Genomic DNA, 1,133,088 nt, shown 5'->3' with positions numbered 1-1,133,088 from the left:
GAACAGTGTAACAGCAGGAGAGGGTACTGGCCCTAAAGGCAGCTGGTGTGCACGTGTGTGTATGTGTGTGACCTACAGATTTTAAGCGGAACACTGAAAGGTGAAAATCTGATTTAAATAGAGCCTGGCTATTGCATTCGTCATTGGCAGGATCATGAAATGGAAAGTGCAAGCCATAGGTTCAAGACACAAGCTGTAGGGAACCCCAATAAGGACACCCCTTACCCAGGCAGGAGGAATTCCCACATACATTTAGAGCTCATGGACAGCCGAGACGTCTGTGAACTCTCAGAGGGCTCACAGGTGAAGCACATTCAGTGCAGACGACAGCCCAGCAAACCGTAATTTTTGCTCAAGATGATGACAACCAGCACACTCAGATCCCACCCGTAAATGTCCCTCTTTAACAGTGCAATTTCCCCTTTTGCTTTGGCCAACTGCAGTTTCTGTATTCAATCAGCTGCCGTCCGTGCCAGGGGGCATGAGGACCACTAATCACGAAGATGGATTTGTCAAGTCTGTGGTATTTTGCCCTGTGTTTTGTAGGAAGACTGTGGGCTCTGACATTGTTCCAGGTAAAACCTGTCTGATTTCCTCACAGCACCAGGGCTTAAGGGGCTTGAAGGTAGACATGGAAGCCCTCCAGCCATGGACAGCATCAACCAAGGGCCTGTAGCAATCCCAAAGGAGAAGGAATGTTTAATTTTCTGGTGTTGCCTGCTTCATTTTGGGAAGCACGTCCTCGCTACCCTGCTGTCGCTGCCCCCAGTTCCTAGGACGGCTGCAAGATCCCTTGGCTCCTTCTGTATTTTTGGATGGTCACCCATCCTCAGAGCGGTGGGGGTGGGCAGCAGGCGAGAACCTGCTGGTGGATGATGTCGGTCACCCTCGCTCCTAAATGCCCTAGGTGCAGCACTGTCTTGTTAACCCCAAGGTGACGTGGGCTCCCTCGGTGCCCAGGCTACCTGCTCCGGTGGCTGGGGCCAATGAGGCTGGGTGCCTTGTGCACCCGCAGGTGCTGCCTTCACCATGCTCCTGCCCGAAGAGCCACTCTGTGGGACTCCTCTCACCATCCCGTCGTCTCCCCATGTCCCTGCTGATGCCACCTCCATCCCTGCTCCTGTCACCTGTCCTGTCACCCATCGTGCCACCTCCCTGTCACTGTGCCTGCCGTTCTGCCTATCACCTCCCATCACTGCTCCTGCCAGTCCTCCTGTCATCTCCTTGTCACTGTCCTGTCACCTGTCCTGTCACCACTTCTGTCACCTACCCATTACTGCTCCTTTCCCCTGTCACCTACCTCTCACTTCCTGCTACCTCCTGTCACCAATTCTGCCACCTGTCCTGTCACCTCTCCTGCCAGCACTCCGGCCATCTCCCCGCCACCAGTCCTACACCTGTGGCCTCCACATCACCTCCCTGTCACCACTGCTGTCACCCCATGCCACCTCCCCTGTCACTGCTCCTGCCACTCCCCTGTTACCTGTCCTATCACCTCCCGTGACACCTTCGTGTCACCTCTCCTGTCATCTCCCCGGCACCTCTTCCGTTCCCGTTCCTGTCACCTCCATGTCCTCTCCCGCGCACCACGTCACCGCTCCTGTCCCCGGTCACCCCGCCGCGTCACCGCCCCGCCCCGCGGAGATCGCCCCGCCCCCACGGAGGCCGCCCCGCCCTCTGCCCCGCCCCCGCGGCCGGGCGGGACCGGAAGCGGCGGGCGCGCGGGCGGAAGCGGAAGTGGAAGTGGCGGTCCCGGGCCGCCCGCCGGCGCCGCCGCCGCCGCCGCGATGCTCTCGCTGGACTTCCTGGACGATGTGCGGCGCATGAACAAGCGGCAGGTGCGGCCGGCGGCGGCGGGCGCGGGGCTGGGGCTGGGGCTGGGGCTGGGGCTGGGGCTGGGGCTGGGGCTGCAGGCGGCCCGGCGAGGCCGTGAGGACTGCGAGGCGGCGGGGCACGGGGAGGCACCTCCCGCGGCGCCCCTCACACGGCGCCTCCCTTCTTGCAGCTCTACTACCAGGTGCTGAACTTCGGCATGATCGTCTCGTCCGCCCTCATGATCTGGAAGGGGCTCATGGTAGTGACGGGCAGCGAGAGCCCCATCGTGGTGGTGCTGAGGTAAAAGCCCTGCTGAGCGCCAGCGCGCCGGGCCGGGGCCTCCCTGAGCATGCAAACCTCTGCTGAGGCGGGTCAGAAAAATAACCTAGAAGAGTTTAAAAAGGGTCCCGAGGGTGCATTGAGCGATACCATACCAAGGTAAGGGGGTCTGACCTCCTGGGCCACATGAATCAGAGAATGCTGAGGTAACCCAACTCTCAAAAATACACCGTGTGCCAAAACACTGAATAAGGGCCATGAAACGCTAACCCGGAGGTGATAGCGTTCAAGGCTGTTCAGTCCCAGCGGAAAGTGGTTTCTAGAGAGATTGGGCAGCAAGGGATTACTGACGCTGGTTCTTATTTCTGTCTTGTGCTTTACATCCACAGCTGACAGGTCCTGACAGGCAAGAGCCTCTCTTTGTGAGCTAGTATAACACAGAAAAAAAAGTGGAGGAGGAGAAAGTAGGTAGGAAAAACATGTAGCCTTACCTAAAAGTTGCATTGTGCTCAACTGCTTTTAGTTGGCTAACTCACATGTGATAGAAGGGGAAAGAGAAGAATGGGAAAGACTTGAAAGAAATATGGCTCAGCCCAGACACCTCTGATTTTTAACAAGTGTCAGAGAAGAATGTGTGACAGCATGGGCAAAAGCAGTCGTAAAAAAAGAAGGCCTTAAAATGGAGGGCCTGGCACAAGGGATTAATCCATTGCTCGGGGGCGATCATCACTGTATGAAAGCAAAGTTTGTGGTAAAACTGGTCTTCCCAAAATGGTGAATAGCTCTTCACCGTAATAGAACTTTGAGTAGCAGACCATTGAGATGCACCAGTATCTCCTGTCATGATTATTTGCCTGTCTTGCTGCTGAATAGTTGGAGTATGTGTTGAGTCTTGATTAATGAAACAAGATTGATTTTGCAATTGAGATTGCAGGAAGTAAACTCTTAGTTGAGAGGAGATTTTTGTAAATGGGAATGGGCTCGCTGAAAGCTCTGCTGAGCATTAGTATATGTGATACTGCATCTTTAAAATGTGTTACTTGCATCTAAGTGTTCTTTCATAATTTCTTGGGTTTTTCCCTGGCCTTCTAGTGAGGTGTAGGAATGCACCTATGAATGATGGCTTTGTGTTCCCATAGCTCTCCCCTTCTACACACATGACTGAAAATATAGGATATCACTTCACACTAGAACATGATTTCAGATGTTGTATGTTGCTTTCCCGTTAATAGAATGCAGGAGGCACCAGAATTGTTGCTCACATCTTCCTATTTATTACAACAAATTTCTATTATTGAAGTTCTTGAGCAGCCATGAGATGCTGGCTCTATCTGACTATGTGGATGTTTCACAGATCCTGTTCTATAGATGCATTATCCTTTAGTGTGTTTGCATAGCAGTGTTAGTTACTGCATGCCATTAAAAAAAACACACACGGAAAACAAAAACAAGTGGTATCCTCTTCCCTCCTGATGGATCTGTGAAGCACAGGTGAGAAATGTTTCATGCAGCTTTTTCCAACAAGTAAGACAGAGGCGGTTAGGTCACATCCCTTCTTTGGTGATGTGATCTTGTACTCTGAATAGCAGCTTCTGCACAGTCTTTAAGATAAAGCAGGAATATATGCAGTACTTAAAGGTCATTATTTCCTTTTGTACTGTATAATTTGTTTGAAATTAAGAAGGTTAAGTGTTCTGTAACAATTGCCATTTACAAGACAATAAAAAAATAATTTGAATAGCAGTGCCTGGAATGAGATAGTTAAGCAAAGCAATGAATCATGATAACAAATTTTTAGCACACCCGTCTGTCTGTTCCAGATGGGAATGTGAGAGTCATATGCTTTGAGTGCTTTGTTCCCAAAGATCATCTATCTACCTGTAACAAAGCTTTCAAACACTTTGAAGAAAGAGGACTGCAGTATTACCAGTGTAACACTATCAATCAAGAGCTCAGGAGTAGAGAAGATATCACTTATCATCTGCCCTTTCATTATTAAGAGCAGCAGAAGCTTTTCCCTATTTGGTAAACTGTAAATGCATTTCTCTTTTACCAGCAAACCTGAACTTGTGCTAGCATAGTGGATGAAAATCTGAGTGTAATAGAGGTGAGATATGGGCCCAATCTCCAAATCCATCTAGTTGTCTTAGGACCTCTGTATTACAGTTATTTTGAGATTTTTCTCCAAAGACTGTCAACTTTAAAACCTGATTCTAAGTGTTTAAATATTGTTCAATTGCTGCTCTTTTTTTTTCAGTGGCAGCATGGAGCCTGCATTTCACAGAGGAGATCTCCTGTTTTTAACCAACCGAATTGAAGATCCAATCAGAGTGGGAGAAATCGTGGTCTTTAGGATAGAAGGAAGGGAAATTCCTATAGTTCATCGGGTCCTGAAAATCCATGAGAAGTATGTCTAGAAAATGGGGGCTGTATTGCGTATGTTAAATTGTGGCTTTGCTCATCTTGGTGTGAATGAGTAAGTGGAGCTTCAGTAACAAATACCCAGCTGCTGTAGGAAGCAATTTAGAATTTCAGCCCAATGAAATCTTTCTCTTTTGCTTTGCTCTAAAGACTGTCTAGCAAGATTAAGAAGCTGGGGAATCAGTCCCAGTTTCCTGATCTCCCCGTATAACTTAACGTTGTCTGTGCCCTCATTTCCATCCCAAACTGCTAAGTAATGTTGCTGCGATGTCTCCCCTAGATGAGGCTACATTTGGGTGTGTGAAGTGACTCTTGTCTGTAGCGCTAGAACCTTACAGGAAGAAAGATATTTTGTATACAGCATGCATTATTTTAAAGCTGCTTTGTCATGGTTCTGGTTCCCATTGTCATACATAGGCAGGGTGTTCCTGTGTGAAGTTTCCTTCTCTGTAGGAAGATTTGTGTTACTCTATTCAGAGTCCGTAGACATGCTGCACTGTATGTGTACTGTTCATTCTCAAAATGTTTCCCGGGTATGTTTCTGAAACTTGGTCTGCAGGAATGAAATGTGATTATTCTGGGATGATTGCTGCACAGGGTTTACTTTTCCAGATGAGGCTTTCTCTGCGAGCCTTTCTATTTTGCTGGTCCAGGAAGATGCAACAGTGACCGCACAGGGACAGTTTGTGTGGGTATAGGCCAACCCTGTGAGGAATTTGAGTGAAAAGTAAATCTTGAACTGAATCCCTATTTCCTGAAGTCACCTCTGAGGACAACAGTTGGATGAGGTCTCAGCATCTGTTCCTGCTGAGTGCTGCCTTATGAATGAACTGGAGCTATACCAGAACTGAGAGATCAGTTCCTACATTCAGTGAATCACTTGAGTCACATGTAAAGGTGGCATTTGAGGATTGCTGTAGCCAAATTGGGTTGGTAGGATAGAGAGGATCCCTTCCCCAAGCGTTGATAGCAGCCACAGCTTTTGGGACATCTAGACCATTTGCCTGGCCCAACTTCAAGGTCAGCCAGCTTCAGGCAGCTTAAATCCTGGATGCGAGCAAGCTGCCTTGCGTTAGACAACCAGATTCTTTGCTGTTCAGATTATTCTGTACTAAATTTTTAACAACCACTTAGTTTGCAAAGTGAAGATATTTCTGTCTGATACTTAATTTAAAAATAAGGTCAGCATATGTGGTGACTGATATCAGATGGTGCATGTGCATTTCTTGAGATATCTTGGGAGCTCATTAGGTAAAATACTACTTTCTCCCTTATTACGTGCTGATGGCTCAGGTGGGCCCCTGTTCTGCTGCTTGGAGCGATTACTGAAGTGGGAAGAAAAGTCAAGGTCTTTCCCTTTGCCCTCAGCCCGTGCAGGGGAAGGAGAGAAACAGAAATGTGTGCTCTATGCTACAGTTCATTTCCAGATAGTCCTCACCCTTCTTCTTCTTTCTTTTTTTTTTCTTTTTTTTTTTTTCTGGCTCTACCTCAACACTAGCTCTTAAGAAAAATTAGGTCCTTTCTGCAAAGCATAGCAGGAAAATAGTATCAGTCCTAGATTCTGTGAAGTTGATCCACTCCCCAGTATTTCGGATTTCATTACAAAAAAAATCTTTCTGTTAGTAAAGATACAACTGAAAAATGAGTACTGTGAACTAAAGTTGAGTGCTGAAGGCAGGATTGTGAGTTATCAGTCACTCCTTTCACTAGGTAAGGAATATTTATCTGATGACAATTTGGAATTGGAGAGTATTCTCTGAATGGCTAGTTGTGCTTTGCAATTTCTTTCTGTATTTGTGGACTGAAATGAAAACTAACTGTGAAAAGTCTCTGTGAAAGCTGATGGGAGTGTCAAAATGAAGGAAAGCTGAGTACTCTGTTCTACTTGATTATATGGTAACTGACTCCAATTTGCATTCAGCTCTGTTTCACAGAGAAAATGTTTTCTACCTACTGGCCTTTTCTTATTTGTTCAGAGCCAAATTAGGTTCATTTTTTGTCACTAAACATGGAGTCTGCAGTCAAAATGTAGTTAGTGGTTTTAATGCAGGAAAGCCAGACTAGATTTCATTTGCTTTTCAGACGGCAGAGCTACTTGGCTGTGGGCTGATATGCAATAGAGCACTGAAATCGGCTCAATAAGATTTCACACATCAGTCTTCAGAGTTGAAACTACATTATCTGCACTTTTGGGTGTCTCCATCTTTTTCCAAACTGTATCTCTAAGCTCCTAGAGCATTTGCTGTTCCAAAACTGTGAGCCAAAGGTGCTTTGAAGAGATGTGTGTTTGTTTGTTTGTTTGTTTTCAAGCTTCTCATGTCAAGGAGCACACACTGGTATTCAGGCATGATGAAAATAGCACAAGCTCTGAAGATCTTTTGCATGTCTTCCTGTGTTGTACTTGATCTGTCATTTCTGTGAGTAAGCCAACAAAACCAAGCAGCAAGAACACTCCTGCTCAGCATGTGCCTTCAGATGCCATGGGGAGATGACAGTCGCCAGCTGATCCCCAAGTAGTTATGCAAACTGCAGCTTAGAAACAAGCATTGCTGGGAGTCCAGCAAGCTGAATAGAAATGTCTGGGGAAGGCTAAATAACATGATGTATAAAGCTAAGAGCGTAACAGCAATTGTGCCCAGATCAAAGCAAAGGTCTATCTGCTCCAGGATCCTATTTCTGAGTAGCTAACAGCCATCTAAGAACAAATTAAATACTAGAGAGAATGTGCAGTGATAATTTCCTCATCTCCTGCAAATTACAATTTTGAGCAAGAAGTGGTAGTTCCATATAGCCCCTACCCAAAAGCTGTGGGTATTTCCCATCAATATCCTCAAATAACCCTCAAAGATTTTTTTTTTTTTTAACACAGGATACATGGTCACTTTTTGAACTGGTGGCATTTTTTTTGCATCCAAAAGATCCCCCTGCAGAAAGGCATGGCTACGGTATGCACCATGTTAGTTGTGCACAGCACCTTCTCTTGCTTGTTTTAACCTGTTACCCCTTAGCTTTGTTTGATGCTCCCTAGATCTTGTATCAGAAGAGGCAGTGAAAAACTCTTGTTGCTGTCTGTATTATTTATGATTTTATAGGCTACTGTCTTATCTCCCATCAATTCTGTCTTTTCCAGGCTGAAGCATCCAAAGTCTTTTTTTATGGAAGTGGTTCCAGGCTTTTGAATGCCCTTGCTCTCTGTTTTAAACCTTTTCCAGTTCTTTTCTCCATTTCAAAAAAGGATGTGGGGAGTGCACAAAGTTTTCAAGATGTAGGCACGTCATGAGTTCATACACTATTGTAATGGGATCCTCTGTTTAGTTCTGTTCCCCTTTTCTAATTATTTCTAAGATTCAGGCCACTGCTGAATAGAACTGTCTGTTTTAACCCAGGAATCTCATGGCAGCGTAGAGCACAGCCCAACATTTGTATATAAAGCAAAAGAAGCATCAACAGAAGAGAAATCAAATGCAAAGAGACATGATAGCTGCACCTTTACTAGATACGTTTTATCATGTTGCAGGAACATGCAACGTGTTCCGGCTCTGCAGGAAAGCTGCTCTGTGTTGAGCTTGGCTGGGGCCAGAATTCATTCTTTTGTTTGTGTTTTTTTTTTTTCCAAACAGTTGGCTTTCTGCTGTATTTAACAGAGTGAGTTTCCCTATTTCATTCTCCTTGAACATCTAGGACATGATCGCTTCTGGTATCTTTGTGTTAGTTTCTATGTGCTTGTTCTAGAACAACTGTTAAGTCTTTTTTCCTCCCCTAACTGGCTTTCGTATCTTTGCTAGGCAAAATGGTGACATCAAATTTTTGACAAAGGGAGACAATAATGCTGTTGATGACAGAGGGCTGTACAAACAAGGGCAGCACTGGCTGGAGAAAAAGGATGTAGTAGGAAGAGCAAGAGGGTAAGTGAAGTTGAGAATGATGCAGCTCATTACAGTGCCTTCCCCCAATGCCTTCTGTTAATGCCTCTCTTCTGTTGAGCTCTCCCTGCTGGGTTTTATGTGAGCTGGGCAAAAGCATTTCAAAAGGTAATGTGGAGAGTCGAAAGTAATTCAGTTCTGAGCTTGGCTTAAGTCCTTACTTATCAAGCTGTGAGCTGCATTCTGAGATTTTGATGCTGAATGGACACCAATGCAAAGGCAGTGCACACTCAGGCATTAAGGTGTGATCAGAATTTTCATCAAAACTCTTCTGCAAATCACAGTCTTTCCAGGCAAGCGAGATCTGAATTTCTAATGTCGAATCCCTTGTGTGCACAATCAGGTGCTGAAATGCTATATGTTCTCATCAGAAGTAACAGAGAACTTAAGAGCCTGCTTACTAAATAATTCTTTCCTCCCCCTCACAGGAGGAAACTACCGCTCATTTTTAATCTCCACAGCTTGCTTTTTTCTTTTCTTTTTTTCTTTTTTTTGAGTTGTCCTTTCTCCTGAGGACTTTCTTCAATTAGATGAAAGAGCTACACTATCTGCAATGCTGACAAAACCCGTTCTTCCTGATAATTGCACTAAAAAGCTATAAAAAGTTCACCCTTAAGTTTTTTCAATAACCCAAATCGTGGATAGGCACATCACTTTAAACATCAAGAGCATATGGATTAAAATAATTGAAAGTAGATGGTCTGACTCTGTTGTGGGGCTGTTTATATTTTGATCTTAACTAGAGTGGTTGCTGGGAACCCTACAAACTAAAACTGTTTCTGTGCAGAATTCCTCTATCCCAAGGCAGCTCCACTGTGGTTCTTTTATCTTGAATCAATTTTTTTTGCGAACCTGACACTGATTACCCCTTTCCTCCTGCTCGTGCCACACCAATGTTTTATTTTCAATGTTTGCTCCTAGAAACTTGCTGGCACCTGGATGTGGGTTTACCGTGCTAAAAGGAACTGGGGAAAGTAGGATGAGCAGTCAGTGACAAGCTGCAGGTGGTGACTCTCTAAGCTGACTGAATTCCTTTGCAGCGCACCATATGTAACAAGGAATAATTTGAATGACTGTACCTTGTTTGATCCAAAAGAACAGCTTAGGAGAAAGTCCCTTCTCGCCTTTCAGATCTCTGCTCCATTTACAGTGGCCTTAAAGAAAAGCCAGCCTGTTTGAAGATACAAGCAAGGGAGCATTGGGTGAAACGGGTAATGTTTTTCTAGCACTACCTAATTAGGTCTGATTACTTCAAGATGCCATTGAGCCCTTGAGTGCCAAGAATCTTAAAAAAGATTGATGCTGACATAGGAAAGAATAGCTAGTTATACCAGCAGAGAGATAAAGGACTCAAAACTAGGCAGGGAGGAAAGCAGCCTGCTTCAGAGCCCCTGCCAAGAAAGGCATAGGTCAAAACATGCCCTGGGGATAGGATATTCACTCAGTGCCACCCCCCCACGCCCCCCTCCAGCTCACATGTCTTCCCTGCTTGGTGCTTGGGAGGGAGAAGTCCTAACCCTGTTGACCGGAGTGCTTGACTTAGACAAAGCACACTTAAATGGCACTTCCTTTGTGCAGTGTCAGGACATTGCTTGTCCATATTCACCCTTGAATAGTTTATTTTAATAAAACTTTTTTCCTTATAGATTTGTCCCCTATATTGGAATAGTGACTATCTTAATGAATGACTATCCAAAATTTAAGGTAAGAGCTGGTTCATTCCCCTCTTCCTTCTCCCTCCTCAGCTGAAATTACTTTGTGAGAACTTCCCATACATACAGCCAGAACTGTTTGCTCTGTACATTTGCTGCTGTTACTGCATCTTTAGATGTGAATGCACGCTCTTGACTCTCCTACTTTCTCTTACAGTATGCAGTCCTCTTTTTACTGGGTTTATTTGTGCTGGTCCATCGAGAGTAGCCCGTTGCACTGAAGTTCATAGTGAAGATGCCATGTTTTTGTAGATGAACCTTTTAAGTAGATGACGGTCTGATGTGTGGGGAGGAAGAAGAAAACATACATTTCAAAGCTTCTTTCCAGTTTGGGTTTGTTTTGTTTTGGGTTTTTTTTACTGCGTAAGGACGAATGTTATCACAGTATTTCCAATGGTTTGTCACATTTTAGCATTTTTGTACATCAGTGAGTTTTTATATTAAAAGTTTAAGCCAAATTGTTCAGTGTTTGTACTTTGAAGCTGAGCTTCCTCTCAGTGCCTACAGGACTCTGTCCTCCAAGTCCTGCCTCCACTGGGCAAGCATGACCTCTCCCTGTGCTGTCTGAACTGTCAAAAGATTATCTAAGCAGGTGGTACTTTTTCCAATTCAGAACTGGAATAAAGATTTTTGCATCTGGCCAAGTGTGAGCCCTGCCACATTCTTCCTTATTCCCCTGCTGAATGCAGCTTCTTAATGCCCAGCTTCCCTGGGGCGTACATGGACTTTGCCTTGCAGACTGATTTTTCAGAGCCTAATGAATTAACTTGTCTCCTCTTTACTGAACAATAGTAGCTGCTGCTTTTGCTGCTTTTGGGACAATAAGCAGTCCTTAGCTGTAGATCAGTTCAATATCTGTGTTTCTGTAAATCACGTTAAATTAATGTGCTTAAGGACCCCAAGGTGTTTTGGGAAGAAGATGGAAAGAGATTACCTCTTGCATTGCTGAAAGAAACGATGTCGAGAAATGCAGTGACTACCGTAAGCATTCAGTGTGGCACAAGGTAACAGAATAATTGGGATGGGAAATACCCACAGCTCTGGGGCAGGGGCTATTAGAGAAGTAGGATGCAAAAGACAAATTTTCTTTGTTTTGGAAATGGGGGTTTGTGTTCCTGATGATCTCCACAGCTGGCCACGTCTTACACCTCACTAGAAAGCTGCACTGCCCCAAGATTTGAAAGGAGAAACCTCTTCCCACCAGCTGCAACAGTGTTTTTTGTTTGTTTGTTTGTTTTGTTTGTTTTTTCCTGGGGTTCTTAGTCTGGAAAGAGATCTGCTTGTGTAGATGTGGTGTCAGAGGAGAGCCTGAGGTAGAGGTACAGGGCAGAGGCTCTGAAGTTAACTGCTTTTCTATTAATTTGTGCTACTTGCGTTGAGTGAGTCACCTTTATAGCTTACCTCTATGGTGTCTGTACTGACTTACGACATTTTGCTTCCCATTCGCAAGGGCATATCTTCACAGGAGAAGTCCCTGGGGCCTTAGTGCCATTGCTGCTTCCTGCTAAGACTGCCTGACTCTCTTGTGCAGCTTGCTTACCGTTGTCTTGCTAGGAAGGCTTGCTCCTGGCAGCAGGAGCCCATCTCCTCCACATCTGTCTTTTCTTTCCCTGGATTAACAATCAAGTCCTCTTGATCTTGCAGTACTACAGACAGTGCAACACTGCCAATAGTTACTTTAGGTGCGTTTCACTGCATCTTTGTTCGTTCTTTGTGATTTTTCCAAGACTGCACATCAAAAAGGACCATTAAAATGGTCTAAAATGGACTTCTGCCATACACTCAGGCAGTGTAAAAGCAGTCGGGAATGGCAAGGACAAAGCCCAGTGGGGTGTTAATGGTGTATTTACATAGTTTCTTCTGTATGCATATTGTGTTTTGCTTTGGGCTCACCCTGTGCTGTTAGTTGTGTCCACAGGGACCACTGCTTGCTCAGCTGACAGCTCTGCTATTTTATTTAATGCTCAATAGCTGTGTTGACCCGTGGCATCCCAACATGGATACGGCAAGGTTGTGCAAACCATATGGTTTGTTCCCTAGGTAGGGTGAAGCAAAATTTTATCTTATGTTTAGGAAGCTGCAAAGAGCCTGCACACCAGTCCTGCCTCTAGCATTGAGCCTCATGCTTTTCTCTCTTTGAGTAATAATAAATTAGTATTAAAAAACTAATAGAAATCCCTATCTGCTGCTCCCAGTGCTGAAGCCCTTGAGAACAGAATTGGGAGACAAAGTTTCTCTAGAATGCTCAAGTGATCGATGGGATGTATTGTCAAAAGCTAAACCCAGACAGCAGTAAGGGAACACAAAATACCTTTTCATGGGCTGCTGTCACCGTGAAACTCTTCCTGAGGACTTTGAGCAACATTTCTGCACTTACAGATAGTCTCTGTTCCTCAAGTTTGCACCACATCTACTTTGTCTTTAGGTTGAACTGTTTTTGTGCATAAGCAATTTTATTAACTTGGAAACATATAAAAGACTGCACTTCTGAAACCTGCTAATCAACACCTCTCAATGAAAAGTTGCTGAAAGTGCTGCTGTAGCTGTTCTCTGAGTCCTCTCACTTTCACACGTTTTGCAAAAATCTAAGCACAGAAAAGCAGTTGTTAAATTAACTCAGTGACAGTAACACAAAAGGTAAAAATACAAAGAATTTATGATTGCTGAGGATGCAAGGATTAGCTCTTTAAAGTGCATCTTCTGAACATCGGCTCTAAGAGAAAAGAAATGGTCATTTTACATGTTTGGAAATAATCATATGTCCGTCTTGCCTTTGGCAAGATCACCCTGCTGGGTGTTGCTGGTTACTGGCAGCAGGTGTCAGCAGTCGAAGTAGCTGAGCATATGCACTCAGTGCAACCGTGGGATGAGCCTGTCCCACAGTCGCAGAGCCCAGCGTTGCCAGAGAAAGTGTTCAGGCCAAGTCTTAATCTTTGCTTTCACTACAGCGTGAGCGCATGCTGGAATGGGACTACGAACCAGAAGGGTCCAAGCAAAACAGAATAACCAATTAAAGTTGGAAACCTATAAGCCTCATCTTCCCAGGAGATCAATGCTGTTTGGCAGGTGGGCAGGGGCACTTGCAGGCAAGTGCAACTTTCTCAGCCTTGCTCTTCCAGGACTGTGCGTGAAGTAGCTGAGCTCTGCATTTGGCAGGAAGAGTTTAAAAAATGCAGAGGGATTGGGGTAAAGGATGAGATAAAGGCTGCTACAGTCCAGCCTCGATGTGATTTGGTTTTGTTCTTTTGATTTGCAGACACTTTAAGAACAGAACTGATTGCTCTAAATCAGAGACTCTCAGGGGCCGGGGCTGGTGTGAAATCTGAGAAGCTGTCTCTATGGCCTGTGTCCTGTCTATTTTCATCTCAGAGTAGTTGAGAACATGGCTCTGTATGTTATCTGCAGTCGTGAAATGAAATGTTGGCTCTAATTAGAGTGAGGATAAATAACCAGTTAATCCGTTCACAGTTCGGACGCCCACTGACTCCTGCGCTGCTTCCTACCTCACCTCCTGCATCAATGTAACACCTTTCTTGCCACAGTGAGAAGGGAGGGTGCAGGGGAAGAGCCTGCACAAACTGAAAACTGAGAACGTGGGGGCAGGATGACAAAGAGGAGCTCCTGGCTCCATCCGTGTCTCTATATTCTGCTTTGCTGAGCAGAAAAGCTATAGAGCACACAGGATCTCTGGTTCAGCTGGGTGCTAATGCTGAAATGTTTGGCAAGTGCTGGTGTGCTCCCAGGGAGCCAGAGGTTTTGCTGTTAGAACAAGCTGTGGTCTTTGGTTTTATTTTTGTGTGTTTGTGTCTTTTGTTTTGGTGAAGACACTCTTTCTGTAAGCTGTCTGGCCAGCTCCGACAACTTTGAGACTTAAGATTCTTAGGATGGCTTAGGAAAGATGGAGACCTTTGTGTCATAACAGGAATGGGATTTGTTTGCGAAGTATGTGGGTGTTGAAAGGTCTGTTTTATAAAGGCACAGAAAGAAAAAAATCTGTCAGAACTAAGATTGTCTCTGGCTCTGTTGTGGTTACAGCCAAACAGAGCAGGTTTTCTGGTAGGCAATTTCATTGCCTAATTACAGTTCAATCACATCCGCAGTTCAAGACACAGTTCTGCTATGCACAGATTCCTTCGTGGGAAGGAACAGTTTCGAAAAGCAAAGTAATGTTAGGATATTACTAATTGTTGCTAGACTTTTTTTGCTCTTTTTCACATCAGAGATAAATGCATAAGCAAAAACATGATGGATGGGAGGTCAGCTGTGAGGCGTAATGAATAAGCTGTGCTGAAAATTGAAACTCCTTGAGACAAAGGCTGTCTTCGTTTGTGTGTGAATGATGCTTGAATGCACAGTCATCGGTTAAACAGCAATAAGCATTACACTGTTTCATTCAGATCTGCTAATGCATATCGCTTAGCAGGGGTGTCTAGGGGTGGAAGGTATAAGATGATCGGTTGCATGCTTTCTTTAATAAGACAGGGTAATTCTCACTCTGCACTTCCATCATTTGAATTTCTGAGACCGTAAACTTTATGATGGTTTTCCTGCTGCTGAAGTCCAAGCACGCCAGCTGTATTTTCTCAAAAGATAGTTTGTAAGGCAATATCTTATCCATAGGTGGTTTAAACAAAAGTTTGGAAGACCACTTCGTGCTGGAGAAGTTCAGGAATGCAAGTCCCTGACTGTATAGAAGTGGCTGAGCTGAGATGCCAGGAGAGGGAAAGGCAGAGCCTGTCACTTGGAGGTGGCTTCTGTGTGGTAGCAAGGGAAATACAAACCAGATCCCTCATGTTTATGGATCACAGGCTGAAGACCCACACAGTGTCTGTGACTCAGAGACTGAATAAGATAAGGAGTGTCCTGGTTCCAGTCCTCAAACTGCCAGGTATGCTTGGGTGATACCGGAAATGCAAAGCATTCACAGTTCTCATTGATGTCAGCAACTCCTGGTAATGACACATTGTAGATGATGGGTCAGGCAGAATTAGTTCTGACAGCTGAGAAAAGAGAAATAGGTGATTTTCAGTCCCTACAGTGAGTTACAGTTTGAGTCAATTTAATACTTTCTGCCTCTTCTACCTTTTCACAGAATGATAAAATCACAGAATAATGGAAGGGACATCCGGAGATCATCTAGTCCTACCCTCCTGCTCAAAGCACTGTCAGGGGTTACTCAGAGCAGGTTGCTCAGGGTATTATCCAGTCAGGTTGTGAATATCTTCAAAGATGAAGACTCCACAACTTCTCTGGGCAACCTGTTCCAGTGTTTAACCATCCTCATTGTAATAAGTTTTTCTTACATTTAAATGGGATTTCTTTTATTTCAGTCTGTGCCTGTTGCCTCTTGTCCTTTCAATAGACAAGAAGATGGAAGAGTCTAGCTCCATTTTTCCTTCCCTTGCAATATTTCCATCCTGTACCAGTCTGTACCCAGCCAGCTCAACCTGCTTACACCTCCAAAAGCAGCAGGTCCCTGCAGAAATAGCTCACCAAGCAGTCTGATGAGTACTGTAGTTAGTACATGGGAAGGGGCAAGGTGGCTCTCCTGGTAGATGTACCTTGTTGAATCTACGTAGCCATAGTCATGTACTTTCACCACCAGTTGGTGGTCTGCCCATCCATTGACGAGGAGCTGCTCTTCATAGTAGCATCATTTTTCCTGCTGTAGGCTTGTCCGTGCTCACCTATCAATTTCTGTAACAGACACCAGCCTCCTTCATGCATAGCTCTGCTTCCCTGCACTGCAGGTCCTGGCTGCATGCTGGGTCATGCTGGCTGAGCACATCATGAATGAAATCATGTGTTAAAGGTGGCACCCATTCCTGCTCATGAGCCAGTTCATACACACTTTCAGTTCTGGTAGGTCCTGTCCTCTGACTGTTTGATTTAGCAACCTCAACTATGTTCTCTGCACATCGGAGAAAATCAAATATCTCCACGGATAAGAACAGTCTAATTAAGGACAGACTAGAAATGCACTCTCTGCAATGTAGGATGGAGCTGACATGTTCTCTAGCTTTTGCTCTCTTTCCCCAGTTCCTCATCTCTTGACTTTTCTGCTCATTCTGTTTAATAATTTAAAATACACTTCTGGAGCTTTCTCTGCCAAGCTGTTGCCTTTCCTTTCCAATCCTTCTCTCTCCTATAGAAACTAGCCTTAGAGGGTTTCAGGTTTCAGAGAGCTAAAAGTAAAAAATAATGTGGAGAAAACAAACTTCAATTTAATCTCTCTAAACCTCAATTCAATCAAACTGGAATGTCAGATTTCTGCCCCATAATTCTAGTTGGGACATTTCTGAGTTAGGTTTGGATTTGCCTGCAAGAAAACAAGATTTTTTTTCCTTCTAAATCTTCTTGCAAAGGAGTTATTTGTACTATGTCCAGCACGTATGGAGTAAGTGGGAAACCTCAGGGGAAAACACTACTCATTTACTTTTACTTAAAGGAAAATTGAAAAAGAGTTGAAAATTTGATGTGCAAGATTTCAAAATTTTTTTTTATAAACAACAGTTGTTGTCTGTGGAAGAGTGAATGTAACAGAGGGATTTAATCTTTATAAGCAAGAGACAAATGCATCAAAAGAGACCCTCGGGCATTTAACAAGACTTTAAATTTGACCTGGCTTTGCAGAAGCAGCGAAGACGAAGCTGAAGCAACTTAACTGCTACTAACAGTTTTATCTGTGAAGGAGACAAATAAGAGGATCAGAGCTTCACTCTTTGCATCTGTGTTTTATTAGAGCCATAGGTTTTGAACATGTATTTGCCTGCCCAGGTGGATATTTGCAGGGTTTGTGAGCATCTGCACTGTGTTTCTGGAGTTCTCCAGCTCTGTGTGCCTCCCAGGCTAGAATGGCTGCTGCTCTGGAAGATGCATTAGTCAATGCCAGGGTATTAAAGCATAATTCAATGGTGAAGAAACAAAATGGACCTTGCTTTAAACCCTGTGAACCCTGGTATTTCCAGAGTGGTTTGTTAATTTGTTTATTCTTAGCTCAGTGTTAGCAAGGCTTTCTTAGCTGTGCAGTTTCTAGTTATATTTATTGTGCATTATTATGGGAGGATCTTCTTGTATTCCTTGAAATAATGCTTGACCTTAAGGTACATTTGGAGAATTTGTAATAGGGACTATTTCACGGTTTTGTTCCTCCTCATCTTTCATTAGTCCTGTGCAGACCACAGTTGCTCTTTGATAAGGAATGGGAGTCCCAGATGTCCTGTGCTGCCATCAGCTCCTGAAAACCATTGGCGGAAGATGCTGCAGAACAAACTGATGATGGAGAGAATAGTAACAGACCCCCAGGTTCAGATGGAGCTTCCCCTAGGCTGTGAAGGGACTCAAACTTGAAACCACTGACTATATGGCATGGTGAGCAACTATTCTGTTAAAACCACTATGGCATGAGAAGACAGGAAGGTGGCTAACATGGAGGTGCAGGAATCTGTAGGATCTGCAGGATCTATAGGCTGTAAACCTGATTTCTGGACTGGAAAGGATGAGGACTTCCTCTAAAGAATAGACTTGGAGCTCTGTGAAGGAGTTAGGAAGTGTGTAGGTAAGGTGAGCCTACCAGAATCTTCCACCTGGATTTCCCAAAGTTATTTGGCAAGATCTCTCAGCAAAGGCTCCTAAAGAAATGAAGCAGCCTTGGAATAGGAGGGAGATGCTTACAGGGAGAAGGATCCTTATTGCTAAACAATAAGGAACAAAAGGTAGGAGGAAACAATTTGTTTCTGTAGTGGAAAATGCCAAGGATCTGTACAAGGACTGTGTTCACCATGTTCAAAATGATCTTGAAAAATGGGCAAATACTGAAGTTTGCTGCGGATACAAAGTTACTCAGGGTTGTTCAGATGAAGGCCAACTGTGGAAGGAGATGGGGCAATAAAAAAGAAATTCAAATGTACATAAATATAAAATGGTGCACATGGGGAAAAAACAATTTTAACTCTGCTTATAAAACAACAGGTTCTGAGTTAAGTGTTATCATCTGGAACGCTGGGGTTATAACAGCCCATGCTATGAAAATGCCAGTTCAGTGGTCAGTAGCCATCAAGAAAATAGATTGCATGCTAGAATTATTAGGGAAAAAACAGATAGCAAAACAGAGAACATTGCTTCAAGAGAGGAAATGAGAGTACCAAGGGAAACTGGTGCAAGCTAGGGATCTCTGGATCTTTGAGGGTGCTTTGGGGGAGAAGGGACCATTCCCAGAGGGCCTGGATCTGTGCAGGGAGTCAGGAAAGGTGCCTGCAGGCTGTTCCAGCCCAGCCCTAGAGGGTTAATGCCACTAGGAGAGGGGATGCTGACTTCTGTGCAGATGCACGCTCTGCCTCACAGACATAACATCTGTCACAAGTCTGGTGCTTGCTGAGTCACCTTTGTCCTTCCCTGGCTCCATTGTGATGGGTCTGCGGGAAGCTGGTGGCTGACGAGCCACTGGCCTCCACCACCTGCGGAAGCCACTGTGGTGACCCTTGCATGCCAAATCCATTTCTAAAATAGAATTTGTAATGCCTTTTTTAATATATAAGCTGGGAAAATTCTTTGGCCTCTGGTAACACTTGGGAAAGCAAAACTATGCTGGGCTGGAGAGAGAGAAAGCCCCAGAGGAGCTCTGTAGTGACTATTCCCGCTGTGAATGCTGGAGGTTTGAGCAGGCCCAGGCCAAACGTGTCACACCAGCAGACTTCAACCGCTACTGTAATTCAGTGCTGACTCCCCAGCTAAGTGGCAGATGGCGTGCTGATGGGGGCAGCTCTGCAGACCAAAGCTTAAGAAAGGCAGAGGCAAAAAACGTACCACACACCCTGCCAGGCTGGTGGCCTGGGGCTGAGGTTTGTGTCATTGGCACTGTAGGGGAGGAGTGTCCCTGCACCTCTCTGAGGCAGGTTCCTTCACATGTGGATGACAGTTATTTTTCCCAAGTTAGAAACATCACCTCTTTGCAAAGAACATATGGATTAAAAAATCCAGAGTAAACTTGGTCTCCATTTGCAAACACAGTCAGTGTTGCTGCAGCTGTGTCTCAAGCTGGATTTGTTCAGTCCTAGGGTGACAGGATAGGGGGAAAGCCTCCTGCCTTCACAGGAATGGACCAAATCGGCCACAGCATGATCAGCCTGCTCTGGTCTGTACAGCCAAGCTGCAGCTGCCCGCTGTGCAAACTGCAATCCTTATTCCCAGGTGCAGTAAAACATCCTCTGGATGGACCCAGCTTGTCAAGCATCTGTACTTCCCCAGGGACAATTTAATACATACACAATATTCATCAGAAAACATGGCTGTATTTACACTACTGAAAAGGGTAAGCTGTGCTGAACCTCCCATTCAGGATCTCTGCTGGACACCTTTGTGCTGTTGAGGCTAGTTTTTAACAAGACTACTGTGCAGGATGAAATCAGTGCTTAAAGGCCTGAGCAGAGTATAGCTGCATAGTTACTTCTAGCAACAACCCTGTTGCTCAGCAAGTAGTGAACTCCCACATCCATCCTCCACTAAGACCCTGAGCAGCCTTTCCACTGCCTTTCCCAGGACTGAAATCAGCATTATAGGCCCATCTTACTCAACTCTCCCCACATGCCGCATCAGGCCAAATCTTAGTACTCAGTGTTCCCTCCATGTCTGAGTATTTGTTACAATGCTGGGACAAGGCAAGACTGACTCCCATCCAGGAACTCCATGCTCTCCTTGCCCCAGAGAAGGACCAGCCATTCCCATGTCTGGCTTGAAATGTTGTGCCTTGCAGTCCCTCATCAGTAGCACCAGGAGAGAAATATTTGCCCTTCCTCTCACACCCAGACCTAAATAACAGTTGCAGCTGCCAGCTGAAAAAGAGGAAGGATCTCTGTTAGCTTGGTCATGTACCCAGTTAAAATCAGGTCAGAATAAAAGCCTTTATCCATCTGAAATCTTGTGTTGGTTTCTGCTGCTTGGAACATGACAGTCCCTGTTCATCCTCTTTCAGCTAATCTCTCAGGAGCATCCTGCTGCATGGAAGGAGAAGGACCCTGTCATGCTTCAGTAGGCACAATAATTGTTCAGGACTCCTTTCTCTGGACTCCCTGTAACTGGTATCACTTCATCCCTGGCTTCATCCTCTGTAATCCTACATGTTACCCCTTGTCTTGCTCTTCCCCACCTTTGGCAGCCCAAACAAACTCTAGTGAAACCTTCCAGCAGGGCTTTTGAGGGACTGCCAGGTGACATCTGAGCCAAAGCCACAGCCATAGCTTCTTAGCACCACCAGGACAGCAGGCTGAAGGCCTCAGGGCCTCCTCTCAGCTGACATGATGGAGGAGATGAAGTTGTCATGGTGTGAGCAAGAGTCACGGCCACAGTACTGTAAATGCCACATCCACAGTGTGCATTGTATTTACGTATCTCAAACAGTGCACAGGGAGCGCGCAAAAGGGCCGTCCCCTTGAAAGGTGAGTGGAGAAGTGGTCACAATGCTACCTCACTTGGCATTACTTCAGCTGACAGGAATTGCCAGGAAAGTGAGAAAGGGAGAGTGAGATTCCTCCAAGAGCACAGCTGGCACAGCCCAGGGCCCTGAGCACACATAGACATGAGGCTAGTGGAGACCTCCCTGGTGGGTGGTAGACTGGCTAGGAGGGCGTGTCTCCTAGTTGGCCTGCTGGCCCATCAGCATGTCATGCCTACTGGCTAGACAGAATACATATGCTGACCAGCTAGCTGCCTTCAGGGAAGTCTGCACCTTCTGAGTGGCCATCTGGCTGCCTTCAGGGAAGCCTGTGCCTTCTGACTGGCCAGCTGGCTGCCCGGGGGGAGTGTGTATAGTGTGGAAGTATGCACTTGCAAGTGACAGCAGGAAAAGGGGAATGGCGGCAGGAGTACTTTAGTTTGCTTTAATTTTTTTTTCCTCTTTGTAACGTTAAGGCTGCCTTTGCAACTAGGAGTCTAACCCCCTGCTGTTAAGAGGCATGAATCGTACCTAGCCCCTTTCTCTTCATAAGCAGTAAATGCTGAGAATGTTGCTGACAAATCTTACTTACTAATTCCCAGGAGAACTGGATCCTTGCAGGCATTTCCATGCCCTCCCCAACCTCAGCCAGCACCCCCTTGCAAAGTCACAGACCTGTAAGTTTGGCAGAAGTTGTCAAGGCCCTGAGTGCACTAATAGGCCTTAATGACCTGATTAGCCTCACCTGGGGCTCCCACCCATGCATCATCTGCTCATGGGCCTGGGAGCTCCATTTAAACCCAGTCCAGAGTCTTTAGTCTCTGCTTGAGCTATGATGTAGGATTATTGGTCTCCAGTTCAGCCATAGCCTTCTCTGGCTAAAGACCCTAACCTGCAGATTGACTTCCTGGCTTGACCTCAAAGCTGCCTCTTTACTACAGCCTGATCAGCTGGACTCTTAGCTGAACCTGGCTACCATCTCTGGGATTGCCCTGCTTGCTTCACCCAGGTACTGTGGGACCAGGCTCTGGCTGGTGTAGGCCTGTGCCCTGCTGGCTATGTTAATATGCTTGTCTCTGGGCTCCCTCTCCCATGGGGAGCAAGTTGATCTTTGCTGCTCCTTGATAGTAGTCCTGTATATGCAGCACAATGAAGAGCAGCACAAAACAGATAACTTGAAACTCAGCACATGAGAACTCTGGACACTAGAGACTTGTCTAGTCTTTACCATTTCACATGTGTTTTCTTTCCTGCACCTTGCCAACCCCTGAGAATACCCCTGTAAAAACCTGGGGAACTGGAGGAGCCTGGAAACCCCTGTGGGCAACAGGCAAGGTGACAAGAAGAAACAGCACAGTTTGTGTGTCAGAGTCCTCTAACAAATGCCTCTGGTTCTTCATGGACTTCAGCTTGCTTGAGCCGTAGACATCGCTGGATGTGCATAATCTCTGTCTGTGCCTCCCGCTATTCCTGGCTGACATTGCTCTATTGCTGGCCCTGATATCCCTGGGCATGCACAGCTCCCATCCCTGGGGGTGTGTGTAGATAGCTCTGTCCCTGTTTTCACTGGGTGCACACAGCTCCATCCATGCTGTTGCTGGGCATACATGACTTCATCCTATTAACAGAAAAGGAAGAGCTGTTTAAGTATGTGATAATCAATGGCAGGTTTGGCTGTAGGGGCCATGAAACCTTAGGGGGTGTGGAAAAAAGCAAGTAGTGGTATATAGACCCTGGACCTCAGAAGAGCAGACAAACTTATTCAGGGAACTGCTAAGTAGAGCCCCATGGCAGGCAGCTATGAAGGGCAAAGGATCTCAGGGGAGCTAGCGGGTGTTTTAGGACCGCATCCTTCAAGCACAAGAACAATCCATCCGTTAGTCAAGTAAATGAGAAGAGGTATCAGGAGGTGAGCTTAGCTAAACAAGAAACTTGGAGCTGAGCACCAGTGTAGAAAGGCAGCATGCAGGTGGTGGAAGCAGAAACAGGCTACAAAGAAGAAATTTAGAAACATTACCCAGGCACACAGGAGTGATGTTAGGAAAGACAAAGCTCAGCTTGTTGAAATTTGCATGGGATGTCATGGCTTCTGCTGCTACACTAGTTGAAAAAGACTGAGCAAGAAGGAATGTAGGACCACTGCTGAATGGGGTAAATGATTTATCGAAAGAGGACACTGATAAAACTGCAGTACTCCATTGCCTCAATCTCCACTAACAAGGTCTTCCAGATCCTGTACTTAGAGGTAGAACTCAAAGAAAAGAATAACCAGCAGTGGGTGTGGGTCGAGACAGGTATTAGTTGAGAGAACATGACCCATAAAGATCCCTAAGACCAGAGATGCTGAGACAGCTGGCCATCTGTGTTAGTGGATGTCCTGCAAAGCTGCCTTCGCTTTGGGAAATCCCTGTCATTGCGTAGATCGGGGAAGGACCCTGAAAGATAAATGTCACATCCATCTTCAAAAAAGGCCAGAAGAACAACCTGAGAGCTACAGGCCAGTTTGCCTTGCTTCAATCACAGGGAAAATCATGGAGCAAGTCTTGTTGGAGCATATTTCTGGGTAAGTGGATGAGCCGAAGGTGATGGGGAACAGTCAGTAAGGACTGAGCACTGGTAAATCCTGCCTGGCCAACCTGATTGCCTTCGATGATAAATTATCGGAGTTGCGGGTGAGGAGAGAGCAGTGGTGCCATTGACTTGGACAGCAGTAAGGCTTTTGTCACCATCTTCTGCAATATTCTTGCATTCACGCTGGGGTAATGTGGTTCTGCGTGGGTGGACAACCAGACAGACAAAAATGGGTTGGATGGTGGGGCTCAAGACTATGGTTAAGACGCTGTGTTCTCCCTGGACGCAGGTCGCACCTGGGGCACCGCAGGGGTCTCCTCTTTGCCCAGCCCCGGAGGAGGCGAGGGGCGCGCTGTGGTCAGAGACGCAGGTGCAGAGCGGCAGGAGCACTGAGGAGACCCGAGGAGGCAGAGGCCCGGGGGGGTTGTGTCGGGGGACGGGCGGTTGGGGGGGGGGGGGAGCGCGCGCCCGGAGTCAAGGGCGGGAAGCCTAACGGCTCCGCTAGGCGGGGGGGCAGGGGAGGGAGTGCAGGCGCCGCGCGCGCCGCAGCTCCGCTGCGCCGGCGGGAGCGCCGCGTGCCGAGGCCCCGCCCCCAGCCCCGCCCCCCCGCCCCCTCAGACCTTTAAGTAGGGGCGGCGGCAGGCGGGAGGGGGGTCCTGCTGAGGCCGGCCATGGCGGTGCTGCCCTGCCTCCTGCTGCTGCTGTGTGGCGCCGCGCTCGGACCCGCTGTGCACCTCGACTTCGCCGAGCACCGCAGCCAGGCGGCCAAGATCAAAGTCAACCCCCGCGGCAACCTCTGGGCCACAGGTAGCGGCGGGAGCCGGGGGGGGGGGGAGGGTGGCTGATCCCCGGGACCCCGTGGGGGTTCCCTCAGCTTCGGGTGGGCGAGGCTGGCTGCGAGTGAGAGACCGGTGCCGCTCGCTCTGGGAGCCTCGAGGGCTGGCTGAGCACTGCCAAACTTGCCTCAGAAGTGGGGTGATGGAGCAGGCTGTGCTGGGTCACCTCAGTTGGTGGCTGGCCCTCCAGGGGGCTCTTGTTGTGGCTCTGGATGATCCCTCTTCTGGGAGAGGGTTGGGATCACCTTCATTCTCACAGTGATCTGAAATGGGTACCAGGGACTCTGGTCTGGAGGGGTTTCTGGCAGCTTGGGGATGTGACAGGCTACGGCCAGCCCCCTGCGCCTCATCCCCACAAAGCAGAGAACAGATGCTGGAGGGCTTGCTGAGCTCTGCCCCAGCAGGCTGGTGCTGTAGCTGGCAAGGGAAGGCACCACACCTCATCGGGGCAGTGATGAGGCTGCCTCAGCTTTATGGAGGAATTCACATTTCAAGGTGATGAGTGCAATATTTCTTTAACCCTAGAGATCTAAACAGCAGAAGCAAAGTTCCCTGAAGTCTAATGTGAAACAAGGACCTGGGACTGCTGAATTATTCTTTGCTAGCTGCTGACTGTATTTATTTGGCTCTTTTAGGCAGGTGTAAACTTGCTTGGTGCTTCTCATGGAATTGTGTTGCTACGAGGTAGCAGATGATAGCTTAATGTCCTTCTGTTGGAACGCCTGCCTCCCTCTCCAGGCTCTTTTGTGGGTACACAAGTGTGTGGTGTTGCAGGTCACTTCATGGGAAAGAAGAGTGTCTCGGGTTCTCCACACCTGGAGTCACCAGAAGATTCTGCTGCACCGACAGTGTTTGGTCCCTCTTTTAGAGCCTTGCTGGAGAATATGATGGAACTGCTTACCCGTGAGCTCCTGAAAATCCTCTTGCAAGAAAGACTTTTGGATGAGAACCAAGGGAAATATGACCTCACTGACCAGGTGAATATTGATTAATAGGAAGGGAGATGCCCTGAACAGGGAGGTAGTGGAGATGTTAGGTGCTTGGCTGGAGATGTGAGTATCTGCCCAGCTGTTAGGATGTTTCTACCCTACCTACCCCTTCTGCTCCTGTTAATGCTCCTTAAACCACCTCTTAAGAGCAGCCACAAAGAGGGCTAAGAGCAAATACTAGCAAAGAGCAGTATCTCTAGGCTTGTGTCCAGTTGGATAGTTGCTAGTTGTCATAAGTGCTTGGGAAGGGCATGAAGATGAGCAGGGGATGTTACAGTGGAGCTGTGGGAGCGGTGATCTTCAGCCCAGGGATTGTTAATGGGCATCTGGATGCAGAAGAGAATGGCTGCTGAGGCTGCCGTAGAAAAATATGTCCCCTCACCTTGCCTTACCCAGCCACAACAGGAACTGGGAAATCCTACCTCCCCTCTCTCTAAAGAGAGGAAAGTAAAGAGGCATGTGGCTTCCTACATACAAGGGAAGGAGCTTGTCCTGCAAAGAGGTCTTGGGCTTCTGATGACCCTTCCTGTGTTGTATTGCCTTGTCAGATCCCTTGTTACTGGGACACTTTGCAAGCTAAGCTAGCAGTGCTAAGGGGAAGTATACATTGCTCATACTGCCATGCAGAACAGGTCTCAGGGAGCAAGTGGGCATCCTCTGCAGCAGGAGCTCTGCTGTGCATCAGCAAATCCTCAGATGCCTCTCCTTGGTGTATCTCTTGCCTTGGTGCTCACCAAAATTCTGGTGTAAAATCCCCCACTGGGGACAATGTGCACACACAGATCCTCACAGGGACATGGAGATAGAGTTGCTTGGTCTGTCTGGCTCAGCCTGGCTGCTGCCTTGTGTGTACTCCCCTTGCATCTCGCCCTTTCTAGTCACTGCAGGAAATAATTAATAGCCTAAAAGCGATGAAATCTGCTTAGACGGGATCTACATATACCATCCTCTGAGTTGCTGTGCTTGAGGAGCTATCTAGTAACACCGCACACAGGTAAAACTGCTTCTGTCATCTGAGTCAAGGCAGCACTTGCTCTTCTTTCTCCTTTTTGGAAGGTGTGAGTGGAACAGAGCTGCAGGGATGTGAGCCTGAGTGGCACTGACTACTCATGCATCTTCCTGATTTGGTTTCAGCAGATTGAGATAAATTGAGGCTCTCCCAGAGAACTGATCCCATCAGAATGGGAGCTGTGTAGTGAAGAGAGAGCTGGGCATTGCTGAAGAAACCAGCCTCTCTGCTCCCATTGAGGTGCTGTGTGCTAATGACAACTGCACTGCTGAAGCTTGTGCTTCTCAGACATAACTGAAGGGGAGGAAAGGGCTCTGAAGGTCCTAGACCTTCCTCCAACCTTCTCTGAGGAGCCTTTGAGGAGGGTATTTTGCTGCCACATGAGCTGTCTGAGATGGTGGGAGGGCTGGTTGATGTGCTCTCCTGCCCCATACACTAGGATGGCAGCAAGTGTGCAGGGCAAGTCCAACTGAAGTGATCCTGTGGCTCCCTTCCATGTAGATAAGTCACACAGTCACTGCTCTCGTTGCAGATATGCTGGGGTGGAGGCTGTCCTAGGCACTGGCACTGTGTTTCAGGCAGCTACCTGGATGTCTGTGCCCTGCTGGCCCTATCAGTGCTCATAGACAGTGCTTGAAGGCAGGCTCTGGGCAGTGTTGAACACCAGCCTTTGGTACATGTCTGTGCTGACTGTTGAAGCTCCATGACTGGAGAGTGCTTTGGCTCCAGCTGGCTGGTTACCTTGTTGTCCTCGTGCCCCCCTGGTGGCTCTACTGGAGGTGGGATGCCCTGCACCCAAGTGGCATCTAAATTAGGTGCCTGATGTGCAGCTGGCTCCTGTCTCTTGCCCCTCACCTCTTCTGACTCTGGGGTACCCAGTTGGTGCCCCAGAGTGCTAGATATCCTTTTCTTGCCTGTGTGGCAGTGGAGACTGCTCTGTGCAGGGTATTACATCCAGTTTTGGCCTTTCAGCATCTACATTTTATCTGACTCAATTCCTACCTACCTGCTCCTTTCTTTACCTCCTCCTTCTTTTCTCTGAGACATTCTTGACTTCAAGTTGCAGATTGATAATACAAATTGTTTCTCCTCAGTGTCTTTGAGCACTATTTGTGTTATACTTTCTACTGGGTCCTTGGTATTTTTTGTTCTCATGTGGATGACGTGCTGTTGCCAGTTCCTGCTGCCTTTTCTTCTTTCTCCATCAGTATGGCTGTTGTTGCTGACCCCAGGTGTCCAACAAGCTTGTGCTTAAATCGATTTGCTTGCCATGTTCACTGGTTGTCTATTGAGCTGTTTGACGTGAGTGAAATTCTCCATCCACCTCTGCTCAGGAGCTATCATTTTCATCTTGATTCAGATTAGAAAAGCACTTTCTTTGGGACCTGTCAGTCAGCAAGGCAGGAATTTTCATGCTCTCCAGATGTTACTCCATTGCACTGATGCACTTGCTGTGCTGTGCAGCAGGGTAAGCATCATGGCAGGGGGGACAGGCTTTTTATTTATGTGTGTATGTATGTATGTGTGTGTGTGTGTATATATATATATATATATATATATATGTATATATATAAATCAAGCTTTTTCCTTTCTGGAGTTGTCACTGGTGATTGACAGACTGGTTCTTCCTTTCTATGGGGCCCCTCTAAAGTACCCCAAGACTTAATCTTTTTGTTTGCTCTCCTTTTGTGTGAGTTAGTCCAGCCTGCTGCTCTTAGGATTTAGTCTTCCCAAGATGACATCCATCCCTTTGCAGAGCAGGAGTCCATGGGCTGCTTCACGCTGTGGGCAGCAGAAGTCACACAGAGCAAAAGGGCTTTGCGGAATTTCTTTAACTACATGCAGCAGGAAGTCTTGACTCTCAAGGTGTTGGGAGGGAATGTCACGGTGCCTCCCTGTTCCTATACATGACAAAGATTTCACTGACAGGGGAGGATCATCTCAGTGCTGGGGGTGGGTGGGAAGGACTGTCATCTCATTGCATAAGTGTCAGCATTTCTGCAGAAGGTAAACAGCCCATGTGAATGAACTGAGATGACTTTAGAGTTGTGGGGAGAGCCCTTCTGCATGAACACAAATCCTGTCCCACACAGCCCTTGGATTTCTGAGCAACAAGCAATTCCACAAAATCCCTCTGTGTCTTGCTTTTTGCTTTCTTGCTTTTGATTCCTGCTGAATCAATCCCTAAGGCTGCCCTTTACCTGTAATATGACCTGGAGGCTGCTGTCTCATTGCAGCAGAGCTGTATTGCAGTGAAGTTCACCTCTGACATTGTCCAGCTGTTGGAGTGAGAGTGTGGGAGGGGGAATCTGGGCCTCTGGCTCCTTTTGTTGTATGCTGTCCCTCTAGTCCCTGCTATCCTGAGCCACCTGCAAAAGCACTTTCTTAGTCCAGCCTGGAGCATCAGTCTGGTCTTCTGACTCTGTGCTGCCTAGGCAGGCAGATAACGTAGTCAGCAGCCGCATATGAGACAAGCGGCTCACTGTTGTGCTCTTCCTTGTAGGAGACAGGGCTTTTAACAAAGGTGCTGGAGAAGTATTTTTCAAACTGAAGAAGCACAGCCGCAGAGGATGGGGTCTGCAGGCTCATCTATGTACAGCGAATGAAGGAGAGCAACTTCCTTGTGGGTTACTGTAGCAACATCACATTTATTTTTTTTCTGTAATACTGTTAATAGTGATTGCCTGTATGAAAGCAGAGCCTCCCTGTACATTTCCTGTATGTTTTCTGCTTTCTTAATGTCTAATGTGCACCTGTGAATAAAACCAGCTCTTTGCACAGACCAGCTCAGCCTTTCCTTTGGGGACAGAAATGGGAGAAAGCTGTGGATTGTGCTGGGGGATGGAGGGAAGTGCTGGGATCACTCTCAACACTGATGGAGTTGGGTTGTGATTTTTCTCTTTATTGTGAGTGTTTCTCCTTCCTGGGGGCATGTGGTGCCAGATAGTGTAGAGCACATCCTGCTCTGTGCATTATTGCCACTTGCCATCTAGTGATGCAGCCCTAGGGCTTGAGCAAGGCTTTCAGTGCAAGCGTGCTGAGCTCCAAACATTTCCTCTTAGCAGTCAGGAGAGGATAGGATTCACTCCCTGTAGCCTCTACTCACTAAGGGTGACATGAACTGCTGTATAATAAAATTGCAAGCTTGCAGCGCTTGCTGCTGGAGCAAACCCCTGTGGCATCAGTGTGACCTCCTAGCTGGAGAGATTAGCAGTGGTTTAATGGCAAACTGTCATGAAAACAAAAGGCATCTTGCTCAGGTTCTGGATATGGTTTCTGGTCTGAGCATGGTCATATGGTCCTATATTGGCAGGAATCCAGGGTTTCACATGTACATGTGACCCAGAGGTGGACCTTGTTTTGCAGTCCTTCCTGTGCTGGCTGTGATGACTAGGCACTCAGCCTGGTTTTGGTCCCCTCTGGGATTGTCACCTGGTGCAACTTCAGCTCATGCACACAGTTAAAAACATTCATGCAAACAGAGGTACAGCTCCTGGATCCTCCATTGTGCAGGACAGCTGAAAAAGGCAGATGTTATTTTAGATCTGACTGAAAAAGCCTCTCTGAAAGAGACAGTACAACCCACAGAAGTGCTGAAAGATGGGAAACAAGCTTTGCAAAGAGAAATAGATCCAGGTGCTGAACCTGCTCTCCTATGTCCCAGGTAAGTATCCACAGCTTGAGCTAGTTCCTGGAGAGCTTTTCAGTAGCCAGGCTCTGACCTAATTTAAAAGAGTTGAAAGATTTAAAAGATGTTGAAGCTTTTTGCAGCTAAGTAAACCCAGTCCCAAGCAGAGATCGCAGAATCACGGAATGGTTGAGGTTGGAAGGGACATCTGGAGACCATCTAGTCCAACCCCCTGTTCAGGCAGGGTCACCTAGAGCATATTAGACAGGACTGCGTCCAGTCAGGTTTTGAATTTCTCCAGACAAGGAGACTCCATAACCTCTCTGGGCAACCTGTTCCAGTGCTCTGTCATTCTCACAGTAACAAGTTCTTCCTTATATTCAGGCAGAACTTCCTGAGTTTCAGTTTGCACCCACTGCCTCTTGTCCTGTGGCTTGGCACTACTGAAAAGAGTTTGGCCCCATCTGCTTGACACACCCCCTTAAGGTATCTGTATACATTGATAAGATCCCCTCTCAGTCTTCGCTTCTCCAGACTAAACAGGCCCACTTCTCGCAGCCGTTCCTCATAGGGCAAATCCCCCAGTCCTCTGATCATCTTTGTAGATCCACGCTGGACTCTCTCCAGTCGCTCCGTGTCCCTCTTGTCCTGGGCACACCAGAACTGGATGCAGTACTCCAGGTGAGGCCTCCCCAGGGCTGAGTAGAGAGGGAGGATCATCTCCCTTGACCTGCTGGCAACACTCTTCCTAATGCACCCCAGGACACCATTGGCCTTCGTGGCCACAAGGGCACATTGCTGCCTCATAGTCAACTTGTCATCCACCAGCACTCACGGGTCCTTCTCTGCAGAGCTGCTTTCCAGCAGGTCAGCCCCCGGTCTGTCCTGGTGCCTAAGGTTATTTTTCCCTAGGTGCAGGACCCTGCACTTGCCCTTGTTGAACCTCATGAGGTTCTTCCCCACCCAACTCTCCAGCCTGTCTGGATTTCTCTGAAGGGCAGCACAGCCTTCAGGCGTATCAGCCACTCTTCCCAGTTTAGTATCATCAGCAAACTTGCTGAGGAGGTCCAGGTCACTGATGAATAAATTGAACAAGACTGAATCCTGTACCGGCTCCTTGGGGACACCACTAGCCACAGGCCTCCAACTAGACTCTGCACTGCTGACAACAAACCTCTGAGCTCTGTCAGTTCTCAATCCACCTCACTGTCCACTCATCTAACCCACACTTCCTGAGCTTGCCTAGGAGAATGTTACGGGAGGCAGTATCAAAAGCTTTGCTGAAATCAAGGGAGACAACATCCACTGCTCTCCCCTTGTCTACCCAGCCAGTCATGCCATCATAGAAGGCTATCAGATTGGTTAAGCAGGATTTCCTCTTGGTGAATCCAGGCTGGCTACTCCTGATCACCTTCTTTTCTTTCATATGCTTGGAGATGATGTCCAGAATGAGCTGCTCCATCACCTTTCCAGGGATGGAGCTGAGGCTGACTGGCTTGTAGTTTCCTTGGTCCTCCTGCTTGCCCTTTTTGAAGACTGGAGTAACATTGGCTTTCTTCCAGTCCTCAGGCACCTCTCCCCTTCTCCACGAATAGGAAAGCAGGAATCTAGAAATTTTCACCATGTGAAAGAAATGAGTCTGATCCTGCTTATTGACCTGCTAAAAGGCCTTCTCATTGTTCTTAGTCATGCAAGTGAGGTTGCAGCTGAAGAGCCCAGTCTTCTGGACCCAGAGAGGAGGAACAGGACTTCTGAGAAGTTCCTTGTTGCTAGTTATGGGGAGGCAGCAGGAGTGGGGTCACACCATCCTAGAGACTTGTGTGAGTGGCAGATGGGATTGTGACAGATCTGGCCTTTTGCCAGGAAACTAATTTAGGAGAGAGTTATGTAGGTCACTTGTCTGTGTGCCTCCCGCCAAGGGCAGATGCCCTTCTAGGGGCTCCACAGAGCTTGCATGGACTGTAGAGTGCACCTCCTGCAGCAAGGTAAAGAAGGGCATGAAGGGGAACCACCTGAAATGGGTGACTGAACACAACCCTGTGAACAGGATCTGATTCTGGAGTGCCTCTTACAGGTGTGCTGAAAGAGATCATTGCCCATCAGACTGCCCTGCATGGCGCTGGCATCAGCCCGGCTGCCTATCCAGCAGACAGCCCTGATGCAGGGCTCACCAGCATGGTGGTGCACCTCTGGAGCCCCATATAGTGTGTTCACCCCCATGGCAGTCACATTGCCCAAAACCAGGGGTTTTGCTCCTCTGCCATGTCAGGGCAGGGTCAATTCTGCTTTTTAAGATTAGATGGGCACTGCTGCACTCTTAGAGCATCCTCCAGGCTGGCCATATCCCTGCTGGTCTCTACTTATGGTACATCACAAGGATGGCTTGTGGTCCTTTATCCTTGATGCCAAGAAAGTATTTTTGTGTGCTGTGACTGATCTGGGATGATGGTAGGACTGCCCACACTGATAATCAAGGAAGCCTGCTGTCTGTGCCTGTGGCTCACCTTGGCCCTGCAGCTTGCTTCTCTGACATATGGAAAAGCCAAGTGATTCTGTTGGTCAGGGGCTGGGAACCACCAAACCATTCTGCAAACTCTTTTTCCTAAGGGGGAGTTCCCCATAAAACCCCTCTGTGAACAACTGACAGTGACTCACCTTTCTTAGCTGCCCCCCCCCCCCACACACACATCATTGCAGCAGATTCTTAAGGGAACAACCGTGCCTGGTTAGATAAACAAGACAATTTAGCTAGTGATTAGTTTAAACTGCTGCTTTGGGGGGGGGGGACAACGGGGAGCTATAAAAAATTAACACTGTCTTGCACAGTGTGGATCCTGCTCCGGATAGCTGGACTGACCTCAGGACCCCCCCCACCAGGTGAGAAGATGACAGCTGCAAGGTGATTCCTTAGTGGCTGACTGGACATCGAGGGACTGAATTTCAGAAGAGGGCAATTTAGTTGAGAACTTGAAATGTATGTAGAATAATATTTAGTGCCCAGCTATAGCAAATTAGACAGAGATTAATCTAAGAGTGAGTAATAAATGCTTATTTACTTGTGGCCATGCTACACCTTGGAGTCCTTGCTCTTTTACAGTCCTCCTTAAGATAGTGAACATTCAACAGACTCCTTGGCACAGCACCACCTCGGCGCAATGCCACACAATGCTTTTCAGATTTAAACTCAAGTTCTTTCCTATCAGTTATTTTCTGTCTTGCTCCACCATCTCTCTTCAACATTTATGCCTCTATAGCCTTCCTGGGATGGAACAGACTGCCCAATGTTCAAAGCCCAATCTGGACCTCCAGCTCCAGGTACCTGTTTGGGCCCAAATCCCGCAAAAGAATTGCCTGACAATTTCCTATGCTCCTAGATATGTTCTGCACAGGACTTCCTGGAGTCATCTAGATATCCAGGTTTGGTTTTGCCCACTTTGAAGGAGAGGTTGGAATGAAAATAAATCTCCCTTTGCTAGCCTCATGTTTCAGTGCATGCACCACATCTCTCTTAAGAGCCACTGCTGCTTAGAAGAGGGTCTGCTCCTCTTTTGGATGTCAGTTGCAGTCCTAGACACAGCTCTGCCTGGCACTAACTGTATATGTTGGGGCTTCTCACTTAGAGATGTTTGTCGCACATCACAACCCTGTTCCTAGTGACACCTTCTGGCTGTCTCTGGTCTGCAGCAAATTCAGTGCAATGTCCCCTACCTTTCCCCTAAAAGCTGTGCCAGTTTGCAGCAATGTTGAATTCCCCTGCAGAGGAGGCTGAGTTCCCAGCACCATCGATGGAGAGGACGTGGACAGCAAAGCTCTCACTTGTTATTAGGCTTCTAATGACATATTTGTAAAAATAGGTGCATAAGAAGAGTTATGAGCCCAAATGCCTTTGGGGATTTTACCTGAAAGCGTCAAGTTCTAACTTTGGAAATTTCTTCCAGAGACTTCCAGAAGGGACAACTTCTCTCAACTGACTTTACATGGAACTCTGGTCCTAATTCAGGTGGGCTGGCTAGCTTAGATACCTCATGGTAAGTTTTGTACTACTTGAGCTCAAGTAGGCAGTCCAGATTTTGACTGGTGTCATTAGCACAGGAAAAAATGACAGTAAGTTTGATGTCTATTGTTGCCCTTATGCTCAAACTAGGTGTTTGCATCATTAACAGGGAGCTAACGACATGTGGAGCAGAGACGCAACCTGCAGTGCTCCCTCCTCGCCCCCCCCCCCCCCCCCCAAAAAAAAGTGTGCAAGTTACCTGAGTATTCGGAAAAACTCCTCCTTTGAAATTAGCCCATTGCTGTCAAGGTCATACATCATGAACATAAGCCCTGACATCTCCTCTGGGGAGCCTAGTAGAGCAAAGCACAACACAAGCAGACCTCAGGGGATTAGCACAGACCTTGCAGAGGGACCTTCTAAGGTCCTGGTGAGACTTTCTGGGCAAATTACTGACATCACTGCAGAATGTACAGTGAAACACACATCCTTAAGGCTACAAGGTACTGAGACAGGTGGCCAGATTCTGCACTCTTCTACCAGAACAGACTCGTTGACATAGCTGGGGACAGCACTGCTCTGTGATCTACAGACTAGCAGCTCATCAAAACATATGTGCATATTGTCAGTCAACTCAGACTCACAACCTTCCCTTCTGTTCACATCGAGATAGCAGGGTAACATCCAATGAAGAGAGCCTGGAGATCTCTTCTTTTAGTGATTGGCATCCCATGCGGCAACCTATTTTGAAACAGTCAGTCACTACCCTATGCCTCTATTTAACTAGTAGCCAGGAGTTTATCCTGAAGTTGGATGTGCCCTGTCTTTTAGATTCTCTAGCAGGAGAAATAAAAAGACAGGGTGCCAAGTCAATAACGTTCTCCTATCCCCCAGACCAGCACTTGGTCCTACCTTTCATGAAGATCACCAAGACCTCCAGGAAATCACAGAAGGAGATGTACCCATTGCCATCTTTCTTGGCTGAGGAGACCATGGACTTCCCAACATGTCCTAGGGCTTGAGTCCCAAGCACCAGTCAGCTCAGCTCACACATCAGAAACTCTTTGCCTTTCTGTGAAGAGTCAACATTGAGGTCACTAGCCTCTGACTTGTCAATATCCCACACCTGTGGGATGAGAACTGATCAGATTCACAATACAACTGTCTGGGATCACTTTGGGACACTTCTTCAAAAACCTATTTGCAGTAAGGCCCTGAGCATTTTCCCCCATGAGAATGATGCCATAGGTGGAGCGGAATTCCCCACCCTTGGGGATGCTCATCACTGATCTGGACCAGGCCCTGAGCGCACTGATGTGTCTTTACTATTAGCTCTGCTCCAAGCAGGCAACTGGAATGGCAATCTCTAAGGTCCCTTCCAGCCTTGAGTGCCACTCTGCTCCATGATTAGTGCTGAAGACTCAGGCCAATACTGCTGCATCTGAGGGATCCATCATGTACCTAACTCAGTGTTGTCTACACCCATGTACAAATCTGAGCAATTAAATGTCTGATAAATATTTCCAAAGTTCCAAGATTTGACTTCTCTGCTTCTTTGTCACAACCTCCTTCAGCAGGTCCTTCTCCCTCATTTCTGATGTTCTGAGTACCAGCACACTCCTTTCCAAGTAGATGTTCAGATCTTCAGTAAACACCTTCTGCTTTTCCCCGCTATTAAAAAACAGTATTTGTGGTAGATAGGAATTCCATGGTCATCCAGGGAGCCTCAGCTGTCCATCCCTACCAACTTCTGGTATCTTCTGAGAAACCAGTTGCTTTTGAGTTCTCTCTTTTGCCTGATATCTGATTACATGGAAGCCTAACCCCCAGCGAGCAGGTGCACCCCATGAACAAAGCCACCATGTCTCCTTGTCCAGTCCTGGACCAGGAACTACAGATCCTGCCATAAATCTACCTTGCTGTGTTTTCTAAATGGATTTCCTTCCTGAGCTTCCAATCCTTATACTGCTCCACAAAATGGCTATGAATATGAAATATTGAGTATGAAAGATGTGAAAGATAAAGCATCCCTGTAACTACCAAAGACTTAAGGAAACTTAAGGTTTAGGGTGCTAACCTCAGATGTGCTACTTGATACTCATGCTGAAGAATGCTGCTGAGGTCCACTCCACAGTCCTGAGGGACTATGGATAATATTCATGTTGAGGTAACTTACCACACCTACAGCTTGATCTTCTCAAAGCACCTGAGTGACTTCTGATAGTCACCCATGGCTGTTATATTTCTTGGGTGTTTTGAGACCATTACCCTAGAAACCTTTGCATTTGTTCTCCTTGCTGCTCTAGACCAAGGCCATCCCTCTATGTCTCTGCTTGGACTCCTCCTACTCATAAAGCTCAAATGCCTCAATGTTCTCGAGAACCTACTCACAGCAGAGCTGGTTGCTTCTGCACAATGTAAGCAGAGGTGCACTGAGGTGAATGATTCAAATGAGGATCACTTGGATCTGTGTACTTGGAGTGCACAGACTGTCACAGGGCAGAACTGCAGCAAAAATGCCCAGCAGTTCAGAGCATGATTGTCTATGGGGCGACCACAGCATATCTTCTGGACTTCTCCCACAGCTGTGGCTATGACATGACTGCAGAAGTAGGAGAAAGAAGTGAAGCAAGGTAAGAGAAATGACCTGTACCACTGACATTTGCTCGTATTTAGTTCTGGGACTGTCCCATGAGGAGGAACTGACTCAGAGTGACATGGGTGAAGGGCCACTGCCACCACTTGGTGTCATTGGCATCCTAGGGTTAGCAAAGTGCTTTATGTCATGCTCAGTCATGCAGGACTGGCTCACCTTCTATACCCTCAGCAAAAATCTCTGGCCTCATGATGGCACGCTTCCTCCTCCAGAGCCTCTTGAGATTTCTCTTCCGTAGGAAAGCAGTAAACTAGGCAATGAAAAAGCTTGTTATGCCAGGATAGAAAGGAGCAGAAAGGAAAGCAGGTTGCCATCAGGAAACAGAACAGGATCTTAATCTTGTATACATATTTGCCATCCCCCGTGCTCTTCCAGGGGGAGCTTTTCTCATCCCAATATGACCACCAAACGTTAACCTGACCAAGGTAAACACAACTGGTTCTAAGGCAAGAGAGATGGACCATTCCAGCTAGACATCCACAAAGCTTTTTGTATAGGCTTTCTTTGCAGCATCTGCTGCTGGTGAACATGAGATGCCATTCTTTAATGGATGGAAATGGTTCTAGAACAGCAGGGACAAAAATAGCCAGGTTTAGTTATTCTCTTGAGATTTGAAGGTGTGTGCTGAGGTATATGCGTTAGCAGCTGTGGAGCAAGGAGGAGATCTAGGCTTCTTGCACAATCCCTACAAAATCTGTGTTAATTACAGCTGGATCAAATGGCTTGCTATGCATAATCTAAGACAACCTCATTCCTGCTTACAGACTGTCACAATTCTTCGTATTTTTAAAAATTATTGAACAAGTAATTGTTGGTAACTTATCTAACAATATTTCTGACCCCGCCCTGCAGATCAGCCCTGAGGTCTTTCAACTGCTTTTGAGGTAGAAGTATGCTTTCTGTCTGGATGGAAGAAACAGATATTCAGAGGACCCTCTACCCATAGCCACAACATTAGGTGTGTACCACTTATGTATGTTCAGACACAGGCTTGCATTGCAGTCCACAGTGGGGTAGCACTGCTCTATTCATTAATTTCAAAGTTAGCATGGAGATACCAGATATGGGAGTATTGGTATCGCTTTCTTTAGGCCTCTAACAACAGGGATTGTGAGAGAAAGTTTGTTCTGTAAATTACAAGCTAGGCTGAAAGTGCTAATTACAGGCCTGTAGATTAACAAGCAAAGCATGGAAAGGATCAACTTGTTTTTTAGTTACAGCAGACTCTCAGAAGAATGGCTGTAAACTGTAATTTTCAAGGACTGGGTTTCCTGAAGCTAACATGGTAAAATTCCCAACAAGTCATGTTCCAAAGGCTAATGCACAGGGGCACTGATTTACCGAGTCCCTCTCTAGGTTAAGGCTGCCTTTGACCTCAGGTGTCCTGCATATTGTGGACTCAGAGCAAGTCCTATGGGGCAAATTGCAATTGTTGTAGTTGCTGTAAGGCGGGAGAGAGATGGCGGACCAACTCCTGGGCTTTTTCTGTACAGCATTCACTATGGAAGGCATTTGGGGCATTCAGTACTTCTGCAGTGCTCTCATCCTGTTGCAGTAGAGCTCTGCCAGGGATGAGGCTGGACAGATGCTCTGGGAACTGACGCTCACACTTTTTTAGTGGAGAAAGCAACATCCATGAAGTATTGCCTGGCTTTATCTAAACATTCAGCTCTGTCAGGAACAATACCATGAAATACATCATTTGAGGGAGGATTTTCCAAAATCACCATGAAATTCCTTTTTTTTTTTTTCCAACCAGTCTGATGTTTTCATCAGCACTGGTCAGAGGTGAGGCCATGGCTAGTGGGAACTAGGAATCCATATGGCCCATTCCCTTTCCTTCCCCATCGTGTCTTCCCCGGGGAAAGCGGGCAGGCAGTGAGCTGTTGCACGGGCCATGACTGCCCTCAGACCCACTGATCCCTCCTGTTGCCAACCTGATGCTTGGCTCAAAAGTGGTCTTCCGACATGCTTTTAAAGCACCAGGTGTGTTTCACCCTGGCAGTTTCCAGAAATGGTACCCTCTTGAATTGCCAATATATATTCTACTCAGGAAAAACAAAAGCTTAGATTCTTGGGACCCCAGGAGGCCACCCAGCTGCTCATGTCCTGTGGTACCCCAGAAGATACCGTGGACACCCAGGTGGATGTAGGGCCCTGTCTTGGCTCTAAAGAGCTCTAGTGAAGCGCCGAGGCCCAACGTGGGAAAGGGGATGCCCATGCTGACGGGCGGAGGGTAAAGCCTAAGGAGAGTGCTGTGCCCAGAAGGATAGGAAGCAATGGTTGCAGTGGGTCAACAGGCCTCCAGCTGATGGAAGAGACCCTGGGAAGCAGAGAGTGAAGGCTCTGCTCTCTACTTGCTGAGCTCTGTGAGTGCATTTACACCAGAGCACCTCATTCCCTGTTCAAACAAGTGGAGGATGCTCCCTGCCTCTGCACACATCAAAGGGGCTGAGAACAAGCCTCCTGTTCTGCTCTGTTCTCTCCGAGCTGTGCAGGCTCTGGGGCTCCTTAGTTACTACTCAGACCCCTCCCACGCTCCCTACCCATACCTCTCTGCTTCAGTGGCTGTTGCAGAGCCACAATGCTGCATACAGTCTAGCCTGGAACCAGAACATGAGGTCCCTGAAACAAGTGAGAAGGGCTGGACCCACAGCCCTGCAGCTGACCAGCTCTGAGGGCTGCCCGTGAACTGGGACCTGTCAGGTGCCACGCTGCCCGGGCAAGTGCTGAGTAAATCCAGTGAAGGGCAGGACACTGGGGAAGAAACAGGTACAGAGGGCCTTGGGTATCCCCTTTGCTGACATAGGCAGAGTTCTTCCACAGCCCAGCCTGGTAGCTCCATGCTTTTCTCAAGAACTTTTGCACTCTGCTAGCTGGAAACAGCGCAGTGGGGAGCCTCTCTGTCCTTCCCTTCAAGTTTCTCCATTCAGCTGTTTCAAAGGGTCCAAGGCAAGTAGCTGCATCCCAGCACCTAGTGATGCAGTGGGTGATCTTACCCACCAGCACCAGCAGCCTCCTCCTATGTCATCTTCATGGTCCCATTTGGACCATGTCCTTCTGGCTCCCTATGGTCTCCAGAAAAGTCATGAGCAAGGGTTGGACAGCCTGATTCCACCAACTTCATGAAGCTCCTATTTACCCTCACTGCTTTTTCTCTAACGAATCTTGCTTGGAGTAGGACTAGCCATGCCCTTCCTCCAGCTATGGGAAGAGGTTGCTGCCATTCACTGCCTTCTGAAGTTTGCTAAAAGCTCTTTAACACTGTGAATGTTTTAATGCAGTTTGCTTAGATGTTGACTCCAGGACAGGGAAACCTCAGCTAGATTTCCAATCACATGACAAATAGGGCATGGCAGCTTCCAGCTCCTACTGAACAAGACATCCAGGACAGCTGTGTTCCTGTGAAAGGGCAATCCAGAGGGCCACCAAGTACTGGGCATGAAGGGCTCCTATAGTGCCAGCTACATGCCATCAACGTAGTTTGCTGTCAGGAAATGAGCAGCCTGGCACCTGGGGCACCAAAGCAACACATCACAGACCAAACACATCGAATCCTGCAAGGTCTGTAGAACTGCTTCCAGTATCCCTGGGGCCAATCTGCTCCAATCCCATCCATTACCATTGCCTCCCAGTGCAACCTGTCCCAGCCCACTTCCCACTGCTTGTGCTTGGTGCTCTTTGGTGGGAAGCAGTCACACAGGAAGATCTTGGCACAATGACTGACTTTTGGCAGTGTGAGATCAAGCAAGTAATTTGGCAGCCTGAGAAGCAAAGGTCATCGTAGTTCTTACCTCTTTCATGTTGGCAATATGTGTGCAAGGACATATCTCTGAGTTTTTGAACCTGTTCCAGAGTGTAGCCATGCACAGGGATGAATTCATGTTCCCATTCCCAGGATTTTGTAGTAGAATGAAGCCTAAAATAGTCCAAATATTTTGCTTTTGCCATGCTGGGCAGCCCTGGCTCATGGGTCTGTCTTTGCCAGTAGGGAATGATCCAAGTTCATCATGTTCTAAATGTCCATTGAAATATATTAGTTTAACCACAGAGAGGGAGAAACTACAGACCAGGGAGCTGTGAGGCAGCCTAGAGCATTTCTCCATTTCTTATGAATGAAGCTACTCAAGCCAATAGGGCCAGCCTGTAGGTGGACCTGCCAGGTGCGGTTAGGAAACAGCATGGTCTTTGTCCAGCACGTGGGACAAAAACCTAGGTGGTTCTCATGGCAGCAACTGGGTGTGCTGACTCCTAAACCATAGGCTTCAGGTCCATTGGCAACATGCACAGAGCCATCTGCAATCAGATCCTGGGGCTCTGGATTCTACTTACCCCGTGTTCACCAACATGCAACACAAAGATCCCTGTCTCTTTGATCAATATTTCTTCACAGACAGGCAGCAATTCCCCACCTACCTGCCAATGTCCAGCTATGATGTGCCAAGTTAACGTACCAGCCATAAAAGCTAGATGTTGCTCTGAGCACCTGCAATGAGATGACAGATTGCCAACTACATTGGAGACAAGATAGAGGAAGAGATGGATGTTTGGTCAGACCTGCATATGCCTTTCCATGGCCACAAGACTGATCCCCAGAGAGCACTGAACAGATGGGCAGCTACCTGCAACATGGGTCTCTGAATACAACAGGCAGCTTGAGGCTGTGTGGAAGGACACGCATTTGAGGTATGTAGCAGCAGTGTTCCGAGTCCCAAGATAGGCTTGGAGATCTCTGCTGAGATGAAGATGATGCAGACAGAGGCCATGAGTCAAGAGCTGAGACATGCAGCAATTACAGGTATGAGAGAGGACTAAGCCAGCGTGCACTAGGCTGTTCCCCAGCCTCTTGGACAGTTTTGTTTTACAGGTCTCACATGCTCAAGCTTCTGGCCCTTTTCTCCCAAGGCCAACTCCTGGAGGATGTCTGTCACACTCATCTCTTTCTGACCATACACAGCCTGCTCTGATGCTGTGCGTGTGGCTGGGTGCACCTGTGGGGCCATCCAACACGTGCTAAACCTGCTAGGGTCCCAAACCTCCTTGGACTCTGCCAGTCCCACTAGCCCCATACGGCAGAGCAAGGACAGTGGGGCCAATTGTCAATACTGTGCACCCTCCTGCCCTCCTCTGCCACCTCACACACTCCACAGCAGGCATGTTACAGCCTGCCTGGTGAGTTGCTCCGCAGTGGGAAGCAGTGATCAGCAGGGACATCTCCACAGGCCTCCCCACTGGCTAGATAAGATGAAGCTTTTCCCCCCATGACTGCACGATACCATCCAGACCACTGCTCTGGCAGTGATGGGACACTGAATGGGGCAGGACCTTGGCCAGCCTTCATGGAGCCCCAGCCTGACTCTAGCTGCTGTCTGAGTTGAGGCACCTTCTGCACAGGAGACAGGGAGGGCTGAGGGTGGCCATGAGAAGATTCCTGTCATCTACCAGCAGGGCAGGATGAACACTACCCATACCTGGAGCAAAGAGTGGCCTCTCAGGACTCCCACTGAGGCCCTGTTTGTCTGAAAGCTGTCCTGCTTGCCTAGGCATGTCCCTCTGCCTTCCCCACCTTGGCTGCTGGCTTTTTCATACATGGTGACTGATCTGACTTTGCAACGCAGTTGATGCAGAAGATGTTTTGTGCTGCTTCACTCATCCCTCTCCTGCTTCTTCAGGTGATCTGTATCAAGTGACTCATCTGTAATTGTCCTGTTCATCACTGGCAACCAAGCAAAGCAGAAGCTATTGAATAAAGATGGCTATCAAAACTGAACACAGAGTGATTATGGCAGGGAGCAGTGCCCTGAACTTGTGGCTGTGAGCTCCTTGTGTCCTCAGTGTATGACAGCCAAAACCAGTCCTAAGACCTGTTCCCTGGAAGTTGTCCAGTGAGCTAAAATCCTTTAATGTCTCTAGTCCTACTGTCTCCAGAAAATAACAGAAACATCTGGAAAATGACAAGGAGAGAAATATATTTAAAAAAAAAAACAGACACACACACACACACAAAGAACATTTACTAACATAGCTTCAGGCTTCCTGTAGGACCTTTTAATGGATGCAGAGTGCTGGATAAGGTGTAAATCCAGTAGTTTTTCCACATTTGCCGACCCATGAGCACATCAGCTTGCACATCTGCACCTGATGGAAGTTCATGTTCTCACTACCACCACTGCATTTCTGTCAGCGCGTAGGACTGCAGCAGTACATAGGAGTGGGAAGGTTTGTGTGCAAAGTGGCGATTCAAGGAAAACCCTTTTCCAGCCAGCGGTGATTTAAGCACCTAATTCCTCTCAGGAGCCTTTCTAAATTTCAGGCTCATTCACCCTGTAGGACCCAATCCCATAACCCTCAGTGCCTTCTGGGCACAGCTAGTGTGGGGAGTGCTGCTATTTCTGGTTTACAGGCAGAGGAGCAAGAAATCCTACAGAATACCCTTGTGTGTTGGTGCCCTTCCACCCAAATACACTTGCTGTGTTGCTGAGCACTTCATCAGCTCCCTTAGAGGTGAGGGAAAGTGGGGTTCCCCTGAGTTTTGTGACAGTAGGGCATTTCTCCAAAAAACAGGCTTGTGGCATTGCATAATTCTGTTCCTCTGAATAGCATGAAAACAGCAGTGTTCCAATCTCTTTCTGAGGCATTCCCACCACTTCCCAGGAACCTGTGCTGAGGCAGCCCAGACAGTTCCTGACTTAGCCCAGCTGGTTTCTGGAGCAGCCTGCTAAAACCTGGAGCAGCAACAGTGCTGAAGGAAGGTCTGTGAATGATACCCACCTCCTGAGCTCCAGCATCCTGCCATGGAGAGGCACAGCACCACCAGGTGCCAGGCCTACATGGTGAGAACTGCAGCCTTTGCAGAGAAGTGGTGGATGGTACAAAGGAGGAGAAAGAAGGGAATGTATCTGATGCCCATCCAGCTCCCTGGCCCTGTCAAATCTATCAGCCCAAAGCAGCCATGTGGGTTTGGCTAAGCTATTGCAGAGTTTCTCCCCTTACTGCTTCTCCTAGTTTCAGAGAACGTTATGAGTGACGATCTAATTCCTAGTGAGACCACTTCTCACCCCAGACAGAGCACCTCAGATGGTTGTATTTTCCCCATCTTAATTAATCTTATCCTGCTAATTACCAGGCATCTCTTCAGTTTTCCCTTTTCCACACTGGGGAGAGAGGTGTTTCCACCACTCCAAGAGATCAAAACCCCACAGGCATCCAGCAATCAACCCCCAGAATCTCTGCCATTTGCTGTGAACCCCACGGCTCCCTCCACTTTGTCGATGCAGCTGTAAATGGAGCTGACGCTACGTCCCTGGCATTGCCTGCACTGGCACACACATCTGCAGCACAGATTTGCATAGAGGTGTCCCAGCTATGTTGCTTTTTGTTTGTTTGTGTTTCAATAACCTCCATGGAGGGAGTCAGTGTTCAGACTGGGGAGCATGAATTCAGCACTTAAGGTGAAATGGCAAAGTCTCTGCCCGGAAATGGTTCATTTCCTGCTGGGCATGAACATCAGACATGGGTTTTACCTTCCTGTATTATCTCCTATTCTGAGGCAGTGGAAAGCACAGCTTTCCAGGATGTCCGGACAGCCTATCCACTGCCATAAAGCATTGCTTCTGAGCAAGAAATGCCCATGAGCATGCTACAATAACCCATCTCAAAGCTCTGGCTATTAAGAATACTCCTGCCCTGGGGAGGCAGGGAGCTCCCCCTCAGAGATGCTCTGGAAGGAGAGAGCAGTGTCCGTGTTTGCTCTTGAGGGGAACCCCCACATGCAGATCAGGAAAGCAGATGTTTCTGCCATGCTAGGGCCTCTCTACATCAATGCAACTTGTCTCAGATAACCAAATTGTCAAAAAATAAGTGCAAACCCTCAAAGCTTGAATTTTTATGGTCTCCACACTCTGGACAGACTAGGGATCTGAGCTTCTACTGCATAATATGGCTGGGAGCCTCTCTACGGCTGTGTCTAGGGCACCTCTCTGCTAGTTCTATCACCAGTGTCTTGCCTAGTGACTAACCAGTGACCCCCAGTCACTTCCTGGGGAACCTTCTCTTGGGGATGGAGTTTGGAGCAGAGTCAACACTGCCAAACCCCAAAAGTTCAAAAATTGTCAGTCAGGTATGTGAGGATCAGGAGACTGAGCCAAATGTCCTGGGAGGTCATATGCTTCACTGGACTATGCAGATGGAAGATTTTACTCCTTTGACACCTTCCCCAGCAACCTCTCAAGTGCCCCTAGCAGGCTCCCAAAGACCTTGGGAGCCCCAGTACCTTCATTCCGTTAAAAAAAAAAAAAAAAAGAAAAGAAAAGAAAGAAAAGAAAAGAAAAATAAAAAGAAAAAAAGAAAGCTGTATTTTTTTCTGATCCACAAAAAAAGGTAAGGAAAGGGAAAAGCCCCCCACATTCCCCAGGCTCATTGATCTCTGCAACACTTCCAGGGCGCAGTGCCAGCCTGTAGCTTTCTTGCCTCATACCCATCCTGGGGCTCCGCAGGAGTGCCAGAGGAGGCAGGTCAGGTGTGGGTATGGCTGCATGATCCAGCCATTTAGGGAGGTGGATACTGTAAAAGAGACTGGGAGAAACACAACCTTGGCATGCCGAGTTGGCTTCTCTCCCCTGCCCTGGGGAGGTAGCACAGAGAGGAAGGCAGTACTCCTTCCCACGTCTCAGAGCACATTGCAGCTCTACAGCAACCATCCCTCGGGTTCGGCAGGAGCAGCTGGCAGGGCACCGCTCATCCAGGCAGCCGTGGTGCTCTAAGACATAGCTGCAGGCAGAGGTAAGCCTGCTGTGGGGAGGAGGGCATGGGTGTTTCTGTAGTTATAGCCCTGCTGCTACGATGCTCCTCATGCCTGGGGGTGCTGAGCAGCTTCTCCTAGCAGAGCAATGGATTGGCCAATTGCTATACCAAAGACATGACTGCACGCTTACCCTCCAAGAAACAGCTGACCGCCTGCCATAGGAAAATGTTACCTGCAGCCAGCTCCAAGGAATGAGGGTTGGCAGATAATGACTGGCATCTTTTTGTCTGAGACAGGGCAGTTTTTCTGTTCCCTCTAGATTATTCCCATTTCCTTGGATGGAGAGGAGTTACTTCTGTCTGAGGTTTAGAGAGGAACAGCCCAATGGGCATGGCCCTGGTTTGTCTGCGCAGTGATTCACTAAGTGCCCTGAGCACATTCTGGTGCTCAACACCCACAACAGGAGCCAGGCTTTTTAAACAAAATTCTGGTTCAGAAAAGGGGAAAAGCTTAGGCAGAAGAGCAGGGGCCAAGAAAAGGCATGAAAGGCCCAGCAATTTGTACACATCTTGCTGTCCCATTTGGGGACACACCTGACAATTGCAGGCAGAGGCCCAGTAACTCCAAAACTTCTTTGTTCTGGGATGTCCCTCAGGCAGATGAATGGCTTGCTGGTGAGATACTTGACCACGTGCAAACATACGAGATGTAACACTTACAGAGGAGAGCAGGGTGCTCTTCTGGCTCCTGGGAAGCCAGCTGGTAGGTGAAGCTCACCCCATGCAACCAAATAGGATACCTGCAGTGCAGAGTGCCCAACTCTACCCTCAGACTGATGTATGTTCTTCACCAACGCAGCTTGATGGGTCCCGCTCTGGGATCTACCACAGAGCCTGGCAGCTGTGATGCGCACACAGCCCTGTCTCCGGGCTTGTCTGGGACAGGCAATCCTTTGAAGACAGTTTGTGGGGAAGGCTGTGTTGGGTGGAAGTGTGGTATAGGAGGGAGCAGATGCAGTGAATGCCACCAGCTGTCAGAGAAGTGATTTGCTCTTCTCTTGGCTCTTTCAGTGCTGATTTCCTCCTCTCCTGGCACCAGGATGACTCTATGGGATGGCTCCTTCCCCTTCTACCCCAACATGAATGCGTGCTTCCCCTTCGACACTACCCAAGCTGTCATCATCTCTGTCTTCCTCTCCGTGCTGGCCACTTTCATCATCATCCTGCCAGGGATCCGGGGCAGAGGGGTAAGTGGAGGGGCTGGAGGAGCTACGCCTTGTTATCCATGTCAGCTGCAGCATATGTACTTCCTCCTTCCCTGCCTGTATACCTGGTTTGGGCAGCAAATGTTACCATGGGCCTGGGCTCTGGGATTTTTAACAACCCCAGAGGTGAGCTCAAGCCCAACCCAATACCTACTCCATTCTGGGGAGGTCAAACACCGCAATCACAAATATGTAAGGAGCAGTAAGCCCAGCTCTGAGCTTGGCAAGCTCTTGGTGAGATCGAGCTATGAGCAAGCCGAAGTGATTTCACAGGAGTAGAAAAACTAGGTGAGGCGCAGTGGTCTTGCTCCGCCTTTCTGAATCTCTGAAAAACAAAGGTGTGTGCTGTACATGTCACGGCACCGTCTGCAAGCTCACAAGGCTCTGGGCCTTCACAGATACCTCCAGCGCAGTGGCAGGCCAAAAGGGAATGTCTCTCGCTGTCTTGTGACAAACTGATCTGCCCAGCTGTGAGCACGCAGAGCTCGCCACTCATGCACAATAAGCCAGCCAGATGCCTGGGTTTACAATGGAGCTGGCAGAGAAACAGCTCCCACCTTAGGGGGCATTACAAACCCTCACAGCTGTTTTTGTCTCCAGTTGTGACCAGCTGTCAACACATCTAAATATATAAAGCTTGGAAAACTGCAGAAACCTGAGTTCAGGAATATCGAAAGGGAGTGTTTCTATCCCTCCAATAGAGGGAACAGTACAGCTTTTCCGTATCAGCGTTTTTGACACTTGCTCTGCCTGGATCCCCCTGTTGCCTCCTGGCGGGTGTAGCTGTGCCTCCCTCCTGCACCCAGGCACCCCATAACAGCAGGTCCTGCTCCCTACAGTGCTGTGTAGGGACTCCTGAGCCATGGGGACTCACCTCTTGCTTGCTTCCAGAGCCTTTGGGATGACTCAGGGAAGGGGCAGGTCAATTTTCTTATTAGCTGACATTTCTAAATGCTGTGCTTTAGGTTGAGCTCTGCATTGGAAAATCTGACTGAGATCCATCCTCCCTCTGAAAGGCTTTGCCTGAGATGCAACTCACTTTTTTTGAAGAGTAGATGATATGTTAACTTAGCAGCACTGGGCTGCAGGACACCCACTGAGCCTGATCTGAACTTCCTTGCTCCTCCAGTTATGTACCATGTACCTCACTGTGTGAGCAGGTGTCAAGGAGAGAGAATGGCTGGTCCTAAGCACTAACTCCCTGATCTTTGCTGACTCCTTGCAGCGATTCTTCTGGTTCCTGCGTGGGATAATGGGCCTCTTCATTGGAGCAGTGATCCTCAGTGAGTACTGGGTGCCAAGCATGAGCTGCTGTGAGCCAAGTGGGGCAGCACCAAGACAACATGACATGGAAGACAGGGGAGAGAGGTGGAGGAGGAACAGTAGCTGAGAGCTTAGTCCAGCAGTCAGGACTAGGTCACAGAGAAGACTAGTCCTTTTCTTTGCCCAGAACCTGGCCCAGTAGGGTAATCAGCAAGCAGGGAGAAGTGTAGGCATGTGGTAGTGATGTATTTGCAACAGACCAGTCGACCATCTCTTTTACAAAGATTGGTCAGATGCAAAGATCACCTCCAGAGCACTCACTGAAAGCCCACTGCTGTATGCGAGGTGATCCAAAGCTGGAGTTTGGAGTAGGACTAGTGCCTGTGAGGCACCTGCAGGCCAGCCTCACCACCTCTAGGCTGAGCTGGGCCTGGGGAGGAAGTGTCCCAACCACTCTACCGGATAGATCTCCAGGGCTCACAACCCAGACCTAGCCTTTGGGATGAGGTGATTCAAGCCATGGTGACAGTCACAGCAGATGCTTCCAGTGTATGTTCTCACTAGATGTCTTGCCACTACACCATAACTAATCCTTGTCATCTTCACAGTGACACAGTTCACCAGGGACTGGGAGAATGGCTGGGTGACAGCAAACACCTCCTATAAGTCCTTCAGCCGTGCCATAGTGAATGCAGACGTTGGGCTGCACATCGGTCTGGCAGGGGTGAACATCACACTCGTAGGTAAGTGCATGTTGCAACAGAAGGTGATAGGGGACAAGCTTGGCAGCAGTGTCCCCCCAAGTCTCCACACCAGGGGATTTCAGAGTTATCTCCAAGGATGATGGTGGACATTTGTCCTCCTTCTCTGGCAGGAAACCCAGTGAATCAGGTCAACGAGACCATCAACTACAATGAGCACTTTGCCTGGAGCTTCGATGCAGATTATGACCACAGTTACAGTGAAGGCCTGGAGAAGGGGCTGCCCAGCCCCATCCTCTATGTGGCAGAGAAATTCACCACCCAAAGTCCCTGTGGTGTGCACAACCAGTATCGTATCTCTGGCCACTATGCATCCCTCACACTGTGGTAAGGCAGAACAAGAGGTCTCTGGTTACTAAGGGGACTAAGGTAAAAAGGGTGGAGTAGATCAGAGAGTGGATGGGGGAGTCACTGTCTTCCTGGTAAGAAAATGCCTAAGTGTTGGCCAATGTTGAGGACCAACCATTTCACAGAACTAGGGTTGCTTGGTCTGACCTTGTCATCTGCCCTGCAGTCATTATCTACATTCTCCACCCTGATGGACAAAATTACAGTTAAATAGAAGACTATTTTTTCATTTAAAGGAAAATAGATGCATTTGGGGGTTTTATGATTCAAGGTCCTCTCCCAAGCCATCTTACTGAAGATGCAGAGCCCTGCTAAGAGTGCCATGGGGGCTTCCTCTGGCATGTATGAGATGTAGTATTGGAGAGCAGGATGGACCATTAAGAGGATACTCAGAGGCTGCCTTGTGGTATAAAGCAGAGAGTCTCACAGCACCCCCGCATGTCTGAGAGTTCATGGGAAAGGCATTGCCTGGAAGCATCAGTCTTGTGATTGATTCTTCCTATGAGCGCAAACTCCAGTTTCCTGCTAGAATCTCTTCAGCCATTCTCAGGGAAAACTGGCCACGTGCAACTCTTCCTGCTATGGAGATAGGGAGTTTTTCGGGAGTACTCAGCAGAGTTACTATAAAATTCATGTAATCATTCTTAGAAATCAGAACCTTTTGTTAGACTCACCTCCACAATGACCTAAGCCCAAATTCTACATATAGGGCAGGGCTGGCATCCGAGTTCACTCCAGATGCTGAATCAGATGAGAGAAAGGCTAACTAGGAGGGGCTTCATGCAAAGATCTTCATTTTTACTGTTCTCCCTTTAAATGAGTGGAACTATGGCCCAGGTGGCAGATTGTGGAGTGTCATAGAATAAGAGAAAGATTTAACTTGGAAGAGACTTCTGGAGGTCTGTAGTCCAGTCCCTTGCTGGAGTAGGGTTGACATCAAAGCCAGATCAGGGTGCTCGGAGCCTTGTGCAGTTCAGTATTGAATGTCTCCAAAGGTAGACCTCTGCAGGCCTGGTCCCTGCCAGTGGGCTCATGGGGAAGAAATTTTTTTTCTAAAGCCCAGCTGGAATTTCCCTATTGCAGCTTGCACAACATGTTATCTCTTGCCCTTTCACTGTTTGTCTCTACGAAGAGTCTGACTCCATCCTCTCTACAATGCCCCTTCAGGTTTGGGGAGGCTGGATGGGATATACCTGTCTCCATGAGGATTTGGAGAGGAGATCTGAGAACAGACTCTAAGCATGACACTTTCTGGTCAGTGTTGTGGAGTTTTTGTTTGTTTGTTTTTCAGGATGGCCTTTTGTGTGTGGCTCCTTTCCATTTTGCTCTTCTCCATGCCCATCCTGCTCTACGGTGGCTACATGCTCCTGCTCACCGCAGCACTGATGCTCTTCTCATTGCTCTTCCTTTTCACTGCAAGGAACACTCCAAAATGTCCCATCCAGTTTGGCCCAGCTTCCCTGAAAACAGTCTATGGCAGATCCTTTTGGCTGACTTTAGCAACAGGTTAGTGTTCAGCTTGCTCATGGAGCTTTTCTTCTCCTTCCCTACAGCAATGCTGCACAATCAAGATGGGGAACTCCAATAGCCCCTCTTCCCTCCTCCACAAGTGGTCACAGAAACTGACTGTGTTCAAGGCTTCTCCATATTCCTCATGAGGAAAGCCACTCAGTTCACCTGGGAGAATGGCCAAATAGCTTAGAAAAAGTCCTTTTCTGGCCCCAGGGTCAGCATGTTTCCTTAAGGTCCAGGGGGTCCCAGAGCTGGAAAAGGGAGAAGTGCCACAAAAGCCAGTGACTGACAGTAATTAAAACCAGGTTGGGCAAATAGGGTTTTCTGATCAAACAGAAGATACAGAGCTGTTCAGAAGCAAATAATCCTGCATGCTATTCACAAGTAACCAGAAGAGGAAAAGTGGTGGAAATTCAGACCCATGAGTAATGGTGTACTACCCCCATAGTTGAGAGATTACAAAGCTGAGCATGTTCAGAGGTGGCCAGCTGGGCCCAGTTCATCTGGGACTGACACTGAGCTGGAAGACAAGTGAGCACTCAGATGGTTATGCTTTGAAATAGCATAAAATACTTTAGGATAGCATTTTCCAGATGGGAGAAAAGAGCTGATCAGCCAGGAGACTTGAATCACCAAAATTATGTGTGTGGAAGCATGCCAAAAGGAAGGACCTGCAGGGGTCTCTCATCTAGCCCTTGTCCACAGCAAGGTAAACTTCAAAGCCACATCAGGCTTGTCCTGCTGAGTGCTAAACATTCTCACCGGCTGGAGATCTCCTCTATTTTGCAGGATCTGTCTCATGGCTGATCTGCTCTTGGGGAACATTTTTTTTTCTTAAATCAAACTGGAATTTCCTGTGTTACAACTTGCCTTGCTGCCTCTCATCTTTTCATTGCACTTCTGAGAAGAGACTGGCTCTTTTCTAATAGCAGAAGATGGCAATTAGGTCCCCCTGAGGCCTCCTCTTTTCTAGACTGAACAAGCCTGGCTCCTCTCCACACACAACTTGCTCCAGCTTGGCCCTCTGTCCCAGTTTATTGACTTCTCTCTCAGACTGCAGAGCCCAAAACAGCCATAGTGTGCAGATGTGGCCTCACAAGCATCAAATGGAGGGAACTAATCCCTTCCTTTGACTTCTGCTCTGATGCCACATACCCACTGGCCTCCAAGCCCCAGATTCTGATCTGGCTGATGCTGGGGCACCAGGGGAAGAATGTGCAGAGAGTTAGGAGCACTCAGTAATGAGCATCTCCATGTTGTGTTGCAGGGCTGCTGTGCCTCCTGCTGGGGCTGGGTGTCATTGTCCTGAATTCTGTGCAGCCGGAGAAGCTGAAACTTGTCTTTAACCTGGATGACAGGGAGGGAAAGGAAGGAGTAGAAGACTGGGAAGAGTCCTTCCTGCCAGCCAGTGCCAGCACCTCTGAGCAAGATAAGCTGATGGTCCCTTTGAGAGAACTTTGTGAGGTGATAACCACCAAACTGTAAGGCCTTCGGGTGGGAGAGCACTGAAGGGAAACTGAAGCCCAAGAAAACCTCATTTTTCTTCTGCACAGTTGGTCACAGCACAGGGACAGGGCAGGGTCCCTGCCCTGCCTTGCCCCTGTCACAGTTTGATGCCAAGTGCCTCCACCACAGAAGGTCCTGTTGTACTGCCCAGACTAGCAGCAGTTTCTCTTCCTTCTTGCTTGTGCTTTGTAAGGCATGTGGGTGCATCTGCACAGCTCTGCAGGAGCAGTCCAGAGACTGGGTTTAAAACCAGATGCTCTGCCTGCCTGTGTGGCTTGCTGCTTTCAGGGCTGTCTCAAGCAGCTTGTGAGCTCACTGAGGCAGGAGAGTACCCTGAGCAGCACCCACATGAACTGTACTGGCACTCTGAGGGCAACCATCTCCACCACCCCTCTGCCCATGGACATGGCCTATCCTGAGTGGACAAGGTGAGCTGACATTTTTCCTCTGCCATGGCCTGACACAAAATGAATGACAGATGGGACTGGCAGGAGATTGAATTCGAGCACCAGCCCCAAACCCCTGAAGAGTTCAAATGGGAAGAGACACATGAAGGACTGGGTGATGAGAATATCAAAGCCTGGAAAGGCCTCAAAAATAAGAATTTGCCCCAATTTTGTTATTACTATTCATTTCACCATCAGGAAGAGCTTCTGGGGTGCGGAATCCTTGCCCTGCCCTGCCCTGTCCAGCTACAGCCACTAAGCTACTGCTTTTCCACTTACTCCATCTCCAACAAATACTGAGAGTCCTCCCTAAGATGCAGAGGCTAAAACAAAAGAAACTAGAGAAAAGCATAAAAATGAACCAAACACCCCCCCCCCGACAGCACCCCAAACCCAGAGGCCTCTGAGTAGCCAGGGGACTCTGCCCAGGGATCTCTTTCCATCAGTAGGCAGGACGAATGGGCAGAGCTGGGCCCTGTGGCCACCAGGATGCCCCATGTGCAGTGTTTCCTCTTGATGTGTCATGAAGGACAGGTTGGCAAGGAGGGCCATGACTTAGTGGGGGTGTTGACGATACCAAATCTTGAAGGCATCCTGGATTTCAGACCATCCTGGAATCCCACAGCTCAGGTTCAATGTGGGCAACAGGTCTGAGGTGCATTTGGCTGTATACGGGGCTGGAAAAAAAACACAGTCAGAGAGTTTGATTTTGGTCCCTGCTTCTTACAATGCTTAAAAGCACCCAGAGACCACAGGGGCAACCTAGGAGCAGCCTAAGAATGTGCATGGCCAGACCTCAGAGGAGTACTGAGTAGTCCACTCACCCTGAAAAGGACCAGGAGCGGGGGAAACAGCCACCTTCCACCCTACTCCCTTCTCTGGGCTCTGTGCAAGGCTCTGGATGGAGTTTCACATATCACGTATCAAAGATCATCAGAACGGATGGTCACAAACCATCAGTCACCAGTGTTCTTGCAGCCCTCTGAAAGGAAGACAGAATGGATGTAACAAGGAACAAGAGCAGGACAAGGGAACAGAGGTGCTATGGTGCCTCAGAGAGTGCCTGAAATTACTTAGTAAGAGGTGGGTATGGACCCACCCACTCCGTACCATGTCTGAAAGGCTTGATTTCATCCTGCTTAACTGTGAAAATGTGTGTGTTGTGGGGCATGCAGTGCTGAAATACTGCACAGGCAGGTTGGATGTAGCCACCTACTCCAGGCTGCCATTGCATCCTGGCCATTTATGTGGAGGAAAGGAGGCAACTGAGAATGATTTAGGTTTGCACCCCTTTAACTCTGTGCAGATCCTGCAAAATTGTTTTTCTGTATTGTACTTACATATTTTCCCCTCTATATCAGTGAAATAAACTGGACCTGATCTTTCTCTTGTCTAACAAAGAAGATGGACTTCTGAGACCTGGCGGGTCTGAGACACTCCCTTCCTTTGACCTGGCAACAATAGGATAGGGAAAAACTCACTGACAGCCCTTTTGTGCCCAGGCATGGTGCATCTGACTAAAGCAGGGCAGTAGGGACAACGCGACACATGGTAAATGGGGTATTGAAGCATTTCCAGGTGAGCAAGTAGGCTGAGAATAAGGAATTAGCTCTTTGGGTGACCCTGGGCATGAAGACACTTTGGTGGGAGCAATCCTCAGCTCAGCAGGGAGATTTGCAGACGGATCATGACATGGCAGGTCTTCTATGGAGGAGTGCTTGGGCACAGCAGCCTACCTCATCCCACTCCGTATGGGAGAGTCTTCAAAGAGGACCTCACTCTCACTGACAGTCAATTAAAAATAGATCTGAAAAGTGGGCTTGAGAGATCTCAGTCACAATATTCTCAACAGCATGTACCAAAGGAGGTTTCAGCCACAGCCTGCAGATAAATCAGACCCCAGGCACTAACAAAACCTTTTTATTTCTTCACTTCTTTTATTTTCGATGAGAAAAATTCAAATTCTGCCAATCTAAACCTCTCCTTTTCCCTTGCATGTTCTTCCTTGCAGCCCAGCTTGGGGGCAGGAGAGAGGGCAGCTCTGGCGCTCGCTAAATGGCACAGTGGCCACTTGCCCCTGGGTGCCAAGTGCCTCCAGGCATAGGACCATGACCCTCGCCGAGCCCCAGTCTGAGACACATATAGCGCTTCTCCATTTCCTGGCACATGGACTCTGGTTAGATGCCAGATTCCCTCCAGCAAACAGGTCTGACCCGGGCAGCAAAGCGCCAGAAGCAGCCTTGGCTGTGAGCCAGGGATTTATCGCCAATTATTTTACGTCTTGTTGTCTGAAACAGTTCAGTCCAGCTAAGAAACTGATCTGGGACCTGTGATGGTGGAGGTAGGTCCTACAGCAGCACTGCTCAGGGTTCATATAAGCAAAACTGTTACAGTGCATGTCAATAAGCTGCTATAGTAAGATGCAGTGAGGCAAAATAATCATTCCTGAGCAAATAAGAAAGTTGCTCAACTATGTATCTCCCAGAAAAAGTCTCTGAAGCACCAAGCCTCTGTCCCTGCAGTGCCAAATCACCTGCACATCAGATCCATAAGCACTGTAGGATAAATAGAGCCAGACAGAAGGGCACTGCGCTCCTTGGAGAGGTTGCCAAACCTTGTCCCCACAATGCTGGGAGAAAAGCTGGCAAGTAGCCACCATCATTTGCCAGCTTCCCTCCCCCACAGTGGCCCTCCCTAGCAGCTGTCCTCAAGCAGAGAGGCACACTCCTGCCAGGCCTCTGATCTCCCTGCACATTCATGAAGTGAATTGAGCAGGTCCTCAGCCTCATGGATTTGATGTTTGCTGCTGCAGATGGGGTGCTGGGTGCTTCTTAGCAGTCTTAGCAATCATCTCTTTCTTCTCTGCCAGTGCTTCCTCCAGTTTCAGGCTGAGAATGGCCACATGCAATGGACCTCATGCATGTACATCCCTCAGACACATACAGCCACCTCCACTTCAAAATGAATCCTTGAGATATCTTGGGGTGGTGGTACTGGACAGTACAGAGGGAGCACAAGAGCAGGACAGGGAAAGTCTTGGCCTGGCAAAGGGGGTGGCACTGCTCTGGTTGGCACCTCAGCTGGTTAAACTTTCCCAGTGTAGCTGGAGGCCTCCTGCTGCTATGCTCCAGTTGATTTTTAGTGCTTTCTCAGAGAAGTAAATAAAAACACACAGAGGGATGCAGGTATGTCCCAAATCACACACTCTGAGATGAGCTCAAGGGTGTGGAGAAAGTTACGCACAGGTGTTACTGGGAAATGAGGTCGAACAACTGCCACAGTGAAGCTGGGAGCCCAGTGCTAAGATCCCTGAGAGTGCTGCAGGAGCTGGCAGCGCAGCCTGGCATCTCAGAAACACGCTGTGGTTGCCTGCCTGACCCAGGAGCAAGCCTATAGTGGGACAGACAGAAACCCACCAGCCAGCAAGGGTGTTAGGAGGCTGTAGGTGGCAAGCGAAGAAGTCCTCTGTCCAGACATGCTGCAAATCTTGTCTCTGGGGGCCAGAGAGACTCACAACATTTCCGCACCCAGGACAGCCAGCCCTCATTATTCTGACCTTGCTGGGCTGTTGCTGAAAAATACATTATCTCCATGAGAGACACTATGAATGAAGGGATCTCTGCATTTCCCCATGGTTTTCTTGCAGCTGCTCACCCAGCCCCATGCACATCCAGCTGCAGAAATCCCATCACATGTTTCTTGGCAAACCAGCCGGCCACACAGAGAGCTGGCCTGGTAATCGTGGCTCAATGCTTTAGATGAATCCAGTTCTATGTATTTTTTGTTTATTTGGGTTCATGCATTTGTGTGTCGGATTTATTAGGCCACAGCTTTTTTTCCAGTAAGGACCTTACCAGCTTCTGGGGGAAAATCATTCTTAAGGCAAGAGATGAGGCTGGAGAGGGCTGGACTGCCAGGTGTGGAGGCAGAAAGAATAGGAAATACTCCAACTTCCTGTAATTTCAGGGCATCGGATCTGTCCCATACCAGATCTAATAGCTTGTGTTTGCTGTAGCACCTTCAGGCAAGTCCACCACCCCCCACCCCACCCCCGGCCTCACCTGCAAAGGCTCAAGAAAGACTCTTCCCTTTCCTAAGGGAATCAACCCACTGCAAGTTCTGTTGCTTTAACCTTACAGCTTTTGTCCTGCTCCTCAGACAAGTTAAAGTGCACTTTGACACTTCCTTTTCAGGATCTCCCACATCACTGTGGTATGCTGCTTCTAATGGCAAACGTTGTTCAAGGGCCTACTTGGTAAGCGCCAATAAATCTAGTCCCTTTTTGGGGAACCTCTGCCAAGGCAGCATCACCCAAGGGAAAGATGCTCCTCCTTCGAGATCATAAGTGGCCACCTGCAGAGACGCTTCTGAACCTCTATCTGAGAAACTATTCCAGAAAAGCCCCAAAATATTTCAGAGATGTGGTTTTGAAAAAATGATATTAAAAATAATAATTCTTGACTATAACAAATCAAACTAATTCAATAAAAATATTGTGTGAAAGAAATAAGTAGTCCAGTTTAACAAGAGTTTTTTTCTCAGAAGGAAAAGAAAAAAACACAGAAATAATCTCTCTTACAATTAACTACACTAAAGCTGCTCAGGCATCGAACATTCAGCTATGGCAATCTCCTCATACCTGCTGGAAACATCATACTGTCAATGAGTTTGATTCCAGAGCCCATCTTTTATTTGTAATAACGTGACTGGATGCACATCATTTCTCACCTCAGCTATAAGCAGGCTGGATCTGACTTTTGGCCTCAGGCTTGCATTTTGAGGTAAGCCCAGGCAGCATAGCTTTGTTTCAGCTATGCAGGTGTAAGCTCATTCTTCCTTTTTCTGCCTTTCCCGTGACATCTTTTAGGTCTACGTTAGCCTACTATTCTTGTGTTATTACACAAGCTTAAGCTTGGAAAACATTTTATGAAAGTCACCGCATCTCTGCATTCCCCATGAAAACCTCCATGGTACTTTACTCAGTCCTTATTTTGGAGCAGATTTTTTACTCTAGCTCACACAGCATCCAGTTTAACGGTTTGGGTCTGTGCCTGGCTTTTCTAGGTACACCTAAAGGTTTACACTAAACATCAGTGCATGGGAAAATAAAGCTTGGGCAGATTAAATCCCTGGCTTTTGGAGTCTCCTGGGTACTCCCCAGAAGAAGTCACACCAGTGAGCTTGATTTTTAGTACGGGAACCTGCCACTGAAGACTCATTGCACCACATTATGGCATGGTGTCCCACTTCTTGGGACAGAGATCCCCAGGTGAATGCTCGGCTTAGAAAGCTGCAGAGCCATGAGGTGCTCCAATTACAGACTGCTGACTCTCTTCAAAGTCTGTCCCTTCACAGAGAACACGAGCAGGGAGGTGCAGCTTTCAAAGATACTTCTCAGCAAGTCCCCATCCCAACACAATCTATGTGCACACCTTGGTGGCAGCTGGCTCGGGAGACAGGTCTCTGTGGGGATACCAAGAGGGGTTTGTGCTCTGCCCTCTTTGGACCACTCTCAGTGAAGAAGTGGGAAAAAAAACTTCTTCTAGATACTCTTAGGGCTGAGTGTGGAGGGCTGAGGGGGAGACAGAGCATTGTGCATGAAATGAGGGTTGATGTACACTTCGGCCATCTCTTGGCACTCTTCTGCTTCATCCACATGGAGATCAAAGAAGGTTTTCAGCAGGTCCAAGTTGAAGAAGTGCAGTGCAACAGCCGTGACCCCAATCACTAAACAGAGCAAGCCTGGAAAACAACGTGCTCTCAGAGAGCATGCCTGTGAGCACCAGCATGTTCCCCATCCCACATCCCTCCTCCAATGGGCCCCCATCAAGGAACAATACCTTCCCTTATAGAAGATGGCCTTCCTCCGTATGAGGTGGGTTCAGCTGCTGTGCTGAGCATCTTAAAACCCACAGGCATGTGTTCCCCACTTCTTTGCATTATTACACCTTAGGAATACCGGGACTAAAAATCCCTCCACCACCCTTTAGATGGGGAAGGTGCTCCAAGTTCTGCTAGCCCTCCCCACAACTCCATCAGCATTTGCTTTGCAAAGGCATTTGCTGGGACTCTGATTCCTGCAGAGCACAAGGGGCTCCATGCCCTGAGCTATGCCACCTCTATTTCTGGGGGAGAAAATGCTGACACTCTTATGCATTCAGAGAGACATAGTGGCATACCCTGATGTAGCTTGCTGTGCTTACCAACCGCTAGCGTGAGCCAGAAAGATCCCCCATAGCCTATGTGAAGGGATGCAGGCCCAAACTGGATCGCACACATTGGTGAGTTCCTCACGGTGGAAAAGGAGAGCAATGAAAAAATCATGAAGGCCCCTGTGACCAGGACCATGCATCCTCCATAGACTAGGGCAGGCATGGAGAAGAGAATGTTGGAGATGAGCCAAGTGCAAAAGGCCACCCTAGAGACAAGAGAAGACCAAGTGATGAAGCGCACAACTTCCATGGTCTAGGATGCTCCAGGTAAGGTTTCCTATGTGGAAGGAGGAATCTGGGGTCCCGGTTGCGCTATGTGATGTCTCCCAAGCCCCCAGGGACAGCAACTCCAACTCTCTTTCATGGAGACAGGTCCCTGCCTCCATCACTACATCATGGCAGGGATCTACACCATGTTCTGCCCAAACATGTGGGCTTCATGTGTTCTGCCCAACCCCTTTGGGCTTCATCTGCAGAGAGGACCAAGAAGGTTTCTTTCTACTCATCCCAAGAAGGTTTGACAGCAGACCTCGCAGATGCTCCTCCACTCCTATGACTTTCCTCCTTGCAGTGTGCAACTACTACCCATTGCACACCAGTTCTGGAGGTTTAGAGACAAGGTAGCAGAGCCCTTCCCATATCCTCGTGTCTCCCCTGCCCACACCAGAAGAGTGAGGCTCACCAGAGAGTGGCTGACGCGTAGTGGCCAGAGATACGATACTGGTTGTGCACACCACAGGGGCTTTGGGTGGTGAATTTCTCTGCCACATAGAGGATGGGGCTGGGCAGCCCCTTCTTCAGGCCTACACTGTAGCTGTGGTCATAATCTGCATCGAAGCTCCAGGCAAAGTGCTCATTGTAGTTGATGGTCTCGTTGACCTGATTCATTGGGTTTCCTGATGGAGGAGGAAAACTAAGGTCCTGCCGTGACCCTCTAGTCTAAGTGTTGCCACTTGGGAGCACAAGCAACTCTATGACAACAGAGGGTCAGGAGCAAGGCCAGTAAGACCAAGGCAGCCCACAAAATCCTTGGAGACCTCCCAAGGCTATGGCCACCTCACAGCCCCAGACAGGGACATCAGACTCACCCACGAGTGTGACATTCACCCCTGCTAGGCCAATGTGCAGCCCGATGTCCGCGTTCACCAAGGCATGGCTGAAGGACTTGTAGGAGGTGTTTGCTTTCACCCAGCCATTCTCCCAGTCCCCTGTGTACTGGACAGCTGCCAGGAAAAGTAAGTTGAGGCTAAAGAGGGGCTGGTCTGAGGTCTTGCTCTGCTCATGAGGGATTTGGGGCAAGTACAAGCTGCAGTTTTCCTGCTGTGCGACTGCAACTGAGTGAAAGGAGGGCAGGAGAGCTGACTAAGCCACAAGAACATGCCTGAGCTAGTTCCCCAAGCTCTGGTAGAGCTCATATCCTCCTTTCACAGGGCATCCACTCCCATGATCCCAGAGAAAGCTCAAATCCCCAGGGACGAACTTCACAACCAGATTGCTCATTGGGAATCCTCTTCAGTACTTCCTTGCAGCCTCCACACCCCAGCACACACCATGCCCTGAAGGACAGGGCTTCAAAATGAGCCGATTCCTCACACTTGGGACAAGGGATGAGTTTTGTTGCTGAATATTAAGCTCATTAATGAGTAACAGATCTCTCTATTAGTGAATAGTGAGGACCAGTGGAGAAGGGTGGCAAGTGCTGTCACAGTTCTGCTGGTCATTTCAGTTAGGAAAAAAAGAAAAATGTGAAACATTCCTAGTTTATATTTTCAGAGCAAAAGTGTCCTTTTCTGAAACACATTCACTTAGCAGTGGACTTAATTTTCCAGCACTGAAATGAGCTGAAAATAAAGGTATACTCAGGTTGATCTCAAGTTGAAAGAGACCTTTTAGGTCTTCCTAAAAATGAATTCAGCTGTGGAATCAGCTTCTCCCATGCTTGTGAGAGCACTGATCCAGCAGCAGTCCTGGAGGAACATTTTTCTAGCTACAGAGTCAGGTGGGCACTGCCGCTGCCAGACAAAAATCCTGACATTGCCTTTACAACAGTTAATTCCTCTGTGTGCCCAGGCAGCACTTAACTGCTTCCTTGTAATGAAGGAGGCACTGGATGGCTCTCCAGGGCTGAGCAAGGGCTGAACGGGTTGAGGCTGTGGAGCATAGCTGTACCTTTACCCCTTCTTTGGCTGGAGCCTGGCACCATGTTCCCCAGCAGATCTGGTGGCACCCTGCAGCACCTGGACACCACTACATGTCAGACTGTGTCCTGTGACCCACACGTCAGTCAGTAGTGTCACATATTTGGTTACACCTGGCTGCCTACTGTTATTGTCCTGTCAGACTAGGATCTGAGTCATTTAAGCTGTGCTTTGTAATTCCTCTCTAAATGGTCTTGTCATCTGCCATATCTTTTCTTTAAAGCTGTAGAGTTTTTATCGCATTGGGATAGGGCTGATTGCTGTCCTCACTCGCCGTCTTCCCTCCCCTTGCTCCATCTTTCACTTTCCCTGCAGCCCTGTGTGCCTTTGAAATACCCAGTCTGGTCCTTGCTGGTTTCCTCATCAGTACCATTTACTCCAAAACATTTCCTGATTTCTAGTAAATCAAATCCTCTCCCTCCTGTCTCATTCCCTGGAAAATCTTTTCCCTCCCTCCAACCTGCCTGTATTTTGTTTTGACCTGCTCTCCTTACGTCACTGCAAGGCTCCTTTCAACCTACAAACTCCTTTGGCAACAATCCAAGCTGTTCAGCCATGCTCCCTCAGCCTCAGGTAGCTCAGGAGGGGTTGCACAGCTGGAAGAATACAGGGCTGTGCAGCACACCTAAGCAGGGCAGTCTGGCCTCCTTGGAGCAGCTGGAGTGAGCAAAGTGCCCTCTTGATTCAGTTGTGGGTATAAGCACCTCCAAGTGCTCTTAAGCCCCTGCTTTTTTGTTGCAGGGGTAGGGCAGACCTTGCAATCAGCCTCTGCCAGGCCATGGCTGTGATCACCAGCTGATGTTTCCCAGGCACAAACCCTGTCCCAGAGTTTAATCCTTTGCATGGGCCAACCCTCAGAGTGTTTTGTAACACTTACCAACGATCACCACCCCAACAACAAGGCTGAGGAGAACACGGATTAGCCAGTACAGCCTCTGTGGGGAGAGAGACGGGACATCAGGCATGGGGGAACAGCTGCAGCTGTCCTCCCACCTTACCCCCAGCCAGCGAAAAGCCAGCTGGGAGCACTCTGGTGTGTGGAGAACCTGCAGCTCTTTCTCATCTCCCCAGAATATGAGGACTGGACATTTTTTCACCAGGAAGAGGGGTCACGCACCACTCGTCCACGGATGCCTGGGACGATGATGAAGAAACTGCAAGCAAGTGTTAGGAAGACGATGATCACTATGATGGTACTGACATCGAAAACAAAGCTCTTTCTCTGCTGAGGGTAGAAGGGGTAAACGCCATCAAAGAGAGTCATCCTACACCTCCAGGAGCCTGTGAGAGAGAGATTATCGCAGGAGAGGCCCAGCTTGCTTCATCCACTACGCTGCCAGGTTGCCTTGAGCCTCAGGGGTCTCCAGCCCCAAAGGGGCTCAACCTCAACCCCATCCCAGCTCCAGAACAATCACCCGCGGGAAGTTCATCACAAAGTTTCCCAGAGGGACAAGGAAATGCAACTCTTCAAAGAAACCAGCATGACGAAATACTGCACAGCAGGGACACACACCACTCAAAGCCCTTAGCAGGGGAAAGGATGTGCCTGGGGCAGGGCTCGAATGACCTGAAGGGCTTGTGACAACATGGGGGAACCACACATTGCTCTTCTGCTATGGTTTGAGAAGCTGCCCAGACCCAGAAACCTGTTGAGCAGCTCCTCCCTGGACAGAGCTGGGCCTTTCCCTCTACTGTTTTGTGGTGTACCCTTAGAGGAAGCCTCAAGCCAGCAACCACTACTCCTCCAAGCTGGCACATGCAGACTTCTTCCAGAACAGCAATGAGCCACTGAGAACATCAGCCTCAGGGTAGCAAAATTATCCCAGCTTCGGGCCATGCTCACAAAGAACAAAGCCTATCAGCTCCACTCTACCCCCTTTCTTGAAGGAGGCTTCTCCCCCAACACTGCAGAGCATGATTTGGGGAGGAAGGAGTGGATTTTTTCTGAGCTTGGCCCAGAGGAGACAGAAGTAACCCACCAGAGCTGAGACATGGGCCCAAGAATGCAAGACTCCTCAGTAGCACATGAGCATCAGGACCAAATCTCAAAGCCATCAGAGACATCAGAGTTACATAAAATCAGATGGCAGACTCCATGTGTAATTCCCTGATTGCTTTCAACTCCCACCAGCACTTAAGTTATAGCAATTACAAAACTGCCCCCATTTTTGGGTTAGATCTTTTCTGCCAGAACTGATTACATGTTAAATCCTTTTGTTTTGCTTATTTAATAGCATCTTTGCATGAGACTGCCCTGAGAAGTCTTCAAAAGTCAGAGGATGCCAGAGCTAATATGACTCATGACCAAATATAATTTCATGATTTCCTGACATGGAGGAATTGGTTTTCTTCTCATTTTCTGCAAACAATAATAATTGTATTTTTAGGTAAGCTCCAACTCAAAACAATTCAGGCACAAAAGAGAAAGTCCAAAATGCTTACAAGTGGGTGGAGATTATAATAAGCATCACAAAATAATTGGCCCTGTACAGCTGAACTCACTCTCGAAACCATAAAGCAGTATTTGGTTTCAGAAGAGTTCCACTGAGAGCTCAGATCATTACAGCAAACAGTTTAACAGAAGACTAGACTTTAGGAGGGGAAAGGTCTAATGTACTGAACTCACTGATCTAGAGCTTATCTAGATCTTTTGCTCAAGTAGCAGAGCTATTATGTACTTAAAAAATCTTGTTTCGGGTTATTTTGCTATAGCTGTGCTGGGCTATTCTACAGGATAATCAAGCTCAAAGAAAGACAGCCTTCAAGTACCATTTTTTCTAGGATTACCTGAAAAGTAGGAGCCGTAACTGAATCCCAATAAAAAAGTATCAGACAGAAGTCCAGCTGCAGGTCCCCAGCCCAGCAAACGTGCTCACGAACAATCAGTCCTGCTAAAAGAGAAGGGATAAACAAACATTTCTGCCTGGGAAAAGTTAAGTTTTGATTACTTGAATTCCACTGGTTTCATTATTTCTTTCCTCAAATTGCATACAAGATATAGCGAGGGAAGAGGGATTACCAAGTTGGTGTTCACCCAGATATAGCTCTCTGTAAGTTAAAGCAGATAACAGCACACAGGAATTGAAAAATCTGAACATAACATAGAAAACGCTTCTTTTGTTCTTCCAAGTTGAAGTTTCAAACAGTATCAAGGGGAGGCGGCATTTCTTCCACTCGGGGCAGTTTCTGCGAACCGCTGTTCAGGGTATACTCGAGGAAACAGTCCAGCCCCAACCTTCGCGGCTGTCCACCCACCAGCTAGCGGCAGGCGCAACCGGAGTTGGCGCACCTTGCAAAGCATCCTCTGGTGCTCAGCTCGGGCCAAGGAGAAGCGCCGGGCTCGTCCCTGCCTGCCTCCCTGCCCGCGCCGCGGAGCCGGGACCCGCGGAGCCGGGACCCGCGGAGCGCCTGCGGGCGGCGGCGGCGGCGGCGGCGGAGGCAGCGGCGGCGGCGGCGGCGGCGGCGGCGGCGGCGGCGGCGGCGGCGGCGGCGGCGGCGGCGGCGGCGAGGCTCGGGCGGCCCCGGCCGCGCCGCGCTCTTATAGGCGGCGGCGGGTGCGGAGCCCTATGTAAATGCCGGCGCGGCCCGCCCGCCCCGTCGCACTGCGCTCGCCGCGCCGGTGAGTGCCCGTCGCGCCGCGGTCGCCGCCGGGGTCGCGGCCCCGCCGCCGCCGCCGCCAGGGGGGACTCCACGCGTGCCTGCGTGAGACTCGGGTTGGGGGGGCGCTAGGGCCAGGCTTGGGCCCGCCTGCTGGGGGGGGGGGGAGGCGGCGAAGGGGCTGGGGACACGCCTGTTCCTTGACTGCGTGGAGGCGGGGGGGGGGGGGGGGGGGAGGGGGTCCGGGGCCACGTGGATCCCCGCACGCTTGTAGGGTGAGGGTATGGGACAGGCGTGTCGATGTCTACTTGGGGGGAGGCTGCGTGGGGGACAGGGGCCGTGCGTGTCCCTGCCTGTTTAGGGGGAGAGGAGCAGCGGGGCCCACCGTCTGCATGGAGGGCCAGGAGGCTTCATTCACACGTGTCCCCACCTGCAGGGGAGACAAGGGATAAGGTGGGCTGGGGCCACACATGTGGACAAGGGACAGGGTGAGATGGGGCTATGCGTTTCCCTGCCTGCGTGAGGAACCATGGAGTAGTTTGGGGATAGTGTCTCCCTCCTTGCCATGGGCACAGGGGCTGTGGAGTTGGCGCTCTGCAGGTTTGTGTCCTGCATGGGGATGGGGATGAGGTGGGGGGGACAGAATGTCAAGACAGGCATGTTCCCGTCTGTGTGGGCTCAGGGATGTGGGCATACGGGCGTAGGACAGGGCCAAATGTTCCTGTCTCGTATGGGCACAGGATCCTGGTGTCCCTACCTGTGTGGGCACAGGGTACCATGGGGACCTGTCAGGGGCACTTGTTTCCCATGGGAGATGGAGCCCCTTCTGGGCACTGTGGTAGCCCTTCTGCACAGTCTGTTCCCAAGTCCTAGGGCTGGTGAGGACAGGTGACAGTTCCCCAGTCTGTCCCACCAGCAGTGGGGTGAGCTAGAAATAAATAATAAATAACATAAATAATAATAAAGATGTGACCAAGAGGGACTATAGGGATCAAGCTCAAGGGCTGTCAGAAGCCTCGAGACTGCTCTCCATCTGCAAGGTCACACTCAGCTCTACCACAGGGCTGCTGCTCTCCCAGGATATATTACTGTGAAATGGGGAGCTGTTTTGTACCTGATGGACCCCACAGTCCTGGCTGATGCATGGTTCTGTAAAAAGCTCCAGAGATGCCTGGATAATGAAGCCCTAGCTCTAGGAGGAGCCAAACCTGCTGAGATCAGGTGGAGCTGGAGGTCCTGGTTCCGGGGTAGGCCCTGTATTCATGTTCTCTGCAGCAGAGCTTCAGCATATGCCAAGAGATGGAAACTTCAGGCTTAAGATAGGACACAGGAATCCTCTCTGGCCAAAGAGAGGACTGGAGATGCTGAGGCTTTGATTTCACTGAGCACAAAGGGAGAGAGTGACTTTTCCAAGATGGCACAGGGAACCTGATGAACAGCAGAACCTGAAAGGCTCACAGAATCATAGAATCAGTAAGGTTGGAAGGGACCTCTGGAGATCATCTAGTCCAACCTCCCAGCTCAGCAGGGTCACTTAGAGCAAGGTGGGCCTTGATTATCTCCAGAGAAGGAGACTCCACAACCTCTCTGGGCAATGTGCTCCAGTGCTCCGTCACTCTCACAGCGAAGAAATTCCCTCTCATGTTCAGGCGGAACTTCCTGTGCTTCAATTTCTGCCCATTGCCTCTTGTCCTGTCACACGGGACAAAATTTCCCAGGCAACTTGACAAATCTGTGGAACTAATCCAAGCTTGCAAATCTTTTCCTTGGCAAGCTGTATTGTGAGCTTCTGGGGCTGATTCTGTTTCATTATGTCAAGGAGCCTCTTGGTTTGGGAGGTGGCTGGGAGAGCAGGAGGCTTCTTCTGGAGAAGCCCAGCAACCAAGTCCTCAACAGTGGGAGAACAAAGTTGGAGCTCTTAGCTATGGCATGGGAAAGGAGCTCACGAGATGCCCATTTTCCTTGGGCATGGGATCCCTAGCCTAGATCTGCACCTACCCTTTCCTGAGGGTATCATATAAGGACTCTTATTCTTCAGCTGTGACTGGATAAGGTCTGAGACAGAGGAGACATGGTGCCAGTGCCTCCTCAGGCCTGCAAAGACTGAGCTCTACCTTGGAGAAATGCTCCAGGGAAGAGAAATGGCTTGTGAGTTTTGGTTGGGAGACATAATGCTGACATACCAAATAACTCATGGGAGGACATAGAGCTGTGAAGGCAAGTGGAGCAGGTGGAAAAAAAGTTTCTGTGTCAGATCTCAGAAGTCTTGGTGGGAAAGGACCTCAGGAATCTCTAGTGCAACGTACTAACTGGAACAGCACTACCACAAAAGCCTGCAAGGGTTCCCTAGAGCCTGGGACTGACCAGGCAATAAATGGGTTTTTGGTGCCAGGAGAGATGAGCACAAAAGAACTTGCATGTAATTTCATGATGTCTTGATTTGAGAGTAATTCCTCTATCTGATGAAATGGGAAATTTGGTCAGTAACAGAGAATTTTAAAACCCTTTTTCTGATGGAGCTCTGCAAGAAGAATCAAGGGAAAGGGGGTCAGGTGCAATGCTGTGACTATGGTTACGTGCTTTGAGCTTAGCAACATGTTTCCTGACTGACTTCGGTTAATCTTCTGTGGTACCTTCTGGCCCCAGCTCTAGATGGTGTTGTAACACCATACATCCTGTGGGAGCAGGAGATAAATCCAGCTGTGTCTATGGAGATTGCCTTCCTATGGCATGGGAGGTTGCACAGACCCCTGTGTGGAAGGAAACCACAACTGCTACAGTTTGCTCTTATAGTTCCCTTGTTTGAGAAGGGAGCAGGCTGTTTGAGTGGAGAGAACTTTCTGGTAGGAGAGTCTCATATGGTGATGGTGACTGGGTTCTGCCACTCCTAGCAGAGGTCTCAAGCACCTTCACACTTCACCTATTGGCTAAAAGTTCATGTTCCTCCTATGGGATGGGATTTACCAAGCCTCCAAGTGCCACCAACTGCACAACCCAAATTTTGTGGCCATGCTCAAGACCATGCTCAGCAGAGAGCTGAGGGATGGGAGATCTCCAGGGCCCCTTGCAGAGGAAGGTGCTCCAGGAGGATAGGAATGGCACTGGGGGTCCAGGACCTCCGCCTGATGTTGCCCCCAGCAGCTCTGAGGTTTCCAGCAGCCCCCAGTGTGGCACACACCCTGTGACAGGGTCAAGGATGGGGACTGTGCCCAAACCATTTGCGAGGCCAATGCTGCTGAGGGGCTGCAGGACAGCCCCAGGACTGTACAGCTCTCCACCAGCTCTTCTGGCACACTGTACTGCTTTGAGACTGCAGATTTTGCTAGTGAGAAAGAGCTCCCTTGGGGCAGGCAGCTTTTAGCAGAGGTCCGGTGCCCCTGCAGAGCCAGCTGTGGGCTGAGTGTTGCTTAGGCAGGTGCATGGAGGGGACACTAGATCTGAAAATCCAGTTGGTATGGCCCTATTCAGAAACGCCACTGCCAGCTGATGGGAATGTATATTTGTAGCTTTGCGCCTGCAATGAAGCCTCTGTCCTGATTGTTACGTACTGGCCCTTCAAACAGGTATTTCAGTACTGATTTAGTTTTAAATTGGGTTACAAAAAGCTAATAAAACAGTTTGCCTGTGACCTGTTGAGTGCAGATGAGCTGTTGTGAAGTAGGAAATGTTACTTCTCGAGAAACAGCTTGTTTTCTAATACAAAAGAACAAACTTAGAGAAATCTTTGACCAAAGTGGGTTTTGCTGATTATATGCTATGCTCACAACCTGACAGTGAGTGTCTTATTTTTACAAGCGCAGTTAACTATGAGTACACATAATGACATTTAAATTTCAAACCACTTCATTTGGTAAGTGGACAGTGTATTTAGTGACTTGTGTGTTATAATATGTGCCACTGTTAATTATAACTGAAAAATCCCTGTTGTGATTCCTAGTAAATCTGAAATGAAACCTACTGAACTGATGGCAAAGTGTAAGCTTTCTGAAACCATCATTGGGTTAAAGTTTGGTTTAAACAAGGAAAAAAACTGAAAGGATCACTTCAGCTTGCAACAGTGCAATGTAGGAAAAGCTAAGATGTTTGACACACAGAACAGAAACCCGTACATACATCTCTGCCCTCTGGGAAAGGCAGCTCACAAGAAACGGCAATAATCTGTGGATACACATTCACAGTGCTGTTACATACCCATAGTGTTGGGATGAGGGAAATTTAGTAGAAAACCCTATTCTGGAGTTAAATTCAAGTTTCATGTTCCTTTACCAAACTGCATGGAAAACCAGCGGCATCATTATTAGCATCTTCTCTGTCTTTAAGACCAAGAAAAGCACTGCCTTTGCTGCACAAGTCTGGGAATCCCTCTGTTCAATCAGGAGTTGGCTGAGGATTTACAGGCTCAAGTCCCTCTGATATTTGTTCTTGATCAAGGATTTTGTGGAAAATAAGATGGAAAAGCATCATGAGACAGGCTAGTCTTGAGAGCATTTTGTTGGGCATTTGCTAGGAGTTAGTTTAGAGCAGATGTAAAGATCTTTAACTGTGGTGTTAACGTGCTTTTGGATGCTTGATTGCATGCTAAGGACATTCCAGTCATGTTGCCAGCTGGATATTTGAATGGGACAATGCACATTAAATGTGCCTGTTCCTGTAACGAAAAACGAATTTCCATAACTGAGCCCAGCTTAGTGAGTCCCTCTGTGAATGATGAACATGAGCCTAGAGCAGGTGGTACTGGCCCTGCTCCAGCAGAAGGATTCCAATCTCAGGCCCGTTGTTACCTATTGAGAGACCTTTCCCAGGATGATGGGGTCTCTGCTGCCTTCTCACAGCCAGAATGGAGCCATATTGCCAACAGATGATAGCAAAGGGTTTTATTAGCCTATAGAGACCACAAGAGGGAGCTGAGAATACGATCTGCAGGTGTTCCCAGCGTCCTGTAGCAACTTGGCTTCAGCTCCCTCCTTCTCTCTATTTACAGCTCTCTCCTTTGTGGCTGCTGCATCCCACAGAGAAGATGTTGAGTTTGTCCCTGGTTCTGCTGGTGATGTGGACCTTAGGGGGTAAGTAGTTTCTGAGAAGGGCATCCAAAACAGGCGATCCTGGATAGTTTCTGCCCTCAGAGGAACTTCCTCTAACTTATGGGGCATTGCATCAAATTGGGGCATAATTCACTTTGTGAGGAGATAAGAAAGAAATGAAGCAAAATGCTGAGCTTGTGGGCCCTGCAGTTTGGGAGTCTTTACTACTGCTATGTATGTGTGCACACAGCTTGCAACTACGAACTAGAGTTTCTTGCTGTTATTATAATAAAAGCAATAAAAACTAACAGGCAGGAAATAGGGCATATACTTATTGGTAAGGAAACAGAGCACATACTTATTGGCAAAAGCTCTTTTCTGCTGATGCATAGCAGAACAGAGGAGAGCACTACCCCTGTGCCAAGGTTTTTGTTTGACTCATGTGGATAATGTGGGGGTCAGAAGTAAGGGGAAAATCTGCTCTGACAGAGTGAGAGAACAGGGGAAAATTAAAATTCTTTGGGAGCAGACTGATGGTAGCCAGATATCAGATATCATACTGATTTGGGGATTTCAGGAACCCAGGCCTGAATTTGTTATCTTGTACATTGCTTTTCCTTCAGAAAGAGGATAGAAATTCTCAAAACATCTATTTATAAGGAAGGATTCAGAAAAAAATAGGGGAAAATGCAACACTATAATGTAATTCTGTAATTCTGTAAGCTGAGATGCTTTGTGCTTTTTTTTTTTTTTTTTTTTTTTTTTTCCCCTACTTGACAAGTGATCCTGGGTGAGCCATATGGCCATCGCTGCTCCCAGCTCATCACTTGTAGCAAATATGACAGGATCACTGCAGCACTGGTTGGTAGAGACCCCAGGGAGCTCTAGTCCAAGCTCATGCTTGGAGTGTGAATGCCACCAGCACTGCATCAAGATACCTCTACGCCAGTACCAATCTCACTCTGATTGTCTCAACTGAGTTAGGGTCTGGTCTCTTCCAGGGACCCAGGAGAACATCTTCTGGGAGGTCCAGCGCTATGACGGCTGGTACAACAACTTGCTGCACCACAGCCGTGGTTCAGTGGGTAAGTGCCACCAGGCCTGGAGGTGGTGGGCTAGGGGCAAGCTGGCACTTTCTTTGGCATCTGATCTTCCTCAGGGCAGAAGGAGAAACTCTTTCTGATTTGAGTCTGAACTGAGAAGGTGGCCAGGCAATGTCAGCTCCCATAGAGGAGGCTGCTTTTGGCTCTTACATTGTCACTCAGGGTACGTCCACAGATGCACCTGAACAGCCCCATTGGAGCAGTCTGGAAGGCACCAGCAGTTCAGCTTTCTCCCTCATGTACCAGCACCATTTTTACCATGCCTGATGCTCAAGCAACATCCATAAGCCTCCTGTAGAGAGGTTTGCTGCCTGCTGGGGGCAAGGGTACGAGATTTGTCTGAAAGGCTACCAAGGCTTGTCCGCTCATCAGACTACTACCCTCTGCTGCTCTTTCACATGGGTGCTAACGATACAGAGAACAAACTAGAAACAGTCAAAGAAGACTTCAAGGCCTTGGGCACAGTGGTCAAGGGTCTGGGAGCCCAGGTGGTCTTCTCATCAGTCCTGCCGATTAGGGGAAGGCATGGGAGGAGGAATAGGAAGATTTTCCAAATCAACAACTGACTAAGCCGCTGGTGTTGGCAACAGGGTTTTGGATTCTATGACCATGGAACATGGTTTGAAGACCAACAACTGGTGGGGAGAGATGGGATTCACCTCACCAAGCGGGGCACATTTGCCTTTGCAAACAGGTTAGCCAGACTAGTAAAGAGGGCTTTAAACTAGGTAGGAGGGGAGAAGGGGGGTGTCATACAGACAGCGTAGAAAACAAAACACAAGTTGGGTTAGGGGGCCTCCAACAGGTGCATGCAGCTGGGGATGTGCGTTTGGGACATGGCTATGGGCGACCCCCATACACCCTTCCTGGGAAACCTGCAGGCATGACTACCTCTCTGAAATGCCTGTACACGCATGCACACAGCATTGGGAACATACAGGAGGAGCTGGAGATCTGTGTGCAGTCACAGGGCCGTGATCTCATTGCAATCACGGAGACATGGTAGGATAGCTCACATGACTGGAATGCTGTCATGGATGGCTATGTGCTTTTTAGGAGAGACCAGCCAGGAAAGCGAGATGGTGGAGTTGCTCTTTACGTGAGAGAGCAACTGGGATGCATCGAGCTCTGCCTAGGGGTGGAGGAGGAGGAGGCGGTTGAGAGCTTATGGGTAAAGATCAAAGGGCAGGCTAGCATGGGGGACACTGTTGTGGGTATCTACTACAGGCCACCTGACCAGGAAGAGAAAGTTGATGAGGCCTTCTGTAGACAGCTGGAAGTAGCCTCATGATCACAGGCCCTGGTTCTCATGGGAGACCTCAACCCCCTGACATCTGCTGGAAGGACTACACAGCAAGGCACAAACAGTCCAGGAGGCTCCTGCAATGCATTGATGATAACTTCTTGTCACAGATGGTGGAGGAGCCTACGAGGAAGGGTGTCCTGCTGGCCCTTGTCCTTACCAACAGAGAGGGACTGGTTAGTGATGTGAAGGTTAGGGGCAGCCTTGGCTGCAGTGACCACCGGATGGTGGAGTTCAGGATCCTGCAGGAAAGAAGTAAGGCAACAAGCAGGATTGCAACCCTGGACTTCAGGAGAGCAGACTTCGGGCTCTTCAGAGATCTAATTGGTGGAATGTCATGGGTTGAGGCCCTAGAAGGAAGGGGAGTCCAGGAGAGCTGGCTAGTATTCAAACATCACTTCCTCCAAGCTCAGGAGCGGTGCATCCCTATGAGAAAGAAGTGCAGCAAAGGGGGCAGGAGACCTGCCTGGGTGAGCAAGGAGCTGTTGGCCAAATTCAGACAGAAGACGAAAGTACACAGAGTGTGGAAGAGGGGCCAGGCTGCTTGGGAGGATTATAGGAATGCAGTCAGAGTATGTAGAGGAAGGCTAAGGCCCAGCTGGAACTGGGTCTGGCAAGGGATGTCAAGGACAACAGGAAGGGCTTCTTCAAATACATCAGGAGCAAGAGGAGGACTAGGGAAAATGTGGGCCTACTACTGAATGGGGCAGGGGCCCTGGTGACAAGGGATACAGAGAAGGCAGAATTACTGAATGTCTTCTTTGCTTCAGCCTTCACCGCTAAGGGCAGCCCTCAGGAATACTGCAGCCTGGATGTGAGGGAGAAAGTCCAGAAAAGGGAAGACTTTCCTTTGGTTGAGGAGGATAGGATTAGAGACCTTCTGGGCAGGCTAGACATCCACAAATCCATGGGCCCTGATAGGATGCACCCACAGGTACTGAGGGAGCTGGCAGATGTTGTTGCCAGGCTGCTCTCCATCATCTTTGAAAGGTCCTGGAGAACTGGAGAGGTGCCTGAGGACTGGAAGAAAGCCAGTGTCACTCCAGTCTTCACAAAGGGCAAGAAGGAGGACCCACACAACTATAGGCCGGTCAGCCTCACCTCCATCCCTGGAAAGGTGATGCAACAGCTCATTCTGGATGTCATCTCCAGACATATGGAGGAAAAAAAGGTGATCAGGAGTAGCCAGCATGGATTCACCAAGGGGAAATCCTGCTTAACCAATCTAATAGCCTTCTCTGATGGAATGACTGGCTGGGTAGATGAGGGGAGAGCAGTGGACGTTGTGCACCTTGACTTCAGCAAGGCTTTTGACACTGTCTCCCATAACATCCTCCTAGATAAGCTCAGGAAGTGTGGGTTAGAGGAGTGGACAGTGAGGTGGATTGAGAACTGGCTGAAAGGCAGAGCTCAGAGGATCGTCATCAGTGGCATGAAGTCTACTTGGAGGCCTGTGGCTAGTGGTGCCCCCAGGACTCAGTACTGGGTCCCATCCTGTTCAACTTATTCATCAATGACCTGGATGAGGGGACAGAATGCCTCCTCAGAAAGTTTGCTGATGATACCAAGCTGGGAGGAGTGGCTGATACACCTGAGGGCTGTGCTGCCATTCAGAGAGACCTGGACAGGCTGGAGAGTTGGGCAGAGAGGAACCTCATGAGATTCAACAAGGGCAAGTGCAGGGTCCTGTATCTAGGGAAAAATAACCCTAGGCACCAGTACAAGGTGGGGGCTGACCTTCTGGAGAGCAATTCTGCAGAGAAGGACCTGTGAGTGCTGGTGGATGACAAATTGACCATGAGCCAATAGTGTGCCCTTGTGGCCAAGAAATCCAGTGGTGTCCTGGGGTGCATTAGGAAGAGTGTTGCCAGCAGGTTGAGGGAGGTGATCCTCCCTCTCTACTCAGCCCTGGTGAGGCCTCACCTGGAGTACTGCATCCAGTTCTGGGGTGCCCAGGACAAGAGAGACACGGAGTGACTGGAGAGAGTCCAGCGTGGGGCTACAAAGATGATCAGAGGACTGGAGCATCTGCCCCATGAGGAATGGCTGCGAGAGCTGGACTTGCTTAGGCTGGAGAAAAGACTGAGGGGGGATCTTATCAATGTGTACAAGTACCTGAAGGGAGGATGTCAAGGGGATGGGGACAAATTCTTTTCAGGCGTCCCATGTGACAGGACAAGAGGCAATGGGCAGAAATTGAAGCACAGAAAGTTCCACCTGAACACGAGGGGGAATTTCTTTGCTGGGAGAGTGTCAGAGCACTGGAAAAGGTTGCCCAGAGAGGTTGTGGAGTCTCCTTCTCTGCAGATCTTCAAGGCCCACCTGGATGCAACCCTGTCTAAGATGCTCTAGGTGACCCTGCTGAGCGGGGAGGTTGGACTAGATGATCTCCAGAGGTCCCTTCCAACCTTACTTATTCTATGATTCTATACTGTGCACGTGTCAGAGGCTGAGGGCCTGTCATGCAATATGTGCTGGCCTGTGCTGGGATAAGTGTGCAGGATTTCTGTGTGCCAGATAAGGGAATGGAGCTACTCATATCCTACAATCAGCCCATGGAGCCCACCTCCAGGGACAACACTGAGCTGGGCAGGTCAGGCAGGATCCTATCTGAAATATTAAAGATTATGAATGCTTCTATATCCTGCAGCCTAGATCTGTCACCTACATGACGCCACAAGTTACAGTGGCAATTGTACAGCTTCCTTTGAGTCTGATTAGCTCTCCAACATGACGTGTCTGTCACCAGCCCGTCACATCAAAGCTTGTCAGAGATGCTAGCGGGCCCATGGTAGACAAGATCTCTCTCTATCCAAGCAAAACCACAAGCCCTTAACATATGGAAATAAACCTATAGAAATTAACCCCACTACCCCTCTGTGGTCAGCCAGTATTTCAGGATTTCCCCCATCTCTAGGAAATTCTGGCAAGCGAAGCCCACCATTCACTGATGAACAGCCTTTCAAAATGCGTTTGCTCGTCAGTAAGAAATGACCTCCTGCCTCCCAGCTTTTCAGCTATGGGGTAGGCAGTGGATATGAAGTCTGGGGTGTTTCATGTTTTACTTTGTCTCTCCTGCTGTTCCTTCTCCTGTTTCCTATGATGATGGCAAAAGACTGATCCCCATATTTGTGCAAAATCGCACAGTCTACACAGGCAGCTCAATATCACCCCAGTTACCAAGTGAGCTCCCCAGACCCTCCCAGAGGCAAAGGGGATGCACAGGCAAAAAGGAGGACAGCTGGAAGGGAATGTGCCCTTACATTATCCTTCATAATTTTAAGGGGACTCATCCCAGTGTGATAGGAGTTGCTATCAGTGCCAAAACCAGTATATTCTCAGTCCCTATAAATATCTACATCATTCTACCGCTCTCTTCTGGGACCCTCCCACATGCCATTGTACCTTGCTATTACCCCACTTGTCATTTGTCCGGTGCTGCTGGACCCACACCCTGTTGCTCTCGTGTCCCAGGTGCCAGCCTGCTGCGTCTCCTGCCAGCAAACTATGCTGATGGTGTGTACCAGGCACTGCAGGAGCCCCATGTGCCCAACGCTCGCCAGCTCAGCATCACAGTGGCCCAGGGGCCCTCTGGGCTGCCCTCCCGCAGGAACACAACTGTTCTTGGCGTTTTCTTCGGTAAGAGTGGGGGTTTGGTATGCACCAGGCACAGACTGGGAACTGCTTTTCATATCTGGAATGACTCCTCTCACTCCTAGTCCATTAATTTAAGAGCAGATCCTGAAAGATAAAGCCTCAACTGTTGCCATAAGCAAGGGAAATTGCAAGAATTTTCAGTGACCTTTGCTTCCCCAAATGCGGATATTGATTATTTGGAAACTTCCTCATTTGTTTTAACAGTAAAGTTACCTTCTTGCAAAACATTTAACAGATCTGATAACAACTGTATAGTGAGTGATTTCTGGGCATCATTGCTACAAGTCAGAGCAGTTTGTTCTCTCTCAGGAGCTCAGTCGGTCCTTGGGTCTCTGAGCCTCGGGATCTCATGTCTCATCTCGCTGGGGAAACAGGCTGAACTTGTCAAAGAAGTGAAGATGAATTAGCTCAAATATAGCCCAAAGTTCACAGACAGCTCCCAACACCTAGCTCCAGGCACTTGGCTCCAAGTGAGGTGAGCCACTGGACTCTTCAAGCCCACAGCTGCTGGAGGAACAGACATTAGTGTGGTACCACCCAGCTTCTGCCTAGAAGCAGTTTTTCCCATCACACCAGAGCTCTGATGGGCCAACAGCTGTGCCTTCCACAGGGCTCAGCACCAGCAGCAGCCCACGGGCTTGAAGGCCACCAGCAAGCAGGAGCTCAGGAAAATGATGGCTGCACTTGTTTCCAGTGAAGCAGTGTGCAGCAGATGTGAGGGGTCTCTCAACTGGCTGAGTCTGTTTTCCACCCTAACATTTCAATGACCCTCAATGACCCTGCCCTACTCATGAGCTCTGGCCAGTGGCACATGGAGCCCCGGCTCAGATGGGGTGGAGTCAGGCACACTGATCCCTCTAGCCCTCGTTTTCTTTGAGGGCCTCAAGGCTCCACAGTGGGGGCTGACAGCCTGCTTTGCAGATAGGAAAGGCCTGGAGTGAATTATTCAAGGTCATGGAGCAAACCAGCAGTGAAAGCAGGAAGGAAACCGTCTTGGCTGCCCACCAGCATGTCCCACTCTACATGGTGGTGACAGCCCCTCCAGCTACTGTCTCTGCTCGGCTCTCTGGCAGGTTTCCATGTGCTCTCTGAGATCCTGGAAGCAGAGAAACCTGGCTGCCCCGCTGAATTCCTGAATATCCGCATCCCCACCGGAGACCCTGTGTTTGACCCTGCAAGCACTGGAGATGTGATCCTGCCCTTCCAGCGCATCCAGTGGGCACTGGAGACAGGGCAGAGCCCCAACAACCCCCGGGAGCAGGTAAGGACATTGTGCTTCCTTTGCTCTTCCCCTTCTGGCTAACTTCCTCCATGCTTGACAGTTGGGTCTGTAGGAGCATTTTTTGGCTTTTGTAAAAATTGGAAAGGGCTGCTGTCATCTTAAAAATATACCGCTCTCGAGAGTACAAACCCAGGGCAAATAACTCAAAGCACACATCCAAGATACTAATTTACGTAGAGAAACATTTGTGGTTGCTGAAGATCAGTGTTTTTCTTTTTTTTTCTTTTTTTTTTCTCTCTCTCTCCAAAAGAAAACCTGATAGTTACTCCAGACCTGCCTGTGCCACCTATTTTAATGCAAATCTGAGTGTCTTGCAAGGTTTAGGGAGAAATGTGTAAAGTAGGAACCATTCACAATCTTCCTTGGCTGCCAAACTTTTTATGATGTCAATCAAAATCAGAAAGACAGAGCTGTTAGCACCAGAGGAGAACAGCCTCTGGCTGTTAAAACAAGCGATAACCAGGGCCATTTTAGGATAAATGTGAAGAACTTAAATAAGAAATCTTTTTATACTTGTGCTTCTCTAGAATATGAGCAATTAAGACAGATATTTTAGGTAATAATTCGTCTTTCAAAATGTTTCATGAAACTGAGCTGGTACTGTCACCCTGTCTGAAGTGCTCCTATAGGGTCGAGGTGACATCATGTCACGGAGTGCATATGGAATCAGCTCATAGGGCTTGCTATCCAGCTTCTAGCAATGCAACTGTCACTAAAAACACCAGGCAAAAAAATCCATATGGATTTCACACTTTTTTTTCCCCTCCCTCTAACAATTTTCAAAGTGGTATTTGTTGTAAAACTTCTCTGGATTTCAAGCATTCTTGAAAATCCAGATTTCCCCCTCTCTATATATATTTTGCTATGTTGAGGCTGGGTGAGTTCCAAAACTGATGTGGGTTTTTTTTTTTTGCCTTTAGTGCTGGAAAACTTCCCATTCAAAATAGCCAAAGCAATAAACCTTAACACTGTTCATGTGACAAAACCTCAATGAGACCAGATTAGCAGATTATCTTTTTAGCAGTATTTCAAACCTTCAAAAAACAAGCTCCAGCACATTGTCAAATGAAAAAGGATGATTTCCTGAAAATATTGGCAGAGGAGATGTTTCAACACGTTGTTAGGGCAGCAGGACACCTGCTGCAAGGAGAAGGCTCTCCAGGGAGGATCTTGTGGTGGGACAGCCCCCAGGAAAAGAAAGCTCCAGTGTTTCCTACACTCACTCCCACATACGGTTTCCCTAGGCATGGGGTTTGCCTCCTTTCAGTGCAGCCTGAGGATTCAGGGCTGTCTGCTTGTGGGCACAGCTGAAAATGATAATTAAAAAAAGAAAAAAACACCATACTTTTTTGAAAAATCTGCACATGTTTTTTGCCAAGCCAGACAAGGAGCCTGTGGGAATTAGTCCAGTAGCTTGCACAGTGACAGGCCATGGTAAGATGTGCATCTTGGTAGTTCTCATTAAAATAAGGGCTGGAGTGGCTTCCTTATGATGAGAGACTAAATGGACTGGCTTGGGACTCTTCTGCTGAGCCCTCAGAGGCCACCACCTGTTAACACCCGTTCTCCACGTCTCTCCTCAGACCAACAAAGTGACAAGCTGGCTCGACGGGAGCTCCATCTATGGCCCATCGCACTCCTGGAGCGATGCCCTGAGGAGCTTCTCAGGAGGGAAGCTGGCTTCTGGGCCTGACAAGCGCTTCCCAAGAGAGACAGATGGGAGGGTCCCCATGTGGAAGGCTCTGGATCCATCCACAGGGACGGGTGGTTCCCAAGGGATCTATGGTAAGGAAGAACCTGGGATTTCCTTTCCCTGTGGGCCAGTTTTCCTTGGCAAATTTCCTTGCTCTGCTCCGTCTCTGACCTAGCGAGGCTCCAAGCCAAGCTCAGAGCTCCCCAGTGATTACCCGGTGTGCCTTCCTGCATAGGGCAATTGCAGGAGGTTTTGCTCACCCATCCCCAGGAGGAGAAAAAGTGGATGACAAACGGTGGTCCTGGCTTACATCCTCCCTTTCGCTCCCTGAGACAGTTACTTCTGAGTGGAGTGTGGCCAGGATGAGGGATGCTGTGCAGCACCCTAGGCTCAGGCAGCTGGTGTGCTAAGCCTAAAGGGCAGAGAGGGATCCCAGGATAGGGCAGGGGGATCATGGAGGGGCTCAGGGCAGCTAAGCACTTTCCTGAGTGGCTGTGGAAGTGCAGTGAGCAGGACCACGTGGCGTAGAATTGACAGACGCCTTGCAGGAGAGAAGGCATTTTCCTAGAATGAGGAGGAGGAAGATGCATGTCCTGGAGGAGGCAGGACCGCATAGCAAAGATGCACCATGAACTTAAGTCACCAGGCCCCTGGGAGGCAGTGGGTCAGCTCCCAGCCAATGCATAGATACCGACAGGCACTCGACCATCTAATCTGAGGAGATCTGTGCATGGGAAAGGGGCTGCTGATAAAACCTGCTCATCTTGCTTTGAATTCCTTACTTGCCCGACCTTTGGTCTGTGCTCAAGGCCTGGAGCTGCTCCCCCTCCACATGCTTCTGCCCTGTGCTGCCTCTTGCTCAGGCTGCTCCTCTCCCCGAGAGGAGGTGGGAAAGGAGGGACGAGGAGGGCAGGGAACAAGGGGAGATCATGTGCTGCCTGAACCATCAAGGCCAGAGGCACCATCCCCTTAGCCACAGTGCTGGGGACGCTTCTCCATCTGTAGCCCCAGCTAACCCCGTGCCCTGGACAGGGAGCCAGGGGGCACAGGTGGGGCACCCCAGCCTTCCTGCCCACACCATGGCAGGATCCACCTCTCACAGCCCCGGCGGCTCTTGCAGACCTGGGGAGCGCCTGGGGGAACGAGAACCCTTTCCTGCAGGCTGAGAACATCGTTTGGTTTCGCTACCACAACCACTGGGCTGAGACGCTGGCCAAGAAGCACCCCACCTGGCCTGACGAGGACCTCTTCCAACATGCTCGCAAGCGGGTCATTGCCACCTTCCAGGTGAGGTCAGGCTCCCCAGCCAGAGCAGCCTGGCTCTACTGGGGTCCCAACTTCCTCCCCATTGCTGGCCCTGACCAGCTCCTCTGTGCTCTAGAGCATCGTGCTGTATGAATGGCTGCCGGCCCTGCTGGAGAAAGCTGTCCCGGCATACACAGGTGAGGGACAACACAGTAGAGGGCTGCCTGTGGGCAAAGGGGTGACAAGGTGTGCAGGGGCTCTGAGTCAGGGAGAAGGGATGTGTTGGGCAGGTCAAGGGAGCTGAAGTGGCAGAAGGGGCCTGGTGCCTCCATACCTCCACTCCCCAGTGCTGTATATAGCCATGGCTGTTGCCCCTGCAGGTTACCAGCAGCACATGGACCCCAGCCTCTCACCAGAGTTTGTGGCGGCCTCATCGCTTTTCCTTGCCACGATGGTGCCACCAGGCATCTACAGGAGGTAGGAGCAACCAGGCTGGGTTGCAGGAGAGCTGTGCCTGTGCTGGAAAAGGTGGAGCTGGTCCCTGTCCCTTCCCTGTCATCCTGCCTGTCACCCGGGGAGTGTAGGGCTTGCTGGACTCTGTCTCAGGGGCAGCCAGCCTTTGGGTTGTGGGTCCAGCCCTTCTCTCCTGTTTCAGAGATCCCATGTGCCAATTCCGGGCTGGCCCATACCCAGCGCTGCGGCTCTGCAACAGCTTCTGGAGCAGAGAGGTATGGCGAGGGAGCTTGGTGGAGTCTGGAGGATGTGGTTAAAGCTCCATTTCTTCCCAAATTGCTTCTCCCTTTAGAGGATCCCTCCGAGGAATGAGATGCTTCCCTCAGAGCTGCCTGTCATGCCCTGAACTACCATGGCTGGGGAGGTGGGAATGAAATCTCTCTGCTGGATGCAGAAACGGGCACTCCACAAAGTAGTTAGTGCTGCTGGGAAGAGCTAGACTGGGGAACAGCTCTTCCTCCTATTCTCCTTACGGTTATTTTCCAGCTTGATCCAAGTCAAACCCGTCTTGGCTCCTTTGCCAGCTATGGTAGCAGCACAGCTCTTTTGTGCTGTCAGGCTTGCAAAGAATGACTCATGCTTGCTGCCAGTGGACCCAGTCCAGTCATGTCCCCAGGCTCTGTGGTGTGTACCATGGCCAGGAGAATCCAATGGTCACTGCAGACTGGCTTTGGGTACCAGTTTGGGGTGGGGGGTCTTCCCCATGTCTTCAGTCCTGTGAAGATTCACCTGCCCTCTCCATCTCCCTTCAGGGCACCAGGCTGCAGCGTGCAGAAGACATGGATGACCTGCTGTTGGGGATGAGCTCACAGATTGCAGAGCAGGAAGACAACATTGTGGTGGAAGATCTCCAAGGTTTGCACTACCCCACAGTGCAGCTGGTGTGTTGTTGGGGGGGCCTCTCTCCCAGGACTCTGTACGGGCTGAGGTGGGGAGGCGGGTCCCGTTGCCATCACTATCAGCACCTGAGCGCGTGCTTTGACCAGCTTCAACCTAGTTAATGGAGGTGCAGAGAAGCTGCAGGACATGTTAGCATGTCGAACTTTGTCAGTGAGAGCATAGAGGTGATCTACATGTTCAGCATAGCCTATTGGGGACATAGCTGACAGAGGGGCAAGGCAGCCCTGCATCCAGGGCAAGTGCAGTTGCTCCTCGGGGTCTGCTTTATTATTACCATGACTTTGATTCCACCTACAGATTTCTGGTATGGGCCTCTGAAGTACACCCGCACCGACTATGTGGCCAGCTGGCTCCAGCGTGGACGAGACCTTGGCCTGCCCACCTATAACCAGGCACGGGAGCAATTTGGTTTGAAGCCTCTCCAGTCTTGGACAAACCTTGCCCCACACCTGGGACAACAGGTAACGGGGAATTAGTCTGGGCTGAGAAAGTGTACGGAGTAACTGCGTAATTACATGATGTGAATAAGTGTATCCTGCCCCCACGCAGCATTCCCATGCCACTGGAGCTCTACTCCTCTGGAGCAGAGTTGCTCTGGAAGCAATGTTTGGTTGCTCAAGCACAAGCTAAAGGCTGTGTTGGTCATCTGCACAGCCAATGGGCATGAGATGCCTGGGAAATGAATGTTCCCTGCTTCTCTTGAGGCTTCCCTAAACTTTCCGACACCCTGGCAAAATTCTCTCTGCTCATGCTGTGTTTGTATGTGTGGTGGGATTTCTGTCCAGGTGCTGCAGCGGGTTGCTGCCCTGTACACCAATGACACTGCCAGGCTGGAGCTGCTCCCTGGTGGCATGCTGGAGGCTGACAACTCCCTCTTCAGTGCCATCATCCTGGACCAATTTGTGCGCCTGCGTGATGGTGACAGGTTTTGGTTTGAAAACACCAAGAATGGGTAAATACCTCTCTCCATCTGGCATGCACAGAAGACTGCCCATTGCTCTATCAGCCATGCCTAGAGAGCCTTGGACCCCTCATCCCTATAGCCCAGGAAGCCACAGCAACTGAGGCTGGAGGAAAAAGCCATCCTTCAGCTTCCTCAGTTCTTAAAACAGTGCAGGGAGTGAATCCCTCCTGCCACCATCTGGCTTTCTGGGCCAAGTTGTGTCATCCTGGCCACCACTTGGCTCCATGTGTTTTTTCTCAGTTTATTCACCGGGAGAGAAACCAGTGAGATTCGCAACACCACGTTCCACGACGTCCTTGTTGCAGTCACCTATGCAAATTCAACAGAAATCCAGCGCAAGGTGTTTGTCTGGCATAAAGGTGAGAGCTCTGTGCAGTGCCAGGACATAGGGAGCAAACAGCACAAGTGAGTTAAGGAGGAAACTGTTCCTCTGGGTTCAGACACAGGCCAACCTTGGTGAACAGCCAGTGACTCAGCGAAAGCAAACCAGCTGGCAAACTGGCAAACCTGATGCTTGCTGTGCCCGTAAGGAAGCAAAACGTACACGAAAATCCAGGATCAAATATAAGCAAAGCAGAGAGAGCTGATGTTGAAAGTGAGCTAAAGTCCAGGCATGTGCATTGCAACATGGTTGCAAAAGTGCCACTGGCAAATGATGCCCTGGAAGGTCCTGCAGGGGCTAAGACTTGGCCTCTGCCTGCCCCAAGCTATGTCATACTCATCACTAATATGTTCTATAGCTGCTTTTATATATGCATACACTCAGGTCTGCAGGTTCAACCGGTGAGTGACCTGAAACTCTGTGAAGTTTGCAGATGAATTAAGCTTCGTGTACCATACTTGTGCTTAACTGCATCAGTCTCTGAATATATGCCCTGGGTACTGCTCTGTAATGCCTGCTCCTGCCCAGCTGCTATGCTAGTGAGGCTGTTGGTTAACCAGGGCTGCTCAGAAAGCTGGCTGGGCTTTCCTGAGGTTGTGGTGCAACCACCGTGGAAAACAGGCGAGGAGCTGTGTATAAAGAACAGTGCCAGCTAGATCTGAACGCAGGGAGCGCTTAGGGCTTGTGTCCCAGAACATTTTTGGTTCCCCGCAGGCTAGAAGCAGCATTAAAGGTCCAAGTCCCACACTGAAGGCTCACGGTGCCCCAGTACTCTCCTGTGCCATCTTTGAAATGAGTTTTCCTGTCCCAACTGTTGGGATCCAAAATGCCTTTTCCACTTCTGATTTTGCCACATCCTTCCTGTTCAACAAAAGTGGAGGGTTTTTTGGTACATGTTCCAGCCCTTGCAATGTATTTTGATTCCCTAGATGTACACAGCAATCAATTGTACCCGGAGGGCTGTCTTGATTTACAGCACCCAAGTGACAAGCAGAGGTACTGAGCCCTGATTTGGCACAGCCCAGGGTACCTCTCACTCTGCCCATCCTAGTGGGAGAGGTAATGGTGCTCAGCACCTCTCAGCAGAGAATCCCCTGAGCACTTGGGCTCAATTCTTTGCTTGGTTTGGTGTGGCAGGCAGAAGTTCAGCCTGGAAACAAAGGCTGTCCCCTAAAATCTGGAGTTTAATGTGAACATCATGTCAGTGATGGGCATGAGACAGTTTTTCCGTTCTCCTTTGGTCACCGAGCAGTGAACCCCACCAGCATCTTAATTGTAGAGATTCCCAAGAATGAAGGCAGAGAGGGATAAAAGGCTCATGACACTCACAGCCTTTCTCCCCCCATGCAGGGGACCCGTGCCCTCAGCCACAGCAGCTGACAACTCAGCACCTGGCCAACTGCACACCCATGACTGTACTGGACTACTTTGAAGGCAGCGGTGCAGGCTTTGGGATCATCATTGTTGTCCTCTGCTGTCTACCTTTAGGTTTGCTATTCCTTTTTTCCTTTTCTCCTCCTTTACTGGAAGGTGGAGATCAGTGCCCAGGGGCCAAACATCTCCCAGCAGGAGCTGCTGAGTCTTGGCCATTCTCGAGAGCCTTGTGGTGGCAGGTCCTTGAGTGCTTGGGATGGAGTAGGGCTTTCATGGACTGGTGCTGGTGCAGCCCTGGGTTAAATAAAACTGTGTAAGGTTAAACAAGGGTGATGGGGTCATACAGGAGACACTGCCAAAACAGGAAGGAACTTTGTGATGTCCGATGCCTCCTTCTCCAATGTGTCCCCAGTGAGTCTGTTTGTTGCCTGGATTGTCGCTGTTCTCCGCAAGAGAGACTTCAAGAAGCTGCAGAAGAAGCAGGACCCTAGCGTGCGGAGAGAGGTGACCAATGAGGCAGCACATGGTGAGGTGGCACTATTAATCTTGTGATGGTAGTGTGATGATGCTGCTAAAGTCAGGGCACATACCCAAGCAAGGCTGGAAAACAGAGCTTGGAGAGCTCCCAAAGAGGTTATGCAATCTCCATTAAGACCCAGCAGGATAAAGCCTTGAGCAACTGGATCTGACCTTACAGCTGGGCATGCTTTGGGCAGGAAGTTGGACTAGAGACTGCCAGAGGTCCTTTCCAGCCTGAGTTATCCTATGGCCCTATAATCCTAATCCTCTCCAGATGACAGTTTACCTGAGGAAAATGGATGCAGAGCAGTTGCGCCAGTGGCTCCAGGATAGGGATGGTGTCTCCTTGCTGTGAAGGCTGGGAAAACCTTTGTATCCTGCTCCATGGCCTGCATTCCTCCCATGACTGTACACTTGAGCTCTGTTCTGTTACAAGCAGTCAGGAGAATATCATTTTTTCCCTTAACATGTATTTGGTCTCCTGGCAGACATGTGGCCAGTAACCAGTGAATAACATTGAGCCCACGTAAAACTGCAAGTCTAAAAATTTTAGAAATGGGATGTGAAGGTTTAACAACTGAGACTCGAGCACAACTGTAGGGTTGTGCCAAAGATGACAGTCATTGCAGCAAGGTCAGACTATGAGATAGCAAAGTCTAGCTCCCCCTTCCCAGCAACCCATGTGACCTGTCAGGCATTTGATGTACCATCTCTGTGCTATGCAACTTTAGCAGGGAAGAAACAATGGATTAGCATCCATTAGCACAAGCCCCATGCCATTACTCAAGCTACATTTCAGTGAAGGAAGGTGTTGGAATGAATGGGAGCTGAAGCGTGCCTTTCCGGCTGAGTATCATTCTCTCTCCCATCAGCCATGGAGTGGCATGGTCCCAAGATAGACAGTTCTTCTGTCTTCATTCAGCTCCAACCTGACAAAGTGCTCAAAGTGATGGATAGTAGGTGGTCTGTGCTCCGGAGCATTAGTCTGAAAACCCAACAAAGGGTGGAGGTGATTCTCTCCAACAACAAAGGCAACAGAGCTCTGCTTCTGAAGAGCCCCAAGGAGTACGACCTGGTGAGTGCCATGATGCCCAAGGACTGTCCCCTGAGCCCTCCAGCATCCTCTGCCACTGATCACGTATATGCTGCCTCACTCAGTCCTGGACTCAGAGCTCTTGAGGAAGCTGTGAACAGCAGCAGTGCTTTGTACTGAGCTGCAGCCCTCCAGACCAGTGGGCTTTAGCAAATCAGGTCTCAGTTGCTACCCATGGACACAGAAATGGCATGTGTGGGGTGAATCTAATGGGGGAGATCAGGCCAACTTGAAAAGAACAGCAAATAACTGCTGAGGAAAGCTTGGACTTTTAGTATGTTGGGTGTGATGGCCAGCCTCAGTGAGCGCCTCTGCCACTGACAGCCATCTGGTGCTTTTCGCAGGTGCTGCTTTTCAGCGAAGAGGCAGAGAGGAGCAACTTCATTGGGAAGCTAGGAGACTACTTGAAAAAGAGCAGCCTTGATCTGCATGTGTCTGAGATGAAGGAACAGAGTCTGCTGAAACAGGCAGTCACCCAGGAGCAGAGGAAAAAGATTCTGGAGACTTTCTTCAGGCACCTATTTGCTCAGGTATGTACAGGTGTGGCAGGCTCTGATGAATGGAGGAAGATATTTCTGTATTGACTAAACAAAGAATATTGCTGCTGTTGCTCTCCCTAGGAGTTGGTTAGCCACACACAAGGAAGAAGTTGCTGATACTTCTAGAGTTACAGAAAATTTTCCATTGCAGAAGACACAGGCAGTTCTGCTGTTGTGATACACATACTTAATGGTAGAAAGAGACTTTGGCATGAGATGACAGATATCTGTAATGGTCAGTGCTGTTTACCGTAAAAGGTGCATAGTGTAGGAGAAATAAAGGTTGTTCCTATGGTATCTGTCATGAACTCTCTCCTGGGAAAGCTACTAGTCTTTGTGCAATAGGCTGGACAGGCAAGCAATAGCCTTCTGCTCTGCCAGCATTCAGAGTATTTCTTTTGTGGGACACAACCTACAGGTGCTGGATATTGACCGGTCTGATGCTGGAGAGCTCAGCTTTGAATCTTCACAGAAGGCAAAGGAGTCTCTGACATGTGAGCTGAGCAGGGCTGAGTTTGCCGAGTCCTTAGGGCTCAAAGCCCACTCTATGTTTGTGGAGTCCATGTTCTCGCTGGCAGACAAAGATGGCAACGGGTACATCTCCTTCCGGGAGTTCCTGGACATCTTGGTGATCTTCATGAAAGGTAGGACTTGCTGCTGGTTAGAGTCTTCATCTGTTGCTTTAAGTCCTGTTTCTAGGCTCTGTCAATGATGTCACCAGCAGAGTGAAGGACAAGATCCATCCAGCAGGTCAATCTGCAGACAGTTCTACAGATTAAAGTTCACTTCACATCGGACAGCTTGGATTTGAGTTACAAGGCAGTAATAATATAATTATGCTGACTGTACTTGAGGACAACTATCTCAGAACAGCAACATTTTGGTCTGTCTCCTCCCTCACCCAAGTCCACTATCTGTCTCCCAAATAGACCATACATCTTGCCCTTGATAGATATCAACCATATCTGACAGTATGCCCAATCCTTCCTAACTGACCACTGGAAAGGAAAATTAGTAGGTGGAGCTGATGAATGACAGATTTAATCAAACTAGCTCCCAGAAAATGATTGCTATGAAAAAGCTTTCACATATTGAACTTGTAAAGTAATGCACAACGTCTTTACCTATTTTTTCACCTTTCACTTGAGAAAGTCAAGCAGAAGTGAGCCATGAGAGTGAAGGAAAACTCTGTTGCTATTCAAACTGCCATCAGTAATTTGTCTGTGAAAGCCTGGACCTGTGGCAACAGTTCACTCTGAAAAGATTGTGAGGGCAAAGTTTGAAAGCATCTTTGCTGGTGCAGATAAGATCTGGTTCTTATTCCATCTCTCTCCCTTCCCACCAGGGTCCCCAGAAGAGAAGTCCAAGGTGATGTTCAGGATGTATGACATTGATGAGAATGGGTTCCTCTCCAAGGAGGAGTTTCTGAGGATGCTCAGGTACTTCTTTTCATCCCTCTAGACAGAACAAGGAATCTTTGTAGATATCTTGACGATGTCTACAAATGTAGATGTCTTCACGAGCAGTTCCCAGTCTCTGTGCTTCAGTTCCCAAGAGGACTACATGAAACCAAATGAAACTGGTCTGGGGCTCTGCCCTGTGTTATTTCAAGGACTCAAGCTGTAGTACTCTAGTATTCCCATCTCCCCTTCTTGCTGCAGGTCCTTCATTGAAATCTCCAACAACTGCCTGTCGAGAGATCAGGCGGAGCAGGTGACTGAGTCCATGTTTCAGGCCTCAGGGTTTCAGGACAGGAATGAACTGACATGGGAGGATTTCCATTACATGCTGCGGGACCATGACAGTGAGCTCCGTCTCACCCAGCTCTGCATCAAAGGTCAGCGGGAGCATGTGCAGGAGTGCTGGGTCACACCTGGGCCCATAGGTCTGGATGAGTTGGACAGCACCTAATATGTGGCTTCCAAATCATGTCCCATCTGTTTCTCCAATCCCTAGTTGCCCCGTTCTCCACGGGCAGTAATCTTGCATTGGTTCTTGCTCCATGTACAATACATGGAAGCAATTTTGTTCAGCACAAAGACTCTCCTTACTGCACCCCTGCCCAGCAAAGATGTCTAAACCTTGTCCATCAAATCTTACACAATGTAAATGGCTGTCTGTCCTTTTGGATCCTGAAAGGTGTCCCCGATGTATTCAAGAAAAACATACAGAACCGTGTCTCGTTCATAAAAAGGAATGAGCCCAAAGGGTAAGCTCTCTTCTCAGTCCTATTGCTACTGTTTCTTTCTCTCTTTTTGCCCTCATGCATGTCTATCCTTCACCTCTACCTCTCCAACAAATTCTTCTACTGGGTCTTCTCACTCCCTATACTGGCGAAGGGTCATGACCAAACTGGGACAGGCAGCATGAGCAGGCAGCACACTGTGAGGGATGTTGCCCTCTCCCTTCCCCTCCCCTCATGTTCCAGACAGGCACATGGAGGAACTGCCTCCTGGAGAGGCTACACTGCACTTGTTACATTCCTGAGGTGCCTCACCACAGGGAGGGGAGCCCACATTGCTTTTCAGGGCAATGGGCTATTTTGGAGTGAATTTGATCCAGTTAAAGAATACAGCAGGCTTGCAGGAAAAATCAAGGCCCCTTCTAGGCCGAGCCTGAGATGGAAAGCATCTGTGAAGCAGCAATGGAGAAGACCCATTTCTGACTGACCCACAGACCTTCTTACAAATACAGTTTTCCTCTAGAAAAACTCTCTTTTTGGCAGAACCATCTTGGACAGGGAGAAAGGCCCAAATCAGGAAACTGTGACCCAGTATATGGAGCAAGAAGGGCAAGAACTGAGGAAGAGACTGGGCAGAAAGTGAGTATTCCCCCTCTTTGCCTTCTGCACTTGGGATCTTGTTCAGCCAGGCTGCTATTTTCAATTTCTGATGTCTCTGTGTTCCAGTAGGACTTAAGTCAAATAATTACTGTGAAGAACCCAGCAATGAAGGTGGCAGGATGGAGGGAAGGAATGCAACACCATCAGTGCCTGGGCAGACACATCACCCTTTCTTAGGCTGGCACACGGTGATTGCCCTGGGAATAAGCCTATTTCAGTGGGACAGTGCAGGATCTGCTGCTCACCACTGTAGCTGGTTCTGATTGAAATGTGTCTTTGAAAAAAAACATGTAGTGGCCAACTTCAGAGCCAAGGATAGTGGGTTGCAGAGTGTATGCTCTGTTTGCAGAGAGGGGCACTATATGGCAAGTCCTGTCTGCACTGCCAGCCCTCCTCTGTCCTCTGAGGCTCTACTGCTTCAGTTCTGCAATGCCTGCAACATCAGCAGAAGAGACTCAAGTCCTCATTGCTGTGGCAATGGCAAATATTCCTCCCATGAAGCAGTTAAATTGCCATTATTCCTAACCAGGAATAATATATCCTTCATAATTTATCCAACCCTGGGATTTTTCATCCCTCTGGAGGTTTTTTTATGGTTTTGCTTTATGGTTTGCCTATTTCATCAGGCATTATGTGCATATTTGTTATCAGCTTTCATAATTGTGTGAAGTGGATCGTATCCTAAGAATAAGCTCTGATATCGTCTTGTTTAGGTCACTGCACTTGTTTGCAGAGGGTTGTTCCAGTGTGCTAGGTGCTATACAATCCCTGAGCCATATTCAACATCAGATGACTCTTGAATTGATACCAGTTCTCCGATTTTTCCCAGAGTGAATCAGTACCAGCAACATGTATACACTGAAGCAAAACGGAAAAAATACCAACGGAACAAAGTTCAACAGAAGATCCAGGAGTTCAAACGTTTCATTGAGAATTACCGGCGCCACATTGTCTGTGTGGTCCTATTCTCTGCCATCACTGCTGGCCTGTTTGTGGAGAGAGCATATTGTGAGTGTCCTTTTGTTGCCCAGAGAGGTTGTGGAGTCTCCTTCTCTGCAGATATTCAAGGCCCGCCTGGATGCAACCCTGTCTAACATGCTCTAGGTGACCCTGCTGAGCGGGGAGGTTGGACTAGATAATCTCCAGAGGTCCCTTCCAACCTTACTGATTCTATGATTCTACGATTCCAGCCCTGCCTCCATAGATGCTAGGAGGCGCATAAAGTTGGATACTGAAAACTACACACTGCATGGGACACACTGGGATGAGGAAGGTCCTGGCACAACTTTGTCAAACGGTGTTGGTCCTCCCTTGAAATAATCAAAGAATTATTGAGGTCAGAAGGGACCTGCAGAGGTCCCCGTTCCAACTCCCTGCTCAAAGAAAGGGCAATTTCAGAACTGAATCAAGTGGCTGAAGGCCTTGTCTAGAGAAGGTTTGAATAGCTCCAAGGATGGAGATCCAGTCTCATTATGGTGCCCATTCCAGTGTTTGTCTGTCCTCCCTGTGATGAGTTGTTATGTGATATCTAATTCTAATTTCCCTTAGTGAAGTTTTTCCCATTGCCTCTCATCTTTGTCACTGTGCCACACTGGAAAGAGTTTGGCCCCACCCTTTCTGCAACATCCATTACGTGGTTGTAGACAGCAGTAAGGTCTCTCTCTCTTGAGCCTTGTCTCCTCCATGCTGAGCAAGCCCATTTCCATTGACCTTCTCATACACAATGTGCTCCAGCTCCCACAAATCCTGATGGCCTCCACTGGACTCATTTGTTTGCTGATTTGTCTCTTGTACTGGGGAGCCCAACTCTGGACATAGAGTATAGTACTGAGATGCAGTTTCACAGTGCCATAAAGAGGAGACTAATCCCCTCCCCCAACCTCCAAGGAGATTCTATCTCCCAGCAGCAGATACCAGTGCAGATCTTGGGTCCAACATAGCATAATATGTCCCTGTCCTCTCACAGCCCTGTCTCAGGTGGCTGCTTCTCGGCAGAGTCACTCTGGTTGCAGGAAGGATTAGTGTGCTTGGTGTGTGATGCCCTACTCTGCTTTCTTCCCCCAGACTACGCTTTTGCATCCCCCCTCACTGGAATTGCACAGACCACTTTTGTTGGGATCATCATCTCTCGGGGGTCAGCTGCTTGCATCTCCTTCATGTACTCTTATATCCTGCTCACCATGTGCCGGAACCTCATCACCATCCTACGGGAAACTTTCCTCAATCGTTACATCCCCTTTGATGCTGCCGTGGACTTCCACCGCTGGATTGCCATGGCAGCCCTGATTTTCTCAGGTACGGGGTCTGCTGGGGAGGCCCAGGGAAGATGTCACCCAGGAATCACTGTTAAACCAGGAGATCGGCTCTTCAGGAGAGATCAGCCCATCGTGACACAGCTGGACCTGGCAGAAGCAGGCCACTGTGTATGGAGCCTGGCAAGACTAGACGCTTTGTACCACAGAACAGGAGTAATTGCTGGGCTGCTGGGCATGTCAGCAGGGTCTGCCACATGTCCATCTACTGCAGCGATGATGATTTTCTCTCCTGGTTTCTGTCTTCTACAGTGCTCCACACTGCAGGCCATGTAGTGAACGTCTACATCTTCTCAGTCATCCCTCTCAGTGTGTTGTCCTGCCTCTTCTCCAGTGTTTTTATGGATGATGGGTAGGTGCAGTTTGAAGGACAGTCCAGGCAGAACATCCTGAACGTAGATGAGAAAGAAAGTGAAATTTTTTTTAGATAAATGTTAGGCTTATCCCTGCTCTGGCCAGTCCATGATCCATGGTGCATTTTTTTGTCCCTTTCTAGGTCACAGCTCCCTCAAAAGTATTACTGGTGGTTCTTTCAAACTATTCCAGGTAAGACTGCCTAGCAGTCAGTAGGCTGTATACCCTGTGCTTACTCATGTGCCAGAGACAGGCAGCCTCTGTGCAGCCCAGGTGGAGCCCCGTGGGGCAGGCCTGATCCATCCTGGATCTCTCAGTCCCTTCTCTTGCAGGCATGACAGGAGTGCTGCTGCTCGTGATTCTTGCTGTGATGTATGTGTTTGCCACCCACCACTTCCGGCGCGTCAGCTTTCAGGGCTTTTGGATCTCTCACCATCTCTACGTGCTGCTATATGTCCTGGTAATGCAAGGCTTTTCCTGGCCCAGCTGGCAGGCAGGGAGGGAGGAGGTGGTGCTGATGCACTGCAAGCCCAAGGCAGCACAGCCAGCAAGGAGCAGCAGGGGGTATAACCAGGCAGGTCCCACAGGTCCCAGTACTGAAAAGGACCTAGTGGCCTGGATCCTTGTTCCTCCTACCATCCTCAGACCTTCCCATCTCCCTGATACCAACAAACTGTTGGTGATGGTTCACTGGGCTGAGTGCCACACTGATGGGGACTGTTTCCTGTTCTTCTCCAGATCATCATCCATGGCAGCTATGCTCTGATCCAGCAGCCCCGCTTCCACATCTATTTCATTATCCCAGCTCTCATCTATGGCGCAGACAAGCTGCTCAGCCTGAGCAGGAAAAAGGTGGAGATTGGTGTGGTGAAAGCTGAGCTCCTACCCTCAGGTACTAAATCCACACAGCCCCCATGGTGCCAGGTCAGGCCCTTCACAAGAGCGACAGGGCGCTGCAGAGGAAGAAGAAACCCAGCTACTTGGGGCTGAGTTTTCCAGTCCTGCTGCTGTGGAGGTGCGGGTGCCCCATGGCAGCAATCTCTGGCCCAGGTGGCATGCAGGTCATTCTGGCCCTGGAAAATGTCCTGCTGGCTGTCACATGAATTGGTGGCTCAGACTAATGCCACTTATGGGGGCAGCACCTTCACAGTACTCATGCATGGCAAGGGTCTCCTGGTTGTCCTCCACAGAGGAGGAAACTGAGGCACTTAGCTCAGCCAACACACTGGCTTTACCTCCCTGAGAAGGGATCAGTTATTTACCTAACAAGAACCACCTGGTCTCTTTGTCATGCCCTGGCACAGCCTCCCTGGGTGTTCTGTGCCCAGGCCTGGCTCCATGGTTTGTCCCTCAGCCCTGTCCCCCCACCACTAGCACAGGTCAAATGCGCCATCTTTCCTTGAGGCCTGTGATCTCTCCTAGCCTTTTCCCTCCACTGCTTAATGTCTCAAGCAACCACCTTAATGAGGGAGCTAGCAAAGTCCTCTGTCACTACCCCTCCCCCCCCCCCAGGTGTTACCCATCTCCAGTTCCAGCGGCCACAGGACTTTGACTACAAGTCAGGGCAGTGGGTGCGCATTGCCTGCGTGTCCCTGGGCACCAACGAGTACCACCCATTCACTCTGACCTCGGCACCGCATGAGGACACGCTGAGCCTGCATATCCGGGCTGTGGGACCCTGGACTACACGCCTGCGGGAACTCTACTCACCAGAGAGCCTGGCTGTCATTGGCAAGCTGCCCAAGGTGAGGCCAGCACTGAGCACCAGGGGCTACTGCTCCAGAGATGGGGACCTTCTGAAGGCAGGCAGCTCTCAGGTCCAAAGCGACTTGGTGCTGAATTGTGTCCAAGCCCAAGACACTTGTCCAGCCTTGAAGGTGGCCAAGCCCTGGGTGAGTGGAGGAGAGAGATGCTTTGCTAAGAGCCAGCTCCTTTCCAGCTCTACCTGGACGGACCTTTTGGGGAGGGCCACCAGGAGTGGAACAAGTTTGAGGTATCAGTGTTAGTGGGAGGAGGCATCGGGGTGACGCCCTTCGCATCCATCCTTAAGGACCTGGTCTTCAAGTCATCCTTCAGCTCCAAGCTGCTGTGTAAAAAGGTAAGAAGAAGGAGCCAAAGGGTAAGAGCCCTCCCAAAACACCTTGTGCTGCTTCTGGTCTCTTTAGGGATGAAATTCCCCAAGATCTGGCCAAGAAAGGCCCCCTTGGACATGAACTGGGGGTGCTGGCCACATATTGAGCCTCATCCCTTCATGGCACAGATTTATTTCATCTGGGTGACACGCACGCAGCGGCAGTTCGAGTGGCTGGCTGACATCATCCGCGAGGTGGAAGAGGCCGACCAGAATGAGCTTGTCTCTGTGCACATCTATATCACACAGCTGGCTGAGAAGTTCGACCTGCGTACCACCATGCTGGTGAGCCCCGTGCCAGGACTGTCCACCAGGGAGGCTGCCAGCCTGATGCCTGGGCCATGCTGATCTAATGTGTCCTGATCTCTCTTTCAGTACATCTGTGAGCGGCACTTCCAGAAGGTGCTGAACCAGAGCCTGTTCACGGGACTGCGCTCCATCACCCATTTTGGGCGGCCCCCCTTTGTGCCCTTCTTCAACTCACTGCAGGAGGTGCACCCTGAGGTTTGTGCTACTTCGTCTGGACCTTGGGGACCTGCATGGGGGCAGGAGGAAGGCACCCACTGGCCAGTGCAGGAAACAGTGATGTCCCTGGTCCCAGCCCATCCCTGAGGCCCTGCAGTGCTTGGTGGTGCTTGCACAAAGGGGAAGGCAGAAGGGGCATAAACCTCCCCCTACTCTCTGGAGACTGGAAGAGCCACGGTGATCACATTTGCCCTATGCCAGACAAATACCCCCTAACCTCACCCTATGATGAGACCTTGGCTGCAGCCAGTGCTTGGAGCTGGCAGAAGCCAAGTGGATGCTTCTGAAAACCCCCATTCCTCCTCCATGGTCCCAGTGACTCCATGGGAACTCCCTGGAAGCTTCCTCAGGCAGGGACAGCCTGCAGCCATGCCTAATACTGCCAGAGGACAAGACGCCCAAGGGTTGGCATGAGCAAGCTAGCAGTGGCAGGGCTGGAGGGAGAGCTAATGCCATCAGATTCAACATCCCTTTGGCCTCCTTCTTTCTGCAGGTGCAGAAGATTGGGGTATTCAGCTGTGGCCCACCTGGAATGACGAAGAGTGTAGAAAAGGCCTGTCAGCAAGTTAACAAGAAGGACCAGGCTTACTTTGTGCATCACTATGAGAATTTCTGAACCTATCCCTTGCTGTCCCCCCCCTCCTCCCCCCCCCCCCCGGCTGCTTGCAGTGGTGAGCTGGGTTTGGCCAAGAGCCATGTGCCAGGACCCTTTAGCAGACATGGTTCGGTCTGCAGATCATCTCCACATCAGAGCCAGGTATCACAGTGGGCACATCCTCTCAGGCCATCTCCCGGCATGCATCTGCTCCGGCCTCTCAAAGCAGTACCAAGGCATCTTGATTGGAAATGCATGTGTTCAACCCCAGCACCCACATTGCTTCAATTTGGATGGCTCCCCCAGCCACTGTCCTCAGGAGAAACTCCTGTCCACAGCTATGTGCAGCCTGGCCCATGGGAGCCGGGGAAGGGGCAGAACTGACAACAGGCACTCAGTGCACTAGTCCAGCATTGCCTGCACAGCTCGCATGTTCCCCTGGGCTGGGGCACCCTGCTACCATCGCACTGAGTTTTGCACACTCCTGCATCCTGCATCCCAGGGTTGGGCTGGCAGCTTGTATGTCCCAATCCAGAAAACCCATCATTCAACTCAAGTGAGGCTCTACCGCCTTAATCCCACAAGACAGTAAAGCACATGCTCTACAGGTCACTCAGGGAACAGCGCTGAACAGCTTTTGGAAGCAGCTTAGCTCCTGTGCAACCTGAATTCCGGGCACTTTGCCCTGAGATGTCCGCACGGCGTGTGAAGCCAGTGAACTCCCCACCATCCCTCCCTGGGAAATGGGCTCAGCTTCCCTGTTGTACTCATGTGCTCTATTCATTAGCTCTCTGAGCTTTCTCTCTGTTTGCTCAGGGCTTTAGTTGTGTTTGCATTGGCCTCTTTCAGCAGTGCCACCATCCTTTGATCAGGGATCATTAATACTTGTTTAATTAATGCCTGGCTATGCATCACTGGGCTGCCAATCTCATGGGCTATGATTGAGCAATATCATTTCTCTTTGCTTAAATAAAGCTGACTGAAGTTTTAAATTGTTTTCTTGTCTCTTGTAGCTGCACTTCTGTTGCCTGGCAAGTTGCAATCCTTGTGGCATAGTGCTTGGCTTGCTACTATTACAGAACATTTGTCCCATCCTGCTTGGAAACATTTAGATTAAATAAAAAGAGTGAGTTTCCCCTGCATTGGTTGCATGGGGAGAAAAAGGTGGTGGTGGGGGGGGATGTTGTTCAGACCTAAAACAACCTTGATTTTAGTTTGTTGCTAAATTTTGCTAGAGGGTTATGATATGGCTGGAGGCTTGGGTTGGGGGTATGGGAAAATGCAGACTTGAGCCCAGGCACAGCTTCTGCAGCAATTATTGCTACAGCAACAGTTATTGCTGTAGCAATAGTAGCAATATACCTACAGCAATGTTCCTGCAGGGGCAATGTCTCCCAGTAAGCCCTAGCGTGAGGCAATTTTTAGCCAAGGGACCCAAGGAGAAATGCCAGGTGCCACCACGGAAATCACTCCAACTTGCAGTCAGCACCTGGGGCATTAGTAAGCCCCCTGAGACACCACGGAGCAGCTCTGCAGTTCCCACTGAAAACGGGGCCTGCAATTCCCAACAGTCCCCAGTCACGTCATCGGGGCTGGATAGCCCGCAGCTCAGCAGGAAGCCCCAACTCCCACTCCCCCTGTGGCACAGGCTCATGCTAGCAGCCTTCCCCTCCCTGCCCTTCACACACTCATTTACAAGGTGCCTTTTTAGAAATTCTTGCATAAGTTCTGCTAACACCACTACGCAGGACTAAGGACACAGGCTATCAGTAGGTTTTACCTGCTTACAGTGACTGAGTCAGCCTGAAACATTACTGTTCAGAGTAAAATGAGTAGTTACTTTTTGATCATTTTTTCCTGCTAAGGGAAGCCCAACTAGGTTGTCTTAGCCCTGTAACAGTGTGGCCTTGAAGGCATCTACCCATGCCAAAATTAACTTTGCTACCTCTGCAATAATATATATATATATATATATATATATATATAATATATATATAAAATATATAAATACATACACACACACCTCTGCATAAATCATAGCCTAACAGCTAACAGGCTGGCCTAAATCATCTTAGAGGCTGTTCAACATCTTTCAGAGGTTAATTCAAAAGGGCCAGCCTCTCCAAGCCACCAGTGAGATCCCCTGAGCCCCTCTGAATGAATCAAGGTGTAGAAGTCCATGCTGAAAGCTGTATTGCAGGCAGCTGCCTGGCAAGAGAATCAATGCCAAAAGTGGTTGGGTCATCACTTAAGGTCGCATGGCCCTGCCAGTTGTGAGCTCTCCCACCACTTGCTGCGGCTGGGCAGAGCACCAGCCAGGCGATCTGCAGGAGACAGGTGCCCCCACTGAGCTGCACCCTGGGAATGTGGCAATCTCCTTGTTCCACAGCCCAGAAGTTTTCCCTGCAAACCAGTTTTTCCAAGCAGCTAGGAGCAACTCAGCTTGACTGCAGGGCTGCCAACCCTTTCCTCTGTGGCTGATGGTTGACCAGTAGACCTCATTTCTCCAGGCTGCTTTTGCATTAGGAGACCCAGCCAAAGGGGGAGGGGTGAACTTGGGCCTTGTTGAATTTCCGCTAGACACCCAGCACAGCCCTGTCACCTCCAAGTCCTTCTCAGTCATTTCTCAGCTTCTGGGTGTAACTGGAAGTGGTGAGCATGTTGGCAGTTTAACCTCTCAACAGCTGAGCTGAGTATAGCACAGGACATGCAGAGGGTTTTCTGAAGGACCAGCCTCCCCAGCTCTCCCCGCTGAACCACACAAGACCAGATGCTGTAATGAAAGCAAGGTCCCCAAGCTGCAAAGCCACAGATCCCTCCAAACCAATCACCCAAAGCTCCAAGGGACATACATTCATCAGGTAGGAAGCATTTATTGGGTAAAGTTCAGTACCGGCCCAAGAGAGGATTCTTGGATTGATCTCCTAGTATTAGAATTAAGACAACTGTAATTTACAATTAGATTTTGTTATCTGCAACTTGCTGACACATTAGTACCTCAGTCATAGCTCACAAACTCAGCAGGAAGCTCTGATATCAAGCTGTGATTCCTTTGCAGTGGGAAAACATCTGAGTGATGCTGTCCTCTCACCTCTTTCCTGTACATCCCTCCATGCTAAAAGAAACCTGTGCCCTCGACAGCAGCCCCTTCTCACGGGCCACGGTGATCTGCATCTGTGGGTTACTCAGGTTAGGACTGGGCTCTCTACACTCCTCGCTGGAGACAGGGCAGTTCTGCTGCAAACACACTACACCCTGCTCTGCAGCAGTTCATTTTGCCCCATTGGGAGCTGCTGGGGGAGGGGGAGGATTACATGGCAGATACGTAGCCCTAGCCAGCTTCCAGACTAGCTTCTCCAAAAAAGCCCTGGCATCTAGGCTTTGGGCCTACAGTTTGTTCCAGAGCTACTTGCAAAGAGCATGGAGGGAATTACTTGAATGTAAGGCTGGAAATGGGCTGGCCAGACTTTGTCCTACAGGCTATTCAAACCCCTGAGCATCCTCAAGGGAACACATAACTGGAAGGCAGAATATTCAAGTACAGCTATCCTATGCCCAGGGATTTGTATGCAGGAAGAGCTGTGGCAAGCACTCTTAGGGTAGTGCTGGGGCAGGAAGGCATAGCACCAGCATTTCAGTCTTCTCATCCATTTTTGCCATAGGTGATGTCCTCCCACCATCTGTCCACAGACAAACCCCCAGGGCCACATGGGCACCTCTTGGAACATGCACAAGGGAAGCACTCTGCTCAACACATGCAGAGAAACCCAGATTCTTCAGAGCATGTGGTCTGCTGGAGAAGAGCCAACTGTGCAAATCAAGGTCTCTAATCAAAGAGCAGCATTTTGCCTCAAACTATTTCCTATAGGTTCTTCATTTGTAGCTAGCTGTAAATACCCCTCAGTGTTCTTCACTCTCATTGCAGTCTGATTTTATAGCTCTGATACAAAGGAGTGCCTGCATAAGGTGACTGAGAACATGCAATAGCCATACATCAGCCTCCCATGGCCTCATCCGTCAAGTCACATACAGGCAGCGTAACAGGGGAAAGGGCCGGGCACCACTACATCTCAGGGGTTGTGGTCAGTGGGGTCGCACTTCAGCATAACTTTTATTCCCTCACCCCTCTTAGTGGTCTCGAATGCTTCCAGAGCCTTTTCCAAGGGGAAGCGATGTGTAACCAAGGGCTTGACGTTGATGCGCTTGGATGCAAGAAGAGCAATTGCCATGGGCCACCTGGAAGGGAAATGTAGAACAGGACATGAGAGCAGGTTTGGGTCCAGGAGGTCTCTGTGAAGGCCTTTGCTCTCCAAGAGCCCCAGCAAAGGAGAAAGGAAGAGCCAGAGTTTGCTATAATAATTGTCACAGTCCAGGGAAGCAAGAGGAATTTTGCCCACTATGGCTTTCACAATGAGACAGTCCACTTGCAGACAAGCCAGACTCCTCCAAAATGCCAGCACCTGGCCTTCCCTTGCTACAGAGCACAGGAGTTGAAGGCACAAATGTTAATTACATACTTTTTTTTCATTTTGGCTTGTTTGCAACAGCGAAAGGGTTTGAAGGGTCTCTACATTTCTTGGCACCATCTGCTGTTTGAAATGGGGCATTGGGTTGGAGGTCCCATCAACTGATCAACTCGCCTGCTTTACTGTGATTGGGTTTGTAGTGCAGGATTGTTCCAGTAATCGAGGCATAAAGTGCAAGATAAACCAGCCAAGCTGTCTGCCCTGCAGTGTGCATATTTGAGAGTGACATGAGGTTTAACCAACTGTAAGGAAAAACAAGCTTTTTCACTTTCTCCCTCCTTGCAGAAAACAAGAATTTCTTAAGGACACTGAGGATGAGACACACTGAGACACTTCAGCCCACCCAGCCCTGCACAAGACTCACGTGTTGCAGTAGCGGAATATCCCCTTGATATCCACCTCCCGCACGGCAGCATTAACGATGGGTACAGTGACCATTTCAGGCCCTAGTCCCACCAGCACCAAGGTCCCGCCAGAGCGAGTGGCCTGAAGAACACATACACAAATACATTTTATTTTGCTAAAGAAAGTTAGTCACTACAGCCAGAGCCTTCACAGCAGACTGTAAAAAATAAAATCATTCTTTGTGGCTGTAACACACTGCCTGGACAACAACACAGAAGCCAGGGGAGAGGCAGGATGCTGTCAGGAGTCCATGAGTGTGAAATGTGATAAATACCACTCAGGAAATATTTTTCTGAAAATTCCTGAAGGATTTTGGTATCTAAATTCCATTCTGAAAAATGACTGGCATTTAAGAGTAGAAAAAGCTTTTTGGATTTTAATTGGAGAGATTTAAAATGTCTAAGAGCCTGATATTCCAAGTTTTTATGTGCCTGAAATGTAGCTGAGCCACAAAGAAGCATTAAAAAGCACATAACCATCTAGCTATGGTGAAAGTTAGAGATGATGTTGCTGATTTACAGGTAACCACATCACCATGGGGCTTTAGAAAGGTTTTGAGACTACTAAGCCCCTCTCCTCAACCATCATTCATATGCAGAAGCATCCTACTCTTCTACATTTCTAACCCTGAAGTCCAAGCTAAGGCCACAAGCAGCAGGAAAATTCTCATCAGAAGCAGCCCACAGCACATGTATGGCCAGAATAAGAGCAGAGCAAATCCACCTGCACCCCACTGGCAGAAACCACCATGTGCTGGGTGTACATGTATACTGTCATTTTAATGCCACATAGCCAAGGCACAAGAGACAAGCCGGGGAAATCAGTATTCGCATTACAGTAACACCCAAAAGCTTTTGCTGCAATTAAGTCCTCATAAAGTCCATGCTCCGAGGGAAGGCAGCTGAGGAATTGGATCAGATTTTTCTGGCCCAAAGCCAGCCAGCAAACCAGTATCAAAATCAGGAGCACAGTCCAGGTCTCCTGAGCCTCCCCAAGGGGATGCTCATCATTCAAAACACAAGTCACTCCAAACAATATATCCTAGGTTCTCTTATGAGAAATACTACACTAAGGTCTACTACAGACTTAAAATTAAATGACAGGCTTGCAGAATCTCCTTTGTGTTTCCAGAACTCTCTTTAAAATAACATTAACTTCTGAATATATAAAAAACTATTTTCTTCTTATTTCTATTTTCATCCTGAATGAAGGTAATTACTAACAGCAAATACTTCGTATCACTGTATCACCTGAATTTTCCATGTTGTATCTATAACATGTTATTAAAATTTACAACTACAATTAAATCATTCTTTTGGGATGGTTTCTTGAACTCTCTTGGAGGTCAGCTTATGTCTGGGGAATTGCTACCACTGCCATGCTGTCAAAGAGTCTGAAGATTTAAGAGGGCAGGTAAAAGTTGTGAGGTGGTTTTCAGGAGAGACAAGACCAGACCAGCATGATCCCACTTCAAAGGGGATTTGGGCAATTCACCTTGCAGGGGTTGCCAGGAGTCAGCTGAGCCCAGAACAGGAACAATGTTTGAGCTGCCACTGGCACATTGATCCTCTACGCTACCCTACCCTACCCTACTCTCTTTTTCTGTAAATGGTTTCATACAGATTTGCTAAAACTAATCCTCTCTGCCACAGCAGTATCAACAGAGGCCAAAGGCCTTTCAGACCCTGTAGGTCACATGACTGATAGGGGTTTTTTTATTTGCTTTGTCAATGTATTCTGCCTTCTCTTCTGCTGATGTTTCACAGTGGAAAAGATTCTGAAGTTCACTTTCTGAGGAAGGATTCCAGTGTGGGAGCCTCACTAATGATGAACACAGAGTCCTACAGTAGATGTATATAACAAATATTCTCCTGTGACTCTGGTCCTGATGCTTTTACCCCTAGGTTGTTTACTAGTTTTATGGACTGCCTTAGAGGCCTCCTATTCCCAATGTGCTTGGCAAAAGGCAAATTTTTTCATAGCTTTTATGCTTTTTACGAGTTGTTCTTGAAACTCTCTTTTCAACTGCCTTCTTTTGATTTTGCAATATATTGAGTCCAAGAAAAGATTTGGGCCAAGAGGGACCTCTGGAGTTGTTTGGTCCAACCTCTTACTGAAAACAGGGCCAATTTCAAAGTCAGATCTACCTTCAAACTGATCTGACATCAGTCTGCTCAGAGTCGCATCCATCCAGGTATTGAACATCTCCAAGGATGGAGATTTCCACCACCTCTCTCATGCTTGTCTCAATGCTACACTCACCCCATAGGAAATTCTGGGGGGGGGCTTGCACACAACTGGAATTACTCTTCTTGTAACTTGTCCCTTTTGTATTTTGTCCTTTGAATCCTTGAGAAGAGTCTGCACTATCTTCTCCACAAATTCTCATCAGGCAGTTGAGGACAACAAAAAAATCCCTTCTTTAACTGCCTTCTTCACCTGCCAGAACTTACACACTTTATTATTCTCTCCACTTGAACACAGCTTCTGCTTTATGATCTTACTTTTACCAGCTCCCTGACACTGCTGTTTAGTCATGCTCAGGTTTCAGAGTTTTACTGTAATCTCTTTAGTAAGTGGTAATGTATCTGAGCATCAAATCAGATTGTCCCCATGATGTCTGCAAAGACATAAATCTGCTTAGTTGTCTCTCTTAGTTTGGTCTCTAACAAGCATCTCCACCAAGGCCCCTGAGACTAAGCACTGTAAGAGCAGAATAATGTCATTTGCTGCTGTGTCCCAGAAAAAGGAAAGCAAATGCCAGTACTATACCCCAGGAACAAGTGATACTTACATAAATGCCAGCCTGGACGCAGGCTTGCACTCCTGTACACTCCACAGTTATATCGGGCATGCAGCCAAGCAGACTTTCTACTTTGGAGGCTACCTCCTGCGGGGTCTCATTCTTTACCTGAATGGTGAAATCTGCCCCTATCTCCTTGGCTTTCTGCAGACGAGAGGCAGATAAATCTGGGAAAAGATGACACAAGTCAACAACTAGAGCACTATACGAAGCAGAGCCAGAGGTAAAATCTGAGCTTGAAATTCACTTCTCATGTGATGTCTCGACAGTGGTGACACAGCTACCTTGTTAGGTGATCAGCTGTCATCTATCTCAGGAAAGAAATTAGCATTTGTTACATGGTAGGACAAGATGGGAAACTACCATCCTCTAGTACTTTCTCAAAATTTATGCAGCCCGTCAAACCAAAGGGCTTCCCATCCTTAAAGTATGCAGGATGTCACCCTAAAGAAGCCCTGATGCAGGCACTTTTGTCTAGAGTCTCAACATGTGCTTGTAGAGCAGCACAAACCAGGCAAGGAAAGTGTCTAAGTTCCCTCCCTCAAATTCACACAACTGTCAGGGAGGAGGTGTGGAGGAGATCTGATGATTTTTCTAGGCAGGCAGAGAAGAATAAGCAATGGGGACAACTTAAGACCCAGGAGATGCCACAGATTTTCTGGCTGCAGGGATAGGTATGCTTCAAAGAGGCAAAGCGCAAATTCTCCAAACTCCAAACAAGAGCACACCATCTGAAGCAATGTGCAAGTGAAGGAACAGCTGCAACTGCCAGACTCCAGAGCAGTTTTCTAAGAACGTCATTTCATAGGTCTCCAAATTTTTCTTCAGTACTGCAGGAGCACCAAGAGGCTACAGTGCCAAGACAGATCAGAAGGTCATGCTTAAGTCCAAAGAGCATGCACATCGAAATTACAAGCACGGATGTGACTGCAACATGAACAGCCGTGGCCAAGCTCTGGTGCACTTACACTAACCATGTTGGTGTGGCAGTGCTGCTACCATGCCTGCCTTGGGCTAATGCATGTTGCAGTCTCAACACTCACTGCAGAGCAGAGGAACCTTAGCGCAGGAAAAGGCAAAAGGTAGTAGAAGAACAGGACAGATGGGGGAGTGCTAAGCTATTCTTGACCTGCCTTGAAAAGTGCAGTTATGTCTTACCAAAGCTGCCAGCTGCCACTGTCTAATCCTGCATTGCTCAGTGCCTCTCTGGCAATGACTCTCATGAAGCAGTTTCACTAATTCAGTGGGAACCTTAATCCACTAGTGGAACAGGACTGTAAGAAAAACACAATATACACAAGCTCAGCAAGTTATTCTAGGCAAGAGCCTACAACTAGGCAAGTCTCACCTCTCATTTCTTACATTTTCCTTCTCTGGCTCTTAAGATAAGGTACTTTGCTATAGCTCACATTGTCTCCTCAAGAACGTCCTGGGCACTGCAGGCAGAGGCAAGGTCACTCTGACCTTGCTCCGTTGTGGCTGGAAATTCCACAGCTATGGACAACACAGCACCAAGAAGCCTTCCTGACGGGAGATACCACCCTGTGCTCAGAGGACCTTTAGTTTGGCTGTTCCACTTCTAATAATACCAAATGAGAGGAGATCAAGTGTTCTCTGAGGGCTTCCTCAATGAACTATCGGCAGATGCTTTCAGCTGAGTGAAATGCAGAATGCATTAGCTGGCAATACTAAGTGAGTCCCTGCTGTTACAGATTATCTCCTGTCCTTTTACCCTTCTTACAACAGGGCCAGAGGCTGCTGAGAGCTTCTCAAGGCAGTTTCTGCCACAGATGAATTATAAGGCAAGCATGTAAGAGAAAGGGAGCGCAATATAACAATAGATGTTAATCTAGGATGTCTCATTAACCCAGAGAAACAAGGCAGGTGAAGATAAACGTCTGTGAGGATATGGCTGTACTATGGTACTCTGTCCAGAGGAATCTTTACAATTCCTTAAATATGTGTTTTAAAGACCTAAAAATCTAAAATAGCCCATAACTAATGGCCTCAAGGAGTTATCCTTCCTTGCCCATCTCTGGGCACAGAGTAGTTGCCATCACAATACAGCTGGTCTTCCAGAGGAAATAAAGGCAAGGAAACAATTTGCTCCAGAACACAGCCAGCACCAGCAAGGTTTGGCCTTAGTCAAGGGGTCCTGATATTGGCCGTATGTAAAGAAGCACACTGTGACTGGTCAGTCTGGACAGGAGCACACCAGGAGACCAGGACCATCATGGGCATAGTAATGGTTCACACAAGAACAGGCATCCCTTTGACTTGGAGCTTGGCAAAAGAGTTGTTGATTCAAGAAAAGTGAACTGTATTCAAGGAGAACTCACCCTGAGAGCCCTAAGAAAGAACTCATCTCAGTAAAGCTAAGAACATTCACGCAACCTGTCCTGACATGCCTATGGAAGACAAATTCTTGGTTGAAGATGAAGCCCTGGCCAGTACCATGGAGCAAGTTGCCCTGAGTAGCCACGTTGTTCATCTCATCTCTTTCATGTTCCCTGGAAGGAACCTATCCATCTCTCTCCAGAACCCACTAGGGCCAGAACATCTCTAGACATGTGGAGGTAGACAATGGAAAAGAATAGTGGCACCTCCAAGACAGAAACTACCTCTTTGTTGTGCACTGAAGCAGTGGTCCAAAGAGGCCTGTGTCTTTGGATTAGAAGAGAAACCTGGATCAAAGGTGGAAAATTAGCTGTAATAGCCAGGACTTCTCAAAGTCAGAGCCGGTGGAGTGGGCAAGTCTCTCCAGCCAGTGGTCCTAGGCTTGAAACTCAGAAAACCATAGCATTCACAAGTCTTCTCTCCAAGACACACAATGAGTCCACCACAAAGAACATACCCCTCCTATGACGGCATAGCTTCTTTCCTGGCTTCAAAGAAATCAGAGATGAGGGCAAGGTGAAAACAATGAGGGAAAAGGAGATTGGAAGACAGAGAGACCTGTCTTCCTGTCAAGGCCACTGCCCTAACATGAGCCACTCTGACTCAGCTCCCATGCTGGAAGGAAGCAGGGCATCTGCCCTGCCCCTTATGCAGTGAATGTGATGTTACTGAAAGGGCAGGCCATAGACATGCCCCTGCCAGCAGCAAAAAGGCTCAGGATACCAGGTGCAGGCACACCCACCAAGATAAGTACCCAGGAGACCTGTGGAGGGTGTTTCAAGAAGGGAGAACAAAGGGTAATAAAATGTAAATGAAGTAGGAAAACTCAAGGCTAAAAAATAAGAGTAACATCACCTTGGAAACCCTGGCTTGAGCTCTTTCCTGTGGCTGAAGAAGGTGTTAGTCATTTCTGTCCTTCCCAGGCCCTGAGCATTGGGCCTCAGGTAACGTGTACAGTCATGCTCGATGCTCTGCTAGTTCAGCTGCACTCTGAGGCCTACCAAGGAGCAAGAGTTGCTCTTTTAAAGGCACTTGAAGAGTCAAGAAGCACTTCTGCCTGGCACAGCTGGTGTCTCCCACATGCTGGTGCACAGGAAGGAGGCCACAGGGGCTCAACTGTACTCCCGGCAATGGGTCGAACTCCCCACAAAGTGTCCTATTCGGAACACCAACATGCAGCAGACAAAGCTGGATTCAGCCGTTTATCATATCTGGCCATTTGCTAATATATTTTATACTGTCCCTTTGACAGAAACACATCCAGAGGCAGCGCCCCTGCGGGCAGCCTGCCATAGGAGGAACAGATATACTTCTGGAGAGAAAGCCCACTCTGTCAGCCAATGCACCTCAAAGTGGCCACAGAAGTAGCTGACGGGCAGCAAAAATCACAGAGCATACTCCACACTTCTCCTATAGTTGCCCTCTAGTTTGCTGATCCACTCAGGAAGGAAGTCATCATGTAGGATAGATATATGGATCACACCAGCAGTACTATCAGACTCAGTCAGGACTGTAATAACACCTTTGTATAGCTGGCATAAGTGAATCATTGTTAAGCATTTACTTAGGCTGATAGATCTGCAAGTTATATAAAATGAGAAGGTTACTGTATTATCTAGAGCTCAGACATTTTGAGTTTGTTATTCGGATTTTAAACTTAGCTGAACCCAACTCAATGCTTGGGAAACTGATCAGTTATACAGTTACAGAGCCGCATACTGGTTCTAGTTAGAATTTCATTTTCACTTCTGGCCACTGGAGCTAATTAAGTTTTTGTCTGTAGTCCACTCTTGTAACTTTGCTCCCACAGAAGTGATCAAATTGCACTTAAGCTTCTTGTGATGGTTAACCAATGGATGCAATTGAATGGGCGAAAATCTTTGAAGCTCTCACACTTTCTATGTTGGGCTAATATCCTTGAAGCTCTCATACTTTCTACATTGATGATCCTTCAGACAGAACTTGAATTCTTTTCCATTATTCATCTTCCCCAAACAGACTTCCAGGATTTCTGGAGCACAAGGCAGCAGCACCAGGGATTTCAGACTTAGACAGCACAAGTGGAATAATTTCTCTTACATAGGAATTACTAAGAGTCCCTTTAATGACAGGCCAAGCAAGGCCTAACACTGTCAGTGGAATAACCAGACTGTCACTGCACTTGCTGGGGAATAAGGCTGCTCCTTTAGATCCCTTTAAGAAGAAAAACAGCTTCTCAGGGCAACAGCAACATCTGCAGCAAAGATAGACAGAAGGTTTCCCATAAATATCAATCACATCCCTTCAGTAGCAGAGTGCAGAAAGCTTTAGACCATAGAGAAGATGAAGAGTCAGGAAACAAATCAACCAACCTCTTCTGCACCCAACTGCATGCAATCCCCTAAATGGGAGAACAGCAGTCTTGCCAGGATGAAATCACTTCTGGGAAAGAAGCAAAGGTTATCAGAAGAGCCTTTTATAAGATCTTTTATCAGGCAAGCTGCCATAACTGGGAAGAAAGCCAAAGTCTGGTGCACGCAAGCTTTTGGGAAGGGTAGCGCTGAATGTTAGCCTCCAGCTACAGTGCCAGCATCTCTCCAGGAATGATAGGAAAGGGACCCAACTCCTTGGCAGAAATGTAATTTTCCAAAATTTGCTGACTCCAGCTATGCCACAGAAAAACATTGCTGAAGCCATACAAGGTGAGCTCTCCCCAGGTCAGGAAAAAGACTCTTCTAGATTTCTAGATTTGCATGCAGCTTCTCCAGACAAACACAGATACTTGAAGTAATCAGTTTTAAATGTGTTGTGCAGACAAAGCTTTTCACAGATAAAAACATCCTAACAACTCCAGGCAATGAATTCAAAGAATCTGGTAGCAAAGTATAAGAGAGCCTTTGTGGGCAGACAATCAGCTCACAGGTATTGGCTCCTAATGCCACCAGAAAAAAACAGTTCCTTGAGAAGGATGTCAAAATCCCCTGGGGCAAAGAGCCAAAGAAAACCCATTCCCCTGTCCACATCATGCACAAAATATCTGACAAGGGACAGCACCTGCATGGGCACCTCTGAACCTCTCACACAAACACCTGTCATGCAGGAAGATGTGTACAAGTCAGGATGACTACTTACGTCAAGGCTTAAAGATATGAAGGGGTTAATTCTATGTAGCCAAACTTCCTGACTTGACAAATCAGGCACCAAGAACTTCCTATGGCCACGTGGAGCCATTCAGTGTATGCCATATGGTGAACTGCTGACCCAGGAGCACTTCACAGACAGAAGAAACAGCAGTTTCCTGGGCTACAGGGAAGAACATGCCCAGGCAGGACAGGGCTCAAGGCAGCATGACAGGGGTTGGGGTAGTAAAGTGATGCAGCAACATCAGCCCCACCAACTCCTGCTGGCTTATCAACCCCTTCCACGCCCAAAGACTGGGTGACCAATGGGCCCTGCACCAGCTCAGCTCTGCATCAAGGTTTCTCATACATGATTCAAGAGACAGAGTGGTTCTTCCTGCTATTGCAGCTATCATCCTCAAAACACAACACTTTTAGCAAAATATATGGCCAAGACTGATTACATCCACCAAGTATACCCTTGCAGGGTGGTGCAACAGGGCAAGAAATGTCCCAGACTAGGCAGTTAGAGGACTTAGCAGGGAAAAGGCAATGATCTGCCTTGGATTTTCACACAAGCTACTATTAAAATATGTTCCTGCAAAGACAAGTATCTGAAGCCTTAATTTTATCTCTCAATCTGAAGACTGAAACACAGTAACTGAGAGGCCAAGAATACTCCTGGTCCTAAGTGGGGAGGAGGAATAATAGCCTTTTAAAAGCTCCAGATTGGGGGCTGGCCAAGGAATGCTGCAGAAGTTTGTGCTCATTGTCCAGCTGTATCTGTAACTCTCCCTCCTGGTCACCAGCACTCAGAAAGATCAAGAGAGTAGGGGTGGCAGTTAGAAACAACACTTCCAGGCCCTGTTCAAATACTAGGTGGAAATTTCAACCAGGGAACCTCAAGAGATTGCTTCAGCCAGTACTGCTGTGTCAATTCCTCTGGACAAATTGTGTGGAGAAGAGCCTGATCTTTGAAGAGAGGCGGTGGGTGCTGGGCTGGGTTAGTCTGGCAAAGAGGAGGAGGTGTCCAACTGCAGGCTACAACAACCAGAAGGACAGTTACAAAAAAGGATGGAGAAACTAATTTCAGTAGCCGCAGACAATACAAGGGGAAACAGACAAAAATTGCAGTTTGGGAAGTTCAGATTGGACCCCAGGAAAAACTTCTTCATTAGGAGGCCATGCAGTTCTGGACTAGGTTCCCAGAGAGGTGTGAATCTCCATTCTCAGAGGTTTTCTACACTCAGCTGGACAAAACCATGCTTGATGTGATCCACTGCAGGTGACAGTCCTGCTGCAAGCAGCAGTTGGACTAAAAATGTCCAGGAAAACATTCACACCAACATTTCTCACAGAAATAGCTAGAGGGCTGGACTAGAAGATCTCGAGAGGTCTCTTCCAATCTCAGCTCTCCTGTAGTCCTGTGTATATCAAACAGGAGCACCCATCTGATGTCCCAGTGCCAGTTATAGCTGGCCAAAAGACTGTGAGTCAACACACTGCACTGCGAGCATGATATGAGCAATGACTGAACCTATACATTCAGCAGAAGAACAGTCTAATCAAATACAAGAGCATACAGAAGTCCCAGAACACAGTTATATAAGCAAGGTCCATTTATGAGAGGCCCTCTAGGTCACTATGGATAACCAGCTGGAAATGAGAAGAGCAGTAAGAAGGACATCAAATAAGCACAACGTGGCTGAACACCGAAAGGACTGAGGAAACACTGTGTCCAGGCTATCACCTACTACTACAAGAGGAATAAATAAAAACTGTTCAGTGTGAAGCTCCAAGAATAGCTCAAAAAAAGGTATAAAATACACTGTGGTACTTAACTACTTGACTTATCAGTGGAAAAACTGAGGAGGAAATATAATCAAATTCTAAGCCCTACAGGGAAGAGGAAGTTTGATACTCAGGGCACCATGATCTAGGAGCCAAATGTGCAGCAATAACTGACAGCTGAAAGTTGAGGTCAGAACAGCTCAAAATGGAAATAAAAGGAAAAGTTAGTGATCAGAGGCACTAGGAGCAAATAGAGCTTTTATAATTCAGCACTTTGACATAAAGATGCAATTTCTCTTCCCAAAGACCTGCTTAAAGTCTACCAGAAGTCTCTGGGCTTGATCCAAGGACTGCTCATTAGCTTGTCATTTATGCACCTACATAACATGTCTTTGCTAGGAAGCAGAGGTAATTATCTTGGGCTGCTAATCTAGTAGAGAAGCAGCAGTTGTAACCTGCATCTTCTTACAGATGCCAATTAGTGGGAAGATCAAGGTCTCCAGGGAAATGAGTTGTTTATTAGGATTCCCATCAGACAAGAACACTACTATTGCATTCATGAATAGATCTTCCATTGTGCTTGGACTACCTTCCCCAGCAGTTGCCTTCAAGGAATTATTAGGAACCAGTCAAAGTGTTAAACCATGGGAAACAGGCACTCCTATGGGTTAAAAGGACTTACCTGTAACTACCACAGCTGCTGCGCCCATCACCTTAGCAACAAGCACGTTAACAAGGCCAATTGGTCCTGGGTACAAAGGGGAGAGAGAGAAAATACACAACTGCCAGACAGCATCATCCATAAGCACAGAAGATGCCAGGAGTTTAGTTCCTGTGCTAAAGGAGGCTCCAATGGTGTTTCCAGGGGGGAGTAGTTCTGGGATCACAGTATCACCATGTACCCAGGGCAGGGAGTCTGAATGCTGACAGGGCAGATGTTGATATCTGAAGGATCAAGGAAAGCACTGCTTGCTCCTGCGCTCCCTCAAGCTGGTAAGCTCAACACACCCAGACACTGCACTTTGGAGTAGGACTGCTCAAAATGTGGTGCTATAGTGCAGTACAGGCAAGGAGAGCCTCAAGATACCCCTCAGTATCCATGCAGCTCTGCCATGACCCATGCTTACAGCTGAGCCTAGAAGCACAGCTTGCACATCGTCCTCTACCCTCCATTCCACAGAGCTGCAGCAGGAAGGGAACCCAAGGTCTGAACATATTCTACCATACCAGAGCCAGACACGAAGACTTTGCTTCCCAGAGTGACTCCAGCTCTTCGGCAGGCATGAATTCCCACAGAAAGGGGCTCAATAAGGGCCCCTTCTTCAAAGGTGACATTATCTGGAAGCCTGCAGGAACCAGAGAGAAGCAATATTCACCAAAGATGTTTATCAGGGTGATGGAAGAAAAACGTGATATTCAAACACCAAACATAGGTCTAAATCAAAGTGGCAAAATATGATCTCATCCTTCAACAGAGAAATGCAGGGCTGGAAGGGATTTCAAGAGCTTGAACTGCCTCTTCCCCTGCTCTGAAGCAGCACTCAGCAAGTCAGACCTAACGCCCATCCTCAGTTTTCCTTGCTGCTCACTCCCTTCGGAATAAAACCCACAGCTCCATACACATCACCCCAAAGGCTGCCTTGTGGCTAGGACCCATCAGTGAACTCCCAGACCCCTCATCTGGCAGGAGTTATTTAGATCCAGGCTTTCGAAAACACCTTCCTGCCTAACACAAGCCAATGATGATGCCACATAAAGCAAAGGTAGCCAGAACCAGGCATCTCTGTCACCCTCTGGATATCCTCATGGAAACATAGTGTTTCAAACAGTAGACAGGCCCCAGTGTGCACCTTCCCAGCAGTCCGGAAAAATGTGGCATCTGGTATAAAGTGGGTATCAAAAGCCTTTTAGGCAGAAATGACAGTGTAATGCAGCTGGCACAGATGACAGCAAAAAGTAGAGCAGGGAGAGACCCTTCTCTACTCCTGTAAGAAACAAATCTCAGCCCCATAATGCTCAGTGTAGCCTTTCAGAAAGTCACCATCATGACCTCTCCCACAGCAGGTGCCGAGAGCTGTGTCTGGGAGGAAGGTTAGTACTAGCAGAGCTGAAACACCTCTTCTTTTTGACAGCCCTGGGAAGCTTGAGGTCACATCTCAGCCAGGCCAACACAAAGCCAAAGTAACCAAAATGATAGTTGTCTAATGGCAGTTGCAAGACATCAACATATCCCATATCTCTAGGAGGCATTAAAGGGCTGACTCCAAGAGTCCGAGTGCCTGAGAGTCTGGCATCACATTTGCTCCTCCTGAGTCTGTGCACTGCCCTGCTAGCAGGGAGGGCAGCCTTGTGGCATAATCCCATTTCTGCCAAATTAGTCGGACCGCACAACACAGAGCCTCTCCTGGGTCTCTGTGGCAGCTGCAGAAGGACAAATAATACCTGTACAAACATCTGACAGCCCACCAAGTTCAGCTGTCAATGTTTTTTATCAAATCTGTGCTGACAGAGTGACTCCATGCCAGGGAATCTGCTCTGCATCAGGTGGCCACGGCATTTCCTACCTGAACACGGGAGCACCAGATCCCAGGTTTGTGTTTCGCAGCTTAAGCTTGAAAATTTTAGCCAAAGTCATTTGTATCCAAATTGAAAAAAAAAACAAAAAAAAAAAAAAGGAAGAAAAAAGCCCCTGCAAGAGGATAGGTACAAACCAGCTGTAAGCTGCTTCCACCTAAGCAAAAGCTTGGGAAATATCAGAAAATTTTGTTTTAATAAAACAGAGAAAATCAGCAACAGCAGGTCTGGACAGTGAGAAGTTGGGCCCATGAGGAGAGCATCTCAGTCTTCCAGCAGCTGTTTGGGATCTGCTTTGGAAGGAACTTTCTGCCTGAGACTCTCATGATAACTAAAAGCATCCTCGTACCTCTTTCAGATTCATTCGATCCTGAATGCTAACTCTACAGGTACCAAAGATCAATTCCAGCCACATTTGGCTGCTCTTCTCTGCCCGTTCATAGAAGTACTTGCTCCACAAAGACTGAGTGGGGAATTAAGCTCCAGAGATAGAGCAGTCTCATAGGGCCACTACCTTAGAATATGTTTAACTCCTTGTGTAACTGCGCTTACATGGGTATTACGTTGCAGAGGTTTGTGTGTCCTAATTTCCACTGTCCTAATTTGCGAGAGTACTGAAGTACATGCTTCCTGCTAAGCACATGTGTAAGTCCTGCTACAGTTAAGAACGTATTCAAGTTCACTGAACTGGATATGAAAGAGATCTGTACTGCTGGTGGTTTAGTGGGGTTGCTCAGTACCATGCAAAAGGTAGCTTGGCAAGGGTGGTGATTTCTGCTCCGTTTCTGCTTTAACTAGGAAGACTTTGTTTCAGTTGATAAAGTGAGGTGTTTGCAGTCAATGTGATGCTTTCTAAAAAGGAGCAATAAAGCTGGCTCAGCTCAAAGAATTAGGCAAAGACCTCCAGGTACAGTCATAAGAAGGCAAGGACATAACAAGGCAACAGAAAAGAAACCAAAAGCAGGGACCAAGTAGGAAAAGGAAAAAAATTAAAGGTTAAAACAATGGTGATATCCTAGGAAATATGCAAGAACTATTTGTTTATGGCTAGTACCAGTGAGAATAACTACATCTGGCTGACAAACACTTTGCAATGTGGCTTCCATCCAAGTCTCATATACATTATTCACAGATCAGAAAGCAATAGAACCTTTCGTATTCTAGTAAAGAGCTCTCACTGTGACACTCAAAAGGGCCAAGAGGTGATTGCTTCAGATAATTTCCCCCCCAAGGAACACATATTTCTCTGCAAAAAGAACAATGACTGACTTGTAGCAGAAGCTGGCACTGTGTTTGTAGTAGCGGCACAAGTTCCCATCATCAGGAGGTGTTGCACAGAAGAAGATGGTTGGAGAGAGGTTGTAGCGTCCAAGTTTGCAGAACTCATCTATTTCTCTTGGGACACCCGGCTCAATGGCCACTCGATCACCTGCCAGGGTGAAAGTAGACTGTGTTACCTGGGGAAAAGGTAGGCATGTAGATAGGGGTACTTCAGAATGGTCAAGGAAGAGAGCATGAAAACCCAGCACAAGAGAAGCATAAGGGCACTTACTAACTGAGAAAGATCACATTACACACAGTCAGAAAGTTCCTAACACTTCCTTTGCAGCAGCCTCATCACCAAGATCTCCACAGTTACATGAAAAGAGACGGTGTTTCAGAGACATGGATACAGATCAGATGGAGGCATAGCCACACAAAAACCTCTCTCTAGCTGCCTTGCAGTGAACGTTAGGAGATCTTCCCTTTCCACTGAAGAGGTAGCCCACCCTCACTCCTGGAAATCCCATAGTCACACACGATCAATTTTTTTTTTCAGAAACTCTAGTAACTGGAGTAGCACATAGTCTGGACTCTGTGAGCTCTGTGAGCTCTGCTGGCCACCAAGTTGCCAGCTCTAAAGAGCTGTTCCTCAGGAAGAAAGCTAAAGTAAGGTACAGAAGCATGCCCAAGAGTCAGGCAGGATTTGTCAGGGAACAGAAATTCCTTGATGCTACGATGCAGTAATACAGGCTGCTGAAAGGGCCCATGCTGCAGTACAAGGAGTAACTGTTTACCCAAAATTATGACACAGGATGGACTAAAGAAAACAACTGTGTATCAAAGTACAATTGCAAGTACAAAAAGTACACAGAAGAACTCTTTTTATTTGGCATAGGAAATCAATCAACGACAAATCTCATGATGAAACTCCAACAAAAGGCCTTCACTGGACACAATATAGGCAATATAGCAAAGGGAGGATGGATCAAAGTAAAGATCTCTCTAACCCAGCACACCCTTAGCTCTGATTTGGCCACCGGGAGATGTCTGGGGGAGAGAGGAGCAGGACAAGCACATACAATTATTTCATTTAGTGTTCTCCAAGCCTTCAATTATATTCAGCTCAAGGACCTCCCAAGCTAGATGTGATTTCTCTGTATTTAGTAACCCACAACAGATTTCTCTTCTACTACATAAACTTTTAGCATTCTTTGCCAAAGAGGCCAGCAGGTCTGCTTTATCTAATGTGAATGCTGCACATAGTTCTCATAGCCCCTTTCTCTTGTTCTGGAGGAGACAGAGAACAGGTGATCTTTATGTGCCCTCTCCCTACCCTCCATGAGTCTTCAGATGTCTGTCACATGTCCTTGAGTTGCCTCTTTAGGGCTTGAGTTCCTAGCTTACTCACTCATCACACAGAAGCTGTTCCACATCTTCAGTCATCTTGTTGTCCTCGTCTGACCCTTTTTCACTCCTCTTATATCCTTTTGGAAATGAAGAAACCTGAACTGCATGCAGAGCTCCAGAAGTGCCTCAGTAGGGATGCACACAGAGATGTAAGAATGTTCTCTGATTTAGTCTCCCTCCCTTTCCTGACACTGATTTGCATTTTTCATAATTAGTAAGCACTGAGCCAATGTTTTCATGCACTGTCAGAGCCCATGGTCTCACTTTCAGCAGTGATGGTCAGCACATGGTTTTATATGTGAAGATGGTCTTGCTTATTCTGCCATGGACACCACTTCACACCCACCTGCACTGAAATTCATCTGCATCTTATTGCTCAAGCACCTATAAGGTGTCTCTGCAACTCCTGCTAGCTCTCCCTTGTCCTCTTCACCCTACGTAACTTGCTATTTTCAGCAAACTTTGCAAACTTCGCTGCTCAGCCCATTTTCTAGGACATTCATGAGCATAGTGAATAGCCGAGGTCACAGCACAGGGTCTGGTGGAGCTTCATCTGCGACCTCTCTCCACTGCAGGAGGCCTTTTGGTCCTTCAGGAACGCAGCAAAGAAACATTAACAGCAGGTTACTGGCAAGAACAACGTACACGGTTCCTGAAGCTTTTTCTAACTTCTTCAGAAAGCACCTTGTACTGCCATACATTTGGTTCTGCCTTAAAGTAAACTCAGACAGCTCAAGATATCACAGGACAAAGCACTCCTAAAAAATACCATAAACTACAGTGGCCAAGTTGGGTGCTGAATAGTGCAGTGACATTCTTTGAAGGAGGCGGTCATGGTCACGCTGTGCTACTCACAGCTCAGAACATCAGATAAACATAACACAAAAGCACTGCCTGCTGGCAATTCCTTCTCAAGAACTGATTAACAGGAAAACAAACAAACAAACAAAGACAGATTTGATTCCAATCACCTGGCTGCAAATGAGTTACTCCTGATCCCACTTTGATGACAGTCCCAGAAGCCTCATGCCCCAGTATCATGGGATCCTTTACAACAAAATCCCCAATCCGACCGTGCTGCCAGTAGTGAACGTCAGATCCACAGATCCCAACAGAATGCATCCGCAGGAGGACTTCTGCCAGAAAGAGAAGGTTTCTTTGTAGAAAAATCTTACCTGTTGGATACTGAGACAACTACCAGCTTGCTGTCCCAGTGCCCCACAACCAGGCCAGAAACATCCAAATTTACTAGGATTAAATAAATGCACTGCATATATACTTTTAGACAGATGGCATATTCATGACATGCCTATTGAAATACAAAACTATATAAGGATTTACAACTGAGGAAAGCTTAAAATGTAGTAAGAACCCTGTCAATAAAAACTAGTGAAATCTAAGAAGGATGTGGCTACTATCTTATTTAAGCAAGAACAGAAGCGCAATCACACTTAATTCCTCCTTCTCCCTAAGCTAGGACTTCAGTCCTGGAGAGAATTAGTGGATTCAACTGCTATTGGCCAAAACTCCTTTCCTATTTAGTCCTCAGATAAGATCATCTGACCTGTCCCAAGAGCTGTGTAATGTGCAATATATAACTGATGAAACAGGAAGCAAAAAACTCCAGAAAATAGCATATATCTTTGATTGCTCTAGATCTTCTTTTCAAGGGGACACACTGTGTGACCTGTTTCAGCTGTGTGATCTTTTCCGGATTATTTTATATTTCCTCAAAAATATTTCATCTGCTTTTATAGCATTACAGAGTGGCAGAAGAGAACAGGAAAAGATAACAGATTAGTAAACAACAATGCAATCTAGAAGCAGTCTGTAGGCTTACCATTGGGACCTGGTTCAGGGATTGGCCGGTTTTCCTGGGAGGAAAAAAAACAAAAATACAGGTTCAGTTTGTACAAAGGCACAAGCCTGGGAGGTCAGTCTAGATTACTCCAGGTAAATCTGTAAGCAGAAAAAATTTTCAGTTCTGTCTGCTCATAGAAGTTGCTGGACAATAAGGCAGGATATAAATGTGCATCATCTCATTTTGCTTACCCAGTGGAGTAACGTGAGCATCCGTTAGGAGTGACCCCACAGACAGCTTGTAAATTCACGCACTAACTTACTGCACAGTAACTTCTCCATGTAGACAGAATCCATGAACCGAACTTCCCTGCCCTGGAACAGCCTCAAGTTTCAGCTGAATCCCTCATACGGAGAACAAATTCATTTTCTGCAACCAGGGAAGATTTTGAACTAAATATTTATATGAAGCTTTAAAATTTCCCTGTTTATCATAATAGCATAAATAACATAAATGATTGTTACTATATATTAAATATATAAATAAATTATAAATAATACTATAAACAACATTTAAAGTCACACCCTCTGCTTGTAATTGGCACAACACCTGCTCATGACATGAACAATAAGGAAAGGAAAGGAAGGAAACTGTGAACAGAGGCCAGCTCAGGCTAACCATACACACCCAATAGTTATAGAGGGTTGGTTAAAGCCCCAAGTCACCCATCCACCTAAAAGGTCCCCACAGAACTTCTTCGGCTACTTCAAAGGACAAAGGAATAATATTATTGGGTTTTACAAAGACAGTGCACTGTCATGTTGGTCTGCAACCTCTAAAATTTGGAGTTTAGCAGCATATGAATTTCCAAGCCTTAAACAGGCTCAGCCATACATATCTCCCTAATTTTAAGAAAGAAAATGGTGAAAAATTTAATTTTTTCAAATCAATAAGAAACTCATCTCTAAGATCATGTCTTTAAGAAAGTCTCTGCAAACCAACAAAGTGGTTAGTGCTAACAATGAACTCTTCATAATCCATTTGCTGCTCAAATTTAAATGCATCTTGGACCCCTTCACCCACAGGCCAAAACTGGGCAGAAGACCTTTGGGCAGCCCTCCTCTACACAGAGTCTCTGTTTAAAAATTACAGCTACAATTTGGCGCACGTTGCAGAAATGAGCCTAATGTTGGTTACCTCATCTTGCATTGTCTATCTCTGACTGTATCTTTTTGCAAGAGCATCTTCAATTTCTACTTATCAAGAAAAAAATATCTTTGAATTTGAGATGAAAGATCACTTTTGAATAGTCCTCCATTTACGAGCTGCACAAATTAGAAGTTGCTATGCAGCAATAAACATGAGATTTTCTCTTCCCTCCTCTGGAGACAGAGCAGGGTATCCCGCTCTGTTTTTGTGGAAAGCTGTGCTGTATTTTAACTAATTAAATACATGCTCAATCCCAGTAGTACTCCTCAAATTGTACTTTGTACTTTTAAACATCACAAAAAGTAAAATTCTGGTAACAACATGAGATTCAATGAGTGTAGGAATACATACAACTCATCTGTAACCTCAACCCTGCAGGCTGATTGTGCTTGGGACTGCAGTGTAACCAAGAACTGGGGGAAGAGAGTGATGAGCAAGGTGAGGGGAAGCTGGGCAAATACTGACTCATGCATGTATCTCTCTGAAACATCACTCTTCCACTATGGTTAAAATATCTGCTGAACCATCAGTGCCATCTGTGCGCAGGATGCACCAAATTCTGTCAATTAGTGTCAATCAGAGTACAACTGAATCTACATAAATTTTCAGTTCGGAACTGTACCTACATCTTTTCTATGTGGGTTGTTTTGTCCCACCAAAGACACAGCTCAGAGCAAGAGTTTTTAAAAGCTGTTGATCTAGGTGTATTTCATTCTGTAGAAAATACCTAAGAGTGACACCTGGTGAAACATCAGGTGCAGGTACAGACAGTCTCAGCTGTTTCAAAGGGACTGAACAGACGAGTTCACAACTAGAGATAAAAGCCAACTTTTAGCTGAAGATGTTGTGCATAAGACATTCCTCAGCCCGCAAAACACTTTTTTTCCAATAAAAGCTGTGCCTCGAAGAAAGTGAATCCTCCAGTCTGATTTACAGAAAACACAGAGCAATTGATTTGGAAGACCCCAAAGCATTTTAGGATATACGTTCTGTTCATTGGTCATCTGTTCACCGGACAGAGAAGCAACAGGTGTAACTGGGGATGTGAAATAGATGCAGCAATGTTTTCTATGACTGGAGACATATAAAAGAGAAGATATGAAAAATGCATATAAAACAATAAATGCTCAAGTGGCATCAAATGGCAGTTTGTGCTAACCTTGGAGACAACAAAAATGAAGCCAATACCATTTTACAGAGTGCAGATCAACTACTGAATTCACCACGAGCTCACTATGAATTTGCTCCATGGCAAATAGGTCCATAAGACTGCAGAAGGGCATGCATATTAAGGGGAAGATGATCTTACCTAACTTTAGACACCAATAATGCAGATAATGAGCTCAGATTTTACTGTCTGGTTATTGCTCAGTGGGGCAATTCAATGACTGCCATTCAAATCATGCCAAGGAAATCTTAAGGGGAAGCCTAGGAGGATCGTATCCCTGGGGTCCTGCCAACTGGCATGGGAGCACACGACCACCTTTGACATCTCTGGAGAGGAGACTGTCCCAAGGAAATCTCAGAGATCTAGGTGGAAGCCAGGTTAAAGGCCGGCAACACAGACCAGATGAGATAGCATCCACAGTCACTGGGTGTTTAAGCCTGTTCAAATCTCAGCATATTAGAAATGGATTCTTGAACTCTCTACAGCAATTCCTTACACGTCTAGTAGAAGTCAGGCTATTACTGCATGTACGTCTCTGTGAAAACTACACTTACGTCACAGTTGGCTTGGAGCCAGACAGGAACAGAGGACACGAATGCTGCTTAGCCTTGGCACGTGTCGCTTGAATGATACAAATGCACTGCTTCCAGAACAATCACCTCGCAAGCGAGCTGCTCCAGGTGTCCAGAGTCCGTGTATTCCCTACGGGCCATCCTACCACAACTGATAGTACAGAAAACTGTCTGACAGTGTTCACCCACAGAAATCTTTCTTCTCTGATTCAGCACCTACCCAACTGGCAAATATAAATCTTTAGCAGCACAACAAATGTCTCATCACCCAAGTACGTCCGAGCATTTGCAGCCAGAAAAACAAAATCGCTTTGAAGCAGTGATTTTAAAATGAATAAATAAATAAATGCCCTGCTCTCTGCAAGGTGTTCTGACATCAATGCATTTGGCTGCACATCATTTTTCTTTTTTATATTTTGGGAACGCCTTTTCCTGGGAATATCCACCGAATGCATATTCGGGGAACGCCTTTTCCTGGGAATATCCACCAAACGATGGGGGCTCTTGACGCTATCTTTCCACCGGGGGCACGGCAGCAGGGCGGCCTGGCGGGCAGCCCCGCTCACCGACGGCCCGCGTGCCGGGCAGCCGAGGCCTTCGCAGGGGCCGTGCGGAGGCAGTGAGGCCGCAGGGCGCCGCAGGCCGCAACCGCTGCCGCAGGGCAGCCTCCCCCCTTCTCGGCTCCCACCCGCCAGGCCGGTTCAGCTCGCTGACTCGGCACAAGGGACCCCCCCGGGTCGCGGCGGACGAGGCCCCTCGGCCAGCGGCGCTCGGCCCCCGCCCCCGCCGCCTCCCTGGCGCATGCGCCGCAGCTCCGGGCGGCGCTGAGGGCCGCGGCCTCGCGGGAGGCCCGACCGGGGCTAGCGCAAGTCCGGCTTCCCCCGGCCTCCAGGGCCAGGCCGAGCCGAGCCGCGGCAGCACCCGGAGCCGCCCCGCTCCCCGCGGCACGGCCCCGTACCAGGCGCAGGTCCCCGGCTCGGTGCACCACCACGGCCAGGTTCTGCCCGAGTCCTGCCATGCTCGGCTCGGCTCGGCTCAGCTCTGCTCGGCGCAGCGGCGGCAGCGGCAGCACCTGGGTCCAAGGGCCGCCAGCAGGGCCGCCCTCTGCCCCGGCGCCGCCCCGCGACACGGAGCCTGCAGGCCCGGCCCTGGGCCCCTCACTCGGCCTCCCCCAGCGGGGAAGGGCTCAGACCGGGGCGGTGGGGGCATCCGGGCGGGCCTCCCCCGCACCCCCCCCCCAGCCACCCCCCACTGCTGCCGGGAAAAGCCTCTTCCAGGCAGTCCTGCTGGAGGGGCCAGAGCCCCCCCCCCGACACCCCCGCCTGCCGCGTCTCTCTCCATGTCTTTATATCGCCTTTCCGCAAGCAATGTGGAGGAAATTACACTCGTGAATTAACACACGCAAGCCAGCGCCTGCCCGCACGGCAGCTGCCCAGGCAGCAGGTTCAGCTCCGCCGCGCACACACCTCGGTGCAGCCCCGATTACCCAGCCACAGGCATGGGACCCCCCCCTCCGGCACGGCACACGGCACAGGTGTCCCTGGCCTCGGCCGCGGCCAGGGCACTGCACCCGGCTCAAGGTGACGCAGGGGCAGATCTGCTTTAACGGTGCTTTATAAAACGCTGTGATGCAGCACCGACCCACCGACCCTGTTTTTCTGGACCTTAATGCTGTACAGCTAGATCCTGTCATGCTTCAAGTATTACTTACCCATACATCTGTTACTTTTATGCTGCATCCAGTAGTCTGGTTTGTTCTGCTGCCAGCGTAAAGCTTGTATAAACATGGTAACACGTACTTTGGCTAAAATTCAACAAAACGCAGGCTTGCAGCCTTGCCGAAACCAAATCAAACACATGAAGCTGGTTCATCTGGAACTGCATATAGTTTTAAGGATTGTGGAAGCAGTTTTATTGACCGGGAACATGCCAGGGGCACAGCAGCATCGCCTGAACATGGCCATCTCAATTGTGAGAGCTGCTTGTTTGCAAAAAGCTGGAGATTTCAGTGATGCTGTGGTTTAGGAGTAAGAAGGTATTTTCAGTTCAAGACCCTCGAGAAACAGAGTTGGCAAAGATCTCAAGAGGTTATCCGCTCCCGTTTCCCCTGAACGGTTTGAAACTTAAAGATTTTTAAAATTAAGTTTCTGGGAAAAATAAGAAATCTACAGGATATGTCATGCAAAGTCACCAGAACCAGCTAAAAGTGTTATTATCTCCACCTAGTGTATTTTCTTGCTTGCATGAATGGGATATCTGTGTGTTTCTGTTCCTTCTTGCGATCATATTTTAGACTACCTTGCAGGCTAACAAGGATTGAGACATTTCTTTCCTCTACATCAGGGTCAGCCGTATCTGTCACGTCTCATAATGTTTATCTGAGCAGAAGTCAACATCAAATTAGTGGCTATGTGCTGTCTCTGTGGTTGCTCTGAGGATAGGGGAAAGAGTCTATGTACACAAGGGAAGCTATGATGAAACACATTGCTCAGTATTTACACAGCAATACAATTCCTGCTGTACACACTACTTAAACAGACGAAGCAGGAATATTTAAATTTCCACAAATTACAGAAAGACAGGAAACAGCCATCTCCTCCTGAATGCCCTCATTTTCTTGAGACACCAGTTCATGTTTCTCCTTGTGACATATTTGCAATTAGCCTCCAAACTAGACTTGCTGGGCAGGTTACTTGCCTTGTTCTGCCTGATGCTCAGCTTGTAAGTCGCTGTGAAATCTCAACAGCCCTACCAGTGACATGCAGTCCGGCCCTGCAGATCCTTGAAACTGCGGATCCTGGAGGAATAAGCTGCTGAGGCCTGCAAGCTTCCTTCCAAACCCCTTGAGGTGCCCACAGCTTCTAGATTTAACCCCTTTCATGATTTCTTTGCAGAAGCTCAATCTGTTTCTCTGTCAAGAACTTGGGGAGTTTGATATAATAAAAGTCCTTCATGTTCTTACACCAGTTTTGCTCCCAGTGCATTGCATGCATGTGAGGGCTCAGCTGGCAGCAGTCACAAGTCATCTTCAGCTCCTGCAGCATTAAACCTCATCCTCCTGACTCACTCTGTTCCCCAGTCTATACAGCAAGATTGCCAGTTTTCAGATAAAACCCTGAAGAAGAGGAGTATAACTGCCCAGAAGTAATCATGTCTGGGAATGCCTGGGAAGCTGGCAATTCGTATGCTGTCTAATCCCTCCCGTTGTTGAGGGAAATTTCTTTTAGGCTTAATGTATGCCCCCAACAATTTCTCTCCATTTGAAACTGCCTCTGTCTCTTGCGGACAAGACACAGACTGCCACTGGGAAGCTCAGCTGCAAAAGCGGCGCTTGCTCTTTACATGCTGTGGCACACACTGAGGTTTCCTCTGTGTGGACCGAGCAGGCCATGAGCTACAGGCCAGTCCAGCAGCAGGTGTGTTGTGCAAGCTAAAAAGTGTGTATTTAAATCACCAGGGGTCTTATCCTGTGGTGAAAGTGGCTTTTCTGCTGCTTTTGAAATGCTTTTGCACACCCGGGGTGCTTTGAATAACGCAGGCTCAGTCTGCTCCTGGGTCAGGGAGAAATCAGTGTTGTTGTCTTTTCTTCTTAGGACGTGGTGATGCTCTTGGCTAACATGTCCCCCAGACCAGGTGGCCTCTGCTTTGTGCCCTGCTGCAAGATGGGAAGGCAGCTCCTTGGTGGTGGTTGTGGCAGACAAGTGGCTTTTTTGTTGGAGTGGGAGAACTGGTTTCTTCAGCTGTTCTCCTCCCTGTCATGACTGTCAGCACTGGGGCTTCAGTTGACTCCCCTTCTCCTTACTGCTTTCCTTCTGGATCAGATCCACTTCACATTTTCCATCTGTATTTTCGTCACCAGTATTTGCTGCCTGGCAGCTAGCTGCAGCAAGCCAAGTGGGCCTGCTCTTGCTTCAAGATCACAAGGACTTTGCCAGCTTCTACAAGTCCTCTGAGATCCTAGTTTCAATGCACTTTCGAAGCTCTCGCCCTGATCTAGTTCTCTTTGCTTGCCTTTAACACTGCCTGGCAAGTTCTTCTGACCATCACCCAAAGACAACTCTAAACAAAACATACTTAGTTCTTAGCTGCCTACTCATTTCTTTCTCACTTTGGTCAATGCTTATGTGCAGCTTCTGCTGATCGCACAAGTCATTCACATTTCCCTCAAGTATGCATTAACAGTACTGTAGAGATTGTCTGATAATCATAGTTTGACCTTGTAAAACAATTCTAGTTACCAATAGTTTCACATTGCATTAATTCAACAAAAAAAATCCCTGTTGCCTCTCTAGGTAAGAATGTAGGTTCATTGTTGACATGTCCTGAAGTCAGTTCACTTGTATCTGTCAAATTTTGCATATATTTTCCTGGTGTGTAGCATGTAAGACACACCACTGCTGAGTTCTAGATGTTTGCTGTGCTTTTGTCAGCTCTGACATGCCTAATTTCAGCTCTGCAGTGTGAGCTTGGCTTGTGTCTGACTGGCAGAGTGGTCTCTAGCATCATGTTGATGTGCCCTGCGTTATCACAGAATCAGGATTCTAAGCATGAGTGTTAGTTCAGGCCTGCGCCAAATGCTTCCCAGTCAGCATGAGGGCTCACGAGGATGCTTTTGGACATAGAAGGAATTGGAGGTGATGTCTTGATCATCCCGCAACAAGGCCTTTGGACTGTCTCAGGTGTGGAGAGCAGTAGCAGTCCCTGAGCAGGAGCTCCCCTTATGTCTATGATGGAGTAAGGATAAGCAAAGGACAGCGTATCGGGTCACAGACCTGCCAGTTATCTATACTGGGGGTGAGGATGTTGCCTCTGACCCCAGACTCTCTGCGGTGATCCTTCAGCGGAGTCCCAGGTGGCAGGACAGCCTTGGGGACAGCGCTGGCTGCCAGACCCTGAGTGGAGCAGGCCAAATATCTGCTGTAAAGTTTGGATTTTACCACGAGCCACTGCCTGCTCCTAAACATAGCCAAGGGACTGGATTCCCTGTAGTCTGAACCCGATCTCTCCATCTTCATAAGTCCTCCAGCACAGCTGTCTTTAGTAGGACTCACACTGGAGGTAACTATTTCTATTTCCTCCACTATTTTACCCCAGAAGGGAGTTCAATGTTTGCCTGGGAGGCATTGTCATACTCAACAGGTTCCCTGACATTTCTCACCCATTTCCCAGCATAATAGTACTATTTCTGACAAACAGGAGCAAGAGTTCTCTTCCAAATTTATTCAAAAATGCTAGGACACCTGTCCAGATCTGCCAGCACCTTTGACAACAATTAGAAAAAAAAATCACTTAAAAATACAGCAGCAACTCCTGTCTTCCACATGCTACACTCAGCACCTTAACATAAAGCTATTGTCCTGTGACTCCCTTCTATCACCTCTGAATCAAAGCAAATATGAGTGATAGGGCTATGTGTTGAAGTCATGGGCCTAGATTCAGATTAAGGTCTGCCTAGAAAGTTCGGTAACACTCTCTGAATAAATCCAAGTATGGACAATTGTTTTCTGAAATAATACCACTGGGCTCTAATTTCAGATGTTAACTCCCTGCCTAGCCAGATCCTCGGATGATTTTATCTCAAGAGGATTTGTTCCAAAAATAAGAATCACTCACTGAATGTACCAACAGGGCCACAGCTTAAAATATGTATCAATCGTTATTTTTAACCAATCTGCACCCTCTCAAAAGCAGTTTCTTTACTGTGTTTGGATTTCTGGTGTTCCATCACATGGTTTGTCCCTGAGCAGTTCACAAAATGCTCCGCTGGGGAGATATATGGAAAATCATAGAATCATAGAATCAGTAAGGTTGGAAGGGACCTCTGGAGATCATCTAGTCCAACCTCCCTGCTCAGCAGGGTCACCTAGAGCATCTTAGACAGGGTTGCATCCAGGTGGGCCTTGAATATCTCCAGAGAAGGAGACTCCACAACCCCTCTGGGCAACCTCTTCCAGTGCTCTGTCACTCTCACAGTGAAGAAATTCCCCCTCATGTTCAGGTGGAACTTCCTGTGCTTCAATTTCTGCCTATTGCCTCTTGTCCTATCACACGGGGCAACTGAAAAGAATTTGTCCCCATCCCCTTGACACCCTCCCTTCAGGTACTTGTAGACATTGATAAGATCTCCCCTCAGTCTTCTCTTCTCCAGCCTAAGCAAGCCCAGCTCTCGCAGCCGGTCCTCAGAGGGCAGATGATCCAGCCCCCTGATCATCTTTGTAGCCCCACACTGGACTCTCTCCAGCTGCTCCATGTCTCTCTTGTCCTGGGGAGCCCAGAACTGGACACAGTACTCGAGATGAGGCCTCACCAGGGCTGAGTAGAGAGGGAGGATCACCTCCCTCAACCTGCTGGCAACACTCTTCCTAATGCACCCCAAGACACCATTGGATTTCTTGGCCACAAGGGCACACTATTGGCTCATGGTCAATTTGTCATCCACCAGCACTCACAGGTCCTTCTCTGCAGAATTGCTCTCCAGAAGGTCAGCCCCCAGCTTGTACTGGTGCCTAGGGTTATTTTTCCCTAGATACAGGACCCTGCACTTGCCCTTGTTGAACCTCATGAGGTTCCTCTCCACCCAACTCTTCAGCCTGTCCAGGTCTCTCTGGATGGCAGCACAATCCTCTGGTGTAAATATAGAGGGATTTAACAAATCCAGTTTCCCAATCAGACAAGAACAAGGGAAGATCCTGAGAGTCTTTCTGGCTGCCAGTTTATAAACCTTACAGCACCTTTCTGTTTCAGGTCAAGACCTTTAACCAGCCCCGCACGTATGTATCAGTCGTGCCACCACTCCCTCTGCGTTTTCCATGGATGCTGTAATTGGTAAGTCAGAAGTCTGCTGAACACACACTGATTTGCATAGTTCTGGTTTATGATTTCCTCAGAACCCATGATCAGTCGCCCACTTCCTTGTTCACATGGTTACGTGCTGACAAGCCATCACACTTCCAGTATCCTATCAAACAATATTTAACATCATTTTACCCAGAATAGTAATGCGCAGGAAATGATTTTTTCAAATACCCTTTGTGAGATAATGCCTTAGTAATCTTGTGTCAACTTTAAAAAGTGTGAAGACGTGATTTTCCTCCTTCCAGGAAAGTTCTACCCTTTGCATCACCTATCTAGGGCCATCCCACCCCACAACCTGAGGCAGGGCCACAAGTCCAGCAGCAGAACAGCCCATATGCACAGCAAGCTTTATTCTCACAAATACAGATCTTAGAAACAACCTCTGTTGCAAATGACTTTTGACCAATGGCAGTAGCCAGTCTGGGACATGGGCTGTGTGACTGGTGCAAGGCATCTGTCCACCTCACGTTTTTGTGTTCTTCAGTGAACTATCCTGAGCCCACATACATTGGCAGTATCAATCACCAAAGAGGCTTGCGCTGTGCACTGAGGACAGGGTGCAAACAGTCATGTAGTCACCCAAGACGATTTGCTGGAGTTTAGGGATCCCAAGGCCAGAGCAGCAAGCCAAAGAAGCTCTGCTTTACTCCTTTGGGTACCTCCCATTTCATATGCCCAGAAAAAAAACCCCTTCAGCTAAATTTCCTAAGCCAGCAGATGGTGGCAAAACTCTCTACTTTCATGTAAGTGTCTAGTGGCCATAGTACTGGCTCAAGCACAAGGTACCATGTAACCAGAAGGGTTTGAACCTATGGCGCATGGGAGCAGAGGGCCCCAAGCTCTGATGCTGCTCCCAAAAGTTTAGAAGGGCAAACTGCTTTCCTAGGCACTTGCAGTTATAAAACAGCTTTATGAGCAGCAAGAGCTGCTTGCTAATGTATGTAGAAGAGTCATACTGCTTCCTTCCTTGCTTTGCCATTGTCACCCCAAAAGCAGATAAATCCCATGCTAACGTGCCCATGCAACAGCATCACTCTGTTTAAATGTTGTTATCTACTTGTCCCAATTCCCTTCTGACTGAAGTACAATATTATTGTCTTGAGGGCCACTTCTCACTCAAGAGACTTCCAAATGTCCTCTAGCAACTGCCTTCCCAACTTTACTATTGTATATGGGAGCAAAACACATCTCTTCCCCTAGGCTAGTAGTTGCCATGTGTGTGCTCCTGTTGCACACTGATGGACTACAGTCAGAACTACTTCTTGGTTAAAACCAGTAGAATATGATATTTGAACAGCAAGTGTTTAGTCCAGGAAAGTAGCCCATAGTCAGTGATCCCCCACATGCCACAGCTGTGCAATATGAAATTCCTTTCTGACTTCAAATCTGATATTAAGCTTGCACGGGTGAGGAAGAGACACCAGTGGTAAGGTTTTCAATGCCCCTAGGAGCCTGGTGTCCTTTGCTCATGTCCTCTCTCAAGCTGTGACTAATCTACAAGGCATCAAAGCAACAAAATAAAATCCAGCTATCCAGTCCTTTCAAGCCCCACTGGAGCTTGGAATTAACATAAGAGGAGCGAAGAAACACAACTATCAAATCCTAGCATCATGCAATCAGGAAACGTTTAGCCTTGGAGGATCCTCTGGGCGGGGGTCTCTCTTGCATCTCCTGGCCAGAGCAGTGTTAACTTCAAAGCCACGTCAGATTGCACTGTGCCATTTCCAGTCTGGTGGTGATACACTCATGGGTAGCAATTACTTTCTAACTCTTTGGACCTGTCCCACCACTACACCATGCTAACAGGGAATAATTTTTTTCATTATGTCCAACTGGAATATCACTACTGCAGCTTGTGCTGTTGCCTGTTGTCCTTTCACTGGGCACCTCTGAGAAAAGCCTGATTTCATATTGTCTATATCCTCCCTCTAGTAAGGAAGGTAGTAATTATGCCCCCAGAAGCCTTCTCTTCTCCAGGTGAAACAAGCTCAGCTTCTTCAACATCTCCTTATACACTATGTGCTCCAGCCCCAACCATCTTAGTGACTCTCTGCTGGATTCAGCAATCAATCAACTGTGATTCCCTTCCAATCCTCCTCTGGAAAGATATGCTTAAAGTCCTTCTTCCATGAACAGAGGGGAAATAAAGCAGTCAGTTATGTTGCTTCCCCTCCATTGCTGCATCCCTTTCTTTCTTCAGGTACCACCCTGAAATTATCTGCCCACATGAGCCTGATTATTTTGCACATCTCTTTTGCTGTCTTTGGGTTCTTCAGATTCTTTTCACATACCATCAACTCCAGAATGGATTAGGCCACAGCTACATGGTACTTGCATTTGCTCCCAGAGAAACACCTTGGTCCACATTCTTCATCAGTGTAATCAGTATTATGTGCTTTGGGCTCCTTGTATTTCCATCTCTTTCCATAAGAAAGGGCCATTACTCTTTACACTTATGTTGAAGGAAGGACAGAGAAAATATCTAGATATCTTTCAGAGCTTTTTCCAGGCTCATGGCATAGCGCTCTCTGAAATCACCATTAAGTGATTGTGCCATCTGGGTTCTGGTAGACAGGTCTGTATAGAATGGATGGTGAGCTATAGACCAGTTTAGAAGAGATGTTTCATATTTGTGGGGCAAGCTGAAAGAGCAGAAACCTCCATGTGAGTGGAGCAAAAAAAATGAGACAACGGAGCACAAAACAAATGGGAGTTGCTGAAAGACACAGGTCGGTAACTAGAGAAGGAATAGCTGCAAGGAGGCTTGAAGGCAAAGAAAAGACACTGGACCATGCTGTGCTGGAATCAGAAGGTGTGAGGAGCAGCAGTGAAACTTGGATACTGCATAAGGAAGCTGCTACGGTCTCTGTACAGGAATTAGGCTATACAGAAAGTCCAGCTACTTCTTGGCAGGAATCAATGCCCCAGACAGGTACTGGGTAGGATGAGACTTTGTTCTTTGTCTTTGTGCTGGGCCAATTCATAGGGTGTATTTCCTGGAAAACCCTGATATGTTGAGCATTAGCAGCACCCAGCTGGAGGCAGTTGTTTACTTTCGTCTGTAGTCATGTCTTATCCATGCCTATGCCATTCACCAGTAACTTCTACATCAGCAGTACAAAGGAATCCTATAAAAAAAAAGTCTTTAAACACATCTCAAATAACTAAGTGTTATGGAATGTGTTACAAGCCACACTCCCTAAGTGGATGAGGAAACACAGGGAAACAAAAACATCAAGCGTAGCAATGAAGCTAGGTACCATTTTTTTGCCCTGCCCCTCACAGTTTATTTGGAAGTTAAAAAAAAAAAAAAAAAAAAGTGTTGACATTCTTTCTTGTTAAACAAGGTGACTTATTTACTGTAAAACCAGCCACCCAGGGCTAGAAACAAATGCTGGATCTCACTGGGAACTGAGAAGTTTCTTTTTCCCAAGAGGTGAAGCTCTCATTTCTAATCTGATGTGAACTCTGTGAAACTGATATGTGAAGGAGGGTGGGCATTGAATTTAATAGAATTTCCCCATATTAGTGCTTAAATAGCATTATCAGCCCATATGGGTGAAAAAGGAACTCTAGAGGTTAAGACTTTAAAGTCTTAACAAAAGCATGTTAGATTATCTGGGCAAATCTCCGGGGGGAAGCTGCTCAGAAAGGAAACAAGTTCTGCACAATGAGCAGATGAGCTTAATGTAAGCGGTCCATGCTCTGAACCACTCTCCCCAATCCCAGTCCCAGTCCCCAGGAGCAGGGAATTGGACACCGCTCAGCACTGGAACCTGAAGGATTCCTGACTGCCTGTGGAGTCCAGGGGAGACTGGACTTCAGTGGCGGTAGGATGCCACTGGCAGAAAATTCTATCCAGAGAGCAGCAGTCCTGCTTGGAAAGTAATTCCAAAGACAGAGAAACATCAGTCTACAAGTCCAGTGATAACCTGGGGAGCTTCAGCCTTCCAGATTTCTCCTATCTCCTATAGCATAGGTGCCTGGAGGGCTTGCTCAGTGTCACTAAAGAGGGTTTTAGGTAGCGCACCAGCTCCCCGTTCACTGGTCTTTCAGGAAATATGGAGAACCTGGCAGTGAGGGAAACGTCTGCCAGAGGAGTTTCCTCCTTGTTTATTCTGATCCTGAGTACATACAGGTGTAGCATTCTTGTCCTTCTCCATTCTCCTCCCAGGGAGGGGGAAAAAAAGCAAACAAATGTCACACACCATAACTGTCTGGGTGGACCATGATAGTGATAGTCTGCTCCAAGCCAGACTGATGGTAGGAGCAAAGTGCACTTCATGACGCACGTTTCTCCAGAAAACAACTGGAGATTACTCCAAAACCAAACAAACATGGACAAATCCTGGTGCCACCTTATATCTGCATAAATTTTTGATTCCCAAAGCATCAGAAGAACTTTGAGGAAGTTCTCTTACTGATGAGAACAGCGGAATTTGGAGACAAATAAACTCCTTTCCAAAGGCTGTATTTCTGCTAACAACAGATAGTTCCTTGGTTCTTGCATAAGTCGCAGAACTTCCAAGGGCTTGAGGAGTACTCCTGCCAAGGGGAAGGAGCAGCCTGAGGAGATAACAGAAACACTGTCTGCCTTGAAATCTTCAGCCACAGAGGGAACACTGTTCCAGTCTGGTCCCTCTTCAGCCTACTGCTAAATGGCTATTCCCATTTATTCCCTGGGATATCATCCCACCCTTACAGATACTACCCTTTGAGAAATTCTTCCCCTTTTCAGTTAACCCCAAATGTCCTTTATTGCCTCCTCTTCCTGTCCCACAAACCCTTCTCCTCTTCCTTCTCTCAACTGTCTTGTCCCTTTGGGGTCTTGTACAGCATCAGGAGGCAGCCCTATGTCCTTGCCCTGATACATTAACACACCTCGCTCAAGCTATAAAGGTGTCTGTTTGCAATCATCTGCCTCCTCTCAGGCCCGGCCACTGCCAGACTGCTCCTCTGGCTTCCCCTTTTGATTCCTCCTTGTCTTGTGACCCATAAGCATGGGATAGGTCTGTCTCGCTACAAGAGGGGAGACCCCAGACCTCTGTTGTTCAATAGTGTGATTTCAGACAGCCTGGGAGTATCTCTGTCTTCTGGAAGCCACCATGACCACAACCCTAACTCTAACACTAACCCTAAACGTGGTTTCCTCATGTTCCCATATTCTTCTGGATGCCTCTGGAGGTGAGAAGCTGGCAAACTCTCACACATTGGCTTCATTATGCATTTGTTCCACCTAATGCCTACTATTTTTCTAAGGTATTTGCATTAGGAGGCAGCAGAGATTATACATTACTTTTATGAAAGATATGGAGGACTTTTTACATACTCACCTTCATGCTGTGAGCAGCAGGAATGATCTGGAGTATCCTTTCTGGGCCAAATGACTAAGAGCCAGGTGTGGCTGGAAGGGCATGCTGGGCATGGTGTGGCTGACCTACTGTCTGTATACAAATGGCATTCTTTCAGATGCAATAGAAGAGCAACAGCTGAAGGAGGAGGCTGACTGTGGAAAACTGGCATGAGTCAAACTGGGGAGGAAAGCCTATCACACCAGGACATGAGAGTGGGAGCTCTCCCAAGGCAGGGATTGGGTTGGAGCCTGATGAGTTACAAGCCATAGAAGTTATTGGGCTGCTAGCTGGAATACAGTTATATTACGGTGTAGTGGTAATATGGTGTTACTCTTCTGCACCTGCCTGAAGGCCAGCAGCCACAAACTTTCCTGTAGTGACAGAAGATTACTCATGGGCTGTGAGTCCTCTGCTGCTGCATGAACTGACCTTCAGATGCATGGAAATACATCCTAATCTAAAGCTTGCTCTGAGGGATCGTTTAACAGCACAAGCGAGACTATACCCTGACAGCTCTCAGCACTGATGCTGTCTGCTTGTTCTAATTTTTCCCATTATATTCCTTTTGGAAGGCAGTGACGGGTTGGCTCCTTCCCCAGGGAGCAGCTGAGCCTGTTCCAGGAGAAAGACTCCGGGGGCAGCACAGTAGAGCAGGTAGAAAAGGCAGAAGTAGTATCTACAACAAGGAGACAGGAAGCTGTAGCTCCAAAAAGGCTGCAAGGACCAGAGAGTGAGCAATAGGGTGGTGGGAATGGACTGACGGCCCTGCTCAGGGTTGAACTCAATGCCATGGAACTGACTAAAACCAAGCTTAGAAGCAAGGATACTTGCAAGGACAGAGTGGTGGAGAAAAAAATTTATAGACCTCTTATTTCTATTCCAACACTGCCACTTTGAGTTCCCTTTAGCTGAAGAGTGAGCTATTCTAGTTTATTCCAGGCTTTGCTATGCCAGAAGTCTTTGTGGAGTGTTGGAAAAAGTCTGAGATCCATCTCAGTGATTTGGCTGTCTTGTGGTCACATCACACACTGGCAAAAAGTAGAAGCCCAGGGCCTAAAAAGAGATGGGACGATGCTTTGAGAAACTGTATAGAGGCTACATCAGACTTGTTTGGTGGATTGGTGACACAAGATGGAGACTGCTCTTTTAACCCATGGCAGATCGCCATCTTTCACACCCTGAGCTAGAATGGAAGGAGACCAGGAAGATGGGCTCTGATATGCAAATTGTTGAAAACTAATCGGTACGTAAGTTGCTGAGTACAGCCAGTTCATGCCCTTCTTCTTTCCAGCATACCAGTTGGCTTACACATTATGAGATTTGAGAGCTGACTCACTCCTGTATTTTTTTGTCTTTTAAAGCAATGATTGAGCTGGAAGTTGCTGGACTTATTAATGAAGCTGTTTCGTAATTGATTACTAAGCCCATCTTCTTGCAAGGCTGTTCACTACCGCTGCTGAGTCCATCTCTTCTGCTTATCTCCATCACATCTGCATGCTCCAGCAAAATAACTAGCAACCATTACGTATTTCTGACATACGTATTGGTGAACTCAGCTCTTAAAAAGCTAATCATCACTTGCAATTGGAAGCCTCCCATAGAGGGCTGCTGAGCCGCTGAGTGTCTGTGTTTAGCTGCTCACCACTTACTTCACAGAACAAATTCAACAGGCATGTCTGGCCTACATTTTGATTTGCCAACCCCTTTTTGGCAGAACCAACAACTTTTTCCCAAGATCTACTCATTTCTGCACACAAGTATTCTTGCAACATTGGCCATTTAGGGAAAAAATATCTCTGTAAACAATTCAGGAGGACAGGATTTATTTTTCTGACATTCTGACATTATGGTTATCACGGTTTTTGAAAGATTGGTTAAAAGTGCACTTTCAGCTTCTTTGAAATGAATATTTACAAGTGGCTTTTCTCATTTCCTGGGGGCTTTGTGCAACTAGTGCAATGCCAAGTAGCCTCAGAGGCAGAGGAACAAAAGGGATAGCGTTACATTAAAAACTTTTTTATGCAGTTAACTCCATACAGAAATGGAATAGCAAGTATTGCATCACTGATTTCCTTATTTTCAGGTGCGAATGTGTTTCTTTCAATTATGCATTTCTCTGTGAGATGTTTTAGAACTGCACAAATGCCATAATGTATTGGTCATAGAGAAAATGTAGCTTTAGACTTGAGTACAGTAGGATTAAAATCTCAGTCAAAATGAACACATGCCTAGATTTCAGCTATTCTCCAAAGCCTTCATGATCTTGGCAATGCCTCCTTCCATGCAGTGCTTTTGGCCATTAGCATTAAAAATCTGCAGTGAGTCTCTGAAGGTGTAGTTTGAGAGTTTTCCTGTTATTCCCTCAGCCTTGCCAGAAGCCCATTTGGTAAGGATCTCTGAATACACATTACCAGCCAAGGGATGGCAGAAGACTTCAACAGGATGATAAAGAACATTTCAGAGGCATTGGTGACACAGGACCTGTCATTCAATTGGACAATCCCTTGTTTTCTGTGCAGGACTTTAGCAGAGCTTTTTATAGACAGATGCCTCTTGCCTGAGCATTGGGGCAATTCTCTGCCTTAGTAAACTGAGTTTGCTATAGCAAATTTCTCCCACAAAAAAGCTTGTAGGACTAGTGTGCCTAGCACATGTGGAGACCCCATGTCCCATGTGCATTCTGGATCTTTGCTGACAGCCATGATAGATCATATCCCATCAATATGGCTGCAGCTTTGCAAGAGGCAAAGTTCACATTCACGTGGACACGTCCACAACTATGTTTCTTGGCTGGGAAACATCTGATGAGACAAGGGAACCCTGTGTGGTTTTGGGGGAGCAAGGCCAGAGGCAATGTCACATTTAAGGATATGAAAGAATTGCTGGGCTTGAAGAAAATGAGGTCTAGGAGCTGTGAATCAGCCCAGGGGCCTCCCCCCACTGCTGGAATAGTCCAAAAGGCTTCAGCCAAGGAAGATGAGAGGATCCCAGTCTTGCTTCAGGCAAGGATGACTCAAAGGGAAAGGCATGGTGTGGCTGCATGGGTGGAGGAGGGTACTCCCCTCCAAAAAAGCGATAGGAATTTTTTTGTTGTTATTACTGTGAGTTGGGCCAAATTACCCATTGTTTTCTTTGGACTAAAACTGAACGTTTGATTTAGGACACCTAATAAGCAAGCTGGGAGGCCACATCAACCTGAAAGAGATCTGCCATTCCCCATGACCATCCAAGCACTTGGCTTCTGTTGGTTCCCACCTCTATCAGTCCCTACAGCTCCTTTCAAGCCTTCTGCTCTGGCTGGTCATCACCATGGGCCTGGGATGAGCACTCCTGGGGCAGAGCTTTTACGCTGGAGCTTGAGTATCACCCAGGAAGTTCAGCTCTGGTCTGCCAGGACAAGCAAGGAGCAAAGAGAGCAAGACCTGGGTACCTGCGAAGCAGGAGCTACACTGCAGTGGGGTAGGAGTGTGAGGGATGGGAGATGCCAGCAAAAGGGACCATTTTATGTCCAAGCATGGTCTGCATGTAGAAGTCTATAGGAGAGACAACATGAGTAGCAGAGAAATGCTGAACTGCCTATAGCAATCTGAGAGTGCTCGTTTGAAACAAAACCCACTCCTACAGCCTTGTATTTTTTCACATTGGAAAATATCTAGACCTGCCACTTCTATGTAAGTCAAACATGACCTAGGTCCTGCATAATGTGCCTGACTCAACAGTTTGGCTTTTCCTCTCTGCTGGAGATCTTTTTGCAATTATTAAGGCAAACTTCATTTAAACCTATAAAGGCACAGAGAGGTTACTTTGTCCTAAAAGTGAGGAAAATGAACTCTGTGCATTTACTCTTACTTTTCTACATTCATCTTCTTCCTTAGAACTGAACTATGTATGTAGCATTTATCTATGAAAATGCGTATTTTCCTACACAATGTTTACTCATTCTTCACCCTAAGCGTTGATCCTAATGGCATCAATGGTGGCATAGTGTCTATATTTACTGTTTCCTAAAGGAACATTTCCAAAATGATTTAAAATGACTGACATAATTTTTCCCCACAAAGATTTTTAAAAATTCATGTTTTAATAGTGCCCAGAAATACCCATGGTAGCAAAGATCCTGGGAAAAGAATAAAAGGGTGGGATACAAGTGAATGGAGAGAAAGGGTAGGAAATCTTTCCAAAATCTGTGGGAAGGAGAGGTACATAGTAAGAAGTACTCTTTCACATGCTGAAGATGTGCATGCACATTTCTCTGGCCCTATTTTCTGCCCAAAGAAGGGATTTTTTTTTGCCCATGTTTACTCTAAGGCAGAAATAGGATTACTGTGGGCAAGTCGAGACACCTCAAGGCACATCTCAGTAAACAACCACAAAGACTGTCAAATGTTTTCTTGACGCCCATCCCACTTCTGAGGAATATCTGCCACGGAGATCAGTTACAAGAGTAAAAACTGGGCCGTGCCCCCTTGTTGGGTTGGTGTGGAATGGACTTCCCCCAATCAGTTCCTCTGTTCTGCTTGGGATCGTGTTGCAGGAGGCTTCCTCTCTCATCCAAAGAATGGTATGTGTCCCTGCTCTGTAAGCTCAGGACGGTGGATGTTTTTCACTGCAGTATCTGTCCCTCATCACAACCGCTGGAAAGTGTATCCTCACTCGTTTTTGGTAGCCCTCTATTGCTTGGCTTTCTCTTGCTACTGCCCTGAAATGCCATCTCACATCCTGCCTTGTCCATGCCGGAAGATTGTACTGGGAGGAGCTAAGGTGCATTTAAATGGAAGTAATCAAAACAATGTAATTTTCCACAGTCTGCTACAAAGAGCATTAGTTGTGGTGGCTTGGCGATGGTTTGACCCTGAACGTCTCAGCCCAACTCACCCCCTTTTCATCTTGATTGACTGGCTATTTCCTTGCTATCTTTGGAGCTACTCCTTGCAAATGCTTCAAATCTTATGTTCAAATACAAAAGGCCTGTAGTTTTGACTATATCTCCGCTCAGAGAATGTGAGAAAACCCGTCTCGCGAAACACCACACAGCTCTCAATCTGTCATGAAGCCAGTTTGTACTTGCCTGGGTCAAACTTCCTGTGTTTCTCAACCAGCGCCTAACATTTCTGTCCACCCGCTGTTTTTCCCAAGGCTCATCCTCTGCAAGTATCACTGCTTTTTCTGTCTGCTTTCTGGTTCGGGATTGTGCATCTCAGCTTTGCCCTGATCAGATGAGCAAACACACACCTCTGGGAAATCGCTTTTCTCTTAACCACAAAATATTGTCCTTAGACACCCAAGGCTTTTACTGGTTTGAGGTTTTTTTGGTGTGTTTTTTTTTTTCTTTTAGGAATCGAAACCATTCAAAAAGCTGTTAACTTCTAGTTGTCCTTTATATAGTGCCCTTTTAAGGGCATGTACAATGAGAAGCAAATACTAAGAAGTGCTTAAACACTAAACTGCTTAAACCCGCTGCAAAATGTAGGCTGCAATTTAATCCCTGAAATAACAGATATTTGTTGTTCTGAGTTAGAATTTTTTTAAGCAAATATCTGTTAAAAAGAATTTCAGCCATATGTATTATGTGATGAATGACTTCCTACTGAATGTGGTCAGGAAAGGCTGCTTAGCTAGGATTATCTTTTCTCCCATGCAGCATCATCATAAATTGCAAGAATTAAAGAAAGTTTCAGGGTTGAAAGGAGCATTGGAGGTCTTGGTCCACCCTCCTGCTCCAACCCAGGGCAGGGGGCCCATGATCTTGTCCAGGCATGTTTTGAAGGTCTCCAACAATGGAGATCCCCCTCCACCTCCCTGGCCCCTGTCCTGCAGCTGCACTACTCTCAGATGGATTTTTTTTCCCCTATATCCGCCTGGAAATCCCCCTCCTCCCCATTCTCAAGGATGCATAGCCAAGCTGCTGCCCACTCAGATGTCCAGGTCCTTTCGTGAAGAGCTGTTGCCCATTATTCCCCAGCTGCAGAACATCTCCATGGTCAGTAAAAAATAATCATTTTGAATTACAGGACATTTAAGTTAAACGTTAAAAAAGGCTTTTAGCTATAAAAATGTTAAATATTAAAATAGCTTTTAAAGTTCCACCATCAAAGTTTTTTATGTTTATTGGATATGAGAATTCCTGTGTCTAACTAAGCAAAGTCCATTGTGTGAACTTAACGCCTCTTCCCAAGTTGCCAGTTTCTATCTCTAAGGAATGACAATTTTTTCAGAACTAGTGGGTTTTTTAAAGAAAAGAAATGAAGACAATGAAAACAACAGCCCAGTGATCACAGGAATTTCCAGATAAGCCTTTTTTTTGTAGACATTAAGGAAAGAGGTCCATGTAAATGTGAGAAAAATGTGCTCAGTTCAAGCCAATGAAGCCTAGGTCATTTAAAGATGCATTTGAGGAAAACCTAGTAAATGCAGTTCAGAAGGATGCTGGCATCACCAGAGTGATCTGCAAGAGAGAACTATTTCCCTCCAATGCCCACTGGACTGCCCTGACACCTCTATCACCACCAAAAGGCAGGATGTACTTACAAGTGGCAATTTACCTGGAAAAACAGTATTTTCTTACTGAGTCCCAGTCCATATCTAAGAGCCCAAACCAGATGGGTAACTCAAAGATGTGGATATTTCATCAAAATTTGTTCAAATGTTGCCTCATTCAGTTCTCATCAGCATTTTGATGTGCTTGGGACGCAGACAGAAGGACTGATTGAGGAACAGGGTAATCATGAATCATGGCCAGCCTTTTGTTTGGGACTGGGTTTTTGCAGAAACAAACCCTGGGTTAGGAGATGCTTTCATTAATTAAGTTTTCCCTAAAGCATCATTTATGAGGCATATCACAAGAGCTGGGTGATGGTAGAGAGGCAGGTAAATGTGTTCCTTTGTAGGGGAATTTATTGCACCTCAGCCCGCTGCTCTCTCTACCAATGAAGAGGAGTGACTTATGCCAGACTGAGCTGCCTAAGCATCCCTCTCCACATCTCTAGACCCTGCAGCATTGGTAAATACGGTTACTCGTGCTCCCTATTTGTCAAATACAAGTCAGTTGTTAGGTAAAGGCATATGGTTCAGTTAGCATAACTGAAAAAATAAATCATTACAGTTACAACAGCACAGCCATGTATTATGAGTCACAGCCAGACCCCGTTCTGAGCCAGGCGTGCATTCCTGAAAGCACCGCAGCTAGCAATTTGACAGGGCAGCAAGTTTTCACGTAAGAATTAATATAATGGGGGGGGGGTATGTATATGGATTTAAATACACAGGGAAAGCATAGTTAGTATAGAGGATGAAGAAGCAGGAACAGGATTAGCAGGATCATCAGCTGGAGGAGATACTGGCTTGTCAGGGCACATCACTGTTCCTGAAGATCTCAGCTGCTTCATCTATGAGACCTTCACCCCTGACTCTCTTGCTTCATCCACAGGTAAGAATGAAAAAGTAACTCTCACACCCAATGGCTTTTTGCTGAGCCAGCTGGTCTCACAGGCAAAGCAGTGGTCAGTTCAAGAAGGCTAGTTGGTTCCCTTCAGGAAGTGTGGTCAGTTCCCAAAGGCCAGTCTAGGGGCCAGAGCACCTTTTTTCTGGGTGGGCATCCATGCAGCAGAAGAGTGGCAGAGCCAGTGGTGCTGAATGGTGGCATAGCCCAGCTCAGCTGCTGTTGGCCAAGCCCCCTCTGATCCATTAAGGAAAGGATGACATCTGTTTCCCAAACCCGTAAGCATCTCTTGAGCAGCACAAGGGCTAGGTGTTCATACCTCCATGCTTCAACATCTCAGATACCGTTTCCAGCTGCTGGCCATTTCTCAGGAAGCATTCCTCTGGCGCAGAAGCTATGGCAGTCAGTCTTGTGTTTGCAAGTGAAAACCCTCACTGTATGTGCCTGGCAGGAGGATAGGTGAAGCCATAAATCTTCCTGCAATGTAGGAGTGTGCTTATCAGGCTATCAACACATTAGGCATCCTATCAAGCCAAGCATGAGGAAGCAAAGCAGATTGCTGTTGATTTTGGCCTGTGATGGTACCTATGCCTCAGACTGCATTAGCAGGTGAACTTGCTCCCAAGGCAAGATGCTGGGATGAATTGCTCAGCATCTGCCTATGCCAGCAGGCACCTTGAAAGATGGGACCCATGGCTGCCCTCCAGTGCAGGGAGCATTGGCCCTCAAGGGAGCATTGGCAGAGCTGTACCAGCCCCAGGCCCCTAGCAGGTAGAAGGCTGCAGCCTCTTGGTCTCCCTGTAGCTGTGCAGTAATCGTGCTTCTTGCTGAGGGAAGCATGGCATGGTCCAGCTAAAATTGAAGCCAGGGATGCTGTGGACAGAGCAGAGCCGAATGGCCTCTCCTGGCCATTTGCATGGCTTCAGGTTCTTTAGCCAAAAAGCCTCTAAGCTCACTTGCTCCTAGCAACCCTCTTCTCCCACAAGGCCATGTACAACCCTCAGCAACTGCTGCTGATGCAGAGAATGCACGTTAACCTGAAAGTCTATAAAGACCCTCACAGCTAACGCCTTTCTCAAAGGAGAGCAACTCTGCCACTTCAGGAGAGGCAGCACTACATACCATGGTCCAGATCTGTGTCCCCAGCCATTTCCCCTCCTGCCTTGTGGAAACAGCCATAAAAGCCAGTTGCTGGAAGACTTCCAGCAGGCCCTTTCCCATCTATATATATGATTTCCAAAATGGAAATACACAACAGGCAGTTCCATGGAGCAACTGGACAATGACTGGACAACACATCAAGGTTGATCACTGCTGGAGGCTGCATAAGTAAGGCCAGCACATACAGACCACCAGGCACCTCCAGGGGCTCAACAGTGCCCACCATGCATCCTGCTTGTAAAGAGGATGGACACATGACACAGGACACAAACCTTTTAGCATTGTTGCAGAGGAAATACATTGGTATCTGCATGCTAACAAAAACCCTGCAGTACTACCCTGAAAGCCATTCACCTCCGTACCCATAGTTTAGCTCTTCTTGATATGCCGAGCTGAGCGAATACCTCACTTTTCTCGGTGAAATCCCTATCCAAGATAAGCAATGTGGAGATTTGGTCCCTGGTGGGGAGGGTTCAGGTTTTCTCCCTCACTCTCATGACACAGAGGCAGATGAAAGGAGTGTGACAATCACAGTGAAGTCCAGCAGATGAAGTTCAGTCGATGAAACTCAGCAGATAAAACCTGCTTGGACTGACACGCCTAGAGAGTGCAGGAAATGAAGAGGGATTTCCATAGCAAGACAAATAGTCAGGAGACCTCAAGCTGTCCACTTCTTAGAGGGAAAGCTGGGATTTCTCCCATATTATGGGTCCCAGACCAAGGGAGCAGGGCATTTTGGAGGTGTTTGGAGACACTTCTAGGCTTGTGCAAGAGACCAGTGCCCCTGTGCGCTGTTTCTGGCCCAGAGGCCTGGGTTTCTGCAGCAGTTTCTTGCCTCTTAGTCTTCTATCCAGTAGCTCTGTTTGGAGCTCTGTTGTGTGATCTGCAAGCTCAGAGGTAGTCTCTGCTGTTTCCAGGCATCTTCTACTTGCTCAAAGACCTTCCTGAGCTAATCTTCTAGTGCCATCTGCTGTCTTAGCCCAACATCATAGTAGGATGGTGGTGACTCACCCGACCCTCATCATCTTAGTCCTCTGCCTCACTTGCAGAAAGACTCTGAGCAGGGACCCCACTGCCAAGCCCACACTGGCCTTCTCTGTCCCATGCATTTCTCCCTCCTGTTCTTTGGGGAAAAGGACTTTGATGTGATTCATGGGATAAGAGGACTGTGTGGCTTCTACTCCACAGTTTCTAATGAAGACCTGAAGGTGTGATTGCTGGATTTCTCTAAAGCTGCTGTATTTTTCTTTCTTCTTGATTTGAATGAGGAATATCTGAAGCCACACACACTGACAGGCACCCAGAAAGTAGGGGGATCTCCATCCTCAGGGCGTTCCCAGGCTCAGCTAGATGACCTGAGCTGATGGTAGTTCTGCTGCCAGTTGAACTAGGGATCCCTGCAGTCTCTTTTGCGAACACTGCTGTGATTTGGTATTTCTCAGTAAAGATGCTGTGGCTGACCAAAGAAGTAGCAAGAGTTTCCTCTATTAACTTAATATAGATTTTCTTTGTCTAAAATAGCTACAGTTCCCTCATCCCAAGGGGGAGAGGAAGGTGCAGGACAAAAACCAAGAGCCCTTTCTCTGCCTTTCCAAGCTGCCATCTCCTGTCTTGTTACACTCCTGCTTGGTGAAGTGTCATGGTTTCATATGCACAGGTCTTGGATGCCACCTCCTGGCTTTTCCACTGTACTGTGTATCTCCGTTAACACTGTGACTCCAGGCTGCTTCTCAGATGCACACTGCAAGGACTTTTCCTGCTACATTGTCAGAAATAACAAATTCAGAATCTTCTTACTGATCCAGAGCAGCTTTTATTTTTGAGCATCATATAAAGACCTGACATGATCACATGTATTGTGGTTACCAAGTTCACCCATCATCAAGCAGCTTAGGCATTTGTTTTATGTGTCCACATGTGCAGCAGCTGGGCTGGGGCTCTTCAGAGCTGGTGCATGCCTGACTCACCCTGCTGCTCCCCAGACATGGCGACCTGCTCCATATCCCCAGAGCTGCCCAGCAACGTTATGTGGGCTGCAACTTCTCGGAGATCAGCTGGGAGCTGGAACTGCTAAAGCCAGAAATTTCAGCAATGTCTGATGGAGCATGAATCTGGGACCATCTGAGAGATCTCCTTGTGGCTGTGGTGTTTGATGTCTGCCCAGTGTATGAATAACCGGAAAGCTATCATTGGTCCTAGCAAGTTTGGCTTTCCAACCAGCTGAGCCACCCAAGTAGTTTTCCTGCTGGAAAGAAGTTGCCAGCAGACCTGGAAATAATGATGGAGATAGAGCAACGAAGGCAGGGCACAGGTTTATAGATACCTCTGCCTCTCTTGTTGGAAGCCCTCGAGGGTTATCCTCTGGCCTGAAGTCAAAAAGGTCTTCAGCCATGAAGGGATACAGCCCGAGTGAAAAGGGATACCTCCAGGAAAGCAGACTGGGATGCTGTGCTGCCAGTGCAGACCATTCAGATGGAAGTTACTGGGGTTTGCCAAAGCCATTTTAATCATTTGCAGAAACTGTTTTTAATTGCTCTAATCAGTAGCTGCCACAGAAGTGGGTTGAAGGCAGCATATCATGCAATCTGCATGAGTGAGTGGCTTTTGAGCACCCAAAGGTCAGCAAAGGTGTGCAGGACCAAGATCATCGGACCTGCAAGACACTCCCGACACTGAACCAGGCCACAGCCAGCTTATGCTTTGCAAACACCCGCCCAAACAGGAGAGCTCTGCAATCCCTTGCAACCAGCAAGTCTCAATGGATGCAGGTACTAAATGACCTGTCTCCTTCCCTAGCTCTCCAGTAGCAAGCAGAGGTGTGATTTTGTGTCTGGGCTTCCTGCTGTCTTTCATGAAGATGGCACATCTGATCTGCTCAGATGGGGACCTGGGTCCGTTCAAGGCAGGTTGTTCCAAAGCAGCTGCGCTGAGAGGCATTTTGTGTATGAGCAGGTAGATTTTCTAAGTGCTCCTCGCTATGGTATCTGGGCCATGCACTGTGGTGGAGTGTAGAGCTTTTGAATGAAAACAGTTTGAAAGCTCTCAAACAGATAGGTTTTTTCTGCCTTCAAAATTAAGAAAAGAGGGGAGTGAGTTCCCAGGGAGCAGCATCCCCTGTGAAATGAAACCAAGCTGAAACCAGCCTCCTTCCTTGCCTAGCACACCCACTCCTTTACCTTCCGGCACTTTCTCCTACGGCCACTGTCTGACAGGTCCAGGCAGCACCAGAGAGCAAAGCACCTGGGTGACAGCCACCTACACCCATTCCTCTGAGATGCCAGCAGGCAGAGATATGGCTGTGGTCCACCTGTGCCCAATCCAGTGCCTGGTCTCCAGTGGTACCATCTCGGGGCTTCATCTCATCCATTGACATTCCCTGTCACCGCATCACTGTCCAAAATGTCCCCTTTTGTAGAACACTGGTTGGGGAGAGGAGATCATCAGCCCAGCTTCTGGCTGTACAGCAAACACAAGCCTGAGGACAGTGCTGGGGACAAGCACTGGGTTGAGGGACTCCACAGACCTGGTCTCTCCTCCCTGCTCTGCTCCCAGCCTGCTGCAGGACTTTAAGCAGTCACTACATCTCTCTGTGCCTGGTTCATGGGCTCCAGTCTCCGGCAGACCTCAGGCATCCCCTTTTCCACCAAAAAGTGAGATGACCCTACACACAATCCTTTGGGGGAATGATAAAATGGCTTTTTGAGGGGGAAATTATTTGAGTAATCTGTTTTCAACCAGCTCCACTCCTCCTCATTTTGACAGGCCAAACCCAACATGGCAAGGAAGGAGTCAAACCTATGCATCGATTTGCCACTGTGAGGACTAGCCAGGGCAGACATGGAAGGACAGGCATGCCAAGTGCCCTTCACCTTAGGGAACACAGCAGACTGGCCTCTGCAGAGCACTTCCACCAAGGATGGCTTTCCATGGTTGCTTTGGGCAAGGACATTGCACACACATGTACACACACAGAGACCTCTCAGGCTGGGACATGCTCCACAGCTAGCTCCACAGCCTGGGGTGCTTATGTGCCCATGTGGTCCCAGACACAGAGGGACAGAAGCAGCAAACATGCACACATGGGCACACACACGTGCATCATGCTTGCGCTGCCTTGCTTACACACGGTTACACCAGGCAGAGAGAGGGACGCCCAGGGACCCTTGGAGCAGACGTGACCTACTTTAGCTCCAAGGCGAGTAGTGCTGTGCGGGTCCCAGTGTAAAAGCTTAATAGAGACAAGCATAAATTATTCATTGCCGGGCCATGTTAATGCATGTGCTAAAGTTTTTTTTTTTTTAATCTCCTCTATAATTTAAAGTCCTGCACGCTCCCATCGCCGGGCCCCGGCTGCTCTCCAGGGGCATTTCCGCTTAGGTGAGCAAAGCTGTGAGACATGGCTGGAGCTGGCAGGCAGCACGCGGGAGACTTATGTGACGGTCAAGCCGCCCCAACAGGAGCCCGGGTTTGGGCAGGGGTGAGAAGAGGGCCTGGTGCAGGAGCCGGGCAATGGGGAGCATTGTGGCAAGTGAACTCCAGCCTCTGCCAGCTCCCCTTTCCCAGCACGCAGCTCTGCTGCAGATCTCAGCCAGAGCCCGTTCCCAGGCATGGTGGCCAGCAGGGCTATTTTTAGAACTCCTTTTTTTTTTTTCTTTTTGCTCCTAGCCTCTGCTAAGTGGCCCTGCACTGCCCTCGAAGTGCCAGGGAGAAAGGAAAACACCAAGCCCTGGAGTGGGAAGTCACGCCAGAGGGCCGGGGACGTCAGCAGGCACAGCAAACACTGCAGTGAGGAGCTCAGCCGTGCTCACAGCTGCCACTGGTGCCCACCAAAGTCACAAGTTTTCCAGGTCTTAGCCGAGAGCTGCATCAGGCGACAGCGTGAGGCCCCCGTGAGCAGTATACCGCCTTCCCCAAGAGCAAGCAGCAGAGGGGCCCAAAGGTGAGCTGCAGGCCAGCCACAGTGGAACCACCATCACACACCTGTCTACAAAGGGACGGGCTGCACCCAAGGAGGGCGCCTCCTCTTACCTCAAGACAAGAAGTATTTTGGCAGGGTCAGAGGGAAAGAGCTGCCCTGACCACGACCTGGTTGACACAGGGAGAGCCATGGGCCACCCCCAAGCAATTTTAACAAGCTGCCAATAGCACAGCAGTAGACAACTCTGAGCTGGGAGCTCCCACCACAACATGCAGCCCTGGTTTCATCCCAGCTGATTTCAGGACCAGTAATAGGATCGTCTCCTGGTTCCCACGGCTGTTTTAAGCAGGTAGAGATAAGGCCAGAAAACAAGGCAGGAGCCAGGGAGGCCCCTGGAGCCCAGCGGGAACTGCGGCTGCTTCCTTTTCTCACCTCGGGGCGCTCGGCCGGAGCCGGAGGAGGAGCTCAGCAGCGAGGCGCAATGCTGGGGGCTGCGAAGGACGTTTCCCTTCTATGGGCATCTCCTCGCTCTGCTGCGTGCAGGGAGGAACAGTCCTGGCACAGAGAAGAGGCCTGCTGCAGCCACCCAAGGAAAATGAAAGACAAGCAAAAAAAGGAAAATAAAATAAAATAAAAAAAAAAAACACGCACACAAGAACCCCGCACACAACTCTCCCACTCCGCTTGCCATCTCAGAGGCTTCCAGAGAAGTTCAGCATCAGGACCCTACCATCCCCTCATCCCACTGCCTCTTGCTCAGCAGCAATCCAGCGGCACCGTCTGCAGAAAAGGATTTCCTGCACCTCCTGCAGTGGGGGAGGAAAAGATGCCCCAGTGCTGCATCCTGGCCCAGGCTCAAGGGCTGCAGCATCCCCAACCCCAGCCCTAGAAGAAAAGACAAGACTACAGAAGAGAGTCACAGCAGCCTCTGGGTATATATATATATTTTTTTTTTTTTTTGCATTTCATATATTATCCAGTTTCACATTCTCATAGGATCAGCAATTATAGCAACTTATTCTCAAATCTTTTAATACAAGCGAGACAGCCATGGTCGTATAATACTTAAAGCACTTCAATACCAAGCAATAAGATGCAAAAACAAAAATTGCACAATTTCTTGTTTACTATGCCTGACTGAATCATTGTTACAGAAGACAACCCTTCTCTTTCAAGCTTTAACTAAACATTAACTTATCTTACAGGATTACAATTTCTCTTTAATAATAATAATTAATTGCACACAAACACACAAGAAATTCTTTATGATGCATAAATATTTCCTTATTACACATGGTACAAAAATACTCGTACTTTTTTTGTTCGGTATTCCCATAAGGATGGCTGATTATTTGGCAGGACTGGATTCTCTCCAATCAGAAGGACGTGAAAAAAAAAAAAAAAAAGGCAAAAGAAAGTTAGATATCTTACAGCCGTTCTATATATAGAAGTCTGAGGAAAAAAATATAATAACCCTGACTTTAAAACTGGAGAATGGATGAGAACAGAAACCCAGTGCATCGTACTTGAAGGAAAAAAAAAAAAGGAAAAAAAAAACATTTTTCAAATTCTTCTGGTCATACTGGGAAGGGGGAGGGCAGCGGAGGTGGAAGAAGGGGTGAGACAAGGACAGTTAGTATTTCTCAAAAGCCAAGTCTTCACCGAAGCAAGACGAAAACCTTGCTGGATCAATCGTTGGGCCAAGACCTGTTGCTACAGTTACACAAACGCTAGAACAAACAAACTTACACTCACACATACACAAGTTAAGTGTTTTAATTCATGCCAGAAAAACATGCAAAACCGATGGCCTTTCATTTCCTTCAGCCGAGCCGCCCGGGGTTGGGATGGGGTGGGGGGGAGGAAGCCGGGGAGGGAGGCTGCGGGGGCCGCGGCGCTCGGCACCCCCTTCTCTCCCTCCCTCCCTCCCCTCCGCCCAGGGTTTCGGCACGGCCAGGCGGCGAAGCTCGGTCGGGGGGAGCCGTCGGGGGGCACGGGGCGAGGGCGGCCCGGAGGCCGCGAACCGAACCAAAAGGAGCCTGAGCGATCGTCCCTGGCACATCCCTCCGCCGGGAAGGAGGAGCACAAGCCTAGGAGAGACTCTGCGGGAGAGGAGCAGCAGTGAGCAGCGGCCGCCACCGAGCTCCCCTCCTTCCTCCCCACCACCAAGGGTAATTAATTACTTACTAGCGAGCTAACAGAACTGACGAGACTTCCATCCTTGCTGGGTAGCTTCAGAGGGAGGATACCAGCGCATCTGGAAGAGAAAGCCACAGCAGAGAGCTGTCAACGGGGATCGCTCCGGCCCGAGCCCAGCCCTTTGGCTCCCTCACCTACGAGGTACGTGGAGCCGAGATCTCTTGGACGCTGGGGTTTTCTAGGGCAGCGTCCGACCGCTCTGGCACTGCTCGGCACGCCAGCCTCGAGCCCCAGCTATTCAGGCTCCCCATGCACCAGGATCTAAGCCAGCTCCTGCCTTAAGGAGCACTATGGGATCACACACATCTAAGAAAGGGCCAGCACCCCACCTTAGGGCTTGCTTCAGCATCTCTGGTCCTTTCTGCCTGTTAGCATAACCAGAATAACCACCTGGCTGCCACTGATGCTACATGTGACAGCACTGAGCTACCTCTAAGAATTTGGTAGGGTGAAAGGGTCTGTCACAGCACCACTGGCTGCAGTGGATAGGGGAGAAGATCCTCCATTCTCAAGATTGATGCTAGAGCACCTGCACAGAAGGCACACATGACTGGCCACAGCCTCGCTACAAATGTAGAGTGACAACATTCAAGCTAGAAGAGCTCCTCACCACCGAACCATATGTGAAGTTTATCACTTCAAAGATGAGCGCTGTTGCCCAGCACCATCCCTATCCCCCACACATCCCAATTTCACAGCTTTCCCCCGTTCAGGTCAGAAGACTCTTACAGTCAGCATGCATCACCCTGACCAAGGTGGTGACTAATCTGCCCTTGGCCAAAAAGGGAAATACCAAGACATTGCAGTTGAGCCAGATAGCTTCCCTGTGACATGCAGAAGGTAAAAACTGGCTAATCTACCACTAGAGGCCCATGAAGTATTTGAAGCCACAATCCAGGCATCAGAGGTGGAGCCAAGCAAACCACTGCTCTGTTACATGATGGAGACAGTTGGTAGAGCTGCAAGACTCAGAGGCTTCCCTAGCAGGTCTTTGCTGCAGCATCTACTGCTCAGGCCTGCTCCTTGCTGAGGAAGGACTGCTGGATGGGGACCTGAAGAGCAGACACAGGAACAATAAATGAAATGACACTCTCCAGCCTGTCAGTAGATTCAGCAAGTTAGCAACGTCCAGTTGAATAGCATCAGACATCCAGATGCTCCTGTTCAGTCCACAGGACTGGTATGTCAGCCTGGGCTGAGTTCGCAGCTTCATATCTCAGAGTAGCGGGAGATGAATTTGTGCCACTTGACTGAGCACACATCCAACAGCAGAAGCAGATAGTGGAGCTCAGTCCTGCTGCTGTTTGCACAGAGAGCACAGCTGCCATCCCCCTCTCCTCCCACCCCAGCTGGTGGGAGGAGAGCACAGCCTCAGCACAGACAGACATCAAGAACAGCAGGTACATTCAGGAGTACCAGCAGAAGGGAGGAGTTTGTCCCAAGACAGGTAGGGAAGAGGCAGAAAAACCTCAAGAACTCAGTATGAACTCTTACCCTTAACAGATCATCCTGAACAATCATGGCTAGATAGTCCCTTTCTGAGCATACGCACCACTCCAGGGCCATAGAAGAAGGGGTTAAAAACAAAAAAAAAAAAAAAAAAAAAAAACCTTCAGTCTTTCCAGACCAACCAAACAACTGTTCTCTTCTATCCCCAGCATATGGTTTTCTCCCATTGAGAAAGGACACCCAGCTGGGGACAGGCAGACTTTCTCGAGGCAAGATTCCAAGTTAGTTTGGGGAATGGGAGAGTTACAATCACAGCCCAGGCATCTGATCTGGCACTGACTTCAGAGTTTGTCTAACCCCTATTTGGCTGTGCAGTACTGCAACTCAGCAAGGTGATCCCACCAGCCTCCTCCTTGCCAGTCAGGTCTCTCATGCAAACTCTAAGCAAGAGACATCAAGAAAGCCACTGCAGGGTGAGAAACAGGAACATAATTGACTGTCCAACTACCTAGCAGCCAGCAAGCTGCCTGACAGGTACACTGGATATTACGCACAAGATGAGTCTTGATGCGTAACAACACAGGACATTGGCAGGGGAGCTGAGGAGTGGAGATGCAGACCATGTGTCAGGCCACAGAGACTCAATCTGCACAGGACCTTCCAAAGTTGTGGCACAGGTCTTGAGGGGAGACGGAACTGAACACTAGGATACCTCAAGGCTCCACATCAGCCCTTGAGTTACTCTCTGGGCCGAACGTATCCTCAGTGGTCCCTTCAAACCCTGTTCCCCTTACGCCTTGAAGAAAGGAAGGGCGATCTATCACCTGACAGAACAGCTAGAGGCTTTGCACTCACTCCTGCAACAGAGGTGCGGCAAATGCCAAGATCTTGATACCACAGCCTCCTTACAGAAGGTGCTGGGGGGGATGCAGGGGTGGAGAGCAACAAGCATGCACCTCCCAGAAAACACAGATGCTTGCAACAGCCAAGTCCTCCATCCCCTGGCCGTGCCAGCACAAGTGCTGTAATGCCCACAGCTGGTGACATTTTCTACAGAAAGAGAGCCTGAACGACCCCAGAAAGGAGCCCTGCAAGCTTCCAGAGGCTCAGCCCTCACAGAAGTCTCTCATCAGCTAAATGAAATCCACTAGAACCCAAGCTCCAGGCTGTTGTAGAGGTACCAGCTCCATGCTTGAGGCAGCTGTTTATCCAAGCACACTGGACTCCCTGTCTGATGCCTTCACAAGGCAAATGCACGCCACCAAGTCATCTCCCAGCTGGGCCTACTCCCCAGTCAGCCCCACGAACAAGAGCTGTTCCATAACATGGCAGCTAGGTGGATCCTAGGCAGTTCAAATTTGGGTTGAGGGAAGCTGAGGCATGGACATTAAGTCCCTCTTCCCCAGTGAGGGGTGCAGATCCCACCTAGTGGCATGAACACAAAGGGCTATCTTGGTGCCATGTATGCCATCCTTTCACTTCTCCATTAGCTACTGCCTACCTGGAAGAGAGACCCAGCTCAACTGCAGCCTTGCTCCCCTGCCTGGGAACACCATGCTGCAAGGTATCTTCTTACAGCGATACAGGCCAGAAAGACTCACAGCCCTTTCCAGGCAGTAGTATCACTGATGCACCTCGGGGTGCCACCAGAGCATCAGCAAGCACCAGGACAGGGGTCACTTTTCCCCCGACCCTTTCACCGGGGAGGGTGCTTGCTCAGCCAAGCCTCATATCCTCAGCAGCCTGTGGGCTGCAGCTCTCCCCCCTGGCCAACATCTCCCACTCTTAACACCCCTCCTCTTGACAGCTGGAATTAGTTTCCTCCTGCCCAGCAGCAACAGGAAACTCCTCATTCATTCACTGGGTTGCGAGTGCTTAACCTCGAGAGCAGTCTCCATCCCACGCCTCCCGCCCTGAGCTCAGTGCGAGCAGCATAGCTTATATAAGCAGGCACAGCAGCTGTGCACAGCACACGTGCAAGACTGCCATTCCCCATCCTGCTCTTCCAAGCCTAGTGGCCCCAACTGGCCTGCTGAGAAGGTCTAAGCTGGGTGAACCAGCTCCTGCCCCACATCCACACCTTACCCTAAGCCTGGCCAGAGCATCCAGCACCTCCAGTTTCAACTATTCTTGCTTTTCTCCTAAGCCACGTCATTTATTAGTGCCAGAGTTGAAAACCTCCACTGCCGTTGGACCACTTCTCACCTTCCTCCCGTAGGTCTCTGATACTTGTGTACACAATCCCACCAGCCTGACTTGTGATAACCCAACCTGCCATACACCCTGATTCTCCTACACTGCTGCTCAAAGGCAACAACAGCCACACATTCCTCCCAGCACACACTCAGCAGCCAGAGGAGTTCAGTGTAAAGGCTGTCAGGAACACGCACAGATGCGGTGATCCTGGGTACAGGCCAAATCTTTGAGAGACTTGCAGAGTGAAATCTGCCAGGTCTTTCAGCCTACAGAAAGAATGCAGGTTTGATGGAATAAGGCAGGAACATCCCCTCACTAGGGGAGGATGCTTGAGAAGCCAGCATAAAGCACTGGAGGAACCAAATTAGAGACAACACCTGGTCAAGAGGAACCTAGAGGACATGTTTCAGACAGTGGGGTCTGCCAAGACAGGATTCTCTTCATGTCCCTTGAAGTGTCTTAAGCACCTTACTTTTGCCAGGGAGCAGAGAGGCACCTCAATGAGTGCTCCTGGTGCAATTTGGAAGAGGACACCAGATGCACAAGAGACCACTCAGGGTTGTCTCAGACATCTGTAACCCAACATATCAAGTCAGAACGCTTTCCCAGAGGAAGGCACTTGTTCCTGGAGATCTGTTACCTCTCAGAACTAGCACAATGTCTGTCAAGGAGGATGAGTGAATGAAGACAGATATCCAACACTGGGCTAGAAAAGCAGAGCAAGGGAGGCTTTTACTGGAAGATATGCAGTTGTTTCTAGAGTCAGGTTAGCTCAAAGTCAGAAAGGAGTCCAGCCACACCACTACAAACATCTCCTGCCCATAGGGAGAAGATAGACACCACCAGCTGACTTCAGCTAGCCTCACACTGCAAGATTCATTATCTGTCCCAGAAAATAACTGGAGAAGAGTTATTTGTGCCTCCACCAGCCACATTCAAGCCACAAACAAGAGGTCAAGTGAAACACCCAGAAACTGGAGCCTGTCCCTTGCTACAGCATGGGATCAGAACTACCTAAACCATAAAGTAGTGATAAACAGGTCAGAAAAGTGCCCCATGAAGGCTTCACTCTCCTTGTGAAGTCCTTCAACACCTCTCCCAATTACACTTAGAGTTCAGGCCTCTGCTCATCTTACCACTACACGTACGGAAAGCAGTTCTTTCTGCAGAAAAGTCTGAGGGGAGAGAGGAGTGACAGAGGGACACACACCGAGAACCCACATCCATACTCAAGCCATACATACTCTATGTCTTTCCTCCTTGGTCACTTCTAAGTCTGGTAGTCTTTGCTCTGCAGTCAACCCCTGCGTCCTGGGGATATTTTTTGGAGCTACGCCTAGCACTAGAACAGACCCAGCCACAGCCAGGCTGATATCTCCAATACCAGAAAGGCCTCCTTGTGCAGGTAGGGACAAATCAGTGACCTTCTTGTACCCCTGGGAGCTGGTAGGACCCCAACCAGCATGTTCAAGAGCTGCATCTAGTCACTATCTGCTGACCTGCAGGGAAGCATCTTTAAATTGCCCTAATGAGATAGCCTCACCCTGGCAAGCACTTCACAGCACGTACAGGAATGAGCTGTTCACCCACTAAGCAAAGGAAGTCATATGCCACCAGTGATCCCTTCCCTCAGGCTACAGGTTACAGGTACAGGTCTTGAGCAGATTACAGAGGTGGCTGGCAAGAGCTGCTCTGCTCCAGCTAGTAATGCAGCCAATGGGAGCACACAACCTGCCATCTGACCCGCAGCAAGCAAGGACAGCCTGCAAAGATGTCTCCACAAGAAACCAATATTATCCATTAGGGCTCTCTAGCCAGGTCCTTCTAGCCTCAGCAGCATATGCTTCACTCAAGACGTCTGCCTCCAGGGTCCTTGAGAGGGCTAGGATTTTAGGGGAATGAGGAGACAAGCATCCAGATGCTTGCACACTGTGCAAGACCCAAGGAGCTCAAGCTACATCAGGAAAAGCTTGCTGCAATCAAAGCAAGCACACACTGCATGTACATCTCTAGGCAGTTATGGTCAGGGAGAGCTGGAGGATCAGCATACCTTGCACCATGTTGAGGAGCATGCAGGAAAGCAGAGGCATTGACCCTCCCTGTTGCTTAGGAGGGGCATTTCAACAGACATGTCATTTCAACAGGTAGTACGCTGTACTCCCCAGAGCCTCAAGGCAGGCTATGCTACAGCTCATGATGACATACCCAGCTAGCAGACCTCAGCAAACAAGCATTTCTCTTTTTCCCAAAATGGCAGTGGGTTGCGCTTTTTTGCTGGTTGGGTTTGAGCTAGCCAGGGTGAGTTAGTGCTGACCATAGTCCACAAGGTCACTTCTGACAGCACCTTGGTATAGGCGTGTTTTTAGAGCTAACAGCTACATCAGGTGTTTTAGAGATAATGGCTACTAAGCAGGTACCTGGAGGAGCCAAGAACAGCTCCCATCTGGATTTTTCTGGGTAGGAGGACATACTGGCTTGGAGAGTCTGCTCAGTCCTGCCTGCATAGCCAATACCACCACAATCACTGTAGTTTAGGAGAACACCACAGCCACGAAGGCCTTGCAGAGTGCTTTACACCTCTATGAGGTGTGGAGATTGCCTGAACAGTTATCCTGGTGAATCCTACATGACAGCCCCTATAAACAGGCAACAAGTTAACAGGCACAGAAAATCTGTCATCCTTTCCAGCCTCCCATCCCAAGAAGGGTCTAACAGATCTTGCCTGCCACAACATGAAGTCCAGGAGACTTCACAGAGGGGACCCCTAAACAGCAGGCCAGAGTTCAGCAGCACGCAAAGGCATGATCTCTGCACTCCAGCAGGTCACATTGCTGCCCACTGCTCAGTGCTCCTGGGCTCAGCTGGGCTGGTGGCACCCACACACTCACACAGCCCAAACAGCAGCATCCTGACAGGAGCCAGATACTCAGGTGTACAGGTTGGGCGGTGTGTTCCTCCTCAGGAAATACTCCACATTTTCTGCTCTCTAGGGCCAGCACCAGATCATAGATGCTGGGACCAGTCACACATCCATCCACAACAGCAGCCACTGCTCAGGAGAAGCAGTTTCCCCCAAGCTAGCCAGGGCAGCAGTCAGGAGGAAGAGGTTGGAGAACACCTCAGAGCACTGACCTCCCCTTCCATCGATGGGCTGCACCTCTGTTCAGTGCCGGGATGCCTCAGGGTCCTGCTGGACTTGCCACCACCACATAAACAGAGTTGAACTGGGACTGTACCTTCCTTTCACTGCTCATTTGGCCCTCTGATGCTGGGACCTGCCCACCACCACAGTCTGCTCACAGCCTCCAGACAAGGTCACTGCCATGGGTGGTGATGCAGAGGCTGAGGGAACCTTGGCAGCCCATCTCCAATGGCATAGGCAGCTCTGAACTTTCACTCCATGATCTGCTCTCTGCCTTGGAAACATCTACCACAGGCAGGCTCTGGCTACCCAACAGGTTAACCTGATCTCCTACAAGCACCCAACGGTAGCCACCACCAGCTTCACCCATGTACCTGTGGATCAGGCACTCCCACGTTCATGTCTTGCTCTCCAGGGCAAGTCCCGCCCATAGCAGAGTCCTGCCTTCAGAAGTGCCACCACAGCTGAAACATCACTTTGCTCAGAAAAGCTCCAAGAGTTCTGAGGGCCCCTGATATCTCCTACTGCCTGCTCAGAGCTTAGGTTAGAGGCACTCCAAAACAAGCAGTTTTACATCAGAGACAACACAACTTGACTCCATCATGTAAGCACTAACTGAAGCCCTTTGCCAGGTCTATGGAAAACAAGACAAGCTGCAGCCTTGCTTCTATTCATGTGTCAAGCCCACCCCTCTTCCCAAGTGATCAGCTCAGCATGTGCACATCCCACAGTCCTGCACATCTTCCAAGGGCAAAGGTAGCCCTAAGCCCCATCTTTGAAGACTGCCCTTGCCCCATCATCACTACCATGCAGCAAAAAGCCTATCTAGGACCACTGCAGGAAAAATATGAGTCAGAGACCAGAAGCATAAAGCCACACTAACCAAGACTTCAGCTAGAGTTGGCCACAGCAGTCATCCTCCCCATCAGCTATTCCTTGGCAAGGCCAGTTCCACCCCTCCCCAAGATCCCAAGTTCCTATGCAACTCCCAGTCCTCCCAGGCTGCAGATTCCCTTCATCATGGCTCACAAGAGCTGCATCCTGTCTGTGATTTCAGGCTGCAAAGAGAAGCCAAGCTCAAGGTAGAAACTGGCTTCATTTCCAATAACTGGAGAGGAAAGAGGTGAGATTAGACCCATCATTAAGGTCAGGTCTGTCCCGGTATGCAATCCTGGAATAAAGTGACTGGCAAGTGCTGTTGTCTAACGTGCCCCGTAGAATTTAGTTGTGTGCTTCAGCTATCACGTCACTCACCTCCCCCACCGTGTGCCAGGAGTGAGGTCAGGGTGTATTTCTGGTTGCCCTTGAAGGGTTGTGGTTGGGGAGAGACAAGGTTTCTTTTGCACCGAGCGGCAGGGTTGTCTCTGCCCCGGCTCGACCAGGCTACTCCCCCACCACAGGTGGGACCTGGCCGAGCCTGGCTCAGCTGGAAGGAGCTGATGTAAGATGGTGCCATGCTGTGTGCGCCATGTCATGTGCTGCCAAGTCGGAGATGTGGGTTAGAAAGAACGCCTGGCATCTCATTCCCCAGGCTCTGGTGGGTGGGTAGCGTGAGGCCCATGCACTGGGTTGCCGAGGAGATATGGGCTACAGAGATGGGCAGAAGCTTGCAAGTCCCATGGTGCACCTTGGAGGAGAGATGGTTACCTTACCAGTCTTTCCAGACGTGGCTGCCATCATGCTTAACACTTCTAGGAATGGAGCTGTAGTACAGCCACTCCACTAGCTGCAATAAGGCATCACTAGGGTGTCCCATCTCCAGGGACAGCTCTGAGCTTCAGGGCTAGCCTGCGCTGGCATCATGGCTGGAGTTCACTAGGGACATCAAAGGAGGGATTTGAGAGAGGGTGGGAGGAAGGGAAGGCAAACGGGACAATCTTAAAAGTCAAAGGAGTTCCCATGGGCAGAGGCTTTTAGCAGGCAGGCTCAGGTCATAATCACAGCTACATCAGCCTGCTGCCTGGAGGAAGCACTGCCATGACACAACAGCACAGGAGTAGCAGTCAGTCTAGTCTGCAAGCAGCTTACCAAGGACTCCTAGCATACAAACTGAGACCAGACAAGCCCTGTGTCATCTCCTGCCCCTTGTCACTCATGCCAGCCCTCTGAGCAGCTCTTCAAGAGGCTGCACAAGTAGATGACAGAGGGAAGCCATCTCCTCTCCTGCTCGCTATCAGACTCCAGCATGGAGCAGCTAGAGGATGAGCAACCAGGCACCTGAAACTTAAATCCAATGCCAAGCTAAGAGCTTGTAGCAAAAGCCTCTTACTCTGTGCTCTCTCTAGGACTGATGGCTACAGAGCTGCTACAACTCCAGCCATCCCTATGAACTTCCTCCAGTTAACATTGATCCCAGGAGGACTGCTGTCCCAGAGAACAGTACACATCACCCATTCCACTGTAGCAAGGTGAGCAGGCCCCCCACCAGCAGAAGCAGAGGGCTCAGCACACCAAGACCAAGGTTAAATCTTTTAGCCTAGTTCATGAGCAAAAGTCAGCTCACTGACTCACTCCACCCTGCCTCAGCTCCACAAGGGAAAGGACTCCAGCCTACAGATCAGGCAGCTCAGGACTGCCAGCCTGAGTAATGTTTAACTCCATAAAACTTTATTGGTAACATATACTGCGCCAGAATGTCTCCCTGTGAGGTCACCGTCAGCTCAAGCACAGTGCTGTGAGGAGCAGCTGTAACTGCTTGGTCAGTCTGGCTACTCTTCTTCAGCAGAGCGTTGGGTCCAGCCATGGCTACAACCTGGAGGGGCTACATCAGCTCCACAGGGCTTATGGGCGCATCATCCTTCACTCTTCAGGCCAGAAAAACCTAGATAGCAAAGCTGTCTGTCCTGCATGAGTAACCTGCCAGCTGGATGGCAGGAACTAAAACTCAGACCCCAAATGGGAAAGATCTGGCTGAAGGTCTCCTTGACACCTCACTGTTTCAGCTGAGCAGGACTGTTCCTCCCCCACTATACTTCATGAAGTCTTGGGTAAGACTCTAACCCTTGCACTCAGGGTCTCTGCACACAGATGATCATCCTTGAAGGATCCACAGTAATGGCATCACCTCCCTCAGCCATCTCAGGCAGTCCAGAGAGGGCTTTCCAGCCCTTCCTGACTGAGGCTATTCAGCCACCAACAGCTCCCTTAGCTCTTCTGCCCCACACAAGGGGTAGAGAAAGGAAGAAATAATTCTGTTCTATTGGACTGCCCAGGAGCAGAGCACAGAGATGCACCAGCAGCAATGGGCACCATTAATAACTGTTGGACAAGGCCAGCAAGTACAACTCTTCATCTGGGGGTGGCCAATATCCAGTAAAGAATCAGCCTACCTGGAAGAGCAATCTGGCTCTGGAGGCCCTTGGAACAGCAGGCCAGTGCCTGGTCCTGCACTGGGCCCCACATACTTCCCACCTATCCTGCGGGAGCTTCTGCCCAATGCAGGCTCACTGACAGAAGGATAAAAGCAGAGACCTGCAAGCGGATCAGAGGCAGGACAGACGTGCCTAGCCTGGCCAACAGCTTGCATCCCCTCTAGTTCCTCCATATTGCACTGAGGAAACATACTTGGGTTGAAGCCAGACAGTTACACAGTCAAGATTTTTGCACGAGCAGGAGGATGCTGAAAAGCTGACTGAACCATCAGCCAGGTGGACAAGGTGAGAGGACACAGCTTCTCTTCCTTTCAAGCTAAGCAGGGAAGAGTCAAGCTAAACACACACCCTGCTTGGCAAGCTGGACAGAGCAGGGGTTAAACCCTGATGCTCTGTGAACTAAGCTCAGAGTCACCACTGCCCTGGCTCCCATGACTCTACTACAGGAGCAGAGACCAAATCAGACAGAGTGCAGCCAGCAGATAACACCAAGCAGATTAGAAACAAGGTTGATATTCTCCTATTCCCAGTGCCCCAAATCAAGCATTCTAATCTGGAATTGAGAGAAATTCTCAGTTTGGCCAGTTTTGACTTTCCCCTTGTGCTTCCAGTTTCAGGGTCATTTATGTTCAGCAGGGGTGTTGGTCTCAGCACATTAAAGCACAGGCATCCCTACACCTCAGCTGTCAGCAAGCAGATCCTCTGGGATACCAGGCAGCTGGATGCACCACCGCCAGCATCTCCATAGGCCCATACACAACTCACTCCTTAGCCTGCATCCAGAGCAGCTAACACCACTCTTTGAGCAAACCTCAGTTCTTTGCTGTGGCAGGACTCCGATAACTCACATCCTGTAGGATATCCACTTCAGCTTTAAAAGCATGTCCAAATCATTTAGCCCAAGTGGGTTCCAGGTAAGCCCTGGCTTCAGCACCGAGCCAAGCCACTGCCTTCGCTGTGACTTCCAATTTCAAGGAGGACATTTCGTAGCTGTTTTATTCACCAGTATGTAGCATTTCCTCACAGCAGTCCCACAACACAGTTCTTTGGCCACAGAGACCAGCAGAGCTGGCCAAAATTGAGCATTGACTTTCCCCAGCTGCCTGCCTCCACCAGGGAAGCAGGCTGGACCTGCAGGGCCACAAACCAGAGCCGAGCTCAAATTGCACACAGGCTGCTGTTTACTTGGTAGCCAGTGCTTTAATACTTCCCCTGCGGTTTGTTCAGGGCTGCAGGCCTCATGTACTTCAGCCAGGAAGAGGCTTGGCCCAAGAGTCAAGGTGCAGAGGCCAGGGTCAAACCAACCAAGCAGAGACCTAAGGGGGCAAGTACCAGGGGATGGGGAGAGAGGAGAGCACAGTTCTCAACAAGGGAGGCCAGGAGTGACTCACCTGAGCGTGAAGAGCAGCAGCTGCAGCAGCAGCCGCTGGGTATGTGAACGCGGCATGGGGGATGGCAGGGGTTAGCTCTGTGGTGTACAGTGGGTAGGGAGCCCATGCTTCTGGGGATGCTGGAATGAGAGCTGCTCCAGTCAGGTCATCTAGACAGGAGGACACAAGGTGATAGCATTTTAGTAGCTGGCCCCAACAGCCTACATGAAAGGCTCTGGATTTTCAACTCAAAGCCAAGATTCTGCACTGCTGTCCCAGTGAGGTTTAAAATATAGCACTGAGATATCCTCCTGCAGTGTCACTGTGGCTAACTGCTCCTCCAGCCTCCCAGCCTTGCCAGGAAAGCCCAGGAAGACAGCTCCATCCCTGTTGAGGGCCCCACAGCACGTGACAGTCTTAGGCAGTCTGGTACACACACACAGCACTGGGCTGGTGCTGCAGGATAACAGAGAAGGTGAGGCGCTCAGCACCATTCTGCGGGCTGCCTGACAAGCTGCAGCAGCAAGCAGGGCTGCTTGCTCCATGGTGCTATGTTGAGGGTGCACAGCACAGGACTGGCCCTTGCTGCTTTGCACCTAGGGATGGTTTAAGCACTTGAGAGGCATCACTTCATCTACAAGAAACATTTGTTGCTCTCCCAGTGATTGCAGCACTGGCTAGAAGCTTTACGGGCTGCCCATTTTTCTCCAGCAACCAGTGTGCTGGCCTTACTGCACTGGGCAGGCTTCAGCCAGATTGTATGTGGATAAGAAGGGTCCTTTCCATCCTGGCTGTGTCCAGTCTCAACACCAGCACTCCTGGTGCCAGGCATCTCCCAGGTTGGACCAGGCACTACCTCAAGCTGCCTCCCAGTATACTCACAGGGGTCTCGTGCAATGAAGTGTGCGCCCAGGGCAGGGTGGATATTGGTGGGGTTTGGTGTGGCCATCAGCTTGCTCTTGGCCATCTTTGTGTTGGCTTTAGCAAACTCTAACCGCAAGGTCTGGGGGTTCTCTGGGTCGAAGCGGATGCCCTGCGGCAGGAGAAAGCATAGGAGTCTCTCAGCAGGGAGGTTTCCAGTGCAAGAAAAGGCTGTATTTATTCAGGGAGCAAAGCCTAACTGGGGAATGGCGGTCATCACGCTGCAGTTGCATGCCCACTGTAACACTCAAGCTCCCACAGGCTTATGTTTCCACATTCAACTGGCCTATGACCACATAACCAGAAAATGGCTACCACGAGGATGTGGCACACAGCTTTGCTGTCTGTGCACAGTTCACCAGCCAGCATAGCAGTGACTACTACTAATGGTTGTCAGAGAAGACCTGACTTTGCTGGAGCTGGGATAAGAAGCTCCAATAAAGACTGGGCTATCTGTGGTACTGCTATATCTACTGCCAGGCTGGGCAGAGACAGTCACACGCCCTGCTGCCTGAGGCAGGGTCTGCAGCAGGGCAGAACCATCTCAGCAGATTTTGCTGCCTAGATCCCACTAAACTCTGCAGGGTCATATAGGATGCAGACAGCTTGGGCTGTACCTGCCGCATTCCTAATGTCCCTCTTTGAGCTGCAGCAGTTTGAGAATGTGGTGAACAGGCTAAGGAGCCCTATACTAGCCAGTTTAGGCCCTGCCTCATGTCCTGCCATGGAAACAGGAACATGGGATAGTATGTTTCTAGCTGCAGAGGTCCTGGCAGGCCAAAGTCCAGGGCAATGCCCTGCTCTGCTGACCTGCCACACACTTTTCATCAGGGCATTTGGTAAGCAAAGCTTTAACAAGGCTGCCAGCACCAGTCTTACAGCCATATGACAGATAAGCTTTGCCACAAGGCTTTTCACTACCAGGCTAGTCTGCTGAGCTCAACCTAGAGCCTCAAAAGCTGGTGCTAAATACAAGTTGGGCTCTACGTGTCTTAGTATAGCATTACAGGATTTCAGATGTATATTGCCCTACAGCTACCTAGGAACCAGCCTGGCCTTTCCTATATTACAGACAAGGCTAGTGCCAGTCTAGCCCACAGCTGGGTTAGAAGAAGCTCTAGGTCCAGCTACAGCAGGGCATACAGTAGCCTCAGCCCTTCCTGGCGCCTCCTAGCCCATCAGATACTCACATTTAAGGCATTCTTTGCTGCTTCCGCACCAGCCCGGCTGTCAAAGGTCACAAAACCAACTGGCTAGAAGAAATAATGATAAAATTATTTCAGGAGTCTCCTCCAACTCTTTGGATTACCCTGCCAACCTCCCTGCCCCAGACAGCTTACAGCAGTCAGAAAAGACCATCTGAGTTTACAGAGGGCTCTTGCACAGAGCTAGAGCTCCAAGACTCCTGCTCTCCACCTGTTCCCACTACACCAAATGCTTCAGTGTTCCTACACGTGGGGGCCCTTCACACCCCAGCAGCCCCCAGCAAATTCCCCTTGCCCACACAAGTGCTTCAGTTTTGACCATGCTGGTCTTGCCAGATTCACAGCCTTAGTTAGGATGAGATAGGGGAAAGTTTCTGCCAGCACAGGGTTGAGGCTGAAGCATCAGGTCTCACCCAGCTGAGGACCGAGTACAGGCAACAGCTCACACAGCTCAGAGCAGTTACAGAGGATACGGACACATTCGGCACATGCCATTTGCTTGGGGCCACCAGGGCAGGGTGTGAACTGAGTCCAGCTGTGTACACTGAGCATAGATAATGCTCCACACAGTGAAACGGCATCCATTCCACCGCCCCTCTCGGCAAGTTTAATTTTCTTCTAGTAGAAGCCAAAAATACCCAGGCAGGAGGAAAAAGGTACCTGCTTTGAAGTCAGCTTGATCAGTGACCCCTCATAACCCTGGAGAAGGGAAGAAAACAAGTCAGTGTCAGGTTCCTGAAGGAGCAGAGCTACAAGCAAGGCATTATATGGTAGCTTTGGAGTTCCTGCAGCACCAAGCCCTTCAGAAAGCAAGGTTTGTAGCAGGGGGGAGGTACATACACGAACCCTTTTCTAAAGCAGCTGGCCTCTTCTTCCCCATCAAAAGACGGCATTGAGATTAATCTAGGAGCAGAGCAGATACCTCAGCTAGTCCATTCTGCCCCTTTGGGAAGGAATCTGTTTTCCAGCTCTTCATGAAGAGATGTGTCCTACCTGGCTACTGCCTAGGGAGCACAGAGCACCCTATGCTAGAGGGATGTGAACAACAAGGATTCCTCAGGAAGAGGCTCATTTTCATGCAAGTCTTCACTGGCCATGCATTTAGCTTCCCAGGTCTTGCGTAGGAACAAGCTGGAGGCAGTAACAGGTCAGTTTATACCTAAAGAGCACATTACTTAATTGACACAACATGGGTCCTTGCCCAGGTACAGCCAGATCACCTGCACGAGCTACTCAAAACCAAATGCTGAGACATGCTGCTGCCTTGACTGGGCAGGCTGCAAGAATGGTGCCAGGACATTACCATAGCTCTGGGCACAGACTGGCTTATGGGTCCCAGTGCTTGTTCAGCAATGAGACACCCACTTTAACCAAGGAGAGCCCACCCACTGTAATGCCATGGTTTGTGTCCCAGATCAGATGAGACTGAGTTGAAACATCCCAAAGCAGCACCCTGAGCAAATCACACTGTCTGCACAACCCTAGTCCACAGTTGCAGGACAGCTTGCAGAGCAAGCTTGCAAGGGACAGCTTGCAGAGCAATTGGTGTTCACATTTCCTTTCCCAAAAGGGACAGGTATCCTCCAACTAGTATCCTTCAATTAGTACAGCCCAGCTGAAGATAGCTGGTGCAGGGCAAAGGACCATCAGCACGGGCCTTGTTCCTCAAATAACCTTTCTGTAGTTTGTCCTATCATATGGATTAAGTCCATGTATTCCAAAAAGTTTCTCCATTCAGCCCTCAGCAGCCTCCATGCTCCTGCACAGGCTGCTTTCAGCAGCTGTGTGGAACCACAACTCCTCTCTACAACTGAAAGCACCAGCACATGGAAAGAGGAATCCCATCCCAGTCCTTGGTAGGGCCAGAGGGAAAGATCCAGTAAAGGATGGACAGTTATGCAACCACAGCCTGATGCAGCAGGATACATCCTAAAGCCAAGGAAGTACCCAGGGCTGGTCCAGTTGGGCAGCAGGGCTACACAAGCATCCTTCATTGGAGTTGGGGTAATTTCACCAACAGGCTCCAGGGGAGGTTACCTAGCTGAATGCAACCTGTGGGATACCATTCTGCCCTCCTATCAGGTTTCCAGAGCTTTCATAAAAGGTCCAGTTTCCCATTTCATCCTTGCTGCCCTCTGACAGACTTTTTTGTCTGCAAGGTTGGTCACAAGACAGCATCTTTCCCACCAAAGGCCAGATTTGAAGGCACCTAAGCAGAGCCAAGTCACAGATCTTATTTTCTTTCTCTCTTGCTCCTTCCCACTCTGCTCTTCTCCCACCAGAAAGGGCAGGGCAGTCCACTTCTCCCAGAGCTACAAGCCTCCAGTTCACAGCAGCCACACCAAGAATGTAGCCCCACAGAGGCTGCTCATCTGACACCCCAGACAATGCTCAGAGCTGCATGTTCCTCAGAACAGCATAAGCAAGATAAACCTTCTTACCTTGAATGGTCGGAAGAGCAGGTAAAGCTCTCTGGGTTTGATGTCCACAGGAAGGCCACTGACAAACAGCGTCCGTACCTAGGGGAGAGGCCAATGAGGTCTAGTGAAAGGAGCTGTTAGTACCAAAGCACAAGAATAGACTGCAGAGCATGCTTCAGAAGCTAGGCGCAATGGAGGTAGGTCACCTGACACCAAAGGCAGCCTTGCATACACTAACACTCCCCTACATTACAGGAGTGTTTTCCTCTGTTAGATACACCAAGTCCTCTCCTTAATTCCAGGGAAAGATTTAGACCTTTAGAAGCTAGATTTAGGACTACAAGGACAGCAAATCTGGGTTGAACAGGGTATGGACAGCAGCCTACAGCCCTTGACTGGACCTTGATGAATGCTAAGATTTGAAGAGATTACTAGAAGATCATACATTGCCAAATGCATGAAAGCAGAGATTGACACACATCAGAAAGAAGAGATAGATAAAAGCCCCAGTTCTCTCTCACCCCTGTCTACAGGGATGAAACACTCACATGCTAGACCTTCCCTTAGCCCATCCTAGAATCTCATTTCAGCTATTGATTGAAAGTCACCTCATCACCATATATGCACCTTGGACTTCTGCAAGAGCCCCAGTACATTGGTGTGAGGATTTGGTGGTCCATTCCTGCTCCTTCCCCATTTGAAACAGACCCTCTAGATGTCACTCCCATGCCAGCTCTTATGCTGTCTTGCTGTGCCCAACCAGAAACCAGCTGTAGTACAGCAAGTCCAAGGAGACCACTCCTCTTTCCAAGCTATAGAAGTCACATGTCACCCCCAAATGTGCTTGGCATGCAAAAGCCAAAATATAATACCAGAGGAAGATTTCAATAGATAGTTTTATAGCTCATATGAATAGCCAGGAAGAAGGAGCAATATTAAAGGCACATGGCCTAGCAGTATTGCTTGACAGTTAGACCATCACAACCACCATCTCCCTGCACTGGGAGCTGTTGGCTGTCAGCCTATTTCTATAGGAAGCAGCATGATGCATCTGCCAAGACTTCTTGTGAATCAGCACAGAGGTGGACAGTGAAGCTACGCACTATAGAGATCACCAAGACGCAAGTATAGTCATTATTAAGGACCAGGAGACTGCATCATAGCTTGGCCAGCACTGACAGAAGAGAGAAGAGACAGAAAACCATGGGAAGATGGAGCTCTATGTTCCTTGCTTTCCATTAAATGGGAATGATACCCACTCTGCCAGTCCCAAACAAGCCACTGGAAGGTCGTGGGACAATGTTTACGCCTGAACGCTCAAAATGGCATCAAACAGTACCAGACACTTCCAGGCTGTAGAACTTCCAGCCATCAGCTGGAAATGTAGCAGGACCAGGAGTACAGTGCCAAAGCTCATCTCCTGGCTTGCTTCTAATCTGAAGTGACTCCGTCACATTTCCAAGACAGAAGCATTCTGACCCCACATTTTAGTTTTTGCTCAGCCATTTCCCTTCCCTAGAGGGACTTGGTTGTATTTAACACCTCATTAAACCTCTTTTCCCACAAAACCAAGCAGCACACACTTACCCTGCTCCTGCACTGCAGCCTGAGAACACAGGAACATGCATCAGAGCCTCTGCACCCTATAACTCTTTGGAGGCAAACTTACACAACTACAGGATGCTTCAAGCAGTCAGGCTCCCCAAAGCAGGGAAGTTTCATCTGCTTCCAGGAGAAAGCAAAGCAAAGTGCCTCCCCTGAGTTCCTGTACCCAGGACAGTCCTGCAAGGGCAGTTACACCCTTCACATGAGCTCAGAGAGCAAGTTAAGCCTCCAGGACAAAAATGATCGTGAAAGCCTTTGCACCCATTGTCCCTCTTTCTCCCCATGTCTGCCAGGACTAAGGGCTGCAAGCCCCCAGCTAATGCCCCATTGGGCTCCTGCCACCCCCGCCTCCCTATCTCCATTAGGGTGCAGACCCCTTCTTTAATCCAGTATCTCAAGACTAATGGAAGGATGCAGCCAGGATGAGCATCCCTCCTTCCAACACCAGCAACTTCTTCCCCAGACTCTGCACATCCTGATCCCTTCACCTTTACTCTCCAGGTTTTTTTTTTTTTTTTTTTTTTTTTTTTGCGCCCTGTTTAGGGAAGCAGGATGCTATCTGAAGCACTCCAGAAATGCTTTGCATGCTCAGATTCAGTCCCACAGCCTCCCTACCCAGTCCAGCACCGCTCAGGTAAAGTGGAAAACAGCAGCAGGCAACCCAAGAGAAAGCGCCTCAAAGATTTTGACGCTTGCAGCTTGGCAATGCAGAGTGCCTTCCGTACATTCCCAAAAGACACAGGGCCATCTCTTGCAGGGGAAGAGTGTGCCACCACACTCTGCACACATGTGCCTCAGCCATGTGAAAGCACCGTTCCTTTTCAATATTTCAGGATTTGAGTGTGCTTAGACCCCAGAATGGATGTTTCTTCCAAGCAGATAGAAATCTACATCCCTGTTGGGTCTCTAAATGGTCCCGTGATGTGTCACTCAGTAAGTCTTTGCGACAGGCGTGACAGAATGGAAGATGTGCAGTTGCTTGGGGAAGGAGAAAGTCAGTTACTCAGATCCCTTACAAGAGCTTCAACAGAGCAATGCAGGTGCCTAGGAAAGCTCTCTGTCAGAGGTAACAGGCTCCTAAAGCTGTCCCTGTAAGTCACTGCCAAGGACAGAAGCAGGATACCTTCTCTTGCAGATAGAGAACATCCCTCAGCCTTCAAGCCTGATCTCTAACTATCCACAACTTTGGAGAAGGCATGCCAGGCAGCACACAGCACCCACCAAGGACTGATACTTTTCCCTGAAGAAAGTCTGAGGAATCCCAGGACAGACATTCCCCAAACATTATCAGCTAAGATCTTCAAACAACTCTTCAAGGGTACCAGGACAGATTAAGGAAGGTCCCTGCACAGAAGAGCTTGTTAAGAGATGAGAGCATATAGTTGGTTTCCAGAGACCTCTGCAATTCAGCACATCCACAACTGATCTGGAAAAAGGTAAGCGACAACCAAAGTTGTTCAAGAAGGTAAGGCTGAGAGACCTGGGTTATATGTTCAAGGGACATGAACAGAGCAAGGTAAGTCAGAGGGAGGAGATCGCCACACAGACCGGGACCAGGTGTAGACATGTGACCAGCAGCAGCCCAAAAGGGAGGCATCTTGGCAGTCTAAGCACATGGTGTGCCCTCATCTTGCACACTGTGGATAGTCCTAGTTCCTGGCCCCCTCCAAAATAAATTTTAAAAAGCACAACAATCAGGGGTTGGGACCAAAATCTTCCAGAGGATGAACTGAACTGGGACTCTCCAGCCACCCATTAGCAGCCCACAGCCTGCAGGCTTTGAGGTCACTAGGATCACACAGGGCAGAGGGAGATGAATCTGAATCCATGGTCCAAATCCTTGCACACATGCCAAGACAGATGTGGTTTCCGCTTAAATACACCTGTCCTGCTTCAGCTCCCTGCCACCAAACACAGCTACCCACTTGCCTCACAGAGCAAATTTCAGGACAAATAAACAAACAAAAACCCATCCAGACCTAGAGTAGGAATTGCCCAGGCCAAAGCTCGTGTTCAGTAGGAGCTTGGCGATGCTGCAGAAATAGCTTTCCAGGAATGCCTTTTTCATAGGCTCTTCCTTAGACTTTGCTCCTAGCCACTTGAGATGCGATACCAGGTCAGAAAACCACCATCTCACCCAGAACTACTGCTCTTAGCTACCCTCCCCCCAACTCCAAGGAGGAGGAGGGCAGTGAAGCAGGGAGTAGCTCTCCCGGAGGACAGCTCAGCAGGGTCACATTGTCAGAGGCCCTGCGGAGAACACTTTCTTTCCCCATCCCTGCCCCCTCAGGGATGTCCCCAATCCAAACACTCAGAGATGGAGCAGAGCCATGGAAAACAGGATCTGCGCCAAAAAGGACAAGACCAGCTAGGCCATTTCTTAAAGAGGGAGGATCCTAGCATAGCTCCCACACAGGAGCAGGGAAGGACAAGGACAACGCCATTTATCACTCAAATCAATGGCTCTAAGGCAGTCCTTACACAACCATACCTACATGTATCCCATGACAGACATGGGAGATATCTAGTGCAAGCGCAGCCTGGTACTAAGCACCAAGGCTTCAAGAAGTTAAGCAGCTGTGCCTGCCTCTTCCTACTGCAGCTCCATCTCAGCCAGTCAGTCCTCTTCTCCCAGAAAGGCCAGATGCTCTCCTTTAAATAAAAGCTCTCAACACAGAGTCCCAAGGAGTGCCAGACACTGCCCTGCAGCCCAGCAAGGGTCAAGGTATGCCAAAAATGTTAGATGCAAAGGCACAAGCACCTATCTCCTGTAAGGCTGCTCTAGTAGTTTTCTAGCACTGGGATTTAGTTAAGAGACTGCTCTAAATCCTCTCAGAAGGAAGTGAGGCAGGATCTTCTCTTCTGGAAGATTAATCTGTTATCTGCATTACCTCCAGCCATGCTTTTGCACAGCTGTGGCCACTCTGCCCCCTCCCCAGCTAGCCAGCTCCTGGAGCCACTCTCCCAGCACCTGGAGCCCACAAACCTTTACAGCCAGAGATTAGCAGATGTTTGAAGGCAGCTCATCAGGATTTCAGAAGCAGGGCTGTGCTAAAGCACCTCATCTATTCCTGGGCCACCAGACAGTCACCCTCTCCAAGGAAAGTACTCCCAGCTGCAAACAGGTACACACTGGTTTGTCCAGAGCCACCCCATTCAGGCACACCAGCATTTCCACAGGAACAGCACCAAGCTCTGCACCGAGCCTTTTGCCTATACACTACCAGAGCTCAGCACCATCCTGCAGATAACAAGCTCCCACACAACCTCCCCAAGGCTGTTCCTCCCTGCAGGCAATCCCCTGACCCATGCTGACCTACATGCTAGGTTCCTGAGGGCTCAGCCCCTGACTCAGGCTGTCCCATAGCCACAGACACCACAGCTATTCCCATGGGAGGACCTGCTTTGGTAGAAGTTGCTCTATGCACCAATACTCCTACACTAGCAACAGAGAGACACTTTTTGGAATGGCTGCTCTACTGATCAAGACCTATTAAGCTACAAACACAGCCACACCGTCTCAGGCACCACTTGCAGCACAGAGCATCCTGCTCCACCGAACATCCTGGGAGGGATGGGGGACTTCATTCTGGCACGCAGCTCCCCAGGAGCAGGACAGCAGCCCCAGGGTTGCTTGCAGAGCTACAGCAGCACTGCCAGCCCCCAGTCCTGGATGCAATGCAGCTGGGGCCACTTGACGCGAGGCTGCTGGAATGCAGCAAGCCTGCAGGCTGCTCTAGGAGCCGGGACTTATAAGGCACGGCTGCAAAACACAGGGAATTGAGCTTGCAAAACAAGGCTGCAGAGAGGGAAATGTTTGGGAACCCAACCACAGAGATTAAGGACTTCAGTGGCTGGCGCCCTAATCTCACTGCTCCAGATCAGCCCAGGGCACGAAGAGTTCCTGCCACTGCCTTATGAAGGCCTAGTGCTGGGCAGTTTTGTTCTTCAGCAGGTAAACCCCCAGAAGGGGCAGCTGGTGCAGAGATACTGATGAGGCTGATCTACTTCCACCTACTGCTTGGCAGGAAGGCAGAGTAGTCCCAATGCTATGGAATATGCTTCTCAAGAGGAACAGTCTCATTAGCAGGTTCCTCTGCCACCTCATGCCTCAGTTTCCCCACCACCAGCACTTGACAGTAGAGTGGCTGCACAAGCTGGCTGCCTGCTTGCAGTTCCATTGCTGGCAGAGTTGTAACATCCTTGGACAGCTTGCAGGACCAGCAGGCAGGCTACTGCTGAGCCCAGGTGCAGGATCAGTCCAGGAGCTGCTCTAGCCAGGAAGCACAGAACAGCAAAGGCCACAGCAGCTGTGGCAGTGGGAAGATGTTCACCCAGGCCATATCCCTGGAGAGGAAAGCAGCCTTGAACCACAGTCCTCCTCCAGCACTCAGAGCAAGGGGGGCTTCAAGCATGTTCCTCTCAAATTAGCTTTTCACATGAGACACATTCAAGGGACAACATCCTATTAACCCAGGAATGGGGGAGAGGGACATAAGGAGCAGAACACAAGAAAGCCCAGCCGAGCACTGATACTGGACCCCCAGGCTGGGGTGTTTTACACAACTCTGCTTATAGCTTGATCAGGGCCTCCCTCCCCCCAAAGAACATTTGCTCTTCCCCCACACTGAGCAGGGGAGTCTCAATGGGGCTCAGCCCAGCCACTGTGGTCAGGGCAGGAAGGTGTTTGAGCGAGGAGGGAAGCAGGGACAGGCGCTGGTTTCTGCTCAACTGAGCAGGAAGCACATGAGCGAAGATAAGTCCAGACATAACGGGACAGCATGCAAGATTAGGCCATGGCCCAAGCAGAGGAAGCACCACTGGTCTGGCTCTGTGCTGGAGACTTCCTCCTGCTCCCCACAATTGAGTCCTGTCCCCTGTCTTCACAGCACCCCACATGGAGTACATCACCCATGGGCACTAGGGCCACAGCAGCAGGTTCAAAGCTGTTGAAGCATTTGGAGGAGGCCAGAGAGGGTTTCCCCTGCTCCCAGGAGATTACTCTCCCAACTAGGCACACCAAGCAGAGCTTCCCCAGCTCAGGAAAAGGTTAGCACAGCATCCTTCCCAGTCTGCCATCACAGCCCCCAGCTTTCCACTTTGCTGAGAGATTTGCCGAGGTAGAATCTCACAGCCAACACACTAGAAGATGCTCACAATCATGCTTGCACTACACAGCCCATCACACTGAACTCCTGGCTCCAGTGACATAGCAAGGACAGGAGGATCCCTGCAGGAGCAAAGGGCCTACAGACACCTTTCACCATCAGCTGGAGCTGCCAGACCTTACACAAGCAGAAAGCTCATGACAGCACACCACAGAAATCTGCCACAGACCACCTCCTCCAGCCTGCACCTACTAATTCATTCTCCTGGCAGCAGGTGCAGAGACCCTCTGCTACCCTCTGCCCTCAGCATGAGGCATCAGCCTGAATGCAGGACCCTCACAAGGTATGTTCTTTACTTGGGTCCTCACACTAGACATCTGTGTTCAAGCAACTGGTCTCTGCTTCACCCAGCTAAAAGCTAAATTCCCAGTCACCTTTTGGTCCTACACCTGCCTCCTCCGCTCATGTAGCCACAGAGGCAGGATATGACAGAGAGGTACATGAACCTCTTGAATCTGTCCAATCTGAAATGGCACATTGCTGGCCAAATCATGGCCCCACGGAGCATGCCTGACAGCTCCCAATACCAGAAGAGTCTTCACAAAACCAGAGCAGTGGGGAGCTGAAAGATTGTGGCAGCTCTCAGGGGTTAACAGTGGCTATGGCAGTGTCACCCTAATTGCAAGGAGCTTTTTTGGGGACATCAGTAGGCAGCCAAGAACCCCAAGGACTAGGCACTACTGAGCTAGCCCAGCTCTGGGCAAGACATGGCTACTCCTCAGTGGGGAGCAGCTATGCCACCCAAAATGGACCAGGGCTGCCAACCCTGACTAGCAACATGCCCTGACCTCCCTCCACACCACAGGGCATTCTTCCCCCCAAGACCTCAAGTGGGCACCCCGAGCATCCAATGTAGCAGATAGAGCAGATGAGACACACGGCCCAGAAAGACAGCCTAGGCAGCAGCACAGAGTGTGTAGTAAGAATGGATACAGCACATAGTACAAGCTATAAGGTCCAAGCTAGAAAGAGAACATACCCCAGCCAGCCCCCCTGATTCACATCCCTCTGCAAAAGACCAGGGGGTAAAGCTTTCTCCTCTCTTCTTACAACTCCCAGAAGTGGGTGCTTGCTCATTGTCCATGCTTGCTCTGCACTTCAAGCCACTGCTGTAAGAACTAGCCCACAGGAACCACAGCTCAGCTCACTTTCGGACAGACTCTGGCCCGATGCCCTTCAAAGCAGACGATTTTTGTCCCCAGGCCGACAGCTTCTGACATAGAGCTGAGAACCAGAACCTGAGCTAACATTAATGCAAGAACCCATCACCACATCCTCAGGTACATAAGACATCTCAACTGGGAGGTACAGCACTTCCAGAACTACTTCTGGGCTATGCAGCAGGGCTGCAGATCCTCCACATAGATAGACTGCCCCACTGGTTCCTGCATTTTCACCAACAACAGCCCATGCCTGGGTAAGCTGCGGAAGAGCGGATCAAGGAGAGCATTGTACTATGTCAGTACGTGCTGTTCCATGTGACTCATCTAGAGAAACTCACCCCAACAGCCCCTGGGGCACATCAAGGCAAGGCAGGATCTCATACCTATGTTCTGCCTCCCTGCCCTGCTACATTTGGCCAGTTGGGCTCCAGACTGTTCCTTCCCATAGGATGCAAAGGTCAATGTCTTGTCCCTGTCCACTGGGCTGGGTGCAGGAGATGATCTTCACTAGACAGAGCAAGCCTCGGCAACACCCCGGCTCCTGCCTCCTAGCAGCAAAGCCAGTGGATGAGCCCTGGGAACAAAGAAATCCTCACCACCCTAAAGCTCTATCTGGCACATGCCAAGCAGAGCCCAGAGCTTGTGCAAGTGCTCTGCCTCCACATTCACCTACCATCTGGCCAGGTACCCCTCTCTGCTAGGGTTGACCCAAGGGAGACAGCAGGCTCAAGGACAAGCAATTTTCAGGCCTCCCCACTAGCCATGACCTCATGCAGCAGGCAAAATGCCCTTGCTAAGCACATGGCATTCACTCTTGCCATATCAAGGCAAGAGTCACCTGGCACACAACCACTTATGGCACCACCACCACTGCCTGCAGCACCCCAGGGTCCCTCCTCCCCAGAAACACTGCATTGGCTCAGGATTAGATTCAGCATGTCCAGCACCGAGGCTGCATTCCCATTGCCCTGCTCCCTCACCAGGTCCAACCACATAGCATCCAGCACACAGGGGGAATTCAGTATCAGACATTCCATGTGGCATGCAGGTGTTTTACAGCACACCTGAATTCTTCATGCTTGTGCCTCTACCACACAAAGCATCCTCACATAGTGATAGTGTTGCAAGAGGAGGTACTTTCCTATTATGGGGATGGCCTCTGATGTACACATACCCCAGGGCTTCCTCAGGGAACAAGCTTTTGAGATGACTTGCTTCCAGATCTGATAAGGCTACCAGGTCTCAGCTAATGTATTATACTCCTAGAGAGAAGATGCAGCCTGACTTCCCTCAGAAGAACAAAATGGATCAAGTCACCAAGGAAATGACCTGCTGCCATTCAATTCACCACATTTACTGCTGCTCCAAGAAATTCAGACAGTCTCAAACCAGAAAACACCATCACAGGTCTAGCCAGAGTTCCCTGGGACTGAGGGCTACTTAGCTACATGACAGGTAGCCCAAGGTCTGCCTCACAACAGATGCCTCAGGTGGGTTAGCAAGAGGATAGAGATTTTCCTAAGGAGCTAGAGCTCCTGCAAACTGAAACATCCAGTCCTCAGCAGTGCTGGTGGGAAGAGTTAGCCAGATCTGGCACAGCCAACACTTCACTGCCTCACTTGCTTTGGGCAACAGTGCTACACTATCCCACACACCATTCTACAGAGCAGGGCATTGTGATCAAGCGAAGATGCTTAGCACCACAAGTGAGGTGTTGACCATCTCACTTCCACACTCATCTCCTGGTGAGTCTTCAAAGTTTTCACTTCAGGCACTCAGGAAGCCTGGACAGGCACATGCTGCACTCCATGATCCAAGTAGCTCAACCTCCACAACTTGACAGATCTTAACACTGCCAAGACTAGCAAGTCAAGAAGAGCTTATAGCTCCTTCAGGAGCTTCCTGCACCAGTTCTGACAAGTCATAGCTGACTTCACACAGTGCTGATTCCTCTAGCAGAGCCATGATGGAGGACATCAAAGCCTGAACCACTCTCAGCTACCCTCCAAACATCTCCTGAGGCATCCTTCCCACTTTGCCCATATCCATGAGGGGAAAAGCACAGCCCTTTGCTAGTTTCTGACTGATAATAGCACAGCCTTCACAACTTCTGCAGGCTACTGCAACACCAGAAACTACTTATGAGACCACACAGGGAAAGCTCTACTCAGCACCTCCTCAGACTAGCCAAGGAGAAAGACTCATTTCTGAAACAAGATCTCATTCACCAGACTAGCTACACAGCCAAGTAGCTGGAAGAAGAACAGTTACTCTGTCACAGAGACTATTTGGGATATTGATGTTCAACGCAACTTAGACAAGTCAACCTTACATCTGAAATGGCGAGAAAGGAAAAGGAAGCTATCCTGCAAGAATTTAGAGGCACCAAGACAGGGAGATTCCCACATCCCTCCCCCAGTAAGAATGGCTCATTGATAGACTAAGAGGAGGTCTGGGAACACACTAGTTCCCAGAACCTCTGCCTGCATGGTGACTTCAGGGTATTGCTCAGCCAACAATCTGTCACTAACATAAAGCCACATTTAACATGGAAGATACTTTTATGATGCATGAAAACAGTTCTGAAACACCATTCTGGTTCAAGCAGATTGAATACAAGAAGATTAGCAAGTGGGAGATAGTAACTACTACACCCTCAAGCTCTGTGTAGCAGAGAGCAGCATCAGAGTCATTTGACTCAGAAATTATGTTAACCTTATTTGTTTCAAGTCAGAGAATTACAATCCATGCATGCAAGAGGTATCTAGGTCCACTCAAGCAGAGATTACAGAAATCAAAAGATGTCTGGCACCAGTTCATGAAGAGCTACAGAGACCCAGCATCTAACACATGCCGGCTTACCCGTGGCATTTCTGGACGGTTCTGGCAGCTCCAGCATGCAACAACTAAGAAAGGCCAGGAATGAAGTACTTGCTACTCTAGCCCATCCTCCCAGTGGAAGCAGTCTGGGAGCAAAGCTTTCTGCCTCCTGCAACAGGGCATTCGCTAACTCCAAACGATGTCTTCTACAGCCCTTGCTGTGCACCAACAGGGAACAAGTTCCTTTCCCAGCAGAGCATGACCATATAACTTTTCCTGGTCCTTGCCTGTGCTCAGCCCAACTTTCTCTCTCAGATCTCCACCACAGATTCAAGTTTTTGTCCACATTCAGCAACCCTCAACCTCCAAGCTCTACTGTGACAGCAGCCCCCATCACTCTGCTGCAAGAGAGGCCCTTGAGACTCGGCCCCTTCCCTCAAAGGGACAAAGCAGCAAGAGGACACATGGGATAACAGTGCACTCCAGCCACCTGCATTAGGACCCTAAACAAAAGGCTCAAAATTTCCCCCACTCCTCAGTGACCTCCTGAGGAGCAACAATTAACTTGAGGCTTCCAAATCAGTTATGAGCCATAGGACCAGAGCAGAGGTGACACACCTGCATTGAACATCCAAGACTACAGTGGTGACAGGGGTAAACACAAGAGGTCCTTACTGCAATACAACCATACAAACACGACACACAGTGTCCATAGCAGGCAAGCAAGCTCCTCCGGCTGCCGGAGGAAGCACTGCACGCAACGAGTGCGGGGCACCTAGGCAGCTGACAGTCTCACACCGCCCCTCAGGAGGGCAGGGATGTATGCTGTCACACAGATTGGCAGCTGCCTGGAAAACTAAACAAAAGATAGCAGTAAGTGGCGACGTATCAAATTTGGGAGGTGTCTGGTGAGGAACAGCAGGGACTGACATTAGGCCCTGTTTGTTTAACATTCCCATTAACGACCTAGAGAGGAGCAAGAGACATTCCTGTCTTCCCCATGTCACTGGGCAGGAAGGGGCTGCAAGATCCAGGGACTCACAGATTAGATAAATTGGGCTGAATTTGGGAGCTTCACCCTGCTGTATCTGGGCCGCACGTCTCCCTTCTGCAACTGCTCTGGAAAGCAGCAAAGGAGACTCACAGGGAGATCGAGTCGTGTCCGCCACGCCAGGATCCAGCGGCATCATCCACACAGCTCAGAAAGATATTCCAGCACACCCTCTGCTTATGTTGGCCTGCAAGGATTCAACTTGGCATTAAATGTAAACATTGCTACAAAAACTGTTTGCTCCCCTGTATCAGGGATGTGGCCAAGAGCTCTCCCCAATCTAACCCAAATTCTGGCCAAGCCAAGACCCCAAAACACAAGATCATTCCTAATACCGCATTAGCTTCTTCTGCCGTGAGAAAAAGCCCCTGGTCAGCCGGAAAGGAAAAACAAGCATTCAGAGGGCTCCCACAGGCTCAGAGCAACCACCACAGAGCCCAACCCACAGCAAGTCACCCACAACATTATTTGTTGCGACAGCAGGATCCTGGAGGAGATAGGGCTTTCCAATAGCAACCTCACCAGACATGGGGTCTAGTGTCCCAGCCGGGCCAACAGAGCACCGCACCAAAGAAACACAGGAATGAGGTGCAAGGTGCTCTTTGGATGACACCCTGCATGAGTCCCAGCTTAGCATCACTGCCTCCCAAGCACTCCGCTCTCTCCAAGGCGGTTGATCTTCTGCTACACCCCTGCCTCCCTGGCATGCAGGATGGCAGAGGTGCCCAGCAAGGTTGCAGACCATCTAGCAGGGTGGGCTGGACCATCCACCTCCCTGCAAACTGCCAGAGGTGGAACAATGGAGAGCGCAAGGGACACTTCTGTTCAACCGCCATTACAGTACCAGCCCCATTCCCCAGGGTGCTTTTTGGCTTTTTTCCTTCCCCTAAACTAGGCTTTCCAGTCACCAAGTATCAGTCTGGTGAGGACCAGGTTCCCTTCCTCCTCCCAAAGGGATTTTCATGCTCACGGGTGCAATAAGGACACATCAGTTTCTAGCACCTGCTTTGCTGAACCATAACCCAGGCAGCCCTTGGCAGTGGGGAGAACAAGCAAACTCTCCCCCAGCACACCCAGCCACCACCTGTGAGGTCCCAAAGCAGAGCAACATTGGCTAGGACACACCAAGCAGCATCGATCTCAGGGAGTTTTGCAGGCCAGTGAATAATTGGATCAAGAATCTGCATTGAGTCTCCTGCGCATGTGCGTGCAGTGCATGAAACGCCTGGTACAGAGCCTTCCCACACTACAAAAGCCTCACAGGGCCCCAAACAACCCAAAAAAACTCTTTACCCACCCATGCCAGTGTCACCTAGTGAGGCCAGGATGTGCCACCAGCTGTACTGCAGCCATGTCCTACCGCATTGCCTAAGCCCTGCTCCATGCAGGGAAGGGAAAAAAAGCTACAGCCACCACACCACTACCACCCACCAATCCATCCCACCCTGTTCCCCTCACACGAGGGGGCATGACAGCCCCTAAGCAGGCGGCACACGGGGCCGTGCAGCCCTCCCGGCAGGCAGCAGAGCAACCCAGGCGCCATGTTGCGGAGGCAAGAGCGCACGGCGCGCTCGAGGAGGGCTGGGGGAGGGGGCAGAGCACCTCCCCGGTCCCAAGGGCCAGGCGCATAGGACTGCAGCAAAACGCTACCATGCCCGAGTTTTTTCCAGAGCCATCTAAGATGGAGGGCAGCATGCGACCTGCTGCACCATGCCTCCCTGAGGAGTGGGACGAGCAAGATGCTGCAGTCCCAGCCACACCAGCGCCTAGCCAGCAGCTCCGGCAGCCATAGGGCAAGTGCCTGGCGCTGCAGGCTCAGCTCCGGATGCTTTGGTGTGTGGATGGAGAACAACAACCCCCACAAATCCTCCCAGGATGGAGTCCAGGACTATCCAGGTTCCTGCTTGCAACAGCTGTCCAGGGAACGAGGACTGCCAGCAAGGTGCTTCTCAGCCCTCTATCCCCACCAGGCTGCTGGAACATGGGGAGTGGAACAAGGGCTCCACCATGGTGGCTCAAATTCATCCCTAGCAGCTCACATGGGCAGGGCAGCCTCCAGTTGCAGAAACCTAGTCTCTCCATCCACAGGGGCAACCTGCACCCAGGGCACCCTCCATCTGGGGACCAGCCATCATACCAAGCTAGATAGAGCAGGGACCTACTGGTCCCCTGCCTCAGGGGGGACCACAAGGCCACCAGGCAGGTGAGGGTGCTCTCAGCTAGGACTTGCCCTGCCTAGGCTGCCAGTGGTCCAGCCCCCATCCCCAGTCCAACCCCCACCACCAGGTCCCACTTCCTGGGCAGTCCCAGCACCCACAGTGCTCCAGCCCCAACACCCCTCTCCCTGGGTCACTGCCCAGGGATGCTCCAAAAGCACCATGCCACCCCACTCCCCCAGGGCAGCCCCAGCACCCCATCCTGGTTCCCCAGCCTCGGGAGCATCTCCTGTGCGTCGACACCTGGGTCCTCCAACCCCGATATCCCATCCTCAGTTCCCCAGCCCCGACACCACTTCTCCAGCCCCAGTCCAGCCCCTCTCCTCCAGCCCCGACGCCACATTTATAGTTCCCCAGCTCTAGTCCTCCAGCCCCGACGCCACTTTCCCAGCCCCGCTCTTCTAGTCCCGACACCCCGTCTTCAATTCCCTAGCCCCGGTCTGGCCCCACTTCTCCAGCCCCAGTCCGACCCCGTTCCTCCAGCCCCGACGCCCTGCTCTCGGGTCCCCCGGAGCTGCCGTCGTCGCCGCACCGTTCCCGGCGCCGTGCGCGCCGTCCTACCTCCTCCTCGACGTTGCCGCTGCCGTTGGTGTGCTCGGTGTCCTTGTTGAGGTTGCTCATGGTGGGGTGCCGGGGGCAGAAGGGGGTGGGTGCCGGCTGCTCCGGAGCTCTGCGGGGCCGGTGCGCGGGGGCAGTGTGCAGGGGAGGGAAAGGGAAGGGGGGCGGTGCGCAGGGGCGGTCGCGGTGCCCTCCCGGTTCACATGCGGCGCGCCGGGGCCGCGGCGCTGTTAAGGGCCGGGGCCGAACGGGGCCGAGCGGAGCGTAACGAGCCGCAGCTGCGGGGCCGACGCGCCCCAGCCCCCGCCGCTCCCGGTACCGCCGCCGCCGCGCACCGAGCCGCGGGGCCGGGAGCCGCCCGCCGCCGCCCCGCCCGCCCGGGGCCGCCCCCGGGCCGCCCGCCGCCAATCCCGGGCCGGCCCGCCCCCGGCAGGGGGGTGCCGGAGGTGGGGGGGAGGTTGGGGGTTGTTTTTTTTTTTCGGTCGTTGTTGTGGTGGTGGTGGTTAGTTTTTTGGGTTTGTTGTTTTTTTTTTCCCCTCCCCCTTTCCACGAAAAACTTTCTCAACTTTGATGAACTTTCGGGTTTCAACTTTCTTAAAGGCGCCGGCGGCCGCCGTCGCGCCCCCGGCGGCTCGTGCCGGCCGCCACCGGGCTGCTCCTTTCCCCGGCGCTGCCAGGGAAGCGGCTGAAGGCCGTGGGGGTCCGAGCGCCCCCAGACAGCGGCCCTGGGCTCTGCGGATGGCGGCACATGGGCTCAGGAGAGCAGCCCCAAGCGACCCCCCTCCTCCCCCAGCACAGCGGCCACATAGCCCCGGGGGGAGCAGCCCCCTTAGCCTGGCACAGCAGGCTTGTAACCCCTCGACAGCAGCCCCAAGTCCTGGGGGCTGCAACCCAACAGCCCAGGATGTGGAACCCATAAGCTCTGGACAGCGGGTCCCATATCCCCTAGGACAGTGGCCCTATGGGCCCAAGACCCGGATGGTGGCCCCAGGTCCCTTGGGACAGCAGCCAGTCCATGCCGGAAGCACAGGCTCTCCAGGCTGCTACTAGGAGCATGCATAAGGCACATCCATCCTTCACTCTTCTCCTGCCTAATGGCCTCATCCTAACAAAGTGGGCAGGGAGGCCAGCATGTGTTGGGGCCAAGCTCTGGGAGGGTCATCAGCTCCCTTGTGCAGCGGTGGCAGTGCTGTGCCAGAACCCCACTGTGCCAACGGAGCAGCCGGACCCATTCCCCGCTCTGCTATTGGAGTCAGAGAGGATGAAGAGGGTCCTGCCTTCCCCTAGGCTTTCATGCAAGAAGGCAGCCCCTGCCTGGAGGGCAGGGAAGGGTAGCAGGGGGTCCCCATGGGCAGACAACGGTGTAGGTGGCTCATCCCCACCACCTGGTCCCCATGCAAGGTGAACGTGTAACGCAAACATCAGGACCTTGCTCCGTACGCAGGTTGACCACAACGGGAGGATGGGAAGCCCTTCTCAAGATGATTTTGTGCCTCAGACTTGCCCATGGGTGGTGTTTGGAGTCAGCCTGCCAAGTGGGAGATGTTTAGGGGGGTCTGAGCCATGTTAGCCTAACCAGTGCTGCTTGCTGCAGATATGCCTAGTCCTCACCACTTCCTCGCCCCTAATGTTGGGTGAAAGAGAGAAGCAAACATCAGCCCTGCTCTCCCCTAGTGCTCCTTCACCCACCAAGCTGCAAAAGGAGTGTGTGATCCCAACTTGCTGGGGCATTTAGCCCTCCTTTCCTCCTGCTCTGAAGCAGACCTTTCTTGGGAGACCCACCTTCGAGCCCTGACTGGCATCTCCTCCTTCATCCAGCAGCAGCACGTGTGGCCCCAGCACCACCTCCCCCCGCACACGCACACACACACACACACTGCCTCACCGTGCTCCCTTTCCAGCCAGGCAGAGACGGCCATGGCCACCGCAGAGCAGAAGGGGAGTGAGGCTGTCGGCCCGCGGTGGCCCCGGCGGGGGGAGACGCACGCTGTGACAGTGACAGCAGCAGCACCAGCCTGCGTCATTGCAAATGGGAAAGCGTGAGGAGCTTGGTAGAAGAGCACTCAAAAATCAGAAAGCCCCCGGCTAACTCCCAAGCATTCATCTCCCCTCCGCGAGTGCGTGACCACATCTTTATCACCATCTCAATTCAAAATTAAACTTATTCCACGATTAAGTGACTCCAGCAGACATATCTAACATTTGCTGACAGCAATAGCTCCAGGATGAAGTTTTGCTCATGTGGATGTTGTGGAGAGGTGTGAATGTGGCTGGGTAAAATCACAACCGATTTCCCTGCGGACACCTGGGTTTGCTGCTGCATTAAAGCCCCAGCCCTGCCTGCAACTTGCTTTTCCACCTGGTTGTGCAGTGGCTTGTTATCAGAGGCTCTCCAGGAAAATTTCACCCTCAGTTCAGCCTTCTCCAGACCCCTCTGTACACGCATGTCCTTCAGCACCGTCCAAGGAGCTCTGGTTCCCTGCATCGCAAAGGAGATGCTGAAGAGGCAGCACCATTGCCAAGGCAGTTCCTGCCGTCAAGCGAGCGCTCGCTGGGCTGGGGCGGGGGGTTTCATCGCAGGAGGTGCATCTAGAGGAGAAAATGTGTACGTCCTCCTGGGAGCATTGGCTTTGTATTTCCTTGCTTTCTAGGTTAGGGCTTTTAACAGCAGCAGCTGCTTGTATGCAGCACAGTGTATCTGTATATTAAGTTCTCAGTTACTTTTTATAGACAGTGGCAAGACGACCATTTCTTTTTGTAAGGCTCTCTACATGGTGGGCTGCTAAGTCAGAGAGCCCAGTTCCCGTCGGGCTGCTCAGCTGCTCCCCAGTCAACCCCCTGCAAAATACTTTTTGCAGAAGGTAATTTCCAGCAAAAAAATATAAATAAATAACCCCTACACACACACACACACTTTTTAATTTTTTAAAAAAACAATTTGCCCATTTAGAATACCATTTTGACAGGTTTTGTTTGGAAACACTTTGTACTAAATACACCTGGCACTGCCGAACCAAGAGCAGAGCCGCCAATTCACCCACGACACTTAGCACGGCTGGGGCAGAGCAAGGTCTTCGGCAATGCAGCCTCCACCCGCAGCGTAAGGTGGTGCAGAAGCACTGTGCTCCCACATATACATCCTCTGTCGTGTCAAAAAAAGACTCGGAGCAAGTCCGCTCTGATGGAGACCAGGAATATTTGCCCCCAGTGCTAATGAAGCTGAAAACAGCCTAACCTCACCAAGCCCGCTGAGCTTTCTCCATGTTCTTCACAGTTTTTACTTTCTACAGACGCTGGGTTTGAAGTCGGAAGGGCTGAAAACCGCGGCAGATGCCGAACCTGCAGCAAGAGGAGGGAGATATTAATGGCTGGAACTCAAAAAAAAAAAAAAAAAAAAAAGAAAAGAAAAGAAAAGAAACAGAGGCTTTTCATCGGACCCCGAAGGAAACGGTGCTGAGAGCGTATGCTAACGTTTGGAGGAAACACGCCGTCTCTTCCACAGCAGGAAAAACACCCGCCGCAAGCGGAAGCGCTGCTGTAGCTGTGACACTGGAGCAACGAGAGCAGATCCAGCGCGCCACTATGAGACTTGCTCCCTCCCTGCGCTAAAATGAGATTTACTGATGGTTTCTCTGCCTGGTTCCTGCAGTGCCCGTGTGTCTCTTGTCTTTTCAACACCCATCTCTTCTCGGTACCAGCCTACCACAACACGATGCATCCAGACTTGAGCTACTCAGCAATGGCCCTCCTTCAAGCAGACCTCTCAGGTCCTTCCAACCAACACTCCTGCGTGGGCAGGAACGGAAACCTGAACTTGAATTTCCAAAGAGCCTCTGGTTCATTTTGCAGCAAAGTTTGCCGTGTCGCTGTTGGGCATGAGAGAAGCGTCCTGCTTGTACAGGCTGTGCACGGGCTGTATTCGGTGGCAGCAGACAGCACTGGTGGGAGACAAATTGATGTTCCTTGCTGCAGCAAGCTTACGAGGGTGGGCAAAAGGCAGGACAAGTGAAGCAGTCGCTATTACCAGTCCTCACAGGTGAGCTAGTCCACCAAAAAGTATAATGGCTCCACTGATTTTTGCCTGACAAGTTTTCCTTTGGGTCATTTGCTACATGGAGTTGCCCAGCTTTAACAGGGAGGGGGACAATCCAAGTCCCCCTCCCAACTGGATCAGCTGAACCAGCATGGAACTGGGGCAATGTTCTGGTTTGTTCAGACAAAGCTCATCCAAGTTTTACAGCAATGCGCTTTCACACCAGTGCTTTTCACTTCAAGGCAGTGAATGCCAAGCGTAATGCCACGTAGTATTTGCCTCTGGGATCTAGCCAAGGTCTATACTGGAGGCCCCGTACTTGCCACGCTATGTCCACCGAGATGCAGTGGTTAGGAGAGCAGAGGTGATGCTATGCATACCCAGTCTGCCAACCTCTCCCAAAACCCTTCCTGTTTGGAGTGGATCAGCTGGGAGAAAAGCCAAATCCACACTGATTAGAAACCTGTGAGTGAAACCAAAAAGTTGCTCTTAGGCCCAAGACCACATGGTCTTCTGCAGTCATTTGGAAACGCACCTTTAGGTGCAACACGGTGACCTTCTTAGTTGATGGGTGCCCAAGTGGCTGTGCAGCTTAACAGTTAGCACAGAGGGCTGGCTCTTGGCTCTTCCTCGAAGTCCTTGACTGGAGTTGTCTGTAGGCCAAGTCTCTCTGCTCTCATGTTTTATTAGCAAATGCATCCGGGGAGCACAGGACTAATTCACAGTGATGTCCTTCTAAAACCACACCAGGCTGCCACAAGCACAGAACAGGGCTAGGAGCAGGGAAGTGACAAAGAAACCAGCTTGCTGGGGAGGCCTCGCCACTACAAGCCCCAGGCACTCGCTGTTGGCTGGAAAAATCACATCTTCACCTCCAGAACAGCTTGTGGGTCTCCTCCCACTGCACACATAAGGATGAGCAGCACGTGTAGTGCTATATCTGGCCCTTAGAGTCTGGCATCAACCAGTCTGGTATGTGTCACCGTCACCTTCTCAGGCTGCTGTCCTGTCACAGAGTCCCACAGGAGCATGTCCACCCCATGCTGTCCCATCTGTAAATGGGGAAGAGAATTCCCCCAGGGAAAGGGAGTAAAAGCTACCAGGTGTTTACAACCATTAAGCAGGTCATGGGGAAGGTCCATTTAAGTGATTTATAGAAAAACAGGTTGTAATCAGCTGAGAAATCAGGGTGGGACTTGAAACTGCAGCCACCTGTAGACAATCTGCTGCTTTACACTGTCCCAGCTTACATAAAGTAGCATTTTCCAAGGGTGCTCTATCTCTCTCTTCCCCCCCCCCCTTCTCCTTCCTTTCTCCATCTCTGTCCTGTGGGTTTGCTGAGGCTATTGGGAGAGCAAGGAGGTCCCCAGTATGGAGACAGGCTGGATGGGAGCAGGGTCCAGTCCACCCAGATGCTGGTTATAGGCAATAGCAGAGACAGGTCCCTCTGCAGCTGGGCTCCTGCTCCCCACCCATTTTGTTTGTGATCCTGAGTATGTGACTTAGTTGGGACTTGTCCACCCACCTGAAGAGGGAGCAGGAATTTCATTTTGAGGATCACAGGGGTTGTCTTAGCACATGGCTCAGGTCCCCGCTGTGCCGTGGGGCTCGCTAACACTGCTGCAGTGAGTGATGGGCACGTGCAAACTGGGTGTTGAAAATCACCAAAAACTATTTACACAATCTTAAATTAGTTTTCACAGATTTCTCTGGCCACAGGTAGGAGGAGGCTTTAGGGCTGAAATATTGCTTTGGGGACAGATTGACATCCAAATATTTGGAGATTTTTCTTTCATCATCCTCCATGTTGGTGGGAAGGGATCTCCAGAGTCTCACAGCCCACTCATGGCAGGATGGTCACGAGTACTGGATCAGGTTGGTCCTGGCTTGAAGACCGCAAGGATGGAGCTCTCCACCTCTCTGGATGCCCATCCCAGGGCTGTACCATTCTCTGGGCATGAAGTCTTCTCTAACATCCCACCTGACCCTTGCAATTTGTGGCTGTTGCCCCATGTTATAACACCTGCCACTACTAAGGAAAAGTATAGCTCCATCACATTTGTAACTACCCCTCCAGGAGCTGTAGGCTGTAGTAAGACATCTTTTGATCTCCTTTTGGCCAGACAGACCCAGCCCAGCTCCTTGGTGATGCTCCACTGGTGCCTCTCCAGATCTTCCATCTCCCAATCCCCATCTCTACCTCACACAGAGCACAGCTGTTCCTCTTGGCTCTGTTGACCCATTTGGCCCATCTGGCCCCAAACTAGCCTGAGATGGCAACAGGGATGGCAATCAGCTGAAGGGCAGCTCCCAACCCCTTGCACATAGGAGACTAATCATCGCATGGCTGCACCATCCTGAAATCTCATGGAAGGTCTGATTGCAGAGGGCTGCCCTACAAAACTATTTGGGCTCCTGCTGGTCCTAGTCCTTTTGCTGCTATTCAGTTGTGATAGCTGCAAGACATGTCACTCCTCCCAGGAGAGGGGATGGGCAATCCTGGCGCATGGGTACGGTACGGCGGTGCTGCAGCCTGCTCGCTGCAAGGCCTGTGTGGGACATTTATTGGCCTTGCCCGTCCACACCTATGTGTAAATCTCAGACAGACACTTTGCACCTTGGGCTGAGTCTGTGGGAACACCATGACTTTCATTTCTGAGAGCGTTCTACGTTTGTTAATAATAACCCTGTGTTCCTGGCTTGCAGTTTTGGGGGTTTTTATCAATGTAGCATCGTGATCCCCATTTTACAGATGGATAAACTGAGGCCCAGAGCGTCCAGCATCACCAAGCAGGTAAGTGGAACTGCCAGGAGCATAACGAGGGCTCTGCACTTAATCTCATTAAGTATGTACAATACCGCAGGAAGTGCAAAATGCCTCCTTTCTCATTGCAAAATCTTTTGCTTGAGTGGTTTCGGGACCAGTAGAGAAAAACAGGCACGTAGCTAAAATGCAGAAGGTTTCTTCTCTGGATCCGTACCAGGAGAGAGTGAAATCGCCTTCTCCACCCCTGCTCTCACCCTCGGCTCCCCCAAACTCTCTGGAAGTCGCACGCAAGAAGTTTCTCTTCCCAACCCTCTGCTCCCATCCTGCCGTGAGCCTGGGTGCTGGGCTGCGCTCGCCGATCCTGGAAAGCAAGCAGGAACCAGCTCCAGCAGGACGCCTGCAAGTGGCACGTTGCCAGGCCCCCTCCAGAGACCCAAACGTCACTTCTCAGCTTCCCTTTAACACCACGGCGAGGGTTAAAACAGGGACGAAAGTAGCGGCAGGGAAAGGGGCACCCGGGGAGGGCTGGAAGGTTACCGAACTGCTGCGATGCTGGGAGCAAACAGCAGCCGCGCGGCCCCGTGGGATTTCTAAGGGGGCCCGTAAAGTCACATGGGCTCCGGGCAGAGACAGCGGGGCTCATGTGCCGTAGCATGCCCGGAGTAGCTACTCCGAGGACAGCGGGCGAGCACTTCCAAAGCCCCGTTGCTTTCAGTACGTCATAGCCAGTTTGCTCCATCCGGCTCTGCCTTCCCCCCGGGGAGGACGAGCTAAAGCTAACAGAGAAAGACAAGAGCTCGGAGGCGCGCGCAAATGTTTGCTCAGACGCATCGGATCGCTGCAAAGCTGCTTTTATGGGCATTTCAGAGCCGCTCCTGGCAGCGCCGCCGGAGCTGAGGTCTGAGGATGTTCTCCGCTCGCCGTGCCCCCAGCGGGTCAAATGCACAGCTTGAAAGGGCTTGAAACCAAAAAGGGGTGCGAAGCACTCGTGTTGACGGAATTCAAATTAAAAAAAAAATATGTGCCCGACAGAAATGCCTGCTTTGAGCCAGGAGCACGAACAATAAGCCCAAATGTTTTCCCCTGATGGGTTGCAGATGCAGCATGCCTGCAATCCCCCAGTAGAAGCAGTGCTGCTGCAAGGAGGTTTTTTGCAGTTTATTCACCTATGAAATGAAGACAGTGCTTTAGTCTCCCCTGAAATGCTTCATTTTTTTTGGGGGGGGGGGGGGGTGTGCCTTGAAGATAAACTGCCTCCTTCTGCAGGAAAAATATGGCAGTGCTCCTAGCTCTAGCATGCCTCTCTCCCCATCCGGGCCGTGGCAGGAGCTGCCCTGCTTGCAGAGGGACGCGCTCACAGCTCCAGGAGGGGAAAGCAGAGACCATCCTGGGCTGCCACCCACTCCCCGTCGCCGGCCCCGCTGTCGGCACCTCCGTCAAGGAGCACGGGCTCTGCTTCAGCCTCTAGTGCGCAGCGCCAACCAAGTGGCTCTGACAGTCTCCAGATCCTCCCTGCCGGGCTGCTGGCTGTAGGAGAAAGGCAAGTCGCCCAGTGGCAAGCCCTGGTGGGACCAGATCCCACTCCTCTGCGGTGCTTTGGCTGTGATTTTGACAGGGGTGCTCAGCAGGAAGATCTGCTTTGCCCTCCAACCTCCAGCCCATGCTGCTGGTGTCCCAAGCCTCCATGCACTATCTCAGGCGCTTCCAGGTGTAGGGACAGCAGGGCTGGACAAGGGACTTGCCTTTCCTTCCCACAGCACGTTCCACTGGTGGGAGAGCACCCGGACAGCGGATGGTCCATGTCCGATCCTGCCCAGCAGGTCCACCTTTCAGGCACATCCTCCTCCGACCATCAACATGGCCTCTCCAGAGCAGGTTCTCTTCATTCACTGCTAAATCATTTTAATACCTAATTAACAGATATTATGGAACTTATGGAAGGCACCAACCCTCCCAAACTTTGCCATTAAGGTCCCTTGCATGAGTAAGCATTAGAAGTCAAGCTAGGCCACCTTCACAAAGAAGGTGATCAGTACTTATCCCTGCTGTGCAGTATGTTCCCTGGTCATCATAGAAAATGTGATTAAAAGTCTTCCAAGATAAGAGGGCCATTTTCATGAAAATTATTTATGTCCAGCTCTTCTCTGCACTGGAGACCTTGTGAAATAAAACAAAAGGACTTGCAGATAAATCCTTGGCAGCACGGCCAACACACACATGACCTTCCGACTCACAAAACAGATGGCCAAATACCCGAGTGCGCAATCCTGCCACACTCGGCGTCGCTCGGTTCCCCCGGCAGGAGAGGCCGAGAGCTAAACGAAGCATCATCTTGCAAGAGGCTGTTCCATTCATCCTGCATTTGCCTTGGGACGGAGACGGGAGAGGGCAAAAGCAGTGAGTTTGCACAGCCCGTGGGATTTTCGAGGGCTCCCGAAGCTCCTATGGGCCCTCTAGCCTCACCTCGTTGCTCTTCGAGCCTTGGCACCAAACCAGAGCCATGCGTCTTTGCAATTCGTAGCCTCAGAAATGCCAGAATTGTTTCAACTGGCCTGTTTGGAAGAATTTGCTTAGGTTGGACACCCCAGCCTGAAAGACCGCAGCTCATGGTTAATGTTTGGCAATGCTATAAAACGGCAGAAAACGAAGCATTTCAGCAGGGGAAGCAGTGGTCCTTGAGAGGAGCTCTAATTAATTCTGCTCTGCTTTGACCACAGTGTGTAAATGCCAGCGCCGATAGCGCTAAGCACTGGTTTTTCCAGAGATGGCCACTACCGATGGTTTCGGCAGATGTGACGGAAGCGAAGGCTCCTGTGTCACCACAAGCCCTGGGCTGTGATGGGCCTGACACAGTCGGGTCACGTCTCCAATGCAGGCATTCCCCCCTCCCCAAAAAAAATCCCGAATTCCTGCAAAAACATTCATTGCATCACTGACCATCAACGCTCTGAATATCGCCAGGACTTCTGGGACTGAGCTTTATTTTTAACTGGTTTCCCGCAAACTGGTTTCCAAGAAAACCTAGGCTGAGGAAAGAAGAGCCAGCCAAATGGGGAGATTTAACTCCATCAGCGCCCCAATTTTTTCAGGAGGGGAATCCGACTTGGTGCCGGAGCCATTTGGGACACTTCGTTTCCCACCGCCGTTCTTGGCCGAGGCGAGGAAACGCGAGCCCTTCCCGTTTGCAGGCTGCGGCCGCACGAGTTTCCACGGGCCCTTGCTGCAGGCTCCCCCGGCTTCTTTGACGTTTCCCCTCTCTCCTGCCCTGAGCGAACTTCCCAGGAATAATTCATTTGCAGGAAGGGAATTACGGCCTGGAAAATTCCAGCCTCAGCAGGGAGCAACAAGCAAAAGCAGGGGGCTGTAATGGAAACTGTTTTGCAACCTTAATTATTTTACCCCAACGCTGGCAGCCCGGGCAGTGCCTCTAGCCCTGTCATCTCATTAAACATTAAGCTGCTTCGGGAACACCTGGGCCCCCACCGTGAGCCCACCGCTTGCCCCGGTCTCCCTTCTCATACGCCCGCTCCCAAAGCCACCCGAAAGAGCTGCTGGTTTGGGGAAGCCCGGGGTGGGGAGGGGGGGGTCTGGCGAGCCCCTCGCTCGCGCGCCCTGCCAGGCAGGTCCCGGGAACGCCTGATTTATAGGCTTCTGCCTCGTTATGTTTACGCCAGGCAAGTTATTTAAAACGAGGAGAGCCAGAGGAGCTGGGTTTTGTTTAAAGTCCGGCGACGAGATTTGCCTTAAATAGTCAAGAGCAGAGATTGGAGGGGAGGCCGCGCAACAGCCCAGACCTCCAGGGTGGGAGCCGGAGTCGGGCACCCGCGGGGGGGAGCCGGTTCGCTGGAGGCGAGGTGGCAGGAGGCCTCCCGCTTAACCCTTGGGAGCTGCCTGCGCTGCGCGTGGGGCCGCCGCTGCCCCCCTCCCCGCGCCTCCTGCTGCGCCACAGCCCCTTTCCCTGCTCCGCACCCCAGACCGCAGAGCTTGGCGCGGGACTCCTTACAGCCCTGGCTTCGTGTTGGCCCTTGGCACCAGAGACACGTTTGACCTCCGTGATTTAAAAGGAGGGAACGGCCGATAGATCTGAAACTCGTGAGAAATGTCAGGCAGCCGGGCCATGCAAGCAGCTGTTCACTCTGAACCCTAATGGTGGCAATTCCAAAAGCTGCTGTATGGGCAGACTCGGAGCCATCCACTCCACGCCAACACATCTCTGCCCCAGAAAAAGCTATCTGCAACCCAGTATAGCCCCAACTATAAAACCCTCCAGAAGTGAACAGCTGCCCTTTCTTTAGCCCTCAAACGCAGGCCTTCTTGTTAGGGACATGGCTAAATGTGGAGCAGCGCTGCCATGCAGGGGCAGCGCACAAGTTTGGGGGCCCCGGCACTCTCTATAAATACATCTGGGGTCAATGGCAGAGATGGGGAAAAGCTATTTAAACTGAAGGGTGATGCTGGTGAAAACAAAAGGCTATTTTTAAACTTTCCATGAGCAACGCCAGGCTGCGAGGAACGTTTTAACTCCTGGAGCAGGGAGGTCAGGGAAGAGTCCCTGAAGGAGTGGGGCAAGACCCCGGGATGGGGCTGGACACGTTTCTCTTTGCCACCTCTATCTCATGTCCTCGAGCCCAGCAAAACCCCTTGAGGCTGAGCAGGGGGGCTGGCAACCAGCCTGGGCACTTGCTGCGACGAACTCCAACCTCTGTCCTGGCAGGACAGAGAGGGGCAAGGAGCTGTTCAGCTCCTTTTCCGCTTTTTTGACTTATTTGGTCAAAACTGCTGATGAATTCATCGGAATAATGAGAAGTGCGGGTGCCTCGAAGTGCTCCGCAGCGACAGCCAGGCGGCTGAAGGCAAAGCCGGCGTGTGAAAGCCTCGCGCCCTTGGCTAACGCCCGCGTCCCTGCTAACGCCTGCGCCAACGATCTCGGCTCCTCCCGCTAATCCCTGCCCCCTGCTAAATCCCGTACCCACTGGCAATGCACACATTCCCCCTGGGAATCCCCGTGCCATCCCTAATCCCCACACCATCTTCTAAACCTCGCTGCTTGGCTAAACCCTGCAAACCTTTGATCCCTGCAGCGCCTGCTGCTGAACACACGTCCCGCTAAGTGCTGCGTCCTGCCTCTCCGCTAATCGTGGCACCCCGGCTGCCCAGCTGCAAGACATCTTTTTCAGGAGGCATTTTGGGCGCAGGAGCTGGGGAGGGGGCAGCTCACAGAGCCCAGGATGAAATATTCAGAGCCGTTTAGAGCAATTCCATGTCTCCCACGGAGCTCGCTGATGAATATTTCAGGGGAACAGGCACCCAAAGGAGGTCGGGAGCCGGCCGAGCGCTTTGCCGAACAGCCCCAGCAGCCGTGGGGTACCCTGGACAGGGATGCAGCTGGGGGACAACGAGGAACGTCAGGCCAAGCCACCGGAGGTGCCCGATGCAGCAGAGCTCCAGCTCATCCCAGCTGCGGTCCCAGGGCGGATCCTGCACTGCCTGATCCTCCCGGACTGTGCCGTGGTGGTTGGAGCCTCCAGGGCCATGGGGACAGACAGAGTGGTGGTGGGTCCTGATGCTACCAAAGCCACTAACGCCTCCTGAAGCTGCTCCTGGGCCTGGGGCTGGTGAGAGGCTGCTGGCAAACACAGGGAAGAGAGAAGTCATGAGTGCCAGGCAGCCACCGGCCAACTAAATGCAATCAGGTGTCTGGATGCTGAAGGAGGGATTTCTCCTGGGGGCTTTTCCGCATTTTGTTCCCCATGAGGTGGCAGCAGCCACAGCTTGTCCCCATACATGTGCGCTCATGTATCCGTTAGCTGTCCTACACTGCTTGGAAGTGAGGTGCTGGAGAAGACCAGGCCTGCTGTGTGTGGCCCTCCAGACTCCATGACTACGTTCATGGTTTGATTCGAATGCACAACAATTAATTTTGCATGGGAAGATTTTAATTCCCCCCGGCTCAGGGCACGCTCCAGCCAGGGTCTGTGGGCATCCCACCCATCAGCAAGCATTTCCTCCTGGACCTCATCCTGGCCATGCATGTGGTGACTTTTCTCCTGTCAAAGGGCTTGTTTGCTCTCCGAGGGCCACTAGCATTAGTACCTGCAGAGCAGGGACTCTTGGGCTCAAGCCCAGAGGTTGGTCCAAGGCTGGATTTGGTGAACGGAGATGTTTTCCACCAGCTCCATGGCTTGGTCCCTCCAGGTTGCTCAGTCCGTCTGCTCTTATGGTATCACGTCACGTTTTAGGGAGGCTGGGAATAAATGGGATCACTGGTCTGGCCTAGGGGAGAAGATGGTGGCAGCGGGTACAGAGGACATGCACAAGCGACAGCAAAGCTGGCTGCAAGTGCCAGTCCCCAGGGGCTTGGGAGCTGAGGAGCAGGGCAATTTGGCCGCTGGGGCCGTGCCCAACCCCAGGAAGGGCTAAAATGCCAGCTGGGCTGCCAGCTACCTAGAGCTGCCGGGGCGCCTTGGCAGGCATGTGGCGACTGCTGGCCAAGTGGCTTTTTGCTGACGGTCAAAATGCTCCGGATGCACGAGCAGGAGCCTGCGCATCCGGCCCAGCACTCGCCCCCAAGGCCGCCCCCCCCCTTCCTTCGCTGTGGCGGGCCGTCGGCCGCTATCAAATATTCATGGCCCTACGTGGTAAATAAGCATTACGAATTCATGATTTGCTGAATTAAACAGGCTGTGTCTGGGGCTGGCCTCACCATGCCCAGGCTGCCTCCCAGGCGCTGGGCACAGCTTCCGAGGAGCAGCACCAGCAGGCCCTGGCCCAACCCCACGAAACTGTCGGCCTGCTTGCAAGAGATGGGCCCGAACCGCTGCAGCGTAGAGCAGCAGTTTGCATTGCAGGCCGCACGTCTGCACCACGGCCTTCTGCAGATTTATTTCCCAGATCCTCCCCAGCACGCTTTCCCTGAGCTCCTCTCGCTCGAGCAGCGACAAATCACAGGATCATGGAATGGGTAAGGTTGGAAGGGACCTCTGGAGATCTAGTCCAACCCTCCTGCTCAAGCAAGGTCACCTAGAGCATGTTAGACAGGGTTGCATCCAGGTGGGCCTTGAATATCTCCAGAGAAGGAGACTCCACAACGTCTCTGGGTGATCTGTTCCAGTGCTCTGTCACTCTCACAGGGAAGACTTTCCTCCTCATGCTCAGACAGACCCCCCCTGTGGTTCAGTCTGTGGCTGTTGCCTCTTGTCCTGTCTCTGGGCATCACTGAAAAGAGTCAGGCCCCATTCTCTTGACACACCCCCTTAAGGTACTGATATGATCTCCTCCCAGTCTTCTCTTCCCCAGGCTAAACAGGCCCAGCTCTTGCAGCCGTTCCTCAGAGGGCAGATGCTCCAGTCCTCTAATCATCTTTGTAGCCCCACGCTGGACTTTTTCCAGTAGCTCCATGTCTCTTGTACTGAGGAGCCCAAAACTGTACACAGTACTCGAGATGAGGCCTCACCAGGGCTGAGTAGAGGGGCAGGATCACCTCCCTCGACCTGCTGGCAACACTCTTCCTAATGCACCCCAGGAGACCATTGGCCTTTTTGGCTTCAAGGGCACATTGCTGGCTTGTGGTTAACTTGTCATCCACCAGCACTCCCAGGTCCTTCTCTGCAGAGCTGCTCTCCAGCAGGTCAGCCCTGAGCCTGTCCTGGTGCCTAGGGTTATTCCTCACTAGGTGCAGAACCCTGCACTTGCCCTTGTTGGACTTCATGAGGTTCCTCTCCACTCAAAGAAGCTTGGAAGGAGATGGACCAGAGACAGGGCCCAGCTGGATGGGGTCGTGTGGGCTTGTGCTAACTCCTTCCCATTCCATCTTGCAGGCATCCCTGCCTAGACAGGGGTGCAGGGCTTTCCAGCAGAGATGCTGCAGACAGCTTTGCTCCCCCAGCCGTGGCAGGAGCTGTGCACACTCCCGGCATACTCAGCTCATCGAGAGCCAGTCGGAGCCAGCTGGGCTCTCTCGGCATCACTAAATTTAGACTCACAGGCCCCCTTCTCAGTGTTATCAGTTCCCAGTGCCGGGCGATCCCCTCGCTCCCACCCCCTCGTTTCTCTCCCTCCGCCTCCTCCAAGGGGACAGGAAGTTCCCATAGGGACTCGTGTGCCCTGGAGGTAGGCTGGGAGCGGATGCTTTCACACGGGACAGGACGGCAGCATGGCCAGACCCCCACCCACTCGAGGACATCAAGGCCCTCCCGGCGACTGGCTGGCCCTGCCTTGCTGCCCCCATCCCCTCACTGCCAGGCAAGAGGTTGCTGTGCCGGGCTTGCCTTGTGCTGCCGTCCGCAAGCCGGACCCCAATTCCGCGGCGGCGCCGGTTCCTCTCATCAGCCGGCCTGCGACGCCGTGGGGTGCTATCCTCCACGTCACTCACTACATCCAGACCGAGAGAGCTTGCCCTTTATTTTAGCAGCCTTCTGAAGCCATATCAAAGGTTTCCTCCTGCTCAGTTGCGCTATTTAAAATACAAGATATTGCTGACCCTGCCTTTGCCCAGAGAAGGTCATTCCCAAGAGCTTGAAATCCTGGCCGGTGAGACGTTGAAGGGATGGGATGCCGAGTGCGATCATTCACCGCACTGCAAAGCCTAATCCGCTCGCGGGAGAAACGCTCCTTGTGAAAGAGTGACCCCAACCGTCTCGCTGGAAGGAAACCTCTCCCTCCGCGTCTCAGCCTGGCCAACACGGAACGGCCCAAGCCCATATCCCCAGAGTGAAGCGAGGCATCCCAAAACCGCTGCGGGGAGATGTGAGCCAGGAACAAAAGTTAACAGGTCGTAAAGCAGCAGCCGTCCTCCTTCCCACGGGTCGGGCAACACAGCGCCGCGTGCTGCTGCAGCAGGAGCTTGGCGGCACAGGAAAAGCTGCAGGGCTTCACTGAGCAAAATCTCTTTTTGCATTAAAATATTTCCCACCCCACCTCCCAAATTTCAGGTGTTAGCAGTTGGGGATTTATATTTATATGTGATCGTGTTGTTCTCTCTCTCCATTTCTGCCAACAGTAGTGGTGAGACACAGAGCCTGGGACTTGCTGGCTCCCAGCCAAAGCGGAGAGGGGGCTGCGGGAGGCAAGACTGGAGCAGTCTTGCCCCCCCCTTCCCCTCAAATTTTGGAGTCTTCAGGGCAATGAGAAAATCACTAAAAATGCAAAAATGCAAACTTTTCCTTCCTGGAAAGCTACCCCATACATGTGTGGCCCAGGGCCACTGCCCACGGCAGCCCTGCGGCCTGGCACCCCACAAGAAGCACCCACCGCCCTGCAGCGAGGTTGGCCGGATGCCGCGGAGCCGGACGGTGCCGGACGTGTGAGAGCACACCGCCATCCCGTGGCTGTGCCTGCCCCGCACAGGGTCTCACAGCTCCCCAGCCGGGGCGCCTACCACCCTAGCACCCCTATGGCCCCGGCATGCCAGGACCCCAGCACCCCAGGGCCCACTGCCCGCAGAGAAGGGGGTGAACCCAGGCTGGAAAGCCCCCATTTTCACCCTGTCTCCAATAGCAATTTCTACTTAAAAATTCTCTCTGTGCATTTTGCCTTCACTTCACGACTGTTACTCTTTCATTTCCTCTTCCCCACGAGACCTTTGCCAAGCAAACTGCTCCCCTTTCCCTAATTACCCCTAATTACCCCCCCCCCCCCATGCACAAATCAAGCCCCAGTATCCAGACTGGTGTTTAAAAAAAAAAGAGAGAGAGAGAAAGAGAGAAATGCACAAAATAGGTCAGAGGGTGTTGAGCTGAATATACCCTAAAAAACACAGGGATGCCGGGCAAAGCGTGCCCAACAGAGCTGTGCACGGTGGCACACCTGGGCACCACTGTGCCCACATTCCCGGGGGTCTTATGGCTGAGCAACTGCCACAGGAATTCCTGGGAGAGATCTGGGGGATAAGTGACTCCAAAACATAGAATTTTAGATCAACTGGAAATGGAATCTGGCAAATAGTTTTCCTTAAGAAAGAAAAAAACGTTGGAACAGTCAAAAGCTGCACTTTGACATTTCCCGAGCACTCGGAGGTTTTAGTGTTCAGAAGAGGCTCTTCACTTACTAAAAATGAGGGAGATATTGAAAGCCACAGGAGATATTTCAGCAGGTCCATAACAACCTGCAGCTTCACCTGGCTTCATGCACTAACCAACACCAGCTCGCATGGGGGGAGTGGCTGGTGTGAGCACTGGCAGAGCAGGGAATGGTGCAAAGCGGGTGCTGAGCACCCAGCTGGAGCGAGGCGTGGGGAGTGAGCGTGGGTCTGTCCCCGCACAGTGCCAGCCCGCGCCAGGCTGAGCACCCGAGGTGGCAGCGTGCGCACCGGGCGCGTTGCAGAGCGCCCGCAGCTCCTCGCGTTGTTTCGCGCTCCCTCGCCTGGCAGAGCAGCGGAGCGGGCCACGGAGCTGCTTTTGGCTCCCGCCGCCGCTCAGCGCTCCTGTCCTCGGGCCGGTTCCCACGACCTGCTGCACTTCCTGCAACTCACGGCCAGCGGACACAACGGCGGAAGTGCTGCAATCCATGAGGAACAAGCGCCAAGAGCGGCCAAGAGCCGGCCCTGGCCTGGGAACAGCCTCTGTGCGGAGTTCCCCCCAGGGCCGCCACCATCGGCCGGGACACCTGGGGCAGGATCCGCTCATGACTCTGAACTGATCCCTCGCCTACCCGGCTTGTCTGTGGATGCTGTGGGAGAGCAGGGACACTGGACTGCACCCGCCGGGAACACGGATTAGGACAGAGAAGACTCAAGGCCACTCTGCCTCAGGTAATTTTTACTGGACATCAAGAGCAGGGCTGATCTCCGAGCAGAGCTGCTACACAACATTTTGCAAAATGGGTTTGCTGCATTTTGCAAGCGCTAACACAGCCCCCGCACGGCCTGCGATGGAGCAAGGCCGCCGAGCAGGCGCCCTGCGTGGTGTGTGTGCCAGGCACAAGGTTTCCAGTGTTGGCTCTAACCCAAGCCCACTTCTGCCTGCTCCTGAAGCACAAGCTGAAGGGGGCACTCCAGGAGGCAGATGCTGGTGCTGCTGGCCTTGCACAAACACACCAGCCGTTCCCATCTTTGCTTCCAAGGATGTGCAGGAGGAGGCTGGGAGCAGGGATGCTTTCTCAGGTCAAGCTCAGACCCTGAAGCAGACACCTATTTGCACGCTGCGGATCAGAGCTGCTGTTGCCTACTGTCTTAGAAATGTTGCATGCTGCTGATAAAGCAACATATGGCAATGTATAGCCATTAGAAGTGCAAATCCAAAGGATCCAAGCCACAGCTTCCCCTTGGACAGACCTCATCAGTCCTTTCCATAGTATGGCATGCTTCTCTACCAGCTAATACTGTCTCTTCTTAGTCCATTATATGATTTCCAGTGGGTGTAATTCCTTTATCCATACAATAAGCACATATGCGAGCTCCAGCCAGCAGTACTGACATGAGTACATGTTAGCAAGTAGCTTTTGGTGCAATATTTGGGAATGTCCCCCTCAACACATCCTCCATGCAGGCATCTTGTGCAGCTCTTCATCAGCGTTTTCAGGGACTGCAGATGACCAGGTCACAAATTCATTACTTAGCTGTTTAATGAATGTATTCTCAAGCTCCTTCTTGCTTCTATCACACAACATTTAGACTCCATCTTCCCCAAGCTCAGGTTTTCTTGGCTTCTGGAGTCGGAGCCCCAAGGAATGCATATTGCTCCTACAAAAGAAGATCAGCCCTGTGTCTGATTCGGGTCACCCCTCTGAAGGGAAAAGGTCTTTGGAAATATTTTCCAGCTTGAAGAAAAGGCATTTTGTTTCTCAGGATCTCCTCTTTGTGGCTGAGGCTCTAGGATGAATCTAGCCAGAATCACCTGCAAAACAAAGGTGTTTCTGCCCTAAATCCTGAGCAAAGCTGTTCAGAGCCCGGAGAGGCCCTTTTCCTGTTTCCTCCTCACTTCTTTCCCCTCTCCATTCTTTGTGCAAAGCTTTGTTCAAATAACATTTCCCTGGAACAAGGAGAACTGCAAGGTAATCACTATGAAAAAGGTTTTGGCATCTGAATATGTTCTGGGCTGCAAAATCCTCACCAGTTTTCCATTCCCATTATAACAACGCTAGAAAACAATATGCAGCACACACCCCCGCGGAGAACCCGTGAGCGAGAGCGCTCACACGAGACAGGGCCGGCGCCGCACGTTGGACGCAGGCAGGCAGAGGCACACACCAACGTCACTTCAAATGCCTGCGAATGTTCGTGGGTGCTTTCCAAACAAAGACAACGCGCTGGAGATCAGCCTCCCCCTCCTTCCCGGGCATGCAAAGCCTTTCCATCTTTCCTATCTCCCACATGCGCATCCCACCCTGCTTGCTAATGTCCATGCCGTGACAAGCCCCAGAAGGGACTGCAGTCATATTTGCAAGGAAAACAACAGAGCCATGCGTCTATTATAAAAGGAAACTACATGAGAACCACAGGTTTTACTTCCTTCCTATCATCTACAGGTGATCTAGCTTTTCAGTAAAGCTAGGATATCTGAGTCTTTTGAAGATAGTGCAGGTCTTGGTTGTAAAAGAGTTCATGGCATTTTTCTCATTCTTATCACATACTGCTAAGTCAAACTTTCAGATCATCCAGTTGAAGATGTATCTCCCTCTCTACATGCTTAAGCAGCAATTTCTGGAGTTGTTTCAAACAAAGAATGTAATTTTATAAAAGCAACTTAAATCGCAGCTAACATAAAATACAACTTTGAAACACTAGGGAAAAGCATATTTTGGTGGCTTTGAAACAGCCAATAAAAAGAAGAGATTCCTAAGTTTGTATCACATGAAGCAATTTAGTTATCCATACTTTGAATAAAAAATTTACTTGGAACACTTGGAAAAATATCCATGAAAACATAAAGAAGCATAAACTAGGAGACAAGCACCTATGCTCAGTCAAACTAAAAATATCCAGGCAAGGTATGGTTTTAGCAGTAACTGGAAAATATTAGAGAGCTCATCTCCAGAAAACCAGCAACTTTAGGGTTATCAGAGCCCTGGCTTGAGGTTAGCGTATTGTGGTTGCAGACAGGGAGTCAGAAGTCATGTTTTGACACCCAGACCATGAGCAAAGCATGCAAATTCGTGGAAGAATTTTCTCCCACCAGCCCTTTGCCTCCTCTCACAAATGATCTGGAGGGATAACACTCAGGCAGCTTCAGCAGGGAGCCCCAAGCAATTTCACTGAGCCTGCGAATTCCTGCAGGGCCACAAAAACATGAGCTTTGTGAGTATAAGCACACAGAAACGGAAGCACACAAAACAGAAGCCTTGCACACACAGAGCCGCAGAAGAGCCACTTCCAAGCAGGAAGGGTTGGGGTTTTGCAGAGATTGCTTCTCCAAGTCCACACGGCAAAGTCGGTGTTTGCATGCACAGCACGGAAAGGGAGGAACAGTGTTACCTTTTCCAGAGCACTCCACAGGATGGGACAGAGGCAGGACGAGATTTTAGAATTACCTGGATACCAGACCTCAACCGAGGCCTCTGAACAATCCTGTTCACTACAACAGGCCCAGGCACATTGTTATGGGGGTGTAGAATTGAGAAAAACAAAATTATTAGAGCGAATAGGGTGGGTGTTTTGCCTAGACAGGTCCTTTAGCTCTTTGGCTTTTTATTTCCAACAGCTTCACCTCCAGCTCAAGAGGTGTCAGCAAACAAGGCACTTGGCAGCCATGAGTAGCCTAAATCTGCTTATACCTATATAAGTGATAGGCCTATTATATTGCAAATGCTTCTGCTTTGCTGCATGCACCCCACTGTAGGCCTGAAGAAGACAGCCACTGTGCAGCTACCTGTGTTAATCTAGTAGTCTGGCATTCTGGATAATCGGCATTTTGAGTCCCAAATTACATTCCTAGGGTTGAGCCCGGGTGCTGTGCTGCTAACCCAACAGGACAGCAAGATTTTCCACGCTGACAACACTCTGCCAGTGTCACATAACCACTGTACACCCTCTGCTTAGAGAGTTTTGAGGTAACTTGTGTTACATATAAAGATTATAGATTTGCAGGGACTCCTCATGTCCCTTTCTGTCTGAGATTTCTTACTTTATGGCAAAATCACAGGTTAATACAAACAAAGTTCTAAATTCTCATCCTCTGGGATTTTTAAGACCCCTAGAGAAGCACCACTTGAATACTGAGAAATTCTACGTGCAGATGCAAGGCTGTGTTTTAATATTTAAATTGTGCTTGTAATATTCAGTCAACTTGTGGCCTTAAAAAAAAAAAAACACCTCCGAGATGGCTTTTGGCTGACCAGCAGTGGCTCCCATCAGCACTGTGCCCTTTTGCCCCAACACACAGCTCGGACATCCTTTCACACAAACCCATTTTCATGTACTGGAACATGTCCTGAACCCCAAAATACACACACTATAGTAAAATCAGCTTCAGCTGATGCACAGCAAGAGCATGCAGCAGATGTGCCTGATCGCATCTAAGTTTTGACAGCCCTGTTAGAAACACCTGTAGCTCTGTTCATCCCATTTTTACACAGCATCTAAACGGGGCCTGGGCAACAACACCCTGCAGGTACCTCTTCTTCTCCAGGGACAAGAAGGGGAGCAGTTTGTTACCCACTCACAGGCAGAAAACCAAAGTGAAGTGAAATGAAGCCAGAGTTAAATGAACGAGGAAGCAGAGATATGCCAGAAAGGATGAGCTAATTTTAAAAATAATTGAAAGAGCTTTTACAAAAATCAATATGAAGACCTAGCTGGACTCAGATGGGCAATGTGTCAGCAGCAAGACACCTCCTTACATCTCTGTATGCTGTTATTGCCCATGTTGTGTCCATCAGCCTTTTTGCCTTCTAATAAAACCAATATTTGCTTCATGCCGATAAGCATGAAATAAAAATAGGCAACTTGCATGATGTTAGAAGGCACATGCACAGTTCTGTATGTGGAGGGACATGTTCCTGGGTTTACAGTTTAAACACAATATTTACCTCTTCATATGCCCCATTTTCCCAAGCGGGTCTCTGCTAATTCTTCTAAGCACCCCTCCCTCCTCATAATCAGTTTTTCTTCAGACTTTTCCCTGAGGTTCCTTTCGATTTCTCGGTGCCACCAACTAGACTCTACATCAGGAGGCTCTGACCATATCCTGGAGCATGACTGTCTTCAAAAGCAGTCAAGGAACAGAGGCTCCAGGCTCACAGGAGTGCAGGTGCAGATACCACTGAGCAGAAGCTACAGGCAGGCTGGGCCTCCTTGTGCCTCAGAGGAAAGGGAGACAGAGAAATACATAGAAGTATTTATTTTGATGAACAGAAAAATGATCTCCTGAGCTAATTCCCATTCAAAGAAGTGCTGCTCCCCAGTTAGGCTGCAGGTACACTTTCTTGCCAGCTGACAGCTCTCGGCTGACGCAGTCTCAAGCTGGGAGCCGCATTCCTGAACTTCGCACCTACTTGTTCTTGTCTTTGCTGTAGGGTTTGTATTTCATGGCTTACTTTTTCCATTACACCCCATTCCCGGGTTTTGTTATGCCAGGAGATCATGGGCGGAGAGACCATCTTTTTCCAGTATTTGCAGCTAAAACCCTGCCTGCCTTTCCAGGGCAACCCACCCCGACACTCTGTGCCTGGAGGGATATTAAGGACTCAGTCTGGCATGTCTTTTTCATCTTACCCCAGGACCATTCTATCAATTCAAGTGGAGCTCTCGCTAGGGTCCACAAAGCTCTTGGAGCTAGCCTAGGGATCTTCCTGGAGTGTGGGGTACTCAGTGACACATGAGACCATGACACAAAGCACATGGACCCATCTCATGGTGGGCCACCATGTCACATCGCTATCTCTCATCCCCCTGACACCATTCAGCTCATTCCATGCCCACCAACCCAAAATTTATGCCACCTTCATTTGGTACTGATGCGCAGTCCCAACAGCATGAAAAGGGCAATGCCTCTCCACTACATGCCTCTCCAGCATGAAAAGGGCAGTAGTCATCCCTTACCATGATTTCTATGTTCTTTTTTCTATCTGCACCCTAGTTCAAGGCCTCAGATGCACTAGTATCGCCTCTGCTAAGCTTATAGCTCAGCAAACTCTGAAACAATATGTTCCTTGACCTGCTTTTCTCTCATCACTAATTCACTGCTAGCAGATTTTCAACTTAGCTCATGCATGAGCTCTGCAGTGGCAGCACTTAATGGCTAAATAAGAAATTCTGACAAAGCTCATTAAAAAAAAAAAAAAAAAAAGATGTGGATGTCAGTAGTGTGCCTTAAATCTGACCCCCAACATCAGGCATGTCTGCCAGAGAATCGCTTTGTCTTGGAAATACAGAGGCCAGCAGAAAACTGCATCAGCATGGCTTGGGAGGAACGCATTCTTTTCGCTATGGACATGAAGCAGATAGGAGACACAGGTCAGTGTAGCTAAATTCAACAAATTAAACAATAAAAAATCCACCTCTCAGATGGACACCCACATGAAAACTTTGAGGCATGATTCCAGCCTCACAGCCACATAAATCAACTGGCTTTAGTGAAGTTATCCATGGCTCTTTCAGAAACACAGGAAGCCAAAATCAGGTGTCAGGAACACTCATGGTGCTGCTACAGTTGTAACATGATACAGACATGTCGGCACAGGAAGACCAACCCAGCAGCTTTGCTGAGAAGACTGAGGTATGAAAACAAAATTCCCTGGCAGTGGGTTTTTTATTTGTGCTGTTTGGTTTTTTGTAGCAAAATTAGTTTTCCTAACTTAGAAAAAGAGCAATCACGGAATCAGGGATGAAAAGGCTGCTGTTGAAAGCATCATGATACGTATACGTGTTCTACCCTTAAAAGCTTTGACTGACACATTTCTAAAGAGGTTTTTAAACAACTACAGGGTATTAATTACTTGTAAAGTTACCAACCTTTTTCTCTCTTTATTTTGAAACTTCTGTTTGGAAGTATTTTCCTTTAGCAAGACCTTTACAATGCTGTTATAGGTACTGAGTCCACCGGCTCCAACACCGGAACCTGTCACACATCCTCGAGCTGACTGCAGCCCTGTGAGGAGGAAGATGCAGCTGATAGAAGGGTAAACCATACTAGATGGGAAGGGAAAGGCTGTAGCTCCCCACTTCTATGGTCCATCCGCCTCTGCATTAGAGATGTTTTTCTTATTTGAGCCACTGCATCTCTGCAAGGTCAGCAAGAGATCCTGTGACTGCATTGCCATGGAGTCGGTCAGAGAGGGTGAATGCGCTTCTGGCAGTTTCTCACACAAATGCAAAGACAGCATGGCCAGGACTGCAGCCAAGGAAGAGCACAGAGCAAATGCTGGCCCATCCCACAGGGATCTCACTTTCCTCCTCCGCTCCGAACATCTGGACAGCATTTCTGCCGTCAGTCCCATGTGCAAGATGGTTTTGACCAAGGGGTTGCCTTCCTGTCATCTTATCCTCTCCTGTCTCCATGTAGTGTCTTTTGTCTCACAGTCAGGCAGGTCCTTGAGGCTGAGACTACCTTTGAATTTGTGTCTGCCCAGCCCCTGCACAGCGGGAACTCAGTCCCATGGGTAGACACCAGCACCACGTGAGACAAACTCTACTTCTGTTTTTCTCTGTAGGGTCTACTGTTGGAAAGTATTGTTTAAGAGCTACATAGTCTGTTATTGATCATACTAATTAATGAGAGTAATTTAGGAGATGCACAGCTACTGCTTGCAAGCCTCTAAAATATAAAGGTTGTAGATATCATCTGTTCCATGTCTGTAATTTAGAATAACTCATCTGACATCTATAATGGCAAACAGCAAAGTTATTCAGAGAAGCTAATGCTACCTCAGACTGGTTGTAGCATAAATAGCATTTCCAGGCCAGGAGTGGACATGGCAGAATTGCTAGAGTTTTGCTGGATCGCTGCACAGGGTCCCACAGCTGAAATAATGCATATAGCTCTCAGAACTCAGAAACTGCCTGCAAAGTGCTTTTATTTGTGGTGAAACAAGGCACAGCCTGATTTTGAACTAAAGCCCATTTTTAGGCATCTCTCTGGACAGACTGCAATCGCTAACAGCAGGCCTGCCCTGTGCACTCTCCCTCAGAGACAGGAACCAAGTAGAAGTGCAATTTCTTGGCTTTTCAAAGCGGGGTGAGGGGGGACGGGGGGGTGGAACTGTGATGATGCCTGGCAGAGCGTCACTGCTGTTGCAGTACTGGCAGCAGATACACAGCAGGCAACAACGGATGGCAGAAATTCACGCCTGTGAATGGGAGAACTAAATCAGCACATGGCCTTAGAGAAAAGGTAAAAGGAAAGCCTTCAATGCTACAAGTGCTACAAATACTGTTGCCGGGTTACAAGCACCTAAGAAGTGAACAGGCATGGCTTTCTCTCTGCTATAATAAGGAGTCCAAGCAGCAAAATTCATTGCTGTGCAAAATACCTGGCTGTCCTAGAGATGCTGGGGGATTATAGTCTTGTGGGTACTTGCCAGGATCTCGAGGACAGCAGGAGTTAAGAGCAAGAGCAGCAGCAAAGAGTAGAGCTGCTCTACTCGTTCAGCTTCTGCATCTTCTTTTCTGGGTTCCTCATCTGTCAGTCAGGAGATAGGTGTCCTCTTCAAAGCTGTCACCCCTGCCTGTCCTGATTGAGTCTGCGGAAGAAAGGGAAAAACTGCTAGCTGAACTCCACTAGCAGCAATACAGAGCTCTATCTAACACTGACCCTAAAAGACTCAGTTGCCATTCCCAGCCTCACGTGGCATCTCTGTACCCGCCAAAAATTTGTAATGCAATAACACTTTTCATCTGCAAAATGAGGAAGAAAATAAGTAACAGCCCATTTCTCTAGCAGGGTAATTGCCTTCCCTCTTCTAAGTGTGACAACACTGAGGTGCAGAGCAATTAAGTAACATGACGCCTTCTCTCAGAGTTCAGTAATGAGACAAGGGATATCAGCAATATTTCACTCCTTGTTTCAAGCCTCAGACAAGACCAAGCTTAGGAGCCTTTTCACTATTAGGTCTTCCTACCACACAGCCACACTGCTGCTCCTTCAGAGTGCCCACCACCCCCACTAACACTCCTTCCCAACAGGCATGCACGGGCAGAGCCACGCAAACCAGAGCCACCTTAGCAAAGCATTTGAAAGCAGCAAGCAGCAGCGAGAGAACTCGTGCTTAGCAAACTTTCTTTAGCATAGATGGGGACATGGAGTGACGCGCAATAAAACGCTTCCCAGGAGGATACAAAAATAATATCGCGTACATTCCAGCTTCCCGAACAACAATCGCCTGAGAAGCAGGCACTGTGGGAAAGTCTCAGCTCGCTTTTCCTGAGTAATATAAATAGAATTACGGCTGTAAGCAGGACTTTAAACACGGAGGAAGGGGGAAAGGCCATTTAATGGGCTCTGTTTGAACTTGGACTTTGGCAGGAGTCCAGCTTTCTACAGAGCAGCTGGTCACTTCCTGCCAAATGAACGTGAGCGTTGCTACGCTGGGAACAAGGAGGCCAAACCAAGCACGGCCTGTCAGACCCTGGAGTCCACGAGCCCGCCAGCTGTTGTGTGCCTTGGTCTGCCATGCTCATTGGAGCACTCACACCACGTCAAACCAGGCCCATAAATCCTACAAACACCAGCAGATGCACGCGGACAGTATGAAACTAGCCGAGCAGGTATGAGACTTTGCCAGTACTCCCAACTTGCAGAGCCACCTGTAGAGTCTTTGTATGCCCTCAGGGATTTTTCTTCTAGCAAGTCTTTTGGTTTTTGCACCCACATAAATACGCAGCACCCACTACACTCTGCAAAACAGAGCCCCACAACTTAATCAGGCCGCCTCATCTCTACAATCCCAAATGCCTCTGTCATTGCCTTTCCCTTATGAACATGCTGCTCATAAGACCCCGCAACTTTGCTGTTATCCATACGTTCACTAAGTCTCTTCCTTAGAGGCAACAGGCACAAACTGAAACTCAGGAAGTTCCACCTAAGGAACAACTTCTTTACTGTGAGAGTGAAAGAGCACTGGAACAGAGTGCCCAGAGAGGCTGTGGAGTCTCCTTCTCCGGAGATATTCAAGGCCCACCTGGATGCAACCCTAACATGCTGTAGGTGACTCTGCTTGAGCAGGGAGGGTGGTCTAGACGATCTCCAGAGGTCCCTTCGAACCTCAACAATTCTGTGATGCTGTGATTTGAGCTCCTATTCATTTGCTTGTACATCTGGGTTATTAGCCTGCAGTTCCTCAGAGCAGCTCTTAAAACATCAGCATCACATTCTAAGCAGGACATTTCGCACCACAGCCAGTGGTTTGCTGATGTTGCCTGTAGTGATACCACCTGTGTCCAGCTTCATCACCATCCACTTAGTTACTTTAGTCCCTAAAATCTTCGCTCATCACTTCAACAGGAGACAAATCCTCCAAAAACTCCCCCTCTAAAGCCTTCCCAGCAAGAACCCCTCGCAGGCTCTTCCACAGTGAAGATGGATTTAGACACACTTCATTTCCTGTGACAGCGCCACAATTTCTTATAATTTCTTGCATCTTCTGTCTGCTCATTAGCTGTACAAACCCTGTGGCAGACTCTGCACTCACAACATGCTCACAAAAAGCTTTATTTTCAGCTTTCGGGCCTGCTGCCCAGTGCTTCTGGAGCCTGCCTCGCCGGCTCTGCACATCACTGTGAGGATCAGCAGGCATTGAGGCCCGCCACACCTACACACCAGGGTGGCTCAGGCAGTGCCGGCAGCCCTGCAGGAGGACAGTGAAGCAGCCCTGCGGGGCGGCCCAAACGGGCGACTGCCTGGGGCGCAGAGCGGTTCCAGCCCCCTCGGCGGGGCCGCCTGGGCCCAACTGCCGTCAACGGTCGGCGCCGAGGCGTCAACGGTCGGCTCCGAGGCGCCAGCGGCGGGCAGCGCGCGCCCGTCCCGCGCATGCGCACTCGCCCCCTTCCCCCTCCCACCCGGAGCCGTGGCGTCACTAAGGGGGGAAGGGGAAGGGGGGAGGAAGGGGAAGGGGGGAGGGGGAGGGGAGGGGAGGGCGGCGCGCCTGCGCGGCGGGTGGGCGTGGCGCGGCGCGCGCCTTTGTTTGGGGCGGCGGTTTCCCAGGCTGCCCGGCGCGCGGGCGCGCGGGGGCGGGGCCAGGCTGGGCCAGGCCCGGCGGTACGGTGCGGTGCGCGCGCGCGGGGGCGGGGCCGGGGCCGGGCGGCGCGGGCCCGTGGGGGGGGGGGGGGGTCAGTCGGAGCGCGGCGCCGAGCGAGGGAGGAGGTGTCGAGGGGCCTGAGCGGGCGGACCGAGCCGAGCCGAGCCGAGGATGATAAACACCCAGGACAGGTGCGGCGCGGCCAGGCCGGCTCCCCCGCCCCCCCCCCCCCCAGCTCCCCCACGCAGAGCCCCGGCCGGCCGTGCGGCGGGGCCGCCCCCGCTTCCCGCTGGGGCCCTCCTCGGCGCGGCGGCGCGCGGGCGGCCGTTGGGCCCGGGCAGGCGTCTGGGGGGGGGGGGGGCAGAAGGGTGGCTCCCCTCTCCCCCCAGGGGTCGCTTCGCTGCCCGCTACCTCAGACCTCCCCCCCCACACCAGCCCCGGATTTGGGGCGTCTCAGGGCGGCTCCCTTCTACGAGCCTGTTGTCGTACCTGAATTAGGACGGAGACGGGGTGGGGGGAAGCGGCTGGGAGCAGCTCTGTCACTGGTAGACCCGGGCAGGGGGGTGTCATCCCCTCGGGGGAGGGGGGGGAGTGCACCTCGCGAGTGTCTGAGCACCTTTTGCTAGTAAGTGCTTAACCCCGTGAAGGCTTTCCGTCCTCCGAAGGAAAGCAATTTCCGAGCATCCGTAACGAAAAGATCCAGTAATTTTCCCGGCAGGTTGGTTTTCAACAGTCCTGAACTTGCTCACTGGGATTCTCAATAAATGTTTTTGTTTTGTTCTCCTTCCTCCCCCCCCCCCCCTCCACTGACCAAGTTATCTTATATCTGTCCCTAGATGTCTGTCCCTAGTTTACAGTCCAAAAAGTGTCATTTCCTGAGTCTCTATCAAACGGTGTAGATAAGAGCCTGGTGAATGTGTGTAAGACGGCCTTGTTTCTTGGCTGTTGTGTGTAGAGCAGAGACTTGAACTCTGCTGTATTCTTGAGATTATTACATACTAGTTACTCCTCAAAGAAGCTTCCTTACTATATGTCTTGCAGTGGCAGACTGCATAGTAACTTTTTAATTTGGGCTATGTTCAGCTGCTTTTTCAGAGCCTGGTTTAAAAAAAAAAAGAAAAGTTTATTTCCATAGTGTCATGGGAGCTTGCAGATCTCTCCATCTGGCACAAGCATTCAGAGAAAAGGAAGGAGAGAGGAAAAGAAAAAAAAAACCCAAAACTATAGTTTTCCGGACCCAAAGTTACTGATAGTTGTCGTGGATTAAAAGCAGCCCTGGCTTGGAGCTTTGAGTGTGAAGGATTTGTAGGCATACTGAAGAGCAGTTGTGATTAGGCTCAAAACAATTAACTTTGCACTTCCTAGGGGTAGGGGACAGAGCTGAAATGACCAAGAGCTTACAGGTTGAAATTATGCCAACCGGCTAAAAATGTCTACTTGGTAACAGCACTCGCTTAGATGGGAGTTAGTCAAGAAGTTTTTGCTTGGGAAATCCTTTAATGAAAGGACCTTGGTGATCTAAAATCATTTTATTTTAAACTAAGCTGCTTGGCTGAAGGAAAGCAGCTCCTCCAAAGAGGGCAGAGGCCGGAGCAGATTGGAGGATAATCCTAATTTTAAACTATAGATGGATCTTGCAGATCAGAATTGTGATGGACTGCTTGCGTATGTGTAGGAGACACAGCAAGGGATAAGACCTCTTCAGATGGTTGGAGCTTGACACTTGTGTGAAGTTCTTTCCAGTGCTGCTAATGTGCATCTGGAAGAAGCAAATGCTTTTCTAATTTGCCTACTTTGTGTTGCCTTATGGTACTGCCCCTACATAAGCCCAGCGTGCTGGTTTTAGGCCCCTGGCTGGCAGTAGCTGTGCAGTTTTGTGGGAGGATAGAAGTAATGTGCAGCTCTGGGCCAGGCTTTGGAGACTAGCAAAGCCCCAGTGTTGCAAGAAGGGTTGAGCTTGCGGTTGAAGGGGTCTTCTGTTTTGACTTCTGCATGTGCCAGAGGAAGGAAAACTGGGAAGTGTCTTGAACTGCTTTGCATGAAAACTACTGCTTTTTTTTTTCCCCACACACAACTACACTTCATTATCCAGCGTCTTGATGCATTGGCCACAAGTTAGAGAGAGCTATCAATAGTACATTGTTGACTGTGGGGTGAGGGAAGAGGGAAAGGAATAACAAAGCTGCCAACAGCTTTCTGGGGGTGGGGAACTGCACAGCAAAGTGCTTTGTCATGCCTCTCCACATCCACTACTACTGAATGCACACTAGTCCATTGATAGCCCCAGTGATGTCGTGAGGAAGGACTGTATTAATACAAAACACAACTGAACGTGTGTATAAAGGATTTTGCCCTGAGACATCTTCATACAACTGCTTAATATCTTTTCCTAACGTGTTTAAAGCAGTCCTTTCTACAAGCAGAGTCCGCTGTAGGCCATGGCCACATGGGAACACCACCGAAGAACTCTGTCTAGCAAACCTGGAGGAGGAGGAAATATGTGGAGGAAGATATATTTGTGCTTCCTGTAGAAAGATTATTTCAGTATGAGATGGGTAGCCAAGATCTTAGCATTTAAGTATTCTGTCTGGGTTTTAATTGCATTTTGAAGTTATTCTTTGGCATTTGTAAATGTTTCAGTAGTTCGTTTGCAGACTATTGGTTTATGTTCCAGCATACTGTAGAGGAGGTTCAAGAGATTTTGATTGTGGCTCAGTACTTAATCTTTTGATACTTAAGGCTGTCTTGCTCATGGAGGGGGCAGAACAAAAGGAGGATTGGAGTGAAAAACATTATCTTGGAAACAGCTCTCATGAAAAGTTTTAGGACGGGCAGACAGTAAGTTGTAGATACTTAGGCTTGTTCCTCACTGACTCTGCTTGCTGAAAACCCTCGCAGTCCCCTTGATTTTCAGGGAAGTTATGGAAAAGGTGGTGTTTACCTAGCTTTGTGCTGATGTGTTCTGTAATAGGAATAGTGTTTTCTTTGCCTTGCTTTTGCAGGCTTTGTTAGAGGACTACTGCTGCTATGCTGTGCCTCAGCAAAAAGTTTTTTGTGGTACTAATAAAGGAAGCAATGCTCCGGAAGTAAAATAATTTGCTTTCATGGACTTCCTAAAAGCTGGAGTATGTACTGAAGCCTTCATTCAAAGCAATCCTGATCAGCTTTGTGTAGGAGATCCAAGCAAATGTACAAACTATAAGGAAAACTTTTTTCTTGTGTCAAGTTCTTAACAGTAGATCTTGGGGCAAAGTCTATGGGGTGAACTTGTAAGATGCAGGGTTGGGCTGAAGGACTCTTGAATGACACTTCATTTGCATGTGAAAATGTCAATTCAGATGTTATGTAGTATGTTCAAGATATCTGAAGAACCAGCCCTTTCACTCCTCATTCTGAAAATGTGAAATTTAAACCTCCTCCTTCTGGATCCTGTTGATCTATTTGTAGATATTTGTCTATAGAAAATGTGTGCTCATCTGGTCATGCGTTTCCAGCCATCTGCTGCTGGCAGTCTTCCAGGTGTCCCTTATTAGCATGAGGTTGCTCAGCACTCTCTCAGATCTTCACTACAAAGCCCCTCCTCTGTTTCAAACAAAACACTACCGTTTTCTGATACAACAAAGCTTGGGCTGTAAGTGTTTTTAATATAGATGTCCAGACACTAAAAGGCTTGATAGCTTCCTCTGATGTGCAGTGGAGGAGCAGGAATACAAATGTTTTTGAGTTGTAATGAGGAGTTGTAGCATCTGAAACTTGATCCTGCTAATGTAACCTTGTGCTTTCTCTTTTTCTTGCAGTAGTATTTTACCTTTGAGTAACTGTCCCCAGCTGCAGTGCTGCAGGCACATTGTTCCAGGGCCTCTGTGGTGCTCCTGATGCCCCTCACCCACTGTCGAAGATCCCCGGTGGGCGAGGGGGTAGCAGGGATCCTTCTCTTTCAGCTCTGATATATAAGGTGAGAATGATCTAATACTCAGCATAATGAACTGCCATGTTTGCTTCCTTTTGTGGTCTGTTGGGGATAAATATAAACTATTCTAAAGTAATAAATAGGGAAATTTCAGCGATCTTGTTGGCATATCACTGAACTGCACACAGGTCTTTGTCTAAAGATCACCTGCTTATTGAGAAACGAGAGACCTTTTCTCAAAGGTCCGCAACAAATAATTGACTCGGCCCATTCCCAGAGGTCTGCTTCTGCTGTTGTGTGCAGAGCCAACATTATCAACACATGAAGCAACGTAAGGGTCCTGCAAAAAGAGGAAGTGGGAAGCAGAAAGGTGAAATGCTGAGGAGTAAATGGTTGATAAGCTGCTTCCTGTGGCCTGGTCCGGAAGACAAAGCTGTCAGGACCTAGGAACTGCCTGATATACAGAATAGCTCTCCTGACTTCAGAAAAGGGGAGAGGCTACCATCCATCTCTAATTGGAATATTTTTTAGAATGTGTGCTTAGGATGAGAGAAGCTAATAAAACATTTGTCTCTGCAGATTTCTTTAGGGATAAATATATCTGTACCTCTCATTTTATGGCCTTCTGTATTTTAGGGGTCTTTCCTTTTAGCTTTCGGATCAGGAGAATTGGCTATTCCTTTTGCTAGAGCAATTGGCACTTCCACAACTTTTCTGTGTTATATTGTAGCAGCACACATCTGGCTGCCTTCTGGGATAGGGGCTGCTTTCCACAAGCCAGGGAATAAAGACCTATCAGAGGAGGTAGTCTGCATTTATTGCTAAGCTTGCAAATTTGACTGTTCTGACAAGTGTTGTCATAGGTGTTTGACTTGATTTTAATTATACTGTGGGAGGCATCCAGACTTTATATGTTAAAAAGATACAGGCCTTTTCAGGTCACAGTTACGAAAGACTCCTCCTGAAATGCTTGAGAGAATCAGAGACCAATGTTGCTTTTGTCTGTTGTCAGAGAAGTTTTCTTTAGTGCCAGCTTAGTGAGTTTTTAGCATGTGCCCCACCTGCTTACCTTGTGACTACAATAAGTAGTTATATAAATGTCAGTCTCTCTGCACTGTGTAGCCTCTTAACACTTTTGGAATAACGTAACATCATCTTAATGCTGCTGAGCTGAATTTTCAGAGAGGTTGAAGGGGTATGAAATGCTTAGAAACAGCTGTCTTCTGAGATGCAGCACACAGTATAGCTGACTTCCTTTCACACAAAGGAGAGATGGAAGTAGCTTCATGAAAGGGCTCAGGACTTATTCTTTCTCACCCCAAAGGGATACAGCAACGAGAAATGGAGGAACCTCCAACTTTAACTCTTGCAGACTTGTCTTTATCAAGCATTGTGCACACAGTGGACAAGATCAAGAGCAGAAGACAGGCTCAATGCAGAGGAGATGCTGTTGGAAAGAATCGCAGTTTGGAAGCTTTGAAACATTTGACTTCAGTATGGCCTTCCATTAGCACAGAAGCTCTTGGCGCTGGTGTACAGGCAGGGGTTGCTGCTTGTGGAGGAGATGTCTAGATAGATGCATCCCAGAAGTCAGAATGTAATTCTTTGCAGAGTTTATTGCTGGTGGGACCTAGTTTGCTGCAAGAACCTGTCAGAGAATCAGCCTCTTCCCAAACATAGTTCATTTAATTATGGAATTTGTGATGCGAGTAGTTAAAACTATAACCTTGGGCGTATGTTACTGGGACTTTCTCTGAGAATCTGAGACTCCCTTTGAGGCTCACCCCACCCCACCGCCAGCAGCCTGCTTATGCTAGTGGTGCTAGGGCAGGCTGGGCTTTTCAACCAGCATGCTTCAGTATGACCTGCAAAAACATCTGGATCCAAAAGCTTAAGTACTTTTTTCAGCTCTGTGAGCTGTTCTAGTTCGCAAGATGACCTTTCTGTACGAGCCTGCCTCCTTCAGAGTATGCAGCACAGTACTTGTATACTACAGCGTTATAAATTAAGCATTTGAGGCTCCCTGTAGTTTTTGTTATGTTGTGTGTTACGAGACTTAATGTGCAGCCCTTTATCAAGGGGGCTTCACTGTAGAGCTGGGAATGAAATAGTGGTCAGAGTTGGTGCTGTGCAGCCAGCATGGGCTTTGAACTGAAGTACGTGCTCTGGCTAGCAAACTTGGCAGGAGTCTGCAGGTGTAGCGCACGCCAACACTAGGCTGCATACATGAGTTTCTAGAGTCGCTTGGCTATAGTAGATCATAACATCCTTTCTACTTCTGCTGCCAACATGTAGGGGTGTCCCTCCTGTCCTCCTCAGGACATCTGAGGAATATAACTGAATTGGAAAATCTTGTGCGCAATGAATTGTTACTGAGTGGAAGCTGGTCCTTGAGGCTAAGATTGACTGAAATGGAGCCCAAGGCTGAGAGCTGATGATTTAGGCAGTTATGTATAAAAGACAGCTTGGTGAGTTTTTTTGGCTCTGATAGTGTGGCAGGGGGATTGTGCAGGGGTGAACTAAAACTGAACATTTGTTGCATAAATAGGATTTTGCTTTGAGCACATTCCAAAGAATTCTGGGCTGCTGATTCACAGGAACAGCTTCTCTTCTCAGGATCTTGCTAACTCTATTTTAATGCACAGAAATAAAAAAAAAAATAAAATCAGCTTCCCAAGATAGGCTGTGTAAACTTAACTCCCAAAGAACCGGGAGAACTGGTTCTGTTAATCCATGCAGTTATGCTCCCTTTGGAACAGTAGGCTGTTGCATTAGGGGTTTTTTAAGTGAAAAACCTTGCTAGCTTTGGGTGCATGGGAAAGTCCTTGAAAGTATATAACTGCTGCTGACAGAAGGGCTAAGCTGGAAGACACTGAAAGCTTTTCCCCTCCTAATTCAGGCTTCTGCCAGTCTTTCTACACAAATGCATGTGTGCCTCCCCCTCCAATGTGTCAATCCCTGCCTGCTCTTCTCAGCTTCCTAGCCCTGTTTTTGTGAAGTATAAGAAAAGAAACATCTGTGAGCTTTTCTTGCTTGAGAGCAAGATCTCTTTGGAAATGGAGGCACTCTCTGCACAGTAAAAACAAATGTAAAAGGGTCCTATAAAGTCACCAGTAAGAGATCTGCATAGCCCTCTTCTGTGTGTGCATTTTTTTTAATACACTCCTGTGGCGCAGAGCATTCCTTGTGCTCAGATACATCTTTTGCCACTGCCTCAGTTCTGGCCTTATTGGCCACAGTGTGATTTAACCTCTTCTTGAGCAGCAGTTACAGTTTTTAATCACGAAGAAATTTAATAAGTAAATTTTAATATAAATTATTTAATAAATAGGCTTAAGACTATAATAAATCCAGACAGCGGGCACAGCTATGAAGACTTTTTTCAGCAAGACTATGCTAAGCTTGGTGTGCTTTAAGCACAAGTTGCCAAAGCCAGGCGGTTCCTGATTTACATGAAAAGTAACTTTTTCTCCAACATTAAGGTATTTAATGGCTTCTTTCTTGTCACAATTGTCAAGCCAAAAGGGACCTGTTTTAATACACATGATCATAGGAATTAAAATGCAGGGACCGCAGACTTGAGAGCCTGGAAATGTTCAGAAATATGTTTTGACTGAATCACTGGTCTTTCAGTGATGCTTATGCCTTAGTAGTTTAAAACACCTAAAAGGAAATGTGTGCTTCAAAGAGTGACAGTGCATTGGCTGCTAATGTATTTGTACCCCACATCTTGTGCTCATGAGGAGAAATATTACTTCATGACAGGTCCAAACTGGACTAAGCTTTCGTGCTGTACTTTTTGCCTGTAGGCTTTATGTCTGAAGACGTGTTTATATCTAATTGCAATGCATTTAAAGCTGTTCTGGTGTGATGGTATTGTTTTGCAGCAGTGTCACTGCTGCTTGTGTTGTCAGTCCAGCGATAGATGGTGATCATCAGCAGATCAAAGTTCATAATGAGTTGTTGAATTAACCACCATGATAAAACAGATTCTTACTTGAGAGGAAGATCTTTCCTGAAATGGAGGTACTTCCTGCACAGTAAAAACAAATGCCCATTAGATGCCACTCGTCTAATGACCGATGTGGAGTATAGCAGTTCCCATCTCACCTGTTGAAACTGTTAAGGAGAGAGGAGCATGGAGTTTGTCCAGGCTGTCCTTTCGTACGATACGGGAACAAAGCTGGCTTTTGTCAGTAACTAAGTAGAGGAGGAACGACTTAGTGTCCACTACAGTTAATATTTTACCTCGAGAACCTAAGGAATTTCTTTATTTCATTGGTGTTTTTTTGCAGTGAGGTATGGAAATCATTATTGGGGAAGCCAACTGTCTACAAAAATTGCCAGGAGAAGGAATAGAGTTTAACCATTTTCTAGGAACTGCTAGGCAGAATTCAGAGCAGAATGGCATGCTTGCCATTCTAGTTAGAGCACTATTAAGAGAAGGATGTTTATGCTTGTGGTCTCTGGAAAACACCTAGTCAGTCTTCAAATCTGTATAACTTCTGTCTACTTTGGAATTCTCTGTGCTATGTATTTTTTGTCCCTTACATCAGGAGACAAAACATTTGCCATACCATTTGGTTGTAAAATCTAGGAAAGCAATTTGTGGTCATCTCTTAAAGAATGTGGGGAGAGGGAGGGGCAGTGCAGCCAAACTGGTCAGACTACAGCAGCAGATACTATTCCAGCTTGTTGGTTGGAGTTGTATTCTTTGAAGGGTAGTTCATGAACTGTTCTTCAAAGATATGGCTGGGACTTGTGGTGAATGAGTGGACTTCCACTACCCAGAAATTTAATATAATGTAAATATGTAAGACTGTTTTCACTTGAACTGGAAAACATGGCTAAAAATTGCTCTGAGGTCTGAGTACTCACTGTGCTGTGTGTAGTGTGTTCCTGAGCCAGAGAAGGGGGAAGGGAAAAGTATAATACTCTTCTCAATAAGGTTATAATACCATTTTAGTTTGCATTTGGATCTCTTTAGTTACATTCCCCTAACTGTTAGAATTTTACTTTTTCACTCTTCTTTGAATGTGTTAGACCAGGATAAAAGCAAGGTATTCTGGAAAATGCATATAGTTTAGAAAAATGGCTCTTAACCCCTTAAAAGTGTTCAGAGTGCAGCTCTTGCATCTGATTGTGCATACCTTCTTGAGCTATGGCAGGTCCCCTGCTGATGATTTTAGTGACAGACTGAAATTCTGGATACAGTTCAGGCTGTAAGGCTTACCTCAGCTTTTCAGCAGGGGATTTCCATTGAAAATGCCTTTGAAAATCTCTTTGCTCGCTTAAGCACAGTCTCTTAACTTTTGGTGTATAATTTTGTGGGATCGTTCTTTTGAGTCCTCCCAGCTTCTGGCACTTAACCCAACAAACCTTAATAAGGAACAGTTTTTAGAATTGTCTGGCTAGTGTTTTAGGACACTTGCTTCTAAATCAAAGTGTGAGTAGTGGGGTTAAAAGCCTGTCTGGGAATCCTAAATCTGTTCTTTGATTATATTTAAAAAAACGAACAACAAAAGCCCTTATAATACCCAGTAATAGCACAGTGGGAAGACTCCTGTTCAACATGTGTTTTGCACCTAGTGCATTTAAGGTTCAATTTGAAGTTCACCTCTATTAGCATACTGCTGTAAAACTTTTCTTTTTTTTTTTCTTTGTACCAGGCTCGCACTCATAGGGCTTGTTACCTGGCATTAAGGGCACTAAAATGCTATAGCACGTTTTATGAGCTTTTTCTCTTCCCTCTGCTCTTCTGCAATGTGCAGGACGAGAAGATCACTGTTAACCAAGATGTCCCAGTGCACGAAGGGAAGCCTCATATTGTCCACTTCCAGTACAAGGTTACAGAGGTGAAGACCTCCTCCTGGGATGCAGTGCTATCTAATCAGAGCCTCTTTGTGGAAATCCCTGATGGATTATTAGCTGATGGAAGCAAAGAAGGGTAAGTCCAGGATCTCAGAGCTGTGTCTGCAGCTCCTCAGGGAGCAATGTTTTGCTTGCACATAGCATTGCTAGCATATGATGGTCGGGGGAACAGGCAGGCTGTATGTATGGCACCTCTGTTCTTGGCCTGTATATCTAAAGTACTTCATTACTCTGTCCTTTTCAAAGAAGTGTCCTCCTCCTTTTGGTTCTCCATATATTTTTTTTTTCCTCTAGATGATCATTTAAGACAGACTACTGTTTTCAGACTGTTTTCTTATGCTAATGAGAAATAAGTGATGAATGAGTGGAATGGATTCTTTGCATGCTTGGATGTGCAAAATCTACAAGCCTTTCTCCAATTTCGTTCTATTGGCCACTTGGCAAAGTTATTTTGGCAAGTATTTTTTCCCCTCTTTCAGGGAAAGACTCCATTATGTTGATGTGCTACTTCTCATCAGTAGGTGGATCTGCTCCTGAACCACTGCCACGCGGGCTTTTGGCTGTGCCAGAGCCTGATTTTTCTCTGTTGGCAGAAGACGGTAGTGTTTTGTCCAGACAGCTCAGCTCTGAGAAGTTAGTGTAAATGCAGCTTCCAGAGCAGCTACTTCCTACTTTGCCAGAGATCCCTGCTGGCAGGGAACACTGTAGTATAGATGTGGCATTAGTGGAGTCCTGTGCAGGACTTTCTGAAGTCCTCTTAAATGTTGAAATAAACATCATATTACATGACACAAGCTTGTTAGGAAAAAAATCTCATTGGATACCTTCAGGGAGTGCCAGTATTCCTGCTGTCTCACCCTTGTCTTATTTGAATCTGAATCCATAAATGTTTTGTGTGCTTTCTGCAGTCAGCCCACAAATCCTCTAGCTTTCCAAGTGCCTGCTCTCATAGGAGCAGATTCTCCTATGAGGGTATTTACACACCCATGTCATCGTGACTTAAAGCATAATTTTGTAAGACTATTTTTAGCTAGGTAAAACAGCCTAGTAGAGGCTATAATTAAAATAGTTCATTATCATATTAACAAAATCCTTGTAAATTTAATCTCCCTTGGTGTGCTCCAGTCTCGCTGACTGCTGTTTAATTAGATCTCGATTGAAGTCCTGTTCGTCACTGCTGTAGCAGTGTGCATCCTAAATGCTTGTAAGGTCAGCAGTGACAGAGACAACTATACCTCGCTGATCCTGGGGGCTCAGATAGGGGCTAATGCAGCTCTGCTTCTGTGAAGAGGTGGCAGAAACACTTTTGCTGGAAAGGAAGCTTGGATTCATGGTGTGCTTTTTAGCTGTGCCGTGCAGATGGTATGTCCCCAGACAGCTCTGCCTGTGCACATGCTTCTTCGGTGATGTTTTCCTTTTCTCTTCTGCCTGGCACTAGCCCTCTTTTTCATGGAATACCAAGTACAAAGCTTGCAGATCCTTTAGTGTGTGTTACCAGTGGAGGGAATGTGGTCTGGCCACCGAAGAGCTGCAATCTTTAGCTTTGCCCATATGAAGACTTCTGCATGAAATCACTGTCTCATAGGGATGGGTGTTTGTGCGTGCTGGCGTGCAGACAACCGAGGACATGGACTTGCTCCGTGATTTTGTGTGAGGATGGCTTAGTTTTGCAGGGCTGGATAACAAAGCAGGAAGTCCATTGTTTCAGCATCCATTGTTTCTGTAAGATGGGATTTGGGTCTGTAAACAAGTAATCTTTCTGCCTTAAAACATCCAAACAGTTGATAGTGCCCAGTGGCTTCCTCAGGACAGGACTTCCTATAGCTGATGTTCTTTTGTCTTCCTCCTCCTTGGCAGGTTATCAGCACTGCTGGAATTTGCTGAAGAAAAAATGAAAGTAAACTACGTCTTTATTTGCTTCAGAAAAAGCAGAGAAGATAGAGGTGAGCACTCCCACTGTGAGGTTTTCTCCCTAGAACTAAAATGACACTACTAAATCTGTGCAAAAATCTTGATGATCCCAAGGTAAGGCTTCACAGTAAGATTCCTACCGAAGCAATCGTGACATGCATTATTATTGTTTTTTTTTTAACATGTTAGAAAATGTTTCCCACAGAGGAAATAATTTATCCAGAGAAGTCCTTTCTTGGGATTAAAGGAAAGGAAATACTTAGATTCTCTAGCTGGGCTTGCTTTGCTGTCCTGCAGTTAAATTGTTACTAGAACTCTTGTGAGGAAAACTGTTCTTGAGTAATTTGGGATATTTTCTTGGCCAGAAATCAGTTAATATTCCTTCTTGGGTATTGAGTGGAGGTATCCTTTTGGCATCAGGCTCATGTGATTTGGAAGGAGAGACTGGGGAGAGGTTATGAGCTGAGAACTAAACACTTCCAGCTCATCTGCTTTCTTTTTTTTTTTTTTTTTTTTTTTTTTTAAAAAAAAAAAAAAAAAAAGATCCTCCAGCACTTTTGCCCTTCCTAGACTTACAGGTAATCCTGACCCTGACTACATGCTTACGGCTTAAGGGGGCTGCATTAGTATCTAAAGATAGATGTAATGGGTAAGCGATTAGAGCACGGAAGTTTGAAGAGATTTGTGGCAAGGTACCAAGCTATGGAGGCGTCATTTTTAAATTTTACTAGATGCATGCTAGTAACCAAGCAATTGCTATGGTTGGAGTAATTCAAACCTTTTCTTAATTCTAATTTTACTCTGCTACTTCACGAACTGCACTGTCTTTTCTCAAGAGTGGTGCTGTTAGAGCTGAATTGCACTGAACCCGGGAAAATAACATTCCATGTTACAGTATCAAGAATTACCTTCAAATGGAGGAAAAATATTAGTATATAGGAGCTCCTCTGTGTGACAGTTCATTGGCTTGAAGTTAATCAGCAGTGGGTGCTGTAGAGATTAGATACTGTACCAGAGTAACTTACATAGGTCACAGGGGAGTGAGCACTTAATAACAAGGGGCTGTGCATCCAGTTAATCTATAATGCATCTTGACTCAGTCAGATGAGGTGGAGCTTCTGGATGTACCCCACTGTGAATTTGTTCTGTGCATGACCCAGAGTCTGTGGATGGTTTTCCTGGGACGATGCACCAAGCTGTGTTGAACTGTCTGAGGTTTCCAGTCTGAGCTCCAGGTTCTTCTTACAGAGACAGGAAATCTCTGTTGAGTCCCTGAATAAGTAGATTCCTTGTTTGCTGCCTCTGGGGGCAGCCCATTGAGTATGAAATGAAAGCTTCAGTATGCTGTGAGGTAGCTACAGGCATCCTGACCAAGTGCAGCTGGGCAGCTGGTGCAAGTAGATGACAAGTGTGGCTGTTACTTAGAAGGGATGGAACAGATGTCACAAAATAAACACAGAGCAACCTCATCTTCTATAGAGGTTCAAATCCCCTTTACACCTAGGAGCAACTGCAATGAATGCAGGAAGAGACAAGATGTCTTGTTGAAGACGACTGTGTTAAGTGGTTTCTTCTTGTGCAGGAAGTTCTGGATGTGCTGCTAGCTCACAGGCATGTTTAGTGCCCTTGTACTTTGAGGCTAACGACTTTCAGGGTAAAGAGCAACATTCCTCACGGTGTAACAATTTCCTTCTCTTTGGTAGCTCCGCTCCTGAAGACATTCAGCTTCTTGGGCTTTGAAATCGTGAGGCCTGGTCACCCCTCTGTCCCGTCACGACCGGACGTGATGTTCATGGTGTACCCCTTGGATCAGAACTCTTCCTCTGATGAAGAATAGCTGCAGCAGGGGACTTCAGTTCAATCTGAAAATGCTTTTGAGGGGAGAGAGGGTTAAATCTCCTTTCTTGAGGAAAGGGAAAAACAAGCTTCTGTTGGACTGAAACTGCATTTCTCATTGTTAGATTGGCCTGTGTATCTTCAGAGTTGACTATCTCATTGAAATGTGTTGCCTAGAGAACTATATATACACACATGTAATCACCAAATAGTAAATGGAAGATGTTTATGAACTGGCATAGGAGCTCTTTACATGCAACTGTGTGGTGTGTTAGCCTAGGGGTGCCTCGTGCCCAGGCCATGCGTGGGAGCCTGGCAGTTTAGGGAAGCACAGCAGTAGATGCAGTATCAACTCCTTGACTTTTCTAAATCAGTGTTGGTTCTTTCCTGATCACCTGATGTGTGATGTGTGCTCATCTGACCGACTACCTTTTTATTTTCACTCAGACTCTTAAGTATAAGGCAAGTTTTGGGTGTTAGGCACATGGAAGAGATGTGCTTGAATTAACTTTTAACACTACATTAAAACCCCTGTGCGTCTCTGCTCTGGGGTAACTGATGCTGTTTAACTGGTTTAACATTTTTTTTTTAAAAAAAAAAAAAAAAAAACTTCTTGCTCTTCCAGCTTTTGTTTAAGCAGTCTTACTCTGTTCAATGTTACCACTGCACTATCACAGCATTCAATAAAAGGGGCATTCAGATTAACTTCACACAGCTGGGGCTGCTTATTTAAAAGGAAAAGAGCCTTTTTGTAGGCCTCCCTTAATGCTGCAATGGTACTCTGCTTATATAGGGTCAAGTGAGTGTTTGGAGCAATACCTCTAGTCTGGGGGAACATTTCCTTACCTACCTGTGGTGTGATGGCTTTGATGGTCCAAAGAGCCTAAAAAGCTCACACAGTCAGTCCCTTCCCGAGGACTGGTAGGGAGCAGGCCCTTGCCTGTTGTCACACCTCTTTTCTTCTTCCTGACCTTTCCAAAGAGATCTCTGGACACTGAGATAACGGCTGTATCCAAAGGGAATCGTGTGTGGGGACAGGTGTGGAAGGCAGCTCTGCTAGTAACATGCACTTGTGCGGATTGTGGGACAGTTCTGCCATCCTGGGGATCTCCCGGAGGAGGCTGGAGGGATGGATGGGATGGAGGCGTTGCTGTCTGTAGCTTGCGTTTCAATCCTGCCACTTCTAATGCTGGAGAATGAGGTTGTGCTCTTGTTTTCATGCCATTTGGATGTAACCTGGCTGGCTTTCTTTGAATGCCACATGAGAAGGGTGTATTTATAAACTGTGCCCTGGAGACATGTTGTGAGCTCTCTTCCTGGCCTGGCTGCTTGCGTGTGGAATTGTCCTTGTGTGCTTTGTTATGCTCTCACTTTTCTGTGGAGGATTTTGTTAAAAGCTGAAGCCAAGCCATTCCATAAACGTCATGGTCGGTGTGTTTTGTTTGGGGGAGAGAGGTGGGGCCGGGATATAAGTTTGTGTGAATAAATCATCTTAAAGTTTGTGTCTCTCTTCCCTCCTTCCCCTCCAACAGAATGAAAGTAGGGCAAACACGGATGCGGCAAGGAAGTGCATGGCTGGCCCATTTGGACAGGGGTAGGGCTGTTCTTCCAGGTTGAGCTGAATGGCCAATGGTTCTAATCCAAGCCAATGGCCAAATTTCATCAAAGGGGGCATTAAATTCTGATTCTCTGCTCCTGCCTCCTGTGTGCCTTTCAGGCCTGAAACTGCGAACAAGGTTAACGGAAGACTGAGCTGTACTGATGGGAATAGCTCTGCCGTAGCTCCGTGTGGCTCCGTGCTCTATGCTAGTGCCGGTCCTGCCTCGGCGGCGATGCCTTTTACTTCCTATCCTTGCTCTAAGACCGTTGAAAGCAGCGGAGATCCTGAACGTATTCCCTTGTTAAAGAAAACATATTTCTCATTCTAGGATTCATACTATCAATGAAGAGAAAGGCAGAAGCTTTATGCCTGTTCCTGGTGACTCAGGCTGGGAAGGGGACAGGACTCCCGGTGCAGGCTTGCTGGTGACTCCCAAGGCACCATTTCTGCATGCTCTGGGCCCTGATCCTGCCCCAGAGCTCTCCTTCCCTGCCTCCAGTTCTTCCCCCTCTTTAACCTGCCAGAGGTGGGAATAACTTTGCTCCTTTCTTCCAGTTAAGTTAGCAGTTATGTTAATCAACCTGCAAGGTCCTGCCCATGGGAACTTGGGAGCACTGAGCTGGGCCAGTCCCAAGTGATGATTAATAAACTGCAGTTTGGGCCAGCATGTGATCCTCTGCTAGCAACCAAATACTGTTAATTCCATAGCAGCGGGCACTGTCTAGGCTCCTGCCCGCAGCTGAACAATTGCAGCTCAATGCGAAGGTCTTGGAGTCCCTTAATTTCTTTAGAAACAGCTTCCTGAAAATCAAAAATGTTTATTTCTGATCTGTGGGTGGTATCTGCTGCATGTAGCCCCCTCTCCCCATCCCGCCTCATGGCAGAGCCTGCAAGCAGGATCCCAGCTGGAACTACCACCGAGACTGCACCAGCCTCTAGCTGGTGGTTTGGCTCCTGTGTGCAGCTCTGGTGACCTTGTGAAAGGGAGGTTTGGCAAGGAAAAGCACATTTCTATGGCCTCCCTGGCTCTGCATCCCCTGAGGCAGGACCCTTGTAGGCTGGGGGATAGGTGCTCCCTTGGCTCGAGCTCCCTGCACATGCTGGTAGCAGACTGGTCTGGCCCAGGCCTGCTGCTGGGGCTGGAGCTGGGCAACGTGTGTGAGCAAGCAGAAGGGAGTGAGGAGTGGAGGTGGCATGAATGATGCTGCAGCTCCAGCTCTTGCCATCAGCAAGCTCCCAGGGAAAGGTGCGCTGGGAGCAGGAACCTGCCTACTCCAAGGTCTGACACCCCGCCTCCCCTCCCCCCCCAAAAAAATCAGGTGCCAAAACGGGGTGTGAGCAACGGGTGTCAGTAGGATTCAGGACGCTTGGTGTGCAGCTTCAGCGCAGCCAGTGAACCTGTACGCTTTGCAAAGGGGCTGAGGTTGCACCAGCCCAGCGGGTGCTAGTGATGCCAGCACAGCAGCCAGCTCCTTCGGGGGGGGGGGGGGGGGGAGAAAAAACAAAAAAAAAACAGGTGGACGCGCATGGCAGCTACCAGCATGCCGTGGCGAGGATGCCGAAGCTGGCTTCACAGGCTACTAAAAGGACGGAGGCGGAGGAACGCCCAACTGGCGAAAGCCTGGCTGCCCTGCTGAAGGGCTCGGTTCAAAGAGTAACCAGGCTGCAGGGGTATTTAAGGCCCCTCGGCTGCCCTGTCCAAGCTCTCTGGGATGGGCGGCTCTATCTTTTTTTTTTTTTTTTTTGGGGGGGGGGGGCGCAGAGGAGCGGTGTTCAGGGAGAGCAGCGACAGGAAGAAAACGCCACCCTCGCAGGTTTGTGATTGTCTCTTAAAAAGATTTATTCTCTCGCCTTGCCCAAATGTACAAAGGCAAGAAGAGTACAGTTTGTATATATATATATTTATATATATATATATATATATAAAAAACAAGGAACTTGGTAATAATGTACACTTTACAGAAGGGCAGAATCAGGAAGACTGAAATGAAACCCAACACAGCAACTCCAATGGAAACAAGAGCTATAAACATCAACGCTTCAACACCCTGGCAGGCCTCCCGCTCGCGGGGCCAGGTAGGCAGGGGCTCGGGGATGGCGAGGCCTGGCATTTTGGGGGTGGGGGCGAGGCCCCCCGCGGGCAGAGGAGCTGGGGGAGCCAGCGGGTAGTGGGGTTGAGCCCGCTGGGCAGCCGAGCCAGGGCTGGAGCAGAGGGGGACCTGGCTCAGCACGAGGCCTCTGAGGCGGCTCCCGCGCGCAGGCGCTGAATGGGGGAACGTGCAAAATTGGTCCGACTTCAAAGCCCTTTTTTGGCTTAACCTGTTGGTTCATTTCGCACCTACAGGGAGACTTGAGTGGGACCCTGCTGAGCCTGTGCTGAGCAGATGCCCCTCTTCGCCTGCCAGCAAAGCCCCAGTCGTGCCCCCCCCCCCCCCCCCCAAATCCCACCCACCTCAGCTCCCTTCAGTTGTCCTGGCCCTGGGAGGGGGCAGAAATCCTGCACCAAGCTGCTCCTGCCCTAGCCGAGATGCTGTCCTCCGTGCCCGCTGCACTCATGCAGGAGCAGGGCCGGGACCTGCAGGACCAGCCGAGGATGGCGATGGGAGCAGCCTCGGAGCACCCCCCCCCCCCCGGCATCTCCGAGCGGCTGCACGTCCTGCATGTGCCGGTCCTGGCCGGGCAGCCCGGCGGCTGCAGGTGGCATCTGGCCGTGCAGAGGGTAAAGCTGCTGCTCAGCATCTCCTACCCCTTCCTGGTGGCGCGAAGGGAGCCGAGAGCCAGCCGGTTCCCCAGGCAGCACGTGGAGCAGCTGGGCCCTCGCAGCGCCCCCATCTCCTTGCAAAGACGGAACGAGGAGCGCAAGAAAGAGGAGGCAACCTAAGAGGCACGGAGGAGAGCAGGCCGGGACCGACACGCTACCTGAAGCAGAAACAGCCTGAGCCTGGCCAAGCTGTCTCCTTTTGAACTGGCTAAAGCGGGGCGGGAACAGGGGAAAGAAAACAAAACCCAAAACAACAGCTTTCAAACAATTGCTTTTTACAGTATGTACAGAGCCCAGCGGGCAGAGCATCCCGGTACAGCGGCTCCTCGGGGCCGGGTGCGACACGCACGCACGCACGCACACACACACACACGCACGCATGCACACGCAACAGAGACCGCTGCGGCCCGCCGGCAACGCCACGCTCCCCCAGCCCCGGCAGGACGGCGCCACTCACCCACGCTGGGGACCAGCAGCGAGAGCCGGCGCTGGCCGGCTGCTCCAGGCCGAGGTAGAGAGCCGGCCCGGGAAAAGCCACTCCACAGCTGGGGCAGATTGGGTTGGGGGGGGGGCAGAGGACCAGAAAGCCCCTGTCCTCCAGGACCGGGGACACGGGGAGCAGCCAGGAGCAGGGTGCGCGCTGCCCACAGGCCCGGCACGGGGGCCGGGGAGGAGGCTGCCCACGTGGCTCGCAGATGCGCCTCCGGCAGAGCCTAAGCGTGTTGGTTTCTTGCCAAGCTCTGCCCACGGCCCCGGGGAAGGCGACTTCGAAGGGGCCAAGCCTCCAAGCAGGATTACACTACCCTGGTTGGGGGCGGGGGGGGGGGGGGGGTGGTGGTGGTGGTGGTGGTGAGGGCAGGTTTGCAGCGCCACAGCTCAGAAACCAACTCAAAAGCTTTGGCAAAACCAAGCTGCAGGCAGGTCTGGCCAGTACAAGGCACTGGGGAGAAATCCCAGCAGCGGGCTGGGCGATGGGGACGGCCCGCAGCTCGACCGCACGGCTGCCCCCAGCTCCGCAGCACCTTCCCCCCCCCCCCCCCCCCCCCCGCCCGGCCTTGCACTGAGATGCCCATCACATCCAAAGAGCTTCCCGAAGCCATCCGGGAGGATAAGCTGCTTCCCCCAGGCCAAGAGCAGCCCCCCCCCCCCCCCCTCCAACCCACTGCCCAGCACAGTATGGGACGCTCCCGGCCAAAAACGAGGCCAGTATCGCCCGCTCCGTGCGGGACAGCGGGAGCGGAGCCAGCCAGCCCAGCAGCTCCTTCCCACGCAGGCACAGAGCGGAGCCCAGGGCGCAGGTGCAGCGAGGGGAGCGGTGGAGCCCAGCGCAGGAGTCAGAGGAGAGCAGCAGGGCACAGAGGCATGTAACGCCGCGATGCCCAGCTGCCCGTTTGCAGCAGAGCTGCGGAACTGAACTGCCCCCCCCCCCCAAAGAAAACCTGGTGCAGGGGGGCTGACTGAGGCTTTTGGATGGCTATGAGCTTACTCAAACTTCCGGACACTGCTTGACCTGCTGACTTATCTGCGCCCCATGAGCACAGCCATTTAGGCCCATCGACGCATCTCACGGGGCTGGCAATCCCCAGCCGCACAGGCATCTCCAGCACCCACCTTGACTCTGCGTGGTGGCCTATGCAGCACTACTAAGACTAGCCAGAACACTCCTCTTTCCTGAGACTGCGCCTCCACCTGCGGCTCTGACTTGCAGATCAATCCTAGTGAGGAGCGCACGGCGCCAGGGATGCGGGAGGCAGCGCCCCAGCACACGCCACCTGCCCGCCCCAAGTCCCGTGATGCTCAGACCCGTTGCAAAGCGGTGACTCGCAGAGACATGGCCGGGGGGGGGGGGGGGGCCTCAAATCCATCGAGAAACCTCAGTGCTTCCGTTTCCTCTTCATATGCACCAAGCAGGCGATTCACTTCCAACCCGAGCGCTGGTGCCCAGTAGAATAAATATTTCCATAGGTACCAGCTTGCCCACTCACCAAAGGGAAGGGTGCAGAGGGGGGGATTCAGTGTGTGTCCGACGGGGGGAAGAAGAGAGTCTGCCTCAGATTACGGCAGGAACGTCAAGCAGAACAATTAACACCATTCAACTGATGTCTAAAGGAGTCTCCAGCGTGTCCTCATGTGAGCCAGTCACATGTCTCGTACAGCCCAGGCATCCCAGCGCATCACGTCCTGCGGAGAACCAAAGGCAAAGTCAGCTCTGACATGCAGCAGCCCCCACGAGCCCCAGGGCTGCAACTGGGGGCAGTCAACAAACCCCAGGCACGAGGCCGGAGAGGAAAGGCAGTGCCGTCTCTTGGGGAACGCGCTCACTGGGGGCTCCAGAGGTGACCTGGGGACATGGCGGGCCAAGTCAGGGAGGGCGAGCGCAGCCTCTGCTCTCAGGGCTCCTCTTCTGCCTCAAGACAGCCCCACGTTGGGCCACGTGCGCCCGCCCCAACCACTTCGGCTCGACAAGAGCCCGTGCCCTGGCCATGGGGAGTAGAAACGGGCGGTTGCCCACAGGCTAAGCAGGGTGGAGGCGCACCCATGCCGGTACCACGGGAGAGCCTTACCGTTCTCACCTCCTGGGAGGTGGGTATAGGGAAGGAGCGGAGCCCTGCTGGCTGGCAACGATGGCTGTGGAGGAGAGACCTGCGGGAGAGAAGCAGCGTCAGGAGCCGGCAGCATGAGACGGGCACTGAGCTGAGCCTGGCTGCTGTCCTCGCTGGGCCGGCAGCACCTGCATGTGTGATCAACTCTGTCCTGAGCTCCGAGGGGAGCTGAAAGGTGCCGGTTATGGCCAAAGTAGTGCTTAGCGGAGGAGCTCACGCTGCCCAAACAGGGCTACAAAACCCTGCATGCACCCTCGCGACTCTTGGCAGTCCAGCCTGGCCCCTCTCGGGGTCCTTTCAGAAGCCCCAGGAGCCCCTCTGGCTGTGCACTCTGTCCCCAGCAGCCAGGGCAGGATTTGGCCCCTACCTGTTGCATAGGGCAGGTTGTACTGTGCTGGCAGCAGCGAGTACCCGAGGTGGTGGTGGTGGTGATGCGTCGAGAGCAGGCGTTGAGATGGTGAGGTCCGGGGCCGGTCTGTGCTCCTTTCTCCTCCTCCTGCTCCGCCAACGCTGCTACAGCTCCCACCGCCCCCCACCACTCCGCAGCCGCTGCGGTCCCTCTCCTGAGACGTCTTCTCACTTATCTGGAGAGGAGAAAACAGGCGCACGCTGAGCAAAGCTGGTGGCCTCAAAGCACCTCACAGGGACAGGGCCTGGCTCTGTCCCAGCTACGCTGTGGCGTGGTTTGGCATGAGCATCCTGGGGCACAGGGCCCTCAGAGCAGCCACCCCAGTGAGCAGAACCCACCAGCTGGCTGCCCCATGCAGGCCCTTGAGGCTGCCCCACAGGACCATTCTCCAAAGGCTCCCCATGATGCTGCTGGCATGGCACAGAGACGACGGGATAGCTGGTGACCAGCCCAAAAGCGGACGGAAGGATGTAAACCCGTTTAGAAGGTCCCATTCAAGGCAGTTCCTTCTTGTCCAAAAGCAGGAGCTGCTGCTGCTGTGTCAGAGCTCCTTCTCTCAGCACAGTCGAAAAGGAGCCTGCAACCCTATGTTGCCCTGGGATGGAGCCAGCCCCTATGTCTTTGCCTCGCATCCACCAGCAGACAAGCTCCAGGGAGGAGGACAAGCGTTGCCTAGTCACTGCAGGGCCTAGAGGAGTCTCAGGGCTTCTCTGGGCCGATCTGACCCATAGGCTCGTCACCCCAAAAGGGGTTGTGCTGTGGGATTTCTTTAGGGCCCCAGGACTCCCATAGCAGGCATGGCCAAGTTAGGCAGAGTTGCTCTGGGCTAGTCATAGGACCCAGGGACCTTCCTGAAGCCAGTGCATGGAGCTGGCCTGACGCTCACCGTGGGTGATTTGCTCTTGTAGTGGCTGGCGTGCTGCTGCAGGATGTCCAGGGCCTTGGACTCCGAACTGGATTTACAGCTCACACTGGGACTGGCTCGGGACTTGTCGCTGTCATCGCTCCCAGACGCCTTGCTCCCATATGGGGAGAAGGAGTAGCTGGAAGGTAGGTATGATCCTGCAAGGGGGAAAGATGGCAGTCAGAGCACGAGGTTTGTCACCTGCTGCTCCTTCGGGCTGCACAGCAGGAGCATGTAGCTCTGCCACCCCGTGCAGAGGTGGTAGAGACATGTGCCGCCGGGCATATGAGCCAGCAGGCAACCAGTCACAGCCACAACCCAGTAACTAAAGTCCCTCTGCCTCTGGGACCCTCCGGAAGCAACGGCACAAAGTTCGTGGCAGCAACTCCCCTGCCCAGCCCGGCGCCACGAAGATGATGGCCGCTCTGGCCGACAGCCATTCCCCGCTCCAGGATGGGCAGGGCACAGGCACAGCCTAAGAAGGGACATTCCCGGATCGGATAGCAGTCCCTGCGAAGGCCATGGCTCTCCTACCTGGATAATTCTGCATCATGACCGTGGGCATGGCCCGGTAGCTGGGGTGGTTGGGATCGTATGACTGGCTGTAGGAGTAGCCGTGCATGTAGGGGATGTAGGACTGATGCTGCGTGAGGGGTGAAGACACGGGGACATGGACAGTGGGCCTGGGGTCCTTCCCCACCATGCGAGCCTCTTCGGTGGGGGTCAGTTTGCACTCAGAGCTGGAGCTCTCCTTCCCGTCCTCCTTTGACACAGCTTCTTTGCTTCGACTTCTTTCTTCCTTCAACTTCCGATCCCTCTCCTCTTTCCACCGCTCATCCTCTGTCTTGATGTCCGAGTACTTTGCAGGGTAAACATAGGTCCACATCCGGGGCTCTGCTTCCTGCAAGAACCAGTGACTTGTCAGAGCAGCTGCCTCCCCCAACCTCGCATGCGCTAAAAACTTTTGGAAGAAACCAGTGCAGCCCTCTCCCCTTCCCCAGGACATGAGGCTTTCCTTGATCTCCAGGGACAGCCCACCATCTCCACTGCATCCCAGCACAATACCTCCCAGCCCAACCGGCACCCTCATGGGGTTATCATATGCTGGCAGGAATGAGCCCTACAGCAAGGGACTTCCTACAAGATGCAACAAGAGAGGGCCCAGAACCCAAGCTGGTGGGCAGCGCACGGGCATTACCTGTCTGTACCAGAGGACAGGGTCCACCTCTGCTTGCCGTCCACACTCAGAGCCAGCCTTCGTCTCAGTGCTCTCTTTCCCGAGGTGACTGGCCTCGCTCAGCTTCACCTTGAGTCCCTCGGCTACCTGGCTGCCAGACAGCTTCGACGAGTCCTCCAGCTTGGGGATGATCACAGATTTAGCCATGTCCGCACCTCCTTGCTCCTTGCCCTTGCTCAGCCCTGACTTGACAAGGTCCGTGAGGCTCGGGGCCTTGGTAAGCGTCGGGGGCATGGGTGGCTTTTGCTTCCACTCCTCTTTGAGAACTGCCTCCCTCTCCTTCAGGCCCAGCTCTGCTTTCTTTTCCAACCCTCGCTGCTGCTGCTGCTCCAGGCTCTGTCGCTGCTTCTGTTGCTCCTCGTACTGCTGGCGATAGGCAGGGTTGGTGCTCAGCAGGTGAGCGTGGTAGCCCTGCTCGTTGTAGCCATAGGGGGGCACGTAGGCGTATTGGTTGTAGTAGAGGGACTGCATGTACATGTTGGGACGCTGCTGGATGACTGAGGGCTGCTGGCTGGAGCTGCTGAGCTCTGCCTTCTTCTCTTCGCAGCCCTCGCTCTTCACCTTCACCTCTGGGCTCTCCTGCTCCTCATCCTTCTTCAGCTTCAAGGCCTGTGTCTCAGCTGCAGCCTGGCTGCTGGGGTTCAAGGGCCCTGGGCTTGCCTGTGGGTAGCCAGGGGAATAGTAGGTTTCAAAGCCTTGGTAGTAAGGGGACTCTTTGCTCTGGGGCTGTGGGGGGAAGAGAGCTTTCTTTGCGCCTTCCTTGACCAGCTGCTCAGGATCTTTTGCCTTCATGCTTTCCAGCTTGCCCTCCCCGTCCTCACCTGCGTCGGAGATGTCCGAGTAGGCCGGGCTGTTGGTTTTCACCGAGCTCGCTTCTGCTCCGTTCTGGGTCACGACGTGCAGCGGGGTCATGGGCTGGGCTGGGTTGGCATTTTCCAGCCTGCTGGCACCACCAATGGAGGGGCTCGGAGCATTGTCTGTGAAGCTGTAGATTTTATCTGCCTCAGCCTTAATGCTGGCAAGCCGGCTCTGGTGCGGGTCAGATGAGCCATTCAACAGCCCCTCGCCTTTTGCTCCGAGATCGCTGGATTCCCCCCGGAAAGGGCTCTTGCCTTCTTCCACTCTGCAGACTTTCCCAGGAGTCAGAGGGTTTTCTGCTTCCTTGGGCTCCTTCTTCTTCTTGTCCTTTTTCTTCTTCTCCTTCGAAGGGGTCAAGGCAGGATTGACTGTGAAGGGTTCTCCCATCACTGTAGGTTTTGGCTGGATAGGCTTGAGCTGAGGGCTGTTGGGCATGGTCTGGACCACAGTGGTAGTGAGGCCTGTGGAGGAACCAGGGCTGGCTGCAGTGAAGGTAGCTGTCTGGAAGGTGTAAATCGGCTGTGGGGGGATGGCTGGGGCAATGGGTCTGGCAGACTTCAAGCTTTTAGAAGGGATCTTCTCTGGCTTAGCAGCAGACGCCTTCTTGGATTTGTCCTTCTCAAGGCACCTCTTCTCCAGTGAGTCAAAGCCATCATTACTCGTCTCGTCAGCAACTGAGGGACCATCCTCAGAGCCATCATTGGACAGGGCACCAGGGTCGGTGTCTCCTTCCCCACCCAGCTTCTTCTTACAGGAAACCTTGGTGCTGAACTTACTAGATGGGGAGGGACTGTGGGGCTCCATCAAGCGGACCTTTGGGGTGGCTGAGCGAGCTGGCGAGAGTGAGCCCTTCTGAGAGACAGCAGCACCATTGCAGCTCCCAATGTCTGAGTGCAGGGAGGGCTCCTCGCCGTACTCACTGTCCACATCCGCCTCCAGCTTGCTGTCGTCATCCGTGTGTGCGTGGGCCTGGTGGTACTTGAGTCCGTTGATGTGCTTGTACTTCTTGTTACAGTTTGGGTGGGGACAGTCAATGAGGATGGGAGAGGGGCAATTTCGATCCAGGACAGGCGGCTCCACCTTGACCGTAGCTGGGGGCACCGCTGCCGAGCCCATCGAATTAGTACGGATGCGTTTGCTGCCCTTCGAGTCCTCCGAGCTGGAGTTCAGCTCCATGTCCGAGAGGGGCTTGCTTTTCCGCTTGGTCACGGAGGAGGGGCTGGCCTTTACGTCCTCGGTAGTGCCGCTGGGGGGCGTGCGGTGGTCCGAGGAGTTCTGGCTTCCCCGGCGCCCTTTGCTGTTGGCTCCCGCCCGGGTCTTGCTGCTGTTGCTGGTCCCTTTGCTGTCCGAAGCCGTGGCGGTCTCGTTCACAGGCGTGTTGCTGTTAGGGCGCATGCGCTTGCCCCTTCCCCGGCCATTGCGCATCTCGAGGTCGCTGGTGGGAGAGTCACAGAACCTGCGAAGAATGAGAAGCTTTTATTGAGCGATGACCACACCAGGCTACATTGTGTCTGCTGCGCGGAGGGGGCCCCTTCCACCCCCGGATGATCTGCGTTCTGCAGAGAGCTGGAAGCGGGACTAAGCACTGCCAATCCTGCCTGCTGGCCCCCATCATCAACCCCAGCACTGTCACAGAAGGTGTTAGGAGGAATCAGAGATCTCAGAAAGCAAATACCCAGCTGGCTTCCATCTCCAGGGAGGCAAAAAGCCATGGGTGCAGCCAGGATGGGCGGCAAGATGTTGGGTTCGCAGCAGATGCATGGCAGCAGCCCCAGGCCAGGAACATGGCAACGGCGCAGCTCAAGCTCCACTGTAGCACCTTGGCAGGGTGCTGCAGACAAGCAAGAGCCGGCCAGAGGAGACGCTGCCTGCCACAGCATCTCCAAGGGCAACGGATAGAGCGTGCTGGGCAACAGGAGGCCCGAACGCAGCTGGGTTTCCCCTCTACACCTAGGCAAAAAGTGGAGAATGATGCAGGCACAACCAGCCTGAGTAGGGTGCTCAAGGCTGAGGGAGCACGAAGTCCTGCCAGGCCCCTCCACAGGCTTACCGGGGAGGTGCCCAGTCATGCTGCGTACAGTCGAGCAGCGTCCCCACGTATGTCTTGTTTCTCCAGGTCACGTTGACTACCAGCATACCTGCAAGACAAGGAGACAAGGTCACACGTGGCCAGGTAGGCCTCCTCACAACTCCACGGGTGTCTTGCCCTTCCCCGAGTGTCGGGCTATAGGGAAAGGGGCTCTCTCTCCCTTTGAGACGGACAGGAGGAACAACAGAGATGAGCACAGAGATGGGCTCAGCTCTAGGGCTAGAGAGAAGACAGCAAGGGAGATGGGTCTCGGGCAAGCCGCTCCACAACACGGGGAGTAAACGTGGAGATAACAAATACCAACCGCTGCCTTAAACAATTCCTCCCCTGCAACTGAGGACGACACAGTTCAGGCATCCTCACGCCTGATGGAGGACCCTGACCTAGGTCTCCGGTAGCCCTGGGGGGACACATGGCATTGCTACCTCTCACCAGATCTCAGTAGATATGTAAGAGATCAAGGTCCAGGCTGGAGCAGCACTAAGAACGGGCAACCACCCAGCTCATCGCCTCTCTCATCAGGGCTCTGCTCAGTGCCTGCTTAGCTTCTGCTCCTTGAGCCGCTCGCTACTTTATTTTTCCACCGTTTCACAGAGCTGCTAAAACCCACGAGCTGTGTAATTTGGGGTGCCTGAAAATCCACGCTCATTGTACGTGCAAGGCAAGGGCTGCAAACGCCACAGCAAGGCTGTGAGATCCCTGGGAGAGCTGCAAGCACCACGGCAGGCCTGTGAACCCCGCAGCCCTCTTGGAAGTGGGTGGAGGAGATGTTTTTGCCCACTAGATGGCAAGCTCTGCCCAGCATCCCCGCACAGCCCGACTGCCGCTTGCCTCCACGGACCACCTCAAGCCCAGCACAGGGGGCCAGAGCATCCTCGCAGGAGAGCCCAACCTTTGGGAGAACCTTTGCTGCCCGTTTTGGTCCCGCGTTTGCAGGACACCCACCGAGACCCATCACGAGGCACCGTCCCCGTGTTGCCACCTCGCTCTGCCTGGAGAAAACAGTAGCAGGGGACGCATCTCCTCCTCGTCCTGCACAAGGCCAGGCTCCAGCACGGCGCAAGCCCCGGGCAATGCCCACCTCAGCAAGCTACCAGTGGACCAGCAACATCAGCTTCTGCAAACAACTTTACAAAGCAAAGTGGGAGCAGAAAGCCGAAGGGCAGCCATGCCAAGGACGCAAACCTGGGTGATATTTCTCCAGGGCCAGCCGACTCTTGCACAACATGTCTCCTCCGGGCCGCACGTGAGGGCAGGGGAAGACCCGGCCTGCTCCCGCTTGGCGAGCCCACCCAGCGCTAGCACCTTCCCAGGTCTCTCGTGGCCAGCAGGCTGCAAGTGCTTCCATAAGAAAGCAATTACACTAAATAATCTCAGGCCATTAGCCGAGTGAACTCAAGTGGATATTTCCTCCCAGCGATGGACTGCTCTGATTACTGCATAACTAATTCGACCAGGAGCAGAGTCCGTTGCACTGAGTGCATTTATCTGAACAAGGTAAAACTTGGGAGATAGAAATCTCATTTACAAGGGCAGATGAGTGCAGCTAGATATACAGCCGCGCAGCCCCAGAAGATGGATGGAGCCGAGGGAGCCCAGAACAGCTGTGCCTGAAGCACATTTGTAAATCTTGGTCTGTGTCCCCGGTTGTAACATGCCAGCAGCCAGCTGCAGGCTTCGCAGAGATAATATATGAAAGCAAGAGACGCTCACGGAGCTGAGGCCCAAAAAGCAGGTTTCATCTTAAAAGGGGAACAGAACAGAAAAGGCTCTGCCAAGAAAGCGCAACAGGGAAAATTGTTTCTGCTTCAAAGCCTTTCTCTCCTTCCCCTCTTGTAAAACGCTGGCTGCTCCAACAGGAGCAGATCCTAGGAATACGCGAGGGTACGAGTAAGCGTACACCTGCAAGCGGTGCTTTGGGTTTGCTGCTCCATCCCCAGCCACGTCACAAGCAGCAGGGAGATGGTGCTGCCGTCGGAGGAGAGCTCCCCGAAGCCCCGCGCGGCCAGCGGACACGCTCGCAACGGGGCGGCCACCCTCTCTCCCTTGCCGTGGGGCTGAGCGTAAACCCTGCAGCTCGCACCAGCCTCTATTTAACCCGCTGCAAGCAATCGGGCAAAATCCCCTCCTAATCCTCCAGCAAAAACCCGGGACAACTTAAAGCCCGGGGACAGAGCCTAAGCCGCTTGCAAACTCGCCGTCCTCTGCAGTGGGAGAGGTGAGCTGGTGGAGGAGCCGGCAGCAAGCAGGCAGCTCCCGCTGCTCGCCGGGCAGAGAAGGGGCTTGAGACACTCCCAAGCCTGGAGGAAACAGGCTCTGGCTCGCTCCAGGGCTCAAAATTTGGGCTTGGTGTATGGAAAAGTCAGAGCTGAAGGCGCCCGAGGAGGCCGAGGGAGCACGGAGCTGCTGCAAGCGTGGAAGACGATGCCGACTGTGGAGCACCATGAGACACCCATGCGTGGCCTTCGGAGGTTGGAGCCGCCCAGTGAATCCCGCGCGTCCCCAGGAAGGACACGAGCCGCTCGAATAACTCCAGACGCACCTGGTTTCACGGGAATCCGACACCTCGGAAGCTCTCGAGCAATCGATACCATCCAAGCTGGGCTGAAAACCACTCAGCAACTTGCACGGGCAGAGGTGCTGGCTGCTAAGTGCTAATGTCGCTGCAGCGGGGGCCGCGTGACGCCCGGCAGGAAAATTAAATGCCGCACCGAAGGCGGACTGACACAGCCGGGTCGCTGTCTAGGAACGCGGCATCGATTTGGGAGCGAGCCGCTGCCTGCCTCTGGGGAGACGCAGGCAGCAGCATGAGATAGGTCGGTGAAAGTGCAAACGGAGAGAGAAGAGAGAGCCAAAAAGGGGCACGGGAGAGGAAGGCAGCAAAGGGCTAGCAGGGGTGGGGGGCGTAGCGGAGGACAAGCAGCGATCCAGAGCTTCCCCTCGCAGCAGCGAGCGTGGTGCCCACGTCCTCCTTTTTGTAACCCCCTTCTCTGTAGGGATCGAGAAGAGGCGAGGGAAGGGCGCATCTGGATTTGCAGACCCGAGGCGTTCGGGTGACGAGCCAGCAGGAAAGGCAGGATTGCTCATCCTCAGTGCCGGCTGGGGGCAACCCCTCTTGGTTGAAGACCCCAGGAAGAAGGTGTAGGATGGAGGAAGGTGAGCGCTCAGCGAGGAGGCAAAGGATTCCCAGTACCAGCTCGTCCCATCGTCATTCCCGCTGCAAAACAGCCTGGCCGGCGAAGCCAAGCTCAAGCACACCACGTGCCCTGCTCCAAAGCAGGTTGTTCTCTCCCCGGGCGGCGAGGCTGCCTAAATTCAGCTACTGTCTCTGGAGCATCAAACAAGTTAGCTGGGAAACACTGACCTCTTCTGCCTCTACAGGACTGGGAAACAGGCCGCTTTAGCCTCTCCCACCCTAAATGTGGAGAGCCAGAGCACTCAGGGCCTCTCGCAGGAGGGGCTGAAGAGGCAAGTCCTGCTCCACGCAGCACCTGGGCACCCATCCACCACAGCTAGTGGACTGGGATGCACCAGAGCCCAGCCCACGCTCAGTCCCCACATTGGTGCTCTTTAGCAGTAGATCTGGGACTTGCTGAGTGCAGTTGTAGGACACCCAGGAAAGGCAACTGTCCTGGGTTAGGGCCTGAGGGGACACGGACCTTGCAGGGGATAAGTTGGTGGGTCAAAGAAAGAGGCAAAGCCTGAGGAGATGTGGGACTATCAAGGACAGCACTGTATTAAATCCTCCTTCCAAAGCCCTGGGAGAAGGTAATGCCCAGCGCTGGATGAGATGAGACTACACGTTTCCAGCAGACAGACCTTACTTCCAGCATCTCTGCAGCTTCCCCAGGCAGGGAAGAGCCAGAGCTCAAAGCCAGGGGCCAGCAGTACCCTTGCAATGTGGTGGAGCTGGGCACCACAACAGCAGGACCAGCTCCCGGGACGCAGCCAAGCCAAGGCCGTGCTCTGGGACACGCGGGAGCGGCGAATGGCCCGTAGCCATGCCATCGCTTCGGGCCGATCGCAGGCGCAGCTGGAGACCCACGGCACAGCCGGAGTGAGGGACTCAGCCACGGCTGCTCAAGCTACTGCTTTATCCCTTACTTTGCGCGAGCTAAAGCGGAGCGGGGAGATGGAGCCGAGAACAAAGGGCGAGACGGGGCAGGAGCCAGGGAGAAACGCAGATGGAGAGGGGGACGGCAAGGCAAACACGGCGCAGAAAAAAAGAGGCGACAGCTCACGGCTGCTGCCAGACTGGCCAGGTGGAAGCTGTACGCAGGGACCCATATTCGTGTCCTGTATTTGCCTACGCAGCTGCAAACCCTCCTCCCAGCCTGGCTGGCAGCAGAGGAGGGAGGTTTTATTTACATGCCTGGAGGACACACGGCAGGAGGAGGTCATCACAGCCAGCCGAGCACCTTCATCCCAGCCTTTAGTTCACTAATTAGAGCCGTGCTCAGGCACTGAGCCCTGCTGGCTCTCGAGATACGAGTGCTGACAGCTTAAGCAACCTCAACGCCTGCCTGGAGAATTGCTCCATTTGCCTCCAATGATCTTTGGAGAGCTGCATCGATCTCCTGGTCGTCCGAGTCCCTTGCGCTGGCTGTCCCCTTTGCCTGGGGTTGCAGCTTTCCAAGAGCGAGGTGACATTGATGGATCAGCCCCGAGGGGCCGATTCTCGCTTAGCGCAGACCTCATTTCGCAGCTCGGAAGAGCAAGTCCTTGTCGGGAGGCTCGCCAGGGCGGCTGGCTAAACCCAGGCTGAGACAGAGGAGGCTAAGGCTCAGCAGAGGGGCCGCAGGCAGTGCAACATCTGCCTTTGCATTGCTCAGGGACAAGAGCGCTCAAGACCAGAGAGAGAAAAAGAGAGCCAAGGAGCCACGAACCACGCTGTGCTGCAGGGGACAACTCGCCTAGCAAGTGCCCCTCCAAGCCAAGCGCCACGCTGGAGGTGGAGGCCTCGCTCCCAAACCACATGTGATCTGTGATCAGCCCTCCTGATAGTCCAGGGCTTTGCAAAGATGAGCCACTTGTACTTCAGCCCCACAACCAAACCAAGAGCAGCTCCAAACCCTGCTGAGAAAGGGAGCACGGGTGCTCTAAGCACTGTGCACGAGCACAGTGGTACGTTGTGTGGCTCTGTCACCCAGCCCCGACCTTACTGAGGTTCCTTGAGGAGAGGAAAAGGGGAAGGTGGTGACCCATGTGCAACAGGACACTCACTGGGCACGATGAAAAGTCTAGGCTCAACACCCAAGCACTATGGCCAGGACAGCAGCCTGCTGGTGCGAGCAGAGAGGGACAAGCCCCCGTGCAAAGGCTCCAGCACACACAGCACCCCCAGCCCAGCAAGGCTAAAGGGAGAGGTGAGGACAGGGACAGCCATTTCTCCTTTCCTCTGAGAACTGAGACAATCCTGAACTCCTTTTAATCATCAAAATACAAGGACTGCACTAGGATCTCCTCTCTTTGAGATGCCACTGCCATATGGGCACTATCATCCTACCGCCTGCACAGCTTATTCCACCCCAGCTGTCTGCCCAGGGAAGGCTTGCCAGCATGGGTCCTTCAAAACCAAGGAGAAATCATCATGTAGGAGCTTGTCAATGCTGTAGCAACTCCAGATGAAGCTTCTCTTTCTTGCTTTAGGCTCACAAGCCCACCACCAAAATCAGGATGGTACAGAAGAAAAGGTGTGAGCAGGCGGAGCCCCAGCAGCCTGCAGCACAGCATGGTGGTCTGAGCTCAGCACCCAGGTGGAGAGACAAGTTTGCTCCCTATGAGGGAAGGCCACCAAGCGGAGCCAGCTCTGCCTCCTCCTCCTCCTCCTCCTCCTCTGCAGGTTGCCATGCCCCAGCAGGCTGGCAGCTGCCCAAGCCATCTCCACCACCACCACCAACGCTGTCTAACAGAAGTGGAGCTGGTGGCAAGGAGAGTTCTGCTAGCTTTCTGCCGATTTTTGGGTGCAGGGAGCCTCTAAAAGGTGACGGGACAACAGCTAGGGGCTTTTCCTATCACGAGGAGCTGTGATTTGTCCACAGGTCCATGAACTAGCTCAGATCCAAGGCCCATCTAGCCCAGTATCCCATCTGCAACAGCAGCAAGGAGCAGGGATTGAACATGTAACAATCCTGCTCCAGGGCCCTTCCAAGCCTCCAGCACTGGGGTGAGTCTAGTGCATTTAATATCCTTCCTCCATGAATTTCTCCAGCTGCTAGTCCTTCTCTCAGCCTAACTGCATCCCAAGGAGAGGCCCTCACTTTCAGTGCTGCCTCTTGCATTAACCCCTACCCAGCAGGGGCCCAACCTATGGCCTCTCAGCTCCTCCTCCCTTGTTTAAAGATGTTCTAGCCTCAGCCAGGAGGAGGGGAAAAGGGGTACTTGTGTCAAGAGACAGCTCATGGACACAGTGATTCAGGGGGAATCCTCGTTCTGGCATGACCCTTGGCTGGTGCCAACCTCCTTGAGCTGGAGTCCCATGCTATAGAGTGGACTGAGCACTCCTGATGTCCACTTGATGCGTGCAGCAAGGCAAGGCAGCACCGAGGATGTGGGCAATGCCCAGGCACAGCTAGCACATCCAGGCAGCATCAGAAGGTAAAGAGAAACTAGCCTTGATGCTATTTCTTCCAACCCACCAGGATGGCGACACTTCTGCCTCGGATTTCACAGGGAAAGCTCTGTGCTTGATGATGCACAAAGCCCAAGAGGTATAGCACACACCTCTGGGATGCCCCAGCTGGCACAACCTGCAGCATCCAGACTTTGGAGTGCAGCCCCCATGGTCATCATACAACAGCTCCACTGCTACTGCCAAGAAAGCAGAAGACTCCTCTGGGCAGGGAGACAGCCAGCCCCAGGACCATCTCAGCTATATCCCATCTCCAGCTGCACAGAAGCGTGCAAGAAGAGGGCGGTTCATGGTGGTACTTCACAGAACACTCTCCGGCCTCCTAGAGGGTCTCCCAGACAGGGCCAGACAAAGATATGATCTTCCCACTAAATGCACGCAAAGATCAACACAGATCTCAGAGGCGTTCAGGCAAGAGCAAAGGGGGGTTACTGGAGCTAGATCATTGTCACCAGCCACCTAAGGGACAGCTTTTGACGGGACAGGAAGGCGATGTGGAGAAAGGGGCCTCATGCCGACACAGGGAAAACAGCAGAAAGATCTTGGACTGGAGCCATACCAGCTCTTGCCCAAGGGAAAAGAGCCAGCAAGGGTGTCTTGTGGGTGACTAAAGTGACTGCAGGACATGCTGTTGTAAGTACACCAGTCACTTGTCACCAATGCCATGTGATGGACAGTCAGTTCCTAAGAACCCGCTGAACATGCGCAGCTCCTGCTGTCACACTCCTACCCAAAGCCCATAACAAGCATCAACCTTCAGCAACAAACCATGAATGACAGCCATGACATGACAGCAGAAGAGCAGAGAGATCACAGGCCCTGCCAGCACCTTGCATCACCACCCCAGCAAGGACGGGAACTGTGCAAAATTGCCGAAGGATCTATGCTGCAGAAGACGATAGGGAAAAAAAAATCCACGCAGAACCTCCCCAGTGAGAGCTGCTGGAGGGGATTTCCCAATTGCAAGCCTGATGAAGAGTTTAACCCAGAGCACGTGAACAAGCCAGCCCCAGACCCAAAAGACAGACATCATCATGGGTGCCAGTCAACTCACTTGCCTCCTTTCTACCTGCCATCATGTCTTTCACGACATGCAGAGAGCTCAGCGTCTGAGAAAAAAGGACTGGTGGGCCACAGCAGGGAGGTCCTGACGCTTTCCTGGAGGAGGACCAATCTGCAATGGTCCAATAAATAACAAGGAACACGGCTTTTCCATCTGCAGCAAAACCACTGCCCCGTCCCTCGTCCAGCAGCCCGAGCGTTTGGGTGCTAGCTTGTGCTGGGTGGTAACGGCACTCTGTTCTCCCATCCGCTGCCCCGATCCTTGGGGAAATGTGCCCAGATGACTCCAAGGGTGACTCCTGGTAGACTCCGTGTCAAGGAGGGAGGTTTATCACGTCAGGGGGTGGGGGACACGACGTGCCCTGGCACTGCAGACCCAGCCGGCTGACGCATGACGGCGCTCCTCCGAGCTTGGCAAGCCGGCAGAGCGCGGCCGCGGCGCCAAGGTCCGGTGGCCTCCCAACAGCTGCATCAAGGCCACAGGGCCATTTGTGAGCAGCCTGGACGTCCACCCTCGCTCTCCCGGAGGAGGGAGATAGAGGCATTGAAACCAATTTGAGTGCAGCAGATTGGAGCTCGAGAGGCCTCCTTGTAAACAAGTCCTTTAATCCAGTGCTTGGCGGTTAAAACAGGAGCCCCAGCTGGTATTACCCAGGGCAGCTACACACGTGCCTCGGGGAGTTCAACACGACAAATAGTCCTGTCTGGAGCAGAATATTGCTCACCTGTTGATAAAACAGCCTTCATACAAAGCTGACAGATGCTGAAATAAACAGTGCTTTGAGAGTGATAAGCAGTGCATTAGCTCTACTCGAGTTCCCTGCCTCCCAGTACTGTCAAGCATTCTGCCAGCAAATATTAGATATGAAGCGGTCGCACTGTGGGAGTACCGGGAAATTATGCGTAATAAAGCTCTGCTTCTCTAAGACGACACGCAAGCAGCCACCTCGCTTTGAGGGCTGATGCCTCCCCATCCGGCGGGGAGTTTGCAACTCAACGGCGCGCAATGCCGGCGGCCCTCGCCGCCCCGGGGAAGAGGCACCCGACAGCACCGGACAGTGCTGCAGCCCCGAGCAAGCGGCCGCGTTGCTAATCTGAAGATCCCAGCAGCCACAGCCCTTTTGGCAAGGGCTGCAGGAGGGTTCAAAGGACCGCGGCGAGCCCTTTCAGGCTCTGCTGAACGGCTCAGCAATCTCGGAAGGGATTTACAATCGCTCGTTATTTTTTGAAGTGCTATCAAAGCAAGAGAGAGAGATACCCCTGCTCCAGCGCTCCTCTGCATTGCCATAAAAGCCTCGAGAATTCACCTCCCGTTTCTGGCTTTGAGTCTACAGGGCTCCGAATGCTGGATTTTCTTTAGAGGGGACCGTGTATCCCCCTTTGAAGCCCCAAGAACTGGATATCAGCAGGATTGTATCTCACCTCTGGGTGATGCAACCTTGGCCCATCACCACCATTAAAGCATCCTCAGAGATAGAGATAATCCTAGCAACAACAGTCACCATTTAAGGGGACAGGTGACAGCGAGGCAGCACATTAAGAGTGCAAAGCCACCTGTTTGGCACACGGCTTCCTTCTGGCTAAGGCAAGATCTGCCCTCATACGCCAGCCCAGCCCTTTCCTATCATCTTCCAAGCCAATGTGCACCTCCTGCCCTTCCTTCAGTTCAAACAACGTATCTCCCAGACCTCTAGGATTTTGTAGGTTCTGCAAAAACAGGAAGGCTCAGAGGGCAATGGCAATGCCACAGGCTTCGAAAGGCTTAGCACAACACGCACAAGAGCAAGGCAGAAACACACATAGGGAAAAGGTAAGTTGAGCCTGGTCTTGCTGGTCGGGTGGGTAGATGGGTGGAAGGCAGCGCCACGAGCTGGCGGCAGCCATAGGCACACCCAGAGTGGCAGCACGAGAGATGCCCAATGCAGCTTGGAAGGGGAAGATGGTGGTGGACATAGGGAGGAGAGCTGCACGACCTGCTCAGACTGTAGAGCTGCGACAGACAATCTGGCAGATAGTTGTCACAGTGAAGACCGCCCTACAGTTCCTTCCCACTCACTCCAGACCATGCCGTCCAGCCTAACACCACTCCAGGCGAGCACGTGCATCGACGTTGGCATAAGCAGTGCCCAAAGCCCGAAAGGTGGCCACTGAGCCCCCAAAGACCGCTAGGAGTTGCCTGCAGAAGAGCAGTCCAAACACCCAGAGAGCGCAAAGCTGGTTCAAGTTGACTGCAGGCAACCTGCCTCAGCCTTCCACTCCAACAGAGACATCAAGAAAGGGATTTGGAAGGCTACATTTTCTCCTATTTCCTTTGTGCAGCTGCTGTTGCCATGCTGTGATCCTTGTTGCTATGAAGGTTTGTATGTCGGGCAACGGCTTGTTTTGGCTGCAAACACCACTGCTGTGGTCCGCGATGGCTTCACGGCCCAGGTGGTGTCAGGACCCAGTCCAGCCGCTGTTCTGACATCCAAGCGAGTGGAGGTGAGGAGGTGCCATCATGCTTGGCCATGCACTTCATGCCAGGTGACATCAATTCCAGTGAGGCAGAAGACGACGACCCAGGAGCTAACGAGGCAGCAAGCGGAGTGATGCTTTCTGGTATAATTAGATCAGTTAATAGTTCCTGCAGATCGGAATCACACCTAACAGAATTAGGGAAACTGCCAAGACAGCTGCTCCCGTGAAAGGCATTTAACAAAACACATTTCCTGCACAAGACGGGCATGGAGAAGGTGCAGCCGCGCACAGAGGCGTTACTGTCACGGCGGTGCGAGAGCTGATACAACAGGCCATTCGCTACGGCCAAGCTTCCTGCACAGCCCCACCGCCGACATCCAGCAGGTAAGAAAAACACACCTCAGACCCTATCCTGACCCAAGCCTAAAGCGACAGCAACGCAGATGAACTGCAAGTCCACAGCAGACGCTCTGGGCAGCAAGTAGTAGGTGTTTGAGGGCTGGATCTTTACTGGAGATCATACCCTCATAGCTTTTACGTAACTGTCAGCAGCAACTCATCTAGACAGGGGCAGAGGAAGAAGCTAGCCACGGCAGCAAGGCAGACTGGACATCCGGCCTGGAGATCGTAGATCCTTGGAGCTTCAGTCCACCATATCACATTGGTTGATCCTGGCCTGTCTTTCTAAAGCCACAGCAGCGCTGCCAGGCTTTAGGGGGCCTTCCTGCCCAACTTCGCAGCCACAAGGACAATCCAAAAGCCATCTTCTACAAAAAGGGAGCTCTGGTCAGCCATCCATGTTGCCTTCTGCTGTACAACTCCCTTCCCAGAGCTGTTTGAAGTAGGCAGACCTCCTCCCCTACAAGCCATGGGATCCTTCAGGGTGAGTGCGCCTATTAAAAACCCACACCCCCAAAAAAACAAAATAAACACCCTTCCAATCAAGAGTTCACATCTTCAGCAAACAAAGATAGCTCAGTGGGTCAGCTGCGAGACAAACCCACATGAAAGGAAGGAGGAAGTTATGCAACTGGACGAGCCCAAATACACTTTTGCTGCTGTGCACGGAGCAATGCTTACTGTTTCAGCTTGCAAAAGCAGCATGTGCCATGAGCACACGGTCAGGAGCTACAGGAGAAGAGTAGTTTGCAAAAAAAGGGTCCACATCAGAGCAATTACCATGGGAGTCTAGGGGGCACATCCTACATAAATCCAATTTTCAAGGACACATCACACACCAAAGAGGAGCTACACCTCTCCTCACAGAGCCAGTAGGAACTGTTTGCAACACTGCCCAGTGTCAGTGGTCTCTCCTTGCTATGCTGTTACATTACAGACCCAGTGGGGGACGTGTGCGAAGACCTAGAAGCGCCAAATGAGAAGTGCTCACAGCAGCACGTTCAGGAAGTTGGGAATGACTGGAAGCAAACACAATTCTGCACCTCCACACGCTAACTGCTCCGGCGGGGGAGGGATGGGGCTGTCAGCCCTGGGGAGAAAGTGGCTGCTGCGGGCTAGCAACCTCCTCTCCATCTCTGAGGTTGAAGTGCCTGACGCGAGCCAAGCACTGCTCACAGCCAGTAAGAGGGGGGGGAAAAAAAGCTTTCTGAACTGCTTAACAGCAGAAAAAAAAAAAAGGTTGCAATTAAGCCCTTCCATTCCCTGCACTTGCTATTATTAATCCAGTTGGAGGAGGCTGGACCTGCGCACAAGGGATACACAAACACTCAGACCCATGATCCCTGCTCAGGTTAACGGTGCAGTGAAGCTTAAACACCAATTCACACGTTGCGACATTGCTCTGTCAGAGCCACCCAGCAGACACCACGTGCTTCCTGCACTCACCCGAGCGGCTGGTATTTTAAGAAATGAACTTTAGCTTCAGACAGTTCGGCACGCGGAAAACACCATCCCTCAGCTCCCGGGAGGTATGGATCGATACTGGCAGCGCTGCTCCTGCAGCCCAGGGTCTTTCCAAGAGATCCGGCGAGGCCGAAGCTCACGGCAGCTCTGCTGAGGCCGTCCTGGGGCAGCAGCAGCACCGTGAGGACCTGGGGGAGATGCTGAGTGCGGTGGGGTGGAAAGGATGGGAGGTGCTGCTCAAACCACCAGAAAAGAGGATGTCAAGCCAGGAGAAACACAGACCGGCCTAATCATGGAGAAACGGAGACTAGCCCAGGTAGTAATGGCATTTTAGCACACACCCCCTCCTTTGGGGATCTCAGGACTGGACTCAGGTCGCACAGGCATGCTCACCCATGCTGAAAGACCCTTGGTTTGCTTTACAGACATAGCCTACATGCAGACCCACAGTTCTCCTCCCTCGCATCCTTCCCGGATCTCCTGGGCAAGGAGAGATGCTTGTTGCACCCTATACATTTCACAAGCTCTAGCTCTGGACATCACCCAGCCAGGTCTGGGACACTCCTCTAGCAAATTCAAGCCTTGCTCCATCAGCAAGGACAGGAAGGCAGAAGCAATGTCAGGGGATCAGGGAAGAGGAACGGTTTCACCCCAAGTTTTTAGTCTTACACAACTGAGTACTAGAGATGCTTCTACTCTGGGAGCTGACATAATGCAGCAGACTGGAAACGACCAAAGGAAACAGCAGGATTTGTATTCTGCATGACAGGAGTGCAGGGCTCGCTGTAAAAGCCATCGTTCCTGACAGCAGGAACCAAGCAGCAGCCAGCAGAGCCAGGCAGAGAAGGATCTTTGCACAAGTTCATTGAATTACTGCAGACTAAAAATAGCCAAGCTGCAGGAATCACAGAATGCCTCCGAGGCACGGTCTGAAACGATAGCTGCAAAAGAAAGGGATAATGCAGAAGGACAGGCAGACAGGCTGCAGAGCTTCACAGATTGGCGAGGCCTGGAGCGGGGGGAGAAAAAAAAAAGGTAAGAAGAAACACCAAGTGCTGACGTTACAGGAGAAACCGAAGCCGGTGAGAAATGGGGCTTAGAAATCGGCAGCGCAGTCAAAGCAGCGGCTTCCTTGCTAATTCCGGCGAGAAGCAGGCGGCCTGCCGCAGCCGCCTCCTTTGAAGGATCAGAGAGCATCGTGCAGCAATCAGGACTTGAAAATTTTACAAGCGATCCGGAGCTCCTAGGAAAGCACAGCTCAGCTCGGCTCAGCACTGAGCAGCATTGGCACAGGGAGGCATTTAGCACTTCCACACAACTCCCAGCTGCTGCCCGAGGCCTCCATCTAGCCGACGCGCATCTCATAAAACCCAAAGCCCTGCAAGTCTGGATGAGTTCTGCTCCGTCTCGTTCTCGCTTCAATGCCTTTCAAGCAGTCGAGGGATTTGGTGGGGGAAGAGGCGAAGGACGGTTGTGTGCAGTCTCCTGCGCGATCGGGGATCCCCTGCTCGTTCCTCCTTGCTGTGCCATCTCCTCTGCCCACTGCGCACCTCTTCTCGTGACTTCCCCCAAAGAGACCAAGAGGTCCAAGCTCCCACCAGCTTCACTGCTGCCCATGGAGGTCTCCAGCAGCAGCATTGAAATCAGCCTCCTGGGAGTTTCACGCCACGGCAGCTTTCGGAAAGCTTTACGGAGCCACAGCCGCATCTTCAGGAGCAGGAGAGCTGGCGATTGCTCTTGAATCCGAGCACGCGTCATGCAGAGAGGCTGGGCCCTGCTTTCACCTCTCCGCCCTTCTTGTAAGAGGTTTAATCCTTGCCCTTTCGTACCCCAAATTTCTCACATCCTGCTTGATGCTGATCTAAAATAGAAACAGTGACACACCAGCTCCGGAGGCACAAATACTCACCCATCTCAAAGTCCACAGCCCCAGGCTTTTCTGGGCAGCAGGCTGAAGAAAAGCGTGCTCAGTGGAAGAGAGAGATGGTTTGGTGCTTCGGGCACAGTCCTAAAACCTAGAAGGGGCTGGCACTACTAGCTACTCCAGGTGCCACTCCAGCTAGGTTGCTCTGCTTGCCTGTGCCTCAGTTTCCCTGGCTCAGGGCAAGCCCTTCACAATTTTTAAGGTGATCAGGCCCTTTGCAGACACCAAAAAACACTAGAGATAGGCTGATAGCTAGAGCGAATGGGTCTTACACAGTGTTTCTCCTTGGGGCACGGTGCAGATGAGGTAGGATCATTGCACAAACCATTCCCTTCTCCCTGCCACCCGCATCCTTGGCAGTAAGCAGCCCCTGGTACAAAGCGAAGGGCAGCAGCTGGAAGCAGGAGCCATTCACTAACTCCACTTCACGCAGGTGGACACAAGATGCAACCACCTGCAGGCTTCAAGCAATCTCCAAAACAGCTGGCAGCTCTGCCGTCCGATATCCCCAAGAAGATCCCAAAGGCCCGGAACGAGAAGGGCAGCTCGGAGCACAGCCAAGGTCCCCACGCTGCCAGTCACAAGCGGGGACAACCAGCAGCACACACCAGCTTCCATGTTCAAGGCTCCTGTATGCTGCAGTGCATTTTTTTGTCCCTATCAGCAAGCCTAGCTCAGAAAAGAATCATCCCTTGGGTACAATTTTCCAGCATTGCGGCTTCCTCCTGCCTCAGGAGCAGCAGAAAAAAAAGCACTTACAGTTCCCTACTATCTTGATTCCTTCCATATATGCAACCGAGCAAAAGGTGAAACAGAGAAAGCAGAGGTGTATGAGGAAGCTGGAGGTGTCCACCTCAAGTTAGCAAGGACCAGCTGCTCAAGGTAGTCTGCCCCAGTGCAGTCTGTGCACTCCTCCCTTCCCAAATACCTCAGGTCATGATGCTTTTCCAAGTGGGAACAACTTCAGTGCTGATCTCCACACCCGGGGCCATCGCACCACTCAGTCCAGCACCAGCTGCACTTTCAAAACCAGTTTTCAAGAGGGGAGAGGAAAGAGGAATTGGGTCCCTTCCTGATCTTCCCACAGCACTCGGGGCTAGCAAGAAGGGAGTTTTCCACATCTACGGACAACTCTGTCTATTTGAAGTAGACACACAGCAAGAACTTCAGCCAGGAGGCCACAAAACAGACATGCAGCTTCAGCATAATCTATGCTGGCAACGCTGCAAGTTTTACACCATCAACTTGTGGCTAAATGGTAGCAGCACTGGCCTGTTTATGGAAAAGCAGGTTTAAGTTCAGCTTCAATTATCATCAAAGATAACGAAGACAGTCACAGTGAAGTGCTGCCAGAGGAACACTGCCAGAGAGAGCAGGGATTAAGGCCAGTACCTTCATTCCCTGCACATAATAGCAAAGCAAGAGCAGAAGCAGACATCCAAGACAAGCTCCAACCTGGCCCATCTGAGGTATCCCATCAGCTGGCCTCTACCACCTCTGCTCTTTCTCACATTGGTGCTGCTGGTCTCTATTTCTGCTTCCAGACTCCAGCTGGAACCAGACACAGATACAAGGAGTTCACCTCAGGCCTCTGGCCTGAGTTTCCAACCTCCTGAAGAGGCTGGAGGGACGACCGGGTTCCTGTGCTAAGCATGGTATACTGAACCACCTATTCATCCCAGCATTACTTGGCAGAGCCCCAGTGGCAACTAAAACCCATCAAAGCAAGGGACTTGGGAAAGCAAACCAAACTCTGTGCAGATGAGACAAGTTCCACTGGAAAAAGGTTCAACTGGCTTGGCAAGAGAGACAAGAGCCCTGATCTCCTGTCAAGCCTATTTTGAAAGCTCTGCTGGGGTTATTTATCCAGCAGGAGATTTCTGCTGCCTCCCAGGGCTTGTGTGCTTTTGTGACAGACTTGCAGGTTGCCAACTAGAAACGAAGTCAACTCCATCAAGCTCCCATTCAGGTTGGCACAGTCTTTTCTCTGGCACCTCCAGAACCAAGTTAGCTCTCAAATAAAGGCAGAGAAATGGCAGTTTAGATTTTCACCCACTGTCTGGGCAACAGGATAACACAACGAACTGGGCTGATGCAGGTTTTGGCTGGTTACTTCATTTGCTGTACAAATTAAAAACCCAATTTTAAGAGCTGCATCCTACACAGCTACTCTGTCCTGACCACCCAGACTGTGGTGGAGAGGAACCCTGAGATATGCCAGCAAGCAACACAGCAGGACAAGAGGAAGAAGGGGATTACTGTAACTCAAAAATATAATTGCTAGAGAGCAAAGGAGCTCTCCGACGACACTTACCATCCTCCGTCTCTTGCCAGACAATGCCTTCCAGGTTCACGCTGGTCCCAGGTTCACAAGGGCCCAGACACTCCGGCTCGGTGGCCAGTGCCACATCACAGGTATTCACTCCCACAGAACGGGTGCGTACCATGATCTGCTCACAAGGCGACGAGATGTCGTTGTTGACAACAGGGACGAGGAGGTGCAAGGGCAACACTGCCGGCGTCGAGACCGGAGACTCCATCTGTGGGAAAGGAGAAACATGCCAGTCACTGTCAGGACTACACAGAGGAGAGCAAGTATCAACAGGCATCTACATTTCCAGAGAACCCCAAGGCTACCACCTTCTTAATTCCTATGCCAGAATTGCCTTGAATCACCTCTCAGCAAGCAGGTCAAAGTCCCATGCATTATCAGAGCACAAGGATCTAGTAGGCCTTTTCCACCCTGGCGTGCCCATAACTACAAAGTGCTGGCTTTTCAGCGGGTATGTAGATCACACACCCAACGTCCTTCCACGGGAGGTTTCTGCTCTGCTGTTGAAGGTGCTTATGCCAACTTCCTTCACAGACTACTTTTGCTGGTGTAATCATCCGTGGTCAGGATGCCTTTTGGCTATTGCTCAGATGTTAATGTAGTCAATGACTTTGGACCTGATGGCTCATTAGAAAAAAAATTACAGACTTCTACTCAACCGGCAGGACAGGACAAACAAGCAGCGGTCTCCCTTTGGTGCCAATGAAAACCAAGATCCTCCTCCCAGATCTACCCCGTGACCATCCGAAGACACACACACACGCAGGTTACAACCCTCTTTTCTATGCAAGCGAGGGCAAAGTATCAGCTTCAGAGAGCAATCCAGCAGATGCCTCATGCTGGGGGAGAAGAGTCGCAGGCCAAATGAGTGCCAGCCATCTTGCTCTCTTTGCACATGGAAACCACATCGCACTGCCAGAGCTGGGCTTAGAAAGCCAACAATCCGACATGCCAAGCACAACCACAACCCAAGGCTGAGCCACTCTACCGCTGACAAGCCGGGTCCTCAGCTGCTCTGCCACACCAGCAGAATACAATGCTGTATGGAGAAGATGGCTGATAGGCTGATTTTGCTGCTGGTCAAGCAAAGGTGTAGGTTGGAAACCTTCCTATCCTTCAGGGTTCATCAGCCAACCCATCCGTAGTAAATCAGTTCCCTTGCCTTGGCTTGCCAAAGGGGATTTGCAGCTGTTTTCAGGCTAGCTGCTCATCCTCTGCTCAGATCTCCTCTCTCACAGGAAGGTTTATGATCTTGATAAGACGCCGAGCAACCTCTAAACAGAAGCAGACTGAGGAAACTCATCAAGTCATCAGCAAGCCCTGACCTGTGTTTCAGTTTCAGTCAGGGGAAGACCCTTCCACAGCATCCAGTACTATACTGAGAGATATCTTTGTAAGCCTCTACACAAAGCTGACTGATGATAACCCCAGAGAGGCCAAGCCTGCTATAGCCAGTGCCAAGAGGCAGGAAGCAGAAGCCTCCAAGATGGTCTCCGAGCAGGGACACTGACACCCGCCATGACCACTTCTAACCTCATCGCCGGCTCGTCTGGGTCGACACTGCTGACACCCACAAAACAGTCAACTTCCCACCCCGAGGTGGCATCCTGGTCCTGAACGGCTGCCAAAATTATCTGCTTGTTTTCTCGCTCACATATGTACATCTTTTAAGCCTGCCCTTTACGAGAACAATTTCCTGGAGCAGAAGCTCACGTGCTAATCCTTGCCCGCCCCATGCAACCAGGCACACACGAACTCCCACGCACGACCGCGCTGCGGGACTGGAGCATCCCATCTGCCTCAGTGAGGACACTCGCAATTCCCTGAGCAATTAGCGCCTGCAAAGCCTCTCTGAATCTTCAGTGACAGGAGTCATCCGCAAGCCAAGATGGTACAAGAGAGGCAAAACCCCCATGATGCAGTAACCGTGTGGAGGGGCAGGAGATGGCAATCGCACAGTGGACACTACCTACTCCCCCAGGCGAAGCTCCGTATGAAACACGAGTTCATCTGCTGGCAGGGGAAACACACACAAACCCCCTTGGAGAGCCCGGAGGTCTTCTGGCTTGGCCAGGGCAGGTGGATTTGCTGTCGCAGTTGTGTTAACGCAGGAGAATACAAAGCACCTTCTGCCAACGTGCCTGCAAGCCGGCTCCTTGTCCTCCTGCGTATGTCCTCCGTCTGGACAGCTCATCAGAGCGCATCCAGTCCAATAAGCATTAAAGATAGCCTAGAGGTTTCAAGCGGCAGTGGCTGGACTGCAAGCTTCCCTCCATCAGCAGCACAGCTCGTGCTTTTGCCTGCCGTCTTGTTCTGCAGCTCTTTTTCCCCCACGCGCCAGGCCCGACTTCTCACCGGCAAGATCGGCTCGCTCAGGAGCCTGTCCTTGGCTCTCATCCTCAAGAAAGAGCTGGGATTCAGAGACCGCCCCATGCCTGGCACCCCAAACCCAGCAGCCAGGCAGCCCCGTGGTATTTGCAAAGGTTTCTGGTGTGACGATGGGGACAGAGTGCCCCAAGCAGAGCAGCCCCATCCCATACGTCCCAGGAAATCCAAGGAAAAAAAGACGCCCTAAGGAAGCACCAGGCTCCTTTGGGGAAGCTCAGGAAAGCACACTGCTCCTGAAGACCATGCTTTCCCATCCAGCCCTAACCAAAGAGGCTGCCCACCATGACAACCCGGTTACAGCGCAAGTCCCCACCCTGATGAAACATCTGGAGAGGAACCAGGCACAGCTGGCTGCCTTTGGTCCCCAGCAGCAAGCCCAGGAGCGGGGAGCACTCGTCCCCTGAGCAGCCGGGAAACGGCGGCTGGCTGCTTGCTTGCGCGTGCAGAGGAAAGGAAGGGCACCTGCGGGGTTTGGAAACCGTTCGGCTTCCTTCCACACTGCAACAAAAACCACAGCGCAGCACAGGAGCGTTTAATTACAGTTCCAGCTCTGCTAATTATCGCTCGGTCACATTTGTAATCTGCATTACGCCACAGCGCATAATAAGCAGCTCGCTGAGCTCTCTCTAATAAGCGAGGAGGCTTTATGGGATTTCATATTTCACTCCGCGCTGGAGCAAACAGAGTCTCATTTATCAACCATCAGTGCAAGAGGCGGCTCTCTCGCCCGGAGCTTGCGAGCATAAAAAAGACCTGGAGAGACTCTCCGGAGGCTGGGACAAGGACAAAGCCTCCAGTTCCCGTAGCCGGGCCGCCGGCCGCTCTCACCTTCGGCAGGCGCTGAGCCGCTCCGCGGGGCCATTCCCGGCGGAGATGCTGGCGGTAGAGAAGCAGGGCCGTTAGGGATGGCTCATAGCCCTAAGCAGTGGCTTTCAAACCTCCTCCGGCTCCGCAGCAGGCTGAAGAAAGGGTGCAGCCAATGGAGATTTTGGGCTCTGCTGCACGGCGCTGGCTTCCGACTCTGACACAAACTCCCTCAGGCAAATCACTTAGGGTCTCAGATTCTTAAATCCCCTTCATGGAAGACAATTTATTTCCCTTCCTTTCCCGGAGTAGGTTTTAAGATTAAACAGCAGCAAGTGCAAACGCAGCAGCTGTGCGTTCGGTGCTGGGAGCGCGGTGTCGGGCGCGAGCCGCGCACGAAGCGGCTCTGCTGTCCTGGAGCCGCACGGGGCTGGGCGATCGCCCAGCGAGCCTCCCGCGGCCAGGCCAGCACACCTTCAAAAGGCGACGCAAAGCTAAGGGAGATCCTAATTACTGGCCATAACCACTTAGTTACCATATGCCAGTTGGCTGATGGAGACAAAACGCGCATCAAAACCTCTCCACGTTGCACCTCGGCAGCAGTGCTCAAGGTTGCAGGCAACGTTTGCCAGGCCATTGCACGGCTCAGCCCAGCGTTTGAGGATGGTCCGACGTTGGCACCCACGTCCCGCTCAGTCACCAGATCCCATGATCTGGGAACAAGAGGCCGCTGGTGTCCGCCACGCTCACATGACTGAACACTGAGCCCCATCCTGCCACAAGGGTTGCTGAAAACACTCCAAGAGATTTGCCCAGTTTTTCTTTTCCGGAGATGGCTCTGGAAAACATGCACCCTAGATAGCACAACAAGCAATAAACCCTTAGGATTCGCTGGGTGCGTTTTTCCACACTGCACCCTGACGTGGCAGTAGCTAACCAAAGCTTTTAAGATGCTAGCGAAGTGGCCTCTTCCAGCACGCACACGTCCTTTCTCACGGCGTCACCCTGCCTGGCCCAGGGAAGCGGAGTCTGCAAGGTCGCTAAACAGCTCTCTCGCTGAATGGTCTGACTGCTCGGCACCTGCACAAGCTCCACCAGCGTCACCTTTGCGGAGGGGGACATAGCGTCCCGTGTCACTTGCTGATATATTCAGGTTCCATCTGAACGTAAGGAAGAACTCCTTTACTGTGAGAGTGACAGAGCATCGGAACAGGTTGCCCAGAGAGGTTGTGGAGTCTCTTTCTCCAGAGATGAATTCAAGACTCACCTGGACATTATCTGGTCTAACATGCTCTAGGTGTCCCTGCTTGAGCATGAGGGTTGGACTACACGATCTCCAGAGGTTCCTTTCAACCTCAACCACTCTGTGACTCCCAGCAGGTCCCCCACTTCCACCAGTCCTGGGAGGCTTCCAGTGGCACAGGCTTCGCGAAGCGGCACATCCCAGGCGGGAGGGCTCCAATATCCAGCTCCCGCTGCTGTGTGTCGCACTGCCCTTGCAGCTTTTTTCCCAAGAAAAGCTGCTGGTTTTCCAGCCCCCGGCATGCAGGTAGAGCCAGGAAAATTGCTCCCTTGGGAAAACGTTCTCCGATCCCTAGCCAAACTGCTTCAATTGCCCCATTGCAAACACACAGCTCCTCTGGCAAGGTGTCCCACCAAATAAAGCAAGGCATCACCCAGCAGCCAAGATCCCCAGCTCCACACCAGCTGTGGTCAACAGGTGCATCTTAAGTTTAAGAGTCATCTTCAGCAAGGCATCTCAGGGCAGAGGTATCTGGCGATAGCTTCCTCAGCAGCACAGCAGCACACCACAGGAGCCAAAGTCCAGACTGGTGCTTCTGCCTTCAGATAAGTGCGAGCTCTAGAGCAGGCTACTGGCCCTGCAGGACAGCTTCTCTGGTACCACCGTTGAAAATGGAGCCCCAGTCGCTGTGAAACACAAACAGGGGTGCAACAGCCCACGAGATCACACTGGCGGTGCAGCCTCCCACTGCACCAGTGATGGGTGAGAGAGACTAAGCAACCCCAAATCCACTGGAATTGGTGAAAAAGAGTGAACTTTGATGCTTGTTAGACCCAGCTTCTTCATTAGCACCTGATACATCCTCATCAGACTGAGCCAGCGCTCCACTGCCAGCACTACAACCTGGCCTTTCTCATCCAAGAATTGATCTCTAGGAAGAGGAGCTGAATCACCAGGGACCACTGTTTGCTCCCACTTCCTGGTTTCAATTCCCTAGATCCTGACTTGAAGACACATTCCAACAAGGATGAGCCTCAGCCCCCTGCTTGCACTGTTACAAGATCTCTGGAGAAGGAGCTCCACGTTAGAAAAGCTGGACAGACTTGTGGTTAGCACCTAAAGCTCACGTGCTATTTGCAGGCTCTCTGCTCATTCACTGGCCTTCCTTGGACTACTAAGCCGGCTAAGCTGTTTTAACGTGACCTGATACTCAAAAAGCCAGTTCTAACCACTTGTCTACACAGGTCTTCCATCAGAGAGCTGCGTAAAAAAATCCCTGCTTGAATGCAACTAGTCTTATCTTGCTGCTTCCAGCACTTTGAGATCAAGAGGAAGCAGACGCTGCTGAGGCATGGCCTTGCATATCACCACGTCTTCAATAAAGCCAGGGAAAGCATCCAAGACAGACGTGCTGGCACCAAGTCACCTGCTCCAACCATTTACACGACTATCAGATCTGCTCTACAAAAGGAAGGTGTCTCCTGTAGGTGAGAGGCAGTGAGCAGCAGTGACAGGAGGGGACTGTTAATACGAGCGAGCAAAACAGGAAGGGAAAAACACCAAGGTTAGGCTCTCCGTGAAGCCAGAATCAGTCCAACAAGCTGACTGAGGATGTGTTATTTCGGTCTCGGGTCACCTATGCTACCTCCCAACGTTCCTCTGTGCTCCAAGGAGATGCTGCAACAGCCTCCCCTCGTTTCTCAGATTGAAATGCAAAACAGCATGCTCTAACACAGCTAGGTCAGCGGTGAAAAGGCGACAAGAGCCCACGCCGCAAAGGGACTCGCCAAACGGGGATGCATCCGGGTCAAGAGAGGATAGAGTTGCCTGAGAACGCAGAGCCTGATGGCAGGCAGATGGCTGCAAATGTCCTTCACATCTGATGACTCGGCCTTCAGCCCTTGCTGCATGCTGCTACCAAACAGAAGCTGTTTGATAGCAGCAAGTGGTACTTGAACCCTCAATAAAGCTACAAGGCTTGTGGCCGGCTCCGCCTGACCACCCAGCTGTCCACGGCACAGCTGAGCTCACCTTTTCTTAGGTCCTCAGCACCGTCCTGAGGGTTTTCATGCAGCTTCCCACCAGAAACCCAGTTCTCACACCCCACACCCCATAACCTGCACTTAACTTCCCACCAGCACTGTCAACATTGCCCATTCGTGTTTGGTTTCTCACGCCGCTGCTTGCTCTGCCCCCCTGACCTCCACCACACAGCAGAGGCCAGCCATGCATCCTTCAAACTAGGATGCTAAAAGAGAGAACCCACCACAGTGTGAAATCTTTCTTTATCTTTTATTTCCAAATCAACAAAACAAGCAGGCAACTCTACCCAAGCTAAAAAAGGACCGTTCCCACCATGAGACAGAGGACTTCTTTTTCAGGGACCTTCTCAACCACCAGTGTAGCCCAGCTCTCCAGTGTCCCCCATTCAGACACTGGCATATTGCCTTCTCTTTCCTTTCTGGGCTGGAAACCAATATCTGCTCCTCAGAAAGCAGGTCCTCAAACAAAGTCCCACCTCTGCGCCCAGTCTTTTTGCACAGAAGAGATCTTCTAGCCCCTGAAAACCTCCACATCTCGTTACGTGCATCCACACCAAACTCCAACAGATTGCTGTTCCCGGCCGCTCTCCACTAACCACTCCCACACGCATTCTTTGTTCTTCTCCCATTCCGATCCAATCATGTCGGAAAAACAGTAGCGATAGGGCCAAAGCCAGGATGACAGCGAGGCAGACACATTTCTACCCTTGACCACATGAAACTCGTGCAGAAATCCAAGCAGTGCCCAAATGGCTGGTGTTAACACCAGCACTCTTTGACCAGTACATTAGAGCAGGCAAAGGAGGAGCATAAACGCTTTTGCAAGCACCCTAGTGCATCAATCTCCCGGAAAGAGGATATAAATCCAGCAAGCCTTTCACGAACCGCTTGCCACGTTGGGATGCAGCTACAGCAGCCTTTAAAAGCACGATGCTAACCACCAGCTATATAAAACCTGAGCTAAGGGTTCAGAGGCTGCGAACAACCAAGCCAGAGACAACCCTGAAATCCAAATCCTCACGTCCACAAAGCAGGCAGAGGCAATCAGGTGAAAAAAAGAAAAAAACCCAGCATCTGCATGGTTGAAACCGTGCACATTCCCTCGAGGTCAGTAAGACTGAGATCTGACGGGCTCTGCCTCCACGCTGTAGGAGCAGAGCACCCACAACAGCAGCTCTCGCTCCAGCTAGGATCCCAAGAGCACCGTGCTGATCCCAGTCCCCCCACACTGAAGCCACAGGCAGTCACACAGTCATCCTGGAACAACCCACCACCCAGGAGCTCCTGGAACGTTATCATTTGTAGGGGCAAAGTACATATTACAGAGTTCAGTATCTCCCTTTAGGCAGATCAACCGGTCAGACAGTAAACGTGGGTAATCCTGTAACTCCCAGTGCTTCCCATAAAGGAAGCAGTTAATCTCTGTTTTTAAGGAGGGGGCTATTATGCTCGAACTGAAAGTTAAGGCTGTATTTCTTCGTATGTCCACATCAGGTAAACACCAGCACAGGCCTGTTCAGCCTTAGATGCCAGGTTTCCGTCCTGTTTAGTGGTCCCTATGCAAATACCTGGTGCCCTGTCCTTCTCTGGAGATACCCTACTAATCTCTCACCTTCAAACAGATCAGAAAATATTGGTAATCAAAATCTACAGCAAATTATAAGAGATTGAAAACAAGCTTTTTAGAGATGAAGAAAGACCACGTTTTAAATGGTAAATCTTTAGAAGGATTAGCAACTAAGGACAACAGTCCAAGGCAGACACATACTAGGTCAAGGGCTGAGCTGGGGCACATGTGAGAAGCTGGCACAGCAGCTCAGGTTCCTGACGGATAGGAAACGGCACAGCTCCAACTTTCCCTGTTCATCTTTTTTCTTCCTTTCCCCCCTCCCTCCTTTTCCTGCCTCAGTCTCGCAAAAACAGGCGCACGCCCGGGCTCTCGGGCACACAGACCCCCCAGCCGTTCGGCCCCAAGCGACTCGCGCCAGGGCGGACCAGAGACACTCCACACGGAAGGGGACAGCTCCCTTGGTTTGTGCTCCAGGGAAGAAGACATGGGCAATCCCCCATGCCCATCCAGATGCAAAGCTCTGCGTATTCAAAGTCCTTACCCTTGGAAAGCTGCAGTACATACAGGTCAACCTGAAGACACACATCTCCCAGGGCTTGCTAACAAATTGAGTTTGCCTGCGTGCTTGCTGGGCACACAGTCCAAGGGACCACCTTTCTCGCCATCGGGCCGAGTATCCAGAGCAACTGCGTTTCTAATGCCTCTCCCTAGAAAAGAAGGGACAGAGCCTAGCCTGCAAGCCAGCGGTCATTCTGTAATTGCTGCCGGAGCCAAAGGAAAACTGATGGGGCATGACGCAACCACGTGCACGAAAGCGTTTCTCTCACATTGCTAAGGAGCTAACTTGTGCATATAGTAAAGCACACTAGATACCAAGAGGAAAAGGCTCCCCTGTTTTAAGTGAAGGGCCCCAGAAGAACATACAGGGTGGGGGAGGTGAAAAAAAAGATACGCTTTACTCGTGGATGTTTTCCTCCATCAAGCTGTAAAGCATCCACCGGCACATTAATATCTGTACTTTCCACAGCAGCCAGAAATACAACACTCACTTGGGCATCCCAATGTCTAGGGGCTGCAAATGGGTCCAAAAGTGACAGTCACTCTTGGACTTACCACGCAAGAGAAAAGGTAGATACAGAGTTATATACATACACAGATAAATCAAGCATTACCCCAAAGTGTTCCATCTAGTGATCTTGAAGGAGATCCCCTCCAAGATGCTCTCTTGGTCACATCTGGAGCTCCAGGCAACACGGCCTAGAGGTTCCTCTAAGTAAAGAGACCCTCGGACAGCACAGAGCCACAAAGCAATGTCAGAAAGCTGGCCAAGCTGAGCCTGTCTTATCTTCTGTAGCCTGCAGGCAGCGGGCTACTGATGTAGCAGGAGCAGCTTGCAGAAGACACCCAGATTCACAGTCAGGAGCAGCAAATAGTTCTTCTGTTCCCTGCGCCTACACTGACTCTCACTTCTCTCAACCCCGATTGGCCTTGGACAGGAAAGAAACAAGATTCTCTATCTGCAAAATACAAACTGGTCTAGGGGAAAATTAGGGTGGTAAAAGGGATGGAGAAAACCAACAGAGCAATAGCACAGAGAGAAACTGGGAGCAACAGGGGGAAGAAAAGCAGGGGGACGTGAGCTGGCATGGAAAGTCTAGAGCAGTTTGAGCACACTGTTGGCAAAGGAGGCATTTAATAGTTTTGCTCTGATGGCTCTCAGGAGGGTGGAGATTGCTTGTGGCCCTACACACCTCATAAACATGTTGGGGAAAGTTCAGAGAAGAGGAACAAAAATAACGAGGAGGCTAAAGAGACTGATTTGGAAGAGCAAATTAAAAGAGCTAAATATGGATAACTTGGTTCAGCAACAGCTACATGGGGACATGATCATAATCTACAAATGCATGAAGGATGAAAACACCAATAGAGGAGAGGGGAAATACACAGCGCGATGCAAAGAGTGACAGCAAGGAGGAATGGGATGAATTGGGAACATTTAAGAAAGAAGTTGGCCACAACTTTCTGGCAATGAAACTGTTCCTAAGCACAAGTATTTTCCAAGTGGGAACCTCAGAAATACCTGTGGTAACAGTTCAGCTTGTCACTAAGGAAGGAATCCCTCATCCTTTCCTTGCACTCCTCCTTCCCCACATCCCTCCATCGCTACCACAGCACACCCACATCCCTGATTACTCAGACCCCCACAGCACCCAGATTCTCCCAACACCTCAGATCCCCACTGTGCCAGGTACTGAAATGCCAACCACCGCATTCACAGTGCTCCCAAGACATGGGAAAATCTTCTCCTCCTTTCACCAACATGGAATCAACATCCAACAGACATAGGACTTGCCCCAGCTCAGGCAAGGAAACACCACCAGGATATCTCAGGCTGCCTTATTTTTTTGCAGGGTTATTTTCTCCCATGATTCTTTCATGTTTTAACCACAGTACGCAACTTCAGTGTGATAAGAGAGCAGTTTCAATACAGAAATACACTTCTCTGGATCCGGAGACTACAGACCAAGGACACAAAGGTAAGGAAAAAATCCTTCATCCAGCACATCAGTCTACCTAGAAGCAGAAAATACTCCAGCTAGCCAGCTACTAAGTAGCTCTCCCGTAAAACAAACCTGATGGCTTGTGGCTACGAACAACACTTGGTATTTAAGGTCTCTAGGACTTTTGGCTTGGAGGCATGAGAAGCCAAGCTGTGTGCTAAACTCTTGTAGCTGGAAAAATTGTTTGGGACAGGGGTGGGAGGGAAGGACATAAAATGAGGTGTTTGTGAAGGAGAACATACCTCCTCCCCAAGATCCTGGACTCTCTACTGCTACAGGAGCTTGTGGGGCCCTGGGAGACCCCAACTGGTTTTGACACGTCTGGAGCACGCTAAAGAGCATCATTTCTCACCGCCCCATACAGCTACAGATCTATAGGGCAGGAAAACATAGTTGCAAGGTACTGTATACAAAGACTTCCCAGCACACTTGACATATGCTCCACAAAGTCAGGAGCGTTTTACACACGTGTCATAGCTGCGTATTCGAGACGCTTGGAAAGGCTCAGTTTCAGGGTGAGAGAGATGCATTGCAGATGCGATAAGTGGCAAAGTGTAGAAGGAGTTTCAGATCTATTTATCCCTCAGGCAAGAGGAGACATCTTCCTTCCATCTATTTAATATTAAAGAGCTATTTTGGTATGATTTTCACGTCCCAGTCCTTGCAGGCTGCATGTTTAGGAAGCTGCCCGCTTGGCTCTTATCTGCTCTTCTTTGGAGGTTTTGCTCAAGTTGCCAGGAGAGATTCTCTTCGTTTCTAGTCAAAGCCAGCTCTGTCTGATGGACTGATGAGCAGATTACAGGAGGAGAGAGAACAAGAAATAAGCCAAAGCACATGATATCCAAGGATGGGGGCAGGCAAGAGGACCGACGCTGCACACACCACCTACGAGCGTGGCTTACGTGCATAACTAGAAGGTGCCTGTGGTTTGGGGACAAGCACAGTGCTGCAATTTGGGGACTTGTAGCCAGAGGAACAGACTGCCAGTGTAGCTTGTTGAATAAGAGCCTGTGTCTCTCGCACGCAAGATGGAAATCTCACATTAGGGAGGTGACAAATATCTTCTTTGCTGGGTTTTTGTACCCTCTTTCTCGCCCCAATCCTCAAATCCCAGCTTTCAGTAACTTTAAAAAAAAAGTGTGTTTGAAAAAAGTAGCACAAAAAAAATAATCGTACTCCAGTTGGTACATGCTGTGCTCTCCTCAAGCCACTTTCCACTCGGCAATGGCTTTCAGGCAGGGCCACTGTCACACAGCTAGCCCTCAGCTCCTGATGGCATCATGCAGGGTTCGCTGCCTGTGAGATACAGCAACGTACACAAAGCTTTTCAGAGCGATTCCCCCAGTTTTATTTATTTAAGCCAAGCTGCTGTCTCTCTACCCACCCCCAGCCCAAACAGGGCAGTTCACAGGCCCACCTTCTGATCCTACAACAGCACCTCCTACTACGTGGCCTGTGCTTGCAAGCCACGCGCCCTCCTCGCACACAAACCACAAGTTTACTGTTGGTAACTGAGGATTTCAGCTCTTTGGCATACTTGAACCAGGGTTCCAACCACCTCTCGGCTTCTCCTTTGCCTCCAGCACTGTGGTCCTGGCATGAAGATCCTCAGTCCGAGTCCCTCACTAGCTGCCACAGCTCTGCTGCACAGCTGGAGGGGAAGGACAGTCCTGCATCACCGGGAAATTGGTACTGCCAAGTTGCAAGCGGCTGGAGCTGTGAAGAACGAGCTCAACAAGTGAACCGACACTCATATCGCCTTGGATTTTAATTCTAGCTTTAGAGATGAAAGGTAATTCTCCTTTCTTCCCCGTTCAGCTCAAATTCCCCTCGGGGCCTCTGGTCCTGACTTCCTGGGCAGATAAGTCAGGCCCTGGGCACTCATCCTAGGTGGGGTTTCTCTTTCACATCCCTCACCAAAAACACCCTTGCATCAAACACACGGGGCTTAAAAACCCCATGGTTGCGGTCTCGTCGCGAGCCAGCATCCCAGATGCTGCATATAGTGCCTAAAAGAGCAGACAGGCACTGAAGTACAGTATGAAGGTCTCACCCAGCGGGTTTTCTGCTGACAACTGACAGCCGCCAGCGATCGAGCTACACAACTGCAGAGGATCGATCACTCTCAGGCAAGCTGAGCAGCTGGGGAGAAACAGGAATTAGCTAGAGCAAAGCTAGACCATAACTCATGCTATCCAAGGCCTCACCTGCAGGCTACCATCCCAGCCGGCCAAAGGAGAGCAAGGGAGACAGGCTGCATGTCTCGAACAAATCTATGAGAGAAGAGCAGCTTTATGGTTCAAATCACAGGAGTATTAAGCATGCAACCATGCTTCTCCTTAAGAGCACTGGATGCAAGAATAGAAAAATACCTTCAAGTGGCTGCTTCATCAACTTCCCGGGGGCTAGAAGGAAACAGTTTACATCTGAAATCCAGTAACAAGCATCCACCAGGAATGGAGGATGCCGAAGCAAAGCTACCTGGGTACTGGAACAAGGGGACACCAACACCAACCATCAGAGCTGAAGCTTCCTTCCAGCCCAGTTTAGTATCAGGAAGGTTTTTAGACTCCAACCTCGCGGTTCTCAGTCTGCACACAGGGATACCCACAGGGTCACAGAACTTAAGCTTAAGAGAATTTGTTCACCTTCGCCGTGAAACAGAGCCTGATGCTCATTTTTAACACGACAGAAGACAGTTGCCACCAAAAAAACATCAGATGCCAGCCGTCCCTGGAGAGAGGGGTCTGACAGGCAGTATTTCTCTTCACACCCAGACAGCGGTACCTGCAACAGCCTAACTATTCTGTTACAAGCAGAAACAGAGTATCGGATACCGCCAAGCAATAAGGAAGGCCAGGGTGAGCTCTCCTGCTGAAGAACCTTCGTATCTTGTTATTTGAAAGTGCACAGGCTACCTACAGGCAAACACGCAAAACCAGCCCATGCAAGCTGGTGGACATGCAAGCTGGAGCACCATCAGAGCTGAATGCCACCCAGAAGGGGAACACGCTACAGCTACACTCAAGTAATCTCCTGGATTTTTAACCATCACTGCTAAAATAAAGCAGAGATGCTAGTAGAGATTTTCCGAGTGAAAAGCTTTGTCCTGTCTGGAAAGTCACAACGCAGTAATAAGCCAAAGCCGGGAGTTTCTCAATGAAACCCTTGCTTACCAACTGAAAAATCACGTTAGTGCTGCTCTCATTTTTCTGCCAAGCACTGCTTACCAGAGACCTGCTGCATTCAGCTCACATTGCTTTGTTCAGGTTGAATCCAAGGGCACACGCAGATGCCAGGACAAGCTGGAGAATATGTCCATGCAGCATGCCAACTGAGGCACGGCACCAAACCAGGAGCATCTGCTTTGGACCACTCCAGTCCCGGCACTGAGGGCGTAAACGGAAGGAGCCCTCGGCACCAACGGGGAGGGTCAGCACTGCATTCCGGCTACCCCATGCCATCTGGGAAAGCGGCTCAGGGCTCAGCAAGGGAAGCCCGATCTGCTGAAGCACCCCACCACTGTGTTGCAAGCGGCCCCTGCAGAGGCTCTCAGTTCTGCTCACAGCTGCCCAGAGCTTTTCAGAGGCAAAAAGTCAACAAGGAGCTAATGCTGGGTTTAATTACCTGCTGCCTGTGTGTCTTCCCCTCTATCCTTCCCTCCTGCGCATGCACAGTCACCTTGCTGCCTTAATGAGAGGTGTGGAAGGAGGAATCAGAGAGGCCTTACCTGCTCCCCCAGGGCTCTCCACACTTGCATCCACTTTGAGGGACAATTAACTAATTCTTGCCCAAGAAACACCAAGTGTTCAGAGCTGGCCTCCCCCCAAGGGTTCACATCTCAACTGGAGACCACAGTCAGGCACCCCATGCTGTTTAAGCAGTCCTTCTGGCCACTTCTGTAAAAGGGACACCCCTATAAAGAGACCCTACTACTCTACACCGAGATGTTCCCAAACTCCTTGGGAATCCAGTCCCAAGTAGCTCTATACTACAGCGCTTATGAGTCTTTGATTCCTGACTAGGGATTTGGCTAGAACTGCTCTGGCTTCCTCTGTACCATGGTCTTTGTGGTTGTATTCAGACATGCAACAGGATAATTACAGAATTGACTACTTGTCTCTCTAAACTTGAGAGGACAGACATTCATCAAAGTCCCTCAAGCCCGGGTTCTTGGGGGGGGGGGAAGTTGGGGGGGGGGGGGGAGAAGGCAACTGGGACAAGGCAGGATACCTTAATATCCCTGAAGAATGCCACTATCGTGTGCCTGCTGTCCTGGACTGGTGTCATGACCTATTACAAAAGGGGATAGTCATCTCCTTTAGGCACAAGAGACATTTTGGGCAAAAATGAGCTGCTTCTGCCTCAGGCAAGATACTGTCAGCAGCTCATTTCCAGGCTAGACACAAGCACCAAGTCTCTGATTTGGCAGAGGGAAGAACCAACCACTGAGCCAGCCAAGTGGCTCCAACATTTCACCTGGGTTATGCTACCCAGCAGTCACAGTAGAGTATCTTGTGCACGGTTTTTGCTATGATGCTCCTAGATGTGCTTGAAACTGCAGGAGAGGGGAACTCATATAGCTACCGCTCAGTAAAATGCTGCAGCAAAGTCTCTACTGGAAGTTACAAAACTATTTCAATGGTTGGTCAACAGCTTTAGATACCTCTACTTCAGTCCAAAGATGCAGAAATGCGATTCTGCCTCCAAATCCCTAGAGTAAACCAACCTGACCTTCAACCATACCATGTCTCTTGGAAGCATGGAGGTGGTGCGTCTGTACGTACTCATCTGCTCTTGCCTTGTACTTCATGGAAAGGAGCACTTTTTTTTTTTTTTTTTTTTTTTAATCGAGAAAAGTCAAAGGAAGTATGGTCTGGAATGAAAGAAGAGGCTCCCCAAAGCACTGACTAGCAGCTCTGGGATGCCAGGACACTCGCTGCGGTTAGGGTGAGCTGCTCCAGACATTGCCATCCACTCTGGGGTCTTTGCTCCCACATAGATTATCATCATGAGCAACAAATCCCCTGTTCCCCAGCCCACACCAAGTTACTGCTTCAGCAGACCCCATGCCATCACCACAGGCAGAAATGTAACGCTGGCAGCACGTGGACCCGATGCCCCGGGGCTGGAGTCCCACTGCACACACGACCAGTAAGGACACAAGGCCACTTCGCCTACAAGGACAACGCTGCTAGCCAAGGCGTTCCTTGCTGAATCTTACCAGTTCCCACACGCTGCAGCTCCATAAGTACGCAGAGCTGCTGGAAGTACAGCTCTGCTGATCAAAACGAAGCCAGGAACAGCTCCAGACACCGACAGCAGGCAGTTATAAATGCAGGGAGAGATTTGCTAATAGGCTGCCTTGTCTGCAGAGGGCAGGGCCGTTACAGATTTGGGACTAGGAAGCAGAGCACTGGCACAAGGGCAGCAAGACTTCGTGTGCAACGCTGCTCTGTAGGTCACACTGGGAATGGACATGACGGTGTGCACCCCTAAGCAAGAGGCTGATGGACTGCCAGGTGTTTGTGGCAATTCCCATGCACAGAGGTATGGATCCATGACTGCTGCAGGAATCAGGCAGCCAAAGTCCTCCTTGCCTTTGCCACTCATCGCTTCATCTCTCTGTCAATATCTGTGCCCGATCGTAATGTCCATCAAGCAGATGCAGAACCTGAAGCCTCGCCACCTCTTTGAACATCACAAAGTTTCTCTCCACAGCAGAAGTTGTGGCCACAACTCAACCAACAGCCTAAAGCAAACACGATGTAGCTTGTGCAGGAGAATCTACCCTAGGGAGCTTGCAGAGGTCATTGAATGCATCCCAGCCCAGGGACACAGCTCAAAGACATGGTCCTCAGGCCACACTACCCCACTCCCACCAATAAAGCAGAGGTACAGAGGCAAAAGAGTTATGCAGCAAAACACAGTGATTTGGAAAGGCCATGCTGGCCCAGACCTGGAAGTGGGGAGGTACCTGCACGAGAAATCAAATATGCACTTGGCTGCCAAGAAAAGAAAGGGACATGGTAGATGTGTCAGATCCAAGACTTGTTTCTCAGCTGTGGAGACAAAAGACAGAACACCTGCATTTGAAGGGCACTGTTTCAGAGAAAAAGTTGACGGCTGACAGATAAGAAGAGGGATCCTGGACGGGGAGAACAGGGAATTGAGGCGTAAAGAAATAAAACAGTCCCAGCAGAGCTGCCTGGGCACCAGGAGAGGAACAGGGGCTGGGAGGGATTCAAAGGGATTAAAGAGCGAAAAAAAAAATGGTGAAAAGCAGCGAGGCCAGGTGAAGGCAAAAGTGAACAAATGACTCGCTTCACATGGAGCAACACTGTGACCAAGATGGACACGATGGAGAAGGGGACGTGAGAAACATCCGTGAGGCTGATCATAGCAACAGAGGAACGTACAAAAGAGAAGATGCAAAAAGCAAAGTGTCGCACCAAAGTGACACACCAAAGCCAACTGACAGTGCTGCAGAAGCAATGCCAATTTCCAGAAGAGGCAAATGAAGAGATCAGAAGACAGAGAAGGTTTGGGAGAGAAAGTAGACCTCCCAGATGGAGTCAGGCAGGGGGATGCAGCATCATGCAGCAGTACGCAAAGCAGGAGGGACGTGGGATGCAGGCTAGCAAAGGAGAAAAGACTTCCTCTAAGATACTAGCAACCTCCCTTCCCACGCAGAGGAGCAAATGTCATCTGTACTACCACCATCCTTGCTTGCCTCAGCGGCTTCTGCAGCTGCCTTCCTCGGAGATGACTGAGCCAGGGTCCTGTTTTTTCAGACAAGCATCTCCCATGCTACATGGCTGTCACTCTTCTTCCTTTGGAAGTCAGGAGACCGTGACTCATCAGGTGTCTAGCTTTAGCTGCTGCACAAGTGATCCCAAGCCCCACAAGATGTCCTGTCTATCAGCCATCACAACCTCAGTCTCAGCAGCTGTAAAACACATAGGAGGAGAGGCACAAGGAAAAGAGCTGCCAGCCCCAGCTCTGCTAGCAAGGCTCTGACTCGCACAAATCCCTGGCACTGTAAACAAGAAGGTTACAGAAAGCTACTTAGGACCTTTAAAACAAAACACAGAGGGCCGATGGTGGAGTCAGGAGTATTTCTGCCCTACCAGTGCTCAGGGTGAGCTTAGCGCTCAGCAAAAGCAGAAGCATCTTACCCTTCCTGCATCCATCCCGCCCAGTCTCTTGCCAACCATCCTCCAAAACACAAGGGCAGCAGGCTCAGCTTACTCAGAGAATGAATGGTGCCTTGGCCCGTCCAACATCATGTGTTTTCTAGCCCAGATACAGCTGCAGAGGGACAAACTGCCATTAGCCTTCACTGGGGCCAGGTCTAGCCCAGGTGCTTCAGGCATCATCTGAGGAGGATGTGAGCCATGGCTAGAGAGCAGGAGGAGGTCTGGGAACAGAGAGGACCTCCCAGAAGAACAGGATGGGCTCTGGGCTTCCCACCTCCTGCTTCCCCTTGTGTAGCCCCCGCATAGGCCTTCTCCAAGCTGGGAGCCTTTGACCAGCAATTCAAACCTATATGCACAGAATTGCACTTGGAAACTTAGCCCCAGTCCCCAAGCAAGGGAATTTAAGCCTTGCCTGCTATTAAACATCAGCTGCAATCAGCTAGCCAGCCTCTCCTCTAGCATTCCCAAGCATGTAAGCAGTCTTGGGAGTCAAAAGGCCACCTTCTCAGGCTGGGAGAAATGTCCCTGCGTGAGCTCCAGCTCAGCCATTCGCCCTGGTCACCCACCCTCCCCATTCCAAAGCATTGCTACCTCTTGCTGCAGATGGCCACCATGCCCAACGCCGCAGGGATCAGGGCAGCACAAGCGAATCCAGGGACCTGAGCTGCTCTCCTAAAACAGCGTTAGGCAGCAGCTCCTCACCTCCTCTGAACATGCTCAGCCATCCCTAGCAGGCAGGAGAAGGCCCTAGAGGAGGGACGTGAGCACAGAGGCTGCAGACACATCTTGTTTTAATTGCATCAGCAATCTCTAAGCAATTAATGGCAGAGAGAAGGAGGAGGAAGAGGGCACCGGGAGAGAGAAAGGGACGCAGCAAGTGAGGGGAAACAATTTACTCTTTCCCTAAGGAGTGTGGCACTATTTACAGCCACAGCTGCTGCTGCAGTAGCCTCACCCACTGCGCCTGACTCCCAGAGCATCTCTAGTGACATATCAGGATAGCTAAAACATCTTGCTTGCTTTGTGTCCTAAGCTCCAAAGTCCAATTCCCAGAAGCACGAGCCATCGCAAAAACACCCTAGTTGGGCAAGCCCCATCGCCAGCGATGAGGGGAGACCAAACTCCAAGCCTCTCACCGCTGGGATACTCAGAGGGGGGAAAAAGCAGAGCCAGTGACAAGCCAAAGCCAGCAACAACATCTAGCACCTGGAGCTGGGAAGGTCTTTGGCTCCGCAGCTCCCACCTGGAGCGCTGCCCCGGCGCCAAGGCACACGGAGAGCAGGCAGCTCACTCCAGCCTTCGCTTACTTCAGGCGGATGCACCCACGTCCAAGATGATGCAGGAACCAGTCCAAAACCTCCCCCGGGGCTGGGGGTCAGGGAGAGGAGTAATTAATTGCTCTGAAACCCGGGATCCTGGATTCAGTTGTCCCCTCCTGCCCCTTGTTGCCAGCTCACACGTAGCGCAGGAGAGCTGTAGATTTTCAAGAAAAAAAAAAAACAAAACCAAAAGCAGGTCAGTAGCTTTGGGCAACCCAGCTCAAGAACACCGATTTCTGCAAACCGACAGCACTCGCAGGAAAGGTGCTGCAAACCTCGTCGCTACCCGTTGCCTTTCACACCGACTGCAGTCACCGAGAGGCCCCAAAGCAGGGGAGAAAAGCCAGTCCCTGGGAGATCCTGCTCTTCAAAGCCTCAGTGGCTCGATTCCAGAGATAGCAGCTCCCCGAACAGAGCCTGGAAACCAGAGGAGCCGGGTTGCCAGAACTCGCTCCAGACGGTGCCAAAGAGGAGCCGGCCGGTGCGGTGCCAGCATCCGTAATGGAGACGGGCTCGCTGCGTAGCCACGAGGAGCAGATACTTACGGAAAAGCCTTAAAACAGCAGCACCGACAGCTGGAGCAAAAGCCTTCACAGAAAGGGAAATCAAACAGCAGCTGCACGGCAGATTCCCAGCAGGAAAAGCCAGCCTCGGAAGGAAGTCAGACAGGGATGAGGAGAGCGTCCGTGAGAATCGCCCACGAGCTGGTTTGCAGCGTTCTCGCCGGAGCCCCCTCTTCATCAGAGCTGGTTCCCGAGCCTGGCTCGCTGCCGCTTCCCTCTCCAGGACGGCCAAGGCTCTCGGCTGCTGTCTCCTCGAGCGCAGCCGAGCACGGCCAGGCTGGCAGCTCTGTTTGCCTGTGACCTGCTGCCGGCATAAAGCGATACGACCATTTTTGCTCTGTTCGGCAAGGGCCAGCGACTGCCAGCACTTGCAAAGCTCAGGGCCTGACTGTGCCCCACCGAGTAAATCCTGCCGCGGCTCATCCAGCGACATAAAATGGCTTTCAACTCACTGACAAGCCTGTCAGGATCAAGGGAAGTCAAAGCTGCGCCATGCCCGCTAGATGGAAAGCGCTGCGAGCGTGTCTGCTCCCGCAGCAGCACCAGGAGACGGGATGCGACGTTTCTAACGCTCCCCCTGCTCCGCCCAAGCGAGTCCCTCTCCTGCTCTCTGCAACTTGCATGAAAGCCCAAGTTCCCCCCAAAATTCAGCTCCTGTAATCCATCAAGGCAAGTAGAGTCCTTCCCGCGCGCTGGGCCAGACCGGACCCCAAGCCCTCCTGTGCTCATCAGCAAACCTTTTGTTGGGTTTAAAATTCCCCGCAACAATCTGCGTTTCAAATTCAGGTACACAGGAGGGGAAAGGAATGACTCACTCCATATGGGAAAGCATCCAGTTAGGGTTTGGCCTAAACATCCAGCTGGCCAGTGATGTTCACCTGGGAGCAGAAGCATCTCTCCGTGGAAGCCTGCGGGAAGAGCCCCTAAAGGAGATGCCAGAACGTTTCACTTCATCGATTTCAGTATTTCTAATGAAAAAGGATCAGCCTTTAGCATTCGCAAACCCTGCTTCCAGTACTAGGTTGCTCCCAAAACAGTTAGTTACCCATCATGGCAGACCTATTGGGAGCTTGAGTAGCCTAACTTCTACGGGTTGGGCTCCTGGTGCACCCCAAGGCTGAGCACAAGGCATCAGCCAGGAATAAAAGGTGTAAAATCATCCTTCATCCGCCCCCGTAATGGGCCGCAATCCTTGACTTCAAAGATTTAAGCCACTTGTTGAGGTTGGGCCACAGGCCCCTTGTTCATAAGAGGCAGCCTCCACGTGGCAAGGGTGCTCAGGCAGAAGGGTGAAGCACATCACAGGTCCACAGCACTTTCCCTGCATTTCCCCTCTGTAACAGTGTAAAACCAGAGGAGGGGAGCGCAAGGGAAACCTGCCCAGCCTCCTCGCCCCAGGCCTCCGTACGCTCACCCAGCGAACAGGAGCAACGGCGCTTGGCTAACTCCACCACCAAGATCCCTCCGAAGCCGGAGAAGTACGGCAGTAGCAGGCAGTGATTTATAAAGATCCATGCCGTTCCAGGTCGCGTATCGATAGGAGCCTCGCCTCCTCTGCGGGCCGCGAGCCAGGCCGATTATCCGTCATATGCTGTAAGACCCGGTGCCAACAGCCAAGCCAAGATCACCCGGCTTGTTTACAAAAAAGAAAGAAAATATATATACATATATATATGCCCTTACTTGCCTGTGGTAGGTGAGTGAGCACATCAGCCTGCATCGAAACATGTAATGCCTGCAGGCTGATCCACCCCGGAGCTCCTGGAAAGACGGGTGGCAACCAGCAGGCAAGAACGTCCCTGATGGGAGCCACCTCGCAGCTGGCCATCACCTGCTCCACTCTGCAGCGAGCTGGCAGCTCCCACCTCCACTGACCCCACATTCAGCCCTGGGGGCCTTCACTGCGTTACGGGGCTTCGTAGGTGAAGCTGGCTGCTCCGTGTCGGCACGGGGGACTCCTCGGCACTGAGCTAGACGGCCAGCGCCCATGTTCCTCTCCCGCGCTGCCAGGCGAGACGCGAGCAGTGCCGTAGCCCGCCCATGCATGGAGAGGAGGGTGTTTGCGGTTGAGCTCTCACAAGCCCCATGTCTTGCACTACTGGCCTGTGCTGACAAGCACGCTTTTTTTTTTTTGTTTTTTTTGGGGGGGGGGGGGAGTTGTTTAAGTCTCTACTCCCGGAAGCATCGGCCAACGCTGCTTTAAGAGCCTTTGAACGTTCCCCCAGCTTAGTTTGCCATGGCCGTACTGGGCAAAGGCTGAGCGGCCAGGTGGACTCGCAGCCCTCTGCCTAACTTGGACTTGGCCCGCTCTGTGCTCTCTCTGCCTCTCCCACACCCAGCACGTATGGCAACCTCACAATTTTAATGCGGTATCTCCCTTCAAATCCAATCTGCTCTGCCAAAACAGCTCGGTAAGCAGAGAGCCGGGAGGCTGCCTGCACCCAATCAGGACCAAGAGCGGCATCTCGACTTGAAGGACGCAAAGTTGCCAGGTGCCAACATTACATTAACCTTTTTAACTTCCTTCTATTTTACTAAGTAATCCCCAGACACCGATGCTCCACACAAGATGCCACTTTATACTCCTTAAGAAGTACCAGGGCCGTTCCTCCCCTTGGGAGCCAGGGTGGAAAAAGGTTTATGGTGCTTGTTCGACAGCCCTGGAGAGCAAGTACAATGCAAATCTTAACACTTCTAAAGCTTATTTCATCCAGAGTTTTCATAGAGAACCTAGATTACATGGAAGAGAAATTCCAGATACAAAGGCTGGGAATTTCAGAAGCAGACACTGATTTTCACTCCCCTGGGTTCTGCAGAATGCCTTAGAGGATGCTCATCTTCAGAGGGTGGATACTCCGAGATCCTCAAAAGACATGCAGTAACTGAAAGCCCCTAATCACCGATGAAAATATAGAGCAAAACAATATGAACTTATGTCTGGAAGGAATAAATAAGCCCAGAAGATCCAAACTGTTAATGCAACATCATCATTGCACATCATCAAGCAAGATTTGGGATTTCAGTACGGAGACCGGAGTGTGCCCACTCCCATGGCAAACGCTTTCTTTTAAGTTTCCAGCTCGCCTTTTACTCCCACCAGTTAAATAGCTCTGTGTCAGCCCTCATTGCTCCCCAGAGCCACAGTGTCTAGCCCACACGAACCAAAAGCAAAGCTAACACACACTACCCCATGCTGTGTGGGACACAAGACTCCTCAAAGGGGTGAGGCCTCAGCCACATTAAAGCTGAATAATGAATCCTAATCTCCTTCACCTGCTACTTCAAACAACGTGGCACCCAGGGAACCTGTCATTAGATAATTAGGAACCTGAATTTTTACACCCAGGATATATCACTGCAGGTCACACCGCAACCGAGCCACCCACTGCACCAGATTCTGCAGCGACGGCATGGAGAGCCTCCAGTGTTGGCAGAAGATGGGGCTGGAAGCTGAAGATCCAAGAACAAAAATAAAACCTTGGGTTTGTGAGCCAAGCTCGGTCCCAGCAGAGCTTGCGTGCTAGAAGTTTTAAAAGGGGGTTGTTTGCTCACAGCTTAAAGGATTTAAGGGAAGGATTAACCGTGGCTTTGCTGATGAGAGAACCAGTGGCAAACTCAGAACAATCCCATGCACATGGGGCAAAACCAGAACAGGATAGGGAAAGGGGGAGGAATTTAAGACAGCAAAAACAGAGGGACAGCCTGCTTCAGACACTAAACTCAACCAGGAGCTGCTCTTCCACCGGCATTAGCAGCCTTCATTTCTCAGCCTAAATACAGTCTAAAAATACAGAGGCAGCCTAGGGACAGCCAGCTCTAGAGTCTCACCTTCAAAGAGGGACACAGTTTGCATTGCTTGGGAAACGGAAGGTGCCCATGTACCGCATGAGCAAGAATATCGCGGCACTTGGTCACAAGTCCCCCAAAGCAGTGGGAGAAGAGAGTGCTGAAGGCCTGGAGGAGGAGAACACAGTGGTGGGAGTCCTAGTCCGGAGGAGCTGTATGGGGTAAGAGGGAAATCCTGCTACAGAGGAGCAGGCTGCAAGTAATTGCAGATCAGCAGCACTGCCTCATCCAGGAAGCTCCATGTGGATTCTCTACTAAAAGCTCAGCTGCACCAAGCATTTACAACCAAATTAGACTAATATCCAGGAAAACTTAACAGAGAAGACACAGTAGGAGGCAGATCTCTTGCTCCAGACCAGTCACCCACCAATGAACGTGCAACTGGACAGGTTCGTTCTAGTAAGCTTAAGACACTGGTCACCAGCTAGCACAACGGGCTCAGGCACATATGCAGATGGATCGATGGCCTTGTCTGGGAAGCTGGAGTGCAGTGACAAGGGCATGCTCCAGCTGGGAGAGACTAATCCTCCCACTCAACCCATTTCAACTGCTCAGCAAAAGAGCACTGTCCCCTTAAGAGAAAGCACAATCAGCACAGATTTAGCTGGAGAGGGTGGGGATATTGCTGAGCTTGAAGCCATGGTCTGAATCTTATCTGCTGCTTTAATACCTATCAGTGTTGATACAGATTAAAGGATTACTCAGGATTACTGAAGGCAACCCCCCTTGCCCCAGGCAGCAAGGATGGGCATGGGTGCGGTGCAGCACTCGGCATTCCCCTCCTGCACCCACAGCCCTTTGCACTGCACCCTTGAGAGGGACGGGCCTACAGAAAGCGCGCAAAGGAGGCTTTCCGCCTGTGGTGGCAGCACTGAAATCCCAAACCATCCTTAGAGGAGGAAGTCTAGGCTTCCCAGGAAGAAAACAGGAAGCCTCACCAGTCAGAATCCCCAGCAGGAGTCTCGGGTTTGTTCTCCAAGGCTGGCTACCAACAAAAGGCACACTTGGCAAGTCTTCATGGACCAGCACCACCACTAGAAGAAATCCCCCCACCATCGTTCATCCACAGCAGCTCATTCCTACCCAGGCCCCCCAAATCTCTCTTTAGTCAGGACATGCATTTGTGCAGCCCTGGGATCCTGCCTGGGTTAAGACCTGCTTGTTTTGCTTTGCTAGATGTAGCTTTTAACTGCATCATTTCCTTGACCCAGCTCCCCACGTGGCTGCACAAACCCTTGAACATCAGCATGGGAAGAAGCAGCCAGGAGTGGGCAGGCCAGCTCCTCATATAGCAGCAAAGCTCTGACAGCCACATTAGTACATAAACAAGTTCACATGCCCAAGATCGGGCTCAGCATGTGCTCTGCACTTTTTGCTGGGGAAAAGCTTTATCTAAGTTCTGCTGCAAGACTGTCCATCTTCCAAGAGACCATAATCAAATACCTGCTATGTCCAGAGAGCTGTTTCCTGAAATTCGGCTATAGAGCTCTTAGGTGAACAGGACAACGGGCAAGACTACAGCTGTCAAAACGGAGCAAGTATCTCGGACTGCCTCCCCTCCTCAAGTACCCTGCTCCCTTCTCAACTCAGTGGCCATCAAGTAGGAAAGAAACTGTGGCTTTGGCTTTCTCCTGGGCAGCAGGGAGGAAGTCAAAACCACACAATCCCAGTGTCTCATCCAGGTCAGGTAACCTGACTCTTCAGGTTAAGGATGCAAAAAGTAGTCACCAGCTGCCCAGAAGCTGTGCAGAGCAAACAGTCCCCTTCATCTGGTATCAGGTCAGATTCACGTAGGAGCTAAGAAAATGCCACCATTCATTTTAGGATGACCTAGCTGGTCAGCACAGCCTGGATTTAACAAATGCCACAAAATGAAGCTTTGCTTGTTCAGAGCATTGGTCACTATTCTTCACATCTGGCTTAAGAAGAAGCTTCTGAGATGCTAGCACGCTTCCGCACGCACGTGCCTCCTGACACCCCCATTCTGATGCACAAGTCGGTTTTGGTGAAAGCCAGAAAGGAACCACTGAGGCATTTGAAGACAGAGCGTTCTACTTAGCTGATCTGCCTGCTTTACAAATGAATCCCAATCCAACTCCTCCCCACTTCAAGCACCCTGCTAAATCGTGGCATTGCACATCAACCCAAGCACCAGAAGCTCTGCTAGATCATCAGCCTTTCTGATGAGCTTTGCCAGTAAGGTACTGCAGAGACAGAATCAAATTTAGCTCCTCCAGAGCTCATTTCTTCTGCAGGGTTAATAAGAGGAAAGAGCAGCAGGCTTTGAAGCAGTCAGACAACAGAAGAAGAGCAGAAGAAGAGACAACATGGGGAGAAGACCTGCAAAATAAGACAGCACCTTCCAGGCGAAGCCCAATTTCCAGGGTATCGCGTGCAGACAGCCAAGCTCCAGCATCCTGCATCCCACTGCGATCCAAACAGCTCGCCTCTCAGATCCAGCTGCGAGCCAAAGGCAGCTCCCCTGTCCGCAAGAGAAAAGCGGCGGCTCCTCTGCAAGGCGAAGGCTGAGCCGTTCTGCTCCAGCAGCCATCATCTTCACAGCAAAACCCTGCCGGGCTGCGTGTCGCCCCGGTGGCTATGAAACGGCACATGGGAAACACAGGCCACATACTGTTAATGCATTAATGCAAAGTACGTGAAGATAAAAGCACACATGCGGAGGGGTCTGAACACGAGAGAGAAAGTCTTACCAAACCAATCATGCTTTGCTCAAAAACACACCCAGTATGATCCTCCCTGCGCAAGAAACAAGAGGAAGCATCAAGACCTGCTATATTTTATTTTTAAAACTTAAAAAAAAAGGGGGGGGGAACCCTAATGAGTAACACTACACTGAGATTTGAATTTCACTCCAGAAAAAACAAACAGCCCTTGCCCCACCAGGAACGCACAGACAACAGAAGCTCCACCGTGCACTCCAGCAAACGCTTGCCAACAGCAATAAATCTAACACTAGAACAGCGTTACAGTCCAACTCCAGGATGGATCAATTAGCTCCTACAAATTCTTGGCCCGGCTCAAGCAGCGGCTCCCTGTAACCCCACCATGTTACAAGCCAGCTAGAGGTCCCCGAGCGCCTCCATGGGGATCCGGCCCTGAATTTCCTCTGCCCTCCCCGGCAGCCTCGCAGGAGCCGCAGGCCCCCACGCAGCAGCTCCCGGCCATCGTACAAGGGAACATACAAGCTCCTCTAGCGAGCGCTGGCTCGGGTGCATTCAGCTGCCCAGACACACACCAGGGCTTTGGAAGATCCCAGGAGCAAGCACATGGTCCCACAAATTCTCCTCAGGATATGACTTTTTCTGAGTTAGCATCAAACAGTGCATGGAGTCCAGGCTAGGAGGCACGTTCTTAAATCCTTGCAGTTGTAAAGAAACGATGCTAAAGATGAACCCAGATAAGTGTCCCTCCCAACCCCCAGGCCTCCATCCGGGATGATAAGGGTGAGGTACGGCGTGCCACAAGCGCTTGCGTGCTGCTGCACCCTTTGCTCACAACACAGCCTCGCAGCACCCAAAACCCACGGTGCTGCGTGACCCACAGCCTCTCGCCAAGGTGGTACAGCTTGCAAGGGCTCCCGAGCCCGAGTCCCGCGGCTGCATCGCTCAGCGGACAGCACTCGCCCACACAAGACGTCCGGGCGATGCTCGGCGAGGTGAGCCGGAGCTTCCCGCAGCCCTGCATGGGCTCAGCCATTGCTTACCAGCTCGTGAGCTGCAGCGTCATCAGCAGGCTCTGACGTCCTCTGCTTACACTGCCGTTTTGCTCCTGATCCCTAAAAAGTTGCCGGTTTACTTTTTAAACGAACCTCAGCGGCAGCACGTCCACGGCCTGGGTTTGCATACTACTCAACAGGACTTAACAGGCACCGATGCTGTTAACAGGGAAGTCCCGTTCGGCAAGACACCAGGCGCGAACCCTAAGGCTTAACGGTATGTGCAAGTCACCAACCAAGAGGTTCAGAAGAAAGTCCTCCTAAGAGCATGCTTGTCTTTAACAGTACCTCAATAGCAACTTTCTCTGAAAGCATCCCTGTTCAGGAGGAAACCATCAATAAAAAAAAAAAAAGCACAAAAAGCACTCGGCTGACCCGATAGGACAAATCCAGCTTCCTCCGGGTAAGGAACCGCATAGAGCAAAGCCAGAACTGAATCCCACTCGAGTCGGAAGAGCAAGCGTTAAGCTTTGTTCAGCAACTCTAACTCTGCCCCCTACAAAGCATATGGCATTAAAAACATATTTTGCTTCATGGCCACACAACTTCTGAGGAGAACACATGCCACGTATACCTACATGTCTCATCAAGGAAGAAGAGCAGCTCCTTTTCAGCGCGCTGTAGTTGTCAAACAAAGTCGCAGCATACGGACGTGTGATTTTTTTAGTGAAAATACTGCCATAAGGAATACGACTAAGGGGGCAGAGTTAAGGCTGCTGGATTCAGCTTAACTCTGCCCTTCCCAGGTACCGAGGACCAGATGCAACTCTGAGGCTGCATCAGGCTACTTCTCCAACAGCTTTTCATACAACACCTTAAAAGATCATCTGCATCATGCTGTCGCTATCGCCTGCTTGACACCTGAAGCTGTGCCAGCTATTGGACTCAGTAGGTTGGCTGGTCACAGGATCAGATGTTATCTTCAAGCAACAAAAGCAATCCATCGTGCAGATGGAGCAAGATGGATGCACCTGGTAGTGGGTTCCAGACCGTTCCTATCAATTCGCCCGTGGACACTCAGACGCCTCCTTTCAGGGATTCAGTCTCTTCCACTACAATCTCCCGAAGCTTTCCTGACCGCCGTTAGATCACGGCGCCAAGCACACGACAGTCGCACACGTTTGCAGAGAATTTAAGTCTTATAACCTCCAGCAGGAACGACTGGTTACAACATTTGGGAGCTTCGTGCCGCTTCTCACCGTGCTGACATACAAACCGTTTTCCAAGAGAAAGTACCGAGAGCGGTACTTAGTCTCAAGCAAAGATTATTTTTGGCAGGTTTATCAGAACGGTTCTCACTCCCTTAACCTTTGCCTGGATGAAAGAGCATTTAGAAAAACGGTCCAGCTGTTGGAATATCAATAAAAGAAAAAGCAACAGCACAACACAGCCTTGGAAAGCCATCTACAAATGCACACAACTTCTGCAAACGCACAAACGGGCGCTTCTGGCTCAGTAGCGCAAAGCTTGCGCTCATATCGAAACTACGGGCTTACCTCGCCTGGAATCAAAAAATAAAGGCTGGTTTGGGTTACCCATCTGCAGGACACTCACCCAAAACAAAAACAAAGCAAAACAAAACAAAAAGCTTCCACGGCTCTTCTTCCCCCAAATGGTCAAGCAAGTCATGCTGGCTCAATGAATTTTTAATCAAACTTTCCAAAATATAACTTTAAAAAGGGAGTTGCAACTGAGCCAAAGCCAGAAAAGAGATGCTTCAGCTGAAAAGATGTCCTGGGAAACCTGCAAACAGCTCTAAATAAGGGTTTGGGAGAGCAGCACCACATCGCAACAACACGAGCCGGGGTCCTCTGACCAAGGGACATCCTTTCTGCCGATCTCCTGGCCACCAGCTCTGCAATCCCACTTAAACACGCTCCTCGTTCTGAGCCTATCTGCTGTTCAGGAACACTTGGAACCTCACACCGGCATTTGCCATTCCCTAAAAACATTTAACATCGCTATCAACAACCTTGTGAGGAAATCCAACCACATCGCACAGTTTCCCCAGCTTGCAAGGCCACCAAAAGCATCAGTGTAAATTAAGCGATACTCCCCTCCCAAGCCTGTGCTGGCCATCTCTTGTGGCTAGAAGATGACTTTGAGCAACAGCTCCTCGCGGGCTCTGCCTCATTCCTAGCTGACAGCAAGTCTCCAGCGCTCGGAGGAAGATTTCTTTGCTTGCTTCACACACACAGAGCACAAGGGCAGGAAGATGCAATCAGGTTAAACAGGCCAGAAGCCAAAACCCTCCCCACACAGACAGTCGGAGCCCTGACTCCGCCATTGGGTTTGACCTTCTGCTCATCGGCGGTATCGAGGTGAAGTGCAGCTGTCAGTAGATTCCTCGGATTTCCTTAAATTCTTCTGCCAAGTTCTGATTAAAAACCCTCCTAAGTGGTTCTCCCTTTATTCGATTTCCCAGAGCCGAGAAGGAAAGCAGAGCCGATACCAGCGCTGCATGGCAGAGTTAATAGCCACCAACACAGTCAGCCTACGTGACTCTCCCGCACGCAGGCTCGTTAGGATCAATGGGAAATTGGAAAAGATTTTCTCCCTGTCTCCTGTATGAGGCCATCAATTCCCCCAGGAGACCGGCTTCTTAACGGCACTGCTCGTACGATCCTCCAGTCACTCTGCTAGTGCAGCTGACCAAGGTGCACGGAGCAGGCCCCCCAGCCTGACTTCACATGCTCCGTTTTGCGATTGCGCCTTCAAAAACCCAAGATGTCTCTCCTGGCCCAGAGCCCTGCTGGGCCGCACTCTCGTTACCAGCACTTCTCACTACTGATACAGAATCCACGCCAAATTGGACCTCCTCCCTCGCCCAGAAAGCCCGGCCACCTCGATGGCCTGAAGGATGAAGCAGTTGGTCTCTCGCCCAGAAGAAAGAGGCTCCTGCAGGTCTGGCCGCTCTCTTTCCTGTGGCCAAAGACTGGAGACTGTAAGGCGGCTGCAAAGACATGTAACTCATCTTACCCATTTTCTTCTCCCACCTGCAAAAGGCAGAAGTACTCAAGCCGAGAGCTCAAGTATGCTGTCAAGGTCAGGTACGGATGGGAGCGGTGCAACAGAAACCCTGAAACTGCCTTCGTTCCAACAGCAGGAGAAGCCAGCCGTGGATCTGCCACTGCCCTTTCCACCTCCCAACTTTGAAGGTCCCTTCAGAGGGAGACGTTCCTGCCAGGAGCCACAGCAACACTGAGCACCAAGCCTGAAAACACCGAAAACGAGAGCAAGCTGTACGCCTCCTCCTGCCAGACTTCCCTCCGGAGAGGCACGGCCCCCTCTGTGAACACAGCAACGGGGCACACTCTGCTCTTGAGCTCCGACTAGCAGCTCCTCAGGTTATCCATCCCAGTCAAACCAATGACCCCAGTCCTCCTCAATCAGATGACGGAGTAGAGAGAGAAGCCAAGGTTGAGCCCAACAGCAGAACCTGCCTGCACTGCAGAGGCATCAGCTCCAACGGCTCCTCCACAAACCGTCCAGGCAGTGATCAGAGTTCATCAGCTCTAGGCCAGGGCAGCTCTCGCCACCTCTTATATTTGAGGGTGATTTCACCTGCAACCCAGGCTTTTTTAAAGTAAGATCCAGTCCTGGAAGCTCTTAACATGTAGCTGTAGACCACAGCCCAAGAGCTGAATCATCCCATCTCCCTGCTAGCAAAGGGCTTTAACTCTCCCCACCAAGCCATGGCCGCTAAGCGATGCTCTGCTCTTCACTGTAGCGCTTGTGAGAGAAGGTTGGTTTCCTTCAAAAGGACATTCAAAGCCCTCCTCTGCAAAGGCTCAGCCCCTCCAGCTCCCTTCACCCTGTACACAAAGTGGAGTATTAATAGCCAGCCTGGAAGACCATAAAACACTAAATACCTAAAGAGTTCCTGTACCTTGAAATGTTAATGCGAAGCAAGAAAAAACAAACAAAAAAAAAAAGGCAGCCTTCCTGCTAGCAAACCGCTCAGGTCTGTGATGTATACAATGTTGCCTTCCTCCCCTCCAAGCCACAGAACAGCAAACAGCACTTTAGACGCTAAATTACTGTTCTACTTACAAGGCATCCCATAGATAGGCTCATCTCCCCAAAGGCAGGCCAGGAGAGACTTCGTCAGCACGCGCCAGCTCTTGTTGACGACTTCGTTACCACCTCAACGAGCTTCCTGGCACTCAGCCCACCCTTCCCTCATTGGATCCTTTTCAGGCTTCAAATGAGATCTTCTCTGGCCTCCAAAAATCTCCAGCCTGGCCCTGACCTTCTCCCTTCCCAAGCCTACCTCCCAGTCTGACTGCTGTGTCTCAGCCTTCCTGCCGATCCTCTTTCCCACCATTTTGCTCCCTTTTCGTTGGAGGGGACCTGTCTCAGCTATGTAGCAGCAGGTCTGCCAGGTCAAGGAGACCCAGCCGTGACACTGCTAGGCACGTCGGACTGGAGACTCAAGTTGCATCATGCAGGGGAGGGTTGGTAGAGATCCCGAGCTAGATCCAAACAAGCTAGCAGGGCAGTGGCAGCCAGCTAGAAATACTAGTTTGGATCTGGTACAGTCACGTTACAGCATCTCCTGGCACAAACAGCTGCGCTGTGCCCAGCATAGGACAGCAAGAGCCTCACATCCACATGGTGGCCCTTTCATCCACACCATGCAGACCTATCCTAAGATGAGCCTTGTAACATCTACATACCTACAATGGCTTTGGCAGTACCAGCGTTTTGAGGGCCTCATGCACATGGAACAAGCCCTTTTTCCCAACGCTTCTAACAACACATCGAAAACCTCCGCTCGCTGCCCTCCACGGATGAGCCACTCAACCGGGGAAGCTGTTCGCCCCGGGGACTCTCCTGGGGCCAGTGTCCAGCAGTGCAGCTCTCCCTTGTCCGGCCCAGCGGGGGCCGGGTTTGACCCCGGGACCGAGCTGTGCCTTCCCAGCTGCCGAGGCTGCCTTCTGAGGACTTTGCCCGAGGAAGTCAGCCAGCCAGCCAGCAGGCAGGCGGCTCATTCCAGAACAAGCAACATCCATCTGTTAAACAGCTGAGCGAGGCTGTTCCCAGCGCAGAAGGCAGCGTACCTGCATCTCAATGACGGGAAAGGGGTGGAGGGCGAGAGTCTGGGAACAGCTCTCATTTGCATAGCACCTGGGAAAAAAAAAAATCACAACATTGCATTTACATAGCTAACTGGGGGAGCAAGCTTCCTGGAATGAAATTACTCCATGGCTTGGGAAAAAAATAAAAATAAAAAAAGAAACACCACCCCCACCATGGCATTTGTAGTTATAATTGCGCCTTCTCCACCTGGAACACCTGCCAGCCCACGAGCTCATGGGCCAGACTGTATTTTAAGATGAATCTAGCCACTTCCAGTTTAAAACCAATCTCACTGTCAAGCACAGCATCGGCAGAGAGGAGCGCACAGCAGTACTACGCCATAAAGAGAGCTCTGCGCTTAGCTTCTCCCTGCAGAACGACCCATCCAGGCCACAGGTTGCTGGGAAGGACCCGTGAACCACGTAGTCAGGTCCGGCCCTCGGAGGACTGAAGCATTTCTGAGCGGGGGAGCACAGCAGCCGGGGTGCTCCCTTTAGTGCAGAGGATGGGGAAGCAAAATTCAGGCTAAAATTGAAAATAAATAAATAAATAGATAGATAAAAGAGAGAGTGACAGAACGGGAGCAAAGCGGATTGCAGGGTGCTGGGAGCATGCCCTGGGCTGCGCGTGGTCAGCTCGGAGGACGAGGAACCAGTAACTAAGAGCTTACAACGACAGAGGCTCCTGCGGACATGAGGAGGAATCGCACGTAACCCTGCGAGCGGGGGAGACGGTTTCTGGCCCCACGCCACCCCATCGCTCTTCTTGGGTTACGCTCACCTGCGGCGTGATCCCGCGAAGCCGGACACAGTACCCGGGGCCGGCAGGGTAGAGCTGCCCGACCGGTCACAGCACCACCGCCGTGCCAGCCCTTGGCGAGCCCCGTCATCGTCTTCAGCTGAAACGGTGTCTGGCACTGCCTCCAACATCTCAGTGCCACTCCAACGGGCCTGCGCGCCTGCTCGCGGGGCCAGCGCGTAACCCGAGCTAACCCTAGAAAATCCTCGACGCGTTTATTTACATCAGATCGGTTCCCTGATCTGGTTTGTAGGCAGGAATGAGTAACAGCAACAGGAATATCTTGAGCAGATGTTGTCACCAAATACAACGTATCATCAGACTACTGATATCTTTAAATCATGTCAGAGCCCAGCGAGCTCTTCCCAGCCCTGCCCTGTTTCAGGCCGAGTGCCTCCAACCCTCTGACTTCAGCTGCTGGCTCAACAACTAGAAGACCTGGCCGGGCTTTCCCTCGAAACCAGCCAAGGAAGCACTCAGAGGACTCCGCGTCCCAAAGAGCGAGGATCCTCCGAGTAGGCGAGCACCGAGGAGACGCTCAACTGGGGCTCCCACTGGCCTCCAAAGCGAAGCATCTGCTGGCATCTCCGCAGCCAAGGGCAGGCGGAAGGAGGCCGAGCGCCTTTTGTGCTCTGCTCAGCGGTGGCTGGGAACATCTTTAGAAGGGGCTTTGAGGAACCTGGGAATACAGAGCCAGCCAAGAGACAAAACTCACACGCAGGGACAAGCGCACAAAGCAAATTCATTCGCAAAGAGATGCTCTGTGTCTCTCCCAGCCAGAAAAGAAAAACAAACCCAAACAAAAAACCCACCAAGATAAAGACAAGCTGGCTGAGGACTGGTAATTGTGCCGCCCGTGCTGCCAACGCTGGGTTTAGAGGCTTCTCTCTCGCCGGGGGACTTCGCGTACAACGGTGATCAAAGTCGGGCCGACTGATGGCCCTTCTTCAGGCCAGCCGCCTTTCTCCCTGCAGCAGGGTCGCTCCCAGGCTTTGCCCACTGCAAAGGGCGAATGCCACCTTAGGTCTCCCATTCTGCAAGGAACCCAGCACCAGCACCCCAGAGAGTCTGCTGCAACCCCTCCATTTCCCACATGCGATGTATGCTCCCTCCCATCATCTCATCCAACCATCCCACCGGATGTCCATGTTCGGGCAGTTCCTGCCCTCACGGGCTGCCCTGGCCTTTCTGGCCACTTCTTGCCAAACCCATCTCCAAGGCTGTCTGTGCTTGGTCTACATACACGCTTACAGGTAAGACAGATTTCACAGCTTCATCACAAAGACTGAAGCAGCCTAAGAGAGAGAAGCCACAGAGCCACGTTTGCACGGCAAATATTTGGAAGCTAGTGGCACAGCTCGCCATGCTCGCGGGAAAGCCAGAAAATGTGGAAAGCCTTCAAAAGCAAGCCAGCTTTAAAAAGCAAAAGGAGGGAAAAAAAGAAAAAAAAAGAAAAAAAAAAAGCAGGCATCGCTTTGCTCCACAGCCCTTTTCAGTATCCTCCACGGTTGCCAGGTGGAGGAGCAGATTTGCTCATTAGTGGCTTATTCCTGGCACACTCCCCTTGCATCAGCTCCCCGGAAGGGCTGCGAGAGCAGCTCGCCAGTTTTGAAGCCTTCAGGGTTGCACAGTGCTAGAGATGCAAGAATCTCGCTTTAAAGAAATCTCACTCAGCCAGATAAATGGTCCTGTGTAACAGGGGTCATTAGGCTAATAAGCAGCCACCACCAGCCTGGAAGCAAAGCAACAAACACAAGAGAATCTACCAAAGCCAGTTAGCCTCAAAATCTGACCCATCTCAAGCAGTTACCATCTGCTAAGAAAGTCTCCTTTGGAGGAGAAATTGGGCACATGAGTCAGCAGGATAGGTCACACGCTGGCCTTTTCATCAAAATCTCTAATCACAAAGTGTCTGGGGAGCCGCAAAGCGCACAATGGAGCGGATTTATAGCTTTTCCGAGCCAAGGAAGCAGCGCGCGAGCAGTGTAAACCCAGTCAACACGGAGCTGTTACACCTCTTTCCTCCTCCTCCTCTTCCCCGCATTGTCATTCCGCTCTCGTGCTTCGCAAACGCAAACTCTTTTCTCCGCTCTTCCAGGCCTCCGTTTTGCACCGCCGTGCCCTTGACGGGGAGCCGCAGCTCCTTGTTCCCTGGGTGCCAGCGACTTCCATCCCAGCAGAGCCGGGGCCGCGTTTCCGACGCCAAGCCCCGACCGGCTACGAAAGCGGATCCAGCGACGCGAACGAGCGATACAGCAAAGCTAACCTGCCCCTTCGCTAGTCCTTCCCAACGTTCCCGCACCCCATCGCCCAACTGGGAAACGCAACAGGAGCCGATGCCGTTTTCCCTTGCCTGGGTTATAACGTCTTCAGAGGTGGGATCAGCTGAAACTTGCAGCCTGCTACATCTAGCAGTTAAAAAAAAGAGAGAGAGAGACATATAAATAACCTCCCAGTAGGAGCCAAAACTCAAAGACTAACCCCACGGTTTTAAGTGAACAAGTCCAATTTCCTCCTTTGTAGCTCTTGACACATGTTGGCTGCGTGCCCCCTCCTTGCCTCGTTCCTGCACCAGAAGGCTCCGCGCCGCGGGTCAGGGGGCGATAAGGAAACGAACAGCGTAATTTCCAAGGCCTCCGAACATAGCCCTGTCAGCAGCTCCGGAGGCGGCTTACTCAAGCACGGCCAGAGAAAGGAAACCACAGCGAGAGGAGCTGGGAAGAGCCAGCAGCTCTGCTGCTGCGTGCTTCCCCCACCACCGCCGCCGCCGCCTCCAGGAAAGCCTTTGGCCCTGCCTGCTCGGCTCGGCTCGCCTCGGGAAAGCTGCTCCAGCTGCCATTCCCCAGAAAGGGCCGTGGCGTCCGGAGCAAGGAGCGGCAAGCCTTGGCCCCTGCCCACCGGGAAACAGATCTTGGACAGCTGTCGCAAGCCTGAGTTCAGCGGGAACCGGCTTCGGGGAGTTTTCTCTGCTCCCATTTACTAAAGTTTTCCAGCGAAGCTCCATCCTAAGCCGCTCGCCCTGTATGGCATGTTAGCAAGTGGAGGGAAACTTCTGAGATTTGGGATGGGAAGGTCATTTGGTTTTTTTTTTTTTTTTTTTTTTTTTTTTTTTTTTTTTTTTTGCTCCAGACAGTAACAAGCACAGAAGGCGCTCTGGAAAACGCTGCTCTGCCGCAGCTGAGCAACATTGGAGTGACACAGATGCTAAGAGACCAAATCTCCGCTGGCAGCCCTCCGAAACACGCTCTGAACATCAACATCTCCCACGAGCAAGGCAGCAGGACAGCAGCTCCCATACCCACCAGGACGCATGCTTATCGCAGCCGTTGAAATGGGCCCTCCCTTTGGCACCCAGGGCGCTCCGCAACCGGCACAGGCTCTCGCCAACCCAGCAGGGAGCTGCGCACCTCCACCTGCCTCGAGCCCAGCAGGCTACAGATGGGCACGCAGGCTCAGCGCTTCTGCTGCCGATCGCTCTGGTCCTTGGGGAGCTCTGCAGATTAGAGCAGAGAAGCCATTTTAACCGTTCCATAGCAAAGGAAGACGTAAACAGTTGCTGTAGATGGTGAAAGAAAGCCCTAAGAGTGACACATGGACAACTGAGTAAGCTAGAAGAGGGCCAGGAGCAGTATCAATCTGCTATGCTGCTTTTTAACATCATCAGCTAGTGAAGGAGAAGAGGACAAGCACTAAGGGACAGCAAGCAGTTGATCACAGCTAGGATACCAGGATAGAAGAGACCATGGCAGAGATGGAGCTGCTCACATCTGCCAGTGGGATGAAGCACGCCAATGTCCTAGGATTATTGGTGGCACCTCCAGAGCCGCATGAAACACGCTGCTTCCTACGGTCACTGCCCGCAGGTCAGGCACCTAGCCCGTGGTGCTGTGCAGGCTCTACGCTGACCGTGAATCTCTCCTTGAGGTGTAAAGCTAGGAGGACACGCAAGATCCTGAGCAACTGTGCAGAAATAGAGCGAGTGCCCAAAAGGGGCCTACAGCCATCTCCTGTTGTGCTGGGATCTCAATAGACCTACTAAGTTCTGGGCAGGTCTTCCATCTCTCCAAGGAAAGAAGTCATACAAGGGTCCCTTTATCCCTACCCCCATCCTCAACTCCTTCCTCATCACCTAACCTAACTACCTCCAAAAATGGCCAGATTCTGATTCCCACTAAGACATTCAGTGGGTTTGGGACATGGCATGCAGGGTCACTCAGCTTTAGGGAGCTACCCTGGGCCCTGTCCAGATGGCAACTCTCCAGATTGTGGCAAAAACGCTAGAGATACTATACAGGTCTGCCCTTAAAGGTTTCGAGGAGGAAGAAAAAGGTGAGACCAAAGTTGCACTGGAAACTTTGCCATACAAGACAGCGGCACGCAGGGAGAGTGCAAGGAAACATTTTCAGGAATACTTGTGTTGGAGGCTCAGCTACTGTCATCTCTTAAAATGAATATCCTTCCAGATGAATGGAGTAAAGCATTGCAGTCATGTCAAGAAGCCAGCCCTACTGTTGCAACAGCACAAGAGCACCCGCCGCTTGGAAAGCCGCTCCAAAACGTATCCTTAGCAGAAGCCACTGTGGGAGTACCATCAGGAGAGGCAGAGGAGGGCTCTGGAGGCTGAAAGTGCCAGCAGCACAGTGTAGCTTGCCACACCACTTCCTCCACTAACATCTCTCCTCCGTCACCTCCCAGCCACAACTCGAATACCGCCTTCAAACACCAACGTAGCATGCTGTCTTCCCACATGCGCCAAGGAGCCACAACTGCGCTTTCACATCAGCTTTTTGGCCTATCTGCTGCAGCATTTCCCCACCTTACAACGTCCCTTGCCACTGGCTAAGCAACCACAAGGGATCTTCACAAAGGACCTGCCGTGGTGCACGCAGACTGCAGAATTACTGTCTTTGGGAGGGGAAAACGCAGGGCAAACACGTGTTGGAGGCTTCTGCCCCAGCTCCTGAAGGGGACATGACCAAATCCACCCTCCTCGTTGCCTAAAACCGCAGCATACGTGACACAAAACGGGTTTTCCAAAGAGCTGACTCTCCAGCGGCTTCTGTTTGCCTTTTCCTTGTTTGCAGCAGTGTCACATCTGGATGCCCGTTGGGGGAAAAAAAAAAAAAAAACACCCTCCTCCTGCTGAACAAGCTCTCAATCAAAACAAAGCCGGAGCAGCAGCCAAGAGCTGGGAGGCTCTTTTGTTTAATGCTTAATATCCCCTGGCCGGGGTCCGGCCCGTCCCAGCGCGCTGCTGGAGGGGACGGGCTGCGCTGCCAGCAGTGGGGGCCCTCCCCACGCAGGGATGTGCCTCCCACTTGGGTTAGAGCCGCTCCGCTGGGGCCAGCGCCAGCGTTTGCAGTCGCAAAAGGATGCTGAAAACCTGAAGAAAGGCTCTCTTGTAGACCCGAGAAGGCCTCAAGGGCTGCAAAAACCCTACAGCGAGCTATGTAAAGAGCACAAAAGAGGGAGGAGGAGCAAAAGGCGATGCGACTACAGCACAGAAGTACCTTGTCAAGAAAAAATCCTAGATACTAAAGGGCTCTTTAATCCAGCCAAGAAGGTGTAACAAAAACTCCTGGCTGGAAGCTGCCTGCTCAGCATGCAAGCATGGCACAGGCATGTTCTTCAGCACTGAAACAGGTTGCCCAGAGAGGTTGTGGAGTCTCCTTCTCTGCAGATATTCAAAACCCACCTGGATGCAATCCTGTAACATGCTCTAGGTGATCCGGCTTGAGCAGGGGGGTTGGACTACATGATCTCCAGAGGTCCCTTCCAACCTCAACCATTCTGTGATTTTTTACCATGGGGCTGGAAGAGGCAGAGGAAGAGCAGGTCTTTCCCTCTCCATCAGCAGACAAACTAGCTTCACTGCCCACAGTCAGCCCGTAGCTCCCCTCCACTCTCTGCTTTTTTCTCCAGGTTGTGTGTGCCAGGAGCTGGCTCCTCCAGCCTCCTCACTGCAGCTCTTCATTCCTCTTAGGTTCATCCGGCTGCTCTCGTCAGAGGGTCACGTCTTGTGGGGCAAAGGAGGCAGCTCGGCACCTCGTGTCAACTGCCAGGTACCCAGGCAAGCGGCTCGTAGCCTCGCTCCATGCACGCATCACCCAGCCACCTGCCCATGCTTGGGCTGTTCCTTGAGAAATAGAAGTGGTTTCCCCTCAGCTTCACCAGGCAGACGCCAGGCTCACAACAGCCTGCTGCTAGGAGCGCCTTTCTTCTCATTTTCCCCAGCTTTGCCAGCTTGAACCAAGCTATCTGATGCTTCACAGAGTGATCAACCATCCAGGAGGCCAAGGAAACACAATCAACATTTCCTACTGGGCCCAAACCCTACACACGTTCCTTTAGACTCAAACACTTAAGTTACTTTTGAAAGCAGGGCTCAGACCCCTCAGGTTGTGCCCTTCATCTGTGTGGTCTTACCAGAAGAAGTTTAAATGAAATGGCAGAACTGACCTCAGCATTTAACTGTACAGAAATGTTTACTCCTTTTCCCATCATAATTCATACCTTATTTCGACATTTTTTTACCTCAATAAACCAGCAGATGCCATAGAGGGTTTCAGTAGCTCAATCAGTGAAAGAAATAAATCTTTAACATTAAAATATAGGAAAGGCTACACTGGATAAGCCAGAGGTCCAGCCTGCTCATGTGCAGGCTTGGACAGTGGTCAGCATCTCATGGTGGTGAAGGAGTACAATACAGATACGCATGTTGCGATATTTCCTCCAACTTCTCCCCAGGCTCCACCCCCATTCAGGGATTTTCCAGGTCGCAGATGGTGCCCTGCATGAGCCCTCAATGGGTTCCTCCTCCACGAACCCATCCAGGTGACCTCGGAGCATCCGGAGGCTTTTAGTATCCACACCTCTTTGTGGCAGGGAAATTCACAAATTCATCATGCAAAAAGCATCTGCTCCTCTTCCTGCTTTCACTCAACTCACCTTTGTTCTCCTGCTAGAAAGGACAATGAAACAACACATCTTCTCCATGCCACTCCTTGATTTTACAGGCTTCAACCAACTGCCCCAGGCAGCCCAAGCTGAAGAGCACTGACCTACTTAGTAGCCTCTTTTACAGAGCCATCCCATAAGTGATCATCCTCACCAACCTTCTCTCTATATTTTCATGTTCTATACTATCTTTCTGGAGATAAAAACATCATTATACCAGTTTGGAAAGGCATATAGCTGCTAGAAGGGACAAGCTTTTATGGCTGTCCATCAGGATAACTCTCTAGAAGTGAACACCGCTATGAAAGCTTGTTGAGGAAAAAAAGCTTTAGATCCTCATCAAAACAGAGGGCTTTTCTCCCTGTGTTTTTATTTACTTGTCTCTCCTCTCCCATGACCAAAATGCTGACAAACTTAGTTCTAGCTTCATGGACTGTTGCAAAGTTATTTTTCCCCTAAGCAGCCTGCTCCCCAACATCTCACTGGATTCTGAGCAGCTCCCAAATTTGCTGAGTGCTGTCCATCCTCACTCCACACCAATCCCTTCCTGGCTCCCAATAGCCAAGACCTCAGTGCCAAAACTGAAGATGGGGCACATACCAGAACTCCTTTGGGGGTGCCACTGGCTGCAGCTAGGCAAACACCGCAGCATACATCTGGTACGCTGCAATTCCCACGGCCCTTCCTCCAAACACTGCAGTATTTGTTCACAGCAACAGAGCGAAGCTACTACCGATGCATGTGTGGTGAACACTGAGCATCGACTTCCACGTACCAAGACAGACAGACAGGCCTGCTCTGTGCACCCTGCCCCCAAACCCACGTGAACAGTTAACACTCGGATACTTCAGATTCATGGGTCACTTCGGCACCACCGCACATGCGCACCAAGGCCTGCCGCAGACACAGCGCAGCAAGGAGAACATGGGCATTGCAGGAGCTTCTCTAGTCAAGTCTGAACAGATTCAGGCACACCGTGGGTTCCATCCACGCTTGCTAGCAGAAATCACGTCAGCCACTGCAATTACTAGAGACAACCAACCTGCCGCTCCAGCGGCCACAGAAAGAAATCGCTCCACCGCTCTGCTCCACAGTCACTCAACACAGGAACACTCAAACTGCTCCCGAGAAAGGACAGTGCTGCGTGGCGACGGGCGTAAGTGGCTAAGACAAGTGGCTGCAGGACCAGTCACGCTGCACTGGCAGAAGCAGCCAGACTTTTCACACCCCCAGGAACCTGGAAGAGAGGAAGACTTTTGTAGGCTGCTCCTATCTGACTGTGGCACGTCCTTGCCATGAACCATCAGCAGTTTCGCGTTGCTGCTCCATGAACTTGCAGCAACACAAAAAACACCCACAGCAGCCCCACGGCCCGAGGCTGATTGTCACTATAAGTGGGACAAAGCCCACGTACCAACAGCAGACCAAGCAGCAAGGCAGTACCTCCTGTCATCCCTGCACCTCGTACTTGCTTATACACCCACACAAATCCCACATTTACTAACTCATTAAGGTCTCTTTCTCTGCGAATGATGCAACCACAGAGAAATAAATTCCTCTAGGAGCTACAGGAATCATTTTGATACACAAGGCCAATGTGAAAGAGAGTGTGGTAGCCAATGGATCGAAGACCTGCTTTGCCCTGTTCTGCCAGGAGCTGGAAATGGCACAGAAACAGGACAGGACCCTGTCTACCTGCAGCCAGCACCTTGTCTTCATTGCTAGCTTGGACTCCTCCTGTACAGCAGCAGAAATCAGAGAGGCACAGATTCTGCACAGCTGCAGCAGAGCTCAGGCCACCAGCCCGGGCTGCAACCCTCTGCTCAGAGGTCTTCAGCATCTCAACGTACAAGCCCCCTTCCTCCACTGCCTCTCCAGAGAGCCCTCAGCGCTACTTGGCTTCCTCCAAAGGGTGCCACGCAAAACCATTCTGTATCGTGGCCCTCAACGAGCTGGGGTTTTGCTTCAGGTGCTCTGCAGATTTGCTGCATTCCCACCAGAGGTTCCCAACACTTGAACCCCCATGACTCAACAGCCACAGGGTGAGGGACTGAAGAAATTATATCCCCTAGGTTATGATAAGATTGTACTCAGATGAACAAGGACACAGTGGAACTGGCTGACACAGGTTTCCCAAAAAGCCACACTCTGCTTACACAATGCCTTCCCACCACTGCTTCCAGACCCCAGCATGTTGCACTACCAAGTCATCCTTAGAAGAGACCCAGAAAGAACCTGCCACATAAATTACTGTTAGCACCCAAGGGTGCTGCAAACTGCCTCCCGCTTCCAAAGACACACCGTCCCAGCATAACTTCCCGTTCCCTCGCCATGCACAGCAGCACAGCCCAAAGTAGGCAACTGGAGCAGCTGCCAGAGCCAAGTGGCAACGCTCTGCCTCCACCAGCCCGCAAATAAGCCATCTCTCTTACCTTCTCCGATTTGACCTTTTTCAGTTGCCGGCACTCACTTTCCCCATCCTCCAGTTCCGACTTAACTCCCAAGGGATTGAGTGCAGCTCCTGTGTCAATAGCTATACTCCCAAGCTGCTCGGCAGCAGCAGGCTCTGTCCCCTGGCCCCCATCATACTGTCCCACCCTCACAGCCAGGGCAAGGGGCTGCAGTACGTTGGGCTCCTTCTCCGATGGAGCCCCCGCACCCTCACTCCTCTCCTTCTTGTTTTTGGATGAACCGCCTTCCTTCTCCTTCTTGGAGCCGGCCACGCTGCGAGATGCCTTGGCCGATTTCTCCGAGCCCTTCGGGGTGATGGCAGGCACCAAGCCACCAGAGTTCGCGCTGTCCCCAGAGCGTCCTTGAGCCTCCTTCTTGCCACCAGCTCCCTCACTGGGAGTAAACAAGGAGGTCCCTGGGGTTGGCTTGCCACTGTCTTTGCTACTCTTGCTCCTTTTCGATTTGGACTTGCCCTCTTTGCCCTGTGGGCCTGGCACTGGGCTCACAAATTTGATGTTATCAGGCAGGGTAGCTACCGCATTGGGTGCTGGGAGCCCCACCTCTTTGGAGCCCGACATTTCCAATTTCTGCTGATCCTTCTCCAAATCAGCGTCCAGGTCAATGATGAGATTCCCTACTCCAATGTCCCATTCATCCCCACTGTCGTACGTCTCAACTGGGTTCGCATCAATTCCTTTCCCTCCGGAAGCTCCGCTGCTCAAGGACATCTTAGAGTTAACGGCCCCCTCACAGTTCAAGGCTCTTCCTTGCCTCCACACCCTTCGGGTCCACAGCAGCAGCTGCACCTATGTCCTCAGGCTTCCAGCAGTCGGAATCTGCCCAGGTGACGGCATCGCTGCTGCAAGGCAGAACAGAGAGATGTTACACGTGAATCATTCCAGACACATCTGAAAACTTTTCTAGATAGGCAAACATGCTTCAATCCTTGCTGTGGATCTGCCCTTGCTAGTACACACACGTGCAAGCAGAAGCGGTCCACATTCATGTACCATCAATGGACCTGGGTTCAGTTGTCCCTGCCTGGCAGATATGTGCCAAATCCCTCCTCAAACAAAACTTCCACTTTTCCCTTGTTCCACAGAGAGATCAATCACATTAACTTTTAAGTTTTTCAAGATTTCCAAGACTTGAGTCAATTTGTTCACATCAAGACCTGCCGCTCTCAGTGAAGCGCAGTTTCCCGCTGCCCTGGCTGGATGAAACCCCCACGTTTTCCCAAACCTGCATCAGACTCCAGCCTGACCTCAATAGGTCTAATGCAACGCAGCTGCCTCCACTCAGCCTGCTGCCTCCGCAGCCCCAGCAACCGTGTCCTCGCAGCGTCCCAGCTCGGGGCTCTTCAGCAACCTCCTTGGCTGTCCCCGTAGCAGAAGCCATCTGGCATCGGTCCCTCAATCAATACAGGCCCTGGCAGGTCACAGCTCTCAGCTCCAACAAGACATTACTCACACATTCCCTGCTCGCCATTTCCCTCTGAATTATTGAGCGCTCCCCACGCACTGCCCCTGGGATGGAGGATTGATTCCTCTCCTGTTTATGCCACCCACAGCCAGGGGCTGCTTAGGGGGGCTCCTCTCCAAGCAAGCCTCGCCGGAAGGGACCAGAGCCACTTGCCAGAGAAGTTTAGTGCCTTGGTGGGCAATAAATCCCAGTTTCAGAGTGCCTGCATCATGACCAGCACTTGGAAGCATCCGAGCAGTCACTGAAGGCCAATTCATAGAGGAAAGCACCAACTTTCCACCTTGCAAGTCTAGCACTCATCTCGGGCTTGCGCCGAAAGAGCAAAACACGGCACCTCGCGTTAGGACGATTAGGCCACAGCATTACACCACCGCAGCATCCAGTGAGATTAAATGAACAGCAGGCTAAAACGATAGGGGGACAAAATAGATATCTATCAAGGTTGGGATGAGGGACAGTGGCAAAATTGCAGAGGTACTCGATGTCAAGACAGCGGGCAGAACCGCAGGTACGAGGGGGGACCACGGTAGATCCCAATTAGCCCAGAAATTCTTCTCTTAGCTTCCCGGTCGCTCACCCTCACTACAATGCAGGGCAGGCTCTTAGATGTATTGCACACTGCTTTTTTGCCCTGGAGCCAGCAACAGGGTAAAGAGAAGGAAAAAAAAAAAGAAAAAAGGAGCAAGCCCCATGCAAACCAAAAAAGCGCCCAAGTCACTCACTGAAATTAGCTAGCGGCAATTACATTTACGAGACATAATTAACACACGAAACGGCTTCATTCCCGGCAGCCGCTCGGCCCCAGTCACACAGCCAGCCGCTTCCCAGCTCCCTTAAGAAATCCTTGACCACCCATCCGGATGAAGCTCCTCTCAAGCACCGCTGTTCTCCTCTACCCTGCCGAGCTCAAGGCCTGATGATTCCTGTTACTATTTACAAGGAACGCTTCAAAACCAGGTGACTTAAGAGGGAGAGGGGAGGAAAAGAAGAAAAAAGCAAAAACACACACGCACAAATTTCTTCAAACCCCAGCAGGCAGGAGCCTGGAAAGCAGCTTCGTGGTGCGTTTCCAGAGATGCAAACACTGTAAAAATGCCAAGGATTCTTTCATCAGACAGGCTGCAGCAGCCAGACCATTTTCCATCTGCTCCCCACAGCATCCCCGGCTCTGTACAGCTAATAATCCACTCTCTGACAGGTCATTACAGAGATTTTTAACCCCAGGAGCCAGGGGCTAGCACACAGGCTGGAAATGAAAAGCACTGACCTCTCTTTTCAGCGAGGGAGAGAAGTGCAGAATCAGGAGATCGCGTCGCGCGCTGGAGTCACTTCCCAGCCTGGGGCGGGCAACGCTTCCCGCCCTTCCCCACCGGGCTGCTCCCGTCTACCTGCCTCTCCGGAGCCCCCTTTGCTCGGCCGGCCTTGCCGAAGAGCTAAAGGGACGCGGGCGGCGAGCCCGAGGTGGGCCGCGCGGAGCGCATCCCGCGCGGCCAGGCCGCCTTCGGGCCCGCTCACCCCGGCGCTCCCTGGGCGGGAGGAGGGCGGCGCGCCGCGAAGCATCCCAGCAGCCGCGCGGCCCCGCGGCGAGCTTCTGGCCAGGAGCGCCGGAGCGCTCAGGGCTTCCTTTGCGCCACGGAGCTTCGGCGGTTTGTCCAGATGGGCAAAGCTGATAACGAGCCGGATGGCCCAGATTTTTAGCCTGTAACAGCCCAAAGACGGAGGCATGGTGTCCAGCTGCAGCCCGTTAAAAAAACAGACCCAGCCAGACGCTGCCTTCCACATGCAAACAGGATTCGGTAACGTGGGTTTTTGCTGAGTAGGATCAACACGGAGGAACTACTGGAAGATAGATGATGAGGCCCAACCTCAGCTCGGCAGGGGAGCTGCCCGCGACTACTCGCCTTGCCAAGGCCGGAGCGCGCGAAGGGCCGCATCCAGTTCAAATCGCAGGGATGAAAAGGCAAAGGTACGGCCTAGTAGCCTCAAGAATGTCATATAAATCTGCATAGCTATATCGCAACGGGAACGGCATCAGTCACACCGTGCAACTCCGCTGCCTGCACTGCAGCTGCCCACAACGTGGCGTTGGGCAGCTCTCAGCTCACACCAGGTTGCTTGTCTTTTTAAGTGTACCTATGCACATAAATATATGATACACACACTTGTGTGTACATGCACATAGATTTATCTATATAAACAAATAAGGGGAGCAGATGAGCAGGACTTTGGTCCGAAGCTATACCAACAGCTCAGCAGCCATCAACATTTGCTAATTCTTCCTACAACAGGAGGAAGAAAGGAGCCCAGAAGTCCACTGGGTCCCCGGGGATGACAGAGACAGGAGCAATCAAAGATTTAGAAAACAACAGGAAATTACATTCACCCTACGGAGGAGGCGTCAAGGGAGACTGAGGTCTGCTAATGCAAGGAGGCAGTAAGAGAACCGCAAACAGGACAAGCAAGAACAGGCTGAATTTGCAAGAGGGGAGGAAAGGCAGAGCCGTGCTAAGAGCAACGCAGGAGGCAAGCCACAGGGAAGCTTGGGACACGCTGCCTGCCGCTGCTGCGGGAAGAGGGAGCAGGCTCAGCCCTTTCCAGGCTGGGGTAGATGGCTGCGACCCCCCCCATAAGTGATTCTCTGGGTCGTTCCCCCGCAAGCCAACCTGTGCGCGTCAGTCTGAAGCATTCCCCACAGCCCAAACGCTTCCCCTCTCCCTAAATCCCTGTCCTACTTCCCACCTTCTGCTCTGCCAAGGCCTCCCCTTTGCACGCTCGACCTCTGCCGCTGGATGAGGGCCCTCTGCAGAGGGCAACGCTCTTGCAAGCGAGACCCCCCCCTTACCTCCTGCCAGTGCAGGATTGATCCCTGCACAACATGAAAAGCATGTGCTCACTTGTTGGCCTGGAGACCTGCCAACAAAGCATTTTAAGAGCAGTCCTGGAGCACAGATCCTACAAGGAGACAGCTTTCTGCTTGGGAATGCTGCACACACACAGCACCAGACATGAATAATTCAGCTCCATTAGGTGCCGAGACCTCTACAATCCACATCTACGGGCGCTGGGAAGAAGCCAAGGTATTAAGAGACAAACCTGAAAGTTCACTTTGGGAGCTTGCAGCCAACTGCAAACACACCTAGAGAAAGCTATTCAAACAGAGCCGGGGAGCACTCGAAAAAGCACCAAGCTGAGAGCTAGGAAACAGCACGAGCCCTGGCTCTTTGTGCTAAAACACATGCAGGATGCTCCTCAGCAAACCCAAGCTCCGACTTTTTGTGGTGGAATCGGAGGCCGGCAAGCCGAATTGGGCAATGATTTAACGCCCAAGGGCGGCGAGAGGCGGGAGAAAGCTTTCCTCCTGGCAGCGATGCAACCAGCCCACGCGGAGAAAGGCTCTCTCCTAGCCATGCGTTCAAGTCTGCGGCGCTCTAGGATCGGCCTCCGGTGGCTTCCAGACATGACTGGCTGCAATTTTCACCCTGATTAACTTTCAGGAATGTTCTGCAATAAAGAATGGCCAAGACGACAGAGATAAAATATATATATATATATATAATCTCCTGTATGAGGTGGGTCCTCCAGGAGGGCAAAGGCAGGCAGCAGGGTATTTCAGCTGTTTGCCCCCACCGGGCCCAAGCCACGACTGCAACCGCAGCCTCGGCTTCCAGACAACGCGTGCAGGAGGCCAACGCGCTATCTGCAGCTGGGGGGAAAGCCCAGTGGGAAAAAAAAAAAACACAAGCTTGCTCCCCACCGCGGCCCCCGATGTCTCCCTGCAGCCCACCGCCGCTACCCCAGCGAGCCGCCCGCCTCCCCCCTCGCGGCCGCGAGGCCCTTCCTCCCGCTGTCCGTCGCTGGCGGCCGGCCCACAGCTTTCCGCGTGCGCTGCCTCCGCTCAGGATCCCTTTTTAATTTTTTTTTTTTTCGGTTTCCTTTTACGACTAAAGAAACTCGGAGGGGACGCGCGCCTTCTTCCCCTCCCGAGCTGCAGCGCTCGCTCGCTGGCTGCTCGGCTCCTACCACCACGTTTGTAATCTCCTCCAGCTGGGCTTGTTTGGGTTGGATTTTTGTTAAGCTACTCCCGTGTCTTTTCTGCAGCTCTCTTTTTTTTAAGATGTTCCCTTTCTCTCCACCCCCTCTCTCTAGAGATGGGGGGGGGGAAGAAAAGGAAAAAAGAAAAAAAAGAGAGAGAAAAAAAAATGTTGAATGAGAGCCAGCTGGCACGCACAAGAGGAGACGGAGAAATCTGCACAAAGGAGCTTCCTCACTCACTTGCCGCTTTCAGCTCAAGAAATCACGCAGGGGAGGAGGGTTCGCTCTCCCCCGTGCATCAGTCAAGCCGTAGCAGACAAAGGAGATTTGCCACAACACCCTCCAGAACTGCCACCCGACAGGGGCCGGCTTCCTCCGCGGCGCTCGCGCGGCGGGAGGCCGAGATGTTGCAAAACAAGCTCAAGTGCAGGGCTTCAAAACAAGCTGCTCAACCGGGAATTAACCAAAGATGGGAACGGAGGAGCGAGCTGCAGCCGTCGCCGCCTCCTCGCTCGCCGAAGGCGCTGGGGAAAAACTTCGGGGGCTCCTGGGCTAATCAGCTTCACGCTGGCACCCTGCCGGAGGCCGCAGGCTGAACCCAATTTGAATAAAATGGAGCCAACCTTCTTCTTTCTTTTTTCTTCCTCCAATATGGAGGTGCACCCCACAAAGACTACATCTTCCAGCATGCAATGCACTCGGACTGTTTGGCAACGGGTAGAGAAACTCAAAGTTTCCAGAGGTCGGGCCTCTACGCTCAGCGATGAACCTGATGCAGGGCAACGTGCAAGTCATGACTCATTTGCTGGCATTCCTTAGAAAAGCCTGAAATTTTGGAATACGGACATTACGGAAGCAGGATGGACGAGGTCACTGGAAGAGGCTGGAGGTGAAGATGAGAGAGAGCTTTTTAGCGTACGGATGCCCGGGCAATTTTGCCAGGGCGCCCACAGCCCTGCCCGGAGCAAAGTTTCAGAGAGCTATCAAGTCGCAACACCCATCCAGTATCAACTAGCAGTTGTCAACACAACATTCATCATCAGTCAAAAAAAACGCAGTTAGGCTCAGAAGTCACCCTCACGTCCACCTCCATCTGCTCATAACCTTAAAACATGACCTTTACAGCAACATTCAATTAGACTGCTACAAAGATGTCCAGCAAAATAATAAATACAAGATAAGGGCACAGAGCCTTAGATCTGAACCAGAGCGTGTTTGAAGAAAAAGCTTCACCAGATGAACTGAAACTCAGCATTCGTTTCCGTTAATGCTTGTTTAACTCCGATGACAAACAGATATTTTGGAGAAATTTGGTCAAAAGCTGAAAAACCCAGTGCTTTTGCATGAGGTTCAAGAGAGTAAACCCAGGCCCTCCGCAGACCCCCCTATACTTGCAGATGCTTCCCTGAACACCAAACGAGCCAAACACAACCAGCAGTGATGTCACCGATATATGAGGCACACAAAAAGGGGGAAACAAAAAGGAGGAAAAAAATGCAGGCCTTCCCTTTTATTATGGCATAGCAAAAACTGGAACAAGTTTTTCTTTAATCCTCCCTTCACTCTTTGAAGCATCAGCAGCAGAGCCACAATGTTTGTGTACCTGGAGAGCTTATAATTCTTCAGATTTAGTTATTTGATTTTGATGTCTCAACTCTTGCATTTTTTACGCTACCTTCCTATGTACCGAATAAAATGCAACTCTGATTTCCTCTGCCAATACACAGACAAGACCAGAGCTTCATATTTCATGAAAACTAATAGCAAGTGGAACTTCACTCCGGTGCACGGTACCAACGCAGAAGGCACACCAATACCTACAGACTCGCACAAAGTCTCCATCCTTTAGGCACCGAGCGCCATTTCATTTCGTTCCTCAGAAAGACAGCAGCCAAACCTCAGCTTCTCCGTACTCCCAGAGAGCGCTGAAGGACCTCCAGGCTGGCAGGAGCTACAACTGCAGGAAGGTCACAGTGGTGGGATGAAGCAGCAGCATGGACTAGAGGTAAACTGGGCTCAAACAGTGCACGTGAAAGCAGGGCCAGCACGTCTTATGACTCTCACGGCACCACGGTGTGCAAGGCACTTCCCTTTCCCAGGCATCTGCCATCCGGTGCGGAGGAAACAAGCCATCGCTCCTCTTCCTGAGGAGGCTTAGGAGTCCCCCCAGCAATACCACCGTGAGTCTCAAGCAGATGGCAGCAAGGCTCAGACGACAGATCCTGCAGACAGCGGCTGGCCGTAGGCTGTCTGTCCGGAAGCAACGGGCTAGACTTCCTCCCGCAGGTGCGACTGTGGCTTCAAAATCTCTGACAGCTGAAAACAGCCAAGAGCTTTACCAGCAAAGCCAGCACTCGGATCCACTTCCATAAACATCAGCTGGTGCCCAGCGCTCTTAACATTTGGCTTTACTGGGAAAGAGGAATAGAAAAACCCATATGCTGTGGGAGAAAAAGCGTTCAGTATGTAAAATGACTAAGCCAACTTCCTTCCTCCAGTCTCAGTTTTTAGATCTAACCTAAATTGGGAACTCTTGAGCAGGATTTTACCCCTTGCCATTGCACACTGGAAGACAACACTGCGCAACTGCAGCGCCTACACTCGCACACGATGGTTTAACAACAGCTAGAGTTACAGCACCATCTGCACCCAAGACCTGTATCCTCTTGCTCGTCCTGCGATCCTCATGCGCTGCTGCACACACCGGCACCGCCGCAGGCATCGCAGCATTACCGACACGCCGCGCCGAGCGGGATCGCCCCGAAGGCTTGGCTGGAGAACGCTGACACGCGGACCACTGGCAGGCACGCGCGAGCGCGAAGACGCAACCCTGTGCGCGATAACTGGCCAGAATTAACTCGGAAATGCTTCAACTGAGTCTAGACAAGCCAGAGCACTATTGCTCATCAGAGCGACCACCAGCAGGACAGACAGACACCCGCATGTCCCCATACAGCCCGTTCTTGGTGAGCCCAGCCAGCCGTACCGCGGCTGGCTGCTGCCAAAATAACCCAAAACAGGGCATTTGAGCAAATTCATTTAAATGGTGCCGTGCTGTGCGTTGTGACACTTCCTACAGGGACACGTGGGACAAATCTGGGGTTTGACTCTCCTTTGTACCAAGGGCTGGACTCCATTAGCAAACTGGAACTAATGCAGCTATGCAGATTTAAAAAACAGTCTAGTTACATCCTTGCCAACGCCAGCGCAGAGACAAACTGATTTATTAGAGGCTTAAACCGGCTTAACACTATCCGAATCAGCGGCCTGTCCCAATGCACAGCCTATAAGAAGGACCAGGCCAGCGAACATTTAAAAATAATCCAAAAGGCTTACAAGTTTCAGATAAAGCTCCATGTGGGATGGAAGAACGCCAGCAACCTGAGAAAGTCAGGAACAAACAAAAGGAAGCAGGGAGATAACCGTAATCAGCAGGGATCCTCAAAACATCAGTCGGAAGCGCTGGCAAAGACTGAAGACACAGAACGGGCACATGCAACTGCTGGAGACCTGCAGGGTTGCAAAACCACACCTGCAGTTTCGGCAGCAGCCCTGAGCTGCTGGACGTCGGCGGGAGCAGACGCGGCACGTCCGAACGCTCTCAGAACGACGGACGCAGGCGGCCGCTCCAGCGGCCCAAGGCGATCGGACCCTCCCGCAACCCCGCCGTGTGCCCAGAAGAGCCAGGGAAGAGGATTTTGAGCTGGGGGTTGTAACAGCAAGAGGCATAAGCGCTTTTCCAAGCGGGATCCTCCAACGCTGCCCCGGCAGGGACCCATTCGGACAGGACAAACTGCTGTACGCTCACTCCCAGGCTGCTCCTAGAAACTGCAGGAAACAGGCCAGTTTCTAAGGGGTTCTTTTTTTCTCCTCTTCCCCCCCCCCCCATCCTTCTTCAACAGGAGGAGAGCAAACAAGCAGCCTTGGCTGTTTCCCAGGCTTTAGAAGAGGAAGAACATCACTGCTCCAAAAATGAAGGACCTGCCACTTCACCTACTAATGCCTTTAATTCCCCTTCATTCAATAACCAATTAGGGCACCTTGGCTAGCGCTAGCTGCGCCTTCATTTGCAGCAGAAGAATATAGACTACCTACAGCTGTAATCTCTCTTGCTGTCAAGCCATCAGCCTGGAAACGCTTTGGGAGAAACCAGACAGACTGCAAAGCGGAGGAGAAGGGAAGGCATATGCACAGCCAGGGACAAATCCAAGCACAGGGAATACCAGGCCAAGAAATTCCTTCAGCGTTATTTTATTTTTTAAGGGAGGGAAAATAAATATATGTGTTTCATAGCTTAATAAAGCACGTTTGCAAAGCTATGATATACATCAGAAACTTGCTAATTTACACTAATGACCCACCGCAAATTACAGAATTCTGTGAATTAGCAAGCACATAAAGGAATACAATAAAAAAGCAAGAATAATGCATCAGAGTACATCTGGCTTATTTTGTTAGTTGAAGTTCAGTTTTCATTACTTGTGGCAGTACATCAAAACTACAAAAGGTACCTATTAGAAGCCAGAAAAGTAAATAAATGAATAAATAAATAAAAATTTTTAAAAAGAAAGAAAAAAAAAACAGTCTCCAGGACAAGAAACTTCACCATAGCATCTGCTAATAAATCTTCAAGGAAGGACTACTAATTCTCTTGGAGATTAGCACGGGCAGCTCTACCTCTTCAATTGAATTTGCAGTGGTTAACATTAGTTAAGTGATTAAATACCTCATTTAAAAGATGCAAAACAGACTTATGCTGAACTGCCCCTTCTCCTGTAAGAAAAAGGGCTAAGAACTCAGCCCTAACTAGGGACCAAACCTTTGGACTCCTCCAAGCCAGAAAAGATCTGTTTGATCGAAAATGAAGATGGGGCTAATCACACCTATCAAAATCGTTCCACGACGGCCTTCTTTCGTTATCAATACTCCGCCAGATCTGGGCAAAGGGACGAGAGGACGCACAATGTGACACTAAAAGACACCATCCTTTCAGCTGTCAGGACAGAGAGGCCAAGAAGGCCCAGAAACAGCTCGAAGGGAAAAACCTGTGATGCTGCAAGACCTTTTTGTGTCCACAACGTGCTCAGGGAAGGAGCAGCACAAGAGGACAATGTTATTTTTCTTGTCCTTTTTGCTTCTTTTCTTGTTCCAGAAACAAGGAAATGAAATGCAAAATGGAGCATTTAATGTTTAAATACAAAACATCAAGACTCTCCTTAAAGAACCCTTATTCATCCACAGACATATACTCCCACCCTTGTATATACTTACACACACATACACATGTAACATATACGCCCACAATATATGAGTGTGGATGTCTATAGATAGAGAGAGAGGTATCTCACACCAGGTATCTGAGTTAACATTTTAGCAGATAAGTCAGTAATGTCTTTTGCGTGCAGAAGATTCAACTGAGCTTGAGCACCAGCATCTTGGTTTCATCTAGAAAAGAGATTTTTCACCAAAATCCAGAAGTGAAATAGGCATTTCCTTTGAAGAAATCTACATCTTTAAAAAGATAAATGAAACAAGCAACTAAAGTCACAGAGCAGGTTTCAACACAGGCAGGCAACCAGCCCCTATTTTCCTTACTGTACGTCTTGTCCAAGCAAAAACTTATCCTTTTATCTGAAACCACTTTACACTGCAGGGCACGGAGCCCATTTAGCAGGAAAGAGCATTTTTGATGCCATTGCCAGCTGCCACTAGAGAAAAAAAAAAAAATATCACGTCCCCGTCACATCTTTCTCCTTTCCTTGTGGCAGGGCTACAGCCGCAGGTTGATCCAGCTGAACATCACCCCACAAAAGAAAACAAATGGCTCCCCACTGGATCAGCTCCTGAACTAGCTCACCCTGCCAAATATAAATCAAAGAGTAAGGCAACCAGGCACCCTGGTAGCATATCAGCAATAAAAGCAAGAGCTGGGAAGAACCGGGGACGTTCCTGTGCTTTGCTGAGGAGGAAAGGCAAAAGAAGAGTTGTGAATTGCTCCAGAAGAGTCTTGATTCTTTCCATTCGGGTCTCCTGGCTCCTCAAGTCCTGAAGCCACATCAGCACGCTCAGAGTATCAGAAAAGCCTCCCTGGGTCAGAAAAGGACTATCCAGCCTAGGACTGGCCTCAACTTTCAGCAACAACAGCTGCTTCAACATGAGAAATTGAGCCCATACAGAGGGACCTTTTGCCGAACGGTTCCTCCTGCCACCCGCTGATCAGCAGTTCAGGACTTGGCCCTCAGCACATTTTCACACAAAGCTGTTTGCTGCCCCAAGCAAACAGTACCCTGACACCAAGCTTCCTCATCCCTACAAACCTGGCTCAGGGACGTGGAAGGCCTGTTTCCCCAGACCAGCACGCTGGCTGCCAGCGGAAAAGCCTGGGGTGCTTCAGTGGTGGCGAAAGCACCAGTCCAGCAGGCTACGCACGGCCAGAAATGAGCTCCCATGGCACCTTCATCCTCAGAGCTGTCTCACCTACCTACCTCTTTCCATTACACATGCAAAACATCTCACAAATTGCCTTTTACACCAGCTCAGGCTCCTTGACATAGCTCTCCCATATCCCCAAAACCCTGTGAGAGTTACGTATTCCCACGCAACGGCATCATCCCCATCTCTGGCCAGCATCACCACAGAAGAGCCCAAACCACACGACTTTCCTAGATTTGCGTCAAGCTCCACTGAGAAGAGACCAGATCTCCTCGCACCTGTAGAGCCCGCAATATGTCCATGCGGCGTCAGAAGAAGCGAAGCATCGCTGGAGAATTCCAGACGAGCACAGCCCGTGCCACCTCCGAGTGCTTTTAAGAGGTCGCTGCCTGCACCCTTACCAGAAAAATCTTTCTGCAAACAGCCATCAGCTTTATTCCCTCCACAGTCATCACCCTGGAGAACAACATTTGAGGAAAGCAGCAGGTTGGGACACAAGGCAACTTGGGGAACAGACTCGTGTGACTCTAGCAACCCAAAGGTTAGGGAAACATTTCTCCGTATACTGCAAGAAACCTGCAAAAATAGCGGAAAGCTCACCTTGAACCCTCTGTGGGAAACTGCCCCATCACCTGCACTCTATCCAAAGCTTGTGCTCTCCTATCAATTCACTGTGTACAAGCTACCGAGTACGGTTAAACTGTCACCAGCCTCTGGCAAGGTCACCTGCGGCCTCACCTCCTTTTGTTACGGAGGAGCAGGCACGTGATCCGCCCCGTGCAAACGTCTGCCCGTGACCTCCCCGAAGCAGGTCCCTGCTGACAGCCAGGTAACCGAGTCAGAAGGAGCAGTGTCAACACTCAAAGGGCATGGCCACGCACACAGGGTGTCACCCATCCCCGAAACAGCATACCTGGAACCATAAATACCATCTTATTTACATAATACTCGGGATAAAAGGGACTAAGAGGCTTACTGCATTACATCCGTGACTGCTCTTGCATCAGTGCCCAGAGGCCCTAATCTGAATCCAGGGACCTGTCCTGCTGGGTGCAGTGTGAACACAACGAGCCACTTCCTTGCCCCGAACACTTCACGCAAGTCCTGGTTCAAGCCCATCCAAGCCCGAGGTCAAGAGCAACATGATACAGCCCAGCTCTTCCTGTTTCCTTGATGAGCAAGCAAAGAAAGATCCCTTTTCAAGCAGCGTACACCCAGGAAATGCCAGATAAATCACAGCGTCAGACAGGACACACAACTCCGATCTTCAACTGCCTTTATTACATGGCTGAGCTCTGGGAACACAATCCCAATCTCAGCTCTCCAACCTTTGTCACAGTCCACGATTACACAGATACAACTCATCGACATCGATTTGTTTTTGTAGGGATGTCCACATGGAAGTGCTAGAAAGAGAAAAACAAAAGCTGCCTCCTAAAACAACTATAATCTGTGCAAAATGCAAAGAGTTTTTTTTTTTTTAAAAAAAAAAAAAAGGTAAATATAATCTAGGGGCAAATTTAAATTCAATTTGGCCCAGTTCTCAAAAAGAATAAACAAGACGGACTGAACTCCGGCCCTTCCTTCTTATTCATACACAGTAAAGATACACAAGCTGTTAGGTAGCTCCAACACAGCAGGAGAATCCCTCGGCTGCCTTTATACTTCATGTGACATTTCTTCATGAAAAGATGCATTTTTAGATAGACTAATGATTTAAAAGAAGGAGCTTTAGAGACAGCAGAGTTCTGACCCAGAAGCATATGCTGTGCAAATGGGCATCCTACAAGTCAGCCTGCAGTTAGGATGCAGAGAGGGAGAAATTATTTGCAGTTACCACCCAGACCAAGGCACGGGGCTACATATGGATGAATACTCCTTACTCACGACAGCGTCTCCCTCTAAAATGCACTCTGCAAAAGAGAATATTCACTGTGTTCAATATGCACAAAGGTCACAGCAATAGGGTAACGCTCGTGTTACAAGGGACACCTCTGAGTATATGTACACACACCTCCTCTAAGTAACACGCAGCCTAACGGCGACTCATACAACACACAAACCCTGCAGCGGAAACAAAGTCCGAGAGCTTGAAAAAAAATCTCAGCGTCCCGGCCATACTCAATTACAGATCATTACAACTTGCTTGATAATTAATTTCGTCTGGTGGCTCTAACTGGCTCAGAGCCCTTGTCCTGAACAGCGAGGCCAGTTTAGATAAAACATTACATACTTGTCCTTTTGCACCACAGAGATGGGCAAACTCCCAGTTTTGTGCAAGTCTCTCTTCTTCAGCAAGCTCTACCCCACAGATAGGTAGGGAGCTGAGAGACTGTTGGTGGATTAAAGAGGTTATAAAAGGATAAGGATTTTTTTTTTTTTTTTGTTTCAAGACCAAAATGGCTCCAAAATAATAAATTATAAATTATCCTGTTCAAAAAGCTAATCAATAAAATAAGCTGACTGGATTCTTTGAGTGCTGCGTGTGGCTACATACTGCCAACAAAGAGCTAGAAATGTGCAGCATAATCCTATGCCAGAGTCATCACACAAAGCAGGGAAATAGGTTTTCCTGAGGATGTCCAGACAAGGGAGGCCGTGAGCACAAGCGTTGCTTCTACCCACGTCGCCAGGCCCGATGAACGAAGACAGGCTGGTGCTGGAGTCTGAAAGTCAACCCCGGCGCTGGCATCCTTATTCTTCTGGAGGAGAAAAAAGGGCCCGCGAGCTCTTCCGCGTGCGTCACAAAAAATAAATAAAGAAATAATTAAAAGAAAGAAAATCTGTCTGTGTAACACCTCACCCAATGGAAAGGGCCTACCCAGAACAGGGTTTACAAAAAAAAAAAAAAAAGGAAAAAAAAGAGGGGGGGGGGGGAACAGGCCTGCTGGGAGATGGAAGAGAGCCAAGTCTCACAGACAAGACTTGAACCTGTGACCTTCCCTGTGTACACAATGGGCGGGAGAGAGAACCGCTTTATCTCCGGAGCAGCCGTTCTCACCCCTCCGTTTCACTCGGGTAAAACCAGAGCGTTTATTGGACGCGTTACCAGTATACCCACTTTGTGGCTTATTTCAGCCCAAGCCAGCCTTGTCCCGAGAAGCTTGCCTTTCCTGTTGCATCCGAGGAGTGAGAAAGAAGCTCCGCTTCGGAGCGCGGAGCTGCCAAGATAAGCCCCGCACGAGTTATAGTCCAATCTCAACACTTCCACTGGCCGGGGGCCCAAACCCGGGGCCCCTGCCCCGCTCCTGCGCGCAACGGGGACGCGAGCGAAGCCGAACGCACCTTCCGCCAGGCCCGCGGCGCTCCGGCGCCGTCAGCCCGCCCCTATCGCGCGGACGGCTCGGCCCGGCAGCCCAGCTCGCCCTCAAAAGCGGGCTGGCAGCGTCAAGGCTCGAAGGACAAGTTGTTTGTGCTTCGACAAGCTCGCCGTCGCAACGGAGGCCCAACAGGCCCGCTCCAAGCTGCCCTTAGTTAAGGGCACTTACGGAGAGCTCAAGTGCTTTCCTAGGACTCTGATCTCCGCACACCAGTGCCTCCAGCATCCACAAGAAGCTGCACTCACAGACAAGGCTTGAACCCCAGAGACAACTTGTGTTTGGATAGATGCTCTTAGGAGAGCTTAATCCTCTGTGATTTGTGCCGAGAAAAATCCCCCAAAGGGGCCGTGTCCTCCCACCACGACTACCACCTCCCTGCACACCCGGCGCCGGGAACCCGAAACTGCTCTGAGCTGTCGCCTGTGTCACATGTACACACAGGTCAGATGTTCCTCCTCCTCGGCAGGCCCAAGGGGGGAGAAGGAAATCAGTCTCTTCAGAAAGCTCTGATCAAACCTGCACTGCAAACAGAGGAAAAAGCGCGGAGCGGGAGCACTGCCACCCACCAGGCACTTCTCCAGCTCCTCAAGTCCTTTACAGCACAAGGCAAACAGACACGGGGTCAAGAGAGGGAGAAAGGCACCCGCGAGAATTCGAGTGCCGCAGCTGGAGATCAAGGACTCGCTCGCCAGGTGCGGGGGCTCCTGACCAAGCGACACCCTCCCAGGCTCGGGTAACCGCATCCCCACGGCACAGCACCGTGCCACCTCCCCAGGACAGGACACGAGGACGCTAGCTCGGGCGGCGGGCCCTATACCTCCTCCCCCACGAGCGCGGCTCAGCTCCGGGGTTGCCACGGCTGGGCACCCTCAGCACCTTCTTCCCCAAGTCCTACGTGGCCACCAGGCAGCCCCACGGTGTGCTCACACCGTTGGGAGGGGGTGCGGGCAGGCTCCGAGCCCCCGAGCACAGGGGGATCCCTTCGGGCCGCACCAGGAGGGCCACAACACCCCACACGCGCCCGCAAGGAGGGGACGGCGACCGCCCGGGCGCCAGGCGATGACCTCCATCCCTCGTGGAGACGCGGCACACGCTCCCGCCACGCCGCGTCCCCCTTCTGCGCAGCCCCCGGGGAGAACACGGGGGATCCCCCCCCCCCCCCCCGGCTCAACCGCCACAGAGGGTCCCCAGGTTCCACAGCCCTGGAGGACGCGAGAGGACCTCTCCTGACCCCCAGCAGCCACGGGGGGGGTCCCTAAACCCCCGGGGGTGTCCCCTGGGGGGACCACAACTCCCAACAGTCACACAGCAGGTGATGCCGGGAGGACCCCAACTCCCAACAGTCACCCTGGAGGTGTCCCCAAACCCCAGGGGTGTACCCGGGAGACCCCAACTCCCAACAGTCGCACAGCAGGTGACACCACGGGGACCCCAACTCCCAACAGTCACCCTGGGGGTGTCCCCAAACCCCAAAGGTGTCCCCGGGAGACCCCAACTCCCAACAGTCACACAGTGGGTGACCCCTGGAGGACCCCAACTCCCAACAGTCACCCTCGGGATGACCCCAAACCCCAGGCGTGTCCCCTGGGAGACCCCAACTCTCAACAGTCACCCTGGGGGTGTCCTTAAACCCCAGGGGTATCCTCGAGGAACCCCCAACTCCCAACAGTCACACAGCAGGTGACCCCACGGGGACCCCAACTCCCAACAGTCACCTCAGAAGCGTCCCCAAACCCCAGGGCTGTCCCCGGGGGGGGAACCGAGCTCCCAACAGCCACACCGGGGGTGCCCCCAAGCCCAAGGGGGGCCCTGGGGGCTCCCCGACACCCCAGGGCTGCCTCGCAGGGGCCCTCCGACGCCTGCAGTCACGCGGGGGAAGTGGGGGGGCGTGAGGGAGCCCCACGCCGCGGGGCGGGGGGGGACACCCTCCACCCGCCCCGCAGTGGTGTCCGCCGGCGACCGAGCGGCGTCCTGGCCGCAGCAGGCCGGGCGCGGCGGCGGCAGCCCGCGGGGGGCGGCGGGGTCACACTCACCCGGCTCCGCTCCCGTCCCGGGCTGCCCTAAGTCTCCTCCATGGAGCCGCGCGGCTCGCAGCGCCGCCGCCGCCTCCGCCGCCAGCTAGGGGCCGGGCGCCGGGGCCGCCATGCCGCCGCCGCCGCCGGGCCGCGCCGCTGGGCCGCGCTCCGCGCAGGCCGCGCCGGGGTCCGCGGCCGCCGCGCTCCGGGCTCCGCTCGCCTCCGCGGGGACGCGGCGCACCCGGAGCGCGGAACCGGAGCGGGAGCCGCCGCTGGGCGCGCCGCAAAACGCGGAGCGCGGAGCGCAACCCGGAGCGCGCCGCCCTCCGCCAGCAGGGAGGAAAACCCGGCGCGGCGCGCGGCGGCGGCCCGGGAGCCGGAGCCGGCGCGGCGCGCATGGCGGGGGCTACTGGGCGCCGGCGCTGCGCGGGGGCTACCGAGCGGCGGTCGGGGCGCGGCGCCGGGCCGGGGGCAGCGGGCGCCAACGCCACGTGCTGCCCGGGGGGGCCCCGCCCCGCCATGAATATGCACGTGGAGGGGTCCCCGCCGGGGAGGAAACGACCTGCGGGGCGGGCAGGGGCGGGGAGGGGCCGGCAGACAAAGGCGCGGCGCGGCGCGACGGGGCGGGCTGGGCCGGGCCGGGCCCGGCGGCGGCGGCAGCGGCGGCCCCGGGGCCGCACAAAGCGGGCGCGCGCCAAAGCCCCGGGGTGCGGCGGCGGCAAAGCGCGGAGAGCGGAGCCGGAGTCGGGGCCGGGGGACCGCAACGGCGCCGCGCCGCCAGGACCTGCCGGGAGCGGGGTGAAGGGCAAAGCCCGGAAAGCGGATCGCGTTCCGCTGGGGAGCCGGCGCCACCGCGGCCTGCTGCGGCCGGCCGGCGCGGGAGAGGCGCCGCACCAGGGCCTTGGACGCGGCGGCGCCTCGTCCCCCGCCCCGCAGCCGCCAGCAGGCCCGGAGCTCCTCGCCGGCCTCCTCCAGTCTCCAGCCGCTCCGCCGTCCCCTCTTCCTCCTCGTCCCCGCCGGCACTGGTGACCGCAGAGAGCACGAACGAGCCGCCGCCGCCTCCACCGAACCTGCGGGCGGCCGGCCCACCCGAAGCTCCGCGGGAGAGCCGGGGGGTCCCAGCCCGGAGGGGTGCTGGTCGCCCTCGCGCTCGTCCCGTGCCACCGTCAGCCCCGGTAGCGTCTGCGCCGCAAGGCTCGGCTGCCCCCTTGGACGCGCGTTCGAGTGTTTTGGCCGGAGAGGGTCTCGGGGGCGGGGGGAAAGCGCAGCCCGAAGTGCTGCGGTGCTTGCCCAAAGGGATACGATAGAGTTGTCCGGCCATAAATAGAGTCGGCTGCACTCGTGCAGCCGCGTTTCCCCGCCGTGAGTCATTGCAGAAATCGCCCAAGCAGCGGGGCAGGAGGCGCAGAAACCTTCAGACAGGGCAAGCCGCACGGCGCCTAATTTATGCAAGTCCAACGTTCTCGAAACGCAATAAATCTCGCCGGGATATTAAGTTGCTCTAAAGATAACGCGCTGCCGTGGGTTAGCTCTGCTGTCGGGATTAAGAAGTTTTATTTATTGTATAATCGGGCAGAACGATCTCATCGGAGATCAGCCCTGTAAATCCTCACCCCGGAGCACGGTTGGGGCTCCGCGTTCGGAAAGCGTCACCCAAACCCGCAAGGAGCTGGAAGTCGGGGCTTGGGAAGCCTCTGCATCCGCAGAGGGACTGGCTCGCGCCACGGTGCCCCATGCGCGTTCACGGCTGGTTTCGGAAAGAGCAGAGCTCTGATTTTTTTTGAGAAGCTTTTTGGCAACCGAGCAAGGAAGGCGTAAGACCCAGCTCCCTGGGTTGCGGTAAAAAGGTGCGGTTTGGGGGGCCGTGGCTTCGTTTCTCTGACTTGTGGGGCAGATGCAGGTGAGATTTTAAAGCATAGGAAAGGGGGATAAGAAGAACGAATATATAAACCTTCATTTAGCACGTAGCCAAGATGTCAGCGCTAAAGTTAATCGCGACACCGAAGGAGATGAAGGAATTTGTTAACGGCTCGTGCACCCGTAACGCGACGGACGTGAGGAACCGCTCCTGCGCCAGCATAAACTCAGTGTTGATGTAGCACAGAAACCTGGCAGAGAGCGAGACCGCGGGACCGGCTGTCCTTGGGCAGGGTGGACAGCCCGGCGAGCGACGCCGGCCCCCGAGGCCCCACGGCCCGTGCTGGAGCAGGGCGTCCCGCCGGCTGCCAACGTTACAGATGGCAACCCCGAACTTGGAAAGCACCAGAGCGGCGGCAGGGAGTTTTATGCGCCGGGAGGACGGCTTAAAGCGAGGATGGCCGAGCGGTCACGGCTCAGCTACATTCGTTACGTGCCAGCGGGGTGAGGCACGGCTGCAGTATATCTCCTGCCGGCGGTCCAGCTCCCGCGGCAGGGCCGGTTTCACCAAGCTAGAAGCGAATTATGTGCAAAATCTCTTGGGAGAAAGATTTCAATCAGGAGGACAGGAACAGTCAGGAGGAGCAGGCAAGGACATCTCGACAGAGACCCGCGGGCCTCCATCCCACGTGGCCGGCCTGCCTCGGAGGGACCAGACGGGTAATTACCTCCCGCGGCCTCGCAACGAATGCGAGAGGATGGAGCCACGGAGAGCCGGAGGGATCTCCCCTGCCCCGCGGAGCTGCAGAAGGGCAGTGAACGGGCGATGTAAAAGCGAGGAGGACCACGACGCTGAGGGAGGGATGGGCAGCCGGCTGGCGGGTCCCCAAGCCGTGGGCCAGCTCCTCGCTCGGCGGCGCGGAGAGCCACTTCGCCGCCCCGTTGAAACGGCACGTGTTGCGATAACAGACGAGACAGCCCGGCCTCCCCTTTGCCAGCACGTACCGCCGATCTGGGGGAAGAAACAATCCCGTGCACAGCGCGACAGGGAAACGATGAGAGGGAACCGCAGGTACTTGAGTTTGACGACCTACAATGAACAAATTAGGTCATTTCTTTGCCAAAAAATTTAAAAGTCTGGCTAAAAGGCTTCCTGAGCATTTGATGATGATTTTCAATATGCCCTGGACCAGTAATGATGTTCTCGATGGTGGGAAAACCAGCTTTACTGTGGCTGCCAGGACTCAGGAGGAAGCAGAACAAACCAGGGAAGTGTAGGTGTGTCAGTCTGTTCATTCTTGGGCAAAACCGTAAACGACGTCACTAACGCAGAATTAAAGGCAAAACCCCACAAACTCTGCCGGGCAATCCAGCTCTTTTGGAAGCGATTTTAACAAATCCCTCCGACGGCGTATTTTGACAAGGCAGCAAGTTCAGATGACAAACCGCCGATTCCACCCGCACCGATCTCTGCAGGCTTTTGACCGGGTACAACGTAACATTCTGATTAAGGAACTGGAATACATCAAAGCAACGCGTTAAATGGATTAAAACTGGTTGACCAACGCGCCTTCAGAAGCACCCGCGAGCCGCGCTCGTGATCGAGCGCGGCCGCGGCTGCTGGAGCGCTGGAGCTCCCAGCCCTGCGCGACTTGACGTTTTTTACCAATGACTAGCGGAGAACATAAAATCATTGCGGATAAAACCCACGGATGACATATGGGCACGAGCTGTAAGTAATATAAAGGACAGAGAGCTGACAAAGAGCAGGCTGGCTCTCTCAGGGGGGTGGAAGCAAGCAAACTAGTGATGGGTCTGTTTTAATGCAAAACCAAAGCCGTACAGGCAGAGCTGGTGGGGTGGCTGTGGCACCGGGTCCTGCCCCGACTTGGTCCATTTGCAGCCTCCCAGCTCCCGGCAGGGGACAATTTCTCACTGCCGCTGCTCACGCGGGAAAGCCCCAAGGGCGGACGCTCCGCTGGTGGGCCCCGAGCCCCCTCCCGGCGGCAGCGGCACCACGGCGGCTGCGAGGGGATGTTGCAGCAGCTGCTCCGGTGGCCAGGATACCTCCAGTATACCCCCGGTTGCAATAGCGAGTTGAAGCAGCAGCTCAGCCCCACGGAGGATCCAGATTCTGCTCCAGCTTCCAAACTCCTGCTGATGTGGCGTGAGAGGCTTCCCAGCTCCACACAGTTTTCCCATTCCACCAAGAGCTGGAAGCTATGGGAGGGGAGATCCCAGGACAGCACTCAAACCGCAGCTCAAACAGCCCCAGAGGAAGCCAACACTAGTCCACATGGATTTTGGTACAAAACGGCAAGCTGTGAACGCACCAGCGCCTCTGCCCAGCAGCAGGGAGACACTGAGACAAGGACAGCCACATCTACAGCCAGGACAGACCTTAAGGAAGGGTGTGTGGCACCTCCAGGAGAGGGCAGAGGGACAGGGAAAATGAGATCATGTCCCTCCAGGAAGGTTGCTCTCTGCTACTGGTTTCTTCTGCAACAGTGGCTCGTGTGTCTGGGTGAATCAGGAGTTCAGCTTGAGGGGCAGGTGACAGCGTGCCCTGGAGTCCTGATCTTCCAGTCCTGGATTTTCAGCATCCAGGACAATGGAGGAGTCTCGGTCCTCCCTCCTAGGCTCTCAGGACTCCTAGCACTCTTGGGACAGAGACTGAGAGGTCAGCACTGAAGCAGCTGTTTTGCGTTGTTTGCTGCTAACTGGATGCTTCAGTCTTCCTCACACAGGCGTTCTGCTCAGAAGAGCCACCTGGAGCCTCTCCTCCACCTTGGTCCCGCACACTCTGCCTTTGGGGAAAACCATGGCAGGCTCCTTGGTGGTCAATCTCTTCCCCCAACCCCCAGGGCTCTCTCACACCACGGAGCAGAGAGGGAGCTGTAGGCATCCTAGACAAAGAAAGCTTGACATCCTGCCTCTCCCACCCAGCCACCAAGTCCTTCCATTTCCCAGCCACCGAGGCCAAGTCCTCTTCTGCCTTTTTAGCTACTGCTCAGCAGTTCTCCCAGGTTCCCAGGCCCCTGCATTCATAGAATCATCACAGAATCGGTAAGGTTGGACCTCTGGAGATCAACTAGTCCAACCCCCCTGGTCAAACAGGGTCACCTAGAGCATCTTAGACAGGGTTGCGTCCAGGCGGGCCTTGAAGATCTCCAGAGAAGGAGACTCCACAACCTCTCTGGGCAACCTCTTCCAGTGCTCTGTCACTCTCCCAGTGAAGAAATTCCCCCTCACATTCAGGCGGAACTTCCTGTGCTTCAATTTCTGCCCATTGCCTCTTGTCCTGTCACATGGGACAACTGGAAAGAGTTTGGCCCCATCCCCTTGACACCCTCCCTTCAGGTACTTGTACACATTGATCAGATCCCCCCTCAGCCTTCTCTTCCCCAGGCTGAAGAGGCCCAGCTCTCGCAGACGTTCCTTACAGGGCGGATGCTCCAGCCCTCTGATCATCTTCGTAGCCCCACGCTGGACTCTCTCCAGTAGCTCCATGTCTCTCTTGTACTGGGGAGCCCAGCACTGGACACAGTACTTGAGATGAAGCCTCCCCAGGGCTGAGTAGAGGGGCAGGATCACCTCCCCCAACCCACTGGCAACACTCTTCCTAATGCACCCCAGGATACCATTGGCCTTCCTGGCCACAAGGGCACATCGCTGGCTCATAGTCAACTTGTCATCCACCAGCACTCCCAGGTCCTTCTCTGCAGAGCTGCTCTCCAGAAGGTCAGCCCCCAGCTTGTACTGGTGCCTAAGGTTATCTTTCCCTAGGTGCAGGACTCTGCACTTGCCCTTGTTGAACCTCATGAGGTTCCTCTCTGCCCAGCTCTCCAGCCTGTCCAGGTCTCTCTGAAAGGCAGCACAGCCCTCAGATGTATCAGCCACTCCTCCCAGCTTGGTATCATCAGCAAGCTTGCTGAGGAGGCACTTCATCCCTTCGTCCAGGTCATTGATGAAGAAGTTGAACAGGATGGGACCCAGTACTGAGCCCTGGGGGACTCCACTAGTCCCAGGCCTCCAACTGGACTCCACGCCACTGATGAAGATCCTCTGAGCTCTACCATTCAGCCAGTTCTCAATCCACCTCACTGTCCACTTGTCTAACCCACACTTCCTGAGCTTATGTAGGAGGATGTTATGGAATGCACTCCTCCATAGCTCCACTTCTACAGGCACTGCAGACATCTCCCTGTGTCCTAGAGACCCAATGCCCCAGTGCAGAAAGAACAGAGCATCCCGCATCCACCTGAGAGAGGAGGGCCTTGACAGCAGAAATACAGAAACACTGAAAAGAAGCAGAGCAGCTGGTACCAGCATGCTGGGAAGTTAGTCCCCAGAGTCTCAGCACAGCTGAATGAGGTCTTACGCATGGGCAAGGGAGATTCAAGGGACAGGCTGGTGGGCAGGCAGGTACAGCCAGCAGAAGCAGCAAGCAGGAGAACACCTCTCCTGTCACATCAAATAGCAATTCCCGTACAATAACCTCAGCACCAAGCCTGGGTAAATCGCAGCTGAAACACCCACAAGGGCTTTCCAGATGAAGAGTTAACGTGGGTGTGTATTTAATCCAGATTCACCATCTCCAGAACCCCAGAGAAAGAATCCCAGACGCAGCAAGAGAGGAGCCAGAAGACAACTCCCAGGGCAAAAGGCAGCATCAGTCGCCTCCCTGGGATGATTTACATCACCGCTGCATCCGGCTGCTGAGTTTCAGGGCGTGCAGACAGCTGGTGAGAAAGCTTCAGACCCTCCTCCTCCTCCTCTCTGATGTGGTAGCAACAGGAACCAAGGTCAGATAGTTGGGGCACCCGAGTGCCTGTAACCAACAACCACACCAAGCAGCTGAGCCAGCAGCCCTGCTGCTTCCTGCCATGGGAGGCGGCTCGGGAGTGGATGGGCCAGCTTACCGCGTCCTGGGGGAAAAGGAGGGATGCCGAGAGCACTCCACCATTGCTCTCCGAGCAGGGTGGGCTCCGGGGAGTTTAGGAACACTTAGGCCATGTCGAACCAGAGCCTAGAGCAATGTGGCATGAAAGGCTCACAGCCCAGTGAGCATCAATGCATAATGAGCACAGACATGTCAATGCAGATAGATGCTGAATATGAAGGATTAAAGAAAAGGGAAATTAATCTTATTCATAAGGCAGAGTGGGTTTTTAACTCATGCAAGCAGCTGCTGGGGAGGTGGGGGGACAGCTCTTGGCTGCTGTTTTGATACAAATCAGAGGAGAGAGATGTAAGGCTGGGCACTTCCCAAAGATGCCAAGAGCTGTAAGAGCGAGCTCCTGTGAGCAGCCTCATGCCCAAAGCCTCTGAGCAGGCATGGACGAGGAACAGAGCTCACCTCTCACCCCAAATCCTCTGCTTCCCCAAGCATGTGCTGAAGGAGGCAGGGCCAGGGCTCAGGCTTTACAGATGTCCAGAGCCATCACACTCGGCCCCTTTGAGCCCTGCGCAGCCTCTCATTAGAGGAGAGGCCATCACATATCGAGGTGGCACAGGGCAGCTTCAGCTGCAGACGCTGCCAAGCATCTCGGAGCAGCTGCAGCGATCTCTCCTCCAAGGCCAACACTGTAATGTGTCTGACCCGATCCGGCCAAAAGACCACGAGTCACAAGCTGTCTCTTCACCGAGCTGCCCGGGGAGGGAGACACTGCCAAAGCCAGGACGGGGCCAGCTTGGACCTGCTGAGACGGATGAAGCCTCTGGCTGGAGCTTGTGCTGGCTGCTGCTAGTGAGCTCTCTGGATCCATCCTGGGACTACTCGGAGGGCCAGCGCTCATCAGAGATGTGCAGATGCCAGCACTGGAGCGAATTTGTCAGCATATCAGCTTTGTCTCCCACCCACCCCTCTTTGTGGTGCTAGACTCTCCTGGAAGCACTGGGCTGGAAAGCTTCTGGGCAAGGAAAGAGCTTGGTGAAAACATTTTTCCTTTTAATGACTTCTGAATACAATGCACAGAACAGTATCAGCTTTTCTAACAGCACTTTTGGATCGCTCTTCCCACGAGCACCTGCTTTCCAGAGAGCTGTGCACCATCCTGGCACCTCCAGGCATCCCAGCGAGTACAGTGGTGGCGAGATCCAGGGCTGCGTGGGAATGTCTCGCTGCTCCCCCACAGCTCACACCATCGCTTTCTGCTTCATTAACCCCTTCTTTGCTCCTTGATGGATCTTTGAATCCAGTTTCCCTGTAAAGCGGGGGGAGAAAGGGGAAAGGAAAGGGGGAGAAAAAAAAAAAGCCCTCATCACTCTTTATTTTTAAATGCTATTTGCAATGCAAATCAGCTGGAGGCAGTGAGGTCTCCTAGTTAGTGTGTTCCTGTCACATTCAATTATCGTGCTTGAGGAGCCAGGCGTTTCCAGCCGCCACAGCTCCCCTCCGCAGGCGCGACACGGGGAGCTGGGGGCAGCGCGTACCGTACAGCAAAGAGACGCTGGGGGGGGGGGAGGCTTCGGCAAGGAGGAGAGCAAATTAACATCCATCGCTCCTGCTGCTGCCGGGAGGAAAGCGATCTCTTTGCTCACCCGCGGGATCTGCGTCGACACGTTCGAAGAAAGCCCGCGGAGAAGCAAGGTTGGGAGGGGACCGTCAAACGCGGCGACGGAGACGCACTTCTCCAACGCGTTTGCTCGCTGCAGGACTTGCTGTGCCACCGGCGCAGGCCCCCAGCTTGGGGGCAATAAGGTGACAGGCCCTGGCAGCGCGGGATGGGGACCCGAGTGCTCACCTGGCCAACACGGCATTTGCACGGTGCTGACAAGCTCGAGGCTGGCAGCCTCCAGGGCCGCAGGCTGAGAGGCACCCACCAGCACGCCGGGCAGCCCGGATGCTTCTCGTGCCCACAGCTGGCTGCTCCAGGGGAGCCCACAGCGAATGCTGCCTCCCCTTGGCCCACCGAGCTCCGTGGCCCTCAGCCAATTTGCTTCCAGCAACACAGTCGTCTTTTTTTCTTTTTTTTTTTCTTTTTTTTTTAAAGCCTGTTTTAGGCAACTTCTTCAGAGGAGGCCAAAAGTCAGGTATCATGAACAAGGCAGCAGGGCAATACTCAGAGGAGCAGCCCCATTCCCCTCTCTCTTCCCTTACCCAAACTCTCCAAAATAAGGATGCTCCCACTTTCCCAGCCAGAACGCCCCGCTCAAAGCTCCCTCCTTCCAGGAGGTGAGGAAGAAAGGTAAGACGACCTTGCGCAAGGCAGCAGGGCGAAGAGCCAGCCTCCCTGAGAGGGTTTTGCCGTCGGCAGGCAGTGCCGCTCGCCTCCTCTAAGGCCACGTCTCCCCAGGAGCCCGCCTGCCTGCTCAGCCTGCGCTGCTCTGCGCCTTGCCCTCCTCCGAGGGCCAGCCTCAGCTTGTCCGTCTGTCTGCAACCCGGGAGCATTGCAGGGGCAGGGACCGGGTGCCACTGAGCTGCAGAAATGAGCTGGAAAAGTTGCAAACCCTGCGTGGGCAGCTCAAAGCAGAGCCTCGTGCTGAGCAAGGGAACCTAGGTCCAGGCTCTAAGGAGGCCCCCCACGGCCTTGCCTGCCCTCCAGGAGGGACGCAGGGAGCCCTCCATGGTCATGCCTGGGTCAACCTCTTCCCACAGGCCACCAACACACTGCCTTGGACTGCAAGAAGGAAAGGCAGCAGCTGTGCTTAGAGACAGCTCAGGAGTGGCAAGGCCCTGGCTGCTGGAGAAGAGCAACCCAGCCAGGGAGCCGGAGCTGGCAAGTCCCTCAGTGTCATTCCTCTAAGGAATCAAGCCCAGTGTGACCTCCTGGATGAAGCACATCCCTTGGAGAAGCCTGTACAGGCAGCGGCAAGGTCCCTGGGAGAGCTGTGTCACTCCAGTCCAGCCGCAGCACACAGAGGGATCTCTTGGGGCAGAGCAGCACTCACTCACTACGCTCCAAACCGGTGCCACGTCAGAAACTGCTCCAAAGACTGCCAGTAAATGCCAGTGTGCCACAAGAAGCAGACACCTGCCTAGAGAAAATGGCTCTAACCAGTCAATCATCTACTGTGCTTGAGGAACGAGAGTATCTTCAAACTGAGAAAACTTCCCATTTCAGCTCCAAGAAGAGTCTAACATTGCTCTTCCCGAAAAAGGCAGATTACAAGACTGCTTTGCCTGAAATGTCCCATCAGGACAACTACCTCAGTCTCCTTGAAACTGCCCTCCCCTCCTTCAGCCTGAGTTTCAGGTCAACCAGGCTCCTGTCTGTGCTCCAGAAGGAAGCTGAGTGCAGAGAAACCATAAGATATGCAAAAAAGATGTGAGCAAGCATTTGCAAGTCACTTCACTGTAGCTCTGCAAACTCTGAACTGAGAAGGTATGGTTGGGTTGAAACTGGGAGCAGGGACCAGACGCTGCCAAGGCTTTGGCACAGCAGTTCCCAGTCTGCAGCTCACAGGACACACCAGGGTGTCTGCGATCCTCTCCAACATTGCATTGCGACCACCATAAATTAAAAAAAATAAAACTCAGGCCAACAGGAAGGGCAAAGCAGGACATTACTTGAAGCGTGTTTCTTAGCCAGTGTTTTTGCCCCGGGCTGCAGAGTTCAGAAGATGCTGTCCTAGAAGGTCTGGGAAACCCACCACGCCTCTACCCTCTCTGGTACATTATATAAAAGAAATTTTCCACATCTGCATGAGCGTATGGAATAAGGCCCTCCTGCAATAGATGGAAACAGCAAGAGATTGGGTACCCAGCAAGTGTGACCCTGCGTGGCCAGTCTGTCCAGGAGCAGTGTGTCACACCACGGAGTCACCAGAGGGGTTTGGGGCAGGAGAAAAGCAGTGAGTTCACACTCACTCCACCCTCTGGTCTGCCACTGCCAAAGCTCTGTCACATTCAGAGCTGTTAGCTTCATGCTTAACACTGCCTGCTGGCTTCTCCCAGTCCTCCAACCCGATCAAGAGGCTCCTCTGCTCTGTCAGCTGGCAAACGTAACACTTCCCAGATGTAGCCTTTAGGAAAAGAATAAAAATAAGGTGACAGCTCCAGAGGTCACCTTCCCTTTACACTGGATGATTTAAGGACTCTCATCTCACAGTCACTACTATGGCATGCCCCATCTCCCACCTCCGTGTCCCCCTCCACGCTCTTCCAGGCAAACGGTGCCATCGGGTGTTCTGGGCGGAGGGAGGATCTGAGTGTTGTTCCAGGGGGCTTCAGGGAAGCTTTGCCTAGATATAAGGAGATGAGAGCCATGGATGGGCTTTGTCCTCACACAACAAAACCAAGCAGGAACACGCTTGGGGAAAGCCGTGGCAGAAAGGCGCCACAGACAGTGCCCGGCTCTTCCACACAAACAATAACCCTGGCAGTGAATTAAGCTGTGTTACTTTTCTCCTTCCCCAGGCTGCTAGAAACAACTAATTTGCAGCAGAGAGGCATTCAGATGTCATTGCGGTGAGGTCCATGCTGTTATCTGGCAACGAAAGCTGCTCCGTCTTGGCTTCCCAACAAGACAAACTGGCATTTTGTCAGGGATTGAGCCAGGATTCAAGGAGAAGACTGGGGCAGGCCAGCGAGCTCAGGTGGAGCCAGGAGCCGGTGCCTCCCTCCCCGCTCTACTTCCAGCACGGAGAGTTATGCTTTTGACTGTTTCGGATCTGAAGCCAGCTCCGATTAAAACAGCGTGTTACCACAAGGAAAGGTCAAAGGCTTCCCTGCTCCTTCCCCCATCTGTCACAAATATTGTCTGAGCGACCTGGAACGACTACATCTCCCCCGGAGGGGAACATGCAACTCCACAATCTCCCCGCTGCTGCTCCTGCGCTCTCCTGACAGATCCTGTCAAGAGGAGGCCAGGAAAGGCAAGGCCAGCAGTGGGAGCGGGACATGCAGGCAGCCGCCAGCACAGCCGGCTTCCTTCCAGGCTGTTAGACTGATCCTTCTCCAAGCAGGAAACTGTCACAACACAAAGGACACGATGTGACAGATTGGGGGGGGGGGAGCACTCGCACCCGGAGAAGCGGACGCACAGAAGCCAGCCGCTCGGCGCTCACGCGGCGCGTATCAGCTTTCCCCGCAGCCAGCAGGCAGAGGCAGATGTGACGGGGAAGCGGCACGGTGGCGGGCAACAACCTGAAGCAGAGCAGGGAGCGGCTGGAAAAAAAAAAGGGGGGAAGGACGCAGCGGCTGTCCCAGCTCACAACAGCTCTGAGGCTGTTCTAGCACAGCAAAGACATTTCCATCCTAAATAACTCAGCATAGTCTCACCTGCTCACCAGCACGCTGGAAGAGACCTGTCCCTAGGGTCCTTGGTGCCGCTAGCAAGGCCTGAACCCTCACATGAGCTCTGCAGCTGCAGGTCACCAAGCATTATTCGTTGCCATCAGCCAAACACACCTCCCAGATCTCGCTACAAAAGCCAGGGAATAAAGCAAATTGGTTTGCCCTTCTACCTGCTCACTGCCACTGCAGGGGAGGCATATCCTGAACGCCCGAGGAGAGATCGAAGCCATGGGAGGGCACCACTCCTCTGCCTGAGTGGAGAGAGAAAAGACCCCACTGTGCTTCAAAAGGCCTTATTAACCGATCCTGAGAAATCCTGCCGCTGCCGCGCCGCTAGGTAACTACTCCCAGAGAACTAGGCTGCAAATGAGAAAGAAAACCCAGTCGTCAGCTCTGCTAAACAAACAGCCAAGACTATTTCTGCTTATGCTGCTTTTAGCCTGTCAAATTAATTTTTCACATCCCCTGAAAGCATGTACAGTGCCTTCCCCAGGCTGTGTGGTGGGGAAGCTGCTAATAAGGATGGAGCTGACTACAGACTCCTCAGCTGCTGCATCCATCTTCCCTTCTTTTTACAGCAACGGGCAGGAATAACTGGCAGCCTGCGGAGGGCTGGTGGCTCATAAAAAGGACTAACAACACTGGCAAGCACAGCGCGGACAGATGCTGTAGCGCTTCCCTGCAAGCTCTGCCAGGACATCCCATCCTCCCAGCCCGCGGCTTGGATGTGGTGGTACCTCCATCTGGACCCACAGCCCTCGCTGCTTCAGCCCAGCCCTCACCTCCCGACGGGCGAGCGCATGATTTTGAAACAACAGCAAGTATCTAGCATGGATCAGCCTGAGGATCGCCACATTCCTCTCCTCTTGCGAGGGCCAAGCAAGATTTGCACCTTGTGTCCTGACCCAGGCTCCAAATGCTCATGCCAGGAGCAGATCAGCTGCAGACATGTGTTTCCTCATAGCATGTGAGCACTCCGACTCCCAAGCATTTGTAGAGGCAGGAAGAGACATGTATTTGGAAGGAAGCAACATCTGGGGAACGGGGAACTGAAGACAAAAATATTACAGATGTATTTGAATCATTAAACAAACACCTACAGATCAAAGAGCACAGGGCAAAGGTTTCAAACTCATATGGCAAAGGCAAGCAGAGGTGGTGATTAGAGCAGGCAAGAAAGGCCAAGGGGGGCATCTGTGGAACTTTACTACTTACAGATTTTGTGTTTGCCTTTGATGGGAAACTTCACAATCATCTCCTGGGGATTAGTGCAGATAAAGACAAATGGAGACCCAGACTCCTGGCTCAAATCCGGATACTGCGAAACACACACAAAACAAAGTCAGAGAAGCTGCAGCGGGCACAAAAAGAACTCCAAGCACAAAAGGAAGGGCTTCCAGACAAAACATCAGTTAAGGGGTCAGTAATACACACTGGTTGTACCAGTTCAGACTAAGCCTTTTCAGGAGCTTTTAATGGAAGCAGTACAACTGCAGTTTTGGGCCCTAACCAGACCTCCTCAGCAGATCCAGCTGCCAGAGGGACACAGAGAGCCCCTCACCGAGCCTCTTCTCAACACGCCTCTGGCAGAGCTTGCTGCCTTTTCCGATCTGCCCACAGAGCCGCATCCCTGAGCGCTCCCTAACCCTTTCCAGCTCACTGATCTTAGCACAGATCTGTGTTTAGCTGCCTAAAGGTGTGGTTTCACAGCTGGCTTAAGCTGATCTAAAGTGCAGGCTGTTGCTAAAAAGGCAGTCTGGGACCCTGCCCTCCCCAGCTTGCCTTCTCACTGCCTATTTCATGCTGGTACTAACAAGCATGAGGCTGATTTTCAGCCCGATGTGTTCCCAGGCTCAGCAGAGCAGGGATGTGGGTTGCCCCTCTGGATGGTAGCCCCGCTAAACCCCAGCCAGCTGTGAGTGGCACACCAGGACCTCAACTGGAAAAGCTCAGCCGACAGCCCCAGCTCGACGATGACCATCAGAAGGGCAGCAACCTCTTCCACTGAAGCAGCTGCCCGTCACATATATAAACACATCTATTCCCGACAGAGCAGATACAAGCTCAGACCAAACAGTTGTGCTTAATCACTTTGAGATTTCCCTGTAGCTGCACAGAGCACACGCCGTCCTGCTGCGAAATGCACAGACCCCGAGAATCGTCTGCATCTACAGGGTGAACGGCCAAACGCAACCAACAGAAAGCAGGGCTTTACTGGATGTATCAGTGAGAACTCTGCCCTGGCAGAGCAAAGTCTACAGGGAGATTTCACTGTGATGAAAACATTGGGGAATTTATACAGGAAGAGCGTAAACAGAGCTCTTCTCTCATGAACCATGGGGAAAAAAAAAAACACTGAGCAAGGGAAGTGCACAAAAGTCCTGTCTGGATGCAGCTCAGTCTCATCGATGTTCAGAAGTGAAATGCAGAACTATCATAAAAAATATATATACACTATCCATCACTTCAGATTCTCCATTAGTTGCAGATCTTGTGCTGACAGAAACACACAGAGACCGCTATCTGCCCTTCCAGGCACAGAAGCTAGAGCATACCACAAAGGTGCTTCAGCCCAGGAAACCCTGTTCAGGCACACAGAGGAAGCTGCTTCCCTTCCATAGGGAAAAAAAAAAGACTTTTTTTCCCCTGCCTTCCTCAAGCAGATCCATAAAGGCTGCCATTTGGGACAGGATGCCAGACCAGATGGAGGAGTGTGTCCTGGCAAATCCCCCATTTGTTACTAACAAATGACTTCTAGGCTGAGTGTTTGAAAAAGCTCTCCCTCTTTCACTCATCTGCCAAGATGAGTTTGGATTTGCCCTGAAACAGCTGGGCACGGAGAGCAGAGCTGGGAGCAACCTGCTTTTCCTGTGCTGTAGTGGCGTTTGGCAGCACTGCCAGCAGTTAGTTAGCAGGGGAGATTTATAGAAGCCTGACACTAGGATTAGATCCACTGGGAAAGCGTTTCCAGCCCCCTCATTTTACAACAGTGTGGGGAACATTCACCTAGCAAGAGATGTAACATGCACTTAACTGTTCTGCCTAACACCCGCAGCAGGGGAAAGCTCGCTGTGCAGCACACAGACACCCTGCTGTACTGATCTGGGGTCGGATTGGTTTCTTTTTGCTAAGCCACATTACTCAGCTTCTTTCCACTGCTCCGTGCTGATGCCAAGTGTTTTCACTTCCTCTCTGCAGGGAGGGAGGATCTGGGAAGCCTGGAAAGAGCCAATATGAAGACCCCAGGCATGGTGTCACCAGAACGCTTGGTGACCGCAAAATCCTGGCTCTGCTTCATTGCTCTCAGTATTACACGGGTGGCTGGTCTCCCTTCCGTAGTCAGGGATCTGACTTAGCCAGTAGCTTCTGCCCGAGCACAGCCGCTGAAGGTCACGCAATACAGTGGTGGTGCCTAAGCCACAGTCCAAACCTTCTGGTCACAGAGGCTGTTCATCCCCACACCACTATCCATGGTTCAGCCAGTGACTTCTTCGAAGTCGTGTGTCAGGAACCAATGTGCCACAGAGGTCTTGCTGCCTGAAGTACAGCTGCTTCCCAAATCTCTCCTCCTCAACCAGTCAGGCACCATTGCACAGACTGGATCTGGACATCACAGTACCGCCGCCACATCCTCTAAGCCTCCACGTCAGGAATTTCCCCGTAACAGGTATCCAGAAATTGGCAGTGAAAGTAACAGGTTGGTACCTCCACTGACAGTCAGATTTCATCTGGGACCACAATCAAACCTTCAGCTCCAAAGGCTCAATCGAATCTTGAGGCTGAGATGGATGCCGCAGCTGTGACTTGGGTTTATGCTGCTCTTTTGACCCTGCTTTTAGAGGCTTCCTCTATGTTACAGCCTTTCATCTCCTCTCCCAGGGTACAGTTCTGTACGCATGCCAAATCTGTTCAACCTCTGTGTCCTACACAGAGGCTTTTAAAAGCCTCAGTCCTTCCTCTGGCATCTCGCTCCCAGGAGGCAGGGAAGGAGTCCCTTGTCGAGTCACTGTGCTTAAGGCTTTCCATTGTCCTTACCCAGGAAATCTCTTATCCAGGTCTGGTGAACAACAAAGGCAAAATACTTCCGTCTGCTGGAGTTGAGCAAAAGCCATATCCCCCTCCTCTGCCTAGAGACAAGAAAATGCACCAGGGTGGGGAAACTGGAGCTGCATTTTCACAAGCAGTCAAGCCAATCTAATGGTCAGGCTCCGCTCGTCCCCTGTTCCCAGTTGCATAGCCGCATCCTTCCAGTTCCTTCCACAAGGCAATTCAACTTGTTCTTCCAACAGAAAATTAGGGAGGTTTTTGCTAAAGTCTGTGTTTTGCCAGATTAATAGGCTAAAATGGCTCCAAGAAGGGTCCAATGAGCATCACCGCAAGCGACAGCTGTAGGAAATCAGTATTCAGAGGGTGGGAAGCGGTTAGATATGCCCACTGCATCTCTTGAAACCACCGCCTGCAAACTGAACAGAGAAAGGGCCAAATATTCTTTGGCCATAAAATGCATCACTAGGACCGAGAGCACAGCCTCTGCCCTGGTACACCTCAAACTAGCTTCATTGCTTAACACGTCTAGAAACTGCCACTGTAGACCTCGTTCTTAGACATCACTAGAGGTGCCAATATTTCCCAGCTGAAATCTCTCAATTGTTATTATTTAGTCCCCTAAACAGCACCCTCTTTCAACATCACACATGTTCACCTTCCTGGGGATGAGCAATATAATGAAGCCACCTGTAGATACCTACCAGTTGTATCTATAGAGGCAATGCCGCACAGTCTGTCTAGTCACCAACAGGATCACAGCAAGTATCGTGGCAGAACAGCTCTCCTGCACCACTACCAACTGCTCTTTCTCCAAAGATGTCTCTGCTACATACAACTATTTGGTTGACTTCTCCTCTCATCAGAGACATTGGCACCAAGACATGAAATGCACTCACTTCCATTAAATTTTTCAAAGCTGCCTAAGTGCCTAATGAGTAAAAAGACCTATTCCTCAAAGTGCCTTTGACACTTAAGAAATAAAATGTGGATGGCCTTTAGTGACATTTACACTTATTGGTCATGCAGAGAAAGTTATCGTTCTGTTCAGTTATATGCAATTCTTCCTATCCAGCTTCTTCCTCAAACAATATCCCAACCATTCTCTTTCTCCCAGAAACACTTCTCCAAGGCGATTAGATTTCCCTCCTATTGCTTCTATCAACTGTCTGCAACTTTTCTGCATCAACAGATCACCAAACCCTCACTATTCCTGCCAAGACACTCTACAATCAAGTACTACCATACAGTAAGTTTAGGAAGCCCAGAAAACATTTACGCATGATCACTGCACTCCACAGACAAGCGCCATTGCTCATCAGTGCTTCCACAAACCTAAGTCTTGTAGGACAGGCCAAAAGCCACATCTAACATGCCAGAGAGAGGAGAGAGAGGATATGACCAGTACAGAGGGCCTACAACAGCAGTTTCCTTTAGTAAAACTCCAAATAAAACAAAGACCAGGGCCTCAAAATCCACCCTCCCAATCCTGCAGATGAGCAAGAAAGCTCTTCAGAAATGGGTTATACAATATAACTACAGTGCAAAAAAAAATGATTCATTTTCCTTTCAGACCTCCTGCCATCGCATAGAGGGCTTAGAGGTGAGGTGGCTGTTTATGCACGCCAGTCGAAAACACCACGCACGCTCGCCGTAGGACTGTCAGCACAGCCACAGCCCTCCTTGCTCACACCAGCCACGCGCAGATGCAACCGCCAAGCTCCGTAAGCATGCTACTGGGACTTCAATTTGCTTCTAAGAGGTTTGCAAGATCTGAGCCGTGAAGAGATTAGCAGGAAAAGAAAAAAGGATCTCCAGGCAGCTTACCGCACAGAAAGAGCTCGAGGTTAAATGGAGCATCTGAGTACAAGCTGGAAAAGTAAGCTGTGCGCTGGGCTCTGCGGCAAGCCAGCCACCGGCTTCGCCAGCGCCCGCCCTCTCTCTGGAGCCAGAGCTTTGAACATACATTAAGTGGCTATCAGATGTCCCCAGCAGCCACCCCAATCAGGCTGCAGGCAGGGATAATTGCTAATGAATGTTCCCTACACTTTGTTTGCGCCGTCCCTCATCTCCCATCACTAGCTTGTCAAGACCAGGGCTAGAAACAGGCTTGCCTATCCTCCCTGCTTGGCAGCCCAGCAAAGGAGAGGAGAAACCAGCTCAGGGTCAGCAGAGAAACAAATTCATCTCTGACATCCGAAGCCTGGCTTACAGAGGCTATGTTTTCTGCCCAGCTGATCAGTTAAGGTAACTATTTTTTTTCCCCTAAGTTCACATAAAACTTGCAGCCAAGTGTTGCCGGGGGCCATGCCGGCTGCCCCAGACATTGCTGGTAACACCACTGGGTTATGCACCTTTAGCCGGTACCGATCTCCTATCTCAGCAGTGGAAAAGACATGGAGATTGGCTTTCTTGGGTCCAAAGCCCTCAGGGTGGCCCGTGCACCACGCTCCCCAAGGCCATGTCCCCTGGGGAGGGCCTGGGTCCCCTGCACCCACCATCAGGGCACAAAGCCCATTTGGACTTCTGCCCTGTCCTTCCTCTGTGGGAGGCCCTAGGATCATTTTTTCCTTGCAGATGACATTCCCTCTTTCTTCTCGTTGCCAGTCCCTCACAAAGATCCCACGTTGAGCTGATTACCTTTCAGGCAAAGCAGTCCTGACGCCGTTTCCTTGGGAACCTGCAAACACTGCCCTTGGGCCAGCCTGCTTGGCACTCTCCTACCCTCCATTTCTTCCTCCCTCTCCGATAAGCTGCATCCGCTTGAGCCCAAACGCCTTGAACCAAAGGCGGAGGATTGAAACGACCAAAGGCAAACGTGCCAGGGGAGCAAAGCCATCGTTAACTAGATGAGCTCTGCTCCGGTGAACCCAACGAAGGAACAAAAGCATCGCCTGTGACGGAGCAGCACAAAGCGCTAAGCACAAACATTCCCCGGCAGCTCCACTAAGTGACCTTTCAAGCTACTCTCTTAGTCTTATTAAGGCCTCCAGACACGAAAGGCGAAGGAAACAAGCAAATGCTGCAGGAGAGACTGAGGTCTAAAAATACCAGGGAGAAAAAACCCCAGCGTTTTCCCTCTCCCTGCCTCCAACACAGACTGGCCTAGAGAGCTCTGCAATGCAGCCGGCTCTCCTCCACTCATCTCGAACACGGAGCCGCTGCCCACGGAGCGTGCAGGCCCCGGCACGCAAGCCGATGGAGCCGGAGCACCGCGGAGAATTGCACGCCGGAACCTGTAGTCCCCGGGGAGGGGGTGGCTGCCATCTGCTCCATTTTACGGCCCGTCAGGGGTGGCCCTCGGGCGAATTCGGATGCCCCGCCGAACCGCAGAAGGGAGGTTGTGCTGAGAGGATAGAGACGTTCTGTAAGGTTAATAATGGAAACGCTTGAATCATTTTCCTGGCATGCCTGTCTGGAGTCCGACACGGGAAACAGAGCTAACTCTGCCAGGCAGAGCTGGTCCAGGACACCAGCTCGAGCCCTGGCCTTCATTTCCCTGCTGCTCTCTAAGAGCTTCAAAATAAAAGAGGCAGCGCTGGAAAGTAAAACTGTCTGGAAAGAATAAAAGCAAGCAGAGCCCATGTGTTGGCAAGAGAGCTAGATTATTCCTCACCGTAAAACGCATTCAGGAAAAAAAAAAAAAAATCTTGGCAGAGACGGCATCCCTCTGAAAGAGCAGGGCTGCCGTAACCAGGCCTGCGCGCAGCAGTAAATCAGCCATCCCCAGCAGGCAGGAACGCGCACCGGGCTCTGCCACGACTGCTCCAAGAGTTACGAGCAGCCGCTTGGCCGTGCGCGAGTCGGGGAGCAGGAAGCGAAGCGCTCCCCGGGAGACGAAGGCGAGCGCTGAATGGTGCCCTTGTGAGAGGGGAAAGGCTGGGGAGGTTTTGCGAGCGTGTTTGGCCTCCGTGCGGCTTCCTTCACCCAGTTTTCTTCGTGATTTGTGGCAAAGGCGGATCCACTCTTCTTTCATGCCTCATAAGCTTCATAGCTGTCAGACTAACATAACAGGTAATTAACTACTAAACAGCCATTTTCTCCTCCTCTCCTGAGGGAAATTGCTCACCATCCAGCTAGAAAATGTTTCTTTAGTGGTTTGAAAAAGTGAAAAGAAAGTCGGTAGTTTTTGGCAAGCAATGGGGGTGCTGCAGCCAAACAGGGGCATTTATGGTAACACTTGCAGCCTGGACACCAGCGCCTGGGCAACGAAGGTTCAGGAGAACCGGAGCTCCAAAAAAATTACATGGACGATGCTTATCCAGATCCCTGGCTTTTTCACCACTGCTGTGGCAAAAACAGCAACAGCGGAGGAGTGAGCAACAAGATAAGGGAGCCAGAAGCAGGCCTGCCAATGGCTTGCTACATGGTTTGGAGGAAGACATCAACATTTCGCTCTCCTTGCTCTCAAGATTGCCCTCCTTGTGTGAGCTGCACGTGCCTGAATCTGCTCACCACTTTGAAGGCTGTGGCAAGCGAGGAGCTTCTCTTGATAATGTGGGGAGAACCTATGCTGGAACATGAGCTCGAGGATGCTGCCCTTGGGCGGAGGGGGTCTCTCCCGGCTTCATGGAGACTGAGCCTCAAACACAGCACTCCTCAGCAGAGATACGTCTCCTTAGCTGTCAATTCTGCATACTCCCCAATTCCAGTTCACCCGTTGCCAGCAGTAATCCAGCTTCTGCAGGTTCAATCCTGCTTGCCGCTCCCCCAAGGGCTGCCAAAAAACTGCTCAAGTATCACTGCAGACAAAACTGATCCAATGTTTGAAGCTCAGTTAATGGTATGTGCTCAGGCCTGGGCCAATACTGGTCTACCACTAGGTAGGAGTTATTTAGTATGAAGGAAAAAAGAAAACAACTCCTCACAGTGTGCAGAACCAGCCTTCAATAACAGAAAAACTCTGCGCCCAAGTGTCATCCTTCCTACTCACTTTTCCAAGGACAGTCATACTGAAGCATATTTTCCCCATCTGTTGTTCTATCAGCAGTAGTCTCTACCATCTCTTTACATGGAGCTTACTTTGGGGGATTATCTAGCCAGTCTTCCCAATCCAGCCTTCTTGTGAAGTGCTTTAGGGCACATTTGCAATAACTGTGCAGCAAAGATGACACCCAGCTGGCAAAAAGAGGCATCAACCTGAGCCAGGACATCCAGGTTCTGCCACTGATGTATGTAACCGTGACCTGACTCAGGCTCCCAATTATGTGAAGTTCTTGCAGAGCACCGAGTGATCTACTTTGACTTTTGATTTCCCTCACAACATGATTTTGCATCACACTTTCAACTCTGAGCAAATTTTCAGCCCTCATCTTTTAAGGACCCGTTCCCTCTGTCCTTGCACAGGCCAAACTGGCTTTTGGGTATAAACAGAACATTTTCCTACATAGAAGTCTCTAAGTAGATCCAAATTTCTAGAAATGCCAACTTTTCTAGCCTGAGGCAGAGACATCCATTACTGTAGCTTTGTGAACGGGCACCCAAGGAACTCTACATGGTACTGGCCACAGCCTTCAGTCACAGAAGACTGCTTTGATAGCGTTGGAGCCATTCTGGGAAGGCTGGGCTGGAGAATGGACGTTCAATCCAAACTGACGGAAGAGGCAAAAGGAAAGGAAAAAAAAAAGAGCAGATTCACCAAAAAAACAAAAACAAAAGCCAGCAGCCAAACTTTTGTTTGAAAGCCTGTCAGGTCTAGACTGCAACGTGTGAGGAAGGAACAGCTCAAAACCACAGCTGCTAATGGTTATGGATTTGGCAATCAAAATGTCTTTGTTAAAAAAAAAGTTAACTGCCTTACTATTGAGGTTACAAACCGCAGCCTTGATGCATTGTTGCAGTCAACATCCTCCCTGCTGTTTTTGAGAGCTTACATCTGCTGCTGGCAGATAATGTGCTGGCATAGGCTCTCTTCATGAGGATGCACAAGGAATTTTGCTAGCCTGCCTTCCTTTCCCCTTCTTCCCACCGCGATGCCTGTCAGTTGCTGTCTGTTCTGCCCCTCGCATGCTTAGTTAGTACGGAGCCAGATCCAGACGCAGCAGGGGAGGCAGGCTGGGATCACTGCAGGATCCTTCCCCCGGACAGCCTAATGCATCCAGCGGGTGTTCTTTGCCTCCCAGCTCCAAGCAGATCAAGTTGTGTTTCTACACCACAAGCTGTACTTTGATTCAAAGGGCAGGGGAAGCAATTAAAACATAATAAGTAATAACAGGATTTTGAAATGTAGATTTGCTATTTAAACTCATTCTGGTGCACTTGATTTTAAAACACTGAACAATCTGCCAGGGCTCTGGTCCTTACAGAGACCTGGAAGGCTCAGTGGTGCCAGCAAACACACAGCGTGTTGCATCTTCCTCCGCTCTTTCAGAACCCAGCTTGCCTGCGTCACAGGACCTACTGCCACCACCACCCTCCTGCGGCTCAAATCCCAGCCTGAGAAAGCACCCGCCCTTGGTAAACCTCCAAACAGCACAAGAAGGGCCCGAGACGTTTACAGAGTGACTGACGACTGCCAGGGGAAACTGGGTGGACGTGGAAAAATATTCAGCAGTGTAATAGGCTCAGCTCAAAGAACCATGTTCATGCTCCTGCGCCAGGGGACCGTGGAGGCAGGGCTAGCCTCAGCTGCAATGCAGCCCCATTGCTCACACTGCCAGAAGAAACATGGCAACAGGGAGGAAAGAGGCAACCAGGAGGAGGGGAAACCCAGGCACCTGCTTCTGCTCCGGCAACTCAGAGTGCCTGCACCCTGCTAGAAACGGTCAGAGATTTTCAATCAGCTTCATAAAGTCCTTTCATAAATCAGAGTTTCAAAGCAAGGAGTATAGAAGAACTCAGCAAGTAGCCAAGATCATTCAAACTTTGAAAAATCTAACGTTGGTGAATAAAGCTCTGTACAGATAAGAGCATCCACATCCCCGCTCTGCTTTCTTCTGGCAATCGCTACTCCCCACGATGATCCTTGCTGCTGTTCCCCAAGGATGAGTGACACCAGAGGCAGGCTGCTGGTTCCAGCTATTGATTCAATCACACAAGCTCTGTGCTATTTCTCGCAGTCAAACGTGTGACAGAACCTGGATAGTCATCGAAACAACCGGTCTGTTTGGGGTTATGAAATCAATGACATGCTGATGAAAGCTTAAGCAAGTATAGTCCTTGGGCACTAGTACTTCTACTGTAGCAGTTGCCTTTCAGACCTGCTATCTACCTCGCCATTTAGGGTCACCACCTAAAGTTTGATCGCTGCTCAACCTGGCCGAGCTAGAATTGGAAACTCAGGATGTGAGGCACCTGAGCAGCAGCCAGACTTGAGGTCAGTTAATCCTGAAACCAAGGATTTGATAAAGTAAAAAAACAGACACCAAAAAGAAGGCAAGTCCCAGTGACCACATCTGAAAGAAAAAAAATCCCATATCACTGACTAGTTTGCTAAAATGGTAGCAGAGGCTAAGTCCACAGTCATCATTAATTAAGTCATATGCTTCAGCCTTGGCTTCATTTTTTCCCTAGGGTCTATGAAACCAGAGGAGAGGGCAAGCTAGCCTCTATCATTCGATTTCTTTGGCATGTTAATGCATTCCTAAATTAATCATCATCAAGTGACAATCTCTCCTTCATCTTAACAGACTGAGCAGTGGCCTCAGTAAACCTGCTGGCTTATGCACAGCAGCTGGAGTATTAGAACAGTCTCTGTTGAAAACCAAAGCGCTCCACGTAAGGAAAAACTCTCCCATTTCTTACCGTCTATAATCCAAACCAGCTGCACACCTACTTTGCTTTACTTCTGTAACCAAGAACCGGAGGTACTTTATGCCTTAAGGAAGAAGTACAGTGAGAAGCTGAATACAGATATGCATCACCTGTAGGTCCCTGCAAGCCAGACTAATGCTAATACCACTCAATTTTGTTTCAGGCTACACAGGAAACACAAATTCAGCTTAGGACAATTCGGGGACCCATAAAGTTCAAAGGCCTTTCTATTGGTTGCAATCATTAACAGGCACCTAGATAAACTTCCTCCAGCAAATCTGATCTGGTCTCCAAAACCATAAAAGCTCGCTAAAACATCATTCATTTGTAGAGGTGCAATAACTAAGACTCTGGAATTGGAAGGCAATCGTCCTTTGGGTGGTGGGGGCGGGGGGTGAACAAAGACGTGGCCTGCCAACATGTGCAGAATGGCACATCATTACACAAGGGGCATTTGTCTCACTTGCTCTCTGTGCTAGGAAACCCTTACTTTGGGGAGAAGGTATGCATAAAAACTAATACTTAAATCTCTGTTTGTCGAAGTACACTTCAGTATATATGTTCCTGTTCCTTTCTCTCTCTCGTTAGCATCTTACCTAGGTAAAGATTACTAGTGTGCTATTGTTCCTTTATTTGTAGATAATCTGAAAAGGCATTTTCTGGATTCTGGATATATGATATTACTACCTCGTTCCTTCCTTCCAATTGGAGAAGTTAAATCAATTCCTGTATGCTTGGCACCCAAGTCTCATTTTTTGGATTGTTATTTCCATTGAGGAGGGAAGAGGAGGACAAGAGATTAAACCTAAATTTCCATGAGAGGGAAAGATAGAGCCAATTTAAAGGATAGCTGCAATTTTGTTGCACAAAAATAACTTAGACATGCTCCCTTGTACACATTTAGGACACTAAGTGATCACCTAGATGTGAAAAATAAACATTTCACTCTCAACAAACACAATTACCTGATATTTCAATCCAAGATTATAGCTACATCCAGGCACCAGTGTGTGTTTGCATTCAAAATAGATCCAAACACACCTACCAACTACTAAAATAGCTGCAGCAGAAATACTCTTTCCAGTTAAAATAATAGTCTTTCGGATCAAAATCATCAGCAAAATGAACACGGACCTCAGAGCACATTAAAACAGCGTAAATGTAAATAGCTCTGTGCTTGCTTTAGACTCTTGCCAAGCCCTGCCTGCACCATCCCATGTTTCCCCAGTTACCACTGATGAAGTCACTGACACCTAATGCAGGAAAAGAAAGGCAGCTCCTTGCTCCGCTCGAGGTGTCAGTGACATCAGCCCGGAGCAAGGAAAAGCAGTCATCAACGCTCAGATCTTGACAGGGAAAAGTTTCCAGGTCACCTTTAGCGCAGAAAAGCATAACAAAGGGATCATTCTGACCTGAACCGGCGCTTTTGGGCGGCTGCCACTAACAGAAGGAAATGAGCCCAGAACGCACTCCAAGGAGGTGCAGGATGTCTTAAACTTAACTGGAAATACAGAGATTTAAAAGCCACACAGAGGGATTGCCTGGCAGCAGCTAACCACCCGCTGTCATCAGCAGGCTGAATTCAGAAAGCGGCTTTGGCTGCGTTCCCTTGTGAACGACGCAAGCTACGCTCGGCATCTTGGTGGGACCTTCCTACCAGGTAATAACTTGTCCTCTGAAAGCACCTTCTATCATAGCACAGCTTTTAGCAATAAAATGAGATGTATGTCAGGGGTGACAGGGAAGCACGTCTTTATTTTACATGTGGAAAAGAGACCCGGAGGAACTGATTTACCTAGTCCATACAGTAAGTAGCGCAATCCAGAATAGGGCAATGCCAGCTGATGTGATGCTGATTTTAGTCACAAGAACACCTGTTCTCAGACAAAATCTTCCTCTGCCCCATGCCAGCTACTGCATATAAGACCCTCTTCTGTCATCACTCTTTCACAGTCCTGAAAATCACCTCAACACAGTCAGTAAGTCTTCAGATACTGTGAAAATGGGAGAGCTGCAAGTCTGACCCTACCGAAGAGGTTACACAAGGTCAGAGGGATAACATCCAGTAATAACACAAAAAACCTAGTCCCCAGTAATACTGCACACTCTCAGGCCACTGAGTTGGTTCTACTGTTTGTGCAACATTCAGCAAAACAGGGTATCATTGCTTGATTTTACTTTTTGAGTCCAACTGTAAAAAATATTAAACAATGACAATGATAAAAAACACCAGCAGGGCACCACTAATATCTTCATTAACAATCTGACAGAAGATGCAATCAGCAAGGAAACAAAATCTGCCGACAGTACTAAATAGGGAGTGGATGTCAGCATGAAAAGGACAGAGAAATAAAAGAGAAGTCATGGGAGACAGAACAGGAAAAGTCCTTTGCCTATGGGTAAAATGGTCACAAGAATCAAACTTTTGTGGCTGCTGAAAAATGCAGGGCCACCATCAAAAGACATGGAGCAAGAGAGGCAACCATTTCATTTCAGACTGTTGGTATCGCCTATCATCTACTTGCTTACCTAGCACTTGTGAAATGACTTCTTCCTGAAACGTAGAAGCTTCAGATAAGAATTGGTGAGGAAGAAAGGGATGAGTCAAAGCACAGCACTTGAGAAGAGCTCTGTGGTGGCTTAACCTCCAAGAGGTCTCTGTTGCTGCAAGCCATTACCTTATTTTGCTATATAATGCAAGTCTTCAGAAGATTGTCAATGTTTTTTGTATGCCATAAACAGGTAGAAAACTCCATCTTCCTCTCCTCCTCCCCCTGAAGCTAAGAGGACTCTTTGTACACAAAAACATTGCTGGATTACACTGCTAGCAATCAGCTTTGGTGTTAGCTGCTGATGAACCTGCGCTAAATTGTAAGCATAAGCAAAAGGGATTTCCTACTCCCAGTGAGACCTATTTCAGATTTCGGAGCTGGCACTGCACATATTTTGCAACATAAGGGCAGCAAAAAGCCAATGGGATTTAAATCTGCATGTGCCATGGCATTGTGGCATTGAGAGAAGGAAATTTCTTGCCTATTGGTCTGATAAAAGTGCTCCTGGAATACTCTACTCTTTTCCAAGTGCCACTGCAGGCAAATGGTGTCAGCAAAGTCGAAAGAATTTACAGAGAACAGTGAGCTGTGAGGTTTCTCTATGGGAAGATTAAAAGGTAGTTATCTACAGCTCACATTCGAGACTGTAAGAAGCTGTCACAGCCATTTTACCAACATCTAAAGAACATATCCACAAAGGAAGAGGAGAAATTGTCAGAAGGAGAAAAGTACTTGTTAGCAATCAGGACATATTTTCCACCAGTGCCAATACAGACAGTGGAAGAAGGAAGAGAATCTTCATTTCAAATCAAACTGGAAATCAATGGATGGTACAGAAAAAAAAAATGCACTGGCCCCAGCGTCCTTTCCTCTTTCCCTAAGCCTTCTCCCATACAAAGGCTAAATACTCTGGCAGATTTTGCTGTATTCCAGTCCCAAAGCTCCCTCTGCTGCTCATATTCTACCCTCTTGCTGCAAGAAATTCACTGTTCTAACCTTTTCATCACAGAAGCTAATCAGGTTAGTCAGGCATGACTAACCCTACGTAAACCCACCCTGGCTGTTCCCAATCTCCTCTTCCATATGCCCAAAAATGGCTTCCAAAAGGAACTGCTCTATATATTTCTCAAGGACCAAACTGAAGCTGATTGGCTTAAGTACCCTGGGCCATCCTTCTTGCCCTTCTGAAAGATGGATGTAATAGTTGCCTTTCTCCAGTCATTGGGGATCTCCTCCGACCTCCACAGCCTTTTTAAAAAACAGGTGGTCTTACAAAGACATCTGCCAACTCTCTCAGCACTTTTGGATGCATCCCATCAGCTCCCATGCACTTGTATAGGTTAAGTTTTCTCAAAAGATTCCTGGCTCAATCCTCCTCCACTACTAGTAGTTCTTCTCCTCCTTGAACCCTGCCTTTAAGTGCAAGATCTCCGGGAGATCTTGTTGGTGACGCCTGACACAAAGAAGGCATGGAGTACCTCAGCCTTATCTGTGTCCCTTCTCACCAAATTACCTGCCTCATTCAGCAAGGAGCCCACTTAAGCCTCCCTTAACTCCCTTGGAAGTCTTGATCCACTGCTTGTTCAAGCGCACCGCAACGTCTCTGCAAACACCGTCTCACTTCTCTTCATCCTTTCTGATGGGAGGGTGCTCACCTTTTCCCATAGTTCCTCTTCTGGGTGTGCTTAAGGAGTTGTTCACTACTCTCCAACAGCAACTAAATACACGTTTGACACTTCCTAATCCAGAGAATTCTGAGATAGGAATCTCACCTCCTGAGACAGGAAGGTTGGCTTGATTATAGCTAGCGATAGCAAAACTTGCTGCGTGGCTGAGCAAAAATTTGCAGAAATTCTTTCTCTCTGGACCCCATGAAGTTTCTATGGGAGAAACAATCACTGCTCTCAAAGTTACATCCAGATGAGATGTAAGCTCCCAGGTTTGCAAAAGGAAGATGCAAACCAGGAATACAACATTAATGTGCTGTAGTTTCCTGTCTTCCACAGTCCAGCACAACCAGCGCGTTCCAGTGCTACATGCGCCAAGGAAGCAATGGCTGTCAAGAGTCCTTACAGCATAGTCTCCCAAGCCAGAGTTAACTTAGTTAAACAGATACAAGTCCTAAACATCAATTTTACCAAGCTTATTGAAAAAAGTTTGACACTATGTGAGAAACTAGTTTCAACCAGACTATCTTACTCTGCAAAAGGCTGACTGTGGATTAGGTCCACCATCCATGGAAAAGAAGGGACCATGAATACTGGTCCACAGCTCCTTTCCACCGTTATTGGAATGCATTCTCCTGGCACATTCTTTTGCTAGTCACACAGCACTATATGGTATCAGTGTCTTTCCTCTTTGCCTTTTAAAATCTTTATTCAATGTCTTCTCCAGAGCACCACATGAAGTGAGAAATGCTACTTTAAAAAGTTTGTGGGCTAATACCAACTTCTAAAGGTTTATTTGCTGTACTCACCTGCTCATTAAATTGCTCTTGTGATAAACAATCGATCATGTCCACACAGCCTAGGAGGCACCCTGAGGGATAATCACTTGGAAACTCCACATCTGCATCAAAAGAAAAATATCTTAAAAGTGTGCCTACGTACATAGTTGGGGGCCTACACAATTTGGGTGCCATTGGTTAGGGATATAAGCTTCCCTCCCTTAGCGCTCTCCCAGTTTTTGGGGCACAAGAAAACATGAAACGATTTTAACATCGTGCAGTTCTGTTCCTACGTTTGAAGACAGAACACACTGCCAGGCGACACTGGCACTAGGGATCTGACTTAAGCCAGCCACGTGCATGACGATAAAGGCAAAGGGTGTACACAGCCCTGTTCACACAATCTCGAGCTTCGTCTGTGCAAGGCTGGTGTTTTTGATCAGTGTGCCCTGCTCCCAAACTGTTATGGTCCATTTTACTAATGTCAGCTTGACTACTCAGCAGGGATCTGCAGTGACCAATCTGCCCTGTTAACCAACAGGCAGCAACAGCCAACTGTCCATGAAGACCAGAAGAGACCAGAAGGTTTTCACAAACTAAACTTGCACATTAAAGCAAATGGAAAAAGTAGGGTCAAGAACAGTATGAGGCTTAGGATCTTCACCATGACAGGATGAAAGCTGATGAATAATTCTATATACCTTCCTCTGCTCAGCTTCCGAGAGAAGAATATATAGCACAGGAAGAGCTCCTTGTTCTGATCAGGGAGCAGACAATTCTGCTGTTTGGCATTTAAGTTGGGTGATATGCAGAAATACAGTACTAACAGGTGTGCAGTGTGGCAGCAGCCAGTATTCACCAACTCTCACGAGAGAGAATAACATCTTCATGGGAACCTGCAGCTTTTCATTCCAGATTTGCACAAGGTCAGAATATACAAAAAGCATTTAACATCACTGTAAAACTGAAACCCAAGCCACTTCACATGCACACACACACAGAAGCACACATTCAGTATCTTGCTGCTTAAGCCCAGTTACCACTGGGCTGACAAAAGTTACCACTGAAGCCACGTGCAATTTGCCAGTGTTTTGTGCTTGGACTATCTGACCAGCAAAAGGATGGAGTTAAAATCTGCCACCGTGCCCATACAGCTGATGAAATGTAGACAGGAAGAAGAGAATTTCAAGAACAGACAGAAGGTTAAAAAGAGAAGCAGTAATAACTGCTCAGCAGAGCTGGCTTTCTGACACTGCTCATTACGTGGCTCAGTGTACCAAATAATACAAAGGCCCAAGGAGAGAAGTTCACCTTTTCGGAGCAGCATTCTGTAGGTGGCCTCCAGTTCAGAGATTTCCTGAGGGGAAGGTCGTTTAGCAGTAGCTGCTATCCATAATCTCCCTCTATGAGATGTGTACCAGGTCCTGCCCTCCACCCTAGAGAGAACAAAGGAGAATTTAGAACTTAAATCTCCTCAGAAACCCTGCATGGACACATTTCCAGTTTATAGATTTTCCAATATACTACATAATTTCTGTTACTAAGCTTTGCCTTAAGAAAGAATACAGTATATAAACTCAGGCAGCATGTCAGCACTACAGAGAGAAGCTGAGATGGGCAAGAAATAATGCCACAAGCAAAGCACGTTCTCACTGCTTTAATGCAACAGCAAAATGGGACACAGATCCTCTGCAAATAAAACATTATTTTGGACATACGTGTAGGACAATCTGATCATACAATTCACTTACAAGCTCAAAAAGCTATGCACAGTAAGCATGCAATCGAGGGAGTAATAAAGGGCCACAAATCCTTATGAAGCCATCATTAGCTGCAGTTCTCAGAGATGCACCAGGCATCCAACGACAGCCTCCTCAGACCACCTGGATGCAAAAGCACTGCAGATTAAGATTTACAGCATCTTTAGCCTGAGACATAACAAAAAAAATCCAAAACCAAAAAAAAATCCAACCACCTTGCTCTCTAAAAAGAAGAATCCTTTGAAGGAAAGCAAAATAAAGGCTAAAGAAGAGAAGATGCTTTGTTCTTTATTAACAGTAAAAAGGAGAACTGATATGCCAGGGATGCTGGCCTGAAGGACTTTCTCTTCAGAACTCGATCCTCCCCTAGAGGGGGCAGGTGGTAGAACAGAATTTTTTTAATAGCTTGGTGCCATTGTTGGCTCTTTTACGATGGACAAAGAGACATTTTTAGCTTATTTACCTTCGAAATTCCAAGAAGAGTATGCCCTGACTTTTTTGCAGAAGTCTCAGACTCTCTCTAAATCTACCCACCATGCAGAAGCTTGCACCTTCCAGGTTAGCTACTTCCATGAAATAAACAGGCTTCTCAAATGATCAGTACGCTGGATGAGGATAAGTAGTTTCTTGTTTTCTCACATCCTTCACAGCTTTCCCCTCTCAAGGAAAGGAACGTTTTTAATTAGAATGATAGATAAGCCCACGAAACAACAGATAGCAAAAACTTGGAGCTATCAGTAGGTATCAGTCACTGTACAATGTCATCGAGTCCACAGAGGTCCTCTGAGGAACACAGCTTCCCATCTCACCTCTGAAACAAGAGCTGGTCAGGGTAAACCACAGTTCAAGTCACTCCTTTACCTTTTGATTCCTCTTACAAGCAAGGAAGCCCAAGGCTGGTGCATGCTGAGGCACCAACCATCATCCGAGATTTCCTGCAACTCTCGATCCTGAATACGCAACCTGCTCCTCTCTGAGCCAGACTCATTTCCAATGTCCGTAGAATGGATGGCTTTCCTGTGTGGGAACGAACCAGTTTGGTCCACCCACTGTAGTGCATTCAAAACAAAGAAGAAAACAGTTAGCCTTTCTCTCTAGTAACAATGTTTATCAAGTGCAAATCTTATTTGAAGCTTTCCTTAAGGACATAGGCACAACTCTTATTGAGATCACTCTACTCTTTCTTCCTTGCAAGCAGAATGCTGTGCTTACAGCCCATACTTTCACAGGAATAAAAGCAAGGCAGTGAATCCACTCTGCAGCTCTCCCTTTAAATCAGTAGCTGAGCTTTGGCGCGTTCAAAAAATAAAACTATATACTGGTCTCCCAAAGCATTCACAGGCAGATACAATGTTCAAAGCATATTCACAGCTGTCGACATCCAAAACACAGCAATTGCACTTGTGCAATTCCATTTTAACCACAGTGTGCTTGGTGCATGCTAAGCATTTCAGAGGTTTCTGAAAAGGAGGCAGGAAACCAAAACCCAAATAGGCTAAACCTCCAAAGAGTAAGGAACAGAGGCAAGGCATTGACAAACTTCCTCTGTCTCCAGCTCAGACAGCTAATGAAGATCTCCATGACACAGGGGAGGACAGGGGTACTACAGACATGCTAAAACTCACAGTTCTTAAGCCCAGCTCTTCCCAAGTTAGTCATTATTCTGGGATAAATCACTCAAGCTGTACTGACCAAAGGCGCAGGCTGAAGAAGATGAGGGTTCACTAAAACGCTAGAACTCATAGTCGTCATGGCTTCTGCGCTCCCAACTGGCTTGCCCAGTGTGCCACAATTAATGGCTTCAATGGTTTCATCCAGTCTGCAAGCATAAACGAGACTCATGAAAATACCCTGTTCCCCTCTGGCAATGTCTACCTCCTCCATTCTCAAACACTTCCAACCCACAGCATTTTCTTTTTTTACCATCTTCCCTAACTAGATGATTTCTTTGCTCAGTCCAATTTCCAGTTTGAACAGTTGCTCTTATCTACTACAGAAACTCAGCTTGGTTTGAATTTGATATGAATTGGTTCTGTTGATACAGCCGTTCTGCAATATCTCATTCCAGCGCAGCTTTATGTTTAACAGACGTGCCAGCTAATGCAACTCCATACCAGTCTCACATAGGTGGGCGTAGGAGGGATCTCAGCAGAGTTGTGCTGGAAGAGATATGTTGCAACCCACAAAGACCCTTAAGGAAGAAAAGCTTGCTCAGCCTTACATTTGCTGTCCCAAATGCAGACAGGCCACCATCAGCAATCATTTTCGTCTCCCTGCTCTTGGGCATGGCTCTGCACTGCCAGTACTCACTTGCTGTGGTATTCAGCCATGCTGTTATCCTCCTCCAGGATCTGCCTGCCAGCAAAGTCTATGGTGATCTTTTTGGCAAGCCGAGAAGCATGGCGCAGTTCCCGCAGTTCCTGCTCTCTCTTCTGGAGGGCCTCCCTTTCTTGCTTGGAAAGCCACTGGTTCGAGTCTGTAGCGAAGTAATCTGATTCATCGTCGATGACCTGGGTTCGACGCACACTGGCCAGAAACAACCGCAATGGTAGGAGACCAGCATAGAGGGACAGTCACACAGCACTGCCTGGCCCAGCCCTGCCTCCTTCCCATTCTCTCCAGAGAGCTAGGTTGTCAGGGACACAAAGCAAGGACATCCAAATGGGACCCATTTGAGAGCCATGCAGCAGCCTGACACAGATCCCATCTGCTCCCATCTTCAATGTGGAGCGCATCCTATGCAGCCCACAGGTCCCAGCTTGGCATAGGGACAGCTTCAGGGATTCTGCTCCCCTTCCACCACGAAAGGGCCCTTCCCTAATTTAGGATTGGAAAACACAACTACAGGCTGCAGGAACCATGGTCCACATACCTCCCTCTCACCACCACATCTTGGCTCTTGTTCTAGTAAATGTAAAAGCCAAACTCCAATGGGAATGTGTCTGTAGCTACAGCCCAGGTTTCACAAGGAACTCTGTAACACTTCAGTTTAAGGCAGCTTTGCCTCTCAGGTAATTTATTTAATTTCATGATAGTCTCAGCTAGTACCTTACCTTGTCCTGTCAAATTCTAACAACTTGTCTTTGTGTTTCACAGCCATCTCTAGGCCTGCTTTGAGTCTAGCTTCTTGTCGAGGCAATAAGTCCTTGCTTATAGCTTCCAAATTCCCTGAACTTTCAGCACCTGAAATATAAAACAAATCACAGCTCAATCTTATGAGACAGGCCAGCTGTTTAAATCCCAATTTGATGGGCCTGGCTGTAGAAATATCCCCTGAAACAAATATAATTGAAGGACCTAAAAGAGGTATCTTGCACCAAGATTAGTATCCCTTTTAAACCAGTCCAAGTCTTAATTTCTCCTCTAACCCCTTTTACAGATTCCTTCCCTCAAAAATGAACAGGCGATCACAGTGGCCATGACTAGGAAGTGTTTAGAGAGAAAGCCTTGCTCTTTGATTCTCCTTTGCCTTTCCCTAACAATTTGGTCAATCCAGTCTGCCCATCATCAACCACAGGCTTTAAGCCTTCTCCTACAAGCCTAACCATTATCTCCTAACCATTGTTACCACCAGAAACAGACACTGAAGATGTCAAGGAGGGCACTAGAGATCACTGACAACTGCCACTGGTGCACAAAGCAAGTCCCATATCTGCTGCTGTATGAGCTTCTCACAAATGAAATCCTTCCCCAACATATCTCAGCAGGTTCTTGAGACTATCCATAGGGAGAGACAGAGAAATCTATTCCCAGCAATCTCTGTTTTTTTATCATGAGAGCAAGAAGCAGGAAAAACGCAACAAAAAACAAAAAACAAAAGATCAACCAAACAAACATGGAAAAAAAGGAAAAAGTTGTTTGCATCACAGCCCACAGTGGAACAAATCAATGTATTTCATAGAAGACATCACACAGCCTAATGCCTCGGATTAAATTGAGAGAAGGAAAAAAGCCTGTACTCCTCTATTATTACTGATCCAGTTTTCCATTCCGTAGACAAGGAGCCAGCCATATTTCAGCTTTCACTTAAACAGATAATGCAGAGAGCAAGACACTGCAGAAACGAAGACCAATAAATGGCCAAGAAGACGGGATCCTGAAGTACATCAGGATCTCTGCAGAGAGAGCATACACAGATTGACTCTGTGATCAGCTATTATGCTCAAGGACCTACAAGACTCCCTGCACCTCAGCAGCTCTACAGAAGTTGACGTCAAGACCCAGAGTAAATACTCCCCTGGTTCTTCAGCAAAGTTTACTTTTCAATCAAGAACACTGTGACCTTGGATATAATTCAACTCAACTTAGACAAACATCCCCATAATGCACAGGTCTTCACTAAGAGACTGGGTATTATTTCCTTTTGCTTTCTTTGGCTCTGTTCCTATTTTTAGCTCCAAACATAAATGTTAGACAAGAAGAATCATTAGAAAAATTAACCAACACCCCCATAGACCCAGCAAATCAGATAGCAGCACTTCATCTTCCACTGCATATATTCCACATCGGACTTACCCTAATTTTCAAGGACTGCTAGAGTGGTCCAATTCATATGATTGATTCAGGAAAGCCTAACGAGCAGCCTTGGGGTTTCTGAGTACACAAATTATATGCTGCCATTTGACACTTGCAGTTATCACCTCCACTGAATTCCAGAAATGCTGTCAAGTGCTTACTGAGAGGATACAATGAGACAGCTTCCTAGCTATCCTTTTAATACCCGTCACAGACACCATGAAGGAACAGGAACAAGTGGGTCAGTAAGGTCTGAAGAAAAGAGAGTTCACAGACTGTCTTGGGAATTTACATTTCAGAGAAATGTTGAGGTGTCAGCTTCTCAGAAGGAGCTTCCTTTCGACTTTGCCAACAATTCTTTATAATTCAGATGAACACATCTAAACAACTTACAGGCAAGAACACATAGAGTCTCAATCTTACACAACATCAGGGCAAGTCCAAAGTGTAGCACAGTGGGGTAAAATAGGGCTCCTGCTGCTGCATAACCAATTGGATTCATTATATTAATGGAATACAATTGCTACTAACCTGCCATGAGCTTCTTCAGCAACTTCTGGCTCTTGTTTGAGTCCCGCTGAAGAATGTCCTGCTCTTCTTTAGTGCATACCTAAGGAAATAAAATGAAGATTAGGAAGGACATCACGTGGTTGGCCAGCTTTGGAGCCTCAGACAACAGCTCAAGGCAAGCTGTTAAAGATGGCCAAGATAGTCCACACCTTGTTTCTTTCTGTGTTATTTACACAGAGTGAATCCTGAAAGCTTGTTCTTTACTTACATTTCTAAAAACAATCCATGAGCCATGTACAGCTTGGTCTTTCTTGGTTCTGTTGGTGAGCACACTGCTAGGTGATCTCAAACAATGAGGAATGCACTCAGAATTCCTCTGAGTGGATAAGTAATGTTTAACAGAAAGGTCCTTCCTCTTGGTCAGTCACTTGTAGTTAAATAGGTCTTTAAAAATAGTTATCAGTCTGATTTAAAATATTTTCTCCATCCAACTGCTTGATTTTTGATCTCCTGAAGATAACTTTACTGAACCTATAATCACCATCTTGTCCAGAGCACAAATACCACTTGAATGTTTAATTTAAAAAAATCAATTTAGAGTGAAAAACTATAATAACAAAAGCAACCAAATTCAGCGTCCTTCATTTTGAACATGATTTTTGAAAGGTGTATTAACAGCTAATGACCATATGGAAAAAGGAAATCTTTGTTGAAGGTTTCAAAGCCAAAGACTCTACGACTGTGCATGCATGCTGAGAGTACCTGTAATACATCGCGTGATACCTCTCCTTGCCTTCTTCCTCCAAAAAGTGCCCTTTCAAACAAATGAGGGACGTACTAGATATTCCAAACGCACATAGCACAAGCGCTTCAGGAAATAGTCAGCCAATTGGCCCTGGCAGAGTTGCCTCCCCTGTTCAAGCCCCACACAGACTTTGGGCACCAGTGCAGTACACAGGACAGCCACAGGACAGTGCCATGTATCAGATAAGCTCCAAAGTGATGCAAATTATGCAGGAAAACTCTCCTCTCTCTGATGCAGTCCATCGCAAGAGAAGCAGAAAGTTAACTCAAAGCCGCATCATCTCTCCTTCCCTCAGAAAGAGGTGGTACAGGCTCCTTCCTGCACAGCTGTAGAGCTTGGAGAAGTTCACCACAGAAGCTTCGATACAAGAGAAGCAAAGAGGCTACTTCAGCCCCAGGCCATTTCAAACCACTCAGCACAATATGCTGCATTTAAACACGGCAAAACAAAAACCATCTTATTACTAACCAGTGCACCACAGAATAAGCAGGGTCCAGAGCCCTCCTGCTCGCAGACAATGCGTCCACAAACCAAGCAGTTGTTGATGAGCTTGTGCTTCTGGCCCAGGCACTCGCAGGTGTGACGCCCAGGGATCAGGACGGCCAGTTTGTCTTGTCCTTCCTTGGTATACAGGTTGACATACTTGGTCTTCTTCTTAGAGGAATTATTGCTGCTGTTGACTCCACTGCCGGTCTCCTGTGCCTGAGAAGCAAAGGAAACAAACTGCATTCACACTGCTGCCCAGCAGCAGCCAGGGGAGAATAGAGAAAGCATCGACCCTTGAACAGGCTGGAGAGACTCTAACATTCATCCTTCCGCCCGACTGGAATGAAACTTGGACCAGACCCCAGATTCAAATCAAGACAACTGAAAGACAAGCTTAGGACTGCCAGGAAAGATCTAAGCAATCTAAACAAAACAAGGACAAAAGGATGTTGCAGATCCATTCGATATGCTTGCTGCCTCTGTAAGCTGAAATTGCTTGGGTCCAGGTAGTAGCAGTGCTGTCAGTCTCCAGGACAAGTATTATCGACTGATATTTAACAGCTTCAAACAGCAGCCCAGCGACTCCCAGACTTACTCTCAAAGGCTCCTCTCTAGCTTCAATCGAGCGTTGCATATCTAAGGTTTGGACTAAGCTGAGGCAGAGAAACCCTCATCAGGAATGAGCAAGGTATTTTGGATGATGGTTGTATTAACCATCTAACAGCAGAATTGTCCGTTTTCTCCCCAAGGGAGGGACTTTGAATCCTGATCAAAGAAACAAAGGGTTCCCTCTCACCCCGATATCTCCAGTAGGTATCAGTTGAGATGTGAATCACATAGAGAAATTAATTACAAATAGAACACAATTAATTGCAAAAAGAAAACAAACATAGAACACAGAAATCGCTCCAGAGGGACAGACCAAAGCCATCTTGAGCCTGACACTATTTCTCTGGCAATGCTCAAAAACTGGTGCTTTGAAAGTAAGCACAACACACTCCAGGCACAAACCCATCTCATAACACTAGATGAGACTGCTTTCAACCGTGAACTGCACACCAGCCATGACCAAGAAAAGCTAAGACTTATTACCCTTAGCTGTTTCAGCAAGCATCACTCCAATACAAACGTACTCTCCACCTTTTACTTGTCCTATCCGTGACACACCTGAAAACCCTCTTGCAGCGCAAGGACAGCTTTTTTTTGCCTCTCCTCTGCAGAGACTCTCTCTCATATAGAACAGAAGAGGATTTCTAAGAATCTCTTTCCCAGAAAACCTATCTTGATTCACTACAGAAAAACAACTCGTTTTCTCTGGTTGCTGTATGCTAAAAGATTGCTTCAGCTCCCTGACTCTCAGCCCAGTTAGCACCGCTTCTAGCTCCCAGTGTCCTCCCACATTCCTTTTCTCAGTGATGGTGCTATATAGTGGCAGTTGTTTTCACCAGCTTGGCTCATGCTCTCTTCTCAATAGCATCAGGCTACTGGTTTAGCAACAAGCAGGCACAGCCTTTCCAGTTCCCCTAGCTGTGCCCAGCTGGCTTTATTACCACAACAAAATCCAAACGCTATGGTCAGGAAAGAACAAAAATGGATCAAGTGACCTTGATTAGCAAATCTTGGCAAAGGTTTTTCAGTGGTTTTATTAGGTTAAAAGACAACTCCAATGAAACAGCACGTAACTGTTCATTTTGACCCTTTAGTTTCAAGAATGCGTTCTTTTACCTTTCAGACAATTGCCTTTAAAAACACTTGAAGCATTTGCAGCTTCTCTAGTACAAAATCCTCAATTTAAAACCGTAACTCTAATTTCCACAATTTATCCAGGTGCAAACCTGACTTTTAGAATTTAGATGTTATGCAGTGACTCCACGTCAGAGATGCACCTGGATAAATGGTGGAACTTAATTTCCGGATGTGCAGTACAGTTGATGTTTACAGCATGAAGGAATCCACTGCAAGTCTAACGTAAATCAGGCACACTGCACATTCACACACCTGTTTTTGCAGAGCACGCTCCTACACTTCAGATAGCAATTATCTGCTATACTTGATACAAACTGGAGCCACCGTTCTGCAGCTGGATCAGTATGTAAGCAAGGAGCTTGGGTTCTCAGCAAGTAAGCTGTAAAGCTCAGGGTCAAAACCCAACATACAAAAAACAAAATCCAGAAATTCAGTCCAGGGAATTACAACAATGTTTAACAGCAAATATCCTCATACCTGATGTGCTTACTGACGCGCTCAGTTCTGCTGAATTGAAAGCAGGACTGCTAAAGAAAAGGCATTAGTCAACTATAAAAGAAAAGCATAAAGAAAGCAACTAATGTTTGCTGCGTGGCACTGTGCTGCTTGGAAACAGCTGGATTTCCTGTTTTTTAGTGTTTCTGTTCTCTTTCATTGGAGTTCAAATTATTTGTGTGTACTTCAAGAAATTTTGTTTACAGGATTCAACAACATCTAAATCTCAAAACTAAGGATTCAGAAGTGGAGCTGAGCAGGGGAGAGAAATAGCCAAATCAGAGCACCAAACCAAATCTGAAGCCCAGTGAAAATGCACTAGCTGCAGCTCTTCAGAGTCCTCTATCTAGCGTTCAAGGCCTTTTCTCTGAAGCAGCAGAAGCCTGGCAGCCTGCAATATTTCAATTGCCAATTAAAGCTTTATTCAGCATGACCGAAAGGTTTTGAATAGAGCACATAGGAACATTTCACCCACATGCTGGCTTTATTAATTCCACAACCTTCTCAACTCTGATTTAAAGAAATACCTGCTATTACTAATTGTAACATCTATTTTCACTGTGCACTCTCTCATTCAAGCTTTTTTAGAGGGAGTAAAATCTGCTTTGACATATTCACTACTTGATGATTGATATTCTACTCTCCATTACAGATACAAACATACACAACTTTTCTCCCCATTCCTAGGTTTGTCATTTACCCCACAGTAGTGAAGACTCCTGCACACACACAACATGAGCACTGTCTGCCCAAATCTCCTGTCAGCTTTGAACAGCACCGGTGTATGGAAACAGCTGCCCCTGTCATTGCAACTGGGCTACTGTACCACTTGCTGGCGATGCTCTTACATCATACAACTCTCATCCATCCCAACAGCTGCCAAAGCACTTGCTCAGGTTATAGCTCACGGCTGCCAGGTTAAATGCTGTTTATTAGTGAAGAAAGGTCTCTTGCTAGCAAGCCACATGTATCTTACAGAAGCACTGCTATAGGTAAGATGCTAAAGAATGTAAGTAGGACAAGGTTTGACTGGAAAGGTAAGTATTTCTTAGACACAATGATGTAGCCAGAAAACACAATGTGCTTTCAAGTACCTAATTGCTTTCATCAGGATTCCAATAACAAAGGATTCATATCTCTGAAAGCTTATCTCCATTTTCAATCACTTATTTTGTTAGAGTACTTGATATTAGCTCTTGCTCCAAGCTAAGTTCATAATCTGTCCTGAAGATTCACTGACCCACAAAGTCACTCAACACTCCAGCGGTTTCTCTGCTTTCAAGTGCCAAATACACTCACCTTGGCCAGGTCAAGGGGGGTTTTTACTTCCTCTGCGTGAACACTTGGCTCAGCATATGCAGGTGTTTCCTGTTTGTTCCTTCCTTTGCGTTTACCCTTTTTTGCCTGGTCTCCAGCCCGAGGCGCTTCCAAAGTCTCTAGAAGAGTGCGTAACCACAAAGAAAGCCTTGGTAACTACCAGCAAGAGAAAGATGTCCCTGAACTCTTGCATCCAGCTGGCAAATGAAAACTGGCTTTAAACTCTCATGACCTACACATCTCATGACATACAGAAACAGGACTATCCCCAGGTTCTTCAGAGCCCTATAACTGTCTACAAACAGAACAACTGAGATGAGCTTATCTGATACTTTAATTCCTTCCTCTCAGGACCACTCACCATCCTTTTTCCGATACACTGGTAAAGGCTCAGAAGGCAGCTGAAAGGATTTCCGCCACCTGGCCAGCAGTTCTTCTACAAACCGGCTCTTCTTCCCGTCAGTCCCCTGAATGAGGTCAATGATGTACTCCCGGATCTCATCCTCGTTTGTTATTGACAAGATGTACCTGCAGGAAGACAGCATGGGGGAGAGGGAATGGGTAACAGGGCTTTTGCTCTCAGGAAACCAACAGTCTAATTGCAAACACACGCGACTAGTGCAACTAATCTCCTGCACCTTCCCCTTCAGGCTGCTGAAGAGACCACGGGAAGGAAGGAATTTTCTAAGAGAAATTCAGAGACAGGCACGCTTTGAGAAATCTCTTGTTGCTCTTTCACTGGGAAAAAAAAAAAAAAAAAAAAAAAAAGGTAAACCATCTTTCTTACCCTGTTCCTAGGCACAGTGACGTTCCTGCTGTCAATTCTGCCACATGCTAAAAACCCCACACTGAGCTCCATGCTTCCCTCACATAATTTAAAAATCTAACAATAAACCTAAGCCCATGAGGGGTTTCTGCTTTAAATACACAGAAATAGCTGTGTGCCTTTCTTCACCTATCTATAGCCACGTAACACCCCTCCCGGCCGTCTCCTACCCTGCACAGTCCAAGTGCTTCACATAGGCCCCTCTTGTGGTCCCCTCACAGGGAGCCAGCAGGAGGGACCGGGCAAGGCGCGGAGATGCCAGGGGCTGTCCCCAGGGTCCCCGATGCGTGGAGGAAGAAGGAGCCCTCGTCTTGCGAGCGGCACCCCCGACGACAGTCCAAAATGCACTCCAAATCCAGCGTTTCCAGTTTAGGTTACCCAGGGCACCCTGAGCGAAGGTGATGCAGGGAGAAAGAGAAGCCCCAAGGGGCGGCCCGAAGGCACCCGAGCTGCGCCTGAAGGAGCCCGAGTGCCCCCCGCATCATGGCAGGGGACGGAGGGACCCGCTGGGGCGCGGGCGGCGCGTCCCGGCGCTCAGTGAGGCCTTCCATGGCTCCCGCAGGGCCCCGCCAGGGCGGGCCAGAGCAGCCCCGTGCCGCCCGGGCCAGGCAGGGGGAGCCTCCCCGCGCCCCTCCGGCCCCGCTCACCGCACGACCTCCTCGCCCACGTCCAGCCCGAAGTCGCCGCGGAGGTGCTGGACGCACCAGTCCAGGAGCGGGCTGGGAGCCGCCATGTTGCGCGCGGGGGAAGGCAAAGGGCGGCGCACCGCGGCGGCCCGCTCCCCTCGGAAACGCGGCCGCGGCGCGCCCGTTCCGGCGGGGCGCAGAGCGCAGCCGGTTAGTTTTTCTTTTCTTCTTCTTTTTTTTTTTTTTTTTTTTTTGGGGGGGGGAGATTGATTGACTGAACAGACAGACCCGATTCCCCCAAAGTTAATCCTCCTGTAGTTTTGGCCCTCGAGCCAGACTGCTCCCAGGACCGAATCAAGGTCCCCTCTGCCTACAACGGGGTGCTGTGCTGCAGGCGAGGCCATTGCGCCTCAGTGCACCCTGCCTCCGAAGCGGGAAGGCATCAGCCAGCAATCTGTCATCGCCGACGCTGCTGCCTTACCAGGGCACAGCTCTGCTCTGAAGGTGAGCTTTCAGGCACACCAGCTCCGCCCAGGGAAACCCTCACTGCCAAGGCCTACAGGGAAACCAAAGAAATGCAGATAACCTGGCCTCAAATGCTGACAAAACAGGAAAGGAAAGAGAAGAGTCGAGTTGGAGGCTTGGAGGCCTTCAGCTTGCCTTGCTCACACACAAAGGCTCCCAGCAGCTGGCACGGACTCCACAGGAAAGTGGCTGGGGAGGCAGCCACAGCATAGGCACCTGCTGGATGGCAGCTTCCAGCTCTGGCTCCTGGATAAGGAGCAGAAAAGGTCAGTTTTAGTTTTTTTTGTTCCTTCCTCAGCAATTTCTCTGGCTCTGCCGTGAAAGTGGGGTCTGGCCAGCAGCTCCTGCCGCCGCTGATCATCTTCCCCAGGCCTGGATGGGAGGGACAAGGCTGTGCTGGGCAGGGAGGAGGGGGGCTGGATACAGGGTGGGCACCCTGAGTTGCCTTCTGCCCCCATCAACACAGCGCTGACCCTTCAATTTGTCCTTCATCATCAGAAAGCTGTGGATCTAGATCTTGTTCAAAAGGAGCCTAAGACTTCTCTGAACTCAGGGGGCAGAAATGGTGCAAGCTTGTGTGAAAGAAAACCCACAGCTCCCCGGTCTGCATAGGCTGCAGGGAAGAGAGAATATTTCCCTCGGCAGCAATTCTGGTGCCTCGGAGGAATCTGTCTGGGCCACCTCCGCCGACGTGGGCGTGCTCATGTTGGGCCATAAAGGCCCGACCTGGCGGGGTTGTGCAGAGGAAGGAAGCAAGGCCAAAGATGGGCCCGTGCCCGCCTAGGGACAGGGCCTGTGACACAGGCAGCGCCCGTTAATGTATTTATCAGATATATATGTTGCTATTGACACCTTTCAAATCGCTCGGTGCTTTTGGCAACATAATGAAGAGCAGGTGGATAAACATGAAAGAAAGATGCACATGAAAATAAACATTAAAAGGAATTTTAAGATAAAGAGAGCAATAACTGTTGGAAAAGGACGGAATGCGCGGACCGGGCCGAGCCGAGCCGGGCCGAGCCGGGCGCGACGCCGCGGCCCTTCCACGGCGGGCGGGCGCGCGCGCGGCGCCCTGCGCGCTCCCATTGGCGGGATCGGGCGCGCGGCCGGCCAATAGGGGCGGCCCGCGCGCGGCGGCCGTTTCCCGCCGCGGCCGCTCCGCTCCGCTCCGCTCCTGTCAGCATGGTGCGCACCAAGGCGGACTGCGGCGGGACCTACCGGAAAGGTGCGGCGGGGGCGAGGCTGCCGGGGTCCCGCCGCCGCCACCTCCGCCGCTCGTTAACCGCTCCGTTGTGCTTGCAGTGGTGGCCGCCCGGGCTCCCCGGAAGGTGCTGGGCTCCAGCAGCGTCAACGCGCGGCCGCTGCCGCCCGCCAAGAGAGGTGAGGCGGGGGGGGGGAGCGGTGAGGTGAGGTGAGGTGAGGGGGGAGGGGCGGCGGCGGCGCTAACGGCCACTGTCCCCGCAGCCGAGAGCCGCTACGCGGGGGGCAACCCGGTGTGCGTGAGGCCGACGCCCGCCTGGCAGAGGGGCATCGGGGAGTTCCTGCGGCGGCCGCAGAAGGAGAACCAGGCACCGGGCGGTGAGGCGGCGGGGAGCAGCGGGACGGGGCGGTGAGTGCCGGGGCCGGGGGGAGCCCGGGGGGTGGGGGGGGCAGCGCAGCCCTGCACCACAGCCCGCCGCGGCTGGCTCTCAGCTGCCCTGACAGCCACCGAAGGAGCACGGGAGCCCTGGAAAAATTGAGGGCATGTCTGTGATAACCTCCCAGTCCTCGCAGAGGCGGTGCTTCCCCCCTAGCAGCCTCTCCTGGCAGGTCCAGCTTCTACTGACCTCGCAGGCTGCAGTAAAACAAACAAACAAACAAAAAAAAAAAAAAAAGGAGGGAGGGGGGAAGGGGTGCAGTAGCTGGGAGGTTAGGCAAATTCTCCGTGGGAGGTTAGGCAAATTGTCTGGGCTCGGACATGCTTCACTTGCGTAGAAGAAAACAGCAACATAACTCTGTGTAGCTGTCGTCTCTGTTTCAGGAAAGCTTTGAGGACTGCTAGCAAGTTCGGTATTTTACAAACTGAATTGCTCTACCTAGCTGATACTTCAAAGATAAACCCGTAGTCAGTACTATTGGCTAAAAACATAGCAGTGTGAAACATTGTCTTACAGAGACTCTATTATTTTCTTAAAGAATTGCTTTTTTCTTTTTTTTTTTAACACCAAATATGGATAACTCTAAATTGTTGTGGAGACCCCGTTAAGAAGTAGTCCTGAATTGTCTTGAAGGCCCTGCAAAGCAACCAAACAAAAAGACTTCCATCCTGCCTCTTGGAGAAATGAAAGATGTGTACTGTAATGCTGCTAAACATTCATCTCTTCCATTTAAGATTGTTTGGCTGAATAAGGACAAGGGAGTGATAATACTAAAGAGCTGTCTCCATCTAAACCAATTTGCATCTTTCCCGGATGTTCTGAAAGAAGCAACAGCTCTACTTACTTAACTGTACAACTTATTTTTTTTTGTTATTCTTTTCCCCCTGTCATACAGGTAAGTTAGTTAGTCAGGTTGAAGCTCGGGCCTGAAATCAGAGTTACATTTTCAGCTTCCTGGAAACGATGTGGAACCTGCATGTCGCCCTCTGGTTAGAGAAGGAAATACAGCTTAACAGAGAATGACCGAGGATTGTATCAGTGTAAAATTCCTTCCACACTGAAGTAGTCTTTACTATTTGAGAGGTAGGCATGTCCTGTGTAATCTGGGTTTCTAATGCCTACGATAAAATAGCTTTTATATCAGTTCAAAGGATCCTGTTGTCTCAAGTCAGAGTGCAAGAATGAGTCTGGGGCTAATTGAAGTTGTTTAGGTCACTTAACCCCTAGTAAAAGGCCTCTGTTTACTGGATCCTTTCAAACAACAGTTGAGTTCTGCTAACTCTTTTGAATTGAAATCACTTTTCACAGAGCTCGGCCCCTGCCACCAGATCCTACGGAAGATGGCACATCCTCTGAAGAAGAGTAGTTATGGTCCTAGCCTGGCTTTAATAATTAACTGCACATCTCCTATACTTGAGTTGGTCTTGATACAGTCGTATATTTTTTTACGCTTATGTTCAGCTATTGCATAGAACTAAAAGCTTTTTATTAAGTAATATTCAAATCTAAATTTGAGAGGCTGCAAGAAAATTATGATAGAGTTAATATATACTTTCTGAAGCTTAGCATTCAGTATAAAGCACTTTTTATTTTGGTTTCCTTGACTCCTTCCATGACTCCTGCATATTATGCTGTTTTCATCTTTTGTTTGGTTTTTTTTGTTTGTTTTTTGTTTTTTGGCTTGTCCAAGACTTGCCCCATGTTTGTGCTCTGCTTTATAAAGCAAATTGTCATTTTTCTATTACACAAGCATCCGGAAAATACATCTGTATTGAGTCTTTATTGAACTAAAAACTCGTCTCCTTTTCCCAAAGATGGGAAAGCTGGATTTGCAAAAGTAATGGTGAGGTGGGATGGGACTTGTCACTTGTTAACATCTGGTGTATAAACATTGTACGTGCCTGGCATTGGAAAGCAGCAGGGAGAAGGCTTGCGGTTGGGGCCAGAGCCTCAAAATACTGAAGGGAAATGCTAAAACAGTCATGCTAAAAAAAGAGTATCTAATGAAGGAGAACAAGGTACTGAGCTTAAGAGGAGCTGACTCTTAACTAGAGCAGGATGCTGCAAGGTGTTGGTGTGAAGAGGCCCATTCTCGGGTCGTTGAGGGAAAATGAGTTCCTTTTAACCTTTTACACAAAGTTGTCTTAAGTCCATGAAAGTTCGAGGTGAAGCTTAATTAAAACAAATCAGATTATTTCAATGAATCAACAACCTGAAAGCCGGGGGAGGAAGCTAAAAATAAATAAAACTTGTTACCCTGAATGTGTTGAGGCTGCCACACAGCTTCTTGGGTATTTTATGGGACAGTGAGTGAGGTCTTGTGGGCAAGAAACAGTAAGTTTTGCTCTCTTGAATTCTGCTTCTGTTGTTCCTTAGAAGCACGAGGAATCATCATAGCATCACTGAGCTTGTGCTTGCTGGTGGAAAGGTGAGTGTATGCGCATGAGCATAATTTAATGGTGGCTTTAATAGATCAGTTTGTTGCATTTGCCATGGTGAAAGGGGTTAGCGTAAGCACTATCTAAAAGCTGACAAGCCTGCTTCTTCCTAAATGCCTGCAAATAAAGAAAAGGAGGAATGTTGCAGACAATGCAAATAGTCTGAATGATAAGTAGCAAGTAAAAAAATTCCTTTATCTGTAGTGGAAATTTAAAGAAAATAGTGATGTAAATTAAAGGGTTGCTGTAAATTAAGCTTGTGATAATGTCTTGTAAAAACCTCGGGCTACTTCAGCTTGATTATCATGCAAAATAACAAAACTTTTGTTTTATAATGGGCTTTTCTAGGGAACTGAGGCAAAGTGCTAGTAAAATAAAACCACTGAACAGACAGTGTTCAGTAGCTAGATGATTGTCTGCATCTACTGTAGCAAATCATTTGGTCTGTGTTTGATAGAGGAAGTGGATGAGCTTGCACTTTGAATTGAAAAGCATGTATTTTGTCCCTTAGTGCAAGGAGGCTGGGAAGATCTTAGTTATTTCTGCATGTACCATTTGTAAATGTGGAGTGACTTTTTTTTTTGGGGGGGGATCAATTTTATTCAGGCAGACTTGTAACTGGAGCACTAAGACAAAGACACAGGCTTGAGAGCTGAGGGGCAGGGGCTTCTTGACACTTTCTGGCAAAGGAAGAATTCCCACTGTGTCGAAAATACTTGCCTGCAATTTAGTAATATTCCTGCTTATTTATGTGGGGAAATTGCATGACAGAGTTCACATACCCTCCGTGAGACCAGGCACGGGCGTTCCTCAACGGTTCTGTATATCCAAGCTACTGCTGAGCTGCGCATGCGCTAGTTTAGATGCCAAGCCAGAGGTACCGTGGGTGGTTTCTTCTGCTGCCTTTTCCCTCTGCAGCTCTTGTATTCTATCTTGGCCTTTCTTTTGCCACTTTAACCTGCCAAACTAGATGTGTTCTTCAATCACATATTAGGCCCTGTTTCTCTAAAACTGCCTGGGAGCAGCAAAAAACCCTCCCCAAGGCCACGATCAATACCCAGACACGTTACCGTTCCTGCCATTGTGCCACTGCACGTCTGCTGTTATGCCTGTGCCAATACATGCTCGGCTTCTTGGGGTGTTTCCACCAAACACTTTTCCTCCTGTGTGGAGGCTGGGCTGTTGAACACGCGGTCTGGTCAGTTTGATCGTTCCAAGATCAAACTGTACTTTTCCTTATCAGAGCTGCACATCAGCTTCAGGCTCCATTAACTCTTGTGTTAATCATGTTTAGTATTAGCACGAGGCCTGTGAAACTAAGCAGGGGAAGGGAGGAAGAATAAGAGTTATTCTTGACAAAATTCAAAGAGCAGCGTGAATCTCATAGGGTTTCTCAGGCTGGTGATCAAGCAGTGATGCTTTGGTCTCTGCTGAAGGCCTTAATAAACAGTTTCTGGATTGTTCTGACATGCCAGTCCTTAAATAGTTAAAAAAAAAAAAAAAAAAAAAAAAGTGTTGCAAAACAGGAATATAAGATGCTTTGCTTTTGAAGGCAAGCTGTGATGTGAACAGCATTCATAAAAAGAGTTTGATTATGAAATAATTGTGTGGTATATGTCTACCCTGCTGGAAAAAAATGATAAAATAGCAAAACTCTATCAAAAAAGCTTTTGCTCCTAATAAAGAGATATCCTTAGTAGGAATATTTCAAATAAAATCCTAATGTTTGTATAAGGAACTGCAGTGTTGGAAGACCCAAAGTCACTGTGTTTGCTGTAGAACAGGAACTCTTGCACCAAATGCACGGCATATAAAAGGATATTTATTAAACTTTCCATTTATAAGTTTTTCCACTTTAATTTTATAGAAATTAAAAAGTGGATGCCACAAGTTTCCTCTAAGCAGTATGCAGAAATTGGACCGATTTAGTGATGCTGGTGCAAAGTACAGTGTAGGTGTGTCTAGGGACAGACCACTGAACATCCCAGTGGGGAGCAGCAGATATCAGCACTGAAGAAAACTGCTAGAGGAGAAACTCTGTGGAGGAGTAGTATGCAGATTAAAGTATCCGTGACCTCTTCCTATCCCACTGCTTCTCCCACAGGGATTGTAAGGACTCTAACGTTTTTTGGAGACGTGTTCATACACCAGCTGGTTTTCACTGAGAAGGTGTGCAGGGCTCAGCTGGGACTGCATGCTGCCTGAAGCCCTCTCGCCTCCGGGCAGCTGGGCACGCTTTCCGGACAAGGCACGTCTCCAGACCTCGATAAAGGCATTCACTTGTGTACGTTCACTTCCCGGTGGGAATACGGAACCGTAACCTCAGCATATGGGGGAGAAGCGGTGAGCTGACCTTTTCTCAAGTTGAGAGGGAGCCGGCGAGAGCAACCATCCCTCTCTGTGCCCAAGCTGTGCCACCCCCAAACACGTCAGTGTGTTGGGTGCACAGTTTCTCTCTGCAGCTGCAAACGCCTTCATCCAGAACTTTCAAAGTTTAATGTGGTAAGGAAGGGCAGCATACAATGCTGAAAATGAATTTAAGACAAGGATTTATTGGCTATATTACAATATTCAGTGTGATATTACACAATGTAACGTAAGTTTTCTCCAGGCAACAGGATTTCTAGAGACTCAGGGAAAAAGGGACTTTCTAAGAATTTAGGGGAACAATCAACTGAAAATTTAGTCTTTTATTATTATTATTGTTACAAAGTAGTTCTCTATTTTTACATTCTAGTTCCTTAGTTCATTGGCCATTCCTATTAAGTTAAAAATTCTTTTTTGATAATGATGCTCTTCTGTTTAAATCCATACAAATCCCGCAACTCACTGATTTTTTGATTGGGGGGGGAATACAAAAACGGCTTAAACCTATCTCTCATGAATGCTCTCTATGATTTTAAGATTATTTTCTAAAATACAGAAACAAGCTGACAATTGGTACCAACAGCAAGACCCACTCACTGTAACTCAGCATTGGCCAATTTGTTATCCTCAACGTTTACATTCCTTTTACAAACATGCACCGAAAGAAAAAAAAATACCCGGTGCTGACAATAGATGTCAGCAAACTCTCCAGATTGCAAACACTTGATTGTGCCAGTGACCAGGGCGACACACACTTAGCCTTTTTCCAGTAACAAGAGCTACAGTCCTGGAGTGCATTTGCCTTTCTGCAGGATAAACAACACAACTTTTTTAGCAACAAGTACCTGCAGTAACATAGCGTGCCTACCCAAAACTCTTCCTCAAAAATGAATTCTAGCTGCTGCTTCCAACTGCAGGAAGATATTTCTGCCTTTTACGTTCGTCAGAGCCAGCAACGTCCCCTAGCTAATGTGATTCAGTGGATGCTGTCATGCCTCCGACTGCAGGTCAAGTTACCAGCACTATCTGGTGGGGTTCAGCAGAAGATCCCAGAATTTTTCCCAGCTCCTGAGGAAAAAAAAAATCTTTCTTTTTTATGACTCTCAGACCTCCAATATCTAGAATTTTCTGCTTACACTCTGAATTATTTTTATGACCCTTGATCTTGGGAATGTCACAGCCCTGAGGACCCCCACCCATGCCCCAGAGCATAGAAGGTCCTGGAGCTCCTTTTCAGCTCAGGTTGGGGCTACTTAGACCTTTCCTGTGCTATTTTCTCCTGTCTTGTCTTCTGGATGGCTATACGCTGTAAGCAGCCAACTGCTTGTCCTGTTTCCTGGATGAATTTTGGACCATAAAGCCAATGTGCATACTGCTGGGTGTTCGAGGAAGGCAGAGAAAGAAGGAAAACAGGGGGAGTAGGACATGGGAATGGGTAGAAAGTTGCACAGAGTTCATTGCTTTTTCCCTTTTCAAGTAACGTGGGATGATCACAGAACGCTGCAGCTTCAGAGCATTTGCAAGCTTTTCCTGGCAGATTTATCCTGCCACTGCATCAGAAAAATAATAGACTGGGTTTTTTTTTTTTTTTTTTTTTTTTTTCCTCTACGTAGGATGACCCTTCTGCTCCCAATGGGACAGATCCGATCGGAAGGAGACTGGCCCTCCTGTTACTCCAGACGAGGCCATGCAGAGGAGGCAGCTGTTCAGCGGGGAGAGCAGATGTCCCTGCCGTACGGACGCGGATGGAGAGGAGGCATTAGCGCATCGAGGAGAGCAGGCCATCAGCTGTCGGGCTGCCAGGGTCCCACCCTGCCGTGGGAAATCCAACTGCCCCAGCACTTGTGCCGAAACCCCTGAGCTCACAGCATCCCCCGGACGAAGATTTTCTCTGTCCAGCGTGCCGCTATTTCTGTCTTCAGACTTCCCTTTTTTGGGAAAAGTCTTTCTCACGCTTCTCTCAGGAGACTCGGTCACTGGCTCTGCCTCTCTGCACACGAGTGTCCAGCAGCCCTCCAAATGATCCAAGATGATTTTACGTTTGCTTTTGGCCTGCAGGGCAACCTCGCTGCCCACAAGGCTCAGACACTCACTGTGCTTGTGTTTGGCTAGAGCCTCCCATCGATAGAATAATTAAACAGGCGCTTCGATAGAATAATTAAACAGGCGCTTCGTTGTCTCTTCTCTTTCCCCTGAACAAAGGGTTATTGTTCTGCCCACCAGCTTCAACCCATCACCCCACAGCAATAAAACGGTCGGGTCTCAACTGGAGACGCTTCCTTTACTGTATTCAGCAATTTCAAAAAAAAAAAAAAAAGAAAAAAAAGAAAAAAGAAAAGAAAAAAAGAAGAGAAAGAAAAAAGAAGCAGCAGCAGCAAGACGTTTTCTTTCTCTAGAAATAATGTGCTCATGAGCCCATGAATCGGTTCTAATTTTCACCCGCCTCAGCTGGAGAAGCTAAAGCTGGTGTCTGCTGCTATTCCAGTCGGATGGTCCTAACCAGCCTAACACGCTCCTCTGTCGGCTGCAAGCTCTCTTCTCTCCATATGTCTTTAAACACATGTGCCATTCTTCTGATAAACTCTCATGGGATTATTACAGGGCTAACCAGAAACCATACATTTATTACAATTTATCAAAAGGATTACTCAGCCAAAAATTATTTGACGATAAAGAGCAGGCTTGGGAATTAAGATAATTAAGAACTGAGATTAAGACCCTTGGGAGCTTCTGGCTGGCTCAGAGCAGAAGCCGGAAAATTCAGAGAAGTGGAATTGCTATCCACGATAAACCACCAAGTGGATTTCAAAATGCAAAATCTTACGCGGCTGCCCTCCAAGCCTTCTGCTGAGGTGCACTCCTCTTTCAAAATCGCATAGGCTGCTTTGGTGAATTAGCACCATATTGTCTTTCTGGCACTCAAAAAACACGAACACTAGGTCCTAACATTCTCAAAGCGCTCAGATGCCGGTGGCGCTTCCTTTTATTGAAGATTCAATGGCACTGATATTATTTTTCACACCTAACTTTACAGCGTGACTCGGTAACAACCTTGTAACAGAGCAGTCCCAGGAAACGAGCCAATATATAACAAAAGAGAAAAAGCAAACAAAAAAGAATAGTAAAATATTAGTCTTTAATCGAACTGTGCTTCGTTTTCTCCTGAATTACGCTCCGGACGCGGCGCCGGCGGGCGACAGGGAGGCCCGGGCGGCGCTTCCGCGTAGCAACGGAACGCGGTTGCTACGGCGGCGGCGGCGCCCCGGAAGCGATTGCGGGCGGCGCGGCGCGGGCGCTGCCATAGGGCGGTGCGCGCGGCGGGGGGGCGTGGCGGCGGCGAGCACTTCCGGGTCGGCGGCGGCGGCGGAGGAGGGCGGCGGCGGCGGCGGCGCGGAGAGCAGCGGCGGGGCTCGGCGCGGCCCAGCCGCCCGCCGGGGAGCCCAGCGCCCGCCGGAGCCAGGTACGGCCGCGGCCCTGGTTGGGGGCGAGCCGCGCTTCGGCCGCGGGGGGCCGGTGCGAGCGGGGGCAGCGGCGCCGGAGCGTATCGCGGCGGGGACCCCGCCGCTGCCCCCTTATCCGCGAAGCCGGCGGCCTGCGGAGCCGGGCTGGGGGCTGCGGGGGCCGCGGCGCCGCCGCCGCCGGGGGGACTAGCCGCTTTATCCGAAACGCGGCTGCCATGATGGGATTCAGAGGGGTGGATTTAAAAACGTTGCTCTTAACTCTGGGCAGACCCGCAATCTGTGAGCGTGGAGCAGGTAACCAGCACACCTCCCCCCCCCCCCCCGCCCCGTCGGGTTAGCACTGATATCTTAGCAAGAACTTTTAAATCTAATCCTGTTCCCGTGTCTAAGGGAAACGAGCTGTACGTAATGCCCAGCGCTTCCAGCCCCATCCGTCTAGGAGCTGAGGTGTTTATCACGGTATCAAACTTTAAGGGTCAGGGATAGTTCGACTCCAGAGCACTCGCAGCGTGTTTGTCTTCTGCTCGGGCTCCGTTTCACTGCCTGGAACAAAAGCAGGTAACTGTTCTCTTCAGCCTCGCTCAGAGGTGACTTTTTTTTTTTTTCCCCAGTCTGTATGAGTTCATATATATGGATTTCAAGCTCATATTGGGTTTTCTAATATTTGCTGCCTCCTGTGCGCTAACTTTGTATGATGTTTTCCACCTTCCCCATTTCTCATATTGGTTTCAGAGTGGCCTAGTTGGAGTCGCACTGTTGTGGGTGGGATCTTGGGCTTGATTTTTTTTTTTTTAATCAGTGACCTAATGCATATGTGTAACCAGCTTATGCTGCCACTCCCCGAGCTCCTCAGTTCTTGCCTTTTTCTTTTCTCAGTTCCTCAGCTACTGACTTTCATTTACATGCAAAATGAACTATGTTTTCTAAGTCTCTGTTTTGATGTGTTAGATTTTTTTTTGTTTGTTTGTTTTAATACTATCTTTGTAACTTGGTCTCTGTCAACCTTCAGGGAAGAGGATGATGGAGGGACTGAAAAGAATAAGCCTTGTTCCCGTTTCAAAGCTCTTACCAAACATTAGCAGTGCTTTCCCACAGACACGTTTCAAAGTGCAAAGAGTGTCTTTAAGGTACAAATTTAGAGCGATTATTTTCTTAAGGTTGTAAAAGCTGTGGAGGATACCTTGCTGTATGGCAGTTGAAGTTTTGGAAGCGTAGCCTATGCAGTGAAATACTACTAATGCTAGAATTTAGTTTTTGTATTTAAGCTGTTCTTTTTGTAAAGAGATCTACAGAATGTTCACTCTCTGAAGCCTTGCTGGTTATTAGAACTTTTCCAGTTAGGTATGGACTGGAGATCATAGAATTAGTAAGGTTGGAAGAGACCTCTGGAGATCATCTAGTCCAACCTCCCAAAACTAGATAATTCCTCTGACAAATAATAGCTAGAGTCCTTGTGCGGGGAAGGTGACCACTGGCAAGGTGCAGTTAGGTGAGGAAGGATCTTGATTTTAAATATCGTGGTATTTAGAAACAGATAACTGTCTTAGTGATTTTTTTTTTTTTTTAAAAAAAAGTCTACTTAGAGAGCTTGGAAGGTAATGGTGAGGCTGAGCTAAACCGTAACTGAAATTTCAAAGTAGCCTGAATGTATGTTTCCATTGCAGGTTTACAGGATGTCTTGTACTGGCGTCCCGCGCTATATCATTGCTCCACGGATTTTTGTATAGAGAGGGAAGCTAGACATAATCCTGTCAAGGAATATAGGTCAGAGGCTACGTGCAGTGTCCAGCTCTAAAGTACAATTAGACTCTTAACAGTGTTTTTTTGCAAGTAAGGCCTGCACGTTCTCTGTTCTTGCCTTGAAGTTTCTGCTCCTAGTGTAGTGGTACCCCAATACAGGTGACATTGAAAAACCCTTTGGCAAAAGTACTGCTGCCTATTGAAATATCAGCTTGATAGAGTTAGTGCTCTGCAATTAAGTCTTGCATAAATACCTAAACTTTGCAACTATGCAACTGTTTTTTCACACACTGCCTGCCTCAAAATTGCTTTTTCTGAACTCAGCAAAGAGTCCAGCTGGTGATTTTTTTTTTTTTTTTTTTTTTTTTTTTTTTTGAAGAGCAGTTAGGTTGCAAAAACAGGGCACAGTTCTTTATACTGGAAAGCTATAGCTATATAGCACACTTTTGCTTGCTTGCCTAAAGTCCATGCTGGTTTAGGAGAGTCTGGGTTTCTTGCTGTGTTGATCTGTTATCCTCTAGCTGTAGTGATTGGAAACTTGCTTCCAATTCTCCTGACAGTGTGGCCAGTACCTATCTATTTGTTCATGTGCCAGTGTTGTCCTTCATAAAAATAGCTCTTCCATGCTTTCAGCAAGCACTCCATTTCCCCTTCTTGGCTCCCTATTCTCCAGCTATGCAGGTCAGCCTTGTGGTTTCTCTTTTCCCAATTCTCTCATGCTGTTCTGTGCCTGCGTTTTTATAAGGTAATCCCTGAACATGACCGACCAGGCAGGACACAGAATGCCAACGAAGCTCTCGCTAGGATGTTGTACGATAGATAGGGATGGATAACTTCGTGTCAGTGTCTTTCACTACTGGATCAAATTGGTGGCTCACAGGTGGTGGCGATAGGCTAATATTCTATGTTTCTTTCTTTCCCTGTGCTATTAATTGAAAGCTCATAAATCAAATTTTTTTGCAATTTCCAAAGGATATGTCCTTGTCTTGTTCCATTCCATCTGTATTTTTCTTATTCGGGAGTTTTAACGCTGTTCCAGTTGTCTGTATCGACAACACTTCAACTTCTTGTGCCAAAGTCACTGATGGAAAATATTCTGGCAAGATTGATCCAGCAGACAGGTTCACCCAACTCCATTGCAAGGGGAATTATTAGCTGGATGAGACTGTAAGTACAACCTAGTCCACAGGCCACTGCTAGCTTAGTGGCCTTAAATTTCTGAGATCACCCTTTTTGTATGTGCTTTTTAAACTCACTTCCAACTCTTAAGTAGTAATCAGATGCTGCACGCTTTAAGGCTCACAGATGAAATCCTGTGTAATGCCATAAAAAGTCATACTAGATCAGACCAGAAATCCATCTGGCCCAGTATCCTGTTTACTAGTAACCAGTAGCAGATGCACTGAGAGAGGAGTGCACTAACACAGCAAAGCCATTCTAGGGAAATACTGCTCTGTTTTTCTCATGCCAGCAGCTCATGAACTTCCTGAGCCAGGTGTAGCAATCCTTGAATTTAATAACCTTCATATTTGTGCTCCGTGAGCTTGTCCACTTGTTTTGAATCATCCCAACGTTCCATACCTTGTGCATGGAGTCACAAAACTGAACACTATACCTGCTTGTGTTGAAAGAGACAGCAAATGAACTGGGAGGGTGTCATAAAATTAGCAAAAATTAAATTTGTAATGTATTTCTTCACTTTCTCCCTGATTTTAGGAAGGTGTAGTTTCCTATCCTAGCAGTTTCCTCTCCTAGCTAGGCTGAATTGTCCCGATCTTCTTAGCCTTTCCTTTCTGTCTCTTCTTGCTTGTCGTGTCATTCCAGTTATAGTCCAGGCTCCTTGGGATAGGGATGGCAGGAGGGGCAGCGTAGGCAAGTGAAGGGAGATTAGCAAAAGCAGTGATCAGATCGGCACATGATGTTTATGGTGCAGGTGCCTCTTTAGAGAACATGATATACTATAGATTTGTATTTTGTTCTATTTTCTTCATAATTACAGGCATTGCACTTGCTCCATAATGATTAAAAAACCCACAGAGCTACTGTTTGCATGGAATACTCTGCTGGAGCCCTGGTATCTCATTCCTGGGGTTAGCTTGTTCTGTCTGTCTTTTTTTTTTGTTTGTTTTGTTTTGTTTTGTTTTGTTTTTTTTAACTTAAGATTGTTGTTCCTGATTGCTTTGCTGAATTTGATCATCCACTCATATCACAAGATTTTGCTGCAATTCCTAATTATTTACTGATAAAGTTAAATTATTCAGAGTAGCAAATGTTGTCATCTTAGTATTATCTTCTCTTACATAGTTTGATGTAGTTAAACCGACAGAAGCTGTGTTGACTTCTCTCCACTACATAACAGACCAGTGATGCCTGTCTTCTCTCCGCCCTTATCTCTTTTAGCCAGTTATTTATGTATGTGAAGGATCTTTCCTTTTATCTTATGGCGGTTCAGTTCCCTGAAGAGCTTTGGTGAAGGATCTTGTCACTCTGTGTGTGTGTGTGTGTGTGTGTGTGTGTATACTTCTTAATGCAATGTATTAGCTGCCTTTTTCTTGTGGATGTGCTCTGACTCCTTCAGAAAGAAAAAACCCAACAACCTCTGACTCTTGAGACGTGACTTCATTTTATAAAATATAATTATCCCTGTGTCCACTTAGTTTGTTCATTAGGACAGCTTCGTCGATTTGCCCAGTTTGCCTGCCTAGTTTGTGGTTGCACGGATGCCTCTGAATCTGTCTTTTTGAACTGATGTAAGTGTTTTTCAGGTATCCCAGGACAGCTTTAAGCTACCCGTGGCATTTGTCAGGTATCCCAGGACAGCTTTAAGCGGGAAGCTACACGTGGCATTTGTCACGTTGCTGTTTTATGCTCGAGTTCCCTCAGTGTTTGAGCAAATGCAATCGGGCTCTGGCCATTTGGTCAGGAACCTCCTACAGACTCTCCATTTGGAGATGGGTCCTCTTGTGGTCCCTCCACACAGAAGAACCCCGAAGTGAGGAAGTTCTCTATCCTCCTCCATGGTGAGCGTGGATGTAAAGAGAGGTGGTTATCTGGGCTTGACTTTTGAGTGGTCCTCTTGTCCCCCTGGCACTTTATCTGCTCGACTGGCTCTCTGGCAGTTTTCCTTTTCCAGATACATGCTGAAAAGATCTTAGTTCTTACGATTTTAGTAAGCTGCTCCTCAAATTTTATTTGACTTGCCTTACCATGGCTGAAAGAGGAGAGCAGAAGTGAACAGGGCTTAGTCAGTGAATTAAGTGTGAAGTACAGTTTAACTTTTGGGAGGCATCATCTTATAATTATTTATCCTAGCGCTTAATCACGTGACTTTTTTGGTCAGTCTCTTTTGAAGTGCACTTGCTTTGAGCTTTTGAATAGCGTCTTCAGATATTTTTCATGCCATCTGTGAAGACTTTACTTGTGGTTGCAAAGTATAATTCATTTTAAGAAAAAAAAGCTTTTTTTTCTCAGTAGTTTAGCGTTGCTGTACTGAATAGGTTGGCTTCTGTTACTTCTGTCATATGGTCAGATTGGACGATAGCGGCTCTTACTAATGCTCTACTCACTGTTCAAGATGAAGTCAGGAATTGCTGCATCTCGTGTGCTGTCAGGGAGGAGTTGCTTTATGCTGTTTAAGAACTTAGTCTTGGCCTTACGTATTGACACAACGCTTGCTCAGTTTACGTGGAGGCATTCTAGATCTCCGTTTAATACCGTGTTTCCAGCTTGTACAGCCCTCTGGTGATACTGTGTCCATTGCTATTGCTGTTTGGGTGGCTAATACTGTATTTTTCTTACTTAAGCCCAGAATTCTCATCTATATGGCGTTTCTTGCTGACGCAGCAAACTTATGTGACTTGAATGGTTCCGTGCGCTAAAGAAAGTTTAGATCCTCCAAAGGCTTCCTTAATCCTTAATAATGTGGTATTAGTGTCCTATCGATTTGTCTGCCCTCCACTGTATTTTCAGCATACCTGCTGCATCCGTATTACCGCATTAAAAATGGGTATCTGAGTTTCTCCATCCTTCTTCTAGACTTCCAGACTACAATTTCTGTGCAGAAACACATTTATGTTTCGGTTTTGTCTTTCCATTTATTTCACTTGTATTGATCGTCTAGCTTCTGATTTTATATATTTTTTATATTGTTATTTATATTTATTGCCAACTCTTGTCTTACCTCTAGGGTTTTCCTTGTTTGGTGGTTTTTTGAGTAGATAGTTCTTATCTGTTTCTTTTCCCCAAACACTTCATTGTCCTCAAATATATGCTCTTCTGTGCCTGCTGGCTTTCTCTACTCTTGTTTTGAAGTATCAGAGGGGTCTTTAATCCTGATTTCAAGTGCTGGTATCCTGATGCTATTTTGATTGATTTGGTGTGGTAGCAATTCTTTGAAATGCTAGCACAGAAAGAATTCGTGGTCTTCAACCTCTTCTCAGCCTGAATTTTGCTTACAGAAACTTCTCTCTCACCTGTGTTGGTGGTACCCGTGTGGACCACAGCCAACAACTTCTTCCCGGTGTTATTTAGGAGCCTGGTCTCACCCAAATGGGTGATCACAGAGTGGTCCTGTGTGAAGTTTATCTGAAATTTATAACCAAATCGCCCAAATCAAATTGGGTTCCTGTATAGGTTTTAGTTCCCCCGAAGCATGCATCTGACAAATCAAAGTGCCAGTGTGAAGGACAGGCCCGTGATGCTTACTGTCGGACATTATCCGTGCATGTATATGCCCTTTTGAGCTGTACAGAGCTTTTGGTTTTGGTGAAATTGTGGCAGCATTAATCTGGGTCTACGGAGAGCTGTAAGGATTGAAGGTTTCAAAGTATAGCAGCGAAGATGCCAGTATGGAAGCTGTAATCTACAGGTTATGTTACTGAGGGGTAAATGCTTAGTCTTGTGCCTAGGTCACAGCTATATTCCATGTTAAGTCCATCTAGAGTTTTTTTTTTTGTTGTTGTTGTTTTTGGTTTTGGTTTTTTTTTTCAACAGAGGGAGAAGATACCTTAACTCCTTGTTAAAAATGTTTTGTTTATATGGGAACAGATAACTTATGTGTGGTTCAGCAAACCCTACCGTGTGGAAGACTGCTTATTTCTAGAAACTGGCAAAAACAGCGCAGTGCTAATTAGTGCGAGACTTGTAACCATTTTCTTTTGGCTTTTCATACCATATTTCTTCCTGCAGGATGTGTTCAGAGCAGCTCATTTTCGAAAATGAACAGGTATCACTTACCTGTCTGAACCTTGTGTTTTAGTTTGCTCTCCTGTGAGTAGATCTCCTCTGGGTAATAACTTAATAGTCTCAGGAGCTGACAGCAGTTCTACCTTGAAGATTAGTCTGACAGTTCCTGCTTTGCGGAAGGTAATTGAATGGCTTGGATTTGATAGCCTTACCATCTAATGCAGGACTTGGATATTCAGTTGTGACACTGGGAAAGCTGTTCTGTTGTCTTCCTCTCTTATACTACTTTTTAAAAAATTATTCCTTAATGATTAAATCAGGCTAGGAAAACTGCAGGTGTTTACAAAGACGTGAAGTTTTCTTTCCAGTCCTGAATTTGCTGGCCTGCTCTGAAGCTGCCATGTTTCTGTAATCTTCTAAGATGAGCTGGCCGAATTGCACGTGGTTCTTTAGAGGAGGCCACATAATTTATTAAGTACTTTGAGTAGTCAACTGTCCCATATACATGTTTTAATGTATTGTTTCTATCGACAGAGCTTGATGATGAGTTTGTGCAGCTCCTAACGGTGCTAAGAAAACTCTGGAACACCAGCTTTTCATCGAGCTACTCTTTTCTTTCTTTCTTTTTTTTTTTTCCTGGTCCACAAGGAATCACCGTACTCTAGTGACAAAACTAGGTTAATCAAGTTGTAGGAGAAGCATACTTAAACTCTGTTATAGCCAGTCTGAAGTACTTGTTTCTTAGTTTTGTTTTACGTTGTAAAATATGGAAACTTTGATCTTAACAATTTGTTATGAAGCTGGCAAATTCATAACTTGTTTTATGTAGCAGAAGATTATGGGGTTTAAAGCTGCATGTTTTTTCTCAAATACTTGTTATGGGTAACATCTGGCTTGCAGAAATAAAGCAAATTAAATGATACAGTCTTTTTCAAGCTCTCATGTTAACAGAGGGCATTTTACAGAAAAAATAAATTGAATTATTACTGCTTATTTGACAAAATTCGGTAGGTAAGTTTCTGCAGTGTAGTGATTCCAGTGTCTCAGAAGACTTACTGGTCTTGAAGCCTTCATGCCTTGGGAATCTCAGAATTCCTTATTGATTTGACTTCTATTTAGGCATATTAAACGAGAGGAAGTCCTCTAAATACAGCTTACAAAATTGTTCCTCTAACAGGGAAAACTCTGGCAATTGTAACACCTGAAACAGTTGAACTTTTTTGAAGTCTACTGATTGGATTTTTTTTTTTTTTTAATCCTGCAGCAATGCTACTTTGCCTAGTTGGACTGTCCTTAGGTACCTCATAACTGCCTTAGCTGTTTGCAGTGTGCCAGGCTAGTTTCTGCAGCTTGGTTTTTATTTCCTAGAACTTAAAAGAACAAGCTTCAATGAACAAATTAAACTTATTAACCAGTAGCTCCTAATTTTAATGAGATGGAGACCACATACTTTGCAAGTCCATACTTCAAGTGCAAGTTAGACTTCAAAAGTCTTGCCTTTTAGGAGGCACCTGAACATATTCTCTTGCTGTTACTTTATGGCAACATGCTTTTGGCATGGTTGGAGTTGCAGATAACAGCCTACTGTTAGTAGGAAGGGAGATGTTGTAGCAGCACATGCATTAAGTAACTTTTTAGGTGGAAATAAACACTTCCAAAATGCATTCTCTGCATGCTTCCACCAGGCAGCGTGGTGGTTTTACTTGCCCCAGAGAAATGCTTGCTCTGTGTTTTTAGCCAGTCGCAGACTGTTTTAGCTGGCTTAACCTAGTGCCAAAGCATCAGGGCTAGATTAGATGGTTTGGAGGCCCTCAGGTTCTCTGGATGATCCTCTTGCAACTAAGATCAGGACTGCAGCTGCTTAAGGCATCTGATATTGTTTCCCAGCTGTCCTCTGTTTGGAAAGGGTTTTTACTTCTGAAACAACTTTGTATAGTACTGGCAGCACTAAGGCTTCAGTTTTATTGGTGACAGATGCAACAGTAGTGATGGTAAACTACTAGTTAGTCTGTGTTCTACTGTGGAAAGAATATCTGTGCTGAAATTGATACTCAGTGGTTAAGATCCAAGACTGATATTAGCCTTCAAACCAATAGGCAGTCCTTTGTTTTTGTCTAGATTTACTGGATACAGCACTGGCACTTAGCGTCTTTTAGCATTTCTAAATGTTAGCTGTTATTGTGCGTGCCAGAGTTCCTTCACTTGTCAAGATCTATGATTTGGAGCGTGGTGTTTGGAACCGTTTGTTCTGTTCTCTCTGGTCTCTACAGAAAACAAAGTGCTTCAACTTAAGGGAGACAACGTGCTCTTAGGCAGGTTTTTTTTTTGGGGGGGGGAACTTTGTGGCTCAGGGTTTTGGCATGCAGCGTATGGGCTGGGGGATTTGAGGGTGTCTGCATCTCCCTGGCAAAAAGCAGTTTGGATCCAAAACTGCCCGTGTGTGGGATGAAGGTTGGGCGGTCAGGCAGCCCTCTTCGCTACCACCTATTTTTAAAGACTCTAAGTTTTGGGCCGTGACTTTTGGGCATCTAGTTGGCCAACAAATACTAAGCACTTACTGCAAGAAACCTTGGGCTCATTTTTGTTATTTTTGTGATATCAGTAATCCACCCCCCTTTCAATTGGCACTCATATTTGGGTTTCTTGTATCAGAAGAGATTCCTCAGGGTTTGTGAAGGCCTGCAGGGCCAAAGCTTTCTAGGTATTCCACTGTAATGTCTTGGAATCAAATTCTATAACTTTTCTTGTGTAGGTCCTGTGGAAAGCTTGCAGTGATTCTGGACACTGAAACTCAGTTTCAAAGTGCTATACTCAGTGCTCTACTACTCCTGTGGGTTTCTGCTGATACAAATCTTCAGATTCACTGCGCTAAATGCTGATTGTAGAGAATCTGAGTCATTGCCATCGTTTTGGCTTTGGAAATTATTAAAATGTTTTGTAAAGCTGTTCCCTGTGACACCTTTTGGTAAACTGGAGCTTGTCTTCACAAACTGTTCAATCAGTCTCTGGTAACATTTACAAAAGCTTGGAATAGTCTCTGTGTTCTGGTTGATCAGCTTTTCTATAGCATGCTGTAATTGTAGCACAAGGCATGTTAGAGTAGGAAATATGCTTGCTAAGGAGGTGTTCTAAAATGCATTTGTGTTGAAACTCCATCTGTTAAGTCATCTTGAACGGCTCTCTTACCAACTCTAAAACTGAATGTAGCAATAGCTTATACCACTTGAGCAAACCTATCTTCAAACAGCATCACTGTGTCCTGGTGCTAGTTTTGTATAGTACTTAAATCTGTCCCCTCTTTAAATCAAGATAGGGCTCCCTGCTAATAGTTTTGAGATCATTTGCGATTAAACGGGGTTATAAGGAACCTGCCCTTGTACCAGTGCTCAACACCAGTAGCCTTTCTTCAAGTAACTAATAGAATTGCCTGAGGCACAGATGGCTAAAATTAGTGTTCTAGGAAACTAGGTATGACCTTGTGTTACAAGGACTTTTGCTGCTTATCTGTAGATATCTGTATCAAAATGTAGAGGCTGCATTTCTGTGGTGGACAGAGCTTTGAGCATCTATAACTATGAAAAGCTTTTTATGTTGGATAATTGCTGACACTTCTGATGCTGCTGTTGGCAGTGATTAACTTGGCATCTGGATGCAGCTCAAAAGAGTAATCTCCTGGTACAATGTGATCAGTAGTAGCAGGTATTAGGGCTTCAAAGAAGATGGAGATATAACTTGACATGGTATGGATTACTTCTTAATGATCACTTCTAATTGTCAACTACATGAAGATTAACGATTGAAAGCGGAAGTCTACTCTGAGTGGCTTCATACAGAAGCAACCTCCTAACTTTGTGATTGGTAATATTTGCCTTCAAGGTAAAGTTAATTTATCTGTACAAAATAGTGCTTTATTCTAGCTTCTGGGAGAAGTTTTTAGTGTGTGAGGGACACTGTACAGAGCTGGACAGTTCTGGCATCTGTTTCGTTGTGTGAATTTGCCTCCTTGCATGAAATAAGACTGTTTGCCTTACCCTGATGTTCAACTTCAGCAGCTTCTCCTTAAGACTGATTCTAATTAAATACATAATTAATCATGTGAGAGTAAGGAAGAAGTTCCTTTCCATGTATAATCAGGCTTCTTGAGCTTTGCTGCCATCCTCTCAAATGCCAGACTCTTCTGAGGTTGGTAGTAGACTGCCAGCTGAATGTGAATGGCTGTTGCTGGGAAGTAGAACAGGATTTTCAAGTGTCTGCTATGCTTGCTTATGTTTAGGAGCGCAGTGAGTGGTGTGGGGTTTTTTTTGGCTTGTGAAAGAAACTTCTTTGCAGATGAGTGGGCAAGAAACGTATTATTTGGCATGGGCATTGCTTGCCAGTTGGAACTGTCAGGACTTATCTAGTCTCCCTACCATTGAGTTAGTTGTTATTGGCACACTGGTCTCTCCTCCTTGCTACGGTTAGTACATGTTATTGCTTTATTTTTTAGGAGGGCTGAAATATTAATCTGATTTAAAGACTAGGATTGTTGGGTAATAAGTTGAGTGAATTTCAATACATGAATGTCTGACAGAGCTAACTGCATTGTGTGTTTCTGGTCACTGCATCTCCAGTGGAGTTGGAGAACATGCAAAGAAGGGGCGTTAAATTGAAGGCAATGGAGCAGCTGCCTATCCAGGAGGAACTAAAAAGTCTGTGACTGCTTAGTTTGAAAACATTTCTTTAAAATGCAGGCAACAAACTTTTGGGTCTTGCTGTCCCAGGAGTTTGTGGAAACTGAGTTTAGATGCATTCAAAAAGGGATCAGATAAATCCGTGGACAGCAGGTCCATAAAAGCAGATGCTGATGGGACTGGACAGGGGTACCCATACTAATATCTCTAACACAACAGTTGCAGATGCTGGTCGGGTTGCAAAAACTGGCCAGGCTCCTGCTCCCTCTAGCATCTCTCTATGATCATCATGGTTGGAGAGAGAATATCGGGCTAGGAAGACCACCAGTAGGACTTTTCTTATTTCAAGTGCTTGGTTATCCCAGCTTCATGAACCCTCTTTCTTTTTGGAATTTGAAAGGCTGGAGGAGGCAGCAGAGGCTTGCTGAGTTTCTCAGCTTCCTGATCCATCCCTGAGAAAAACGTAGTCTTATCAGAAATTGGACTATTAAACCTCACTTTTAGCATGAGAAATACATACTCAGTCTTATTTTTTTTTTAAACATGTTTGGGGAGCTTTTGGTGTAGTTTTGTACTTAAACATTGAGCCTGTGAGTTTACTCTTTGCTTGGTATTGAAATACCCTGTTGTGGAGTGTTAAAAGCTTTAAGTTGTAGCTGCTGTGCCCAAAAGGGGAGGTTTTGATCATGCCTTTCCCATGTACTGCTTCTGGTGCTTGTCAAACCTGTTTCTGAGCTGCTTTAACTCTCTAACCTGGCACAAAATTATCCAGTTATTGCAGTTATTGTTGAGTTTGTTTTTTTTTTCCTGTTGTTACAATGAATTAGACTTGTTCACAAGTAGGTCTGATAAGGACAGGCAGGGGAGAAAACAGCAGGAATTCCCACTCTCGGTTGCGGCAGCTGTTTGGCTTGCTCCATTTTATGGAGAATACGCTTTTTCTTTCTTTCTTTCTTTTTCTTTTTCTTTTTTTTTTTTTTCATGAAAGCTCTCATTTGGTCCTTGTGCAAGTTCCCAACTGCAAACATCTTGACTTAAGAACTTTTGAGGGAGCGTATGGGTTTATTTTCTTAGTCTTAGTGTTCTTATGTGATTTTTTTTTTTTTTTTGACTACCACTAGCTAAAACTGTATAATAACATCCAGTAGCCACTTAATAAACTGCCTCGCTAGCTGGTAAGTATTGTCAGCTGGATTGTTGGCCCATTTTGAAAGGGGATGATATATGGAGGAAGAGAACCAGGATTAGAAGCTGCAAAGAACTTAAACTCTACCTGAACAGAGCTCTTGAGGAACAGCAGTGGTCTTGATGAACAGAGTCTAGTGGGCTTCTTCTGGAAAGGCTCACTTGCCTTTAAAGAGCCAGCTGTGTCATCTGAGTATGTGGCAGGCTTCCTGCTGGGCAGCTCTCAAGGCCTGAATCTGTCAAGTGGGTGAAAATTGATCCCAAATGGCAGCATTTGGCTCTTAGTTTGTGCTAGGTCTGGGGAGGAGGAGTATGAGCTTAGCAAGCAGCCCTTCTAAGGGACATTGAATTAAGAGTCTGTTAATGATCTAGTAAGCCAATGTATTAAACAAGGGAATGTTGAACAAATCATTTTTGCTTTGAGGGCTGAGAGGTCAATGTGTTCTAACAATGATTGATTAAATTTTTCTTCAAAATAAATATAGAACTGAAGAAATTAATCTTGGGATGTGAATCAGTGGAATCTTGCAAGAAAAATCCTTTGCTGATAGGAGATTTTTTTGGAACATGCTTGCACTATCCAAGCCAGGACCACAACTGGGGAGTTGACCTGACCATGTCTAGTAAGACAAATCCTGTTTGATAAGATTTTGAACCTTCACTCTGTCTTGTTTTAAATGTTCTTCCATCTTAACTCAATGTTTATTAAAGGCGTATGTTCCTTTTCAGTCCTTCTCTCCAAACTCACAGCATACCCAGACTGTTAATCAGCACTGTTTCACTCTTATTTCAGGAGAAGCCCAACAAGAAGCTCTGGTTCTTTGCTCTGCTGTTAGTTTGATGGGCCCGTATGTGTGAAGTGGGGTAGCCTTATTCTAATTGCTCATTTATATAGAACATTTTCTATACTTTGACCATTCTTGGTGAATTAACCATTTTTCTCTATCTTCACTGGGCTGTGTTTTCTGAAATGAAACCTCTAGGAGTGAAGGGATGATGCAAGGACAGAACAGTTTCAGATGCAACCTGAGCATAACATCAGAACTCCAGTTTAGCTTATTACTTCTATGCACAAGTAAGCAAAGAGAAGAATTTCAAACCTGCCCAGTTATCTTGAAACTTTCTTGTCCTTTCATGGAAGAGAGCTCAGCTTTGAGAACGAACACTTATTTGTGTAACAAATGTAACGGGACAGAATTGTTGATTTGTCGCTGTAGTGTTTGAATGAGACTTTGGTCATCAGAGTAGAACTCGGCTAGCTGTTGCTTTGGTAGCTCTTATATGAGAAAAAAAAGCAGATGGTTTGTTTCAGGATGTGTACTTGGTTTTTCCTAGGGTCCAACAATAGCTTTCTTTCAAGCTACAGTTTCTCACGTATCTGTTCTGCAAAAGCTTTGGTCATCTGGAAATGAAAAGTAAACTTCTCTTAAGTAGGCTTTTCCAGTTTGTTTTTTCTTCGAAATTTGTAGACTGAATCAAACAGATCAAAGTTTCAGGAGTGGAGGCTAGTAACAGAAGTGTAGAACATAACTGTCTTAGTGAGCATCCTCAGCCCCAGAGGACAGGGGAGGAGTAGCCTTGCTGAGATGTCACTGAGCCGTGTAGTATCAGATGATCCTTACTACTGGAAGCAGGTAGTCTTGCTCCCACCTGAGAATACCTCCAGGAAGTATAGGCAGTGAAAACTTCGTGTAATGAAACATAATTTGGAGAAGGCAAGAGTCTGTTCTGAATGATTCAAAAGACTTAAAGAATTTCTTTTTAAGGTATTCGTGTGTTATAAATGGGACTCTATCTGAACTTGTCTACCTGTTATCTTTAAATTTAATAATATCCTAGTCTTATTTAAAGCACCGTTCGTCTGAGTATGCCCTTTCATCAGAAAGACTATTGGCATCAGTTCTGAAGTCTTCAGCATCTCTCTACTAACAAAAACCACCTCCTTGTTATGCAAGCTGTAGAAATATGTGCAGGTTTCAGTGGCTTATGAGGAATGTCAAACCTTTACATGCACAGAGATTGCACTCGGGTGTGCCAGTATATAACTCAAAAGTTTCCTTTGTAAGGGCAAAATTAAGATCTAGATGTTCTTGTGGTGCTGTGTTTGAAACGTGGGCTACCCATGAATTAGGGGAACGGAGAGTGATACTTCGAGTGGTATTTGCAAGGCTTTTGCAAGCAGCAGTGTTTTTCTTTTTTACTTAAGTGTCAGATAAATATTGTTCTGAGTACTGCCCAAGTACAGTGCCAGAATAACTTCTACTGGCTTTGACCTTTCTTTTTCATTTGAGCAGAACAAATGTAGATATCAGTTTTAGGGTGTATTCAGAGAGGAATTTGTAAATTATTGCATCTGCACAGGAGCTTTACTTCTAAAGTGCAGTTAAGGCCATCAGCTTTGCACTCTGTTCTCCTCCAGGTCTTGAATGTAACTATCTTTCTGGTGAAAAAACAGGAAAATTTACCCAACAAGATATGACTCGTTCCCCTCCTCGTGCTGCTGCTTTCCTGTCTTTTGAGGGCAAACCTAGTCTGCAAACAACCTTAACGTGATCGTTTGGGTCCTCTGTGGCACACTGCTGCTTACCTGCGCACCAGGCATAGTTTTAATATCTACTGCTAGTTGGCAGAAAATGCTGCTTGCTGATTCTGTACGGTCAAAGCTGATCTCTTTCTTCATGTCCCTTCTGACAAGAAGTGCTCGTTTTCATCCGTTGCTAATCCTTTAATGTTAGCTAGGTTAGGTCAAATCAATACAGTCAAGAGCGGCCTTGTGGGAGGATGATCCGCTCTTTCCCGTTACGAGATTTGGGGGCAAAAACTGGAGGTAGGTTCAGAACAAACAGAAGAAGGTTGGTTTTCAGGCAATGAATAACACTCATAGAACCAGCCAAAGGATGTTGGGGCTGCAGAAAGGTCGTGCGGGTTCAGAGGGAGACTGGGCAAGCTCATGATGAAATTCCATTAAGCATTACTGAATATGCAGAAACATAACTGACTTGGGAAGGGCCAGAATTAAAAATAATTTTGGAGGTTGGAAAAGTTGCACAGAGAAGTTGTGTACACTTGCCCTCTTCTTTCTGTATACCAGGCATGTACTTACAGTTTCAGACTCAAAACTAAGCTAAATGGGCCTCATTCTTAGGTTCAGCTCTGTTGGCATTCGGAGGCTTTAGTTGTTTTAATGCTCTCCTCAGAGCTGTATCCATTCGTGATCTTTAATGGGTTAGCAACCAGAGCAGTATGTAGATGGAGGTACAGGTGGCATCTTTGAGCTACTCTCGTCTGATTGAAGTTTAAAAATGTGGGCTAAGGCTAAGCACAGAGTTCTCTGTTGCACCTAACAGTGGAGCTCTGATGTGGGTAAGACTGGAGGAGAAGTTTTGCCACATGGTTGAAGCTGTGATGGAAGAAAGAGTGAAGGAGTTTTGCCATGTGGTTGGAAATCCTAAGGAAAACCTATCGGCTTCAGAATGACTTCAGGTTGTGTAAAGGAGGGAAATAAGGCAAGAAAAAGGAACAATGTGAGGGTAATCATAGAATTATAAGGTTGGAAGGGACCTCTGGAGATCATCTGGTCAAACCCTCAGCATAGCCCTGTGTGGGGGTTGAACCCACGACCTTAGCATTAGCAGCACCATGCCCTAACCACCTGAGCTAAACCTGAATAGTCACATATCTAGCAGTTTCCTTGCTAAAATGAGTTCTCAGCCTTCAGTAGTCCTTGGTTGTGTTGATCCTACCTTCTTGTAAGGTGGCTGGATGAACCAGATTAGGGAACCAACCTCAGAGAAGATAGAATGAATATTTAAAGCATGTCTGTAGCGTGATCCCCTCATTAGCAAAGAGGGTACTAATGTGATAGGAACAAGGCGGAGTGGTATGTTGGGAGCTGCCTTAACTTGGCAATGTTTTTGAGGGGAAACGCTCACGTAACTGCGCAGCTTAAGTGATCCTTCCTTGCTCCTTCCTCACTCTTTTGCTCTTGCACATAACATGCAGCTTAAGTTTGCTGAACTCTGATTGTCGTGCCAACTTTCCCCTGCCAAAGAGGCATTCCTTGTGTGTTGGCAGAATAGGAGAGGAATGTTTCATTTTACAAACTCATCTGTTTATTGCTTTTAGCCGTTAGGCAGACTCTGCCTTGAAGTTGCCTATTGAGGGTGAGGCTTTAGTATATACAGATGCTCCTACTAGTTTCCTCGCTGCCACTGAAGGTGCTTTAGATCTCTGGAGTGTTTAAAAATGTTAGTACCTTTGAAGTTTTGAAATTGGATTAATATTTTGGAGGTTTGTCTCTGTATATTTGACTTGGAACAGTAATATGTTCCAGGTGTTATGCCAAAGCTGTTTGACAGTGAGTTCTTCTGAAAAGACTTTCTTGTGCACCAGCAATGGTCTACAAAGACCTTATTTCTTCATACGGCCGTAGAACTCTTTGGTTTAAAATTTGCTGACTTGCACATGTCTTGAGCCAAGCCTGATAGTGGCTCATTTGAAGACTGACTGCGTTGGTTTCTGGAGCGCCGATTCAAATTCTGTGTGCGGCTGAACAAGCTTCTCGTTGTTCAAACTCAAGATGAGTGCTGGAGCGTCACGTTGGCTACTAAAGTTTTGTTCCAGCATCTAATACTATTTGGAGATTTCTTACCTTTGTGTGAAGACTTTGCAGTGCAGAAGTGTCCATTAGGTTAGATTTTTTTTTTTATCATGTTGCCATGCTTTCATTTGGTAATCCATTTTAAAGATGGATTTCTTAAGTATTATGCAGAGTTTTGTGCTGCTAACTAGTAATCAAATAATAACAAGACTAAATACAAAAGACTTCAAAACTGTCTGTAGACCAGCTTCCCGAGAGAACGAATAAAAAATGATTTTGTAGAGTTGTCTTCCCTGCTATGACAGAAGCTGTGTCTTCCTCTGGGAGCCAAAAAGTATGTGCAGTATAGCCCAAACTAGAAAGTACTCTGTCTCTGGGAATCACTTCTGTTCTGACTGGCACAGATCCCCCCCCCAGCTCCTGGAGGAGATGAAAGATCTGGTTGTGTACTCAAAGGTAGCAAATATTATTTATTCATGAGCTGCCTTCAGGGACATTAGTTTTTACTCTGTTGCGACTAAAGCAAGCTCAGAAGCTGACTTCTCATCTAGCTTTGAAAAATAATGGAGAAAAACATGTAGTGAAGCTTAAAGCTTCTGGTGTGGCCTTTTTCTCTCACTGACAACTGGAAAAGGATTTTGGTGCCTGCGGAGCTTCCCCAGTTGATTTGATAGTGTTTGTCTGAATGCTGTGGCCTTTGAGGTCTGAACAGAAATGCTGCTTGTTGGCACTGTGCTGAGAACAGGCAGGTGCCTTCGCCTTGCTTATGTCAAGTGATGCAGAGGAGTATGTCCTGAGTACAGCTGCTTGGGTCTCATGCCTAGCTCCCCAAATGTTTCACGTACGTTTTTGGCATTCTGTAAAATCCTTGTTCTGTAAAATAAATTTTTCCCGAAGAGTTTTTTTTTTGGGGGGAAACCAAAGCAACCTTATTGAAAGCAGATTCTGCGTTACTTCCGTATCATTGTGCAAAGCCAAGGTCCGGGCAGTTCAGCCTGGCATCTGTGCCAGGGCATGTGTAACCCTAAAGCCTAGCTAGTGCTCTCAAGGAGATGCCAAAGGAAATGGGCAAAGTGGCTGGCGGTACTAATGAACATGCAAAAGTTTAATTGTCTGTCAAAAGCTGGAAAATGTCTATCTTGCTGTTGGTTTCAGACTGCCTCCTTCATTCTCCTTCCCTCTTCTCAGCCTTCATCTTCCCTTTCAGAAGAGGCACAAGCCCCTCTTACTCTGCGTAAGCTGTACAGCTTGCTGAAAGTGTTAAGACAAAATGGAACTCGTTACCATGATAAACCTGCGCACCAACCGAGTTGTCCATATGTATTCAAGCTTGTTCACCATTGCTGCTGCTTTGCTACGAGTGTTGGCTTTCTGTTTTGTGCCATACTGGCAGCTGAACAAGGTTTTCAGCCTCTCATGCAGGTTGCTGCTCTGACGTGTGCTGCAATCATAAGCCAAGTCCTTCTCATTACCCTAGGGTCCCTCACGCTTTGCTTGAGAGGCCTTGGTACTGGACAGGGCTTCTGGACAAGCCCAGCAATGTTGATGCAGGGGTGAGTCAGAAAATGAGCTCAATCCAGCTTTCAAGTCTCCAATGCTCTCGTGAGCCTGGGAGTCCTGTATGAGAACGTGCTGTTATGGGAATGTGGGAGAGCCAGGGAGGAGTCCTGTTTGCTGTGCTGCGGGTTGAAAGGTCTCTTAATAAATTGGTTTTCTGAAGCACGGACGGAGTTTTGTAACTTGGCCTTACTAGCAGGAAGTCGTAGGGACTGACCAATGTTGGGAATTTAAGTTACACTTTGGTTCTTCCATAATGCGCTTGTGTTCTTGTCGTCAAGCAGGACGTGAATAATATGTAATTCCTGGCTTCAGGCCTTAACCCTAGCAGAGCTTGAGATGATTTATTTGCTTTTATTTCTTAAGTAAATAAATGTAACTTAGAGCGCGTTATAAATAGGTTTTTCTGCTTAGCTGCTGTGTTTGCAGATGCCAGTACTTCTTGGAGGTTATTTATATCAACAAACTGAGGTAGTTTTTGACCAAATATCTCAATATGGCGTTTCTGTGCAGTACTTCTTCCCCCCACTCTCCCAAGCTGCAGTGTTGGGATGTGTTGAAGGTGGAAAATGAGCAAGCTTCCCTAGGTCAAAAAGCATTTAAATGGATGTGTCAGGTTCATGGGATAGTCCATCTGGTCTGTGCTCAAGAGTGCTGTACAGATTGGGTTGTCAAGTCAATAAAAAGCACTGCGATCCCACTTTGACTCTGTGTATAGGTGCTTGCATGTCCTCTGCAATTTAGCCGAGTTCGAGTTTGGCTGGTTCTTCCTTTGGCCTTTGATTGGGTCAAATAATCTAATTTTACTTGGTGCTAGGCTGTAAAGTTTTCCTTAATGCTTTAAAAGAAGCCTGATACAGGGAGATCATATTCAGCTGCCTGATGTCTTTCTGTTTTGGATGGATGAGTGTTGCTTAGACCTTCTAAGCTGAAGCCGTAAGTGGTGCGTTTTCCTCATCCCAGCGGCTGGCTTCGCTCACAATTTGGTGCTGGGTAGTTGAAGTCAAGGATTAATAATGATAGCTGCTGTGAGCTCTTTAAGACTTTTTGAAGTCTCTTAAAATGCAACTGAGCAAACCTCCTAGCTTTTTGAGGGAAGAAATAATGAGCGATATGGAGAGAACATAGGCTAGCAAGAAGCTTATAAAAGTACAGGACAGAGGTAGACCCAAATTCCTGCGTGCTTCGGTCCAAGTGGTGACTCTTGAGTAATCGTGACTTTGACACATCTTGTGCTTGCTGTTGGAGAAAAGCCAAAAAATACTCTTCTTGCTAATGTAGAGCACAGGGCTTTCTCAAAGACAAAAGCTTACTTCTGCCAGTCAGAGTAGAGAGTAGACCACACTTCTTTTCCCTGACATGTATTTATGGAAGCAGTAGTATCAAAGGGTGGTATGAACTCTTAAATTTCTACCTCTGCGATAATAATTTGGAAAATAAGAAAAGTTCTAGCTTAGGGATAGACTTTGAATGCACTTAGATATTTGGGAGCCAGGGGCTCCTTATAGCATGTTACAGAGCGCGTTGTGTGTAGGGGAAGTCTGCCTTGTAGTTCAGTGTGTCAGATGAGCCTATGTTCTAGATGGCTGTTAAAGCTCTTCACAACTTGAACTTGCTCATTTCAATTTATTTGTGTTTGAACAGTGCACACTTCTCAAACGGAAGCCAAATGCCTAAGTTTTGAAAGAAAAATGAAGCAACCTGTATCTGGTCATCCAGGGTAGAGTTATTTTCCAGAAACACTTTGAAACCATTCAGTTTTGGTTCAGCCTTGGTATCACCCCTTATGAAGCACTCATCCTTACAAACTGGTGTTTGAGCCCTGCTCTGCCGTATGAGCTATGCACTTTTGGAGGGTGTTATTTGAGGGGAGGGAAAAACGAGAAACAAAGACAAAACCCCCTTACGCTTCCTTCTGACCAAAGAGCCTGGAGCATCTCGGGAGATGTAGTCAACCCAAGGATGCTGCCTCCTGGGAGTTCACATTTGGGATCCTGTTTGCCAGGGTGGGAAAGCAGCTTACTGAAAACACAAACCATAATCACTGAGCAGTCAAACATCTGTATTTTAAGAAAAACACTGTCCTCTTCTGAATGAAAACTCATGCCCTGATTTGTTGTAAGGAGAAATACTAGATTTTTCTATAGGAAAAGGTGTTTGGCTCTGTAAAGTGCAAAGCAAGATTGGAAGCTGTTGCATTTAGACTTTCTAAAGTGTTTACTCTTTTTCCTTCTTTTTAAAATCTCTACAGGTATGACTGGCTAGCTGCTGTGCTGCTCTGATGCCCCAGTATTTGCTTACGCTGTGATTTTGGATAATAAAGACAAGTGAATTACGAAACATATGGTGAGTGTCATTTGACTTGATATTCTGGAAGGTCTTAGCACGCAACTCCCATCCTTATTCTTAAAAAAAAAAAAAAAAAAAATCTGTAAGGGGAGATGGTATAAAATTCAGTAACATCTAGCCAAAGTACATGAAGTGTCCATCAAACCTGCAGGAGGACGCTTAGAGATCTGAATTAAAGCTCCTCAATTTCTATTCCATGTTTCCATTTCAGTATTTTTCATTCTGTCAGTGCTGTGTTTTGGGTTTTTGTTTTGTTTTTTACCAAAAATAATTTGTCTGAAAACTTAATGCAAATTGCATCCCTGATTGAATTTCCTTAGCTTTAGTTCTAGAAACGTGTGTTGCGAACTGGAAACCAGGTAACTGTAAGGATGTTGTCTGTGATGAATACCTTTTATAGGGAAGTTGTTCAAGCTGGGTAGGTTATAAAGTAGGGGAGAGTCCAAAGTCTTTCATGAGTAACTGGAAGCTTCTCTAAAAGCACTTTAACTTTGTTATGAAATAAGCAGAAAACTAAAAATTGTAGATGTTGAGAACTTTTTTTCCAGAACTGAGAGCAAAGCAAGTAATGCTCCTTGGTGAGAGTGTTTGACTTCAGCATATGTAGGACACTTACTGCCTGTTTCATGAAATCAGTGATGAAAAAAAATCTTTTTGGAAATGCTGTTTCTACGTTTGGATAAAGTGACTTCACAGAACAAATTCTTTCTAAATTGTAATTTCTGTTTTATATTTCTCATACAGAAAGCCTAATGAGCTTTTTGAGTTTTGGTAGTCTCAACTAAATAGGAGGTGGGGGGTTGGGGAGGGAAGGGATGAGGGGAGCATGGCAGGAACAGTTTCATGCTTCCAGCCCGAAGGAGAAATGTCTTGTCAATTTTGCTTCATACTGTATGTCATTATTTTGCCATTTTAGCCCTTAAAAGCAATTTCCCTCTTGATGCCAGTAGTATGCGTGTCATTAATTCCTTGAAACTTCTTAGTTTGAGCAGTTCAGACTGGTGCAGTATGGTGCTTTTAATATCCTTCTGTGGATCCAGTAGGGACTGCAGTTATCCAACTGTGCTATATTTCATATTCTTTTGTCTTAAAGATAAGCTGCTGGAGTCTAAAGAAGCATGCCGTTGACATGATGTTGTGGATGGTTTCTTGTGTGGCTTGAAGTCATTGGCTTGTTTTTTTTTCTTCATCCCTGCCTGAAGCATGTTTGGGGTCTTGGGAACCTTTTTATCAGATGAAGTGGTTTCTATGGAGTTTGGAATCAGCATGCTTTTTTCACCTGAGAGAAGCTTCTGCCCAATTCAAGATGTCCAATTTCCCCCACACACACACACCACCACCACTTGCTTTCTGGTCAGTCACTTGCACACAGATGTGGATTTTAAGCAGAGACTGTTGGACAATATGAATACCAAATCATATAATGAGTAAAGCCAAGTGTACTTTTCCCTTGCTTTTAATATATAGTAGAAGTTGACAATGTATTACGGAAATTCTTTATCAGTTTCAAGACTGAAAAAGTGGTGCTGTCTCAGCCACTGATCTTGCTCCTGACCTGCCTGCACCTGTATCCCATTCCTGCCTCCTGCCTCTTATTTTGCTGTGTGTTTTAACTTCTTCGTATTTAAACATGCCCCATGTCATGCTTTCGTTAGCCCATAATTCTCTGTAGGCTAGCACACCGGCTCAAGTCATTGCTCTTCAAGGACCGTTTGTATCCTCACCTGAACGTTCCCTGCCTCAGGCCCCTCCAGCAGAGATGCGCTGGCCTGGCTTATTCTCAGCATTGATGCGGCCTCAGCTCCTGCGCTGGTGATAGGGAAACGCTTTGTCCGTAAGAGTGAAGAGTCAGCTCCTGACTCTGTTCTCCTTCAATGTGCTTGGTGAGCCTGCAGCACCATATCCACAGCATTTGGAGGAACCTGGTGTTAGGAGCAATTTTGGGGGGATAGCATAAACAAACAAGCACAACAGTGAAACTCCCAGCTTAAACAGTTGCACATGGGGTGTGTGTCTGCTGGCTCAGTGAGTGGTGCTTTGCAGGGGCTTTCTACAAAAGAGAGAGAGATTCACTACATACTAATATGAGATATTCCTCGACCAGTGGTAACACGTACAAGATAACGTCTAAGCAGCTGAGGCTGATTGCAGAGTGGACTTCTCTGTGGAGTGCTGGAGGAAGCTAGTTGCAACCAAAGGCTTTGTGTGTGGTTTGGAGAGAGAAAAAAAAAAAAAAGAAAAAGAGAGAGAGAGAGAGAGAGATGGTAGCGAAAGCCTTAGGTGCCTCTGCTGTTCAGCAGCTGCGTATTGTGTGGTTCTGATGAGTGAGTGGTACTGAAAATACTCTTCTGTGCTCGAAGCTTTCTAGTTGTATTAGTCATCCATCAGACTTCTGGATTATTTAAGTGCTAAAGCTCTCCTCAAAGAACAGTGATATCTATTTGTAGAAGAGTACATAATGTGAAGTGCAATTCCAGTATATTAGTGTTACTCTGCTTAAGATGTTCTCAGGAATGCTTTGTCCCCTGATGCGGGACTTCATGATCTATAAAGCCCGTTTGTGATCTTGTAAGGCTTCTGGTTTGGTCCTAGGGCTTCGAATGATAATGTCATTAGAGCTTCTTCTCAGCTTTCAGCTTTTTCTCACAAAATCAAGCTTCTAGTTTAGTGTCATGTAGCTTTACCTTTTGGGCATTGAACTCGAACTGATAAATCCCAAGTAAAAAGGACAGCGACTGAAAAGATGCTTTGTAGTGTTAAACAGAAATACTTGTTTTGTTAAGCATGGTGGCCCTAAATCAAACAGTTAATGACCAAAACCATCTTGCATAGCTTCTCAACTTATACTTGGTATAAATCTGAAAATGCCTGGAGCTGAACTGATCCCCTTTTAACCTGTAATTCCTCTTTCTCCAGCAGAACTGCTTCTGAAAAATCCTTAGGGCTGCTGCTAGCTAGAATATTGATTATAATACAACATGATTATATTTTTATGAACTTAGAGAATTTGAATCTCTGAAGTTAACCTGTGTGCAATACCTAAGTAACACTATGTTCTAACCTCAAAATCAAGCATAGTATTTCATGTAACATTTGAGATTGGTATGCTGGGAAAACGTTTGTTCTTGCTTATGCAGTCTGCTTTTTTGTGACTTGTTATTTTTTGCTCAAATGTTGCAGATAGTCTGTTTCCTCTAGCAACAGCCACCAGATGTTTAGCTGAACAAGGCTTAATTCTTTAAAAATGACCTCTAAGAAATGTGTGAAGGCGAACCCGGGGGTGGAACAATTGTATGTCAGCATGATTTCCATTTACTTGCTTAAAAACCCAGTGCACATTTGCAGTTTGATTAGAACAACGATAGATTTTTTTTTTATTGTACAGCATGAAGCCTTCTCTGTAGTTTTTAGTGTTTCCATAAATGTACTGTTCTGAGGAAAAATCCAACTGTCTCAGGGAAATTGGCATTATTTGGGCAATTAGTGCTATATGTGCCTAATCTCTCTGGTGGATATGCTGCCATGCTGATGCTGCTGTGAATTCTTGTCATCTAGGCTTCTTATCTAGCCACGGGTCTTCCATGGTCTTGTTTTTTGCTAGGCTCATTCTGGTTATTTAACATCTCTATGGGAGGTCAACTGCTGTCTCAGTTTCGCAGGTGGGTAAAAGAGGGGAGAGTGCCCTGCTGCATGTGTATTGGGTCTTCTGAGTTCTGCTAATGGTTTGCGGGCCATGATCCAGTCACCGGTTTTGTTGGTAAGTCGCTCATCTAATCTGCCAGTGCCTCCTGGGAGCAGAGCTGATGGCCTAATGTTTTATAGAGGGTATGGGGTGAGTAGAGTCCTGACAGTGACTCCTGAGAGGTTCAAGCAGCCTCTCTCTGAAACATGCTCTTTCTAGGCCTTTGAGGAGCGCTGAGCTCAGTGCTGGAGACTACACAGGGACACCACGCTGGGGGTGAATGATCTGGTACACAGATTCTTGGGTCTGTTTTGCTCTTTTGTTCTCTTCGGAGAGTATGTGGCCTTTTTCTGGGCATGCAGAGTCCAGACAAATCAGAGTTAAGCTGTGCTGTGTTAACACACACTCCTGTCCAACATGCTTTAGGTGACCCTGCTTGAGCAAGGGGTTGGACTAGATGATCTCCAGAGGTCTCTTCCAACCTCAACCATTCTGTGATTCTGTGAGGGTTTCCCTTCCCCCCCCCCCCCCAAGAATATTTTCTTCCAGATCCAGTTATGCTTCCCTTGTTGTGCAATTCTGACATGAAGGGGAGTGTGTGTGTGTGTGTGTGTGTGTGTGTGTGTGTGTGTGTGTATTGGAGGGAGGACCAAGTCGGCTGTAATAGTCTCCTCTTGCCTTGAGGCATGGTCTGACCTTAAGCTTAAAGTACAGAACAAGCAGTAGCTACTGTAGCGTCTCCAAAAGCACATCTGTGAACAGCATGATCAGTACAGGTAGGACGCAGCCGTTCTTGAGGAATCTAAACACATGAAAAGTGACATAGATGATCTTCAAGAACAAGTTTTAGTGGCCTCTGTCCAGGGGCGTTAGTGACAGGTCCATACTCAAAGTATACATTGAGGAAAGTAGTACAGCTTTGCAAAGGGTTGCAAGGTGTCAGAGTTCAGAGCATCTGCTTGTTTAGGTGAGAGGTGTTTCTGGAGATAAAACTGACCTTCTACAGGAAGCACTTCAGGCTTCAGTACAAAGGCTCCAGTTGTTTCAGTTAGATATCTCAGTGCATACTAGCCCATTTTCGGATGCCTTTCTGGAAGTTCTTGATGCCTCCCACGAAATTGTGACATAACTTGGGAGGGAGGTAACTTCACTATCGTGTTCTCCCAGGAAGATGTGCGACTGGTATTTGAAGAAATACCTCCAGCTCCTCTCTCTTGTGTTGCTTGTGTTAGGTTCATGTTTTAAGTAACTTTCAAAAACAGGTGTGTGGTGATACTTGTGGTGATAGTAAGGAAGGCTTTACTAAAATGTGCTCGTGATTCATGTACTCGCTGGCTACTCACTGGGTCTTACTGCTGTCATCTATTGTTGTCTTCCTTGCGCAGGAATTTGCATTTGTTTCTTCTTCAAGTCTAATCTAGATAGCTCCTTTTTTTTTTTTAATACTACCAAAATATTTTACTTAGTAAATATCTACCAGTTTTGAAATCTAGCATTTCCTATCCTCTTTTCTCCTGATGGGATGGGGGAGGGAGGTCATGCTATATTCTAGTGCTTGAAAAACATGTGAGGGTGGAAGACGTGGCTGCAGTTTTAGTTAAAGCTTTTTCTGCTGCGGTTAACGCAAATGAAAGCCCTTGTGTTCTTGGCGTCCTGCTATTAGACAGGATACAAAAAGAGCTACTGGAAACTATCAGACAACGGCTGATATTTAGGAAGCAAAACTCTTCAACTATGTGCGTTTATCTTGAGTTCTTGGAAGAATCATAAACGTCCAATTGTCTGCAACGTTCTTAGCTGTTAATCTCATGGAGCTACAGTATGTAACAACTTGCTGCTGCTGCTAAGGGTCATACCATCTACCTGTAACTTTCCTTCTACTGGCTCCAAGACTCTCTTTTTTTTTTAACCTCTCGGTAAGGATTCAGCCCAGGAACCTGACAGAAAGCTGCTCACTTACTGCTAGGTGAGTGAGGTGAGTTGGCTTGCATGGACTTTGTTGGAGTGCCAGAGCCAGTGAAATGGAGAGTCTGGGAGCATCTGATGGATGGAGGAGTAGGGGCATGCCTTTTAAGCTAGTTAAATGTTAAATTTGCTAAGCCATCTTTAAAACTTCTCAGATATGTACCAGGCATGGATGTGACTTGCTTTTTCTGGTAACCTAAAGGCTACTCAGTTTTTCTTACAAACTCATCTCGGTCATTTTCAGCCAGCAGGAGACAGCTAAAGCTTGCCTCAGACATCCAGTCTGTCTTTCCTTGTACCCAGGACGGCGGCAGAGGAGAAAGCTAGGACTAGGCAAGGTCAGGAGGAGATGCGTGGGAACAGGGAGTGGTGCAGCCAGGCTCTGCTCTGATTTACCTGGCCTGTTTTGGGGATGCTGGATACCAAAGCTCTCCCTCTAACCCCAGCAACAGGCTCATGAGTGCTGGAACATGCTGCTCCTCGGCGCTCAAGAAATAATAGGTCTGTCTTGCTCCCCTGAGGGTGTAGCGTGCCAGTGGGAGAACTGCTAGTGTGAAGCTGTTTTGTACCTCCTGGGCAGGGTGTTGTCTGTCTGCTTCTATGACAAGCCGTGACCGTGACTTATAGCTGATGGCTTTGGGGAGGCAACTTTGGGTTGGAGTTGCTCTGTCTTTGCTTAGCTTCAGGTTTTTAGCCTCAGTCTGGTGGCTAAGGCAGCTGTAGTCTAGGCTAATGATGGTCTGTTAACTTCCCTGGAGAGGGAGTGGAAGAGCCTGAACCATTCTGTGATGTGGAAGCAGCTTTTCAGACTTCTAGGGTGCTTTAGAGGATTTGTGGAGCCACTTGAGGATTCACTTGAAATTAGCTAGTCAGGCCAACATGAAAAGTGTTACTGAAAATGTTACTGGGATAAACTGATGGCTGACTGAGAAAGGTTTGCGTACTTTTTATGTACCTCAGGTCATGAGAAACCTGGAGGTAAATGCTTAACTGCTTCACTTCTCAGTTTTTGGAATTTTTTTTTAACTTGAACCTTCTTACAGTGCTTCAGCACTTGCAGTTCACTGAATATTAAACATGTCATCATGTATCTGAGCTACAATAAGATCCAAACTAGAAACAGAGCACAAATGAAGCTTTGACTTGCACCCAAACTCCGTGTGTAGTTATGCTGTCATAAATAGATCTACGAAAGCTTTTCTGCAGCGGTGCATGGATGCCTAGTCTTACTGGTTGCTTTTCCATGGAAAACCAGAAAAGCATGTTAATTGACATGTCCTGTAACTGGTCGCCACATGGATCAGGCCTAAGCTGCTTGCTTATACTGACACGTGAGTTGGGAAGGTTGTTTTACAGAAAAACTGACCTCTTAAAAAATAAATAAAAAACGCTAAATTGTACCTTCCACAGTAGTCCAAGGAATGTTTCTTTTCAGTGCCTGTACCTTCTTAATTCTTTTATTTTCTCAACATGCAAGTGTGCAGGGGAGGCTGGAAGAGATGCCTGTATTCAGGGCCCTTCCAAGGGAGACCAAAAGAGTCCTAGCAGTAACCAAACCCACTGCTGCACAGCTGAACCAGTATGGACAGCCACGCTAACAAGCACTGATTTGCTAGGTGCTGGATCTTGGCTGGCTGCTTGTGCGTTTGTAACGGAGCACTCCATTCAGTGGCGCATCTGGTTCCTGGGCATCTGGCATCTTTTATATCCTTTTTGGGAATGCTTTGGTGTGAGAGATCCCAGGTTGTGCTTTTGCATGTGCCCCATGGAAGCAAAAGGATAAGCTTCAGATAGGCACTGTCCTGCTTACTTCCTAGCCAGCTGACAGATAATGATAAGCAATTGCTGCTGGTAAATACATAGTTATTGTCCGTTCTTCTCTGCCTCGAGCAGCAGTGGGGATTTGCAATGTTGTGATAAGTCATTCTGATCAAGAGTGCAGCTAATGAACCCCCCTCTCAGCAGAACCTAGCTTATGCCAACTGTTTGACATCTAACTGGTACTTTGTAGACATGTCCAGGCAATGATCAACCCTACACAAAGATGTCTGAATATGTTTAAATAGCTTCCCCCTTCTCTCCATTTTATTGCCTTGTTTTATCTCCGTGTGCAGTTTCATCTGATTGTGCTGAAACAGTTCGTGCGGAAGGATGGTTGTCAGACCAAGAGAATTTAGTTCCTATGTTAAGGTTGAGGTTTTTATGTGCTGGAAAGTCCAGCTTTTAGCATTTCCTCTAAAAGGCAGCAGATGTCAGATTGTCCTCAGTGTCCCTTTCTCCTAAACTACTTCAGTTGAATTAGAATCAAATCTGTACAATTTCTGTGATGAAACAGTTTTCTATCATCACTTCGTTCTCATTTATGAACGAAGAAAAAGAAAAGGCTTTGTCTGATGTCAATGTCCAAGTTGGCATCTTTGAAAGCTGCATCACGTTTTGTTTTGTGAGATGCTGTCTTCAGGGGACATAGTGCTAATCCTTTGAGCAAGAACCCCAACTTGTCTCATATTAGCCCCAGAAACTAGGGGTTCAAAATGAACAGGAGCTATCTCACTGAGACAAGCTGAAGGGTACTGTTCTGCAAGCCATGGACACCAAAAGTTTACGTAGGTTCAGAAAGAAATGGGACAAGTTCATACAATGGCGGCGGGGGGGGGGGGGTTGGAAACGGGGCAGATTTTTGCATATTAGAATACCACCTTGGGTCATTAAATAAAGTGTGTGTGTGTGTGTCCCTGACTCCCAACACTATGCATTTCCTGTGCTCCATGGTCTTAGAGATCTCCTGCTGGCCACTTAAGGTGGGAGTTTGTCCATGTGGATCTTCTGTCTCCCTTACTGCAGTTTTTATGTTCTGATTGCACCTGTGCTTTCACTGCATGAGTTTCTTAAAATCCCAAATGCCTCATACCTTGTGCCACCTGCAGTTTCTCGTGATTTGACTGAGAAAGCTAAGCTGTAAGTGGCTTGCGTTTTCATTTACATGTGGTGATTCAAAGTGATATTTTGTAGCTGAGAATGGAACAAAGAGTGAAACAGTGTATTTTGATAGTGTTAAAACATAATGCCCAGTAAGTGCTTGTATATCACACACTTTTTAAAATAAAAGTCATCCTTTGTGCTTTGAAACCTAGAAATGATTCCAATGTGGCAGAACTGCATTGTAGGCTGAAGAACTGGGCTTATTTTATCAGCTTTCTCAAGGTTGTGCTAATTGGATAGATGGGAATAGATACTGTAAAGAAGTCATTCATTTTGAAAATGTACTTTAAAGGGGGTACTTGACCATAATCCGGCTTCTATGGCATATTTTAGGCAGCTCAGCTGTCTCTTTAACTGATTTAGAGGTGGGAGAGGACATAGAATGGGAGGTTGGTGCCTTTTGGAGGTCAGAGAGACCCTTAGTAGTGGAAGCACTTGGACTTCTCCCATGGTAAGGAGATGAGTTTCTTAATGGGCCAAAAAAACCCATTGTTGAAGCCTTATGTATTTTTGTTGTTCACAGATCTGTCCCAGTTTGTCCATGGTAATATGTGAAAGCATTTATCCTCCAGGCAGAAGAAAGAAGAAAATGGATGGCCGTAGGAGTCACTCTGCTGCGTTGGACTACTTAATATTCCTACTTTTTTTCTTTTTGTGGGAGGACTCAAAGCTCCTGTTGTGTCACCAGCCCAGAATAGTGCAGTAGATCCATGGCAATCTGAAGGGTCATTTCACTACCGCTCCTTCTCAGCGAGAGAAGGGAGGGGAGAAAATTAGTATGTTTTAATGTTTTAGATCATGATCTTATAACTAGTAGGCTGGAATAAGGTGTTGTCTGTGGTATTCAACAAAATTGTTGCTCTATGTGAAGAAATCTGCCAGTTGTAACTAGCCAAGGCCATGTGTTGCAGGGCAAAGTAATATTGTTATCTGCATGTGCTTTCCTTGTGCTTTTCCTATAAAAATCTGCATATTTTCTTAATGTTAAAAGATAAACTACACATTGATTTTAGACTTGGTGAGAATTAAAGATTGGAATGAGTAGTTCCCTGAAGCCCTTAGAGCTTCTCATTCATTGCAGCATGGGCAGCTGGAATGATTGCAAGTTGTTACGAGGCTGATATTCATGACCTGGCGAGGTGAAGCTTTGAGCAGCAAAATATCAAACTGGCAGGAAAATCCTGGAGACTGATACTGCTGCCATGTAAAACTGGAAGTAACCTGGGATCATCCAGTCTAATTTCCAGCTTAGAAGTCAACCTTATGTTCAATGGCAGATATGCTTTATAGTCAAAGTATTTTCCCAAAATATATCCACTTTCTTCTCCAGCTCCAAGGGAACTAGTAGCTGCTTCTAATAGCTGCACCTTCCTTATTTTTTTCTTTGCTGGCTATGTTGGCTTCAGTTTCTCCCCATCACTAATCCGGGGGGAGCCAAAAAGCATCTTCTCAACTCTATATACCAAACTCACTTGAGCTGCCTTAGTCTTATCATAGGGCTTTGCTCCGATTCTTGAGTGACGTTTATGCTTCTCCCTGCAGTGTTGCTGTTTTGAAGCCGTTAGAGAAAGGGAAATGCAGCAGCACTGAGCTCTTCCTACATCTTCCTACCCGCGCTTAGAATTTCCTCAGTTTATGTGGTTACTCCTGTTTGGACATCAAACAGGACCTTTCATCACGTGATCTTTCTTAGCACAACCTTGCGTGGGGTAGTTGTTCTGCTTTGACCATTAAAACACTCCTCAGATTTCCCTGAGGATATAATCCTGCTCACTCTGTTAGGAACAGAATTACTGGTCATAAGGAATGGCTCTGAATTTGACTGTTTGAAAATACCCTGTTCAAGCCGTCCCCTTTTAAGTGGGTTTTGTTTGTTTTGTTCTTTAGTCTTGTATCCTAAAATTTGTGGAGTATTTCCTCCAACTTTTTGCCTTGAAGTTTCCCAAACAGAACAGGACAGACTGGGGATCCAGGCTAGGAATAACCATCTGAGGTTTCTCTGGGAACAGACTATCTTTCCCCCCCCCCCCATCTCCTCCAGTCACTTTATCTATTTCCCTACTGTATTAAACTTTCTTTTATACATTTAATAGCCAGCTCCAACTTAAAATACCTACCTAATGCTCACTCTCATTTGTTAACAAGTAACCTTATGTGGTTACTGATATGTTTATTTTTGTATTTGCAAACCAACAGCAAAGCTAACTTATACCATATGCTTTTGGAGGAAAGTTGCACCCGTATGGACGTCATGGGGGGGGGGGAGGGGGGAAAGGTGCCTAGCTGAGATGCGCATGCTTTGCCTCAGTCTTTTGAATGTTGGTAGTATTGCAGGACTAAATCACTTTGAGAATGGAAGCTGTAAAACATGGTTTTGATGACTGTATAATCCAGTACTTATTCAGACAGAAGTGCTGAAGCTTTTCTTGTGGTTAGAGATGAGTGTTGCTCCTCTCCTGTATGGTGCATTTGTGTTTCACAGCATAGTTGAGCTTGTGCTTCATTATTTTCTTCAATGAAGGTGTGAGGGTATCTTTCTTCTGGCTTTAGCATGAAGTCTATAGAAATTTAAGCATTGAAGCCTTTGTTAAATGGGATTGAACTACGTTAATGGGTTCAGAAGCTTGCAAAACAGGGACTCTGATGCGTAAGGCCAACATGGAAGCAAATTCCTTTAGGAAATGGAGCAAAATGTTAGTCTTTTTGCTAACTGTGTAGGACTTAACTATACCCTCATTCATACCTGTTGGTATTTATAGTTTTAATGCTATGTGCCTTGCCTTTCCTTCCTAATAGATTGCAGGACCATGAGCGGGTGGAAGATTTGTTTGTTTTGGCATAATATCCACTTTACGTAGGCATGTCTCAAGTTTACAGCAAACAAGAGCCAGGCTATGAACTGTGCAAAGTCCCAAACAGTAGGGTAGGAAGAGGACTAGGATGAGTTGACTTGTAAAATTCTCTCTCTCTGAAACTAAAATCTTTTCAGCTGATTTCCCATACTAACATACTGAACCTTGGGTTTCTTTGGCTTTATTTCTTAGGGAGTTATCTCACCCATTTTTCTATTCAGATATAAATTAATCATTGACAACCAAACGAGCAAACATAATTAGCACTTTTCACAAAAAAGAACTGTACTTTGTACATAATTGCAGGAACATGAATTCTAAATGAAAGGCATCAAGCCACATAAGTTGGGAGTGATGTGAGAAAAGCTGGAGGAGATGCTGTGCTTTGAGCTAGCTGAGAACTAATGATAGGTTTTTGCAAGAAACAGAAGGACTTGGTTGTCTCTCTTCATATATTGTCCTTTTAGTAAAACCATACACAATGTTTGCACCGGGTCCTTAAGTCTATATGGGAAGATGTTCACTTTTCTAATAGTACTTCCAGAAGCAACCTGTCTTCCCTCTCTTAAATTCTCTTTATATTAAGAGCTGCTTCTGAGACATGTAACACAAGTGTTTTTGCCTTAAGCTGATGTTGCTATATCAAATTCATGCAAGCTTGAATGCTTATGTCAGTGCTGTTTGCTTTTGCTGCTTGCAGTCATTGCTCGAAACCAAATGTACTATGGGTGGGTATCCAGTATTGTCAGTTCTGATGCAATGTAATGCTTGTTCACATCAAGTACCCAGTAGTAACCTGACGTGGTGGTTTTCACTGTTCACAAACTTCAGTGGTGATTCTCTTCTGCAGTTGAAGAACTTCAATTTGAGTAGATGTAGTCAAAATGACAAGATGCCTTGGCAAATGGAAGCATCCACTGAAGGTAGCTGAGGAATTTGATTGCTGCCTGACTGCTGTTTTTTAATCTGGGAAATAAGTGTCAGGTGGTGGGATGGAGCTGTGATGCAGACCGAGGATTATCAGTAGTTGTTCTGGAGACTGGCAGACACTGGAACTTTGTATGCTTGGAGCTGGGCATTGCAGCCACCTGAGCAGAAGAGTGTCACTAAATACATCTGGCTGTGATGATGGAGAAAAAAATGCGCTGCAGCAGCTTGATATCTCTTTCTAGCTATTGATATTACTAGCTGATCTCTTTGTGGAGACGGAGGGTTATCTGCATAGTCCATCTCTCGTCTCGCACTATGAATGTGCAGATGGAAATGGTTGCCTTCCATCACTATGCAGGGATTGCATGGACTGCTGACATTAACAACGTCTCACTGCATCTCTTGAAAATACAACTTTTTCTCAGTGGATGTTCCCCTTTGGTGAAAGGGCAGCATGATGTCTAGGAGTGCAGCCTGGTCTCTGCCACCTTGATTTGTGAACTTACCTTCAGGATAACAAAGTGGACTAAAAAAGGATGGTGCTGTCTCCTAAGTGGGCTGAACTCTGCAGGTTCAAAGTTGTACAGTTGTGATATACTTAAGAAAAGGAGGGAAACTTCACAAACTTGGTGTGTGAAAGCAAACACTATCAACTGGATGGGTACAGCCAAAGGAGATTGCGAGAGCTTGTCAAGACTGTCTTTATGAGAAACCTGAGAATATTTGTTGCTATCTCTTAAACTGTTCATGCCACACAGGTCTGCAGTAGTATGTTGAGCTGTTTTATGTCAGGTATCACAGAATTGTTGAAGTTGGAAGGGACCTCTGGAGATCATCTAGTCCAAACCCCCTGCTCAAGCAGGGTCACCTAGAGCATGTTAGACAGGGTTGCGTCCAGGCGGGCCTTGCATATCTCCAGAGAAGGAGACTCCACAGCCTCTCTAGGCAACCTGGTCCAGTGCTCACCCTCACAATAGAGAAGTTCTTCCTTATATTCAAGTGGAACTACCTGTGTATCAGTTTTTGCCCATTGCATCTTGTCCTACGCTGGACTCCCTCTGGTAGTTCCAGGTGTCTCTTGTACTGGAGAGCCCAAAACTGGATGCGGTACTCCAGATGTGGCCTCACCAGGACTGAGTAGAGGGGCAGGATCACCTCCCTCAACCTGCTGGCAACTCTCTTCCTAATGCACCCCAGGATACCACTGGCCTTCTCGGCTACAAGGGCATATTGCTGGCTCACGGTCAATTTGTCCACCAGCACTCCCAGGTCCTTCTCTGCAGAGCTGCTTTCCAGCAGGTCAGCTCCCAGCCCTCCAGCAGGTGCATGGGGCTATTCTCCCTAGGTGCAGGACCCTGCACTCGCCTTTGTTGGACTTCATGAGGTTCCTCTCCACCCAATTCTCCAACCTGTCCAGGTATCTCTGAAATAAGAGTGTGTAAGTCTGGAGACGCTCTCTCTCCTGATGCCATGCTCACTACTTACTGTAGCATGCAAACCTTGTCTTGATGGGTAGTGTAAGTGGTTTTATAAAAAGATAAGCCATATGAAGCACAGGTACAGAAATGACAATCATGGGATGGTGCTTGCTAATAAGTGTGGAAAAAGCTGAAATATCCTTCCAACACATTAGTATTTTTAAACCATTACCAACTTGCATACCTCAGGTTTTAAAAAAAAATCAAAACAAAAAAAAGCAGCAAGGTAACCTTCAAGCTAACATTTTTTTAAAAAAAACTGTGCGACCTGCTCTCTGGACTGTGTATGACGTCTGCTTGGTATTCCATTGCAGGTTGTTGATTGGGCTACTTTCTTGCCATATTGAGGAAGTAACTAGGTGCAAATATTTACTTTCTGTGAACATATGCAACTGCCTAACTATGTATCTTGGGATTATTATGTTATAATTACCCCACTGAGGAAGTGCAAGGTTTTATGGAGCTTATAATATTTGTGTAGGTGTATCCTATCTTGCTGCTTGTGGGCATGGAATGGAACCAGTAACCAAGCCTGTACCTTGCACTGGGAAGGAGGCAACATCAAAACTACTAGCAAAACTGCAGTAGTGACCTTTGCTTTTTTTTTTTTTTTTTTTTTAAAGGCAAGAGACTGAACTATTCTACAAAACTGTCACAGAGCTCCAAAGCGTCTTCTGGCCCTCCTGCAAGGGGGCCTGTTACTTTTCCAGCAGCTATCTTGCTTTGTCTGCGCATCATTCTTGGCTTCTTTCAATTGCTTAGACTACCTGGGTCAGTCTTTTTGGACAGCTAAATTGTTTCAGAAGGATATTCTGTTGGGAGCTCTGAAAAAGGAAGCCTTGAATTTTAGGGGCAGCAGAAAGGAAAAAGTCATTTGTCATAGGTGGTAAGGATACTGACCTATAGGATAGTACTTTGGGGAGGCTTGGGGTGTTTTTCTTCTTTTCTTTTTCTTTTTTTTCCCTCCTTGAAGAGCTCATTTGGGGACTGTAGCACAGCTGCAGAGATGACTTTGTGGAATGCTTATCCTATAACTCCATAATTTGCTGCCCCTAAGGAGGGGGAGGAGACAAAAAATAAACAAATAAAAAATAGGGAGATGTTTGTGGATCAGGTGCTAGTGGGCAAGGAGTATGCTGAGCTGCTGCCCCCCTTCGGTAGCAGCTTTTGGATTTGTTTGCCCATGCCTTAGCAGCACGTTTCTAGGCTCGAACAAGGAATATTGGCTGTTTCCTCTTCCCCCACCTTATGCTCTTGAACATGCTTACATAGCTGCAAGGCTCCTCACCCATTTAAAGTCTGTTTGACAGCAATGTGACTCCAATAAACAGCACGTTAAAAGTTTGGGAAGATTGTCTTATATAGACAGTCTGCTCTTAGCATCGGCACTACTGAATTTGGGAGATGCTGGTCTTCTAGCTAAACATCCTTTCCTTCACTGTATTTCCATTTGATCAAGCAGCTCCTTTTGAGGAGTTTCCAGTGAGGAGCAACTGGGAAACGGGGATCGAACAAAGCCTATTGGGCACCCCTGAGTCTGAGGGATGGAGTCGCCTGGGTGCGGCAGGGTTGTCTACCCTGCCATGATCTGTGGGCTCTGCCTGTTGGATTTTTGAAGCTTAGCTTCACACGCTGCAATGCATTTTAACTTTTCCATACTGACCTTTCTTTCCATCTTCTAGCTTTGTTGTTTCAAATCATGCCCCTTCTTGCAACTTTTTCTTTGAGTCCTCCTCTCATATGAGGTGGTACAGTGGTGAAACAGCTGCTGCAGTTTCTGTGACACTGGATATTGCCGTACCGTAGGACACTACTGCATGAAGTCTTTCTTACAGCCAGATTTGCTTTAACTGATGTTGGATAGTCTTCCCTGCATGGTACAGCTAGATTGGGATTAATCTTTGCTGATTTGAGGTGTGTATGTGTCTGGGCTTGCTGTCTAAATCTTTGCATTGAATTAGATATTTGCATAAAGTTTCCTTTTGGTATCCTTAGGAGATGCACCTGTGTTTGATGCACCTTCATAACTGATCTTTTAGTGGAGGAGTGGCGTTCCTCTAGGGATTTGTTGCTTTGTGTAGTGGTGGAAAGAACCTTATCCAGATTGCTGGTGGTGAACATACTGCTCTTGAGTTGCTATGCCCTCTTGAACACCATGAGAGCCTGTATGCTGTGTTTAGGGCTCTGCTGTGAGACCTGCCTACCTTTAACATTGTCTCTGATGGCTCAAGGCAAAGAGGAATCTGCATCACCATGACATTTTACGCTGACAAGACGTACTGTGTGACTTTTTGTCCTACACCTTTTCACCTTTTGAGGCCCCTTTGGGTATTGGTGGAGTCAGAGGAAAGAGATTTCCATCAGGCAGTCACAAGCCCAGCTTAGGACCTCTTGAGTCTGGGGATCTGGAGCCCTTCTCTTTCAAGGTAGGGTGCAGAGAACCTACAGCTAAAACCCATTTCATTATTCTTCATACGCTTCACTGATTCTGGATGGCACTTGACATGAATTTGTTCTTACACAGAGGAAACACCTGGTGAGTGCTTGTGTTTGTTTTGGTGCGTGGCCAAGTTAGAGTAGTGTTCTCAGTACTCCTTTGAGTTGGTCAGGGCTACCTTTCAGCTCAAGCTGAGCTTAAATCTTCTTACCCCTTGCTAGTTAAGGGGTCTACAGTTTTCTTCGGCCCTGTCTGTTCACGTTCATGTCCTGTTGAGGACTGACCTTCTAGTAAGAAGCATCCCTCGCCACCTTGAAAGCATTTGTGGGCTCTGAACTTGATACTTGTGTTCTTTTCTGAAAGCAGAAAAAAGCACTTTGTGATTTGGATAATGCAGAGGGTGTGTGTGTGTGTGTGTGTGTGTGTGTGTGTGTGTATACCAACCAAAACACCAGTCTCTTCAAGCTATCTGAACCTGTCTGCAACTCATCCTCCAGGCTTCTTTTCCTTGCCAGGCAGTCCACAGATAAAAACAGTCGGACTATTGAGGTTAAGCTTTTCACCTACAAAAGTGGCGTTGCTTCCTGTGATCCAAGCACACTCCTGCGGAGCCCAAGCTGTGCTAGTGGTCTTGACAAGGAATTGTCACATCTGTGACACCAGATGATGCAAGCTGCATCCATTAAGCACTACATGCCATCCAAGCACGAGAGTTTACCTAATGTGAATTATAACTTGAAGATGCACTTGGTTGCCTAGAAGTAACCTCTTCTTTAGTAGATTTTTTTCCCCCTTTCTTCTTCAAATATGTTGCTTGAGAGGAAGGAGATAGAGTAGGTATACCTGAGGCTCTGTTTTTGCTGTTAAGTAAGCTGATACTTCTGGGATGGGAAAAAAGAGTAGCTGTGGTACCTGGATGTTAGAGAAGAGAACGTCTGCAGGATTCTTAGTCTATACCAGGTCTGCTGTCAGGCTTTTTCCCCTTTATTTCCTCTGCAGCATCCTCGTAAGCATCTATTTCTGCTGGTACCTGATCTTGCATGGTCTTACTTAGCCTCTTTTTGCAAACAGACAGTATCCTAAACTTCACGCGTTCACCAATCTTCAAGCAGCCTTTCATACACTGGATTTTAAAGCCAGCAATGGTGTAGTGTGAAGTCGTAGCTCTCAAATTTTGGTATGTAGCAGTTGCCTCTTAGGACTGCAGGACTCCTGGGGTTGCACAGACAGTTGCATGTGGGCTGAACACCTGTGTTTTTCAGGGGTGCTACTGCCAATGAGGGGGGATTTGTAAGCCTCTTTTTTGCAGAGGGATGTTTGTCTGACTTCCCCAACAAGCCACAACATAGACTAGAACAGAGCTGGCAGTTGCCTTTTAGTCTTTCTTTCCTCCTCTCAGCCTAAAAATAGTGCATATTACTGTGATATCACTGTGAATGTCTCATTGGGTTATATATTTTTTTAAGATGTCCAACCATTCGTTTAGCTGTTCCAGCATAATACAACTGTTCATAAAGTGCAGTAATCCTCTGGTTTTCTGACAGATTGTGGTGCATATATAATGCATAATAATATGCATACATGGCTGCTTTAGAACTTCATGGCCTTTTGTTTTGCTTAAAATTGAGTGAGAAAGAAGTGTCAGTGAATCCAGCTTGCATCACACAAACCACTTCCCTGAGATAACCTTTCTTTTTTTTTTTTTTTTTTTTTTTTAACTCATTTCATTTGGAAGAGCTAACTTTTTCCTTCATAACATTCTTGGCTTAAACATCAAGCTTGGGGTTTTGAGAACAAAGTCCAAGGGTGAACTTGCACGGCGGGCACTTGGACCCTTCTTAGTGACAACAATCAACATCCAAACAGATTCATTTAAACATAACTCGCCAGCACGTTTATTTGAGGGTTGTACAAATAGTGCTTGTTAGCAAGTCCACAGAATCTTCAAGGAAAAGGCTTCATGCAAGTTCACTTCTCTCATATGGCAAATGATGTGAGTGGGAGATGAAGTAACGTGTGTTTTGAGTGCCTCCCTTTGTGCCAAAACTATGTAACTGTAGTGCGTAAACTTGATAGTTGTGTGTGTTCGTGAATAACAAAGATGAGTGTAGAGGTCCACAGTTGTCTGTCCCTCACCCTTCCCAACAACTGAGACAAAAAATACCATTTGTATATCTCACTTTAAGATACTTGTCTGTCTATAAAGTGCTGTACAAAACCAACTCCGTAAGTTGTTGAGCCAAACAATTAAATGGAAGCAATTCTTAATTTTTAAAATGTACCTGTAACCTTTAAGATTATAAAGAATTTTCCAAATGTGGGACGTCTGACATGATGTAGTCCCACCTGCCTTAGTCTGCCAACAACTTTTTTGATGCTGCTACTAGCTTTAAACTGCAACAGAGAAAATTGACCTACTTTTTTCAGTTTTTCTGCTGTTTTTTGCAATAGAGAGGACATTTAAAACCAGGTCAGTCTAGTGCTGTTTGGGAAAGTGCAGGTGAATGCTCATCTCTTTTGCAATGGTTTGCAGAGGTACTACTGGTGTATGATCAAATAGCAGAAATACACTCCTCTAACAAGAAACTCACTGGGGGAATATCTTGGGTGGCTGGGGGAGCGGGAGACCCTCCAGGTAAGCAGAAGGCTCTGGAGTGGGAGAGGAAAAGGCAAAAACATACACTTCTAATGGCTACAGAGAGCATGGACAGATTAGCATGACTTTGCAGTCATACTGCTAGCCTATGTGAACAGCCAAGATCATCTTCCAGGTCAGGCCAAGATGGGGTACTAGGTTATCTGTAAATTTTCTGCTTGGTAGCAGGACAGATCTCAAAGAATGTTTTCACTTTCCAGTTGGTGGACACAAACTTTACCAGAAGTGTGTGACTGGGTGGCTTTGGAAGAAGCTTTTTGGAAAGTAGCATGGGCAGAAGCAGGGTAAGAAGTGGAACGTCATGGAAGGAAAGAGATGAGGTGGTGGGAAGAGAAGATGCTAAGGGCACTGAAGATGATGACAGCGTGTATCAGTATGGAAGAGAACGAAGCCGTGAGTGAAAGGTTTTTCTTATCTCAGTTTAATATAGGAAGAGCATTGACATCTAGGGAGCTGTTAATGTTGCAGTGAAGTGTAGGACACGTGAAGCCAACTTACCTAAGGGTGTAAGATGATAAAAGGAATTAGGAGATACTGAGAACTTGAGGAAACACCTCATGCATCTTGGTTTTAAAATAATCATTGTAACCTGCATACTGGTTATCTCTTTTCTAAAGAGTGAACTGGTTGTCTTGATCTGTGCAAAGTGAGCATCTGATGCTGTCATCATGCTGCCATCTCCTCTTTACATGGAGTGAGCATGGAAGCTAGTGATCTCATATCCTTATGCTTAGAACGTGTCAGCTGAGAGCCTTGGAGAATGTTAAGTCTTTGAAGTCACATGTGAAGCAGTAGACCTTGCCTGGAAAACACTCCTAGGATCAAGAGACTTACCAAAAGCATTACGTGTGTACATGGGGGAATGTTGGAAAATATTATGAGGAGTCATGTGCCTGTCCTGTTCTAAAGCAACAATCTTAAAGTTGCTTTGAGAAATGGAGTTGTGGGTTTGGTACAGGGTAGGATGAGGTCATCCATCCCTACAGAATTCCTTGAAGTTCTCGGGTTAAGAGCAGGTAAACTTTATGGCCAAACTACTCCCATTTGTTAGGGTGGTGATCCATTTGCCGAGCATTTGCAGTTTGATTGCTAGCATGTGTGCTCACTCCCAGACAAATCAAGAATACACGCAGACCTGGATCAGGTCTGCTTGATTTGATTTGAGGAAAGGGATGTTCACTTGCAATATCTGTCTCAATTATCTGAAATTGCGTTACAAAACGGCACTCTGACAGCTCCGGATCTTATTTCGGTAAGGTCTCCAGAGTGTCTCAAGTAGGTCAAAGAAATTCTTAGTGCAAGGGAAGCAAGCCTTTCCTTCTGAAGGGCAGGAGTACATATTGCTCGACTGACTCACACTAGTCCCTTGTTTACATTGTCCTTTACTACTACTACTACTACTACTATCAGACTTAAGACTTAATTGAGAAAACAGGTTGGTTATGAGCTCTGTTGCTGTGCCAGAACAGAGTTGTGCTGTGCTTATGTTGTCACGATGAGTGCTCAGGAATCAATACATCTTCCAGCTAGACTATATTCCTTTGCCGTTACTGATGACAACCTGACTGTGGCAGGTGTCTTCAGTGCTGGCTAGAAGCTGGTTTGTAACCCTCACACTTCAGTTTTGTTGATAGAGGTGAGGTGGTAATTGAAATTTTTGAGTCCTAAGTGTTTGGGTGTGTAGGATAGCATGGCTGAGCTAGCTTCTTCATTGAACTAGCTGTGCTTTAAGTAACTCCATTTCAACCCTGTATCTCTTTTATTAAATAACTGTTCCTTGGTCTTGAAGTATATTTTAGTGAAATGAATACTGGAATTGAACTGAGTCACCATTAGGCAAATATCTTCCTGCAGCTTTGTTTAAATGCAAGTAACTTTCGGCAGCAATCTTGCTGAGTGGGTGGAAAGGTAGGAAGGAAAATCGTTATGAAAAAGTTCGTATTGTGGCAGGAAATAGTTCTAGTGTTCTGAGTAGTCTTTAAATATTAATGTGACAGACTTCAAATTACAGTCTAGTCTTGGTGGTTCTCCTGCTTCTCTTCGAGAACAAGTGCTTTTTCTTTGTTAGTCCTTAAAAGCCATATTTGATGCCATATTTACTACAGTCATATTTTTATATAATAGCAATAATAAAAGATATGGAAGAAAACTTTGTCCAATTTGGTGTCCTGACAACTGGGATCTGCTAATAGTGTCTGCCATAATAAGAAGGTTATCAAACAGGCGATTCACTCTTTCATTGCTGATCTGAATTCCTGTTTGCTGCAAGAGGCTTTCAACTAAAAAAGAGGATGTTTAGCGTTCTCAAACTGTCAGGTGTGACCTTTCCATCCTTCCTCTGGAGGAAGTCTTACACAAATTAGAAGAACAGTGGGGAACAGGGAAGAATGGGGGCGTTGTGACTTATAACTGTTAAAAAGCTGTTGCACGAGCTAGAAAATGTGTGGTGGAGCTCAGCCTGCTTACTCTCCCTGAGAAGAACAGAGTTGCTTGTCCTGTCCAAGAAGCAGTGAGCAGGATGCTTTAAGAGTCAGACAGCGGTTCATCTCTGCCCTCAAATCTGAAATTTGGTGCGCTTGCCTTGAGCAGAGTTTAGACTTAAATCCGATCGGAGAAGAAGAGAGCAACTTGTATCAAGGCTCAGAAGGAATTCCTTGAAGGAATAACGTAGTTGTGTAATGGATCACTACTTCAGAGTGGCCTGCCCTGCAACCGCCAGCTGAAAATTGAGGTCAACTCCAATATTATGAACTGTTTGAACCGTGTTGAATTGTGCGTGTGAGCCTCTTGGCGGCTTTCAGCTCTATTGTGTTATCATAGCGGGTAAAATTCTCATGTTCTGTAATGATGCTATCTCTTGGCAGCAGCTACCTAAACGCTTGGAGAAGATCTACACCTAGGCATTAGGTTCTGCTGCAAAACACTCTTGTTTTCTGGATAGATCAGCTCTGCAGGTAGTAGGCTGGTGGTAAATCAGTACGGCAGGATGGGCAGGTGGAAGGTTAAATGGATTTTGGTACCGTACGGCAGATGCTGTAAATTGTAGCGCGTTCTTAAACAGCCTCTCTGTTTTTCCGTTCCACCTCCAGTTAATTGAGCTGTTTTGAAATCCTTTCCTATGGTTTTATTCTGTATAGACTTTTTTTTTTCTTTCTGGTTAACATGCAACTGTTAGCTGAATTTCAAGATGAGCAAGAAAGTTTTAAAGATCTCTCTGCAACTTTTCCAAAACATTATCATTCCTCTTGACTTCACTGTTATGCAGTCTTCTGCCAAAAACCCTGAAAGGAAGAGAATCACTGAGTTCTGTTATTCTCTTCCTTTCGGGTTTTCAACCTACTTTCCATGAAGTGTGTCATATTGGTATCTTCTTGGCCCACAGAACTGTGCTGTCCTTGTTGTCTCTCAAAATGCTATGTGCTATTTTCCAGCAGTAAACTGGCTAGGGGTGAGAAGGAGCATAGCAGAAGTTGCTGTTCTGTTTTTGAAATGGCAGCCTCCCAGGGCTTGTCGTTCATTTGATGTGACCATAGTTTTGCTTTTGATTTTCAGCGGTAGTTTCATAGGTGTTGGATAGGAATTCTTCTGGGGAGGGAAGCAATGGAATAGAATTGCATCTACAGTCTATTTGTTCCATCTAGCTAGTCTTACTTGCTCTTGGTAGAGACTTTTTGTTACCCTTTTTGTAAGGTCTGTAGTTCTTGCACATGGATTGCCCCCTCAATGAAAATGACTTTGATATCCAGGAAAAAAAAAAAAAAAAACAGAACAAAAAAAAACTCCTTTCTGGCTTTGATAGGATCTGGTGTATTTTCCAAGGTGTTACTTTTTCATTCATATAATTCCTCTGTTCTACTCATCTTTTCCTAGTCATCTAGCTCAGCAGCTCAGCCCTAGAAGTACACCATCATCCATGCACATATGGCTTCTGTTCAGAAATAAAAAGATTCAATGACTTAGCTATTTTTTTCTCTCTTCCTTTCAAGTCTTCTCCCCGAACAGATGGGGGGTTGGGTCCAACCAAAGTGGTTTTGGATATCTGGCAGGACATCCATCATTGCTTTTGTGAGCTGTACCAGCATATCACTTGGGGGAAGTTGTTCCTGTTTAGTGTCACACTAAAAGCAATGTACACGCAAAGCAAATATAACTACCTGCTTGCTAGTATCCACGCAGCCAACTTTAAGTGGCACTAACTCATCCTATCAAAATGAATGCCGCTACTGAAAGTGTGTTGGGAGTCTCTATGATGAAGAACCAGTTTGTCCTGTTTACCTGTAATGGATACATCCTGATAATCCGTATTCAGCTTTAACTATTAAAGCTTGAGCTCCTTGTATTGGAGGTACAAGGAAGGCTTGGTAATACTGAAGACTGGACATGAGCATCTTCAGTTCTTCTGAACTTAGGCCAGCGGTGTCTAATCGTGAATGGCAGTTCAGAGTTGTCTACCACGCGAGAGCTCTATGCCGCAGCTTCTGCGCTTGCAGAGCCAGACTGTAGTATGCCCGCAGTACAGATCTCTGACCTCGCGGTTCTCGACCTGTTGGGTTTGCTGCAAATGTGCTGTGTGGCATTTTCTACAGGGCTCCATCTCCATGAAAAGAGGCTACAAAGGATCGTCTGCTTTTTCCCCTGTGGAAAAGAGCTGCTGAGTTGTGCACTAGATAAAATATCCTGTGGATTGTAAGCTGTGCAACCTGAACTAGACTATTAACATCAGTACATACTTAAAGATGGGATGTTCTTGTGGAGTTGTCACATCACATGAAGCTGGTCCATGTATGTGGATTGCTGATTTAGCTCCTCTTTAGTGTGTTGACTGTTTTTCTAACATCCTGCTGAGAGACGGATATCCTTCCGCTGAAGGAGGAGTCTGTTCAGACTCCGTTTGATGTAGATGCTCCAATGATCTATATACCCAAGCACTAGAAAGTAATTCCCAAATACTATTGTTCAAGTTGTATATCTCTTTATTTAATCTTTGCTCTTTTTGCTAAGGGATTTCTTAAAAAACAAAAACAAAACTTGAAGATGCTCAAGCAGAGGAAAACTGTGCCCTCTTTTGTGCATACTTCTAGAGCTGCAAATGGAAATGGATAGAAAAAATCAGATTTGTGCTAAAGCCTTGTTCACATTGAGAAGCTGGATTTTTGTGCTGGCAGCAACCGGCGTGTTCTGGATCTGTTGTGAATGATTTCTGCCTTGTGTGCAGATGACTCAGATCAAAACAAATTTCTAGAAATAAGTGTACCACAACTGGAAGATCAGGGAAAGTATACTTGTATTTCAAGAGTTAACACTTGTTCCATGCCACCGGTTTGTGGATGCATAGTAATTGTTTTATTTTTGGACTTTGGAGGACTGGAAATAGGCAGGTTAGCTTCAGCATGTTGTGAAACAACCAAAACCCTTTCCAAATCCCTTTGAAAAATAAGCTATGAAAGTATTGCAGGATCATTGAGCCAATTTCCTTAATAGTTCTGAAATCCCGCAAATACAATTGTATTTCTGGGTGTGCCTGACGGCATTCAGTTGACTATATCCTTCCACAGTGAATCTGGTTTAGGTGATTTCAGCTAGCACTTTTCTGCTGACTTTGGAGGTATTTGCTAACTTCCATGCAAACATTGATGCTGTTAGCTGTAGATATCCACATGGAAGTATGGCACAAACTGTTTCCAGCACCATCCAGGAACTCTTCTATTTGCATCTGGAAAACTCGGAATGCAACAGTGAGCCCTAAAGAAATATAACCCAGTATGTATAATTCCTGGGATATGGGGGATGCTTCTAGGTAAGTGTATTCTAGTTGTAGATTCTTGCTCAAGAACTGTGTCATGGTCACTAGTGCATCCACATCTACTGTCTAACACCAGGTGTGCTCGTTCTGTGTGCAGCATCTGTACAAGCAAAGCGTAGTGCACCATTTCCCTCCTCCTGCCCATTGCTTTGGGTGTGAGGAGAAGCTCACCTACTCCTACTTCAGGACCTCCAGACCATCCCATCAGACTGAACTGGGCTATTGCTACAGAGGCTTCGGGCTTTCACTGCTGAATGATGGAAGTTGCCTCTGACTACAGAGGGGCCCCAGTTGGATCACTTGACTACTCTAAAGATCCAGAGCGAGTGTATGTTCCAGGATAGATCTCCCGGTGAGATGTCCATCTTGAGTTTCCTTCACTGCACTTGTAAAGCCGGGGCCTGTGGGATCCATACAGCATCAGCCTGTCTCTTCAGGTTGGCCTGCAGGCACAGAGAAACTCTTTCCCTTGCTGTGCTGTTGGTGACAAGCATCTGTTTCTTGTAATCTTTTGACAAAATGAAGGGACTGGTGCTTATTAGATGCACCAGTGTGTTCTCTGGTGTAGTCCAGAGTTGCCTGCCAGGCCTGCCCGGGGATATAATGGAGACAAATTTGGGCATACAGGGCAGGAGGTATACTTGAGTTTCTCCTGGGGAACTGTCAGGTTTTGTTTGCCAGTTATGTTTGGGCTGCTGGAGAAGATTTTGGCCTCTGACTTTCTTGCCTGATTGCATTAAAATGTATTTTGTAAAAGTTCACTTATTTGGAAACTAAATCATTAAAGATGGACATGTCAATATGAACTGTATGTTGACACAGCTTTCAGGAAATTCCATAAGCTTTTAAAAATAGTAAGTCTTGATTTGGTCAAGCCTCTCTGAGGCACCAGTTTCAATTAGCAAACATTTGAGGTTAACTTTTGAAGATGCAAACCTAGGTAGGATATGACTTTTGGTATACTAGATGCATGTAATTTCTTAAGTGTTTCAGTATTTTCTTCTAGCATCTTTCACTTGCCGCTTTTTGTCTGGCTTTTTTGCATAACACTTAGACTTACCTCTTCATGCATTCACAAACTTGAGCCTTCACAGTTGCTTTAAAGATGGAACTTGTTCTCCGTATCTTCTTTCCACCTGACATTCTGGTGTAATTGAAATTATTTTTATTAGGACTAATACTATACATACTAACTTGAGTAGGGAGCAGTGGATGGGCCATTATTTATCTTCATGATGTTGAGACTTTTTTTATCAGAAAACTGTTAGGAAAACAGTAAAGTTAATACATAGCTGTTAACTTCTTTGAGGCCTAAATAGCTTTGGAAAAATACTGGAAGTTTGCCATGTTGTACATTTCTCTCTTGGTATTTTAAAATAATGATTTTCATTTCGTTTATCTCTTTTTTTTTTTTTTCTTTTCCCCAGGTAAGAAACCAAAAGCCGCTTGCCTTTATTAAGTTCTCAAGAACATAATTGACCACTTGGTACATTATAAAGATGCATTAGGAAACTGGATATGGTGCCAAAAGAACTACATGCGTTTCCATGACACTCTTGAACCCTGACTGAGATACTTTTGGATATATATTTATCTTCTTAGAAGAGGAGTGCATACTCCAATTCCTCTCTGCCAGCTCGCTGGCAGAGATCTTTCACTAAGATCATGGACCATTCTAATAGGGAAAAGGATGAAAGGCAGCGCACGACGAAAGGAATGCCGGGAAGGAGCGGGCACGGTTCTCGACCATCGAGTTCATCTGCCTCTTCCGGTGTTCTTATGGTGGGACCTAACTTCAGAGTGGGCAAGAAGATTGGGTGTGGGAACTTTGGAGAACTCAGACTAGGTAAGAAGCAACTGTTTTAATGGCCTGTTATCCAGGTTAGCATTTCACTGCTGGAATATAAGTTCATAAAACTTACTCTGGTTTAAGAAATTGGTGTGTTTGTCTTGTTTCCCAAGTGTTGAGCCACCTTACCTGCAGCTTCTGACTCAGAAAATGTAACTGTTAACACTGTTCTTATTTGCATAAAGCCAAAGTGAGTGCACTGGAGAGGTCGAAGATGCAAAATCTGAACAGTCCCAACAATGAAGACTGTTCTCTTCAACGCGGAATGTCTTGCCTAAAGTGAAAAAAAGTCTTCTCAACTGTCTGGATTGCTAAATCCTGCTCTCAATCTCTTGTTCATAAGTCAGAACATCTCCTTAAAAGAATGGGTTAGACTGTTCCCCAGTGCTCAGCTGCATCTTCTCTATGCCACGTCCTTCACTGACCTCGGTGCCCTAATTTCTGCCCCATCACCCACTCCCTGATCTGTCCCATGCGTTTGACTCGCACCCTGCTCTTAGCCAGCTGGGGCTTCCGAGCCATCTGGCTGCTTTAGCCCTCTTAGCCCTTGCTTTTTCTTGGTCCGTTGGTCTTCTAACAGCATGTCTTGCAGCTGGTTGCCCAAACAGATGGCTTTGCGGACTGTGTTGTGTTGGGCTCTTAAGTCATCCTAAACAAAGGATGTGTTAATGGTGTTTGAGTTTGTTTTTTAAATGAGAAGAAGGGAAGCAGCCGGTGTTTTTGATTATGTGCTTCTGAGCTCTCAAACTTTGGGATAAATACATTTATTTTTTTTTCAATTAGAAGAAACAGCTTGTGATAGTCTCACATGGACCTGTTTAAAAACGCTTGCATTTCTGGGTTTTCTGCTGAATGAAGTGGATTGCTGTGCTGATGAATTTGAAAGTGCTGAAGGCAGGTGGACTGATGTAAATACCTTCTGCCTGAAACTTGGTGACTACTTAGAGGTGAAATTAAAGAGAAGAGCTCATAGATAAATTGATCAGGAAATTGCTTCAGGTAACCTACCATCAAGGAATTATAACTACCAGCAGAGGCTTTGTAGAGTCTTGCTTAGGATCTATGTATGACCACATTTCTTTCTAAGGCTTGGCTACTGTATCTACAGGACAGGACACCTCTCCATAATATAAAGAGTAACTAGGTTGCTATTATTTTCTTCGTAAATTGATTATTTTGATTTCAACTTTGTGTTAGAGAAGTTGTACTGACTTACAGGAGTACAGCTAATGCTGCAAAGGTGGAGAAAGTGAGATGAGGGACAAAAATTCCCAATTCCCGAAGAGTGAACATACAGCACGTGGGCATTATTGATGCCTGAGGATAATACAGTTTGGATCCTCATGATAACATAACATGCATAGCTGTGTTGCATTATTTTGATGTATTGCATTGGAGAATTATACTTTAAAGGGAAAGGACCCCCAAATGCAAATGTCCATAGCTGCGACTCCATGTCTGCTTCAAACGTTCAGCAAGTGTATTGGATCCCTCCAGGTAAATGGCTCTTGCTTTTATGCAGCTGGTGTCCAACTTCAAATCTTGTTTCCAGGGTTGTTGGGTTTTTTTCCACGTTTCTCAAAGTTTTAGCAGCTTGAAGGCTTGGCTCTCAGGTTTCTAACTAAGGTATTGTTTCAAAGCATGGATGTTAAACAAGGGGTTTTGCTTTGGAGAAGATTGCTTTACAGAGAAATTCAATTTTAGCTATGGAAAAAGAATTACTTGTTAACAGAATGGCTTGTAATTTTGGTACAGTGATAAATTACCATGGTAAATGTTTTGCTAATAGTGGTTAACAAAGTATGTTGTAACTCGCTGTACTTCGGCAAAGGGCCAGGCACACTGATAATGGGAATTATGTGTAAGGTCCTTAAGCTGTATTATTACTTGAAACTCATATGCTTTTTGCCAGTCGTTATGGCTTGAAGAACTTCTGTTGGCTTGCACAGATGCAATGCTAATTATTGCTGAATTGTGCTGTGGGGAAGGAGAAGCAGCACGTCTGAAATACGAGCAAACAAGTCTAACAATTCCGTCCTGCAAAGATGCATGGCAAGCCACCTCTGCTTTTTTTTTTTTTTTTTTTTTTTTTTTTTTTTAAATGTGGTTTCAGCGAAGTAAGGCATCAGTGAGTGCTTTCAGTAAACACAGGAAGCACAAAGTCACGCACTGTCTGTAGACTGGTAAACAAGGGCAAAATGTATTTTCCAATTCTCCAAAGAATTGCTCTTTTCAGGTGTTGTATTTTCACTCTAAGCTCTTTTTATATCAGCACACACCAGCTCACTAGGGGACTGATCGCTCGGTGGGGAGGAAAAGCAGTGTCACGGAGTGAAGCCGTTTTCTGTAAATATCGAGTTAGCTGCTTAGGGTCGGTCTTCCTTGTTGTAAATAAAGAGCTCCAGGGAGATTATTTTTGAAGCTTTTGGAGTCATGCTGGAGCAGTACAGTAGGATTTCAGCTGGAAAGAGCTGCTGAAATGGGAAAGGAATGAAAACAAAAATCAGTGTCTGGCCTGGAGTAATAAGGTGAAAGTGCGTTAACTGGCTTTTCCCTTGGGAAGACTGCAGGGTAGGTGGCTTGTAAAAGCTTAGAGACTTTCTTTTTTTTTTTTTTTTCCCCCCCCCAGTGTAGCTGAACCTACCTAGGGTCTTGATGCCATCAAAAAGCAGGAAGTCTGGTTTGCTGTTTCTAGGTGAGACTTGCTCTGGCACTTACCTATCTTCTTATGAGATGCCTAGTTCTTCAAGATGATGGAAAACTGGCCACTTCTCAAAAAAAAAAAATCTGTGCTGCTTAAGCAAATTGCATCCCAAAGTGGTCTGAAAAGTGCCGGAGACAATGTTGGATGAAGATGGAGCAACTTAACTGAGCAGTTGCATTGGTTGGCCACCTTGTATGAAACTGTACTTTAAGGAGGCATCAAGATTGTGGTGCAGTTTCCCAGAGAACTTCCAAATTAATTCTCATGCACAGTGGAGAATGCCTGTAATTTTAATAGCGTGACTTCTTCCTTGGTGGTGTCCTGGGTCTCCACCCCAAGTTAGTTTGAAAGTAGACATTAATGTTTTTTTTGTTGTTGTTAAGTAGGGCTAGAGTAGCTTGGAGCAGAGGCTCGTGGTGTGCTTATTGCTGTAAAAGCAATTACTGTAAGATTTCTGTGATGTCAGTAGGTGCTCCCAGGTCAGGAATAATGGGATTTATGCTTTTAAAATCCAGCATCATAAGCCGTGCCCGTAAGCTTCACTGTACGTTGGCCATTGCCAATTGAGCCTATCAACCACCTCTTCATATTGACTCAGGGACTTGCAAAATGGATTCTTCTTGCGTGCCTACTGGAAAACCTCTGAAATCATAAGAACCTTGGACAAGTTTAATGCGTACTGCTACAGCTGTATTCATCTGAAATCCTGAACCATGAGAAAAGTCACGGATAAGCAAGCCTCTTCAAATGGCATTTTCCCAACTTATAGCATTCTTATTTAATAAAGCATAAAATAAATACTTACTAATGTAAAATGATTACAGCTTCCACTAGATTGGAGGAAGACTCACTTTTTATTTTTTGAGACATTAATTTCTGGCTTACCTTAATGTAGAGCTGTAGACTGAAGCCCAAATCTTTTTTTGCATCAGATGGCACTTTCAAAATTTTACGGTTCAATTGTCATTTTAAAATGACAGCTAATGCGGTCTAGCCCTGTTTGAAAGACAGCGTTAGGAGAGCTCAATCCTCTCTGTTGCTTGTGTCCTCTCTTGACAGGCCAGTGAACCAAGGGGTTTTTTTAAGAGAAGTGTCAGTTTTCATGTGTCACCCAGAGAAACTGTGTTTTCAATTCAAATGATGGCATGAGTCATACAGAGGTCTCATGAAGGTTCAGTGCATCCCAGCAGTGAGCTCATGGTAAGCAAACCCCAAAGTGTACAAAAACTCAAAGAAGAAAAAAAAAAGTGGAAAAGGCATATGTAGGATTCACCCTAAATGTTACTTGGAGAGATGGATGCTCTAGAGAGGAAGGCAACATACTACAAAATTCATGGGAACTCTTGTTTAGGCTGATGCCTCCAGGACGTGGTCTCTCTAGATGCAGTGCTATCTGGAGTAAGATCTACTTGATCTGTAGGACAACTAGTTGGATATTTTATAATTAAAAATAAGCTTCTGCCTTTATAATATCCTGGATCTCCATCCCTAAGTTTATCTAAAAATAGACATGGTTTCCTGCAAACTAGGGCTGGAACAGCTCTGCTTGGCAGCCTCAGTCCACCATCAAAACATACTGTCCTTATGATGCCAAGCTAGACAGGTCTAAGAAGGAATATTTAATTTCTGTTAGTCGCAAGAGAAGGTTTGCGCTCATAGCTCTTAATTTAAGACTGCGGAAGTGCAGCGCTCGAGAGGTCAATGCTCTACCTGTCTGCAGCTCAGCTGGGCAGCCAGTGCATCGTACATCATGCTGCCGGGGCTTGAGAAATCCGCTTGGTTAGATTTCCCACGTTGAATGCTAGTGACTTAATGCATCATTTCTCCTTTACAATGTGTTGTTCGTAATTGTCAGTGGAACTACCCAAAACCGAGGCATAAGCTTAATCACTTCTCCATCTAAAGCTTTGCCTGAACTTGAAAGACTTTTGTTAGCACACCTAAATGCTCCAAGTTGTGTCTCAAAGCTTTTGTCTTCCTCAGATAAGGTGCAGCTTCTATTCACAGCTTATTTTTACCGTGCGGTTTAACGTTGTCCTGCGAGCAGTGCTGCCTTTACGCTTGCCTTCTAATATCTGTGCTGGCTTGTGTAAGGAGAAGGGATGAATTGTTACACCTTGGGCAACAGCGCAACAGCAAACTGAAGGGTCGATCACGATCTCAGTCTGGAGCGAGCCAGTAGCAAGGTTTTGCCTTCTGTTTTGCTCTATTCAGCCGCAAAACGTAGTGGGCAAAGCGAGCGTCTTCCCTTGTAGCTGTAGGAAGAGTTTGGAGTTCAAAAATTGGACCCATCTGGGTCCAGTGGATGTTCAGACTCTTTCCCATGTTTGCTTGCTTGGAAGGAGCAGGATTGGAGGGAGAGTTAGTGAGTTTGTTTTCTTTTCTGCTGGACTTATATCTGGGGCTAGCTTATCAGTGTGTTACTAATGCCTTTTTTTAATTGAGGAATTTCATTATCAAAACTGGCTTCTCCTTATTCTTGGCCTTCCTAACTGGACTATAATAGGGTGAGTAATGGCTGGACATGCATGGAGAGCACTAACAATATACAGTTATTTTCCCGGTATATTTATCCCATTTAGGTGGGAGAGCGTGAGTGGTAATATAAGGTCTGTGGATCATCGCTCCTTGAATGTCGTTATACCACTTCACATCAAGTGCTAAAACCACCTTGAAGTGGTGCGGCTCCAAGGTTGTGATGCCAGGCATGACGTGCAGGTGCATGAGATCCGTAGGGGATCAACATTCCCATGTTGTCTCAGGTCTTTTGCTGCTTAGAACCTAAACTTTCTCATATCTCTCCCCAAATGGGGAGGCAGTTTACCTTCGACGCCTGCCTTTCTGCTGAATTTAGCTTTCACGCTCTTCCAGTCTGTTTTGAAGCCACCTTCCAATGCCTGGGTGTTCCTGATGTGACTTCAAAACCTAGTTCCTATGCTTCGTTTCCAGACTGCATGTATTAGTTTTTAGTGAAAGAGCTAAAACAGTAGGAACCCTTTGAAGAAAAACTATGTTACAAGGATTAACATTGTGAAACTCAGCTTGCATGTCTGATTGGATAAAACATTTCTTTTTAGGCTATTTAATCTTACCATCCATTGCCTGTGCTGTGCATTGCCAGTTACTGTAACAGGTTGAGGCATCCATCTTCCAGTAAAATTTTTGACCTCATGATGAATGTTAAAGCCATCTGCTCAGTGTGGGACCTGTACCAGGAATGTCCTATGTGAAATGTGGAGGCCAGAACTAAACTGAGTGATGCAGCAGAGAAGATAGAAGAAGTTAGTGGAAGAAAATACTAAGCTGTTTTAAAGTAAAATAATTACATTTTAAAAGAGAGAGAATAAGTAATTCCCCCGGGAAGCATTTTGGATTTTAAGAGCATGAGAGAACACAGTCATCTTTACATCTTTGATTTTTATTGAGTCTTCAGTGCTGTTGCTACATGTGTAGAATACGTGTACGCGAGGGAGGACCAGACGTTTTTTTTCATGGTGCCTACATAGATAGGCTGTGTTTCCCAAACTTCTAGCTGACTTGAAGTATGCCATTCCTTGTGAGGAGTAGCTAGTCTAGTCTTCTGAGCCTCTGTGCTTATTGCAGGAACTGGAGAACAAATGCTTAACAGACTCGGGCAAAACGGACGCTACAAACCAGCACTGTTTAACTTCCTGCATAGGCTACTAATGAATTTTGGAGCTCTACTAAGTTGTTCCATGAAAGCACAGCTTCATTGCGCCATAACAGTAAAGCGAGCAAGCAGTACTGGGAATGGTAGGCACATGTATAAATGCACAGGGAGGTTTGTGCAGTGACGACCGCACTCTTCTGGATGCAGTGGATCTCAAGGAGGTCAGCAGAGATGTCAGAGGCAAGGGACAGATGTGGAATGAGGACTGCTTAAGCATTCTTCTTCAGGGATCTTCCTTCTGGGCGCATTTGTCAATCTCAAGCAGCATGAGCAGCATGGAGAGGGTGAACAGAGAGCAATTGCTCGAATTTCCTAGTAGAAGAAGAGGACATTGAACTATGCAGTAATTGACAGTTTCGGAATGTGCAAAGAGATGCTTCTTGATACGTGTAGCTGTGGGTCTCTGCCACAGATCACTAAGATTGCCAGAGGCTTGGCGCAAACACCAGGCAAAGTCACGGAGTAAAAATTCACTTACAGCTATTGAGCACAAGCATATTAGCTCTGGCTTAACGTTCCTCAGCCACAGTTTACTGGTAAGTGAATGTGTAGATGGTGTGAAGGTACAGCTCTGTGCTTGCATGTTTATGCTCGTCCTAGGGGCTGCCAGAGCTGGTACTAGACTAACAAGCCTATAGCCTGTAATAGCAGGGATACTCTTGTAAGCTACAAGCCACGGTGCTTACTGGGAGAAGAGGGAGGGGAATACTGCTGCTGTGCTCTGTGTTTTGGGGTCTGAAGAACGGATTTTGTTCTTCTCTTTATACAGTGTGTTTGTTAACATCCTGGGAATGGTTGTGAAGTTTATTGGTGCTGTATTGCAGCTGGCACTTGTTGGTTGTATTAGATTGAGGACTGATTGATCAGCTGAGAAGGCCTTTCTTGTCCACTCTTCATAGAAGAAGAAATGAAGCTCTGTGTTCATGCAAAGGTTATTTTCCTATGCCTACCTGCAATACTCCCTTTGCTATATTACATAGTTAACCTAGCAAAACTCTCTACAGATCATTGGATAAAACTATCCTGTGTCCAGCAGAATCGAGACATTTCAAAATTTCAAAGCAGAACTAGTCTGGTTCTTCATTTTTTGTTCCCCGAATTTTTCTGGCATGTCACAGGTGATAAAACGTTATGCGTCTGGGAAACCTTCTCAAATACTTGTATTGAGCATAAGTGCTGCGTGAGGTATCCTTGGGTTCCTTATGCTGAATGGAAGATAGTGTTTGCCTAGCCTGGTGAACTGCTACAGCCTATTATTTTGAGACTTGCACTTTGTTAGAGGCACAAACTTCAGTGTCTAATTCAGAGAAGACAGACAGCTCGTTGCCTTCAGTGGTGACCAGTGAAACTCTTCTGTGTTTCCTCTCAAACTAGGAAGTGCTGAATGCAGAACTAAAAGATTTTTCTCTTTCCTTCACAGGCAAAAATCTCTACACCAATGAATATGTAGCGATCAAACTGGTAAGTAGAAGCCTCATGTGCTCTTAAATGATTTGGCAGAGTTTCTAGTGTTAAGTACAAAAATCATTTTTCTCTCACTTTGTGCTTAAGGCTGCTCTCACCTCAGCTGGAATAACTTACTGAAACTCAGATAAATTGTTGAGTACTCTATAAACAAAACACCCACCATTCTTGGTGCATAAATGGTCCTTAGCTGTCTTATGCCCATGTGCCTTGTCTGTTTTTCCAAGCCGGTATGTTAGGTCCCAGTGAATAGCACTGATGGCAGGTTTGCCACAGCTTCCAAGCCCCTGGGGTCGAGTTTTTGTTTGTTTGTTTGGGACTCCATTCGTTCTCCAGGCTCTTAACTATTCTCTAGGTGGACTGTTGGCAAAGTGCTTGGTTAGGAGCGTGGCACAGTGCAGCTTGCTGCTCCGCGTTTTCTGAGTTGAGAGGCAGGAAACGGGTGTTTCGGCATTTAGTTGCTTTGGGGGAATAGCATGACTTAGTCTTGTATAACACTGAGAAGCTGCAGATGCAACAGCCAAAACAAGGTGCAATCCAGCAAAGGACAATCTTTATCTAGCTGATTTGTAAACCTATATCTTTAGATACCAACATCTTCAGAATGATTTTCTCCTTTTATCCTGAGTTATGAGATGGTGAAAATGAATCAAACTGGCTAAACAGAGTTACAGGAGTGGCATAAAAACCTGACCTTTCAGTAGCAGACACCAGAACTCGTGCAAACGGTTGAATTCACAACTGTCTCTTCCCATCCCATCGTACAAGCTTCCAGTACCCAATTATCAGTTTACTTTCTACTCTGCAGATGATGTAGCCCTCCCCAAGCACATGCGATGGCTACTTTCATATTTCTGCAGTGCAGCAAATGGATCTGATGAAGCTATTTTTTTTGATGGCTGCTTCTGAGTATGAAGGCATGGTGGTCAACAGTGATGTCTGAAGCTTGAGCTGAAGGGATAGGAAAACTGTCTAATCCTTAGCTCTACCAGACTTTAAAACAAAACAAAACAAAAATATAGCCCAGTAGTTTGTTTTTATGCCTTAACTTTTCTATCCACTAAGACTTTCATTACTCTGTTGAGGATTTGAAATTTGAAGTGTTTGACTGAAAATACCCAATGCTCTTTACTCGTCAGTATGCTCTTTAATCACAGGTCCAAAAGCTAGAATTTTAAATAAAAATTGTTGCGTCAGTTGGGTACTAGCTGCAAACATGCCTGTTTTCCCATCTAATGCTTTCTGGCAATATGACAGGAATCGTTCAGATTAGAGAAGATCAAGATGGACTTGGCGTATTTAATTCTGATTCACGTTGAAGTACCACAGATCTTCCATCTTTAACGTTCTCCTTATACGATGCATAGTAGATGAAAAATAATTAGTACTTTGCAGGAGGGATTTATTTTGAAGCCTCCTGCTGACAAATGTCAGATCTTCCCCAAAAAATTGAATGCCTGCAGTCCTTGTTGGACGTGGATCTACACTGGGAAGGAGGAGCGAGGCTTGTCCAGTGGCTTGCTCATGAGGCAGATTTGGCAACAAAGTGCTGAGTGCGTAGTACTAGGTACTAGTACTATGGAGCCTGTAACGCTCCTAATTTGCTTTGGCTTTCAAAGATAATCCCACAAAATTGTAGCATTGGAAGGAGTAAGGAAGTGATAGCGCACCAAGAAGGCAGCTCTATTTGGTCAGAGGGCTTGTCCCAGTAACCTGAACCCTTCCGATAGGTACATGGCTCGAGCTGAATGGCATTAGCTTTGTCACCTTAATCTGACCTGTTTTTTTTTTTTTTCTTATCATTCTTTGGTTTTTCAAAATACTGTATGCTAAAGCAGTTACGCTTCAACGCAGTCCAATTTTATTTGCACTATTACGATTCATACTTTAAAATCTCTAATCCTTTGGATGCAAAGAACCAGAGTTGCCGCTCCGGAGCCATCCGTGTAGCTTGTCTGTTTGCACACCCGCTCCATTGTGGTTGCTGTAGCGCTGGATTATCAAGAAGGTTAACGAGGGTGTACTAGCGAAAATTGTTTTCTTCTAATCTAAGACCATATTCTGCCTTCTCAGCTGCATACACTTATTTCTTTCATGTGCGTACTTAGCTGCAATCGTGAGGGAGGCAAACACTTAGGCAGGAGCGTAAGCTCCACTGTGTTTTCCTCTGGGTTAAGGAATGACACACCACCAAATGCCAAGGATTCCCCTCTTCTCTGCATAGAAATATTGTACAGGAAACTATTCCTCATCAAAACCTTGCAGTAAGCTTGAGAAGAGGACGTGTTTCCCTCGAGAGCTAAAGCTTCAGTTCTTTGAGGCAGTCCTTCAGCTCCGGATAGAAGGAGAATGCAATTAATGAACTAGTTCACTGCGTGCTTATTTGCTATGTACCGTTCTGAGGCTTGAGCAAAAAAGTTGCGATCCAGCTTCTCAAATGTTGCTGTTAAATTAGTGTTTACAAAGGGCTGGTTAAATCATACAATTTGGGCTCTCTGGGAAAAAAAAGCCAGGAAAACTTGAGACCAAGAATAGTTGTGAATGGTCTTGCCTTTCTCCCTGGGGGAGACCTACATTAAATCTTGTTTTTTTAGCTTTCGTTTAAAAAAGACTTGCTTAGCTCTTCAAGTAATCTACAGGTTAGCAGTAAAGTTGCTGCATTCAATATACTTCAAGGCAACGATTTCTATTTTATCTGCATCACTAGATCAGGTCAAAACTCTACACCAAATCCTTTGAACTGTTTGAGATCATCTTCTGCAACTGCAACCCTGCCGTCTCGGCTATTTGTGCCTCTTGTCCTTACGTTAAAGCTGAATGTAGGAAAAATGAGAGAATTATGACTTCTGCGAGAATTATGAGTTGCTCAGGAAAGGCTGTAAAATTCATTGCTAATCTCCCTTGCTTCGTCTTTGGGGACGAGGGATTTCTGCGGTTGTGTTGCATCTTGCTCTGGCAGTGCAAAATCCCAGGTGGCCTCTGTCTTATGTAGCTTGTAGCTCCTTTCTTTCAGCTGAAGATTATTTGGTTAAGGAGATCTGCTTCATGGAGGAATTTGCCTTCTGAAACACAGTGGCCGTATTTACTAGCTTAATCTTCTGAAGGTTTTTAATGATGCATTGCATGTAGTAAGGATTTTTTTTTTCCCTGTATGAAATCGAGCTGTAATCTGAGCACAGGAGCTGAGCCACCAAGCTGTACCACGCGCCTCCTGCATGCCCTTTCAGAAGAGTGGTCGTCACAGTGCCTGTTGGTTTGAGCTGTAGTTTTTGTCCATGAGGCAGTAGTAATTCAGTTGTTTTTGATACAAAGGCAACATCAGCCAGCATTGGTAAGCCCCTTTGCTTATAGGACGGCCATCTGTTCCGGTGTCATTTTCCCGGACACTGCCACAACTCTGACATGCACGCAGAGCTCAAGCTCACTTCTCCAGCACTTCCTGGTGCAGGAGACCAGCTTGGACATGGCTTACTGTCCCCTACTTTCTCACAAGCAACTTCATGTCCTGGTACAGTAGTCCTCCTACCATCTTGAAGTCACTGGATAGACCGAGTTTCTGTTGCTCTAAGTCCCTTTACTGTGGAGGTTTCTGAAGACTCTCCCTGAAGCCAGCACTGACATCTGTATTAATTCAAATGTGTGACTTGGATAGCAAACTGGATATTGCATTGCTTTCTATTTGCCTTCAATACAGTTGGAGTGCTTTTTGCCACTTGTTTTTAAAGGATTAGCCTCATAGAATCATAGAATCGGTAAGGTTGGAAGGGACCCCTGGAGGTCATCTAGTCCAGCCTCCCTGCTCAAGCAGGATCACCTAGAGCATGTTAGACAGGATTGCATCCAGGCAGGCTTTGAATAGCTCCAGAGAGGGAGACTCCACAACCTCTGTGGGCAACCTGTTCCAGTGCTCTGTCATTCTCCCAGTGAAGAAATTCCCTCACGTTCAGGTGGAACTTCCTGTGGTTCAGTTTTTGCCCATTGCCTCTTGTCCTGTCGCATGGGACACCTGAAAAGAGTTTGTCCGCGTCAGCTTGACACCCTCCCTTCAGATACTTACACACATTGATAAGATCCCCCCTCAGGCTTCTCTTCCCCAGGCTACAAAGGCCCAGCTCTCGCAGCTGGTCCTCAGAGGACAGATGCTCCAGATCCCTGACCATCTTCCTGGACTCTTTCCAGTAGCTCCATGTCTCTCCTGTACTGAGGAGCCCAGAACTGGACACAGTACTCGAGATGAAGCCTCCCCAGGGCTGAGTAGAGGGGCAGGATCATGCCCCCTGACCTGCTGGCAACACTCTTCCTAATGCCCCCTAGGACACCATTGGCCTTCCTGGCCACAAGGGCACATTGCTGGCTCATGGCCAGCTTGTTATCCACCAGCACTCCCAGGTCCTTCTCTCCAGAGCTGCTCTCCAGCAGGTCAGCCCCCAGCTTGTACTGCTGCCTAGGGTTATTCCTCCCTAGGTGCAAGACTCTGCACTTGCCCTTGTTGAACCTCATGAGGTTCCTCTCTGCCCAACTCTCCAGCCTGTCCAGGTCTCTCTGAAGGGCAGCACAGCCCTCAGGTGTGTCAGCCACTCCTCCCAGCTTGGTATCATCAGCAAACTTGCTGAGGAGGCACTTCATCCCTTAGTCCAGGTCATGGATGAAGTAGTTGAACAGGATGGCACCCACTACTGATCCCTGAGGGTCTCCACTAGCCCCAGGCCTCCAACTGGACTCCGCACCACTGATGACGACCCTCTGAGCTCTGCCTTTCAGCCAGTTCTCAATCCACCTCACTGTCCACTTGTCTAACCCACACTTCCTGAGCTTCTCTAGGAGGATGTTACGGGAGACAGTGTCAGAAGCCTTGCTGAAGTCAAGGTACACAACGTCCACTGCTCTCCCCTCATCTACCCAGGCAGTCATGCCATCACAGAAGCTATCAGATTGGTTAAGCATGCTTTGCCCTTGGTGAATCCATGCTGAACACTCCTGATCACCTCCTTTTCCTCCAGATGTTTAGAGATGACATACAAGACTAGCTGTTGCATCACCTTTCCAGGGATGGAGGTGAGGCTGACTGGCCTGTAATTTCCTGTGTCGTCCTCCGTGCCCTTTTTGAAGACTGGAGTGACATTGGCTTTCTTCCAGTGCTCAGGCACCTCTCCAGTTCTCCAGGACCTTTCAAAGGTGATGGAGAGCAGCCTGGCAACAACATCTGCCAGCTCCCTCAGTACCTGTGGATGCATCCCATCCGGGCCCATGGATTTGTGGATGTCAGGCTTGCCCAGATGATCTCCAATCCTATCCTCCTCAATGAAAGGAAAGTCAGACTTTCTCCCTTGCCTCTGGGCTCTGGGATTCTTGAGGGCTGTCCCTTAGCAGTGACAACAAGCAAAGAAGACATTCAGTAATTCTACCTTCTCTGTATCCCTTGTCACCAGGGCCCCCACCCTATTCAGTAACGGACCTATTCAGTAATTCTGCCTTCTCTGCATCCTTCATCACCCACCCCATTCAGTAGTGGGCCCACACTTTCCCCAGTCTTCCTCTTGCTCCTGATGTATTTGAAGGAGCCCTTCTTGTTGTCCCTAACACCCCTGACTTTCGAACCTTTTAAGTATTCAGAAACTCAGAAGCAACTTGAGTGGTGTGGTGGGTTTTTGTTTTGTTTTTATTTTGTTTTTCCCCTTGCTGGAAAGCGGAGGAAATGACTTGAGCTGATGATTAACAACTTGACTGGAAGTTGAATGGTCTGAATCTCTGTACATTATCTTTCTTCTGACTTACGAGGAAGTCTTTTATGAGGATTTTTTGCCAACTGGAAACACTAATCTTCAGTGTGGACCATGGGTGCCACAGGACAGTTGAATCAGCAACAGCCTTGTTGTGGACAGAATTGCTGTTCCAGCATGTTGGGGATGACAGCTCAAGCTGCTGTCTATGTTGCATGTCCTTTGGATGCCCCTGCTGTCACTTTTTGGCGTGGATGTGGAACACCAAGTGATTTTTGCTAATCTTAGGTGGCTGCTTTAGAGGCAAACTTCTAGGTGGTGGATTAGTTTCCAAATAGAAAGCTATTTAGCATGTTTTTGAAATTCAGGGTTAATTTTGTTGCCATAATATGACACTTTTAATGAAGTTTTGAGCATGCAGCATTTCTTTTCTGAAATAGCAGAAAAATGGGCAATATCCAGGGACAAAAATTGGTGCCCGTATTAACTTCCTTTTAAAGATGTGTGAGCAATAGCTGAATCAGCATTACTGTCTTACCAAGTGCACAGCGTTATTGAAAACATAATTACTCGAGTCTCTTAATCCTCTCCGTGTTAACTATGTACTTCCAGGAGCTTTGTAATCCTGTGTGTTAATACCTTCATAGACTGCAGGCATTAAGTTTTGCGCATAAAGTGCGGATGAGTGACAATCGAGAAATGTTGTGGGTGCACGATAGACGTACCCATTTTTATTCTGTCTATAAAAATAGTCTTATGTGCTTTGAAATGTTTGACTGACACCTGTTACTGAGAGGGAGGCCCTACCAGCTATCGAGCTGCTTTGTAGTGCTTGCTGCAAACAAAACTATACGTTTTTGCAACCGTGGCCTGACTTAAAACAAGAATGATTGACTCAGCATCTTTCAGAAATACAGGCTAGTGACCACCAAAAATACTTGGGGCAACAACAAGCCACAAACTGTGAACATTTAACTTGGTCTTATGCGATCTTGGCTTTCCTCCTACAAATGTACCACGTGTTCAGGGCTGTTCTCCAAGGATCAGGAGCTTTGCTGAACAATACTTGAATTTCCCTTCCAAGAGCAAGTGTTGTTTTTTGAATGAAGAAGTTATTTCTCCTCTGGCAAATGCTAAATAAGCTCATCCAGAATATACAGAGCAAATCTTTCTGCTTTTTGTCCTACTTATTCATATATTGTCTAATGGTGGGTTCTGTTGCCTGACTCTTCATCTAGACTGGTTCATCTTGAAACTTTGAACATAGTGTGGTCATAAAACTTCAAGTACTATATATGATTTTTTTTTTTTAGTCAAACTGATTTTAACCAGCTTTTTTTCCCCTGCTTTAGGAACCAATAAAATCACGTGCACCACAGCTCCATTTAGAGTACAGATTTTATAAACAACTTGGAAGTGCAGGTATGTAAGCCTACCTTAAGTTTATGTGACTTTATTAAAGTGAATGATGCTGTCGTGTTTGTTATGTAATTCTGACTTAAATTTACTAATTTGGACAAATTCTTGTAGTCCCATACAGGCTTTTGGAAGAGATTTGGTTGGAGTAACATCTTAATGTTAAATTATGTGGACCTGGGAAATCTCTTTAGTAAATTGATTATTGTGTTGGTGAGGATTGAATGACGTGTGAAATACCTACAGAAATGTGCTCTTAAAACATGGGAACTTTTAATGGACTGAAAGCTGTTTGGGTATTGCATGACAGACTTTAGAAAGGTGATTCGAAGCCTTAAAATACAGGAAATTCTATAAGAAGCATAGGACCTGTGTAATGAAATACTGAAATGCTGTGTTTTCTTAGCTATTTGCTAAGTCATAAGCATGTCCAAAAGCCAATCTATGTGGTGTGACAGTAATCTATGGCAAATGTGAGGGAAGAATATAGCAGGATAAGCCTATGGTGATTATTACTCTATTTTTTTTTTCCCCCGGGTGAGTTCTCTGATTTCTCTAATGTAGGGCTTGAGCTTGCATCTCTGTCTGGAAGTGTCTTCCATGATATTAAAAAAAAAAAAAAAAAACTATATAGACTGTGAGCATGTGCCCTGTGACAAGGACTTCCACAGCCTTGACTAGACACTGCATGAAGCAGCATCTCGGAAGTGAAGATCTTTCTTTTGCTCCTTCTATGCCTTGACGATATATTGACCTTGTTTTTTGGCAAGTTTCTTATTTTTTCTTTCCTCTTTTTTCTTTTTTTTCTTTTTTATATTTTTTTCCTGATTTGCTTGCTTGCTTTTTTTTTCTTTTCTTTTTTTTTCTTTCCTTGGGTGGATTCAGCTTCCACTTGCAGAGGATGTTCTCTAGTCTCTCATTCTGCTCAAATTAGTATTTTGGCAATATTTGGTGGTACATCTGCTTTCAGCTCATAATGTATGCTACTTGTACAGTCACCCTGCCCCCCCCCTTTTTTTTTTCAGCTTTTCACTCATTCCCATCAGTTTCTCTAGACATTTGCCTTCATTTCATGCAGCATATCCTCAGAGATGCTATTGCACTCTGGTTTGGGCTTTTTTTGCTCCTTACAGAATGCAAAATATGGGATGTGGGATCTACAAGTAAGCTGTCACAATCATAAACAAGGGCCATTTTTTGTTTTGGGGGATCTTTTTGTGAAGCAGGGCTTTAGGTATATCAGAAGTCAGTCAAGAGTTCTTGTCTGTAAGAGTGCCTCAGCTGCTCCAAGGAGCAGTTGCTTACAGAGCTTAAAGTATGAAGCATGTGCATTAACCTGTAGCATGATACTTGTCCAGTTGTGGGGTAACTGATGTTTTTCATTATTTTATTTGCTGTCCTTGCTGCCTTTTTGATTGCCTTAAGCATGTAAATCTTGCCGTTCTTGTTGGGTGGCTGCTGGTCAGCCCTAATGTGATGTTCTTCCCATTTAGCTTTGATGCTTAAGACCTGTGCTGTGCTGGCACAAGTCACATGCATATGTGACCTGATCCTAAGCTTTCTCTAACACATGGCGACATTTTTTGCACTAAAATAAGGTGTTCATTTCTATGGGCTTTCTATTCTGGGGTTAGCATCCTGCTGATTATCCACTGCCCACAAAATTTCTGATAGGTTAATATCTTCATTTAATTCCAGGTCGCTGTGTTTTTGAGACTTAGCATTTCTATTAAAACCTTTATAATAAATAAAAGGGATGTAGGTTCACAGAGTAAATGAGACACTTGAATTCTGTTCTTCATTCTCTATTTGAGTTTTGCTGATACCTGCTGTCTCTGGGATATCCTAGAGAATGTCATCCCAGTCAGCTTTTTCTGCAGCTGTCAGCGCTCTACCACTCTCTAAAGGTGTTACTGAGGAATTTTTAAACTAATGGAGCACTAGAAGCTTGGCTTTATCTTGGTTTAGGTTAAATATTTTCTTGTGTGGTTCTTCTGCCTAATAAATCTGAATTCCTCGTCCTACAACACTATTCACACACATGTCGCGTTTCTGCCTTGTTAGATCTTGTGCATGGCAACGGGAATATTTTTGAATATGCTGCCGTCAGAAATAGAGATCCTTGTCTTCAACATCTCTCCCCTCCTCATTCTGTGCGGGGCTGATAGTCATCTGTAGCTCTTTGCCGGTATTTGTAAAGAGGCTGCTTGGAGACCTTATGAAGGACGTGACTTTCATCTCTAAATCTACATGGTCCCACTGGCATCACAAACGCAACTCTGAAAATCTCTTTGTTTCCATTAGAAGCTCTCGAGCTACAGTTTGGCTAAGAAGCCTGGAAAGAGGCCAGAAGCTAGGCTGGAGAATGGGAGCCATATCTCTAGTCTCTCCACAAAACTTGGAAGCATAACAAAATAAGTTTTGGTGGAGTCAGACTGCCAGGGCCAGGAAGTCTGTGTGCTCTGCAGACATCAAGTTGAGAGTTGAGGAAAGGCTGTCTGCAAGAACAGATCGGGGTTCAATATGCTCCAGCTTTGGAGAAATAGTTGGGTTCATTCTCTGCAGTGTGGTTAATGTCAGGCTCCCCTTTCATTTTAATGAAACAGACTGCCTTTAATTTCCCATAAGCAGGTCTGGTTACTTTAAATTATTGTAGAGTCACCAAGCTAGGAGTGAATGTGTCCAGACCCATGGTGTGCATGACTCAGTTACAAACAGCAGTAGTGTTGCATGTCACATACTGTTCAATAAATCAGCCAATTAATCTTGCCAGCTAACGTGGCTGACTGTGAATCTCCCACTGCTAACCAAAAAAAAAAAAAAAAAAAAAAAAAAAAAAAAAAAAAAAAAAAAAAAAAGTAGTTCTCTAGTTAGTGAGTTAGTGGAACTGTTTTGTTCAGCTGACTGTATAACCAGATGGTCTCTGTGAGCTGTATCTCTCTGAAGTCAAAGTTGTCATGAGCTGCTTTTATGTGCAGCTTTTGTAAATATATGTATATATATTTTAATGAGAAAAATCATAGAATGGTTGAGGTTGGAAGGGGTCTATGGAGATCAGCTAGTCCAACCGACCTGCTCAAGCAAGGTCACCTAGAGCATGTTAGACAGGATTGCATCCAGGTGGGTTTTGAGAATCTCCAGAGAAGGAGACTCCGCAACCTCTCTGGGCAACCTGGTCCAGTGCTCTGTCACCCTCACAGTGAAGAAGTTCTTCCTCATGCTCAGACAGACCCACTGTGGTTCAGTTTGTGCCTGTTGCTCCTTCTTCTGTTGCATGGGACAAATGAAAAGAGTTCAGCTCCATCCTCTTGACACCCTCCCTTAAGGTTTTTATAGACATTGATATGATCCGCTCCCAGCCTTCTCCAGGCTAAACAGGCCCAGCTCAGCTCTTGCAGTCCTTCCTTGTAAGAGAGATGTTCCAGCCCTCTAATGGTCTTTGTAGCCCTACACTGGACTCTCTCCAATAGTTCCACGTCTCTCTTGTACTGGGGACGCAGTACTCCTGATGAAGCCTCCCCAGGGCTGAATAGAGGGGCAGGATCACCTCCCTCAACTTGCTGGCAACACTCTTCCTAATGCAGCCCAGGATGCCGTTGGCCGCCTTGGCTACGGGGGCACATTGCTGGCTCATAGTCACCTTGTTGTCTACCAGGACTCCCAGGTCCTTCTCTGCAGTGCTGCTTTCCAGCAGGTCAGCTCCCAGCCTGTCCAGGTGCATAGGGTTATTCCTCCCTAGGTGCAAGACCCTGCACTTGCCTTTGAACCTCATGAGGTTCCTTTCTGCCCAACTCTCCAGCCTGTCCAGGTCTCTCTGAAGGGCAGCACAGCCCTCAGGTGTGTCAGCCACTCCTCCCAGCTTGGTATCATCAGCAAACTTGCTGAGGAGGCACTCTGTCCCTTCTTCCAGGTCATGGATGAAGTAGTTGAACAGGACTGGACCCAGTCCTGACCCGTGGGGGAGACTGCTAGCTACAGGCTTCCAACTGGATTCTGCATTGCTGATGATGACCCTTGAAGCTGTACCTTTCAGCCAGTTCTCAATCCACCTCACTGTCCACTTGTCTAACCCACACTTCCTGAGCTTCTCTAGGAGGATGTTACAGGAGACAGTGTCAGAAGCCTTGCTGAAGTCAAGGTACACAACGTCCACTGCTCTCCCCTCATCTACCCAGGCAGTCATGCCATCACAGAAGCTATCAGATTGGTTAAGCATGCTTTGCCCTTGGTGAATCCATGCTGAACACTCCTGATCACCTCCTTTTCCTCCAGATATTTAGAGATGACATGCAAGACTAGCTGTTGCATCACCTTTCCAGGGATGGAGGTGAGGCTGACTGGCCTGTAATTTCCTGTGTCATCCTCCTTGCCCTTTTTGAAGACTGGAGTGACATTGACTTTCTTCCAGTGCTCAGGCACCTCTCCAGTTCTCCAGGACCTTCCAAAGATGATGGAGAGTGGCCTAGCAGTAACATCTGCCAATTCCCTCAGCACTTGTGGTGTCAGGGCCCGTGGATTTGTGGATATCAGATTTGCCTTAATGATCTCTAACCTGATCCTCCTCAGCTAAGGGAAAGTCTTCCTTTCTCCAGACATTCTCCTTTGTCTCCGGGATTCCTGAAGCCTGGCTTTAGCAGTGAAGACTGAAGCAAAGGAGGCATTCAGTAATTCTGCCTTCTCTGCATCCTTCATCACCCACCCCATTCAGTAGTGGGCCCACATTTTCCCCAGTCTTCCTTTTGCTACTGATGTATATGAAGACGTCCTCCTTGTTGTCCTTGATATCCCTTGCCACATTTAATCACAAATGGGCCTTAGCCTTCATTGTCACATCCCTGCATACTTGGCCTGTCCCTTTTTCTGTAGTCTGTGTACTTTTTCCTGTTCGAGTTTTGCCAGGAACTGTTCATCCATGCAGGTCTCTTGCCTCCTTTGCTGGACTTCTTTCTCCTTGGGATGCACTGCTCTTGAGCTTGGAGGAAGTGATGCTTGAATGCCAGCTCTCCTGGACTCCCCTTCCTTCTAGGACCCTAACCCATGGGATTCTTCCAAGTAGGTCACTGAAGAGGCCATAGTTTGCTCTCCTGAAGTCCAGGGTTGTGATCCTGCTTATTGTCCTGCTTCCTCCTTCCAGGATCCTGAACTCCACCATCTCATGGTCACTGCAACCAAGGCTGCCCCCAGTCTTCACATCTCTAACCAGTTCTTCTTTGTTTGTTAGTACAAGGTCCAGCAGGACATCTCTCCTTGTTGGCTCCTCCACCACCTGTGTCAAAAAGTTATCATCAGTGATGTGCAGGAGCCTCCTGGACTGTTTGTGCCTAGCTGTGTTATCTTTCCAGCAGATAAGAGGATGATTGAAGTCCCCCATGAGAACCAGAGTCTGTGATCATGAGGTTACTTCCAGCTGTCTGTAGAAAGCCTCACTGACTTCCTCTTCCTGTTAGCCTGCCCTTTAATCCCTGCCTGTAAGCTCTTGACTGCCTAGGGGTGGAGGAAGAGCCAGAACTTAATACATTCCAGCTGCTCTCTCATGTGAAGAGCAACTTCACCACCTCGCCTTCCTGGCCTGTCTTTCCTAAAAAGCATGTAGCCATTCATGACAACATTCCAGTAATGTGAGCTGTCCCACCATGTCTCTAATTGCAATGAGGTCATGGCCTTTCAACCACATACAGATCTCCAGTTTCTCCTGTTTATTTCCCATGCTGCATGCATTGGTGTACAAACATTTCAGAGAGGTAGAATGTTGATAGCAATTTCCTTTTCCCTGGACGTTCAGAGTAAACATTTTAAAAGTATATTAATCTTATGTAGTAATCAGAGGAACACGCTCTGTTTGGAAGGGACCAGCTTACTGTGAATCAAAAGGGAACCTTCTTGTAGGATGTCTTTGTTAGTGTGTGAAGTTGGGGCTTATGTTGAGAAGCCTGAAAGTTTTGTGACTGTTTTGTGACAGTTGGCCTTTCCAAGCAGCAGTCAAATGTTAAGACTACTGAAAAGCTGGATCGTGATTTGTTAGATATGGACAAAACAGAGAAGCACAACCTCAATGTACTGCCAAATTGTGGATCCTTACTAAAACCAATTTGTGTTTATTGCTTATTGCGGAAGTCCATCTAGTCTTGTTAAGGCGACATGGAGTCCTTGACTACACTGGTATCAGATACGATATTTTGGGGGAGAGCTTTACAACTAGCTTTGTAATGCTGACTTTGCAGTCTGTTACTGCTGCATCTCTTTCATTATACTGTGTGTAAAACCTGGGGTGTCTGCCTACATGTTAGAATAATTCCAGTGTTAAATATCTGAAGGAGGTGTATTGGCTGCCCGCTTCACTTATTACTGTAGTCAAAAAATATTGGAATTAGTCTTTTTTCAAGCTACTTGGTCTAGTTTTGCCTTTTCCATGATGTAGTTGAGTAGCATTGCTCTGTCAACAGTTAATTCCTGAGATGAACTTCCATTTTAGATGTTTCCATGTGAATGGAATAGGCAGTGATCACACAACTGTGCTGTTTTTTTTCCCTTTGCAGCTACACTAGCTTCTAGTGCCAGATGCTCTGTCGGCACTTGTGTCTAAAGATTTTTCTGACAAGGCCCTGAATTTGCATCTGTTATCTCCCATCAGCACCAGCTTCTTTATCTGCCGTGGGACTCAACTGAAGATCACTGGTCAGCTTGGATTAGCTTAGTAGAAGGTTGGATTTGTCTTTCTCATGGATCTTACAACACACTTCATGCTAGATTAATATACACTGGAGGAATGAAAAGCTTGATAAAGGGAACTGAGCTGTATGAATGTAATTCTTACTAAAACAATTCAATAGCTCTTTAATTAGCAAACCAAGATAGTTGTGGTTAAGGAGCAACCAGCTGATGGACACTTCTGATGCAGTTTTGCAGGAATAGGTGCTAGCTCTGATATTTTGATGCTTCCTATAGTGGGAGAAAGTAACAGTTCTCCAAAAATTTTATGCTTTGCCCTTCCAAGTGGAGGGATGGGTTTTTTTTTTTTTTTTTTTTTTTATCATCTGCCATGATGGAAATTAAGCTTTTAAAAGCAAAACCAAAAAACTCCTTGCTTGTTTTGCCAGTTCACATGTTCCACCCTACCTCTAGATTTTCTTTCCTGCATTGGGAGAGAAGACGCAGAGGGAAAGCGGGGAGTGCTCAGGCACGTAGGTGAGACGCAGTGACGCCAGCTTGCAGGCACATCTGTGGACCATCCAACAGATTGCTTGGCAAGGCAGTTTCACGGCATGGTTCACTCAAGGGGATGCAAAGGTAGCTGCTGCTTAGGAATTGCTCCTAAGGAGCATCTTTTTCTCTTCTCAGCCCTGTCCTCTGGCATGGTGTGTTCATTCTGTGGTTCCTATTAGAAATAAAGGTGTTGTGATTATTCCTTTAACTTTTTTTACACATACCCCCCCCTCCAAAAAAAGAGGCAGAGGCTTGCTGCGCAGTGACCATCTGTCAGTTTCTTCTCTCTCACTGTGGAATTAAATATTTAATAGCCTAAAATAGTGTATGACTGTTTTACCTTAATGTAGGCAATGAAACAAAAAACAAACCATAGGCATGGAGTCAAAGTCCTGATGGCAGATCCATATGGTCTCTTAGGAAAGGACTAGAACTCCTTTAAGTAGTCTGGAATATGATCTGTTTGTCAACCATAATAGTTGGACTGGTTTCAACAACCTGTGTCAACTAGTTGTGTTTCCTTGTCATCAATCCTGTGAGAACTTGGTGTCATATATTAAAGTGCTTCATGAATGCCCTTTGCTGTAAAGCCCATATGAACACGCACAAGTGTGCCTGACGCCCAGGATTCAGTCTAGGCCATTTGTTGGATCTAGTTTTATTGGTGGGGGCAAGATCTACATATGCCCGTCTTGAATTTTTTCTTGCCAAACGGCAGTTGCCTGAGGGTGAATGTGCAGTAGCACGCCTATGCCCAAGTGTGATGGATATTCCCACAAATTAGGTTCTGCTCTATAAACAGTTCTTTCCAAGGCTATTCCAGATGTTCCTTTCCTCTCCCAGGCTGGTTTCTCAGCTGCTGGGCTTCACTTTGCTCTGAGGCTTTGCACATCTAGTTAAATCTGCTGCTTCCATACTCGGAGGATGAAATAAGCTCTGCTGCTGGCTCAACAGGATCCTGTTGTATCTCCTGTGGCTGCCAGAAGCAATTCAAGTCTCCAGCATGTTTGCAGTGTTGGACCAGGCACTTGAGCATGCAACTCATGTACTCCGTGAAGTTAGCGGAGCAAAGGCCTGCTTTTTCAGCGTTCACAAAGGTTTTTAAATACTCACGCCACATGGCCCACAGGAGGACAAGTGGAGGAGCGCTGTCTCCACCACAGCTGACGGAGTGTCTGCCTGTGAGCATCAAGAGTGGGGAGGCTGATTTTGGCGGGGTAGAACTGAGTTGCTTGGCCATGGTTAGAGAAACAGATACAGGTTCTAGCTCCTGAGATGGTTGTGTGGCTTGGGCAGCATAGTGAAGGACAAAGCTTTTGCTTTGCGCAGGCTGTCCCCAGCTCACCCAACAACGTCCCAGGCTTCCCCTACTTGGTTTGGAGGGACTCAAGTAATTTAGCTTCTGGGATCACTCTGGAAGCTTGCTAGGCTAGTTGGGTCACATTCAACAACCGGGATTGTGCAGGTGGCATGCTGTGGTCACAGCAGTTACACTGGCAGTTTCTTGTGGACCTTTTTTGCTTATTGTCTCTAATCCTAGGGACTTTAGCAGGAATGATTTTCTTTTTTTCTTTTCTTTCTTTTTTTTCAGGCTGATTCCACATTCTCTCCTTCAGGTTATACTCTCCTACAGCTTTGACACAGAACATCTTTTCCAGAGCCTCCTTATTGGAGGCTCATCTTGGATCAGGAAATAGTGCCCATATTCCCCAGTCTCTGCTTTTCACTCTTCAGCAGCTGCCTTTGGCTCAAGCTGCTCTTTCCTGTCTGTAACACAGGCATATAGGAGTGCGTGGCCAAGCTTTTATCTGTGCCTGTCCCATCGTTTGGCTTTTGGCTGCAGTCTGCTAATGTACCGCAGCAGCAGCTGCATTCATCTCCTGCAGCTCCTACAAGTCCTTTGCATACGATGGTGTTTCCAAGCAGACAGATCGAGGTGCATGTGGAGATACTGGACTCTCCTGTTTATTAACTGTCGTGATTTGGTGATGAGCACGCGAGCTGTGCTGCTCAAACCTGTTGTGAGACAGGTGGATCAAACTGCCCTGAGCTCTAGGGGAAAACCAGTGTGTTACAATTTGTGATGCCTCTTAAGCTTTAAGAGACTGTTTGCTTAATCTCCTGCTGTAGCTAGGTTACTGGAGCTAATGAGCCAATATGGTGAATATGGAGAATTCATAGGACACCTTTTGAACACCAGCCATTACTTTAGGTGGAATTGAAGATCAAATGGAGGTGGGAACTGCTGTAGTCTTACTCAGTGCCATAAAAATGTATTAAATCCATTAAGTGTTTGACATAATTTTGCCGAAGGGAACTTGAAGGCACTGTTTGGAAACGCTTCTAGAAAGCTACTGCACTGCTTGGAGAGGACACATGCCGAAGCTGTTGGGGCCAGGGAGCTGGTCCCTTTCTCCTGGACCTGCAGCAGGACTCGCAAGGCTGGGGCTGATTGCATGGAAAAAATATGTTGCAGAAGGATTGCTGCATGCTGCAGTTGCATGATGTTTCTCCCAGTCCTACTGCTGTCAGATCCAACAGATTTTGCCCATCTGCCTCTGCAGCATCCCCCAACTGAAATGGAGACCAAATGTTGAGACCTGAAGACAACTGTTGTTTTTTAAAAGCTTTTTTTTCCCTGTCTTAGTGCTGGCTGGAAAAATAAATAGTGGTTCTTACTATAAGCATTGCTTTGCTGAGGAGTTGAAGCAAACATGTGGTTTGCTGTGGGGATGTATATTTACAATGCTTTAACTATTTTGCTCCCCAAACTGATGTATGTTTGTCTCCCAAAGCCTTTTCTTGAGAACAGGGAGGATGGTTATAGTCTGTAGTATATAGATTCTTGGTCTAGATCCTCTCCCGAAGGAGGTGGTCTTGGTTGAAAAACACTTCCATGCAGCCAAGAAACTGCTTTTTATGTTGTGCTTCCGTGCAAATAAATAATTCACTGTGGTCTGAGGAAGTATTGCCTTTCCAGTAGCAACCAGTAGCTATATAGGAATGAAATTTTTGTTCCTGTATTTCAAAGCATCTGTCATCTCTGCTTTGTAATTGCTCATGTCGTGCATCATGCCGTCACTGTGTGCTCTGTGTTTTGAAGGTAAAATGGAGCACTGCTTGTTTTCAGGTTTCTTTTGGCTGCGCTGACGTGATGATCAAGTTCCTGCATAGTGACAGCTTCTGCCTAGGCACATATTGTGGAAAAAATGGTGCAAAAAATATCCAACAGAAATATTGTTGGAAAAAAATTTTTTTTTGGTTCAGTAGTAGCTTATTTTTAAAATCAGCTGGCAGATGAGTCACACCTTCCCCCTGCCACCGCTCCCTCGCAATCCCACCTTGGCTCATGTGATTCATAGCAGCCCAGTGTCATCGTAGCTTTAGGCGACAGCTCAGCTGAAGCCCGTAGCCTCTCTGCGCTGTCATTGATGCTCATGCTGGTGCTCTTCCCTGCCATGGGTAGATAATATTGGGGCCATCGGACGTCAGCTGTGATTAGCCTCCATGGTGCCATGTTGGAAACCGCAGCCTTAATAACTAGGAGAGGAGCCTGATGTGCTGAAGAAGCCCAGGAGAGCAAGAACATCTCCAGCCCACGCAGTACGTTAGTCATAGCACACAAGCCAAGCAGCGTATACTGAGTCAGGGAGGGATATGTCGTTACATATATGATATCGAAGGGTTCTGTAGTTCTGTTTTAATTTTTGCTGTGTAAACAAGTTCACCTCTAATGAAGCATCAAGTCTGTGTGTTTACTTTTGGACCTTTTTCTGTTGCACAACTCGCAGGAGTGAAGCAGTCTGTTTACTTGTGAGGGAGTAGGACCAAGAAAAACGAAGGTGGTATAAATAACAGCCTTTTCCATAGTCTAGTCAATATTTGCATGTATATTTTTCAGTGTAGCTGTCTGCATTCCATACTATGTATTAAGTTAGCTCTTCAGGATTGCCTATGTTTAGCGCACTTCTCGTTCTGTGTTCAGATCTTCCTTTCATCCGTGACCTCCTGCACGCTGTGTATGTGCCAGTATCCCTTATGGAAGAATTCCTTCCGTGCAGGTTGCACAACACTGTCACTTAGTAGCAATTAGGTTGGGATCATTTTAATAAGACTTGTTATATGTGGATGTAAACAAGTTACATGGAGCGTGCTGTCAAATAGCAGCTATTTCATGGGGAGCTCCCTTTGTGCAGCGCTTTTCCCCAAGGGAGTTAGAGTAACTTGAGGGTTAATGCAAGAGGTCTACAGCCCTATTTAATTAAGCACCACAAACGTATATGTTAGCCATTGCTGTGGCTGCTTTAATCTTCAGAAATCCCATTCGTCTTTGCCACCTTCTTTGAACGGACGGAAGCTGAGCATTCTTAATGCTGGGTGACGATCAGGGAACTGAGACAAGGAAAGATCGTCCCAGCAGAAAGGTGCCGGTCTGGGGCCCGAGGGAGGTGCTGGGGCTTGCCTCTCCACGCAATAAAGTAGGTTTATGCTGGCTAAGTTGCGTCCTGCTTCACTGTATGGAAGAGTTTGTTCATATCTGTTACGGTTCAGAACTCCAGATGGGTGCTACAGCCTCTTCCTTTAAGAATTTGGAATTATTGAAGAATATCAGCATCCACTTGCTGTAAGAGCTTAATCAATAACTTGTTCCTGAGCACAGTAGTAACACACAACTGACTTCCGTTTGTACCAGAAGCAAGTTGCCTCTTTTGGGTCACAGCTGTGTGTTTAAGGGTTCCCTACTTCAAATACCTGGGACAGACCCCTAGCACTTCTGTTAAGCTATTGGGTTAGTTTTATAATGGCAAGGGAAAAACTCTTCTACAATCATTCTCAAATCTTGCAAGCGGTTGCCAAGAAACTTACCATTGGAGATAGGTTTGAGAAATCTCCTCAAGAAATAAGTAAGGTGTAGTCAGCTGAAAATTGCTTGGTGGTTTGTTTGTTTTTCTTTTTTTAATCAGCTTCAAGTGCAACATGCACAGAGATCCCCAGCAGAGTTAGCTGCATCCTGGAAGGGTGGGTGGTGATTCAACAGCTCCAAGCTTTTGTATTTGTCCTTTATAAAGTTAAGGTAGTGCAAGGAAATTTGAACTTGCGGGAACTTTGACTTCAGAGCATTTGAATTGCAAAATAAAATATAGTGGAGTACTGTAGCATGCCGGCTAAAAGCCTGCCTGCTTTCAAAGTTGGCTTGCTGTTGATCCCGGAGGAATGATATTTTGCTATCTAAAAATATTTGGTTTCCAGTGTGGCGGTTCCCTTGTTAAGAAGGGCTTGCCGAACATGCACAGTTCAGCATCTCTTAACATCAGGAGTTTTGACTTCCTTTGGCTAAATTTAAGCTTTGTCAATTGGAAGCCATCTCAGATGCTTTTAAAGCAAGGCCATTAATATTTGAATATGAGATTAGGGCAGTTTCCTTTTTATATTTTGAAAAGTCCTCATGCATAACTTACTCTTCCGGCATTCATTGCAGTAGCTGCAAATCAAAAGCCAGCTGCCCTGTGCAGCTCGTGGAGGGCAAAGGCAGCATGCTGGGAAGCTGAAAAATCCCGTTCCTGCAGACAGTTTCCTTGGTGTGTGACATGCCCCATGATGGCAGTCATAAATCAGTAGTCGTCGGACTCATCCACAGTGTCCGGTAGACTTCCGTGCGTTGCCCTGGTAGATGGCAACATCTGATAAGAGCAGGTAGCGAGACGCACCACTTGCCCAACTGCTGTAATGATTCGGCTGAACGTGGACGGGGGGACAGGATGTTTCTTTCTGGGCTGCTTTTGGTGCTTGCTAAAAAACTCCAAGCTGAAATTCCTCGTGCTTGTTAGCAGCCCACGTTTTGTGGACTTCGTACGACTGAGCCGTTTGAGCGAAGGAATGAAAATACCAAATGGTTTATGTATAGGTAACCTTCAGAATTGGTACGTCTATGTCAAGTAGATGTAGACAATTAAGGTGAGGGTAATTAAAACTGCAGTGAGGATGCAATAACCAGTTTGTGCTGCTGTTCTTTACCCCTTTCCTCGCCTTTCTACAAAACAATTTTTCCAGCTGTTGAGATTTTGTGGCATAGTCTTTCCCTCAAAACTCTGTTCTTAACCTGCTCGTGCTCAGCTGTCTTACTGCGGTAAACCAAAAAAGATGAAATCTGAAGTTAGTGTATCATTTTGTGCGGTGACACGGGTTGGGACTGAGCTGTAAACTTAAGCTGTCGAATTCCTTCCGCGTTAGCGTCGCAAGAGGCAGCGGCGGCTTCACCCTGTTTCGCAGTTGGCCGGCGTGCTGCAAGCTTAAAGCGTCGCTTAACTCGCGCTGTAGACTTGGCGCGTGGCTGGGAAGGAAGCAGGGAGTCGGTAAGAGCTTGGCATCCAGCAGAGGAGGAGACGGGGATGAGCCAGTTAAGAGCGGTGGCCACCTGGGGTTTGGTGTGATCAAGTCAAAGCGTTCCTCTGGACAGCGGAGGAGCGATTCAGCAGAAGTCTCTTGTTACTGCTGCTTTCTTAGCATCTCTCATCCTTCCTGGACTGAGGGTGTTTAAGCCGCTGGCTTGTTCGATGGGCTCGGGCTTGCAACGACAGCGGGTCGGTCACGTCCGAGAGGCGATGGAAAGGCTGCGTTGGTTTTAAGCGCCGTTGTGCAGCCGCCCGGCGTTGGTGCTTCGTATCTCCTTCGTGAGGCTTTGGAGGTGACTCTGAGCGTTGAACGCTCGTGCTCCGTAAAGCAAACTAGCCCCGCTGCGTGGGAGCCGGCCCGGAAAGACGACTCCTTGGCTGTATTTTAATTGCGTAAGAGCTTTTATGCAAAGTCCGTCACCTTCCGTAGGTTACCGTAACCCTTGACTTTAACCTGCAAATAGTTCAAAACCTGCAGCACCTCCCTTGTTGCTGCCTTCCAGCAAAGACGCCGTCTCCATTGCGTGCACAGAGAAACCTTAAAAGCAAAGCAGACTGGAGCTGGAGGGCAGAGGAATAATTACGCAAAGTTAGGCCTTTTGGTATTTTCTTCCACTCTCATCCCTGTTTCCCAAGCGCGTGGGAAAAGGTAGATAATTAAAGCTTTTTTTTGGAATAGTTTAAAATATCTATTCTAAAATTATATAATGTTTTGATCTTCCTGCTAAGCTGTTGTCTGATATGCCAGCTGCCACCATCGCTGGAACAGGCAAAAAAAATACCTAAAATCCAATAGTCCTTTGGAGCCTTTCAGGGAAATTTTCTCTTGACATTACAGGGAAAATACGGATTTCAGCCTCCAGCTCCCTCCTCTACCTGGCCAAAAAGGCAGATGACTGTTTTGCGTTTCTGTTTTTTTTATTATTATTATTATTCTCTCTTAGAAAATGTAATAAAATTTTCACTTGACTGCAGTTTACCTGCCACATTTTTTTTTTTTTTTAAAAAAGTGCTTCTGGGTAAATTTTCCTGCAGCTCGGCTTTCTAACTAGCGCTAGTTCTTCCCCCTATCTTTTGGCCAGATAAAGTGCTGGTGTGCTTTAGTCATCTAACACCGTGCTGATAGCGTTGGTCTGAGCAGAGCTAATGCTTGCTGTAAATTGTATCTGTTGGAAGCAATCGCGTGGTTTGTTTAGCCGGGTCGTCAACGCGACTGGCTTTGGATTGCTGGGATACTTGGAAAGGTGAGCGCTTGCGGCTCTGTGCAGTAGCCAGAGATGGAGCAAAAAGCTTTCTTTTTATGTTTTTTTTTTATTTTTTTAACCGTTCAGCTGAATTTAATTTTTATTTTATCAATAAAAACGTGAACGTCCTCTTGGTACCCTCTCTAAAACCACTTCTTTCTTCGTGTGCATGGAGTTGTTTATTGGAGTCTAATTGTGGTATCAGGAAACCAGCTTGTACAACTCAAGGAAAATGAAATGCCACCTCATTTGAATAACACAATACTTGGGAAAATTGTTTTTCTGTAGCTGAAGTCAAATCAAATTGTTTGGCTCTTTACCAGCAGCGAGAACAAATATGTTCTTCCTTCTGTCCTTCCCCTGTCTGTTTTTTTTCTGTTCCTTTTCCCACACCTTTTTGGTAGATTCAGATACTAACAAGCTACTTGAAACGCGGCAGGCTTTCAGTGTAGCCTGTGCTTCCCGAGAAGATGCACAAAATACGCCGGTTTTCTGAAGCGCAGCTGGAGTCCTTGGAAAGCCTTCGTGCAAGCCACTTTTTTCTCGCGAGAGTCTAGGAGGTGAGAGCGGTGCTGTCCGCTGGGGGCACCCGGCTCGCGTGCAACTGCCGCACCGCTGGGTGCCGCGTGCCGTCCCTTCCCTTCGCAGCCCCGCAGCGAGGGTCTTCTGCGATCAGTGGGTGACAGAGGACGGGGCAAGCGGTGCTCCGCCGAGTGCCCTTTTTCCCCGAGGAACCAAAGGCAGAGGGCGGTGGGGGAAGCCAGCTGCTTCCCAGGCACCGTCGCTGGCTGCAGGAGGAGAAGGTTTTCGGACAGGCCTGTTGTTCTTCACCCCATCCAGAGGATATTTTCTTGAGTGGGAAAGATCTAAGGGTAAATCAGGAGCTGTCGAACCAGGGTACTGAAGTGCAGGAGAGCAAGGAAAGTATCTGGGAGCTTTAGGGTAATGAGGCAGGCTGCGGACGCTCGTGATCGCTGAGCAGGTTGGTCACCTCCGAGATGTCCCTCAAAGCAGCAGGAGAGGAGCTGCGGCAGAACCGGTCACCCTCGGATTGCATTTGCCGCTGAGCCGCAGCTGTGCTCTGCCCTGTGCTCAGCCCCGCTTCTGCACGGTGGCTTTTTGTGGCGCACTGGTTTTCTATTTCAGGGGTGTTTTGTCAATCTGATGCCAGTTCAAATTTTGCCAAACCTTACGGTGGTTAATGAGATTGCGACAGGCCCTCTGCCCTCATCTCTTCGTGCTGCCTGCAGCATAGCTGCACCTGAGTCGGTGCCAGAGTCACAAATGGCATTTTTATGGTGGTTTTACTTTGCACCTCAGCTGCTACGTGTTTTCCTAGAGCAAACAAGATGAGACTTTTGCAAAAGTACTCTAGGTCATCCAGAATCTCTGTCCTGCCCCAGACTCCTCTGGTTAATGTTGTAGCTAAAGAGAGTGAAGGATCTTGTTAAAGTGAGAATTGTAATTAAAACACTTACGTTTGCAGGTGTTAACTTTCCTGAACAGATTAAGAGCTCTTGATTGGGCTTGCAGTAAGTGCCCGGGGGCAACTGGCATGCCAAGCACTGTTCCAAAGAGTAACACCAGCCTCCTCATTGAGCTGAAGATGCTCCTCATGATCCCACTGGCGGTGGCTTTACAGGTGACAGGGTCATCCTGGTCCCTGGACTTTTTGTCTAAGTTCTTTTGCATCCCTGTCACCTGTTAATGAAAGGTTTTACTAGCAAACCATCCTACTCCTCCAGCCTGGCTCTTGAAGGAGCACCGAGTGGTGACGTGTGCCGACGGTGCTGCGGGAGTGGCAGCACTAATAACCTGTTAAAACTTGGTGACCTTCCTGCAAAGAAACCATGTTAAGCAACCAACGGCACGACAGGCCAGCAGCTTTAGGACATGTATTAAAATCTGTCTGTAAGAGAAGTCGTCGGGCTACATCCTGTATTCTGGGAGACTCTTGCCGCACTTGCTCATCTTAGGCTAAATCTAGGCTACCCCAGCCTTCCGTCTGGTGAGCAGCACAACCAAAACCTTCATACACTGCAACCCCTTAAGCTGAAACTAAATACAATAGTGCTCAATGCAAAATACCCTATTTTTGGAACAATATGTTGATTTTCTTTTCCTGGACTCCCAGGACTTGAGTCCCTTTCCATCCTTACTGTTAAGTATTCTCCGCTGCAATGGGTCAAGTTAAAAGGGTGCCTGCTCTTGGTTTGGTTACGATTTAATTATTTGAACTTGAAGAGCGAGCTATGAAGAACATGCGGCCCATTTTACTGAGAAACCGTAATGGGAGAAGGTGAAGAACTAGAAGGGAATTACAGTTTGTGAGGAGCCTTTGATGTCTCTTGCTCGTTATTTAAATCAAGGAAGATTAAATATTGCTTTTACTTGATAACCATGTCTTTGTGTGGCTGGCTGATTGATTTGAGGCTTATAGTCTTATTCTCAGGCCTTGAAAATTGTACGGGGAAGGGAGGGTGGTTTTCACCTCCATCCCCAAGTTCACGGATCACAGAAGAGGAAGGGACTTTTGGAGATCATCTAGTCCAACGCCCATGCTCAAGCAGGGTCACCTAGAGCATGTTGCACAGGATTGCATCCAGGTGGATTTTGAATATCTCTGGAGAAGGAGATCCATCTCCTGCAATCGTGAGAGTCCTGAAGGCCGTGCCAAGGGATTGCAAGGAGTGTAGAGCTGCAGCAAGGAGCCCTTTTCACCTATGGTAGGCATTAAATCAGTGCAACGTCACCAAGTATTCTGCTGCAAGTTTTTAGTGGTTTCCAAAATTTTTATCAAAATGTCGTGGCCATGGCAAACTACCTGCTACTGTCTTGGGGGAATGATTTTTTTTTTATTCATTATTATTCCCTCTCCCCACAAAGCTTTGTGTTGGTCCTGAAACCAGAGCAGTCCTACTGAAGGGCTATAATAAAAAGCTTTTGCAGTCTTATTTCAAAATAAACCATCTCAGAAACCTGTTAGTCAAATATTGAAATGACCTTCAGGAAGACTTTATTCCAAGTATTAAAGCTATCTTAATTTTTCTCCCATCATGCTGTTTTTATGGTAGACGCATTCATAGTCAGAATGAGCCTTTCGCCTGCGGAACATGGCTCTTAAATGTAAGCTGTTAGCTAGTATATTGGTATAGGTTTAAACCTGGTATCTCAAGGCAGGTTTTAAGAGGTTAAAAGATGAAGTCTCGGCCCAGTTGATGTCAATAGCAAAGCTTCTGTTTCAGCTAGGATTTTGTTCTGATTTGAAAATTAAGAGAAGGGTATATCCTCATTAGTGTAATCAGCTTAAATGGTTTGACTACTCTAAAGCAATTTGTTTAATTTGTTTGAAACATGTTTAATTTTAGCTATAAATATTCAGCACTTATTCAGTTGCTATTTATGCTATTTATCATGTAATTTTGTGGTTCTGTGACTTGTAAAAATAAACCTTTCCGCTCTAAATGAGGATTTTGTGACAATCTGCATGCTATTCATCAGTGTTGCTTTAAAATCTCGGAGAATGTTTTTGGCGCACTAATGCTGCGAGGGGGCTGTGGTGTCTTCTTGCGATGCATTTTTATGAAGAGTACTTCTTGCCACTCTTGGAGAGCATGTTCCTGCATCAAGCATCAAGCATTTATTTGATGTTGGATTGCTTTCCCCTCCCTCCATCTTCGGGTATCTAATTTGGGATTTCTTAAAAGTGTCTCCCCCTGCAATAGCTGCGTTCTCAGCTTTGAAGCCTGCATCAAGAGACATTATGAAATCTGAGTAAGACAAACTACATTTTTTGTTCTTGAACACATTGAAGACATCAGCTCCTCTTTATTTGGAAATGCCACATCTAAGGGCGGTGTAGACCGGTGTCCTATAGGAGCAAAAACTGGTGATGAAGAAGCTAATAGTGTTGTTTGGTTTCTTACAAAACGTGACAGTCTCCTGTAGATTTGATGTATGAAGATTCAGCGTTTGTGCCTCCACTGCTGTAGGTGTCACGTATAGCTTCCTGTCCTTGCCACCTCATCTCTTCTTGGGTGTATTTTGGGCTGCTCACTATTGCACCAGGTTTATTCATAGTCTCTGACAGCATCGGCGTATATTCTCTGCCAAAGCAGATGGTTTCCGCTTTCAGCGCCTTCCATTATGGAGCGGATGCCACAAAATCGAAGATTTCCCTTCAGCATAGCCTCTGATTGGCATCTCTCTCTGCCATTCGCCTTTTCACGACTGGTCCTGGAAATGGTTCTGCACTGCCCGTATGACCTGTACATCTGATGCCTGGGCTAACGTGGCTTGTTGGAATATGCTGATGTCTGACAAGGTATTAAAGCTGTTACTCATGCCGCAAAAATAAACGTAGTAGCAAGACAGCACATCTTGAATCAGCCAGGACACTTCCTCTTGGGATGGAAATTTGCTGAAAGGTGTAGTTTCCTGGTGTTAATCCAGTTCAAATGAAGGGCTCTCCAAGAGGGGTGGGCTTGTTCTTAGTTATTCTTCCCTTGCTTGTATTGGGTCTGGCTCTCGCTTTTCTGGATTAGTCACCTGATCCAACTTGCTGCTTGACCATGAGAGCGTGGAGCAGCAGTGGGATGGGTGAGGGTGGGGTGAGGATGAGATGGACCCTTTTGATGGCAGTCTGCAGGAGCACTGGATTTTTAGCATCTTGGCAGGCCCAAGTCGCTTGGCTGTATGGGAACGTGGTGGTAGCGAAGTCTGAGTTCTGGGCTTTGATATCTGATGCTGCGCTCGTTCCAGCTACAGCGCTTTCATCTCTGAAATGCTATGCTGGGTTTTCACTAAGCTCAGCTTGATTTTTTCCAGCGCATTGCACTGCTGAAATAGCAGAATTTGCCTGTAGATTCCAGTTCAGTGATCACTGTGCATTTGTTGGATTGACAAACTTTTCACCAGAGCAGGTAGAGCAGGGCTTTTCATATATGGTTGAGCCAAACTGCTCAACAGCATGACTGAAGCAGTTAGGCAAGTGCAGGTGATTTCTACTTGCAGTAACTCCAGCTGTAATAGGCTACTTCTTCTCCAAAGGAGAATCTGCACGTGTCACACGTTGCCTTTCTTGCCTTAATGTTTTGATTTTGTGTTTAAAGCTGCAGAGGGATTCCTCGTTTAGATGTTATTCCACCCATTGCTCATGCTGAACTGCTCATGGTTTGTGTTTAAAGCATCGAGTTGTACCTTTACATCCTCAATATGAGACTTGGTTCTGCCCATGGCTTTTCATCCTATGCACTTTGAATCCAGAACTGCTCATCTAAAAAAAAATGCCTTCACAGGACAGTGGCTTCATTTAACCGTATCAATATCTGCCAACAAACCTGCTTTGCATTAAAACCCTCAAATTTGACTACTCGGACAGAGGATACCTTTTCCTCAAACAACTTACTTGGTTGGAAGCGTTCCTCTAAGGGTTTACAAATCTACTCGTGACATTTGTGAAGTTTGGGTCGTTCACCATGGAGGTGGACTCAGTGGGACCAGCACACATTGCTTGCTGCTGAAATGGAGCCAAGCTACATCTTGAATTATGCAGCTGAGCATAAATGAAATTTTCTGTAAAATCCCCTAAGCTGTCTCTTCTTACTTTACGCACGGTTCATAAAAAGAATTGGTTCTGAAATGCCTGTATCTTAAGTTCCCAGAGGACCACCCAGATCATCTAGCCTGATCTGCCTGCTTGCACCCTGCTGGCAGCAGGCACCCTTAATATCTGCATCAAGCTTCAGTTTCGAGCTGCGCCACTTCCTAAAAAGGTACCCAACGTTGACTTGTGTTTGAGCAAGCGAGGATGTGTTTACCTTGTGTCCCTTCTAACTTTCTGTGGTCTGCCGGTCGGGAGCTGGTGGGGGGCTCTGTAATGCTGCCGGAGGTACCTTGCTTGATGTTTTCACCGGTGAGGAGGCATCTCCGCTGACCACAGCACCTTGCTGACTCTCCTCCCTCTCCCTGGCAGACCGAGGTGCCCTTGCCGCGCTGTTGCTCAGCTCCCCCGAAGGCGACGGTAAGGTTTTGCCTGGAGTTGGGGAGGAGCTGGGATGCGTTGAGACAAATCCCGCGTTAGCGGCGACTGCAGGGGTCGGCTGCCGAGCTGACTCAATGCAGCTTTGCGGGAAACGCGATGCCCATTTGGGTTCCTACAGCGCAAGGTTCACAGAATTACAGAATGGTTGAGGTTGGAAGGGACCTCTGGAGATCATTCAAGGGTGTCTGTTGGTTTGAGAGAGAATCTCCTTCCATCAGATTTGAGGGGAAATTCTTTCTTAGGAAGGGAAGGTCGAATTATGCTCGAAGTGAACTTGCTCCTTGAGTAGCGAATTCAGCAAAGTCTAGATTTTTCAGAGATTTGTATTCTTACTGCTTCTTGCCCTGATTCCTACCCCAACTCCCTCCCTCTGCTCAGACACCCATTTGAGTTTTTTTTTTTTTTTTTTAACCTTCTTAGCTACAGCTTTACCTTGCAGTGGCTCCCGTCTAGAGCGGAGCCTTTCTGAGGTTTCATCCTGCCGTGAGAGCTGAGAAGAGTACTCCAAGCTCTTGCCTGAAATGCTCTGAGCTGATGCTAAAGCAAACTCAAGGGGTTAGCAACCTTAGAGAGCGCTAAATAGCTGTGTTGCTCCCTTTCCAATATGAAATCCCAGTCTTTTCCATCTTGCTGTAGTTTATCTTCCTGGTCCTTATGTCCAATAGGAATATAATTATAATTGCAAGGATCTCTCTTTACCGAGGAAGGTTATAACTTCACCCCTTTTCCCTCTCTCTGGTATTCTTCGCCTTCCATAAGAGCCTGTCTGAAGTTTTATTCTCCAGCAACCATTAATTGGCACACTCCTACCTTGAGTGATTTCCTTCCTGATTTGCACTTTTCAAGTAGAAATCACGATACAAGTAGTCACTGCGTCTATATCTTGAATTTATAACGATCTCATTTTTAAACTTTTCATAGAATATTCCATTAGTCTCTGTTCAATACAGGTGATGAGCTGGGTATTAGGAAAAATCTTTAAAATCTCTCTGTTTTGGGGCTCTGCCCTTGTGGCTGCCTTTTTTTTTTTTTTTTGGTTAAGCTGGGAATTCCCATGGTACTCCGTAATACCTCATTAAGGCATCCTGCCCGCTGATGCTTACTATGATTCCCCAAGCACGTGACTTAACAAGATTAAACCCATCCTAGGATAATCTTTGTCAAGCTGTAGTTTGGCCTTTTGGAGTAATTTATACGACTATACCTTCCGTAACGTTTAAGCGTTGGTAATCTCCGTGCAGCATTTATTGCATCGTTGGCAAGTTGCTGAGTGCCGGCAGGCGGAATAACACGGCTTCCCCGAAGCTAAAGCAGGGCTTAAAGCTGTGACGTTTCCGACCCGCTCTAGGCACTAGCGTTTCTGGTTTCGCTACCTTTGCCCACGTTGGGCCGGGCTGCACGAGCACGTCACGACACCGGTATGAAAAAGTACAGTGACGCAAAGAATTTAATTCTGGTGTTTGAGAGCTTGGAACGTTTTTGCTACCTTTAGCATTGCTCCCTTATTTAAATAAGTGTTTGCATGCGTTTACTTAGAATGTACCATAATGTTTATAATCACTCGCCTTTCAGGCCCCACACTACATAATTTATGGACCTCTACGTGACTTGCTTGTGTGCAAACAGGCTTTGCACGAGGTAGAGCACCCCATAGCTAGTTATTACATTGAGGAGCGGGACATTGTACCTTCGTGTAGTCAAAGCGAAGGCGTCTCTCTGACGCAACATAAAACCCTGTGTTTCAAAATGAAAATCCTTCCGTTGAGTTTTGCTTATGAGACGTAGACTGAAAGTACATTGCAATGCAGATAAAGTCTTTCCCACAGCTTGCTAGCACTAGCAGGATGCTGAGTGCCTCTACTAGGTGCTGGTTAGAAATATTTGCCGTCAGCCTTGCGCTGAATTCTCCCTTGTAGTGACTGAGCCGCTTTTCCTTTTTAACTACCAAGAACTAGTCCAAGCAGTGCTGGGCAGCACTGATAAATCCAGTAGGTGGTCAGACTCGGAGGCTGGTTTTTCCCCCCTTTTTGGCGTCTCTCAGAAGTTAATAGACACCAAAAGACGCTGTCAGCTGAGTTTAAATATTGCATGCTCTTGCTGAGAATATATTCCTAAGCTGTTGGGTGAGGGAGGGGGGGCTCTGACTTGTCCCTGTTGTGTGTCAAGAGTCTTATATGTGATTTAGCAGTGTTTTACAGATACGCGTAACACTTGTGATTGCTTATTTTTGCTTGGTGATGGATCACAGTGTAAATCTTTGCTCTCTTTTGAAGGAGAACTTCCTCTCTTGCGATGATTTACGCATAAACTTTGTGTAAGGTTGTGCTTAATAACGAGTTGTTGGCCGTGCAAGATCGAACAGAAAGGACACTTGAGAGGTGAAAATTAAGGTGCTGCACAGGATCTGCACCCAGGAGGAAAAGTATTAATGTTGTTCTGCTGACTGATTTCAATTTTTTTCGTGTTCTTCCAGCTGAAGGCCTTCCCCAGGTGTATTACTTTGGACCGTGTGGAAAGTACAATGCCATGGTACTAGAACTGCTTGGTCCGAGCTTGGAAGATTTATTTGACCTCTGCGATAGGACGTTCACTTTGAAGACGGTATTAATGATAGCCATCCAGCTGGTGAGTATCAGAGCTGGCAAGGCTCTGCCAGGCAGCTCCACGGTGACGACTTGTGTTTATGTCAGTCCTGGTTTAGCTGCGCAGTTGGGTTCCTACAGCGCAAGGTTCACAGAATCACAGAATGGTTGAGGTTGGAAGGGACCTCTGGAGATCATTCAAGGGCGTCTGTTGGTTTGAGAGAGAATCTTCTTCCATCGGATTTGAGGGGAAATTCTTTCTTAGGAAGGAAAGGTCGAATTATGCTCGAAGCGAACTTGCTCCTTGAGTAGCGAATTCAGCAAAGTCTAGATTTTTCAGAGATTTGTATCCTTACTGCTTCTTGCCCTGATTCCTACCCAACTCCCTCCCTCTGCTCAGACACCCCTCAAAACATCTCTCTCCTTCCCTGGTCCCCAGGACATGCAAGCATAATGCCCTCCCGCAGTCCTCCTGGTTGTGCTGCTTCGGTGCTACCAGGGTGCTCATAGACTGAAACCTCTCAAGGTGGTGGGAGCTGAGCTTGCTTCAGCCACAATACTAGCATGGGAGTCTTCTGGGCCAACTGACCTTCACAGGACTTGTGTGAATTTGAAGTCTGTACCTTGGTCAAATTTGGTTGAAATTAGTTGAGAAAACTAACAGTTCTGTGGGCAGCATTACAGAAGTCTCTTTTTGCCTAAGGAAAGCAAGCTGAAAGTGATAGCTTTGATTTGTGTTTGTGTTCAAAGTGAACTACATGAAAACAGGAAATATTAAATATGGTGAGTGAATGCCTGCGGTTGAGTAGTGCCAGTCAACTATTATTTCAGTTTGGCTCACTGGTTTTCAACCTGTGGTCTGCTATAGCACAGTCTCCAAGGGAAAACCGAGGCCACAAATGCAGAAGTTTGAACGACGCTGGCCTGGCATTAGACTCCTGACGCTGTGGCTCCTGCAGCTGAGCAGCCCGCTTTTCTGTGGCTTTGAGTGTTCCTTGTTCAGTGGAAAACCAATTTATAGTCCCGTGTTTGAGTAAACCAAGTGGCATGAGACTGCAAAGCTTAGTTGTACTTTGTATTTCCTTTTGGTTGTAAAGATGCACACCAGAAATAGTCTTACCATGGAGCAGCTTTTCAGTAAGTACTTAAATAGCTCATAGTCTCTCCTAAAGAGTGGGAACAGAAAACGTATGCAGATACACATTTAGGTGCATATGTGTAATATAGGGCAAAACTGGGTTGTAAAAACTCCAGTCAGTGAATTTGACAGACTTGTATCTCCTACTGCTGTATTAACTAAATTTCCTAATACTTGTGGGTATAATTTTATTCCAGCAAGACTGCTGGGGAAATCAAGACTGATATAGCCACCTAGGGTAGCAGTTGGGCTCTAGTTGGAGGGTCTTCACCAGCATCATCTGCTGGTGAGTTGGCAGGCCAGTCAAAGTCACAAGATCCAGGCAGTGATACCTATTTGGAAAACAGATGCTTAGCTATTCCCGGCTTGCCAGATAGTGGGTGGTGTATGGAGACAGCAAAGGCAATTGCAATAGAGTTGATATTCTCTAGAGGCAGTGCTTCTTCACATGAGATGTTTTAGGACCTTGCCAATCTTTTTGTGAAGAATAAATGAGATACCAACGTGGAGCATATGCATTTAAAGAGACAGATTTAGCATCCTTAGCTATGCCCCATCTCCACCCTGGGAAGTTTCCCAGGAAAAAGGCTCAGCTGGCCCTCTGCAGCCTGTTTTCCAAAGGGATTGGCTCTTCTTGCACAGCTGGAATGAGAACCCTTTGCTAAATCCACAAGGCTTTGAGGGAAGCTGTCTTGGATTTATCTTATTTCCTGCACTGCATCATTAGTTACTGTGCCACGCTCTGGTATACGAGACACGTAAAAGAAGAAAAGTTGAACTGTCAGATTCAATGCTATTACCTCCATAAAGTGTGTTTTGCTGTCGTTTTTGACCAGCCAAGCCTGCTTAAGCTGCTGTAATTCTCATCTCAGACGCGAGGAGACATAAAACTTTGCTGCCAGGCTTCAGCGCACTGCACGAGCAGTGATGTTCTCCTCTGATGCTTGAGATGCCTGTTAACAAAGTTAATATCCAAGGGGACTCCTAAAAATGTGAGGGCCCTGCCCTGCAGTAGGAAGTGAGGGGCAATATAGCACTTCACAGAGCAGAGCTGCTCTGGTTCTGTTCTTGCCAAGAAGGGCACAGATCTATTTTTTAGCCCTGGAAGACCACCCAAAGGTTAAGCAGTGCTATTTGCCTAGGAGGCCATCTAGAGAAGCAATGCAGCACGTGGCGCTGGCGGTTCCCAGGTGACCCCAATGCTGAGAGTTGCCTTTGCGCTGCCTCCCCCGCCACAGGCTCAATCTCCTCTCCGGAGGGGGAGGACGGTGAGATCTGCTGCAGATGTTTCGGTGCACGTGGAGCGGCAATGCCGGCAGCAGGAGGAAGTGAGTGGGCCGTTCTTCCCTGGTTTTCAGCAATAAAGGCGTACTGCTCCTTTGCTAGTGAGATGCAATCAGTGTGTGCTCCTTGCGGTGGTGCGTGATTTACTTTTGTTGTGTACCAGGTGGTCAGTTTTTACCCAGACATCCCCAAAAGATGGCTTTTTTAACAAGTGTATATGCTCAGCTGTTTTTATTTAGCCTGATAGGTAGCAGCCCCTCAAGGCTGAGGTGGACCCTTAAGCTTCTTAGATGTTAGAATAGAGAAAATCCATCTAAGAGAAAACTTAAAAAAAAAAAAAAAAAAAAAAAAAGCAGTGTAGCTTGTGTTTAGCTACATGGGAGAATTTAAACATGCAGTTTTCCTTCCCTGGCTGAGAGAGATGGAGCTTTGATGATGATGGGTCTTCAAGGAAGAGAGAGAACCCGTTTCGGAGTATCCTCAAATTAGATGACACAGTAAGAAAGTCCGTCTCAATAGGAAGATGAGACATGCAGGCTTTGGGGTTTGTCACTAGACTTGCATGTTTTTCTGGTAAGCATGTTGTATTAAGAGCTGTGGCACTCGATTATCAAATAGAGCCTAGTAGAATCAGACGTGCTCTTTTTCTTAGTCTAATGCGGTGTTTTGCACTTCTCGTATACCTCTGGGCAAAAACCTATGCAGAAGCAGTCTTCCGCTTTTTTCTTCGCCAGTAGAAAATTTTCAGCTCTGTTGCTCCTGCAACTTGTGCATCTCTGATGCTTTATATTGCTCTGTTAAGAGCATCAGCTTGGAATTGCTGCCTTCATCCTCTGTGTGCAGCTGGAACAGATCAAGTGTCTAACGTTCCTGAACTAAGAAAAAGCTTTGAAATCAAAAATGTGTTCACTAATGCCAGTCCTCAAAGCCAATAAATCACTGTGAATGTTACAGCTTTGCGGAGCTGGCTCAGTGGTTGGGTTGGGGAAAATGCTTTTTGTTCCATCTTCCCATTTTTCACTCTGGGCCAGGTCCAGCATGTGTGATGGTGTGCTGACAGCTCAAGTTTATCATGTGCACTGTCATTTCCACCCTTGCTGCCAGTGCTTGCAGTTGAAGCCAGTTGAGTTCAAGGCCTGTTGTGTCAGGCACTGTGCAAATACCTGGCCTCTGGCTGCAAATCTAGACCAAGTCACTCTGAAGAGTTTGACTTGGGAGTCAGACCTGTGACCATCTTCTGTAAGAGCCACCAAAACAGCCTTTAAAGTGGAAGAATTTTTAATCCTTTCTCATCTGATCTCCATTCAGATGGGTGACTTGGGGCAGAAGGGTTCAGATTTATCAGAGGTGCCTAGAGATAGGATTGCCAACAAGATCAGATCCTTAGCAATTACCTTTTTGGAGACTTCTCCTCCTTCAGCTGAGTGATGGGTACAAGCCAGGCTGAAGGTCGCGCCACACTGCTTTCCTGGAGCTGGCTATTTCTTTTCATGCAGCAAGGCTGGAAGGGAGATGGAGCACCCTTAGCCACCAGATCCCCTTCACTGGCAGAGCTAGGAGCCATAAGCAGGGCAAGCGTCCTGTCAGGCTCAGTAAAGCAAGGAGGCTACTTCAAGGAAACATCTCGCTGACATGGAGAGCCAGTGTCAGCCGCTGCACGCAGTGTTCAGGCAGCAGATCGGGTAGAATCCAGCCACATGGAAGTAGAGAAAAAGCAGTATGAAAGAACCGGCAGCTATGTGCAATGGGAGCAAACAAGGCACGTAAATATCTCCAAACACTGCTGGAGCGTGATGCTTCATCTGACATCTTAGCTGTCCAGACTCTGCGTTGTCTTGGCCAATGAGACTTGCCATGAGTTTGTAAAAAAAAAAAAAAAATGCTTTTTTCACAGCTGTGTAATTGCTGTTGGCAATTACATATCTGTGTAATTGTCAAATAAGCCAGTCAGGCTTTGTTTGAAAGCTTGTTATGTATGGAGAGGCTAGGAAATCCTTTGTTCGAATTTTAAGGGTTGCATCTTCACTTGAATTGCCTCCTGACATACCTTTTTGTCTTCCAATCTGCTGATGTGTCATGTAGGTGATTCAACGCATGACAAACGGCCAAAGTGCATAGCATCTGTTCTGTTCTGCTTCATCCTATAATTGATTCGAAATAATGGCTCTTAGCTGTGAAACCCATTTTCTCAATGTGTTGAAATAAATCACTACTTAAAATGAGAGGGGAGGGGAACTGCAACGTGTGCTGTTAGCCTTTTTGAAGAGCCTTTGAACAGTCTTACTTGCCAGCCCTGAGGCAGCTGCAGTCCATTTTTTCCTATCTCCTGCCCTCCCTGCTTAGCACGTCTTGTTTTTAAGGACAGCTGTCCCCTCCTGCCCTTTAGTTCTTTCCAAGTGGGGGTCATGCAGCAGGGATGAAGAGTATATAGAAGCCTGATCACCAGCCTTATTTTTCCCTCTTGATGTTTGTCTAGGGCAAATCTGAGGTTTTTCTTAAAACTAAGATGTCTACTAAACCTCTGGGAGTAGGATGGAGTATTCCTAAGTACCGTTGCAGGGATGAGGCTCTGATTTCGCTGTCTCCAGAGTTAAAGAGCCTCGTTTGTTTTGTCTGGGCAAACATACTTAGGTATCCGAAATGGCACTCTGGCTGTTAGACCTAGGCACGCAGAGCTTTTAACCAGGCATAGCTACAAGAGCTGTAAAGAAGGAGAGACCTGGGTTTGACAGCTGAGTATGTATCTGGATGGAGAGCAAGAAACTAAACAGCCGTTGGGGCCTCTCAGCTGAACAAAGCTCACGTTCGAAGTAAGCTTTCCAGGTTGAAGGACTGATGCTGGATTAATGTTGTCTCGGCAGCTGCTCCCCTTGGGGATCGGCTAGCTTAATATGGTCTCATCTGCTAGTGGTCCAGAAGCCCGTGTGCTTCCCCCTACCCAGCTCCAGGAGGTGCGGAGCCGTACAGCCAATACTGACTGCGCAGAACTGCTCGGGAACAAATGATGCCCCCACGAGGAGCTCCCTGGGGAGACGACACCAGCCTGTGGCCGATAACGTGAGACCTTGAGGTCCATTTTGTAGGAGGGAACTTGACGTTTCAGATGGTTCAGAGCACCCGTGTTTGGAGTAGAGACACCACGTACAAAATACCGGAGACTGGAGTTAGGTTCATGCCGCTGCAGGAAGCAGTGCAGAGCTGCAAGAGCGTGAAATCCTCATTTGTGTGGAGGGCAACTTGCTGACTTGCTGTTTTTCTGGTCAGTAGAAGGTTTTTGGTCTCTATGTATTATCTGCTAGGATAAACAGTGTATTGTTAGATAGTGTCTTTCCTTCCAACATGCTCTTCATCAGAAAATCTCTGCTCCATCGTTTTCTACAATGGTGCAGCAGTAACCTATGTGGATAAAAACTCATCAACATAAAACCTGCAGTCTGTGAGGGCTTTACTATAGCTTTTATATTATTTAAAGCCTGAATGCAGATGGGTAGATTTAATAGCCTTTCTAAGAAAGCTTCTTGCCCAAAAAAGAGGTCCTACAACGTGCAGGGCAGCCACGGACCTAGACAGCCATAAATGGGAATGGACACATTTTAAATTAAAACATAAAAAGGAAATAAAAAGGTAATAAAGTAAATGAAATTGTTAATTACTTTCAGTTGGAATGGTCTCATAAGGAAATAAAACAACTGAGAACTTTTTGCAGACTTCCTCTAACTTCACTGGCAGCATGTTTGTTTTCAAAAATAATATAAATATTGAGCATCTGAGTAAGGTGCGTTGTTCGAGGGGACATGGCCATTCATCAGCTCAGAGGTGAGGTTCCTGTCCTTTTACTTTCCTTTTCAGTTGTAGCTTCAGAATAAAGTTGATCAAAGTCTGAAAAATATTCCTATTATTTCTAATTGACAACTGATGATCTTTATTATTATTTTTCATCGGTATTGAGGACTGTAAGGCCTCTGCCTGCCCAAAATCCCCCTCCATGAAGAATCTGGCATGTCTAAGACGACATATGGGTTGAGGGAGGAAGGTGGTAAGACACAGAGCAACAAGGGAAGGCTGTGGGCAAGGCAAGAGCTCTTGGTAACCGGTTTAGTATGTTTAAAATCAATACAAAAAGGCTGCAGCAATTCTCCGTGGAATCCTTCCAAGAACTGTGTTCTGTTGGTAACATTTCAAAAACAGTCTTTCCCTATTTCTTTCAGATAAAGTAAAGGAGCCCAGTGTGGTAGCTGGAGAAAGCGGGGATGACAAATTCCTCTTCCAACTCTGTATCGGGGCGTGTGAGCCGGCTCAGATTGCAACTTCTGCCTCGGTTTGCTCCTCTGTTATTGCATTTCTCGTAGAATATCTTAAGCCAGCACTGAGCGGTTTCAGGAGACTTTGTTATGGACTAGCAAGACTTTGCTGCATCGTTAGCCAAGGGCAAGCAATAGGCGGGTCTGTTTGTGAGTGAGTAACTTTTCCCTCGTAATTTTGCAGATATCTCGAATGGAATATGTGCATTCAAAGAACCTCATCTACCGAGATGTCAAGCCAGAGAACTTCCTTATTGGCCGGCAAGGCAATAAAAAAGAGCACGTCATTCACATCATAGACTTTGGATTGGCGAAGGAGTACATTGATCCTGAAACCAAAAAACACATACCTTACAGGGAACACAAGAGCTTAACTGGAACAGCAAGATACATGTCCATCAACACTCATCTCGGCAAAGGTCTGTTCGGTTGATGCAAGCTTGCTGTGCTCTGTACTGCAGAGCTCTGGCTGTAGCTCGGCTTATAGCTGTCTGGTGCTCTTCAAGCTACTTGTAAAGTGTTCAGTGTGGTGGTGGCCATCCACAGTTGTGAGGCTTTTTCTTTTCTTTCGTTTTGGAGGAGTGGTTGAGACAGCGGAACTGTTGGAAGTAGAAGCCTCATAACTGTAGTTTTCGTTAGGAACTAAACAACTACTGGCAACCCTGTATTGATAAAAGGGCAAGTAGGTGAGCAGTAATTGCTATACTAAATGGTAACCAAGCAGATTTTTATAGCACAGCTCTGTGCACCGGTACCTTCCAGTTTCGAGTGTTACAGCTGAATGTTCCCTGACCTGCTAATTGGTAGGAGAAAGTGATGAATGATTTTCTTTAATGATTTAACTAATTTAAAACCCCTGTCCTCCATCTTCTCCCCTCATTCTTTCATGCTAGAAAATTACATTTCTGTGGCTAAAAGACAAAAAAACTTATTGAACGTCTATATTCACTTAAAGTCAGATCAGTAGTAACATAAGGCATATTCTTTGTGTGGCCTCCCCAAATGTAAGACCAAGGGTGCTGCTGGCTTTCACGTCTCTTAGAAGGCTCTCTCTTTGGGGAGTAAGAAGGGATGGACCCAAGGTATATTTTTGGAAAACCTTATGAAGAGTCAGGAGGGAGTGAAGGAAAGGAAAAGCTGCAGTGGGAACAGGTCTTTAAAAAAGCTTGGAAAGTGCTGGTGACGTGCAAGGTGGGAATATCCAACAGGCACTGCACTGCCACCACCTACTGGTGAGTAACCTTTACATTCCCCACTGAAGAGCCACAGACATGACTATGTTGGCATGTTTCCTTCACCTGGGATGTCAATCCTTATTTCAGCAGGTGGGAAGATGAAGATTATCCCCTTCTTCAAACTACACTGTGGGCATTCTTTAGAGCCCTTTTCCCGGCAGGCTTTGTAGCTCTTGGGACTTGCTTAGGAGAAGAGCTTGTTTTGGGTGAGCGCTGTGTCCGGTATGGAGAACTGTGGTCCCTGGTGTAGTGAGGATATGGGAACAAGGTGCATTTGAGAAGGGAAGGTTGGATCCTGCCCTGAGGTCTTTCATGGTGCTGGTGCTTTGCTGATGGGACCAGTCCAGGTGTAGTAGACCCCTTGGCTATAGAAAGGCAGGTGTCTGGCAAAGACTGTTCTTCCTGTATCTCTGTCACTGGCTTTCTGCTAGCGGACTAATCCGCCCTCCTCACTTCAGGACTGAAAAAGATAAAGGAGTTTGATGATAATTTTTCTGAAGGACAAGTGCTCTCAACTCTCTTCCTGCGAAGTTTATCTACATCATTGCACTGAATTACCAAGTTCGTCCTCTTTTTTACAGCTGTATCACTGCAACATGCAGGAGCTGTCATCTTAATTCCCTTCTGTTGAGTGTTCCCTACCTCCAGACTGTTTTGAGAGTTACATTTGTTGCTAATTTTGAAGGAGAGTCATGCTGTGCAGAAACACTGCCTTTTTCTCCTCTTGCAAATTACGCAGCATCAGGGACAGCTCTCGCCCAGTTTGTTTTGGCATGTGGGCTGCGCGACTAGATTTGCTCCGTACTGCGGGTTCTGAACACGTTATCTGCCTGCAGGTGGAGATTTGGACGAGAGAAATAGTGCCAAATCGGTCTCCAAGCTCTTTTAACCCAAGTCTGTTCCTTCCTGGGAAAAGGGTTCTCTGTAAACGTTTTTCTGAAATGTGAGAGGAAGCTAGAGATAGTAAAATACTGCTTCTGGGGACCCTGTGCTGTTAAGGAACTGTTAAGACTGCTCATGCAGTGGTCATTCAGCAAGCAGTGGTTTCACCTTACTGCCAGGGCAGTCTGCTTTGAGTACGAATGGAAATGCATGATGCACCCTGGCACAGCAGCAAATCCGTGTTGTGCCCCAGATTCATTGTCCCCTCTTGCATGGTCCCTCAGGTTTTTTGATAGTGTGGACTACATTTTGGTAGATTATTTTAAGGATACTTTTCTGTTGGCTTGAGACTAGGCCCCTTTTTATTTTCCTCATTTATAATCATAACATCTGCCTGGCAACAGCAGCAAGTGTTTTACAAGGAAAAGCAGTGCTAAAAGGATCTATTTTTAATCTGTTCCGCTGTGATGAGCTACAGAAGCAACTGGAAAAGGGTTGGCATGACGCAACATGGTAGTTCCCAGCAGCTGGCTGCAAGTGTGGCTCCTGCCCGTCCGTATGTATTTCAGAGGAAATAACATAATCCAGCCCAACATCACCATTGCACCGTTGGTACTGGCAGTCCTGAGAACAACTGGGGAACTACTCCATTCCTGTGCTATTAGTTCTTCCATTTCTTATAATGTCTACCTAATGCTGGGCAGTACCTCCTGAGTCTGCTTATAGTTCCTGTATTGCCACATGTCTTCTAGCTGATCTTTTATTTATGCATTTTATGTTTGTAGTAGCCAGTTTTAGGTATTTTTGCACAAGGTCTGAGCTACAGCCAGCAAAAGAACTTTCCTGTAATAATGACAGAATCACAGAGTGGTTGAGGTTGGAAGGGACCTCTGGAAATCATCTAGTCCAATCCCTCTGCTCAAGCAGGATCACCTAGAGCATGTTAGACAGGATCACATCCAGACAGGTTTTGAGTATCTCCAGAGGAGGAGACTCCACAACCTCTCTGGGCAATAATTTTATCTTGGAAATAAGTCTGGCTACTGCTCAGATCTATTTCTGCTACAGCAGCAATAATTTGTGACCTCTTATGTTTTAGAGCAAAGTCGTCGAGACGATTTGGAGGCCCTTGGCCATATGTTTATGTATTTCCTCCGAGGAAGCCTGCCCTGGCAAGGATTGAAGGTAGGTATGAGTTTTAGATTTTGCCCTCTGAAACTTTTCATTGTTAGTCTCTGTCCAAGTATGAATCTGGTGAGGGAAAGTTTACACTATCCAAACAGAAGGTGTTCTCTCCTTTGTTTCCTTAAGCCTAACAACAAGAGTTAGCTTTGCCTACAGAAAGATTTTAGGTAGAAGTATGTTACCTGTCACTTCAAGTTACTGTTGGCTTAGCTAAATCGATATAGCTGGAAAGAGGACCCAGTTCCAGGATACTGCAGAGCCAGATGGACGACTGGGGCAACTAGGATAGCAACGTGAGCACCATTGAGCTGTCAGAGCAGTTTATCTGCGATGTGAACCTGCCCTGAGCCGGAGCGTGACTGGAACGCAATGGTTGCATATGAAAGTCCAGTTACAGCACACAATTCCCCAGCTGCATCTGTGAGCGTGTTTATAATGGGAGCAGTTTGATGTTTTAGATGTGCAGATGGACTTTAGCTTGCAAAAATGTTTTGCTGGCGGAAGTATTAAGCTTGGCTTCCCTCCAGACACCCTGGACACTCAGTGCTTAATTCTGGGTTATGAGTTTATGAAATGTCACACACAATGGGGAGGACTGTGAGCAATTGAGTTCCAGCAAGTGAAGCTAACAACCATCAGCTGAATTAACTAGTAGTGAGTTGTGTGCTGCCTCTGAGCCTGCTGGAAATTGCATCTACGCTTCTCCTTCAGTTTCCTGATGGTTAAGCTACTGTGTTCACCTTTGGAATTGCGGTGAGCAAAGAGACTGAATATGATCAGGTTGAGAGGAGGTTTCCAGTGAAGACAATAACTCTTGTTAGACCTGTTGGGACTCTTGGAAAAAGCAGACTAGGTTTGGGACAGGCAGGCTCTTCAGCAGAGTACTGCTATGGTCAGTAACAGCGGTTTACATGATGTAACTTGTTAATCTGCTTTGTCACAGCTATCCAGAGTTAGCCTCCCCCTTAAATATGCCAGAAATGCTGGTGACAATTCATAAAAGTATAGAACGGCTGTTTTCAAGCATGAAAATAATTCTGAAAGAAATTAGAATCTCTCCTGCTTTAAGTTTACATCCTACAGTAATGGCTTGAGTGAGTGTGTTATTCTGTTATGTATTCTCATTCTGCTTTAGCTGAATTCTTCTGTTTTAAATTAATGCTGTAAAATATTCTTTAAAAAATTCCAGGTTTCAGCGAACCTCTACAAAATTTCCTCAAACCAGTGGTAAACTTAGTAAGAATTAGTTGGCTGCCCCTTGAAGACCTGCATTTCTTTACCTCCAGAACAAACACGATCTCTTCAGCTTGATCTAGAGTGTGGTATCTTCACTCTTCCAGGCTTCTTCTGCTTCCACTCTTGGTCTATACTATCAGTGCTAAAGTCTTGAGAAAACATAATACCTATGCTGCTTGCAGGTCTAACTGGAATAATCTGAAACAGAGGCAATAAAATCCTGTTCTTGGGGTACTGATTGGAGAGGAGGGGTTTCAGGAGGGATTTAAGTTGGAAATCTGTAACTGAAAATTATAGATATTTCTCAATGGCCAACTGTTTAATCAGTGTTGTCTAGGTGGTAGACACTTTGGGAGTGAAAGGAGAGGTTCATTTTGCAGTAGCATAGGATTCAGGAGAAGCATGACTCTGATGTAGACTGGTTGCTCGACTATGTGGGGGGTGTTCTATTACATGCAGTAGAGCAAAAACTCCAAATGCCCAAACTGGAGTCACAGTTTATCTAACTTTTACAGTTGCTTACAAAAGTGCAGTGGTTGGCCAATGACTCTAATCTTAGGACTGTTCTGTTCTGGTGTCAGAATACTGATGTGCAGTCATAATAAATGCAGCTTCATTTTCTTGCCCCATGAAAGCTTCCTGTACACTCTTCATGACTGTAGTGGTAAGATAGCCATGTAAAACACTAACATTTATACTTCCTTTCAAATATTAAAGATGTTTTGATTGCATTGCTGGATATTCTTTGCATAGCATGTAAAATATGTAGTGAGAATTCCAACAGACTAATGCAGTATTCCTAGTAATATAGTCTAGGATGCAGTATAGTTACAAATAACATCATTTGATACCACCCAAAATCAGTATTTAATACCTTTTTTTTCCTTCTCACACAGCATGCCATTTATCTCATGGTTGAACTTTTTCTCCACAGTTGTGTTTTGTCTTTGTTCCCTACAGGCTGACACCTTAAAAGAGAGGTATCAGAAGATCGGGGACACAAAGAGAAACACTCCGGTTGAAGTTCTCTGTGAGAACTTTCCAGGTAAGTCCTGATGGGATCATTGCAGTCCAGTGTAACTGTTGGAGACTAAATATATGCTGTTAAGTATGATTGTTCTGAGCTCATCTGGCAGAACATATTTGGATGATATATATCTGTTACGTTGTTCCTGTAGCTGGCAAACATCTGGAGCTGCCACTATGTATTAGCGGGACCCGAGAGCCTGTGACCGTAGCTTAGGATAAACATAACTCTTCACATTGAGGAGGATGAATATTGCTCAAGTGCCTCATGCTCCCACTTTTCTTCTTGACTTCCTTCCAAAAGACTGCCTCGTTGTTTTTTCACCTCTCAAGTGACTGTACTAGATCTACTGAGTTCATTCTTTTCCAACTGGAATGTTTCACAGATGTTAAAATTTTAGGTGGCCAGCTTATAAGATGTGATGATGTGTCTGTCACTGAATGCTGCCTTCTGAGAACAATTTTAAGGAGTGCGTTATTAAAGATGGGCTTATAGCTGAACCTGACACCTTTTCTGCAGTTAAACGAAAGTCTACCTAGGACTAGGAGAGCAGAGCACAAAGTTAATGCCCTCCCCAGGTACTGTGTGACCTTCATGGAGAGGATCTTAGTGTTCTGTCTAGAAAGTGGGCATCCTTACATCAGGTAGAGCGTCCAGGTTCCTGTGATCACAGAATAAAGTCAACACAAGTAAGGTTGGAGCAACAACAGGTCTATTGTCTCATAACAGCCCTGCTCTTCTAGGAACTGTTCTGTCTGTTGGCTCATTCCCAGCTTGAGGAGCAGCCGGCCTGAAAGTGGATGTTATTCACTCAAGGCACACTAATTCCCCAAAAGTATTCGCATCCAAAATCCACTTAGTTTGAAGCAGAATAGGACAGCTGTCCTGTCGTTGAATGGCTCTTCTCATCCTTTGCTCTCTTTCGCATTTCTTCCTTTCCCTGCTGCTCCTTCCTCAGAGCTCTGTCACCTGTGCAGGCCTGGGCTAGAGGGAAATGGAGAAGTTGTTTCTGTTCCTTGCTGACCTGAAACCCATTGGTCCTCTACCTTTCGGAGATAAGAGCAGGAAAGGGGTATTACTTTTCCTCTTTTCCCTTTTTCTTTTTCTCTTTTTTTTTCCTTCCTCAGTGCAACATGCAAACTATGAGCCATTGGAAAGGTCCAGTATCACTAAGCAGTGTTGTCCTTACTTTTGTCAGTTAAAGGCAAAAATTACACTGATGTATTATTATTACTGCTGTATACAGACTCGCACCTCCTACTGAGCTCAAATATAACATAAGTCCTGCCTTGGAGTAGATACGAGCCAAGGGAGAGCTGGAAAGGGGCAGGACATGAGCTTGTTCTCAGTTCATTAGCTTAACAGTGAACACTGTTAGGTGTGCAGGAGGCACATTCATGTCTGAGCTTCATCTTCAAAGCCTTGCTTTGAGCAAACAGCTGAAGTAGTGACACTGGGCAGGCTCAGAGATTATTCTGAATTTGGATTTTGTTGCGTTGCTTTAGTTCAACTTTCAGGCAGAGCTTATGTTATGTTATGTTTGCATAACATAAGCGAACATGTTTGCTTCCTGGCAGGAGGTGTTCTCATGCAGTGCTGTGTGCAGCCAGACCCTAGCTGCCACAGGAGTTCTGGGGTGTCATGGCCATGCACACCAAGAACCTCTCCTGCTTTCCTTCTCCGCCTGGCTATAGAGCTGTAGGGTTATGTTTGTCCACAAAATTCAGATGAAATCACTGTGGCTCTTGGAAGTATCTGTGAGAGCAGACACATGCTTCAGCATCCTGCTGGCAGGTTCTGTTGGCATTTATTATACAATGTATTTCAGTGTTTGTGTTTATGCAAGTGTGTATAATACAACTGGCCTTCAAATTCAGGTTCGAGGTGGAGCAGCAGCTCTCTGGAGCAGACATGAAACTTCCCGCTTTGTTTGAGAAGTGTTTGAGTTGATCAGTGTTGTGTGCCATTATTAAAACCAGTGCATTTTAAAGAAAAGCCATAGGCAGCACTGGCAGCCCAGACAGTTCTCTGTGTGATGCTCAATGATACAGCGCAGGCCTTGTTTTATAGCAGCTTAGAAAATTCAGAGTAAAAGCACACTATTCTTAGATTTTGAGCAGGTCAGAAGGGCTCTAGAGAGCTCAGTGAGATTCATGTAGCAATAAAGGACTGTCAGGTAGGTCGCTTAGAAGGGTAGAGACTTGTTGGACATTCTCAGCTTGCATAAATCTGCATGGCTCAGCAGAAGCTAGTGGAGCCTGGACAATTCACATCACTGGGGGACCTGGCCCCCAGTCCAACTCCAGGTGCTAGAGAGCGAGTCTTGCCTGTTGATGTGGGGAGGCCTATTTGGAGTTGTTTGAAAAGCTAAATGTTTCCAATGTGAAGCTAAATTTTTCCAGTGTGTCACTTGTGCCTTACACTGAACTGATGCTGCCTCTTTTTTCCCTTTTTTCCGGCAGAGGAGATGGCCACGTACCTCCGTTATGTTCGGCGATTAGACTTCTTTGAGAGACCAGACTACGATTACTTGCGAACCATCTTCACAGAGCTGTTTGAGAAGAAAGGCTACACTTTTGACTATGCCTATGACTGGGTTGGCAGGCCAATTGTAAGTTGGTCTTGCGAAAACGCAGTGCCTTGCCTTCCACGTCCTGCTTCCCAGCCATCTGGCTTTTTGTTTGCTCCTAACAGTGCCAAGAAGCTCAGGGTCCGATCGTGTTATCTAGCTAACGTGAACTCTTCATTAGCGAGATGTCCTGGTGTTGTGTTCAAGGGGTTCTCATGGTGCCTTGATGTTTCCCTAAGTGGCAGAAGGCCCTTCCCCCCTTTTTGAGCTTGCTCTGGTGGGCCACTCAGACCTTATTTTACCACCTGTGACAGTGAACATGATGAGATTTAACTTTCTCTCATCTAGCATAGGATTTGAGACTTTCATAATCAATATCTAAAGACATCATTTTGCAACAGGGGAGTGTACTTGCTACCTCCATACTGAATGGCAGAGGATCCTACAATGGTCAAGTTCTCATACAGGAGTACAGAAGATCTTAACAAGGCTCTGAAGGGTGCTCAGCAAACAGTAACAGCAAACTCGTTCTGAGCTCTAATGATCCTGGTGTTTACCCTACTCCAGAGGCCCTGCCAGCTATAAATAAAGTGTGTGGCAAGGAAATCTGGGAGTATCCAAGCTCCATTTACCAGTTCCTTGAGACCAGATGAAACATGCGATCTTGATGCGTTGTTTCTGTTGTCAAAAGCCGTTTATATTCAAGAAGACCTTGGCCAAGAGAGCTGTCATGGGGAAATCTGACAGAAATGTCTAAAGCTCTTCTGCTAGCTGCCTGTGTGATTTGTGTCCGTGGTGCCCAGCATGTCACTTGTGTTTTTTGTCATTCTGATGATAGCCTTCATGCTAGTAGCCCATCACTACACACCAGCAATGGCAAAGGAATCTGTAAATAATTGTCACTGGTGCCAGACCAAATGTCTTCAACACTAAACTTGGTACAGTTACCGGTGATTTAGTATTCAAGCTATATATAGCATTACCAATGTTTACTTTGCCCAATTTGCAAATCATGTTTTTTCTCCTCATTCTTGTTTAATTACAAAGGCAATTGATAAAAAGCCTGTTGTAAGACAAGCTTGTGATTGCTGACAGCTGCTGTGGTTGCTATGGAGATTTTGATGTTGTGAGCAGAGATTATGACTTAGGTGAGAATATAGCAGATGAAGCTTCAATTTTAGCACATCCTGTTTCTATGCAAGTGTAGTTTTTAAAAGTAGGAAGACAATGAGAGGAGGAAAAGAGATCTGTGTATTTGCAGTTGTACTCATCTTATTTGAGACACACTAAAGTGTGATCTGTCAACAATACCGAATACTTAACTATATTCTTTTAAATTCAGCTTTCTACAAGATGTTAGGTGCTGGTGTCTGGCAACCCATCAGATCACGAGGCTTTTATAGCACTTGCTCTAATTATCCTAGGTTGTTCTCAGTACCTTTGAGCAGTGTTTTGGTTGTGTTCCTGTATTTTTTTTGCACAGTGTGAACTAACCTGGCAAGTTATGCTTACACATGCATGTGTTGAGAGAGTGGCGTCTCAGACACTGGCTTCAATGTAACAAACACCTTGTTTTCCAGCCTACTCCAGTGGGATCTGTTCACATAGACTCTGGGACATCTGCAGTAACAAGAGACAGCCACATACATAGGGATCGGCCATCGCAGCAGGCCCACCGCAATCAGGTGTGTTGCTCCCCATTGCTTTGGCACTATTGCATCGTTCAGTGCTTCTCTCAATTCCTCTCTGTCTGGAGAACTAGAAATCCTGTGCTGAAGGCCATGCCGTAGAGACAGCCGGGGCTGATTCTTGCCTTGTTCGTGGCAAGCATGTTCCCTGTTTAGTTTAGGAAGGTTATGACTTGAGGGGAATTTTGTTGAAACAACGAGTTGCTGAAATACTGTATCTGCCAGTGGAATTCCTCAGGGTCATGAACCAAACGGAGCAGGTCATACTTTTGTAGTTGGTAGGTGAACTATTTAACTTAACTATCCAGCCTAGCCACACTATATAACCTACCTGGCCAACAACCTTTCTGGCTGCTTTTACTCCTAGCACAGGGGCTGTGGAGTAGACCAACAGTTCTGACGGTGGCAGCCTGCTCTCGGCTGCCACCTTCCATGGACCACACAGCTATAATAAGGAGGTGCCTGTCCTTTGTACTCAGTGTATCCAGCACAGGGTGTCAGGTTCACTTTGCAAGTGTCTGCTGTGAGCAAATCGCGCAGCATAAAACTTTGCTAGTGTAAGGTCCTTTGGGGAGGCTGGGCATCATGGTCTGGACGAACTGCCAGTTTCTGAATTTCCCCGTTTTTTCCTGTCTAGTTGTAATATTTTGCTGGTGTTGAGAGTTTGGATTTTCTATATTAACAGAACTGATCAGAAGTTCAGTAGATCTCCAACTGCTGGCTCCTAGTTAGAGCTGTTGGTGCTCTTACTTCTCAGTGAGTGGTTCTGGGCTCGCTCTGCTCCTCTAACTGCTGTGTGCCATTTTAGTGCCTTGTCTGCTGTCTCTGTTCTCACGCGAGCTTGGTTTTGTGGTTGCAGAATCAAGTGTGAGATGTAATAACCTGTCTGGGCTCAGCTTTGCTTGTTCCATGCAGCTGGGCTCGGAGTGGTAGAGCAGCTAATATAGACTAGGATACATGTAAAGCCATCAGCTACAATCAGAGTGAATATCCCTCACTAGATGTGTTGCTTGTAGGAAGCTGGATTGTTTGAAGCTTGTGTGCAGTACTGTATTTATGCATGCTTATTAGTGTGGACTGGTATGTGAGCACTATTAAAATAATCTGCTTTAATATATTGCCTGATTAATTCATTAACCCCCTTTTTGGGTAGCAGTTTCTGGTTGTCTGCTCCTGACAACAGACCTTAATGCTATGTACATACGAGGCATCTTGTTTCCTTTAACTGACAGTGATGCCTGGCTTCATTTTCAAGCATGTTAGTACCCAAGTTACAGTACATAGCAGAAAAAAATGTTATCCAGCCAGCTTCAGTCCTTGTTCTTCTGAGCCGCTCAGATAATCTTGATGTTGTTATTGCATGGCAGCTTTTGTAATTTTTTTCACCTAAACATTGTTTAGGATGCTGAATTGTTTAGTATTCCCAATATGCACTGAAAATCAGTTTCTTCTTGCAAAAGCATAAATAATTCTCTTCCAAGGATTGTTCCTTTTAAATGTTGTGCAAACCATTTCTATGCAGAAAAATATTTTGAAAATTTGAAAAAATAAACTTCTAGGGCAGTGGATGGAGATACGGGTTTGGGTCAAGTGACCACCTTGATCTCCAAAGTTAATTGTTTTATTTCTGTTCCTTAGTATAATAATTGCACACTCTCTTTTATAATATTTGGCTTCCCAGTAAAGACACTGACACAAGAGTGATCTACTTTTTGTAGCCTTTTCCTCTAGTAAATGAAGATACTTACTACCTAGCAAAGATCGGTGAGCCTGACCCTCTCTCTCTTTAGATGCTAGTCTTGGCCTGTCATGTGGTACCTAGTAGGAAGGTGATGAGAGTTAACAGGAACTCGATGTTCTCAAATTCACAGGCATCACTCGCTCACTGTCGTTGTTTGGGTTGCTCTTCAAGCTGCTCAGCTCAAACGTGCTTCTAAAAGTTTGTCGTGTACTTGGGCGTAGAGCCGAAAGACAAAGATCTGATTCTTGTGGCTTCTAAAGCCTTTCCCAGAAACAGCTTCGAGGCTCCTAGGCTGAAGCATGCTTCTCCTAATGTTGGTGCAGCATGGTACTACTTCATCACCTGGGGTGGCCGAGCACCCGATGGACAGTGTACGGAACAGCATTCAAGATCTGTCTTCTACTAGCTTTTATAATCTGCATGTAAATTCTCCAGCTGTTCATAATTTTGTGACTTGAAGCAATTTAAATGTTATCTAGGGGAAATTATTCTCCAGGAATTCCCCTGAATGTTATGAAGTAGAAAAAATACAAGCAGGCTGACAGGAAGAACATGAGGAAGTTTAAATAGGACGAAGCCTGGACAAGACCACCTCTAGGAAGGTATTACCCATGTATTGCATTTGTTGATTGCTTGGAAGGGAGGACTTCACCATGGATCACTCCGGGAGGGAGTCAAGGGTCACTTACAGAAGGAATGCTATTGAATGCTTTATAAATGTGAGCAGACTTCTTTTTTATTCTGCTTCCTTTTGCAAATGCTCCTATTCCAGTTCTGTGACAATTTACTAGTTAGACAACTTTATCCAAAGATTTCCAGAGTCTTCTCTCATGTATAGCCACTCTCTGTCTTTGACGTGCAGTTTGGGCTGTGACACTGAGCACAGGAGCTTCTCTCTTGGCCTGGCCCAGGCTTGGGCTCATCCTCCATGACTGCAGGGAGTAACACAGAGCAGTGCAGTGGAAAGGCAGGACCTGGGCTCCTCTCTTTGATTAGCTAATTCCACCTTACTGCTGATAACTTGATGTTTACTTGCTCGAGCCTTTTGTTTCCTGCTGTCTGGCAGGATTAAAGCTTGTTTTGTGCTGGCCAGTTCCATGATTGGTGTCTCTGTTCAGCATCCCTCCTGCCAGGTGTGTGCGCTATGGCAATTCTGCTTCCCTGCCCTCTCTTCTTTCAAATTTGTGCTTCAGCTTTGAAACATTTGCTTAAATTCTTTTACACGGTGCCATATAGCACATTTATATGTGGGAGACAGCTTTTGTACGCTGACATGTCACAAATGAGCGTGTCCCACCAGTTGCTTTAGGCTTTGCTACATCCTCTCCTGTTAGCCTAACACAGACCTACCTGTTTGTCCCATGCTTCCCGTTCTTAGGAAGCAGGTGTGTTCCTTCAACTTACCAGTTATGTTTAGCTGCACCGAGATACTTATTGGTCTTAGGAAGGTGAATGCTGCTTGGGTTATCTCCTTGATGCTGGGTGACCTACAAGAAGCTTAACAAGTGCAAGGTGAAGTTTCTGGTAAAACGGATCAAGTGTGCGTAATTCTTCCCATGGAGAGAGGATGCAGGAGAATGAATGAGTAGGGATGTACAGATGAATGTCAGGGACGACCTGCATGGTGATATGAGGCATAGCGGAATCTCTACAGCCAGCCAACAGGCCAGGGAGCAGCATCCCTGCTGGGACTGATCGGGACCTTCTGTATGGCTCACTGTGACTAGTAACTCCAAACCTGAAATCAGTTCAAAGGAAAGATAAATCTCTTAGTCTTAAAACATCAGAGAGTTCAGTCTCTTGGGTTTAGACCTACCAATACATATTCCAGGTGAGTTCTGCCAGCTATTTGTTGAATTAAGAATTGCTGGTTTTATGCAGTGAAAGAGGCATTGAGGTGTAACGTGACTCTGTGATCTATAAAAAGCTCCATCTTGGTCCTCCATGAAGCAGGAAGCATTGCATGTGAAAAACCTACTCTTTATTGTGGGGATTGACATATCTGAGACCACAAGAGAAGGTTTCTCAGACTGTCCAAGATTCAAAAGTCAGGTCAACAGCCTCCTGGCTTCAGATACATACTTGGATGGGTACCTTCTGTTCCAGCAGAGACTGTGCAAGCTCAAAAGGTTAACCTGGGTCACATCCTCCTCCCACTGAAAAAAATGTGAGTGGAAACCATGCGATTTGGTTGAGTGAGCTGAGATGCATAGATCTCATGGTCAAATGGCCAAAAGTAAATGCAGTTCTTTGTCAAGGGCAAGAGCTGATGACTGCTCAGTGGCTGCTTTTGGTGGTCATGCTCCCGTGCTTCTTTACTTGGGTATCCTTCAATGTATTGCAAAACCTTTGAGGCATTTTGATTACTGGGGGCTCAAATACCAGAGTATTCTCTCCGCTATTCGGTTCTTAAAGACGCTTTGCTGAGAAGCAAAATTCATTTCTAAAAGAGAGTTCAGCAGAAGTGTGTTTCCTTGTATTTTATAGCTAGTTCGTATCTCAGAAAAAAGTACATTAGCTTTGGGCAGAAAGAACATAAATTTTGTCAAAAAGCTGGGAAGTGTGACAAGTTGTTAGATGTAGTTTGTATCTGCTTTCCTAAAATCTGTTTCAGGGTCTTTGCTTCCTAGCTGAATGAATTACTCCATGAAAAGCGCAAAAGGAACATTTTGTACAGATAAATTCAGGGTTTTTTTCCCCATGTGTAGCGTACTTGTTTTGCATTCAATGTATTGTTCTAATAATTGCATTGCATAAATTTTGCATCTATTTTGGATGAAGAAGAAACTATTACAGCAAGTTCATCTACTGTGTTTTTTTGCAGCAAAACAAAACCAGGGGAAAAAAAAACAAAACAACCCTCACTTCAGTCAAGTAGGTGTGGTAGAGGTTTCCTTCTGCACTGTACAGATGAATGTAGGTTTTGGTGAAATAAAACGTGGCTTTGTTTTATGTTGCAAATTTAAGCTGAAAATGCCTATCTTGGGGAAGTCAAATTGTGTATCCAGTCCTGCTGCCGTGTCAAGAGCTCTGATTTGTGACCTGACAGATCTGGTTAAACATGTTAGTATGTTTGTTTCTCTGCTCAAAAATGTGGAAATGAAGCCATGTAGTGAAATAACTTCTTGAATAGATGAGTTTTCTCTCCATTTGTCAGATAGAGGAGAAGAAATCTACTCCTGCAGCGATTGCTGCAGACCCACTAAAGTGAAGTACGAGGTGCACTTGGTAAAGCAAAATTTTACCCTAGCTAAATGTTTAAATGCCTTGCTTTTTGCAAAAAAACTAACTCACTAACAAACATGCTTTGCTTTCTTTACCTGACTCACCTTGTGTCCTCTTTTCTCTTTTTCCCATACTTCTGAATTTGTGAGCAGGCACCATCAGATCGCAGAGGAGAGTGGGAGATCCAGCCAAACCGGCAGACGAATACCTCGTACTTGACATCTCACTTGGCTGCAGATCGGCATGGAGGATCAGTACAGGTAACTTTTGCCTCTGACTTGTACAGCTTTCATGTAAGAATCTGTTTAAAATCCCCAGAGGTCTCCTTGAATTGTAGTTGCAACGTTAGTGATTGGAAAGGCAGTTTCACGGGCTAGTTTGGCCCTATCCTGTAGCTAATGCTCAAACCACAGTTTTGTGGAACCCAAACTGTGACTGGTAACGTAGTTGCTGTTACCTCTTCAGCAAAGTTTTTCCTATGAGAGCTATTTTGATCTCAGATTTGTTTGGCTGTCAAATCGAACAAGGAAAGTAGTGTGTATCGGCCCATCTGCTCTATAAAGCACCCCACCCCACCCCCAGGGATGCTCTTGAGTAGTAAGAGGCAACTGAGATGGGGCCTGTTGCATGCAAGACCCAGAAAGATTAGAGAAATAGTTCGGCTGTTCCAGTTCAGGCTTGACAGGTGAGTTGCTGGTTGAGTGCCTCCTGCCTAATGGAAATGTAGGGGTGTCAAACTGGAGAAGGACACAGTGCATGGCTGGTGCAAATAGGCTATACAGCAGCTCCCCTCTCAGGATGGAGGGGAGAGGTGCTGAAGCATTGCTGCAGCACAGTGTCACAGCACATTCTCTTGCACCCTAGCGCATTTGTATTTCAGTTTTGCATCTAGTGGCAGTGTGAACCACACCAGCACAAGTGTAGGGGCATGGTAGTTTGCAAGCTAGGTATCACCAGTGAGCGCTAGATGATTGCATCTAGAAGGTGAAGCAGAGGATGAGCAACAGTGACAGCATTAAAGGTGCCAGTACAAATAAGTTCTGAAATTCCTGAAGAGACTGCTTTTATTTATGAAAACATACCTGTCTCTGGCTGTCATTCAGCCTCGCTAAAGGAGTTTCTTGCACTACTGCCAGAGTAAGATGGCTTGAAATACCAGAGGGAAGGTGCAAGAGTTATTCAAGCACATGAGAGCTGCCTAACATTGCTGGCAAGGTGAGCTTTTTGGTCTGCCAAAGAGTTTGCCTGTGAGAGCTGGCTCTAGAGTCAGACACAATCCTAGCATGACTTTGAAAACTGGCTCCAATGAAATGGGAACTAATACCTGGAGTGGGACAAAGCTGAACAGAGAAGACAGGCAGTCTTGTTTTGTGGAGCTCTCCGGAGCAGTATATGCACCTTTTGCTGTAGTCTAGTTTATTGTGCATTCATTGTAAGTGGCAACAGCTTGAGCAAAAAGTGCTACCTGAATATGTCTTAAGAGACTACAACACTAGCATGAAACCAAATGCTTGGAAAAAGCTGAATACTGTCTTGTATATACGTCCTCGTTTGAAGCCTTTTCTGCAGGAGTCTAATTCCAAGCAGGATGTGACAGAGGAGAGGTATTTTGAGTAAGAGCCATGCTGCTAAAGGTTCCCTTTCCTGGCTGGAAACACTCTGCTCTGTTGTGTTGTTTACCCTGGAAGTGCCCCTCTTGCCAGCAGGCTGTATGTGTGCACGTGTAGAGGAGCTGCCCCAAGAGCTGAACCTTTCCAACATTGAAGATTTGGGGTGAAATGCATAGGTGAAATGCAGCTTAGTTTGAAGGTTTGCATTATTCTTCATAATGGGTTGGCTTTAATGATTTTTTTGGTTTCATTAGCCAGGTTACTTTTTTTTCATTTAAAAATATTTTTCTAACTGGCTGAGAAATTGAAAGATAAGGAAGAACTGATGTATATATAGTTCTGATCTCAGACAAGAGCAGACAGTGAAGTAGAGAATTCAGTTTTCAGTAGCTTCAGAATGAGTGGTTTCGCTGGTGGTGTTTTACGGAAGGGGAATAGTTTAATCAGGCAAAGTGAGCACGGGCCATGTCTGTGCACGAACAGCGCTGTGCCAGAATAGCTACAGCAATAAGGCAATCCTAGTCTGAATTTGATTGTGAGGGTTGCCTTTCTGAGCAGTTTCTAAGCAGGTATATGCTACTATAAGCATTAAAATTCTGCTTATCTGCAGCCAGGAACAGCAGATATTCTGCTGTGCGTGGCTTCTCTGACTGCAGCATGAGGGACGCTTAAACGGTTTCTCAGCAGATGTCCCACCTTTGGGAAGTCAGTAGTTCTACGTGGCTGTTTCCTTTAAGGCGACTGTTGAATTGTCATATCAGAATAAAGTAGCAGAATGAAAGAGAAGAGAGAAGAGAAGAGAAGAGAAGAGAAGAGAAGAGAAGAGAAGAGAAGAGAAGAGAAGAGAAGAGAAGAGAAGAGAAGAGAAGAGAAGAGAAGAGAGAAAGGAAAGGAAAGGAAAGGAAAGGAAAGGAAAGGAAAGGAAAGGAAAGGAAAGGAAAGGAAAGGAAAGGAAAGGAAAGGAAAGGAATCTTCAGTTGTTTCTTATTAAATTTCATTTTACAAAAGGCTTTGAAAGTGTGGGAAGATCACAGGGAATAGCACAATTAACTGCTAGTGTTTAGCAAAGCTGTGTGGGAAGTGTGGGAGTCCTGAGAGCCTGCGTAGACCTACAGTGCAATGAGTTTGGCGGGGTGGGGGGGGTCAAGAGGACCCAAGGGGTAATCACTAGAGAGGAAAGCTCCGAAGAACGTCTGAGTTTATTTCTGACCTATCTTGGCAGAAACTGGGCATGGGACATGTTCTGGCTTCATTTCCGCAGAAACAGCAATTGTTGGTAGAACTTAAAATTTCAAAGCAGACATGTATAGAGGCACTTAATAGTGAGGAGAATTCTTATAGGTCTGCTGCTTCTCTGGCTTCCTTCCCTTCATCTCTGGTGGTTAGGTCGTGCTGAGCCACCAGGAAATACCTAGTAGCACCTCGACTCCTGAAATGTGCACGGACCATAGGGCTTCCCAGACTCAGTTGTCAAAGTTACAACCTCAGCTGCTAACTCTCCTGAAGACTGGAACTCCAGGATGTGAGGTACCTCCTTTTACCTTGTAGAAAGGCAAAGAGGTGGAATGTGAGTGGAACCACACATCATTACAGCTCCGGATTCAGGAGCAACGGCAGGTGTTTACAGCAATATGCAGAAGCCTGTCCTACCTTCCAGATGGAGTGTGGAAGGTCTGGCTGAACTTTGGTCTGATACTGGCTGGATGTTGGTCACTGTTGCAGTCCCACTTGCAGCAGAGTGATTGTGAATTACCTAGAACATTACGTGCTCTCCAGGCTAATGTATCCCTGGCTCCTGGCAGCTGAGGGTAACTATATGAAAACATTCAAGTAAGCCACATTATAAACTGTGAGGCAAAAGGAGATTAGAGACCATATAAATACCTTCAAGCAAAGAAGTAATTCCAGGAACTGGCTGAGTAAGGAACAAGGTGTTGAGGCTTCTGGAATGAGTTCTTCCCCCACTAGTGGCAGCAACAGGGCCAAGTCCCTCACAGGCTATGGCCCATGTCCTAGAGATTTCTTGGTGCCTCTATAAGTAGGTGTTCACTTGACCTTCCCAAGAAGTGTTCCTGCTCTCTACAGCCAGTGCTTTGCTAGATGCTTCAGCTGTTAAAATGTGGGTCCTAGAAGCTAGTATCTGTAGAAGGACTGCTCTAAAGGTGTCAGGAGAAAACAGTGTAATACAGTTTGTGTATATATAAGGCTGTCGATTAGTCTTCACACTAATTTTTCCTCTTAAGATCGCACCGAAAGAAAAGCACACTGTGGGGTAGTCTCCTAAACACATTGTGAAGACCTGTGTTGGGTACAGCACCAGAGTAAAATAGGGAGCACAAAGTCCCTCACCTGCTGTTCTGCTTAGGGCAAAGCAGACTAGTCTATTCAACTGACTGCTGGAAACAAGCTTAGGGTTTAAACGCATCCAAGGAATCCCACAGCTTGCTAAGAAGGAGTAGAGAGATGGGAGCAGACAGAAGTTGTTCCACAGACTTCCCATGGCTACAATATCCCTCATCCAGACAGCTGGAGACGTATCACATGCAACTGTGCTCTGGTGGCGGCTTCGTTAACAGGGCATTCATTTGTGTTTCAGGTGGTCAGCTCGACCAACGGAGAGCTGAATGTTGATGACCCAACGGGGGCGCACTCCAACGCACCAATAACAGCGCAGGCAGAAGTGGAAGTGGTGGAGGAAGCTAAGTACGTTTGCTTTACACATAGGCTTTCCACTGGTGTGGTGATTAATCCTCCTCCTTTAAAATGAGTGGGGATATTTACCCATGGTGAAGTACTTGATGCTTGTATCCCATGACCTTTTCCTGCATATTGCTGCTTTTGTGCATGGTGCCTTCAGCGCTGCTGCTGCTTTTTACACTTGTCATGGCCAAAGAACGTAACTCTTAATCAGAGCATGTATTGCAAAATAGGTGGTAGCACAAATACCAAAATAATGTGGACTGATTTCAGGAATCCCGGTGAGCATCCCCTGTTCCAAAAGGAGAATGCACTGTACTCTCATGCTGAGAGTGTAGGAGTAGCTTGAGCACAGCTCAGTGAAGGAATTGTTGGTCTGAAAGTTAACGCTTTATTTCTGATTGCGAGAAGTGGAAACTTGATATCCAGAATGGACCTAAAGTAATTTGTGCAGGAACATACAGTTTTCTGTGTGAATTCTCTTGGTCCAGCTCAAGGAAGCTGAATGAGGGAGAAACCAGAAATAACCTTCCTGCTTGTGGTGAACACTATGCTCACTTTGGGCTGACCTCAGTGTAGCAGTACCTATCCTCTGTAGCTTGTAGTGAAGAGGGAGAACTGATGTACAAAATTGCTACCTTGACCATTTCGACCTTCTTTGCACAAGCACTGCATCTGGCACCATCATGTCACCTTTCGCATGATCCTCAAAATGGGACCTTCTTGCTGCCTCTGAACTATACTTGGACCCTAACAGGGCACAGTGTTAATACTGACTTTCCCATATGAGGGGAAAATAGGCCCCAGGGCTGCCTTTAGACTGGATGGTGCCAGGACATTGTCCCACTGTCTGGCTATAATTTGACTTGATGGCATTGGGGTTGCTTGTTCCACATGGCTTGTCCTTAGCCTTTATGGGCACTTGTGTTAGGAATGACTTGTGGGAGCGTAAAAAGGAAAAACGGCAGGCGTGTTAAAGTGTGTGTTGATGGAAACAGTCCCTAGCTGTGTATCAGGCTGGAGCCAGTGATGGTCTCCCATCTTATTACTGCAGTCCTGAAGGTACATGTCTTTCACCGTCTATTCCTCTGTCCCTTGGGAAGCACTTCTGCTTGATCTCGTTTGCTGGTAGCTGGCCAGGGTTTGATCCTTGCAGTGACTTCTCGCAGCAATAAATATGTGTTCTCCTTCCAGCCAGAAGAGTGAGCTTTGGTTTTGCTACAGGCTTCTCCTAAAGTACAGGAGAGATGAGGAGGTCTTGAAGTGCAGGTTGCAGAGTGGGCAATATTCCTTTTAAATATGGGTAGTGTGGCTTGCAGAGGCCACAGGTTTGGTGTTGCAGGCACTGTTGTGGTCTGAATGACTGAAGCGGGGCTTACTGGGTGAGTGGCTTGGAGTTGCTCCTGGAACGGTTGGGGCAAATCACCATCCTTAACAGTTCTTGATATGGCAACCGCATGCAAGGAAGAGTCCGCTTTTAAGATGGGATCACCTTTGTTCTGTTTCTGTAGCGCCTAGTTCAGTGAGGCCTGGGTCCAGACCCCAGGCACGTGCACAGGAAAATGTCAAGACAGATGAAAAGGAGCATGGGTTGTGCTGCCCAAGCCATGTCCAGGGATATGTGGAATTGTTCCGTCCCTTTCCTGACCCTGTTTGGGTGGTTCAGATTTGGTTTTGAAGGATAAAACAGTTTATTATGAAGTTAAGCACAGGCTGCTTTGCACTGGCAGGGGCTGTTGTCATTCCCGAGTGTAGTCCGCTTCGTTCCTCTTGCCACATGGGGGACTGCCTTCACCTTTCTTTGCATCTGGGATTATAAAACCCCTCAGTTAGGTGAGGAGGGCAAAGAATATCTGGACATGAGTAACTGCTCTGCAGTAAGATGGGCCAGAAAGAGCTCGAACTAGCTGGAGTTCATGGCTCATGGTTTGAGACGAGATGCAATACTGAAGAGGTCTTGCCCTGGCACTCCTGGCAGGCAGAGATGTGCAAATGCTTCCGCTTTGGTGTGTGCTGGAGATGATCCCAGCAGCCGGGGGGATACGTAGATCTGTAATCTGACCCTTTTGCCTCTGGAGCTGCAGGAGATAGAGCAATATCCTCTTCTGATGGCCTGGAGCCCCTTTCTCTTCCCAGCCCTAGAAAAGTACCTCATGGGGCCTGTGCCCTTGTGGAGATTGTGGGACATTTGTCTGAGGCCTGAAGCCCCTGGAAAACATGGCAATTCTCAGCAGCAACGTAGCAAGGGCAGAGGTGGTGTGAGTGCTGGAGGTGGGTGGGTGGCCAGGCATGGTGTGTGTCTGCCAGTCTGCACTGCATGTTTGCATGGCTGCAGTGACATGCTTTCATCCCACCTCTGTGAACTAATTGCTCTTTCTTCCTTTCTGTGTTTTTTCTCTACACTCTCTGTAGCTGCCTGAAAATGCTCAACTTGTGGTGAGTCCCTCTCTCCAGTCCACATGCAAGGGGGAGCGGACCAGACTAGACTGGGGTTGGCAAAATCAAACCAACCAAACCATAAAAAGGCACAAACGCAAAAAGCCAACCCAGGGCTGTTCTGATTTTTGACCAGGCTGAGATCCACACACAATATTGGGGAGGGTGTGGGCTATGTCTGAGAGGCCACATTAGGCCAAGTAATTAGGCTGATCTTTGAGCTGATCTATGCAAAAGACGGATTTTCTATTTGACTTGCAATCTCCCCCAAACTGTTACGTCTGTGAGCAGATGATGTCTAATGGAGTTGGGCAGAGTCGGGACCAGGCTTGCCGAGCATCTTGCAGGAATTCCTCACACAGATGTTTATGAAGGGAAGAGCCTGCACTCCAACGTGGCTATTGAGAGGAGGAGGGCAATCACTTCCTAGAAGACTTTCCAACGAAGAGGCACAGGCCAGGCCTTATGTGATTAGAGAGTACAAGGAAGTGGTTGTAGACCTTGTTAGTGATAGATCCCCAGCCAAAGCCACTGCTTGGAGTGAGCGTAGTGGGAGACGGCCACTTTCCAGATGATAGATTGAAGAACCTGCAGCTGCCAGCTGAGAGTACAGGTGAACTGGCTTCACTCTAAGAGCCTGTCCAGCCCTGTTGGTTGCAGAAGGGCAGGGAGATTGGGATTAGCATTATTCCAAGTCCAGCTCAGGTATATGTAGAATTTACCATGCTTTCTAAGTCACAGCTGTACTCCCAGGCTCGAGGAGCCCTGTTCAGGCATTCTCTCCCTGCCTTTCCCCTTCTGCAGCTGGAGAAGCAACTTGCCCAACGCTGCAGAGTAGACTGAGGGCCAAGATGAGACTTAAGTGAGGAGTCTGTAGGTCCAGGTGGCATTCTGGGGTGCTGATGAGTAGGAATTGCTGCAGAGTGAGCTGAAACATAGGCAGCTTGGATTTGCTCAAAAGCCCCATGTGTGCTGAGGAATGTCTTTGTTCGATGACAGACTGAGCCTTCTCTGCCCCTCTCTCCGTAGGCATTGCCTCCTCCTCTGGCATCTCTGGCTTCTCTGTATGTCGTAGTCTGGAGCTGTTCTCTTGGGCATTGTCTGCATGCACAGAGATCATGTTCTGTAATTGTCAGCCTGCCTTATTCTTTTATTTTGGTGTTCTGCCTCTGCCTGTCTGAACTGCCAGGACTTCCTTTCCTGAACCCTTCCCTGGACCTCTGAGTAACAGTGTAAATAGATAGATAGTCACAAGGAAGACCAGCCAAAAGTCAGTCAGTTCCCTCCTTAGAGTGCCCAGGAAAAGGGGTGCTGCTCAGCCCTGTTCTTTCCTTATCAGATGCATGTAAGATCATAACTCATGCACTTTCTGTCATCAATCCCCATAATTATTGCCTCCTATTTGTTAGTACCGAAGTCATGAAGGCAGGTGGCTGCTGTGGGAAAGGAATTCTGTGATAGGTTAAAACCAGAGAGGGTGGCAGATGGCCTGAAGTGCGAGACTAGTCCTGGAGCCGGGGGATGAGACAGGGCCTGTAGTCGCTGGCCTGTAATGCACAGAAACCTGTGTTGCGTGACAGTAAAGCTTCTAGACTGTGTGCTGCGAATGTCAAACTAGGTAGCAATGATGGAGTCATCACAGCTGACAGGTTGCCCTAGGCCCATGCTCCTGTTAGGGCAAGCGGTTTTGTATTTTTCTTAGCTTGTCTCCAAACTGGGCCTCTTAGGAGTGCCTAGAAGGAACCTAAAGGCAAATCACGGACATTAAACTTCCCCTGGGTTTTAGTCCTTGCAGGACAGAGGAACATGTGATGGGAGGTCACCTTCCTGTTGCCTTGGCTCTTTCTCTGTGTGTTCTAGGGCATTTCAGTCTCCCCAGCAAATGATTTGTGCTGACATGCTTTGTTCCTATGGTGTTGTTGATCACCCATCACTTTTACACCCCATAGTCAGGCTTGGGCTTTGGGAACAAGCACCTTCCGGGATGCAAGTGAGAATGAGAACTCTGTTCCTCTAGCTCTGAGGACAGGAGTTTTGTGCCAATGTTTCAGAGTGTATCCAGCTGAAAAAATAACTTGGAGATGTTGTTACAGTAGTTTTTGAACACTTTTGGTCTGGCTATTGGTAAAAGATGCGTGTTGGAAAAAAAAAAAAAAAAAAAAAAAAGAAGGACTTTGGATAGTCACATCTGCTCTTGTGACTTAGCTACTCGTCCCTTCCACCAGCCTGAAAAAAATGCTCTTTCAGCATCACCCAGGCTTCTTTGGAGACAGCTCTAATGTCTAATGGCAGAATGAGAAAGACATGTAGCTCAGGAGCAGAATTTGCAAAGAACAAAGATATTTCCTCTATGCAGAGGATTCCTGACTGTAGGAGACTGAGGATAGAAATATAGATATGCCCTAAAGGCCAAATAATTTTGTAGGAAGCCAACAGGAATAGAAAGCTTGGACAGTTGCTTTCAGTATAAACCACAAGTGAAGCCACCACTGTTGAAGGTTCAGCTGTGATGTTTTTCTCACCACCTCAATCTCCACTATCCATCCTTTTGCGTCCCTAATTCCTGAATTATGCGCATCTTCCCTGATGGGAAGAAGCAGGAGTTACGCCTGCCTGCACTGAATGATTTATCAAAGGTTATTGTGAAAGGTTCAGTAAAGAAACCTGGTCCCTGATCCAAGAACTCTTCAAAATATGCCTGACTGACTCTTAAGTGAACAGTGTTCACTTAAGTATGTGCCTCATAGCTGGGAAGGGTAGGCAAGGCTTGCTGTCCTAATGCTCCTCAGGGCTTGCTCCGGGTCTTTGGACAGAGGGAGCGAAGTATCTGGATCGCTGTTTTACTGCTTTCCCAGGCAGCTCCTGGTGTTCCTGTTCCAGTTCAGCATCTAGAGGAAGAAAGCCTGGCTCCTGGCGCTCAGGGGCTCCCACGGGGCTGTGCCCTGCTGCTGCTGCGGCCTTTGGGCAGCAGGAACCATCAGGATTCAGCTACTTGCCTTCTCTGATCTGTCAGGCCAGGCGAGTGCCAGCTAGCCACAAGCAGCTGCCAACCTTGTAGACCTCCCTGTGGGGTGGCAGGTCTATTTAGGCCTTAGTGCCAGGCATGCGGAGATGCTGTTGCATGTTACTCTGAGTGGAGGGAAGCCCACTGTGGACGCTGGGTCAGCAGGGGCCTGCTTGGGGTGCATCGCGGGGCTGACTTGCCTTGTTCTTTGTGCTCCAGGTGCTGCTGCTTCTTTAAGAGGAAAAGGAAGAAGACGGCTCAGCGTCACAAGTGACCAGTGCCTCCTGGGGCCTTGCAGGAACACCACCTGCACCTGCAGCTCCTGCCATGTCTTACTGGAAGGGGCTTCTCTTTAGGGGGGAGGAGGAGGCGTAGGAGGAAGAGAAAAAAAGTGACATTTTAAACCAAAAAGAGAAGAAAAAGTTCCAAAACAAACCACTCTGGGGTGGATCTGCTGAATGGTCTCCCTCGTTCACTCCAAGCCTGAAGCTCTTTTTGGGACCAGGACTGTGGCTGGCTCAGGTCTTGGTCGCCCTGGGAGGGGGGCTGGCTGGCTGACCCTCCTTCCCGTTGTTTACGGCGAAGGCATCGTTCATGCAAACCTGAGGACTGTGCTTAGTTCCTGCTCACTTTACTCCCCTCCCTCCCCTGTGCTCTCTGCTCCTCTGTCCTCCTCCCTCCTTAATTAAAAAAAGAAAAAAAAAGAAAGAAAAAGATACAATAGGTTTGATTGGCTCTCCAGAGGGCAGGAGGATGCAGTCTGGGCGAGAGAGTTATGTGGGAGAAAGGCCTTGCTGCTGCAGCAGTTAAGACACAGGTTCCTTTTTTAGGCTCCTTGGGAACAGTTACACTGTAACGTGCAAGCTGTGAGAAATTTGCAATCTACTGTTCCAGTTAGGTTTTCTGGCTTCCTTGACACCTCCCTCCTCTGATGGTAACAGAGCAATGTGGATTGTTTTAAAGAAACTGACGTCGTTGCACTTTTTATTATTTTTAGCATTACAGATGCACATTGTATCTGTGGATTTCTGCGTGGACAAGTGATGCCAGCGCAGACAGACATTCAGCTGGGAATACGGAGAGGTGCAAAGAACGCCCTCAAGTGGGGATGTTGGCAACATCCACACAACCCTCATGCCAGTCTGGGGTTCCCAACGCCTGTTTTGGGTCATGCGCTGGGGAAAGCATACTTGAATTTTCAATCACCCTTTCTAGCTGCCAGTGAATGTCCCTACCATGGTTTCCTACACCGTGCCTGGCCCAGCCAGCCTGGAGGCTAGCCTAGTGTTGGCAGGAGGGAGCGGCATCAGCTTTGCTGAGCTGGAGGAGTTTGCACTGGCTAAAGATGTAGATCTGGATTAAAGTAACTGGAAACCAGATGTTTCCCAAATCATAGGCATTTCTTGGTGTGTGGCTAGGCAACTGGGCAGCCTTCTCAAATCCCTCTGGTAGGGTGGTTAGGAATACGCACCTTCTGCAAGAAAATGTTAGCAGGAGCAAAGCTTCCCCAGCAGGGGAGAGGATAATTCACTGCCTTAATACTGATTTAATCTCCAGATGGTCAGACAGGTTTGACTGGAATAGCCTTCACATCCTCTCCGTGAGCACAGGCCTGGAGCTCTGCTGGCCTGGGGCACATGGGACGCTTAGCCTGGGGCACACGCTTAGCCTGGAGGGGAAGCCACAGTTCTTGTGCACCACTTCTGAGCCAAACCCATAGCTAGCAAAGGGCTTGGAGCACTTTGTGCAAGTGTAAAATCTGGCATCCTACTGCAGCATTTCCAAACTCTGAGGAGGCTAAGGCTGCTCTGGGGTTATCATGGATCTGGCAGGGCTCCAGGCGAATTCAAGCAGCTTCCTTTTTGCGGAGGGAGGGGGAGGGGTGTCACTGTAAATAGGTTCCTTATGCGTTGTCTTTCTACATGTGACATCTGACTAGGCTGGGACTGTTCACTTGAGTGAGGGACTTCATTTGTCAGAAGCTTGGGGCTTGCTCACTCCAGTCCGTGAATTCCCTAGAAAGTAGGAAGGGAGGAAAGGCAGAGACTAGATCACATCGTTATCTGTTTTAGAAATGATGATCTCGGTGTAGCTTGGAGTTCATTTAGTGGCACTTAATGAAGGTTTGGTTCCCCTTGCTGGGAAGAACAGGCTTGGGGGGGGGGGGGGCAAGAGATCGTCATGAGCAGGGACCTCTTCTGCCTGCTCTTTGTGCTTCGTCAAAGCAAGCAAACACTGGCGTGGTGGCAGTGTGGAGGAGCCTCACTTCTATACCAGGATCCCTCTCGGGTGTCCCTTAGCCATTCTCTTCTGAATTATCTCAATGCCTTATTCTGACAGAGCACAGCTCTGAGGCTTGGCTGTACCTTCCTCTTCTCCCCAGCAGAAAATTAAGCTGCAGGCTGGCTTGCTCTTCACTTGCTCACCCACCAGAAGATTTGTACCCCCACTGTTCTCATCCTGCAAAATGCTTTCTTGTAGGTGTATCATAGGCAAGGGCAGGAAGGGACTGTTCATCCCCTGCATGTGAATGCTGGGGCTTTTTATCCTCTCTTGCTCTCCCACCAAAGGGAGGACAGGGACCATAGCTGTGTTCCACCAGTCTCTTCTTGAACTCCTCCGCTGCTGGTGACTCCCAGGATGTCCAGGATCTCTGGCACGGATGTTCCCCTCTCTGCTGTAGGAAACCATGGTTTGGCGTCTTGCAGGGGGGAAGGGGGCACAGGCGCTCCCCAGGGAGAGCAGTCATGTTCTGCAGATTGAGCTGGGCCCAGACACACACTTCTGTTGCTGCCCTCCCAAGCCCCACTAAGTGCCTGTCACCAGAACTCGATTCCTTCTGCATCTCCTGCCGTGTTTGGTCATTCCTCGCTGCTTCCCGTCAAGAGGCAGCTTGTAGTTGCAGCGTATGTAAGTGTTTGCAGGGTGAGGGAGGGCGGGAAGAAAAGGGGCCATCTCAACAGTTTTTGTTCTTAAATGTTTTTTTAAAGTGAATGTATTTGATTGTTTAGAAACTTTCCTGACCTTGTTTTTAAGTGGGTTGATTTGAAAGCTATTTCACAATGACCCACTACTGCTTATCTCTGGAGAAACAATGTTCTTTTAATCCTATGATGATGTGTTTGTAGGGGAGGACTGTTCCCCCACGGCATGCTGGTAATGCTCACTTGTACCAAGCCCTCTTGCACTATAATCGTACGTTGGACTCTTTAAAAGGGCAAAAATATTTTGTTGTTTTTTGTTGTTGCTTTCTTTTTTTTCCTAAGGCAGGTAAACAGTAAGGCCTGTGCTTGAGGAAGCTAACCCCAGGGAAGTTGGAGGTGGCTAGGAGATACAAGCCAGACTGAGCCAACCGTTCTGTGGCAGGAAGTAGGGCATTAAACCTACCTGGGCAAGCTCTCCTGTTCTTATTGGAAGTTAACTTAGTACCTGGGATATGCCTGTGCCCCTTGCACACAGGAGTGAGGGAGGGGCTTTCAGATCAGCTGTCTACCACGGATGTCAGGGAGCATTCAGCATTATGCTGAGGTCCCAGATACAGTTCTCCCATGGTGTCAGCCACCAACGTTGCGATGCAGTCTTCTGAGGTATCAAGTGAGAATTTTTTTTTCAATAAAACATTGCACTGCTGCATTGTTCTCCATGAATAGATGTATTTATTACCCTTTCCTGAAAATACTTACTATAGAATATTTTCTTTTCCTTTGCTTCTCTTGGTAACTCCTCCCCTCCACCCCCCCCCCCCCAGTAAGCTCTGAACCCTCCTTTGAGGGGATGGCGCATGGTATGGGAGCTTTTGAACACTTTGTGCTTTAAAGCCGTGAACAGTTCAGCCCCCCAGAGCTTTACTAAGGAATGATGACCCCAAACACTTCTCCCTGTGTCTGCCCAGCCCCACTTCAAGCATCCTGGGTAACAGAGAATGGCTAAGCCATTTTTTTTGCTTTGAACACGAGGAAGTGAACCAACCAAAAATGTGCTGGCCACATGTCGAGTGGTCCCCGTGTCTCTGGAATAGCATCTACAGCTGCCACTTCAGTGGCAAGGCATCAAGTGTGTCTTCCCCCAAATGGAAAGGCACTATATGTGCCCATCTCCTCGCCAGGGCACGACACAAGGGCTTAAACAGCTGAGAATCCAGCACCATTTCCAGCTGACCTTAGTCCACAGCAGAGTCCCGGGGCAGTATCAGCAGATGCAATGCTGATAGCCATGCCTGTGGAGGAGGGTGGCAATGATGACCTGTACCAGACCGTTGTTGCTTTGAGTGCCTTCTTCCTCTAGGAATCTGTCCAGTTATCAGGCTATTGTGGAGAAGGGAAAAGCCCTGTGTCACCTATGTGAATAGCTGGAAGGAAGTGAATCCCAGGATCATGAGGTTTTCCAGTGTGCAAATAGATGCTGCTTATTTATTCTCAATGCAGTCAAAGAAAAGCATGAAAGGAGATGCTAGCTATTAGCCAAACTGAGCATCTTTGAAAAGCAGCTTTCACTATAGCTAGACTGGGAGAGCACCTGTAGTATGCTGTCAGTGATGATTCTCACTCTTTAGAAAACTGTTTTGTGCCAGGGTCCACTTTGTTGGGACACTTTCCTCTCTTCTGTTTTACAGCCTTAAATGTAATGTTTTTAGCATGAGCTTTAATGTCTTGTTCCCAAAAAGCACACTCTTGGGACAGTTGTGCTCTGAGAAGGAAGAGAGATCTCAACATTTCTTTCCCTGGCCCTTGGAAACATTCATCTCTACCAGGCAATTCATCTGGTAACATTAACAAACAGGTAATGTACTAGTATGCCACTGAGTTAGGGCATGCTTAAGCCTGCAGGGATGGTACTTGGCTACAGAGAATATGCTAGGAAGCATAAGCTAAGCATGCCCTTGATTACTTTTGGAGGAAGAGGTGTTCAAACCCCAGCAGGAACGAACGTGCGAGGACACTATCGAGCCACAGCAGCCATCGTGTGCTTCATGAGGCCTGCTGACATGAGCAAGAAATAATGAAAAAAAAAAAGATGCATTTGTGAAGGGCTCTGTGTTTTCACAGCCCACTTGGGTCTTGAATTCCAACAAGAGTACTACCTTCCTCTCTTTGGGAGGAGGACAGCAGGCATCTAATATAGGGTTAGAATAAGTGACTTAGAAGCAAGTGTCCTCCTGTGCAGGACTTACACTTTTCAGGTGTCCAGCTGTGCCATACCCTAGGAGTTTTGCTTGGACACTTTGAGTGACTGTAGATTTCTAGTGTGATGTGAGGAACCAGCTGAACATACTTGCTTTCTCAAGCTTTGTTGAATTGTATGGTAGGTGATTAACACTGACCCAGGTCTATTTGAGTAAACATTAAAAAAATGTACTTCCCACGTATTCAACTAAATCCAGTATTTGCAAACAATTGTGCTAAGCTGGACACCAGCACCTGAAATAAACTGCAAACACTTCTGTGTACGAAATCTGTTTTTTAGAGCAACTTCAGCCTCTCTGATGAAGATCTTTCTCCTTTCCACACACCTTTCTTTAGCTTTATCATACAGTCTCACCTGCTCTTCATCATGCCCTAAATCCTTCCTGGGCAAGAACTGAGGGGCTTTAGCATCTTCACTGAGTATTGAAGTGTTAGGAGGGGGAGATAGGGCAAGTCCAAACAACTCACCTCTCTGTCCCCCAGCACTGGGGCACCCACCTACCTTTCACTGCTTTAGGGGGTTGTTTGCAGCATTTCTTTCCCCTAGACAAATGACAGGTGAAACCAGTAGCCATAGAGAGGCAGGGCAAAGCTTTAAAAGGTAATTTGTTTTATCCTTTTGGGGAGCGTCTCAGGAAAACAGTTGATCTTTGCAGCAGGGGGTTGCTTCCCTGTCCGTGCCAGGGCAGGAGGACCCTGCCCTCCTCAGTGCTGGGCCTCGAGCAGCCCCACAGCTGTGCAGAGAACGGCCTCGGACACCGGGGGACTGTACCCAACAGCCCTGCACCCCTATCCGCTAGGGGTACTGCCAAGGGCCGAATGCCGGTGGAAACGGTGACGAGCTGTAATTTATTTTGTCTATTTAATTCTTCCCTTTGTACGTGCAGGAGGGGATGTTTATTGCCATTTTTTTTAACTGTAAAAAACATAAACCTCAACTGTGGACTCCTTTCTACCCCGTGTGGCTGTGTGTTTCTTGCGGGCGGGGCGATCGCTGCACAGGTAGGCGGCTGCGCCTTGCCGGCACCGGGACAGGACTTGCGGACCCCGCTGCTCGCCGCCGTTTCCTCTGCGATCCCGCCCGGCGAGGCGGGTCCGTCCCACACCCCTTGCCTGGCTCACCTGGGCGGGCTCCTCCGGCTTCACGGCTACGGGGCTCAAGTGGACGGGGCGGCGGCGCCAACGGCTCCGCGGCGGCGCGAGCTTCCTCAGCGGCCCCGCGGCGGCACGAACCGTCCCAACGGCCCCGCGGCGGCGCGAGCCCTGTCCCCCGCCGATTGGTCCGTGCGAGCCCTACGACTCCGCCCCCCACCCTCGTGCCGGCTTCGGTCCCTCAGCGCCCCGCCAGCGGCGCACGCGCGGGGCACCACGAGAATTTGTCCCCGCCCCTCCTCCGCGGGGGCCCAATGGGCGGCGCCGCCCGGGCCACCGCGCCCCGTGCCCGCTCCTAATTGGCTGCGCCCGGAGTCGCGGAGTGAGGGGCAACGTGGCAGCCGCACCGCGGCTTACGCTAGCGCCGCCCCTCGGCGGATCGCAGCACCCCGGCCGGCCGGAAGGCACCGCCCGCTCCCTCTCCCCTCGGCGCGCTCGTTGGTTTTGCCCGGGCGGCCGGAGCGGGCGGCGAGCGGAGCGCGTCCCGGAGTGTACCACTGCGCGGCAGGGGAGGGGCGCGGGGCCGGCCCGGGGGGCGGGCGGGCGGGGCCGGATGCAGGCAGCGCGGCGGGCGCTGTGGCCGGGCTGCGAGCGGCGGAGGATGAAGGTGCTGGTGGCGGCGGCGGTGCTGGGCGCGGCGCTCCTGCTGCTGCTGCCCGCCGCCTCGCGGGCCGACGAGCGGAAGAAGGGCCCCAAGGTCACGGCCAAGGTCGGCTGCGGGACCCCGGGGCCGCGGTGGCCCGAGCCGGGCGGGCCAGGGGCAGCGGGGCCAGGCCCGGGTAGGCCAGGCCGCGGCAGGGTGGCCTAGGATGGGGCTGGCTGGGCTGGGCCTGGCTGGATGGGCTGAGCCTGCCCAAGGTAGGCCAGGCTGGGCCGGACCAAGATGACCTGGTTGGGCTGGCTGGAGTAGGCCTGACTGGATAGTCTGGAGCGAGATCATCCAGGCCGAGTCAGGATGTGCCCAGGTGCGCCTGTGGGAGTAGGCCTGGTTGGGCCAGGGCCTGATTTGGTAGGCTCAGGTCAGTGTAGTCGGGATGGATGAGGTTGAGTAGACTGTATCAGGCCTGGTTAGCCCACGTTGGGTCAGGATGGGCCCAGTTGGGTAGGCTGGGCTGAACCGGGGTAGGCCGGATTGGGGTTGATGTGACCGGTGGACTTCATGGGTTAGACCGGGTCCAGACCAGACTGGCTGGGATGGGTGGGTGGGTAGATGAGGTGCAGCTAGGCCAGGCCAGGGTGGGTTTGGTTGGCCCAGGGGACGTCCAGTGGGGGGGGGGCAAGGCAGCTTTGTTGACACCCTTTCAACCCCTCCAAGGTGTTCTTCAGTCTGCGCATCGGTGAAGAAGATGTAGGCCGTGTGGTCATTGGGCTCTTTGGCAAGACTGTGCCCAAGACAGTGGACAACTTTATCGCACTGGCCACTGGAGAGGTGAGGTGCCACCAAATGGCTGGCCTTGCCTCAGCCCCTCCCCCGAGGGGCTCTTCCCCAGTGTCCTGTGGCAGAGCAGACTGGACTCCAGCCTGACTCCTTGTCTCACTCATTTCTCTCCCCTCCTCTGACCTCCAGAAAGGGTTTGGGTTTAAGGGCAGCAAGTTCCACCGTGTGATCAAGGACTTCATGATTCAGGGAGGAGACTTCACCCGTGGAGACGGCACTGGAGGTAATTTGGCCTGCACCAGCCTGGGGGTTGTCCGGCTGCTCCCTTGAGATGGGCCACATTCCTAAGCTGCTGTCCAGGCTCCGCTATGAGGCCAGTGTGGAGTTAGAGCATGATGCCACAGTGGCTTGTAGAGACCTCCGTGTTGGCGAGGGATGGACAGAGCAAGGCTCAGCTGCTGTTGAGTGTGCTGTAGCTTGGGCCTAAGTAGCCATGCCCCTGCCGCAGGAGGAGTGGAAGCTGGAGCGCTGTACTCCTTGCCTCCCACTGGGAAAGCTCTGCTTCGCAGCAGCTCCTCTGCTGGGTATCCTGGCTGCCAGGAACACAAGCCTTCTACCAGAGCTTAGCAAACATTAGCAAAGGGGCAAATCTGCCCCTAGATACACCAACGCACCCCACTTGGCCTGTGAACAGAGCTGCCTGCCCTGCTGCTGCCAACCATTGCTCTCCTCTCTTATCCCGACTTCCATCAGTGCAGCACAACCTTTCCCCCCCACCTTAGGTAAGAGTATCTACGGGGACCGCTTCCCTGATGAGAACTTCAAGCTGAAACACTACGGCCCTGGCTGGGTGAGCATGGCCAATGCTGGCAAGGACACCAACGGTTCCCAGTTCTTCATCACCACAGTGAAGACGCCATGGCTGGACGGCAAGCACGTGGTGTTTGGCAAAGTGCTGGAAGGCATGGTAAGGGGGGGGTTAATCATTTGTCAGGGTGGCACAGCACCAAATCAGATGTTGCATGAGCAGGTTAGCTGGGAACAAAGCGCTTTGGAGGATGGGACCCTGCTCTGAGCTGGCTCTACCTAGATGGCCAGCGCAACACCCAGCACTGCCCTAGTCTCATATGTGTGCTTTCCACAGGATGTCGTGAGGAAGGTGGAGAACACTAAGACAGACAGCCGAGACAAGCCCCTGAAGGATGTCACCATCGCTGACTGTGGCACCATAGAGGTGGAGAAGCCATTTGCCATCGCCAAAGAATAAACCATCTCCCTGGCTCAGCGAAACGGCAGGGCCCTGCGCTGTGGGGGCCCAGCTGCAAAGGGCTGCGGGCCTGGGGCTGCCCCACTCTCCTCCTCCCGTGCATTTCCCTGCCTTCCTGGTGTCAGCCCTGGGCAGGTGAGCAGCAGCTGAGTCGCTGTGCCCCACGTGCCCGCCTCTACTGCCCAGGCCTCCTCCTTCACCCTTACCACATTCCAGCTGGCCAGCGGGCAGGACAGGGTGCTGGCTCCTCTTCCCATCACTTTTGTAAGAAGCACATGCACCAATAAATGTGACCAATGTGTTTTTTAGAGAGTTGTCTCTATCCTGCTTTCTGGGGACTGGGGCTTGCCTGAGCCTAGCGTCCATCCAGCAGCAACCCTGCTTGTGGATCCCTCAGTTGAGCTGCTCAAGGCCTGGCAGGGCACCTGTGGGAGCTCTTTGGAGACCCTGGTCATGCTAATTCCCCCAAGCACCCCTGGGGCAGGGGACCTTTGGAGACCAGGAGGAGAGGGGCACATGGGAGGTGGAGGGGAGACTGCTACATGCTCCTAGCTGTGTTTGAGACATGAAGTAACTTCCCCATGAGATCACCTTGCTGCAGCCAGCCCTCTTCCCCCTTCTTTCATGTTCCATTAAATTGAGAGCAGAGCTGCAGCCGACCTCAAATTTGCTTTTGTAGCACTAGAGCACAGCAATCAGCTGCCAATCAAGCCTGAGTGATTTATTGCACAGTCTCCCAAATGCCAGAAACCCAGACACTGAGGGGTTTTCCCAGTACAGTTCAGAGTCCAAAGGCTCCTCCCGCAAACCCAAAACAAGAGTGCAGAAGGCAGAACTCCTGCGCTTAAAACTAAGGCACTCGAGGGCTTGAATTGCCATGGTTAGAGCAGGTACAAGCCAGCTCTAGTCTGGCGAGCAGCTGTGGCTCCTGCTGTACCATTTGGCTTCTTCCATCCTCAATTTTCCTGTCTGAGAGCAGCCCCTCTTGCTTTCTAGCTCCCTGTCCTAGAGAATGTCACTGCTGTGGGCCTTCCTAGCAGGCCTGGCCGGCCACTGCGGCTGCATCACACACGTGCTTTACATGAACAGTGTTTCTAGTGCGAGATGTGGAGCCAGGCCCCACCACTACATCCCTCCCCTGAGGTCCAGGACACCCAGCCGGTGAGCGGGGAGGGCCCCTCGCGGAGCCAGCCTACCCTTAGCGGCGGCGGGGAGGCGGCGGGTGCTGCGTGCGTGCGCTCAGGAGCCTGGCTGGCCGAGGCCCCGCGGCGCTGCCTTGCGAGAGGAGCAGCTCTCCGGGACGTAGAGACCCTGCAGCACGCCGCTCAGGACTGTATCAGGAAGCAGATCTGCAAAGCAAAAGGAAAGGGGTGAGTGCAAGCAGAACAAGTTGAAGTGAGAGCAGAATTCTTGCGGCAACACTGCTTGGCTTGGGGCTTTGGCTAGACAAAACCTCTGTGGGGAACAGAGAACTGTCCCCAGAGCACTGGACCCCGCAGCGCTCTGGCTCCTGGGAACATGCAGAAAGCGAAGCTGGAGCAAGACTCGGGCAGCAAACTCACCATGCCCGTGCTGCCCAGCTACATGGGACCATGTTGCTGCAGGTCACGGGCCACCGCTCCTTACCTGTGGATGGTGGCCGTACATAGGGGTCTCGGCAGAAACTCATCACAGGCCGCTGGGAAGGCAGGCAGCCAGGCCTGCAGCAGTAAGAGAGAGGTGAGCAGCGGGGAAGGTCCCCTCGTCCCACGAAACCCCTCCACTTCCTCACAGCAGGGCTCCTGGCCATCCCAGCCGAGGGCACGCTCAGCCATGGGTCCCCAGCCCCACCGCTGCACGGCAGCCCCTCGACCCGGCCCCCAGCGGCAACCTACCTGCTCGCCTCCGCGGCAAAGCGGCTGGAGGAGCTGCAGGGAAGCAGAGCAGGTCAGCAGGTTGGCATTAGAAGAGCTGCTGCCCTCAGCCTGGGCACCACCACCACCACGAGCAACGGCAGACATCCTCGCTTCGCCGTGTGCCCGTGGCACGGCACGCAGAGGCCGCCGGAAGAGGTCGGCCGGAGCAGGCACGTTGCCCGCGCCCCAGCTGAGAGCTGAGCTCCGGGTAACATTCCCCGTCATCCCCTCCCGTGCCTTGGCCAGGCTCGAGGCACTTCTTTACACCGTGCCGGGAGAGGGAGCAGGGCGCTCGCGGCCATGCGGCCTCCCCCGCGCACCGCGTGGCGGGAGTGGGGGGGGGGGGAACAGGTGCTGTGGGAGCTGCCAGGGCTGCAGCTCCTGCGTACTCACGGCAGGCTGCCGGCCCTGGGGTCCGGCTGGAAATGCCGCACCTTCAGGAAGTCCAGCACCTCCGGGGGGAGCTCCGCGTTGTGGTACAGGACACCCTGAAGGAAGCACACAGCATGGGGAAGGAGTTTTTTTTTTTTTTTTTTGGGGGGGGGGTCAGCACCCCACAGTGCCCCACTGTGTCATGAGTGACCCCCCCTCCCCCCAAACACCCCTCGAAACCCTGGGAAGGCGCCTTACCTGGATGTAAAGCTCCAGGCCCTGCCGGCGCTGCTCCAGCACTTTGGGCATCCAGTTGGGGACCCGGCGGGGAGGGAAGTCCGGGACCTTGCAGGTTTTCTTGATCTAGGGCCGAGCACAGCATGGGGCCCAGCGATAAGGGGACGGTTTGGGGCGAGGCTGGGCGCTGTGCCGCCCCAGCGCCCGTCACCCTGCCGGGGGGGGGGGGGGGGGGAGGGCTCCACCTCTGCCCCTGCACCCCAGCACCCTCCCAGCTCAGCGAGACACCGCCATGGGGGGCCGCACGCCCCCCCCCCCCCCCCCGGCTGGTCCCCCCCCGACGCCGCACGAGCCCGCGGCCTCACCCGCTTGTGCAGCGCCTGGAACTCGCTGTAGCGCTTGGCCACCGTGTGCCGCCGGCCATTGCACAGCACCTCCACCCTGAACACCTGCGAGCGAGGGGGGGGCACGGCCTCAGCCGCCCGCCGGGACCCCCCGCCTTGGGGGGGGGGGGGAAGACGGCACCCCCCCCCCCCCCCGAACACACACACACCTGTGGGGGGGGCAGGCGGGACCCACACACACACCTTGGGGAGGCAGACGGGACACCCCCCCCCCACACACACACACACACCTTGCGGGGGGGGGGGGGCAGCCGGGGACCCTCTACCTTGGGGGGGGGGCAGACGGGGAGGAGCTGAGGGGAGCATGGGCCCTCCTAGGACAGACGGGGACCCCCTCTCCGGGGCAGAGGGGGACATTCCCCCACACCCCGGGGCAGACGGGACCCCCCCCCCACTCCCCACGGGGGCAGACAGGGATCCCCCCCCCCCGCGCCGGGATAGACGGGACCCCCCTCCCCCGGGAGGACGGGGCTCCCCTCCCTCCCCCGCAGCCCCCGGGGCCGGCAGGACCCCCCCCCCCGGCCACCGCGGCAGGTGCCCGCCCGCCGCCGCTCACCGTGTGCGGCTTCTCGGGGCCGCGCGCCGCCGCCTCGGGCTCCGCGGCCGGGATGGACACGGCGATCATGGCCCCCCCCCCCCCCGCGCCCCCGGCTGCTGCTGCTGCCGCCGCCGCCGCCGCCGCCGCCGGCAGGGCCGCCCCGGCCCGGCACGTGCTCCCGGGGCTCCGCGCCGCCCCGGCACCGCGGCGGGCGGGCGGGGAGGGCGGCGGCCGGCGGCGAACCGCCCCCGGCCCTGGGGGGGGGGAGGGAACCTCGGCCCCCCCCGGCCTGAAGGGAGACCTCGCCTACCCCCCCCACCCCCCCGCCCTGGGGGGACCCGGGCAGCGATGAGGGGAGCGGCTGTGGCCCTGTGGGGCAGAGGGGCCCCCACAGTGCTGCCCCCCCACCATCGCACCCTGAGGGGGGCTGCAGGGTGCCGCAAGGCCCCGGGGAGGGGGCCCACATGGCCCGGCCACGCTCCCCGCTCCATCTGCGCCCGGGCCAGAGGTGCCCCCCCACCCCACCCCCCGAGAGCTGGGGCCCACTGCAGCCGCAGGTTCCGGCACTGGGGCAGCCCTCGGGGCTGGGAGCTACCCTGGGCCTGGTTTGGGGTGAGGGGGCCGGGGGGGGGGGGCTGCCCGTGCTGCAGCTTATCGGTGCAGAGGGAAACCCCACCAGGCACCCGCAGGCTGCCGCCCCGGGCTACCAGGCCCGCCGGGGCGCACGGGGCCGCGGGGCGCACGGGGCCGCCGCACCGGCTCCCTCGTGGATGTCTCGGCCAATTCCAGCGCAGCAGAGGAAGCGATACAGGCTGGGACAGAAGACACAGGAGAGTTTTCACTTCCCCAGTGACAGGCCCTGGCTATGTCCCTCGGCTGCAAGCGCAGCAACGCTGCACCACCATCATCATCATCCTCAGGGTCATCTTCACAGCACAAGCAAGAAGGCGCCTTCGGGCCCAGCAGCGCGCTCTCCTCCCCGAGAGCGCTGAGCGAGCAGCACGGCGGGAGGACGGCCCGGGGCCAGCCCCAGCTCCCGCACCCGCCGCCTGCGGCCTCCTCGCTCCGCTGCGGAGCGTTCGAGAGCTCTTTGCCTGCTCGCCTGGTGGTCCCATGTCCGGGAGGCAGCGCAGCCTGCACCCCCGATGCCGGGTTAAGCTTGGAGCCGCTGCGCAGCGTCCCAGAGGCGGCTTTGCAGGCAAGTCACCGACAGTAGCCTGTGGCATGGGGGAGAAATGATACCAGCGAGGGCAGCCACGGCCGCGTGACGCTGCTGAAAGCGCCTGGCGCAAGGTTCGGGGCAGGGGGGGGAGCCGAGACAGCCCAGCCTCAGCCAACAGTTTTCGTTGCAGGAGCCGGTGTTTGGCTTTACCTCCCACACAAGGGTCACCGCCGGGAGCACCTGCATCTCGCAGCTCCCTCCGGGCTTCCCCGACCCCAGAGCTGCTGCAGAACCCGCAAAGCCCATCAGATGCTGTATTGGCACCCTGCCCGCCCCGCCAGCCCCTCTTCCCCTGGGGCAGGCAGGCAGGCAGGCAGGCAAGCCAGACAGCCCGGAGGAGCTGTAGTGCCCTGGCTCCTTCGGCTGGTGAATGCAGTTTTCGAGGGCTGGCCAGTCCCTGAAGTGTCACCCGAAGTCCCCCCAGACACTTGCACCCAGGGCGCATACCTGCTGTAAGCACCCTTAAGGACAGCACCGGGGAGCTCACGCAAGCTGCTTTGTACAGATTTAACCTCCCTTGGTTTTATGGGAAGTTCTCTACTGCAAGGCAAAGCCCGGTCAGCCCGGCTCCTGCGGAGAGAGGCAGTCGGCAAGCGACGCGTGCTATCTTTGTGCACTTCAGCCTGGCACAGACAGGAGCCCATGCTGGGCTGCTCAGGGGAGGGGTGACGCAGGAGACAGGACCCTGCCATGTAGGGTGCTAGCTGTGACACCGGAGCAGCGCAGCTCTTGGCTGCACTTGGGACAGCAGCGCCAGCAGCCCACAGCAGTAGTGCAGCACAGGGAAGGCACGTGAAAGGGAAGGGGGAAGTTGATAATAAGGTAACTTTTTTATTATATATATATACACACACACACACACACATTAAAAAACCACAAAGAACCAGTATCAGTTTTGATTAAAATCTGCTAAGCCCACTACCAAGCCAGCTTTTCCAGTAAGAGGAGCTTCAAGCCCAAGTGCCAGCTGAGCACCTTGCATTTTCCTTGCTCTCCCAAAGCCAGCAACTTGCAGCAGCATCCTGAGGCTGCCACTAGCTGTTGGCAGTTTTTGAAGGAGCAAGAGCTGCTCACCTACAGCAGCACTGCAACCTTAGAGAGGTCTGTGCTACTTCGGGCACTGCCTCCTTCCCCCATAGCTGACAGAGGGGATGACAGAGGTCATAGCGTGTGAAGTTGGGCCACCTAGGAGCCCGGCTGAGCTCGAGAACAACACAGAAGGCTAAAGTTTAATCAAAAGCCAAAACAGATGGCTCAAGCAGCCTCCAAGGTCATAGGTTTCCTCAAAGCCCCAGGCACCATCGCCTCCTTCTGTCCTGCCCAAGGGTTCCACATGTGCAGGCACAGCTAAGCAGAGCCTGGTGCATGCTGAACACCGCAGCATTGCCTTTAAAGAGGGCCTAGCCACCCTGTAACACAGCCCCTTCCCTTCAGCCGTTATGCCTCCCTGCCCCATCCCAAGTAGCTCGCATGAACAACACAACAAGCTTGTTTGCCCTGATATAAGTTTTATTACATAACCTTAATGGCACTGCAGGAGTAAGATAGTCATTAGAGCCCTAAAACACAGGCTGAAAAATATACATTTACATAGATCATTAAACCCCCCCCTCACTCTTCATCTACTGCAGGTCTGGTCTTAAAGCAGGAAACTAGTTTCTCTTCAGTAAGAAAATATATGTAGCTAAATGAAAAATATATAGTTAGAAGAGTTACTGGCTTAAGCTGCTTGTTTGGGGGTTAAACCTCTACCAGCTCCAGAGTGTTTAACTAGGGTTCATTCATGTGTAAAAGACAGAGGTATAGTGTATAAAAAGGCAAAGTTCAGGTACACTCATTTGCTTGGTCCAATTAAGAAATTGCCTTTGCTTCAGGTAAGAATGCTTCCCAGTACTTCACCAGCTGTAGAGAGAGGAGAGAGTCAGGTGCCAGCAGTCACTCTGCCAACTCAGTTCAAGCTCATAACAAGCAAGCTTTCTACAGGCTGAGTTGAGAAGTGTTCAGTGGAGGCAGAAGCCCATGCCCAGTGCACACCAGGAGCTTGGCTCAGCTCTGCCAGGATCACGTACACAGCCCAGAAGTCAGGCCTGAAGCAGGGTGTGACACAACAGCTTGTATTTTGTACCAAGTAGCTTTCCTACTAGGCACTGTGATCAGTCAGAACCGCAGGGCAGAGGCTCCATCCTATAGGGGTTAATCCCTCCCTACCCTGTGGTGCTCAGGGGGAGCAGGATACATCTACCACAGCAGCTCATGCAGGGTGCAACCTCACGCTGCTTAGATCTGACAGCAGAAGTCGGACTGCCAACACTGCTCAGACAACGGGAGTTTGACTGCAAGCAGTCTAAGGATACTGACCTGTTGCTGAGAGTTTAATAATGTCTCAAGGTATTTAGTCACGTGGTTTCTGAAGTCCTTTGATTTCTCTTTCTGCAAGAGACAGTTGCGTAAGTAAGTACAAATCTGAACTAACCACTGAAGCACACCAGGCTGCTGTGCATGTGTGGCATGGGACAGGATTTTCTTGCTCTTCCTGAGACCAAGTGGGACAATCTCAACTGCCCACACACTAAGTGACCAGCAGTAGTATGGGAACATGAAATGGAGGATGAAGTTCACCTGCCAGCTGTGAACATGACAGATCAGCAGGCTCTGAGGATCTTTGCAGATCTGCCTTCTCTTTAATGGATATGCTTATTTGCATACTTGGAGCAGGAGAAAGACTCCTTTATCCAAAGAGGGCAGTTGTCTGCAGTATCACATGCCCCACTCCAACCTGTCTGGATCTGACAATGTTGCCAGCTGCTCCTGCTCTGTAGGGAGGGGGCTTAAGAACCAAGGTGACACCTTGGCTAGGCCAGGCTGGTGTTGCCAGTTAAGAGACACCAAAGCCAACTAGGCCAGCTCAGCCCTCTCACACAGTCCCCTCTTAGGCCTGAGAATTGCTTAAGAGCTGAGACTAACCTACCTCAAACCGTATCACTTCCTTGCGGATCACAGCAGAAATCCGTTCAAAGTCTCTTTCGTATTGTGTCACACGAGACTCCCACTGTAGAGAGAGAGAGAGAGAGAGGGGGAGGAAGTGTGCTGTTTCAGGGAAGGGGAGATGAAGCTTTCACTCCCTCGGAGTGTGTGACCACTCACAGCCGAGAGGCACCTCTGGAGCACAGCCCCCCTAGAGGCCAGCACTTCTGCTCCTCACGTCAGCTCACTGCCACAGCAAGCGGCACTTGCAGCACCCCTCGCACTCAGTGCTCAAACATGCTGCAAGTCCAGGGTCTATTAAGAAAGCCATGTACTGCCACACATGAAGTGAGATGGTGAGCAGCCCCTCCTGCAGCATCTGTGGATTCCTGCAGGGCTTGCTAGAAGCTTGCATTTCCTTTGTTACAAGCCTGGCAATTGCCACGTGGCCCTTCAACTCAAAATGCCCTCTTCTAAAGAGAAGGGGGTCAATTCCGGTACTGCTTGACCTAGAGCAGTGCTGCCACAAGCTATGACTGAGCAGTACTGCATGGAGCAGAAGGAGCCAGGTAGAGACCACAGTGCTCCTCACCCCCTACCTCTGAGATCTCTTCTTTGGCCTGCTGTAGCTTGTCAGGTTTGTTGGCCCAGAGCAGCCTGGCCTCCATCTCCCTCTTCTTCTGCAGCATGGTCTGGGCATCCTGCCATCTCTGCCAGGTCTTCATGCGCTGGTCAAAGGCTCCCTGAAAGGAAGGAGCGGAGAATGAGTTGGCGTGCCCCCAAACAGGCTGTGAGCAGAACACAGGAGTCTTGAGCATGTGCAGGGCTGTACACCAAGCTAGACCACAAGCAGCACAGCCAGGCCCTCTGCTGCTGCTCACTCCTGCCTCCACCACCTCATAAGGCTCAGCAGTAGCAGCAGGCAGCTACAGGCAGCACTGCTGACAGCGACACTCCTGCCTTTGGCAAGGGGCAAGAAGCTGCTTCACCAGTCAGGTCCTGGATCAGTATGAGTCAGAGACTTAATGTGTAACCAAGGCTGCAGCACAGACCAGATCATGGAGGACTTGCCACCTCACTAGTGAGGAAACCGAGGAGTTACATCAAGCAATTAGTGCTTGAAGAGAAGCTTTGGAGACCTCTCCCTGAATGGGGGTGGCAGTAGAGGTTCTGCCTAGCTACTCCAGGGCTTGGCAGGAGACAGTATCAGGGAAGCCCCCAGCTAAGCATGCAGTTCAGCACAGGCCTGGATAGGTCTGAGGCACCTACTGTTTGGCTGTATCCCAAACACTAAGCCTACTCCAAGCTCTGCTGCATGCCCATTTCAGCTCATGGGGGTTCTCTTGATGGAAGCATCAAGAGCTGCCAGCACAAGGAAATGCCTTTGCCAGTCCTGCACTGGATCTCCAGCATTAGCTCCTGCTGTCCTGGAGCAAGGCTGCCTTTAGGCACACAGACCTAAGTGCCTGCAACACCTGCTGACTGCGAGTTACTGCAGAGTACTCAGGCACCAAATTTCAGGCATTTGGCAGGAGACCAATGATTGTTAGCAGACCTGCAAATCACTATCCCAAGCAAGAAAGATCCATCAGACTTTTCAATGTATCCAGCTAGACTGTGGGGAAGAGCTAGAAAAGGCAGAAAGCAGTGTCTGATAGCATGGTCAGGACAGAGCAGCCAAGAAACAGGTCAAGTCCTAGATAACACTATAGTTTCTTACTGGAATGTCCAAGGTATGCCTTATTACCTTCAGCCCTAGAGATCTGTCCTGCTCTGCAGCGTGCGTACCTCCCAGTACAGAGGAGGCTAACAGACCAAGGCGCTCAGCCCAGCCTCAGGCTTGTCCCTACTTAATAAGCTTTCTTCTGATTTCTGCAGCCTCGAGAACTAACCGCTTGGAGACAGGACAAGTTTTGGGCAGAAGCAGTTAATAGCCTTTCAGGCTCACAGCTCACTTGGGACTTTTTTCTGCCAGTCTCCAGCAATCAGCAGCGCATGCCAGGTAGGCTGCACACACTTCAAAGCTCTGGCTACTCCCCAGTAAAGCTTGTCAGATCTATTTGTAACTTGGGTCATGGGTTACCAATTCAGAGCCTCTGCTGTAGCTGTGGCCTCTACCTCTGAATGGCTAAAGACCAGCTAAGAGCTACAAACTTGCTCCATGTTCCTCCTGGAGAACAGCACAGAAAGGCCTCGTCTACCTTACTTTTCTGCTCTGAACAGAGTCCAAGACATGCACAACTCAACAAGCAGCAAGTCTTCCCTCTGCCTGAAGAGATCAGAGATATACAGTGCCCTGCACTTGTATTTAGGAAACCAGCCGCCTCCTGGCATACTTAAGCTTAAGAACTGTGCTAAGAGCAGCAGTTTACCTCAGAGCTTGGCTCTGAGGATTGCTCCCAAGGAGTGCTTACCCTTACAACTGAGAGAAGGCGGATGTAGTCTCCCAGGAGCTCAGCCAGGAGGAAGAAGTCGTTGTTAGCCTGTTCCTGGTGCAGCTGTTCAATCTTCTCTTCCACCTCAGCCAGCTGGGACAGTGCCCGGGACAGGGCTGTGTTGTCCTCTGAGCTCCCCAGCATGGCCAGACTCTTTGCAAATTGTGCTGTATTCAATGCTAGCTCTAGTGAATGGAATAAGACAGTCAACCGATTGGCCTTGCTCTGCTGGGTGCCCTGCAAGTAAAACCCCCATCCTACAGAATCCAGCCTGGAGGCTACTATGGAAACTGCTTTCCTGTAGCCCCAATAGATGCCAGCCAGCCCTGCTGCTGAAGAGCCAGCACTGCCTCACAGTCAGAGCTGGCAGCTTCTGCAGCATGGTGGGAGGGCTAAGCAACTCCAGCCAGGAAGAAGGGAAGTGGCAGAGTGGGAGGACAGGCACAGATTCACAGAAGTCAGCCAAAACATGCAGAGGAAGAAAAACATCCCTGCTCCCTGCCAGAGGATAGCTGGGAATTAACAATAAAATCAGCTCTACTCAGGTTTGCTACAGCAACAGGCTTCACCCAGCAGGACACTGGTTCACTTTAACATTGTGATCCTATCCAGTCCTGCAAGCTTAGATGTGGGGTCATCATTTTACCTCCATCACCCCCAATTAAGAGGCCAAGAGTAATTTACAGCAAGGGAGCAACATTACATCTGCTCAGGAGTGCCTCATAGGACACCTACTCACTGGCAACCTGCAGTCAGGCATTGCCAAGGCTTAACTGTTACAGCTCAAGCTACAGCGCAAGCTGTACCAAGCTCATTACCCTTCCGGTGGTTCACCAGCGTTTCCACAACAGCATGTAACTTCCGTAGCCGCTGCTCCTCACATTCCACCTCCTGCAGCTTCTCCTCGAACCACTGGAATGGATGAGCCAAGAGTTGATTCTCACAGATGGCACCACTGCTTAGCTATGAGATTTACTTGTATTTCACAGCCAAAGCTTGAGCTGGTGGGCAAACACAACTCAAAAGCAAGGAAAAAAGACAGCCTGCAGGTCTCCACATACTTACTATGTCCGATTCATTCATCTTGATGGTCATTTTACTGACAGCATCAGTAGCTTTATTGAACATCTTCAGTATTCCTGCTCCACTCAGGGCCTGGGTGCCTACTGCTCTCGGCAACTACAAAGTAGTAAAATAAACAAATAAATAAATAAATAAATGTTTGTTTTGTCAGAAGATGAAAGTAGCTTTGAGAACAACCCTCACAGTGGCATCACTCTCCCTGTGGTATTCACGTGGATCCCTTGACGGCAGGGTTTCTGCATGCAGCAGTATACACACCACAACTACTGTAAAGCGTTAACAGATGCTCAGAGCACACCTGGCACAACCTGCATGACACTTCAAAACACGGGACTAGGGCTGTTTTCAGACAGATAAGGAGTTCCTGAACCTTCCATGGTATCTGGGGCCAGTCTGTTCTGCTTAGCCAAGGTAATACAGATCTTTAAGAACCATCCCTGCTACTTGAATCCGTGCAGCTGGAACAGAGAGCTGATCAAGCTGCCACAGGTCATGCAAGCACAACAGCAAAGTGCTCTGGAGCATCTCTCCAAGAGCCAGCAGCACCGTGTGTTCCTGGGGACATTACAGCAGAGCAGTGCCTTTGAGGCCAGGTTATACTCCATGCCAGCCCCGCCTATTTCTCAGACTGCTGGTTACAGCAGATGCAGCTAAGTGAGGCTTCTCTATGCCACATGCTCTTATGAAAGTCCTTCAGCACAACAACTGGTCAGAATTGCACAGACTGGGCTCAGCCTCAAAGAGCCTCTAATTTCTCCACATCAGGTGCTCCGCTTTGGTCCAGTTGTACTCAGTGGAACAGCAGGGACCACATCAGATACACAGTTCCGTAAGGAGCCAGTTCTTCCCAGGAATGTCCATTCTAGCTGCAATCCAAGTAACTCATTTAGTTCCTACAATTCCAGCCTGAGGTAGAAGTTTAGCACAAGCAGACAGCAAACAGGACAACTGTCAAGTGAAGCAACTAACATCTGAGCACCAGGCCAAGCCAGCACCAGTTCTCCCTCACTTCTGAGCAGCAGACTAGACTCCTGTCATGAATTTCAGAGGACAAAGACTACTCAAGCTCTTGAAGTATCCCCTCTCCTGCTGTGACTTAAGCAGGCCAGGCCATAGCTCATTATCAGTGTTCGGTGCTTAGGTAAGCACTGACACAAAAGAGTCCTATTCTTGTTACTGGTGGTTAGAGCTCTTACAGGATTCTGCTGCTTCTTGCTGAGAAGAGCCGTGAAGTGCCATGTCTTGCTACCTTCTTGGTTACTGTTTCCTTCTCTATTTCCAAGGTATTTGTAGCTAGCATTGCTCCACAGTACTGACCTCCTCTTTTTCCAAGAACTCCCTGACATCTGGGTCCTGCAGCATTGTTGGATGGCTGACAACTCTCCGGAGGTACCTGCAGAGCAGAACATATCAAGAGTTACTTCTGTTGTAGCAAACCTGGCTCTGAACAACCCCACTGAGGTGTAGTGTGTGCAAGTCATCCACAACACGCTTGTCATTTACTCCAAAATGGCTGAAAGTCAGGCTCAACAAGCTGTTCTCACCCACCCACCATGCAAGAGTCTTGCTTCTCTGTGGACACTAGTGAGACTAGACTTCAAGACCAGACCTGCCAGACATTTGATTAGTACTTGGGACAATCAACAGCAAGTTACTTAAGATGCAGGACTGGACCTTGATCAGTTGGCATCTGTAACAATGACATTTTACCAGTCCTTCAAAGGGCAAACTGGAGGGGAAGAGTATCCTTGTGCCAACTACAGCAGCCAGCACAGGTGGCAGAGCAGAGGCCACTAGTGGACTGTGTAGTCAGGGTGCCAAGTTTAGGAAAGCCTGAGTTGTTCTTCACCTGATCTGCACTGTTTACACCACATGTGAGCTGATGCAAGAGCTCCATTTTACAACCTACATTGTCAGTGGAGTTTGGTCAGCCTCTGACCAAATCCCAGCAAGGTCTTTTGAAGCAGGAGTTAGTTTTAGAGTGAAAGTAATTCTCTGCAGTTGTAACTCTCCAGTGCCCTTCAGCTTCACTGTAAACCTAGAAGCAGACTGCTTCTCATGTAGGGAGGAGAGTGCAGCCAGTCTGACCTTTCAGAGGTCCCTTGCTTGGCTCAGGCACGAGGGGATAGTTGTTTGGATCTGTACCTCTCTAGAGCAGCCCGTCTTTTTTCTAGGAACTCTGCAGAGGAGGAGTCTTCTTTCCCAACTTTCACTTTGGTCATTCCTAGCACAGGAAGAAGATGCAATTGATGAGCAGCTTCAGCTGAACACACAAGGCAGTGAGGTCTGTTACAGAGTACAGACTATCAGCATGACGGCAAAGCTGGGCTTTTTACAATAGAAATTAGATCTTACATCAGCAAGAACTAGGTATAAGCAAATCTTAATTATCTAACTATGTCTAGCAAAAGTCTACATCCAGAGAAGAGGCAGAGCAAGGCCAGGCAAGACCAGAAGGGTTACGAGTCTGGACTCAAGTGAACAGCAATTCAATTACAGTGCTGAGCATGTTTCACTCTATATCAAGTAGATGCAGAGCCATCTGAACTCAAAGCTTTAAGCCCAGAGCCCTGCTGATTCCATACTTACAGCTCTGTCTGCATCATAAAATTCAGATTATTATTTTTATTTCATAGAATCAGTAAGATCAGAAGGAACCTCTGGAGATCATCTAGTCCAACCCGCCTGCTCAAGCAGGGACACCTAGAGCATGTTAGACAGGGTTGCATCCAGGCAGGCTTTGAAGATCTCCAGAGAAGGAGACTCCACAGCCTCTCTGGGCAACCTGTTCAAGTGCTCCGTCACTCTCACAGTGAAGAAATTCCCCCTCGTGTTCAGCTGGAACTTCCTGTGGTTCAGTTTTTGCCCATTGCCTCTTGTCCTGTCATACGGGACAAATGAAAAGAGTTTGCCCCCATCCCCTTGACACACCCCCCTTAAGGTATCTGTATACATTGATAAAATTGAGGGGGGATCTTCTCTTCCCCAGGCTAAACAGGCCCAGCTCTCGCAGCCGTTCCTCAGAGGGCAGATGCTCCAGCTCTGACTATCCTCATATCCCTACACTGGGCTCTCTCCAGTAGCTCCATGTTTCTCTTGAACTGGGCACCCCAGAACTGGACGCAGTACTCAAGATGAGGCCTCCCCAGGGCTGAGTAGAGAGGCAGGATCACCTCCCCCAACCCACTGGCAACACTCTTCCTTATGCCCCCTAGGACACCATTGGCCTTCCTGGCCACAAGGGCACATTGCTGGCTCATAGTCAACTTGTCATCCACCAGCACTCCCAGGTCCTTCTCTGCAGTGCTGCTCTCCAGCAGGTCAGCCCCCAGCTTGTACTGGTGCCTAGGGTTACTTCTCCCTAGTTGCAGGACCCTGCACTCGCCCTTGTTGAACCTCATGAGGTTCCTCTCTGCCCAACTCTCCAGCCTGTCCAGGTCTCTCTGAAGGGCAGCACAGCCCTCAGGTGTGTCAGCCACTCCTCCTAGCTTGGTATCATCAGCAGACTTGCTGAGGAGACACTGTCCCTTCTTCCAGGTCATGGATGAAGTAGTTGATGGAAGCCAGTCCTGAGCCCTGGGGGACGCCACAGGCCTCCAACTAGACTCCACACCACTGATGACAGCCCTCTGAGCTCTGCCTTTCAGCCAGTTCTCAATCCACCTCACTGTCCACTCATCTAACCCACACTTCCCGAGCTTGCCTAGAAGGATGTCACAGGAGACAGTGTCAAAAGCCTTGCTGAAGTCAAGGTACACAACATCCACTGCTCTCCCCTCATCTACCCAGCCAGTTATTCCATCATAGAAGGCTATCAGAATGGTTAAGCAGCATTTCCCCTTGGTGAATCCATGCTGAACACTCCTGATCACCTTCTCCTCCGTATGCTTGGAGATGACATCTAGAATGAGCTGTTCCATTACCTTTCCAGGGATGGAGGTGAGGCTGACCCACCTATAGTTTCCTGGGTCCTCCTTCTTGCCCTTTTTGAAGGCTGGAGTGACATGGGCTTTCATTTATTTATTTCTTATTTTTTAAACTGCCCTCCTTCTGTCCACTGCTCTGCAGCTATCCTCTTTGGGTCTGGGACTGCAGGCAGGAGTACAAGTTCTAGAGCAGCATTCAGCACCTCTACTGCTCACCTATGAGACTCTTCTCAGGTGGTGGAGGAACGATGAACCCGTTCTGGGCATGCTTCTCCGACAGCTTCTCATACAGACCCAGAAAATCACTGAATCTCCTTTTTACTGAGAAGTGCTTGCTCCTGAACATTGGTAGGCTTGTCTGGGGGGAAGAGAGAGGAAAGTCAGGTCAGGCTTGCCTAGGAAAACTGTCTCTACACAAACAGCCTCTAAAGCATTGTTTGTGCTGTCAGTTTTGAGGGTGGTAATAGGACAGCTTGAGCTCTGTGGATGAGGAACAGCTAAAGCTAAACTGTGCAAGCTTTGGCCTAGGCTTTCAGGAACTCACCTTCTAAGAGTTCTCCTCAGATCAAGCAGCAATATTAACATTATTTAATAACAGCGTAGCTGTTACTGTGGCCACAGACTGCTTAGTAATGGCCTAATCCCACCATCCCCGCTTTCCACAAAAAAAGGGGCCACTATCAGGTTACAGCTTGTCTTCAAGGCTACGACTACATGGGCTACCAGTGGCTTTTGACAGTGCTACCAATGCAGGACTGAAGATTAAAAAAAAAGATCTGCTAGTTCCCTTTGCATGCCAGCCATTTCAGGCTGCAGGAGGTAGTGCCTTCCATGAAGGACAGGAATGGGCTGTAACACAGGCCTTCAGGCCTCTTTCATGCTCCAGCAGAGAAGGAAGTGTCATTTGCATTCCTGCACTTACCTCTGGCAAACTAGCTCAGTCTCTTGCAAGCCCTCTCTCCAGATAACCCAAGAGCTGTATGATAAAGGCACCTTCCTACCTAAACCATCCTGTGAGCAGTGCCACAGCTACACACACTCCATGTGCCTTCACCATGGCAGAGCTGGGCACAAAGTGGGAAAGTCACGCTACTGTAGATGCAAAAGGTTGAGACCTGTACATGGTAGCAGTCTCAGTAACATGATGAAGCTGGCCTAGAGTGCTGTTGGACCTGTCATTCAGCAGGGTGATCGACCTGCTGAATTCCAGGCGAGTCAATGGGTCAGTGTTTTTTCAGCTCCAGTTAGATAGAAGTTGTAGACCTACAGTGTAACGTGGCAGCTGCTGGCTTCCTGCACTAGGCGTGCACCCGTACTCCAGGCTCTGGATGCCTTGCTCTACCAATTGCCATTTCTCTAGGAGATCAGCTTCACTTGATCTCTTCAGTTCACTTTGCTCACAGTGAGGGAGCCATCCCAGAAAATATGGGCTCTCGCTACACCACATCAGTTTACATGATTATCACCAGTATAGCCCATCATCTCAATGTCACTTTATAACCATCAAGTACAAGTGAAAGGATCTCAGAAAAAAAATGTGCCATAAGAAGTCTAAAGACAATCCTTCTTGCCTTGGCTCTTAAGACTGGAGTATTAGTGTCTGACAGACCAGAACACTCAACATTGTCAGAGACCCAAAAGGGTTGGCAGCCACTGTAGTAACTCAAGTCAGTTCCTTTCAATGGCATTGCCTACGCCATGCCTAAGCTAAGAGCCAATCAGCTGTACAGGGGTAGCATTGCTGAATGTCTCCTCCAGCTCTATAGCAAGTGGTAGAATTTGTTCAAATTCAAGGCAATACAATGTCCTTCTACTCCTATAATCCTTTATTTTTTCATATATATATATATATATATATATATATATATATATGTGTGTGTGTGTGTGTGTGTATGTGTATATTTATATATAATGTGTGTATATATTTATATATATATACACACATATAAATATGTAAGATATTTATAAGGCTGATGGATAGATACCTACGAACAATTTTTCTGCACAGCTCAGAACAGCATCCCACAGCTGCAAGCACTGTAGCTGCTCCTAAAAGTCAAATTTTTGTTACCAGCCTAGGAGCGCAGGTCCTGACAGCAAACTAGTTACAGCAATAACTTCAGCAAGAGCCAAGCCTAATACAGATCAGCTTAATCTGATGTGACCATCAACACACAATCACTAGCAACAGAGCTGGTGCCCAAGGCTCTCCCTGATGGTTGTCATTCCTGATGCTCACTCCAGTGTCGAGCTGGGAGATCAGCCAGGGCTGCACTGATGCAACTGGCTGAAGTCAAAAATGTTTCTTCAAATAGGTTCAAAACTACTTCTCAGCTAGACTCATCCCTTGGTCTGTAGGAGTGCATTATCATTCACGAATCCCTTGTTACAAGGTATTCAAGCCTCCTGTACTTTTAACATCACCATTGGCATGACTAGGGAAGAGACACACTCCAGCTGCTTTAAAGCAGGAAAGAATAATGGCACCCTGTCACAGGGGCGCAGAGTTAGACATACCTGTGTTGACACTTTGTAGGCTACATACGCGTTCATGCCATCACCTATGGAAAATAAACAAGGCATTAGTATCCCAAGCCTGGCCCTTTCCATTATCACCTAGACATTTTGAAAACTCCAAAGCACAAGGCTCTAGAGATCTCCTGGCATTTGCCTACTTTACTGGTTCCAGTATTAGTCCTGATGAAGTGACAGAGCCCTGCATTCTCACACAGAACTTGAGGCAGCATCTCTTTACAGGACCCTGGACACCTGCCCGTTAGGCATTTACTCAACCTGGCTGCTTGGGACTGCTGAGCCCTCCTTTTACTTCCTAAGGCAGCAAACACTGACAATTAGTCACTTGTTACACGGACAGCATTTGGGCTAACTCCACACATCTGCTCAGAACACAACAATTCAGTGGCTGTACAGCACATGAAGCAGTCTATTCAGAGGATGCAAGTCAGACGGCTCCTGACTACATGTGGTTTGATTCTGAGACATCACAGGCAGCTTCCTCCAGCTAATACAGAAATCCCTTTGTTTGGGAGAGGGAGGGTTTACCTGGTAGTTCAACTGAAGGGCATCCTCAGAAGTCTGATGCTACCCCTAAAATACCTCCAATTTACAAGTCAGTGCCTCTTCCAACTCCAGAACTTGTAAGCCAAGAGCTGGAACAAGCTGCCACAAGTGAGGCTGCTTTGCTGGCTCAGACCAGATGCTACCTAAAAACTCTTCACACCCCAGGGAGAGCCACATAACTGTCAAATTACTCTGATCCCCCATTGCCAACACAGAAAAGACCTCCTGCTTCAGTGCTCCACAGCTGCTCGGCAAGGTGGCAAAGCATGGAGCAAGATGCTTAGTTTGAGGTCAAGGCAACTCTTCCTCTCCCCTGCCAGCCACACAAAGGACAGTGCTTCTTGGAGACCAAGTAAAGTTGTACACCACAGCCATAGGCACTGAGCTCTGCTGGTACAAGCACCATATCACCTCCCTCCCAAAATGTCCTCATGGCTTGCTGCTTTTGAGGTGCTTAGCTTTACAGAGCCTGCTCCTGCCTTGCTTCATTTGGAATGCAGGTTTTTTGCTTTGTTTAGCTTCACTTCCTCTAGATCTTGGAAGAAGCTTTGGGGAAGTGAGTGATCAAGTTTGTGCCTGCAGAGGCAGCTCAAAAGCTGGAACTGTGGCACACAGAGTGCCACATCTGCATTTAGTCATACTGCCAAGCCTGGCCTAACTCAGCTTCATCATTCCACAGGACAGGATGTTAACTCACCAACTTTCTCTGGGTCACTCACTCCTATTGTCAGCTCAAATTTGTCCTCCTGTTCCTCTTCTTCCAGCTGTTTGGAGTAAAGACATAAGGAAAGTCAATTAAATCCAGAAATCCAGGCTCCAGCCTGCTCTAAGTTATAAAATTCCACAGTTCAAAATGAGCTTGTCATAGTGCAAAGGCATTTTTAGTGCTAAAAGTCTGACCAAGGCCATTTGTAAAGTCCTTAGGCTTCTTGCTTGCATTGAAGCTACCTGTTCCAAGAATCCCAAATTGGATTTGATCTTACAGCAATGCTATTTGCACAGAGAGATGTGCAAACTGTTACGGTGCTAATCTGAGAATCTGCAGTCCACTCTCACTCAGCTCCATACAAAATCAGTTCCTTTTAGCTCTTTTACATCACAATTTCAGTTCTCATTTGAAACCACCTAAGAAACTGAGCCTATGTAGAAGGCAAGAAAACAAGGTGTGTAGGCCCAAGGGGACAAGCGCCACAATAGCAACCAGCAGATCCAGCCTGAACAGGTCTTACAATTATACCTTGACAGACTAAAGGCTAGTGGGTGACTACGCCAGCAATGCCCGCTTGCTTAGAGCACCCTGCAGTCCTGCATTAGTGGAACGGTGTTAAAGAACTGGATGAAGCCAAGCTAGAACCGACCCCCTTGCAGCCTTCGGCCTAAAAACTTAAAGGTCACAGCTTACTAGTTCACCAATGAGTTCAGCACCTTGTCCTAGCTCTGCATTGCTTCCTTAGCTAAGCCAGGCCAAAGCTAACTTGAGATGCTACTCTTGACAACACTGCAGTAAGCCAGTCCTCATAAGCTCAGTGGTGCTCAGGGCAGAAAAGGAGCACTTGTTTCAGGGACAAGTTTATGCTCTCTACAGGAGAGGGTCTAGACTCCAACCAGATCTCACCCAAGTAACTAGACTTGGCAACCAGACTACAAGTTCCACTTACGGACCCTGCACTCCAGATAATTTGTACAAGAGAATTTGCACCACTTGCCCCATCTGCAGCAATACAGGGTGCTAGCACTCCAAGTCAGAGTTCAGAACCAGACCAGCAGCTTGCTATTTCAGGCTTGGAAACAGCAGTCTGCTCTACCATGTTTTCACATGAGCAGAGATCCTGTCAGGTTGACCTCAACCCCATTTCAGTGGTATCAGTCTCAGACTGATGGCCTGAGATAAGAGGCAGGACATCCAACATGCCAATTAAATGATGCAATTAACGTAAGATGTATGCTTACATCTGAGTAAACATACAGGTTTCTGCCAATTACAGTCCCAAAACAGTAGGGCAAGTTAGAAAGCTCAGAGCAATTCTCACCTCCTCATAGCTCTTTGGAGGGTTTCTAGAAGAGGAGCTTGCAGCTACGTCTAATGGGGGGGCAGGATTGGATGCTTTGGCCAGTTCCTTCTTCTGGTTGTTTTGCGTGCTGTCTAGAGACAACTCTACAGTGGCATCTGTCAAGAGAAGTTTGCAAGGATCAGCCCCTCTACTTCGCATTACTGAAAAGGTAATTTCTATGTTCTGGGAGAGGTTCATGAGATCTAGGGAGTAACAATAAACAATCAATTTTTATATTCATGGGAGGGCATCCTTAAGCATTGATAAGAGCATGACTTGACATATCTTTCACTGCAGGGGAGATCCTGAGATCAACCCCACTGGAGAGTATCAAGTTAATCCAGAACGCTGCTAGCGGCAGCAGCAACTACACACTAGAACAGCTAGAACCAAGTCTGATTTTACACGGCATATAGACCAGCCTGGCAGGTGGGCTCCTTCCCAGTACACTTCTCCACCGAGAGAAAGTCAAAGTTCTCCAAGAGCTGACTCTTCTTTGGATGGCTCTGCCAGAGGGTTCCCACCTAGCCAAGAAACAGGAGAGCTGTGCAGGGACTGGCCCTTTTTGCTTCCCCTTGGTGAGGAATATTCATGCTTTCTGTTGCTTGAGAACAGCCATATCCCAACTAGAGATACTTTTCCCCACCTTCATGCAGGTGGGAATAACACAAGCCTTTTAACTCTGGAAGGGCACTCACTGCTTTAACAGCTTAAGATGACAAAACTAAAGCAAACCGAGTTTTTAGGCCTCTCCAGCTCCGAAGCAGTTAATCCTGCTGCACGATTATGCTAGAGACCTGGAGGAGGCTACTCTGACCTTCCCAGAAACATCACTAGAGCTCTGCGCTTCCAGAGCAGACTGGAACATAAATTAGAGAGATAAGAACTTGGGATAAACATGAATAAGTATGGTCTAGCTATAAGCAGGTCATGGCTAGAAAGGAGATTACTCCAGGCTTAGATTTCAGAAAGCTCCAGGAAGCGCTCAGTAGACAGAGACTTACCTGCAAATAAGTCCTGATCATCTTGCTCTACAGGAACCCCATTCTCCTTGGAGCTGCTGCTCACAGGGAGCAGGGATTCTCTTTTTGGTGCTGTGGGCTTGCTCTGTAAAAGAATTAAAAGCACATAAACAAAAGTCATTCACACTGAGGAGTAGAGGATGGAGGACCAAACAGCCCACCTTCAGTTTTCAGCAGAACAGGGGCACCTAACAGATCACTAGCATGTGCCAGTCCACAGGCCAAGTGTCACAGATGCAGTCCTTCAGCTACAGGCTTTGGGAGCAGCAGGTAGTAAAATGCACATAAATACTCCTGTTCATGACACCCATAATAGACCTGGCCATGCTGTTTCCAGGTAGTGACCCTGCATATCAGCTTTAAAGCTGCATCAAGCCAGATGGGCAATGCTAGGGATCCTCATGCACTTAGCAGTACCAGGCTGAGCGTGCTAACAAAAGATCCCTTGAGAAGTCTAAGCTATTGTCACTGGTGGCAGAGGCCTGCAGCAATTTACTTGCCAATCGGTACCTACTGGCAATTTGCCATGGACCACAAGAACCTTGTTAGCAGCTCAGCTTGGGTTAGCAGTTCAATCACTACCACAGGCTGAGCTGCCCTTCCCTGGAAGGCCTGTTAAAGCATAACCCAGCTTCCTTCACACAGGGCTTAACACAGCAGTTTGCTTCCACTTCAAAAGTAGCGCCAGAGCAGCTTCTGAACTCTGCTCCCCCAACACTGCTGGTAGCCAACAGTGCTGGTAGTCTCCATTGCAGGAGGCGACAGTGCTGCCACCTGCAACACTTCTCTTCCTCCCCACCAAGCAAAGACAAGGCTCCCATGGCTGGATTAAAGCAGGGGCACAGCTCATCATGCTTGACAAATCCCAGGGTTTACAAAGTCTTGCACACTGCACTTCGATTCAAAGCTTGTGTCCTTAGCATGCCACCACACTATGGCTCAGCTGGGACAAGCCAGCCTCAAAACCTTGGGGCACAGACTTAAGGAGCTGAACCTGCAGAATGCCACAGCAAACAGCCTCCAAGGCTTGCAGGGTTTGCCAAAAGTGTCCTGGCTACTGGGAACAGGTTCTAGGACAAAATGAAACCTGCCCCAGAGCTTGTATGTCTACTGGTCTGCTACATTAGAAAACAATTTGTGTACTCCTGCTACTTAGTTTGAATGATAGCTACAGGCAAGAGCTATGGACAGTGGTGCCATGAATCACCCTTCACTTTGAACCAAGACAAGCAAGTACAAGTTATTCTAAACCAGAGTAAGAGTGCAAGTGCTATTCTTTAATGTCTTAATGCTGCCAGGCAGAGCACAAAACATTTCTTTGATGGACAGTAAATGAAGTACTATTAGCAGCAACTCCAAACTGACAGGCTATGGAGAGCATCACTGGTTTCCATTACTTCTTCAGGAGCAAAGCAGTGCTAATGCAGCTCCTGTGTAAGGTAGGGCCAAGTCTTTGGTTATATAAAACTCCAGAGCCATTTGATGAAAGGTCCTCTCCTATTTTAAGAAGCTTTTTTCTGGAAGAGAAAGCAGAGACTCATTCCCAGCTTAGATCAGAACAGTTACAGGCAGGATGTACCAGAGGTACATTTTCTAGTGGTGGAAAATTGAAAGCAAACACACCAAACGGACCCATGGCAAACACCATGCATAGATCCACAAGTGATTAAGCGAGCCAGTCAGCAGACATGAGCAAGACTGCTTCCCAGTCCCCACAGAGCCCATCAGTTGAAACACCAAACCTATTTCTCACCAGGCACATAAGGACCTTACATACTTCCAGCACTGCTCTCTAGGCCAGGAGCAGGGACAGTTCAGTATATCTGAGGAATATCAGCCACCAACAGGAATGTTTCAGCACTGGTGATGGGCAGAGTAAGGCTCACATGTGGGACCACACTACCTCTAACACAGGATCCTCACCCCTACCTGTTTTGGCCCTGCTCAGACAGCTTGTTTTGGTGCAGGACCTTCCACACAGCCAAGGATCATTCTCTTCTTAGCATAAGTTGCTGGTGTACTTCAGCAATGCTAAAACAAGTGTTCACAGGGATCTTGCAGCAACCTCTGAACACTGTTCCAGTAGCTACTTTCTCCCCCAGCCTTGCACATAAACAAACAAGAGTGCTATCACCACGGTGATACTATGTTAGGTACATGTCTGGCAGGGGTCATTCCAATCCTCCGCTCCTGCAGTAGTTCTTTAAGTTGTTAAGAAACTCCTATATGGATATACCAAGGGAGGCACTGAAGTTTCTCTTGTTAGCCTTTCAGCTCCCAGTCCTCTTTGAGGCACAGGAAGAGTCATCTACTTTTCTAGAGTGACCAAGTTCACTTGCTTTAGAGTTAGTTTCTAAGAACATGAAATTACTATGCCTTGTTCCTTCTTTTCCATCTGTTACTACAGAAGATGACAACTGTAGCCTCTTTTGGATCAGCGCATGACACCACACCCACGATCTCAGAGGCCTGATTTAGTACACAGCACAACCACGATGAGACAAGGCAAATTAAGTTCCCCAAGTCCCCCCAGTACAAGTCTGGTTTGTTTTCTGCTTGTCACAGGGAAGCAGATACTGTTTCAGAAAAGCTGACACTTGAACACACCCCAGGAGAGGATCACGGCCATGCAGTTGTCCAGCTTCCATAAACAGAGAGATGAGTTCCAGCTCTCGTTATACTTATGCCTCACCCACTCTTGCTGCCTCCTATTTTACGGCTAAACACCTTCAAGCTGCCTGACCACTGGCTGTCATACAGATCTGCCTCACCAGCCCAATTCCCTTGTCTCACAAAGTGTTTTGCTAATACTCAAGGGCAGACAGACAAGCAAAGCCAAAAGGTCACAACAGGAAACTGAAGTATTAATTACGACAGTCAACCCGACAACAACACTAAGCACCTGATAAGCTGCTTTAGCTCAAACTTCAGTTTCTGTGAAGAGCCACTTTATTTGCATGAAAGTGCAAGGCAGTCGACCCTTGCCTGTTTTGGTAGGCTCCCTCTACCATAAAGCTCTCAGAGCAAGCCACATTGCATCTTCTAGTTCTTAAATAAAGGTCGTGAACTTCTCAGGACAAGCACCACCTTCAACTGCCAGCCAAAGGTACCAGCATAAATTGTTTTCCCTAACATTGGATGACTAAGGTCCTGTCCAGCCAGCACTGCATTTTCCCATGTTATTGTCAGCACAAGACTCCACTGCTCTGCTACGCCCAGACCAATACAAATGTTTCATCCTCAGAAGCACATATGCAGGGCAGAATCTAGCCATAAGCAACATCATCCCAGAACTGTCTATTCCTCTACTGCTAAGCCAGCTCCAGACTCCTGGCAAGATAACTATTTGCTGCTAAGAGAGCACAGTTCAAGGACATCAGAGCAGCATCAGGTCAGAAGCTTCATCAGGAATGGTACAGAAACAGCTACAGCTTAACTGCAGCTTTCTGCCAGTCAGCAGGATGGGGCTTTGCTGGGCCAGCTCCATGCCCTGTGATGGGCAGGTTTGCATGCTTGCTGCACTACCCTAGACAGTCAAGTCTGTGGTTTCCTATTGGAGGAAAGGTAAAAGCTGGGCACAGTCCAGCCAGAAGGGAAAGCATCGGGGCTGGGGAACTACAGACAGATGAAGAAAGCTTCTGGAGAGATTCTGGCCAGACACCCCAGCTCCTCCTGTCCTGCCTGCAGGAACAGGGCAAAAAAAGCCTAGGTGAAGCAGCCAGGGAAAAGCCATAGTGTCATAGCTACTCCTTGCAGGAGGCAAGGCAAGAAGCTGCAGCTTGTGGAGCTTAGGAAAGCAATCCTAGTCCCTGCAGCATCCACATGAAGGGCCTCCTCTAGGAGACTGGTTTAGTAGGCAAATCCTCACTCAGTACAAACTCTGAAACCAAGAACCCAAGGCCAGACTCTGGCTGGGGAGTAGATTCAGATTAATAAAGCACCAAACAGGCATCAAGGCCTCAGCACGCACTCTTGCGATGCATGACCCTGCTTCAGCTTCTGACCCGATGCTTTCTGGTCCTTGAACTTTGCTCTCTTCAGAGCCCCCACAATGCTGTTTTTGTGCCAAGAACCTACTTCAGCAGCAGCTTAGTCTCATCCTGCACAAACTGCCACACATCTAAACTGCTGCTGTTCAGACACCTCTGGAAGCGTGCACAACTGCATCCGTACCTGCTGCTCTTCAGTCTGGCTGTCCCTGTGCACGCCAGCCCAAAGCTACATTTTCACTGCTAAGTTCACAGAGACCTGGCATCAGCTATTGTCAGAGTTACTGTGACCTTACTGCAGTCACTGAGATAACCAACTTATTGAACTGTCCCCTCACATCAACTCTGTTCAAAGCTGCATCAGTCACTGCTTTAACTTTCTTGCTTATTCCTGTTCAACGCCTGGAACAAATGCAGGCCCAATCAGCTGAAGCCGGCATGAGTTAATGCCAACAGCTTTCAACAGCCAGAGATTCACAGACCCACAAAACTACTAGGAACAAAAAAGAGGTGCTATAAACCCCCAGCCATTTCCTCCACTGCACTCACATTCACCAGGTTATTTGTGCAGCAATGCAGTGACCCAGTTTGCTGAATTGATCCAGATGAAAAAGTATCAACTAAACCTTCCCGATATCTTTTGCTCCATGGCTGCACAGTTGCTTGTTTCAGCACAAGGTAAGGGCAGTCACTGAAATACACCTGAGCTGCCCCACTACGAGGATTGGAGTTACCTCTTCCACACCTCACAGAGAAAGTCTCACCTTCCATTCCAGCTCCAAGTCCATAAGCACCAAACTGGTCATATCATCACGCTCCTAGCTATCGAGGGGACAACAGCTACCCCCTGGGTTGGAATCCTGTACATTTCCATGTGAAGTCACATAGCAAACTGAGACACAACAGGAACATTGGACAGCAGCTGCTAGGTTTCAGCCTGGCAAGACAGTCACTTACTAGTTAGTTTTAACCTGAAGCTAGGCTGGAGCAAGCAGCCAGCTTTGGATGCCATACCCAAGCCCCACCAGGGCATCTTTGCAGCTCTTTCAGGACTCTCAGATTCTGCAAGAACTGACAAGTTAACTGCACTGGAAGAGCAGCAAAGCAGATGCTTTACTTGAGCAACACCTCCCGGTCACACTTCAGCTATCCACTCTCCCCAAACCCTGTGCATTGCTGGGGGGCATTTAACTCACCCATGCAGCACCGGCCTCACCATAACGAACCTCAGACACTTTCAGAAGGAGCAGGACAGCTGTGACTGCTACGTGGCGAGCAGAGGTGCCCACGGCCAGCCCAGAGATAAGCACACAGCCCGAATTTCCTCCCAAAAAGGGGACTCTGCCCTCTCACCCTTCTTTTTGGCACCTTCTTCAACCAAACCCAGAGGATGTTGCAGCCACCGGGCAGCTCCATCCCGGCTCCCCAGCAGGGAGCGGCGGCGGCGGCTCTCGCCGACGGAGAAGGGGCCCCCGGGGACCGCCCCGGCCTGCTCGCTGCCCGGCACGAGCCGCGGGGAAGCGCCCAAGGCCGCCCCCGCCCGCCCGCCCGCCTCCCTCAGCACCGGCCGCCCGCGCCCCGCACTCACGGGGCCGGTGAAGATGTCCTCGCCCTCCGTGTCGCTGTCGGCCGCCCCCAGCGCGTCGCCGTCGCCGCGGGGCTCGGGAAAGGGCGGGGGGAGGCGCTCGACGGGGGAGGGGGAGCCCGAGCTGCAGGCGCCGCCCGACGCCATGTCCACGCGCGCCGCCGCCGCTTCCGCCTGCGACACCCGCGGCGGAAACCGCCGCCGCCGCCTTAAGGCCCGCGGGGGGGCGGGGCTTCGGGGGCGGGGCCGGCGGGGCCCAAAGCCTCACGGTTGGCTGGTGACCCCGCTCTCTCCGCCCTCCCCCGCCAACGAGAGCCAACGAGCACCGCCTCTTCCTTCCTCTGGCGGGCGTCGCTCCCTCCCCATAGAAACAGCAGCGAGCTCGGCGGGGAGAGACGGCGGGGAGAGGGATGCCCTCTGGGCCGTACCATTGCACCAGAGGAGGGGGGAGCGCGCCCCCTCTCGAGGCAGTGGGCGAGCCCAGGGCCGGCCCCGCGCTGAGGGGCCCGTGGGGGCGCGGCGGCCGCGGAGCTCCCAGCGGGGCCGGGCAGGGGCGACGGGCCGGGGCTCCCCGAGCGGGGACGGGACGGAACGGGGCCGGACCTGACCCAGAGCCCTCCGAGTAGGCGCAGGGGCTCCGTGTGGGGAGGGCGGCAAGCGCCGCTGAGCAAAGCCCTGCAGCCCCCTCGACGCCCCGAGTGAAGCGGCCAAGGGCCGTCACCCGGCCGCGTCCCTCCTTGCGCAGAAGCCCCTCGTCCCTCACCATCGCTCCCAAACAGCCTCTGGCAGGGAGGGGTGTTGGGGTCCATCTCCTGCCCCAGTGGAGGGCACCCAGCCCCGGGCCATTTCCCACATCAGGGGCTTGTGGCGCTCCACCACACCGGCAGGCCTGTGCCCTCCTCAGCAGAGGTTTTGCTAACGAACTCGATGACGAGTGCTCAGCGTTTGAGCATCCTGGGCTCCCGAGGTGGTGTTAGTCTGACCAGGCATTGGCCACCTCAGCAGGCTGTGAACCCCGTCGCCACATGTTTTCAGGCACCTCCTGCCTGCTGGGTTTGAGGATTCCCTGTCAGGGAGTTGCCAAATGGGGTAGCCCAACAGAGGAGAAGGAGCAGGTCATAGTGAGGAAGGACAAGGAAACCCCTGCAAAACCCTCTGAGCTTCACCAAACCAGTGGCTCAAGGGCAGAGGAGCTGGGCTGCTTGATCTGTGTCTTGCTTTGATAGAAGGGACCCTTGAGAACTCGCACCAGCACAGGACCGTGCTCTCCTCCAAAGGAGCAGGAGTAGAGTAGAGCTGAGAAAACCTTGACTCTCCCAAGGCTTTTAAGGAGCTCTGGCATAAGGGAGAAGGGCCTGATGCAGATAACTAGTTAAAATGGGAGAAAGCAGGGAGCTCTTGCGGCAGAGAGATGTCACCAGAGTCCTGTGAGCTCTACACTGCTCGGTGGGGCCATAACAAGGCTCTGAGCAGGGAGGGGACAGGACTTGCTCGCCCAGAGTAGTGGGCAGCTACACTGGGAAGCAAGATACCATCTGGCCATCAAGAACCATGCGCAAGCCCTTGGGATTCCAGGCTGTGCAATAAAATGGTGGGTCAAATCCAAAGCAGATGAACGTTCACAGGAAACACAATTATGTCACACATCAAACTGTGGCTCTGAGCTGTCATGAATGGCAGCTGGGAGAGAGGAGATGTCTTCATGAAAAAGTCAGCTCAGCAGGGGTGGAAAACAGGGATGAGATGGTAGGAGAGGAAAGCTGAGGTCACTGTGTAAGCCAGCGGGCTATTTGCATCTCAAATATTGCCTGAGCTCTGGAGCCAAAGTCAGCATGAGAGGACGTGTTGATCAGTGAAGCTCTTTTCCCAGTTCAAGGACCAGGGAAACTGAAGGAAGTTGGCAAGAACCAGGTTTGAAATTAAGGAAATGTTTCTTTGTGCAGCTCGGAGCAAAGCTGGGGAACTCAGCCTGGGAACCTTCCCCCAAGGAGGGGGTAGCTGTTACAGGTGCATGTGGGGAAAGGGAACAGGAGAAACCCCTTGGTAGCACATACAAACCGTTCTGCCATGGGTGCCGTGGTGGTAAGCAGCAGTGTCATTCGTGCGCGTCCTCTGGATCTTCCACCCAGTGCACCTCCTTTGGGTCCAGGAATCATTGTCTCCCTTCTCTACCACTGTCTGGGGCTGCCTGCTACCCCACCTCAGGGACTCCCCACTCTATAGCCATGATGGTCCCCCTCAGGGCTAGTCAGCCCCCAGCCTGCACCAATGCAGGTGTTAATCCCTCAGTGCATGGTCAGGGTTTGGTTTCTGCCCTGGTTGAGGTTCAGGAGGTTCCTGCTTTGGTCCGTTCCTCTGAACTCGCAGGACAGCTAGCAGAGGCACTGCAGAGGGAAGGGCTGGGGGACCACGAATCAGGAGGCTGGAAGCAGTAGACGCTTAATCTGTATGTACAGCAGCTGAATTCGTTGACCTGGTTGTTCCCTGTGTTGCCTTCAGAGAGGTTAACTTCTACTGAACAGCAGTGCCTAGGAAGACGAGTTGCTTAACTAAGGTGCTTAAAACTGAGCGGTGCAGGTATCTCCTCGGAGAATAAGCAGAGAGGCAAGGATTTTCCTTCATGTTTAAGAACAATTTCCTGAAAGGAAAGAACAAAGTCTAGTAGATGTCAGGAATGTGCTTGGGTCTGGTCTGCACCCTTCTAAGTTTGAGCATTTGTTTTTATATGTGACTGCAAGCGTGTCACATGCCCCTTTTCTCCTTCGTTTTTCCTGCCCATCTGGAGAGGAGTGTTTGTGCTAGATCTGTGCTCAGCTCCTTTTCAAACTGAAAACATAACATTGTATATCCTTATCTCAAAGGCCTCAGTGGCATCCTCCTTTCTATAAATCAGTGAGCTACTGCTAGTTCCTGTTTCATCTCAGGACTGTTTATGATATCAGGCCCTTTCTTTCTGCCTGTGGAAACTGTGGAAAAAGTCTGTCTTCTGTACAAGCCTGGTAGTGATGAAGTTCTTTTGCTTAAGGTAGATCACCATGCAGGCATCATCCCAGATGGTCTCAGTTGATTGAAACTATTGGTTTCACCTTGTGAGTTCTGCTTCTGCCCCAACACACTACAAGTAGAGAGGTATTACTTATTTTTGAAATAAACAAGGTGTAGAAAACTTACTCTAAACTGGTTCACCTTATTAGTTTTATTTTCTGAGAACCACATTTCTAATGCATAGACTATACTGCTGTCCTCTCTGGTTTCTTCTTTTAGGGAAAGACCAGCAGAAGGATATCCTGCAATGTGTTCCAGCTGCCAGACTCCCCTCGGCTTTTAAGCTGCCAAGAAACTGTGTTCGTTATAATACAGTATTGCCCCTTCAGGGAAAGTACACAAGAGTTGATACAGCTCCATCAGGGTTTTTAAAAGTGGCTAGCAGCTAAGACTTCAGGCCAGAGGAGACGTGCATGTTCTGAATGGGAGGCTGGTGAGAGGTATGTCTACACCACCACTGGACACCTGTGTTTAGGTAGCCGAGTTGCTTTCCTGATGTCAGATGAGATGAATCCTCTTGCTGTTCTTTCCTGTACACTGCTGACAATGTGCTAGTGCCACTTTTCAAGTGACATATTGGTAGATGGTTGTTCAGCTAACAGGAATTGGGGTGAAATAGCTTTATTCCCTTTTGATGGGAAGTGCCTTTCACCTCCTTGTTCCTGAGCTTGCAGATGATGGGGTTCGGGACGGGGTCATGGAGTCACAGAGAGAGAACCTTGTTCACATCCAGGAAAAAGCTGAACTTAAGGCATACACAGAGGAATATTGCTGTTCCACAGAATAAGGTCGCTATGGGAAGGTGTGAGGAACAAATAGAGAATGCTTTGTATCTTCTGTTGGCAGACAGTTTTGAGGACAGAGGAAAGAATGAGGCAGTAGGACACTGAGATTAGTAAGAAAGGCATCAGGATGGTAACAACAGCAGCCAGACTGATCTGAAGTTCATTCCAGTAAGTGTCCCCACACCCCATCACAGGCTGGATCTCACAGAAGAAATGATTGAGCACCTCTGAAAGGTACTAAGAAGAGATACAGCATGCCCAATACCACAAGGTCGCCACGCATCCATGTTGTGCTCATGTATCATATCAGCCAAGAGGCAGCCCTCAGTTGCTCCAAATAATGAAGAAATACATCAGTGCAGTATAACCTGCAAGAGATGGAGATGTCCCCCTACAGAAGGGTGACCGGCTCCTTGGGCAGTGTGACAGAGACATACTAGATCTCCAGAAACAAGCTGGCGTGTAGAGGGCAAAGTCCATGTTAATGGCCAAGAGAACCATTTTTACGTTAACTGTATCAGCAACAAAGCAGTATGATACGTTAAGCCAAATAGTTATCTGCGAGTAGTAGTCATCTGCACAAACTTCAGAGCACCAATTCCAGTGCCTAGAGCTAATCACATACAGCTCTTCTGGATGACTGACAGTGTGTACCCTGACCTCTAGCTGCCTTTTGTGGAAAAGCAAGAGTCTTCTTTTGGTCCCAGCACTTCAGATGAATAGTTTAATTTACACCTGTTTGGAGCTTAGACATATACATAGCTACCAATCTGAGGATAAAACAACCGTTTCTGGTACAAACATCCCCTCAGGCTATAGAGCAAGCTTTGAGTAGCAAGTTCAGGCCTCTGTGTGTGCCATAGATTTTCAGGTGCTTAAACATAGGTGTTTAAGCCATTTCAGGTGTCCCAGTTATCCAAGACATTGACATGAGACCAGGAGATCTGCTGTGGGGTTGGGGGAAATCTTACCCTGTTCACCTGGAAGCCAGGCAGGAATCTCAAGAATTTCTACAGTGGCAGTGCACACCTACATTTAAGGCACCCCCTAAACACAAGCTGCAGAACTGAGTCTAACTGGGTCAAGAAAGACACCATGACTTTGCAAGGTGTTTCATAACAACCATCTCTGCAAGCCTTTAGACTAGGTCAGCCTTCACAGCCTTAGCAGAGAGAAGTGCTTTATACCCATCCATGTGCATTCAATCTCCCTCTTCCCTTTTCGTGCACACTCAAATCCCTTATATATGCCCTCCTGTGTACTCAATCTTTTCTTTCCCTTTTGCCCTCATCTTGCTGCCCTTCCCCTCCACACAAGCTCTGACCCCCTCCTTGCTCCTGTTCGTCCCTTCCATACCTATTTTCTTCCTGCCTGTTCCCCTCCATTCCCAACCCTGTGTGGCCCCAGAGCCCCTCCACTCCCTTCCCATCGGTCTTTCCCCCTTTATTCCCTTCATCATCCTTCTGGGTCCCCTCTTCCTCTTTATTGCCTTTCCCCACGCACTCAGATCCCTTCCAGGCTGATGACAATGAGCTCCCCACTGGCCTGGGCTGAGGATCTCCGTTCAGGGTGTTGCTCTGTACCCAGGCTCCAAGCTTTGGCTCCCGGAGCCCCATGCTTACAGCAGAGCCAGGGGACTTATGCACAGGCTTCACACAGGAGCCAGAAGGGCTCATTAATCACCATTTTATTTTATTTCAAGTGCTGTACACAAACTCACTCACCCCCAGGTGCTCCCAGCGCCCCTGTGCAGACCTACCTCACACCCAGCACTCATTGTTGTGGGGTGTGAGGCCCAAATAAGTTACCCATGTCCCCATGCTGTGTTCCCAGGCACTAGGGCAGGCTATGATCAGCCCTCAAGCACCGGCCCCGCCAGTGCCCAGTATAACCCAAAGTGCCCTGCACCAGGGTAGTGTTCGCTTCGTAGCTCAAAGTCATTGTATCAGGCCTCTGCCCGTTCCTGGCACTGCTGGCCTCTGCTCTCATCCCGCTCCTGGGGCTTCAGCATGGCATGGCAGCTTCCGAAGGCAGTGGAGAGCACCTGTGGAGAAAGGCCAGGGTAAAAGCATCAGCTTGTCATACCCACCAGCAGCAGCCATCCAGAGCCTGCCTGCCAAACCACCCCATGGTACAAGGCCCCACTTAGATTCATCCCACAGGGACACAGCCAGACCAACCACCTCAGGCCCACCCAAGCCTGAGTGAGCATTACAGAAAGCTACAGACTTTACAGGCTGCCATTGGCCTCCAGTGATCATCTCAGGCTGACTGAGCTACACGAACCTTCGGTCTGATCCATACAGCATTGCAGAGCCCTGGCTCAGGAGGCAGCCCACAACCTGCTTGTGCCAGCAGCAAAACCCTGGCACCAACCTGCAAGCTCTCAGGATCACCAAATCCAAGCAGGGGCAAGCAGAGCTTGTTTCATAGGGTTCCTGAGGGACGAGCAAGTCCCCAGCATCTACTGCACACAGCCGCCTTCAGGTGAGAAACCTGGGTGGACACGATATACTGCTCCCCTCCCAGGGCACAGTCCCCATCAGATCCCCTTGCAACTTCCCTCTACCCTCAGCCTGTTCAGCAGAGGAAAAAAAAGTGAACAGAGGGGCACCATTTCTAAGCACACTTGGCAGGGGCCAGGCAATACTCACTCCATCTTGGCCTCCAGGTGGTGGATGGTCTGCTTGTCCAGGTAGCGGCAAAAGAGTGAGAGAAGGTTGCTGGGCAAGAAGAGAGGCTCCACTAGTGAGGTTTTGGGTACTTGAGACAGCTCCCGAGCAACCAGAAACACCGTGTCAGTCCTGGGGACACAAATGTGGTAGTGAGCACCCACGCTGGGCAGAAAGCCCTTGTCCTGCCATGACAGGTCCTCACCACTTCTCAAAGTCCCTGCTGTGCGGCTCCAGTGGCATGTCGGAGGACAGCAGCTTCTCGCCATGACTCAACAAGGAGTAGAGCAGAGAGATCCCAAACTGTGGAGAAGTACAACGAGGAGTGTCACAGCCATTCCCCACCACTGTGCCATCCCCCCATAGGCCACAGGATGCTAAGTGGCTCTCCTCTTCTCAGGACTGCATACCTGGTTCTTCAAGGCCATGGTGAGTGGGAGCTCGGTGGACTCTGGCAGAGGCCTGGTCATCTCCTGCAGGACCTCGATGAGCTTGCTAAAGGTCGTTCTGCCCACAATCTCATTCAAAGGGCCATAGAGCAGGGGGAGAGACTGGGCAGGGCAGAGGGGAGAACAGGGATCTGAGACCATTTCACCCATCACAGCTGCAGCCTCAGTCTCAAGCCCCATCCCAACACCTGCACAGGGATGCAAGGGCCAAAAGTGCTCTCCCTTGAAGGGCAATCAGGGCTGCTTCATCTATGCCTTCCTGAAGGCCTTTCTCCTCCTCCACAGGGAAGAAGTGAGGCCAAGAGCCTGCCCTTCACAGCCAGGATTGTCCCAGCAGCCTCTTCTCCCCTGCCTCATGCCAACCCCACCAGCTGCCTGGTCTTACTAGGACTTAGCAAGATGGGACCCATTCCCTAGGGTGCCCCAAGGAAGAGCAACAGAAGGAGGCAGCAGCCCTGGATCCCCCCTGACCTGACTCAAGATGCTCACCTCATCCAGCATGTCCTTCTTCATGAGGAAGGGCAGGTGGTGGGTGATGGTCAACAGGATCTTCTCTGCCTGCTCCTCAGCCAGGTGGGGTAACAGCCGGGCCGTCAGCTTCTTGCCCTTCCGCACACAAAGGACTTGCAAGAACTCATCCTCTGCCTCCCTAGGAATGAAGGCTCTGTTGACGAGCATGCCCTGAGGACCTGGAGCCCCACTGCCTGCCCGGGAAAGGAACCAGTACCAAGGAAGAAATCCAGCCCCCTCAGTCCCCAGGACTTCCCATCACCCCAGAATTGCTCACCCAGTCAAAGCCCAGCCTGGGGAAGGATGTGCTGCCCACTTTCCCCACAGCAACACGACTCACTCTTCACTGCTACAGGCCCTGATTTTCAGGGCCTGATAGATGCGTCCCACTTCCTGGCTCTTCTGCTCCTGAAAGCAGGGCTGCTGCTCCTCTGCGGCCAGAGACATCTTCCGCTGTGTCTCCTCTACTTCCAGCAGCTGCAGAAACAGCTGGAGAAACAGCACAGGGTAAGGGGGTAGCTTGAAGCATCCTCCTGCCCCCAGATAACCCAGGACCCCTACCCAGCCAGACATTGCCATGGCAGAGCTCCCCAGACAAGCAAGTATATGCTTCATCCTGCCCTGGACCCGCTGTTCCCCAGCCCTAAATCAGGATCACTGCCCACTCACCCTCTCAATCCTGTGCAGCGCTCGAAGCCGGTGGCTCCCCGAAGCCTTCAGGAGGGGAGAAAGGAAGGCACAGTTACAGCCAGCACCAGACACCGCCGTCGGCAGAGCGCTGGGCCAGCTGCTCCCTGGGGATCAGATGTGGCTTCAGGATACAGAGCAACCCCACGGGGGAGGCCATGGCCAGGTCAGACTGCTCAGAACCCCATCCCACTTCTCAGCATGGGACACACTAGGGGCCTGCCACCAACTAGGTGCTACCCAGTCTACCTACATGCCCCATCCCATGCTAAGGGCAGCATTGAGAGCCAGGGCAGCATCCAGACTCGGTGCTGCAGCCATTCCCAAAGCTCCAGCTAAACTGCTCCAAGGTCTAGGGAAAGCTTGGAGCTGTGTCCCCAGGCATCTGGGCACCCGCAGCCCTGCATCCCCCCCACATACCTCCTCCACAAGGGCATGGTGCACAGCATCGATGGCGCGGCGAGGGCTATAGCAGGTGGACACAGCAACCTGGCCCAACGAACCTGCAATGCGCACCACTGGAAGAGAGGGAGACATGCTGAGAGCTCATCCTGTGCCGCAGGCCACCCACACGCTTCTGCCCCAACCCCTCACCTGAGTCATAAGTCTCCACTTTCTGGATAAACGGTGTGACCAGCTTGGGGGGCTCCTGCTTGTTGCGCCCACCAAGCAGCTCCTCCTCTGCCTGCTTGCGCTCCAGCCGGTGGTAATAAGTCTGCAAAGACAGGCATAACGAAGCCAGGAGGAGAGGGCAGAGTGGGCTGGCAAGGGGACCCTGCTGTGCCCCTGCAGATAGCCATCTCTAGCTGCACCACTATGGATGGTCCAAGCCCCTTGCTGGAGGGGCCTCAGCACCAAGGGCCTGGACCCTCTGGACGCCAGAGCTGGGAAGCCCCAGCTATGAAGATCCAGTACAGCACTACATCCTGGTAAGCTGCCAGACCTGCCCAGCAGGAGCTCTCAGCTAAGGCCAGGTGGTTTCACATCCACTCACCTGGTAGTAGTAATCATCATCCATGTTCTCACTCTGTAGCTGAATCATCTGCACTTTGATGACCCAGTCCTTTTCCTTGCTGGTCATGAGCCCGGCATAAGGATCCCCTTTAGGGGACCACAGCTTCCTGGGGGAGATGCTGTCACACAAGAGATCATACCCTGTCATTACTGCCCAGAGCCCTCAGCAGCACCCACCCTGCTCCTGGGGTGCCAGGACCCACTTACCTCTGCGCCTGCCCGCCTTGCTGCTGGCGCTGCGTCAGGATCCGCTGGTGCTGGGGGTGCAGCTGGGTCATGTGGCTGGGCACGCTGCAAAGGAGGCCAGACGAGGGCTGAGGACAGGGCAAACACAGCGCTGGCTCCAGTGCCTCTCTGCAGGCCCCGCGGCGCACCCAGCACCCCCCAGGGCTGCGCCTGCTCAGGTCTGAGCTTGGTGCCAGTGCTCAGCACTGCCCCGTGAAGATCTGGGCACAGGACCAGACTGCTGGTGGTCAGTGCTCAGCGCTACGGAGGGGCACCGGCCTCCCCCAGATGCCACAGAAGCTTTCAGCAGAGAATCCCAGTATACTCATAGCTAATCCAAACACCACTGTCCATTCTGATCTCACCCAAATCAAATAAGCAGTGGTCTCCAAACCCCGCTATTATCACAACCAGGGGCTCAGCACCCATGCTAGAGCCATCCCCAGGGAACTCCTAGCCACTTTGTCAGGCTAAAGCAACCCTCCTCCAGTCCTAACCAGCCCCCCCACCCCCACTCGCCTTCCTGCTACCTGAGGTTCAGCTGGCCACTGGTCGACGGACTGAAGAACAGAGAGGGGTCCAAAGATGGAGACATGGGGCCAAAGTGCATGGTGAGAGGCCGTGGCGGGGTGCTGATGCTGGGTGACATAGGCCTGAAAGGGGCTGGAGATGCAAACCCTGCAGCCTGGAAAAGAGAAGCATCCAGGTGTGAGCAGGAGCTTTCTCCTCCAAGAGATCCAGAAGGGATTTCTGGAGTCTGCAAACTTCAGACAGGCTTCTTGCTCATGTCCTTTCAAGAAGGGGACACACAGGGCACTGCTGCAGAGAGCACACAGCAGGGTAGCACTGCTGGAGGAGGCAATACCAGTGCTGGGAAGTTCCTGCCACTGCAGCTGGGCAAGGCTGCGTTCCTTGCCAGCATTCCCCAGCCACTGTACTAGGGTCCTGCTGCTGCCTGATGCACTGGGTAGGGACCCCCCTGCCCACCCCACCCATAAGGTCAAGGGATTGGGCTGCCCTGGGTCCATTGCTAGAGCTCACACCATGGCACCAAGCACAACACCGTGCCCAACACACACAGGTCAGCACAAACAGGGAAGAGATCTGCAAAACAACAGCTACACAGGTGACTCCGCTTTCTCCATCAACCAGAGAAGGGCATTCAGGGTTAGATGACTCACTGATGAGCACGGGTAAAACTCCCTGCTGCAGGGGAAACAATTCCACTATTTGCACTCTGAGCTCCAAAGACCACACAACAGAGCTCTGGAGAGGCACCTGCGTGGCACAGAGCTGTGCCAGGAGGTGGCTCTTTCAGGGCACAGCACTGTCTCCATCACCTGCTGTCTCTATAGGGATGGCAGTTGCATACAGCCCGGTGCTTTACCTGGTTGGAAGCAAAGAGAGGAGAGGCACGACGAGCTGGCGTAAAGGGCCGAGGGGGGCACGTGGAACGAGCCATCAGAGGAGATTGCTGCGGGGCAGGAGACAGGAGGCATTAGTGGAACAGGCTGTACATACTGCCTTTAGGGCTGCACCAGCAACATGGGCCGCAGCCCAGCTCAACAGTTTCTCTTAGAGCGGACAGTCATCTCTGAGCAGAGGCAGCCAGAGCAGAGGAAAGAGGAAGCAAGAGCCCAAAGGGAGTAAAGAGCCCTTCCCTGCATGAGAGAGGCAGAGACTCATTACCTGCCGGAGAAAGCGCTGGGGGAAGGACTTGGGGGACATCATTCTGAAGTCAGGGCGCTTGAGCCTAGGAGAGCCCGCATATCCCCTCTGCACAGGGGAGCCAAGGAAGTCGAGGGCCACGTTGGCAGAGGGAGGGGGCCTCTCCAGAACATGCAGGATGGCTTTATCCTGTGGGAGGAGGCAACAGGAGATGGGAATAGGACCTGAGGGAGCACAGCAGACCTTTCCCAAAGCCCAGAGAGGACCCTGCTCCCCAAAGCTCTCAACAGCTCTGCTTTCGGGCTTAGAATCTGCTTAGGGCAGGCATCTCCTTCCACAGCCTTTATGCCAAAGACAGGCACATCCTTGCCACATGTGTCCCCTCAGCCCGTTCAACTTCTTTGCGTCTCTGGATTTGCACCAAATCTTTGGATGGTCCTGGCAAATCCCCCTGTCCATGATACTTCCACCACTGGGAGGCCTGTGCCCAAGCCTCAGCTGTGATCTCAGGCAGGCCCACGGGCAACCCAGGGTGCTGAGGAGCCCTACGTTTGGGTGCTGCCCCTCTCTCCCAGGCCCTGAAAGAGGGTACCCACCTCCAGCACATGGTGGGGTGAGATGCTGCCAGGGCAGGAGCTCCACACAGCAGGATCCATGGCCAGCTGAAAGACACGAGGACGTCAGTAAGGGAAGGAGCACCGACAGGAGAGTTGCAGAGGATGCTGCCTGAAGTGGGGCCTGGGCTACTCAGCCCTTCTCTCCTGTCTGCATAGGGCCCCATCACGGGAAGGGGAGCACTTTTACCATGTCCTCTTTGCCAAACTCTGCCCAGGCAGAGCCAATCCTGCTGTCCAGCACTGCCGAGTCCTGGCTCTAGGAGCAAAGACAACATTACAGATGTGTACTAAGCCCTGGCACCAAGTGTCTCCCTCCCCTAGTGCAGGGAAGGTGGCCAAAACCACCTCCTTCCCTGCACGGGACATGACCTGCGGCTACAAGGGAGGGAGCGAGGCAACTGCCTGGGGAAGGAGGAGCGAGTGGCAGGTTCCCGGGCAGCGCCTTTCCCTGCGAGCCAAGTGCAAGGAGCTGCCACACACTGGGGAGAAGGCTGGGCAGGGACAGAAAGTCACCCTCCCTCCCCACTCAGGTGTCACCTCCAGCGTGGGCTTGCTCTGCACAGCTCTCATCACTGCTGGGTCTCCCAGGTCATTGGGCTCCTCGTAGGGCTCCTCCTCAGCTTCCTGTTCTTCCTCCTGTTCCTCAGCCCCTAGTTCCTCCTCTTCCTCCACATAGTCGACCTGCTCAGCCTCCAGCTCCATCCCTTCTTCCCTCTGGGGCTCTCCTAGGTCCTCCTCCAGCAGCAGCTGCCCCTCATCTGCTTCAGGCCTCAGCTCCTTCACAGCCTTGGCCTCCTCCTCCACCACCACTGCAGCCAGCTCGGGGCTCTTCTCTGGAAGCACTAGGGTTTTTGCAGCATCCTCTTCTGTGGAGTCTCGATCTTCAGGGAAGAAGCAGAGCACTCACAAGGGGGCAGAGAGCCCAGGCAGCACCCAGGGGCTCTGCTCCTTGCCCAGCTCCTCATCAGGCACAATAGCACTGTCCCAGCAAGACAGCTGCTTCCTCACCTGTGTCCTCCTCACTACCCACCTCATCCTCTGCCTCACCAGGTGCTAAGATCTGGCCCAAACCCCAGGTCCTACTCCCTGGAGCACAGCCTAATCACCCCAGCCTCGGGGCTCCCTTCAACCTTACCTAACCCAAAAGTCATCTCGTTGTACAGGTCAAGCTCTTCATCCTCCTCAGCCATTTCCTCCAGCAGAGGTGCATCTTCCACCAGCAGGTAATCCTCTAAGATCTGGGGGAACGAGAAGTCAAAAGCAACAGGGCCCCCATTAACAGAGGCAGGTAGGGAAGATGCAACCCTAGCCTGCCCCTGGAGCACCCTGGCTGGAAGTGGAAGGGAGGGGGTGAGGGGAAGAGAGCCACCCAATCCTAACCCCTCCCTCTTCCCCCCCCACTGGTGGTGCCTATGGAAGGTGCTGCCTTGGAGTGACCTGACAGCCCCAGGGCTTGCTCCCTAGGTGGAAAGGCAAGGGCAGTCAGTGGGCTCCAGTGCCAGCACCACCAGCGAGAGATCAGCCATTTGCTCCAGCAAGGCCCAGAGCGTGGGACCTGCTTGCTCAGCACAAGCAGGCAGCTGGGCAGTGAAGCATGCTAGGAGCATGGCTGTGGCCCCCCGGCCGCGCAGTGGCAGCCCCATCGGCACCAAAGGCACAGGCTGGCGTGCACCATTAGGCTTCAGAGTGAACACCCTGCCGCCAGGGTACGAACGGCATCCAAGCACAAAGCAGAGCAGGGCAGCCGGCCCGCTACCGGAGCGGGCACCGAGTGGCAGACGGCCCCGGGGCAGCAGAAAGGACGCGACCGCGGCACCGGCAGGGGAGGCGGTGCCGGGCAGGGGGCGGCGCGGCGCGGCGGGGCGGGCACTCACAACCGGCTCGCCGCCCTCCGCCATGCCGCGGCACCGCCCGCCCGCCCGCGTCCCTCTACAGGGCCGGGCTGCGCCCGCCCGCCGCCTTTTACGGCGCCGCGGCGGCGGCGACCGCCGCGCATGCGCCCGCGCCGCCCGCCGTACAACATGGCGGCCTCCAGCGCCGCGGCGCGGCTGCGCAATCGCCTCGCTCCGCCCCCCGCTAGGCCCTACCCCTTCTGGGAGGCCGCTGCGGCGGGGCTGCGTCCTCGGGGGTGGGTCGGTGGGTCCGGGGCCGGTTAGCACCGCTCCGCTGAGAGCACTGAAACCCTGCTCCGATACGCGTCACGTACGTGACGGCGTGAACGTTATTTAAAACTTACGTGATACTACATATGATTTTTGCTGTAACGCAGAAGGGCTGCAGGTGGCCAGAAAGGGACACAGGCACACCCCGGCCTTGCCGTCGGGGGAGGCAGGGCCTCGGCAGAGGCTCGGGGCCCTCTGGAGAACCGGCTCTGAAGGGCCACGCACCACTCCAATGCAGCCGGCACGCGGGACCTGCCTGCCTGGCCGCCTGGAAGCAAGCGGACGAGGCCCGAATAACGCTGGTCTCAGAGCACATGGGCGTCCGCCCTTCCCCAACTAAGGGAGCCTCATGCTTCTTGAGGCCTTTTCTCCGTCGCTAATCAAGGCAAAGGAGCTGTATCTCCCTTGGGCATACTGCCAGCACTCCCGGCTCTAGCGCTAACATGGCAAGAGGGTATTAGGCTGCTAAGCCACAGCGGGCTGTGCTGGTCCAGCACCTTGCTGGGAGATAACGTTTGTTGCTTCTCCTCGGCCAGCTGCTCTGGTTGCATCTGCTCCGAGTTGTTTTGCTGAGCACCAAGGCCTCCATCCTGTCAGCAGAGCAGGAGGTACGGTCATATCTTAGAGCTTCTTCTCCCCACTCCGGTGAGGGTGGGAGAGAAGAGACGTTTGCTGCCCTGCTCCCTGAATTGTCACAGCTTCTGGTGCTATTAGCCTTCGTACTTCTTCAGCCCTCTTGTCCCTACAGCGTTTCTCTGTGACAAAGCAACCGTGGTTCGGGTGCTCTCCTAGCTGCTACCTTTGAGGCTGGGAGCAGCACAAGGCTGCATGTGGGGCAGGGACGGCAATCAAGCTACTTTGGGACAGACGGGGAAGCTAAGGGTGTCAGCTTGATGGTCCCACCTGTGAAAGGGGGTGTAAGGCTGTAGCACTGGTGCTGCTAGGCAAACACCTGCATCTGGGGTGGATCTAGGGCACGGAAGAGTCCTAGCCTGGCTCCTCTGGTTGCTCCCAGTGTGTTTCCAAATTCATGCACAGGCATATCTTGGCACAGCTTTGTGCCAAGAACCCGCTGCACATGCCCCAGTGGCTGTGTTTGCATCACATCTCATCCGCTCTTGTATTTCTCTGCAGTTAAGAACGGAAACGCTCTAAAAAAGGAAGTGTTTGGCTGTACTAGCCGAATTGGTGTGGCCTTTTAGAAACATCATGTGGAAGAAATTCATGGTTTAGCTTCTCTTCACAGGGAAAGTCCACCAGGCATTGTTGTGAAGTCATCTCCAGGAATTCCTGTTGCAACACGCCACACTTTGCTTTCGTACAGGGAAAGGATCTGGGTGCTGTGATTAATGATACATAGAATTAACGTTAAGTCAAGCGGCTCCTCACTTGGGTTGAACTAGACAGGCTGCTAGATGCTGACCCCAGACACAGCCTCAACCACCGGCACGGGGGTCGGTGCGCAGGTTGGCGAGGGCCTGTTGTCCCCGCGATGCCATCTCCGACGAGGCTCCGACGGCTGCAGCGCGACGGCAGCCGCGGCCTCGCCGCCCGGGCCTGGCTCGGAGCCAAGCGAAAGCGAAAGCCGCCGCGCTCGGCTCGGCTAACCTCTCCGCGCCGTTTCTGCCCGGAGACCGATGACGCGCAGGGAGGGCTCGCGCGGCGATTGGCCGCCCGCGGCCGCGGCTATAAATAGGGCGGCCTGGGGGCGGGCTCGCTCGTTCGGAGCGAGCGGCGGGGAGCGCGGGTGGACGCGGGTCGGCACCATGGAGCGGGCGCTGAAGGGGCTGGGGCTGGTGCTGGTGCTCGTGGCGCTGGTCGGCTCGCAGGAGACCAAACGTGAGCCCGCGCGGCGGGGGCGCCGGGAGGGGCCCTGCGCGGGGCGGGGCGGGGCGGGGGGTCCGGGTTACCGGCAGGGGGGTCGGCGCGTAGCGGTTACCTGACCAGGGAGGGGCTCGGTCCCGGTTAGCGGCCGCCGGCCGGGCACGAAGCACCGGCTGCCGCTTCGCTGCGGCCTGCCGGTGGGGTCTGGGCCCCGGTGGCGCCTCGCGGGCGGTGCCCGCTGCTTACCTGCCGCCCTGTCCCTCCAGAGGCGCCCACGGTGCAGGTGTACTCCCGCTACCCCGTCAAGCTGGGCACCGAGAACGTCCTCAACTGCTACGTGGAGGGCTTTCACCCTCCCAAGATCGACATCACCCTCCTCAAAAATGGCGAGCCCATGCCGGGCGTGAAATACTCCGACATGTCCTTCAGCGACAACTGGACTTTCCAGCGCCTCGTGTACGCGCCCTTCACGCCCACCAAATACGACGATTACACTTGCAGGGTGAATCACGTCGCCCTCCCGGAGCCGCAGACTTTCAAATGGGGTATTGTGGACTTTCTTCTTGCCTTGTGAAAGAATTAGTAATGGACAGAAAAGACTTACTTCAGGTATTATTGAAAGTTCTGTAGGTAGCTGGTTCCCTGACCTCCTGGGTGAAGTAACCTAACAAAAAAATGTACTGGGTAATGCAGTGATTTTTGGCTTTGAAGGGGGTAGGCAGGGGTAAGCAGACTAGCACTTAATGTTTAGATTCACGCTTAATGAAATCATTTTTATCAATACATGCCTTGATTTATGAGCCCTAAGATGGCTGGTGTTCCTTTTACTGATGGCAGTTGCATGTAAATGTGAAGTTCTGGCAGGAGGACTTCTGTTGGTGCTACTCCTGAGACAAAACGCAGTCTTGTCGGATGAGGCCTGCCTCAAGGAGTAAAGCAAAAGGCTTGAGGCAGACTTAAAGGAGGGTTGTGGAGTGGGGACTGGTTTGGGGGGCCCAGTCTGCAGTCTGTTACCACAAGCATGCAGCCTCCTAAGGGCATCTCTCTACTTATTACACTGTGGCTGTTTCCCAGAACTGTGGGGTGTGGTGACTGGTAACAGAGAGGGGTTGTGTGTGCTGCGAATGAGACCTAAGGCTCTGCCCTTCTTTCTTGTAGATCCAGAGTACTAAGCTGTACGTAGGACAACTGTGGTAAGTTACACTGAGCCCTGCTGTGAAGGGGAGCATGGACTGCTGTCTGAAGGGGGAAGTCCAGAGCTTGCAGAGTTAAAGGACAAAAACAATCAAAAAAACCCACCCTCTGGTTGTTCTGAAACTGTTCTACTGACTATTTTAGCCACATTTGGTAACACCTAGCCTACCAAGAGTCTCCTTGGTTCAAAAGAAAGCAGCTCTGTGGGGCAAAACTTCCTTCTGTCTCTTTGGCATGTCTGTCAGATACCGTTCAGAGTTGTCACAGGTTCTGTGGTGCTTTTCTGGATCCCCTGATGCTGTCTTTGGCCTGGTGGAGAGGCAGTTGTAATACCTAGGAATTCCCCTGGAGGCTTTGCTGTGTCTTGGGGGAAGGAAGGCATTGGTTAACCCTGCACTAGGCATGAGGAAGAGGGAAGAGCGAAGTGTCAACTCAATAATGTGGGATTTGCGAGACACGAGCCAGTGCCTTGCCTGTCAAACTAGAAGCAGCTTGTCTTCATTCACCAACATCTCACAGTCTCTGAACACTCAGGTTCTTCAAACTATCTAGGCACTTCTAAGCATAACTGATCTAGATTTCGCAATAAAGTAGATATCTAGCCTAACTGTTACTAGTGAAAACTAAAGAAACAGCCTAGCTGAAACAGTAGCAATGCTGGTTGAAACCCTTCAGTTCAGATTACTCCTATAGAGGCTGGATAACTGTTGACCGCATCAAGCATAAGCCTCTGCAAGATCTCAATACCCTTTAAGGTGGATGAGAAAATACTGACAACAGCTTTTAGACTGAGACAGAATCATGACTCAAATGGACTTTGTAAATCAGAAGAATACTCTTGAGCACCCCTCCTAAGAAGGATGTAGCCAGATTAGAGTCCTTTACTGGCCATTGCCTACTGTTGCTCTTTCTCTAGTGCTCCTTCAGCCCCTCCTTGCTGTAGAACAACAAAGGAGAGTGTTAGTCTTCGAGGGATAGGAGAGGGATTAGCTGACCGGCTTTTGTGAGGGCAGGTAAAGGGCTCAAGAAACCCACCAGAGCCCAAAGTAGTTGGATTAGAAGAGTATTTAGGAGAAATACCACGTGTGCTTATGCGTCTGCTTATAAGTGTTGCTGGAGACAGTATACTGAGCTAAACGGACCCTTGGTCTGATATGCCACAGGTGTTTCTTTGTGCCAGAGCCCTAGAAAAATCACATATGGCTTCCCTCTACCAGTCTTCTGATTTGCCACTTACTTCTGGGCAGTAGGGATGGAAACCTGACCCTAGGATTGAGTCTGGGTTGTATTGTGTCCATGGAGCATCTGCCTAGTGTATTGCCTTGTCATCTTGCCTGGGCTCGAGGGGAGGAGGGCAGTCTTTCCTGAGGAATGTGTCAGTACCAGTTGCCTGGGGAAGGTGCTGGAAATAACTGGGGTGCAGTGGCTTTGGTGGGGTGCCTGCAAGAAGATCCTTGATGACAAGGGACAGCAGACTGTTCAGGGCGAGATTGTTGGCCAGGGACAGCACTGACTGCTAGAGTTTGAGAGCAAGGAGCTAGAAGCTAGGGCAGTCTAGTTAAGAGCATGCTAGAGAGAATTATCATCATACATGGTATTTGGGGTGGAAAACACTGGTCATTGTAATAGAGGACTATTTGTTGAAGAATGAGGCCCTCACAGAGTAGGGTGTAGAAAAGCAGATTTCTACCGGGTGGGAAGATGGATCTTGCAGCTGGAGTTCTGGAGTCTGAGTTCACATGTGGAAAACACTGTAGTGTTTGAAGTTTGAAATAGTTAAAACAAGATATGAACAGAGTGACTAACATCAATAATCTCTACTTTCTGATGCAGGTTCTTGAAGATTGAAATGAGCTTAAGCTTCTGTCCTTTCTGTGTGTCCTGCTTGCAGTTGTAACAGAGAAGAGGAATCATCTTGATCGCTTATCAGATTGCTTCTCCATAGACTGCTGTCTGCAATGGTTAATTCTTAGCATGAACTCATTGGATGATATTCCATAGTAAAGACAAGGAATTAAAATGCTGAGGAATTAAGAGGAGAGGAAAGGCAGGCAGCGGACTCTGTGCCCTTGAGGCATATGGCAGATGATCTGCAGGCATAGTAATGCTATGGAATCTGCTCAGAATTGGCACTTCAAAATGAATTGATTGGTGAGGAAATTCAATTTTGTAAATAATTTGATTGTTCTAAGATATGTGATTTCATATTGTTCATACATTTAAAAGCTCTGCTCAGTTGTAACATCTGCTTGCCCTGATAGTTCTGGCTGCAGCCACAGCTCTCTGGATTGGTAAGAGCACTTGCAAGAACAACTTCAAAGCTTTTCATTAAAGCATTACCCTTTATTGCTGGCAGTGTACTAGCTAGGCATTCTTTGGGCATATAACTGTATCTACATTACGGATTAAAAGATTGAGTAACTTTTTTTTTTAATAGTCTGAACTGTACTGAATATTTTATCCAAATATAATTGGAAAATTTAAGTGAATTTTGTCTTCCTGAGTAGGAGGCAGATATTTTACTCAGGCCTTTCCTGATGAGCTTCCGGAGTGCTGCACGCCTGCTTCTGCCTCTGCTGGTGTCAAATAAAGGAATTCTAATACCCCGTTGTTTTATACCAGATCTGTTTTTCTTTTCATGTGGAGCAGAGTGTACTCCCATCTGATTTCCCTTTCCTCTAAGGAGCTCACTGACTTGAGACTTGCCCTTAATATACTTGTGTCATACAGTAGCTAGACCCAAATGAGTTACCTGATTTCACAGGCTTTGATGGCCACTAGCCTGTGGGTAAATGGTGTGGGAGGCGGTGGCACTGCATTGAGTTGCACTTTTTCCACGGAGAAGATGCAGGAGTGTTCTCCTTTTTGAGAACAGCCACTTAGGTAGGCTTGAAGTAGACACCCTAGTTGAGAGTGAATGTGTGGAGTAAAGCTGTACTGAAGGGAGGCAGGTGTGAGTCAGCTGCTTTCACTTTCCAATGTTTTTTTTCTTCTGGAAAGTGGCTTGACTCAATGAAGAAATCTAGTTTAGAGTCTGGTCTTGTGTCACACCTCAGGTTGAATGAGATTTTGATGGAAGTACCCCAAAATGGTGGAACTACAGAAGCTACTTAGCAGAGCTGTTCAGCCTGTGTAGCTATGATCAGTCTACTTTTATTTTACGGAAAAGTCAGTATAATTACTTTGTTACTGTACCATTCAATCAGGGAGGATTGAATTTCGGCAGATTCTGTGTGTATGATAAAAGGATTCCTGGCATGTGTGTTCAATGTGGAGGACATAATCTATTGTACTTATTTTTGGGGGGGCGTATTACAAATAATGGTGACTTGGAGCTGCCAAGACAGAGCATTCGCTCGTGAATGATGTGATCTTGGCTTGCTATCACAGCCTCTTCCATTATAATTGCTTCCTGTGCAAGACAAGGAGAAAAAGTCTCCTACACTCTTGGCATCTGTGCACTCTGCTTGAAAATACATTGTGGGCAAAACCAAGTTATTTACTGCAAGTAACAGCCTCTCTCAGCCTCATCTGAAAATGCAAGGGTAAACGTGTTGTTTATATCCTAGTTGCCCATGGTTTGAGAGAGGAACCTGTCTCCAGAAATGCAAAATGAAATTTAATCCTACTTTTTGTTTTCAGACTGCTTGGCAGGCATTGAGCACAGTGATATATGTTACTGGGTTCCTATTGGTTTCCTTGATTCTCTGGCGTTAACCTCAAGGGTGGTGGGTGGGATGCAGGCACCGTGGAAGATGACTGTGTCCCCACGCCAGGTTTTCTGCTGGACGTCAAAGCAAACAAGCCTGTGATGCTTCTCCTGGGGTGAGGGATAGAAAATGAGCTGGTTGCTCTGCAGAGTCTTGCAAGGGTCAACAGAGTGACGTTCCTCAACCACCTCTGGGGCTCCCACCCGGGGCTGGCTCCCTCTGGACACCACCCCCTTCCAGAACCTTCCTCCAGCCCAACGGCCGCCCAGGCAGACATACGGACAGACAGCCAAGGTCAGCCCTGGGTGGCTGGGCGGGGTGTCATGAGCCTGCTTCGGCCATGGGATAGGGGGGTTTCTGGAGGTCCTAAGGCTGCCCTGGGCGGGGGGCTGGGAGCTGCTTCTCCTCAGGGGCCTGAATCTGAAGCCCTTGTTTCACCTGGTTTCACCAGCCCCGCGCCAGGATCTCACTCCTGTCACCTTTTTCCGGCAGGACATGTTTTTTGGTTCGATCTAAGCTGGTTTCTCCCAACACGATGTCACTCAGCACAGCTGTCGACTTTCATTTGCCAGTGTCCGTATGTGAGACTGAAAGCTTGTCTGACCTAACTCCAGAGTTACCGGGTGACCTTTTCGGCAAGGACTTGTCCTGTACCATCTGCCTGAAGTGGTTTAAAGAGCCAGTGATTTTGCCCTGCGGCCACAACTTCTGCAAACCGTGTATTCAAAATATCTGGGTGAAGACAGCAGTTTGTGCTTGCCCAGAGTGCCGGGCTGAGGCCCCAGGCGGCCAATACATAGAAAACACAGTCCTAGGAAAGGTGCTGGAGAGCCTGAAGGGCTTCCAGGTGGAGCAGTGCGAGCGGACGTGCAGCGAACACGGCAAACCCCTCGTGTTCTTCAGGAAACCAGACGGGAAACTGGCCTGCTTCCTCTGCCGAGAGTCACACGTGTCCGAGGACCAAATTGGCCAGTTCCTGCTCGTACCTGATGCTGTGCGGCACTACGTGGTAGGTATCAAACGAATGCAATAAGATGTTGTCAGCTATTTCATCATGTGTTGGAGACCTTGCTGCTAAGGAGACCAACAAGGAACCGCGGTTTTGCTGACAAATGAATTTAGCTGCAGTCGATCCTCCGTGCTGGAGAAGCCGATGGCTCCTCGAATTTATCCTACCAACGCACGGCAAAGCTTGGCCTGCAACAGCACCCATGCTTCAGAGCCCAGCCTGGGCCTGCCCCAGCCCTGAGCAATGGTCCTGCAGGATTTCTGTGGGAGAAGATGGTCTGGGAGGGAAGAAAAATCTCTTTTCTAAGAGATCTCAAGTAAAAGCAGTAGGTCTGTGGCTGGGCAGATGGGTCTGTTTGCTTATTGGGGTTTGCCCAAGCTTTTGATGAAGTACTACTTTATGCTGAAAGTATAAACTACTGTGAAGGCTGATGCTGAAGGAATACCCTTGGGCTCCCTTGCGTGCCCTGGCGTGTACCTAACTGCTCCTACCAGGCAAATCGCTTGTAACCTTCTCCCAGATGTTGGTGACAGCAGGGCTATTGAAGGGGTGAGAAAAGTGAAAGCATGCACATCCATCATGTAAGCTCATCCTCCTCCAGTTATTTCTTACATATTTTAAGTCAAGAGAAAGGATTTGTCCTGAATTCTCTGGCGGACTGTAGAGGATCACAGGGTAACGGCCGTGTGTATTGCACCAACAGGAAAACCTCATCCTAATTAGGACCCGAGTGGAGTCCACCCTGCAGAAGCTGAAGATCCTGTGGCACAGGCAAAAAGAGCAGATTGCGTCCCACCAGGTGAGTAGCATTCATTCAGCAGACAGCCACGCTCCGACAGAAACTGCTGGCTCTCCTCCAGAGCAATGTGCCTACTCTACGGAGGAGACCCTACAGACATCCAACCACAGCTGTGGCATAGATCAGCCATCGTAACATCGTAACGTACATCACCATCTTCCCGCACGAGGGAAAGCTTTGTGCTTGTTGTACTCATTGTGGCATTGCTTAGGAAGTATTTCGATGACTTGCTCAAGAAGCCCTTACTGGGGGAGGGTAGTGTCATGCATGTAAATCCTGGAGGGCTGGCCAGTTCTGATTCACATCACAATTTCAGGACCACATCTAGCACAACTTTCTCCGTTTTATCAGACATCAGTCATATTTGTTTTATGCATGGCACCCAGTGCATCCCTACCCAAGTGGTCCTCTCAAAGGACAGAATTTGGAGCACTGCATCAGCCTGAGGTGATTTTCCTCCTTCTTCAGAAATACCAGGCATTGGCCAAGGCTGGAGATGAATATCTGGCTGACTGGACTAGTGCTCCATTTTTGTAAAAAGGTTCTCCAGTCTCTTCAGGGGATAGAGTTGTTGTAGGATATCTGGATAAGTAGGAAGCATGAAACAAATCTTATTTATGGTTTATGAACTACAAGCAATTTTGTTGAAAGCAAAATATTTCCCAGGTTAACAAAGAATCTGTGTTTTTAGGAGAACAGGTTACTACTTCAACATCACATCTCTTTGGAGTTTTTAAAGCTTCACCAGTTCCTTCATGGCAGAGAGAAAAAACTAATGAATGAGCTGCAAGAGGAGGGGAAAACCTTTCTTCAAGACATGCAGCTGAATATGGATGTCCTCCAAGAAAAGTGTAACCAAGCAAAAGAGATACTGACAGACATTCAGTCCCGGCTCTACCACCACAACTCCATCAGCTTCCTAACAGTGAGAAATTGAGGTTTAGATAAAAAGCTAAAAGAGAGGGTGGGTTAGCAAAGCGATAACCTGGGGAACGTGAGACCTGCTTGGAAAGGAAGGGAACCAAGAACGGAGAATCCATGGCATGTTTGGTAATTATTTGTAACTTTACTTTTCTGTACGGATGAACTCTAAACAGCAAGCTTTGAAATATAAACCAGCTTCAGATGGATTTTGTGGGTTATGACCAAGGACATCTGTATGGAAATAAACTCCTAACTGCACTGCTTGTGCCTGCTCCTGCTGTAGCTCGAGATTTTTCTTTTTTTTTTCCACAGCAAAAAAATGCACAGCAAGAAGAAATGCATGTGGTCTGGCTAGGAAATAAGGAGGGGGAAGAAAGGATTCGGGATTCACCCAGATCTCCTTAGCTAAAGCCTGGGTGCCCAATTCCATGCCAAGCATGTTATGTAGCTCCTTGCATTCCCCCGGGAAGGAGAAAGGGAAATGCTGCAGGCCAGCACAGCTTCCAACTCAGACGTTTCTGGTACTTTGGTGGGAAAGAATTTGGGATCTGCTCCCTTTCCAGTTTGCAAAACCCATGGAGCTGGGTACAGGCAAATAGCGGCAAAGAGTTTGCCAAAGCACTCACGCTATGCTTGCAAGGGGAAGGGTGCACAGTTCCCAAAGCAGCACCAGCTCCTATTTTAGCTCAGCTAACCAAGGCTTACCTGCATGGCAATTACACATTGCTCAACGCCTCTTCTTGTCTTTTGTTTAACAGGGTATCAAGTCCTTCATGAACAGGTAAGTGCAAGCAGGAAAAATTCTTTGAGTTATTTAAAAACTTGCTGAACAACGAGTAAGAATCAAAGAGATTCTGGCTTTCCACATCACACTGCAAAGTGGCTGAAAAATCATGCAGCTTGAAAATTACTGTTTTGGGGCATATTCAGCTTTGCTTAAGTAGTAAAATCCACTAGCAAAAATTTTCTGGAATGTGCATAAAATATGAGCATAGAGGAGAGTTGGCCAAGCGTCGTTAACATGGCTGTGTCTCAGCCACGTGCAGTCCAGCTGAATCCAGCTGCTGTGCTGGATTTACCCCATGTTTACTGAGCTCTGTGATCACAAACTACCTGACAAGACAATTTGCTGTCTGCACAGCTTGCAGGAAAAAGCACACACCCTGTCTGAAGGTCAGCTAGTCTGCCGTGAACTCAGCCCAGGACAATTCAGGGGTCCGATCCAGTACACTGCATGGAAGGAAATGAAATCCATACTTAGTCCAGGTAAGGAGACACTGCTTTCTCAGCACCACCGTGTGTTGTGCCACCACCCATAAAGGAAATGCGTAAAGAGCATCTCAACAGCAGCTTGTTCAGAGCTGCTCTGGGAATGAATCAGGACTAGACTGTGACGGAGGCCATAGCCTTGGCCTCATTTTTCTGCAGAAGTTGGAGAGATTCAGAAAGTGGGATAGGGTGACGGCAAGGAATGGAAAGGCTGATCTTATGACCGCTGCAGCTGGATGCTGCTCTGGGGAACTGGGTTGTAGCTATGTTTTCTGGCCACTGCCTTCCTCTGCACTGCTGAGCAAGTCAGCCGCCACCCCCACCAAAAAAAAAAAAAAAAGAAAAAAAAGAAAAAAAAGTCCAGCCTTTCTCATTTTCAGAGATAAACTGCAGATAAACTCTGAGAAGTCGTAGTGGGAGTTGGGAACCCTCACTGGGTGTGATCTGAGAAATGCATGGCTTTAGTGCTAGTTGTTGGTGGTGGTGCCTTCCTACCTCCTGACTAGGCTGGGCCAACTTTAGCATTGGCTTTTTTTTTTTAACAGCAGTTCTGGACAGGACCTCTGCTTGCTTTGGCCAGCTTGAAGAGTCTCATTAGTCTCGTTATTATGGCATCTAGTCTTTCACACAAAGAAACGTGTTAAACATTTCCTTTGCTAAGTTATCCCCCCCCTCCCCCATTTTCTACCTAGGTCTATCCTTGATAACGCTAGACCCCAAAACAGCGCATCCAAACCTTGTGCTGTCTGCGGATCTAACCAGCGTGAGACACGACGATGTAAAACAGATGCTCCCCAACACCCCAGAGAGGTTTGACTCCAGCATCGCTGTGCTGGGAGCTGAAGGCTTCACCTCAGGGAAACACTACTGGGAAGTAGAGGTTGAGAAGAAGACCAAATGGACTTTGGGAGTGGTGAAAGGGTCCATCAGCCGCAAAAAGAAGCACCCGCTCTCGCCCAGAGAGGGCTACTGGCTCATAATGTTGAGGAACAGGAATGAACTTAAAGCTCTGGATGTGCCCACTAAAGGTCTGATCTTGGGGACGGGCATCTCCAAGATCGGGGTGTATCTGGACTACGAGGGGGGGCAAGTGTCCTTTTACGAGGCGAACGAGATGTCCCACATCTATACATTCAGGGACACGTTTACGGAAAAACTTTACCCATATTTCTGCCCGTGCTTGAACGAGGCAGGGACGAACAGCGACCCACTGAAGGTGGTTTCCTCCAAAATATAGGCTCAGCTCTACCGGCATTTCACCTCCAGAGCGTGTTCCTTGGGGGCGGCGATGCCCAGGCTCTAGTGACACACGGTGGCCCACGCTCGCACGCCAGTGCAAGCGGCTCCCAAGGCGCCCCAGGAACCCGGGGCAGCAGGGAGAGGGGACGCAAGGCATCGCGGGGCGGCCGGGGGGACGAAGCGGCGCCGCCAGGCCAGGCCGACCGCCCCTGCCAAGGAGCTGCTGCCGGGCCCCACAGCTGGAGGCAAGGCGCAGGGTGGGGAGGGGGCCCAGGGAGCCCCACGGAGGGGGGGGGGGGCCAGCCGCCTCGCAGCGCCCGCCGCCATCCGTCACCGCCGCCATCCGTCACCGCCTCGCAGCACCGCCGCCATGTTCCGGGGCCGCCGGGCCTGGTTCTCCCAGAGCGTCAGCCCAGGCCTGCAGGAGCTGTGGGGTGAGGAGCACCCCAGCCCCCCCCCCTCCCACCTGCCCCCCCAGTCCTGGCATGGTGGAGATGGGTCAATTTGGGGGGGGAGGAGGAGGAAACCCTGTCACCCCTTAGAGGGGCAGAGCGTGTGGGGCTCGGCCCTGTCCCCTTGTGTGTGTGGGGGGGAGCCCAATCACCCCCCAGAGGGGCAGAGCGTGTGGGGCTCAGCCCTGTCCCCTTGTGTGTGGGGAGGAAGCCCCATCACCCCCCTCAGAGGGGCAGAGCGTGTGGGGCTCAGCCCTGTCCCCTGGCCGGGGCGGGGGGGAAGCCCCATCACCCCTCAGAGGGGCAGAGCGTGTGGGGCTCAGCTCTGTCCCCTGGCCGGGGGGGGGGGGGAAGCCCCATCACCCCTCAGAGGGGCAGAGCGTGTGGGGCTCAGCCCTGTCCCCTGGCCGGGGGGGGGGGATCTCCCACACCCACCTTCAGCCTCACCCTCCTCTTCGCCGCAGAGGCCGAGGGGGGGGCACTGGCCCGGCGCCGGGATGCCGATTTCCTCTTCAGCAGCGACGCGGCCCACGCGGACACGCGGAGGTAGGCTGCCGCGGCCCTGCGGCGCCCTCGAGCCGCGAGTCGCCCCCGTCCCCTTCCCCTGCCGCTGTGGGACAGGGCTGCAGCCAGACATCGTCCTTCCCCCCCTTTAAGGACCTTAAAATATATATATATATATATATATATATAATGGAAGATAACAAAAGAATAATGAAAGCATAGACAACGGTAAGGGTTGCATTAAGCCCGTATTTAATGGCGGCAAATGGCTGTTAAAAATCAGGGTGGCATTTTTAAAGTCCCTGGACTGGAGGCCGCCGAGTTTCATGGCTTATTTCGGAATAAGCCGAACCAGAGCTAATACTGACCGCCGGTGAGAGCTCGCCCCGCCATAAGCTATACTTAGACCCAGCCAAAACATGAAATGGCTGTAAAAATACTGTAGCTTGCGTGCGCCTGAGGCTGATTTAACTCCAGTGGAGGGGGTTAAAAGGAAGGTGCTGATACGGGCGCAGCTTTTTGTGGGGGAAGCCGAGCGACACAGGCTGATAAAGCAGCAGGAATAGCAGCGCCGCCGCCGCGCTGCCTGCCCTTAGCCTTGGTGCCCAGCCTCTGCACTTAAACCCACCTGGACTCTCCAACTTACTGAATTAAAATTGTTAAGCTACATTAAATTACATGAATTGCACCGCTTTCTGCTTCTTGTTAATGTTGAATCAACCTGCTTAAAAAAAAAAAAAAAATGATGGGGGAGAGGTGTCTAAAAGCTGCGCTGAAGTCACCCCTCCAAGGCAGGGGGTGTCAATAAATAAGGGAGTGACCACACATAATAAAAAAAAAAAACCCACATATATTAACTCTTTAAAGGGCAGATCAGAGGTGATAAAAACTATGCAGCAACTGTAGAAGGGCTAAATTGCTGTTTTCATTCTGTTGGTTTGATAAAAAAAAATAAGAGCGCACAACAATGTTTTTGCATGAGAAGGACAACTATAGGAAAAGATGATACGAGCTCTTCCCCCACTCAGTGAGGATTTGTGTATATTGAATTATCATGTAAGTACGTTTATGTGAGCAGGAATGAGAGTTTTCTAGTTCCTCCTGCAACCCTGCACCAGGTCTCCTAATGGCTAGAAAATAAGCAGGTTGCTTAATATGTTATTGCTTAAAATTGGCTTAGATTTTATAAAGCCTTCAGGTGCTGAAACCAGCCTTTTTAGGAGAATAATAACTTCCCTTCAGCCACAAAAATCCCTTGTGCAGCCTGCTAGACTGTAGGTCATACTCTGCTACTTGAGGGGTAGAAGACTTTTCCATGGCTATGCAAAATTTTAAATATTAAATATTTAAATAACCCCTCTCCCCCAAGAACTGATCTAATCTTGATAGCGGATTGCAGAACAGTGCTGTTTAGTCCCTAAAAAATACACATTTGCTTATTCCCCTGGGTTCTTCCTCCAGGCAGTTCTAAGAAAGCATCAGGCAGCTGGGACTGAACCTGGTATTTGTGACGAGTCTCATAGCTAGAAAATAACAGTATTTCTTTAGGTGCTAACTGCCAGACATCATGCTTTTTTTTCACCCTGCATTGAGGCAGTAATATTAGAGCAGGTCAGTTTTAACAATAATATCCCTTTAGCTGAAGCTGCCAGCTAGCCTTGGACTTCCAGCTTAATCTCTGCCAAAGATAATTATGTTTGGGTTTTTTTTTCAGGCTTACCTTTAGAAACCAGATAGCTCTCTCTTTTTTTTTTTTTTTTTCTTTTTTCTTCTCTTCCAGAATACATGAGAGCCTAGATTACTTACACGGTAGAGCTACAGTTTTTCATTCTTGTTATCTCTCCGCATGGGCAAGTACCAGCTCAGAAATGAAACAGTCAGTAGTTCTGGGTCACTTCATTCTGCCTCCTGCCTGCTTGCAAGAAGGTTAGGGAAAATCGACGGCTTTTACTCCATGCTGTGTTCCCCATAAGCATAGACATTTTTGGGAATGCCAAACCAGCATCAGACTCCAGTTATCTCTGCTCTGGGGGTGGGGAATTTCCCTCTGCTGGGTGTGATTCTTCCTCCCTGGGGGCAGATGGAAAGGCAGAGTGAATGAGGTTTTGCCTTTGAAGGAATTAATGCCCAATCTATTACATTGCATTAGTTAGCAATGCCGTTCAGTGAGCTTCTGCCAATGGTCTGAGTGCGTTAGTGATTACCTGTGCAGGTAGGGGCTTGCTTAGACAGAGACTGCTAGGCGGTGTCATTACTTAATGCTTTTATACTCATTTATTTTTGTTCATGGCAGAAATCAGAAGAAAAATTGGTAATTTTATTTGGGAGCAGATGGATGATTTCCTTGCGAAACAGGTAAGATGAGATGTATGAGGTGGTGTTGACCTGTCCTATAAAAAAAAGTCAGTTGCATCAACTTCCGGGACCCTTGGTTTTCATCTCTCAAACCAAATATGGGATCAAACGGTCCTGTGCTCACTCTGCTGCGTGTGACCTTTCCTAGCACAACATCCCAGGGACACAACACTGATTAAGTACGGGACATGCAGAAGGGATTTTTCTAACTCATAGACATCCTGTCTTCCCCGTACATCCTTCTGGGGGCTCCAATAACCCATGGAGTTGCTGAGATCCAAGTTCAGCCATTCTGTGGAGCATTTTCTTTCTGCACGACCCTGTATAGCTCTGAGACACTGCACACTGCCTTCTTGAAGTAATTTCTAAGTCCTTTTGAAGCAAAAATGTTTGGATTTCCAGCTTTATTGTAAATTGTGCTTGAAAACAGAAGCCCTGAAAAAAAACCACTCTTCTGGATCAAGTTTCTAGTGTGTTTTTTTTTCAAATTCAGAAATAGCAAATTTGTACTGCTGACAAGCTATACACAGAGCTAGCAGCAATGGTAAGAAAGCACTCAAAAGAGAGATGCATGCTCCAAAGCTTTATGCCTTTTCTCCCATTGCGGATGAGTAGGCTAGGTGACTTAAAGGCAATATCCCTGTTGTGCCACAGAAGGACTCAGTCTTGGCAAACTGCATTAAGTTGAAGGGATCAGGCTCACAACTTTAACTGTGTGTTGACAGCCACAGTACAGTGAAAGTCTACTTCAGGAACCAGAGACTGGGAGTGAGCAGCAAGCAGAAGATGCGCTAGAGCCATCTGAAAGGTATTTTCCTTATCCTTGGTGGTAGGATTTGGACACGCAAGATGCATGTCCTGGGTCCTCCACTCCCCCACCCTTCGCTACCTGCAAAAATAGAAGCTGCGGCAGTACTCCTGGTTTGACATGTGTTGGGTGCCACTGAAGGCACGGCCTCGGAATGATCCTACTGTGACACTGAGGGCCACAGCCTGGATTTTGGCATGGCTGCACACGGAAAGGAAAGTTGAACCACCCTGAAGCACCCAAGCCTGCTGACTCAGCCCAAACCATCAGCTTGCAGAAAATACACAGAACAGGAAATAACACACCCACTTTTCTCCCCAATGTAGCAGTGAAGAAAAAACAGATTCAACAACCCAAGGGGAATTTTCATACCATGCACTTCAGGAATATCCAGTGAATAACATGGTGACAGGTAAAGCTTAGCACAGGTAGACATTTAAGAAGTGGAAAATATACCTAAAAATGATGGGGGATGCTGACAAAGCAGGGCCCATATTGTGTCCGGGGCATTCCTTAGTTCTTTCTATTACTTACATGTGCAGACTTGTTTCCAGTCCTGACTGTGAACAGTTAATGTTCATACAATTTGTTTGGAGTTGCTCTTTACCAATTGCCAGACTCCAAAACAGCCATAGGTTGCATTTAATTGTAACCATCTTTTTATTGACACTGCTTGGTTTTGATACATCTGTATTGCTCATTACTTGTCAGTCGTAAATATAAAAAGTGGTGCTGTAGTTATTGCTCTAGGTATAAGAGGTTGCTGTAGTTAAACTGCCTGGGTAGTAAATCTTAGAATCTTATTTTCCCCAGACATTACCTGAAATCTATTCTTTCCAACCCTTAAAAACTTCCAAGAGGAAAAAAAAAAAAAAAAAACAGCCTTGGCTATCAATTCTGATGGTGCGACTGCAATTGCTCCCTTCTCCACAGCCCTTTTTTCCTGTAGTTCTTGTTTTGTCTAATAACAGTAGCCCAGACTTCCTATGATGAGACTTGATCTTTCTGTTTGCAGGCTACGCCTCTGCTCGTGACATGAAGAAATATGTTGGAGAGCTACGTGATTTCATTCCTGGCACCTCAGGTTACACAGCGTATTGGATTCAAAGCGAAATTAACCTTTATTCTGATGTGAAAAATAAGTTGAAAAGAAAATGATAAGTAACAGGTGGCTGGTTCCCAACAAAAGCTTGCATTAAGCTCTGCCAGAATGCTACCAGACATGCATAGATCCATTCTGTTTAATAATATCCCAGTTAGACTTTTAGATGCCTAGTTGTTCTTTTTTTTTTTTGCAGACTGATGGTTGTTTTAACTGTCAGTCTGTGTACTTGCTGTGTTTTGATTAGATAGCGAAGAGATTGGTGGTATTGAACTGGAAATTCCAAGTTAAACTTCTGCAGTACTTGGGGATTTATAAATTGTCCCTGCTTGGCTTATCCTGACTACAGCTCAGCATGTTCAAAGTATATTTAAGTATCTGGCTCTGTCTGCTGTACACATTCTTTTCTTTAGTAAGAATTTGAAACAAGTTCCACAGTGAACTTAAATATAGACCGATATCCCCCAAAAGAGCAAATCCTTTGCCTTTTCATTTGTATCAGATGGTCATCTTGTGGTTGTGAACAGCAGTTTTTAGGACACTTAGGCCTCCTGATACAGCATATGGAAGCATCACTGACTCACTGCAAGCAGGCAGTGCCTGTGTAGTGGCCAACCCTGATTAAAAAAGGAAGCGGAGGAGGGAGAAATTGCCCCACAGCACAGTCTGCTATACACGCACATCTACAAGACCCAGCACCCCCTCTTGCAGCATGGGTGGCACCACCACAGGGCTGGGAGAGCAGGAAGAGGCTGGCCCAGAGGCTGGCCCAGGCTCTCCCAGGGCAAACACGAGGAGCTCCACCAGGCCCCACCAAGACATCACACTTGCCCTCTTGTGGCTGCACACCACCACCACGAGGGCAGCACAGGTGCCTGCAGGAAAGCCTGTAAAAACTTTGCACCTCACTTTCAAATAGCCAGGAAAGACCCCCAAAATCTGTCCACAAATTTGGAGGTATTAATTTTCCCTCATATCTCCAAGCCTTGGAGAACCATCCTCGGGACACAGCACCCCAGAAGAATCAGCTCACCCCTATTCATCCATGTGGAAACAGGCTTTGAAAGAGTAAGTAGGCCAAATTGGTTTCCCGCATTTATTGGAAAAGCGACATACAGCGACAGACTCAGAGAGCTCCTCGGGGTGTTTTGAAGTTCATCCCCACCGTGGGCTGTGTGACCTGCAGGTTGGAGAGGCTGCCGAAGTCCTGGAAGACAGCACAGGAAGAGTCACTCAGCGCTGCATGCTGCCAGCCCTGCTCCTGCCCTGGCTGCCCATCTGTGCCCAACCCCGCTGAGGGGGAAGGCAGATTCCCCCCAGCCCCTCCCAAGAGGAGCAGAAATGGAAGCAGTGAAAATGCTGTGTAGGACGAAAGGTGGTTACACACCTTGGGGACCCTGGGACCAGCTTATGTCAGTGTCAATAAGAAGGTAAGAAGGCCACCCTATTCTGGAGATCACTTTTGCAGGCAGCTGGAGAAACTCATCTTTTATGGCTGAATAGTCTCAGTTTGGGATAAAGATGGTTCCTGCTGCTATTTCACAGGAAGGAGAGCTGCACACCAAGCTCCAGCTAGCAAGAGGTGATGGGGTTGGAAGCCAGCGTGGTGCGGGAAGTGGGGAAGGCAGGAAGCACATATCCACCCTGCTAGTGTGGTCCAGGGCGAAACACTTCTGCCTTTCCCCTTCCGCTCCACAGGTGCCAGGACTCATAGAAGAGGGAAGGCGTGACAGACAGACCTCTTACATGAGACCATGTCAAAAACCCCTCGAGTTTCTGAGGAAAGGTGACACAAGCACTCCACTTTCCAGTTAGGGTCCCATTTGAGGAAGAACAGCTTACGTGGTGGTTAACCGACCTGCAAGTCCCAGAGCAAAGGTCCACCGGTCCCCTGAAGCCAACAGAGCTTGGCCTCCTTCTTGCCTTTGAGCACAGGGTTCCAACTAACCCCCAGTCACTTGCGCAGAACATTCACACCTTCAGCCAACACTATCAAGCCCTCCATTGCACCCACAGCACTGCTGGGGACACCACCGGCAGTCTCAGCACAGCTACAAAAGGCAAAAGCCTTCCTTGCTAGCAGGAAGATGACTCTGACTACTCACCAGAAGCTTCAGCATTTCCTTCGTGTCAGGATCCACTTCAATGATCTCTTGGTCAAGAGCAGAGACCTGGGGACAGAAGAGAGATGTGCACAGTTTGGAAGTGCTGCACAGACCAGAACCAGGCCCCAGAGCCACATCTGTCCTACCACTGAGATGCTAAGCAGGTTAGCTCTGGCTGGGAGCCTCCTACCCACGGCAAGCTCTTATCCCATCCCACCAAAAGGGAGCTGCTTGTAAGGGATCGCAGCTGCTTCCCCACGTTCAGAACTGCCTAGCAATTTTTTCCACGTGAACGAGATGGCCACCATGGGGAAGACCTCCAGTGCCAGCAACCATATGAGCCTGGAAGACATTTGCAAACGTAGCTCAGGCCACAGGAACATCAGATGAAATGCTTCTTCCTCAGGCGTTTGGGCGCTGACCACTACCTGTGAAGGGCTGAGCGTGCCACCAAGGTTTTTACTGTTCCTTGCATAGCCAGCTTCATCTGCCAGCAAATACTGTGGACGCCTACACCCTCCAGCTGTCCTACTGGAACACAGCAAGAGACTACCCCCCCAGCACAGGGGCACTACATGCGGAGGGGTGTCTGTTTTAAGGCAACTCTCCATCCACTGCACAGTCACAGGAAAGCAACAACCAACAGTCCCAAGAGGAGCTGCGGCCAGGTTCCCCGCACTGGCTTAGGCAGGCTGTGACGGCAGCGCGCTCCTTGGCTTTAGCTCAGCTCAGCAGACAACCCTGGCCGTCTCGTTTCTGTTGCCATGTCTTGCTGGCTAGCAGAACCACAGCCGCACCAAATCTCTGTGACTGGGTCCTAAAGCAAGGATACGTTAGTAGTAGCCTGACCGTCACCGGGCCACAAACAGTAATGCTCGGCAATTGCCTGGCCTGCACCTCTCGGCAGTCCTGCACCCTTCGACTCCTCAGGGCTAGCAACCACAGTCTCTGCTCTGTAATTTCAGTGCAGTCTCCCCTTCCTCTCCCAAGACCTCAGAGCTTGATCTCTGTGCACTTCTTCCCCAACAGGCCATGTTACAACAAGTATTTTACAAGAAACAGTGAATTACTGAGGTTCAACTAATATTGCACTGACAGCTACAACATAGACATTCCTTCCCTGCTCAGGGGGGAACTGAAAGAACCTCAAGCATCAGGAATAACTTCTTCCACCAGCACCACCTTGTCCTGCCTTTGAAACGCAGCTAGAAAGCCATTACGTGAAATACTGGGAGAGCTGCCTCCGTGGTTTCCTCTAGGCCTCTTACACCTGCTTAGGAAACATGTGCAGCTCACTCCGAGACAGCCTCACAGGTCACTGAAACTTTTCTTACGCCTTAACACCTCAAGTTTTTGGGATACACAGAAGAGCATCTGCGCAGAGCTGCCAATATTTCACAAATCATTTCTAGATGTGGGAGGAGCCAGGAAGTCAAACCAAGCCCCGGCTTTAGCCTAGAGCAAAGCCTAGTCTCTGTGGAGGGCAGTGCTACCCCACCTTGGGTTAGCACAACCAAGTTGATAAAGTAGTAAGGTTCTCCCTGAGGGAGATCTCAAAGAGGGGAGGACAGCACCAGCCTGCCTTACTGCACTGGCAAGGCTCCTGTGACAGTCCTGGTATCATACTTATTCCTCCCAGATCCAGGATTTGATCATCGTTAAAATGATCTGCCATATAACCAAACCCTATGCCAAACCCTAGCACCAATGAGTTACAAGAGCTGAAGAACAGAGGTAATGCTTGGAACCGATCATTTCTTTTTGTGCTGCACAGAAAATAACAGTTTTATCAGAAGCTGACTAAGGAGATCCGGAAGACAGACAAGCAGCAGCGTGTCTGAAAGCTACAGGGTTTGGGAGGGATGGTACTGAACCCCACCAAACACGGGAAATGCTTTCAAAATTCCTCTTCCTGCACTATCAATGATCAGGCCACACACCAGACCTAAATCACTTTCGAATGCAGGTTCAAAATGAAAGGCTTAAGTGGCCATTTCTGCCCAACAACAAACACAACACTCAAGTGGGCAATGCTCTGCTCTCCTGGCATCCTTTTACGAGAGATTGGCATTCTGGTGCCGTTTCACAAACCTGGAGCAGCTCACAGATTTTGAACCATCACCTCTCTTTAGTGACATCTACTGTATGCTAGTTTTTAAGTCACTCTGAAATATTATTCTGCATAACATGAAGTTATTTTCCCCCCATTTTAAATTAGAAAAATTGAGGACAGGTTATCTTCACCCCCCTGCAAACCAGCGGCAGAGTCAACATGCAAGAAGTCAGCTGCTCTTGTCAAGCCATGCAGCAAAATTTTTGAGGAAAAGCCAGGACTGCCTCAGATACAAGGCCAAAACCCATCTCCATCCTCCCCTTTTTGACCTAAATCCTACCAGTTACAGCTGAGGATTTGTTTTAAAGGAGTTAAGAGGCCGCTAGCAAAAAAAAAAAAAAAAAAAAAACATTATATCTGGATGTTCTTTACAAATGCCTTTCCCTTTAGAGTGGTAAGGGGAAAAGATGTCTCAGGACAAGCAGAATGGACAGACCTTACAGTCTCTCTGTGTGGAGACAGACACCTCAGTGAGCTCTCAAGCGTAGCCAGAAACTTACCTCTGGGACGTAGTTATCCCTCCTCTCTCTTTCCTCTTCCTGCAGTTTGATGGAGATGCCTCTGACAGGCCCCCTCTGAATACGCTTCATCAGATGGGTGACATACCTGCAGGAAATGAGCAGAAGACCATCCATCCAGGGTCTGCTTTTCTGACATACCAGCTTCAACCCATGGAGGCAAAACCTCGGTTTTCTACCCCTGCTTTCTCAGAATTTGCGTCAGACTTTGTACTGGATTCAGACAGTCAGAACAGCTCACCTCACCCGCCCTGTGGCATGCCAGGGAGATCAGTTCTGCTATCAGAATCCTGCTGACAACCTTGGTGTTATTTCATGGCCTCGGAGCAAGGTTAGTGCCAGAGAAGTGTACGAAAGTAACAGGGTTTGGGAGGGATGGGAATGACCCCACCAAACACGGGAAAAGCTTTCGAAATTCTTCTCCCTGCACTATCAATGACCAGGTCACAGACAAGACCAGAATCACTTTCGTATGCAGGTTCTAGCACGAAACTTTTAAGCGCTGCTCATAGTCCTGTGAAAAAAACGGACATAAAAACCCTCTGCGCCGTGATGGCCAACAGGACACTGCCCTGCTTTCTCCCAGGCTCTCCTATGAGAGATTCCTTTCCAAATCCTCTGCGTGGATCTTGATCTTAAGAAAACCCTCACAGCTTTCTCAGCAAAAAGCCCACTAACCTAGGCGCTGTTGCCCTTGGAGGGGGGAAGGGGAAAAAAAAATCACAGTTTCCACATAAGTTCCAGAATGACAAGGAAGATGTTGTCGCTGTCCTTACATAAGGGAGAATATAACAAGTCAAGAGTCCTGCTATTAAGCACAACTAAGTATCAGCTGACATCCTGCAGCTAACAGACATTTGAGAAATGGTGGTAACACCCCATAAACCCATCTCAATCTAGCAAGAAAGGCCTGAAAGCCAACAGGAAGACGTTTCCACTGTTCAAGCGGCACAACAGCACAGGGAGAGGACAGTTAAAAACTGAAGCTGAAGCATCTTCTCCAAGGCCACCCTCAATACAGCAGCGCCCCAGAGAGCCTAACGTAGCTCCAGCGGGGCAGGAGGCAGCGACCCGTACCACACACGCGTGTCCACACCGCAGTAACGTGCAAGAGCGGATTTCCTGCGCCCGCCGCCCCGGGCCTGAGCCGGTCTCGCCCTCCTCGGCGACGTCCCGGGTAACCCTGGGGCCGGCCTTACCCCGCAATCTTGTTGCGCAGCTTCTTGCTGGGGATGATGGCGATTTCCTCGCACACCCGCTTGTTGGTGTGGAAGTCGTTCCCCAGGCGGGTGTAGTACTTCTCGATGATGACACGGGCGGCCTTTTTCACCGTCTTCGTTCGCACGCGTCCCTGGGCGGCCAAAATCGAGTCACGCCACAGCGAAACGAAGCGCGGCGCTGCCGCGGGGCAGCCGCCGCGGGGCTCACACCGGCCTGCCCCCGCGCCTGCCCCCGGCCCGCGGGCCCGCGCTCCGCGCCCCGTCCCAGGCCGGCAGGCCCGGCCCGGTTCCCGCAGGCCCGGCCCGGTTCCCTTCCCTCTCTCCCTCCCCAGGCCCAGCCCGGTTGCTCCCCCCCCCCCCCCCCGCCTTCCCGGCCCGGTTCCCCCCCTTCCCGGCCCGCAGGCCCCTCAACTCCACGCCCAGCCGCAGCTCATGGTCCCCCCCGGGCGGAACGGCGGCGGATGGCGGCGGATGGCGGCGGCGCCGCTCGGGACCCACCATGTTGGCGGCGGCTGCGGCAAGAGAGAGCGGAGGAGGCGGGCGGGCGGGCGGGGCCGAGAGCGGCGCCACGCCGCCACAGCGCCGCCCCGCGGCCCGGAGGGCGCCTGCAGTGGGGCTGCGGGGGCGGGGCTGCGGGGGCGGGGCGGGGCGGGGCTCCAGGGGGCGGGGCTGCGAGGGCGGAGCGGTGCTCCAGGGGCGGGGATTCGGGGGGCGGGGCTGCAAGGGCGGGGCGGGGCTTCGGGAGGGCCCGTGGGCAAGTGCGCGCGGCGGCGGCGGCGGCGGCGGCGCCGGGTCCCCAGCGCCACGCGCGGCTTTCGCCGGGCAGCAGCCGCGGCCGCCCCCTACCAGCCCGCGGAGCCCGGGCTCCGTCAGCCGCACGGACGTTTCCTCTGCATCCCCCCAACCCCATCTGCGGCTGTGCCCCTACCCCCCCCCCACCCCGCTTCCAGAGGCATGGGGCACTCAGGCCCCCCCCACTTTGCATCCCTGTGCCCCACATCACCTCCAGCCCCCACTCTGCCCGCCTGGGGGGGGGGGGGGAAATAAACCCGTGCTGAAGGGAGACCAGAGCCGGGGGGGGAGGGGCTCCCTGTCCCACACCAGCCAGTCTCCAGTGCCACATGCACCAGGAGGATGCACACAGGCAGCCCCCCACCCTGCCACCCCACTCCCATGCATGAGTGGGCATATGTGTGTGTGGGGGGGGGCAGAGGCACTGGGCCATTCCCTCCCTGCCCATTAGCCTCTTGCCTGCCATCAGCTTGCTGCTGTAAATAGCAGAGCTCCACCTGGAGCCCACCAGCTTCTGCTGGGTGTGTGTGTGTGGGGGGGGGGCCCTGAGGGCCATGAGCTGAAGGAGCCTTTGGTAACAGGTAGCTAAAAATGCATTTCCCAGGGCAGAGGCTGCCTGCAGTCAGACCCCACCCCCCCACCCCAGTCGCCTACACCAGCCAGGGAGAGGCACAAGCCCGGGGGCAGAGCGCTATCACCTCCCTGCAGCATCCACGCTCGGGCACCTCTGCCTGCTTTTGAACAGCGGTGGAAGCTGAGAGAGCTGGGAGGGCAAGAGACAGCTTCCCCTGCCCTCCCCCCGAGCTAGGATGCAGCCCCTGCGCCAGCCAGCCACCCCTCGCGGGAAAGGAGCACAAAAGCAGGTTTGCTGCAACGTGTTTATTATGTGCCAAAAACTACACCACAGCTTACTCCACGCGTCTGTAGGAGAGTGCAGTCTTGCCTGCATATACTACAATGAGGTAGAGACTTCACACACAGCTTCACGAAAACCCACAAAGAGCAGCTGGGATATGCAACAATGCAACATCAGCTCAGCAGGAAAGAAGGAGAGATTATGACACTGGTTCTTTGGCACACAGCTTCCGCTAGAGGGGAAAGTAAAAAAAAAGATATAATAATAATAATAATAATAATAATAATTGTAAAGTCCTCAAATCCCAGCAGCATTTCAGTCGACTGCACTGTTACTTCATACGTTTCTTAAACAAAAGGAAAAAGTACTTGTCCCCTCTAAGAGAAAGGGCTCCTATGAACCTTCATCTGTCCACCGAAACGCAGCCCTTTTTTAGCTAGTTACAAAAGAAAAGGTTAAGTCCTGTGACTTTGTGATTAAAAACCTCTATCAACCCCCCTTAAGTGCAACTTAAAAAAGTGCAACAAACTATTTAAAACTATATACAGCAGCTCAGATCGTTTATCCGGTCCAGTTTCAAATCCAAAAAATCCTGTCCTCTTCCGTTGCAAACCCCCTCGATTTACAACTTCCCACCAGCAGCCCCCAGACACAAATTGCAATAATGTTAAAAGCTGCCAGGAAAGAAAAATCTCTCGTTTCAAACGACTTAAAAACTGTTTAAGAGTGTAAAAAGGAACTGGTAAAAACCCTCGAGCGTAAAATATGAAATATGATTTGGTTTAAATGAAGAGCAAAGTCTCCTTGTTGTTACAGTAAAAAACGCCAGCTGAACATTCAGTTTATGCCGTTCAGATGGGGGTTAAATGAATGGAAAGGCACTGTATGGCAACTGCAAAAAAATGGAGCCAATGAGACCTGCATTATTACCATCAGTATTGCAAGGAATGTAAAAAAGCGCCTTTAATAAATAAAAAACCTAGGTGAAGGCATCTGCATAAACACCTTCTCAACACGCGGCCCTTTTTGCTTCTCGTCAGCAAACTAGGAACCAAAGTCTGGGAACTGCAGAATCGCTTGAGGGGCGCTCCCCCCCCTCAAAAACCCCCAAACAAAACCCGACAAAATTCACTGTGCATTAGTGCAGAAACAAAAAGACCAGCAAGTGCAAACGTGAATGTAAGATTTCCCCATTAGTCCTCAGGAAGCGCGTTCCCAGCCTGGGTCTGGCACCAGCAGGCACGCTCGTGCGCTCTCCACTTGGCAGGTTAACAAAAGGACTTTCTCCTGCGCCTGCGGCGGCCCCCGAGCCTCGGCGGCCTCTTTAGCTGGAGTCTCTGTTCTTCTGGTTGCGCATCAGCGGGCGGTGGTGACGCAGGACCTCCATGGAGTGCTGCCAGTGCCAGCAGGAGCGACAGAAGTACTTGAAGCAGATCTGCGGGGAGAGCACAGCGGCACGTTGCCGGTCAGGCTGGACGGCTACTGACCCATCTGAAGGTGGGAGGAAAATGCCAGCTGCTTTCCTAGCTCAGCTATCTCGTGCCGGAAAGCTCCCGGCACCAGCGCGACAGGGAAGCGGCATCGCTCTCCCCCAGTTCCACAGCCTGTGAAAAACCATTGCCAGCAAGGCAGGTCTTTGAATGCTGCTGAAATCCCCCCTCCACTGCTCAAGCAGGAGGAAACATTGCAGGGGGGTGTCGGTGATTTTGCAGCCGTGGCCCCTTCTAGATTTCAAATCCCCTTTTAGAAGCTCAGCATTGGCCAGAAGCCTCCCAAGGCCACATCTAGCTAGGGTCTGGAGCCACCACATACCAAACCCAACGCCTGCGCAGGGGCGCACAGGCCACGGAAGCCACGGCACAGCTCCGAGGCTCACCGTACTCCCGTTTCTGCCTTCCAGCGAGAGCGAGTGGAACGTGCTGCAGCTCAGTGATCTTCTCTCTGCGGGAAGCCGCTGGACTCTGGCCAAGCTCCTTTGCCCGCAGCGAGCGGAGGTCAGCCAGAGTCCCCTACATTGCAGGCAGCCCCAGGACCAAGCGCAGAGCAGCAGCTCTCCGATTTCCAGCATCAGTGCCGCCACTCTGCTTCAGTGCCGCCGCTCTCATAGCGGCAACATCCCCTCCGGGTCAGCCTGCTGCTGCCCGTTGCCCAAGGCAGGCCCCCGTGCCCTGGCACGGCCAATACCGCAGCACGCCCCTGCTCGAGGCAGGGTGGAAAGCTGCCTCCTCCGGCCCTGCAGAGGTGCTTCCCAGGAAGGCACGGTGGAGAACACGGGCACACCTGGGGCTACCACTTCAGCAACCTGCTGGCACGTCACCTTCCCCAGGGATGGCTCAGCAAGGACAAACAGGCACCCCCAAACACTACAGCAAGAGCCACCGAGAACAGCAGCGCCTGCTCTTCCTTGAGCAAACCAAGGCCCCCACCCCCAACCAAGCAGGGTGAGAAGCTGAGCTCATCTGGGAGGGGAAAGCATTACCTGGTCTCTGCAGAAGAAAGGGCCTGGCTGAGCACTGCAGACTTGACACATGGAGTCTTCTAGATATGGATCTATCTGAACCTGCGCAAGAATCAGAGTCAGAGACCTGTGCTGGGGGCAACTCCCAGCTGCTCTGAGCAGCCCCAGCAGTACCAACCCACTGCCCCCACAGCACAGGGGTGCCTTGGCAGTCACCAGCACCCATCACAGCCAGCAGAGCAGCAGCTCATCATCCCCCTCCGCTTTCAGAGGGGACATCAGGCCAGACTACACCGGCACCCACAGCAGTAGCACCCATCCGTACGTGCTGCTTCAACTCCCCGGGCTGCCCTTGCAAAGCTTCTCCCATCAGCTCCACTCACCTTTTTAGTAAACTTGGTCGTTTTGATTTCCACAAACGCAGCTGTCACCGCCTTCAGGTAACTGCGCTGGTTGTTAAAGGTAACGCGGCCAGACCCTGGAACAAGCCAGACAAGATCACTTAACACTGACAGCCAGCGAGCATTTGCTGGGAGAACATATCCAAGATCTTGCGGCTTTGCCTGTTTCTTCCTTACAGAGAAAGGAAAGTGCAGAGAACAGATCAGCTTTTCTACTGTTTGCACCGGCTCTGGGGCCAGGACAGGCCCAAGGCACTGCCGGACAGCCAGGATCCCTCTGTCAGGCTGGTTAGAGTGGGCACTTATGGGAGGCAGTGCTTCCAGGCATGCCAGCTGTGGCCAGGCAGAGGGGCAGAGCGCCTGCTGAGGAGCGGCACAGCCGCGAGCGCTACGTCCACACCAAGCTGGTGCGGAGACAGCTCAGCGGCTTTCATTTTAAGCCTCCCACTCATCCTCAGTTCCTGCATTTTTACATCCTCCTTGCCAGTCAGCAGTGCTCCTGCACCACTCATTTCCTGCCAAACCTTGTCCAGTGACAGGAAAAAAGCACCTCTGCTTGCCTACCAGTTTCCTTTTAGCGTGGTAAGAGCTTTGGCTGCTGCACGAGTCTTGCGTGCTGGCAGACAAGGCTACAGCCAAACCCATCACTGATAGCCATAGCGCAAGGCATAAACCTAGAACCTATCTTACACCTTTCCCTTGGCGTCTGCCCCTGCTCAGTCATACAGGACAAGGGGCTGGGGGCCCCGGGTCAGATCTGGTTCAGCTGTTACACAGACTGCAACTGTGCTTGGGGAGGTCCTTCCTCTTCCAGAAGGGTCAACTCTACCTCCTAGCCCGATCCTCCAAAAGAAGCCTGGGCAATGGTTTTTCTCTGATGAGCTGGGTCTGCCAGTCTCCAGGGCAGTTCTGATGGCCTCCTGCACCTCTGGGCTACTGGTCAGACCTGCAATTAGTCATACAACATGCCTCCAGCAGGAGTGTCCTCTACATGGAGAGCCAGAATGAACAGCAGCTGTTCACAGCCAGCGCTCTCTCCCTCTGCGGGGAGCAATCTGGGCAGTGCAGGAAGCCAGCAGAGGTTTCAAGGTCATGCTCTCAGACCTTAGAGTCAACATGGAACAGCTTCCTCACGGAGTAGCTTGGTATGCTTCGTCTGGGGTCACACAGGAGCTAGGAGTGCGCCTGTCTGCTGAAAGTCCCATACCTCCATTTCCTACCTCTTGAGACTGTCACCCAGAAGCTACTTCGCAGGTTAAGTGCAGCACATCCTGAACCCAGGCCACCTGCATGCTGCTTTGGACACCAAACCTGGACCAGAAAAGCCCAAGAGCAACAGATAGCTCTGCACTAGGAAATGCTGACATTTTCCCCACCTGGCAACACACAGGAGACTCATGGTCTCTTCTGAAGCAAAGAACTTGCTGCAGCCTTCCCACAGTCCAAGCCTGTATAGCTTGTCTCAGCTCTGTGGGGTTTCTCTGTACAGTCCCAGTGACCTCAGTGGCACCCCTCAGCCACCAGGGAGGCACAGGAATCAAGCTCCTGTGACACAAACCACGATGCACTGCCCAATACCCCTTCAGAAGCCTGTCTCAGCAGAGGACAGGAGGGGCAGGGCTGCTGTCCTGGTTATTACAGGAGGCCGTGCAATACTCCTCAGGAGCAGAGGAAGCAGCTGAGCAGCAGACTCGCTGCCTGCAGCAGTTTGTGGTTTTCAGTCCCATCAGAAAGGGGGAGGAAGTGTTTTTGAGAGTCACAATCTTTCCCAGGCCCTCTTCTGCCCCCAGGAAGACTCGCACCCTGAGCTGAGGGGGAAGTGGCACCCTCCCAGCAGACCCAGTCAGGAGACTCGAGAAAGCCTTGCTGCTTTTGCCTCCAGCCACCTTAGAGGCCCAAAGCAACAACACCCTGAAGGGAACCAAAGGAAACAGTGGGGACAGGACACTGCCCCCAGCGCTGGTTCAAACAAGCTGTTCACAGCCTTGCCCTGTGGTTCCTGCCACCCTGTCCCTGCTGCCCAATAATTAGCACCTTCCCAGCAAGAAGGGCCAGCAGCCAGTGGGTCTGAGATGACCTCAACAGGCAGCAGAAGTCGGTGCAACAGCTCCACAGCTCTGTCTCTGCTCTGGGGATGAAGAGCAGCCAAAGCTGCATGTCAAGACCATTAACAGCTGGCTCTGTGCACAGCCCTAAACAACAGCAGAAGACCCTCCAGCAATGCTTAGAGACATTAAAAGCTTGAGCTGCTGTTAAATGCTCCAGGACCTTCCAGTGCCTAAGCACATCAGCTCCACTAGCCCTCCCAAAGGCTGTTTTTCTCTCTTCACAGCCAGGAGGAGAGGAGCACTGCCTGTGGCTGGACATCTGCTCCCAGAGCAGGCAGAGGTAAGCTGTTACATTCTGTGGGCCACTTGTCCAGAGGAGCTTCAGGGCACTAGAAAGTCTCGTCCATTGACAAGGATCAAGCAAAGAGCACTGCTGCAGCCTGCTCATCTCCCCAGAGCACCCTCAGGGCAGCTCCTGCGCTTGGCAGGATCAGCACTTACCAATTGGATACTTGTGCTTGTCCGTGTCAATGCCAGCGTAGACCACCCCTCCAAACAGGTCAAACATGACGGCTGCCAGGGCCTCTGCATTCAGCATCCCATGCAGAGCCCCCACGAAGACAGTCTTGCTGGGATCAAGCCGCTGCGACGGACTGCGTACAAAGTTGCTGTCTGCTAGTACCCATGGGATCACCTGTACCTGGAACCACACACGCAGCTAGGTCAGCCAGCCTGCAAAGGCTCACACCATGCTGCTCCACCTCAGCAAGGGGCATGCTGCCCCAGACCCATAGGGTTCTCCACAAGGCCTGCTGAGCCTTCATATATGGATAGAGTTAAGGAGACCCAGGCTGCACTGCTCCTGCTCTGAAGCAGGCAGATACTGTAGCACCCTTGACTGACAGCAGAAATCCTTCCAAGCCCTCAAGACTTGATCCCTGTCTTGCAAATACTCCTCAGTTCTCGCCGGTTGAGGTCCATGTCCAGGGCAATAGAGCTCTGGGGTCCAGCCTTGTCCCCAGCTCCTCAGGGGAGTCAGCGCCTGCTCAAGGGAGTATTAGTGCCACACTGCTCTGCTCTCAGCCAAACTGGAATCCAAAACACTGAGCCCTCGAGGCTGGCAGCCAGGAAGCAATCCATGCAAGACTGGATTTTACCTACAGTCTGCACCTATGTTCACTGCCCAGAAGCCTGTTGTTGGAAGAGGTCAATGAAGCAACCCACCCACTGCCAATTTCAACAGGAGCTTCCATCTGTTAGGCAACCAATACAGGGCCCTGAAGAGGAGAAGCTTCTGCCAGAGCTAAATCACCAGGCATGAAAGTGCTGCCAACAGCCAGACACCAAGAGAGCTGTCTGGAGCGCAACTAGTTTGTGCCTGTCTAGATAAGAGCTGAATCTCAGTTCAACTCTACAAACCTGCACAGCTGTACCTGATCTATAGCTACAGCCCCTGTTCACTGGAATGCCAGTTTGATCCTTTGGCAGCCTCAGCACCTCCGCCTCCGGAGCACAGTTCAGCCAGCCAAGGTTGTCCTGGGGAGCAGCTGCAGTTACAGCTGAGGATCCAAAATATCTGCCTGCAGTAAGCACGAAAGCCATTTATTCTGCAAGCAGACAAGGTCTAATACAGACCCAAACAGGCTCCAAATCTTCCCCTACTAGCAAAGGTACACAAAACAAAGCAGGAAGTAGTAAAATCTCTATTCCTGTGCTCACTTTCAAGTAAGTGAAGCAGCTCAGGCGCACAGAGCACTGAAAGGGCAGCGCCTATCACAAGTCCAGGAGCTCCCAAGCCAGGGGTCACAATCCCTCCTACAAAGTCTTGTCAAGTGCAAAACAGCAAGTTACAGCAAGGAAAAAAACCCCACAGATCTGCTGCCTCCCTTCTTGCCTGCATCAGGCCCTGCTGTAGGAGCCTATCAATTAAAAGATGGCCAAGAGCCAGTTTTGACTTCTGCTGCTCTGCTTTCCTGGAGCAGAGTAACACCATGCACCCCCTCACCTCCAAGGGTCTCACCAGGACCCTTTGCTGTCACCTACGGAACACAGCACTCTCCACCGAGCACCAAAGGATCCCTGCTGCAGAGCCTTGCCTGCACACATCAGTGGCAGCAATGGAGCAGCCATACCAGCTATCACATAAGCACTGCTGCAGGAAGGAGCCGCATTCCCGGCACGGCTTCTCCAGATGACAATTTTATTGACTGCAGACTGTCCCAGGGCCCGGCTCCAGGGGTGTCAAAAGCACATTTGACATCAGTCTGCTCTGAGCCAGGAGGGCAGAGGGGACACGATGGGTCTTGCTCACCTCTTTGCAGCGCATCCTGCGGCTGGACATCTTGAAGTAGTATTCACTGAGGCCATCAGGACTCAGGAGGTCCTGGGAGCATGCCTGGAGCAGAGCACGCACAGACTTCTCCGACTCAAACACCAGGTAAACATACCCTTTGCAGGGGAAGGGAAAGCAAGTCATTAGAACAGCAGTGGAGGAGAAAGACCACCCCAGTTCGTAAACACCCTCAAAAAAAACCCACTCTCGAATACCAAAGTATCTGCTCTGCATCTCCCTTGCTCTCTCCAGCCTCTTCCAGGGGAAGGCTGGATTTTTTTTCTTTTTAATGCAATACTGCCCCTGCCCAGGGCAGACTGCATAAGGTATCTGCCTATGATGCACCAAATCTGGCCAGACTTGCAAAAGAGCCCAGGTTTACCGCAACACAAGACTGCCCCTCTGCCCACCCAGCCACCAGAGGCAAGTTACCCACGTTCAATGCCATTTGGGCCACCGCCTCCCCTACGCGGGGAGATGGGGATACGCAGAATACAGCCACATCTGGATGAGAAAAGCATACACAACCAGCCTGGCCACAGCATGGTCTGCAGAACAGACCTTGCATCATAAGTAGGATCTCTCAGCCCGGAACTATGAACTCCGGGCCCCAAACCACCTCTGTCAGTGCCAGCACGCTGTACCTGACATCACTTTGGTGACTGAACTAGGCTATTAGGCACCCACCAAGCCTACAAACTAGTTACTAAGTTCATTATGCCAGACCTCATTACTGCTTATACAACACATCACCCAGCTGTTTCAGACACAGTTATGCCACAGGGGCTGTTCAACTCACCAGTGCTCAGAGCCTGCCAGCTTGCTGTGAACACACATTTATAATCACTGCTCGTGCTTTACGCCAAGGGTGCACGTGCCCCGGGTGCTTGCACTGGCAGTGGCGGCTAGCAGCTATCACCCAGAACAAGCCAGCCCTGCGACGGGCTTCAGAAGCCACCAGGGTTTTCTCTCCTGTGCTTCTGCCAGCACCACGCTAGGCAGGTAGGGATGCCAGGCTAGAGGTGACAGTGCGGTGCAACCCTGGTGCTGACCCAAGTGCAAGTTGGACATTTACCCTAGAGTGCTCTGTACCATCCAGTCACCAGCATGCAGCCGTACCATCCCAGCATCCGTGCTGTAACATAGCATGGGAAAAAAGTAACCCTACCGTGTCGCTATTACCTTTAGGCATATTACCTTTGGGAGGGCAGCGTGGGTGTTTGCCATCCTTACCAGGCCACTCCACACTCAGTGAGCCAAACACACGGAAGGTGTTGATCAGTCCAGCTATACGCAGAAGGAAAGCGGTCAGTGATCCACAAAACACTTCATCTTAAAGTCCCTGCAGCCCCCTCCGCACAGGGGTCTGTAGAAGGCCCAAGCTGAAAGCAAGTTGGACACCATGGCAGGGCCCAGCAGTTCACTGTCAAAACAGGCAACTCCACCTGTCGGCAACTCCAGTGGGGCGAACAGACAGCTCTTTGCAGAGCCTTTCATCCCCTGCCTACCTCCCACACCGCTGTTGAGTCGGCAGCGACGCTTCAGGAGGCTGCAAGCCCTTCTGGCATCAAAACCCAAAGCCCACACTCAGCGCAGGCCGCAAGGCCAGGGATGCTCACCTTCCGTAATGTCCCAGGGGACACCTCCTAGGAACACTTTGCAGGAGTAGACGGGGTTCTTGTAGTTCCGGGGAGGCAGCTGCCCGCTCCAGGTGCAGGTTGCTTCATTCACAGCTTGGACAGATGCAAGCAACACTTTATACAAGACCACTGACAACTTCCCCACGCTCCCAGTACGTTCTCCAAACAAATCCCCATATTGCACGACTACAGGTCCAGCAGTAACAGGCACCTTCCCTGACAACCCTTTCTTCTGCCAGCAGGTAGACCAGGCTTGCCAGGGGAGAACTGCTGCAAATTCAGGTCCAGCCACATCTGCAGAGGCCACCTGCCTCCCCTCCTGCAAGTAGAGGGCAGCTATCACCACACACTGCAGTCTGCCAAGGTCCACCATCCAACTTACCTGCTGCTTGCCTATGAAGCCTGGCTTCTCTTTCGATACTGAAGGGGTCCTCTGGAGAGTCCAGGAGATCCCAGGAAGGCCACACAGATGCTCCAGGCCATCTTTTAGATGTACTGGCTGGCGAGGAAGTTACTGCAGCCAGAGCAGTTTGATCTTGATCCAGCCGTGACCCCACTCCCATCTTTAGGGGGTCCCTTGACACCCCACTGAGGGGCAGGAAGGGCAGAGGTGGGGAGATGCGAAGGCTTGACTGAAAGAGAAAGCGCACAGTAAGATCTGGTCTCTAGATGGCAGGATGCAACATTGGCACTCACATACCATTCCCAGGCCCTACCCACAACCAGGCCAGGAGAAGAGGCTCTACAGGGAGGTCCTGTTCTGCTGGGACCAGGCACAGGCAGAAAAGCAGCTGCTTCAACTGCCCCACACAGCTCCCTGGGAAAGGGCCTGCCCTGCAGCCATTCCCACTGAACCTCTGCTGAGCAGCCAGCAGTGGAAAACGAAGGCACCCCACACAGCAGGGCTGTCTCAACAGCTGCCCCATACCTGCACAGCTTCAAGGACAGTTTCCACCCCAAAGGAGCACCAACCTCACCCCTAGGAGCCCCACATTTTGCTTCGGGCCACACTCCGAAGCGGCCTGGGCTTCCCCAGCAGCACCCAGAGCTCTGCAGCAGCCAGCCAGTTCTCACCACTCTGCATGCCAGCTCCACAGCACCCGCCTGACCAGGGTGCGAGCTCAGCTGGCTGCACTAACCTGAGTGCTCCCAGGTTTAACACTGTTCTCCTTGGGCAGAAGGATTCAAAACATGAATTAATAGAACAGCAGGGATGCAAGAGACTTTGCACAGCTTTAAGTGCTAATCACCCTGCAGATCTAGCTGGATGCTGCTGCAGCACAGCCACCCACACTGAGGCCACACTGGGAAAGACCTGATCTTCACCAAGCAAGACCAGCACAAAGCACTGCTGCCCTGTACCACCTGCCACAGAGCCCTGGATACTGCACAGCTGCAACCTCAGATCTCCAGGACAGATCTTACAAGCAAGAATCAAGCTGGCTGCGTCCTTCACGCCCATCCCAAAGAACAGGATAAGGCTGCAATCCCACCACAGCAGAGCGAGGTGTGGCACAAGAGGCAGCAGAGCCTGGTTTTAACCTCGGGTCCTGAGGATCTGAGCACTGAAGCCTGTGCTGCTGCATGGCTGGCAGCAATACTGGCCAGAGCCAGCCTGCCCTGCTGGCATACCCAGAGCTGCAGCTCACGCTGCAGCACAGACCCAGCTGCATAGACCAGGTCAGCAAGGCAGACACTCTCCCCACGTGCTTGCTTCCAAATTTAGCTATGCTTTAGGGAACGCAAGCAGGCTAGACCCAGTTTGCTCCAGAAGAAACAGCCTTGAGATGGAGAAGTGCAGTCAGCAAGTGGGAAGGGCAATCAAAGGCAAAGACTGGAGCTCTGGAGAAGCCCACGCTGCAGGCTGGAGGCAGCTGCGCTGATCGGCCACCTCGCTGTTGGAAGCGGGACCCCAATCACTCCACTATATACCAGCTCAAGCACTCAAACCCTACCTTAACCCTCTAGGGCTGCAAGCACAAAACCAAAAGGCTGAAAATTTGCTTAGAGGTAATAAGTGTTGCTCGTCGGTGCTGAAGGGCTGCATAAGTAGCCCTTTCTTCCAAACCCTGGGCTCCAGGAGAGCATCTCACTGTGTCAGTCTAGGCACAACAGCTCCTTCACATCAGCCCTCCCTTCCTGAGCCAGCAGGGTTGCGGCTTGCAGCTCAGCACAACTATCCTGCACTCTCCAGAAACACAAGGTGCCAGGAGTCGCACATTCCCGGGCTCAGGGAGCAGATACAAGACCCAAACTTACAATCAAGTCTGAGAGGTGGTCAGAGCCCGAGCTGAACCCACTGGTGTCCGAGTCGGAGGGGCTGCTGGAGCGCGAGTCCAGGAGGGAGCGGGAATCCAGGCGCGAGTTCCTCAGCGTCGGCGTGGAAAACTTTTCTGACAGGTCTGAACCAATGGGGTCTAGAGGCAGGAAACCCAGAGGGGGCTTCCCCAGGACATTCCCGAGAGGGTTATTCAACATGCTGAGAACTGCAACACAGAAACAGCCCATCAGTGCTACAGCATGCCACATCTCCTTCCATCCCTCCCATCTTACAAGAGGCCACATACAGCCAGGCCAGGAGATGGCACATCTGGCAGGTACCAACACCCCAGCCTGCTCTAGAAAGGCTGCGGGTTCTTGCCATCACTTGCAGCATTGCACCACGCAGCCAGCCTCCTCTCAGCCAACAGCAGCAGCCTGGTGTGGCATACAAACACTAGGGCTGGTTCTTTTCCCGAGGCAGTAATCAAACAGGGGAGCTCACTTGATGTGGGAGCAGAACCAGGGACCCCCATGGCCTGGATGCAGACCTCAGGTCGCCCATACAGCAGCCTCGGAGCAGGCCCCTCTGCCTGCTCCACGCGTTTGCACTTGCGTTTCTTGCTGCCGGCACCAGAGCAAGCTGGGACCCGTGGGGCAACCAGCCACGCAGCCGCAGCAAGGGTGGCACACGCCAACCACACCCACGCTCAGCGCCAGCACCACGCGCCTGCGGCCAGGCTGAGAAGAGCAAAGCCTGACCTGAAACAGGCACGCGCAGAGCCGGAGGTGGGATGGCACACATGCCAACCTTGACATGAGCTGGCTACAGGCGGGCAGCTATGTGCCAGTCTAGCCTGCTGACAGAGGAGACGCTTCACAGTCGGCGCGCGCTGTCCCCGATACACGTTCGCAAGCCTGTCTGGTCAGGCCTTCGCCCAAGAGCTGACAGACACGTACGCGCCAGACTGCTGCTCTCACATAGCAGCAGGTTTTCCTCCCACTGAAGGATATCAAGGCACGCAACTTCCTCTCTACCCACAGCACCCCCAGCACAGCACCAGACATCCAGGGGCTGGGAAGCACCCGTCCCACCACGTGGGTCAGCGGTCTCAAGCCAGCTACCCACCTGGAAGAGCAGACACCAGGCACGCTCAGCCACACAGGATCCCACAGGGGCACAACACCAGGCTTGCAAGAGGAGCAAGTCTCAGCAAGCCAAATGCGTCCCCAAACCAACTGAAAAGAGCAGAGCATTCAGAAATGGTTTCAGTCAGTCAGAAGCTGCAAAACAGAGCAGCTTGCCCTGGAGCTTTCACTTCTCAAAGCAGCTTGGGATCCACTTGATACCCTCAGGCACACCTGGTCCTGATCAGCCAGGCCCAAAAGGTTTTAAGCTCAGGCTTTCAATAGCTCTTACACAAAATAGGCCACGACAGTTCAAAACACTGCCCAGAATAGATGTGTAACAAATGCTGAAGTGTACCATGTGCAAAACACTGACGTGCACTATGATCGATACACACCAGCACCAACTCAGTGCCAACTCCAGAGAGAGCTGTAGAGCACGTCTGAAATAAGATTGCTAGGATATGTCTCCCAAGGCAGGGTTACCCAGCAGCACACTCTCTGGGGAGCTGGCATCTTCAGCTTCACGCTAGAGTAAGCAACCCCAAGCCACCATCAAGAACCCCCACACAGGGCAGGTAGGGTCCTTTATCAGGAACATCCACCGCTGAACCTGAGGTAGAGCTCGTCTGCTGAGCACCGTTAGCTGTATTCACAGCATCGCCCTGGAGCGCTGCTTTTTCCATCTGTAGACCCTCAAGCCTGAACATTTCCCCAGCAGAGCTGCAGACTCCTTGATCTCCACATCTCAGCCGTGGCACAGCACAAGGAACTCGCCTTACCCGACTTCTCTAAAGGGTCACTTGTAAAGGGACCATCCGCATGTAAGGTCATGGGGGATCACTCCAGCCTTCCAAACATCAGTTCGGCTCCCCCAGCAGCAGTACTTGTGCTCACACCCAAAGCAGTCAGAGCAGACAAACCCCGCAGCCGCGGGAAGCCTCGCCGGCCCAGCGGTACTTACTGTCAGCAGAGCTCGACCACCAGCAGCTTCGTCGGCAGCGGCAGGGGACCGAGGGAAAGCTGCCGCCGACGGCTCGAGGTAGGGAGGAGACTGTTCCCTCTAGTCACAGCACAGAGCAGGACAGATCGTCTCCCAGCCTCTGCAAGCTGCGCTACGCTGCTTTGCCGACTTCGCTGAAGCCACGTGGTATGTTTAAAAATACAGCCAGTGTATTGTTCAAGGGAGACAGCTGAATTTGTTAAACAGCCTCAAAAATCTGATTAGTCACTAAACAGCACAAGAGTCAAAGCAAAGCAGCTGATCCACGGCCCAAGCCTCGCTGCTGAGGAATGCTCCAGTGCTGGCCCCCATCTTTCTACCATGGGGCACAGCAGGTTTGTAACACTGGCCAGCAAGGAGCACAGCACCAAACCTGTGCACAGTGGCACTCCTGGAGACCAAGAGCAGCACATATGACACCAATTGCTACTGGCAGTGCTGTCTCAAACCTCATCTCCTGGTTAACAGGCTATCTTTGGAGGTGCAAAACCAGAATCTGTTTTATGTTGTATTAGCAGGGGTTCAGGGGCTTAACAGGAGCCCCTCCAGGATCGCAGAGGTACCCTACCGCTCTGCCCCCGTTTGTTTTATCTGCATCTCTGCCACCACTGACTTGCTACTGCCCTCCACTTAGTTACCCCCAGGACTGCTTAGCTGCCCCTGCAGCTAGAAGATCGACTGGGCAGTACGAGCTCATTCAAGCAGCAGGATTGCTGTCCTTTTGGAGGATCCACTGGTAGGGGATCTAAAAGCCTGGGGCATCAAGTTCCAGCACCTACCATCAAGCATAGCCCTTGTGGCTACAACTGACCCACTCTTAACTTCTCGTCTTGGACCCAGTCCTAGAAGTGTTGACATCCTGCTGTTAACGCAGATGGATTTTATCCCTTCAAGACCTATTTAACAGGTCTGCCCAGACAGTGCTCACGTACTGACTCTGCAGGCTACGCTAAGCTTGTGATCACCCCAGCAGGTCCTAGAGGTGGACTCAACCTAGCCTGGTACCTAGACCCACTCACAGGGGCAGCAGCAGGAGAAGCTGCAGGCCATTCTCAGCATTTCCTTCATGCTCGCTTAGTGATGGGTTGCATCCCTTAAAGCCAGCCTTTGCAGGTAGCCTAGGAAACACTCAGCACTGATGAGACCAGAGCTCGTTTCTCAACCCCCTCCCACCGCCCTGGCAGCAGAGCGCCCAAATGCCGTCTGCTCTAGCTCTCTGCCTGCCAACTTGCCCACTGAACCCCTCGGGGCACAACCTTGGCACACAAAATCCCTTCCAAAAGGGCTGCCCACTGAAAACACCTCCTTCACTTGGGCTACCCAGTATAAACAGGGTTATTACAGGGAAGTTCATCTCCCCCTCTAAATAGACTGTCTGCAGAAGAGAGTTTCAGCCTGCAGTGTATATGCAAGATGCATCAGCAATTTGCAGTATCAAGAGCATCCCTGAAGATGCAGAAGTTGAGCCAGAACAGCAGGTATCAAGTAACTAACCAGATTAAAAAGCTAAGTGCAAGCATCTAAATGTTTTCCACATCTAAGGGAGCAGTTTTAACCTAAGGGTCAAACATGACACCCACTCAGTAGTACCCTGGCAGCCTGGTGTCCAGAGCATGGTAGCCTGCAGAAAGCTTCTGGAACTTTTCAAGCCTCCGCTCGGAGCCGCAAGAAAGGCACACGCCAACTCTCCTTTGCAGGGGACAGCAAAAGAAGGCAGCTTTTAATAGAAACGCAGCTTTGACTTTTGACTCATTGCTGCAACTTTAATGACTGAATTTGGAGCCAGCGTGCTCCATCTTCAAGCACGTCAGCCAAACGCTGACAGATTTAAGAGGTCTGTGGAGCAGTCTTGCTATCGGTGTGGCACTCCTCCAGAGCGCGGGTGCTCAGGTCACTCTGGAGTGAATGAGCATCTTAAGAACCAGTCCTGCTCCTTATTTGAGCCTGTCCTAGTAAAGGCTATCAGGACAATACTGCTCAAATACGCTCTCAATTCCTGCACCATTCTGGGGCCACCAGAGATACCGAGAACACACGCAAGCACTGGGATCCATCACATCCAGGCCACACTTCACAGCAGAAGCTCACAAGGACGCATGGGGAGCGCCCAGAACTGCAGCTTGACAGAGTGGCTAGTTTCTACGCTGTTCTGCAGACTCAAACTCATCCTTTAACACTGGTTATCAGCCACTGCAAGCTCTTATGCTTAATATGTACATATCCAGTCTCAAACAGGCCCACTCCACCCAGGCAAACTGCTCACAGTGTGCACCCTGGGAAAGGGACACCGACAGCCAGCCACTCAACTCCCAGCACAGCCAGCCTTAAAAGAGCTTCCCCTCCACACATCATTCAGGCTTGCAACTTAAGATTTTCAGCACCTGCCTGACACTTTGAAGAGCGAAGGTTTCTTCCTTGCTCAAGTACTAGAATTCACAAGCACTCATTTTAGCTTCTCCATCTGCAAGAGACCATCCAGCAAGACAGGCCAACAGCACGTTCACTGCAGCTCCTAACTGAGCTCCGTTCCTATGCTCTTTGCTCCTTCACACACCTCTAGTCAAGCTATCCAGAAACTGGGTCTGCTGTGAGCTACGACTCGTTACAGCTGCCTAAATCCTCGTGCTCAAGGCTTTTCCCCCACACTGCAAGAACATTAGTGAAATCATCCCCATAGCAGGAAAAAAAAAAAGTAGTATTTGCCATGGGGTGGCGCACTCTGCTCTCAGCCTCTACCCAAGCCAAGAGGCACAGGTAGCCATGCATGCACACAGCAAACTCCCATGGAGCTAAGTCGAGTGCCAGGCCCCAGATTTTTTACATTGCAAGCAGTGTCTGGCACCTGCATGCTTAACATGCATGCAGTTAAGACATTGCATCTGGCAGCAGTACCAAGTGCTAGATGAGCACATGCTTTTTAAAGTCATGCTCTGAATATGTATTTGAGCCTCTGAAAACTTGCTGCAGGGCTGAAGCAACCCTTTTTAAGGGAGCCTGGAGCTTGTATAAGCAGGTCAGCAATGCCGAGCCGTTCAGATAGTCACTATTTGCAGGCTGACACCAGCAGCAAGGTTAAACACAGGGACATTTCAGTCTCCGGAGAAGAGACACCAGAAGTTTGTCCGCTGGGAGACTACTCCGCGCAGGAGGGACGGCAGGCTCTCAAGATCTCCCCTTCAAAGTCTACTGTTCCACCCCAATCTCTTCCCCCATGCCTGCACGGGGAGATCAGCGGGGAAACGGCTGCCGGGACAAGCGGGGCACTAAAGACTGCTTCTGGAGAGTCGCAGCACTTCTGCTGCGCCCAAAGGCTGCAGAGCCGCATGCACGTTTGGGTCTGGCAGCAGCCAACAGCGTGACCGAGGCCCTGGAGACTGAACCCAGCACAGTTTCCTTTGTCATTTGTCAAATAAGCTTGTAAAGAAAAAAAAAAAAAAGCTGATGTCCCAAACAATAGCCTGCTGCAGTTCCAGAAAAACAGCTCGTCTGCAATTTTCACCATCCGGCCAGACTCTGCACTGGTGGGGTGGGAGCAGGCGGAACACTTTAGTCAGCCAAAAAAGCGGCACCTCCTACAGGCGCTAAGCAACTTTGTGGCGAAAGGAATATTTGCATGTCTGAAAGGCAAATAGGCACCTTAACCACCTCCTACAGCTACAGTTAACATCTCTGTGGTCAAGGAGATGCTGCCAGACCCGCTGCCAAAGCAGCTTCCCCCCACTCCATCACCCAAGCGGGCGTAAAAACAACCTGCTCACCATATGGGAAGGGGCGACCAGTACTCCAGGCTCATCTTAAGTTTTAGCGCTTCATCTCTACAGTCGCCGGATCCTGCGCTGGAGCCCAAAAGCCTGCGGCCAGCAAAAGTGACACCAGCCAGAACAAGCCCAGCAGAGAGCTGCTACGACAGTCACGGCATGGAGCGCGAGGTACAGCGAGGGACCGGGAGCTGGCTTTGCTCAGCATGGGGAAGGCAGGCAGGTTCCCCCTCCTCTGCTTCCTAACAGAGGGGATGCAGAAAAGAGCCAGACTCTCAGACGTGCACAAAGAGCAAACGGGCCCAAGCCACAGCGAGAGAAGTGACAATTGGAAGAAAAAAGAAAAAGAAACACATGGAAACCCCATAGGACTCCTTCTCTTGAGGAGACCAGCCATGGGACAGGGTCCAGGGAGGTGGATCTCCATCCTTAGAGGCTTCCAAAGCTCATCTGAGCAAGGGCCTGAGCCAACTGATCTGCTTTGTTGTTAGCCCTGCTCTGAGCAGGAGGCTGGGGGTCTCTAGAAGTCTCTTCTTGCCCAAATCTTCCTGATCTGATGCTTACACACCCATTACTCCAACTGGAGAACAAAAGCCCCATCTCCGCTGCTATCAAGAAAAGCCACCTGAAGTCAGAGATACACACCCTCTCCCGAGCTGCACATTGGAACAGAAGTCCTGCTACCTTGACCAGACTGCCAGTAATTCACAAAGAAGTGCCCCAAAACAGCCGATGCAATCAAGCACCTGCTCTGCCAGGAGTAACCATCACCTAAACAGGAACAAATCCCAGATCAGCAGCTTAGTTTCTGAACTACAAAAGAGGAACCTCTGCCCTGATGGATTTTTCATTTGGGACAATGAAGAACTGAGGATGTTCAGGCAGCTATTTCTGGTTTGCTAAGAAGGGGGCAGGAGAATAAAAAAGGAAGCATGATCCCACAGCTGAGCAACAGAATTAGACTCAGGACACCTGAGGGCTATTCTTGGTTCTGCCACCAACATGGCAAGTCACTTCCTCAGTGCGCCCTGAAAAAACAGACAGCATCAGAACCAGCACCAGAGCTTTGTTTCATTAATGCTCAAGAGCACAGGTCCTCCTGCTGCAAGGGAGTGGGAATTTGGAGGCAGGGAATTTACTACTGTGTTTCTGGGAGGGGAAAAGGATGCCTAAGGTAAACAAATTAAAAAAAAAAAGTCAGAAGACAGCTGAAAATGCAATTCAGAATTTTACAAGTGCACAAGCATTTGCACTTGAGCAGGCTGCCACAACAGCATGTGCCTTTAAAACATCAGACCATAGAAATACAGCAAGGTTTAACTTGTATAAATCCTAGAGGGATTTAAAAGCCAACATATTCAGGTCAAACTGAGCACAACAGCTTCAGTTTTGCAAGCCTCAAGAACAAACATTTCTATATTTAAGTGCCAAACTCCTCTCAATTATCTGCTGCAACATCCAGGGTGCAAACTCTGCAGCATGTGTTAGTTTGTGTGATAACAAGGCAGAACCCGACTCACTTCCACAGCTCAGCTGCATCAGGTTTTTAATTTTGGGGAGGATGCTAACCCAACTGGGATAGCATTTTAAGAAAAAAGGGAAATTCTTTACAGAGGGTGACCTGGGGGAGCAGTCTGCTAGGCCATACCCCTTCAGGCAAGCCAGTAGTCTGCGGTAAAGGCCGAACAATTAAAAGCCAGGCTTTAATCCCAAATGCAATCTTATTTGCAAAACGGCGCACGGGCCTCAGCGAGGCATTCAGCTGGCGTAAAGCCACAAGCTTCGCTGCTAGATGAGCATGCCCAGCACCAGCAGCGATGCCCGCAGGTTCCCAGTTACCTCGCCTCTGATCTCTCAGAGGCCTGCATGCCTCAGAACCGCAGATTCAGGGGGTTGGCTTGCTTCGCCCTTCCTTCTCCCTGATACTCTTGGGCTAAAAATAGGCCAGAAGGGCGAACAGGGAAGCCGGGCATTCCTCCGTGGTTGTCTCAAACGGATGGCTGCTGCCGTGTCTGAGAGCAGCCTCTGAGCTGGCAGTAATACAGACATCACCTGTGATTCAGCTGTTTCGCCAGCGCCTAAGGGACCGCGCGCAACGGCGGCGCGACTGAGCCGGCCGACGGGCATAGGTACAGGGTGCCGAGATGCGAGACGTGGCGTTGGCTGGAGCTCCACCCAGGCGGCAGCACAGCGCCCGGGCGTGGGTCCCTGCCTCCTAGGCAGCATCCTCCGCAAGGCCATTTATTCAGCCGCGCGGCGGCACTGAGCAAAGTCTGTGCAGTGACAGTTCAAGGACCAGGGTACCTTTTGGGACAGGATCACTGCACAGAGCCAGCTCAGCAGAGATGCGAGTAAGTAGAGCTGTGAGAGGTAGGAACTGCATACAAGTTCAGAAGCACAACTAGTTTTTTTTTTTTTTTTTTTTTTTTTTACACATGCTAGCTAACTAGCTACCTTTGTCCAGGCCAGGATGCACTTCTGGGCTCCAGCCACCAGCGATCGCAGCAGGCACTGCTAAATTAATACAAGAGAGACAGCAAGCAGAGCCCCAAGGGCACCCCTGGCTGGCCCATTTAAGAGCACCTTGTCCCAGGAACACTAATGCAGCCCATGAATTATGGCTTATACAGGCTCCTCAGGCCACATCCTTTCCCTACTCTGTCCCTTGTTCCATGCAGGGTCTTAAAGAAAACCTCTCTCAATCCTATGGTCAGCTTCACATAAACCATCTTCTAGCAGCTTTGCTCTCCTGCTTTGAGTAGGAGCTTGGACTAGATGGCCTCTAGGTCTCTTCCAGCTCGAGCTCTCTTCCAACCCGAAGGGCAGCACTGCAGGGGGGGCGGTTATGCACTTAGAGGCCCTCTTGCTCATAGCAGTCCCACATACAGACAGCAAGGGAAGCCAGCTAGAGGGATTTCAGCTGTGTGGCAGACCAAGGACTACCCTGCTGGCTCCCAGGCCTCAACTCTAGTGTCACAACAGTGACAGGTTATCCTGCAGCACTGTGCTACACAACCTGGTTGTCAGAGCAGCAGCCTGTGCCCAGGCACAATGGAGCACCAGTGACAAACTCAGCTCTAAGGTGGCAGCAGGCACTGAACTCGGGACCTGTCCCACTGAAGCAGGGGAGGAAAGAAACAGGCACCACTCCTACTTTCTGCTGCAGCCCCAGTCCACTGGCAGACCAAGTCTGAAAGCTATGTGGAAGTCCAGACAAGCTCCAAATGGAAGCACTCGGACCTGCACACGCTGTGGAGTTCATAATGAAGGCATCACGCCAAAGTGCATTCAGGGCCTCTTCTAGAAAGCTACTATATTACAACAGATCAAGCTGCAGGAGATGAAGGTTTCCACATCTGCTCTGCTCAGCTACATCCTATTCCCTCTTGGATATCTAGCAGTGCAAGAGTTGGAAAGCCTGCCCTCCTCCCACCTCTCATTCAATCAACACCTTTTTTTAATATATATATAATGGATAAATCTAAAAGCCCAAGCCAGCGCTTGTATGCATCTAAAACACCCTGCCACTACACCTCCAATATCAGTCACAACAGAAAAAAACTGAGCTACTAGTTGCCTGGGGCTGTTCAGAGCCACTAAACAGCAGCTCTGATGCTCTCCTCTAAAGGTAACATGCTTGTTAAGGCTCATTTCAGGAGGTAGCTGAGAGGCACACACACTCTCCAGACTACAGCTCGTGTCAAAAACCTACAGCAAGATCCACAAGCTCGCTGCATGCATACACACTGGTCTCACGGGCGGCAAAGGAGCAGTCAGTATGGCTGCAAAGAGTGGAAATCTGCCAACGCTGGAGCATTTTTTTTCCCCGTGGTGCTTCCACCAGCTGCTCTGTGCAAGGTCAGATGCTCGAGAAGCCTGTGCCTTCTCTGCACCCACACGCATCAGCGGTCGCCTCCATGGAGCATACGGGCTACCGCTGGCCAAGCGGCAACAACATCCTCAGGGCTGGAGACCGCAGTGCAACACCCTTCAGAGGAAGTCAAGGGAAAGGGTTCTCAGCAGGGTGCGTGTGAGCTCCTTCAAGCCGTCCCCAGCACAAGACCAGAGGCTGCCCTGGCCCAGTGCAGTTCTAGCACAGACTGCTGGTTGGGTTCTTGTTTAAGTTACTCATCTATTTGCATCTTATACTTTACATCTGCGCAAATCAAAGTAAATCTGTTTGTCTAAGGGAAGCTGCTCCAACTGAAGCTTTTAGAGCAGGATTAAGAGCAACTTCCATTAGAAGCCAACTGCAAGCCCAGAGTTTGGATGCTTATTTACATTTGATATATGTTTTATTCTGTTCAGGATCAAACAGTGCTGCCACATGAGCAGTCTGCAGCTACTAAGTGCTCTGTGCTTTCTGCTCCACAGTACAGCTAGTTCTGGTCAGCAGTTGAGAAATCAGCCTGCGACTCTGAGCAGCCCTTACTCAACTGTGCCCAAGGAACAAGTGCCATTAGGCATTCACACCAAGTGCGTCCTCAGAAGAGCTCTACAGGAACTAAGACGGCATGGGGCAAGCTTTTAGTAAGGGCATCTCATAGGTATTCCTGAAGTGCCTTTGACATGCAGGAGACCACGTGGGGCAAATCCAATCCCAGCTCTGAAAACTAGACTGCTTCCCCTACAGTGTTATAATTTACCACTGCAAACACTGTTTGTGCTTCCACCACTAAGCCTCGAGCAGTGGGCAAGGTGCCCCTGAGGGACCATGGCTAACGCAAACACAACTGCCTCACCAGCCCTTCCTCTTAAACATGACGAAGAACACCGAAGACAGGGGGTTCAGGACCCCACACCACCAGCAAGTCTTGGGTTACCAGATTACCTGAATCCCCCACAGATCTGAAGAGGCCAGCAAGAGGTGGTCTTGCCTCCTTGTGCCAGCGCCAAGGGCCGTATCGTGAGCAGGACAAAGGCACGTGGAGTTTTCCAGGCGGCCTGGTTCCTTCCTCCCAGCTCACCGCACTGCCGCAGGGACATCAGCACTGGCTCTGCAGGCAGAATCCCGATTTATGCCAAGCTTCAGGGGCTGCCTAGCTGTGGGCTTCAACTCGAGCAAGGCTGCAGATGAACTTGCATGAAACGAGTCTTCCTGTAACCACGTTAAGTGATCCCTCCCCGGACCTGAAGCTTCCCCCTTCACTAGGGAGAGAAGAAACTCAGGTACTTTAGTGACACGTTCAATAATCTAGAGTTAGACACTGAGCTCTTCACCAGCATTGAAAGCTCCCTCTAGCACAAGGAGAAAGGAAGTCTCACATAGCCAGGCAGGAATACGCAGTTCAGGATTACTGTACACTGCTGCTCGGGCTCAGGTACCTGTCAGGCACGTCGAGGCAGCAACCGGCCACTGAAACCACTTGTCCAAAACACAGCAGATGAGAGTAGGGCAAGATGTAGACATGCAGGGGGCACAAGGGAAAGCGCTACACTGTTAGGCCCTTTGGGAACAGGTATTTGGCACTGTGTCACAGCACAGGTTAGCCTCGCACCAAATTAAACAGCCAGGGGCAACAAGTACTCTGGGGCCTCCCTTGCCAAGACATCCTTTGTCCCTCTAGGGTCTTCAAGCTCTGCAGCTGAATGCTCAAAGCAAGCAATCTGCGCCCTTAGGAAGGCAAATGACTTGTGTTGTTCTTATTTGCAAAAAACCTCCCCCAGACTGATCGGCAACACTCACCGACCTTCGCTTCAGCTATGGCACAGCTCAGGACTATCATAATCCCACAGAAAACATGGTGCTTCCTTCCGCCAAGAGTAACCAGCCGAGGAGGAGAGGGTTTCTCAGGTACCTGCCACACCACACACGCAGTATTTCCGAGGACAGTCTGCAAACTGCCCGCCCTGGCTGCGGACAGCCAGGCTTCTGTGCAACAGGCCTCTGCTTTTATCCTTCATGAGACCGGGGTCTGCCTTGTAGACTTTAGAGCAATTCTAACTCATAAGAACGGAGGCTTCCACTGTCTGCTGAGCAACGCAGAGCAGACCGCCTACAGCAGACTAGCCTAGAAGATTAAGCAACTAAGGATAACCAGCATGTTAAGGCTTATTGCAGAAGAGTTGCAGAGTTGTGGGGAGCAGGAGAATCAGGGGCTGGAAGCATTCAGCAGCACTTCCCTACCACAGACTGTTGCCCCAGCACTGGAACGACTGCCAGTACAGCTGTAGTCTGGCTAGCTAGAAAGCAAGATGGCAGCAGCCACCCTGGAAAGGGTGCAGAGACTGGAGCTGCAGCCTCAACAGCATATCTAAGAGAAAGCTCGAGCCTGGTGCTGTACCAGCAGCTTTTTGGATCACGCACCAGGCAGAGAGGCAGATACAGCTGCAGCAAGGGGGTCCACCCTGACCCAGGCAGCAAGACCTAATTTGCTCCAAGCAGCACTCACCAAGATGCCGGCATCCATAAGCACTAAACTGCAGAGCTGATCGTTCTGAAAAAAAAAAAAAAAAGAAAAAAAAAGGCTTTGCAGTCCACAAAGCCAAAGTGCCACAAAGAGGGCAGCGAGCCTCAGTCTGCAGATGGGGAGAGAAGCTTCTCTCCGAGAAAGGCCTGAAGAAACAAGCCCTTTCTGTTCACAGGGACGTGCGCCAGAAAGCATAAACCAACCTGGAAATTGCTCGTACCTGGGCCACAGCCAGTCAGTTGACAACCTGATGCAACACAACTGACCTACAGGACTCGCTGCAAAAGGACAGAGGCCCACACTCGGGTCAGATGAACAGGATTCATTATATTGACAAACTTCCTCCAGTGCATTGCTAACCCAGCAAGCCTAGTGTTAACGCACTGGTGCTAGGAGGATTTCCCAGTGGGCAAGCCTGTGTCCCACATCAGGTTAGCTGCAGTCTCCCAATGTAGGGCAGGACAGACCAGCCAGACCTAGCAGCTGGCACGCAGGCTAAACGCCAGCCAGGGAGAGATGCGGAATCCGCACACAGACCTGCCCGTGTAGTGCTGTCACCGATCGCCCAGGCAAAAACTGGAACAAGACACCATTTTCTTGTGCTTCTTTAGGAACAGGGCAGCGAAGACAACAGATACCACCCAAGGGCAGCCCTGCTGCACTGCCTCTTAACCCCTGCTTACCTCTGCAGAGGGAAGAACAGGTAGGTCTTGATGCAAGCGGCTGCATACTGTAAGGCTACCTTACACACGGAGAAACACTGCCTCAAACACAGCTGGCGATGCCCAGACTGGAAGCATTCAAGGCCAGTTTCCTGCAGAAGCCCCTCCCTATGCCACAGAGCAGGTTCTTGGGACTTGATGAAGTGTTTCCAGTCTGACAGATCTAGTAGCAGCCGTGGGTTTGATGTGTCTTTCCTGCTATGAGACAGCAGTTCAATCCCACAGCCAATAACTGCAGCCGGCTCTAGCCTGCAGCAGCTGTTGCCTCCCGGACAGGCTTTCTCCAGACACACCAGCTTCAGGGACTGGCAGTGCATCTGGCACGCTCAAGGGCTAAGTGCACATCCTCAGTGCATTACAGTGCCGGATCCAGAAGGAAGATGCATTACAAATAACTACGTCTGGGTCTGAGCAGCTCAGCAGCCCTTTTTTCCAAGGGGGACGCACACAGGACCAGAGCGTACAAACGAGCTCAGCTGCCTTCTGGCCTCCTTTGGTATGGTGGAGCCCCAGCTCTTAACTGGTACCTGGTCCCAATGCATCAAGCCACACCACAACACAGCCCCGGGTGCACAAAAGTGACACCAGCAAGGTTTGGGGCCAGAAGGTCCTTTCCAGGCTTAAGAGCTCCAAGCTGGCAGAGATTATGCAGACAGAAGAGGAGGTCCCAGCTCATCAGTACTCAAGCATAGGCACTGCAGGGGACCACATCAGCAATATTTTTAGCTTGACTGTTAATTTTTTGCACTTCCACCCTTCCAGCCACCTCCCCATGGGTCCATGCAGCTGAGTCACTGCTGGAACCTTCCAAGCGGTTGGGTGCCAGCAGCACAACAGCTCTGTTTGGCAGCACTGTCCCTCCCCAGCCTCTAGAGATAACCCAGTGCTGGCACAGCCTCACATACGCTCAGGATGTCTTGGAGAGCTCAGTCCTTGGGTCTAGACTTGCTGCAGCCTCCCATGCCTCAGTACTGGGGATCAGGAGTGGCTGGACACAGTAGCATCCTGTCCACATCCCTCTTTGAGGGTCACAGCAAGGCTAGACCACCTGGATGTTTGTGTCTGCCAGCTCCTCAGATCTGCACACCTTTCAGACACAGGAGCACTACCCCGCCACCCAGAGAGGAAGCGTTTCATTAGCCTTTCAGAAGATATTCCTGAACTACCAGATCTCCCCCCATCCCCCTCCCAAGGAGCTCCGCATTGCAACTCCTGGGCCCTAACGAAGGAGAAAAGGATGAGGCTCTGCAGACGTGGGAGGTGTAGGGAGACTGAAGCAATACAACAGCTACATACAGATCTCAGTGCTTCACTTCCCTGGCTAGCACATGCTGTCCCCACCACTCTTGGAGCAGCAGAGGAAACAGCAGCTCAGGCCAAGGAGCACTTCTTGCCTGGCTGCTGCATAACGCTGTAGCAGAAGGTGGGATGGAGAGGGCGAGCAGGACCGTAACACCCCCAACCATACAGCACTCAATGCTCTATGCAATCTCTGAAGGCCAGAGGTTCCTCTGTGGAAGGAGGAAAGCAGCCCTAAGCAGCTCCATGTACCAGTAGTTTCCTTCCACCGATACTGACAGGAACACGAGGTGTGAAGAGTGAGGAAACAGTCCTTTCCAGGACTATTTGGTGTCACTCTCCAGCAGCTGTTGCCTCAAGTTGTCTCACACAAGTTATCGGAGCTGTGGGCTCAGACCTTTTCCACAGCTCTTCCCAGGCCTCTGCAGAAGCTCCAGCACTAGGCACTGCAGTCAGGGAGGCATCTGACACTGGATACAGCCTCCATGCACACAGAGGTCACCAGAGCACCTTCAACTCATCAAGTGCATCTCCCTTTTGAAAACAAACCCTTCCACATTTGACAGCAACCCCCCCGCCCCCCCCCCCCACACACTGCAAGGCACCACAGTCCACACTCAGCACTGCCACTTGGGCCACAACGCACAAGCCTGCCACGTACTTGGGCAGGCGCTGCTCTCTGGCAGCCTGGCAGAGCGCTGCAGAGACATCCTCACCTCTGCCAACGCAGCCTGGCAGGAAGCTGGCCAAGAGAGCACTGGAAACTGCTATAGGCAAGCAGGTGGGGCCAGGACATCCGCACAGAACAGCCTCCTTGGTGCACGAGGGCCTTCGTGCTGCAACGCCCTAGTGCCTTTAGCCCCGCACGTTGTGGTCGTTACAGTGCTAGCAGAGCACTGTTCATCGTGGGCCCAGCTTGCTTTAAGTCCACCCCTTAAGTTGGGATCCCATAACACACACTCAGCATCCCGTAGCCTGTCAGCTGCCCTAGGGGGATCTGGGCAGTGGCTGCTGTTCTAAGAGTGCAGTGAGCTGGACAGCAGCTTAACAACTCCATTTCACCACCAGCCTTGAAAAGGATGGGTCCAGCAGGGGTTTAGCAGGCAACAAAAGCAGGACAGAGCTAGTGCAGCTGCTGAGCATGTGTGGAGGGTATTGCCTGGCATGTTTGTGGTTCATTATGGGAAACCCACAGGACCATGTGCTGGAGGAGAGCAAAACTGAATAAAGCTGCTGCAGCCTGACTTTAAGTAGACCCTAAGTACATGTGCTAGGGCCCACACACAAGCCTGCTTACTATGTCTTGCAGAAACTAGATGTAGGAACCGAGCTGTGCTGGCGAAGACGACGTTCCAAACTCCAGAGCCCCATAAGCAATTTTTACAACCCCTGCAGTGATGTTCATTCAGTGCTGCTTCCTGGAAGCCTCTCTTTTCCCGGAGGACAGCATCCCCTCAGGGCATGCAGCTGGACGGAGGTGGCCTACAGCACCTTCCTCCCACACACACACACCCCAAAACATCAGCATGGCTGCATCACACTGCCCAGAGAGCCCTCGTTGGAGGGCACCAGAAGCTATCTACATTCCTGTCAGCACCAACTTTGTGCCTGGGGCCTCCTGTGTCACCCAAGTCTGCGCAGAGATGCACTACCCTTTTAACAAAGCAGCAGCATGCTGCTATAAAGGGATGAGTTTCTGTAGCAACCAGGCTGAACTTGTACAAACTCTGCCAAAGCACTAGATCTTTCCACGGACTAATACTTGAATGAACACACCACCATTTGTGAAGCTGCTCTTCAGAGCCCTCAAAGGCCCAAAAGTGAACTCTCCCCTGTATTTTACCCCCAGTGACCAGGCCACAGGGGTGCATTAAGTTACTGCATCCAGCACCCCTTTCCCCTCCCGCAGGCTTGCGGTTTTGCAGAGAAGCCTAGTGTCTCCGGAAGAGTTAACTGAGCGCTGCCTGCGCCACGCTAGAGGCGCCCCCAGCACCCCGAAGAACTCCGCATGCAATCCCAGCAGCAAAAGCCCGAATGGCACTGGGGGAAGGGCAGGCAGCAGCGCGGGGCTGCAAGCCCACACCCTGCTGATCACACAGGTTTGTGCTGGACCAAAAGAGTTAAAGCGAGAAGCCATTCCACCGCATCTCCTCCAGGCCTCCGGAAGGAGCAGACTGATATTTCTAGTTGAATGAGGGAGTGCAGAAGGATCCCTCCAAGTCTTCCACGCAGCCTGAAGTTGTTAGTTGGGTGCTGGCTGCGCCTACCACACCCCACAGGCAGAGTTCAGCAGTCAGCGCTGCCGTAGCGCAGCGGCAAGCGCTGCCGCCCGGGACTTTTGCAGTCAGGTGGGGGGGGTCCCTTCGCAGGCATGCACGCCCCTGCCTGCAGAGCGGCGCTGCCTGCCACCAGGCATTTTCTCAGATTCTTCCCTGTCAGAGCAAAGTTCGGCCTCGCTCCCACCCAGCACGTTCAGTGTGCTATCACCATGCCCCCCCTCCCACTCCATCCAAAGGCAGGGAAAGGATTTCTGTTCTGCTCTCCCCCCTCCGCTACGTTATTCCTCTGCCAGCATTACAGCACCGAGCAAAAGACGAACCCGGGCACTTTTGTCTGCAGTGAGCTGACAGCAGACTGGAGGGGGCTGTGGAACAGCCAGCCACAGCCTCCCCAACTCAAGTCAGTCCTCATGCTTCCCACCACCTTACACAAGCATTAAGGGTCAGGAAGCCCCCGTCACTAACAGCCAGCGCTCTGGTTATACAAGCAATAGCTCCGCTCAAGCTCAAAAACAGCAAAAAAGGAATCCAACAACTGTTGCTGCATGTGTCAGCAGAGAGACTCACCGGACTGTGTGCTGGTTTGTGCTGCAGCGTCAGAGTCCTGGGTGCTCCAGGGTCTGTCCCACCCTGTCAGGTTGAGCGACTGCAGGCCAAGGCACAGGTCGTTGGTGTCTGGGAGGCCACGGGAAGACTCTTGCGTGGACGTGGGGAAAAGCATCCTGCTTGCCACTGCTTCTTCAGAGTCCTGGAAGTCTGCTCAGATTGAGAACAAACAGAAGCTTGAGAGTTCAGGGCTGTTTTTCTTTTAAAGAAGGAGTTTTTCCAAAGCGTTAAGCCCCCAGCCGCGTCTTGTACCGCTCGGAAGCCACTGCTTCTGCAACTAGCAGTTGCACCCCAAAAGGGAGGGCTACCATATGTCCAGAAACCAGCCCCCCACCCCCCTCAGCCCCTCCACCTTCCTATCCCGTCTGCATTACTGACTGGGTCAGCATGTGACCAGGCTGCTGATGCTTACTGTGCTGACAGTGACGTCACTCAGCCATGCAACAGAACTGCATCAGCTCTTACAAAATAGAGACAAGAAGAAAGGATAGATTTCCCCCTGGAAGGCAAGACAGCACACAGGAGGAAAGAGGTGCAGCTGCACTAAATCAAGGGAGGCAGCGCCAGCACAAAAGCAGAGCTCCACAGCACAGCAGCTCAAGACAGCAATCCCCCCAGCAACGACGATAGCAGCAGCGCCAGATCAGACAGTTAGTTTTAGTGCTACCACCCAGCTCTCCTGTCCCCGCCTCCCTCCACCCACAAAACCCAAAAACACTTTAGTCCTGGACGGACTCCAGCTGCTGGCTCTAATTCAGAGCCCAATGCAAAAGCTTCACAATTCTGCTAGCATAATCTATTTGGTTCAACTTGGCCGCTGTGCCTCACTGACTCGGCATTGTTTACCATCGAGCAACAAGGATAACCTTCACCCCCCCCTCCCCGCTATACGAAGAGAAGCGCATTATCCTGGACCAGTCCGAGTGGGCGCATCACCCTGCTTGAGCAAAAGCGGGGCCAGCCCGAGCGCAGGACCCATTTCACAGCAGGAATTTTCATGGCCTATTTCCCCTTCCAGCCGCCCGGTGCCACCGAGCCCTCCCCTTCCCTGCGGGAGGTTCACAAGCCTACGGTACCAGAGATGCCGGATTCTTGCCTCAGTTTATGCCTGTGCCAGTAGCCTAGGGAAACGCAGCAGGTTCATAGTCTGAGAATTCCAGTTTACCGCGGGATCTGGGGGCTGGTGAAACCACAAGATGCTCAGCTGTGTTACCCAAAATCTGAGTCAGAGGGCATTTATAAGGCAGCTCCCGAGCAGTGGCAGCTGTCTCCTCCTCCTCCCCCTGCCCCCACAGCCTCCCACTGTGCCATCAGATGTACACCTCACACACACACACCACTCACTGCTCTCTGGCAGGGTGCTGCAGTGACTCCAGCCTGTCACGTTATCCCTCACGTGCAATCCCGGCCATCCCGGACGCTCCGACGGCATTTGCGGTCTCTTCTTTCACGCTCGAGTCATTCGGTCGCCCGTAGCTAGCAAAGCCCAGCCAAGAGCCCAACAGTCGGGTCCCCTAGGTAGGAAACTGGCTGCTTCACCAGAGGCGTGGGCCTTGCCATCACCCCACTGAGGCGTGGGGACCGCCAGCATTCCCTGCTCACGCCAAGGAGGCCGAAGCGCTGCAGTTGGGATGCAAACAGGTAAAGCTGTACTGGTGGGCGAGCTGCAGTCTTCCCCCCTCCCAGCTGCAGCCTCCTCCACAGTACTTAACTGGAATATCATCCCCCAGGTTGTGTCTGCTCCTCTAGTTGTGCTACTACAAGCTGTAGTAGCAATTCAGTCACATTACTACCAAGCACCTGAAATTTTCTTCTGAAAGCATCATGCTGCATCTTCAGCAGGGTATTTTACTGCATTAATTCTCCCAGTTACTCTTCAGATTGCTTGTTTTGGACAGGTCCTAAAAACATTTATAATGCAGCTGTAGGGAGGAGAGGATAAAAGCATTTGCTGAGACAACTCAGTTCCCACAGCAACCATAACTTGCCCGCATGAATATGCAGCGCTGCCACATTTACGGCAAGGCACGAGTGCTCTGCTGCAGCCCAGACCCCAGGCAGCGGGTCACTACCTTCCATTTGTTGACCAGCATCTTTCTAGGTCTTACACCATCTTCCCAAGATTAACTCCTATGAAGCTGGGAAGCACCGACCAGAACAGAGAAGACAGACCGCAAAACTCTAATCCCACCTCGAGTCCCTCATCCAACATCCTGAATGAATCCTACCACTGAAAAAGTTAGGAAAACAGGGAACAAATTCATTAGGGACAAAACACTTCATAACATTCTATTCTACATATGCTGGTTTTTCTTAGCTTCCCTTCCCCCCCCCCCCCCCCCCCGGAAATACGCTGTTTTGTTTAACTGAAACCAATCAGATTCAAGTTCAGGAGATCTATGGTGCCTTCTGATGGCTTCAATCCACATTAAAGACAAGCTCCCCACAGTCCTGTTTCATGTACAATTGCTCTGAAGAACAAAAGTTTTGAATAGCCAGCATATTTTAAATGAGACCTTTCTCCACCCTAAACAAACAGCCAGCACAAGCCTGCTTCCCCTTTAAACAGCTAGCAGCCATGCTGAAAGATGGATATGGGCCATAAAGGAAAAGGCCAACTTAAAAAAGGAATTTAAAAAGATTTCTGGAATACCTGTTTTCAAATTCAGAGCCTGGAAATCTGCTACAAAGCAGCCAGGAGCTGATGGCAGACAAAACTAATAAGATACTGGGGCAAGCAGAATTAATTTCCTACAGAAATTCAGTAGGAAGAGTCACAACTTGGAGTTAGTTGCAAGTACATGTTCACCAAATATTAAATAGTTACACTTCGCCATCCGGCACAGTCCAATCAAGACCAAAGGCTTTGCTGCAGACTTTCCCAAGCCCCAGGAACCAGCACGACTCTTTCCAACCTGAATTGCCCTCTGGAGTTGCCACTGGAACCCAACCATCCTGGCAAAGGGAGCTGAGCTGCACTGGGCTTACGCCCAAGAGCCTGGAAGAGACCAAACTCCTGCCTCATGAGCCGGTTAGGTTTCATTTCAACAGCATCGCGAGAAGCAGGTCCTTAGCAAAAAGCCGCTGTGCAAGTCTCAAAGCAGGTGGTCTTCTGGGATGACGTCCTCCCACCAAGCCCGGGAGACCCCTGGAGCCAGGGTGCCCACAGTACGCTGCAACATAGGCTGCAGAGCTTCCTACCCCACTGCCCTGACAGAAAGTTGCATTTTTCAGGCCTCACAACATTCAAAGCATTTCAAAGGCTTCTTAAAGAGAAGCATCTCTGCATAGCTCAGCCTACAGTCAAACCCTACTGGCCAACCACAGCCAGCTTATCAAGCTGCAGCCCCAACCACTTGTCCCCACCCCAGCACTCCCCTCTACTCATGCCAGCTTAGGCAGATGAGCTGTCACTGGGAAACTTGGTCGGGGAACTGATCTGGTTAAAACCAAGCCACCAGGAGTTAGTTTTAGCCTGGCTCATTTCCCTGATCTGGTATGCAGCGTGGGCCCACCAACCAGGCATTTGAAATGGGAAAATATTTGGAAAATTACAACTTAGCCTGTGGGGAGAGGACAAGTAGGGACAAGCACCAAGAGCTATCACCCACAGGCAGTTTGTGGCAGATGTGTTAAGGTAGCATGAGAAGTTGAGCCTGGTTCAATCCCTTCCCCATAGCAGGAGCATCCCTCCACTCCATCATACTTGCTCTGCCAATCTAAAAATCCATGACACTTCATTTAAGTGCAAAGACATGCAGTTGCTTTGCAAGTGACCTAGGTCTGAAAGGCTTGAACATTGCATTCCATGCCTTGAAATCTGAGAAAACCAAGAGCTCAAAGGAGGAAACAGAACAGTTAAGTGACCAAGAACCAAACAAGCTAACTCCTCCTACTGCCTCTGCAACCACTGAAGAGGTCTCCCTTCTCTCCTACATACCAACCTCTAACAGAGTCTGCACAAGGAGGAAACGCCTCCACGAACGAGGCCCGAGTGCAGAGTCGGGAGAGGACAAGCACTGCTCAGCTGTATAGCAGATAGGAAGGAGCTCTGCTCAGTGACTGATCTAGATGAAGCTCCAGGAGCTCTGTTCAGTGACTGATCTAGATGAAGCTCCAGGACATCCTCACGAGCAGCAGCCTCACAGACTAACTTTCAAGTGCAGAGAAGGCAGTGAGGTGAGTGTCTAAGCACTTCAGGTCACAAAAAGGGAAGGCAGCTCACAGCAGTAGTTATGCCTTTCTTACAGCTCCAGTTTCAAAGCCTAGGAATTGCATCCACAAAAACAAAGCTTCCCAAGCATGTTTTGCACACAAGAGAACTGGACTAAAATAGAGTGAAAACTTTTAGAGGAAGAGCCAGTTGGATACTTAGGGTGCATTAGGAATCCTCAAAGGCCCAGAAGAGCTCTCTTATTAGGCATAGCCCTCCCAGTTACAACAGGCCTAATACCTGACTAAACATCTTCCTCCAATCTGAAAAATTCCTGAAGTGGAGACATTTGTTGCCATGTGAACTGCTTCACAGCCAGCTTGCCTGAGTTTGCCTTGTTTCAATAACCAGACACTTGAAAAGCTAGCCATCAACTATGTAAGAACACAAGGAAGAGGTACTGTGACTTAGCCTTGCTGCTCTACCTACTTTTTCCCCAAAAGGAAGGGTAGGAGATTACTGCTACAAGATTATTGCATCAAATCCTGAACCAGAGTGTCAGCCCAGCACAGTAAGTCAGAAACCCACCAGAAACCTGCAGGATCTACAGCAGCACACATCCATTTGCATCTGCTGCAGCATGCAACAGACCTAGGCCAAGCCCATGCTGTGGAAAAACAGGACTCCGTTATCTGCTCCCAAGTGCTGATGTGATGAAATTTTATTTCTGTTTACTAGAAATTATTACTTCCTGTTTACTACAGCTACTTTCCAGGGCAGAATCGTGTTGAGTCCACAGTCAGAGATACATTAATGTCTCATTTGAAACATCAAAGTCAGCAGCACCGGGTGTGTAGCTCTCTGGGCATGTAGGTGTTCAGTTCCACCTAGATGTTCAATGGCCTAGATCTATATACTGGACACAGTGTTATCCTGGGCAAGCAGAATGGTTCTCAGCCACAAACCCTCAGTGAGCTCCCAATATCCACCTCATCCAGGTCCAGGCACCCTATTAAAAGCATGCAGTTGAGGTAAATAGCGCTACATTTTGGGTCACTGCTTCTACAGCTTCTTGTCCCACCTTCCAAGGTCACACACATCAAGCCAGCTGCATCCAGCACTACTTGGCACATTTCTTGGTGGCTGTGGGACAATGAAACAGAAGCATTTCCATTATAGTACCAGAAAAGGCCTTCTGGGTGGCTAAGTGATATGTCATTTACTGCAACAGAGCAAGCAGGAAGTTGATTTAATTAGCAGCTAGTCTTGGTCTGCATTTGTCCTTCAGTTCTCCCTCAAATAAAGCAGTCACTGAGAATCATTAAGACATGATGATCCACAACTAGCAGCTTTTACAGTGAACCTGACACCTTAAGCAACTCCTGTCAACTGGAAAGTCATCTAAGCATCTTCCCATTCATTAGATGATGGGCTGGCAACTTATCAAGATAATGGATACTTTATCTCATTGAAATGACCAGAGCTTAATGAAAGGGCAATCAATGCTGCTGGCTAGCACACCTGAAGTACCTACAACCACTTTAAGTTCATTTGTTAACACACTGCATGTAGCTGAAACTGGCCGCCTTCACCAGATTATGAGTAAAATGGGCATACAAAGACTAAAGAGAAGGAGCTTTACTCTCACTTTAATCTTGGAGTGGAGCTGAAAGTTGCACCTACAGAAGGGCAAGTGACTTCAGAAGCTGGTTTAACTTTCTCCTACAAAATCTGGTAGCACCACTTACCATGCACCATGGCCCAGCTTTAAGGCTTGGGAAACATGCAAGCTGAACAGCCATGCAGCAAAAGCTACCTTAAAGAGCACAGCTTTGTTCACACTCTCATTCAGACCCAAGATAAACACACAGCTTTAAATTTCGGGGAGGAGAAGCATCTGCTATGAGATAGTTGCTCAAGGACAGGTGTGACACTAAGCTGGACCTCCAACACCATAAGCTGTGGCACACACAGCCACTAATAGCTAACATCTGCACTACATGTAATCTTGCTGAGGAAGTTTTGCCTTTCATCAGCTCAGGCTGAAAGGCAAGTGTTTTGAAGCTTGATGTGAGCCCCATCTCAGAAGCTACAAGACAGGTTCTACAATTACAGCTTTCATTGCCAGCAGCCACCACACTGTCAAACTGTATCCTTTGGTGTGGGTCAGTGACCTAAACCAAACATTCAGGAAACTCCCAGAGCAAGCACCTCTGAACTACCGCAGCAGTCAGACTAGGCCTCACACAGCTTGGATCATTTTGACAAGGCAACTAAGTTCACTGAGGACTACCATTAGCAGCAAACTGATCTTGATAAGAGATTTAAGATTAAGTATGCCAAGTTCAGTCTCCAGCATTAGTCCCTGCTGCCACACGGGTCTGTCCAGGCCTGGATAACTCTCCAACCCTGCCAGATACAAGACCGCTGAATAAGCTTGTGCTTTCTCACATTGCTCGGACTGATGCCGTACTGATCTCAGCACCGTCTTCCTGCGCACTTCACTGCACCAAGTGAGGTGTCTTCACACGTGTTTATGTTTCCCCAGCAGCATTAGTGAAAGGTCACGAACTTCTGCAGTTCCTTCTCTACCACGTGTAATCCTCTTAATGCTGAAAGGGGCTTCTTAAATTTATCCTGGATTGGACTGGTATTTAGTTTGACCTGAGGAAGATAACCGAAAAGCTGCACAGCATCACTGGGGAAGTGAGCATGCTGCACCCTTCCTCATGCTACACAGGTATTTGAGCAACAGCACAAGAAACCCATAGGAGTTCAAAAGCTTCTGCCAGGTTATTTAACTCTGACCAGGTCCCACCCTGGTCTCCAAGCTGCAGAAATGGTTGTGCCAGTCAGCACCTACTTGCAAAACTAGCCTCAATGTCTTGCTCTGTCAGGAACAAGAGCTGCATTTGATGGCAGTGTAACGCATCCCAGACAGCACAGCCTTGTTCCTCTGCAGCAGAAACAATGTTTCCTACAGGAACTGTTTTCTTCCTCCTATGCAAGCCCATCACTGGGCCTATGGGAAGTGCTCTTCTACACAAGTTAGTCAATGATAACCTGTAGCACAACCACAATCTAACACCTCTGAAACTAAACTCACCTGGTCTCCAAGCAAGACACCATCTCACAGCAACTGTGCACCAAGCAAGACCCTCTTACTCCAGACATCCACAAGAAAAACAACAATACTGAGACTTACTTGCAGAGGGTTAGTCAGTAGGTTCATCCATTCCCTCCCAGGTGAAAGCCTTTGTCTCAAGAGAAGCGTTTCAGAAGCAAGCCTAAAAGACTGTTCACATCAATGATATCAAGCTCAAGTTCTGACCTTCAGAGTACTGCAGGATAAAATTGGTATGTTAACTCTAAGCCCAGATCTAACCCCAGAACCTACCTACATCTTTACAGGAATAAACCCTCCTGCTAGCACAAATTTCCTTCATCAGCCAGGTTAACTTGGATAAGGAAGCTTAAACTTCAGAAGCGCTTCCACTCCAAGTTATAAATGGAATAAGAAAAGAACTATACTTAGGATTTCTGCACAACAGCCATAGACGACTCCTTCGTTGACTCAAAATAGTTCAACAGGGCAATAAAGGAAAATATTTTGATATGTTTATTGCTCCCTTATGCTTCCAGTGCATCAAGGTTAAACATAACATTGAGCACCATTGTTTTAAGGGACAGAAATACCTAACAGCTCATACAACAGCTAATCTCTAAAAACACATTACTAACCGCAACACTGACCTGAACTCAGTAATTTTCCCTATTCAATTGCCCAGGAGTGGACAGCATATCCTCCCAATACCATTTCACTAACCATGTTTCAAGCACTGTTGTATTTAGATCTGTTCCTAGAAGCAAACAATCCACTTGCGGAACTGCTGCAGTAGGAGCACAGGATCACATGGCCAGGTCAGTCTAGTCCACAGCACTAAGCCCCTCAAATACCCAGGAGATTAAGCTGCACTGGAAGTCATCTGGTAGCAGTCATTTCACTAGTCCAGAACAAAGTTACCCCGCATCATCTCAGAGTAGATCTAGTGTGAAGCACTCAAGACAGTGTTACAGCAGTGCTCAGAAGAAACCAAAGCAAACAAAGACATGCAAGGCCTTCAGTTTTCAGAGGCCTTGCTGCTTTTGAGCACAAAAGTGTGACTGAAACAGGCAACCTAGAAAGCTAGTAGCATTAGGCCAGGCAGGAATCCACTACAGCTGGCTAGCTGATCCACAAGATGGATCCACTAGCCACTGGTTGGCAGCTTTTAAACCCATTTGATTCAGGTGCATAAGACATCTGTCTCCTAATGACTGCAAGGAAAGCTCATCCACCTACACAGGCCTGTGAGGCTACCAGGTGGTGAGGTTTTAGCTTTATTTCCCATTTGCTTTGGTATAAGTCCAGAGGACCAGCTTGTTTCCAATCATGGCAACAATGTTTATTGACCCTACAACTCAGAGAAGAAGGTGAGCAAGAGCAAGCACGGTTGCACAGAAGTACACTGGCAAAAGGAACACGAGGCTGGCCCAGCAGGTACATTCATCAAATCTTTCCTACTGCAAAGGCACAAAAACATGCCCTTCAGTGACAAAAAAATTGAGAAAATTAAAGTCAGAAAACTAAGACAGACCCAATACTCCTGTGCTTGATTTGCATCAAACCAGGCAGCTTTGTGCCCAAGCAAAGACAGCAGAACATTCCCAGTTCCCTCTGAGCCTATGGGAAGCAAGTACTCACAGCACTGATTTCAGAGTCTCAAGCTCATCTTTCCAAGACAGTATTCGTCTGCATGCACTGCTTTGGTGCACTCTTAAATAGAAGGTTTTAATAGACTTCTAGCAAGTGTGGTTACCAAAAAGTCTTTTGCACTTGTAATATATGCAGCAGATCAGCCCTCCTAACCACTAACAGATTAATCCTGCCTCCAGGAAGGACAGGCTATAAAGGAATCTGCCAGAACAATCTATACCAGAAAAAGTTGGCAGATTATGCATTACACAGGTCAGGCAATAAGAGCTCAAATTCTGCCCACTCACCAGCCTACAGCACCACCAGCAACAGAGGAGGTGCAAGCAAGCATTGCCATGCACCTCTGCATTGCCAGGAATGGTTTGGTTATCCACCTCAGGCACACAGATGAAGCCCCCAGCACCAAGACAGCACAAACCCTGACTTCAGGCAGCTCTCTGCTCACAAGGACATGCAATGACCACAGCACTGGGGAATACCAAGACACATTTGCTAAATCCAAAGCAATTCCTCTATTACATCAACCCTTAAACCCCGAGCTTCCGTCAAACCCAGCCGAACATGTCACCTGGCAAGATGTCGCGTTTGCCTTTTGTGATTGGTGTGGTGCAGACTCCACTGAAATCCAAAGAGTTGTCCAGCATGGCATTTATTCTGCGGAATATATCTGCATTGCTGCAAGTAGAAAGTGCAGGGGCATCAGGGCTATCCCAGCAGTCTTTTATGCTCCTCCCAGTATCTTCTTTCTGGTGAAGAGAAGAGATTAGTGTCAAGCAAGCTTGTGTACACCACCCTGCTTTCAGCACATTGTAGGAAAACTCTGGATTGCCTCCAATATTCTAATTAGCTTTAGCTCCAGGTCCTGGCAACACCCAAGCACACATCTTTGCTCTAAAGCAGCACTTAAGCAAACAGGTCAGCAATTTGTCAGTGCAGCAGCACATCAGACCAGGACCATTCAGGTTACAAAGAGGTGCAAGCTTGCCGCGGCTAGAATGAACTTGAGCCTAAAAGCCATAGCTCTCAAGCTAACATGAGAGTGATCCTTTTCTCCAGCATGGTACACCTTATTACCAGGAGACAGGCAGAGATCTGCATAACAAACTTCTCCAGAAAAGTCAGTGTCCCAGCACCGTGGGGAGAAGGTCAAGGCAGCCACCACAAGACAGCAGTTTTCTCCTGTGCACAGCAGCAGAAAGCAACCGCACGTGTGGGAGCTCTGAACAACATCTTGGAATGGCCTCAGTCAGCAGCCATGCCATCACTTTACAAAGCAGGCTTAATGGAAAAAGTGACTTCCCAGCTACTCAAACAGAGCCCAGAAGTCCTGAGGTTTCACTTGGCAAGGCACAGAACTAAATCCTGACCTTCCATTTGTTAGTGGGTAATATCTCCTTCCTGTAAGGAGCTGCTAACTAGCTTTGCTTTATCACAGTCCTCCACAGGCACTGACCTACCAGCTTCACAGGCTTTGAGCCTGGCCATCCTATACAGGCCAGAGCTCTCGGTAAAGCTCCTTCTGCACAAGAGCAAAGCACTCCCACTTCCCGGTGCCAGCTTGGAGAACTAGCACTCCAGCCGCTTCCCTCAGCTCTGCTTGCAAGCTGATTTCACATCTAGGCTTCTTTCTGCACAGCTGTTCAACAACATCCAAGCCTCTGCCCAATCCATGCGCTAAACTTGATCTCTAACCAGCATCTTCAGACCACATGCAGATCTTCCCACCACCCAAAAGGCACTGCAGCAGAATTCTGCTCCTGGACATGCTGCACAAACAGTACCACTCTCAATTAAGATTCATATTAAAGAGCAGGAAGGCAGTCTCCCCAGTCTTGGCCTCTGCACCATAATCCTTGCCATTAAGCAAATCTAGTTAGAGCCAAACTGAAACAACAGAACTGCAGCTAAGCTGGCAAACAAGGCCACTGCTGCTCCAAAGCACGCATAAACCTATAGCTTTAGATTTAAATGGCTCTGACAAATACAAATGTTTTATATCTACCTTTTGAACGTATCCCTGCAAGAGTTTAGCGCCTGACTTCCTCACATTTCTCTTCCTTCTTCATCCACATCTTGACTGTAGAGCAAGCAGGAAAGCGTCTTGCAGCTCCAAACTATTGACATAAGCTTGAGACCAGTAGCAGGTCCAAAACACAGAGTTGGCTTTATTTTACAGCGATCCCTTAAGTCTTTCTAGTATGTGAGCTGTAACTGGATGCAGAAGGCAAGTCTAAACTGAACTTCACAGAAACTAGAACTTTACCCCAGCTCAAGAATGGGACTTTATATCCCCCATAACACTATCTTCATGAGCAACATCACTGCCATAACAAAGCTCTCCTTTCAAGTAAGTCCTCAATAGGCATGATTTGAGAGTTTTTCTTTTTTCCTCCAGGTATGCAAGCTTCCTTCAGAGCTAGGCAAAAACAAAGGTACCCCTGATCGAGATGGGTGCAGCAACAAACTAATGGATATACAACTCACAGGACACTTCCAGGCAGGACTGGAGCAATTGATGGAAGGGATTTTAGCCTGACTGTTTAAGACCATTAACATCTATTCAGCATTGGTGCCGGGGATATTTGTCTATTGAAAGACTCAGCCCACCCTCAGATAAGGTCCTGGAACTCAGTCAACACAATACAGGAGCATTCACAAGCCAAGAGTAAACAGGTAGGGCTCAAAGCGAGCTTCAGGCAAGAGTAAACAGGCAGAGCAGGCTTTAAGTCATCTTTATAAAAAGCAGCTGAGGAGTACAGAAGCTCAATTTAAGAAAGTATTGCCAGTCATCTTTAATAAAAATAAGTGCCGCATCAGGCTGATTTGGCACAAGTGTGAAACTCCATATTCTACTCATGTTACTGCTAAAGAACCTCTTACAGCAGGAGGCAAAGCTTTTTCTAGGAGTTTGTGCTAGCAAGACAAAAATAAACTCAAGTGGCAAGTCAAATGCCTGACCCATTCCTGCTCATTTAGCATTTGATGCTTCCCACAACTGGCAGCAGCAGCTCCGCCACAAACAAGAACAGAAAACAGCAAGACTATGGCTAATCTTTGCTACAGAAACTCATTTTACTTAAAAAAAAAAAAAAAGTTTTAACCTTAAGACGGTGAAGCATCCAGAGATACTGCAGGCACCCTGGACCCAGGAGCCAGCACCCACCACATCGTACAAAGTGGCTCCCATCTCTAGACTTGGCCCTGGTAAAGCTCACCCTTCTCCCCAGACAGAAGTACTCCTTTGAGGAGGAGCTCTGCAGGTCTTTCAAGCATGCAGAGCCAAAACCCCTCAGCCTGTACATTCAAGCAGAAAAGGTTTGCAACCATATAGCTGGAGAATGCAGCCACGACTTAGTCTCTACAACTATTAAGCATAAAGAAGTATCATGTCTGAGGCTGCATCTTCCAGAACCTGCTCAACTCTCAGACCTTCAAGCCAAACAGAAATGCATTCTTGAGCCCAGCTATGATTAGCTTTCAATGTTCTATCTTGAAGGATTTTGCTGACCTGAGCAAATCATTGATAGCTGCACATACGCTGCTTCTTCAGGCTTCTCTGAAAGCATACTGCCTAGGGGCAATTACAGCTGTAGCTGGCATTTGGAGCAGTGACCACCTCTACTTTCACTGTGGCATCAGTGCAAGAGCAGTGGGAGGTCCCCTCTTGCCTAAAGGTGCCCACAATAACCTGGCACATTTTGTAGAACACCAGGCTGTAATTACTCAACAACCACTTTTTTCCATAGCCAGCCCTGTCCACTAAAGTATACAACCCCGATTTGGAACAGGATGCACCATTTTATTGGTGTGGCTGATAGATAAGCAATAGCTAGTACAGAAGTGTGATCTAGCTGGTAGTCTACTTAGCCATCAGAAGTCAAATATTGCTTCCTAAAGCCTGCTAAGGCACCCAGCCTCTCAGCTGGGAAGTGCAGTCTTCCAGACATCTTCCTAGCTCAGAGAAAAATGAGAAAGACCGTTCAGTGCAGTAAGTGCACAGTGGCACGAAGCAAACAATTTACAGGCTTAGAGTCAGATCATCATGGTAGATCTGGAACACAAACCCAAGCAGCATTGTGCAGAACGATAGCACGCAGTAAGGAGAAGCCCAAACAGGAGCGCTGTCTGCCATTTTGGTTCAGTGATTAATCACAAGCCAAGAACCCAGGTCCAAGCATGAAGATGCACTCCTGGTTGCTATAAGCTCCGAGCCCCCAAGGATGGCAATATCAGGGTCCAGTCACCTCCAGCACACTCCGAACAAAACCTGCTTGAGGGGGGAAATGCCTGGCTTGATTTGAAATAGGAAGACAAGCTTCGGCTCCGTCTTGGTAACAGGAGGACAAAGCAGAAGACAACTGACAAGCCGTATCACCACGCTACAGAGCTGTTATTTGCTGGCTCTGCATCAGGAAGCTGGCAGCTAAACCATCACCCCAGCAGCTGCCAGCTCTCTTGGGAGTTCACATCTTGCCAGCCCCAGACAAATCCCAGGGCTGCAGCCTGCAGTTTACCTGTAGGAGCTCCCGCTGGAGAGACCCACAAAAAATGAACCTGTAGCTGTTCAGCCTTTGGAACAAAGTACACCCGTGTAGCAAACGCCACCAAGAACGTCCGAGCCACCGAGCACAGCTTGGCTGCCAGTGTTGTGAGATGTAAGCCAGCTCCTCTGGGTGCTTTGGAGCAGACAAGGTTGTCTGCTTCGGCCACTATTCAGCCTTTAGGTTTTACATCTTTAATAGAAGCCTCGCTTAAGGCAGAGGCATAGCATGCTACAGGCTTGAATCTCGAGACAAGATTCATGGTGTTATTAAAACAGTGTCAGTCTCAACACAGTTAAGTCAAAATGGCTTAATATTTTCATCAAATCAGCTCTGAAAAAACCTTTTTACTGGCATAGTTTGCTTCTCAAGTTGAAGTCAGCTATACTAATGCAAAGCATGATAGCGATATAACTGTTCCTATCAAGCAATACTGCTGCTTTAGCTATATTAACAAAGTGCCAAAGCTCGCAGACTCAATTCATCTTCAATAAGGTCTGCACTACCTGACCTATTGGGGCTCTCAGCATCAGCAAGGCTGAACTTAGGAAGCTTTTTCAAGGTTTACTTAGTGCAGGGAGGGCCTCAAACACATCTGGCTGGAACCAAAGTTGTTCGGAAGCAATCGGCAGAGTCATTTTACATGGGAGCTCCGACTCCAGAACTACGCTGGTTTTGCCAAAACTCCTATTTTGAAAGAAGCTTCTCTGTTTAAGCACCTTCTCCTTGGTATTTTTGGGCCAAAATACTCTGAAACTGTTACCCAAACAGCTTCTGAAATCAGTGAAATCACAAATATTTGTTTCAACACACTATCAAAGCAAAAAGGAGGCCTTAGCTGGTTTGAGGAGATTGCCCTGGTTGAGATGAAGTGCAGCAAAGCATCAGGGCCTGAAATCCCCCACAAAAAACACGTTTTCCACCCGCAGCTCTAGCTGGAGCCGCTCACCGCCAGCACGTGTGGTCGCTCCACCGCAGAGGCGGCCACGCTGAGAGTTAACAGACCCGAGCTGGGGAGGAGCGGAGGGGAGCAGCAGAGCCAAGAGCTTGTTTTCTCCACGCGGTTTCCCTGCCTCCGCGCAGCTGGGGGAGCACAGCGGCGGCTGGGGAGCGAGTCCCCCCACGCGGAGCTTGGGGAGGGGAGAGCCGCTCCGCGGACTTCCCGCGTGGGGAGGGGAGAGCCGCTCCGCGGACTTCCCGCGCCGCGCAGGCTTTACAGGCGCTCACAACTGCCCCTCCCCAGAAAAGCCGCTTCAAACGGCCAGCAGGGCTACGCGATCCCACCGAGATGAAGAAACACACGCGGGCCGCGGCCGCCCCCCCCCCCCCCCCGCCCCGCCGCCGCCGCCGGCGGCCGCTCAGCCGCCGCGGGCTGCGCCACGACCCCTCCCCCCCCCCCCGCCGCTTCCCGCCGCCCCGCGGGGGGGGGGGGGGGGCCGCGGGGGAGCGGCGGGAGGCGCCGCCTCAGGGCCCGGCCCCGCCCCCCGCCGCTCACCTGCTGCCGCGCGCGCTCGGCCCGCGAACGTGTGAAACCACGTGACGGGGCGGCCTTAAAGGGGCCGCGCCCGCCGCCACGCACCGCCCTGCCCTGCCCCCCCCCCCCTCCCCGCCGCCGCCACCTCCCCCCCGCCTCGCCCCTTTGAAGCGCGCGCGCCCTCGTCACGCGGCGCGGCGCCCGCCGGCACGTGCCGCCTCCCCCCCCCCACCCACGCCGCCGCCCATTCCCCTCCGCGAGGCCGGGCCGCCCTTACCGGCGGGAAAGCCATGGGTGGGCCGGCGGCGCTGCGGCCAGGACGAACCGAACCGAACCGAACCGGGCCGCTAGGTCTGGCGGCGGCAGCAGCAGGGGCCGCAGCGCCCCACCGGCTTTTATAGGCCGCCCGCTTCCCCGGGCCGCCGCCGCCGCGGGGGGCGGGGGAGGGGGCGCCGCGGGGCGGGGGAGGGGAGGGGCGGGGGCGGCCGCGCACGCGCGCTGCGCCCCGCGCGCCCCGCCCCGCCCCGCCCTGCCGCGCCGCCGTCCCGGCATGCCCTGCGGCGGCCGGTTCAGCGCACGGAGCCGGCGGTGCCCCCCCCCCTCCCCCCCCCGCGGCCCGGGCCCCTCTGCTCCCGCCTGAGGCCGCCGGAGCTCGGGGGTGGCCGCGGCGGCTCGAGGAGGGGCCTCAGCTGCTCGGTGTTAAGGAGGCCCAGGGGACAGGCCGCGGCCTGCTCCTCTGCTCCTAGAGCCTCTGATAGCTCCCGGGGGGGCCGCGGCACCGGGGAGCGCGCGGGCGTCTCCCTGCCTTGCCCTCGGTGCTGCCTGCGCGATGCCCCGGCTTTGAGACGTGGCAGCGGCCCCATGATCTCTGCAGCTGCAGCAACATCACGCTCCGAGAGCCGCATCCGTGCCCTGCCTGAGCAAAGAGGCAGGCGAAACCGGCTCGGCTGGGGCTACGCGCACGGCCGCCTGCGCGTGGAGGAGGGCCGCGGCCCCCGCCTGGAGCGCCAGGCTTTCTGTCCCGGGGCCCGGGGCTGCCTGCTCGTTGCTTGGAGGCCTCGTGGCAGGGACACACCAGGCAGCTGGCACCACCTCCCAGGCCTCGGGGGGTTGTGCTGGCAGGGGCTGGCAAGGCTGCTGCTATGTCAGCATCCTGCGGGAGGAGAGAGCTGCGCGCAAGGGCTGTGCTCAGGGCTGGGGCGGCTGCGAGGTCCAACGGGCGATGTTGTTTGCGAGAGGGCTCCGGCGGTGTCCCTCAGGAAAGGGGGACGCTCGGCGCACCCTGAGAAGCAAATGGGCTCGCTCTTGTTTTTTGCCGTGCTAAGTCACATGTGGCTAGGCCCACGCAAGACGCCTCCCCCCACCGCAGGGCATCTGGAAGCGCTGCGCTGCCTGGGGAGCTGCATCTCGCAGCTTTGGCATGGAGTGGTGCTCTCGGCAGGTTCTCTGGAGACACTTGGGGTAAAGCCCAGGGGCTGGCTGCTCACAGCAAGCACTTTCAGGAGGCTGCTGCGCATGCTGGACCCCGTCCAGCAAGGCAGTGCCCTTCCCGTGCTGGTTTCCTCTCAGCGTCCTTCTCCCCCTTCGCTGCTGCTGGGCTGCAGTGTGAAGCTGAGCGCTGCCCTGAGACAAAGAGATCCTGTGTATCGCCGCGCTGCCCATCGGCACGGCCTTTGGGCGGGCAGGCCCCTGCAGGCGCGGGATCCTGTGGGCACACAAAGCCTCCTTGACTCGCGCGCAGTCCCTGGGCTGGTCGTGGGTGGCTGTTTAGCCCGGCGCTTTGCCCCGTGAACGTCGCGGCTCTGCTGCACGCTGCTGGGTGCTGTGATTCTCGCTGTGCTCGGGGTGTGTGGGGGGGAGAAAACTGCCCAGAGGCAGGACCCAAAAGGGAAAGGCGCGTGGTGGAGATGCTGGCTCTCTGTTTCCGCTCCAAGGCAGCGCTGCGTGGACATGAATTCCCCACGTTTGAGTGCTGGCAACCTGATGGGAATATCCAATGCAAAATGTCCCCCCCCCCGCTACTGCAGCTCTGCTCCGCAGCCTTGCACCCCTTTGGGTGGAAAGGTGGAATTATTTAAACAGACTTTCCCTTTAGAAATAAACACTTTACACCCAGCAGCTTGTGCTGTTCTGGCCAGATTATCTGCCAGTGTTTCATTACCCATAAAAGCGATCTTATCCTTTCTCCTATGTACGCAAAAGACAGCATGGAAAAAGCAGAAAGTCCTCACCCTTTTTGCAGCAGCGGAAGGGCTCGGACTCAAGGCGAATTTGGGTTCAGGCCTTCCCATCTGGCCTTTGCGCATCCTTTCCCCTCCCTCCAACATCTGTGCTGGACACAGGCGCCGCGACCAGCTCCCAGCTGGGATGCGGCTTTGGAAAGGGTAAAGGGAAAGCCAAAGGCTCTCTTAAATCCCACCCAACCCGTGCTGGGAGGAGAGATCCTGATAAAGAGTCAAATTTCCGTTTTTCCGATTTGAAGATGAAAAGCCTCCCGGAGACGGCCCCAGGAATCCCTCCGGCGGCTCTGCAGAAGGAGCCCAGCCCTGACGTAGCAGGTATTTCTGCCGTCAAAGCACGAGCAGTTCTGCTTCGCGTACGGTTCCCTGGCTGGCGGCTGAACGCCTCCCGCCAGAGCCGGTCCCTCCGCCGAGCCTGGCACGGCACAGCCAGCGGGAGCCCCCAAAGGGTTTAGCCCAGCTGAACCCAAACCGGAGCTACCTGCGTGTCAGCAGCCAGGTTTCCTTGCAGAGATGCAGGCAGCCTCCCTGGGGAGGCTGGAGCAGCCCGGCGCGCGGTGATGTGGGGCCAATCCGGCCGCCGCGCACGCAGAGCAGAGGTGGGGAAAGCAGCCGGTTCAAGGAGAGCTTTATTGGGAGATTCTGGCCATAATAAATAGGGTTACGCTACGAGACTGCCACACGGCGAGGGGCTGGGGGCAGGAGACATGCGGCCGGAGCCAGCCGTGTCCCCTCCGAGTGGGGTATCGCCCTGTTTCCCATCTCCTCTGTCCCACTCCTTCCTCCCAGCCAGCTCCAGAGATCCCTGCATCTCACCAGCAGCTGCTGCCTCACTGCGCTGGGGATCAGGGTGAGTAATAACCCAGCAGAAACAGATTATGTGGATGCGGAGGGTTTTGGGGAGCAGTGTGGACCAGAGGAGATGGGAGGGCAGAGCCCTCCGGCTGCGGGGGTTGTGGACGTGGCGAGGCCCAGCAGTCACTGCACCAGGGCCTGGACAATGTCCTTCACCAGCATGGTGCCGATAACCATCTTCTCGCTGTTGACGGTCAGCTGGGCCGCGGCTCCCTCCCGCTTCTCCAGGGTGATGAGCACCAGGCTCCCGCTGGTCACTGTCTTGGCCGCGAACCTGCCCGCCGGCACACATAGGGCTTCAGGGCAAGCTGTGGCTGTCCCTGCGGTCACCCTCCCGTCCCTGCCCCCCAGCACCCCGTGCTGGGCCAGCACAGCTGGCTGGGATGCCCCAGCTGGGACTGGGGAGGCCTCTGCCACCCACAGCCACAGTCACAGTGGGTTTGGGTGCAGGTGGCACAGTCCTGAAGAAAGACCCAAGCATCCCCGCAGGGAGCTGCTTTGATTTGGGTAAGACCAGGCAGGTAACATCCCCTGGCTGGTTCTCCCTTGGCATCTCCTCCCTGATTTGGTCCCCACAGCAGGTCGCTGGCACAGTCCGCTTGAGCCAGGCAAGGAGCTGGGGGTCCCAACCGTGCTGTGCAAGGTGGCATCTCCACAGGGGGAGATCCACCTACCTGTACTCGTTGTCTGCTCCACAGGGCACGCGGCCCACGTTGGCGGCCGAGGTCACTTGCTGGACGATGGCATGGTCACTCCGGCATTTGTCCGGCAGCGTCAGCTTCTCCGTGATCTCGCTCATGCCCGTCAGCTTCCCTGGGGCAGGCAGCAGAGGCACCTGCCCATCTCCAGCCTTGCACCCTTGCCCTCTGTCTGCACCCTGTGGTGGCTCCAAGAGCTTCTCTGCCCCTACTGTGCCTCTGGAGAGTGGCCGTGTCCCCTCCAGACCCTGTTTTGTTGTCTCTGAGCCAAGCCCTGATTTGTGCCTCCCTCTAACCTCTGCCTATCCCGTCTCATCCCCCTGAGGTCCTTGTCCCAAGGTGCCAGCCACGTGCTGGGAGAGGGCTCAGCTCCGTCCTGGTGCAAAACAACCCCACGCTGTGCCTGTGGCCTCGCAGCCCAGGCTTTCCACAAGGTCCCGACCCAGCTGCCCCACTCTCCCCTGACCATTTGCTCCTCTCCAGTCCCCAGCAGAGATGGATTTGGGAAAATCCTTCCTCCAGGACCCCTCCTGGGCTCCTCTCTGTGTCCTGCCACCCTCCCTGGTGGCAGCAGCCTGCAGCCATGTCCCATGTGTGCCTGGGGAATGGCTCTTCCGGGCAGCGCAGGGCAATGGAGCTTGTGGATCGGGCATTAAGCACCCACTGCACGCTGGCCTGGCTACGGGTGCTCCAGCCAGACCAGCATCTACCACCCACCATGCTGCAGGCGCCCCCCAGGGCTTCTCCCGCCATGCTGCAGGGATGCAGCAGAGCGTGCTGGCTCCAGAGGCTTGGGGGCTTGCAGCCAGGGTGTCCCCGCTGCTTGCCAGCCCCAGGCCATGGTGCTGGGAGTGCCAAGCACCCATGGGACTCACAGTCTGGCTGCCAGCTGTGGATTGGGGAGCACCTGGGAGGGAACTGCTGGCACTGCCAGGCTGCACAGGTGGCTATGTGATGTGGGGCCACCCATCCCCACAGCTGGTGGGAGGCATGGCGCTGGTTAATGGGATGGCCATAGGGCCTCTTGGGGTGGCAAAAGAGTCCTTGTGCCAGAGGTGGGGGTGCAAGCGCAGGGATCCAGGGACCCCATGAACGCCTGGGGCCCTGCAGCAGCCAGGCAGGATGGGGCCTCAAGGGCTGGGGATCTGCCCCATGGAGCCCTCCATGCTGTGCAGGGACCCAGCGGAGTCCCCTGGGACCCTGGCACCAGCGGGGCCACCCAGCATGGCATCTACCCGAACTACACCCAGGACTGCTGCTGAGGTCCCCCGGCCTGGGTGTGCAGCAGGGGGGCTAGTCCAGGGCAAGGGGAGCAGAGCTAGTCTAGGGGAGCGGGACGGGGTCAGCAGCGCGCTCCTGCCCGCGAGGGCCAGCTGAGCTGCGACTTACCCTCGCCCAGCCGCGAAAGGTGCTCTAAGGACATGGTGAGGGCGGCAGAGGGAATAAAACAGGCGGTTAACATCGGCGCCAGGCACACCAGGGTGAGGGCGGTACCCCCCCCCCCCCAAAACCAGCCCTCCTGCATCCTGCACTCACCCTGCTCCTTCTTGAACTCGTTCTCGCTCATGAAGATGGGGGCCATGAGCTCCCCCACGGGCGGCTGGATGGAGACGTAGAAGTGGCGTGTGTGGGTGCTGCAGAGACAGGTGGGTGAGAGGGTCTGGCTGGCCTGGGGTCCCCATCCCGTGCTGCGCCCCCTTTGCCTGCCTCAGGCAGGGGGGTAGCCAGAAGGAAACTGAGGTGCAAAAGCCTTTGGGAGTAGGGGGAACCCAAAGCAGGCTGGATCTGGGACTGCTGCCTCCTCCGTATTCCTTGGAGGGACTCTTGTGCCCATTCTGCCGTCTCCTGTCCCCTGAAACACCTCTCCTACTGTCTTCCAACCCCTGGAAGGACCTCAGTGCTGGTTCTGCTGTCCCCCATTCCCTGGAGTAGCCCATGCCATGTCTGGCCATCCCCTGTCCCCTGGAGGGATGCTTGTCCCTGTCCTGCTGTCCTCCGTCCCTTGGAGCACCCCACGCCCGTCTCACCCGGGTGCCAGCTGCTCACCAGAGCTGGAAGTTGGCTGCCTGGGTGGAGTCGCAGAAGTCGATGCCCATGACCACGTTGGCAGTGTCACCGGGCGCCAGGCTCTCTGAAAGCACAAGGCTGGCACTGCATCCCCAGCACCCAGCGGGCACCTTGCTGGCTGGCAGCACCCAGCCCAGCCTGAGAGGCGACCTCCTCCAGCCCAGCTGCAGCACCCGATGGGTGTCTTGGGGCACAGGGGATGACCCAACCCCCCCCCAAAAATGCCAGGACCCCTCGGGGCCAGGTTGGGCCATACCAATCTCGGGGAACTCCTGGATCCGCATGCCCGAGAGCGGCTTGGGCTCACTGATGCGCAGGCTCTTCACCTCGGCATCGGTGTTGTTGGAGATCTGGATCTGGACAGCTACCATGTGGGGGTCATGCGGGAAGGGCCGGCGGCTGAAGCAGTACTCGACGGAGAGCCCCTCGCCCGTCATGCGGTGCAGCAGCTCGTAGGTCCTCACGGAGCCGAAGGCCGGGCTCAGCAGCTGCGAGGGAGCGAGGACCGCTGTGGGTGAGCAGGCCACCCTGGGCACTGCAGCACTGGGTGCCCATCCCCAGTGGATTTGGATGGTCCCTGGGAAGGGTGCGGGATGCTCCTGGGAGGATGTGGTGACATGTGGGGTCACTTACAGCAGGAGCCAGGGAGGTGTCGGTGAGCGTGAGACCTTCCAGGTCGGTCACCAGGCTGGTGGAGACGATGTTGCTGGAGGGGACAGGCTGGGGAGGAGGTGGGGTGACTGCAAGGCATAGGGGGGCAAGGAGAAAACAGTTAGCAGAGCCCTGACACACCATAGTCCCATGGGGACAGCGCAAGGGCACAACCACACGGGGACAGCCATATGGGCACAGCCCCATGGGTACAGCTGTGTGCCCTGCAGCCGTCCTTGGGGAGAGAGGCCACCAGTCCCAGTCCCCCTTTCCAGCTCAGCATGACCCCAAGAACTCGTGCAGCTCTGAGCTCTGCTGGCCCAGTTTCCCCAGTGATGCAGTAACGGCCTGTCTGTGGGGCACCCTCTGCCTGGCCATGCTCCCGCTGAGGTGGCTGCAGTGGGGCAGATGGGGTGGCAAGACCATTGCACGCCCCACAGCCAGGGCAGAGCTGAGCCCTGGCCCTGTGACAGCTACTCACAGTCATCCAGGTCAAGCAGGGAGATTTCCTTGGGGCCAGTGGTGGTGGCCCTGGGACCAGGTTTGGTGCTGGTGGGCTAGAAGGAGACAGAGAGCCGTGTAGTGAGTAAAGAGGCTCATGCCAACCCTCCACCACCATGCTGCCCCCATGCTGGCCCTCACCGCCTTCCTCCTTTTGGCCTCCACCTCCGCTGATGACTCCTGAGCCTCGGAGCCTGAGTCCGATTCGGATGAGCTGCTCTCAGAGGCGCTGGCCTCCTCAGATGAGGTCTCGCCGCGGCCCTTCCTCCCCTGCTGCTGCTTCTTCTTCTTGCCCTTCTTCACCCCTTCCTCATCCTCCTCCTCACTGGGGCTGCAGGGAGAGGCTGGCTCAGACAGGCCATAGCTCGAAGATGCAGATTAAACCAGGGAGACCCTGCCTCCATCCCCAGCCCCATGGGACATGGTGTGCAGGGTACCTGCCAGCGCTCTCCAGGGATGCTTTGTGGGAGGCCTCCTTCTCCTTCTTCTTCTTCCTCTTCTCTTCCCCTTCCTCCTTGTCCTCTGACTGGTCTCCGCTGCCCTCCTCTTCTTCCTCACTGCTGGAGCTGGAGCTGCCCTCGCTACTGCTGCTCTCACTCTCCTCACTGACAGACTCAGGCTCTGCAAGTAGGCATGTCTCAGCCCTGCTGCCACATCCTGCTTTGTCCCACATCCCCCTGCTGTGTCCCACCACATCCCACGCCCCCGCATTGCATCCCACCACGTCCAGCAGCCCTCTGCTGCATCCCACATCCCCCCTGCCAAGGTGGCCCGTGCCCAGCTTGTGACACCGCAGCCTGACACCCCACCATGCTGCCCAGGCCCTCACCACTGTCTGCTGACTCCGTGGGCCCTGACTCGCCCTCCGAATCGGAGTAGAAAGGTTTCTCCACCTTCTCCTTCCTCTTCTCACGGCTGGTGCATTTGGTCCATTCAGGAACCTGCCAGGGACAGGGGTGATGGAGCAGGGCTGGTGCCTATGGGCACAGAACCCAAACTGCTACCCTCACCCGCCTCCTGCCCCCACACCGAGCTGGCCACATGTGTCCCCGAGCACAGCAAACTGACACATGGACACACATGGTGCGTGAGAAAAGATGGCAAGGCACCTGAGCAGCCCCTGTTGGGGCTGTCCCAAAGCCTGCTGCAGCTCCCCAGCAGGGAGGAACTTCCTCCCTGTGGAGAAGGTCAACACAGTCAAGGCAGTGGAGCTCCTCTACCTTGGCTCCCAGTCCCCTCCCCCACCCTAGTGGACCCTGGGGAGCCCTGCACTACCCACACTACCTCCACATTCCTCACGGAAGGGTCAGGGGCCTCATCTGGCCAGTCAGGCAGCTCCTGGTAGCCAACTGCCTTGGCATTGAGCAGGTGGGACAGGGAGCCCAGCTGGAAATGGTCTCGATCTATGGTGGGATGAAGAGTTGGGGCAGCTCCAATACAGTCATGTGCCACTGGGGTGACAGCTCTCCCCACCCATGCCCCCAGTTCCTCTGTCCCCATATTCTACAGCCAGGGCTGATACCTTTGAAGGAGGATTCCAGAATAGGAGCAGGTTTTTGGGCCAGGAAAAGCTTTTTGGCGTATTTGTTGAGTGCCCCGCTCTTCTCTGTGGGCACAATGAGCTGGCGGATGAAGCGGGCCCGGTCCCGGATGTCATAGTTTTGGTCGTACTTGGCCAAGTTGAGTACGTACTGGGTCAGCAGCTTGCTCTGCACCAACAGGCATGGGGCTCAGGGCCAGTTTCTTCCTCCCCAACAAGGAAACTGGGACCATGGCCATCTCAGCCCTGCACCCCATGCCACACTCATAGAGATCCCATTTGCTGGTACCTGCTTGGAGTTGGTCAGGTAGAGCTTAGCTGCCAAGTTGATGACCTGCAGCTTCACGATATCCTCCTCATTAGTGAAGGACTTGGCCATCTTGCGCAGCACATCAGGTGCAATCTTGGGCACGTGCTCGCAGTACTCACCGATGAGCCACAGGATGCTGGCCCGTGCCATGGGCACCTAAAGGATGGCCGTGGGCACATGGCATGGCTGCTTCCCAACCCATGATGCCAAGCCTGTGCACCCACCAGCCCTCTGCTGGGGTGGATCCTGGCACAAGAGCTGCGCGGCACCCCAACTCACCTGGATGTTGTCAGTGAGCTTGGCCATATGCTTGATGATCTCACTGTGCTGGGCTGGCTGCATCTGCAGCAGCTTTTTGATGACCACTACAGATTCGGCCACAACCAGCTCTGCAGGCAGAGAATCTGTGTTAACCGGATCTTTCCCTGAGATCTCCTGCTCCCGGAGCAAAGGAGCCCCTGTTTCACCCTGGCCACACTTGCTCACCATCCCGGTTGGAGAGGAGCTGGACCAGGCCATTGAGGCAGGTGTCTCGCACCTTTCCGATGTTGGTGGCACAGCGCCCGATGGCTTGGATGGTGGCTGCCACAAAATCTTTGTCCATGCTGCGGATGTAGGTCTGCACGGGCATGTGGAAGGCACATTACCCATGCACCAGTGCTGGGAATCCCCTGCATGGCAGCTGCATGCTGGGAGTTTTGGAGATGATGCCATACTTGAAATTGGCATGGCCAACGCCCTCTTCTCCTAGTGGAGATCTCCTTCTGTCCCCCTCCCCACGGTGCTGGCACCCAGAGCCATGCCAGAGTGGCACCCAGGAGGTCTTGATGTGCCCATGGCCCCAGCATACCTGAAACTCCCGCAGGATGGTGGAGATGTTGGTCTCATTGGCTAGGTTGGTGAGGACCTCCAGCTGTGGGAAGGAAGGAGAGAGAGGCAGCACGGGAACACAGTGCCAGGGGGCTAGGGCCCTGGTGCCCTCCCATCCCTCCATGGTGAAGAGGCCCTAGGTTGGATCCTAGGAATCCTGAAGGCCTGGCAGCGGTTTGGGTAGCGTGTGGGGCTGCCAGCAAAGCATCCAGTTAGGCTTTTGTGGCTTACCTTGAGGATCTTGATTTGTGTGGGATCTGTGGAGCGGATGTAGAAGCTCTTCAGGTAGGGCTCAAACATTCCCTGTGCAGAGAGCCAGCAGCATTAGGGGCATCCCTGTACCAGCTGCCCAGGCCATGCCAAAGCCACCCACAGGCAGGTGATTCTGAGGAGCTGGGCAGAATGCGTGCTGCCTCCCAAACCCTCAGTCTGCTCCAGGAGCAATGAGGCTGACCCCCTCCTGCACTGGGAGTTGAAACTCACCCTCCGTTTGATGGACATGGTGGCCACATTCTGCAGCACGACGTACTGCACCTCGCTGTGGGGACAGAGAGGGGAGTGGGGTCAGTGGGGCCAGGACTGGCTGTCCTCCCAGCACATGCTTGGACAGGGGGGCAGGACCCACCACAGCCCCACATCTACTACAGGCCAGAGTATCCCAGCAAGCAGGCTGAGAGGCTCTGTGGGGGACCAACGAAGACTCAGGGCTGCGGACCTGTGACTCCGCAGGAGGCGCACCAACGCCTTGGCTATGACGCCAACCTCAGCCTTAGGTGCCAAGTGGAAGTAGAGCTGAGCCACAGCCATCACCACCTGTGGGAAGACACATGTATGTCACTCTGTGGGCCCAGGGACATCATGGGTGACACCCCCACAGCTCCTGCGTGACAGTCATGTCCCTGCACCAGCCCAATAGCACCGCAAGGAAGCAAAGCAAGGTCTACCCTTGTGGACCCTCACCATGTTTCTCCTCACAGGGGATCCCTCAAGGCCTCATCAGCACATTGGTGGCACCATGGCCATCAGAGAGGTCCCAAGAAAAGGTGCTAGGACACTATCTGTTAGCCACTGGGGGCTGGACTAAGAGCCAAGTGGGGGCTGGAGGAGATGGGACAGTGCTCCCCAAGGGGGTGGCTGCACTGTGGGGCTCACCGCAGCATTGCGGCTCTGCAGCAGGGGCTTGGTGTTGCGCAGCAGCAGGCGGTGATCAGGGTCCATGACATAAGGCTTACGCTTCACCAGTGAGACAGCCTCCGCCTTGGCATCCTTCGTGTCCTCCTCATCAGAGCCGTAGAAGGCCTTCTCAGCACTCTCTTCCAACAGCGACTCCTGCCAGCATATGAGACGCCTTGCAGCCCCACTGGGATGGAGCTGCCCGTGGTGATGCCCAGGCTGGCACCCCGAGGCTGCCCCAGCCCTTCATCCCATTGCCCTCATCTCCAACCATATCAACGGATCACTGAGATGTGCCCAGACCCGGACCTGAGATATTGGAGTATTGCCCACTGCGAGGGCTGCCCAAGGCTCTTCCAGCAGCAGGCATTGGGCCCTGGGTGCCAGTGGAGCTCCAGCAGGGCCACGGTGCCGGGGGTGGGGGGGGGGCCGCACTCACATTCTGGTTGGGGCTGAGGAACTGGGTGCGTGCATAGCGCGTCAGCATGTTGATGATCACCACTTGGCCCCACTCCTCCACGTCAATGAGCAGGTTGCAGAGCTTGCGGTAGTTCTTGTGGATGAGGTCGATGCGCTCAGGACAGACCTCCTCGAATGCCATCACCACACTGCCAGCCACCAGCTGAAGACATAAGGCTTGAGTGTAGCTGGAGCACTGGGCACTCGCTGGGAGGGGTGGTATCCCCACATTTTGGGACAGGGGAGATGAGTCACCCAGCTCACCGTGGTCTTGTCTGCCAGCAGCTTCTCAATCACTTCAATGAGCTGGTCCTTCTGGTCTGAGTCCAGGCTATGAGAACAGAGTGGGGTCAACACGGACAGGAGCTGGGACATCACAGCTGGGCTAGTCCCATGGGGCTGGCACTGCCCCAAACTACCCTGATTCCCAGTGTCTGCCCACCACTGCCAAGCAGGCAGGACCCCAGCACCGTGTCCAAAAACGGCAGTTTAACAGCAGTAAGGGGTACAAGTGTTTAAATGACTTCTCCTTGTCCTCCACATTGCCACACCACCTCATGGGGCCCCAGCTGGCTTGCAGCCTCCCGTTACCTGTATAGTTTGGGGATGGCGTGGGCGGCCGTCTTGCGCACGTATGGGGACATGTCCGAGGCTGCCTCTTTGATGGCCAGCATCATTATGGGCACGATGATGGGCACGCGGATGCTGGAGAGGACCCTCAGGGCACTGGCACGGATCAGCTGGTTGGGGTCCTGCAGTGGGCACGCACAGTGCTACAGTGAGTCGAGATGGGCTCTTGGGCCCCATCAGGCCCCAGACCCTTCTGGGATGGGGATTTTGCCAGTGAGAGGATGCAGCTGGAGGTCTCCTGAGGCTGCCCAACCCCACCGCAGCCTACCAACCCTGATTTTTTTTCCCACTAGAGAAGCCAGGCCACCTGCCTTGAGTCCTCGCTGGAAGGTGGAGATGGAGAGTAGGGCCAGGTCCTGTTGCTCCTCAGCATAGCGCACCAGGTACACATAAACCAGCTTCTTCACCTGCAGACCACACAACAGAGGGTGGCTAAGGCAGTGGGGACCCCACAGCAGAGAACCGCTCCCAGAATTATCTCCATACTGGGACAGCTGCCATCACCCAGTGCCTCCATCCTCTCAAAATTCAGCCCACATTAGCCCTCCCCAAAACCTTTCTGATGCCAAACAGCATCCCTCCTGGGACCACTCCAGACCGGCAAATTCCCTTGGGTATGAGTCCCTTGCTCACCCCACGGCAGGGACACCCATCATCTTCTTGCCCCAGGTCATGCAAGAGCTGCTGCTCACTCTGGTCATGTGCACAGCAGCTGAGTCCTGCCTCACCTCGATATTCTTGCAGGCCACATTTTTGACAACAGCTGGAAAGAGATCAGAGGCATTCTTCCCACGGGCGATCATCTAGGAGGGAAGGAACAGTGTGACACCAGACAGACAGCCTCAGAGAGCTCATGGCATGGCATTGCTGGTCACTGAGCCCATGCCATGGCAACACTCACCGCCACGATCCTCTTCATGGCTTCCAGCTTGAGCGAGTCCTTGTTGCTATCCAGCATCTCCTTGAGGTCATCATGCCTGTGGAGCAGTTAGGGCGCTGTGAGGAGCCAGCCCTCATCCCTGGCAGCCCCTGGCCATCACCTAGCACCCACTGTGGAGGATCTCCCCACGTGCGCGCTGGACACGCCGCAGCCTCTGGTGCCCACTGCCAGCTCCCAGGGCTTTGCTTGCCCCAGGCCACCAAATGCAGCCCTCTGGTGCTGGGACCAGAAGGACCTCAGCTTCAGGACATTTCCCCCCCTCACAATGCAGAAAGAGAGGAAGGATCATCCTGTTTTCTGTTTTATTCACTTTTCCCACCTGCTCCCAGCCTGGCTCATGGCTTCCCTGGGGGCAGAGGGCACTTGCTTGGCTTTGTCCCCTTCCCACGGTCAGGCTGGGGCAGGAGAGATGCCCGTGCCAGCCTGGGAACCCAACCCACAGCTGCTTGTGAAATATTTATCTGGGCAGGAATTCAGTTACAGACGTGTGAAAAAGGACCCTGCAGCCCTTGGAGTGTTGCTGGGGCGACTCGCATGGGCTGAGGTTGTTGCCCCAGACACTGTCAGCTCCTTGTCACCACCGTCCCCTTTTATAAGGCTGGTTGGCACAGCTGTTCCTGCAGTCCCTGAGCTGACCTGGTGGCATGGCATTGCTAGACCTGCAAGGCTGCATCCCCCTGCAATGGCCCCTTCCCAGATTGTCCGGTTGGGATAGGAGCTTTCCCAAAACAGCACAGATTTGCACCAAAAGCACCTCGGCATTTGGAGAAACCAAATGTGATGTGTCCGTCATCCGGGAGCACACACCAGCTGCTAGACAGAGCGTCACATCCTAAAACACTAAACTGCCCCAAAACCCCAGCCACCCGGGGTTGCACCCATCCGGTGGCACCAGGGCTTCCTGATCCTGATCCTCCTGATCCCAGGATGACGTGTGGCACAAGCCCTCGCTGCTCCCGCGGAGCCTCGAGGGCACGGTGCACGGCCCGCGCTCCCGCACGCCCCTTTCCTGGGACTCGTGCCTTGCCCACCCTTACCGCAGCGGCTGCGGCTGCCCGGCGCTGGTGCCGCTCTGGGCCATGGCCTCCGCCTCGGGGCGCTTGAGCAGCTGGAGCTCGTCAGCTCGCAGGGCGCTGTAGCAGGCCTGCTGCCCTCCGTCGGCGGGCAGCACCGGGCTCCTCGCCTCCTCGGCCGCGGCACCCACCGACGCTTTCCCCAGACTCCCCGCACCAGCTGGCAGCTGCTGCAGCAGCTTCTGCAGCGGCGGCATCGACAGCATCCCTTCGGGTTGTCCGGGGAAGCTGGTGGGCGCAGCTGGTGGCCTCCTGAACCGCTCGTTTGCCCCGCACCGATGACAGCGTGACCTCGCTGCCAGCCCGCCGGACTCCCACGGGCTCTCTGGCCAGCTGCGGCCCCGCTCCTCCTCCCGGCTCTGCCGCCTGAAACCTGATGCTGCAGCACCAGGCGGGCCCTCGCGTCCCGGCTACGTGGTGGGGTGGCATGGGAGTGGTACGTTCCCTGGCAGGGCCTGAGGCTCATGGTTTTGGTTGGTCTGGTCCTGTGCCTGGAGAAGATGCTCGGTGGCAAGGCCACACGGGGGTCAGCCCTGGGGGGTCTGTCCCCATCCCAGGCCATTGTGGAGGCCTGGTGCTGCGTGAAGGTCCCCTGTCCCAGGGTCTCTCTGTCACCTGAGCCTGAGTGACACCTGGGGACCCATCCTGCATGCAGGGATGAGGCTGCTGCCTCATCAGGTGGGAGAGCACCACAAGGAGCTGCTTCCTCGGGCACCCTGAGGGGCTTCATGGGGGGGCACTGAGCCCCCAGCCTGCAGCCATAATCACCACCAGCCATTAACAACCCTATCTGGGGACCTCAGTTGCCAGCCCGCAAGAGATGATGAGCAGGAGGTGGAGGATGGAGTCAGGGGGCAACACCGAGGCCCTGCCATCCCCAAGAAGATGCTGGGACTGGTGAGGAGCACGTGGGGCAGCCTGAGACCTTCCCCACACACCAGTTGGCACGACTGGCCTGGTCCCCACCAGCAGCCCTGAGCCTCCACTTCCCAGAGATGGGACCAGTGGGATCTACCTGCGACGAGATAGGAGGACACAGGCTATACAGACGGACACACCATCCCTGGACAGAAAGCACAGCACCATCTAGTGACCGTGCGCCTTGTTATGGTCACAACTGTGAGCGCTAATTAGCCCAGTCGGAGCCACACCGTGGCGCTGGCTGCGGGGTCCTGGGTGGCACCCCTGCCCTCGGCTCCCCAGGGCCGAGGTGGCATCATGCTCTGTGTCCCTGCTACCTGCCCCATGTCTCGGCCCAGATGGCCTCCAGCATCACCGCAAAGCCGAGTTTCCTTTCCCACACACGTCGCAGGACCTGGCTGGAAACCCCATCCCCAAGGGGATTCAGCCCCTGGAGGGCACCAGGGCACAGAGCAGCTACCGGCACATGTGGGCAGGACCCACTAGACAAGGCCACGGAATGGTTTAGCAGCACCTTGGGCCCCAAGGCCACCACCATGGGTGCAGGCAAGCCTCGCGGGGATGCTGCCAGGCTCCCTGCACTGCCTGCTGGAGAATGGCTCCCGGGAAGGCAGCACCCAGGGGACAGGGACACTGCCAATGGGTGCAGGTCTAGGGGTACAGCAACAGTGAGTGCAGGGCTGGGGGACATCACCAGTGGGTGCAGGGCTGGGGGACACCGTTAGAGGGTGCCAGGCTGGGAGACATCACCAGCAGGTGCCAGGCTGGGAAACACCACCAGTGGGTGCTGGACTAGGGAGACACCGCCAGTAGGTGCAGGGCTGCAGGACACCAGCAGCGGGTGCCAGGCTAGGGGGACACCACCAGCAGGTGCAGGGTTGGGGGACACCGCCAGTGGGTGCATGGAAGGGTGACACAAACGGTGGGTGCGGGGTTGGGGAACATCATCCAGCAGGTGCATGGCTGGGGGACACCGCCAGTGGGTGCCAGGATGGGTGACACAAACAGTGGGTGCGGGGTTGGGGAACATCATCCAGCAGGTGCATGGATGGGGGACACCGCCAGTGGGTGCAGGGTTGGGGGACACCCCCAGCAGGTGCAGAGCTGGGGGACACCACCAGCAGGTGCAGGGTTGGGGGACACCCCCAGCGGGTGCAGGGCTGGGGGACACCGCCAGTGGGTGCCAGGATGGGTGACACAAACAGTGGGTGCGGGGTTGGGGAACATCGTCCAGCAGGTGCATGGATGGGGGACGCCGCCAGCGGGTGCCAGGCTGGGGGAGCCGCTGGTGGGTTCCCATCCCCTGCTCACCCCGACACGTCACTGGCCGGCCCGTGCGTGCGCCCCGCTGAGCATCCGCTTCCCCTCAGCCGCCCCAAAATGCGGCGGCTTTGCCCCAAACGCCCTCACCCCCCCCAAAACCCTCCGCTGGCCTTTCCCCCCGCTCCCTCCCCCAGCCCGTGGCCCGGCGCCCGCGGCGGGACCCCAGGCGATGGTGGCGGGGGCGGCGGGTCGGCCGCGCGGGGGGCAGCGCCGAGGGGTAGGGGGGGAGGCCACGGCGGCGAGGCGCCAGGCCCGCTGCCGCCTACCTCTTGTAGTCGGAGGAGAAGATGCCGCCGCTGGCCGGGTCGTGGCCGTACTCGGGCTCGCCCAGGCTGGAGGAGCCGCCCTTCTCCTCGCCGTAGGCCTGGCCGGCGGCCATGGCGGCGGAGCGGGACGCGACGCGACGCGCGGCCGGCGGCGGGCCGGGATGCGCGGCGGAGGCAGGCGGCGGGCCGGGATGCGGGGCAGGCTGGGATGCCGGGATGCGGCTGATGTCAGGATCATGTGGAGCCGGCGGCGCGGAGGCCGCCGCCACCTCTTAAAGGCGTAGGGAGCCCGAGGGGCGACGCGTCCCCTCGCGTCCCCCTCCCTCCCCGTGTCCCCCGCCGGGCGGCCGACTTCGCCCCGGCGATGCGGGGGAAGGCGCATCGGCATCGCCGCGCGGCTCCGGCGCTGCTGCGGCCCCTGGAGAAACCAAAAATTGGAAGCTGCCGGCACCCTGAAGCTCTGCCCCTGCTCCATCACCCACGTCTGGGGCTGAGAGCTGGGGAGCCACAAACTTACCTTGCAGGTGTGTAACTTCTCCATCGCCTCAACGAACAACAGCATGTTTAAAGAGTCTTCCAAGAGCAGCTTTATAATGCCGCCCTGGAAATAATATCATGTCTCCAATCCGCAGTTTGTCGTCTCCTACAATCTCAAAATGCTCCTTGGACTGCGTATTGATCAGCAACTTTATTGCCTCATACCCTCTCTGCAAAACCTATGGAAAAAGGAGATGAAGCAATGCTCCGGGGAGCCGGGAGGGATGGTGTTTCCTTCCTAAAAAGAGCTCAAAACTGTCCCATCACCCCTGCCCAAAATGGCCCCCTCTCCGCAAAGGCCACTGCCCATGCCCAGCCATCCGGAGCAGCCCGGGGCAGCTCACTTATCTGCCGGCCCGTCCTCCGGTGGAGGTTCCTCCACACCCCTCTGGTGGCCCTTTGGTCTAGCTACCACTGCTGTAAACCAGTCCTTGGCAAACACCTCTCGTGGTGCCTTGCGGAGAGACGTGGGGAAAGAGGGAGGCCAGCAATTACCTCTTTACTTGCTGCAGAGCTTTTCATCTGCAAAAACAAATGAGAGAAATAGCATTTCAGTCTGCAGGAAATGTCCACCCACGTGGTTCTTCTTGTTTTCTTCTTGTGCAAAGGGAGCAGGGTCCCTCTCCGTACATGTTATACCTCAAGTGTGCCTGTTCCTACTAGCCCTGAGGACCACTGGCTCCCGTAGAAGTCATCAGTCCTGTGCACATTCCTTGAGCACTCCTTTGTGCTGCTGATATTTGGGCTAGAAAGGCTCTGCAGCAGCCAAAGGCTCTTGCTCGTAGGCACGTGCGGAGCAGCTGTGGCAGAGGCGCGAGCAGCCCGGTGCAAAGCAGCCCCTGTGCAGGGCCAGGAACACCCTTACCTTGTCAAGATAAGGGAAACAGAAAGCACAAAACCCAGAATGAACTCCAGGGAACGCCTAAGAAGTTTTTTCCACCCTTTTAAAAAACTGCCAGCCCAAGTTGCCAATTTGATTTTTAACATCTAGAGCTGAACGTTAACGTCAAGAGTAGCTAGCTACAGCTGACATGGCCAGTCCTGGAGATGCATATCATGCAGAAGAGCCAAGAGACATCTCAAAACCAGCACGGAGGCTCTCATTTTTGATTTCTTTCCCTTTAAAAACCATTTCCTTTTGATTCAAGCTCCCTAATTGAAACATATTGTTTTGTAAGAGCAAAACTTGGCCGACACAGAAAGCCTCCCCAAAGCTGACCATCTCCGCCTGCATGCCTCTTCCTCTGCTGCCCTTCGTGGCCCTGCAGCGAGCCAAACCCAACGCAGCACCAATAAAACAGGCAGGGAATATTTTGATAGCACAGTTCTGTGCCCTCAGCCAAGGAAGCATCCAGTTATTTTGAGATGCCAAAGGAGAGCTGAGAGCAGTGGGTACTTTCTTCAAAAACATGTGCCACCTCGAAGGCACCTTGGGGCAGATAACCTTAGCCATGGGTGACAGCACCCATCTCTTTGCAAACCCTGAGGCTACAGCAGGCACCCGGCTGACGGTGTGGGACATCCCTGCCCGGTGCCGGTGGCCTTTCCATGGCTGAGGCAATGGTGGCACCTGCCACTCAAGCCCTCTTGCTGTCCCCAGCCATGGCAGCCCCTCTCCCATCTCCCATCTGCTCTTCTTTGGGGACACATGGAGAGCAGCCTGCTTAAAAGACGCTGTTGTCCCCATGACACACACCCTGCCGCCCATCTCCATCCTCCATAGCGCGGCACAGACTTGCTTATGTGCAATCTTTTATTATCATAGAAGGAAAGAAAGGAGAGACACTGAAGTTGAAGATGAATCTCCAGTAACGCAGCTCCTTCCCGAATCCTGCTGCCAGGATGCTCCAGTACTGGAGAGGCCCCCGGGTTGGATCGCCGCTTCCTTCACTGCAGCATCGGGGAGATCTGGGAGAGAAGATGGCTCTGGTGATGCCCCGTCGGTGCTGGCCCTCGGCATGGGGCAGAGGTGGGGTGCTTGTGGGCAACACCAGGGGCCTGGCCTTGGTGGCAAGGGGCACGCACCGTGCCCCCGGCGGGCTGGCCCAGGCCCAGCAGGGCGAGCGCAAAGTGCACACAGTTGCAGGTGATGGCGTTGTACTCCACCGCCTCGTCCATGGCTGCGCGGACCCGCTGCTGCAGCGCAGCCCGGTCCAGCCTTCCCTTCTTTCTCAGCACCTTGGCTGGGCCCCGCGTCCTCAGGAGATGGCTCTTGCCATGCTTGGCCACGATCCCTGCCCCGCTCTCCGAGCCAGGGCCAGCGACGGCACCTGCGGTCAGAGATGCGGCGCGGCGACTCCGTGGCTCGGTGGCACCCGCCTCGGCGCCTTTCCCCAGCCCTTGGCTCACCTTCCAGGTGGATGATCTCCCCGTCACCGCAGTAGACACCGGCGTGGGCGCCCCACCAACCTGGGCCCACGGAGGCCAGCGGGAAGAGGAAGAGGTCGCCGGGCTGGGGCTCGGCCGCCCCGTTGGGCACCACCTCGAAGTGCTGGCCCAGCAGGCCCTCGCAGAGGAAGAACGCTGCCGTGCTCGTCGCCCCAGCCACAGCCTGGGGACAGGCCCGTGCATCAGGGCCGCGGGGTGCCCCAGGAACCAGCACAGGTTCACGTCTTGGGGATGGGGCACAATGGGCTGCTTCGGCCCCTCTTTCCCTCTCCTTGGTGGGTGCCCTTTCCTTGGGCTCACTTGGATGCTCCGTGGACTGGGCAACCCTCCGTAAAGAGGCTTGGGGGACCATTCCCATTCATGCCAAGCATCCCCGGTTCATGAGCACCCATGGGAGCTGAATAAACCCCAGGCCATGCAGCATTTGTCCCTGTTAGGGGTGGTGCTGGTGGCGAGACCGCGCGGGGCGGGCGCTGTTTCTTACCTGCCTGGAGCTGCTCACCTGGAGGGACAAACATGGACAATCAGCCTCAGCATGTCCGTGGGGAGGCTGGGGCCAAGCCCGAGATCCCCCTTTCCTCCCCCGGGATGCAACCTGCTCCATCCTCCTCTGTGGGCCCAGCTAGGGGCAAACTGGGGGGTACAACTACAAGACAGTGCAGACTGTTGCCCTCCTCCCGCCCTGGCCCACCACCCTGTGCTGGCACCACCTCCGTTGGTGCCCCTACACCTCTGCCGTACCCAGGAGCGCAGCCAGCTCCAGGGCTGGAGGAATGGCCCATCCACGCCAGGCACAGCCTTGACCACGGCGCTCACCTGGGAAGGGAGGTGGGACAGAGCCGGCGGGCATGGGGTGGCACGAGGTGGGGGCCTCTCCACGCGTGCTGTTCTGCCCCGTCAATTGAAATACAGGTCCTACCCGGGATGCTCGGCATTGCACCCATCCTCTGCTGGTGCCCAGCAGCCACCTGGGGCACCCACCCCACACCTGGGAAGGTTCAGCACCCGCCACATCCCAGCTCCAGGGGGCCAACAGTGCCGGGCATCATGGCCAAGGGGTCAGACCCTGTGGGCAGTCCTCGTCCAAGGGGATTTCTGAGGGTGCTGAACATGCTGCTGCCCCAAAATACAAAAACGTGGGGTCAAGACAAGAGGTTGGCCAATCCCAGATTGGCGGGGGAACTTGTCCCCGTGTGCACCAGTGTCCCAAGTGGTCAGGGTGAGAGGCTGCAAGCTGGGGCAACAGCCAGGGCAGTGGGGCAGCTGGTCCTTCCCGCATTACCTGGGAGAGGAAGTTCATCTGCAAAAAGAAGGGATGCCCGGTCAGCTGGGGACATGGGTGCTGTGCTCAGCCTGGACTCGGAGACATCTCCAGCCCCAACTGTAGGGCTGGTCTACACAAAGTCTGCCAGGTGCCACATACCACAGGTGGAAAGCTGTGCCCTGCCCAGCCCTCGGGCACCACGCCAGCCCCAGGTTTGCTCGCACCCAGTGGCTGTGAGGTGGATCGATCAGCCATGCAATCAAACCAGGTGCTGCCTCACCTTGGCCACCTCCAGCTCCACGTCCACGGTCTTCTCACTCTGTGATGTTCCTCTGAATCTGGCTACAGGGGCAGCACTCTGACCCACCTCACTGGGTCCTTGGCAGCAGCTCAGCAAAACCCTTGGAGACCCACAGCCCTGCAAGAGGGTGTTAAAATCCCAGTTCCCAGCTTTGGGAGGAAAGCAGTTGGTGGGCTCTGGATTTGGGAGCCCATGGGGCCACCGCCGAGCTGCCTGGAGATTGCTGTGAGCAATCAAGTCAATGGCGCTAGGCTTAATGGCAGTGGGGCTGTTTGGCCCGTCCGAGGTAGATGCTGGGCAGCACCAAGTACCACCGTGGCTCCTTGCACCTGGATTCTGGTCCCCCTCCCCAGGCTGAGGAGCAGGAGAGCAAAGCATTGGCGAGAGCAAATAAGCCCTTCGTCCCAGCACTTTGCCCATGTTCCCGCAGGTGCCGTGCACTCACATGCTCCAGGTGTTGGTCAGGAGTGGAGGAGTCCGGCCAACGCTCTCCTCTCTGCGCCCAGCGATGCACGATGGGGTCGGGGCACCGGGTATGGTGGCCACTGGGGTTTGCAGCCTGGGAAATGTCTGTGAGCGAGCGTGGTGCCTTCTGCAGCACTCGGTGCCAGGGTGAGGCAAGGCCATCCCCGCTTTCACGTGTCCGGAAACATGAGGGGTCTGTGGGAATGTGGCCGGACCGGCCTGACTGCCTCAAGCCCGTGGCAGGGAGCCCATCCTCACTCACTGAAGGCCATGGTGTGGTGGAACCCATCCCAGAAGGAACAAACCTGACTTGCCTTCGCTTGTGACCCACTGGCAGTAGCGTTGGGGTAGGGATGGAGATGCGGTTCATGGCCTGCCCACCCCCAGTGCACGGCTGCACGGGTGATGCCGGTGAAGGCCATTGCAAACGCTGGCCCTGATGCCTGTCCAATCAAGCCCCAGGGCCTCATGAGGAGCAGAACTGTGCTGCAGACACCTGCCTTAGCACCGAGTTTCGTGGGCCAGGTCAGCTGTGGAGCCACATTAAACTTTAATCCTTGTGCTGGGGGTCAGCGAAGGCTTTGGCAGGTCTTGGAGCAGGTGACGTGAGAGCTGTCACCGCACGTCCGCAGCCCTCTGTCATCCAGCGACCTCGGCGCTCATGGCATCATCTATCACGGCAGGGCTGCGGGCTGCTGCCCTCCCTCTGGGTGCACAAAGGGAAAAGGAGCCTGCCAATAAACGAGAGCTAATTACCCATGAAACCAGAGCTGAGGCCTGGCAGCCGCGCTCCCCTGGGCCCCGAGGGGGCTGCGCGCTGGGTGGCCGTGTTAACCCTTCACAGCCACCTCCTGTTGCCGCTGGAGGCTGCACGGGGCCAGCAGAGCCCCACATCCCTCTTGTCCTCTCCTAGACCTTCTCCTCTCCTCCTGGTCCCCATGATCCCCTCCAGATCCCCTCAATCCCTCCTGGTCCCCATCAAACCCTTCTGGTCCTCACTGTCCCCTCCTAGTCTCCATTTTCCCCTCGTTATCCCAATTGTCCTGTCCTGGTCCCTACATGGACCTCATTGTGCCCTTCTGCTTCCCACTATTCCCTACTAGCCTTTATCGACCCCTCCAGATCCCCGTTATGCCATCCTGATTGCCATCACCCTACCTCCACCATCTTCTCCTGGTCTCCACTAACCTCTTTTGATCCCCATCATCCCATCCTGATTGCCATTTTCCCTTCTTAGTCCCCACCAGCTTCTCCTGGTCCCCATCATCCCAGCCTCATCCTCACTGCCCCCTTCTGGTCTTCACCACCCCCTCATGGTCACCATCATTCTCTCCAGGTCCCCTGCATCCCCTCCTGGTCCTCACCACCCCCTCCTCACTCCATCACCCCCTCCCATGCCCCCTCAGCTCCTCCTGGTCCCCATCATCCCCTGCCAGCCCCCACTGACCACCCAACATGTCTGCTTGGCATGGTGTTGTGGAGCTGGGACACTCAAACCCACCTTCACTCTCCTGGGTTCAGCCCCAAACCCACCTGGGTTTCCCAAAGGACAAGTTATCTCCAGCTGGAGTAGGAAACGCATCATCCCAGAGCAGTAACTTGGAAGTGCAGGTGAGCTGAACTTGTGCTCTACTCCAAAGGGGAAAGAAACTTTCCTGGGGTGAAACATGAGCGACTGTGACACTAACCCATCACGGCGGGAAGGGCAAAATTTTTCCTTAAAATGAGATGGTTTCTTCCATGCTTGGAGTTTCTCACCTCTGCAGCAGTAGCATTGTAATTTGAAAGGGAGATCTGCTTCGGGAATGGTGTGTGAGCCAAGAAAACTCCCTGCCTGCACTTCCTACCAGATAGCTGGCCTCTTCCGTCAAAATTATCCCCTTTTCCCTGCTGGAAAACACCGTCTGTGGTAAAAGCTGCCAGAGAGCAAGGAGAGGGGGACTGGCTTGGCCGAAACGTGGCCGAGCCAGAGGATTCGACGTGACTGTGCGGGTTATCCGGGCACAACAGGCCCCCAACCCCGTACGGGAATTTCCACCCGCAGCGGGACCCGGGCTCTCCAGCACGGTTTGCCTCGCTGGGAGCCAGCACCATCGCCGGATCAGGTCTTGAGGAGATGTCCTCAAGTGAGGTGGCTCCGTAGGCCGGGGATGGCTGGAGTATCCGGCCCTGCTGCCCGCCGCTTGCCGGATTACGGCCGGCGAAGGCCAGCCGGCCCCGGGGCTGCCTCCCAGGCAGGAGTTTTTTGAGACTGTCGGCAGCATCCTTGGGTAATTAGTAAATTAGTAATTAAATGCTCTCTGCCTGCTGGGAGGAGGGTGGAGCAGATTCCAAGGTTTTAGGCTGAGTAATCCCGTGGCATCTGCCCCAGCGTCTGTCATGGAGCTGAGTCACGACCCCGCGGTGGGTTTAACGTTTGCTCCTTCACGTCGCTTCGCCCTCGCCGCCGGGGCGCCCCGAGGACTGCACCGGCTCCCCCCCCCCCGGCACTGGCCCTGCATCCGGCCACAGCCAGCACCCGGCTCGGCTGCCAAAACCAGTGGGTCGAGCCACCGGCGGGCTCCGGCGCCGGCAGGGTGCCCACGGGTGTCGGCCATGCCCAAGGATGGGATGGGGCACGAGGATGGCTGAGCCGCTCCGCCGTGATGCCCTCCCCACCCGACGTCGGAGGGGACAACGCGGCCCGCTGTCGCGTCGGAGCTGCCTGGAGGACCGGCGGGTGGGAACAATATTTTTTTAATTATTGGATTTCCTCGCGGTGATGATTATTGGCCTGGTAGCAGATGGTTGGCTCAGCTAATCCCCCTCCCAAATCCCTGCGCCAGAGCTGGCTTTTTACTGACTAAGAGGAGGGGAGCACGGCCAGACGACAAATTAGCCAAGTCAGCACGTAGCGCCGTGCCTGGTGGTCCCCAGCGCCGGCTGGGCATCCCCGGGGGGCCGGATGCTGCCCAGGGGCCGGAGCAGCGTGGCGGCGAGCCGTGGCCCCGCTGTGGGTGATCGGGACGGCGCCCGGCGGCTCTGGCCCCGGCGCAGAGTGGGGAGCACCCTGCGGCCGGGCGAGAAGGGAGCAGCGGGCGACCACCGGCGTACCGGGGGTTGGAGCAGGGTTTTGCTCCGGGAGGGAAAGCGACACCGCGGTTTGGGGCTGAAATCGAGCAGGTAGCGAGCGAGGGCCTGGCATCAAACGCCGGTGGTGCCATCCACCCCACACCAGTAGGCACCCATGGGCATCTGCGCCTCTGGCCCGTCCGGCACCCTGGGGACACGCAGCATGGGCACCCGCCAGCCCCGACCCACCAAAACCTGCCGCAGCCCCGCTGTCAGCCCCATGGTGGGTGCCCCAGCCCCCTGCTCTCCCGTCACGCCCCAGCACCCGTGGGCCCAGGCTGGGCACACGGGGTTATTTTTGCAGGCACGGGCAGGGCTGAGGATGTTCTAAATGATCTCGAAGCACCTAAGCCCCATCAAAGGGATCGGGGCAGAGCAATCTGACAGCTTGCTCCTCTCCGCATTAACCCAGCGTCATAATTCTGCTGAGGGAGGAGGACGGCCGCTGCTACAGATGGCGGCTGTCAGAGATCTAGGTCAGGATTTGAGACTCCAGGGCTTGAGGCAGGGGGTCGGGGTGCTACCAGAGGGGATGGGGCCTCCTGGTGTGTCAAGAACCTGGGGTGATGGAGAGAGGCTACAGCCCAGAGTGATGGATGGAGGCTGCAGGCCATGGGGAGATGGAGGGATGCTGCAGAGCAGGGTGACAGAGGGATCCTGCAGCTTACAGCGATGGAGGAATCCTGCAGCCTAGGGCAACAGAGGGTTCCTGCAGCCCATGGGGTGGTGGAGAAATGCTGCAGTCCAGCATGATGGATGGATGCTGCAGCCCATGGGGTGACGGAGGGATGCTAGCGGTCATGGGGCGATGGAGGAATCCTACAGCCTGGGTTGATGGAGGAAGCCTGCAGCCTTGGGCAACAGCGAGCTCCTGCAATCCCTAGGGTGATGGAGGAATGCTGCAGCCTGGGTGACGGATGGATGCTGCAGCCCATGGGGTGATGGAGGGATGCTGGAGGCCATAGGGTGATGGAGGGATCCTGCAGCCCAGGATGATGAAAGGAGGCTGCAGGTCATGGACCGATGGATGGATCCTGCAGCCTAGGATGACAGTGGGATGCTGCAGCCCATGGGGAGTCCAAAAGAGCCCAAAACCTCCCCGGGGACTGAAGGGGCTCAGCGGTCCCCGTGCTCAAGCCGGCTGGACTCGGGAGCATCCCCGGACCGGGCCGGGCTCGCCGAGGAAAACCAGGAGGAGGCCGCGGTGCCAAGGCGCCTCCTTCGCGCGTTAATCCCGTCCGGGCCCAAAGGCCGGCAGGCGACCCGCGGGGGCGGCCTCGGCCCCTGCCTCGGTTTCCCCCCACCCCGTGCCGGCCGCCGAGGAGCCCGGGGTGCGGCGGCAGCGGCGGCCTCACGCCGGCCGGCGCGTGGGGCCCCGGTTTAAAGGCTAAAGCCCTCAAATCCCAAATTGTGCTGCCCTGGCACCCCGAGGGTTTAGCGGCGGTTACACAACCGCCAGGCCACCTGGCCGGGGCCCGCCTGCAGCGTCAGCGCGCGCCGGTGGTGCCGGCGGCGCCCGCCCGGGCTCCGTGAGCACGTAGCGAGCCGCGGGCGCGATGTGGGCGCGCGGCCCCGCGCCGTGGCTCTGCCCCTCCATGCCGCCGGCATTAGCGTCCATCACTCCCCCCCCCCCCCCCACCACCTCCATCAAGGGCTTGTAATTAATTGCTTTGGGGGGGGCACCGAAGGGCGGTGGCGGGGGGGGGGGGTTTGCTCTTTAATTACCACTTTTGGCGATTCTGCTCTAAACTCCTTAGCAAAGGGCTTATGCGCTTACAGGGCCCTCCGGGCACCGGCTGCCGGGCCGCGGGGTGCAGGGCTGTGCCCTCGCCCGCCTGGGGACCGGCCGGCTGGAGCTGGGACCCCCCCCCCCCAACCCAGCATCAGCTCAGCTCCTCCACCACCGCAACCTCAGCGCTGCACAAGCCGGGGCGCTGGGACCCCCCCCCCCACCAACACACACCCACCCACCCCCTCCATCCCCGGCCACCGGCTGCTGCCTCCAACCCCGCCGGGCCGCATCCAGACCGGGCTCGCCGGGGCGATGCCGAGAGGCGGTGCGGGGATGGGCGTTTGGGGGGGAGGGGGTGCGCCGGTGGCTTGGGTGTCGCGGGGTTTAGGGTTACAGGGAGCCGGGCGCGGGCAGGGCTCGCCACTGGGGCTCAGCACCTTTTTAATTCTTCATCGCGTGGCTGATTGATCCACCTCGCGGCGCCACTAAAGATTAAGACGGTGACAACCGGGCATCTGCTTACACAGCGCTCGGCGCTAATCTGCCCGGCTCTGCCTTGAAGAGAGCAAGGCGAGCGCGCACACCGCCGCAGAGCCCGCCGGCGCGCCCACGGCCTCGCAGCTCCGGGCGCCGCGCCGAGCCCTGGCGGCTCATGGACTGAGGAGCGGCGAAGGCGGGAGAGCGCCGCTGCGCCCGGCATGGCTGTGTCCCCAGCGGGGTCCGTGGTGAGCGCCGGGCTGGAGGACAGCCCCTCGGGTAAGAAGCGGGCGCCCGCCGCGGCCAGCGTCCCCTCCGCCGGCATGCCGCGGTCCCCGGCCGGCGGGCCTCGCCGGGATGCCCGTGGTCCCCCAGCTGGGATCTCTCGTCGGGATGCCTGCAGTCCCTGGCTGTGGTCCTTCTCCAGAATGCCTGCATTTCTCCAGGATGCCCATGGTCTCTGGCCATGGTGCTTCTCCAGGATGCCCGTAGTCCCCATGCACGGTGCTTCTCCAGGACGCCTGTGGTCCCCAGCCATGGCACTTCTCTCAGATGCCCATTGGCCCCATCCATGGTGCTTCTCCTGAATGCCCATGGTCCCTGGCCATGGTGTTTCTCCAGGATGCCCATGGTCTCTGGCCACAGCACCTCACCAGGATGCCCACAGTCCCTGGCCATAGCACTTCTCTGGGATGCAGGTGGGCTCCAGCTGCAGCTCCTCTCTGGGATACTCATGATTCACGGCTGCAGCCCTTCTCCGGGACACCAGTGCTCCCTGCATGCAGACCTGTGCCTGGATGGCTGTGGTCCCCAACCACAGCCCCTCACCAGGACACCAGGGTCCCCAGCTGCGGAGCTTCACTGGGATACCCACGTTCCCCTTCCACAACCCTTCTCCAGGACACTTGCAGTCCCCGGCTGCAGTCCTTCTCTGGGATGCCCACAGTCCCTGGTCCTTCTCCAGGACACCTGGGTCCACAGCTGTAGTTTGTTGCAGGATGCCCGAGGTGCTTGCTGGCCCCAGGGCACCCACAGAGCCAGCTCCTGGCCCTGCTTGTCACCCTGGGGTGCAGGCAAACACAAAGGGGGCTGGGTGACAGCATTGCCTCAGGGGCCATGAGCAGGATGCTGAGGGAGCAGTGGGTGCTCCTAGGTCCAAGGCTGCGGTGGGGAGGGTCGCCTGTCCCCCCCACCCCACAGCGTGGTCCTTGGCGGGCACCCCGAGCATCGGTGCTCTGCTCCCGCAGGGCTGAGTCCGGCCCCCGGCAAGGCGCTGAGCCCCGTGCTGCTGTGCAAGGTGTGCGGGGACACCAGCAGCGGGAAGCACTACGGCATCTACGCCTGCAACGGCTGCAGCGGCTTCTTCAAGCGGAGCGTGCGGAGGAAACTCATCTACAGGTAGGGCCAGCGGGCAGCCCATGGGGCAGAGCACCCCTGGGGACAGGGCACCCTTGGGGGGGCAAGCTGCCCGGGGGGTGGGGGGCAGGGAGCTTTTGGAACAGGGCAACTATTGGGGGGAGAGGACATCCAGTAGGGTAGGGGACCCAGTGGGGCAGAGCATTCACTGGGCAATGGGGTATCTCTGGGGGTGATGCGGTCCCCACTGGGGCAGGGTACCCCTGTGGACAGGGCATTTATTGAGGCAGGACACCCATGGGGCATAGGGTGCCCAGCGGGGCAGGGCACCTTTATGGGGACAGGGCACCCAACACAGCACTTGTTGGAGCAGGACACCTCTAGGCGCAGAGAACATCCATGGTGGAGAGGACATACATGAGGGTACCCATCAGCGTGGGGCACCCATAGGGGATGCGGCCCCCAGTGGAGGGATGGGGTGCCCAGCAGGGCAGGTAGGACACCTATGGGAGAAGAGGTACCCATCAGGGCAGGGCGCCCAGTGGGGCAGGGCACCCAACAGCGGGGACAGCACCTGTCAGAGCAGGGCACCGTGGAGACAGGGCATTCGTTGGGGCAGGACCCCCAAGAGGGACAGGGCAGGGCACACAGCGGCGGGGGGGAGGGGGACAGGACAGGGTGCAAAGTAGAGCATGTGTTGGGGCAGGGCATCCTTGGTGGGAGAGAGGACACCCATCATGGCAGGGCACCCATGGGGGACAGCATACCCACCCTGGGGCTGAGCCCACGGCCCAGCCGGGTGCCACCTCTCCTCCGCCGCAGGTGCCAGGCGGGGACGGGGCTGTGCCCGGTGGACAAGGCTCACCGCAACCAGTGCCAGGCCTGCAGGCTGAAGAAGTGCCTGCAAGCTGGCATGAACAAGGATGGTGAGCGTAGGGCGACGGCGGGGGGTGGTGGTGGTGGGATGCCAGGGGTGCCCCGCGCCTCCGCCGTGGCTGACAGTGTCCCCGACGTCCCCCCGCAGCCGTGCAGAACGAGCGGCAGCCCCGCAGCACGGCCCAGGTCCGCCTGGACAGCATCGAGCTGGACGCTGAGCTGCCACCCGAGCACCTGGCCACCGCACGCGAGGGCCCACCGGCCCCCTGCCCGCCTCCCCGGGGCCCTGTCACCGGCGCCCCTGGGCCCCGGCCACCCACGCCGCCCACCAACCACCGCTTCATGGCCAGCCTCATGACAGCCGAAACCTGCGCCAAGCTGGAGCCCGAGGACGGTGGGTGGCTGCTCCTGGTGGTGGGTGGTGGGGACGATGCCACCGTGGCACTACAGGTGACCGGCTGTTGGCTTTCTCGCAGCTGATGAGACCGTTGACGTGACAGGCAGCGAACCTGAGCGGGCCACCGGCGAGTACCAGCTGGCACCCTACCCTGCGGGCAGCCCTGAAAACGTCTACGAGACCTCAGCCCGTCTCCTCTTCATGGCCGTCAAGTGGGCCAAGAACCTCCCGGTCTTCTCCAACCTGCCCTTCCGCGACCAGGTGGGAGCAGGGCCATGGGCGCGGGGTGATGGGTACCCATGGGGGCCCCCGGGATAACAGGAGAGGGATGTTATCCCAGGGGATTTGGGAAAAATAGGCAACGGGGAGTCAGGGCACCCCTTGGCATTGGCCATCACAGCTCGTCAGATAGGCATGGCCCTGAGGTGGCATCAGTGTCCCCTGGGAAATGTCCCTCTGGGCAGGCGGGGAAGCTCCGAGTGGGGTACAGCATCCAGCAGATGTGCTCCAAACAGCTGGGGAGTGAGAAGGGGGGGGTCAGCGGGCAGCAAGGGAGTCCCGGAGCCCCCCCGTGCCGGCGCTGACACCGTCCCCACAGGTGATCCTGCTGGAGGAAGCCTGGAGCGAGCTGTTCCTGCTCTGTGCCATCCAGTGGTCCATGCCGTTGGAGAGCTGCCCACTGCTCGCCGTGCCCGAGCTGGCCCCCGGCGCCCCCGGCAAGCTGGCGCCCGCCACCGTGGACGTCCGCGTCCTGCAGGAGACCCTCACCCGCTTCAAGGCGCTGGCCGTCGACCCCACCGAGTTCGCCTGCATGAAGGCCGTGGTGCTCTTCAAGCCAGGTGAGCCGGGTGGCCTCGGCCAAGGGTGGCCCCGCGCCGGCCCCCGACCGCCCCCCGCCCCCAGCGCCTTTCCTCTGCCCGCAGAGACCCGCGGCCTGAAGGACCCCGAGCAGGTGGAGAACCTGCAGGACCAGTCGCAGGTGATGCTGGGCCAGCACAACCGCACCCACTACCCCGGGCAGCCCGTCAGGTACCGCCGCCGGCCACCCCGCGCCGCGCATCCCCACCCGGCCGCCCTGCCGCAGCGCGGGGGAAACCCACGGGTCCCGCTCGCCCTCCCCAGGTTCGGGAAGCTGCTCCTGCTCCTGCCGGCCCTGCGCTTCATCTCCTCCGAGCGCGTCGAGCTCCTCTTCTTCCGCCGGACCATCGGCAACACCCCCATGGAGAAGCTGCTCTGCGACATGTTCAAGAACTGACCGGCGCCGCTGCCCGAGCCGCCCGCGGGACGCTCCCTCCGGCGCCGCGGCGAGCCGTTCCCGCGCTGCGGCGCCGAGCCGGCTTTCCCGGCGTAGCGTTCCGGCTTTCTCCCCCCGGAGATTTGGTCCCGCCGCCGCTTTCGCCGAGGCCGTCGGGGTTACGGAACGCTGTGTCCGCCGCTCCGCGCCGGAGGGAGGGAGGGATCCCGCGGGAAGCGGGCCGGCGAGCCGACGGAGGCGGAACGGAGGGAGCCCACGGCCGAGCTGCTCCGTACCTGCTCCGAGAGGCCTTTTCCCCGGGTCCTGGCCCCGCGCCAGCACCACGTCCCCTGCATCCCCTCGCCGCGGCGGGTGCTGCCCATCCCAAGTGGTTTCTGGGCTGCTCGAAGGTGCCCCGTGGCCCACTCCCCATCCCCGAGGCGGTGGCTGGGCAGGTGCCTCCCCGGGTGATGCTGGCACCCGCCCTCGCACCCATCCAAAGCGCCTTCGCCGTGGGAGCAGCACCCAGCGCCGCCCGCTGCCACCACCGAGCCCGGGGGCCCCGTGCGGCCACGATCACGGCGCCCCGCTCCCGGGGCAGGGAGTCCCGCGCCGCGGGCCGGGCGGAGAGGGGCCCCCCGTCCGCGCCGTAAAGCGGCTTTTGGAGGTGGCTGCCGCTTGCGGTCGATCTGAGCCTCACCTCCGGCCAGCGGGGAGGAGGAAGATGGGCTGGCAGGGCACCCAAGGGAGCCCCGGCCCCGAGCAGGGTCCCAGCAGGCGCCGGCTCACCCACGGGCACCGGCCAGGTCTCTGAGATGCCCTAGGACCACAGAGCTGCCACCAGGCCAGGCTGCACCTCCTGGTGGCCACCAGCAAGGGAGCTGAGATGCTCCACAAGCTCTACCTGGCAAAGGTCCATCTGCACATCCAGCGCAGGTGGTGGTGGTGGGGGGGGGGGGGTCAGGAAGGGGCTTGAAGCCACGGTGATGGCTCAGCACCTGCTTTCACCCACCCTGCCATCGGGCGCAGCTAGATTACACCCGTATCGGCGTACATCCTGGCTGCTGTAGGAAGGGAGAGGAAAAACATCATTTCAGGGCTCAGGGAGAGCTAAAAGCAGCAACCAGAGCAGGCAACGCAGAGGCAGCGACCGACGAGGGAGGAAGAGGAGGGAGGACGAGGCGGCCGAGCTGCGGGGCGAGGAAGGGCCCCGGGGGCTCCCCGAGACACAGCACTCGGCGCCACTCGCTTCCTCGTGACAGCTTGGCTCTTTAATACGCCGGGGGTTAATTAGCCCGTAAAGTCGCTTTTGTACAGCCATACAGTATATGCTCCAGAAATATTACACAGATTGCACTTTGTACATACGACGGCCATATTCCAGAAGGAAAGAAAATAACATTAATTAAAAAAAAAAAAATTAAAGAGAACCTGCGGACGTGACATTACAGCTTGCCAGCTGGCTGTGTAACTGCACCCCCACGTGGCTCAAGGGGGTGAGATAAATCATTCTCCTTTATATAATTACGCTTTTATTCTTTTTTTCTTTTTTTTTCCTTTTTTTAAACAGGTAAAATTTATAGAGAGTATGACACAGGATAATATATCCTCTTACAATACATACTTTGTTTTTAATTTACACTCAGCATACTTATAAATTACTTAAAAAAAATTTCCCATTAAAAATAATAATTAACCATACGCAGCCCATGTCCTTTCCAGTAGTAAGTACATTCACCTGGTACGAGGAGCGGATCGTCTCCGAAAACCCTACCGCTCGCCTACCGCCCGAGGGGAGCAGCCCGGCATCCGGCTCACCACGGACGGGACCGAAACTCAACGTCGCCCTGCTAAAATCATCCGATCCCCCCACCCTGCCAACACACACACACCTCGCAATTCCTTCAAAAAAAAGAAAAAACGAAAATATTAAAAAAAAAAAAAGAAAGAAAGAAAGAAAAAAAAAGGTGAAAGAAAATGAGCAGGGAAGAAATCCGGGTTTCCCGGCAGGACGGGACGCAGCGGGGTGCCGTAAATCCGCGCTCGTGCTGAGGTTCGAGCTGCTTCCCGGGCTCCCTCGCGCCTGGCACCTCCGGCAGCTCCGCTCGCAACGGCCTTTGCCGAAATCCCCCGTTTTCCCCCCGCCGCCCTTCGGCTCCGAGCCGACGGTCCCCGCGGCGCTGCAGGATCCCTACGCGGAGGCGCCGCTTAGGGCCCGGCCGGGCGCCCTCAGCCATCACCCGGGCACCTTTCCGCCGCCCGCCTTCGCGACGGTCCTCGGGCCGGTGCCGAAACGCCGAGGGGCCTTGCCGGGACCGCGCGGGGCGCCGCGGCAGAGAGCGCCGCTCCGCCCGCGCCTTCGGGTGCCTTTTTATCCTAGCAAAAAAAATACAAGGAATTTTAAAAAAAATAAATAAAAAAAAGGCAGCTGGGGCTGGAAGGGAAAAAAAAAAAAAGAAGATGCCGGGCCAGGGAGCAATTAAGCTCCAGGTCGTTAGCTAGCAGGGCTCATTAGTTGCACGCCGCCACCAAGGGCTCGCCGAGCCCTCCGCCACTTGAAGCTCGAGAAACGGCCGCGCAGCTTTTCCCTGCCATCGCCCCCGCTTTTCCTCCGGCGGCCTTCTGCCCCGGCAAAAACGCTCCGTCGGGGGGGGGGGAGATAAAGTATAAAAAAATATATTTGCAACAAACTTCAGTAACCAGAATATAAACAAATAGAGCTTCAAGTAGTCCTTGATTATTATTATTATTATTATTATTATTATTATTATTATACTGATGGTCTCAGAGGAGAGAAGTTGGTTAGGTCGTGTCGGAAAAAGTGACTTTTGGCAGATTCCCTTCATGTTTTTCCACCCTTTTTGCTTGCACGGCGCCCCGGGAAGCGAGACGACGCGTGCCGGAGGCGTCGCCGTTCCCACGCGCCGCGGGCAGGAGCGGCGACGCGCACGCACGCGGGGGGGGGGGGTTTCCGGCAGGGAAAGAAAACTTCCTCCCGCGCGGAGCGCTGGGACCTCGACACGGGAACGGGCTACGGCTCCATCGGCAATTCGGCACTAATGTTTGGCTTCGGGCTAAGCAGCGGCGGCGATTTTGGGGTTTTTCTTTTTCTTTTTTTTTCTTTTTCCCTTTTCTTCCCCGACGGATCGTCGGCATCAACAAAAATCCCCCAAATAAACACCGAGCCGCTGTTTCGGCTGCGGGCTCGGGCGACGGTGCTTCGAGATGGGCTCCGACGGCTCACGTGGAAAGTGAGAGCTTTCTATTTCCACCTGGCAACCAACGGGCAGTGCATCATAAATAGCTCGGGAGAAAGGGCTCCGTCTGCTGTGGTTCCTCGTGAAGAGTTTATGCTTCAAGCCAGCGCAAAAAAATAAAAAATTAAGCAAAAAGGAAAAAAAAAAGCACAAATCAAGTCCAGCCAGCGGCAAGGCAAAGCCGGGCCCCGCTCCTTGCACCGTGATGGCGGCGGCGGCCCGGCGGCGTCTCCGCGCCCTCCGCTCAGCCGGCATGCCGAAACCGGAGGTGGCCGGCGAGCCCGCCTCGCTCCCCCACCCCGGCCCCGGCGCGGGGCTCCGCTCCCGAAACGTTAAAACCGCTTAAGGCCACCGCTGAAACCGTCGTGTCTCCACCAACGCCACCGCGGGCTTTGAAGACGAGTCGGTGCCCTGCTGCCGGCGGCGGCACGAGACGGCATCGCTTGTTTTCCGGCGCGGCCGAAGCCCGGCCCCCCCCGGCTTCCCCCCCACCCCTCCGCCCCGGTTCACACCATGAACTCCTTGCTGCCCAAGAGGAGCAGCTGCTGGGCGCCGGGGCGCTCGGCCGCGGCGCCCGCCTCGGGCGCCTCTCTGCCCCTCGCCGGGGAGCTCTTGACGTTCTTCAGCTTCTGCTTGCCTTTCTCGGCGTTGAAGGTTCCCCGGGTGGTGAACTGGGGCCGCTCGGCCGGCGGCCCGTCGAGGCCGCCCTTGGGCTCGGCCGGCTCGCCCGGAGCTCGGTAGAAGGGCGACTTGGAGTACATCTGGAAGCGCTTGCGGGGCAGGTGGGGCAAGCAGGAGGTGGACGACTGCGACGAGGAGGAAAGGGCCGAGTCGGTCGCCTCTGCCGAGTCCTGCTGCTTCCTCGGGTGCCTCCGCAGCCGGCTCGGCGCCTCCGGCTTGACGGGCCGCAGGGAACCAAGCGCTGAACTTCTCTCTGAGAAGGAAGGGACGGCAGGAGAATCACTCGCCCACGCCCACAGGGTGTATGTGATTAAGCCACGATAGAAAAAAAAAAAAAAAGAGAGAGGTGAAACGTTCCCACCTCTGTCTTGGTGTGACGGCATTCACGTGCCAGCAGCCCCCTTGGTTATGGCAATGCCACCCTGCGAGTGCTCAGGACGCGGTGCACCTGGAGCAACGCTCCCCTCCCCACTAGCTGGGGAGGCAGGTCCTGCCACCCGCTGTGGGCCCTCCGTTAGGTCGCACCTCCTGGAGAAGGCCTGCCAAGGGCGCTTCGACTCCCGCGGGAAGCCGTGGCGCAGCACCGCCCGGAGACGCGAGCCGTCTCAGCACAGACACCGCAGAGCCCACGGTAGGAAGAGGAAACGCTGCGTCTTGCGCGAGAAGCCCGCTGCCGTCTCAATTGCTAATCCAAAACATCACCTTAGAGCAACGCTTGGATTTACCTGAACGGTCAGAGATCGCTCCTTCCGAGTCAAAGTTCAAATTTTCGGAGCTGTCAGCGGTGCCAATAGAGGCTTCGGACTCCAGAGTCTCGTCGTCGGAGGCCCGCGGCTCCAACGTTAGCATCTCGAACGTCAGCTCCTCCCTGCAAAGATAAACCGCAGGTGATCAAAGGGAGAGAAAAGGAGGGGAAAAGAGGATGCGCGTTTGTGATGGAACGACGCAGGATGGAGTCCTCTATCCATGCGAGCACCCAAACTCGACCACGCTCAAATGACACCCAAGTTCACATACAGATATGGGGCACCAAAGCCGAGAGCTCTCTTAAACGGCTTGTGTCCGGCAACAGGGAGCTTCCCAGCTGAAAAAACCCACCCCAAAGCGGCCCCAACGCTCGACATCAGCCCCTCGAGCTGCTCCACGGCTGGTGCAGGGGGTAGGAGGAAAGGCCGAGCTTGGCCTCGGCCTGCTCCCCACCAACTATTTCGTCTGCGCCACCCCTCGATGCTGCTGAAGGCCCTTTGCACCACGCACACGCCAGCGTCTACTGCTGTTGCGGGAGGGATGGACGCAGCGTTTATCGTCAGCTCTGTGGAGTCCTATCAAGAGGACGGTGCGTCCCCCGGCAGACGGTAATGTGGGAGCAATTCTGGTATCAACACGGCGCGGGGAGGATCTGAATTCAAGCTCGGAGGGGCAGCCCCGTCTCGCCTGGTTATACCGGCTCCTTCCACCCTCTGCTCTCTGCGACTCACTTCTCCTTCTGCAAGCTTTCAATCTGTTCGGTCAGCACCCTCTCCTCCTGCTGCATGGCTGCTTGCTGCTGCTCCGTGACATCCATCTCCATGGCCTCTTCGCTGCTCATGGTCTCCTCGGGGATGTCTGACACCGAGGGTAAGCGTACTGCGACCGGAGACGTGGGGCTGGGGTAGGTGCCGCGCCGTATGCGTCCTTTGCCCTGAAGACAGACATTGGTGTCAAGGAACTGTTACTTTGCAAGCCTGCCAGGTACTGCACAATCCATCTCAGGTGATGACAGTGTACTCCACTCCCAAGGAGCGGTGAAGACAACCTCTGCCACCGTTCCTTAGGACACTTTGTGCGTTTGCACTCCGGACACTCCAAATTTCACACCAGGTTTGGGGAACATACTAGAAACAGTCTCACTACACTCCAGAAGATGAAGATGAAGCCAATGTGGACAGCTACATGCAGCTTAGACTTCAAAGACACAACAGGATGTGTTTTGCCAGCCCAGAGCACCAGATGGGAAGCTCAGCCCGCTCGGCGGCACCGCTGGCTCTGCATGAAAAGGGCACGGACAAAACGCTTGGCATGCACGGTGCTAACCGGCCCGGCTCTCCGCAAGGAGCAACCCTCTGCATGCACACCGCGCTCACGGGAGGGCCCTGGCTGCACACGAGCGCCCATGGGAGGCCAGCGCCGTTCCCGCCCTAGCCAGGTGGCATCAGGAGACTGGACAGGCAGGCAAATTGGAAAGCCAGGTACATTAGGGCTGCGCTTTTTGGCCCGGAGTCCAAGGACACGTGAGGGTCTGTTCAAGCACATGCCTAACCGCGTGGGAAACAGGACACAGCAGGCTGGAGCGCCACTCGAGCAAACCCGGCGAGGACCAGTCGGAGAGAAGCAGAAACAAATGCTCAAGGGAAACAGCTTTCAGCGTCCTTCAGAAATACAAGACTCGAATCAAACGCATGAACTCCAGCAGGCTGCATCACCGTCCTGCTGGGATGCAAGCAGAGAGAACAGTCCGCGGCATCTAGCGTTTGGACCTAAGACAGTCGCCCAAGTACGGCACATGCAGGAGGTTTACTCCCTTCGTGCGAGATCTGGAAGGAGCTTTCAAAAGCTCAAGTGACTTCACAGCGCAAATGCTAGTGACCATCACCGGGGCCTGGATCCCCACGAGAGGAGTTGGCTACCACGCAGGTGCTAAGCTGCAATAACTATGTACGCGCTCTCGGACTCCTGCAAATATGAAGGAATTTGACTTGATTTGATTTAATCTTCCAGTTGCCCTTTCGAAAGCCTGTCCCTTAACCAAGTTTAGTATTTCCCAAACACTGCAAGGGCCTCTGTGGACCCACGGGGTAACAGTAACTTGCATACTATCCCATTACCTACGCTGATCTCGTCTTACATATGAGACAGCCACAAACTAAGATCATCTGCAGCAGTCGGGCATAACGCAAGAAGTATTAATGTTACTTTTTGTGCCTTTCATCAAGTCGGGAGATTTAACTTAGCAACATGGAAAAACGATCGGTCGTCTTCCCCCCATCACAAAGTCGCCATCTTTGTTAAAACATCAATTTGGTTCCTAATTCAAAGTCCCCGGATCTGACTTACAGTTACTGTCTCATGCCTACATTAAAGAGCTCTTTGGACCTTCAGCTTTTCTCCATACAGAGCTATTTAAACCTTGCAGTCAGGACACTGCTTGGTCCTTCTCACAAGCCGCATGCCCGCAGCACAGCTTGTCACGGAAAAGGAGCCTCCCCGTCCTGCTTTGAAAGCAAAAAAAGCTCTCGGGAACATGGCCGGGGATCTTTCTTCAAACGGGAACACGCATTTTGACATCCCTACCTGGATGCCTGTGGCACACAACTCAAGCGTGAGGCAACGCTCAGATCTGCAGGACTTGCTGCCTTCTCAGCACTACTGCACCCAATTCGTCCTCCACCCTGGGACGAACGCTGCTGCTCAATGCTGACCAAGGAAATGCAAGATTTGCTTCATTTTACCTCTTCATCTTTCAATATCACGCTTTGGAGACCTTTCTCCAGTAGCGCAGAAACGTCTATGCTCAGGACCAGTGTGACCTGATTGGCACCGGACCATGTGGGCCCCAGAGAAGAAAGGCAAATAAGACAGCACCTTCTCAGCATATTTTACTGTGCCTGGGGCGCGTTCCAAAAGCCCCTGAGCCAGCGTGCATGCAAAACGGCACCGGGGATTGCTGAGCACAGGGACGGCAGCACAGCTCCAATTCTGATCTTATCCGCCTCCGAGTCCTTGGCACCGCAGGACGTGAGCGGGAGGGCAGACGTGCTGTGGGCCGAAACTGCTGCTGCCCGTTAACCTACTTGTGCCGAAGATGGCCCTTCCTCATCCATCGCACCCGCGCTGTTGCGCTGCCGCCCCGGCGCAGGGTAGGTGCTGCTGCGGGGAGCTCGAGCCACTTGCAGAGCCCCACGGCTCTGCATTTAGTCTGCGTCTAAATGCATCCGAGGTAGCAGCGCTAGCAGGGAAAGACAGCAGAAATCGGGGAGAAACAGGAAGGGATGAGTCAAGGAAAGCAAAAAGGAGGGAAGCACAGAACGGGGGAAGAAAGGGAAACTTTGAAGCTACGAGGGAGAGAGGGGCAATGCAAAAAGACATGAGAGGAAGGGCAGAGTCGACCGAGGCAAGATTCTAGACTAAGGCAAGAGCTCTGCTACGACCAGGCGGCCTCGCCGGCCAAAAGCTGGGACGTCCAGCGCCGGGGCTGTTGCCCCGCTGCGAGAAGGAGCTGCATGTAGAGCAGCCTGCGGCCCCGTGTCTGTGCCGTCCGGCACAAATTCCTACTCCTCGGTGTACAGCGGGGACCTGAGGGAGAAACAGTCAGTCGGAGGAGAGGCACCTGCACGGGGACAAGACGGGCAACGTCACGGACAATGGCCGGTGGCACGGGGCTGGAATGAGCGGAGGTCACACACAATGGAGGGATGCGGCGGGCACAGAGCGCGATGCAGTTAATACATACCGGGATTGAATTGCGGGTTATGCTCATAAATCTAACTGCAATTAGTACAGGTTTCTGGATTAGAGAGGACATGAAAAGGAAAGCAGAAGGTTAGAGTGCACATGCCATCGCCCCTTCCAAAGAACCGTTCTCCTTTGCCGTCATCTCTTGCCGCGACCGCTTGCTGCTGCCTCAGCGCCAAGGCACGGCTGAGCCCCAAGCTTGGCAAAGTAACTCCAGAAGCTTGGATTAAGCGTTGCCTGCAGTCCCCAAAGCGGGCCCACCCGGCCCAACATGCCACGCGGGCAACAGCGGGCCTTTCCGAACGAAGAGGCCGCCCTGCTCCTTAGTGGAACGGGCCGGGGCTGACGGCGCTGGGAGCAGTCGAGCCCTTTTCCGCAAGCCGGCAAGCCAAACGCAGCGTACGCCCGCAGCCCGTTTGCGTGCTGGGCTCGCGGCAGGGGAGTGCCCAGCCCCAACGCCGCCTCTCGTTCGCCAGCCCCCATCCCCGGAAGCATGGCAGCTCAATGAGATGGTTCGGGGCTCCCCCAAAGGCAGTGCGGCAGGGAGGTGACCCTTTTTGGGCAGAGTGCTGCAGGTTACAGATGGAGCTGCTCATAAGTGGGGCAGAAAAGTGTTAGTTCAACCCGGGGCCAATTTGCTCAGATTTGCAAAATAAAGCCCAGAACTGTAAATACGAGCCTCTAAGCTCCAGTGACTACGTTTCTACAGTGCCTCGTCTGACTCCTGAGAGACCACTGCCATCTCCTTTGTTGGACTCTGCTTTTTCGTAATTCTCTGAAAACGCAGGGAGCCGTCACAGGGCTGAGGATCAGGCTCTGTGTTGTCCTGGGTAAGGTGGTTTGGGAGGTGCAAAGGTTAGGGAGGCTGAAATAAGCAGGAGAGGATGAGGCAGGATTACTCTGAGTGAAAGGAGAGGACAGGAGAGAACAGAGGTGGCTGGTCAGAGCCAAAGAGTGGTCTGACCTTCCCTGCAGGAAGACACACGTCCTCCTCGGTCCCAACAGACGCGCTGAACACGTGCAGCCATTCCACAAAAACACCATGGGAATACTTGATTCTCCTCTGCTGCAAATCCTCTTGTAAAAGGGGACATGACACTAATCTACAAGGATGAAGAAAACCCCCGTAGAACAGCAGGAAGAGCTGATCCACGCTCTCCTGACAGGGGCAGCACAACACCACCAAGTTGCGACGCTGTCCAGCAACTTACCATTGATCTGCGGATCAAAGACAGCCGGCTCTTTGCTTTGTTCTCAGCAAACTCCAGGCTGTTGATGTCCTTGAGACGAGCCTTGTATTTGTTCATCTGCTCTATGACGATTAATTCTACGCAACTGAGGGGAGGAAAAAAAGAAAAAAGACAAAATTGGAGTTGAAAACAATTTGATTTTTATCTGAGCTGTCCCCATCCATGCCAGAGATGAAAGACAGGGAGGGAGAGAATTCTTCCAGCTTGGAAGGTCCTGCTCTGGAGGCTGGAAACCAAAAGCTAGTGCAAATTCCCTAAAAGGAGTGGTAATGGACTGAGGAACTCAGACTGGAGAACTGAGGCTGAAGACCCCCAAGGATTACAGCAGACACTCCTCCTCTGGAAAGGGAGACATGGACAAGGAGTGGGAAGCACGAACTGAAAGGCAGGTTGGTTCTGAAGCATACGTACACATTCCCTGATTTGTTTGCACTCAGCTGAGACAGTCACACAGCAACAACCTCATTTAGGTGTCTCCATTGGCTTTTTAATACTATCAGGATTGTGTTTGGGGAAAAAAAAATCCTCTTAAGGTAATAAAATTAGAGGATGTGCTGTAGCTGAAGTCTAAGAGAGGTTACAGGAGAAATCTCTCGCAATGACTAGTTTAGAAGATTGAGTCACACTAACTCAACACAGGAATATGGAATATTTTTGGCATTTAAGGCCAAAAAGGACCTCTGTGAGCAAGTCTCATCTCCTGCATCATAACGAGCACAGAAGGGCTCCATGTGATTCTCGCATACAAATGTACAGTACTAATGTGGCTCCTACTGTGTGGGTCTCCAAGCACTTTTGGGTCTTCAACAACTTTAACACATCTCTTGGAGGCAATCTCTTACAAGACACCAGTATAGCATCCCTTCCTGGATGATCTCCTACCACAATTCATCTTAGCTGTCTCAATTATCCACTTTTTAATCCATTTAGTATGTGCCAGACTGAATCTGTGTTAAATGCTTTCCTCTTTCTTTGTAAAATGTTTGGGATTGTATCAAATACCTTAAAGAAATCTAAGTATGCAATATTAATGTTGCTAACCACCAATGAAGCACATCATCTCCTCAAAACCCCAAATTAAGTAACAATAAGGATCTATTTTCCATAAATGGGACTAATTGTAAAGCTACATCAGCAGAAGCTCCACGATCTCCTGCTAAGATCTGCCGGACACAAGGGGTGCCAAAACCTTGTAATCAAACTCTGGAGTGCAAGCTGCTCTGCTCATGTAGATTCTCAGTCACTTCACAATCCTTGTTTAACAACCTCTCAAGAACTGAGGGAATATGAAATACTTCATTAAGACCCACTTAATATGCAAAACAGGACAATGTTTTCATGCTAAATATATTAAAGCTCCCTTTGCTGGAGCCGTTTGACCAGACTAACGGTTAGCGACATTTTGTGAGAACAAGGAACTAGATTATTTCACGACAACACCATGTTCTTACGTGGTTGTTTTGCTGATGTCCTGAACGCTCTGCAGCGGGTCTGTCGTATCAGGACAGCGGAGGATACAAGGAGCAAACACAATCGCCAAGGCATTAGCCGACATTCGATTGGTCTCTTCCTGGAGGGCAATCCTAGAAGCAAAATAAATATAGAGATAAGAAAGATTAACAAAGAACGCAGTTTCAATTCACTTCCCTCTGGGAGAGAAAAGCTCTGGAAACCTCGCAGGGTTCCAGCGAGGAAGCGGCTGCCCCTTGTGAGCCCAAGCGCCTGCGGTTGGCCCCTGGCGAGGAAGAGCGCCGGCAGTCCCGGGAAGGCTGGCTCCGGCCGGCCATACCTCACGAGATGGAAGATGAGGCGCTCCAGCGTGCTGAGATGGGTGCGGGACAGCTGGTCGATGACCGAATACACTCCCCGGACAGTCTCTTTTCTCTCCTGAAGGCCTGGAGAAAACACACCGCTGCCGTCAGAGTTTCTGCCGAGTCCCCTCTGCCACCGCAGCTTTGCGGAGGCAGCTCTTCATGACGAGTAAAGCGCAGCCAGGCACACGGCTAACATGTACGGACTAAGAAAGCAGCTCTTCTCCCTCGCACACTTCTGCAAACACGCTCTGACTGTCCTCCTCACACTTGGCATACTCACAGACACTACTAAACACAATGATTTTTTTTAAAGGCTCATCAACTACAGCTGGCAGCTGAAAAATACCCTCAGGACACAATTAAAAAAAAAATCATATTTATACCCGTTCCTTGCATTGAAAGCAAGAATTATGTTCTTAATACTTCTGCTTAGAAGAGAAATCATCTGGCTGCCTGTTAGGGCTGAAACCTCTGCTGAACTGGGATGGAAACGTGTGCCACCAGATGCACGTTGCTCTGCGTAACATGGTCTGCATGATGCTTTGCATAACAACGGTGGCCAAAAATTTTATGTGGCTCCCGGGGAGCTAGGCAAATAAGATGGGGCAAAATCAGCTGAGCTGGCTCCAACTGTTAAATAAGGAGAGAGGTGCTCAGAGTAGCCATAACCTCCCTCAGCCAAGGACTTCAACAGCAAAGGACGTTCCTTACCCATAGCTCGCAGAAACTCCTCGTACAGTTCGAAGGTCATGAGAGGGTTGGGTAAATCTCTGAGCCACTGCTTGAACACACTGGCAATGACGTGAATGTTGTAGTCGTCTAAATTCACGTTGTCGATGTCTGCTCGTCAGGGTTTCGCAGCAGGATGAGGAGAAAGGAAGCAAAACAACCAAAACCATGTGATCAACACAAGACTGCAACTGAAGCCAGCGTATGTACAAAATACTCCTCTAAAATAGAAAAATGTTGAAGTGACGCCCCAAAAATCACATTGCATTCAGGTGCAGGAAGTCTGGCATCTGATTTCAGCTTCACACTTTAAAATCTTGGTCACTACAAGCAGCACGTTTCCCAGGCCAAGTGGCTTTATGTGGGAATTGAGATTTTTTGTTTTTTTTTTTTTTGCTAGTATCAGTTTGAGGAGTAGTTAGTTGAGTAGAGCTCATTTCTTTTGCCCCATTGAACCCTTCTGAGCTCCTTACAGCAAACCTAGCTGCTGTGCAGATTTTGTCCCCATCTGTTTTGGTTTTATTTTTATTTTTTCTTTCTTTACCTGTATCGAGCCCTTGCCGCAGCTCCTTAATCTTGTTGGTGGACCCCGATTTTCTGTAGATGCCCTCTGTGTACAGCCCATGCATTTCAATGTAGTTGATAAGCTTCTCTACCAGCACCGGCACCGCTCGCTCTTCACTGGTCAGCCGTGAGAGCTCCACGCCAAACTGCCGAGACGAAAGCTCAGGATCGTACTGATGGGGGAAAAAAAAAGAAATGGAAAGGGCAAGATTGCTTGAAATTCCTTAAAAAGGGCTGAAAGCAACTCTGGCCCAGCACTGCACCATGCTCGGAGCAGTCTGCCATTCAAACTGCAGAGTGTTTCAGCTGACCCAGGTTATCTGCAAGTCAAGCTAATAAAACCATAAGCAGAGGAAGCCAAGATAGCCCTGAAGGCTTAACCTCAGCTTGACATTTTGCAGGGCTGTCACCACATCCACTCCATGCCAACAGCAACCCAAACGAGCACAGTCCAGACTTGCTACTGAGCTGTGTCAGAAAAGCAGTCTCCAGGCATGTGTCAAGTCGTGAAAGTTCAGGTTTTCTTTAACCAAAGCACTGTGTTTACAGTATTCTCAGCCCTGGAGAGCCAATGCAGCCAGGCAACAAGGCTGAGGGTGCTACTACACCTCCCACCGCTCTGCCACAGTCACCAGAAACGTTTTCAATGCCTGAAGATGATGCATGAAACAGAATGGGTAAACTTGAGTCTCAGGTACCTAGATCAACTCGTGGCATTGGCAGCTACAAAAGATCTGTTGAAAACACAGTGCCAAAAGAAGAGCAAGGAAGAAAAAGAAATCTGCATCCACCAGGAAAGCCCTTTCGCTGATTGTAAATGCTCACTGGAGATTTGACATTCAGCGAATTTGAAATGCACTGCTCAGCCCCAGCTAAGGGGTCCTGGAGCAGCCCTTATACCATTCCAGGAATGAGCAAGGTGGTGGTGGACAAGCAACAGGTCAAAGCTCTGCTTATGAGCATTCTTCCATCTTGTGTCTCTCATTCAAGGTCATCCTTTCACCAAAGGAAACTATATCACCACGAAAGATCTAGCAAGATTTTCATACTGCTTAGTGCTCTATGCAAAAAACACACTGGGAAGCAGCTTTGGTAACTTCTGGTTACAGCTGTTAGTTCAAATTCATGATCTACTGTTCAACCATCTCTTAACCGTTTAGTGCAGGACCTGTTTGGCTGCAAAAACTATCATCAAATACAATGCCACAAAAATTGCATGTTGTTTCACTCAAATAAACAGAGGCCACAGATACTGGCATCAAGGCACTCAGAAAGGTGAGGGTGAAGGCAATTCTGCAGCCACCAAGATGAGGTTGGTGTTCTCTCAACCCACCAGAAATCTGAAGAAACAGATCCGTTCGGAGACAAAGTTAAAAAGTAGGTACAACATTGACTGTAGCCTGAAAATAAAGATCTTCCTAAAGCATAACACAGTCTGCAGCACTCTGCCTCTCAGAACAACCCTAAAAACATTCATCCATCAAATACAGACAAGCCAAAACCTTCCTACAGAAGGACCTCAAACCGCCCGTGTGGAAAGCTCATGTGGAGAAGCCATAAATTCATTTCCTTGTTTACAGCACAACAACTTTTCTTGTGTGGAAAAACTCCAAAGAATAAGAATGCGCTGAGCATCTCCAAGCAACTATTTAGAGTTGTATTTGGTTTTAGTTTTCATTTCTCATGGAGGGTAACAAAAAAAGGATCAAAAGATCAACAAAGAAATACACCAATATCTCTTTCTTGACATTTAATTAATGAATCTACATCAGGTAATTATTCTATTCCAGCAAAACGTTCCCTGGCCTGAATTCCCTTCCTGTTTCTTATATTGCTGGATGTGCGTCATTGAACAGCAGCCAAGGCGGCAGGCTTAGACTGCAGACCCAAGATCATTAGGACAAACTTCTTGTTTTCCTACACAGATAGCGGCATTTAATAAAGCCCTAAGGTCTCCTCCCCGCGAACAGGAAGCACAGTTGTTTAGGTCTCAAATCACACACGCAAAACGTTTAAAAGTACGTGAAGCAAGACGATGTTCTTTGAAAAAAAAAATCAGACAGCTCGTGAAATGTTTCATGTTTGTAGAGCAAAAACTCAAGAAAACCCATTCCCAACTACTTTGCAAAGATGCAATAGGTAGACTGTCAGGAAAGGAAAAAGCACTGTAGAAATATTGTCAGAGCAAGCATATTCAAATATCCAAAAGAGAGGACAGATCATCTGTTGGGAAAAATATAATCATGTGGCTTTATAGGAGCTGTACACCCAAGATACCTCCTGGGGAGCCGATAAAGTTTTATGCACATTATTATCCTGGCTGCAGAATGCTTTTTTGAGCAAAAGCAGCACAAAATAAATGACTGGAAGAAAAAAAAAAGCTGGATGATTCACTGTTACCTAGGACAACCTGCTGCATTCATTCACTGTCATCTATATGCTTAAAACTGGCAAACAATTCTTAATTCACCTCTAATGAGCACTGCTGAGTCCTCTCGCACCCTTCGCCCACTCTCACTCTGCTGCCACCCACCCAGCCGTGCTGTCGCCTCTGTTTGAGGTGATCGGAGACCAGCAGGGTTAAGAGGAGCCGCCATCGTTTTTGCAAGCGAGGGCGGGAACAGAGGCTCTGGGCTCGCAAAACCCTAGGACTGAACATGCCGCAGTGGACTCTACTCCTGGCGGCGAGTTGCAAGAATGCCACAGAAGTGTGCGGATTCCTTTCGCCTCTAAAAAAACCATAAAAACCCCATAGGAGCCAAAAAAGCTGCAGTAACGCAGATCATCGAACTGCATGACATGCCGTGGGCACCCTAAGTTCTCCACACGGCACAGATGCTGATCAAAAACGTTACCTTCTGACAACAGCCGTATTTAACTTTGAAGTCCTTGGAACTATAAAATGAGGTTATAGCTCCGTTCAATGTAGTTGTAAGGCAGGAAACATCAGTGCAATAGGTACCACGCGACAAGGCAGATATACATCAATGCGTCACTGTGTTACGACCAAAATACATGTAATCACAGAAGTGTTGGTTGGAAGAGACTTCTGGAGGTCTCTACTCCAACCGCCCGCTTGAAGGATTATTGCCAGCATTGTATGAATTTGGGTACATGTTCTTTCGGTATATGTTCTTTAAAGGCCTCTGTAAGACTAGGATCACAGTCTGAAAGACAATAAAAGCAAGGAGAGAAACTTACCTTTTTGGAGCACTTGGTCGTGGTTTTAAGACAGCACTTCTTGTGACAAGCATATTTACACACTGTAACAATGAGAAAAGTATTTAGCAATTCAAAACACCAGGCCTCTGCCCAAATGCAAATTAATTTGCTCCTCTCAGGACGAGCAGGTCAAAGGCACATAGAATTTGCATTTATCAGGGGGTAAGCCTATATTAGATCTGCTCAAACAACAGAAGAGTGAACCCTTTAATTTTAAAGGCACCATATATAAGTCTCTGTAACGTTAAAAAAAAAAATCTGACGCATGAACTCAGAAAATAATACATGAGTCACTCTGAGCTATTAGACATGGATATGCTCAAAGAGGATGGAAATAGCACCTAATTTTTACACTTCCTGCATTGGATATGAGCTGTAAATACCAGAAGGTTGGCATTTTCAACTTAATCAAAGAAACACTGGAAAAATCGAAAAAAAATAGATCAACCTCTCCTGGTCCCTCCTCCGTTTTTCCAATCTCCTCAAATGCTCTGAAATCAAATGGTCTAAGCCAAAGGAACGTATCACGGTCGCAAGACCCACAAAAATTGTACAGCCTGGAGCTGCAGGACACATTTGCCACTCCTGCCTCACCAACTCTCCTTATCAGCTATCTGAAAGCACAACTGAAGTGTTACTCAACCAGCGTCTAGCCAAGGGACAAGATTGGTAATGCAAAGCTTCCAAGCACAGAGGCAAACCTACTGTACGGACTGCTGTGTGATGAACTTACTGGTTGACTTCAGAAGCCCTTAAGATGACCCAAAAGCTATCCTCTTGTGAAAAATGCAAGGTGTTTGTGAGTGTGGCATGGTAGGAAACTGTAGCGAATATCTTTCAGCACCTAGAAGCCATCGCTGAGGAAAACGAGCATGCAGAAAGTCAAACAGACCATGCTTACATTTACAAACAGAAGCCCTGTCCATTATCCAGATCAAGGAGGAACAATATTCACAGTAGGTGGGGATGCTGTACTGGGTGGCCTTGAAAATGTGCCCGTTGTGCTCTTCCACCTAGGACAAAACGCAAGGGGTGGGAGTCAGCGGTGAGTAAAAGGAGCACAGCCTGCTGCAAAATAGGTTGATGAACAAGGCCAGCTTTCTGACAGCCTCCTTTCTTGGCAACGTGGGCTTTTATTTAGAGCAAATTTGCTACATGCATTTCCTTTTCAGACCGATTACCAGCCCAGACGGGTGTTTAGTCCAAACCTGTCCTCACTGACAGCAGCCAGTAGTGGAGGCTTAGAGAAAAAGTGTAAGAACTAAAGTGCTCCTTCCCCTCATTTTCCCTCCCACTATCTGGCAATCTGATTTAAACACTGTCAAAAGCAAACACGTGCAGCCAGACCATCACGTTCAAAGCCACGAAGGCATCAGCATACAGAGCGTGTTTTTAGGGAATAACCGCTAACTTAGAGCCCGTCATTTTGGATACGGCTGTTCACAAGCAAAGCAAACCATCTTGCCCGTGTTTGTTGCATGTTCTTTCGTGGCTGCATGTTCATGGTGCAGCATTCAGATCTCACCATCAGACAGATTATTAGCAAGTCTCTTATCAGTTTAATTCTGGCCACAAGGACATTCATTAACACACATGCCTGAAGTGTTCAACTCACCACATCTGCTTCTTTTTTTCTTCTCTTTTTTCTCTCTGTTTTTGGCACCTAATATTAAACGGAGATATAAAGTGTATTTATGAACAATTTCAACAGGCAAGACCCACAGAGGACTCATACCTAACCTTCTTTTTTCTCCTTCCATCCCCACCTGTAGCCTCAGGACAATCACTCCAGAGAGCACCGAGGACAGGAAGAAGCTGTCCAGACACCAGTGGAGATCAGCCTCCTCCCATAGAGGTGTTGGCTCTGGTCCCAGCAAGCCCTGCAACTTCAGCGTTGGGCAGCCCAGGTCATACCTGCCACAGATTGGTCGCTTCTCCTCAAATTTGTCTAGCTCTCAAGGATATCTGCATCTTTTGACTAGCAGCCATAGCTAAAATAGCAGTCAAAGCTAAAATAGCGTAAGCTTGGCTTCTATGCCTATCAAACATCTCATTTTCAAAAATCCCTAGGGCAACAGTCACAATCTTCATCTCTGAGCTGGCATTAACTGTTGGTCTGGCTCCAAGCCCAGCTTCAGTGGCCTAAAGCTCTCTGATCTCAGGCAAGATGCCAAAGGAGTACCTGGCACAGCACTGTAGCTGGAGCTGATGATCAGCTGATCCCAAGATTACCGACCTAGAGAGCTAGAGGATGGGGTATTTGCTCTCCCCCGTGGTACAATAAACACTGTCTTCTAAGCCTAGCCTAAGATCCAGTGGTTGTTCTTGCAGAAAATATGGAGAAGAAAGTGAGGAGCTCCTGTTTGTGAAAGGCAGTATAGGCACACTGCCAGGTCTGACTGCTCTAATGACTACCTTGACCCTGAGGACAGTCACTGCCCAGCTTTGTCCCCTTCTCCTGCAACCAAACCTGATACGGCAGGACACCCTCCTCGAGGAAGTAGTCAAGAGACTAGGAAAAAAATATGCATCTCTTATAAAGGCAATATGCTGATTGGACAAGGCATCTGAACATGCTCTCAGAGTCCTAAACAACTGCTTTTTCTCATCCCTCAAACATGTGAGGAAGAAAGATCACCAGGAAGAGCCTTTCCAACTGTCCGGTGTTGCTGTTTTGCCCTGGAGACACTCTCCACACATTGGCAGTGGTCTAGGGCCCTGCTCAGCCCAGAAATGAACTCAGGTTTGCTAAGCCCACAACCAGGGAATCATGCCTCATGTGCCGGCATATGCTGTCCACCTCGATCCTTAGGACGTGTTGAGCACAGGTGACTCTCTCTCTACAACTCAGTGCTCAGTTTTTTTCCCCTCCAAAGTCTCTCATAAAGTCACAAGCCATGTCCATGCAGACATGCTCGGTGCGGAGAACCACACAAGCACCTGAAAGTCGCATTTGAACTTCATCCCCGAAGTCTCCCCTACCGCTTTCTAAGTGCTTCCACCCAAGAGTTGCTACAGTCTGTAGATGAACTCACCTCTGCATCATGATTGCTGAAAGAAGTGCTGCCAGGACAGCTTCAGCAAGGGGATCCTCAGCGAATCCCACAGAGGCTCTCGGCAAGACAGCCCAGGGCCATATCGCATCAGTGACCCCCTTGCTAGATGAGTGAGGGAGCAAGAAGAGTTGCCTGGACAAAGCACTAGCAGCCCCACTAAGCGAAATGATGTAACCTCTTTTTGGTGGTCAGGGACTAAGCAGAAGAGAAGACAGTAGTCTCCACAGTTCATGCACGTCTACGCAGAACACCACTCTGCAGAAAGACAGTTTACAAATCTTCAGTGGGCTAAGAAAAAAGTGACAATTACCTTCACTGCAGTGTAGTCCAGGGGCTTGTACTCTATCATATATTCATCCAGAAAGACTTTGAAGGTATTGACCCAGACTTTAACTGGAGACTCACTCCAGTCTCTTTGTTCAAGCCTCATGGTCTTCTCCAAAATCTGCTCAAACAAGGCATACAGGTCCTTATACCGGATGCTTTTCCCATCATCCACCTTTAAACAAATAGAAGCAAAAAGAAAACAGATTTTTATAAATACCAGATTGCCCTTTCTGGTCTGAACAACTGTTTTAGCACGACTGGCCAAAGTCCAATCGCTTTGGAAAAGCACAAGTATGATTTAAAGGAGGAAAAAGGAATCATCTAATACAGAGCTGTTTCACAACCATTGTCAGGGAGCTTCTTTGTATATGGAGCAGTGGGACACAAATCTGGAGAGCTGCCACCAGCTACATTAAATGTCAGCTTGCGTAACATCATAGAGGGAACTTTTCATACAATCTTGGCACTAACATGGTCTGGCTCAGTGATCGCTGTGAAGATTCAGAAGTGGCAGAAAAGCACAGCTCAATATTTCTCAGAAGTCCCAACCCCCAAATCTAGCAAAAAGCTTTCCAGATGCTTTGGGTGACAAATAGGAGTTTACTAATTCACTGTCATCTCCCACTGGACTGGGAGCAAGCTGTAAGTAGGAGACTAGAAACCTCCACTCCAAGCATGCTGCTGAGGGCTGGCTAATGAGGAAGCGTTAGTCTGAAATTACGCTATGAAACTGAATACAGAGGAGGAGCACCTTTCATTTGGGCTAAGCAGACCAGGAATGAAAGGGCTGGCACCTTCGTAGCACTACAAGAACTCAGCGCACCTCATTTCTTCTGAATGATGAAGGTCCCATTTGCTCTGCTGTCACTTACCGCTAATGCTGAGGAGTAAAAGCTGAAGATGTTTTGCCGGAATTCCTTCAGTGCTTTTTTGAACACGACATCCACCAAAGTGTCCTTCTTACTGTCCTCGTTATCCAGTTCGTTCATCTGGGAAACCAAAGCGTTTTATACACTAATACGACTTGTGTTGAGACAGAGCACTGTAAAAGGTTGGTGTCATCTGTGAACTCAAGCAGAGTAGTCTCCACTGCATTATTACAAGGCAGTTTCTACTGTGTGCAAACTTAGCACTTCGAAACTTGAGCACTGCCCTGGAGTCTTCCTTTCCTAGCCTCCTGGGTCACTTGGTTGTGACTGGGCGCAGCTCAGAGCAATGCAAGTACTAAAGCTGCTGTGTCAGTGCAAAACGACTGTGTTACACGCACCCAGCATGCCCACCTTTCCTCCTGCTCCTGCCCTGGTGCGTGATGCCATGCTACACACGCTTGGCAGTCTGATGACTGTAACCAAAGCTTTCCCCTATAGCTAGATTATTAATATTGCTATTGCTGCCCATAAAAAAAGAAAATAAAATACTGCTTTGCTCCCTCTGTCTGCTCTTTGTCATCTCTCACGATTTAGCTGGAGTGGTAATGACAGGCTTTACCTTTTTCAGGAGAAACTCGTCCATGCTTTTCAAGTCGCTAGCGCTGGTTATGATCTGCAGCGAGTCGTTCTGCCACTGCACGGGCTCCAGAGCCACATTGCTGATCTTGACACTGCGCTTGCGCTTCACTTTGGGAGACGGCTCTTTGTTCTCCTTAAATTCTTTCCGGTAGAGTCCCGACAGCTCTGGACTCCGCGGGGGTGTCAGATGGTGAGGACCCAACTCTACAGCTGATAATTAAGAAGGTGAAGAGATAATGAAGTGGGGGTTAGTTATCTTTTTCTCTGGCTGCTCAGATACGCTGCAGCAACATTTGTTTGCCTCTAACTTCATTAAAGGTCTGCAGTGTGTTTTGTTTCTCAGCATCTCATGCATTACGTGAGATCAAGCTGCAAGCAACAGAAATGTTTTTTTTTTTTTCTCAACTGTCTAAGCTCTAGAAGAGAAGTAGAGGCCTTTTTTCAGTAGCAATCAAAATCTGGTTCTTGATGAAGTCTCCATGAGTGAGGAATCAAGTTTAATCTCTCAGAGCTGTAATGACAGCAACATGTGGCAAAGCAACATGTGGGAGAAAGAGTTCAGTCACTAAAATAAGGAGGCAGGATTCAGAATAAACCTGTAGAGGAGAAAAGGGCTTTATTTATATATTTACAGTGAGATTAAATTTTATTTTCTCCATTGGTTTTTCTCTCTGTCAAAAGGGGAAACATCTGTCAATGGCCAGATGGCTACAGTGGGGATTAGTGACATGGGGATTGTGTCACTGCTGGAAAATGGAATGTGCTACTCAAAAGGCACAGAATCCACTTCTGAGCAGCACACAGCACCTCCTCGCAGGGAGGGAAAGAGTCTGGCCTGTATCCTAAGGAATAAAGTGGTAATTTCTATTCGTAAAACTATTTAAAAATCTGAAAGGAAATGGCATCATTTTTCATTACATTGCATGTACTTTTTTCTGATTTTTTCTTCTGACTTCATCAAGACCAGTTCTGGATCCTGCCCTCTAACCTCCTTACCATCCTTTCAACTTGGTGTCATCTGTGAACTCAAGGAGAATAATCTCCACTCCATCAAGCAAAGCACTGAAAAATTCATTGAGCAACTCTGTGGCCAGACCAGAAAAGACCAACTAGTACCTTCTATCCATTTGTGCAAACTGCACTTTGAATATGGTTTTCTAACTTGCTTTCATACAGCAGTCTCTTCTAGACCATGCATTCATATACGACTGTCTAGTTTACAGATACCCTGACCCTACATATAACTATTTTCCTAAATTCTGCACCTTTACCCAAGTCATTACATATTGGGCTACGCTGTAAAAAGCAGGGTAAAGCTAGCTTTAAAGTAGCTACACCTCTCATCTCTGCTAAGATGGTGAACGTAACTTTTTTGCTCCTTCCGATGCCCTGCAAGCAGCGTGTAAACCTGCCCAGTGCTCAACCTAAACTTACCTTCCCCCAGCTGCAAGCCAGGAATCACCTCTCTGCTCGGTGCTTCTTGCTCTGCGTAAAGCTCGAGCAGCTCAGACTGGGTAGCAAGCTTCTCCCGTGGCATCTTCTTTTCTCCCTGCTTCCCCTTCACCCAGAATCTCATCTTGGCTCGTTGAGGCCTGGAAATAATCCATGGAAAGAGAAACTGCCTTAATTAGGAAAACGTCCTACACAAAATCTCGATCTTCCAGCCCTTTAAAAACAAGAGTTAAATTCACACAACTGCTAGCAAGGAAACCAGGATACTCATCCTCATCAAATACAAGAAACTGCAAGTTTCACCTACAAGAGGTGGTTTGGGATGGGACGTATTCTCATTGCTTCAAAAATTTATTAAAATATGAACAGGACACCTTCTAATTGGGCACGTTCGCAGCCACGTATGAAACATGTCACTGAGAGCTCGTCTGCTGCTGGTTTAGATAGAAAAGTGGGTTTTGGAAACACATGGAATTGGGGCCTGCAGCAGCTCCATCAACACAAAGGAGATCTAGAATGGCACAGGATGGACTCATCTCCCAGTTTCACGAGGTCCAGCCTTACCCCTTACCTCCCATCCGGAGCCAGGTTCTTCTGTGCAGCTGCTAGCTTCCCAATCTCACCCTGAGACATGGTTTTATGAAGTTTAGTTTGGCCTTCACCAGATGCAAATCGCTGTACAGTCTGCAACAATTCCGAGAGTGAAACCATTTTAAAAACGAGACAGTTCTTCGGCTGTCAGGTGACATTCTTAGATAAATTTGACATTTCATCTATTATGTCTGAAAAGCACGTCCTGATTTCTGTCTGCCTACCAATGAAAAACTAAGGTCCTGTGCAGCTTTTTCAATCAGAGGAGTACTTTACCAAACCTTACTGAACTTCCACCTCCAAGTCCAACCTTCTCACTCCTTTAGCAACAGAAGATCAAAGCTAGTGCACACCGAGCCACAGGTCCGCATCACCAAGCATGCAAAACTGCTCAGCCAGTTGGATCACTGCCGCGGAGTGAGCAGCCCAACTCTCCGTTTAAGAGCAGTGATGTTACCCATGATAAATTAATCATCCGCGGCGTTTCTAGCAGCAAAGAAGCTCTCAATAACGTGGCACCCTCAACCATATCCATGCATCCTCGCAGAACCTGCCTCTCCTTAAGCCATTTTGTAGACTTTGCAGGAAAAAAAAGAAAAGAATAAAACTCCTAAGCGTTTCTGCTAAGGACTAGCTAAAACGATTCCTTTAGAAATAAGGTATGAAGCAGCTTCAGTACAAAGGATCTCTGCTTTCCATCACCATTTAAAATGCCCTGGGATGATTTTTAAGAGTGAGATGAATTCACAATCAATTAAATGTAATAGCATCCCATGGACGATGTTACATATGCCACTTTGAAAATGCATTTCTAAATTATTTCATTCTATTCGATGGTAGGTTTTGCACTATTACGTTGCATGCTATGGGAGATGATGCAAGAGACGGTGTTTTCTTCCCTCTCTGGAGCATTAGGAGAGATCGGCTGCTTTCATAACATTATGCTTTAATGACTCATAGCCATTATCCGAAGAAAACGTCCCGAGAGGCACTTAACATGGAGATGTTACCTTAGTCCTAATCTCCTCACGTACTTGCAAAGTCTCCACCACTGCATTAAGTGAACAATAGTATTTATCTTGGGAGATATTACTAAAATTGCTCTAGTTTGTTAGCTTGTAGGAAGAAAGCTATGGATTTTGTCTTCTTCTTTTTTTTTTTTTTTTAATTCTGAAAAGTCCTGTTGGTATTTGGAAAAGGACTGTCACTGCGTCAGAGCAGAGGGGAGATCTTATTCCCCCCCACCGAAGCTGGAGGACAAGCTGAAGGTGGTGAGCTCAGCTGTCCTGTTCCTACTAGCCCCGATGAACTCGGTGACTTTGGTGGCATGATCGTCAAAAAAAAGCTACGGGCATTTCCGTCAGTAGGGCAGCACAAAAATAAAAAACGTTCTTGCCCTATGGGGGAAAAAAAAAAACCTAGAAAGTGTTGTTCCCAAACAAGATGAGCGCTAAAAGGCAACACAGCATTTTCCAAAGAGTGCCATTCTTTCCTTTTCTATTTGACCCATTTATCTAAATGCCTCAACTGAATGGGCATTTTAAACAAGCCCTTTTAAACAAGAAAAGGGCTTCAAACAAAATTCTACAAAATATGGGCTCCAAGGTAGTTGCATTTACCACTTAAATGCTCTCCTTCTCCTTCTTCTTCTTCTTCTTTTTTTTTTTTTTTTTTTTTTTTTCACATTTTTCAGCCAAGTACTAACTTCCCTACCAGCCGGGAGATGGCAGCACATAAGGCAAAATTGCCGCTGCAGAAAAAAATCACGGAAGGATTTGTCGTCCCTGTAGTTCTTGCAATTAAGTGATGGTCACACATAAATTGCACGTGGACACAGGAGGGAAAAAAAAATAAATCCAAAAAGCAAACCAAGAAAGAGGTTTGCATTCAGTCCACATGCACTACTTCCTTTTAAAATAAGTGACCCATTTACCTCCATGGATAACGTTTTGCTCTTAAGTAACTTCACCCTTTCAATCACTTTCAGTGCTCTGCTGGCTAATAATACCAAATTTCAGAGGGGAATTTAATTTCTTTTTCCTCTTCGGAGCAGCTCACAGCGTACCGGCATGCACCGACTCCGGCAGGCTGATGGAGGGAGCTCCAAGAGCACCGTAAACGTCGCTCTACGGGACACCCGCACTGTTTTGCACGTCGCAGCTAGTCCACAAGCAGGTTGGGTTTTTAAACCAAAACGTGTACAAATCCTGCTCTTCCCCAAAGGCAGGCAGCTGTGAGCCAAGACCCAAAGCTGACACAACCTGGGATAATGAAAAAGCTCACGATAACCGGACGACAGCTACCGCAAGCAGCAAAGTGCTTCAACAGAGCGGTGTCACGGGCCTTGATCAGCGAGCCGGCCCGTTTTCCTGCAGGTACCTTCCCACGCGAGACGTGGGAACGCAGTCCTCGATAGAAAGGAGGGGAAAAACTAGTTCTAACTAGTTTTGTTAAAACTGTTAACTAGTTCTGTTAAAAGGGCCCTTTTATAAGGCAAAACACAGCAGAGGGAGTACTGATGTGCTCAAAGGGCTGTCCGAAACGGGTCCTCTCCTGCGCGTGCGAAGGAAAACGGGGAGAAGGAACTGGGCCGGCAGGAAGCGGCACGTAGCCTCGTCGTTAAGATGACTCCTTAAACCTATTTTTGCTGCCTGCAGGCGGCACCCCCGGGACAGTTCGCGCCTCTCTCTGCTGGTTGTAGGGAGGCCAAACGTGCTCTCAGGCCGCTCTCATCGAAGGATTCGGCCTCCGCCGACAGATCTTGCCTCCCTGCTCCTCCTAACGTTACTACTGCGCGTCTCTGCTCTGCCGCTGTTTCGGATCTACTACAGCGTGACGTTTTCCCTCTGCTATCACTGCAGCCTCTCTAGGTTTTGAGACTAGGGAGTAAAGCTGCTCTGGCAGGGGCGAAAGCCTCCCGCACGCTGCCTTGAAGGGCTTCCTGGCTCTGGAAAGCGGCTCAGGGCAAGAGCTCTCCGTTCGCCGCCGGCTCGCGACCCACGCTTGGGATCGGCCGGTGACAGGTTATGGATAGGCTCAGGCTAGCGCCCCGCCAATTCGCGGCTTTGGTGCCGGGGCTGGAGCAGGACGCAGCACGGCCTCGGTACCCCCGTCCTCTTCTCCGAGCGCTCGCTGCAAGAGCCTCTGCTCCGGGCCACCGGCCACACAAACTCACTGGCTCGCTCGAGGCAGCCCCGGGCGAGGCGGGCAGGCTCGCGCCGCTACAGCTTCACCGGGCAAGGCGGCGCCTGGTCTTTCTTTCACGCGTCCGGCGGCCTTTGGAGCCGCACGCCAAAACCGGCCAGCCAGAGAGGCCTGTGGGGAAGCAGCAGCCGCCGGTGGCGGTGGGAGCAACGCGAGGCAGCTCTCGGCCGAGATGACGGCCGCCCCGCGCGCCGGGGCCGGCCCTCACGGGGACGCGGCGAGACCCACCGAAGCCGCCCAGCGCCGCCCGCGCACACACGGCTGCGAGGCCCCGGCCCGGCGGGCGCGATGCGCGGCGGCGGCCAGCCATCGAAGCCGGCGAGCGGAGCCGCGGCCCGGCTGTTTTCCCCCTGTTCGCTGAGGGCAAAAAAAAAAAGATTTTTACGGCCAAAGAGCTGCTGCTTTGTAAGGGGGTAAAAGCCCCTGGGAAGACAGCACAGTGCCCCGCTCGCAGCACGGCCGGTGAGGCCGCGGCAGGAGGGTCCGGGGAAAAAGGCTGCTGCCGAGCCAAGCCAAGGACTTTACTTCCCCCATTTCCCCCCCCCCAAAACCCACTGTTTCATATCACCACTGTGTTTTATTGCCCATTTTATCCGTTTTTGCATCCTCTCAGATACTGCCTACCAGCGTCACTCCGAATAACTGAGGTCTGAATAACCATGAGAGAGCGCAGCTGAGGATATCGAATCAAAACTAACAGGGGGGAGGTGTGAAATTTATCTCATTTTCTTTGCTGCCTTGGGGTCAATAACGTTTGCTTCGATCTCTGCTATTTGCACAGTTAATCGTGTTCGAAGATGCTAGTGGGACTTTGCTGTGGAGGCGAACGTGGTTAAAAACAACGGGCCGCTGCGCGATACACACCGCAGCGCCCCAGGAAACCTTCGCCAACCGCGGAAGCTGCTCTCGAATCGATGCCGAGAGCATCCCCCGGGCTCAGAGAAACGCAACCGACTTCTCCCTCCGTTCGGTGTTTGCTTCTGCTGCGTTCGCCGCGTTTACCCGTCTACGGCATCCTCGCAAGGGGGAGAAGCAGCAGCAGCAGCGGAGAGATCAGTGCAGCTAAGGTTAGCAAAGAAACGCTCCCGCCGAGCCGCTTGCTCCCTTATTATTTTCTTTTTTTCCACCCCCGACACATTGGAAAATTACCATTTCGGAGTCACTGTAACAGGCCTGCCCGAGCCTGGCTGCAGGCCCTTTCTCAGGAGGAGGAGGTTGGTCAGAGGAGAGAAGGAACTCAAAATTGTCATCGTAATCATCTTCCTCCGTATCCCCCTCCCCATCAGCAAAAGTACCTCTAGTCAAGAAATCGGAGCGCGTCCGCGCCATGCGGGCTTTCTTTTTATGGGTCGGTCTGGCAACCTGCTTGACCAAATGATAAAACAGATAACAAAAACAAAAAAAAATGTTTTAAAAATAAAAAGAGATTCTATGGGTGTTTGGCATCACAGAGTAGGTCAAATAGGGCCTTAAGACATCTCTGAGTAACATTGCATCCCACAGAGAACATCATTACATGTAGCATGGAAAAGACCGGGAAAAACAAAAGCTGAGACAGCACTAAGAAAATGGACAGTAATGGATGTTACGAGGACATATGGTAAACCAAACGAGACAAGACTGCGGTCTACAGTGTTTGCCATCAGGATCGCAAGATCCTTTATTTTTTACTACTGTTTTTTTTAATTAATTTATTTTTTAAACCAAGAGCAACTCTGCACTGCTGTGAATTAATGCAACATGGGCTTTTTTTCCAGTGAAGGTGAGTGTTGCCATACCCTTGATATCCCCCTTCCCCAAATCCCCTGTGTTTAGCAGCACTTGTGCTTCACAATTCTCGTCTCTGAAGCACTGCAGGGCAAACTGGCAGAAAATGGCTTGGTGGGGGGGGGTTCTTTTTTTCCTCCCCCACCCCTGTTCAATTAAAAGAGAAAATGAGAAAGCTGCATCTTACCTCTCCTCTGCCAGACCCAGGAATCTTAAATGGCTTCCTAGCTAGTTCACCTTTGGGAAGGCACTGTGGACTTGCTTCCCTGCTGAAACACAGCAAAACAGAGGCGTTCAAGTTCCTCGGAAAGGCTTTTCCACAGCGTGCAATGATGGAGCACCCGCGGTCAAGAACAAATTGCAATGGGGCGTCACGAGTTGGATTTACAGCCGCCTAGGAATCCGCGGGGTTTGACTTAATGCCGTGGGCCCTGGAGATCTGCATTTCTGCCTGGCAAGTTGCACCCTTCTCTTTGCAGTGCCTACGCGCGGTTATCTTTTAAGTTCTGTATTTGGAAACGTGATCGTCTTCTTGTAGCATGAAAAGTTTTGAGTTACAAATGGAGTAAAAGATAGTAGTTTTTACTATAGTTTTCATTTTCTTGTTTCTTGTTTTGCCCACTAACCAACAGAACGAAGTGCGACAAAAAAAAAAAAAATAAAAAAAGGAGATTATTTTCATATAACCATCTCCAAACCGATTTTCCAGAGCCTCCTGCACGTTTTTACATGAACCCTTTGGGAAGGAGAGTCTCACCTCTTTGCCTCTAACAGAGCATCAAAGGAGTACTCATTACTGATCCTGTTTAGCTTCCCCTTTGCTCGGTTCACTGTTGACCAGTCTTGCTGCAGCATCCAAACCCTGTGCTCCCGAAGGAGCCCGTCATTTAAGCAACGCACCGGTGCAAATGCAGCGGACTGGAATGACTGCTAAGACCATGACGTGTAACTCTACACGCAAGTGATGCACTGCCAGAGGCATGCTCTTATCCCAACCCCTCCTCAAGATAATTGTTGTTTTTCTCCCCAGCAGCGGTAACATCATTTGAGTGTTCATTCCGACTATTCCCGTTCTAACATTAAGAATGGGGATTTTTAGGTTTTTTTCTTTCCCTCCCATCCCCCCGTTCTCTAGTGATAGCTATTCTGACCACCCAAAAATCCTAATAATTTTTTCTTCATCTTTTACCTTGAGAAAGAAATTTAGAATATAGTTTTCATTTATCCTAAATGAACAGTGATATGATCATCTCCGTTTGCTACCAACACCCTTCACCTGCTAATACCTATGATTATCTCTCCTGGTTTACATACACCCATCACATAAGAGAATTAGAAAGAATATTTCCAGCTCCCAAATATTTTCTTCTTCCTCTGATCTGTGCCCATTCATTGTCTGAAGGTCAATAGACCTGACGTTGGTCTTTGTTTCAAGAGGTATTTTGTACAGCTCCCCCAAAATAACACTGACGGGTTTAAGTGAGCAAGGCTATAAAGAAAGCACACCATCTTTTTACTCACTGGAGGCCAAAGGGACTATCTTTTGGCGTGAAGAACATAGCGCTTGCCCTTGTCTCGTCGGTGGCCTGGTTTGGCATTCGGGGCTGCCTCAGGCGCTCCGTCCGAGAAAGGTGGCTGCCCGGGAAATCCCTAGAGTCCAGAGCCAGTTTGGAGTTGGGCCGCTCTGTCCGGGTCGGTTCGAGCACCATTCCGGATTGACCTTCCCTTCGCTCCATGAACATGCTGACAGGTCTGTCCTTCGGGGCGCTATGGGCGGGAGAGTTTCCTCTGTTCCCAACGGTGAGACCTTTAATATCTACTGACAAGGCTGGAGTTATACCTGGAGTGAGGCTGTGCTCCCCTCTGCTCTGGGGATGCAGGATGAGGACAGACTGAGGTCGGCTGTCTGCTCTTTTTGATGGTTTGAGAGAAGGGTCCTTGATTCTGCTTGGCTCAGCCCTCTGCAAAGCCTCCACCCTCCCTTGTTTCTCAAGCTGCTCAAAGGCTTTGCGCTGTCTCTCTAGAATTTCCTTCTGCTGGCGAATCTGCTCCATCATCTCTCTCTCATTTTGCAGCTGAAGCTGCTTCTGCCGTTCTTCCTTCTCCACATTGAGTTTTTCCAATCTCTTGATGACCGAGTCTGGAGAATGGGTCTGTGTTCCAATAGCTGTCCTATGATCTTCTCTCTTGGAAGGAGTCTTTTCCGCTACCTCCCCTCCCAAGATTTTGCCCTGGTCTTGCTTGTCGGACTCAGAGTCCTTCTTGACCTCAGGGAACGTAACTGTTTTCTCTTCTCTTTCAACTGGTTTGTTCCTCAGGTTATTCTCCAGCAACGACTGCTTTACTTTTAAGTTGTCCTGGGGTGGAATGTAAAAGGTCGGTAGATTACTAGAAAGGAAGGTTTCTCTTGGATGCATCTTGTATATCACATTCTGGGGATCACAGACCTCACGTTCCTTAGTAGCGCGGTTATCTGGTATCTCAGAGTCTGAAGGCCTCCTTTTGCAACTGGATAAATTGCTGTTCACATCTGCTGTGCAGAAAGGCTTGCCCTGCAGATGAGCCAGGGGAGTGCTAGGTAAAGAGTCCTGGGTGTCCATGGAAAACGACTGCATGTCCTGCTCATCTAAAACTAAGGAAACAAGTTTACTTGGGGTATCTTCACAGCTTAACATCTCTAAGCTCCCTTGAGAGCTTTCACTCTCTGGGGTTCCCTGAGGGGAATGAAGTGCCTCAGATACAAGCTCTGTGGACCACCGACGCTCTTCTGAAGGTGACAGCCCTCCAGTAGACCGGACCTTAAGCAATTCCAAGCTGAATTTTGCCTGTTCCAATTCACGCATTCTCCGGCTTTCTCTTTTTGCACGAACCACTTTTTTCTGGTTGAGATCCTCCAATGACTTGGGTCTCTCTCTCACAACTACTTCCTCTTCAGTGTCCATGCCACTTTGGCTGCTGGCTCTCTCGTGTCTTTTGTGTAACAAATTTCCAGTACTCTCCAATGAGTCTGTGTGATTCAGCCGATTATTCTCTATCAGAGATTTATGTTCCTCTATAGCTCTCACTCTCTCTTCAAACGAGCCATCCTCCCACTTAGATGGGTCTGAGCCCTTAATTTCCAAAGCATCATTTGCCTCCAGTCCATCCTCTTCTCCAATTGACAGGCCGTTCTCCAGCTGTCTCTCTTTTAATCTCTGCTCTTTCAAAGCTCTGAACCTGCAAGGAAAAAAAAGACAATTCACTGTAACCTTGTGCCCTATCACACTGCTCCAAGGCACTGCACCAGTGGCATCTCATCACCATAGGTCTCACCATCTCATCACCACAGGCCTCTCAGTCAACCCTCCTTGTTGGAGCTCAAGTGCAAGATGACGTGCACACACATTACATATCCAAAGTGAATTTTCAATCTTCTCCTCTTCTGCCATCTCTCCTAATCAAGAATTGCACCAGCACCCCTAAAAGCGTCTCTTGTGCCGATGACAGTGGCTCCAGACGTCACCCTCAGTTTAGCTAGTTTGTAAGCTGATACAGCCAGAAAAGCGTAACACGTCATGCCTTGGCTTTCCAAATCTGATCTTCTTCATCACACTGCCTGCACTAACTTGGGTACAGTCAGTAGATACCCCCACAGCTTACTTTTCCTGACTCCCAATTCTTTCGCCCTAAGTCCATCACTCAACACCTTGTAGGCAGTGCTTCCCTGGAATGCACGAGGACCTGCCCTGCAGTAAGCAAGCCAAGACTGCACAGGGCATGCTTGTAAATGCTATTCTCTCAGCAGCAGCTGGCTTAGGCAACTCTGGTCGCTGCTTCTGTCCTTGCACCACTTGCTGTCTGACTGTCTGGGAGACAGTGCAGCGATCAGATCGGCGAGCCGATCTGAGTTAAAAATAAGCTACTTAAACCGGCACTGCTGCCAAGAAAGAAACCATGCAAGTATTTATGTCCTCAACTCTCCACTGCCTACGTGCTCTAACCTGAAAATAGGCTCCGCTTATTCTAAGAGTAGGATGTGCAGCTAACTAAACTCCTCTGTCAGAGAGTATGGCCCAGTGAAGGATCAGGGCAGGTCACGACAGCCTCAGGGATACTAAGAAGGGACACCATGATCTGTAAGTCACAGTAGCCTGAGCGCTGCCAGAATTCATGCCAACCACATCTCCCTCCCCAGCAAGCATCATCAGAAAGCATTTTCTTTTTTAATTCACAGAATTAAAAAAATTCTCACAATACCTTAAATAAGTCCCAACACCTTCAACAAGTCACGTTACCTTTGTCGCGCTAAATATCCTCTGCAGGCTGCTTGCAGACAGATGACACTGTTTTTGCTGACTCGGTAAAAGCGCCTTGCGCAGTGTCCTCGCCAGGCTGCCTGGATGCTAGTGGCTGCCTCGTGGCGCCGCTTCACGTACTCCCGCCAGCAGTTCTGGATGAGATGGGCCGCAAACTGCATCTGCAGAAACCTTCGTCTCTCTACAAAGCCCCGCCAGTGGGTCTGGAGAACGACCGCTGCTTTGCTGAGAACGAGAGGGTCTGGGGCTGGTTCGCCTTGCTTTCGACTCTGATAGCTACGCCAGCATCGCTGCAAATACAACAGGCAGCTCCTTGTAGCGTGAACAGCGACAGAATCAGAGAGCATCTGCCTTCGCACAACCCTTCTGACTTTGCCTCTCCCAAGCCCATGTAGTCATTTATTACTGCACTAGAATTTGAACTCTGGTTGTAAGCTCCTTGGCGAGGGAACTCAAATTATCAGTCAGGTATTCCAACTACACACACAGCTGTAAGCTCTGGGAGTTACGGCTTGTAATTAAGCAAGCTCATCATCACCTACCTGTATGATCACTGCTGCTTGCCGTAAGCTCAGGAAGTGCCGTCTGTAGAGCATGCTGCGGAACCAGCGCTGTAGCAGAGTGATCCTTCGGAGCACCTCTTGATGAAGCAAGTCCTGCAAAAGCTGACGCTCCCGCTCTTTCACAAAAACCTGACCAAAAAGAAAGATGAGCGTGGAAAATCAACATTGTTTTTCTGTGACCACAAGACAAAACGATTAAACTCAACCGGCTGCTGCAAACTGAATGCCCAGAAGGAAGTTTATTGGCTGACTTTAGCCTACCTGTGACAGGCTTCTGAAACTTCACCTATAGCCAGAGGCTGTCAATGTTGAATGTGAGTCATAAATCACAGCAGCCTCTACCTTCCCTTCTGGGAAGGCAAGATGATAGCTGTCATAACAACAAGCTACGTCTGTATGCAGATGAATTTTGAAGGCCAGCTTGCTAAAACCAGAATGCTGCAACTTGGTCAAAACAAAACTCTTCCTTACTATTCTGTGTTAGCAACATTCAAACCTTCATTTGAGTCATTTGTTGCTGGCAAACAGAAGAAAACCAGTTTTGTTAATTAAACTCACAGATGAGGATGTTGATGTATCGGTACAAAAGCGCGGGCAAGTGATCTATCTGCATCTTAAATGCCCGCTCAAGCTGAGGATAAATATTTACCATTGTTCTCCCAACTTGATAATTGTCCGGATTGAGCTTTATTTTCCTGAAGAAATCATGAATATTGTGCTTGGATGGGCTGATTCCTTGTGGCAGAAGGACATGGAAATGGTTGACAAAATCCTGAGGGAAAAAAAGAAACAAACCATCAAAATTTGGTTAAATTGGCACTGGTGTGTCACTTTTTGTAAAAAAAAAAAAAAAAAAAAAAAAAAAAAAAAAAAAAAAAAAAAGAAGTGATTTGCTGTACCAGCCACATGAAACAGAATCTGTCAAGTGAGTAAAGTGAGTAGAAGAAGAGAGTGTATTTTTCACACTAGAAAACACAGGTTCCTCCGTTCGAACCTTCTGTAGTTCAACACCGCATGCGAAGCCTATCAAAGCAGAGGCCTGGGAACGATCAAATGTTTTTCAGCATGGGAGCAGAGTCTGCCCAAGCGAGGTAATTCTGAGTCAAAAATGTTTGAAAAAATCCTCAGATATGGTCACTGCAGTAGGGAGTTACCAGATTCTGCAAAGCACATCAGGCAGGAGATTGCTTCATCAGTTACTGCTGCGATAACTCAAAGAGCGGAGGTACTGGAGAAGAGATCCTCCCAGGTAAAAAGGGGATTCACGCTCCCTGCAAAAAAAATCGAGCGGTCTTTCCTTCTAAACAGCTGCTGCACAGGACGTGACATCTGGCCAAAAGTAGCTGCCAGCAGGAAACCGATGGGGAACAGCAAATCACAAATGAACTGACATATGCACAAAACCTGGCAAAAACACGGAAGAGTTGAAAATATAAAAAGTTGGATTTCTCCGGAATGAGCAGTTCTGGAGGATGCTGACCATCCTCCTGAAGAGGTGCAGTCAGCACTGACACCATGGGACGAACGCCATCCCAAAGGAAACAAAATAAATGAGTAGCAAAAAAAAAAAAAAAAAAAAAAAAAAAAGAAAAGAAAAAAGAAAAAAAATCTATCTATCTATCTCTCAGTGACCAACAGGAGGCTTAAGGTGAGATGATGAGAATTTGTCAGCTGTCTGGTCCACCCAGAGGAGGATTTTCCCAAAGCATTCATAAAACTTCTGACGTGGAACTAAGGAATCCCCAAACTTCACTGGTCCATTTTGTTGGCTTGGACCAGCTTAGACGGGGATCCAGTGTCATTAGAAAGAATTTCCAGTTTTCCCTCTGCAGAGATAACACTAAATGATCTGGGGAGGTGCAGTAGAAAATTTGGTCCTTGAAAGACAAGCTGTGGCACCTCATTTCATCAAAAGAGCTTGAGCAAATTCACTGATCCCAAGCACACGGGGTGGCTGATTTCAAAACACGCCCGTGAGTGTGCGTGCAAATTAGATACGGTTTTGTGCAAAAAGATGGAAGTACAGGTTGTGAAAAAACATGTCTGCATTTAGAAAAATGTCACGTTATCTGCAGAGGGGCGTCTAGCCTTTGCTTAGGTCTAGAAGAGCAGGCTGGAGATTAGGTGCAGCAGCACAGCGCATCATTACTCCACGCCTGACCGTGGCCAATTACGCTGTCTTGCACAAGGCATAAATTCATTCCCTCATAAAAAAAACAAGAATGCGCTTACAAGCTAGCACTGTGCAGACAACTGGGATAATGACGATAAAGGTGGCTAAAGGCCGAAAACGTTTTATCCAACCTGGAAGGAGTATTTGCAGCTGTATCCTGACTGGCGAATCCGAACCGTCTCCAGCATTCCTGTGTACCGCAGCTGCCTGAGCACCAGGCTATCGCTGAACCGCAGCGGGAGCTGCAAGGGAAAAACCGGCCAATGATGAGCAAATATTTCCTTTAACTCCGACCGCTTTTAAGTGCGTGGACGGGCAAACTGATTCAGCACATGTAACGCATCTGGCGTGACATCCATATTGGCAACGACGTAAAGAGAAAGAGGCAACGTGGTTTCCCGGGAACTACCACTGCCAAGGTTGAATCCTGTTTTTTCTGAACAGTCATCAGACAGAGGTGACTTTCCAATGTATCCAACTAGACATAAAGCTATGGTCTAGAAGAGAACACTTCTTTGGATTCCCATCAACAGCAGAGCCAGCGGGTAAGGGAGGGAGAGATGAAAATATCTACTAGGCATAAAGCTTCATCTGTTGTTTTTTAATGTCTGGGTAAAACTACAAAGGATTAGCCCAAAAGAAAGCGTGACAACAACCTCCTTTTTAAAATAAGGGTCCCTAGGCCATGAGACAAACCAGCCCTTTGAAGTCGTATTAATGAAATACGATGCACTGCCAAGTCAGTGGGGATAACGTGGTTGATTCTGAAAGGACCTGCTCTTCCAAACAGAAAAAAATTATTCTACCTAAAGAAACACACTTCAGGGCTCAGTGATGGCAAAAATGGATTCACAGGCCTGTAAATCTCTCCGACAGGCGGCAGAAACTTTGAAGGAGTCAATTTGGTTTACTAAAGAGTTTTCATATACTTATTTCTGTAACTACAGGAAAAGCCAATGCACTTTATCAAGAACGATTCTATCCCCAAATGATACGGCATATGCTTTAACAAGCACCTTTTAAATCCAAATTCAGCGGTGCAGCAGTTTTTAGCTCAGCTCGAACGTTTAGCTATTTATAAAAGACTCTCAAGACGCTGCACATTTCAAGCAGGACCTTGGGAACGAAAGGAGAGCTCCAATCCTAGTAAGTCACTTCATTTACTTTCTCGCCAATCCAGTGGCTGTGCTGCAGAAGGACTTTTCCAAAGTCCTAGGAATTTAACTAGTCTACGGTAAGACAGCACAACATGCGCATGCTGGATAAAATTGTAGGGCACATCGCTTTGAGCTTCTGATTCAACAGCAGGTTGAGCCGGCTGTACCCTACCGCTGGAACTGGCAAGGTTTCTGCTTGCAAAATCTCAACACATTATGGGTTTCCAGTGGGCTGTCTGATCTCCAAGACAGTCAGAGAGGGAACTAGTCTATGCACGAGCGAGGGCTGAGAAGCTGTTTTGTACCCGAGCCTTCAGCAGCGCCATTTCAGAGGTCAGCTTTTACCTTTTCAGCATTGGAGCGAATGCACTTGACAAAATAAGGTTCTGCCTGCCCAAGAGTCTCCATCAGCTTGTTGAGCGATGCCTGCAAGAGAGAGTACATCTTAAACCGGGAAACGGGGATGAGAGCAGGGAGGATAATGAAAATCCAGGCACTTGAATCAGAAAACAAAATTTTGAACAAATGATGAGGAAACCAGGCAGACAGGAACTCATTCCCCAAAACGAGCATTTCAGACATCCTACAACTTGGTTGTTACTGCTTTGTATCCAACAAATTAGCTAGAGACAAATATGCTTCTGCTTGGCTGAGGCTCCGACAGAAATTACATCCATAGCGGCACATCATGAAGAACTGCACTTCAAGGTAGTCCCCAGTCTTCAATCCCTTTTCATCAGTCTTTGGAGCCCAAAGTCATTTCCCATTTCACCCCAACGATCCATTTATAGATTTGAGTGGGAGCTCCAAGATAACTATCTAGCAAACATTTGTGGGATACAGTACAGTCACTGATGTTCTTTAAACGGTTTTCCTCTTTCAAAAATGATTCCATGCAGCATCTGTTCCTGCCTTTATTATTATTATTATTATTATTGTAAAAACATTATTGTTGGCATAGAAGTGAATTCTCTTCATGATAGCTTTGCAATGGGAAGATCTGGCAGCTTTCTCTAATATTCACTTCCCATAGTTTGCCTGTTCTCTTTTTTCTGAGCAACTTCCCACTCTTTCAAATAACTGAATTTACAACAAATTTTCAAGCTGGTGAACCCTAAACATGCCATAACTTGTTTTCAGATAAGAATAGTTTCAAAGTTGCTATATCTTTGGCCATATTCTTCTGCTGAAATGCAGTTGTGTCTCCTGAGAACCAACGCTTTTCTAGATGCCCGTTTCTTATCATGTCCTGCAATAAATATGGGTCATTTATAACACCAAGATTTAACAACAGTAATATTTCCCCTAATTTCTGCACGATTATTAAAAATGTAGGGCGTAGAAGTCTTGGTGTCACTTCCATTTACAACAGCTCCGGCGAACGTCATTCGGAGGGACGCCTCCAGCTCGCAAACCTCTCCTGCAGCGAAGCACAAGCTCCCTGACTAACACCACCTTGGCCGAGGACACGGAGCCACCCGCGGGCCACGCGGCGCCCGGTTGGACTCCTTCACCGCAGCTCCCCCGTGCAACTGCTCTGAACGTCTCTAAGGGCTGAGCCTGTTGCTGACAGGGCGCTGACTATTTGTGGTGCCCACTTGATTTTAATAGCTCCTGAAACCCAGAGGTTTCAGAGATTTTCGGTTGTATATTTACTATAAACATACAGTTACACTTTTATGAATACATATACTCATAAAACCGTGTGCACCAGCGCGTAATAAGAAGCACTCCAGCTAAAAAAATCTGTGCGCACGTACCCTTTTATTTTACTTCTGATCACTTTAAAGACATCTTTACGGGAAACCTTTCATGTTTATAGGCATTTGCTACGTACAGTAACAGTGCTCTGGGTAAGAGCAATCAATTAAACGCGCACGTGCAGGGCAGCTGCGCTCCTGCAGACCATTAAAGCTGCCTTGCCGCTGCCGGTCCAGGGAAGAGGCTGCAAAGCAGCAAACCCCAGCTGGCTCGCACGGTCATAGATTTATTGCCCATGGCCTTCTGTTGACAGGTACGTTTAAATCACTTACAAAAAAATAAAAAATAAATAATAAAAACATCTCATTAACAAATAATCTGCTATGTAGATTGGCTCTGGCCAGTGCTGTATAAAAAAAAAAAAAAAAAAATCTCAGCCATGCTCTCTTCTCCCATGCTGGGCGCCCGCATGAGATAAAGCGGTCCCACATCCGGTGTCGCCAGGGGTTCACCTCTCAGCAGTGCCACCAAGGTGCCCAAGAAAAACAGACTGGCTTTAGGCATGGGGGAATTTCTGGAGACCCGGGCAAGGCGCAGCTTTTGAGAGCACCGCACGATTCGCAGCTACAGAACAGAGGATGCTGGCGTGATTCTTCCCGTCATCAACAACCATCAATAATCTGCACGCGGCAGATGGTTCCCCCTACACACACGCATGCACACACACACACACCCCCATCTGTTAGGCCCTTATCATCAGGAATCCGTAAAGTACAGGCAAAGTCCCTGGATTAACTCTTCTTTATCCTCTGCCCGGCAAACTTCACCACCACGCGCTCTTTCACCACTTTTACTCATCCTTCTAGTGCGGGATTAATCATCTCCGCGTTATCCCGCGCGAGGAAGGGCAGGCTCCTTCCCATCTGAGCATCACCAGCAGAGCGAGAGGGGAGAACATAAATCTCTGCATTTCAGTTCAGTTGCCGGCAGGCTAGTTTCTCAGCCGAGGAAGCCGTCGCCGCTCCTAAAGCGTCCCCTAATGAAGACACCTGTGACTCACAAGCACTAACGCCGTGCACTGCAGCAGCATTTCCGCTTTTAACCTTGCCCTCACCAGCTGGCTGCGCGTACGTACGCTGCTTTCAGAGGTATTTCGCCCGTAGGTTGCAATAATCTTCGGCACATTTAAAATCAATACGAGACAGCACAGCCGTAAGCTCGGGCATTAGCCACGAGGCAGCATTTATCAGCAAAAATGCATGATAGAAAACATCTGTGTTTCCTGTCTGTGACCCAATTCCACGCGCCGCAATTTTATTAGCATGCTCTTGATAAAAAGCTATCTTGCAGGCTTGCACCAGGCTGGTCTCCAGAGGAAATGCTTCTCTCTTATGAGTGTTTAATGAAATTAGGGTGGCAGTGCCCTGCATTTTTCTAAAAGGAGAACCAGGCAGTAACACAAGGAGCCAGTGTGCTGCTGTCCTGACTCCGACTTGAACACGTTTTTGTTCGTTTAGAAGAGGACACGCTGTTTGCAGCCAGGCGCCGCTCCCGGGCTGCCCAGTCGCTGCGAGTGAACTTCAGAAACCGTAAGGCAGCGCTCGGCATTTCAATAAATTGCTCTGCGGCGTGGGGGTAGGGAGGGAATCCTTACAATGCTCAGAGGTCTTTTTGCTACTTATTTTTGTACGCTAGGAAACATATAGGAATCCCAACCATGTACAGTGACACTTTTTAGAATTTCACTTGCAGGATGAATAGGTTTCAGGAATGCATTTCATTCCAAGACGTTCTCTTTTCAACCGCTCCACGGTATAGTATTAACGACACTCTGAAGAAGTTATATTTTAACCAGCATACCATCAGACTAGACTAAGCTCAATACACATGCAGACACACATTCTGCAAATTATATATATATATACACGCACACATATATATATGTGTGTATGTGCATGCATATGTATTTACTTAGTCTTATCCAAATTTATGCACAGACACTTCCTAAAAATGAACTTCTCCAAAAAGCAAAGTAAAAAACACAACAGACTTTCTTCGAAACTGATTTTCACTGAAATGCTGCTTTCTAATGTTACCACATATTTGGGCATCTGGCTTGTACCGTAAAAGTCCTGTGGCAATTTCCAAGCCCTGATGCGCTTATTGGAGAATTATTTTAGCTGTAGCTATTCGCAGGGAAGGCTAGTGGTGCAGAGCATTGGCAACGCAGCAAGGGTTGGTATCGATCTCTTCTCAGAATCCCTGTATGTGCCTTGGGATAACACAGCAAGATTTTGACCTTTCAGCGCCTATCAAGATGCACAGTCTAACTGACAAAAAAAAAAGACTGACTTCCCGACAGAGAATGCAAGTAAACGTGCTCTAAAATGCTAACGTTCCCAAATTTTACTGTTCATAGACCCTACACAGGAAATACCATGATACGATTGCTTTGAAAGCAAGGTGCCAAAGAACAAGGCATACACACACTGGTGGAGAGAGATTCATGCTGTATAAATAACTACGCCTGATAAAATATGCAACCACGTCAAAGGTATTAAAAAAAAAAATCACAGACGGGGCAGAGACCAGAATCAATCCATCCCTCTGCCAGGTCCCATACAGTATTTCGCCTGCTGCTTTGCCCACCCTGATTTTACAACCAAGTTAACTGCCTTTTTCCCCAGCACCGTCCTTCCAGACCACCCCTAGCTGAAAATCTCACTGTTCTTCACCTCCTCCTCACACCCTACCTCATTCCCGTTTCAGCACATCCTCTCCCCACACACCGTAACATCCAGTTTAACTCTTGTTTCTGTTTTATATCAGTTGGATACCTGCAGGTTTCTGCATTCCCTCATAGCTTATCCAAACCATATCCATAGTCGAATTCATGTCTTAAATGGTGCAGAAGACACGATGGCACTGCGCCTACAAGCTCTCCTATGTACCCTTGGGAGCCCAAGCAGGTACTTGCTGTTAAATCGATAAAAATCTCTCTCTAACACCTCTCTGTCTTCAGAGCAAACATGAAACTCAATTACCTGGAACTGGGCACTGATGCTGGGTGGTTTTTTCTTCTTGTGGAGATGGAGCAGAGATTTTGTGATGCGATCATGCAGCGTCAGGTTAGTCAGGTGCTTGAGGGATTTCACGTCCAACATATGCTGTCAAAGAGAGAGAGTTATTTTGTTCTTTGTAAATACAGCAGCAATCAGACCTTGTTATGAAGCTATCCTTTACACTCCTCTTTATACCTGTCTTCTGCAGGGCTTCCTTAGGGTAACCACTCTACTCAATGGGAAATATCAAGGAACAAGTTAGCTCTACCCCATTTTGGCCAGAGCCAGATTCACTGGATCACATTCCCCCAAGCTTCCCTTGGCCTCAGAGGACTTGCCAAGGGGATCCTTGACCATGTGAAGTTTGTCTCTGCTACACACTAATGGTCAGCTGCAAGCAAACACAAACACCACTGAAAAGTCACCCCTTTGTTCATTATTTTGATGGAATGGTAACAACCACCTCCAACTACGGTCACTGCAAATAATCATCATACACATGCAGAAAATGAGCTATCAGATGTAAGCAGCAGGCCCTGCAGTTGCACTAATGTGAATAGGAAGCTGTAGATGGAAAACACATGCTCGCCAGCGAGACTGAAGTATCTCAGCTTAGACCTGTGAAGAGTAAGTGTCTGAGGATGAGACACTCCAAGGCGGAACCTGGTTTGCTTGAAAAACACAGACACTAAAGCCAGTGGAGGTTTCCACTGGACTGAGTCAGAACAGTGAATGCTGAGAACAAAATATTAGTCCAAAAAGTCTATCCCACTAGTATCTCCTTTCCTTACAACTACTATGAAATGGCTGCTTCATCACTCCCAACTTATTCACTATTAATTAACAGTAATTTTATTAATTGTTTCTGGGCCTCTCCAGGTGCAATCAGTATGCAACAGAGAATGGTAAAACTAAAGGTTGCTCCTTGCATTCCTGCAGGAGAGGAAGATACCCAAGATGAATGAGAGCTAGTCAGCCTTAACGCTTTGCAGGCTAACAGACAACTGAGAAGGACGGAAAACTATTTAATAACGCCCGTCTGGAGTGCTAACCAAAGGCGTTATCTGCATACAAGTTATACATCTTCTAGCACAGAGGTGCTCCAACACTGGCATCAGCGCTACAGGAAGACTGAAGGAAGGACACCAGAGCAGCTTGCGTGGCCTGCAGCTCAGCCAAGCGCTCTCTTTTTTTCCAGAGGTCATTTCATTATGGGCAAGAAATGGGTTTTGGGCGAGTACGTCATTCTGGTGGAAACTGGCACCAGCTCCACTCTGCCATTATCCAGGCTTCTGCTCTTTCACCATCACAGAGTTGCACCACTGCTACGGTCCAAGGCCAGGGAAAGGGCCACGGCACACAGCAGCTCTCTCCAGTGAAAGTTATGGGGCTACACAGCAAGAAAGTACCATTTCTTCCATATATTTATATCATGTTGTTCACTTTTAAGCAAGTAAAATTATCATCAGAAGACAGGCAGCATCAGCCAGACACTCTCCGACTGCCAAAGTAATATCCGCATCGGCCACAGAAAACATTATTCTTCCAGTTACGCACAACACATCTCTTTGCATCTTGTGTCTTGGAGCATAATAAATGCAGCCAAGATGGAAAACTGGACAAGCAGTTCAAAGGTAACAGGCACTACAAATCAAATATATTATGCAGCAATACTGTAATCAGAGTGGAATTAGTTAATTGCAGAGATTTTCTTCAGATAAAATCTGTATCATCCTGAAAATCTCTCTGTCAAATACATCTTGCAAAACTTATTCACTTATTTCAATTTGGAGACTTAATTATCAAAGTTCAACAGAGAAAGAAGGAGGCAGGAGCTCACACAGCCCTCTCCCAGCGCAGATCACCGCTACCACGCTTTGCAACCCTTCGGTTTTATAGAAAAAGAGCGCCGAAGGGAGCAGGCCAGAGCTGATTTGCCAAAGGTCTTGGACTAGAAACGAGCAATTTTCCTTACACGCACATTAGCATTTCAACATTGTACCCACAGTTTTAACCTAGCAGCAGAAGAGGTAAAAACGTTGCTTGTCTCTCACCTTTGGGAGATTGGGTTTGGCTTTGAAGTTCTTATTTCGCCTGCGGAGACAAGAAATGGCCCGTATTAATCCAAGCGTACAACCGCAGACTGGAGGCTGTGCGTTCGCTGTTGTGACAGGACAGCTCAGATTTGGCCACTGAGAAATCAGTCTCTTTTGCGTTAGTCCTGACATATCCAAGTCAAAGGACAGAAATGCGTTTTTGACACTGTACAAGCAATAAACGTAACACAAGGTCCAGAAAAATGGACACAACAGGAATTTATGAAATAACCACTTCAAAAATCACCTTAAGCAACTGCTTCCCATAATCTGTACTGCAACTACATTTCTTCTGCAGTCTGCAAAGCAGGCTTACAGATTTAGTTGTACGTGTTTAAAGGGAAGGTATCCGATTAAAACGAGTGGTTACATCAGAAGTGATGGGGTGGGCAGGGGAGAGGCACCGCAAAACCAATGACCGCCCTGCTTTCCCGCGTCACACGTTAACTCCAAGTGCTCTGGCAAGGGCTTCCGAAACTTCGGATGAGCATGTAGCATGACTCACCAATGTCATTTCCACATCTAATTTGTAATGGAAACATTAATATCACGTTAAACAATGTTACTGTATAACATCACTGTCATATCTTGAGACTGGTCTGACCGGAAGATTCATTCCTCACTCCCTCTCTCACTTCCCTGTGCCTGTCATTGCAAATGAATGATAAGAGACTGAATAAAATCAGATACACAGAACCTACTGAGGTTGCTTTGACCCAACCTTGCAATGTCCTAGTCCACTTAGAGCTCTGAATATTTTTTTTCTTTTTTTAAGCTAGAAACATATTCATTTATTGTGGCTATTTACCCATGTGGTTTATTATACTCCAGGAATAAAGCCAAAAATCCCATCCTTTTGTACTAACATGAGAATGCCGTGGGCCCTTTCCAGCAGCTTGCTGTTGGTCGAATTAACGAATATCCCATCTTTGTCTAGGAAAGAGCTCGGGCTGGAGAGTCTGCTGTGCCGAATCCCCATCCTGCCGTTCCAGCCGACTCCGTAGGCATCACTGAAATGCAAAGCGGGGCAGTCACAACACACGCTTTCACGGAGATGTACAAAAAACATTTTTTTAATATATATAAAATGAAGTGCAGAAAGCCTTTATTTACAAATCAAATCTAAACTGGCAGATTATAAAATAATTCATTAGAAAATGACAATCACAAGTTTATTCTCTTCACTAGTCATTCACTCCCACACGGCAAGTTCACAATGCCAGACACAACATGTAAAGCAATCAGTTAGTTAATCACATTTTAAAAATCAAATATGCATAAACAGATCTAACTATCGTCATGAGAATAACAACATCCAGCTCTCTCCGGCAGACAACTTGGGTCTGCGGATGCCTGCGGGGCCTCCCTCTGATTCCTGGGGGTTAAGCAAGGCCTCTCTCTTGGTGCAATAAGCTCAGGGGCTTTTCCAGCCCTGCAAAAATGGTTGTATGAGAAAACTGCAGATCCAGGTAGGACGTGGGGTCTGCCAAACCACCAGAACTATTATAGGCAGAAGAAAAAGGAGTAGGAAGAGACTGAACGCATGGAGGAGAGCAGTAAAGCAGTCTCCTGGCCAGGTCCTGAAGAACGTGGTCATTTAAATGGGGTCTCAGGCAGGCATCGCTGTCTTCTGAGGTTCCCCAATGAAACAGCCCTTAAAGTCTTCATCTGGAGGAAGGGGAAATATCAGCAACAGCTAGACTGAAAGAAAGAAGCAAGACTGAAAACCTGTCACTTTAGCCAACTCTGAAAGTCTGTAGCCAGAGCCTTGGAGCAATGTGACCCTGCAGTAATCGATACAAGTTCTCTTACTGTCTTAACCCACTGCTTCTCAAAGTCTTTCCTAGCTTCTGTTAAATCTGTATTTTGACACATACTACTGTCAAAAGAAAGGATGAATCACAGTAAACTGTGCTCTAGAACTTATCATTTTTTTTAATTATTTTTTAAAGCCAGCCTTTCGATTCCAGAAAGGCCACCAAGAAGCTTTAAGAAGAAATTTAGCTTGATATCTAATTTATTTAGCATCTATCTTTAAATATCTCTTTTAGTATCTCACCATCCCACCTTCTTTGCCTTTATACAATAAAGGTCCTAGCTGTCAAAAACTTCCTACTTGCTGGGGAAAATCACAAGTTGACCAGGACCACGAAACCTCAGTGGCCACTTTCAGGAACTGCAACCCCCTCATTAATCCGGGGTGACAGCAGAGCGCGCTCTGCCTTGGCGCAGGATGTGGTTATATGGATTCTGAACAAGATTAAAGAATAGGAAACCCCAGAAAGCCCCACGTAACTCTATGAGGGTAACTCTATTCGTTCCTAACTGACACACACAGGGTCCGCCGTTCGGTCACTCAGGAGGTTCATCGTCCCACCAAGCAGAACGGGCTGTTTCAAGCCCGATGGGTCAACACCTGCCTTTTCACTCTTAAGACATCAATGAACAGCAAATGGTTTCTGCTGCATGAAAACAGACAGCCCGAGAGCTTTTGGTTAGCGACGGCGTGGTTTTAATTACGCAACGGCTGCTGAAGGCAATTTGAAGGCATAGCTGTCCTTCTGATGCTTTCCTGAAGCCAGCTTTCCTCCAGCTGCCGTAACAGCATGTGTCAACCACACAGGCACTTTCTTCGGAGGAGATCTGAGGAGCACGCATTGCTCGGTAAAGCCCTGCTCGGCTACTTCCGGCATGAAGTCATGCCTCGGATCTGCTTTCAGAAGGATGCCCTAGGCGATCCTGCGGGCCGGAGCTACAGCGCAGACTTAGCAGCAGCCACAGGATAACGAGAGCGCTTTGAAAGAAAATTCCTCTGGTTAATTTAGCGCTCTAAATTGCTTACTGGCCTATCTGTTAGAAAGCACTGGGAAGTCATAGCAGTGCAACTCTGAACAGACGGATAATTAAATAGCATCTGTTTTCAAGTAGTTTTTTTTTCTATGCGCACCACCTTTATTTCTGTTGCGACCCCTCCCTATTTGACAAGTGCAATTTATACCTACTTTCTATAAAGTCGTGCGCCTTCAGATCAAGACCATCTGCAACAGGTGATGCTAAAATTGCGTGCCTATTCCTAAAGTGCTTTCTGGATTTTAAAGATCTTAATGAGAGGTTACATTCTGATTTGCACTTCTGGAAGGATGGGGCTCAGATACTCGGGGACCAGTCACTTATTGTATATACAGGAACCAAAGATTATGCAACATGCTGCTGAGGAGCCACACCAGGAGAAACATAGTCCTTGTGATGCCTCCATAAATATTTTCTCTGTCAATCACTGCAAATATGTCAGCCCTGTGCAAGGAATAACTGTCTGCCCTTACTCTGAGGGGAACCAGTTGTTAGGACACAGCTGCTGAGGATGAAGGAAGAAAAACCACAACAGTCATTACCCTTGATCTTCTGGACATTTAAGGGAATTTGTTTGCTATGCTGGCTTGTTTTAAGCCAAATAAATACAGTTGACCATAGACTGAACTCCACAGCAAGGAGTAAACAAATATATTTTTCTTGCTCCCTGCTACTCTGATGTGACAGTAGGAATTCTCTGCCTTTACCACCAAAAAGCACCAGCGATGGACCCTTGCTAAGGTAACGGAAATATTCTGGGCTAGAAAAACACTGGCAGGCATATCCACCACCAAGCACACCTCTGGGGTTTGATGTGTACGTTCAGAAAAGAGAACAAATCTGTTAAGTGGGATGGGGCTGGCCACCAACATCCCATCTGAAGGCTTTCTCTCAACAAGCAACCTCATCCTTCTTCAGCCTACTGCGACAGTACAGCTATGGAAACGTGGCACGGGCTCCATCTCGCATCTCAGTGGCAACATTTCCGACAGCAGAGCTCCTCTTATCTCTACGCGAAGATCTCTGCGCAGAAGAAGTTTCACATTACCTCACCTTTAGGGAGACCTGTGCAACCAGAGGAGCTAGAAATATTGAACGCTGGTTCTGAAGACACAATAGGGTAGGGTGATTTTTTGCAAGCTGGAATTCTGCACAAAACTTGAGGAAAGTGTTGAAAAATTACGAATTTACAGGATTTAAGGATTAGAATCCAGGTTTCCCTTTGAAATGGGGACGCTTTTGCTTCACAAGAAGCTTAATTCTGAAGTGAATTTGGAGAACTTTTTGCAGAAGGGGCACAGATGCTCTGAAGCACTCTTGAAGCACATAGCTGACTCACAAGAAAAAATCTTCATTCAGTAGTTGCTTGAATGGCCTGAATTACCAAGGAAGGATTAAAAAAAAATAATAAAAAAGCTTGTAAGTTGTGAAAACAACTAAACTCAAATTCACATGCTGTAATACGACGGAGAGGTAGAAGAGCTCCTGTGCATTAAGGAACTCGCCAATCATCAGAATTACCTTCATGCTAGTCATCAGGTTTCCCTTGATTTTCCCTTAACAAATCTGCACAGCAAGCAAACGTTTGAAAATTTTCCATTTCAAGCCTCACAACTTTCTGGGTCCTCCACACAAAGCAGAGCCTGGAGGCACCAGACTTCTTGCAGGCGGTTCCATACACAAAAACCATCATCTTTTTGTCTCGAGAAAAAGCCTCGACAAATTCTTATTTCCTTGCTATTGGCACATTCATTCATTCTTTTTTTTTTTTTTTTTTTTTTTTTTTTTGCATGCTTCTTACCACCTCGCACATCACCATCACTTAGAATCACTGCCTTTCAACACAGGCAAGTTGGGTTCCGTGTCTGCTGTTAAGTCAGGTAAAGACATTTAGATAGGACCATGTGACAGGGAAAGAAGGAAAAGACAACAAAATTAAAAAAAAAAAAAAAGCAAGCTGGAGGACCATTACTGCGGTCACTCATAACAACACGCGATATTCTCCCCTCTGAGACCTCCTTGCAGACTTACCGCTGGGTTCTCTCGTTGATGGTGTTAGCTCCCTGAAGGTCTGAAAGGGGCGTTCGTGGGCTCTTCCGAGTGATACCTAAAGCAGCACATCAAAAACAAAGGTTTCACCTGGCTCTTCACCGAGGGGCAGCGAGCACGGCCGTAGCTTAGCGTTGACTAGGGTGAGGAGGAGGATGTACTCGTCACGGCACATGCTGGGCACGGACACGGGCGCCAAGGAGGTGTCGTGGTTGCTGCCCTATCCTTCACCAGCTAAGCTCAACCCCTTTGCTTGCCACGCGGTATGCAACCTTAGGAGTAACGCTGCTGGCTCACGCGTACTACTTTCCCTCCCACGCGTTTTGCTAGCGACGGGCTTGCAGAGCTGAAGGGGGCAAAGCAAACGGCTGCCACCACTGCCGGGGAGCACCGGGGTAGCAGCTCACCCGCCTGCCGTAAGCCCCGTGGCTTACTCAACCGTATCTTCTCAGATGGCTAGCTCTAGCGCATCACGTATGAGAAATAACCAAGGAAGCTACAATGCAACAGTTCTGCAGCCTACAAGAGCAGATCCTTCCCCTGTTATCTTCTCAAGAAGTGGAAATGTTTTGCAACCAAGCTCTGACAGAAGGCATTTTTTGAGGAAAACAAAATACCTTACAAGTCACGGAAATGCGTATATTTAAAGACCTGACAAACTGGAGTTTGACAGGAAAACAGCCAAGCCATTTTTAACCGCTGTGAGAGAGAAAACATTGTAGAGCTCACTTGACACTGCAGAAGTATGTATTCTTTTAGCCTGCTATTTCTGCAGTGGAACAAAATTTCAGGGGAAAAACCCTCCAAAATGAAGGCAGTCTAAATCATAGTTTGTAACAGGATGGGAAGAAAGAGTAATATAGCCCCTCCTCACATTTATCACTTCCATAGACCTCTGTTGCCGGGGTAGAAGTTGCCATAAGGATCTTCTCTAAAGACCAACGCAGAAGAAAACAGGCAAGGACTTGAGCCAGTCGTGCCAGTATGATTTCATTTAACACGGTGGCTTTTACTTTGGCCCTTTGCAAAAGAAAAGGAGCTTGAACTCGGAGATGAAACCCCAAAGCATGTTAATAAAGAGTGAGGATCTTCAAAATCCTAAGGGGCAAGAAGCCAAAGATCCTAGAAATCTGGAAGAAGTTCAGGAAGGCGCTGCCAGCTCTTCCCTCTGCTCCAGGGCAGGACCAAAGCTACCGCTCCAAAGGTTTGGGAATCTCTATCCCTGCGGATTCTGGAAAAGCAAGCCAGGCAATTTAGTCAAGCGCTTCACTACGCCTAGAGTACGAAACTCCCTTTTAAATCTCCCTCGCGGCAGTTTAAGCCATCATCTCTGTTACGTTCCCCTGCTCGGGAGGGACCTTTCGTGTGTTTCGAGACTTGCATTTCCCCTTGAAAAGTTTCTTCCTTAGAGCACAGGAAAGCCAGGTGTTTCCACCGTCTGAGATGACAGCGGGAACGACCATCCTCGACACAAGGCAGAAAGAGTGGCCGTCAGTCTTGCTTTGAAAGAAAGAAGAAATGAGAATAACCTGGAATTTGCAGCTAGAAACTTCTTGGAAAAACTGAGTTCCGATTTTAGAGCCCAAGACCAAGACCGTAAAGCTTTAAGGCTAACAAAGTGCATCAATTTTGCTAGAGGCATGGGATTTTTAGGCACTGTTTTAGGTATCTTCCTCCTCCTGCTTTTATTTATTTATTTATTTTAATATTTGCTTCTCTGGAGAAAGATTATAAGGGGAAAAGGGAGTAAACTCAAACAGCTGCCCTGGGCTTCCAGTATGAGCCGATGCACAGACATTTCCCCTCAGGTATCTTTATTCCTTCCGGCCGCTGATTCAAAGCACGTTCGAGTAACGAAATACATACGCAGCTATCATACGGATTTCGTACGGTAAACTGAAATTCTGCTCAAAATACCGCAGTATTTCTAAAATAGTTTTGCAGTGTAGCAGTGGCACAGATCACTGTTTATAGTGCTGAAGAGACGTGGGTAAACTTAAAATTATTTACTACAGTAACCAGTACATAATGTCTAGCTGTGTATCTGTCTTTTTATATAGTATATATTCCTGGATACTTTCCCATTAACTCACAGAAGGCCCCTTTAAAATGAAGCATCTCATTTTCTTTAAAATGTTTTTGACTATAATGCTTATGAAAAAAAGGCTTTCACTGTTATTTCAAAGATTTTTTTTTTGGTCCCTCCTTTCTAGAATAAAGTCTGTCCTTCTTCTTTGTCTTTCCCACCAAAGAAATCCCCGAAAGAAAAAGCCAAAACCACTGTCTACCCAAACGAGCCAGGCTGAAATTATGAAGACAAAGCTGTAGCAAAATGGGACTCGGCATTGACTGGGAAAAGGAGACTTCTATTTTGGGCTTATTGAGGCAGCCCTTTTCCAGGAGAAGAGTGTTTTGTTTTTTTTTTTTTTTTTTGTTTTTTTTTTTTTTTTAAATTAAAAGCAAAAAAAAGCTTTAATCAGATGATTTGCACGAGGCTTTGAGGATCCTGAATACTGAATATGTATTAATAAACTGCACATACGAACACTCTGCAAGCAAAAAAAATAAGAGGCATGAGTAGCGACCACTGGTCCCCTATGCCCAGCTCGGGGGCAGGCCGAAACGCCGATCTGCTCTACGCTGCACGAATAAAATCACTGTGATCTCCAAAAACACGTTCCCCTTTCTGCAGCAGCTTCAGAAAGATGGACCGACCTGCCTACCGGACGATCCGCCCTCACCGAGACGAGCCGCGGATAACACCCAGCCGACCCGCCGCGTGGGAACATTGATCAGTAAGAGATTCGGCCGGGGATGTCAAGGATGCAACTTCGCCGGACCTGTAGGAAAAGCCGAGTGCCAGTGGCACTGCACCGCGTTAAGCCAATTTTTCAAACGTTGGACTCAACAGCAATATATTTACATGTGACTTCCCCGCTTTACGTTAAATTAGGGCTCTATTTAAGCACAACTCTTTGGTCGCACGGGTTTCCCTCTTCGTATTTAAGCAAATCGTGAACTAAAAACCCCTGAACCTCTCCTATTGCTAACTTACAAAACCTTACCTGCGATTAAAATCACTTTATTGATAATCATCAGCCTTTTAAGAGTTTATCAGCAATGAAGTCACTTAATTAGGAAACTCTACTGTCACGTTTGCCTTACTGCTTTGTATTTTCTCGTAGTAGTAAGGAATAACAGTAGGAAACTGTAGGAAAAGAAAACGAAGGTAGAAGCCTACACTAGGAATTAAAACGCTTCCTCTGCTCCCCCGATGCTCCCCGCTGCAGGGAGCCGAGAAGAGAAATCCAATCTAAGAGTCCTAACAGGAAACACATATTTGCGGAGAGTTAACATGCAAGTACTGTACTTACCGTGCTCGATTCTGTAAAGCAAATCTCTGCATTTTGCATTCAGGCATAAGTTGCATGATTTTCAAGGCAGCAATCTGGGCACCAAAATTGCCCGTTAAGGCTGCTTGTAGCAACGCTCTAGTCCTGTAAGCTTTGGTACGCCAAATGGAGGAGGAGAATAACGGCACAGAACCGACAGGGCTAAAAACACAAGCACCAACTCCATGTATAAACACATACATACCTACGTATGTAAGTATATACGTACGTATATATGCTCCCTTTTCAAAGTTGGCGTTGCCGTTTTATCACCGCTCCCTGAAAGCGGTAAGGCAGCTCCTGGAATTACGGTCCGGTCGCGGTCTCCGCCGGCCGCCCGAGCGAAACGACCGCAGGGCGAGCGGCTCTCGCCGGCCGGCGCGGCGCGGCGCAGCGCGGCGGACCCCGGGCGACCCGCCGGCTCCGCGGCCGGACTCCCTTCTCCTCCCCGCAGGGGCAGCCCGGCCGTAGCAATTAGTAGCGCAGGCAGGAGTGTCCGTAGGGTCATGCAAAATGAATTTATTATGTAACGGGGGAGGGAAGGAGAGAGAGAGAGAGAGAGAGAAACGGAGACCAAGTGCATCGTTACCCACCCTTTCTATATACATTAAGAAAAGAAAAAAAAAGTTGCCCAATGCTTTCATTTAAGTAAAAACCCTTGGAAACAATCTAGGTATATTCTCAAGCTAATGCTCTTTTTAAAAGCCTGATGAAATTAATGCAGGTGGAATTAAAAAAAAAATTAAAAAATTTCATTGAAAGACCAAGATCTGGCTGCAAGGTGCAAGTCGAGCTCAAGCGGCTACCGAGCCTCAGCCAGGAATATTGCTCGTGGCTCTGCAGCGCTTCGAACTTCTTACCGCACGGCGTGATAAATGGTAAAAACCCCTCGCTTCAGCATCCTGACTTACGTCAGCAGGTAAACTGGGCAAGGACCGGCAAAACGATCCAGTATCTGAAGAGACACGGGGTTGCATTTGAGTTTCCTCTTAAAGCTCTGCCTGATTTTCAACAGGCAGGCGCCCTGCACCCCTCGCTTTGGGAAGGCCGGCTGCGCAGGGCAGCAGGCTTTCCCGGGGGGGTTTCCTCGCGCGTTTTCACCCTCGCTAGCCCGAATGCACCTGGTTTCCATTTCCTGACGTGAGTGTGGGGTCAGAGAGGGCGGCGGGATATGGAGCCTTACTGTACTTCTCGTCCTTGCATCTCTGCAGGATCTCTAAGCTCCTCTGATGGACTGGGTGATGGAGAAAGCTAAAACTATCCACACTTTTCAAAACCGCACACGGCACTGCATCATCATGCCCTTGGGAAGCAAAACGAAAACAAAAAACGGAGAGAAGAGAAAGATTACGTGAGCAGAAATCAGGAGAGAGCAAAGAGCAACGCTGCCGACGGCCCCAGGGCGCCGGGGTCCAACGCGGCGCTCGGCCTCGCAGCGGTTCCCGCAACACCGCTTAACGCCAGCTACCTCTAGACAGGGCACCGCGCCGCGCGGGCCGGCGAGGAAGCTTTGGCGCTCGGCCCCAGAGGAGCCCGTCGGCCCCGGGACCGCCCGGGTATTTCCCGCGGACTGCGGGAGACACCAGCTCCGTTGCTCTAACGGCCGTAAGATCTTTGCGAGCCAGAGCGCGGAGCTCCAGGATTGTTTGGACACCAAATAGCAACGAAAAGAGGTTGCGCAAATCTCGACTTTTGTTAACCACGCCGGGCAAAATCCTCGCCTCGCTCCTGCCAGCCGTCAGCTGCGGTTTCCTGCGCAGACGCTCGCCGACGCGGCCGCCTCCAAACCCGATCTGGTACCGCGTATTGCCGAGACGTTACCATTCGAAACAGAAATTCCTCAGCATTAACCAGAGCCCGGCGTTCCTCAAAAGGACAAGGTAGACCAGATCGGGGCTGGGATTGCGTCCGGGCTGGAAGGAGGTGGCGAGGAAGCCGCCTCGGCGAGGCCGGGACGACTTCGGCAGCCCAGCGGCGAGCAGCCGGCGGGGGCGAGATGTTACAACACCTCTCCACCGCCACGGGAATGCTCAGGGAACTCGGAAGAACCATAGGAAATGTCACGCTCCCGCCAAGGGGTGTTGAGGTCGCTGAGGAGTTACCTTATGTCAGCATATATTGAAGTATTTACCACCAACGCATTAAACCATCAGAAAGGACCGAGCTGAACTTCACAGAGGAACACTGTCAAGCATCGTCTTCCTCACGTTAACATCGCTTTGTACTGCTCGATGCAAGATTAGTTTTCCATTTTTGCCTTTATTTGCCAAATATTGTTTTTTTCCCCTCTTAATATTAATTTCTTAGGGTTATTTTGGTGCCTAGTTTGGGGAATCCTGCCCAAGCTGATGGGATTTTTTGAGCGTGACCCCTTCATCAGCGCTAGGAGCCGGGTTCACGTCCTGCTCTGTAAAATGACACCAAAAACGCGGCAGAAAGCTCCCAGTTTCAAGAGCGTAGTTTATAGGAACTGTACCAGTTCTAAGTTTTCACCAGGGTTATTAGGACTGTTTGCATAAGAAATTCATCCTGATACCATAACCGGCTGCAAAGACAACAGTCAGCCAAATTTATTTCCCCAAAGCCTTGATAATGTTCCTTTAATCAAAGTTCATCAAAACCCAATCAAATTCAAACGTGCAGCAACTTGTCCTCCCAGATAAACCCAATAAGGGAGGCAGCATCGTAAGAGGAATCTCACGGGCAGAAGAGCCACGGAGCCAAGCAAAACCCACAACGTGGCACCGCTTTGCTTCCGTGCGCCTCAAAGTTACGGCGGACAACCACGCCAGGGCTAAAAAGCTGCACTGCAGGAATAGTAGGAGCGCAAAAATGAAAAATAAAAATAAAACAAAAAAAGAAGAGTGCCAAATGCCTGCAGTAAGCGACGCTGATTAGCCCCACACCAGCACTGCTGAAGCAGAGCACAGAGATGCTCGTAGCACTAGTTTGCACTACCGGCATAGGCAAGGACAGAATTGAAAGTAGTATGGGGGAAGGAAGGGAAAAAAAAAAAAAAAGGTAATTTTTGCAAAGCTTGTTAGATGCCAGCTAAAGATTTGTCATGAAAAGCTCAGTTCGGTATCACAAGTGTAACTCAAACAGGCCTTCAGACAGGTAAAAGCAGCGTGTATCAACCTGGGTCTAATGCAAAAGAATGCAAAGAGACTTTAAAGAAAGAAAAAAGAAAAATGCACGTTCCAGGCATTTTTCCGCCTTTTAGTTAACACCTGTCTGATGGATCGAAGCAGAAGCAGACAGGACTTCAGAAATCAATAACTGGAAACGTGCCTTCTGGAAAACTATGAAATTCATGAATGCACGCTTGCACAAAAGGACACCGGGCATAAATGCATGGTGTGAAGCTACTCTTAGCTAATCTACCACAATTTTGTCATGAGTTCCAGGTCCACGTCCTCTGAGGCATTCAAATCGGGCTAGTTAAAGCCTTTTTTTTTTTTTTAATTAAGAAGAAAAGAAGAAAATCATTTTGGAGACAGGGGGCACAGCCAAGTTTTGCCTTGATTTGTACAACTGAACAGGGGCTGGGCACGAGGTCTCAGCAGCCAAAACAAACCTACCTGCAGCGTGGGGCTTCGCTCTCGTTTTATAGGCAGCGCCAGCGCACCAGGCTTTTTTTTTTTTTTTTTTTTTTAAAAAAAAAAGAAAAAAAAAAGAGTGCAAAAAAGGCAAAAAATCGAGGGAGGAGAAGCGGGCAGCCAGCACCGCCGGGCGCCAACGCAGCAGGCGCGACCGCAGAAGGCCGCCGAGGCGAAGCAGGGCTCGAAAGCAGCAGGGCGGGAGGCTCCCGCTTGCGGAGACCCGACAGATATATTTTTTTTAATCTCCTCGAGCAGCTTGCTTTAGCGCAGCCCACTCTCCAGCCACAATTTATGAGAGTCAAAAACTAACACAAAGAAAAGGCAAATATGGATTTTCCAAGCCAACTGTTCCTGGTTTATTCTCAGCGGACCGGGAAATCATTCTTTCCGCTTGCACTGTCTTCCACGCTCTTCGTCCCCGCGTCCTCGGCTCTCCTGACGCACAGCTCCGGACGCTTCCGATTAAAAACGATGGCGGTGGCCCTGCGCTTAAATTTTACCTTAGCCGCCGTTCTCCCTGCTGATGCTTTAATTTCATCACGAATTTCAAGCCCTCTTGTGCCCGGGAATTACTAGGAAGAGCTTGTACCTGTCTGCCCCAAAATTGCTTTATGCAGAGAAATGCTCTAGAAGCGTAGCCAAGCATTGCCTGCCACAGCATGATGATGCACCGCTGCTTTCCTTTAATTTAACGCCCCTGCGCTCCGCACGGACGGCGAGGCCGTTCTAGATGACTGCGTAGCAATGAATTATGCTGGATGAGGGACACGCTCTTTCAGCTTAAGAGGGCTAACAGCTCGAAAGACCGCAGAGACGAATTAGTATGTTTTTTCCGAGACGTAGCCCTAACAGATCAGGAATTCCTCGCTAAAAATAATTTGTCTTTTTTGCTGGGTGATTTTTGTGCTTCTATGTAAATCGCACAAGGTCGCCTATGCTTGGGTCCTACGCAACGGAGAAGTTAAAACAGCAGGAAAATGAAAATCACTTGTTACAGCGTGCTAAAAATCTACTGCAAATGGAGCTGGAAACGTTACCGCAGTGCACTGTGCTTTCGGATATTGGAAATCTGTACACTTCAATTGATTTTTTTTTTACATAGATTCTTAGGAACAGGAGCACATCAATAAGTCAGACTGGCTATTTAAAATACCGTAGTAACATGCTAGATCAATAGCACTGCTGAAAAAACTCGCGTTAAGATTAGGAGATGGGCGCGCTTACCGGTTTTCTTCTCGACGTATCGTTTTCCGGCCTCCCTGAAAGCCACCACTGCCCTGAAAAATGCCCTGAGGACCGCCCAGCGGAACACGGCCACCGGGTCGATCCCTATCATCCCGCAGATGAAGGCGTTTTTGCTGCTTCTCAGGAGAGCGACAATGTCTGGCCTCATGTGGTCCGTGTTTTTCTCGCGGAAATCCTAGGGAGAGAAGGGAAGGGGGAGAAAAGATGGGCAAGAGAGACCGAGGTGGATCTGGACGCGTCCAACAGCCAAGGCTCAGGCCTGCCACGCGTGACGACGGTATCAAAACCACAGCTGCAAACCCGCAGCCACAAATACACCAAGGTGGGCTCGCCCGCAAGCGCGTCTTCACCCCCCCGAGTCCTTCTGCTAGCAATGCAGTCGGCGGGAAGATAAACGGGGTCAGCTTTGAAATAACTCGCATGGGATTTTCAAAAGCACCTATGTCAACTAGCAGGAGACCAATGCTTACGTAACCAGAAGAAAGAGGAAAGGGGGAAAACGGGCCAAAAAAGGCCAAACTTTTCACCAAACCTTCCTCTCCCAATCACCACCTCATTTCCTCTAGCTAAGTCCTCCTCCACGCAGCACCCCATCTCCATAGAGCCCATGGTACGTCGTTTCCTAATCATAATGTTTTACGATTCGTATTTTTTTACAATCATATTTTACATTAAAGTGGTGACGGACCTTCACTCCGTACTTCACTTTGCCCGCGTAGTGCTTGATGATGAAAGCCGGTTCCATGACCGCTGGAAACTCGATGTAGGAGTTGCCTTCGTGCTGCCGCTTGAACTTGTCCAGCAGCGTCTGGTTCGTGGCTTGGGGAAAACTGATGAGAAAGGGGGGGAAAAAGAAGACAGTTGTGAACGCAAGGGAATAAAACCTCCACGTCTATTTACTGACAACCACAAATGGCAAAATAGAGATATTCTGAGCTTCTACTTCTGTGCCTGCCCATATTAAACAAATACTAATCTGAACTATGCTGTCAAACACTCATATATACATACAAATATATAAATACACATATATGAGCTCATATGATCAGCTCTACATCTATGGGATATTCTTATATTTAGGAAATAATACCTATTTCAGGTATTACCCAACTGAACCTGGTGTACAAGAGGAAGAGGGAAAAAAATACGGGGACAGACAGACAGACGGAGGAACGAGGGGAGCTTAAGCACAGCAGTTTGCCAGGAGAAAGCCAATTCTTCATCCTTAAGCTTCATGCAAATCTTCTGCCGCTTGTGGGTATGCTTCCCAGTTTCGCCTAGTTACTTAAAATAAATCAAAACGCTGAGATTTTAGAAATAAAATTCTACCCCGACAGCCATTCGGGGACTTTGCCAAATTGCGCAGCCCTCCGCGTTGATCCGGGACCCTCGGCAGAAAGATCTTTCATCTGCTGCGTGGAGGGAATTCTGCCCCTTTGGGATGCTCATCCTCCCGCTCTGCTTCCAGGGTAAATTTAAGAGGAGGGGGTGGTGGAAAAAAAATCCTTGCGGCTCCCTACATCCACTTACTTGCTTTCCTCATCCAGCAGATGGAGCAGGCCCGTTGGCTTCTTGCTAATGAGGTTTATGCAGCTGGAGTTGTCTATGTAGTCTATGTTGTGCCAGCTAATTCCTTCTGCTCTGTACTCCTCCTAAGGAAAAAAAGGAAAAAAAAAATAAAAAAATAAAAGAAAAGAAAAAAGAAAGAAAAACCCATCACAGATATTGCAGTAGTACTTAGTGCAAGCATAACAATATGCAGAAGCTTTGCGAAAGAAAGAAAAAAAATCATTTTAAGTAATAGAAAGAAGAAATGGAAGGAAACATGGATCCCAAAAGCGTCAAATGCCTTTTTTTTAGGTAGTTCCACGTGAGAGCTAGCAGCGCAGCTTCAAGCACCTGGGCTTCAAAGGAAGAGCAAAAAAAGGCAAAGACCAAAGGGATTCAGAAAAAACGCTACGCCAAAATGAACGGTCCTTCTGATAACATGCCGCCAAATTTTTTTTCTCCTCACCGAGCCAGACTGGAGCTCCTACCCACCCAACACACATATGCACGTGATGCTCTTCCTTGCCTTCTCTTTTCTGACTTGCTTTTGAAGCGTTTTTTTGCAGAATTTGCAAAAAATTTGCAAGTTACTTGCAGAACCATCAGGGAACTAAGACATTTAGCAGGGAACTAAGACATTTAGACGCACAATGAAAGAAAACGGTGGGGGAATACATCCAATTATTTACGTGGGAAGAAAAAAAAAAAACAACAACAAAAATATCCCAGTGCAACGCCCTTTCTTGCTTCGCCGGGCTCCACGCTTAGCCGTCCACCAGGATCAACGGCTGGTGCTGGCACACGGCCCCAGCGCGGGCCGAGCCAGGGCACCGCATGGCACGGCAGGATGCGGCTCAGCACTCACGTTCGCGCCGCCGGCGGGGGGAGCCGGCTATTCTCCTTTTCCCTAAAGCTGCCCCGAGCCTCGCTCTTTCGCAAAAGGTTTCTCCTTCGCCGGGCTTTCGAACGAACGCCCTCGAGACGTCTGCTGCAGAAACAACTGCGTTTGGTCCGTTTTATATAAAAACCACAAGCTTCGTCGCAGGCTTTTGCGCAACTGCTTGCGGCTCGCTCTGCCTTAACAGCGACCCGGGAAGCGCGCGGTACTCCCCGCGTTGCCAAAGCCGCGTCGGTCCAAGTCGGAGTTTCCTTTCTCTGATTTAAAGACATTTGTTGATGGGAGAGTTGAAGAGGAAAAAAAATTATTCCCAAATTATTATAAAAATAATAATAATTATTAGAGTTGGATGATCTAAGCAAAGGGGTCCCAGCGCATTCCTACTTCTTCCTCTGCCCACCGGCTTTTGGTGCTCCGAGAAGGGAAGGAGAGAGGAAAAGTAACAAGGAAGAGGTTTTTTTGATCATCAAAACCCCAAATGAAGCTGCTCAAAGATCCAGATGAGTGACAGCACTTACCACTAAGCACTACTGTGGCCAGCTGGCTTCAATTACGGGGCCCTTTGGTAAAAAATTACTATTATTTTTAACTCATCTAGTTTTTATCACGACCACTTCTGAACTACTTGTCTTGGCATGTTGGGAGCTTTACACTTTTTTTTTTAATTTCCCCCAAAATACAATCATCTTTACAATCACAGAGTAACTTTTACCATGATAACTCATGAATGCTCTCATTTTAAGGCAAGTGCGCACGCAACAGTGACTCTTCCAGAATAATTCTTCTAAAGGGTCAGTGCAAAATGGTTCCCGTTCCTTCTAACTTTCTTCCTAACATTTTTCCGGTTATCAGTTTGCTCGTCTTTAGAAAGAACCGCAGTCCAGGAGAAATAACTCCGACTTTGTGATCAACGAATATAATTGCTTCATCTTTACTAGTCTGCAGAACGCAGCGGGAGCTGTACGTACAAAAGCAGCAGCTGTAGGGTAAACTCATTGCTGCCCGTATGTATATGTTAAACTCAACCGAGTAAGCTTTCAGTTCTTTATCTTCCATCCTGTAATGACTGTCTTTCCGCAGAATTTAGGACACGGTTTTGAAAGTTACTTTCGAATATTCCTTCATTCCTGAGCCGGGTACTCAAGTCTGTGCAGCCTTTGATGGTCCTCGCAGAGCACTTCAATTTTTATGGAATTATATCTAAAGAATGTGAGGTTTTTGTTTAATAAATGCAGTAAGATGAAGACAAGTGTAAGATAACAGCAATAAGCCATTTAAGCAGAAAGGAACTCTCAAACCAAGGGTTAATATTTCTTAATTCAATCAGCTTATAAATAAGTTGAATAAAAAGGGAGTTATTTTACAGACAAGAAACTTCCCCCTTCTTTGGAGGTTTAAGACCACTTTTACATCACCGCACCCCATTCTAAAAAAGCCCTTCTGAAACAACTCCTCGATTAATTTGGAAGCCTCTCTTAAGACCTCCTTAATACTGAGCTCCAACCAGCTACCGCAGAGCAGCGCGCCTTCGCGCAACGGAGTTCCTCGGACCCGTTCTCTCGAGTCTCCCAGGGGCTGTCGAACTGCCAGCCCGCTTGGCCGCTCTTACCCCCTGCCCGGCGTTACAGCCCCTGCCCTGGTTTCTCAGCAGCAGGCGACGACTCGTGAGGTCGCTCCTTCCCAACGTGGTCCCTGTGCGCGCAGCGCCCTGCGGCGTGGGACTTGTTGAGGAGCAGCCATGGGGAAGGACTAGAGGAAAGGTCTTGCAAGGCAGCAGCACTCCCCGCACGTTCCCTAGGAGTACAGAGCTTTGGAAAAGCACGAACAAGGCTCCGCCGGACAGCCACACAAACACAGGAGCTTGGACCCAGGTGAACCGGTCAGAAGAGGCTAAGGCCATTTGGGGAAAACGAGGAATTACAGGAGACACCTGTCATCTTTCCTGATCGTGAAACTGGAGACACATCTGACAGTGGCTGAGGAGCAATCAGCGCTGGGGCAGAAATTCTCATATTTTTGTCCATACCAGCAGCAAGGAGATGCTCAGTCCCTCAAAGAACATCTGCAGCTTTCAGCCCTGGCCCAGCAGCTGGAAGTGACCTTTCAACCACCACAGAGATGCAACTACAGAAAGACAAATCTCACTTTTTACACACCAAATCCAAGCCCTGACCGACTCCCTGAAGAGCTAAGGGAACCTCGTACCATCCTACTTGATGGAGTAAAATGCACGGATGTCATCTAAACATGTTATTCTGAAATCTGGGACAGAAACACGTGTGTGAAGACTAATGCGCTGAGGGCAGTAACTTGGAAGGAGGGAGGCAATAATTTAGCTCTCTTGGCAGGGTTCACTGGAACTCGTTTCTCAGCACTCTGAGATACGGTCTGCGCTGGAAAGGGCTTGCAATCTTTCTGACAAACTCTTGAAATATGAAAATACAGGTCAGAGTGCTTTTGCTGGCACAGATTATATCAGTTCCGCAGGCAAAATGTTATTGGCAAAAACAACTTTTTGACAGAGACACACCTATCCTGGGACCTCTGACAATGAACCAATGTTATAAAGAATCATACCATTGACATTACACTAGTATCTGCAAAGCTTCTAGTCCAGTAAAGATCACAGATTCCTATTTTTGGCCTCCTTACTTCCAAAAACATGCTGCCTTACTCTTCCCACTTCTGGGGGGGGGGGGGAACTTGGGTTACTGCAGACAGAAGGTGGAGCAGTGCAATTGCGTGGGAGGAAAGAGCTGTGTTTTGGCTGTGCGCTAAGCTCCCAAACACAGCACCGGACCCGAGGAACCGAGTGACGAGCCCAAATATTCCACAATAATTCCAAAATAATCCATGACAATTCATTCAGGTCCCTCAGGGTCCACCAGCTCAATATTCTCCTCCAACTATGCAGGGTGAGGAGCTACCAACTGCTCCCCAGATGACCTACATAGCAGCCACAAGCAGAATAACGCCTTCCAAATTAGCACACAAACATCCTCGCTGCTCTGACCACGCTGGCCTGATTATGCTGGCAGGACCTCCTCAAGGACATGCAACATATGCCAAGAAGGGGAGTTGCTCTGCTGGCACAACTACAGTAACTTCTCAAGTGACGTTAGCTGAACGGACAAGAGCAGAGCCTCACTGCCGCAGCTGCGTCCGTGTGTTTGCTAGCCTCGCCAGGGCAGCAGGAGTGTGGAATGTCGATTCGGTTGGAGCTCAGGAGACAAGGGGGTGAGTGACTTCATCTTACCCCTTGCTAAGAAAAGAAAAGAAAAAAAATATATATATACACACACACACACACGCTTCACTATTTGGAAAGATGGGGCAAGGCAAGGGGGTGTTTCATACGAAAGGACAGTTTTATTCAGACTTCTGCTTGCTTCCACTGCACCTTTTCAAGCTAATATGAATTGCAATGCCTCCGCTGACCCGAATGCTATGACAGGAAACAATTAGTGATGTTCAAGCATTAAAATAAATAAATAAATAAATAACGTGGGTCCAGACTTTGAAACGGATGTGCTTAGAACCTGCACATTGAAATCTTTTCTGATATCAAATAAATATATACATATATATAAATATATATATATTTGATATATACACACACACACTGAATGTAGGAAAAATACTCCCAACTGGGATGCAAGAACGGAGGGAAGCCTACCCGCCATGAACGCGAGACTTCTGTGCTTTTATAGCTCAACATGCGGAGAAACGAGTACCGTCGCCTTGAGAGAACAGGCTGCATCGGCTCCTTTAACTGCCCTCGGGCCTTTATTTAGATGTTAAACCAAATAGAAATATTCTTTGATCCGCCACACAATTAAAGGTTGATATATCCTGACTGATGGAAAATATCCCCAAGCCCAGCAGCATCTTCCAGGAAGCAGACTGCTGCTGGGAAGCACCGTCTGCACATGTATATTCACCCCGAGAGGGTGACCTACCAGTAACAACTTGCAGCAGGCAGAGTCCATTTGACTGGAGCTTAATCTGTGCCTGGTCTAATCTGTGTCTGTTCCAGTCTAATCTAAGTAGAGTTTTTCCCTATATCCAAAAGAAAAAACAAAAACAAAATAAAATTCAAGCATATAGAGAATGAAACATAAACTAAAAATCAGTTCTCAATTATTTGCATGGAATTGCATGCAAATTAAACACGGGCTTTTCCGTGTCTCCCACAAAAGTCCCAGCTTCAGAAGCGCTCGAATAAATCGCTGCAGTGGAGGAAAAAAAAAACCCCACCGACTCATTCGCTTCCTTCCCAGATGGAGCCAGATAAGCTCCAGGACTTGATCCGCCAGAGCTTGTTATCTCACAACTTTTCCCACCGAGGCATATGAAGGCCTTGTTTATGCACGAAAATTCCCACAATAAAGCGGGAAATCAGTAGAAAATAGTTCTTCTAGAGTAGCTCCACGTGGGAACAAGGTTATAACGCAGGCATTACAAACTGCTCCAAAACTCCTCACTTAATCCAGTACCTACATTTTATGGTGACACACGGTGCACTTCCATGCTATCTATAGCCAGGCATTGCCACGTTCTCTATAAATGTATTTTTCCTAAAAATTCAAGACAGAGTGAGAGTAAGTAGTGAACTATTTTCATTCCTCTTCTCATTCTTAGCCTATTTCCCCAGCTCTTCCTTAAAAATCTAACAAGCAAGTCAACTCTTATTACCTTCGATAGCAGCTTTCACAAATACAAGCTTAGAGGCACTAAACCCAGGGCTATATGTTGCACCCGACATCTGTGCAACAACCTACTGCTGACCTTTCAGATTCAGGTGGACCAAAACATCCAAACAACATCTCAAGTTGCTCAATTCAAAAATTAGGACAAAATACGCTATATTGATAAACCTTCTGGGAAAGAATGGAGTATCAACTCTCTAAAAATTACTTTAAACTAGGTCCTGACTGACCTAGACCACACTCACCAGCTTTCCGGTCGCCCTTCGCCAGCAGAACGGCGAGCTGACGTCCCCAACGTGCTGGTGCCAGCACGGGCTGCAGGGCTGAGCGTCCCTCTGCGAGACATCCGAGGTGCCCAGTTTTCAGCTATAAAGCTCTCAATCTTTTAGCACGGCCTTTGGCTGAACACCAAGAGGTCCCACGGCTCTGAGAGCTGCCCGGTCGGACTTTCCCGAAGCTGCAGGTGAAGGCAGGCAGCTGGGTATTTAGATAGGGGAAAAGGCAGAGAGCAGAAAAAATTGCGATGGTTGTGAACTGCTGGGCAAGGGGATAATTTTGACCTTAAATTGCCTGGTGTAGCAAAAGGAGATTGCATCAGCCTGGACTGCTATACTGCAGCCTGGTGTGTTGTTGCCTGCTTTGTTCGCTGGTTTGCTTTTGAGCTACATCAAGGAGAACAAGTCAAAAGGATGGTGGCAGAATAATGGCACTCCTGATTCAAGCAAAAGAAAAAAAAAAGGACAAAAAAGAAAAAAAAAAAAAGAAAGAGAAAGCAACATGAACACTCCATGAGAGAGTGAGGAAGAGAAGAAGCCAGCACTAGAGCATGGAAATGGATTAACCTGCTGAGTCCAGAGCAGAGCGTCTGGCACCCTCCGGTTTCGTAAGTGCTATTTTCGATTCAGAAAGCGCAGGAGCCCTCAGTTACAACGCGATTTTCACCCACTTTTCCAAGCTTCTGAGAAAGACAAAGGGAACAGCAACTGGTGGTGGGACGCAGGGAGAAGACCCTCGCTCGTCTTTGCTCGGCTCAGGACCTGGGGGTAGTTGCAAGGTTCATAAAAACGGCATTTTAGGGAGGAGACCTCTCAGGTGCTCAGGCTGCGGCTGCATTTCTTTGCATAAATCTGTAGCGTTGCAACAAAAAACGGGAAAAGCCACTGCAAGGGCAGCGGGTGTCTAATACCGCTGGAGCCACCAGAAGAGAGAGCATCAGCTGGAGCTTGAGAAGACCCTAGCAAGGAAGTTATTCAGATGTTGACAATGCTATTAAAAATCGATCACTCCGCAATCCCTGACAATTCTATGGTTAAAACATTCCCCAGACTTTGATATTTTTATCTAAAAGGTTTTGTTCCCCTCTAACTGTGCAAGAACTCAAAAATCAGCCTTATTTCAAAGTCTATTCGTTGTCACTGCGGGTGGGACAGGGGGATACCTTTTTGCATCGAAAAATAGAAAGTAGAGACCAAATAATTGAAAGACATTATATTTAGCCGTCGCTGGATGGTATCTGTTTTTCCCGGCGGGAGGAAACCAGGCAGCAATCATCAGCGGGTGACAAATACGGCACGTGCAACTCGTTAGGCTTTCAAAACGCTTGCTGAACGTTGGCAGCTGGCTTGGACCCAGAAGCGCTGCGTTGCAGCTCCTTCGCCTTTGACGTTGCTATTTCGGTGGCCGCTCGGAAAGCGGCAAGTCGGAGCAATTTGCAACAGCTGCTCCAGGGAACAGGATTCGACCTTATTCAGCCGCTGCTGCGGAGCCCCTGGAGGCAGCGGCCGGCCGCCCATCAGCTTTAGCCTGCACAGATGAAAATTTCAGCTCTGTCTCAGTGTTCAAAGCCAGAGAAACTATTTAAGGAACCGATGCAGAGCAAGACTAAAACTAGAGCTCCAGCTCTCATCTTTCCTATTCTCCTCTTCGCCGCATGCAATAACGTCTCTTATGGATTACGCCCCTTGTTACAGCAAGGTTATGGGCGGAGGGATCGTCAGCCTAGAGAGCCACCTTGATGCAAGATTTTCATTCTGCTTGTTGTAGCTCCGGACCCCAGGTCTCGTTAGCCAAGGGCTTGGCACTGCGGCCAAATAGAGCGAACGGTCTCAAAGTCGGAAGCACAAAGTTGAGGAATGCAGTTACTGGACACCCGGTGAAGTTTGCCTTGGTTTGCCCCAAAACCTTCAGAAGAGGCGAGGGCAGAAGCCAAGGCTCGCCGTTGCCAAGACAAACTGGGTAACGTTTGTAGGATTCGATTTTGCTCAATGCAAGGTTCTTCATTTCTCCAGCAGAACACCTATGAGCCACTACTGCAAGAGGTGCGGCGACTTATTACAGCAGACACTCTTCAAACCACCTGAAAAAGCACTCCAGAAAACACGCTGCCCAAGAGCCACGAGCAGCATGAAGCAGAGACATCCACACGCTAGAAGCGCCTATTGGGCTCATCAGCTTTTTGCCCAAATATTTCATCTCTAGCAGTTATATATATATTTTTTTCCCTAAAAAGCATGGCCCCTTGGTTGACCATCGCCCAAGTCAGTTCTCCCTGTACCGCGCTCTCTGACTCAAAAGATGGACTTGCATCTTAAAATCGTGCAGCTACAAGGTACGGGATAACCCACGGGCTTGACCAAACGCAAAATGTGACTACAACGCGTTCCCCAAAGGCAAATAGGAGTATTCGTCTTAAGAGTCTCAGGCCGTCGGCTGCGATTAGGCTAGCTGCCCGAAAGCAGGGGTCCTAGTGGGCTTCGCAGACGTAGCACCTCGCTAAATCGAGCTGGAGGCAAAAGTCAGGGGATCAAAAAACAACAAAAAACAAATCCAAAACTCAACCTGTCTATTTTACAGGTAGCTAAACCCGATACACAAAAAACGCAGAAACTCTGAACCCGTTACGCCGGCGCCTCACATCAGGAGAGCGTTCCCCAGTATTTTCTAACAACAGCTCGCTGCGTTTTCCAAGACACCTCCTTAAGATGTCAATATGTAGATTTAACAAGACTTTTAGTGTATTTTTTCCACTCTGTCTCGGGCATGTATTCATTGCTCCGAGCGACCTGGTAACAGGACGAAGGCGAACGAAGCCTTTCCGCAATCCCGTCCTAGCCTATAATCTCCCTTTTCCCTTTAACTCCACAACCCCCAGAGGAAAAGGGCCAAAGCAAACAGCGGCGGGGGCCGATAACAACGGCAGTCACGCTTTATTTCCATCATGCAGCTTGAAATCTTTTTAGTCTAAAGACAACGTTTAAGCAACTATACGCTCTTCTTTTTTTTTTTTTTTTTTTTAATGCGAGTTATGTGCAATGGCGTATTTCCAAATAATAAATCAATAACTTCTGCAGTTTGTTATTTCTCTGCACGTCATGTGGGATACAGCTGACTAAAGCATTTTCCAAAAAGCGCTCGCTATCTCGTCTCCAACTCAAACAGAAATTCAAACCAAGCCTTACAATACTCCACGGCTGACTTCTAAGGCTCGTCTTTCATCTTCGGCACTGATAAAGATAAAATGTGCCTAAATGGATTGAGGAAATAGAGAAGGGAAAAGATGCTCTGTGCAACAGAAGAAAATCCTCCTTTTCATAACGTCGCTTTATTTTCTCTACGCACCTGGTAGGCTACTGGAAGATGGAGCAGCGTGGAGTTAGAAATCCTGCATATGCAACACCCTTTAAAATACAGCAGGTAATAACTGTCTCACAGGTGAAGCCACATATCACCACTCCCTGGCACAAACCGCTGCATTTTTTTTTTTTTAGTTCACTCGCCCCAACGAGCAAATTTATGATTTCAGAGTCTCCGCGCTGGCCCAGGTTGAGAGATTTTTCCACCTATTACACAGGAACAGTAAAACCTGGGCAGCTCTGTAAATATTTACAGAGCTATAGATGACCGTGCAAACATTTTGTAGGGCATGTTATCTTTATGAAATTAAGTTTTTACCCGTGAACGGACTGAGCTGAGCCAGTTTGCAGAGCATCGAGCTCACCAGGGCACAAGGCATAAAATAAAGACTTTGCTCAACACCCGAGCAGATGCCAGCTGATCAGGTTCTAGATTTTATTTTATTATCCATCTGCTCTTAAATCAATAAAAGAACGTCCTCGAGGTCGAAACTGGGCATGCAAACGGAGGCTGCTGCTATGTATAAAGCGAGGAGGAAAAGCGCTTTGAACAGCAAGGTCTGTGAAACAGAAGGCTACAGAGCTGCTTTTAAACTTTCCAAAGAGCCAGGCGAAAACAGGAAAAGCAGGGCGGGTTGATCACAAAGACGACTGTCAGAAAGCGGTCCGAGGAGAGGCGTGGGAGATGACCGAAATCGAACACAGAGTTTGGGGACCATTTCAATATAAACACGAATTATCAGAACAGCAGGCAACACGGGCAGAGGCAAAAATCAGCGTTCCCATCCCTCTAACTCAAAGAAACTCAGCACGGAGGGGAAACTCTTACAATGCTGCTTCTCTTATCAGAAGCCTCCCGAGTTGAATTTTGTACCCAGCAGTTATTTCATGTTGTTATGCCGTGCTGTGAATTGTAAAGAGGAAATAAAAATAATAATAAGAAAAAAAAAAGCCTGTTGCAATGCAGAAATGCATGAATCACAGCATGGCTGAGCTTGGAAGGGACCTCCGGACATCATCTAGTCCAACCCCTTGCTCAAGCAGGGTCACCGAGGGCACATTTTCCTATCACAGCAGCACCTGAGCATCATCTGAATGGCACAGCAGCACTGCGCTTATTTGCTTCGCAGAGGAGCCCCCGTGGAGAGGATGCAGCTATGGAGACAGATAATCATCCCAGATGCGTGAAGTATGTTTTGACAGCAGCTAACTAGTCAAAAAGCAATGGGTAGGTCTTGCCTTAAATTGGGGTCTTGCCAGCCCGATACAAGGATGAGACCATGCAGCACTTTGCAGTTGGCCCACTGAAAGACAGGACCCTTGGGTCTGCTGTCCCTCAGACCAAGCATCACGCCGGGCATCGCCTACCAGAGCTGCCACCAGCGCCGGGGTGCAGCCCCTCTCCCATCCTCCACCCAGCAATCCTGCCTCGAGGGAGCTGCGCCGGAAAGAGAAAGCCTCCCTAAACGATGAGGCGGGCTGCATTTAAGTCATTCCCGGGCAATAACAGGCTTTCAAGCCATAAATAAGTCACAAGAGCTCTGAAGCCAGGAGCGGGGCAATGCAGGTACACGAGAATTTATGAGCCTGGGCTTTGCAGTCCGACTAGCGCACCTCTCTCCTGTACTGTTTCTCGTGTCCGGTGAACTATATTCCCACATATCATGAATCATCACTAGCTAAGTCTGCAGTAATGCAGAACAGTTGGTTTAAAAAAAAATAGCAGAGACACATTAATACTTGTCTTTGTTCAAGGCAGAACTTTAGCATTTACCTTTTTTGCCTTCTGCTCCTATTTTTATTATAAGCAGCATGCAGGGATGTGTTATCCTTATTCATATGGTTGGCTCCAAGACAGAAGTTTGCTATTGCAAAGCTCTTTGAATCTGTCTCAGTCGCAAACAGATTCTCAGTATACAGCACAAGAGCAGCTGTATTTATAGGAGGCTGCAGCCTGAAGACAGGCTGTCAGAGGAAGCCTCTGACGCTTGTTTGCAAACAGCTGGAAATAGCATTGTCTGTATAGGCAGAACATTTTGGGGAGGAAAAAAAAAGGAAAAAAATAATCACAAAGCATATTCTATTGTATTTCACCAGGAATCAGGAGAGCAAAAAAAAAAAAAAAAAGGTTAAAATAATACCACGTCCGTGCTAGATCATTTTGTGGCAAGCGTTCTGGTTTCCATAACATCAACAGCATGTCACAGCAACAATTACATCATTGCTAAATAGAGCACTCTTTGCCCACAAATTCAGTAATAGTTTCAAAAAAAAAAAAAAAATCCTTGCCATTTATTACATTTGGGTTTTCTTTTAGCAGAAATGCCCCGATATTTTAGCAACTCGGCCTGCTGCAAGGTCTAAAGCTAGGACAAACCTATCTCTGGAAGCAGAGGAGGACACCCACACTCTGCTGAGATTCTCGCACCCTCAGGTAATTTTCATCAATAAGGTCACTTGATTTTCTGCACAAAAGACATCAAATAAACCCTTGTAAGCTACAAATATCTCAGACAAATTTATGGTCCTGGAAATGAAATGTTTTGCTGTTTTGAAAAGCAGTATCAACCGCCCAGTCTTAATCTGGAGTTTGTTATTAAAAGCAGTTGAATCTTCGGGCCAGCTGGGCTATCCTGAAGTCCCAAAACCTGAATACGTATCGCCAGTTTTGTTTTCAGCAGCTCCGTTCCTCTAGATGTAGAGCATAACTCCAAAGAAAGCAGAAGTAAATCATAAAGCCACATAAAATATGCCTGTCCTCACCCAAGAATTATCACTTAGGCAGCCACACATTTTTTATTTCAACTTGTAGAAGGCAAAACACATAGAGATAAGAATATCTTCCCCTAGCAGAGGTTTCATAGGATCATTTTCCTCTTGCATGACATGCTCCAGCACTCAGAATAGGAGCAAGCTGTTTGCACCAGCATGCCGCTGCAACTGCTCATCCCATCCATGGAGAAAATATGGACTTTAATGACTTCATGCACTTGACAGATTTATAGCAGAAAGTTAATTAGGTCATTGGCTATAAGACGGTCCAAGGAGAATTACGGACGCGTTCCTTCCGTCAGGCTGCTGTAATCGGGAGCTTTGCGCACACCCCAGGCCCGGGGAGGAGTGCCGACCTGCTAAGAAATCCCAGTCAGAGCACACAAAGTCCCTTATGGATGATGACATCCAAGTTCACTCTCGTGAAACAGAGTCCCGAGTCCCTTCTGGAAAGGCTATCAGCAATATTTTAGAAAAAAATAGCTATATTGCCTTTGCATAGCATCTTTCAGCTTGCCTCTTCTACGGCACCTGGTGCCGAAGCAGACCCGTAAGCACAGACAGGTTTTCCCATCGACTTCTTCCTGCATGTATGGAAGCAGGAGGCACCGGAATACAAAGGCCAACCACAAAACCGAAATAACATGCTTTTTGAATAGCTCTACTCCACCTTCTTGCGAAAGGAAAAGGGTGCTGACACAGAAGGGTCACACGCGCTAGCAAGCATCCTCCAAATGCTGCAGAGAAACCAACGCTGTAGAAATTACAGGGACAATTTCCAGACCTCCAATTTTTTTTTATATATATACATATATATATTTTTTTGAAGGTCTGTATCGTGCTCAATGTACTTTTAATTTAATTTACTTTTTTAATTCTTCCGTGGGCATCTGCTCTTAGATGCTGTCAGAGACAGGACACCGTGGGAGACAGACTGCTGCCTTACAACCCAACTGCGTGCTCTTCGTTCATGGAACGACATGTCCTTTAACAGTCCTCTTGACATGCTTGTTTGGAGTTGTTAGATAACAAACGATATTTGAAAACGCCTCTTCCCATCCTAGCGAAGAGATTATGCCCTTTTGTATTGTGCGTTACCTACTAAATTGCCGTCTGTATCTTTGTCATCTCCGGTACAGCATGTGATTTTAAGACTGCAAAGTGACACCCACTCAGAGTCTTCATATACAGTGCTACACAGCGCTCATTTATCAGAAAAGAGAGTGGATAGTAAATTTAAAAAACTCACAGTATGCTCTTTAACATAAAACCATTAACAGAACACCAGTGCCACAAACTTATGCCGATACTCCTTGGCATCCCGGAGCAAATATTTACAGACCTACCTGCTCAAGTTTAAAGATGTGCTGGTTAAAGTAGTGCTGTAAGCGCTCATTGGCAAAGTTAATGCAGAATTGTTCAAAGCTGTTATTTTCATAATCTTCAAAGCCAAAAATGTCAAGTACGCCGATGGACAAAGTCTGTAGGACAAAGGAAGAACGCAGATTAGAAGAAAGAAATCACATGAGATAAATGGGCTATTTGCATGCAGTACATAATCAAAAACATGCAAGCAGAATTAGATCCACTTTACAGGAGGACTTTTAATTTTTACTGGAACTATTAATATTATGCCGTCTGGAAGACTTCACCTACAATCAGAGACAACTTGTAATTTTAGCTATCTGGACAGATGGCCTTTTTCTAGAATAAAAGTCCTTTTGAGTATTTGTATTTATTTATAGCCAAACAACTTGTAATCTTTGAGGCAACCCGAACCCAGTTCCAACTTATTCTATTGGCTCTAAGAAAGTATTTATCCTCCGGAGAGAAAAGTGGGGATAGGGTTGGAAAAAGACACTCACACCATGAAGACAGTCTATAGAAACATGCTTAAAAAGTAAAATACAGGGTGTCTAAGTAAACACACTCCAGCTGTAAGGCTGCCAGAGAAACACCTGCATTGCAGGGGTTGATACAGAAATAATGCATTGCAATAAAGGCAAGTAAGTCCGTTTGGAAGTAAAATAGTAGCAAATACAAACATCTAGCTTGCATAAAACACAGATCAGAAAGTTTCACCACAGCAGCCATGCAGCAATGGAAAGGTAACTGCCGAGGGACTTCTTCCAATAAATAAAACTTCTCGCAAGACAAATGTCACATAGTGAGGAGCACAATCCCGAGGGGCTGATTTTTGGTGTCGGGAGACAGCCCCTCCCGCCTTACCCAAACAGATGAAACCAGCAGCAACGCTGCTGAGAAGCAGGACTCAAATCAGTCGCCTAAGTAAGAGTTTCCTTTGTATTTCAAGATTTAGGCAACGGAGCCGTCGAAGCAAGCAAAAGCTCTTTTTTAAAGAGCACATTTAAAAAACGTGCTTTTCCTGCCTCCCCTGTCCTTAGCAAATTAGACTATCATTTGCCGCGGGAGCGGCGGTACGGGCAGCAGAACGAACACAGCCGCGGTTCCCAGGGACGCGCATCCCCGAGCCCCGTGCTCCTAGCACGGCTGTCCCAGCTCCTGCACGGGGAACGGAAGAAAGGACCACACCAGCATCGCTCCTCCGGCGGGGATGCTGGAAAGCCTCTCGAGGACACGTATCCAAGCCTGGCCCCGTTTCCTTCCTTGCATCCGCTGTTACGAGACGAATCAGGTTCCGAGGTACCTCCTTGCTCCCTTTAGTTCATGGGAATGGACCTGTTATCTAACCTCTTCTGGGACCTACTGCCACTCTAGCCCTCCTGGACCAGTAGCTTCTAGGAGTTCATTATTAAAAAAAAAAATTTTGTTTGTTTTCTTTTCCAGTTCCATTAAGTGTCCCACAACATTGCAGGATCTGGTGAATTAGTTCTACTTTCACTTTACCCACCGCATCCCACGTCGGTCTCCTCTCCAAGTTGGAGAGTCCTAGCCTGCTTGGTCTCTCCTCGCTCATACAGGGGCACTAGGGTAAAAAGTGAGGAGAATTTCTGCAAGTTCCAATATTACATTACATTAAACTACTAATTAATGATTGGTTACAGGTGAAGTTCAGAAGTTCAGCCTGGGTCCATCCAGCAGCTCTCGTCATCAGGAAAGGAGCAAAGAGGGCAGAACATCAAGGCAGCGTGTCTGGAGAACATCACCCTAAGCTGCGCGTCTCCAGAGGCATAGTGTTTTTGACATTGCCACTCTTATCCGCACAAAAGATTTGATCCAACTGTGCTGCTGCTTTCCTAAGACCAGGCAAACTCCATTGCCAGAACCGTAAAACGGACTGTGCACACATCTTTCTCTGATCCAGATGCACAGCGCTAAAACGTTCCTTCTCCGCGGCTGCTCTGAGCAGAGGAGCCGCTGCTACGAGTCAAGTGTTGCGTGAGCACGGGCTTTGGCTACCCGAACGCTCACAGAAGCGAAAAGCTCAACAGTAAAACTCCCACCGCTTCCTTTTTCCAGAAGGTCTTCAGCTGCCTTCACCTTCTCTTGCCTGATGCTTAGGCTTTTCCCCTTAATCCAGGGCCGGACAGACCATCCATCCTCGCCCCCCAGGCACGCTCATCGTAACGATGACTCCTGAAAAGATCCAGGCAGCTACACAGCACTTCAAATCACCTGGTTAAATACCTGGAAGAAACAGCCATTCAGCCAAAAAAATGGAGATCTGAAGCCACTGGAGCGAGGAACTAGACCAGAGCGACTTGCTCTCGCTGAGTGCTTTGAAGACTCGTGCATCCTTCTGCCGTTGCCCCACCAATGCTTTCGCTCACCGATACATTAGACAACAGGCTGCAACCGGCAAAACTTCTTAAAAAACATGAGATCTCAGTATTTCTTTTAAACTTTCAGTAGAAGCATTTTTAATGTTTTATCCCCCACAAAAAGGCGATAAGGGAAACACCACGAGAATCGACTGTTCCAGATCTAAAACGCCGACCAGCTGCTTGCAGTGCTCTTGCTCAAGCAAAGTGCGACCGCAAATACTCCACTGCGGTCCATGCTTTTACGGCCAGTATAAAAGATTGCACAAAAATTAATCTACGTGGATGTCACTATCGCACCACCTGAAAGCCACACGGCTTGCACGTGGAAAAATAAGCACACTTGAAGAACCGCCCTTGAATCGCCCACTCCAGCTGTCCCATCTTTCATGGGCACCGTGTTGACACCCTGGGGACACCAGTAAGCCTTTGCCAAGGGTGGGCAAGTCCAACTCAACCGGGCCGGACTCTTCAAGCTCTCACAAACATAATTTAATGTGAAATACCTTCTGCACAAATACTATCCCCCTGTTTTTAACGCTGGTAAATCTCCCATGTCAAAACGGCTCCTAAAATCTATTTTAATCTGCGCATAAATAATTTTATAAAATCAGTTATTACTTACAGAAAAACATATGGCTGTTTTAGCTATAAAAGAAGAAACCTACCTATTATATTTTAAATTTGCCTTTTTACAAGACTCTACCGTCACACCGAACAAATTCAGAGAACGCCCCAAACGCTGCATTCGACAAAATCAGTGCCGATACCAAAGTCGGCGTGCAAGACGAGCGTGGCTCTGTCCCGCCGTGGTTGTCACGCTGGCAACGGCGGCCGTTCTCCTGCATCCGCTTAGCGCTTTAGTAACTCCTCGGCTGGCTTCCACGCGCATAACCCGCAGAAAGACTTCCCGAACACCTCCAGAACGCAACGTTTAAAACGTGGCTTTCAATCGTACGGCTTTAGCTGTACAGTAGATGACGTCGGAGCTCTTCAGTTAACTGAGTGCTTTTCATTTTGTCACGAGAAGGAGACAATAGCGCAAAGAGTTCCCAAGCGGAAAAGGTCGACAAATTGAAGCTGGTAAAACTTTCAAAAGAAAACTTGGGGAATATATGACTACGATCTGCAGGAGGAAACTCGTTATTCTCCAGAAATCTCATTGCAACTACGCTGAAGGATTCTATCGTTTCTTCCATTACAAACCAGCAAAAGTCTTCTACCAGTGTATGGCCATTTCTTATTGCAAGATTAAATATATATACATACATATATATATATTTATATACACACACACATATATATATGTATGCATGCATGCATATGTATTTCCATTAAGGTATGCATATGTGAAACTGTTTTGCTAAAAACTACTTAGCTCCCTAAAGCACGCAATCTTACTGGCTGTAGGATTCAGTTTGCAGTCCAATATGTAGAGAAAATAATTACAGGAATTTTACATCTTGCAGCTCCTCAGTTCCCAGTTCACGTTTCAAGCGAGCACCGTACGGAAATCAGCAAAGACGTCACATAAACTAGACTTCGCGTAGCTAAGTTCAGCTTATGTCTTGTAATATTTAAAGAGTAGGTACCCAGTCTGGAGGAGCCGGCGAGTCCGTGGTATTGCACAAGTATGCAGCAGACAACGCTGCTTGACAGATGCGCTTACGGCCAACTTCTTGCCCTTAAACGTGCGTCTACGAGGATTTTTAAATTTGGGAGACTCTTGGATTAGAATTACTCTCTACCTGAGATAGTAAAAGCGGCCTCGCGCTTTTCTTAAAATCTCACCGATAAGAATCACAGAGTTAAACGCTAAGCACAGGCCTCAGGGGCGTGCAGCAAATAACCGCCTCGAAGCTAAGCTCACTCGCTCCGCACTCCCCAAGCCAGCGATAAACAGAGAGAGCAGGACCCGGCCGACGCTGCCTCCGGACGCCCGCCGGCGACGTCGCTCCACCGTGGAGTTACGCTTTGGCGATCGCAAATTGCTTTGCTTCAAATTCTCGGGAGAAATCGGTTGTTTCTACAACGGTGCAAGCAAAGTCGATACTTTAAAAATCCAACCCGCCACCGGTAAATCTAAAAGGACGACCGCAACCTGCAGCGCTGCCATAGCCAGGCGGGCACATTAGGCCAAGCAGGAGGCAACGACCCACCAGGAATCTGCAAGTTGGGACTTGAAAATAACGGAGAGATGTGCGTTAAACTCGTTAAGTATTCAGCAATTCCTCCTCTACGTCAGGCCAGGCAGCCAAGAATAAACTCCTTGATTCATTTACGTTATTTAGAGGCACGGATTTACCTTCAGTGTCATGAACACATGCAGAGCACCTCATCTGAAAACAACAACGGCGTTACTTAGCGGGAAATAAAGACACTTCGCAGGAACCAAATGGGAAAAGCTTTAAAAAAAAAAAACAGCCAAAAATGTCTTTCATTAAAACATGATCGACACTATATCATCCTTTTAAGCAACAAGGAGAACTTGTAAGACTTCTTAGCCTAATTTATGAAATGGGAATTACATAAAAGATCTCTACGAGGTTTAGTATTCTAGTTCTCAGGAGAAGGAAGAGTCTCTGACCTCGTTAATAAAGGTCAAGTTTCGGACAATTTTGGACAATATCGTAAGAACAGTCATTTGCATAACAGAACCCAAAAGTCACGGAGAAAGAAGAACACACGCTAGCAGCCAGCAATTCGCGGTGAAGCTAAGACACAGCAGCGCTGCTATAAGCATAAAACAACACGTATCGTGTCACTATTCAAAACTCGGTTCAGAAATAACACGCTACAAATTGTGTCAGCGAGCAAGATAAGCCAAATCCCACTGTGTTTTCCTAAAATAATTCACTGTACATTTAACTAAATTTGGATATCAAAGGCCTGATTTAAATCTTTCCAATACTAGTTTGAAAACATTGAAAGAATGAGGACTGAGTGTTTATTTTAGTTTTACCCTAGCTTCATCTTTTGATCTTCTCCTCACTGCTGACATCAGATACACACACATATTGGGACAAGAAACTTCTCTCCATTTTAATTGTCCCAAGTTCTCTTGGGGCCACCGACTTTGTTAGGATCTAGGTCCTCTTCCTGTCCACCACCGGGCCAGATAGTCCCTCAGAGATTTATTGGGCTTAATGAGCCACGAACAGGCTCTTTGGCAAACGCAGTCTCACTGGGGAAGGCAATAGCCACCAAAGAGGGTGATCCTTCGGCCTACAGAGATCATCTTAGTTGGAGCAGCGCTGCTTTGCTTCAGCCAAATCCGTTTGCCAAATACAGAGACAGCTGCACGCGTTCTCCCGGTGCGGGATTTTGCACGCGCACCGTACGCGCAACTGCACATTTGTAAGTGCTCACTCCCTTCCACAACCTCCACTCGTGCACGTTGACACCCCGAGCTGCCCCAAGGCAAAGGGCCACCCCCGGTCAAGACAACTCCTGCGAAGGCTGCAAAAACTCAAACGGGGTTTTGATAAAACAGCTGAGGACGTGCGCCAAAATGCAAATTTGCACTCAGGGATGAAACGTACTTTCATGTTCACTTTTGAAGACAGCTTCTGACGCCTGTCCCCCTTGCTGACATGAAGCAGTGACTCTACAGTTCTCCTCCCATACTTGCTCTGAATTTGGATGCATTTGAGTTTTTCTTTTTTTTTTTAATTTACACTTCACATGGATTCCGACTGCCATAGAGGATGGACCGCTGCCAACAATTCCCCCTCTGACAACCTTCTGCACCTTCAAAATCTCCAGGATTATTTTAAAGTACATCTGAAAGAAACACCGGTGACAAGCATGGCACAGGATTACGCCAGTACCAATAAATTCCCGCGAGATTAGTAGGAGCGCGTGTCGACAGCGCTCTCCTCCGTGACCGCCCACCTGCAGGCTCTCACCCCGAAGCAAGCCCAAGCCCCTGAACGAAAAGGGGCTTTCCCGACATCCACACTCAACGGAAAGCTTTCACGTGGCCACTTACTGCAGAAGAGCTCACATACCGTTAACCCACTGCAAACTCAGGAGCCACCAACTTTTTATGGGAGGATGGCAGGTTACATTGTTCTTTCACAAATATAAGTGTGTTTGGAGAAATTTTTTAGGGGCTGGTAGATGCTGTCACTCAAAGTAGTAAATACCATCAGCTAAGTGTTGACATGTTGCCTTTGTGGAAAGGAGCCAAATCCCAGGGTCTCTCAGCTCTGGCCAGAAGAGCAAATGATGGTCCCTCACGCTTCCTGCCCTGCTCGATGCCATTCACATCCATGCTGGAGATGACAGACCCCCAAGCACCTGGTTCACCTCGCGGTTCCTTGTTCATGTTGCCAAACCCCAAGAGCACATATGGGAGTTAAGAAGGGCCTCTACTCTAATCCAGGGTTTCTCAAAGCCTAAGCTGCAAAAGGATTTAAAGAGGATTGTGAAGTGTTAGGGAAAACACAATTAATTAGTATCAGCTCAGGTCCTTCAGGGTGGAGAAGGGAGCAGCAGTTGTAATAGCTGGTCGTGGATATCAACGGCAGGCGCAGAACGGCGCATGCAGCTATTCCTACCCCTAGCCTCCCACGACAGCTTTTTTCCTTCCTCGCTGCTAGAGGAATTGAAGTCGGGGGCTAGCAAGGGGCAAGAAGGTGACACTGCAAAGCACCTTGAGAGACAACTTCCAAATATAAATTTAACACAGCTCCTCTCTGCAGCTCTGTGCAACGCACACGAACGCTCCACCTGAACTCCTCCGTTCAAAAAAAGGACAGAATTCACGCATTTCCTTGATTTGAGAGAACGGTGAAAATTATACAGTAGCATCACTGGTTTCATCTTCAAAACCCTTTATGAGCACTGGTTAAAGAAGTGCATATTTCTACTCCTCACCTTGATACCTTGCCCACCCAAGCACTATGCTCTTTTTTCCAGCAAACCTGGACTGCACACAGCCCACAGTCACTCGGCTGGGCCACACTTGGCACCCGCCTGCACCTTCCCGTAACTCCAGCTTTCACGCGCTTGCCAACGTTCACAGATCTGCTCTTGGGCAAGGACAAGACTCTCAGCACTTGCGCCATTACATACCTCTTACGGCTACCATGCAATTTTGGGACAAATATGTGGGCCAGAGAACTTGGAAATAGGAATCGCAGAGATAATGTCGGGCGACGGGAGGCAGAGGAAGCCAGTTACGTGGGCCTGGAGTCCCACGCAGAGGACACGGAGGCAGCGAGGCGGGTAAGAAGCACGAGTTTGGGCTCTTACAACTCCCACCTGCTGGGTCTCGAGGTTGATAACGAAGTCTAACAGCTCATGCGTACCTGAAGTTGTACCCTACTGTTTTTATATAATATTAATATTATTAAACAGAGGGAGAGGGAGCACACACAAGTCAGAAGACGTGCGGCACGTTACCCACTTCTACAACCTTCTCTATTCGCAGTGCCACCACTGCGCATTAAATACGACTTTTACACAGACACATTCTCCTTACAGCCTATAATCTCGTTCCTCTACCCATTACAAGCACTTCCGTAGAGTTAAACAAAAGATCAGAGAAGCTGCAAGGCTCTGTGACTTCAATCCGTCCCACAGCATAATTCAAACGTAACGTCAGCGCTTAGCAAAGCGATCATCCTTTTGGCAGCTGGGGCCGCAGCCTGGACGTACGACCAAGAAATTCTGCTGGCCTGTGTCCAGAATTTGAAAGTCCAAGGTATCTGGCTAGCTGCAAGCACGTGCGTGCCCATACACATATGTGCACCCGTGCTTTTCGAGAGCTACTCAAGGGTCCGTCTCCGCTACGAGTGCGGAGGAATACGTTACAGTTTTTGGAGCGCGGGAACGGAAAGGATGTCCTGGGTCATCAAGTCCAGCCCTTGCTATCGCAGGAAATGTCACGTAATCTCTTCCCTAAATTCTTTGGGAAATCAGTGAGGCACCATACTGATTTCACTCTTCCCGTTGGGATGTTTTCCCTTGTTTCTCTCTTCTGCTAGCACGAGATCCTCTACCTCAATACGTACGCACCCACAACAGGCTTTCCACGTGATTTTTGTGGCATAGCTACCTCATTAACACCACTGTGTGCTCGCAAGATTTAAAAATAATAATAATCTGCAATCACATATGGTCTGATAGTCTTACTCATGAGGAGGGAAAAAAAAAAAAAAACATTTGGCACTCGTCCTGGAATCGGTGGGGAAAGAGGCCGTAGCGACTAAAACAAAACCTGCTCCCCAGCCGCTCGGCGGATATATCATCTGAGGCCGGTCCCTGCTCCTGGCTCAGAAAGCATCGCTTAAAATAGTTATGTACTCATTCTAAAATATTAACGGCAACGTTCCACGAGGAAAAGTCAACTTTGTGAAGCAAGTTGCTGCTAGCAGCTTGGGCAAGGTTTTGCTCCATAATTACACATTTTAAAACAGAAATGTATTGCAACAATAAAAAAAAAAGAAGCTGGCAAGACACTCGAGACGTTACCTTGGTGTTTTCCTCCATATCCTTTGAATTCAGAAGCGCATGGTTAATTCTAAACACTATCCAGTCAAACAGGGCACTGTACAACGATTTAGCCATGGAATTTCGCACAGTCACAGCCTGAAAGGAAAAAGAAAACGGTGATTGGAAATAGTTCACAGTTTGCATTAAAACGGGCTCATTCCTTAAGCTCACGTATGCCATGTTCACATTTCTTTCCAGCCAAAAAAAAAAAGAGAGAGAGAACAAAAAAGAAAAACCTTGAGTTTACTCGAGGAGAAGGAAACAGGAGGCTGAACACGGCACAGCAACTGCATCAAGCAACGTGAAAACGCGCGCGGGGTCGGTACTGCCTGGTACTGACGGACGGGTTACAAAGGGGGAGGCCAAAGCTTCCACAGCTACACAGCAAATCCGCAAACGTTCCTGAACGTTTGAAGCTTTCCAGGTACTACGAATGGGAGCTACAAATCATGCTAGACAGATTTACTGCTCTGCAAGCAGCTCTCTCGGGAAGAGGAGTAACGCTCCTTCAGAGGTCCCATCAAAACCATGCTGGTCCCACAACCCCGACGCACGAGATTTCACTTGATTGACAGTGAGAAAAACCAAGAAGAAAGGAGGATAAGCAGCTTGCACGTCTCCAAAACACGCACGCTGTAATTCCTACGTATGTGCTATCTCTTTTCTCCCTGTTTTGTGATTTTTTTTTTGGTCCAAATTCTTATCTTGAGTTGTGCCCCGGTGCTTGTGCGCACACTATGTCAAACGTTACAAATGCCAGTGGTGACCACCAAGTTTGGGTTGGTTTTGGCCACCATGTAACAGGCCACAAGGAAACTGTCACCCAGGGCAGGTTCAAACCCACCGATTTCAATTAAGCCTGGAACTACAAAAAAAAATCGCCGTCTTGCTGTAGATTGCACCGAAACACTTCTCTCCAAATTTTCAAATTATTGCACTGAGCGCAAGTGAACTTCCCACCCAAGAACAAATGCTTTTTTCCCCCCAAAACCCATTTTTTTATTCTTCTCAAACATTTTGCAGCTCAACTTAATTGGTGAGAAAATTAAAAAAAAGATAATGAAACCAATGACACTACTGTATATAGACGTGCATATTTCTGTTCTTCACAGCGTATGCAAGACTCCACGCAACAGAACGAGACCGACGTTGTCCCAGCTATTCCTTGCTCAGTGGCAATAAGATACCACCAACTGATTAGCAACATACCATAGAGAATCGCAAAACATTGCAATAATTAATATGCAATTATGGCTTACCCCAAAAAGCTTTGTTACAAACCAAAAACAAGCGTACAATGAAAATACACAAGCAACAGAACTGGAAAGGTTTCCCGTATTATAGACCTAAGTAGCACTTTTAAAGACCCAGCGTTAAGTAGTTGAAATGTCTGAGTTATCCAACAAGCATGTTGAAATCCTGCTGGCATTGAGAAGTACAAGCAGGTCTATATATTTTTATAGTAACTGTTCTCTGTTTACTGAATAAAAAGGGGTTTTTTTTGTTTGTTTTTTTAAAAACAAGGTGAGGGGATTTCTTGGTCTTTTCTGCATTTCCCAAAGTGTGTGCGCATGGTGGGGCAGGGAATTTCAGCGATTTAAGTAAAGTTCAGTCAAGACCAATTCTCCAACGCTCCGCTCTGTCTTGGCCTATTTAATCTGGTAATATTGGAAAAACAATCAGTGTCGCTATCAGACACACAAACACGCGAAAAGTCTGTCTCTGGGCAAAGAGGAAGGCCAAGGCGCAGGAGCATTTCTCCCTGCCATAATGATTTATCCTAAGATAAATCAGAGAAATTAACTGGCCCAATACAAAAGCACGCAATTAAAAGAAATACAAACAACATTTCTAGCGCACAATAAAGCGCAGCAGTGTTTTGTCTTTATAGTCATATATGGTTTTATACTGCAATAACTGGTCTCCTCCGTTTCCTTAGAGACGATGGGGGTTGTGCACGACTGCTCGCCGGAGCTTTCCTCTTTCTTCTGCAAGGGATAAGGGTGCCGTTAAGTATGCTCAAGCCCCGCTGTGCCCGGGCTCCTACCGGGTGGGCTACAACCGACCGCTACAGCTTCCTGAGCTGCCCTCTGCCACGGCGCAAACCGGAAAGTCCGCGCGAGAACCGTGCTACGCACCTAGGACTCGGGCACGTCAGAATAATGCCCGGCCCCAATCTTGAATTCTTCTCCGACTATTTTTAGAAGCTTTATGCATCTAGAAGAACTGGTAAGAAACTCTTGGCAAAGAAGCACTTATAGAATATGAGGGGGGAGGCACATTTACACATGGATCTCATTTGCAAATCTGTTGGCTCCTTGTAAGCCAATTTCTTCTCTCGGTTATACCAACAAATCCAGATAATCCCTTGACTACAAATGTTGCTCTCTGTTTACGCTGTTGCAAGCCTGATGTGACAACATTTTGCCCTGCACACTCCCAGGGAAGATGGTGGTGCAACGCGGAGGGGCTGGGACGGGGATTCTTGAAAGCTCAGGTAACCGAAGAAACTTGGCCGTCTTACGCCCAGCCTACAAAGCACAGACAAAGCAGAGCTAAACCCATCCTGGCAGAGCTTCCACGATGCACGGCTCAGAGAAACCCTGCCGCAGATATGCAGGTTGCTCCAGTGCCCCTTCTGGCAGCAAGGTACTTTTATGCCCAGAGTTAACCGACTCACAGACTCGTTAGGGCTGGAAAAGACACCAGGAGGACTCTAGGGCGAGCTCCTGATCAGAGCATGGTAACACCAAATCCATGCTAGGTTGTAAAGGACTTTGTCCAGCTGGGTCTTGTAAACCTCCAAGGAGGGAGACAGCACAGCCTCCCTGGGTCCCGCAGCGCTGTCCTCACAGGAAAACATTTTTTCCTTATGCCAAGGCAGAAGCTCCTTGCTTCAGTTCAAGCCTGCAGCCTCCTGTCCTCCTGCCATGCATCTCAGCAAGGAGCCTGGCTCCATCTTCTTGAGAACTTCCTTGCAGGGAGGAATGGGCTGCGGATAGGTCCCTCCGATGCCTTCTCTGCCCCTGGCTCAGCAAGGCCAGCTCCGTCAGCCTCTCCTGCCAGAGCACGAGCTCCCGGGAGAGCCCCGATCGGATGGGGGCCTCTGCTAGGCTCTCGCAAGTGGACTGATGGCTGCTAGCTGGAGGAACAGAGTCCACAGGATGCAAAACTGCACAAGCTTTGTAAACAGGAGACATCCAAAGGGCTTGAAGAGTGAAGACAGCACTTTGCGTTCGTAAAACATCAGATCATAAAAACACATCACAGACAATCCATTTCTCATGAGTCATCTTCTGTTTCGTTTCGTTTCTAAAGACTCCAACGAAGTATTTATTCTTTAGAAGATCCCGGATGATGCTACAGAGTAAACCCCCTCCTTTCCACACATAGGTACCGAAGTGCAAAATCTGAGCACTGTTTGGGGCTATTTCAGGTTCTTTTCCAGGCGAGGCGCTGCTGCGATTTCAACAGCACGACTTAAAAAGCTTCCCCCAGACCTGCTGGAGTATTCCACTCGGAAAACAGGTTTCCCATTTTTTCACTCTACCACTTCCTAATTATTCAGGCACGCATCTCGCATCGCCATACGGCACAGGGGAGACGGTTTAAAATGCCTTTAATCCATAAAGTCTACAAAAGGCAGAAGGACTAAAGGAAAATCCGCACTGCAGTGTGTCACCGTAGACGGGTCTGGCACTTATTTTCTGTTTATTCCATAGGGTATCGCTCCGTAGCTCAGGAGCGGCAGCACGAAGGAAGCTCCGAGTGCCGGAACGTCTCTGCTGTTAACTGCAGAAGCTGAGGGGCAAAATTCAGGATTTTCTTGTTGCAGTGAGAGGCCTGTTACTCAAGACACACCTTAACTCTATACTTACATCCGCTCTTACGCGGCAGAGCATTTAACATCAGTGCTTAGAAAGCTCTCGGAGAGGCAGGAGCTTTTACCATTTTCCTGCAGGATTTAATAACAGAATTTCTTCCTTCTGAAGCTCTGGTGCTCACAACGTACTCGATAACATCTTGGAAACGATGTGCAAAGGAAAAGGATGCGATAAGGAAAAACATTTTATCACCAGCTTCCCTAATTACCTGCTAGAAATGCCACTCAGTAATGTTGGCCAACATCTGCCAAGACCTTGATCCTAAGCTCCTTGCTTTTGCTCATAAGATTGGCCTGAGAGTTTTCACGATGGCCATTAGACTCAGGCTAACTTAAAAACACAGATTTTTGGAAAAATCTACTGCCAAGATGATTTTAGTATTTGAAAGCAAGGGTAAAATAGACTGAAAATTTAAAAAATTGCTTTAAAAAGTGTTGGAGCGAGGAGCTAAAGCTTCAGTAGCCTGTGTTTTAGAGCTGGCCAAAGATACACCAAAGAAAAGAAAACCAGATTTATTCACAGTGTAATCCTCTGTGAAAAGCAGTTTTCATACGCTCGTAGACTTCTTAGATCTCTGAAGATCACAGCAACATACAAGCGCACATCTCCCATCGGCCCGGGCTCAGCGAACGCCGTATTTGCCATTCCCACTTTCTTATCCAGGCTATTCCGCGTTGTGCTAATCGAAACAGCGAGCAAGGGCCTTCTTCCCCGGCGTTGTTCAAAATGCTTGTTGGGCCCACGTAACGACTGAATGTCGAGAGCAAAATAAAAAAAATTCCCCAAACTGAAAGATGGAAAAGAAAATTAAGAAAGAAACTGGGTGCAGAGGAGCTCAAGTTTCCGATCAGAAGCAGGTAAGTAACACAACATGATCTGTTTGCTCGCTAAAGCAAAAGATCACAACTAGAAAATTAAAACCATTTCCTCTTTCCTTTTTTTTTTTTTTTTTAAAAAAAAAAAAAAAAAAAAAAAAAAAAGCAATTCCTACAGAAGCAATGGCTCACTAAGAGCAGCAAGCAGAAGAGCTGCACGTGCTCAGGCAAAAGCATGATATTTTAATATACATTGTTGCTGCACAGCTTCCGCTAGCTGCTGCGAACACCTGGGTAGTCAACGCACGGCTCCGTGGCTGGAGCTCTTTTGAAAGAGCTGAAGTTTTTAAATACACGCCAGAATTACCATTTTTGTCCCCCCTCTTGCTGCATATACAAAAACTCCGGTCTGCCGGGCCATGCCCAACACCGGCGTTTTTACCGAAATGCCATCGTTTGCGCACTGGCACTCGCAGAGCTGCACTCCAGTGACCTGCCCTCCTGGCAAAGGCCCAGCGAACCCTTTATAGATATTTTCACATGATCTGCCAGGATAAAAAGTTCCCTTGCGTGCAGTCTGCCATCCTGATTCGATTCCACGTTTGTATTATTTGCTAACCTAATAGAGGAGCAAGAGCAAGCAATATTTCAATTCTTACCAAAAAAAAAAAAAAGTATGTGTGTGTGTGTGCGTGTGTATATATATATATATATATATATATATATGTTTTCAGATTAAGGGGAAAAATAAAGTTCGGTGCATAGAGGTGGGTGGAAAGAAATCCCAAAGAATTTTTAAAGACAAAGAGTGCAGATTTATCACACCTAATGGCAGTAACATCTCAGTGACTATATATTGCAGGTATCAGAAGGCAAAGGGAAGCAACTAAAGAAAAAGCAATTAAGACACTGCTGGAAGCTATGTGTTTTCAATCAAACGCTTCTAGAGCAAAGACAAGCATTATCTGCAGTGCAGTGAGATCCAGAGTGATATTGAAATTCAAAACCCAAACCCTCATCCCACCTACTCTGTCCAAAAGCAACAAACCGGAGGCCACATCTGTAACAGCAACCGCCCTTTGACATTCAACTTTAAACACTTCTGACCCAACCAAAAACATAGCATAAGGGACTCTTCCAACCAGTATAAACACTTCCACCAGCATTTTGTTTAAAAAAAGCCAGCGCAAAATAAATACCCCCTCCTACGCGGTCCATCGCTCAACGCTGAGACTCGGAAGTAGAAGCCGAGCTATAATTGCTTTCGTTATCGGAGGGGAAGAACGTTGCAACTCTGCGCCGATCATGTGTGAGTAAGAGGTGACTCCCCAGGTGATATGTCAGAGACAGATACAGACCTCTAAAGACATCTTAAACATCTTGGGCGTCTCCAACAGCGAGGGCTGCCTGCCCTCCTTTGTCGCTAATGCAGAAGGATGAGGAAGGCTCCCAGGAGACACGCAGAAGAGAAAGGGCAGGTGACAGGTACGCGGCTCAGGCAGCAGTAATAACCAGTTTAATCAAAGCGCTTAGTGAACGTTGGATTTCAATAGCTGCAGAGTTTGCCTAGGAGAGGCTGCAACCTTCAACTCAGAGCATCGCTGTGACTTCCCGAGTCGGGGCAGCACTGCGTGTTCATAGACTCGGTAAGGTTGGAAGAGACCTCTGGAGATCATCTAGTCCAACCGCCCTGCTCAAGCAGGGTCACCTAGAGCATGTTAGACAGCGTTGCATCCAGGCGGGCCTTGAATATCTCCAGAGAAGGAGACTCCACAACCTCTCTGGGCAACCTGTTCCAGTGCTGTTCCCTGCTGTGAAAGGCAAATGGAGGAACTCAAAGGCCATTTTGCACAGGAGAGACAGCAAATATTTAGTATTTGCAAATGGTATCGTGCTATCACCACTTCTGCATCACTGCTGTGAAGACGCAGCTCAAGAAGTATGGGTTATGTAGTGCAGGCATCTAAGTTACTTTTTGACCTCAGCACAGGCTCAGTGAACCAGAAAGTGACCTTAAGAAACAGAACTGAAAAGTAAGCGCAAGCACTGAACTGAATCGGTGAGGATTAAAACACTAGAGAGGTGGTATGCAAGCCTTCTCCTGCTCCTTCAGGGTTGTGAAAACCTATGAGACATCTTTAAAGGTATGTGGAAGAGGTAAGTTGGATCAACAGCATGTTATTACATCTTCTGCCAAATTTGGCCAACGTCACGTTATTACATTTCCAACCAGTTTTTCACAAGGGGACAAACTAGTCATGGAAGAGAAGTCAACGCGTCACCTCCAGGGTTTTCTACATGCTGCAAGATGTTTCAATGCCAATGCTTCCTCATGCACAGCACTGGAAAATGCTTTCCGTCTAGAGGAAAGAGAAGCATTAAAGACGTGCATCGCTATTAAAAGTCCCCTTTTCTCCTCTACTACTCAGCATTTCTTCTAAAGGGAGCGTGCGGGTGTGCATGTCCATGAGTGTCTAATGACAGACGTTACGCATCCCAACGAAAGCCAGCTCTACAATCAACTACTACTGCTGCAGTCTTCTCCAGAAGAGCTTGCAGTAATCCCCAAGATTGCTAAAAAATTATCTTTTAAGTGAGCATGTGACAGTTAAGTGTAAAACAAGGTAACTACATGAGCTATGTTCTTTAAGCTAGTCCAGTCACCAAAAACTTCACCTTTTCTACTCAGGTACAACACAGATGGAGATTCCTGTTCTCCTCAGGAAATAAGATACGTACGTAGGAAAAGAGGAAATATCCCCCAGGGCCTTTGATATACTTCCTATAATTTCTATACAAGGATGAAAGGTGCTTCCAATTAAAGAGTCAAAAAACCCCAGGCTGAAAGCAACAACAAAAAACTTCCGAAACACTTAGGATTCTTCCTTGTTAGGAAATCCCCCCAAAATACTTTATACATATTTATACACAGGCTTTGATTTTTGTTATGATTTTGCATCAGTTTTAAAACCCTTATTGGGCATTCCCATTTTTCGCCATTTATTCTCTGAAGTGAAGTGCAGCTTCATAACTGAATTTGAACTTAGCGCAACACAGATGCCTTATTCCAGGTTAGCTCAGAGGAAAAACACATTTTAATACCTGCTAAATTTTACCCTTGATATCTACCTAACAATTTCCAGCGATGCCTTCTTTGACTGCTTCTACGGGTTTGAGTGGCATCATGTAATTTTCAAATAGGAAAAAAAAAATGGGGAGAGAAAAAATACTGTATTTGTTTTCTTATTTGATGGAAGGTTTGAACAAGCGAAAAGAAAAGCAACTCAAGCATCACCTTGCTCCTCCGCAAAGCTTTCGAATTCACAGGAAAGTAAGTCAATGCTCCTCTTGATCATCTGGGATTATTATTAATGCATGCTACTGTGTGCATTAAAATAAAATTAAATGCTACATTTTTAATCTACGAGTCTGTCGCTGTTCCGTGAAGGCAAGAGGGGAAAAACATAAAAAATCCTAAGGTTGATTGAGCTGATTTTTGCACTTGTACGGAGTGGAGGACGAGTGCTAAAGAAGTTTGGTCTGCCACATTCCTGCTCGGAAATGGAGCAACATATAGGGAAGGGAGCAGAACGCCGCTATATCAGGGAAGCGGCAGAAAACGAGAAGGATGGTGACAAAGCACAGTAGAAACACAGAAAAAAATCGGTCGAGCGCCGGCTCCCTTCCGCGGCTCGCGGGACCCGGGGGACTATTGCACCGCGCGCGCCTGGTTCGCATTCGCAGCTGCGTCCTGCGGCAAGGGACCGATTAAGCAGCTTTTGCGGTTCCCCTTTGGGTCACAGGACACAGGCTGAGACAAGCAGGCTTGGCTTTTATTTTATTTATTTATTTATTTTATTAAACCAAGCCTTAGCACCCTCAAGAAAGTACTCTTGCAGGATATCAGACTCTAGCTTAAGCCCTATCTTGGCATCTCACAGTATTATATCATACAGGGGGCATTAGGAGCATGATGTAATTTTCCATACTCATATTTTTTATCATCTTCACATCATATTAAAAATGCTGTCGTGCTCGCACTGGCTTTCCCGGAGGGAACTCTGACCATTACTCTGCAGTACATGCTGCAGCCTGTAAAAGATGACTTTTACGTTTGTATGGATAAAGGAGAAGGAACGTCGGAAGAACAGGAGTGAAAAATGTTAAGAGGAGTCTAGTTGCCAAAAAGGAAAAGTTCATTTAGCAATATTACAAGCTTTTGTATAAATGCTCATTTTTACATTTTATTTCTAAGAACGTATTAAAAAAAATAAAAAATAAATCCTGAGCTAACAATTTCTGGCTACCAAGTATGAGCAGAAGCCTTTCACCACCAACCTTAAGTCAAAAGGCAGCAAGGTGTCCAGCCAACGGACTATTTTACACAAAAGATAAGTGTCAGCTACGTTTTTCAGAAGTTATTTATAACTTGGTGGATTTTGCAATGAGAAAAAAATTTGTTATTAGGCTGAAATGTCACTGTAGCTCCAATCCACTACAGAAATAAGAAGCAATCAGTTTAGGCACGGCAGATTTTTTTTTTTTCCCAAACTAAGCCGGTAATAAAATTCTCACATTTAGAGAGGGTTTTTTTTTTTTTGTATTAGTTTCCAATGTATCAAGTATCTTAAAAATAAAAACCACTCTTCTCATGCTCTTCCTTCTCCAGTGCTCATTTCCCAGTACCTCCCATGATCTCCTCCTTGCACACGGTGGGAAAGGCCTGTCTCTAATCTGCCAGATAAAATTACCAGAGATATTTGCAGAGACTCTCCCAAACCACACACACTTCCCCGAAAATCCACTACAACGGAAGAAAAATCAGTGGTTTGTCCAGTGAGACAACCTTCCCGTGTCAATGTATCATCATGTTCACACAAGAGAGAAAGACCTTCAGAGCTACTGCATTACCTCCGGGTATGGGAAATCAAATAAGGAAACCCAACATTTATTATTAAGTGATCGTCAAGAAGTAATGTCATTCCACTCCTTTCATCACAGCTTAATTTGTCCACCCTTACACCAGGACCACAGCTCTACAAGAAATCACAGCTCCCTCTCTCGCACACGTCCCCTGTGAAGTTACTGCAAGCCATCCCCGCCCTAACGCGATTTCCACGGCAAACGCGGAAAGCGTCGGACGTCTGCCCTAAAACCCTTCAGAAGCCTTCACCAGCTTCTGCTATGATTCCTTCTGTTACACGAACGTAAATAGGGGAAATAAAGTGGAAAACCTGAAGCGAGAGCAACGGGCCGTGGGTGTTGAGGACCCACCTAGCGCATCTCTGCTGGTGGAAGGCAGGATTTGGAAGAGGACAGATGGGAGACAAGTCACATCAAACCATAGCCTGCCTGCTATTTATTTTAAGAGATGTTTTTGCAAGTTCCTCTCTATAACATTGTCATATCGTAGCTGAATGTCTGGAATATCATGTGGTCACACTTACCAGAAAAAAATATCAAAACAAAACACATAGGTTACAGGCAAAACCCAAAGCAAACAAAAAGCCTTTTTAATCATTTTCTTAATGTCTCAGCACCAGAATCATGTGGTTAAACGCACCTCCTTCCTAAAAAGATTTTAGCCGGACACTTCAGCCTTCTGATCTGGACAACACGGTTTGGAAGTGTGAGCTCTAACGATTCGTAACATCAAACAAACAAAAAAACCCCTCACCTCCGCCACTAAACCTCTTGCAGAAGTCGTCCCTTGGTACCCACCTCTCCATCTCAAGCAAAGGATGGGGAAGAGATGCATGGAGAACACCAGTGATACCAGCTGAGGCACTCCTGGGAGATGCTCCCATGCAGCCACCAGGAGCTCAGCACGAGAAGCTGCCCGAGAACAGAGTCACCGGGCAGCCAGATTTGAAGATCTTGATGATGGCAGATGAAAAACAAATTTGCTTCTCTCCAGCTGCGTTTCTCCAGATTTTTCTGCATCTAACTGTCAAGAGCACAAACTGAAACCCCGCTCAGCCTTCCATACCCTTCGCCCACGTTTTTACAGTGAAATTGGGCACACAAATAGATAGGTTACTGAGAGACAGGAGAACTGAACGTGTGACCTGACCCAAGGAATCCATACGTTGCATTTAGGGGAGTTTTCTCCTAAGCATAGAGGCTCAGCATACTAGCACTCCTACCACAAAGCACAGCGAATAGTGCCAAAAATAGCACTTTAGCTGTTATAGCCAAATCCAGCCTTTCTGCTCGCCCTTCCCAAGCAAAAGACACTTGTAGAAAAACTTGTTTTGTCAATATATCATCTTCACTACAGGCTGTTTTGGCGAGTTTCTGCAATTAAAAATCAGTGCACCTCAGCCGAAAGAGCTGCACAGGCGGTTTGCTCAACTGACCCTGTCCTGCCAGCAAGCTTCTACACATCCTCCTACTTCGAGTGCTGATCAACAGTATTAGTCAGTTCTCTGAGAAGCAAAAAAGTTTACTCTAATTGAATGAGATTAGATAGAAAATCCCATATTCCAACCAACCATACCAGAATTACACTGTGTGTGGGAAGAGCTGACTTGCTAATTCAGGCACGGTTTCCATTCTTAGGTATCTTCTCACATGAGCTTAGCCCAAATTTAAATAGCAGAATTGCTGAAAACACATACCAGAGGGACTTTTTGAATTTAAAGCATCTTTTCAGTGATCAAATATAGCCTCAAAGAGGGCTAGAACGCATCTGATGACAGAAACGGCCTTTGGAGTGGGGAGGCTGACTATGGGCAGAGCAGTCCATGGGACGTCGACGTTTCCCTTCTTAAAGTCCGCGTTCCAGGTGCTACTCAAAATTTTTTAAATTCAACGGACTTCCTTTTGTCCCAAGGGAGCAGTACAAATGGAGCTCATACCCAAGAACTTGCGGGATTGTTTTTTCCCCCTTTGATGTTCAGATGTATATTGTTAAGTACAAAGTTCTGCAGGTTTGGGAGATTTCCATAGAAATGAGCCACGCTGAGCCAAATCTCAGCAGTCTCCCACGCACAGCCTAATGCTAACGGACATTCGGACATAAATCACCTCAATGTAAAAGAATCATCAAAACAGAGTTTAAAAGACATAGTGTTGATGAAAACTGTCTTCCTGATGGAGGTAGGATGCTGCATCCCACAAGAAAACGCACACGACACGCCAGTGCTATAAAACGCCTCGCCTTGTCTAATCCATATGCTGTCACCAAGCACGGCCGATCCCTGCAGTTTCAAGGGAAAACAGAGTTATGAAAAATGAAATCCTAGGAAAAAGTTTCTTTTGAAGTTCTCTATTGATAGGCTGCCTTCATCTCTCAAAGCAGAGATGCTTGCACGTCTCTTAAAGGCTTTTTAGTCTATTAATATCTTCTTTGTAATTCTGAGCATACTCATCAACGTACCAGGTCTTCAAAGGAATCCTGCAAGGCTCCTGCTTTTAATGACCTACGGTGACAATGAGTCTCATAAGCTAATGCCGTCTGGTATTAAGTACGTGCTTCCAGCAGTTTTGCTACTTTCTACTCCATTAAGCATCTCCATCCTTACATTTCAGGATTGAAAACTTCATCCCACTTTCCTTATGCTGTTATTGTGCATCCCTCCCACTTTTTCTCCTGTGATATTTTCAGGCTGTTAAATGTTCATAGCTAGTTGTGACTATGATCATTTCTTTCCTTTTTTTAAAATATCTTAGCTAATATTATGCCATTGGTAAATTTGGCCACGGAATGCCATTCCTTTTTTCTTTATCATGGTCTGAAAAAGGTCTTAGACAGTATCACACTAGTACATACGCAAACGAAACATCACTCAGCCTTTTGCCGTAATGAAATGCTTTTCGCCTTCCGTTAACGTCTGCTCCGCAAGGCTTCTCTATCTTGTGTCCTTGCCAATTAACTGTTGCCACGCTGAGAATAAGTCTTCTCTTCTTAAGCTCAACCCAATGAGACCAGGGCAGCAGAGCCCAGGGCAAAGGTGGACAGAGGATCTGGATTCCCTCTTTCACGAGCAGCGGGATCAACAGCGTCAGCCCTTCCCTGCATGGTCTTCAGCACACACAGAGGGACCGCTGAACCGTCATTCCCAGCCTTATCATCATGCTGAAAATACGGGTTCAATGATAGTTGCCCTTTTTCCACACGTAGAGACTGAATGCTTTCGTCAGCAAACCTGGCCTTTCATTAAATTTCTTTAAAACTTTGGAGTGCCTGCTGCATTAGCTTTATTAATCAATCAAGCCAGCAGGGAAACCACTGACGAACCTGAATCATATCAGCACTTCTGTAAGCACCGTTAACTGATTTCACATGCACCTGCATGCGTTTGTACAGAATAAAAAGCATTGCACCAATTCAGAATAAATTCGGTTGCAATTTAGGTCTTCTGTTCACCAACCCAGACTGGCTGCACGGCCATGTAACTGGTTGTAGGTAACACAGTCATTTCCTGAACAGGTCACTGCCATACAGCTATTTAAGCAACGATATGGTAGCACATTATATTCCTCCACATAGGTTGCACAGGAGTCAGGTGTTCAAGGTAAGTTGTCTGTCACTTCGCAGAGTTCTAGCAAATCTCCAAAATTTAGGGTATTTAAGGCAATGCTGAGAGACAAACCTCACGCCACCTCTCCAGGCACAGGTGCTTTATGAAGATCAATCTTTGGTTAACTGTTGTATCCACAGCAACCATTTAGGTTTCCGTACAAAAGCAAAAAACAACCACATAGGGCAAAGTCTCCCTAAATGGTTTCTCCTTTTCACACCCGTGGCAAAAGCAGCCAGGTTGAACAGAAGCAAAGCTCCCAAAAGGACTCCTACTGCAGTACTGTCCGTCCTTCAGTTGCCCGCGTTGGACCTGGCTAGGACAGTCTCCCAAGTATGCCCATGTTGCTTCTTGACTGACTAGCAAAAATGACCATCTTGTGCTTTTCTGATCTTTTCCTCAAGATAAATCCAGAGGCCTCTCTAGAAAGTGAATTCATTCATTAACTAACCTTCAGGTATAAAACATCCTTGCTTATGAATGCCTGCAAATTATAAAGATCGGTTAAAACAAAGTCCTTTTGCAAAGTCATTAGCTTAAGCAATGCCAGCAGAACTAAATGAATTGAAAGCAGCATGGAAAAATCTATTTTGTGCAGGGAGGTGAAAAAGGATTCAGTAACAGATGTATATACTTTGATAAAGAGTTTTCCCCTCATCTAGTGGAGATCATGGAAAAAAATGTGGAGACTCTGGTGAAAAACAGAGCAGCAGGTGACAGACACTGGCCTGATAAGCAGAACAAATGGTATGGAAACAAGGTGTGGATGGTTGATCTGCTCAGACGTGGAGCCTGTCTGCTGCAACGGAAAGGGGGAGCGAGCTGAAGAATGCAAAAGAGTTGACAGGAGTGGAAAACCATCAGTCAAGATGCTGAACGGGTTTCAGAGAAGTAAATGACTATATTAGTCAAGGCATGAAACAAGGGCTTTGGAGTCATGCAGTAAGTCAAGATGGAAAAAACTGAATTCTTTGAATTATTTAGATAGAAGCAGGAAGACAGATGTGGCCCAGAAGGGTAGTTCCATGCACAGATTAAGCTTGAAATGATGCTCAGATTACAAACATAAAGAAGAGTAAAAGATTTCAGGAACCTCCAAGTTCTCAAAGAGCTCTGCTCTGCTCCTGGATCTGCTGTGTTTCCTACCAAACATCAGTCAAGTCACTTCATAGTCAGTGTGTCTGTTTTCTTCCCGTTGGATACCTAAATTGTAGTTATAAACCTTTTCTACTTTGTAGGGAGGACTGCAAAAATGCATTTATTATACGAGAAAAACATATCTAGGGAGTGGAGTTGAGGAGCACCTTGGGAGGGAGAACAGCAACCCTCAAAATCCATTCTGCTGCTGCCATTAAAATCCCATTTTTCTCTATTTCATTTGCGTGCTTGTTATATTTTACCTTATTAGGAAGGAGAGTGCAGTAGCTAGAGAGAAACGCCTGCATTCAGGCAGACCTGAATTAACATATTCCAATCATCTGAGACACCACTGACTGCTCTCAAGCTCCCACGGCCAAACTGCCTTTTTCAGAAGGGTCCTTAATTCTGCATTTTACTTGCCCAGTACAGTAGAAATGAACAGCTTGTTGTTATCAAATACTGTGCTCACTCTGCACAGATGCACTATGATTTCTCTGCAAATCCATTAACTGCTGCTAGCTATGTTAATAGACCGGCTCACTCCCAATAAAGACATTAGGAGCCGTACTGAACAAAAAAATCCTAGACCTCTGAACAAAACTTCAGTCTTTCATGCTTGTGCATCTTTTTCTAAGCATATCTGCAGCATAAAGCTTCGAAACCTTAGCACTAAAGCAAATTATGCAGTCATTTAAAACACTACATTAAAATACCATCCAGCTACTATAAAAGGCAAAAATGAATGGTTGCAGGAGGCAGCTCTACGGCAGACAACCCAATGTGGGTCTCAAGATAAGAGGCAGCTGCCAGAGGTAAATACAAGCAGTATTTATGGACGTGGTATTCTCACTCATTTAAATTTCAACAACGGTTAGATATGCAGGCCAAGCCCATCCAGCAAGTCTTTTTCACCGCAGGCTTCCAGCTGCACGCAGCGTTCAATCAAGCCCAAATTTGCCACCACCTCCACAGAAAGGAGGGATTGCAACTGTGTTCCTAAACGGTGCGTGTAACATTTAGGAGAAAGCAGGGTCGGCTTTAACCTCCAAAACCAGGTCTCCCATTTATTCTCTCCTTAATTTCAGAAAGACCAGTGGCTCCAGTGACAACAGCCGTTATCCAAATGTTCAAACAAGGTCTTACATATACCAAGATTTATGGAACGGTCAAAAAACATCTGGTGGCACACTGCATTTTACAGGGTTTTCCTGAAGAATACAGCACTCTCAATTTTTGTAATAACCAGGAAGATGGGCACCGAGTAAGAACCTAGAAAAAAAAAAAAAACAGCCAGATCCTGAAACGGGATCTCAGTGCAGGACAGTCTGGCTGCTCCTGTCTACAGCCCTCCTTGAATAGGTGCTCTTACCATACATCCTTTACCTCCACACGTGCTGGAAAAAAGCTTGGTCAGCTGGAGAAGACAGCACTAGCAACTGCTGGTACTTAGGTGTACGTGGTTTTGCTTTCTTATAGTCTTACTTTGTTGGAGTTTAATACAATTTTAACCTGTTAAACCGATTTAGATCCTCCGACATCATCCACCAGAACAATTATATGCAGGTAACACGCAAAATAGGCTTATTAAAAGGAATGTTGAGTTCACATCATCACCACTTATGCCTAGCCTCAAAATGCTATCCATAAGAATAAATCCAACAGAGGAGGAGAAAGCACAAGAGTAGAGTATGAATAAATACCGAGGAAGCAGTTGTTAACTGCAGGGGTCATTTTCCAGCACCGTCAGCTTCAAGCTGCTTGGATCTTCAGCTCTGAGTTGTTCCTCCTTCCGCAAACATGACATATGAGGACATTTTGAAATGCTTTTATCCAAGCATCAAGATACGTAGGAATAAAGTGCCTAGTTTTATGTAAATTACTGTAAAGATGAGCAGAACAAAGCTACAAAAAATCTGATATAAGTTTAGAACTGTTATGAAGGAGAACTGAGGAGCTGCCAAGTGCTCAAATCACAGTTTCCAAAAAAAACCCCAAACCACACAACGTTTCTAATCGTGATACAATAACAATGCAGCGGGTGATCATGCGGACAGGGAGGAATGCAGCATCGTTACAGTCAAAGGCATGCTCTTAACGTTCTCGTGGGGCTAGGGCTTGGGAAAAATTGAAGAGGAAAGACTTAACTGGGTATAATAAGTCCATTCTCAGCTCTCATGCTTCCAAACCTCTAAAAGACAAGATTACTTCAGGCCAGCTGCATCTCCTCTGTTCATTCAAGACTATCAATTGAGGGGCAACACTATCATCGTAGGATCCTAATGCTACAGGCTACCACAGAGCAGGGCAGAGAGGCGGATCACAGAACACATACCAAGAGCATTAGCGAATTATTGTACGGTATTTTTATGTCAAGCCGTGATCCGCACGTATTCCAACACTGTTTGGTCTAAGAGACCAGAGAACATCGGCCTAACCATCTGCACTGAACGTGTCACCAGTCTTCAAGACAGAGCAGACACACTTAGAAACATCACTGAAGTTCAAGAATCCATTCAAAATGCACAAATCTCAAGGCTTTTTATGTAAGAATATTTATTTCAAATTAAAGTGCCATCCTTATAACTCCTCTCTAATAGTCCAAAATCATAAAGCAGTGCAACACAACTGAGGAAACCAGGGCTACGAGTTCCTCATACGCAGAGTCAACAGCTGCATCAAAAGACACACAATCTCTCTAAGAACAGGCAAACTCTCCAGCTATCTTGAGGAATCTGAACAGTGATAGCGGAGGTATAAGCCCAAGGCTAGTAACTCACACGTTACCACTACAGCCTGATAATTTACTATTCACAGTTTTGAGAAGAGGCTTCACAAGTAGATAAACCTCAGTTCTTAGGGTCCTTTCTTTTATCATAACTTTTGCTGACTTTTTTTGCAATTATTTTAACAACCGCTCCACGGTCCAGCCATCTGGGTGCAGGTCGCATGGGTAAAATTGCTCAAAGTCTTGGAAGGCAACTCGCTAAACACAAGCTGCTCTTCTCGATGGTTTAAAAGAGCAGATTTATGCCAAAGTAGCATTTTACGGCCCTTTCTTAAGGAACATTGCAATACGGCCTTTTCCAGACAAATTCCACTAAAACTTTCAGTATATTAACAATCTATGAGAAAATCATTGAGCACTTTAACATCCAGAAAATAAGGTAGCAATTACATACATCATTGCTTCATTAGCAAAAGAGAGCTACCTATGAGTCGCAGGAGTCCTGGTGAGACAGCCCTCTCCTGAAAATCCTCAAAGCTGTAATTACTCCTTCCACATGAGCCAACTTCAGCGCTTTTTGTAAAATACAGAACAGAAGAGTAACCGGCCCTGAGCTAGAGCGTGGAACGAGATCATCAAGCGTTTCCCATTAAGGCCAACAGTCCACTTAGTCATGAGTAGTATGACTGGATATCAGCATTCTTCATAAAGCCCTAAAATGTCAAATGAATCCTACACTTCCTTCCCGATTCAGACAGATCTGAATTTAAATCACATCTCCTATTCTGAGTCAGAGGAAAACCACAAGTCTCTTGCAGTGGTGAAGTTCTAGATAGAATATCCTCAGATTATGCTCTATTTTGTCAAGAGCAGTGGTAAACAGGATGCCAGAGCTCATTATCAAGTAAGACACGGTATTTGGGATGCTAATATCATAAGAACAGGGGATAGAAAGGATGGGCAGTGCCTATGTTTTCTTGAGGCAATTCACAGCTACTTTCAAAATGATTTCGTCATGAAGACGACATCAAGCTTCTTCACTAGAGTCTTGCGCTCCTCTGCCTTCCCCTAGTGTCCCTTTACCACACACTGACTTTCATTTATTCTACCAGATACTGGTGACAAATTATTATCAGTGAACACCTGAGCTTCACGAGCCAAAAAATATTTTGAGAAACATGTCAGAATTTCATGCTCAGTCATTCCTGGTACCTGCAGAGACACCTGGATCTCAACAGTAGGGAGTATCTAGACAAGACCCCTTGGCCACCCAGGTTTCCTCTCAATGCAAAGACATGTTAAAGCATTAGAGTTGCTGTATGAATGTTACTGCCTTCTGCCAGACAAGACTCTCCTTCGCAATTTGACTGTCCAGTAGCTCCACTTAAACTGTTAGGAGAAACCAACCTGCCAAATATTGCAGTGAGGTGGTTGGAAGGGCCTTCCTACATTTTGTTCCATCACCACAGCTGCTGGGAAGCAACCTCCAGCAAAAGGGTGGCAATGGTTGTGTTATAAACTTCTCTGGCAATTTTCCTAAGTCTGTGCTCAATCTCTAGGTAAAATGTACAAATACCACATCCATTACACACCCATTATAAAGCCACAATAAAAGCATCTCCGTGCCCATTGCTAGGAGAGATTCAAGCCCTGAACAAAGAAAACAGTTTCTGAAGATTTAAGTGCAGTTACAATTACTGAACTTGATCCCAGACAACCTCAAAAGGGGAGAAAAGACATCTTTGTGGCCAAAAGAAAACTTTACCAAAATATCTCCAGCTGGCCCTGATGACAAAATATCAGGTGATGCTTATCTATTCACAGCTATTTGCAATGTAGTGGATCTATTCTCAGAGACAGAATTTCAAATATTGTGAATTCCAACATAATCATGAGGCAGGAACTACGGGATGACTGGGCCGTCACGCTCCTTAGGCTCTTAAATAGGGGACACCATTTCAGTGAAAATACATGGCATTTCTGCCTACCAGCTACAGTATATAGTTCAAAATTCCTGGAAATCACGTATTTGGAAAGACACGTTCGCTGACATTGTAATCCTGAGACAGACCATAATGCAGAAGTTACACATTTCGTGCAGGGCCCTCACTGAGGTTAGCGGTGGCACAGACTATACTCAAAACAGCCTGAGTGAAACCAGTTGTGTCCCTTTCAAAGCACTAAATTAAGGACTCTGAAAACAAGAGATCTTGAGAAATTATAATGGGAATTTTCTGCAGAGGATCTTCAGCTCCTCCCCATACAGAAATCCGAAAATGACTGATGTATCCCACCAAGAACGTCCTGGAGGTCTTAGATCCTGATTCTATTGCGGGGCGAACCGGTGCTACAGCTCAGGGAATGACAGGGGAAAACTACTACTTAACTTACAGCATGTACGCTCAGCGATGCACAATTTCCGTTTTGGAGGATGCCTCCTCAACTGCAAATCATTAAAATAGTGAAAAACCACCATGTAATAATGCACAAATCTGCTTTCCAAGAACGGCAGTACGAAAGTGAAGCCAGCCATTTCCCTGGATTCACACACACATCAACTTTCCTACATTTACTTATTTTAAAATAAATAAATAAAGACCTAAATTATACCAGAGCTAAGCATATATTTCAAACTCATTTCCAAGTGCTGAAAATCATCCCAAGAGTTTTCCTTTTTAAAATAAACATTATGCACCAACCTCTGCTAGTTTGTATGGTAAGATGAGCTTCTCTCCTACTGTCACCGTCTTTCTGGTAACCAGGGCCTCAAACAACATCTCTTCTTTCACCTAAGAAAAAAAAAAATCTTGATGTTAATGATTATTCTAGGAACATATTAAAAAAAATCCACACGGTTCTGCCAGCGCTTGAAAAGCTAAAGTGCAACCCATAAAAACAAGCCAGATATTGAGAGAAGACAATTAAGTACACAGATCAGCATCAGAAAATGTGGTATTTAAGGGAGCCTGATTCTCTGCATTCACTCATCTCATTTCCAGCAATTTCCCATTGGGTTCCTTTGTGTCACAGCCTAGGGAGCGCTCCTCCCTCTCCCTATTTTTTTTTTCTCCTCTTTGTTAGCAAAATACACCAACTGCCTAGTGCTATCAGGATATCATTATAAAAAAAGTTACCCGATAAAGCAGCACAACAGTGTCATCAGTTTAAGCAGTACTTCTGAGAGGTCTTGAGAGTACAAAGGGGAGAAATTAAATGATAAAGAAACTTTTTCAATAGTGAGAAAAGCACCTGATATTTACTCTGATACTTGCACCTGATACTCTGTGAAGAAAACTGTTTCCACCAAGGTGATAATCATTTACTTATCAGCCACACCAGAAACTGGTTTGAGATGTCAGATGTAGAAGCACAAATCAAGCAGACCCAGCTGTGCAAGGGGGTTAGATACCACTCTCGCACGGCAAGAGCCGCGTTCCCGGTCTCGCGCCCGAGCCCACCGCGCTTGCGCTTTGAGGAACTGTTCACCAAGGCCGTACGAGTACCGAATCCAAACGCCTTGATGCATTCAAGGTATCAGGCCTGTTCACAATATCTACAGTGAAAAATTAGAAGTACCAAATCCACATTTCTGAAGACTATCCAAGGCCCCGCTCTAGCACATGCACAATGTGCATCCACTTATGATTTGACACAGATGACACAGAATACTTAGTGGTTAAGTTCAGTGGGTGTCTCAATTTATTGCTTTAACCCGAGAACTAGTATTGAGAGCCAGCAAAATTAGACACAGTTTGCACGCTTCCCACTTGAACCTAAGAAATCTTGCAATAATGATGCTGTTCTGTACAGAAAACTCTAGTCCCTTCCACCAAAAGCCCCGTCACGGGAGCCTCCCCAAGAAGCTCCAATGCATTTTTAGATAACTGACTCTCCCTGCAACACCCAGTAACACAAACTTTTTGCCTCAACCTGAAAAGCAAGGAACAGCAAGGCATCTGCACATGACTTTCACCTACCAAGGCGGCCCAGGTTATGAGAAGTCAAATGTCACACATCGAGATTGCAGTCTGGCCTCAGCCCCAGTTGTGTGCCTCTGTGGAGCCCCAACTATTCTGATCTCATCTTGCCTTTCAAGAACAAATGAAAAAAATACATATTCTGGTAGATCAAGAAGCAATGTTTCACGTTGGGCTTCTCTTCCCCCGTGTACAGCTAAAGGGCTGTTACTTAAGCTCTACAGGCAACACAACCAATCGTTTTCTGCAGGCACCGCCAAAGCACGACCTTCTGAATCAACACAATCCATCTTTTCAGTTCCAAGTTCCCATTCAGCTCCTCTTCAGTCCCGGCCTCCTGTCTCATCAAATACAGTTTGGGCTTTTGCTGACTCAAGTGCATCGCCAAAAGTAAAACGTGGGCACTTTTGCAGCGGTTTGCAACTGCCGAACAATCAGCTGGCCTCCATCTACAGCAAAGCTTGGAACAAAAGAGAGTTTTGTGTTGGCCGTGATGCCACGTGAACAGCAAACACGCTGAAGTAGGAGCAACGGAGGACTCTGTTACAAACCAGCAGCTAGCACACTAGCTTTTTTAATTATCAAAGGCAACAGGCAGAGGGGTATCAGATGGTTACTAATAAAAACAATCCACTGTAATACTCTCGTGCCCAGACTAAACTGCCAAAATGCTTCCAAGTCCCAGATTTGTCAGTCAACATAGTGATTTTAAGTGGTTTAAATAACTATCCGTATCCTCCTTCACTATCCTCATCTCGCTGATTTTTCTCTATAGTTTCCTTCTCCCCGCACTGATGTAGGAGACCTGTAGATGCGCTTCCTTAATGTGCAATTAATGCACAACCGCGTTGGGTCCGATTGCTTTATCATCTCAGAGTGCAACCTTTCGCTATGAGCACAGCCAAGCTGTCTCCGGATGGCTGCATCGTAATTTAAGGCCACTGTTTTAAAGCACCCAATGCCTGATGTCAATGAGGAGGGACAGGACCATTCTGAAGATAAACTCAGCATATAAAGATGACTAAGGATGCCTGGTGCACATACATTTTCACTCTTTCCAGCGTGCACCACCTCTGCTTCATCGGACGTTTGCTAAGTGTGAAACGCCGATACGGAGACAAAGCCACCACAGCAGATTAGAAAAGAGGAAAACACAACTCATTTCTCTAGTTTGTGTCCCAGAGATCACACTTCTAAGTGATGTTTCATAGATCTTTGGTTTTCAAATGCTAAACGAAGAGCCTGGCTCCCTCAGAAAATCTGCACGGCCTATTGGAGTTTATATCTTAATTACTGGGACAATATTTACAGGGAAAGTCGAGTCGCCGTTTCATAAATCCAAATTTCAGAGCTCACTGCCATATGCAAGCTGAGCTAACGCCGAAATGGCTGGATGAGCAGATCTCTAAAATTCAGCGAAGGATGACGGGCAACTCCTTCCCTGCTGTGAGCATCAGCAGAGGCAGCCGGGGAGGCGGCGGGGCGCAGGCAGCCGGAGACTCCCACAAAGGCTGGGCCGAAGCCAAAACAGGCTGAGATGGCTTCTCCAGTAACGCTGCGGTATTATGTTATAGCAGCTGAAGAAAAATGAGCCACTTCCAACTCGAGAGCGAGAAAACACAGCTTTTTGTCTCCCGTTCTCCTTGCCTTCGTACTTGAGAAGGGGATTACGACATTCTGCGCTCCTTCCATAACTGACTGAGAGGAAATAAGAGACAGTCGTGAGTACAGTGGTGTCAACTCATGACCGAACCCAGACATCGCTGGGGCTGACTTCATTTTCCATCGGTACCGATAAGGCCTTTGAAAAAAGATTGCAACCTTTTATTCAGGCTTTCTTTTAAGCTTTGATTTCCTTCCCTGGGTCTGATAAGGGCAAGATCAATCAGAAGGTTATCTGACCCACATTCAAGCTCCAACCTCCACATCCCCAGACCTCATCTGGGAGACAGGTTCGGAAGAGAAGGTCTGATAGTCTGCTGAATGCAAGCACTGGCTACCTGGCAAATCCTTGCCTTCCTTCCGCTCCTCTACTAGTTTGAGATTTTTATCATACAAGAAGCACCATGAATATGGAACTATGGAACTCCTCCGGACAGCCGAAGAGCATTTTGTAGTAGAGGGGAAAAAAAATATATATATATATAAAACCACTTTAGTCCATAAATTTTCTAGCCAGGTAGACCTCCAGGCTAACATCATGAATGCATAAGGGAGATTTGATAAATATATGTGGTTAGAAGTTCCTTGCTCTTGTAATGGTAAAAACAGTCTCCCTTAAGGTGAGCTGACACCAGGTCATTTCTAATAGATTTCTTCTGCCAATATGCCTAAGACACCACAAATCAAAAACGTATCACCGCAGTTTAACTATTATACAGTCTTGTACTATACAGAAACAGCTAAGACCTTAAAAAATAATAATAGTAATGAAATGGTAGTAAAACATAAAGGGCCTTGCTCATCTGCAGCCCAAAGATTTAGCTTACCTATGAGTTCTGAACAAACAGCTCCTCACGCTAAAATATAGCTGAAGTATCAGTTACACATATAAATACAAAGCCCCTGCTGTTTTAAGTCCACGTTGAGTGTCTGGAGAATTTTTTTTGTTTGGACTGAAGGAAAGAGATGGATACCAATAAGCCCACAAATCGGCACTTCCAGGCTTTTCCTCAAAAAAAGCGTTACAAAATCCTCTAAGGTTTCTGCCGAGGAGTTCTCCCTCTGCCTGTAATAGTCTCACTACTTTCCCAAAGCTCCACGTCTGCTCAATCCATCAGGCAACGTTGACATCATGCTGCAGCGCTGCATTTCAGCAAAGCTTCAACAAAGGCCGAGAAAAACCTGCCAAAACCCTCACATAATCCACATTATGTCTGTTTTCTTTTCTTTTTTTTTTGGGGGGGGGGGAGAAGGGGGGAGAAAAAGAGAAAGGGAAAGGGAAAGAGAAAGAGGAGAAAAAGAGAAAGAGAGGAATTGAGGTCTTACTGAAAATAAAACAATGATCCACAGAGTCTGGCCAAAATCCTGTATTGCAGTTTGTTTTTTCAACAAATGCTAGCCTGGATGTTTTAAGAAACCAAGAGAATATATTGGAAAAGGCTGTTACTAAGAAGAAAATCCATCTCAGTAGTTTATCTCCTTCCAAATTCCCTTGAAAAGCTGCGTATTAGCTTCCTTTTACAGGGATTCAAAGCTCTTTATATAGAGGTATGGGTATATACCAGGTAAAGAGCTCAGTGTTTTTCAGCGTAAAATTTCAGTGTTGTTGCACTAATTGCTTTGGCAGGGAAATTCCCCCAACTGCCCTTCGACGCTCAAAGGCTCCGCTCTTTCCTACGGAGCGCCCAGCTCACAACGGTCGGGGCCAGACTTTCCTCGAGAAGGGAAACGCAGCAACTTTGCCCAACCTCTCCATTGCCTCCAGGCTGCTTGTTTCTCCCCATCTCCCGCGAAGGCTACTGCCCCCTCGATTTGGGTCCCTTCTTCTTTGAAGGATCTCAGAGGGGTCCAGCTCAGCCACTGCTTTTCAGGGCCCATCTACCAAATCCTTAGAGTGGGGGTTTCCCCCCCTTCTCTTTCCTCCCCTCCTGCTGCCTACAAGCTTCACATGCTTTTTTTCCCCCTGCCAACACATGAACGCACAGGGCAAGGGAGCCCATAATTTTTTTGCTGGCTTTACACCATTTCTGACACCATCCCACCACGCTCACTGATTAGAGACTCTCCAGCTGCTGTCTTACAATTCCTCTTTTCCTTGGGGAAGGAAATCCTTGAACGAACAAAGAATCCAATGAGTCTGTTAGGGGGAAAAAAAAACCCAAAGCAAAACACACAAAATTTTGGACTCTCAGTAAGAGAGCACAGGTGAGCTGGTTTGTGAAAACATTTTGCTACACTCAGACTGCCCAGCAAAGGACACAGTAGCTGTGTGAAAAGAAGTTAAAGTATTTGTCAGCTAATACTACTTTTATTCTGAGATTATTTTCCATTCTAAGTAATAGCAAGATCTAGAGAGGTAATCAATGACTTTTTCAAGCCAACTGACGTTTCCAGTAACAATGGTGAGAAAGGAAAAACTGTATTTTTCAGTGGCAACAAAAAAAAGTAATTTTTTCTACTGTCAATATTTTGACAAACAGACTAAAAGAACAATCAACAACTTGTTCTCAATCTCAAACATATCAGGAATGCAAGACCATATTTGATGGCATCACCCTGATTTGCTCTAATTTCCAAGCTTTTTATAGCACATACGACCACTTAGCTTGCAAAAGAATTACTGACACCAACAGAAATATACCCACTTTGCTCAGCTAAACCAAAATTCTAGAATTTTTTTCAAAATGATGAAGCATTAAAAAATGTATTTTTTTTGAATGCGTTGTTGGTGCTTACTGCAAATGAGCATGGTGTCCACGTTCCATGTTGCATCATAGCACGGCACTAAGCCACAGTTGGAGCTACGTGGCTCAACTGATCCATAAATTCACATGGACACGTGCAAAAACCACCCTGATAACTTACAGCATACAGATGTTGCAGAAGAATTTGTTTGCAATAGAAAGCCAGGGCAAAGACCCAAAGCCTGGAACTTTTACAGATCTGTATGTCACTCTCTTATTCAAAGCTTTTTTTAAAAAAAAGAAAAAAAAATAAAAAAACAATTACTTCTTCAATGAGTTGCCTTCCCACTATGACTCAATATGGCCATTTTAAAGAGGGTAAGATCAACAGCTTTCTAGTCCAAATTCATCATTTCCTTCTGTTTATTTCTGCAATCTCCAATTCCAAAAGGCAAAGAGCATGCAGCTGCATATACCCGTATTTTACAGAAGCTTCCCCCGCTTTAAATTCAGAACATCAACGAAGTGCTAGGAAAATCTTCCAGAGCCAAATTCCTGAGTTCTTCAGTTACAGCGCAATAGCAGTTTGAGGGCAGGAACCAAAGAGGACCAGAGTGTGCACAACATCTCCTGATGCTATCAGAAAACGAGCAGAAATTAATCTTGCACACCTTCCAGCTAGTATTCAAATGGGCTTAGGAGACCTAAGAGACACACTGCTTTTCTCACCATCCACAGCAGCTGGCATCACTGAGCGTGTTCCCCAGTGTTTCAGGGAGATGGGTATGATGGGAATCAGTCAGGTGAGACGTACCAAGGATAAGTCTGGTGCTGATGATGGCAGTTTAGGACAATAACAAAGTGATAAAGTTTATATAGTTGCCATAACTGACTTCAGAAGCCTTTGGAGCTACAGGTGGTTTTGAGCATTTAAAGAAAAGTGAGAGGGCAAGGAGAGCTTCTGGCCTCTGCATCCATATCAAGAGACTGGCCTCTGCTCTTCAACGTGGAAGGCAAGTGCCAAAAAAGTTGGGTCACTTGTTAAGGTCACTTGTTAAATGTTTTCTCACGGATCAGTAATGCTGCAGCTTCACAACCCGTACTAGCCAGCAGAGTGACTTCAGCAGGAGCTCGGCACCTTCGCAGATTTACAAAATTCAGTACGACCGTGGGCCACCAAGGCCGAGGAACTGAAACCCTTCCCAATGATACCGGCGCAGCCGTAATCCGCAGAGGACAAAGTGCTCCTAAGCAGTAAAACTGCAGATAATATCAACAGGCTGAAAACAGATTAGATAAATGCATGGATACAAGCCATTTACGGACCTGCTAAAGGGAACAGGCTGGGATGTAGCCTCTAGCATGCCAGACGCAACCTTCGCGGATGCTGGCAGAGTAACGAGGGCAACAGACAGCAAAACGTAGCCAGGCCCGTGCGTTCTCCCCACAGCATCTCCCAGGACCATTACTGGAAACAGAAGAGCGGCCTGGATGGACCATCATCGCTACCGGTTGCTCTAGCTTCTTGACTAACTCCTTATACAAATATTGGAACAGGTATGAGGAGCGCTGAGGAATTTCGGTGAGGGAGATGATGGTTGACAATTTAAGAAAATACTATGCTGAATGGTAAGTTTTCTCATCTCCAAGCACTGGTTTACAGTCTTCTAAACTTAATTACAGAAACAGTATTTTCAATAAATTAGACCGCATACTGAAGCTGCAACAGTAATAACAGTAAAATTAGGGGAAAAAAAGAAACGCTACAACACAAGCCCCACCAAAAAATCATCAGAACTTTTCACTGACCGACAAACAAGAGCCAATATTAATGGTTACCACAAGAGAACATACTCTTCAGTGAAAAATTGCAATAAATTCTATTATAAAATAAAGGTAGTTCCTTAGAGGGGCACGTAAACATTACAGGATGGAAAGTAAAAGCTTACCTCCAGCAGGTCCGAGACAATAGGTAGTACTTCAGGGTTACAAATATCTATCGAGTCATCCCGATACGTTTTCTTTTTGTAACAGATGTTACCCAGATGTAGTATTGCAGACAAGAGAGAGAAAATTCTGAAGAGAATAAAGAGAATTCATTTTCAGTTTGTTATGTGTCTTAAAGCGAATGAAAAAAAGCCCACGTTTTCCGTATCCAACTTTGCTGCAAAACTTTCACAAGCATTTATCGAACCCCATCACAATGAAAACTGCAAATCTGCAGGAAAACTTCCAAACAGTGTTTTAAAGAATGCAACATTTCTCAGTCCACTTCTTGCATTACTTCTTATTTTGTCCCTTGCATGATACCTTCTGTCCTCACACCTCAAAGTGGCATATTCGGATTTAACTTGCTCATCCTACGTTCAATTTGATGCAGTTTCTGCCCATAATCTCTAAATATTTGCTCAAAAACTGACACTCAAAATAAGCATCCCGTTTGCGTCAGGCAATGCTTCATTTTCACTTAATCAAGACTGCCCTTGCCCCACCTTGGTACGTCCTCTCGGACCTAGTCCCAGCTTGGAAGTCTACACAAAAGGGCTTAAATGCTTTGGTAGTGTGATTTTGCATAAGCAAATTAAGACAGACAAAAAAAAATTACTCCTCATCAAATTTACCTGAACAACTTCTTTTTTTTGGTAGTCTGGTAATTTTTTAAGTGATATTCTTACTCCTACAATGTCTGCTCTTTGAGATTACCCAGTCATAGCTGCCTTAGCTGTAAACTGTGTGTCCCTAGCTCTGCTCATTCAGGAAAGCTAAAAACAAATAGAAGTGAATTCTAATTTACATATACATATGTGTCTGTGCGCATGTAGCCATGTAAGTAAAAACATACATGGCATAATAAGTCATATCTAAACTAATCCACTGATTAGGGCAAAAAACTTGCAGAGATATAAGGAAGAACAATGTTTGATTACAGTTTTAAAAATCCCAGAAGGGATTGTTACAATAATGATCTCTGTCATTAAAAAAAAAAATAAATAAAAATAAAAACCTCATAAAATTTCAGTTAGCAACTCCAACCTCAAATTCATAAATTCTGATTCAAAAAACTTAGCTTTTAATTATATTCCTGATCTCCTACCTTGACTTCTACCACTTGTGTCTATTTGCTGTAACAGGACTACAGAGCATATTGTAATAAACAGGAGTCGAATTTAAATACTTGTTTAAATAACGTGCTATTGTTATTTATCATTCTTCTAGTATTTCTTTGGGCAAAGGGAACACATTTCCCAAGACAGTATCGCACATTTGGTAATGAGATATTGAAGAACAGGGCAAGAATAGAAACACGTTCTCTCTCCCTTGAAACTTCACCTTGCAGTTAGTCCTTTTTTAACTCCAAATTTGTTATTTCCTGCACAGTGCTTATCTCCCAGTGACAACTATAAGGCTGAGTCGGCAAGATTGACAGCTAAGGAACAATCTTTACTGCTTGTACATTTGGTGTGTTCAACCTGGAGGCAGCGTGGTTTGATTGGGAGTGGACTTGAGACCTTCGAGATCTGGATTCGATCCCTAGCCATGCCACCAGCTTGTCCGGACCACACATTTCACCTCTTCAAGCCTGACCTTCCGTATCTCTAAAACGGGGATACTGAGTCCTATCACGAATTACATTGATGTAACCAGAAACACTCCCCCAAATGTGAAGCCCCATGCTTTGCTATAAACCATCACTTCATAAATCTCTAATAAGACTTAAAACATCCATGCTTTTTATACTCAGTTGAAGATGATTACTTTTTCTTCTTATAGGAGTACAATGCTAAGTAGAATAAATTTGCTCTCATAATGGAGAATCCACTATTTTTCCTGAGAAAGGCAAGTAAGTTTTTGAGAAGACACAGCAGGACACGTGCAAGAACCTGTCCACCAAAAAAGTTATTGCACAGTAAACCATAATGTGCATTTACACAGTGACATCCTACTCCATTCTCTACAGACACTTTGTGATGGGTTTAGTCCATTAATTACATTAACTTACAGCACAGCAATTCTGCACTATAAACAGACTTTAAAAAAGGAAGATAATCTCGTCACCGAAACCTGAACCTTGTTGCGTTAGGAGCCAGCTGGGGCAGAACATAGGCAGTTTAGCACTACCCCGAAAGCTCATTTCTGCTACAGTGCTGTAAAGCAGCTTTGCCTCGACTGGGATACCACGCCGTTACTTTACACCACATAGATGTGTGCCTGCTCGCTGGAGAACCTGAACGTAGGCTTCATACGAAGCGGAGAGACGTGCAAGATGGGGAATCAAGAAGTCACATAACGCATCCACACTAACAGCATGCGTACTTGGGTTTGGTGCAAAGTAGAGAAAAAAAAAGAAGTTATTTATTTCATAATCAATTTATTATGCTTAGGATAAAGGATGAAGAAGATTTTCAGATGAGTGAAACAATTTTATATTGGAGTAGAACGTGGGACATTATGTCCCAGTGCCAAGGGCTTCTAACTGCTGGCTCAGACACCTTGCTCTGACATATGGAAAAGAAAGAAAAACGATGCTTAAAACAAAAGGAGGTAATTCACTCAGCTACAAAAAAAATGTTAGCATCTTAAACTTCATTTACCCTCCGTGATGAATGGGGTTTCAAGTGCCATTAGTACAAAGTAGTAACTCCCTGTTGTCACATATTTCAAAGAGAAAGGAAAATGTGTTCATTAAATCATGGTTCAAGCATTTTTATTCATTAAAAAAACGCACAATTTTCTCTTGGTGTTCCAGTTACTGATTTGCATTTCACTGACACTGGTAATGTCAAAAACAATATTCACTTTGAGGTCATCTTTTTAAACATATATTTTTTGCTACGTTCTAACTACTTTAATAACATATTGGTCAAATTTTTTCAAACCTTCCTCAGGACTTTCAAACAACGAAGTACGCCAATGATTAACACTACAAGAATTATTTTGTGGTTTCGGTTGAAGACGACCTGACGCAAAGCATGTAATTCTCTGCAGTCTGCAGAAGACGGTACCGCAGTCCAACAGCCTGGGTTTTCAACCAGCACTTCCACTGACTGGGTGGATGAAGGCCTGGTGGCAACATCCTTCCACAAAACTGGCAGGTCCAGGCAAAGGATTAAGCACAACTAGTAATTAAAAGGTTACAACTAGAGTTTCTGATTACACCAGTATCTGGATTCACGATACACAGAGTACGGTGTGTATATTCATGAATAGTTCAAAAATACTTGAAGGTGCCAACCTCCTGCAGCCCCTCAATTTGCATAAGCAGAATTGTTATCTACACTGATGATGAGCATGTTTTGCTTTTATCTTTGAATATTGTTTAATCCTCTACTGCGTGAATCGGCAACCATTGCTGCTACTCCTCACGACAGCAATTTCATGTGTTATACAGCGCCGGTAGAGTCAAGTTAGCGTAAGTCATGTGCATTATCTCGCTTGTTATGCATGCTATTAATAAAGAAAATAAACTCACTGCCTGCGAGTCTTGGGAAGAAACCCCACCATCTCCATTGCTAGCTGCAAGCGCTCAAAGTCGTGTTTCAAGTCCTCCCCTTCAACGGAGAAACAGTCCTGTTGGGTTCAAAGAGAAACATGAAGCATTTAAAGATATGAAGATCAGAACGGGTCCAGATGGCCGATTCAGCACTCCATAAATATCATTTAGTAATTTCCATGCCTTTTATCAGCAACTAGAACATTTCCAATCTGGCACTGGGAAATGAGATATACAGGAGGCCCCATAAACATTACGGGGAATAACTGTGGCTAATTACCACCAACACTCAGCCCTTCTGACGCTTCCTCCCCCCGAACGCGCACTTCGAACACTTTGTTTGCTCCTCCAGCACTGCTCCGAAGGCCGATTCCGCAGTGCCGTAGCAGATAGAGCAAGTACCACGTATGCAATGCAAAAGGCCACGGTTAGCTCAAGTGCGATACAGAATTTTTGTTCTTGAGTATTGGAAAGCGCACATAAAGTTTAAAGGAAAAAAAAATCAAGCTGTCAGGGAGAATTTGCTTATATGACTATATTGGAAAGCGAGCTGGAATGCAGATTTAAATGCTGTAACTATGTGGCACTAACTTCCCACACGGACATTTTCACTCTGCGTTGCGTTTTCGTCCTGCGTAGCGAGCTGTCCTTTCAAGTCTGCTTTCTTTCCAAGGACACCGCACCTAAACCGGTCACGCTTATTTTAGAATAGCCTTGACCATGGCAGGGCTATCTGGAATTTGGAAGAGCTTTGCTGCAGCAATGGTTTTGGCTACTTCCTCATGCGGGTAAGATTTTAGTTCAACTCCATGCCTCACCCTCTAAAGAAGGAGGTACGTTGCACCATTAACACACACAGTACTGAAAGAGTGTCCATGTGGGAGAGTTGATATGCAAAAAGGACGTGAATCAGTAACAACATGAAGTATGCTATACATTCCCAGGCAGCTTATTCCGTTACTAATTGCCTCAAATCCCTGCAGCCACAGCCTCTCGAGGAAGCGAGGTGGACAACAGGCTTCCTTGGCCAGCACAAAAACGCTGAGGATAATTTGGAGAAGTTTTCCCACCCCTCAAGGCAGCACTTGCAATCTGCAGAATGCAAACGCGTCTGCAAATAAGACTCGCAAAAAGCTTTTAAGATGCCAAGCGCTGGCTTTCCTGGCAATCTACGTTCCAGGAAACGATTTCTTTAGGTGGCATCGTTCATCCAAAGCGAAGTCGCAAGTCAGCAGTGACGTACTAGAGCTGTCTCGGAAGTAATGAGACCCAAGACAAAGGCACTTGTTAGTTAACAATTTACACAATAACTGCCAAACTTTTTCATCTGTATGGAAAAGCTTTTTGCAAACCACCTTCTTTAAAAGCAGACGTGACAAGCAGTACGTTACCTCTGCACCATGCATTTTTTTCTAATGGATATTTTTTCAAGAGCTTCCCTGATATGATGGTGGAGAAGCATTAAAAGGCCTTTGCCCACCTGCTAAAGGAATCATCAATATGCTGCTGGGGCAATTAGTTTCCTGGCCTGCTCAGTCCTTCCAAGCAAAACTAGGTCCCTTACTTACACTCACTAAATTGAAGCAACCCACGTGCTTCCATAAAAAGTTTAAAAAAAGATATAACAGGGGGCTCTTTATAAACGGGACTTCTAAATGGGACTTCTAAAGCAGTTAAACGTCTTCTGCTTTGGCATTAATCCCTGCGGTCCTAGCACGGCGAGAGGGAAAGGCCCCCTTCTCAGCAATCTCGACGTTCAACCCGCGCGCTTCGCCGCGGCGAAATGCAACACCTGCCCAGACCGCCCGCCCGTCCGGTCGGACACACGTTTGCCGAGTTTGGGAGCCGTTAACTAAGCGGCCGCGTCAGCGGGAGCGACACGCGGTCGGTTTAAAGCATGCTTTCCCGTGCACGGCAAAAGCGACAGGATATATATGTTTTTTAAGTGCATTCCACCAAAAAGTTGCAGCTATTTGCTCAGGCTAGATGCCCAAGCTAACCCAAAAAAGAAGTTTTCTAGATGCAAGCAACCGGCAAAAAAAAAGCGCAACGGAAAGAACATTGACACTGTCCCAAGCTAAAGCACGGGCCGCATCGCTGCAGGGCGGAGAGGGTTATCGACAGGTTAAAATTAAATCTGCTTTTTGCAGCAAAGCGGCAGCAAGCGGCCCCAGCATCGCAGACCGGCGCGTGTCGTACTGACCGGCTCCGCGTCGCAGCAATAGTCCTCCCAGCTCTGCCTGCGCGGTCTCCTTGTGAGCTGAAAGCAAGGCAGAGCGAGTTAGGCAGCGCTCGGACCAAACGCAGCTCCCCGAGCCCCGTCTTTGGGAAGGGCGATGGCTTTGCACGTGAAATAGCCCTTGTTAGCCAGCATCGTCGTTCCTGTTCTTTTCTTTTTTTTTTTTTTTAAAGCATAATGTAAATTTTCGATTTCTTTTTACATTTAAGGATATTCTGATTTCCGCTTACAGCGCTTGCAATACAGTAGGGATCTCTCGCGCTGCCAGTTTAATAGCTTTTTAAGAGCATTAAACTTTTGAGGTTGAAAAAAAAAGAAAATCGGGTTTACCTAAAGTCATGCAGAAGAGCAGGTTTTTGTTCCCACTCTCAACATCTGTTGCAGATGTTTACCCATGCTGCAAAACTGTCAACCTGTGCAAAACTAACAAGCTGCACTGGCAAGCTTTGGGGAAGATTTATCATCTTTTTCCAGTCAGACGGTGATAAGAGTTTATAAAAACAGAGAAACAAATAAGTTCCAACAGCGCAGGACAGCAATCTGGCAAGCTGTAGGGTAGGACTTCCATCAGTCTTATTTGATATGCAGAAATCATCCAAACATTGTAGATAAGTAAATTTCTTCTCAAAAAAATGTAAAAATATTTTTTCCAGCCTGCTTTCTCTATTTACATCAACAAAATGACAGAACATTTTATGCTGAAATATCTGAACAGATTACTTCTCATCTGCAGTGCAAAATACAATTCTATTTTGCGTAACACAATGCAAACTGAGGAACCTGGGAAAAAGAAAATAATCCTTGCCTCAAGGATTAAGCCAGTCCTTGAGTTAAACGACCTGTTTCAATGTTTTATAGTTTTTTGATTTTAATTTTTAATTTTTTTTTAATCGCTAAACTTCCATGCTTATCTCCAAGTTCGCTCTTTTTCCTTTATATAGGTAGAGAATTCTCCCTGACACATTTAAGAAGTCAATGTGAATGTTCAAGGGTCATTTTATTACATTGCCCTTTTGTATCTCCAGAGTTTACATCCTTCTTAAGCTTCCTCTTTTTTCTGTTTTCTCCTTATTTTGCTTTTTCCCCTTTGACTAAAGGACATGGGAAAGAGATTACTGCATTACTAGAAATCCTTAATATGAAATGCTGCACTGAACATATTTAAGGGAGTCATTTTTGCATAATTCATCAGACCAACACATCATATGCCACTGCATTTGTTCTGTTACTTAGAGCATTATGGACCTTCACATTTTAACTGCTACTACTAAAGAAAAAAAAAGAGTTAATTAAAAGCAATGTTTAAGACTAACATAAAACTATAAAACTACCGGATTGCCCAACAAAATCTGCAAAACTGCCAAAACATTCAATCCAAATTATCTTGGCACTTTCAGACTTCAAAAACTGCAGCACAGATGGTCATAAAGAACACACCATGTTCTCCAACCTCTGCAGTACATACGGGCGCAGAAGGCACAAACACAGAGACAGAGCAAAAGCCTGGAACTCTTAATATGTTACTCATTTGTGCGAGTTTCCTGATCCTGCTAAGTGTGGGTGGCAGTCGTTAATAGTACAATATATTTTGACTTTGATGGCCCACTTTAAAGATCTTCTTTTTTTTAAAAAAAAAAAAAAAAAAAAGCCCTGGGTAATTGAGACATTTTACAGAGTTGAATTATATTTCCATTATATTTCCAGAAAGACTAAAGGCTATTTGTACTCTACCATGCTTACAACCTCCTCTCTCACTTCTGCTTTAACTTACTTTTTTACGCCACTCAAGCTTCCGTTTCAAGAAAATTGCAGTGGCACTTTTTAAAGTCATTGTATAAGGTGACTACAGTTCCACAGACTCCTACTCCATCATTTTTTGAGCAAAAAGCAGTATCAATTGATAATAGCATCTTAAATACCTCAAGTAAATTAGATTTTCTGAAGCACGAATTCAGTTGTCCAATGGCAGCAGCTCACACATTTTTAATTCACACATTTTCCACAGATTCTATGAGTTTTTTTTTGTTTATATTAAACTTATATTGTTAAATTCAAAGGATCAGACAGATGTGAATGACTAAAGAACATTCCGATGGAGAACAGGTAAAATATTACTGCTTCTCCCTTAGACACAGGCTTTTTAATTGGTGTTAAATAGCGGTAAGAGAAAAGGCAGCAGGTCAACCCAGCGGAGTGCCTGTTGCAAAGCTGCCCGTGCAGTAGTCCCACCTGGTTGAGGTAATGGTACTCCTCAGGCTGCTTAAGATGAAAAGCCGATCTTTCTTCCTCGCTCGCTCCTGCCAGGAGGTAATAAAATACATGGTAGTTCCTGGTAACAAATAAAAACGACGTTAAACTTGAAAGCAAGTATCAGCCTTAAGCAGAGAAGCACAGGTAAACACTGAAAGCTGATTTCCCAACTTGTGAACTCAGGCTTCCGTGTCCAAGTTGAGCACACGGCAAGGGGAAGGTGGCACTTCAAGTTAGCAGGGTGACTTCTATCAAAGTCAGTGATTTAGTGGATAAGACAGCAAGAAGATAAAACCCTAAAAAAAAAGCAATCACAAATTTGGAAAGGGCACAGAGGAACTCTTCAAACGTGTCTTGAAGGAGATGCATCTGTTTCCTGGACTTCTAAGAGACCTGCTGAAATCAAACACTCCACGCGACCACCCAGGTCTCAGCAAGCTGCGAGCAATCTGAAGTCCGTGCCACTTTTTGGTGGGTGGACCCTGCTGCTGTGATAGCTAACTGCCACTGAAGCCCTGCGCCACTAGAGCCCTCCGAGTCCGAGAAGAGCTCAGCCTCGCCCGTCGTTTCATACGGGGTGCTAATCTGGCCTGATGCAGATCACCCTGGTCCAAACCGCGTTGCAAAGATCGGAACATTTAACGCAGGCAGCGCTTTAGAGACTAGCTCATATCCAGTTTGCACTGCTGCAAAAGACCAAACTAGGTAATAGAGAATTAAAAGTTCTCTATTCCAGCCAAGGACATCCACTGTCCAACAACATAGTTCAAGAATTCCTAGATAACATAGTCATGTTTTCCTCCAGAAGCGTGTGCAATGGCTATATATCTGTTCGAACCAAAACATACTTCCTTAAAATGCAGAAATTATTACTTTTTAAAAAAACTTTATTGCCCACAAAGGAGGCAATAATTTTGCAGTTACAGCATTGTATATCAGAATAGAAAATCTTCTATTTTTATGGCTACTACAACATTCAAAACACTTGAATATCACTAATATTAAAAACACACCAAATGACACGCATCTGTTTTGCTTCAGTGTGACTAGAAAGCCCTTAGTGCTAACACTACAACAGTATTTCTAAAATTAAAACTTTGCTTTTATGTTTTCCAAGGCAAAACATATTTAGTTATCTTACAGTGCTCCAAAGTACATTTGCCAAATTTGAGGCTGTACGCCACTGAACTTGGGGATCGATCCATCAGCAGTTGGGAAAACTTCACGCACCAGATCCTTCGGCTGGTGAAGGATGAGTTGTGACATTCAGCCGAGTGACAAGAATCTCCTGCCTATACACAAGATTTAACGCAGACCTCTGCAAGAACAACTGCCTCCAAGGGGAGCACAGGCAGAGGTACCAAGAGCTGAGACACATCAGAAGACAAAGTTCATTATCTTCCACATCACAAGCAGTAAATTTGTTTAAAATCAGAGTAATAATTACTAAGAAAGGAGTACCTAACAGAAAAACAAGTTGCAGCTAGGAAGGAACACTGTTGTCTATCTCTAGATTTTTCTAGATGACCTTCTGATGGTTTCAGCGTGCTAAGAAAACAGAGTTAAAATACCATCTTCCTCCTAGAAGTAGACACTAAATAGTTCACAAGTTACACAAGACAATGAATGATATATAATAATCCATATGAGAGTAATCATAAAGACAATGGAAAACACAAGCCAAGGACTGCCAATAAAATGAAGAACTTTATTTTCTCCAAGGCATACGCTGCTCCCAAAACAGGCAGCCACGTAGCTGAGAGAGGCTTCTACAGCCAGGAAAAGAAGTAGGAAACGAGAACTGAGATCAGGCGGACTTTAGTGCCCCAATCCAAAACCATACCTCAAAAAGCCTGCAGCTCACTGGCCACCTAAACCAGCTCTGCAGTTTGAACAGCATCTGAAGTTCTGCTCCGGCGGCTGCCCGGGGCCGGGGTGGCCATAGCAGCTACGTCACCTGCTTCTGCCTGACTCCAAGATCCGAGCGGTGGATCCAGAGAGCTGGCAGCTGCTCCCAACCTCATAGCCTCGGGCAGGGCACACCAAAAGCTGCCTTCTCCTCCAACATGTACCTGAGCTTCCCCCTTCCAAAAACATAGCCAAGGGAAAAGACAGTATTTGCTTTAACAGGAAGCAAATCAGAGGATTTGCTTAGAAGCGAAAAGGGGTCCTGATCTCTGCTTAGCTCTCAGCTTCAAACACATCTGTGCCACCAGCCAGAGAGCTGGAAGTCAGCCTGGGTGGAGATCCCCTCATGCTCCCTGCACATGGAGGAACACAAAATCCTTGGCTCTTGGAGACGACCCAAGAGGGACTCCTGATTCCAGTTCCTATCACAAGGATTACTTCCACTCTTTCATCCGCCCCCACGCAAAAATGAAACGCATAGCTAACGCTGAAAGCGAGGAGGCCCAGGACACAGAGCTTCCCAGTCCATCAGCTCAGCGCCCTCCGTACAGACCCGCAGAACCGTGTCCCCGCTGGCATATACTCTCCCCGGTGCAAGGCATCCTGCTGCCCTCTGGGCTACCCGACCACCCCGTCTGAAGAGATGGCACAGAGCCATTCACCAAGCAGCAGTCAGGACATCAGAGGACTCACTTAGGACATGGAAGCTGCAAGTTTGCAACCGCCTCGGCTAAAGGGAGCCACATGCGGTTCCCTTGCTTTCTGCACCAGTGCTGTTTTACTAAGCTAACGTTGCAAAGCTAGTGCCTCCGTCTGCCACGGTTTAAAAGAGAAGAAAAGAAAAAGCAAACCCTGCTCAGTTCTTTCAGAACACTTTTGGCAAGCGGGAGGAGCGTATGGTCTGTCCTCTCCTTGACGCACGGGTATTTACTGTTGCACTTGGTCATTACAGCGTGTGCGATCAGAGCTGGCTCAAACACATGTTCAAGCAAAATATAAGCACCTACCGTTCATTATGTTCCTGGTAGACTAGTCTCGATTTCTCCAGGAGATACTTTTCAACGTAAGCTCTGAAAGAAGAAATAAAAATGTCATTCACTGACCAAATATTCAATTTAAATGAACACAGCTTTACTGGGACTTTTCAATTTTAGTATACATTTAAAAAAAAAAAAAGTTTCAGCCTTGTTTCACTTAGTTATATAAATTTCTTCCTAGGCAGAACAAGCCCAATATTATGTTTGGCTTTTGAGGTTTTTTGGTTTGATATAAAGCCAAAACTAACTTGGATATGAATAACATGATCTCAGATGAGTTAGCCTATGGGCAGGGAGCGCAGGGGGGAATTTTGACAGAAACTAAGAATCTCGGATACATATTTAATCCAAAGCCAGCAAAATAAAATCGCTTGCAGACCAAAGATTGTGCACAATCAGATCCTACTTCAACAAGAAATACATCTGGATGCAGAAGTTTGCAAAAGAGGATTCAGCTACAGAATCAATACCCAAATTATCATTTCCTCTGCCAGGGCAGCCGCTTTGCAAGAAAAGCTTGGGTTATTAAATGGTAGCTATGGTTAAAAAAATGCAGAAGTTACTTACTGCAGTTTACATTTTATCCTAAAAACCTTCATAATAAACATGCTTGACTTACATATGAATACAAAGCTTTTTTTAGCTAAAACAAGATTCAACAAGGTTTTTTTATTATTATTATTTCCTCCCATACAGTGCTTAAACAGTAATGATAGGGATTTACAAACTGGAGCTGTAGTTGTCAGCTTTATGATACAACTTGAAATCAAAGCGTGGAAGCTCTGCCTCTCCAGCTACAGAAGCGCAGTGATGTGGCGATGACTTTAGCAGCCATGTGTTTTCAACAACTCTATGAAGCAGCACGTACAAGTCAGAAAAAAAATCCAATTAACTTTGGATACAGCAGGGCAATGAGATGCCTTTACGCTCACTTCCTCATTATGATCTCCAGTTGGGAAAGCAGACCTATTCATCCCTTCTTCCCTAAGTCACTTGGACGTGCCCCAGAAGTTTTTGTGACCACCGCTTTGGCAGCTCTTAGGAGAGGCTACCATAACCAGCATATTCGGTCCGTGATGGGTCGCTCTTGCTGCGTCGGAAGAGTAAAGAAAAGAATACACGCTTGAGCAAAGTTGTACTACTCCTACTGTTGCTTTTTAATTAAGTGTCTCCTATCCGGCTCTTCGGCAGTTTCATGGAGCGTTAAAGATGTCGAGGCTTTTGATCATCTTACAGAGACTAAATATTTTGCAAAGACCTTCCTCCAGAATTCACTTATCATTGAACAAGACTTAATAAATTCATAAAGTCTTATGAGAATGCACTTAAATGCAGCCACTGCTCATGCCCCAGTTCGAAGCACATCTTCAAAGGCTTCATTTCATGGGGTGGGGTGGGGTTGGCTGCTACTAAATATCTCGGCTATTGCGTATCTTAAGTTTATATTCTCTTCAAGATCTGGTCATGATACTCAGTTTGTAATCAAATACCCAGCTGCTATTTTCAGACTAAGAACAGCGCAAAATCCTCATTCAGGATCACAGATAAGAGTTACATGTAACAAAGTAAACAGGATGCATGATACGGGGAGATATTTGACTCAGGTAGCCAGCCTCCAGCTGCTTGAGATCAAGGCAAAGCTTAAGAAAGGAGAAAAAAACAACAACAACAAAAACTTGTGAACTTCTTTTTAAAGCTATGGAAACACTGTATTTTATTCCCATCCCCCAGGAACAGCTCACAGCTTTTAAAAATGTCCTTTACAGTCGGTGGGGGAGCACTTTGAGCTTGCAGCACAGTCATACCACACCATGCAACAGAAGAGCAGACAACTGCATTCTTTTTTTTTTAAGAAAAGACAGAGCCTTCCTCTTATTTTTAGAGCTAGAATACACAAATACAATACAGAAATAATTGCAGAAACCTGCAAACAACAGTAGAGGCCACTACCATCGAGCTGACATACTATGACAAGGTAATACATTTTTAAGGCATTTGTTGGATTCCTGCTACCTCATGTTTAAGTATTTAAAATTTGAGGCTTATCCTTGTAACTGAACTGCTCACCAAAATTAAAGAAAATCAGATTAAAAATAGGGTGAAAAAACAGCTGCTAGATTGGAAGGTATACAGATTACTCAAATTCATATGGAAGGGAAAAGGAAAAAAAAAGAATGGAGGTTATGGAAGCTATATATTGTTCTGCTGGAAAATAAGAGAAAAAGTTTAAAAAGCAATTCACTAAAAATAGCTACAAAGTCCCAGCATGAGATTATCTTAGCTAGCTGCAGAAATAATACAGCCCCTAGAACACTGCTTGCACACTTTATAGCTCAACTGCGTTCATTAGCCCAGACAGAAAGTAAGAGTTAACGTAGCCTTGCTCATTTACAACTAGCTTGAGCCACTGCAACGTCCTGATGTTGAGGTGAGCCACAGGGAAAGCCCGGCTCAGCAAAGTCCAACCACAGTGTTTTCCTCTGCCACAGTGGAGGGAGAATCTGAGTTTTCAGCTGCATTTCCCATGAGCTTGGGTAGCAGGAGCAGTGCTGGAGAGGAACTGTGTGCTTGTACAGTGGAGGCCAATGATGGAAACAAGGACCTCCTTGGAGACCACGGGAACACATAGCTGGGCAGGGCTGGATGGAGAACAAGAAGCAGTGTTGCAGAAGTGGGGAAAAAATAAAAAGAAAATGAACATGTGTGGCAGAACACAGGTTCCTGGGGAAAAGATGGACGGAGATGTTGAGATATGAGGTGAAAGAAAAGGAAAGGAAGAAAAAAAGACAAGAACAGAGGCATTCTAGGTATAAGACAAGCAAGTAGACATGAGGAGTCATGACAGGTTGAGCTCCCCAGAACAGCTCTAATGTGTAACATCAGCTAGAGCAGACTTTTGCCCAGGGAAGAGAAGCTACATCGCTAGAGGAGATTTCTTTGCAAGTTCAAAGCGAGCAAGGAGGTCACTGCAGCTGGGGAAGCACAACTGGACCCTCTCCACTCATTAGCAGCACTTAAAATCTCCAATCCAGAAGACTGTAAAACATCTCAGTCCTCATTACTGTTTTCCTGCTTTTCTACCCTCTGCCCTTTATTGTGCTTTTCTTGAACCAGGTCCTAAGTGTAAAAGTTTAAGGATTAAACTGATAGCATCTCTGTCCGCTGAAGGAAGATAAGGAACCTGCAGACTGCCAAGCACTTAGTCCAGGTTGTGATTAAAACCTCCAATACTCTCCCAGCCCGCCACCAACAGCCCTGAGACTATTCTTACAGTGGATGAAAGCAACCGCACCACGCTACAACCTGCAATACAGCTGCCTCTACCACTTCATCAGACAGATTTCTGCAATAGTTAAGGCTGAAGAGGACCTTTGGAGGTCCTCTAGTCCAAGGCCCTGCTCAAAACACAACTAAGACCAAAGTTAGAACTGCACAAGGTCCTGAGCTGCCTAACAAGTTTTTAGTAGCCTCAGGGCTGGAGATTTTTACACTCTCTCTGGACCCCTGTCCCAGTGTTTGACCACCAGAAGTTTTTAATCTAATCAGAGTCTGACTTGCTGCAATTCGTGTCCTTCGCCACCGTGCTTTTGCCGTGTGCCTCCAAGAATAGCATGGCGCTCTCTTCTAACGCAAATCAGTTGGAGATGGTAATTAAATCCCCATAAGCTTTCCCTTCTTCAGGCTGCACAAAGCCAGCTCTCAGCCGCTACTCACTCATCACGTGCTCCAGCCCTCCGACCCATCCCGGGAGCCCACTTGAACTAAAACGTTCCCTTCTCCCGCCTTAACTGCTCTTTGCAGAAGAAGAGATAGCTTTCTGCTTAATTATGCGGGTGACATCGTGATTAATGGGAGGTGGAAGGATAAATCACAAGCGCGTGATGGTTGAATCACAAGCGCGTGAGCTGCACCAGCCTAACGGAGCCCGAGCTGACGCTTCTGCCCCGCGACCCAGGCAGCCGCGGTCAGAGCGCGTGCTGGGCTGCGTGGTTCAAAGTCAGCTCCGGGGTCTTCGCGGTTCCATCTGCAACATAGATAACGCCAACATTTTCATAGCAATGGAATTAAATAGATGATGTTCCTGCATAATGCTTTGGGAACCACGTTGGCCAAAAAAAGGTTAACCTTCTGTTTCATGCATTACCTCTAGCAGCTTAGACTCCTTGTGCAAGTTACACTAGTTCAGACACCAGCTTCCAGCAGTGATTTCACTTACCCTCGCACAGTGCCTGTCTCTTGATAATTCACTTGAATAAACTTGCCAAAGCGGCTTGAGTTGTTGTTATGTGCTGTTTTTGCATTTCCAAAAGCCTGTTAAAATAAAGAGAAACCATCGTTATATTTGAAAAGCTACTGCCATACCTTATTTACATGCACACCACAAGCAGCTTGGAGGATTTTGCTATCACTGTATAATTAATTAAGAAAAAGAAAAAAAAAAAAAGCAAGGAAATTCAGTCAAGCAATCTATGAAATAATATGAGAAGCTTCTGGGGACCACACTTATTTGCAAATTGACTTTCCTGAATGGAGGATAAACACTGCCTAAAAATAAAGCTTTAGTTATATTAGAGACATTTAACATTTGAAGTTGTTATACTCTGTATTAAGGCCTATATTTTATTCATGCAAATAAATACAGAAGTACACTGCTTCAACAAGACTCCAACTTTTAAAGATGTAAGAGAGGCTGCTTTTTAATTATGTACAAAATTAGAGAAAACGCACTTTGAAGGAGTCTCAGATGTTAGACAGCACAGTATATGACTCCCATCTAACCTATATTATTTTCACTATTTCAACCACTCGCTTTTTTTTGCTGTAGTTTTCCCAAAATTGAAATGCTTTTGAATCCTTACTGGGCAACGCTTTCATTAAAGCTCTGCCTTGCTCAGCCACCTCGTACAGCCAGTTACTGCTGCTTAAGAGCAATCTCTAACCAGACTAACTGCTGGAAAGCCGTAAGAACCGCATATCAAAACTGTTCAGCTGAAAACTGGAATTTCCAATCGTGCCCAAGGCGCTTTAAAAACCTGGCTCGCAGCGACAGCAGAAGTCAATCTGCCAGGTACAGTTAATGCTTCATTTATTAAATCCACCTTGATAATCTTTTAACTTTTCTCCTGTTACAAACTTATTTAAGGTAATTACATGCAAGATAATTTCCAAGAGTTGTTTGTGTACGTAGGCTGAATTACAATTACAAATATGTTTTGGACTGAGGCTTAATATGAGATGTGAGGTCCTAGCTCCCAATAGATTTATCTCCTACTCAGCTATTTATTAGAAAAGTGAAAAAGGTTTTACATTTACAAGCTCAAAGCTTTTCAAATGACCTTTTCTGCTTTTATTTTGCAGCTGAAAGGAGAAGCAAAGCCAAATCCAAGGAAGCCTTCCAGAAACGGCAGCTGACACGCTCAGCTACGCGTCCGCACGATGCTCGCTCTCGCTTCTGCTTGTACCTTCCCAGAAAACTCCATTTCGCGACATGCCGAGGGCAGAGCAGGGGGGTCTCGGCTCTGACTCGCACCTCGCAGCGACGCAACCCTCTCCGCATCGCGATCGCTTGTCTAGCTGTCTTCACTGCAGCCGAATCACCGAGCATCAGTTGTTTCATAGGGCATTAAATCTAGTTAGCCCTCCAACTGGAAGGAGATCTACTGGTAGAGCAACGACGGGTTTTTCTCCGATTTGAATGCACAGATTTATTTAAGCTCAAAGTGTTGCATACGAATCTGCTTCAGTTGACTAAAACACGTTCTGCAGTAGTAGAAACCCGCCAAACCAGCGAAGTACGCTTGCACTTAGAGACGCTGATATCGTACATGCAGCTAAGCAGTATTTCTATAGAGCATTTCCAAATGCTTTTGGGCTGCCCATACTTGTTATCTGCTTATCCTCCCCGAAATCATCAGCCACAGAGACATCTCCACACCCAACGGTTTTCTTCCCAGCATCGCACCGCCTCCCCTTCCAAGTACATTGAACTCCTCTCTGTGGCTTATTCCTGCAGGTGAACATTCAAGCCCTGAAGCTGCCTGCTGACTAACCACCCACCCCATCCACTCCTCCTAAAGCAATGCCTTACGGTCCCATCTCCAGCAAAGCTGGGCCTAACCTCTAAACCATCTGCTCAAGTCCTCACGCCTCCTCTCATAACTCACATCGCTGCTTGGTTCCTTGACCGTGTCTGTCTGGAGACACGTCTGTCTTCTATTTCCAATCTCCAGGGCCCTATATACACACATTCCTTATACAAAATTCTTTAAAGCAATTGCTTTTCCTCCTGAAGCTCAGCTCCATGACTGAAGTGTCCTAGCCAGGAAAGTTAGCATCCCGGTGGAAGAGGAGCCGTAGCACCATCTCTAGGCTCCAGTCTTCAGGGGCTACCAGAAAGGCAAGAACTTCCAAAAGGAACACGAAGAGGGAAGAGATGGGTAGGCAATGGAAAAAGTCTGGACGAAATTCGCCTCGGGCTTCCTATGATCTCCTTAAATATATTCCAAGCACCCTTTCCCCACAAACAGGTATCTTCACACTAAAATGCACGAGTGCTATTTTAACAACTGTAAAGGATTTACCCATTCTCTTCCAGGTATTTCAGCTTAACAGCTCAGCAAACAGAGATACAGCACTAAACTTATAAGCAGAATACATTTATATTCAGCACAAGCTAGTACATCGCCTTAGGTTTTCCAAACACCAAAAAACTCAGAACAGCAATCCTGTATTTGCAACTTACCATATGCTAACATATTTAATAATATTAATGACAAACATTTCCTTGCAACAGGATTGAAAGCAACCTAACACATCATGCTAAGTCAACGAGAGAAACTTTTTAGGGAACTGATGCTCTTTGCTTGAGTGAAGATAAGCCAGCAACACTATGAACTTCTACCTACTAGATGGAAGGCAACCCTACTTTAATCACCCTTTCATATTACTTAATAAAGAATTTAAGCCAACAAAAATATTAGAAGCATTTTATGGTTCAGGTCTCTGGGCAGTACTGGAGAGACAAAGTAATAGCTCATCGACAAAACCAAGGTCTACTTATTAGGACCTCTTTGGAAGTGTCTGAACGGGGAAATCTTCACCGCAACAGAGACGCTTCCTCCTCGAAAGGGCGCAGCGCTGCTTGCAACCTGTTGCACTCAAATCGTGGAAACATTGAGTCAACAAATTCCTTAACTGTCCAGCATCTCTCTGCTGCCTGGCAGAACCTTAATTAGCCGGCTCTGTTCCAATTTCAGCAACAACCACCTCTTTGGTGGTGAGCAGCAACTTTCTGCTTCACCAGCCGCCTTCACATCCAGAGATGGAGAGAGAGTGGGGGAAAAAAAAAAAAGAAAGAAAGAAAAACACATCTCCCTTTTCTTCCACCCTGAGCTAACGAGGAGGAGGCGGCTCATCTTCTCCCTGCAGGTGGAAATAGGTCTACAAAACATTTCCTTGCTTCTCATGCTCTCCAACAGGGAGTAGTTGGGCAGATAAAGGATAACATGTTTTGAGGACGGGAGTGGGAAACCACAGGAGTCTTCCTTTTCTTTTTTTTTTTTTTTTTTTTTTTTTTTGAGGAATGAGCTCCGTGACATTTGCTGGAACAACTTGTCAGACCAGTATATTTTATAACCCAAAAGTCTACAGAAATTGTAGCACATAATATCAGCCTTTCGTGCGTTTTCTTTAGTCCTTATGCAAATGCAAAAAGCTCTTTGAATCATGCCTTGTTAAAATTTAAACCAACTATATGGCAAAGGTACACTGATAAAGAGCCAATAAGTAGCTAAAGAAACATCTGATGTTTAACTTGAGACAGCTTAACACATTTTTGTTTGTTTTATTCGCTGTGCATCTTGAACAGAACTATCAGGCTATAAAAAAGTTCTATTAGTTCATTTTATGCTCGTCTAATCTACATACACTCGAGCAGTACACCATGTCCTTCTAAAGCCAATAATGATAATGCGTAATATAAATGGTCTAGCCTTGGAAAACGCAAAATGAATCATAACTATTTCACTAAAACAAATTACATTCTGTTCATATTAGTTCATTTTACTAGCTCATTGATTCGAAACTGTAAGCGCTCAACGGAAAAACTCCATAACAGCATTCCTTAAATTCTTAGGGAGACCAAAGCTTTTACTGGCTGAAGCTCAACATTTTGAAGGCAACAAATTCAATGCCCTCCTCTGTATGAGCAATGAGGCTCTCTGAGCCGGCTGCTGATGATTCAACAGCTCGGCGCACGGCAAACGCAGAGATATTACCAGCCCCGTTCCCGTTACCTCCTACGGCACTTCTGCACGCAAGGATGGTTCTCGTGGATCGGGCTGCGAGCTAAATGTTTGTACCGCAAGCTAATTCACGAAGCAGGTCAATACTGTCAGCAAGGGACATTTGAAAAAAAAATCGGTTGTTTCTAAAATCATAAGACTCTCTTGAATTAAATTAAAATGGAGTTGAATTCGATTAACTTATGGGTGGACCTTGAGTCCTCCGCGTTTGTATTCTGGAGCGTCTGCTCTGCAACGAGGGCTATCATCACGTACTTTCTGGGTGTCAAATAGTTAAATCAACCGAGAAAGTGGAAAAGTTTAACATTGATGTTTTTCTTTCTCCTCTTGCTTCATCACACCAAAGTTCATCTCACCTCTTCACGCACTCTCAACATGTCCCATTTGCCTCCCTCCACACCCGTTTCCCAGGCTGGTCCCTCCACTTTGGGGCCCTTTCCTCTTCAAAGATGTTTTACGTGCAAATCAGAGCCGGGGGAGATGTCCCGGGTCCTGACTCCGAGCTCTGGGGGCGCACACGAACGTATGCCCGAGGCAATCACCGCACTGATTTAGTCTCACGTAGCAACGGCACCCCACGAGCCCACCTGTCCAGGGGTGACAGCTTCTGCGGGGGAAACACCAGCGGAAAGACACGTGCCTTCACCCATGCTTTTCAGGCTCCCCAGCAAAACATTTCCCAAATAAGCCTCTTCAATCTCTATTTGCAGTTATACCCTTCGAGGGGAAAAGTAACAGATACATCATTTTATCTCTGTTAGGTAGACAGACGAATGTTCATAGACAAGTGTTTCGAAAGAGTTCGTAATCTATTTGAAATGTGAATTTAAATTTTTAGAAAGCCTTACTATGACTAGGTCAGAAAAAAAAGCAAGACGACTTTGTTTAAACCTCGATACAGACTATTCCACCGAGATATTCTATTGGGCACTGAAGGGCCTGGGAGCAAGGCAAAAGATGTAGTCATGCTTACATATGCTCCAGAGAAGAAATAGCTTAATTTTAGACAAGAAAACACTCAAAGATTTATTTTCTCTGGATTACTGAGAATTTTTGACACGTATAGTGTAGAGAAGACTATGAAATTAGTACGGGAATTCATGAATAAAACGTATTCATAGCGCACGGCTTACTTCTAACCGTCCAAGCAACGTGGCACCTCCGATGTCAGCTAGCAGTATAGCAACCGATGCAGCAAAACACTGGCCTGAATTCACGACAACAGGGCATAACGCTTCCTGTTACGGTTGTGCGTTTAAATCTCTGTATTTACAGATGCTGTTAAAGGGCGGAAAAGTTGTGGAATAGGTCCAGCCAGATGCCAAAGCAGCCCAAGCCCTCGCGCGCTGGGAAACACACGGAAGAGGGAGGAAGAGAAGCGCTTTAAAGCTCGATGTCGAACATCGCCTACGACCAAAACATCGATCGCTTCATAACCTGAAAGGCGTTTAGACTATTTAAGTTCGAGCCTTCCCAAATTCCCCAGGATTATTGCTCCTGCCGCAGGAAATGCTGCTTTCAAAGCAGTAGAAGCAGCAGCTCACCGAGCCATCAAGCCTCCCGCCCGCTCTCAGCACGCGCGGGGACATTTAAGAAAATGTACGTATTTGCCTATTGCAAGCCTAAATTTAGATTTCATTTAAAACAAGAACAGACCCATCCATCAAACTAAGCCCCCAAAAGTTGCTAGGTAGCCTGAGGAAAAGTAGGATTTCACAGGGCCTCGTCTAGCCGCTGATTTTTAAGCTAAAGAGCTTAAATCCCTTAAGGTTCTTACCTTTAAACCAGACTTAGGGCTCAGAGTCGGCGCTGGGACCTCACCCTGCTCCCTGGCCAAGGAATAACACCAAATAACGCTTTAGGGCAATTAAATACAGGTTCAGGTGCTGACACCTCGCTCGCTACTTCTCTTCACTGTGGTTTGATACTTCACGTGGCCTAATGAAACCTTCTACGCGTTTACGGTAAGAAGCGCAAACCACTAGGTATTTATAGTGCACGCGCGGCACTACTTCAGCCGAGAGCTCTCGCCGAGAACGCAACGGCAGCTTTACGTCATGATTCTCAAACATTAAGAAATTTATCTAACATTAATCTCAAGATTAATCATTAATCTAACATTACAGATCTGCTTCATCTTCAAGGTAACTTTTAAATATATACATACATACATATATATATATATATATATGTATTTCCCCCCCAAGACAACCCTACAAACAAAACCCTCATTATTTTAGTTATTTATTTTTTAAGCAGCCTACTGGAACCTAATTACATACACAGCAAAACATCTTCACCACGAGGGCCGTCAGGCACTAGAACGAGGCCCAAAGAGTTTGTGGGGTTTCCACCCTTGGAGATGCTCAAAACCCAGCTGGACAAGGCCCTGAGCCCCCTGGACCTGCTTGGAGCACAGATGGACTGGACGACCTTGGGAGGTCCCTACCAACTTGGGAGGTCCCTAAATTATTTGATGGTTCCAAGAACTGAGCCACGTTACTCCATTACCTACTATATGGGGAGCAAGGTCATGAGAGTCCTGCGTCAACGCACTGCCTAGAACTAAATCCAATTCTATGCTAGTCTTCACGTTGGCTTTGACAGGAGACCTCAGTCCCAAAACCAATCTGTTTCAAATACTTTATAGAGATAAAACATTCCAGTATGATCTCTCTTCCGTTCCAAGTCTGAGAAGTAAACAGGGCCTGAGATATTACTTGAAAAGATGGTCTCAGTCCGTTCGAGCTCCCCTTCTCCAGCACCGGCTCACTTTGCTTAGCTCTTTGAAGACCAAGCCTGTGGTATCATGAACGTCAAGCGAGCACGGTGACCAGAAGACGCGGCCCTGTCCTCCTCTCCCTCTTTCCCTCCACCCTCGGCTGTTCACTCCTACAAATAGGTGCTCTGCAAATCCTTCAGATGGAAAGGGTTCACAAGATAAAAATATCTGGGAAATTCTGCTGAGTCCTTTCCTCTCCCTCCTCCCCCAATTCCCGCATTTCAACGCGGCAGACTTCAGAGAACGCAGGCCCACGTGGACAGGCAAATATATCTTTGCAGAGGCTCCTCAAAGCTTCAAAGCAATATTTAAAGGGTCTCTTCTCCCCCACTTTTGCTCCTAGCAAACGTACCGCTTGCTGCGTTACGAAGGCTAAAACGTTCCCACCCGACCGCCGATGATGGTGCACCCTTCGTATGTCTGCACCGTTCAGAATCCATCCTAGCAGCATACTCTTAATTCAAAGCACATCAAATACTTCAAGAGTATCTCAGAACAACAGTCAGGAGAAGACAGCTATTGAATGACAGCCCAGTGAGTCCTACCCTATCGATTCACACACTTTTTGCAACTTAAACTACGTATAAAGCGTTATTATAAAGCATCATCCATTTCTCATTACTGATACAAGCGGATAGTTTATGTCCATTAAAAATATCTAACAAGCGTAAAATGTTTGCACTAAATATCTACCTGGACACGGCAAAAGAGAGACTACTCAAGGGCAGCAATTGCTCCCTGTCCCCCAAATCGAGTGACCGTCCTGGAACCGAGCAGTGAACAAAAATATCTTTTATTATATCAATCTGGTTTAAAAGATGGGGTTAGTTACAACTGCTTGTCTTAATGCACTTACTATTCAGACTCACTAATTCCAAAATGGGAGAAAATCACATTTAAGGTTCACGCACTGACCTGATGAAGGTTTTGGGGTCAATTTTCAGCTGATTAATCAAATCAAAGAAGTTTCCGGTGCACGCGGGATAACGACATAACGGAACTATCGAGAGCTCTGTTGAAGACGCTTACTAAGATATTCTGGATAAACTACTGTAAAAGTCATTACAGTGCACAACTGCTTTGGAGATTTACCGCTCTGCTGATGCGGGTGCTCTCTCAGCTAAGGAATAATTAAGATTTTATGTCAGTGTTACTGGCAAAATGTTGGCAAAACGTTCTTTTTTTTTTCTTTCTTTCTTTTATTTTCTAGTTTTGAACTTAAGCCGAAGAGCAGCTCACTTGAGTCCCTTCTTTTTAAGGAACCACCACGTAACAAAAAATGCAACAAAAAAACACCCCAAAACCAAGCAGAAGTCCTCCCGCGTAAGCCCTGATCCCGAACAGGGATAGTTTTCTTGCCCAACTTAAGCATCCCCGTTGGCCAACGGTCCTCGGCGAACGCTGCTGCGGACACAGAGCGCCGGCAGAATTTGCAGCTCCCGGCCCAAGTCCCATTTTGGGGCTCTGCGGACAGCGGGGGGGAAGAATCACTGCGCTGGCGGGGGGATTCTGCACACATATTTTCAGGATTTTTTCCCAAGAGAAATATGTGTAACGAGTAAAAACAAAAACACGTTAGCAGCAACAAAAACAGACCGCTGTAACATGAAACCCAGCTTGGCTGCTGCGTGTTATCCTTCCTTTTAGGCAGCAGCTGCTTTTTTTCTAGTTGTAGAAAATAATAATACAATAATACATCCTCCCTCCCCTTAAAAAAAAAAATAAAAACAAATAACTGTCAGAAAACTGCCGCTACTTCAGTGCAAAAAAAAAAAAAAAAACCACGTTTGTATTCTGCCACGTAAAATAATATTGCACAAGGAAGGACAAGGTTAAACGTGAGTATACGAGTCCCCAGCTTCTCTCCGCTCCTTCGGTCAGATTATGTAAATAGTCCACGACTCCTCTTGACCAAATTCCAAAATTTCAAGCACTACTAGCTGCCCCCTGTGCACAAACAGTATCAGATTGCTGCGCGCCGCCGCACACCGTTAAAACCACGTGCTTACGCGCCCCAAGTCCAGATATTTGCCTGGCCGGCTGACACAACCGCGTAAAAGCGCATTTTCAGTCTTCATGGAAAGCAAACAAAAACACCATTTAAATAAGGTATCAGCTGGGCACTTTCCAAAGGTATGAAATTTGAACATGCTCGAGGCCGTGATAGAGTAATTTCCTATAAACTGAAAAAAGGTAAGTAATCAGGAGGTAAATACGAAGAGAAAGGAAGGGCACCGCGAGGTCCGGAAGAGCTGATGGCCCATCGCGCAATTCGGCCACCGTGTCCCAGTTCTGCTTGGAACGCCGAAGGGCCTCTGAATGGAGAAATTTTCTTTCCATTTCAAGAAAAAAATATCCTGCTAGAGTTATCAACTTTGCAAGAAATCAATCAATGCCTTTTTTTTTTTTTTTAATATAACTTTCCATTTTTCTCTATCCTGGCTTCGCTAGAGGTTAAGCATTCGGGACAACACGTGGGGAGCTTGTCCCCATGCTTCTCCAGCGCCTTCTGCTGCTTTTTGGAAACGGAAGGTGTTAAACTAGCCCTGCTTTTGCCGTATCGCCTGAACCAAGGTGCCGGAGGTGCAGAGCCTTGACTGCTCCTCATACCCTGCTCTCGGCCCCTTCTCCACGCGTGACGGGAAAGCAGAAACTACGGAGCAGCAGCTCTTCATCTCCCACACCTGCCGGCTGAGTGAGAAGATGGAGCGGGGCTCAAGGACCTTCACCCTATTCGTTTTTTCATGCATGTGTTAAAAACTGTAGCCCAAGGCTGCACCTTCCATTAACACAGGGCATTTCTTTTTTTTTTTTTTCTTTTTTCTTTTCTTTTTTTTTTTTTTAACTCACCAAGTATTAACTCTCACCGTGGCCACACATATCCGACACTGCTGCAGGACTTTGACTCGAGCACACGGAAACGAGGGAGCGCAGAAGCGACGATGCCCACGCGAAACGCACGCTGTGCGGTAGAGACCGACCCGCATCAGCGTGAGCTCTGACACGGGAAAGGGCACAGCCTCAGTTTTCGTGGGGTGGTCCCGTAAGGATTTCCTAATCTGACGGCACTCAGTTTTGCAGCCTCTCTAGTCTTCGTATGCTGGTCTTCGTTCATTTTGGAAAACACGAGCTTTTTGAACGTTTCTGTTCATTGAACAGAGGGAGCACTGCGATGCTCCGTATGATCGGGTGTACGGGCAGTACTGCAGCTAAATTGTCGGACATTTAGGAAAAGACGAGGTGTGCGATGCTTGCACGTACACCCAGCTGCTCCGAACGCACGAGCGAGGTTTGTGCTTTGCTGCAATGCTGCAAAAGAGCACGAGAAATACAGGCGCTGCAGTCGGAAAACACACGGGGACTTTTTCTTCCCCCACCTTGGTCAATGAGCGAACAGCAGCAGCGTTTGTTTTTCTGTACAATTTCATACAAATATGTAACGCCCTTTCTAAAGATAGCTTTGTCAGAACACACGTTCTTGAAATAATCTTTCTTTCGGAAAAAGAGAAGCACGGATCTTACCCGCAGAGCATGAATAATGAAGCATCTAGGAAGTATTAATAGCTACAGTGATCTGCAGCGTCACGTTCGACTCGGTACGAGAGACAGCAGCATTCGTTAGCTGCGTCTCAACTTCTTTACCAAAAAAAGTCACAAATTGCATCTTTCTGTCTATCCTTGTGCAGCTCATACGATACAGAATATAAAGACTCACACTTGCTCCGTTTTCTGGAAGTGCAGGTTTCCAACAGGCAGGTAGCGCATGTGTGATTTTTTTTTTTTTTTAAACTCATCTTTTCTGTTTAATTGGCATCATGCTGTTTGAAAAAAGCCCTCTACCACCCTTTGCGTGGAGAAGGCACTATGCGGACGTGCTCCCTCTCCATCTCTGTTCATCACCTCGCAGAAACCAGCGAGCTCTGCCGCCCTGGCATCTAGAGCAACCTTCCTCCTTCCAAACTTTGCAGAATCGCTATGGTGGGTTTAGGCATTTGTGCAATTCTTCAGCAACTAACTTAACATATTGCGATGCAATGAGTAACGCAGCACGATGGTTGCACTGCAGTAGCTGCAGTGGGATAAAGGCAGAGACGGGGCGAATTTGACAGATGTAACTTTTTTTTTTTTTTTTTTAATCAGATGAACTAGGATAGTTTGCACACAACCTGGGGTCTAAAGTAATTTCTGGGTGCCGCTGAGGTGCCTCCGCAAGGTGCTCGGCGTCATTGAGGAGCCTGCCTTCCACCGGCCGCTGCAAGAAAGCGCCGAAGCAGGAGGAAAGCAGACCGCGTAGCCCGACGTTGATAAATTAAAATTCGATGGATATAATCCATTTGGGTTGGGCAATTGAAAAGCCAGATTCTACAGGAGGGAACGAGAGTTAGATCTAGCGCAGACATTTCATATTACTGCCTCGGACGGGTCCGATTTCCAGACCGAATGAGTCCCAGGATCCCAGGGTAGCAGAGCAGCCCTTGGAAGATGTTCTTCCAGCTGCAGATAACCAGCGAAGCTCCCGCTTAGGAGCCCGCGTGATGCGCTATAGCTTCGCAAAAACGTAAAAGGAGCCTTTGACGGTCGCGGAGCGTCTGCAGACTGCGAGCGTCGCTTCTTGGGAAAGCAGGATTCTGCCGAGCTCTCCGCAGCTCGGGCAGAAATAGAGATGGTCATTTATATAATTTCATCAAACTCCGTAGCGCGTGTGTATGCGGATGCTTCAAACTTGGCAGGGGGGAGACAGGGGGGAGGGCTATCTTGTATCCAGATATTAATTTCTTCAGCGCATTATCCACTTCCAAAGCTTTTACCCCCCAACATCGAGCTATAACGCTCCTGACGACAGCCAGCCAGCAATCCGTTTACTCTCTCTACACCACGCAAAGCTGCTGGAGATGCCAAGAAAAAAAAAGAAAAGAAAAATCACGGTGACTGCTGCTCAAACTTTCTGCAGCGCCTACCAACACGCTAGCCGTTAGCTGTGCTTCCCGCTCACCTCCACGAATGCTACCTCAAAAATAACGCCTACAGCAAGGAGAAAAGCGCGTTCTGCACAACGCAGCCAGACCATTTCCGAACGTACCGCTCGGAGGGATCCGGGAAGGTTTTGTCGGGGTAGAGCTGAAGGAAAGCTCTCGAGAACTAAAGAACGCCCTGCGCTGAAAGTGGAACTAAATTTAAGAATCCGCAGAGTTTATTTGTATGACGGAAAGCTTTCTTTTGAAAGCTCTTCTGTTTCCTTTTTGCACAGAAAGGATGCAGAGAACAGGCAGCAGAACTTGTTGGAGAGCATCTGTTTATTCCGACAGGGAAGCACGGGGGCACTTCTGCTTGCTCACTCATACAAAACCAAAAGCAAAAGAAAAAGAGTAGGTTAAGGAGGTTTTGTTTGCATCTGACAAGGAATTAAATGCATTTTTTGCTAAGTAAAACCGCATTAGAAAAAAGAAATTCATGGGACAACAGCACACTTAAATAGCTCTGCCTGCAATTCAGGAGGAGGAGGAGGAGGAGGAATGGAAAAGGAAGCTAAAAAAAAAAAAAAAAAAAAACTGACAAAAAGGGAGAACTACAGAAAGAAACCTTTCTTTGCATGAAGTGGGCATTGCAGAGCCTTCCTCCTCTCGGGTGCGAGCAGGGGAGAGAACAGCAGCGCGATTGTCCTGCCTCCCAGCCCGCTGCCTCCGGCGGGATTTCTGCCGCCAGGCTGCCTCTGGCAGCAGCTAGCCAAAGCTGCCACCCCGGGAAGCGCCGCTTCTTCCCTGCTTCTCTCCCTTCGGACCATACCCAGCAATAAGGAACGGCTAGAAAACTCATCAGCTGTCTGCCTGAAGTCACGATAATTAAACCTGCGGTGGAACTTGAAGCAAGGTGCGGGGAGGAAAAAAAAAAAAAAAAAACATGCCATCAGCAACCTGCAAAAAGAAGGAGGGAAAAAAAAATCCCTGAATTAGTGCCAAAGAGCTCCATGTACCTAAAGCCACGGTTTGAAGATAAGTAGTGCTGAGGAAGCTGATCAGCTTAAGGAATTGCCGTCTAGGCACCGCAGCATAGGTGCTCGCATGGGACTGCGCTCGCAACTGCATCGAGATGCGGAGTCGGAAAAAAAGCAAAGCAGACACAGACATGCTAGGGGGGAGAGGGCGGAAGGAAAAAGAAAAGAAAAAGCTCAACTAATATGCCCTAAGCCTGTTTGGTTTTTGTTTTGTCTTTTCCTGCTTTCTCCATACCTTTGTGTGAGTCTCAGATGCTGCAGCATTCAAATATAGACATCATCTCCAGTCAGGAGGCCTTCTGCTCGACCACTGATGATGATGTCCAACCGAGTTCACACCAAATAAAATCAGAATCATGAGAAACACAAACCTCTCTCACCAGGTAATGTCTGCCCACATTCAAATTAGACGGAGAAAAAAAGCTATATATACATATATATATAAAAATCTGGTCCTGTCTCTCAAATGTAGTAATACTTCCACAACTATTTCTAAATTACGTAATTGCTGTATTAGAAAACAAGTGCATCAAAGCTAACTCATATTAGGCAGAAATGGATATTAAAATCTCTATACAGAATTATCTGGTGGATTAAAGTATTGAGCCAGTGAACTATTAAGCTTTAACACCCTCTTAATGAAGTCAACGGGACCAGTCTACAGCAGGACGCACAAACCAGAGCTGAAGTTCACTTTGACCCTGGGGTGCAGACCCGGACACCCAAAATAGAGCACTTTTGCTGATGGAAAGCTCCTTTCTGAGGGGGGAAAAAAAAAAAAAAAAAAAAACACTTTCATTAATTCCAAGTGTCCTTCCCAAAGCACATCTCCTTTTCCAAACCCATGCTACTCTTCCAGTAGCTCATAACGAACCCAAAATGTGGATCCGACTATTTTGGGTGACGCTGCATCAAATTTATAAGTAGAAATGCAACGCTTCCTTCCAAAGTATAAAACCTGATAGGGAGTTCAAGCTTATTTTACTTTTCAGATTTCCAGATGCAAACTAGAAACTTAAACTCTGAGGAGAAATTAGGGCTTAAATCTTTCAACATTATAACCATAAAGCAAGTTTAAAATCACAGTGATTTAAGCGAAACTGCGGAGTTATGCTTCCTATAGACTTCCCAATTTGTTCACGTAGATCCTTCGTGCAATAAGCTAGCAGTCGAGACAAGCTTGGCATTTAGAAAAGGCTCCTTCTCTCCACAACCTTCTCCTCTCTCAACTAGCTAGCCGCAATCTTCCTCTTGAAGGCAAGCAATTCATATGGAAAATGAGAAATATTTTACTGATTTATAATCACACCCTAATGAAGCTTTCACAGCCACAGAAAAAGGGAGAGGATGGAAACAACCGATCTAACGATCCGCAAGAGCGTTGCGGCCTAAATAGCAGGGGGAAAAGAGAAATTACTGAATGTTCCTGGAGCACCCAAACAGGTCAATATTGCTTGTAGCAAGACGAACGCTCGGTTTGCACGCAGTGCGTTTGCGGCTAACAGCTTAGAGAGTTCACTGCAAGCCCAGCGATCAATAAAAATGCATTTTTAAAACTCGGCAGAGCGGGGCTGCCGATGCAATAGCGGCAATTCCTCCCAGCGTCTCGCCTGGCTGAGCAGAGCCCCGTGCCCAAACATACAGCATCCGCCCTCGCCAAGCAGATGCAAACCTTTATAAACCAAATAAAAAAAAATGCAATCCCAGATTAAAAGAAAAAAAATGCAAACCCATAGCTTCTGCATTGTTTTTTTTTATAGCTTATATTCTGCAATGCTCACAGGCCTCACTACTGCAGACAACCACCGGTGCAAATCTGCGTAGACCGAAAGCAAGACTGAAATTGGACTGTTTGGAGGAGTCGGACGGCGAAGGCGCTTCAGTGCTTTGCTGAACCCACGAACAGGCGCTTCACCGAAACGCCCAGGGACCCTTCATCGCCTCCGACGCGAGGGGAAGCGTGGAGTTACGGCCCCGCCGAAGCCGGACCCTCGCATCGCAAGGCGCTTTTACTCTTCCCAATAAATTCTGTCAATGAATGTAATTAACAGCTCCCCTTGAAAAAATGGGTCAACCATCAATTTTTTTAAAAAAAGTGACTATGTTTGCTCTCAGTTTTATTGAAATTGTTGGGCTTTCCTCCGACAGATGAAAACCAGATGTCACGCGGAGGGAACGGTTACGGGAGCCAGAAGGAAAAACCAAGAGAGCAACAACCGAGTCGCACCCACTCATTACCCCTATATTTCACTTATGCCATAAGGCTATTTATATAGCATCTCTATTATTACAAATATCATAATTGTGATGTAATTCTAGAAACCACTGGTTTCTCCTCCGTAGACAAGTAAAAAGCAGCAATGCAAGTTCAAAGCTTTCAGCAAAGTTTCTTTGTGCTGCATAAGCATTTTAGAAAGCTGCCCTTAGATCTCGCGGCGTTAATGCCAATATTATGGTTTGTAATCCCTTCTGAAGCAGCCCAAGCCCAGTATTAATCCGGGCTTTCTGGCTCTTGGATGCCCACTTGCTATACTTAGGACATTTAAAAAAAAAGTGTAAAGAGTTTGTATACACGCACGGTGGCAATTTAGGAAGCGTCACTGCATGGACGTTACCGGGAAGATTAAACGTGTATCTTCATCTACACAGTTTGCACCACAAATGGAAAAGCAGTATTGGAGGTGGACACTTGCACGATGCAAAAACAGGGACCGAGAGTAAGGCAGGGCTTACTTGGGAACTGACTGGCCGTACGCACGGGCTGCTGAAGTGGCGGTGGTCGCTCACAGCCCACTTGGCCTCCCTGAACTTAAAAATCTTTTTTTTTTTTTTTTTTTTTTAAAAAGAAAAAGTATTTTTTTAATAGCATAGTTCACAAACAAGAGCAGCACGGTTTTCTGCACCTCCTGCTAACACTTGCAATAGGATATTCGATTTAAATCGAACACGGGGCAGCAATTAAGAGAGAGCGCAACTCAGAGCACAGGAACAGGTGATCCTCTGCTTGGATTTGCAGAAAAAGAGAAGAAACGGGGAAAAGAGTACTGCCACACTGTATTTATTACACAAGCATCCCTGCCTGATACACGCTCGTATACAGGCAACTTATATGCCGATAGCATCCACTAGTCAAAGGAACATACTGGGAAGCACAGGTCATCGTCCCAGTACTGACCAGCAGTTAGTTCAGGAAATCCACTTTATTTCTTTCAAATTGACTTAAAACTAACCCCAATGCAATCTGGTTTTAACATCTTTTTCTACTTCCCATGCTACACCCGTACTATCTCATAGCACTTACCCATCCTATCTCACGCATTCTCCTGAAGCTTGAGAATTAACTTAAAATAATGCTTTTTACGCAGAGGCTGCTAGTTTGATGCCAAACCACAACCCAGAGGACTCGGCTCAGCACGACTCGATTTGATTAATTGTTTTGGCCTTCCACATGACACCTGCAGCATCGGCTCCTCTCGCTCAGCTACATAATCTCCCAGTGCTCGTAAAACAGTCTCACGTGCCAATTTTGGGGGAAAAGTTAAAAAAAAATACATACATACATATATATATGTGTGTATATATATATACACACATATATATATAGTTTACTCTTTCCAATTTCTCCTGGAAAGCACGTTCTGCCACGCTCCGCAGCAGCGACGTGATGCATGCGCGGAGCGGCGATGCCTATTTTCTGTTGCACATCGCTGCTGCTGCAATTAGTGCATTCCAGCTGCGAGGCATTTTTGCATTTATTTACAACGCTAGCAATGGCGCAATGGAAAGGGACACGAACAAAAAGAGCAACGAAATGCAAAAAGAGAAAGAAAAAAAAAAGGGGCACGTTACGTTTGGCAGCATCCTGGTATTAGATCACCGTGAATCCTAGCTTAAGCCCCTTAATAAAGTTCAAACGTGAATTTCCTGACTAACGTAAAAAGCCCAGCTAAAATTTATGAATTGCTGGCAAGTCTACCTCTATCCCAGAGGCCTCCAAATGCCGAGAAAACTCTGGCCCGCAAAAGCGGAGTTCAGGCCGATAATTCAAATACGTTCTTCTTGAAGCATCACCGTAACTTGCAGTTGCAGTCTGGACAAGGCTTCAAATTCAATAGGAACAAAAATGAGTTTGATTAATCCACATGGTAACAAGAGGCAATATATTCGTACTATATATTATCAGACCATCACTTACCAACTGCAGCGATAACAGGGCGATGAGGCATTTGCAATATATATATACATATGTGTGTATTTTTCTGGTTCTGCAAATGAGCAAATGGTTCCAAGTACACGCGACCTACTAGAACGCACACGCACTTTTTGAGCGCCTTAAATTGGAAAGCTTACACAAGGAAGACGAATTTTCAGTTCAAAAAGGGAGAAAAAAGCAGGCATAAGATTTGTAGAGAAGGCCGTTTAATTTAATTTCCTGGTTTCGGGAGGCGACCCCGATCTTCTCCAACTCCATCGCGTGCAGCCTACTCCACCCGTGCACGCCTGATTTATATCTCTCCTTTGAATACCGGCTTACAAGAAATTTCACTGCACAAGGATTTGCAATATAAGAGCTCGTTTTTGAGCTTCGCTTCTTATCCGTAGGGTAAAAAGCAATTATAGGCAAGCCGAGCATTTGCACCGCCTTGGGAATTTCAAATCTTGCAGCGTGGGCAAGAGCACAGGGCGGGAGAGGCGTCAGTCCGGCTCCCAGGCTCGGCGAAAGCAAGCTGACACGCCGCCTCCGAACATACACCAGGACGTTTCTTCAGATTTAAAGAGGAAAAAAAAAAAAAAAAAAAAAAAACCCAAGAAACCAAAAAAACCCACCAGCACTTGCCCCAGTCAATCCAGACTTGGAAGAAGCGCTGAAATTATCTGTTGCTTTTCCCTAAATATCTGGCAGCGACAGCAACAGATGTTGGTCCTTTCCACTGCCATTCTCATCTATATTTTGGAAACCCAAATAAAGGGAATTTTCTATGCACCAAGACAATCTTCCTGAGCCATGAGAGCTCTTTGCTAATAAAAAAAAAACGGTATCAATGTGGGACATCATTTCAGAGTTTCATCATGCAATTTGCAAGCTGTAAAAACAAACCCCCAAAATGGAGACCCCAGACGCAAGGAGAAAAAACCCCGAGCCACCCATTGCGTCCACCACTCACAGCTTGTGTTTAATCTCTTCCAAATAAAAAGCAAGCTATGGTCCTTGAAAAGAGAAATCAGTTTTATTTTAATAAAACCAGCTTGGTGTGTTCCTGGGGAGAAAAGCAGTACGCACTAACAACGGGAACCACAACATGGCAGAGCCCAAAAAAGGTACTGCCAAAATTTTATACCTTGGACCACTTGGGGTGGAATTTCAAAGGTAGCAGAAGACCCCACAGACGCTGCTAGAGTCACCTGTGAAACTCAGCCAATTTGGAAACCAGGCACAGGACTAGAGCTTGGGCATCATTGAGTCCCGTCCCAGCTATCGCCGGTAACGGCGTTACCAAATTCTTGCACAAACCGCTCCGAAAGTAGCTCGACTTTACCGCTCCTCCTGGAGGACTGCTCCGAAAGTCCATAGCACTGATGCTTGAAAGCCTTCTTGCAGCTTCCAGCCTGAACTCTTTTTCTCCAGCTCACTCAAATTTTCCATGTAAGAGCACGTCGGCTGCCTCGCTGCAGTCCAGAGATTAGATCTGCTGCACTTCCTCAGTCAAAAATTCAGCTCTTTACAAAGACAGAAATGAAGCTAGTCTCACACCAGCTACGCTTGGTAAAATGTAGGATCCTGTTTACCTTCCTTCCCATTGCTTCCACATTTTCCCGTATACTTTGCTTTGAGAAGTGCTCTAGCCCTGAACCCTACTGAGCGCAAAGTAACTGCAATACAGCTGCTCTTCTGCAGCGATAAATCCCCGCTCTCAAACCTGCAATTTCCTGAAACAAATTTTTGCGTTTTGGGGACACTTCTTGATTAAAGCTGATGAAAAAGTGCATGTTTTGCCTTTGTCCCAGAGGCGACCGTTTTTATTTACATAAATGCATAGTTCTCATTAGACACCTCTCGTATATCTTGTTCAAAATGATTCCCCTATTTGAAAGGCCCAAGTAAATCAGCCTGTTTTGGGAGAACCTTTAAATCTTTGATCCCGACCACAAAATCACCATGTAGGAATCCCATTTCTTTGTCCTTTTTCCCTCATCTACTGAACATCATGAGACCCTACATCCCGCACGGACCGCAGGAAATGCGGTTTACGGCAGGCGTTGCACGAAGCCTGATCGACAGCGGCGGAGCCCAGCCGGGTCTGTTGATCAGGGAGATCGCTTCCAGCTCAGGAATTCGCCGAGCCACAGAGGACTGCGAGGTTGGGGGCTACCGGGGCAGCACGGCTACATCCGCTTCTGCATCGCAAAGCTGCATGAGAACAAGTGGGAGGCCACCACCTATGATGGCGGTGAGGAGCTTCTTCAACTTGCTTACTGCTCATGCTGACAGGGAAGAGACATCTAGATGTTAATATAAACCAAACTAACTGCAATACTGCTTTGGGGAGAAGATTCTTCTGCTTTCTGCAAGCACAGGAGAGGATGTTTTTATTTGTCTAGGCGAGCTCGCAGCAGCGAATTCTGGAAAAGGTTCGGGCAAGGTGGTTGCTCTAAAGAACTGTTCCATCGCTCTCTGTCACCGACTCAATAGAGCTTTGACTTGGGTTCAGCCCTGCACAATATTTAGAGATGGAATAAATTCCTCATTACTCAGCAGCGGCTAAACAGCTACCTGCCTACGCTTTGCTCTGCTGCTTCCCTCGATTGCTGTCAAACTTGCGGTCAAAGCACAAGGCACTTGGCTAAGCAAGGTTGGGAAGTTCAAGTCTATGATATCCCTCAGCAAACCGTAATATTGCCTTCAAAATGCCGTATCGCCCAAGCAAGCCTACCAGGGAACACCCATGCTCAGTGCAGGTGCTGCACCACGAGACACCGCGACCCCAGGTGCTAACACGACAGCTTTGCCCAGCAGAAGCTGCCAGAAAGCCCAAACTGGTCGCCCCTTGCCGCTGTTACCAGGTATACATCTTGCTCGGCAAAGACTCTCTATTCCTCGCTTCTTCTGTCTCATACCAACAGCAGAGCAGGTCTCAAACGCTCTTAAAAATAAATCTGTGTTTTGACTGTGAGAAGAGGCGAGAAGAAAAAAAATGCCCGATAAAGGATGTTTTGCATTCATAGGGCTCTTTCCAATCCATATTAAGCATACACAGTAGGATTAAAAAGTCAAAGCCGTTCCTTGCCAGAACGCTACATCATCGTCATACCGCTGGATGAACGTATCTAGAAGAGACGCAACCAAAGCTTTCCCAAAAGAGGTCCTTCCTTCGAGCTTCATAAAACACGCAGCTTATACTCAGCTCAAAGAAATCCACTGTTCTCTAATATCATATAAAGCTGACAAGGTTTTTTTTAAAAAAACAAAATATTTGAGGACAACCATGAATTAGACTTCTGATCAGAAAGCATAACCTGGATTCATTATGGTTGCCTATAAGCACAAATTCACGGCTCTCTGCTAGGGACAGATGCATCACCCAAGGAAAAAAAGTGCTATTTTAATAACTTTAATAACTTAATAGTTTCCCTGCAGTCATCTCAGGGCACAAAGAACAACTGCTGTCGCTCAAACGTAATAACTGCATTTAAAGATTAATGAGTAATACCCCTGCAATAAAATGGTTGCTGATGCCCAATAACGAAAAAAAAGAGTCACAACAGCAACTGATGAGTCTGAAGAGTGGAAGGCGACACTGAAGTAAAAGGATTGACTCATTTTGCATCGGAAAAACAGATGGACAGCACGCTACTCGATACACAGCCTGAAAGCGATATGAGCTCAAATATCACGAGCTCGAGAACAGCGGCGTTTTGAAGGCAGTGGCGGAAAGCATCTAATGCACGAGGGGCGTTAATGTAAGACTCCTTTGTGCTGCTGCTGCTGCTGGCAGATGCCTGCACAAATTCCTCCCGTGCACAGAGCATTGCTACTGCATCGACAGGCTGCTACTTTCCAAAAGCAATCTGAGCAACCAATTTTTTCCCTTTCATATATATGAATATATATATATTTTTTTTTCTTTATTTTTTTTGGGGGGGGGGGGGACAGGGAGGGGGGCCCACAGATGATGCCAAGGCAGGTCAGCTGTGAATGACAGCAACAGCTCCCACCAGCAAACAGTAACGGGAGCTAGCCCAGAAAGGTTTTGCCTTATTATTTTTTAAAGCAATTGAGAAATCCCCACGGGGACGGGTTAAGATGCATGTAAACAGCTGCTTAGGAAACATGTCTAGTTTTTGCAGGCAACATGTCTAGTTTTTGTAGCTGCCACTGCGGGACTTCTGGTGACAAAGCAGATGCTTGGCAAGCTACGGATGAGAAAACGTTCGGGTGGCTCCTTTCAACCCAGGCAGTACCTGCTGCGGGACGTTCAGGCGTACCCAGGGCAGGGAGAAAGCCGCTGGTTTTCCTTCCACGCGGAGGATTAACAGAGAAGATCTGACACGTCGGTTTGCATTCAGCTGTCCCCAGCAAAGCCGCGGCGCGGTTTCGCTCTCGCTTCCTCCGCAGCAGGGAGGAAGCTCCAGGGTTTCAGGCGCCAGGGAGGGCTGGGGACGTCGACTTCCCGTCTCTAAAGGCTCGAACCTACGAAAGTAGGTTGGGATGTCAAGTATAAAGCTCATCTGGACATTTCTGGAAACCACTGTCTTAAAACATAAGGTAAGGATGCCGCAAGTGAGTTTAAGGCTCACATTGATTAAAAGCGTAGGCAAAGCTACAGTTGATGAAAAACGCTCCTACATTACAAGTCTATGTAGAAGACTTCAAACAGCATCAGTCTTCTAATGAAAAACCTAGGAAGAGAACAAACCCAAGGGGTGAAGTTATTGCTATGTCACGAAGTTTGAGAGAAAAAGCAGTCCAAGCCGCAAACTTGAATTCCTCCACTAAAGGCGTCTACAAACACCGACAGGCATTGCTTGAAAAGCCACGGTGGACAATTTGCAGAGCTACACCCCCAGAAGCTCATGGCAAAGCTAGGGATACTTCCAAACAGACTCCCCCACCACCACCACCTCCTCCTCCAGGTCTGTAAGGGTGGATAATAAGTTTCCAAAAGTCTGCGGAGGACTTCAGAAATAAATACATTTGACAATTTTTAGGCATTCCTTATCTTCTGCGTAAGACCAGGGCAAGAAGAGAGAGAAGTATCTCTTGCCTTTCTCCATAAACTGCCAGCCTCAGAGATGAGAGCTGACAGCAGCCACCAGCATCAGGCGTCCCTCTCTGAAGAATTAAGGAATTCTGTAGAATTCTTTTTTTTTTTTTCCCCCAGAAAACATGAGTCAACAGTAAAACCACCAGAGATGAGCAAGCCAAAAGAGTTATTTTCCACCTGAGTGGCCCCTAAAACCCACTGGGCTAGACTTCCCTTTTAGAGGTCTCCCAAGGGTTTATGTGAGCAGGATTTATCTCTAGTAGACCTAGAAAACAAAACGAAAAGGTACCACAGTCACAGGGCACGCAACACCTCAATCAAAGCCAAACCACTAGCCTATATCCAAAATCCTCACTTCCCCTTCTCACCTTGCATGCCTCCACATGCTTAGTTTGGTATGTGTCTCTCACTGACACAATTTCCATCTCCTTTACTTAGATAAGGGGGTCAGATGTCCCAAGTAAAGACAACCTCGTGCATTCAGACGCTTGAATCCTAGCTCTGCTATCTGGGATTTGAGGAGGAACCGTGGGTCCGATAGCTTACCACTACCTTTGCAAGTTGTGAGAACTGTAGACAACACACTATTAAAATAATAATAATAAAAAAATAAGAACGTCCCTTTGGACAGGCATAGTTTTCTTCATAGCTTCTGAAGTTCAGGGGCGGTGATTCAGAGCTGAAAATCGCCACCGACTCGGTTCCCAGCACCAGTGTGGCATCCCGTCCTAATCCCCGTTGCTTTCGCACAATTTCTAAGGCGATGCTGTCTGAATGTAGGAGGGGAGATGCCAAAGTCGGGTTTCACAGCATATACGTTCTTTGAAAATACTCTGCAATTGAACGTTGAAGTTGGTAGGCTTCAAAAAAATTTTTTTCTTTTTGATAAGAGGCTTGAATTGCTCTGGGCAAAATTAACTCTGACCTATAAATTGGATTGTGACCTGGGAATCTTCAGTTAAGTGAATTAAATCCTGTGATCTATGCCACCAAGGCAGGCTGAAGAGCTGCTTGGCTAAAGCACGTCTTCCTGAAGGCTTCAACGAAGGAAGAACGAGGACAGGGAACACCGCACAGGAAAACCTCAAGTAACCAACCTTTACCGACCTTCTGGCCCCAAATGAAATACTAGAGTGTACCTCTAAGCATTGCAGTTCTTGAGATTTGTACAGATTTTAAATTTAAAGATACCGGTTGCGAAACTGGTAGCAGTCCTTGAAAGTCCCCCCCCCCCTAAAAAATAAAAGTGAACTTGGTGGAGTGGAAGCGGAGGGAAAAAAAGAAAAGTGTTTCACTGGAGCAGTGAAAATATATATATTTTATATATATATGTATATGTATAGTAGCTAGGCAGCAAAGTTGTTCACTCCCAGCCCCAGGTGGAGCATTCGGTTGATCATAATGAAGTTTTCATCCAAAGTATCGCATGAAGAATATCAGAAACAGAACTGAGTTACACAGCAACTATAGCACATGTTAGCCCATGCAATTTTTCCTCTGATATCCACAGAAAATAATTCATTTTGAGAAGCTCAGTCTTGAAACCAAAGAGTATAACTGGCAAACTCATTTCTGCTTCTGCCTGGCCAACTCAGCTCTACCTATGGCATATGAAAAAGGGCAACCTTGTACGGGGAAACATGCTTCAGAAGAAGCAGAGAGACATACAGGAAAAACATAAAGAAAATTACCTTTTTAAAACCCAATTTGGACCTTGTCTTTGTTTTAAGAGTGTGGTATTTAAGTAATATCATTTATCACAAAATGAACGGTGAATCACATTCCTGTAATACTGTTATCACACAACTGCAAACGCAGTAACAGGAGCGGATGGTTTGTCTCGATCATTCATTCCTCTAGAAATGCTCAGCAAGCAGGTAGAAAGGGGAAGATGCCAGCAGGGCTCAAAGACTGCACTGCCAAAACTCGAAGCAGAAGCACGAAGACGTACGGCCCCGCGCACTGCCTCCTAAAAGGCAAGCCGGAGCTGAAATGAATTTTAAGCGTGCAGAAGGCAAACAAGAGGATCCAAGAAGGTTTTTGGAGAAAGGGAGGAGAGAAAAATTAAAAGATACGTAAGTATAGAATCCACACTTAAAGAAATGAGTGAGAAAGATTATTAATATTATTCCTTGCGTATAAACGCAAGGAATAATATTAATAATAAACGCACAGCAAGGAATAAATGCACAGCAAGGTCAGTCGGCGAACTGGTCTCAGGGTAACAGTGCTCCTTATAGTCGACCTTCTCCAAAGAGCCCTTAAAACACATATTGGGAAGCAAAGGCAAAGCAGAAGTATGCATAGTTCATCCTTAAAGCTGACTGATTTGTAAATACTGTGAATTGAAGTGGAACACCAGAAGAAATTCTGGATTAACCTAACTTTTGCAGAGAGACCTGGAGGCAGCTAAAAAGTGCAACAACAGAAGCGCAGCTGCCAAGGCAAAAGAATGCAAACTACTGTTCCAAAAGCAGAAGAACTAGCAGACGTGATTCCCTGAATTCATGGTGTGTCAGATGGTTTGTTTTTTTTTTTTTTTTTTTTGTTTTTTTTTTGTTTAATAAAGACAGCTGCAGATCTAGTGAAAGGAGAGCAGAAAGGCTTATCACATCCTTCCCATGCCCGATTCCAGCACACAGAACAGAGTGGAGGAAGAAGTGGCATGAATATAAATGGCAGTCTCCACGAGGTCTTTACCAGCAACTATTTCCACAGTTGTCCTCCATCCAGGAGCAGAGCAGGATGATCTAAAAAGTCCCATCCTGAAGCATGAAGGTAACAACTGCAGTCTTGATAATCAGGAACTTTAATTGCACTGCACTAAAACTGCTTGCATTTTTTTATCTCCTTGTTCGATACTACGCAGTAACAGGCGGCAGACAACCTAGAGCCGGCAACACGGCAGCTCATGGGGAGCCTCTACGTCAGGTCTCTGGACACAAGCTTGCTTGCCTACGAGCCACGCAGAAAGCTAGGGACTGGAGTGAGGTTTTGCACACGCTTGAGAAGGTTCTTGGTGTTCAAATACAGAGCGAGTTGGGGGCACTTGGCTGTGTGTATTCCAATTAGTCCTTGCTGAGTATACGCACAGACGGACGTAGACCCTTGACAAAGTAGAGTTTTGTATAGCATTCGAACGCACAGATAGAAGAGATTGAGACTTAAGATAATTTGGAGTCTAACATATTAAAAAAATTAGTTTGTTTTTGGAAAAAAAAAAACATGTAAAGTATCTTTAGATCTTGCTCGTAGGTGGAAGAGTTGTTCACTTATGGGACTGTGCCAGTGGACTTTGTCTGTCACACTCAGGCACTTCTGCAACTAGATTATAGGATCTATTCCTGAAGAAAATAGAATTTAAAAAAAACAACATCCCTCAAACCTCCTTCTACCGTCTGGCTTTCTAGGGATCTCTTTTTGCCACCCCTAGAAATCTAAGCTAGATAGGGACTCTCTCTCCCCTGCGCTGTTTAAGAGAACCACTAAGCACACATTTGGCCGAAGCCAAACTTCACGCTATTCGCCAGACATTGGATGAGATTTATTTCCACTGTAAACTGCAAGCGTAACTCATCTTAGACCAGCAGCTTCAGGAACAGGCATCCTAATTCTTCAAAAAGCAACAGGATTGGAGATGGTAAGCAAAAACTGCAGAGAGTGGGTATGACAGCTATCTTGACTAGCAAGGTCCCATCTGCTACAGGCCAACTGGAGTTACAGGGAACCAGGCTCAAACTGACCAAGAAAGCGGTGTTTCAGGTCTTCCACCCACCACGGGTAGACCCTTCCTCACAACCGATGGGGAGGCAAGACGCTTCCAGGAGTTCAAAGGATAAATAGGCATGTACTTGCAAGAGAGATCTTTTGGGGGTTAGAGAATAAATCAACGACCGTCTCAGAGAAAACCCTCAGTGAAAACAGTTGGAAGCTGGGAGAGCAGTAAGGGGAAGGTTTCTTTATGGATGTTGCCTTCTCACTCTTCTCCAGTAGCATGCTGTCCCTGACCAAAGCAGCACCATTTTTTTTATGACACTAAAAATATGTATTTTTAGCAGTTTAAAAGCCTTTTCAGAGATGAAGCGCATCAGACATCAAGACCTTCTGCAACAGGCAAAGCAGCACCAAACGCTTTGCAGAAAATGCTGGGCCTACCTAGGCGCAATGAACTTCGGTTCATTCAGCCGTATACAGAGATCTGCCTTTTTCTGTAGGCTCACAGTCTACAATTTTATTGCTCTATGATAACACGGTTTTAAATGTAATGTTCACTTGCAGAAATCCAAAGCTTGGTTACTCCCCCTTGGCTCCTGAACAGAAAAGAACTGCAAATTAATCAAGATCTGTTTGATTGCAATAATGAGTTAACCACAGGCTACCAGGGCCTAGTTTAATACCTTCCAGTCCACTCCAGCAAGAAACAGCTCCACAATCCCTTCCACACCAACAGAAGAAACACTGGAAAAAACAGAACTGGGAATCCACTTCTCTGCGTGCTTTGCAAAAGTTAACACAAGGGAACTTCATAAGGAAGGTCACAAGGAGGCATTTTCACTTCATCTTCAGTTTGTTACGAATCTTTTGTTTCTTTTCAGGACAAAACGCATCTAGAATGACTTAGTCATCTGCTAATTTGCTAATGCGAAAACAGAAAAAAACTTGTAGGCTTTGCAAGAGGAAGCTGTCCGCTTATCTTGAGCTGAGACACCCAGGAGCAAAGCCTAAACGCTACTCCTTCCACTACCAGCAGAAGCTTGGGAGCCAAGGAAGTTGACCCAAACCCTCAGACTCATTAATGAAATAAATGCAAGCAGAACAGCTATGTTTGTCTACAAACGTCAAAATAGTTGCACTGTTTTGCAAGATAAGGCCAAAGCCCAAAACGACAGCTTAGAAATCAGAGTTGAATAGTTTCCAATTGTGAGAAGTTTGCTTCGCTGCCTATTTGACTCAGACACCAGCTGCGCAGCCAAAACGCAGACGAAAGGTCTTTTAGAAACAATCCACCAGGGAACGGACAGCAAGCCTTTCGGACGAGAGCGAGGAGGGTTTCCACAACCAACAGCAGCTGGCCTTTCTTAGAAAGCCACCCCTCGGTATCCCAGTTTCAAAGAGGAAACGTGTCACGGCTGAAGTGATTTTTCCAAATCTGAGGCTCCCATCACCCAGCTGAGAAGCATGCAAAGCCATGTGTGGGAAGGTTTTAATGAGCAAAACTCTACTAAAAAAACAAAAAACCACCAAAAACTGACAAATCTAAGGAAAAGGATTTCAAAGAATCATGGAACAAACTCGAGAGCAAATTACATAGTAACTCCCTCTTTGGAGTTTCCTATCTGTGGAGTTAATGGTCCAGTTCATCTAATCTCCTCTCCAGCAAAAGTTCTCATAAAGCAACCAATCACGCAGGCTGCACCTCAATCATATAAAAACTGAGGGCTGAGAAAGAAAACCTTGACTTATTAAAATTGTCTTTGATCTATTCCCCATCTCAGTGAAGCTGAGAGTACAGATACTCTTCAAATATAACACCAGTGATCGACGACACGCAACGAACTCAAGCCTCAACATACTATACAAGAGGCTTCTGTTAACTCAAGAGAGCTTTTTTCATTCCTTTATGAAATTTTCAATTTGAAAACAAATATCACTGAAATACCAATAGTAAAGAACACCTGGCTGAAAATAAATGCATTAGTAACTCTAAGAAGCCATTTGCTACACCTTATTTTTGCTGTAAAAGATAGTACTCCCAGAGAAGCAACTTCCTCTTACTGCTGATACTTTTGTTACTTGGTTTACTATCAGCATTTACCAGACAACCTCAGATTAGTCTCATAATAAAACCACAACTACCCAGATTTTTTTTAAAAAAATACCATTAAAAAAAAGTTTCCACAGTACTATCATTTTCATCTTACCTCAAGCACTGGTCCAGCTCCAAGAATAATCTGTTCTACTCCACTAGCAAATCCTTTCTGGCTGAGGGCAGTGAGGTGATGAATCAGAAAGTTTGTGCTCTGTGTTTTTCCTGACCCACTTTCTCCCGAAATCACGATGCACTGGTTCTTCCTCCGCTGAAGCATAGCATGGTAGGCCACGTCCGCCACAGCATAAATATGGGGCTCCAGCTTTCCCAGCTGATGGTTATCATACATTTTAACATATTTAGGATTATAAATAGGTAGAAACTTGAACGGATTAATGACTATTAGAATGCTGCCTACGTAGGTGTAAATTTTTTCTTGCTTAAAGCGGTTTCTGAGGTTTTCCAAGAGCGTTTTCTCGTTTAAGTCCGGCAGGCTGCACAAATCGTCATAGTCCTTCTGCTGCGGCTGGGGAAGGAAGCCACGCTCCACCATCCTGCGGCGCTCCTCCGTCACCCGCAGCCACGACTGGAGACTGCCGTAGTGAATAGACCCATCGAGATTCTTCTCCCTCAGAAGGAAGCGATAATCCTCGCCGCTTATCCGGTTCTCGAGGGCCATGCGAGGCCACAGCATCATGCGCTGGACCGGACAGTCCGTGGGGTTGAGGATCCATTCCTCCCCGCCAAACTCCTTCACTTCCGCGAGGACGTAACATTTTGTTTTCTCTAGCTGCAGTTTATTAATGAGCGAATCGATCACCTCGGCCGCCGTCGAAGTTTTCCTGGCAGTAATGGGGCAATAGATAGTCCCTTCGGCAATGCTCCCGGGGTATATGTGCAGCGTGTACTCGCTCTCCTCAAAGCGTCGTCTGCCTCCAACATCATTCACACTCATATTGGATCCTCTCCCATCAGTACCTGCGCTGCGCAGCCAGGACAGTCATGTCATCATGTTATCAACACTGAAAATAAATAATAAAAAAAATAGGTTAGACATTTTATCCTGTCGGGAATCTCTGAAAAGATTGGCAGGCACAGTGAAAAGCAATGCAGAGGAGGATGCCACCCGGCACCCCGAGGGAGGAACGCATCGTTCCAAGCCAACGCTGGAAAAGAGAGCGGAAAATCTGAATACGCCAAAGCCGTAAAGAAAAACGCACTCGGAAAATACTTAATGAACAAACGCTAATCGCTTCAGGCCCAACTCTTCTCAGACGTAATTGTCTGCAGCACCTCAAGCTTTTACTAATTTTCCCCGATTCCGAGGCACCGCAAATTCAAAGAGACCCTACGGTTCCGAATCAATGTATTCCACCAAGAATAAAACCAGGAGGAAAAATAGTATTTTGTGCACAACATACCAGCTGGCGCACTGCAGCAACCACAGTATTTTTCTCATGTCAAAAGGTTGTTGCAGTTTAAGACTGATTAGAATTACCAACTAACTGATTTGAGAGTTGGTAACGCTTAGATTTGTGCATCTACCTGCTACAAGCAGGTTCAGATCGAGCGTCATTCGATTAACCACAACTTTGAAAACTAGCCCTCGACTTTCCAAAGACTGATTTATCCCATGCACATAGATCGGCTATTTTACAGATACCCCAAGACAAATAAACCTTTGGAGGTTTTGAACAGATCCCTAAAATGCTAACTTAAAAACACTTAAAAATATCACCTTCAAGGCATATTCCACCTGAACAGAAAGCATCTGCTTTGCCCATACAAAAACCATCCCAAACAAAGTTTAAAATGGCTCTAGAGAAGCAGTTGTGTGCCTAGCCTCAAGTTTGAAACAAAAAAAAAAAAAAAAAAAAAAAAAAAAAAAAAAAAGAAAGAAAAAAGAAAAAAAGAAAATTGGGATCGCCCAGCTACCAGGAGCTCTGAGTTGGCGCCCGCCACAAAGGAAAGCAGAGCTTGCAGGCGGGTGCCGAGCCAGACGGCCCGCACAACAACTCATCTCCTCCTGCAGCCGCTCTGAAATACGTATTATAATAAATAAATAAGAAATAATCCTCCAACGAGCATGTATTTATGGTACATGATACTCCCAAATTTGAGGTGTTTCCCACTAAGACGGAACGCAGAGCCGTTCCTTGACCTAGACATGCACATGCCAAGGTTATACTCCTTTCCCCTCGTCTCTTGGGGATTTTCAACCAAGCAGGATCCGAACAGTAACAGTTTTCCACCCAGCACATCCACTTTTCTCAGAGACATTCTTATCTAATGCTGGACGTGAACCATCATGGCCAACTTGTTTATACGATCTCACTTTTTAACCATCAAATCTAAGCCATCCTCTAAACAACCCCAAAAGCAAACTACCAGTGTAGAAACCTATTAAATGAACAGGCAATTGCTCAAAACTTCACAACTACAAAAATAAGACGTCCTAGCTGCCCTCCCAAATAAAGCAGCAAACCCTCAAAGCATCCCTGGAAGCCCTTACAGCCACTCCAGGATAAGGACAGAAGATAACCACAACGAAATGCAGAGGGCCCTAAGCATCAGCATACGGGCAATAAAGCGGCAGGAGATATCTAAGGCAGGTTAGCATTACGTGATGCACAGCCTGACTTCACGTATAGCCTGATGGGCTCCGAGCCAAGCGCTGCCCCTCACCATGGTGGTGAACGATGGAGAGCTCCCACGCGCAACAGCAAAAGGCTCAGCGGCAGCCAAAAGCACAAGCTCCGAACCCCTTCACCAGCTTTAGGGAGCTCTTAAGCTTCAGGTATCACCAAGAGCATTCGAAGGACGTGTTTTATACCCTTGTCCTCTCCTCCCTAGTTGCCATATAGAGACGGCGACGACTTGGATGCTGCGAGAATTTATTTGCAAACATTTCGGAGCTCCTCAAGTTTTCAAGCGTTACTTTATGCGTTATTGTTTCTCGCTCACATATTTCATTAAGTATATTATCCCTAACCACACGCCATTCGAAGCGCAGAAATTACTCTGTCACAGTGAAATACATCTGGCACGGGCTCGCTGTGCATTGCTTGGTAGCAGGACATACATTATATCCTGGGAAACGTTCCAGCTGCTTTCCTAGAGATTTAGGCCATGCACGGATGCAGCAGGGATGATGTCAGTTCAGTGCTGGGTTGGGCTTTCTTTGTTTAGCTCTCGACTGTGGTATCAGCCTTTCTTGACCAGGGGAAAAAGAAAAAAAAAAAATCACACTCAACTCCGGTTAGATAATTCTTCACTAAGACTTGACTTCAAAGCTTAAGACAAGATCGTTTGCTATTTTTATTCACGTTATCAGAGACTGCTGACTCATATCAGAACTACAAACAAGGCAAGTCGGCTTGCTGGGGTGAGCCTACCTGCCCTTCCACCTCCTCTGTCCCTGCAAAAGCTTCCGAGCCTCATAAATTCTCTACAAAGGTATCACCAGAGGTCTGCCGTGGCACCCTGCCTGCTAGGAAACTTCTGCTCACTTCTATGTAGACGCTTATCCTGCACGGACTTGGCAGCGTAATGAGAAAATGCGTTTTCTGTATCCAAACAACGTGAACTCCAACAGAAAAGAGAGCCCAGCACAACACACGGAGAGCTAGAAACACCCACGACCTTGGAAACGGACCTCAAGAGAGCCAGATCCTCTAGAGCCATCTGAATGCCAGAAGCTTCCGCCAACGGTTAAGAAATTTAGCGAGGTGAGAAAGCGAAGAGTTGCTAATTTGAGCCTCATAAATCACAGCAGCGCTACATGATTTACTTTTAATAACATTAAACATAATCTCGGAGTATTAGGTCCAAGGAACGCTAACGAAGATAATTGCTTGCGGTCTCGCAGCCACCAATGCGCACAAGCCTGGCTTTGCTCGAACATCAAACGCGCCTCTCGCGGACAGTGAATTTTAAAAGCATGTTGGAGCAAATACTCTAATGAAACGTGCGCAACTTTGGGTAATTAGTGTACGTCAGCAGGGAGGTGCTCCTAATGAAAGCACTGTTCAAGGAGGCTGTTGTATAAGCTTTTATATGACTTTTTAAATTAACAATAACTTTGCTTTTGGATGCAAAAATTTAAATACAGACACAAAAAAGGCAACGCAAGAATAAGTGCTCTGTAACCCATAAATTCTTGCCTTGTATGCTACTTACTTCAATTAAAGACATTTAGCATTGCTGCATGCTTTCATTTAAATGAGTCTATCAAAATTACAATAGATCTACATAGGCAGGTCATTTATATAAGCTTATGGGAAAAAAAACCCCACACCCTTACATCTCACTGAAATAGCATACTCGTGTCTATACACAAGTGAGTGGCAGATTATAAGACTGCCTGGCTCTACCGTCAAGCTGTCTTTCAGCTATTACGCTAACGTACTGACTTTGGCAAGGATGAAGAAAGCAGTAATAGTATGTTGATCCCACAGGAGACGGAAACCTGGAAGATGCATTAGAACTTAGAGGTCAAAAATAATTGAAAGCTCCCATGAATGCTTTGGCCAAAATTTATGGATTGCGTGCCATTGAGAATTCATGACATTTTCACCAAAATGCTTTCTGCTTAATAGTTCTTATATTCTTTTTTTTGCATTTTCTACATTCAAAAGTAGACTTGGGCTCAAATCTAACTTTGCCTGCTGATTTTGCTCAATTCTGCTACCATAATTTTACTTGCAACATAAGAAGTGTGACCTGTAAAAAAATGTGATATGACTGACTAAACCTTATGTCCTACTACGCAACAGAGTAGATCAGGATTTACTAGGAACTCGGAGGTCCTTATAAAAATCACAATAATAATTTGATTTGAATTTTTGAGTCAAGCGTTACTTCGCAAGTGGTATCAAACCGATGCCTTCGCTGCCGTCCTCTTCTGAAGGGGCAGGGGTTGAACACCGCGCGCAGGGGCAAACCCACCAAACCCACCGTGAATCAAGGCCAGTTAATAAGCAGGAGGCTGCAGACCACGTTCCTCGCGGTCCCCGAGCTGGCAAGCCGGAAGCGCTGCAAACTCCGAAGGTCCAAGGTAAAGGAGGGAGAAGAGAAGTCGGGAGACTCCAGCGTCATATTTACTGCAACATGCGTAAGCGGAGGCTCAGACAGGAGCTTTTCGGTTTCCTGCTCTTCCATGTAGAAAGACAAGTCTCAATATTCCCCTTTTTCAGGGGCAACACAAGCAACCCATGGCTAAAAGCCAGAATAAGCTGTCCGCTGGAAGCATCAGGACCCTTCATAAATAATTTGTGACAGCTAAAGCTAGAAATCATGGACAGAGTTTGCCAAATTTTGGATGTCTGGGGAAAAAAAATGTCAGCGCTGAGGCTGCTAAAGGGGAAATTCTGGAAACAAAGTTCAATTTGCTTTACTATAACATCACATACCCCAGATAAACTTTCTTCTAAACCAATCCTCAGATAATGGTAACAGCTACTATTGTTCAAGATAAACTGGATTTATCCGTCCACCTGTGCATCAAAATACATACACTATACAGCAAAAAATTCTTGGAACAGAAAACTTACATACCTGATGCAGAAAGATACCTGCTGCAGAAAGAGGCCAATTTAAACATATTTCACTCTTTAATCTGAATATATTGGCATAAAATCCATAGGAATTTTTTAGACGCCAAAATAGACTGCTGTTGCCTGCATGAGAAGGCTGTGACATCGAAACTGCTGCCGGACCGACCCACCTGCGACAGCTGAAGCTGTAAAAACTACAGAACATCTATTCACAAGCTTAACTTTTCCTTGCATAAAGGGGCGAAAATAAGGGCAGAGAATTTACCTCCTTTGTTAACAAAAACGTCCACAAAAAACATGCGTGGTTTCAATCATCCAGAATACGGTTATTACAGTTTTACAAATCATTTCACTTGAATTTATATTATCCTTTTTAATCATCTTTCTCGCCTGTGCTATGTTTTCTCTCTCTCTCTCTCCCTTATTTGCCAGTGGGAAAGAAAGGTCATAGCGTAGCTTCATTATCGACTTTGGAATGTGCCTCAAAGAGCCTCAAATTGGGAGTGTGCTGTAGCACTATCTAAAACCAACAGTGTCCACGTACCCACGGACTGGCGAGGGGAAGAGAGGAGGCACAAACGAGATTTATCCGTGTTGCAATAAAATTGCATCCAAGAGCTGTATAAAAAGTTTGATCCAGAAGAATTAAAATCATGCACAAGGAGAAACATTGATGTTCTTGAATGTTGCAGCACCCACTCACCATCGCAAGGCAAATTTGCTTCCTTGCAAGGAAGGATAAACTCGGATAGGCAAGGAAGGAACGCGGCACTCTAGGATGCTCTGTATACACAATAACGCTCTTTCAGATACATTTAAGAGTAGTTTATTTGGATGGTCAAGGGTCGAGCAGCTAAGACTCCAGCACAGTTTGGCCAAAACTAGAACAGAAAACGAAAGCAGGAAGGGGAGAATCGAGACGTGCTCGTAAGCATTCAACGGTGTCAGAAAGCCCTGCTGTAACCTGAACGATGGAAACCCGGCTGCAAATTCAGAACCGAAACGCGGTCCCGAGAGGCGCCGACCTCCTGCGCTCTTAGGCGCGGAGGGAAGCTTATGACAGCTAGAAAAGCAGCGTGACACAAGGCACATCTTAAGGGCATGTTTTACTGTTTTGGTACTTCCTTCCCTCTCTTCAATTTTTCAATTTGTCTCCAAATTTTTTTTTTTTTAATCAGAGCTCTCCCTGCCTTGCTAAGCTAAAAATCCTTTTCACTTCAGCTTGCCTGGAGTTCAGGGCGAACGTGGGTGGATCTAGCAAATCCGGCGTCCTTCTACTTCCCGAGACATTGCGAATCCAAATAAATAATTCTCTATATAAGCCCTCCTGATGTCCGCAAGCCAAGGCGGACGGAAGGGCCTGTACTAAACCATGGGACTGGCACTTTAGCTTGCCATTTGGAAGCTCTTCTATCATTGCAGAATACGTTCTGCTGTGCACTTGAGATCTTTTCTTTCTCAGATGATTTCTGTTTACCTTGACACAGCATTTGCAACTGAGGCATACGTTAGCACAAATGCATGCTCTGATCTTTGACTTCTTCCTACTTAAGAGGCCCATGGATACAGAGTGTAGCCTTACTGTTTGCAGACACAACTCCAATAAAAATAAAGTATCAAAATAAAATAACTGACCTCACAAGAGGTCTTCATAACCTCGTAAGAGTCCAAGTACTTCAAACGTTCCCCGTGAAATAGTTTGCGTGCTCTAAAGCACGGGCCAAAACTTTGCAGTAGAGTCTAGGCGCACACTAACACGAAGAGCAACCGCGAGGGATCGACAGCAAAAGGCAGGCTTGCCAGCTACTTCGGTTTATGTATAACCTAAAGCACAATTTCAAATCCTCAGCCATAGAAACCTTCCCCCTGCAGATGCCCACGTAATGCTGAGCAGGACTGAAAAAATGTACGACGTAACCTTAGATGATCTACCCAAAACCGTGGGACTGCCCAGCAGAAGTTAACAGCAGCTCTGTTCTACAAGACAACTAATAAATTAGGTACAGAAGCGGTTAAGTTTACATGCGAATCTGCTTCGAAAGGGAGGAGGTTTGGGGAGGATACCTTACTAGATGATATTCCCTTCTAGAACCTGAAATTAAACCCACATTTTGAGGTTTCAACAGTCCTCTGCTGTCCAAGAAATAATTATGAATATCATTTAGTGGTTTCTCTCCTAGCAGCTCAAAGAAGGGACAGGACACTGCTACAAGTTAATCATACTCTTGCTGATGACCCATGTGGAAATCTATCAGTTTCTACAAGACCTTTTATCTAAGGCAAACTGAAAAGGAACAAAAAAAAACTAAAAAAAAAATTACAGGGTTGCCCAATCAAGTACTCTCAAAAGCCTCTGCAAATACAGTTCTTGTGAATAAGGAACAGAGATAAAACGCAAATAACAACACAATCACTTACTCTTCCCCTTAAGTTCAAAGCACCTCCTGCACACAGGGTGCAATCGCACATTCACAGAATGAGTCACGGCTCCACCAGGAATGAAGCTGTCTGTAGGATTCCTCCTTCATTCGTTGGAGAAACTACAGTGCGTATACGTGAAGGCACACAGTATACAGCAAAGAGGGCTGTGGAAGGCATACTGTGGTCCGAACAACCGAACATAAGTGAAATCCTTCTTTTCCTCCATCACAGACTTGCCTGCTCCTCTTTCTCAAGCTGCCAGCATGAGTCACTGGATCTCGATTTCTGGAAGTGCTGAAATTCTCCTGAAATGCGCGTGCTACGCTTTGGACACGCACAAAAACAGCAGCAGCATTGAAGAATTTAAAGAACGAGCTTTTGCGGAGGCAAACGTTGCAACTCTTCGCCTCCGCTACGGAGAAGACGTCCACAAGAGGACGGGCGGCTGGACAGCCACAGCTAAGCGGGCCCAAGCTCACCTGCTCAACCCCACGTTCCCGTACGTCGACGCAGGACCGAGACGGTACTTTTGCAAAAGCACCTTTTATCTTCCACATCTCCTGCCGCCTGAAAGTTTAACGAGTCCGTCGTTCGCTGTCTAATGCAAAGGTTCACGTTCCAAATATAGATGAGGCTACAACTGCAAATTAGAAAACTCTTCAAGGCCGGATTAGGCCTGGTCTTCCAAACTGGAAAACCAAAACTTGCACTGGATTATCATCTGTCACGTGGATACAAGAGCCTTGGTATCCAAAAGCAGCACAGTCAAGAGAAATAAGAAATAAAAATCAAAGCAAGCGTGCCAATGCTGAACCCCGGCTCATGCTGGAAGGGTTCGCCCCTCGGTTAACTTAAAAATTTGCTGTTCTAATATTCCCTATGTGGCCAGTGGCAACTAACCTGAGCAGCCAAGACTAACAAAAAGACAAAAATTAAGAAAATACTTCAGATATTCCAATTGTTTGGAGACTTTAGGGGAACGAGTCATCTTATATTTTAAAAGATTAACTACAATTATGCAGACACCTAACAGTTTATCTGTCAACTTAATAAGCAACGTTGAAGCAACTTGAGATATAGGTCGTCAGACAACTTAAATCTTTAGCTTTAAGGGACAGTTAGAAGCAGTTTCTGCTCCTCTTCCCAGAAATGGTGGCATTTCCAGCGGCACATAAAACAATTAAATGCAGTGTAAAGTGCATTATAAGTACCTTAGTTCTAAATGATTTTATATAGATACACATGTATAAATTATAAACTAAAGTCGCTTTATTTCTCCTAGCAAATCACTGACCAGAGGCACAAGAACAGTATTATAAATTTCTAAAAAATATTATATTTTTTTCATTTTAAAAAGTGGCAAAATTACTTTTACAAAACTGCCAAGTGGTTAATGAAACAAATACTTAAGCGCTAAAAACAAACAACGCATTAGCTTCCTCGTAGTATTGCCATCGTGAGGCACAACTCAAAATTAATCTTAACACCGTCTTTGCTGTATCCCCTTTTTGCTCCATTTAATAACTTGCATTTCTATCATTTAAGCGATGCAAACATTTTAAAATGTTAATGTGCAGACTGCAGAGCAACTGAGGTGGGCCGCGCAGGATTACTTTTATTTCAGAGTCTGATTACAGAACAGCTACATTTTACTCTTACCATGTACGACGGTGGAGCTGCGGTATTTTCATTGCAAGTCACTCGATTTACTACATGATTGCATCCACACACAGAAACCTCCATCATCTGGCTCCAAAATAACTGACAGATTGATTGAAACAAAAATAAATACATACATACATAAATAAGAAAAAGACAAGACGAAGCAGATCCTCTCCCATTAAACTGAGTAACTGTGTGGGTCCAAAGCTCCCGGTTCTGCTCTGTATGCAATAAAAATGAAGAACTTCACATATCAAAAAAAATCAAAGTATAGATAAAGGAAATCTACATTTTACTTGTGACTGATGGCAAAATTAGGATTTTTAGGCATATTTGTTAAATTGACTTATACAAGTCGTCTGCACTTCATACATACTACTGTATACAAGTATTAATAATATCACAGTGTTTTGAACTCCAAAAAAAACCCTCCTGGATACCAAAAATATTTAAGTTGGCATTGGACAGTCAGCTCGCAAAGAAATAATGCCCAAAGAATTGTTTTCACTCATTACAGAAATGTCAAAGTAACACTGTGCATGAAAACTAGTTTTTAGAAGCTACTCCATTTCCAAGGCCAGAAAGGTTTATTTTCCATACATGCAGGTCACTAAGCAGCAGCTAAAGCTCTTGACTCAAGGCCATTATTTGCTTGAGCAATGCCTCATTTCTATGACACTTCCCGTCTTGACTAGTCAACACAAGGTCTTCAAAAAATAAAAATTAAAATTAACCAGCTACTCTCATTTGTCAAAATTCAACTTATTTCCCTGGGGTAGGTAGGGTAGCAGCGTGCATACGTGAAGCACCAGGCTTTGTGGGCTTCAGAAGGGTGCAAAGCAAAGATTGCAGACCTTAACCTTTGAAAAAACGTCTGGGCTATGGGAAATATTTCCACCCTCCCATCCCGACCTGACTCGCTGCTCCAAACTCATCTCCACCGCGATGACTGCGAAGTCGCTCGGGGCTCGGCGGATGACGCATCGCTTGGGCACGGAAGACCTGCGCGGTGCGCACCGAGCTCGGCGCAGACAGCTGCCACCGCGACCAACGCATGGGTGACGGTCGGACGTGGAAGAGCACCGAGGCGCCGCAGCACGCGCAAGTTCGGTGCCCGGCCTCGGGCGAAACCCGGAGCCCCGTGCTGAAGCAACCACACATCCACCCAGCGTGCCGAAGCAGAGTTCAGAAAAACCAACGTGCCAAACCGCTAGACTCGCTCAGCGGCGAACGCCAAGACTGTTTCCTGGAGCTATAGCAAACAAACAAAACAAACCTGAACAAACATCTCTCTAAACAGAGCCAGAGAGGAAGAAGAGAAAACAGCAGAACTTGAGTCATCTCTTTTCTGCAGCACTGAAATAGGCCCCCCTTGGCTTCATGCAAAACCAGCAAAACCAGGTTGGTGGCAGAGGTTATCGTAAGAATAAACAGAAAAGGTTAAGGCAGAAAAACAAAGTGAATTATTCAAAATATTCACTGTCACAAAAACAGATGAAGTAATCCACAAGACTGTCATTCCAGAAATGACAACAAAATAACCCGGGATTCAAAACTTCTGGAATAGCACAAATATCCTTTTTCAAGAACATTCCTTCTCTAATAAAAGACTTATCAGATAATGTGAAATATTACTGAAATATCACTACAGTTTGAACTACCTCACTCCCGCATGTATAAAACAAACTTCCTTATTAAAATAAAACGATGACATTATGGACATACGAGCCACCCAAGAGAAGGAAATACATAACCTTCACTTGATGAGTTGTGTACACTTGCATGTCTCCATGCTTTTCATATATATAAGGTTCAAAGAGGACATGCTAAGCTGTTAGGTAAACGGCTTTGCCTTGAAGGAGACCGATTTTCTGCATCATGAATTCAAATCTCAGTTGCAACATATACATGGCAAAAAATAACAGCCCCTATAGTGGCCACTGCTGATGGTTGCCCATTTTGGGTTATTGCCATCTAAATATTGCCCCAAAGGCCACAAGCCCGGGTTTGCTGTCATTCATTCTGAACTGCCAACAAAGATAGCTAGATACTGGCAAAGCAATCTATGAAGTTACCTTCACACCAAGATGTTCAAGCCAGCATCTCTATCTGGACCGGGACAGGTTGGTGTGAACCCCAGCAGGCTTATTCTTCCTTCTTGGTACTGCAGCTACTTTACCGCAGAGGGCCACGCACCTTCTCAGGATGCAGAGAAATAGGGGGGGAAAAGCCTCTGCTTCAGCCAAGCCAGAATATTGCAGCTCTACGTACAGAAAGCTTCAGTGATACGGCTGAGCTAGCCTGCCAATGTAGGTTATTTCAGACAAAAATCGATGACAACATTTACACTTCTGCAAAGACCAAGCCTCCTCTAAGTTCTGTAGAGCTTATTAAAGCTGCAGTCATTTTTCCGCAGTTAAAGATTAGATGGCCACATAAACACTCCAGTACCAGAGCCTCCAATTTTCAAATCTAACGCAAAAATATCTGCTAAGACACAAGCATGTTTTTACCAGATTAACTCCAGGCTCCTGCGTCGTCATCCGACAAAACATTCCACACGAACACAGCAACGCTCTTCGCGTGAACGGCCCCAATATCCGACCCTCCAGCGAAGCTGCACCAGAGAATCTAGAGTGCCCTGCAAACATCACATACCGCAGCAGGTACGCCAGTACCGCCTGCAGTGATTTCAGCCTAGAAACATGCTCAACGCAGTAACCAGACGCCGCTGCCAGATTAGGCAGTGCGGCTGATGAGCCCTATTTTTGAGTGCAATTTGCTCGCTTGCTGGATTTGTTCCTTACAGGTGTACGGCGTACAGTTCGGTCTCTGGAAACCGAACTGGAGACCAGTCTGGAACTCATATCCCAGAAGCATAGATCACTGTCAAACGCAGCACTAACCCAAGCACGGAAAAGAGCCAGCAAACCAGGAAACAACTGCATACCGCAGAGGAACTCCTTGACACAGCATACTGCGGAGGCCTAAAGCACAACTGGATCCAAAAAGCTGTTAAACAAATTCATGAGACTGCTCAGCCTTATTAAATAGTGTTCTGATTGCAATCTCCCGCTTGTTTAAAGAGTTCCTAAAATGCAGCTGGTTGCCAGCATCCTGGAGCAAGGTCATGCAACGCAAGCCCCGTTCCTTGCACCAAGCCCCGTTCGTTATCGGCCGCCATCAGAGAGCCCTTAACGGGCTTGAGGGACCGCTCTCGGGCAGACTGAGGAGCTCGTGGGGGAAGATGGGTTACCAAGGGTGCTTAATGGAAAGGGGGGGGGGAATGGGGGGAGTCAGGAAGAAGGTAGGGACGAGACTGTGCAGCACTCCCGACATGAAACTTCTGCTTCACCAACCTTTGCTTTTCAACGCAAGCTAAATGTCAATGAATGCTGTAAGAAAAGCTCGTGCCACTACTGATGACTTCGTTGGGAAAGGAAATCATAGCACAGGTGGGAAAAGACTGCTTCTCCCGGGGGTGGGGTAGGGTTTGTTTTTTTAATACTAGAAGTTCATTTTGTATCCTTCTCCTTTCTCTGCGTGTTCAGAGTGGGTGAAGAAGCAGGACATCTGTACGGTGAAAGCAGCAAGGACAGATTCAGAACATATTTGCTCTATCAACCATAAATGGATGTAATATCTTCCTATTATCTCATGAAGCATGTGCCTGTAGCTATTTTTACTTTGTATTTTTTTTGCGGCCAGAAGTTTTACATATACAGCCTGGGGGCTGGGGGGAGAAGCAGAATTCACAGTAAAAATCTTAGTGAATCTATTAAAAGGTGTAAAGCATTACAGCAGAGTTACAGTGCCAAATATTAGAGAAGTGCAGATCGAGGCGCGCCGAAAGCATTTCACCAGTCTCAAAATAGATATAGCAAAGCAATAACTTTTTCAGAGCTCAGGAATTACATAGGCATTAAGGACAAAATGCTTCTATCCTGTAGAGCTCAGGAGCTTCGGAGAACGAAGACCATGGGAATAGAGACATCCCTCACCTTCTAATCTAGCCCCACAGGCGCTGGGGTTAGGAGAAGTCTGCCTACTGCCACGCTGCAAAGTGCATCGAAGGATGCAACGCGGCGCACTAGCTCTACTTGCTTTGGAGCAACTTAAGCATGAGGGGTATCATGCTCTGTCCACACAAACTTGAAAGAACAGTTGAACACACACACACACACACACACACACACACACACACATATATATATATATACTTTTCTAGAAGCAATGAGTCTTGCAAAAATACATTGCACGTACATGTATTTGTATCATTGTCTTAAAAAAGTAATTTTTTTTAAAGCTATTGCTCACCTTTTAAATTTTCCCGTATGCTATAAGCAAGAAATAACTTCTTATTATATAATTTCACCATAACATAAGAAGATGTCTTTTGAAATAGAGTTCAGCTCCAGAACTCTCCTCTATTTCATTCCCCAGATCCTCAGTAAATGAGGCTTCCCTCTCCGGGACGCTCAACCAGCTTTATGCATCAGGTGGGACAAATATACATTTCATGGCTGTGCTTGGACTGGAGTCTGCTAAGGGCTGCATCAGTCTGCCCCAAAACAAACCACCCAGCCTCTTTGTAAATGGCAATACCAGTGTTGCAGTTCCTTATTTTTAAAAAAAAAAAGAAAAAAAAAGAAAATATTGGCAATTCAGTGTTACCACATTGTTTCTAAATAGTGGCTCAAGCCATCTCTTGATAAGTTCAAGTCTTCTCCAAAGATAGCCTTAAGAGCCTCGATTTTCTCTGGCAGAAGTTAATAAGAGCATCAGCGCCAAGGCAAATTCAAGTGCACCAGTACTACAGATATATCTCTATATAGATATAGATAGCGTAATTTCATTATAGTTGTTCTCTCTTACCTCATTTTACAGAGGATTACAGACTGCAACATGTCAATTTTATTACACCGCACAAAAATCATTCCCTACCTCCTCCTGAAGACCCACCAACACATAAAAACCTTAGCTTTCTTGTCTTCCTTCCGCCAAAAGGACACTTCTAACATTCCTACTGATAGGATACGTTGTGAAATTTATATTGCTCAAGATTTAAAGAAGCAATAAAAAACAACTCTCACTAATCTTGAGTCAAAACCAATTTTTGAACATTTTCGATCATATCTTCTAACGAATCAGAGGTTAAACAGCTAGCTCTCCCAGAGACATTTCTACTCTGTCTGTCTCGCATTCTCTAAGCGACCCTACAATTCAACTTTTCCTCAAGCATCTGAAGAGGAATCAAGTTATCTTGGAAAGTTCGTGATCTTACAGGACCCCGCTGATCTTCTCCATCTCACCTGCTCAATTCCCACGGGCTTCACTACAAACAAAAATGCCTTCTGTGCTCATCACGGTGGCTGCTGGCATCTGCTGCGGGGACTTGCAGCTACTGATGGCCTTCAGCAAACCCCAGGAGCAGTTGCATGTGTTTTTTCTTTTATCCAAATGCTCTCGCAAATGTCATTTCCGCTAAGTAGCTTCTTCTGCTGTAACCCTTCACTTCCAAGATACAAACCAACAGGACTGCGACACAGTCCATCCATGTTCTTCTAAAACCCTTCCCATCCTCACAAGCGTTCCCACGACCCTACTTGATGACCGAAGGCAACTCTCAATTAACTGGAGAAGTGCGCAGGAGTCTTGTCTTCCTGCTTGCCACTTCTGCTTGTTTCACCTTCCCGTTTTCAATCTGCAAACGAAAACGCTTCCCCAGAAGAGCGTAAGGTTTTCTGCAATAAAAGAAAGTCAGCCCTCGGCAGCAAAAACTGCAGCCTCGTCAGAAAAACGCAGCTGCTCATTGCTGGAGTTATGGCTCACATTAAGGAGGGGATGACGCCATGCATCATCCTAACACGTCCCTCCCACCTCAGAGTCTAGTATCAAAAATAGCTTAATGTTTCGTTAGCCAGCTGCCAACGCATAGTAAGTTAAGGGCAAAAAAAGTATATGAAAGCCTTCATACTCCAAATATTACAGTACCAATCACCTTTTCAGCACTAAGCAGATGCTTAAGTATTTTCTAAATCCAGAAAATTGTTCTGAAATCTTAAACAACAGTGAAAAGTAGTAATCCTGAAAGAGCTTGTACATAAAATACATAGTGCTGTGAGCAAAGGAATTGGTGAAACTAGATTTCCCTTTCTGTGCCTGGACCGCTCCATGCTGAAGAAGAGGAAAGTTTCGATAGAGCATTTTCTTGAGGCTGGGGTTTTCACAACATCCCTTGTGGCACATAGTCCCCGGCGTTACGGAGGAGCCAACACATTCAGCGATCTTCTCGTGTTGTAGGGTTCCTCTTCCCTTGCCTTCTAGGCTTCCCTGAAATGGGCTGTTTCTTAACATTGCCAAGACCAATCAGTTTTAACCAAAGTTTCTAGAGGTTCAGGAATCAAAAGGACAGAAGAGAGCACCCACCCATACTGACCGCATAAGCCTCTTTTCCTTTGGAAAGGAGGCTAAGTATCTCGGAAAACATTGTAGAAGTTCACACGCTATCATGAATCCTACTTGGATCCTTCATTTGCAAAGCCTCAACCATAACTTTTGCCTAAGAAGCACAAGGCAAATGCTTGTTCTCTTGCTTCTTTTAGTATAGGAGAATAAAAGAGTTCAATTTGCCTGCCTTTTTTACTCATCTTTTTCCTTATTAGCAGAGATTTGCTACAATCAGCCTCTGCAGAAGTCTTTCAAAGCATCGTTAACACTTCCTCTAACTACACAGAAGGCTTTACTGTGATTTAATCCTGTTCAAAACAAAACATGATCATCCAACTTTACTAACCTTCAGATAAAACAAACAAACAAACACCCCACACATATCCTACCCTACCCAACTCATGCAATAACTAAAAGTTGACCTTCCCCTTCACTCCCCCAACTCCAAGAGCGTCGTAAGTATTAACAAAGCCTGGAGAGACAAGGGGGCAAGAGTGGAGAGCTGCTTCTTCTTCAAAAAAGTTGAATTTCCAAGTGGAAAAACAACAAAAGTATGTCCTAAGTAACAAGATTATTGTCATCTTCCACTAGTAGTTCATCAAAAAAGTTACAGAAGTTTTTTTTTTTTTTTTTTTTTTTTTTTTTTAAGAAAAGATATTCTCCTCAGCCACACAGAATTCGCTCTAAACAGAGGAACATTAGGCAAAGCTTAGCAAGACAGAGGCTGCTCTAAGAAAAGTCTTCCTCCCATTCCACATAACCATTAAAACATGGCAATTTTAGCATTGCTGTCTACTCTAGGAATTTGATGTGTAGAGCAGAGCACGCACACAAAACCCTGCAACACTGCTTTAGAGCCTCTCTTCACAGTATCACTGCACCAAACCTCGTAACGTGGATCTGAAACCCCCTTCTGCTTGCCAGCCTGCATGTCGGGCCAGCTACGCAACGCAGATATCGGGACAGGGCGAGCTGGGCACCGACGCACACTTTGTCCCACCTTTAATCCACCTGCTACCTAGACAGTCTAGGGAGCAAACAATAATATAATTTAAAACATCCAAAACCATACTGTCAAAGGAAAACTAAGACCGTACTGCTAAATCCATCCAGCTACCTTAGAGGCAAATAGGGTGCATCCCACTTGAAACACTACTCTGAGAAAGCAGTCTATGAGAAAATTAATTTCTCTTTCAAAAAGACCACATTCAGAAAAAATATTCTTTCCAAAGATTATGATAATTTACAAGGAAGCACACAAACAGCACATTACATTTAAACTAACCACAAAACAATACCTGACAGTTTAATTCTGAGACTGAACGCAAGTGCCACAACACAAGAGTGTCTTTCAAATGCAGAGAAGAGTATTTTGAACACATTTTGACACATGAAACCAAAAACAAAAGCCTTCTTGCAACAAGTACGTACTGAAAATCCCTTGAATTATACTTGACAACTTTGCTAAAAATAGTTATTATCATGGCAAAACTGCCGTGGAACAAGCAAACATCTGAAAACACAAGCTTTGTATGCCCTCAACATCACTAGCATCTAAAGGAGAAGCAAAAAACGTAAGGAGAGAGATCTCAGTATTGAGTAATGCGTATCACCTTCCTTTTGCAAAATATTTGAAGTTCAATATTTGACTAATTAATATTCCAGAACTGAAGGGACAGCTTGTTTGCTGTATCACTTGCTACTTGCCATCAGCCAGGTTATCAGGGTTATTACTTTCAACGTGAACTTCTCTGGACTGCAAGGCTTTTTGTCCGCTTCATCCAAGTGGGGATAAACACTGTCCGATATAATTTTTTTTTATTCTTTCTCAGTTGATATTGAACTCTGCAGCTGAAGAAGCAGGCACACAGCTCCTACAAGGGGACACCACCGTTTTGATGGCTATTTTAGGCATCCCCAGCATACGTGAAATCAAACGTGTGGTTCATGCTAAAGTCTTAAGAAAAAAAATGTAATGCTGCTTTGGAACTGTCATCAACATTTTTAGCAGAGAAAGCAAGAACTGGGTGGATTAGAAAGGCGGAGGTATTTTGTGCAATTGGTGATCCTTCCAAGAAACACAGGGATACTGGTGGTGATAACGCCGAGACGGTTTCCACCTCCGCTGTGTCTCTACGCACATATGCCCACAGTGCAAAAATTCAGCAGGATGTCAAGGTGCATTTTGAAAAATGCGTCTGACAAGCTAAACGTATGAGAAAAACTCATTACTCCAAGCACATGTGCTGCAGGCAATGCCGTCAGGCAGGAGCTCAGGCGACTCGGATCGCAGCACAGCAATCTAAGCTCAAGACGCTCAAGTCTGCTTGGAGAGAAGACCGCAGAAACGGGGCTCCTCATCCAAAGCCTTCCCAAGCGCACATCCAAGTGTCGCTGAACAACCTTCATAGCACTGACGGTTATCTGAAATAACTATCAACGGACAGAAACACCTATCATGCCACTGGAGGCTCAACATGCTCTTCTAATCACCCCAAACCCCGATGCTTTCCAGATACAGCAAACGGGAATCCCTACCAGACCGCTCTTGACCATTCAGTCTTTATACAGGCTCAAAACTGGCCAAGTTTATAAAGAGCTCACATAATTAGAGGTCTAATTAAACTAGCTCGTTACCCCCAGCAAGATGCCAAGTACAGTTAGTAAGACGTGCTTTTTATTTGCTCAATGGAAACTGAAGCATCAGAGTATAACAGAAAATGCTACACGACTTTAAAAAAGCAGCAGCAAAAATTCCTCGTATATCGGCAAGATTAGGCAGAAAACAGCCGACTGCCAGAGCTGTCGGGCAGATGGCTCGGTAAGGTCACCCAGCATGAAGCAGCACCAGCAGCATCCACGGGCAAGGAGTAAGATGACACTGGGAGATGGGAGCCACGTTGACTTCGCGTTCTGGTCTGAAGCTCCGAGCAAAATCCAGAATCGCAGAGTGGCTCAGGTCACGACTGCGTTACTGCAAGTGGCTACCGGCGTCCTCCTTACCTAGCCGAGCTAGCGCGCAGCACAAATCAGTGCAGCGAAGGCATGTGAACCGGTGAATAAAATACAAAAGTATGTTCTCGGTTCTGGAAAACCACCAAACTAGATCAACAAGGCAAGAACAAAGCTGATCAAAGTAACTGCCAGAGCTTCACTGTATTCTCCAGGAGAGGAAAGAAAAGAAGAAATTTTCAGGGGTTAGAGATCTGGTTTCTTTGGAGATCAAGCAACAAAAATAGAAACATTCACAAGGTTGGCAGGGGAAGGATTTCTATGCTTCAGCAGGCACAAATTAAACTGAATATTTTCAATGGAAACTAGCACAAAGTATTTTCTTTTACTCTTCCACCCTGAGCGTCCTGGATTTGCACACCACTCCTGTCTTCAGCAGGACTATTTATCACAAATGAGAGGGCACAAGGGAGGAGGGGCTCAAAGGGAGCAAACTTTCCACCTTTTTTCTTTAGCAGGCGTGATTTTTATTTTGAAGAGAGCAGCGCTAAGACTCATACGAGAGCACAGACCCTTCCACCCACCTCAACCCCCTTCAAATAACCAAACAGATTAATCCTTGCTTGGAAACAAGAATTTCTAGGGAACATTAAAACCATCAGAATACAACTGGACATATGGCACACGGAACACCACCAGTTTAGGCAGTTTGCAGCATTAAAGGTCAAGCATCCTCAGACGGCTTAAGAAAGCAGATGAGAAAAATTGCAACAGAGGAGTATTAGAATTGCAAAGATAACTCCACATCTCGAGTAGAAATATTGTGGAGGAGAAACTGCTTGAAGCAAGGTCTGCAAAACTGCTTTCCTAGACATCTGCTCGTGCATTCACCACGCAAAAGCTCGAAGCTGCTCCAGCTACAGCATTTGCCCCTACTGCAGTCAGTGGATAATAACACTTATCCCAAAACTGTTAACTGCTCAGAGGGTGCCAAATGCAACAATAAAAGAAAAAAAAATCCCTCTTCCACCTCATATATTAATTGTTTTTGAGACTGCTACACATCTCCCCTAGGACATTTTGGTTTTGAAGGTTTCAGAGTGAATGCTTCCGATTATCCAATGACTTTAGTGGTTGCTAAAGGTTTATTCTCCGAGAAAGCCAGTCCATATTTTCACATTGCAGGCGAGTACCTAATAAAAGCCTTACACAGTCCGTCTCCACCGACAAATTGGAAGACTGCTAGAAAGAAACTTCGGTCGTACCTAGCGGCGGTCTCTTGCATTTCTCCGGTTTTCACCTTGCCGTTAGCTCCTTCAGTCCCTCTGCTCCGTTCCCTCTGCAGGCAGGCAGGAGGCCCTTGCAACCTCTACTTTCTCCCACGTGCCAAGCTGTTCCTCCCATTTTTTTTTCTTTTCCCCATTCCAGGGGAAGCAGAGGCCCCTCTTCCCCACGGAACATGCAGCTCTCCCAGCCCACACTCTGCATCAGTGCGGAAAGTGATCTTGGCACAGAAGATGAAATACATCTCGCAAAAGGCTGTGGTGCGCTTGGGTTTTAAATATCTCCCTTCCTTTGTAAAGGACATAAGCAATAACAGTATCTTTTAGATGCTTTTGTTGCTAGTCTAAAAAGATGCCATCAGTAATCGTTAAAAAATCCGCATTTAAAAAATTTACAATAAGGAACAAATTCTGTACCTGTATTTAAGGGAGCCAGCGAAAACAAGACACTAACCTGCCATCTCTGCCCTTGAAAGGGGACAGAACGCAATCAAGGTCAACCACACGTTATTTGAAGGCACTGAAATGCAAGGCTGATGATAACCGAGTAGGGATCAGACTGGCTCATATAACACAACCGGTTTCCTTTTTACCTGATATTTATAAAGGCAACACAGAGAAACTACAGATATTCCATAATATCCAATTACGCAGATCTTAATGGTCATCGGTTAAACTACAAAGCATTTTCCCTGCCGTAAGAACCTGCTTTATGTGAAGGGGCTACTGGTCATGAAACGGAAGCCAAAGGCTGCCACTTTGGAAACATCGGATCAAAATTCTGTTTCCAGAGTCATCAGATTTCAACGCAAAATGTCTGACATTTTGCCTACATAAAAGGTTAAGCTATTTACTTATTTATTCTTCTCTACTAAGTTATTCAAATTTGGATTCACGTTAAGCAACATGCAGAACCTTCGGCTGCAGTATTTTCAGCCTTCTGCATGCACGTTATATATCTTTTCCACGTTCAGAGATGAATTTCAGAGGGATCATCCACCCATCTAAACCAACTAATTCCGAAAGAATTGCTCTGTTTTAAGCAGACGTTAGGTTGGGGGGGGGGGGCTGAGAATCTACGTAAACCATTTTAACCAAACGCTCTCAAATTACATGCACACGGATTATTTGGGCGGCATAAATACAGCAGAACTCTGCATCAGAGAAAGAGGTCAGGCAAATCCAATAATAAGTATTTTAAAAGACAAGGAAACCCAATTAGTTCAATTTTCTTGCTAGCGGCAAAGCAAGTTCATTACGAAACGAGAGAGAGAGACACAGCAACGAAAAAAAAGCATCGGAAGATTTAACCTATTGGTTTTTTCAATTACTTGCACTCCATTTCACTGGCAGAATTAGAAACATTAGGACAGCAGCGCCAGCCCCAACAGGCAGCAGCCCGAGGCCCCGGCGTCCAGCGAGGCGTCCGGGCCGCCGGCGGGCTGCTCTGCCCTGCCGCGCTCCGGCGCCGACGGCTCAGGCCCGCGGCACCTGCCGCCTCTCCGCTCCGATCAGACGCGCCAAGGGTCAGCACCGGCCCCGATATTCGCGGCGCCCGGTGGGAGAACGTGCAGGTGTGCTGCTCTTCCTGCGAATTCGGAGAACGCGCTCAGTAAGGAGATTATAAAGCACGGTGAGCGACTGCATGCAGAGCTTTCCAGGATGTATCTTGGTTCAGCACATCATGAAAAAGCAACAGTGACATCCAAGAGTAAATGAGAGAGGCACCCGCCTTCTACTACCGTGAACGCGTTGCAAACGGAACGAGCAAGAAGAAGAACACAAAGTTAGCCCCAGTCAACTTCCGCAGCGCTGCGAGAACTGAAACGGAGCTAGCTACTTCTTCACCATCATTGCCATTCACACACCGGAGCTCTTTTCTGAGACTGTACGAGATACGATATGCAAAGTTCCCCTCCATCGCGTTCACAGCAACAGTGCTGGGTCGTAAGCGATACGCAGTTCCCCCCCCCCACACTCTTCTGTAAAACATGCCGCCTCCGATACGCCATACCCACCTACAGCGTACGCGCAGGAATTACGGACCAAGGTTCAGATCAGAAATCCGAGATTCAGCTGACTTCTCAGAAAAGCGATCTGCGCTGTTCTTCCCGTTTCTGAAGGCCCCAGAAAGCACGGAAGCTGCACGAGCCTGAGGTTAGCAGAAAGCCTTGGAATTTCTGACTCAGGAGAAAACAGCCCCGACTTTCCCTAACAAAACCAAGGAAGTTTTCTATGCTTGGACTCAACCCAAAAGTCAATTTCTACTGAAAGTGCATTTTAACCAATTTATTATCTGGATCTCAGTTGCAGGCAGAAAGTAATCTTAAGTTTCACCTCCTTTTTAAGGACTTTTTTTTAAGGACATTTGGAGTTTGACACACCCTGGAAAAAATATTTGTTGTATCCCCCGTCATTCTAATTGATGCAAGGAGAAACAGACTCTGATTCAAGTCTTATTGATTCTCCACTTTCCTTGATCCTTTCTAATCAAGTCTGCGCTTGCTGTACTACAGCGAAACAGGCATCTTCAATTTGACTAAACCCAGCATAAACTACCCAACAGGTTTTTTGTTTTGATTTGGTTTTTTTAGGAGTTTAAAAAAAAAAAAAAAGAAAAGAAAAAGAAAGTGAAATGTGATGCTGATTCAGTCTCAGATCCTGCCGACACCGCTAGCTATACTTTCCCGTATTCTGACACACTCTTCTTTCAGCTTCTATAACACACTTGTTTCTCATGCTACTTTGCCAACTGTTCCTTGAGAAACAGGTCTTCCTAGCTCATATTGCACATTGGAGCATCTCTCTTCCTCTGGACAGAGGCATATGCTTTGAAGACTTCATTTTTTTCATAGTTTCCACCATATCTGCTTCAAATTTCTCTCCTTCCTATTCCATCCTTTATTAAGAGCCCAGACCAAACCAAAACGAGTTTGGGATCTTTTCCCAAAATCTTTGAATACCCAGTGACAACTTCATTAGACTTCTCCAGAAATTAGTGCAAGTTGTATGGCTCATTCAGTCTTCTACTTCATAACCTGCTGCCTGGGACTTCCCCCCCCACCCACCCCCAAGCTTTCCCTAGCTCTCACCTTGCTGATGGGAAAAATTAACTACTTGCTTTTGTTTCCACTGTCTCTGCCATCCTGGGTAAAGGGCCTCCCGCATCTCAGTCCTCCAGATTGCAACCACTAAAGGCATTTGCCAATTCACTCACTAACCAGCTCACGCTCTTTCCTGAAGGTCTCTGCAATGTCCTACCCAATTTCTGTTGAGCGCTGACCTGCTGCGACATCTACTCTACAAGCAAAGCCAAAGGAACAGGAACAGGTTACTTCCTGCTAAACCATTTTCTCGGTGGCCTTCATCTCCAAGATTAATATCCCTTTAAAGAGAAAATCTAATTAGATTCTCCTGCCAAAAGACAAGGACGACAAAAATGACAGAAGTACTTCACAATTGTTCCTTATGAAAGGGCAGTCTGAGTGCCTGCTTTGAAAGAACAGCTGATCTGAATTTTCTAGAGAACAGGCATTTTTCCATAATATCAAAGCATCTTGCTTTTCATTTACAATTTAAAAAAAAACTGTATCCGTTGCACAGAACACCCAGTGAGTTGCTATTTCAACTCATGCTGTAAGGATAAAAAAAAATCAAAGCCCTTTCTTTAAACCTCTCATAAGACGATGGGGTCTAATTCACTTCATCGTGGGCAGTAAAGCTATGCACAATATTTTTAACATTAAAAGGCCTATATGGCAAGCCTGTAAGAAACAGAAAAGGAAGAGGCTGCACTTAGATTTACAGCCCTGAACTGGTCAGAGATTTCAGCTTCAATGGTCTAGTACAGCAGGGGGTTTGATGGAATAAAGTTGCTTGCAGTGATAAAATACTTTGAGTTGGTCAATTTTCAATTCATTTCCTAACACAAATTATTAGCAGTCATTTTCATAACATTTCCAGAAATATTTTGCTCAGATTTCTTCTCCAAGACTGTCAAATTGAGCATTTATACTGAAGGACATTCATTTCTATAAAAAGTAGTAATAACTCACTACTGGAAAAAATAAGTGTTCTGGCTATATTATCTTGTTAAATCAGAATTCAACTGAGCAAATATCAACTTCTCTAAACAAAATCAACCAAACAAAAAATATACTGACATTTTGGGCTGAATTATATCATGATCCACTTACAAAGTCAAACTTGAAGAAAAACCAAGGATGTGTGTGCGAAGTAGAGGAATTTCCCAGCCTAAGTTACCAGACAATCAAACTGAATTTTCACCTCCAAACTTCAGTCATATATTTCGTGTAAGGGAAAGCTGCTCACTTCTAACACAAAGTATCCAAAACAAGCTACACTTGCTTAAAATTGAACTGCAGAAAGTGTCAAAGTATGTGGTACCACCCGGATACCGAGAGAAATCCGTCCGCTTCCATACCTTACTCGTGGGACTTTACCCAATTCAGAACACTACTGAAGCACTGGCTGTAGGTTATAATTGCAACTGAGTAAATTGATGCTTCAGGTAGCAATCAAAATTTGTTAGATAGGAAATGAAATCACATCCTTCCCAAATGAGACTACGCGTTCTCCGAGTACGTGATTCAATTTTTATAATTTACATTTGCACGGAACTGTGCCGATTTAGAAGAGCCATTCCTGAAGACTTTTAAAGAAACACAGTGTGCAGCCTCAAACGTTTTTTTCCCAGGTAATCTGCAGTAAAGCTCTTTTCCATTCCTATCCCCCCTTTGCCCACCTCCACTTCTTCCAGCTGCCACTATACCCCCCAGCTCAGTTCACTTGCTAAGGAGCAACAGGAGCTGACGGAAAGCTGGCACCTATGCCCTGTCGTGGTGACTTCCCTTAGCAGAACTAAGGAAAATCCTGCTTTGCCCTGTCCTTGCTATAGTCCTGATCCTCCAGGTTTTACAGCTACTGAAATATTGCATGAATTCCTCCTTTCTCAATAACTCACATTACTGTAATGATAATTAAGAAGTTATTCTTCAAGGAAATGTTACTTGTTAGATCGTTTTTAAAGAAGTCTGCTAAACACTTTCAAAAGACTGCATGATCTCCTTGTCCTCGGTGGAGCAAGGAAAGATATCATCATCCTTCGTGGCTTCTCAAAAAGGCAGCAGGCGATGGCACCATTAAGAAAGAAATAAGTCATCTCGCTGAGAGCTTCTCTGAGAGCAATTCACATGTCTATCTCTGTTACCTGAAACGCTGAGTACATATTGGTATCATATAGTAAAATACAATATAGAAGTGTTATACTTACTCCTCAAAAATGTCTTAGGGAACATATGGTAGTGAAGGGAAACCGACTGGCTTAAATCTATTAACTTTGCTATGTGATGAGATCAACAGAAGGGAGCGTGAAAAAATGTTTAAAAATGTATTTAGTGTAGGATCACACAACTAAAGCACATCCATCATCAAGATAATGTAATGACTCTAGGAAATGAGCTAAGTAAATTCAAGACTGAAGTTCCTTTTTCTGAAGTACATCTGTTTGGCTTGAGTCAACCTGAACCTCATCATTTAGCCATGCTGGTTTTCATCTCAAAACATACATGCAAAAGATGCACGAACATAAATCAAAAAGGCTTCTTTAACAAACAGACATGAAAAACATTTTTAAAAAAATACTGTCCTGTTCAATAATCTGGATTCCAGCAGGTCCTAGTCACAGCTCTCCATGTGAGCAAGTAATGGATGACATTTCACTTCAGTTTGACCCTTACTGGTTTGCCACATTTTGCTTGTTTCTTGGTTTGTTTTGGGCATCAAAGAGGAGCATCAATCTCCGGCAGGAAGAGTTAAATAAGCTGTTTTTTCCACTCAAGTACTTTAGAGGCACTGGAGCAAGCTGACTTAGCTGTGGGGACAGCACATTCCTGCAGAGCAGGTAACATCTTCTGTTACCCTCACGCCTGCCACGATCATCTGACCATCGCTTTGATTGCGTGGCTGGAAATGGGGAAAATAAAACTCTAGGTGCGCTCACCAGGGATTCAATAAATTAGAAAACAAGAAGCTAGAAAGATTTCTAGGGATTCCCAATTTGAGCTTTAAAGAGACACCAAGTCTTTTTTTACAGTTCCTGTGCTACCAATACAAATAACTGGCTGAAAACTTCTGCAACGGGACATAGGTACTCTGACACAGGATCAGGCACACAGAGAAATGCACGAGCAGCTTCTCACTGCGCCTGGAAGGCAACCGATATATAGATTCAGGGAAATTTCCCAAAGAAAGCATGCATCAGCTCATCTTTCATCTCCCTATGTAGATAGGGCCAGCTTCCAACTTTAATATACCCTGCTTTATTCATTTACTCAATTTTGAGATGGACAACGCAGGCAGAAAACTACTAGACCAAGGAGAATCAGAACATGCTGGGACAGTTTTAGTCCTGCAGGCAAGTGTCTGCAGGGCTGCAAATAGGAGCAAAACCTAGCAAAGGCCTTTACACACAAACTTTCAAAACTAGTATTTTGAATATACAGATAGATAGATATATAGATGGATGGTTTTTTCAGTATGCTTATTGATTTTGCCAAACTACAGAGCCTGCTACATCACTTGTCCTTATCTATCCAGGAAAAAAACAGAGAAAGAGTGTGCCCTTACAAGCAATTTTCTCCAGTTCAGGAGGTCTAATAATAGCAACAACGGTCAAAAGTTTAATTACTCAGAAGTGCTCAAGAACAGTTTCATTAAGTTTTCTGGAAAATCCTTAGCCCTCAAAGACTACTGGGACGCTGCTTCCTGTGGAAAGCTGTTTCCAAAGCCACTTTGTAACTTCCAGTATTCCCTTATGCCTCCAAAATTGCGGAAGACACCTTAGATGTGTATCACATTCAAAACACACTGAACCACCATGGTACACCAACACAAAGAATGATTAATTTAGATGAATATTAAAGCCATCAAATAGTGGCACTAAGACATTCCTATACAAAATAGGAGAAACACAAAAAAGGAGAAAGTTCGCTAATGAGTTGCCACCAAAACAGGATGAAGCGAGAAGAGTTTACTCCATCTCCCTTAACATAAGGGGGAAGGCTAAGGGTTTTTGTTTTTTTCTTTTTTATTTTTTTAAAGATTCATCTTGAAGGTAGCCATTTCACTGGTTGAACTGCATGCTCTAAGTGTCGGCAAGGGGTAGCCTTCCACGGGGTGCCCCGGCGTTATTTTGGAAAAGGATTATCCAGTACCATAAAGCTTCTATGAGAGCTTTGTGCAAGAACAGGAAGAAGCATCATCTGTCCGTGACGCCTGCCATCTCTACGATAGTGCTGCCTCAGCTGGCGTCTCGCTCATCAGCTATAAGATCATCTCTGGAAGCAATTTGCTCTCCACCTTTTCCCCATCCTGGGGGTTGCGGGGGGAGGAGGGGGAAATCCGCATGACAACAGCCAGCTGTCTGGAAAATCATCAAGATGCTTTAGAAGTATCTCATTTGACAAGATTTTCACCCCCCCCGCCCCGCTTTTTGCCTACACTTTGCAAGGCTGAAGCAGAAGTAAATAAGTAACTGCCATCAACCACGCAACGCCCAGGAGGCGACACCGGCCACCTTCCTCGCGCGACTGCTGGGACGCGATACCGTCTCTAGCTCGGGGTCTGAGCTCTACTCACTCGTTACGCTCCACGGCGGAGACACGCAACCTCTGGGATAGCTCGGCTCGCGGACAGGCTGCAGGATGGATGAGTCGTTTTATTAGCGGTGGCAACCGGCCGCTCCCGGCCCCCGGTCCTCCTCGCCCTCGCCGGCCCGCGTAGGCGCCGAAGGAACGGGCTGCACATATTTCAGAAGTGCTGCTGCGAGCCCCGAGCTGATGCAGAGCTGCCCACGAACACTGGGCTCGTTATGCGCTTTCCGCACGTATGCCGCCGGCTTGGCATCGCTGGGCAGCACCAGAATTACTGCACACGTGGAAAGGCGGGGAGGGGGGACCCCACCGTTTCGTTTCTGCGATAGGGAAGGGGCTGCAATTGGCCGTGGGGCCGGTTCAGGCTCCGAGACTGCTTCCCGGGGCAGGAACGCTAAGTCGCAGCGATGGGGTAACGCAAGAGCGCAGACCAGCTCCCTTTCTAGGCGTGAATAACCTACCTTCTAGCTCAAGCACTGTATCTTGAAGATGGATAACGACCTTGGTGGTAACGTCGTAATATTTGTTCACTCACTTATCAAGAGAGAGCCAACACAAAAGCCTTGTTACAAAGGGCTAATTCGAGCAGAGATTAGATTTCACGTCCAAAGGAGCAGACAACAGCGTCGTGTATTGAAAGAACGCTAGTAAATAAGATAAACGCAAGGAACGTTACTGTGAATTTTCACCTGAACGACGCCGCCGAAGAACAAGAGAAGGACACGAAGGCGTAGGACGCAGATGGACCACTAAGGAACAGACTCAGTCCCCAGTGACTTCCGTGTCTCCAACAAGATGCTCCCACCCAAACTTCCTCTCAAAGGCTGCGAAAAAAGGATCTCTACGGCCATCAAGAGAAAAACATCGAAGTCTCTGTGGCTCTGCAGTTAGATCCCTAAATAAAGAAGGATTTGCAATAGATCTCATTTGCTTTCTGTTTTCTTAAAGGAGAAAAACAGTACTGCCAAACTAATTAAATAAATCCGATAAATCAACCGAACAGAAACGCTTAGTTTTGGCTCCTCTTCACAATCCAGAAGCAAGCTGTACTGGTAGGGAAAGGAAGTTGGGCAGCCAGAGGGTATGGAGAGCTGTGCACTTGTACTGGTCCCAGGCAGCTTTGCTGTCAACAACAGCAAAGCAATGCCATTACAACAAGGAGAATTAGCAGAGAAATCACACGTGACATTGCTCTTAAAACACTATCACACCCAATTATATCGCCCTAATCCTAGAAAAGGAAAAAGCTAATCTTCCCAAACACTTCATCGGATTTCATTACAGAGACATCACCTCGCTTTTCTCGGCCAACAGCAACTACAAATAGTCTACAGGAAGTCACTAGTTTCCTGAAAAAAGGGGTTAACTGAGAAGCATAGGAAACAGAGAAAATTAAAGCCGGTTATAGCATTTTTGACTCTGCTGAAGCCTATTGCAGAAGAAAAAAGTCCATACATCGCAGCACTGAGCATGATCGGAAAGCTGATCAAGTAAGACTCCAATTTTTCCATCTGTTTTTCATCATTCCCCTCGGTCTATCGCAATGGTTACAATTCTCTTATTCAGCACACCTATCGACAGGCGGCCGCTTCGCACGTTTGGGTGCTGCCTTCAACTACAACCACCTGAAGGGGAGTTTCAGGAGCCTCAATTCGAAAGAGAGCCAGGACGAGCTGGCTTTTCAGACACGCTGCACGCTCGACAGATCACAACACCCTGCAATCGAATGCTCTCGCCTAAATGTTTAATTCCAAACTTGAACGGCGAACGGAGCAGCCCAAGCACCACAAGTTGAGCCGCAAAAATACACTTTTTCTCATTCTCGCTTAACGCGGCTTCCAGGAAAGCACGCGCTACTTCCACCACGGATTTTCAAATACCACCCAATTTAAATGGTATTTAACTACTTATTATAGTGTATAAACTATTCAGTTAAGAATTTGGCAATGCTGCCAAGTTTCACTTCTTCAAACACTTACCAACAGTCATCCTGACAGATCAGAGCCACGTGGAAAACAGACAGTGCCCTTGCTGCCAGCCTACGTGCTACTCTGTAGGACACAATCCTGAAGAGCAATTTGAAGTTTGATGACAGCAAAAAGTAGGAACCTTCATGAGTCCTAATGGTCTTCCACAACCAAAAGAGGAGAGAATGAATCCACCTAAACACCATCTATCAATATTAAAAAATGTTTAATGAACTTGGGCTACAGCAACCCTCCAAAACCCCAGGATCACACAGTATCAGAGGCGGAATAAGCAAGTAATAAGGAAACACATCCACACAAAAAAGCTTTATGCTGTGGACTTTGTCACGCACGGGAAACAATCAAGAAGTGGGTGAAGGAAAGAAACGTGTACGCAATGTGGCAGAGAAAGAGGAACGAAGGCACTGCTATTTAAAATGCTATTTTCAAAATAAAAATTGAAGGTACTAAACAGAGGCAGAAGAAAAAGAGTCTCGCTGCTAAGTATAAATAATATAGACCAAGTTTTAGAGTTAATGTACAAGTTCATAGGGCCAGAATTTAAAAGCAGACCTATTTGGTTTTTCCTTTTCCCTTAATACATAAAGATGGTAAAGATAAAGCTTTTTTGCATGCATCCACACATCCAAAACTCCTTTCCCAGGCACGTAGCTCAGTTACTGCTCTCTGTGATGATGGGAAAGGCAACGTTACTATGTCGTAACCTGCCAGAATGTGGCTGCAAAAATCAGGTCTTTAAAGGACTCTCTTGCTATCCCAATCCATCTTTACTGAATTAAATATGCATTTTTTTTTATTTGCACTTTTAAGGCTCTTCATGTGTAACTTAAGATCAGTATCAAAAGGTTGACTCCTCCACCAGCTCAGGATGCCAATATTCATTTTCTACTCACTAAAAAGCAAAGAACAACCTCTTTCATGACTTTTCCAAGACTCTTCCCCTCACACACTTGAGAGAAGCAGCCTCTGAATATTTATACACCATTTTCCTATTCTCTCGAGCTTCTCTCTCCCTTGCTTGACACCTACAAAAAGAAACCCCATAGTTAAGGCGTTAGGTGTGCCAAGATCTGTCTCAAATGATTAAGTTCTTTGGACCGAGTACCTTCTTCACATTCAGTAAAAGATCTTGGGCTGTAACTAGGCATTACAACAAATAAAGTAAACTTACTAATATTATATAATATTGTAAATCTGCTTTATACATATATACCTTTATATATAACCAATAATTTGTAATATAGCGGTATTTTACAATGCAACTATAGTTATATATTTATAGGTATACTATTATAAAAGTTTTATTATTGTAAAACTTCCCATATTATAAGCCTACAGAACATTTCAGCTGAAAAATATCACCGAAAAACAAGAGTAGAGCTCGGAAAGATGAGGTATTTGCATGAAGTCATTGGGGGGTATATTCCACAGAAATCCCATGCTTTCCACAAGACTGTTCCAATTTCTGACACAAACCTTCTAGTGAGAGTTTTGCTATGTATCACTTAAGCCTCTCCGAGATCCAGATGGATCTTTCCTTCTCAGCAGCACCACCCTAAATCGCTCCTGGTGGAACTGCTCACACCGCTAAGCCTTCTTGCTCAGAATGAGTAAGCTTATTAAAAATTTACTGTTTCACATGTGCAAAGCTAACTAGTTTTAACTAAAATGAGCCAGGAGCATTTATATTTTTAGTTTTACCAGGAGAATGAAGGAGGGGCAGGCAGGAACCTCTACCACCACCATAGCTCTGAGCAAAGCACACCTCTGCCTACTCCCTTGGGGTGGAGGGAAAAAATCCCTTCCTAACCCAGGAATTTCCTAAATGAAATATTAAACCTGAAAGCCAGGCTAAAACCCTAAATACAAGCTCTGCAAAAGGAAGCAACTAAAGAGTGAAAAGACTGTTCTGGTATCTGATTATATCACCGACCTTGGAGGGCTTTTCTAACCTATCCCCAGATGGGTAAGACCCTCTAACCACGCATGTCTTGCTCAGAGTAGTTACAAGAAATCTTCTCATGCTAAAGGTGAATTACCAAAGCGTATTACAAATTTCTCAGAAATACAGTCGCATCCTGCAGTGTCCAGCACAAGGAAAAAAAAAAAAGAAAAAGAAAGGAAAAAAAACAAAAAAAGCGCGTTCACTCAAGGAAAGTCCTGGTTCAGTGATGGTTTGAAAGCGCCATGGGTTTCTGCTTTGAAGCATTGCCAAGAGTTGCCTCAAGCAAGGAAGCTTGGGATGAGTCATAGTACCGGCAAAAGGAACCTGCCAATCTGGATTAAAAAGCATGAACATAACTTTGGATTTTTCTCCTCTCTTTTTCTCCTTACTCTACCATATTCACTTTGGCACAACAATTCTGAGCAATTGTATGCTGCAAGACAGTAATTCCAGGAAAAATTAAAGAAGGGGCAAAAGTACACTGCAGGAAAGGGGAGGGTCTGCCAATCACTCCTCTTTCCAATAAGGAGAAAAACTGAGACAAGAATGTCTTAAAGAACTCAAGGATCATCTGGTAGGAGAACAGTAAAAGCTTTTTTACTGACTTGTACGAATTCCAGGCAGCATAAGAGGTTCTTACTCTCCACACCTGTACTGAACTATGAGCCAAAAGCACATACCGCTTCTGCATCACCTCTTTAAAACACTGTTTCCTCTAATCCGAATCAATTCATACATAAATCCAGCATACAGCTTTTAAGCCCCTGAAACAACCTCCAGAAAAAATGTTAAGCCCACTTTGCTCTCAAACTAGGGATAAAACATATCCAAAATGGTTCCACTTTACATTTACAAGAAACGTGCCATTCAAAATGGTCTTTTTTAATTAAAATGCGTAAGAGATTTTAGAAGTCCATTTTATTCAACAGCTGGGGACAAGGAACTACTTTGGTTCATCCAATGACCGTCTCCTCTCGCAATCTACTGCTACTCAAAAATTTATTAAAGAAAAGCAGCTCTAATATCTTTTCAGCCTTTTACATTCAAACTTGGCAAATCTGAAAATAAAACTACTAATTCAACATCACCTTTACTTAAAAGCCAAACTGAAATTGCAAAACGTCATCTGCTACAACCTCCGACACTGGTCTAAGCCAGAGCATTTGAAAGCTCACTCGGTTGTGCCTTATTGTGTGTCTTTTTTTTTTAATCTATTCCGCCCAAGTACTAATTTAAAGGAAACTGTGCTGGATGCTCTAAATGACCCTGTTCTCTTCCTTCCCCAGTTTGTCTCTATAATTAGCCCTTTCCAGCTCAGCCTCGCAAACAGAATCAGAAACAAGACCTTTTCGAACCACACCCTACCGACCACAGCGACTGGCTCATATTGTTTGCTCACACCAACATGTATTTCAGAATTAACTGCTTCAGGACAAAAATAAAATGAAATAATAATAATAAAAAAAAGGCCTAAGCGTTTCCTCAGCGTTTCTTAGAGCAAATACGACGCGGCTAACTCAAATGCAAGCTTCACCTACAGCACTGACCTATTCCACGCGCTTTGTAACAACTAGAAAAACTGTAACAAAGTGAATGCAAGTTAACTGTTTGCCTCAAAATAACGTACAGTTGCACAAGTCAACACTAAATTCATGTATTTGCAACTTAACACTACTGCACATTTTAGCGTGCACAAAATGTAGAGAGTAATTCAGTTACGCATTGAGCAAGACACGAGAAGGACCCACGCCTTATTTGCTTGAGAAATTAGAAGGCACGTAGAGAACGAGGAAAGGAGCTGCAGGAATAAAAAACAGTCTTATCAGTAAGCAAACGCCAGCAAAGAAAATTTACTTCCCTACTTGCCTCCACGATAGGCTATGACTCCCAACAGACGACCAGAGTTTTGTTTATTTTTAGGTACCTGGGCACAAAAAAGTTTAAGTCCCGATTCTCCGAGCTGCTGAGTGCTGGAAGATGCAAAACAAAGTAACAATCCTCAGCGATGCCAGCAGAAACACACAGCGATCGCAGAAGGAAAAGTCTGGAGCTCTGGTCTGAGCTGACCCACATTCTCCAGGTCACCATGGGGTTTTCGGTCTCGGTCTTCACATTCACGTAAGGGTTCTACTACTTCCTAACCACCGACTCAAGCAGAGGATTGTTTGTTAGTTTTTAGCTTCTGTTTCCTTCCACCTCCCTTCTCCCACGGCTAAAACACCCAATCCACCTCTTGCACAAGGCAGTTACGTTTGTAACGTGGTTACGGCTTCCGAAGAGCCTGCGCAGCAGCGCCAAGTATCCAAGAGGTCTACGACCCAGCAGCACCACCGTCGGCGCCGGAACCCAAGGGCGCAGGAAGGCGGGCACGAGAGCTCCCTGCCTTCTCTCCCGAGGACCGTTCACCCCTCGCGCCGAATGACTCACAAGTCCTGCAGGAAGCACAGCATAAAATTATGTAATTACAGACTACCCTGATGCCCAGGGACGCAACGAAGGGTGAGCTGGAGAGCTAACTTTACTCGGCTTTCACATTTGACTTTGCCACTCGAATTTTTCTAACAGAATTCCCTGCACGAAGCAGCCCACACCACTTTCTGTGCTTTACAGAGCTTAGAAACAAGAAATCTTTGCATTTTTTGCAGGCAAAGTATTATTGTGTACTCGCTGTCCAAAGGCAATCGCAGTGAGACTGGTTTTCTTGTCTTCAAATTCAGCAACAGCAGCAAGCTAAATACTATTCTAGCATTTCAGAGCTATAGCTCTCTAAAGCATTAAATACACACGCTTTCACAAGTACCACACAATGCTCACTAAATCTGAAATGAGGGTTTTAACTTTAATAAACATCAAGATTATATCCAGTGAAATCCTAAAGAAATGTCTCTGGAAAACGCCCCATATAGCCCACAGTGGGCAAAAAAAAAAAAAAAAAAAAAAAAAAAAAGAAGCTTTTTTAATTATATGTCATAGTTCAATTTTCACATACTGTAAGAATCATAACAAATCCATAACAAATCTAATTTTCCCTCAGATCAAACAAGACATACTTAGGATTAAGGATTGCTCCCACTCCAAATGGCAAGTTTCTCTCCTGCTTCAGAAGTCTCTGTAATTTATAATATTAAAATCGAGACCCACTAACCTGCCAATCCCGTATCTTACCATAAAGCAGTCCAGTACGGCCTCTACTAAGAACAAACGCAGAGGTGAAGGAGGAAAGAGGGGAGGGGAAGGGTGGGGGGGGAGAACAAAAAGGAAAAAAAAAAAAAGACTGTTCCTTATCTGAAAGTATATGCTCAGTCTCATCTAAAAAAGTTAGAACTCCGACAGTGCAGCCAAAAATAACTTTTTACAATGGAAACATTTGGGCAATTTAACTGTAATAGTCACTTTTCTCATTTGCCCTGCAACATTTTATTAGACACTTCAAATTTCCAGACCTTAAGACAGCTTAAGAGCTACTAGGAAAGGTCATAGCAAGATGTAAAAAGCAAATCACAAGCAAGAATTTTGACATTTACACACTAAGAAAATTAAATGGGAGCTGATGGGAGTCTCACTAATAACACCCGGAATCTAAACCTGTAATGATTGTTCACCTAAGGAAAATTGTTCACGTTGTTTGAATACTTGGTCCCCTCCACCCCCTGAACAACATACCTGAAAGAAAAGTATGCAGATTAATGCTCCCAGAAAACCTAAACAGAAGAGTCATTCCAGACAGCAGTCTGGGAGAAACTCTTTTTCAGCTTAAAGAATAGCCTTGGTTAAGGAAAGTTAACTTATAAAGCACATGAACACAAAAAAAAACTTCATTTAAAACATTTTAAATCCATGTCTACAGGTTAAGCTTTTTTTGTTTTGTTTTCATTTTTAGTAAAAATAAAACCCTTGAAAGAGTAGCTCTTCTTTCAAGCAAACTCCATACAAGAGAAAATTACAATCTCCCAATGCATCACCTGAATCAGTGAGCACTTCAATCAGACAGCTGAGCTTATTTAAGTTGAATCGAGTTGCAAATGTAGCTGAAAACCATTCTTATTTAGCACCAGAGATCTTGCATCAAGGCTGCCTTTAGACAAGAAGCGCGTAAAACTTTTCATTCAGCTTTTGCATCTGAAGATTCACAGGTTCCTGAGCAAAACAAAAATGAAAGCAGCATGAATTTGCTGTGCTTAAAGTAGGGCAGCCACACTGAGCAGAGGAAAATCAGAAGAGGAAACCTCACACTGTTAGAAGTCCCAAAGTCAGGCAGCCCCACTACGTACAACCATCAGTGACGCAGCATGTTAAGCACAATCATGCCTTCTTGCAATAGCGAAGCAGAAAAAAAGGAAGAAAAAAAATGTACAAGCAGGGTGGTTTATCTATTTATTTAAAATATCCCTATTTCAGTTCTCAGATCTGGTTTCTTTCCAGCAAAGACTTTTAAGCAATAAATTCTCAATACTACAGATAAGGAACAGTCTTTGCTGCTCACTTCTTTCTCTACTTGATTCGGTTTTCCCCATTCATTGGAGGCTGCTCTGCTTATTCTCCTTCATATTCATTGCATTATTCACTGCAGCTGAGCAATGATTGCCCTGGAGAGAGATTTTAGTCCTATAAATGGGAGAGGAGAGGAATAGCAATAGAAGACAGAGTAAATCTAAACTCAAAGAAATAAATATATACTTGGAGGCAGGCTTGCCGGTTCATTTCTACAACTGAAACCGGATTTGAGCGTGAAACAAAACACGTGCGTTCATGCCGCTTTTGCAGAGTATTAGAGAACTTCGTGGGGCAATTGATAGGCAATTGCTGTTAAGAAATGTTTCTTGGTAATTTAATTCGTGGAGGTATAATTTCAGTCTCACAAGAAGAAATATCACTGCGCAATGTTAATAAATTCCTTAATCAAATCACGGCACACAGCAGTCAGATCAAAGATGTATTTGGAGAAGCGTAACTACACCACTCTAACACGGGTCCTGTGCTTCGACAGGTCAAGATGTGCTTGACAGTCACCTATTTAACGAGATGGGGTTGTGCCATTAGCAGAAAGCACATCTTTTGTTTTTTTAAAAATCATACCTGTGGACTCCTCAGCTGCTTTTGGTTAGTTGATTCTGCCTGTAATTCAGATTCCTCACTGCTCCGTACAGATATACTGGCAGCGTCCTCACTTTCCACCTTCTCCAGTCGGCACGCAAACCCCGTTGAGTCTTCTGATGAGTGACTAATTAGCCCCAATTACATGTATTATTTTGTCGTCACTTCTGGGTCTCTCTACAGCAATAAAACGATACAGGAGTAGCCGTTGGCTCTTAGGAAATTCCGAACGGCCCAGGACGCTTCGGTCCCTTTCTGCAGGGATTTAACCGCTGCGAGCACAGCAAACCTGACCTCTGCTCTGTATTGTCCTGCTATCTCGGCGCTCACCTTCCAGGCACGGCGAAGCGTCCCTGGATAACTAAGAGATTAGCTGCGGTAATGACCACAGCGAACAAAACGGCTCTTCTGACACAAAATGCAAGTGCCTACCTGTACGGATTATTTATGCAACGCTCTTCCCGCGCAATGTGACAGGGTAAAAAAAAAAAACATAACGTGCCCTTTTTTGCTCACCGAGACATTTCACCTTGTTTTGCAAATAAGATGGCCCCAATCCAGGCCAAGTTGCCTGTCCGTTGCATCTTCCTCCAAACTGCAGCAAGCCCTTCCCAGCCGAGTACGCTGGGTGATCTGAGCTGCCGGCATCTTCGCTCTCCACCGGAAAGCGGCAGAGGAGACAGCGGCCCAGCTTTCAAAGAAGTCTGTCAAAAAATCTCGCTCCAGATGAGGGTTGCTCAGCCATCCTTACAACCGACACCACCACCCGCATAATTATCCGCCGCTTACTGAACGAGCGGTGAACTCGGGCTGGGCCCAGCCTTAGGGTGCAGGGCCCAGCTTCCCCAACGCTCAGCCCCCCCACGCTTAACTTGTCAGAGGAACCTGCAAACAAATTATTTAGTAGCATAACCTTGCTCTTCCAAAAGCGCGAATTCTGAAGGCTTAGAAAGTTCATTAACACCGTTTTAATCTAGTGCTACGTTTCTAATGACCTACTGCATTCATTTTTTTTTTTTTTTGGCCTAATGGGACCACATTCCTTACCAGTTAAATCATTTACTATTCCATCCAGAGGAGGTTCTGTTGTATGCATCCAACAACTATAAACCAATGTAACAGTCCTTCACCTCCACAAAGTGTTGCAAAAGTAAAAATGTAAATGTTTTTGAGAATTTTATTTCTGTCTACATATTTACGCAAAGTATGAAAAACAGTAGACTTCAGGAAGTCTCATAAAGTAAATATTTTCAGTTAACTGTTTTAATTTCATCACTCAAAACAAAACCAACATGTACATGTAGAATACAATAAAAGAATTCCTGGCGTTCTATCAAAAACATTCACGATGCGTTCTATCAAAAACATTCACGATGCGAGGGTTTTTTCCTTAGAGTTCAGGTTTTTCAAAGACTTTTATAGGGATTAGGCACTCCCCTTCCGTTGTGTTCAACAAGCGCTGGACACTTAAATCTTTCACACCTTCTTAAGGTCATTGCTTTACGTATAATAGCAGATAGTCTAAAGAACTTTGATTTAAAAAACAAAAGACAGCACAGCAACTTTCAGATTATCAGTGTTTGATGGATAAAAGCAAAGGGATTCTGAACAAACAGCCATCCTAAGCAGCAGCAACACTACAAACGATTCGAGGTAATTTTACAATATACCAGGAGAGAGTCAAGGGGAGATATGAAATAAGATGCAAATCTGATATAGAGGCCTGTTTGGTTTTGTCATCTTTTATGTTAATAAAGGTGCTAGCCAAAGTAGCAACTGTCATGGGAGAAAATCCTAATATGTTTAGCTGGGTCCTAAATAAGTAACTTCTAGGAATTAAATGTATTGAATAGCAGCTCATTACACACTGATTTCAATCTTTTTTTTTTTTTTGTGCATTATAATTTGAGTATCTTAAAACATTTTTTCTTCTGCCACTGTATGAAAGATCCCAGCAGGTAGGACAGAGCACCACTCTATTCCCCATTGGTCCTAACAGGTATTTGCAGAAACACCTAAAAATAGGAGAACAGAAAGAGGAAAAAAAAAAAACAAAAAAAACCCAGCACCAAACAACTCATTTTTGTAGCTATAAATGAAGGCTAGGCATTTCAGAACCAGCCCAGGTTATTTCTCGAAGCGAAGCTGAACAAGGCTGTACGGTCATCCAGATTGAATCACATAAAAAGAAAAAAAAAAAAGCTATGGCTAGAAGGGCCTAATCCAGCCCTCCTCTTGACTCCGGTAACCGTGGGTCTACTTGTGTCACTCCAGATGAAGACACACCTGGCCGATCCCTAGGGAACTGCACCAACAGCATTTTCATAAACTTTCTCGGGGGGAAGCATCAGGACATAATCCATCGGAGAGCTACGCCAGCGTCTTGCTTTAAGTCAAGCATGTAACTGCAAGAAAAATAACTCAGTAGCTGCGTGAGGCAAGAGCTTGGATGAGACGCAGCTGGCTGAAAGGCCCTGAACGCTTATCTCCATCAACAGCGATGGGCGAGACGGAGCAACCAAGCAAACTACATCAATATTCCTCTTTGAGGAAGGACGGCCGCGGGCTGAAACAAGGGCTGAAAGGGCCCCAGTGCGTTTCTACTTCATTTCTGGATACTTAACGCAGAGAAAGCACGATTGAGAACAGTTTTGATATCTACGGCCAAACACAAGCGCGTAATACATCTGGTTACGTGGCACAAGCAGAACAAATTGCTCCCTCACCCATTCACGTAGCCTGTTTGCCATCCGCTTTCTCTTCTCCGGCAGCATCGCGTGCCGAGACGGTGGATTTCTCAAGGGAAAGCCAAAGCAACTCTTCTTCCCTCTCTGCACCTCTTCATCGGCGACGTGGGTTGGCACGTCGGAACGACGTGCCCAGAAACGGGCCGAGCGGCGCTGCTTTCCTCCGCGGAGCGTTCCCAGCGTACTGCCGGGTTAGCAGCAGCAGCAGCAGGCGCCCGATTTCCAAACCTCCACGCGGCCGTCCGGCGGGCGCGTTGCCAGAGCTTTGCTGACGAACAGAAGTGACAACGAGGAAGCAAGCAACCTGCGGTAGTCTGCCAGGCAGCTAACGGCGAACGTCACGGGACAAGCAAAGCCTTATCTTAAGGCTCTCGGCCTCTTTAATTTCAAAGGCTTAACTCAGATTCCCCAAGACAAGAGCAAATAAAAACCAGAAAATGCAAATGCAGAGGTCATTACTAATCCTCTTAGCACTACAGAGTAATGGCACGTGAGCCATGAACGTTGTCCACATAACGCACAGGCCCCGTAACAGCAGACACCGTACGTCCAGTACCAAAGTCTACTGCACTTAATCAAAAAGGCCTGGCCTAATGATTAATGAGAGCATTCAGCATTCCTGGCCCAGGAAACCTGGAACCAATTTCCACTTTGAGACTCTTCTCCCTTAACGGACGACAGACTTGGCACAAGAGCTAGCTCAGTCTCTAAAAAAGACAAAGCGCTTCATAACGCTCCTAAAAACCTCTAAAAACGATTGACCAGAAATACCAACAAAGCCTAAAGCGAGGGGGGGGAGAACTCGACGAGCCGGGAGTTCATCTGGCGGAGCCGGTGCCCACCGGCGAGCGTGCGGTAAGCCACGGCCCAGGGCCGCGTGGACAGCCGGAGGGGTACGAAAGACCTACTCAGCCCTCGGCAAGAAAGAGATCCCTCATTCCTGACCGAAAGGAAAACCCGCGGAGGCCTTCTACTGCCTCGAAGAGGAACCGCAGCAGCAGATCTTAATGGATGCGCACGATCATCGGAGCAAACGCACGCCTAGGCGGTTACTTACTTCGTTTGGGCTAGAAACCGTACTCGCGGCGCGCGACTTCCGCGGATCTTACAACACAACGCCGAGGCAGAGCGGCGCGGTCCGCCCCCTCGCTCGCGGCCGCGCAGCGCGGTGGGATCAGTAAATTGATCCACCCGAACGCTATCCCCTTTCTCCTCCGAAGATGGGCTTCAGCCAGAGCAGATCCTCTTTCTGCAGGAGCCTACTGCAAGATCAGCTTAACCAACTCGTGCAAACGTAGCCCAAGGTGGCAGTTCAACAAATTTGGGCACACCTGCGAGTTTTCAAGTACGTAGCCTTTTAGAAGCTTCACCGACAGGGATCGGTGCAGGTCAGCCATAATCTTGTTCCCCTTAGTCCTGGTGAAAAACCCAGCACACAGTAGCCCCAACTGCACCTCTTCCCTTCTCTTTCTACCATTGGCAAAACACAGGTTGAAGACGACTGATCTGAGGCAGCTCAAGCTCCCCCTCCCCAAAAATGCTATCGTGATAACTAATATAGCCATAACTCTTGGCAGTACTTTAATACAGACATAATCAGTTGAATTCTAAAATTGCGGTTCAATATGCTTCCTCAGAAATTTTGACGTTTTCAGAGAGTATGTGGTCTGGTGAGTTCACTTTTAAATTTTTATTTTCTGAGATACGGAAGTTAAAACATTAATGCAATTGCACGAATGGGAAGTACATCATCACGACATTTGACCTGTCAAGCTTGGTAGCAAGATAACGCTAAGGGTCACACGCAGAAAATGTCTACGCAAAGACTATTTAATTTCCCTTTTTTCCTGTTTCATTATCTGGCAAGAGCTTTACATGTTTAGTTTATATAATTTAAATCCTGAACACCTGTTTTCACAAAGCCTATGGAAAAATTTAGCCTATGTTGAAGAAAAAAAAAGACCATAAAATTACCTCAATCAGGAGACAGTTGTGATGATCTATAGGCATCCCATCAGCAGCATTTCACTCTAACCGCTCAATATGAAACCTATTCATGCCTAAGCTTTTGCAATGAGCTGTGATAATCCCAGTCATCTAACCTGAAAACACGGCGTAACATTTCTAAACACCAACATGTAACAGGAAGACCAAACGATTAACAGGTTTCTTTGCCGAGTAAGTAACTATCCAGACACAACCCAAGCCTCGTACTAGATTGTTTTGATCTGAAGGAACGCCAGAGAAAGCCCTACGTTTGCAAACGTTAAGTCGTGACCCTTTCAACACTTAGGCTTGTGTTTAGCTTTAGGGATGAGAGAAATCCCATTCGGTTAAGAGGAAGCTAAGCAAAGGTACGCATGCAGGCCTGAAGCCTTTAGAGAACGAGGCGCTCCTTTTAGCCTAAATAAAAATCTCGCCTTCCAAAGCCGCAACCTGCACCCACCCCATCCCGCCTCCAGAACCGGACTGGAAGTTTTACGGACTACACAAGGAACGTGTTTTTCAACCTCGCACAACAGCAAAACAATTCGTCTCCAAACCGATCGGGTTTCTTGCTGCAGACAGCAGCTCTTCTGTTGCGCTTGGTGTTTATACTTCCCACAGATTTCACGTGCAAAGGGCACTGCAATTCTGTTTTACTGGCAAAAGAACTGGAAGTAGGAATCTCAAAAATAAAAATCAAAACCAAGCTTAACCAACTTGGGCATTCCAACAGAAACAGCTCGACAATGCCATTTTCTCCCTGATAAATGTATTTGAATGCAATTCCCTTCCAAAAGCTCTGATGAGTCCACGGTTTGGAGCGAGAACTGAAACCTGGCAGGAAACGGCCTTCTAATCAGAGGCGTATCTTTTTTTCTTTTGCTGCAGCCACTGAGAAAACAGTTTGAAACCTGACAAACTCTAAATGGCTTGGGAAATGCTCAGCTCACATCCGCTCGCGTTTTTCTTGCATTCCGGTGACCGGTGTTACCCGCTAAGGCCTTGGGGCTCCCGGGCTGCTGGGGCCCAGGACGCCGGCTCCCCGTGCACCGCCGAGCACCTTCCCCGTGCTCCCAGCACTCCCCCTGTTGACTTGCAGGCGCTGGGAAGAAGCGATCCCTTCCCGCTCCAGTCCAGCTGGGTACTGGTGAGGAGCTTCATCCGCAGAGAAAGCCAGCTGCACGCAGCACTGAGGACTCCTCTTACCACCTTACCTCGAAACGGGCAGAACGAAGGTGGTGCAGGTAACCTTAGGTTTCACGTTTCCCGAGCGCCTGACCTTGCATGCCTAAGTGTCTTGGAGGTTTTTATGTAAACATGATTTATGGCTCCTTGAAATTTTCACAAGCATCCTAGATGGAAATAATTTAGGCCTATAATATTTAGATGTTTGAATACGACGTAAAGATTCCCCAAGATTTGCTAGTGCCCGTAGAACGCCGTTGCAGGCGGTACATACAGGTGCCAGTGTATTTAAAAGATATTGCAGCAGCGGATGTCGCATCAGCCATTTGATACCTCTAAATCTTAAAATGCAGCTCTCCCTCCAAAGAAAAGGCTAGAAAAATGAACTTTATGAATCTGGACTGAACCCGTGGCTCTACAGAACAAGTAACTTAGAAATGCACTATACTCATATTAGTGCTAAAAATTGAGCCTACATTTTAATATTAAAAAATAAAATAAAACAAAACAAAGAACTGAGCAATTCATGTGAAAAATAAACTTTGCTCACAAGAGATTTCAAAGTGGCCATTAACTGATCACAGGCCCTACTAACAAAGATGAAACACGTATCATGTCATCCTTATTTACAGAGCACTGGTGTTAAATCGCATAGTCGTTAATACACCTGGAAACAAAAGCTTATTAAGTTGCACTTCGTGGCTGCTGCGTTATCTTCCCTCCTCCACGCAACCAGCCCGACAACTATCAGAAGTAGCCGTAAGCACGAAGCAGCAGGGCCAGAAGGGAGAGCAAAGGCTATCCCGAGGCCGAGAGGTCAAATTGCAGGTCTTCCACGAGAGAACCTCAGAAAACCACCTCGGAGCAAGGCTTAGGCAGCCCGTAAGGTGAGAAAAACGTGGCTCTCCCGTTGCAATCAGAAATTAAAAAGCGAGAAGAGCCACTCACTAGCTGATCGGTTCACTCAAAAACGTAAGGGAAATCGCGAGCATCACCCGACTCCAGACAGCCGACGGGAGAGGAGACGCTCTTGAGCGATAACACAGCCCCTCTGACACCAACAAGAACTACGGATTTGCACTAACTTGTGTTTAAGCACAGCGCGGTAAGCTCGTAGCTAAACATTTACAGGCCTTGCTCTAAGTTCTGGTCATCGGCGTCTCGATCAAGCTTCTCTCTCTCCTGAAAAGACGAGAAGATGCTCACGTGCCATCTCCTAACACGAGAGGAAGGAATCAGGAAAGAGCTTATGTTAGCCAGAAAGCGATTTCTCCAACTAACATTCTGTTTATGGTGATGAACCTATCTATTAAGACGTACACGCTCTCACTATTATCAGAACACCGCGTTAGGTTTTCTCCTCCTCACAGCAAAGCTCACGTTCCTTCGTCGGCGAGTGTTGCTGTACGGTATTTTCCTAAAATTGTTCCCATTCCCCGCTCCACCACGCCAGTGCGGACCGTGCGCTGCCTGTTAATCTGACAGGCACGGTAACGGGTGCTGCAGCAGAGGATGCAAAAGCCGTGATTTCTGTCTAGGTCATACTCCGCATTATTAATCTCAGCGCGGCTTCAGGACACGAAACGTAAACACATGAGAAGGAAGCTACTAAATATCTATAAGCAAGACAAAGCAAACAACACAAGGGCAAAACCAGCAAGATCCCCTGACGCATCTATAACTCGAGGCAGGGCCACCCTCCGCTGCAAGTCACGTTTGAGGATTTTTTGATACAGCAGAAGGGGCTTTTCTCCTACATTTAAGAAAATTCCAGAAAGCAACAGACTATTTTAACCTTCTTAAGAACACGACTGCAATAAAGGCTCTGAGTGCCAGGGAGCGACGTGCCGCAGATTCAAATGCTTCATTTAAAAACCACAATATCTCATTAAAATTGGAAGGTAAAAAAGAAATCTTAAACGCAGTGCTGCTTTAGTGGCAAAATGGTCTGCTCTTTTTTTTCCCCCCCCAAAGCATAAAATAATTGTGCCTGCTATGGTTCAGTTTAACTACAACATTTACTACTGCAGCACAAACATCAAGGCTATTTCTACATTCAAAAAGCGGGGCTGGGGGGGTGGTTCTTTTATTTATTTTTTTTTATTTTATTGCGGAGATGCCCACCACTGCTCTCGGCACACAGACCCACTGGTGGCAGCCGCACTGGAAGCGCTACCGCAGACAAAAGCTCCCCGAGGTCTAAACAACAGACCGTTAACATTAGGGTATTAAAGGGAAAAAAATAAAAAACACAAAAACACCCCCCCCCCCAACCCCGCGGCGGCTGCCTGCTCCCTGCCCGCGCCGCCCAGGCGCAGCGCAGCGCGGCGCCGCGCAAGCCCCGCGGCACCGGGGGCTTTCGCCGGGCGCCGCCGCGCACCCACCGCGCGCTGCCGGGCGGCGCGGAGCGCGCGGGCCGCCCGAGCCCCGCGCCAGCCATCTTTAGCCGCAGCCCGCACCGCCGCGGCGCTCCGCGAGGGCACGGACGCGGCAGCCACGCTCAAACCCACCCGAGAAGCCACCGCGCGCGCACAGCGGCGCCGCTCCGCACGCGGCCGGCCGGGCCCGAGCGCTCCCGGCGCTCGACGCCGCCAGCCGCCGCCAGCACGCGGCGTGTCAGCGGCCGCCGCCGCCCGCCCCAGGTGCGCCCCGCGCCCGCCGCCGCCGCACGGCCGAGCCGGCGGCGGAACAAAGCGGCGCCGAGCCGCGGCGCCCCCCCGGGGGCGGCGGCGCGCCCGGCTTCGGCGCGGGGGGCTCCGCGCCCGCTCTCACCTGGGTGCCGGGGCGCGGCGCATCCCTCAGCCCGCCGCCGCCGCCGCCGAGGGGTCCCGGGAGCCGCCGGGCCGCTGCGCTGCGCTCCGCCGCGGCGCGGGCGGGCGGACACACGGAGACGAGGCGGCGGAAGGGGCTCAACGGGCTCTGCCGGCCGCCGCCCTCGCGCGCTGCCCAACCGCCGCCGCGGCGCGCGACGCGGACACGGAGGCGGACACGCACCCGCCGGGCCCGCCCGGCCCCGCGCGCCGCCTCGCAGGGGGCGGGGCGCCGCGCGGGAGGCGGGCGCGCGCGCCGCGGCCACGCCCCCGCGGCGCCACGCCACGCCCCCGCGGCGCCACGCCACGCCCCCGCGGCCGCGCCCCCGCCCCGCCCCTGAGGCGGCCGCGCCGCGCCGTCTCGCGCGCCCCGCCCACTCCCGCCGAGGCGCCTGCGCAGGAGAGCCCTGCTCGCGACGCGCCGCCCCGGCGCGACGCCGGCGCCGCCCGCTTTACGGCGGCGCGTAGCAACGGGCCGGGGCCGGGGCGCCGGGACGGGCGGCGGCCGGGGCGCGGGCTATGAGGCGGCAGGTGAGCGGCGGCAGCGGCGGGGGCGGGGTCTGGGCTCGGCTCGGCTCGGCTCGGCTCGGCTCGGCGGGCGGCGCCGGCGTTGCCGTGGCAACCGCGCGCCCCCAGCGGAGCAGGCCCGGGCGGGAAGGCGGCGGCGGGAGCCCCGCCGGGGCCGCGGCCTTCGGGGGCCGCCGCGGCCTCTCCGCAGCGGGGGCGGCAGCCCCGAGGCGGGAGCTACCGCGCGTCGCGCCCGCCGCCGCTTCGCCCCCGGCCGGGGGCGTCTCAGTCCCCCCGAATAAACTCCGTTTGAACGCGTGTGAATGGTACCACCGACCTAACACTCAGAATCCGTCCCGCTCGCCCGGCTGAAGGGTTTTCTCGTTGTTACTTCTGTGAAAGGGAGAGTCTGCGTGTCACGTTTAATCCTCAGGTTGCTGGTTTTTTTCTTTTTTTCCCTGTTAACGCCTTGGCCAAACCCGTCCTGTCAAGGCGGACGCTGATCTAGGGGCTTGATGCAGCCCCAGCTTTGGTCTACGGCTCTGCAGGGCTGTGGAGCGAAGCAGGATACCGGCGTTTGATGGCTTGATAAGTAAAGCAGCTAAATGCGTCTGGTTTGGAGACTTTGCAGCAAACTGAAGGATTTGAGCATTGTCTGTGGATTTACATGGGCTTTCCCACATTTTGCACGTATAGAAACTGTGAAGGGCTTTCTCTGAATTTGGCACTGAAGGCTCTTTTGAAGCCTGTGAAGTTCCTGTTTACCTACAAAACAGAAATTGCAATCTATGCACTAATGAAAATTGCTTGTTTTTAACAAACTCCTCTTCTGACGTAGGTGTTCTCAACTTTTTTGTTTCATTTGGTTTGAACGTCTTCACTGGCTCTGTTAGGAGACCCCCAATACTATGGAGACTCAGGTGTTAGTATAGTCCAGCCCTGTTTACACTGATAAATAGAAACTGATATTTCTCGTCTGCTCTTGCTATCGTTAAAATTACTGTTACTAAGAGCACTGACACGCTTTCAAAAACCATTTCCTGTAAAAGGGAATGGTCTTGTAGTTAAATCATGAGGTCTTTTGCTCTTGACCGTTTCACACGGTCTCAGACAAGCCACTGAAAATGTCTCTGCCCCTCCAGTTCTGCCTTCCGTAAAGTTAGAATAATCTTCTCTTTCTATATTTCTTTCTGTGTTCTTTACATTTATCAAAGGAATGTAGGGACGGGGCATGTTAATATGTTCACTCTGTATGTTCCTAGCACCTTTGATTATGGGAATAGACTTTAGGAGTCTGATTCATCTTTAATATATGCTCTTTGCTCCGTAACTGCTTATTTATACTTAATTACTAGCGAGCTGCTTTTCTAGCTGTCGGATACTGCCTTCAGAGTACAAGGGAACAATTACATTCAGATGGGAGTTCTTTAATATTATGAGAAAAATGGGGGGGGTGTAAAGTATTTCAAGATGCAGCCTTTGCCTTGCTTTCTGAATGCATCCACACTAATGAGCAAGACTCTTGTTTGCAACCTGTAATAAATGTTCTCATCCTAGGTCAGTTCTTGTGCATATTTTTATGAAAAGCTTTGAACAGAGTGCGCCTGAGCGCTCGGTAGGCAAATCCTGGCTGTGTTTGAGTAGCCCCGGGAGGGAAGTTGTGCTGGGCGCTTCTGACTGGATTTCAGCATCCCTAAATGTTAAAGAGGTTCAGATCCAGGTGAGCTCACTGGGAGCTCATCTTTAGTTTTAATTGAGAGGTTCTCCTGGACGGTTGCAACCCCTTTCCCCCCCTCCACTGCACTACGCTTTTGATGCGGGCCTTACCACTTATCTTAAGTGGCTCTGAAAGGCGTATGAGCCCGTGAAGGGTTTTCCTTTTAAGATGTGTAATGCGTGGTGAGTCATCGGGCAGAACTTGCAAGCAGTTTCACAAATACCAGATGGCAATAAAATTAAAAGTAGTAGCTAGTGGCAATTAAGCATTTGCTATAACCATTCTCCCTTCCTGATTGTAGGAAGCTGCCAAACATCTTTTTTCAAAAAAAAAAAAAAAAAAAAAAAAAAAAAAAAGCTGTTTCTACAGAGTAGAAAATTATAGCAGAATACAGGATGCACACTTCCTCCTATAGCCTTTAATTTCAGTTGGACTCGACTAGAAAGCTGTTTGGTTTGATTGTATGCCTTCAGGAGAAGATGAAGCAGAAATAATGCAGTAAAGGAGAATCTGGGCATTGTATGGGCACATGTTAAAAAGCACTCAGCGATGACCCTGTAAACCCCCAAACTGGTCACTTCTAGACTTGCAGGATCCATAGTTCTTTAAGCAGGGTTACAATTAGGCACTAAGTTTCCAGGACTTAGTTTTGGGGGTGTGTGTGGGGGGGTTGTTGTTGTTCTTGTTGTTGTTATACTGCAGGCTATTGCAATGGATTTGCGCTATAAACTTGGAAAGAGCTTAGCTGGGTGCATTAATATAGGAAGTGTGTCCAAATACCATTGTGTTTGGCTCAGTATAAATAACAATTGCTGCTCCCCTTCCTTTTGAGTGACTCTTGCTGCCTGGCATGCCTTGGATCTGTCAGTGACACACAGATAGCTACGAGCTTTTTAAGTTTGAGATATTTTACCTTGGCCCTTCCTTCCGATGTGCTAGACATGCAGCATGTTTCACGCAGTCTCTTACCTACAAGTCACACGTGATGTGACCTTGCCGAGATTTATTAGATATAAATCTCTCTTAATTTATGCATACCTGGACGGGAAGGGTTTTTTTAATGATTCATGTTGCAGTAAGAAGGCCAAATCTATTCCTTCTGACCGTGTAAACAACACGGCGCATGTGACTTTTTCTCCCTATCCTAATGGATAATTACTGTCTTATTTATAGTGATTCATGCTAAAGTGATCTTATCATTATGAATTTTCACATAGTGCTTTAAGAAATCCTAAGATGTTTTCACGCTGCGTTTGGCACGGGTGAGGAAAGGGCGAGGCAGAAACGGCCTCATGTCACTGCCGTCCTGAGCCCTGTCCTAGCAAGCAGAGGAGGAGAAGCGTCGGAGGGGCTGGTGGCCTACTGCGACAGCTGAGGAGCTCTGGCCAGAAGAGGATCTAGGAGGGAGAGGAAGAACGTGGCCGATATAAAGGGGGGGTTATCAAAGAGGTTTCTTAGGCAGATCTCCTGGCTAAATCCTAATCTGATCCCAAAGGGTAAAATTAGTGTTCACCGTGGTCTGTTGAGTGGCACCTCCTAGCTAGACTAAGTAACCGCTTTCTTAAAACACACTTTAACACATTTGCTACCTGCCAGTCTTGGGGTAACAGCTTCTGAAAGGGCGTTAAACATAAATGTGGCCCCTCTGCAAGGTAGACTGGCAGAAAACGTAGTGAAGAGCCAAATTAGCACAGATAATTTGGTAAATGGAAGCGAGTCAAGAGAGGTCTTGCCCCACAAACCTCTTGAAGTTCCTTGAATGGGTCCTCAAACACATGGATGGGGAAAATCAGATGATAAAATCCACTCGAATTTCCAAAAGGCTTTTAAGGAAATAGGCAGCCACGGATTAAGAAGGGAGAATGTAGCACGGACAAATAATCGAATAAAAGACGAGAAAGAAAAGGTCAGTGTGAACGGTCAGGTCTCTTGGTGGATGGACGTCACCAGTGGGAACCTGCAGGGATCTTTACTGTTCAGCATACTCATGGATGACCTGGGGAGGATGGGAAGCAGTGAGGTGGCAAAGTTTGCTGCTGGCGGCCAACCGCTAAGACTTGCGAGAGGACTTTAAAAACAGGACTGAGTGACTCAACATGTGTCTACACTGAATTTCACCTGCCATGTTATTGTCATGGAGGGAAAAACCATTTCTGTCTGCATAACTAAGACCGTGGGAAAATTCTCTGAAGCTAGTTGAGCTTGAGGGAGGCATCATATACGGTTGTCCGGTTCCTATGTTCTTCAGCATGCATTCAGTTTTCTCTGATACCAAAAGAGGATGAATTCCTCTTTGGGCCTGAGCAAAACTCTGGTGTATTAGCATCTGAGCTGAAATTAATAGATACAGAGTGAACTTTCCAGCCTCAGGGCTACTTGAATTCTCGAAATCTCTACCAAGTATGCAGTGAATTGTCCTAAAAAGTCTCACGGTAGGAAACTGGTTTGCTTCTAGTCTTGTTTTGCTTCGTTTTTCCACCTTACTCCTCACTGCTTTGCCTCCTGTGCTGGCAGACCAGCACAGTTTCCTGGAACAGGTCACACGCCTGGCACGGAGTTGTGGTGGCATCTCTGTTACTTAGGTGGAAGGAATCGCATATGTCTCTCACAGCCTTGAAAAGACTTCCTTAAAATACCAGCGAGGCAAAGACTTAGGGCGATTCTCGTTGTAACAGGGGAAACAGAAACACCAACCCACTTCTCCGAGATCGTGTATATTTTCTGTACAAAGCACGGAGCTGAAGGAGTTCCCGAACTGGGACTGCTTTGAATTCCCCCACGGCACGGGTCAAGATTGTAACTGTGAAACACCTAAGCGGCACGTGCTGAGAAACGTACTGCTCCGCGGGCAGCAAAGAGCCTGGCTCAGACTCTGTCGCAAGCTGATGAGGAACCTAGCTGCGTGTGTGTATCATCTTAGTCTTGTCGACCAGTTCAAACATTGGTCCCTCAATACAGGTCTGGGAAACGTAGTCTTTTGTTCGCTTCTTGCTAAGAAGGAGCTTGAGAAATTTGTTGCGCTGTATCTTGTCAAAGGTGTGGTCTAATTGCATAATTTACCTTCTGCCCTTTCTGTATTTTAGCTTCTGAGGTTTTCTGGAGTGCTGCGGCCCCTGCCTCCGCAGAATGGACCCGGTTGCGCTCAGTTATATGGACAGTTTGCTGAGGCAGTCAGACGTTGCCTTGCTGGATCCCCCAAGCTGGCTTAACGATCACATCATTGGGTTTGCCTTCGAGTACTTTGCCAATGACCAGTTCCAAGAATTTTCTGATCAGGTGTGTTTTATCAGTCCCGAAGTGGCTCAGTTCATTAAATGTGCTGCTAGTCAGGAAGAAGTAGCCATATTCCTTCAACCGCTCGACCTTCTCCACAAAAAGCTGGTGTTCTTGCCTATCAACGATAACTCCAACCAGGCTGCTGGAGGCACCCACTGGAGCTTACTGGTTTACTTCAGGGACAAAAAGTACTTCGCCCATTATGATTCCCACAGTAAGAGCAACTCTGCCCACGCCAAGCAAGTGGCAGGGAAGCTGGAGGCCTTCTTGGGCAGAAATGGGGGCAAAGCAACCTTCATAGAGGAGAAAGCGCCTGCCCAACAGAACAGCTATGACTGTGGGATGTACGTGATCTGTAACACCGAGGCTCTGTGTCAGGGACTCTTCAGGGGATGCCAGGAGCCTTTGCTGCAGCTCCTCACCCCTTCCTACATCACGCAGAAGAGAGCCGAGTGGAAAGCCCTCATTGCTAAACTCGCACGGAAGTGACCCGGACGCAGTCTCCACCCCGACCCCGAACAATTGCCTTTCCCTGTCCGCAGGCCAGCGCCCCCGGTGCCTGAGGGAGATGCCCGTGCGCAGGATTTTCCCCAAAGAAGAATGTAACCCCCTCCAGCATGGCAACACCCCTGCAAGCACCCTCCTCGGAAAGCCTTAGTCTGCTCTAGAAACGACTGGCCTTTGAACTCTGGACCAGTAAAGTCACCTTGCTCTCCATGAAATCGTCTTATCAAAGGTCATTTTTACACTTCTTGCTGTGGCAAAATGGGTTGCTAAAGATCCTTCTCCACCTCTGCCCAGCAGGCAACACACCCTCGCGTTAGGTGGCTTTCTTTTGCTAGGGGCATTGCTGCGCTAAACCGGGTTTGGCAGCGTCCTCTAAAACCGAGCCCCAAATGCTTTATAATGGACATTTCTAAGCTGCGCCTGATGATATTTGTGAAACACAGGATTTAGCAGCAAGGCTGGAGTCACAGCAGAAAATTCGATGCTGAGATATTTATAAATAAGATGAGAATCAGAAAGGAAAGTTATGATTAATTAATGAACGGGGCAAAAAAATCTTTCTTTTTCTTCGTGTCGGTTTTTGTAGGCTGTATGAAAGTAGCTTTTCTTTCCCACCCCTGCTTGCTCTTATTACATATTAAAAGTCTGACTCGCTGAACCAGAGGAGGATTAATAGGGAGCTGAGCAAACAAATCCTAGGAAGGGAAACTTAATTGAGATGGAAAGTGGCATTTGTTCTTTGAAGTTGTTTTCATTACAATTTTGGGTCGTCTCTGTTCTGCTGGGGGGGAGGCGTTTTTTCAGCGGTCCCCGACTCTCATCATCATTTGCTACGCTTAGAATATACGAGACAGTTGCTGTTTCCTCTAGCACAAAAACAGATCTTATATTCTCAAGATGAAAAACATACCAAGGAGAACAGAGGAATAAAATTTGAGGTTTAAAAACCAAAGATAACGGCAGTATCCTTGAAGCTCAAGATGTTAGCCCTTAATATACTCGTCTGCCTCACGCTTGGCCTATTCAAAACCTACTTTTCCTCCACTGTTGGTTTACGGCTGGGATCTAAGAGCCAATCCTCTTATCAAAAGACAGGATTGGCAGTAGGGGAAAAAAAAATGAGATGCCATTGCAGGATGAAAAATAATGTATAACCTCACGAGAGACAAAGAGCCAGTTGCTTAGGCGGCGTCTAGCGGAATAACCCCTCTGCATGCCAACTAGATCGGTGCGATACAGGTTTAAAAATACCCCTCAGAAAGATGGAGGGAGTATTTTTAACCTGCATCTCTGCTGATCTCGTTTACAGCCCAGCCTCCCAAATGTCTGCACCAGCACAAAAAGAGGACGGGGCAGGAACGCCCCAAACCTTCCCGTCAGCTAGGTGGAAAATTGTCCCTACTGCTGTGACGGAGCCGCAAAGCTGACGGTTGTCCGAACTAAGGTGCAGTCGCTTGCCGAAGGCGAGTTCCTCCGGACGCGGGGGGAACCAAGGCGCCCGCGCAGCCCCACCGCCGGCCCCCGGCCGCTTCCAGTACGCCCGGCCGGGTTCGCTGCTCCTGTACGCAGACGAACGCCGCAGCCTGCGGTGCGATAGCGTTAACTCCCTCCTCCTCCTCCTCCCTTCGCCCAGAGGCTAGTACGGTGCCGGGCAGGGGAAGGGGATGAAGGAGCGGGTCCTCCTGGGCGGCCTCCTTGCCACGCAGCTCGCAGCAGGCGGGAGCCCCCCCCCCGCCAAAGCACGCCAGGCTACTCGCCCCGCGGCGCCTGCCGAGCTCCCGTGTTGGAAACGGGCGGCCGCGGGCCCGTGTCGAGCCGGCAGCTGCCCTGCAGGCACAGCAAAGGGGGCCTCGGGCTGGGCTAAGGCTACCGCAGCACGAGGAGGAGGAGGAGGAAGAGGAAGAGACGGCCTTAAGCACTGCGTGAGATGCAGGATGGAGGAGCCGCACGCGCCGCCGGGCCTCTGCCACCGTAGGGCTCGGCCGGTGCCGGGCTGGACACGCGCCAACCCCCCCCCCCCCCCAACCCCGGGCCAACCTCCTGCTTGGGCAATCAAGAGCAGGTAGCAACGAGCCACCAAAAGCCCCTCTAAGGCGGCAGGGCCAGGCGAGCCGCCCCGCGCGAGCCGGGGGGGCCGTGCAGCCGGCAGCCCCTCGCCCGAGCCGCCGCCAGCGCCGCGCGTCGAGCCGCTGCGGGCCCCTCGCGGCGCGGCGGCCGCCTGGGACCGACCCGGCAGCCCCGCGGTGCTCGCAGGAGGAGGAGGAGGAGGAGGCGGAGGGGGAGGAAGGCTCAGGCTGTGCCTCCAGCCGGGCCCCGGCTCCTCAGCCGCGTCCTGCGGCCTTTGCCGCCATCTAGTGAGGCGCGGGCCGTTCCGCGCGGCGCCCCGAAAGCCGGCGGCGGGGCGCTGCGGCAGCAGGCGGCCTTCGGCCCGGCCCCGCTCCAGAAAGGCGCTCGGGCCCCTCTTTGCCGTTTCCGCCTTTCTCAGCCCCGAAATCCACCCGCCGGGCTTTGATTTACAAGCCCGCCGGCCCGGCCCTTCCTCTCGCCGCAAGGATGCTGGCGCCGGGCGCCGGGGTGCTAGAAAACCGTGGCTTTATTTAAACCGCGCTCGCGGCCCTGGCTGCGGCCGCCTTCGCCAGGGCCGAGGCCGTCCGAGCGGAGGGGAAGGGCCGGCGGGGAGGCCCCGGCCCGCAAACGCCGCGGGAACGCCAGGGAGGAGGAGGAGGAGGAGGGAGGTTGTTATAAGTAACCGCCACCGTTCCACCTCCGCGTCGCACACGGCGCTGGGGGCCGGCGAGCTTCTCCCCCTGCTCCACCCGCAATGCCGCTTGTGGGGGGCTGGTCCCCCCCTACGGAAAAGCGTCCTGCGGCGGCAGCGAAGGGCCGTGCAGCGCTCGCTCCCCCGGCCCGCGCCCCGGCCGCGAGGCTGCTTTGGGCACCAGCCGGACGTTTGCTCCCCGGCCTCTCCCAACGCGCTTGGCAGACGGGCTGGGGGCACGCAGGGCCGTGCACCCCTCCTCCCCCGCCTGTTGGGGCGCCCCTAGCCTGGCCTCGAGCTCCCCCCCCCGCCCCGAGAGCTCATGCCCAGGAGCAGCGGGGTCCCACCACGTTAACAGGGGCCTAACCCACGCACGCAGCAAGGGCCGCGCTCCTACGAGCGGAGCCGTCCTTGACGCGAGCGCGACCGCGGCAGCCGCCCTCCCCGTCGGCACGCGGGGCGGCACGGGGTGCCCCCGCCGCCCGGGAACGCGGGCTGAGCAGCACTAAGTAACGCGCGCAGCGGGCGCAGACACGCTGCAATCCCAGCAGCGTGCCCGAGAAGTTAACCGGCGCCGGCCAGGCCCGCGGCCGCGGACCGCTGCTCGTTGCGGGCTCCTTCCGGGACGTCTAGCGAGGCTGCAGCAGGGCTAACGAAGCCTTGGTCCCGCGTGACCGTCCGTTCCCTGCTGCGGTCCCCAGCGAGGACGCTCGTTCCGGAGGCTCCTAAAGTGCTTTGCGAAAGGACACACGTGCAGGCGCCCCGAGACACCCCTTCGCTCCAGGGGAGAGCGGTGCAGAAGGGTTGGGGGGCTGGTGCAGAGCCCCCGGATCCTAACCCCACCGCCGTGGTACGCGGGGCCATGGTGGGGGGGAGGCACTGGCACGCTAAACACACGAGCTGAGAGCAAGCGGCCTCTAGCACGTTCCCATGTCCGGGCTCTGCCGCGGGCAGCAGGAGCTGCACGACCCCGGCACGCGGGGCTGCCTTCCCCCTTTCACCCTCCTCTCTGGCCCTGCAGCCCCCCCTCCGGGAGGCAGGCGAAACTCGTCGGGGCCTCCGCTCGCTGGGGCTGGGAGAGCTGCGGCCGTGCCGCGGCGGGCAGGCTGGCGGGGGAAGCGGCGCGCCCGCGTCCCGGGCTGCCTCCCCGCGTCCCTGCCGCTCTCGAGCTGCAAGGGGCAGAGGGCTGAACAAGCCCGTTCAGCTGTACCAGCCGCAGCGCTGCTCAAGCCTCGCACCTCCCTGGAGGTGTCACCTCCACGGTGCAGGTGCTTCTCAGGCTCTAACACTGACATCCGATGTGGCAGCACCTCCCAGACACGGGGCGCGAGCCCGGCACTGGAGGAGAATGGGACCAGCTCGCGGCGCAGGAGGAACTGGTCCCGAGGAGAACTACGTTGGCACGGGAGCGTGTCCGGGGAGGACAGGCCGAGCCAGCTTCAATCCTTTGCAACCGGGAGCTCATCCACTTGTTTACAGGGGCTTACAGTAAGTCTAAGGTCATCTTTGAACAACAAAACTCAAGTTCAGGATAAAAAACAGTGACCATTTTAGCAGCAAGTCCTATGGGCAGGCCCAACCACTTCCTCCAACCGGGGCAGCAGCCTGCTGGGCCATCGTCCAGCGCCACAGCATGTCAGCGCCCCGGGAAGACGACGGGTTTCCGATGGCACGGGGAGTTGGCACCAGTGGCTGTGACCCAGACGGGCAGTCCTGCTTGGAGCGGCAGTCTGCGATGGTAGGAAAACAGACGGTATTTGGTCCCAGTTATACTGGCCGAGGGAAAGACAGGCCACGTGCAACAGCCGAGCCTGGGGTTACTGACCGGAAGACCCAGCACTTGCCTCCCTCCAGAGCAGCACAGGACGCCCCAAGGATGCGAACGTTGAGGCGCGGCTCAGAGGCAGCACAAAGCCTGCGACACGATCCTGCCAGGTCCCGGAGGCAGCAGGGAGCAGGGCTCCGCTGCTGAGGCCAAACGGAGAGGAGAGCCCCGGCTCCTCGGTTCGGACGCTCTAAACGCTGCGGTCGCCGGGAGCCCGGGCGGGAGATCTGTCCACAAAGTGCTACTCTCTTGTCATCGTCTGTCCTGAGCCAGAGCTCGGGGGTAACAGTCACCTGCGAACAGACAGCGGGATAGGACAGAGGTGAGCGTGTGGGGAGGCACCGTCCCCCAGGCCAGCCCTGAGATGGGCTCCCACCCCGTCCCACAGGCATGAGGAGGGGAAGCACCCACTTGTACCCCAACCAGGCTTGGCCCAGCCTCCAGGGATGCTGGCACTGGAAGAACAACGAGCTCCAGTCCATCTCCCTGCTCCTGCCTGGAGGTTGCACTAGCCTCAGGCAACAACTAGCTTTGCCGTAACGCCCATCTCCTTAGACCAGGGGAGCAGCTGCACTGCCCCAAGATCTGCCCCATGCCCGCAGGAGACCCCCTCACAAGGGCTGAAAGTCTCACAGACAGCAGAACTTGCCCTGGTCACTCAAACCAAACCTCACCTCATCTACTGGGTGTTCAGCAACGCGACCGGTGTCTACCCTGCCTTCGGGACTGCCACCAGCGATCCCAACAGGTTCGCCAAGCCAAGCCCAGGATGGCTGCACACCGCCACGGGCGCAAACGCCCAGTAACAGCGTGCACGTGCGCGCCCACAAGGACACGCAGACACGGGCACACGCAGACACGGGCACACGCAGACATGGGCACACACATGTGGGAGGGAGGCAGAACGGGGCGGAGCGGGGCAGAGTCTCGGCTCTTCACTCCTTGTCGTTCGGGGCCTCTGCTTTCTGTGCAGTTCGCCCTCCTGGGAGACGGCCTGTCCCAAAACACCCCTCCAGGCAGCAGGGTTCACGCGGACGCAGAGAGGCCCCTACCTCCTGTGCCCACGGGAGAGGTAGTCCCGATTCAGAGAGCAGAGCTGCTGCTCCAGACGGAAGATACGGAATGCCAGGTATGAAGATGACACGACCAGGAGGCAGATCCTAAGAGCAAGGGAACAAGCACAAGCAGTCAGAGACGACGGCTGAGACGAGCTGTCTCTGTGCTGGTGGGAATCTGGCCACACTGGCTCTCCCCAGCTTCCTTGTCCTCCCTAGGCTGCAGCCCCAGCGCTGCTTCCAGAACTGCTTTCTTCGGATGAGGGACTCTAGTCTGCTCCCATTCCCCTGTGGTGGTCACAGCCCTGCCCTCCTCCTCCTCCATGCTCTGAAAGATGTCTGTCCCACATCTGCCACAGCTGGAGAGCTGCTGTTGGCCAACAGCGTTCAATCTGTGCTGGGAGGGCTGGGCCAATGTCGCCCAGGCACCTCGAAGCCCGCAGCCCCCCTCAGCACACTTACAGCACGATGAAGATCTTCAGGAGCTGGTAGTCAGAGGGCCTCAGCTCCGCCACGCAGCTCTGCTCCCCCTCCAGCTCCTCCTCCGTGTTTATTGCACTTTCTGAAACACAAGCCAAGGGCCAACGGGTCAACGCAGGAACGTGGCCGCGTGGGCTCAGCACCTCTACGCGTGGGACAGCCGGAGCGGAGATCGGCGCGCACGCTCGGCAGACGGTCCCGCTCCTCCCGCTGTGCCCAGCGTGTCGAGCGGCCCAGGGCCTTCCTTGAAGGGGACTTCCATCGGGAAGAGCAGCTCCGCTTGACAGCCCGCTGGAGCTGCCCCTTGGCGCTGCGGAGGGCCCGCAGCCACGTGCTCCGTCATAACGCTTCCATTGCACGGACTTCACTACCACGTCTGCAGGACGAGCCCCGGGAATCCGCTCAGGCCAGCGGGACGTTTCCCTGATGGGTCCCTTCCAACTACGAGGCAAATACTCCTCCTGCCTCTGTTCAGACTGGCTTCACCTCCACCACCCACCCGCAGGCCCAGGCCTGCCCGGGTGCTAGGGGTGCGCTCCGTGGGCTGGGACCCCCGCAGGGCTTTCGCTCAGGGGGCTGCATGCCGAGCAGGCAGCTGGGAAACCCCATCCCACCCCTAGGGCAGGTCACTGTCCCCTTGCTGTGGAGCTCCCGTGCCTGAGCTCCACTCGCCTGCAAGGATGCTCATCCTCGGTGAAGGATGAAGGTCTCAAGCATGTATTTATGATGGGTTATAACCTAAAAAGCACCATTTTAGGGCAGGGCACAACTTAAGCACCTGAGACCAAGGGCTCCTCCGAGGTAAACGAGCTCTCCTTGGCGCTGAGGCTGCTGACGGACGTCCGGTGGATGCACTGGTAGTCCGCGTCCGGCAGAGACAGCGAGAGAGACGCAGGCGAGACCTTCCTCCACTTCCCCTCGGGGACGATCACCTCCTGCGGGCAGCAGTCCGGGTTAGCAGCCCCCCGCGCTGCGGGGCACGCGGACGCGCTCGGGTGCGCTCCCCCGGCCACCCCGCTCTGAGGCGGCTCCCTGACGCGGCGCCCGGCCCTTCGTGCTGGCGCCAGCTCTGCATTTTCCCTTTTTAAATACAAGCCCAGCCCGTATTTAAAGAGCCGGAGGGCTGGGAAGTTTGACGTGCTCCCCAGTACAGCCAGTTAAGTGGTTAACTACCTTCGTTTTGTTCTCTACGTCGCTTTTGCGAGCCAAACGCACCCGCCAGACCTCACGGTGCGCCCACCGCTCCAGCCTAACCGCGCTCCGCAGCTCCGGGAAGAGGCAGTCATTTCATAAATATTTTGACAGAAAAATTATCTATACCCTGCACAGCTTAGCCCAAGCTCACTAGAAAACCGCTCCCAGCCAAAGCTGGAGTCTCTGCCAAGAGATGTGCTCAGGTTCGAATCAAACGGCTCGTTCTCTTTATCTACCGCCCCGGCGCCGAGCTAGCGTTTCCAGCAACACGACTGCCGTCGAGCCAGGAGCAGGAGGGTGAAGCAGCTCAGACGTGGCGCCTTCAGGTCTCTTGCAACTGCTGCCATCTGCCCACCTAGAAACCTCGCAAATGTCCAGGCAGGTCACGGGGCTCCAGTGTAAGTGTCACATCTGACTCCTCTTGCTGTCACCAGCCTTCGTCTCTCTCACGAGGGCCTCCAGCAGCCCCCGCATGGACCAGGACCAGTTCACAGGCACAGCAAGGCCACGGGTCCACAAGGGACGTCCTGCTTCTCACTTCAGGCACCCAGTGCATGGGGTCACTGACCTGTGAGGGATGTCCTGCTCATCACCTCCTGTGGCCAGAGCGGTGCACAGGGCCACCAGCCCACAAGGCACGTCCTGCTCATCACCTCCTGCATTTGGTAAGAACCAGAAACAACGAAGGGGAGGGACAGAGAAAGCACACAGCATTCCTGTGACAAAGCCGCTGCCCCTGTGGCTTTGGCAAAGCCCAAGGCAGCCCAAACAGACCAGCGGCAGCTGCCTGCGCCATGCGAGAGGCCGTATCCTGCGTGCCAGGGGTGCAGTCGTCTCGGGCAGAGGTGTCGCGCAGAGGTGAGCTGTGCTGGGCTGGCTGCCTCAGCCAGCATGTCCTGAGACAAAACCCTGCCGCAAATGGAGCGCTTGAGGTGCGGGTCCTCGCGCCTGGCACAGCAGGCCGGGGAGGGAAGGGAACCCCAGTCCTGCGGGGAGGGCAGGGGCTGGTGAGAACGCGCGAGGCTGCTCCTGTGTCCCAGCCAGAGCGGACCCTGGTGCCAGCCACCACTCGCACCGCTCCACCGGCGTGCCCTGCCAAGGAGACCATCGCTGCTGAAAAAAAGAGGCCCGATGCCAGGGACAAGGCGCGGGGTGGGGTGCCCTCCCGGCAGCTAGGAGAGATGCCCACCGAGACCTAGACCACCAGCCAGCTGCCCTTGCCTGCAGGCAGGACCCCCCAAAAACAACACGCTGCCTTGCTGTTCCTTCATCCTTCCCCAGGCTCAACAGACGGTCCAAACACAAAGCGAAGTGGGATTGCGCTATGGGATTTCAGGCTTGGCAAATCCCCCCGAAGGCAAGCGTGCCCAGCTGAGCAGGAGGGAGCTGAAGCCCGTGGCCGTCGTTACGTCTCCCCGTCCAAGCTGCGAAGCTCCGCTCAGGCTGCGAACGGCCTCGGCTCCTGCCCGGCGGCTCGCCCGGCCGGGGACGGCGCGGCATTCCCTCTCGCAGCGCAGGAACCGCGGCGTGCTTTCCAGCTCGCCGGGCAAGCGGCCAAACAGATAGTCAGCTGCGGGGGAACGAGGACGGACTGGAAAACAACTCCCAGGATACAGGGCCACTAACGGCGCAGTTGCCTACGAGATGCAGGAAGCGCCGGAGGAATGCGCGCGGTGGAGAGGGCCTCTGCGGAGCAGCACGAGACACCGGGGCAGCGCGGCAACACGGGCAAAGCGGTGCGCGGCGGAAGCCTGACTCTGCCCTGATCCGTGGCCTTCGCGTGGACACGGCCGGGTTGTCCCCACCGGCTGCCTCCTGTGCACTAGCAGGACGGTCCCCATCGCAGGGGAGCGGCTTTCGGGATGGGTTTAGGGGAGATGGCGGGACGCTGCCCGGCCCTGCGCCGCAGGGATGGGCGCTGATCTGCGGCAGCCACCTCCCGACTGCCTCTGCCAAGAGGGACCCAAAGGAAAACACACAAGCACTCTGCGCCCGCTCTGCCTGCTGAAGCTGCCCCTGATTAGGAGCCATCAAGAGAACGGCAGAGGAGATGCCGTCACGGCCTGTCGGGACGACCAGACCCTATTTCAGCGCAGCCCTGGGATGTTCCAGCGCTCGCAGCAGCATTGCCAGTGCCAGCAGCAGAGATGTTTTATCTGACTGACTGTGCCTGCTCCCTGCCATCAACACGCTCTTCCTTCAGATTCTGCATGGAAAGCCAAGGTGGCCTTCGCTGGAGATCCTGCAGGAGCCCTTTCTCCAGGGCTAAGTTACTTTTTAAATCATCACGCCTAGCTAAGGCGGGACGGGCAGTGCCGGGAGATCAGCGCGTTTCGGCTGTCCGCAGCCAGCACAAACAAGCTTTTCTAGGTGACGGCATTACACGCGCGGCGCCGTAACTCCTCACGTCACGGGGAGAAAGTGAACGTTTCCAGCTAGAGAAGCTTTCTCACCCCAGCTGACCACCGCACAGAGGGCACTATGCTACTCCTGTTTGCAAATAAAAAAGCTCAGTCAACGAAAGCCCATCTGAGGACACGTTTTCTTCCCCTTTTCCCTCCACCCTCCTGGCTGCAGGCCTTCCCTGTTGTTAAGGCCACTCACGTCACCGCAGAGACCCAGCATTGCAGACTGCCGCGATAAAGCACTTGCCAGCTCAGCTGTAAATGCTGGGATGCTCACACAACACCTCCAAGGCCACGAGGAGCGCAGGCATCAACCTAACACCGGCGTGGGACCAGCATAACACCAGCGGCAGTGCTACAACATCTCTATAGATACTTGACACTTCCAGCTAGCAAGCAAGAGAGGATCTTCTGAGTGTGATCTCTCTGTGAATCAGCCCGAGCAGAGAGAAACACATACTTTTCTTTCTCTCCCCTTTTTTTTGGTTTTGTTTTTGTTTTAAACTAATTCAATCACATTTCTAACGTATTATTCTGTTTACAGCTCTGGGAACTCTATCAGATTTGGAGACCACAGCCAGTCAGAACCAAGAAGAAGCCTTTTGAACATCAATCAGAAGTTCTCATTTCTAAAAACAAACCGCAGAGGCTGGCTGCCTCAGTCGATGGCTCACGCTCAACTCTGCACTTTCCAAATCATCCTCTTGACCCTTCTATTAAGGCTGCTACTGCCAAGTCACGATAGATTGTGTAAAAAGATCCCATAGGACAAGCTAAAAAGTTGCTTGCCGCAACCTTACGCAACCTTTCTTAGTAGCCAGCAAACATCGGCGAGGGACATCTCATCACCACGCAGAGCTGCCGGCCGCTTCTGAGCGCGGAGGGAAAGCGTTTCAGCCACCAACGGCTCAAATGAACGTTTGCCTGCCCCGCAGCACGAGCGCTCGTTCCTTCGCAGCGCTCGTCCAGCCCACTGCGCTGCGGGCCCCTCCAGGGCTCCCCGATGCAAGTCTGTCTCTTACCAGTGACACTGCATCAGGTTCCTCTGTAAATTCTTTCAAGCTCAAACTCTTCTTGCTTGAAACCTGGAGGGGAGAAAGAAACACAATGCTACCAACACATGTTCTCCCCTCTTGCCCCTCTTCCTGCTTAAGCCCTAATTAAAAAAACTTAGTTTTCAGTCATGGCGGAGAAGTCTTACGGTTGGGGAAAATCAGGCTGGATTCCCTGCAGCCACCGACATGGATAGGTGCTAAGGCAGGCCACAAAGCAACGACCAGCAAAATGGTTCTTAATTGGCAAGCGAGTATTGCCGTTTGAGAAGCATTTGTTGGAAGGGTTTCCAGCCAGCTCTTTAGGGCAGAACTATCGCGTCCTACCCGGGCTGGTGATGGGACTGAGTCACCCCAAATGCTCCCCTGACATCCCAATACACTAGGAAGCACCCTTTCAGGGGGAGAACAGCAGCCAGCATCACACTCCCGCATGCGTCAAAGGTATGAAGAAAAAGAAGCCCTGGTAATCCGCATCTCCAGCTCAAGGACTAATGGATTTCTTCCCCCTTCAGGCTTTTTAATTACTTTTTTTTTTTTTTTTTCTGTATCATTTTTCCCCAAACTTTAGAGGAAAAGTCAGCACTGTGTATACTGGCAGAACTAGTATTACTAGTAGATTATAAATAATGCATACACACACCCTAAGAGAGAACAGAAACTCTGCTGGGCTCTGCCTAGTTCATCCATGACCCAGAAAACGTCACAAGTGGCTTGCTGCGTGGGACAGGACGCCTACGCGGCACGTGAACAACAGCGGATGGGCCCAGCTCTGCCCTTGCCAGGGTGCTGAGGACAAGCCTGGTCTCGGCACCGTGGTGTTCAGGAGTATGTTACAAACCGATGGAAACAGCCGCTGTCGTTCTGAGGTACAAACTCAGCTCAGAGACAGCGGGATGGACATCACAAGGGAGTCTCCAAATCTCAAGCACTGTTGAGGGACTCAACAGGCGCACATGGGCAATGCGTTCGATCAAAGGGTCATGGCTACCTCCCATCAGACAGCACGTGATGTTCATGGGGAGGATTTGTTGCTTAACACCGGCTCAGGCAGGGTTAGCCCTTTGCTCCTCCTCATACCCCAAAACGTCAACCTCTGGGTGCTGAGAGGAGACTTTGCCAAAGGCAAAGCAACCAGAGCATCTCACCTTCAAAGGACATCGCCAATACTAGCTACTACATCCCTGCACTCATAGTGCTGCCCTGGTTTTGGGGAGAGAAGAAGCAGATGCAGAGCAAAGGAGTTGTTTGCCAAGGGGGACAGTGCAAACTGGGAGACTCGGGGACTGGTGGGCACACAGCAGTGGAGCAGTGGTAAGAGGCGCTGCCATTCTCAGCAGACCTCTCCAGGCACATCTCCTTCCCCTCTCCCTGTCCCAGATCCTTGCTGTGGAGTGAAAACCCCTCTGAGATCTGAGGGCAGTAAGGGTGGTCACTAACGCGAGGACATCGGGAGGAGGGAGCCAGCCTGGTTCACACGCCATCCCACGTGGTGGCTGGGAGGAAGATGCCAGCAAAGCAGAGAAACCGCAAGGCCTTTAGGAGTAGTCCAAAGCCTTCGTACTGAAGGAGAAAAACTCCGCTCCTTGAGGCACCACCCTAGGGGTGAGCACCGAACAGTGGGACTGTCGAAACGCTGGCAGACTCGGAGAGGGGGCCTCTCTGGCACAAGCCAAACTCCCAGTGCCACGACAGAGTAAAAGGTACCTGTAGGTGCGTGCAGACTCTCCTCAGCACGTCGTACACGCTGTCCCGGGAGATCAGGGACACAAAAATGTACTGCAAAAAGAAAAAGGCTACCGTGAGAAGTTTTTCCCTCCCAATCCATGCTGCTGCACAGGAGGAAACGGTGCCCATCAGCTCAGCCGCCAGCAGACAGGGGCAGCCACCCATGAGTTACGCTGGAACATCTTTTTTGGGAAGTGCCCAGTGGAATAGAAAACGCTGGTGAGGCTCTGTTAGCCATTTGGGTTCAGAGCGAGAGGAAGATCCACCAGCCCAGGGGACCAGGAAGATATAGGAGATGTTGAATACAACCAACAGAGACTTGGCTTAATGGTCTGGCACAGCAGTACAACCTCTGCTCCCAGGGGACTTCTCCGGAGAGCCGGAGTCCCGACAGCAGGGTACAGGCACAGATGTCCTACCCTTGAATCTCCTGCCCTTCGGGAGCCACGTCCCCTCTGTCCTCCTGCAGGCATCTCCCTGCAGAGTTTTCCAGTTGCTATTTTTTGAAGCAGGCTGAAATGTGGACCAGATTTTTTTCGGGCCAGTTTTGTTTTAGCTGCTGTCCCTGCAGGGCCTCCCATGCTCAGCTGAGCCTCTGCTGGCTCCAAGCGGGACGATGCAGAGGAGAATGGGGGCGACAGCAACCTAAAAGCGTCCTGCAGCTTATGATTTGGCAGGAGGGAAGACAAAAGCTGTGCTCACCCTGTCCACTGCGCAGGGTCTGTGCGATGCGCAGAGGCCTTGCAGCCAGAGCGGCTGGAAAAGGGAGACCAGTTCAGTCACCTGAATCCTGCGTTCTGCTACCCCCTGCTAAAATCCCGGGTGTATAATCAGCTCCTGCCACTCTCCCTGGGAGGGGACAGCTAGCCACGTACTGCCTTGAGCTAGGCTTTCAATAACGCAGCACCCTTAGCAGGCAGGGAGTTCAGGAGCACCAGACTGGAATACGTCAGCACATTTCAGCAGGCAACAACCGACGTGTTTTAAAGTTCAATCTCAGCTCTGAATACAGCCCATTAACCAAACTTGCTGCCAGCTTGAGTTGAATTTTGGCCCAAACCTCATCCCTCCTTGGCTTTAAGGCATTTAAAGGGTTCCTTGGAGCCTGGCAGGGATTTGCCAGGCTCTGCTGAGTCTCACTGGGGGTTTGCTTCAGCCAGAAACAAAGTGAAATTCAGAAACAAAAGCAAAGCTGCAGTGTTTGCCCTGGCCAGCCGCCAGCACAAAGAACTCCACTCGCTTCCTGAAGAGCCTGTGGCTTCAGCTGGGGATGGGAATATCTCCGTTCCTGGTCTCAAATCACTGTGCGGTTACCACAGACAACTCAAAGAGCTTCCGTGGGCTACGCCGAGCTGCTGCACCCAGCCGCTCGCAGGGACGGGCGAAGGGAGAGCCCCCGCAGGGAGGCGCCTGGGGCGGCGGGTGACGTTCGGCGTTTGCCTAGGAGAGAGGCAGCTCCGCAGCGAGACTAGCAGAAACCCCTGCGCTGCCCGGGGCCGCCGCAGCCTGCAAGCGCCGGGGCTCCAACTGACGCCCGCCAGGAGCACGGTGGCGGCTACGGGGGCAGGACGCCGAGAGGCTTTACCTTTCTGCTGGCGGTGGTGGTGATAGCCAGCCCGTTCGGCAGCAGCCGCGCTGTCTTGTGCTTTTTGATGAGCTGAACGGAGACCACGGGGATCACAACCTGGAAGGCAGAATAGGCAGAGTTGGGCACATCAGTGACGAGCTGCAGAGCCAAGTTGGGTCGCCGGGTCGCGTTGTGGAGCTCCAGGCCACCGGTGCCTAGGGAGGATCACAAGTGCACCCGGCCCACGCTGCACACGGACAAAGCATCTTGCACAGCGTAGGGCTCGATCAGACTTGGTCCTGGAACACGTGTGAACAACGAGGCCAAACCAAGACTACTCGGCACTTCCTGACCTCAGGGTGCTGGCTTACATACGTGCACTTTCTTTTGAAACGCGGAGATTTAATGCGCATCACGCAGAAGTGTAATTGCACGCCAAACACAACAGTAACACGGGGATTTAGCATTTCCTAGAGACAGCTTTTTGCTTTTATTAAAGGTCACAGTGCCCCTTACGTTAATCAGCTTGGAGTTAGTTTCTACTCCATCAAAACAGTGAGGACACAGGGAAACCATCATCCAACATAAACACAGCGAGCCTCTGTAAAACCCGTTGAGAGACACACACCAAGTTTCTGCAAGCAGGACTATGGTTAAAAGTAAGGCAGGATGTAATTTATAGCAGAATAACTTCACTGAAACGCGATTAGCTTTGGAAGTGACACGCTGTACTTCTATCAGATATTTGTTTAAAGCTGCTGATATAAATAATTCAGTTCTTCAGCCCAGTTTTAAAGGAAGTCATTCCTCCTGAAGATCCCCGTCAGCCACAACATTAACTGGAAAACGTCAGATTGTAAGTCAAGCAGAAGAGCCAAGAGAGATTCAAATCTCCTCTAGAATCCTCCTGAAACCTTTGATCTTCCTTCAAACACTGTTGTGGCTTGTATGAGGTTTTTACATTAGGGGATTTTAAAGCAAACCAATATTTGTTTCCCCGAGGCAGATCCTGCAGGTTATCGGAGAAAGAAATGCAGCTGCTCTCCCCTCCTTGTCAATGCAAAGCAGCCCTCCTCTTGCACCCCACACACCGTGTTTTGACAGCTCTTTTGGCAGTGCCGGGGCCCAGGAAAGGATAAGCAGGCTGCAGCAACAGCCTGGGTTAAGCAACCAGTTGGGATGGAGGTGGTGGATGCAAGGGAAGGGCTGCTCCAGCAGAAAGCTGGCCCTGGGGTTAGGACCCCGCGCTCCAGGCTGAGGCACCGTGTTACCTTGATGTCCTTCCCAAAGAGGTTTGCATAGAAGCAGAGCCAGTTGGGGGAGATGTAAAGCCTTCCCTGGATGAGGATATCCCTCTGGAGCGCGCAGGAGCAAACTGTAACACAGAGCAGCAGGGCTGCGTGACAAACGCCCCCGGCCCAGAGCCGCACGCCGCGCACCCACGTGCCCGCTCCCGTCCTCCCCGGGGATCCTGCTGAGTTGCCGCACACTCGAAGCGTGGACTGGGGGAGCACCGGCCGCCAAGCGCCGCCGGCTTCCGCCCGGCACCCACGGCGAGATGCCGGCTCCCGGCCGCCCACGCCGCCCCGCTCACCTTTCAGCACGCTCTCCTCCGTCGGGATGTCCTTGAACAGCTTGTGGTACTGGGAGTTGTACTTGCTAGCGGCCTAGAAACGGAGCAGAGGCAGAGCAAGCAAAGTTACGCCGGGACCTTGCTGATACCGACAGAGGCCCCGGCACAAAAGCTGCCTGCGCCGGTGCCAGGGGAACTTCACGGCCGGCGCAGCAACGTCGCCCGGACCCAGGGGATGGGAGCAGAACCCCGAAACCGCAGAGCCAAGGGGCTCAGGGAGGGTCTCTGGCAGCACAAGGCGCGCGACACCGTGCCTCCCTCCCCCCCGTGCCCGCATAAACATTCCCGCCAATATCTAAGCTTCATCTAGAGGAGTTGGCTGAGCCTCCGTTCGGATTCAGATTCCCAGCTGGCTAATCCGAAAGCAATTATTTGGCCTGACGGCTTCTCTCCTCTTCCACGAGCGCTTCCCTTATTCCGGGCACAGCGGCAACACTTGCTTTGCGCCCCTCGCGCCGTGCCATCCAGCTCTGTCTCATCCCGGTGCCTCTCCGGGACGGCGCGCGGCAGGAGGAGCGGCAGCAAGCAGCGGCGCTGACGCGCAGCGGTGCCAGGCCCCCCTCCGCCAGCACATCGGTTTGCACCTTGCCACTGCAGTCACCCAATTCTAAATATAAGTTAAACACATGGAAGTAGTTCAATGCTCTGCATTAAATTAGACAGTCCTCCGAGGCGGCGCAAGCAGCTTTTTAGATTCGGATCTCGGCATCTCTTATAAATATCAGTTCAGCCCTGCCAAGGCAGAGCCCCGGCCGACAGACGCCGTCCAGCGGGCGAGCTCGGTGCCCCCGGAGGGCGATCGAGGCAGCCAGGCAGGCGCTCCGGGTGAGCGGGGGGCCGCTTCCCGCGGCTCAGCCGAGGGGCGAGGATTCCCGCGCCGGACGAGGGAGCGCTCCTGCTGCGTCGGGGCTCGCCGGCAGCTCCCCGGAGACGTGCTCGTTGCAGGGCCGTCCTGTGCGGTGCTCAAACCCGAGATCCAAGGAGGGAGAAAAAAAAAAAATCCGAGGGACCGGGTGCCTTCCCAGGACACGGAGGGGACCGGCAGAGCACGCAGGGCCCAGGGCGGCGAGGCTCGGCGGCAGGCAGCCCCACAGGCGCTGCCCTACTGCCCACGGCAGCAAGGTCACCTTAACCCCGCACACCTTGTCACCGGATGAGCCAGACCTTAAGAGGATCACGGCTCAGCATCACCTGGGCTGGCTTAGCTTCCTCTGCCCCGGAGAGACACGGGGCCGGTGGCGTTTCAGGGCTTTTTTAGAGGGGGGAGGGGAAGGTGTCAAGGGGAACCATGGCCCTGCTTCCAAGCCACCCTCTTCCCCAGGTCAAGAAATATCCCCAGGCCCTATGCAAAGCTGCCTCCTGCACACCGCTAAGCTTGGGAGAAGCCCCCGGTTGCCTGCCCAGCATCCACAACCCTTCCAGATGCCTCACGATAATCTGCAAAATATTTTGCTAAATATATCTGCTGCCTCCACTTTGACTGCAATCACTTCGGAGCGGCGGGGACAAGGCACATCCTTGGCCGGCCGCGGGAGCAGCGCAGCGCCCACGGCTGCTGGAACGAGAGGTGAAATCCCCACGCCCAGGCCGGGCAGGAAGGCGCCTGCTCCCTGCGAAGCCCAGAGCCCTACCGGAGCGTGCAAGCCAGCACAGAAGTAGGACAGGCCATTTGTTTTCTTGAGAAACCCCCTGAGCGATGCCAAAGGAGGGTTCAGTTCCCAACAAGGCCAAGCTTATTTCAGGAAGAGGAAAAAAAAAAATAAATAAATAAAAGCATCCAGAGGATTAGGAGCAAGCGGAGGCGGCTCTTCCATCCGGCTCCACGCTGCAAGCTGGGTCGCGAGCCAAGGCCGATCCCAGCTGGCCGGTGCCAGTTCACGGCAGGGCCGGGCTGCGCCCTCTTTGCGTGGGGGGGAAGAGGAATTTCGCCCTCGTCCCTCCTCCTTCGCAGGGCCAGCCACCCTCCCCATCCACCAGCCTCGTCCTCACCAGCAACAGCCAGGGTGAGATTAAAAAAAAAAAAAAGTCAGCGGCCCAGGCACCAGCCGCAGCACGTTACCGCCTGCCGTCGCCTCGGCCGTGCGAGCGGTGGGCACGGCGCGGGCAAGGGCCGCGGAGCCCCCCGGCAGCGGGGGCCGGGAAAGGGCCGGCCACATCGCTTCCGGGGGCTGCGGGGCGAGGGCTGGCTGCAGCTCCAGGTGCAAGCAGCCCTTTGCCGTACCAAAGAGCTCTTTTTACTTCTGGAAGGGGGACGTGCACCCTGCAGATTGCTGGCGTCAAGCATCGACAAACGCCCTGAGCGGTTTGCAGCTGCCTCGCTCGGGTTAACTTTATCCTTCCGCGTGGTCTGACGCCTGTGTCCGCAGGGGAAGGTGACAAGCGTGTGATCGCAGCCGGCCTGGCTCCTCTCCGCAGGCTGCTGCCCCGCTCCAGCTGTCTGGCTAATTGTACCGCAGCTTTGGATCAGCCGAGATTTTTGCCTGCGTCACAAGACGAGCTGGAGCAGCTGTTGCATCGCCCTCTCCGCCACTCCAGTCGGTCACCGGCTTAAAAATGGTGTAAGAAGAGGAGCAAGGAGACGTTCAGATGCGCAGGGAGGAGCTGCAGGTACCTGGAGCATCTGTCTGCCCTTGTCCTTCCTGATCTGGTTGGAAACCTCCCTCCAGGCAACCTGCCGCTGCCCCTCTCTTGTGCTACAGAGCGTTGCAGGCAGGCTGGGAAGGGCGAGCAGAGGTGCCTGGCACAGCCCAGAGCCCTCCCGCGGGTGCTGCTCTGCAGCGGGGCAGCTCCATTTGCTGGCCAGATCGTGGTGCTCAGCTGGGAGCTCCGAATTGTTCTTGTCGCAGTAAAGCCCAAGAGGGAGAGGTCTTCTCGACTCCCTTCTGTTCCAGAGCTGTTCTTGTTAGTAGACGAATAGAAAAGCTCTATTTTGTACATGATTTGAACATCCAGAAACTACAGAAATTAAGATCCAAATACAAATGAGTTGAACTGTTATTTTCAGTTTGCAGTCTCAAGATTTCAGCTTTCTCCTCTGCTCTAAGTGGAAAGTCCCAAAAGAGCTGGCAAGGGAGATCACGGGCCACATGCAAAACCCTGGAAGAGCCACTCGCAGCACCCAGAGCAACCAGCTCCCCCAGGAACAAGCAGGAGCGCTCTGCCCCCAGCCTGGGAGCCGCTGCTTCCTCCTGTGCTCCTCCAGCCCAGGGCCCGCCTCGCGGCTGCTCTGCCGGCAGGCTGGGCGAGACCTGCAGCACGGCCAGCGCTTGCCTCTGCTCTGAGCGATCCTGCCTACATCCAGCTCTGACCACGGCTACGTTTGGGGGCCGGGGGAGAGACCCCGAAGACTCCTCTGCCCCACAGCGGTCGCAAACCAGGCGGGATGCCAGGGCAGCACCGGGCTCGTGCACTTGCGAGGCGTTGGCCGCACGGGCTGCAGGGGAAGGGGCGCTGGGTGGAGACACGCTCTCCTGGGCATCCGGACACCCAGCACCCAGGCACAGAGCACCAGAGGTACAAGACGGTCACGGTACCCAGACGCGGTCCATCGGACACTCGTTCACAGGCTACAGTCGAATGCCTCCGCGCCACAGCGTACAAGCCTCCACGCCTACGGACACGAGAGATGACTACGTGCAGGTCTGACTAACTCGGAGGGGAACGGGCCGCGGCAGGAGCCAGGCCTGCAGGGACGAAGCTTTGGCAACCACAGGACGCGCGAGCCGCAAGAAGCAAAGCCGCTGGCGGGGAGCGGATCAGCGGCGCGGTGCCGTGGGGTCAGCCGTTCCCGGCGCGGAATGGGCACGCCTCCCTGGCGGACATCCCAGGCACGCCTGCGCCCAGCACAAGGGTGTTTGCTCAGCATGAAGCCGCTGACTTACCACTTCCCGGTGGCATTTCTTGATGTCTTCATCCTTCAGGGCTTCGTTCAGGTGGAGGCTGCAAGAAAGAATCAAGTGAGCAAAGAGTTTCGGGTCCTTTACTCGTGTCCTACCCACGAAGGGCACGAGAACAGAGCCACACCGTGGCACCGACGCTCAGGAGATGCTGGGGCTCCCTGCCGTGCTCACAGCACGCGCTCCGGGAAGTCGCGCTGCAGACTAGTCTCAGCGGTTTATCGCAGCACCAGGCACGTAGGGACTTTGCTGAGGTTAAATAACGGCTGCAAGACCTCCCGCTTCAGGAAAAGGCTCAGCGCTACCTGGCACCGGGCCGATCGTGAGCTGGCTGAGCCGGCCTGCACCACAGCTTGGAGATACAGCCCACATCACTGCCCAACGACGCCAGCGTGCCCGTACCCAGGTGGTTGGGGAGGTGCACAACACAAATTCACCCTGGGATCGGTGGAGCAAGTCCAGAGCCACTGCCAGGCTGTGCCACGGCGGCAGTCGAGCTGCTGAGGACAGGTTAGGAGCCAGCAAGGGACAGTTCAGGTTTCCCCAGAGCCCCAGCCAGGACAGCGCAGCCGAACGGGCATTTGGGAACCTGCCCAGGCAGAAGCCAGGCGAGAGGGCAGCCCTGCCTAGCCCCGGCAGCGCGGCGAGGGTGCGCATCAGGGCCCGCCAAGAGGGCACGTCCCCGCCAAACAGCACGCTGCCCGGTCCTGCCACCTCCTACTCCCCACGCTTCTGCCTCCTGCCCAGCCCCGCTGGGAACTCACTGACGCGTGCAGGCAGGGGCCCCGCGAGCCGCCCTGGGGTGGGCGAGAGCAGGCTAGTGCCAGGCTGGGGAGAGCCGACCATGCTCCCATCGCCCCTCCAGGCAGGGGGGCACAGCGGACATGCGTAGGGCTGCAGCATTCGCCCTCTGTCCCACCATCAGTTCTCCCCCGCCAGAAGCATCCCTCCCGTTCGGGCACGAGCACAGGAGACCGGCATGAAATGTCCAGCTGCATCCATCGGACAAGATGTGAGAGCAGATGGACCATGGAGGTGAAGGAAACAACTGGAGTCAGGCAGTGAAATCACCCCTCCTCGCCCTACCATCTCAGCAGGAGGAACATTGTACCCTTTCCCCAAACACTTCTTCCTCCCATATTTGTAGACCAACTGTTTGATGCTGAAGACAAATGCGGGACCCTCCTTGCCGACCCTGCAGAAGCCTTCCACCTCGTGGGCTGCATTGGAGACCCAGAGGCAGAGGGGATCCTGGAGGATGCCACAACATGAAGGAAAAATACTTCACAAGACATCCCAGGCACGATGCTCTGCACTGGGGGTGCAAGAGGTCCAGGCACCCCACAGGCTCCGTGCCGGTCCTCCCACTCAGCTCCCACTTTGCGCATCAGCTGCAAGCCCAGCTTGAGGCTCACCTGCCATCAAGGGAATCCAAACTCTTCTTCCTGTGAGATGCCTCCAGTTTGTCACGGCCGTGCACGGGCTCAGGGCTCTTCAGGGGAGCTGCTTTATCATGCATTGGCTCGGCGCTGCAAGGAGAAGTCTGTTAGCCCACAAGCAGGATGAGAGGGGGGAAATGCTAGTTTTAGAGCTGGAAATCCGTAACACCCATCTGCACAGAGACCTTCACAGTTCTGCCGCTCAAGGGCAGCGGTAGGATTCCTGCAATTTCTTGAGTCACACAGAGAATAAGTAGCATCTCTTGCCAGGGACTCCCCAGCACTCACAACCGAGCAGCCAAGAAACATAGTCTCCATCTCCGCTGGCTTACAGGAAAGCTAACAGCAGGGAAGAAGCGAGTTGGCTGGTCACAGACTGTCCAAACAAATGCTTGTCTAGAGGTGGCCTTTAAAACCATCACGTGGACCAGGAGCTCAGATAACACTCACCTAAGCTGGGACGAGGCAGGACAGAGCCTCCCACAGAAGCCGCGGTGCTCAGGAGAACGCTCACAGAGAGGTGGCCCACGCTGGGGTGGGAAAAGTACAGCTCTGCGAAGCTCGCTGGGGCAACAGCGATTTACACCAGCAAGACCCTGCCCCGTGTTTCACACGTAACGTCTTCTCCCTGCCTCCAGGTCAGCACGCCTCATCCCGGCAGGTCTGCTGCCCCGGCCGCCGCTCTGCGTCCGAGACGGAGCTATCTGGAGCGAGAAGCTCGCTTGCCCAGAAACGGCAGGACGCCGACGGCGACAGTCTGGGACGGTCCCAGCTCTGCTCCGGCAACGCGTTTTCGCTCCCTAAAAATCCGCTGGGATTTACCCATTCTCTCCTACTCCCCCGGCTCCCTTCCCAGGCAGGAGGCAAGGGCAAAACAGCCTGCCTGCATCTTCCGAGGGCAGCACTCCTCCCAAAGACACCTCCTCCCTTCTCTAAGCTCTTGTTAAAGCCTGTTATTTACCACAATGAGTTTTATCGGACGCGCTTATCAGATACCCATGTAAAGCAAACACACTCCCAGCGCGCTGCGCAGAGAAGGTTATCACCTGGCAGGCCAGAAAGGTGACGCGCCCGCTCTGTGTAAACTGCAACTCGATATTACTTTAGCCTTTGCATTTCTGGCACCGGGAAACCTATCCACGGAGGCAGACAGTCGAGAGCAAAAGCGGGGCACTAACGCAGGCGCTCGCTGTGAGCCAGGCAAGAGATGCTGCACCGCAGGCGCTTGCCACTTCGCTCGCGGCAGCGGGGCTCCGACCCGGCCCCAGCGGATCTAAGGCTGGGGTTTCCCGAATGCCCGAAGCCAGCCCGAACCTGCCCTTCCGCTTTCTCCGGCCCTCGCTCGCTCCGGTCCGCGGGTCAGCGCAGGCGTTTGCGTGAGTCACGCAAAGATCCCGGAGCAGGGATTAAAACTAACTCGCAGCGCGCAGAACGAGGCTGGACTGGCTCTTTCAGCAGCGCTCACGTGATCACAGCCTAAGGGAAGAAAGGAGGAGGGAAAAAAAAGGAAAAAAAAAAAAAAAAAGGCTTTTACTAGCAGTTTTGCAGAACAACAAGGTTTGGCTCTGCCTGCTCCCAAAGGGCTTTTTATTACAGTCCGCTCAGGCCCCTCCATCCCAGCGCGACGGGGACGCGGCTCGCTGCTGGCAGCCGCAGCCAGAGCAGCGATTCCTGCTAAAATTTAGGCTGCTCCCTACCCCTCCTTACCCCCCCCCCCCCCCCCCCCGCCGCCAAAGCCACGGGGTTTTCAGGCAGCCCGTCCCCAGGAGGAGCGGCCCCCTCTGCTCCCACCACCACCTCACCCCGCACGCCGAGCTCCCTCCCCGCTGCGGCGGGGCGCAGCGACGTGGCGGCCGGCGCCTCCGGCGGCACGGCCAGGCTGGCACCGAGCGCCGCGGAGGCAGGATCCGGCCCCGGGGAGGCTGTCCTGGCAGCAGGAAGAGGAAATTATTCCGGGAAAGGAGCTCGGCTGGGCGGGCAGGGGGTAACGCCGGAGCGGAGGGAGCAGCTGGGAGGAGAGGCAGGCCGGGAGAGGGGAGGACAGGCACCGGCTGGAAGAGGGCAGAGCCGGAGCGCGGCCCGGCGCTCGCTGCTCTGCCCGGGGAGGGGCGCCCGGGAGGAGAGGGGACCAGGCGGCACGGCCGTCCTGCCCCATGGCTCCGGAGCCGCGGCGAGGGCAGAGGCCGAGGCGCTGAGCCGAGAGCCAGGTCCAGGTCTCCCGTCCTCTGCGACGTGGCTTGAGGTTAGAGGGGAGGTGACAGATGGCTCTGTCCTGGGCTACGGCTACAAATGCAAGAAGGAAAAGAAAAATGACCCTGACCAAGAGACTTGGAGAAAAAAAACCCAAAGCCTAACTTTTTGGTTGGCCATTTTTGCACTAGGAAGGAATAAGAGGGTAGAATAAGCAGAAGACCAGAAAAGTGACCACACGAAACATTTTGCAAGCCAAACGAGCAAGGAAAGCACTGGGTGCCTGAGACGACGCTACCATCAGGGAGCTTCAGCCCTTCCCAAACTTCTCCAGAGCACCATGGATTTGAAGTCAAACGACTTCATTTGGAAATGCCCCTGCTGAACACCACAAAGCTGCTTTTTACGACTTTCCCCCTCCTTTGACCCGCAGTTCCCAGCCGGGTTTCCCACGTCCCGACACATCCTGTTCCTGCTCCGAGGGACCTGTCTAAAATCAAACCGATCCGAGCCGCCGCGGACACCGCTCTGCGGCAGCGCCCGGCCGCCGCCTCCTTCCGCGGGGCTCACACGGACGCCTTCCTTCCCACTTCCTACGGGACGTCCCGCGCAGGGACCCCCAGCACGTCGCAGCTGTAATGTTATATACAGTCCTCTGCAGGAGACAGGGGGTTTCCTTTTCCCCTTTAGGTCTTTGCCAGCCGTTTTCGAACCGGCTGCCGGCAGGGCGGGATGAAAGCCGTTCGCAGGCAACCCTCAGCCACGCGACTTACCCCAGCCCCGGCCGCGAGCCGGCCTCCGCCAGCCGCCCGGGAGCCCGAAGCCCGAATCCCGGCGGGAACGGCTTTTCTCGGCATGGCTTGTCACGGCTCCCACCGGCACCTGCTGAATCACATCCTGCCGCTCCGCGGACACCGAGGCCGGGACCGTTTGCGCGAACCGGGCAATGCAACTGTCCGGTAGCTATTTCACAAGCAGCCGAGACATCCGGAGGGGGGAAGGGCTCGGAGCAAAACCGGGAACAAAAGGGTCACTAGAGAGACCGCAGACGCTCAAACAGCTGCTGCTGCAGCCCAGCGGCTTCCTGCCACGCGGGAAAGCCCCTCTCTTGGGCAAAGACGAGCTGGAGAAACGTCGTGTCCCCGCGGGGCTGGATGGCGCTAGCCACACGCCCCCACGTCCACGCGGCGCGCGGCGAAAGAGCCGAGCTCCGCCGGCAGCCGCGTTGGTCTTAAAATAAGTCATGTCCTCCTGATTCAAGGCAGGGAAAAAGAGGCATTTCCAGGGAAAGGGAGCAGAGGAACCCAGCCCCAGTGGGACAGAGACCAAGAGCCAGAGGGAAAGAAGCCGTAGACATACAACCGAGCCCCGCTCCAACCTCTGCTCAGCAGACGCCTGGCTCTAGCAGCATCTTGTTGTCCTCCAGGCGAGCAGGGAGCAGAGGCAGCCGCCACACGCACGGCCAGCAAGCTGATCCACCTCCGGGAGGCAGGTGGGGCAGTTTAAAGGTATTTTTTATTGTATGTAATAAAACACGCGCGTGCACGCACACCCTTTCCCTTTGTGCCACTGCATTCAAGGCATAAAAGGGACGAAAGCCATCCCGGCACACCCAGCTGCTCCTGGCCGGGGCACGGGGGACGCTCTCCAGGACGGCACAGCACACGCTTGGGGGCCGCCGTCGCAGTAAATGCTGCAACGAGGACACACGAGCACCGTCTCCCTCAAATCACAGAGGGGTAAGGTTGGAAGGGACCTCCGGAGGTCACCGAGTCCAACCCGCAGCACAGCCCGTACGGGGACTGAACCCGCGACCCTGGCATAAGCAGCACCACGCTCTAACCAGCCGAGCTGAACCTAACCCCGGGGGGATCTCTGCTCTCCAGTCAAGGTGGGTTCGCCAGGAAACAAGAACCACTTCCCAAGAAAACCCACAGGCTGCTCCAGGAGACCTGAGACGAGATAAAACCCAGCGATCAGGCTGAAGATCAGCTGCAGAAAGCGAGACCAAGGGAAGAGGTATTAAAGCCCTGCCCTTGGGCAGGCCAAAGCTACTTGCAGCTCCACAAGCCTCCCAAAGCTCTCGCAAAACCACCACCTGCAAGCGCACCGGAAAAGACACCAGCATGCCGGAAAAGATGCCGCTGTGCTGGCAAAGCCACTGCTGTGCCGGTCCTCTGAGACAAGGATGCTCAGGAAGCAAAGAGGCCAGAAGAATAATCCGTTCCGCAGCGGCAGGCTGCAGAAAAACAAACATTTTAGACAACAGTCACTGGTGATGCGTGGCTAGAAATACTCCGGAAAATCAGCCTGTAGTCTCTCCAGCCAGCATTTGCAAAGCAAATGAATGCCTTGCTGCAAAAGGCAGGGAAGGGGGGCCGGCGGGCCGGGGTGGCCTGCCGCAACCACGCGCGGGGTAGAGCGCCGAACGCTCTGCGTTTTGTTTTTTTTTTTTTAAGGGCTGCAGAAGGTTTGGCTTTAGGTCGAGGGATTCTTTCCGTGGGCCTGCTAGGCAGGGAGAGGTAAGCGAAAGGATAATAGGGAAGGGGTGAAGACAAGACGAGGCTTGCAGGCTCAATAAAGAAAACCACTTCTGCGTTCGGATGCGACCGCGACAGCGAACCGCCGCCTCGGACGGACAGGCGGCCCAGGCGGCGCTGCCGAGCTAGGAGACGGCTGAGCATCCCTTCCTCCGGCCAGGGCGCTCTCCCGGGGCTCGAGGGCCGCGCACGCAAAGCGGGAAGGGGGCTGGGAGTCCCCGCTCTCCTCCCGGCCCCGAGCAGCTCTGCCTCCGCTGAGAGCAAGCACCAAAACGCCGTCCTTTGGCATCGCACCAGGGACGACAAAGCCCTCTTTGCTCGCGTGACTCCAGGCCCTCATGCGCCTCAGAGACGGACGGACAGACCCACGCGGCCGTACGCCTTCGCCCGGCGGCGCCGCGCTGCTGCAAAGCCCGGGCGTCTGCAGCTCGGGGAGCCTCGCCGGCAGTGCCGTCCTGCCGCCACGGGCTGCTCCCACCCGGCCGAAGGGGCCTGCACGCGAACGCGGCCCCCGCGGGGGACGGCACGCAGGCGGTGCGATGGCTGGCACGGCCGGCACCACGCTCAGGATTTGCTCAAAGCCGTTCCCTGCCTGCTTCATCCCGAGCCAGGCGCAAGCCCGCTCTGGCTTCCCCCACGTGATCCCTTAAATCCCCGAGCAGTTGCGCTACTTAATCCAGGAAAGCAGATTTAGCCCTGACCGAGCAGGGGGCAATGGGGAAAACACATGATGCCCGCTTCCCTCCCTCTGATATACGAGGGCCTCTCGAGCATTAAACCCCACAGGGAGCAACGGCCTTCCCCCAGGCAGCCCCTCGCCTTGCGCCGGCGCAGCTCTTCCCGCGCTCCCGGCAGAGGAATCCTGCCGGCAAGGAGGGCTGCTCCGAGGGACGCTCTGGAGGCCGCGAGGAGCGTCCTCAGGCGCAGCAGAGAGGTCACAGGAGCTGCCTCCTTTCCGAGCGGGAACGGATGGAGCCCGCTGCTGCCTTCCTTGCTCCTCCACGCCACGTTTCCCTCCCCAGATCCCGCACACAGAGGCGCTTCGCTTCTCGCCGCCCCCCCCGGCCCTGGGCCTCGCTCTCTCCCTGCCAGCACTGCAGGGTGAAATGTCACCTGGAGGCAAAGCAGAGGTGACTTCGCTTGGATACACTTTGCCAGGCGGTTTTCAAAGCCCAAAGAGACTCCAGAGGGAAGGCGCTGCCCCGTCCGGGTCCCTCCCCGCGGCCTGCGATTTGGGGCGATCTCGGGCACTGAGATGACCGAGCAGGGTGGCGACGGGTCTGCGGCCGAGATGCCCAGCTCAGCTGTGATTTCAAAGCCCTGCTCTGGCACGCCACCCTGCCCTGCCCAGGCACACGACGCACCTCCCTCGAGCCGCGGAAGGCGCTACTGGTTTGAGGAGGTGCTTCCCAGAGACCTTGCCTGAATCGCGTGTTATTAATTGCTGCCCTGCAAAGAGGGTATTGAGACCAAGCCCAGAGCTACGCTCCCCGGAGCTCCCAGAGCCAGTGCCGCCCCGGGGACACACCGCCCCAGGAGGCGCCGGCCCAGCCGCCCCGCTCCGACGGTGGGCTGCTCGCGGACCCGCCGTTTCGGGTCGTCAGAGCGTTCGGCTCCGGCGGTGCAGCTCACAGGCAGATCCTCCCTCTGCACCGCACGGCTGCCGGGAGCCGCTTACATCGCTGACGCAGGACGGAAAATGCTTCCTAGCTGCTCAAGCGATCTCCCCACTGAAGATTTCAGCAGCAAGCTCCTTCCGCTCGCATCAAGCGAGGAAAAAACCTTCACCTGAGCACCCCGAGGCTGCAAGCCCAGCAAGAACGGCTGCAGCATGAAATCCCTAAGGCCGCCAAGATGAGGGATAAGGCAAGAGGCAACAGGCAGAGCCGAGGGCTTCGGGAGCCCCTGGCAAAGGAGGAACGCTGCTACGAGCATTGCCACGTGCCAGGCGTTGCCGTAAAGGAGGATCTTTGCTGCGTGCCAAAGGATTTCTTCCTCTACTCCAAAGAACCAAAAACCAAGGGCCCATGCTCCCGCAGGCGGCACTCATGCAAGAATCATTTGTGTTGGCACAGGGCAGCCTGTCCCTGTCGCCCACGGGCTAGAGGCCCCCCCAGTGTCCCCTCCTACCCCAGCCCGCACCACACCGGTGCCCGGCAGACCCCGCGCCGCGCCGGTGCCTGGCAGACCCCGCGCTGCGGCTGCGGGAGCTCCCCAAGGCGAGCTCAGCGTCGGCTCAGCTCACGCAGGAGTCCAACGACCGGCAAAGCCGCAGGAAGGTCTCGCCGGGACCAGCTCCCTCCCTCTCACCAGCGGTTTCCCGAGGCAAGGCCCGCGCTCAATCCTGCCCCACGCTTTCACTGCCCCGAACCGCCAGCACTTCCTCCTCCCCCAGATCAGCACCTCCTCCCTCACACAGCACTCAGTTCCTGCCTAAAATAGCCCAGCAAGAGCCCCCCCACCCCAGACAAGTCGCGGCGCTTTATTTTGTTTCTAAGCTGGATCAGTTCCCTGCTCCAGTTCCCAGCACAAACAAGGGGGAGGCACATGCTTCCCTGGGAACACGTGGCGGAGGCAGGGCAGAAAGCAAGCGAGCTGGGGACTTCACCTCCCAAAAACCAGAGCCAGGGGACTCCCAACAAGCTGGCCCCCGGCCCCGCTACACAAGAGCAATCTCTGCCCTGTCCCTCCAGCGTCGCCTCGCTCGGCCAGGCGGAGAAGGCCGCAGCAGCGCGGTGCGGGAGGTGGAATGGCACCAGCACAGGGCTCCTGGGTCCATTCTCTCCTTCTGCCCCGCTGTTTGAAACGCTGTGGAGTGGGGCAAGGGGTTAACAACCTTGGCTGAAAAACCTTGTAAAGCACTTGAGAGCCAGGCTCGAAGAACAGATTCCGTAAGCTGTCCTTGCTCTTTGGTTTCAAGGTCATTTTAATTCCTTATTTGTGCCTGGGAATTAAGAGCCGTTTCTGGAGCAGAGCCACAGCAAAAGACATGCGAGCGCAACGTCAGTCCTCCGAGCACTGCTGTCGGGAGCTCAGACATGGCGATCGCACGCACGGAGAAGAGCAAGAACTAGAGTCACATCCCCTCTCCAGGCTCCCTCTCCTCCGGAGCGGCCCAGGGATGCTCCAGCTGGACGAAGCTTGGGGCTCTCCGGAGCCAAGCTCCCTCGACGCCGGTGCACAGCGCGGACAGACCCACGCGCAGACCTCCCCCAGGGGCCATGCAGGCAGACCCTCGCCATCAACGTCCCCCCTCAGCGCCGGATGAGCATGGGAAGAGGGCAGGATCTTGCACCGTTGCTGCTTTGCAACCAGGGAGCCCCAGGGACGCGGGTTATTTGGGCCACATCTCTGCCACGCGTGGCAGCGGCCGCTCCAGCTCGTTGAGGGTGCCGTGAGCAGACGGCTCCAGCCCCAGGAAGGGGTTGAGCTTTGCATATGCCCAGTGCTGCCAGAAAACGTTCATCAACAGCAAAAGCTGTCTGATTTTCTCTCCGAATCGGACAAGGCAAAGATCTGCTTTAGCATCTTTTTAAACGAGGGTTTTTCTCATCAAGCCAGGCACTAGTTTCACAGGGACTACTTCTAAGAAAGAGCTTTTTAACAGCATCTAAGCCACCACCAGCGGCTCGCTGCTGCACCGCCTCTCCGGTAAGCACAGGCACCGCCACGGCCACGCGGGTCCGTGGCCGGGCAGAGCTCGGCCCCAGGCGGCCGCAGGCGAAGCGGCACGGGCCGACGCTCACCGAGAAGGCGCCACGCGGGGCCTCGCGGAGGGCGCGAGCGGCTTTTCTCGCCTCGCCGAGGAACGGGCGACGCCTGCAGCCCTGCGCTGCCGGCCCGGGGCCGCCGCGAGGGAAAGCGGCGTCTCCCCGGGCTCCGACGTCTCGGAGGGAAGGGCCGAGAGCGGGAAAGGAGCGGGAAAACTCGGAGCGACGCTGGCGGCGTCCCCAGGCAGGGCTCCGCCGCAACCCGCTCAGAGCGGCGGCCCCGGCCCTGCCGCAGCCGGGGGCCTTCGCGCCGCGGCGCCTGGCCACGGCAGCGACCCCCCCCGTCCCCGTCCCAAACCGGACCAGACCGGATCGGACCGGACCAGACTGGGACCGACCGAGCAGCCCCGAGCCCGGGGGCAGACGACGGCCGCAGCCAGCCTCCCACCCGGTAACGGCCCCCACACACGCGCAGGCCCCGGCCCCGGCCCCGGCCCCGGCCCCGGCCCCGGCCCTACCTGCGCGGCCGCCCCGCGCTGCCCGCCCGCCCGGCGCGGCGCGGCCCGGCGCCGTCATGCCCCGCGCGCCCGGCCTCCTCGCGGCGCCCCGGCGCCCGCTCATTGGCCGCCCGCCGCCCCGCCCCCGCCCCACCGCTCCGCCTGCCCATTGGCCGCCGCCCCGCGCCCGGCGACCTCCCTCTCGCTGACGCGCCACGCCCCGTCTCGCCACGCCGCGCCCCCCGGGGGGCGGGGCCTAGCCAGGAGAGGCCCCGCCCCTTAAAGGGGCCGCGGCCCTCTTCCCGTGACCTACCCCTACCCCACCCCGCCCCATCTGCTTCGTTTACCCTCGTCCCCGCACCTCTGATCCCCATTTGCCCCCTTTCACCCCCCACCCCCTTCCTGCTCCTGCACCCCACCCTCCCCCATACACCCCAGCCGCACCCCCCACTTGCCCCTGATCCCCGATCATCCCCAACACGCACCTCGCTCACCTCCGCCTGCCTGCCACCCTCCGCTGGCCCCAGAGCCACCATCGCCCCCCACACACATCTACAAGTCACCTCCTCGCCTGGCCCTGTTGGACCTCATGAGAGCAGAAACAAGCCGGGGTGGCTGCAGCATCCGGACCGCTACACAGAGCGGCAGCCTCGAGCAGCTCTCCGCCAGGAAGGGTCCGTGACCACCAGCGGGGCCCCCGGGTCCAGCAGGAGCCCGGCAGCCAGGGTGCCAGAGCTGGCAGAGCTCTGCCCTCTAGCTGCAGCCAGCCAGCTCCAGCAAGAGGCTTCCACACCACCACGCTGCTTGCTGAGAACCTGTTCAGGGCTCCCAAGAAGAGAGAGCTCAAACAAACCCCAACAGAGGCAGGAGGCCGATGGGTGCTTCAGCTTTTCTTTATTGATGTACACAGTTGTGCTCTACAACCCAAAACACCTGTCAGAGTGAACAGTTTGTCCAGATTTACACTGAGGGAGAACGCTCTCCGGGAACATGACTAAACTCACAGAGACGCGACACTGCAAGAGGAGCGCAGGAAGCTCTTAGCACAGAGGTGAAGCGCGCTCGCCGTGGACAGCTGAAACCCTTGAAGTGCTCAACCCTTTACAGCCAACATCCTGTTTTATCCCTGCTCTATCCCCACCCTGCACCACTTAAGTCAAACTGAAAACAGCTAAGAGGGAACTCAGGCCAGGATTAGTCTTAGATTTGGTCTTTTGGGAGGTTTCTGTCTCCAATATAACAGCTTCTGCTTGCATCAGAGGGGGATAAATAGCAGCCAGCCTCAAGCAAGATGCTTTTTAGAACTTACAAGGTTAAGCACATCTTGCTTTCTGAGGTCCTCCACCTCATGAGTGTGTGGTGGAGTCTGAGGTGCAGAGAGCCAGAGTAAACCCAGAGAACAGAGCCAGCCTGGCTCCCACATAGTGTGCGACTAGACAGACCCACGGCAATCCACACCACCTCCAGGTCTGGAGCGTACTGGTAACGCTAACGGTGCAAGCCTGCGGGCGTACGAAGACACAGCAGAGAAGAGCAGGCGTTACATGGAGCTTCTGCGTAGCTGAACCTCTGGGGCATAGGGCTGCAATTTGCCTGCTGTGGAGTGTTACAGTGTAACTATTGAACCTTAAGTCACCTATTCCCTTCCCCATCACCCCAGCCAGGGGCAAGGAAAGGCACCTTCACACCCTGAGGACAGTAACTAGGCTAAGAGGAGGCAGAGGAGCACAAGCCCCATCAGCATGCAGGAACCTCCTACACTGACTCCAACATACATCAGGGCAGTACTTAACTACAGGGAAAAGTTTTTAAAAAAACTAAACACTTCAAGTATTTTTAGTGATTTAAGGTCTTTTCCCCCTGCTGCTGCTCTCAGTGGTGTTTAGCAACCTAAATCCACTCTACAGACAAGGAGAACATTGCAAGCAATTGCTGGTCTAATGCAAGGGGAAGGGGAGTGGAGGAGGGGGAAGGAACATGTGGCCGGTTGAGTCAGCTGTTTAGGGAACTGGCACCACACGCATGGTGTTGGTGTAGCCAGAGCCAGGGCGCCAGCCTGTTAGTACAATGACCAAATCACCGCTCTTGAAGAATCCACGTGCTTTACCTAGGAGAAAAAGGAAAGTGTCAGAGCTCAACTCCCACGCTGTCAAACACTACCTGTAAGCTTGCCACGTGGCAAACATCGCTTGCCACTGGTTTTCCACAGCTCTCTAATTTTGTTGTTCACTGTGCATGCCACGGGGGTTCAGGAGGCAGCCTGTCCCGTGCTACTCATGGCTTTGCTTCTATCAAGTCCCTATCCTCCTGCTGCCCACCCACCAGCCACATCTCACAGATGACTGATCCCTTGCCCTTACTACATACTCCTCTGCTATGTCGAGCTCACTTCAACAGCAATGAATTCAGGTAAGGGCCCCATGAGAGGGGTCATCCCACTCTAGAGCTCCGTTTCATCTTTCAAGGCTGATGAACATCATGAGCCAAGCATTTATCACGTTGAAACACATCTACGTTTTCTGCTGGAAGCTAAAGGCTGCTATGACACAACACTACTGTCCTATTTCCCAATCGGATGTGGTGTGCCTATGTAACACCGCTGCCTCCCATTTCCTAATCGGAAGGACATCTACTGAGCAGTACCAGTTCCCTTCCTGTCAGTAACTACTTTTGTCGCAGGTCCTGTCAGCAGCCCCAGAGCTGCTCTGAGGCACTCTGGACTGCTGTGGCCTGGAATCTGTTCTCGCCAGCCTCTGTTTAAGAGCGAGACCAGAACAGGGCAACTCACCAACATTCATGCCCAAGTTCACACGGAGATCCACATCCTCCGCCCAGGAGTCATGGGCTGGTTCTTTGCACAAGACAGGGAAGATGCCACGGTACAGGTGGGCCTGGCGCGCTGTCTGGTCATTGCGGGTCACAGCAATGATGGGAGCCCGTGGGCGGTACCGGGACACCAGGTGTGCTGACCTAGGAGGAAGAAAGCCACAACACAAGGTGAAGCACCATACAGCAGCCACAGCTGTCCAAGAGCGGGCTCAGGGAAGCCTGCATACAACCAGAGGGCCACCTCCACTCACAGCACAAGCATCAGCAGGGTTTGCCTTTCATCCTGGAGGGCTTCACAGCCTCTGAAGGTATACTGCAAATGATGGCCATGGGGACTGCTGGCACAACATCCTGCAAGAGTGAAGCTCTACCAGTAGAGCTAAGTGCCAGACTGACTCCAAAATTTATCAGCCGAGAGGACCAACACTGAAAGGCTGCCCCTAGGAAACAGCCCCTGTTCTAGTCTTGTAGGGGAGGTCACCTTGCCTCTGAGGTTAGGAAGGGCAATCTGCAGGTTTCAGTCCTGCGAACAAGCACTTCTGTGTCTATATTGCTACATTAAGGCGGCTAGGTGCCATTTACTGTGGTCTCCGCAAGCAGCCCTTGGCATCCCAGTGGAGTCCCTGCAAGGCTTGCTCTGTTTTAATCAGCTCCCACTTTGTGGGATAGGAAGAGCCTGCATCAGCAGCGCTACCCAAAGTTTGCCAAGGAAGATGCTTTCAGAGCAGTCCCTACAAGGGAACCGCGTCAGCAAAATCAGAGCTGCTCCAGAAATGGATTTGACTACAGCATGCAGTCAGTTTAAACATCCAGGTCCTGGAGGAACGGCAGCCAACAGAATCCCCCATCTTCATATCCCCAAACACCCAGAAGCAAGGAGTCTCCTCTCTGAAAGTTGTGTAGGCAGAAGGCAAAACCAGCTTCAGCCTTGCATTGCCGTATGCCTCTGGAGAGGCTTGCCCTGGCAGCTCCTGTATGCAGCACACCAGGTAGCTGTGAAGTTCCTTTTAAAGAGGCTGTCACCCCACGTGTGGGGACCAGACAAGACATTTGCCTCCAACCCACATTCACCTGCTTAAGCCAGCTGCAGCGGAAAGGCTGACTGTTGCAGAGCTTTGTTCTGTGCAGAACAGGAAGCAGATACAACTGAGGCAGAAATTTATACAAGGATGCTAGGCACAGCGCGCTTAAAGTTGCCTTAACAAAGCAAGCAGCGCGCACTGGGTGAACTACAGCTTCCTTTCCTTGGGCACAATTTGCTTTTAGGAGATATCAGCAAAAAGCTCCATGATTAAGAACTGCAAACCCATGACATTTACAGGTACATCTTCCTGACATGTCCTCAGACAGCAAGCTAATGCCTTTACTAGCTTCTGCAGCCTAGTTTTCTTGTGCCAAGCTTAGCCAAAGCTGCATAATGCTCAGATTCAGTCAAACATTGCTGCTTAGAAGCAAGCAGCAGCAGCCCGCTTGAAGCACTCAGTCACATGTGCCAACTCTCACACAATCCTTCCCACACTGTCCAAGCCTCCCAGTAGCTCTAGGAGACACAGGTACTTAGAGGCTGTAACAGAATCCACAGCTAAAAATATTCAAATATCAGAGTTCAAATCTCTTAAAAAAGGTCAAGTGTAAGACTGGAACCTTTCACAGAGAAACATTAGAAGCACACGGCCATCCAGAAACATCAGTGTTTATACAGTCATTCCCCATCTCTGCAGAAAGGGGTCGTTTCAAACGACATTAAGCTGCAAGCTTAGATGAAGAATTCACAGATAGGCCAGTTCTTCAGGCAGACCATGCCCAGCATATAAATAGTGACATCTCTGCTGCAACATTTCCTTAGTCCAAATTCAGTGCAAAAAAAAATCCTTCTAGAAAGCAGTCTTTGAGAAGACTTGTTAGACTTGCTTTGACAGCAGGCACTCTAATTCCTCTAGATGAGAAAGCTGATCAGCAGAGCTTTGGCCTTTTACCGTTTCCCTTCCACAACGGAGAAAGTCTGCGGCTATTCCATCTTCACTGCTCGACAGAATTGTCAAACTGCCTGGTCTGCCTTGCCTGCGTCTCACCTGCTGCTGGATGCCTCTCCGTTCAGTGAGATAGATCCCATGCAGGCATAAGGAAGCCTGCACAAAGTAAGACTTCCGACACTTTAGGTTTCCCAGTTCAACAACTCTAAGTTAAGCAGGCCCTCGTTGCCCCTCAGGCTTAGGCAAGCAGTGCTGATATCCAAACAGTCCAGCAAGGGACCTGGCACATTAAACAGCTCTGTAAATTGGTTGCTATCAAGACAAGTTAAGACCTCGATTAAAAAAAAAATATATATATATATACACACACACACGTGTGTGTATATATATATATATATATATATATATATATATATGCATCCACTGAACTTCTGTCTTACTGTTAAATTCAAGATTTCTTGCCAAGAGGTTTGAATCAAAGCCGTATACTTGTTTCTCCTTTTGTTCTTCTAGTCAGCTTTGCTGACAGAGCTGCCATTCTGAACAGCAAGAGAAGGCACAGCTTGGTGGCGACGCCACGCTGGTAGAGACGCACTCTAATTCGGGAGTTAAGTATCTGCAGATGTTTGAGACGTCTGCCCATCTTGTGAGGAACTGTCACTGCACACAGACAGCCTGGGCCAAGTTGCAGCCAAAACCAGGACTTCATTGTTATGGTTCTAGTTTTTCAAAGAAAGCTTTTGCTGGCCTCTTGCCCCCACCCTGACATGAAGTCCACTTGACCTGTGGGAACCAGTCACCTCCTACCTTCCAGACTTGGTAAGGACAATAATGGCCCCACTGCAGCACTTGAAGGACGCTTCCACAGCGCCAACAGCAGCGGCCTCAGTAGGATCACGGTTCAGGGAGGTCAGGCGACGCAGTTCCTCAAACAACTGCCTGTGAAAGATGGCAGCTTCGGCCTCGCGGGCAATCTATAAGAGCAACATGCATTCGGGAAGACAACACCCACGTCAGTCACTCGGAAAGGTACAGAGTAAGGCAAGATGCTCCATCAGCAAGGTGTTACACAACTTCTGTCAATCTTTAACATTCAGAAGAGTCACCGATTAGCAAGTCCAGATTTACTTTAATACGCTGTGATAACTGCTACAACATTTAGCCAGACAAGGCAGGCATCACTGTAACAGTACAATCCTATGAAGAAAGCATTTGATTCAGAAGGTTTCTCTTCTGAATTGATGGCACCTGCTGAGTCACCTCACCCTGCTTGGCCCACACTCAGGTCACATCCATGCCCAACTGCCAGGCGCTCTTGCTCTGCTTCTACTTACCTGGAGCCCTGCCCTGCTACAGGGATGAAGTCAACTCAGACCACAGTGGTTACGCAAGGCTGACATTGTAGCAGCATGCTGCCTGCTGAGTATTTGCAGTGTTAGGATGGCACGTGTTTCTATTCATGGAAACTAATGGTGCAAAGCATGTATTCGCCTTTGGAGTGGCTAACTCGCATCCTGGGAACAAGAGTTTCAGCTGTCTTTCAGAGCCTATGAGTCTGCCCCTCTCTGAGCCCTACCTGCCAGATTCGGTCAGAACTATCAGAGCTGGAGCTAAGCACTTAAAAGAGGCCTCCACTGCGCCTACAGCCATGGCATCAGCAGGGTCCCTGTTGTTAACACTGAGGCGGAAAATTTCTTCGAATAGCTGACGATGATACATTGCAGCCTCAGCCTCACGAGCGATCTGCATGCGCAGGTAAGAGAAGGAGAAGAAAGGAGTAATAGAAAAAGAAGGAAAGATACACCAGAGTAACATGAGATCACGTTAATTTGCTTAATTATCATAGCACTGCATGCAAGAAGAAATTAAGTATCAGTTTGCGTGAAACACCTTGGCTCTCGGGTAGTGAATCTGCCGAATGCAACTCTGACAGCGCCACGGCTGAAAGGGCCGCTCCGCCACACCACGTAGCTGGTGGGCCCTGTTCACCGGCAGGCATTCCAAAGGCCACGCTCTTGCTGCTTCTTGGTGTCCTTAACACCAACCAAACGCAGATCTCTCTTCAAGAGGGCTAGAACAAGCCAGCCGAGTCAGCTGCACTTTGCTGCAGCTGCTTCTTACTTGCTTGAAAGAACCACACAGCAAGTATCAGCCTGCTGCAGGTCCTGCCTCTGATTCCTCAAGAGGCACTGCTTGTAGATGCATACACCCCTTGTGCACATCTCTGCCACCCTCCAAAGTCACACAGCCCTGGTAAGACAGTCTTCAAGGAGCCCAAGGTGCAAGCAATGCCTCTGAAAGCCGAGCTGGGCTCTCTCCTAGTTTCATTAGCCCTAGTTTAGCTAAGAGCCAAGGAGTTTCACCTCCAAGTGGTGTACCAACTTCCCTTTCAGTAGTAGAGCAACAAATAGAAGCCTTCCTTACAGGGTTGTCATACCATGTTCACTGGGGTATTTGTACAGCACTAGGTTTGGACAGGCTACACGTGCAGAGGCACAACTACAGGCTTTCTGTTCACAGACTAAGCATTTGCAAGTGAGTTCAAAGAAATCTATTCATCCAAGTAAGTGCGAGTGATTCTCATCATAAAGACATTTCTCATCTCAGAAGGCTGCATTAGTCCTTGACAACCCGATAAAGAAGGCTTGCAGAGACTAGGAAAGCACGCAAAGGTTAATCATCTTTTCGAGGACAACCTCATTCAGTTACTCTAGAAAGTGAGCAGCTGTTACACACAGCAGGACCAGTTGATGTTTAAGCAGAGACTGAAGTACCAAATAGTGAAAGCTTCATATTTAGATCCCTTCCAAATAAGAACTTTGTCACTTTAGTGTTAATAAATTATGTGACGCTGGGAATTATCCCTCCTTGATAGATATCAATTTAAGCCAAAGTAATCAAGTGCTTTATGCCTAAATATAACAGGACACATGTGAAAGACAGGAACAGGAGTCCAATGCCAACTCCAGTCCCAGTTTTTACGCACAAGATCCTTGGCAATATTTCAGGGTCAGACACTTAAAGCACTCAGTTTTGTTACAACAGGCTTTAAGCTTGCTGTTAGATAAAAGTGGAATGAAGAGTAAGCATCCACCTCAAACTGCTTACGCCAAACATGAGAGCTGGTAGCCAGGTAGTATTTCTTCAGCTCCTGGGCAAAACGCAGGCAGCTTTGTCTAATGCGCAGAATAAGCCTGAGTTTAGAGGGAATCCCACATACTACATTTGAGAGAGTCAGAATACCTGCACACACATGCCCACTTTGACAGTGACTACAGAAGGGCACAGCAACTCATAACTCCATTTCATAGCTGGTTTCATTCACAGGGAAACAACTAGAGGGTTTCCAGTTAGTGTGCTTGTACAGAAATACCAGAGCGGACATGGGAAGGAGAACGCAGCAGTCATTTGAACCTTGGTCCTGTCAGAATGTCCAGGGCAGCTTTTGAAGGCTTTGGGGTTTTTTTTTTTGTTTTGTTTTGTTTTTTTACACAGTTTAAGAAAAGTGTGGATTAAGTAGTGAAATTTGAAAGCAACCACTCCCACAAGTAGGAAATAGTCTGCCCAATATTTGGAAACTTGCTACCAAACTCACTAAGGACACGTCACTTTTGTTAGACAGGTGCCAATTTCTGAATGCGAAGCTCATTTCCTTCAATGATACAGAAAGCAATTGCTAAGTGAAACCACTGCAGAGTCCCCACAAAGCTGCCGAGACAGGCCACACACCTCAGATGGAGGGGCTAAGTCATTTAGATACATGTGCTGCAGCACTAGGCAGCCCAGGCTCCAAGTGTTCTCAGTATCACTGCCCAGAATTACTCTTTGCATCTCACCATGGAGAAAGCTTATTGGAGGATTCCAGTAGCAAGACTAAACAAATGAATACCTAAGTCTACACCAACATCAACTTCAGACCGGGCAATGCAAACAGCAGCTGCTTTTTACCAGAGGAAAGGTGCTCTCTTCCCCACTCTCACTGTTTGGCTGTTTCAGACTGAAATATCCACCTGTTATTTCAGGGATGGGAATACTCTCCACATCACGCTGATAGCCGTCTGCTCTAGCTCCGTTTCAGATTCCATACGTAGTTATTCAGGACACTTATTCAGTAGGGTTAGTCTCTACTGACCTCAAGTGAATTAGCTCAGGTGAAAGACGAGTCTGACTATGAGGGGGACACGCTCTCTGCTATAGGAGAGTTCCCATCTTGCTGCCTGTGCCAAGTTACACAGAACAAATCTGCATTTGTTCTTCTGCATGGAGGGTAAAAAAACCCTAAGTATTTGCCTATGGTAAAAGAAGAAAGCAAGAGAAAAAAAAAACTTCATTCCCAGGTCTGCAGGAAGAAGGCAGCACGTGCAACAGGCACTGAGCTCAGACTACAGATATTCCAGGCATAACCCCTGCTGCACAGCTTGCTGGTGAGGAACTTGAGAAATCTGCTCTCGAGGGCGTTCTCACAGGGATCTGTCTTTGCCATGATGGATGCCTGCCTGCCTCACCAGCAGACTGTGGGAAGTGGCCTGCATCTCAGAGACCAGCACTTTCCTCAGCTAAAACAGAAGGTTTCTCTTGCATTTGCCTGCTGATTTAGGATCAAAATACTCATCTATATAGAATGCAAGTATCCTCAGAAGTGCAGGGGTCCTCTCCAAAGTACAACCTGTGAGAGTCTAAACAGGAATGCGCCAGAATTGAAAACCAGGTGTAAGGTTTAATCTAGCAAGTTTCCAAATATTGATAGAAAGTCAGCCCTCACAATCTAGGTGAAAAAATAGGGAAGAACCTTTTTATGTACAGTTAGTATTCAGCTTGAAAAACAGCATCTCATGCCCAGTCACTGCCCAAAATCCTACTTTTCTATTTCCCACATGCAAAAAGCACCATTCCATATCGATCAAGTAAAGGTAAAAGGAAGACGACAGTCACATAATGCACTGCAAACGGAGACACACACTAGATTTATTATTCTATATAACCTTAACTGCAGATGCAACTTATGAGTTACCACTGCTGTGATTCACAGCAGCAATAACTGGGGAGAACCAATACTTCTAGATACTTGGCATCAGGCTTTCTATTAACTGAAACATGAGCTGGGTGAACTTGAAGCAGAGCAGAGGCTTCTGGCAGTTTAGACATAAAAAAGGTGCCATCAGTAACCAAGGAACAGCATCCCCATCACTAAAAGTACTATGCATTGAATTTAACGGTGCTGCAAATCACACTTGCAAACCTCCCCCTGCCCCCATACAGAGGAGTCAGCTGATATGTTCCATTATCTAGAGATAAACTGCTTAAACTTCAAGGTCTGACTTGGAATTGCTTAAGCAGTTCCCTGACCTTGGAGAAGTTTAAGACACTAAATAAGCCAAAAGGAGCAGCACATTTGAAGAAACTCATACCAAGATAACCGCAAAAAAGTTTCACCCTAGCATTAAAAAAAAAAAAAAAAAAAAAAAAGGTTGGAGTACAATAACTCTAAAGTTTTAGATCTCCCAGCATTGCCAAGCAGTTCCCAGCTCTGCCTTACAGTAGCACGCAGCACACAGATTGAGGTTTCAGGCCCTCATGACTGTGCTAGGTAATGGAAAGCCAACAGTGGGAGCATGGACAAAAAACTGCTGTTACAGATTCCCAAGTGCTGCCACCTAGCACTAGATACATTTGGATCTTCAGGTGCCTGCTCAGATTGAAGATGCTGAGAAACAGCACATTGTCATTGCTACCTACAGGACAGGTCCCCCTGCTAGACGAAAGGCTTTACTCACAGCATGCTGCATGCGCACAGCCTCGAGCGGGTAGTCTCCCTTGGCAGTCTCTCCAGAGAGCATGATGCAGTCCGCTCCATCCAGGACAGCATTAGCAACATCGCTGCCCTCAGCACGAGTTGGCCGAGGTTTCTTGATCATGCTTTCCAGCATCTGGGAAAGGACAAGTCCAGAGAAATCAAAATATTGCAGAAGAACCAGCTGCTTCTACACTTAAAAAAAAACACAGGGCAGAAGACAGCACCCAGCTTACCAGCACTAAAAACTCTGGCAGAAGAGTTCTTGTGGATTCTGAATAGAGAGGGCTGGTCCCCAACCAGCTTTGAGTTAAAGCATCTACAAACAAGGAAAGCAACCCATTTCTTCCACCCATTCTACAATTATTCCCTTTCCAGAGAAGGCTAACCTACACAGCACCACAGATTCTTTATCCTGACTTTCCAGGTTACTTTTTCAGCATGGGGCTTGACTCAAGGAACTTGGAGCTTTTTAAAGTATTGCAGTAGGTTTCTTCTATGGAAATTCTGCTACTGCTCAAACCCAGGCACATGTTCCCAATTGATCTCAGGCATACAGTATTTTGATATCTAAAAAAACCAGGTTAACAGCAAGGTCAGTACCAGTCTAGAGTCATTCTCATTTAAAGCAGGTTTTCCAGGCCTTCATACAGGATGTACAGTCTAGTAAATTCAATACAGCTAATAAAGCAAGTATAAGCACAGGCCACTGAAGAAAGCAAAGATAGCTTTTCAGGTTAGCTTTTCCTACACCTTTCCCAGAAGATGGTGAAACTCTACAAACCAAGCACCTCCCAGAAAGATAAGGAGGCTGAGTTTGCATTCACTTGTCTGATGCAGCAGTGTGAGTGCATCTGGCAGGAGACTTGAGAGGTAACAACTCTGAGCAAGTCTTCTATTAGGCCCCAATCTATTATCAAATGCAAATACAACGCAAATGTGATTTTCCCTTACTGATGGATTAAGCTTTCAACAACCGTCTAAGAGGTCTTGGGACCTACCTGGGGAGGATATCTTGAACAAACTCCGCTGGAGCTCAAGTGCCTCAAGACAAGCTACCGCCTTTGCCCTTGGTATCTCACACTCCATTGAAAGCCACCCAGGCCCTTCCCCCAGGCCACCCCTCCGCAGCATGCAGTGACAAGTGCACATACTGCCAGACCCCACAGACTTGTTCTGACACTTATACATCAGCACCACACTTCCATACCTGAGTGGCACAAATGATGGGTTTGCCAGCCCTGTTGCAGCGCCCAATCATCATCTTCTGGGCAAGGAAGACTTTTTCAGCAGGGATCTCAATTCCCAAGTCACCACGAGCTACCATAATGCCATCACTGGCCTCCATGATCTCATCAAACCTGACAGAAAGAAAAGGCTTGTTATCCCTTTTGTTCTGCAGGAATACTCACTGAGGCCAGATCTTCTATTCTGTGTCCCTGCTTCTGAGAAAGATTCACTGCTCTAGAGTGCTATAAGTGGTTATGCTATCAGTATTTTGCCTTCCCACATGCCATTACAGCAAACAGCAGGCTTTCTGTAACACTACAGTAGAAGGAAGAAAAACAAGACCAAGTCATAGCACAGTTTCCAAAGCTACACAAAAAAACAGAACAAGTGCATGAGCTGATCTGAGACATTTTCATCTGACAGTATGTCAGAGACTTGGCAATTTCCATGCATTAACCCACTACCTTGAGTTCAAGCTTCAGCAAATTTGCTTTCCTTGATGAAGTCATACTGACCACGGCAGATTTTTTTTTAGGGGCTCAGGCTGCACTGACCCCCCTCCAACACTCTGGTTGTGACACTTGCACAAACCACTGTTCATAATGCAGCTCCATCAAGTCCCATGCACATAAAATCAGCTGGTGGCCTGTGCTATCACCATGTTGTGGTACACTAGCTGCGAGTCTGCCAGTGCTGATAAAAATCAGAGACCAGAGGAGTCTGCACAATAGCACAGAGGTTTGTGCTCTGCATGGTTTCTCTTGGGGATCCAGGGTGGGGACTGAGCTGCAATACCACCTGCGCAAAGCTCACCTGCGCACGCCCTCGTGGTTCTCAATCTTGCTGATGATCTTGATGTTCTTTCCCTTTTCCCCTAGCACCTTCCTGACAGCATGGACATCAGCAGCCTTGCGGATGAAGGAAGCAAACACCATATCCACATTCTGCTCCACACCAAACTTTAGGTCCTGAATGTCCTTTTCAGAGACTGCGGGCAGATCTACTGCAGCACCAGGCAGGTTCACTCCCTTCTTGCTGCCAAGCATGCCACCGTTCTCAATCTCCGTCATGACATAGTCCTTGCCTGAAACAGATGTGTTCCCACGGTCAGTGTTTACCGGCAGGCTCCCCACTGCCAGCTCCCACACTACCTCCCCACTCCTCTTCCACCTTCCCACCAGAGCTGTCTGAGAACAGTCAGTGCTATCAGTCATGGTGTGTGATAAAAAGCACATTACCACTCTCTTCAGCAAGCTTATGTAACACATGAGCTTGCAACTTACTCCTGAAGCCCAAGAGGCCATTCTAGCTCCATTCCTATTCTATTCTTGAAGACGGACATCCACTTCTTCCAAGCAGGAGGCTGGAAATCCCTGCCTGAATAAGCTAACAGGTGGCATTTCTACACGCAGGAGCACTGCAACACCAAACCGAGTACCTGAAAGCCTCTTCACCTTCCTGCACCACATACTCTACAATCAGAGGTAACAGTTCAAGACTAGAGCATCTTATGCACCACTTGAAGGGAGTGTTGTGGATCTAATCTTGCCTCTATGTTACCACTTAAAACTAGCTCTGCGTCCAACCACAAGAATGTTTAACTAGTTAATCCTGCATGAAGAGTACAAATTAGCTTGGCTTAACAGACTTAGGTCATGAGCACAGGTATCACACCCCTACCATTTTTTGGTTTTAGAGGCAGTCTAGTGAAATCTAGCCAAAGCTAGTTACAGGAAACTTCCTACGACTGAAGTAGAAAAAGTTTTACTGTTTTAAGCTGCAGCATTAAACCTAGAAGCATGGAACACCTTTCTGGAGTACAGGACTATGCTAAAAAAAATACACACAATAACTGGAAGGAAAGCACAAACAGGTACTGCTAGCAGATCCCCAGACCCTGCGGCTGCTACACACCTTTCTCCTTAACCAGCAAGGAAATCAGACCATCATCCACATAGATTTTGCTGCCAATATCCACAACTTTGATGAGATTCTTGTAGTCCAGCCACAGCACATTCTCATCACAGTTCTCCATGTAGGCATCATCCAGAGTTACTTTGAGAGCTGCGCCCTTCTTGAGCTCCACTTCTGCTGTGCCACTCTGTATGTCAGAACACACATTTCAGTAAAACCACTACACAGATATTCACTGCAGCAGTTACTCCTAACTCACAGGACAGACAGATATTGCACACAGTTGTCTAGTTCCCTGAAGACATTTCTTGCTTGGTAAACAGGCCACAGGCATAAACATAATACCTAAACTTACTGATAAAGGAAGGGAAAAAAAAAAGAAAAAAAGCAGCAACTTACTCCCTTGATGAGTCCAGTTCGGATTTCAGGTCCCTTTGTATCCAGTGCAATAGCCACAGGTCTGTAGGTGATTGGGTCAGAGGCAAAGCTCTCTGTAGCTTCTCGCACATTCTTGATTGTCCCCTCATGATACTGGCAAGAAAAACAAGATATGGAAACTTTCATTCCATCTCTTTTCCACCGTGTAGAGAAAGGACTGCCAAGCATCCCAAGCACTGCCCAGGCGTACAGCTCTGCTCAGTTCCAGAATTCAATTCAGACTGAGCTTCTAAAAATGCCAAGCGTGGACTTACAATGGCCTTTCCAATGTGAAAGCAGAGTCTGAGTGACCTGGCTATGCCTTCGCTGTATTTTAGGCCCTCAGTTCTAAGCCCCTCAGTTCTAAGCCCACATGGACAACCAAAGGAAACTGCCTAGATGTTCAGCTGAAATGTTCTTCCATCAGGACATACACCTTGCCTCTGAAGATCACAGGGAAACCAGCAAGCCTTTAGAAAGGCTGCCTCCCTAACTAAAAAGTCAACAGCTTTGCTGAACATGCATAATGACTGCCTATTCAACACAGCAGAACATCAGAAGTGCTAGCAGCTGAAAGAGTATGCACATGGAAAGAGTCTTAAATGCCTGGATGGTAATTATTGCTTAGCTTTGAAATTTTCCTTTTCTCCCTTCAGAGCGTGGAAGAGATGATGCCGATCTCTGTACTGCTGACTTCCAGTCTGGCATCTCCTTTCAGTCCCAAAGGCTGGCCATGACTAGTCTCTGAAGTCCAGTAGCAAGCAGATGGACAAGAATTTTTTTTCTTGCAACTCTCCAGTTTAGATCTCCCCCAGAGATAAGGGACTTAGAGGACATTATCCATTATCCATTTAAGTATTTAGTTTTATTCCTAGAGCTAAAGCAATTGCAGCAGGAAGTTCAAGACTCCAGCGTCATGCACGCAGCTTCAGAACCATTTCACGTGACTGAGAGAACATTTTGCTAATACCACCAGCCTCAGGACAGACAGCTCTGTGGGAAACTCTTATCTCAACCACTTCAAATGAGCTTCAGATGATCTACGGATTCATTTACTTTGTTTAAACAACATTAGAGATAACCTTAACTGAAAGTTACATAATCCTTTACAGATAGTTTAGATAAGAAATGCCCTTTCCTCTCACCTAAGAGACTGACAATGCTTGAGAAGTCTCACCTGGAAACCACATTCCTCACCCTCTCCAGTCCTGGTCAGCCTCACACAGCAATTTTGCTATCTCTGGGACGAAAATCAACACCAGAAATGAACAGCCAGAACAAGTTGTACTTAATCACGTGTGAATGTTGTAGGCCAGCGACACCAGAACATTTTAGAGCAGAACTAATTTCATTTTCTGATCAAGTATGCACGCTGGGACCAACAAGGTCCCAACTGTTCCATAAACCACAGCCTAAGCAGACAGTACAGGAAGTGAGCCTGAATAGTGCCATTAAGCTTATCTGGTCCCAGTTACCTGGGATTTGTTTTAGCTTGATACAGCTAAATGACAGGCTTCTAAGTTGTTTGACTTCCTGTAAAGTTACATATGCAGAGGAACAGGAATGCAGGCACAGTTGGACGTAAGAGGAACTTTTTACGAGGGGAAAAAAAAATACAACCATATCTTTGAACACATCAATTTAACTTTTTAACTCAAGCCCTATTGAAGATGTTAGGTTGGACACCAGAACCAAAGTACATCAGACAGATGAACACCTCTTGAAACTTCACTGGCAAGTAGAGTGTTTCAGAAGAACCAGAAGAGGCCTTAGATTCATACAGTGACAGTCAAACTAAACAGGAGATTACAGCACGACTGGACTCTGTTGTAACCTAACCTCACCCGTATGAAATACGCTACTAGATTTCACTTCACCCAAAGCAAAAAGCCACATTCCCCATCCCTTGCTCCCAGCTAACAAGTACACAAACCACAAAAGCAACTCAGCTGGGCAATGCTCTGAACTCCCAACTTCAGCCTGGCCACCAACTCCCTGCTGAGCCATCCAATCCAACAGCTGAGCCACGATATGGCATTTGGCCACTCCTCAGAGGCAAAAGTTATTTCATGCTGCCCTTTCCACAGTTTAAACGAACCACAGCTTATGTCCTGACACTACCCCAGAGGTTCGTATTAATATAGTCAAGTCTGATGTTCATCCACAGCTAGGCGTCAGACCGATTTCTTCGGTGCCCTGTGCCCTTTAAAGATCAGGAGGTTGAGAGGCCAAGCTGATATGCACCTCAAGGCTCTTGCTGTTTAATTAGTAAAGCCACCTACATCTGTTACTAGGCTACAGTCTGACATTTTGAAAGCTGGAGGACAGCCAGCATGAAAACTCAGGGTGGCATTCTAGGCAACATGGAACGGGATCCTTGGCTTCTCCAGTATCAGTGACTATCTTACCTATTTATATCAATACAGGCTTGTCTACTACAGTGTTGATTTCTTCTGACCTTATTCTTCTGAGCTTACTGCACCAACCCTCAAGTATCATGGTGCTACCCTCATAACTGCAGGGAACATAGTGTGGGCAGCCAGTTAAACTCCTGAGCTTGCTTGGCTAAATTATTTAAAATTCCTAGCAGCTGTCTTTTGAAACAAGGTTGACTAATCAGCTGTTTCTAAAGCCTCCAGCAGTAAAACAGGCAAGATGAACTTCTGATATTACAGCAAAAGGTGCACAGCAAGATGGTGACCAAAGTTCCCGCCCTTCTTTCACTATTAACCTAGAACCAGCAGCCTTTTATAGCTAACAGTAGGATGTGAGGGTGAGGAAGAACTGAGGAAATTCATGGCAAATAGCTAGAACACAAGTGCAAAATATCAGTTACCTGACTCCCAGACAGAGGCAGATGCACAGAAAGGCACGCAAGTGTAGGTATGAGGAACCAACCTGAACTGCTTTCACAATGGCAAAGTGTTGTCAACAGTCACTCAGGCTCAACGCTTACAAGTGGTGTGTTCTTCCCCCCACAAAGCAGGGCTACGTACTGCCTTCCCACACTAAGGCTAACCTGAGTAAACTGGATTTCGCTTAGTATCTTCTTTCATCAGAGTACAGGGCACCAGTCAGGCACAAGGCCTGGCCAGGGCAGCACTGGCTTAGGCCCCACCCTTACCTCATGGGTGCCATGAGAGAAGTTGAGGCGGGCAACATTCATTCCAGATTTAATCATTTCCTTCAGTTTTTCCACCGAGCGGGAGGCTGGGCCTAGAAGGAGGAAACAGTTTGAATATTAACTTTGTAAAAATGATGAGATAACCACTAGAGTACAGTATTTCATGTGGATGAGTAAGGTATAATAGATACAGGCTTGCTCAGTGCTGAATCAGCTCATCTCCACAGCAAAGGCTGTTTCAACTTGCTTTGAGAAGCGCCATCAGAACCTAACCAGAGAGATTCCCTAGCTACTGGATTCACTCCTAGCAATAACACAGGCTAGGCAGACATGGGAAAGTCATATTGCTTCATACAAATTCAGCCTTGGCAAGAGATGAAAGCCAAAGTCTTCTTAGAGAAACTGTGGGAAGTTTCACCAACACAGGGCTTCATAGCTTAATTGCTGCAAAGAGCTGCAATCCTCTCTTACCTAGGAATCACCTACCAATGGTGCAGATGATGCCAGTGTTTCTTGCAATGGTTGGCTCTGAGTCAATGTCCAAGCGGCACATGTGCTCCAGAAAAGTGTCTGCCATGGCAGCATGCAGCTGCTGGGTCTGGATGAAAGCAGTCCCTGCATCGTGGTGCTTCGACATCGCTGCTGGAATTCTGTATCTAGAAAAGAAGAAAGTGTTGCCAATCAGAAATCATAAATACTCACTCATCAAGCTGAGATGTCAACATACCCCTGTGATGAATATGGAAGTAACAAGAAGCCTGCCACCGGTTAAACTATCTTTATGGGCCCGCTTCAAACTCCTAGATACAGGCAGACTCATTCCTATTTTAAAGCTATCCCCCATAAATGCCATCCAAAGCTTACCTGCTTTCCATGGAGATGTTCCCTTCATAGGTTCTCTTCATAGCCAGTCTTTCCTTAGAATTACAGGACAACAAAATTCAAGCACTTCAGTGCACAAGCAGAGATTCTGCCTCTTCTCTCCAAGCCCACAAATTACCTTTCCTACAAGACTTGCCTGGGTTTCCCTTCACAACTGTGGACCTTGGCAGCTTGCTACTAACATGACTGCAGATGTGCTTTACACAAGCAGTCTTCTAGAGAAGCATCTAATCAAAATGAAGTCTACCTAAGCTTAAAACCCACCCTTTAAGCCTGTACAGATAAGTAGACTTGAGTTATTAAATGCAACACCTTGGCAGAGCATGTACAAGACTGAAAATTTCTTTAATATGCTCAAGGTCCCTTTTCAAACCAAAGACGCTGTGGGCAAGGCAGGGATGGGAAGAGACCCCTCTCCCCCACTTTCTGATATCAAGCAGTCCCAGTAACACTTGCAAGGCCAGAACAGGAAACTTCCCCCCCTCCCCCTGAGTTTTAACTACAGAGGATCTGAGAAACTTCAACACACTTCTCAGAGTCAATGCAGTAAGATTAAAAAAAAAAATCCTATGAACTCAAACTGCTTGCCCTTGCAAGACCTGAGCACCCCTAGAACAGCACAAAGGGTCGCCATCCCCTGGAGGGAGCTGAATTAAAGCTTAACTGTCTGCTTGAATGGAAGGATAGTCATTTCCCAGCAGAACCAGTGCTCCAGGGCATTTCCAATTACATACTTCAGTCACACTGCAATTTTGTTCTGAAGTAGCAACAGCAGCTGGAACCTGTCTGCTTCTACCTGCCTATTTCCCCTCTGCATTTATACTCCGTCAAAGAACACTTTGTCATGCTTTTACTTTCTGGTAAGGCAAGACTCAGCTACTTCACATCCTAGTTAGATAATCTGTAAAGTACTGCCTCTACTCTCAGTCAAGTGTCTGCACTGTCTGCATTCAGAAAGCCTCCAGTAAATGAGTGATTTAAGATGAGTAGCAACACTGACAGGTCGTTAATTTTCACTTCAAACACTGGTCACCTGCACACAAGGTGCTGCACACACCTGCCCAGAGACAGGAGAGAGTCAAAGTCTGACTACTTCAGCATCATCTACCAAAACCTATGAGATGACTTCAAAGATTCCTTTAGCGTGACATTTGGAGAGAAACACACTGCTGCTCAGACAGCAGAGATAGAGTAGAGGTTTTACATCCAATCCTTCCTGCTATAAGCAGATAAGCGAGCTAGCTAGCGTGTACAACTAGTGCCAACACATTCAACTTTGAAATGAGTTATATTTATTAGAGGCACTAATAAACTGGTAGCTCTGACGAAGCTAGCATGGGTGACCAGAAGGAAACACCATGCCTCTAACACATGAGCAGGGAGATCCCCTGTGACCCTACCATGTGCGCCTCACATGGATGCCACAGAGGCTCCATTCAAGCCGTTGCTCCTCCCCTCGGCGGCTTCTGCTAGTCAAGCCTTCCGCATGTACGTGCAGACTGTCTCGCAGGCAGCCCTGACTCACCAGATCCTCGTCATGCTGCAGAGCGGAGCAAGGAGACAGGCCACTGAAAACCATAATTTGTCCTGGCAAGTGTCCTTTACCTCAGCCCTGCCAGAAGCTGCTGATTCACTGAAGTTAGTACAAGAAAGTCTACCCACATAAAAAGCCTGACAAAGTCGCATTATTATAGGAATGCCTGCTGGTCAGACCTGAACATTATGTTTTAGCTCTCTAACACTTGCTCCTTTGTCCTCAAACACCTGCATAAGTGCTGTGTTCTCTAGATGCTCGTAAAAAGAACACTTGCTGGGAAATTGTCTACATACAAATAGCAATGATCAGGTCTGTGCCGCTTCTGAAAACAAGATGTAGGATACTATTGTTCCGTATTCTTCTAAGATGAAAATTGCATCCAGACTGTTACCTGCAAGCTTTTAAAATAGCCTTCCCCTCCTTTTCTTCAGGAGCAGCTTCTGGTTCATGGAAATCCTCTACCCACTCACATTATTTGCATACATAATTTTTAAACCTACACCAAGTCTTTAAAAATACATAGAGAGGCAGGTAAAGCTCTGTTTCATTTCAAGTCAGAATCTCCTTTACAAAAGATTTTCCAGCAACTCAGCAGGGTCAGAAAAATCCATCACAGACACTGTGACCTTGCCTACAGCAGGGAAGAGCAAAGAAACGCAGCAGCAGAAAATCCCAAAGACCCATTTGCCTGTACACATCCAGCTACACAGGCTTCACATTTTTATGCTTCCTTTTGCCTTTCACTACCATGTATTTACAAAGCATCTACTGAATTCCACCACAAGGAACAGTTTTTAAATGAGACAGGAATGTCTGGCATTTCCCAATAATTCAGAGGTTTCATTTGTTTTTAAATCAGAGGGACAAGGATTTCAAGACCACTTAAAGGACACTGCACTCAGTCGGCTTTGGTAGATCGAGTAAGGGGTGGGGGGTTTCTTTTGGATGTTTTAAGCACTGAATAAATCCAATATCCTTCCTCAGGGAAGGACAAGCAAATCCCTGGGTTGAATACTAGAACTGCCCATGCTTCAGGCAGGGTATTCTGAAGGTGTCTGGTACTTGCCCAGTATCCTGGAGCTCCTGAATATTCTAGAAAGTCAGGACCGTTTGAGGTCAGTGAAGACCAGTTTCAGTAGCAAGGTGACTAACTCAAGCCAGCTCATCCGGTTCTGCTGCAAGAAACGGTAAGACTAGGGCATCTCCAGCTCTCCCCTCCATAAAGGGGAAGCAGGCACTACAAAGCTAAGAGGCAATCCCCAGCCCAGGCTGAGCAGTTAGTTCTCACTCTTCGCATGCAGCTTGTGTCTCAGCTGGCAACAAGGGGAAGCTGAAATCGCAGCGCCTAGGCTGCAGCCCCACGACCTTCCCTACGCACAAGCACTGCTACACTGGCCTGATGTTAACTACTGCCGCACCAAAGAAGTTTTACACTCCTTTCCTGGCCTGTAAGAGCCTCAAATTCATATCCAGGCATCAGCACTGTCACACAGTGGATGAAAATTCCTAGTTTTATTACCTCCATGTGGGAGTGAGTTGCACAGGTCAGCTACACTTGCACAACCTTATTCTGAAAACAAGGTTGTTCAAGTCCAGGTGTTCAGGACAGCCCACACAGGAGTGCCAGGGAAGCCAGAGAGGCAGAAACGGCATGAGTTCACATTACATTGGAGAAGGCCAGAGTTATGAAACTAGGCAAGCTTTCTGCCAACTTTCAGATTTCCAAAAAAACATCCTGAGATCTAGAAGAGAGGCCAGCTTTTATTCATTCCAGAAGCTAAAGTGACTCAACAACAACAAAAAAATAGTTCTGTGGCAAATCAAGGTTTTAATAAGGTCTGTTAAACTCTTCTCCCAGAAGAGAGAAAAGATGTTCTTCTTTCGGGTAGCTGTCGCAGGAGGCAGCTTTGCACTGTTACATAACTACAAGATGGCCACCAAAAATAAAATCCTTTATCTGCAACACTGGACATGACCCAGAAGCAGCTGATATAAGCTCTTCCCAACAGCAAGCTGCAGACTCCTTTTCTATACACCCAGCTATGCAGGAGGACACATTCCCAGCCTGCAGCATTGTGATGCTGATGTTTCTCTGCCTTTCAGAATACAGAATACAAATTATCTGGATCAGAAGGGTCATGCTAGTTCACATGGTGCTGTGCGACATTAGCACTTTCCCTGCACGCAAATGGATTAATGGTCACATCAATATCTGATTTAGCTCAGCCTGCCTCTCCCAAGAGGGCAAAGGCATGCAGAAGGCTTCAAAAAATAAAATAATCAACCAAGTGCAGGTGGCTAGCATCAGACGTTGCTGAAGAACTTAAATGTAATCCCTGCACAGACATAATACAGCAGGCACACCTACCAGCTTAGCCCGTGTCAAAGGAATATACCGCAAGGTCAAGGAGCCTTTCAGAGAACCTGAAAGCCTGCTCCTGCATCAGCAGAAATTGAGACTAGCTACTGCTTTTGTGAAGTTTTTTTTTTTTTTTTTTTTTTTGCAAGGTCTTTTTTACACAATAAAGTAAAGCTTTTAAAAATTGAGACCTAACTCTAGATGGAAATATAGATCCTGCAGCTACATACTGTTCCACTGCATCACCAGCTCTGAGATAAAAGATTTGCTGCGCGCTAATCTAGTAGTGGCAGTGACTAGGTATTGCAGTCCCATTCTCTACGTGCCATTCATCACACCACACTGCAGCGAGACTCAGCCCCCTCGAAAGGGGCACCATCTTCCCCCTCAGGAGAACAACGGCCTAGAAGGCTAGGAGAGAGAAAGGACTAGCACGTGGTTTGCTCTCCTATTCAGCGTAAGAAGCATTTTTCTGAATCAAATCAAAACATCAGTTTGCAGTGAGGAAAGGGAATTAACAAGCTAACTAACTGGTTTTGTGTCAGTCCAGCTAACATTAATAAGCTAATGCTCTTAATAAATTTATTTCTTCAGGCAGACAAAGCAGCAGACTAGTAATAAAAGAAAAATGCAGACTGCCCAAGTAATAGGCTCAGATGCAAACCTACAACCATCTCAACTTCTGTAAGCAGCAGGAAGTACATTATCTTATGAAAGTGAAGTTTCTTGGAAGGCTTTTAAATGCAAGACTCTGCTTCAACCACCTGGTTCACAGCACAGGTTCCTGTGTTGGCAGGGACAGCATTCTTTCATCTGGTCACAGGATGGAATAAGAGTTGGTTAGCATCATTATGATACGTTAAGGCCACCAAACGGCAACTGTGGAGCTGCTCCTCCATCAAGTAGAGACGGTTCTTTCTCAGCAAGATGTGCAGGTTACTGCTATGGAGCGAGCAGTTACTTTGACTATTAACCTAGATTCTGCTCTGGAAACCAAGTATTAGATATAAAAATACAGAGTGCTTATGATCAAATTTTTAATAACCACTTGTGGTTGCACAATTGCCCTTGAGTTTCTCTAGGCATATCCAGGTAATCAGAGACCTATTTTCTTCATCCAACCTTCAAGCACTTGTGCCAAAGCAAGTCATGATTTGAAGGAGCATTTCACAGAAGCTATTGTAGCAGAAGGTGGTGGTCACATAACCAGAAAGTTAGACATTAACATCACAAAAGCTCCTTGAAACAGTGATTTCTATTAACCTGTGCCTTGCAGATAAATAGGTTATCTGAGCAAAGCACATTTTAAGAGATTGTCTACTTTTACTAATCTGAGGAGACAGTAGTGAGGCTCCCACTGTCTGCTAACAAAAGCACTATTCATGCGTATCTAACTCCGCAAAGAGGGTTCAGACATGTTTCAAAGGTTTTCAGAGCCCTTAGTAAAGTACAAGTGACTGCCAAAAAAATCAATTGGACGTGTTTAGGCAAGCGTAATTACAGAAGGACAGAAGATGAATTCAGAAGGGGCCTTCTCCGATAAGCAGAATCAAGAGGTTGCTGCATCTCCGACGAGCTCACCGAGCCGTACACTGATTTAAGTTCACGCCATTCAGAGCATCGCCAGAGCTGTTACGTGAGTGCACGGGGCGGGGGGGGGGGGGGGCCCAAAGTGCTTCACTCCTTCCATATCTGACTCAGCCTCCCAGAAGATTCCGGCCCAGTGCAAGTCATTTATAGACAGGAAGCTCAAGATGGTGTTGCAATCCAGCTATCACCCACCTCCCCTTACGCTTTACTGCACCCATTCGAAGCTTCGGGCAGTTTTTTCCTTTATCGTTTCCGCCTTGACGCTAACCGTTACCTCCTCGCGCCAAAAGCTCCACCCTGGCCCTCGCAGCGGGCGGACGGCACGGGCAGCGTGCGCTCCCGGCAGCCGAAGGACCTGCCCTCAGCTTGCAGCCCACCGGGCGCAAGAGCCGCGTGCCCGGCGCGGCGCGGCCGCTTCCCGGAGCGGCGCCGCGGGAGCCGGGAGCGGAGCTCGCCCCGGTGCACCCGGCGGGGGGGGGGGGGGGGGGGGGGGGGGGCGGGACGGCGCCTCGTGGCGCGCCATGTGCGCTGGCCCCGCGGCGGTAGCGCCCGCGCGCCCCCCCCCCCAAAGCGTGCGCGCACACACTCCCGCCCGCCGGGGCGCCGCGCGACACCCCCTCCTTCCCAGGGGGCCCCGCGGCCGCCCCCCAACCGTCCCCCAACCGCCACCCGCAGCGCAGCCCCGAGCGAGGCGCGCGCGCGCCGCCCGGCGGGACGGCGGCTGCCGGCCCCCCCGCCGGCCTTCGCCCCCGTCCCCCACTGCGGCCCGGGGGCCGGGCGCCGAGGCCGCCGCCGCCGCCAGCCGCTGCCGTTACCTGCGCCGCTCGCCCCGCACCCGTCCTCCCCGAGAGCCTCAGCTTCTCTGCGCGCCGCGCCGCCGCCTCGCCAAGGTGATCCCGGCGGCCGCAGCACCTCCCTGCGGATCCCTGCGCCGCCGCCGGCCTCGCGCGGCAGGGGGCGGGGCGCCGGGACTCCTTTCCGCGGCGGAGGCGCAAGCTGCGGCGGGAGGCGGCGCGCGGCGGCCCCACGCGGCGGCCGGCCAATGAGGCGGCGGCGCAGGAGCCGGGCACGCAAGCCGAGAGTGACAGCGGCCTTAAAGGGGCCGCGCCCGCGAGGAGCCTCTTAAAGGGGCCGCGCCCGCTCGTGGGCGCCGGGCCCGCTGCCACGGCCGCGCCCGGGTGCAACCCGCAACACGGCGCCTGCTGCACGGCCGGGCACTGCTGCTGCCACGGGCCCGGCGGTACCTGCGGCGTAGCCCTGGGCAGCCCTGCAGCAGCAGCCCGGGCCGGCGGTTGCCGCATCCCTCGCGGGAGGGGGAGCAGCGCCTGGCGGACGCCCGCCGCCAGCGAGCGGGAAAGCTGCGCGCCCGCCGCCATGCGGGAAACCGCGCGGTGCCCGTGGCCCCGCGGTGCCCCACGCCGCCCCGTGTCTTGCTTGCTTGGCGCTATCCACCGGTGTTGCGAGCCTGCGATCCCAGGCCAGAAATAGAGGGCTAAAGTTAGGCTCCGAAAGAGGTGACCCGACTCCCAAAAAATCTCGGCGACCTTTGGCTACACCCAGCCCCGAATCCGCAAATCAGAGTTGGGGCCAAAAGCAGCTGCAGGGCAGCTCTGCTTCCCCCCTCTCCCCCAAGCCCGTCTTGGCCAAAATCCCCCCTTGGGCGAAGAGCACAGCCCCCGCGTGACGGGGGGGCTTTGAAGAGCGCAACCCCTGTTGCTTTGCCGGGGGCTGCCCAAGCTTCGGGGCGAGCCGCGAGCGGGAAAGTCGCGGTGTGAGCGGCAGCGCTAGGGCGGCTGGATCCTTCCCGGGACCAGGCCCTGGGGAGCGGCTCGTGCGTCACCTCCCAGGTGCGGGGAGCCCTGCCCAGGCCTCCCGCTCCCTGTCCAGCCCGGCGGAAGGGTTTGGGGTTTTGGGGGTTTTTTTTTTGTTGTTTTTTTTTGTTTTGTTTTCCTGGCAGCCAGCTGCAGAAGGATGGACGGACGTCAGCTGCTTTCCTGGCAAGGAGAGGGACACGGGACCGTTTCCCGCATGAGTCAGCCCCGCAGGGTGCGGCTGAGCACGGGGCAGCTCGGTGCAGCGGGCCGGCGCCCGCGCCATCGTCATCCCCCCGCTTGCCTGCCCGGCCGTCGTCCCCCCCCACACCCCCCTCCACCCCGGCGATGCCACGGGGGACCGCTGGGGACAGCGGGGACCCCCGAGGCGGAGGAGCGAACAGCCCCCGTCGGCCGGCGCGGGGCTGACGTCAGCGCGCCGCAGCCGTGCCGTGCCGAGCCGTGCGGAGCCGCGCCGGCGGAGGCCTGGCCGGGTTGCTGGGAGACGGCGGAGCGGAGCGGAGCGCGGCGCGGCGGCCCCGCCGGCGGGCCTGACCTCGGGGCCCGGGCTCCGCTCGGATGGCGGCGCCGCGGCCCGCCCGGTAGCATGGGGCAGGCGAGAGGCCTAGCGCCCTCGGACCGGCGCCGGTGACATGGTGAGGCGGCGGCGGCAGGAGCGGGGAGGCCGCGGGGCCGGGCTCGGCTCGGCGGCCGGCGGCGCCTGCCGGGCGGCTCCGCGCGGGGGCCCCCGACCGAACGCGCTGCCTCCGCAGGACCTCAAGGGCCAGTACTGGACGGACGATGACTCCGACGGGGACAACGAGTCCGAGGAGTTCCTCTATGGCGTGCAGGTAGGCCGGGCGGCGCCGGCGGCAGCGCGGGCAGGGTCGGGGCCCCCCCGGGTCACCGCTGACCACGCCGCGGCCGCTGCGCCCGCAGGGGACCTGCGCCGCCGACCTGTACCGCCACCCGCAGTTGGACGCCGACGTCGAGGCCGTGAAGGAGATCTACAGCGAGAGCTCCGTGTCCATCAGGTGGGTGCTCGCGGCTCGCCGCTCCGGGTGCCGGCACCGGCCGCAGCCCGGCCTCACCGCAGCCCCACCGCCCTCCCGTCCCGTCCCTTCCCCCTCCGCAGGGAGTACGGGACCATCGACGACGTGGACGTCGACCTCCACGTGAACGTCGGCTTCCTCGATGTGAGTGGGCACCGGGGCGGCGGGCGCGGGGCTCGCCGGGCCCCCCGGCACGGCCTGGCCCCGACGCCCCCTCTCCTGCCCCGGCGGCTGCCCCGGCCGACGCGCGGCTCTCCCCCCCTGGCAGGAGGAGGTGGCGACCGCCTGGAAGGTGCTGCGGACGGAGCCCGTGGTGCTGCGGCTGCGCTTCTCCCTCTCGCAGTACCTCGATGGCCCCGGTGAGCGGGGCCGGGGGGGTGCCGCGACGCTCCGCCGCCCCTGCTCCCCCTGCCCGGCGGGCTGGTCCCCTGCGGGGGGCCGTCCCGCCCCGGGATGGCAGCCCTGGCGCTCTCTCCGCAGAACCGTCCATCGAGGTTTTCCAGCCGTCCAACAAGGAGGGGTTCGGCCTGGGGCTGCAGCTGAAGAAGTAAGAGCTGACAGCAGGGACCGGGCCCCGGCCTGGCTCCCCGCTGGGTTTGGTCCCCGGCGCTGGGCGCGGGAGAGGAGCTGGTGCTGGGGAGCTCGGTGCCTGGCCTGGGTGCCCACGCTGCTTCTCCGCCCAGGATCCTGGGCATGTTCACATCGCAGCAATGGAAACACCTGAGCAACGACTTCCTGAAGACCCAGCAGGAGAAGCGGCACAGCTGGTTCAAGACGAGCGGCACCATCAAGAAGTTTCGAGCGGGCCTCAGCATCTTCTCCCCCATCCCCAAGTAAGGCCCCCGGTGCCGGCCCCGCTGCCGCTGGCCTCCCCTCGCCGCGTCCCCTCGAGGGGCAGCCCTGTATCCCGTCAGCCCGGGCCTGGCTTTAGTCAGGTGGGCTGGGAAGCTCATCCTGGTACCGTGCCTCAGTTTCCCTGTCTGCACCTCGGATGCTGCTGCTTAATGTCACTATCTGCAAGAGCCCGAGGAGGTCAAGGGAGCTCCCAGAAACCATCAAAAAAAAGTGAATCTGGTGCTGGCGTTAAGGGAAGGAGGAGCAGGGGGGAGGAACAACTAGCGTGGCTTAGGGGCAGCGTCTGGCTCCATCAGGCCTCTTGAGGAGGGGCAGGGAGGTCAGCGTGGCTCTGGGCCCGCAGGTCGCCCAGCTTCCCAGTCATCCAGGACTCGGTGCTGAAGGGCAAGCTGGGCATGCCCGAGGTGCGCGTCAACCGCCTGATGAACCGCTCCGTCTCCTGCACGGTGAAGAACCCCAAGGTGGAGGTTTTCGGCTACCCCCCGAGCACCCAGGCAGGTGTCGCCCCCTTCAACATCCTGGTGGGTGCCTCCCCGACTCGGGGCTTGCTTTTTCTCTCCCCTGTCCCTTCCCGTTCCCCCTGCGCGCGGCGGGTGTCCGTAGGGCTGCCCTGGAGTGTCCGGGTCTGGCAACGTGCCCTGGATGTGGCTGCGTCCCTGGGAGCGTGTCAGCATGCCCATGGCATTTCCAGGGCACCCGCCCGCGGTGGAGACACCTCGCCGCGCTGGGGGTGTTCAGGGCCCCGGAGCCGGCAGTGCCCCGGGCACCGTGCGGAGGCGGGGGTTGCGTGGGAGAAAGGGGATAACGCAGCTGGCTCTGCTCCGGCTCCGTCCGCAGGTTGGCGGCCACTGCAAGAACGTCCCCACGCTGGAGTACGGCTTCCTCGTCCAGGTGAGCGCCCGTGCGACCGCCCTGCGTCCCACTGCCCGGAGCATCCTCCGTGCCGCTCTGCGTCCCGCCGCCCGAGCATCCAGCCCAGCCTGGGCTCGGCGGTGTCCCTGGCTTGAGCGCAAAGCCCTGCCTGAGGTTTTCCTCGGGGTGCGGTGAGCAGGGCTGTCTCCTGCCTTGCATCCACTTCCGATCCCGTGCAGTCCCAACAAGCACCACCTGGGTGCAAGGCCGCTTCCTCGACGAGGAGGGGGCAGAGCCTGCCCGAGCGGTGCCCCAAGCACCCGGGCCATCAGGGTGATCCCCGTCTGCGCAGGGGCCCTCGCTCCCGGCGTCGCTGCCGCGGCGGGGCCTGACTCCCGGCGGCCTCCCCCGCAGATCATGAAGTACGCGGAGCAGCGGATCCCGACGCTCAACGAGTACTGCGTGGTGTGTGACGAGCAGCACGTCTTCCAGAACGGCTCCATGCTCAAGGTGCCAAGGCTGGGGCTACCGGGTGCCACCACAGCCCCCGCGGGACCCCCGTGCCGCAGGGCACGAGGGGGCACCGTCCCCCATAGGAGCTGGGGAGCTCTATCCAACCTGGCCTGTCTCCTCCGCAGCCAGCTGTGTGCACCCGGGAGCTGTGTGTCTTCTCCTTCTACACCCTCGGCGTGATGTCTGGCGCGGCGGAGGAGGTGGCCACGGGCGCTGAGGTACTGGCACGCGCGAGCTTCGGGGCACGGTGGGGCGGGTGACAAGGGCACTGAGGGTGGCAGCTTCAGGATGGCCGGCCCCTGTTGTCCTCGAGGTCCTGCTCTGGCTGCTTCACTGTGGGTCAGAGCGGGACCAGACGCAGCTCCAGGGTGAGGGTAAAGGTCCAAGGGGGTCGTGAGCAGAAGTGGGGGCTGCCGCAGCCGTAGGGCAATTTGGGGCACCCCCGCCCCCGACTCCTCCTTCCCTCCACCTGTGCTCTCTGCCCAGGTGGTGGACCTGCTCGTGGCCATGTGCCGTGCTGCCCTGGAGTCCCCCCGCAAGAGCATCATCTTTGAGCCTTACCCCTCCGTGGTGGACCCCAACGACCCCAAAACACTTGCCTTCAATCCCAAGGTAAGTGCCGTCGGCCTGGGGGGGCATTGCAAGTGGTCGGTGCTCCAGGGCCGTATGGTGCCGGGGACGGCGGGCTGGGGACGAGCCCAGAGCACGCCTCCGACGGCCGCCCCTCTCCCGCCCCATGTGCAGAAGAAAAACTATGAACGGCTGCAGAAGGCCCTGGACAGCGTGATGTCCATCCGGGAAATGACCCAGGTACACTGGCCCCTGCTCAGCCTGCCTGTCCCAGCCCTGTGCTCCTGGAGCCAAAGCCAGGAGGTCCTGTGACCGCCTTGGCCCCACGGTGCTGTGTGAGGCTACCTCGGATGGCACCGGTGCAGGATCCTTCTCCTCGGGCTTGTCCCGGGCATGGCACTGTGGTGCTGGTGTCCATCCATCCGGGATTGCGTGGGGGGCCTGGAAAATGGGGGACCCACCTGCAGCTCCTCTCACCTCTGCTGTGTCTCTGCCAGGGGTCGTATCTGGAGATCAAGAAGCAGATGGACAAGCTGGACCCCCTGGCGCATCCCCTCCTGCAATGGTAAAGCTGAGGGCTGGGGGGACAGGGCAGGAGGGGGCACAGGGGGCAGCCACCTGGAGGCCTGCGGCGTGGGACTGGGTGCCAGGCACCCCGGGACAAGCTCCTTGACCCATCACGGCTGCCTGGGGCTGTTCCCCAGCGCCAGGGAAAAGCTGCTTTCTCCTGGGGGGGGCTTTGCAGTCCCCTGGCTGGTTCCGGGGCAGCGTGTGCAAGGCTGGCATGGCCCACGGCTGAGCCAGATGCCCAGGGCCTGGCGTGGCTCACGTGGGACCCCGGCTGCCCTGTCCGACCACCCTTCTCCTCTTTCCAAGGATAATCTCCAGCAACAGATCCCACATCGTCAAGCTACCTCTCAGCAGGGTAAGTGGCCCAGCTCTCCAGCTCAGCCCCATGGCACGTGGGCCCTGGGGACCGCTTGCCGTGGGGAGAACGGGGCCGTGCAAGCAGGATACAAGGTATGGGATATGGCACGCGGGATACGGCACGCGGGGTGCAGGATGTGGGATGGGGGCTGCCAGGGGCTGGAGACGGCGACGGGAGAGCTGTCGCTGCCCTCCCAGCACGGCCGAGCCCTCTCGACAAGCTGCCGGGGCCGGGCTGCCGTGCCTGATCTGTGTCCGTCTCTCTTCTCTCCCCGCCGGCGCTGGGTTTGCTCTTCCCTTTCCCCGGGTAGCAGCTGAAGTTTATGCACACCTCACACCAGTTCCTCCTGCTGAGCAGCCCCCCGGCCAAGGAGGCCCGTTTCCGCACCGCCAAGAAGCTCTACGGCAGCACCTTCGCTTTCCAGTGAGTTGCCCAGGGGGCCGGCACGGGGCGGCGGGCTCTGTGGGGGCAACCCCAGCGCCCGCGGGTGCCGGAGGGCCCTGCCGTGCCGCGGGGAGGTGGGTGGGTGCCGCGGGGCAGGGGCTGACGCGGCCTTGGCTCTTTCAGCGGCTCTCACATTGAGAACTGGCACTCCATCCTCCGCAACGGGCTGGTGAACGCGTCCTACACCAAGCTGCAGGTAACGCTCCCCCGGCCGCCGGCCCGGCCAAAGCCGCGAAGGGCTGAACGGCCTGGCAGGTGGGGGACGGCAGGTAGGGAGGGACGGCAGGGCACTGGGAGAGGTACCAGCCCTGCTGCGCGGGGCCCGCTGCCCGCCGGAGCTGGGCGTTTCTCTGCCGTGGTGGCCCCAGGGCCGGGCTGCCAGGGTGGCCTTGGCACGGCTGCCCATCTCGCTCCCCCGTGTCGCTCACCCTGCTGTTTTCCTGCAAGCTGCATGGAGCAGCCTACGGCAAGGGCATTTATCTGAGCCCCATCTCCAGTATTTCCTTTGGATACTCAGGTAAGAGGGCGCGTGCACCGCTCCGTGCCGCCTGCGCTCCCATCCCGCTCCCTGCACGGCCCCGGGGCCCGGCTCCGCACGGGGCGGAGGGTGGCGAGGCCACCTGGCCGTGTCCGAAGCATCCTTCCTGCGTGGACCAGCCCCCCTGGATCTGGCCTTTTCAGTGCACCGCTCTGGTCACTGGGGAAAAACCCCAGCATTTCTAGGGAAGAAATGACTCTCGGGTGTTTCGGTGGAGTTTTCCCCAGGGAGACGACTCGTCTCTCCGAGCAGCTCTGCCAGGCTCTGGCTGGCCAGAGAGCGCGGCTCGGCGCGGGTGCTCCCGCTGGCTCAGACCCTGCGCTTGCCGATGGGCATCTCACTGCGACCTTGGTTTGCCAGCGCCGAAAAATGGGGGTGCTCCCGCCTTGCGGGACCTCGGGGCCGGGCGCTGCCCTCCCAGGGCCCGACCTGAGCTCGGGGGAGGTCAGGGAGGTGCTGCGCTCGCGTGTCGCGGGGGGCCCGCGGCACGGCGGAGCCGTCCCCGGCGAGCCGGGGACACGGGTCTCCTCTCGCCGACGTCCCTGGGATCCTGCCGGGATCCCGCCGGCTCGCCCGGTGGCCGCAGCAGTCCCCGCGCTGGGGAGCCCCCGCGTCCCCGACCGGGGCCGGGGAGTGACAGCGGTGGTGTCGCTTGTCCCGCAGGGATGGGGAAAGGCCAGCACCGGATGCCTTCGAAGGACGAGCTGGTGCAGAGATACAACCGGATGAACACCATTCCCCAGGTGACGGGCCGGTGGCGGCTGCGCGGGGGGAGCCGGCCGCGAGGGACGGGGCTGAGCTGTCCTGGCCTCAGTTTGCCCTTGTAGCCGGGGGACAACGGCAGTCCTGTGCCTTTGGGCAAGTGCCTGGAGGAGCTGCAGCCCCTCCATGAGTAGCAAGGGGTGGTGCTGCCCCGGGGGGCTGCGGCGCAGGAGCGAAGCTCTGCAGCGGTCGCTGGGATCCTGGGGATGCAGCACCGGGGCTGTGCGGGCTCCCGCCCGGTCCCAAATTCGGGGAGGAGGCGGCGGGGGCCGGAAGGTGCTGAGCACGCGTGCGGTTAACGCCAGGGACTCTCGCTCTCTCCCCGCAGACCCGATCCATCCAGTCTCGCTTCCTCCAGAGCCGCAACCTGAACTGCATCGCGCTTTGTGAAGGTGCGGGGCGCCCGGGCGAGGGGCCGGGGCGGGTGGGCAGCGCCCTGGTGCCGGCCCGCTCGGGTGGGCGGCGCGGTCACCCCGGCCTGGCTGGGCTGTGCCGTGAAGGGGGCCGCCCTCGGGCCTGCTGCCGTCGTGGCCGTGTCCCCTGCTCCCTCCCGCTTCCTGCCGTGCTGGTGGGAACCCCCTGTTCCTCCTGGACCTTCAGCGCTGGGGGTCGTGGAGGGGCTGGCTGTGATGGGAGCAGCAGGTCTTCATGCAGAGAGGCCTTAGCACCTACCTGGGGGGGGGGGGGAGAGGAACCCAACCCCAGCTTGATTCACCCCACGCGATGTCCTGGGAGGGGTGGGCAGAGCCCGGGCTGTCGCCGTGCACCCCGGCACCCTTCCGAGAGCCTCTTGCCTTGGCAGTGATCACCTCCAAGGACCTGCAGAAGCACGGCAACATCTGGGTCTGCCCTGTCTCGGATCACGTCTGCACCCGCTTCTTCTTTGTGTGAGTACGGCCAGAGCCGGGGGGGGGCCCGGGCTGCCCGCCGCGGTGTCCGCGGGACGCTGCCCCGCCTGACCCGCTCTCCCCTCGCAGGTACGAAGATGGCCAAGTGGGAGATGCCAATATCAATACTCAGGACCCCAAAATCCAGAAGGAGATCATGCGTGTGATTGGGACTCAGGTGTACACAAACTGAGGGGCTGGGACCACCACGGTCCTCTCGCCCGGGCCAGAAGGCGTCCGAGGCCGTCGAGTGGAGCAGCGAAGGCTCTGGAGGAGGCCGGGGAAGGGGGCAGTGGGTCTCGGGCCTCCCGGGATCCGGGCAGCGGAGACGCGAGAGCCTGGCCCCGGCGGGCTCCATCCTGTATATAGGTGTAAAGCAGAGAACGTGCACGAGGCGGATTTAGTGGTCCCTTCTCCCCCGTCCCTCCGATGTCCCTAATTCCATCCCAGAGCAGTGGAGGACCTGTGGGCACGGCCTGGCTTGCGTGCCCGCTGCCTCGGGGCGGAGGGGGGTCCCTCCTCACATTTACAGTGATGACGTTTTTACTAACGACGAGAAACCGAAGCAAAAAAAAAAAAAAAAAAAAGGAAAAAATGGAAAAAGATGCAAAAAAGAGAGAAAAGAAATCTGTTTTAGCCTATTAAAATTCTTTAAAAAACATCCTGGGCTGGGTGTGCCGCTCTCTGCCAGCCTGGCTGGCGACGGGGCAGCCGCCCCACGCCGTGGCGACGGGGCCGGGGTGCTTCTGCCCGGTGAAGGGACACGGTCCGAGAGCGACGCCGGCGCTCCAAACCCCGTCCCTCTGCGCACCCGCTTCCCGAGGCCCCGTCCTGGAGCCGGGTGTCTCCGAGCATCTCGGCCCCAGCGCCCCGGGGTGCCAGAAATCTCTGCGCCGTCACGGAGAAGGGACGGGGCCACTGCAAGGTGTCACGCCAAAAGGAAGGGGGGGGGGGGGTGTCTCGCCGCGGAGAAGGCCTGGTGCCACAGGGATGGGCTGGCTCCATGGAGAGGCTCTAGTGCCGTGCGGAAGGCCCCGCAGCACAGGGTGGCGAGCGTGCCGTGGGGAAGGGCCCGCACCGCGGAGCGGAGATCGCGGCACGGGGGAAAGGGCCACGTCACGGAGCGGGGAATCGCGTGGTGGAGCGGGGAACGTGGACGGGGAAAGGACGGAGTCGCGGAGAAGGGGCGGTACCGCGGGGAAGGGACCCCGCTCCGGCGCAGGGATCACAGCAAGGAGAAGGGCTGAGGCCCCACGGAAGGCATCGCGCCACGGCAGAGGGACGGGGCTCGGGGAAGGGACCCAGGGATGCCGCAGGGAGCGTCCCGGCGCGCCGAGCCGAGAAAGAGACTCACGGGCGAAACGAGAAGGAAAATTCCCACCGGACTGTGCTTTATTTCAGCCTAAGCAGATACCAGGAACTACAACGATACAGAGGCAGCGCCCGTGCGCCCGGCTTCCTACCGCGAGGAAACCAAAAAGAAGGAGCAGCTGAAATGATCCGGGGCCGGCGCGGGTGCCGGAGAGGCTCCCGGCGCAGCAGCCGTCACGGCAGAGGTAGCTTTACACGGAGACCTCTCCGGGGTTGATCCCGGTCGGTCCGTCAAGGTAGCGAGAGACTACGGCAGCGAAAGATTAGCCCTTGGAGACGGCAGCTCCTGCTGGCTTCGCGCTCGGCGGCACGGGAGGAGCGGCGGCTGCCCGGCCCGAGCCCGACCTGACCGGCACGCGGGCGTCCGCACGGGAGGGGGGGGAGGAATAATAACTCAAAAAAAAGAAAAAAAAATGCTGAGCCTGGGGGCAAAAAGGAAAAAGAAAAGGGGGGCAGAAAGAGAAAAAAAGGAGGGCAAAAAGAGAAAAAAGGGGAGCAAAAAGAAAAAAGGGGGCAAAAAGAAAGCGGTGCCGCGGCCTTCAGCTCCTTTCCCGGAAGAAACACGCGTGCGTCCATGCAAAAAGGAAAAAACAACAACACCCCAACCCCAACGAGCGGCTCCCCGGGGGCGCGGGGGCAGCGACGAGGAGCCCCCGCCAAAAGCGGGGGGAGGCCGTGGGGCCGGCGCGCCGCCCGCTCGCCCGCCCGCCGCCGGGGCTGCGAAGGCGGCAGGCTGCTGCCGCGGCTCCGGCTCGCTGCAGGACGCCGTGGGGCACCGCCGGCTCCTGCGCCGAAGAAGAAAAACCATGTGACGACTTGGACAAAATAAGTTTATTTTGTTTCGTCCCTCTTTTTTGGCTGAAACCTCACATTTTCTTTCCTTCTTTTCTTTTTTCCTTTTTTTTTTTTTTTTTTTTGTCGGCTGGGAAAATAAATAAATAAATAGATAAATAGGTAGATAGATAAATAAAAGGGCCAAAGAAGCGACTGGCTCCGGCGTCTCCCCGAGGCGATCGAGGGGCTCTTTTGACCAGCTTCCCTCGGCTGCCGCCGCCTGCGGCTCCCGGCCCGCGAGCTGGGCTCCTCTCTGAAACGCTTGCAGCTTCTGCGCCGGAACGGGGCGGCGGGTGGGCTGTGGTGTTGTTTCGACCTTTTTTCTGTCCCTTTTCCTTTTTTTCCCTCCTTTTTTTCTTCCTTCTGTTCTCTTCCTCCTTTCTTTTTTCTTTTTTTTTATTAATTAATTTATTTATATATATATTTAAAAAAGCAATAGTCCTTTGGTCCCTAAACTCTAAGGAATGATATGACTCTGAAACAAGTAATCCTATGTCCCTGTGCCAGTGACAAGCAGGGGGAGGCACATCTCCTGCCACCCTGCTCCACGGGATATAAATATATATATATATATATATATACACATACATATATATATATACTTATTTATATAGATCTTCTATAAGTCCAACATCCTTGTATCCTTTGATTTTTTTTTCCCTCAGCCAGGCGTGTAGGGGAAAAAAAAAAAACGCGATTTCTCTTTCCCTTTTCAAGCAAACGTCACCCAGGCGCCGCACGTGAGCCTGGTCCGATCCCACCGGCTTTGGTTTATAATCCGTTTGGAGCCTCCTTCCTCCTTCGAACGTCGTAGCAGCAAATGAGTGCTTTAAAAACAACGACAACGACGACAACAACGGGGGGGAAAAAGAAAATAATTAAGGGCAGGTCCCGTCCCAAGGCCTGGCGCTCCCGGGAATCGCGGCGCTCTCCCGGCGAGGGGCTCCGAAAGTGTCCGCCAGCGGCCGCCCGCCTCGGCCCGACGCCGTCGCCTCTCTCCTCCTTCCGCTCGTCCTCGCTCTCTCTTTCCCGTGGCGAGACCGATCCCAAAGTCCAAAAAGAAAAAGAAAAGGTATACGACCAGCGTGGCGCGCGCTCTCTTCGCGGTCCTCCTCCGCTTCCTCCTCTTCCTCCGCCAGGATATGTTGCAAAGAGAGAGAGTTACAGGTTTGGACACTGCGCGTGGGGAAGGGGGACGCCGTCCGGACGCCGCGGGGCGCCCAACCTGCGGGGCGGCAGAGGGGCACGTTAGTGCGGGCTGCCCCGGCTTTGTGGGCGAACAAGGGGGGAATAAAATGGATAAATAAAATATATATATGATGCGTGTCGAGGATTTCTTGCGTCCGAAGCTAAGCGCCTCCTCCCACACTCTCGGGAAAGAGCTGGGGAGAGACCGATCCAGACTGCGAGCGATGGGCAGGGAGAAGGGCAAATGAGGAGGAGGAGGAGGAAGAGCAGCTCGCCAGGAAGCCACGGCTGAGCGCCGGCCATCCATCGGGACATCCCCACGGGCACCAAATTTGGCAGGGGAGCGGAGGGCTCCAAAAAACCAGCTCCACGGACCGCCAGGGACAGGACAGGGAGAAGGTCAGCGCCGCCCGGCCCCCCTTACCTCCTCGCGGGGGTCAGTAGGGTCTGTTAGCGTCTTTTGGCCGCTTTAGCTGCACTTTTAGCCTCTTCATGCCGATCTGGAAGCCGTTCATGGCCTGGATGGCCGCCTGAGCGCTGGCAGGGTTGTCAAAACTGACAAAACCTGGGGGAGAGGGGTCCGAGGAGGAAGGGCACGGGCCGTCACCCCGGGCGCCGTGCCTCCGGCGCAAGCCCCCGGCGCCGCCTCCCCGCTGCCCGGGCTCCCGGGGGAGAAGAGGCAGGGACACCAGGAAAAGCGGGTCGGTGGGGACACCAGGGGGATGGGAATCTGCAGGGACACCGGGGTGACGAGGTCCACGGGCCCGGAGCATGACGACAGCTGTAGCAGATGCGGCCGTCTGCCACTGCCGACGGCCACTTGGGGCTGAGACACGGGGACAGCGTAAACCCGGACAGCACACGTGCGAGTCCCTCCGTCCTAGCACAGGCGGCGAAGGGGGATCTCACTGCCGGCCGCGACGCCCGGATGGGGTGGCGCCGGGAAAAGCTCAGTTAAATACAAGGAATAATAATAATAATAATAATTCTGCGCCGCCCGGGAGGTCAGACCGCAGCTGGGACAGCCACACGTGCCGTGCCGGTCCAACGGGCTTCGCTCAGCCGGCGGCCGGGTGGCCCTGGTGCCGATTTACCTCCGCCGACAGCTCCCCCCGTTGCACCCTGCGTCCGTACCCTCGTCCTGGCACACGGGTCAGCTGGGATCTCTGACGGCAAAGGCTTTCCACGCGCCGGGCGCGGACCGCCAGACCCCAGAGCAGCGCCTTTGGTGGGGACGCAGGCACCCAAACCGGGCTCTCCAAATTGCCGCAGCGCCCTGCTGCGGGACCCCGCACACTGGCTGTTTCACCGTTTGCATCACCGCGAGACCCCTGCAAAGCCCAAGCACAGTGGGCATTTCCGGGCAGGGGGATGGAGGGAGGTGGGGGCACCTGAAAGGCAGAAGCCACCGGCAGGACCCGTCGCTAGCTTTCCCCTGCTAGTGCTCTGCCATCAAACACTTCACATCCCGGCTGCGAAAACCCAGCGTGACTTCTCCTAACGCCGACACCCCGTTAGCTGCGTTCAGCGGCTCCTCTTAGCAAAGCAGGGCGGAGTGGGAACGGGCCAGAGGCCAGATCAGGGCCGAGGGCAGAGCCGTGCGCACCGGCACTTACCAAAGCATTTACTCTGGTTGGTGGCACGGTCCACAAAGACTTTGGCAGAGATGACATTGCCGAAAGGCAAGAACATCTGCGTGAGCTCCGCGTCCCCGAACTCCTGGGGCAGGTGATAGATAAACAGGTTACAGCCTTCGGGACCTGGGTGACACACAAAGGACGGCCACACATCAGCCAAGCCTTCCTCCTCCTCCGGCACCCGTGGCGAGCTGGGCCTCAGCTCCGTCCGTGCAAAACGAGCAATCCAGCCAAATGCCACCGGCAAATCCTCTCCTCCCGGGATGGGGCTGCTTTCTGCCAGGCCTCCGCTGGCTTACTGCAGATACAGATCTGGGGGAGTTTTCTTCCGGACAACCAAGCTCGCCCATTGCCTTCGTGGCGGGGAAAGGGGCTGGCAGAGCCCGCGACGCTCGCGGGCCGCCAGGAGAGCGGGGCGCCCCCGAGCCCTTACCTTCTCGCTGCTGCTGTGGGATGACGGGCGCTTGCTGGGGGAAGGCTTGGCTGATGGGCGCGTAGGCGGTGGGATATGCTGCTGGAAACAGAGGAACGCGGCAGTGAGACCCCGGCGCCCGCTCAGAAGCGGAGCACGGGCTCCCTCCACTGTTAGCGGAGGGAGCTGCCCCGCGGGAAAACCCATCCCGGGCAGCAGGGCGAGGGACCGCGTCCCCTTGGAGCGGCCGCGGCGGGGGAAGACACAGGTCCAAGCATCCTTCCTAGGCATCCTGCCTGCCCCGGCAGCTCCCGGCTTCTTTCATCTAAGCCGGGCAACGGCGGGGAGGGAGGGAGAGCAGAGGGAAAAGTGCAAAGCGAAGCCCGAGACCTGCATAGTGCTGCATGCCCGCGTAGGCCTGCTGGAGGGGATCCGCCACGGTGGGACTCTGAGCTGGGAAGAGGGAAGAGGGGAGAGCGAGTGAGGAGGGCGAACGCAGAGCACGAGCAGCCTCCGCGGCAGCTCCGAGCCCTCCGCGACAGCCGGGTGAAGCATCGCCCCTTCCCGTGGGAACCGAGCGCAGGCGCTCCCTGCGCTCGCGCCCGTCACCGCAAACCGTCACCAGCTCGGAGCCCCCCGTCGCTGCCGCCGCCGCCACGCACGAGCCCACGGAGGGCGTTTCCGGCGCCCACCTGGGTAGGGGTGGATGCCGTTGGCGTAGATGGTCTCGGAGGCGGGCTGCCCGTTGCTCTGCGGCGGCAGCGGGCTGAAGCCGTTCACCCCGAGCGGCGCGGCGATGCTGGGCACGGGCGCCGTGCTGATGCCGGGCGGCGTGCTCGTCCCTGCGGACCGGGCAGCGGGCGTCAGCGCCGGGGGGCCGACGCCGCCACCCAGCGCACGGCTCCGCGCCCTGCCCTCCCCGGGGGCCGCGTACCCGAGGACGGAGTCAGCGGCGCGGCCACCAGCCCGCCGACGTTGAAGGCGGCCATTTGCTGCATCTGGGCAGCGGCGATGGCGGCCATGGGGTTGAGGCAGGTCCCCTGCGCCGCGGCCATCAGGGCCGCCTGCTGCTGCATTATCTGCGGGCGGAGAACGGGGCAGAGGGAGGCGAGGGGGGCGGCGGGACGGAGTTAGCCTCAGCCGCCGGCGCCGCGGCCCCGACGAGGGCGAGGGGAGGGCGCCGCGCTGCCCACCGCTTGCGTGTAGGCCCCGTAGGCGCCGAACTGGATGCTCATGGGGTTGAAGATGCCCAGCTGCCCGGCCATCTGGTGCATGCGCCGCAGCGTCCGCTCCTTGTCCGTGTCGGCAAACTTCACCACGAGGCTGGACGAGGCGCCCTGCGGGAGGCGGCGGCGCGAGGGCTGGCGGCGGCGCGGGGGCTCGCCGCGGCCCCCGGGCGCCCCGTCCCGCCGCCGGCCCCGATCGGACGGACGGACGGACAGATGGAGGGGGGGGCCGGGCCGAGGGAGGCGGCACTCACCGGCATGGTCTGGCTGCCGTGGAGGCCACCGATGGCCGCCTGCGCCTCGCCGTGGCTCCCGTACTTCACGAAGGCGCATCCTAGGCGGAGAGAGGGGGCGCGTGGCAGCGGCGGGCGCCTGCCGGCCCCCCACGCCGCCGCCGCCGCCGCCGCCCGCCCGGCGCCCACCTTTGCTGGCGCCGTCGGGCCCTCGGAGGATGGTGCACTCCTCGATCTGCCCGAAGGGCTCGAAGAGCCGCCGCACGTCGTCCTCGCTCTGCTGCTTGCCCAGCATGCCCACGAACAGCTTCCGCTCCTCTGCGAGCCCGCCAAAGAGCCCGTCGGCGAGCGGCGGCCCCCCGCCGGGCCGCGGCCCCCGCGGGCGCTGCCGGGTCCCCCCCTTGCGCCCCCGCTGCGCGCACCCACCTCCTCGGCCCTCGCTGTCCGCCGGCTTCACCTGGATGGGGCGGTTCATCTGCAAAACACCCGCGGCGAGCGGGCGGTCACCGCGCGCCGCTGCGGACCCGTTCCGCGGGGGGCCGCCGCTCCAGGCCGCGGTTTGGCCCTGCCCGGATGGGAAGAGGCCAGGAGAAGCGCACCCCCCCCCCCACCCCCCGCAGCGCGGTCACCTGCAAGACGAGGCCTGGATTCCCTGCCCACGCCGGACTGGGCTCCGGGACAGCCCCCCCCCCCCCCGTGCCCCCCTAGCAGAGCCACCGGGGAGGTCCCTGCTTTGGGGGTGAGGGTGGCTCAGCCCCGGCCCCTGGCTGCTCTCCCGGCCTTGGGCGCCCCGGGGCTCCCCCCACCCTCCCAGCCGGCCCGTTGCAGCCCCATGGCTGCCCGCGTGGGGCCACGAGCCTGCCACAGGCGGGGGCGCTGCGCGCAGCCATGTGCCTCCCACGGCCCGACGCCCCCCCGAGCGACTCCCGCCTGCCCCCCTTCTCCTCTCCCCCTCCTTCCCCCCCCCCCCACCATCGCTTTCCCTTTTTCTTCCTCAAAGCGCTGCAATTACGGCGGTTTCCATGGCGACGGGCGTGCTTCCCCTGCGGCGCCGTGCGCTTGGCAGGGTCGCCACGGCAACGCCGAGCCGTCACGCGTGACCAGCCGCGGGGCACACGCGTGCGAGCCTGCACAGGCACGCCCGGCGCACACCCGTCCCGCACACCCGGACAGACAACACGCCCTGAGACGCGCCCCACGCGGCTACAGCGCGCACCGCCGTTGGGCGGAACAAACGCTCACGCAGATCCCGCCACGCACAGGCGGACGAGTACAGCCGGCACCACCACGCGCGGACACCCGCGCAAGCCCGGCAACGAAACCGCTGCGGCGGGCGGCGGCGCTAACGAAGAGGAGGAGGGAGAACGAAGCGTGTGTGTGTGGGGGGGGGGGGGGGGTTTCCACAGCAACCGCCTCGTCTCCCCGGAAACGGCGGCAGGAGCCAGGGCCGCGCCGAGGAGCGGGGTCCCGCGGGGGGCACCCGCCGGCGCAGCCCCTCGCCGGGCCGCCGGCGCGACGCCCCTGCGGGCGCGACGCCCCGCGCTGGCGCGGCAGGGCCCGGCGAGCGTCGGAGGGAGCGACGGCCGCGGAGCGGCGCCTCGAGGCGGCCCGCTCCTCCGCTCGCCCGTCGGGTGCTCGTGAAGCCGCCCAGGAGCCGCCGCCGGCGTCGCCCCGCGCCCCCGGGGCTGCAGGGCCCCGTTCCTGGCGGCAGCCGCTCGGGCTGCCCTCCGGGCACAGCCGGGGCCTCCCGTCACACAGCCACCCTTCCACCACACCCCAACACCCATCCACACACCCACCCAGCGCCCACACAGCCACCCTTCCACCACACCCCAACACCCATCCACACACCCACCCAGCGCCCACACAGCCACCCTTCCACCACACCCCAACACCCATCCACACACCCACCCCAGCGCCCACACAGCCACCCTTCCACCACACCCCAACACCCATCCACACACCCACCCAGCGCCTACACAGCCACCCTTCCACCACACCCCAACACCCATCCACACACCCACCCCAGCACCCACACAGCCACCCTTCCACCACACCCCAACACCCATCCACACACCCACCCAGCGCCCACACAGCCACCCTTCCACCACACCCCAACACCCATCCACACACCCACCCAGCGCCCACACAGCCACCCTTCCACCACACCCCAACACCCATCCACACACCCACCCCAGCGCCCACACAGCCACCCTTCCACCACACCCCAACACCCATCCACACACCCACCCAGCGCCCACACAGCCACCCTTCCACCACACCCCAACACCCATCCGCCCACCCACCCAGCGCCCACACAGCCACCCTTCCACCACACCCCAACACCCGTCCACACACCCACCCCAGCGCCCACACAGCCACCCTTCCACCACACCCCAACACCCATCCACACATCGACCCAGCGCCCACACAGCCACCCTTCCACCACACCCCAACACCCATCCACACACCCACCCAGCGCCCACACAGCCACCCTTCCACCACACCCCAACACCCATCCACACACCCACCCCAGCACCCACACAGCCACCCTTCCACCACACCCCAACACCCATCCACACACCCACCCAGCGCCCACACAGCCACCCTTCCACCACACCCCAACACCCATCCACACACCCACCCAGTGCCCACACAGCCACCCTTCCACCACACCCCAACACCCATCCACACACCCACCCAGCGCCCACACAGCCACCCTTCCACCACACCCCAACATCCATCCACACACCCACCCCAGCGCCCACACAGCCACCCTTCCACCACACCCCAACACCCATCCACACACCCACCCTTCCACCACGCCCCAGCACCTGCCCACACACCCACCCAGCGCCCACACAGCCACCCTTCCACCACACCCCAACACCCGTCCACACACCCACCCAGCGCCCACACAGCCACCCTTCTACCACGCCCCAACACCCGTCCACCCACCCACCCCAGCTCCCACACACCCACCCAGCGCCCACACAGCCACCCTTCTACCACGCCCCAACACCCGTCCACCCACCCACCCCAGCTCCCACACAGCCACCCTTCTACCCATGCCCCAACACCCATCCATCCACCCACCCCAACACCCACACAGCCACCCTTCCACCCATGCCCAATACCCACCCATCCACCCAACACCCATACAGCCACCCTTCCATCCATGCTCACAACACCCAACCATCCACCCATTGCAACAGCACACAGCCACCCTCTGAACACCCAGACATTCATTCATCCTCCCATCCAACCCCCATCAGCCCATCCATTCACACCTCCTAACATCTGGCCATGCATCCCCAACACCCATCTATCCCTGCTCCTGACACCCTTGCAGCCACCTATCCATCCACCTCTAACACCCATCCATCCCTTCACCCAACACCCAAATACCCACCCATCCAATCCACTGCTATACCTCCACAACCACCCATCCCTGTAACACCTACCCATCCATCCCTCATCCCCAACACCCACCCATCCCAACGCACACTTATCTATTCACCTGTCCACTCTGCAGTATCCATCCATCCCCCAACACTCGTCTATTCGCCTCCATAGCACCCATCTCTTCCCCCCCTCCCCATAGCACCCACACATCCATCTACATGTCCACCCAGCTAAAACCCAAGCTGGAAGGACCTCTTTCACCCAGGTTTTGCAACTCTCACTACCAAAATTACTACACTGTAAGGCTTGTACCCACTCCACAGGCTCTCCCACGCCACGTCCCCACCACGCTTTCCCCACAATAAATCACTGTGCCCCACTCCCCAGGGCGGCACAGGGCCCCAGCTTTCACCCTTCCTCGCTTCTTCCTCCCAGGGCTCACCCTCCTCCTCAACAGCGCCGGGAGCCCAACAGCCAGACGTGCTTCAGCAGAAACACGCCACGCATACGAATGGCCGGTGGTTCGCTCCCGCCTGAGATGCAGGCACTGGGTGATGCTCCAGCACTGGGTGCCTGCCAGAGCCCCATGCCCACCACCAGCCGGGGTGTCCCTGGGCAGGCACTGCTGCCAGCTCCCTGCATGGACCCACCACCGGCACCTGGCTACTGTACTGGAAGCAGCCAACAGCCAGCGTGGGGAGACAGCCACTCGGGTACAGGCAGCCATCCACCATGGGAATGGCCTGCCGGAGACGCCAGCAGCCATGGGCAAAAGGAAGTATCTGTCCTGGGGGACACAGCTGGCCTGGGTACAGCTGTACAGCCTGCGCACACTGCTGCACTCCCCCTACAGTGAAGCAGTGCCCCAGCACACCCCTGTGCACAACCACACTGCTACACACAGCTGCACACTTGCACCAGCACAGCCCCAGGCACAATCATACATCAGTCCTAGTACACCCGCAGCACAGGCACACACCCATGTGTGCAGCCACACACCTGCCTCAGCACACCCGCACGCACAACCTTCCCAGCACACTCCCAACTCACACTCACTCCCCACCACAGCTGCGTGTACAACCGCACACAACCACACCCCTACACCAACACACCTGCAGACAGCCAGACATCCTGCACAGCCGCACACCCCTAGCCCAGATTCCCTGCGGACAAGCATGCTTGCACAGCCGCACAGCCACCCGTCTCTGCACCCTGGGTGTGAACACTCCTCCCCCCACCAGCACGCTTTTACCCACACACCCAGACCCAGGGGGCACCATCACCCCCAACACCCCACCACAGGCACTGCCTGTTGGTGTGCCCCCCAGCACGTCCCCTTGCACACCTGCAACCCCAGGGTGCAAACACACACATACTCAGCACAAACATACACACTCCCACCAACATACACTCAACCCAGCCCCGGGGTGCAACACCCCATCCCCGACCGCCACAGGCACATGCAGACCCCATCCCTGGGTGCAAATATCCCCCCCCCTCGCCAGCACCCCTACTCTGCGTGTAAACACCTCCCTAGCACACACTTACTTCTCACACAGAGAAATATCCCACCCCCCCCGGGTGTAAATGCACACCCCCAACCATCCTTCATGTCCGGTGCAAATGCACATCGCTACCCCAAATTACCCTCCATGCCCGGATGCAAATGCACACCCACACCTACACCCCCCCACACACATCCGGGTGCAAATGCACACCCGCACCTGCACCCTCCCCACACACCCGGGCGCAAATGCACAGTCTCATCCCCAACCACCCCCACCCTCGGGTGCAAATGCACACCCCAACTCCCACTCCCCCCCACCGCATGCCCAGTGCAAATGCACACCCCCCACCCCCAACCCCCGCCATCTCCGGGTGCAGATGCACCCCCTCACACACGAGTGCAAATGCACACCCCTACCCCCCCCCCAATCCCCGGGTGCAAACGCACACCCCCATCCCCACCGCCCCCGTGCCTGGCGGCAAACATCGCACCCCCCACCCCTCCACGCCCGGGCGAAAATACCCCTCCACTCCACCCCCCTCACGTCCGGTGCAAATGGACCCCCCCACACACACCACCACCACCTCCGGGTGCAAATGCATCCCCCCCCCCCGGGCTGCACACCCCCGCCCCCTGGGGTGCACACCCCCGCCCCCTGGGGTGCCCCCTTCCCCGAGGTGCACCCCCCCGCGCCGGGTGCATCCCCCCGCCCGGGGTGCATCCCCCCGCGCCGGGTGCACACCTCCGCCCCCCGGGGTGCACCCCACCGCGCCGCCGCCCCGCCGCGCCGCCGGCGCAGACAAAGGCGGGGCCCTACCTCGATGCAGAGGATCTTGGAGCCGGCCGGCACCCACAGCAGCGGCGGCCGGGGGCCGGGCGCCGCCACCTGCGGCAGCTGCATGGCCGCCGCGGCCCGGCCCGGCCCGGCTCGGCCCGCTTCAGCCCGCCGCGCTGCCGCTCCGCTCCGCTCGGCTCGGCGCCGCGCGGGAGGAGGGGCAGGGGGGAGGAGCGGCCGCAGCCCCGCCGAGCCGGGCCGGGCCGGGCCGAGTGGGAGGGGTCTCGGCAGAGCCACGCCCCCGCCCGGCCGAGGGGCGGGGCCCGGCGCGGGGGGCGGGGCGTGGGCGCGAGAGGCGGGGCGCGAGGGCGGGAGGCGGGGCCCGGCGCGGGGGGGCGGGGCCCGGCGCGGGGGGGCGGGGCCCGGCGCGCTCTGGGGCAGGTGGCGCGTTCGCGCGAGCCGGCGCCCCGCGGCCTCCCCGCCGCAGCCTCCCCGCCACGGCCTCCCCGCCGCCGCCACCGCAGCGTCCACACCACCGCCGCGGCCTCCTTGCGCCCACCACAGCCTCCCCACCACCACCGCGGTGATCTCTCTGCTGTCACCACGGCCTCCACGTCACCACCTCAGCCTCTTTGCTCCCATCATGGCCTAGCCGCCACCACCGCAGCCTCCACGCCACTGCCACCACCACCCGGCAGCCACCACAGCCTCCCCACCAGCACCACAGCCTCCCTGAGGCCAGCACGACGTCCACACCACCGCCACAGCCTACCTGCTACCGCCACAGCCTCCCTGAGGCCATCACGACGTCCACACCACTGCCACAGCCTCCATGAGGCCACCATGATGTCCACACCACCAGCACAGCCTCCCCGCCACCACCACAGCCTCCCTGAGGCCGGCACAACTTCCACACAACTGCCACAGCCTCCCCACCACTGCCACAGCCTCCTTGAGGCCAGCACAACGTCCACACCACCGCCACAGCCTCCCCACCACTGCCACGGCCTTCCTGAGGCCAGCACGACGTCCACGCCACCCCCACAGCCTTCCCACCACTGCCACAGCCTCCCTGAGGCCACCACGACATCTACACCACTGCCACAGCCTGCCCGCCACCACCACAGCCTCCCTGAGGCCATCATGACGTCCACACCACCCCCACAGCCTCCCTGCCACTGCCACAGCCTCCCTGAGGCCATCATAACATCCACACCACCACCTCAGCCTTCCTGCCACCGCCACGGCCTCCCTGAGGCCACCACGACATCTACCCACTGCCACAGCCTCCCTGCCACCGCCACGGCCTCCCTGAGCCCATCACGATGTCCACACCACTGCCACAGCCTCCCTGACACCATCATGGCCTCCCTGAGGCCATCACAACATCCACACCACCACCACAGCTTCCACGTCACCACCACAGCCTCCCTGAGGCCACCACAGCGTCCACACTACCACCATGGCCTCCCCGCCACCATCACGGCCTCCCTGAGTCCACCATGGCATCCACACCACCCACCACAGCCTCTCCACCACCACCACGGCCTCCCCACCACTGCCACAGTGTCCACACCACCACCATAGCCTCCCTGCTACCGTCACGGCCTCCTCGCCATCGCCGCAGCCTCCCCACTGCCACCACAGTGTCCCCACCACCGCCACGGCCTCCACAAACGGGGCCAGACGGCACCGGGGAGGAGGCGCGTCATGGGAGACAGCGCTGAGCGTGCCCGGGGGCCTGTGTGCGGCTGCGTGTGCCCCCACGGGGATGCGTGTGCGTGCACGGACGGCGAGAGGGGATGTGTGTTCCTGTGCCCAACCGTGCAGTGCCACACACATAGCAGCTCTGGCTGCTGCACAGAGCTTCCACGCTGCCCAGCACAGCAGGGTGTTAACTCTTAAGCCTACTGATGAACTGTGCCAGCGGAGAGAACACGGGGCAGGAAGGCACATCGCCATCGATGCCACCCCCCCTCGCCCTTCCGGCACCCCTGTCGTGGAGGCTCTCTCCACCCGCAGCACACACACATTTACAGAAGCGAGCGCGGCTCAGACGGCGGCTGCCGAACGCCGCTCGCTGTGCGCGGGGCGGCGCTCTGGGGACCGCCAGCGTCCCGCGGCACCTCCCGCCGCTGGGGAGGCGTCGCTACCGCGCCGCCCCGCTCGGCGACAGCCTCTCGCCGCTGCCACTGCCCTTCACGGGCAAGCCACGCGCGGGGAAAATTTATGGGGCCCGCGATTTACTCAGCCAACCGGCGGCGCTATCGATTTTTATTTAGGGGAATAATTAAATATTTATTTTCACTTTGTTAAGCTCGGGAGGTCGAAGCCCGCAGAAAGCGGAGCAGCGCACCGGCGGGAGAAAATCGATGCCTCGGCTTGCGGCCTCTGGAGCAGCTCCCGCGCCCGCGGGGCCGGGCCAGCCGGCGGCCGCGTTCGCGACGAAGTCACTCTTTGGTTCGGAGAAAGGAGGGGAGGAAATAATAATGATAATAATAAAAGGAGGAAACACCGATGGGAGCCAGCAGCCGTGTTTCGAGCACCGAGAGCCGGGCTCGCACGCGGGCCGCGGCCGCCCTGCGCCCTGGGGCGGCGGCGGCACAGCGGGGCTCGTTAAAGACTGATGAGGCCGCGTTTCGCTCGGCCGCGCGTCGCCGATCGATCTATTCGGTGTTATTTCAAATTGCTGCTCAATTTTTAACGGCTCCCCGTGGCAAGCGGGGCTGCCCACCGGGACCTGCCTGGCAGCTCGGCCCGTTTCGGGCGACGTGGCGACAGCCGAGCACCCGCTGGGCACCTGCACCCCTACGCTCCGGCGTCGGCAAGGCGAGGGGCCGCGGCAACCGGGCGCCTCCGGCGTCTCACCCGCCGGGGCGGCAGCGAGAGCAGCCCGGGGGCTGGTGCGCCCATCTCGGCCCGCGGCCGCCGCTCGCTGCGGCCCTGGCGGGAAACCCAAAACCAGAGCGAATTCATTGGAAACTCCGGATCAGCGTTTGCAAGTCTCTCTCCCCCTCCCGCTTCAACCGCGAGCGAACCGTTCTGATTCGTTATGCTTTAATATTTATATTGCGTTGCAGCGGGGCAGGCGGGAGCCCGGCAGGGGCCCGCCGCAGCGGGCGCGGGGCAAAGCGAGCCCGCCCGAGCGTGGCGGGAGCCCATCGGAAAGGGGGCGGCGATGGGCGGCGGGTGCGCGCGGCCGCCCCCCGAGCGCCGCCGGCGCGACGCTCCCACTTACCCCCGGCAGCGTCTTCTGCTCGTGCAGGGCGCTCTGGGCCTTGAGGGCAGAGTCGCGGGCGCAGTAGGTGAGGAAGGCACAGCCTGCGGAGACGGGAGGCGGGAGTCAGTCCCCCGCCAGGCGCCCCCGCATCCCCCCGCTGCTCCTCCGGCCCCGGGCGCTGCGACGGCTGCTGCGGCCCCACAGCTGCCCCCCGAGCCTCGAGGGGCGCCGGGCGCAGGGTGGGACGCTTCAGACCCCCAAACGGCGCGGGGGAGGAGGAAGGAAAGCGAGCTGAGGGAGGAAGGCGAGCGCAACAAACTCCCGGGTGCCGGCGCGTCGCTGTGGCGCGCGAGGGCCCCGGAGCCCGTCAGGAGCCGCAGCCGCGCTCCGCCGGGAAGGCGGCGATTTTCCGAGCGCCTGACGCCGTGCGTCGCTCCGCTCTGCCGCCTGGGGGGCCCCGCGGGCCGCGACGCCGCGAGCCCTCGTGCTCCGCCGCGGCCCGCTTTCCCCCGGGAGCCGGCGGGTCCCGGCACGCCGCCGGCGGCCCCCGCGCGCCCGCCTCGGTCGGCCCATTGCGGGACGCTCGGCGCGAGGCTCCGGCTCCTGCACCATCCCGTGCGGCACGGTGCGGATCGGAAATACAGCCAGGGCGAGGTGTTATTTATTTGGGTGGGGTTTTTTTCCACGCCGACTGACCCCGCGCCGCTCGGCAGGCGCCGGGGCGGGCGGGCGAGCCCGCGCGCGGAGCGGCGCCGCACTCCGGCCCCGCGGGAACGGGCCTCTTCCCGTGCCGCTCCCTATCTGTCTGCCCGCGGGCTTCCCCTCCGCGATCGCTGGATGCGGCCACATCCAAAAGCTCCTCGAAGTGATACTAAAACAGCAGCGAAGCAGCTTCCCTTCGACAAAGTAAATATTTAATGCGCAAGCGTGGCGCGGGGGCGCCGGCCGCGCCGGGCGGGCTGGCCGTGCCGGGCGGGCTGGCCGTGCCGGGCGGGCCGGCCGCGCCGGGCGGGCAGCGCCGTACCTTTGTGCATGCCGGTGAAGCGGTCCTTGAGCACGGTGAGCTCGTGGATCCTGCCGAACTCCTCGAAGAGCGGCTTGAGGTCGCTCTCGTCCAGGTTGCGCGGGATCTGCCCCACGAAGAGCTTGATGGCGTCGCGGTCCTTCATGGCGCCGGCGGCGGGCGGGTGGCTGAGGCCGTTCACCCGGCCGCTGTTCGCGGTGCTGAACGCGGCGCCCGCCGCCGCCGCCGCCGCCACGCCGCTGCCCGCCGCGGCCATGGCGCCGCGCCGCCGGCTCTGCCCGCTGCGCCCGCCGCCGCCCCGCCCCGCCCCGCCCCGCCCCGCCCCCGCCCGCTGCCGCCGCCCGGCCCGCTGACGTCAGCTGCTGCCCCCGGCGGCACGCAGGTCGTTAGCATAATGAGCCGGCGCCAGCCAATCCGGGCCGGCGGACGGCAGCGGCACGCGGCGGCGGGGGGGGGGGGGGGGGGGGGGGGAAGGGGGGGTGCGCGTCCCCCCCCTCAGCCCCGTCACTGCCCCATCGCCTCACAGCGCCCCGGCCGCCTCCACCGCCGCCACCACCTCCCTCCGGCCCCACCGCCCCATCGCCCCCCGTCGGCTCCATCACCCCCCATCGCCCCCATCACCCCCACCACCTCCCTTCGGCCCCACTGCCCCCATCGGCCCCACTGCCCCCATCGGCCCCCACGCCCCATTGCCCCCCGTCAGCTCCATAACCCCTCATCGCCCCCACCACCTCCCTTCGGCCCCACTGCTCCCCATCACCCCTTTCACCCTGTTGCCCCAACCATCTCCATCACCCACATCACTCCCCATCACTTCCCTTCATCTCATCGCCCCCCATCACTTCCACCACCCGCCATTGCCCCATCACTTCCCTTCAACCCCACTGCCCCCGTTGCTCCCTTCACCTCATCGTCCCATCACCGCCCGTCACTCCAACCATCTCCACCACCGCCCATCATTTCCCCTCTCCAGTCCCACTGCCCCCATCACCCCCCATTGCCCCCATCGCCCCAGGCAGCAGCTGGCCGGCCAGCAACGAACATGGGGCGGAGGAGCTGCTTCTTGTCCCCCCCACCAAATATTCCCAGTCGCTGGCCCTGCTCGGGGGGAGCCGCCTCACCATCCTGCCCTGCTGCCGCTCCTCCTGACAATCCGCGTTAGCAAGCAAACAGATAAATAGTAATTTAATTGCAAGTGGCGAGCTCTCCGAAAGGGGCGGCCAATGGAGGCGGCAGCTTGGCCGAGAGGGATAACTCCGCTCTGGGGGCCGTTGGAGCCCCCGTGGACTCGCGGGGAGGGCGCTCGCTGCCGTGCCGGGGCAGCCCGTCCTCTCTGTAGAACACCAGCAAACCCGCTGCCATGGGGTATACGGGCCAGACGCGTTAAGCTGGGGCAGCACCGGCTCCCGCGGGGAAAAGCTCTGGGGCTGGCGTGGGTCGTCGTCAGGTTCCTCTGACCCCAGCACCACACAAGCCCCAGGGGAACCTTTCTACCCGGGGCTTCCCTCTGGCACTCGGGAAACTGAGGCACAGAGGGCCCCGACTCGCGCAGAGGCTACACCGTGCCCTTCTCCTACCACTTGCTGTGCCTTGTATCTGCTCAGCAGGCACAGCCTGAAGGTCTTCCCTCCCCTCCGCAGCACAGCAGCCCTGCTGTCCTCAGTAGGTTTCAGAGTTAACACCCCACTCTTCCTCAGTACAGCTGCAGAGTGGTGATGCTCAGGCTGCCAGCGACCGGCGATGCCCAGAGCCAGGGCCACGGGACCACGGTGAGGACTGTCCCCGGTGCAGGTGGATCAGACAGCGTGGCGCCGCTACCTGCGCCGGCCCGCGACCCCAAGGCACTGCAGTGCAGGTGACTAAAACGAGAACGCAGCCCGGAGGAAATATATATATATATCTTTAATTAGATCTCGTGAGCCACCTCCAAGGAGTCTCTGGCAAGCTCAGTGGCCCGCGTGCCTGGTAATTAAGTGCTGGGCTCCCCAGCCAGGTGCCGGGGCGCCCCGAGGCCGCCCGGCCCCACCGCCGCTGCCCTGCCGCTGCAGGTGCCCAAGCCCGCCCCCACTCTGCGGACGGCTTTGCGTGGAAATCAGGCGTTAATTCCAACGGCAGGAAGCGCTGCTTAATTCACAACAAAACCCCAAGGCAAGACGTGCTTATCTTTTATCATCCTAACCCGAGCTGGGAATTATTGATTCCTGCTGCTTGTTGCGCCAAGAAATACATTTGTCCTTCGCTCCAGCCGTTGGTAATTACTTTTTTAATCTCATTTTTGACATATGGGGTTTTGTATAAACATTGCCATCTTTCTTCCCATTGCGCGGGAGGCGTATGATGTTCTTTAACGATGCCTCAGTTTATTTTTAATCCCGTCGGCCCTGAGTGATTCACATGCTGCATGTTCTTGTATTATCTCTGGCAAATTTTACATGACAAATACAAGTTAAAAATAGATGTTCTTGAAGGAATCATGCATGTCACAAGGAGAGGGGCCTCCGGCTCGCCGCACATTTGGCGACCCTGGCTGCGAGGCAGCAGCAGCGTGGCAATGCTTTGCCAGCGGCTCCATCGCAGCAGCGAGGGCCGGGCGCCCCCCACCAGCGGCTGCCTCCGAGGGGACGCTGAGACCTGGGATGCTGTAGAGGGACAGCGTTTGCCATCGGCTTGTGGCACTGGCGAGCACCTCCAGAGCAGCCGCCGGCGCCTGGCGGGTATAAACCAGGCAGGGCGAAGGGGAAAGCAGGGCAATATTTACACCTGATCGCAAACATCACCTAGTAATTGCCTCCCTGCAGCTTTATGGAAGCAATTTGGGTTAGTAATTAAATCCCCAGCGGGGATCCAGTGTCACTGTGGGTAAACACACAATAAATTATCTGATACTTAAAGGTCAACTGGAAGAAAATTCGCTTTGGGTAGCTTCACGCCGGCACAAAGCTCCTGCGGGGCCGGCAGGGCAGCAGGGCTCAGCCACCAGCTCCTCGCACCCAGGGATGCCACGGCCACCACATCACATACCATGGTTGGCTCCTACCACAGCTATGGATGGGAAAGAGGCTGATGGCAACGGCTCTACTTGCAGGAGCTGGAGGGACATAGACACTCTTCATCCGTCTCAGTACGTTTGAGCAGCTACAGAGTTGCAGTTATCCCACACTGCTCCTTTGGAAAAACATTCCCCGTCACACCTACTACCTTTTGCACATTCACTTTAAACCTCCACCAGCTTCAATGGCTCTTAAATCAACATTTTATGAACTCCAAAACACTGCGGGTGAGAAGGCCTCTGCTCCGCTGAGCATTTGTTCCTACGGTGCCGCAGCACAATACGGAGCCATTTCCAAAGCCAACCCCCAAAAGGCACGCGCTCCAGCCAGAAACCTGGACGGGCACTCGCATCAGCAGGCTCAAGTTCAAGGGCCAACGTGCGTGCAGGTGGCGAAGCAGCGCGGGGGCTGCTGGCCACCCCTGTTCTGGCCAGAAAACCTGTCCTCAGCAGTCTCACTGGCATGAGACACTTCTGCAAAGTTTTGACAGATCAGCATTTACTGATGGGGGGGGAAAAAATCTCGTATGGAAGGAGCTCTAATTATACCATCATTCTGGAGCTCTTTAGGACTTGACAGCACATCAAGCCCCAGCACAATGAAGCAGCTATTATTATTTGTGTCTTTTGTGTTACTCAATTTAAAGGAAACAAACATGCCAGCAGTGACAGGCGGGTAGACTGGCACTCCTGGCTCGCTCTGGCTAGCCCAGCTTTCAGCGCACCTCCACTGGTCTACGCTGGGCTTCTTGCCCAAAGCACAGCAGAAGCATCAGGCATTGCAACGCCCAGGGCAGGGGAGAGGTTTAAATGCCTACAGCAGGCTTCCCTCCACCTTCTCCTTCAACATCCCACATTAAGCACAAGGCCAGGATCGCACGGGCAAGCTGCAAGTTTCCCATAGAAACATGGAGGAAGCCAATTTTTTAATTAAAACTCAAGCAGTTTTTGCATATCATTTCAAACAAGTACTGTTTGGGCATCCTGTTGCAGGAGGGTAAAGAAATGCATGATTTGCTGTTTTGGTAAAATTTTTAATTCAGAATTAACAACAGTAAGAAGTCTCCAGCCATAACAGAGAGCTAATCGCAGATCTCACTCTCATTTAACACCCAGATATGCACACAACACTGTTGTACAACATCTCTCCCTGAGAAATGTCCACACTGTGGCTGAACTAGGTCTCCAGTAGGGCAACCCTGACCACCAGAGGACAAGAACCGAGACTGCCCCAGCTCCTCAGACCAGCAACGCAGCAACACAAGTTTCTTCTCCAAGGAACCTACTCTCCACCTACTCAAATGCAGGAGAACTGGAGCGGAGCCAACCTGAGGACAGAACAGCAGCGCAAGGATGGGTAAATTGGCTGAGTGTTGAGCAAGGGTTGACAGCTGATGGACGGGCTGAGCGGCAACTCGATGACATCCGCAGATCCAGCTTCCCTGCTGCAGCCCAACAGGTTTGAGAGGTTTCCTCCAAGGGGCTTCAGGATCTCTTCTTCTCAAAAGAAGCCAGAGAAGGAGGCGGCAGCAGAAAGGGTTCAGGCAGCAGAGATGGTGGCTTGAAGACAAGCCTCCTGCCTGGACCCAGCCAGAGCAGACGAGGGAGCAGAGGGAGAAGAAGCAGAGACAAGGACAGGAGCCAACAGGCAACACTGACCACTGGCATATGGAGGGCAAGACCTCCTACACAAAAGGCAGGACCACAGAAGGAAATCCAAGGTGGCTTGTTCTGCACAGTGACATAATGGCATAAGTACGGTGCTTTGTCAGCAGAAACAGCCGGGATCAAGGCAAAAATCCCAGGGGAGTCCACAGCTAACCTTGGCCTGCAAGACTAGCCTTTCCCCTGCCCAAACGTTGCTGTTTTAGACTAGAGACCGACCTTCCCTCAACAGGGATAAAGCCTGCGATATTGGCAGGGATGAAACAATTCATCCAGTAGAGCAGACATGCAGCAAGCCAGACAGCCTGGCTGCCTACAACAGCACCAGTAGCTGGCACGGTAGGGCCAGTCCTAACCTCAGGCCCTGAGCCAAGAGCTCGGCTAGAGGAAGGAGCAGAAGTCTGCTATATCAGCAGTAGTGTACTCAGCACATAGGCAAGGCAGGATCTGCAGCTCTGCTTGGAGGGAGGCAAATCCACCTGAAAAAGCAACTTGGAGCTTGGCACTGTGGGGCTGCAGGCCCCAGGATGCACATGTTCAACTGCGGAGGCATGGCGATGAGGCGCAGCTAGATGCTCCTCCACTGGCATCGCTGGAACAGGCCCGCTTCAGAGAGAGCCCTGCCCATCTCCGACAGCAAGAATCCTTGCACAGTCTGCCAAGCCCTAGCAGGGCACGACAAGACACCTCTTCTCTTTGGGGTCATTTCTTTATAGATTTAAAAGAACAAATAAGAATAGAAAAAGAGGCAGAGAGTGCACAATCAAATAAAAAATCGCTCATTGCCACAAGACAAGAGCAAATGTAGGGAAGTCTCTTTAACATGCCAGCAGCCTTTTTTTGGGGGGAGGGGGGAAGGGAGGGGAGGGGGGAAGAGAGAGATGAGGGGGGAGAGAGAGAGGGAGCACGCGCGTGTGTGCACGTGCAGGTGAGCGCACAAGAGTGAGATCATTCCTCCTGTGTGCACAGAGGGTGAGGGCAGCGGGAATCTCCATTCAAAATCCACTGAATTCATGATCACAGTACCCTACGAAGAGCGGCTGAGCCTGGACACCACGTCTGGAACACAGTAAAGACAGAGCCATTACGAGAGGGCACAAACAAAGCCCATAGATAGACTTTGAGTAGTCAGAGGAGCACAACTTTGCCATCAGCGCCCAATTTCAGATGTGACATGCTCAAGAAGGGAGTGCTTCTCATCCTGTACTCACAGACTGTGGTTTTTTGCTCACTTGTGGAAGCAAGGCGTAAGGCCAGCTCCCCTGCAGAGGCAGGGTGGGGTCTGGCTGCCGCTTGAAGGAACAGGAAGAGTCACAGAGCAGAACCCCAGTGCTGCAGGAGAGGCAGCGGCTCGGATGGGCGCCCCTTCCCCATCTACAAACACTTTGCTCAGCAGAGCCACCAGCCCACACTCACACCAGGGGCTCTCTTCCAGCACTGCACAAAGCAAGCTCTGCTCCAGGCATGAGAAATGCCTGGGAGTTTCAGTAAGAACAGGGGTCATTCCACACTAGGAAAGCCCGCCTCACCCTCACATCCCACACCATTATCCTCGCTGCTGTTCCCAGGGTCCCAACTACAGCTGAACGTCAGAGATGCCCTTTGCACTGCCCCCTCGAGCTGGCACCTCTTCAAGCTCCCTGCAAGAGGGATTCTTACCTGAGGAGCTCACAGCGGAATCTGGCCAGCCGCATGTACGCGTCTTGCAGGTTCCTCACTGTTGCATTACTCCAAAGTCGCTCAGCTACAGCTCCAGCTCTCGGCCTTGAAGGAACGAGGGAAAGAGAGATCAGTTGGGGGGGGGGGGGTTAGAAAGCTGCTTGCAGAGACCTCTGAGCTCCCAAAGGCTTTGCTCTAAAACCTAGAGCTGCTAGTAGTTAGAGCTACTCAGTTATTCACAAGGCCCAGGCAGCTCTCCCTGATGGTAACGGCATCGCCACACCCAGACGGCCGCACTTACTGTGAGCAGGACCGTGAACACAGTCAGCCTGAACACAGGCCCAGCTCTGAGAGCAACCTGCTCAAAATTCACAGAGCCGGAGAGTGTGCAGTCCACCTTTAGAGGACAGTTCACCCTTAAACAACAGTGGGGAGGAAAAGGAGACCCCTTCCAGTGAAAATGCATGGAGGCCTGGAGAAATGCAGGTGCCTGACTCAAATCCTCCAACATAAAGCACATGGCTTCTTTGTATGGAAAGATCCATCCCCAGATACATGCAGATCAGGATGTGTCCAGATGACAGGACAGAGACCAGGATTAAACATATACTGGTTGCAGCAGCAGGTTCTACAGGGGTCTGTTTCAGTCTTACAGACAGCCACAAACTCTAGTTTAAGCCTCAATGAAGCTCCTACTACCATAGACATGTTGTCAGGGGACAGAGTCAAGCACCATTAGGAGACCAGATCACCAGAATTTGGTGCACATAACTCAGTGGTAAGGAAATAGGTCTGAGCGCTGCCCACATGACTCAAGATAACCTTCTCAGGATTTCTCTTACCAGAGCCTGGGGGTCAGGTTAGTGACATCCACATATTCACCCCACATGCAGGCCTCTCCACCGATCACCCGATCCTTCTGCTCAGCACTGCCTGCCAAACGAGACACCACTCTGAGGACCAGGAATTGTAAGGGAGCACGTGATTTACTACCCTGCCCACAGAGGCACTTGTAACAGCTATGAGCTAGCTCAGCTACAGAGTCTATAGCAGTGACAGGGTCACTTAAGCACCTTCACATCAGCAGTGAAAACGGATTAGCAAGAGAGCCAGCCCTGACAATACCTCCGAGAGACAAGTCAGCCGCCATAAGGGAACCTGACACAAGGAACGCACCTTTGAACTGCAAGGGCTCCACTTTGTAGGCCTTCATCCAGTCCTGCCCGTAGGAGATGCGGTTGAGGTACCAGGGGGCAGAGAGCAGAGCCCTGTAGCCAGCCTTGGTGACTTGCGCCATCTCCTGCATGTACAGCATGGAGTTCTCCTTCCACACATGGACGATTGTGTCTGGCTTCACCTGGCCCCACAGCACAAACACACGTGAACCTCGTGCACAGAATCAGTGTGGCATCTGAGAGCACCACCACCCCTCACAAGCAGAGTGTCCCCAAACCATCCTCACCTCCTCTGGGTAATGCCTCCCCCAGACACCCACCTCCCAGTGCTCTCTCCAGGGTCCTGCCCCAGAAACAGCCCAGAACTGGTTATGGCAATGGTGGGAGCTAGAGCTATGCATGGTCTGCAGGAAGCGGTGGAATCTCCTTTGCCATCAGGAAGACACAAGAACACTTTCCTACCCTCCAGCAAGGACAAAAGCCATGGACCAGTGCAAGGTTACTCTGGTCATGGGAATAGCACAAATCCTGCATCTCTGATGCGTTCCAGCCCTGGCCCAAGGCCTCCTTCATAAAACTGCAGCTCCCAGAAGCCACCTGAATGGCAGAACTCAAATGGAGAAAACTGAGCTGGCAAAACCCAGCAGCTCCTCAGGTGTCTTCCTAGCCAGGCAGGGAGGCTTTAACAGAGGGACAGCACTTGGCGCAAGTGACACCAACATGAACCTGCTGAGAGACTGAGAGCAGATCCAGCGAGTAACTGCTGCTGCTCTTAGGAGGGAAAAAGCCCATTTGCAGAGCACACCCCAGGCAGGGTTAAAATCTGCCTCTTCCAGCTACATACATGAGAACCTGGAGGAAAGAGCCTGGTGACAGCAGTTGGAGAAAGACATCATGAGGGCAGAGGGTTCTCACCAGCCCCATGTCAAGAGCAACCTGTCCCCTATCAGGGTCCCCCACACCAGCACAACACCCCTAGAGCACACCAGAGAGTCTGGCTGGGATGCTGGCACTACTTGCCCAAGCACAGAGAACTCCTTCAGGAAAAGCAGGCAGCTCTCACCTTCACTCCATTGTCAAACACCTCCTGCCATACCACGTAACCCTTGCCAAAGGAAGAAATGATGTCCAAAAGCCTGGAGGGGGAACAGTACGGCATTTTGGATATTCTCAACTACAGCCCCTGCTTTCAGCCATTGCACACAGCCAAAGCAGAAGCACGGATTTTTGCCAACACCCACAGCAAGACACAGAAGTAGTTCTGAAGAAGGGTAAGGGAGAAAGTCTGGCCCCTCACGGGACTCCCTTCAGGCCCAGGCCTTACGGTCAGGTCTTCCAACAAAACGTGGCCAAGGCTACTCCCTTTGGGGTCAGGGAGCCATGCCCGTGTCTGCGTTCTTGCAAAGGAGATACAGGGTCCCCATGACAGCATAAGACATTTGCATTGGTCACATACTGCAGCTACAGGCCCCAGACACAGCCATCCTTACCGCTGGATGTAGAATGACTCTAGTTTTGTGAAATCGTCACCAAACCCCATCTCCTGCATGAAGGCACGGATTTGTGGATTCGACTTCCTGTGTACGAGAGAGAAGGGAATAAGAGCTCTGGGATACAGAGAGGTCTGGTAGGTCCAGGCACAGCCAAGGCTTTCCATGCTGTCTCTCTGCCTCATGAAACAAGATATCAAAAATCTGTAGATGAGCATGGCTAAGGATTGATGAGGTGGGATGCAGGGGTCCCATGCTAAGTTTCTAGCCCTCTGGCTCCCTCTTACACATAAATAACCCTCCATTCTTGCCTTGCTTCTCCCAGTCTTTTTGGGTGGCTGCTCTTTCAGGCACTTGTCATCCGTTCCTAAGCACATGCCTGGTGCCTAGGCAACAGAGCACTGATCCTGTTCCAGAACCCAGACCCAGATACTTCCCCAGCTAAACTGGATCTTGTGGTCTGCACTTTCCCCAGGCCTTGTCCAGACTGACTTCAGATTGGGCATCACTCACCAGCACGTGAAGTCCACCTCGTCACCACCGAGGTGAAGAAAGAAGTCTGGGAACACAGTGCTGACCTCTTTAAAGAAACTGGTCACAAACTCATAAGTGCTGTTAAGGATGGGGTTGATGGGCCCATAGGTTCCAGAAAGATTCTTGCCCAAATAGCAGGGAGTCAGGAGGCCTGGAGCACCTGGGTCACAACAAATCCAGTACAGTGAAGAAAGGGGTAAACACACCCATCTCTCCCTGCATAGCCATCCAGACCCTCCCCAGCATGGCCCAGCGACAGAAAGCCCGTGCACAGTGCACAAGGCATAACCACAGCAGCAGAAACATGACCTCTGGCTCAGAAAGCCTGATCTGATCAGGAGAGATCTGTATTCTGTGCTTGTCCTGCACTCCCCCCACACATACGCGTCTGCTGCTGCCCCAGACACACGTTCTTCAGTGACAGCAGCAGGGCTGAAGCCTCTTATACTAGATGTCCCTTCTTTCCCACAACGATTGCTCTGAGGACAAAAAGCAGACGTGGTCTTGTTGTTCCTCTCCCACGCCAAATCTTTGCACGCTGCATGCCAGCTAACCCAATCACAGCCCTATTACTTTATGGAGGTTCCCAGAGGAATTTGCACACAGAGCTGCTGAGAAAAGATAATGCCAGTGCAGTCCCCAGCACCCACTCCTGATTCAGTGCATCCACTGTTGACAGGGAAGGGGGGGCAGCCACAGTTCTGGCTGAGATAACATGCACAGAGCGTACTCCAGTGTGGGCCATTTGCAGGGAAGGGAAGGAAAGAGGAAGACAAAGCAGCATTTCCTGGAGCTTCTCCCACTTCCTCTTCCTGTGAGACACACACAGACGTACTCCCAGTTCTTAAAGCAGGGAGCAATGCATCAGGACTGGGGACCCATGCTGAGCAGAGTGAGGAAGCTTGGCCAGCTGCACCTTCAGTTAAACCCAGGATACTTGCTATACCTCATGAGGTTGAGTTTTGGCAGACCAAATGTTCCAAAAAAGCACCCAGCTTGGAACTCAAGAAGAGATGGAAACATTTTCCCTTTGGATGTTGCTCCAGAAATTGGACCGGTGGACTCTACTTCCCCGAGCTGATGGCCTGCTCCTTCCCTGAGCCCGCCTGTGGGACAGGGCTGTCCACAGCCCGCTACTGGGATCCAGGCTGCAGAGACCCTTCTTCGCTCAGACAGGACTGCAGCTCTCCTAGCACCCGCATCCCTGGGCAGGGGGGGTCCCAGGCTTGTTCTGCTCCTCACCTGGACCCCATGATAGGGTGTGCCCAGGAGTGTCAAACTCTGCGATTACTCTGATGCCACGGAGCCGGGCGTACTCAATCACTGTCTTCACGTCACTGGCTGTGTACACGTGGGTGACAGCATGGAAGGCTCCCTGGGGAAACACAAGAAGTCACAGTGCCTCACTCCCTTGGCGTAAGAGTGATCAGCACTCCCCACGCTCAGCGGGGAGCTGCGCCAATGAACAGGATGGGTTACCTTTTTGCTGAGCTCTGGGAAGGTTATGCTCTCGTATGGGAAAGATGGGTCATCCACAATGTGCCAATGAAACACATTGAACTTGTTGTAAGCCATGACATCCTAGGAAGCAACAGGAACAAGGTGAACACGGCCTGCCCTGTCTGAAAGGTCAGCCAGCCTGCTGCAGAAAGGGCCTGAGGGACTCTAGGTCCTTGCACTGCCAAGGGACAAGGTAAACACATAAAGAATGTTCCCAGATGCTTCTGAGGCTCCAGGAGTCATTCAGACACCTCTCTGTCAAACACATGAGCACTGCAAAGAGCTGCTGAAGTTCAGCAGTGCTCCTGCCAACAAAACTCCTACTCCTCCAAATAAGTAAGCCAGTACTGAGATCTAGATATTTCATTCTGCTTGAGATGAGCACAGAACCACCACCAACTTAATGTCTAATGTGACTGGGAAGAAGCTAGCGTTTCCCTTGCCTTGGAAACGGTTTGGCTTCAGAAAGCATGCTTGGTTGCAGGGATCTAAGATACCTCAGGACTTTCTTCCTTCTCCCATATACCAAAGGAAATGAAAAATCACCCACCTGAGGCAGCTGTGAGCTACGTTGGGCACAAACAGAGCCACGGGCACAGAGCACTGCACTAGGAAGGGCCTGCAGCACGGAAGCGCTTCTCCATGATGCAGATTGGTGTACAAGAATTGAGGTCATGCTGCCATCCCAGCCCACCCAGCCCTCATAGCTTCATCTAGAGGCATGCAGGCTGGTTTTCAAAATACCTAGGTTTGACAAGCCCCTCCTTGATGAGCTGTGGATGGCTGCTCCATGCCCAGCTGTATGGCTGCCTCTCACTAGATGGCTCCTGTGATCTTTGGAAAGGACCAATGCAAACAAAAGGCCTCCCAGCCACCCAGGGAGTTCCCATCTATAACTGAGAAAGGGATGCCCAGCTACCTCGCTGTCTCCTAAACAGTGCTAGACTGGCCGTCAGCAGGGCAGGACACCTGCTCTCAGCACAGGCACCCTACCAGCGTTTGCAGGATGGCTTTCAGAGGCAGGTAGTGACGAGACGTGTCCAGCAACAGGCCTCGGTGATGGAAGCGGGGGAAGTCGACAATCTCTGTCTTGTTGACATAGTACTGCACACAGAGAGCACGAGGAAGAAGTGAGCAGGGCTCCAGGCAACACAGCCATTAACAGGGGAGAACCAGGGTCATCTTCATCCCCAGAGCCAGCAGGACAAGGAGTGGTATCCTCACTGCCCAGCACGCAACCCCACTGTTGAAGTCACCCAGAAAGAGCCACAGCACTTTACCTAAGAAGGCAGCGATCTGGCTGGACTCTGTCTTCACGAATCACCACACGGCCCTGGACATGACAGTGTGTGCTGCCCTGCTGGAACCCCACCAGTCCCCAAACCCCCCAACAATCCTTAGCCTATACCCTCACAGGCAGGAGCATTAGGGAGAGCTGGCTCACTGCCCCAAAGCACAGCTTGCCCCCATGAGGCAATGTCAAGGCTCTTACCACTGTGAGAGCTCACGTTAGCCTGCCTGCACACGAGCCTCCCACTTACCGTGCCATCCTCATCTCGCCCAACAAGCTGGCTGAATGTCTCCAGGCCTGCAGGGGAAAAAAGAAAAAAGAAATCACACAGTTACTTTCTCAGCAGATTCCCCCAAAGGAACAGAGCACAATTAACAAAGTTAGTTAGTAGTTCTCTTTCTATAGAAAAGAGACACAGAAAGCCTCCCCATAGGCTTAGGGACAGGGAGAATGGGAATGCCCAAATGCTAAACATGCCTCACCTCTGAGAGCTCCCCAGACAGTATCTGCAGACAGCAGCAAGGAGTCATCCGAGACAGAGAGCTTATCTGAAACACAGCACGAGACAGGCCAGCCTAGGCATTAGGTCCCACACTCCATCACACACAGTGACAGGGCCGCAGCTGGACCAGGCAGCAGTTCCGATAGAGGACTGTGCCCTGGGATCTCAGAAAGCTGCGGAGCGATTTATTTGTTTTGCCTCTCCCATTGTCTTATCAGCATCCTCAGGTAAGTCACCCCCTCCTGGCTCTAGTTTCTCACCAATACAGAGAAGATACTCCCAATTAATGGGAAGTGCAAAGTGCTGTATGGCACCACTCCCAACCAATGGGCACAGAGGTATCTGCACTCCTGCGCCAAACCCCGATACTTACAGTTCTCCTTGGAGTCCAGGCTGGGAAACCCATCGCAGTCTGGAGTGGCCACAGAGACCAGGAGCTGGGCACAGGGATTCCCCCAGGGTTGCTCATCCTCTGCAACACACACAGACCATGGCTGTTAACCCCCCCTTGGCTCCTTCCCAGCTTCCCGAGCCCACTGCCTTCCTTCCAGCCCTGCTAGTGATGGAGATGCAGAACTACATGGACTAGCCATAGCCTTTAAAACACAACAGACACTGGCACCCCTTCTCTAACCCAGGGCAGGTCCTGGGGTATTCAGTAGGGGTTTCTTCTGACACTGAAAACCGTGACCACATGAGCGCATCCCAACCTTCAGTGCAGAGGTCTGCTAATGAGGAAGCCCCAAGGACATGCTCCCCAGCAGCAGCTTAAAGGAGCACACCACAAAAGGAGAGAGATCCCAGCCTGGTTTAGCAGCATCTCCCAAGGCATCCTTGACACCAGGCCCTGCTCTAAGCAATAGCCACAACTACCCAAGTCTTCTATAGGGGCAATGAAGACCTTCATATTTCTAAACTCTCCCTGCCTTGCGCAGAAAAAGCATAAACCCAAGAGCTCTCCTTTCTCACTCACACTTCTCAAGAAAAGCACGTAAATCTTCTAGGAAAAAAAAAAAGTGGAGAATGAATCCAACCATACTGCAGCTGAGTTAGGTATCACTGTAAGGCCTCATGAAGCTAACCACAGAGTCACCCAATGACTGTGAAGCACAGAGAGGTTCCTGACCAACTTCAGTGCTCAACAGAATAGGTCCCATGTGCAGCAGCTATAAGAATAAACCCAGACACATTTGGACCTCAAGCAGGAGCTCTGGACACTCTTCTCTATCAGAAGGAGCACTTTCAACAGTGCTGTGCAGCCCCAAGTCACCAGAGTCCATGGGAAAAGCTCCCCCAATGCCAAAGGGAGGCATTGAGCCATTCCTGAGCAGCGCGCGTCAGCCCATGGTGGTCTCCAACCAGCAAGAGCACAAGTTAGCAGGGATCCTGCTGATTACAGCCAAGGTACACACCAGACCACGACAGCCCTCAGACACACCATTCTCAGCTCAATACAGTCACTGAAAACCAAGAAGTTTAGCTTTCAGTGAGCCCGGTTGCAAGTCAGACACCAAGCAACCTTCAGAAAGACCCTGGCACAGCCACTACTGGGATGAAATGCAGGAAACACTCTGAGCCTTGCAGAAGCATGAACCACAAGTGTTTCCATGAAGAAACAGCAAAACTTCTGTGGAGAGAAGGCAGAAGGGAAAAACATTCCTCAGTCTTAAGTTTTCTGTTCAGTTACAGACCAGCTGGTAGCCAAGGCAACCTCGCAGAGGTGTGAGCTGGCATGCTGAGCACAGCAGCAAGGCCGTTCCCTACGTCTGGTAAGATGGCAGCTCACCAGGAGCAGCACCTTGTGTCAGGCCTTGACGTGTGGGAAATATCCTCTTTTTTTTTCCCCATGGATCTTCTTGGAATAAGCATTTCCCAACATCTTTCTTTATCACTGCCACCCAAATGGAGTTTTTGATTTAACGTGGAGAGATTTAAGCAGCAGTCTCCAGGACAGAGTAACAGCTGCAGCTCTGCTCTCCCAGGGCTGAACCAGGATGAGAAGGACTGTCTCCAGGGTGAAGGCATTCCTGAACTTTCTGTGAGGCATCAGCCGTCCTTTCAGAAACCTTGAGAGGAAGCAAATTGCTGCCCAGCAATGTCAAGCGCTGCAGAGCACAGCCCATTACACCAGTCTCATCATAGCACCCCATATTAAACCTGTGCAGGGAGACACCAGCGAGCATAAGCCACCCAATACAGAGAGCATGGCAAGTACCAGCAGCATAAACCCAGCTTGCAAGAGCTCCAGACAGTCCTGATGTGGACGGGGAGCTACCAGAAGGTAGAGCAGAACAAAGTTACTAAGAAAGCCTGTGCTAAAACCCAGTCACATCCTCACAGTTTTTTTAACTAAGGAGAAGGCAGGTGCCAGCAGTATCAAGCCTAGAAGACAAGGTATACAAGCATGGCAGCAATCAATCCCCTATTAATCTCGATGGCTGAGGATCATGGTGCAAACAGCGCTACCAGTGCCAAGTTGATAGTTGGTTATTATCACTAATTGGAAGACAAACATGGTAAAGCAATGGTCACTAGTGGCAATAAGACATCAGGGATGACAGGTATTGGCTTGAACTCCACGTGGGGTCCTGGGGCACACGCTCTCAAACCCTCCTCAGAGGAGCTCAGCTAAAGGACAGGAGACAAGGGAGAAGCAGCAAGGGAAATTCGAACTTCAATTCTCTTCTAACTTCAATTAGTCTTTGATTTCATGCCAGAAGTCCAAAAGTAACTCAGACTTTGGACATAGACTACAAATCTGATCTTTCAGATCCTAACAATTTGCAACTGCCTCTCCCAGTGCAACAGCAACAACAGCTGCCACTGGGATTAGCCCACTTGGGAGAGTGGGTGCTGGCCATCTACTCAGCAGAAGAAAGGACTCTCAAAAATGGGTTTTCAGGGCACAAACAGCAACTGCAATGCTTCCATGTTCTGCCGCTGGTCAGAACCAACACCCATGAGATAAAGCTGCTTCCCAGAAGGAAAGAAGGAATTACGCCAGTAATACTTGGGGAGTTTTAAGAGGACCTTGTTTGGGAACATGGGGCACTCAAGCCACCGACAATCTAGCTGATCAGACCAGCTCTGCCTTAGCACGCTTTGGATAAGTTGGGAAAAGATGCTGAAGTCCCCTTAGGTCCCAGCAATTCAAACAGCATGCCTGTTTGTTGAATTAACACATCAGCTTTATAAAAGGGCAAAAAAACCCAAAAAACAATTTCTTTATTTTCTCTATTAATAGAAACTATTTCCTTCCATACAAGATTTCCATTGCCTGTTATTACTAGTCATTCACAAGGATAAAAAGGAAGGCAAGGAGAAAAAAAAAACACTAAAATTAAGCATACATAGTTCAAGTTCCACATAAAGCAGGGTGTATGGAAAGTGCTCAGTAGGCACACGGACCTTAATCTGGTGATCACAAGAAATTGCTCCAAGTGATTTAATGGTCATATTTCCCTCTGACAGAAGCAGGAAAACATAAATAATTATATTAGCCATTTTAAGTTTAGTTCCTAGCAGCAAGAAGAAACAAGAAGAGTCTTTGCAGCTATCAAATCAAAATTTATTTTTATTGTTACTTACAAGGCTTGGATTTAAGAAATAAAATAAGCCAAATGGTTCTTCTCAGCGTTTCAAGTTTACCTTTATCAAAGCATGATGCACTCAAGATGAAGCAGAGCAGCTTCCAGTGCCATCATCCTTCTCTGCTTTGATCAGCAGCAACAGAGTTCACACTGACATTTAAAACATTAGGAAGCAGAATTATTAGCTCTTTCTGATGAATGGAGCATTTCATATTTCTCAGGAACAGCATTTCAGGCTGCCTGCAGACCCATGTAGCCATTTAGCATCAGCACGTGCTAGTTCCAGGGTTGCCTCGGCGAAAGCAGCGAGAGAATTTACTACATTTCACCCTCTACACACCACAAGCTTCTCCATGGAGAAGTTGAGAGGCAATAAACCGTTATGACCTTTTCCAAATCAAGCCCGGGCTCTCCAAGCTTTTACTTTTCCTCACCTTACACTATCCAGTATAAATCCAAGAGTCCAATCCATTACCACGCTTTGCCAGAAAGTCCTTGGGACCTTGGGATGCTTAATATTTCACCTTAGAAAAAGTAAAATAAAAAAAAAGGGTGTTCCTGGACAAAAACAACCTCACAGCAAGCACAGGTGTCCGCTTGCTGGAAGCAAGTGGGAGGCAATGGGAAGGTCTTTCTCCAGCACAGAACACCACGCTGGACACACAGACTGCAGCTGCAAAGAGGAAGAGCCACGACTCGCGGCACCACCACAGCCAGCAGAGCCATTGCAACCCCGCCAGCACCTCGCACCACGGTCACGAGGAAGAAAAGGAAGCAGAACGAAGCACCAGGGAGCTGAAACGCGACCTGAAGAAGATAAACTGAAGTAAAAAGAGAAACAGCAAATCGACCTGGTAACTCTGAAAGAAACGCCAGATAACTGGCACTCGCTAGGCCACACAAGGCTAGATTTCCCCCCCCCCCTTTTAAACATGAGCCCAGCAAGCGCTTCCTTGCGTATATTGAAGAAACACTGCCCTTTACTGTGAGAATCAAGTGCCAGAGTCATCAGGGTGCAGGCTCAGCCATCTGTCCCAGGTGAATTGAAAAAAAAAAAAAAAAAAAAAAAAGCAAAAGAAAGGAAAACAATAAAAACAGTAGGTAGGATTTAGGATACAAATACAGGACCTCAGTTTTCAGATAGGGAACAGGAGCCGAGCACTGAAGCTCAGGATCGATCTGGGCTGCACCCCGAAGTTTTGAATCGTCACAAACTCGAGCAAGTGGCTTTATACGAAGCCTTTTATCGGATTCAGGTCTGAAGCCGCGTTTCACCTCAGCGATACCTCAGTCCGGGCCGTCGCTCTCGCACGCCCGAGAGACTTCAACCCGCCCGCCCGAAGCGCTGCCACGCAGCGCCGCCAGCGCGCTGCCGGCCCGCGGGCGACGACCCCGGGCGGGTTTCTCCTCTTTGACAGAGCAGCAGCGTGCGAAGCCCGCGCGGCCCCGGCCCCTCGCCCGCGCTCCCGCCGGCCCCGGCCCGCCGCCCGCCGCCGCCTCACCGTCCGAGCGGGCGCCGGCGAAGAGCAGCTCCCAGTAGCGCTGGAAAGCCTCGTCGAGCACGGCGCAGCCCGGCCCCACGGCCGACGCGGCGGCGTAGGCGAAGCCGAAGCGACGCGGCAGCAGATGGCAGCGGCCGCCGCCCGGCGCCGTGCGCTCCTCCTGCGGCTGCGGCCACACGGCACCCGCCGGGCCCAGCGCCGCCGCCAGCACCAGCAGCGCCCGCACCGCCATAGCGGCACCCGCGTGACCGCGCGCGCGCGCGCCCGTTGCCTAGGCGACGCGGCGGCGGCGGCCATGTCAGCGCCCGCCCCGCAGCGCGGCGCGGCGCCCCCCAGCGCGCACAAAATGGCAGCCCCCGCCCCACGGCCGGCCCTGGGGGTGGAGCGGGGCGGCTCCTCGCAGCGGCGTCGGCGGCGGGCGAGCGTGTGCTGCTTTTCGGCGTACGAGAGGTCTTTTAAAGGCAGAATGCGTTTTATTAACGAGGCAGATACAAATCAGTGTTACATAGGGATGTTCTCAGGGGGGTTAGCTTTTTTTTTTTTTTTTTTTTTTTTTTTTTTTTTTTTTTTTTTTGGGGGGGGGGGGGGGGAGGCACAGGCTCAGCTGTGGTGCGGGAGCCCCCTCGTGCTCCTGAGCCCCCCTCCACCCTCAAGCGAACCCCCTGTTTTGCCTTTTTCCTCCTGTCTCTGCATTCCTCAGCGACAGACCCGAGTCAAGGGAGGACGTTTAGGCCAGGCCTCACCTGCAGGGAGCATGACTCGATGCCGTCTGAGGAAAGGGCTGTTTGCCCCAATAGCAGCCATCCTGAGCAAGCAGCGACGCTGCCAGCAAACTCAAAGCTGTTAGAAAGGCCACGAGATGCAAGCCACGAGCCGGAGCAGCAAAGAGGAAATGAAACAAATGCCGTGGGAGAAGGCCGAGGGAAAGGGCCTCAGCATGCTCGAGCAAGACAAAATCCACTTCGCAAAAGCAGGCAGTGGTGGACAGAGCCACAGAAAGATCTGACGGGAAATTTAAGCAATTCTGCTAAGCAGCACATTGAAAGAGGGGATCAAAAGGAAAAAATACTTTTTGTGGAAAAAAACTTCAAGCACAAGTTGTTTAGACTGACAAATGTCAAACTGCAAGCCTGTCTGCTGTTACTAACATGGGAAGGTTTATGGCTGTGCACACCTCAGCTTCCTGCAAACCTCGGGATCGCAGCTTCTGGCCCGAGTCCACGGAGAGCACAGGACTCTCCCTGCCTTTCCAGCTGGCTCTTCAGCACAACCATGGTTGCTCTATCCCTGCCAGCCTCCACCTGTGGAGGCTCTTTGCTTCTAGGGAGCAAGGAGGGCAGCTCAAGGCAGCTCTTCCAGCTCTTTCAGCAACTGCTTTCCAAGCTGCCTCCAACAAGTCCTCCCAACAGCCCAATTTCCTCTCTTCAGACTGTGGCTTGTCCTTTGGGCTGTTCTCTTGCAGCCTACAGCTGATAAGCTCAGAACATCAAGCCTCTCAGCAATGTGGGCAAAATTATATGTTTTGAAGGCATCAGGGCAAATACGTAAGCTGAAGGTGAAGAGGGAAGGAGGGGGGGCTTTCTGGGGCTTGGGGGATGAGGTTACAAGGGGGATGGAGTGAGGTGCTCACCAGAGGTGAGGGCATCTGTGAGGTTTCAGTGAAGTGGGGGCTGTCAAGGAGTTAGAGAAGCTGGGGAGATCCTAGGGCTGTGAGGGGGCTGGAAGTGATTGCAGTGGGGCTTGGGGTCTAAACATATTTGTGGGAATTTCAGGAGATTGATGAGGACAAGTAGGGGATCTCAGGTGGTGAAGGTAGAAGGGCTAAGAGGAACCCATAGGTTTGAGGGAGTTAGAATCCATCAGGAATGGGTCCAAAGGGACCAGCTGCTGTTGCCAGGAACTCAGCACCTACACAGTGCTGCATCCTTTCTCCATGTCCCTGTCAGGGAGCAGCAAAGGCTGGCTGCCCCCTAAGGGAAGGCAAGCTGGGAGCCAAGGGTTTGCTGTACCACAGGCCAGGCAATCAGAGCATGGTGGTGACAGCAACAGGACCTATCAGCCCTCCTAGGGTCATCAGGCAAAAGCAATGTACTGGCTCAAATCTGAGGTCAATCTGGGAAATCCAAGCAGCTCAGGAACAGACATATGAGCAAACACACCTACACTGCAGCTCGGGAAAGAATTGGTTGTTCATGCCTGGGCTTAAGGGGAGCTCCTGGAGCAATAGGTAGAGGATGTGTGGGTGAGGGTCCCAGGTGAACCCAGTTGGGGCAATTAAGGCATATTGGTCCCCTTGGGCCCTGATAATCTGCACTTATCCCTCGTGTCCTTTAGAGAGAGGTGTCAGGATCCTGTTTCAGTATAGTGTTTTAGCATGTACCAAGCAGCTTCTTTATGGTGGCCCTGACTCCTGTATCCATTCCTCCAGGACATTAGCCTCACAGAGCTATCTCTGTCTCCATCCGTAGGAATGTTAAATGACAGGAGGAAACAGGGATGCCTGAAAAATAGAGCAGCGTGAGTGTATTAAAACATGCATTGGACCTATGGGAAAATAACCCTATTCATTCTTTTTGCTGATGTTTTCCTCTGCTAGTCTCAAGGCCACTGCTTGTCTAAATGCGGCTTCCGAGGTTTTGAGCTTGGTTTGTTACATTTCCCTTTTCAAACTGCTCCCTCTAAAATGCCAGCTGATGCCATTCCTTTTCTGACAACATCCATTGATTCTAGTATCACTGGGCTTTTTCTCAAACAGTTTCACTGTATCAAAATTGCAGGGGAAAAAACATTGTTTGCTGCTGTGTTACATTAGGCAATCTCAGCAACAGCAGCAGGGTCACTGCCAGCATGTGAGACTGAAATCCAAGAGTGCGATGGCTTGTCTTCCTGGGGGCTGTTGCCCTGGCTTGAAACAAATCCTGATTTCAGTCTGTGTAAGGGTGGCATGTTCACCACACTTATGTAAAATGTGATCATAGTTTTCAGTCAACATATTCAAGTCTTCTTGTGTATTCTGTTGTTGTTGCTATTTTAGGGGACCTGATGTCTGCAGGGGATGACTCAGAGAAGTTCATCTGTAGCTGGCCGGCATTAATCTAGACTAACAGTCTGATTCAGGAATGCATCTTTACGTAAGCAAACTGCTTAAGCATGAGCTTAACTTGCTTAAAATGACTGGCTTACATGCTTTCCTGCATCAGGCACAGAGCAGTAGTGGCCAGAAGTCTCTGATACTGGACACCTCTTCCATACCCATATGAAGGCAGTTCGTGGTCTCAGAGCATTTCTCAAGGGAAATATATCCATCTGGCAAGATTGGCCCCTTCTGGCTAGTTCAGCAAGGAACAAGCACGGAGTAAACAGGGAGGCAAGATTTGAAGCTTACTTGTCCTGCCTCACTGCACATTAGGTCACCCTAACTGAAGTCCCCAGCCCCACAGCAGGGATGCACCAGTTCAGAGGCAAATGTCTGTTCATGCTGGTGCACTGGATTATGCTGGGTGGCTGAGAATATTGCACTGTGCTCACTGTGTGATGCCCCTTGCACAGATAACTGCAAATACCTCTTGTCATCTTTCGATTGCAAGAGCTGTCCCATTCCTGCCAAAAAGCCAAGTTGCTGGGGGTCTCCACGGGGGACTGGGCTGCACGAGGGCTGTGCTGGATTACCTGGTCTCTGCATAAGGTAGAAATCCAAATTCCTTGTTCTGCCATAGCTTATTTTAAAGTCTGGCCTGTATTTCACACTTGGCTCTTTCCAGTTTGGCTGCCTTTAGGGCACGAGGATGGCCTTTGGGCTATCAGTGCAGTTCCTTGTTCGGCAGTGGGTTTTTTTTAAGTATAAAACCATCTATTATACTGTCTAATTCCCTCTAACACTGGCTGCATCTGCTTTTAATCAGAGGATGTTTTGCATGCAGATTCCTCTCCTGGTGAGGACTGTAAGAGCCACTGAAAGGGGCACCGAGGAAGCTGATCGGCCCCTGGCCCTGGTCCACCCAGACACCTCCTCAAATCCTGCTGAGTGTGACCTCATGTGTAAGTGTTTTGCAGGGTTGGAGTCTGTCCTACCCACTATGAATCTATGCTGGGTTTACTTTCTGGGAGCAGTTTGGTATGCATGATCATGGAAATGTTCATAGAATGCTCCCATGAATTTCCTGTTTTGCAGTTTTGAGCCAAACTCTCTTTAAGCACGCTCATTCCTGAATGAAGCCAGCTCCCAGGTCAGCAGACTTGCTGCTGCTGTGGCTCAAAGAGGGCTTTCAAAAATACAGATCATCTTTTGGGAACTGCCTGTAGATCTCTGACTTGAATTTTGATGTCTCAGATAAAAAGCTTTCTGGGCAAAATTACTCTTCATTTGCTTGTTTACAGCACCTTTAATTCTTGGCAAAACAATTATGATATTTGAACTGGAACCATGAGGGCTGCAGCCATCACGCACTGAAGTAACCTTATTTGTGGTGGCAGTAGCAGGGGAAATAAAGGTAGGCCTGTGCTGGGTTTTTGCAGGCCTGGTCCCTCACACTGCTTATCTCCATGTTTCGGGAAGGGTATTGCTCAGAGCAGTGTCATGCAGGAGCTGGCAGGGAGGAAGCCATCTGTGTGAATCGATGCTGATGTATCTGCTGTTCCAGCTCTTGGCTGCTCCATGCAGACACAGTGAGTGCTCCACTGGAAGTGGGATGACCATGATACGTTTCCTCCTTCAGGTTGACTTCGCCTGTCTGGGAGTGGCTCTCCTGACGTTTGGTGCAGGGCAAGGGCATACCAAGTAGCAGCGGGCCAGCAGCCTGGGTGATTTCTCACCGTATCAGACAAGATCCAGGCCTCGCTGTGGTGCAGCCAGAACCCAGGGCTTTTTACCAAAGGTAAAATTAGTGTTATAGGACAAACAAGTGCTGATGGCTCTTGCTTTGGCAGTTCTGAGTGCTGCCTCTCAGCCTCTGCCAGAGATACCTGCCCCTGAGGAGGGGTGATGGGAGGGAAGCTGTGTCCGTGCCCCAACCTTGCAGCATCAGACTGAGTGGAGAGGCTGGATGCTTACCGGCATGCGTTCCCATCTGCTGCTACTGCAGTGGTTTCGTTGAGCAGAGGGGTGCTTGCATCTTGAGCACCAACAAAAGCCAGCAGAGTTGATTATGGAAGCTGTAGCATGTGCACGTAAAATATCCTAAATTAAAGACAGCCCTAAATCCATGCCTGGTGTATTTTGGTCCTTCACTAACAGCTCGGTCCATATGGAACATCTGTGTTTTGGAGGGCTGAAGCAGGCTGGGTATGGCAGTCCGCTGTATCAGTGCTTCAGAGCTGCAAGCACATGTCCTGACACTTTACAGAACGCAGGCTGCAGGATGATGACTTCTTACAGCTCTGCGTTTTCCATCTTGACCACTGCATGTCACGCTATACGCTGCCGTTGAAACCTTTAGCAGACGCATGTGGTAAATGAATTTCTCAGCACAGATGGGACTTAACAGAAGGGACCTCTTCAGATGAGAGCACATGTACGGGGAGCGAGGCCTAGGAGATTCAGTGCTATCAAGCAGGAGCGAATCTCAGCTCTTGGCATGTTTGAGGCATGGTACTTTAACAAATATGAACTTAAAATTTGAGTTTAAGGCAACAAGTTTGAGGTGAGATGTGTTAATCAGTCTGTAGGATTTGGGTTCGCAACTGAAGAAATGATGCCAAGCTCAGTCTGGAGATACATGCACTATTAGTATTATTTGCAGAGCATTTTTTTCATCTGGATTATCTGCAGTTTGCACAGCTTTTGGGTGGCTGAAGAAAATGCAGTGATGTGAGGTGCATCTCAACTCAGGCTTGTGGTTGAGGTAGTTAATGGGTGTGTTGGCAGCCAGATCAAACCAAAGGAACCCTCCTTTGGTTTTGCCCAGCAGAAGCTGGGCACGGAGAAATCTCCTGAGTTTCTTTTTCCCAAGCAGGGGAGCTCCACATTTATTGGGTGACAGAAGAGAAGGGCTCTTTCTGCGAGTCTGTCTGCCCAGCCGCACCTGGCCCAAGGAGCAATGGAGCACTTCTGTAGCTTTTTGGTAGAGCGGAGGGGTGCTCAGGCTTGTGGCAGCACTGCATGGGAAATTATTTTAAACATACGGTCCTTCGTGGTGCTATCAGGCAAGAAGGAGGCTGCTGTGAGTTACTGTGGAGGCTGAATATATGTAGCTGCTGTGCCTGCCTCCTCTCAATCACTTCTGTGGGTCTAAACAATCAGCTGAACCAGAATCAATCAAGAGCCTGTGGATGTGTAGTGAAAAACTCCCCAGTCCAAAGATGAAATGAATGTGCAGGAAGGCCCTGCTCAAGTAAATCCCTTAAGCATGTGCTTAGCTTTATGGAGGAAGGTGATTGCAATGCAGTATTTTATTCTTGTCAGCGTCAGTGTTAACAGTTACTAGAATCACTTTTGCAATTAAGCTCCTGCAACAATAAAATGAAAAAGCACCAGGTGCCTTTGGAGATCTAATTCATTTTTCAAATTGGACAGAACAGCAGTTTTCAACTTTCTTTGGCAGCTAGGGTCCTAAAATTTCCAGAGGCAGTGCAGGTGCCCTTGTAACGAACTGAAGGCAGCTGTCTTGCTTCTCTCAGGTACCTTTTACTGCTAGACTGGACACCCAGGGCTCCACAGGCTACAGGGTGACAACCACTAGCTTGGAAAGTTTGTAAGGAACTGAAAACCAAGAATAATTAGAGCAATGATCTTATGCCAAAGGGCATGGCTAAAATTTCAGAGCACAGAATATTGAGAAGCACAGATTATTTTTTTAACTGTGCTCTTTAAAGGCAAACTAGTCTTGTCATTAAGTAAGACCAACACTCAGAGTTCAGAGGAATAACCAGAAGCAAAGTGCCAATACACATCTTGCAGCAGAGAAGTCAGCTCTTCTAGTGCAAAGATAAGGCTGGGACTGTAGCAGGAGAATTCTGTCTCTGTGCCTGTGGGATGGCATTCTTTGCTGCACAGAGAAGATCCCATCACTGTTTATAAATGTTTATTAATGGAATTATATAAGAAAGGGAAACAGTTGGGTTTGAAAGGCAGCAATTGTCTAAAATCTGCCCTGTGTTGGTTGAGGGGGAAGAGAATTAGAACGCATTTACTGCGAGTGTAACAGGGCTGCCCTGACTGCTGGTTTTTACAAAGGGAAGGTGAAATTTCGTTAATACTGGAGATCTGCTGACACGTTGTGAGCCTGAACTCAGCCTGGTTTCCTTCATATATACAAGACCAGGAGAGTTTAAATATATTTCTAAATGACTGTGCTTTGTGCTGCCAATGCACTGTAGTGAGATTACCCTGCACGCAATTTAAGTGGGAATGTGCTACTGCAGGAAGAGCTGCAGACGTGGTTCTTCCCCACTGATGTTCAGAAGGGCTGTGCATGGTGATCGTGTCAGTTCCATGACTATTATCTTATCTCATAGGTGTGTGACGAAGCCTTTGCAAAGCTGGTCACCCCACTGTGAGTGTCTAAGGGAGGCAGATACTTTGGAAAAAGTATGGGGAGAGAAAATAGTCCTAGGAACGGTGAGCGTCTGGTATGGGGAATCCAAGTGCTGCTCTCCTGAGCCTGGAGAGAGGCTGCGCACCCTCATCACTGATGAAGGTTTTGGAGGCCCACCATCCTTCAGCTTAAGTTACTGTAGCCATTATCGGGGCCCCAAAGAGCTGCAGAAAGCCTGAGGAGCATGAGGGGAGGGTGCCATGGGGAAGGCTGGATGCAAGGAGGAGGCAGCAGGCACTGTGCAGCATCAGCGAGGCCCAGGAGAGGGCCCCAGGGAGGCGCTCACCAGCCCCGGGCACAGTGCCGCTTCTCCGGGCAGCTGGCCCGCCTGCGTGGTGGCGTGGGCCTGCTGCGGGTCTGCCCCTGCCTGAACCCGTCACCAGGACCCCTCAGCGTGCCCTTCTGACTAGAGTGGTCCCAGGAGGAAAAAGCGGGTTATGAAAGACAGAGATAGTCTTCTCCTAGAGAGGAAAGTCATCTCCAGTGAAGGGCTGAACCCAGTTTTGTGAGTCAACAAAAACATAGCCTATGGGAGCTGGCAAAGCTCTTACAAAACAGGAGCCTGATTTGCAAGCAAAGCCTCTGTGCAAGACTGCTCAGCAACCTGGAGTCCAGTGGACTCTGCGGCAGATGCACGCTGGCTTGCGTGCTGGTGAGGACCCATATCCCCAGATGGGGAGGTCAGCCAGACCTTTAGCACAGAGCTCCCAGGGGTGACGCAGCCCCGGGACACAGCACCTCTCCGTGACCTCTCCCACTCCGGGATGCCCTGGGCAGCAAGCGATGGCTGGGCTGAGCCTGAGCAGCTTGTCTGGCACGGAGGCTCCTGGAGCAGGAGGGAGGCCCCGGCGCGGCCCTGCAGCATCAGACGAGGTATGGGTGCCGCAGGGAGGACGTGCGACAGCCAACTGAGCCACCCACTCTTGACATGTGGGATGGGACAAGCCTGGCAAACGTCCAACTGGTAAGTCCAGAGCTGAACAAAGCTGGTGCTATTTATATTTATGTAGGGCAGGATGATTAATGCCCAGGCCTTTGCCATTCCAAGTAAGTAGGGTAATTAGGGAGCTGGGTTTATTTACTGGGTAGCTTGGCATGGGGCAATATAGGTACCTGGCCCACAGGTCTCCCCAGCTCAGCCTGCTCCCCCCAGTCCCTCCAGGACAGCACTCCTGACCACTGCCCCTCCCAACTTTCTCAGGGACAGCCGGAGCTCAGGGACAGCAGGCACTAGCTGCCCTGCTGCAACCTGGATGCACAGAGACCCAGCAAGGGCCCCTTCCAGGGAGGGTCTCTGGCTGCAGGTGTTACCCCTGCTGCCTCCCAGGACCCAGTGCAGTCAGAGCCAGTGGCCTCTGGGACATGCTGCCAAGCTCTCATCTTTCCCTGGGTAAGAGGAGTGTTTGCAGGGGTTTGCACGACATGGAGCAGTCCTGACTAGCGAATTTGCTGGAAAGCTGCTGTAATGCTAAGAAACACGCAGGGCTGATTTTCAGAGCTGCTTGCGTATCTCAAGATGCAGGTCGGTAACCTGTGAGGTTTCTAGAGCCACCTACCCGGGCAGCTGGACACCTAATCTGCTTGGATCCACAAGGGCACCTACCTGCGTCACTCTGAGCTTAACCCCTGGCGCGGTGGCCATCATTGTGCTTTATGGACACCACTAGAAAATAAACATCCCTGTAGCTCTTTGCAGGTGGCTTCTAATTTTCTGTGAGCGCCACTGCCTGTTTCACAAGATCTTTATTTGTGCCGCATTAGTACTGAGGAAGCACGCAGCGGAAGCGGGATCCTGCTGTGCCAGGTGCTGCACAACCACAAAGCACCGCGCTGACTCCTGCCCAAAGAGCTGATGCAACTTGTTGCGCCCACGCCGCATACTGCGAGGCTGAATCTCCCCTGCCCTCCAGGCACGAGGCCATTTCACCCGGGCAAAGTGGGCGAACGGTGTTACCACATCAGAACGGCCCCACTTTGCCTGGCTGGAAACGACTCTCCAGGGCACGAGGAAGAGGAACATCAGTGCCGCCGCGCTGGAGGAGAAGGCGGCCCTGGAGTCCTCCCGGGGCTGCGCGGCCTCCTCGTGCCCCTCCGCAGGGAATCGCGGCAGAGGACGCGCTCTCGGCGGGCTCCCCTCTGGGCCAGCCTGCAGCCAGCTGCGGAGCCAGCCGGAGCCCCTCGCGCTGCCGGAGCGGTCGCGGGGACGATCAGCCCGGCTGGGCCTCTGCCACGCCAGGCCGAGCGCGCCTAAGGCAGGGAAGCCAGGGCGGAGAGCGGCCAGCAACGCCCTGCGCCGGGGAGCGCGGAGCGGAGGCGCGGCCCACCGCGATAGCACTCGCCCTGCGGCCCGGCTCGGCCGCGGCTCAGCGGCGGGCGCTGGTGGGCACCGGGCCGCTGGCGGGCGCTGGGCCCCGCTGCAGAACGGCAACTAGGCGGTGCTGCGGCGCGAGGCGCGACGGCCCCGTCTCAGAGCGCCTGTGCTGCGCGGCGCTGGGCTCGGGCTGCGCCGCCCGGCCCGCAGCCCCTGGAGAACCGGCTGCTTTCGTCCCCGCTGCCCGAGGCGCAAAGCTGAAGCACGGAGACGCCGCCTGGCGCGGGCCGGGCCGGGCCGGGCCGCGAGCGCCGGGAGCGGGAGCGGGGCCGCCGCGCTCCCCACACGGCGCCCGCGCGCCGCACGGGGGGGTGGGGAGGAGGCCGCGCGCAGCATGGCGCGCGCAGGGCAGGCGCCACCCCCGACATGGCCGCTCGCCCCCTTCGCGGCCCGCCCCGCGCCACGCTCAAGATGGCGGCGGGGGCGCGCCCTCCGGCCGGCCCTCCCTCCCCGGGGTCGACGCCCGAGGCGGGAGGGCGGCGGGCGCCGTGCGCGCAGGCGCGGCGCGTGACGCGGCGCGGCGCGGCGTGACGTGCCGTGCGTGCGCGGCGCGCGGTGACGGAGCGGGTCCGCCGCGTCCCTTTGTTGGCTCGGCGGCGGCGGCGGGCGCTGCGGGGCGGCGGGCAGCGAGCGGCCGCGCCGGGCCGGGCCGGGCCGGGCCGCGCCGGGCCGGGGCAGCGCGGGGGCGGGCGGGCGCCAGCGGGGCCGGCGGGGGGGCGGGAGCTGCCGCGCCGCCGCCGCCTCCACCACCGCCTCGCCATGGACTCGGACGAGGGCTACAACTACGAGTTCGACGAGGACGAGGAGTGCAGCGAGGACAGCGGCGCCGAGGAGGACGAGGAGGACGAGGAGGAGGACGAGCCCGACGACGACAACCTGGACCTGGGCGAGGTGGACCTGGTGGAGCCCGGGCTGCGCGTGGGCGGCGAGCGCGACGGGCTGCTGGGCGGCGAGACGGGCGGGCTGGGCCCCGGCGGCGGCGGCGGCGGCGGGCTGGGCGGCGGGCCGGGCCCCGGCGGCGGCGGCGGCGGCCCCGAGCAGGAGGAGGACTACCGCTACGAGGTGCTCACGGCCGAGCAGATCCTGCAGCACATGGTGGAGTGCATCCGCGAGGTCAACGAGGTCATCCAGGTGCGGCCCCGGCGGCGGCCCCGGCGGGGCGGGGGCGGGGGGGGAGTCCCGGCAGCCGAGCCCCCTCGCGGCCCCCCGCGGGCGGCTTTGTCCCGGCGCGCCCCGAGTTCGCTTCTGCTGCAGGTGACCGGCGTGCGGGGGGTTTCTTTTGTTCCCGTTTAGGCGCTGGTGTGCAGAGTTTCAGCTGATGAACTGAAAGCGCTTCTGCTCTTCCAGCATGCGGTAGCGGGAGGAGAGGGGATCTGCCGATTTTGAAATTCTGGAGGGTGCAGGGCCCAGCAGTCAGTTGTTTCCCAGTTGCATGTGCTCTTTGGCCAGAGATTGCACGCTCTAGAGCGATTGTATTAGCAACTTTAAAATGCTGCTTTACGTGCTTGGTGCGAACAACAAAGTGTTCTACTAGTAAATGACACTTCTGAAGTCAAACTAAACCTAATAACCTTAGTAGTAGTACCATACGCGTTAGGCTGAATAAAGGAGTCTAAATCAGCTTTCTCATTGCTGGGGAGTGCAGCTAAAGAAGATCCCTTCGTTAAATAGGGATATTTGTTGGCCCCCAGTTATTGATCCTAATACAGCGAAGCAAACGGGAAGTAGACGTGCAGATAAGAAGTTAGACATGCAAACGCTTGGTAACCTAAAGTTTGTGCTCTTTGAAATAGCGATTAAAATGGTGAGTATGCATTTAGTGACTGAGGCTGTGAAAATCACAACCCTTACTGATTTCACCATTTGTCTTGTCAATACATAAGCAAAGCGGTGGAAATGTCCCTGCCATTGAGGACAGGGACGGTGAATATTCCTGCTTGTGGATTTTTCCAGTCTTGGCCCACACAGTGAATTCGCCTACCTGTTCTTTATGAACTAGCCTCGTAGTCGAGGTCCTGGTTTCTTGTCCCTGTGTTTTTCTTCTCTTGCGCTGCCCTCGAGCCATTCAACTTGTGTGTTTGACGTCAGAGTAGCAGAACTAGTGGACAAAAGTCAATAAAAGTAAAGGACTCTGCTCCCTTTCTTGCACCTGAGGAAGCTGCAGAAGGCCCGACCCTGTGAAGGACAGCTTTCGTTAGCATCTGCAGCAGCATTGCAAGCTGCCTGCACAGAAAACAGTGCATGTTACTTACTTACGCTTTAGGTATTAGCAGCAGGTTTGCAGTTCTTACTCCTGGTTTAAGAGAGAAGAGTATAGAAAACCGGTTTATTTTTAGAATAGTAATGAGTAAACTTACGAGCTGAAATCAGCTTAAGCACTAGAATATGTCAGATGTGGGTAGAAAAACATTCAGTTTTGTGGAATTGTTTTTAAATGCCGGTTTACTGCTCTTAGTTTTCTAGTCTGTTCAGAGGTAAGTGAACTTAATTCAGTTAATGCTTCAGTATTTGCTCATCCTCACTTGTGTTGCCTGTGGTGAAAGCTTCCAGGGCTCTGTACTGTTTATTTCCTGCTTTTGGCACCCAACCAGGATTGCTGCTGCCACTTTTCTGGTTCAGTAAACCTTTTCTGGAGTCACATTGGCTCAGGATCGTGCTGCAGATCCTTGATTGCAGGCCTGTGATTCACTTGTTCCAGCCTAGTACTAAAGGGTTTTGGTCTCTGTGTATCGAAATTCAAAATTCGGTATCAAATGACAATAGTTGCAGTTGCAGTTTGTAGTGCTTGGTAACTTCTTTGCTAGGTGAAGTTGTAATGCAGAAGTGCCCCATACTTGAAGAGGTTAGCTGCAACTCTTCTGCGGCCTAATCAGTGAAGGCATCAATTTCTGATTCTAAGTCAGGTATAAATATGATTCTGTTTTTCAAGTTAATTAGCTTTGTGCTTGCAATGAAATGAAAATGTATCAGTAAGCAACAGAATATCTGTGTCAGGGGATGAGATCTGGCTGATAAAACTCCCATACGTAGGGAGCTGGCCCTCAGTCTGTATTAAAAGACTGCATTTGAATAGCAGTTTATTAGCTGATAAGTGTTAGTTGGAGAGACTAAATTCAATTTACTTTCCTATCCTTTTGGTTGTTTCCAAATACTGGCTGTATATGTGTGTGTATGAAAAACTTAAGATAGGGTTTTAATCTGATGAAGATCTTGCTGATACTGGAATAGTAGCTATCTTGCGGCAGACTTGTTGGCTACTAAGCATGTAATTTGTGCTGGTAGAGTGTAATGTGCTCTTGAAGATGGCTACTTAGTGCTGATACCTGCTGCTTTTTGGTCACTTGGCCTTCTAAGACCGCTAAACTTACAGTGAGGTTTCAAGATGACTCAAATATTCAGAATATTTTGCATTCTCTGTCTCAGCAGACTTGCTTGAACATAAGCAGGATTTCAGGTGCTTAATGATGATTTTTGCAGACTATTTAGCATTTATGCCGATAATCTGATTTAGCTCCCTGTGCCGCACAACAAGAACTCCCCTTCCCCCAAATGCAAAAATAAACTCCTTAACCTTACGCTGATGACTGGCTGGGACTTTTAAACTCCACCTCAGATCCAGAGTGTCGCTTCGATTGTGCCGCTGTAACTCCACGGAAGAGAGATCTGTTCGACAGGTTATTTTGAATTCTGGTCATCAAAGTAAACGGGCAGATTTCTCACATGTTTTTCTTACGGAATAACTTGCAGAACAGCTGTGAAAACATAGGCATAGAGGTAGATGTCTGAGAGGTGGTGTTAAGCAAAAGTTTTTCTAACTTGAATGGTGTTTTCCCACAGGACTTCACTGTGCTCTTTTATCTCAGAACTTCAGGAGGAAGGATTGTCCAAATAAGTTCTTACCATCCTCTCTCTCCTCCACGCTGATTGCTATTTATATCTTTGCTCTAGATTTTCTGAAAATAAACTTGAAAATGTTTAGAATAGCATGTGTTGTTTCTGCTCTGAATAGAGCACATGATGATCCGCGTCTCTGGCCTTCCTCAGTTTACTTTTCTCCTTGCTCTCTTGCAAGTTTGTGTGATTTCAGTCTTTCTGGGTTGGGTTCGTTTCATTTTTTGGGCACCTTTTTTTTTTTTTTGGAGCGTTCGAGTGATGTCACTGACTAGGTGACGATGTCATCGCCCAGATTTGTTCTGTCTGGGCTTTGTAACTGGAAAAGGTGTGGAAAGCACTGGGATGCAGCTCCAAGATGGTTGATACGGCAAAAATTGCTCAAGACCTGTGTTTAAAACAAAAAACACAGAAAGAGGAGAGGAGTTGAGGAGAATTGCTTTTTCATTGCCTTTTTATCTTATTTTATTTTTTTCCCTCACCCTGCAGCAGGAAGCAGGACCCTGGAAGTTGCCAGGTGTCCTGACTGGCCCACACTGGGTGTGTGGGAGGATGTTGGACTTTAAACGTGCTTTTTTTGGAAGGAGCTGGAATCGCCAGATCTAGCAAAACTTTGCCCAGTGCAAAAATACCTTTTCGCTTTACCGCAGACTTTAAAATAACGTCCTTAAGAGCCGAACAGGGAGTGTGTAATATCTGAACGTTTATACTGGATATTTGCTTCTCGTTTAGGTGATAAATCCAGATGACTTCATTGAAAGTAAGGTCAGATCCTTACTGGCTAAAAACTTTGATGTTAAAATAAGCCAAAACCCCAGGCCACTCCTAAGTTACAATGCTGTGCTTGTTGAATTTGTTGAGGAGCAGCTTTTTCGTGAGGTCGCCGCAACTGAGGCAGTGCAAATGTTCCCCAGAGCACTGCCCTGCCGTTAAATAGAGCTCTGTTACAGCAAGCGTGAATCTATTGTTGCTTGGAAAAAGTGGTCTTATTAAACAGTGGCTTTACTTGTTAGAACAAAGCGCTCTGATTCCCAGGCATAACTTATGAAATTTTCCCACTGGTGGTGTAATTCAGTGCAGTTGGCAATACGTTCAAAATCTGTTGTCCAAAATAGGAATGACTTGCCAGCAAGCAACAATAATTGCTGTTATCGTACAGCCTTGTGCTTGAAACCGTATTTAACGTTAGATATATCTTGAAAACTCTGAGTACTTGAAGCAGCTTGAAAAGCATTAGGTAGGACTCTGGGGGAGTAGGTACTTCAGGGTGATGCTCCTTGCGTTTGGCTCCACTTGCATTGCCTGTACGGGATGCATTTGCAATCCTCTGACTTTGCTTAGTCCACGGTTGGTTATTTTACAATAAAATGCTGTTGGGTCCTGAACGTTATGATGCTGGAAGGAAATGCTTTGTTAAACTTCATGTTTCGGTCATGTGGCATTTATAAGGTGTTTCATTATAGTAGGAATGCGTTTAATATTTCCAAGGAGCAGAGTAAACTTCACTGTGACAAAGCATTCCTGAGACCTGTTATATGTGGCCACTCCGCTGCTTTTTGGGAATGACATTCTGTTCGCTGGCTGCCAAGATGTGCAATTCTGAATATGATAGAAAATTTTGTGAGAATTATTGTAATTATACAGTTGCAAGGTAGAAAAGTCTTCTATAGTTGTCAGTCTTCAGACTAACCTGGACGTCATACTTAACCGACCCATTTGCTTAGCGCTTTAGATTTCCATTTCTGTTAGGCTGAATGTAAAACTTGTGGTTGGCCATGAGTGAAAATTGATGCTGGTTTCTTTTGCCCCAGCGTAATTTTACAAAAATCACAGCGAGCAGCCTTCTCTTGATGAACCTTGTTGATGCAGATGGGGGCTGGAATGCATTGGGGATATTTGAATAACACCGAAAACACCGTTCTTTGTTACAGCTACTCTTAAATATTTGTTTATATAAGTTTTAAAGATCCCCCTTTAAAAGGGGGAAGAAATACTAAATTGTAGTTACAGTTATTGGTATTTCCTGTGGGTTTAATTTTAGTTACTAGGAACCAAGTTTGCCATGCAAAGTAGAAGTGTTACTTGTACTACAAATTGGTGGCTCCGGTGTGCCATTGAGAAGCCAGAATCGAGACGGTAGCTTTCATGGTTCGTGATGTGAAGTGATAGCTACTTCTGGGTATTACCTAGTAAGCTGGAAGCAAAATGCAAAATGAAACTATAGCTTACCCATTCATACGTATCCCAACTTCTGACTCTTAGTTTTTAAACTTGTATGAGTTAAACTTGGCAATAGGAAATAATCTTCTGATGCCTCTGGTGGTTTTGAGATATAGTATGAAAGTGTAGGAAGTGTAGTGTCAGCCCTGCATTTATTCCGAATTATCTCACATTTTTGCTTAGAGCTGTTAGGCGAGCAAAGTTAAGTCCAAGAGTACGATGCAGAGTCTCACTGTGGCAATCTCTTCTTTCTCAGGATTAAAACTGAGACTTAGAACACTTCAATACCTGTTTGAAGTGACACCATTAACTCATAAATCATTCAACTTTGAACTGTGCTCATGTTATGATAGTGACTCAAGGTTTTCAAACAGAAATCACTTTGAAGAGGTTTTTTTTCTAGAGAATATAACTGCCTATTCCTCCACTTAAAAAAAAGAAAAAAAGAAAAAAAAAAAGAAAGTGTTTTGAACAGTTGCTAGCTGGGGAAAGAATTCTTAATTTGTTAATAGAGCTGTCACTTTCTACAGGAGGTCGCTGTATGGCTTGGTCTGCAAGGTACCTGCTCAGGGCCGTACTTCCAGGCCTGCAGACTTCTGCCTTTTGAGTTGAAGGGATCTAAAAATATTGCAAGAAGTGTTTTTTTTTGTTTGTGTCTGGCTACATTGTATTATTGGGCATGAATGAAGAGCGCGTGGAGGCTTTTGAGCGTGTATAGGTATACAGAGCTGCTGAATTTCGTAAATTCATTCAGTAGCTTCTGCATTTGGAGAATGTTGCAGCCTTGTTTATTGTAAAACAAGCTTGGAGGGCTTGTAGAGATTCAGTAATTCCACGTGGTGCATTTGAATGCAGCCTAGAGTATAGATGTCTGCGTGCTTGAAAAAGGACTGTCAAGCTCCTGTAGGATATCAGTGGAGGAGATCCAGCACGCAGAGGAAGTAGCTGGCTCCCCTTGAGCTGGAGCAAAAACTTTATTTTGTAATTTGCAAAAACTTTATTTTGTAATTTGCAAAAACTTTATTTTGTAATTTGCAAAAACTTTATTTTGTAATTTGCAAAAACTTTATTTTGTAATTTGCAAAAACTTTATTTTGTAATTTGCAAAAACTTTATTTTGTAATTTGCAAAAACTTTATTTTGTAATTTGATAATGAAAATTCGGCTAATGTTTAAATCTTCGCCATTCCAGGTATTTCGGTTGGGAATGTTGGGAACTTTGAGTTTCTGGCCCATATGTGATGCCTTGGCTTGCCATGTTTTAGCTTTTGATCTTGAGCGGTGATGGAAATACTGCTTGCAGGAATGCTTTGAAAACTGCCGTTCAAGGCTTCCTAAGTAGTTTAGTTTGATACGTAGCTAAATTCAGTAGTGTTTGCACTTCATAAGCCAGCCTTTCAGAATTTGAAATGTCTGTATAACTACAGACACTCTTTCGAATAAAGTCGCTTGTTTTCCTGGCTTGGGATGCTGAGTAATTATTTTTGGTATTCAGAATAGCTCATTGTGGTAAATGTATTGGAGTGTTTTGTGAATACAGTGGTTCAGGCAACTATCTGCACTAAGTCTTTTGCCTGTTTTTAGGGACTGAGAACTTTTGTCAATGTCAGAAATAATTTCAAATTCCAAGTTTTACACGGATGCTTTCAATAGTATCTAAATCATTCCGAATGAGGAAGAAGCTAATAAGCCGTTTAAATTGTTACCTGAAAAAATTGCCGCTTCGTGTCATAGCTTAGATATCTGCTTTTGGAAACCTTGACCTGCCTTGTGGAAGCCCACTGGGAATCATGGTGCCTTCTGGCAGTACTGAACATTTTGCAAAGCGTTTGGAGTAGCATTTGAGAGCTGGTGGGGCTCCTGGCCTGTAGGTATTGCCACTATCTAATAAGGGAGATGGGGGGGGGGACGACAAAACCAACCCTCTCTGAAAAAGCTAGTTTAGGAGACAGACCTGTACCGGTTTTGGTGTGCTGCTCTTGCAGCTTAAGCTCTCTAAGCTGCAAATCCTGTCCTAGCCATCTTGCTTCAAAAACAGGCCTTCTGGGAAAGTACTTCTTGCTGAAATGTAAAGGTTTAAGTGAAAAAGAGAGCTTTTTCTTGTGGCTTATTCAGTTCTCTGCATGACCCCCTGGTCTGAGGTACCCTCCAAGGTCAGGGACATCACAAACGTACCTTTCCAGATGGGGAGGGTGCGTGCTACTTCACGAAAGAAGTAGTTCCAACTGCTTTGTGATTTGAGAAATTCAAAAGCTGTAGGGAGGTCACCTCCAAAATCAAAATTAAAAGCTTTGTAATTTGGTTACTGCCTTTACAGCACTTCAGAGAAATTGTCTGTGCACAACAGAATAATGTTTTGTGTGTTGCTTCACCAGGTAAGGGACATAGGGTCTTAACCTTGTTTTTTCAGCAGCTAAGTAGGATATATAGAAGTTACTGCTAAGAAGGATTCTGCTTGAGCAAAATAAAATCCTCTTGAAGTGGAGAATGCTTGGTAAAAACGTAGAACTAGAAGAGACTTGGTATAACTGCACCTGAAAATAACCAGCTGGCAAAATAACTTTTTGGGACATTCTTTCAAAGATTTTAAAACTTGTCTGCTGTTTCTCCTATTAAGGTGGCTGCGTGAAGAGGCTTTCTTCTAAGATACAGAAATAAGTATTTTAAGTGGTTCTGAAGGTTTCGGTTTCACACTGGGTATTAGGAAGCTAGACCAACCTCTGAGAGACTGCGTTGGGTAGGTTAAGCGAGTGTACTACTCCGGCAAAGTGTGTTTGACTGGTTTACTTCAGCAAAACATTTTTGGAGGCATGGAGGAAGCAGCTGGTATTTGAGCAAGTCCATTACATAAAAATCACAGAAGGGCCTGCTTGACTTTACTGTTCCTGTACCTCTTTGATGTGTGTGGGGAAGGTGGTGAAACAGTCACTGCATAGTAAGAGTCTTTCACTCTGAATAACTTCCTCTTAGATTTTTCTCTTTGGTTTTCTGAGCACCAGACTATGACACTATGGGCAGTTGTTGATGGGCTTTCCTCACGGTTTCGCTTGAAACGGTAACGAGCTCGAGACGGTTCTGGAGGTTTGAGTTTCTTTGGGTATCTGATGGTCATCCGAGTAATGCTTTTGGAGATGCAGTGCTATAAAGATACTCTCCTCCTCTTGCAACCTAAAAAGGGGGCTTGGTTACATGTGTGCTTACACATGTTGCTCTTGGCTTTGGCATTCCCTCATGGTGCTGGTACAGCTGCTTGCAGGGCCAAATAGTGAGTGGGATCAGTGAACTGTCTCGTTAAATGAGCTGCTGCTTCCCAGCTCTTATCAGTCAGCTCGCTGTTGACCCTGTAAACAGTTGCTTTGCTCTGTTTGCCAGACATGATGGTGATTGAGTTGTTCAACTGTGCACTGTCAGCAAAAGAAATGTAACAGTACCTGAAGACATCATTTTTACGGCCTGTTTTGGTTGTGTGTGTGTTTATGGGAGTGTGCTTAACTTTTTAAAGAGCTCTGGATACTTGATCAAAACTTTGATCTCCTCCACAGTAGATAGCTTTGGATTGCATGTGTTCTTGTGTAACCGAATGCGAATGCAATCGGCATTCCTTTGTCTGGCAAATAGCAATGTGGAGAGGGATTAGGGGAAAACAGGAGAATTCGCATGAGTAAACAGTCTCCCTTGCAATGTGCCTTTCTGTGCGGGAAGAGTAAGTTAACTCTTAGTAACCCACATCCTATTTGGGCTCTGCGATCTGAGAGACAGGGGGGTAGAAGGAGCGGTCTGGAAAGATGAGGAGTTGAGGACCCCTTCTAAAAGGGAGAGCATGTGTCGGAGATCCATGTCTTGAGGACGTTACCTAAGGAGGAGTCTCAGACTGGTCCACAGAACACCCAAGACCTGATGAGGTTGGACTCTAGAATAAGTGCTCAGAAGTGACAGTGCTTTTCTGATCAATATATGTCAAAACTAGACTGAAAAACTTTTTTTTTTAAGAAAATTGATAAGAACGCTCAGCATTGAATTAGCAGCTTCCCTTCTCTTCTTGGAGCTCTGACAACATCCCTGCCTTAAAATGAGAAATGTGGGTTCACATTCTGCATTCCTGTATACCTGTATAAATTAACCCAATAGAGGCCATGAATGTGACTTTTTTTCATTGTTGTGTAAGGTTTTGAGGGTTAAAATCCCACTTGGCATGCATGCAGAAAATTCTGTAAAAAGACCTCTGAACTACTATGAAGATCTGATGAGCAAACACGTCTGACATCTTTGTTTTCGTCACTAATGATACTTCTGTGACAGCTTAAAAGCTGTCTGGACGAATCGATTTTTTTTCCCTTTGATCCATAAGTTTTATATATGCACTAGCATGTTTTGTAATGAATGTATATAAGCCTTTTTGTATTTACATCTGTACTTGGTAAAATGATGTGTTTGAAATTTCTTTTTGTATTGCTAAAAGCAGGCAAAATTAGTACTTGAAATTATACTCTGCTCTGTTTTTGTCATCTTGAGCAAAGATAGTTGATAGTAAATACGGGGTAGTCTTAGTAAAGAATCCATGTATAACGTGATGCAGCTCTTGAATTATTGCCTTTAGAAATGGGGGATAGTTTGCCTTCCATTCGGAATTTAATACTGTGGTATTAGAAGTAGGTTCAGTGTTTATATCGAAACAGGTACAACACTTGCTCCTTGGCTGAATTTCTTCCTTAATTTGAGTCTCTCATAATCTGCTTTCTTGCTTCAGTAATCCTCTTCCCGGGTTACTTTTATCAAACTAGTTTTCCATTTTTCTTTTCAGCTGAGCTGATGTGTGCTCTGTGCATGAGTGGTAAGAAGGTTTTAACGCTGGTATGGTTTAAAGGACGGTTCCTGGGGGTGGCTTTGTGTGTGGCTCATTGGAGCACGTAGCTGTTGGTGTTGGCCATTGCCAGGTTTTGCTTGGTGTTTCTTAGGTATCCTTCAGTGGCCCCGCAGGCTTCATACAAACGGAAGATGACTTCTCAAGAGAAAACGCAGTGTGAAGGCGTGAGTTGTTTCAGGGGTGCCGGGGAACTGATCCTGAAGCTATCCGGAGGGAGGGTGCTTGGAGATATTCGGGATCTCTCGCTCATCAGGCGTCGGGGTGTTCCTCCCTCTGACTGGCGTCCTGCTATCGCTTTCCAGGGTACCTCAGCAGGCAGCCGGCCAGCGCTGTGGTTTGGAAGAGACCGAATGCGAGTCTTCTCAGTGCACTCAATTATCTGCTAGTCATTAGTTTAATTATCTGTATTGGTAGCATTTTCATTGGTTATAAAGAAGGACTGATTTTTTTTTTTATCTTTTTCTCAGAAGCCGGTGTCTGATGCTAGATAGTAATATGTTACTGGCAAAGAAACAAGGGTATCCCTGTCAGCTACCGCCCAGTTCATCACATACAAAGTTACACAGCTGTGTGTGTTCTGTATTATCTAATGAAAGGGGGAAAGGTGCGTTGGAGGGTCTGCACATGCTTGATGGTTTAACTAAAAGGATTGAAAATACTTCTGATTAAATGAGTGCAAGTTTGTAGAAAGGCACCTGAATGAGAAAATCATGAAAAGGCTGGAAAGGCATTCTTGTTCTCCCCAGCTGCTGTACAGTTTGTTTTCCGTTATTTCTGTACTGAATCCCAACAGAGCATTTTCTCAAACTTAAGTGAGTTCAGGCAGTTGGTTAGGAATATCTACAGCAGTTAGATAGTGTAGTTACAATTATAAGCATAAGTATATCCTATTGAAAAAAATGTGAATGAGGATGAACAAGAGAACTGGCAAGCTCTTCAGGCCTCCAGAATGTCCTTTCTTCAAAGGTGGTTTGTGTGCAGCCTTCTGAGGAAAATGTGTTTTGAGGTGTAAATAGGCAAAATTACTCCTTATAGTGGAAACCCTGGCTCGTGAAATAGTACGTTGTTGGGGCTCTGTTTTGTTGGCTATGAAATGAAGCAAGATTAAGTGAGCACAGTATGGTAAATAAATTGCAAAGTCATCATTTAGTAATGGTCTGAGCAAGAAGAGTTTTGCTGGAAAAAGGATGTTGGCAGATTTTCCTAGTGCAGATGCAGCTTCTGCCAGCAAAAAAATGCTTTTGCAGGTATAGCTTATTTTGTGCAGCGAAGTGATATAAGCTATAATGACATCTGCTCTGGGGCTTTTGCCAATAGAAGAGCATTGCCAAAGATTACATCCCCAAGACATTGCTGTATTGGCAATGATTTCCTGGGCCTATCTCTTTTAAAAGTGTTAAAAGACTTCTAAGTTTTTTTTTTTTCCTTTTTTTTTGGCTTGACTAGGAATTGCAAGCTAAGGCATAGGCATTGACTGAGTAGACTTACTGCCCATTCATCAAGGTGATGTGTGTACAAAACCAAAATTCACCAGTGGGTACTTCAGAGGGTTAAAGCCTTCCTGCTCTGTGTTGCGTTGTAATTTGGCAAGACATCTGTCTTCCTGCCAGGAGGTGCAAAGATAATACACTGGCACGGTCTTACATTGGAAAATGAAAAGGTGGCAGGAAGAACTGTGATCTAGTTAGGGAGCTGGATTGCTAAATTGGGGTGCTAGTTATAAATCTAAGTTAAATATTGACTTACTCTGTGGCGTCATGTGGCTTTTTGCATCGGAGGGCTCGGTTTAGCTAAGCACGTGCCGCATTAAGCAAAGCTGGAGCCTTTGTGGAGTGATGGGGAATCAAGTCAACCCAGGAAAGATGTATTTTATACTCTGTAGAGAATGGTGCTCTTCTGGTGATTAGGTGAAATTGCCCTTCTGTCAAACTGAAGTGTGCCAAAAAGGGGACAATTTGTAAAGCTGCTTGAAGGAGGGGACAAAGCCACAAGCAGTAAAACCTCTCCTCCAGAGAAGAGGAGAAAGGCTTAGCGTTTGGATGCTGACCAAGCTTGAGCCTGGAGAAGAAAGATAACACTGAAGGTGTTAAGGATTGTTTTCTTCGTAAAAATTTTCTAATGCTCTTTTGAGAGGAAAATGCCTGGGGCTAAAATTTCTTGTGCTGAGCCTGCATTTCTTGACTGCCATGCCCTCTCCGAGGGGTTAACAGTAGCGTGCTGCTGTGACTGTACATCAAAGTATATATGAGAAAACCTGACCATTGCTATGAGAAATATTTTTAATTGGGGTGACTTTCATTTAGCTTTCAAGGTAGATGTTTACGTTATTGATTCTGGGCACTACTTGAATGCTGCTAATGGAAGCAGTTATCTTGCCTTACTGTTTTTTTTTCTCTTCCCCCATCCCTTCTTTGTTGGGAAATGTTAATTAGACTCTCAAGTGGAAGTCGGGATTCAGGAGATGGGTTACATGGCTGTATTGTTTTGACTTTGGGTAGTGAGCATTTTCCCCCCCGAGTATCTGTGTATCCCAGAGCTCCAACTTTTACTACAGCAGGTAGCTTGTCCTTTTGGTCTAATTTCTTGTCCAAAGAGCAAAATGCTTTGTAATCAAGTGCTAAAAAACTGCCTCGTGGGGGGGGGGGACCCCTACCTGTCCCTCCCTCCCCTCCCCCCCCCCAAAAAAAAAGTTTGGGCTGGCAGTGTACTTGGGAGTTATCATGGAAACAACTGATTGAAGGAATCTGTTTGGAAGTGATCTACAGTTTGGTTGGGTCATCTTTTTGTCCCGTTGATAAACATCTAAAGTGTCTTTGAGTTTGACCATGTTGTATTGGAATAGATGTTCTCTGTTAGTGCCCTGCAATGAAGGTAAACTGGAGACAGGTTACTTGCAACTGGAGACTATCAGTATTTGAGAGAGATGTTTAAGGTTGAATACCCTTGGAGTCTGATCCTCTGCTCACGCGCTACCTGAAGAGAGGACACCTTTATTTTAATCATTGTCTAGAAGAACCTTTGAAACCAGGAAGATGACAACTTGAGAGACCTTTCGAAAGAATTTATATAACTTAGTCCAGAAAATTAATTAGTTATTGGTTGCCCCATCCTCCCCCATTGGCACATGTTTGAGCCAACAGACAGATTTTCTGCTCTGAAAACTGTCTAAAATTCATTGTCTGTGAATTATCATGAATCTGTCCTTTCTAGTACATGTACTGCTGTGGTGTTAGGTGTCAGAAAATATTCTTACGTGCTTAAAGTTTACCTGATTTCTTCTGTCAACTTAAAAAAAATTTTTTTTGAGAGGTGGGAAGTGGAAGTAGGATAGACATTTTTCAGTCAGATGGTGTCTGATAATATACTGTAATGCAGAGGAACAGATTTGGGGGAATGAAGTAATGATTTGATTTCTTTTTGTTTTCCTATGTTTGTGTGTTTTTTCTTCAAAGAACACCCAAAATGCTATGTCTTACAAAATAGTTATCTTACACTATAAGAAGCTTTCTGTAAAGTTGTTTAAAAAAAATCAAAAAAAAAAAAAAAAAAAACTTGCTGTGATTATAGTAATGGTCCAGCACTGACTCTTCTATGGTACAGATTTCTTATTAAGGTGAGGGATGGTTGCTGACAGCTTAACAGGTCTGCTGTTAGCAGCCTTCCAAGGCCCACTGCCCAGTCAGTGCCTGAGTGGTTTGATCAGGTGATGCCTTGAGCATGCTTAAAGCAGCCACAAGTGAAGTCCTGCTATGTTAAGGGCATGAGAAATCCATGGAGAAGTCCCAGCTGTACCTGCCTAGTAGTAGTTTGTTAGGTAGGGTTGCAGACAACCTGTTCCTTACATTGCATAAAGTTTTGGAAACCTGAGCTTGCAGGGACAGCAGTATTGCTACCTGATGAGGAGGAACAGTCTCAGTCTCTACAAACATACCACGTCCAGAAAATGAGTACAAATCCTATGGGTGAATCTGATTCTTGAACAAAATCTGAAAATGGGCAATGCTGACTATGGTGAAGGATTGAAAATAACTTATTTATATCTATAGATACATATACACACACATGCTATATTTATACTGTCTTCCATAACATCCTCCTAGATAAGCTCAGGAAGTGTGGGGTTAGATGAGTGGACAGGGAGGTGGATTGAGAACTGGCTGAAAGGCACAGCTCAGAGGGTCGTCATCAGTGGCGTGGAGTCTAGTGGAGGCCTGTAGCTAGTGGGGTCCCCCAGGGCTCAGTACTGGGTCCCATCCTGTTCAATTTCTTCATCAATGACCTGGATGAGGGGACGGAGTGCCTCCTCAGAAAGTTTGCTGATGATACCAAGCTGGGAGGAGTGGCTGATGCACCAGAGGGCTGTGCTGCCATTCAGAGAGACCTGGACAGGCTGGAGAGCTGGGCGGAGAGGGCAAGTGCAGGGTCCTGCACCTAGGGAAAGATAACCTTAGGCACCAGTACAAGCTGGGGGCTGACCTTGTGGAGAGCAGCTCTGCAGAGAAGGACCTGGGAGTGCTGGTGGATGATAAGTTGACCATGAGCCAGCAATGTGCCCCTGTGGCCAGGAAGGCCAATGGTCTCCTGGGGTGCTTTAGGAAGAGTGTTGCCAGCAGGTCGAGGGAGGTGATCCTGCCCCTCTACTCAGTCCTGGTGAGGCCTCATCTCGAGTACTGTGTCCAGTTCTGGGGTGCCCAGTACAAGAGAGACATGGAGCTACTGGAGAGAGTCCGGCGTAGGGCTACGAGGATGATCAGGAGACTGGAGCATCTGCCCTCTGAGGACCGGCTGCGAGAGCTGGGCCTCTTCAGCCTGGGGAAGGGAAGCCTGAGGGGGGATCTTATCAATGTGTACAAGCACCTGAAGGGAGGGTGTCCAGGGGACAGGGCCAAACTCTTTTCAGTTGTCCCATGTGACAGGACAAGAGGCAATGGGCAGAAATTGAAGCACAGGAAGTTCCACCTGAATGTCAGGGGGAATTTCTTCCCTGTGAGAGTGACGGAGCACTGGAAGAGGTTGCCCAGAGAGGCTGTGGAGTCTCCTTCTCTGGAGATCTTCAAGGCCTGCCTGGATGCAACCCTGTCTAACATGCTCTAGGTGACTCTGCTGAGCAGGGCGGTTGGACTAGGTGATCTCCAGAGGTCCCTTCCAACCTTAGAGATTCTGTGATTCTGTAGAGAGAGAGGAAAAGTAGCAGGGAAAACCTTTTTCCTTTAAATTGTTTTATAGAAGCTTGAGATGTCACAAAAAGCAGTCGTAACTTTACGCTCTTTCAGCTTTATACCTTTTACCTTCTGTTTCTCCCTCAAAAAGGACATTTTGTGTAGCTCACATAGGCAGATCTGTGCTTTCCCAGAAATGCTCAGTTTGTTCAGAAGGGGAGTTGGACACTCAATGAAGACAGCGTTTCCCCGGGGCCCCGAGGCAGCGCGTTGACTTGTTTTCTGTTTATCGGCTAGATGGCTTGCTGACCTGACACATGCCGCTTCCAGCCTTTCCAAAATCGACTAATAAAAGAGAAAAGGTGCGTTTCTATCCTGGTGGCCTGCTGATTTGGTTCTGTTGAGGGAATAGTGCCAACCTCTATGAAGTTACTATTTAAGTCTTCTGTTTTGGTAGCCCAGCTGAAAATAGCCCCTAGACACTCATGAAACTATAGACAGGGCCAGATTAATAATAGCTCTTATTAATAGCTATACTGTACCCCTAGGTAGCCACCTTCCTCCAGATTTGGCTTGCCGTAGAGTTGCAGTGGAAAAAGCAGTTGAAAAATAGTGTTCATTTTCCAGATCAGAAACATTCTTTTCTGAATGATGCTTTGAGATGAATGATGAAGTTGCTAGCGGGATGATGGAGGAGGGAGAGTGGACCAGCCTTTCTGGCAGTAAGCTTCATCAGGCTGTACCCTACTGTGCTTTTAAGGCTTTGGGGCAAGAAGATTTGGAGAGTCTGTGAACCCTGGAACACCCAGCTTTGGCATGTTTGGCATGTGGCTCTCAACAGACTGATTTGTACAAAAAAAAAAAAAAAAAAATCTTGGAAGTGAGTCCGTGTTGTCCGAGTTGTGCCAACTCAACTGTCTGGCCACACAGTGATCCTGATCTGAGAACTCATCTGGGTTAAAAATAAACCAGCAACCCCCCTCAGCCCGGGATGATTCCTCTATCTAGTTCGCTCATAGCTGTGCAAGCAGTTGTGCCGTCGTAGACGGAGAGGTCAGCGGCAGGCCCAGGAGCCAGCGGCTGCATGAGTTTGTTTTGCTGCTGAAGTAAATATTTTCAGAGCTGTCTCTTCATGGTCTGGTGGTGATGGGATGCAGCGTCTTTGAAACAGGTTTTAAAGAGTGTATTTTACTGCTCTGCCTGTTGCTGCCCTGTTCATTCTTTTCAGTTAAAGCTGCTTTTGTGAACAGCTGCTGGAAATTGTTCAGGAGGGTGTTTTCCCCTCTCAGAATAGGGCCCATAAATTCAGACTGTTTCTTTTAAAATACTCTTTGCAATGTTTTTCTAACTCTAAGCCATAATGCTGTTTGAAGGAATTATGCTTTAAAAACATTCAAAGTAAAATAATAATCCAGGTAGTTGTTACTTTATCTCATGGGGGGGGGGGGAAGACCTGGTGCAAAGCTACACCATTTGGGTTTCTGGAGTTTCCCCCAGTGCCTCTAAAAGCATATAGAAGGGAAGACACTTAGGCGGTTCAGATCCGTGTGTGCTCTTGGCCTAAACTGAGGGCTTTTGATGTGCATTGCCTGGTCACTGAGTTCCTCAGCCTTCCCGCAGCATCGTTTCCTTCTGTGGCAAAGTGTCCCCTTGCGTTCCTTTTGAACCAACGTAGTGTATTTTCTCCAAGTTCCACACTAGTGAATTGTATCGGTTTAATGAGAGAAGAGTTGAAACGATAGCCAGGTGTCTTTTATAGTCTACTGGAGGCTGTTGGGCCGAGAGATCCCGAGGGACTAGAAGTATCAAATGATGCTCCTTGCTGTTACTAGGTATGCTTGTGGAGCAGAGAAAATCAACGATTTTCTTTTGTATTTGATAGAGTTGGATCTGTTTGTGGTACGTGCCTATGAATGGGGCAGTAACTGTCTGGCAGGTAAGCACAAGCTAAAAGCAAAAGTACCTGCAGTGAGATGAAAATATTTACATTGCAAGCCCATATGTGATGGAGGGGAAAAAACTGGGGACTGTAAGAGCAGTTGTGTGTAATTTTAAGAGGAAGGGGGACTAAAGGATGCTTCATGGACACTACTTGCCTGAGCAGTATGCAGCAATGGAGCAAGGAAGGTGACTAAGTGTAGTTTGTCGGTGGCCTGGAAAGAGTTCTCTTAACGCTTTTTCTAAATAGTCATTTGTACTTGGTGTCTGTCTGTCTCATTGGTTTCTCATCCTAATAGAACCAACTCTGTAAGACTTTGGATGTTGACTAAAGTTTGGCCTGAGGTTGGTGGTGGTGATTAGCAACGGCACAGATCCCACCTGGATGAAACTATGGGGCTTCACATTCGGGGCTGCCAAAAAGTTTTGGGGTCATAGATGAATCATTCTTTTCCTAGCATAGCTGCTGTGTGTCTTGTGCTGTTTTCTTCCTCTGTAATGGAAGATGTTCAAGAGCTACTAAAATAGTAAATTGAAAGAATTATATGGAAATGGTGCCATCACCCTCTCCTACTCTTTTAAGGCTGCTCTTTGCAAACTCATGTGTAGGAGGTATGAGAAGAGAGAGTTGAAGTAAAAATCAATTTTGAAACGTATTCTAGCACCCATGTGCTTCCACTCTAGTTCGCTCTTGGTATGTCAGCTTTAGTTGCTCAGTGGAGACATGAACAACTGGAGCTGTGGCTCATGTTGCTCACGCAGATTTGCTGAGTTTCTACTCTGATATCAGGATTCTTGAGGTGGGAGACAACAGGAGGAGCGGAATGGTTTGGGTGATACTGCTTTTGTAGGCAATAAAATAGTAGCTCTCCTTAATCTAAAGGGATTGAAATGCGAAGTTATGTGTGAAAGCATGTATATTTGGAGACCTCTTGTTCAATAGTCTTTCAAAAGTGTGCAGTAGCATAACTTCCTTGTTTTTGTGGTGCCTCTAGAGCTGTGTGCCTTTTTGCCTTTAAAGGCTTCACTTTGTACCAAAGAACTGTAGCAAAAGGAAGTAGGAGACAGTGTTCTTCAGAAGAAATATATGAGAGTTAACCTCTCTGTAACTTACTATCAAACTATAGATCTTGTGTAGAAGCAAGTGTAGCTGAAACAGTCTTAAATACCTTCCCTGTTTGTAGTACATGTGCAGTTTTTAAATTTGTGTGGAGTTGGTGGTGGTAGAATTTCTGCAGTCATCTGAGAGCCAGTGCTGTCCAGAACACTTGAGAAGCGTGATAAATCCGTATGATGCATGTTTCTTTTATTTGTTTACAAGTATTAAACTGTGAATTAAATTTTTGCATTTCCAAATTTGCTAATACATCTTGGAGTTGTCACCTTAGTAATTTTTTTGATTTAAAAGCTTGTTAGACAATAGCTCTTTGTCATGGCTCTTAATCATTAACCTGAAAACTTTCCAAAGGCTCAAAGAAAATGTAAAGCAGCTGACTGCTTCATTTCTGTTTCTTGAACTAATTAAACAAAGTAATAGCTTTCTCTGAAGTTGCTTTTTATTATCTTCCTCTAGTAAAAGCACGTATGTTCATCAGAGCTAGAAACAATCAGTAAAATGCGGTTAGGTTACTACAAACTCAGATCATAATATCAAGCTACTTTTTCATGCCGTAATATGATAGTACTAATTCCATAATTTTGCAAAACTTGATTCTCAAAAATAGAGATGATGTGTGAAGGGCAGTTAATGAGATGAAGTAGGATGTAGGAGCCTAAGATGATGATCAATATTGAAGCACAAACCAGTATATATGATGGGAAATTACTGTGAGGTGGCAGATACCAGTCTGAGGAAAGCAGCTGACTGTAGTGACTGGCAATGTCATAGGGAAGTAGCCTTGCTTCATGCAGCATTGCTTGGAAATGATAGTGCCAGGAAGAGGTAGGTTTGAGAGTAATTCAGAACTGGCTAATTAGAAACTAAGTCACTTTAGTGTGGCTTCAGTGGGGTTCTAGGACATGAAGTCCATGTCCTCAGTAGGCGTATAGAGACGGAAAAGAATGGTCCTGATTTTGCTTGTTTATTTTATTTCTTTTGGCTGAAGTGTAGGCCTGGGAGAGAATTACATTGGGTTAAGAAGACAACAGAAGAGGAGAATATACATGGGTGGTGGTGGGCTGATCTAGCTAGCTACTGTCCTCATCTTCTTATAGCAACTCCCTTGCATGCTGTTTGTAAGCGAGTCAGGGAATATTAGGTGACATTGAGGTTTTTCTACGGCTTGTCAGAGTGATTAGTCTAAATTGTTAAAAACTAGTAAGTTTGAAGGTAACCTGTTCAGGAGACTGGGCCCTGGAGATGCTCAGCACTTAGAAGTGAATGCTGAAGACAGGATCTTGGGAGTTTTGCTAAGCTGATACAAAACACCTTACAAAGACAAGAACACATTTCTGTAGTTGTCTCTTGAGAGAATAGCTGCGAATAGATCTTTACAAACCAAGGTCCCTCAGGACACGTGTAAAGCAATGCAAGCCTTCCTGTGGCAGTGTTACCGTAAGGCCATTTGGACTCGAAGCTGAGGTAGCGTACAGAGCAAGTATGTTACACCTGGCGTTGCCTGGATGGTGGAGATGGGCTGCAAGGGAAGACCAGCGGTGCTCAAAACGGAGCAGTTGACCTAGTTATTGCAGCAAATCAGTGCAGGTTTAAGCTCTGACCAAGAGAAGCTACTGTACGGTGCCTGGCCTGCTTTGACAGTTGCCCTTTTTCTGCATCGTAGATGAGAAATAAGCAGTTGTGCGTGGGAGAGGAGCATCGGTATGTAACCGTGTTAGGTTTTTGAGGTAATTGAAGAGTTATTGGGGTGTTTGGTTCCTGATCGGTGGTGGCGCTCAGTGCAGTTGAGTGCCCCCGATGGTATCGGGCCTGACTGAGGTTCCTCCCGTAGCCCGGAGTCATCCAGAGATTCGTGGGGAAACCACGACACGTCTGATCCTGCTCCCCAGGCCGTCCGTGTTTCCGGGAACTAGCGATGCTCATCCCACCGCAATGCGTAGCAGATGCTTTGGGAGGAGGGCTGCAGCAGAGGCAAGCCACAGGTCCGCTGGTCTTGTGCTCCTGAATTTATCAAGGAATCTGTTTAACTTTCGCCTGGTGAGGTTACTCTTGCTCCATCTGCTGCCATGAAATTTGACCCGTTGGGTGTTATTAGTGATGCTTCCTTTACCTTTCCAGGGAGTGCTGTGCACGGGGGCTTTGCAAGGCAAGCTGGGGGCGAAGCACGCGCCTGCGCTTTCGATTCTGCATGTGCCCGGAGGGCACCGAGAGTTTCCTGGCACGTGCTAGGTTTTTGACTGATTAAATATTTACAGTGGTGATGTAACATGCTGTCTTTTGATGCCGCTTTAGTGGAGCGGGTACTTGTCCGGCTTGGTTGTAGGAGCTGTTGTTTCAAAGCTGGTCTTCTGGCAGCCCTCTGCTCTTCCACTGGTGTGGGCAACGTCTGGTCACCAAGTGAGGTGAGAGGGGGGGAAAGGTGTTGAAATGTCAAAACTGCGGCGCTTGAGTCGAGTTGTTACTAAACAAAGTTGTTATTAATCTGCAGTGAACGCTCAGATTGAAGCAGCAGCTTATTCCCAGTGTGTGATGAGCAGCTGCCTTCTAAAATACACTTTTGGCTATTATAAAGTGCAATTATTAACTGCACGACTCATCTGGAAAGACAAAAACATTAATAGATGAAGTGCTGCAAACTGTCGTGCAGCAAATCACGCTGTTTGAAAGTTCTGCTTCGAGCTAGTGTCCTAACAACCCTTAAGTCATAATTCATTTATAGTGGTTGTGTGCATCCAGGTTCCTCCTTTCAATTCGTACTTTATTTTGGTGGCAAAAAGAGTCTAACTGAACTCAGACATTTTTAACTAAGTTTCTTGTTTAAGTAAGTTTTACTGAATGACATGGTTTGTTTTTTGTTGAGTTTTTTTTTCCCCCCCAATGGAATGTTATTAGCTGAAGCGAGAGCTCCAAATCTGCTTTCTTGAAGCTTTTTAGGGTTTCCCATCCCTGTATCTCCTGCTGGCATCAGTGTGCCTGAGCCTGGCAAAGCAGATAACAATAACACGTGTAAATATCTCCCCCTAAAAAGTAGCAGGAAAGTGGAATCTCCTTGGAGCAGATCGCAGCTTAGCTGCTTTGCTGACCGAGGAAATCGCTGTTGAAGGGCTGACTCCTTTTCTCTGCGGGCAGAGCTTTACGAACCGTGTTTTGTTGGCGCGATGGCTGTGACAGCTAGCCGCTGGGAGCACCCGGAGAACTGCAACAAAATGGCTGCTTTCCTCCGGTTTCTCTTATATCTGGCTATCAACAGGCTCCGCTGCCTCGAGCTCCAGGCAGTCCTCGGCTCGGGCACGTAAAATTGAATGGGTGACTGCTGTCAATTAGACCCGCTGTTTCAGCTTTCATCAAACCACGTTTGAGTGAGAATCGAACATTTGAATGTGTTAGCTTTTCCCTAGCTTACCATCTGTTTCTGGCTGCTTTACTTAGTTATTATTATTTTTTTTCCCCCTTGTAAACAGAAAAATATCCTTTGTAAAAGCCCGGTTCTGGCTGCTGCAGCTCGGAGCCCGAGCAGTAATCTTGTCTGAGCAGCGTCGTAGCCTGTTTGTAGCTAGCCTTTGGGGTGTAACCATCACAGACCACAAGCCGGTGTGCAAAACGAGAAGCCCATCCGGTTTCAGAAAAGGCACTAAAATATCCGAGGAGCTTCGTAACTCGGCGTTGCTCGCGCCCTGTGAGTTGGTTCTTAGTGCAGCGGGCAGAGCGAGCGCCGGCGGGGTTGCGGAGGTACGTTCCCGCGGCAGCGTAATTAGCGCAGGGGTGCAGCAAAACTAATGTCGAAACTGAGGTTGAAAGGTCGGATTAATTTGGTGCTCTTTTAGGTCGGCAGCTCTGCAGTAACTAACCCCCCGTTGCGGCGCCGTGATCTACCCCTCAAAAGCGGCTCCCGAGCAACGGCAAGGTAGGCGCGTGCGTGCCGCCAGCGCAGGGCAGCCGCTGCGCGGCACCTCATCGGTATGCCTTGCCTTAAATTAGAGCGATCCTTAATGCCAGGTTTTTTTAACGTTTGTATTTGACTGTGGTTTACATTATGTAAACCAAGCCTCTCCACACTTCCTCCCCGGCTTCGGCGTCCTCCCTGCCTAATGCAGGCTCTGATTACGTTGCGGTCCTCGCTGCAGGTGAGCAAGAGCAGAGTTGTGTTAGTCCTTGCTTTCTCTGTCAGTGAAGCTAGTTTCACTGAAACTAGTGACATTTTAAATACTAGATTTTGGATGTGGTAAGCACGCAGCCTGGCTATTTCTGGTAGGAGCTTGTCGTGTTGCTGGTGTTTCCTTTTTTAAAATGAACATTGAACAAATACCGCTGGAGCTAAAGGAAGCTAAAGCCCAGAAAGCCCGTAAAAGCTTCCCCTGCTCCGACACATTTGTCTTTAATGCACCGAACCAACAGTTCTGGTCTCTGAAGTGTAATCCCGGAATAACATGATATTTTGTACCTTGCCTTCACAAAAGGAAGCTGTTTTTCTACTGTTTTCTACTGCTGGGATATTTAGGGACTCTGATCTAGAGAAACTTGCCTTGGAAAGCTGCAGTGCTGCTTCTCAGGAAAAATGCAGAAGCCGCAAATGAAACTAGACCCTCTTGTTTGCAGTCACATGTCCTTTGAGCAGTATTTAGTAGATTTGCCTTGAGACACTTGACAGTCACTACAGACCAGTTTTGTTCTTCTAATACAGCATTATTCTTCAGCATGGGGGAAACTTGTCTTTCTTCCTCCTTGCTTAATCACCCTCCCCCCAAAACAAAACCAACCCCCAAACCTCTCTGACGGTAGGGATGACTACCGTAGTGGCCTCTTAGCCTGCAGAGTGATAAACAGGTATTTGCAGAAACCTTAGAAAGGTGGCTAAGTGGGCTACTACAGGAGAAGGTAAGACTTCAGGCTGATTTAAAACTTTGTTAATGCTGGTGCTTGAGAATTTAAGAAAACACAGTTTCTTTGTGCATCCTTGTGGCCGATCCCTGGTCCAAGGTGAGGATCCTAACGCTTGAGAAGAGCCGTTCACTTTATTGCTCGCAACTTGTTTGTGGTTCTGGAGCACGGTGCAAGTGATGGATGTGAGTAAAGCACCTCGCAAATGCGTGAGAGTGCTAGAAGGATGGTCTGGAGGACCCTATAGGTGCTATTTGCCTGGTCTGTTTAGCAGGGGACTTCCCAGTTTGAGGCAGGACTTGTTGCAGAAAATGGAAGGTTTTTTTTTTTTTTTTTTTTTTTTTTTTTTTTTTTTTTTTTAAAAAAAAAACAAAAGTATCAGGGGCGGTAGTAGCTGGTATTATAACCAAGGTAATCCAGAGATAAGATCAGCTTGTGTACTAAAAAGCACATGCTTGTCTTTGATTAATTTGCTCTAGGAAGTGTACGTGTTTAAGTGAGCTATTACAAATTCCTTTAGGTGCTGTTATGTAATACAGATAGTATTATAGAGAAATATGTTGTGGATATCCCAGAGCAAATACAAAGTAACCTAGAAAGATTAAAACCCAACAGATTGCATTCTTTGTCGTTGGAGTTGTCTCTTAGGGAAGGAGACCCTTAAAAATGGTGGCACCAAATAACCCCATTTCCCGTATGGGCAGCAGTTCCGACTTCAAACAGTTTTCAGCTGCTTGCTCCCAGCTTAAAGTCAGCAGCACTGCCGCAAGCTTTGTGGCACCATACAGCGATCTGGATCGGGATTTGCTCCTATCCGAAAGCTTTATTTTATTTAATTTTTTTTCCCCCTTCCCTCCTCTTTTCCCATTCGGGTTCCGTGCTGGTTTGTAGCACGGCACCCACGAGGCTGTGCCGGTGCTGCTGCCCAGGAGCCCGAGCTGGCCACGTCGGCTGGGCCGAGCGCCCTGCGTGGGTCCCACTGCCGGCGAGGACGCGACTCGTGGGTGAGCCGAGCCGAGCTAACAGCCATCCCTTTGCCAGGAGAGGCAAATGTCTCACCCGTGCTCCTGGGCGTGTGCCGCGCGTGCGGCCGGGCAGCGATCGCACGGCTGCATGGTGAGCTGCAGCAGCTTGCTGATTTGGCTGCGAACTAGCCCTGCACAGGCCGAGGGGAAACCTAACTTCCACCGGAGCAGGGAGTTGGTGCAGCTTGTCCCAGAACTGCATATTCTGGCTTTTGACCCAAGGAAATGGGTGAATTTGCCGGACAGGAGAGCAGTTGCCTCTTTAGCAGGTGCTGCCTCACTGTTTGGTAGCGGCCAGTCCCATGTGGTGGTGAGCAAAGGACCTAGCAGAGTTACTATGTCTAGGAGCGTGGATCTCTCTTGCCTAGGAAACTCTCCCAAAGAGGGACTAGGGCTGTGTTTTCACAAGACAAAGCGTTCAGCAGTGCCGGTTTCTGGTTTTTGTACCACGTACTGTCCAGCAGATTTGCTGCCTCAACTCTTCATAGAGCTCCCCAAGACCTGGATCAGAGATCTGCTCTAACTTTTCTAAAGCCATTTTTGTCCACATGGGTGTGTTAAGCTGGAAAAATTTCTCAATTTCGCCTTGAACAACCTGCGTTGGCACTGACGAGAGCAAGAACCCGCTGCAGAGGGGAGAGGAGTGTCACTTTTCATAGCAGAAACCACCAGACCAGCTCTTCGTGCTTACATTTGGACTCTGGCGCTTTAGTTCAGCAGAGGGTTTTGTTGGTGTTGCTGCTGAAAGCCGTCGTCCCGCTTGTCCCGGCTGCCTGTTCCTGCCCTCCCCCTTGTGCCGGTGTGGCTGTTGGTGTGGTCATGCAATGAAACAGATTGGGCAACGGATTCAGTGGAAAACCGGCTTAAGAAAAGAAGGAGAAATATTGGTCTGAGCCAATATTTTGCAATGTTTTAACATAAAACAGCTGTCCTAGCGTGGGGTGGTGATGGTGAGAAAAAGGGGGGGAATGAGCAGGGTCAAAGCAGGGTGGCACTGCATCTTTGGGTGGCAGTAGTGGCTTTTTTGGCAGCTTAAACTTGTAGCTATAGCCTGGAGGCTCAAAAAAAATGCATTGCTCTGTTATGTCCTACTTTTCAACAGCTTCAGAGCGTCCACTGAAAATTTGCCTTACGGCAAACTTCCATTTTGATGTCGAATGGCAAAGTACGTGCAGCTGCTCCTTGGGTGCTTACTGGTGCCTGTGTTGCATGTAAATGGTTCTCGGCCTGACCTGGGATAGTTTGGATTTAGGGAGGTCAGACACACTTCTTGGGTGCAACAGAAGCCCTGTGTTTTGTTAGGTTTCTCTCCTCATGTGACCAAACCCTTAGCTGAAGAGGGAGGTCTAATTGGAGATAATACTTGGGCAAAAGTGAAAACCAGTTTTTATTCCTAGTCACTGTTGCTGACCTTTCCAGGCTGTATTTTCAAGGCTTAAGGTGTGTTGGGAACACCTCGAGGTTTCAAAGGAAAGTGCCATCTAACAGCATCAGCTGCTTGTTTTCTGGGAGAAACTGCAATCTGAGTGTTTTAGGGGTGGGAGGTGGGACAACTGAGGAATATTTTTGGTTGGGCAAGTAGTGTGGAGCTTGTGGCAAAAATGGATAGGATGGATGCCAATTCACCCTTCCTGCATTTTTAGGAACGTCCTGGGTTTGTATTGTGTAAGCATGCTGGGCTTTTGAGAGGTTGACACTTGGACGTCATGAATTCATCCGTTGCGGCAGCAGTAACTACCTGGTCCTGAAGTCTTCAACCCTAGTTTCTTTTCTTATAGCTCTACTATGTTATAGAATTGTTCTTAATCTTTTTTATTTGCCAAGTCATAAACTATTTTCTGCGGTGTATTAATTTATGTAATCTATGTAGACAATACATGTTGTCAGATGCACTGGCTTCCCCATGTGCTTATCCAAAATGCTGCCTAGGGTACTCATAGCACTGTACCAACTCTGTCAAACAGCTACTCACTTGTTCATTATTATTTTTTTTTTTCCCTCTAGAATCCAGCAACTATCACTCGGATACTGCTTAGCCATTTCAACTGGGATAAAGAAAAGCTGATGGAGAGGTAAGCAGCCATCTTAGCGTGCAGCCACACTTCAGACCTTCAAGAAATATTTATTACTGGATTAATGTGATAATGGATGAATGCACAGTATGTGGCAGGAGAGTCTCTTGTGCAAGCTCTAAGTGTGTGTTCATTTTTTTTTCTTTTCTTTTCTCCTTGTCTCCTCTTTAGCAGCCTTTGCTGGCTAAGAGTGACTTCTTGTCTTAGTATTAATAATGCCTATTAGACTTCAAAGAAGTTTTGGAAGCCGGTTGCCCCCTTGCAGGGGGCGCCTTTGGGTTTGAATACACGCAGCTAGGGTGTTTTTTCCCTAGGCTCTGGACAAAAGCAAGCACAAACAGATTCCTATTATCTTGCAACTGTTTCAGATTTAATGGTTATTATATCCCTGCCTGATGATCCAGGTAGGAGAAGACAGGCTGCTTAGTCTATAGAAGCTTGTGCCAGAGCAGCCTTTGTTAGGATTGCCAACTTTATAAATAACAGCGGATGGGTGTTCTGTACTGTGGGCTGAGGCAGAGTCTTGCCTGGCCCATCTATCGCAGCAAGATGCTCTTTTACACAGGGTGTAGAGGAGCAGCAAATATTCAGTTTGCTAATGGATGACTTTGGAGTTCAGGTATTTCCTCAAGGGTAGGGGATTAATGACATCTTTGGCCACTCCTGTGTAATCTTTCCAGTTGCTGGTGGAGTTTGGGTATCTCTTATGCTTTGTTTGGGCTAGATTTTCTTCTGAGTTGACAGGATTTTTTTTAAGCTTTCCAGCTTTTGTTTTCCTTAGACTAATGACCTCAATTAGTCAATATTGAAGGTATATGAAGGCTTCTGTTGTGGATGAGTGTAGTTGCTCTGAAGTTATTAAACTTTGACTGCAGCTGTTAAGCATGCAGACTGAGTTCTTTCTACATGACTGCTGCCTGTTTGTTGAGTTTCTTGTGCTGGTTCTTTTGGTGAGTCTGAAGTTTACTCTTGTTCGCTGTCTCCATCTCACTTTGAGGTACTTTTACATAAATGTACTGGAACTTGACCCCTTTATTTAACAGACTTTTTGCCCTTCTGACTTAAAGCTTGCTTGTTAAGACTGGCATCAATTTAAAAAGTCCAGTTTTGGGTTGTATGTGTTTTTTTTTTTTCTTTCTTTTTCCCTAAGGGGATATTAGTTACTTCTCTGTGAGGTATTATAGTTAAAGGGCTTTGCAGTTTCCAGCAAAAACATTTCACATGCACGTAAATATTTACAAAATCCACAGGTAAACCATTGTTCTCAGTACATACTCATTAAAACACTTATCTTAATTCTACAGAATTATCCCTGTGAGTAATGCTATACGTGACGCTTGCTACACAGCTGTTGCACACCAGTTATATTTTTTGCTGCTAACGTTCTGTCGTACTAGAAAAACGTGAAAACAGTTTCTTCAATTGGCTGTTACTGCTCTCGGCCATCCCCTTGCCGCGTAGCCTACAAGAAGCCCTTTGCAGCCCTCCCCTGACGCTCAGCTGGGTTAAACGCAGGAGCGGGAGGTTGGGGAGGAGGCTGAGAGCTGACTCTGCAGAGCGTTCGAGAAGGCTTTGCGATTGCTGCAGAAATAGGTGAAGGCTGGGGTAGGAGGCAGGTAGTCGTCTCAGCAGCCAGGATGCAAAGCAGAGAGCTGAGGTGGTGATGGAGCTGGAAATGAAGCCATGAGCTAGCTACAAGATTGCATCTGCTCCCTGAAAGCTTGGAAAATTTAGAGAGGTGGTTTCCACTGCGAAGAAGGTGACCGGCCGATTAAACCCAAATGTGGTCTTGGTCAGTCTTCCAAGAATAGAGGACATGTTTGAGTCTTGCTTAGCTTTATGTGCTTCCAGCAAGATTTAGTGCGACGTTGTGCTGGTGTAGGTGAGCTGATTGGAGAACGTTCGTGGTGAGGAAGAGGGATGTGCTCTGTTCAAAAGGCAAAAAAAAAAAAAAAAAAAAAAGAGAAATTTAAAACATTAAAAAAAAAAAAAAAAAGGAGAAAACAACTTGAAGCTTAGAAGTAGCAGTGTGTGCTCACCCAGTCTTCAGTGTCAGGCAAAAGCCTTGTGCCTGAAATGTCCAGCCTGTTGCCGCCAGCCGAGCGCAGCCCTTGCCTTCTGGCTTTGCAGCCTGGCTTGCAGCGAGCGCCGTGCGGGCAGCGTCTGGTCGTGGGGCAGCACTTGTTGGCAAGCTGGCAATAACTGCTGCTAGCCCAGGGCTCTCAGCGGCAAGTAAAAGCGTTTGTGTTCAGTGCTGTTTCACACCAATTTAATCCACGGTCTCTAACACTGTTGGAGACTTTTTTTTTTTTTTTTTTCCCTCCCCTCCTCTTGGGGGATATTATTTTAAACCTTTCCAACTGGTATATATTTAGCCTCTTTCACTCCTAATAATCATTAGGAAGGCTTCCCAGTGAATTACTGCTGTTGCCTGCGGTGTGGATTGGTTTTATGCTTGCTAAGAGATAATATTTGGGTGCAGTACTTGGTGCTTGATTCTGTACCAAGTCGGAGTTTGAACTGTGTTGCTTAATGGTATTTCTTTATGGGCCTTGCCAGTGTCTGTTTTACCTTAGCTCAGCGTGAATCAGCAAGACCTAACAGGCAGCCTTATCAAACCTTGCCTGTAGGAAAGCAGATAAATTAAGTGTCTTCGCTTTTGGTACGTGTTGAGTGTTGCTAGGTCTGAGTTTGTGAGATGAAAGCTTCCGTCTTTTGAAACATTAAAACCTCTTAGTTGCTGTTTTGTGTTGTTATGCATGTTTTTAATGAGCAGCTTATTTTTGCCTGTGACAGCTTTGTCATGGACTAATTGCATGGCGTTATTAAGAGGCCAAATGTGTTACAGGCGTTTATTCCACTTAAAACGAAACAATATTCACAACTGAAAAAATGCCCTATCCACTGGGGAAGCACTAGTTATTTGAAAGCAAAGCTGTGTTGAGGTGGATTTGTTGGAAGGATGGAAGGACGTACTGGGGGAAATGCTGGAGTTCAGCTTCTGATGCCTGATGTTCTGCACGAGCCTGGGAGAATAAAGGTGTTAGACGAAGACAAACATAATGCTGAAGATGTTGGCGATATCCCTGCCATCGGAGGGGAGCGGGTGTTGAAATTCCCCCAAAGTTGAGCATGTCACAAGCTTGGCTAACAGAGGCAGGATACTAGTGGGTGCGGATTGAGCGTGTACCTTCAGAAGCAAGTGAAAGAGAAGTGCTTTGGGTCGTTACTTTGCTACCCTGAGTAACTTCCAGTTTTACCATGGCTGAGAGCATCCGCCCCTCCCGAGGGGAACCTTTACGTGCTGAAGAGACTGAAACACAGCTCTCCTGCTTGACGTGGAAGGAGGCTTCCTCTGACTGTTGTTGTAACAAAAAGTAGTCCAGCATGTAAGCGAAAGCCCTATTTAATCACCTAAGGGACGGAAGGAGATACTGAAGTAGATGGAGACCCAGCCTCCTGTAGGCACTAGTCTCCACGCTTGCATGTCCACATCCCCTCTGCAGAGAAGTCTGGAAGTGCCTCTCGGGTGCTGCTGCTGGTCTAGATTGCCTCTTTCCTCTTACCCTTGCTGTTGGTGTTCTGGCTCCTCTCTGTAGGTACCTGTCTCCTTTCGTTTGGACATGTAAGAGCCTAATGCTTTTCAGCGAGGGCAGAGAAAGCGCCGAATTATTGCTTACGGCAGGTTTTTTGGTATGAAGATACAATCTCTTACTTTGAGTATAGTGATTTGCTAACATTCAGAAATGCCTTTTCCCTAAAGGAAATTTCCTGGAGTGTGTGCTAGAAGCTTTTTTATTTTCAAGGAGGAGAGTTCTTAATCTGTGGTACTCCCTTGGATGGGATTTGATTATGGCTGGAAAACTGTTATTAGACAGTTACCAACAGTAGTGTCCGTGGAGACCAACTTTATCTTGAGGAAATAAAGAAGATGCCAGCTCAATCCCTCAGCCAACAAGACCTGATGCTGTTATGGACTTGTTTTTGGTAATCAGTAAAGAAATTATGTAAGAATTTGAAAATAATTTTTATTGGTGTGACTTGAGTTTTCAGTAGCAGAAAAAAACACCATGGTCTGTAATAAAAAGTGAACTTTGATAAATGAATGGAACTGGTTACCAAAGTCAGCCATACTGAACAAAGACTCTAACGCTGAATAGAGCATAACCTGTCTTGAATATCAGAAGTCCTAAAATTATTGAGTGTCTGCATCGTAAGGGGAGAAGAAGGAACGTAAGGGATTTAATGCTGAGCCTGTCTGAATGAGAAATAATCTCAGAAAAGTGCTCTGCTCCTCCTCAAGATGTGAAGGAGGAACCTCACCACTAAGAACCCGATAAGAGAGCCTTAGGAATCGTGTGAGAATAGTCAAAAGTCAAGCTCAGTTACTTTGTAAAGTTTCCACAGCGAAATGAGTAAAAATTTGGGGAGGAGGAGTAGTCTACAGTAAAGATAAGCTTGAGGCAGAGGCTACGCGATCAATTAAAATAAAATGAATCTACTGGTTTCATTAATAAATGATTTCTGGCTTATGGCCCATGCAAAAGGTGTAGCATGGAAAGGAGATTACTGCATCCAAAGTGGAAGCAAAACCGCAGGGCATTCCAGGCAGGAAGAGGAGGATGGAGTGGAATAACGGCAGAGTTTTGAAGGAAGTGAGTTGGGAATTAAAGGTTTTCTCCCAAGTTTCACAGCAGAGGCGATAGCATGCAACTGTATGATATCAAATATGAGGCATATATAAAAAGGGAGGCATGGCTGGGAAGTCAGTGGCCAGATATAGGTGTGTAGGAAAAGATTATTGAATACTAAGATGAATGAAAATGAAAGCTGATCTGATTTAGAAATGATTTTCTGAAGAGAGACTGTGTCCAAGTAAATCTGACTGTTTTCTCTGGTACCCTCCAATTCTCTCGCAGGCAAGGGATGTGTGATAAATCACATCTGGAATTCAACAGAGCGTTTGCTTTGGTGCTGTGTAAGTAGTGATTAGAGAAGATGGATACAAGTGTTACTGTGGTGTGTGTGTGTGTGGGTACGTATGGTGTTACTTTGAAATGGGAACTAGCAGACTAGATGTTAGTGAAGTCCCTTGTATAATTTTGAGATGAACAGTAAAGTATTAGTGAGTGACTTGGCACCGATCTGTTGAGTTATTCAGTTCAGAGGAGGATCCAGATGTCATAGAGGAAAACACTGGATAGCCTGGAGGACTCTAGTGATAGTAACAGTGAAAAGTGTCAAGTCTTGTCAACACAGAGATGGAGAATATGAGATTTCTGGTAGAGACTAAAATGGAACTGCTAACATGGAGGAGCTCTGGAGAAGGGTAACACCATTTAGGATGCCTTAGGTGAGATATTTCCAGGAGAAACTGAGAAGTATTGGTGAAATTGTACAAGGTCATGATGAAATCTTACCAGATGTGTGGTGTTCTGGCTTCCTTAGGTGCAAGAGGGAGGAATGGAAGTGTAACCAATAGTTGAGAAGGTTTGCTAGGACAATGAAGGATGTGGAGAGATGTGGTAAGGAGAGAGGAGCTGACCTGCTTTGTCATGCCAAAGTTAAGAAGGAGGGCTACCATTGCTTGCTGCGAACCCCTTAAAGGGAAGAACACGGGAAGGGCAGAGGGAGATCTTCCAATGGTCTCTGTCAGCATTTGAACAAGTGGGTACTAAAGATGTGGTAAAGGAAGCTGTGATTCCTTACCATCGAAGCAACTGGAACAGCGTGAGTTGGGAGCTCAGTGTGTGTATCTAAGGAATGGTGGGGTAGTTCTGTGAAAGACTGGTGTTGGACTTGATTCCAGAGTGTCCCTGTCAATTGTTTGCTTCCAGGAAGGTCCAGGTATCTTCTTGTTTTCTTACTACACAATTCTGGCATGTTCTTTTGAGTCGGAGACACATGCATGCAAATAGCTGTGGAAATTATTTTCTCAATGTAGTCAGGCATGCTGAAGAAAATAAATATATTCAAAGAAAATGGCTTGCGGGCCCAAGCTGGGAAAAGAGGAATACCCACTATACTGTTTCCCTCAAACATTGGTACTATTTACAAATGGTAATAAACGCTCTAAAATTAGGGATGAGCAGTTCTGAGTTAGTTTTCCCCCCCTTCCTTTTTTTTTTTTTTTTTCTTCTTCTTCTTCTTCTTTACCAGTGTTTTCTGTTTTCTTCCTTTTCTGCATGGTGCTGAATGGGGTCAGTCTGTCTCAGTTGCCTCATTTGTTTCTGCTATGGAAGTACATGCAAGACCAAGTGCTTCTAACTGACACTGAAACAATTCAGTATGGACCATAGTTGTTGTCCCAAAGTGTAAGCATCTGCATACTTAGCAATATTGGTGCTTTGGAAACTTAAATTGATCAAGGACTTCAGCCTGTGCATCTGACTCTGAGTTGGCTTTATCACCAGCCTTTAGCCCAGTAAAATACCCTATATCACATTAAACTCTTATTTTCTATTTCTTTTTGGGAAAATCCTGAGTATTTGGGAAGGAAATGGATGTTCTGAATTAGTTACCCATTGGTATTTGGAAGGGATAGGTAGTTCCAGGTGAAAAAAAAAAGTGGTAGAGTCAAGTTCCTGATGTGATTTGTATACTTTAAAAACAGCTCACCATTAAAAATAACTCTGATATTTCCTTGAGCATATAGTTGACTGCAAATGTTAGTATTAAAGTTGCATGATAGGGTTTGTCTTCAAAAACCTTTATTTTCTTTGCAAATGTTACACCCAACTATTTGTTTACTATTTTTGAACAGAGGATATATGACGCTGACCATGCTGCATGCAAGAACAATTTGACCGCTAGAAACCTTGTGTGGAGTTAAATATTTATCTATGACTCTTTAATAGACAAATACTGTGTAAACTGGGAGTGTACCAAATTACTTGCTAAAATTTTCTAGATAGAAGTAATCCTGAAAGCAAATAAAATACCTTGGTTACATTAAATCCCTGAGCTAACATAGAAAAGCAGTGGCAAAACCCTAGGGCATACCATAATTCCAGAATTTACTACCAGCTTCAAAATTCAGTGACCTGAAAATTAGGATTTAACACATACAAAATATTTTCAGGAGTTGGTGAACTGCATTAAGAAACTTCTGAAACAGTAATGAACCATTTTCTAGGGGCTCTTCAGCTCACAACAATAACATTTTTGAAGCAGTTTTGATTAGGTGATGGCTGACTGGCATGGCATAAATCCCCAAATACTGTGTTTACTTGCTATGGGGCTGGAGCCATAGTAGAATTGGTAGTAGCTGATAAGAGATGGAAAATAGGGACCTTTTCTTAAACCTTCAGAAGTAACTTTTTTGCCCTTCTAAGGAAGAACGAACCCTTTTGACGGTAAGTTAGATCTCGCAGTGCTGTAAGAGAGCTGCTAGGGATTTGGGCCTCCCCTGGAACGATGCAGGTGTGACTCGCAGGAGGTGGTTCGGTTAGGTGTTGCATGTCTGACCTGGTTCCAGGTTTTTGAGAGAGACCTGGTAACTTCTTCCTCCAGCAGAAAGACTTGATTGTCTTGTGTCTGTTGGTAGATAGCAGGGATTTTTTTTGTCTAGTTTGTGATGCATTTAAGTATATGTCTTCTAAAGGTATCTTCTTAATCTCACAGCTCTGCTTGCCTCTTAGCTGTAGGAACAGTTGTCTGTTGGGACTTGATTTGCTGGTCTTACATTTAAGTGACTGCACTGTGGTCAGATGGGATTTTTTTCCCAGGCAGATGCCACCTTACTTGAATTTAAATTGCTGTTGATGGTGATGGAGGAGAAGAGGAGGAGAGGAGGAGGAAAAGGCTTAGTTTCCTGACACTGAACAGTGGATGCACATGCGAACAGGGTTAACTGGTTAACTGTCAGATTTGATTAGTTTTTTGCAGCTGCTGGAGGCTAAAGAAAGATGTGGTGTCTGGGCACTGGGAAGAGACTGTCCTGCCTGGTCCCAGGTCTTTCAAATCTGGCCACCCTAGCCTGACTGAAAAGCCTTCTGTAGCAGTGTAAACCCAAACAGTCTTCCCCCCGACCCTCAAAGGGGTGGGAAATAGAAATAGAGCGATCTTTCCTTTCCCCTCTACGCAATTTTGCATCTGTTCTTCCTCTCAGATATCTAATCCTTGGAAAAAATTTGAACTTGAAATTGTTTTTCCCTAGGTTGTCAGAACATTGTGTAATAGACTGGAGACAAAAAGATGCTTGAAAGGCTAGGATTTTGGTCCATGGGGCAGACCGTATTCACTCTGCTGTAGGCTTAAAATGGAGACTGGCATAAGTGGAGTTTAGATGTCTGATACAACAGCAGTTTTTCCAAACTCTGGAGATGTCTGATCATAAATGCAGTCCTGCATTTGCTTTAATGGGACACCAGTGCATCCTGCTCCAGGGAGCAGAGAAAGAAGTACTAAAAGTGAAGCCCAATTGCAGAAAACTGGGCTCCAGTCAACTCTCTGAGGCACACCTAATGTAAACTGAGTACACCGAGGAAAACACAAAACTCGGTGACGAGGGATATGCTGATTCACAAACCGTACTAGGAATGCTGCTGTCTGCCTACTCTTTAATATTGTAGCGATTAGATATTTATGAAAAATGGAAGGCTTAAGCTGAAATGAAAATTTAATCTGGCAGCATTAAACCTGCACTTTAAGAAAGTATCTAGATTCCTAGACTGTGAAATAAGATATTTTTATTCTAACTTCCTGTTTTAGGTAGCATTGGATCTTTAATGCAAAACTCTGGAGAATCATGAATTAATCAAGTTACTGTCCTTTTCCATTTGAACTAACTTGACTGAAAAGCAATTGAAGAATTGAAGGTATCTGACCTTACAGGAGCACCCAATTCAGGCCCAAATCTCTGAAAAGACACAGTTGTCTAATATCCCCGTCTGTGGTCAGGACCACAGCGTGATATGTTAGTGAAGAGTACTTTAAAAGTAGTGGGTATGTGAGTTTTCTGGAGCGTACATTTAACTCCTGAACAGAGTTTGAAAAATTACTTGCAGAGAATGTAGTTAAATTCCTGTTCTCTTACGTGTGTTTTGCAGGTACTTCGATGGCAACTTGGAGAAGCTCTTTGCAGAGTGTCATGTAATTAATCCAAGTAAAAAGTCTCGAACGCGCCAGATGAACACAAGGTCATCAGCCCAGGATATGCCTTGTCAGATCTGCTACCTAAACTACCCAAACTCGGTGAGTACCTGGCAGCCAAGGCAATTTTTATGTGATAAGCACCTTGCACTTTACTATCTGAAGCTTAACTGGATGCTTACGGACACCTCCATGAGGACTGCTCCTGCAGTATTATGAAAAGCCTTTGAAAAGAAACGGAGGTATCATTTTTGATTGAATCTTCTAATCTGTAGGATGCACATTAAAAAAAAAAGGGGGGGGAGGGAAGAGGGTAAAGATTTTTTTTTTTTACCATAGCAACCTTGTGCCTTGTGTGCTGCAGCTGATTCAAATAATACAGCAAAGACTGCAGAACTATGTAGTGCTTTGTGCGTTCTCTTTGATCCTTACTTTGACAAAGTAAGTTTGGCAAAGCTTAAAATACCACTACCACCACCCCAAAAAGCCCCGAACCTCAAAGAGTGTTAGAGTACCCAGAGATGGGGTTGTATTTCAAAGGAGATGATTATCCTTTCTGCAAAGACCTTTGAGGATGCTGGGCAGCAGTCTGGTGAAGTTATTGAGGGGAAAAAAAGGAGACCAGTAGATCATGTGACTTTTATGAATGTCAGATACCTGTTGAGACATGCAAATAAATGCTACATGCAAGAAAAAATAAGTGTGGAAAATATGACAGGCTGAACAGTTTACTCAAATAGAACAAAAAGATAGGAAGCTGCTTATAAATGAAGTAAATAATGATCCAAAACAGTCAAGCTATAAAGTCTAGGATAAAAGAAAGTGGAACTGGGGTAAAATAAAGTTGAGCTGTTCTGAGCACAGAACCAATGGATATGTCTGTCCAGTTCCTAATTATAGAAGATCAGAGTAGAAGGGCTTGTTGGGACTCTAGCTCAGTCTTCTGATTTGTTGCAAGACTGGTGGTAGTGCTTCTTTTCTGTGGGTAGTCACAAAGCACGAACTTTCAGGTGCACTAATTGGAGATCCAGGCTGCTTCTGTGTTCCGTACAGGCAAACAACTTGCTGTGAATTTTCTGGGGCAGGACACTCTGATAGGAGATCCTGGAAGAAACTCAGATTAGTAGAAAAGCTCAAACGAGAGTCCATCTGTGACTTTGCCAAAGGTCAGGGTGCTGACACACATCGGGAATTGTTTCTGTTTATCAGAACTTATCCTTGTGCGTGGAACCATTCTGACAGTCCAAAGCACTGTGACGTCTGCCTGGCCTTCTTTAAAGAGAAAAGTGGCCCTTATGCAAGACTTCCACTCGTGCTCTGGGTGTGTTGGAGCTTGCTTTTCGGCATTATGAGCTCTGGTTTTTATGAGCAGCCTTGAATAAAGTACTCTTGCTGCTGTAGCTTGACTGTGAGGCTTTTCCTTGCTTTGGAAAAGGCACAGCAGAGCAAAGCCCAGTTTCAGGCAGCTGAGATTCTCAGCATTAAGGTCACTGTTGCTCTTGAGCCAGCAACCACAATGCTTCGTGCATCTCCTTTTAAGCCTTGAATGCTCCGATTTCCTTTTTAGAGAATATCTGCAAAGCGGAATTGTTGCTTGCCTTCTGTATAGAGGTACTTAATTTTTTTTTTGAGAGAGACTTGTCTGTCCCTCTACCTTATACTAAAATGTTACTGTTTAGTCATCACAGATTTTTCCGTGTCAGATAGTAAGGAAGTGAAGTAATTCTGAATTTAGGCTTTGCAACATTTTAAGTGAAAATAGTTTATTTACTACCACTACGGGGATAATGATGAGTTACATACAGAGAGCCTAAAAGGTATTGCACACAGCAGATTTCTGATTAATCTTGGTTTCTCGGGAGCTCAGGTTGGAGGAGGAGGGTGCGTTGAACAGATGTTTGGAAACCAGCCTTTGTTACTTCTAGATTTTCATAAGCTCCTATTGATGCTAAAGGCTCCTTCAAGTGGGGCTGCTGTGCTGGGAACAAAAGGCCTACCACTCGTGACTGACAGGCTTTCCTTTGGGCCGCAGGGTACATATGTTGCCTGGGAAGCAGTTTTGTGGCTGCTGGAGGGAACTCCACAAAGTGTATTAATGTTTCTTCACAGTTTTGTGGTTGGAAAGGCACCTTAGAAGTAGTGGTGACCCGATTATTAGGAGAGCACTTTCTCAGGTGAGGCAGCAAGATGTTGCAGGTGAATAGTTGAGTCAAGTGGCAGCTGAGGGGAACTCTCTTTTCAGTTGTCCCATGTGACAGGACAAGAGGCAATGGGCAGAAATTGAAGCACAGGAAGTTCCGCCTGACCGTGAGGGTGAATTTCTTTGCTGGGAGAGTGACGGAGCACTGGAACAGGTTGCCCAGAGAGGTTGTGGAGTCTCCTTTTCTGGAGATCTTCAAGGCCTGCCCGGACGCAACCCTGTCTAAGATGCTCTAGGTGACCCTGCTGAGCGGGGAGGCTGGACTAGATGATCTCCAGAGGTCTCTTCCAACCTTACTGATTCTGTGATTCTAGGATTCTTTGCTATATGCGGAAGCTGGAACATATAAAAAGGCTAATGTTTCTGATTTCTTCTGTAAAAGGCTGTAGTTGCTCTGTGTCTAAGGTGACCATAAGCCATCTGGTTTGAAATCTGTATTGAAGCTGCTTTGGTCAATGTGAATTAGGAATTCTGGGAAGAGTTATTTAAATACCTAACCTAGAATCTCAGCTTTTAAATATTTCTGCTTTGCTTAGGTTTTACTACTTTCTCAGATGGTTTAGAAAGCTGTATTTTTCCTGAGAGCTCCTTTCAGCCTTTAGAAAGCTGGGAACTAGGAAATACTCTGTTAAGAGATTTTACGTTGTAAAGGTACTACTACAGGAGCGTTAAGACTTTTGGATATGCACCTTCTCGTGGTGTCATTGCAGGGTGGCAGTCAGTCTGCCTTTTAAGACGTGGCTAAGGGCAGATGCTGCGTCTTTATGGTGACCTCTTTAGTCAGCTCAGAACTGTGGTTCCTCACTCGTCTGTGAGGAGGATGACTATGAAGTTTTGGGAAGCACCTGCAAAATGTAGCATGTGATGCCTTTATGGCAGGCTGTATCCTAATGGTTTGAAAGCTTAAGCAAAGTATTTTGCACTCTCATGGTCTCCATGAACCAGCGTCAGGTCTCAGTAGTTACCAGTAAAAGTTTCACTGGGAGTACAGTGAAGACAGGAACAGAGAGGGTTATAGCTTTGCCGCCTCCTCTCTTGTATCTCGTCCTTCAGATCCCATTTGAGAGGAACACCGCCCGGGTGAGGGTGTCTGGGAAGCTGTTGTCCAAACTGTGTGTTCTGAGGCCGCTCAGATGACCCCATCTGTTTAACTGGCACTACCATGGCTTGCTTACAGAAGTAAAGGAGGCCTAAGTGAAGCTGTTACGGGAAATGCACCTGGGAGGAGCTGATCCCTCCTCTGGTTGGGTTGGTGCCACTAGAAGAGTAGAGGCGGGTGTCAAATGGCTGCTGCTAGTGTTTGGCGTCGCTTTGACTTCTGCAAGAAAAGTAGGTGATGAGTACAGATAGGGTGAAAGTGGAGCTGTCCCCTGTGATAACGTGCTGTTTCAAAAGTGACCGTTATCCGTTGCACTTGGCACTTGTGTGTTGGTCTTTCTTGCTTGCTTCTTTGACATCTGCTGTCAGCTCAGCCAACAATAATTGGGAACTCCCTCAAAGTAAAGAAATGAGTTAAAATAAAAGGTACTTTGAACTCTCTGCAGCTTGGGAGGAAGTGTGGTGGCTGCCTTTTATGTGGGCATTTAGGAAATCTGTTCACTACCTGAGGTAGCTGAAATCAGGCTTCACTGAAGACAGGCAATTACTGTCCCTACCCCACCGCCGCCGCCGCTGTGTGCTGCTTCCCTGTGAGTGCCTGCTGCAGGAGCACGTAGGTTCACTAAGGGATGATCCCCTTGTCCATGCTTGCTTCCCATCGCATGTGGAGGAGCCCTAATTCTGGGAAACACTAGTGTCATCTTCAGACTGGATCAGGTGTTGCTGTTGAGATCCCCAGAGCTACAGATGTCGGGGGACTTTTCCACTGTAGCCCCGCTTCTCCAGCGGACAAGCGTGCCGCTCCTGGTGGCGGTAAGCACAGCTTGTTGCCGGGCCGCAGGAACGGCAGGCCGACTCGAGCCTGCTGGCTGTAGCATCGCGGGCCGGTTCCAGGGCTGGATTCAAACTTTGGGCTCGGCCTGTGGCAGGAGCGCTGGACAAGCGGGCATCGCAAAATGGCAAGGCCGTGGGAAGAGCGTGCTGACAAGTGCCTTCCCTGCGCAATCCGAGCGCCGCAGCCCTTGGAAAATGAGCGCAGCCTGACTGTCTGCTAGCGACAGGTGAACGAAAGCGAGTGATGCGATGGTTGCAATCTTGAATCTGTAACGGCCGAGGAAGCAGTTTTAGCAGAACGTTTCTTTTTCCTTAAAATTAATTGTTGTTTTTTTAATTGTCACCATCCTGCTGCTGTTTCAGGCTGTTTTGCAGAAGATAAGCTGCTTGCTTTTATTTATGTAGTTTCGTGCAAGATTGTGGCAGTTCAGAGTGAAGTTCTTTTTCTATCATACTGGCTAAGAATAAAAGTTTGAAAAATTAAGCCATCAAACAGAAACCTGCATAGTGGTATGAGTAGACTGTTTCGAATACACTGGCTCTCAGTATAAAATAATTGAAATGGCCTGAGGAAAAGTAATTTCATTTCAGTCTTTGCTCTTCAGTGTTTGCTTCTCCACCTCTTGTGTAACCATTCAATCCCAGGTGGTATCTTGACATGCTTTGTCTAGATGATACTCACACAAATGAAGTTGTCCTTGCTGCTGTCTGCAACAGCTAATCATTATTGAATTTTTGGGGGTAATTTGCACCTGCCAATTAGGACGCTTAGCCTCTTCATCTGATGAGCATCTGGGTTTCAGAGGGAAGTTTATGAGGCAAGCTGGCAAACCTGTCGCTTGCCTACTAAGGGTGTAAGCGTGCACAATTTTTTTTTCTGTTGTTCAGTGCTTGCCCAGCATGCAGACAACGCACCGATCAGCTGACCGTTTCCTGAGTGAGAGGTGGTAGCTACCTTAGTGCCTTTGTGTAGCTGGTTGGCGTGCATTTTAGGATTTATAGGCAGCACCCATGTGTGGGAATGCAAGTAGAAGAACATGAGGAAACAAGACCGGGTGTCATCTTAATACTGTGACCTGTTTCATGATGTTGCTTTTTTTTTAATTTTATTTCTTTATTATTCACATGCAAGAGTGAAACAGGAGAGCTATGTTAAGTATGTATATACTCATAAAACAAAGATCAATTTGATTGGGCAGGCAGGATGGAAACGTTGGCCATGTTTTCCTCGCTGTCGGGTCTGGGGAGCAAAGTCTGACTTTGAAAGCACGCTTAAAGCTGTTACAGCAATGTTCTGTGGTGGTGATGCAAAATAAATAGTAGTGTCTCAAATTTGGTGTTAGAGGACAAGACGTGATAAATTGCACTGCACCAAGAAAGGCCAAATGATCTAGTGATCCCACTTGATAAAATTATCCGATGTCTCTTGTTCTTTGTTGTTGCAGTACTTTACTGGCCTAGAGTGTGGACACAAGTTCTGTATGCAGTGCTGGAGTGAATATTTAACTACCAAAATAATGGAGGAAGGCATGGGACAGGTAAAGTCTCGACTCGCCCGTGTTTTTGGGGGGAGAAATCTGTGTACTGGAGAGGAATAGGAGAGAGAAGAGAAAATTCTTCTCTACTAAAATTAAAGCAAACAATGATTTTTGCAGAATAGAGTTCTTTGCAGCTGCTGAATGTGAAAGGAACTGCCTAGAATTTGTATATGCATCTTTGCTCTGGGCAGGAAGAATCATGCACGGTGGCACATCTGGGCCACCAGTGTGTGATGATACAGCCAATGTCCTATTTCTGCTATGGGTTTTAGTGAAGTCTCTGGCCTTGGAATTTCTTGTGATGCAAAGTGGGATTAACACTGGTCCTTTTATGACCTTTTTTTTCTTTCCTCTTTTTAGACTATTTCGTGTCCTGCTCATGGCTGTGATATCTTAGTTGATGATAATACAGTTATGTAAGTATGATGCGTTGCTACCTCTTGGCTTTTCTCTGTTTTTTTATTTTGTTACTCCTGTGTTATTCCAGTGGTCTGGCTTGTAGGAAGCAGCATAGAGGCTTTAAGGCAGCAGAAGGGTTGGTGCTGATTGTCTGTTTTGTTACTGGTATGTCTCTTAACTTCCTGTTTAGGTCTGGAGAAGCCATGCCATAGTACTTGCAGGAAAGGCTCCTTGGCTGATTTGGTCAGCATGACAATAGAATAAACACTAAGCACTCTTTAAAAAATCCTGTTTAATTGCTTTGTGCATTTTGTTTCACTAGGTTTACTTAGGAATTTAGGACTTCCTAGCTAGGTCAACCCACTGGTTCACCAAGTCCCACAGCTATAGTTAGTGAGTCAGAGGAAGTAAGTCCTGTGTACTGTCTGTAGGACGTGTTTTCTGCCCTCTGATAGAGAACAGTTGACCCTCAAACGTAAGAGTTGATGAAACTGGTATGTAAGCTTGTGTCACTTTAAGTTGCCCAGCTGTGGGTTGACTGCTCCTACATGATGGGGCAGTGAATTCCATAAGCTTCCCTTGCTTTTGTATTGGGTGATGCTATTGCATGAGTAATACCCTTCATAATACTAAACCTTGATTAAGTCCATTTTAATTCTTCATACCAAAAAGCATCTAAATAGAAGCTCATTCTCTGTTACTTTACTCTTCCTTCCTGGAGTCTGACTCATTCATTGATATTACTTTGCTGGTTTTGTATCACTTGTTTCCAGAGTAGTGACTTCCCATATTGCTTTGCATTAGTGGCTGTACATTAGTCATAAAGAAAGAGGAGGCTGAACAGAAGTGGAAGCAACTTAAGTGCCTTCATGCCCTGCTTGAGGGGTGGTTTGTAGAGCTCAGTGGATGGAAACTATTCTAAGAGACTCTTAATTTGGCATGGTATCTCGAGTGACTGACTTGAAATTTTTGTTTACTGGAGTCTGAATGTAACTTGTGGTGTCACACAGGCTCAACATGGAATTTTTTGAGTACCAGGAGACCAACCAGAACCAATTGAGAGCTAGACTTTGCTTATCAGTTGTACACTTTACACTGCAAATTTCTTCGCAATCCATAAAGTTGTTCTTGATTACATTAGCTTCCGAATAAAGGTGTCTTTTTGCATCTCCTCAGATAATGCCCATAAAGTAGGTTAGTTGAAGGCTTTGAAATCAGTGAAGGCAGTGGTGGTAACAGCTGTGCTGGCGTTGGTTGGTGCCGCTTGATACGTAGTGGTATGTCTCACCGCCTCTGCGTTTCGCTTTGTGATTTTTAGAGCAGAGAGCTCTACAGTGAGCCAGTGCAGGCTTCACCTCTGATTAGGTGCTGTGAGCTTTCTCTGTACCTAGAGATGGTGAGGATAGCGGGGGCTTATGGTAGTAAGATGACATCTCGGGAGGAGAGAAGAGTATTTTCTTTTAAAACCCCAGTGCTTTACGTGAATGGCAAAGATGATCTGCAGCAATCTTACGAGTTGGCATGAATAGAAATGCAAGTAATCCACCTGGGAAGTCCTACTCTCCCGTAGGTCCTACTCTGCTTAACTTTTCCTTTTTAGCTCCTTTCCCTCTTACAAAATCTCCAGCTCTAGTTTTCCAAGCTATACAGCACACAAGTTTAATGTGTAGTTTAATCGAGTAGATTATCCAAGCTTGTAATTTGCTCCCTTTCTGATACTTGCCCTCAATAGGGCAGTGTATCTCCAAGTTTCATTATTTCCATACAAGTCCAATTTTGGCAATTAAGATGGCTTTCCTGGATCTGTGAGTATTTAGCTAGTTTATTGTTGGTTTTCGTACTGTGCTTGATGCTGTTGAGCAGGAGGGTGGAAGAGAGGGTCTTTGAAGACCTTCAGACTGACTGAAGGTAATCTGTTTCCATCCCTTGTTCACCCTTGCTAATGCTGATGGTAATTGCTTTAACCTACGCGCAAAGTTGTTGATTTCATTAATAAGCAAAGCAGGCTGCCTTTAGCACGGGTGTCCTAACAGCCGCCACTGTCAGGTGGCAGCAGGCTGGTGGTAGTCTGCAAGAATCAGCCTGCTCGGTGGGAATGGACAAATTTGGGGTTCGCTTAGGGGAAGGCAGACGAGCGCTGCCTTATTTTTAATGTGGATGTTTTAATGTGCTGTGCATTCATAATGTGCCTTTTGCTGAGGTCACTAATTTAAGCCTTTGAGGAGTTAGTGGTATTAAAGCGGAACAAAAGTGTAAAATTTGCCGTCTGATAAAACACATCTTTCATCTTTGAACGAAGCTTTGAGATGCTTCTGAAAACATGTCATAGTGCAGTGCTTTTTCCTGAACTTAGTTGCCAGAAGAAACCAGGAGATAATGTTTTTTGTAAGCAGTTTGCTTTTCCACCCTGACTACTTTGAGGTCAGTGCTCTGTTTGTGCCTTGGCTCGTAGAAGAACGAAGCCCCGAGGGTAGTCTGCAGGCCCTGGGAACGGAGCTGGTCTCTTGATTTGTCTGATTCCGTTCTGCTGATTGTCAGAAGCCAATAATACTCCTGGCAAAGTTCTTTAAGATCTTTGCCTAAGTGATGCTGGGGAAGTGTTGTTGAACCTAGTAGACTAGAGCAGGTGAGTATGGACCGTTCAGAGTTTGGTCAGCAAACAGTGAACAGTGTGCTAGGTGTGCCCTGGTTAGATAAGGCATTACACTTGATTTAAATTCTTGTTTCTGATGCATGCATAATACTGGAAATTCTATATGTGATGCTTATTATGCTAGAAGCTAGGCATGGAGTAAGAAATTGCAGACTTGCCGTGGACACGGGCCATGATAAGATGATTTGACAGTCTATTCATTTTGTTTTGGCACTGGGACTTTGGTTGTCACGTGCTGTATTTATGTAATAACCAGCATGTTGTTTGTTGAAGCTCCCCAGACCGCTGAAGGCTAGGATTTCTGTAGCACTGCATAGTCACACGCACTGTTCTTTAATGAACATTGGCATAATAACATGCAAGAGTATATTTGATTCTGGCTGCACCTTGAAATGGATGGTGTATTAACTTCAGTATTTATACGTGATATGGCCTGCATAAAGCTGTATTGCACAGTCTTATTTAAAAGTACCACAAAGTGCATACTAGTCTAGCTTTATATTGTGAGTGTGTGTGTGTGTGTGTGTGTGTATATATATATATATATATATATATATATATATGCACATAGATATGTGTACATATACACGCACACTTTTGGTGCACATGTGTAGATATATAAAGTGTGAATATATATGCACAGAGTGTTTTGATCATAACAAAGATGTGTAGTGATGTTCAGCAGTACATAATTAAATCATTTAGAATGCATCTAGCGTCAGCAGTCCGTAAATGCCGACTGGATCAGTGCGGGAGAAAACTGATCACCGTGCTTTTGAAGGCTTCCCATCTGTCTGGTTTTCTCTTGCTCTCTCACTTCTGAGCAAGTTTGTTACTGCATGGAATGACTTTAATTTTAAATTAGTCGGTGTTGTGTGCACCCTGTATGATGTTGAATTTAAATCGATTTTGGTTTTTATGCTCCCTCTAAGAAAAAATCAACATTAACTTCTAAGCTGATAAACTGTAGCATTCCATTGAAATCCAGATAACACTAGGTCTACCAAAGTTATTAACACCACAACAGTTGTTCTGAAGCTTTTAAGAGGTTTGCCAAATGCGCATATTTAAAGTGAATGAACTAATGAAACTGTTTCCTCTGTTTCTTGGATTCTTCAAGAAAGTGTTTAAAACAAACAAGAAAACCCCCAAAGCAACAGGTTCAGTTTTCTTGAACTGAATGATCTTTTTTTTAATGCATCTGAAATTAGTATTGGAAGTTAAATGTAATATTTGTAGGTGTAACAAAAAAATATAATAAATGAGTACAGAACAGGTAAGTACAAGAAAGTACCTGCAAGCATAGAAGGAAAATATCAAAATCATTCATCTGTTTTAACTTCTTGGTTATTTGTGGAAAAAGTGAATTTGCTACTACAATGACTTTTCCATATTCTTCCCTTCCACAGGCGTCTGATCACAGATTCAAAGGTTAAATTAAAGTACCAGCATTTAATAACCAATAGTTTTGTAGAGGTGAGTTTGCATTTGAAATTTTTAATAGCTTCAAGAGTTTTTCTTGCACACGCTCCAAACCAGGGAAGTGAGGATTGTGTGTTATTTTAGAGCAAATTATCTCTTGCATAGTCCATAATCTGTAGCTAAGAGTTAGAGGCTTTGCAGGGGATGTTTTATAGTCCATTGAGTTATTTGTGTAGCTATATTTGTAGGGAAACAAAACAAAAAAAATCTGCAGAACACCTGGAAACCTATTATGTTCTTGGAAGCAAAGGATATAGTGGGATTCTGTAGTGATATGGGAAACAGTTGTAGATGAGATTGCAGGAGGTGCTCAAGTTCTGAGAAGCACTTAACATTCATACAAGGACTGTAAGTATTATCAGGGATACTTCAGACTCAAACGGGGAAACATTATAAACAAGAATATGCCTTAAACATTTGCCTTTTGAAGCAAAATTGTAAAATTAGTTTTAGCAAAATACTAATAGCTTCAGAACTTCAAAATAAAAACTAACTGAGAAGGTGCTTTGGAAGGTTGTCCGCTGTCCCCATTTCCATATTGTACGCATTTAGATTCACTTTAGAGCCTAATGTATATGTCACTACTTGAATCAAACCTTCACAAAAAAACAGTTTGAGGTGAAACACTGGAAACACTTAATTGCTAGACTTTTGATGGCCTTTTGGTCTGCAAGCAGACCTGTGTGTGGTCACAGTAAAGATAGGATTCAGTTGCCTTCTAGATAGTTTTGGATCAATTCATCAAATGCAGTTTTAGGGCTCTGACTTGCATGCACTGAGGCAAACAGCTGTGGAGGCAAAAACCTGTCCTCCCTAAATATGAATAACCTCCTTTCTCGCTGGAAGAAGTGCAAGGAGTCATGGTAAAACAGGAGCGGGCAATGACATGATCTTCAAGGGGTATGAGAAAACTGCTTTTAAAAGCTAGTTACTGTGCATGATTGTAAGTGGTATTTCGAATGGCTTTGGCCACAGTGGAACAGAGATAGCTAGTTGCATACAACTTTAACAAATACTTTTTCAATGGAAAGCTTTGTAGCTTCCTCTTAAATGTGTTCTCTGGGCGAGCTACAAGGTCATCAGAAGTGTTCATACTCCTCCTCCTTATTCTTGGAGGAGACCATTTGACATTGAAGAGTTGACTATGTTATTCGTGCTTTCCTGAAGCAGTAAGAAAGTAAGTCATATTGTAGAATTGGTAAGGTTGGAAGGGACCTTTGGAGATCATCTAGTCCAAGCCTCAAATGAGTGGCCCGTAACAGGGATTGAACCCACGACCTTGGCGTTATTAGCACCATGCTCTAACCAAGAAAGTAAATGCTTGGAATAAGGAGACAGCGCTTTTGGTACAGTGGACTGGTAAGACAGGAAGAAGTTTAATCGAAGATCATAGTTAAAAGGATGAAAAAGAGTGAAGGATTAAACTCCTTGTGCAGCATCTTTTTGCCATTATGGTTTCTCTTGCTTTATTTCCTAGTGTAATCGACTGTTAAAGTGGTGTCCTGCCCCAGACTGCCACCATGTTGTTAAAGTCCAATATCCTGATGCTAAGCCCGTTCGCTGCAAATGTGGACGTCAGTTTTGGTAAGACCAATCAAGTGAAAGAATTTGGTGTTGCTTTTCACTTAACTCTTTGAATGCATATTAGTATGCATTTTTTATAAGTTTATATGGGGATATTGTGTTAGATGGTGAGGAAGCATGAGGGTGGAGTGGCCTTTATAAGAAGGTAATAAATCTTTTGGGTCCTTCAGCTGCACACATACTTCTCTGTCTCCCTGAATGTGCAAAACGAGCCCTTCGCATGCATTATTGCCCCCAGTGAGAACAATTATAAATGGGGAGAAAACTCCTGGGATTACTTTTGTCAGCTGATAAGTTCTTTTAAAGAAATGTTTGAACTCATTTTCAGCCAACAAAACCTGTGCAAGGCACTGTCTTAGTTGTTGCATTTTCTTGAGTGTTTTGTCAGTGATATGTGAAATAGTATCTAGGCTTAGAAAATGTATTCATAAATACTGGTGTTTCACTTGAAAATGGTGAACCAGAATTAGGAGCAGCTGGTTGGGAAGGCCATCACTGCGTAGCTGTTGCCTTCTCTGTGTCTCAGGGCCTCATCTGACATAGAGGCAGGCCTGGCCTTTGACTGAGAGCCTGCAACTGAACTGATGGTTTCAGATTAAGTGAGGTTCTCGACACACTTCTTGAATTCTTGAAAGCACTGTAGAGAGTCAAAGTGACTTTAGATGTATAGTTAGGACTGGCTGTACTCTAGTAGAAAAAAATAGATGAAAACCTCCATGCTGTTAACTTAAAGTACAGTTGTCTACCTTAATGACTAAGTTCTCCGTTCTTTCACTTACAGCTTTAATTGCGGTGAAAATTGGCATGATCCTGTTAAATGCAAGGTGAGCACGTCTAAGTTCTTATCTAAATATATTACTTTCAAAAGTATAAAGTCAAGCTATGTGCAAGATACCTAGCAATGCATCACAAGCTTTCTGCTCACATCAAGAGCGATAATGGTTCACCTATTTAGATCATAGCATGAGGAGAAGCAGCTAAATTGTACTGGATGCCTTCAGTGGTTGACCCCGAAGTCTGCCTTCATAAGGACCCAGCAACTCGGATGTGTTGGGAAATGTTTGGAGGAGGAGTCTGTTACAGCTGTGACCTGAAGAAGCAGAAGAATCGGTGGCTTCAGAAATGAGTGCTTCACTTGAAAGAGTGTTACTGTGTTTCTGTAGGAGTTCAGTGCTTCAGCAGGCTTGCGATTTGTAGTGCTAAAGTAATGAATCTGGACCTGGTTCTGGGAGCTGCTGCCTTGCAGCAATTTCTGAAGCTGAGCTGGGCCATTTTTTTCATGGAAGTATCGGAAGCTGTGGCCTGGGATTCTCTGCTCTAGACCCTGCACAGAGCTCAGGCAGACGTGTTTCATGCCTTGAGGACAGAGCAGTCTGCATTCCTAGTGATGAACACACAAAAAGAGACCTCCCTGGAGAGGGGGAAGGGAAACCTCAGCAAGGGTTTTGCATGGTTTTGTTAGTGTTTCCATAACAATGTAGTTAGTTTATTATCGAACAGGTGCAAGCAATCTTTTGCTTTTGCAGCTTGCATCCATTTGATGTTGCCATGTTTCCTCTAGAAAAAACTGTAAGGTGGAGAGTGTGGGCCTGAGTGGGCATTTTCAAATAGCTTGAGAGCGTCTCAAATGGCCAGAGTCTGAGAATGTGCAATATAAATGGAATTAGTCTTGCGAAGATTTAGATTAATGGAAATTTTTCTTGCTGGTGCATTTCCCCCCCCCCCCCCAGCCTCCCTTTCCTGTGCCGTGCTTAGGACTTTGGAGAAGTCTTATGACATAGTTTAGTCAATTCTTTCTGTTTAGCATTTCCTTAGAGTAGTTTTTGTTTGTTTTTCCTTTTCCTCTTTTCTTCACGTTTTGGATTAACGGTTTCACCTTTTAAAAAGTGATAGCTTAATTCTTCGGATGTGGAAATAGTCTTCATGCAACTTACATGCAAAATTTGAGACATTACAAACCTAAGGAAAAGTTTATGATATGGCTTGATGTAAAAGCTAGCCAGCACAGAGAGTCCGACTGCAATTTTGGCCAATTTTCGCTTTTACTGCTGAAGTGTTTGTGCTGAGTGGTCCCGCTAACTAGATCAGGATGGTGCTACAGGAAATATCTGTAACTAAATTAAGCTGGTCTCTTCCCCAACCCACTCTCCCCTATGTCCCCCCCCCCGGCCAAATAATTCCTAAAAGATAGGATTTAGGAATAGTGGTAACTGCGAAGAATTCTGATCCTATATACTCTTCTGGCATGTGTCTGTAGACACAGATTTTTATTTATCATAAGAAGCTTTGTGAATTAGAGATCATCCCATCTCACTGTGGCAGCATTCAGCTTGCATGCGGTTGTGGGTTCCTTAATGTTACCTTAATGTAAAAGCAACTATTTTGGAAACCCATGAAGTTCCTCTATTTAAAAGCAACTCTTCTCTTCATTTTTTTTCTCCCCCAACAGTGGTTAAAGAAATGGATTAAGAAGTGTGATGATGACAGTGAAACTTCTAATTGGATTGCAGCAAACACAAAGGTGAGGGTTTTTCTCATATTTTATATAGACAACAGATGAAAAGAAGAGCGGCAGCCTAATTCCTTGGCACTAGGATTACTTTTTTTTTCTTTTGCATGTCATTAGTTAACAGCAAGTATAAAAAAAATCTACAGTAGACTGAAATACTCTTGTTTAAAGTGGAAACAGCCACTACTGCCTAGAATCAGATGGGGTTCTTCAGGTGAAGTGGAGTTTGTTTTGATAAGAAAGAGTTAATGGGAGACCCAGTGGAAGCTCAAGTTTTGAGTCTTGGGGCCTCCTGCCTGGTGCTGATGGCTTTCCTAAGCAAATCTGTGCTTGACTCCAAGCGTGTGAAACATGTTAACAGCCCCCGTGGCTCGATTTGGCTGTGATAATTTACATCTGCCGTTAAATCCCCTGGGCTCGCCTTTTTAGGAGGCGTTCATTTCCGCTGGGCAGGATTCCAGATCGAGCCTGGCAGAACAGCTGTTAAGATTTTATTATGCAAATGTCTTGGTTCCAGCTAGCCCAACTTTGCATGAAACTTCAGCAAACTTCTGTGTTTGCTCAACTGGGGAAGAATAAAAACAAAGGTTGGCACAGTGGCAAGAAAACAAAGCAAGCAGATGCCATGGGAAGGCTGAGGGCAAGGAGTGGACCTGGGCCTCCCGACTGCCCTGCCAAGAGGGTGGAAGAAGGTGGGGAGGGTGCGAGGAAACGGCCGCTTTGTTTTCTTCGCTCTGTTGTGTAAGTAGTTAATGGCATTGTTTGCTGCCGAGCTGCTGCTTTCTGGGGCTCGCTGCGTGTTTTTTGTTGACCTGGAATGTTGCATTACGGTGAAAGCAGAAACACCCATTGCACTGAAATGCACGGTTAAAAGCACGCCGAAATTGTGTCGTCTCGGTTGCTTCTTCCTGCTCCACGGACTGAGACTTGTGTGACCTCTCCTCCGAAGCTGAACGTTGCCTGATAAAATTAACTTGGCCTTTTCTGAGGTAGGTCGGTTCAAAGATGTGTTGAAGCTCAAGAACGGAACCAAATTTGTTCAAAGCTTTCTTGCTCTTCAGATATTGCCTATAGTAAACCTGAAGAAGAGTAGCTGAGTAGTTTGGAACGGCTGGATGCAGGCACATGTGAAGCAGCTTTCAGCCTAGAGTAGCAATTATTTGGAGTATCAAAAATGCCACAGCCCTACTGCCTCTTTGGCCTGTGCCACTGCCCAAGGCAGCCACGAGGTGCTGCCGCCCCTCAAGGAGGATATCGGTGATGGCCTTGGGGCTTTCCATCTTCTACTCGCCCCTACGTTGGCATGTGGCAATAGAGACCAGGGTCTGAGCTCTTTACCTGAGAGTGCAAGATTAGTTTTGCCCATCCTTCTGGTGGGGAGCCCTGGGCTTGCTGGGTTTTGATCTGTTTAGATATCTGGCTTTCCCTTACTGGATTCTGTGCTTGTTAAAAGGATGTACCCATGTGTTAATATAGCTCAAACATGGGTAACATGCCAGTAATGCTGACTGCTGGAAACAGTAAATGACCTGTCTCTTTTCAGACAAGGAGATGGGGGGGGGGGGTTTGGCAGCTTGCTTGCGCAAAGCTTTAAGCGTGGAGGGAGCTGCTCTTGTCAAGGTGGTCACCCTGTTTTTAACCGGCTCTGGAATTGGTCAGCGAGGAGCCATGCTAGTGCTTGGGCTGCTGTTTAAAGCGCAACCCAGACTCTCAGAAATCGGATTCAATGACAGGAGCAAGAAGACTTTGTGGGAAACACCCATCCTGAGGATGGTGGGGTGGGGAAGCCGAGAGCATGGCGTAGCCATGCTGGCATCAGCCCAGTTAATCTGTTAGTTCCTGTAGTCCCGTGTTAGCAGGAGCAAGAGTTGTTGTCCTTGAACGTCCCTGTCTAAGCTACTTCCTCTCATTCTAATGCCGTGTGAGACATTCCTACAGCAAGAAAATACTTTGGAGCCCAGACTGTACAAAAGCAGTAGAAGAGGGGAGGGGGGAAAAGGGCAGGGTAATCACACCGGACATCTGAGCAAGCCGACTGTCATGGAGTCTTACGATACCCGTATCAATTGAATTAACTAAAGGACAATATTGCAATTCTTCTCCCTCTCAGAACTGATGCTAGATTTGATGGAGGGGAAAGTTGGCAGGAAATGTAACCCACCCCTCTAATGATCTCTGCCTTCTCGTGGGCAGCAAAGATGTGGAAGATGGTAATTTCACACTGCTGTAACGATGAAGTGCGAGCGGCGCTGGCTGTTGGAACATGTGTAATCGGAGCTTCGCAGCCTCCGGAGAAGCAGACCGGCCCAGCGCTGCAGGGCTGCCAGCCGCCACCTTTTCCTGCCTGAACTGCCTGCTGGCCGCTGGCCAAACGCTCGGAGAAATCCAAGCGCCTAGCTGACGGTGACACGGTTCGACCGCTGTTCAGAAGGGAACCAAATATTTGTACAGCTCGGGGCAGGGGGAGGGGGAAAAAAAAAATCCTTTCCTGCTGTAGCCCGAGGTTGTAGCAATGCACTGGGCAGCGAATCGCACCGTCGAGGTGCAGGCATGTCTGTCCTTCCTCTTTCTGTCTCTGCAGTGCTTCCAGCAGGAAAGCAGGTCCGTCGCGTTTGGGGAGGACAGGCGTTTGCCTCCACGGCTGTTGGCTTCAGTGCATGCAAGCCAGAGCCCTAAAACTGCATTGGATTAATTGATCCAAAACAGCCTAGAAGGGAACTGAATCCCGTCAGACTTCAAATCCCCATTTGCAGTGGAAAAGGCTCCCCCACCCCTTTTTTTTTTCCCCAAGTAATTCAGTTGTCGCTGCTGCCGTGTTTCCGTAGCTGCTGGCGTTTCCAGCAGGTTTTAGCTTCTGCAGAGTGCTTTCTCCAGCCCTCCGAGTGCGACGCTGAGCTGCGGTCTTGTCCCACGGGGCCTGTGTTCAGGGAAGAAGACTTCCTCTCTTACCAGGGTCAAGCCGTAAGAGAAAAATACCGGTCTTCCTGGAATGTATGCTTGAAATCTTGGTAATCCTTTGCAACAGGAGAATGTGAGGTAAATTTGTTCCAGCTTGCCCTGAGACAGCATAGGAAAGGAAAATGAGGCAATTGCTGTATGAGAGAATAAAAAAGTGAAACCCATCTGAATTGGTTTCTGCTCACAAACTGGAGTGACATGGTACGTTTTTTGAGTAATTATGTCGAGCAATCTGAATAAAACATTGAGATTTGAGTAGTTACTTTGTGCTCTCCTGTATTTAAAAATATATATATTATTTTGGGTTTGTTTACTTGCACTTGGGAGATCACTGTGCTAGATTTCTTTTACTGCTTGTACAAAACAATTTCTGGAGCAGGCAGTGGAGTAGATGGTCTTTGACCCAAAATAAGCTACTTCTGAATATGTGAATTCAGCTTGACTAAATTGGTCTAAATTTGGGATAAGCCAATACAAGTTCTGCATCAAGGCTTTAATCCTCCGTCTTCTAGGGAAGAGTTGAACAGTTCAGGGTTTTGCATGCTGCTTTCTTTCTCGATTTGTTGTACATTCTTGGCTTGTAACTTGTTCTTTTCTTCTTGAAATCAACTGGGCAGGTTTCTGGTGTTGGCAGCTTCATGTGGCTTTGTGAATAAAGAAACCACAGGCATCTGTCACTTCTGTTAAGTGGACTTCCAGAGGATTTGGGTAGGGGGAACCCAAACCCTCAGAACCAGAAAACTTGGATTTGTGCATTTATTTTTGGTTTTCCTAAGGTGTATCAGGGCTGCCTAGAAGGAGAGGAATATGGAAAAAAAAGTTTCAAACCTGAGTTTCAACAATGTTAATCCTTCTGTGTCTGTCTTCTAAAGAAAGAAGAAAAGGGATAGGGGACTGTGCCTTAACTGTGCTGGTCTTCACCCAAGGCAGTGTTTTTTGTTGAAGTTAAATTGATGTTAATGAAAGTTGCTCGTATGATACTAAAATTCCCCCTACTTCACCATTTTTTGGCTCTGGCAAGTCACCATCTCATTATTTTCCAGGCTAGAGAGGGCTTGAATACCTGATTTTCTTCCTCCTCCTCCTCCTCCTCCAAAAAAATGCTATTGGACATTATGCCCCTTAAAGCAAGATGGAATGGCATGAACCCAGTTTTCAGGTTGCTTTTTAAAATGTCTGAACATGTATTCCCTCTGTACTCTCCGAAGGCATTACATCTGTTCAAATGCAGGTAGATTCTGGCAGCCCGGTAGATTCTGCAGCACTCGGCTTTGCTCTTTCGTTTCTCACCCTTGCAGTTCAGGACCGGAGCCGCGAACGGCGTCTTTCCGAGACGAAGAACTGCGGTCCCTCCTGTTTTGCTCAGTGATTCTCGGTGTTGTCACTGTAGGTTATTTTGCAGCAACTGTAGCTGAGTTCAGCAGTTTCAGGTCTGGTTGAAACGCATCAAGTATTCCCTGCGGTATTCGAGGATTCCCTTTTTAGGGCAGGGTATAGGTGAAGGCATCACCGCGAGTACAGCTGCTGTGCTGGTGTGCACCAGCCGTCTCTGGGAGTCCCGGAGAGGACTAAGCTGTTTCACCTGCCCTGAAACACAAAAGTGTTTCTGTTTTATCCTTCTATTCGTAGAACGGCAGCTGAGGTTTAAGGTGTTTTGTGTACGCCCAGCCTTTCATGACAGAATAGGGATTGTTCTCTTTTGCTAGGTTTGCCTGGGCTTTTGTTTCAAAGTGCAGGGCGTAAGCACAACAGTGATTTGTTTGGAGTGGAATGATGTTAATGAGGTCACTTCTGCATCGTGGCCTGATGGATAATGTACAGAATAATCTACTCATTTAGTAATTTGATTTGCTGGCTGTTATGTTGTTTGCATGGCCATAATTCTCAATAAAACCTTTCTTCCCTATCCTCCTTAATCTGTAAATCCCTCCTACTTATTGCGTTAGTATTTGAATAGTTGCTACTTTTCTTCCCCCCCCCCCCGCTATTATTCAGCATTTCTTTAATGTTCTTCTCATGGCTTTTTCTTAGTCTTTAGCAATACTTGACTTAGATACTTTTACACAACTTTGTGGATCTTATAGCTTACTGAGTAATCTGCCTGCCTTGTGCCTTGCTTGGAAGAGTATGGAAACTTTAAAAGAACGGCATTCCCTTTAATGCAAGGGCTGTAATTAGGGTCTTTCTGTTGCAGTTTGCATCCTAGTGCTGCCTAGAAGCCGTAATCATCATTCAGTACTGAGACACTGAAGAGCTTAGTTTTGTCCTTAAATACGCGACGGCAGAATTTCAGCGCTCATAATTGAACGCAGCTGCAGATGATGGTGGGCCCACAAGCAGCATGGAAGTGTCCTGCTGTGCCTCTCCAGGTTGGCAGGTTGTCTGGGCACTGTTTCTCCGTTATTCCAGTTGTGGGATTTTTCCGGAGCAGGCGTGATCACTCCAGCTGGTTTTGATTTAGCTGTGTCTTCGTCAGATGAGACGTGTTTTAAAGAAGCTGCATGACTCTGCTACCACCATCTTCTCTTGAAAAACCATTCATGACTGTTTTCCCCAGGATCAGTATTTGAGTGACAGGAGAGCTGTAACATAGTGCGTGAAAGGGATGCAGTGACACTCTTGCATGGAAAATACATCCTAGCTGATGAGCTAACCAAACTGTGATCTGCCCACACAGTCGTGAAGGGTATTGATGTGATAAATTTAAATCTTGATGTTTTTCTACTGTACTGAGAAAGAGGGGAGGGCTGCATGGGAAAAGAGTTGTTGTACTGGGCACAGCATTGGAAGGAGAGAGCGTTTTTTAACTCCAAAGGTCACAAAACTAGATAGACTATTTGGGAACAACTTTACCTAGCTAGATAACCATCCTGTGGAGAACACAGCAGGAGTCTTGCTATTGTCTCTGACTGATGGTGTCCTTGAGTGGCCTTCAAGGGAGGAGCTACTCTGTTTCATTTACTCCATTTGTAGCTGGACAAACTGTGTAATGGGGAGGAAAGCAGAGCAGGCTGAATCTGCCTGTTTGTGTGCTTGCCTGCTGCCTGAAGAACTGGTCAGAGTAACCAATCTAGCCCCGAAGCCCTGAACCAGAAGGAATAACCAGCCAGCTAGCATGCAGTGTACTAGCAAAGCACGAGGACAGGAGGAGAGCGGTGACTGCAGAAAGAAACAGTCATCAGACTGCTGCAGTAGTTTTGCTTGCAGTTCTGGGGAATTGTATTTCCAAGACTAACCTAGTTTTCTGGTTAGAAATTGAGCTTTGGCCCTCTTACTCAAGACGAGCCCCAGGGAGTGTCCGCTTGCGACAGGTAGGTAGGATGGGAGCGCTGCCATGGGCTGGCTGAATAGCTAGGAGGGAATGCTGGAGGGCAGTGCTCTCCAGACCCGTGCAGTGAGTGTACCAGCTCCTTTGAAAGGAAGCACTAGACCCTTGCTCAGGAAAACCTAGCTGGTTTTGTAGGATGTCACTTGTTTCTGCCCAGTCCTTAAGCTGCCTTCTTCAGGAGCAAAGCAAGTCTTCGAAGAGAAACGAATGAAGCTGGTACTGAAGTGGACCTCTTGGCTGTAGCTAGGGTGAACTGTGAAATGGTTTGGGTTGGGAGGGACCCCTGGGTGTCCTCTTGTTCAGCCCCCTGGCTCAAAGCAAGGCTGGCTTCAAAGTCAGCTCAGGTGCCTGCAGTGAGACTTGGTTTTCATTAGTTCAGGTTTGCAAATTTGCAGTTGCCAGGAAGCAAAAGTAACTGAAAGAACTTTTTTTTTTTTTTTTTTTTTTTTTTTTTTTTTTTAACATTTGGCCAAAAAGAGGCCACGATTTTTCATGTTAACTTCTTCCCCCCATCACTTCCCTCATAACCTGCTTTGCCTCACTGCAAACCTCCCACCTTACTCCCAGTGAGAAAGGCTGTGTCTGGCATCTGGAGACCACACTGGTCTTTGGCACCTCCTGAGCTATTTCTGAATATTTCTTGGCGTGCAAATTCTACAACTTTTTTACAGTACGAATACTAAAACTTATATGAAAACGTATCTTATGATGATACCTGGGGCACTTGGAGTAGATGTAGTAGTGTGTGCTAGGTTATAAAAGCAGTAGTTGTATGCTGGTAGAGCATGTTGGTTTCTTTCTTCAGTGGGTGTATGTGTGTTTTGAATGCTGGGATGGAGAACTGTGCTGGGATAGGTACTGTACTCTTTTTTCCTCTGCGAAGTAAAAGGAAAAGGTGTGCTCTTAATTGGAGGTGGGGTATTTTGTATTCTTCTGGCACAAGAGCTGCAGCTGGCTTTACAAGGGAGGATTACTGAATTCTACGAGTCCTTTGACTTGTGTTGAGTATCACCTTATAGATAAAACCATGGTTTTTGCAAAAACTTCACGTTTGAATGAGCTTTTGGAAGGTGCTCTGCTTGTCCCTGCCTTGTGTTGGCAGAAGTACTGGTGTGACTATGTGGTGAGCTGAACTGATCTGGGCTAAAATGCATTTTATGTGCTTGTTGGTTCATTTAACCTTGATGAGTTCTTTGACCCAGGTTTGGTGCAGCTGTGCTTTGGGTCGTTGGCGCAAGAAGAGTGCCCCAGGGACAGGAACAAGTGGTAGAAGGGTGTTGGACTTGCTTTCATTGCCGGTAGAGCCAGCTTAGGCTATTTTTGCAGTGTCAGCTTTGTGTGCTTATTGGGGTGCTAGGGGAATACGCAAGTTTTTGATGTTCTGCATGGGGTAGACAGCTGAATATCGTATGAAATCACCCATGCTGCAGGTCTGTGAGAATAATAGTGGTGTTAGGAAGATCTTTGGAGAATAGTTCCTGTGAGCAGTGCTGCTCTTTGATATCCGAACGCTCGGCAAAGATTTTGTACCTAAAAAAGGAAGCCCCACGTGGGCTCTCATAGAAGAGTCTTTAGTGAGGTGTCACATGAAGAGGAAAAGAGGAGGCTGACAGCAAATGTGGAAATGTCCCGGGAGAAGTGTCTCTTTAGTTGACAGAAGCTTCTTTGAAGCACAATAAACTTTTGTTGTGAGTTTTCAGATAGTTTTTGGATTACGTTTTACAACTGCAGGTGTCTCTGATAACAGCGTGATATCAGCACACCGTTATGCTTTCTTAAGTTTGTGCTGAAATGGACCAAACACTTGACTGTGAAGAAAGCCAGATGCCTTCCCCTGGGCAATTATGGACCATCAGTACTACTGTAATTTTGGAGAAGGTCATAAAATCTTCCATCCAGTGTATCACTAGGAATGTACAGTTACATACATAAAATGAGTTATTCCTTGGAGTGGGTTTTTTTGTTTTATTTTGTTTTTTATGCTACTCAGCTGTTCTGAGTTTGGAAGTATTTTAAGGTCTGACTTGGAAGAGAATCTTAATCAAAGGGACAAAGTAAATCATGCCTTTCACTCGATATGCAATTTCTTACTGCTGTAGGAACCCTTCTAAGTTTATAAGATGGTTGTGTGTCCAGCTCTTCCCTTTAAATCATGTCTTACTCTCCCTGTTAACCGTAATTCATCCACTCTTACCAGGAATGCCCAAAATGCCACGTGACCATCGAGAAGGATGGGGGCTGCAATCACATGGTCTGTCGGAACCAGAACTGCAAAGCTGAGTTCTGCTGGGTGTGCCTGGGCCCCTGGGAGCCCCATGGATCTGCCTGGTGAGTTTGGGACTATGCCTTGCTGGAAGGCTAGGAAGTAGTAATGCACACAGCACCTGTTTGCACTAAAACCTGTGGATTTGCTATCCCCGTTATAGGTACAACTGTAATCGCTACAACGAGGATGATGCAAAGGCAGCAAGGGATGCACAGGAGGTGAGTCCATAACCTTTGGTGGTTAAGGGAGATCACCAGTCCTGTGGCATATTTTCAGATTTTCCATAAGCCTAGAAACCAGCCCTGGAGAACTTCCTAGATTTGGGCACAAATCCAAAAGGCAGTTAAGTTCTACAGCAGTTTTGGACTCTTGCTTTGTGCCAGAGGAAATGTTCAAAGTCACTTTAACCCGGTTTAAAGAACACATTAACTGAGTTCTTATCTGTCGTGCTGTCTTGCCTATGTTATAACAGCTCTTCACATGAAGTCATCGTAATGCTGTGAGTCTGAGGCAACAACCCTGACATCTCTTGTAAAATACTCTTTACTGCAAAGCTCTAATCCTGAGGTGCTTTTAAGCACAACATATTTTCTGGCTGTAAATACAGTAGTGTCAGTTGTTCTAATAACTATTCTCGGAAGTCTGACACAAGCAGAAATTGTGGGTGAAGTTGCAGCTGCATTGAACTGTTCTGTGAGTATGGATAGCACAGGCAAGATCCTTATAACGGGGAGGGATTGCATGCTGTGTGCTGCAGCTTGCAGAAATCCATTTCCTGCATCTTTGTCAAAGTGCTGGGACAGCCAAAACCTAAAACGTTTCCAGCAACCCCTCCTCCTGCAGCTAGGTGTGACTTGGATTGATGTTTTTGTACATTCATGCTGTACAAGTTTAACCATGCACATGTTGTCATTTTTTCAGCTGATCTATTAGTGAAAAGAAAGTAGGATTAAGGGCTGTGTACTGAGTCATCTTGATTCTCTTGTACTACTTAACATACGGCATCTTTCCCCTGCTCTCTAATCAGCGTGGCCTAGGCAACCTGGGGTTGCCCTCTAATGCAAGCAGCATCATTTTTTACTTAGAATTCCTTATTAACTGAGAAAAGCAAAATCTGCTTTTAACTGTTTGTCACCACACTGGAAGCATTTATGTCCTGTAATTGGGGATGGGAGGCTGAAAATAAAACTGAGCGGACTTCAGTAGTGTGATTCTACTTATTCTCAAGGCTGGGAATGAGAATGGCTTAGCTGTGCTAGGAAGTTCCCCGCATGGTAGCGAGCAGCAGCAGATCTGGCCTCTCGTCTCTGCACGATGTCAGGGTTAACAGTGCTGTGCAAAGTGGCGCCATCTGAATCTGGCCAGTGTGAGAGGAGAGGAAACAAGCTGGAGAGGAAGCCCATTCTCAGGGTCAGGAAGAGCCTTGTGAAGGGTTTACTTCTCTTGCAGTCATTACTTTGTTTTAACTATTTGTTCTCTTTTTCCCCTAATGGGAATTAACACAGCGATCCAGAGCAGCCCTGCAGAGGTACCTGTTCTACTGCAACCGCTATATGAACCACATGCAGAGCCTGCGCTTCGAGCACAAGCTCTATGCTCAGGTGAAGCAGAAGATGGAGGAGATGCAGCAGCACAACATGTCGTGGATCGAGGTGCAGTTCCTGAAGAAAGCAGTCGACGTCCTCTGCCAGTGTCGTGCCACACTCATGTACACTTACGTCTTTGCCTTCTACCTCAAAAAGAATAATCAGTCCATTATCTTTGAGGTAGGAGAAAACATGCTTTTCAGGAACTGAAATTACAAAGTTAACAGTGAAATAGAGATTTAATGCTTGGAGAAGCTGTTGTCCCAGAACTGTACAGAAGTGGGTTGGTCTTGGTATTCTGTTGTGTAAAAGTTAGAGGCCCTCTTGTGTATTGTGCAGCCTTCCCTTTTGGAGAAGGAGAAAGTAGAATTAAAAGCTGGTGCATTGCGGAACAAGAAGGGGGATCAAGGTTGATGGCTTGAACTGGTGAAGAGTGCCTTAAAGCTCTAATCTGGCATTTTTGTCTTTCCCTGGTGTTGCTTCCCCTCCTCCCACCCAGAATTACTATCAGTCAAGTTGCACTTGAAGGTCTAAACATGGAAGTCCAATCTGTTTTACAGGTGAAATTGTATTGGCTATTTATGATTAAAACCATCCTTCACCAGTGTTTGTGCAGAACCCAAGCCAAATGCTTCTATGCTACGTGCTCAGCAAATGGTGCACAGAACTACTGAGCGATGATCAAAACTGTGCTCTGATGCTGGTGTGCATGCACCAGGAGTTAGGAAAGTCTTTGCTAATGCTGGGAAAAATTAAATAGACAAGGAAAAGAATGGAAGACAAATTGGCTTGTACCACACTCAACAAATAGAAGGGAAAAGGTTTGTGTAGGCTTGCTAGGGTGCTGCAGATCAAGGAAGACATACAGTCAACTTTAAGGTAGATATGCAGGTTCGGTTCTCTTCTAATCAAATGAAGAGATTTCTGCTTTTTCAGCTCTGATGCTCAGAACAGGTTACATGAGTGTTACTTGAGTAAGTAAATGAGATTTTAGCTCTCATCCTGCTTTTTATTTCAGTATTAGTTTTCATTTGGATTGTAGAAAAGTCTCTTCCAAAAAGAAAAAAGGAACGCACAAACCAACTGGTGCTCTTTTGTCTTTACAGAATAACCAAGCAGACTTAGAGAATGCTACAGAGGTGCTTTCTGGGTACCTTGAGCGAGATATATCCCAAGATTCGCTGCAAGACATAAAGCAGAAAGTACAGGATAAGTACAGGTTTGTTTCTGAATCATCTATCTCAAAGCTGTTCTAGCACCTGTATTTGCCATCCCATGCGATTAGTACTGGCGTGTGCTTGCCAGGTTATAGATTTCTCTGGAGTCATGTCTCTGGGAAGCTGTTTACTGTTGGCCTTCTGCCATACGCTGTGATCAGCAGCCAGTCCCTGGGCATCTGAGAGCAGCAGTAGTGCTGCGTGCCAGCCCCTGAAATCATGAGCAGTGAAGCCCTCATGGAGATGCTGGCAGCACTGTTCCATGGCCTGACTGAGACCTACCCTTGGAGAGGTGATAGCCTCCGGGGGAGGCTCCTACCTCTGCCTTGCATCTGCTCTGCTGAGCAATAGCCAGAAGATTCAAGCCTGTAATGGAAAAGGCTTGTGTGTGAAGAGCCATTGCTTCTGGTCACTGCCCTTCCTACACAAAAGGAGCCCCTGGGAGCAGCCAGGACCAAAGAGAAGAGAACAAGGAGCAACTTTGTTGTTCCCAACTGACAATTTTGACCTGCTGAAGACAGTGATCAGCTGTTTTCTTTCAACAGTGCAGTGTGTGTTGGGTCCATTTGTCCAGTATGTCCCCTGAGCAAATGTGGGTATAGGATAGGAGCTGTACCAAAGAAAAAGAGCAACCTGCTCTGGACTGTGGAAGAGAACTGAAGAACTGGGGCCCAGGTGACACACACACACCACACATGTATCTTCCAGTCCCAGGAAATCACTTCTGCACAGTGGAAAAATACAAAGCTGTAAACATGGATGAGTCACAGGATTATGGGTTGCATTTTTGAGGCATTTTGCCAGAGTCACTAATTTGTTATGCCTAACTTAGGGGAAAAAGAAAAAAAAAAGCCCACTGTCAAAGTAGAATGAGCTTTAGTGGCTAAGGGATTCTCTGAGGTGTGGAAGTAGTCGCTACCTGCGGTGGGCCTATGGCTAGGACTGGACAGCTTTATTGGCCCTTCTCTTTTGAGACAGTTTGTGACTTTTAGACTACCATGAAGTTGGGATCTCGGCTCATGTTGCTGTTTGCTGGAGTCCTGTGAAGTTGGACATTGTTGTAGGGGTGGTAACAACTATCGAGAACAAATGAACACCTAATATGGCCTGAACTGCCTGAGACATAGTACCCAAACTTGCCTGCATGTTTCTGGGAAGAAAGTATGCATCTGTCAAGCCTGCGCAGGTCCCTAATTAACGAGTTTAGTCATGTCTTAATCATATCCTGCGGAGCGCTCTTCATGTGCGGGACTGGGACCAAGGATGTTTTCAAGGTGGGCAGATGGGTTTTAAAGAACTTCAGAATGTTGCAGCAACTGACCACCTAGCTAATATGGTTTCAGCTCTTTTGATCTCTTAGCCTGTGAAGTTCATGACATTTCTGGAAAACAGGATTAAACCTCCACTAACAGCAAACAACTGAAGTTTGGGAAAGCTGTTACTGTGCATGTTCCCTATCACGTGCTTCATAAAATCAATGGGACTTTGTGTACGATGATTTATGTTGCAACAGCTGATAGCGATGAGAAGAGCCAGAATGGTTTTATTCAGATAAAGCAGTCAATCTGATCAGATGCTGAATGTTAGCAGTATTAGGAATGCAACTTAAAGTGAGACACTTCTGAGTTCAGGCTGCCACGATACACTTTTCACACGCATGCCTACATGTTAATGGGTCGTGATCAAGGATAGCTTTCTGTCCGGGTCTCCTGCAGTGCGCTCGGACGTTCCTCCTGTGCCCTTGCTGTGCACCTGGCTTTAGTGAAAGGAGGCGTGTGCGGCTGAGAAGGCAGGGTTCCCAGCCGCGAGAGCCCCTCGGCTGCCACCCCGGCAGATCCGCGTGCCCGGAGACTGAGCCGTCCTCCCAGGAGGACCCGGTAACTTGGCAGTTGGCTCCTCAGTTCTGGTTTCTCGTGCTACAGCATGTCGCTCCGAGCTGGAGGGGTTCAGCTTGCAGCCCTAGTGATAGGGTGCTGTCTGTGCGCTGCCGAACCAGCTGCGCGCCTGCACCTGGGGCCTCGGGAGCAGCTGATGAGATATGTTGTCTCCTGTGTGTCTAAAGAAGATGTTGAATTTGGCATCACTGCTGGAAGGGGTTTAATCCAGAAATGTCTGCTACTTATTTATAATTTGCTTTTGGAACCTGAATACTTTAAACATTTCTCTGCTTTTATCGTTTTAGTTGGCTAACGCACCTGAAATGAACATGGCAGCTTTTGATATGTCACTTTTCCTCAGTATCATTGATCCTGGTAGGACTGTGCCTAACTCTGGGATCAGTTTTATTTGCAGTTTTGTCTGTTCAGAGGAGTGTAGATGGGAATACCCTACAGGGCATAGCATCCTTCTCAGAGGCACAGCGTTGCTGCGTGAGATAAAATTTGACCTCCAGCTGGGCCAGTGGCCTTTCTGTTTCCAGCTGTCAGTGCTTGACTGCCTCCACCTCCACTGGGATTTTGGAGGAGGTTCAGACTGGGTCAGCAGCCCTGAGGTTCTGCCCGGGTAGCTGCTGGAATTTTCTTGCTTTGACATGGCTCGGCACTGGCACACGGTGAGGCCTTCTTCCTATTTTGGGTGTCACCCCTAACCTGTGCTCTGGCTTTTTACAAATTGCAGCTGCTATTTCTCCTTTTTTATTAGTGGAAATGACTCCTCAGCTCTTAGGGCTTTGGGGGATCTTTTTGCATGGGAAACTCTAGTTTTGCATGATGTTTTTTTCAGCCAGGGACTTCAACTTAGTGACTGGTGTAACTGAAGTCTTTAATTAGTGCTGTTAACTGGCTACACATGCAAAGTCCTTCCCAGAGGATCTTGCTTTTTGAAGTGAGGCGTAATTATGGTTTGTGTTTCTTGATGGGCAGAATAAGCTGTGCTTGCTAACCCATCTTTTCTGTGCTGTCCCCTTTGCTGCAGATACTGCGAGAGTCGACGAAGGGTTTTGTTGCAGCATGTGCATGAAGGCTACGAGAAGGACCTGTGGGAGTACATTGAGGACTGAGACTGGCCCCGCATAAAATGAACTCTGAAAACTTTACCATCTAGAGTGCTCATGCGATTAAAACAAAATACACACACAAGGCACTACGCCTGTTACACCGCTGGTCTGTAGTACCGGGATTCTGTTTTGTTAACAGAAACTTTAAGTAAATTATATTGTAATAAAAAAGGTAGATAAACCATTGTACAACAGTATTCTAGATGGCCAATAAGAGTGTGACAGACGCACTAAAAAAAAAAAACCCTCCAACTTTAACTTGTAACGTAGCTTCATTCTCCAAGCCAACTCCTTTTTCTTTTCTATCTTTCTTTTCCTGTGTGTAGTACAGATGAAATTTAAACCAGTTTCTTGACACTGCTTTTCATGTCCAAACCAGCCATTTTGATGTACTTTGGTAAGGGGGGATGTCTCTCCCTCCCCCCTCCTCCTCTCTGCCACCCAAGTACAGGAATGAATGTCGATTGGCTCAATGTAAAGATGATTCTTGGGGAGGGGAGGAGGGGGGTACACAGCAAGGAAAAAAAAACTTTGTATATGACTTTTAAAACAAAAAGAGGACAACACAGTATTTTTCAAAGTTGTATATAGCGCATATGCATGGACAAAGAGCAAGCGTGGCACGTGTTTGCATAATGTTTAATTACAAAAAATATTTATTCTTTAAAAATCTTCAAGATTATGTCTATTTGCTGTGCATTTTCTTTGTTTGATTACTTTTTTGTTTTGTTTTTTTTTTTTTCCCTGGGATGGGGTGGGGGAAGCGTGTGCTGGTGTAGTGACTTTTTTTGAGGGCTCTTACCAGAGAAGTTGGGTTCCTCCTCTTCCTGCAGTTCCTTTATGTCCATGGCCTCTGTGGTTTTGTGCATATCCATTGCTGGCAGCGGACCCCTCCCCTCTCTTTCAGCTCCTGATGCTCATTAAGGCAGTGTGCATTGCATTAGTGGTGAATGTACATTGGGATTCAGGAGGCTTTGCCTTTTTGCCCAGATTGATACTGCTTTACCTGTCCCAGTCGAACTCAGCTGTTCCCACCCATGCACGCAGGACACACGCTCTGAAACTATAGGAAGTGTGTGTTTAGGCTTTTTTTTTTTCCTTTTTTTTTTTTTTTTTTAATTCTGAGGCAGGAAAAGGATGGGTATTTTGCACTGCTTCTCAAAAGACTATTGAAAGATTTCAGCTGTGGATCTCCTCTCGCTCCCCCTTTCATCTGTTGAATGGAACCTACCTTGCTGTTAAGTTTCACTTGCATTATAACAAGTCGTAACGTTGAAAAGGAAAGATGATGGAATTGTCTTTGTGTTTGTTATGGGCTCAATTATTGGGCATACTGTCCTGGCAAATATTTAACACTCCATCTAGTGCAGTAGAGATTGAAATCAGTGGGGGATTTTTTTTTCAGTTAAAAGGGGAAAGAACTAATGAGTTAGCCGAGTCCATTTTTATGATTTCTGTAACAAGAGCTATGTTAAAGTAAACAATTGGTGGTGGTTTTATTAAATTTACTCCTGTATAGGAATTCCTTCTGTGGTATTTTTCGCCAGGCTAGTGTCCTAAAAGCTTTCTGCCAATGTTAAAGGGGGATGAACTGAAAAGGGGTGAATTAGAAAAAGCCGATCACAAGCAGGTCTGTAACGTGACGTGCTCCTTTCCGCTGGCACCTGAGTCACTCCAGCTCACTTGCATTTGCAGAGGAGCAGGCGGATGAATACAGACACCTCTGGAAATGTAGTTTTGTGCCTCGGTATCTGCTTTTGCACTTGGCTTCCCCCGCAGTGGCTCATTTGCCCCTGGGAAATGCATTGGAGAGTGTCCGCACGTGTACGGGTTGCTGTGCGCTTCCCTCTCGCAGGAGGGCGAGGGGTGGGATGGATCGGGGCCGTGCGTGCGCCTGCTCTGCTCTGCTCTGCTCTGCTCTGCTAGGATGCCGCTGTCCCACAGTAGTTGTGTTGGGAAGGGGTCAGGCCTGCAGCGGGTGGCTTCTCTGAGCTGCCCCAGGCTGCTCACAAAACTCCCCCATCCAAAGCCTCTTTCAGATGCCAAAACGCTTTCTGGAGCAGTGTGAAATGCGAATTCAAATCTGATCTGATCCGAACGCGGTGGCTAGCCAGGTCAGGGGGGTGGAAGATGGATTCCACTTGTTGGGAGTTCTTTTGATTGTGTCCCCGAATGTGAAGGACAGGCTCTAACCGGCTGCTAATCATGAAAGGAATCGTGCTCAGTGTTGTCTTGAATCTTGATGGCTGTTGACAGACCTTACTTAAGATAATTATGATTAAACCCACCTTCTGCTAGTTAGCTCTGAGGAAGCAATCTGTCACTGTTCCTGTAGTCCAGCTTTTAGCTACTCCCACGGGAATTCTGTGCGTGTGGAATGATTTTGTCGTCAGCAACGCCAGCTGGAAGGGGCGCAGTTCTTCCTGCAGGGTCCGCTGAACTGAGCGGGGCAGGCTGTGGACGGGCCCCGCTCTTCCGCGGGGATGCGCTTGCGAGCTGGAGGCGCTGGTGGCTTTCGTTGCTTGATGGTAGCGTTCAAAAGATTAAATGGGTCTCTGTGTCTTACAATGGACTGAGCTAGTGTAAAATATAGTGTTAAGAAAAAAAAAGGCTCCCTCTGACCGCTGGGGCCTCTTGATGCTCCGGTGTTATGTTCTGTAGGTAGTGACTTAACTTTCAATGCATATAGCCCTAAAATGTTCTAGTGCGACCATACCCTGGGAAGTTCTTGGTGTTTCGAGAGAGAAGCAGAGCCCTGACGCTGCCGTCACGGAGCTCCTTGCTGCTGCCCGGCGCCGGGGTGGGGGCACGATCCGAGGGGGAGCGACCCGAAGCCTCCTCCGCCCTTAAGTCGTCTTGTAGAGACCCCCTTGTGCTGTGCAAGTAACTGTTCTTTAGACGATTTCATTGTAACCTGCTGGACTGTTCCGTGTTAAAGGTGAACAGGGAGAGAAAGCATTCCTAATAAACTTTTATTTTATTATTTCATTAGTTACGTTGGTGTTTTTCCTAGCACGCCGCTCTGGCAGCCCGAAGGCCCCTTGCCCCAGCGCTGCGCCCAGCCTCGTTGACGCGGGGCCGCGCCGGGGGCGGCCCGCGCTCAAGGCGGGATCCCCTAGGGCGGAGCGGCCTGCCCCGAGCAGCGGCCCTCGGCAGCGCGCCGAGGAAAGCCCGGAGCCGCCATTTCCTGCAGCCGGGCGCCGCCGCCATCACGGCGCCGCCCTCTCCCCCTCCGCCAGGGGGCGCGGGCGGGCGAGGTCCCGGGGCGCCCGCCGCCATCTTCCCGTCGGCCGCGGCAGGTGCCGGTTTGGCAACTGACTTCCGTCACGCGCGCGCCTCCTCTATGGTTCTCGCCCCCCTTCCCCCTCCCCCCGCCGCCGGAAGCTCTTCCGGGTCGGCCGGTAACCGTGGCAACGGGGAGCTTCGCGCGGGCGGACGCCATGGCGGAGCCGCAGGCCGAGCCGGTGAGGGAGCGGGCCGGGACCCGGGGGGGCCCCCGCCGCCGGGGCCGCCCGGGCCTCCGCCTTCCGCCCGCCGCTGGCGAGAGCTTTGCGGCGCGGGAGAGCGGGCGGGAGCCGCTGCGCTGCCGGAGGGAGCCCGCGGGCGGGGCGCGGGGCTGCTGCGGCTCCCAGCGCAGCGGGGGCGAGGCAGGGGCTGACGAACGGGCGATGTTAATGTTCTGAACGCTGTTTCGGAGCTGGTTTTTTCTTGTTTTTTAATGATTATTTTTATCCTCGGACATTGAGCAGCCAAAGCACTATGGAAATTCAGATGTCTTCAAATTTCCACTGGGCGAAATGCAGCCTGGTCACCTGTAGCCACGCTTTGCCTTGCTGCCCCCGGGGGTCTGCAGCGCCTGATTCGGCCCTGCCGGTGGAGTCAGATCAGGCGGAATTGGAGAGACCTGTGTTCAGGCATTAATATAGTATTAAATTCCTCGGAGAGACCTGTATTAAGACCTGAAAGGGAAGCTTAAGAGCACATGATGAAATCTGTTTACTCTACATTTGTTATTATATACTTACTGTACCTACTATATAATACACGTTAAACGTTCTGTAAATGCCGTAGTGGGCTCTCTCACCGAATCCGAGCCTTTCTTTAAGTACCACACACAGATCACTTTTTTCACGTCTCAGGGCTCTTGCAAAATTGTCTCCATTCCACCTGCAGCGTCATACAGTTTGCTTCCTTGTTGTCAAAAGCTCTTAAACTAAATGGTCTCAGAGTAGGAGAAGTCCTCCTGTGGATAAATATCTTCTTAGAGGGTGAGGTGCAGAGGGAAGGAATAACTGCTCACTTTTGTGTTGGAGAGAGGTCATCAGGGGGGTCTTACGAGGATGTGTAAAGGGACTTTCGGTGTATCTACAAATGATCTGGACAAAAGAAGTAAGAAGTTACTCAGGTTAATAAAGGTGCAAAGTAATTACAAGAAGCTACAGAGAAATCTGTCAGCGCTGAGTGATAGGATGTAGAAGGGTAGTGATGTGCGTAAGTGAAAAAATGCACTATGTCAAAAAATGGTGGGCTCTTAGCTGGGTGTTACTGCTTAGGAACAAGATCTTGGAGTTGGGTGTTTCTGTGAAAATATCAATGCTACGTTTCTTATTTGCAATCAGAAGAGCAAACAAAATGTTAGAAATTGTGAAGAAACAAAACCATCAAAAGTATTTATGCTATCAGTTCATTCTCAGTATGCATCAAGAGTATTCCTGTATCCCAGATACTGTACGCAGTTCTGCACTTCCCAACCTCAATTGAAAAAAGGGGGGTAGAAGTGGAACTAGAAAATGTGCCTGGAACATGACGAGGTAAACTGATTCTCTAGCATGAAAAATTGTTTATTAAGGAGGAGAGAGGTGACACAGGTCTACAAAATCCTGCACAGCATGAGGAAGTGGAGTGAGGGACGTCTCATCCACCATGAGTACTAGAGGACAAAGAAAGAAAAGATTCCCACATGTAATTGTGTTTCTCTTCTGTGAATGCTTGTTTTTGCTGAGTATAGACAGACTGAGTTCTAAGAACAAGGAAAAGGATGCTGTGAGCTGTATAAAATGCATCTTTTTTTCCATGAACTAGTTACCTGCTTGCCCGTGAGATCTGCTTTGGGCAGTATTTGTAGGCTGAGGTTTGTTGCCTTCTGTGGAACAGGACTTTGCTACGCTCACTCGCATACAGGCTATGGTGGCTTTCTGCAAGTGCTTCCTTTTGGCTGTATTCAGGGGCAGAAGTCTGGCCTGGATGTGCCTTTGTTTTGCTCTCTGTATTCCAAAACGTATATTCAGTTTCTGTACAAAGACTGCAGCTTGCTAAGGCAGAGCAATTTAGCTTATTATCCGGAACAGTGGGAGTGGGTGTTAGAAATGATGAAGTACATTGAGAACGCACCTGCTTTCAACAGTGCGCTAGGAAAAGGGCGCTTGCCTCTTTCTCTTGACTTCCCGTAGTGCTTGCTTCTTCATCAAGAAAAGGCAGAATGCTGGACATTGGATTAGGTCATCTTATCACAAAACAAATCTTTTTAATGATGACCCCAAAATTATTTTGATGTGCACTGAAAAATTGGATCTCCTGAAGCAAACTTCTCTGAGTTACAGTCTGATCCTGCAAGGCCTTGTTCGTATCTGTTAATTATAGGTCAGTACAGAGACTATCTGTTCTTTTCAATTCTCTTTCTCCAGGAACCACTTTCTTGTAATTACAAATGTTTTATATGGGAAAATGTCAAATGCATTTAATATGATTTTTTAAATAGCTTTTTAAATGCTTGACATTTTGGGGTTTTAAAATATAACAGTCACTTTCTAGAACCTTAATAAATATCAGTGAATCTGTAAAACAGGAACGTACTCTAAAATGGGCGGGTTTATTTAATCTGCACAGTGAACAGAAATCTCTGTGTTGCTGGGGCTAGGGAAGATTAGTGCTTGGTAGGGCAGAGTTTGTCTAGCAGAGATATTGCTGTTTTTTATGCCCTCTTTTGAGATTTGTCAGTTGTCCTTTCTGATTATTTTGTGGAATATTTCTTCAAGAAACTCTGCCTGGTGTGTTTAACACTCTTCTTCTGTCTTTTCAGGTTTCTTCATTGCCAGTGGCTACAGAACCTCCAAAACCCCGGCCCAAAAAAGGTTTGTTTTAAGATATGGTGATGATCATGTTCCTTGACAGGTTGATTTTAACATTGTTTTATAGTGTGTGCGGCTGTCTAGTAAGAGGTAAATGATCATGGAGAAATGATGAGAATATCTAGACTAAGTTACTGAGTACTAGGACTTTTTTCTAGGGTCTGTGTGATCGCTAGCTCAGTGGAGCCGTAGTCTGTTGCTGGCAAACTTAGTATATACCTCTAGCCGGCATTATGTTTGCTTATAAGATAGTATCAGAGACTGTTTTATTATGTACATATTTTTGGGGCTGCTAATAAGTTTGGTTTTCACCTTCTTGAAAAATAAGAGGGAGGGGTTTGCTCATTATGGATTCTGTAGATACTTAGATTCCTCAGAGTAACACCTTACTATAAAAATGTTCTTGCGAGGCTGTGGAATCACCATGTCTCATTGATTTCCAGGTCACGTTTTCGAAGTTTTGAAGTAAAAGGGATGTGCAAGTGAGATCAAACCTGTCTTCAGGTTTTAACTGGTTTTAACTGTAGTTTGTTTTTCATTCCGAAAGTGAGAGATAATTAACTCAGAGCTGTTGCTTTGAAATCTGGGTTGAATCTAAGCTGGAACAGTTACAATTTCAGTTATCAGTTCAAAATGTTTGACTAAACCCTGATGTTCTCTAAGGGAGCGCCTACCTCAACCGTTATAAGGGTCTGCAGAACACTCTGATGTCTCCTTTCCCCTCTTGCTTCGCTCTTGTCCCGTGCTTGCAAGGATGCGTACGGTGTGCATTTCCTTCTCTGCAGTTCTGAGCTGCGCTCCACCACCATTCCTAGTAGGGACTTCTGTACCTGCCGAAGGCGAGGTTTACTTTTTGTGGATTTTCCTTCCCCTTTTAGTCTACAAAGGGTCCTATTATCCCAGATAACGATTAACAGGGAACCTGCCATGTTTTTAGACCTCCAGCAGACTTACCAGGCAAGTCAGAAGCAGTTTGCATTGCACCTTACCTTTACTTTGAGAAGCCTGGCTAAAGGGGCGCTGCACTTTGGACTTTTTCTCTTGAATGTGGGGTTTGCCTGTCAGAGTACTCTTTGTGAGGAGCTCTTATATATTCCTGAATTCCTCATGTTGGAGACTGCCTAGATGATACTCCTAGCAACTGAGAGGAGCTCATTTGGCAACTGCATACTACGTCACAGTTTCTGCCTAAAGATAAAGTTCTTGGTCTAGCATGTAGGCATCATGCTGTAACTGAATCTGGGAGTGTGGAAAAGTCACTTTGCCTTTTTTTGGGGGGAGAGGTCAGGCTAACATCACATAGTCCCAGTTCCTCGCAGCAGAATTCGGTGCTTGAGCAGATTATTGCTATCTGAGAGACGATCTTTGATGTTTCAGTAGACCTAAAGTTGTTAGCTTGCATAAGCCTGAGCCCCTCTTGTACCTTGCCCAAAACTGAGGGGGAAAAGACTGCTACTAGCTTCAGGCCTGTATGCAAGTAAAAAAAAAAAAATGCAAAATTTACTTTTATCTCAACTGCCAACTGTTTTAGAGCAAGAACGGCTGTTACGTTGAAACAAGCAGCTTGGCTGTGGAGGCTCTGATCTACCCCTAAGTGAGATAGATCATCTCCATCCTTTCCTATAAAGATTGTGACCGTGATCCATATAGTAACCACCTTGTTCTGTCTTGTCACGCGGGTCGCATGTATTGTATTTGCCCTGGCTGTGTGGGTTGGGAGGCTGCATCTTCTATCTGTGGTTACAGGACAGCGTACACTTACGGTTCTCTAAATAAAACAGCTGTGAAGGGACCAGGCTGATGGGGTTTGCCAAAAGACAGACTGTCACTCTAGTGCTTGTTCCTGGAGGGTTGAGGTCTATTAAATCAACTCTGCATAATGCATGAGTGAATGTAATAGGTGAAAAAGAAAGATGGGGCCATCAACCTTACAAACAAGCCAGCGGAGGTGTACTGTATAGTGGCTGTCATGCTTCTGTCAGCTTGCTTGTTAAACTGTCAGTCAAGTGCCTTGCTGCTTTTAAGCGTGCACAATTCAATATTGATTGTTTGGGAAAATGAACTGTGGCAGTTGCCACTTTCTTAATGGGACCACTCATACAGACGCTGCCTGCCCTTTGGTAAAGGGACACCGGTTTATGGCTGCCAAGGAAGGGTTTTCTCTTGTACTCGGCGTTTGGCATTGACAGTCCTGAAGCTGAGCTGGACAACCCTTCAGAAAGGGGCAGCCGCGCTCCTTCGGCTCTGCAGAGCGCACTCTGTGCAACGGCTGTGCAGAAGCACAGGGCAATCTTCATCACCAGCCCCTCGTCCTCCCCCTCCCTGGATTTGGCATCGGTGTTTGCACAGCTGCACGCCAGATGGGAAACTCTAGGAACTGAACTGCAGTTATTCACATCCCTGGGTCTCCCTTTCGCAAGAACGTTGCCTCTTGATTTCAGCAGGTAACTCAAAGCCAACTGTACCGAAGAAAAAAAGTTCCAGCTTGTAATATTTGTAATTGTGCTGGTATCTCTTGAGACAAATTGAGGCATCTTGTCTCCAGTACCTGACACAGCTCATGTTGTTCTTCAGTGAAATGCTCTCGGAGGCTTTGCACTCGCTGTTTACTGGCCTGGCCGTATTGCATGGAGCGCCGTGAGCAAAAGCTGATTTGAGCTGCCTGTTTGCTAATCTCTAGAAAATGAGGGCAGGGGCAAGATTTGTAATAGCAAGTGATATAAGTGTGCTTTGTGCGTGTGAATATGATGTTTGGGACATAAAAGAGAGGAGGGGAAAGGAGAAAAAGTGCTATCCTATATGTTTTTGTGGGGTTTGGGAAAAAGGAGTAGCATTTCTTTGCTATGAGAGGCTTTTTTCCTAGGACTTTACTAGAAATTCTTCATAGAAGTTCTCGTCTTCTAGTTCGACTGAGGAAAATTATGGTAAAATATATGGAGCTGGAGAAATCCACAGCAATTCTGTTTGTATGGAAGACAGCTGCTAAACTTATTGTGAAGTAACATTTTTAAAAACTGAAAAGCAAATTCCTGTTTTAGCGATTTGCCTTTTTTACTTGCATTTTATTTTCAAAATGAATGCAAGAGAGATACTGAAACCAACATTAGTGCAAGCAGATCTGTGAAACAGGGAAAACTATCCTATAAACAGTTTGGTGGGAATGATATTTGTGCCCAAACGAAGCATGTATTATAATAACTGAACAGTGCTGTTGTACATGGACATAACGGAGTACAGCCAAGCCATCAGTGAACTCCTAACCTTCATCATCAGAGCGTCAGAATTCAGATCGGGACAGCTTGGCTTTGTTTGCGCCAGGTAAAAATAAAGTATTAAATTAAATTAATTACATTTAAGTCATTTGCATGACGAAGTGCGAAAGGGAAGTCTTGTTGCTCGAGCCGAAGGAAAGCTGTGTTTTCAAACAGTCTGAAGTGGGCTGCGGGGGATATGTTGGATACTGCTGAACTGTCAAACTGGAGAATCGAGCAACTTCCCCTCGCTGTTGCAGTGCTTTCCTCCCATCGATGTACGTTCGATGCTCTCCTAGGAGAAAAGAAAAATCAGAAACTTGGAGCCAATATATAGCAATCTGATCTCAGGACACTTAAACAAGAATAACTTTTAGTTAAGAGACAGAATTTGGTCTTGAATTAGCTGCTGCCGGTGCCGATCAGTAATGTAGCCCTCTGCTTGTGACAGCTGAAAGGTGAGGATTTAAAGGAGTCTGTCTTGCAGGCAGGTCAGTCCCGAGGGAAAACGATGAGCCTTCAACGGTCCGGAGCCGACTGTGGCGCCGCACGCAGCGATCGGGCTGGAAAGCTCTAAATGGAGCGATCTAAATCAAAGGGATTGGTAGGTGGCAGAGCCCTCAGAGCGCCTCGTAGCTCCGCTTGGTGACAACCATTACTGAGGAGCTGACACGTTGGTGGCGAAAACCATTCGTTATTTTGTCCTTTGCCCCCCGTGGGGAGAGCTGCTCTGAAAATCAATTCCCTTTGCTGTGACATCAAGATCCATAACTCCTCGTATTGGTATTTTTTCCCCAAGCAATTGGCGGCAGAATAAGGGGAGCTCTGCTCCTTGAAGCAACGCGGAGGTAGTGTCAGCCTGCTGAGATAGGGTTTTAATCTCCCGGCTGCATTTTAAATTAATCAGATATTTTCTAAAATGCTTTCCTGCTTTTGAATTGAAATAGGTTACCTCCCATCTCTCTGCTTCCCTTTTGCCGTGCAGTCCAGTCATAGCAGTTTATAGTAACTGATAGCACTGTAGTAGAGAAGGCTTCTTTACCGACTTATGCTGTTGATTTTTATGGAACATGACTTGAATTTGTTCCCTGTTATTGTGAAAAATATTGTGTGGAAAAGGAAGTTCTGGGCTCTCCTGTTAAGGTCATAGGTTAATGGAACAATTTGAAATGAATTTTGTTTCTTTTACACAAATAGTAGAGCCCAGCTTTTGCCGAGCTACAATAATGGCTTTTTAATACTAGGATAGAATCCTAAAAAATGTCTAACCCCCAAAATACTAGATAGTAGATTAAAGTAGAGTACAGTTGAGTTACTTGTAAAATTTAGGCTAGAAATCCTTTAGACTTTGAAGAAGCAGAATTCTGAATAGGTACCAGCTGCCTTCTATGTTTACCCAAATAAGGATCAGGTAGATGATTTCCCGAGCAAAAATCTTCCCTTGTGAATTGTAAAAGGATTAGCAGGGATTAAGTGTTCTCCCCAGTTCTGGACACTGGGATATTTTTTGGATACATTGTAGGTATATTTGTCTAGTGCTTAAAGCAAGGAATTCTGCCTTGAATTAACTGTGACCTTTGGCGAACCGCTTCAACTTTGTTTTTCTCAGTTTATCAACCACAACATTAGTCTAATATTCAGTGACAGTATTTGAATGCTGCTGGCTTTCATTAATGTTAAGAAAATGTTTGCAGACATTAAAAGAACGAGGCTGTATAAATGTATATATTACAGAGCACTGCTTGACCTGTTCTAGTGCTGCTAAAGATAGTGTTGAAGGGTGCCGACAAGATGTATGAGCTTTCCGGTAAGGAGACATTTCAGTCTGCCCGCTGGTCACATCTGCCTGTTGGGCATTTGAATATGCTCATCGCTTCACATCAGAACATTTCCGTAAAATAAACCAGGTGTCTGCATGTTTCAAAGCTTGTGAGTCTTCGTTGTTTTTCTTTTTTTTCTCTTTTTTTGTATAAGTTCACCTCTGTCTTGTATGATTACCAGCGTAACTAGTCCAAACGTTTTGTATGGCCAGGGCGGGCTGCTTGAAATGGGGGAATGAGGTTTACTCTGTTTTTATTATGTTCTCCATTACTGAGACAAAGTAAGTTACTGATCTAAGATTAAAGCGATTGATGAGATTGGTATATCAGTGATCGGCACTCCGGGTGCTGAGTAATAGCAAAATTCAATTAGCTTTGGTTGTTGCAACTAAGTTAGATAATAGAAATGGGGAAGGCTGCAGTGTAAGAATGTGTTTTCAAGCAGTGGTAATTGCCACTCTTTCACCACACAGAAACTTAAATTTTGGATAGATGACAATTACATAGTATTTTGCATCTTATCAGGGTGGTTTAATTTGTTTAACTGCATTTTGGGACATATGCAAGTGGTGCGTTTTATTCTTCTCCGTCTAAATCCCTTGTCAATACTTAGCTCAAATGATGCCTTTTTGACGTAGGTACTCGTCTTTGAAGACAAGGATATAGTCAAAGAGTTCAGATAAAAAAATAATTGCACTTGCAGATCTGATGGGCAGTGAAGCGCCCTTTATCTGGTGTTGACTTGGCTTAGGGAGTGCTCACAAAGATAAGTAACCTTAAAATATGACTGTTAGATATTATATAACTTTCAGATCGTGCAGAGATAGACAAGTGTCTGCGTCTTACGATCTGCTCTGTGAGTGCATCTCACTGCCTCGCCAGGTGGTTCCCGCTCCAGCAGATGAACCGACGGGAATCCCTCCTGCTCCTGGAAGCAGCCTGATGACTCAGGCACTCTGGAGAACATGAACTTTTTAGTACCCTGATGAGTGGATTCAGTGCACTGCAGCTCTGGTCATTTCTGAATTCCTAATATGGTTTTTAAATCAATATGAATCCATTCTTTGAGCCAGCTTCAAAGCTGCCTTTGAACTTGTACGAGTGAAACTGCCTGAGAAATCCGGATAAAAAAATAACCTCCTTGCATTAAATTAATTAATACTTTTAAGTGTGCTAAACAGAATAGGTCTTAGGGGAAATGTCGAGTGTGGGGAACAAATGCAGTTCCTGGTATCTGTACGTGCTACTCTCTTTCTGTGCGGTCATGTTCAAACCGGACTTTTTAGCCCATTTGAACCTACAGTCTTGTTAGAAGAAAATGATTTCTAAGTAATATAGATTAGTTGGTAATTACATCATTGTTTTATGTGAGAATTTCATGTTTTCATTTCAGTATGGAAAGTGGATAGCCCTCTTGTGTTTAATTTGTACAGGACTTGATACAGAGGTTAGCTTTGAAAAGTTAGATTAAAAAAATACAATTTTAGAGTAATTATATTGAAACTGTAACGTACTTACTACTATTTTCTGTCTAAAATAATTTTCCCTTAGATTTGTATGCCCTCCTTCACTTCTTCCTCATCTCACCAGAATACCACCACAGTAACCTCTGCACCATAAAGAACCTGCAAGTCTGGAAGCGCTTAAGTGTGAATGTGCTGGTACAGCTCTGCCCTCTTGTGTGTGTGTACGTTAATATCTGTGGTTGCGGGATCACGGACTGCTTTTCAGATACAGCACAGTAGATGCATCTTCTTGTCAAGAATGCATCACTGTCAGACTTCAGCACTGGCTTGTAAATCATCGTTCATCATTTTTGGTCTAGCTTTAAGCTCTTCTGGCCATTGCCAGCCTCTTTGTTTCCTCTCTATGAAGATAAGGTTCCATATCTGCTTTTTAAGCCTATTGCAAAAGTAATTTAAAAAGGACTGAAAAGGGTTGTACAAATGTCACCTCTTCCAGCAAGTATGTGTAATTTGGGTATTTATTTGATCATTTGCTGTCAAGGAATGTATCGCACTAGATTAGGACGAGGAAGAGGGGGAAGTACGGCAATCCAGCCTTAGAAGGGCTACAATTGTAGCATGTTAGTTTAGTATCCCGTTTCAGTTGGTGAATTTATTTTTGAAGTTCCTTAAAGACCCCTGTTGCTAGGCAAGTTTTTTTTGGTGTTTTAAAGCACTCAGCATGTTAGTGTCTGTCTGTCGGGGTGCTACTTACAGATAAAATGGCATCTCCTATTATGATTTTTTTTAATTGTATAAAAGTAGTAAGTAACACATTTTAGGAAGGGTGGAATTCATTTTTCCAAATTACGTATCTCTGACTTAGAACTTGAAATCTGAGCAGATTGCTTGTGCTCCTCCTCCTTTGATAAATGGAAGACGCTATCTGGGTGCCATTCCTCGGACCTCCCCTAGCCACCACCTTTGGATGAGATGTATCATTCCTTGGGGATGCCTACTCCAACTCTTTACTGTAAGAAGAGTCAAGGCAAGTAACTCGGATGTCTCATTTTTGAGATGCCCAGGTTAGGGGAGATGCATCCCGCTCGAGAATACCAGAGTTAATGTTGTCTGTGGGATTTTAACACAAGCCCTTGAGTCTTTAGTGACATAATTACATATTGACTTTCGCTGAACTCTGTAGCGTCCATTGCACAGGAATGATGGAACTTGCTGAAAGAGGGCTCGCAACTCAGGGGGGGCTTTTCTAATAAAGAATCTCGCCATTTTTCAGGACATGGACACCTGTCATGTTATCTTCAGCTATCAAATCCCATAGATAAATTCCCTGTGCTACAACGTTCTTCTATGTAGTAGTCAAACGCAGTGCATTATATATTAAAGACTCTTGAGAGAGTAACTGCTTTAACACTTGTTTAGCAAGAAGAGTTGTGAGAAGTGAAAGTCAAAAGTAGATGCTAATTTTGGGTGCCCAACTTGTGGTTCTGAGGGCTTGTTTTTTCGGAGTAGTTAACTGCGTATGTTATAGCACTTCCGCGTCCGCAGCGTGGCTCCTCTTGCTCTTGCTTGCTCAAGTGAGTGCTGCGACATACCAGGTCCCATGTCAAGCTGTGCAGCCACAGCAGGATGGATAGGTCTCTAGTGGCCGCCTTTGCAAAGCTTGGTTAGATGATTTTCCAGCATTGGATAGGAGCTGTGTGATTGGAATCAGAGTGAGATTTCTTTTCTCATGAGCAGTATTACACCCTCTTCCCAAAGAAGCCCTCCATTAATTTCTTTCCGTTTCTGCCCCCTTTGCTGCAGATGTTTTAAGCTGTGTAGCAGGTGCCGCGAGAGTCCTGCGATTTAGTCACTGTATGTTCGTGATTCAGAACAATTTTGGTCACTGTCCAACCTTGATTCGTTTTTATAGTCCTCATTTGTATGATGAGGCAGGGGACCTGGTGAAAGTCCTAGCGTGTTTTCCTGTAATTGTAGATACGCTCATGTAATTAAAGTTCCTCGCGGGCCTCGTGCCATTGATGGAGGGTGGCCCGGGACCTGGCTGCTCCCGGCGCCTGGGCTGCCGCGCTGTGAAGTCCCAGATGGTCACACGTACGTATTTATTTCTAGAGCTTCTCGCTTTAGCTCTGAAAGGTGAAACCCGAGGAGTGTGCATGCTATAGAACATTTACACCAAATAATTGTTGGAGGTATTTGCAGCTTGCAAATAAAAGCATTTCTGTTTGGAGCATCTCTGAACTTTAATAGTCTTAAATCAGGTGAGCTAGTGAAGTCGAGGATAATAAGTTTTTAAGATTTATACAGCGCATATGACAACCTCAAACTGCCCGCTGTTGGGTTTTCTAGTGTAGGAAGCAGATCTGAGATGCAGTTTTCAGCACGGAGCGCTCTTCCTTTCAATTTTGGCGTGTTTTCCTGCAGGGGGAGGTGCGGAGTCAGGAACGCTGGCTTTTCGTTTCAACCTGCGCCTGATTTCCAGCCTCCTTCCAGTTTTCTCTGTGTACAGCGAAGCCATTAATACATGGTAGGAAGCTCACGGCTATGAATTATGGCTTTCTTGGCAGCATCAGAATTGTATATGATGAGCTTTATTAACCCCAGCTGACTGTAAATAACTAGCAACCATACAGGTTTATTGCTTGATTTAAAGGCATTCCAGCAGCAATTTGCCAAAGCAGAAACAGGGGGAAGGGGATTAAACAGAGAGATGGGCTACAGCTGCCGGTGGAGAGGGCTGCAAAATGCTGTCCTTTTTCCCCCCATTGTTTATATGCGTTTTACACATGTTTGCGTACACAGACACCTATGTTCTCGTGTATATGTGCACATATAGATACACACACCCAATGCATGACGTACAGCATGGACAGTCTTCTCTGGGTGTTTATTTTTTGAGTTATTTTTCCTCATTAATTGAGTTTTGGATACATTAGGTCTCCATATATGCTGTCTTCAGATGCCACAGACGGATCTGGGCGTGTGAAGGACGCTGTTCCTACAGTAGCTTTCTTACAATTCCTTGGCAGCGGTGCATTGCATTAGAGTAGCTCTTTGAGTTTGTGCCTTACTAATTTAATATTATTTTTATCTAGAAGTTGCTTGTTTCTTCTGTTTGGCCAGGCGGTAGCTAAAGTGCTCGCATTGACAGCGTCTGAAGCTCGAGGCAAAAAGGGAATGTGCCCAGCTGGTTTCAGCCTTGCCTTTCCCTTCCTATCGATATTTAAGTAAATACGACTGTGAAAGCAGGAAGCTTCCTGTGGACTGCAGCCACTGCTATGGCCGGTAGTAAACCTTCCCCAAACCGTGGCCCTGTGCTTAAGAAAATGTAAGATCAGAATGAACGAGAGCCTCTGCTTTGCTCTGGCTTTTCCTACCTGTTAATTTTGTGCAGCGCTTGGGTACCATGGTGATAAGTGCTGCAGGAGGGGTGGAAATAACGCTCGGGCCGAGATCAGGTCTGGCTCTTGTTCACCTCTCCACCGGTGGGAATAACCGCAACGCTGGCAGTAACCAAGCGTCTCCAGCAGAGCTGATTCAGAATCGAGAGGCATGTCCGGGATGCTGGTGCTGAGACACGTATTGCTCTCTAATGTTATTCCTGTGTGGTCAGGGGGGACCTCAGGGGTCAAAAGGACTTGGGGGGCCTCCTCCAGCAGCAGCTGAATTTTTCATTAGGCCGTTGTTTTTTTTTAAAGCTGATGGCCGGGATTAGTTTAAAAGAGGAAATGAATCTCAAATCAAAGAGCCGTTTCTGCGCGTCAGAGTGAGCCTTGGCCTCTCCAGTGCCGATACCCCGGCTCCCTCTTGGCTTCGTGGCCACGAAGCCCCTCTCGGCTTCACCGCACTCCCACCAACAGGTGGTTTTTGGTCCAAGATGCGCTTTGCCAAATTCTTCTTTGGTGCGGCTCAATTAGTATCAAAATGTTGTAACAAGGAGAGACTTGGGTCTCTTTGCCTTTTTTTTTTTTTTTTTTTTTTTTTTTGTTAGTTTTGAACATATCTGAGTGGATGAATGCTTTCTCAAGATTGGCTTGTTTTACACCATATAATCTTAAGTGAGGATTTGGAAGGGAATAGTTGAGTCAGGATGCAGCCTAGGCCTGTTGGATTATCTTAGCCATATATATGGTGCCTAATACAGTGGACCCAGAGCATGGCTCCTGCAGAAGAAAAGAAATACTTTGATTTAATTACTTCCCTGAAGTTTTTCTTCCCACCTCTTTCTTTGCGCTGTGTGTTCTGTATGCTTTGGGGGTTTTGTGGATTTTGATGGCACGGCATGTTCTTTGCTTGGTCTTCTCGAGGCTTTTGCTTCTCCTCCACTCCTCAAGGGTCCTCTGGCTGCTCTCGCTGAGTTTGCTGGAGGTTGGGTTTCAAAGCTGACCTGGAGGGGTAGGGAGCAAACTGAGGCTAAAGCTGTCAAATACGTGGAGGTGGTGGAAGAGTTGCGCATAGCAGAGGAGGCTCTGGCCTGCTTTTACTCCGATAAGGCTGACAGCTGGGAATTTGAGATCTTTTCTCGAGACCTCCGTCACGAGAGCTGTTAACCGGTGCGTGTTTTCCGCGGGAGCGGCGCGGGGCTGCTCCGGGCGGCTGGCGCTAGGCCCGCCTGGGGACGGGCGAAGGGCTCTGTGATCGCGCCGGTTGTGCTGCTAAGCCAAAGGCCCGTTTGCTCTGGCTGTGCTTACAACGCACGCGGCCTCCTTGCATCTGGCCCTCTCTTGAGGAGGATGGCTTCCCCTCAAGCAAGCATTTTACACCCAACATTTTGATAGGAACCTTCTAGGCTTTGTTTCCCCCCCTCCTCTTTCCTTACACTACGGCGCCGTCAAACCCCTTTTATTGAATCTATAAAGCACTGTTTAATGGATTGTATCAAAGCTGTAATTACCCAATATGAAGATGCAAGCACAAAATAATTTCCTTGGGAGGTTTTCACAAAAGGGAATAATTCTGATTTCTTTCTTTCCCCCTCTGCAGTCCTTTAAGAAAATCTCCCATAGGATGAATACAGTGCAGAGCGATGAGAGGGTAGCGGAGATGCAAACCTGATGTTCTTACTCCGATCCTGGTGGGGTTTCCACTCCAGTGACTTCCTTAAAGGAGCATTGTCAGAAAGAAAAATCACATTGCTGGAAGTGGGTTGTGCAATCAATCACCGGCCAGCGAGAAAGCAGTGGATCAGATGGGTTCCCTTCTGAATTCAATCAAAACACTTCAAAGAAGCTGGCATGCCTCTTGACTGAGGTATTTAATCATATACTTGGTGCCTAGCTCCCTGTCGCACTTGCTTAATGAGACTAGACTTTTGTAATCGCAGATAAGAGAGGCCAGAAGATAATTATGCAAGCTACAGACCCTTTTTACCATAGATCTCAAGTTTTTGGATAATTGCATTTTCTTGGACTGGGCCTTGAGCAGATTGATTCACAGAAAATAATGTGTTATTTTTTTCCCCTCCACGGCTAGGAAGGTATAAACCACTAGCTTTTTAAGTGGTAGTGCCTGTATCCCTGCAGATGCTGCATCATTTGTGAGGGGTCTGCGAAAGATGACAAAGAAAAGCAGATTTTTATATGCTACACAGCAGTTGCATAGGAAGAACTTCAAGAAAGGTGAAAAACTGCAGTGTCTGCACAGCGAAGCCTGATGAATGTGCTCTGCTCCGCCCGGGGAGGCCAAATTCGGTGGCCTTTGGCAGCGCAGCAACCTTTGGAGCACCCAGCTGCGGCAGTAGGTGTTGCAGGCTCTGCTGAGGGCGAGATTGCAACCCGTGGTTGCCATCCGGAGTCTCCAGGGCTCCTGATCCTCTTTGTTCCTGAGCGGATTGAGGCCTGGTGCTCTTGCTTCTTTATGTCCTTTTGCCCTTCATTGCAGCCCCCGGGCCTGGATCCAGCCCTATGCTACCGGTGGAGCTGCTGCAATAAGAGCTCTGGAGCCTTCAGCTCGCTCTATTCAAGTGCTCTGTGGCACTGTTTACTTATTAAACTTGGAAAAAAATATTTTGCTATTAGGGCCAATGATGATTGAATGAGGCCTTTTAAGAAAGGGACAAAATGTTTTGTGCCCATGCTCTGCGGTTGGAGGCTGAAATAGCTGCGGATCAGCATCTCCCTTTGCTTCAGAAAATGCCCAGCGACCCTTTGCACGGGGACAAGCCTTCCTGGCTGGTTGCGGGGGGCGCAACCGTAACGAAGGCAAACGAGAGGAAAGTAAGGATCGTGCCGCTTTCACGGAAAAAACGAAATGCAAGTTAAAACGGCCGTGGCTGCGGAGGGACCTGCGGCTAAATTACATTCGGTCTTTTTACCTCTGAAAAAAAGAGAGTCCTGTCATAGTCTTTTACTGCCTGCACCCCTTCTGGGGAGGCTGACCAATTCCTGTGTCTACTGAAGTATGAATTTCTTCACACTTTCTTTGCCCTTCCTCTCCCCTCTGTCCTCTGAAGGCTCCACACCGGACTCAGTTCATGATGTTTGTGCTGGATTTCTCTCTTTTCTTCCCACTTACAGTTTCTTTCTTGGTGGTCTCCCTGGGTGGCTTCTGCTTTCTTCTGTAAATTTTTGTATTTGTTCTGTGTTCAGCTCACTTGTTATCTATAAATTGGCCTAGATATCTTTTCTTTTTATAAAAGCATGAAGTGTTTAATCTGCCTTTTTTAAGTCCTTCCAGCCGTACTTCTGAAATCAATTTGATGTTTATCTTGGGGGAAAAAAAAAAAAAGAAGAAGAAGAAAGAAAAAGGAGGAAGGTTTAAAAAAACAGTTGATGTTTTCTCAGTCAGGTTTGTTGCTGTTTTCAGACCAGTTTTAGGGGAGTAAAAGCTCCAGTGTTTCCTCGATCCTAGTTAGGATTAGCACAGTGAATTGCCTGGGGAAGCAAAACTCACTTATCTCGGCAGATGTGAGTGCCGGTCTCTTCTGGCTCACGTGGTTTTGTTTTCTCTCTGCTCTGTCTCCAGACAAGCTCTTTTAGATGACTCTTCTAGGCTTTGCAGTGTCCAGACCACAAGGCAGAACACCGTCCGTGAAATGTAGAGGTTGAGTGATGTTGTCTCCTTTCCTTTCCGTTTCCACTCGTTTCTCAGCAGCGGGTCACTAATGAGCAGGAATGGCAATGACAGCAAACGCTCCCGTCTCTCCTGCCTGCCTTTGGCATAGATGTTTGAATTGGGCTGTGGTAAACTGATCAAGCTTACTCTCAAATCCGGTATAAAAATCTGTGTTCATTTCCCAATGGCATTATTCTCCTCTCTGATCTCCGCCGGGTTTGTTTCCGAAGCTATAGCGTTCCTACGCAGGATCAATTAGAGCTCGATGCTCTGTTCAGCGTTCGTCCTGACGTTTAGCGTTTGTGTCCCAGGACTGGGGCAATGTTGCTTGTTTCTTCCTTCCCAGCAGCATCCTTCCTTCCCAGGAGCGTCCATAGTGTACGGGTGGAACGTAACATCCCGTCAGTTGTAAAGCCGTGAAACACCTCTTGCCTTCAGGGATTAACCGAGACATCTTCCAGCCACTTGCTGAGGTACCCCCAAAAGTTCGTGCTTGCTTTAACCCAGTTTGACCTTTCCCATCTCAGCTGGGAACGTACACTGGCTAGCTAGCTCTTTAATTTATTTTTTTAAGGTTTAATGGCACCCTTTTTGCTAATTTTTCCCCTCTCAGTAAGACTTGCGCTAAAGTTGGTATCAGGTTAGAGACCAGGTCTATGGATCTATCTGGAAGGTCTTTTCATTCTTCTGAATTTAAAACAAATTTCATTGCTTGTAACAACATAGAAGTTTGAATTTTAAGCAGTATTACCGTGCAGCATTGTTTGAATGGCATCGAATTGACAAATTATGCTATAGTTTTGTCTGTAAATGAAATCTCGACGATTGTATAGGGTTTGCAACATCTGCGCTTCAATCCCTGCTTACATAAGAGCGTAAGACATGCTCTAGTGGATCAGGCCAGTGACCCATCTGGCTCAGGATTTTGTGTCGCAGTGGCGTCCGGAGGCAGTACGCAGAGGAGCACGCGAGTTCGTGCTGTAGTTCACTTCTAGCATCGGCAATTGCTGTATTTGTCTAGGGAAAGAAAGTTCTGCCAGATCCTGGCGCCCGTAATAACTTGCACAGGGAAGTCATTATAAATGTGTGAATGAATTATGCAACCCCCAGTGGACTCCAGACCAGTAGCCCTGTAGACTCGTGATGAAACAGTGTTTTTCATAGCTGTTTAGGTACCACTTTTAACTCTTCCCTTGCAGTGAAACCAGAGAGAAGGAGAAAGAAAGGGAAAACATATTGTCATCAGAAACAAAGTTAATTCGATCTGGGAGCACAGATATTAAAATGCTTTAATTGGAAAGATCCACTTAATACAGAGTAGAGCAGAATTTGAAAATATTTGGATCCTTAATCTTTAAATTTCTCTTGAGTTTAGCATATTTGAATTACTTCTTTGTTTGGATTATGATTTTTCTCTTTGTTTTTGGGGAGAGGATTAAACCATCTTTGTAAAGTATTTGAACTTACATTGCTGATGTGTACATTTAAATCTCAGCTCCATCCCAGTACAAATCTGGATGGCTATTATAGAATACAAAGACAAAATGACTTTTAAATACCTATTTTCAGCTTCAGTTTCTTTAAGTAGTTTTAGTACCAGCCAAAGAAATTTTAGCTGTTTTTAAGTGCTCTCATTGCTGCTGTAGTGGGGTAATTGTGGAGAAAAACCTGGTGTGCCTGAGCAATATTTTTTTGCTACTGGCTGCAGGTACAGTCTTCACGTGATTAAAGGTCAGAATTCCTAAAAGATAATAATATTTTGCACTGATAGTCTCCTGACATGATTCAGCCCGTACTGCTGCAGAGTTTCTTCTTTCTGCGATCCAACCTTGACCTGTGCTGCAGGCTGACGGCGATGACTGGGGACCGTTTGAAGCAGCATCTTGTGTTAGGGGTTACTGGCAGCCAAGCGCGCACCTCCGTTTGCCCGCCGTGCGGTGGGTGGGTTGGGGGGGGCCGGGATGCTGCATCATACGCGCTGCTCCTGCAACAAGCTTCGCCTTGCTCTGCTTCTGCGCTCCTGTCATAATATTGACTTGCAAACATACAGCTTTTTTGCTGGTCGCTATGGTTACCTCGCAGCTACCAGCATCTAAACTGTAGAAACGAGTAACAAGCAATACATTTCAAACCTTAATGAAATGCACAGCGGTGTGTTAAACTTTTAAACCCAACATGAATATCACCAAGCAACATCCATTTGTGATTTACCATAATTACTGCTGCAAGCTCCTTACAGCTGAAATACCGGAGAACAGGGCTTTCTCCTCCGCTACATCAAATATGTTTTTCTGCCAGTAGCTTCACAATAGCTCAGACCCGTGATGTTTCATCATCCTTTCACCGTTTCAAAGAACTACATTTGACCTTTTTAAATTATTCACACCTTCCCTTGTGGTTTCAGAAAAGCAACGTCTCCAAAATCTCCTCCTGTGTATAATACCTGTTTCCTCTCTCACTCCCAGAAACTTCTTTTAAAGAGGTTTGATTCTTCTGTCCCAGTTACAAAACATGAGTCCAACTCATTTCCCCCAAGCTGCTTCTTGCGTATCTGGAAGATCTCATCCCATTAAACCAGCATTAGTGTTGAATTAAAACGTATGCATAGTTAATGCGTTGGTGCTGTTTGCTCCAGTGACTGCACCAGAAGGAGCAGATGCCTCAAGTTGTTCAAAGTAGTCATTTTCTGTTTCATATTAAGAGGTCTTGCTTGGTGTGTCTGTCTCAAACAATGAATTTTTATCCATTAGTTTGAAATGCCGCCTTGTAAAATGCAGTGGGCACTAATGATAAGGCGTTCTCCAGGCTCCAACTCTGATGGGTGCGATTGCAGTTCTTGAATTAGTTGTATTGTGCTTGGCGGTTCAGGAGATCTGTGCGTTCTCCACTGACCATTCTGATTTAGTGTGTTCTGCTAATATTTTACATGTAGCGCCGGAGTTACCAGTCCTAGAGAGAAAAAACTGGTTGATCTATCTGCTCTACGTTCGCAAAGACTACGACGCGTGTAAGGTAAGAGCAACCTTTGAAAGTGGGTCTTAGAAAATATTTTGAGGAAGTTATGAAATGGCATACGAGATCTAGCTGTGCTGTGCACCACATCCTTTGGCTGTACCATGATCATCTATCTACTCTGCACTGAGCACTGCCAACAGAAGGCTGCGGTGTCATTAGGACTTACGTTTTCTTCAGAAATCTCTGCACACCCAACATAATGTCCCTAGTTTGAAATTAGTCTGGGTCCTAACCCTGCTCTTTTCCTGGCTTCCCTTGCAATAAGGAGACCAAGAGAAGATGCAATGAAAATAAGGGTCAAAACAACTTTAATCGTCTCAAATTCCTAGCTACGTTCAGGAGTCAAAATTGCAATTCTCTAGAACTACCAATGAGCTCTGTATTTCACTGGAAGTAGAAAATTTCAAAAGAATTGCAAACCTCTCTTGTCGTCTTCTTGTTTGGGAAGACGAAACAGTCTTCCCAACTAATTATGACTCAGTTTCGTGGTTCAGAGTCTCTCAATGCTACTACAGAGACACTATGTAAAACATTTCAGTTGAGTAAAACATTTCACAGCACAAGTGTGAGAAAAGGTCTTGGCTTTGCTTGAATGAAATTTGTTCATTTTGCATGTGATACGTGACACCCTCTAATTTCTCCTGGTTTTAGAGGGTAACTTGGAAGTGGTTTTTGATTTGGAACTGTAATGGTAAGTGAACTAAGGAAATGGCAAGCCTGTTAAACAGTGTATTTTCCTGATTTTTCCTCGTGGCTCACAAAACAGCTTTTGCGGTAACCTTGGAAGAGTTTGGCACCGGACCCATACCTTGTGAACGAACCCTCTATCCTTTTGCGCAGATACTACACGTGTACGCTCAGAGGCCTGGACTTGTCCCAAGGAAAGTAGGATCATAAACATGCCAGGATCCTCCTTCAGTCACTGAGGAGTGATAGCATGTCCGAAAGGCAGTTTGGATCTTAGGTGGGCTGAACTGCCCTCCGGTAGTCACGCACTCTCTCTTTCTCTCTCCTCGCTGATGTTACGCGGAGTTGCAAAGCTGACTTGCCTGCCCCCCCAGGTGCTTGCCTTTATGCAGCATGAAGCCAGACATGTCCCAGATGTGCTATCTGGGGGCTGACACCTTCAAAATGAAGGCAGTATTGCCACTGTCCCCGATGACTTAAATTTCTGTAAACTCATTGATTTCAGTATAGTTTGGACATCTCTTAAAAATCTGTTACTGCTCTTTTAAGACTTGGCTAAGAAAGGAGTGAGCTCAGTTTGGTTGGGTGCTCTCTTCCACTCCCTGCTTTGGTATGCCTCTCTCTAATGCGGCTTTTAAAAGTTCCTGCATTTGTCCATGATGTAAAAGGCCAGGAAAGAATTGCTTGCTTATTAATCTTAGCTCCCCAAAATGCAAAGGTTAAAGTACAACTTTCACAGTCCTACATCTGTTTTGGGGTTACCAAGCTTTTGACAAATGTTGCTGCTCATTATGGCAGGAAAACGATAACGCTGACTGTTGGATTTTTTGATACCCTGCTAGCCAGCAAGAGGCAGGGCAAACATCCCCCCGAAGCCTGAGGCTGCAACACCCGCTGTCTCTGAAGCACCGGCTCTGTGGTGCGCCGGACGAGGGGAAAGGAGAGGGACAGACCCTGCTAAGCAGCGAGTGTCACTCGGCTCTCGCCCTTCACGTGCAAAGCTAATAAGCTGTGTAGACTGCTTTGCAGCATCACCTCCAGGTCTTTCCCCTAACCGTTTTTCACAGCAGAAATCCTCTGCTTCTGTTCTGTGCAAGGAAGGAATTACTAAAATTACCAGATGCTTTTCGTTAATTAAAATCACTCATTGTTGTTTGGTCTCCTGCCAATATATCTAAATTCTGTCAGCAAGTTAAATAAACTTAGGAGGAAAAGCTGGGATTCCAGATCGTATTTCTCAGCACAAAGCCTTTCTGCTGTGGAATCTTTTAGGCCTTAAAGAATTAATCAGATCTCTCTCGTAGAGATAGCTCTCTGTTGCCCTCTCTTGCTCTGAGAGCCTGATACGATGCAGATGGAACAATATCGAGTATCCGTATCCCGAAGATGTATTGTTTATGCACGTCTGATGATAACGTCTGTAAAGACTAAAATGGGGATTTACGGAAGGACTCTGATTAGCACCTACGAACCTAAAGGGAAGAGCAGCCTAGAGTTGTTCTTCCTTTTCCTTCCTCTAGTTTTCTCTTCATGAGTGCAGATGCTCTGTGATAACTCGCCTTGCCGGCAGCCTGCATTCCTTTTACGTGCTGTGCTTTAGGGTCAGTTTTCCTCCTTGTTTTCAGGTCCTTTCATTTGCATTCAGCTTGGAGGCAAGGAATGCAGAGGATGCAGAAGTTGGAGGAGCACCAGGTTATCGCAAGCCTGGAAGAATGCCTTTTTCGATTCGCCCTCCATCTCTCCTGCTTTTGAGCAAAGGAGGAATCTCGGAGGAAGCAGAGTTCAGTTCTTAGTCACAGTCCGCATCCTCCCGAAGGTCACTCTTTTTGACTGGCTTTCTAATTTCACATCATGTGTGACTATGCAATATAGCCAAACTACCCCCAGCCCCTCGAACTGTCAGCTACGTGAGTGTAGCCAGCAAAAATTTACATTTTCATCATTCTTTCTCGTTCCCTTTCCCCTGTACACGTCATTTGTGCATTGTGCTTTCCTTGACTCAGCTGCGGTTGCTCCAATTCAATTTATTTTTCCACAAAGGATGTTTTCATAGATTCCTTCTGGCATTTTCCCCAGGTGATATCTAATTATCTTTGGTAATAGGAATGAACAGAGAAATACTAAAGGGCTGTGGAATTCTTGGCACGGGGCTCTTCACAAACTGTGATGAGTTGGCACTGTTAGGTTCACCGTTGCAGTTGTGCCATCCCCACTCCAGTGCCTTTGTCATATGTGGGGTTTGTTTGGGGTTTTTTTAGGCTTGACAAATTTTGTGAGCTGGGCACTAAATGTACATTTCACTCTGATCCATGCTTCCCTATTGTGGAAGTATCTTCCACTACCTTGGAGAGGCAATTAAAATATTCCTTTTTAAAGAAGAGGGAAAAGGGCATTTATAGTCCTCTGCCATTGCTAGGAACTAGAGCCGGTCACATTATGGCAAAAATATCATGTACTTAGTTGAGAAGTTGAAATTTGTAAATGAGTAAAATCTATTAATTTACACAAATCTATACACCTGAAACTAGATCTCTTTTATTACCTTTATTAAACTGTTAAAAGTTTACCACTTTTGTAGAACTTTAATATAGTATATCACAAAAACTAGCTACAAGTTTTCCAAGCACAAATTCTGGTTACATGAATGTCCTGTTTGTCATGTCCCGTGTGATACCATCTTTACTGGTCACGTGAGGAGGAACTTTGTTAACATGGTGTAAGATGTTTGAATTCAGGTTATTTTAGGGCACTCTGCACTGAGGACAGAGATAGCACGGCTATATGTAGTAAAAAAAAAAAAAAAAAATCTGCAGAGCAATGTTGCAAAAGGCATTTAGAAATCTTTTTTTTTTTTCCATAGGGATTGCTCATATTAAAATATTAGAAGGTTTTGTATTTTTTTGAAAACTATCATGCTGCAGGTTAATATGGGGGAAATAGTCTGCCAGCTAATTGACTTTTTAGTGCTGAAGATTATATTTGATTTGTATTCTTTCCATTTCCTTGTTTCAGGCCCTCATCAAGGAGCAACTCCAGGAGTCTCATGGAATGTGCGAATATGCAGTGTATGTTCAAGGTACGTTCATGAGGCATCTGAAAGTTGGGAGTTTTTTTGCTACACCGAGTTATTTCTAGTTTAAGATACAGTGAGCAATAAGAAGGGGGAACAACTGAAGGAAAAGGGTATGAAATTTATGCGTAAATGATACATTTTTGACATTTTTCCACTTGCTATGTATAGTTTTGAAATTCAGGATTATCTCATGAACATACAAATTACATTTTCTGTTTTCTCTTTATTGATGAGTTTGTCTTCCGTTCGTCCTCAGACTCGGGACTCTTGGTCTTTAATGTCTTCATGTTTGATCAGATTGTGTTTGTATGCTGTGAAATGTCTTATGGATGCTTGTTTTCTGTTAGAGCTGCAAGGCCTGGGTGACTCTTACCTTACTGTTGGCTTTAAGGATGGCCCTCTTCTTCCTCTCCTGCCCTCCATCCTCTCTACAAGCAGTCCCCCAAAACTTGGCCGTGCAATTCAGTGTCATGTGTCACGGCAGCAGATTACAGGAGTGGGGGACAGCTGAGGTTTGTTGGCCAAGTACACCTTGCAGCCTGTGAGGTCTGGGGGCAGGGGGAGAAATCCAGGCCGTATCTTAACTAACAGTTGGCCAGGGTTTAAGGCTGCCTTTATTCTAAAGAATGGAAAATTTCCAAGCAAGCACAAATGCTTTACATGCTTTTTCATTCTGCCCTCAGACACAGAGTCTGCCTGAGGTTGCTGCAGAGGCGGAAAGACCAAATGAGTGTTGTTACAATGTATTTGTACTCCCTGTTCCATCCCTGCTGTCAGAAAAGCACATTTTTCCTACAGATAATGAACTAATTTGCTTGATATCTGTTGTCTTGCAGCTCTGATATTGCGCCTGGAGGGGAAAATTCAAGAGTCTCTTGAACTTTTTCAGACGTGTGCCATTCTGAACCCTCGAAGTGCTGACAACCTCAAGCAGGTGGCACGATCACTGTGAGTGCTGTTTTATTGCTTCTCTCTGATGTGCCACCCAAGACCTTCCATGCTTTGTTTTTCTCCCAAGCATCGAGTGAAATCCCAGGCTGCTTAATTCTGAGCACACTTCCTCCTTATCAGCAATTGAGCTGGTTTTCAGAAGCATGGGCCAGCCTTAAAAGCAAAATCTCTTATCTGCTTAGCTGCTATTGTTGTATTTTTAATTTGTGTTTTAAGCAAGAGGCAGTACACTAATTCCTAGGTCTACAGCTAACGGCGCTGTCTTGAGCTGTCTAGTGACTGGCCTTACAGGCTTCTTTCTGTCCTGAGTGTCCTCTTTCCTTTGAGACAAGGACAGACTATAGAGACTGTGGGTTCATTCCTTACATCTCCAGTACTGTAAGGGAACGCCTCGCATCTCTCAGATCTGATGACGTTGTCCCTGAAAAGGAGCAGTGCTGGCGTGTTACTCAGACTGTAAACTTCTCAGGGCTTCTCGTGCAGGTCTCTGGAGAGCTAGCAGATAGCATCACTTCTTACTGGCAAAGGGGACAGTGGTTGTGCAGCAAGTTTTCAAAACAGGAAAAAATAAAATTTGAAATACTTTCACAGGTTTCTTTTGGGGAAACACAAGGCAGCCATTGAAGTGTACAATGAAGCAGCTAAGCTCAGTGAAAAGGACTGGGTAAGTGTATCAGTAAGTTGCAGATTATTGTAATATGCAGATGTTTCTGTACAATCTCAGGAAGATGGCTGCAGACTTGTTCCAAGCAGAGGTTAGCTCATGCTGCCTGCAGTCTGAGCAGAGTGGGAGCTGTGATGCTGAGAAGCAGAGCTTTTTAGCACAGGGTCCCTAACAGCGATGAGGCTCGGCAAGCTTCTGGTTTAGATCACAGGCACAGGGCATCATGTCTACCTGCAGAAGCCCACACCTTGTCTTGGGGCACAAACACAGACCCATGCTACATGTTTGAGCTTTGCAGAGTGTTGCTGTTAGCATAGCCATATACGGTACACAGAACTAGACTTCATTAAGGAAAGCATAGGAAGTCACTTCCTCTTTGGAAACCCTCAGTTATCATTAAAACTTGCTTGAGTAATCAAATTTTTGGTAATGCAAAATACCATTGGAAGAGATTACCCTCAGATTAGCTGAAAAGGTTGTACTGAGTATGACCTGTTTAGGCAAAACACAGGCTGATAGCTGTAGGAGCAATAATTAAATTAGCTCTTCCAAATAATAAGGAAAAAAAATGAAGGAAGAGCACTGCAAAAGGAAAAGCTGATGAGAAGAGAGAGGACATGGCTTGCAGTTTGGGAACAGCCATCCACGTGTGACTGTTTTGCGTGCAGAGGTGTTGTTTCTAAGACAGACATGCTACCTATGATCTCATGCCCTGTTCACCTGCAGGCTTACGCAGAGTAATGGCCTCATTCCCCAAGACAGCAGCCACTCACTTCTTTAGCTGTGATTTTGCTACTCTGTGTGTCTGAAAATCAGACTGAATACAAGGATGCATTCGGTATAATTCTCCTCTTCAACTCAACCTCTGCCAGACAACTCAGAAACCTTTTATACAGTGAATCTTCTTTCAAGTCTGCATTCCCTGAGCTAACCGAGCAGCCTGCAGTATGTGCTTGGCAACCCTGTTTACAACCACAGCAGGCAGGCTTCAGTGGGTATTTTGATTAGTAATTTTCCATACCTGGCTTAGCACTGGAAGCAGTGCCAGCCTGTGCTCTTCCCTTGTGCTGTATCATTCTGCGAGCCGTAGTAACCAGGAGTAGCTCTTTGATTCTTCACTGTTCTCCGCAGTTGGAGAGACTACATGGAGGGAAATGCCATTCAAAGGGTGTTAATGTGGAAATAGAGTTTCCTTTTAAAGGCCAAGGCTGTCTAAACTGATGAAGCAATGAAACTTTTACCAGAATAGAAACAAGAAACTAGTGAGCCTTACATTTCTACTCCCCAAATTGTAGCAGGGTGAAGAAGATGGCACGTAGCTTGTCTATTAAACTCTTGGCAATGTGTTAGAGGTGCGATTTATTCCCTACAGTGTCACAAGGGTGTTTAGGATGCCAAAGTGATTTTCCTACTGTGTTGCAAGCATGTTTAGGATGCTATAGGGATATCAGCCCTTTTGGTGCTCAACTTCTATTTTGGAAAGCTAAACACATTTTTCAAATTGGGCCCAGATGGGTGCATTATTGTGCATATACTACTGCGTATCCAGTCTACCTACGGATAGATTGAGAGCCACCCATAAGGGCAACCTGTGTCAGCTTCAGAGATCTCGCTGGGAACTGAGCCACGTGGCAGCAAAGAAACCAGTCTTTGCTCCTTGTTTTCCTAAGTGACCATCCTCATTTCTCTGCAGCGGACTCCAGTCTTTCCCATGCAATGAGGCTGTAGGTTCCTGAAGTGCCTTGCATTTATAGAGCTGTTTAAACTGCAAAGCAAGAAGGGTGTGGGCAGGCACAGGGGTGGCCCCATCCAGGTTGGGGTGGCTGTTACTTGTCTTGGCAGGTTACTCAGCACAAACCTCAAACCTCATGCTGATTTGTTTGTTGTTGTTGTTTTTTGTTTGTTTTGTGCATACAGGAGATCAGCCACAACCTGGGTGTGTGCTACATGTACCTGAAACATTTCAACAAGGTAATGCAATGCTCATCTCATCTACCTGACAAATGCGAAGTGAAGTTCCCCGAGTTTTCATTCTTTTTGGTAGTGGCTTTTTTGAACTAGATTTTTCAGAAAGCATTTCTATTTTTAAATGGATGTTGAGGAAACCTCAAAGAACTGCCTCAAACTAGACAGAAAACCCAGCTGTGCTCCAGCAAGAGCTGCTTCTATTTTGGAGCCTTTTAAAATCAGACCCATATCCATTGCTGGTTTTTGAGGATGCCAATTCCATCTTCCCAGAGCAGCAGCAGTTTGACGATTAAGACCCAAACTTTGCCACAGCATGTAAACTGCTTAAACAGTTGTGCCTTGTGCAGAGAGTTTCTTGGGTCTGAGGGATATAGCTCTTCACTTAACCCTTCCCAGGCACTTGGGATGAATGGGGTTACTTAATAAGGGAAAAATCAGCATTTAGAAAAACTTCATTCCCAGTTTGGCCCCTTTTCGCCCTGCTACTAGAACAGGGAGAATTCCTTTACAAAGAGGTCTTTGGGGGAGAAAATGAAACAAAAACTATCCCTTCTGCCTGAGATAAGGGTGACAGTCTTCCTGAAATCACTGTTTTGAGTTGGACTGAGCATTACATCAGCCACCTGAATTCTGGTCTTTAGGGACCTCTGTGGTTTTTGAATTCCTTCTTGGATATATTGTGGTTGACATAGACATTCTCAAGCTGCTTCTGGTGGAATGCTGTGGCGCTTGCACTGAACCTCTGCTGCATTCCCAGTTAGAGGCATCGCTGTGAAACAAGAAGCTCTGGAGTGTAGGTTCATACTTGGGATTTATCATACTCACTAACATCTTCCATACTGGGACTTCCTAATTTCTCGGCTGTCCCACAGGCCTGAAATACAGCAGTCGCCCTGGGCAGAAATACATGCTGAATACATTCATGAGGACCTCTGCAGTTCAAGGAAGCTCATGGAGATGATTTTGGCTTTTCAGTAGTTGCTGGTAGCAAATACTCAGTATTGCAGAATGCCTTTCCTTTGTCAACATGTCTCTTTCTAATATATCATGTATTCAGAACAGCACATGTTTTCTACTGTCCTGCTGGCTGGGCTGGGGTAGTGAGAGGAAGTCATGCTTGAAGGTATCTCCTGTTAGAGAGGATTGGTTTATGCCTGACAAGAGCTGATTCGTTCCTCTTGTTTACTTGGCCGTCCCTGCTTATTGCTGGAATAAGCATTTTAGAAAGAAATGAATTGTGGTGTACCTATTAACCTAACAAATCTGGAGCAGCCCTCAAACCAAACTAATTCAAATGCAGGAACAGGCAGGCCTGTGCTCCTCTCTTCCTTGGGAGGCCATTGCCTCTCATCTTTTGAAGCATTCAGCTTTGTGTTCTTCTGCCCCTAATAGCGCATGGCTCCAAGCTCTGTGGGTTAGCTGTTCCCTTTCACTGCATGCTAGCTGCTAGGGATTGCTCCTAGGCTTTTGCTTCACTAAGAACTCTGTAATCATTGATTCTTTCTTTTATTCTCTGTGGTTGTGTGTTCAGGCACAAGACCAGCTCAACAATGCCCTAGAGCTCAACAAACATGACCTGACTTACATGATGCTGGGGAAAATTCACCTATTGGAAGGGGAGACGGATAAAGCCCTTGAAGTCTATAAGAAGGCAGTAGAGTAAGATTAAATCCTTTTTCCTATCTGTCCATGTCTCAGCCCATGCCAGGAGAAATTTGATTGGTGTCCCAGATCTGAATTCAAGACAGAAAAGCATGATTAAAAAGCTAATGGTAATTATAGTGTCTCGCTACAAATTTGGCACTTTCAAGCTCTTCGTCTGTCTCTGCTCTCAGCTGTAGTCCTCCTCCTGCTGACAATGTGTCAGGGAAGAAGGTAGCTGTTCGAAGGTCTGCCAAGAAAAAGTGGAAAGCAAATGGATGGAGATGCCTGGGAGCAAGCATTTCCAAAATTGACTTTTATCGACTGAAAAGATCTAACCCTGCGCATCTGTCAAAAGTCAGTTGTTGGGTTTCTTACACTGTTTTCACTTGGAATAGTTTATATTTGAAAGAGTGGGAGTAGGCAGAGCAGAGATGGGCTGGTGTGCTGTAAGATTCTCCCAGCCAGTCAGTTTCTCAGTCCTGATCTGTCTTGTTTGAAGGCATTTCTGAGCATAGATTGGCATCCAATTTATCAGTGGTTTTAAAAAGTGTTTTTTTTAATGTGGAGAAACACGAAAGGAAAGCAGGATGTCCCTAACAGTAAGGTTTCTGGAAGCCAATGGCAGATGTACATTTTCTACTTGTCCTTTTCACATACTTTGTCCTTAAACATCTGCTTTTGGCTGCTGTCTGAGAGTGTATTGGGTTAATCTAGAGTGTTTATTATGTAATTAATCCTTGCTAAGCATTTACTGTGTTTATATTTGTTATCTTGATGTTCTCCCCCCCCACACACTTTTTTCCTTACTTTTATTTTTTTCCCCCTCATCTGACTATTATATTTTGTCTGCTGTTGCCAGCTATGGGATAGTCTGTCACTACTGTCTGTTTCTATAACACCAGACACAGTGAGTTTTTGTTCTGGTTAAGGTTTAAAGGTGCCTAGGTGATTATAAATACTAGACTGCTTAAGGCTTGATAACTCAGTTAACTGCAGTGACTTGAAAACTCAGTCCTCTTGAGGTGAATGAGGCCGTGAATGTGCAGGGTCCCTTTCTGCTTTTTTTTTGTGTGTGTTTGTGTGTGTGTTCATCTTGTTTTGTTCTGTTTCATCCTATTTATTTCTTTATTCAAAAGCTACTGGGAATGAGGATGCTTTTGCAAGTATTTACAACATTGCTGGGTGCACCCCAAATTGGCAGTGAAGGTTTGGGAGTTGCATGCTCCGCTTGAAAACACTCGGGACGTTTTTTTTCAGCCTTGCAATGCTGAACGGAGTGGTGTGTATCGCTGGGGGTGTGTTTGTTGCCAGGGTAGAGGCCGTCTCAGCGCGGAGGTCTGGGGGCTACCAGTGCACAGGGCCGTGGTGAGCACTGCGCAGCTGCTCTGTAAAACCATATTTGTTATCTTTTCATAGGGTAGTGAGTTAAAAGGCTGAAGATAAATATGTGTAAGATCCATCAGAAATGCTGAGGATTGCCTGTAATATTCAGCTCAAGAGGCTTGGGATGGTTTATAGGAAATGATGGGAAATACCAAGTTCTGTTTCCAGGTCTCTGATGCAGACTCACTGTGAATCTGAGGAAAACTGTGTTACCTTCTTGCACCTCCATTGGCTTGCATTATAAGAGCCACTTCACAGAACTATCGTGACTTCTGTCAAAAGGGCATCTGAGAGCTTAGATGTGACAGTGTTCAAAGGAAGTCCCCATGATGACGCTGTTCTAATGTTGGGTTTAATAATAACAGTTAGTTTCCTGGGGTGATAATAATAACAATTTATTTCCTGGGGTGACACTAGTATAATGTAGCGTAGTAATTCCATGTTCTGCACTGGACCTTATCTTAGAAGGGCCAATACACAATGCAGCTCTTTGTTTTTTGTATTACAGATTTTCTCCAGAGAACACAGAGCTCCTTACAACTTTGGGGTTACTCTACCTGCAGGTACTAAAAATTATCTAGGTTTTATTGCAGAGTTAATTTCTATGTATCCTTTTATCAGTTTCACACATATCTCCAAAGGCCACGTTTTATGTGGCAGAAGATGCTTTTCTGTATCTTCTTTTTTTTTTTTTTTTTTTCCCTTTTACTGCTAAGAGGATGTTGCTTTCCTGGAACTGAGCCAGACCAGGAATTCTGTTTGGCAACTGCGCTAATTTCATTACAAATCCTCCAGGTACAATAAAACATGGCTAGTCATTACCTTGCTTCTCTACCAGGAGCCTAGCAAGTTGTTCTCCTAAAAGCAGCCATGAAATTGCTAGTGCTAATGCACCTTAGAAAAAAATCAGGAGTGATTTAAATAGCAAAAGAATGTTTATTGCTCCTAGTCTGTGAAGTATATGGGAAGGATCATCTGTTTTTTCGAAAAGTAAGCTTTGCTCTGGAGATAGGGAAACTGAGTAGGAGACCTGAATGTCTTCAGATGGATATGTGGGGATTTAGAAGAGAGTCTGATATGGGAAAGCAATCTGCAAGATAGAAGTAGTGTATGTGCAACATGCGCAATGTGAATTTAGCCCCCAGTTCTCCGTGCTGTGACTCACGTGTTGTGTTTATCGTGTCTCTGGATACATGCTCGCTCTTGGAAGTTGAAAAAGGCTTTCACAGTCTTTTCCCTCACTGCTAATTACAGAAGGCTCTGGACACTGATGCATCAATATAATTGCTGGAGTGAAAAATCGACTTTTCATGAGTTTTTATGACCGAGGAAAGACTCCAGCAGCCACAATTTTATCCTGGTCAGACTGGTACAATTCTGACATAACTCCATTGAAAACAATAAGATTTAAGTGATTCTAAGTAGTTGCATGCTCACATATGTGCATATTCCTGCCCACTAACATTTGCAGTCCGTTAGAGGGCAAGGGGAAGCTCTTGTTTTGTGAAAAGAGTGCACAGCATCCTGAGGAGTGAAGAGTTGTGGTGAGGGGCTCAAGGACGTGCCGAGAAGTTTGTAGCTGGTAGTTTCTTTTCTGAAAGAGATGAAGGAGCAGAGGAATATCAGTCCAGAGTTCCCTCCTGTGTAGAAATGTCACAGCGTAAACTATATAGAAACATTTGTTTTGGTTAGAACAGTGGCTTTCATTAAACAAAATCTATTTTTAGGATCTGTTTCGTAAATTATTAAGCAAGAATGTTTGTGTGTAAGGGGAGCACTGTAAAACTCACTCCTCTGAATCCTAGTTTTAGTTGAACTGGAAGTTCTGGTATCCAAAAAGCATGTGTGCTCCTTCTTAACCCCCTTATTCATGAACTTCTGATGCTCATTTACTTCTTTGCCAGCTTGGGGATTACCAGAAGGCTTTTGAACACCTTGGAAACGCGCTTACTTATGACCCCACCAACTACAAGGTATTGTGTGGACTGGAAAAGAACCAGCTGAATGACGATGAGAAACCTCTTAAAGCTAATTCCAGTATCAGAGCGTTGCCATCTAAGTCCGATGCCTGAGCCTGGGAAGGCTGCAAAGGATCATGCCCCAGAAAGCTTTCTCTGAAATACTTTCTTGTACCTTTTCCTGGGGAGGGAATTGTGTGTGTGGAAGGGGAGGGAGGCAGAAAAGAGGATCCTAGGTTGATGCCCTTGGCTTTTAATCTGAAGTGGCACCTATTTTTTGACAAATGGAAATCATTTTACTATGAAGTCTTCAAGGCACTGTTTCAGAAATCCCAAGAGCTCTGTCTGAGCGCTGGTGACTCCTAGACATGGAGCACAGATATAAGTGATGTCTCATAATCTTATCCTCCCATCCACTTACACAGCTGTCTGTGCTGCCTGCTGTTGTGTACTAATGTCATTTTCCCTCAGCTGTGGTCTGGAAAGCTGAGCCTGGCATCCAGCTTCAGTTCTTGATTCTGAAACAGCTTCTCTTTTTAGGCATGTTAGTTCATTTCTCTCTGCCTCTTTCTCCTTCTGTATGATGATAACGATGTAGGGTATTGACGTGTATGGTTGACAAATGATACATGAAAGCAAACCAAATGTTATTGTGAAAACGCCTTTACACTTACAAATTTTATTTGTCACTGTGAAATATTGTAAATGACTTAACTAGCTTACTGTGGTTTAAATATAGTGTGTTGAAATCACTTGCTCTTCTTTTCATGCATATTTCTGTTAATTTGCAATATCAGCCAGTCAGTGTGAACTAGGCAGGCTTTGCTGCATATGTCTTGCCTGCGTACGTTTTAACCTCCAGTTAACTTGCACCAGAGCTATTTCTAGCCGTACTCGTAGATAAAAAGAAACAGCTAGTGTACAGATCTTCTCAAAGACTCAGGAACTCTGAGAGTTACTGCTGTTGCCCCAAAACATCCCCTAAGCACTATTTCTGAGCCAGTTATGTTTGAAATATACAGTCAGGAAGAAATGGATTCCCTCCTTTACCCTGTCTTCTCCTGCTGTATGTTGGGAGATTCTAGAGTCCTCATCTACTCCGCTACCTTTTGATCTTGGCAGCTACTAGGAGACATTTGAAAAAGACATTTGTTCTTGAGAGGGTTTCAGTTTAATAACTGTCCTGTTGTCTTCTTGCCACATTTGGGGAAACCAGGTTCCTCAGTTGGTCTCTCTCATGTTCTTTCGAAGGCCACCTTGGCAGCAGGCAGCATGATGCAGACCCATGGAGATTTTGATGTTGCCCTCACCAAATACAGGATGGTAGCTGGTGCTGCACCTGAAAGCCCCCCGCTGTGGAACAACATTGGAATGTGCTTCTTTGGCAAGAAGAAATATGTAGCAGTAAGTATCTGGTTTCCTTACTTTTTTCTTTTCGTTTGTTTCTCTCTATCTGAAATTAACTTTATTTTAGAACAAGAGTCCTACTGTGGCAGAGACAGGAGGTCTGATCTGTCTGGCCTGTGTTACGACACATGTTATTCCCTTTTGAAGGCTATCAGTTGCCTGAAGCGAGCAAACTACTTGGCTCCCTTTGACTGGAAGATTCTGTACAATTTGGGGTTAGTGCACCTCACGATGCAGCAGTATGCGTCTGCTTTCCACTTCCTCAGTGCTGCCATCAACTTCCAGCCCAAGATGGGAGAACTCTATATGCTCCTGGCAGGTACGCAACGTTCTGTTACCCAGATCTGGTGTATCCAGCTTAGGAGACGTAACGTTTCGGAGAGAAAGCTTGGGCTGAAGCAAGCAAATACTGGACAAATGCTGTAGCAAGGAGCTGTTTTCCCCTATGTCACAGGCAGGTCTGAATAGTCTTTTCTGTATGTCTGTTGTGGATAAGAGGGTTAAATTGCAATGAGATTCAGATCAGACATTAGAAAAAACTCTCTATCCTTAAGGATTTGGCTCTGGAATAGATTGCCTAAGGGAAGGATGTGCATTTCCAGCACTGGAGATTTGTGTGATCAAGCTAGACAAATACCAGTCGGAACGATATAAGTAAAGTCGCTGGTGGCCTGAGGCAGGGTCAGCAGTCTGGACAACCTTGCTAGGTACCTTCCGCTCTCATTTATTTTATGAATTAACGACACTCCACATTGTGTTAAACGCGAAGTCCTTGTGGTGCATGAACTTCTGTGTGTGTGTTTTGTTTTGGTACAGTTGCTCTGACAAACCTCGAAGATGTTGAGAACGCAAAACGTTCCTATGAGCAAGCTGTGGCACTGGACAAGTAAGTCTTAATCATATCTGTTGGTTGTTTGATCATGTTGCTTTTCTTCCCTGTACCTGTTTTTCTTTGCATACTTTGTCCTCTGTCTACTTCTACCCCACGTGGTTCATAATAGGGGGATATTTTTATGCTTGGAGCATAAATCGCTGCAGATCACTGTTCTTAAAACTTTTTGGGGGTACAGGTCAGCTCTGAAAAATGAAAGGGAAATCTTGTTTCAGACCAACCCAAAGCTGAGTTTTATTTTGTTATTTATACAGCGAGTTGGTGATAATGACTTTGGATTGTAGGCCTTCTTCCGGTTAATATATATACAGAATGGAGTGGATTCAATAGACGAAAAAGAGTCTTCCCAGAATATTTTGTAACCCAACGTGCAAGCACTGGGCAGAGCAGTGGGAGACTAGGTATGAAGCCTGTTCTGAGTTGGGCAGAGGGAAGATCTTTGTCTGGGAGAATGTGGGCAAGAAGCTGATCTAAACGAAATAAAAGGATAGCAGTGGCAGCTCTTTCTCCTCCATTTTACGAACAATGTTTACATTCGCTATCTAGCCCCTAAAATCAAAGCACGTGGTTTCAGATATGTTAAAGTGAACCATTTCAGTATTAAAAATAGTCGTCGTATCATTTCAGCCAGAGAAACAAATTTATCTCAAATCCATGAATAATCTTTGCTTTTTTTCCTACTTATTCTAACTAGTAGATGATTTGATGATTATTCTTCTCCCCAGTTTACTGTGAATAGTTGCATATTTACAGCAGCTTGCACAGTGCTCCTGAGCCCAGGAGGATGTGTGGGCTGACAGCAGAGCCATACAGCAGGTCCTGGGGAAAGTCCTTTCCATCTGCAGTGGCCACCGCAAGGTGGCACGAGAAAATACTGGCCCTTTTCCTCACTGCTTTTTAACCTGGACACGCTGGCCCAGTTTCTGCAGTTCTTCATACTTAGGCATCAACAAAATCACAAAAGCAGATCTGGATGTTATTTCTGCATCTCTTTCAAATGCCAGCAGAGCTGGGCAGCCCCTGCAGAGGAACTGAACCTGTGCGACCTAATGATGTGTCAGAGAGATTTGGAAATGTTCTGTTACATTGCAGCGTGAGAGCGTTTTGCAATTATGTGTCCTACCAAGTCACTGGCTGCAAGTCGAGCTGCAGTTGTCTTTACCTGGCTTTCCTCACCAGACTTCCATGCCTAGCAAGGGAGTGTGGGATCTGCAATGGTTCAAACTGCCCAGCTGTGAGTTTGATTGCTTTGATCAAAGAGCAGGAATAGAAATTTAGCTCCACAGCTTTGCCTAAATATTTGCCACTAGTACAATGCTGCAGCCATATAGACTTACCAGGAAAATAAAACCCCGTCAAAGCGAAAATTAATGCCGACTGCCACAGACTGCTGGGAGGAATTTGCAGGCTTTGCGGCTTGTTCAGCTGACATCCCTTACGTTTTCTGTAGTAATTTTTGTGGCTGAATGTGTGTTCCCACAGGCTTTCCTTGCTGGCATATTATGAACAGCTTGGCTTGGATGAAGATAGCTGCATCTGTTTTCATCACCATAAATACTTTCATAGCAGCGCTATGACATTTGGTTTGGGTGCCATATTGGGGTCTGGAAGGGAAAGTATCTTGGAAAAATCTTTTAAAAAGATGTCTGCTGCTCTTCTTAGTATTGTTATTTAGCTTCTAGTTGCACTTTCTTTCTGTGATTATTTAGCCATTGATTTTTCTGACAGTCATGTTGCTTCTCAGCTCTTGCAGGAGAATTAGTTTGGTAGGGTTCAGTTATTTTTAAAGCTGGCTATTCCCAGTTTCCAGTGTGATGTTGTGTAGGATTGGGTTTTTTTGAAAACTTTATTGGCATTTTTTGGGGTGAAGAGATGGCTTTTTGATATCTTTTGTTTTTCACACATTACTTCCTTCACTTTGTCAAAGACAGTGAGGGTTTGGGGTTTTTTTTGAGTTGCAGGATCAGTGTCTCCATTAAGGGAGAGACGATGGTTTATAAATGCTATTAGGTTCTTTCTAATAGTCGTCTTTGTCACAGCACTGTCATATAACTTAAAAGAATTGATAGTCATGGCTTGCAGATGACACTTTCTATTTACTGAGCAGTGTTAGCAGAAGCTTTCCCCTTCAGCACTCTTCGCAAAGAAAGCTCTCTCTTGGCTTGACACCCCCGGTGTGGGTGCTGGAGTCCTTGGATGGCTCCAGCTATCCCCGCTGCACTCCAGGAGAGGGCACTAGTCTTTTGCTCAGATATATTCAATGAAAGTACGAAGCATCCCTCGCTGACCTGCATGCCGCGATACCTGTGTGTGGCCTCTCTGCAGGGATCTGTAGCTAGACAGCGCTCTTCCATCGCGCTCCTCGACAGCCTGCCCTCTGCTGAAGTCCATTTGGATTCAAGAGAAATCCTCACGTTGACCTGGACTAGTAACTCTTCTGCATTTAGTATCGTAGTGAAGACAGTAGATGATCTGGAGAAGGAGAATAAACAGAACATCTCCTCCCTTCTGAAATTGTCCATGCACATGTTGTTCTGCATCCTGCATCAGGAGGGGAGGCAGGACTGCACAGGGCAGCACAGCACATCTCCAGTGCTGGGTTCCTCTTTGAATCCTTCATTGAGAGGGATCGCCTAGCTGTTCCTCTATATCTGGGTGTACAGTTGCATATGTTTTTTATTGAGTAAATGAGAGGGAAGAGGTGGGGGAAAAGAAATGTAAGCAGAGTGCTCTGTAGCGTGCTGGTTTGTAGAACACGATCAATAAGCATGAGTTAGTTCCACTGTTTGTCCTGTCCCGTGACAAGCTTTTCTCCTACAAATTTGGAGAGCTATGACAGCCTGAGATAGGTCAGAGCAGAGATCAGCTTTCACAACATGATGAAACTCCTGCAACTGCAGTTTCCGCTCCAGGAGCGAGAGGATGGGCGATCAGGCAGCAATTTGCGTTTGGAGGTACCTGCTCGGTTAATGGGCACTTACTCTGCTCCCAACTTACAAGGACACTCCTGTGAGTCGCTGGTCAAGTACAAAGACTTGGCTGTTGCAAGGAGGAGCCTTAAAGGGGATGAGGCAATCCAAAGAGCTATCTACATCGATGCTGACATTGTGGAATAGCACCAAATCCATGGGACCAGACAAACATCTCAGTGTTAGTGTTTCTGCAGTCAGCCAGGCTTCTGCAGCTCCCTAAGCCTGCTCTTCCTGAAAAATGCAAAAGCTTTCTGCATGTTTTTACTCTGCCGTTTTGTAGCGAACCAGGCCCCAGCACGCTGTGACTCTCTGTTACGCCGCGTACCCCTCCGCTCCTGCCATGCGATGTTTGTGGTTCTGAGATTGGTCTCAGACACTGCATGCATTTTGAGGCAAATGCTTGTGGTGTTTGAGTGAATCTCATAGTTGCTGACAAAGCGAGCTCACCTCCTAACGGAGAGAGGAGGTTATTTTTCAGAGTGACTAATGTGGATATGACCTGAGAGCAGTTGAAACTGAGCACTGGAAACCCGTGAGCAGGTGCTCCTCTGCTTCAGGGCCACACATCCTGTGACTTGTTTGTGCCAGGCAGCAGAGTATCTCCAGCTTTGGTGCTTGGGCCCACCTCAGCGTTGTTCTTGTCAGGATAAATTTTCTTGCACTGAATGTACCCTGTGTGCTTGCTGCAGGTGCAATCCCCTCGTCAACCTGAACTATGCTGTCCTGCTCTACAACCAGGGGGACAAGAAAGGAGCCCTCTGCCAGTACCAGGAGATGGAGAAGAAGGTCAATGTGCTGAAGGAGAGCAGTTCTCTTGACTTTGACCCTGAGGTAGGTGCCTAAGAATTGTCAGCAGGAGCTAAGTAGCTACATTAAGACTGGCAAGAAACGAGCAGGAAATTTGGTTTTTGAGTACAATTATTAGGAAGAAATTCTACTTGTGAGACTTTCTGAGTAGAGCAATCACCTGCTGAGAGCTGCCTGCTTCATTTCTGTTCTTTGAAGCCCAGTTCTTACATCAATACATAGCAAGACAAGATTCCCTCTTAATTAAGGGAATGAATTAGGGAGATGCGTTTCCCTCAAGCACCAAGGTGCTAGCCAGCTGCACACAGTGCGCTCTCCCCCTTTGGCTCTCCCTTTCTTGCGCGCTCTTGCTCTCTCTCTCTCTCTCTTTTTTTTTTTCCCTTATGGCTTTATTTTCTCAAGCGTTCCTGTTTATAAGGGTTTCCTCTTTTTGTTCCTTGAGAAGATGGTGGATGTGGCCCAGAAGATGGGAGCTGCCCTGCAGGTGGGGGAGAGCCTGGTTTGGACTAGACCTGCTAAAGAGTCTAAATCCAAGCAGCGAGCTGCTCCATCAGGGAAGTCGTCCAGCATTCAGCAACCTTTGGGCTCCAACCAGGCCCTGGGTCAAGCCATGTCCTCAGCTGCTGGATATGGGAAAACCACGCAGCTTCCCTCAGGTATTTCTCTTTTGCATTTCTGTAAAGTGGAGGTATGGGAGGGGTAAATATTCAAGAGGGAGCAGGGAAATCTCTCTCCCTTTGGGTACAGAGTTACCACACGTCTTTAGGAGGGTATTTGCTTGCTTGCGTGGTACTCACATCATCAATACTGACATTTGGGAGCTGCTTTCCCACCTTCCTGAGGATGCTCTCCCTCCAGGGTGTTGTGCGACCCTGCTTTTGCAGGTGGTGTGGAAAACCAGGAAAGTTTGTTTTCCTCTCTGATCCGTGGTGGATGAAACTCCATTAGCAGGGGGTTGATAGCTCAGGGATGGACGTGGTTTCAAAAACCAGACCTCTTGTCTTGCTTTGGAAGAGAGCAGCAGCTGACACACACGTGAAGAGGGAGGCAAGCTGCTCGGTGAAGGGAAACGATGGACGCTTTTCTGAGATGCATTCTCATTTCCTTTATGAAAATTGCTGCAGCAGGATTGTTTTGAAGTTGTCCAGACCAGTGCCTCTGTTACAAATACTGCTGGATTGCCTTTTAATGCAGGCCATTGTACTGGAAGGAGCTCAGGAGTTATCATCAGCCTTAGAAAGTGAAGGGCAATAGCTGTACGTGCTGCTTCTTGCTAAGAGGTGGGTGGGAGCATCTCCGGAGCCACAGTTCATGGCCTGACTACTTTTCACCCCTCAGCTTCCAAAGAGGAGTGTGCTAAGATATTACTCGTGGTGGTGATCTTCTGTCATTCTTGGTCTTGTGGATTGAAATGGGAGAGAGGTTCTGTACCCTTATGGACCTGTTCCACATTTCGCACATGAAATAAACCTTCTGCACAGGGAAGACAGTCTGTCAAATAAAACCTAGCAGGAGTTTGGGGTTTGCCTGAGGGACCTTATCATTCACATCAGAGAGGGAAGCTGGTTCATAGCATCAGTTGTAAGCCTAAAACTAAGTGTTGAAACAACATCAGAATGGAGGTGTTCTGTTTTGATTCTATTCTTTAAGTATCTACATTAACTGCCTGGAAATTCCCCCTAAGATAACTTTAACTGTGAACTAAAAACCATAGTGTGGATTTGGTTCCAGCTTGAGTACTGACTGGCTTTGATTGAACTATGTTCCCATCCAAAGCATGAGTTATAGTCTGAGTTTGTAGTGACTTCTCCCAGCAGCCCAGCTGAGCTAGTTGCTGTACCTTAGCTTCCCTTCAGCAGAACTTCAAGTTCTACAAGATCTCTGGCTGGAAAACTCACGAAAGAATTGAGCTCTATTGAAAAGCTCATGCTAGATTAGAATAGATTTGAGAGTAATTAATAGCCATGATTGTTGTGTGTCTTCGTGCTGCTTGGAGTGGCAAAAGAACGGACAAGACCTGTGGTTATACAGTGCTGTAACTGTGTTCTCCCCTCAGGTGCTGGAGCATCAGCTCCCCTTGCAAAGCCTCCCTCGCTGCCTCTGGAACCAGAACCAGGCTCGGAAACAGGCCCCGAGGAGACCACAGCTCCAACAGAAGCTGAGGAACGAAGGAAAGAAAAGTGCAAGAGCAGGCAGGCAGCGGACTAGGAGGGACTCCGGCCGGGACGGGCAGGCATGTCTCCAGCACTGCCTGCTGATTTGTGGGGAAAAGCAGCTGCCTCCCCCACCCTGACCCACGGTGGCTTGAGCCCACTGTCAGTTTAGTCTAAACACAGCTGTTTGCTGATAGTGATTTTAGCACGTGGTCTCTGCCTTGTCCCAGGGAGTCTTTGCAGCAAGCAGAAGAGGTTCCTATATAGCTACTGTTAGCATGGTCGCACCTCACCACAAGCGACTGGAGGGTGGCGATCCTTCACTCCGCCTGGATTGGCTGTGTTCAGTGTTCAGGTGTAGGTTCTCCAGGATGATGCTGAGGCCCTACAGTATATTTAGAAAAAGCCAGCAGCTACGACTTAGCACCTTGTTAAAATGAGAATGCAGGGAGGATCCAGCCCTTCCAGTGGCTAAACATGCCAGCAGCTGAGGAAGCTCTACACAAGCTGTAGTAAGGTCAGCGATGATACGCTTGGAGAGGGGGAGAAGCTAGACCACCTCACCGTGTAAGGGCAGAGTGGTAAGCCCAGCCTGGCTCCCGGGGGTGATGAGCTTTCGTTCAGAGTTTCACAAGGCCAGGAATGCTCTCCCAAGGGAAGAGAAAGGAGATTGTTCGGGCAGGGAGCTGAAAGAGTTGGGAGCTGTAACTCCTTACCAGGGCCTCTACTGGCAGGGCGGGTCATGGCTGCAAAGAAAGAGAGGCGCTTTCAGAGTGCATCTTTTCTTTATGGGTGGTTGTTGTGAAATTTGGTGGAGCTAGATGGCGAAAGCAGTGAGCTCTTCTGCCCTGAGGCCATTAACACGCAACCTGCCGCAGTATGGATGGCCAAAGCCGACCTGCTGCGCCCGCAGTATCAACGCCCTTGCGCACTCTCTGTTCTAGCAGCGCACGTGTTGGCCAGCTAGTGATGCTGGACTCTCGATTTCTGCTAAAGACTTCTATCCGTTTCCACCGGAAAGTTGAGACTAATTTTTCCAGGGAGGAGTGTGCTACAGCCCTCTCCTTCCCTCCCCCCGCCAATCCTGAGGCAGTAAATTTACTTTCTACGAAGAACTAATACTACCTGTTAGGCTCAGCAAGTCCCAGACCACTCTGGCACCGGCTGACCCAACATGTTTAGGAGTGTTCACCTTCTGCTCTCAGGATCACTCTTTGTATTTCTTGAATCCAACTAGAAAAGCTATTTTAAGTAAGTGTGAGTTTCTCTGTGTGGGAGCTAATAATGGTCAAAGAAAGTTGCAAAGCTCGGAGGTTGACTGTTCTGAAAGCAGGCTAGCTGGAGCAGCACAGATGTCTGCCAGGGCCAAATTCCTAACTGTTTACTGAGAAACAGAGTAAATGAGGCTCAACTAAGCTCTGTGCTCATGCAATTAAAGTCCTTCCTTTAGAATTAATATTGCTCAGTAGGGGTGGGGGGAGATGGAGACAAAAGATGTGGTCAGCTTCAATGCTAATTTTAAAATGTTTTAGTATGACAACAGGCTCACTCTAAATAATTCAGTTATGCCCTCCCGACAGTAGCTTTTCAGAAGAAATAATTAATGCTAGCTGCCTACGTGTTGCTGGAGATGTTTTAAAAATGGTTTTATATCGGAACAGAAAGATCTAGCTTTCCTTCCTCTGTTGCTACCATTTTGCTGCTTCTGGACATTGTCTAGAGCTTAATGCAGGTCTTCAAAACAACTGCTTTTGGGCATTAAATGAGGCAGGACCATCCCTTTTTACATAAAGAGTCAGTAACTGTGTTAAATGTAGTTTCTCTTTCCCTCTTCTCCGTGCAGAGAAAAAAAAAAGTACACAAAGTTAACATTGCTGTAGGAACTTTTGATGCGAGTTTTCCAAACAGAGCATATAGCATTTCCCCCGTTGAAGCTGGAGCTTTGGGCTCACTATATTCACTAATCAGGCTACTGAGTTTTTTAAAGTGTATTTTCTGCTTTTAGTGCTGCACTGTTGCGTAATACCACTCCATAATTAACATGCGCAGCAGAGCAAGGTTTTAATGGGATCCCTTTGGCAGTAACAATGTAAAAGCTGGGTGGCCAAGGCTCTGGATACGTTATCATCCCTCAGTCCTGCTTGCTGGTTATCCAGAAAGACTTTAACGGATCTTTAGCATGCAACCAGCAGCCTAAGTGCGCTCCTGCTCCCTGGAGAGCTCTAAAAGAGTAGGAACCGTTCACTTCCCCCTCTGTTTTGACTGGCAAACCTGCCTGCTAATCTCAAATGTGGCTTTTTTTAGTCTGTCCTCTACTGCTTGGTTTTGCCTTGGTACAGCCACCCAGCTGCGCTCCTGAAAGGTTCCCCGTATGCCAGGAGCTGAAGAAAACAGAGCTTCTTTAGTGAAGCACTGGCAAACTTAAACAAACCAGACAAGCAGCAGCCTAAATCAGGTACAGTGCGGCTATTTTATTCACATTAACCTTTTTACACTGAAGGTTACTGCAGCATAGTGGGGTGCCTGCAAGGAAGAGGTTAAGACTGCAGAGCCAGGGTAGGCAGGGAGCGGGAACTCTCTCTCTTACCCCCCAAACTGTAGTTCCAGACAAGTTTTCCTGTAACGATAGCTTGGTAGAGGCTTCTAGTCTCACCGTAAAAGCTTTCAAGCTCTGGAAGTTCCAACACAAGGAACAGTGAGCAGAACGGAGCGATTACAGGCGAGCGAGCACCAGCACTGCTCGTAGAGGAAGGCCGAGTTTTCTGTCCGTCTGCTTATCACTTTCTGTTTTGATTTTACCGGTGAATTTATCCTTTTTACAACAAGCAGAAGGTAGAGGAAAGCAACTGAAAGACTGTAGCATTATGAAACCCATTTGCTATATTCAGCTGATGGGAGCAGCCCTTGTCCCACCAGTGGCTGTAGAAGCCTGCTCAGCTTACAAAACACCTTTATTCTCTATTTCCAGCACACCAGAAGCATAAGGAACAGCCAAGATTAACTCTCTTCTCTCACCAGTCCCACTTGTGCAACCTATTAGCTTCCTGGCTGCTAAGATGCTTTTATAGGTAAAAGTACCATGGGGTGTACTATACTTGCAGGTACTGTAAAAGTATTTAAAATATGCTTCTTAGTAAAAACCTTAAGCAGATGATTAATACAATTTTTTTTCTGCCATGAAGAGAAGCAGTAGCACCTTGTTACCTTCTGGGTTTGACCAGAGCAGAAGGGAGCTTCATGTCTAAGGAAACATTTTAAAATACATAATTATATCTGGATAATAAATAGAACAGCAATTCCTTGTCCCATCGCCTGTCCTCCCCCTGAGTATTCTGGTGACGCCATTTGCATACAGTAAATTCACAGTAGTTATATTCCAATCCTGACTGTATAGAGAGCTCTTATGCTACCTAGTGATGAGAAGGAAGCTGGACTGTTTATTTTTTTTTCAACTGAAATTAGGAGATTTTTTTCAGAGATTTTTTGAGCAGGACTGTACCAAGTCATTTAGGGATTTTGGAAATCATACCCTATGCTCCAAAACCCACTTCTGCCATCAGCCATAAATCTAATTCTTTCCCCCCCCCCCTTCATAATTGCAAAAAATAAGATGGAAAAGAATAATGAGCTTACGTTCTAGGATTTGTTCCCCCCCCCCCCTTTCTTGAAAAAAAATGTACAACATAATCCAGATTAAATCATACTGCTTATGGCATAGACTGCAGGGTTTTTTTTTTTTTTTTTTTTTAACTTTCTCATAGGGAAGGGACTATAAGACACTGAAAAAGCAAAGATCAGGCACCAAGGCCTTGCTTCAGCCAAGAGTTACTGACTGATTCATCCAGCAATTTGTATTAAAACAGACAGCTGTGGTTCTGAGGACCCGGAGACAACCGGATGCTGATCTGTTCCGGGCAGCGTTACTGCGCACGTGCTACGTTCCTGTTCTCCATCTTGATTGCCCAAACGTGACCACTGACTGCACAAGGTGGGTTCAGTTCTTAGGTCAGACGTTCAAAATTTAGACTTCCCCATGGGGAAGTGGGTTTCAGCTGGCAAAGCCTTTTATTTAGAGACAGTCAAGCCTTAGAGCTGAACGAAGGGGGCGGGGGGGGGGAACAAACACGCAACTTTACTAAAATAAGCTCTACACATAAACAAACTACAAAAAAGAAAGCATGTAAGTACTTCATCTGCCGAAATTATTTTATGTAACAGAAAACACAGTTGTGCTACAAGGAAAGCTTTACCACCCCTTCAAACCAAGCCAGTGATTTCTTCAGTGGTTCTTACTGAAAAATACAGGTGAGTTTTGAACTGAGTTTTATCCAGCTGGCTAAGGAGCAGTTTTCCTGAGAAGAGTTTAGGGGAGATTTTCAGGATTTTTCTTCTAGTTCCTCCTACTCCTCCTGCATTTTAATGAGCTCATTCCCCCTTAGCTGCTGGTATTTGTATTCTTCAGCTGCCACAAGCTCCTTGCAGTGCTGGCTGACACCAGGTTCACTTTGCGAGTCCACAGCGAGCTGTTCGGAGCATACACCTTCCTTCCTGAGTTTGCACGCGCAGCCATTGCCTTCCATGCTAGTCTCCAGCCTGCATTTGCTCCCTTTGCTGAGGGAACCTACAACAAGGGTTTGGATCAGCAACTCCCTGAGAATTCAGGTCTGGTTGGGACTTAGGAGCCACCTGAGATATTACGCAAGAAACTGGTCCATCTGTTATGGAAGAGAACTCAATCCAACATCCGTGAACAGACAAGAGCAATCATTCCTGGGATGCACGAAGGCTAAGATAAAAAGTTTGACAGAAGGGTTTAATCAGACTCAGCATTGCTGGAGCAGAAAGACAGGAGTGAGGCCTGAGAGCAGTTCAAGGGCTAGTCTAGGCAACAGAATGCTTGTTCTGCCTCGTGGCACTCAGTTTTAAACATGAAGAACAAAGATTGCATTTAATATTCCCATTCCTCTCTTCAGTAAGCTCACTAGTGCTTGAACGAGACTAAATTTTTGTCATGGCTTCTGTTTTAGCTAGCTGGTCAAAGACAGGAGGTGCTTTGCTCTGAGCTTCGTTCAGTACAACTGAATACAGAGGCGGTGGGTTGTTTTGTGGAATGCCTCTTTTCCTGCTCAGTTCTCTTCTTGCTAGAAGCTGCTTAGACCAGTATCCAAGTTTCAATTATGGGCACTGCATGCATGGCTCATGGTGAGTGCAGTTCTAACAACACTGTATTACATTACCCAGCAAGTCTATAGACATGTAACTTTTTAAAAAAAAAAAAAAAAAAAAGGCACCACAAAACCACCACTTTGGTATGATCACGGTTTTAAACAATGCATGCTTAACTGCATGCTTTCACCAAAACATCAATTGGGCCAGAGAAGAGTGCAATTAATAAGGCTTGAAACAAACGTTTATGTTCAAACATGGGTTTAAGTCAGGACATATGTATGTGAACAATCCTACTAAAGCTATTAAAAAAATTCCTCAATGTTTTCCCCCACTTTTACACTGTTCTTTCAACTATATTCAAAAAATCTTGATGAGTTTCCCTTAAAATTGAAATAATAATGCAATACATTGGGTGACAGAAGTACTTGACAGGACCACTTCAGAACAGATTGCCCAGAGCACGTCTATCAGTACCAAATGCCAGATACCAATGCAGAAACAGTTGATGACATGTTAAAACTTTCAGCTAAGCTGCAAGAGCCCAGCAGCACAGATGTCTAAACAGCTTCTGGGGTAACTGGAATGAATTAAGCTGCCTTTTACCATTTTCAAAAAAAAAAAAAAGCTGCGTCTTTCCCCCCCCCCCCAAAAAAAAAGAAACAAACCGAAAAAAACACAGATCACAGGAATCAGAATTAAGTGCTCATAAGAAAAACAGGACACAACAGCCTTTTAACTTTTCAAATGTGCTCCAGCTGTTTTTCACAGGAGAAGAAAAAAAAAAGAAAAAGAAAAAGTGAGCCTAAGAGCACTGAATGTACTGCAACGGGGACAGTCGAAACACCAACCTTGAAGGTTAAGTCCCCCCTAAATTGGTAGGTATTTCACTACAGTTTAAACATACAAACCCCAACAAACTAGGTATTTCTGTTTCTGTTGTTCAGCAAGGTCTGTTGAAGCCGGAGCAGCCTTGCTTCCCCGCGTAGGCGTCAGACAGCCTGCACATGCAGAAGGATTTCAAGAGCATCTGCAGCCCTTCTTCTAATTAAGTTTGGAAGGCAGAAGGAAGCTGAACGCGTCAGGTTCACAGCACGTGAAGTACGACTGCAGAAGGGCTGCTGCCATTCAGTTAGGTTTTATTATCATATAGATTGTTTCAAAACTTAATCAGGGATACCAGCTGCATATCTGATTAACGGGTCACACTTGTTAAAAACCATCCTTGCTAAGTGAATTTGGTGAGCAGGCAACGTGGCAGCGAGATGCCTGATCAAAGCAGATACGCAGATGCAGCAGCTGCCCAGCCATCACAAGCTACGTTCGCTCGAGAAGCGACTCTTGCTGCCAGGCGTTCACAGCACGCTCACCAACGGCCAAAAGAGAAACACTGCCCAGGGAGAAAGAACAGGTGCAACAGAAAAGGAGTTTGTAATAATTTAGGTGAGTTTAGTTGTTAGGCCCAGATGAACTCTCAGCAATAAATTAATTTCATACTTGCAGCAATTACTTATTTGAAATAGCACCTCTCCCCCCCCCCCCCAAAAAAAAAAAAAAAAAAAAAGAGACACCCACCCTGCAATACTCCTGCTAAGAGCAAGCATAACTTATTCTTGGACAGGTTCTGTTAGTGCACTTACATGATTTTAGATGGCCCTAAGGCAACAATAGTCCAACAAGCCTAGCATCTCAGCAGGCTGGACTATTGCTCATAACAGCTTGTGTGTATTTAGCTTTGTTTGGTTTCCAGCTCAGGAAGCCGCACAGCTCAGCCTGATGTCAAGAAAGTGGGACTCATCATAAGCAGAGAATTAATTCTCCAGCTGGTTGGATGCATGGCCTTTGGTAGCTCTAGAGGTGTTGTATCAGAAGGTTATGATCAAAGATTGCAAAATAACCCTGCTAATGGTCTCAAACCTTTTAGATGGTACAAAGCATATATATATATAATTTTTTTCTTTAGAAAGACTAAAACAGATCTCCAAGTCCCATGCTACAATTTATCAAAAATAAGTTCTGGATAGAAAGACTTCCAGTGTTGAGACGATTCCTCATGGAGACAAATGCCAAGACCCACGGAACGATCAGGGTGGTCTAAGCTAGAGACAAGCATAGTGCTGACTGGCTCTCTCCAGTACTACAAAACAGACTCTCCTCAGAGGGGAAGGAGAAGTTGTTAAATAACACAGAACACTGTCTGCCAGTGTATAAGTCAGTACAGGTTACTATAGCTGTCAATTTTTATCCTTACAGAGTTTTTGCAATGGCTTTTTCCAACAGGGAAACATCACTGACAGCAATGTGACATCAGTACTGTAAAACTGCTCACTCCAGCCAAAGTGATACTGACTCCATATCACTCCTCCCATTCAGATAAGTGACCTCAAACAAATTCTAGTACAGTCCTGGCTTGCATAGATACACTGGTTACATTTAATTTAGTTATACCGAAAAATCCGTATGATAGCTATGCAAATACATTAAAGTTCCTGGCAGGAGACATGGACAACACAAGATCCTGTTATCGATCTCATGCAGAATATCCTGTGCAATTGATATAGGGTGCTACTATCAAGAGGAAAAAAAATAAAAACAAAGTATTTAACAAGATTTCTAAACTAGCTATGCCAAGATACTAGGCATCATTTGGTGATGAGACACACAAGTTCTAATTTCTTTTTCCATTTCAAAGGCTGTCCTGAGCAAAGAAACTATTATCAGTGACTTCATCCAAAATAAAAAGAAGAGATGCACTCCAATCTTACCTGGAAGGTGCCATCACAGCATTTTAGTCCCCAGAGGGACTGTGCCTAATAACCCTTCTGAATGGGACGCAGGGAAACTGAAAAAAATTGCCACAACAGTTCTCAAACAAAATCTTAGGCTCCAGCATCTAATAGGTTTTTTGTAAGATGAGCGAGATCAGATATAAGCACCTGCTATTAGGAAAGGAAGCAAACTGTGAGCCCCTTTGTCTGAAACTCTTGGTATTTAGTGTATAACTAGCACAGGAAAGTTTGGGGATTATCCCAACAAGCAAATAAAGCTGTTCCCCCAAATATAAGCCCTGATTATCTTCACTTTTATTTACCCCAAAACTAAGTACAGGCTACTAGGGCTCAGTTGAATACCATAAATAACAGAGACAACCAGATAGCTACCCAAAACAACCACTGCAGTCTTGAGTCAGGTTTTCTCTGTGCATTTAAGGAGTAGGTATGGTGTGCATCACATTTCAGGATCTCTGGCTCCCTCCAGTGCTGGGGGCACTGAGGTTGAGAGGTAATTTTGTCAGTAAGAGATTTCATCATCACACCAAGCAAGCAGAAGGTTTGCTCTTGCCCTGTAGCAATGTGCTGTGAGAAGACAATGCAAGAGCCTTTTATTTTTACTTTATCAGAAGCAAGAAAGGGCCGAGAACGGCTGTGGTCTCCCTGGGATTCATAAGCAGGAAATTCTCCTGGCTGCTATACTTTCAAGCACTAAGACAAGACTGATTCACGGTTACGAACAGCAAACCTACTCCAAACAGGGATCTGGATACTCATTTCCCTCTCCACATGCTTAAGACAGAGAAAAGCCAGTCTTTGCTTTAAAATACTAAAACCTCTGCACTTAAATGTGAAATGTTCAAGTCACTGCCAAGTGACTGGAATGTATCTGACAGCTTATACCTGGAATTATTCTTTGGCTCTTTTTCAGTTATATCCAGAAAAGTGTACACACCCTAATTCTAATTCTATTCCTATACCACCACTGGTAGAAGTCCTAATGAGAACACTGTGATTCCTCAGACACCATACAGTATTGAAGAAAAAGTTGGGTCTTAGTCTTCTACTGAAGATATACTTCTGAATATAGTAGTCCTTCAGCTGAAATAGCATCCCCAAGTCCCACGGTCCGGACAGGGTCTTTACACACCAAAACAGGCGTGAAGTGGAATGAGATGCCTTCTCTGTGCCAGCGCACTATTGGCTCATCCGGGTTTAAAGATATTTTGGAGGGTGCCTCTGTCTTGGAGGTCACAAACTCCAGAGGAGCTTTAAGAAAGACTTTGCTGGTATCAATGGTCTCTGTTGCACAGGCCTGCATCCCTGCTGCTCTAGCTCCAGCAGCCACAGCAGCAATCTGGTTGTCCCAGTACCCATCCACTGTAACAAGGATATGGTAAGCCAGGGTGTGGAAGTGGATCCGTGTGAGATCAGAGACCCTGTCTGTGGTTCTCCCGTGCTCCTTCAGGATCCAGAAGAGGATGTCACTGACTACACCCACATCAGGAACTCCATTCCAGGAAGCAAGGGAGGCATGGGGACCAGAAGCAGACTGTGTGAGGAACAGCAGCTCCTGCTCATTCAGCCCAATAGAGTTCACCAGGGGAAAGACCTGCTAACAAAAACACAGCAACAACAGTTTTTCCTTCGCACATAGAATCAGTGCGACACCAGGGCTCTATCACCAATATACTCAGTAGAAGGGAGCACCCAGTTTCCTGGTAGGATGCAGGTACAATGTGTACAAGAATTACTTAGGCAGGAAAATGTTGAATACCAAGGGTGCATGCTCATTTTGTGTAATAATTAATTTTCTAGACATGCACTTTGACATTAACCAGTAAAAGAACATCAGAGCTACACTGAAACGCTCCTAACACAGCTCAGAGTTGTGGCAAGTTAAACAAAGGACCATCAGGATCTACAGGAAAAATTTGCACAAAAATTTGACCAGCTGAGGATACTTGTCTCTGTGAAGCTGAGAGTGTTCTCCTGGGTCTGCTTCTCCTTTATGATTGCCAAAAATCTTTATTCATTTCAGAAAAATAGGTTGCACCTGTATCTGTATGGTAAGTCTACTGAATACAGCAGCTGAATACTTCCAAATTTGCAAAAGCCCTCACTCCTTGCTGAAAATGGCCTGATGATCAGCTGCCTTAGGGCCATCAAATTGTATGATACATTGTAACTGGAACTTCCCACTAATACTGTTTTCAAAGGAATCTCTTCTCTAAGCTAATGATCTGCCCTCTACTAAGGCAGAAGCCATTACAGCTCTCCTTTGTTGCAGAGGAGACTCTGATAACCTTAGTATAGGAAATCTTAAGTGTTCAGAAAGCAACAGTAGGCATTAAACACATGTTCTTCATTTCTCTCCAACAGGATAGGCCTAATTCTAAGTTTTCATGTATATAATCATCTACCAGTTGTACACTGCGATGCTGAAGAAAAAATAACTGATAAAAGAGCATGTCCTATTGTTTTGATTACCTGATGCATAATGTTGCTCATAAGATCCTCATCAGTCATACTAGCCAATTCCAGGTGTATGGGAATGTCAGTAGGGATATCAGATAGGGAGGCCACAGCCTGCATAGAGAAAAAAAAAAAGATATAAAACCTCACACATGTTTTTTAATAAACAAAATGGACAAAGAGGTTTTGGCCCAGAGATGCACATTGTTTAATTTTCCGATATCTGGATTTAATCCGGATTCTATATGAGATTTCTGACAAGTGCCCAGATGTACTGCTAGGAGAAAGAAGTAAAAACAACCAGCAGCCTTCAGAATCCCAGAGCAGGAAAACTACATCTAGTCTTAATCTCCACCCAACTCAGCATTTTTTTACTAGATTAAATCGGAGATCTCACAAACCTCATTGAATCAAGAACAGCACTCAGCTGAAAGATAGCCAAAGATCTGTAAATCAAGAAAAACTCAGCGTAGCTCATTTGGGCTCAGATAAGGAGATTCCCTCTTGTATTATCTAAGACGAGGCTTAAAAAAAAAAAAAAAAAAAGTCTTGATTACAGCCTTGATCGTACTTACTTAGTAAGTACGATTACAGCCTACTTAGTATTTAGGATAAAAAAAGTGCAATTCAGCCACTGGATAAGCTCCAATAACTAGGTAGATCTATCTCAACCACACAACCAGAGCATAACTTCTTTTTCCCCCTGGGCAACCCAGTGAACCCAAGAAACATTAGTTCTACAGGTCCCGTTCTTTTAGCATGCTATAGCTATGTGGGAGATCTGAAGACATAGCCTAATTACAAGTTCAAAACTAGGAAACCAAAAATCTCCTTCAAAGCGTTTGTTGGAATGGAAATTAAGTTTCTTACCTCCATAAGTCGTCTCTGTCGCATCTCCTTGCTCTGGCCCTCCATCATATGAAGTCCTGAGAGCACCACAAGATCTGGCTGAAATTCATCCAAGCTAGACACAAACACTTCCAACATATTTAAGGCGCCATTTGATACATCATGAGAAAAGATAAAGCGGTTCGCACTGGGTGCTTTCACTTGTCCCCACTCTTCCCCTAGGGTGCAACAAAGGATAAGAAATCAACTTTGTGCGAGAAGCAAATCGAATCACATATCTAGAGATTACTTTGGGACAGCCCGCTGGAATCTGAAGCCATGGTTTCACAACATGACTGTGCCAAATTAACAGCTACCTACTACGAGCAATGAGAGAGGTCTTTCTCTTTTTAATATCCTTTCCCATTCATTCTCTTCATTTGCTCCCTCTCTCTTGCTTAGATGCTTGTCTGATAAGGTAAATTCCGTATTTGTTTGGGTTTGCCAGCTTAGCTTTCTGCTGCTTTAATCAGTTGTGTTAGCTTGCTATGTAATTAGGTAAGCATCACAGCCAGCTCAAGGCAGGCAGCTGTAGCATGCAAAATGTATGAAGAGAGAGACCACCTTCCCTTTTTGGGAACGGCCTAATAGTTTGACTCACACTGTATAATTAAAATATACCCTAACAACACTTGCGGCTCTTACTATTCCTGACTGCGCAGCTCCCAAGAATGATCTGCAGAATAGGGTTGGATCAGTGCTCAGTGTGCAAACTCTGCTTTATTCCTGGATAAGATCACAAACAAAAACTGTTTCATGGGCTCCACCTCCCGGAATCTGAGCCATAAGAAAACAGAGCAGCAACAGCGAGCCTAAAGAGGATACAAATTACACAAGTCACAGTCCAGCTGGTCAGCCCTCGCCAGCTCTCCCCATCCATACAAGCATCTATAGTCAGAGAGCAAACAATTCCCTGTGCCCATTATGCTAAATGGGCAAAAAGAAACGTAAAGGAATAAATAAATAGAGATGACAAGGGCAGCCTTGGAGAGGTAGAAAATGTAGAAAAGTGATATAGCATGATGCAAGCATTTTTTTTCTACTTATAATTTTATAGATGAAATATTTTTGAACAGAAACTGTTGAAACACAAGCATTTTTGAGGTTACTGTGGACAACCTCCACCTGAGAACCTGCATGCATGCTTATTCACTCAGCTCTCAGACTGTATATTGGTTACACTGTAGAGAATATGACCAGTGTTTGTGGAAAATCCATTAAAACACATCAAAAGCAACAGCACTGCCTCCTCTTAAGACAAGGAGGGGGAAAAAAAAACAAAATCTGACAGAGAGAGTTCTGTCCAGGAGAAAGATTCCCAGTGTAACTGCTTCTTACAAGATGGCTTCATTAAGACAACATTTCTCACGTGAACAGAGATGCTGAGAAAAGGCAACATCATATGTTAGTGTATCTTCCAATGAGGATACTATCAGGAGCCAGAAGAATAAGATTAGTGTATTTTACATTTGCTACTGTGTAACAGCACTTCTCAGTTGTAATAAATTAGCCCTGGCCAGGAGTCCTAAGTGGACGCAGGGTGCTGCTCCATGTCAGTTTTGCGGCAGGAAAAGTTAACGTGGTTCTTGCCTTCCCTCCTTGCCAAATACTCCCTCTTCCGTCACACCAATATAACTATTTCTGAAACTGTTTTGAAACAGGATCTGTGAAGTGATTCAGGTTAAAAAACAGCAAGAAAAACTCACGCACACTTATTACAGCCATTAGATTAGGGGTAACCCTGAATTTCATCAGCATGCAGTTAAACGGTACCTCTGTTTACAGAGAGCACTAGTAGATCATTTTAATGTTGATATAGCTTTAGAATTATACCATCTGGCCTGCTTAGGATATGTACTTCATTCTAATGAAATCTACCACAGCGCAGTGAAAAGTCCACTGGGCTCCTATAGGTTATAGCATACAAGAAGAAAGAACCAAAGGGATGGCAATGGAGCAGCATGATTCAGAATATATAGTAACTGTATTACAAAGGGGGGAAAAATGTTTCAGAAGAGCTGAAAATGTCTGTTTACCTACAATGTACACAGAATTATCAGACTAGCCCAGTGGCAGCTGCTTATATTATTAACTTATACAGTACTTCTGCAATTAACTGATTCAGAGGAAGTTCAGAAAAAAAAAAACTTTAAAACCACAAATATCTTATTGATATTCAGGGTTCCCATTTAACATTCAGCCTTTGGCAAGGTACCTGCTTGATACTCCAAGATAAGATGGAATTCATCTCTTTCCTGCATAGATTCAGGTGGCACAACTACATTGTCATCAAGTAGTTCATGAAGTTTAGGGCCAACTGGGCCACAAAGAAGGATCTAGAAAACAACAAAAGCAAATAAACAAACAAACAAATCAAGGCTATATCTCCTCAGATGTCCCCCCAGCATTTTGGTGCATCTAAATAGCTATTCTATTTTGTGGAAAGTCATTTTATTGATTGGTCCCAGATTTGTTCATCTCTTGCCAGCAGCAGCTGATGTGTAAGATATAGTCTCATACTGGAAAATGTATTACTGGTTACACATTGTGGGGAAACCGTGATTTAAGCCATCGCAGGATTAGAACCAAGTTCCATTCAGTCTTACAACCACACTGAAGGATGGAGGATCCTACACCAATCTGTTTCAAACAAAGTGGCCTCCACACAACCACCTGAAAACAGGAACCAAGTTTTACTAAACTAAGAACAAAAAATTAAGATACCATAAATATTTGGTATCTTAATTTGGTAAATATTTGGTTTATTAGACAGAATATAGAAGCCAGTACCTCTGTGGGAGCATACACAAGATACCATTGCCTAGACAATTAAAAAAGAAACAAATCAACTATGGCTTTTGAGTTTGAGGCAAAAGAACTAGCAGTTGTGCCAGTCCAGCTATTGCGACTACAACTCCTGTTGTTGAAGTATGAGATGACATAGCCAGGTACAGCTGTCCACAATGGGGCAGACTGCCCTCTTCCCACATATTCTTGCCACCTTCTAGTGGGGCATTTGCACGCGCGCAGCCCTGCGGCGTATAAGAACAGGAATCTGATCCAACTGAAAACGAGCCTGTCCAAAAAAATAGTTTTCAGTCAGACCACATACCAGCACCATCGCAACAGATGAGGTCAAACAGGCAGCTAGCAATAATCCTGGATTGCCCTTTGCTGACTGCCTGAGCTCAAATTTAGTGTTAGTGATGGTCTTGTTCTGAGCAAGAGTTTGAACTAGAGACCGCCAGAGGCTTCTGCTAACCATGAAACCCCACTGAAGTACTGCGCTTGACAGGGTTGGCTGAGATGTAATGACTGCCTGTCACTGAAAGAGGCAGTCTGTATCAACCTCCTTTTCTGGCCCCATGTTCCCTTACAGTTACAGTCAACTCTGGCACTCATCCGACCCTTTCGTGAGCCAGTTCAGGTCTCACTAAACTCAGAAGATAAAACTGATTGTCTTCTTACAAGGCTAGATTAACAAAAAAAAAAAAAAAAAAAAAAAAAAAACCCACTATTTTGGGAGTGAATCATGGTCTCTAGAAGTTGCAACAAGCCCTAGTTGTGCCATAAAGAAAGGCATCAAACTGCCCTTCAGAAGCACTGAACCATTTGACTGGTTCAACTGCGTTGTTCTATCATACCCTGAAAAATGGATTGGACTGCAAAATCTCCGCAATCTTATTAAAGACAAGTGAAGAGTATGTCGTTTCTTGAACACTTACCTTCAGGTCTGGATTTGCTGCAAGCTTCTGACCAATAAGAGCAGCGTTTCCTCCTACATAAAGCTGTAAAACAGATCAGGCAGATACGGGAATTCCTTTGCTTTTTTTGGATAGCTTTATACATGCTTAGTGCTCCGTATAGGCCCAAGATTTTAGCAGTTAAGAAGAAGTTCTAGCATCAGAGAAGTTAATGAAGTTTGCTGGTGCTGAAGGCAAAATAATTTTACAGTTCTGTAGGATCTGTTCTCAATAATTTCAGTTTGTCTTATTTTTCTTAAAATGTAATTATTTGCCTTCAGGTAACTTGCAACCCTGTACAAGTCCATTAATTCACAATATAAACAGCCCATACTTCTAGGTAACATATTTTCAGCAATTTGGAACTTATTTTTATTTGCAAGACTGACAGGCAATGATTTAGAACTGTAACAATATTTCATCCAGTTTCAGATCAGTGTTAAACCTACTACCTGTGCTCACATAAAGTAAGCAGAACCTTGAGAGTTTCTTCAGGTGAGAAAGTTCAAACTTTCAGGTAAGAAAACTCCTACATGAGCTCCAAAACTCAGAAATATAGGTCATCATGAGGATCAGAGGTGCTCAAGTGGCTGAGAAAAGAATGTGGAAATTAACTAATCAAAAAGATTTATGTGACTACATTGAGGAGTGACAGAAAATAGGATATAGAGGATTACAGTTAATAATCAAATGATTGCAGAAAGGCAATGTAGCAAATACGGTGAGAAACAAGGCAACACAGGAAAATTTTGACTAATAAAAGGAGCTCTTCCTGATTATCAAAAGCAGCTGCCAAACTGCATATAAAGTAACATTAAGCAGCTTGTAGAAATTAGCCAACTACTAAGTAGATATCAAGCCAGTACTTCAGAACACCCAATGTAAATTAGAGCAATAGAACTTTGCTTTTGGAGAAGAAGGCTTCAGAGAGATTATTAATTGCTTCTCATCACCCCTACTTCTAGCGGGAACTCAAATCCTGCATTATGAGCCAAATTTTATAGGAGTGTTTACAGCTCCTCATTCTTGAATGTATTTCCTTTCTGCCTACCTCGTGATAAGGTAGAGTGGCATCAGGCTCATCTAGCCTGGTTATATAGGTATAACGTCTTCAGTATCTTCAAAAATATCTTCAGTAGTATTCTTACGGAGGCATTTTGGATTGCCAGAGCCAAATACACGCATTTCAATTTTAGGAAAACAAGCAAAGGACAGAGTGTTCAAAACTCTACTGTTTGGGGTAGCTGCAGAGAGCTCTGTGGGAAGTCATTAACACGCTCAAGCAACAGCATAGGTTTTGTCCTCCCAAATCATTTGCAGTCTCCCTAGAAGGAGACTAAGAGTCACCAAAGATGCAGAATATAAGAAACGTACTTGTCAAACCTTATCTTCAGTTGGAAAACATACCTGTGCATCAGGATACTCTGAAGCTGTCTGTGCTATGTGGTGGAAAGACTCTGCATCACTGAAGAAGCGCTCAGCAGCTGCCCCTTTCTGCATGAAGTAAGTGAATGCTTCCTTCAGGTCCTGTCTGGAGTTCAAGACAGCATGATTTTTCCCATCCCCAGGATCAAGACCAAGTGCCTCTAACAGCTTCACACCAGACAGAACAACATCTACGCAGGCATTGACTCTGAAAGAGAGAAAGATAATGAATACTGGGAAAATCATGTGTATATTAGTGCACTTGCAAGATAATACAGTGACATCACTTCCCCGACTATAAGGATTGCTGTCAAGTTCTATGCAGCCCTCCTGATAAGCAAGAAAAGAAAAAAAAAAAGAGGGGGGAAAAAAAAAGGCAAAAGAAAAGCCGGGGGGAGGGGAGGGAAGGAATATGACTTTCCTGAAAAGGAATTTGAATTTCCTGAAATTCTCTACTGAAGTGTTCACCTCTTAACAGGTTTACTCAGCACCAGCATTGCAGAGAAGGGATGTAGATTCCTAAAATTCTACCGAAATTAGAACAAGAAAGCAGAGCAAGCTACTTGTATCCAAAGGTAGTTGCATATGTTGTGTTACACTGCACACTTCATTTCTTTCTCTTGTGCTTGCTAAAAAAAAAAAACAAAACAAAACAAAACAAAACAAAACAAAAAAAGCAGGCACAGTAGAAATAACAGGAAAATTAAACCAGTGGCAGAGAAACAGCAACAGTAACAGCCAGAGAAATAAGAGGACTGAGCTCCAGCTTCCCTTAATAAAAGCTCTCCCTCCTCCTTACTGCTTTCCAGCAAGGAATAGAGGAATACTTATTTATTGTTAGCATTGAGAACACTAGTTTTCTATGCTAACAAGGGTTAGAACATTATCTTTATGAATACAAAGTTACCAAGATTCTTCCCTTACTCTTAAAATAAGGAATTTTTGATGTACTTGTAGCCTACAAGCAATTCAGAACTGCTGAAAACAAAACTGAAAGTTTTTTTTCAATTCAGCCTCTAGAGTTTCAACTACTGTTAACAAAACCAACAACAAGCGCGCACACACAAAGACCCAACACTCCCCAAGCAGGCGGCTGCTGTTTATGAGAGGTAAGGAGCCCAATTTTTCAGCCAAAACATTTGAAAACCACACTTTCAAAAGTATCATCCCAAGTTTCTAGAAACAGCAGGCCTTCTTCTCTCAAACAGTGCAAAAAACAGAAAAGCTGTGAATATTAGGAAGCTACAAGAACCATTTCAGCAAATCCAGACTTTACCTGAAGTCTAAGCTGCAGCTCAAATCTTCCAGTCTCCATTACTTCTAACTTTCTTATAAACAGACTGAGTCTAATTCAGAACAGAGCACACAAAAACTTCTGGGCTGGAAGCAAGCCCCCAGGAAAGTTCTGCATTCCCTGCTGGTGTATTGTAGGGAATGTTTATATTGGTTGTCCTTGTTTCCACTCCTTGCTTACAGACAGATACTGATATAAACCAAACTTTTACTGAGACTAGCCCAGTCACAACCTGGACATCTTTTGGAATTGTTTTCAACTATCAGTTATGTTCTTCTGTCCTATGCTTCTGTGATAGGGAGCCAAACTCTCCCCACCACCTTGGCAGGACCTCCAGCTTTGACACTCCAAACACCTGCAGCCTTTACCTACTTAAACACTGGAAGGGACAGGCACATCCCTCCTTCTCAGAGCCCTTTCTCGCACAATTCGGGCCACAGCACATGAAGGCTGCACGATACAAAATGAAGGAGAGTTTTCAGTGCAAAGGGTAATGCAGCTCATATTCTATCAGGAATCCTCTGCATCATGCATCACCTCATGCACTAAGGAGAGACATATTCCCTTGCACAGCAAAGGAAAAAAAATAAAGACACAATAGGGCTGAAAGGCATTTCAGCTTCAATTTAATTGCAGGAAAAACATGAACAATCTTATATTTTAATGCAACATTAAAAATGCAAGATGACATAAACCCAGGTCACAATTCCCTCAAGCGAGACACCTCTAATCATCTTCCAACTGTCTTTCTTTTCCCTCCCTGCCACTTCTCTGCTAACATACTTCATGCTTTTAATATACTCCCTGAACAGCAGGGATATAGCACTAATGAACTGCTTCTGCTGATGAACTTTGAGGCCCTGGGTGTTCAGTGGATATCTGTATTTAGTCTCTTTAAAGCCAGGAAGAAAGCAGGAAATAAACTGGGGATAGATAACTGGCTCTTTTCCAGTAAAGGCAAGGCAAAAGAGAAGAGCAAATGAGGCACTGAAAAACCTGTTTGTCGCAGACAGCGATGCAGGGGAGAAAGCCTGCATCAGCTGCAGCACAAGAGCGAGACGGACTCCAGCTCACAGCCCATCAGCTACGCAGCCATTAAGGCCCAGCAACTTTTTTCCAGCCCTTGAAGGTTGGATCTTTTAGTGAAAATCAAGTTATCCTGTTGTGCCCTTGCCTTCAAAAGGGAAGGGATCAAGCGGTGTGTGTAACTGCAGTGCTAGTGGTCAGACTGCAGACCGGCATGGGAGATCAACGTGATATTCCTAAACTTTTCCTTCACCCTCTTTCCAACTTACAGAGAGAAAGGCTTTGGACTTCCCCACGCACACGCGCGCGTTTTCAGTGCTCCTTCCTCCCGTCCCTGCCCTCTCTTCTTGCCTTCCCTCGCTAACGCCACCTTCTCTGCCTTGGCTCACCGAGGGCCGCGCTCCCTTCCCCACCGCGCCAAGGGCTCCCGAACCGCCGGGCCGCGCTCCCCTGCTCCGAGTCACCGCAGGAGCCGCTCGGTACGAAACCGCCGAGGCGGCCTCGCCGACCGCCAGCTCCCCTCAGCGGAGGCCGAGCGGGCGCGTCCCCGCGGGGCGGGCGCGTCTCTCCCGCGCGGGGCGGCCTCGCCCCCCCCCCCCCCGTCCCCCCCCCCCCGCCGCCAGGGGCGCTCGCGCCTCCCCCCCCCCGTCACGTACCCGACGGCCACGCGCGCCCAGCGCCGCGCGGGGCGCACGATGGCCGCTTGCCAGGCGGCCACCATGCGGCCCTCGAGGGAGCGGGCGCGGCGCAGCCCGCCCAGCAGCGAGGCGGAGAGGTGCTGCAGCGCCGACTGGGGCAGCTCGGGGCCCAGCAGGCAGAGGTAGCCCACGGCCAGGGCCAGCAGCCCCACGCACACCGACTTCTGCCACATCGCGGCGGCGGCGGCGCCGCTCCGCGCCAGCCCCTCCCCCGCCACGTCCGAGGAGGGCGGCGGGAGGGAAGCGAGCGGCGCAGGCCGCCTTACGCCGTCTCCGTAGCGCCCCGCCCTCTCGGGCCCGCGGCTGACGTACGGCCGCTTCGCGAATCGAGCCGGGCGCTACGCGGTGTACGTATCTCTGGGAGGGGCGCCGGCGTGGCGTGCGTAGCTGCGCTACGGGAATAGCGGGGAGCGCGCAGCGCGAGCGCGGAGCGCCCTGAGGGGCGCCGACGGGGCGTCGCGGCCTCACAGGGCGCCCTTGACCGTGCCAGGTCGTGCCGGGGTTTCGGCACCCCGCCGCAGGCCGCGCTCTGCCTCTCCGTCGGCCCCGAACAGGCCTGCGCGGTGGTTGCTGCTCCCCAGCCCCTTCCCTGTGCTCGCAGCGGTGCCTCGTGCTCCTGCGTCCCCAAACAGCCCTTGTGCAGCAAGCTAATCACCGACCTGCAGGCTGGTCCTGCCACAGGCTCCTCTTTAACATCGTCTTCTGACCATAGCTTCTGGCCTGGGTCCCTTTCACGCCTTCTCCCTGTTGCGTTGCTTCGTCGGATGTCTGCGCCACCCCGTGCTGCGGTCCAGCATTCCCATGCGGTGGGTTAGCAGGGAGCAACGGCAGAGCCGATTCTCTTTTGTCTGCTTCATCCCGTCGTGCAGGTGTTACAATGAGTTAAGAGGGAGGTTTCTCTTCTTAATGAGAGGAAAATATTCCAGGCTGCTTTAGAAATCACGGAGATTTACCACAAAATTTGCAAGAGTTTGACAACTGCACGCCCCGGTGCGTTGGCTGAGGCAGCAGTTGATTTTCTTATTCAGTTCTGAGTTGTGAGTGATTGTCATTTTCTTTGACTCTGACAAAAACAAACAGTAAAAGAGATGGGATAGTAGAAGGCTTTTTACTTTTTTACTTTTTTTGGGGGGGGGGGATGCAAGAACTGGTATTCTGTTAACAGCTCATCCACAGCAGCTGTTATCATGAGCTCATTGACTCATGATAATAACCTTGAGAGGCTGTCTGACTGCTCATCAGGTTCCCCTTACAAGCTTTTGCCAAAAAAGACTTTCATTTTGTTCTCTTCTCCTGTGAAGTTGCTCTTAGGAACAAGTGAAGAGTAAGGGTGCCAAGGTGGACTGGACAGGCTGTGGGCTGCAATTGCTAAGGAAAGAGAGAGAAGGAGAATGGCCTCACGTGGCAGAAGGTGGTATGCAGGGGAACTGTCTCTTTTTCTGAGTCTATGGTATTAAGGTAATGTAGTGATCTTCAAGAACAGGATCCTGAAAACAAAGTGGAAGCCTATCCACCTTCCTCATTCCTCAAGAAATCCTTCAAACAATTCCTTCTGCTCAAATAACTACTTATTCAAGTGCCCTATAAAGGACTGATTGCTTTCTTCATCAGCTAGACCTACGTTCAACCCATCAGTGTCAGTCTGTTAATATGTAATCCCTCTTTTCCCTTGCTTAGGTGGTCTTTGCGTATTGTCAGTAGGCTTTTTCATTTGAACAAATCTACTCTCTTTCCCTTTGGCACTTTTCTCACCAACGTTTGATCTATATGTGATTATGAAGCCTGACTTGCTTCCGTATTCTTGAACTCCCCAGGGTATAGGCTTATAAGGCGCCCATAGTTATAAACAGCTCTCTAGGTCAAGCAAGCACTGATACATTGTTTGAGAACAGAGAAAAATACCGGCCAAAACCTCTCATTGCTCAGTACAATCAGGTCTTCACCTGTGGGAACATATGTATTTATAGCCTTGTCACAGAACATCATAATTGGACATGCCCATAAGGCAGCCACAGCCCATAAAGTCACAGCTCAGGGACTCCATTATTAGTACTGTGTCATCAGAGGGTTGGGCTGCAAGCAGATAACCTATCTAATACTGTAATACTTAAGGGAATTAGCCATGATTCCAATTTGGGGTGATTAGTTTTTAATCTGATGCTAATGCATTGTTCTGCATTGTTACCCTGAAGACTAGCGTTGTCTTTTTATGCCCAGAACAGGTACAGTTTCCACCTCAACAAAATCAAACGTGCTCAGGAGGAACTACAGCTACATGGTCTCCATAAACTGCTAGTATTCAGTCTCCATGAACAGTTTTGTCGGTGGACTTGAATGAGACTGCAGAGGTAATTGAAAGATTTCTTTTTTGATTTTGAGTCATGCCAGCTAAAGTAGAAGTAGTTTAAGAAAGAAAGAAAAGGAAGGGAGCTTCCCTCACAGAACCTCTCCTATTACAAAGGTAAGCAGCAGCCACTTGGTCAACATTTATTTGAAACCAATGCATATCTAGATTTGCCTTAAACAGCTAAATTAAGAGGTGAACTGATCAGCTAACAGGTTAAAGCCTGCCCCTTATTTCCTTCCCTTCAGATACGCTGCATCCCACAAATTATATTTAGAGGCAAAGGAGAAGGATGCAGTTGGATTGCTATTAGATGCATAAGAGTTTCCTCAGGCCAACAAAAAGGTATTAATTCTACCCTGTTTATCTACAGAAATATCAAGCTGGCTACTTCTGTTTCAGGGCTGTATATTATTTCAAGTATATGGCACACTGATTTCAAAAGCATTTGCTGAAATGCTTCTGTTAAAAGCACTGGGAGAGAGAGTGAATCTCAAACCATAAAGAGTTAAATCAAATCTTATGTTAACAATTTTCCTTGGTTTCTTCTCCCTAGCTATATGAAGCTCTTTATGTAAAGAATTCTTTTCTTGATACTCTTTCATGGTATGACCTGTTTGTGATGGGGTAGAGGTGGGAGGGAAGGCAGTTTTAGCCGGCTTTCAGTTACTGGAAACTGAAGTTGTTCCCTTCAGAGGGAAAAAAAAATATAGCGGGGGCAAACAGAAGATACATGTTCTTGCTTGTTTGAAAATTGGCTGTGGGGAGTTGCACACACATAGCACAGCCTCAGCAGCCATTCTGAGCTCACAAACTTTTATGCGTGAGCTTTTTTTTTAATTACTTTTCTGACCACAGACTCAGAGCAGTTTTGGGAAATGTAGGTTTGCCGAGCACTTGTTAGGCAAGAAGCAAGAGGAAAGGGGATGAAGATGGGCAAGCAGAGGAAATAGCAGGGAATGGTGAAGCCAAAGCTTCTGAGTTTCCAAGGGAACCATGAAGACGCATTTTTTCTTAGCTTGAACTCACAAGCTTGAAGCAATTGTCTTCACTCTTCACAACTTGTTATGTTGAATTTACATATTCAAATGGACTCATTCTCTTTGACCCAGTTTGGCCAGCTTAAACTGTAGGCAGGTACAACATGGGAAGAGGAAGAGTTTTTCTGAAACTATGAATTCCTTTATTGTTGTTGTGGTTGGTCATGTGTATCTTTAATGTCTGGGACTGGATCTTTAGCTGAACCTGATAAATATTTTGTGGTACTCAGGGAAGGATTTGCCTTGCTCATGCTTGCAGTCCTGTTAGCTTGTGTGGTATCCAACACTGTCATCACATTACTGCTTCTCTCTGAGTTTCCTAGGCATCAAGCAGTCAAGTATTCACTGTTTGTGCTTCTAGCTTGCTCTTCTAAGTGTCGTCATCGCTTCTCTGCTATCAAACCTCTCCCTAAAATCCCACATCCTCCTGTCTTTGATTGCAGGCCATGTTTAATCTGAATTAGAAGCCCTAAATTTACAGCTGGAACTGTGTATCATTCCATGCTCATGAAATGAGTGCAAACATTTCTGATGTTTGACTTGTTTGACATTTAGTGATAACCAATAGCATGGATGCAATTGCTAGCTACAGGCATGTCTTCACTGGACGAACAGTATGAAAACATTGAAGAGACACATTTTGGGTGGGTCCTAATAAAGGCCTGGAAATTTCAAAAGATTAAAATTTGTGCTGAGCCATGCAGAGGAGCAGAGGAACTCTAATTGAAATACGAACTCTTGTGTTGTTCTCAGAAACTGGGCAAAATTCCCCATCTCAGCTCTGCCAGCGTATCTCAGTTCTGGACTTCAGCACTCACTGCCTCTCTGCTCCGTGAGACACACACTCAGCTTGGCCAGCACATCTCAATCTTGATCTGTAACACCTCCTGCTGTTCCAATTCTAGCTCCTTTTTAAGCAAAAAATATACCAACTCTCTACTAAGTTGTGCCAAATTGCTTGGTTTTGGCCTCAGAATGCATTTTCACTTGTCACCTAACGGGATGCCTAGAGACCTTCATCCAACACTGTCAGCAACAGAGGAAAAAAGAACATGTGAATATCCAGGCCCCTGCCTAAGGCCCCTAGTTATATACTGATGTGTTAATAACAAACATACTTTCTTGTCTTGGCAGTTATAACACACTTGTCAGCATTGTAGTCCTTCAGAAGTAGAATCACACAGGAAAGATGTGAGTCCTGGTTTAAATTACTTAAACAGTATCAGCATAGTCTGTATCCAGAATTAGAGTTTCGAAGAAATATCTAATAAGAAGCTGTCAGATGTCAGTTGCTTAGTTTTGCAGAATCTGCACCACCATGTTAGAGATACTTGCTGTTGCAGAATTCAGTGGTTTTGAGCAACGAACCGCTTCTCCTTCCCATTTCACCTCATGATTATGAATCTGCCTTATTTGGAGGCCTCGCCATCTCCTATCCTTTTGAGAACTCAGCAGTGGGGGGTGGAATGGCTTCCATCTTGGCTTAGGCGCTCAAGCTGGGAGCTGGGAACATCCAGATGGGGGACAAGCTGGAGCTGGGAACATCCAGATGCAAAATTATCTGCTTTCTCCAATTTGAGCCAAATTACTGGATTTTACAGTGCTGATCCATCGTACTCTGTGGTGATCTACCTGATTGCAACAGAAGACACTGGAACTGGGGCAAGCACGAGCCACCGTGTGTGCTAACAAGTACCCCAGACAATGAGAATTCATAGCCGTGACTGCCTGAGCTCAGGAGCAATTGCCTTGTTTCTGGAGCAAATGAGTCAGACACCAAAAACAGAAGAATTAAAGACTTCGTCAGAGGAGGAGAGGTTAGGAAATTATCACCGAGAAAGAAGTGAGGAAACTTCTGTGTAAAGATGTCTTGATTGCATTTTCATTCTTCCCTCTATGAGATGCCAGGTTAGTGCAGCTGCACCCACTGAACAAAGTGAAAAAGGTCCTCTGAAAATAAGATGGAAAAGTTAGAAAGCCAGAGAGGGTTAGGCTGTGAGACCAACAGGCTTAGGGAAAAACAGAGAGGGGGCAGCAAATTAGAACTAGAGAAAGAGGAGCGTGCCAAATGGGAAAGGATTCTTTTTCAGTTGAGCAGAGAAGGAGGCGACTGCCTGGTTTTGTCATGTCACGTTAGCTCCTAAGTGTGAACTTCAGCTATGTGTGAAGCTCCTCCTCATCCACGGATGTGGCTTATGTGTTGCCTTGCACTTTGACTGACATCTGGAATCAGCCAGCTTGCTTGCTGGGAAAGGATGGCAAACTCGTGTGGCGCCCTACAAACAATATGGCTGTGAGCAGCAGTGTTGGGTGCTGAGCATTACATAATGACGTGTCAGCTAAACACCTATTTACCTGTCAGATTTGGCCATGTAAACACTCACATGAGAGTTATTTTAATTTATTATAGGTGATGTTGTATACACTGGCCCAGAAAAAAGGATGGATATATATCTCATATGAGCAGTGCATGCCAACAAACCAGTGCCTTAAGCACTTTTTTTCATTCTCAACTACTTTGGCACAATACAGGATGAATGACAGATGCCCAATCTTATCTTTGGAAAGCAACTCTGAACAAAACTCTCAAAATATTCTTTAATGCCCTAAACCCATTCAATTTACGTATTCATTGGTGAGTATAGACTGTATCTCATAACATATACTTCTATTCTTTGTTATATAGGTTACAAATTCAGTGCACATAATTTCAGCATTAACAGCAGTGCTAGTGTTATTGACAGTGAATGTATCATAAAATGTTTGGTGCTTGTAGAATCTGACTTCACCGCTGTGACACAAGGGCATTGCTAAAACATCTTCAGTACCTCATCAGCAACACCTCAAACTAACACATTAGCATAGTACGAGCCATCAGCAAAATTATAGCCTCTCCTCTATGTCAGAAGTGAGGCACTTATTACTGTTACCATTAAGAAAACTCCTAAAAGCTGGATCTCTGAGGAGCCTTTTGTTTGCAACTCTTTAAGGTTTAATTTAAGCCCTTGCTGTGGCAGAAGACCATGGAAGAAAGATGTAGGTTTTAATTTAGAATAGAGGAGGCAAAGTATTTGTTGTCCTCCAGGGCTCTCAGCCTGCAGAGCTATACATGAAAGCCTTTTGAGGTTACTCTGCCAATAGGAAGGAGAGCCTGTAATAGATTTCTACAAGCCTAAGAAGGGGAAAGAGGCGTGATCTTTGGCTGATAACCCCACAGTTTTACTGTGCACCTTTACTAGTATCTTTTGTGGAGAATATACAGCCAGTATGTAGTGCAGTTTTGCTAGTGTAGTAGTGCTTTGTCCCAGAGAGCTTTGCTGGGTTAATATTCAGGTACTGCTATACCAATCAGATAGTTGTAGTATGATGATAGCCTTTTTGTTTCCATCTTACTCAATGTGTATCCTACGCGTGTTTGAAGTAGACATAGTCTGCATCTCGGGCAAAGGCTGTGTATTTGTGGGGAGCAGTTCTCTCCTGCCAGCTTTGATGCTATTTTGCCATTCCAGTGGCATTCACAACTGTAAAAGAAGTGCATTGGGTGGGGAGAATATAAAGTGGTGGTTACATCAGCTATGTGCAGCTCATCCTTGTAGATCCTGCCTTACAGGCTGTACCTGGGTGGGTCCTTATCACACACCAGTCTGCTTAATCAGAACAGCCCCCAGGGCCACCTTCACTCCACCCTCCGGAGCTTTGCCTTATGGATAGCACCTTCCAACAGAGTGAGCACAGACCATGCTACAGCTGAAACAACAAGACCTCAAGGCTGTAGCAGTTGGGCATTTGGTTGTGCTCACTCATGGACGGGTGATCTGCAGATTGACATGATGTGCCTTTTGCAATAAGGTAAGCTAGGCACATTTTAACATGCTAACTGGAGCCCAAATCACATATTGCCATAAACTTCTGTATTGCCCTACTGAGAAGCAGTTGTTTCAGAATGTCACCAGTGAGACTGCCAAAACTATTTGTGTATTTCATCGTTCATATTGTAAACTGCTTGCATGCATCCCAATATCATATATTAATTACGCACCTCATAAGTAATGGTGCCAAGCACAGCTGTCTTCCATAGATCTATCTACAGAGATATTAGCAATAGAACTTGCTTTAACAAGGTTGTTGCTGGTATTTTCCTCCTGTGTGAGTGACAGTGTGTAAGGCACAGAGTATTTGGTGTAAAATGAAGAAGCCAGTGGTTGGAACTGTGGCTGCACGTGAAACCAGATTTGTCTTAATATGCAAAAGAGATCTTTAATCTCTTCCTAAAATAAGCAATGAGCAGAGAAGCAGAAACTTTTCTAGAAGAAATGTAGTCAAGACAAGTAAATCACTTGCAGAACACCCCAAAAATGCTTTATAGAAGAAAAAGGGTAGGGAGGATGAAAAATGAAAATCCAGAACAAAATCTATCCTTTTTAAAAACATTACTTGAGATTTATTTTGACTTAAATTAGCATGTAGATCTTACTGAGGCTCTCTGAGCAAGAAATGAAATTCATTTTCCCATTGTAGTTTTGAGGCACATGTAAATCTTGTAAGGGTATTCAGAGGCAATGCTTATGACGGAGAGGTGGCTGACCAAAAGAGACTGAACTGAAAATCAGATAAGACTGCAGGGGAAATTACTGTGTGATCTTATGAGTGACCAACTAGATTAGGCTGCAGAGATTTCCTTTTGAAAGGCTACATATTGCTTAGGCCATCTTTTATGAGCCCATGATTTAGTTAATGCTGCAAGGGTGATGCAAAAAAACCCCAACATCTGCAATGCTTTTTTGAAAAATCTTCAGACTAATTTAGGTGATTGGGTTGCTTTCACTACCTTAAAGCAAAGCACATCTCTCTTGCAGAAGTGTCTGTTTGGCTTATAATGCAAATAGCCCACATTGTAGCACTCTGGAGGACATAAGGAAAGGACCAGTAGGCAAATGAGCTAAAGAGAAGAGAGAAGGCACTGAAAGTGCGTTCATGATGAACATACTGACGTAGATTTTTCCTTCCTCTTCTTTACAAAAATGTAGAAGAGAGCAAACAGATCTTTTTCTGCCTCTTTTGCACTTTGGATTTCAGAAGTGACTGCTGGGCTATGAAATTTCCCTTCTCAGTAGTGGGAAATTTCCCTTCTTGCCCCTTTTTCCTCTAGCTGAAAGTGTGCAGAAGGCCTCAACAGTGAGTGACTCCACCTGCTGTCCAGAGGAGGTCATGTATTTCTGAAGGGAGTGCTAAGACTTACCAGTGGCTTGCTCCTGAGAGAGTCAGCTGCTAAATCCCCTTTGACAGAGCATTGGATTTAGCCAGACACAGGTTTATGAGAACTTTTTTGGTCTAGGGTGGTACCACAGAGGTGTGTGAAGTCATCCATGTCTAGATGACGACCAGTGAATCATGGTACACTGTTTCTTTCCCGGGCATCACACTTTTGCCACTGGCAGAGATGAGATAGTAGGCTGTGGGTCTGTAGTCTAATCTACTCTGCCTATTTTGTGTTCTTCTCTGGAGAGAAGAGGTGTTATCGAGCATGTTATTTACTTCAAGTGAAGTCCTAAGATGTCAGATAGGGAATTGCGTGAAAAAAATCCTCCCCGAACAGGGCTTTCTTAGGGGAGAGGAGCTGATAACTCTGTGGAGACTGCTACAGGTTAGCACATGGCAGGCAGCTGAAGGTGAGAAAGACAGATCTGGGCACAGGACACTACACTGGGAAAGGACACAGCTATGCAGAAGCACCTGATGACTAGATACACATATTATCAAAGCAAATGAGCCTGACTAGGACACTGCTACCAGATGAGAAGCAGGAGCCTGAGGACAGCTGGGTTTTCAGAGACAGTGCATGTTATTGCCTCCATTGGTTTCAGCTGGAGTCACAGGTGCTTAGATGCTTCTCACTGTTAGGCTCTTGAGCTTTCAGCTGGGCACCCATCCAACCATCCGTCACTCCTTGGATCTTGTCCATGTCCACCAAATGTGATCTGAGAGTTGCCGCCACAGCAGAGATATCAAACAGACACCTGGCATTTAATACAAACTGAGGTAAATTCAACCTGAAAATAGGACTGGATTATGCCTCGATTGCCAGGCAAGAAATAAGCCTGTGATGGGGCTTCTGGCTGTTCCCTGAAGACTGAGGTAGCAGCTCTTTAGATCAGCTCCAAACAAAAGGCAGAAACAGATGTTTGAATGTAACTATAAAAAACAGATACGGAGCAGCTCAGTCAGAACCTTAGGTAAACTGAATGCCAAGATGGAGGTTTTTCTTTTTCCCACAGTGATGTGATCAAGTGAGGAACAGCTGAGTAGGTTCTTTTGTTCTTTGTGGCACAACTGACAGATAATGTAGGGGGAGGAGACATTGGTTTTGTTTTTAACTGTGAAATCCACAAAGGGATATGTTCTTTGTGAATTAATTAATTTAGAGAAAATGGAGTTTAATTATTTGACAAAAGATTCCTTTCCACCCACTTTCCAGCTGGCTCTTTAGTGCAGTTCGAACATGGGAGTGTCAGAGTCCTAGCACGCTTCAATATTTAAGCTGAAATAGCAACTTTTGTTTGGGGAGGCGGTCAGTAGAGGTTGTGTGACCTGTGCTGCTCGCTGGTAACTTGTATTCTCCTACCAGGGAGTGGGAGGCTTAGGCTCTGTTCTGCTTCAGACGGGGCTGATCTAGTAGCTGTGCATCCTGTTTGACAGACAGGACGAGTGGGAGGTAAAACTTCAGTCTTCCTGAGCAAGGACTTAAGAAATTCAGTTTCCAGTCCTGCCAGCAGAAGCCTTCTGTAATTTTTCCCTCTGTTTTTTTTTTTTTTTTTTGTTTTGTTTTTTTTTACTTAGGGAAATTATACTATTCTTCATCTCCAGGGAAGTGATACTATTCTTCACCCTTATGGAAGGATTTCCCGCTCACATTATGCAGTGTCTCAGTGCTGCAAGCCACATTAATAGGACACACAGGAGTCAGCGTAGTAACTGATGACATTTTGACAGGTGCAGGGATATCTTCAAGACAGAAGCTGTGGCAGATCATAATCACAGACTCATTAGTCTGCTAACAAGAGCTGGGGGAATAAACCTAAAATGAAATTATAGTTTGCTCTGGTAACATGCAGCAGACACCTGCAGGCTTCCTAAGGTCATGACCCACTGATAATAAGCCAGTTCAGAGACCATGTAAACTTCACATGTAAACCACAGATTCTGTACAGATCTTTCAAATGTTTGCAAACCTTTAATTTGATGTATCAAACAGACAAATGTTATGGAAGCATTTACATCAACGTGATGCACCTGGCCCATAGCAAGTCTTATCCCTCAGTGTAATAATATGAATTGAGAGGTGACTGTACCGTCTGTTGTCAGTAAATGGGGTTGTGGGACAGCAACGGCTTTCCTGTTAATGTCACCACTACCAACAGAACAAAGAGATCTGTTTTGCAGCAGTGATTTTATGGGAAAGTTCAAACCATATTTCGAGAGCAGAAGATCTTCTAAATAAAAGGAGATCAAATCTCCAGGAAGCAGTTATGAAGTGCCACTGTTAGTGCCCCAAAATTTATTTAGCTTATTTTACTGAAGCTGCGTACTGTAGCTTATAGATACATGACAAGAAAAGGACAAAAATATGTGTAGTTGGAACACTGAGCAGCTTTACAGTTCATAAATACTGCAAGGCAACAGTAAAATGGGATCTTCATTCTGAATAAAAGAAAATACAAACAAACAAACAGGCAAACAAACCTAGAGAGCATCAGCCAAGATAACCTGCATGCCCATTTTGGCTGCAGTTAGGAAGAATCTGAGAACAAATTGTAAAAGACAGAGATTCACGACTGCAAATGTTTGCTACTCGGTCAAGATTGTGGAACACCAAAGAAAGACCCATTTGCAGCCTTTAAGTCCATAAGCCAACAAGACAGTGCAAGCCCCTGGAGAGGCAGACTCAGGAATTGTGTCAGAAGACTCTGGTGAGATGTTTGTGAGGAGGGGAGGCGCGCAGAAGTACAAAGCAAGGGAAAGAACCTATGTATCTCAGAGAAAACAGACCAAAGCCCAGTGAATGCTCCAGGATGGTGAGGAACTTGGGACCTAGGTGGGCTTTTTTATTTTACCTAGACATGTTAATCTCTTGGGCTACCTAAAGCAGAAAATATTTAAGATTCTTTCTATTGGTTCTGTGTGTTTTGTTTTTCATCTGCAATGTGACCCTGAGGAAGTAAAATGTAAACTTCAGTTCCTGAAAGGTTGGGGCTATGTAAGTGTCCTCATGGTACTGGATGACGCTTCTGTGATGGAGTAACAACTGACCTGAGCTTGGGAAGAGAGTCTTAAACAGCCGTGGAAGAGAGAGTTTTGGAGTCTATTCAGATCAATGTGACTCTAGTGCACTGGTTCAACTAGGAGGGCTCTGTCAGGACTCTGTCACCATAACCCTCCTACAGGTAATGCCATGCTAGTTCCAACCCAGCATGTCAGATGACTGTGGCACTCTTAAACACAGGTGCAGGAAACAAAGCAAATACAGGGGAAATCATTCTGGAGTGTCATAGTTGTACGTGACAGTCTGACACAATGTTTGAAGTCAGGACGCGCACATACATTCAGTGATAGAGTCAAGGGCAAATGAAGCTTACGCTGTATCTCCTTTGGGCGACATGCAGTCAGCGTGTTCCTCAGTCTAGAGCACCAAAAGAGGAATTTACTCTTCTATATATGTCTCCATATCCTGAAACCTGTGCTCTCATAATGTTGGCACAGCCAGCACTGATGGAAGGACTAACATGAAGAGAAAAAGTGCTACGAAAAGCCAAAATCTCTCATCACAAGCACACAAAAGACCACCTAGAATTACCACCAGGAGATCCTGTCACAATCAGATTGTTTCTTCAGGATAAATCATACACTTGGAAGCTAACAGAATCTGTTGAGCAGATAAATTCTTGCTCATACAGCCTAGCAGTAGAGAATCCTGTATTTCACGGAAACCACAAATACATATACTCGCTACGAGTGTAAGACAAATGAGACTTGGAGGACAGTGAAATACGCAGCCTCCTGAGGTATGAGCAGCACACAGAAGGAACATAGGCCTACCAGCTTGCCGTAGGTTTTGGAACAGACTCAGCCCCACTACAACCCGGTTTAGGCCAACCTCTTGTCATCACGAGACTGGCTTGCACTCACCCACATCTAGCCATCCACGTGGCATGCACAAGATTTTTCACAACAGCAAAGAATGAAAGACCAACCTTCCCAAGCCTGGAGAAAATCCCTTTGGTACTAAACAAGCTGAGTAAGGTAATCTGCCAAACAAGATTGGTGCTGCATATGATGACATGGCAGTATTGGATGTGCAACAGTATAGGTCTGTAGAATACATAATATTATGTAAGATGCGTTATGTTTATTTTGCTGTCTTAGATAACTGTGGCAGGAAGGAGTATCATGGAAAATCCTTTTCCAGAAGCAGGTGCTGGAGCATGATCCTGGATCGGGCATGCTGTGGGCATGTCTAACCAAGCGCTGAGTATGCCCAAGCTGGCAAGGCTCTGATGCCACACAGCACTGCGCAAGCTGAGCTGCTTGTCCTCACTCATGCACAGCCCTGTGCTTCTCAGCTGCTTCGAGGTGAAATGAAATGTTCTGGTCAATCCAAATCACCTTTAAATTTCCTTTAAAATTTCTTTTGCTAGCCAGTTATTCCAGCAATCGTAGGATCTGATACTGGAGGCCTCGTGCAATCCTTTGCATTGTGGAAGGGGAGAAGCATTTCTACAGCTGCCTTCTTTCCAGCCAGAACACTTCTGCTCCCTGAGAGTGTCGTTGCTCTTGGAGGAAGGCTGACTTCTCCAACACCTTACTCTTCTGATAGTGCAAAAGGTACTCTGCCAGCGCTTTTCCAGCCTGCCTTGTGTCTCAGGCTGTTTAATGTCCAGCCTTCTCTTTGTGTCGTAAAAAAAGGTCTTTATCCCTTTCTGGAGCTCCTGGGGCTGGGGCACCTCATCTTCATCCCCTTACTTAAAGCAATGATTGTGGTTGAGCTTCATTTACTCTACTGTATCTGTATTTGCAAAGCTCTTTTGTTCATATCCTTGGGTCCCAGCATTAGAAATGGCAATTTGTCCTTTAAAATGATAACAGTGATCCCAAGCAAACCAAGCAAACTGCCTGCAAAAGCAAAGCTTGCTATTCCTTTTCCTTTTGCCATGTAAAAAACCTGTCGTACTTCTCCTTCACTGTGCGAAGCTCCCTGCACCAGTGGGGTGACAGGGACGGGTTGCAGGCCAGGTTGGTAGGCTGTGTTGGGCGTTGAGACGCCCAGAGCGTGGTGCCCTGGGCAGGGTGAGACTGGAGCCAGCCGCTGAGGTGCTCTCAGTGAATGAGGTTTGAGAAGTCTGCTGTGATGAGGGTACAAGAACAGACTGGAGATGATATTATATCCTGGTTGCTCAGTGCACTGCAGGATGTGGTTAGAGCTTAGGTGATGAGGTTAGACCTGCGACCTGGGTCCAGGGGAGGAATTTTTTGACTCCACGCTCCTCTAGCAAAGCTCAAACCCTCAGCAAAGCCTCAGTTAACAGAGCTCACCCTTATCTAAAGTGCCCAGCAGTTGCTAGCCCTATGCAGGATGGCTGTGTGCCTTTAGGTGCCAAAATGCCACTGGCCGTGGCTCAAGGTGCTTAGAAGTTGCTGCTATTCTGAGTGCAGCAGGAATCAGCTCTTGCGAAGCGCCAGCTCCACGTGCTGGGCGATGCCTGGCGCTTGCATACCTCACAGCGCAGGTGGGAAGCTGGGGCTGCCAGGCTGGCAGGCAGGGGAGCGCCCCGAGAGCAAGCCAGGCACCTGGGGTGTACGTGCCCCGGCGCTTGCAGCGGCGCAGCGGGCCTCGTCTGGCTGTGCGGCGCCGAACCCGCCCGCGCGCGGCTGGCCTGCGGGAGAGGGCGCTGCGGGCCTGTGCTGCGCAGCCTGGCGGCTCCTGCCCGCCTGCAGAGCTGCGTTCAGAGCTAGAGACAATGCGCGGGGCAAAGCAGACAATAACAGGCAGCGAACGGCGGAGGATTCACCTTGGAGCTGAGGGATTTCATTCCTTCAGAGGGGAAAACATGATGCTGGAAACTTCACACCAGATGGCTCAAAGAGGGGAAGAGGGAACAGGTTATCAGTAAACACTTTTAAGAAACAAGGAGCCTGCGAATTACCAGACTGTGGCTAGTGCATGTGATGAGCAGAGACCTCTGCGTTGAAGGGTGCTTTTGCTGGCGTATTATGCTTTGGAGTTCAGCTGTTGCTCACCAGAAAGGATGGTGGTTTTTATTTCATATGGTTGGATTGTTGGTCTTTTTGTTCTGTTTCAGTTTTGCCCCCTAAATATTCAGTCCTGAAGTTTGTAGGTGGGAAGTGATCGTAGAAATGGTCAAAATCTGTATCAGAAAAGGGATATCGTATCACAAGCATTTGTTCTCTTTCCATTTCCATGAAAACATGCTCTGGACCCAGAGAATGGACTACGATGGTTTCAGGCACAGCAGCCTGGCCCTTTGCCCTGGCAATATCTTGTTGAGTCTCTGCAGCTGCTGGTAACAGCACACAGATATTTGACTTGGTCTCCTCAGGTTCTGAGAGGGCCAGGTAACCTTGTCATGTAGAATAACAGTTCTTGATGTATCGTCCCAGAAACAACAGCAGTGAGAAACATTTGACTCCATACCTTTTCCTTCCCATCCTACCCTTCGACATCCTCTTTCCTTACCACTGCCCTGTCCCATCCTGCTGAGAAAACAGTGTACACCACAGGCTACAATTTTTAATTTCCTGGGGGGTGGAAGGGGTGGAGAGCACATCTTATGGCCACTGACAGGCTTTTTTGTTCTGCATCAGTCCTTTTATTAACCCCCTGCTAGATCATTCACTCTCTCTGCTTAGCTGCCCCCGCTGCGCTAGTGATGAGAGTGTTTGTAACAGCAGGTCTGCCTTGGGAGATTATGGGGATCCCGTGGACAGGGAGCAATGGGTTGGTTGGTGTGTGCACACAGATTGCTAGCTGCAGCTTTGCCTCCATCTGCCCTCTGTGCGAGGCTGGATACCTTTCATTATCCCCATAGTGACAGCAGTTCCATTCCTCGTCCCCTTAGAGCTACCCCGTATCTCCTTGTTCACAGATTTGATGTCCCACCTGTGAAGTCTGAGGCAATGCAGTGGTGGGCAGGCTGCTGAGTGTCCCGTGGGAGGTGGTGTGTTGCGAACGGATAGGAGGGAGCTCAGTTAAGGCAAGGACGTCTTCTGTTATCCTATGTGCTCTGCTATCCTTTAGCTTTGGATAGTGCCCCCCCCTTTTTTTCCATCTCAGGCAAAACTGACTTTTTCCAATCAATAACCGTGTCCACTCCCCTTCTGTGTTTAGGGTCTCACTTCCATAAAACCTTTATCCCAGGCGTGGAATCAAAGAATTTACAAGAGTAATCTAGAGCTTTCTGGGCAGTTTCTGCCTTTTCCTCTTGGATCAGATTATTGTTGGTGGTTGATTATTCAAACAAATTAATTTGGGATGCACACACAAGTTCTAATTAGCTGCAATTATTCACTTATTTCCTCCCTGCTTCCCTCCCACATCACTAGAAATTTAGAAGTATCAGTCTAACACAGTGTGCCCTGCAATAATTATCCTCCAGGCCAATTCTGAACCTCTCAATCTACGATCAATACCTTCATCTGTCAGCCACGATTAATTAAATGGAATCCCACTTTCAGAGCTTTGATTCATATCACCCCAGAACAGCTTACTATGTATTATAATCCAAATGTGATTCTAATAGTGTTCTCAAGTGAAAGGGAGGGGCTGACTGATACATCAAAAACAACTTCATTAAAAAGCTAAATGCTGCAGGAACTTCCATTGTAAGGCAAGTGGTAAGAAGATGGGACTATATTCTCCTCTAGACCCTGGCTGCTTCATATGGGGAAAAAAATGCTACTAAAATCAAAGACATGAACAAGTGTATTACCCTTTATGAGAAAGGGAAGCAGAATTTGGCCTAGTGTGATTACTTTGAGGTCTGCACAGTCTGTGTAGGTGTATTCTGCTCTACAGAGGCTTCTTATTTTGGCCAGTGATTTCAGTTTTGGAATTTGATATGGTTCTGGGCGGTAATACAGGATCAAAAGGCTGTTCTGGCCTGGCTCTGCTCTATGATAGTGCAAGCCAGAACTCCAAAGATGCTGTAGCAAAGCTCTTAAAAAAATAAAATCAATATTTTACTTGAGAATCTTCTGATGGTTTTAATAACCCCTCATTCTACACATGAAGAGGGAAAAGTTAAGTGAGATGTTAGGCCCAGCCATGCAAAGGCAAAGCAGGGACTGGATACAAGATTGATGGCTCCCTCTCCTCTTTCCTGCCTTCCTCAAACAGGAAAGGAGGTCAGATCTAAAAGGGGTGATTTGGATCTGCTCCAGGACTTAAACCTGACAGCCAGTACCCTTTTTGCTGATGCTGACCACATGTATCAGCCAGACAGCATCCTCTCCTAGTTTTTCTGCTTTCAATTTCTTTTCCAGCTCTGATTCACACTCAGGCTCCCTCAGCCTCTCTCTGCTGATTGCGTGTCCCTTGCACCTGCACCTCAGGGCTTCAAATGCCTCAGACCCAACATCTGGGAGTCTGAGGGCAGCTGCTGTTATCTGCGAAGGGCAGGCAGCTGAGCGAATCCGCAGGTGATGAGAGACAATGTGTGGAGGTGGACTTTTCACTTCAATCCCCCTGGAAGAAAGTGGAGCTGACAATATTGCAAAGAGTCATGACCCCAGGACTGGGAACAGTGAATCTAACTATGCTTGAGCTCTCCAGCAGTCCTCAGTGTCCAGTTTCACTGGTGCAGGTATCTGGGGAGTTTCCAGGACATGCTACATCTTCCAAATGATAGATGTGTTTTGTTTTCTGCCCTTGTAGGACAAATGACTTTTGAGGCATTATCAAAGGGGAATACATAAGCTGTGTAAGTCAGCTCAGGAACCGTGTTAGAGGAGAGTGCAGTGTTTGTACAGCACAAGCAGGAGCTTGTTGCCAGTGAGGGAGATGTTAGACTTGGCCTGCCTGGCCAAATTTACACATCAGCAGTACAGTGCAAATGGAGGAAGCAGCAGATATGCAAAACCTTCCACTCTGCCTGCGTCCACACTCACTGCGGGCGGGAGCCCAGAACAGCGGTAGCATTGCTTGAGGGAGCTGCAGAACTGACCACAGGCTGGAGAGGCAGGTTTTGCATAGCTGTTTGAATTTGAAAGTTCATTCCAGTTCAGTGAGGCTTTCATGCTTGCTTTCTGTACACAGGTCTAGTATTCAAGCTGTACCAGCATGCATATTTGCATCCAGAGATGGTTAAAGCTGGAACATTCCCTAGGCAAATTTCTTAAGTTTGATAGGACATTCAGTTAGGGAAGAAAAATGATAGCACATAGTGTGCTGGTCACTGAATATGCCTCACTGACAAAACTGCTCTCTGTTAGAATTTGCAAATTATTTTGCATACTGATCACAGCTGAGAATTTCCTGATTGCTTTGCAGAGAGGAAAACCAATATATGAAACTTTCAAAATAATAATTTGTTGGAAGTTTTCTGCCTGGCTCTTTCAAAAACACTTTTTTTGCTTTTTGCGGAAGATCAGAATGGTACCCTGACAGTTACTTTCATTTGCACTTTAAGCTTCAGTTTGTAAATAGCAAAATCTGTGTGATCAGAATGATTTTTAGGTATATACAAGCCAAAGAATGCTGATTTCTGTGCTACCCACCTAAGAAAATTGAGCAATGGGATTTGTAATGGAGCAATAAAACACAGTGCCTTTGTAGGTGAAAACTGCTAGCCTTAGGTTCTCTGCAAGACAGAGAAACAAAGGCCACTTTGCTTTCACCAGCCACTTGAGAGGTGTGGTCCCCCCCCCCCGCCGCACTCACACGGAGAAAGGCTCTGCCGACGAGGCTTTATAGCCAGTATAAAACGAAAATTATATACAAAATACAGAGGAGAAAATTCGTACCTCTGCATTTGGCTGCTGTGCTGGGTATGACATCACTGGCAGCCAATCAGCAAGCTCCCTTTGTGGCTGGTGTTCTAATAAAAGCTGCTTCATCAGAATAATTTACAATAATAACTTATTCACCTTCTAGGAGTGACACCACCTGACTCGCTAACAGCCAGAGACAGAGTGCACAAAGGTCTCACATGCTAGACACGATAGCTGTGCCCTGAACAAGTACATCTCCAGCACTAAGATGCCAAGAGTCGTGTTCGGCTTGCAGATAGTGTAAGTGGTTTCTTGTATTAATATCTCCCTAAGAGTGCTCAGCACTGCAGGCACTTGGAGCAAAAGATGGTCCTAGGAAGTAGCTTCAGGGCTGCATAACTGAGCCAGCTGCTGAGCTCTGCCATCCCCAAACGATGGGGCTTGCAGACCTGCTCAGCAAACCTGGGCAGTGTGTGACAGGTTCTTCTTGCTCCCCAGGAGTCTAGGGGAACGAGGCGCTGCTTTGAAGGGAAACCTGGAAGAATTTGGCCCTTCTGAATCGGACGGGTTGCTTGAAGGAGGGACAGGGAACACTGCATCTGAAAGAGGGATTCTGAGGCACCACAGTTTTGTGTACGGCTCAGTTTCCTGGTACTAAGCAGGGAAGGAGCCAAACATGCAGGAATTGTTTGCATATGGCCACTGGCAGTTGTGTCACTTAGTTCATCTCAGAGCAACTTTCTCTCCAGTCTGTGATATCACAAGCTCTTCTAAATATCAAATGTGGCACTTAATCCTACATGCAATAAATAATAGCCCTGCAAGCGCATGTGCAGTGTTCGGGGACTCCAGCATGGAAATGCTAAGGAATGAAGACAGACCACACTAAAAAGAGAAGCAGAGGTTGTGGGGTCTTTCCCGAGTCCCAAGAAAGTGTTGCTTGGAGCAAGGTGCTGCAATACCCAAGGACTTAGCAGCAGGCTGCATGCTCACTGCACATGAGATGTGGCAGCTGCTTGTCCTGCATCTCTCTCAAAGGAGCTTCATCTGCTCCGGAAGGCTGCCAAGGTGATACGTTGTGCTGGAGGCTCTTTCAAGGCTATCTTCAGCAGGCTGTGTGGTGCCATGAAGGATCTGTCTCCACTGTGGCCCGGTGGTGTTTCTAGCTGGACTGTGAACTCCTTAGGGCAGCCAGAGCTGTCCCACAGCAAGACATCTTCCCCTAATTTGGTAGCAGACAGTATAATTGCTTGTGAAGAGCACATAGGGTGTTTGTCCTGCAGTTGTAAGTTCCCCATACCAGTCTCTGCACAGGTGGTGCTGGATTTAAAAGCAGAGCACAGAGGTACTGAACAGACACCAAAACAGAAAGGCAACAAAAATAAGAGATCACTTCTGCCCTGAATACTTTATTTCACAGGGAGAGGAAGCAGCAGAGCTGGGACCAGTAAGCAGATGTCTTAAGTCAGTATGAAGAACTCCGGACTGACGTTCCAGTGTAACTCCCAGTACATTGAAACAGGTAGAGGAGATGTCATTTTGAAGTGTAGCTGTGTTAAAAAACAGTATTTGTTAAGTGGCAGAGTGCAGGGGTTATTCTGACAGTGTGCAGGCTGTAGGGACTACCTGGCTTTTGAGGTGTTTGAAATTAGAAAACAAAAGCCAAATAATTCAACCAGTGGAGCTGACTTGTTCTGCAAATCCTTTTGTAAGTGCATGCAGGTAGGCTTTGTGTTGGGAGTTGCTCCAGTAGTTTACTCTAGTCCTGTGTGCTGCATTGATCCTGGAGAGCAGGACAGCTCCGCATGATGAATAACCTACCTCTCAGCTATTCTTAAGGAAGTGTTTAGCTAACAGTCCATACGGCTCTGATTGGGTCTATTATGACTCAGGTTGGAGGAGCTGATTAGCAAGATACAGTCTTGTTAGCTGCGTGGAAAGATTACTCATTTAGGGCCAGATCCTGTGCTTAGATGAGCGTTGGAGGTACAACAAGCCACAGACAGTATTAATGAGGGGTAGGAAGGATTCTGCAGTCCCCTCTGATTCCCAAGTAAATCTACTGTAGGTATGTTTTGCCTTGATTTATTACTCTCTCTGTAATGGTAAGCCTGAGAGACCTTCAACGTCCCCAGTGAGAGTGGGAGGTGCACGGCCACTTTCTGAATCTGGCCTTCATGGTATCCTGAAATTGTTTAGCTCCCACAGCCTGGTGGGACTCAGCTCTGCTCAGTCCCTGAGTAGATAAGGTCCTCTGTACAACCTTTTCTCTGAGCAAGGATTGAGTAGAGGAACAGGCCAATCTTCTTTCCTAGTGCCCTCCTTTTTCTAGTTGTATCTCTTTGGTAGGCTCTGGTTGCTTTCACTGGGGGCCAAATCTTGGCTCAGTTGAAAGGCACAAGGAGATTTGCTACTACAGCCCCTCACTGAGGTTGGGCTGTTTCCTCAAGTATTTCCAGGGCCATCTGTGGCAACCAGGAAGCTTTGGTTGCAGCCCCCATATGGTGGCAGCAAGGATTGACTATGTGGTGTATCTCCCTGTTCATGCAGCATGAGAGACCCAGGCATCTGTCCAGGCCAGCGCTGTAGCAAGCAGTCCTGCTGATATGCCTAACACAGGACTTTCTGATTACTGGCTGTGGCAGTCCCCTTCCAACTGTAAGCCAAGTCTTAGCCCATATTCCCTCCCAGTAAAGAAGCACTGGGGTCTCCAGGAAATGTTTTGCTGCCTGGTTCTTGCCCATTTATTTGGTTGGATTGCACTAATCCAGAGAAGCAGCAACCTCTCTAAAGCAATGTCCCGGGCTAGAGGAAGAAAACAGATAACTGGGAAGAGAAGAGGACTGAGGTATTCCACCCAGCTTGTATCTTTAGGACTCTTTTTAAGTGTTATTTATTGATTTACTTTGAAGCTACATCCCTGGCCTGAAGTGAGTGCAATGAGAGGTGACAGAACTCCAGAGAAGAAGAGCTTATAACATAGTTTGTAAGAATCACATGTCATATCTGAAAAGAAAATGGGAGGGTAGCATAAACACACACAAAGCCTGGGGATAATGGCTATTACTGTGCAGAGAAATTGGTCTGAGAGTCCGGAGTGATCTGATGAAGTCTTCTAATAGGAATTCGGACAAAGCTGTGCATTGCAGACTTACTTCTCTTGTAAATGAAGCCTTGTAAAAAATCTCAGAATTGCTGGCGCCCCTAGGCAAGCAGTCTGGAGAGAACAGGCCACATTGCCTGACTGTTACTCTGCATTTTATGAAGCGTAGTTTTCAGATAACCTCCGCTGCACACCCCTTAAAATCAACTCACTTAACTTTGCCTAAAAGGTCTGTACCAAAAAGAGATGTTAACTCTCCTCAACCCATTATGCCACCACAGAGCGTGTGTTAGTCAGTGAAGGATGTTTTCTGAGAAATTACCTGACTTGCATTGCTGGGAGAGAGACAATCAGTTTTTGGCATGGCTCAAGTATGAATCAAGACCAAATAGTCTTTTGTTTCCATGAAGATTTGTGCACCTTAAACCTAAAAGTAGTTTGTCTTTGCTGTGCACACGCAGGCAGAAACAGAATGATGTCTAGACCACTTATTTCAGTGGCTAGTTTAAGTATCTCACCTGCTCTTCTCCGTTGACTTGGTGAGGTATTTCCAGATTGTAAGACATCTGACTCATTCATTATTCTTCTCAGATTAAGCAGCAGAGAAGTTACTTATACTTCTCTAATGTGCCAGAATAGACCCTCTTAATACAGTTCTTCTGTTCTTGCAGCCGTTGTCCCCGGGATCCATTCTCAGCCCTCACTTCCCCTTGCTCTGCAGGGCTTGCTGGACTTGCTAAGAATCTATCTGCAGCTAGAAATGGATCCTCTTTTTCAAAATCTCTTTGCTGTCTTGAGCTCTCAGGGTGACTGTCGAAAACCTGCAAAAACCCCACATCCATCTGTAAATTACATGAATCTGTTCTTGACAAATTGGAGGCCGTTGTCAGTGACGAGTTAATCTGGACATTCTCTGCATGCTCTCTCATTCTTTCCAGCCAGTAGACTCAGGTAAGTGGGTGATTTCAAAATACGGTGTCTGGCCAGCTGGCTGTGTAATCTAGGGTCAATTGTGACCCTCAGAATCCCACTGCTCCTGCCCCTGCAAATCACAGACATTAGTCCTGTCTCTTCCAGTGTCTGGGCAGCAGCTGAGTAATGGTGGATAGGCTCAGTTTCCTAGCAAAACTCCTTGCCAGCTACAGCTGTGTGATTGTCTTTGCCAATTTATGGCCACCAACAAGTTGCTTTCCCTCTCTTTAGGTTTGGTAGAGTCCTTGTAGCTGTCTCTTGGGGGACTTGACTGGCCTGTCTCACAATATAGCTATCAAAAGCTCGAATGAGAGTATGGTCCCTACCCACTGGAAAGATTCTCTTCTCCAAAGGGAAGCCTTACCCTCAAGGTTAAGTCGCTGCAGGTGCAAGAGCCAGTCCAGGGTCAGCACTCACAGGCAGCTCCCAGGGAAGCTTTTGAGACAGAAATTCACTCTTGGAGATCCCAGACCCAACAGTTTCCTGAGCCCTTTCTAGGTTTCTTATAGGTGATTTGTTTGACACATATACCTCCAAAGAACAAACAGCTAGTGGAAGGGTGTTTACTTCCCCCTGCCTGCTCTGCAGGCAGGGGGTCCCCCTGCAATATCATCACTGGTCATTTGCCCGGCCCTCTGCTTTTCTCCTCTGGATTTTCTCTCTGGATTTTCTTGTTTGCAAATTTTGTATATAAAATCTTCTACTGGTTACTCAGAAAGAGATCTCTGCTGTCAGCTTGTCCTGTGCTGTCAAAATTAACTATCAACCTGTTTTTCTGACAGCACCTCATGGATATCCATCTACTGGCTTCAACTCAACACAATCAAAATAAAGCTTTTGATCTTCTCTTAGTTTCTCTCCCCTGCTGCCTTTCTTGATGTCCCTGATCTTTCTAACCATACAGATGCTTGTGCAGATGTGGCACCTGGAGCCTCTTTGACTTGGCCTCTCTCTCTCTCTAAATACCCATGTCTGGGCCATGCCTAAACCTAGGCAGTTCTTCCAGAAGAGTATCTCTAAGATCCAGCTCTTTCTCCCTGTTTACCCAGCTGAAAATCCTGGAGAATGCCCTAATTTTCTAAGCAATTGGACCATTCTCCATTCTTTGTGGAGTAGCAGACACACTTATCACCAGGATTTTCATTGGGAACCTCTTTGACAATGCACCGTTGAAGGGTTCTGCAAAGCATATCTTACCAGTTTCTTCATTTTCTTCTCCCTTATATGAGCTGTAAAATGTTTGTGCCTTCTTCAGACAGACTGTTCTGGCCCTGTTCCATCTTCCTATCTCATTAAAGTATTCCACTGCTGAGATACTGAGTCCTGCCTGTGCCAGCCCTGCCAGTTCTACGTGCAGCAGCATGTTTCTCCACTGTTGCTCCCTCTACAGGAGAGGAGCAACCTATAAATATTCCCAAAGCTTTTTCCCTTCCAGATCACTCCTAAAAACTCAGTGCTTGATGTACTGCAACTGCTATCCAGCATCTGTTTTCATGCTTTTTAGTGCTCCTTAGCCTATGTACTGTGTCTTTGTTGCTTCTAAGCGTGTCCTTGGGATATACGCCTCTGGGCACAGGCCTCTCCCGCTGCTACAGCTGCCAAGCAAGATGAGGCCATGCCCTACTGGTGATCCTGTAATGCAGCATATAATGAGGATGGAGGAGTAATCATTTGGAAGCCTGAATTATTAAGTCTAGTCATTTTGGTTTCTTGGAACAGTGAAGATGACATTAGTTTTAGTGCCTACAAATCTTCTCTGTAAGGTTCCATTTCCTGGGCACCTTGCAGTTGTGTTGCCTCTGTCAAATCTAGCAGCTTGGTGCTCCTCCCACAGATTATCTGGGCATATAAATGACCCAAGACATATACACTATCATTTTCTCATGCTGTGATTTTTCTTAGACCCTTTGCCTCCCCCATGGTTCGTGACAGTAAAATTACCCTGCTTGTTCCTTTCCCACAGGCAGTCTTCCAGGCCTGTCAGTCAGCATCACGTGCACTGTCCTTCATCAAGTACATTGGGGACCTAATGTTTGATTCAGGAAGGATCTTTTGTGCTGTAATTCAGCTCTGTTTGCCTTCAGGAAAAGGATTCTGGTTTCCATGCTGCAAATCTTGTCCCTGCTTGGCTGTTTGATCATAGTTTGACTCCTCAGGCCATCAGAATTATGGTTACTTTGTCAGGTTAACCAGGCAAAGCCAGTTTGCCCAAGATACTAGTCACATGTTGATTCCAGACAAGCTTCCATTTACTCACTCCCAACTCATGATTAACTGCTGTTTCTGATGGTCTCTTGTGTTTCTGCTCTTGCCACAGACTTCTTGTTTCTCACCTCTATTTAAGTGCTGTTTGTATCTAAGATACTTTTAACCTCCTCTGTCACTATCAACTGACTTTCCACATTTTCACTTTAAAAGAAGAAAGATTTGAATATTAGATCCACTTCTCTTTACCATTTTTGTCCCTGCTGACCCTTCTGCACAACATACAAGCAGACTTGTACCAGTAACTCAGACGGAGAGCTGGCAAGAGCCTACTGCACTCACCAGCACTTGTTAACAAGGCTCATGTCGCGAAAACAGAAGCGACAGAGCTCTGTCATGCCTGCAAGTTCTATGTTAAATAAACCCTTTGTGCTTTCTCATCTTCCTCCTCAAAAGACTTTACATATACACTAAAATGCACACTCCTGGTGCTGAATTTGAGCCAGTCAAGCCAGGATCAGAACTACCTCGAGGCAGGAAGCTTTTTAATCAACTGTTTCCCCAGCAGTAAGTAAGTCTTGCTGTTTATTATGCAGTGTGTACATCTGATACCAGGGGAAGTGGGAACAGGATATCAGAATTGGCTGCCAGCTGCAAGCCAACTGGCATATTCTTCTTCCCAGTGCAGACCCTGATGTGAGATGCTCCCTGCTCCGAAGTGAAGTCAGTGGGGTGTGGAATTGCTCTAGGAATCCTGATCTGTAGGAAAGTCATGCATTGTGCAAATGCTCAGCAAGTGGTTGTGCATGTGGGTACTGAGCATTTCAATATATTTCTTAGATGCATTGGTTCATCCTCAAAGAGAGTTCTTAGAAAAAAGAGAAGCAAGGAGAAAAACCATGCAATGGCAATGATTTTCAGTCTGTGGGCAGTGGATGACTTCCGTGGAGTCAGACCTTTTTCAGGGGGCTCAACTCCACGTGCAGGAGACTGAATCTAGATCAGGTAACTTCTAAAAGGCCTGAAAGGTATAAGCATTTAAACATAATTCTGGAAAGAGTCAAAGACTGAGGAATGAGGAAGACAGACTCTTCCAAATATTGTCCCAAGAAGTCAGATGTACCCTACCTTGCAGGGGATGATAAACTTTGTGAAGGACAGGTATAATGACACCCTTTTTCCTTCAATCTCTTTCCTCCAGAATATGCTAGGTTTGCTTTATAAATATTGTGTGGTCATTGCATGCCCTACCTAGCTCCTAACCAGCAAAACTGCCATGGAGTAATGGGAACTGGGTCTAACAGAAGTAATGGGCTGGTCAAAATAGGTCAAAACTGGAAGATGATGGACTTCTCAAAAGGGGAAGGGCTAGGTTAGGTTACACTGCCTGTAGCAGCGAAGTGATCTTTTAGGTTTATTTTCCCACTGCGCTGTACAGACCCAGTGTCAGTGTTGGATCATGATATCCCACCCCCTTTTCACATGTCCGTTTCAGCGCTCTCTGGCAGAGAAGGAAAGACACTGAGGGAGGAGAACACCAAGCTTTTTCTAAAACCAAAGGTCAAATAAGATTGCTGTCAGCAACTTTCAGACTGAGCCCTGTGGCCAGTCATGTTGGCGTGTAAAATAATGAATTATCTGTGCTTGAGTGCTTGGCTTTGGAACTGCGATGTCCAGTTGAGGTGTCTTTGTTGAAGGAGCAGACTGACAGACCTTTACGGGGAGCAGCTGAACTCTTACCTTCCCGGGTCAAAAGGGTGCATCAAAACCAGCTCTGCCAGCAGGTTCTCCCTGCATACTGAAGAAATGAAGAACAAGCTCGTCTTGGTCTGAACTTGGGGTTCTGCTTCCACATTCGCACAGGAAATGACTTCAATTTTTTATTAATATTTTTCTTATTTTATAATATCAGTAATGACCTCCTGGTCAGACAGTTTAGGAAATTTAATGACAAGCTGTGAGAAGGGACCTTGGTTTCACCTTGTGTCTTCTGGCCTTGCATAAGCTGCCAAACTCATTACTGGCAAGTACAACAGCACTAATGTTACCTGTGGGGTAGCAAGGTAAAGTTTTCCTAGATCCTTCTTCTCCTGTCTGAATTTGGGGCAAATGGGGTTCACAAATCCCTATTTGTACAAATAAACAGAAAATGTCATTATTCTGTCCAATTAAAATCCCAAACATAAAAATTAATTGAGGTAGGTATTAAATTAAGCAGGTTTTGCTTGAGTAAATATTTTCCATTCTGGAGCTTGATCTCTTCACTTAATAATCTAAAGCAGTTTTATTAAATTTTTTTTGGTTTGCAAAAAAAAGTAATGTCTCTTCCATTAGGAACTGTCACTGACTTAAGAGGATTTTACTCCCATTTTATGGTTTGGCTCAAAGAAAATTTATTCTTGCAATAGGTTTAATGATTCTTAGCTAACGTTGTCTTCCCAGCTGCAATTGGACTGTAATAAAAAAAACCTTTGGCTTTTGTTAGACTTGCACATTCTTGGCTGCCAATAATGATTAATCTTTCCCCCTACAAGATTGTCTTATTACTTGGGTTTGACTTAGGAGCTGCCGTTCCCTCTGGAGCTTGGTAAGGGCTTTCTCCCAGAGAAGCTCTGATGCAGCACAGGTGTGACCTGCAATCCCTTTCTTTGTAGTCTGTCTTTGCTCCTTAATTGCTGATCTGTGGCACTCTGTTTTCAAAGCTTCCCTGCACAGGAATGTTATTATGGGATGATGGAGAATTAATTGAAAGAGGAATTCCTGAACACTTCCATGCGTGGAAAGGCCCTCGGAGCCCCTGGCTGCCCAGCAGGAGGATTGTCCAGACTGCGTGGTGTGGAGCGAGCATGGTGGAAGGCAGGGCTCAGACCCCTCTGTGACCTTGGGTATGTCGCACACCCGAAGAGCAAAGGGCGCCCGAAGGGCTAAGACACTGCTACCTCCCAGCCTTGGTTAAAAGCCCTTTCCTGCAGGGTGCCATCTCCACAGCTCTCAGCAGGACAGACCAGACACAGATGTCTCAGCCCTGCTAGTGCAGAGTCTCCTGCTCGTCTTTTCAAAGCACTTCATGCCTCTGTGTCAGTCGCCTCTTGGTACCCAGGGAGGGACAGGGATGCCCGAACTTCAAAAGTGTGGGGCGATGCTGAGAGAGTAGGTCTGGCCTGGGTACATATCTGTGAAAGTGCTACAATAGATGATTTTGAGGCATCGCCAAACATATGGGATTGAAGGTTCATACTGAGAAAACTTGTGTTTTAATTCAAGACCTTCTTGGCAGTGTTTTAATGGTTCATAGTAATAAAAACCTTGGGAACAGGAAGGAAAGAGGCGCTTAATCCATTTCAGAGAGACCTTCAACATTAACAGGACATGCATGTTTTCTGATCAGGTTGTCACATCTGGCATAAACGAATTTGCAGTATATGAATTTACTGTATATGAATTTGCTGTACTTTCTCTGCCTTTGCCTGTAAGGTCTTTTGGGCTAGATGATCACACCAGAGATTTTGCATAAAAGAATTTGTTCCCTCCACTCCCTTCCTGTGCTGTGAAAGGCAACTGAAGGGCAGAACATGGCAGCTGATTATACGAGGAGAAGTGGTCAGCAGTACCTCCAATTAAAACTGAAGTGGAAAATGTATGAGACATTTGGGGTAGCACCTACATTTCTTTTAGAAAGCTCTTGCTGACAAACACAAGTGATCAGGATGGTTATTTTACATCTGTGGCAGTCCTGCTGTGTAGCAAAGGGATGGTTGTGAGCAATAGGAGATGTGGAGTTGGTGCTAACATCACCTCATTCCAAGTGCTGACAAAGGCAAACTATGTTCCACATCATTTCAGAAGCAATGGTTAAGTATTGGCTTGATCCAAGCAGATTTTATAAACAGCTCTAATATAACAAGCCCATGTGGGTGCAAGGAAGGAGCACAAATACTTTCTGGAAAGGAAATTTGATTCACTTTCCCATTTCTAAAGGCTCCTACTAAATCACAACCTGAACACTCAGAAGCAGAAGCCCCAAGGGCTTTTCTGCCCACCTCTCAGTGAAATAGTGGGTGCTGAGGTGAGAATGCCCTCTGAGATGAGAGACGTCGGCAGGCACTAGTGCATGCTGAGTCACCAGGAAGGAAGCCAAGACTCATCCTGGATTTCCAGCAGTATGTACCTCCTACCAAAGCAGGTTTCTCAGGGCTTAGGGAGCACTGGGGCATCCCTACAGATTGATGTTCCTGTGAGAGAACTTCAGTCAGAAGATGCCTTTTCACTGTAACTGAGCCATGTTTGGGGCAAGCAAAACTGTTTGCAAAATTCTAGTCAAATTCAACAAGTCGTTTCCGCTAGGAAGAAGGACTCAGCGGTCCTGTGGGAGTGGAGCTTCAGTCTTTTCTGACTTCTTTAAAACAAAATCTCTTAAATTTTCATTTTATTTAGAAATTTATCTGGATGACATTTTTTAAATGCACAAGATCTTCTGAAACCAAAACTAAAAAAAATTTTGCTTGGGTTGACCAGTCTGTGTGATTGTCTCTGAAAGATATTTTTGGATTTGTTTTTTTTTTCTTCAATGGAGGAAACTGATAAACTTTTGTTATGGGTTGGCCTGAGAGTGATTTTTTTTCCTGATTTTTTTTCCTGATTCCTTTTTAGTTCAGTTTCTGAGAGGTCCTCCAGCTTCCTCTGACATTCCTGTAAGCTGAGATTTCAGCTGTGCTGGGAGAACCCTTCATCCCGTTCCCGGTTGGCAGAAGGATTTGTCACACTGCAAGGGACACAGCTGGGCCCTGGAAGACAAACAGGGTGGAGAGCAAAAGCAGAATTGGCTCTGGAGAGTGGACTTTTTCTGGTGACAAAGTTGAGACTAAATGCAGATGAACATCATTTACTCCCTTCTGATATGAGCAAAAAAGGTTTCCTTGCCTGATCTGGAACACCAAATGAGTGAGTTTGCCCACTTTTTTTTTTTTTTTTTTTTTTTTAATCACTATACTTGTATTCTTTTCCATAACTAGGTCAGGCTGCTGTATCATGTGTAGGGAATATGCTGTCACCATTCTTGTTGTTCCAGCAAGCTGCCCATCCCCGTATACCCTCCTCAGACTCTATTTCTGGGCTCAGAGCACTCATCACCGTCCTTCAGAAATGTCCCTAGTTTCTTATCTCCTTCTCAGCTGTTGAAGTAGTGTAACAGAACCCTTTCTGCAGGGAGCAGGCGTGTGAGTGCGAGACATGTAGTGAGAGGTATTGGTAAAGGGTATATTTTACCTTTAACCCTTCTGTTTCTTCAGCTAAAGTCTTTCGTGTCCTTGCTTCAGCTGCATAGACAGGCTGGCTTGGGCAGCCACGTGGCTTCCCTGCAGGTGAGCAGCATTGCTGCATCAGCGGCCCGAGGCTGCTCTAGGCACGCGGTAGCTGGGATCACGAGTATTTCTGCTGAGCTTGCTGCACTCCACTGACACATTGCTGTATGCCCAGGCACTTCAAAGAGATTTCCATGGACAGGAAGCAGGGCAGATTAGAGGCACACTAAGGCTTTTATTTTATGCCAGGATTTCTAAGTGTTCATGCTGGTATTTCTGAGGCCCCATTTTTAACCACTCTTAATACATGTGTATAATATAGCTGAAGGCCAGCCTCACTGACTCTGTGAGCTGCACACGGAGTCTTCATGGGATGAGAGTCATGAGGCACTTCACATGCGTCAGAGAGCCAAGGGGCTCCAGGGTGGTTCAGGACTGGCTCCTTCAGGTCTGCTTCCTTTAGCAGCTGGGATTCAGATCACCCAGCAGCCCCTGACCAGCCTCACCACGGCACACACTGCTCTGGAGCCTGGGGCAGGTTGTCCCTGGCATATGTCTGTACTAGCTGACACAGCTACGCTGCTTTGTGCCCTAGGGACATGCCAGCTCCCTTGGAGTGTGCTCAGGGAACCATGTGTGCATGCTGAGGTAGCCAGAGGTCCTGGCAGGCTAGGGGAGTGGGTGGTGCTGGGATTTTGCTGCCTCTTCCTTTCCCTCATATGTTTGCACCCTTTCCAGACGTGCGTCAGCTCCACTCCCACAGGAGCACTGGGAAGAAAATGCCCCAGCTGTTGTTCCTCCATGGTTTCTTCCCAGCAATGTAAACAATTTGCAGGGGACTTTGTAAACAGCAGATTTTGTTTGGGATATTGTCTGCATTCCCGCCTCAGCGGTCCCTTTTTCTGCAGCACAGGGGAAAAACTGAGCTGCTGGCTGTAGGTCTGTAGTTGTCACAGGAGAACGTGGTGGTGACCAAGAGGAAGGAGTTGTGTACACTCCTGCATTCTCTGTGAGCCTAGTGGATTTGGAGATCACACCAGGGTCACACGCACACACCACTGCTGCATGGAAATGTTTCTGCATCTGGCAAGGAGGAAAGTTGGCATGGGATGCAGCTGCTGCTAAGCCCTTTGTAGGACATAGTTACATGAAAGACCAGAGCAAACGTGAACAGAGAGCTGCTTACACAGTGTCCAGCGCACTGGGAGATAAATGAGAAATCTTCAAAGATAGACGCTTCATTTCAGAAAAGTAATGCTTGTTTGAGAAGTCTCAGAAACTCACTTTGCCTCCCTAGGGAAGCTGGTTGTCCGTTCAGGGAAGTAAGGTTGTTAAATCAACTCTGCCTTCATCCCATGGGAATACCCTCTGAAGATGTCTGTTCTTTTCTTCACAGCTATTCACTTAGGGATTCTGCCTGTGCTTATCAGTGGGAGATCAAGTTTCCTCTCTTACCCCTAGGCCTGTGTAAAGGAGCACTGAAGGGAGAGAGCAATTCCTACTTGAGTTTCTGCATCTGCTGCAGGAGCTTTTTCAAAATGGAACTGTATTACTCCCAGATAAGCATTAAACCTCAGATGCACACACTAAAGAAAGATATGAGCAGCAGCAAAGGTGGATGAGGGGAGCTTGAAATAGGTTGATGTGCCAAAAAGAGGGTCCGTGGGTGGGATGAGCAGTAGACAGACGTGATCGGAAGCAGTCAGGAGAGCTGGGTGGATGGGAGACATTCCTCATGCTGCCAAATGTTTACTGCTGCTCTAAGTGAATTCAGCCTCCTTCTGCTAATAAAACATTGCTTCTGCAATGTCGTTGTGAGAAGTAGCTGCCCAAACAGGAGAATATATCAGAGGACAACTTGCAGGAAGCTCCTGGAGATGGTTGACCGACCCTTCAGAGGAAGGAACAGAGAGTGAATGTGGCAGTGCACTTAGTGTCTATCCTTTTTAGTTTTTCTGTTGTCTGAGCAGTGACAGGCTCTCGAGTTGCTACCTCTGTATTCAAGCATTGCTCACAGACGTGAGGGATAACTGTTGCAGGCTTGTGTGGCTGCCTGTGCTGGGCTGACAGGAACTGACAGCAGATCATTTTGCTGTTTGTTTGCCCCTGTTCTCTGCCAACCACAATTTTGAGTCTTGAATTTAAACATCCTGAATAGAAAGGACAAAATCTCCCAATGACACCTCCAGTTCATTGCCAGGAGAATGTTGTATCCAGAAGACACAAACAGCTTGACAAAGTCAGACACCAGAAGAAGCAATCTAACCACATTTTCCACAGCATTGGCTTCCCAAATATGTGGCTGCTGGTTCCAGTTCATGGACAGTCTATGACTCCCCTGTTAGCATTCCCATGTGGGGGGTTGGTGACATACTGTGGCCATGTCCACATGTTCAGCATTGTTAGGAAGGAAAGGCCAGCAAGGTCTTCTAGTCTTCTGTGTGTCTGCTTCCCTGAGAGACATGGATGTATAGCCCAGATTCAGCCTGGCCTGGGAACAGTCAAGAGGGCTGAATTTTGGACATCTCTGTGGGTTTTTTAAATATTGCATTAAACCCCCTTTTTTTTCCTTTGGGGGACGTGGATAGTTGAGTGTTGTCCAGCAGGATTCTGTTGACTTTCTATTGAGCTTACACTGTAAATATTTGAACAAAAAATTATCTTGTCTTAGCCTTAGCAAAATTTAATCTTTCTGTACATAACAAAATCTGGCATAAGTCACAAGTGAAAATGAGAGTGGTAGTTTCAGGCAATTCCCTGAGGGATGTTTCTCCACATCGCACAGAAACCAGTGTGTTGTCCATCATGGTTGGCAGGTTGTTCATCAGGAAGAGCTGGAAGGGCAGCCACGGTTGCTGGGCAGGAGGGATGTGCATTGGCTGAGTTTCACAAGGTCCTGAACAGGAAAGCAAAAGGACTTTAGGTCATGATGGATGAGCTGAAGCAGAAGGTGGGAGGCACGGGGCTGTCGGAAGAATTGCCAGTTCTCACATCTTTCTGTTTCCTCCCAGGGTCCTGGAGTTTGGGACCAGTTTTGCTATAAACCCAAATGCACAAGCTAATTGTTAGTTCTACTTGGGATAAAATCCACCTCTGATCAGCCCTCTGCCCTACTTGGTTTTCTTTTGGGAGGCAGTGAGGGATTATAAAAGGGTTTCAGTTCAGTCCTTTCCTCTCTGTACCCCCACTTTTATCATGCAAAAGGATGGTGAATGGGAAGCAGAAAGCTCTCCCACTACCTCTGTCTTCCTCTCCACAGCTCCTATATGCCTAACTTATTCTTGGAGAATTATGCTACACCTTGAGATAGGGAGACCAAACTCCCAGAGCAGGACTGAGTCTGAGGCGTGGAAGAAGGGTACAAATTGTTGAGGAGAGGCTGAGCAGATGTGTGGATGGAGGGAGACAGAAGCAATGGCAAAGTAGAAGTGGGAGGAATGAGACAGCCAGGGAACCATCCGGGACTCACACACACTGGAGCTGAGAGGAGGCAGAAAGATTCAGCTGTTAGAAGCAGACCTGAACATGCAATATGATCCTCATAAAACCATATTTCTCAAATAACCTCCTGCTCTGGAGAAATCTGACAGGGCTGGAGTTCCTCAGAGCCAGCAACGGCAGCCATGCGGGAGGTAAGCAGGGGAGGAGATGCCAGGTCAGAGCAAGGGGCAGGAGCAGAACTGACTGCCAGGGTAGTAGGTCAGGACCAGGGTACCAGCAGAAAGTCATTGCAGTTCTGCTCAGAACACATATAAAGCAGTGATGTTTTCAAACGAGCAAGGAACTGACAGGTGCCTCCTGCAGCCCTAAAGTGCCTTGAAATCCCACCTTGCTTTACAATAAACAGGTGCCTTGCTCAATTAAATGCCTTGAGTAGAAACATCTGGAAGCTCCCAACAGTCACCCCGAATTCACCTTGCTCAAGACACCCAAGGAGACATGTCTGTTCCTGGCTGCTAGCTCTGCAGCTTGATAAAGAGGCTTGAGCAGCCTGGCTGCGGTGTAACCGTCCACTGGAGCTTTGCAGTCCTGTGAGGCAGCTGATGGGGTGAAGGTTACTGGGATGTTCTGGGCAGGCACTTGATTCTCCCTTTCTTTTTGCATGCAGTCCCTTTTTGAGAGGGAGTGAATGCAGGAGGTTGTCCAACTGAGCTCCTGTGTTTTGACCTGGGATGGATTGTGTCCAGGAACCCAGGAAGGAGGGAGTTAATTATGTGTGGTTCAGTTCAGCCACCTCCCTGTATCAGGCGTTTGCTTTGGCCTCGTGCTGGATCCTGTGTTCTTGCTGTGTGCTCTGGCAGAGGAAAGCCCTGCTCTGTTGTTTCTGGGATCTGAAGCAGCAGAATGCCCTTAGCAGCAAGGCTCAGGCCTTATGATAAAGCTCTGCACGTAGGACTTCAGGCTTCCCCTAGGCACGTGCTGTGCCTTCCATGCTGGGCTCTGGATGGCTCAGCTGAACTCGTGGCCCTCTCTGTTGCAAGGGAAGGCGGCTGGGTTGGCTGCAGCTGGTTAATAGCTCTGTGGAGCTGTCTGAGCTTGGAAGTATCATTAACCCGATGCTGACTACACCTTTTGCTGCAGGAGTGGGAGAGGCTATACCAGAACACCCGGGGCAAACTGGTGTGAAGGTAGAAGGATGTTTATACAACCTGCTCCCAGTATTTATTGTGGCTTTTCTACAAGTGGATAGAGAGAGGAGACAGGTGAAAAGAGGATGGCAAAGCCTCCAGGGATCCAGACCCCTTCCACCACAACAAGAACCTCTACTGCTGAGGTACCAAAGGCTGGTCGTGCTGCGTAGGCAGAAAACCCCCATCTCTTGAACCACGGAGAGGCCAAGTGCAGACCCAGAGGAGACGTGGCTGAGGGCTAAGACCAAGGGGAGCTAACTAAATCAATGCCACCCTTGAATCAAAGTAGTGCCCTAGATTGTCCAATATTGCTGTTGGATAGCAGAGCACAAGATCAGAGGGTGTCTTGGTCCTAGGGCTGCTTTCTGCCTTGCCTTTGAGAACTAACTCTACCAGCGCTTGTGCGGTGGGGCCATGGGGGAGCGTGTGTCTCGTGGCTGGAGCAGTGCCCGTGCAGCTGAGCCCCACAGTTCGTTTCCAGGCTCTGTCACTTTGCCATCAGGAGAGATTAGTAAGGCAGAGTTAAGAGCGGGCTTGCGAGATGGAAAGTGCTGTAACTAATAGGGAAGATGGTTGTTAATAAACTGGGTGTGATAATACTTTGCAAGAGGGGACGGGCTGATGAATAGTTGTAGAGCCACTGCAAGACCCGTGAGCACCTCGAGTGTTATTATACGCATGGGGTGCTTCAAGGTCTAGACGCACAGGTTCGGTTCACGGTTGCACCCTGCCCAGCTTGAGGGTCTGCAGAGCGCAGGGCCGGTGTGCAGGCAGGCAGGCGCCGGGGGCCTCGAGAAGCTGTAACAATTCCTGTTTAGGTTTGACCTTTTGCTGGATATTAAAGCCTTGCTGTGGCTCAGTGAGATGAACGCTGCAGCAAGTGCAATTCCTCAAGATGAAGTATCTCTCCAGTGGGTAATTCCAGCCTCATTTGAGCTTCCCCCCTTCTCCCCCTCCCACTGAATCATTTATTCCTGGTGTCAGGAAGGTGCAGAATGACTTTCCCTACTGGCTTTCAGAGCTTCATTGATTCTTCAACTCCCACTCCTGCAAATCTGCTAGAACAGCAGCCTTTGGCCTCTCTGCTTTTCCCAGCAGGGGGATGGGGAAGGGGAGGGTCTCAGGACTGGAAGCTCTCTTTAGCAAGCCCATTCATAGTCTGGGGGAGATGCCATTTTCTTTTAGGCTCCCTAGTCCAGAGTCTGTGTCTTTTGATTTGCAGGTTTTTCACCTTAGGCCTGGTGCTATGAAATGCCTTCTCAGCACTCAGCTGTCAGCGTAGGGAAGGGAAAAATGGGATGCATTAAAATTGCAGCTGAAGGCGTGTTTTGCCCTGGAAGGATAGGGAGTGGGGCACACTCTCAAGTCTCAGGTCATCCTAAACACCATTCAGATGCCAACACAGGTAAAGAAAGGCTGGGCTGGTCCTTACCTGACTTAGCAGTATCTCCAGAAAGAAAGGGCACATGATGCATTACAGTAGGTTCCCCAAAACAGGGAAATAATGACAATTAAGTGGTAGGAACTGGAGCAGTGAGAAGGATCATCTGCTAGAATCAGTGTGTATGTACATGTACGGCACCCGTGGGGATTCCTGAAATTTTACAGAGCGCAGAAGACCTTTGGCCCTTCCTGCTTTCTGGTTCACTGTTGCAACTTAACTCCTTTGCTCATGGTGCGTATGAGTCTGGTCGCTTCAACAAAGCGATCTGTTTCCAAACTATGTGTAGTAAACAAATTCAATCACTTGTGCATCTGCCAGATGGGAGTGACTGAAGCCAGGCCTCTGCCCTGTCATCATCAATCTATTTTCCGACCTGTATCTGAGTTCACACTTCACGCTCTCCAGTGCAGCTCTCTTTCTTGGGCTCCTGGGAGATGGGGAAATGCTGTTCTTCTCATTCAGGAGGAGATGGGAAGAGGAGAGGAAATGGAGTGAGATCTGGTGAGAGCATGGCCCAGAGCCTCGTAAGAGTTTAGGAAAAAAATTTAGGAAGCCTTAAATACTTGTGTCCAAACAGAGTTATTCCGAACACTCGTGTGAGTTCAAAGGCACAGCTGTATGTTTTTGATATTATGTTCTGCAAGTCCCTAATGCTGAGTGTTAGGGTTTGACTTGCTCCTAAGCTCCATCAGAAGTTACGGAGTGGATAGGATGCAGTTACCAGAGCACAGTGCTGCTTCCCTGGGGGGGTTGTGTTAGTGGCTGCTACCTTCCCTTGTGTAACAACCTAACGGTTACAACCCTCCTGTTTGTCCGGGGGCTGCAAGCTGGGATTGCTGGGGGCTGGCTGGAGGCAGAGTGACGAATGCTCAGTTTTCCTGGGGACAGTTGTTTGCTTTGCAGAGCATCCCAAAGGATGCACCAGGCCAGCAGCAGACACCATCTAACTTAGTGATTAGGGGTCTTCTCAGCTGGCTTTCAGCTTTTTGTCCAGAAGTTATCTCAGGACTTTTTCCAGTCATCATTTGATGTCAAATATTCAGACTGCCTGAGTGCCATCTACCCAATGCATCTGCACAGCAAAGAGCTGCGATAAGAGGAATGTGTGTCCTATTTGGGACTGAGAAGGACTGTCAGCTCTCTCTGAGGAGTGAGTCTGGAGCTGTGAATCTCAGGGGAAGAGATTCCCCTGTAATGAGGGGCAGAACCCCTTGGAGTGGAGCAAGGTTTAAGGCCTTTCCCTGTCACCTGTATTTCCCCAGAGGCTGGTGTAAGTGCCTCACACCTCAGAGTGCATTAGTGGTTTCTCTGGACCCCATTCTGAGGCACAAAACTCTTCCCACGCACTGCAGCGGTTGTTTGGGATCCTGACTGGGGAGGGCTGCTCCAGGGGCTCAGCACTAAAAATCAGGATATTGAAACAATCTATATTTTTATATCTCAGGCTGCAGTCTTCTGGAGAAAGAAGGTCCCGTCCTGAATAGCTCTCCCTCCCCTTCTCTTGAACCCAGGAAGTTACAACACTCTCAGACCTGCCAGCCCAACTGCAGCAAAATTGTTCCTCAGTCAGGTGAGCCATAATAAGACACATTAGCTTTGGTGCTTTTATGTTAGATTTTTTGCTGTGTGGTCTTTTGCTTCAAAGGTTGTTTTTGCTTCTCTGCTGACTGTTCGCATACTGTTTTTCTCCTTTTCTCCTGGTGTTGTTGGTTTGCCTCACAAACCCATGTATCCTGCTCAGTGAACCCCCTTGCAGTCCTCATCTGAGCAGAACAGTCACAGTGAATGTGCAGCGGGCATTTTGCTTCCCCGACCCATGGCTACTTCCGTGATGGCTCACTCCCAGCCTGCACTCATGTGTTGCCATTGCCTGGTGATGTGCACAAACCTGCCGTTACTCCAGTGGGTGGGTGTTTATTGGAGAGAAACAAAGCTGAACTGAGCTGTCACCTGGGCGGTGATCCACACATGAGTCCCTGTGGGTTAAGATCACCTTTTTGCTATTCTGCCTTCTGGGAGCACCACGGTGAACAGGGGAGAGGTTGCTCCCCAGCCAGGAACGTGAAATCAGCCTTTCTACTGAGGTCTTTACCTCTGGTTTGGCATTTCTGAGCAAACTCAGCCACTTGAGGCTTTCCCAGTGATACAGGACTTTGCTTTGCACTGTAAGATGCTTTTTTCACCTCCAGAGACTATTTCACCCTGGACCCTTTGGAGAGTACCCTGCCTTCCCCTGAGAACCCTGCTGCATATGGGAGCAGGCCTGAGTCACCACTGCTTTGCCCTTTGGTGTGGCACTTGGGAAGGCGAGAGAGCCAAGTGGGTGTGAAATGCAGAGCAGAACATTGCTTGTTCGCTCTCCAGCAGAGGAGCAAATAGAGCAGGACAGCTGCAAAATGGACCCAGGGTTTTAAGCAGGGCTGAATAGATGCCTTGTGTCCAGCAAAGCTTGTAGCCAGGCGTTTGCTACCAGGCTTCATAGCTTTGATTTAAGGAGTTTCAAGGAGTCTGACCATGCCCATTAGAGTTTACATGATTCCCCTGCCAAATAGTTGTAAATGTTTCCATTTGTTCTGCACTTGGCCCAGTTTCTCCAGTTTCTTATCCTAAAAGCGCCCAGGGTATGACCCTGCTCTCCCTCCCCAGTGGTCATTCCAGTTCCATTTAACTTCTTTCCATGAACACTGTCACATAAGCACTGTTTAGAGGACAGAAAATTCAAGGGAGATGGGTCTTCACAGAGAAGCTGTGCCCTCTTTGGGATTGGGCATTGCACTTTTGCATCGCACTGTCAGATGGGCTGAAACAAATGTAAAAACAAATGCAAACAGTTACTGGCTGGTGACTGCAGAGGAGCTGGCGTGGTGAGAGTGAGCTAGCTGGGGTGGAAAGCAATGGAGGATGCTTAATGTTGGCAGATATTTAAGTCACTGTTTATTGCAGTGCTACACAGGAACAAAAAAGATCAATATTTATTAGTTGCAGAAAGCATAATTTTGCATGAAAAGCATTGATCAGCCTGTCAGCTGAGACAATGTCATTCCATCTTCTTTACGATTTGGCCCCCATCCTCATGAATAAGGACGTTGTTCCCCCAGACATACAGTGCCCAGGAAAGGGAGAGGGGCGAAGGAAAAACCTAGCACGGTGCTATGATTTGAGGGGTGGAGGGGAGCAAAGCATGGGGTGCAGCTGCATGCCTCTGTGGAAGGTGTCTTGCAAGGGAGTAAAGTGGTGCGTGGTGGATTATATTTCAAAATCTTGTGTAGGTGACATGACCCTGAGCTCGGCTCAGCCGAGGCTGAGAAAGACATTGGTGTTTAGTGTCAGAGGAGGGGCTTATGGGCTCTGGTTTTGGCTGTGGTTTTACCTCATGAAGCTGTGCAGTCAGTTCGTAACCGGGGTCTGTGTACCACCAAGAGACATTCCCTGCTTTGAAATAAGGCCTTGATGTCTCGGTCGTGTTTCCCAGCGGGAATAAGGCTTACGTGGTTAAGATGCATGTCTGTCAGACCCAGTGCTCCTCCAGTAGTTCTCGCGCACGTTGACTGATTCCAGCCAGATCTCGCAAGCGGGTAGAGGTATCTGGTGTTCAGTTTAGACACCGGGCCTGCGGGCTGTGTGCAGCCTCCAAAGCTGTTTGACCTGAGCATAGCGACTGGAGCCAGCCAGGCTGCCTGGACGGCCTTGTTGGTCAGTCCTTGTTGGTGTGGGGAGCTTCAGCCTTGCAACACGTGCTGGCTCTTGCCCAGATGACTGGCTGGTGAACCCGGGTAGACAGGAAACAGTGGGAAGAGCAACTTGGGAGGCACAGGGAATGGCAGTGATGTGGAGGAGGTAGAGGAACTTCAAGGCAGCAGTCGGTGGGATGAAGAGGCACTTGAGAGGGATCTGGCGGTAGGTGGGAAGGAGGAACGTTGGGAAGGTGGAAGCTATTGCAGCTTAGCAGCTGGACGCAGACCCAAAGGGGCCAGGCTGCTGGAGCGCCACGGCATGCAGAGCAGCCTGCTGCTGTAACCTCTCCTTGTCGGGGGTCCGGCGGGCAGAGCCACCTGCAGCACAGCCAGGGCTGGAGGGGGGTTACGGTGCTCTCTGCTCCGCATGCCTGGCGGTCCATGCCTGAGCACCACAGCAATGGCAAGATCCCCTTATACCTCTGCAAAAGCAGTTTAAACCCTGCCATTTCCAGAACTGTGCTGGCCCCAGCAAAGATACAGGAGCACAAAAACAGGCATGGAAACAGCAGGCCTTGTGGTTTTGCAGAAAGCCTGAGTCAGGAGTCCTGGATTCTATTCCCAGCAGTGCCGTTGACTCCCTTAGGGCAAGCCACAAGTTAACCACATGGGCTGCAGTTGCAGAACTCATCTTCCACTTAGACACCAAAATAATCAGCTCAACAAGCTGGGGGCATATGGACTTTTCAGACTTTTCAGAAAAGTCCTTCTGTAAGTGTCATGATTGCACCAGGCAGTTCTTTTCCTCTCCAGCCTCGTGCAGTATCTGAGCCAGGGAAAGGTGACCCTAGCTGGGTAAATGAAGCTGGTGATCCTGACCAGTTCACAGGCTGGGCGTGAGAATTAATCTAGGTGTTTGTTGATAAAAGGTGTTGTCAAATGAAGATGAGTGGTTCTGTCTGGCTATCTGAATGATGAATGAGGTGCTGGTCCGTACATGCAGAAGGGACCTCCATGTGGATTCTGAAATGTTGTTTTAAGACAGCTGTTCTTGCTTCTGCAGCCTGACTAGCCTTACGGACCAGCACTTTAGCCAGTGTGAGAGGCCGCTGAAGAGAGTGGTAGAGTCAAAAGGCTTGGTTAAAATAACAGAGTGCCTTCAACCCACCTGCATTACAACTGCTGCTACAGAGACTTTGTGGACGTGGGTCTCCCTAGCATAGGAGCAGTCTAGCTGATTGACTTATGCCCCCAGGAGCATCCCTGCCACTCCACAGTTTCTAAGGCACCAGGTTCCTGTGCTGAGCATCAGGGCTCAGACTTACCCTCCTGTGCTGGGAGCCAGCTAACAGGCTGGAGTGTTAGGCTGGGTGAAAGTGGGCCGGGACATGCAGAAGGAAGGCAGGTCATGCCCAGACTGCTTTCAGTGCTAGCCAAGCCATGCAGCTCCCCAGGCTCCCTCAGGCACAGGAAATCTGCTGGTAGCTCTGCTCAGTCCAGAGGCCAGAACGGGTCAGTCAGGTCTCATGTGCAAAGACGAGCAGGCAAGTAAGAGCAAAGCAACTGATGGAGAGGGTTCAGGGCATACGGGTTAAAGAAAGGGCCCGGGGCCCTCCATCGCTGCAGCTAGCAGTGTCAGCCAGTTGAAGCTGCAGTCCCATCCCTGCTCCCAGCCAAGCAGAGCCTTTCCTTCTACTTCCATGATACTCCTCTGGTATTGGATGAACATCTCAAGGATGCTGGACTGGCCCAGAACTAACCCTACAACAGAAAAAAACCAGATTGTTCACTCCCTGCAGCAAGTTAGGTGGGGCCAGGCCCAGTGCGCTGACGGAAGGGGTGGAGAGGCAGCCAGGAGCAGGACGGGGAGTGGAGCTGCGAGGAGGACAGAGAGGGAAGGATTCATCTTAGCGTTGTGCTTGGCAGTATTTCACACCCGCTGTAAATGCTGAAGTAGGAACAAGACGTCTCCTGCATGCAGGCCTCTGCCGCTGGTGGGCCTGGTGCTTCGTGCCTGTAATCCAGGTTGCTCAGGAGGCTGAGGGATCGCTTGAGCCCGGGAGCTCAGGACTGTAACACGCTGTGACCATCAGGTGTCTGAATCAAGTTTGGCGTCAGGTTGTTGATCCTCAGAGAAGCCGGGGCCACTGTAGCGTGGTCTGGGTGAGACAGTGAGCCTAGGTAGGACCTGCAGGGTTGTGTCACTCCAAGGAGCATTGGGAGGCACCAAGTTTTCAATCCTACTTTTGCAGTACAAGCGGAGATGCAAAGAGCAGGCAGCTTTGCTGCATGGAGTCTCAGTGAGAACTATAAATTTTGTATTAGGATATAAAAACTGCCTGAACTGAACAGACCAATAGTCCTTCCAGCCCTGTATCCTGTCTCCACCAGAAGCTGAGGCCGGATGCCTTAAAGGAAGGCATAAAACTCCCATAATACCCATAATTGTGCAGTACTACCCTGTGGGGGGAGATTTCACCCTGACCCCAGCTGGCAAGCAGCTTATACCCTGGAGCAGAAGAATCAATAGCTGTTATGATTTTCATTTGAGCGAGTGTCACTGCAGATGCTGTTCTCATTCACATAAATGTCTGATCCTGTTGTGAAACTCTCTAATGCTGTTGGTTATACTGCTCTTTCCATACCCTGACAAGGAGCTGATACTCTCAGATATGCTGATCTGCGTTCAGGGTAGGTCTTGGATGACCTGCCACAGGCTGCTCTTAGGGATCCAGAAAAGGAATGTAGCCCCTTATCCACCACCCCAGGCCAATCCTCCTCTTTCTGCTCTTTATTTAACTGTTGGCTCTCCCCATGGCCCTGCTGTAGAATGGCCACGGTGGGGAAGAGAAGCATTGACCATTTCCTTGTCTTTGCTGGTTCCCTGCTGAGGTATTGCCCTACAAGTGGTGGTGTGCCAGTGCTAAGTTGCTTTGCTCCTGGAATATTTGCAGGACATTGCTTGAAGATGAATTGTGGGTCTAATAGGAGATGGACTGATATTTGGTAGGGTACAACATCCTCACATCCTCACGTGATGGAAGCATTTCCTTGTCTGGCAGTGCCCTGATTATGTCACTGCTCTTCTCCTTGGACATCTCTGCCAAGGCTCCTGCTGTTAATGCTAGATGCAACTTGCTCAGGCGCTGGACATGCCAGTGTATGACAGAGGCCAGAGCAACTGGACACCAGGACAGTAACTTGCTGCACTGTTTGGCAGGAGACCTTGACCTGAGAGCAGCTCCACAGGAACAAAACTACATGTTCACCAGAGAAGAGGAATCACCCTCAGGATCCCTAGGTGCAGCAAAAGGATTCATGCTGGGTGAAATCAAAAACTAGCAGTGCCTTGCCATGGGGCCAGCTGTGTCACGAGCTGGCAGTGCTCTCAGTGACATGTGGAAGAGCTGCCTGTTACTGTGAAAGGGCACAGCACATGAAGACCTCAGCTTCTGTACGTGAAGTCATGGAGTGTCTTAGGACTCGCTCCTGACTAGCCCTTCGTAGGGTGAGATACCCAGCTCAGAGGCTGTCTCTTCCACTTGTCTGGCTTTCCCCAACCCCCACCAGCCCCAAGCATGGGAGAAGTGTAAAAGAAGGCTACCCATGAAGGAGTGGCAAAGGTGTGTTTGCCTGTTAGCAAAACAGGAGAGGGGAGTGAAGGCAAGAGAGCAGGTCTCATCATGCAGAACGGGGAGGAGGTGACACAGCCCGTAATAATTGGACCATTAAATCTAGCAAAGGCACAGACACTTACACAATGTGGCTCAGGGAAACAAACGTTCTGTGGTAACAATAACTCTCCAATAGCAAGCAATAGTAAATATCTGCAATCACTTTTCTGCTGATCCAGTGCTTAGTCCTATTGTTTAGATTCCAGGTCAGTTTGTCCTCAAACCTCTGTGCAAAGGCCAGATATGTTTGCAGAGATGGGCAGGCGAGACCGAGAGATTTTGGCTCAGAGATCAGTTTGCAGTTTGTCTATGTCTCAGATGTCTCCTTTTGTTTCCTGTGCCTCCTTCTTGCCACTTCTTCCACTTCCCAAAACATCCACATCAGAGAGAACCATCCTGGTCCTCATGGTCAACCCCCTTTTATTCTGCTGCAGATCTCCTGTTGAGTCTCACTCACTAGCTACAGGGAGTGCCAGAACTGCCTGAGACAGTTCCAAAACTGGCCTAAAATCCTTAGAGTTTATAAATGTGGCTTTAATTCTTTTTATTTACTGTAGAGCTGGAGAGGAGAGGTTTAATCCTTGAGCCACATTCTCAGACTTTTCAGCTGTGAGAGTTCAGAGTGCCATTTTTTGCAATAACAAAAGTAGAGTTTTGCATGCAAGCACAGGGCCCCAGGAGCTGGGGATTTGAGAACAACCCTCTGTTTCTAAAAACTTCACAGTAAAATGCAGACTGTTGGCAGTTTGGGGCTTCCAGGGCTGATATCCAGCTGGACAATATCTTTTTATATTCTTAATTCACCAACTCTAATCCCATGGAGCATATCAGACCCCGCTGGATTGTTGTTCGTGCCATAAAATACAGGTGCAAAATTTGATCAAGCTGCTCAGATCTGCAGTTCGCCCTGTGGCACTCTGTGGGGAGGGCCCTGTGCACAGTCAGAGCCCAGATCCTGTGTTCGTGACCAGATCCTGCTCAGCACCACTGTGTTCAGGGTATGAAGGTGCTTGTAGCCTGGGTGCTGGCTGTAGTCACACTGGGGCTAGGATTGAGAGCAAAGACTGAGAAGCTCACCTCTCCGCTGCCTATGTTCTTCAGGTTTCATCGAGGGGCAGAAAAACACTTTCTCTGGCCAGGCAGAGAATCGCATAATTTTGCAGATATTCCAGCCGTGCAGCTCAATTGCAGATGGCTTTGCTGGATGTCTGTTCTGTGTCTTGTCCTGCTGTGGGATTTGGGCTACCAGGCTTTGGTGGAAAAATGGCATACAGGTGTAAGCCATATCTTTTCTTGATTTGATAGTTCTCTGCTGCATGATAGCAGATGCTTACCCAAAAAACAGGCTGGAGCTAAACTGTGCCCATGAGGAAGAGTCCCTTCTTACTGAGCTTATATGTATCTGTATATATCCTTATATAGAGAGATATACTTTGCAGATGGTGATTAAAAATTCAGATGATATTTCTCCCACAGCATGGCTGAACAGTGCAGCTCTCCTGAAGTGGAGTGAATGATGCTAGTGTCTGACAACACCTACCATGTTTTTACTGTCGCTTCAACAATGATCTGCATCCTTTCCTCTCTAGGTGTAGTCCCTGCTCACTGTTGCTGTATTGAGTCATGGTAGAAGTCAATGAGGTGCGTGTTCCCCGACCTTTGTCTAGAGTCAGCTACATCACTTCTCCTGCACAGTCACTTTGGTCCTGGCAGTAGCACAGGGGTGCATCCCTGCACTGGGCAGGAGGGGATCGAAGTGGGACTGAAAGTGCTGTCAGATGTCAGGCTGTGAGGGACTTGGCTCAAGCCTGGGGCTCTTTTGCAGCTGGAGTCTCCTCGATGCTGGTCGTGAAAGGTTTGTGACTCCCCGTAACTCATTCCCTCCCTGGAGCCATCTGAGCTGACTGTTACTTTTCAGAGATGTCTAGAAACAGCACATGCCATGGACACATTTCTTTTCCTCTTCTTTCCCTTTGATGCCTCCTCCCTAAATAATCCTGGGAGACTTCTGCAACCTGGGATTGACCTCCCCTGGACTCTCCTGGTCTCATCAGTGCTGGTGTTACTAAATCCACACTTGATCTTGCACTTCTTACTGGAGGAAATTCCTGCTGTTGTCTGCATCTGAAGTTGTTAGAAAGTGCCCTGACAAAATGTGTGTGTTAGGGAACAAGGAGGCCCCAAACATTTGCATCTCTTCAACTCAGCCCTGCTGAGGAGCCTCTAAGGAGCAAAGAGATACATGCACCAGGGCAGTGCAGATGACAGTGTCACTATTGCACTCTCTTCCTTGTGACATCTGCCTGGCCTCAGAGCTTGCCCTGCAGCTGCAGGCTGCTGTTGTCCTCTCCCAGTTTGGTGGGACTGCAGTTTACTGTCCTAGAGACTGCAGGACTTGTAGATCTTCCTGCAGGGGGGTGCGACTGGGCAGAGGCTTGCGAGCAGAACTGTGGTTTCATTTTCATGAGGGAATAAAAGAAGGGAATGGATCTTCCCTCTGCCCAAGATTTACAGACTTGTCTTTCTCACTCAGACCTTCCCACCCCTTGCTCAGTGCCAGGCAGGCCTCTCAGCTCTGCCTGTGGCTTGGTTTCCTGCAGCTTAAGATACTATTCTTCAGCAATTAAGTCAACTCTGGGTTTCCTGAGTTCAGATCTTGGACTTCGTGGCCCAAGTGCAGTTTGGGGTGAGTTCTGTGGTGGGGCAGTGTGAATGCAAAAACCTCATTCGTTGTTCTGGGAGCAGCCGTGAGTGTCAAGGTACCATCCTGTTCTCTGCGGATGGTTTTCATCACGCTCCTATTAAGTCAAGCCAGCTTGTTAGCAGAGTACACATCCCAGGACCCAGATTTGTAAATGACAGATCAGCTGCTCTCAGTGCAACACGCAGCAGCAAGGAGCAGTGGTGTGTCTCAAAATGATTAATTCCTCATGTCATACCAGCCTGAAATTATGTCACGACACCTTAAGGGGTAAGACGGTGATTTAGTCTGTGAGCAGGGTTGCTGCTTATCTCTATTTCTGCAGGGCGTTCCCCCCACGGAGATGAGAGAACTTGATGTCCAGTAAGACTAACCCCGTACCGCACCCCTGCAGTGCTGAGGTAGGACTTCCTGTCGCCACATTGGATGTAGAGGTCGGTGTCATGAAAAATGAGCACATCTTACACCTGCACGCTCTGATGTGTGTTACGGCTGTTGAGGGACCTAAGTTGCAGAACTCACCACTTCACCTGGTGCTGGGGCTGGTGTGTAGTCTCCTGTGTGTTTTCTGAGCCAGGCTGTGTAGCTGCCTTTATCTTGCCTGAGCTCCCAGTTCCCCAGGCTGGAAGGGCTGGGAAGGTGGCAGCAAGCACTGGCAGCTGGCAAGGGAGCGGTGGCAAGGCAGCCACTTCAGTCATTACACAGGGGTTGGCCCTGGTTTGCAATTGGTTCTTACCACCCTTGTGGCATCCCCAAATGAGGCACAGGGGATTACAAAGCAGACAGCCTTTGTTTAAACCCTGACCTTGGCACGAAGCTGTGAGCATGGCAAGGAAGAGCGATGAGTTAGCTGGCAGCCTGCCTGTGTGTGGCAGGGGCTCTTTAAAGTCTCAAAGGATGCATTAGTTTGCTGTCAGAGGCTTTGTCTGTGGCATTCCCTGGAACAGTTTTCCTCCCTCTGTGCATGTGCATGTATACACGTGCCTCCTCCCTGTCTGTATCTCTGATGCTCCCCCATCCCATGTCCAAAGAGCACAGTTCGGCGGTGTGGGTAACTCCAGTGAGACAGATGGAGATGGATGCAGGCCTCTGTGGGGACAGCTGCATCCCTGACACTTCCCTCTGGTTATGCACCTGTTAGGATCTATACTTAGCATGGAAAACTTTCCGGAAGAAAGCAAGCAGAAGAGAAGGAGAGAAGCAGAAAGGCTGGCGATTTGGCCTCGTTCTCACTAGCGGGTCTTGAAGTTCCAAAATGCCTTTCAGTGATATCATCCAAAAATGACAACCAGGTGAAAAGCAGGCAGTGTACCCAGGCTTGCTGGCACCGCTCAGAGACAGCCTGAACGAGTGATGGCTTCATAACTCTTGGGTGAAATGCCAGGAAGCCTGGTGTGTTTGTCCTGACAGGCCTCAGCAGTCCAGATCATTCGGCAACTGCCATATGGGAATTCTGGTAGCTACTGAGTGAGGCACATGCTGGGGGGGGTCACAGGTTGAGCCTTCACCGTTGCGAGATGTGAGGCATTGCAGGCTCTCGCGTGTGTCATATATCAGCCAGGACTGTTGCACTACCTCTAGCTCTTCCCAGTTGGAGCAGCCTTGTTGCACTCAGCAAGCTGTGTGCCTGTGCTCCAACCTGTCTGTGACACTTAACAGCCATCCGTCCATCTGTCTGTCCATTCATCCATCATCCCTGTGTGTATCCACCTACCCATGTAGCTTACAGTCCTGTGTGCAATGAATGGAGGTGGAAATCCTCCTCCTTCGGGGCTATGGAGAGTTCTGTCTGTGGGGATGAGAGGCCTTCCAGCTCCTCTTTTTATAAAGGAAGAGCCTGAAGTTGGATCCCGATGCTCTGAGAATAACTGAATGTGAACTTCCTTACCTTAGCGCCCCCCCCCCAAATCAAGGGCAGCGTGTGTGAACTGAAAGTACGTGACATTAGAGGTCAACAGAAACGCGTACTCCTCACCACTTCCAGCCATCAGGGTGGTCCTAAAGTGGCCAACATTTCACAGGCTGCCACAGGAAACGATCAGAACATGTTTCTGGGCCACAGGGTCAGCTGTGAGTTGGACCTTTCTGACCAACAGACCTCTCTATGTCCTCTCCATGTCCTTGTGTCTTCTTATGGCTGGTGACTCCCTGGGGGCCTTGCACAGAGGCAGACTGAGTTGTGGCGTCTTGCCTGAGGGGAGGCAGCAGATCCAGCTGGGTTAAGAGGCCATTTTTTCTTTTATATTCTCTTTCTTTAGGTGAGTGATGAGCTACAGTGGCCACACTCTTTCTAGACAACCCCTCATCTTCCAGTGTTTTGCATGCCCTGGGAGAAGCTCCTGAGCTCCTTCTCTGGAGGTGCCTCTGACCTGGGCTCCAGCGGATGAAGAGTGAAACTCTATCACTGCTTGGTAACTGCAGGAAGCTTTGAATGAATGAAAATCCAACCACTGTCACGTGCCTCCAGCAGGGCCCAGCTCCCTGGAGCCGGTGACAGGTGGCATTGCCTCCCTGGAAGGACACTCTGCCTTGCTTTCAGCTGCTGTCCTGCTATGCTTGTCTGCACACCCTCTCTAAGATACGCACGCTGCGCGTACAGTTAGCATTTCAGTATTTATGGCCACCTGGGTTGTTGCTTGGTGAGGGGATTTGCTGTACTTAGAGGAAAAATGCAGCAGGAACTTTAAACTGCTCTGTGGCTAAATTGAGCTCACTTTTCCAGTCTCTGTAGCTCTCAGCTATTCTCTGCCCAGTTGCTCTGTCTTCTTAGCAAGAAACTCTCATTAAAGAAAACTATTATGTTGCACTTAGGATCCACCAAGTGCTATGGGTTTCACTAAACGGCTTTCTTGAATGGCGTTCTTAGTATTTCTCCAGCCCCAAGGGAAAAGTCTGGAAGTGAAACAAAAGAAAAAGGGACACAGCATCGTCTTGAGGATAGCCACAACATCTCCAGCTGATAGGATAAATCCATAATATTCCCGGCTGCCTGATCTAGCTTTTCTTGCTTTGATATTGTTGTTATAACAATGGCAGAAGGGGAAGGTTAACACCCCCATTTTGCTAACGGAGTGATGCAGCCTGAAAAGGCTGTGGAACCTCTACCAGGTTACCAGGAACCCATAGTACAGCTGGGATCTGAGCCTGAGTGTAACATCGTCCTTCTTCTGTTTTCAAATCCAGCACACCGGAGGAGCTAAGCTCTTCTTTCTGTCAGCATGGAGACTCTTGTGGGCTCCAGGCTGGGCTCTGGGCAGCAGGTGTGAACAGGGACATCTCACGTCTCCACCCAGAGCACTCTGCCAGTCCCATTCCTCAGCAGAGACATGGAGTCCTCAGGAAACCTCTCCTACATCTTGTTCTTCTTCATTCAGTAACTCTGTCTACACAAATACATGTTCAGGGCCGGTGGAAAGGCAGCAGTTACCGGTGGGCTGGCCCACGAAAGCTTGGATTGCTCTTATCCCAGCTTTCAGCGTCTTCATTAGGTGCCTAAAGTTAAAAGCAAGGGAGCTACAGGCAACTGTTTTAAGACACTGGAAAGAGAGAAGTGGCTTCGCAAGCAGCTCAGCCAATGGAGCGCTCCTGAGCCTGGCTGGCTGGGAGTTACGCCTGGCTCACTGGAGCCCTGCATTTCATACTGGTGGCCACTGGGGCAGCTGTGATGCCGCAGGATGGATTTCTCTGTGGTAGGAAGTAGCAGAATGCCAGTCTCCTTTCAGTGGGCGCTTGCAGCTTCTTCCCCTCTAAAATGCAGGCTGTCTTCGAGGCCGTAACAGTGGGAAAACCCTTCTCACGTCTCCAGACTTCTCCCTGTGACATTAGGAAGTGATATGTAGAGAGAATCATATCTATTTCTGCTTGTGAGTGGGAGAGACAGAAAGTCATTCCTAATCTCAGTCATGGAGACGGATTGAATGAAACTAGTAAGCTTGGTATAAATGGATAACCTTTATGTTACTTGCAAGCTGCTTAACTTCTCTTTATATATGCCATGGAGGCTTTCCTGGAACTAGAGGCACGAGCTGACATAAATTGCTTCTATCAGTGTGCTTTATTGGACTACATCAAAGTACAATCGATAAAGAGTTAAAAAAAACAAAACAAACAGGCTTACTAAGCCAGACCAAGTCATAAACAGATTTGAGTGCCGTGAAGGTCAGTTTTCAGCCAGCGTTCGTGAAAATACGGGGGTTCTGCATTGTCTGAGGGTGATTCATTACACTGGAATATTGTAGGGGAGGAGAATCGTGCAGTAGTTGTTAAAACACCGCTGCAATGAGAGGGGCTCATCATGTGTCAGATTTCTGCCTCCGAGTTTGCCATCACAGATTTATACTGATACCGTTTATATCAGTGTATATTATCTGCTTCCAGTTAACGTAGATGAAAGCCTGAGAATGGTTATTGCATTCTAAGTTTGCTGGAACTTGTTAGTAATTTAAAATAATAAAGTCAGTCAAATTAATTCACTCACTAAAATTGAACTTATTTGCATTGGCTTGTCTTTTTTTTTTTTTTTTTTTTTTTGGTAACAGCTCTCTCTGCAGGCCTATGTTTGTGTAAGCTTTTTGTATGTGCTTGTGAGTGTTTGTGTGCATACGTAATTTCCTTCACCATCTTATAACCAAAAGAGGCTGAGCTGGATTTAGACGTTGTACAAGAAAAATAGTTTCTCCCTGCCTGTGAATATATTCAGTGGAGGTCCACCCCAAAGTGAAGCCAAATAGCTAAGATATAAATTCATGGGAAAAAAATGGGGTTTGTAATGGAAATGCTCCCTCGTCTTAAATTATAGCTAGGCATATGTGAGGCTGAAATTCATGCTGCAGCATCCAGACGGTGCCTCAAGCTGGCCATGCATTCCCAGAAATACAGAAAAATACCTCAGCCTACCTGCAAAATGACCTTTCTCCTAGCACTGACTTGCAGCTCAGAAGCTTTTGTGCTGTAAGAGGCAAGGTAAGATCTGTGAAGTGACAGATTGCTACCGACAGTGAAAGGCTCTTTCAGCTGCATTTCTCTACAGCCACAGTGATATATCCAGGGGCTTGTTAGAGGAACAACAGCACCAGCCAATAACCAGTTGGTCTAAGCCCTAGAGATAGAGCGTATGTCCCACACTCTGTTTTCTAATCAACAAATACAGAGCGAATTCAGCTGCAGTATTACTTCTCTCCCTGCACGTTATGTAGCACAGATATGCACCCATATATTTATCTGTGTATGGCAGTGTGCAAATCTATAAATAACAATATTTGTTATTTGTGCGAGTATGTGCATATTTATGTGTGTATGTATTTATTATGGGTGAGGCTGGTTGTAGAGCAGTCCAGAAAATAGAAATCCTTTTGTGCAAATCGTGCTTTTTTGGAGGAAAGGAGAGCCAGGAGAACAGGGATGATGAATTGGCCCTGAACCGTGACAAACATTTTTTAAAGGCAAAGCAATTTCAGGGAAAGAGTTTCCAAAAAAGTCCAGTTTCAGGAGGTAGCTCGATTGAATTTCTGGTTCCTGGCTGCCTGCCAGAAAGGCCTCTTGTCACTTCTGCTTTCTTCCAACAAGGCAGAAGGCAGAATTGACAGCAGCCTTCCTGCCAGGCTGTTAGAGAGGCAGGAAAGCCAGATGCTTAGCCTCCTTGCTCCCTCCTCCTTCTGCAGCAAAGAACCAGAGAGTTGAGTTACTTAACTTTTCCATCTTTGCTCTCCAGTATTCCGGATCTGGCCCAGCGAGGATTGTATGGAATGAAATAATACCTGGCAGTCTCAAAGGAAGTCCATATGCATGAAGAGGTTCCTAACTCTTGAGAGCTAAGAGTGTGAGTATCACACCATAAAGTGTAATTGTATGTTTGTATACAAAATGTCGGTTTTTTTATTTGTGTATACCAAGGTTATGCAGAGAGATACACTGAAGGAAATGGGCTGGTGTATGATCCCCTGCCTTGGAGGGAAAGCCAGACAAATAGCTGTGTAGCAGGACTTAAGACCTTCATTCTAGTACTTTTAAATGCACTCTCAAACCATACTAATTGTGTAACTGCATATAGATGTTATTCATATAGATAACATCTAAAATATTTTCATGATTTCTTCTACAAGAACAGGAACACAGTATGCTCAGACTCTCTCTGTCTTGTATACTGTTATCATCTTTATATAATAAGAAATTTAGGAAGGTTTCAGTTGCTGTTGGATTAGTGTTTGTATACATATCATTTAACTAGATAATTTGCTGACTCTAGAATTTCTGTGTAATCATTTTGGTTGCCTTTTTTAATGTTTTTAACTACTAGTTAGAACTGTTAGGAGAATGGCTCCCTTTCTTTAGACTTGGGGCAGTAGTAGGACAAGCTACATCCCGTATAGCTTTTAGAGACCTGACTTGCTCCAAAGCAGTGGCTGGAGATTTTCCAGTAGATGTGGACCAAGAAATTCTTGCTCTCCCTACTCAGTCTGCCAAAGACTGCAAAATTGGGCAACAAATTTGTAAAGGATGACCAGGAAATGAGACCCTCTCTCCCTCCCCAAACTCACCTCATTGCAAAAAGCTGCAAATGCCAGTTAAGATGAGAACCTCTGTCTTTCTCTGCTAAGCCAGTATGTCCTGAGACTGGCAATCATTGGGTAGCCAGACTCTCAAAAAGCAGCAAGATAATAGAGGTTCATTAAAATCTGCGTAGTCCTCTTCTGTGCGGTTTTTTGTCTTCTCCAGACCTAGCAGTTGCATCTCTATCCAGTGAATGCTTGCACACGTGTGTGCATGTGTATGCACATGCAGAGCCTTTCTTTCCACCACTGATCTCTTGATCCCCTCTGCCTTGGAGGGGAGAATCCTGATCGAGCAGGCTTTCCTCCTTGTTTGGCATGTGTTGCTGCTTGTGCCAACTTGGGCAGGAATGAGCACCAGCCTAGGGCAAACCATGAACATTTGTAGCCTGCAGCAAGGCAAAAAAGGTTGCCCAGAACAGCCTTTGGAAATATTTTGATTACCCCTGGTGAACTGGCAATCAACTAACTTGAGGTAAAGATCACAAGTGGAGACAAAGTCTAAGGGGAATTTTTATGCTTGGAGTCAAATTTCAGCAACATTTTTTAAGCGTTTCTAATTGGAATGGTTTAACAGCCATCACCAAACATCCCCAAATCAAAACACTTCTAATGAATACGGAAAGCACATCACAGTTGTACTGTCCTAGTACTGTATTATGAGATAGATGAATACAGTTTATAAAGGAATATGGGTATGAGCCTAACCAGGGAGATCTTTCTGAGGAGCTTTATAGTCAGAGGAAGTTTTTAATGGGCTGTGAATCAAAAATGAATTTAATTTCTGTTTTCCAGATTTGCCAGTGAAAGAAAGCCTTGCATTTGCCAGAATGCTTTCAGATTGTCATCTTTGCCAGCCAAAGCAGTCTCTTCTTGTCTGCTTCCAAGAGGCATGAGCTTAAACAACTGGTCTCAGAGTGGGGTGTATCTACAGTCTTAGCCGTGAGGAGAGATGATTATTCCTCCCTAGTAATTCGGTTTCTCATAAGGAAATTATCACGTACACAGAGGCGTGCACCTTCCTCTTTTCTGTTGACATGCACTGCTAGAAAGATTTATTTCTGTAATAAGGTCTTTGCAGTGGAACTTAACAAAAATGAGGAGGGAAGTTTATTAATTATATATTTTACAGTTAATGAAACATAATATTTAACAGAAATAATTGCAGGCGTCTGCTTTGATGGCACAATTCATTTTCAGTAATAAACGGTTTGTGTTTCCCATTATTGGACTGATCAGTTACAGAGACAGATCCTGCCTTGTGCTAAGCAAGGTGCCTCTTCTGTCTTTGGGTTTGCAGGTGATGAAATGTTCTCCTGTTCAGTGTACACAGAAGAGACTGGAGCTAAGCTGCTATCTTCATAACAGGAAGACTACAGTGAAATCTGAATTCTTTGTTCATGTTTCACTGTGTGCTCTGAGGAAAACAGTGATCATGAGATCAGACATCAGCCTCAGGGTGAGTATAGATACCACCCATACCAGCTCTACCAACACACTGCAATCTATATCTGATTCACTGTATTGTTGTCTGTCCCTGGCAGCCCTGCTGCAGGCTCTGGTGGGCATAAAAGCCTTGTTCTACAGGATTCAGGTATCTCAACCCACTAGCTGCTTCTAAGCATATTATGGCCTCTTCCATTTGTCCTGAAACGTCATGTAGGAGCACTTTTCACACTCACTTCAGCTGGTATTTAAGCCATTTTCAAAATCTGGTTATGGATATACATTAGCTGTCCATGTAGTAACTTGGCTGGTTGTCAAAGCATATGCACCTTTGGTATCTGATACAAAGGGTGGCTGAGTGACTCCCTGGCATTTACAAAGAAGGAAGTTTATGTTGCAGTATCACTTTGATATCTTTTTTGCATTGCTAGCACCTTTCAAGCAAGTTGGGTTCTGCTTCGTACAGGTGTCCATCTCTGGTTATCTTTCTACCACCTGAGGTACACTGCAGAGTCTGTGACACACACTTGAGTGATTTTTTTTCCCTCCACTTGAGGGAAGTATCTTACAACATTTTATGCTGGTCCACTGCAATTGACTCATGCCACCTATTTCTGAAATGCAGCCAACCAGATAAGAGAAGATTAAAAAAAAATAGCAGCAGCCAGATCAATGTAGGACAGGAAGTAAAAACAAAAGTTGGTTGAAACATTCTAAACAGACAAACCCAACAGGAACACCTGCCCATTAAACACTATGTGACAGTGTGACATTCCTTCCTTCTTCCATTTTTTTCTTTAAAAACTATCAGTTCAGTTAGTGGGTTCTTCCTGTGGGGTTCGCCACAAATAAACTGTGACAGGTGAAGTCATTAGCTCTAATAGCTGTGCACACCTCAAGATAACAGTCCTTCGTTCGTAAGAGGTTGTTGGAAACTTTTCAAGGAGTTGTTTGTATAATGACATGCCACAGGGATCAGAGTTAGGTCCAGTCTTCTTTAGTGTCTTCATTAATGAGCTGGAAGAGGGGGTAAACAGCATGTTAATGGCATCTGTGGATGAAGTGAAGAGAGAACAAAGCAAAGGGCCAGGGGAGGTCAGTGGAGCCAGCCAGCCAGAAGTGAGTGGAGCTGGGTAGTATCTGCCGTAGGCTTTCAGTGTGGCTTCATGTTGGCCTGATTTTGTAAGCAGAAGGCAGAGCCTTGGGCTGTGTCTTGGCAACCAGGGGGGTGGGCTAAGTGCTTGTAAGGGCATCTGTTAGGCTATGGGGTTGGCTACTTGGCTTTGAACCACAGGTTTTCTGCAGGCCCATCTCACAAATGTTTAAATGCATGAATAGCAGAGCCAGTAAGTTTGGATGGAGTCTTGTGAGTGTGGAAGAGAACAGAGAGTGTGTGAGAGCTGCGTATCTCTCTTTCATGTGTCTGCACTCGCAGATGCACATCCTCCAGTACTTTTCAGTCAGTACTTTTCAAAAGGTCTGACAGTCTTTCAGGCATCAATCACGGAAACTCCACAACAACCCTGCAAAGTCAGGAAGTGTTATCAAGACTGGGGAAAAGTCTTTGTCTCTGTGTTATTCCTCAGAGGCTGTATGGGAACCATTTGCCTGGTCCTGAACAAGGAGAGGTGAGCAGACAGCTAGTGACTCCTGCAAGTGCACACAATGGCGGCAATCAGAGCTGTCCTGCTTTGCCTAGAGCTGGGGATGGGAGCCAGGTCTCCTAAACCCCTGTTCCCTGCCTTGACCACTAGAAACACTTCCTCCCCACATAAACCTCACCATGAAACCACCCACTGGAGAAGGGCTTTGTTGTTTGGCAGGGAGAGCACAGGCTCTGCTCTACCCAATCCGCAGGCACATTTTTGGAATTGCGTATTTACTAAAATCTTGGCTTTGCTGGTCTAGAGAGAATAAAAGTTGATTGTTCACCAGCCAGGGATTGGCGTCTCCCTGCCTGTACGTGTAAATATCTTCGTACAGCCATACCAGGCCATAGGGAATGTTTGTGGCGCAGCAGCCTGCTTGTATTAGAAGCCTTGTCTCTCTTCTGTGGTAAACACGTCTCCTGTTACCTGTTCTTGCTGAAGCTTTCCTGGCTTCTCCTATCCTTTACTTGGCCACATTGGTTTCAGGGGCTCTTGATAGCTGCCTTGATTTATTTATTTCATAATAAAACTTAAAGCACTAGTTGTTCTCCAGCTTGCTCCATCCTGGGCACTGCCTGTTTCTGAGGAGCCGGGTCGTGATGAGGTTAGTGTGGAGGGAAGCAGGGCTGCTTGGTGTGAGCTTCAGCTCTACCAACCCTACTGTTCCTGCTACTTCTCAGCCTTCTCCGAAGAACCTCCTTCTCCTGAATTAGCAGGAGCAGCTACACTGTGTTAAGGTTGTCCAGGCCTTGCTGCTTCTGTTGTCTCTCTCAACATGTGGCAGGGACCATGTGGAAGGGAGTTCATAGCCCAAGTTTACAAACAGGACTATAGGACAGCAGAGGAAAGGTGTCAGAAGACTGTAGCAAGGGAATGGACCTTTTATCAGTTATTGCTTGTGTGCAGGTCCCTACTAGGTGTCACAGCGTATGGCTGCTATCTCTCACCTGCTCCATGAGTCCACGCCTGAGTGTGGCTGCTTGACACATAGCATTATAGGGAGAGGCTGGAGAGCTTTAGCGTGCTTATCCCATCTTTTGCAGAGAGGGCAGTGACATCCTCTCTGCATGGATTAGCAGTGTTGTCTGTTTATTAGAGTGGTTGGGAAGCAACTGCACTCTGTCAGATGGTGGATTAGTAAGACTTTTAAGGCAGAAGTCAGGGATCTGGACTCTGGATCCTAACCTGAGGCATGTGCTGGTCCAGATCTGAAGGCAGTCAACTACTGGACGGTGCAGGAAAGTGTTCCCCCATGCCACAACTTCACGTGTGCTATGGACAAGCCTGATGGGACATTTTGTTGCTTTAGGAAACTTAATTTTATTCAACTTCCTGAAATCTTCTTGAGTTCTATGATACCTACACTGGAGTACTGCCTTGAGCAGAAGTCGGTGTAATAGGTTCATCTGTCATGCTCTCCTGCCTGTCAATTTTGCATCTGAAGTAATGAAACCGACCTGCTGTTCCTCTCTTACTTTTCTGACCTTGGTTTTGCAGAGTGTTCAGGTGTGTCTTAAAGACTTCATGGTTCAAGAGGCAGGAGTCGGTTACAGCTGCAGGTCAGTGCTTCATATGGTTCAATTCCCTGAAGGTCTGGCTCTTCCTTCAGAAGGAATTTTGTATCTTAACAGTGTTTCTACCAGCAGAACTGCTAATATTGAGATTGTATTTTACACAACAGTAACAGAACGAAGAAAGCAGAGGCAATCACGACCCAAAATAATTATGTTTATCATCTGTAATCATCACACAGACTGTAACTGCACAAAAGCACTTCTAGCTGACTGCTTTCAAGAACACAGAATTCAAGGAATATTGCTAGAGAAATCACTGATTATTTAAAAGAATATGACCCAGCTGCTGAACACTGCAGCAAGGAATTCTTTAGACTGCACACCTATTTTATTACATATCTGAAAAACAAGGGCATATCCAGTGTCGAATCCTTTTCTGTGTGTGCAGGCTTTAGAGGGTGTAGTTTTCAAAGTGAGGCTACTAGGGAAATAACAACTCAGGCCCTTCCTTTAGTGATCCCTGGGATTTGGAAGGTATAATCGGAAGAGCCTACAGCTGCCTGAGCTCCTCTCCATGGAGAGGATTATTCCAAGGGAACTCTTTGATGTTTCCCCTGTGGGTATATCTGCTCCTCCTTAGTTTCATGCCAGTCTGGAAACACATAACCCTGAACAGAGACTTTAGGACTGGGTTCCCTGCTAGCAAAACTATCCTCCAGTCCACTGCTGCACAATCTGAGGTGCTGGACAGAAATGTCTGGGCAAATTCATGTGATCTCAGTTCAGAAAAGGCCCCTGAAGACATTTGCTGCATTCCCAAAGATAAGCAACAAAAAAGCAATATTCTCCCACCCATCCTCGCTGCTCACTTTTCTACTTTCTCTGCTAGTACCTGTCCTAGTGCGTCACTGTTAGGGAGAGCCAAGCTTTGGAGTGAGGGAGAAGGGACGAAAGAACGTCGTGGCCAAAATGAGTACAATGATTTTTTTGCATTTAGCTGTTTGATGGAAGGTCTTAGTAGCAATCTACTTGGAAATATAACTCTTTAAGCTGGTAGCACAGGAAGAGTTAAAGCCAGATTTTGTGTTTGTATAGTGGAATTTGTTGGAATGCCATCAAAAGTCTGCGACACTTCATCTCTTGAGCAAAACATCTGAGATGCTGCGTGTTTCTTTTTTCTGATGTTCAGAGTTATAAACTTCGTGTTTTCCATGATGATGTCCAGATGAGGATGTAAAATCTCTCCTTGTCATGTTGTAGGAGGCCAAGCCTAAGGTGTCTCTCTGTTTAAGGGAGGGATATTTCTCATCCTCTATCTGTCAATGGTAACTGGTGTTTCTCCCACAGACATCACCCTTCTGCCAAGAACTTTCCTTTAGCAAGGCTCTTATGAAGTATTTTCAAATCTGGAAGGTTCTTTTAGAGCCAAACATTGATGTAAGTGTTTTTATTAAAATACAAATGCAAATCAATCAGGATTTCACCCCAACACTTCCATTTTCCTGCAAACTGTTTTTCTGGGGGCACCCTCTCCTGCTGGCTTATCTACACACTTAGGGGAGTGCTGTCAAGATAGGAGCCATTCTCCCGTATCTGAGTGGCAAGCATCTGAGGGACTGAGCCAAATGCTTGTGTTACATAGGTCTCTCCTGCCACTGGGCCAAGGAGGAGAACTGATCTCTGTGGTGTACTCTCTGCCTGGTCAGAAGAGTCCTGCTGTTAACAGTACAAGTGAGATTCTGCCTTCTGTTTCAGGGCCATATAATCCTAGAATTGCAGGATAATGTTGAGTTAAAGAAACCTTGGGGTCTTTAGTCCAGCCTTCTGCTCAAAGCACAACCACTTCACAGTAGGTCCGGTCTGTCAGGGTCCTGTCCAGTCAAGCCTTGGATTTCTTGAAGGACAGGGATTCCACAGCCTCACTGGGCTCCTGTCCAGTGCTTAACCCCTCTCAGTATGAAAAATGACTGTACAGAGTTTATTCCAGTGCTGAGTGCACAGTAGCTGAGTGTAAAATCTTTTCCTGAATCTTTTCCCTTTTCTGTGTACAGCAGTGCTGCAGTCCAGGAGACAGAAGGAGGCCAGAACACATCTCATTGTTTGTTTGATTTGACAGTCTGCCCATCCAAACTGATCAGTCCTTGGAAAGGCAAGGCAAGCAATGCATACATTTCTAGGTCTTACTTCCATCTTGAGCCAAGCACTCCCCTTACTAATAGCTCCTGTGCAGAGAAGGAGAGTCCCGGGTGTTCTCTGTCTGTGTGCTCTCTGATGGTCTGGGTATACTAAAAAGGAGTTTTTTGTGTCTGTCACCTGAATACTTCGAGTCATTCACATTTTGTGTGTTCTATTTTACTCTTGGCTTTGGGGTTTACTGGAGTTAAGCACAACTGGCAGGATTTGTTAGATGGATTCTGCTTTCAAAGCAGATTTATGTCTGGTGGGGCATTTGCTTATGTTTCACATTGGTGAGTAGACATGTTCTTAAATTAAGAGATTTTGGGATGGGATCAAATGTTTCCTAGGCTGGGGACAGAGGCTAGCTTCTGTGGAGTGGGGTGAACACTTGACCTCTGGAACAGGAGGCTGCTGCTTTCTGGAGCAGGAAATTTCTTGAGCAGAGGGGCAAAGCCTGTGGATTGTCATGCTTCAGCTCAGCTGCTTTATAGGGAGACCTATAGGGAGTAGGACCTGTATGGCCGGGACCCTGAAAGTCTCTCCCATGTTCTTTTCCATGGAAATGGAACAGCAGAAGAAGATGCTAAATCAGTGATGCAGATGGGGGAACTCCTGTGGTGGACCCTTGGCATGAGAGCTATGGAACAGAGCTTCAGACTGTCTGAAACTGTACAAGTACAAAACAAAGAGATGATGCCTTTCCCAGAGAATTCCCTACCTAATGTGAGAGTGGTGGAGATGAACAGAAGGGCGATGAAGTGATACTGACTGTGGTCTTCATGCTCTGCTATGCTAACTGCTGTCAAACTTTCAGCAGGAATCACAGCAAAGGAAGATTCTGAAGACGACAAGCAGGCAGCTTGTGGGTGTTTTTCCCTTCTAGAAGCATGAATAAAGAAAAGCACGACAGTGCTTCCTTGAAAATCTTGTGGGTGGACTGGTGCTATGAGCTGATAGAAGATGGAGACTGATTCCTTGATACTGAATGAAAGATGACAGATGGGGAAAAGCAAGGCAAGACCTTCAGTACTAATATAATTAAATTACTGCTGAGAATATGTGTTTTTTTTTCTTAAAATGAAAGAGAAAAGGGAGGATGTTTGCCTGAGACTAATGGCATCATGGGAAGTGCAGAGGTAAGTTTAGTTAATCCTTTCTCTGTTCCTGAGAAACCTAAAATGAAGACGTTATACAGCTTCAGGAACAGTGAGAGAAATGGGCTTTACAGTGGCTTCTTTGATCTTAGAGAAGGTAGGCTGCGCAGGGCTGGTCCTTCCTCCTCCTACCTTCATCAGTGGTCCTGAGCTTTGGAAGAGGAAGTGAAGAGCCAATACCCCTCCAGACAAGTGGTGTCTTTACATCCCTACTTTTCCCCCTGTATCTTCTTTCTTACACACTAATGAGTCTATGCCTGCTTAATTATGCCTTGAGCAATTGCGCTTTTAATTGTGGTCTGTGTCTTTGACCATCTGTTGTGCTCTTTTCGGAATCTGTTTCAGTTCTGATATCCCCTTTGAGACGAAGGGACGACAAGTGCACACAGTATCTGAGGTGTGGATGAGTCATAGATTTTTCTGTTCTGTTCTTTTTTTTTTTTTTTTTCCCAAAATGATTCATACCACTTGATCTATTTCTTGGTGATTGCTGAGCATCAAGCTGACATTTTCATGGAACTGTCTATCATAGAAGGTGGTCTGGCTGCTTTATATGGAAAAATGAGGGCCTATCAAGAAGAGTGAACATGGATAAAGTGATGTCTGTTAGACATGAAAATCATGATCCATTCAAAACCAGATTATTTGGACAGGGAATATCACAAAAGTCTGAAGAGAAGGGTTACAGTAACTCCCAGCCTGGACGCCACTGGGGGAAAGGCCAAGATAAGGTTTGTGGTATTACAGTGTCATGTGTCAGGAAGGTGTTGCTGTAATTTGTTGACAGAAGTAAAAGAGCAAGCATGGCAGACCTCTTCTTTGACCAAGAGAGCAAGAGAGAGGAAAATCAGGCCAGAAGAAGGAGCAGAAAAGGCTCCAGCTTGAGTAGAGAAGATGAAGAGACACAAAATGAAAGGTTCATAAGCCAAGAGAATTTGTTAGGAGGACAGAGCAACTGAAAATTTGGGCAGAAGATTTAGAGCAACGTCTATGAGAGAAGGCTATGTGCAAGGATTGCCATAGACTGTGCAAAGAGAGCAGCATCTTCCCTGGCTGCCTAGTTAAACTTATGGATCAGGTGGTCCTGCTCAGCCAGGCCTGGGATTTGGTGGACAAAACAGGGAGGCTTAACCTCCACGTATTTGTTGTGTAGGATTAACGTGATTCTGTGATCCTGTGCTCCATTCATAGGGAGAACATAAGCTCATGTGACTTCCTCTTTATCATCTCAGCACGTGCTCTAGCTCTTTTCTCCTAGTGTGCAGGCATGTTCTGGCCTGCCCCACTGCTGCCAGGGAGATACTGTGCTATCTCTGGCTCTAATGATGCCAGGAATGCTTTGCTGTCAGCAGGATGCCCTGTTGGTCTGTAGTCTGCGATCCAGAGTGCTGTTACTGCTTGGGCCTGCAGAATCCAACCCCGACACATAACAATGTGCATTCAGCACAGTGCTGGTTTTTCTTGACCATTGTGCATGTTTTGTGCACCTAGACCACACTGCATTTGGATTTGTGTGTAGTGACAGTGTGTGGGCAGGTTGGATATTCATGCCAGCCCCTCAGTATCCTTAGGAAAGTTTTATTCCATCCTAGGCTGGGGAGGTCATCCTTTAACCTCTGGCAGGTGCTCCTTAACTTGCCTTCTGAGCTTCCCTTAATGACATCTCAGACTGCCTTCATTTGGTTTCCTGATGCCCTTTTTTGACCTTCCTTTCTCCCCTAGGCATGGCAGTTTGGTTCTTAGATGTCACTCATCATCACTGCTCCCTATATAAGCAGTGAAAAGAACCATCTAATATTTTGGTTGCTGTCTCTCTTCCAGCTCTCTGACACCTTTCACGTCCAGTTTCCAACCATGAGAAGAAATTGAGCTGTTCCGCCCCATGATTGTCAGCCCAGCAAAATCATCTGTTAGCTAGAGAAGAGGAAAGGCACATAGCTAACATAACCAAGTCTAATTCCAATTGACAGGGGAAAAATTCCATTGTCCACTGCTAGTCCTGTTTAATAGAGCACAGCTTCTGGGACAGAAGAATAAAATGAGGCACAGAAGCAAAAAACAAAATTGCCTGACTGAAATCAAGTAGGATCCATGACAAATCTAAGGAGATCAACTGGTGTAACTGCTTTCACTGATGTTGGTTAGTTACTTGAATGACACGAGAGAAACCGTAAGTTCATTTTGGAGCTAAGAAATCATACGTTATTGGGGAGCACTGGTTCTTCTTGGAGGGGTTTCAGACAATATCTTTTCCCCTTTTCAGGACCCTAGCTGCACCCTTGGTCAGATGCCTATGCCTTGCTCAATCCCAACTCCTTTGTGACTGCTCTGAGCAGGGAATTCTCCAGATCTGCCCAGGTCTAGTCTGGAACAGCCACAGCTCTGCTGAGTCTCAGAGCTTTTTGCACCCTCTTCTTCTCCCAGAAGATGCTCGTCTCTGTGTGTCTTGATGCTCTGGGGCTTGTCCTGCTCCAGAGGGGTTGTTTTGCTCTCTAGACAGTGCTATGCCCTGCCAGGTCAGGATCTCTAGGAGTGCTGTTAACTATACGCTGACGTTCAAGACATCTTTCTGTCATTCTTCTATTGTTGCTGTTTTCTAAAGCAAGGGGATGGTGAGCATACATAGCTCTCCAAATTACCTAAGGGGCTCTCTTTCCTATTCCTGTATTCTGCAGGCAGGTCCCTCTCCTGTGCACGCAGAGTTAGGTGCCAAGCATCAGTCATCTGAGAGGACTGTAAATGAAGTTCCTTCAAAAACTAGTTCTATTTTCTTAGGGCCATAATGGGGAAACTGCTGTGTTTCCTTTAAATCCCCTTTGTATCAACCTGTAGAGTTTGGCTATAGGAGAGAGGTGCTGAGATCCCAATAGACTACTAATTAATTACTAACCCTGCATTACTTATTGGCAGTGCAGGGGCCTTCGAGCACCACCTCTTTATAGTTAATTAGGGCGAAAGCCAAGCAGAGGCTCCATTTCACTGGTGATCAGTTAACGTTCCCTCTGGCTTTATTCCTTGCAGACACATCTTGGCATTGTGAGGGGAAGCCAAGATTGAACATATGGCTTATTGTGGAGCTCTGCCCTTCCTGGAGTGCCAGTATTCTGGGGCAAAGCCAGATGCCTGGAATTTCCATCTAGTGCCACTCAAAAGCCTACTTGGAAAGCCACTATGCCATTTCTGGGAAAACAAATCCACATGTGAAGTGCAGGCAGTTGCTGTTATCTCGTGTTACTTGTTACTATACAACACGGACAGCTAAGAAACTTCTTGTGGTGATGCAATAGGAGGAGACCTATGAATTCTCCTGTGTTGAGTGCAAGACTCTCTGCTGTAATGGCTACCTTGTGCTGCAATGGTAGGTGGCAAGTTTCCTCCCAGACCAGCCCCATCTGACTGGCCTGAGCTGTGACAGCTGATCTGCTGCCCAGCTGTATCTGGAGCAGGAGGGAGGCCACAGTGCTGTGTTGTGGGGCTTGATGCTTGAAGCCCTACCAACAACACCCTTTAAAAGCCACATAGCTCTGGGGCCACTCTCTGAGGGGAACCCCTCTGGCCACGTACGTCCCTTGCGTGCCACTGGGAATCCAAGGGATAATAAGATAATGGATTGGGATGCCACAAGACACACTTCTCCAAACCACACATGCAGTCTGGTGGGATCATACGTGTCAATGAAGAAAAAAGTGCTGTTGTGATGAGGCACAGTAACTGAGAAGCTATCCAGCCGTTCTGAATGTGAAAAGAATACTGTGGCTGGCGGGCCTGAAAGAGACCTTGGATAAGCAGAATGTAACTGCTCCCAGTGGCTTGCCAAGATCTGGGTGGGAAAAACCTTCTTTTAAAGAGGATTTCCTATCTTCTATGAAGGACTCCTCAGCTGTTGAGCTTTCTTTGTTGCCGTGGCCTAGTGTCTGGGGTTTCCTTCCCTCAAGACCTTGAAACCTATTCCCCTCCCCAGCTGCTCATGGAGTTCTGTGCTGTCTGTCTCTGGAAATGCAGCTGTTTGCTCCTTCTCTGGAATCCACTTTGAACAGAAAAAAATCTAGTTTAGTTTCCTTTTGCTCTGCTGCAACCTAATTACTTAAATTTATATTTCAGCTTCTTCTGACAGCCCTTGCTAAAGCACTCATCAAAGCGCTGGGGGAGGTGGGTTATTAGTCTCTCTGTGTTCAAGGTTAGAGGAGATGTTTCCTTCTATTGTGGACTAGCAGCTCTCCCAAACAAATCTTTAGCCTCCCCATTCAAGATCAAAACCGCAGACATCCGGGAGCACATCAGAATAATGCACATGCAAAGACCATGTTTGCTTTTAGTGACTGTCAACTCTGATGTGCTGAAGACAAACTGGCTTCACCCTGGTGCTTCACACTCGATGCCAGGCTGCCTGGGAGGTGTCCATAGCTTGTCCTGGGATGTGTGGGGCATCTGTATTCCTCCTGGTCTCCCCAGCACAAGTGATTGTCAGCCTGGCTATCGCGAGATGGGCCGGGAGCTGGTGGGAGTACTGGTGGCCTGTTCTTCTGCCCGAAAATGAGCAAGACATTCTGTGTTGCAGAGTGGACAGTGCTGCTCTCACCTTGAACCGGCACCTTGGTTCTCTGCTCTGAGGTGTGTTAGTGCATGGTGTTGTGTAGGTGTCAGCCTTGACCAAAAGCTGATCTCTTCTAGGGAAGATAAGCTTCAAAAGGAAAGGCTTCTGCAGCTGAGGTCGGCCTGTTACTCTGGAAACTCTCTGGGCTGTGACCCCACATCATGGAAGGATTTGGCAGAGTGAACTGAAATGTGCTGGCATATCAGGAGGTGAGCACATACAGTGGCGCAGTGACTCTGCTGAGCTTGTTTCTTTTGCTTTTATCCTAGTCATCTGCTACCACAAAGGTGTCTTGTGGGTGATAACTGTGAGTCTTTCCACAGAGTGGATGTTACAAATCTGAAATCCCTCCAGGCCTTCAGGCTACACAGGAATATCACATCCTTAACTCTTGGCATAATGAGGTCTGTTTGGTATGGGAATGATTGGAAGAATATTGGGTCTGCCTCCTACCTTGACTAGATTAGACTCCCCAGTTGCCGTATTTCCTGTCCGTGGCAGGGAGGGTGATGCACCTTCCTGGAGCCAAGAGCTAACGTAGACAAAATGAATCAGTTAGCTGTGATTTCCCAAATATGTGATGTCCTAGAGATGTGGTACTGTGCTGGCCAGGAGGGAATATATGAGAGAGCAAGAGAGCCTAGTTAAATACCTATGACCTGCACTCAGATTTCACTTGCATATGCCTGAGCTGCTTGCAAAGATCAGCTGCTCAGACCTGACTTAGGCAGTGTCCAGATCTGCACACAGCACTGTGCCTGTAAGAATACAGCATCAATGAACAAGGATCAGACTGGCCCCAGGGACAGAGGGGTTTGCGTAAGAGCCAGAGGGTTTGTGTAAGGGGCAACTGCTACATGGTGCAGAGCTGCATTAGGTACCAAGACCACCAGTGGGACTAAACCTCCTTGGCCATCCAATGATCCACTCCAGGAACTCACTTCCAGTAAGGAAAGGAAGGCGGGATTTGCAATGATCAGTAAGGAGAGGAGACCAGAAGTGGGGCAGGAGGTGTTGGAAGGACACTGGAGATTGCTGACAAAGTCAAGGATAGTAATAGAAGCCAGATCTGACTTGTGCTGGAAGAGGGATGAGAGGAGGCTAATTTGGTCAGAAGACAAATTAGGTGGTTAGAAGCACCCCACTCATTCCTTATTTGAGCAACTCTGGTTACTACCAATAGCTCTTCCAGCAACACCATCCCAGGACCTACCAGGCTGTTAACCCACCACATGGTCACAAACTGTTGTACGTGCAGGACAGCAGCACACTGCTCCCTCCGTCACACCCTGCACACACAGGTCTGTGTGCATCCGCTGCTCTGTGACTGCCAGTATCCAGCACATGCCTCTGCTCCTGGGCAACAGCTGGTACATCCATTTGCTCAGCAGGTATGTTCTTGCATTTCCTGGAAGAGAAAGCCTTTCAGAAGAGGTAGGAGAAGAGAAGAGAGGAAAAATTGGCAGGGGGGTGGAAACAGAGGGAAATGTAAGTCTGAGGGAAAAGGCAGCAAATGACTAAAAGAATTAGAGCTGGAGTGAGGAAAGAACTGTCCCCAGTTGCTTTGAGCACTCAGCAGATCCTGTGGTGTATCTACTTTATTACTGACAGAGTTCTCCCTTCTGTCGGCTTGTTTCCTAATTGCTGGTCTTGTAAACTGCTTGATTTATGGCTGTGTTCATCAGTTCTGGCCCTCGGGTATAACACGCTTTTCCTTCCAGGCTGGGAAGTGAATAACGAATTAACAGCCCGCCTTAGGTTCAATAAGAAGCTGAGCATTCAGGGATCTTTACTGCAATGCATGTGCCAAATCTAACTGCTTAATTTTTGCTTCTCATTCATGGAGAGTATTCAGTGACTCCTTCCCCAGGGCAGCAGCTGCATTGTGGATGCTTGGTGCCTTTGAAGTGTCCCACAAGAGAAGCCACCAAGGAATAGATTCACTGTTGGTTTGCTTAGGGAACCCAATCTGTTTCCTTGCAGCTTGCTCTGAAGCTGATATTGTGTGCCATATGTGTTTGTCTCAGACAAACTTCCTTTCAGTACAGTCAAGGGATGAAGATCAAGGCAGAGAACAAACAGTCCTGCTGAGGTAGAGCCGTGACCCCCAATGTGCAAAGAGCTGTCAAGCCAGCCCCTAGCTGTCATCTCGGTCTTTTCTCGGGTGTAGTGGGTACCTCTGCTCCTATGGATCTGAGTGTAGCACTGCTACTGGGGGCAATCCGGTGCCTTCTGCACAGCATCGTTCCATGTGGCTACATAGCTGCACCACAGTGTGCTGGGTGTATATCCCTGGCATGTTACATGGGGCAAACTCAGTGTTCGGGCTGCAGAGGGTGAATGTGCATCATGGGAATGGGATACGCTGACTCACTGAGCCTGGCGTGGGGGAACTTCAGAGGGTGATGGCACAGCGCCGCCAGGAAGTGCAGCCTGAGCCTTGCCAGGTGAGAGTAGGAGAGGGATAGCTGGGTGCATCTCGTGTTTGGTGTACAGGACTGACAGATTGCCTGTTCTGTTAATATTGCATGTGTTCCTCGTTGGACTGTAGAGATCCCCAGGCAGTGAGAACTCCACTTCCCTTGTGGAGCATCTTGCCTCTGGCATGATAATGTTTGTCTATCTCTATCGCCCCGGAGGGCTGTGAGGATGGGGGCTCCCCTTGGTTCAGAGCATGTGACTCCTCTCCTTAATCAGTTCACAGGACTATGGCCAGAAAGTACTCCAGAGCACCAGAGAGACACTGCAGTGGAGAGTTCTGGGGCTGGCTGCATGGCAGAGACAGGCAGGAGAAAGAAAACCTCAAAAACCTGTAAAACAAAACCTTTGCAAAGGATGAAACCTCTTTTAAAGAGCGGAGAAGCTACCATAGAAACAACGGTGCTGTGCTGCAAGCATAACTCTCTGCAAGTACTAGCTCAGGGCTTGCAGGACACACACAGATAAAGTTGAAGCTCACAAGTCTGCTCAGTGCATAGCAGGTCTCTGCCATCCTGCCTTTGGACAGCCTCTTAGGATGCTGTTGCTCTATGTGAGCTGCTTTGAGGCTGTGGCAGGTAAATCTGATCAGCCTGAAAGGGGGAACTCCAGAAAATGGTTTTGTCTGTGCACTCTGCATGCTGTTGTAGGAGGGGGCAGGAGTGTTCGTCTGCATCACGTGAGGCCATAAGTGAAGAGGAGAGAGCTTAGGAAATCATGTGGGGCATTAACGTAAGGCCTGCAGCCCCTCAGGTGCTGTAAAATGTCAGTAAGAGGGAGAATTTTAAAGCATGAGCTTAGTCCTGATCCATTCCTCACTTGTCTGTAGGAGCTCAGCATGCTGGAAGATCTATTGGATGGAGTGTTTTCTTTTCCCAGAATCCTGTTGCAGCAAGAGCTGCTGGTGTCAGCACAGCAGAAACAAACTACACAGTAGAGCATTTCTCTGCTGGTACCATTAGTAGTGCAGGTTGGTTCAATTGTCTCAGCCATCTTGTATGCTCTCTCTCTGGCTCTTCCTTCCCGTAATGGATCTGCAGGTGTGTGTTCATGCACCATGAAAACTGCATGCTGAGCAACCAGGTCAGCTCCTGCTGATCTCTGAATCTCTAGCTCTTCTCTCAAGTGGTTTCTTGGTCAGCCTCATCTGGTGATCACAGCCGCCTTCCTGGTGACTTTGCTGTCGAGACAATCTCTCTCCCAATTGTTGTCTTTGATGGAAGTTACCTGATTGTAGAGCTGGGGTACACCTGAACAGGGAACCTTGTCCACGTAGTCACTGTTAGCTCTGTCTGCAGTACATCTCAAGGAAAGGTCTTCCCGCAGCATGAACGTGAAAGTTCTACAAGGTGTGTGTTGTGTAGACACTTCTCATGATGCCATCAGCAATGATAGCTCTGAAGTTATTTCTGGAACATAATTTCTCTTTAACCAAACAGATTCCAAACAGCTGGATCCCTGTTGAGGGCCAGGGAACTGGTATCTTAGGGTGCAATATGCTGGAGATACCTGATCTGGCCAAGCCTGTCGCTGTGATGCATATATCTCAAGCAGTCTGAATGCTTCCAATTCTCCTATCCTGTTCTTCAGCTTTTCACAAGGCACAAATATCTCTAGCCCTTGGAGTGGGCTGGGCCCTCAAAAGAGTGTATGTGTGCTATCT

The 1,133,088-nt window shown here is 49.1% G+C and overlaps 33 protein-coding genes and 2 non-coding genes across 72 annotated transcripts; 16 read left to right on the top strand and 19 right to left on the bottom strand.

Annotated features, from left to right (window-relative positions):
• The first annotated feature begins 1,711 nt into the window (after positions 1-1,711).
• On the top strand, positions 1,712-10,794 carry SEC11A (SEC11 homolog A, signal peptidase complex subunit). 4 transcript variants are annotated; one of them, XR_009959373.1, is made up of 7 exons: positions 1,712-1,838; positions 2,006-2,115; positions 4,352-4,501; positions 8,301-8,420; positions 9,570-9,649; positions 10,085-10,142; positions 10,308-10,338. XR_009959373.1 is itself a non-coding variant. In XM_062583325.1 (6 exons), exons 1-6 carry the CDS (start codon positions 1,788-1,790, stop codon positions 10,356-10,358), a joined length of 540 nt encoding a protein of 179 aa, XP_062439309.1. In that variant the 5' UTR covers positions 1,712-1,787; the 3' UTR covers positions 10,359-10,794. The 4 variants fall into 4 exon arrangements, 3 of the variants coding, with proteins under 3 accessions (XP_062439309.1, XP_062439310.1, XP_062439311.1); XM_062583325.1 differs by lacking the exon at positions 9,570-9,649 and having other exon boundaries at positions 10,308-10,794; XM_062583326.1 differs by lacking the exons at positions 9,570-9,649; positions 10,085-10,142; positions 10,308-10,338 and adding an exon at positions 9,360-9,562.
• A 12,974-nt stretch (positions 10,795-23,768) lies between these two features.
• On the top strand, positions 23,769-28,769 carry NMB (neuromedin B). Its single transcript, XM_062583835.1, has 3 exons — positions 23,769-23,957; positions 24,761-24,963; positions 28,488-28,769. Exons 1-3 carry the CDS (start codon positions 23,822-23,824, stop codon positions 28,533-28,535), a joined length of 387 nt encoding a protein of 128 aa, XP_062439819.1. The 5' UTR covers positions 23,769-23,821; the 3' UTR covers positions 28,536-28,769.
• A 17,335-nt stretch (positions 28,770-46,104) lies between these two features.
• On the top strand, positions 46,105-51,638 carry DUOXA1 (dual oxidase maturation factor 1). Its single transcript, XM_062583819.1, has 6 exons — positions 46,105-46,251; positions 47,495-47,552; positions 48,141-48,275; positions 48,407-48,620; positions 49,933-50,147; positions 51,421-51,638. The coding sequence occupies exons 1-6, from the start codon at positions 46,105-46,107 to the stop codon at positions 51,636-51,638; spliced, it is 987 nt and encodes a 328-aa protein (XP_062439803.1).
• A 6,009-nt stretch (positions 51,639-57,647) lies between these two features.
• DUOXA2 (dual oxidase maturation factor 2) lies at positions 57,648-63,357 on the bottom strand. The gene is made up of 7 exons (XM_062583818.1): positions 63,303-63,357; positions 61,633-61,796; positions 61,393-61,450; positions 59,406-59,540; positions 59,000-59,213; positions 58,309-58,523; positions 57,648-57,847 (listed from the first exon to the last, which is right to left on the bottom strand). The coding sequence occupies exons 2-7, from the start codon at positions 61,777-61,779 to the stop codon at positions 57,648-57,650; spliced, it is 969 nt and encodes a 322-aa protein (XP_062439802.1). The 5' UTR covers positions 61,780-61,796; positions 63,303-63,357.
• A 5,772-nt stretch (positions 63,358-69,129) lies between these two features.
• DUOX2 (dual oxidase 2) lies at positions 69,130-94,480 on the top strand. Its single transcript, XM_062583557.1, has 33 exons — positions 69,130-69,175; positions 70,135-70,218; positions 75,014-75,178; positions 76,270-76,457; positions 78,062-78,263; positions 79,292-79,458; positions 79,553-79,613; positions 79,797-79,893; positions 80,072-80,144; positions 80,682-80,784; positions 81,127-81,290; positions 81,615-81,781; positions 82,034-82,152; positions 83,526-83,667; positions 83,966-84,075; positions 84,941-85,143; positions 85,506-85,691; positions 86,119-86,344; positions 87,046-87,139; positions 87,362-87,537; positions 87,840-87,909; positions 88,426-88,521; positions 89,372-89,550; positions 90,607-90,837; positions 91,107-91,206; positions 91,351-91,400; positions 91,541-91,668; positions 91,947-92,100; positions 92,721-92,953; positions 93,148-93,306; positions 93,469-93,624; positions 93,715-93,843; positions 94,358-94,480. The coding sequence occupies exons 1-33, from the start codon at positions 69,130-69,132 to the stop codon at positions 94,478-94,480; spliced, it is 4,581 nt and encodes a 1,526-aa protein (XP_062439541.1).
• Positions 94,481-97,316: 2,836 nt separating this feature from the next.
• SORD (sorbitol dehydrogenase) lies at positions 97,317-120,546 on the bottom strand. Of its 3 annotated transcripts, none has more exons than XM_062583625.1 (9): positions 120,432-120,546; positions 116,564-116,597; positions 115,695-115,859; positions 113,323-113,482; positions 110,707-110,825; positions 110,162-110,227; positions 102,185-102,360; positions 99,350-99,471; positions 97,317-98,695 (listed from the first exon to the last, which is right to left on the bottom strand). In XM_062583625.1, the coding sequence occupies exons 1-9, from the start codon at positions 120,489-120,491 to the stop codon at positions 98,530-98,532; spliced, it is 1,068 nt and encodes a 355-aa protein (XP_062439609.1). In that variant the 5' UTR covers positions 120,492-120,546; the 3' UTR covers positions 97,317-98,529. The 3 variants fall into 3 exon arrangements, with proteins under 3 accessions (XP_062439609.1, XP_062439611.1, XP_062439610.1); XM_062583627.1 differs by lacking the exon at positions 120,432-120,546 and adding an exon at positions 119,456-119,547; XM_062583626.1 differs by lacking the exon at positions 110,162-110,227.
• A 25,564-nt stretch (positions 120,547-146,110) lies between these two features.
• Positions 146,111-178,389, bottom strand: RBPMS2 (RNA binding protein, mRNA processing factor 2). 3 transcript variants are annotated; one of them, XR_009959411.1, is made up of 9 exons: positions 178,057-178,389; positions 163,494-163,571; positions 161,713-161,751; positions 161,038-161,100; positions 159,809-159,959; positions 158,948-159,096; positions 155,833-156,000; positions 147,387-147,456; positions 146,111-147,301 (listed from the first exon to the last, which is right to left on the bottom strand). XR_009959411.1 is itself a non-coding variant. In XM_062583504.1 (8 exons), the coding sequence occupies exons 1-7, from the start codon at positions 178,114-178,116 to the stop codon at positions 147,394-147,396; spliced, it is 603 nt and encodes a 200-aa protein (XP_062439488.1). In that variant the 5' UTR covers positions 178,117-178,389; the 3' UTR covers positions 146,111-147,301; positions 147,387-147,393. The 3 variants fall into 3 exon arrangements, 1 of the variants encoding a protein (XP_062439488.1); XR_009959410.1 differs by having other exon boundaries at positions 155,838-156,000; XM_062583504.1 differs by lacking the exon at positions 155,833-156,000.
• Positions 178,390-206,059: 27,670 nt separating this feature from the next.
• On the top strand, positions 206,060-220,988 carry OAZ2 (ornithine decarboxylase antizyme 2). The gene is given in 6 exon segments (XM_062583910.1): positions 206,060-206,149; positions 209,756-209,831; positions 209,833-209,913; positions 215,640-215,815; positions 217,597-217,682; positions 219,354-220,988. Coding segments are annotated over 6 exon segments (573 nt in total). The 5' UTR covers positions 206,060-206,129; the 3' UTR covers positions 219,488-220,988.
• A 3,117-nt stretch (positions 220,989-224,105) lies between these two features.
• ZNF609 (zinc finger protein 609) lies at positions 224,106-308,177 on the bottom strand. Of its 2 annotated transcripts, none has more exons than XM_062583721.1 (10): positions 308,075-308,177; positions 290,757-291,634; positions 248,199-248,424; positions 231,909-231,996; positions 228,962-231,314; positions 228,298-228,664; positions 227,746-227,921; positions 226,818-227,034; positions 226,412-226,490; positions 224,106-226,028 (listed from the first exon to the last, which is right to left on the bottom strand). In XM_062583721.1, the coding sequence occupies exons 2-9, from the start codon at positions 291,501-291,503 to the stop codon at positions 226,417-226,419; spliced, it is 4,248 nt and encodes a 1,415-aa protein (XP_062439705.1). In that variant the 5' UTR covers positions 291,504-291,634; positions 308,075-308,177; the 3' UTR covers positions 224,106-226,028; positions 226,412-226,416. The 2 variants fall into 2 exon arrangements, with proteins under 2 accessions (XP_062439705.1, XP_062439704.1); XM_062583720.1 differs by having other exon boundaries at positions 226,421-226,490.
• A 7,669-nt stretch (positions 308,178-315,846) lies between these two features.
• Positions 315,847-350,152, bottom strand: TRIP4 (thyroid hormone receptor interactor 4). Of its 2 annotated transcripts, XM_062583574.1 has the most exons (13): positions 350,055-350,152; positions 348,943-349,109; positions 348,564-348,700; positions 345,006-345,239; positions 343,754-343,832; positions 341,761-341,890; positions 341,018-341,233; positions 340,400-340,526; positions 339,569-339,756; positions 338,259-338,383; positions 336,978-337,069; positions 321,369-321,471; positions 315,847-316,119 (listed from the first exon to the last, which is right to left on the bottom strand). In XM_062583574.1, exons 1-13 carry the CDS (start codon positions 350,138-350,140, stop codon positions 316,052-316,054), a joined length of 1,752 nt encoding a protein of 583 aa, XP_062439558.1. In that variant the 5' UTR covers positions 350,141-350,152; the 3' UTR covers positions 315,847-316,051. The 2 variants fall into 2 exon arrangements, with proteins under 2 accessions (XP_062439558.1, XP_062439559.1); XM_062583575.1 differs by lacking the exon at positions 321,369-321,471.
• Positions 350,153-351,740: 1,588 nt separating this feature from the next.
• On the top strand, positions 351,741-353,770 carry PCLAF (PCNA clamp associated factor). Its single transcript, XM_062583941.1, has 4 exons — positions 351,741-351,783; positions 351,861-351,938; positions 352,023-352,167; positions 353,504-353,770. Exons 1-4 carry the CDS (start codon positions 351,741-351,743, stop codon positions 353,559-353,561), a joined length of 324 nt encoding a protein of 107 aa, XP_062439925.1. The 3' UTR covers positions 353,562-353,770.
• A 6,607-nt stretch (positions 353,771-360,377) lies between these two features.
• Positions 360,378-480,244, top strand: CSNK1G1 (casein kinase 1 gamma 1). 7 transcript variants are annotated; one of them, XM_062583882.1, is made up of 14 exons: positions 360,378-360,460; positions 381,649-381,743; positions 407,959-408,377; positions 416,196-416,236; positions 423,312-423,381; positions 446,731-446,882; positions 453,747-453,981; positions 456,779-456,864; positions 459,061-459,145; positions 461,590-461,738; positions 463,277-463,381; positions 468,503-468,610; positions 472,557-472,663; positions 478,317-480,244. In XM_062583882.1, exons 3-14 carry the CDS (start codon positions 408,197-408,199, stop codon positions 478,369-478,371), a joined length of 1,374 nt encoding a protein of 457 aa, XP_062439866.1. In that variant the 5' UTR covers positions 360,378-360,460; positions 381,649-381,743; positions 407,959-408,196; the 3' UTR covers positions 478,372-480,244. The 7 variants fall into 7 exon arrangements, with proteins under 7 accessions (XP_062439866.1, XP_062439869.1, XP_062439867.1 ...); XM_062583883.1 differs by lacking the exon at positions 360,378-360,460 and adding an exon at positions 360,936-361,019; XM_062583885.1 differs by lacking the exon at positions 463,277-463,381.
• Positions 480,245-484,961: 4,717 nt separating this feature from the next.
• On the top strand, positions 484,962-487,385 carry PPIB (peptidylprolyl isomerase B). Its single transcript, XM_062583890.1, has 5 exons — positions 484,962-485,141; positions 485,748-485,861; positions 486,000-486,093; positions 486,593-486,777; positions 486,955-487,385. The coding sequence occupies exons 1-5, from the start codon at positions 484,986-484,988 to the stop codon at positions 487,075-487,077; spliced, it is 672 nt and encodes a 223-aa protein (XP_062439874.1). The 5' UTR covers positions 484,962-484,985; the 3' UTR covers positions 487,078-487,385.
• A 392-nt stretch (positions 487,386-487,777) lies between these two features.
• Positions 487,778-490,618, bottom strand: SNX22 (sorting nexin 22). 2 transcript variants are annotated; one of them, XM_062583891.1, is made up of 7 exons: positions 490,542-490,618; positions 489,947-490,030; positions 489,603-489,707; positions 489,366-489,460; positions 488,952-488,984; positions 488,704-488,777; positions 487,778-488,426 (listed from the first exon to the last, which is right to left on the bottom strand). In XM_062583891.1, the coding sequence occupies exons 1-7, from the start codon at positions 490,608-490,610 to the stop codon at positions 488,317-488,319; spliced, it is 570 nt and encodes a 189-aa protein (XP_062439875.1). In that variant the 5' UTR covers positions 490,611-490,618; the 3' UTR covers positions 487,778-488,316. The 2 variants fall into 2 exon arrangements, with proteins under 2 accessions (XP_062439875.1, XP_062439876.1); XM_062583892.1 differs by lacking the exon at positions 489,947-490,030.
• A 2,615-nt stretch (positions 490,619-493,233) lies between these two features.
• On the bottom strand, positions 493,234-514,072 carry SNX1 (sorting nexin 1). Of its 2 annotated transcripts, XM_062583802.1 has the most exons (15): positions 513,885-514,072; positions 508,290-508,392; positions 507,265-507,401; positions 505,932-505,998; positions 504,671-504,714; positions 502,370-502,511; positions 500,373-500,451; positions 499,545-499,620; positions 498,210-498,323; positions 497,963-498,056; positions 497,124-497,329; positions 495,309-495,452; positions 494,714-494,794; positions 494,104-494,175; positions 493,234-493,647 (listed from the first exon to the last, which is right to left on the bottom strand). In XM_062583802.1, the coding sequence occupies exons 1-15, from the start codon at positions 514,026-514,028 to the stop codon at positions 493,597-493,599; spliced, it is 1,554 nt and encodes a 517-aa protein (XP_062439786.1). In that variant the 5' UTR covers positions 514,029-514,072; the 3' UTR covers positions 493,234-493,596. The 2 variants fall into 2 exon arrangements, with proteins under 2 accessions (XP_062439786.1, XP_062439787.1); XM_062583803.1 differs by lacking the exons at positions 507,265-507,401; positions 513,885-514,072 and having other exon boundaries at positions 508,290-508,387.
• Positions 514,073-519,396: 5,324 nt separating this feature from the next.
• PATL2 (PAT1 homolog 2) lies at positions 519,397-527,360 on the bottom strand. 2 transcript variants are annotated; one of them, XM_062583693.1, is made up of 18 exons: positions 527,310-527,360; positions 526,689-526,791; positions 526,091-526,434; positions 525,533-525,598; positions 524,958-525,125; positions 524,656-524,742; positions 523,799-523,953; positions 523,251-523,334; positions 523,024-523,162; positions 522,624-522,744; positions 522,450-522,547; positions 522,012-522,056; positions 521,683-521,831; positions 521,322-521,481; positions 520,794-520,934; positions 520,589-520,686; positions 520,366-520,515; positions 519,397-519,755 (listed from the first exon to the last, which is right to left on the bottom strand). In XM_062583693.1, the coding sequence occupies exons 2-18, from the start codon at positions 526,741-526,743 to the stop codon at positions 519,716-519,718; spliced, it is 2,100 nt and encodes a 699-aa protein (XP_062439677.1). In that variant the 5' UTR covers positions 526,744-526,791; positions 527,310-527,360; the 3' UTR covers positions 519,397-519,715. The 2 variants fall into 2 exon arrangements, with proteins under 2 accessions (XP_062439677.1, XP_062439676.1); XM_062583692.1 differs by lacking the exon at positions 527,310-527,360 and adding an exon at positions 525,741-525,809 and having other exon boundaries at positions 526,689-526,815.
• A 2,072-nt stretch (positions 527,361-529,432) lies between these two features.
• On the top strand, positions 529,433-533,339 carry B2M (beta-2-microglobulin). 2 transcript variants are annotated; one of them, XR_009959423.1, is made up of 4 exons: positions 529,433-529,554; positions 529,806-530,148; positions 530,698-530,732; positions 532,567-533,339. XR_009959423.1 is itself a non-coding variant. In XM_062583624.1 (4 exons), exons 1-3 carry the CDS (start codon positions 529,482-529,484, stop codon positions 530,709-530,711), a joined length of 366 nt encoding a protein of 121 aa, XP_062439608.1. In that variant the 5' UTR covers positions 529,433-529,481; the 3' UTR covers positions 530,712-530,732; positions 532,567-533,339. The 2 variants fall into 2 exon arrangements, 1 of the variants encoding a protein (XP_062439608.1); XM_062583624.1 differs by having other exon boundaries at positions 529,806-530,084.
• Positions 533,340-534,524: 1,185 nt separating this feature from the next.
• On the top strand, positions 534,525-539,687 carry TRIM69 (tripartite motif containing 69). Its single transcript, XM_062583623.1, has 7 exons — positions 534,525-534,737; positions 534,936-535,452; positions 536,156-536,251; positions 536,943-537,176; positions 537,934-537,956; positions 538,317-538,441; positions 539,137-539,687. The coding sequence occupies exons 2-7, from the start codon at positions 534,979-534,981 to the stop codon at positions 539,679-539,681; spliced, it is 1,497 nt and encodes a 498-aa protein (XP_062439607.1). The 5' UTR covers positions 534,525-534,737; positions 534,936-534,978; the 3' UTR covers positions 539,682-539,687.
• Positions 539,688-540,002: 315 nt separating this feature from the next.
• On the top strand, positions 540,003-545,004 carry TERB2 (telomere repeat binding bouquet formation protein 2). The gene is made up of 7 exons (XM_062583838.1): positions 540,003-540,117; positions 540,600-540,681; positions 542,420-542,565; positions 542,933-542,994; positions 543,726-543,802; positions 544,129-544,214; positions 544,818-545,004. Exons 1-7 carry the CDS (start codon positions 540,054-540,056, stop codon positions 544,958-544,960), a joined length of 660 nt encoding a protein of 219 aa, XP_062439822.1. The 5' UTR covers positions 540,003-540,053; the 3' UTR covers positions 544,961-545,004.
• A 982-nt stretch (positions 545,005-545,986) lies between these two features.
• On the bottom strand, positions 545,987-551,406 carry RPS17 (ribosomal protein S17). The gene is made up of 5 exons (XM_062583839.1): positions 551,359-551,406; positions 550,840-550,991; positions 549,623-549,728; positions 547,010-547,075; positions 545,987-546,111 (listed from the first exon to the last, which is right to left on the bottom strand). Exons 1-5 carry the CDS (start codon positions 551,359-551,361, stop codon positions 546,031-546,033), a joined length of 408 nt encoding a protein of 135 aa, XP_062439823.1. The 5' UTR covers positions 551,362-551,406; the 3' UTR covers positions 545,987-546,030.
• Positions 548,844-548,977, bottom strand: LOC134144950 (small nucleolar RNA SNORA71). Its single transcript, XR_009959531.1, has one exon. It is a non-coding gene; the product is annotated as a small nucleolar RNA SNORA71 (small nucleolar RNA).
• On the bottom strand, positions 549,988-550,120 carry LOC134144951 (small nucleolar RNA SNORA71). The gene has a single exon (XR_009959532.1). It is a non-coding gene; the product is annotated as a small nucleolar RNA SNORA71 (small nucleolar RNA).
• A 1,121-nt stretch (positions 551,407-552,527) lies between the features above and the next one.
• Positions 552,528-590,500, bottom strand: CPEB1 (cytoplasmic polyadenylation element binding protein 1). 2 transcript variants are annotated; one of them, XM_062583484.1, is made up of 11 exons: positions 590,329-590,500; positions 580,813-581,001; positions 563,647-563,873; positions 561,770-562,019; positions 561,367-561,480; positions 560,945-561,034; positions 559,727-559,863; positions 557,917-558,115; positions 555,350-555,444; positions 554,988-555,068; positions 552,528-553,943 (listed from the first exon to the last, which is right to left on the bottom strand). In XM_062583484.1, the coding sequence occupies exons 1-11, from the start codon at positions 590,402-590,404 to the stop codon at positions 553,833-553,835; spliced, it is 1,569 nt and encodes a 522-aa protein (XP_062439468.1). In that variant the 5' UTR covers positions 590,405-590,500; the 3' UTR covers positions 552,528-553,832. The 2 variants fall into 2 exon arrangements, with proteins under 2 accessions (XP_062439468.1, XP_062439467.1); XM_062583483.1 differs by lacking the exon at positions 590,329-590,500 and adding an exon at positions 581,928-581,933.
• Positions 590,501-598,632: 8,132 nt separating this feature from the next.
• AP3B2 (adaptor related protein complex 3 subunit beta 2) lies at positions 598,633-612,425 on the bottom strand. Of its 3 annotated transcripts, XM_062583322.1 has the most exons (28): positions 612,293-612,425; positions 608,671-608,746; positions 608,498-608,572; positions 608,081-608,176; positions 607,731-607,891; positions 607,404-607,470; positions 607,120-607,302; positions 606,660-606,836; positions 606,223-606,320; positions 605,991-606,045; positions 605,739-605,810; positions 605,488-605,550; positions 605,124-605,256; positions 604,917-605,026; positions 604,617-604,793; positions 604,310-604,496; positions 604,072-604,190; positions 603,617-603,728; positions 603,225-603,408; positions 602,929-603,118; positions 602,768-602,843; positions 602,269-602,375; positions 601,892-602,123; positions 601,615-601,699; positions 601,105-601,202; positions 600,958-600,981; positions 599,545-599,683; positions 598,633-599,144 (listed from the first exon to the last, which is right to left on the bottom strand). In XM_062583322.1, the coding sequence occupies exons 1-28, from the start codon at positions 612,403-612,405 to the stop codon at positions 598,994-598,996; spliced, it is 3,360 nt and encodes a 1,119-aa protein (XP_062439306.1). In that variant the 5' UTR covers positions 612,406-612,425; the 3' UTR covers positions 598,633-598,993. The 3 variants fall into 3 exon arrangements, with proteins under 3 accessions (XP_062439306.1, XP_062439307.1, XP_062439308.1); XM_062583323.1 differs by lacking the exon at positions 600,958-600,981; XM_062583324.1 differs by lacking the exon at positions 605,739-605,810.
• A 10,363-nt stretch (positions 612,426-622,788) lies between these two features.
• On the top strand, positions 622,789-626,451 carry NR2E3 (nuclear receptor subfamily 2 group E member 3). The gene is made up of 8 exons (XM_062583810.1): positions 622,789-622,846; positions 623,815-623,965; positions 624,746-624,849; positions 624,948-625,193; positions 625,276-625,457; positions 625,795-626,035; positions 626,120-626,225; positions 626,319-626,451. The coding sequence occupies exons 1-8, from the start codon at positions 622,789-622,791 to the stop codon at positions 626,449-626,451; spliced, it is 1,221 nt and encodes a 406-aa protein (XP_062439794.1).
• A 3,742-nt stretch (positions 626,452-630,193) lies between these two features.
• MYO9A (myosin IXA) lies at positions 630,194-822,607 on the bottom strand. Of its 7 annotated transcripts, none has more exons than XM_062583530.1 (43): positions 822,531-822,607; positions 776,930-777,839; positions 748,885-748,979; positions 744,639-744,701; positions 741,703-741,802; positions 739,438-739,494; positions 737,214-737,311; positions 733,693-733,819; positions 726,120-726,209; positions 706,311-706,427; positions 697,434-697,568; positions 684,059-684,180; positions 683,217-683,358; positions 682,508-682,703; positions 678,865-678,984; positions 674,272-674,347; positions 670,257-670,400; positions 669,349-669,388; positions 667,277-667,399; positions 662,877-662,957; positions 661,506-661,616; positions 659,851-659,973; positions 659,181-659,330; positions 658,618-658,928; positions 655,865-657,559; positions 654,531-654,612; positions 653,726-653,938; positions 649,353-649,465; positions 648,764-648,921; positions 647,310-647,539; positions 646,694-646,810; positions 645,805-645,993; positions 644,054-644,101; positions 643,340-643,451; positions 642,418-642,479; positions 639,197-639,389; positions 638,635-638,763; positions 637,899-638,004; positions 637,561-637,692; positions 636,071-636,194; positions 631,847-632,049; positions 631,094-631,236; positions 630,194-630,621 (listed from the first exon to the last, which is right to left on the bottom strand). In XM_062583530.1, exons 2-43 carry the CDS (start codon positions 777,770-777,772, stop codon positions 630,194-630,196), a joined length of 7,941 nt encoding a protein of 2,646 aa, XP_062439514.1. In that variant the 5' UTR covers positions 777,773-777,839; positions 822,531-822,607. The 7 variants fall into 7 exon arrangements, with proteins under 7 accessions (XP_062439514.1, XP_062439513.1, XP_062439515.1 ...); XM_062583529.1 differs by lacking the exon at positions 822,531-822,607 and adding an exon at positions 810,671-810,931; XM_062583531.1 differs by lacking the exon at positions 822,531-822,607 and adding an exon at positions 810,671-810,931 and having other exon boundaries at positions 654,531-654,609.
• Positions 822,608-823,012: 405 nt separating this feature from the next.
• Positions 823,013-828,790, top strand: SENP8 (SUMO peptidase family member, NEDD8 specific). The gene is made up of 2 exons (XM_062583537.1): positions 823,013-823,099; positions 827,876-828,790. The coding sequence occupies exon 2, from the start codon at positions 827,919-827,921 to the stop codon at positions 828,555-828,557; it is 639 nt and encodes a 212-aa protein (XP_062439521.1). The 5' UTR covers positions 823,013-823,099; positions 827,876-827,918; the 3' UTR covers positions 828,558-828,790.
• Positions 828,791-834,206: 5,416 nt separating this feature from the next.
• On the bottom strand, positions 834,207-858,609 carry GRAMD2A (GRAM domain containing 2A). The gene is made up of 11 exons (XM_062583536.1): positions 858,566-858,609; positions 849,584-849,697; positions 848,154-848,211; positions 844,234-844,306; positions 843,911-844,014; positions 842,658-842,756; positions 841,052-841,123; positions 839,315-839,377; positions 835,472-835,628; positions 834,676-834,775; positions 834,207-834,318 (listed from the first exon to the last, which is right to left on the bottom strand). Exons 2-11 carry the CDS (start codon positions 849,685-849,687, stop codon positions 834,207-834,209), a joined length of 942 nt encoding a protein of 313 aa, XP_062439520.1. The 5' UTR covers positions 849,688-849,697; positions 858,566-858,609.
• Positions 858,610-859,421: 812 nt separating this feature from the next.
• PKM (pyruvate kinase M1/2) lies at positions 859,422-883,110 on the bottom strand. 2 transcript variants are annotated; one of them, XM_062583316.1, is made up of 11 exons: positions 883,006-883,110; positions 876,309-876,478; positions 875,823-875,914; positions 872,681-872,812; positions 872,282-872,468; positions 871,181-871,451; positions 870,348-870,498; positions 869,121-869,273; positions 864,923-865,089; positions 861,333-861,514; positions 859,422-860,651 (listed from the first exon to the last, which is right to left on the bottom strand). In XM_062583316.1, exons 2-11 carry the CDS (start codon positions 876,457-876,459, stop codon positions 860,545-860,547), a joined length of 1,593 nt encoding a protein of 530 aa, XP_062439300.1. In that variant the 5' UTR covers positions 876,460-876,478; positions 883,006-883,110; the 3' UTR covers positions 859,422-860,544. The 2 variants fall into 2 exon arrangements, with proteins under 2 accessions (XP_062439300.1, XP_062439299.1); XM_062583315.1 differs by lacking the exon at positions 864,923-865,089 and adding an exon at positions 864,154-864,320.
• A 1,005-nt stretch (positions 883,111-884,115) lies between these two features.
• PARP6 (poly(ADP-ribose) polymerase family member 6) lies at positions 884,116-892,028 on the top strand. Of its 6 annotated transcripts, none has more exons than XM_062583698.1 (22): positions 884,140-884,657; positions 884,775-884,852; positions 884,941-885,035; positions 885,137-885,197; positions 885,322-885,412; positions 885,534-885,600; positions 885,737-885,886; positions 886,252-886,402; positions 886,746-886,799; positions 887,175-887,270; positions 887,399-887,491; positions 887,760-887,885; positions 888,018-888,083; positions 888,341-888,408; positions 888,720-888,768; positions 889,085-889,194; positions 889,339-889,411; positions 889,663-889,732; positions 890,417-890,496; positions 890,844-890,907; positions 891,318-891,402; positions 891,493-892,028. In XM_062583698.1, exons 1-22 carry the CDS (start codon positions 884,655-884,657, stop codon positions 891,593-891,595), a joined length of 1,833 nt encoding a protein of 610 aa, XP_062439682.1. In that variant the 5' UTR covers positions 884,140-884,654; the 3' UTR covers positions 891,596-892,028. The 6 variants fall into 6 exon arrangements, 4 of the variants coding, with proteins under 4 accessions (XP_062439682.1, XP_062439681.1, XP_062439680.1 ...); XM_062583697.1 differs by having other exon boundaries at positions 889,082-889,194; XM_062583696.1 differs by having other exon boundaries at positions 886,252-886,429.
• A 1,594-nt stretch (positions 892,029-893,622) lies between these two features.
• On the bottom strand, positions 893,623-908,379 carry CELF6 (CUGBP Elav-like family member 6). 2 transcript variants are annotated; one of them, XM_062583312.1, is made up of 13 exons: positions 908,235-908,379; positions 907,229-907,311; positions 898,730-898,778; positions 898,493-898,621; positions 898,325-898,404; positions 898,038-898,181; positions 897,779-897,923; positions 897,537-897,686; positions 897,235-897,297; positions 896,866-896,946; positions 896,412-896,555; positions 895,220-895,360; positions 893,623-894,832 (listed from the first exon to the last, which is right to left on the bottom strand). In XM_062583312.1, exons 1-12 carry the CDS (start codon positions 908,377-908,379, stop codon positions 895,233-895,235), a joined length of 1,341 nt encoding a protein of 446 aa, XP_062439296.1. In that variant the 3' UTR covers positions 893,623-894,832; positions 895,220-895,232. The 2 variants fall into 2 exon arrangements, with proteins under 2 accessions (XP_062439296.1, XP_062439298.1); XM_062583314.1 differs by lacking the exons at positions 907,229-907,311; positions 908,235-908,379 and adding an exon at positions 904,033-904,068.
• Positions 908,380-912,303: 3,924 nt separating this feature from the next.
• Positions 912,304-926,423, bottom strand: HEXA (hexosaminidase subunit alpha). The gene is made up of 14 exons (XM_062583501.1): positions 926,192-926,423; positions 921,473-921,571; positions 921,080-921,145; positions 920,848-920,894; positions 920,300-920,410; positions 919,286-919,387; positions 919,049-919,181; positions 917,786-917,966; positions 917,273-917,359; positions 916,846-916,918; positions 915,784-915,964; positions 915,450-915,540; positions 914,608-914,712; positions 912,304-914,007 (listed from the first exon to the last, which is right to left on the bottom strand). Exons 1-14 carry the CDS (start codon positions 926,421-926,423, stop codon positions 913,944-913,946), a joined length of 1,572 nt encoding a protein of 523 aa, XP_062439485.1. The 3' UTR covers positions 912,304-913,943.
• Positions 926,424-936,803: 10,380 nt separating this feature from the next.
• Positions 936,804-1,003,981, top strand: ARIH1 (ariadne RBR E3 ubiquitin protein ligase 1). The gene is made up of 14 exons (XM_062583311.1): positions 936,804-937,225; positions 963,191-963,258; positions 972,309-972,453; positions 977,929-978,021; positions 978,382-978,437; positions 982,483-982,549; positions 984,033-984,139; positions 984,921-984,963; positions 986,589-986,660; positions 995,132-995,262; positions 995,361-995,418; positions 996,706-996,966; positions 997,893-998,005; positions 1,000,917-1,003,981. The coding sequence occupies exons 1-14, from the start codon at positions 936,854-936,856 to the stop codon at positions 1,000,999-1,001,001; spliced, it is 1,671 nt and encodes a 556-aa protein (XP_062439295.1). The 5' UTR covers positions 936,804-936,853; the 3' UTR covers positions 1,001,002-1,003,981.
• A 423-nt stretch (positions 1,003,982-1,004,404) lies between these two features.
• Positions 1,004,405-1,047,998, top strand: BBS4 (Bardet-Biedl syndrome 4). Its single transcript, XM_062583645.1, has 16 exons — positions 1,004,405-1,004,462; positions 1,007,078-1,007,129; positions 1,023,649-1,023,728; positions 1,027,431-1,027,494; positions 1,028,328-1,028,439; positions 1,029,034-1,029,106; positions 1,031,024-1,031,077; positions 1,032,606-1,032,733; positions 1,034,610-1,034,664; positions 1,036,006-1,036,074; positions 1,037,311-1,037,463; positions 1,037,614-1,037,785; positions 1,038,283-1,038,352; positions 1,042,020-1,042,161; positions 1,042,583-1,042,793; positions 1,044,194-1,047,998. Exons 1-16 carry the CDS (start codon positions 1,004,439-1,004,441, stop codon positions 1,044,343-1,044,345), a joined length of 1,611 nt encoding a protein of 536 aa, XP_062439629.1. The 5' UTR covers positions 1,004,405-1,004,438; the 3' UTR covers positions 1,044,346-1,047,998.
• A 3,406-nt stretch (positions 1,047,999-1,051,404) lies between these two features.
• ADPGK (ADP dependent glucokinase) lies at positions 1,051,405-1,064,486 on the bottom strand. 3 transcript variants are annotated; one of them, XM_062583797.1, is made up of 7 exons: positions 1,064,436-1,064,486; positions 1,060,741-1,060,966; positions 1,059,316-1,059,378; positions 1,057,806-1,057,926; positions 1,055,573-1,055,769; positions 1,054,718-1,054,816; positions 1,051,405-1,053,842 (listed from the first exon to the last, which is right to left on the bottom strand). In XM_062583797.1, exons 2-7 carry the CDS (start codon positions 1,060,831-1,060,833, stop codon positions 1,053,291-1,053,293), a joined length of 1,125 nt encoding a protein of 374 aa, XP_062439781.1. In that variant the 5' UTR covers positions 1,060,834-1,060,966; positions 1,064,436-1,064,486; the 3' UTR covers positions 1,051,405-1,053,290. The 3 variants fall into 3 exon arrangements, with proteins under 3 accessions (XP_062439781.1, XP_062439779.1, XP_062439780.1); XM_062583795.1 differs by lacking the exon at positions 1,064,436-1,064,486 and adding an exon at positions 1,063,735-1,064,006; XM_062583796.1 differs by lacking the exon at positions 1,064,436-1,064,486 and adding an exon at positions 1,063,735-1,064,006 and having other exon boundaries at positions 1,051,405-1,053,839.
• Between the last annotated feature and the right edge of the window lie 68,602 nt (positions 1,064,487-1,133,088).

This window comes from Rhea pennata, chromosome 10, assembly GCF_028389875.1.
Source record: "Rhea pennata isolate bPtePen1 chromosome 10, bPtePen1.pri, whole genome shotgun sequence".
In the NCBI taxonomy this organism is placed as follows: Eukaryota; Metazoa; Chordata; class Aves; order Rheiformes; family Rheidae; genus Rhea; species Rhea pennata.
The sequence above is the reverse complement of the archived record's forward strand: the minus strand, read 5'-3'. Positions and strand labels throughout refer to the sequence as shown.

Coding starts and splice junctions, on each gene's coding strand:
- PKM (XM_062583316.1), bottom strand. CDS start 876,459: ATGTCGAAGCACCACGATGCAGGGACTGCTTTCATCCAGACCCAGCAG. Junction 871,452..872,281: donor CTTGCTGGTTAAGGAGAAAG/GTGTGTAGCAGC, acceptor CATCTGTTTCAG/GCAAGGACTATGTCATGACG. Junction 869,274..870,347: donor CCATCATTTGTGCCACTCAG/GTATGGAAGTGT, acceptor GTCCTTTCCCAG/ATGCTGGAAAGCATGATCAA.
- ADPGK (XM_062583795.1), bottom strand. CDS start 1,063,949: ATGTGGCAGAAGTCGGTGTGCGTGGGGCTGCTGGCCCTGGCCGTGGGC. Junction 1,059,379..1,060,740: donor CAGAGTATCCTGATGCACAG/GTATGTTTTCCA, acceptor TCTGTTTTACAG/CTTTATGTAGGAGGAAACGC. Junction 1,057,927..1,059,315: donor CAGCAAATCCAGACCTGAAG/GTAAGTGTTCAA, acceptor GTTGTTTTCTAG/ATCCTTCTTTGTGGCCCAGT.
- PARP6 (XM_062583695.1), top strand. Junction 890,497..890,843: donor GGATGAACACCATTCCCCAG/GTGACGGGCCGG, acceptor CTCTCCCCGCAG/ACCCGATCCATCCAGTCTCG. Junction 890,908..891,317: donor CTGCATCGCGCTTTGTGAAG/GTGCGGGGCGCC, acceptor TTGCCTTGGCAG/TGATCACCTCCAAGGACCTG.
- PCLAF (XM_062583941.1), top strand. CDS start 351,741: ATGGTGCGCACCAAGGCGGACTGCGGCGGGACCTACCGGAAAG. Junction 351,939..352,022: donor GCTGCCGCCCGCCAAGAGAG/GTGAGGCGGGGG, acceptor CTGTCCCCGCAG/CCGAGAGCCGCTACGCGGGG. Junction 352,168..353,503: donor GGGAGCAGCGGGACGGGGCG/GTGAGTGCCGGG, acceptor CACTTTTCACAG/AGCTCGGCCCCTGCCACCAG.
- CSNK1G1 (XM_062583882.1), top strand. CDS start 408,197: ATGGACCATTCTAATAGGGAAAAGGATGAAAGGCAGCGCACGACGAAA. Junction 453,982..456,778: donor CAACACTCATCTCGGCAAAG/GTCTGTTCGGTT, acceptor CTTATGTTTTAG/AGCAAAGTCGTCGAGACGAT. Junction 468,611..472,556: donor GGCATGGAGGATCAGTACAG/GTAACTTTTGCC, acceptor TTTGTGTTTCAG/GTGGTCAGCTCGACCAACGG.
- SNX22 (XM_062583891.1), bottom strand. CDS start 490,610: ATGATCGCCGTGTCCATCCCGGCCGCGGAGCCCGAGGCGGCGGCGCGC. Junction 490,031..490,541: donor GCCCCGAGAAGCCGCACACG/GTGAGCGGCGGC, acceptor CCTCGCTCGCAG/GTGTTCAGGGTGGAGGTGCT. Junction 489,708..489,946: donor TCCAGGCGCTGCACAAGCGG/GTGAGGCCGCGG, acceptor GCTCGGCCCTAG/ATCAAGAAAACCTGCAAGGT.
- ZNF609 (XM_062583720.1), bottom strand. CDS start 291,503: ATGTCCTTGAGCAGCGGAGCTTCCGGAGGGAAAGGAATTGATGCGAAC. Junction 248,425..290,756: donor AAAAGGTCAAATCGGAGAAG/GTAAGAGAGATG, acceptor CCTTTCCCACAG/ATGGAGTCTCCGGTCTCGAC. Junction 231,315..231,908: donor CATGACTGGGCACCTCCCCG/GTAAGCCTGTGG, acceptor CATTCTTCGCAG/GTTCTGTGACTCTCCCACCA.
- SENP8 (XM_062583537.1), top strand. CDS start 827,919: ATGGACCCGGTTGCGCTCAGTTATATGGACAGTTTGCTGAGGCAGTCA.
- TRIP4 (XM_062583574.1), bottom strand. CDS start 350,140: ATGGCGGCTCCCAGCCCGCTCCTGGACTGGTGCGTCCAGCACCTCCGC. Junction 343,833..345,005: donor GCTTATTCTGTGGTGCACTG/GTTAGTAATAAG, acceptor TTATTTCCTTAG/GTATGCACTAAAGAAGAGCA. Junction 341,234..341,760: donor TTAGAATTTGACAGGACAAG/GTAAGGTACTAG, acceptor GTTTCTGGCCAG/TGTGCGTCGAACCCAGGTCA.
- CPEB1 (XM_062583484.1), bottom strand. CDS start 590,404: ATGCTGGACAACTCTTTGGATTTCAGTGGAGTCTGCACCACACCAATC. Junction 563,874..580,812: donor ACAAACCAGCACACAGTCCG/GTGAGTCTCTCT, acceptor TCTGTGTTGCAG/TTCTCAGCATGTTGAATAAC. Junction 559,864..560,944: donor CCCACGCTGCCCTCCCAAAG/GTAATATGCCTA, acceptor TCCCCTGCAAAG/GGTATGTTTACCTGGTGTTT.
- NMB (XM_062583835.1), top strand. CDS start 23,822: ATGGCGGTGCTGCCCTGCCTCCTGCTGCTGCTGTGTGGCGCCGCGCTC. Junction 23,958..24,760: donor CGGCAACCTCTGGGCCACAG/GTAGCGGCGGGA, acceptor GTGGTGTTGCAG/GTCACTTCATGGGAAAGAAG. Junction 24,964..28,487: donor AATATGACCTCACTGACCAG/GTGAATATTGAT, acceptor TCTTCCTTGTAG/GAGACAGGGCTTTTAACAAA.
- DUOXA1 (XM_062583819.1), top strand. CDS start 46,105: ATGACTCTATGGGATGGCTCCTTCCCCTTCTACCCCAACATGAATGCG. Junction 48,276..48,406: donor GGTGAACATCACACTCGTAG/GTAAGTGCATGT, acceptor CTTCTCTGGCAG/GAAACCCAGTGAATCAGGTC. Junction 50,148..51,420: donor TTGGCTGACTTTAGCAACAG/GTTAGTGTTCAG, acceptor GTTGTGTTGCAG/GGCTGCTGTGCCTCCTGCTG.
- B2M (XM_062583624.1), top strand. CDS start 529,482: ATGGAGCGGGCGCTGAAGGGGCTGGGGCTGGTGCTGGTGCTCGTGGCG. Junction 529,555..529,805: donor CGGCTCGCAGGAGACCAAAC/GTGAGCCCGCGC, acceptor CTGTCCCTCCAG/AGGCGCCCACGGTGCAGGTG.
- AP3B2 (XM_062583322.1), bottom strand. CDS start 612,405: ATGGCCGCCGGCCAGGCCTACGGCGAGGAGAAGGGCGGCTCCTCCAGC. Junction 608,747..612,292: donor TTCTCCTCCGACTACAAGAG/GTAGGCGGCAGC, acceptor ACTGCTCCACAG/GCATGATGACCTCAAGGAGA. Junction 605,551..605,738: donor CACAAATCAAGATCCTCAAG/GTAAGCCACAAA, acceptor TCCTTCCCACAG/CTGGAGGTCCTCACCAACCT.
- SEC11A (XM_062583325.1), top strand. CDS start 1,788: ATGCTCTCGCTGGACTTCCTGGACGATGTGCGGCGCATGAACAAGCGG. Junction 1,839..2,005: donor GGCGCATGAACAAGCGGCAG/GTGCGGCCGGCG, acceptor CCCTTCTTGCAG/CTCTACTACCAGGTGCTGAA. Junction 10,143..10,307: donor ATGACTATCCAAAATTTAAG/GTAAGAGCTGGT, acceptor TTTCTCTTACAG/TATGCAGTCCTCTTTTTACT.
- RPS17 (XM_062583839.1), bottom strand. Junction 547,076..549,622: donor GGGATAACTACGTCCCAGAG/GTAAGTTTCTGG, acceptor TTCTGTCCCCAG/GTCTCTGCTCTTGACCAAGA. Junction 546,112..547,009: donor AGGAAATGCTGAAGCTTCTG/GTGAGTAGTCAG, acceptor GCTGTCTTCCAG/GACTTCGGCAGCCTCTCCAA.
- PPIB (XM_062583890.1), top strand. CDS start 484,986: ATGCAGGCAGCGCGGCGGGCGCTGTGGCCGGGCTGCGAGCGGCGGAGG. Junction 485,862..485,999: donor TCGCACTGGCCACTGGAGAG/GTGAGGTGCCAC, acceptor TCTGACCTCCAG/AAAGGGTTTGGGTTTAAGGG. Junction 486,778..486,954: donor GCAAAGTGCTGGAAGGCATG/GTAAGGGGGGGG, acceptor TGCTTTCCACAG/GATGTCGTGAGGAAGGTGGA.
- TERB2 (XM_062583838.1), top strand. CDS start 540,054: ATGTTCCGGGGCCGCCGGGCCTGGTTCTCCCAGAGCGTCAGCCCAGGC. Junction 540,682..542,419: donor GCCCACGCGGACACGCGGAG/GTAGGCTGCCGC, acceptor CTTCTCTTCCAG/AATACATGAGAGCCTAGATT. Junction 542,566..542,932: donor TCCTGCCTGCTTGCAAGAAG/GTTAGGGAAAAT, acceptor TGTTCATGGCAG/AAATCAGAAGAAAAATTGGT.
- PATL2 (XM_062583692.1), bottom strand. CDS start 526,743: ATGGCTGAGGAGGATGAAGAGCTTGACCTGTACAACGAGATGACTTTT. Junction 526,435..526,688: donor CGAGATGACTTTTGGGTTAG/GTAAGGTTGAAG, acceptor TCTTCCCTGAAG/ATCGAGACTCCACAGAAGAG. Junction 521,482..521,682: donor AGGGCCTGTAGCAGTGAAGA/GTGAGTCGTGTT, acceptor CTTCATTCCTAG/GGAGGCAGAGGATGAGTTCT.
- HEXA (XM_062583501.1), bottom strand. CDS start 926,423: ATGGCGGTGCGGGCGCTGCTGGTGCTGGCGGCGGCGCTGGGCCCGGCG. Junction 921,572..926,191: donor CGCCGGCGCCCGCTCGGACG/GTGAGGCGGCGG, acceptor TGTGTGTTGCAG/AGGATGAGCAACCCTGGGGG. Junction 914,008..914,607: donor TTCCGCTGTGAGCTCCTCAG/GTAAGAATCCCT, acceptor ACTGTGTTCCAG/ACGTGGTGTCCAGGCTCAGC.
- SORD (XM_062583625.1), bottom strand. CDS start 120,491: ATGGCAGGACTCGGGCAGAACCTGGCCGTGGTGGTGCACCGAGCCGGG. Junction 113,483..115,694: donor AGTAACTCATTTGCAGCCAG/GTGATTGGAATC, acceptor TCACCCTGGCAG/GTGATCGAGTGGCCATTGAG. Junction 99,472..102,184: donor GCGTCCAGGCTGGCATTTAT/GTAAGTATCACT, acceptor TGTGTTCTTCAG/GCCACTCGCTCTGGCGGGAC.
- RBPMS2 (XM_062583504.1), bottom strand. CDS start 178,116: ATGAGCAACCTCAACAAGGACACCGAGCACACCAACGGCAGCGGCAAC. Junction 161,752..163,493: donor TGCTCTTCCGACCATTCAAG/GTAAGAAGGTTT, acceptor TCCCTTCTCCAG/GGTTATGAGGGGTCACTGAT. Junction 161,101..161,712: donor TCAAGCTGACTTCAAAGCAG/GTACCTTTTTCC, acceptor TATTTCTTCTAG/CCAGTTGGTTTTGTGACCTT.
- MYO9A (XM_062583530.1), bottom strand. CDS start 777,772: ATGAGTGTGAATGATGTTGGAGGCAGACGACGCTTTGAGGAGAGCGAG. Junction 654,613..655,864: donor GATAGTCCCTTTGGCCTCCA/GTGAGTAAAAAG, acceptor GCTGTGTTTCAG/CAGGGAAGCAAGTCCACAGT. Junction 646,811..647,309: donor ACGAGTTTCTCCTGAAAAAG/GTAAAGCCTGTC, acceptor TTGGTTTCCCAG/ATGAACGAACTGGATAACGA.
- TRIM69 (XM_062583623.1), top strand. CDS start 534,979: ATGTCACTCAGCACAGCTGTCGACTTTCATTTGCCAGTGTCCGTATGT. Junction 535,453..536,155: donor ATGCTGTGCGGCACTACGTG/GTAGGTATCAAA, acceptor TTGCACCAACAG/GAAAACCTCATCCTAATTAG. Junction 536,252..536,942: donor AGCAGATTGCGTCCCACCAG/GTGAGTAGCATT, acceptor CTGTGTTTTTAG/GAGAACAGGTTACTACTTCA.
- DUOX2 (XM_062583557.1), top strand. CDS start 69,130: ATGTTGAGTTTGTCCCTGGTTCTGCTGGTGATGTGGACCTTAGGGG. Junction 81,291..81,614: donor CCCCACACCTGGGACAACAG/GTAACGGGGAAT, acceptor ATTTCTGTCCAG/GTGCTGCAGCGGGTTGCTGC. Junction 87,140..87,361: donor GAGTTTCTGAGGATGCTCAG/GTACTTCTTTTC, acceptor TTCTTGCTGCAG/GTCCTTCATTGAAATCTCCA.
- DUOXA2 (XM_062583818.1), bottom strand. CDS start 61,779: ATGACTCTCTTTGATGGCGTTTACCCCTTCTACCCTCAGCAGAGAAAG. Junction 61,451..61,632: donor CAGGCATCCGTGGACGAGTG/GTGCGTGACCCC, acceptor CTCTCCCCACAG/AGGCTGTACTGGCTAATCCG. Junction 58,524..58,999: donor TACGCGTCAGCCACTCTCTG/GTGAGCCTCACT, acceptor TCTTGTCTCTAG/GGTGGCCTTTTGCACTTGGC.
- SNX1 (XM_062583802.1), bottom strand. CDS start 514,028: ATGGCGTCGGGCGGCGCCTGCAGCTCGGGCTCCCCCTCCCCCGTCGAG. Junction 497,330..497,962: donor GCTGGTGAACCACCGGAAGG/GTAATGAGCTTG, acceptor TCCATTCACTAG/AGCTAGCATTGAATACAGCA. Junction 494,795..495,308: donor CCAAAGAAGAGATCTCAGAG/GTAGGGGGTGAG, acceptor CTCTCTCTACAG/TGGGAGTCTCGTGTGACACA.
- GRAMD2A (XM_062583536.1), bottom strand. CDS start 849,687: ATGCATGATAAAGCAGCTCCCCTGAAGAGCCCTGAGCCCGTGCACGGC. Junction 834,776..835,471: donor GGAGGAGCCCTTGGTCTCAG/GTGCTTAAGTTG, acceptor CTTGTGTTTCAG/AAAGTGCAATAAACACGGAG. Junction 834,319..834,675: donor CTGAAGATCTTCATCGTGCT/GTAAGTGTGCTG, acceptor CCTTGCTCTTAG/GATCTGCCTCCTGGTCGTGT.
- NR2E3 (XM_062583810.1), top strand. CDS start 622,789: ATGGCTGTGTCCCCAGCGGGGTCCGTGGTGAGCGCCGGGCTGGAGGAC. Junction 622,847..623,814: donor GCTGGAGGACAGCCCCTCGG/GTAAGAAGCGGG, acceptor CTGCTCCCGCAG/GGCTGAGTCCGGCCCCCGGC. Junction 625,458..625,794: donor ACCTGCCCTTCCGCGACCAG/GTGGGAGCAGGG, acceptor CCGTCCCCACAG/GTGATCCTGCTGGAGGAAGC.
- BBS4 (XM_062583645.1), top strand. CDS start 1,004,439: ATGGCGGAGCCGCAGGCCGAGCCG. Junction 1,037,464..1,037,613: donor GCAAGAAGAAATATGTAGCA/GTAAGTATCTGG, acceptor TCCCTTTTGAAG/GCTATCAGTTGCCTGAAGCG. Junction 1,038,353..1,042,019: donor CAAGCTGTGGCACTGGACAA/GTAAGTCTTAAT, acceptor TGCTTGCTGCAG/GTGCAATCCCCTCGTCAACC.
- ARIH1 (XM_062583311.1), top strand. CDS start 936,854: ATGGACTCGGACGAGGGCTACAACTACGAGTTCGACGAGGACGAGGAG. Junction 963,259..972,308: donor AAAGAAAAGCTGATGGAGAG/GTAAGCAGCCAT, acceptor TGTGTTTTGCAG/GTACTTCGATGGCAACTTGG. Junction 995,419..996,705: donor CAGCAAGGGATGCACAGGAG/GTGAGTCCATAA, acceptor GAATTAACACAG/CGATCCAGAGCAGCCCTGCA.
- CELF6 (XM_062583312.1), bottom strand. CDS start 908,379: ATGAAGGACCGCGACGCCATCAAGCTCTTCGTGGGGCAGATCCCGCGC. Junction 897,687..897,778: donor GCCGCTGACTCCGTCCTCGG/GTACGCGGCCCC, acceptor CCCGGTCCGCAG/GGACGAGCACGCCGCCCGGC. Junction 896,947..897,234: donor GGGCATGCAGCACTATGCAG/GTCTCGGGCTTC, acceptor CTCTGTTTCCAG/CAGCATATCCCACCGCCTAC.